The 1,153,433-nt window shown below is 42.8% G+C and overlaps 2 protein-coding genes and 3 pseudogenes across 5 annotated transcripts; 3 read left to right on the top strand and 2 right to left on the bottom strand.

The window, feature by feature from the left end:
* Positions 1 to 176,765: 176,765 nt before the first annotated feature.
* LOC126263881 (5S ribosomal RNA) lies at positions 176,766 to 176,883 on the bottom strand (annotated as a pseudogene).
* A 65,804-nt stretch (positions 176,884 to 242,687) lies between these two features.
* On the top strand, positions 242,688 to 366,085 carry LOC126262526 (uncharacterized). The gene is made up of 10 exons (XM_049959199.1): positions 242,688 to 242,692; positions 243,045 to 243,109; positions 244,297 to 244,416; positions 245,155 to 245,237; positions 264,773 to 264,887; positions 325,792 to 325,949; positions 346,986 to 347,063; positions 350,297 to 350,404; positions 361,614 to 361,865; positions 365,737 to 366,085. Exons 3-9 carry the CDS (start codon positions 244,297 to 244,299, stop codon positions 361,849 to 361,851), a joined length of 900 nt encoding a protein of 299 aa, XP_049815156.1. The 5' UTR covers positions 242,688 to 242,692; positions 243,045 to 243,109; the 3' UTR covers positions 361,852 to 361,865; positions 365,737 to 366,085.
* Positions 366,086 to 421,962: 55,877 nt separating this feature from the next.
* On the top strand, positions 421,963 to 422,080 carry LOC126263798 (5S ribosomal RNA; annotated as a pseudogene).
* Positions 422,081 to 463,461: 41,381 nt separating this feature from the next.
* LOC126262278 (V-type proton ATPase 116 kDa subunit a 1) lies at positions 463,462 to 1,134,247 on the top strand. Of its 4 annotated transcripts, none has more exons than XM_049958795.1 (18): positions 463,462 to 463,615; positions 622,055 to 622,124; positions 784,624 to 784,691; positions 995,742 to 995,871; positions 1,022,872 to 1,023,048; positions 1,030,508 to 1,030,737; positions 1,041,834 to 1,041,960; positions 1,043,037 to 1,043,213; positions 1,060,549 to 1,060,761; positions 1,076,926 to 1,077,076; positions 1,086,465 to 1,086,604; positions 1,092,246 to 1,092,479; positions 1,095,134 to 1,095,246; positions 1,098,320 to 1,098,444; positions 1,099,183 to 1,099,421; positions 1,105,103 to 1,105,328; positions 1,106,149 to 1,106,320; positions 1,132,144 to 1,134,247. In XM_049958795.1, exons 4-18 carry the CDS (start codon positions 995,755 to 995,757, stop codon positions 1,132,238 to 1,132,240), a joined length of 2,538 nt encoding a protein of 845 aa, XP_049814752.1. In that variant the 5' UTR covers positions 463,462 to 463,615; positions 622,055 to 622,124; positions 784,624 to 784,691; positions 995,742 to 995,754; the 3' UTR covers positions 1,132,241 to 1,134,247. The 4 variants fall into 4 exon arrangements, with proteins under 4 accessions (XP_049814752.1, XP_049814748.1, XP_049814749.1 ...); XM_049958791.1 differs by having other exon boundaries at positions 1,105,100 to 1,105,328; XM_049958792.1 differs by lacking the exon at positions 622,055 to 622,124 and having other exon boundaries at positions 1,105,100 to 1,105,328.
* LOC126263942 (5S ribosomal RNA) lies at positions 504,269 to 504,386 on the bottom strand (annotated as a pseudogene).
* Positions 1,134,248 to 1,153,433: the final 19,186 nt, after the last annotated feature.

The raw sequence follows: 1,153,433 nt of genomic DNA, 5'->3' as shown, positions 1-1,153,433 counted from the left end.
TTCAAGTTGATTGTTGGATCCTTGACTCAGTTTTTTTATTACAGAGAGTACGTAGCACTCTGACCGAACACGCTGAGCTACCGTGCCGATAAAAATGCTAACCACTACAGCACCGCAACACCCCATCCATCTGAGCAACCCAAACACGACTCACGCCCCGTCCTCACAGCTTTACTTCTGCCAGTACCTCGTCTCCTACTTTCCAAACTTTACAGAATCTCTCCTGCAAACCTTGCAGAACTAGCACTTCTGAAAGAAAGGATATTGCGGAGACATGGCTTGGGGACAGCCTGGGGGATGTTTCCAGAATGAGATTTTCACTCTGCAGCGGAGTGTGCGCTGATATGCGACTTCCTGGCAGATTAAAACTGTGTGCTGGGCCGAGCACTTGCCCGCGAAAGGCAAAGGTCCCGAGTTCGAGTCTCAGTCCGGCACACAGTTTTAATCTGCCAGGAAGTTTCAGTACAGGAATTCCTTCCACGAGGAGGGCAACATTCGATCGCCACGTCCGTCACTGGATGCTGGAGCGACGCTGAACGGCAGCGCGGTAGCAGAGACGGGCGCGGGGTGGGGGGTTTACTGGGCTGGAGCACATCGCATTCTGGCCGTGACCCGCTGCTGCCGGCCCGGGGGGCGGGCCTCGGCAACTCTAAATGCGGAGACGGACAGCGGCGGCCACGGCTTGCCGTTGCAAAATCGATGGCCGTCCGCGGCGCAGCTCGGCGGCCGCCCGCTGGCTCCATCGCCGCCCCCGATGACCGGAAGCCCCGCGTCCCTCGGGCCGCCTCACGCCGCTCCAGGCCTCATTTCCGACCGATCAACGCCACGGCTCACGTGCGCTCCTGTCCACCAGTTCACAAATATCTTCTCGTTAGCCGCGACCTTCTAATACACTGGTTGACGAAAAACGTGACGCGCCCGTAAGGCATGTCGGATGTCAATACAGCCACAAACCATTGGCAGTCATAGACTGTGCGGCTGGTCCCGGCGGAGGTTCGAGTCCTCCCTCGGGCATGGGTGTGTGTGTTGGTCCTTAGGATAATTTAGGTTAAGTAGTGTGTAAGCTTAGGGACTGATGACCTTAGCAGTTAAGTCCCATAAGACACACATTTGAACATTTTTCAACCATCGGCGGTATTACATGAGTACAGCTTCAATTCGTAATAAATAAAGTGTGTATCATAAAGGATCATTCCACTTGGCACGTCTGTATTTCTGAAACTAATAAAGACACACAATGAAATTTGCTTTTTGATGAACGGAAACTCAAAACCTTTTTTCACACCTCTTCATAGGTGTTCAACATATTTCCCTTGACATGCCCGGTAAATGTCAACGCAGTATTCATATTGTTCCCACACTGCAGGGAGCATGTTATAACGGTAAATCCTCCCTCAGGACTCATATGAAACGTCCGATACCACATTTTTCTATATGCCTCCGGATAGCTATCAGACAATTCAGTGCTTCCTAAGGCCTTGTATGTGCCTGTATAGATATCATTCTGGCCTATTTATAAAAAAAACTTGATATTCATTGCGAAGGCATGTGGAATGTTCTGGAAGGACATGCGTTGTCATAATTATCGGTGGATTGTTGTCATTGATAAAATTATGTACATATACTAAATTAAATAACTAATCAAGAAATTGAAGTAATAAGTCCTTAACTGTAGACTGCAAAGATGTTAGCATGATTCAGATGGTTCAATTGTCTCTGAGCACTATGGGACTTAACTTCTGAGGTCATCAGTCCTCATCAGTCCCCTAGAACTTAGAACTATTTAAACCTAACTAACCTACAGACATCACAAACATCCATGCCCCAGGCAGGATTCGAACCTGCGACCGTAGCGGTCGCGCGGTTCCAGAATGTAGCACCTAGAACTGCTCGGTCACCCCGGCCGGCCTGTTAGCATGAAAAATCAGTGATTCTAATTAACAAAACTGCAATCTAAAAATCCAGTAACGTTAGACCTCAATATCTTGAGAAACAGCTTAAAAGTTATTACCAAGCGAAGTATTTTCAATTGTTATTTATTTTTATTTCTTCCTCTGTAATTAAAATTCTTTGCAATTACAGTTCTAATTAATTCTCCAATTGTTTACATCTCACAGTTTTCCAATTTCCAGAATTTGAGGCCTTATTTGTACGTTCTATGTATTTAATCGTATAAAGCACGAGCTCTGTACTACCATTACATGTTAGCAACCAAATCCAAACTTTAATTAATTACGTAGCTAAAAATAATACGAGAGACAATATTGTAATTAAAGTTCAGAATGATTTTCTTATGGAAAACGAAAGACATTACAATAAAGTATTGTCATTGAATATTGTATTTGATACCTTATTCGGCTGTAACATTAGTTCCTTTACGTTTTGTAAATTTTAATTGTAACATCAAAATTGTACAAAATTGGTAATGCTTTAATTTGGAAGCTATTGCTAAAATTCTATATAAGGCAATGGAGCGAGGCTGCGACAAGTCAGATTTGAAGTTACTCTTGGACGTCAAAGGGATCAGTGAAGTCTATCCGTGTTTTGTTTACATGAGCGTGCAGTTCAGATGTCAATTAATGTGAATAAATTTTGTGCCGCATGAAAATTTCCCATTCATTCCAGTGGACCAGGCAGAAGAAACTTAAGTAACATTCAACACGAATCGTTACAAGCTGCTGTTATGCGATGTCTCAGTTCATTCATTGTTGTTGGTAACGGAGGCACATAGAGTATTTTATAAATCCCCACAATAAATAATCACATACACTCAGATCTGGCGACCTTGTAAGACTGAGTCATTTGGCCCAGTGCGACCGATTCACCGTTCAGTAATCCTTTGATTTAAAAATTCCCATACTTCCAGATGCCAGTGTGGCGGTACCCCGTTCTGTTGGTAAATGAAGTCGTCGAATCAGTCTCCAACCGTGGAAAAAGAAAGTTCTCAAGCATATCGAGATGTGTGCTTCCTGTAACAGTGTTCTCCAGAAAAAAAAAAAAATGGACCACACACCTTTTTCTGTGAAACTGCACAAAACGCATTAAATTTTGGAGAGTTCTTCTCATATTGTACAACTTCATGTGTTGTTTCCGTACCCCATATTCTCGCATTAAGATGGTGCACTTTCCATTTAAATGGAATTCTGCCTCGTCACTAAACACTAAACGCGGAATAAAACTCTCATCCGCCATCTTGCCAAGAACGAAATTACGAAACGCCACACGTTTCTCATCTTCACGAAGAGCTTGCAGTAGCTGAATTTTGTATGGTTTCACGTGTAAAGCCGGCCGAAGTGGCCGCGCGGTTCTGGCGCTGCAGTCTGGAACCGTGAGACCGCTACGGTCGCAGGTTCGAATCCTGCCTCGGGCATGGATGTGTGTGATGTCCTTAGGTTAGTTAGATTTAACTAGTTCTAAGTTATAGGAGACTAATAACCTCAGCAGTTGAGTCCCATAGTGCTCAGAGCCATTTGAACCATTTTTTTTTGTTTCATGTGTAAACGTCAACGCAACGTACGCCAGACGGACATCGGGGGCTTGCTGAGCTGTCGAGCTGCACGGTGAACGGATTTCTGCGGACTGCTTGTGAAAATATGGAGGATGCGTTCGACGTCTGTGTCAGACACTCGCGGACGGCTCGGCGATTTGCCTTCACACAAACAACCTGTTTCTCGGAACTGTTCCTGCCATCGTCTAATGCCCTGTGTCCGCCTCGATAGCTGAGTGGTCGGCGCGGCGCTCTGTCACGCCAAGGGGCCCGGGTTCGATTTCCTGCTGGGTCAGAGATTTTCTGCGCTCAGAAACTGGGTGTCGTGTTGTTCTCATTATCATTTCATCATAATCAGTGGAAGGCAACGGGGAACCACCTCCGGAATCACTTCCCTAGATGCTCATGCGGTAGACCTCTCTGACGGGGCTTCCCCCATGACAAGAACTGCCGTACGGCAGAACACACAGTTTCATGCTCTGTGCTGTAAGAGGATCCACACCATACCTAGAACGAAATTCACGTTGAACAGTTATTACTGACCCGCAATGCGAAAACGTAGTGTACAAAACGCCTTCTGTTGTCCCGACCTCATTTTTACTAGAACACACTGCTACTACCTAGCGGGAACCATGTAAAACTTTTAGAGTTTTCTCTTTGCAATATCTCAAATAATATAATAGTTATGATTCTATTAAATGGGATAATTCTTTTTGACACAGCCTATATTTTAACATAATACCACTAATACTATGAACGTAATCCACAGCAACGTGTTTCGAGAGTCAAGCTTCCATCATGTGTTCATCTGTCTGTCTAAGTTAATCCTACATAAAATAATTTGTAGCATTAACTTAAGACAAATGATGGGAGCTTGATTCCCGGAACACGTTGCTGTGGATTATGTTTCTAATATTAGTGTTGTATGCTAAAATATTTATAGCGATTACATTAACAATCGCTATCTCCGGCCCGTGAGATGGACAATATTGGAAAAGTTACAGCTCTCTGTGATACCAAAGTACAATAGCGTTGTTCGTTTTAAGTGTTGTTACCGGGTGTGGTAGGATTAATAAGGTGGGGATGCGAAAGCCGTCCGGTGAAAACCTATACTGGTATTTTAGTTCTGAATAACCGGTATTTTTTCGATATTTGTTTGGTCTCAGTTATAACAGGTGTTTTTTATCTTTACTAACAACTGGGTAAAAAACGAAATATCATTTACCACATCAGCACTGGTAAAAAAAATTTCGTTTTTAAATGATTCTTTCTTAAAAAAATTTACCAACGAAAATCGCTAAACGGCCTACGTTTTGATAAACTGTTTTATTTAGATAAACATTTTCGTTAACTCATTAATGCCATCTTCATGCTCCTATGCGCTCTATGTACAGATATGGCAAAAGTGAGATGCTGCAACAGGTTGTCTAAATAAAATTACTTCTTAAAACATATGACTGTTTGGCGATTTTCCTTGGTAAATATTTGACCGACCGCTGTCACGATTCCACCATGGATCAACATAGAATTTTTAACAAATGAGTAATTTTTATTCATAAAATTTGCATTGGTCTGAAATATTGTATTGTTATAGAAAATGGGAAAAGCGATCACCTCTATTTTAATAAAAATGCCGACACAAACAAGCAACAAACAAAATGCATAAGAATTGGTACAGCATTGCTGGGATATTCCTGTAGTCGTGCGTCGTGGCTTAAGGCATGCCTGTGCGTGCAGTGTCCAAGACTTGCCCTCACCTGTCCATATGGTAGATTCTCGCTGTCACTGACGGACAACCGTTGTATTGCAGAATGGTACCAACCCTTGCCTGGAAATATTTTTATTGAATGACATAGCAGCGAAGAACAATGTTTGGTTTGCCTTAGAAAATTTAAGATTTTTCTGCCATTTCTGAGAAATAATAAAACAGGAAAGAAACTGTAGTAACTGTAATAAATTTTGTCAATTCATTCTTAGAATACAATAAAAATAGATAGTACCTGTCTCTAGATAATGCGCCTTTGTCTTCTTGTAGCGCTTGAAAACGGATAAATTGACGTGAAAAACAGAGTTCTTCAACACCAGTTTTCATCGTGTAGCACTGACTATTCGTAAAGCCTAAATAGTGGTATGATCCCCGATTACAACATGGTTTTTGAGCATATTATAAAAAATTTGAATCAATAGAATATTGGTGGGTGTTTTGAAGTTCTCAATTACGTGTAATATTGGTCGCCTCGTAACGAAAAGTCACTTTTCGAGGAGAGCAGCAAATTGTGGACAAATTAAGTTTTCTTTCATTTGCCTGTTCCATTTAATATTTTGACTCGATGTAGCTTGAAACTGAGACAGTAAAATTTTTCAATCTTTATTCCATTTCTATGCTCATTATAGGAAATAATAGGAATAGAAAAGGGGAAATCGGTTATTTCAGAAACCGGTTGTTTTGAGCAGTTTTAAAAGTCAGGTGAAACTGGCGTGGAAAAAAAATGATATAACCGAAAACCGATTGTTTCAGTAATAACCACCATTCCTAGTATAAGGGCCGCGAACAGTCAGATGTTGCGCGATCACTCTGAACGACACGGAGATTCCGCGTACTCGTGCGAGACAGCGTTATCAGTGCCCGACACAATTTGAAAGGGCCTTACTGTAGGTCTCTATTTAGTCGAATCGTGCAGTATCCAGATTTTTTGGGTATTCGGAGATGACAGTGTTGCGATGTTGGACTGCATGAGAACACGAGGTGAACCGTACTCGTCAAGGATCTAGTCGACCACAACAAGGGACAACCAGCGTATTATGTACTAAGCACATCATATCCCATATACATCTGCAACTGCCATTCAGGAACAAGTAGTGGTTTCCCTGAAACCTTCTGTATTATACCGCACTATTCATCGGAGAACAGCTGCAGCGGGACTCGGGAATTACCGTCCCATGAGCAGCTGCCGTTAACGTCGCAACACAAACGGCTGCGTCTAGAGTCATGCCGCGACCCACAAGCACGGAGTGCTGAAGAATGGCGTCGCATTGTGTTCAGCGAAGAATTGTGGGTCTGTAGTACGCCAGGTGAGCATCGTCGGCAAGTCTGGCGGCGACCTGGGTAGAAGTCCCACTTTTATTTTGTAGAGGCACGGTATACTACCCCTGCCGCCATGCTGTGGGATGATTTCAGGTCACGACTGGTAGTCATTGAGGGAACTTGCGACGGCACAATAGCACGTCACATATGTCCTGTTTCCCCAACTGCTACCGCCCGTGTGTTGGTGTCACGTTGCCATTTTTCAACAGCACAATACTCGTCTCTCTATGAACTGCCTGCATGAGGCTGAGGTACTTCCGTGGCCAGCAAGTGCCCCAGATCTTTCCGCGGTAAAAATATGTGCAACTGGCTCAGACGTCAACTCCGAACCAGTCCCAGTAACCAGGAGATGACAGTTGTGGGCCAGCTTGCCTCAGGAGATGATACAAAGGTTTTATAACATCCTTACGAGTCAGCATATGAGTTACTAAATACAACTTCCCGAAATTCCATCACCACAGAAGACGATGTAAATATTCCAGAATTCGAATCAAAAACAGCTGCAAACTTGAGAGAAGTAGATATCCTCGGAGTAGTGAAGCAACTTAAATCACTTAATATAAGCAAGTCTTCCTGTCACTGCATACCAGTTGGATTCCTTCCAGAGTATGCAGATGCAATTGCTCCATACTAGACAATCATATACAACGACTCGCTCAACGGAATGTCTGTACCCAAATACTGGAAAGTTTCACAGGTCACACCAATATTCAAGAAAGGCAATAGGAGTAATCCACTGAATTACAGGTTCGTATCATTAACGTCGATATGCAGCATGTGAGGTAATTGGCGAGTCGTGGGGCCCTGAAAATATTATAAGTTCGGAGTTGGCGTGGCCACGCTGGGGTCACGTAGTGCTGAGCGTTAACCGGGGTCCAGGAAGCACGTGGCTGGGAATTCCACGTTGACGCTGTGACGACGACTGTGCTTTGTGTCGATGAAGGAGATTTGTATGCCGGTAGTGCCAAAGATAACAGACTTTGTGAGACCATAATGGCAGACATTTCGCAGTCCATATAGAAATTAATAATAGCCAGATGAATCATGATACCTCAAAAAGAAACATGTACATTACCATTATTTGCACGACGATTCTGATGATGTAATCAGATTTTCAATATCTTTATTAGTTTAAAGTTTAGTATCTGACTGTAAATCATACAAGTAGCTCCCAACAACGAATTTCAAAATCTAAACATTTCATCCCATTTTGTTGATCGACGTGTCTTTAGAAAGCTATTAATGTAAACCTAAATTGCTATAAATTACAGGCATGTAACTTGAATAGTACATGAGTTACAGGAGGTCAAAGTGGCCGATTGCTGTCGATCGCGTAAGGCCATAAGTACTCCACAGTTACATCTACATCCATACTCCGCAAGCCACCTGAGGGTGTGTGGCGGAGGGTACCTTGAGTACCTCTATCGGTTCTCCCTTCTGTTCCAGTTTCGTATTGTTCGTGGAAAGAAGGATTGTCGGTATGCCTCTGTGTGGGCTCTAATCTCTCTGATTTTATCCTCATGGTATGAAAACACGGTAGCAGCATGCTTATAAATATATTTATTCATCTATGTCTTTGTTAATATCCGATATATGCTATTCATGAAGAAATTGGTCAGTTATTTACTGTGTTTTAGGAAGCACAGAGACGTTAGTCTACTGGCCTACTTTTGCTTGCTGTTCCTTTGATATATGTCTAATTTGTTTATGTATTTAATAATGTGTGTAAAGCGTGTTTAACGTCCAGCCATAGGAATATTTATTTAATTTCAAGTTATTTAAATATAACTCCAGTATTTCGTATGTGTTTCAATATGTTTGTGAGTGTACGTTGGCTTGGAGACATGGAGTGAGAGCTCTAGCCAATCACAGTGCTCGTTACTACGGTAGGCGACTACCGAAGTCGTTCTCGCTTCCCAAGCCCGGGTTCCCGGGTTCGATTCCCGGCGGGGTCAGGGATTTTCTCTGCCTCGTGATGACTGGGTGTTGTGTGCTGTCCTTAGGTTAGTTAGGTTTAAGTAGTTCTAAGTTCTAGGGGACTGATGACCATGGATGTTAAGTCCCATAGTGCTCAGAGCCATTTGAACCATTTGACTACCGAAGTGAATGGAGAGGGAGTTCTGGAGTGCGGCGCGGGGTACAGTACGGCGCGAGGGACGCACGATCGCGAGAGAGACTTGGAGTGTGGAGCGGTTTGCGCGTGGTTGCGAGAGATAGAAATACTTCGGAGTGCAGACTGGTGAGATTTCGTGGCTGCTACAGTGAATACGTAGAGTGCGTTTAGAATTGAATATCTCGCGAGCTAGGTTGTTGTTCACAGCTACTTACGTGCAGTTGGAATCTATTGTTTCCCTGTTATTCAACTTACATTTTATTTAATTTCTGTACCATCGACACATCGACAGCCGCGCGGGGTTAGCCGAGCGGTCTGAGGCGCTGCAGTCATGGACTGTGCGGCTGATCCCGGCGGAGGTTCGAGTCCTCCCTCGAGCATGGGTGTGTGTGTTTGTCCTTAGGATAATTTAGGTTAAGTAATGTGTAAGTTTAGGGACTGATGACCTTAGCACTTAAGTCCCATAAAATTTCACACATTTGAAGATTTGTACCATCGACACCAATAAGTGTTTTGCAGAAATATACCGCATTCTCAAAAGTACTTCTACTATCGTACTCATAATTCAAAGTCGTTAACATAGTAACTGCAGATTTTATTTAATTGCAATCCTTCATTTATAAACTACTATGCTGCATTAAAAATCCGCAATTGCCGAGTGATAGGAACATTCGACCATTCGATTCATGTGGATATTCGTATTGTATTCTGCAGACTCAGCAGTATTTGGCATGTAATGCGGCAACTACGTATCCCAGCCATAGACAACGAAACCACCAAAACTTACAATACTGCAATACTGAATCAGAGGGTGCGTAGTTGAGGTCCACCATCACCAAAATTTTCTTTTTTAGAAAGCCCGCAAGCAGGATTTTGGAACATATATTGTGCTCGAACATTACGAATTACATTGAAGAGAAGGTCTATTGACACACAATCAACACAGATTTGGAAAACATCGTTCTTGTGAAACGCAGCTACCTCTTTACTCATACCAAGTGTTGAGCACTATCGACAAGGTATTTCAAATTGAATAGGTATTTCTGCATTTCCAGAAGGCTCTTGACACAAAACCTCACAAGTGACAATCCGTTTGCGAGCTTATGGAATATCGTCTCAGTTATTCGACTGTATTCGTGATTTCCTGTCAAAGACGTCACAGTTCGCAAAATTGACGGAAAGTCATCGAGTAAAACGTAAGTGATTTCTGGCGTTTAGCAAGGTAGTGTTAAAAGTCCTCTGCTGTTACTTATCTATATAAACGATTTAGGAGACAATCTGAGCAGCCGTCTTAGTTTGTTTGCAGATGATGCTGTAGTTTATCGTCTAGTAAAGTAATCAGAGGAGCAAAATAACTGCAAAACGATTTAGAAAAGACATCTGTATGGTGCGAAAATTTGCAATTGACACTAAATAATGAAAAATGTGAGGTCTTCCACATGAGTGCTACAAGGAACCCGTTAAACTTCGGTTATGCTATAAATCAATCAAATCTTAAAGTCGTAAATTCAACTAAATGCCTAACAATTACAATTTCAGACAACTTAAATTGGAAAACCACAGAGAAAATGTAAGGGGAAGGCAAAATAAAGACTGCGTTTTATTGGCCGAATACTTAGACTGCCTGCACTAGGCTTGTCCGTCCTCTTTCGGAGTACTGCTACACGCAATGGATCCTTACCAGATAGGATTAACGGAGTATATCGGGGAGAAAGTTTTCTATTATCGAGAAATAGGGGAGACTGTGTCGCAGATATGATACAGGATATGGGATACGCATCGTTAAAACAAAGGCGTTTCTCACTGCGGCGGGATCTTCTCACGAAATTTCAGTCGCCAACTGCCTCGTGCGAATGCGAAAATATTTTGTTGTCACCGACCTACAAAGAGAGAAACGATCATCATAATAAAATAAGGGAAATCAGAGCTAGCACGAGAAGATATAGGTGTTCATTCTTCCCGCGTGCTGTTCGTGAGTGGCATAATAAAAAGTTATTGTGAAGGTGGTTCGATGAACTCTCTGCCAGGCATTTAATTATGATTTGCAAATGGCTCTGAGCACTATGCGACTTAACTTCTGAGGTCATCAGTCGCCTAGAACTTATAACTAATTAAACGTAACTAACCTAAGGACATCACACACATCCATGCCCGAGGCAGGATTCGAACCTGCGACCGTAGCGGTCGCTCGGCTCCAGACTGCAGCGCCTAGAACCGCACGGCGACTCCGGCCGGCTTATGATTTGCAGAGTAGCGATGTGCATGTAGATGTATCCAGGCAAGACGAAGTGGATCGTCCTACTAACATGTTGGCTAATGTTCCCAAGTGTTTTGTAAATTTGACTTGATTTTGCAAGTAATTCGATAACATCAAATACCCTCTCAGCACATGAAGCTTCGTTTCGTTTCCTCTCTCCATTCTAGGAGCTTCACTTCTCTTGGTAGGCAGTGCAGGTGTCGCTACCTCCTTTTCCTCACTAATTAATGTACCATAGATAACGAGACCATCAGCGGATAGGGACATTCAGCCTCACAATAACACGTGCCCAAGAAAAAAAATGCTTCATTGAAACTACATAATTAACAATATTTTCTGGAAATGATGTAGTTAACTAACTTTTGCAATCGACTTTTGTGTTGAACGTTTCGCGACGTTAAAATTGTATTTAGAATTGGGTCTCTATCAATGCCTTCCGAGGGCATTGCAGCTCCTATTGCGCTACGCTGCCCACCTCACGCAGAAATGCAAAGCGAAAACTTTTACACTTGTTCCACTCTTCATCTTTTTTTTATCTGTACGTTTATGAGCTGTCTATTCCTGATATCATCATATAGATGCACCGCACAAATAACACAAGAAAAATCAAATCCATATTCCATGCGAAGAATAAGTTTGGGACTAACGGGGTAGTTTTATGGTGAGTGCCTTTTGAACTGTGGGTGCGTAGCCTACCGATGGATCTAGGGGATGAACTATCTCCTTTACAACACTGCCTACCATAGGCGTAACGAGGTAATGCTGCACACATGGCAGACCTGACAAAGCTGATCTCCTCCCCATACCTGCAGTTTTTCTATGCACATTTAGTAAATTTTATGATTTTATAAGAAAGTTTTTCTAAAACCATTGGGAGAAGTGGCAACAAACCGACTATTCATGCTGGTTTATAAAAAGTATGAGACTGGCGACATACCATCAGGCATTCGTAAAAATATTATCCACACCATCCGAAGTTAACAAGAGCAGACAAGTGCGACAACTGTCGCACAATCAGCTTAGCAGCTCATGCATCGAAGTTGCAGACGAGAATAACATGTAGAAGAATGGAAAAGAAAATGAAGGAAGAGTTACATGACGATCAGTTCAGCTTAGGGAAAGGTAAAGGCACAAGAGAGGCAGTTCTGACGTTTTCGACTTGAAAAAAAAAAGCGTTCGACAGTGTAAAATGATGTAAGATGTTGGAAATTGTAAGAAAATTAGGGCTATAGGAAAAGACGGGTAATATACAATATGTACAAGAATCAAGAGGGAACAATAACGCCAGAAGATTAAAACAAAATGCTCGGATAAAAAAGGGTGCATGAAAAGGAAGTAGTCTTTAGCCCCTAATATTCAATCTGTCCATCGGAGAAGCAATGACAGGAATAAAAGAAGGTTCAAGACTGGGATTAAAATTCAAGGGGAAATGATATCAGTCATCAGATTCGCTGACGACATTGCTACCCTCAGTGAAAGTGAAGAAGAATATAGGATATGTCGAATGGAATGACCAGAGTAAAGAATACAGTGTAGGGCTGAGAGTAAATCGGAGAAATAGGAATGTAATGAGAAGTAGCAGAAATGAGAACAGCGAGAAACTTAACGTCAGAACTGGTGATCACGAAGTAGATGAAGCTGAAGAATTCTGTTGCCTAAGCAGCAAAACAACCCGTGATGGACGGAGCAACGAGGACATAAAAAGCAGACTAGCAATGACAAAACGGACATTCCTGGCAAATAAAAGTCTACTAGTATCAAAACATAGGGCATAATTTGAGGAAGAAATTTCTGTACATTTGGAGGGCAGTATCACATGCTAATGAAACACGGCTTGTGGGTAAACAGGAGCAGAAGAGAATCGTAGCATTTGAGATACGGTGCTACAGAGGAGTGTTGAATATTAGGGTGACTGATAAGGCACGGAATAAGAAGGTTCTCCACAGAATCGGGAACGAAAGGAATATAAGGCAAACACTAACAAGAAGAAGGGAGATGATGAGGTTACTTCTTTTAAGACATCAAGGAGAAACTTCCTTGGTACTAGCTGTAAGGGTAAGAACTGCAGGGGATGGCAGAGATTGGAATACACCCAGTAAATAATTGAAGACGTAGGTCTCTGCGATGCAATGTTGGCTGGGTCAAACCAGTCATAAGACTGATAAAAAAGGGTTTAATCACAGTGAAGAATTATTGAATAATATTAATTAAATGGACCACAAAAATAAACCTCGCGATCAGGTCCTGAAGACCACGCAATAGTCGACCGACCGCCATGTCATCCTCAAATTCATCATCGGAGGATGGGCACTGGGACAGCACACAGCACTCCCGGCTGTTGTCAACGTTTCGACCTTCGATCCGCTACGTTTCAGTCAGGTAGCTCCCGAATTGACATCACGATCCTGAGCGGAGCCCGGTCCAATCCTTCCGCAAATGAAAAATCACTTTAAGTATCGGGAATCGAACCCAGGTTCCCTGCATGACGGTTTGTCGTGTTAACCGTTCGACCACGGAGGCGGGCAAAATAAACTACACTGATGAAAAATTTTGCAAAAAAAAACATAATTTATCGTTATGGCAGTTAAAGTGGATTCATTTTAGAATGCATAAATTATTAGTTACGACTGTGTCTACGTCTTGTGACGTGTATGTGTTTCTTAGCGTACAGCAACCTTCAGGCCACCTGTATCATCAATAAGACAGAACAAAGAAGTGCAGTTTGGAGCAGATATGGTCACAAATTACTCAGACGTTCCCGGCGTGGTTGAGATCAGCTGTACTTTCAAGCATCAAGGGTTTTGTTAATTCCGTATGTCAGCACAAAATTTCGGAGACTGACCCAGTCTTCTTCGGCAGGTGCTGGGAGTCACGTATTGCGTACGCTCACTGTCTGGACTTCGGCCAAGGCGTCTGGCTGGAGTCCAGGCAACACACACACGCACACACACACACACACACACACACACACACACAGTTACACACGCGCTCTTAAGACCATCGGTCGCAGCATCTGACGAAGGGGACTGGGTCAGTCACCGAAATATCCTGTGCAAAAATGGCCGTGGCAACAGCAGCTGATGTTCGGTTAGTGTAGACCTACATAGTTTTGAAATACCCTCGAGTCTTGTAGTAATCACGGACCACTAAAGCGTCTTATTAACGGTACACTTCCGTAAGGGGTCACAGCTAGCCTGCAGCTTAGCACAATCACGACGAAGGAGAAATGGTGATCTTCGTAGTTAATAAGCTGTATAATGTAAGCCACTACTGAGCTATACCGAAAATGATAAAAAGCTTATCTGAAAGACAGATTAAGAATATTTGACTTCATACATAAACCATTAACACATGAAACGCAAAGATACGAAAAATTTCAGTACTATGAACAGTAATAGAAAAAAACATCACTCAAACTATGCAACATCCATGCGACCTCCTGAGAATAAAATGCCATTGAGGGCCCCTCATTCCTCATAAAACGTTAGTATTAGACAAGTGACGGTATAATCAACCACCGAATTCTAGTTTGCACGGAGACCCCGTCTTTAGCAGCCCCTCCTCCAGGAAGTTTAGGAAGCAAGTGGCGGTACAGGAGAATCCAAAAATCTTTCTCCTAGAGAACACGTCTGTAGGAGCATCTTCTCCTGTTGGCGGGAACAGTGATTTGCGGCACCGTTATCACGTCGTTATCTGATCAAGTTACACACATTGTATGTCGTTGTAGTGCTCTTCAGAGCCTATTTCTATTAAAAATAGAAGAAAGTGTCAATATTCAGCCGCTAGAAACGTAAAAAATTACCTGCTTTAGTCAGGACATTAGTCACATTGATCGTTATCTCGTCATAAATGGCCTGCCGGTGTGGCCGAGCGGTTCTAGGCGCTTCAGTCTGGAACCGCGTGACCGCTACGGTCGTAGGTTCGAATCCTGCCTCGGTCATGGATGTGTGTGCTGTCCTTAGGTTAGTTAGCTTTAAGTAGTTCTAAGTTCTAGGGGACTGATGATCTCAGATGTTAAGTCCCATAGTGCTCAGAGCCATTTGAACAATTTTTTTGAATTCGTCATAAATTAGCGACAACCGACAACTTGTTCCGGACATAGAGAGGATGTAAAATGTAGACTGGCAATGGGAAGAAAAGCGTTTTAAAGAAGGAAAATTTGCTAACCTCTAATTGAGATTTAAAATATAGGACGTCTTCTCTGAAGGTATTTGATGATTTTCAAATGAACCATCCCAGCATGTAGGTAAACGACAGAAACTTTAAATCTGCATGGCAACAGAAAGATCTCAGATCCGCTTCTCCAGAATAGGAAGCTAATTTCTAAGCCACTTTGCAACTTCTCCTCTCTGTGTCAGAACATGTGATACATGTCGTTCACATAGAGACAGTGCAATGAGAACGTTTTTCCTCTCTGTGTCAGAACATGTGATACATGTCGTTCACATAGAGACAGTGCAATATCACACAGATTTCAGCCATAGTAGTTGGTTATGTGCCATTGATTTGACATCATTATCAATCGAGTAGATCATCTAGGACTCTAAGCTCGTAGGAGACTACCCGTTTAATTATCAAGGTCCCTTGGCACGAGCGATGCATCTGATACAGCTGGTCTCGTGTCTCCGCTATTGTGGGCGGAGAAGCAGCGGCAGCAGAGACACACGCTCGTCTGCATCAGATCCGCAAATCCAGCGTCGCTCTCTCTCTCTCTCTCTCTATCTATCTATCTATCTCTCTCTCTCTCTCTCTGTGTCTGTGAGGTACAGTACGCTGCAGCCGCTCAGAGAGGGCAGCTGTTTCCATCTACATTACTGGAAGCAACCCATATGTCTGTTAACTGATCCAGCTCACTGGAGAGTGCTTTTATTAGATCAATAAATTATGGGGCGTTACGGTCCCAGCTTCCAGCTATTCGCGCGTTCCCAACCCAGTCGGCAGATTTGTGCCGTCGTCTGCTCTCGTCTGGATCGTACCTGCATGTACCTCTCCTTCTTTCACCAAAATCGATTTTTCTCATCCGTTGCCAGTCTCTTTGTTTGATACATAATAAATAACCTTACGGCTGACTATATACAGTGATGTGCCAAAACTTTGAGCAACTGCTAAACAGCGTGTTACTTAACCTGTGGAAATGAAAACAGCAGAGATTCTGAGTAGCATGAATTCGACAAGTAGTTGTAAGGTTTTTTTAAATGTATTTGGCACCAGAGGTCTACGCATATGCAAACTATGGGCAAGCGGTATGTGGGCGCGGAACTGGCAACTGACAGCATATCAGATGCGTTCCATCGAATCCACATCGGGCGACTTTAGTGACCAAGACAAACTTTTTTTTTTCCTTTATTGAATTTCGATTCCCCCCGAAGGGGGCGGGCTGCCAGCAGCTTATTACGCTGCTCTGCAGCCTACAGACTTTTTAAACGTAAGAAGATAAGAAGCAATAAAATCAGGCGATAAAACAGTGACTTAAATTGTAAAACGGCGGAAAATTGTGGAAAGTTAAAATATAAAGCAAAGGGTTGGTAATGCTAATAAAATACACAGGAAGCAGACAGGTAACATAGTAGAAAGACAATTAAAAAACATGGCGACAGTCTGGTTTCTGTTCGCAAGAGATATAAAAATCACACCCAGGGACAGTATGATGTCCGTTCACAACACTTCGGAAAAGACACACAACACTGAACAAGTGCACTAAAATGTCGGCACAAAGATGACACACCATAGCCAAGGGCAGAGGGGGGGGGGGGGGGGGACCTGGACAGATGAGGGGGAAACTAAGGAGGGAATAGAGGAAAAACGAAAGGGGGGAACCAAAGGAGGGAGAGGACTCATAAGGGGGGGGGAGGGGCAGGGCAGATGCGAGAGGGAGTGGGAAAAGGCAGAGGAGGGAAATGCAAAAGGACTTGGGGGAGAGAAGTGGGGCAGAGAGAGGGTAGGTGGGGAAAAAAGAGGATGGAAGGGGGGGAGAGGGAGCCCAGGAGAAGGACAGAGGAAAGGAGGGGGGTGAGGATCAGAGTTGATAGGAGGGCTAAATGGAGGGGGAGAGGGCATCATCCGGGAGGCAGGGATGGGAGAGAAGAGGAGCAACCAGGGGGTGAGTGGGATCAAGGCGGCGGGAGGTGTAGAGTATGCAGATATGTTCGAGGAATAGGAGCAAATGGGGGAAAAGAATGAGGTCATACCAAGACAAACTTCACTATCATGCACTTTAAACCACTGTGGCACGATTCTGGCTTCGTGACATAGACAGACTCGGAAGATGTCGACAATGACATCAAGCATGACAGGATACAGCTAGTCCGCAATGAAGTTCACAGACTCCAGTGCTGTCATGGTGCCCACGATTACTACCGTAGGTCACATGCAAACCCAGGAGATGTTCCCCACAGAGTAATTCAACATCATCGCTGTGTTTGACGTCAGTGTGCAGTAACCATCACAGTCGGCAGATGGCAGCGCTAGCAGTGGAGGGTAGGCTATATAAAGCGCGTTGGGAGACGCAAAAAACAGTGCGGTCGTTCAATAAAATTTTTCTGGATTTGTGACCACATTGTCAATATATATATAACCACCGACGTTTCGGTCCCTGTTGCAAGCGACCTTCTTCAGGGTGTTTTTGCTTACAGTGTAGAAGTTCTCATAATGTGGAAATGGAGCAATTTATCGAACGACGATAAGGGCCTGATCATTCTCCATCCTTCATCTCCTTTCCCAAGGTGGCTTCCGTCAGCTCCCCTTCCCACATGATGCCCTCTCTCCCTCCATTTATCCCTTCTATCAACTCCGATCCTCACCTCCCCCTCCTTTCCTCTGTCCTTTCCCCGGGCTCCCTCTCCCCCCCCCCACCTTCCATCTTGTTTTTTCCCCACCTACCCCCTCTCTGCCTCCTTTCTCTCCCCTGAGTCCTTTTGCGTTTCCTTCCTCCGCCTTTCCCCATTCCCCTCGCGTCTGCCCTGCTCTCTCCTTCAGAGTCCTCTCCCTCCATCGTTTCCCTCCCCCCTTTCGTTTCTCCTCTTCTCCTCCCCCCTTCTTTTCCCTCTATCTGTCCTGCCCCCCCCCCATCTGCCCTCGGCTGTGGTGTGTCATATTTGTGCCAACCTTTTAGTGCAGTGTTCAAGTGAGTGTTCAGTGTTCTGCATCTTTTCCAAAGCGTTGCAAACAGAAATCATGCTGTTGCTGGGTGTGACTTTTATACCTCTTGCAAACAGAAACCAGACTGTCGCTGTGTCTTTTAATTGTCTTTCTATTACTTTACCTGTCTGCCTTGTGTGTATTTTATTAACATCGCCAACCCTTTGTTTTATGTTTTCCACAATTTTCCGCCATTTTCCCATTCACGCCACCAATTTTATCAACTGCTTTATTATTTATTGTCTTCATTTTTTTAAAACAAACTCTGTAGGCTGAAAAGCAGCGTACTAAGCTGGTGCCAGCCTGCCCCCCTTCGGGGGGAATCGAAATCCAATAAAGGAAAAAAAAAGGGCATGATCATTGGCATTCGGGTCAAGTGCGGAAGCATAACCGAAACCGGCGGCGAGGCCATAGACGACAGAAGTGAAACATGGCTGCAGAGATGTGTAAGGATGAATAGACGTGCAAATGATTAACAACTGACTGCCCAGATGAATCAAATGCCCACTAACAGTGTCTCCTTAACGACTGATCAGTGACTATTGCAGCTTGTAGACCTCTGCAGCAAGCGCCTTCATGCGCTCATGTTGATTGCTGTTCATCGACGACGAAGGCTGGATTTTGCACACTAATACCGCAACTGGACGTCCACTGAGTTGCGACTGTTGGTTTTTTCAAATGAATCACGTCTTATGCTCCTTGGGGCAGATGGCCGTTGGCGTCTATGGCGTCAAACGTCTGAAAGGGAACACCCCACAACAAACCTCGTCAGGGTCAAGATCAGAGAGGGAGCGTTACATTATGGAGAATGTTTTCGTGGCATTCTCTGGCTGGTCTCGTCATTCTGGAAGCCACAATGGACCAACACTAGTATGTATCTATCCTTGGGGACCATGTTGACCCTACATGCACGATGGCATCTACCAGAAGAACAATACAACGTGCCACACAGCGCAGTTCGAAGATCACCACGATGAGTTTTCCTTACTCCTCTGGCCACCAAACTCCCCGGATTGAAACCCAACTGAGAATGTATGGGACCACCTCGATCGGGTTGTACGCGCCAGGAACCTAGTGCAGCTGGCCACGGCAAAGGAGTCGGCATGGTTCCATATTCGTGTCTGTACCTTCCAGAACCTTATTAACTCTCTTCCTATAAGTCTGGCAGTGGTGTGTGCTGTGAAAGGTGGTTATTCTCGCTTGTGATAGTTGGTCATATATGTGACTGGACAGTGTAATATCAGAGGCCTGCATCTGTGACGCAGTGCACGTTTCGAGCAGCCACTCGGTCACTCGCATTACAGCGTATCCAAAGACGACCATAGACATCATGTAGGAGCAAATGTGATCCACTCCACCAGACGTCAGGTTTCCATTAATCAAATCTCGTCGATACCATACGCACTACATTCGTAAATGGAGTCTTTGGGAGTCTTTGGGTCAAAGCAAGAACATGTTCGGGGCTCCATGATCAACAAATTCTGCTGAACCTTTGTTAAGAAACACTTGTAGCTGTCCCTCTGGGAACGAAATATGAAAAAAGAAAAAGAGTACCGCTTGACCCCCACCCCGCTTACAGTATATCTAAGATCTCCACATTCTGTGAAGATGCGTAGACGATAAACAACTTGCTACTTACCCATGGCTTCACCATCTGTCGACCAGTTTCCATATATGCTGACGACAATAGCACGTGAACAGCCAAGCAAAGCATCTTTTTCATTTCGCACATGCACATTTCCAGGCGACGGGCCTTTGTCAAAGCTGCTTATGCACTATGTGACCAAAAGTATCCAGACACTCTTATGTAATGCAGAACTGGCCACTAGATATCATGAGAAGTGGACCTGCCAGTACAAAAGGAGACGGGAGCTACTGTGTTGCCAGTAAAGCAGCAGCAACAGCAGATTTGGTCATTCAGGAGAGCTCAGCGACTTCGAACATAGACCAGCCATTGGATGTCACCCGAATAACAAACCCATCAGGAATATGACGTCTCTTCGAAAGCTGCCCAAATCGACTGTTGGTGATGTGATGTGAAATGGGGACGGACAGGGACTGCTGAGCACTAAGGATGATGGTTCCAAAAATTGCGTGAAATCACTGGTGAGTTCCAAAGTGCTGCCAGCAGTCCAGTTAGCACAGTGACTGCGCTTAGGGAGATCAAAAGAATGGGATACAACAATTGAGCAGCAACAAACTATTAAGTGAACATTAAGCGACGTCTGAGGATAAGGATGACAGCTGGACAGTGTTTTGGAGTGATGAATCACCACATATCCTTTAAGAATCCAATGGAAGGGTTTGGGTTCAGCGAATGCATGCCGCATGTGTACATCCAACTGGTACAGAGGAGGTGGTGTGGCTGTGGTCCACGCATTCTGCTTAAGAAAAGGCTAATTGCGAAAGGATGCAAACATATTTTGCAGCATTGTAGAATGCATACAATAAACGGACAGTTTGTAGACGATGATTGACTGTACCAGCGCAACAATGCAGCATCTGTGAGGCCATGGTTTGTGGACAGCAAAATTTCTCAAATTGGCTGGCCTGCCTGGATTCCGACCTGAACCTAATGGAACCTCTTTGGGATGAGTTAGAATTTCGACATCGCTCCAGATCCCAACGTCCAAAGTCCCTATCTTCTGAGCCAGCCGCGGTGGACGAGCGTTTCTAGGCGCTTCAGTTCGGAACCCCGCGACTGCTACGATCGCAGGTTCGAATTCTGCCTCGGGCATGGCTGTGTGTGATGTCCTTAGGTTAGTTAGGTTTAAGCAGTTCTAAGTTTTAGGGGACTGATGACCTCACATATTGTCCCATAGTGCTCAGCGCCATTTGAACCATTCTGTTTCCGACTTTTGAGAAACAGTGGGCTCCATTCCTCCACATTCGTCCAGAACTACCATTGAAAGGGTTCCCGGTTGAGGTCAAGCAGTCACAAAGGCAAAGGATGAACAGACCCAATAGGCGTCCAAATACTTCTGACCAGCTCGTGTATTTGATGATTTCCCTACCTGCTACCCGTACCGTCGCTATGAAGATTCCCCGCTCGTTTCTGTTCCAATTTTACACTTTCCTTGCCACATCACATGTCCTCAATGCCAACGGGCGGCATTCTATCTTGCAGTGGAAAGTGATCATAAAGTGTATTTATTTGTAGCGATTGCAGCTTCGGCGGTTTTGGCATTTTCAAGGATGTATGTACAATGCCATGACACTCACCAGTATGAGGAACGTTCAGGAAGCGACCACAGTGAAAATCCGATGAAGCTTTCACATGTTTGTTGGGGTGTCACTAGTATGACCGTCGATCGCGTCACATCGCTCTTTCCAGTTCTGAGTGCACAGTGAGCATGTAAAGATGCCTACATAAATAGTGTCTCCTGCTAAGTATGACTGTCTGGTGAGAGATTTCGCCTGATGTCATGCAGCCCACAGAACATAACTGTCACGCGTTTCCTTTTTCATGACAGTTCTCGGCCGCAATGCATGGGCAATGAAGTTGCTACTGCAGCGTTTGTGTCAAAAAGGGTTTGATCACCTGCAATACAGCCCGTAATTGGCTCACCCTGAGTTTCATTTCTACTCAAGTGAATCGCTGGCTATGAAGAAAACATTGTGGCACAGATAACGAGCTGTAGACCAGCGTAGAGAATTGGCGGAAAGTACTACGGCAAATCTCTAAGTCGGAGCGGTGACTATGTAGACAAGTAGCTAATTGCTACAAATAAAACATTTTTAATTTTCGCAGTGGTTTCCATTTCAGGACCGATCGGACCTTACTTTCTGAATAGCCCCTGTAATATTACAGGGGTTAGTCAAATGGAAACGAGACAGATGGAAAAAAGTAAATAAACTTTTTATTCACTCAAAAGTAATCGCCGTAACTGTTAATACATTTATCCGATTGTGAGATAAGACGATTAATGCCTTCATCAAAAAACGTTTTCGGTTGCCAACGAAACCATGATTGTACCCAAGCATGCACCTCTTCCTCCAAGCTAGATCAAAGGCGACGAATCTCTTCCGTCAGGGCTCCAAAAATATATAATCCTATGGGGAGAGATCGGGACTGTATGGCCGATGTGCAAAGACTTTCCAACGACAACATGTGGGCGGGCGTTATCCTATAAAAGAACCATGCCGTCCGTCAACATTCGTCCAGTTAGGACTTGATGGCGTGCTTCAAATTTTGCAAAGCGTCCACGTGCACACATGTTCCCAAGGCTGTTTCAGGTACGCTGCGTGAGTTTCGCAGCGAAGACGCTGTACGTCTGCCATACAATCGCGATCTCTTCCAATGCGATTTCTACGATTTTGGAACCCCCCTTTTTTTTGTCATCAGTCTACTGACTGGTTTGATGCGGCCCGCCACGAATTCCTTTCCTGTGCTAACCTCTTCATCTCAGAGTAGCACTTGCAACCTACGTCCTCAATTATTTGCTTGACGTATTCCAATCTCGGTCTTCCTCTACAGTTTTTGCCCACTACAGCTCCCTCTAGTACCATGGAAGTCATTCCCTCATGTCTTAGCAGATGTCCTATCATCCTGTCCCTTCTCCTTATCAGTGTTTTCCACATATTCCTTTCCTCTCCGATTTTGCGTAGAACCTCCTCATTCCTTACCTTATCAGTCCACCTAATTTTCAACATTCGTCTATAGCACCACATATCAAATGCTTCGATTCTCTTCTGTTTCGGTTTTCCCACAGTCCATGTCTCAGTACCATACAATGCTGCACTCCAGACGTACATCCTCAGAAATTTCTTCCTCAAATTAAGGCCGGTATTTGATATTAGTAGACTTCTCTTGGCCAGAAATGCCTTTTTTGCCATAGCGAGTCTGCTTTTGATGTCCTCCTTGCTCCGTCCGTCATTGGTTATTTTACTGCCTAGGTAGCAGAATTCCTTAACATCATTGACTTCGTGACCATCAATCCTGATGTTAAGTTTCTCGCTGTTCTCATTTCTACTACTTCTCATTACCTTCATCTTTCTCCGATCTACTCTCAAACCATACTGTGTACTCATTAGACTGTTCATTCCGTTCAGCAGATCATTTAATTCTTCTTCACTTTCACTCAGGATAGCAATGTCATCAGCATATCGTATCATTGATATCCTTTTACCTTGTGAAACGTCCCCTTTGAACAATTATACATGACTGTGCTTTTACTGACACACAATATTTTTAGCGCAACGCAATCTGACTTTCAGAAATCCCTACAAAAGAATGGCCCTGACTAACATTAAACTATACCTTTCACAAATCACTTACCTCACAATAATCTTCGCTACTCAAGCTACTGCAATACAGCGAGCGCCACTACTGCCAGCTAAATAAAAGATTCAAAGTACTGAAGGCACTAACTACTGATAGGGATAGTTAGCAAATGAAAGATATTAATAAAGAACAAACAATGTATTTACCTTAATAGTCATAATATATATAGCAGTTCATGACAAATTACAAAACTCCGCCATCTCTCTCCCCACATCCACCACTGCTGGCGGCTCACCTCCAACTGCGCAACGCTACGCGCTGTTCACAGCCAGCTGCCTAACACTACAATGGCGAGTATTACAACAATGCAAAGCAGCCACAGACCGCACACAGCACAGCCAGTGATTTTCATACAGAGGTGGCGTTACCAATAAAAAAACCTAAACAGCCTACTTACATAGCCCCCATGCTCCCCACAAAAAATTTTACAAATTGTTTTGGGCACTGGGCAATACATATTTGTTAAAATTTTTCATAATCGTAATTACAATAACAAAGAAATCAAATGCACACACTTATTGATACAATGTTGGTCAAAAGCTAAAATTTTCTCACAATCCATAAAGATAGTCCTGATCATTCATCATAATTGTAATTACAGTTTTTTTTCACAAAGTCTCATTAGTAAAAGAAATTGCACACAGAAGTAGTGGATTTCCATGCAGTCTTGAAGAAGTAGTGTTGTCCTTCCAACGGAAAGACAGTGCTGACTCTTTACATGCTGACAGGTAATGGGCCACAACAGAGCAAACCCACAGCGGAGTCAATCGAAGTTTTGAAGAATATCGTTTGGTAGGTCATCACAGAGCAGACCCACTGTAGTCCTGGTAGAGATTACGGTATTGGTGGGCCACCAGAGGCGCAGACCCACTGCAGTCCTTGTAGAAATAATGGTACTGGTGAGTCAGCAAAGACGCAGACCCACTGTAGTCCTTGTAGAGATAATGGTACTGGTGGGTTATCAAAGATGCAGACCCACTGCAGTCCTTGTAGAGATTACGGTACTGGTGGGCCGCCGGCCGAAGTGGCGGTGCGGTTAAAGGCGCTGCAGTCTGGAATCACAAGACCGCTACGGTCGCAGGTTCGAATCCTGCCTCGGGCATGGATGTTTGTGATGTCCTTAGGTTAGTTAGGTTTAACTAGTTCTAAGTTCTAGGAGACTAATGACCTCAGCAGTTGATTCCCATAGTGCTCAGAGCCATTTGAACCATTTGAACTGGTGGGCCACCAGAGGTGCAGACCCACTGTAGTCCTTGTAGAGACTGCCAGCAACCATCTGCTGCGACTGTGCAGGTGCACAATCACCATCGAAGAGTCTTGCGGACAATATAGCAAGTCCATAACCACCACTTGTGCACTCACAAAGTTTTTGGAATTGGTCTTAGAATCAGCAATGCTGTTATCCAGTCCCTTGCTGAATTATTAACACACGTACAAACACTAACAGTCCCTACTTCTCACATATTGTCCATATACTATGACCAACAGAAACATGTGCAGTGAAATGTAACTTACAAGTTAATAATATGATGAACTGGTGTCAATTACAATTTTATAACATAAGAATACAATTACAAAGATACAGAAAACATCATTAAAAACATAGCAATACAGATAACATTTGTAGTAATAAAGGCTTTACAAAAGAATAAAATATACCTATACATCAGTGTTACAGGAATTATGACATAAGTTCATACATAAAAGATCAGAATAACTTTTGAAACATCAACTTCACACCTAAGCATTAAAACAGAACAGAATAAATAATGTCTAAACATCTTTACAAAGAAAATAACACATTATCAGAAAAATTCTACAACGTAGCTCCTATTAGCTTAACACATTAAGACAGGAAAAACACAACTACCCAAGGGTACACAAACACATAGTGGGATAACACAAGGAAAGGACAGGGTTTGTTTTACTGCAGTATTTTGCAAACGAAACTTTCTTTACTTCTCGGAGATCTCCCTTCGTTCTTCATTATTTCCAAAAAGTCCTATCTATACCTGCTTTCTGTACTTTTTTTGTATAACTTCTCAATGCATTTCTTCCAATTCATCGCAACGCAGTCTCTTATATAGTCTACCCCCTCTTAAGCTAACTTAAATCTACTGAGCTCAGATGCTAAACTAAGGAATGAGGCAATGCAGCAGCACAAAACAATTAACACAAACAGCAATGATAAAATATTCAAATTCGCAAAGCAAGCTCAATATTACAACTAATATAAGGCAATGAGCAGCAAACAAGAAAAATAAATCAGTAGTAAAATGGCTTAACAGAGTAATACAAAGTCAAGTTCAGTAACATTATGCCTGGCAAACAGCAACAGCAAATAAAAAAAAACTTATATCTAAACATGACATAGCTCAAGCAAAAGAATATTACACTAAAAATGGCCATGTCTAATACCTATGTCACATCTTAACCCTAGAGTGATGCATCATGAGAACTTACACTAGCAGATAAGTTACCAAATCGTAAAGAAATTATTTATGTAATTCCTGTGAAGGGAAATGTCTATTTATGTGCCCTCGTTTTCTTGGAAGTAGATCATAAATTTCTTATTGACTGGATCTGTAGGCATAACTATATTAGTACATATATTACATTTTATTGTAACCACTGCTGCAGTGCAGCTAGAAACTAGATATTAAAGAAAATGAGCAAATATGTACAAAGGACGGCATGAAACATCATTCATTAGCCATATGGTATTTCATAAGTAGTAAAAAAATCTCTCGTCTAGAAAGACAGTAGTCATAGTCAGGTGTGTAGACAAACTATTTCTTGTCATTTCATTAGGCATTTCAGTAAATATCAGAAAGTATGATATGTTTCCAAGTAATTAGCGTGTCGTATTTGCGATGATTTCTACAAAGGAATGTCAGAAGTGAGGTTAATGGCCTCTTTTTTTTTTTTTTTTTTTTTTTTTTTTTTTTTTTTTTTTTTTTTTTTACCTAATGGCTGTTTCTCCAGGTGGCTGGCACAGGTGGCCGCTCAAGACGCATTACGTCAAGGTCACTTACCTTTCTTACCGAAATATTTACGACAACAGTTTCCGCTACAGTGGCAGTCTCGTATAAAAATATTTCACAGGTCAAGAATTTGCGTTACAAATCTGTAGAAACAAAATCCTATTGATATAACAGTGTCCAAAAAGTTTTCGTCGGCATTGTAATACATTCACGCATTTACATACATTTCATAACTCTTAAAGTACGATTCTTGTTTTCCAACAACCTGTTTCACAAACCAGAGTGAGTCCCTAACCACTACTCATTATTCCTTACCTTATTCGTCAACAGTTCTTCAATATTTTATGATAACAGATACGTAGCATACTCAAATAACTCATATAGCATCAGCTTATTGATCATAAACATACCGCAACAGCATAATTCACATAGTCATCGTAATGATATCATAACACCTCAGTCAACTCTCAAAATCGTCGTAGCTTCCTCCAATAATTTCAAAACCTAAAAAAAATTCTCTGCTCTTGTCAAAAGTGTCATCTGCCTCAAACGTACTTTAAAAATCGTGATCCCATACCAAATATATCATTCAAAGCTCTCATAGTATCACAATGGTTCCAAAAAAATATGAACAGTTCACAAAGTACAAACAACATACAATTTCGTAAGTGTGAAGTTATCCAACTGTGTAATTACGTAAACATCTGTCACTGACGTAGTAAAAAAAATGTTTCTTTCTCTGTTAAATGATCAGGTAGCTGTGTAATTTATGTGTTAGAGAAATATGGTACCGATGTGTAAAATTGTATAAGCAAATACCATATTAGCTAGGGCTCCTTGTGCTTGCCAAACACATGGTACACAAAGTAAGCGTGTACCCCCCTGAGGATTAATGTAATTATACCCTCAGGTGTTACAGATTACAGCAATGGAATGAAATATATCACGGAAAGCCCTTGTATCATTGTACTTCAAATATCTTAAAAAAATGTTTTAAGTGCGAAATTAATCACTCAAATACGTGTACTGTAGCGCTAAACTGTGCGTCATGTTGTAAGATAATCTCTGTGGAAGTCTCGTAGTTATCGTCCTCCGAAAGCTAAGTTCTGCAGAAGTCAATGTACTTACCTCATGATAAACAAAACTGAAATGCTTTGTGTATAGATATCGTAGTTATTACGCTTATTGTTGTGATGAAGAAAGTACTGTACTGTAACGTATTGTTGTGCTACAGAAAAGGCTGTCTCATTGTAGCTATACCACAAAAGTTACTACTAAAACATGTTTTACTTTCCAGAATAAAACAGAAAACTGTGCAGATATAAAACAGAAACACTGCAAAAGCAACATTGTAAATTGTCACTCATTAGTAGCGTCGTGATAAAAATCGTGTAGCTGTCACATAAACTAACCACTGTGTCATCTGGTATCTCAGAGAAAGTACTTTAAATCCAGAATGTATTTTCAAGTAAACCAAAATGTTGCATTAAAATCTCATTAGCAGTACCAGTATGTGTCCTAAGTATGTAAGCCTGATAGTCGTTATGTAATCGTGCAACTAACAAGCAAGAATGTACAAATACAACACTGTGTAATCTGTTCACTATAACAATGCATTCGTAATTTCTGTTTAAAAATGTTCCCTAGGAGGCTGGATATTTAACTTCAAACATTGTTGCATGTTAACAGTTTCTTAAGTCTGACAAAGCATACTAGAAATGTGAAGTGAAAAGTTTTATGGCAAAGACAAAGTTAAAAAGCAGATTATCTCTCAATAAATGGTTTTACATGTGAAATATGGTGTAACCCTTTGCTCTTCCTAGTACGCAGAGTTTCAATTTTAACGCAATTGTCAAGTGGTATACGTCGGTAAAGAATACTGGAATTTTTCTCAAGGTTAGCGTCTATGTTATTTTTCCCTGAGCCAGCCGGCGCACGCGTCTGCCTGCGGTGCGAGTCATTGTCTGCTATCTCTTTGTTGGCGTGCGTCGTTATTGGGATTAGGAGACCTAGCTTCTACAAATTCACGTTGTCGAAAGTGCCCAACTCTGTTTGAATCCCGCCAGTTCTGATGAAATTCAGGTCTGTCGTAATGATTATCTCGTCTGTCGTCATGTCGGTAGATTTCATAATTTCTTTCTTGTCGGTCATATGGTGGAGAATTTCTTCCTGAATCGTAACTGCGTGCTGGACCGTTGCGTCTGAAAGTATTCTGTCTCCCTTGATAATAATGGTTCTGGTTACCATATTGTCTGTTTCTATGATTGTCTCTGTCACATTCATTACTACGGAAATGCGATCTTTCTCTGTAACTATTATTACTCTGCCAGTGGTTGTCATATGGGTGGTGTCTGTTTTGGTCACGATTTGCGTTGTAAGAATAGACTTGTCGTGTCCAGTTATTGTTTCTGTCGTCACGGAATTGTGACGGATGTGACCTGTAGTGATTGTTTTCCTGTTTTCGCATCCCACGACTGTCTGTGTCAATTTCTAATTCTTGTAAGAGTCCCTGAAAAGCTTCAATGTCGTCTTTGCAACGTCCTGCTAAAATAATATGTCGTAAATGTTCAGGCAATTTGAGTAAGCAAATGCGGATGAGTTCTGAGGGGCTGTATGGGTTTGAAAGATACTGATTCTTATGTAACATGTCTTCAAAATATTTGACAAGACTGGAAAATTCAGATTGTAAAAGTGTTTCATCATTATGATGCTATGTTTTACTCGGTCTTGTGTAGCTTGAGACCAATACGCTGAGAGGAAGGCATGATAAAATTCTCCTTCACTGTGACAATCGTGAATGACCGATCGCATTCTTATAGCTGGTTCATTCTCCAAGTAGCCACACATAAATTCTAACCTGTGCTCCAATGACCAGTTGTGAGGAAAACAATGAGAGAATTGATGGAGCCACGCTTGTGGATGAATGTCGTTGGCAGAATTCTTAAACGTTTTGGATTTACGTGTAGTAATGAACAGCTTATAGTCAAAATCATCGTGTCGGCGAGTAGCATATCGGTCATTGTTACGTCGTGTCGGCGGTTCCATCTCAAAATCCAATGCGCCTTGCCAATTTCTTTCATAATTTCCGAAATGTCCTGTGTTATTATTTTGTGGTTGTTCCGTATTTCTATGTCCCTCTTCCCGTACTGGAGCGCGAGTGTCCTCTGAAATATGTAATTCTTGTATTACCTGCGTCAACTGATCTTGTACTTCCCGGATTTCTCTTTTGTACTGTGTATTGATTTGATTTTGATTTTGTTTGAATTTTCTAATTTGTTCATACTCTTCTGTGTCAGTGAAGGCTACAGGTCTTGTGTCATTCAGATCATCATCTACCTTTGTAGATAAGTTAGTGACCTGATCCGAAAGTTCGGCTACTTTCTCCGATAGTGAACACATTTCCTCAGTGTGTTTTTCTGAACCAAGTTTCAGAGTGTCCATTTGTGTTGAAATCGTATCTACTGTGTCCTTTAAGTTTTCTTGAGTTTTTGCAAGTTGCGTAACCGAATCGGTAGATGCAACTGAATCAATTTTAGCTTGCAGGGTGTCGTGATTTGCATGAACCTTAGTTTGCAGTTCTTTTATGGCTGCTTCATGATTCTGTAATGCATTTTCATGACGCGAAAAAATAGGTTGGAAATGCTCACAAATTTGTGTTTTTACGTCATTACAGACTTTTTGACATTTCGATTCGATTTTATGTAACTCAGTAGTTAAATCTTCACGTGTTTGTTCAAGTGTGGTGTCTAACTTTCGAAGATTTTGTTCCATTGTGTCTAACTTTTGAAGCTTTTGCTGTGTTTGTCTCTGATTTTGTTCCATTGTGTTAAGTTTTGAAGATTTTGTTCCATTGTGTCTAACTTTTGAAGATTTTGTCCCATTTGTTGCATTAATTGCAATAATAATGTATTAGTGTCTGGAATCTGTTTCTCTATGCTTTTTTGCAGTGCATTTTCACCGGCAACATTTACATTTTGACAAGCAGAAAATGTGTCTTGACTCATTTGAGAAAACGGTGAGGACCCAAAACCTGAGTCTACAATATTTGCAAAATTGTGTCCTGTCATTCCCGATTCCTGAGGCGAGCTGTTGCCGACCGATCGATCGATAATGCTTCCCTCTTCACTAATTGTTTCACTGTCCACGCCATTGTTTGCCACCCGCTCCATTTCCCTATGCACAGTTACCAAATTACTACTTTGAATATTAGTTAATTCATTACACGGTGGCGCTAACACACTGCTTTCGTCTTCGCTGTCATTTCTCAATTTACTTTGGAGCCTAGTGTTACGTTTTTCACACGCCATTATTGTCACAATATTTCACACGACAACACAGAAAAACACAATTTGAAGAGCAAAAATAGGGGAACACATTAACATAGCACTGAAAATAATATCTAGTTAATTGCAGCTGCGAAATACTTGGTGCAAATCTACATGCGTGCCACACCTGTTTTACTGTACAACAATGAAAGACTGCAACTACAAAGGAGATCCTCTCTACAATTACGCGCTAGCAATAAACAAAATCTACACTAATTACACAAACTACAAGAAAAAATCAGAAGATTCCAGTGAGGTATCCTAGGCTAAGGGTCGACATATGAAACGTCCCCTTTGAACAATTATACATGACTGTGCTTTTACTGACACACAATATTTTTAGCGCAACGCAATCTGACTTTCAGAAATCCCTACAAAAGAATGGCCCTGACTAACATTAAACTATACCTTTCACAAATCACTTACCTCACAATAATCTTCGCTACTCAAGCTACTGCAATACAGCGAGCGCCACTACTGCCAGCTAAATAAAAGATTCAAAGTACTGAAGGCACTAACTACTGATAGGGATAGTTAGCAAATGAAAGATATTAATAAAGAACAAACAATGTATTTACCTTAATAGTCATAATATATATAGCAGTTCATGACAAATTACAAAACTCCGCCATCTCTCTCCCCACATCCACCACTGCTGGCTGCTCACCTCCATCTGCGCAACGCTACGCGCTGTTCACAGCCAGCTGCCTAACACTACAATGGCGAGTATTACAACAATGCAAAGCAGCCACAGACTGCACACAGCACAGCCAGTGATTTTCATACAGAGGTGGCGTTACCAATAAAAAAACCTAAACAGCCTACTTACACTTGTATTTTAATTCCACACCTGAACCTTCCTTTTATTTCCATCATTGCTTCCTCGATGTACAGATTGAAGAGTAGGGGCGAAAGGCTACAGCCTTGTCTTACACCCTTCTTAATACGAGCACTTCGTTCCTGATCGTCCACTCTTGTTATTCCCGCTTGGTTGTTGTACATATTGTATATGACACGTCTCTCCCTATAGCTTACCCCTACTTTTTTCAGAATCTCGAACAGCTTGCACCATTTTATATTGTCGAACGCTTTTTCCAGGTCGAAAAATCCTATGAAAGTGTCTTGATTTTTCTTTAGCCTTGCTTCCATTATTAGCCGTAACGTCAGAAGTGCCTCTCTCGTCCCTTTACTTTTCCTAAAGCCAAACTGATCGTCACCTAGCGCATTCTCAATTTTCTTTTCCATTCTTCTGTATATTATTCTTGTAAGCAGCTTCGATGCATGAGCTGTTAAGCTGATTGTGCGATAATTCTCGCACTTGTCAGCTCTTGCCGTCTTCGGAATTGTGTGGATGATGCTTTTCCGAAAGTCAGATGGTATGTCGCCAAACTCATATATTCTACACACCAACGTAAATAGTCGTTTTGTTGCCACTTCCCCCAATGATTTTAGAAATTCTGATGGAATGTTATCTATCCCTTCTGCTTATTTGACCGTAAGTCCTCCAAAGCTCTTTTAAATTCCGCCGGCCGTGGTGGTCTAGCGGTTCTAGGCGCTCAGTCCGGAACCGCGCGACTGCTACGGTCGCAGGTTCGAATCCTGCCTCGGGCATGGATGTGTGTGACGTCCTTAGGTTAGTTATGTTTAAGTAGTTCTAAGTTCTAGGGGACTGATGACCAGAGATGTTAAGTCCCATAGTGCTCAAAGCCATTTTTTTAAATTCCAATACTGGGTCCCCTATCTCTTCTAAATCGACTCCAGTTTCTTCTACTATCACATCAGACAAATCTTCACCGTCATAGAGGCTTTCAATGTATTCTTTCCACCTATCTGCTCTCTCCTCTGCATTTAACAGTGGAATTCCCGTTGCACGCTTAATGTTACCACCGTTGCTTTTAATGTCACCAAAGGCTGTTTTGACTTTCCTGTATGCTGAGTCTGTCCTGCCGACAATCATATATTTTTCGATGTCTTCACATTTTTCCTGCAGCCATTTCTTCTTAGCTTCCCTGCACTTCCTATTTATTTCATTCCTCAGCGACTTGTACTTCTGCATTCCTGATTTTCCCGGAACGTGTTTGTATTTCCTCCTTTCATCAATCAACAGAAGTATTTCTTCTGTTACCCATGGTTTCTTCGCAGCTACCTTCTTTGTACCTATGTTTCCCTTCCCAACTTCTGTGATGGCCCTTTTTAGAGATGTCCATTCCTCTTCAACTGTACTGCCTGCTGCGCTATTCCTTATTGCTGTATCTATAGCGTTAGAGAACTTCAAACGTATCTCGTCACTCTGTAGTACTTCCGATTCCCACTTCTTTGCGTATTGATTCTTCCTGACTAATGTCTTGAACTTCAGCCTACTCGTCATCATTACTATATTGTGATCTGAGTCTATATCTGCTCCTGGGTACGCCTTACAATCCAGTATCTGATTTCGGAATCTCTGTCTGACCATGATGTAATCTAATTGAAATCTTCCCGTATCTCCCGGCCTTTTCCAAGTATACCTCCTCCTCTTGTGATTCTTGAACAGAGTATTCGCTATTACTTGCTGAAACTTGTTACAGAACTCAATTAGTCTTTCTCCCCTTTCATTCCTTGTCCCAAGCCCATATTCTCCTGTAACCTTTTCTTCTACTCCTTCCCCTACAACTGCATCCCTGTCGCCCATGACTATTAGACTTTTGTCCCCCTTTACATGCTGCAATACCCTTTCAATATCCTCATACATTTTCTCTATCTGTTCATCTTCCGCTTGCGACGTCGGCATGTATACCCGAACTATCGTTGTCGGTGTTGGTCTGCTGTCGATTCTGATTAGAACAACCCAGTCATTGAACTGTTCACAGTAACACACCATCTGCCCTACTTTCCTATTCATAACGAATCCTACACCTGTTATACCATTTTCTGCTGCTGTTGATATTACCCGATACTCATCTGACCAGAAATCCTCGTCTTCCTTCCACTTCACTTCACTGACCCCTACTATATCTAGATTGAGCCTTTGCATTTCCCTTTTCAGATTTTCTAGTTTCCCTACCACGTTCAAGCTTCTGACATTCCACGCCCCGACTCGTAGAACGTTATCCTTTCGTTGATTATTCAATCTTTTTCTCATGGTAACCTCCCCCTTGGCAGTCCCCTCCCAGAGATCCGAATGGGGGATATTCCGGAATCTTTTGCCAATGGAGAGATCATCATGGCACTTCTTCAATTACAGGCCACATGTCTTGTGGATACACGTTACGTGTCTTTAATGTAGTGGTTTCCATTGCCTTCTGCATCCTCATGTCGTTGATCATTGCTGATTCTTCCGCCTTTAGGGGCAATTTCCCACCCCTAGGACAAGAGAGTGCGCTGAACCTCTATCCGCTCCTCCGCCCTCTTTGACAAGGCCGTTGGCAGAATGAGGCTGACTTCTTATGCCGGAAGTCTTCGGCCGCCAATGCTGATTATTTATCAAAATTTAAGCAGTGGCGGGGATCGAATCCGGGACCGAAGACGTTTTGATTATGAATCAAAGACGCTACCCCTAGACCACGGGTACATTTGGAATCCAAAAGAAAGATATTCGTAGGCGTCGATTTGCTTCGAACGAAGGGGTACACACATGGGTACAATCGTGCTACAGTAAGCAACGGCAAACGTTTTCCATAAAAGCACTGACTATTCCGTATATCAGTCCGTAAAAACGGAAACCTCATAGGATGATTTTGTTGTGCATTTGTCTGCCTGTTTGTTTGTCCTACTATCATGTGTTCTGATACTCCCAAACTCACTCATCATAACCGGTAGGGTACCTCCCGTTGACATAGCATCATTAAACAGGGCAAGAACCAAGCTTTCACATTACAACTGAGGGGGAAAAATCCGAAAATTGTAATTTGTAATTATATACCACAAGAAAATATTTTTTTCTCATTTGATGGCGGCCTGTCTGTCTCTGTTAAGACCCCTTTTTCTGAGGAATTACAGCAGTAAATGCTAAATTATACAAAGAATTTAAACAAAAAATTAAAAAATTTTCAAAAGTCTTGGAAATCCTGAGACCGAAATGTTGCCAGTATCGATACCGACAACAGGCAAAAACCGTCGATATTCTCGATTCCCCGGATGGATGATTATACACATTATTAAGTTTGTATGGTGCCTTCAAAGTGAGAGTACTAGTCACACATTGCCGAATGGGAAAAAAAGGAAAAAATCGTGTAATATGATTACAGATTAACAATTTTCGGAATTTTTCGTCTACTTGTACGGTGTAAGCTCGATGCATGCCAGATTGCATGATTCTAGACCAACGGGAAGTGCCCCATAGCTTTTGGTGAGTCAGTTTTTGAGTATTAAAATATGTGACATAAATGACCGCGTCTTTTGACTCCATTGACTAAGCTTAAGGTTTTTAAACCGCCAAGGGACCGTAGATCTTAGTATGTGACATGTGATACGTCTACTCGTCCCTGAGAAAAATGATAGTGATTTTCCTCAGGAACGAGTAGACGTATCACATGTCACATACTAAGATCTACGGCTATAGGGACAGTATGGCTCAATTCCTGCAGGAGGCTTCCAAAGACTTTTTAAGTCCATGCCACGTCCAGTTGCTGCACTATGCCGCGCAGTAGGAGGTCCGACACGGTATTCGGAGGTATCCCATGATTTCGGTCACCTGACTGTAAAGACGCCACGAATAATTTATAGAGCACGTCAGATGTAGTATCACATTCGTTCCATTGTCTGTGAAAACGGGGGACAGGCAAGTTAGTAACATGGTCGAAAAGAAAGATAATTGAAAAATAATGGTCAAATGTATTATCAAATGTTTTGTCTAAAAGTAAGAAAGAAAACAGATTATAGAAACATCTGACACGCCTTTGAATGATGCTCAGAATCATGGACAGCAGTTGAGATGCTCGCAGCTTAGTGACGTAAGTTACTCTTTATGATTCTGAGATTCTAAGTTATTCTAAGTTACACATTGAAGTTTAAATTCTCAATCGGCTTCACATTTGTTGTGCATGATTTTGTTCATCATGCGAAGGTGATTCGAATGTACGAAGGGCGTTTGAAACGTCCTTGCAAAAATAAAAATTACTTACGTTTTTGGGGTAAAGCTTTTTTATTTTTCGACATAGTCTGCTTTTGGACTTGCACACTTCGTCAAAGGCTGTTCTAATTTGTTGATCCCTTCCGAATTATAGGAATTGTCCAAGTCTGCAAAATAGCTATTGGTTGCTACAATCACCTCCTCGCCAGCCATTTCTTCAAATTGGGGGACAAATAGTCCGAGGGAGCCAAGTTTGGAGAATAGGGGGGATGGGAAAAGAGTTGGAATCCTATTTCCATTGCTTTTGCGACCACAACTGCTGAGGTGTGTGTTGGTGCATTGTCGTGATGGAAAAGGACTTTTTTGCGGTCCAATCGCCGGCGTTTTTCTTGCAGCTCGGTTTTGAAACGGTCCAATAACGATGAAAAGTATGCACCTGTAATAGTTTTACCCTTTTACAGATAGTCGACGAGGATTACCCCTTGCGAATCCCAAAAGACAGTCTCCATAACATTTCGGACAGAAGGAACGGTCTTTGCCTTTTTTGGTGCAAATTCTCCCATGGTAACTCAGTGTTTTGATTGTTCTTTGGTCTCAGGAGTATAGTAATGTATTCATGTTTCGTCCACAGTGACGAAACGACCCTTAGAGTCCTGCGGATTCTTCCTGAACAGCTGGAAATAATTCTTGCAACACTTCACACGATTCCGTTTTTGGTCAAGCGTGAGTAATCGCGGAACCCATCTTGCGGGTAACTTTCTCATGACCAAATTTTTATGTAAAATATTATGTACGCGTTCATTCGAGACGCCCACAGCACTAGCAATCACACGCACCTTAACTCTTCTGTCATCAATCACCATATTATGGATTTTATCATTGATTTCTGGAGTCGTAACTTCCACAGGGCGTCGAGAACGTTCAGCATTACTTGTGCCCGTATAACAAACATTTCACATTCTTTTGCTAAGTCTGAATGTTTCGCACACTGCTCATCAGGCAAGACGGTGCGTTGCTGTAGTCACAACGACCCGCTGTGGAGGGGCTGTCTCGGACAACACTTGTTCTCACCGCAGAGGGCGGCAGTCAGTTATTTCTGGAGGCGCGTGTTGTTAAACGGCTTTACGGCCCGAGAACACGCCGTTTCGGCTCAACAGCGACCTTTACTGCAACCTCGCGGATACTGCTCCTCATCGGACAAACAGCCGCAGCTTCAATTTGCCGGATGAGAAGTGCGCCTTGATAGTCACTGGGCTGCAGAATTACGCGTCGGATGATAGCGGCTGGAAGCTTTGGAGAAAGAAACACGCGTAAGGCTACAGTTATGAGACTTACAGAAGGAAATAAATGAACGCGTAATAGTTTTCCCCCAGTCTTGGTTGCACAGTATTTCTGGATTTACAGCAAACACTTCGCAGTTTCCTTTATAAGGAGCGATCAAGAAAGTTTCCCTTTGGGGGCGTTACTACAGCGTTTATGCAACGTCGCGCGACTACGATGTGGCTATAAAACCACAGGTTGTAGGCAAGGGATTAGTGTATGTGTGCCGGCCGCTGTGGCCGAGCGGTTCTAGGCGCTTCAGTCCGGAACCGCGCTGTTGCTACAGTCGCAGGTTCGAATCCTGCCTCGGCCATGGATGTGTGTGATGTCCTTAGGGTAGTTAGGTTTAAGTAGTCCTAAGTCTAGGGGACTCATGACCGTAGATGTTAAATCTCATAATGCTTAGCCATTTGAACCATTAGTGGCCGGCCGGGGTGGCCGAGCGGTTCTAGGCGCTACAGTCTGGGCCGCGCGACCGCTACGGTTGCAGGTTCGAATCCTGCCTCGGGCATGGATGTGAGTGATGTCCTTAGGTTAGTTAGGTTTAAGTAGTTCTATGTTCTAGGGGACTGATGACCTCAGCAGTTAAATCCCATACTCAGAGCCATTTGAACCATTTTGAACCACTAGTGTATTTGTGCCGTTCCGGCTTGCATTAGGAAAAATGCGGAAACGTGAACTATGGCGACGTTATTACCAAATGTGTCCAAACAGGACCAACGTGCTGTTATCTTTTCTTGGCTGCCGAAGGAAGAACGCCTGTAGGCAGCCATCCGAGAAGGAAGTATGTTTACGGGGCAGCATATCTGTCCAAAACCACCATTGTGTCATGGTGCTGCTTCATGATAACACACGTCCCCGTACCGCAAATAACGTAACGCAGACCTTGGGCCATTTCAACTGGGAGACGCTAAAGCACCTGCCCTATAATCCTGATCTCTTCCCATACGATTATCACGCCTTCAGTCCGCAAACTACAACATTTCGAATAGGGATGATCTGATTAGTAGGCTTTTTGTCTATGTCAATCCCGAAGGGCATTTCCCTACTTTCCTTTGAAACAAAAAATATGTATTTAAGCATATCATCAATACCATCAGACCATCTACACCATATAACCGGAGAGAACCTCGGGGAGCATTTTGGAAGACCGTTTGTCCAAATTGACGAAGTGGTTTTAAGGCTGAATTATTTTAAATTTAGGGACAGCACATATAAGCTAAACTGGGTTTGGAATGGGCTCACCTCTTACTGCCTTGAGTTCAAGGGTCGACGATTCCTGTGACGAGAATGTGCAGCAGGCAGTTACAGACTCTTTCAAGGACAGGACACGGTGTGTTACCAAACAGGTATCTCTAACAAGGTGCGTCGGTGGGATGATTACCTCAATGCTTACGCCAATTTTGCCTGATTCGCATACCGATTCCCTACCGTTCGGCTTTTGAACGGAAACTTCTTGGTCGCCCGTTATATTTTAGCTATATGGAGCCTAGTAACTGATGTAGTTAGTATTTCATATCACATTCCTTCGTCGTAGTTTCTACACATAGCTATATGTATATTAGAAATTTGTCTTTCAAATATCTCTGTTAAAACTACTACAAGCAACCTAAATCTTCGTATGGTGATATTCGCTTTATATGCATCTCAGGTTAAACCACACGAGCCCTTCGTGCAGTGCGGTAACTATGCGAAATTCGACCACGTGTCGTACCGCCACCTTCCCCCGCTCTGCCTAATTCCCATACCCCCCTTTTTTGTTTAGTCCACTCCACTGCAAAACCTATTGATTCGTTTACTGCTTGCATAGTCCAAGCTGATGCGACCGTAAAGGATTCAGCTTGGGCTACGCGAAAAATGTTGAGATCAACACGACTTCACAATGAAGTAAAAGGTGCACATTTCAACAGTTATTCTAGTTCGCATGATATAATTCAGAACATGAAATAGCACACAAACCAAATCTGCAGCTCTTGCAACAATAACGCCATTCCTTTTTCACTTTTTCTTTGATGACCAGTGGAAGCAGTAACAAGCAGTGAACAAAGGCAAAAACTGTTCTTTATACTTTTGTTGCGTTGGCGCATTTCGCATCATAACACTGGTTCCATTTGTTTTCTGAAAACAAGAAACAATTGTGTCCTTACCAGGGAGGGGTAGTTCTTAAGGAACTATTGCTCAACACAGTCCAATTCGATTCTGTGCCTGTGCGGCTGGTCCCGGCGGAGGTTTGAGTCCTCCCTCGGGCATGGGTGTGTGTGTGTGTGTGTGTGTGTGTGTGTGTGTGTGTGTGTGTGTGTTTGTCCTTAGGATAATTTAGGTTAAGTAGTGTGTAAGCTCATGCATCGAAGCTACTTACAAGAATAATATACAGAAGAATGGAAAAGAAAATTGAGAATGCGCTAGGTGACGATCAGTTTGGCTTTAGGAAAAGTAAAGGGACGAGAGAGGCAATTCTGACGTTACGGCTAATAATGGAAGCTAGGCTAAAGAAAAATCAAGACACTTTCATAGGATTTGTCGACCTGGAAAAAGCGTTCGACAATATAAAATGGTGCAAGCTGTTCGAGATTCTGAAAAAAGTAGGGATAAGCTATAGGGAGAGACGGGTCATATACAATATGTACAACAACCAAGAGGGAATAATAAGAGTGGACGATCAAGAACGAAGTGCTCGTATTAAGAAGGGTGTAAGACAAGGCTGTAGCCTTTCGCCCCTACTCTTCAATCTGTACATCGAGGAAGCAATGATGGAAATAAAAAAAAGGTTCAGGAGTGGAATTAAAATACAAGGTGAAAGGATATCAATGATACGATTCGCTGATGACATTGCTATCCTGAGTGAAAGTGAAGAAGAATTAAATGATCCGCAGAACGGAATGAAAAGTCTAATGAGTACACAGTATGGCTTGAGAGTAAATCGGAGAAAGACGAAGGTAATGAGAAGTAGTAGAAATGAGAACAGCGAGAAACTTAACATCAGGATTGATGGTCACGAAGTCAATGAAGTTAAGGAATTCTGCTACCTAGGTAGTAAAATAACCAATGACGGACGGAGCAAGGAGGACATCAAAAGCAGACTCGCTATGGCAAAAAAGGAATTTCTGGCCAAGAGAAGTCTACTAATATCAAATACCGGCCTTAATTTGAGGAAGAAATTTCTGAGGATGTACGTCTGGAGTACAGCATTGTATGGTAGTGAAACATGGACTGTGGGAAAACCGGAACAGAAGAGAAGCGAAGCATTTGAGATGTGGTGCTATAGACGAATGTTGAAAATTAGGTGAACTGATAAGGTAAGGAATGAGGAGGTTCTACGCAGAATCGGAGAGGAAAGGAATATGTGGAAAACACTGATAAGGAGAAGGGACAGGATGATAGGACATCTGCTAAGACATGAGAGAATGACTTCCATGGTACTAGAGGGAGCTGTAGAGGGCAAAAACTGTAGAGGAAGACCGAGATTGGAATACGTCAAGCAAATAATTGAGGACGTAGGTTGCAAGTGCTACTCTGAGATGAAGAGGTTAGCACAGGAAAGGAATTCGTGGCGGGCCGCATCAAACCAGTCAGTAGACTTATGACCAAAAAAAAAAAAAAAAAAAAAAGAAATCTTAGGGACTGATGACCTTAGCAGTTAAGTCCCATAAGATTTCTCTCTCTCTCTCTCTCTCTCTCTCTCTCTCTCTCTCACACACACACACACACACACACACACACACACACGATTCTCTGTATGCTGTTCCTTTCATGCACTTCCACCCTCTTCATATTTTAATGATCCCTGATTCTTCTTCTTCTTCTTCTTCTTCTTCTTCTTCTCCTCCTCCTCCTCCTCTTCCTCATAATCTTCCTCCTCCTCCTTTCCTCCCACCGGTCTTCTCCTGCCTTACACAATATCTGGTGCAAAGTATCCGGACACCCTTACGTAATGAGGAACTGATCACTATATGTTACAAGAGGTGGACCTGCTAGTACAAAAGGAGGCGGGAGTAGTGGGGCAACAAGGACATCAGGACATTTTGTTAGTGCAGATTGCCTACATCAGCGTCACGTAATATGTGCAGGAGTCGAAGACGGGCCGGCGGCGGTGGCCGAGCGGTTCTTGGCTCTTCAGTCCGGAACCGCGCGACTGCTACGGTCGCAGGTTCGAATCCTGCCTCGGGCATGGATGTGTGTGATGTCCTTAGGTTAGTTAGGTTTAAGTAGTTCTAAGTTCTAGGGGACTGATGACCACAGCAGTTGAGTCCCATAGTGCTCAGAGCCATTTGAACCATGTGTTCTTTGTTCGCAGTTGGGTCCACCAGTGGGAGGACGTGGTCCTGGAAGCCATCCATGACACATGCACGTACTACCTGCCCCTGATGTAGGCAATGCATACTAACAAAATGTCCTGATGTCCTTGTTGCCCCAATACTGGTGGGGAGTAATCTGCTGTCAGTAGCAAAGCAGTGACAGCAGAATGGGTAGTCTGAAGAGCCCAATGACTTCAAACATGGTCTAGTCGCTGGGTGTCACTTGAGAAACAAATCGTTCAGAAACATTTCAATCCTTCTAAAACTTCCCAAGTCGACTGTTGATGATGTGACTGTGAAGTGGTATCGCAAAGGAAGAACCACAACTACACCAAGCTCAGGCACACCTGATGGATAGGGATCAATGAGCGTTGCAGAATGTTGCTGCAAAAATCGCATATCAGCGTAAGAAACCACTCATAAGCTCCAAAATGCTACTGGTAGTCCAACTAGTACAATGAATGTGCATAGTGAGTTAAAAGAATGGGGTACACTGGTCGAGCAACTGCTTCTAAGCCAACATTTTTGATGCCCGAGCTAAGCGATGGTTGTAGTGGGGTAAAGAGCGAAGGCACTAGACAGAGTAGAAACGCGTGCAATCTGGTGAATTGGTCTGGGTTAAGCGAATGCGTAGAGAACAGTACCTCCCATCATGTGCAGTCCTGACTCCTAACAGTGGAGTGTGGTGCAGGTGCTGTTATGGTATGCTGTTGTTTCTCGTGGTTTAGGTGTGATCCCCCTATTTCACGTAAGAAAACGTTAGTTTTACGGAATGTTATGAACATATTTCAGAGCATTGTGTCCTGCAAACAGTGCAGGAACAGATCGGAGATGATGATCGTTTGTTACAGCATGACAATGCACCCAGTCATAATGCAGCAGCACCTTTGAGACAATGGGCTGTGGACAATAACATTCCTGAAATGCACGAGCGTGTCCGACATCCTGGTCTGAATCCAATGGAACACCTTTGTCATGAGTTAGAAAGTAGACCTTGCTCTAGACCCTAGCGTCCAACATCACTTCCTTCTCTGGTTTCGACTGTTGAGGAAGAATGAACTGCAGTTCCTCCAGACATTCTAACAGCACTTAGAATGTGTCCCCATCAAAGTTCAAAAAATGGTTCAAATGGCTCTGAGCACTATGGGACTTAACATCTGAGGTCATCAGTACCCCAGGACTTAGAACTACTTAAACCTAACTAACCTAAGGACATCACACTTATCCATGCCCGAGGCAGGATTCGAACCTGCGACCGTAGCAGCAGTGCGGTTCCAGACTGAAGCGCCTAGACCGCTCGGCCACCCCAGCCGGCCATCAAAGTTCAAGTCATCATAAAGGCTAAAGGCGGACACACCCCATATTAATATCCATATAATCTCGATCAAGCTGTGCCTTCGTCTTTCCTCTTCATGTTTCCTTCTGTCCTCACTCTGTTTTTCGACCGTTAAGAAATTGCACACCCATGGAAACGGCGTCCAAACCGCACACTATGGCCAACGATCCAGATATTAACATCAGCGAGTGAGAAGAGGAGCTGACAGCATGCTGAAGTCTTAAGTTGCTGTAGAAATATTGGAACACTGTACACGATGTCATTACAGGACCACAAGCCCGTACTGACTGAGAAGGTGTAAGAAAATCTGGTGTGGAGATTTCAAGGAACAGTCTTGACATTCACCTCCGCTTATTTACAGAAACTGTAAACCTAGAAGAGGGAAGAGGAGCGTTGAACCCACGCACTTCCGAATCCAAACCAGTGTCTCAACCATTATAACACCTCGCTTGATGCTTTATGTAGGTCTCTGAGACACATCGATTTGTTCCCATTACGCTGCGAAGTTCTTAAAAAGTTATTCAACGTTGCATAAGGTATTTCTGCATATGATAGTTGTTACCATACCTACACTATTGGCCATTAAAATTGTTACACCAAGAAGAAATGGAGATGATAAACGGGTATTCATTGGACAAATATATTATACTAGAACTGACATGTGATTACATTTTCACGCAATTTGGGTGCATAGATCCTGTGAAATCAGTACCCAGAACAACCACCCCTGGCCGTAATAACGGCCTTGATACGCCTGGGCATTGAGTCAAACAGAGCTTGAATGGCGTGTACATGTACAGCTGCCCATGCAGCTTCAACACGATACCACAGTTCATCAAGAGTAGAGACTGGCGTATTGTGACGAGCCAGTTGCTCGGCCACCATTGACCACACGTTTTCAAATGATGAGAGATCTAGAGAATGTGCTGGTCAGGCAGCAGTCGAACATTTCCAGTATCCAGAAAGGCCTGTACAGGACCTGCAACATGCGGTCGTGCATTATCCTGCTGAAATGTAGGTTTTCGCAGGGATCGAATGAAGGGTAGAACCACGGGTCGTAACACATATGAAATGTAACGTCCACTGTTGAAAGTGCCGGCAATGCGAACAACAGGTGACCGAGACGTGTAACCAGTGGCACCCCATCCCATCACGCCGGGTGATATGCCAGTATGACGATAACGAATACACACTTCCAATTTGCGTTCGCCGCGATGTCGCCAATCACGGATGCGACCATCATGATGCTGTAAACAGAACCTGGATTCGTCCGAAAAAATGACGTTTTGCCATTCATGCACCCAGGTTCGTCGTTGAGTACACCATCGCAGGCGCTCCTGTCTCTGATGCAGCGTCAAGGGTAACCGCAGCCATGGTTTCCGAGCTGGTAGTTCATGCTGCAGCAAAACGTCGTCGAACTGTTCATGGAGATGGTTGTTGTCTTGCAAACGTCCCCATTTGTTGACTCAGAGATCGAGACGTGGCTGCACGATCCGTTACAGCCATGCGGATAAGATGCCTGTCATCTCGACTGCTAGTGATATGAGGGGCGTTGGGATCCAGCACGGCGTTCCGTATTACCCTCCAGAACCCACCGATTGCATATTCTGCTAACAGTCATTGGATGTCGACCAACGCGAGCAGCAATGTCGCGATACGATAAACCGCAATCGCGATAGGCTACAATCCGACCTTTATCATAGTCGGAAACGCGATGGGACGCATTTCTCCTCCTTACACGAGGCATCACAACAACGTTTCACCAGGCAACACCGGTCAACTGCTGTTTGTGTATGAGAAATCGGTTGGAAACTTTCCTCATGTCAGCACGTTATAGGTGTCGCCACCGGCGCCAACCTTGTTGAATGCTCTGATAAGTTAATCATTTGCATATCACAGCATCTTCTTCCTGTCGTTTAAATTTCGCGTCTGTAGCACGTCATCTTCGTGGTGTAGCAATTTTAATGGCCAGTAGCGTATAAGCTGAACTATTTTTTCATGCCTGACGATGGTCTATAACGACTGAAACTACGCTGCGCAACACAGTTAAAGGGTCACTATTTTTGATTCCACGTCAGTTTCTTCCCTTGCGAGGCAGGAGTACTAAATTTGACTGGAAGGATCCTCAATCTACCTCTGTAACGGTGCAAAAGCGTGGCGCCCTGCGACGTCACCTCGGGCTCGACGTCGCTTCAAACGGCAAGGTGTCGACACATGCGAAAGAAAGGCCGCAGCCAAGAAATTCCTGTGAGATGGTGAAGTGGGTTAATTAAATCACCTAGGCACCAAATTCACCACAATTCCGCCCAACGCCACAGTGAACATGTCACGCGGGGTAAGGTCGTCATATCCCATCTTACCAAAATCTGACCTCTTCCCTTGACGTCTATACGGTGGAGGTCAGATCTGCAATGCTCGGCGTTGAAATCGCGTCGTTTTCATATTGATGGCTGAGGACAACATTTCAGACACACCGCACTCGGATTCGACACAGAAAGGCCTAAAGAGGTGGCATAAAGGGCGGCAATGAAACCATCCCTTTCCTTGGGGCGTTCATTTACGCATATTTCGCGCCGAAAATGACGGCTTGCAATGCGATGTGCAGCAGACGTTCTTGACAACCTTAGACACTGCTGAGCCCCCCTCCCACCCTTCCCCTCCTCCCCCCTTCCGGACGACTCAGCACTTCCCTATGGATATTGTGGTACTGCAATCCTACTGAACAAGATATCACGACTTTAGAATGCAGCGTGAGCGCAATTTCTATTCTGATACACAGGGTGGAACCACTACGGACCGTTCAAAACCATTCTACGAAATATGAACGTGATCTGAAACAGTAAAGTGTGTTCATGCCTTTTCAGCCCTTCTGTTTCGCGTCCTGCTGTGGAACTATCAAGGTAATGTGTGACATTGACTAGTCTGTGAATAAAAAGACAATGCGTCCTTCTAAGACGGCCCAGGTCTGAATTACCCTCGGTGCCAGCCACACACCTTTGTTGAACACCTTAAAAATATCCCCATACAGATACGTGCATTCACCGATGAGTTTGCGCTGGTGTGATAGGTTACACTTTCGACGCCCCTGAGATTTCGCATACGGCCAGCGGCACTAATGCAACCATGTAGATAACATTGTACTAAATCTGTTTGCATTTGTACTTATCAATCTGCAACTTTCTCAACTAACTGTGGGAAAATAATGTAGCAAGAAAACTATAAGAGTCTAAAAAATGACGAAGAATTAGAGAAAACTAGAAGCTATGTTTATCGTAGGACACTTTTCAATTCCACACATGAGCTGGCCACTCCTGCTGACAACAACAAATATGACACGTTTCATATTTATACAGTTCTTTACATGTTCCATAGATCAACTTACGTGAACGAGTCAGTTTATAAGATATGGATATATGACAGTGTAATTCCCAATCAAGGTTTCATTTGCAGTAACAGTAAGCAGGATCCAAGTTCAGAGAGAGGGTTGGGAGGAAGGAGTGAGGGGAGAAACGGATATAGACAGAGGAAGGAGATGGACAGAGAGGGGGGTGAGGAGGTGATGCGCAGCGAAAGAGGGCAGGAGAAGAAGATACAAAAAAGAGGGGAGAAGGAGATAGGCAGAAAGAAAGGAGTGTAATGAATTGGTATGTATATCCAATTCCCTACATACACTCTAAGACGAAATACAAAGAAAAAGAAGGAATATCCGTATAGGACGAAATCGGTAGATGTGATGTACATGTACAGACAAACAAATGATTACAATTACAGAAAAAATTGATGATTTATTTTAGAGAAAGAACTTCACAAACTGAGCAAGTTAACAACGCGTTGATGCACCTCTGCCCCTTATGCAAGCAGCTATTCGGCTTGGCAGTGATTGGTAGAACTATTGGATTTCATCCTGAGGTATATCGCGGCAAATTCTATCCAACTGGCGTGTTATATCTTCAAAATCTAGAGCTGATTGGAGGGCACTGCTCGCAATGCTCCAAACGTTCCGAATTGGGGAGAGATCCGGCTATCTCGCTGGCCAAGGTAGCGTTTCTCAAACACGAAAACAAGCAGTAAAAACTGTCGGCGTGTGTGGGCTGAAGTTTAGGCCCAGTTGGCTTGCTATGAAAGGCAAAAATCGGGGCCTAGAATATCGTCGACCACTGTGCTGGAAGGGTGCCACGCATGACGTCCAAAGTATCTGCTACGAAAAGAAATGGCTCTGCAGACCATCACTCCTGGTTGTCGGGCCGTATAGCGGGCGATAGTCCTATTGGTATCCCACCGCTGTATGGAAAGTCTCGAGACAGGTCTTCGGTGGTCATCAGAGCTCAGTTAGAAGCGGGACTTATGACTCAAAAAAATTCTACTCCGGTTTGGAAGGTAGGAGACGAGGTATTGGCAGAAGTAAAGAAGTGAGGACGGGGCGTGAGTCGTGATTGGGTAGCTCAGTTGGTAGAGCACTTGCCCGCGAAACGTGAACGTCCCGAGTTCGAGTCTCGGTCCGGCACACAGTTTTAATCTGCCAGTAAGTTTCATATCAGCGCACCCTACACTGCAGAGTGAAAATCTCATTCTGAATTCTACTCCATTCAATGAAATTACAGACCAAAAACGGGTCTGGAGACGCCCTCGACAGCGACACCAACCTAACTGTTGCCCACCATATTATCCGACAAGCAGGAGTGATGGTCTTCGATGCCATTTCATTTCATACCACGCCCCTTTGGTCGTTATCCACGGCACACTTACAGCACGGCGATACGTTGTCGATATTCTACGCCCCTTTTTGTCGCCCTTCATGGCAAGCTGTCCTGGGCTTACGTTTCAGCAAGATAATGCCTGGCCTCACATGACGAGAGTTTAAGTTTCTACTGCTTGTGTTTGTGCTTGTTAAACCGTACGTTGAACAGCAAGATCGCCGGATATCTCATCAACTGAGAACGCTGGGAGCCTTATGAGAAGGGCCCTCCAACCAGCTTTGGATTTTGACGATCTAACGCGCCAGTTGGACATAATTTGGCACTGTATCTCTCAGGAGGACATCCAACAGCTGACTGAATGCCACGCCAAATAACTGCTTGCATGAGGACCGGAGGTGGACCAACGCGTTACTGACTTGCTGAATTTGTGAAGCCCTTTCTCTTTAATAAATCATCCAATTGTTCTGATATTGTAATCATTTGTAGCCTGTACATGTAAATCATATCTGCCGATTTCCGTCTCATTGGGTAATCCCTTTGTTTTCTTTTTTTTTAGCAGTTACAAAACATTACTGGCTTCGCTAGTTATTTATAAAATCCTAGGCATCTGCTTTGTGTTAAATGTGTATGTGTGTGTGGGGGGGGGGGGGGGGGATGGGGGGGGAGCGAATGGGTGTTCCAGGGAAAAGATAGTACTCTAACTCCTCATTACCCATACTTCGATCTGTGCTTGAGTGTTCGCTGGTTTCCATTATCGGCCGAGTAAAAAATGGTTCAAATGGTTCTGAGCACTATGGGACTTAACATCTGTGGTCATCAGTCCCCTAGAACTTAGAACTACTTAAACCTAACTAACCTAAGGACATCACACACATCCACGCCCGAGGCAGGATTCGAACCTGCGACCGTAGCAGTCGCGCGGTTCCAGACTGCGCGCCTAGAACCGCTAGACCACCGCGGCCGTCTCGGCCGAGTAAAGACGGCCGATCCTATAGCTGGTCCCGCGCGCCTAGCCTCAGCTGCAACGTGTCGTGGCTACAAAACATTCAAGAACATTGTGTATCTCGGTATATCTCAGAGTAATGCTGCATGTAGCTCGCCCAGTTGGCCGTGCAGTCTAACGCACGGCTTTCCGGGAGGGAAGGAGCGCCTGGTCCCCGGCACGAATCCGCCCGGCGGATTTGTGTCGACGTCCAGTGAACCGGCCAGTCTGTGGGTGGTTTTTCGGCGGTTTTCCATCTGCCTCGGCGAATGCGGGCTAGTTCCCCTTATTCCGCCTCAGTTACACTACGTCGGCGATTGCTGTGCAAACAAGTTCTCCACGTACGCGTACACCACCATTTCTCTACCACGCAAACATAGGGGTTACACTCGTCTGGTGTGAGACGTTCCCTGGGGGGTCCACCAGGGGCCGAACCGCACAATAACCCTGGGTTCGGTGAGGGGCGGCAGAGGGGTGGACTGCGGTAGTCGTCGTGGGGTCGTGGACCACTGCGGCTGCGGCGGGGACGGAGCCTGTCCGTCGTTTCTAGGTCCCCGGTTAAAATACAATACATACAATGCTGCCCGTCTATGTCGGTCCTTTCTCCATCCGACTGACATCACAGGTGAGGAATTATACCTCGGCCATCTTTAGTGAAACAACAGATGTGAGCAGCTCTTGAGTGGCCACCGCAGCAGCCGAGATTGGAGCTGGCGCGGGCGCCCGCTTCCGCGACACTCAGTGCGCGGGCCTTGCCGTTACGCCCGCCCGCCAGCACTGAGTCGCTTCTGCTCGCGCCGCCGCTGATCGATTGCCGGAGACCCGCAGCCCCTGCCCGCGGTCCGCTTCTACCCGCCCGCCACGCGCTGCCCTGCCCTGTCTGTCAGCCGAACACCACACGGCCCTCACACCACACCACCCGACGCGGCGAGCGAATTTAATGAGGACGCAGTGGCGCGCCAAGCCGTCTGGACCGCCCAACCCAACCCGGCCACTCCTAACGCTGTCTCCTCTCTGATTGGTCCAATTACCGCACGAAATCCGCGGTGTTGACGTCCACGGCGCTCTCAGTGTCCGCAAGGAGAACTTGAAGTAACAAGTGTAACCATACTGCTTCAACAGGGCGAGAAAAAAAATGAGAAATGTGGACGACACAGAAACATTTCTGGCTCTTGCATCCACGATTACTCCCTCGTCATCCAGAGCATCTTCCGTGTTATAGCAGGCAGCTGACGTCACACAAAAGTATTGATCTTTTCAATTTTTTCCATATTTTGCAGAACATTACAGTATCCACTACACAGGAAGTTCGAATAAAAAAGTCTTCAGTTACTATTTTTTTCGTGTTTCATTAATCCTCTGAGATTTAATTTCAACAATTTTTTTCAGAAAACGGACATTTACAATGATAATGAGCAACGAATACAAGAAGAAAATGGCAAAAAATAAACAACAAATTGCTGTAAAGTTATGGTTTCATTTTGGAATCACTGCAACATGCAGTTTTCAACTATCCACCATTTCCTGAGATGTTCGTAAACAATTTTGCATTTTTCCTAGACGTAATCCCACAGCCGCAAATTTACAATGACTAAAACAATTATGGTATTAAATAACAAGCAAAACTGGGCCTAAAATTCAATAATTTTATATCAAAAGTACGTGTTGCCCCAGTGATTTCATTCGCAAACCACATCATAGCAACAACAGTAGAAACTCAAATTTAGATATATTTACGTTCAGGGTCAACGATCTTATCAATATAATCACAAAAATCCATGTCACAATCTCCTACACTCACGTAGCAAAATCTCCATTCCAAATGTTGCTTTGAATGCTGTGTGTGTTACAATGCACTACACTTGTAGAAGTACCTCATTGTACTTCTAGATGTCTCTGTCTTGCAATAGCATTGGTGGTTTCATCCCAGAGTTACTGGTACTTTAAAATTCTAATAATAGTAATAATAAAATTGAGGTTTCAGACAGAAACCATTGCTATTTAAAGGGTGCACTTCGGATCCGGAGGGTCCATCTTCGGTGCAAATCGTCTGATAGATAATTTACATTTGCTCTTGGATGATGTGAAATGTATTTTCCTGTTTTGAGGAAGTCAGATGCTCGGTTTCGTATTTCGTGAATCGAGTGCGGAAATAAGTGAGAAACAATGGAAAAACCAGTGAAAACTTACACAACAAACAATGAAGAATGTTTTTAACCTTTTGAGATCAGCATAGCAGGTAGTGTCAGGGATCTGAGTTTTAAGACATTGATATATGCAGGGATTAAATTTAAAGCAAGTATTTAGAATTACTAAAATAATTATCGCTAGCAAAACCTGTTTGTTGATGTAACATAGGTCTTAACATAGATTTCCTGGATAGTAGAATCACCAACCTGTAACAAAAACGTAATTTCAGTATATACCGAAAACACACACATACACATATATAATAATTGACAGCTCATCATAACACCGACTGCACACAGACAAGCTGTCTTCCCATCTATGCTATGCAAAGCACACACATTTTACTTAGAAGAGAACTGCTTTAGGACAGAATTAGGCACAATAAAAAGTATTGTCATAAACACTTGCTTCACACTCAAAATAACTGATAATTTGGATACACATATACACAAAAGTAAGGCAACAAAGTGCCAGGCTAAGAAAGAAAATAAATATTTGCCAGCATCCCATACTTAGCCCCATTTCACAAAAAATTACAAACCTTTTTTTTTTTAAAAAAAAAAGAAATTTAACAATTGCATACTTCCCTAACAATAAGTTAGAAAAATGGTTCAAATGGCTCTGAGCACTATGGGACTTAACATCTATGGTCATCAGTCCCCTAGAACTTAGAACTACTTAAACCTAACTAACCTAAGAACAGCACACAACACCCAGCCATCACGAGGCAGAGAAAATCCCTGACCCCGCCGGGAATCGAACCCGGGAACCCGGGCGTGGGAAGCGAGAACGCTACCGCACGACCACGAGATGCGGGCAACAATAAGTTAGGACACCTACTATGGCCATATGGCTCTGAGCACTACGGGACTTAACATCTGAGGTCATCAGTCCCCTAGAACTTACAACTACTTAGACCTAACTAACCTAAGGACATCACACACATCCATGCCCGAGGCAGGATTCGAACCTGCGACCGTAGCGGTCGCGCGGTTCCAGACTGTAGCGCCTAGAACCGCTCGGCCACACAGGCCGGCGGACACTTACTCATCCACAACATAAAAACAGATAACCAAAATTCAACAGCAGTGTACTGTACAAAGTTTCATGCCCCAGTTGCCCTGACTAATATTTAGGGAAAACTGGGAGAAATTTCAAATCTCCTTTTCCAAGAACACACAAATGCTTTCTGATTAAACCACTTTGGTTTCTAGCATATGCTGTGCAATAACTGAGTTTTCAAACATGTGATCAACAAGATACAAAACAGTACTGCACAATGACGCTAATCGTAATCACATCAGGATAAACTACATCTGGGACGTATTGTTAAACATTTGTAAACAAATGTGCGCATTGAGTGGCGTGATGTGCGATGTGCGACGACAGTATGAATAAACCAACTTACACTGACCTCAAAAGGTTAAAATGTTCTTCCTTGTTTTTTCGGTAAGTTTTTCACAGCTTGCCGGCCCTCGCGGGCCGTAGTTTGGAACCTCTGGTCTAATATATAATTTAAATTTACTCTTGAGCGAGGTGAAATGCATTTTCCTGTTACTCAGGCGTTAGGTTTCACATTTCGTGAATCGAGTGCGGAAATATGCTGGAAACAGTGGGAAAAACAGTGGAAACTGCATGGCAATTGGAGCTGTTGTACATCATGATGTACACAGGGTAGTCAGAAAGTCAGAAAATATGGAGAAATGCAGGAAGCCCTAAGGACGATCGATGCTTCATATAGGGACTAGTATTTGATCCTCAACGCAGATGTAAACAACACTTAACATTATGTGTTGTACATAAATAGGTGGAAATACCCTTCTTTGTTTGATTACGCATTTGGCAATCAATCTCTAGGAAGAAGCACAACCGGAAATTATGCAGGAGTATCCGCCCGGAGTGATTTGAGTGTGGAAATACTTGCAGTTGTAGGAAACCAGAAACCAGACTGAGGTTCATTCGGTTAGTAAGTGCGGATGCGATCGTTATCCAGCAGTAGGCAATACTAGAGATGCGTCTAAAATACCGAAAAATCAAGTTCCATCAAGATTCAAAGAACACTATTCCAACATATAAACTGAGAAATGACCCTGCCTGGCGGTAAAATGACAGATATTCGAGCTCCTACGGGTCAACATCGTCCTTCTTGTACACCGTTCATGAATAGAATAAGAACGGGGGTGGTGGTGGTGGGGGGCGGGGGGGAGGGGGGACCCACATTACCCACCGATGCATAGTGTAAGATTAGATAGTTATGAGGGGTTAGATGTAGAGCAGCCGAAGGTGGTAAAATGGTTTTAATCGTGTGAACGTTCGCTGTGACTGTGGGCCCAAGCACAAGTAAACAACTGTGTTTACGTGATCGACTACTCATTATCACTGAGTATCTGTCCGCAAACACTTCCATTTCCTTCATCAACAACGCTCATGAGACATTCGTTTCCTTATACTGCAGGGGTGGTCACTTACCTTACTTTTGGGAGCCGCAAACTTACGGAGCCGTTTCGAAGCGAGCCACATTTTTTAGAGACTAATAGTTAACATCAAAAATATTTTAAAAATATCATTAATGTACTATTTTATAACACAACAAGAAATTACAATTTACATTTGTGATGTGCTTTTTCGAGTGTTTACTTTTGGTGTGAGCTGTTTGAAATCTGACTGATAATATTCGTGTGCACAGTTCGTACAAGTTCACTTAAGTGTTTGTAAGATAGTATAATATAAAGGATGTCTCGGCATTATTTAAAAAAATCTTAACTTTTAAACTATATGGTCCGCAGCTCGTGGTCGTGCGGTAGCGTTCTCGCTTCCCACGCCCGGGTTCCCGGGTTCGATTCCCGGCGGGGTCAGGGATATTCTCTGCCTCGTGATGACTGGGTGTTGTGTAATGTCCTTAGGTTAGTTAGGTTTAAGTAGTTCTAAGTTCTACGGGACTGATGACCATAGATGTTAACTCCCATAGTGCTCAGAGCCATTTGAGCCAAACTATATGAGACAGAGAATCGTGATTTATTCTAAGACGTTTAGCAGCTCTCATTTTTTTTATCTTCTTTATCCCTTGTTGCAAATCTGACGTGGTTTGCATCAAAACCAGGCAGACAGGGAGAAGATGCAATGTTTCATCTGGTACGCAGGTACTGAAGAATTTTCAACGCCAGTATTGGAGAGGACCAGCGGCAAAAACAATTATAATGAGACAGATCAAAAAAGACATCGGCAGCGTCAGAGACGTCCTCTCAATATCGGAAGCACGTGCTGGCAGAGTGGAAGCTACATTTCAACGCAGTCCGCAGGAGTCAACTCGTCGTGCGTCACGTGGATTAGACAAAGCAAGATTAACTGTCCGTAAAGTGTTACATAAGCGGTCTACATCTACATCTACTTGGATACTCTACAAATCATATTTAAGTGCCTGGCAGAAGGTTCATCGAACCACCTTCACAATAATCCCGTCGGCCGTTGTGGCCCAGCGGTTCTAGGCGCTTCAGTCCGGAACCGCGCTGCTGCTACTGTCGCAGATTCGAATCCTGCCTCGGGCATGGATGTGTGTGATGTCCTTAGGTTAGTTAGGTCTAAGTAGTTGTAAGTTCTAGGGGACTGATGACCTCAGATGTTAAGTCCCGTAGTGCTCAGAGCCATATGGCCATAGTAGGTGTTAGGTTTAAGTAGTTCTAAGTGTAGGGGACTGGTGACCTCAGATGTTAAGTTCCATAGTGCTTAGAGTCATTTGAACCATTTTTGAACAATAATCCTGTATTATTTCAATCTCGAAAAGCTCTCGGAAAAAACGAACACCTATATCTTTCCGTGCGAGCTCTGATTTTGCTCATTTTATTATGATGATCGTTTCTCCGTATGTATGTCGGCATCAGCAAAACAATTTCGCGGACTGTGCGGCTGATCCCGGAGGAGGTTCGAGTCCTCCCTCGGGCATGGGTGTGTGTGTTTGTCCATAGGATAATTTAGGTTAAGTAGTGTGTAAGCTTAGGGACTGATGACCTTAGCAGTTAAGTCCCATAAGATTTCACACACATTTAAAAAAAATCGCATTCGGTGGAAAAAGTGGGTGATTGGCATTTCGTGAGAAGATTCCGCCGCAGGGAAGAAAGCCTTTGTTTTAATGATGTCCACCCCAAATCCTCTGCCAGTGATACTCTCTCCCCTATTTCCTGATAATACAAAATGTACTGCTCTTCTTCTAACTTTCTCTATGTACTCCGTAAATCCTATACGATAAGGATCCCAGACCCGCGCAGCAGTACTCAAAAAGAGAACGGACAAGTGTAGTATAGGCAGTCTCTTTAGTAGATCTGTTACATTTCCTAAGCGTTGTGCCAATTAAATACAGTCTTCGGCTTGCCTTCCCGACAACATTTTCTGTGTGTTCTTTTCAAATTAAGTTGCTCGTAATCGTAATTCTTAATTATTCAGTTGAATTTACAGCCTTTAGATTTTACTGATTTATCGTGTAACCGAAGTATAACGGATTCCTTTTAGCACTCATGTCCATGACCTCACACTTTTCATTATTTAGGATTAACTGTCAATCTTCGCGCTATACAGATATCTTTTCCAAATCGTTTTGCAATTTGTTTTGATCTTTTGATTACTTTATTAGGCGATAAACGACATCAACATCTGCAAACAACTTAAGACGGGTACTCAGATTGTCTCCTAAATCGTTTACATAGACAATGAACGGCAGAGGGCTTATAACACTACCTTGCGGAACGCCAGAAATCACTTCTGTTTTACTCAATGACTTTCCGTCTATTACTGTGAACTGTGACCTCTATCACAGGAATCACGAATCTAGTCACATCACTGAGATGACATTCCACAAACACGCAGTTTCACTACAAGACGCTTGTGTGCTACAGTGTCAAAAGCCTTCTGGAAATCTAGAAATACGGAATCAATTCGAAATCCCTTGCCAATAGCATTTAACACTTCGTATGAGTAAAGAGCTCGTTGTGTTTCACAAGAACGATGTTTTCTAATGCCATGTTGAGTGTGTGTCAATATACCTTTCTGTTCGAGGTAATTCATAATGTTCGAACACAATATAGGTTACAAAATCATTCTGCATATCGACATTAATGAGATGGGCCTGTAATTTAGTGGCTTACTTTTACCTTTTTTGAATGTTGGTGTGACCTGTGCAACTTTCCAGGCTTGGGTAGGGATCTTTCGTCGAGCGAACGGTTGTATATGATTGTTAATTACGAAGCTGTTGTATCAGCTTACTCTGAAAGTAATCTGACTGGTATACAATCTGGACAAGCGAACTTGCTTTTATTAAGTGATTAAGTTGCTTCACTACTCCGAGGATATGTACTTCTAAGTTACTCTTGTTGGCAACATTACTTGATTCGAATTCTTGAATACTTACTTCGTCTTCTTTGGTAAAGCAATTTTGAAAGGCTGTGTTTAGTAACAGTGCTTTGGCAGCACTGTCGTCGATAGTATTTCCATTGCTATCGCGCAGAGAAGGTAAGACCTTTTTGCGCACAAAGTTCAAATGGTCCAAGGTTAGCAGGCAAACGATCGTCCTTTGCGGTGTGAATACGCACCTTCCATGGAGCAAAATGACACATGCCGACAATGACAATGTGGTGTCACCGCCGGACACCACACTTGCTAGGTGGTAACCTTTAAATCGGCCGCGGTCCGTTAGTATACGTCGGACCCGCGTGTCGCCACTATCAGTGATTGCAGACCGAGCGCCGCCACACGGCAGGTCTAGAGAGACTTCCTAGCACTCGCCCCAGTTGTACAACCGACTTTCCTAGCGATGGTTCACTGACAAAATACGCTCTCATTTGCCGAGACGATAGTTTAGCATAGCCTTCAGCTACGTCATTTGCTACGACCTAGCAAGGCGCCATTATCAGTTACCATTGATATTGAATCATGTTCCGTCCAAACCGACGTTCGCCATTAATGGATTAAAGTATTCCACCAGCTACGTCCTTTTTTCTAAATTCTAATTTCCTTGTCCTGTTCCAGACCTCACGCTAGCCTGCGTGAGCTAAAACGCGTGCCTTTCGGCCTCCTTCTAGTAACATGGTGTTGGCTCTCCTGCCAACCAAAACAGACAACCTGAAAAAAATTTCAGGTGAAGCAACATTCCACATTTCTAGACGTGTCAATCAACACAACATTGGGATTTGGGGTTCAGAAAACTCACACAACACAAGCGAACACGTCAGTGATAGCCCGAAGCGTAATTTTTGGTGTGGCCTAATACACGATAGGGTTATAGGCCCATTTTTCTTCGGGGAGGAAACCATAACGGGGAATGTTTACCTGGACATGCTCGAACAGTTCCAAGCAGAACATATCGAACAGCTGCAGCTGTGTACCATTTTCCAGCATGATTGTGCACTCTCCGCGTTGGAATACGACCGTATGGAATGTGCTGAATGACACAGTTGCCGAGATGTGGATGAGTCGTGCCGGACTTACCGCATGGTTCCGTGATCTCCCAGTGTTAAACCATTAGACTTCTCATTGTGGGATTACGTCAAGGATCGCGTGTACACAACGCCAGCCAACGATATTGCCACCCTTCGTGCACGAATCATTGAAGCAATCAGAGCACTTGATGCCGCCATGCTGACATGTACATGGGTGGAACTCGAATATCGCCATGATGTTGTTCGAGCGACGAGTGGGGCACACACTGAAATGAGTAAACTTCGAGAACTGCTAAATATTATACACCAATCCACGATGCTACATCACTAAGCGTTTCCAAGGGCGCCGGGCGGTTTGGCCGAGTGGTTCTAGGGGCTTCAGTCTGGAACCACGCGACTGCTACGGTCGCAGGTTCAAATCCTGCCTCGGGCATGGACGTGTATGATGTCCTTAGGTTAGTTAGGTTTAAGTAGTTCTACGTTCTAGGGGACTGATGACCTCAGATGTTAAGTCCCATAGCGCTCAGAGCCATTTGAACCATTTTTTTCGTTTACAAGTTATGATTTTCTAAAGTGATAGTGGGACTTCGCGACCACCCTATTTTATACAAAGGCTGTTCAATAAGTAATACAACACTTATTTCTGAAAGCAGGATGGTTTTATTCAGGGTTCCAGACCACTATGTTATTCCTCACTCTCTTAGCCACAGAACCCTATTTTTCAACATAATCTCCGTTCAAAGCGACGGTCTTTCACCGCCTTATTGGGGATGCCTGTATGCCCGCATGGAACCCACTCTAATGGTCGAGTCCGCAGCTCGTGGTCTCGCGGTAGCGTTCTCGCTTCCCGAGCACGGGATCCCGGGTTCGATTCCCGGCGGGGTCAGGGATTTTCACCTGCCTCGAGATGACTGGGTGTTTGTGTTGTCCTCATCATTTCATCATCATACATGAAAGTAGCGTGATTGGACTGAGCAAAGGTTGGGAATTTATACAGGCGCTGATGACAGCACAGTTGAGCGCCCCACAAACAAAACATCATCATCATCATCTAATGGTCGACGTCGGAGCCAGCGTCTTGCTCCATCTATAACCTCTCCGTCATCGACGTACTGCTTCCCGCGGAGTTGCATCCTTCATTGGGCCAAGCAGATCGAAGTAGGAAGGTGCGAGATCCAGGCTGTAAGGTGACTGAAGGAGAACAGTCCAATGGAGCTCTGTGACCTCCTCTCGGGCCGCACACTTGTGTGAGGCCTTGCGTTTTCATGGAGAAGGAGAAGTTCATTTGCATTTTTGCGGTGACGAACACGCTGATGTCGTTCCTTCAATTTGCTGACGGTAGCTCAATACACTTAAAGAGTTGATTATTATACCATGAGGGAAGACAGCAAACAGAATAACTCCTTCAGAGTCCCATGACTTTACTGGCTGGTGGCGCGGATTTGAACCTTTCCTTCGGAGGAAAGGGCCTCCACTCCATGGGTTGCCGTTCCCTTTCCAGCTCTAGGTGATAAACACATGCTCCATCGCCTGTGACGATGTTCGACAAAAAATTGTCATCAGCTTCGTAACACGTACGCAGTTCCGCACACGTGTGGTACTGAGACAGTGGAAGGCATTTATCGGTTTTAAAACTAGCAGTGACTCGAATGATGCAGTAAAAGCAGAGCGCGCATTTGACAACATATGGCTCATGGCACCTCTTGGCTGGGGGACAATGTAATGAGCCAGCCGCAGTGGCCACGCGGTTCTAGGCGCTGCAGTCCGGAACCGCGCGACCACTACGGTCGCAGGTTCGAATGCTGCCTCGGGCATGGATGTGTGTGATGTCCTTAGGTTAGTTAGGTTTAAGTAGTTCTAAGTTCTAGGGCACATGACCTCAGATGTTAAGTCCCATAGTGCTCAGAGCCATTTGAACCATTTTTTTGCAGTTCCCCACAGACGGTCCTTTGTTGCTTTTTATAGTCTTCTGCTAGACGGCGAGGAACCGAACGGGACACACCTTCCCAGCTGGTGGACGAGTGTGTCAGGACTACCAATAGAGACGGCCAGTTGAGCAACGAGGGGTTTGATTTTGATCCGCCGATGACCTCCAAAGAGAGTTCCGCACGTTCCAACACTGCAGGATTCGCAGCTATGAGCGGCCAGCTGGCAGCGGGAGATAGGTTCGCTCGATCTTGTTGCGATGATGACAAACGCCTCGCCCAACGACTCACCGTGCTTCTGTTCACTGTCAGGTCTCCATAGTCATTCTGCAAGCGCCTCTTAGAAACACCTCCGTTACAGACGCCTTTTCAAGGCAAGTATAGTGCCGCCGCCATTCGGAACTTCAAGGAACTATAGCGGCTGAATCGGAAATAGTCCATGGCGTCCCATAACAAATCCGCATCTTTTTTTTCCGGCCAAACTGGCCGAGGGAAAATGTGTTGCATTTCTTATTGAACGCGCCTCGTAAACTTCTGTTAATCGCTCTCCATACTACCTTCACGAGTTCACACCAGTTACTTCTGCCTTATGAGCACACAACTCTAGATTAGCCTCCAGAATGAATGTTCACTCTGCAGCAGGACAGCGCTGATTTGACACTTCTTGACTGATTAAAACTTTGTGCCGGACTGGGGTCGGACTTGTCAGTAATGTTTTTGATTACACAGGGCTTGTTTCCTGAAATCACTGTAGCTCTACCTGTCAAAAAATGGCTCTGAGCACTATGGGACCTAACTGCTGAGGTCATTAGTCCCCTAGAACTTAGAACGAGTTAAACCTAACTAACCTAAGGACATCACAAACATCCATGCCCGAGGCAGGGTTCGAACCTGCGACCGTAGCGGTCTTGCGGTTCCAGACTGCAGCGCATTGAACCGCACGGCCACTTCGGCCGGCAGCTCTACCTGTCACTGTCCACCAGTATACCCCAGTCTGGTATCTGAAAATTGTTAACCAGACTCTTAGACACGTTTTAAATTCCTGCTTACTCTTTTCCTTTATACTTCTGCATTTATTTAATGTATTCTGTTGCTCTTTCCCTCTCGTAACAATTTCTTGTATCACGGACATGCTCTCATGCACTGCAGTTAGTCTTTACGTTAAAGCGTGAGCGGCTACATTGTAAAGTGTAAGATATGTAGTCAGGTATCCGAGAGGGCATGAAGGACCTACCTGGCCTATACAGTGACCGGGCCAAATACCTCACGAAATAAGAATCAAACGAAAAAACTGCAAAGAACGAAACTCGTCTAGCTTGAAGGGGGAAACCAGATGGCGCTATAGTTGGCCCGCTAGATGGCGCTGCCGTAGGTCAAACGGATATCAACTGCGTTTTTTTTTAAGTAGGAACCCCCATTTTTTATTGCATATTCGTGTAGTACGTAAAGAAATATGAATGTTTCAGTTGGACCACTTTTTTCGCTTTGTGATAGATGGCGCTGTAATAGTCACAAACGTATAAGTACGTGGTATCACATAACAGTCCGCCAGTGCGGACGGTATTTGCTTCCTGATACATTACCCCTGTTAAAATGAACCGTTTACCAATTGCAGAAAAGGTCGATATCGTGTTGATGTATGGCTATTGTGATCAAAATGCCCAACGGGCGTGTGCTATGTATGATGCTCGGTATCCTGGAAGACATCATCCAAGTGTACGGATAGTTCGCCGGATAGTTACGTTATTTAAGGAAACAGGAAGTATTCAGCCACATGTGAAACGTCAACCACGACCTGCAACAAATGATGATGCCCAGGTACGTGTTTTAGCTGCTGTCGCGGCTAATCCGCACATCAGTAGCAGACAAATTGCGCGAGAATCGGGAATCTCAAAAACGTCGGTGTTGAGAATCATACATCAACATCGATTGCACCCGTACCATATTTCTATGCACCAGGAATTGCATGGCGACGACTTTGAACGTCGTGTACAGTTCTGCCACTGGGCACAAGAGAAATTACGGGACGATGATAGATTTTTTGCACGCGTTCTATTTAGCGACGAAGCGTCATTCGCCAACAACGGTAACGTAAACCGTCGTAATATGCACTATTGGGCAACGGAAAATCCACGATGGCTGCGACAAGTGGAACATCAGCAACCTTGGCGGGTTAATGTATGGTGCAACATTATGGGAGGAAGGGTAATTGGCCCCTATTTTATCGATGGCAATCTAAATGGTGTAATGTATGCTGGTTTCCTACGTAATGTTATACCGATGTTACTACAAGATGCTTCACTGCATGACAGAATGGCGATGTACTTCCAGCATGATGAATGTCCGGCACATAGCTCGCGTGCGGTTGAAGCAGTATTGAATAGCATATTTCATGACAGGTGGACTGGTCGTCGAAGCACCATACCATGGCCCGCAGGTTCACCGGATCTGACGTCCCCGGATTTCTTTCTGTGGGGAAAGTTGACGGATATTTGCAATCGTGATCCATCGACAACGCCTGACAACATGAGTCAGCGCATTGTCAATGCATGTGCGAGCATTACGGAAGGCGAATTACTCGCTGTTGAGAGGAATGTCGTTACACGTATTGCCAAATGCATTGAGGTTGACGGACATCATTTTGAGCATTTATTGCATTAATGTGGTATTTACAGGTAATCACGCTGTAACAGAATGCATTCTCAGAAATGATAAGTTCGCAAAGGTACATGTATCACATTGGAGCAACCGAAATAAAATGTTCAAACGTACCTACGTTCTGTATTTTAATTTAAATAACCTACCTGTTACCAACTGTTTGTTTAAAATTGTGAGCCATATGTCTGTGACTATTACAGCGCCATATATCACAAAGCGAAAAAAGTGGTCCAACTAAAACATTCGTATTACTTTACGTACTACACGAATATGTAATAAAAATGTGGGTTTCTATTTAAAAAAACGCAGTTGGTATCCGTTTGACCTATGGCGGCGGTATCTAGCGGACCACCCATAGCGCCATATGGTTTCCCCCTTCAAGCTAGACAAGTTTCGTTCTTTGCAGTTTTTTCGTTTGACGCTTATTTCGTGAGATATTTGGCTCCGTCACGATAAATGGACCACCATGTATATCGCCTTGATATTACTGGTTGCTCTGGAAGTGTAACAAATTCTATAGTGGGATATTTATTGGTTTTTTAGAAAAAAGCAGTTTGCAACTCTCTGTAGTGTTGAATGAAAGGCATCGTATGGCAGAATGTGACACACGTTACTTTCAAGAAGATTTCTTGCGAGTTCCGGGCTATCCGCAGCCGATAACATTACCGTATATTTTCGTCATTGGAAGACCCTGTCATCATCGTTAATCCGTCTCTTGTTTGCTTGGACATGTATAAACAAGATAAAATTAAGCGTTTCCTTTCAGTTTTCTTAAGATAAAAGTAGTGGGTCATCAATAGAGAGTATCAGTTTCGGCTCATCCATCACTCTTCAGGAGTATTTGTCGGCTAACAGCGAAAGAATTTACCGCTTTTAAACTTGCTTATTAACCGTGACAGGGACAGGTGCTTCAGTAGCACATTAAACGAGCACTTCTAATGCATGATCAAACTAAACGTATCCTTTTAGACGTCTCTTTTTGACTGTTCAGTTTCTCATGTATTGTTGTCTGTTTCCGGTATGATCTTAGCTAGGGCCGATATGGGTATTGAACCAAATTCTACGAAACACTGGGTATTAAGAATTGCTTCAAATGATTGCTTACATTCATGAATGGAATTGAAAGTGGAGAAAGAGTTATTGAACACTTCTTCCTCGAACCCAGTGCCGCCCCCCCCCCCCCCCCGTCCCCCCGCCTCACTCCTCGCCCACTTCAGTTGTCTTGGAATTCAGTGAAAAATTAAGATGTAAGCGTAACAACAGATTAACATGACACTTACGAACATGTTCATGTATGACGTTCCCCATCTTCATTCCCTTTGTTATATCATTCTACTTTCCACTTTCTTCTTCTCCCAACTGTTCCGGAACATTTCACTGGTGATCAGTTATTTTCTCTTGTTGCTTCTTCCAGTAATGTTTGCAAGCTTGACTGGTCCAAGCATTATTTGGAACTGAAATTTCTTTTTCCAGAAGTTCTTATTATGTTTTTCTCGACGATTTTATCATACGTGTACTATATGAATAATTTGTGTTACTGCTTAAATTATTGACTTCTTTTTCTCTTTTGACACTGATTCCTCATTTTTCAGATAGCTTCTAATATCATCTCTGGGCAGAGCTCAAAGCAGGTTAGGGAGTGTCGCGGGAATGGAATCGCGATAGGGGTACAATTTACCTACGTCGATCTTACGACATGTGTACACTGAAGTCAAAAAGTACGAAAGCGTCCTGACAATTAATGCCTCCGAATTTTTCATTCTTTTCTCAATATCAATTGAGGTATTATATATCATGCATACATTGAGGTGACAAAAGTCATGTGATTGCACATGCACATACACAGATGGTGGGAGTATCGTGACACGAGGTATTAAAGGGCAGTGAATTTGTATTCAGGTGAGTCATGTTAAAGGTGTCCGATATAATTAAGGCCGCACGACGGGAATTAAGACTTTCAAAGCGGAATGGTAGTCGGATCTAGAGGCATGGGACATTCCATTTTGGTAATCGTTAGAAAATTCCATATTCCGAGATCCACAGTGTCGAGAGTGTGCCAAGAAGAACAGATTTCAGGCATTACCTTTCACCAAGGACAATGTAGTGGCAGACGGCCTTCGCGTAACGACCGAGAGCAGCAGCGATTGCGTACAGTTCTCAGTGCTAACAGAAATAACGGCAGAAATCGATTTGGGATGTACGACGAACGTATCCATTAGGACAGTGCGGCGAAATTTGGCGTTAATGGGCTATAGCTGGAGACAACCGACGCGAGATCTTTACATTTACATCTACATCTACATTTATACTCCGCAAGCCACCCAACGGTGTGTGGCGGAGGGCACTTTACGTGCCACTGTCATTACCTCCCTTTCCTGTTCCAGTCGCGTATGGTTCGCGGGAAGAACGACTGTCTGAAAGCCTCCGTGCGCGCTCTAATCTCTCTGATTTTACATTCGTGATCTCCTCGGGAGGTATAAGTAGGGGGAAGCAGTATATTCGATACCTCATCCACAAACGCACCCTCTCGAAACCGGGACAGCAAGCTACACCGCGATGCAGAGCGCCTCTCTTGCACAGTCTGCCACTTGATCTTGCTAAACATCTCCGTAACGCTATCACGCTTACCAAATAACCCTGTGACGAAACGTGCCGCTCTTCTTTGGATCTTCTCTATCTCCTCCGTCAACCCGACTTGGTACGGATCCCACACTGATGAGCAATACTCAAGTATAGGTCGAACGAGTGTTTTGTAAGCCACCTCCTTTGTTGATGGACTATATTTTCTAAGGACTCTCCCAATATATCTCAACCTGGCACCCGCCTTACCAACAATTAATTTTATATGATCATTCCACTTCAAATCGTCCCGTACGCATACTCCTAGATATTTTACAGAAGTAACTGCAACCACTGTTTGTTCCGCTATCATATAATCATACAATAAAGGATCCTTCTTTCTATGTATTCGCAATACATTACATTTGTCGCCTCTAGCTCCTCTCCTGGGCTCGTGATCCTTATTGGACCCTAGACGATTGGAAAACTTTGGCCTGGTCAGATGGGTCCCGATTTCAGTTGATAATAGCTGATGATACAGTTCGAGTATGTCGCAGACCCCGCGAAGCCATGGACATAGATTGTCAACAATGCACTGTGCAAGCTGGTGCTGGCTCCATATAGTGTGGGCTGTGTTTACATGGAATGGACTGGATTCTGTGGTCGAACTGAACCAATCGTTAATTGGAAGTGGTTACGTTCGGCTACTTGGAGACCATGTGCAGCCATTCATGGACTTCGTATTTCCAAGTAACGATGGAATGTTTGTGGATGACAATGCGCCATATCAACGGGCAACAGTTGTTCCAGATTGGTTTGAAGAACATTCTGGACACTTCGAGCGAATGATTTGGCTACCCGGATGCCGGTGCGAGAGGTCAGCTCGTGGACAAACTCCCGCACCGGCAAGACTTTCGCAATTATGGACAGCTAAAGAGGCACCATGGCTCAATATTTCTGCAGGGGACTTCCAATGACTCCAAATCACGTCGACTTAGCGAACTACGCCGGGCAAAAAGGGGTCGAGCCGATATTAGGAGGTACCCCACGACTTTTGCCACCACAGCGTGTTACTTGGTCAACTTTCCCGCTCCGCCCACGCAAGTTGCAACCCACATCCGTTAGAGGGCTCCGAATGGTAGCGCGTCTCATGGCGACGTGTAACTTAGTTGACTCATGCGATTTTCGTATGTCTCCAGAACTTAAAGGACACCCTCAGGACTTCTCTTTGATAGCGATGAAGTGGTACAAGTCGGAGATGTGGTTGTGGCTCCATCAATAAAGTCAAACTCCTAGAGTGACGATATCAAGAAACTGGTCTCTCGTTCGGAGAAATGTGTTCGCCGCCAGGCTGAATAATTATGTAGACATGAAGAACGAAGAAAGAGAATGTTACTAAAATTTGTTTTATCGATAATGCTTTACGGGGAGAAGAAAGGCAACCAGACTCAAAAAAATTTATTTTTAGACTTTTGCATATTTGAAGTACCCGCTATATCTTGCGTAAAACTGTTTTTGTTTCATATAAATACGACAGTTTTTTCGTGAGTTTGATGATCTGGCTTTTTTCTTTTTTTTTTTTTGCGCCATGCAGAGATAATAAACAGGTTTCTTCTGTTCCTTGTCCGTTATTTCCTGCTTCTATTTCTAAATTAGAATACATCGGGCATTTCTAAAAGAGAATGGGTTCCAGGTTGAGAAGATTATAAAAGAAAAGTAGAAACCAAAAATAATACTAGAAGAGGGTAAGAAGATTGGTGGTAAAGGTCGCCTGACAAATGTTAAAATATATATATATTACAGAATTATTGTGACTTGGCCATAAGAAGAAGTTTAGGGAATTCAGAAAACACGAAAAAAGCTGTATGGGCTATTTTTTCCCATAAGCTTTCCCCAAATGAAAATCCTGAGCGCTGTCTTTGCCCGAAAGGTCCTGACGCTTTGTGCAAGTGCAGGAGAAGTGCAACATATGGCCACAAACATTCTTTACCTGCAGCAGTAATGACTGAAATGAAATCTATATTTAGAGATATTTGTAAAGATACTTCATTGAAGAAATGTCTTCATGAGAAGACGCAAAATTTAAATGAGTGTGTGAATTCTGTCATAGATCGCATTACCGTAAACTATGTTTGTTCCGATTACAACCCTCAAATTTGTTGCTTATGATGCCACCTTATGCTTAAATGATGGTATAACAAGAAAACTGGATGTTTTGGAAGTATTGGGCATAAATCCAGTGGAAATATTAGAAAATCATTCGTGCGAATAGATAAAGGGAGAATCGGCAAAGCAGGAATAGCTAATTTAAAATGCACAAAGAAGTCAGACAGAAAAGAAGAGGGACAAAGAGTAGAAAAGATCAGTATGATTCAGACGAAGCTCAGTATGGTGCAGCAACATATTAGTGCTAAGTAAATCTCATCAATAACTGTACTAAAATTGCAATACAAAACTTTTCATTACTTTTTCTCAAAACTACATATTTTTGACTTTCAGGTACCATTATTTTCCAATCGACTTGTGTTAAAAATAATAACTTAGGTCCATTTGTACTCAGGATGGTAACAAGTTGTTATAAGTAAATTGAGAACCACCAACCCAACAGAAACTGTTTTATAACAATAAATGTTTTTAAAAAATTTAAATTTTGTTAGTGAAAGAGTAAAATAATTTTTTCTTCAGATCCATACGTGGTATTTTGTTCATTCTACCTGTAAATGCAAGCATATATGTTATACACATTCCGAAAATTTTCACTGTTTTAACACATAGTTCTTTTGAAAAGTGTGCCGGCCGAAGTGGCCGTGCGGTTAAAGGCGCTGCAGTCTGGAACCGCAAGACCGCTACGGTCGCAGGTTCGAATCCTGCCTCGGGCATGGATGTTTGTGATGTCCTTAGGTTAGTTAGGTTTAACTAGTTCTAAGTTCTAGGGGACTAATGACCTCAGCAGTTGAGTCCCATAGTGCTCAGAGCCATTTGAACCATTTTTTTTTGAAAAGTGTACCTCTTCAAAGTGTTAAACAGCATTGGCAGAATAAGGATAAAAATTCCTACAGCCTTCCTTTAAGAGTTTTCACACAAAAAATTCGGAGACATTAAATTTCAGCAGATCTCGAACATCCAGCTAGCTACTCGAGGAGTGCATCCGATGTGCAGCTGAGGAATCAACGAACTGTGTTGCTAATAATAGCAATCAAAGAATGGCACTACGTACATTGTTATGGTTTGTTGCCTTTGTTTCAATGATCTTGCAGAATAACAACTTTACGCAAAAACTACGTTAATAATACATGGTCTACACAATGGGTGTTGGCTACATGTACTTCATAACTTCTGTTTATCTATAGTCAAAAGCGAAAAACAGCAAGAGAAGAAAGAATAAAATTGACGGCCACTGAACGTGCATTTGGGGGCAAAGCATTTCGCGTCGGGGATGAATCGCATCTAACGAAACGTCCAGTAGACAATTTTTCTAAAGATTTTCAAGTACTAGACTGAGGTGCACAGGCATACAGTTAAAGACAGAGCTACCTTTATTTTAAGATATGTAACCGGAAAGTTACAAATATGTTGTTCTACCGTCGAGTGCTCACAAATGTTCAAATGTGTCTGAATTCCTAAACGACCAAACTGCTGATGTCATCGGTCCCTAGACTTACACACTACTTAAACTAACTTATGCTAAGAATAATATACACACCCATACTCGAGGGAGGACTCGAACCTCCCGCGGGAGAGGCCGCGCAATCCGTGACATGGCGGCCTAAACCGGGCGGCCACTCCGCGCGGCGAGTACTCCCTCGACTTGTGGTCGTGTAGAGATGAACCGAAAGCACTTTAGAATATAACGAAGCGAGTAACTCATGAACGCTGTTGATGCAGGAAATGCTACATCTGCGTCCAGATGCACAGTGATAAAAAAACCGCCCGGATAGCAAAACGCGCCGCTTCTGAGAGCTGTTGTTGTTGTTGTGGTCTTCAGTCCTGAGACTGGTTTGATGCAGCTCTCCATGCTACTCTATCCTGTGCAAGCTTCTTCATCTCCCAGTACCTACTGCAACCTACATCATTCTGAATCTGCTTAGTGTATTGATCTCTTGGTCTCCCTCTACGATTTTTACCCACCACGCTGCCCTCCAATGCTAAATTTGTGATCCCTTGATGCCTCAAAACATGTCCTACCAACCGATCCCTTCTTCTAGTCAAGTTGTGCCACAAACTTCTCTTCTCCCCAATCCTATTCAATACCTCCTCATTAGTTATGTGATCTACCCACCTTATCTTCAGCATTCTTCTGTAGCACCTCATTTCGAAAGCTTCTATTCTCTTCTTGTCCAAACTGGTTATCGTCCATGTTTCACTTCCATACATGGCTACACTCCATGCAAATACTTTCAGAAAAGACTTCCTGACACTTAAATCTATACTCGATGTTAACAAATTTCTCTTCTTCAGAAACGATTTCCTTGCCATTGCCAGTCTACATTTTATATCCTCTCTACTTCGACCATCATCAGTTATTTTACTCCCTAAATAGCATAACTCCTTTACTACTTTAAGTGTCTCATTTCCTAATCTAATCCCCTCAGCATCACCCGATTTAATTTGACTACATTCCATTATCCTCGTTTTGCTTTTGTTGATGTTCATCTTATATCCTCCTTTCAAGACACTGTCCATTCCGTTCAACTGCTCTTCCAAGTCCTTTGCTGTCTCTGACAATATCACAATGTCATCGGCGAACCTCAAAGTTTTTACTTCTTCTCCATGAATTTTAATACCTACTCCGAATTTTTCTTTTGTTTCCTTTACTGCTTGCTCAATATACAGATTGAATAACATCGGGGAGAGGCTACAACCCTGTCTCACTCCCTTCCCAACCACTGCTTCCCTTTCATGCCCCTCGACTCTTATAACTGCCATCTGGTTTCTGTACAAATTGTAAATAGCCTTTCGCTCCCTGTATTTTACCCCTGCCACCTTCAGAATTTGAAAGAGAGTATTCCAGTTAACGTTGTCAAAAGCTTTCTCTAAGTCTACAAATGCTAGAAACGTAGGTTTGCCTTTTCTTAATCTTTCTTCTAAGATAAGTCGTAAGGTTAGTATTGCCTCACGTGTTCCAACATTTCTACGGAATCCAAACTGATCTTCCCCGAGGTCCGCTTCTACCAGTTTTTCCATTCGTCTGTAAAGAATTCGCGTTACTATTTTGCAGCTGTGACTTATTAAACTGATAGTTCGGTAATTTTCACATCTGTCAACACCTGCTTTCTTTGGGATTGGAATTATTGGCTCTGAGCACTATGGGACTCAACTGCTGTGGTCATAAGTCCCCTAGAACTTAGAACTACTTAAACCTAACTAACCTAAGGACAGCACACAACACCCAGCCATCACGAGGCAGAGAAAATCCCTGACCCCGCCGGGAATCGAACCCGGGAACCCGGGCGTGGGAAGCGAGAACGCTACCGCACGACCACGAGATGCGGGCTTGGAATTATTATATTCTTCTTGAAGTCTGTGGGTATTTCGCCTGTCTCATACATCTTGCTCACCAGATGGTAGAGTTTTGTCATGACTGGCTCTCCCAAGTTCTAATGGAATGTTGTCTACTCCCGGGGCCTTGTTTCGACTCAGCTCTGAGAGCTGTCCAGCCTGTATGTAGTTTCAGGCGGTTTCCCACATCCGAATAGGTAAATGCCGGACTGGTACCCGTGTGCTGCCTCAGTTACATGCTACGCAAATATTTCTAGAACGTTCTCAGACTTGCATCCAAGGGGGGCGTGGTGTCAGGGAGGGCCATCAGTCTACAACTGTCACTAACACTATCAAAACCATTATACAATGTCGATCCCGCAGAGAAACGGGTGAAGGCGAAAAAGAAGACGAAGATCCAGGGGTGAGGGGTAGATAACCGAGTAAACACAATGATTGGCTTCCATGCCTCAGTAAAAGTTGACAATCAGGGCCGTTTTCCCAGCTTCTGCGGACCTACATCTCGTTTTCTACTCAAGCCAACTTGCGGTGTGTGGCGCAACGTAATTCAGGTACAATGATCGTCCCACCCCGCTCACCTGTTTGCTGTTCTATTTGCAGTGCTAGGAAAGAATCACTATGCGCAAGCCTCAATACGAGCTTCAATATCTCGTATCTCTCTCTCTCTCTCTCTCTCTCTCTCTCTCTCTCTATCGCCGTGGGTGTTCCGCAGCTTGTGTGGTGAGAGGAAACTCCTCTTAAAACGTGCGTTCTCACACTAAGACAGAGCAAACTTTTTCAAGACGGGCGATACCTCTCTAGTTGTACATTAAATGTATTCGCAATTGTGAATAAGGGCAACCATCAGCTGTAGAATGGAATGACGACAATGAAAATTTGTACCGTATTGCGACTCCAACCCGGATTTCCCGCTTATGGCTAGCGGTCGCCTTACCTTTAGGCTATCCTTGCACGACTCACGGCCACACCCAAACTTCCATACGTCATCAACCACTAGTCTACAACCTGTACTCATACGTCCATTATACAGGGTGTTACAAAAAGGTACGGCCAAACTTTCAGGCAACATTCTTCACACGCAAAGAAAGAAAATATGCTATGTGGACATGTGTCCGGAAAAGCTTACTTTCCATGTTAGAGCTCGTTTTATTACTTCTCTTCAAATCACATTAATCATGGAACGGAAACACACAACAACAGAACGTACCAGCGTGACTTCAAACACTTTGTTACAGGATATGTTCAAAATGTCCTCCGTTAGCGAGGAAACATGCGTCCACCCTCCGTCGCATGGAATCCCTGATGCGCTGATGCAGCCCTGGAGAACGGCGTACTGTATCACAGCCGTCCACAATACGGGCACGAAGAGTCTCTACATTTGGTACCGGGGTTGCGTAGACAAGAGCTTTCAAATGCCCCCATAAATGAAAGTCAAGAGGGTTGAGGTCAGGAGAGCGTGGAGGCCATGGAATTGGTCCGCCTCTACCAATCCATCGGTCAACCAATCTGTTGTTGAGAAGCGTACGAACACTTCGACTGAAATGTGCAGGAGCTCCATCGTGCATGAACCACATGTTGTGTCGTACTTGTAAAGTCACATGTTCTAGCAGCACAGGTAGAGTATCCCGAATGAAGTCATGATAACGTGCTCCATTGAGCGTAGGTGGAAGAACATGGGGCCCAATCAAGACATCACCAACAATGCCTGCCCAAACGTTCACAGAAAATCTGTCTTGATGACGTGATTGCACAATTGCGTGCGGATTCTCGTCAGCCCACACATGTTGATTGTGAAAATTTACAATTTGATCACGTTGGAATGAAGCCTCATCCGTGAAGAGAACATTTGCACTGAAACGAGGATTGACACATTGTTGGTGAACCATTCGCAGAAGTCTACCTGTGGAGGCCAGTCAGCTGCTGATAGTGCCTGCACACGCTATACATGGTACGGAAACAACTGGTTCTCCCGTAGCACTCTCCATACAGTGACGTGGTCAACGTTACCTTGCACAGCAGCAACTTCTCTGACGCTGACATTAGGGTTATCGTCAACTGCTCGAAGAATTGCCTCGCCCATTGCAGGTGTCCCTGTCGTTCTAGGTCTTCCCCAGAAGCGAGTCATAGGCTGGAATGTTCCGTGCTCCCTATGACGCCGATCAATTGCTTCGAACGTCTTCCTGTCGGGACACCTTCGTTCTGGAAATCTGTCTCGATACAAACGTACCGAGTCACGGCTATTGCCCCGTGCTAATCCATACATCAAATGGGCATCTGCCAACTCCGCATTTGTAAACATTGCACTGACTGCAAAACCACGTTCGTGATGAACACTAACCTGTTGATGATACGTACTGATGTGCTTGATGCTAGTACTGTAGAGCAATGAGTCGCAAGTCAATACAAGCATCTTCCTTCAATTGGGCCAACTGGCGGTGAATCGAGGAAGTACAGTACATACTGACGAAACTAAAATGAGCTCTAACATGGAAATTAAGCGTTCCCGGACACATGTCCACATAACATCTTTTCTTTATTTGTGTGTGAGGAATGTTTCCTGAAAGTTTGGCCGTACCTTTTTGTAACACCCTGTGTATATTCTTGTATAGGCGAGACATTTTACTTGAAAGTCGCTTGCCCGGTTTTGACGGATAAATACGATATTGCAGTGTCTGTGTCATTCCGAATTAAGATGCAATCATTTCATTCCACAGTTGATGGTTGCCCATATTCGCAACTGCGAATACATTTAATGTATTTCATAACGGCTCTAGTCACCCCAGTGCCTGCTCCTTTGAAATCTGCATCGTTAATTCGGAATAACACAGGCACTGTGATTTCGTATTTATCCGCCGACACCGGGAAAGCGACTTTCAGGTGAAATGTCTTGCCTGTACGGGAATACATATAATGGATATACGAGTACCAGGCTGAAGACACACAGTTCACGACATACGGAAGTTTGAAGGTAACGGTGAGTCGTACACGGATAGTCTAAAGCTGCTGGCACGGTAGCTCAGCGTGTTCGGTCAGAGGTTTAGCTGCCACCTGTAATAAAAAAACTGAGTCAACGGCTCAACAATGACTTGAATGAGTGTCATGGGACATCCGCACCGAACAAAGGTAACAAACAAAATCGAAAAAAAATGAGAACAATTTAAAAAATTGGTAAAGTGGCCGCTCCCGATATGTGGGAAATTCGGGTTAGAGTCCCGGTCCGGTACAAATTTTCATTGTCGTCATTCCATTTTATAGCTGATTGTTGTCCATATTAGCAATTGCGAATACATTTGTTGTATTTCATAACGGATGTAATCGTCGCAGTGCCTGAGGAAAATTGCATCATTATTCGGAATAACACAAACACTGCAATACACATCTCTTGTAGCGTCCGTCAATAGATGATAATCACCGTGGCGCTTTAGCGCGTGGTACACAAACCAGTAACGTCCAAGGCACGAAATTTTTCGCAACACACCAACAGATTACGTCAACCTAGGTTTCTCAGCTCTGAACTCACGACCAAACAAATCGTTACTATTAACAAACCAAATGTAGATGGAATGAGCATTAATAAAACGAGACATATTTTAAAATTAATAGCCTGTCCAAACTGTGATTCTGCCTCATCGAAGAGATCATTGTGTATATATTTATAGATTGTCATAAATGTGCGTGTGTGAAATCTTATGGAACTTAACTGCTAAGGTCATCAGTCCCTAAGCTTACACACTACTTAACCTAAATTATCCTAAGGACAAACACACACACCTATGCCCAAGGGAGGACTCGAACCTGTGCTGGGACCAGCCGCACAGTCCATGACTGCAGCGCCATAGACCGCTCGGCTAATCCCGAGCGATTGTCATAAATAAAATCATTGAAGAACAGGTGCATTTTGCAGTGATTTAAGAATTACTGAGTATTTTTATATTTTGAAAGCTCTTAGGACGTTGAATATTTCCGTTGTTCAATGCTTTTGTGTCAAATAGCAGAAATACATAAAAAACAATTTTACTATCGGAAAACAAATAACCCTTCCTACTATTTTCACGAAAAATTAATGAAGGTAAGGCACTGAAGAGCCTAGATGAGGAAATCTTGCGAAACCATGTTTGCATACTGTATTACTTTTCCTTCTGTTCCGGTGATTAAGATTTTTTTTTAATTGTACCACTGGTGAAGTGAAGCATGTGGACGACAGATAATCACGTGGGGTTGACGACTTCTTGGTATATGTATCGGAAATCTGCAGCCATTGGACCGTGGTGTGATGCAAGCACGGAATCGTAAAGCCAGTAGGTCAGCAGAGTAAGAAAGTCAGCCAACAATAGCTGAAGCGGATGTCCTGTTCCATAAATGTAACACTGATTTGCATGCTGCGGGCGTGCATGAAGATCTATTACACGGTTCGCATCCGATTTGACTACAGTCTTTTTGTTCGGTAGGTTGGTAGGACTCCTAAATCATCCGTACCGATTACAGTTCAGTTGTTTCTAAATGTCTGAACGTCTACTTTTTCATCACAGTAGTCGTGCAACGCGGTTATCTATTTACTTGTTTCTGTTTTGCTTTTACTTTCTGTGGGTGACAGGCTAACGACATTACTGGCGATTTCTTCATTGCAGATTCTTCAGCTCCGTATCCGAATCATATACTGGTGATGATAGCATTTGCATCACTCAATTACAATTTAGGATTAGAAACTTCCGTTTTTCCTCTTTAAGTAGTTTCGCATGTTTTAATAGCCATTTTCAGGTGGTGCATATTTATGTAGAGTAGCCGGCCGGGGTGGCCGATCGGTTCTAGGCGCTTCAGTCTGGAACCGCGCGACCGCTACGGTCGCAGGTTCGAATCCTGCCTCGGGCATGGGTGTGTATGATGTCCTTAGGTTAGTTAGGTTTAAGTAGTTCTAAGTTCTAGGGGACTGATGAACTGAGAAGGTTCAAATGGCTCTGAGCACTATGCTACTTAACTTCTGAGGTCATGAGTCGCCTTGAACTTAGAACTAATTAAACCTAACTAACCTAAGGACATCACACACATCCATGCCCGAGGCAGGATTCGAACCTGCGACCATATCGGTCGCTCGGCTCCAGACTGCAGCGCTTAGAACCGCACGGCCACTCCGGCCGGCGACCTCAGAAGTTAAGTCCCATCGTGCTCAGAGCCATTTGAACCATTTTTTATGTAGAGTAGCACTACACAGTGTTTCGTAAGTGGGCGTGGTCACTATCATTATCAGCGCTATCATTTTCATTTTACATCTACAGCCAGATGAAGATCTCTTCCATAATCATCTGCTGGTTCCTCTCTGCAGCGCTATGCGTCCATAATCCGCAGCATGTTTTGCAATGTCAGCTTGGAAACTAGTATAGTACTTCCTTAGCCCATCTAAAGTCCATTCGTCTAGCGAAAAGTCACATCTCCAATTTATTTTCATTGCAGTCATAATTTTAACTGAGTCTTAAGTTCGCCCAAAATCTATGCATGAATCCTAACCAAAGCTACAGTTCTTCATTGCTGCATCCCATAACTTCGTTTACCACTTCCAAATGATGACTTGTGCCGTAGCCAGGTTTTTCCATCAACAATGAACAATTTATTGTTGTGATCTTCAATCTGAATATATCCAATAGCAAATAACTGCTCCTTGATACCTTATCATGTATTATATCATCCAATCCCTTGTCTGAGACAAATTTTGCCACAAACCTCTTTTCTCCAGTTCGATACAGTACTTCTTCATTGCTAACTTTAACTATCCATCTAATCTTCGACATTCTTCTGTAAGATGGTAATTCTAAATTTCCTGTCGGTCGTAGCACAAAAAAAAGAGTTACAAATATCACGGATGGAATGGCTGAATTGTCTACATCTACATCTACATCCATACTCCGCGAGCCACCTGACGGTGTGTGGCGGAGGGTACCCTGAGTACCTCTATCGGTTCTCCCTTCTATTCCAGTCTCGTATTGTTCGTGGAAAGAAGGATTGTCTGTATGCTTCTGTGTGGGCTCTAATCTCTCTGATTTTATCCTCATGGTCTCTTCGCGAGATATACGTAGGAGGGAGCAATATACTGCTGGACTCGTCGGTGAAGGTATGTTCTCGAAACTTTAACAAAAGCCCGTACCGAGCTACTGAGCTTCTCTCCTGCAGAGTCTTCCACTGGAGTTTATCTATCATCTCCGTAACGCTTTCGCGATTACTAAATGATCCTGTAACGAAGCGCGCTGCTCTCCGTTGGATCTTCTCTATCTCTTCTATCAACCCTATCTGGTACGGATCCCACACCACTGAGCAGTATTCAAGCAGTGGGCGAACAAGCGTAGTGTAACCTACCGCCGGCCGGAGTGGCCGTGCGGTTCTAGGCGCTCCAGTCCGGAGCCGCGCTGCTGGTACGGTCGCAGGTTCGAATCCTGCCTCGGGAATGGGTGTGTGTGATGTCCTTAGGTTAGTTAGGTTTAAGTAGTTCTAAGTTCTAGGGGACTAATGACCACAGCAGTTGAGTCCCATAGTGCTCAGAGCCTTTTTTTTTTTTTTTTTTTTTTTTTTTTTTGCAACCTACCTAATTGTCGGATGCGACACGTCTAGTTCTATGGATCGTGCTGGGCCGTATACGATCTTGACATTTAAGATTAGTCTTGTTCTATTTTCGTTCCTTTTATAGGGTAGTTTAGCCGTCGATGGCAAGTAGGCGTGCATCGGGCCATATCTGCGCCACTTACTGTGAAGAAACCATCTAAATGTGCTGAAAGTCGTGGATACACGCCTTTCGGGAGCAAGACATTAGCGCTTGCGCTTGACATGTTCGCCACGTTAGAGGCCTCTTGTCGAGAAGAGCTCCCCTGGCGGCGAGGTCACGCAGCAGACGTTTCCAGACACTTCCGGGATGAGGGACTGTGTGTGACACGGGTTGCAAAATACTCCTCCCGTGCTAACGGGAAGCGGCACGGCCTCTTTTCACGAAAACCAGTATGACTTCTCCAAACTGCTGCTGAAACTCAAAAGGAATCTTCCGTCACCCGTGAGTTTGGAGTGGAACCATACAACTTCTACCTCTCTGCTTACAAATATTGTGCACTTGATGTGACACTCAACACGATAGCGTGACTGCCATTCAGTAAGCTTGGTTAGTCCTGTCATTACTACTTCACTGGAAATGTGAAAGAGGGAGAGACCGCTCGAGCTTAGAAATATTTCCTCGCACTTCATGTTTCTCCCCCATCACTTGATCAGCCGCTCTTTTCCGACTCACTCTAGTCTAACAGATGATTAACAACCTGTCTTCACCATTTACATTTTTGTTTCCATACATTTATTTTTTATATCTGCCCCAGAAATTTTGTATTTTTTTCTTCATATGTATAAAATTTGATAAAACTCCTAAGAGGCCAGTTAGGAAAGTAACCGAACCTTTTTTTTTCGTTTGAGACAACATCAAAGCCCCCTAGAGGGTCCTCACAGTTCCCGGAGTATTCACGTTGTTTCACATTGTTTTTGTCTCATTTACCCCCCAACATTTTTTTTTCTTTATTCTGACTTGTTTGATGCGGCCCGACACGATTTCTCTCCTCCCGTCTCAGAATAGTACTTTCACACGACGTCCTCAGTTATTTACTTGATATGTTCCAATCTCTGTCTTCCCCCTACAGTTTTAGTCCTCTATGGCTCCGACTAGTACCATGGAAGTTATTCCATACTGTCTTAATACATGTCCTGTAATCCTATCCCTTCTTCTAGTCTGTTTCTCAAGTGCGCCTTTCGTCGCCGATTATGCCGACGACCTCCTCACTTCTTACCCTATCAGTCCGCTTAATTTGCAGCAGACTTCTGGACACCACTCTTCAAACGCTTACATTCACTTTCCTGCAACACTATCCTCCAGACATACATTTTGCTTACAACATAAAAATCCTGCGAAAAGTTTATGGGTCTGTGAGGGAACAGAGTAGGAAATAATCATGAAATACAACAGTTTATGGATAGGAAATATTCAGTAAAATTTATTAAATCTCAGCGAATACTCTGCTTAGGACGTATGGAGACGGTGGTAGATGACACAGTGCCCTAAAGAATAATGAAAGGAAGGGCCGACCAAGAGCAAGATAGTTAGAGAATATTTTAGCTGACACCAAGACGGAGGTTCGATGATGGAAAAAAAAGCATGGAACAGAAATGTATTGAGTTGTTCGAGGAATCTAAGTACCATCAACGGGGGTAGCGCCAAAGAAGCAAAAGACATATATTCTGAGAAATTTCTTCCTCAAATTCGGGGCTATGTTTGATACTAGTAGACGTGTTCAATGGAGCAATGGCCTCTTTGCATGCACTAGTCTGCTACTCTATGTGATAAAAAGTATCCGGACCCAAAAAAAAATACGTTTTTCATAATAGGTGCATTGTGCTGCCACCTACTGCCAGGTATTCCATATCAGCCACCTCAGTAGTCAATAGATATGGTTAGACAGCAGAATGGGGCGCCCTGCGGAACTCACGCACTTCGAACGTGGTCAGGTGATTGGGTATCACTTGAGTCATACGTCTGTACGCGAGATTTCCACACTCCTAAACATTCCTAGCTCCACTGTTTCCGATGTGCTAGTGAAGTGGAAACGTGAAGGGACACGTACACCACGAAAGTGTACAGGCCGACCTCGTCTGCTGACTGACAGAGACCTCCGACAGTTGAAGAGAGCCATAATGTATAATAGGCAGACATCTATCCAGACCATCACACTGGAATTCCAAACTGCATCAGGATCCACTGCAAGTAGGCGGGAGGTGAAAAAACTTTGATTTCATGGTCCAGCGGCTGCTCATTAGCCACATATCACTCCGGTAAATGCCAAACAACGCCTTGCTGGTGAAAGGTGTGTAAACATTGGACGATTGGTGGAAAAACCTCGTGTGGTGTCACGAATCACGGTACACAATGTGGCGTTCCGATGGCAGGGTGTGGCTATGGCGAATGCCTGGCGAACGTCATCTGCCAGCGTGTGTAGTGCCAACAGTAAAATTCGGAGGCGGTGGTGTTATGGTGTGGTCGTGTTTTTCATGGTTGGGGGTCGCACCCCTAGTTGTTTTGTGTGGCACTATCACATCGTAGGCCTACATTGATGTTTTAAGCACCTTCTTGTTTCCCACTGTTGAAGAGCACCTGTTCATAATGCACGGCCTGTGGTGGAGTGGTTACACGACAGTAACACTCCTGTAATGGACTGGCCTGCACAGAATCTTGACCTGAATCCTATAGAACACATTTGGGATGCTTTGGAAAGCCGACTTCATGCCAGGCCTCAACGACCGACATCGATACCTCTCCTCAGTGCAGCAGTCCGCGAAGGATGGGCTGCCATTCGCCAAGAAACCTCCCAGCACCTGACTGAACGTATGCCTGCGAGACTGGAAGCTGTCAACAAGGTTAAGGGTGGGCCAACACCATATAGAATTCCAGCATTATCGATGGAGGGTGCCTCGAACTTTTAAGTCATTTTCAGCCAGGTGTCCGGATACTTTTGATCACTTAGAGTATCTATAGCCTCCTTGCGTCGCCCTCCATGTGTTATTTGGCTTCCAAGGTAGCTGAGTTCCTTCACTTCGTCTGCTTCATGAGCCCAAGTTTGGATGTAAAGTTATTCAGTGATCTGCAACTTCTGCTTCCCCTCATTACACTCGTCTTTACTCTGTCCATATTCTGTGCTCATCAGAATGTTCAGTCCATTCAACAATTCTGGAATTCTTCCTCACTTTCACAGGGAACAGCAATGTTGTCAGCAAATCTGATCATTGATATTGTTTCACCCTGAATTATAGACCGACTTCTGAACATTTATTTCCGTCATTGCTTTTTGTGTGTAGGCCACAGATTCAACAATAGTGGAGACAGAACGCATCCTTGATTTCCACATTTCTTTAAGGCAAAGATTTCTATCTTCATCTTTCGTTCTTATATTTTTCCTTGTGGTTATTTTACATACTACATAATACCGGTCTTTCCTTATAGCTTGTACCTATTTCTTCTGAGAATTTCGAATATTTTACAACTCCCGTTGAGCTCGGCTAATTCTGCACGCTGGAATTACAGGAAGGCAGGACTCCACCACAAAGTGTGTCGGGAGCATTAGCAATTTTGCTCATTGTACTAACAGTCACAAGAATGGTTGACCGTATTTCAATTGTGAAATATCTTGACGTATCAAATACGACCATGGCCTTTTACAAACGACCAAAACTGTTTAACATTCTCCACAAGCGCTGTTTCCTTTGTCTCGGTGTGAACAAATTACGAACATCTACCCATTTATTTCTCTAGTCAGCAGCCTTACCTGACGCCACAGTGAAACCTGAACCAGCAGGGAAAGTAGTGTACAACTTCTGCAACTCTGCTGTGTGCCTTTTTCCGCATTTAAATGGCTTGCTTCTGGCGTGTGACAGTGGTAAACGCGGATCCATCTGACATTTGGCTTAAACGCTGTATAAAACAGCCTGAAAGGACGCACCAGGTCGAGCGGTCACACCAGGCAGGGTCGTTAATTACCAGCGTGAAGCTGATCCTTCTCTGGCTTATCTCTGGCCGCAAGCAAATGCTCTCAGTGTTGCGCCATGTGAGTCGGTCACAACGTACAACAATATGAACGACGAAGCTGAAGAATAATGGAAACCGTAAATATCAGCACCATTCCTATTATCTCCCAAACCTAGATCAGTTTATTCGCTGTCAGATTGCCATTACAGCATTTATATGCCATTACTTGTTTATTTAGTCTGACCAAACTCTCGCTTTTAGACCCTCATTTGCAATGGACGGGCCGGCCGGAATGGCCGAGCGGTAGTAGGCGCTACAGCGTGGAACCGCGTGACCGCTACGGTCGCAGGTTCGAATCCTGTCTCGGGCATAGGTGTATGTGATGTCCTTAGGTTAGTTAGGTTTAAGTAGTTCTAAGTTCTAGGGGACTGATGACCTCAGAAGTTAAGTCCCATAGTGCTCAGAGCCATTTTTTGCAATGGACGGAGGTTCCGACGCTTCGACCGGCCAGCTGAAGATAAAATTGCAGTGCTAGTATTTCTATATCTAGCAGTGTGTATAAGCAGTTTTGTAACTTCTCCGGTGTTCACCTCGATAGCTGCGACGCGAGAGCGGTGAATTGTGCAGGAAAGGGGCCCGGGTTCGATTCCCGGCCGGGTCGGAGATTTCCTCCGATCGGGGACTGGTTCTTGTGTTGTCTTTACGATCGTATCGTCATACTTGACATTATACTAGTAAGATGGCTGAATGGGCACGGTCCGAAAGCCAATAGATTGAAAAAAAAAACTGATCCGGAGATAGTGCGCCGAAATTTTTAACTGGTTGCCTCTCGAGTGGAACGCTTTTACCAACTGAACTATCGAGACACACCTCACTGCCCGCTCCACTACCTCAGTCTACGATTACCTCTGTTTTTGTTACCGGAATTCCACGAAAGCTCTGGTAACCTATGATCCAAAACCATGTTGCGTTCAAGAGAAAATTCGAGCTTAGCTCTAGTTGTCAGTAAACCACGGTCTTGGCATTTCCCAGCTGGCTATCTTGTGTCCATCGTCGAACCAGTACTTCTGTTATATTGTCAATACTTTCCCAACCTTCCTCATCGTGAACTCTTTCCGTTTTTCTTTTTTACCATCCCATCTACTAACTTCCTTTTTTCTCGTTCTTCCGTGGACACGTCAGCTTCCCAATTTGGTTACTTCTGGGCTGCTCCCACTCTTTTCTGTTAGTATGTCATAGCTTCCATTCTAAAAGAATGTTATTACGAAATAAATTACTTTACACAATGTTAATAAGACTGATATTACTGTAAAATCATGTCTTCTTCTTTGTAATTACTTTGTCCCATTTCGACTGTGGCTTCGGCATTGCTATATACGGTGAAGCAATGTTTGTGACAGTGACTGGTCAGATACTGTTCCTGAAGCAAACACCTCCCCCCTCCCCCCCCCCCTCGTGTACACCATCCGTTTGCGACTTGAGTAAATCACAAGTTTGTAGATCGTGTATCTGAGGCGGGACGTGGGAACCAGCCCGATGTTCACCTAGTCGTATGTGGGTAACCACCTGAAAACCACATCGAGGCTGGCTGGCATACCGACCCTCTTCGTTAATCGATCCGTAGCTTTACCCCGAAACCCGGGTAGCGGTACGTTAAGACGCTCGGTTATCTGGGCGGGCCACTACTGCAAAATCGTATATTGTACAGACAAAAGAAATTTTTTATGTAGCTAGCCTGTATCGGCCACCAAAGGCCATGATCAGAACTAGAAAAATGCTTTTCATGTAACTGCATGAAAGGGCAGTTACACTGTTGAGTCACGTCATCATAACCATCAACCCATATAGAAGGAGAAAGTTCAACAAATACGAGAGTATCACGCGGTATTTCCCACGAAAGTGTGATATGTTGTCATATACACAAACAATTTATCAGTTTCGTCTACAGCGATGTATCGTCGCTACACGATTGTAAGGAAATGCAGAACGACACGGACAATATTCCGACACTGTGCACTATGACAGTGCTCTTAAATTCAGGACAGTGGCTATAAACCAAAGAAAAAATGCAACAGCTTCAAGTTGTAGTGGTTTGTTATTGCATGCTCGTATACAGCTCAACCCCTGGAGAATACAGCGTGTTAACAGGTACTAGCACAGATATTTCTGTTAGTGACTGAGGGAAGTATACTAAACAACGTTACAGGAATATTTACGTCGTTGTAGTGTAATAATTATAGCTAACTCAAGTCGTAAGCTTTTAGGTTGGTTAATACCTCCAAGTACATGTGGTAAGAGCATGCCATTAATGATTATTTTCCCCTGGGTAGTTGGTCAGGTGTTGAACTGTGGACGCGTGGACACAAAACGGTTAATCTATACTGACAGGAGTATTCCAATAACAAGGGAATATTCCTAAGTGTCAACAAACGATCTTGATGAAATTTGGAGAGGGTGTAGAGGGGCAAGATAGTGAAACACGTATTTGTTGTTTGTGCCCAAATTCACTTTTAAGGGCTAAAACACACCCCGATAGGTAATTTGGCATTTTAGACGTAGAGGGCATATGTTCGAAACGATGTGATGCATATAAATGATGTTTTCTATATAAAAGCTAATATATAATTAATGTTCTTGACAACTATATGATGAGCTTATGTAATAATACGAAATTTTGCAAAATACCACACCAATATTAATTAATTTTGAACAACAAACTTTTTTACACCATAAATTAAAGAATCTTAAGTCACATACATCCCTATGTAAAAAGGCTGGTTTCTTGAAAAATAACCTGCATACAATATGCTGTCTGAGTATTTTCAACATACCAAATTAAAATATCTAAACAGTCATTACTATTCGAATTGTTTAAGTAAATTTCCTGTTAAGGCCAATTTTGCACAACGCCCGAGACTGATCGTATCTCTGTCTTGTTCTCCTATTTTGAACTTAAGGGTCTCGCTCTCACTTCCTGTCGTACGAGAAGGACATTACATTGTCCCCCCACCAACAGGTGACATGAGCCATATATCCCAAACGCGCGCTCTGCTGTGTTACTCCATGATTAAGGGTCTCGCTCTCACTTCCTGTCCTACGAGAAGGACATTACATTGTCCCCCCACCAACAGGTGACATGAGCCATATATCCCAAACGCGCGCTTTGCTGTGTTACTCCATGATTCGCGTCACTGCCGGTTTTAAAACCGATAAATACCTTGCACTGCCTCAGTACCACAAGTCCAGTTTTGTGCTGACGAGCCAAATTATTCGTATCACTACACAGTGTCGCATCATTGTGATACCTCGCGCGGTTTTCGAGAGAGATGAATTCATGGCGGGCCGCTTCAGATCAGTCGGAAGACTGACGAACCAAAGACAAAACATGGCTGAGTTTGCCGATCGGAGGATACCATCAGGGAACACCATTATTGACTTCGTGCTGATTGCTGCTTAAGTTGCGGAGGTAATGTTGATCATTTACTTCGTCGCTACCAGGGGGAGAAATCCTCTAAAAATAAAAAGAAAGGCCCACTTCAAACCATATTTTATCACATCACTTCGGAACGAGCCCGAGTGGAATTTTAGTGCTCCGCAAAAAGTGCCAGGGGAAATCATGCAGCGGTGCTTAGCTTGCTGGGAGTGCGGGGATGCTTCCCCCAACAAGCAAATCAGTCTTCCGTCTCGCCTCCACTCTCTCTCTCTCTCTCTCTCTCTCTCCCCTCCTCCTCCTGGTCCCGTGGCGGGTAGTAGCACTCGCCGCGTTTACGGAGATTCCTGTGAGCCGCAGTTTCGCAATCCGCAGAGAGTGCACCGGCACGAGAGAGTTTAATGAGAGGTCTCGCTGCTGAATCCCGTGACCTTCCCGCCAGAGTTGCGCCAACTCGACCCTGCCCTCTAGGGGGTAGTAGCTACGCAGCCGCGTCAAGCGCGCATGCTGCCAAATCGCCGCCTCTTTATTTCGCAAAAAGGCTCTGGGGCGCTGCGCTTGAGATTACGCGGAGAAGTACGAGGTGCATTCAAGTTCTAAGGCCTCCGATCTTTTTTCTCCGGACTGGAAAGAGATAGAAACATGCGCATTGTTTTAAAATGAGGCCGCGTTCATTGTCAATACGTCCCAGAGATGGCAGCACCGTACGGCAGATGGAATTTTACCGCCAGCGGCGAGAATGACAACTGTTTTAAATACTTAAAATGGCGACGTTTTCCTTACTTGAACAGCGTGCAATCATTCGTTTTCTGAATTTGCGTGGTGTGAAACCAATTGAAATTCATCGACAGTTGAAGAAGACATGTAGTGATGGAGTTACGGATGTGTCGAAAGTGCGTTCGTGGGTGCGACAGTTTAATGAAGGCAGAACATCGTGTGACAACAAACCAAAACAACTTCGGGCTCGCACAACCCGGTCTGACGAGAAAGTGGAGAGAATTGTTTTGGGGGATCGCCGAATGACTGTTGAACAGATCGCCTCCAGAGTTGGCATTTCTGTGGGTTCTGTGCACACAATCCTGCATGACGACCTGAAAATGTGTCATCCAGGTGGGTGCCACGAATGCTGACGGACGACCACATGGCTGCCCGTGTGGCATGTTGCCAAGCAATGTTGACGCGCAACGACAGCATGAATGGGACTTTCTTTTCGTCGGTTGTGACAATGGATGAGACGTGGATGCCATATTTCAATCCAGAAACAAAGCGCCAGTCAGCTCAATGGAAGCACACAGATTCACCGCCACCAAAAAAATTTCGGGTAACCGCCAGTGCTGAAAAAATGATGGTGTCCATGTTCTGGGACAGCGAGGCCGTAATCCTTACCCATTGCGTTCCAAAGGGCACTACAGTAACAGGTGCATCCTACGAAAATGTTTTGAAGAACAATTTCCTTCCTGCACTGCAACAAAAACGTCCGGGAAGGGCTGCGCGTGTGCTGTTTCACCAAGACAACGCACCCGCACATCGAGCTAACGTTACGCAACAGTTTCTTCGTGATAACAACTTTGAAGTAATTCCTCATGCTCCCTACTCACCTGACCTGGCTCCTAGTGACTTTTGGCTTTTTCCAACAATGAAAGACACTCTCCGTGGCCGCACATTCACCAGCCGTGCTGCTATTGCCTCAGCGACTTTCCAGTGGTCAAAACAGACTCCTAAAGAAGCCTTCCTACGAGACAGTCCCCACTCCCTACAATCTGACTACGTGCTGTTAGTTCAGACCAGATGTGTTTTAAATTCAGAGGAATAGTATCGATGGCAATTGACAGATATATGCCAATTAAACTAATAAGAAGCCGGCCGTTGTGGCCGAGCGGTTCTAGGCGCTTCAGTCTGGAACCGCGCGATCGCTACGGTCGCAGGTTCGAATCCTGCCTAGGGCATGGATGTGTGTGATGTCCTTAGGTTAGTTAGGTTTCAGTAGTTCTAAGTTCTAGGGGACTGATGATCTACTAAGTTAAGTCCCATAGTGCTCAGAGCCATATGAGCCATTTCTAATCTAATAAAAGATGGAACTGATCCCCCATGGTACACATAATAGGTCAGAACACTATTGCGGAACAAACGTTAAATTCATGTCAAATTTCAAAGAACGCACAACTCTCAAGATTGGCAAAATTTTACAGAAGCTCAAAGCATAAAGCGAACTTCAATGCGAGATGCTTTTAACGAAATTCTGTTTCGAAATCTGGCAAAATATCCAAAGATGTCCTGGTCGTATCCAAAGTACAGCAGCGGAAAGACACAATCAGTACCCTCAATGCACGGTACAAACGGCTATGTTACCGATGACAGTACCACTAAAGCAGAGTTACTAAACAAATTTTTCCGAAATTCCTTCACCAAAGAAGATGAAGTAAACATTCCTGAATTCGAGCCAATAACAACTGCCAACATGAGTAACTTAGAAGTAGGTATCTTGGGTGTAGTGAAGCACCTTAAACCACTAAATAAAGGCAAGGCCTCCCGCCCAGATTGAACAGCAGTCAGATTCCCTTCAGTTTGTCCCACACTTCGTGTCTCACTGTCACTTCCGACGTACATTATCAAAAATTTCTTTCTTAAATTAAGGCTTATGTTTATACTAGTAGACTTCTCTTGGCCAAGAATGCCCTTTTTGCTAGTACTTGTCTCCTTTTTATGTCCTTGCTCCGTCCGTCATGGTTTATTTCGCTGCCTAGGTAGCAGAATTCCTTAACTCTATCTACTTCGTGATGACCAAACCAGATGTTACGTTTCTCGCTGTTTTCATTTCTGGTACTTCTGATTACTTTCGTCTTCCTTCAGTTAACTCTCAATTCATATTCTGCACTTATTAGACAGCGCTTTCCATTTAACATATCCCGTAATCTCTACTTCACTTTCGCTGCGGATACTAATGTCGTCATCGAATTTTATCATTGACATCCATTCACTCTGGATTTTAATCCCAGTCTTGAACATTTCTTTAATTTTCATCATTGCTCCTTCGTTCTTGGTGTTCCGCTTTTATTGTTCCGTCTTGGCTCTTGTACATATTGCATATTACCAGTCTTTCCCTATAGCTTACCCTATTTTTCTCCGTATTTCGAACATTTTACACCACTTGACAGTGCCGAACGCTTTTTCCAGGTCGACAAATCCTATCAATGTGTCTTTCTTTTTCTTCAGTCTTGCTTCCATTATCAAAGACAACGCCAAATGGCTCTGAGCACTATGAGACTTAACTTCTGTGGTTATCAGTCCCCTAGAACTTAGAACTACTTAAACCTAACTAACCTAAGGACATCACACACATCCATGCCCGAGGCAGGATTCGAACCTGCGACCGGAGCGGTCACGCGCTTCCAGACTGAAGCGCCCAGACCGCACGGCTACATCGGCCGGCAAAGACAACGCCAGAATTGCCTCTCTGATGATAATGGTGATGATGATGATGATGATGATGATGATGATGATGTTTGGACTACAGGACGCTCAACTGCACAGTCATCAGCGCCCGTACAAAGTGCCAATTTTTATACAGTTCAATTTTTTCATAATACAATCTAGCCACTGTCACGTATGATGATGATGACGAAATGATGAGGACAACACAAACACCCAGCCCCAGGCAGAAAAATACCCTGCCTCTCTGATGTCTTTACCTTTCCTAAAGCCTTTACCTAACAGATCAATTTTCTTTTCCATTCTTCTCTATATTATTCTTGTCAGCAACTTGGATTGTGCGATAATTCTCGCGCTTGTCGGCTCTTGCATTCTTCAGAATTGGGTGTGATGTTTTTCCGAAAGTCTGATGATATATCACCGGCCTCCTACCTTCTACACTATTCGTCCATCGTGTTATTTGCCACAATTCCTTGTTGAACGTTGGGCAACTTGCGTTGGTTCATCAACAGACCGGGCAAATTCAATCACAGAATGGTGGCAGGCATGTCCTGACACAACAGCTCCTTTCTGTCACTCTGTTACGTCCCCGCGTCGCCCATCTTAATGTACTGGTTCCACACAACCGAGTCGTACATACACACCACTTCACTGCTATGCCTTCAGCGGCGAAGAGCTATGCGATCTCCATATACCCACTGCACACCATCTGCAGCACAGCATATGGACCAGCATATACTTCCAAGGAAAGGGGGGGGGGGGGGGGTGACTAATATTTTGTTCGGTGAACTTTGTTTTTGCAGGAGACGTAAAAGTTGGGAGTACGACAGAAAGGTTATTAAAGAGGGGAACCAAACTTTTTGTTCCGAGCGTGGTGGGAGCGAGAAAGGTGATTCAAATGCAAATCGAGTTGCTAATGCTACTCAACAAAGCAAGCGAAAAAAAAGCAGGAAGAGAAGGAAGTTCCATATGCTCCAGCAGAGAAGCACCGAGCACGTTTGCTGGAGGGCTCTGCGAAAGTTGCTGCTGGCAACCATAACGTTAGCTCACCGCTGCGACACGGGGTAGATAAGGAGCTAATCGTGTTTGCTGTGTTCCAGCCGCGATAAGACCAGAAACAAGCGCCTGGCAGGTCAGGCCACACACACGCTCCCGCCCTCACGCTGCGACACCTGCTACGACACACGAGAACGTTATACACTCTGACCTTAAGGGACGATCCATCTACAGCGTAATACCCATGAAACACACTGTGTCGTTTTTTTTTTATAAACGAACCATGGTATTAAGTAGAGTGGACGACCTGAAAGGAAGATCAACGCCCAACAGACGGAGAAGGTCGCTCGAAACTGAAGTCCTTGTGGAACAAGAATAGAGGACCAATTAAAGGAACCACCCACGCATTTGCCTTACTCAATGTAGGGACTCCTATCGGAGCTACACTACTGACCATTACAATTGCTACACCACGAAGATGACGTGCTACATACGCGAAATGTAGCCGACAGGAAGAAGATGCTGTGATATGCAAATGATTAGCTTTCCAGGGCATTCGCACAAGGTTGGCGCCGATGGCGACACCTACAACGTGCTGACATGAGCAAAGTTTCCAACCGATTTCTCATGCACAAACAGCAGTTGACCGGCGTTGCTTCGTGAAACGTTGTTGTGATGCCTCGTGTAATGAGGAGAAATGCGTACCATTACGTTTCCGACTTTGATAAAGGTCGGATTGTAGCCTATCGCGATTGCGGTTTATCGTATCGCGACGTTGCTGCTCGCGTTGGTCGAGATCCAATAACTGTTAGCAGAATATGGAATCGGTGGCTTCAGGAGGGTAATACGGAACGCCGTGCTGAGTCCCAACGGACTCGTATCACTAGCATTCGAGATGACAGGCATCTTATCCGCAAGGCAGTAACGGATGGGGCAGCCACGTCTCAATCTCTGAGTCAACAGATGGAGACGTTTGCAAGACAACAACTACCTGCACGTACAGTTCGATGACGTATGCAGCAGAATGGCCTATCAGCTCGGAGACCATGGCTGTGGTTACCCTTGACGCTGCATCACAGACAGGAGCGCCTGCGATGGTGTACTCAGCGACGAACCTGGGTGCACGAATGGCAAAACGTCATTTTTTCGGATGAATCCAGGTTCTGTTAACAGCATCACGACTGTCGCATCCGTGTTTGGCGGTGAACGCACACTGGAAGCCTGTATTCGTCATTGCCATACTGGCGTATCACCCGGCGTGATGGTATGGGGTGCCATTGGTTACACGTGTCGGTCACCTCTTGTTCGCATTTACGGCACTTTGAACAGTGGACTTTACATTTCAGATGTGTTACGACCCATGGCTCTACCCTTCATTCGATCCCTGCGAAACCCTACATTTCAGCAGGATAATGCACGACCGCATGTTGCAGGTCCTGTACGGGCCTTCTGGATACAGAAAATGTTCGACTGCTGCCCTGGCCAGCACATTCTCCAGATCTCTCACCAATTGAAAACGTCTGGTCAATGGTGGCCGAGCAACTGGCTCGTCACAATACGCCAGTCACTACTCTTGATGAACTGTAGTATAGTGTCGAAGCTGCATGGGCCAAATCACAGGTGGTTGTTCTGGGTACTGACTTCTCAGGATCTATGCATCGAAATTGCGTGAAAATGTAATCACATGTCAGTTCTAGTATAATATATTTGTCCAATGAATAGCCGTTTATCATCTGCATTTCTTCTTGGTGTAACAATTTTAATGGCCAGTATTGTACATGATCATCATGATGTTTCTATGCTGCATATGTAGAGACGAGCGTGTCAACACGTCTGGCACAATATCTCAGGCCACTGTACACATTTCCAGTAGATGGCTGCGATGTGCTCATCTTCAACTGTTTGGAACTTTTATGATGGCACGCCGTAGTGCTTGCTTTAACATCGTTGTTGGTGAAGTGCACTATCAGATCAAAAGATTCCGGAAAGCGATGTGTAATGTACGAGGGTTGCCCAGAAAGTAATGTACCGCATTCTTTTTCTCTGCCGAAATCAATGCTACGAAAGCGAAACGTTACGTATGTATCATCTCAAGTCTCCTGAGTGAGCGCGCCAAGTTTCCGCCATTTCCGACAGATAGCGCAGCTGCAGGACGGTTTCAAAATGGCGTCTGTAGGTGATGTAAGCTACAAGCAATGCGCCGTCATTGAATTTCTCAGTGCAAAGAAAGAAACTGTGCAAATTCTATGGAGCATCTGCAGTCACAGTAGTACGGTTAGTCATTGGGCACGAAGGTTGAGGTCATAAGAAGGCGGTTCGGCGGAGCTCCACGATGTGCAGAAGTCGGGGAGACCATCCACAGCTGTCAAACATGACATGTTGCAGCGAGCTGATGTTGTCATTTGTGAGGACAGACATGTTAAGGGATGGCATTCGTGGAAGACATTATGAGGACGATGAGGAGGTGATTCACACAGTGAAGCACTGGCTCCGCCATCAGGACAACGATTGGTACCGACAGGGCATACACGCCCTTGTTTCGCACTAGAGGAAGGTCATGGAACAGGATAGAGATTACGTGGAAAAATAGAGTGTGTAGATAAAACACCATTCTTTCGTGTGTATAATCCTCACTGTATTCAATAAAGAATAATTGAAGAAAAAACTGCGATGCATTACTTTCTGAGCAACCCCCGTATAATTGATAACTACACTATGTGATCAAGAGTATCCGGACACCCCCAAAACATACGTTTTCCATATTAGGTGCATTGTGCTGCCACCAACTGCCGGGTACTCCATATCAGCGATCTCAGTACTCAGACATCGTGAGAGAGAAGAATGTGGCGCTTCGCGGAGCTCACAGACTTCGAACGTGGTCAGGTGATTGGGTGTCACTTGTGTCGTACGTCTGTACGCGAGACTTCCACACTCCTAAACATTCCTAGGTCCACTGTTTCCGATGTAATAGTGAAGCGGAAACGTGAAGGGACGCGTACATCACAAAAGCTTACAGGCCGATCTCGTCTGTTGACTGACAGAGACCGCTGACAGTTGAAGAGGGTCGTAATGTGTAATCTATCCAGACCATCACAGGAATTCCAAACTAAATCAGGATCCACTGCAAGTACTATGACAGGCGGGAGGTGAGAAAATTTGTATTTCAAGGTCGAGCGGCTGAACATAAGCCACACATCACGCGGGTAAATGACAAACGAGTAGCATGAACATTGGACGATTGAACAATGGAAAAACGTTGTGTAGAGTGACGAATCACGGTACACAATGTGGCGATCCGATGGCAGGGTGTGGGTATGGCAAATGCCCGGTGTACGTTATCCGCCAGCGTGTGAAATTCGGGGGCGGTGGTGTTGCGGTGTGATCGTGTTTTTCATGGATGGGGTGCACCCCTAGTTCTTTTGCGTGGCACTATCACAGCACAGTCCTACATTGATGTTTTAAGCACCTTCTTGCTTTCCACTGTTGAAGAGCAATTCGGCGATGGCGATTGCATCTTTCAATAAGATCGAGAACCTCTTCATAATACACGGCCTGTGGCGGAGTGGTTGCACAACAATAACATCTCTGTAATGGACTGGCCTGCGCAGAGTCCTGTCCTGAATCCTATAGAACGCCTTTGGAATGTTTCGGAACGCCGACTTCCTGCCAGGCCTCACGGACCGACATCGACACCTCTCCGTGAAAAATGGGCTGCCATTCCCGAAGAAATCTTCCAGCGCCTGATTGAACGCATGCCTGCGAGAGTGGAAGCTGTCATCAAGGCTAAGGGTAGGCCAACACCATACTGAATTCCAGCATTACCGATGGTTGGCGCCACGAAGTTGTAAGTCATTTTCAGCCAGGTTTCCGGATACTTTTGATTACTTAGTGTAGACGTCGTGAGAGACGGAACCGCCAGTGCAAAAGGAGAGACTGAGTATTATGTACTTGTATGTCCACCCTTGTGACTGGAAGTCTGGTAGACTACGGCCGTTTACTTATGTAAGAAATTAAGTGCCTACAGCCGTCTTTAAGATGTCTTTTAGTCCATGGCTAACAGTTTCGGTTTTTCAGTGCACCATCTTCAGGCCTTAACTGATGGCCGGCCATTGTGGCCGAGCGGTTCTAGGCGCTTCAGTCTGGAACCACGCGACCGCTACGGTCGCAGGTTCTAATCCTGCCTCGGGCATGGATGTGTGTGATGTCCTTAGGATAGTTAGGTGTAAGTAGTTCTAAGTTCTAGGGGACTGATGACCTCAGATGTTAAGTCCCATAGTGCTCAGAGCCTTAACTGATGCTGATGGGGTTGGCGGTTGATGGTTGGAGAGATATTATCACAGTTATAGATAGTCTGCGTAAACCAGTTATGTTGGCCACTGATGCATCGTGTATACGAATGGTGTTAACCTCTACAACATCCGCTAAGGCCTGAAGATGATGCACTAAAGCGCCGAAACTGGTAGCCATACAATAAAAAAAAACATCGTAAGGACGGCTATAGTTGTTTCATTTGCTTACATGAGTATTATGTTGTCAGTAGAGAAGCTCTAAAAGCAGAATAGGTCGATCAGGACAGCTCAGCGACTTGAACGTGGACTAATCATTGCATGTCACCTGAGTAAAAAGTCCGTCAGGCATATTTCAGTCCTTGCAGTTGCTCAAGTCGACAGTTCCTCATGTGATTATGAAGTGGAAATGTGAAGAAACAACCACAGCTAAACCGAGATCACGTAGATCTCATGTATTGACAGACAGGATCGTCGGGCATAATGGAGAGTCATTGTAAAAAATCGCATGACACCAGCAGAAAGAATCACTCGTGAGTTCCAAAGTGCTACTAGCAGTCCAGCTAATATAACGACTGTGCATGTAGAGTTAAAAAGGACGGAGTACGATGGTCGAGCACCTTCTCATAAGCCACGCATTTTGTAGTCATTACTAAGGGTCTCTTGAGGTGGTGTAAAGAGCGACAACGCTGGACTGTAGATGACAGGATCGACTGATGAATCACGCTGTACCCTTCAGCAGTACGATCGAAAGATTTGAGTTTGGTGAATGCCTAGAGAACGTCACCTGCGGTAATATGTAGTACCAACAGTAAATTGCGGAGGACGCCGTGTTACGGTACGGGGAGTTTCCAGTGGTTCGGGAGTAGCACCCTTATTGCGCTTAAGAAATCGCTAAATGCGGAAGATTATGACCACATTGTACATGTTTGTGTACTGCGTATAGGACAGAAACCGTTGCGAGGCGATGACTGTGTCAGCACAACAACGCACCCTCTCATAAAGCAGCATTTGTGAGAAAGTGGTTTGCCGACAACAGCATTCCCGAAATGAATGGTCTGTCCAGTCCCGACCTGAACCCAATGGAACACCTTTGGTATGAATTATAATCTCGGGTTCGCTCCGGACTCCGGCGCCCAACATCACTACTTTCTCGGGTTTCGGCACTTGAAGAGGAATGGGCAGCTTGCAGAAACATTCAGACACGTCACTAAAAGTGACAAAATAAAAACCTGCAGCCGCTCTTATGATTTTATTTTATTTTGTTGCAACCACTTTCCACAGTTCAATGCGTCATCTTCAGGCTGTTGTTGATGCGGTACGAGTTGATGTGATAGTCTACAAAAACCAGCAGAGTCCTATAACTGGGGAGGTATCAAGAATGGCGTCCCACAGGGTGCAGTCTTGGGTCCCTCATTGTTCTTAATATATATTAACGACTTGCCACTCTATGTTCATGAAGATGCAAAGTTAGTTCTTTTTGCTGATAATACAAGTATAGCAATCACACCCTAGAAGCAAGAATTAGCTGAGGAAATTGCAAATAATGTCTTTCAGAAAATTATTAAGTGGTTCCCTGCAAATGGACTCTCACTAAATTTTGAGAAAACACAGTTTATACAATTCTGTACAGTAGATGGCATAACACCATTGATAAATATAGACTATGAACGGAAGTCTGTTACTAAGAAAGAATACTCAAAATTTCTGGGTGTGTGCATTGATGAGAAATTGAATTGGAAGAAACACATCGATGATATGCTGAAACTGTTAGGTTCAGCTGCTTATGCTATTAAGGTTATTGCAAATTTTGGTGATAAACATATCAGTAAATTAGCCTACTATGCCTATTTTCATTCACTGCTTTCGTATGGCATCATATTTTGGGGCAATTCGTCATTAAGAGAGGAAGTATTCATTGCACAAAAATGTGTAATCAGAATAATAGCTGGAAACCACCCAAGATCACCTTGCAGACATTTATTTAAGGAACTCGGGATATTCACAGTACCTTCGCAATACATATATTCACTTACGAAATTTGTCATTATTAACCCATACCAATTCAAAAATAACAGCGAAGTGCATAGCTACAACACTATAAGAAAGGACGATATTCACTATTCTGGATTAAATCCCACTTTGGCACAGAAAGGGGTGAATTACGCTGCCACAAAAATCTTTGGTCATTTGCCAAATAGTATTAAAAGTCTGTCAGAAAGACAACCAACATTTAAAAGCAAATTAAAAGTATTTCTGAATGACAACTCCTACTCAATAGATGAATTCTTAGATATGAAGTAGTAACTGTAAAAAAATTAATTATTTTGTATAAAGAAAACTTATGTTAAAGTGACACGTTCCACATCATTACGAAATGTCGTATTCATGATCTATGGAACAAGGATTAATGCATGTATGTATGTATGTATGTATCCCTATGCATATCACACCAGTTGCCAGCATTACTGGATACGCAGATAATCTTACGTGTCAGCACTCCAACCATATATGGTGGCAACTGATGTGATATATACATGGGGATCATATCAGCCCGTATCGCGCCAACGACAGCCTGAAGCTGACGCACTGAAGCGTTGAAACTGGTTGCAACAAAATAAAATAATATCATAAGAACGGCTGTAGGTGTTTTATTTTGCCACAATAGTAAACGGCCGTCGTCCCAGAGACCCCTTACCAAAAGGATGGACATACAATCACTGAAAGTGTTCCCAAAAGAGTTCAGGCCTTTATTAGTTTCTCCGTGTTTGGATGGCACTGCTCTTCCGCTCCTGTATTTTCAGTTAACAAAAACCGCTCCAGCTGCTAATATTAACATTATTCCGAACGGTTTACGCCTTCCCATCAGGCTTTTTCAAGTGTATACGAAAATTGCGTTGTTGATGAGCATCGTCAATGCTGAAATAGCAACAGAAGATTGCAGACAGCTGACAAGAATGGAGAAGTGCATCAGACCAGCCTCAGGGCTGATTACCCGAACAACGACAATATACAGAGACCACACAGTTTTGTAGAACTGAAATGAAGCCAGAGCCAATTAACGTTTAGAGCCTTATATGCCCACGTCACCAGCTGATGACAAAAAGAAATGAAACAGAAAATTTTATAAAATATGCGGAAACTGACGAAAATTTTATAATTACAGAACGCTATGTTAGAGGGAAGATGTTAAATCAGAATTAGATGGATATATGAAAGAATATAGCACACAAAGAAGTGGAATACTGAATGCAAGAAAATATAAAACGAAGGAAACATTGCCGAGACAACGATCAGTGGACCAATAAAGAATAGATAGTACAACATAGGCAAAGCGAAAGTAGACGCACTAAAACCGTGGATGGTTCAGGAAATAATGCAGCTTACCAATGAAAGAAGAAAATACGAGAGTCCTGTGAACGAGTTAGGAAGCCAACAGCAACCGTTGCTCAGGCATGGAATAAGCGGGAAATGCAAACAGAATGGATGACAGAAAAATGTAAAGGATTTGTGAAAGAAATGGTCAAAGCAAGAACTTATGCAATGTACAAGCAGGTTATGTATACCAGAATGAGATTTTCACTCTGCAACGGAGTGTGCGCTGATATGAAACTTCCTGGCGGATCAAAACTGTGTGTCCGAACGAGACGCGAACTAGGGACCTTTGCCTTTCGCGGGCAAGTGCTCTACCATCTGAGCTACCGAAGGACGACTCCTGTGAGGACCGGGCGTGAGTCGTGCTTCGGTAGCTCAGATGGTAGAGCACTTGCCCGCGGTAGGGAAAGGTCCCTAGTTCGAGTCTCGTTCGGGCACACAGTTTTGATCTGCCAGGAAGTTTCAGGTTATGTATACTTACGAACATGTAAAAAGTAAAGACTTTTAATGTTCGAGATGCAGAACCCAAGCTTTGAGTGCAGAATAAAAGGTAGAAGTTTGGCGTATGATTATCAGTGTAGTAGAAGTGCGTAGAAGCATTTTAAAAGAGAAGATGGTTGATATCTTAACAAACAAGTGATCAATTCAAGTGGCTACACGCTGATAGAGTGATTTCAACTCGAATAATTTAGAAGTCTCCGATATACATTTCGAGCTACTGAAATTAATGAGAGCTATAGCTCCAGAAAGAGAAGTCGATGAGGTAGTGGACGATCATTGGTCTCATTTCAGAAGCAGTACAGGTAACACAGGTGCAATTCGGAACTTGGCCTAGTAGCGGAAGGAAGAATAAAGAATAATCAGGACATACACTACTGGCCATTAAAGTTGCTACAGCAAGAAAAAATGCAGATGATAAACGGCTATTCATTGGACAAATATATTATACTAGAACTGACACGTGATTACATTTTCACGCAATTTGGGTGCATGGATCCTGAGAAATCAGTACCCAGAACAACCACCTCTGACCGTAATAACGGCCTTGATACGCCTGGACATTGAGTCAAACAGAGCTTGGATGGCGTGTACAGGTACAGCTACCCATGCAGCTTCAACACGATACCACAGTTCATCAAGAGTAGTGGCTGGCGTATTGTGAAGAGCCAGTTACTCGGCCACCATTGACCAGACGTTCTCAACTGGGGAAAGATCTGGAGAATGTGTTGGCCAGGGCAGCAGTCGAACATTTTCAGTATCCAGATATGCGGTCGTGCATTATCCAGTTGAAATGTAGGGTTTCGCAGGGATCGAATGAAGGGTAGAGACACGGGTCGTAACACATCTGAAATGTAACGTCCACTGTTCAAAGTGCTGTCAATGCGAACAAGAGGTGACCGAGACGTGTAACCAACGGCACCCCATACCATCACGCCGGGTGATACGCCAGTATGGCGATGACGAATACACGTTTCCAATGTGCGTTCACCGCGATGTCGCCAAACACGGATGCGACCATCATGATGCTGTAAACAGAACCTGGATTCATCCGAAAAAATGACGTTTTGCCATTCGTGCACCCAGGTTCGTCGTTGAGTACACCATCGCAGGCGGTCCTGTCTGTGATGCAGCGTCAAGGGTAACCGCAGCCATGGTCTCCGAGCTGATAGACCATGCTGCTGCAAACGTCGTCGAACTGTTCGTGCAGATCGTTGTTGTCTTGCAAACGTCCCCATCTGTTGACTCAGGGATGGAGACCTGGCTGCACGATCCGTTACAGCCATGTGGATAAGATGCCTGTCATCTCGACTGCTAGTGATACGAGGCCGTTGGGATCCAGCACGACGTTCCGTATTACCCTCCTGAACCCACCGATTTCATATTCTGCTAACAGTCATTGGATCGCGAGCAATAATGTCGCGATACCATAAGCCACAATAGCGATAGACTCCAATCCGACCTTTATCAAAGTCGGAAACGTGATGGTACGCATCTCTCCTCCTTACACGAGGCATCACAGTAACGTTTCACCAGGCAACGCCGGTCAGCTTCTGTTTGTGTATGAGAAATCGGTTGGAAACTTTCCTCATGTCAGCACGTTGTAGATGTCGCCACCGGCGCCAATTTTGTGTGAATGCTTTGAAAAGCTAATCATTTGCATATCACAGCATCTTCTTCCTGTCGGTTAAATTTCACGTCTGTAGCACGTCATCTTCGTGGTGTAGCAATTTTAATGGTCAATAGTGTATTAATAGTACTTGCAGCCTACACAAAAGAAGGAAGGACGACAGAACATGTTTTAAGACTTCAGGGAATATCTTCCATGGTACTTGAGAGGGCTGTAGAGCGTAGAAAGTGTAGAGAAGACAGAAACTGGAACATGTATTAAAAATAACTGCGGTCGCAGGTTAAACCAGTCAGAGGTCTAACGACCCAAAAAGGGAAAGAAAGCCTACGACGCTGTAAGGTTGTCTAGGGTGTCGGAAGTCCTGCGGCTAGTATGGGCAACGTGCAGAGAGAGACAAGACAAGCAACAATTACGCAGTACAAGTAGGAGCATTGAAAGTAGAAGAAGAAAAATTTTACAAAGGTTTGCTATTTCTGGCATGTGAAAACTACCGTGGTATCACTCTGCTCAATATTTGTCATAAGATCTTCTCAAACTGTCTTCTAGATCGAATCCAACCGTTGGCAGACATCATTATTGGAGAATATCAAGGAGGATTTCGTCACAGGATATCTACTATCGAGCAATCTTTGTCCTACGATGGTGGGAGTTCGGCCAAGAACTACACATGCTGTTTGTCGACTTCAGAAAAGCATATGACTGCGTTCGTCGGGAAAGTGTGCTGAGGTGTGCGAAAGAGTCCGGAAGAGATCGGTTTTGCCAATAAACTAGCAAGCCTCACGAAGTCCTGCCTGAAGGATGCTACGGCAAAGGTAATAATTGGAAATAAGGTGACTGAAATATTCAAAATAAAAACTGGGCTACGGCAGGGCGATGGACTATCACCTGTTCTTTTCAATCTCGCATTAGAGAAGGTAATGCGAGAGATGTCATCTGATGAACTCACAGGAGTCCAGACCGGGGGTGTGAACATAAAGCACGTCGGATAGGCCGATGATATAGTGCCACTACCTGGGTCACAAGCAGAATTAGGGGAAATGGCTGACATTCTGGAAACAACAGCGAGGAAAATTGGACTTCAAATCAATCAAATCAATCGTGACAAGACTGAATACGTGGTTCTACACCGTAGACATAATGGAACTCAAGAACCACTTCCACCCTTATAGAGAACTGAAGATTCTTATCGTGAAGTCAGGGAGTGCAAATATCTGGGCGCAGTATTCTGAGATGAACCATCCAGTAACATGGAAATACAGGCAAGACTACAGGCAGGTAAGCGCTGTTACCACGGCCTTAATGCTCTCCTCAAAACCAGACATTTGTCAAGACATTTGAAAATAAACATATACAGAACACTCCTACAGCCAGTAGTACTATATGGATGTGCCACCAAGCAAGCAAGATCTGAACAGACTGATGATATTTAAATGCAAAGTCCTTCGGGAGATTTTTGGACCAGTCTACGATAATGAGAGTGAAAAATGGAGGATTCGTCACAGTACAGAGTTATATAGTATTTACAAAGAGCCGAACATCGTGGCTATAATGAAGACACAACGACTCCAGTGGGCAGGGCATGTTGCTCGAAGCAGAACAACCGATGGCCGAAAACTGTACTCAGCACCAAGCCAACCGGAAGAAGGCCCGTAGGAAGACCTAGAACTTGGTGGAGTGACTGCGTATCCAAAAACCTTCAGAGATTGGGACTGCTGGAAGGATGGCAGGAAGAAGCCGAAGACAGTGGAGGCAATCTCTCAAAGCAGCGCGCGGTCCATTGGCCCTGATCGTGTAAAGTAAAGTAAGTAAGTTGCTATTTATCAACACTGCTCAGTTACTCGTATGTCGAACAAAAGAGAGCTAAAGAAAATTTTAGAGAACTAACGTTCGAGGATGCAAAAAAATGTAGTATAACTCACAGACTTTCTGGCGAAAGTGCGGAAGACATACGAGAGGTGTTGGCTGCGATGGGCAGCATGGGTCACGGAATAAGGGCAAATGAAGACAATAGCAAAGTGATGCAGAGGAACAGAACCTATAAATAGATAATAATATCTTCTTTAAAGCCAAAATTAGATAATACACAGTACGAGAAGAAGTAAATGATTTTTTCCGCTGAGGATGGAAGATTACGAAGAACTACGGTAGATACCAGGAGTAGACTGCCACAAGCGGAGAACGCTACCTTCAACGGAAAATCTCTACCGGTATCACATACTGAATGGTATTGAAGAAGAAGTTTCTGGAAGTGTATGTCTAATGCACACCACTGTGTGGAAGTAGACCACATAAAAATATATAATACATGGTGAAACCGCATATAAATCATGAAAAATCCGGGTAAGATGAAACTGAAAGCGTTCAACTTGCGGTACTATAGAAGAGTGATAAAAAGTTAAGCGCTCAATAAAAGTAGGAAATGAGGAGCTAACGGATATAGTGGCCGGGGGGAAACAAGTCACTAAAATAACCTTATGGAGGAAGTGACACGTCTGTGATACTTCTATGGCGTCCTGGACTCAAATATTCAAATGTATGTGAATTCCTAAGGGACCTTCAACGGAAAATCCTAAGGGACCTTCAACGGAAAATCTCTACCGGTATCACATACTGAATGGTATTGAAGAAGAAGTTTCTGGAAGTGTATGTCTAATGCACACCACTGTGTGGAAGTAGACCACATAAAAATATATAATACATGGTGAAACCGCATATAAATCATGAAAAATCCGGGTAAGATGAAACTGAAAGCGTTCAACTTGCGGTACTATAGAAGAGTGATAAAAAGTTAAGCGCTCAATAAAAGTAGGAAATGAGGAGCTAACGGATATAGTGGCCGGGGGGAAACAAGTCACTAAAATAACCTTATGGAGGAAGTGACACGTCTGTGATACTTCTATGGCGTCCTGGAATCAAATATTCAAATGTATGTGAATTCCTAAGGGACCAAACTGCTGAGGTCATCGGTCCCTAGACTGAAACACTACTTAAACTAACTTAAAAAAATATTCAGATGGCTCTGAGCACTATGGGACTCAACATCTGAGGTCACCAGTCCCCTAGAACTTAGAACTACTTAAACCTAACCAACCAAAGGACATCACTCACGTATATGCCCGAGGCAGGATTCCAACCCGCGACCGTAGCGGTCGCGCTGTTCCAGACTGAAGCGCCTAGAACCGCTCGGCCACACAGGCCGGCAAACTAACTTAAAGTAACTTATGCTAAGAACAACACACACACACACACACACACACACACACACACACACATGCCTGAGGGACGGCTCAAACCTCCGGCGGGAGGGGCCTCGCAATCCGTGACATGGCGCCCCAAACTGCGCGGGCACTCCGCGCGGCGACCCGGAATCGTTAGCCTACCACTGGACCGAGCAGTAGAGGGCAACATTGCAGAGACCATATAAAAAATAGAATATGTAAAACAGATAATGGTTGCTACTGGATGAACGATGAATGAAGTAATCGATACATAGGAAGAGAATTAGAACTGAATTAAAACAGCCCAAAGTCTGATAGAGATGCACAGGCTGGTGACCAACAATAGCACGTGACGGTAAAAAGCAAATTTACATAGCACGACAAAATTTAAAATTTTTGAAGCAAGAATGATGAATACAATTCGCTGCACATGGTAATAAATTAATGAAGAAATAATAACCAATAACTCCGTATTTACTGATAAAACGATGCTACAAACATGGGATGAATTGCAGAATACTCATAAAATCTTAAAGTCTTAGCTATGCTATTACAAATATTCTATGTGTCCACCAGTAGCAGCACGAACAACATCTGGATAATACTTAAATTTGTCCTAAGATTTGCACAATGTACCTGCTTCTACATAAGCTATAGCGGCTATTAATCTCTTCTTCAATTTTTCTACGTCACGTGGTAAAGAGGAGATCAACGCATTTCCTTCACATATCTCCACAAGAATAAAGCAAATGGGGTGATGTCCGGCGATCTTGGAGGCAGGGCAGTGTCGGGGTCCGGTGCCCCCTATCCATCGTTGAGGCAGAGTAGGTTCAAATGGCTCTAAGCACTACGGGACTTAACATCTGAGGTCATCAGTCCCCTACAAATTAGTGTTGTGGCGTAACAAGCTAGCTACGCCACACTGAAGTAGCCGAAAGAGGCACGCGTCAACTCACGCCGTCTTGCGTTAAGTCTGAAACAGGATACGTGATGAAAGCTATAAAGAAAAGAACGGAGCTTATCGTATACTTAACTTTAATTCTTTGTGGTACATTTCTCTTGATAATACAAGTGAGTCTCTCTCCAGATATGGTTAATGGCGCCTTGCTAGGTCGTAGCCATGGACTTAGCTGAAGGCTATTCTAACTGTCTCTCGGCAAATGAGAGAAAGGCTTCGTACGTGTAGTCGCTAGCAATGTCGTCCGTACAACTGGGGCGAGTGCTAGTCAGTCTCTCGAGACCTGCCGTGTGGTGGCGCTCGGACTGCGATCACTCAGTAGCGACACGCGGGTCCGACATGTACTAATGGACCGCGGCCGATTTAAGCTACCACCTAGCAAGTGTGGTGTCTGGCGGTGACACCACAATTAGAACTACTTAAACCTAAATAACCTGACGACATCACACACATCCATGCCCGAGGCAGGATTCGAGCCTGCGACCGTAACAACAGCGCGGTTGCGGACTGAAGCGCCTAGAACCGCTCGGCCACAGCGGCCGGCGAGGGAGAGCATCACTGAGAAACTGATGTACGTTTTTGTGACAGTGTGGTGGTGTTCCATCCTGTTGTCAAATGAAATCATCAGAGTCCTCCTGAAGTTGTTGTAAAAGCCAATATGCAGCTTTTAAGACATCTGAACGCTGAATATGGTGCACGGAATCCGGAGACTGTGCCCTGCATTCTTGACCTCCAAGATCAGCAGACATGACTCCACGCGATTTCTTCTTGTGGGGATATGGGAAGGAAACAGCTATCATCTCCCTTTTACGAGTAGCTCGTAAAATAGGAGAAATGAAGAACAGAATAAGACCTACCACAACTTTTATAAAAGCAGGTACATTCTATAAAGTTTATAACGAATTCAGCTATCGTCAAGATTTTGTTCGTCTGCTGCTGTTGGACACGTAGTACGTTTTTATCAATAAATATAGAGTTTTTCGATCGCGTCATTCCTTTTGAAACACGCAGTATAACTGAAATAACGTTACGTATAACGTATCTTTGAGACCGGCTCTTATAGGACAATTCGCATAACATAGAAGGGTGAGCCAGATTCTCTCACCGCATTACCTATCGTTAGGTGAGAAGTGTATGTGGCCTCCAGTCCTCTCCCCCCTCCCGTCTCCTCCGTCCCCTCCCCCCTCACACACGCATATACATATACTCATACACACACATCTGTTTAGGACAATGCAAACTTGTTTGCCCTTCTGCATCTCAGAAACTCAACAAGCAAGCAGATAAGACAAATAAAAAATTAGAAACATCAGTGTTTATACTATTTGCAGACAGATGATACGAGCAGAATTTCCCGCCTTAAATTAAATTGATATGTGGCATTTGAAAGAATAACTAGGAAAGGAAGATCCACGACGACAGTTGTTCAGGTACAAACTCTGCAACGAAAGCTGGGTAAAGTCGGGAAGGAAACAGGTGTATTGAAGAAGACAAAACAGCTAATATTATCTCAGGTAAAACCTTCAAAGCAGTCAGTACGTTAACAGAAATAATGAGGTTCCTGAAGAGCTCCGATACAGGAAGAGAAGTCTCGTAATGTTGCTTAGTGGCGTTAAATCACTATAAAAACGGAGTAGGTAAGGCCAGTGTTCACCATCGATGCCGATGTCGATGACATCAGAGACAGGACAAAATACCGGTGCTCGAAATTCTGGGGTTTCTGAGAGAGATAATCCTGTAATTTGTTGTCGGAAATTTAGCGAAACCTTAAAAAGCGGACGTGGTTTGAACTCTCTCCTCTCGAATAAGAGCCCACTGCTTTAACATCTGTGCCCCCTCGCTCTGGAACAAAGACAAAACAACACGGTATGTGACTCCATTGTCTTTGCAGAGCACTTTGCATCTCTTACCGGCTTCACACGTCAACCGCCATCGTTCGCACACGAGCCTATTCCCTCGTTGGCCGCCCCACAAATTGACAAAAAATGCTTGTGTCGAGAGCTTTATCGTGTCGCACGTTTCATTCTTACTCGAGGTTCTTTTTCTTCCCCTCAGTAACAAGACGATCCATAACGTTATACAAACACACGTTACTTACACACATCATAGAGGTAGGCCCCTATGGTTCTTAACAGGTCAAAATCGTCTGGTATAAAACGAACTTTGAGAGTACCAAAGCGATTTTTAAGTACTATTACCGCTAATGACACATATAAATTACGTGGTGAGTTGCGTCAGAAGCTCCCTGAGAATGTTCTCGTATGTGTATATATGAAACTAGAAAAAATGTAGGAAGACCTCAAGAGGGCTGACAGTTGACATTCAGAGTTAATAACGGTAACACGTTGCGCATTCATAGGAGGAATCACCAATTTCGAAGTTACTTTTTGCTAATTCTGGTATTATTTCATAGCTGGTTTCGGCGATATTTCTTGACAATTTCGGTGTTATTTCTGGCCAGTTTCGGTGTCTGTTATCTGACGGCTTTTTTCCAACGGCCATATGTTCTTCATGTTTGCCTTACTTCAATGTAATGTTGAAAATGAAAATATACCTATAAATTATACTGACAATACCTATCCCGTGCTGTAATTGACCGGTAGAAGCCAGCTGAGTTGGCGTCTTGTTATTTATGCGTTTCCAAAGCTGCAGCGCTGTACATGTCACTTTTTCAGTTTATATTTGCGAATCACAAATAAATATCCAGTGTAATTGAAGCACCGCACAAAAGATCTCTCCAAAACTTGTCATTACTGATACATTTCACTGTGTAAAAGAGTCAGGGAAAGGTCACACAGACGAATAGAACTGTCGCCAGAATTGAATTCGTCACACTTCGAGCACTAGTTCTTTACGCAGGAGATGAAAGGACATTTTAAAGTAATACGGTAAGATCAACTTTTTAAAAAAATATCAACATCAAATTTCAACATCAAATAACTGTCACCAGTTAACTAAAATGGGTAACTGATAGTTATCTATATCAGTTAACTGATGGCCTTAGATTTACGACATTTTTACAAGAGAACACAAATTTTCGCTGCATTTCGTAAAAGCTGCCAACTTTCCGGTATGTCGTTTAAATCCGCCGATTTCATGTACCTTTCGCGTTATAAATGGCTCTAAGCATTATGGGACTTAACATCTAAGGTCATCAGTCCCCTAGACTTAGAACTACGTAAACCTAACTAACCTAAGGACATCACACACATCAATGCCCGAGGCAGGATTCGAACCTGGGACCGTAGCGGTCGCGCGGTTCCAGACTGTAGCGCCTAGAACCGCTCGGCCACTCCGGCCGGCTGCGATCGTAGCATTTGGCGTTATAGTTTACGTGAAATTTTCCTGTCTGTTGGATGACGCTATTGCCAATAAATCACTTGATGTTTACTAATCAGCCAGAGCATTATGACCGCCTACCTACCAGCCGGTATATCCACTTTTGGCACGGGGCGTCGTGGCATGGAAGCAATGTGTCTTTGGTAGGTGGTAGGTCGCTGGGCGGATCAGACACCACATCTGCACATACAAGTGTCAAATTCTCGTAAATTCCGGGGATGATGAACTCTGACGCCACGTTCGATCACATCCCAGATGTGTTGAATCCGGTTCATATCTGGCGAACTGGAGGGCATGTACAATAATTGGAACTCATCACTGTGTTCCTCGATTCATTTCATCACACTTCTGGCCTTGTGACATGGAGCATTATCTTGCTGAAAAATGCCACTGCCTTCGGAAAACATGATCGTCATAAAGGGCTGTACCTGGTCTGCGACTAGTGTTCGATAGTCCTTGGCTGTCATGATGCCTTGCACGAGCTCCACTAGACCCATCGATGCCTACGTGGATGATCCCCAGAGCATAATGGAGCCGCTGCCAGCTTGTCTCCACCCCGCCGTACAGCTCTCAACGAGCTGTTCCCCTGGAAGACGACGGATTCGCGCCCTCCCATCGGCATGATGAAGAAGGCATCGGGATTCATCAGACCATGTAACGCTCTGCCACTGCGCCAAAGTACAGTGCCGATGGTCACTTGCCCGTTTCAGTCGTAGCTACCGATCTCGTGGTGTTAACGTTGCCACGGTCATGGCTCATCGGCTGCGGAGGTCCATTGTTGGGAGTGTTTTGTGCACTGTGAGTTCAGACACGCTTTGAGTCTGCCCAGCATCAAACTCTGATGTTAGTTTCGCGATATTTCGCCACCTGTTCTGTTTTACCAGTCCGCCCAGCCTACGACGACTGACATCTGTAGGGGTGGTCACCCAACGCCACGACGTGTGGACGTGGTTTCACCTTGGTTTCGCCACGCGTTGAAGGCACTCGCCACCATACTCCTCGAACACCCAAATCGTGCAGTTTCCGAAATGCTCGTGCCGAGCCTCCGGGCCATCACAATCTGCTCTCGCCCAAACTCAGATAGATCGCGCTCTTTCCCGATTCTACACACTTACAGCACGCTCACTGACTCCAAACGCAACATGCGTCTGTCTGACAAGCATTCATTCTCGCCAGGTGACGCTGCTATCGCCTGGACGGGTTTACATCGATAGTAGTTCGGTGGTCATAAAGTTCTGGCTGATCAGTGTAGATAAAATAGTAAAATATCTACGATAGACGCCTGGAGCGATCTTAATTGTAACCACCAAGTGAAAGTAACTGTAGGGAAAGCAAGCGTTAGACTGAGATTCATTGGAAAAATACAAAGGAAATGCAGTTCATCCGCGTAAGAAGCGGTCTATAAAACAATTGTATAAAAGATTCCCATCGTCCATTTGGGACTCTTGTCGCTCAGGTTTTTTTTTTTTTTTTTTTTTTTTTTTTTTTGGGTCATCAGTCTACTGACTGGTTTGATGCGGCCCGCCACGAATTCCTTTCCTGTGCTAACCTCTTCATCTCAGAGTAGCACTTGCAACCTACGTCCTCAATTATTTGCTTGACGTATTCCGATCTCTGTCTTCCTCTACAGTTTTTGCCCTCTACAGCTCCCTCTAGTACCATGGAAGTCATTCCCTCATGTCTTAGCAGATGTCCTATCATCCTGTCCCTTCTCCTTATCAGTGTTTTCCACAAATTCCTTTCCTCTCCGATTCTGCGTAGAACCTCCTCATTCCTTACCTTATCAGTCCACCTATTTTTCAACATTCGTCTATAGCACCACATCTCAAATGCTTCGATTCTCTGCTGTTCCGGTTTTCCCACAGTCCATGTTTCACTACCATACAATGCTGTACTCCAGACGTACATCCTCAGAAATTTCTTCCTCAAATTAAGGCCGGTATTTGATATTAGTAGACTTCTCTTGGCCAGAAATGCCTTTTTTGCCATAGCGAGTCTGCTTTGGATGTCCTCCTTGCTCCGTCCGTCATTGGTTATTTTACTGCCTAGGTAGCAGAATTCCTTAACTTCATTGACTTCGTGACCATCAATCCTGATGTTAAGTTTCTCGCTGTTCTCATTTCTACTACTTCTCAATACCTTCGTCTTTCTCCGATTTACTCTCAAACCATACTGTGTACTCATTAGACTGTTCATTCCGTTCAGCAGATCATTTAATTCTTCTTCACTTTCACCCAGGATAGCAATGTCATCATAGAATCGTATCATTGATATCCTTTCACCTTGTATTTTAATTCCACTCCTGAACTTTTCTTTTAACAGATGAGATTAAGAAGATTCTAATAACGGGGAGTATGTTCATGGTTTTGTTTTGTAAGTAGGAGAGCACTGTGGAGATTCTTATCAAAGTCCAGTTGCAGATGTTACAAGAGAGACCTAGTAATTACTAGGAAGCCACATCTATGCAACTTCAGCGATATGCTTACGTTCATCTGAATGCCGTCCTTTGTGGCATCTGTAACTACTCCTCTCATTCCTCAGCAGATACCTCACTCTGCCTATATAAGAGACAAAGGAGTTAGACAAAGGTGTTATCAAAACTACCTCAGGAAAGTGTTTTAGGATCGCTCTGTTTGCATAAATAAAAGATCTTACGGATATGGTGAACAGCTATCTGCAACTGTTTGCCGATGATGCTATATTGTACGGGAAAGTGTCGTCGTTGAGTGAGTGTAGGAGAGTGGAGGATGATTTCGACAGAACTATTATCTGCTGTGACGATGTTTGGTTGGTTGATTGGTTGATTCGGGAGAGGGCACCAAATAGAGAGGTCGTCAGTCCCATCGGATAAAGGAAGGAAGTCGCGGCCGTGTCCTTTCACAAAAGCCATTCCAGCATTTACCTGAAGTGATTAGAGAAATCACGGAAAACCTAAATCATGATGGCCGGGCGCGGGTTTGAACCGTCGTCCTCCCGAATGCGAGTCCAGTGTGCTAGCCGCTGCGCCACCTCGCTCGGTGGTCTGATGAACGGCATCTTGTTCTAAATGAGATGAAATGTACGTTAACGTAGACAGGTAATAAAAACAATGCTGTAATGTTCGAATGGAAATGAAATGAGCGTTTGGAGTCATTGGCCGGGAGACCCCTTGCGCGGCAAATTTTCGAATAAAGTGGTAGTAGTGTTCTGCTTGGCGGTCACGTCGAATAAACGTCCACGCATAACGTAAACGACGCGGAATGGAACGAGGACATGACGTTGTTATAGGGAAGGTGAGTGGACGATTTCGGTTTACTGGGAATGCTAGGAAAATGTAGCTCACCTGTAAAGGAGAGCGTGTAGTGAACACTTGCGCGACCGATTCTTTAGTACTGCTTGAGTGTCTGCGACTTCGAAGCAATTCAGAGGCGTGTTGCTGGATCTATCACCGATAGATTTGATCTACTTGTAAGTATATCGTCGGCTCAAACGGAAATCCCTGGAGAGAAGAAAGCGTTCTTTCCACGAAACACCGTTGAGACCTTTCAGAGAATCAGCATTTGCGACAGACTGCAGAACGATTCAACTACCACCAACGTGCATTTCGCGAAAAGACAGCGAAGACAAGATAAGAGAAATTAGGACTCGTACGGAAGCATATAAACAGTGGTTTTATTCTCTTTCCATATGCGAGTGGCACAGGCAGGGGAATGACTACCAGTATTACAAGAACATGCATCGTATCGTGGCTGGCGGTGTATGGATGTAGGGTAAGCGCAGGTGAATCGGGGCAGTGACCCAATAAGGACAACTATAGAATACTGACTCCCAAGTAGAAATTATCTAAGAAGTTACTGCCGTCTCCAGAATATTGTATGTACTTGCTGTATCAGAAAACCGTTTAACAGAGTGACAATATAATATTCCAGGGAAAAGCTGCACGGTCATGAACAGTATTCTGTTCTTTCGAGAACAGTTACTGTCTTCATATATATAGTTAAAGGCTACCCAGCCATTGACCTTCGTCTGTGCGAATGCGCACAGGTTGCCCAAACTCTTACGGGAATCGCCCAAGCGTGCGCGAGTAATGAGTGAATGGGCAAATGTGTATAAGGTACATTACATATGTAGAATTGTGGACAGTTGGGAATGTGAGTCTCACGGGAAGCGTGCAAAGGATGTCCCTGCAGTCGCGCTATTCATCTGTGTCCTCGGTGGCTCAGATGGATAGAGCGTCTGCCATGTAAGCAGGAGATCCCGGGTTCGAGTCCCGATCGGGGCACACATTTTCAGCTGTCCACATCGAGGTATATCGACAACACCTGTCGGTAGCTTAGGGTTTCAGTTAGTCATCATTTATGACAATATAATGTTGTATTTTTACTTTCTGACAACAAATACCAGTTGTTGAAGGTAACAGGTACAGAATCTTTTGGTGTCTAATATTTTGTTTCTTTAAATTTAGTAAATTAGTTGAATCGTTACTCTGATTACGTATTCGTGTGAGGTAGATTTTAAATCGGAGGCCTGAATGGGGTTATGATATTTCTCCTGTTTATGGGAAATGGTTTCAGTTTAACCATCCTCTGTAGACTAAACACATTAATTTTGGATGAATAGCGACGCCAAATTAAGGCTGAATAGGGACAACGCATTTCGTTGAGTTATTTTTTACTATTATCTCTCAGATGGGCACTGATGAAGTTGGTTGGATTGAAGATGATAAGCGCAGTGCGGTTACCGCATTTCGCATACGTCATGTTGAAGAGCTATTTCGGATGCCTCGAGCATGTCGTCCACAAAGTGGTAATGATGATCAGCTGAAGGTTAAGGGTGGACGACACATTGTGTTGACCTATTTTTTACTATTATCTCTCAGATGGGCATTGATCAAGTTGGTCGGATTGAAGATGATTACAGTCAAAAAAAGAAAAGCAATTAGGAGAAAGGATGCTTAGGTTGTCGGCTTGTGAGTTCTGACTGGAATCCAACGTTGCAATGAAAGCTGCTTTTTTTCTTCGCAGAGCAAAATAGAATCGAACATAACATTTCGCAATACCATGAAATGGCAGTAATCGACTGACCAGCTTTTCGTACGTGCAGTCCTGAATTAACATCCAGAAACGAAGGTCTGTCCTTATAAATTTGCAATGGACTTAAAGGCACGATGTTGAGCAACCTTGTACATTATTGGGTAAACCCGTGGATTTATTTGATAACCCACAACTGATTTAGAAATGTGATGAATCAGGCTGTCAAATGAATACTAAACCAAACAGGAACATATTTCCAGGGAAAGACAGCAAAACTTTCTACCCGCAGAGAGAGGGGTGAAAACTAAAAGACTGGATTCAGTGCCAGGTAAGGGAAAAGGAATGGTTCTGTGGAAAGTGCGGAGGGTCTGAGAGAAAGAAGAAGTTTGTTTTTGGTAGATGTGTATTTACAAAATGACATTCAAAAGTACGAAAGTTGTCTTGAGACACTCAGTATACTTCCTTAATAAATATGTACAGTGTTTGATAATTAAAAGTAATTGTAACGCCTTCCCGATTAGTCTAGGCAAGTGTCCCCATTCAGCCTCATTGGGAAGAGTAAATAGGGACATGTGGTATCTAAGTGTCATCTTTGATACATTGTCTATGTATTTGATCACGAAAGCAATAAGCCCTGTAATTTGTTCCTTAAATATTATAGTAAAGAACGAACTAGAAACTTCACAGTTTCTATTAATAATAAATAGAGTATTCTAAACTTTTGTCCCGATTCACCCGAACTTACCCTAAATGTATATGTAATTCGGAAAAAAAGAATGGGAATACAAGGAACGTTAATAACACGAAATAGCAGAAAATGGGACCCTATAATTCGTTATGAGAACATCGGTACATCTAACCTCTAGTCAGCAATTTTGGAAATTTGTGGTAAGGTCTTATGGGACTAAACTGCTGAGGTCATCGGACCCTAAGCCTGCACACTACTTAATCTAAAAACTAACTTAAGCTATGGACAACACACAGACCCATGCCCGAGGGAGGATTCGAACCTCCGACGGGTGGAGCCATACGGACCGTGACAAGGCGCCTCAGACCGCGCGGCTACCCAGCGCGGCATAGTCAGCAATAAAACTGTCGCCGTCTAGTTATGTTCCATCGGCCTTTATCAGTTTCCAAGGTCACAAACACTCCCTATCTTACGTGTCACTTTCCTCTCAAAAGAAATGTTTTCAGTAGGAATGCTACGTGCATCCCTCCCTGCAGTCACATACCACCCACGGATTCGAGATTCTCTTTACACTTCCTCCCTCAGCCGATCAAAGTCATACACTGTAGCGCCTATTATTTACTGAAGGGTAAGAAAACATTGCTGACAGATTGCGAAAGCAGCGCCTAGCTGTTCACGAACGGATCCAACTTGTTTGCTTTCACTCTTATTTCCTGTCACCCGGAAAGCAATAAATAGTTTGCGGACTTTCGAGTCCTAACCGACATGCTGGCGCCCTGCAGTGTGAAACCCCCGACTTCCTGGCGCCTAAGGCAACCGTTAGGTTCGGAGGCGGACAATACCATTGTCCATGATATTCGTGTCGCATGGCGCCTAGACAGAAGTCAACTGTTCTCAGGAAACGGGACCGTTAAATGCTGCTGCATGAGCACTGTGCTGTCCCCCAGAACGTTTTGGTAGCTCCAAGAACTCGGCGCGCTTCAATAAATACTACAAAATGGTTCAAATGGCTCTGAGCACTATGGGACTCAACTGCTGAGGTCATAAGTCCCCTAGAACTTAGAACTACTTAAACCTAACTAACCTAAGGACATCACACACACCCATGCCCGAGGCAGGATTCGAACCTGCGACCGTAGCGGTCGCGCGGTTCCAGACTGTAGCGCCAGAACCGCTCGGCCACCAGCGGCCGGCAAATACTAAGTTTCTAAAGTCACTTTCTGACACACAAGCATAAACTAGCGGCCTCCCCGTTCGGCATCAGTTCACGTTATAGTCTCCTTCATACCTTTATACACACTGTCACAATTTGGCATATTCAGTTTGCTCTATTTCGAAACCAACATATGGCGGCAACAATCGTTATCTTTTGCTCTCGGCTCATGCGTGATTATCTGGCCAGCGATTTTCACGAAGAACTGGCTCAGAATCATGCGATCATGAAGTTGGGATAATAGTAACACGTTGCATCCATTAGATGCGCTGGTGAACCTGTTATTTCAACAGTTTCAGAAAATATCAGAAATTAAAATAATTTTAATCGATGCCCTGACCAACTGTACACTGATCCTACTTCTTGAATAATGGAGTAACTGGTGAGAATATAAGCCTTACGGATATTAGCAGAAGTAGGTTATTCAAATTGTTCAAATGGCTCTAAGCACTATGGGACTTAATATCTGAGGTCATCAGTCCCCTAGACTTAGAATTACTTAAACCTAACTAACCTAAGGACATCACACACATCCATGCCCGAGGTAGGATTCAAACCAGCGACCGTAGCAGCAGCGCGGTTCCGGACTGAAGCGCCTAGAACCGCTCGGCCACAGCGGGCGGCATGTAGGTTATTGCAGATTGTAGTTCTGTTAGACAATAAATTACTTGGAATATCAGTTGAACGCAAAGGACAATGGCTTGAAAAGAGCTCATAAGATGGAAAGTGAAACAAGGGTAATGGAATGTAACCGAATCACATGAAGAGATGCTGAAGGAATTAGATTACGAAATTACGCATTAAAAGAAGTAGAAAAATTTTGCTCATCGAGCAGCGAAATCATCGCAGCCGAAGTAGAAATGAATTAAAATGCAGACTTGATATAGCAACAAATGCATTTCTGAAAAGGAGAAATTTGTTATTGTCGAATACAAATTAATATTTTAGGAAGTCTTTTCCGAAGGTATATCAGTGTAGAACTTATGGGTGAAACTATATTTCGCGTGATCTGTCACTGCCAAGTAACATATCTCGATGGAATTACGTTTTTATTTGAAGACAGTAATTATAATGAAGTTACCGCAATTTATGACAGACCAGTGGATGATAAAAAACGCGAGATATGGTTCTTAATGGGGTATGTGATCACCATGGACGGTGGTGCATGCTCTGCAATGTGCCCCCATGCTGACCACAAGGTTGGTTAAGAGTTCATGTGGTAAGTAATTCCATTCGCCGGCCGGAGTGGCCGGGCGGTTCTAGGCGCTGCAGTCTGGAACCGCGCGACCGCTACGGTCGCAGGTTCGAATCCTGCCTCGGGCATGGATGTGTGTGATGTCCTTAGGTTAGTTAGGTTTAAGTAGTTCTAAGTTCTAGGGGACTGATGACCTTAGCAGTTAAGTCCAATAGTGCTCAGAGCCATTTGAACCATTTTTTTTTTTTAATTCCATTCTACCACCAGCGTGGTTGACAACTGATGTCCCCAACGCATCCGACACGTTATTGATATGATATAAGGAGGGGGAACAAGCAGAGCAGTCCATTCTCCGAATATACTCTCATTCAAAGAGCTTTTCCCACTGAGGTGGGTCATTTTCATCCATAGAAAATGAAGCAAGGTGCGAATGCGCCCCTGAATGGACGCTCACGGGGAAAGTGTACAATGTCAGAATAACGTTTAATGGCAAGCGTACCGTGTTCAACTGGATGTCAGTGCACCCATGCAACAGTAGGCCTCCCACAGCGTAACACCTGAACTACCAAAACGATCACGTTCGACAATGTTCCTTGGTGCATTACGTCGTTCCCACTGAGCCGTGGCGTCTGGCGCTAGGGTGTTCTACTTCCATCGCTGATATCGATTGTCTTGCTATCTTTGACTGCTCCCCCGGCGGTTTCCGGGTGAATATGTCACGGGAGAGTCTCCGGTCGGCGTTCAACGAACCAACTTGTGTTGAAAACAAGCCGGCGCCCCTAACCGTGGTGCATGGGCCTCGTCGTACTCGCCGCCCTTTTTCTTTTGTAGCGCCGGATGTACGGTGCCGATCATTGGGCGCCTTGACGTTCAAAATTGTGGTGGGTTCGTAGTCTCACGCTGAACAGCTTCCCAGCTCGTCATTTGCAAGCTCCAAGTTACGTATGACTTTTATTCTGTGTTTAACTAAGAAGATTGTTGAAGCTTATTGTGGCATGGGTAGCTGCCGGAGATGGTTCTGAACTTGGTTCCACAGAGGCTATTTTAATGAGGCTGATGTTCCTCATTTCGTTTCTCATCATCTGTGTAGTGTGTGTTTTAAGTGGTTTTCATGCATCTGTTTTAGGACATATTGACCGCTTGGGGACTGGTTACCGTTGTGTAAGCGCCCGGCAGCCGTAGAGTTAATGGTTTAATCATTTGTCACGGCAGGATTTGGTATGTTTATTTAATGTTGAAAATGCCTTAAGGCAACTGGAAGTGATCTCTAAGTTTCCTGCTAATTTACTGGGAGACGGGTAATGTTAGTGTACTGCTCCATAAGAATTTGGGGGCATGCTTATTATATATTACAGTGTGGCTGTGATTTGACCTTATTTTCATTGCAATCTATTTGTGCTGCAGGCCATTTGTAAAGGCTGCTCGTTTCCTGGCATCGGTGTGGTTATGCATTCTTGTCAGGACCGCTCATAGTGCGGCCGTTCGGACTATATATAAATACACTCCTGGAAATTGAAATAAGAACACCGTGAATTCATTGTCCCAGGAAGGGGAAACTTTATTGACACATTCCTGGGGTCAGATACATCACATGATCACACTGACAGAACCACAGGCAAATAGACACAGGCAACAGAGCATGCACAATGTCGGCACTAGTACAGTGTATATCCACCTTTCGCAGCAATGCAGGCTGCTATTCTCCCATGGAGACGATCGTAGAGATGCTGGATGTAGTCCTGTGGAACGGCTTGCCATGCCATTTCCACCTGGCGCCTCGGTTGGACCAGCGTTCGTGCTGGACGTGCAGACCGCGTGAGACGACGCTTCATCCAGTCCCAAACATGCTCAATGGGGGACAGATCCGGAGATCTTGCTGGCCAGGGTAGTTGACCTACACCTTCTAGAGCACGTTGGGTGGCACGGGATACATGCGGACGTGCATTGTCCTGTTGGAACAGCAAGTTCCCTTGGCGGTCTAGGAATGCTAGAACGATGGGTTCGATGACGGTTTGGATGTACCGTGCACTATTCAGTATCCTCTCGACGATCACCAGTGGTGTACGGCCAGTGTAGGAGATCGCTCCCCACACCATGATGCCGGGTGTTGGCCCTGTGTGCCTCGGTCGTATGCAATCCTGATTGTGGCGCTCACCTGCACGGCGCCAAACACGCATACGACCATCATTGGCACCAAGGCAGAAGCGACTCTCATCGCTGAAGACGACACGTCTCCATTCGTCCCTCCATTCACGCCTGTCGCGACACCACTGGAGGCGGGCTGCACGATGTTGGGGCGTGAGCGGAAGACGGCCTAACGGTGTGCGGGACCGTAGCCCAGCTTCATGGAGACGGTTGCGAATGGTCCTCGCCGATACCCCAGGAGCAACAGTGTCCCTAATTTGCTGGGAAGTGGCGGTGCGGTCCCCTACGGCACTGCGTAGGATCCTACGGTCTTGGCGTGCATCCGTGCGTCGCTGCGGTCCGGTCCCAGGTCGACGGGCACGTGCACCTTCCGCCGACCACTGGCGACAACATCGATGTACTGTGGAGACCTCACGCCCCACGTGTTGAGCAATTCGGCGGTACGTCCACCCGGCCTCCCGCACGCCCACTATACGCCCTCGCTCAAAGTCCGTCAACTGCACATACGGTTCACGTCCACGCTGTCGCGGCATGCTACCAGTGTTAAAGACTGCGATGGAGCTCCGTATGCCACGGCAAACTGGCTGACACTGACGGCGGCGGTGCACAAATGCTGCGCAGCTAGCGCCATTCGACGGCCAACACCGCGGTTCCTGGTGTGTCCGCTGTGCCGTGCGTGTGATCATTGTTTGTACAGCCCTCTCGCAGTGTCCGGAGCAAGTATGGTGGATCTGACACACCGGTGTCAATGTGTTCTTTTTTCCATTTCCAGGAGTGCCTGCTATGTGAGCCTGTGCACAAGCCGTGGGGAGTGAACGCTCGTATTGCCTGCCGGCCGTAGCGTCATTGCTTCCAAATACTGCTGTGGGCCTCAACGCTGGTCTTAAGTTAAGTGAGGCCACTTTGTTAATATTAGCGTTTCTGTAACTTATTTTACTGGTTGAGTTGTTACTAGCCATTCTTATTTAACACTTATGTTAGTCATTTGTGAGTGGCCGTGCGGTTCTAGGCGCTACAGTCTGGAGCCGAGCGACCGCTACGATCGCAGGTTCGAATCCTGCCTCGGGCATGGATGTGCGTCATGTCCTGAAGTTAGTTAGGTTTAATTAGTTCTAAGTTCTAGGCGACTGATGACCGCAGAAGTTAAGTCACATAGTGCTCAGAGCCATTTGAACCATTAGTCATTTGTGTATCTTTAATGAATGTGCAACTTGTTATTTTTCCTGTGTGCCAGTTTTGCGACCTTGGTTGGCCCACTGTGCATTTTTAGTCTAAGCATGTTTCACTGTGGACCTTTATGTGGTTCAACAAAAAATGGCTCTGAGCACTATGGGACTTAACATCTATGGTCATCAGTCCCCTAGAACTTAGAACTACTTAAAGCTAACTAACCTAAGGACAGCACACAACACCCAGCCATCACGAGGCAGAGAAAATCCCTGACCCCGCCGGGAATCGAACCCTGGAACCCGGGCGTGGGAAGCGAGAACGCTACCGCACGACCACGAGCTGCGGACGGACCTTTATGTGGGCAGTTCAGTTTTATTAAGCTTTAAGATCTTTGTTTTTTTAATGAAATTGTGGTATTATGTGGCTGTGTAACTTTGGGTTGGAAATGTATACTGTTACTAGTCTTTTGAGATATGGTCAAACAAGAACGATTGTTTATTATTGATTACTCACCATGCCTACTATGTATTATTTTGGTTGCGGACGCAAAATATGATTGTTATTCGTGTTTACGTAATGCAATTAAAGTGAAGATTTGTATATTGCATCAGTAAGAGGGCAAATGCCCGAATTGAAGTCTGTTTTGAGTCAAATTAAAATTGTAAAAGTCACAAGCTTGTCCATCACCAGTGATCCCGGGCTTCTCATGTCCTTTAAATAACTGTGGTGAGATTGTAATTTTTGATTTTCTAAAGAATTGAGTAGTACCAGAGTTCACCCACCTCTCGCCATACGAGGATACGACCATAATTATTAATGAGGCTGAATCCGCTCTCTTTCGAAAACAGCACGCAACACCAATACTGGTTGGTCCAGTCCATACGCTCTTGGCACCACCGCAAACGGTGTCGTCGATGCGCGGTTGTCAGCGGAGTACAACATGATAGTCTTCGAGGGAAGAGACAACTCCATGCAGTTGGCGTGCCGGGCAGCAGTGTTGTAATGAAGAACACACAAAGTGCACAGTAAATGCTCGCTGATTGACACATACCGACTTTTATCGCTCCTTGAACTGCAGCTATACAGGGCTATTACAAATGATTGAAGCGATTTCATAAATTCACTGTAGCTCCATTCATTGACATATGGTCACGACACACTACAGATACGTAGAAAAACAAGTTTTGTTCGGCTGAAGCCGCACTTCAGGTTTCTGCCGCCAGAGCGCTCGAGAGCACAGTGAGACAAAATGGCGACAGGAGCCGAGAAAGCGTATGTCGTGCTTGAAATGCACTCACATCAGTCAGTCATAACAGTGCAACGACACTTCAGGACGAAGTTCAACAAAGATCCACCAACTGCTAACTCCATTCGGCGATGGTATGCGCAGTTTAAAGCTTCTGGATGCCTCTGTAAGGGGAAATCAACGGGTCGGCCTGCAGTGAGCGAAGAAGCGGTTGAACGCGTGCGGGCAAATTTCACGCGTTGCCCGCGGAAGTCGACGAATAAAGCAAGCAGGGAGCTAAACGTACCACAGCCGACGGTTTGGAAAATCTTACGGAAAAGGCTAAAGCAGAAGCCTTACCGTTTACAATTGCTACAAGCCCTGACACCCGATGACAAAGTCAAACGCTTTGAATTTTCGGCGCGGTTGCAACAGCTCATGGAAGAGGATGCGTTCAGTGTGAAACTTGTTTTCAGTGATGAAGCAACATTTTTTCTTAATGGTGAAGTGAACAGACACAATGTGCGAATCTGGGCGGTAGAGAATCCTCACGCATTCGTGCAGCAAATTCGCAATTCACCAAAAGTTAAGATGTTTTGTGCAATCTCACGGATTAAAGTTTACGGCCCCTTTTTCTTCTGCGAAGAAAACGTTACAGGACACGTGTATCTGGACATGCTGGAAAATTGGCTCATGCCACAACTGGAGACCGATAGCTCCGACTTCATCTTTCAACAGGATGGTGCTCCACCGCACTTCCATCATGATGTTTGGCATTTCTTAAACAGGAGATTGGAAAACCGATGGATCGATGGTGATGGAGATCATGATCAGCGATTCATGTAATGGCCTCCACGCCCTCCTGACTTAACCCCAGGCGATTTCTTTCTGTGGGGTTATGTGAAAGATTCAGCGTTTAAACCTCCTCTACCAAGAAACGTGCCAGAACTGCGGGCTCGCATCATTGATGGGGACATGCTGCGCCGAGTGTGGGAGGAACTTGATTATCGGCTTGATGTCTGCCGAATCACTAAAGGGGCACATATCGAACATTTGTGAATGCCTAAAAAAACGTTTTGAGTTTTTGTATGTGTGTGCAAAGCATTGTGAAAATATCTCAAATAACAAAGTTATTGTAGAGCTGTGAAATCGCTTCAATCATTTGTAATAACCCTGTATTTGGCGGTATCGTCACTCTGATCTCAAGCCACGGAACGTCCATTTTTCTGTACACGACTGTGAGATCTCTGGTAACACGCTCCCGCACTTTGACTAACTTCCACCTAATTGTTAATTCATTATGTTACTTTATCTATCTCTTCCTTAAGTTTTGCAGTAAAGTGTATTTGTCCGGTTTCTAGCCTCGTACGAGATGTGAGATCATTAAAGAGTAGTGGTACGTTTACAGCCGCATTATAAGCACCTCTTATTCCCATAAATAGTATCGTAAGACACGTTGTCAAAGTCCAAGGTTAAATGAGATTACTGGATTAGTCATTATCTAAGATTCGTTGTCGACTAATACACGTACCTCCTAAGTATCGCGAATTGCCTACGAAAAATGGTTGACAAACTGTTCAGATAAGAAGAGAATAATAGCAGCTTTTGAAATGTGATCTTACAGAAGAGGTCTGAAGATTAGGTGGGTAGATTTGGCTACCAATGAAGAGGTACGGAATCGAATCAGGGAAAAAAGAACGTTATGGTACAAATGCACTAGAAGAACAATCCTGAGTCATCACGCAAGCTTCAACTTGGAAGCGGACGAAAGTATTGCCGGGGGGGGGGGGGGGGGGGGGGTCGAGGTAAAAGGGAGACGAAGTCCTTGAATACATTAAGCAGGTTCAAGTAGGTGGAGAATTACAGCAAAACCTTCGCACTGGAGACCACGACAACGAAACAGTGCAAAGAACATGGACACGCCTACTGCTCTAGTTCTTGACGACTGCAGTGTATATTATTCACGAGTGGACCGCGCATATGGCGAGCAGTCATTGATCGTCGCACTGCGACTGTAGTTCGGACTAAGACCATTGTTATACACAGAGTATCCCTCTCGACCCTTAAGAATGGTTTGCTGGAAGTGCGGCTACGAACAATGATTATCCCTGTAAGCCTCCCTTTTACATCTTATCACTGTTCTCCCGATCTCCGACATTGTCGCGAAAGACGCCAAAAAAATTGGGAAATACGCGGCAGACGAAGTAAACTAGCTATACTAACTCAAGACAACAATGACGCATTACGAATGAAGCAAGGTGTATATAAGAATCAGATTACCAAAAAGGCAAAGAGGGTATATCCAGCTAAAAGAAGTCTGGTAGTAAGGAACATATGATTCAATTTGAGAATTAAATTTCTGAGAACGTTGAGGGTGGAGTACAGCATTCTCGGGAAGTGAATCATGGACAGCATGAAAACCGTAAAACTATCGAATATTTTGAGATGTGAGACGAAAATTAAATGGACTTATAAATACTGAGAAATTCTTCCGCAGAATCGATGAGGAAAGAATATGTGGGAAACACTGACATTTATGAGACGTGGGTTTAGAGATCAGCGAATAACTCCCACACAAAACATGTAAAACACATGTTGTTGTGGTCTTCAGTCCTGAGACTGGTTTGATGCAGCTCTCCATGCTGCTCTATCCTGTGCAAGCTCCTTCATCTCCCAGTACCTACTGCAACCTACATCCTTCTGAATCTGCTTCGTGTATTCATCTCTTTGTCTCCCTCTACGATTTTTACCCTCCACGCTGCCCTCCAATGCTAAATTTGTGATCCCTTGATGCCTCAAAACATGTCTTACCAACCGATCCCTTCTCCTAGTCAAGTTGTGCCACAAACTTCTCTTCTCCCCAATCCAATTCAATACCTCCTCATTAGTTACGTCATCTACCCACCTTATCTTCAGCATTCTTCTGTAGCACCACATTTCGAAAGCTTCTATTCTCTTCTTGTCCAAACTGGTTATCGTCCATGTTTCACTTCCATACATGGCTACACTCCATACAAATACTTTCAGAAACGACTTCCTGACACTTAAATCTATACTCGACGTTAACAAATTTCTTTTCTTCAGAAACGATTTCCTTGCCATTGCCAGTCTACTTTTTATATCCTCTCTACTTCGACCATCGTCAGTTATTTTACTCCCCAAATAGCAAATCTCCTTTACTACTTTAAGTGCCTCATTTCCTAATCTAATTCCCTCAACATCTCCCGATTTAATTTGACTATATTACATTATCCTCGTTTTGCTTTTGTTGATGTTCATCTTATATCCTCCTTTCAAGACACTGTCCATTCCGTTCAACTGCTCTTCCAAGTCCTTTGCTGTCTCTGACAGAATTACAATGTCATCGGCGAACCTCAAAGTTCTTATTTCTTCTCCATGAATTTTAATACCTACTCCGAATTTTTCTTTTGTTTCCTTTACTGCTTGCTCAATATACAGATTGAATAACATCGGGGAGAGGCTACAACCTTGTCTCACTCCTTTCCCAACCACTGCTTCCCTTTCATTCCCCTTCGACTCTTATAACTGCCATCTGGTTTCTGTACAAATTGTAAATAGCCTTTCGCTCCCTGTATTTTACCCCTGCCTCCTTCAGAATTTGAAAGAGAGTATTCCAGTTAACATTGTCAAAAGTTTTCTCTAAGTCTACAAATGCTAGAAACGTAGGTTTGCCTTTTCTTAATCTTTCTTCTAAGATAAGTCGTAAGGTTAGTATTGCCTCACGTGTTCTAGTATTTCTACGGAATCCAAACTGATCTTCCCCGAGGTCCGCTTCTACCAGTTTTTCCATTTGTCTGTAAAGAATTCGCGTTAGTATTTTGCAGCTGTGACTTATTAAACTGATAGTTCGGTAATTTTCACATCTGTCAACACCTGCTTTCTTTGGGATTGGAATTATTATATTCTTCTTGAAGTCTGAGGGTATTTCGCCTGTCTCATACATCTTGCTCACCAGATGGTAGAGTTTTGTCATGACTGGCTCTCCCAAGGCCATCAATAGTTCTAATGGAATGTTGTCTACTCCCGGGGCCTTGTTTCGACTCAGGTCTTTCAGTGCTCTGTCAAACTCTTCACGCAGTATCTTATCTCCCATTTCGTCTTCATCTACATCCTCTTCCATTTCCATAATATTGTCCTCAAGCACATCGCCCTTGTATAAACCCTCTATATACTCCTTCCACCTTTCTGCTTTCCCTTCTTTGCTTAGAACTGGGTTTCCATCTGAGCTCTTGATATTCAAACATGTGGTTCTCTTCTCTCCAAAGGTCTCTTTAATTTTCCTGTAGGCAGTATCTATCTTACCCCTAGTGAGACAAGCCTCTACATCCTTACATTTGTCCTCTAGCCATCCCTGCTTAGCCATTTTGCACTTCCTGCCGATCTCATTTTTGAGACGTTTGTATTCCTTTTGCCTGCTTCATTTACTGCATTTTTATATTTTCTCCTTTCATCAATTAAATTCAATATTTCTTCTGTTACCCAAGGATTTCTATTAGCCCTCGCCTTTTTACCTACTTGATCGTCTGCTGCCTTCACTACTTCATCCCTCAGAGCTACCCATTCTTCTTCTACTGTATTTCTTTCCCCCATTCCTGTCAATTGTTCCCTTATGCTCTCCCTGAAACTCTCTACAACCTCTGGTTCTTTCAGTTTATCCAGGTCCCATCTCCTTAAATTCCCACCTTTTTGCAGTTTCTTCAGTTTCAATCTGCAGTTTATAACCAATAGATTGTGGTCAGAATCCACATCTGCCCCAGGAAATGACTTACAATTTAAAACCTGGTTCTTAAATCTCTGTCTTATCATTATATAATCTATCTGATACCTTTTAGTATCTCCAGGATTCTTCCAGCTATACAACCTTCTTTTATGATTCTTGAACCAAGTGTTAGCTATGAATAAGTCATGCTCTGTGCAAAATTCTACAAGGCGGCTTCTTACCCCCAATCCATATTCACCTACTATGTTTCCTTCACTCCCTTTTCCTACTGACGAATTCCAGTCACCCATGACTATTAAATTTTCGTCTCCCTTCACTATCTGAATAATTTCTTTTATCTCGTCATACATTTCATCTATTTCTTCATCACCTGCAGAGCTAGTTGGCATATAAACTTGCACTACTGTAGTAGGCATAGGCTTTGTGTCTATCTTGGCGACAATAATGCGTTCACTATGCTGTTTGTAGTAGCTAACCCGCACTCCTACTTTTTATTCATTATTAAACCTACTCCTGCATTACCCCTATTTGATTTTGTATTTATAACCCTGTAATCACCTGACCAAAAGTCTTGTTCCTCCTGCCACCGAACTTCACTAATTCCCACTATATCTGACTTTAACCTATCCATTTCCCTTTTTAAATTTTCTAACCTACCTGCCCGATTAAGGGATCTGACATTCCACGCTCCGATCCGTAGAACGCCAGTTTTCTTTCTCCTGATAACGACGTCCTCTTGAGTAGTCCCCGCCCGGAGATCCGAATGGGGGACTATTTTACCTCCGGAATATTTTACCCAAGAGGACGCCATCATCATTTAATCATAAAGTAAAGCTGCATGTCCTCGGCAAAAATTACGGCTGTAGTTTCCCCTTGATTTCAACCGTTCGCAGTACCAGCACAGCAAGGCCGTTTTGGTTAATGTTACAAGGCCAAATCAGTCACTCATCCTGCAGCTACTGAAAAGGCTGCTGCCCCTCTTCAGGAACCACACGTTTGTCTGGCCTCTCAACAGATACCCCTCCGTTGTGGTTGTACCTACGGTACGGCCATCTGTATCGCTGAGGCACGCAAGCCTCCCCACCAACGGCAAGGTCCATGGTTCATGGGGGGGACACATACAGTATGATATGTACACTCCTGGAAATGGAAAAAAGAACACATTGACACCGGTGTGTCAGACCCACCATACTTGCTCCGGACACTGCGAGAGGGCTGTACAAGCAATGATCACACGCACGGCACAGCGGACACACCAGGAACCGCGGTGTTGGCCGTCGAATGGCGCTAGCTGCGCAGCATTTGTGCACTGCCGCCGTCAGTGTCTGCCAGTTTGCCGTGGCATACGGAGCTCCATCGCAGTCTTTAACACTGGTAGCATGCCGCGACAGCGTGGACGTGAACCGTATGTGCAGTTGACGGACTTTGAGCGAGGGCGTATAGTGGGCATGCGGGAGGCCGGGTGGACGTACCGCCGAATTGCTCAACACGTGGGGCGTGAGGTCTCCACAGTACATCGATGTTGTCGCCAGTGGTCGGCGGAAGGTGCACGTGCCCGTCGACCTGGGACCGGACCGCAGCGACGCACGGATGCACGCCAAGACCGTAGGATCCTACGCAGTGCCGTAGGGGACCGCACCGCCACTTCCCAGCAAATTAGGGACACTGTTGCTCCTGGGGTATCGGCGAGGACCATTCGCAACCGTCTCCATAAAGCTGGGCTACGGTCCCGCACACCGTTAGGCCGTCTTCCGCTCACGCCCCAACATCGTGCAGCCCGCCTCCAGTGGTGTCGCGACAGGCGTGAATGGAGGGACGAATGGAGACGTGTCGTCTTCAGCTATGAGAGTCGCTTCTGCCTTGGTGCCAATGATGGTCGTATGCGTGTTTGGCGCCGTGCAGGTGAGTGCCACAATCAGGACTGCATACGACCGAGGCACACAGGGCCAACACCCGGCATCATGGTGTGGGGAGCGATCTCCTACACTGGCCGTACACCACTGGTGATCGTCGAGGGGATACTGAATAGTGCACGGTATATCCAAACCGTCATCGAACCCATCGATCTACCATTCCTAGACCGGCAAGGGAACTTGCTGTTCCAACAGGACAATGCACGTCCGCATGTATCCCGTGCCACCCAACGTGCTCTAGAAGGTGTAAGTCAACTACCCTGGCTAGCAAGATCTCCGGATCTGTCCCCCATTGAGCATGTTTGGGACTGGATGAAGCGTCGTGTCACGCGGTCTGCACGTCCAGCACGAACGCTGGTCCAACTGAGGCGCCAGGTGGAAATGGCATGGCAAGCCGTTCCACAGGACTACATCCAGCATCTCTACGATCGTCTCCATGGGAGAATAGCAGCCTGCATTGCTGCGAAAGGTGGATATACACTGTACTAGTTCCGACATTGTGCATGCTCTGTTGCCTGTGTCTATGTGCCTGTGGTTCTGTGAGTGTGATCATGTGATGTATCTGACCCCAGGAATGTGTCAATAAAGTTTCCCCTTCCTGGGACAATGAATTCACGGTGTTCTTGTTTCAATTTCCAGGAGTGTATTTTAGAACATTGAGTGTAAATCATACTCTCAGACGAAGAGGTGGGCAGGGAAGAAGGGTTATGGCGGCCGTCATCAAACAAGTTGACGACCTATCAAAAAAAATAAAAAAAATAAAGAGCCAAAGTGCCGCAGTATCTGGGATTATTTTGCCCCTTATGCGAAATATACAGTAGTACTGATTTTGGAAATAGATATTCCACACTACACTATTCCTATTTCATTTATTTCTGTTATCTTTCGTTCTTTGGTGCTAGTTTTGGGGTCGTAGCCCCACTCTCAAGCAATTATTCCTACCATCAATCAAGCCGTCAGGCTAAGTTCCGGCTTCGCCACTGATTTGCATTTAGACTGCTGGCGTTACATGTCACACGTGTTAAGGCCAGCGACTGGGTTCTGTATTCGAGGCATCCGTAAAGTTCTTTCAAGAAGATAACGCAAGACCGCATGCTGCCTGTGCTGTCCGGATAGATCTCAATACAGAGGCTGTCGTCTGGTGCTTTGTTGAGCACTTTCTCCAGATACCTCACCCGCTGAAAACATCTGGTCACGGGCTCCAGAGAGACTGGCTCGACAGCCACTACGACAGACGAAATTCGATAGAATGACGTACCTGTGTATCTCTCGTGCAAGCTGTTCTAATTCATGCCAGCCGCACTAGGACTGTTGTTGCTCATGCCAGAGGTGGCACAGTGTACCCTCAAATAAGCTACAAATTCAATCATGTACTCTTACTATACACATCAAAAAAGTTCTACATCACCTCGGTTCCAGAAAATTCCGGAAATTGTACAGAAACTTGGAATAGAGGTCAATATAAACATCATTTCCGCCTTTTTTATTGCTCATGAAAACCACGCATTGCATGTTGTACCACCATACAGCGAAACCTTCAGAGGTAGTGGCTCAGACTGCTGTATACACCGCTACATCTAAACCATAGCACGTCCTCCTGCATTGATGCATGGCACACTGTCCACAAGTTCATAAAGGCACTGTTGGTCCAGATTGTCCCGCTCCTCAACGGCGATTCGGCGTAGATCCCTCAGAGTGGTTGGTGCGCCACGTCGTCCATAAACAGCACTTTTCAATTAATCCCGGGCATGTTCGATAGGGTTCAGTGTGGAGAACATGCCGGCACTCTAGTCGAGCGATGTCGTTATTGTGAAGGAAATAATTCTCAAGATGTGCACGATGGTGACGCGAAGGTTGTCCATGAAGACGAATGCCTCGCCAATATGCTGCCGATATGGTTGCACTATCGCTCGGAGGATGGCATTCACATATCGTACAGGCGTTACGGCACTTTCTATGACAACGTCAGCCCCACATAATGACACCCTCAAACGGAACCTCCACCTTGTTGCACTCGCTGGACAGTGTGTCTAATGCGATCAGCCTGACCGGGTTGCTTCCAGACACGTCTCTGACGATTATCTGGTTGAAGGCATAGACGACACTCATCGGTGAACGGAACGTGATGCCAATCCTCAGCGGTCCATTCGGTATGTTGTTGGGCCCATCTGTACCGCGCTGCATGGTGCCGTGGTTGCTAAGATGGACCTCGCCATGGACGTCGGGAGTGAAGTTGAGCATCATGTAGCCTATTGGGCACAGTTTGAGTCGTAACACGACGTTCTGTGGATGCACGAAAAGCATTATTCAACATGTCAGGGTTTCTCCGAGCTATAATCCGTAGGTAGCGGTCATCAACTGCAGTAGTAGCCCCTGGGCGGCCTTAGCGAGACATGTCATCGACAGTTCCTGTCTCTCTGTGTCTCCTCCATGTCCGAACAACACCGCTATGGTTCACTCCGAGACGGCTGGACAGTTCCCTTGTTGAGAGCCCTTCCTGGCACAAAGTAACAATGCGGACGTGATCGAACCGCGGTATTGACCGTCTAGGCATTGTTGAACCACAGACAAGCCGTGTACCTCCTTCCTGGTGGAATGACCGGAACTGATCGGCTGTCGGACCCCTTCCGTCTAATAGGCGCTGCTCATGCATGGTTATTTACATCTTTGGGCGGGTTTAATGACATCTCTGAACAGTCAAAGGGACTCTGTCTGTGATACAATATCCACAGTCAACGTTTATCTTCAGAATTTCTGGGAACCGGGGTGATGCAAAACTTTTTTTGATGTGTATATTATACTGTATACACACAAAAAGTAAAATTTCGCTATTTGCCATTTTTTTAAATATTGCTTCAGATTTACATGTTCAGTTGCTTTCTGATCGATTCTTCTTATAACTGATCATTTAACACGTTCCATCTGTCATCGTAATGACAAAGGACCACCGCGGAGGCGGTACGTTCTATAGCGACGATAAGTGGTACCATCTGTCCTGAGAAACTGCTTCGTGGGCAATTCACGGTACTTAGCAGATACATGAATTAGCCGACTTCAGATCTTAATCAGATAATGACTAACCCACTAATCCCACTTAATCTTGGACTTTGACAACGCGGCTTACGATACCATTTATCGGAATAAGAGGCACTTACAGCACTGCAGTGAACGTAACACTAGTCGTTAACGATCCCACATATTTCTTCACTTGACTCCAAGCTACCTTGATCAAATTAAGATCACAAATGTACAGCAGAAATATGTGGTCACGACTCGCAGTCTTCTGGTTGGGCGTGTTTGTGTGAAGAGTGCACATTATCAAGTCGACTCGTAGTTTGTGGTCCAGGATATCAATAATTACAACAAACTGCGTCTGAAGTTTGCCTAGACTGAAAATGACTTTCTCTTTCACTTTTCGAAATTAGCTTAGTTAATCTGCCCATTCATTGGCAGTATCTGTTCCCGCATTCAACAAACCCTGAACGTCATCTAAACCAACAACAATCACAGATCCTATAAAGTTACTACGTTGCTGACACTATCTGCTCCTTAAGTCTCCATCAACCCAAACCTCAACGGCCTAAAATAGTACCTACAGTCATCTTTTAATTTCCATATCTTCTGCAAATACATTGCTGGAAAAAAAATCAATACACCTACACTACTGGCCATTAAAATTGCTACATCACGAAGATGATGTGCTGCAGACGGGAAATTTAACCGACAGTGATATGCAAATGATTAGCTTTTCAGAGCATTCACACAACGTTGGCGCCGGTGGCGACACCTACAACGTGCTGACATGAGGGAAGCTTCCAACCGATTTCTCATACACAAACAGCAGTTGACCGGCGTTGCCTGGTGAAACGTTGTTGTGATGCCTCGTGTAAGGAGGAGAAATGCATACCAGCACGTTTCCGACTTTGATAAAGGTCGGATTGTAGCCTATCGCGATTGCGGTTTATCGTATCGCAACATTGCTGCTCGCGTTAGTCGAGATCCAATGACTGTTAGCAGAACATAGAATCGGTGGGTTCAGGAGGGTAGTACGGAACGCAGTGCTGGATCCCAACGGCCCCGTATCAGTAGCAGTCGAGATGACAGGCATCTTATCCGCATGGCTGTAACTGTTCGTGCAGCCACGTCTCGATCTCTGAGTCAACAGATGGGGACGTTTGCAAGACAACAACCATCTGCACGAACAGTTCGACGACGTTTGCAGCAGCATGGACTATCAGTTCGGAGACCATGGCTGCGGTTACCCTTGACGCTGCATCGCAGACAGGAGCGCCTGCGATAGTGTACTCAACGACGAACCTGGGTGCACGAATGGTAACACGTCATGTTTTCGGATGAATCCAGGTTCTGTTTACAGCATCATGATGCTCTCATCCGTGTTTGGCGACGTCTCGGTCACCTCTTGTTCGCATTGACGGCACTTTGAACAGTGGACGTTACATTTCAGATGTGTTACGACCCGTGGCTCTACCCTTCATTCGATCCCTGCGAAATCCTACATTTCAACAGGATAATGCACGACCGCATGTTGCAGTTGCTGTACGGGCCTTTCTGATACAGAAAATGTTCTACCGCTGCCTGGCCAGCACATTCTCCAGATCTCTCACCAATTGCAAACGTCTGGTCAATGGTGGCCGAGCAACTGGCTCGTCACAATACGCCAGTCACTACTCTTGATGAACTGTGGTATCGTGTTGAAGCTGCATGGGCAGCTGTACCTGTACACGCCATCCAAGCTCTGTTTGACTCAATACCCAGGGGTATCAAGGCCGTTATTACGACCAGAGGTGGTTGTTCTGGGTACTGATTTCTCGGGATCTATGCACCCAAATTGCGTGGAAATGTTATCACATGTCAGTTCTAGTATAATATATTTGTCCAGTGAATACCCGTTTATCATCTGCACTTCTTCTTGGTGCAGCAATTTTAATGGCCAGTAGTGTAGAAAGACGATGTCGATTTTGATTCCTTGACGGCAATAGGTACCTTGAATGATAGTAGATCTACTGATGATAGTTTAAACGCCATGCACTAGCAGAGTGCGTCGTGGCTAGCTACCAGTGCGCCATCTGTGCCTACTCTTTAATACGGAAGGCAGACGCAGACGTTGGAAGCAAGCAGCTAACCATGCCACGGAGACGCACTCGTGCTTCATGCGGCCAACTGAGCAAGTCTGAAAGGGGTCAAATTGTGAGCTTCCGAATGGTGGGATGGTCTTTTCGGAGAATGACCACACAAGTTGGACGTGCTGAGTTAGTTCTGCAACGATGCTGGTACCAGTGGTCACGTGAACATTCTCACACCCGCAGACGACGTTCTGGACGTCCACGCAGCACAGACGCCCGCCAGGATCGTCATATTGTAAGGGCAGCAGTGGCAGATCGTACAGCTATCACACCACAAATAAGAGGGCTTGTGAGCCCAGACGTTTCAACACGAACTACTGCCAACTGGTTATTAGCAGTGGGACTAGGGGCAAGCACACTTCAAACCTGTCCTCCACAGCATCGACGTGCACAGCTCCAATGGTGCCGTCTGAGGATCACTTGGATGACGGAATGGCGCGCCGTTGTTTTCAGCGATGAAAACATATCCTGCCGGCGCTCGAGTGATGTTCGTCTGTGCGTACGACGTAGACCTGGTGAGTGCTGTCTCGTAGAGTAATTCGTCCAAGAGCCATTGACCCCGTCCCAGGCGTTAAGGGGACCACAAGAAATGGTTCAAATGGCTCTGAGCACTATGGGACTTAACTCCTGAGGTCATCACTCCCCTTGAACTTAGAACTACTTAAGCCTAACCAACCTAAGGACATGACACACATCCATGCCCGAGGCAGGATTCGAACCTGCGACCGTAGCGGTGGCGTGGTTCCAGACTGTAGCGCCTAGAACCGCTCGGCCACTCCGGCCGGCCTAAGGGGACCACACGCTGCCTATCTAACCCATGTTAATTTAGGCAAGTATATGACACATTTCTGAAAAAACTGCTAGATGCAGGGCCTTAATATTTTACTGTATGTTACGTGATGCTAATAGAGTCAACTGTACTATAATCTACTTTATCCATTTTGTAGTTTTTAAGAAATACTTTTTTTAAATTTATTAAAAAAAAATAATAAGTTTTTTTGCAGAAAATATTTTTTGTGACTTTCCTAATTGGGGTAATATTAATGAATGTAGAACCAGAAGTGGATTTTTATGATTTGCAGAGTCTTTGAAAATTTCATTCATTTATCTATGATAGTTCCTGATATAATGGGGCATATGTACAGAAAATTTTAGATTGCAGGAAATCGACTTTAAAGAAAAACCTTCTGAAACTTGTTACTTACAGTTAATTAAAACTGTCCTGCTGCATATGATGGCTCTTCTTTGGCCTCTAGCAGGTCTTCCAGCTTCTTTTTCACCTTCCTGGATGTTTGTCATGCAATGTTGCAGTCCAGTGATAATATTTTCACCAGGATTAATTCCCAGTGCTGGCCGAAGTGGCCGAGTGGTTCTAGCCCTACAGGCTGGAACCGCGCGACCGCTACGGTCGCAGGTTCGAATCCTGCCTCGGGCATGGATGTGTGTGATGTCCTTAGGTTAGTTAGGTTTAAGTAGTTCTACGTTCTAGGGGACTGATGACCACAGATGTTAAGTCCCATAGTGCTCAGAGCCATTTGAACCATTGAAGCGTAACACACGTAAGACGCAAGATAACCGTTTCTGTGATAGTACGGCAGGAAAGATGGCTCTACCCGTTTTGAATCCCATAGACTCTGCGTTGGTTCGTCGCACAATTAAACTCACCAGCCAGTAATAACAAACTACTGTACGCTTCAAGAGTCATTTGATGTAAAGAATTAAAGGATCACTTTTCTGAAACCCCATAATTTAACTTTCAAATTGGGCTCCAAGCTGCGTACAACCTTTCTCTGTAACCTCTGTTGGTCCATCATGGCCAAGGCACATCGGCTGGCAAGTATTTTTCAATGTCGATAAACTTCACCGACAACCGTATAGTTAAAGATATTTTATTTTATTCTGAAAGCATCCAGTTTGGGTGATTCATTTTGCCATCTTTAGGCCCCATACGCTTTTATCGAAATAAACGAACTTATTGTGTAGCGCCATAAAACACTGGATATCGCGAATTCTAATCGTTATACAAACGCTTCATACGAAAACGTGACAGCAACAGTTGTTATCTTAAAGTATACGGCTGTTGGTTAAGGTTATTGACATTTAAAAGTTTCTCACTAATGGTGCAAAATCGTGCCGCACTACAACTTCATCCTCAGCCTCGACCACGATTTAAACAGCAATGTGTTGACACTTACGGAGAAAAGGCCACAACTCATAAGCTTATGACGTATAAGGCGGGTGAATGACGTCACATTGGCATCAAGTTTCACAAAATTTATGCCCAATGCCGCTGAGAACGTGTCATTCGATCAGAAGGTCGTCACATTTTACTTCTTCTTTTGATGCCTCTGTGACGGAGATCGAAACCGCGACGCCCAGCTTTGAAATCGCATAGTATTGTTATGAGTGGCCAAGGAAAACTTTCCAGACGCTCCGCCGCTCAAACCGGCACAAAAAGGCCCTTAGCAGGTGGCATAAAGGACATCAGTATAGCTTCTCCTCCCCCTGAGTCGTCGGTTTCCACACACTTCGCTGTCGGAAACGACAGTTCGCAGTGCGATGACCAACAGGAGGACGTTCTTCACGACATTTGACACTGCTGACACCTTGGGAGTTTCACCCCTACTCTAAGCACATTGTGGGGCTGCATTCCCGTCGAACATGACCACAGTTTTTGCTTTCGTGTACAAGTTGGAACCATTAGTGACTGCTCAAAACACTTCGACGAAATCTGAACGTGCTCCTGTGGCGTGATAATAGCAGATGCGACATTGACACATGAGTTAACAAAACGGCAAAGGCTTCCTCTAAGACACCCTTTCCCCATTTCGGCAAAACCATCGGTGGCACCCACCGAATTTTACTGAGAATTTTAAAAATTTTCCTCTACAAACAGAACCTGTGACTAGAGTACCATGCGTCTGCAGGCAGGCTACGCTACTATTCTTTTGCCGCTGAAATGCTGTCCTTGCGCCTGAGAGTAGGCCACCTGGAATCTAAGGGACCAAACTGCAGAGGTCATGGGTCCCTAGACTTAAACACTATTTAAACTAACTTAAACTAAATTATGCTAAGAACAACACACACACCCATGCCCGGCGGGAGTAACGGCGCAATCCGTGACATGGCGCCTCAAACCACGCGGCCACTCTGCACGGCGCCTAGGAAGTCGTCACGAATTCTGGCTGTAAAGGTACATTTAAAAAAGTTCTCAATAACAATGGATGGATATCTACGTTGTCTTTGCCGTTTGAGTCATGCATGTGTCAATCTCGCACCTCCCCCCCCCCTTCCCACCCTCCACCCTCCTCAGTCCCCCTGCCCCCCCCCCCTCCCGCAAAAAATCACGCTACAGGAGGACACAAACTAGCTCTGAAACAGCATGAATACCCGTAGCTGCTTTGGATCATGCTCAAATTTTGTAGAATGGTTCTGGTCGACCGTAGTAGATCCAAACTGTACACAAGAGTAAAAATTGCTGTCGCGCTGTGCTCCAGACGGAAGTGATCACGTTCGGCGGGGATTCTGTCCCACAATGTCCTGAGAGAAGGGTTGAAACGCCCGAGAGTATCAGCAAAGGATTTGAAGAACGTCTTCCTGTTGGTCAGCCGGCCGTGGTGGCCGAGCGGTTCTAGGCGCTACAGGCTGGAACCGCGCGACCATTACGGTCGCAGGTTCAAATCCTGCCTCGGGCATGGATGTGTGTGACGTCCTTAGGTTAGTTAGGTTTAAGTAGTTCTAAGTTTTAGGGGACTGATGACCTCAGCAGTTAACTCCCTTAGCGCTCAGAGCCATTTTTGAACCTGTTGGTCATCAGACCGCAAACTGTCGTTTCCGACCGCGAACTGTATGAGAATAAACGCTCCAGCGAAAGGAGTGGTTTCATTTACGCCCATTATGCCTCTCTCTGCGGTCTTTTCGTCCCTATTCTGAACGGCGGTGTGTCTGGTATGTTTTCTTTAGCCACTCTTGAGAAAACGGCTTGATTTCAACAATGGAAAAAATTTGTGGTAAGGAATGTGAGACCAAACTGCTGAGGTCATCAGTCCCTAGACTTACACACTAATTAAACTAAGCTCGAACCTCCGACGGGGGGGGGGGGGGGGGGGAACCGCGCGAACCATGATAAGACGCCCTAGACCGCTCAGCTACCCGCGCGGCTTTCAACGCGGAGCGTCGCTTCAAAGAGAGGGAGGAAGTGTGTGTAAGAGGCGGTGTGACGGTCTTCCGATCAAGTGACACGTCCACAGTGGCACGGGGCAGAATTGTGGTGAAACTTGGTGCCAATGTGGCGTCATTAAACCGTCTTACACGTCACATGAACTTCTGAGCTGTGACCTTTATTCGCTGATGCCGACACTTCGCTGTTTGGAGCGTCGACGAGGCCGAGGGTGACGTGATTAACCTTACAGGATCACAGGTTAATGAAAGCACGAGATATGCGATTGTAAATGTGAAACTCTGAAACGCTGGTATATTACACTACCGGCCATTAAAATTGCTACGCCAAGACGAAATGCAGATGATAAAAGGGTATTCATTGGACAAATATTTATTCTAGAACTGACATGTGGTTACATTTTCACGCAATTTGGGTGCATAGATCCTGAGAAATTAGTACCACAGAACAACCACATCTGGCTGTAACAACGGCCTTGATACGCCTGGGCATTGAGTCAGAGTTTGAATGGCGTGTACAGATACAGCTGCCCATGCAGCTTCAACACGATACCACGGTTCATCAAGAGTAGTGACTGGCGTATTGTGACGAGTCAGTTGCTCGGCCACCATTGACCAGACGGTTTCAACTGGTGAGAGATCTGGAGACAGGACGGCCAAGGCAACAGTCGAACATTTTCTGTATCCAGAAAGGCGCGTACAGGAGCTGCAATATGTGGTCGTGCATTATCCTGCTGAACGGTAGGGTTTACCAGGGATCGAATGAAGGGTAGAGCCACGGGTCGTAACACACCCGAAATGTAACGTCCACTGTTCAAAGTGCCGTCAATGCGAACAAGAGGTGACCGAGACGTGTAACCAATGGCATCCCATACCATCACGCCGGGTGATACGCCAGTATGGCGATGACGAATACATGCATTCAATGTGCGTTCACCGCGATGTCGCCAAACACGGATGCGACTATCACGATGCTGTAAACAGAACCTCGATTCATCGGAGAAAATGACGTTTAGCCATTCGTGCACCCAGTTTCGTCGTCGAGTACACCATCGCAGGCGCTCCTGTCTGTGATGCAGCCTCAAGGGTAACCGCAGCCATGACCTCCGAGCTGATAGTCCATGCTGCTGCAAACGTCGTCGAACTGTTCGTGCAGATGGTTGTTGTCTTGCAAACGTCCCCATCTGTTGACTCAGGGATCGAAACGTGGCTGCGCGATACGTTACAGCTGTGCGGATAAGATGCCTGTCATCTCGACTGCTAGTGATGCGAGGCCGTTGGGATCCAGCACGGCGTTCCGTATTACCCTCTTGAACCCACCGATTCCATATTCTGCTAACACTCATTGGACCTCCACCAATGCGAACAGCAATGTCGCGATACGATAAACCGCAATTACGATAGGCTACAGTCCGACCTTTATCTAAGTCGGAAACGTGATGGTACACATTTCTCCTCCTTACACGAGGTATCACAACAACGTTTCACCAGGCGACGCCGATCAACTGCTGTTTGTGTATGAGAAATCGGCTGGAAACTTTCCTCATGTCAGCACGTTGTAGATGTCGCCAACGGCGCCAACCTTGTGTGTATGCTCTGAAAAGCTAATCATTCGCATATCACAGCATCTTCTTCGTGTTGGTTAAATTTCGCGTCTGTAGCACGTCATCTTCGTGGTGTAGAAATTTTAATGGCCAGTAGTGTAATAACCGGTGTAACCGCCATAAAGTAAATGCAAACATGCAAACGTGCATGTGATTGCATTGTGTTGTACAGGTGCCAGATGTCAGTTTGTGGAATACACTTGGTCGGTCACTACAGGGACGGTCGTGGTTGACGCTGGAATTGTCGTCCGATCATGTCCCATATGTGCTCGACTGGAGTCAGATCTGGTGTTCGAGCAGGCCAAAGCAACATGTCGACACTCTGCAGAGCATTTTGGGTTACAACAGTGGTATGTGGGCGAGCGTTATCCTGCTGGAAAACACATCCTGGAATACTGCTCATGAATGGCTGCACAGCAGATCGAATCATCAGACTGCCGCACAAATTTGCACTCAACGTGCATGGGATAACCACGAGAGTGCTCCTGCTGTCATACGAAATCCTACTCAGGATCATAACTCTAGGTATAGATCCAGTGTGTCCAGGCCAGAGACAGGTTGGTTCCAGGCACTCTCCTGGCCTCTTTTAATCAACAGACGGCCGTCATTGCCAACTAGGCAAACCGGTTTTCATCAGAAAACACAACAGATATCCTCATAGTTCATTGTGTCGCTGTGGTGCCAACTGCTGCTCAAATTGCTCCAGATGCAGTACCTTGCGCCAGAGCCACACTCCGGATACGACGGTCTTCCCTCTCGGCAGTGCCATGTGGCCCTCCGAAGCCCCGTCTTCTTGCGCTCCCGGTGCAATCATGTGCTGCGGCTGCATTCCTGCCAAGTTTTTCTGCAATATCACAGAAGGAACGTCCGGCTTGTCCTAGCCCTATTAAATGACCTCAATCAAACGCAGTGAGGTACTGATAATGGCGTCTTTGTCGGGTTAAAGGCATTCTTGACTAACATCAACTCACCATGTCCAATTTTAATGGTAACTAACGCTCATGACCGTTACAGTGAGCATTTGAAGCAAACCAGTTTTGTATTCTTATCGTGTCACTACTGGCGCCACTTATGTGACAGGCACAAAATCTGAATAGACATCATCTTTCAGATGTAGAAACTGGCCTGGCAACTTTCGTTTACGTCGCAAAACCCTTTCTTGATGTTGTGATCTTTTTCCATAAGTGTATATTTGAGTAGGCATATTCAAAGGGATACGTGGATAATGTCTGCAAAATGTGTTACGAATAGAGTTAGTAGCAAAGAAGTAAAAAATTTGAATCACAATAATCTTTAGTTAGTTACAATTATTATACCTCCAGTGGTATTTTACATACCACATTAAATACAAAATGTCCTATTTTACATCCTACTGCAGTTTTAAACATTAAGAGAGTTTAGTAGTCTAGGATTGAAGGGGAATTTTGCGACAAAACAAAATCATTTAAATTGTTTTAAGTAACTTGATTTTCTAAATATTTTCACTGTCACCTTGGTATAGAAAAACAAAGTCAGTAAGTAAAGTCGCACTGTATCAAAACTAGAGTTCAGTAGTTTGGTAGAGTATATAAATGAGGTAGTTAATGGTAGGATTACTGGCAGTGTCGGTAGCACCGATAGGGAAAGAAACATAAATGAATGTGTGTGAGAGAAATCAGGAGTTGGTAATTTCTCTTTGTGTTTTGTTTTGTACATAATTAGAACTGCACATCGTACAGTGTAAGTCGATTGTGTACTTTGCATCCATACAACAACAAAAAATTGCATTTTATGGGTAATAAAGATTAGTTGATGACGTAACTTCTGCGCTTACATGTAACCGAAGCACTTACTTTTGTTGCAAGTACGGTTTACATGCAGAAACATAAAATAATTTACATAATTGTTGTTGTCGTCTTGTACACAATTGGATGCTCTTGATCAAAAAATGGTTCAAATCGCTCTGAGCACTATGGTACTTAACATCTGAGGTCATCAGTCCCCTAGACTTAGAACTACTTAAACCTAACTAACCGAAGGACACGACACACATCCATGCCATAGGCAGGATTAGAACCTGCGACTGCAGCAGCAGTGCAGTTCCAGACTGTAGCGCCTAGAACCGCTCGACCACAAGAGCCGCCACTCTTGATCAAAGGCATGAGTTTTCTGTTATTATTGATAAGTCCAAAATTTCTTTATGAATGACACAAACATATAAGATCAACAAAGTATTGAAGTAATGGTTGACGTGTTTTGTTTTGCGTTTTTTTCTTTTTTAATTTTACCTTTTTAGGAAATTTCTTTTTCTAGCGTTGTATGATAAATCTGTATTTTTTTATTTTTTTTAACAACATCCCTCTGTTTCACGTTACAAGTCAACATTTTTCGAGTAAAACCTGAATTAAACAATGACAGTTTCAATTTTTTTGTTGATACTGTTTCTTTTTAAGTAACAGGCAGAAGGATAACTATGCAGAAGAAAAATATTCCATAGGCTATGCAGGCCTTTATACATCCTCACTCAGTTTCTAGGTGGTTCAAATGGCTCTGAGCACTATGGGACTTAACTTCTAAGGTCATCAGTCCCCTAGAACGTAGAACTACTTAAACCTAACTAACCTAAGGACATCACACACATCCATGCCCGAGGCAGGATTCGAACCTGCGACCGTAGCGGTCGCGCGGTTCCAGACTGTAGCGCCTAGAACCGCTCGGCCACCCCGGCCGGCTTCTAGGTGGTTCACCACTTCTGTTTTCTAGAAGAATCCAGTTAGAAACTAATCACATATGCGAACAAAGGGATCTAAATTACGCAACGCCTGATAGTTATGCAACACACGTAACGTACAGGTAACGCGGTTACCATTTCAATTGACCGAGGCTACTTGGAACACTACCGTAATCTACGATTATTTCACGGTAGCCCACAGTAGTTTTACAAACTCTAGCAACAAGTTTCGAGCGTTAGAGTTTAAATATATAAATGTTATGGAAGAACGAAGTTCTTTCCGGGTCATACTGAGATGTAGATAAGGGCAGGGATAAATGAACGTTGAGGAACAACCGTGAAGGGGCCCTGGCTTCATCAGGAAGTGCGGGCAGAGGCGGCGGCCTATCAGCAGCTGGGCTGCGCCGGCCGAGTGGCCCGCGTTGCCCCGCCTTATCTCGGCCGCGCCTGACTCAACACGCCGGCGCGTGTCCCAGCCACACCGGCAGCCGGCGCAAGGAGGCGGGCAGTGGCGCCATCCCACACCACACGACACGACACGACACGGCACGGGCCGCACTGCAGCCCACCACACCTCGCCACACCACAAACGACTGGGTGCGCGCAGGCTCAGTCCGGAGCAGCTGTCTGTCGCCACCGTAGCCCCAGGTGTGCCGAATACCGCCAGGCCTTCCCACACGGAAGGAAAGACCCAGCGCCCAACTACACATGGACCACAATAACAAAGTGACTGACAGCTGCTTGTTTACAGGGCAGCTACTACCAGTAAACTCCAGGCTTTTTAAATCTCGGTTGGGTAACCGGTGGCCCGCGGGCAGGGTCAGGCACGCGACGAGTTGAAATCCGGCCCGCGGAAGAAATTACTGGGACAGTATACTCCGCCCATTCGCATTTTTCCAATTTGACTTCTCTATAATACATTCAATTTATACACTACTGGCCATCAAAATTGCTACACCAAGAAGAAATGCAGATGATAAACGGGTATTCATTGGACAAATATATTATACTAGAACTGACATGTAATTACATTTTAACGCAATTCGTGTGCCTTGATCCTGAGAAATCACCACCCAGAACAACCACCTCTGGTCGTAATAACGGCCTTGATACGCCTGGGCATTGAGTCAAACAGAATTTGGATGGCGTATACAGGTACAGCTGCCCATGCAGCTTCAACACGATACCACAGCTCATCAAAAGTAGTGACTGGCGTATTGTGACGAGCCAGTTGCTCGGCCACCATTGACCAGACGTTTTCAATTGGTGATAGATCTGAAAAATGTGCTGGCTAGGGCAACAATCGAACATTTTCTGTATCCAGAAAGGCCCGTACAGGACCTGCAGCATGCGGTCGTGCTTTATCCTGATGAAATGTAGGGTTTTGCAGGGATAGAATGAGGGGTTGAGACACGGGTCGTAACACATCTGAAATGTAACGTCCACTGTTCAAAGTGCCGTCAATGCGAACAAGGTGGTGGTGGTTAGTGTTTAACGTCCCGTCGACAACGAGGCCATTAGAGACGGAGCGCAAGCTCGGGTTAGGGAAGGATTGGGAAGGAAATCGGCCGTGCCCTTTCAAAGGAACCATCCCGGCATTTGCCTGAAACGATTTAGGGAAATCACGGAAAACCTAAATCAGGATGGCCGGAGACTGGATTGAACCGTCGTCCTCCCGAATGCAATGCGAACAAGAGGTGACTGAGACGTGTAACCAATGGCACCCCATACCGTCACGCCGTGTGATACGCCAGTATGGCGATGACGAATACACGCTTGCAATGTGCGTTCACCGCGATGTCGCCAAACACGGATGCGACCATCATGATGCTGTAAACAGAACCTGGATTCATCCGAAAAAATGACGTTTTGCCATTCGTGCACCCAGGTTCGTTGTTGAGTACACCATTGCAGGCGCTCCTGTCTGTGATGCAACGTCAAGGGTAACCGCAGCCATGGTCTCCGACCTGGTAGTCCATGCTGCTGCAAACGTCGTCGAACTGTTCGTGCAGATGGTTGCTGTCTTGCAAACGTCCCCATCTGCTGACTCAGGGATCCAGACGTGGCTGCACGATCTGTTACAGCCATGCGGATAAGATGCCTGTCATCTCGACTGCTATTGATACGAGGCCGTTGGGATCCATCACGGTGTTCCGTATTAGCCTCCTGAACCCACCGATTCCATATTCTGCTAACAGTCATTGGATATCGACCAACGCGAGCAGCAATGTCGCGATACGATAAACCGCAGTCGCGATAGGCTACAATCCGACCTTTATCAAAGTCGAAAACGTGATGGTTCGCATTTCTCCTCCATGCACGAGGCATCACAACAACGTTTCACCAGGCAACGCCGGTCAACTGCTGTTTGTGTATGAGAAATCGGTTGGGAACTTTCCTCATGCCAGGACGTTTTAAGTGTCGCCACCGGCGCCAACGTTGTGTGAATGCTCTGAAAAGCTAATCATTTGCATATCACAGCATATTCTTCCTGTCGGTTGAATTTCGCGTCTGTAGCACGTCATCTTCGTGGTGTAGCAATTTTAATGGCCAGTAGAGTATTAAGTCCAAGCCATTTAAACTTCTAAACGTTTTGAAATGAACAAAGAAATGATGTCTTCATTTGTTTAGTGCTACAGAAACAACCCAAGCTTATGCTGTCAGTCATCAGAAGTACTTTAGCAGAAATGTTTAAAAACTGCTTGTTAATACTCTTTGTGGATATTGACACACTAAATTTCAAACACTCTAAAGGTCTACGTGTGGCCAAAAATCGCAAAGTTACTCTTAACTGCTTGTCAGCTGGGACTGCCTACGTGATCGTCGTATTTTGTATTTCTGTTCTTTCTCGTATTAAAATTAGTAAATAATTCTTGTCCATTTTGGACGGATTGCAACACTGCAAACTGACGGTAATTTATAGTGAACTAACTGCAGTCAGTTGCTTTTATAGGCATTTATATTATCATGATTACTCTTCACGATGCTTGGCATCCCATCTTCAGATGTTTACATTTATTTATGTTTCGTGAACATTGTTTACTAACGGAGTTGCAAAATTTTCCTGTGGACTTTTTTAAGACACCTATCGTAAAACATCGTGAATAAACAATGTTCATGACATGTAAATAAATGTAGACATACGAAGAAGGGTTAACGACAAATATGAAAGCGCGTGTTTTGAGGCATAGAGGCATAATTTGTTGGCGTAGCGTGTTGGAAATGAGTGCCATTCATGTTGATTCGTTACCCCATTAACATCAACGTCGACCGAGCGCAGTGGTTAGCACACTGGACTCGCAACTGGGAGGACGACGGTTCAAACCCGCGTCCGGCCATCCTGACTTAGATTTTCCGTGATTTCCCTAAATCGCTTCAGGGAAATGCGGGGATGGTTCCTTTGAAAGGGCACGGCCGATTTCTTTCCCCATCCTTCCCTAATCCGATGGGACCGGTGACCTCTCTGTTTGCTACCTTCCCGCAAATCAACCAACCTACAATACCAAGTCACAGGCGCTATAGTTCTGACTTAATGTGCTAGGAGCGCTACTGTAGCTTCACGTGACCATCCAGCCCGCAAGCTTAAATTAGTATATAAATCAGGTCCGCACATTACCAAAGGCTGCCCATGCCTGCTTTAAATAATCGAATTCCCATGTATAAAAGTGCTTCAGACGTCTGATTAATGGTATGTTAATGTGTTAAATATTTCATTTTAAGCACATAAGCGAGAAAAGGTTTCAAATTATGCATATTGGGTGATTATATTCCGGTAATATGCGATCCATTTTCATCAGAAGCTAGGTTCTCACGCACCTCCTTGTTAATGATGTCATATCTCTTCAATGTCGTACAATGATATTATTTTGCAAGTACTTTTAGAGATATATTTAGATATTCTGCAAAGTTTGTGGTCAAAAGAGTTAGTAGTAAATAAGCAATAAATTAAACGTCATGCATGATGTTGATGTTTTGCTGCACACTATTTTAAACAAACACTAGTTTTTCACGCATCTCAACGATTATGACTTCATGTCTTCTGACCTGTGTGTAATACTGTGATATATTTTGCAGCTACTTACAGTGGTATATGTGGATACCCTCTGAAAACTGTGTTGCGAACAGAGATCGTAGTAAAGAAGTAATACACACATAAAAAAAGTTTTCCATCACCCCGGTTACCAGAACTCCTGAAGATAGACGTTGACTGTGGATATTGCATCACAGACTCAGTCCCTTTGACTCTTCAAAGACGTAAACAACTATGCATGAGCAGCGCCTATTAGACACAGGGGGTCCGACAGCCGATCAGTTCCAGTCATTCCACCAGGAAGGAGGTACACGGCTCGTGTTGTCTGTAGTTCAACTATGCCTAGACGGTCAATACCGCAGTTCGATCGCGTCCGCATTCTTACTTTGTGCCAGGAAGGGCTCTCAACAAGGGAAGTGTCCAGGCGTCCTGGAGTGAACCAAAACGATGTTGTTCGGACATGGAGGAGATAGAGAGAGACAGATACTGTCGATGACATGCCTCGCTCAGGCCGCCCAAGGGCTACTATTGCAATGGATGACAGCTACCTACGGATTATGGCTCGGAGGAACCCTGACAGCAACGCCACCGTGTTGAATAACTTTTTTCATGCAGCCACAGAACGTCGTGTTACTACTCAAACTGTGCGCAATAGGCTGCATGATGCGCAACTTCACTCCCGACGCCCATGGCGAGGTCCATCTTTGCAACCAAGACACTTTGTAGATGCGCCCAACAACATGCCGAATGGACAGCTCAGGATTGGCATCACGTTCTCGTCACCGATGAATGTTGCATATGCCTTCAACCAGACAATCGTCCGAGACGTGTTTGGAGGCAATCCGGTCGGGCTGATCGCCTTAGACACACTGGCCAGCGAGTGCAGCAAGGTGGAGGTTTCCTGCTGTTTTGGGGTGGAATTATGTGGTGCCGACGTATGCCGCTGGTGGTCATGAAAGGCGCCGTAGAGGCTGTGAATTCCATCCTTTGACCGATAGTGCAACCATATCGGCAGCATATTGGCGGGGCTTTCGTCTTCATGCACTACAATTCGCACCCCCATAAGCACATCGTGCGTTGACTTCCTTCAGGATACCGACATCGCTCGAGTAGAGTGGCCAGCATGTTCTCACTTACTGACGAAACTGGAGGCGGCGGCAGTATCCAACACAACTGTGACGGTGATATGCAGGCGCACTGCTGTAGGTCGGTTAGGGCCCATTCATTTTGTAAACTCAGTAGCTTCATACATCTCAGAATAAATAACTGCAGTGAGCTTTTACTTTCTGTACTTGCATGAATTCTTTTTCCCATGCCTTAAATCTGTTACTATGTCCGGTATAATAGTAAAGCGCATAAACCACGATAATTATCATATACGCAGTGCTTTCCTAAAAAATCATATAACCTCCTTTCATAGACTAAAGAATATTAATCAGAATCATGCTGCAATGCACCTGGCAGCTTGTCATTATATTTAAAAGTTATTTTAAGCCATTACAGTATACTTAACGTAGTTGGCACTCATTCTTTATCATTTCGAGCATGTGAATGAATGTATTTGTGTAACACGAAGGCATGAATGATTGTGTTTCTGTCTTTTGCTCTGATTGTTGTGTTTTTTCCCGAGATACACAGTGAGTAACGTCAGTATTCGGGCGCTATGAGATTTTTACCTCGTAGCATCATAACGCTAATCTTAACAAAACAAAATAAAAAATAATCAGGTATTATATTAAGGTAGATGTCTAGTAAATAATAGTATGAACGGTTTTGTAGAGCTTACAACAGTTCTTAAACAATATAACTTCGATTTTCACATTACTCTAATATTCGGACACTTGACAGTGTAGCAAAAAATGGTTCAAATGGCTCTGAACACTATGGGACTTAACTTCTGAGGTTATCAGTCCCCTAGAACTTAGAACTGCTTAAACCTAACTAACCTAAGGACATCACACACATCCATGCCAGAGGCAGGATTCGAACCTGTGACCGTAGCGGTCGTGTGGTTTCAGACTGTAGCGCCTAGAACCGCTCGGCCACTCTAGCCGGCGACAGTGTAGCACTTGTATTGATCGGCCCCACCAATTTATATATTGCGAGCTAGAAGGCAGAGTTTCAGTGTTTGTCTGCAAGCGCGGCCGACTGTCCAGACCGAACAATGCCACGCAAAACTAATATCAGTTTAAGTACACAACTAGTTGATCAAATGGTTTAAATGGCTCTAAGCACTATGGGAGTTAACATCTGTGGTCATCAATCCTCTAGACTTAGAACTACTTGAACCCAACTAACCTATGGACTTCACACACATCCATTCCCGAGGCAGGATTCGAGCCTGCGACCGTAGTAGCAGCGCGATTCCGGACTGAAGCGCCTAGAACCGCTCGACCATAGCGGCCGGCGACTAGTTGTGATCTTTCATAACGCAAAAGGTAGATCGTGTAGACAAATTGGTACCATGCTCAGTATCAGTAAGGGCACTGTGGCACATATCGTCAGACGGTTACAAACGAGGATCGTGTAGATTCTACCTCAAAAGGACCAATCAAAGAAGCTAGCACTTGACAAGAGAAATCTAATACGAAAAATAAAGAAGGATCGTATTTTCGGTGTGCTCAAATTATCAAGTGAGCTTCTAAACGAGGCTAGAAAGAAGGTACATCCTCAAGCGATACGCAGAGCAATGATAGATAGTGGCCACAGTGGAAACGTGAGTAGGAAGAAACCGTATGTCAATGAACGGAATCAAAAGAAGAGATTGATATTTCTTAAAGAGTTTATTACGAAGGAGGAAACGTGGTGGAACGTCATCATTTATACCGACGAACGTAAAGTTAACATTTCTGGGTCGGATGGAGAAAGAACGGAGAGGCGCAAGAAAATGAAGAATTTAAAGTCATAAATGTTAAGCCGACTATAAGGCAGTTAGGCATGGATGTGGCAGTGTTCTTGTCTGGGACTGTATATCCACTTTGGACCGGAAGAATTAATGTTCCTCGTCAATATTAAGGGCACATATCTTTACCTAAAAATACAAGAAAACAATTTATGCAAAAGAGTTTAACAAATGGGGATATCAAACACATTCAAGTTTTACTAGAACAATTACCGAAACTCCGGCCGGGGTGGCCAAGCGGTTCTAGACGCTACAGTCTGGAACCGAGCGACTGCTACGGTCGCAGGTTCGAATCCTGCCTCGGGCATGGATGTGTGTGATGTCCTTAGGTTAGTTAGGTTTAAGTAGTTCAAAGTTCTAGGGGACTGATGACCACAGTAGTTAAGTCCCATAGTGCTCGTTCCGAAACGATATTCCGATAAATATCTTAGTTATCATCTTCTGGTGAAGATGTTGCCGTTGTTCTGCTTTTCTGTCCGAAGATTGTTTTGATGCAGCTCTCCACGAGAGTCTAAACTGTGCAAGGTCTTCATCTCTGCATAACTGCTGCAGCATACATTCATTTGGATCTGCTTAATGTTGTCGAGCTCTGCTCTTCCTCTACACTTCCTCCCATTGCCCAAAGTAACAATTCCTTTAAGTTTCACGATGTATGCAATCAACCGATCCCTTCATTTAGTCACGTTGTGTCAAAAATTTATTTTTCCCCAGTTTCTTTCAGTACCTTGTTAGTTACTCCAACTACCCATCTACTCTTCAGCATTTCAAGAGCTTTTGTTCTCTCGTTGTCTGCAGTGCATTCCTTCACGTATCACTTCCATACAAAGCTACGGTTGGTTGTTTTGAGGAAGGAGACCAGACAGCGAGGTCATCGGTCTCATCGGATTAGGGAAGGACGGGGAAGGAAGTCGGCCGTGCCCTTTGAAAGGAACCATCCCGGAATTTGCCTGGAGCAATTTAGGGAAATCACGGAAAACCTAAATCAGGATGGCCGGACGCGGGATTGAACCGTCGTCCTCCCGAATGCGAGTCCAGTGTCCAACCACACAAAGCTACGCTCCAGATAGATACGTTCCGAAAGAACTTCCTAACACTTAAATTTACATTAAATGTTAACAAATTTCTCTTTTTCAGAATTGTTCTCTACCTCGGTCAATGTCAGTTATTTTGCTGCCAAAGTAGCAAAATTCGCCTAATACTTTGTGTGTCTCGTTTCCTAATTTAATTCCTTCACCATCCTCAGATTTAATTCGATTACAGTGCATTGCCCTTGTTTTAGTTTTTTTGGTATTCATCTCTTGCAATACACTATCCATTGCGTTCGACTGCTCTTCCAAGTTCGTCTCTGACAGAATTACAATGCCATCGGCAGACCTTAGTTATTATTTCTTCTGCCTGAACTCTGATAGCCTATTCAAATATGTCCTTGGATTCCTTTACTACACGTCCAACAGGGCCGTTGCTAGGTGTTTTGCCGCCCTAGGCAACAACTGAAAAATGACGCCCCCTCTCTTTTTTATTAACATCGGTCTCATCGATATGTCCCCCTCCACTAACACCAACATCCAACGGCTACATTAATCAAAGATGGCCGGACGGGGTGGCCGAGGGGTTCTAGGCGCTTCAGTCTGGAAACTCGCGACCGCTATGGTCGCAGCTTCGAATCCTGTCTCGAGCATGGATGTGTGTGATGTCCTTAGGTTGGTTAGATTTAAGTAGTTCTAAGTTCTAGGGGACTGATTACCTCAGATGTTAAGTCCCATAGTGCTCAGAGCCATTTGAACCATTTTTGAAACAAAGATGACCAGACACCCTCATTTTATGGGGACAGTTCTCAATTTTCATGCTCTATTCTCAATTTCTTTACAACTGATTGAGAACAACAAATGTCCTCAATTTATTATTTTTTGTCCACAGTTTTTTAAAGTTCCCAAAATAAGTGAAACAGGAAGAATTTGTAGAACATTTTACACTAGAATGTAACAGTGCAACCAAATCTGGCATCAATTGCTTGCAAGAAAATGGACTGATAAAGGTGTGGAACTATTTTATAGTTCGAATTAATTTTTCCTTGAATTTAGAAATTGTAGTGACGTGAGACATGCCAAAGCTTCAGACTACTTCATTTGTATAATCGTGGTGTTATTTTGTTTCTGTTTTCATTGAAATAGTTTTAAAATGAGGAATAAATCTCATATTTTTCAGCATCTTCTTTCTTGCAGTTAAATAAATAAATAAATGACGCATTGTCCGCATTCTCTATTGATAGTGCTACAACTTTTATTAGCCGACCCTGTTGCGCAGTGGTCCAAGTGATTGGCGTCTGATCATTCGTCCGAGATGGATCCGGCTTCGAATCCTGGTGAGACATGGCTGTTGTGTTTCTCTAAAGGTACTGATTCTTTCCCTTCCCTGGATTTAGTGGCACTAAGTTGGAGACGGGCGACTGCTTATAGCCCATTTAGTTTCTCACGGTCGTTAAACCCTAAATCAAAAGTCTCAGTAATGGCTGCTTTAATTTCGAGGTAGGCAGAGGGAATGTGTTCACTTTCGTCGCCGGCCGCGGTGGTCTAGCGGTTCTAGGCGCGCAGTCCGGAACCGCGCGACTGCTACGGTCGCAGGTTCGAATCCTGCCTCGGGCATGGATGTGTGTGATGTCCTTAGGTTAGTTAGGTTTAAGTAGTTCTAAGTTCTAGGGGACTGATGACCACAGTAGTTAAGTCCCATAGTGCTCAGAGCCATTTACTTTCGTCAAAGTGATTTAACTAATTGTTCCGTACGCTTCTGAAAACAATTCTGTGTTTTAATTTTTCCTCTTTTTCACTTTTCTCCTCATTTGCTCAATTTTTTCACTGTTTGATTTAAAATTAATTTTTTCGCCTTTGCCGCCCCTAGAATTTTGCCGCCATAGGCGGCCGCCTGATCTTGCCTAATGGAAGAAACTGTCGCTCAACTGAACACCTCTTGCTCCGTTTCTGCCACATTCTTCGCCCACATTACATTCTCATTCTAATTCTACTTGCTCGCAGTCGGACAAGAACATTCAGTAGCAGCAGGGTAAGGAGAGACTACCGTGCATTGGGTTATGCTGCATATGGGAACGCGCCTGCTAGTATCATGATAGAGAACCGTACAGACAGCCAGGAAACACATATACAGCATGACCTGAATCAATACAGTGTTGCTAGCTAATATTTGCTATTGAAACTCTGCTATGCTCCTTCAGCCATAACGAGCGAGGCAACTCGTGTTGGGGCGGTCAGGTGGAATACGGTGCCGATAATTATTCGTCGCAATTAACCGTGCCTCGGAAAGCGTTTGTGTGTAACAGCGCACTAGAAGCTTTGTATCACGTATAAACAAATGCAACACGCGTTTTCGATAGTGTAGTGTAAAGAGTTGCCGAATATTGTTTGCGTGTTGAACAGTGCGTTGGTGAACCGTAGTGCGAAGTTTTGAACATATTTTAACAATGAGGATCATTAGATTTCGTCTTGTTACGGTGCTCTGAACATAGTTAGCTATCCGGAATTTGATATAATGGATGAACACAATCAGGCTCTTACTTGCGTTTCTTGATAATCGCTAAACGCCAAGGCATAAAAATAAGGTGGCACCATATCTTTTGATAGCTTTGTTTCGTAGCACTGTATTTCCTCCCACACTGCCACTCCTATTTAGTGCAGTTTGTTGTTTGCACATCGAATCGTGCACCTATATCGAGGAGAAACCAATCGGAACGAGATCTACGCGAGGTAAGCAAACCAAAGTCAGTGATGCTAGGAAAGCGAAAAGACATACCCTCATTAATTGTTCTACTGATAGAACCTGGTAACTCTGCAAGGTGGGTAGAGCATTTTATGAAACGCACCGTTTAATGTTTAGGTAGGTGAACATTGTAACGATACTCCACCGTCGCTAGTCTTACTTTTTTTAAAACGTTTCACTCTCTTCTCAACCAAAAGTATGAAGCTTGTCGAAACGTCTCACGATACGCCTGATTTCCAGGGAAGAATTCATCAGAAAAGTTAATGCAAATATTCCAATGTCGCAACGAAGATTGTCTGTTACGGTGGCCAGTGACTGCTTTTGATTTATGGTAAGTAACGAGCAAAATATTATGACACATATCCCCACAGAATATGCCTTTAAACGAGTCACACGTGTTTAACAGCTGAGAGTGACTTTTCTGAATAGGTAAAGAGCGCCTGCCTTGCTTGTAAACGACGCAAGAAACAGCATGTCCTGTAAGCATATTCTACACGTCATGCATACACAACAGACATTCAAATCGACGTGAATGGGCCACTTTTACAGACGGCGTCTCGGCCGAGGTTACATAACGCAACGCCTTATATGGTTAAAGGCGGTGTTACCGGGCGGCGTGACGAACCGCTTGAACGTTGATCTTTTAAAACAAATGAAGCCGGGATCAAAAACTCCTTCGCCGTCCCTGCACCATATCCATGGTTCCGTGACATTCATGTACACTGAGCAAGTTTTGAAGGAAACCAAGGACAAATTTGAAACGGGGATTAAAGTTCAGAGAGAAAAAAAAAGACTTTGCGTTTTGTAGATGACATAGTAATAGGATTTCCGGGAGGCTTTTGACACTGTACCACACAGGCGGCTTGTAGTGAAATTGCGCGCCTGTGGAATATAGTCTCAGTTATTAGACTGGATTCGTGATTTTCGGTCACAGAGGTCACAGTTCCTAGTAACTGACGGCATGTCAGCGAGTAAAACAGAAGTGATTTATGGCGTTCCCCAAGGTAGTGTTATAGGCCCTTTGCTGTTCCTTATCTATATAAACGATTTGGGGGGCAATATGAGCAGCCGTCTTAGGTTGTTTGCAGCTGATGCTGTCGTTTATCGAGTAGTAAAGTCATCAGAAGATTAAAACAAATTGTAAAACGATTTAGAAACGATGTATGTATGGTGCAAAAATTGGCAATTGACCTAAATAAAGAAAAGTGTGAGGTCTCCATAGGAGTGCAAAAAGAATCCGTTAAACTTCGGTTACATGAAAAATCAGTCAAATCTGAAGTCCTTAAATTCAACTAAATACCTAGGAATTGCAATTACGAACAATTTAAATTGGAAGGAACACACAGAAATTGTTGTGGGGGAAAGCTAATCTAAGACTGCGTTTTATTGGCGGGACACTTAGGAAATGTAACAGATCTACTAAGGAGACTGACTACACTACGCTTGTCCGTCCTCTTTTAGAATACTGCTGCGTGGTGTGAGATCATTACCAGATAGGACTGACAGAGTACATCGAAAAACTTCTAAGAAGGCAGCACGTTTTGTATTATCACGAAATAGGGGAGGGAGTGTCACTGAAATGATCCAGGATTTGGGATGGACATCGTTAAAACAAAGGCGTTTTTCGTTGCGGTGGAATCTTCTCACGAAATTCCAATCACCAACTTTCTCCTCCGAGTGCGAAAATATTTTGTTGACGCCGACCTACATACGGAGAAACGATCATGATAAATTAAGGGAAATCAGAGCTCGTACGCAAAGATATAGGTGTTCGTTCTTTTCGCAGGCTATACGAGATTGGAATAGTAGAGAATTGTGAAGGTGGTTCGATGAACCCTCTGCCAGGCACTTAAATGTGATATACAGATCCATGTAGATGTAGATGTAGACGTAATTGCATCACAGACGGTTTCAGAACTTGGAACATCAGTCGAACGGAATGGATGGTGTCTTGGAAAGAGGTTGTAATAAAAGTAAAAACAAGATAATGGAATGTAATCAAATTAAATCACTGGATGACATACTAAATATTTCCCGTTTTCTGCCGCACGATCATTTTATTAGCTTGTTGTGTACATACAAGACGAATCTCATTTCGGCAGTTTGCCATTTTCAAGGAATTCTGCAATATACAACATAGTAGTTTTCGCATAAAATTATAAAATATCAGATACATGGCTTATTTCTATTTTTGTAGATATTTACGTTTTTATGCGTCACAATACAGTGTTATGGAGTGTCTATTGAGCCTGTTTCACAGTTTATTCGTTACGGGTCCTTTAGGTATACAATGTATTTTCGGGCTGTTCTGCCTTGCGTTAATGGTCGCTTAAGTGTACGTAAGATGTGGATTGATACTTTCACAATTTCGCGTGTGTTCTTTAACTTTAATTGAGAAGTTCCCACCTGTTTGTCCAGTGTTAAATTAGTTAGAATCACTGCTCGAGATTTTATAAATTCTTGAGTTCGAGAAAACTGAGATTTTTGTTTTTAGTGACTGTATTTTCGTTTGTGAAGAGTGGGGTACGGATCGCACGTAAACCAATAAAAAAAATACTCAATAGACAACCCAAAAACCCGAATCGTGACACACAAAAACGTAAATACCTACAAAAATAGACGTACGCCATCTAACTTATATTTTATGGCTCTGAGCACTATGGGACTCAACTGCTGTGGTTATCAGTCCCCTAGAACTTAGAACTACTTAAACCTAACTAACCTAAGGACATCACACACATCCATGCCCGAGGCAGGATTCGAACCTGCGACCGTAGCAGTCGCACGGTTCCGGACTGCGCGCCTAGAACCGCGAGACCACCGCGGCCGGCTTATATTTTATGATTTCATACTAAAAAACTGTACATTGTATAACGCAGAATACTTGAAAATACAACTACGGAAACGAGACACGCCATTTAATAATATCATTGTACAGCAGAAAATGAGGAATAATTTACTATGTCATTCACTGACCTAATGGATGCTGCGGGCCCATCGCAAAAGAATGTTTTCGAATTAAAGTGAGAGATGCTGAGGGAATTAGATTACGAAATGATATACTAAAAGTAGTAGATGAGTTTTTATTTGGGCAGCAAATTAACTGATGATGGCCGAAGTACGGAAAATACACAATGTAGACTAGCAATAGCAAGAAAAGCCTTTTTGAAAAAGAGGAATTTGTTATCATCAAATATATATTTAAGCGATAATAAGTCGTTTCTGAAAGTATTTTCTGGAGTGTAGCCTTGTATCGAAGTGAAACTTGGACGATAGGAAATTGAGACAAGAATAGAAGCTTTCGAAATGTGGTGCTATAGAAGAATTCTGAAGAATTGATGGGTGGATCTTATAACAAATGTGGAGATATTCAATCAAATAGGAGAAAAAAGAAGTTTATGGCACAACTTAACTAAACGAAGGCATCGGTTGATAGAACACATGCTGAGGCATCATGGAATTGTCAATTTGGTAATGGAGGGAAGTGTAGAGCTAAAAATTGAAAAGGGAGAGCAGGGCTTGATTACGGTAAGCAGGTTCAAGTTCATGTAGGTTGCGGTAATTTTGTAGCAATGCAGAGGCTTGCACAAGATAGATTAGCGTCGAGAGTTGCAACAAGCCAGTCTTAAGATTGAACACAGCAACAATTCCCACATTTAATCTTAAACAAAACTTTTTTTCTCGTCGTTGTGAAAACGGATGCAGTGTCGGCGTATTCAACAGGAATTTAGCCCTGGGCCGATCACTAGGATTTAACGTCCCTTCGATGACGAAGTCATTAGAGACACAGCATGAGTTCGGATTGTGGAAATACAGGGAAGAAAATCAGTGGAGTCCTTTACGAACAAATCACCATAGCATTTCCCTTAGCGGATTTAGAGAAACCGCGAAAAACGTAAATCTCGCCCGTTAGGGAGCGAGAACAGCGACATAACGACTAACAAGGCAAGCACTTACCCAAAGGGTCACAGGTTTTGCTCATACACTCCTGGAAATGGAAAAAAGAACACATTGACACCGGTGCGTCAGACCCACCATACTTGCTCCGGACACTGCGAGAGGGCTGTACAAGCAATGATCACACGCACGGCACAGCGGACACACCAGGAACCGCGGTGTTGGCCGTCGAATGGCGCTAGCTGCGCAGCATTTGTGCACCGCCGCCGTCAGTGTCAGCCAGTTTGCCGTGGCATACGGAGCTCCATCGCAGTCTTTAACACTGGTAGCATGCCGCGACAGCGTGGACGTGAACCGTATGTGCAGTTGACGGACTTTGAGCGAGGGCGTATAGTGGGCATGCGGGAGGCCGGGTGGACGTACCGCCGAATTGCTCAACACGTGGGGCGTGAGGTCTCCACAGTACATCGATGTTGTCGCCAGTGGTCGGCGGAAGGTGCACGTGCCCGTCGACCTGGGACCGGACCGCAGCGACGCACGGATGCACGCCAAGACCGTAGGATCCTACGCAGTGCCGTAGGGGACCGCACCGCCACTTCCCAGCAAATTAGGGACACTGTTGCTCCTGGGGTATCGGCGAGGACCATTCGCAACCGTCTCCATGAAGCTGGGCTACGGTCCCGCACACCGTTAGGCCGTCTTCCGCTCACGCCCCAACATCGTGCAGCCCGCCTCCAGTGGTGTCGCGACAGGCGTGAATGGAGGGACGAATGGAGACGTGTCGTCTTCAGCGATGAGAGTCGCTTCTGCCTTGGTGCCAATGATGGTCGTATGGGTGTTTGGCGCCGTGCAGGTGAGTGCCACAATCAGGACTGCATACGACCGAGGCACACAGAGCCAACACCCGGCATCATGGTGTGGGGAGCGATCTCCTACACTGGCCGTAAACCACTGGTGATCGTCGAGGGGACACTGAATAGTGCACGGTACATCCAAACCGTCATCGAACCCATCGTTCTACCATTCCTAGACCGGCAAGGGAACTTGCTGTTCCAACAGGACAATGCACGTCCGCATGTATCCCGTGCCACCCAACGTGCTCTAGAAGGTGTAAGTCAACTACCCTGGCCAGCAAGATCTCCGGATCTGTCCCCCATTGAGCATGTTTGGGACTGGATGAAGCGTCGTCTCACGCGGTCTGCACGTCCAGCACGAACGCTGGTCCAACTGAGGCGCCAGGTGGAAATGGCATGGCAAGCCGTTCCACAGGACTACATCCAGCATCTCTACGATCGTCTCCATGGGAGAATAGCAGCCTGCATTGCTGCGAAAGGTGGATATACAGTGTACTAGTGCCGACATTGTGCATGCTCTGTTGCCTGTGTCTATGTGCCTGTGGTTCTGTCAGTGTGATCATGTGATGTATCTGACCCCAGGAATGTGTCAATAAAGTTTCCCCTTCCTGGGACAATGAATTCACGGTGTTCTTATTTCAATTTCCAGGAGTGTATTACGCACGACTGCGGAGCATACTTACCTTTAACGAATGGTGCTCTAGTACGATGCGCTTCTCTTGTGCTTTCGCGGTTCAAAGTTTTATAGACCTGTTGAATACCAGATGAACGCCAGCAGCCAAGCACCGGCCATAGCATAGCCAGCTAATGCGAGTGACTGGAAGTCTGCCCGCACTGCGCTCGAGTCACACGAGTAAACACCCGTATCTTTAAAGAACCGAACTCCTGCATATAAAAAATCATCAGACGTGTGGATACTTAACAAATGAATTAATGCGTTAAATACTTGTTTTATGCACGTAAGCGAGAAAAAGTTAACGAAAGGTTTGAAATTATACACACTGGATGATTATAGACTGGTAATTTGCGCTGTATTTTAAGAAAACTCTAGCTTCCTGGCGGATTTCAAGTGTTTGCTGGACTGAGACTCGGGACCTTTACCTTTCGCGGTCAAGTCTTCTACCAACTGAGCTACCCAAGCACGACTCACAACCGGTCACCACAGCTTCAGCTCTGCCAGTATCCCGCCTCCTACCTTCCAGACTTCACAGAAGCTCTGCTGATAACCTTGCAGAACTAGCACTCCAGGAAGCAAGAATATTGCGGAGAAAAAAATGGCTCTGAGCACTATGGGACTTAACATCTTAGGTCATCAGTCCCCTAGAACTTAGAACTACTTAAACCTAACTAAGGACATCACACACATCCATGCCGGAGGCAGGATTCGAACCTGCGACCGTAGCGGTAGCGGTCGCGCGATTCCAGACTGAAGCGCCTAGAAACGCTCGGCCACCCCGGCCGGCCATTCAGTGTTCCATATAGATACTGTTTGCAAATTGCGTTGCGAACGGAGTTAGTTGTAAAGAATTAATAAATTAAAACGTCACGCCTTGCGCTGAAGTCTGACTGCATGAACGGCGAAAATGTAGTAAGTGGAAAGTTTTTCTTTGTTTCGTCATTTAGTGGAGTTAGCCAGCGAAAAAAGTTTCGAAAAGGTTTTGAAACTATGTGCGAAGTTTGTTGGAAGTCGCTAAAATTCTCTCAGTCTCAAGCACTCTGAATATAGTCCGGGTATTTGCGCTCCGTCATCTAAGCTGCCTCAAAGCAAACACAGAGTTTTCAACAGTAGTATTTGCCTAGTTGTGTTGAACGTTAGACGTAAGATTGACAGGATTTTAATTTTTCAACTCTCTCAGTAACTACACAAAAAATTGAGATCAAAAATTTGTTTTCTCTGGATCTCGTTAGAAGGCATCCTGCAACTGGTATCGGATTCCCTGACAGCGGTATATTAAAATAGACCATTTTCGTTTTCCCTCCTGATCTCCCAACAAACACTTGTATCGCTACAACGAATCATGTTCCTTCCGAAAGGAACGCCGGCCGGGGTGGCCAAGCGGTTAAAGGCGCTACAGTCTGGAACTGCGCGGCCGCTACGGTCGATGGTTCGAATCCTGCCTCGGGTATGGATGTGTGTGATGTCCTTAGGTTAGTTAGGTTTAAGTAGTTCTAAGTTCTAGGGGACTGATGACCTTAGAAGTTAAGTCCCATAGTGCTCAGAACCATTTGATTTGAACCGAAAGGAACAACAACAACATAGGCGAGACATAATCGAGGAATAATAAATAACCGTGATGAAGTGAACATTTGAAAAGTGGAAATATCGAACGCTCTAAGTGCCACGTTGTTCATTAAAGGTGTTGTGTCCCTGTATTCTGTTACATGTCCCCAGACTTGGTCCAAGTGCTGTATAATGGCCAAAATGCTTCAAGCACTTATTACTCTTTAAGAGTGTTTCTTTCTGGGTTTCCAAGTGCCATGCGTTAAGGTCTTCTCCATTTAGCTGATGCACTGTTTGTGTGGTAGACAGAATGCATGTAAGCTTTTCCTGTATCAATAAAATAAAGAGATAATTTGGCTTTCAAAATTGTAAAAAAAAAAAAAAGCTGCAGAAGTGAATAGACAAAACAACGTGTGTTTGTAAATTCTTATGAACGCTAAAGCTACGAACTCATCCATGCAATTCCAATTATTCCTCTGATGTTAAAGATAGTGCTGAAACATTATTGCCAGTGCAGGGGTGTAATATTTCCAAATACAGTATGATTAAAGTGTCTCATAATTGTCCGTCTCAAATAGCTGTTCCTCTGAAACAACCAATGAGTTCAAAAGAGGGAAGACCATGGCTGATGTACTGCAACACGTGTTTTATTTGAAAGACCACCGATGTTTATCAGCTGCTAAATAGAAAGGCCTGTTGTCGACGTTGCTATTTCAGCCTCAACAGCACAGGGAGTTTTACAGCAAAAGTTGCGGCACCTGATACCAAGAAGAGATTTCTGCAAAAATAAAAAACAGATGTCGATACTGTGATATTTTTTTCCCTGAGTCTAATTTTGTTTTTCTCTTGTAAAAAATTTGAAAGAAATGAAGAATGATTTTTGTTGACTACAATTCTACCCGTTAAAACGTTACTGCTCTATTACTGCACTTGTATTATAAGAAATAAAACATAATGCCTCGGTATTATTGGCACTTGAAACAAAAACTTCATTATTGGCACTTCATTATTGGCACTTAGAACCTATCAGTTCCCTGGCATGGCACCTACAATTTTTTTAATCAATTATTTTCTAATTTGTCCCATTATTTTCTGCAATGTTGAGTTTAACAAAATGGCTCTGAGCACTATGGGACTTAACTGCTGAGATCATCAGTCCTCTAGAACTTAGAACTACTTAAACATAACTAACCTAAGGACATCACACACATCCATGCCCTAGGCAGGACTCGAACCTGCGACCGTAGCGGTCGCGCGGCTCCAGACTGTAGCGCCTAGAACCGCAGGGCCACTCCGGCCGGCTGAGTTTAACAGCATAATTCTATAGTATTAGAATACCTTCTCAGTTTTTTGTATACAAATGGGTTATATACAAAAAGACATTCACTGTTTTTTTTTCCGTGGCAAAATTGAGATTTGGCGCTTAAAATGTTTGACATTTTCATTCTTCATTTATTTATCGACACATTTATGCAGTTCAGAGTTCGTCAATCAAAGCAGTTACAGCCCACTATGAATTTACTGGAGTACTTACATACAGGATCGACATCCATACATTCTTGCACGTATCGCAAAGACAGTGTACTTTATTCAAAACACGTGTAGCCCGATAAGACTTAACTGCGATACGTGCATGAATGTATCGATAAATGATCATTTCATCACGATTCCTTATTACATCATAATTACAGGTCGTAAATAGTGCAGCACAGTGATTATTATTGTTGTCGCTATTGTTATTTCTTTACAAAGAAACATAATTCGCTGTAGCGATACAAGTGTTTCGTGCAAGATTAGAAACAACAAGAAACCGTGACCCGAACGCACTACGGCGTTTGCGATCAGGCTTGTAAAACTTTGGATCTCGATATCTAGAAAACGCTTGAGAAACGTGTTGTACTACGTCAGCACTTGCTACACCTGAGAACGTGCTGCAGTCGTGCGAAACAGGAGCAAAATCAGTAAACCGCTTGCCCGTATGCTTTCCTTTTGAACCACCTCTCTCGCGTGTAGGCAATAGAATTCATTACTAGAGACTTAGCTGCGAACTTTTTGAGCATATAAGTCCCAGGAAATTTGTCAATTCCCCAGTGTCATAAAGACTGCGTCATGTTTGGTAATGTGCTCCGTGACAGACAGAATTTGTGCAAAATGTCTACGACTTTTCCGATAACCCACTTGAAACATCACCATGACTAATAAATGACTAATTAGAAGATTGAGGTGACGTTCCTTACTTTCTGACTGTGTAAATGCGGCAGTTTAAGAGAGCAATCTTTGCAGTCTTTCCGCAATGCTTACTTAACTGCGGAACATTATCGTTACTTCCGGATTGTTATCGCCATGCGCTATCGCTACGCAAGTAACTGAATGATGCAATATATACGACCAGAAGCAGTGAAGGAAGGCCAAGGATACAACGCAGTAGCCTGACAGGTTGGTAATTCCATCATATTGGGACAACTTGTATTGGTAAACACAAGTGTTGCGCCATTATGGTTTCAGAGACGTAAGAACAATTACGCACTGTCAGTCACAATTGAGAAACTGTAGACGCAAACGCACCGCGAAGCTGGAAAGTAAGTCTTATTACCAACCGTGAAGAGAGCTTGTCATCCAAGCACGTAAGTATTAGCTAATTAACAACTACTCGATAATTATCGAAGAACAGCCAGCATCTAATTGTAAATGAATGTAAACGATGTTTATACAGAATGAGTCCAAAACCATTAGCTTAAAAACGATTACCCTGGCAGTGTACTTAATGAACTTTTATACACTGGTTGGTGATAATCCTTTTCAATATTTTATGCATTTATTGGTCTGGTAGATCGCAGCAGTTTAAAACATATGTAAGGCGCAGGCTTTCGTGACCAATGTCACACATAGTAGCTAATTTAGGACCGGCACGTTCATCTACAAATGGCGCGGGAAACACTAAGGAGACTGATAGTGAATGTATGAACTTTGAAGTCGATTTTAAAGGGCTGCAATAACATGTGCACTGTCAAAATACGCCAAATGTACTTTAATTCCAATAGTTATACTTATAAAGTGTTTTTAAGTGAGTGAGCATCGTATATGTTATGTCAACTCGCATTTGACAGCAATTGTAACAACATACCACATGTCTTAGACGAGGCCCATGTGATGCACAACCGACGAATATTACTGCTCTTGAATAACCTATCTAACTTAACATGGAGAACAAGACCAGTGCAATACTTCAATACTTGCTTCAGACTTGAACGTAATTTGGAACACCGTAATTGTAGAAAAGATTTACAGCTTGTATATGCAAGCTTAGTTGTTATTCTCGATCCCGCTACTACATAGAGCTGACAACAAGAAATTTTAGTACCCGGTACAGGGGACATGGACAAGCACTAAGATAAAAGAAAACGCTAAGCAGCTTCCCATTTGTAAGCCGGCCGGGGTGGCCGAGCGGTTCTAGGCGGTACAGTCTACGGTCGAAGGTTCGAATCCTGCCTCGGGCATGGATGTGTGTGATGTCCTTAGGTTAGTTAGGTTTAAGTAGTTCTAAGTTCTAGAGGACTGATGACCTCAGAAGTTAAGCCCCATAGTGCTCAGAGCCATTTGAACCTTCCCATTTGTAAACTTAGAAGTATCGGTATTCAAAAGAGCAACGCAATCCAAAAAGACGGATTTCTAATAAGAAATTGAAATCTACATAGCCAGATGTTCAGCATCTTTAGTCCAAATGAAAGAAACAGAGCTAGCGATCAATAACTATATTCGTAACTTTCAAGATGTTTAAAGTGTAGCATCGCTTCTCGAAAAAAGGAATATAAAATCTAGTAATCTGTATTCAGCGACAATGAAAGCGCTATATGCGTCCTTAGGATTGTAATAAGCATGATCTTTGTTTGTCTCGTAATATATAAGAAAAGAACTTTTGTTTCTTTGTGCTCTGCTTTTCTGTCGTCTTCTTGGTTCTGACGTCCTAGCTAAAGGTCGCATATAGATCACGGTCTATAATTTAACTATATGTAGTGTAATTATAATTTTTGTTAAATATATACGTCAGTACCGATGTAGCATGTATTTTTGTTAGTAGCAGGAAAGTACCTTCCCTACCCCTTATTTATGAACGTTACAATTAAATGTTGCCCTGGCCATTTTGTGTAAGTGCATTATTGAAGCGACGCCATTGGTGTTAAAATGATAAAAACTTTCTTAATGGTCATTTAATTCTAAAAGTATTGAAAGGATTTAATCTCAATAAATAGAAAACTGCGTCTTATAATATTTTCCATTCCATTTTAGGCCAGAGTTAGTTTTATTAAAAACAATTATTTCAATTGTATACGCTGCCATTGCACATAGGCGGCTATACTGGAGCATCAAGTCTCACAGAGAAAAATAAATAATTGAATATTGTGTTTAATTTGCTTATAGCGTAACATTAAGAAAAGATTTTTTTTTATCCATCGGGAGTAAGATGGATGTCTTCACGTTGGAATACGTATGATATTTCTGGCGATAGCGCCCTGAGAAAAATTTGCCGTGGCTTTTAACAAACATAAAAGAGATTTTTTAACAAAACAGTTCATTCCAAATTCAACAGAATAATTTATTCCATTCATTTTCCTAAAAGTTCACTATAAAAGGAAAACAAAAGGCCCGGTGCAAGTAGGACTCTCACTCTAAGGGTTCCTTAATAAACGTAATCATGCATATAGACAGTACATCCATCACAGGAATCGAGAATCTCGACGATTTTTCTCGTTATCGACAGTGATAGTGGCCGGATATCGATCCAGGGAAATCTAAGAAATAACTGTTTGCGGATTTTTTCCCTTTAGTTGTACCGCGAAAACTTGCTTCCTGCCAAATTCCAATACTCTAGGCCAACGGGAAATATATAGGTTTTGATGACTGTAAAAAAAATTTTGTAAATTTTTTTTGTTTGTTTATTTTCGCAATCACATTCTTATAACACAGTCATAATCGGTTTCGGCCATTTAAAGAACATCTTTAGATTCTAAAGGCGGCATACACTGAACACAGGTTCATGCGATGAGTGTGTCTACGGGTATCAATATACATTACTGGCCATTAAAATTGCGACACCACGAAGATGACGTGCTACAGACGCGAAATTTACCCACAGGAAGAAGATGCTCTGATACGCAAATGATTAGCTTTTCAGAGCATTCAACAAGGTTGGCGCCGGTGGCGACACCTACAACGTGCTGACATGACGAAAGTTTCCAACCGATTTCTCATACACAAACACCAGTTGACAGGTATTGCCTGGTGAAACGCTGTTGTGATGCCTCGTGTAAGGAGGAGAAATGCGTACCATCACGATTCCGACTTTGATAAAGGTCGGATTGTAGCCTATCGCGATTGCGGTTTATCGTATCGCGACATTGCTGCTCGCGTTGTCGAGATCCAATGACTGTTAGCAGAATATGGAATCGGTGGGTCCAGGAGGGTAATACGGAACGCCGTGCTGGATCCCAACGGCCTCGTATCACCAGCAATCGAGATGACAGGCATCTTATCCGCATGTCTGTAACGGATCGTGCAGCCACGTCTCACTCCCTGAGTCAACAGATGGGGACGTTTGCAAGACAACAACCATATGTACGAACAGTTCGACGACGTTTGCAGCAGTGTGGACTATCAGCTCGGAGACCATGGCTGTGGTTACCCTAGACGCTGCATCACAGACAGGAGCGCCTGCGATGGTGTACTCAACGACGAACCTGGGTGCACGAATGGCAAAACGTCATTTTTTTCGGATGAATCCAGGTTCTGTTTACAGCAAAATGATGGTCGCATCCGTGTTTGGCGACATCGCGGTGAACGTACATTCGAAGCGTGTATTCGTCATCGCCATACTGGCATATCACACGGCGTGATGGTATGGGGTGCCATTGGTTACACGTATAGGGGTCCTCTTGTTCGCATTGACGGCACTTGAAACGTCCCCTTAGAAAAATGATAAATGACTGTGCTTAAACTGACACACAATATTTTTAGCGCAACGCAATCTGACTTTCAAAAATCCCTACAAAAGAATGGCCCTGACTAACAATAAGCTATACCTTTCATGAATCACTTACCTCACAAAAATCTTCGTTACTCAAACTACTGCAATACAGCGTGCGTCTACCGCCAGCTGAATAAAAGATTCTAACTACTGAAGACACTAACTACTGATAGGCATATTTAGCAAATGAAAGGTTTTGATTCAGAGCAAACAATGTCTTTACCTTAATAGTGTTCAAAAGTCATCATATATTTCATGACATCCAGTCTTACAAATTTACTGTCTCTGATGGACACACTTCCAGATCATCCGCTCTCATACTCCGCCATCTCTCTCTCCACATCCACCACTTCTGGCGGCTCACCTCTAACTGCGCAACGCTACGCGCTGCTGTTAACAGCCAACTGCCCAACACTACAATAGCAAATTCCAACAATGCAAACCAGCACAGACTGCACACAGCACAGTCAGTAATTTTCATATAGAGCGCTACGTGGCGTTACCAACATAAAAACCTAAACTGCCTACTTACACACTTTGAACAGTGGACGTTACATTTCAGATGTGTTACGACCCGTGTCTCTACCCCTCATTCGATCCCTGCGAAACCCTACCTTTCAACAGGATAATGCACGACCGCATGTTGCAGATCCTGCACGGGCCTTTCTGGATACAGAAAATGTTCGACTGCTGCCCTGGCCAGCACATTCTCCAGATCTCTCACCAATTGAAAACGTCTGGTCAATGGTGGCCGAGCAACTGGCTCGTCACAATACGCCAGTCACTACTCTTGATGAACTGTGGTATCGTGTTGAAGCTGCATGGGCAGCTGTGCCCGTACACGCCATCCAAGCTCTGTCTGACTTAATGCCCAGGCGTATCAAGGCCGTTATTACTGATTTCTCAGGATCTATGCACCAAAATTGCGTGAAAATGTAATCACATGTCAGTTCTAGTATAATATATTTGTCCAGCTTTTACATAAATTGCCTTAATTTATGTTTAATTGACTTACAAGCTTAAATTTTCATCGTCGCCAAGGGACCGTATAGCGTACTATGTGCCATAAATTTCACATGAAACGTCTACCCGTTCCTAATAAAATGGGTTTTTAACAGCCGGACAGTTAGACAGACCGACAACCAACTGGTCCTACAAGGATTCGGTTTTAGCGACAGAAATAGCGCACGCACGCACGCACGCGCGCATGCGAGCGCGAGCGCGCGCGCACACACACACACACACACACACGCACACACACACACACACACTGGCGCGCGCGTTTGATCTAACAATTCAGTCTCGATGTTCATCAGCATGAATTCAGTGTAATACACTTCAAATTACAAAAGTCACAGGATACCTCATTTTGCCCGGTGTATTGCAGCAGCTCGACGTGGCATGGACTCAAAAAATCTTCGGAAGTCCCCTGCAAAAATATTGAGCCATGCTGCCTCTACAGCCGTTCATAGCTGAGAAGGTGTTGCCGGTGCAGGATTATGTGCAGAAACTGATCTCTCGATTACATCCTATAAATGTTCGATGGGATTCGAAGACTTCCAAGTAGCCGGACATAACCGAGAACCCAGTCCACTCCATCTAAACACGGCCCCTCACCATTGTGGATCCACCACCAGCTTGCACAGGGCCTTGCTGACAACACAGGTCCGTGGCTTCCTGGGGTCTGCGCAACATTCGAACTTTACCATCAGCTCTTACTACCCGATATCAGGACTCACATCGCCAGGCCACAGTTCTCTAGTCGTCTAGGGTCCAACCGATATGGTCACGAGCCCACGAGAGCCGCTGCAGGCGAAGTTGTGCCTGCCGAGAATTCTCCCGGGTTGTGTGGCCGTGGTCCACGGAACCACCGGCAAGACTCAGCACAACTAGGAGCACCTCCGAAGATGTCCAACGTAGCTTTGGACGAAACGTCAGGGATAGAAGAGTTCCATGGACCACGGCCGTACAACCCGGAAGAATTCTCGGCAACATCCGGTCGTGAAAGCCTTCATTGTACACTCCTGGAAATTGAAATAAGAACACCGTGAATTCATTGTCCCAGGAAGGGGAAACTTTATTGACACATTCCTGGGGTCAGATACATCACATGATCACACTGACAGAACCACAGGCACATAGACACAGGCAACAGAGCATGCACAATGTCGGCACTAGTACAGTGTATATCCACCTTTCGCAGCAATGCAGGCTGCTATTCTCCCATGGAGACGATCGTAGAGATGCTGGATGTAGTCCTGTGGAACGGCTTGCCATGCCATTTCCACCTGGCGCCTCAGTTGGACCAGCGTTCGTGCTGGACGTGCAGACCGCGTGAGACGACGCTTCATCCAGTCCCAAACATGCTCAATGGGGGACAGATCCGGAGATCTTGCTGGCCAGGGTAGTTGACTTACACCTTCTAGAGCACGTTGGGTGGCACGGGATACATGCGGACGTGCATTGTCCTGTTGGAACAGCAAGTTCCTTGCCGGTCTAGGAATGGTAGAACGATGGGTTCGATGACGGTTTGGATGTACCGTGCACTATTCAGTGTCCCCTCGACGATCACCAGTGGTGTACGGCCAGTGTAGGAGATCGCTCCCCACACCATGATGCCGGGTGTTGGCCCTGTGTGCCTCGGTCGTATGCAGTCCCGATTGTGGCGCTCACCTGCACGGCGCCAAACACGCATACGACCATCATTGGCACCAAGGCAGAAGCGACTCTCATCGCTGAAGACGACACGTCTCCATTCGTCCCTCCATTCACGCCTGTCGCGACACCACTGGAGGCGGGCTGCACGATGTTGGGGCGCGAGCGGAAGACGGCCTAACGGTGTGCGGGACCGTAGCCCAGCTTCATGGAGACGGTTGCGAATGGTCCTCGCCGATACCCCAGGAGCAACAGTGTCCCTAATTTGCTGGGAAGTGGCGGTGCGGTCCCCTACGGCACTGCGTAGGATCCTACGGTCTTGGCGTGCATCCGTGCGTCGCTGCGGTCCGGTCCCAGGTCGACGGGCACGTGCACCTTCCGCCGACCACTGGCGACAACATCGATGTACTGTGGAGACCTCACGCCCCACGTGTTGAGCAATTCGGTGGTACGTCCACCCGGCCTCCCGCATGCCCACTATACGCCCTCGCTCAAAGTCCGTCAACTGCACATACGGTTCACGTCCACCCTGTCGCGGCATGCTACCAGTGTTAAAGACTGCGATGGAGCTCCGTATGCCACGGCAAACTGGCTGACACTGACGGCGGCGGTGCACAAATGCTGCGCAGCTAGCGCCATTCGACGGCCAACACCGCGGTTCCTGGTGTGTCCGCTGTGCCGTGCGTGTGATCATTGCTTGTACAGCCCTCTCGCAGTGTCCGGAGCAAGTATGGTGGGTCTGACACACCGGTGTCAATGTGTTCTTTTTTCCATTTCCAGGAGTGTATGATTAAATGTTGTGCCTGTTGGCAAAGGCATTCGTATCGCTCGTCTGCTGCCTCAGCCCATTAACACCAGATTTCTCCGCACTGTCCTAGCGGATACGTTCGTCGTAGGTCCCACATTGGCTTATGCGGTTATTTCACGCTGTGCTGCTTGTCTGTTGGCACTGACAACTCTACGCAAACGTCCGCAGCTCGTGGTCGTGCGGTAGCGTACTCGCTTCCTACGCCCGGGTTCCCGGGTTCGATTGCCGGCGGGGTCAGGGAATTTCTCTGCCTCGTGATGACTGGGTGTTGTGTGCTGTCCTTAGGTTAGTTAGGTTTAAGTAGTTCTAAGTTCTAGGGGACTGATGACCATAGATGTTAAGTCCCATAGTGCTCAGAGCCATTTGAGCCCCTACGCAAACGCCACTCCTGTCCGTTGTTAAATGAAAGCCGTTGGCCACAGCGATGTCCGCGGTGAGAGGTAGTGCGTGAAATTTGGTATTCCCACCGAACCCGTGATATTGTGCATCTCGTGATGCTGAATTCCCTCACAGTTTCCGAAATGGAATATCTTGGGCGTTTAGCTCCAACTACCATTCCGCGTTCACAGTCTGTTCATTCCCATTGTGAGGCCTAATCACGTCGGAAACCTTTTCACATGAATCATTTCAGTATAAATGACAGCTCCGCCAACGCACATACGCGTGAGTATGGAACAACACGCGGACGCGTGTCCTCTTCGCGATTCTGTATAGATTGGAGAAGCGGACCCATCCACTATATTAAAACCCGACTGTTTTATTCTATCACATGCCGCTTTTTAACGGTGTTTTGTTCTAACGGACAACGAATGTTGGATACAAAGTTCTGAGCTTTCCCGCTCTAATGTTTTAGTTCACTTGAAGATGTGGCTTTTAGTGACAATAACCGGTAGTGATCCAATAATAAGAGAGTAAATACAGCTGAAGCGGTTTATTAATACCCAAGATGACTACTCATAGCTGTGGTTGCCCTACCTGCAATCTCCTTTTTACTGTATTTGCATTTTCCCAGTATCCTACGAATGAGCCAAAGTGTACCACTAACTTTGCATACGAGTGATCATCTTCGATCATTCCATTGCATGTTCCAACAAATTGTTACAGACAGGTAATTCTATAAGCTCACTACATCCAATTGTGATTCGTTGGTAATGCCGTCAGAGCATACTACGTATTTTTGATTTTGCGAAGTGCAAGGTTACACTGTTATTAATGGTTGAAGCGAGTTGTCTAGTTATTCACTACTTCGAAATCGTATAAAGATCCGACGGAATATTTGTTCAAGATTTTTCACACAGTACCTTATTATACACTGCGCAGCAAAATTAAACGGTCACGTGTTTGAAACCCGGTTAAGGTCTGCCATTGCGGCGCCAAAGTTTGAAATTGGGCTCGGAGGTGTCTACAACCTTCCTCTGTAATTGCGCAAAAAGCGGAGCGCCCTTAGATTTCACCGTTTGGCTAGGCACCTCCTCAGACAGCAACGTGTCGACACAAGCGACAAGAATGCCAGAGCTCTGAAATTCATGTGAAACGTTGTTGTTGTTGTTTTTGTTGTTGTTGTTGTTGTGGTCTTCGGTATTGAGACTGGTTTGATGCAGCTCTCCATGCTACTCTATACTGTGCAAGCTGCTTCATCTCCCAGCACCTACTGCAACCTACATCCTTCTGAATCTGCTTAGTGTATTCATCTCTTGGTCTTACTCTGCGATTTTTACCCTCCACGCTGCCCTCCAATACTAAATTGGTGATCCCTTGATGCCTCAGGACATGTCCTACCAACCGGTCCCTTCTTCTTCTCAAATTGTGCCGCAAACTCCTCTTCTCCCCAATTCTATTCAATACCTCCTCATTCTTCCCCCATGAACCATGGACCTTGCCGTTGGTGGGGAGGCTTGCGTGCCTCAGCGATACAGATGGCCGTACCGTAGGTGCAACCACAACGGACGGGTATCTGTTGAGAGGCCAGACAAACATGTGGTTCCTGAAGAGGGGCAGCAGCCTTTTCAGTAGTTGCAGGGGCAACAGTCTGGATGATTGACTGATCTGACCTTGTAACATTAACCAAAACGGCCTTGCTGTGCTGGTACTGCGAACAGCTGAAAGCAAGGGGAAACTACAGCCGTAATTTTTCCCGAGGACATGCAGCTTTACGGTATGATTAAATGACGATGGCGTCCTCTTGGGTAAAATATTCCGGAGGTAAAATAGTCCCCCATTCGGATCTCCGGGCGGGGACTACTCAAGAGGACGTCGTTATCAGGAGAAAGAAAACTGACATTCTACGGATCGGAGCGTGGAATGTCAGATCCCTTAATCGGGCAGGTAGGTTAGAAAATTTAAAAAGGGAAATGGATAGGTTAAAGTTAGATATAGTGGGAATTAGTGAAGTTCGGTGGCAGGTGGAACAACACTTTTGGTCAGGTGATTACAGATTTATAAATACAAAATCAAATAGGGGTAATGCAGGAGTAGGTATAATAATGAATAAAAAAAATAGGAGTGCGGGTTAGCTACTACAAACAGCATAGTGAACGCATTATTGTGGCCAAGATAGACACAAAGCCCCTGCCTACTACAGTAGTACAAGTTTATATGCCAACTAGCTCTGCAGATGATGAAGAAATTGATGAAATGTATGACGAGATAAAAGAAATTATTCAGGTAGTGAAGGCAGACGAAAATTTAATAGTCATGGGTGACTGGAATTCGTCAGTAGGAAAAGGGAGAGAAGGAAACATAGTAGGTGAATATGGATTGGGGGGAAGAATTGAAAGAGGAAGCCGCCTTGTAGAATTTTGCACAGAGCATAACTTAATCATAGCTAACACTTGGTTCAAGAATCATAAAAGAAGGTTGTATACCTGGAAGAATCCTGGAGATACTAAAAGGTATCAGATAGATTATATAATGGTAAGACAGAGATTTTGGAACCAGGTTTTAAATTGTAAGACATTTCCAGGGGCAGATGTGGATTCTGACCACAATCTATTGGTTATGAACTGCAGATTGAAACTGAAGAAACTGCAAAAAGGTCGGAATTTAGGGAGATGGGACCTGGATAAACTGAAAGAACGAGAGGTTGTAGAGAGTTTCAGGGAGAGCATAAGGGAGCAATTGACAGGTATGGGGGAAAGAAATACAGTAGAAGAAGAATGGGTAGCTCTGTGAGATGAAGTAGTGAAATATAAAAATGCAGTAAATGAAGCAGGCAAAAAGGAATACAAACGTCTCAAAAATGAGATCGACAGCAAGGGCAAAATGGCTAAGCAGGGATGGCTAGAGGACAAATGTAAGGATGTAGAGGCTTATCTCACTAGGGGTAAGATAGATACTGCCTACAGAAAAATTAAAGAGACCTTTGGAGAGAAGAGAACCACTTGTATGAATATCAAGAGCTCAGATGGCAACCCAGTTCTAAGCAAAGAAGGGAAGGCAGAAAGGTGGAAGGAGTATATAGAGGGTTTATACAAGGGCGATGTACTTGAGGACAATATTATGGAAATGAAAGAGGATGTAGATGAAGATGAAATGGGAGATAAGATACTGCGTGAAGAGTTTGACAGAGCCCTGAAAGACCTGAGTCGAAACATGGCCCCGGGAGTAGACAACATTCCATTAGAACTACTGATGGCCTTGGGAGAGCCAGTCATGACAAAACTCTACCATCTGGTGAGCAAGATGTATGAGACAGGCGAAATACCCACAGACTTCAAGAGGAATATAATAATTCCAATCCCAAAGAAAGCAGGTGTTGACAGATGTGAAAATTACCGAACTATCAGTTTAATAAGTCACAGATGCAAAATACTAACGCGAATTCTTTACAGACGAATGGAAAAACTGGTAGAAGCGGACCTCGGGGAAGATCAGTTTGGATTCCGTAGATATGTTGGAACACGTGAGGCAATACTAACCTTACGACTTATCTTAGAAGAAAGATTAAGAAAAGACAAACCTACGTTTCTAGCATTAGTAGACTTAGAGAAAGCTTTTGACAACGTTAACTGGAATACTCTCTTTCAAATTCTGAAGGTGGCAGGGGTAAAATACAAGGAGCGAAAGGCTATTTACAATTTGTACAGAAACCAGATGGCAGTTGTAAGAGTCGAGGGGCATGAAAGGGAAGCAGTGGTTGGGAAAGGAGTGAGACAGGGTTGTAGCCTCTCCCCGATGTTATTCAATCTGTATATTGAGCAAGCAGTAAAGGAAACAAATGAAAAATTCGGATTAGGTATTAAAATTCATGGAGAAGAAGTAAAAACTTTGAGGTTCGCCGATGACATTGTAATTCTGTCAGAGACAGCAAAGGACTTGGAAGAGCAGTTGAATGGAATGGACAGTGTCTTGAAAGGAGGATATAAGATGAACATCAACAAAAGCAAAACGAGGATAATGGAATGTAATCAAATTAAGTCGGGTGATGCTGAGGGGATTAGATTAGGAAATGAGACACTTAAAGTAGTAAAGCAGTTTTGCTATTTAGGGAGTAAAATAACTGATGATGGTCGAAGTAGAGAGGATATAAAAGGTAGGACTGGCAATGGCAAGGAAATCGTTTCTGAAGAAGAGAAATTTGTTAACATCGAGTATAGATTTAAGTGTCAGGAAGTCGTTTCTGAAAGTATTTGTATGGAGTGTAGCCATGTATGGAAGTGAAACATTGACGATAAATAGTTTGGACAAGAAGAGAATAGAAGCTTTCGAAATGTGGTGCTACAGAAGCATGCTGAAGATAAGGTGGGTAGATCACGTAACTAATGAGGAGGTATTGAATAGGATTGGGGAGAAGAGAAGTTTGTGGCACAACTTGACTAGAAGAAGGGATCGGTTGGTAGGACATGTTTTGAGGCATCAAGGGATCACAAATTTAGCATTGGAGGGCAGCGTGGAGGGTAAAAATCGTAGAGGGAGACCAAGAGATCAATACACTTAGCAGATTCAGAAGGATGTAAGCTGCAGTAGGTACTGGGAGATGAAGAGGCTTGCACAGGATAGAGTAGCATGGAGAGCTGCATCAAATCAGTCTCAGGACTGAAGACCACAACAACAACAACCTCCTCATTAGTTATGTGATCTACCCATCTAATCTTCAGCATTCTTCTGTAGCACCGCATTTCGAAAGCTTCTATTCTCTTCCTGTCCAAACTATTTATCGTCCATGTTTCGCTTCCATACATGGCTACACTCCATACAAATAATTTCAGAAACGACTTCCTGAAATCTATACCCTATATTAACAAATTTCTCTTCTTCAGAAACGCTTTCCTTCCCGTTGCCAGTTTACATTTTATATCCTAAGGAGGCTGCAACTACATTGAGCGGTGTGTAGTGCGATCGCGAAATTTGAACGTGATCCCAAATATTCAAGCCGGCCGTTGTGGCCGAGCGGTTCGAGGTGCTACAGTCTGCAGCCGCGCGACCGCTGCTGAAATGTAGGGTTTCGCAGGGATCGAATGAAGGGTAGAGCCACGGGTCGTAACACATCTGAAATGTATCGTCCACTGTTCAAAGTGTCGTCAATGTGAACAAGAGGTGACCGAGACGTGTAACCAAAGGCAACCCATACCATCGCGCCGGGTGATACGCCAGTATGTCGATGACGAATACACGCTTCCAATGTGCGTTCACCACGATGTCGCCAATCACGGATGCGACCATCATGATGGTGTAAACAGAACCTGGATTCATTCGAAAAAATGACGTTTTGCCATTCGTACACCCAGGTTCGTCGTTGAGTACACCATCGCAGGCGCTCCTGTCTGTGATGCAGCCTCAAGGGTAACCGCAGCCGTGGCCTCCGAGCTGATAGTCCATACTGCTGCAAACGTCAAAAAAAATGTGTGTGAAATCTTATGGGACTTAACTGCTAAGGTCATCAGTCCCTAAGGTTACACACTACTTAACCGAAATTATCCTAAGGACAAACACACACACCCATGCCCGAGGGAGGACTCGAACCTCCGCCGGGACCGCTGCAAACGTCGTCGAACTGTTCGTGCAGATGGTTGTTGTCTTGCAAACGTCCCCATCTGTTGCTGCACGATTCGCTACAGCCATGCGGATAAGATGCATGTCATCTCGACTGCTAATGACTCGAGGCCGTTGGGATCCAGAACGGCGTTCCGTATTACCCTCCTGAACCCACCGATTCCATATTCCGCTAGCAGTCGTTGGATCTCGACCAAGACGAGGAGCAATGTCGCGATACGATAAACCGCAATCGCGATAGGCTACAATCCGACCTTTATCAAAGTCGGAAACGTGATGGTACGCATTTCTCCTCCTTACACGAGGCAGCACAACAACGTTTCACCAGGCAATACCGGTCAACTGCTGTCCCGGTCAACTGCTGTTTGTGTATGAGAAATCGGTTGGAAACTTTCCTCATGTCAGCACGTTGTAGGTGTCGCCACCGGCGCCAACCTTGTGTTAATGCTCTCAAAAGCTAATAATTTGATTATCACAGCATCTTCTTCCTGTCGGTTAAATTTCGCGTCTGTAGCACGTCATCTTCGTGGTGCAGCAATGTTAATGGCGAGTAGTGTAATAAGACCTGCACCAAGGCGGCCTGACATGCCCCGCAAGGGGTCTCCTGACCAATGACGCCAAATGCCCATTTCCATTATACCCCGTTATACGTCGGTAAGCCAAAACATTATGACCGCTGCCCGCCGCTATGTTGTATGAAGCCTGGTCGCGTTGTGGGCACTGACGCGGTAGCAAAAGTATGCAAGCGGGGCGGACGGGGGATCACCCTAACAAAGATATGGGCTGCAAATGGGGGCCGGCTGGGGTGGTCGAGCGGTTCTGGGCTCTACAGTCCGGAGCCGCGCGACCGCTGCGGTCGCAGGTTCGAATCCTGCCTCGGGCATGGATGTGTGTGTTGTCCTTAGGTTGGTTAGGTTTAAGTAGTTCTAAGTTCTAGGGGACTAATGACCTCAGAAATTAAGTCCCATAGTGTTCAGAGCCATTTGATCCATTTGAACCAAATGTTCGTAGTTGTGTGTGAATTTCTAAGGGACCAAACTGATGATATCATCGGTCCCTAAACTTATACACTACTTAAACAACAACACACACACACCCATGCCCAAGGGAGGACTCGAACCTCTGGTGGGAAGGGCCGCGCAATCGCTGACATGGCGCCTGAAACCGCCGGCCACTCCACGCGGCAACGCGATCCGGAGCAGCAAAAGTGTTTCTACTTTTTCAGCCCTCCTGTAGCATGATAACGGGAGGTGTGGGGTGGTGGCCGGGTGGGGGGGAGGGGTGAGTAGGGGGTAGGGGGCAGGAGGCGTAATCATGTGCAACACTTGTAAGTAGGCTGTTTACGTTTTTATGTTGGTAACGCCACGTAGCGCTCTGTATGAAAATCACTGACTGGTTGGCCATTGTTGGAATATTCACTATTGTAGTGTTGGGCAGTTGGATGTGAACAGCGCGTAGCGTTGCGCAGTTGGAGGTGAGCCGCCAGAAGTGGTGGATGTTGAGAGAGAGATGGCGGAGTTTTGAGAACGGACGATCTGGACGTGTGTCCGCCAGAAAAAGGAAATTTGTAAAGATGTATATCGTGAATTGATAGATACATATATGATGACTTCTGAACACTATTAAGGTAAATACATTGTTTGTTGTCTATCAAAATCTTTCATTTACTAACTATGCCTATCAGTAGTTAGTGCCTTCAGTAGTTCGAATCTTTCATTTAGCTGGCAGTATTGGCGCTCGCTGTATTGATGTAGTTCGAGTAACAAAGATTTCTGTGAGGTAAGTAATTCACGAAAGGTATAGGTTATTGTTAGTCAGGGCCATTCTTCTGTAGGGCTTTTTGAAAGTCAGATTGCGTTGCGCTAAAAACATTGTTTGTCAGTTTAAGTACAGTCATTTATAATTTTTCTAAGGGGACGTTTCACGTTTATACAGTTTATTCTATTATTTACGAGACATCTAACTGAAAATTGATTCCATTCCATGCTGGGCGCCTGATACAGCAAGCGGTTATGAATTTCTTGAAATAAGACAGTCTCGCTTGCAAATTGTTTTATCTGTTTATTGGCAATGAAATGTTTCGCCCTTGTGGGGCATCTTCAGTTAATATAAGTAGTAATGTGGTGAGCCAACATTCGTCCTTTAATGCCAGCATATTGCATTAAGAAAAAAATTATAAGGAAGCATCGTCCTATAGGGCAATGTATCCTTATAATTTTTTTATATAGGACGATGTTCCATTATTATTTTTTCTATAGGACGCTGTTTCCTTATAGGACGAAATGACAACTAAATATTAACGTTGCTCAATGTCGCTGTGTCGAGCGCTAATCGACGTTGTGAAGTGCTTTTGCTCACTGAATACTGTTTAAGAGAAAATGCTTCAGAAGACTTACTTTTTCTATTTTTACTTTTTTTGGGGTGGAGGGGGAGTATAATTGCACATACATTCGGTCTCTTGTTATGCGATACGTAATAACGATATTACAGACCACAACCAGGCCTATTTGGAGGTAACAACAAACAATAGTTAGGTAATCAGAGGAAAGCATACACTGAAGTGCCAAACAAACTGGTGTACCTGCCTAATACTGTGTAGAGCCCCCGAGAGCACGCAGAAGTGCCGCAACACAACGTGGCAGCCGCGCGGAGTGGCTGCGCGGTTTGAGGCGCCATGTCACGGACTGCCAGGCCCCTCTCGCCATCGAGCATGGGTGTGTGTGCTGTTCTTAGCATAATTTAGTCTAAGTAGTGTGTAAGACTAGGGACCGATGACCTCAGCAGTTTGGTCCCTTAGGAATTCACACACATTTGAACATTTTTTAAAACAAGGTGGCATGGGCTCGACTGATGTCTGAAGTAGTGCTGGAGGTAATTGACGCCATGAATCCTCTAGGGATCAGAATAAGTAAAGAGAGAAATATCTGAGTACGTTCAGATTTGCTCAGCTGTTTGAAAATCAAACAACCTAAGAGGTCTACCAGCACAGTAATTCATAATTTTCCAAAGGGGATGTTTCACACTGACACATAGAAGAGTAAATGAATACGAAGGCAAATGGTGCCTCTAAGTGCCCACCTGTTCGGTAACATCCTCCATGCCACCCGCGCACGTTTGTTGACCGCCTCAAAAATGTACATGTACAGAGCCTTCCACTCACATTCAGCTGTGTGGCGCTCCGGTGCCACTCTAGCGCCTGCGTGCAGGCGTGAGGATACCAAAGAGTATCACCTACCCTCATTAACAGGCCAACGAAATCTAACACAGAAGAATTCACAAAAAAAAAAAGGAAAGAGGGAGACGGAATCGACAGAAGAAAGAAAAGAGAAGCAGAGAAGAAATGGATTTCGGAGCTAGAAGGAGAGTATAACGACCCAGAAGAAGGAAATTCTACGAAAGAGTTCAGGAACCGGAGAGAGGCAGTCAGTCACGTCCTGTATTCTGCACAGATGAAGAAGGAAATGATACAGAGGAAAAGAGATTCTACACTTGTGGGCAAAATACACTCCTGGAAATTGAAATAAGAACACCGTGAATTCATTGTCCCAGGAAGGGGAAACTTTATTGACACATTCCTGGGGTCAGATACATCACATGATCACACTGACAGAACCACAGGCACATAGACACAGGCAACAGAGCATGCACAATGTCGGCACTAGTACAGTGTATATCCACCTTTCGCAGCAATGCAGGCTGCTATTCTCCCATGGAGACGATCGTAGAGATGCTGGATGTAGTCCTGTGGAACGGCTTGCCATGCCATTTCCACCTGGCGCCTCAGTTGGACCAGCGTTCGTGCTGGACGTGCAGACCGCGTGAGACGACGCTTCATCCAGTCCCAAACATGCTCAATGGGGGACAGATCCGGAGATCTTGCTGGCCAGGGTAGTTGACTTACACCTTCTAGAGCACGTTGGGTGGCACGGGATACATGCGGACGTGCATTGTCCTGTTGGAACAGCAAGTTCCCTTGCCGGTCTAGGAATGGTAGAACGATGGGTTCGATGACGGTTTGGATGTACCGTGCACTATTCAGTGTCCCCTCGACGATCACCAGTGGTGTACGGCCAGTGTAGGAGATCGCTCCCCACACCATGATGCCGGGTGTTGGCCCTGTGTGCCTCGGTCGTATGCAGTCCTGATTGTGGCGCTCACCTGCACGGCACCAAACACGCATACGACCATCATTGGCACCAAGGCAGAAGCGACTCTCATCGCTGAAGACGACACGTCTCCATTCGTCCCTCCATTCACGCCTGTCGCGACACCACTGGAGGCGGGCTGCACGATGTTGGGGCGTGAGCGGAAGACGGCCTAACAGTGTGCGGGACCTTAGCCCAGCTTCATGGAGACGGTTGCGAATGGTCCTCGCCGATACCCCAGGAGCAACAGTGTCCCTAATTTGCTGGGAAGTGGCGGTGCGGTCCCCTACGGCACTGCGTAGAATCCTACGGTCTTGGCGTGCATCCGTGCGTCGCTGCGGTCCGGTCCCAGGTCGACGGGCACGTGCACCTTCCGCCGACCACTGGCGACAACATCGATGTACTGTGGAGACCTCACGCCCCACGTGTTGAGCAATTCGGCGGTACGTCCACCCGGCCTCCCGCATGCCCACTATACGCCCTCGCTCAAAGTCCGTCAACTGCACATACGGTTCACGTCCACGCTGTCGCGGCATGCTACCAGTGTTAAAGACTGCGATGGAGCTCCGTATGCCACGGCAAACTGGCTGACACTGACGGCGGCGGTGCACAAATGCTGCGCAGCTAGCGCCATTCGATGGCCAACACCGCGGTTCCTGGTGTGTCCGCTGTGCCGTGCGTGTGATCATTGCTTATACAGCCCTCTCGCAGTGTCCGGAGCAAGTATGGTGGGTCTGACACACCGGTGTCAATGTGTTCTTTTTTCCATTTCCAGGAGTGTACTTCAGAGAACTGCTAAATGCTACTAAACCCCTAAACCCCTCCCGAACAGGCCATGAAGTCCCAACGATACCGACCGGCCGCCGTGTCATCCTGAGCCCACAGGCGTCACTGGATTCAGGGATGGAGGAGCATGTGGTCAGTACACCGCTCTCCCAAATGGTTCAAATGGCTCTGAGCACTATGAGACTTAACATCTGAGGTCATCAGTCCCCTAGAACTTAGAACTACTTAAACCTAACTAACCTAAGGACATCACACACATCCATGCCCGAGGCAGGATTCGAACCTGCGACCGTAGCAGTCGCGCGGTTCCAGACTGAAGCGCCTAGAACCGCTCGGCCACACCAGCCGACCCGCTCTCCCAGCCGAATGTCAGTTTCCGAGACCGGAGCCGCTACTTCTCAATCAAGTAGCTCCTCAGTTTGCCTCACAAGGGCTGAGTGCACCCCGCTTGCCAACAGCGCTCGGCAGACCGGATGGCCACCCATCCAAGTGCTAGCCCAGCCCGATAGCGCTTAACTTCGGTGATCGGACGGGAACCGGTGTTTCCACTGCGGCAAGGCCGTTAGCGCTGACTGCTACCAGGGAGACAATAATGCTGGGAAAAAATGAAAGAGAGCGAACAGTTATGACACAACGTTAGCCAGGATGGTTCAAATGACTCTGAGCACTATAGGACTCAACAGCTGAGGTCATCAGTCCTCTAGAACTTAGAACTACTTAAACCTAACTAACCTAAGGACATCACACACATCCATGCCCGACGCAGGATTCGAACCTGCGACCGTAGCAGTCGCGCGGTTCCAGACTGAAGCGCCTAGAACCGCTCGGCCACACCGGCCGGCGTAGCCAGGATGAAATAATTGTACTTACACCAGTAACAGAGGGATTTTTAGGTTGGTAATCAAAAGCCTGACTCCAGAAAACGATAGCACTTCAGCAGAGATGGTCAAGGGTGAGGATTTCCCGATTTGCAGCCCATATGTTTGCTAGGGTGATCCCCCGTCCGCTTCGCTTACATACTTTTGCTACCGCATCATTGCCCGCAATGCGACCAGGCGGCATACAACAAAGCGGCGGGCAGCGGTCATAATGGTTTGACTTATCGACGTATAATGATATCACTTTTACACAACTACACTAATATGTGTTACTACTATTCAAAATATAATACCTTTCATTAACAAGTCTTCATTTACTTATTTCTCCATTACTATCTTACCTACTGATCACTGATCAGGATAGAGTACGAATTATTTGCACGGGTCATCAGTTTCACTTATGTCCATCAGCTAACATGGTGTAATGTAAACCATAAACAGCATAGATTCCTGTTTATCGATATCACCATATGGAGACTGGCATGGTGGAGACATCGCTTATCAACGATAAATCACTTTGTTCCGGAAACCTGGAGAGCATTCGGTGCCGCATCTCTGTTGCTAAATTACAAGGTACAGTCTTAATGCAATTTTTTATTTGAATATAAATACGGTAAAATTAAATATAAAGATGCCTGTAACTGGTATCTTAGAGTAATTTAAAATACTCATTTGCACTATAGATACAATGTCATGGAACACTACAGAATCAATAAGGTATGTTAATTCTCTGAGTTCTCCTCATCTAGTGTAGTCATCTGCAAGGACATACACCACATACTGCCGACTAAATTCGTTCTCTGGAAATAAAAGTAAGAAAATAATTAAATAAAAAAAACGGCAATCGAAGCTCAAGAACTATCAGTATTACCAATTCACAAAAATGCTGTGTACAAGAACGCAACTATTTGCACTGCTTAAATAATCGCCTGTAACTGGTTAGTGTAATGGGATACAATAAGGAATGTCGCTCGCCTATAGGTATCACAGTTTACACTCTGTGTGCGGAACCACGTTGCGTGGTTGCCACGAGATTACATATTCAGCCATACGGGAAGTCGTAGAAAAGACGTCAAGTAAAACGTTAAGCTACTATTCAATATATTCTTTATTTTGCGGCCGGTTTCGGTCAGAGATAATTATCCAACACCTGTCATACATACGTCATTGATACAGGAAAATTCCAGGCGAGAAATGTGTCTGAAAATTGTAGTAAAAATTCAAGCAACAAGTATTTGTTACCAACAATACATACATCAAGAAAATACAATGTCAAAAATTCCAAAATGAAAGAAGGCATTTACTGGTTTCTCCAACACATCTACATATATATCTACATGGATACCCTGCAAATCACACTTAACTGCCTGGCAGACGGTTCAGCGAGCCATCTTCACAATTCTCAATTATTCCAATCTCGTCTAGCGCGCGGAAAGGGCGAACGCCTATGTATTTCCGTACGAGCTCTGATTTCCCTTATTTTATCATGGTGATCGTTTCTCCCTATGTAGGTCGGTGTCAACAAAATGTTTTCATATTTGGAGGAGAAAGTTCGTGATTAGAATTTCACGAGAAGATTCCGCCGCAACGAAAAACGCCTATCTTTTAATGATGTCTACGTCGAATCTTGAATCAGTTCAGTGATACTCTCTCCCCTGTTTCATGATAATAGAAAAAGTGCTGCCCTTCTTTGAACTTTTTGGATGTACACGTCCATTTCTGTCTGATAAGGATCCGACACCGCGCAGCAGTATTCTACGAGTAAAAGAGGACGGACTAGTGTAGGCAGTCTCCTTAGTAGTTCTGTTGAATTTTCTAAGTGTCCTGCCAACAAAACTCAGTCTTTGATTAGACTTAGCCACAACATTTTCTATGTGTTTCTTACAATTTAAGTTGTTCGTAATTGTAATTCGTAGTTATTTAGTTGAATTTACGGCCTTTACATTTGACTGATTTATCGTGTAACCGAAGTTTAACGGATCCCTTTTAGCATTCACACTTTTTGTTATTTAGGGTCAACTGTCAATTTTCGCGCCATACAGATATCTTTTCTAAATCGTTTTGCAATTTGTTTCGATCTTCTAATGATTTTATATAATCCATTATGGAGTCGAGGTAGCAGTTGTCGTTATACTGATTATCACTGTTAGCATTCAACCGCGATTCTTATACATATTTTAACAACGCGTTTCAAGAGACAATGCTCTCATCATCAGGTTGTAAAATCTATGTCATGAATTAAACGGACTAAAAAGACCAAATATCATCACCAATAGTTGGGAAGTCCATAGAGTAAAACAGAATTAAAAGTATATTGGACTGTGAGTCCTCGTCTTACATTGAAGTTGTTGACACAAGTCAATGGCCGTCCCATAGCTACCAAATATGCTGTCGACTGCGCCGGCTCGGGAGCTGTTGTGGACTGACGTGCCTAGGTGTTGTGGCGTGGTTACAGCCGTATGCTTGACGGTAACGCTATGCTATTGGGCGCCTCATTTCCTTATTGCATTGGTCTGCCATCGTTAGCCTATCGCAACTCCGTCATTGACATGCTACAAGTTTAAAGTCGCATGCCTGCCCTAAAATAATTCTAAAAACCCGCTAAAAAATCTCATTTCTTTAAAGTTATCTTGTACATTTAGGATATTGCTTTGTTTCTTTTCATGGATAGCTATCTCGAATTCCTCTAGTAAATCAAGTTTCCTCCCTTTCTTTTCTACATGCAATATTTCTACGTTGTCTTCTATGCTATTAAGGGGATGGCCTGTTTCATATATATGGTTCGCAACAGCTGATTTGTCATAATTCCCTAACCTGAACGCATCTTTATGTTCTTTATACCGGATGGCGAATGATCTTCCTGTCTGCCCTATATATTTTGCATCACAAGTTCTGCACTGAATCTTATAAACTCCCGATCCTTCAAACTTATTTCTCTTCTCGCCAATATCGTGCTTAAGGCTATACCTCACTAGGTTATTAGTCTGAAAAGCTATTTTGACATCGTATGGCTTAAAAATATTTGCTATCTTTTGTGAGACTTTTCCGTAGTATGGCATCGTGATAATTTTCACTTTCTCTCCATCAGGTTTATTCTTTTTGCGCTTATTACTTTTCCGTAACAGTTTTTTAACCATATCTATTCTGTAACCGTTGTTCATCGCTATTCTCGTAACGGTATTAATTTCAGTCTCCCTATCTTTTTCACACATAGGTATATTGACTGCCCTATGCACGAGACTACGGAAAGCAGCTTCTTTATAAGCCTGCGGATGGCATGAATCATTCGGGATCACGGCATCAGTCGTAGTTTGTTTTCTATAAACGGAGAACGCATGTTTGTTGCCCTGCTTTTTTATATTCAGGTCCAGGAACTGTAAACTATTGTCAGTTTCATACTCCACGGTAAATTTTATTTTATTATGTGCGTCGTTGAACTTTTTTACTATTTCCTCAATGTCCTCACGGGAACCATCGACAAGTAACAGGGTGTCGTCTACATAACGTTTATAATAAACAATTTTGTCCATAATGTTATCGTCAGAATTTAGAACTTTATCTTCAAGGTCATTGATAAAAATGTCTGCCATAGTTCCTGAAATACTGGACCCCATGGCTAACCCATCGTCCTGAATATAAAATTTGTTATTAAACGTAAAATAATTAAAACTTGTAATGAGCTGAAGGAGTTCAATAAATTCAATTGTCTCTTGCGTTGAAATTTTACCGTATTTCAGGAAATTTCTCTTAATGATTTCTATAGTTTCGTTAACCGGAACACTGGAGTATAAGTTCTTAACATCCAACGAAACCAAACGGGAAGTGTCAGTGACTGGCGTATCCTTAATTTCACCTATCAAGGTCATACTACCGCGCACCGAATAATTATTATTATACACGTAAGTCTTTTTCAGAATTTGGTCCAACATTTTCGTTATTTTATATGCTGGACTATTTCGACCGTTAACAATCGGACGAACCGGATGCAGATCTTTATGTATCTTCACCTGTGATCTTAATTTGGGGGCCGTTGGATTCATGATAACACATCTTCTTTTTTCGGCTTCTGTCAGCAGGAAGTGCGTGCGTTTAAGAACATTTTTTAGTTTTATTTGGAAATTGGCTGTTATGTCTTTCGGAATTTCCGTAATGCTATTTTCGACAAAAAACGCTAAGGTCTTCGAAACGTACTCCTCCTCTTTTAATATTACGACCTTATTCCCCTTATCCGCTTTCGTGGCAATAGCTTTCACTTCATTAAGCTTTTTATTTATAGAATCGACAGTTAGTCGGTCTGCTCTAGTCTTATGATTAACACTATTTTATCTTATTTAGTTCATTTTTTACTATTTTATGTAGCTTATGACCGACATGCCCTGTTTCATTATTATTTAATTTAGCAATTTCTGTTGTCATTTTAGTGAGGGCAATTACTTCTTTCGCGACCTTCTTGTTAAATGACGGCTCAATATTAAACTTTAATGCCTTATTTAACATTTCTACTTCTGTATTATCAAATACAATATCCGTTTTGTTAACCACCCGTAGGTAAAAGTCTAAAGACGAAAGGGTTTGTTGATCTTTCTCGTCTTCGCGCGTGTTATTATTTAATTTACGAAGTTTTTTATCTTGTTTTTCTTTTTTCTTTATAAACTCCTTCCGTAGTATTTTGTGAAGTCTACATTTAACCTCTTCCCATACGTTCATCGGTAATATTTCCTTGACCTTAGACTCTGCTTGAACTATTTGTTTTTTAATTAAGTCTTTCTTTTTATACAGATGTTTAATTTCTGCGCGTATCCAAAACTATTTTGCTTTTTCAACAGCTAGTCGTCCCGTCCATGACTTGCAATCACAAAGTTTCAACTTCACATAATTCGGGATAACATGGCTCTGAGCACTATGGGACTCAACTGCTGTGGTCATAAGTCCCCTAGAACTTAGAACTACTTAAACCTAACTAACCTAAGGACAGCACACAACACCCAGCCATCACGAGGCAGAGAAAATCCCTGACCCCGCCGGGAATCGAACCCGGGAACCCGGGCGTGGGAAGCGAGAACGCTACCGCACGACCACGAGATGCGGGCGGGGATAACATGATTCTTAACACATTCTTTATTAAAGTTTATGTTTGCGGCAGTTTTTAATAACTTACGTCTTAAATATTTGTATTTTTACACTAACCTCAATGTCTCGCCTGACACTAACGATTTTATATAATCCATTATGGAGTCGAGGTAGCAGTTGTCGTTATACTGATTATCACTGTTAGCATTCAACCGCGATTCTTATACATATTTTAACAACGCGTTTCAAGAGACAATGCTCTCATCATCAGGTTGTAAAATCTATGTCATGAATTAAACGGACTAAAAAGACCAAATATCATCACCAATAGTTGGGAAGTCCATAGAGTAAAACAGAATTAAAAGTATATTGGACTGTGAGTCCTCGTCTTACATTGAAGTTACGAGAATAGCGATGAACAACGGTTACAGAATAGATATGGTTAAAAAACTGTTACGGAAAAGTAATAAGCGCAAAAAGAATAAACCTGATGGAGAGAAAGTGAAAATTATCACGATGCCATACTACGGAAAAGTCTCACAAAAGATAGCAAATATTTTTAAGCCATACGATGTCAAAATAGCTTTTCAGACTAATAACCTAGTGAGGTATAGCCTTAAGCACGATATTGGCGAGAAGAGAAATAAGTTTGAAGGATCGGGAGTTTATAAGATTCAGTGCAGAACTTGTGATGCAAAATATATAGGGCAGACAGGAAGATCATTCGCCATCCGGTATAAAGAACATAAAGATGCGTTCAGGTTAGGGAATTATGACAAATCAGCTGTTGCGAACCATATATATGAAACAGGCCATCCCCTTAATAGCATAGAAGACAACGTAGAAATATTGCATGTAGAAAAGAAAGGGAGGAAACTTGATTTACTAGAGGAATTCGAGATAGCTATCCATGAAAAGAAACAAAGCAATATCCTAAATGTACAAGATAACTTTAAAGAAATGAGATTTTTTAGCGGGTTTTTAGAATTATTTTAGGGCAGGCATGCGACTTTAAACTTGTAGCATGTCAATGACGGAGTTGCGATAGGCTAACGATGGCAGACCAATGCAATAAGGAAATGAGGCGCCCAATAGCATAGCGTTACCGTCAAGCATACGGCTGTAACCACGCCACAACACCTAGGCACGTCAGTCCACAACAGCTCCCGAGCCGGCGCAGTCGACAGCATATTTGGTAGCTATGGGACGGCCATTGACTTGTGTCAACAACTTCAATGTAAGACGAGGACTCACAGTCCAATATACTTTTAATTCTGTTTTACTCTATGGACTTCCCAACTATTGGTGATGATATTTGGTCTTTTTAGTCCGTTTCATTCATGACATAGATTTTACAACCTGATGATGAGAGCATTGTCTCTTGAAACGCGTTGTTAAAATATGTATAAGAATCGCGGTTGAATGCTAACAGTGATAATCAGATCTTCTAATGACTTTATTAGTCGATAAACGACAGCGTCATCTGCAAACAACGTAAGACGGCTTCTCTGTCTCCCAAATCGATAATATAGATAGGAACAGCAAAGCGCCTATAACACTACCTTGGGGACTGCCAGAAATCACTTCTGTTTTACTCGATGACTTTCCGTCAATTTCTGCGAACTGTGACCTCTCTGACAGGAAATCACGAATCCAGTCACATAACTGAGACGATATTCCATAAGCACACAATTTCACTACAAGCCGATTGTGTGGGAGTGTCAAACGCCTTCCGCAAATCCAGAAATACGGAATCAATTTGAAATCCCTATCAGACTGAGCGCGCTTGGAAGACGTTCTAGAGGCAGCAGCAGATTACAGGTGGCCGAAGTTGATTGCCAGCCTGCGGCCCAGAAGCGGAGTAAGTTGTTATAGCTGAGGAAATGTTTGTTGGATTGAAATGACGAGGAGTATCTTGAATAGAGAATGTGTCTATGTACACGCGGAAGAAGATTTTTGAATTTATAACTGAAGCATCGAAAGTTATGAGTAGTAAAAGATCATGCCGAGCGGCAGCCATTGATGACGTACGGCAATTTGAATGTTTTAAAAGTCGCAGTAAACATAACTGGGTATCGGAAGAAGTCAAATGGTTCAAATGGCTCTGAGCACTATGGGATTTAACTTCTGAGGTCATCAGTCCCCTAGAACTTAGAACTACTTAAACCTAACTAACCTAAGGATATCACACAGCCGGCCGGGGTGGCCGAGCGGTTCTAGGCGCTACAGTCTGGAACCGCGCGACCGCTACGGTCGCAGGTTCGAATCCTGCCTCGGGCATGGATGTGTGTGATGTCCTTAGGTTAGTTAGGTTTAAGTAGTTCTAAGTTCTAGGGGACTGATGACCACTGCAGTTGAGTCCCATAGTGCTCAGAGCCATTTGAACCTTTTTTTTTTTTTTTTTTTGATATCACACACATCCATGCCCGAAGCAGGATTCGAACCTGCGACCGTAGCGGTCGCGCGGTTCCAGGAAGACATTTAAGTTTTTGAGCGAGCTAGACACACAGTTAAATCTTTCTCAATGTAAACTGAGTGATGAATGTTTTCGTTGTGGCTAGACAGAAGGAGTTACGTACGACTGTGTGAGACTGACTAGGGACCATATACTTGTCTCAGGGGTAAATAAACTGTGTTAGTTGAGTGACTTTCATGAGTCTAGTACTGTCGTTAAGCGTAGATCCCTATATGCACAGGAAGCAGTGGGTATGACAGTTTAAGGGACACGCTAAAAAGCAGTAGCCGCCTGCATGTCTGATGTAATAGCCACCAGTTTCACTCATCCGATACCCACTATAGTCTGTCGGTAAACTGAAGAGCGAGCGCGCGAGTCCCCACTCTGCCAACCCAAGTACGTCACGAGGTGCCTCTACAGGCTGTTCCACAACGTAGTACCGGCCCTGCCGTGGCGCGCGCTTTAAATCTGTGGCGACGCCGTGTACAGATAGATACGTCTCGGCTGCGTTTATTTTTATACAAATGCATTAAGACCATAAGGAAAACGAAAGACGATAGTTTCTTCGAAACAAAACATTATAGAGTAAATGATATTAACATAAGAACGGAAGTCTGGATTCTGCTACAAACATACAACCGAATGCCTATTCATATGAATGTATGTTCATCTATTCGTAAGACGAACCAGATATAGTGCAATCAGTCTGTAGATTTTAAGGCTTGTTCTTACTTTGTGTTTCTACTAAAAGGTAGAAGTTTTCTTTGAAGGTCTGCATTAAATTTTAACAATTCTTACAACACGAAGAGTGTTTAAAAAGTAACCAGAAATTTATAATTACGTGTGTTGTATTAGTTCGATTCGCACTGCTTTTTTTGTCATTGTCTTCGTAAACATGTCTGAAAAGTATTTCCAGGTAAATAACATTTCACGCAAGTGTCTTGTGTAAAACATCTTTCTGCAACGAAAATGAATTTTTTGTTTCACGCCACTGAGTAATTTCCGTAATGTGGGCATTATTTTTTGGCCGGCCGCGGTGGTCTCGCGGTTCAGGTGCTCAGTCCGGAACCGCTTGACTGCTACGGTCGCAGGTTCGAATCCTGCCTCGGACATGGATGTGTGTGATGTCCTTAGGTTGGTTAGGTTTAAGTAGTTCTAAGTTCTAGGGGACTGATGACCACAGATGTTAAGTCCCATAGTGCCCAGAGCCATTTGAACCATTATTTTTTGGTTTATGTAAAAGTCCTCCATCGTTTGTCGAATGACCGATTTTTTGAAACTGTCTGTAACGATGGGTTTCCTCCCTAAATTATTAGTTTTTCTTCGCGGCGATTCCAGTAAACCATGCGCCTTGTTTTTGCATTCCTTCCTTATGCGTCCTATTTTGCCCAGGCTGACGTTTGCATAAACTGCAGCTCTTTGATTGGGATTGGTAATATTAGCCAACAGTTCTTTTTGTGTAGCCTCCTTAGCACAAGCTGTAATAACGTTAGAGACGATCGAACGCTCGTTCTGCGCAAGTATCTCCTTCGTATTCTGCACATTTTCTTGCAATGCAGGGCAATTATTCATCACTTCCGGATACTGAAGTATATAAGTGAGTACACAAAGTCAACTGACTGAGATTGGCAACTAAGATCCCACGAACAAAATCGACGTATATCACTGCACGCCGAAGTACACCGCTAGACAGGTAACGGGCAACTGATTTTGGGCTGCCCTGTAGGCCAGTGGCAGGGTTCTTCCGGGAAAGACCACTTCCCCCACCAAAAGCGCTGCTCGCTCTTGAGTTTACAGACAGACTATAAAGTACAGTGACCTATCATTAATAAAATAAATGTAAAATTAAACAGAAGAAGAAACAGGAGTCGATGTAGAAGAGATAGGAGGTCCAGTACTAGAATCAGAATGTAGAAGAGCTTTGGAAGGCTTAAGATCAAATAAGGCGGAAGGGATACATAGTTTTCCGTCAGAATTTCTAAAATCACTTGGGTACGTCGCAATGAAATGACTATTTACATTGGAGTGTAGAATGTGTGAGTTTGGCGATATACCATCTCCTTTTCGGAAAAAAGGTCACCTCACAATTCCGAGCTGACGAGTGCGAAAATTACCACACAATTAACTTAACAGCTCATGCAGCCAAGTTGATGACAAGAATAATGTACAGAAGAACGGGAACCAAATTTGAGTATGTGTTAGATGACGATCAGTTTGGCTTTAGGAAAGGTAAAGGCACCAGAGAGGCAATATTGATGTAATGGAAAGAAGATTAAAGAAAAATCAAGACGCGTTCATAGGATTTGTAGATCTGGAAAAAGCATTCGACAGCTTCAAACGGTCCAAGTTGTTCAAAATTCTGAAAAAATAGGGGTAAGCTCTAGGGAAAGATGGGTAATATACAACATGTACAATAACCAAGAGATAACAATGTCACTGGAAAACCAAAAAAGACGTGCTCGGATTAAAAAGGGTGTAAGACAGGGATGTAGTGTTTCACCACTACTGTCAATCTATACATCGAAGAAGCAATGACGGAAATAAAAGAAAGGATTAGAAGTGCAATTAAAATTCAGGGTGAAAGGATATCAATGATAAGATTCGCCGACGACATTGCTATCCTCAGTGCATGTGAAGAAGAATTACATGATGTGCTGAATGGAATGAACAATCTAATGATTACAGAATATGGATTGAGAGTAAATCGAATAAAGACGAAAGTAATGAGAAGTAGCAGAAATAGCTGAAGTTAAGGAATTCTGCTTCCTAGGCGGCAAAATAACCCGTGACGGACGTAGCAAGGAGGAGCGCATAAATAGCACACTAGCACTGGCCAGCAGAAATCCACTAACATCAAAAATCGGTCTTAATTTAGGGAAAAGGAGCACAGCATTATGGAAGTGGAACATGGGCTGTGGGAAAACCGGAAAGGAAGAGACTCGAAGCATTTGTGATGTGGCGCTACAGAAGAACGTTGAAAATAAGTGGACTGATAAGACACGCAATGAGGAGGTTCTCCGCAGAATAGGCGAGGAAAGAAATATATGGAAAACAGTGACAAGAAAGGACAGGATGGTGGGCCATCTGGTACAACATCAGGGGTGGTACCAGAGGGAGCTGTAGAGGGTGAAAAACTGTAAAAAAAAGACACAGATTGGATTACATCCAGCAAATAGCAGAGGTCGTAGGTTGCAAGTGGTACTCTGAGATGAAGAGGTTGGTACAGGAGAAGATTTCGTGGCGAGCAGCATGAAACCAGTCAGAAGACTGATGACTTAAAAAACAATAAATAAATAATGGGAAGCGTTTTACACCCTACAGGCAGGTGCATGAACCGGCAGGTTACAACTGGAAGCAATGTACACACTTGGTTTCGATACGTAAGTTACAATTTACCCAAAGTTCTACCTTAATTCGTGTAAATGATATATTCTCCTGAGATGTGATGATTCTTTTTGAAATTCGCTGTAGATCTCCCGCAGTTTTCACGAAATAGGGGAGCGAATGTCACGAAAGTAGTAAGCGGGTTGGGATGGCAATCACTAAACAAAGCTGTTTTTCGTTGCGGCGAGATCTTTTCACGAATCTTCAGTTATCAACTTTCACTTCTGAATGTAAAAATATTTCACTGTTGCCAGTACACATAGGGAGAAAAGATCATCATAATAAACTAAGAGAAATCAGAGCTCGTACAGAAATGTTTAAGGGTTCTTTCTTCCGAAGCGCTCTTCGAGGGTGGAACGGTAGAAAAATACAGCAGTCTGAAGGTGTTTCAAAGAACCCTCTGCCAGGCTCTTAAGCGTGAATTGCAGAGTAGTCATGCAGCTGCAGATGTAGATGTTGTTAACCGAATCTTCCGTCGGTTCCTGGTAGAAAAACGTTAAAATAAATGAAAAGCGATAGTTTGCTTTTGTTCTACAATACTTCTTGTATTGTGTTAAACAGTTTTCGGCTTACAAGGTTATCTTCAAACATTTACTAACTATTGTCGCCAATGTTACAATGTCGTTGACAAACACTCCAACTTCTTTGGCGGCAATAGTCAGTAAATATGTGAGCATGGCCTTGTTAGCCGAAACCCGGTTAACTAGCGCTTTTCATTTATTAGATGTAGATGCAGACGCTCTAAAGTTCGAGAATTCGTCCCGGCGAACCTTCCGCGAATGATACAGGAATGGGAAATGACTCTGATGGATAAAATATCCTCCGCCACACACATTGCACAATAGCCTGCAGAGTACAGACGCAGATGTAATTGAAGTGTTGATCAGCAAGACTCCGTGTGTGTTTTAAGTTAGTGTACTAAATTGCCGATACACCAAACGCCACTCTAATCGGAAACGATTCTTTATCGGCAGTTCTGTCGATGGCGTTTCGGTAGGATAAGCTGCGGCAATAGCTCCGCTCCCTTAATCTCCGGGGAAAATTGACATTTCGGCAGTAAAACATCGAAACGAACAGGCAAACTCTTTGTCAGTCACTTCCAGAAGCCGACGTCAGGCAGCAGTCGATTCTTTACTCTTAGTGGAAAGTGTCACGAGCTGGAAACATTGAAACATTGGCAACAGTCTTCGTTCGACTACGGTGAGATAAAGAAAACTACTGCCTGCACGATAGCCAGTATTTGATCATTGAGAGGAGCAGAGAAAATGCCGAAATAATGTTGTCTGCTCAATTCCCTATTTCTTTTCACATATGTCTTTGTAAAGTCTGGTCTTAAGGTTTAGTTGTGTGACGGTTTCTTAACTGAAGTCGTCGGCAGTGTGTAGGAGGATAGTCGTTGAGAAATAGAGTCGTTGCATGTAAAAAGGGTTAACTAATGTGCATTGTTCGTATTAGTTGACAGTTCCACGATAAACGGAGAAATGGAAGCTCTCTCACGAATTTCAGATTCTTACTAATAGCAACTTCGTCAGAATGTGTGTAAGTAAACAGTTGTAAGTTGCGAATATAAGGATGATGTTGAATACTACAATTCAGATAAAGATCCTGAATATGGTTCTGAACGCAAAGGTGCTTCAAAAGGTGTTGCTAATCAGGTAAATGGGAATATTTATTTTAGCAAGTAAGCAATGTTAAGTTGCGGTACTTACCACAGTTTGCGTGAATTTATGTGACTGGATGATGGTAGAAATGTTAGGGGACATTCTTAACATAGTTTACGAGATGCAGTATGGCGCTTGCTAAAATTAATTTTATGTTGAGCAACCCATTGACGAATTTCCAAGGATAAAATTTTGGGTAGCGTTTTCCATTTTAAAAATTTGTCTTTACTCTAGATAAATTTGAAAACAATGACTTATCTTAATAAAAGATCATACTGAACGTATTTGAAATATCTTATTTATGAGATTTAATTGACATTTTACTGTAAAGTATCTCAAAACAACGAACTTGTCCCTCACCAATGTTTACAGCCAACGTATTCGTTTATTTGCCTAGAATATCCCTAGTCAATAGAGCGATCTTAGCACACTTCCCTCAGTCTCTCCTAAGGAACCTTGTGTCTAATGGACTTTTTTTTTCTTTATTGTGATTTTTGTCACCTTACACAAGGCGGGCTGTCAGCAGCAGAGTACGCCGCTCTTCAGCCTTGAGTTTTACAATAAGTAATACATAGAGGGGGCACAGAAAATACAATCAAAACGGCGGGAAAAACAATGTAGACACTAAAAAAACAAAAAACATGGAGCCGTTCACGCTGGACGAAAAAACATCACTGACACTATTTGACACGGCGCACATAACAAGGATATTGGCGACGGTACACGGGAACAGTGGCGGCGTGACGGCGAACAAACACTAAACACAAACGAAGGCACACACATGAGACACTAATGGCGATGATCTCCGGCGCGCGAATGTTCACTATGCGTGTACGAGTCCGGGGACCTGCCAAGAGAGGAGGAGGAGGAGGGAGTGGGAGGGCGAGAGGGGAGAGCAGAGATGCCACGGGAAGGGGAGACAGGGGGAGGGAGGAAGGGGGAGGGGAAGCCCGGGGGAAGCGGGGTGGAGGGAGGGGACGGGGGAAAAGGAAAGAGAAGGGAAGGGAAGAGAAGGGAGGGAGGGTGCCTAAAGGAAAGGACACCAGAAGTAGGGGGTGGGGCAGGGTCAAAGTTGATAGGAGGGGTAGATGGAGGGGAGGAGGACATCATCAGGGAGGGGGAGCTGACGGAAGCCACCTTGGGAGAGGGTAAGGAGGGTGGAGAGATGGAGACCGGGTGGGACGTGGGAATACAGGCGCAGCAGCGGGCGGGGGTGGGAGAGGATCGGGGAGACTAGTGGGTGAGGAGGATCGAGTTTACGGGAGGTGTACAGGATCCGTATCCTTTCAAGGAAAAGGAGGAGGTGGGGGAAGGGGATGAGATCGTACAGGATCTGCGTGGGGGAGGGGAGACGGATGCGATACGCGAGGTGGAGAGCATGGCGTTCAAGGATTTGGAGGCATTTATAAAAGGTAGGGGGGGGCGGAGATCCAAGCCGGATGGGCGTAGCAAAGGATAGGGCGGATGAGGGATTTATAGGTGTGGAGGATGGTGGAGGGGTCCAGACCCCACGTACGGCCGGAGAGGAGCTTGAGGAGACTGAGTCGGGAGCGTGCCTTGGCTTGGATTGCCCAGAGGTCGGGAGTCCAGGAGGGGCGACGGTCGAGGGTGACGCCAAGGTACTTAAGGGTGGGAGTGAGGGCGGTAGGACGGCCATAGATGGTGAGATAGAAATCCAGGAGGCGGAAGGAAGGGGTGGTTTTGCCTACAATGATCGCCTGGGTTTTTGTCTAATGGACACTCGCCGTCGAGGATCTATTACTTCAAGCCACTCAAATATCTGGGAACCTATTCCGTATCCTCGTTCCTTTGTTAAAAGTCGGCGGTTAGGCACCATGTCAAACGCTTTCCGGAAACTTATATTGGGCGTTCGATAAGTAATGCATCACCTTTTTTTCTCGGCCAACTTCAGTCGAAAAAATGAGGAACTTGTTGTGGGACATCATGGAACATTCCCGCTTCAGCCTACGTAGTTTCATAAAGCTCCGATCGGTGGCGGCACTATAAACAGCCTTCAAAACGGCATCTGTAACGGATGTGCGTTCCAAGCTGAGGGCTGTCGTTGAAGTTCTTTTGGCGGAAAACAAGAGCATCGCAGATATTTATAGAAGAAAGTCTACGGAGACCTGGCAGTGAAGAAAAGCACGGTGAGTCGTTGGGCGAGGCATCTGTCATCATTCAAACAAGGTCGCGCAAACTTGTCCGATGTCCCGCGTACCGGCCGGCCGCACACACCCTCAGGAAATTGAAGAAACAAACTCAGCGAGTTCGTCGACATAAAAATGCAAACGAACTTTTCCTTCTCCATGACAACGCAAGGCCTCACACAGTGCTACGAACGCGAGGGGAACTCACGAAACTTCATTGGACTGTTGTTCTTCATCCACCCTACGGCAAGGATCTCGCACCTTCCATCTGTTTGGCCCAATGAAGGACGCACTTCGCGGGAAGCAGTATACATGACGGGGATGATATTGATGCAGCAAGATGTTGGCTTTGACGTCGACCAGTAGAGTGGTACTATGCGGGCATACAGGCCCTCCCGGTAAGGTGGAGGAAAGCCATCGCACTGAACGGAGATTGCGTTGAAAAATAGGGTCCTGCAGCCAGAGGCGAGGGCAGTAATACGGTGTATTGGAATGCTGAGTAAAGCCAACCCGCTTTCAGAAAAAAATGTACTGCATTGTTTATCGAACGCCTTTCGTAGGAATCCAGAAGCTGCTTGTTACCCATCATCTATGGTTCCGAAGGGGCAAGCTGAGTTTCGCACAAGCGAATACTTTCTGAAGCTAATTCTTGCTCCGGCCTCCTCACTCACTGATGGCACTGAGTTCAGCTGCATTCTTCGTGCAGATATTGGCACGAATTATGACATTACATGATATGGCTCAGAGACAGAGAGAACAATCTTACTAATTTAAATAGAGATGATGTACGGGTTGAAACAGACTTTTTTAAAGTTGCATTAGCACTATGACCATTTAGGTAAGAAACTGGAAGAAAGGAAACACACACACCAAAAAACGTTTTGCATCACCTCGGTTCCGAGAGTTCCGGAATCTGTACAGAAAATTGTAATAATGATCAACATAAACATCATTTCCGAGCTTTTTATTGCTCGTGAAAACCACACACTGCATGTTGTACCACCATACAGCGAGACATTCAGAGGTGGTGGTCCAAATTGCTGTTCACACCGGTACCTCTGATACCCAGTAGCACGTCCTCTTACACTGATATATGCCTTTATTCGTCGTGGCATACTACCCACAAGTTCATCAAGGCACTGTTGGTCCAGATTGTCCCACTCCGCAACGGCGATTCGGCGTACATCCCACAGAGTGGTTGGTGGGTTACGTCGTCCATAAATAGCGCCTTACAATCCATCCCAGGCATGTTCGATAGGGTTCATGTCAGGAGAACATGCTGGACTCTCCAGTGGAGCGATGTCGTTATCCTGAAGGAAGCCACTCACCAGATGTGCACGATGTGGGCGCGAATTGTCGTCCATGAAGACGAATGCCTCGCCAATATGCTGCCGATACGGCTGCACTACCCGTCGCAGGATGGCATTCACGTATCGTACAGCCGTTACGACGCCTTCCGTGACCACCAGCGGCGTACGTCGGTCCCACATAATGCCACCCCAAAACAGCAGGGAACCTCCACCTTGCTGCACTAGCTGGACAGAGTGTCTAAGGCGTCCAGCCTGACCGGGTTGCCTCCAAACACTTCTCCGACGATTGTCTGGTTGTGTCTATGCGACACTCATCGGTGAAGAGAACGTGATGCAAATCCTGAGCGGTCCATTCGATACGTTCTTGGGCCCATCTGTACCGCGCTGCATGGTATCGTGGTTACAAAGATGGACTTCGCCATGGACGTCGGGAGTGAAGTTGCGCATCATGCAGCCTATTGCGCACAGTTTGAGTCGTAACACGACGTCCTGTGGCTGCACGAAAAGCGTTATTAACATGGTGGCGTTGCTGTCAGGTTTCCTCCGAGCCATAATCCGTAGGTAGCAGTCATCCACTGAAGTATAAGCCCTTGGGCGGCTTGAGCGAGGCATGTCACCGACAGTTACTGTCTCTCTGTATCTGCTCCATGTCCGAACAACATCGCTTTGTTTCACTCCGAGACGCAGGGACACTTCCCTTGTTGAGAGCCCTTCCTGGCACAAAGTAACAATGGGCACGCGTTGAACCGCGGTATTGACCGCCTAGGCATGGTTGAACTACACACAACACGAGCTGTGTAACTCCTTCCTGGTGGAATGACTGGAACTGGTCGGCTGTCGGACCCTTTGTCTAAGAGACACTGCTCATGCATGGTTGTTTACATCTTTGGGCGGCTTTAGTGACACCTCTGAACAGTCAAAGGGACTGTGTCTGTGATACAATATCAACGTGTATCTTCAGGAGTTCTGGGAACCGGGGTGATGCAAAACTTTTTTTCATGTGTGTGCTTCTTTGTGCTATACGAATGTTGAGTACTCTAAGCAATTTTACACATCTACTACTTGCATGAGTCAGATAGAAGATTTTATAGTCCTAAACTGTCATATTTTGAGTGCATTACAGTTCACGGCATACTGCATACAAGTTGTGTCTAAAAAAAAGTCTAGTGAGTTCTCGGATATACAGATGGCAGCATTACTTACGTATTCGTGCGTGCTTGCTTATATGGGTGCTTGTTTATGCGTATCCAAAGGCATGTCTAGTAGCGACACGTAGCACCCAACAAACTCCTCTGAGTCAAAATTGTATGATGCGGTCAGTCGAATGTAGCGAGTGTGGAGTACGTGTCATAGTCCAGTAGATCAACACACAACATCAAGGTTTTTTGCAAACAGAAAAACAAAACAAACGCAGAGAAAACGCAGCGATGTTAGTGCAGCTTTACGAAACGTTCCTACAGCTAGTTCAACTGCTTTCGGATGGTAACCCCAATTTATTTTTGATACAACACCTAACTGTCTCCTGTCAACTGGTATTATGAAAGACAATATCAGGATAGTGAAACAGATGCTGGCACAACGGCCGTCTCTGGGATTGATATGTAATGGACAGGGAAAAGTATCTCGATCCTAAAAATTGATTACTCGCACAATGTATCTGTTAAAAAATGTCTTCTTCGTTTTCTCCTGGCCTTACAGGTTTAGGCTAACTTATGCGCGAAACACTGGCAGACCTCGGGGAAAATTATTTTTGCTTCCGGAGAAATGACAAGAAGAGAATAGAAGCTTTCGAAATGTGGAATTACAGAATAACGCTGAAGGTTGAAGGATCGGGAGGACTACGCTTCAAATCCGCGGCCGGCCATCCAGATTTAGGTTTTAGGTGATTTCTCTAAATCACTCCAGGCAAATTCCGGGGTGGTTCCCTTGAAAGGGCACGGCCAATTACCTTCCTCATCCTTGAAACATTCAGAGCTTGTGCTCTGTCTCTAGTAAGGTCGATGTCGACGAGACTTTAAATCTCAATCTTGCTTCTTTTTTTTTACCGAAACAAACTGAGGATGAAGGAAATTTATTGCACTACCTGACTAAAAGAAGGCATCAGTTGATAGGATACATCTTGTGGCATGAAGCAATAGTAAATTTGATTGTGGAGGTAAGTGTAGAGGGTAAAAATCAAAGCAGTCTTTGTACTAGAGACTCCAACAATAATGAGGTGACGAAATTCTTCGAATTCTTTTTTTCTTAGGCTGTAAAACATAGTCACTGTCACTCTCACACTCATGTTCGATGACAATTCTCATTGCGTTTCTCTTGTTGGAGATTACAGTGAAGAGGGTAAGAAGCCTTCACCATTCCTCTGCCAAAGCTGCAGTATGGAGCACGGGTTCGTCTGCTGCCCCTGACGGCATACTGTCCCGCTACGCCTGCGTCTTGCGGAACCCTGAGCGCTCTCCCGCCATTTGCGCCATTGTCTGGCAAGAGTGGGATTCGTTCGCTCCAGAGACTCGTCTGCAGCTGCTGAGTCGGGTAACATCTTTGAAACGCTACAGAGTGCCAGAGGGAATGGCAGCCGTAAGTCTGAAACTATAAAAATTAAGGACCGTTTTAACAAAACTCAAACTGGAGGGAAGCAGGCAGCTGAAACCATTAATAAGGGTTAATAAAGATTACTGAGAGAAAAAAAAAAAACACCGGACGACTGGAAACAAATCATAATCCATCCACTACATAAGAAGGGTGACAGGACAGACAACAACAATTACCGAGGCATATCTCTACTTCCAGCCACCTACAAAATTATGCCCAAAGCTCTACTGAATAAGATAGGAGATCGAGCAGAACACACAATTGGCGAGAACCAAGCAAGGTTCAGAAAAAATAGATCGTGTCCAGAGCAAATTTTTAACCTGGAAACTATCGTCAAGATGAGAACAATGTGGAACCTTTACACAGTCACATTCATTGATTTCAAAACAAAAAAGCATACGATTCTGTAGACAGACAGACAGCATTACCAACACTGGAAAAAGCAGGTATCGACAAAACCACCAGACAATTAGTCGAACAGACGCTCACAGACACAATTACAAAAATTAAATTTCTAGGAGAAGTTTCTGAACCCTTCAGAATTAACATTGGTGTTCGGCAGGGCGATGGGCTCTCACCGATTCTCTTCAGTCTGATATTAGACAAGGTCATGAGAGAGTGGGATAAAGAACTACAACAGAAAAACATCAAAAGGGTGCATCTAGGACAAGGAAGAGGAAGATCTGAGGCGAAATGTCTCGCTTTTGCGAACGACATTGCAGTAATTTCTAAGGACAAAACAGATGCAAAGATAATGATAGAAACACTTCAAAAAACTCCGGATTATTAATATAATACGAGACAACGGAATAAATTGAACATAAACACAACAGAGGAAAATATATACAAACGCAACGCGGAAACATCAAAAGAGGTGATAAGTTTACGTAGTTGGGAGAATGAATACAATCAAATGGGTTAGATAAAACCACAAGTAAGGTAAGATCGAAGAAAATGGAATTAGCGTACAAACTCACCCAAAACCGACGTAATAAAAGATCAGAATCATTTCAGGCTGAAATCAAACACTACGCAACATTAATTAAACCGGAAGCGTTGTACGGATCCGAATGCCTAACACTGAATAAAAGAGGTGAACAAGAAGAACTGCAAAAAAAAAGAAAAGAAAGGAAAGTAGCCTACTTAGAAAAATTTTAGGACCACAAAATAATAAAGATAACTGGACGAAGAAGAGAAATGAAAATATATTTACAAACATAGAAGCTATCACAGACATAAAAAGAAACAGCAAATCAAAATTTTACGGTCATACACTATCTGATCAAAACTATCCGGACACCCTCAAAGCCGGCTGCGGTGGCCGAGCGGCTTTAGGCGATTCAGTCTGGAACCGCGCGATCGCTACGGTCGCAGGTTCGAATCCTGCCTCGGGCATGGATGTGTGTGATGTCCTTAGGTTAGTTAGGTTTACGTAGTTCTAAGTTCTAGGGGACTGATGACCTCAGATGTTAAGTCCCGTAGTACTCAGAGCCATTTGAACACTCTCAAAAACATACGTTTTCATTATTAGGTGCATTGTGTTGCCACCTACTGCCAGGTATCCATATCAGCGACCTCAGTAGTCATTAGACATCGTGAGAGAGCAGAACGGGGCGTTCCGCGGAACTCACGGACTTCGAACGTGGTCAGGTGATTGGGTGTCACTTGTGTCATGGGTCTGTACGCGAAATTACCACACTCCTAAACATCTCTAGGTCCACTGTTTCCGATATGATAGTCAAGTGGAAACGTGAAGGGACACGTACGGCACAAAAGCGTACAGGCCGACCTCGTCTGTTGACTGACAGAAACCGCTGACAGTTGAAGAGGGTCGTAATGTGTAACAGGCAGACATCTATCCATACCATCACACAGGGATTCCAAACTGCATCAGGATCCACTGCAGTTACTGCCGGTAAATGCCAAACGACGCCTCGCTTGGTGTAAGGGGTGTAAACATTGAACGAGTGAACAGTGGAAAAACGTTGTGTGGAGTGACGAATCACGGCACACAATGTGGTGATCAGATAACAGGGTGTGGCTATGGCGAATTCCCGGTGAACGTCATCTGCCAGCGTGTGTAGTGCCAATGGTAAAATTCGGAGGAGGTGGTGTTGTGGTGTGGTAGTGTTTTTCATGGAGGGGACTTGCATCCCTTGTTGTTTTGCGTGGCACTATCACAGCAAAGGCCTACACTGATGTTTTAGTCATTTTCAACTAGGTGTCCGGATACTTTTGATCACATAGTATATGTACAGAATGAATGACCACAGGCTAACGAAGAAACTTTTTAACTTCATTTCCAAATTTAAAAAAAAAAACTCCACAGGATGGACGGGATGGACAAGAAAAGACTTGAGAAAATTTAATATTGCAAAAAATACCATACACAACAGGGGAAGTTTCAGGTTACTGATCAGTACAGCAAAATTACCTGTCCAGCAACGAAATTCACAGCCCATTAGGGCTATGTCGAATGAACAGAGGCAGGACATCAGCCAACGCATTAAATAGTTCTGGGAAGATAGAAAGAAAAAGATTGTACCTTTGTCTTAGCTTCTAAAGGGTCAATAATTTGCCAATTTCTGTAATAAAAAACTCAACAACTATAAAATTTGAAAAATGAGTTATATATGTATTCGTGTACTTGTAAATGAGACGAATCCATTCCAGTACACGGAATTCATGAAATCTTGCTTTCTGCCTGTTTAATCCTGCACACCAAACTGTGAAATTCGTCTAAACTCGACATCTGCGACTAACGACTTTTCCAAATGTGAACATCTACTGCTTGTGTTAGACTTTTATTGTTAGTTTTCGACAAAGTAGCTCACTACTTTCCAATCATGGGTCACAGATTCATGTCCCCTTAAGGGGCATCTGATACCATTCAAAATGAATCAAGAAAACTTGAAACAACAACCTCACCATCACACTGAGTTTCTGAGCCACTATGGTACCTGTGTGGTTCTGGGCAAGGGTTGGCATTTCTTTCCCAGACCAATGCTAAAAAATTAGTAAAAGAAAAGCTACCATTCAGAATTACTGAAGCCAGAGTTCTTATTCATACAAGACAAAGGTACTGCCTTCTGTAAAGCCGAGACAACATACTTTTCCTCTCTAATCATTGTTGAAGTGAAGAAAACTGAAGTAGGTAGCTTCAAAGGCACTGATTAGACATCTGTTATTGAATTTATAAATCATGTGGGTGTCAAAAAGCATGACGATTTATAAAAACTAGAGAAATTTTTTGATACTCCAGTAGGAGCAGCTCGAGAGTTCTATGGGAATGACAGTGGAGAAAAAAATAGATTCCTCTGTTCTGCTACATGTCACTTTAGCACACAGCCACGTCACACGAGTAATTTCAACGCAAAGCTGCCGCCGCCCTTTGTTATCTCGCGGTGATGAGAAAAGTCCATACTAAGAAGGGCCCTCGACCTAGGCGTAGGTTACCTCCCGGCGCCACGGTCTCTGTATATTCCAGTGGTCATGATTTTTTCCAGTAGGTCGCCCTTTCCTCTTTGCTCGTCGCTCCGGCAGCGCCTTCCCTCCCCGTGTATACCCCCATAAAAGAGCGCAGCTCCTTTCTCAAACTCGAATGTTTACTTTTTCGTTCGGAGCGTGCTCCCGCCGGTATTGCTGTGATTCCTGCCATCGCCTGAATTAATATCTTTCACCCTGGCGCTTTTCTTCTTTTTTTTTCGTGCCACGTTACGATTCTTGGTTATACTAGCATAAACAGTCACTTCTGAATCAAGTGCAAGCAGTGCTTTCTCCTGAAGTCATTTTGTTAAGTGCCATATGCAATTAGAAATCTCTGTTTTCATGAGAGTGAACATTTATAAAACCGACAAACTGCGGGGACGGATTTCTGACTGGAAGTGGAGGAAAAAAACTGCTATGAACATGTGTCCGGGTATGGACGGTGTGCGTGCATCGACATCCCAGAACACTGTAGAAAGCTACATCGCATCCAAGTCACGACATATGTTCAAAGTGGCCGCCATGGCATGCAATGCACACGTCGCATCATTCACTGCCGCACTCTTTCGCATGTTCCGGCCTCTCACCGAATAGCGTCACAGGCGTCGTAAACACGCTGTAGAAGGGTTTGCATATTAGGAACTGGTTCAGCATACTCAACGCTTTTCAGATGCCTCCAAATGTAAAAATCCAGGGTGTTTAATTACGGTGATCTAGCAGGCGATGCTACAGGGCCTCCGCAATCCTATCCAACGACCGGGGAAGATGTTGAGATGTCGGTGAACTGTAATGCGGAAATGGGGCGGTGGTCCGTCATGTAGAAACCACATAATCTGTAGTACTACTTAAGGCACATTATCAAGCAGCCCATTCAGAGTATTCCGCAGGAAGTCCGAGCACGTTCCGCCGTCGAAGCGTTGTGGAATAATAAATAGTCCAAGTACGTGGTCGTCAAGAATCCCTGCCCACACACTAATGCTCAACCATTCTGCGAGTACTGTCTGTAGCCCACGGACGACAATTATGCAGATTGATGATGCCAGTTCTGATAAAGGCTGCTTCGTCGGTAAAGAGAACTGAGGGCAGAAATCCCATAAAGGTGATGGTCTGGTGCAACAACCATCGACAAAATCCGTCCCGTAAAGGGAACTCCGCTGCTGACAATCCATGAACTCGTTGCAGGTGGTAGGAACAGTAGCGGTTGTCATGCAGGATACACGTAATCGTATTTTGGCTTACACCATGTCGGTGGACCACTTGCCTGGAGCTTGTACTAAGGTTCGTCTCAAAATCTTGTAGAACCTGGTTCTCCAAATCTGATGCAGACACAGTCCACCACCTCCCTGCATTGTCGTCTGTCTGAAAGGATCCACTATCACACAAACGCCCGAAAAGGGCTTAAAATGTTGTGTGTTGTAATTGGTATCTATGAGGATACTTGTTTTGGTATAACCGTGCTGCTTCTCAACTGTTCCCATATGCTTGATCACACACAAACACCGTATCGGCTTCTTCCCGGCATGAATACCGGGCCATTCTGATGTTTACAGTACGCTGTGACAATCACACAGCGCGCACCACACAAGTAATGCACGCCACGTGGTCAGAGGAACTTTCATCCCGTCAACGCCATCTACCGTGGCACCGACGCATTTCCGACACATGTTCAACAGACCTTTCTTCCTTCATTTGCAGTCAGGAATCCGCCTCTGCTGTTTGTCGGTTTTGTTAATGTTGAACCTGTACATGTAAATCAATCCACTTCCTCGCGTCTGTCTGTGCGTGCAAATTAATCTGAGGAACTTCTGTAGGAATTTTGATCCGGTTTTCACTAATAGATACACTAATCACAAAGAAGATTTTTGTTTATAATTTATAATGATTTCGTACAAATTTTCAGAACTTTTTTTATACTTTTAAGGCAACAGCCTTCTGACTGGTTTGATGCGTCCCACCACAATTTCCTCTCCTGTGTCAACCTCTTCACCTCAGAGTAGCACTTGCAACATACGTCCTCAGTTATCTGATGGATGTATTCCAATCTCTGTCTTCCACTACAGTTTTTGCCCCCTACAGCTCCATCTAGTGCCACGGAAGTCATTCCTTGATATCTTAACAGATGTCTTGTCATCCTGTTCTTCTTGTCAGTGTTTTCCACATATTCCTTTCCTCTCCGATTCTGCACAGAACCTCCTCATTCCTTACCTTATCAGTCCACCTAATTTTCAACATCCGTCTGTAGCACCACATCTCAGATGCTTCCACTCTGTTCTTTTCCGGTTTTCCCACAGTCCATGTTTCACTACATAAAATGCTGTGCTCCAAACGTACGTTCTCAGAAATTTCTTCCTCAAATTAAGGCCTATTTTTGATACTAGTAGACTTCTCTTGGCCAGGAATGCCCTTTTTGCCAGTGCTAGTCTACTTTTTATGACCTCCTTGCTTCTTCGTCATTTGTTATTTTGCTGCCTAGATAGTAGAATTCCTGAACTTCATCTACTTCGTGACCATCAATCTTGATGTTAAGTTTCTCGCTGTTCTCATTTCTGCCACTTCTCATTACTTTCGTCTCACTTCAGTTTATTCTAAATCCATATTCTGTACTCATTAGACTGTTCACTCCATTCAGCAGATCATATAATTTTCTTCACTTTCACTCAGGATAGCAATGTCATCAGCCAATCGCTTCATTGATACCCTTTCACCTTGAATTTGAATTCCACTCCTGAACCTTTCTTTTATTTCCAGCATTGCTTCTTCGATATACAGACTGAACAGTAGCAGCAAAAGACCACGTCTCTGTCTTACACCATTTTTAATCGGAGCATTTCGTTATTGGTCGTCCACTATCATCGTTCCCTCTTGGCTCTTATACATATTGTATATTACCTCTATTTTTCTCAAACTTTCTGATATCTTGACCCGTTTTACATTGCCGAACGCTTTTCCATGTCGACAAGTGTCTTGACTTTTCTTTAATCTTGCTTCCATTACCAACCTGAGCTGGTGCCTTTACCTTTCCTAAAGCCAAACTGATCGTCATATAACACATCCTCAGCTTTCTTTTCTGTTCTTATGTATATTATTCTTGTCAGAAACTGGGGTGCATAGCTGTTAAGCTGATTGTGCGATAATTTTCGCACTTGTCAGCTTTTCAGTCTTCGGAACTGTGTGGATGACATTTTTGCGAAAGTCAGGTGGTATGTCATACATTCTAAACACCAACGTGACTAGTCGTTTTGTTGCCAGTTGTCCCAAAGATTTTAGAAATTCTGATGGAATGTCGTCTATTACTTCTGCCTTATTTGATCTTAAGTCCTCCAAAGCATTTTTAAATTCTGATTCTAATAGTGGATCCCCTATTTCTTCTAAATCGACACCTGTTTCGCCTTCTATTACATCAGACAAATCTTCCTCCTCATAGAGGTCTGCAGGGTACTCTCTCCACCCATCCGCTCTCTCCTCTGCATTTAACAGTGGAATTCCCGTTGCACTCTTAATGTTACCACACTTGTTTTTAATTTCACCGGTGGTTATTTTGACTTTTCTATATACTGAGTCAGTCCTTCCAGCAATCATTTCTTTTTAGATTTATTCGCATTTGTCACGCAGCCACTTCGTCAGAACTGTGATGAATTAAGTGAAGATGTGAAAACGATGCCACTGCCACCTAGCAAAAAGCATCCATAACTCGAGAGAGCAGCAGTGCCTTGGTGTAGCACACAGACTGACCAACTTTACATCTGATGTGATGGTCTAGTTGTTTGGCTACAAACCGAAAGGGCGTAGAATCGAATCCCGGACGGGTTACTTTTTTTCCCTCTGCCGTTCTACCTTGCACGCTGGGTCACTTTTTTCACTGCGGCTTTTAATCTAGCGTTCATCTCTCAATGATGTGAGATTCATCAAAACGGATTCCCCGTTACAGTGTAGGCCCCCTTTCCCCTGTTGGGTAACTGGTTAGGGACATGCAAGTCGTCTAAGTGACATCCAATTGACTGCAGTTATTTCAGAAGAACTGCATAACGAAGAAAGAAGCGAGTCCAAAATAATTAGTTTTCAATAATTCATGTATAGCGTGAAACGCAGCATGGAATGCAGCTTCACATCGTTTATGTAACGAAAGTTTTGCAGCATCGCAGCCTTCAGTTCTCTGCTTTCCTTGAGTCAAACATAGATGCGAACACGGTTCTCTGGGTGGTGGGGCGAAAGATATTATTTGTTGGGACACTTTCAAATTGTGCGGAAGATTAGTAAACGAATCTTTACTAGCGGGAAAGAGATCATAAAGACATGGGCACTATCTTCTTGGATGAGTTTCAGAAATTTCTTGTGGATGAACACAGAAGATTTAGGAACACTTCCGCTGGTGGATGACATCTCTAAGTATGACAACAATTTCATACTGCCAATTTCTGGGTCCATCAGAATACTAGTCGCTATTCTTACTCTTAACCCACTGCAAATTCTCCCAACAACAGACAATGAGTTGCTCAACTTTCAAGTATCAATAAATATGGCCATTAACGAAAAGATAACTATCTCAACATCAGGCTGTGATGCGCGACTTACAGTTTCAAAGAATTTTTAGCCAGTAATTTTCTTGCAGTCGTTTGAGAACAATCGCATAGCGAAAAAACAGAAAAGCCAAAAAAATGTACTGTTTTGTTTTTACGTGCTTCAAGTAAACGTTTTCCGAAAACGTTCTTCAGCAATTTTGCTTCGTTACGTACAGTATGTTCTTTCAGTATCGCAGATTATGACTCAGCTTTTAGCTTTATGCTTTCCTTTAATCAAACCTAGACACCCACAGGATTCTCTTCGTGACATGGCGAAGGAGTCCGCCGTAAAAATTCCATGACAAAGTATTGTGACAGTAAGTCTCAACAATGCATTACAGAGCGTACTAAACTTTACGAGAAAATTGCTTACCACGAGCTAAACGTGTGAAATCATGGGTGTTTTTTCTTATATTCACTTTTATTTGTGATACCTCAGCCAGCCTCTGATACATACAGAATCACTCTCTCTCTCTCTCTCTCTCTCTCTCTCTCTCTCTCTCAAACACACACACACACACACACATGACTCGCCTGTAGTATTTACACTGGTTGTAAACATATTACTTACATCACAATCCGCTTCCGTCATTGCCAAGAGATGTCACACCAAACAATTCAATATGGAACACATAACATTCCGGCCTCTAGACAGCTTTATTAACGTGTGACCCTTGCATCGCGTAAGTTATATGAAAGTGATGAAATTCACTTAGTTAACGTTTTTCTCAGAATTTTATTTGCGGCCCCCAAACAAAATACGCTACGCCTGTCAAGTCTTCTGCCCATAGATACTTAATGCTACCCGTGCGAAACCGGGCCAGATAGCTAGTATATTATAAAAATGGGTATACCTTGAATCCATGTATATTCAACATCACCTCCTAAACTACGGGATAGATTCCAAGTAAATTTGGTACACACATCACTTTCTATCTGAAAAGAGTACCCTACAGCATTGGTCTTTCCCTAGCTTGCATTTATCTCTAATTTCTCGCCCAGCGAAAAGCCCCAAACTACACGAAAAAATGCGGAGGCGACTTCTGTACATAAGGAGGGCGGAAGGACGGACTCGCAAAATTACAGACCAATATCCCCAACATTGGTGTGCTGCAGAATCCTTGAACAAATTCTCAGTTCGAATGTAATAAATTTTCTTGAGACTGCTAATCTTATGTCCAAGGAACAGTATGGATTTAAAAAGCATCGCTTGTGCGAAATCAGCTTGCCCTTTTATCACATGATATACTGCGGACTATGGGTGAAGGCCAACAGGATGCCATATTTCTAGATTTCCGGGAACCGCTTGACACGGTGCCACATTGCCAGGTGTTAAAGAAGGTAGGACCATATGGAATAGTGGAAGAGATACACAGATTTGTGAGTGGCTAGAAGAATTCTTATGTTACAGAAGCCAGTATATTGTGCTGACGGCGAGTGTTCATCATAGGCAGGAGTATCATCAGGAGAGAACCATGGAAGTGTGATACAACCCCTGTTATTCTCTATATACAGAAATGATTTGGTGGGCAATGTGGGCAGCAATCTGTAGTAGTTTGCAGGTGACGCTGTGGTGTACGGTAAAGTATCGAAGTTGAATGACTTAAGGAGGATACAAAATGACAAATGACTTACACTAAAGTTGTAGTTTGTGTAGATAGCTCTAAATATAGAAAATTGTAAGGTAATCCGGATGAGTATGAAAAACAAGTCCCTAATTGTTCGGATACAACAATAGTAATGTCCTGCTTCACTCAGCCACATTATTTAAATATCTGGGCGTGACGTTGCAAAGTTACATGAAATGGAACGAGTATGTGAGGATTGTGGTAAGGAAGGCGTTTATTGAGAGAATTCTAGGAAAGTGTGGTTCGTCTGTAAAGGAGACCGCATATAGGACGCTAGTGCGACCTATTCTTGAGTATTGCTCGAATGTTTGGGATCCGTATCAGGCAGGATTAAAGGAAGACATCAAAGCAATTCAGAGGCGCGCTGCTAGATTTGTTACTAGTAGATTTGAACAACACGCGAGTGTTATGGACATGCTTCAGGAACTCAAATGGGAATCCCCGGAGGGAAGGCGATATTCTTTTCGGGGAAGACTATTAAGGAACATTAGAGAACCTGCATTTGAAGTTTACTGCAAAACGATTCTATTGCACATAAGGACCACAAAGATAAGATACGACGAATTAGGGCTCATACGGAGGTGTATTGACAATCGTTTTTTCTTCGCTCTATTTGCGGGTGGGACAGGAAATCAAATGACTGGTAGCGGTAGGGGGTACCCTCCGCCACGCGCCGTACAGTGGCTTTTGGAGTATCTATGTAGATGTAGATGTAGATGTAGAAGTAGTGCACCGGTAAGAGCCACCTCTGTCTCAAAGAGGTGGGGGCGCAGGAGGAGCGTAACGCACCGCGCGCAAACAGTAAGACCATATCCATCCAGTATTTGAGAACATGAGCACTTAGCCACGTGCAAAAGCTTCACATATAATTTCCAATCTTTACGAAACTTTTTCTCCCTGACGCCATCCACAGGATGATAAAAAAAAATTATCGCTTACTACATTTTTGATGTTCATGCAGTAAAAATGCCGTATCAGACGTGACGTTTTAATTTATTACTTCTTTATATCTACCTCTATTCAGAAGACATTTTGCAGACAGTATCGTCACGTACTACTGAATGTACCTGCGAAATTAAATCGTTGTACGATACGTAGTTTACAAGTTTATGACATTATGAACATTGAGATGCATGAAAAGTGGCCACACAAGCCACGACGTTTTAATTTATTACTTCTTTACTACTAACTCCTCTCGCAAAACGTTTTGCAGACTGTATCCACACATACTACTGAATGTAACTGCAAAACTTACATCGTTCTGCAACACATATTTCAAGAGATATAACGTCATACACAATTAGATGCGTGAAAAATTGCCACATCATCCACAACGTTTTGCGAGTAAATTATAGCTTCCTCCCCACTAACTTTATTCGTAACATATTGCGCAAACAGTATCCATACATACCACTGAATGTACCGGCAAAATTATATCATTGTACGACACACAGTTTAGAACACATGACGTGATAAACAGGAGATGTGTGAAAAACTATGTTCTCCTAAAGCAAAGCGTCAATTACCTAGACTATACCCATCTTATGTGTGTGTTGATGAGAGCACTTAGAGACTTCCAACGAGCTTTAAACATAATTTCAAGCCTTTAATGTGAATTTTAGGTTAGGCTTTACCACAGACATCGATTGAAACAACAAGTTTACCGTTTACTGTTTATTTATCTCCACGACGTGTTTCAAAGGTTTAAACCTCCATCATCAATTGGATTTACATTTATCCGTATGACGTGCTTGTGTTACGATTTGTTTGGAGAAAGTTGTGGCACTATCTAGCGGAGAAACAAAACACTATTTTAGAAATTGGTTTTATGGGGTTTTATGACCAAAAAGTAAACATATCCAGCGGTAGAAATAACATAAGTAAAATAGAATACCTCCAGTGGTCACAGGCTCCTTTCACTGTCGTGAAACATCACATCTGTACTGTCATATTGTGTACATGAAGGTGGGTCTGGAAATTATTAGGTGCAAGGACCATATATTAAAAGAGAAACATTATCATAAAGTACAATATACATCAGAACAACATTATTACGGAATAAGTTTTAAAGGATTTTGGAGATCTTTGTTTTGAAGTGTTGAAAACATGCGTTGGAATAAATATTTCAGGTGGTATATAAATCCGTTTCTGTCAAGCTTAAATTTCATACGCGTTTATATAATCAGGTAGAATGTTGCAAACTTTAAGCACGATAATTATGTTGGCTGCATTGGTAAAATTATACATAAACGACAATGATGGTTGGGATTCAGAGATAAGGATGAAAGGCTGCAGTTAGAGGGAGAGGTAGTGGAAGGAAAAGAAAGAGGGAGAGAGAGAGAGAGAGAGAGAGAGAGTGGAAGGAGTGATTGGATGAGAGCAAACTTTCCAAACCAGGGGGTTCTAATATTATATCTGTTACATGTAACTAAAGGTTGCGGCAATACATTGGTTAATCCTTTAAAATATGCAAGTAGTTGTATAATTTGTGCCATTAGTTGTGCATATAGTGTCAAGCTGACGGACGGTACAAGCTGTTGGTGTGATGGTACATTTGTAAATGAGGTCAATCCATTGAACATTCGGGAGATGTCATGGTAACATAACTAAATGTTTATGGTAAATGTTAACGTAGGTGTGTGTGCGTGTGTGTGTGTGTGCGTGTGTGTGTGTGTGTGTGTGCGAGCGTGTGTGTGTGCGCGCGCGCGCGCGCGCGCAAATTGGAAATTTAATAACGTAGGCAGCTGCTGAAGACAGAGACAATACTATTGTAAATATTGTCATTTTCGTCATTTAAGATGGATTCAGGTTCTTTGGTTTCACAACTTTTCTAGACTTTTTCTCGCTTACACGCTTAACGTCAAATATTTAACACATTAATTCATTTGTAAAGTAATCAGAGAAGTCTGAGGCTGTTTTATACAGAAGAGTTCAATTTCTTAAAGAATCGAGGGTTTGTTGGTTGCTTTATTATATGGAAAGAAGCACTGTGGAGCTAAGAACCTCCTACATCACACAGTGGCGGCAGTGAAAAGCGGGTGACGTTGAAGCATAACTCAGGAACACCTGGGGAAATTTGAACCAAATTTTTTCCGTACATGGCTTACTATTGGTATAAAAATAATGTGTAAGATTCACACGAACACTAGGCGTGGGGATGTGGATGAGAAGGGGTGACGTAAAAATATTCGAAAACGGCCGGCTGGTATTTGCTTCCTGTATTTAGTTGAATTACAATACTGTTATAAACTGAAGTTCAGTTTGTCCCTTGCTCGACGAAAGATCCGTATGCAAAGACTGGAAAGCTGCACAGGTCACACCAATATTCAAGTACGGCATTTCGTAGTTCGTAGTTTTTTGTCGTCTCGGGGTCTCTGTAGATTTTTACCACGAGAGCAAGGAGAGTATGTCGTTTGGTGGCCGGTATCCTCTTTCCATAACACAAACTGCACGCAATTATTAACATAAATAAAGTGCTCCTCAACTTAGGCTTCCATGTGCTGTGGTACAAGCTCTCTGTTCTAGTCCACTTTAACCTCAAGGCTGGCGAAGAACAAAGTCTGCTTTATTCACTATAAGATTGTTACGTGCTGCCTGTCTCTGTGCTAGAGGCTAAGACTGCGGCTCCGTCTCAGCGACAGCACAGTAGTAATTGAAAATCTTCGAGTAAAACAGAAGTGATTTCTGGCATTCCTCAAAGTAGTGTTCTGGCCCTCTGCTGTTCCTATCTACGAGGGTTGGAACTTTAATAGTGGCAACTATTTATGTACAGCTCGTACAAAATAGATACGTGTTTCAAAGTTTTACTGACCATCAGAGTAGTTACCAGCTTTGTGTCTAACCCGCTCCCAGCGATGTGGAAGTCGTAGGATACTCTTAGCAGTGACAGTTGTGTTGACAGTTCGAGCGGCGCGGTCCATTTCCCGACGAATTTGTAGCAATTCTAAAGCGAATGCCGTGAAGTGTTCCTTCAGTTTAGAAATCGAGTTGAACTTAACGAGGGCTTAAGTCAGGGGAGTGCAGTAGGTGGTATAGCACTTAGCAACCCCATCAGTCAAGCAAATCAGTAACAACTTGCACTGTACGTGCTTCAGGGTTGTCCTACAAAATGATGGTCAGGTCCTACAGAAAGTGTCACCACTTCTGTCTCTATGCTGTTCATTTTTGGAACACAACCTACGACCAGCACAGAGACAGAAGCGATGACACTTTCTATAGGGCCTGACCATCATTTTGCAGGACAATGCTCAAGCACGTAAAGTGCCAGCTTTTCTGATCTGTTTGACTGATGGGGCTCCTAAGTGTTATACCACCTATTGCATTCCCCTGACTTAAGCCCTAGTGAGTTTAACTCGACTTCTAAACTGAAGCAAACACTTCACGGCATTCGCTTCAGAACTGCTACAAATTCGTCGGGCAGTAGATCACGCCGATCGAGCTGTCAACATGGTGGTGATTACTTTGAAGGTAAGTAAAACTTTAAAACACATCTCTACTTTGTACGAATTGTAAATAAATAGTTGCCGTATATAAACGATTTAGAAGACAATCTAAGCAGCCGCTTAGGTTGTTTGCAGATGACACTGTCGTTTATCGTCTGGTAAAGTCGTCAGAAGATAGAAACAAATTGTAAAACGATTTATAAAAGATATCTGCATGGTGCAAAAATTGGCAATTGATCTTAAATAGCCTGCCGGAGTGGCCGAGCGGTTCTAGGCGCTACAGTCTGGAACCGCGAGACCACTACGGTCGCAGGTTCGAATCCTGCCTCGGGCATGGATGTGTGTGATGTCCTTAAGTTAGTTAGGTGTAAGTAGTTCTAAGTTCTACGCGACTGATGACCTCAGAAGTTAAGTCCCATAGTGCTCAGAGCCATTTGTACCATTTTTGATCCTAAATAATGAAAAGCATGAGGTCATCCGCAAGAGTGCTAAAATGAATCCGTTAATCTTCGGTTGCACGATAAATCGGTCAAATCTAAAGCCCGTAAATTCAGCTAAATAGCTAAGAATTACAATTACGAACAACTTAAATTGGAAAGAGCGCACAGAAAATGTTGTGGGGAAGGCGCACCAAAGACTGCGTTTTATTGGTAGAACACTTAGAAGATGCAACAGATCTACTGAAGAGATTGCCTACACTACGCTTGTCCGTTCTCTTTTGCAGTACCGCTGCGCTGTCTGGGATCCTTACCAGATAATATTAACGGAGTACATCGAGAAAGTCCGAAGTAGAGCAGCACTTCTGTATCATTGCGAAATACGGGAGAGAGTGTCACTGATATGATACAGAATTCGTGGTGGACATCGTTAAAACAAAGGCGTTTTTCACTGTGGCGGAATCATCTCACGAAATTTCAATCGCTAGCGCTCTCCTCAGAATGCGAAAATATTTTTCTGACGCCTACGTACTTGTGGAAAAATGATCATCATAATAAAATAAGGGAAATCAGAGCTGGCACGGAAAGATATAGGTGTTCGATTTTTTCGGACGCTGTTCGACATTGAAATAAGAGAGAACTATTGCGAAGGTGGTTCGATGAACCCTCTGTCAGGCACTGAAGTGTGATTTGCACAGTGTCCATGTAGATTCAGACGTAGATGCAGATATTTATGCTGTTCAGTGTATCAACCAATTTGCGAGAAAGAGCACTGCAGCGAGCGAAAGATTTTTGTCAACGTGTTTCGAGACCTAACGCCGAATGGGACAGATAAATTTAAAATTCTCTCTGGAGTACAACAGCAAAGAATCAGACATATATCCGCAAGAAAAATTACACACATATATGTTCAACATCACCTCCTAAGCCCCTGGATCGATTAAAACCAAACTTGGCACGCCTATTACTTACTATCTGGAAAGGAATACTTTGGGGGTAAAAGCCACAACCTCCTATTGGGATGGGAGTGGGACAGCAGCGAAGGGGTCAGGAGGAAGCAGCAGATAGTGAGGGGATGAGCAAATGGACAGACAGAGAGGGACAGAGAGATGGAGAAAATGGACAGAGAGAGAGGGGGAGGACCGCGTGGAGAGTGATAGGAGGAAACGGATGCTCTCATGTCCCTTATGTCAATGATTCGACCTTCCTCAACGTCTGAAAGACGGCGATAAACTGCATCTGCACATCCTCTGATTTCTCCACCTGAAAAACCTCAGTAGTATTCAACACCGCATCCCCACCGGACTCATCAGGGACCATTTCCCATAGAGACCACGGCATCGGACGTACGACACCGTACCCTCAGTCACTACAATTAACTTCAGTTATTATCTATATTCTATAAGCATCTCATTTGTCTCTAATATTCAGTAGACTCTTCACTAGTTGCATCGTTGGAAAGGCCACGTCTTGTTCTTGATCTTACCACAAAGGTTCGGTCACTCACTCGGACTGACGTCTTGATTTCTTTCAGAGTTTGTCCCACCTATGACAGGATCTACTAATTGCGAGCAATCGTCCATCAACAGTCAATATGAAACATCCTGGCAGATTAAAACTGTGTGCCGGGCGAGACTCTAACAGAGCGAAAATTTCATTCTGGAAACATCCCTGGCTGTGACTCCACATAAGCTTTCTTCCAGGAGAGCTCGTCTTGTAAATTTCGCAGGACTTCTGAGGAATTTGGAAAGTACGAGAATATGTACTGGCGGAAGTAAAGCTTTCAGGATGGGTCGTGCATCGTGCCACGAGTTCGAGCCTCTGTCCAACACATAGTTTTAATTCGCCAGGAAGTTTCACTGCAAAAGGATTGTTCTGCAATCTTACACTGAAATGTGAAAAGGTTACAATCTCACGAAAAAATTTTCGCAAACTTTATGTGACATTCTAAATGATTTTTCTTCCTTCCGTATATCGTTTGCATCACAGGCTGATAAGACAAGCAGCTGTTTTCCGTTTCAAACCGTTTACCTTTGTGCGCGCCGTCAGTGTTTATCCGTGGTTCGTTTTTGTTTTCTAGTTTTCATTTTAGTGGTTCGTAATTTGCGTCACCTGTAGTGCCACAGTAACGTTATTTGATCTTGTTGTATGGTCTGTTCGGAGTTTTCATTCACCACCCGATTCGTGATTATGCATGCCGGTCACAAATTGATATTCATACAGATACCGTAGGAAAATTGAAAACTTCGGTGGCCGACAGATGAATGCCTGAAGCTGCAGTGCAGTTTCACCGCGCAGCTAGCTAGGATAGTAAACAGGCATTTCGATACCGGGGCATAAAGTCTTCGTGAATTTTATTCCAATGTACTGAGGTGGACAGTAACTGCACCTCGCAGACAGACGCGTGAACTATATACACAGATGTCAGCATTTGAGAGAGGACGTATAGGTGAGCTCGAAAAAGCTGGTTGGAGTAATCGGTGAATCGTTCGACATTTTAACAGGAGTGATGCCACTATTTGACGGTGTTGGCAGGAATGGGTGAACCATGCGTCAATAAAGAAGCGGTCGCCCTACGAGGGGCGTTTGAAAAGTCCGTGCAAAAATAAAAACTACTTACGTGTTTGAGGTAAACTTTTTTTTATTTTTCGACATAGTCTCCTTTTAGACTTATACACTTCGTCCAACGTTGTTCTAATTTGTTGATCCCTTCCGAATAATAGGAATTGTCCAAGTCTGCAAAATAGCTATTAGTTGCTGCAAGCCCCTCCTCGTTTGAATAAAAATCTTTGTCCCGTCAGCCATTTCTTCGAATTGGTGAACAAATAGTAGTCTGAGGGAGCCAAGTCTGGAGAATAGGGGGATGTGAAACGAGTTGGAATCCTATTTCCAATAATTTTGCGACTACAACTGCTGAGGTGTGTGCTGGTGCATTGTGATGGAAACGACTTTTTGCGGTCCAATCGCCGGAGTTTTTCTTGCAGCTCAGTTTTCAAACGGTCCAATAACGATGAATAATATGCAACTGTAATAGTTTTACCCCTTTCCAGGTTGTCGATGAGGATTATCCCTTGCAAATCCCAAAGGACACTCGCCATAAGCTTTCCAGCCGAATGAATGGTCTTCTCCTTTTTTGGTGCAGATTCGCCCTTGGTAACCCATTGTTTAGATTGTTGTTAGGTCTCAGGAGTATAGTGATGTATCCATGTTTCATACACAGTGACGAAACGACGCTTAAAGTCCTGCGGATTCTTCCTGAGCAGCTGCAAACCATTACTGCAACACTTCATACGATTCCGTTTTTGGTCAAGGGTGAGCAATCGCGGAACCCATCTTTCGGAATAGCTTTCTCATGTCCAAATATTTATGCAAAATATTATGTACCCGTTCATTCGAGATGCCCACAGCACTAGCAATCTCGTGCACTTAAACTCTTCTGTCATCCATCACCATATCATGGATTTTATCAATGATTTCTGCAGTCGTAACCTCCACAGGGCGTCCAGAACGTTCAGCATGACTTGTGCCCATGTGGCCACTTCGAAAATTTTGAAACCACTTATAAACTGTTCTAATCGAAGGTGCAGAGTCACCGTAATATTTATCAAGCTTCTCTTTAGTCTCCTGAGGCGTTTCGTCTTTCATAAAGTAATGTTTAATCACGATACGAAATTCTTTTTCGTCCATTTTTTGACAATCACTCGACTTACTTAATTCACACGAGTTCCAAACACAAAGAAATAGACCAATATGGCTGAAATTTGGTGTGCATTCTTTCCAAAGATGATACTAACTAAACATGACCTCGATACGTGTCGGTGGTGCCATATCTCGGACTTTGCACAAACTTTTCAAACGCCCCTCTTAGATAGACGACAGACGAGAGGATTAGCAATCGTCGGAGAGGCATTCAGACCCAAGGATTCATCGTTCTCATCGATCCGGCGTGCAACTGGTGCTTCAGTGGCCACAAGGACCGTCAATACGTGGCTCATAGAAAGGGGACTCAGCTCACAGCACCCGTTGCACCGACTACCGTTGACCTCCGACCACCAACAAGCCGGTTTGCAGTGATGTCGGACTCATTCGGCCTGGAATCTCATTCAGTGGAGTAAAATTGTCATCAGTCAAAAGACACCCTTCAAAATGAACCCCGATAACTGGCGAAGGCGAGTTTGAAAACGCCCCGGACCGCGGTGGGATACTAGTGATTGAATAGTGGAAATGTTGGAACAAGTCTTGTCGTTCAATTACTTTACTTTCAATGGTAAAATTTATCAACAGAAAGACGGGCTGGCAATGGGGAACAGTTTAGCTGGGACGCTGGCTGACATTTGTGTAAATCACTTAGAAAACAAGTTCTTTGATGAAAATCCTAATATCGCTGAGAAAATTGTATATTACAGGAGATATGTTGACGACTCCATTTTATTATACAAAGGAGATGAAAATGATATCGAAAACTTAGCACAAAAAATGAGCTCTCAACACCCGAAAATTAGATTCACCATGGAATTTGAAGAAAACAACCGTATAGATTACTTAGATTTAACACTAATAAAAAAGGATGGGAAGCATGAATTTAGCATATTCAGAAAACCTACGTGTACAGATCCAGTTATCAATGAGCGCTCTTGTCACCCACCGCGATACAAATGGGCATATTTTACTTCGATGGTATACAGGCTACTAAAATTGCCACTAAGCCAACAGGAAGTAGAAAAGGAGTTAAGTATTTTAAAACAAGTGGCCGTAGCGAACGGATATACGTGTAAGCAGGTGATGAATATCTATAGGAAGATAAAGAAGAGGGAAATGGAACAAATAGAATGAAGTCAAGTAGCAGTTAAGAGGAACAACAAGAAAAAATATGTAGCTCTCACTTACAATGGAAGAATTACAGACAAAACTGAAAGATGCTTTCGTAAATCCGACGTTAAAATAGGGTTCCGAACAAATAACACGTTAAAATTGAAGCTCCGGCATAGAATACGTAATAGTAGGAATAAATTTCAGGATTCAGGTGTATATAAGATCAAATGTAATGACTGCTGTAAACAATATATAGGGCAGACTGGTAGGAACTTTGAAACCAGATTCAGGAAGCACACCTACTCTCAAAACAAAACAGCCTTTGGGGCGCATATGGCTGCGACAAAGTACTCAGTCACGAACATTGAACACAATTTAGACATCCTGCATAGAGCTCATAAGGGACGGTTTCTTAACATTTTGGAAGAGATTGAAATATACACCCACAAAAATAAAGATCCGGATTTAATCCTCAACGAGCAAAACGAATTCAATCATAACGCCTATTTTAGCATTTATGAGGACCTACTAAGATGACAACTGTTGCGTGTGGGGATCCAGGCCGAGGGATGGGAGATGGTGCGCGGTGGAGAAGCCGGAAGACGCGTGCAGCGCCTGGCGTCGTTGACGGGGCCCTCCTGTGCGGCCCTCTTGCCCGCGGCGATGGACATCAGACGACTGAGCGGACCGTGGCGCAACACCGAAATGGCGGGAACCACGGAAGCAGACCGTAGAGAAAAACAAGTTTACACCAGCGCCATAGATATATAAATCACCCTATGCTTTTTAGATCGTATAAAAATGATAATTTTACTATTTTTTAATTTTGACAAGTACAGATTTTAACCTTGACATCTACATATTTTAATTAAGTATTTTTAATATAAAAAAAGATCTACTGAATACAGTATGTGCAAATGGAATGTAACATATGTACCAGACGCCACCTGTCGGTAATAGTGTTATAATTAATATAAATGACGTGCACTCTGCCAACCAATTTTATGTGACGTAGCATGTGAAAGTTGCTGGATTTGGACGGGTTACTCCTGTAACTGAAATATCAGGTAAGTTCTGGTACATTTGAGGTTGATTAGATAGGATGAAAAAGATTTGCTTCCGTGAAATAGTAAATTAGTATCATTATTTTTACAGATCTGAAGATGGTTCTGAATGAACCGAAACCGGTCATATGAATAAAAAAAATTGCAATCAAGACGGATTTTAAGTAACATAACGTTATTTTCGTCCTCCGTACTGCCCGACAGCCAGGAGTGACGGTCTGGAGTGCCTTATCATTTCATAGTTAGACTCCTCTGGACGACATCCGCGGCTCCCTTACAGCGTAGCGGTACGTCCACGATATTCTGGGCCCTGTTTTGCTGCCTTCATGGCAAGCCACCCAGGGCTTACGTTTCAGCAAGATAATGGCCGCCCGTCAGATGGCCAGAGTTTGTACTGCTTGTCTTCATGTTTACCAAACCATATGTTGGTGAGTATGGTCGTCGGATCTCTCCGCAGTTGAGAAAGTTTGGAGCATTATGGGCAGGGTCCTCCAACAGCTCTGTACTTTAACGATCTAACGCGCTAATTGGACAGAATTTGGGACGATATCTCTCAAACTGTACCATCTGGTAAGCAAGATGTATGAGACAGTCGAAATACTCTCACACTTCAAGAAGAATATAATAATTCCAATCCCAAAGAAAACAGGTGTTGACAGTTGTGAAAATTACCGACCTATCAGTTTAATAAATCACGGCTACAAAATATTAACGCGTATTCTTGACAGACGAGTGGAAAAACTGGTAGAAGCCGACCTCGGGGAAGATCAGTTTGGATTCCGTAGAAATATTGGAACACGTGAGGCAATACTGACCCTACGACTTATCTTAGAAAATAGATTAAGAAAAGGCAAACCTACGTTTCTAGCATTTGTAGACTTAAACAAAGCTTTTGACAATGTTGGCTGGAATACTCTCTTTCAGTTTCTGTAGGTGGCAGGTGTAAAATACAGGGAGCGAAAGGCTATTTACAAATTGTGCAGAAACCAGATGGCAGTTATAAGAGTCGAGGGACATAAAAGGGAAGCATTGGTTGGGAGAGGAGTGAGACAGGGTTGTAGCCTATCCCCGATGTTATTCGATCTGTATATTGAGCAAGCAGTAAAGGAAACAAAAGAAAAATTTGGAATAGGAATTAAAATCCATGGAGAAGAAATAAAAAACTTTGAGGTTTGCCAATGACATTGTAATTCTGTCAGAGACAGCAAAGGACCTGGAAGAAAAAAAAATCAAATGGCTCTGAGCACTATGGGACTTAACATCTATGGTCATCAGTCCCCTAGAACTTAGAACTACTTAAACCTAACTAACCTAAGGACATCACACAACACCCAGTCATCACGAGGCAGAGAAAATCCCTGACCCCGCCGAGAATCGAACGCGGGAATCCGGGCGCGGGAAGCGAGAACGCTACCGCACGACCACGAGCTGCGGACGACCTGGAAGAGCAGCTGAATGGAATGGACAGTGTCTTGAAGGGAGTGTATAAGATGATCATCAACAAAAGCAAAACGAGGATAATGGAATGTAGTCTAATTAAGTCGGGTGATGTTCAGGGAATTAGATTAGCAAATGAGACGCTTAAAGTAGTAAAGGAGTTTTGCTATTTGGGGAGCAAAACAACTGATGATGGTCGAAGTAGAGAGGATATAAAATGTAGACTGGCAATGGCAAGAAAGGCGTTTGTGAAGAAGAGAAATTTTTTAACATCGAGTATAGACTTAAGTGTCAGGAAGTCGTTTCTGAAATTATTTGTATGGAATGTAGGCATGCATGGAAGTGAAACATGGACGATAACTAATTTGGACAAGACGAGAATAGAAACTATCGAAATGTGGTGCTACAGAAGAATGCTGAAGATTAGATGGGTGGATCACATAACTAATGAGGAGGTATTGAATAGAATTGGGGAGAAGAGAAATTTGTGGCATAACTTGATTAGAAGAAGGGATCGGTTGGTAGGACATCTTCTGAGGCATCAAGGGATCACCAATTTAGTATTGAAGGGCAGCGTGGAGGGTAAAAATCGTAGAGGGAGACCAAGAGATGAATACACTAAGCAGATTCAGAGGGATGTAGGCTGCAGTACGTACTGGGAGATGAAGCAGCTTGCACAGGATAGAGTAGCATGGAGAGCTGCATCAAACCAGTCTCAGGACTCAAGACCACAACAACAACAACAACAACAACAACATCTCTCAAGACGACATACAACAATTCTGTTAATCAGTGCCAAGCCGAATAACTGCTTGCGCAAGGGCCAGAGGTGGGCCAAGGCATTATTGACGTGCTTAAATTGTGACGCTTTTTCTCTTGAATAAATCATATAATTTTTCTGAAACAGTAATCATTTGTTCTCTGTACAGGTATATCACTTCTACTGACTTCCGCCCCACTTGGATAATTCCTTCCTGGTGCGTTTTTCTGTCTTAGAGTGTATATTCTTTCGCGGTATACACTATTGCTTAGCGGTAGATGCATCGAGTCTGTGTTCCTTCTGTCCAGAGAAAAACAGGTACAGAATAGGTATGGAACAGAATAGGTCGCTGACCGGAAACAGCTGGAGCGTGAACTCTGTTCTACATGTGTGTGTACACACACTCTGCAGACCAACGTGAAACGCTTGGCAGAGGGTTCCTCTGTACCACGTGTATGGAGCGGGAAGAATGTTTACAAGCACAGTAGCTAGTCTCGCCTTCACGATCCGTACGGGAGCAATACGTAGGAGACTCAAGAGAGTTTCTAGATTCTTCATTTAATACAGGTTCGTAAGTAGGCTTTCGTGAGGTCTGTTTTCAAGAGCAGGCCATTTCAGATTTTACTTTTTCATGATGCTCTTCCGTGAGCCAAACAATCCTGTGACCATTCTCACCGCCCTTCCAAGTAGACGTTCGATACCGCCTATGAGTCCTGTTCGGCATCGGTCCCACACACTTGAGCAATATTTTAAGACTGGACGCACAACTGATTCATAAGCAATCTGCTTTGTAGTCTGCCAGCATTTTCCCAGCATTATGTGAATGAATTGGAGTCTGCCACTTGCCTGACCTACAACTGAGTCTACAGGATCAATTCTATTACCTATCCCTACAGCTCTTAAAAATCAGGTACTTGTTTGAGTTTACTGATCGTAACATCCACATCTACGTGATTACTCTGCTGTTCACAATGAAGTGCCTGGCAGAGGGTTCAATGATCCATCTTCAAGCTGTCTCTCTATCGTTCCACTTTCTAACGACACGCGGGAAAAACGAGCACGTAAATTTTTCTGTGCGAGCCCTGATTTCTCTTATTTTATCGTGATGATCATTTCTCCCTATGTAGATGGGTGGCAACAGAATGTTTTCGCAATCGGAGGAGAAATCTGGAGATTGAAATTTCATGAGAAGATCCCGTCGCAACGAAAAATGCCTTTGTTTTAATGACAGCCACTCCAATTCACGTATCATGTCTGTGACACTATCTCCCCTATTTCGCGATAATACAAAATGAGCTGCCCTTCTTTGTACTGTTATTGTAGTCATAGGATACTACTTTTTTCGTTGTGTGTAGTGCACAGTTTTACGTTTCTGTATATTTAAAGCAAGCTGCCAATCTCTGCTCCACTTCACAACCTTATCGAGATCTGATTGAATATTTCAGCAGTTTTTCAGTCAGAACTTCAGTACAGATTATAGCATTGCCTGCGAAAAGTCTGAGGTTACCAGTAATTCTTTATGCAGGTCATCAACATACAACATGAACAACAATAATGTGACCACCTGTCAGAAGCCTGAACAACCAACTTTTGCAGCACTAGACGTGGAGGATGGAAGTCTGGAAGGTACTGACAGGGATGTGGAGTCATTCTGACTCCAGTGCCATGACCAGCTGCGTTGGATTTGTCGGTCGAGCATCCATGGCGCCAACAGCTCGATCGAGATAGTCCCGCATACTATCTATTGGGTTTAAATCCGGGATGTTTGGTGGCCATGGAAGCAAGGCAAACTCATCCTGGGGTTCTTCAAACCACACACGTACACTGTAACTGTGTGACACGTTGCATTGTCCTGTTGGTAGATGCCATCGTGTCGAGGAAAAACGAACTGCTTCTAGTGCTGAACATGGTCCCCAAGGCCAGATGCTACTTGTGTTGATCCTGAAAGATGAGGTCACCCAGGGAATGTCACGAAAAAGTGGCCCAGAGCATAATGCTCCCTCCTCCGGCATGTACCCATCCAAAGATTGTTTTAGTTTGCTTTCAGACGTTTCTCGCCGTAAACTAACAGCCATCTGTCATCTGGAAAGGCCACCTGACGCCACGTCCGGCTGTGGAACTGGCGTACAAATTACAGCCTTCGTCGCCGATTAACTGCAGTCATCATGGCCCACCACAGCGACGTTCGCTGAACGGTCGCTGAGGAAACAGTGTTAGAAGCCTCTTGTTTCATCTGGACGGTCAGTTGCTCGTCTGTTCACCCGTACACATTCACCCCTGTTATCTATGGCCGGTGGTACAACGCAGTTCCCTTGTTGCCGGTTTTGGATAGTGTCATTTTGCCATGGACGGTATACTTTAACGAGCGCGCGGCACTTCAACATTTTACAAACTATAGCCGTTTCAGAAATGCTTCCGCCCTTAGCACTATACTCAGTGATCATACCCTTTTGGACTTCAGGCAAATCGCTCCGTTTCCACATTACGACACAATGTTTTCCGGGTTCTCCGACACTCTTCGTATACCCTCCACTGCCAGCGCAGCCACTGGGAGCCTGTGAGTGGTTATCGCACGTTGACGTCTAAAACAGGCGGCGGTTTCATTAATAGTACTAAAATGGTTCAAATGGCTCTGAGCACTGTGGGACTTAACATCTGAGGTCATCAGTCCCCTAGAACTTAGAACTACTTAAACCTAACTAACCTAAGGACATCACACACATCCATGCCCGAGGCAGGATTCGAACCTGCGATCGTAGCGGTCGCGCGGTTCCAGACTGAAGCGTGTAGAGCCGCTCGGCCACACAGGCCGGCTCCATTAATATCACTGGACCGCGTACCTCTGCCGATGACTCTCGAGCCAAGATGACATGCTGCGCGTCTCCACTTCAGCCTAACATAGTAATCCTGCCGCAGAAAGGGAACCTACGGTTAAACGTCAAATCCGAACCACGTGTCGTTCCTGGCATAACTTCACATGACTGAGAAGTCAAGGTGAGAGTAAAGGCAGCTTGAAAAATTCCGATGTCTGACCGGAATTTGGTACAGCAACCTTATGTTCTCCATGTATGCACTTTACCACTGGAACGCAAAGCCCGGCCTCACCAATAAATTCTCAGTCCGGTCATAAATTTTGTTTAACACCAAATATAATATTATTAATAAGCGTTAATGTGCGGCCGAGTCAGTGGAGACCAATGGTGATCACTCAGTGAAAGCAGTAACGAACCGTAAAATATGTAGACGTTCCGATAAGAAGGAACAACTGGAAAGATCATATAAAAGTAATTGTTTGAGAAGTATACCAGGTGTCATCAAAAACTAACGGGAATTTAATTTCACAGGCTTTATACATCCGATTTTCACATGTCTTTTGTCTTGTTAGTACACATATTCCTTTAAAAATATGGCTCTGAGCACTATAGGACTTAACATCTGAGGTCATCAGTCCCCTAGAACTTAGAACTACTTAAACCTAAGGACATTACACACATCCATGCCCGAGTCAGGATTCGAACCTGCGACCGTAGCGATCGCGCGGTTCCAGACTGAAGCGCCTAGAACCGCTCGGCCACAACGGCCGGCGCACATATTCCTGATGTATGTTTAGGTTTTCAGCTGCTTTGAATATTTATTGTTGACAGTCGAAAAGGTTAGGCGTGTTTCCTAATGCTCGGCCAATTATTACTTTCGAGAGAGAGGGCTCAGAGGCTTTGCACTAAATTTTGCTTGAAACGTGGAATAAAGTGCAGTATCGCATTCGAAACGTTAACTGTGGCTTTTGGCGAAGCTGCTATGAGTAAGATAAGAGTTTACGGTTGGTATAAACGTATCAAATACCGCGGAAAAGACGTTGAAGACAACGACCACCCTGGACACACTAGTGCGTCAATTACTGACGACAGTCTGCAAAAAGTAAAGAAAATCGTTCTGGAAAATCGCCGGATCACTCTCAGAGAGGTTGATGATGATTTTGGTATAGCCTTTGGCTCATAACAAGAAATTTTTCTGGTGTCTGGGGTTATGTAACGTGCAGCAGTACAGTTCGTTTCGGCATTGCTCAATTTCGACCAAAACCGACGACGCGCAGACATGCTCAGGAACCGGTGAATGAAATCGACGACGGTCCAGAACTTCTAGTACACGTTATAACAGGTGACGGAAAATGGGTATCTGGATGGCTATGACATCGAAACCGAGGCCCAATCGTCAAAATGGAAACTGGCTGACAAGCCAAGACCGAAAAAAAAATAGACAGATTCGATCACATTTGAAGGTTCTTCTCAATGTTTTCTTTTATTACTGTGGAATTGTGCATCCTGAGTTCCTGCCTTATGGTCGTACAGTCAATAAGGAATGCTACCCTGAGGTTAGGCGCCGTGAAGCAGTCCGAAGAAAATGACCAGAATTCTGGCAAAATCACTCGTGGAAATCACATCACAATATGCTCCCGTTCAACCCTCAATGCTTGTTTGTGACTTTTTGGCAAAGAAAACAAAACCGTTATGTTGTCTCAGCCACCGTATTCGCCGGACAAGGGCCCTGCGACTCCTTTCTATTCCCATGCCTGAAGAGAACTATGAAAGGACGTCGTTTTACCATCTGTGATGACATAAAAACAGGATCGCTGAAGGAGCTCAACACCATAACCAAAAGTTAGTTCCAAAAGTGCTTCCAAGATTGGAAAAAGCGCTGGAGCAAGTGTGTTATATCTGAGAGGGACTGCTTTGAAGGGGACAAAGTTGATGATAATGAATACATAAAGAGTCTTCAAGAAAAACAAAAATTCCTGTTATTTTTTTATCACACCTCGTATGCAGGCCAGTTGGTGATTTATTGGAAGAGGCACAAGATAATGCACTCCTTTGAGAAAGAAATTATTTATAAAAACGCCGTTCACCCGAGTCTTGATTACTGATCGTCAGTGCATGAGCCTCTTCATGTAGCGTTAACAGAGGAGCATAGGGAAGATCCAAGGGAAAGCAGCGCGTTTCGTCAAGGGTTCGTTCAGGAAACGTGAGTGTGTCACTGAGATGTTCATCCAGTTCCCCTGCCTAAATTACAAGAGATGCATTGCGCATCACGGAGAGGTTCTACATCTACATCTTGAAACGTCCCCTTTGAAAAATTAAGAATGACAGTGCCGGTAAACCTCTTACGTTATTTGATTTCAAACAGCTGAGCAAAACTGAACGTACTCAGACATTTCTTTCTTTACTTATTCGATCAACAGTAACCTGATACACAATTTTTTTTTCAGCGCAACGCAATCTGACTTTCAATAATCCCTATAAAAGAATGGGCCTGACTAACAATAAGCTATACCTTTCATGTATCACTTACCTCACAAGGATCTTCGTTACTCGAACTACTGCAATATAGCGAGCGCCAATACTGCCAGCTAAATAAAAGATTCTAACTACTGAAGGCACTAACTACTGATAGGCATAGTTATCAAATGAAAGATTTTGGTAGAGAACAAACACTGTATTTACCTTAATAGTGTTCAAACGTCATTATATACATCAGTTCATGACATCCAGTCTTACAAATTTCCTTTTTCTGACGCACACACGTCCAGATCGTCCGCTCTCAAAACTCTGCCATCTCTCTCCCCACATCCACCACTGCTTGCGGCTCAACTCCAACTGCCCAACACTACAATAGCAAATATTCCAACAATGCAAACAGACTGCACACAGCACAGTCAGTGATTTTCATACAGAGCGCTACATGGCGTTACCAACATAAAAACCTAAAGAGCCTACTTACAGTCTACATTTACACAGATACTCCGCAAGCCACCGCACGGTGCGTGTTGGAGGGTACCCTTTACCACTGCTAGTCATTTCCTTTCCTGTTCCACTCGCAAATAGAGCGAGGAAGAAACGGCTATTTATACCCCTACGTATGAGCCCTAATTTCTTGAATCTTATCTTTGTAATCAGAAACGCGCAATGTATGTTGACGGCAGCAGAATCGGCAGTCAGTTTCAAATGCCGGTTCTCTAAATTTTCTTAATACTGTTGCTTGAGGCTTTCCCGACGGACATGTTGTATATACTGTTTCTCGAAGAGAACGTCGTCTTACCTCCAGGGATTCGCAATTGAGTTTGCGAAGCATCTCCGTAACACGTGTTGTTCGAACCTATCAGCAACAGCCGTCCGGGGTGACCGAGCGGTTCTAGGCGCTACAGTCTGGAACCGCGCGACCGCTACGGTCGCAGGTTCGAATCCTGCCTCGGGCATGGGTGTGTGTGATGTCCTTAGGTTAGTTAGGTTTAAGTAGTTCTAAGTTCTAGGGGACTGATGACCTCAGAAATTAAGTCCCATAGTGCTCAGAGCCATATCAGCAACAAATCCAGCAGCCCGCCTCTGAATTGCTTCGACGTCTTCCTTCAATCCGACCTGGTACGGATCCCAAACACTCGGCAGGACTAAAGAATAGGTCGCACCAGCGTCTTATATGAGGTCTCCTTTAGACATGAATGAATCACTATTTCCTAAAATTCCCCCAATAAACTGATGACAACAATTCGCCTTCCCTATCACAGTTCTCACATGCTCGTTTCATTTCAAACCGCTTTGCAACGTTACACCCGAATATTTAAACGAATTGTCAAGCAGGGCACAAGTATTTCTGTAACCAAACATGAAAGGTTTGTTCTTCCTACTCATCAGCATTAACTTACATTTTCCACATTTAGAGCTACATTTCATTCATCATACCAAACAGAAATTTTGTCTAATTCGTCTTGTATCTTCCTACAGTCACCCAACTTCGACAGCTTCCCGTACACCACAGCATCATCAACAAACAACAGCTGATTGCTGCCCACCCTGTCCGCCAAATCATTTACGTATATGGGAAATAACAGTGGTTCCCTAGGTTACTCCTGACGATACCCTTGTCTCTGATGAACACACGCCGTCGAAAGCAACATACTCCGTTTTGTAACTTAAGTCTTCAAGTCACTCACATACGAGTGTACTTATACCTATTCCATATGCTCATGCCTTATTTAACAGCCGCAATGGGGCACCGTGTCAAACGGTTTCCGGAAATCTAGAAATATGGACTCTGCCTGTTGCCCTTGAACCACAGTTGGCAGTGTATCGTGTAGAAAAAGGGCAACCGCAGTGTCGCACGAGCGATACTTTTTAAACCCGTGCTGATTCGTGGACATAAGCTTCTCAGTCTCAAGAAACTATATTATATTCGAACTGAGAATATTTTCAAGGATTTTCAAGGATTCCGTTGAAATTCCGAGAGCGTGCGTTGAAGACTCAATAATCTGGTAACATACTACTTCTCCCTCATACGTCTCGTAAAATGACCATAACGAGAAAATCAGATAAATTCATCGTTGTACGCAAGTTTTTCTTTCCGCGCACCAGTCATGAATGGAACGGAAAACAAGGGTGATCTGACAGTAGTAACCCAAGTAACATCCGCCTCACATCGCAGGATGACTTGCGGAGTATAGCTGTAGATGTAAAGAGATAAGGGCGAAAGCAATAGAGATGACAGCTTCCTCTGCGGGCAGCTGAGCAAACGCAACAGGCGATACTGAATTATCCCCTGAATCCACTCGGCCGTGTAGATACAGGTTAAGCCAAGAGATTAGGAAACAAATATGTACTCCTAGCGACGTACTGCTGTCAAGAACACAGATCTTCCTTTATTGTGTGTAGGTGAACCTCGCCAATAACTGAGTAAATATGTTAGTTACACTTCGACTTCTAGATGTGCAAGAAGTGTACCAACTTAGAGAAGATGAAGAATACACGACGGATCGTAATCGTTTACATCCGCAACTGTCGTTGCCCTGTGATGGCAAGAGACCACTTGATTACTGGAGAAATTAAGTCTCGCCCAGTGAAACTGATTTGAGTCCAATGCTATCGAAGAAAGGGAGGTTTGGGTTTGAAGCCTACTCAGAAGCGACATCGTTAGAGATGGACTACTCGCTCTGTTGGAGAAAATTATAATGATTATGGTCATACGTCGGTCTGCGTACACGATAGCCAGGTGTTTAGCACCCGTCATATTATCTCTTATTAGGCAACTGTGTTCAAAGGGAGGCGCCACCCTAAAACCTCATTTTTTTTTCAAGAAACATTTAACTGCTGTTTCACACCTTTGGAGTGTTTACTCTTAGATCCCATAACGATTTGGCTGTACTGGAATTATAAATACGTCTAAAAATTATTTGTAATATGGACTGTGACAGGAGCCGTGGCACACCGATAGCTCAAAAAATGTTCAAATGTGTGTGAAATCTTATGGGACTTAACTGCTAAGGTCATCAGTCCCTAAGCTTACACAATACTGAATCTAAATTATCCAAAGGACAAACACACACACCCATGCCCGAGGGAGAACTCGAACCTCTGGCGGGACCAGCCGCACAGTCCATGACTGCAGCGCCTCAGACCGCTCGGCTAATGCCGGGCGGCACACCGATAGCTGCCAAAGAGGTCAACATAGTACCTGTCTGTCACAGACTTGTATCTGATGCGCTACTGGCAAGATGCACCGACGGCGAACCACGAAATGCAAATGAAAGTTAATGCAGTAACCATTGATCCAAGTGTCCCAAAGGAAAAAAGAAAGAAAATATACATTTGAGTCTTGTAGAAGCTATATCTGAGTTCGATATGAATGGTGCTGGTGAACTTTAATGAATATGTGTCTTGCACTAGCATTCATTTTTTAATAAAAATTTAAAATCCATTTTCCTCTAAGTTCGTTTTTCTAAGTTGAATGCCAAATTTTTTTATCGTAGATATTAACCCATCTCAATGAAATTTTTGCAAAAAATAGTCTTGGGGTATTTGCATACTTACATGCATCAATATTATGGAAAATGTGCTGTCTATATTATTATCACATTCATCCACCGATAATTAAAGAAAATTTAAGTTTGAAATTTGAAACTAATGCTGAAAGTAAAATTAATAATATGTCTCATAAAATGAATGCAGAGAGTTGCTGAACAATGTCTTGTGGATGTACCTAAAAATCTGGAATGTTAGAAGCGATATCTGAGCACTAAAAGTTGGGTTTCAAAAATACCATTAAAAATCTTATTAAAAATTCGGACCTCTTAAACCAATGACGTTATGGGCTTCAGAGATTGGATATTGCTACATATTTAAATGATACACATGATTTTAAAATCCAGTCTCTCGCATCAACACAAACAAACACACTAAAATTAAGTCAGCTGTAAAACTTTCGGAAAAAAAACAATGTCAGTGAAAAGATATAAAATAGTACAACAGATAAATATGCCTGGTCGATCACGGTACTAAATAAAGCATGAGAAGTCAGCAACAGTCCCATCATGGCACCGTTCGACAATCGTCCCAAACAGTTTTTCGGATACCAGGAACATTCCATATTGTGACCACCAAAGATGGAGTGGTTTCTAACCCTGTTTCTACAAAGTCTGTCCAGTGCCTTAGTTACTGCGACTCTTCTCTTTGTAATAAATTCCGCCGAGTTGTTTCAGGTTACAGGCGATAGGGCATGAGAACAACGACGTTTCGTGGCTTCTTGCCAACTACGATACAGCTTTTCTGTCTCAGTGACTAATACAGCAAGTCCCATAAATGCCACAAAGAAACAGAAAGGAACGCGAAGCGACATTAGTAAACAGAAGATATTACGAGCAAAATCTGTTTATGTATTCTAAAAATTAGCTACTTCGAAAACGCTGTGGGCTTTGCAACTAACCTGATGTGTTATCGTTAACTTGCTGCAGAGTACACGAATTTTTACGAGTATATGGATGATTTTCGGAACAATAAAACTACATACATACAGTATAAGTGAAGATAGCTCAGTTACACAAGTATGGGGAGCATTCAGCCATTCGCATATCGGCCATTTCGTATATCATCAATACAACTGTGAAATTATACAATGGATACAATAAAACAAACAGTTGTGGCTTACAAATGGAGATACATTTTTATTCAGAACACACGGAATCGTAACAAATAAGTAATAGCTTCCTTAATTGTTACGTCCTAATAAATTTACCAGTGAGCGGCATTCTGTCGTTTTATTTTCGTATTGTAAGATTCACCTTATCATTCTGTCTTACATTACTCTGAACTATCACGTCAAGGAATACGAACGAAGTCATGCACTAGGGATTAATCTGTGTAGCATCTCTACAGTTCTGTTCTACTAATGGACTACACCACAATCGACAATTACAAACAGCGATATCACAGTTTACTGAGCCACATACCTCCAAATGCCACATCGTGTGTTCTTGAATCGTTGACAATACTGTCCTTTTCCAGGTTGTATGCTTCCGCCAACGGTAGTTTTGACACACATTCCCTGACATTTCGTTCTCTGTATATCGATCGACGCTCACAGATGTCAAAAATATGATTATGATCAGTCTTGCTCTGTAAGTTCGCTTAAAAACACTTTGTTTCTCATTACCAAATACACTCATGCTCATAAATTAAGAATAATGCTGATACATGGTGAAACAACGCTCTGGTGGGTGATTTGCGGGTTTAAATCACCTCGGGGTATGACCATGCGGTGCATTTGATCTGCGGTCGTCGCAAGGTGGCGCTGGCAACAGCCCACATACGCAGAGGTGTGTTGGTGCATGTCAGAGTACGGTGCAGCGAGTAAGTGTGCAGACGTTTTCAGACATGCTAATGGTGACTGTGTGTTGAAAATGGCTCAAAGAACACATATTGAAGACGTTGTGAAGAGTAGAATACTATGACGACTGGAGGCTGGTCAAACACAGCATGTCGTAGCACTTGCCCTCCGTGTGCCACAAAGTGTGATCTCAAAATTATGTCAACGATTCCAGCAGACAGGAAACGTGTCCAGGCACTACAGTACGGGACGTCCACAGTGTGCAGCACCACAAGAAGACCGATATGTCACCATCAGTGGCCGCAGACGGTCACGGAGTACTGCAGGTAGCCTTGTTCGGGACCTTACCGCAGCCACTGGAGCAGTTGTCTCCAGACATACAGTCTACAGACGACTGATCAGACATGGTTTGTTCGCCTGGAGACCTGCAAGGTGCATTCCACTGACCCCTGGTCACAGGAGAGCCCGTAGAGCATTGTGTCAAGAACACAGTACACGGTCATTGGAACAGTGGTCCCAGATTATGTCCACGGACGAGTCTAGGTATAGTGTGAACAGTGATTCTCGCCGGGTTTTCATATGGCATGAACCAGGAACCAGATACCAACCCCTTAATGTCCTTGAAAGGGACCTGTATGGAGGGTGGGATTATGATTGGTGCACGTACACCCCTGCATGTCTTTGACAGAGGAACTGTATCAGGTCAGGTGTATCGGGACGTCATTTTGCACCAGTGTGTCTGCCTTTTCAGGGGTGCAGTGGGTCCCACCTTCCTCCTGATGGATGATAATGCAAGGCCCCACCGAGCTGCCATCGTGGAGGAGTACCCTGAAACAGAAGATATCAGGCGAATGGAGTGGCCTGCCTGTTCTCCAGACCTAAAACCCATCGAGCACGTCTGGGATGCTCTCGGTCGACGTATCGCTGCACGTCTTCAAACTCCTAGGACACTTCAGGAGCTCCGAAAGGCACTGGTGCAAGAATGGGAGGCTATACCCCAACAGCCGCTCGACCACCTGATCCAGGGTATGCCTACCCGTTGTGCGTCCTGCGTACGTGTGCATGGTGATCATATCTCATATTGATGTCGGGGTACATGCGCAGGAAACAGTGGCGTTTTGTAGCACATGTGTTTCGGGACGGTTTTCTCAACTTATCTCCAATACCGTGGACTTAGATATCCGTGTCTTGTGTGTTACCTATGTGCCTATGCTATTAGCGCCAGTTTTGTGTAGTGCCACGTTCTGCAATTATCCTTAATTTATGAGCATGAGTGTAGATATGGGTCAGTGCTGTGAACACGTGCCTTTCGCTGGAACGGTCATATCCTATGGCAAGAAAGCAATGAAAGACGAAATGTATACATAGAAACAGTATCTACAAGGCTGATGCAGTCATTTTCACTGCCTCTCACCTCCAGTCCGCAACCGTTGATGAACATCTTGGGTTATGGTAAGACTTCGTACCACTCGCCACATACAATGGCCTTCTATCGATATAAACCGTCCAAGCGACAGCAGCGTCACCTGACACAAGCACGGGGCTTGTAGTGTGTAGAATGGCGAAGGCGCGTGATCTATCTGAGTTTGACCGAGGGTGGATTGTGATGGCCCGGAGGCTCGGCACGAGCATTTCGGAAACTGCACAACTTGTTGGGTGTTCGAGGAGTGCTGTGGTGAGCGTCTTCCACACGTGGCGAAACCAAGGTCAAACCACGTCCAGACGTCGTGGTGGCCACCCCTCATTACAGGCGTCGGACGTCGTAGGCTGTGCAGACTGGTAAGATGGGACAGGCGGCGAGCCGTGGCGGAACTAATATCAAACATTAATGCTGGGCAGAGTACAAGTGTGTCTGAACACACATGGCACATAACACTCCTAACGATGGGCCTCCGCAGCCGACAGTCCATGCATGTGCCAATGTTAACACCACGACGTCGTCAACCACGACTGAAATGGGCACGTGACCGTCGGCATTGGACGTTGGCGCAGTGGGAGAGCGTTTCATGATCTTCACCATGCCGGTGGGAGGGCGCTACTTCATTGTCTTACAGGGGAACAGCTCCTTGACACCTGTACTACGGGACGGAGACAAGCTGGTGATGGCTCCATTATGCTCTGGGAAACATTCACGTGGGCATCCAAGGGTCCAGTGGAGCGCATGCATGGCACCATGACGACCAAGGAGTACCGTACACTAGTTGCAAACGACGTACACCCTTCATGACGATCATGTTTCCCGATGGCAGTGACATTTTTCATCAAGATAATGCGCCATGTCACAAGGCCAGGAGTGTGATGGAGTGCTTCGAAGAACACAGTGGTAAGTTCCAATTGATGTACTGCCCCCCCCCCACCTCCCCCCTCCCCAACTCGGCAGATCTGAACCAGATGGAATACATTCTAGGATGTGACTGAATGTTATCACCTCCTTGCCTGGAATTTACGGGAACTAGGTGACTTGTGTGTGCAGATGTGAACTCCCTCCAACGACCTACCAAAGTCTCATTGCTTCCATGCCACGACGCGTCGCCGCTGTTATCCGTGCCAAAGGCGGACATACCGGCTATTGGGTAGGTGGTCATAATGTTCTGGCTGGTCAGTGTATGTTCTCAGCTATACTCAATCACTGGCACGTCATTGTTTCAGCTGAAAAATTACAATAGGTTCCTATCCTCCGTTCTCACCAAAAACTTCTCAAGCTATGTCTTGGCTGCAAGACAGATACCAGATCTGTGCATCCGTTCCCGCACTGTTCCAACTCGGTAACTCGGTCTCCCCGTTGCTCCAGTTCACAGAGCAGTTACTCACCAAGCGCTCTTGAATTTCCATAGCCTACAATCATAGACGTTCGCATGGAGGGGGGGGGGGGGGGGGGAGGAGTTAGTTACTTGCCCCAGTCTGGAAGATTTAATCCGTTATAGAATGCCCCCCAATTTCTAGCAATCAAACATAGGCCTTTCACTGCGTGAATCACAATATTCTCATAGATAAAGTGACGTTTTACGGAACTGACGGTATAGCCAAGCAATAGATAATGACACAACTAACCAAAAGAATGCAGTAAAACTTAATAAAACAGCCAATGTAAGAAGCGGAGCCGGCCGTTGTGGCCGAGCGATTCTGGGCGCTTCAGTCCGGAACCGCCCGACTACTACGGTCGCAGGTTCGAATCCTGCCTCGGGCATGGATGTGTGTGATGTCGTTAGGTTAGTTAGGTTTAAGTAGGTCTAAGTTCTAGGGGCCTGATGACCTCAGATGTTAAGTCCCATAGTGCTGAGAGCCACCTGAACCATTTTTAAGAAGCGGAGATTCTTCTGGCTGTGGAGAATTCGCTTCCGCAGTTCCAAAAGACTCTATCTTAGGTCCACAATTGTTTCTCGTAATTATTTGTAGAAGACCTTCCGTCTAATACACAACAACCACAATTATTTCATTTTGCGTATGACGATAGAATTATAATCAGTCCAAATGTACATATGGCAACACAGGTAATGATAAATAATGTTCTTAACCCTCCGTTACTCGCGCGTTAATCCCAAACATGTTCACTCACATGGATCCGCAACATAAACGGTGTATCTGGACACTTGGAACGGTGTATATGAATGATTTTAGGAGTTTTTTTTTAAATTGTAATCTAAATATAATAAAACTATTACACAATTACAGTAATGAATATACTATGTGATAAATATTGACAGCAGTCAAGTTGTCGTTTTGCCGGCCGAAGTGGCCGAGCGGTTCTAGGCGCTACAGTCTGGAACCGCGTGACCACTACGGTCGCAGGTTCGAATCCTGCCGTGGGCATGGATGTGTGTGATGTCCTTAGGTTAGTTAGGTTTAAGTAGTTCTAAGTTCTAGGGGACTGATGACCTCAGCAGTTAAGTCCCATAGTGCTCAGAGCCATTTGAACCAAGTTGTCGTTTTCTCTGCGAAGACCTCTAGCAAGTATACTACCAAACGTCAGACATCTAAAGTAAAACCTAATTCGGTTTTTACTTTTGCATAAGTAACATGATTTAAATTCGTTGCCCTTTTATTTGTGGGATAACTTTGATAAACTCTTTGTAGAACGTCTCCAAGACCCACACAGATATTACAAACCAATGAAAGCTCTGATCCCTATAACACTGTTTCCTTAGCATTCTTTTCCCTAGGAAAGTTACCAGAACTTCATGGACATGTATATGTTGTAGTAAACGGTATGGTACTGTCGTCCAAAAAGAACTTAGTAATATCTCTTTGCGTCTAGGTTTTACGAGGTTCATGTTTGGGTCTAGATCAATGCGCCTATAATATTACAAGACCCTGTTCTAAATTTGGTAGGATATTTAGTTTTCTTCCATTTAGCTATTTCATCTTATCCTAAGAGAAATACATCCTCTTGAATTACTTCTTCCTCTGATTAATATTCATCATTTTCTGACACTTTTTGTTCTATTACTGAATCATGGCCACTTTCATGCACATAACCATCTTTCTCTGAGTCAGCAGTATCACTGGCAGGATCTTCACCCCTCAGCTCATGTAATCATTCCAGCCATGCATCGGGATCTCTATTGAATTCTGCGCTAGTTTTTTTTTTTTTTTTTTTTTTTTTTACCTTTGACATTTATTCCACAAAACAAAAGTGTAGATAATGTTTATTTTTCGTAGGTGCGTATTCTAGGTAAAGAGCAAAAGCAAATTTCATTGTAATTAGTTTCGATACGGCTAAAATTACGCATATGAAAGTTGGATCGAATCTAGGAAAGCAGTAAAGTAACATCCAATTACTTTGTTTCGGATTGTAGCACTAGTGCTCCCGTGGATGGCCAGTGTCCTCCAAGCTATAACAATGATTCATAACCAACACAGTCCTGCTTAGCTGAAAGCCAATGACGGACAACGCTAACGGATGGAAAGTTGAGGAAAGGTAATGGAAATGGCGCGAACTCAGTTCAGCCCAGTCAGACAAAATACAGCGGGAAAAATCATATGGAGGACAAGTGTCTCAATTTCAGAATCGCACAAAGTATTCAGTTCTGCACATCTACAGGTCCTACACCAATGATACGCGTAACACATCGTAAAGAAATAATAAATAGGGTGGAAACTTCCAACATGTTTAGGCCACCATAATAATGAGAATTTCAGCTGAAAAGAAAAACACTTTTTGAACACCCAAAACAACTTAATTCAGCCACATTTGCACTTCGAACTGTTGCCGCTTGTGGAAAGGTAAATCAGTAAGTTGAAGTATTTTCATTCATGAATGTCATATTGAATGATTAATTTCTGGGGAATTCATACACTACTGGCCATTAAAATTGCTACACCATGAAGATGACGTGCTACAGACGTGAAATTTAAACGACAGGAAGAAGATGTTGTGATATGCGAATGATTAGCTTTTCAGAGCATTCACAAAGGCTGGCCCCGGTGGCGATATCTACAACGTGGTGACATGAGGAAAGTTTCCAACCGATTCCTGATACACAAACAGCAGTTGCCCGGTGTTGTCTGGTGAAACGTTGTTGTGATGCCTCGTGTAAGGAGGAGAAATGCGTACCATCACGTTTCCGACTTTGGTAAACGTCGGATTGTAGCCTATCGCGATTGCGGTTTATCGTATCGCGACATTGCTGCTCGCGTTGGTCGAAATCCAATGACTGTTAGCAGAATATGGAATCGGTGGGTTCAGGAGGGTATTACGGAACGCCGTGCTGGATCTCAACGGCCTCGTATCACTAGCAGTCGAGATGACAGCCATCTTATCCGCATGGCTGTGACGGATCGTGCAGCCACGTCTCGATCCCTGAGTCAACAGATGGGGACGTTTGCAAGACAACAACCATCTGCACGAACAGTTCGACGACGTTTGCAGCAGCATGGACCATCAGCTCGGAGACCGTGGCTGCAGTTACCCTTGACGCTGCATTACAGACAGCAGCGCCTGCGTTGGTGTAATCAACGACGAACCTGGGTGCACGAATGGCAAAACGTCATTTTTTTCGGATGAATCCAGGTTCTTTTTACAGCATCATGATGGTCGCATCCATGTTTGGCTACATCGCGGTGAACGCACATTGGAAGCGTGTATTCGTCATCGCCATACTGGCGTATCACCCGGCGTGATGGTACGGAGTGCCATTGGTTACACGTCTCGATTACCTCTTGTTCGCATTGACGGCACTTTGAATAGTGGACGTTACATTTCAGATGTGTTACGACCCGTGGCTTTACCCTTCATTCGATCCCTACGAAACCCTACATTTTAGCAGGATAATGCACGACCGCATGCAGGATAATGCACGACCGCATGTTGCAGGTCCTGTACGGACCTTTCTGGATACAGAAAACGTTCGACTGCTGCCCTGGCCAGCACATTCTCCAGATCTCTCACCAACTGAAAACGTCTGGTCAATGGTGGCCGAGCAACTGGCTCGTCACAATACGCCAGTCACTACTCTTGATGAACTGTAGTATCGTGTTGAAGCTGCATTTGCAGGTGTACCTGTACACGCCATCCAAGCTCTGTTTGACTCAATGCCCAGGCGAGTCAAGGTCGTTATTACGGCCAGAGGTGGTTGTTCTGGGTACTGATTTCTCAGGATATACGCACCCAAATTGCGTGAAAATGTAATCACATGTCAGTTCTAGTATAATATATTTGTCCAATTAATACCCGTTTATCATCTGCATTTCTTCTTGGTGTAGCAATTTTAATGGCCAGTAGTGTATTTACGGAAAAAAACTCTTCATTTCTCGTAACCCTGCTGCAAGAATAATATGTAGTGCTCACCCACGATCATCTTGCAGACATTTGTTTAAGGCGTTACGCATTTTGATTACTGCATTACAATACATTATCTCCTCATTCAGCTTGTAAATATCCACTGCAGGAACAATGAAGTACATAATTACAACACCAGAAGGAAAAAATGACATTCAACAGTCCATACTGAAGCTGTCTTTAGCACAAAATGGGCTGCACTATACTGCAACTGGCATTTTTTTTCACTTACCCAGTGACATAAAACGTTTGATAGACAGCGAAATTAAATTTGGAAATAAACTGAAACAGGTTCTCCTTGATAACTCTCTCTATTCTATAGAAGAATTTCTATTTTTGTAATCGTTAAAAGCAGATGGAAAGTAAGTACTAACTCACATCAGTATTTAAAAAAATTGCAAATGGTCAGCAGGTAGACATAAGTGACTGGTTCCACATCGTTACGATTAGTCGTACAAATTATCCACGGAACATGGTGCCAACCACCGAACTAACTTAATGTCTGCACATGTTACTAAACCGCATATTTAGCATTGCAGGGCGGAACGGGGACTGCTGTGACTGCAGCATATACAACTTGGGTTTATTTTCTCGTCAAGCTGCTCAGGAGAATTTGTGCCCTATCCTTGGCATCGCTGTTTTCCAATTAATGCTGATATGAACCTTCATAGAACAGTGCCGGAATAGTCCCCAATCCTTTTCTCTGTCTTTTTCGCTTCCTCATATGACTCTTATCGAGTTGCAGGAAAAGACCGGTCCAACGCCCTCATACACAGAGCCTGTCCCAAATTCTGAAGATACTCCCCTCTTCGGTCAACAGCACAACAATACACGAACATGACTGTAGCACGCCTGGCCAACATATGTCTCCGATTTCCACAAGGACGCTCCAGCTCCATGCTGCACAACGAAATCCTTCCTTCGTGAGCAAACACTATCTGGTGCCTTCGCGAGACAGCACTCAGTCTTACATGGCAAAACGATTTTAGTAGATCTAGTAGAAAGCCACCATTGTACACTGGTGGGTGCGCTGACTCGTGCTTCATGTGTGGTTCCAAACGGAATGATTGCAATAGAAAAGAGAAGAAAAGTGTGAAATTTGGAGGTCGAAAATATATCCGTTCCTATAGAAGGCATCTTCTCGAAATCTTTGGAGCGCGACAGAGCAATACAAAACAGCCACGCACGTACGAAGTTTGTAAGCCATTTAGCATGGTTGCAGAATAATGTGCCAAAGCGAGGAAACAAGGGCCACCTTGTTTCAGCCCTTGGCTGTTAAGTCAGTTCTGTCTAGGGCCGTTGCTAGGTGTTTCGCCGCTGTAGGCGAGAACTGAAAACTGACGCCCCCTCGGTTTTACTACCATCTGTCAGTCCGATAACCCCCACCCCTTCATTATCACTGACATCCCATGGCAGAGTAACACAAGTTTCCTATCATTTTTAATCGATGACTAATTTGCCCAGACGTCCTCATCTTCCGGGGACAGTCCTCAATTTTCACGCTTTGCCCTCAATTCCACTAAAAGTGACGGAAGACAAAACCGTTCTCAGTTTTTAAAATATCCCAAAATAACTGAAATAGCGATTAAATAAATGAATGACACATTGCTTGCATTTCCTATTAAGAGTTCAACAATTTTTATTATCCCTCGTGGTGGTGCTGTAGTCTAAGCCATTGGCTTCTTATCAGTCGTCCGAAATGGGTCCGTGTGCTAATCCCAGTAAGGCATGGATGTTGCGTTTGTCCAAAGTTTCTGGTTCTTCCCTTCCCTGCAGTGAGTGCCCCTAAATTAGGGACGAGTGACTGCTTATAGCCCACTGCGTTGCACATGGTGGTCGTTAAAAAAAAAAAAAAATAGGCTTTCCCGGTGTATACTGCTGATGAAATCTTCTCGGGCTCCCATCCGGGTAGCTGCATCGAAAATCCGCGACATTTCGAGGAGCGTCATTCTCACTATCTTCTAGAAAAGATGAGAATGACACTCATCGAAACGTCGCGAATTTTCGACGCAGCTACCCGGATGGAAGCCCGAGAATTTTTCATCAGAAAAAACTTTGTTTCCGTTTCGTGCTCACTAGCGGCTGCTAGAGGTAAGTAGAGCCAATGCGTTTACTTTCGTCGAAGTAAGTAAAGACTTATGAAGTAGCTGTTCCATATGCTTTTGAAAACAATTCGATGTAATTTTTACTCGTCTTCATTTTTCCTCAGTCGCTCACTTTTTTCTCTGTTTGATTTGAAATTAATTTTTTCCGCCCATTGCTGATCCTAAAATTTTGCCGCTCTAGGCGGTCGTTAGTCTTGCATAATGGTAGAAACATACCTGGTTCTGTAGGCCAATTTCAATATGGTTTTGGAAGGTTTCCCACATTCACCTAGTTGGATACTTGCTATGCGTTACACGTTACGCAAACAACACAAAATTTTAGCTTTTATAACACATTTTGTTCAAGTTACTCCGATTGACATTGAAGAAACAGATGACACGAAAATAATATAAGAAATTCTTTAACATGATCCGATGTTATTTTCATAAGCAAACGAAGTTTTATAGATAGCATCAAAGTTCTGGAAAAGAATTTTTGAAATATGTTTCTTGTTTCTCTTTGTTGATATTCCGCTGCATATTCTCTATTCGGTAACTGGACAACGAATACGTTTCTTTTATATTATTTGAGGAAAAGAGTAAATAATACCACAGGTACACTAATTTATTCTGAAATGAAATATCTACGTTAGGTTCTCATTATACGTGGTAAAAGAAACTCAGTTACATGTCAAGGTTACAGTGCCTTAAGAACTTCACGATGATCTCCATGTTTCATATCCTGACATGACGACAGTGGCAATTGTAGGAGGCACGAACAAGACGGAAAGTTTGAACCCCCGACCTGCAGAGTTGTCTAGGCAAGTTGCCGTGAAGTTTCACGTGTTATACGCCCTCGTTTTAAGTTTAGAAATGTAGGCGGATGTATTGAGTTGGGGGTTAAGCAAGTGTTCGCTGTGTCCCCGAGTAGTCATTTTGTTGAATGCCTTGGCGTGTTGGTATCCAGAGAAAGCTCACTGAAGTTGGATACCGCTGTAGCTCAACCAGCTTCTGCATTATGTTCATTAGGTGAACGGTGTTATCTCTCAGGATTTGTAGGGTGTTGAGAGCTAAAAATAGAGCTAACGATGTGGTAAGGATCTCGTCCAGTTCTATTGGCCCGACGAACTGATGGGTTTGCGTGGTGGCCACTGTCTCTGCCGTGGATACTAATGTCTTCTGAAGACAAAATAGCTGAACTGCTTGATGAGAATGACGAAAGAAGGCATCACCCACAAAAGTCTGATGAGTACATCCGGCACGTCAGTAAATACTTTATTCGCATCTGGCCACTGCTTATGTACATTTATAGTGAATATGTTGTTAGTTTCACTTATAAGAAACAGATGGATGTGTAGGAAGCGAGTAACTGAGAAAATGTTTTTTGAAGTGCTCATTCTCCGTTGAGTTGCTTCGTAAACAAACGTTCCTGTTAAGTAATGGCTACTATTCTGCACCGTGCTTTTTGTTTCAACAGAGAAACGATCATGAGACGCTCCTACAGATCTGTTAATGCCTGAGCAATCGTGGCGTCCAAAGAGCGAATGCTCCATTGGTAGGAACGCAAACGATTCCATCAATCCTTAGAAACTTAGTGATCTCGCTGTTAAGAAGAAAGATCGCAACCAAAACCTTCTTCTTTCTTTCTCCTACAAGAGTTGATCGCAATCTGTACAAAGATGTAATACATAACGTTTTTCGGAAAATTATTTTCTTTCTGAATCCACACACACACGCACACACTTGGTGAACCGTTGCAAAGTACCTTGGTTCCGTTTATTCACAGTATGTCTTGTCTACGCCTTCAGACTAGGCATCCATATTCCAAAAAGTCAGTTCAATACCTGGCGCTTCTTATTCTGCAGGCGTTTTTAGGCAAAAAGCAGTTTTTTCGGAAATAAATTCGAACAACGTTTATATTCTTAGCGAATCTGCAGAAATGCTACCCGTTTTTTTTTTTTTTTTTTTTTTTTTTTTTTTTTTTTTTTTTTTTTTTACTGAATAGAAAAGTGCACGTACTTTTCTTCATCCAAGTAACCCGTGGAGATACGTGTTTGCCCGGTGTGGTCCTGTCAGTTTTAAGAACTCTACGCATAACTATCAAGAGCCAACCATAATCACTCCTACCAGTGGACCAATATGCGCCTTCTTTGCAGTGTATTCGCTGAGTGTTTTCTGCTATCAGAAATGTTACATGACAGTTCTCAGAAAAACTGGGAAACATATGCCGGGGTTTTCTGAAACAGGCATTTGCCGCCTTACGAGGTAAATTCGTGTTACTACTCTGTCAGAAAATGGGTGAACGCTTTTTTTCTTTTTTAAATATTCGTCTACAGCTGGTTGTCATTACAAGCATCTAGTGGCTCCGTAATCATATCGACGTCCAGTTTTTCTATTAGTGTATTAGTCCTTTTTCAACATTACCTACTTTCATAAATTCATTGAACTATGAACACTTTTAGAAACATTTGTGCTAATTTGAAAATTCCAGAAACTGTAATGATTACTTGTGAATCGTTCTAAGGTGTGTAAGAATAAATGACAAACTCATTTAACTGAAACCAAGTGTACGCTGAGCCTCCTCTGAGTGAGGGTAGCTTCTGCGTCGTTGTATAAGAGAATTTTTTTGATTTTGCTGGAACTTCTCCGTGAGCGTCCCCCCAACACATCAACGTGCGGCGTCTCAGATTACAAAAGTCCAAAACCATGTAACCAACAGACAAGCGCAAGATAAATAAATAGACGTACTTTACAAGGAAGTAGAGGAATTCAGTATCACTCTGGTCGACAACTGGAAAGTGACAGTACCATTGTCTTTTTTGTCAGCGTTAAAGATCGGTAAATTACTTATACTAAAAATGTGTAGTCTGCAACCCGCTTGTTCTAAGCTACACTGATATTTTTTATTGTGGATAATAATTTTTCGGTAAATGGTCCTCGGAAACACAGAAACACATTACGTGCCGCTATCTCTTTGTTTGAACAAGTAGTACCGACTGTGATAAATTGTCACCATCAGTATGATGAAAACATTACTCGAGGACCTGTATTCAGTTTCGAGAAGACGTGTTGCTTTTCTCTTTGCCCAAAATGTATTAGTATCCGAATGTATTAGTATACTTGGTACTCGAAGCGCCCAAGTATGTGAATCATACAGACGCTCAGTGTAATTCGCATCTCATCTAAATTGAAGTATCTCGTCCATAATTTAACTGAAGACAACGTAGAACCTCTCAACTTTATTTTCTTTCCAAATTTTATTACGTGATTAAACTCACATGCCGGTATAGCTGAACCGATGTAGGTGGTCGTTCGTTCTATGTGTTTTAAAAACATTCGAAGATTGATCTTAATGAACAAGAACGATCTATAAAGTACATTTCACGATCAAGTTAGGCAGAAGACAAAAATTTTAGAAAATTGAGTAAAATAGCAAGCGATGCGCTTTCAAGCCTACTACAGTTTTGTAAACTTTAACAAAGTTCCACTCAGGAAGCACACATGCTGAAATTGAACATGAGATACATCAGAAAACACTAGCATCAAACCATGCAAATTGACATTGCCATAAATGTACATAATTTTTCTTTCGTGTGGCGAATCCGCAGCTGCATCATTTGCCGGTGGACGCTAGGAAGAAGCGCTACATTCAGTTTTGGCGGGCTACGCAACCCGCCGCTCAAAATGAAATGCCACAAGCAAAAGAAGAAGTTTTTTACAGAAACGTTAATAATTATGAGCATGCGGTTAATAGCGAATATGTTCGTAGGAATAACGAAGAGGAGCAAAGTGAAGGCGAAAAGCAAGAATGAAGTACAAGAATCTCTACACAAAAAGAATGAACCTGATAGCAACAGGAAACAATATAGACTGAAAATTCTATTTTTTTTTCTCCATTTCAATAGTTTTGCTCCTACCGATCGTTTCTTCCGCAGAACTCCCTTGCTGTTTGACATCTGAGCCGCCCGCCAGCTTACCATGAACGTCGTCTGCATCTACACCTGTGGTAGCGCCGTAGTTGGGAAAAGTGGTCGGGTCTTCCGACTTCGTCACTTTGAATCGTTCCGACATTTCTGCACGAGACTATTTACGCGATTACAATGTCGCACAAACGAAGCTCTCGCGAAGAAGACGCACATGCAACTTCACGCCGCTCTGTTGGCAGCCTTACACCGGCTAAGCACAGTGGCGATCTGTGCGCCACTAGCGCTCCTGGTGTCAGCTGTGAACATACATCCCCACCACACTCCGTGACGTTTGTTAGCAACACTTTTTTTGAATTTCAAGAGATGTGCCGCCGTGGTGATGGACAGATGTGCACTGTATATCGTTTTATGCTAAAGTGATGTTTTATTTAATCGAAAATACACATTTGAGAGGTTAATTTTAGTTCTAAGTACAAAGACGATTCACTAATGCAATAAGCAAATCAGAGATTTATCTACAAGATAATGTGAATTATCTGTGTGATTACTCTTTGGCATGTTTCTCGTCCGAAAAAGTGTTGGAGGGAAGTTTGAAGTGTTATAAACTTCGTCATTCTAATTCAGCTGTACTTTCAAGTGTGCAGGCTGTATAAACTGAAGAGAAACCCTAAATGTGCTTTAAATCGTTCTCTCTAATCGAAGAAGATGGACTGGATCCACTGCAATTCTTGTTATACACAGCCGTCAGAAATTCGTGAAAGAAAATTCTTACTAACTAGCTGTGGTCATATCTATTGCAGCGAGTGCTTAAAATCGAGTAATTAAGAAGTTTGTATTTAAATGAATAGTGTCACATTATTGGAACTTGAGTAATCTTCCTATGATTGTAGTATCGTGTTCTGAAACAGAATCAAAACAAAAACTAGTTTCCTAGTTTTCTACAATTACTTACTAGAAATACAGCAATTGTATATACAAATCATTGAAAACTGAGCAATTATTTGATATCACGATATTTCGCTTTGACATTTTTCCAAGGTCATCAGCAGTAGTTTTGCACATTATCTACTTCATTTTGCCATTTCTTGACTTAGACCTATGTGGAGGGACTATGAGATTTATCTGTATACTTAAACCAGTGTGAGTAAAGAAATAATGTGATCTCCTTTATTAATTACAGCAATTTTGCAACAGAAATGTGGTGTATGTGGCAATCAGTACACAACAACTCAGTTAACATCGAAAGTAAGTACTTGCATCAGATTTAAAACATTCAGTTACGTAAACAAACACCAGATGTATCTTGTACATATTTCTCAACCATATATGACAACATTATTCGAAAATCCTGTTTGTCACATTTAATTTATGTATTAGTTGTTTTCCTTTTCTTTACCTATTCATATTTCGATGGCACCGTACAATTACTCATTGTATATTACTCTGTATACAGCAACAGAGTGAATAATCCAGACCAATATTTACAAAATGTGTTGGGTACGTCCAATATTGTTTACAGTAGGATAGCTAATAAGTATTTAGAAAGGAGAAAGCAACGATGCTCTGGTTTATTTCTCATGACCTGTTGAACCAGGTATGTCATTAGAAAATGGCAACAACAACTGAAATATTGTTGAGTAATTTAATCATCCTATTCCTGGAACATTCAAATGAGTTCAAAAAGTTAGTAGGCCTGCACAAGAAGAATTTCACTCTTAACTAATATATGATAATGTGCCTAGTATCTGCTCATTGTGGTATGATGAAGTGGCTGGATGAAATGTGAATATCTCTCGCAGAAACAAACAACAAGAACATTGCAGATATTGCTGTTCTCTCATAGCAAAATAATGTCATGTGTGGCTAGCAGAGTATGTAGACCTTTCTGCTGTGTATACTGTGTTTTTAAAATAGCTGTTGGTGTAGCCTATTTTTCTATGCCTTTATATATGATTGTGTGTGTATGTGTGTGTGTGTGTGTGTGTGTGTGTGCGTAAAATGTATAGTTCATAAATTTTTAAAGTAAGATAGAAACACTGGACCAGACAGTTTGATGTGATAACATCTCAAAACTGTAAGCTCTTTACCTTACTTTTGGTTGTATTTAGTGAAGGCAACTTACTGTAGTTCTTTGCTGCATGTTTGTGAACATTCTTCTGTAGGCTACTCCATTTCCTCAGTACAAAGGCAAAAACTTAAAAATAATATATTTTTACACTTCCTCTTTATGTATTTTCATCTAATATAGCCCTGTGTTTTCTCTGCCTCTACAGTTATTTGCACAATTTTTAAGTTATTCTATCAATCTGCAGAAATTCAGTCTCATTAATGTTTTATTAATATTTACCCATCTGGTCACAAAATTTAGTCACCCAGGTTAACTGTCCTCATAGTAACAGTGCCTCATTTATTTTTTATAATTTCTGTTGCAGATGAGACCAGATGTGCAAGAATATTTTACTTCACCAGATGAATTTCTAAATAAACTGATTCAAATACTTGCGTTTCAAAATGGGCACCGTATGCGCATGATTGCTCATCTTAAAGCTCTGGTAATACAAATGAAGCTACAAGTCATCCTCTTTTTAGTACTTTATATGAAATTCCATTCAATTTTGAAGCTTTTAATTTACGATCACAGTGTCAAATAAAATATCAAAAGCTGTAGTTACTGACAACAATGAGGGAGGAAATGTTAAAATGTCCTTCCTGGAAACCCGTCACAAAACACAATCTATTCAGTAGTCAATGTTGACATAGAATTCTTTGCAAAAGAAAAATCACAACAAAACAAAAATTAATTTACAGGCAAGTTGTCCATAGTCAGACTCATTTAAAATAGCCTAGCCAATTTCCTTTCGTGGTAACTCAATTAGTCTTATGTACTCCACTTCCCATAGCGAAGAATACCATCACAATACTTAGCAACACTTACTTTATTATGTTATACTTATTCTGTGTCTATGTAGGGAAATAGTTCTACCTAAATATAAGTACAATGGACACTCCATTGCAAGTTTTATTGATGTATTATCATTTTTAAATATAAGCTACCAACAAACATTTCCTTCAGACACTCCATAAATTTGTATTTCAAAGCTGTTTACCCTGAAAGACATGTCTTAAATGAACATGGCACCATGGAAAAATTCATCACTATTATAATTAGTTCTCATGCCGAAAGTTGAACGCAAGGCACACTGTATCTTAAGAAACTCCACATTTGCTTGAAGTAATTAGAAAATAAGAAATACACCAGAAAAAAGTAATAGCTTTTTCCTTATCTACAGGATCTTAAGTATAAAGCAGCAAAACAAGAAATCAAACGACTGCATGATATCATACGATCATTCCAGAAAAAGCTGAGTAATATGTAAGTATTTTACATCTGTGTGCAACACTTTTATTACAGTGATGATTGTTGGAGGAAATAAAGTATTGTGTGTGTGTGTGTGTGTGAGAGAGAGAGAGAGAGTGAGAGAAGGGGGGGGGGGATGGAGAGAGAGAGACCACTGGTGCAGTTATATTATGAGCTTCACAGAAGTTATCAGCAGTTGATTGCATACTTCCTATTCCTGTTTTGAATACTCAGGTTTAAAAAGTAATAAAGCAAGCACTTTTGATAATATAAACCTAATCAGTATATCTGAATATTGTCTAACTATAATTTTTGTCTGCACATGCTGTATGTTAGTAGCCTGGAGTTGTAAGGCCTTTTTTAAACATTGTAACTAATAATTTACATCATAATTTGAAGCTCTAGTTCGGTAATAGTTACTGGTTGCTGTTAAGAATTTGTATACATACATGAACATGGAACATAACAGTGGTAGATAAACAGTAGCACAGTAGTGTGAAGTCCATGCTGAAGTCATTCAGCTGTTGGTTCCCATATGGCATCCATTTAGATGGGTTCTTTTGTGAGGGAAATATGGAAAAATATGTACTACTCACCGTCCTACACAGCATACTGCGAGGTTGATCACCATCGATAACCCTCCAGACTTAAATGCTGTGAATATGTCTTGACGCAGCATAACTCATGTTGCACAAATTCCATAGACCATAGTCATCGAATATTTAAGAATGACAACATTAGTGACTTCCAACAGACTTTGTATAGAGTTTCAAAACTTTATGAAGTTTTCTTGTTTTCCTTCCTGACACCATACTAAATGGTGAAAGAAAATATGTTTATCTGTTACTACATTTTCATTGTTTATGTAATAAAATGGCAGCAACAGGCATGACTTTTAATTTATTGCTTCTTTATTACTAACTCTATTCACAACACATTTGCAGATGTTATCAACATATACCACAGAATGTCACTGAATAATTGTATCAATGGTTGATGCACAGGTTTGGAAATATGACTTTTTTTACACATGTGAGTTCGGTTCTCAAAAGAAATGGGGGTGGTAGTTTACTGTTACTCTGCTATCTGAGTATCTGCTGTCATTTTGTGATGCATTCCTAAACTATTGAAAGTAGCTTTACAATTAGCCAAGTGTTAGCAGAAGTCAAGGAATCAACATTCAAGACATTTGATCCTAACTTGTAAAAAAATTATAAATAGGTAAGTTCTAACTACCAATCTATTGAACTTAGACCACATCTGTTAGTTTATCAGGACTGAAGGATAGACCCAGTAGCATACTAAGTGGTAAGATATCTTGCTTTAAATTTTCTGTAAGGTGCCTATAATTTTCTATTGCAAATGACTATCTGTTATTTCAACTCACTCCAAAGTTTCCTGAATACAGCAAATCTCTCAATCTACACTCAGCAGAGTGTATGTTATCAATTTTGTGAAGCAGACAACCAATGTATTTTACATCCAATAATATCTCCAAAACCTTTTGTCTATTATGTAACTCCTTTGCATGCTCAGAGGTATTGATCTATGAGTTATGTTCATACTAAATTTCACCCAGTAAACTCCTTTACTGTTGCATCAGCTACTGTAATTGTCTTACCAAAACAAATTATACAATTTCACAAGCTGCAGTATGGTTGCAAATTGAACAGTGATCCAGACAGTGTAGAATATATTTCTTTATTTTCATCTATGATCGCAAAGTGTTATGTCCTCAGACTACCAGTTTCGGTCAGCAATGACCATCTTCAGATAAGTTTTAAAAACATGTCCTAATGCAATGGAGCCATAGTCGCATCATAAAAAGATATGTCCAGAATCAGCTCAGTATTATCATACATAAATGAAATAACGTATATGCTAGAGTCATTTTGTTAACAGTGCTAATATGGCAGTTTGTTTTGAACAGAAGCAGTAGTAGTAGAAGTATACATTATATTTCATTTATGCTGAGCTGATGTTATATTTATCTTTTGAAAATGCCACTATGGCTCCATTAAATTAAAACAAGTTTTTAAAACAATTCTTAAGATGGTCATTGCTAACCGAAACCAGTAGCCTGAGGACACAACATTTTGTGATCATAGACAGAAATAAAGAAATTCATTCTAAATTATACAATAATTCACGGCAGCTAAGAACTCAAGCTACTCTTCGATGAGTGTTTTCTCTTTGCACATAGTTTGAGGACCCCTGCCACAGGTGGACAATGAATGGCCAGCAGCAGTGGTCTTGCATCAGTCCCACCATGCATTGCTCTTCCCTGCTCGTTCTCCAGATTTGAACTGCTACAAAACATCACAAACTACAGCAAAACATCGCTATACAAAAATATAAGTGTTGCATTATTCCACCTGTTTGTTTGTATGTGCAAGGAAAATTTCTTGTTCTAATCACTGTCAGAAATTCTGTTCTTTGATATATTTCTCTGGTATAAATTATCTTGTGTTCCAAGGCACATCGAAACACGAGTTAAATCACATAACCCTTGAGTAATAATAACCTTTAAATTCTAACACAGTAACAAAGGGAGATGATGAAGAGACTGAAGAAATGTATGATGGGATAAAATAAATTATCCAGATAGTTAAGGGAGACAAAAATTTAATAGTCATGAGGAACTGGAATTCAATTGCAGGAAAACGAAGAGAAGGAGAAAGAGTAGATGTATATGAACAGGAGGGAAAGGAATGAAAGAGGAAGCCTCCTGGTAGAATTCTGCACAGAGCAGAGCTTCATCATTCATCCAAGCCTCAGGCCTCAGTAGTGTGTTTACATTTTGTGGCGTGCAGTTGCAGCTGTAGCGGTTATAATGCTAAGTACTGACAAAGTTATTTGTGCATTGTTACACAGTTATTAAATTTAATAGTTTTCAGCAGTGTTTTGTGCTGTTTGTGGCAAAATAACAATTTAATAAACTGTTGGAAACATATGTTCGCTGTGTTTTTTAGAGTTTTCTGTATGTTGAAGTCATTTAGTAAATTTCTAGCTTTAGTTTTCAACTGACATTTCATTGTTTCTAGTGAAATATTTCAGTAAAATTTTCATTCATGTTTTAACTTCGTTGAGTGTTCTAGTGGCTGCTTGAATTTTTGGGTTTAGCTAATAATTTTGTGAAGTTCTGTTAGTGTTGGTATCAGCTGTGGTGTAGTAGTATAATACAAATAGTATACAGAGAATTTTGAGATTGTTATTGTTAGTTCTATAAATAATTCTACTGGTATAACTGAACTTAGGTAATGCAGACATGTAGTTGTTTTTTTTTTTTTTTTTTTTTTTTTTTTCCAGTAACTGTAAAATTTTACTGTGAATGAGAAGTGTGGGCTCTGTAATAGGTTTGTGAGTAGTGGGTTATGATGTGTGATTTGTTCAATGTATTTTCATTGGGGGGGAATGCAGTGGGGAAGACAGTTGGCATTCTAACAAAATCCTCTCCTAGGAATGCAGAATCTGTAGTAGAAATAAGTTGATAGAGGATCAGGAGCAAAAGATCTGTGGTCTTCACGTGCAGTTACAACATGCAAAGGAGGAACCAGATAGGTTGAAGAGGCTGAAAGGTGGTGGGGAATGGGAACTGGCAGTTGGCAAGAAGACAGCTAGGAAGAGGAGGTATTCAGACAGTCATACTTTGTGTATATGCAATAGATTTGACCAGCTGTCAGATTTGCGTGGAGAGCAGCCTCTTGTAGCTGTGGATGTAGGGAACATGCAGCAGTCCTCAGCAGTTAGGGGGCTTAGGTCAGTTGCAAAGTCTAACAGAAAGAAGAAGGTTCTGCTGCTAGGTAGTTCACAAGGTAGAGGTGTGGGCCAGCAGTTGCAGGAAGTGTTGGGGAGTGAGTACCAGGTCACCAGCATTGTGAAGCCTAGTGCAGGGTTGAGTCAGGTGACTGATAGCATAGGGAAGTTATGTAGGAATTTTACAAAGGAGTATCAGGTACTGACACATTCCATGACCTTGGAGATTTGCTTCTCAATTTGGTCCTGTGGAACTTGACATGTAAATAAATGAAAATAAGCATAATTTAATCATTGCTAACACTTGGTTTAAGAATCATGAAAGAACGTTGGATACATGGAAGAGACCTGGAGACACTGGAATATTTCAGATTGATAGAGTTATGGTAAGACAGAGATTTTGGAACCAGATTTTAAATTGTAAGACATTTCCAGGTTCAGATGTGGTCTCTGACCACAATTTGTTGGTTATGAACTGTTGGTTAAAACTGAAGAAATTTCAAAAATGTAGGAATTTAAGGAGATGGGACCTGGAAAACTGAAAGACCCAGAGAATACTGAGAGTTTCAGAAGGAGCTTTAGGGAATGATTGACAAGAACAGGGGAAAGGAATGCAGTAGCAGAATAATTGGTAGCTTTGAGAGATGAAATAGTGAAGTCAGCAGAGGATCAAGTAGGTGAAAAGATGAGGGCTACTAGAAATCCTCAGGTAACACAAGAGTTATTGACTTTCATTGGCGAAAGGAGAAAATATAAAAATGCAGTATATGAAGCAAGTGAGAGGGAATACAAACGTCTAAAAAATGAGATCTGCAGGAAGTGCAAAATGGCTAAGCAGGAATGGCTAGATGACACATATAAGGATATAGAAGCATACATCACTAGGGGAAAGACAAATATCTCCTATAGGAAAATTAAAGGGTCCTTTGGAGAAAAGGAAACTACCTGTATGAGTATAAAAAGCGCAGATGAAAAATAGGTTCTAAGCAAAGAAGGGAAAGCTGAAAGGTGGAGAGAGTAGTATATAGAGGGCCTTCACAAGAGAGATGTACTTGAGAGCAATTTTACGAAACTGGAGGACGTAGATGAAGATGTGATGGGAGATATGATACTGTGTGAAGAAGTAGACAAAGTACTGATAGACCTAAGTCAAAACAAGGTCCCAGGAGTAGACAACAACTACTGAGCCAGCCACGACAAAACTCTTCCATTGGTGAGCAAGATATACGAGATAGGTGTAATACTCTCAGGCTTCAAGAAGGATATAATAATCTAATTCCAAAGAAAGCATTTGATGTCAGGTATGAAAATTACTGAACTATCAGTTTAATAATACATGTGGCAAAATATTAACATGAATTCTTTACAGAAGAATGGAAAAACTGCTGGAAGTTGACCTCAGTGAGGACCAGTTTGGATTCTGGAGAAATATAGGAATACGTGAGGTAATGCTAACTCTATGACTTCTCAAAGAAGATAGGTTAAGGAAAGGCAAACTTATGTTTATGGCATTTGTAGACTTCAAGGAAGCTTTTGACAGTGTGGACTGGAATACTCTCTTTGAAATTCTGAGGACAGAAGGAGTAAAATACAGGAAGAAATAAGCTATTTACAATTTGTACAGACACCAGACAACAGTTATAAAGAGCTTGAGGGACATGAAAGGGAGGCAGTGGTTGAGAAGGGAGTGAGGTTGTAGCCTGTCCCAGATGTTATTCAATCTGTACATTGAACAAGCAGTAAAGGAAACCAAAGAAAAATTAGGAATAGGAATTAAAGTTCAGGGAGAAGAAATAAAATCTTTGAGGTTTGCTGATGACATTGTAATTCTGCCAGAGACAGCAAAGGACTTGGAAAGGCAGTGTCTTGAAACAATGATATAAGATGAACATCAACAAAAGCAAAAGAAGGATAATAGAATGTAGTTGAATTAAATCAGTTGGAGGGAATTAGATTAGGAAATGACATGTATAGCAGTAGATGAGCTTTGCTATTTGGGCAGAAAAGTAACTGATAATGGTTAAACTAGAGAGGATATAAAATACAGACTGGCAGTGGCAAGAAATGCATTTCTGAACAAGAGAAATTTGTTAACATTGAGTGCAGATGTGTCAGGAAGGCTTTTCTGGAGGTATTTGTATGGAGTGTAACCATTTATGGAAGTGAAGCATGAGTGATAAGCATTTTAGACAAGAAGAGAATGGAAGCTTTTGAAATGTGCTGCTACAGAAGAATGCTGAAGATTATATGGATAGATCACATAACTAATGAGGAGGTAGTGAATAGAACTGTGGAGAAAAGAAAATTTGCCGTAACCTGACTAGAAGAAGATATAACCTGACTAGAAGAAGGTATTGATTGGTAGTACACATTCTGAGACATCGAGAGGTCACCAATTTGTTACTGGAGGGAAGAGGGGGGGGGGGGAGGATCATAGAGGGAGATTAAGAGTAGGATTCAGTAAGCATATTTAAAAGGGTGTGGGTTGCAGTAGTTATTCAGAGATGAAGAGACATGCACAGGATAGAGTAGCATGGAGAGCTGCATTGAACCAATTATGGAAGTAACAGATAATTAACTGAAGCTGAAGTTTGGTCTAAGAGAAAGGGAAAAAGACTTGAACTACTGTCACTTAATTTTGAAAATCATACACAATTTGTGTATGGCAGTGGTGTATCAGTAATCATTTCTAAGTATGGAACTGGAATATCTGAACCTTCCAAGGATGACAGAAGAATATGAAAAACCCCTCATTAAAATATATTTGAGCTGGGGTAAAACAGAGCAAAGATGTGAAACATGGGAAACCTACCACAGAAATATCCCTCTCTTATGGTATAGTGGACCTGTCTTCCACATGTTATATTTTCCAAACCTACTGGACAATAGGCTGGTACTTCCCAGTAATGCTGAAGAAACTTCAGTCCACTGTGCGGAGCAGACTAAATCCAACATGCAAATGGTTTCCCTAGTTACTTGGATAACATTTCCCAAAGGGCCAAATCTTGTCTGTCTGCAACATAACATGTTGTCTTTATGGTAAGTAGCTATCTGTCGTTTCCTACATTGTTGATTTTCCTACCGGGCCGTAATATAATCTCTGTAGCTGTTAATACTTCGTTGTCTTGCACCTACTTGCAGCAGTTTAGGCAGAAAGTTACACTGTAGCAATAATCCCACATGATTTCTTTTACATTTATTGTTGTTAAGTCATATGAATCTAATCCATCAATGCAAAATTTAAAAATGAGACTTAATTTCAGACTTTAAAAAAGTTATAAAATCATCAAAATTTAACATCTGATCCAGGTTTTGGAAGCTTAGCTTGAACTATCCAGTAGACAAATCACTGCAAAATGTAAAGTTTCATTCAAAACAGCCTATTAAATCATTAATAATTTACAAAACTATAAACTCCTTAGGTCATCTAGTCCCGATGGAATGCTTCATGTGAAGTCAGTTTGGGTATGTAATAAACTGACAGTAGGGAGGAGATTGAGCTACAAGACCTATAAGTAAGCAGCCATTACGGTCAGTTCCTTCACAGATCCCTTGATTTTATTGCTTTGCAAGACTTCCTCCCATACTAATGTGTATGTCTGCCCTCTCTCTGTACTATATATATCTCCTGCTTCCCTACAGTCCCCATTTCTGTCACTCAGTGGGAGTTGTTCTCCAATCCTCTCTACTGGAATTTGATCCAAGCATTTCCAGTCTTAAGCCCTTCAGCTGCTGACAAGAATTGGTTTAGGCTCATAATTTATTAATGTAAAAGCCATCTGCAACATGGTACTGTCCAGAGAGACTTTTACATCACGCCAAAGATTTTATATACAAGGCCTACAAAGTGAATAAACTTTAAAAAATAAGGAGATGCACTTCTGTACCTTTTAATTTTCAGTTCTTGATGAAAATTACGGTGCTGGTATTTGATGTACAGTACTCACAACAACTCAGTAAATTTGCAGTCTTGCATTCAGAGGACATTATAAACTATCCTTCGGAAAACTGGAAATTATGATTTTCACATCTGTATTTGTTGATTAATGTTTAATGTGCATCACAGAAAAAAATATACAGATACAATTTTTAAATATGCAAGCAGCACCACAGCATGAGGAAACAAAATGTAGTCAATTATTCACTATTTATAAAAAAATTGAAAACAATGAATTTTCACATTTCCATGCCATAAGACATTACAGTATCAAAATACGTATTTTGCAGTATTTAGAAAATGTTTAGCCTTATAACAGTGTTACCAGAGCTTAATAAGAGAGAGAGAGAGAGTACCAGTCTTATGCTGTATTTACATATTAATCCTTCTTCAAAAGTAACATGTTTTTGTCAGTCATGGATACTTTATGCATAGTGAACCACTCTCCAAGAAATCACAGCTGTAGTAGTAGTGAGGAGTGAGGTCAGGGATGAGGAGGTTCTCTGCAGAACTGGTGAAGAAAGGAACTTATGGAAACCCTGACAAGAAGAAGGGACAGGATGGTAGAACTTGTGTTAAGACATCATGGAATAACTTTCATCTTACTGGAGGGAGCTGTAGACGAAGACAAAGATTGTAATATAAACAACAACTAATTGAAGACATAAAGTGCAAGTGCTACTTTGACATGAAGGGGTTATCTGAAGAGAGGAATTTGTGGTGTAGCACATCAACTCAGTTTGAAGATGTATGACAAAAAAAAAAAAAAAACTAGCACTAAGTATATCAACTGGAACAACTTACACACTTAGCAATATAAACATACCAAAGGTGGATATCACTTGTGATGATAACAATGGCTTTTGGAAGCAAAACACTCATGTAGATATAAATTATGTTGTGCAAGGTAGTCATAATTAAACTTTTGCTACTTGAGCCAGTGTAGACAAAAAAAGAGTTTACTATACGGGTACCCAACTTTATAGGAACAATGTTCACACTGTGCGCTGCAGGAGTTGCATTCTAAGTAGTGTTAGTGTCTTGATTTGCCATTGCCAGAACACTAACACACATTGGAGGTTGAAGATGAGCACAGGGGGGGGGGGGGGGGGGGGTAGTCAACATCCCATTGGAGATGTTTGGAGATGTTTCGGATAGCATTAGAGGAATCTCTAGTGCGGTTCCAGGCTGTCATGGATGCAGCTGGTAATCACACTGCAATGTAAACATGTTCTTACAAATATTTCCACAAAGTTTCATTGTCCTGTGATTAATTGTTTTCTATGGGGACACTCTTAAGCAGTGAAAGTTTAATTGTAACTATCCTATATTCTGAATGGTTCGAAAGTTGAAAGCTTGTATATCTTTTTAATTTTATTTATTTATTTGTCAGGTTACAAATTCATAAAACATTTTGAACACTTCACAATAAATTAATAACAATTCACGGTACATTTTTGACAGTCATTTTTTAATCTTAGAAGAATATGTCATATTACTGGTTTTAGCGCATCTTTACAGTCCATTATGAGAACAGCAGTGATTGCGATGTGACCTAGCAGTTCGTCTCACATATGTATCTATTATTCTGTGTGCCTGTTTTCATCAAACCTCAAAAACTGAAATTCAATTATGTTAAACCAGTCACATGGCAGGTATGACTGGCATTACTTTTGGGTATGTGCTGTTAGAAATATCATTGCTTCTATAAAACAATCCTCAGTGTAGAATTTTGTGCTGTTGTGGTTGTCAATGATTTGCCTAGCATGTAATGAATACACTGATACACTCATGCTGGTTAGGAATTAATGGCTTCTATAATGATACTACTATGACCGCTCCATCAACTAGGGAAAGTGCAGTTGAGGTGAGAACTCATATGATTGGTAAAATGTGAAAGGATCCATCATTATGTAAGTTCATTGCCATTTGTATGGCCAGCACATAATCCTCTAGCCAATTAACAAATTTATTTCCCTACAGAATTGAACTGAATTGAACTGAATGAAATTTATTCTCATTTAGCTATTACAGCAGTTGACAAAGTCAAGTTGCATATATACAAGTTATACAGCATGTATACATGAAGATCAGTATGTCACTATTGGTTTTCCATAAAATACAATATTTAAAATCAAGTCATATGAAAACATTGCATCATAAATTACTCAGTTAAAGAAATTATGCTGTACTCTCCAAACCGGTACCACTATGATATTTTACAGTCATAAAATTCCTGAAGTGAGCAGCAAGGATTTGCAGCTAACCAACTGAATAATTTATCTTTAAATAAATCAAATGGAGCTTCTACCCATTCTAGTGGCAGTTTGTTAAATACCTTCATACCCACCATTTCGTAGCTGTTCAGTGACTTGGATAATCTGTAGTAAGGTATGTCAAGAAGTCTACTATTTCTGGTTCCATGAGAGTGTACATCGCTTCTATGCTGGTATTCTGACAAGTTGCTCTTTATATGCAGTAGGGCAGTGTAAATATACAAGTTTATAACAGTTAATATTTTTAAGTTGATAAACAATAGTTTGCAGTGGGCTAGTTTATCACTGTTTGTGATAATTCGAATTATTTTCTTCTGAAGTACCAAAATGCCCTGAAGGTGTGAACTATTGCCCCATATTAAAAGCCGATAAGATATAATGCTTAGAAAAAAAGCAAAGTAGGCTGATCTTACATAGGCTGCAGGTACATGGTTTTTTTAAATTCCTTAACAAATACGGCCTTGCACTAATGTATTTAATATGTGGCTCCCAAGTCAATTTACTATCTATAACAATACCTAAGAACTTAAAACTATCCATGAAGTCGACTACTAGCAGATCTCTTAAACTAAATACAATCTTTTGAGTTTTACTCTCATTAAGCAGGAACCCATTAGCTCGAAACCAGACTGATGCTTGTGATATTGTCATTTGCCACAGTATGGAGCATATCCATGTCTGAGCTGATATTGACGAAACTGGTATAATCTGTATAGAGAATGGAGTGAGTATTTATGTATGTAAGATGTTAGATCGTTTTTCATTAGGATAAATAGCAGAGGTCCTAATACTGAGCCTTGTGGCACACCACACTTAACCTCAGCTATCTGTGATCTCTGTTTAGCAATACAAACAATATGTTTACGGTTGCTGAGGAAAGATTTGAAGATGTTGTCAACTTCACTGTTTGTGATTCCATAATAAACTAGTCTGTTGAGGAGTGAAATATGCTCCACACAATTGAAGGCTTTGCTAAGATCACAAAAGGTAGCCTGAGCAAAATTTTTTCCTTCATAAGCATTAAGCACTTTTTTAATCAGGGAGTCAATGGCATGGACTGTGGATTTGCCCTTCCTAAAGCCAAATTTTACCGCAGTAATAATGTTATTACATGTCAGATAATCACACAACTGGGAGTCCAAAACTTTAGATAAAATAGGTGTCAGAGATATTGGGCGATAGCTAGATGGGCAATTTTTGCCTCCTTTCTTGTAAATGGGCACTACCCTGGATAATTTTAATACATCTAGGAATATTCCTTCAATTAGACATCTGTTTATAAATTTAGTAAGAGGATATACTATGTGCCCAATTACCTTTTTTAACATATTACAAGAAATACCATATATATCTTCACTATCAGAGGGCCTAAAATTATTTACAATAGTTAAAACAACATCTGGCGTGACCTCTGTGAAAAGGAATCTGTCTTTCAGGGTGTAGTCTACATAATGATATTTAATGAGATCAGCTACAGTTTCTTGCGGCCTCCCAATGCCTTCCCTAATTTGGTTAACAGATTTTATACAGTAGTTGTTAAATTCATCTGCTGAAATTTCTACCTCAGCTTTCTGCTTGCTTTTGGCCACTGAATTTATTATAGTCCATGCTCTTTTGCATTTATTTCTTGATGACTCAATGCTGAGTAGGTTATGTAGTTTTTTGGCCTCGTTTAAAGCATACTTATATTTCTTTTGTGCTCTTGAGTACCTTTGTTTAGACATATCAGTTTTCTGAAGTCTGTAAGAATCTCTATACAACAACAACCTCCTTTTTATATTGGTTAGTTGAGCGGTATACCATGGATTCTTATCCCTATGTCTATTATTGTTACTTTTAGGGTTAACTTTACATTTGCATTGAGGGCAGTTGGTCTTGAATATATTTAAGAAAGAATGAAAAAATCTATTGAACAATGTATTGGCAGAGCCCTGGGCATTATTGTTAAACATATGTGACCAGTCATAATTACTGAGTGAGACTATGAAATTAGACAATTTTTCTTGCATTATTGGTCTTGTGATGACTATTTTAGGCTCTTTAAACTCCTTATAGTCCATATTAGGCCTATCTGTACCTATTTTTACCCAAACTGCATCATGGTCTGAGAAATCGAAGACAGCTACATCTGAAGACAGTAACTCTCTATTGACATTTGTAAGTATATTGTTGAGACAAGCAGACTGTCTTGTGGGTTTGCAGTTTGTAAAAATGAAGTTGAATTGTTGTAACAGGTTTTTAAATTCATTTACGGTGTGCACATCTTTGTTTACGTCAAATGTGGCATGGATGTCACCACCAATCATTATACTATATTTCTTCCACTGAGGACTAAGAAAGAAATTTAGTAGTCTCAAGTTTTTCTAAAAATATTAGTGGACTTCCATCTGGTGATCTATAAAGAGATACAATAGCAATTTTTAAATGATCCAGATATACACCTGTGGCTTCAAAATGTATCTCACTGTACAAAAATCCTAGATCTAGTTCATTACTACAATTTATTAATTCTTTCTTAATGTAAATTGATACACCCCCATTAATATGCTGCTCTCTGCTAAAGCTGTTTGCTAAGTGGAAATCATCTAGTACATGAAGAGATATTTCATTTCCTCTACACCAGTGCTCACTTAAGCATAATGCATCAAATAAGTTCTCATTTGCAAATTCATTTAAAATTATGTGTTTTCCACTTGTACTTTCAATATTGAGATAACCGATCTTGAGAAATAAAGCTGGTGAGTAATTTTTTTATGAGGTCAATCGTCATTACTGCTATATTTCTCTCTAGTGTTACCGACATTTATTATATTATTCTTATCTTTAATCTGGTCGTCCAGTGTGAATCTGGGCAAACCTGTTAGTCTCGGCCCTTCTTTGCTACCTCTAAAAAAGAGTTTCCCCTAAATCTAAGTGGGATTGACTCAGAGCTATTGATTTTTGCTATGCCTAACTCATTGGCTACTTTTATGATTTCATTACTCATATACTTCTTTCCAAGCTGATTCAGATAAAGACCATGAGCAGTGTGGAATCTTGTACCTAAGTTAGTATATAATAGCAAGTAATTGTGTCCAAGTAACATTACTACTGGGAAAAGCATTATACTGAAAGTATTGCTAATACAGCCCTTGTCCATATGAACTCATTTGCTTCAGATACTTTCATCTGTAGTGTCACAGTGTTGTAGCTACTAACATAGGGAAGCAGCTATTAGAAAGATTAATTAAGAACTGTTTTTAAACAGTGGCAATCTATTGTGTTTACTTGGGCTAAATTTAACTTTGTATAATCAGCTAGACAGGCACTACTTTTTGCTGCTGTATATCTTCTGCTACCTGCTGTAAAATCCTGTCAATCATACAAACACTGGAAAGAGCAACAATAACCACTATCCATAAAGTGCAAGTATTGAGTGGTAGATGAGCACCTAAATAACTATGTGTAGTTTAGATATCTGACAGTTTTCTTCAAATATAATACTGCAATGCATTGGAATTTCATAAGGCCACTTCTCACAGCAGCACTTAAAGGCAACATGAATGGTCACAGGTTTTTCTGACCCATGTGAAAGTGTCACAGAAATACTGAAAAACCTGAACTTGGAGACACTCAAAGATAAATGTCAACTGTCCTGCAAAAACCAACTTACAGAGTTTTGAGAAACAGTATTAAGTGAGTAATCTAGAAACTTACTACAGCTCCTGACGTGCTTCTCCTGTAGGGACTGTTTAGACAAGATTGGACTAATCAGAACATGCACAGAAGCATTTAAGCAGTCATTATTCTCACACTTCATATGCAAATGGTGAAGGAAGAAACTGTAAAGTACAGTACAACTGTACGTACCCTCTACCATTTACTTTGTTGTGCGATTCTTGAAATTTTCCCAACATAAAGAGTAGTTCATGAAGTTTTGGGATTGCAGATGGATAACACTGACTTCCTTCCACAATATTTCAGCTGGTAACCATTCAGCCATCTTCAGGTGAGTGTTTTGCACTGGAGAGTGCTAATTCACATCACTAACATTACATCAAAAATTGTTGCAGAGGCAAATGTGCAAAGGCAGCTGCTACATCAGTGACCTCTGTCGAATTTCACACCTTTTCAAATACTGCTCCATCTATGACGCACAGGCACGTGCATGCTGCCTGTTGGCAAGTGGGCTCAAAGAGCTAAAATATCAGATTTCAAATGAATAATGAACCATGAACCTTGCCGTTGGTGGGGAGGCTTGCGCGCCTCAGCGATACAGATGGCCGTACCGTAGGTGCAACCGCAATGGAGGGGTATCTGTTGAGAGGCCAGACAAACGTGTGGTTCCTGAAGAGAGGCAGCAGCCTTTTCAGTAGTTGCAGGATGATTGACTGATCTGGCCTTGTAACACTAACCAAAATGGCCTTGCTGTGCTGGCACTGCAAACGGCTGAAAGCAAGGGGAAACTACGGCCGTAATTTTTCCCGAGGGCATGCAGCTTTACTGTATGGTTAAATGATGATGGCGTCCTCTTGGGTAAAATATTCCAGAGGTAAAATAGTCCCCCATTTGGATCTCTGTTCGGGGACTACTCAAGAGGACGTCGTTATCAGGAGAAAGAAAACTGGTGTTCTACGGATCGGAGCATGGAATGTCAGATCTCTTAATCGGGCAGGTAGGTTAGAAAATTTAAAAAGGGAAATGGATAGGTTAAAGTTAGATATAGTGGTAATTAGTGAAATTTGGTGGCAGGAGGAACAAGACTTTTGGTCAGGTGATACAGGATTATAAATACAAAATCAAATAGGGGTAATGCAGGAGTAGGTTTAATAATGAATAGGAAAATAGGAATGCGGGTAAGCTATTGCAAACAGCATAGTGAACGCATTATTGTGGCCAAGATAGACCCGAAGCCCACACCTACTACAGTAGTACAAGTTTATATGCCAACTAGCTCTGCAGATGACAAAGAAATTGATAACATGTATGATGAGATAAAATAAATTATTCAGATAGTGAATGGAGACAAAAATTTAATAGTCATGGGTGACTGGAATTCGATAGTAGAAAAAGGGAGAGAAGGAAACATGGTAGGTGAATATGAATTGGGGGTAAGAAATGAAAGAGGAGCCCGGTAGAATTTTGCACAGAGCATAACTTAATCATAGCTAACACTTGGTTCAAGAATCATGAAAGAAGGTTGTATACGTGGAAGAAGCCTGGATATACTAGAAGGTATCAGATAGAATATATAATGGTAAGACAGATTTAGGAACCAGGTTTTAAATTGTAAGACATTTCCAGGGGCAGATGTTGACTCTGACCACAATCTGTTGATTATGAACTGTAGATTAAAACTGAAGAAACTGCAAAAAGGTGGGAATTTAAGGATATGGGACCTGGATAAACTGACTAAACCAGAGGTTGTACAGAGTTTCAGGGAGAGCATAAGGGAACAATTGACAGGAAAGGGGGAAAGAAATACGGTAGAAGAAGAATGGGTAGCTTTGAGGGATGAAGTAGGTAAAAAGACGAGGGCTAGTAGAAATCTTTGGGTAGCAGAAGAAATATTGAACTTAACTGATGAAAGGAGAAAATATATAAATGTAGTAAATGAAGCAGGCAAGAAGGAATACGAATGTCTAAAAAATTAGATCGACAGGAAGTGCAAAATGGCTAAGCAGGGATGGCTAGAGGACAAATGTAAGGATGTAGAGGCTTACCTCACTAGGGGTAAGATAGATACTGCCTACAGGAAAATTAAAGAGACCTTTGGAGAAAAGGGAACCACTTGTATTAATATCAAGAGCTCAGATGGAAACTCAGTTTTAAGCAAAGAAGGGAAAGCAGAAAGGTGGTAGGAGTATATAGAGGGTCTATACAAGGGCGATGCACTTGAGGACAATATTATGGAAATGGAAGAAGATGTAGATGAAGATGAAATGGGAGATATGATACTGCGTGAAGAATTTGACAGAGCACTGAAAGACCTGAGTCGAAACAAGGCCCCAGGAGAAGACAACATTCCATTGGAACTACTGATGGCCTTGGGAGAGCCAGCCCTGACAAAACTCTACCATCTGGTGAGCAAGATGTATGAGACAGGCGAAATACCCTCAGACTTCAAGAAGAATATAATAATTCCAATACCAAAGAAAGCAGGTGTTGGCAGATGTGAAAATTATCAAACTATCAGTTTAATAAGTCACAGCTGAAAAATACTAACACGAATTCTTTACAGACGAATGGAAAAACTGATAGAAGCCGACCTTGGGGAGGATCAGTTTGGATTCCGTAGAAATCTTGCAACACGTGAGGCAATACTGACCCTACGACTTATCTTAGAAAATAGATTAAGAAAAGGCAAACCTACGTTTCTAGCATTTGTAGACTTAGAGAAAGCTTTTGACAATGTTGAATGGTATACTCTCTTTCAAATTCAGAAGGTGGCAAAGGTAAAATACAGGAAGCAAAAGGCTATTTACAATTTGTACAGAAACCAGATGGCAGTTATAAGAGTCAAGGGGCATAAAAGGGAAGCATTGGTTGCGAAGGGAGTGAGACAGGGTTGTAGCCTATTCCAAAGTTATTCAATCAGTATATTGAGCAAGCAGTAAAGTAAACAAAATAAAAATTCGGAGTAGGTATTAAAATCCAAGGAGAAGAAATAAAAACTTTGAGGTTTGCCGATGACATTGTAATTCTGTCAGAGACAGCAAAGGACCTGGAAGAGCAGATGAACGGAATAGACAGTGTCTTGAAAGGAGGACAAGATGAACGTAAACAAAAGCAAAACGAGTATAATGGAATGTAGTTGAATTAAATTTGGTGATGCTGAGGGTGTTAGATTAGTAAATGAGAAGCTTAAAGTAGTAAATGCGTTATGCTATTTGGGGAGCAAAATAACTGATGATGGTCGAAGTAGAGAGGATATAAAATGTAGACAGGCAGTGGCAAGGAAAGCGTATCTGAAGAGGAGAAATTTGTTAACATCGAGTATAGATTTAGAAGTCAGGAAGTCGTTTCTAAAAGTATTTGTATGGAGTGTAGCCATGTATGGAAGTGAAATGTGGACGATAAATAGTTAGCACAAGAAGAGAATAGAAGCTTTTGAGATGTGGTATTACAGAAGAATGCTGAAGATTAGATGGGTAGATCACATAACTAATGAGGAGGTATTGAATAGATTTGGGGAGAAGAGGAGTTTGTGGCACGACTTGACAAGAAGAAGGGACCGGTTGGTAGGACATGTTCTGAGGCATCAAGAGATCACCAATTTAGTACTGGAGGGCAGCACGAAGGGAAAAAATCGTAGAGGGAGACCAAGAGATGAATACACTAAACAGATTCAGAAGGATGTAGGTTGCAGTAGGTACTGGGAGATGAAGAAGCTTGCACAGGAGAGGGTAGCATGGAGAGCTGCATCAAACCAGTCTGTGGACTGAAGACCACAACAACAACAAAATTAACTGTCACTATACGTGTTGTTAGTCACAAAACGTTTTCATTCTGAAGATATTAAAGAAATAACCAGGACCCATACCTTGTCCAGTTGAATAACTTTCGAGATACAATGCTCAGCTGTCGCTGGCTTATTGGGCTGCAAAAGATGATTGTGGTGGTCATGTTCAATCTGCCTTTAACTAACTGTGTGCATTGCCTGACCAATGTAGGCTTTACCAAACTTGCAAGGTATTCTGTAGATACCAGCCCTTCACTATCCCAGGTCATCTTTTGCTGAACCAAGAAGATTCAAATGGCTCTATGCACTATGGGACTTAACATCTGAGGTCATCAGTCCCCTAGACTTAGATCTACTTAAACCTAACTGACCTAAGGACATCACACACACATCCACTTGCGGCCGTAGCAGCAGCACCGTTCCAGACTGAGGCGCCTAGAACCGCTCGGCCACAGTGGCCGGCTGAACCAAGAAGAGCACAATTCTTTGTAGGTGGGTGGAAGATTACTTTGACATGAGTCTTGTAATCTGACTTGTTCCACATCACATCAATAAAATAATCAAAAAAAGTATCTACAGAACATGACATAACTGAACTAAACTAAACTATAAAATCAATAGGAGAAGGATTGGTTCAAGTCCTGGGCATTCCTCCCATATGCTGGCAATATTTCAACAAAATTAGGCAGGATCTCATGGAAACAACATGTCAGAGCCATCTTCTGCCCAGCTACAAAGGCTTGTGCTCTTCTTGGTTGAGCAAAGGACGACCTGTGATGCTCCTCACATGTTCTGAATAGTACTGTGAGGTGCATTGCTGCGACGGGTCAATATACAACACACCACACTCGTAACTGATGCTATAGATGCCACATGATTGTAGACCTAGCTTGCATTTGAATGACCCAAGCATATTTTTTATTTTAACCATTGATTGGAAAATAATTTTTATTTTGTACTTCTCCATTTTCCTGACAGTATTTTGAGTGGCCCCAGATACAAAAGGAATCCCAGGTAATCAGTTTTTTCTTCTGGATTGTTTTCATTCACCTTCTTGCTCGACTGGAGAGCTCATCTTTTTTGTGACCCTGAGTAGCCATTCTTGAAAAAGTGGCTCACTAGTAAAGCCATGTAATCTTTTAGTGGTTCCCGTGTGAAGAGAGACATGATATTGAAGCTCACTAGATCACCCTTGTTGAGACATTTCTCTTGATGTGCTTTCACAAATTCCGTCAAATTGCTAACATGGTGTGCTGATGTGTTCTTCTGCCATAATTGGTAAATTTATAATGTTCACTATTTGACATTAAAACCATTTCCATTCAACAGTTACAATCAAGACTATACTTGTGTCACTCAAAGATCATAGGGCTAGTTGCACCTAGCATCTACAGCATCAGTAGCAAGTGTGGTATGCAATGATACTTGTTGCAGCACTATTCAGAAAATGTGAGGAGCATTTGCCTTGGCCTTAGCCATAACGACAAGCCTGCAGTGGGAGAGCACAGCACTCCACATCCCCAATGGATAAAAGCATTGTGGTGCACAAATGGGTTCTGGAATTTGGTCATCAAAGAGGCAGTGGAAATAAGAACACTTGACAGTCTTGTCAGTCAGTAGTTTCTAATATGCTCTGTATGAATTGTGGCATTAGCAAACATATACTTCAGGAATGTTCTGATGCAAAAGCAGCAGAGGTGGCAGGCAGAATAGAGAGCCAGCCCAACACAAGGCCCACCTATGAGCCCTCAGCAGAGGTTTTTGCAGTCCAGTGACTGGGAAAGAATGAACTGGACATGAAAACAACACCCTAAGATGACAAGTAGGATGCTCAACTGACTGATAACCAGAGGAGGTTTCATCAATGATATTCTGCAAGACAGCAAGCACTCCCATTGATGTTACTGTGTTACTAATCACACCAGGGAGGATGCTGCTGGACCTATCTCTCTGTATCATTTATCACTTATACAGTGTTCTAAATGTGCTCCAAGTCTGAATCTATGTGGGTCATACTTACTGGGTTGTGCGATTTTCACAAATGTCTGTGTATATCATTACAAAAAGGTTATAGCAGTAAATATGAGATTTATGTACAATAAAGCTGATGAAATAAAGTGTAAAATACTTTATTTTTCAGGGAAAAACATATTGAGCAACTGAAACATGGAAGCCCTACATCTCCTACTCATTCCACATCCCAGTCTTCACTTTCTGCAACTACTCCACAGCAAAGATATTCTCAGCCAGTACAGGTAAATGTCAATCTTTTTAGTGGATTATCCATTCTCAGTTCAGCCCAGTGATTCTCAACCTGTGGTGTGCACCACTTTGTGGGGTGGGGGGCATTAAATGGTGGGTACAAGCATAACAATAAAAACTATGAGTCAAAAATTGATAAATATACTGAAAGAAAGCAAAGCAAAATTCATTCTGACATTTAAAAGAAATCATGGTTCCACTGATACAAGCAGTTATAAGCAGCACTGTATTAGTACTGCACAATGCATTTCTTATTGACTTTTCAATATTAAATTAAAAACAAGTTTATAATTAAGTTTTCAATTCTGAATTTTAAAAAAAAAGATAGGTAATTAACTTTTCAGTAATTAAAGGAAAACAAGTTTCATAATTATTGTGACTTCTTTGGGCCTGTCTTGCTTCAAACCATCCAAGACAGGAAACCCAGTTTCGCAAAGGCAGGATGTTGAAAATGGTAATAGCTTATGAAATGCCCTTGTTTTTGTGCAGAACACTAATCATCCATTCCTGCCAAAAATTCAAAGAGCAGTAAATACTAAATTCTCTTCTGATTTTGCCATGTGCTATGAAGTCCATCAAGATATGTTCTTAGGCAGTTGGGCAGCCTTCAGGATTATTTTAGAATGTATCCCTAACCCACATGTAACATGCTACCAAGTTTTTGTCAGCAAGGAAAAACTTTTTAAAATTTTTTTTCCAGCATGATTAAGTGATTTTCAATGGGTACAAAACAATAGTTTTTACATGATTTTCTTCGGCTGGTAAGTCTATACATGTTCATCTACATTTATGAACCGTTCTACGATTTATAAATTTCTGCTCCACAACTTAAATTTTCTACAGAGAGTATCAACTTTATCACTCATTTCCAAATATGTGTATTTGCCTCTTAGATTTGCAGGTTAAAGGCATTCCCTCATTAATAAATCATCTCAGAAATTCTCAGATTCAGGTTGGTTTTCCACTTCTAGAAAAATGTTGTGAAACAGCAATAAATTCTTGGCAACTTGTAACGTTTGCAGGTTTGTAGCTTTAGCATCAGTACTCAGAATACAGCATTTTTAATGTATTGTTATCATATGAGGAAGAGAGGGAAGGGGGAGGGGGGGGGGAGTGCAATGAAAATTATGACTGAAAGGGTCACAACTAACTCTCTTAGTCAGCTACTGGGAAATGATGCTGCATAGCATCAGAGCCTATATCTTACACATTATAAGTACAGTAAAATATGCTTATTTAAGGTTAAAATAACCTCAGATTAAGCTCCTGATAATCTTAGTTAGATGATTGTTATTAATACACTCCTGGAATGAAATAAGAACACCGTGAATTCATTGTCCCAGGAAGGGGAAACTTTATTGACACATTCCTGGGGTCAGATACATCACATGATCACACTGACAGAACCACAGGCACATAGACACAGGCAACAGAGCATGCACAATGTCGGCACTAGTACAGTGTATATCCACCTTTCGCAGCAATGCAGGCTGCTATTCTCCCATGGAGACGATCGTAGAGATGCTGGATGTAGTCCTGTGGAACGGCTTGCCATGCCATTTCCACCTGGCGCCTCAGTTGGACCAGCGTTCGTGCTGGACATGCAGACCGCGTGAGACGACGCTTCATCCAGTCCCAAACATGCTCAATGGGGGACAGATCCGGAGATCTTGCTGGCCAGGGTAGTTGACTTACACCTTCTAGAGCACGTTGGGTGGCACGGGATACATGCGGACGTGCATTGTCCTGTTGGAACAGCAAGTTCCCTTGCCGGTCTAGGAATGGTAGAACGATGGGTTCGATGACGGTTTGGATGTACCGTGCACTATTCAGTGTCCCCTCGACGATCACCAGTGGTGTACGGCCAGTGTAGGAGATCGCTCCCCACACCATGATGCCGGGTGTTGGCCCTGTGTGCCTCGGTCGTATGCAGTCCTGATTGTGGCGCTCACCTGCACGGCGCCAAACACGCATACGACCATCATTGGCACCAAGGCAGAAGCGACTCTCATCGCTGAAGACGACACGTCTCCATTTGTCCCTCCATTCACGCCTGTCGCGACACCACTGGAGGCGGGCTGCACGATGTTGGGGCGTGAGCGGAAGACGGCCTAACGGTGTGCGGGACCGTAGCCCAGCTTCATGGAGACGGTTGCGAATGGTCCTCGCCGATACCCCAGGAGCAACAGTGTCCCTAATTTGCTGGGAAGTGGCGGTGCGGTCCCCTACGGCACTGCGTAGGATCCTACGGTCTTGGCGTGCATCCGTGCGTCGCTACGGTCCGGTCCCAGGTCGACGGGCACGTGCACCTTCCGCCGACCACTGGCGACAACATCGATGTACTGTGGAGACCTCATGCCCCACGTGTTGAGCAATTCGGCGGTACGTCCACCCGGCCTCCCGCATGCCCACTATACGCCCTCGCTCAAAGTCCGTCAACTGCACATACGGTTCACGTCCACGCTGTCGCGGCATGCTACCAGTGTTGAAGACTGCGATGGAGCTCCGTATGCCATGGCAAACTGGCTGACACTGACGGCGGCGGTGAACAAACGCTGCGCAGCTAGCGCCATTCGACGGCCAACACCGCAGTTCCTGGTGTGTCCGCTGTGCCGTGCGTGTGATCATTGCTTGTACAGCCCTCTCGCAGTGTCCGGAGCAAGTATGGTGGGTCTGACACACCGGTGTCAATGTGTTCTGTTTTCCATTTCCAGGAGTGTATAATGAACTGGTTATAAATATTTTATGATGGGAAGGAAGGAGTAGTATGAATTTTCAGAAAATTCGCACGCTCTCAATCCAGTACACAGAAAAAGATAGAAATCCTTCTGGAAAAATAAATGCAATACCTAGATCTCATGCTGTGAAAAAAATTAGTTAGAAGTTGGTAATGGTGAAAAATCCAATTTCACTGGACATGCTTGGTTTCAGTTACAGAAGATTAACAACAATACTAATTTTCATCATGTAACAAGGTAAGCTAAATAACAATATTCACATTCTTGTCTCTGTGGCTATATGGTTTCTGCACCTGTTCTGGATGTTGACTCATCTCAAGCTACGGGTTCATAAGTTTTTGAATTTATGGCAGTTGAAGACAAATGTAGGGTGGGCAGCAAATAATAATAATAATCTCTATATATAAAAGGCAATGTACTGACTGATTGACTCATTCACTCACTGACTCATTGTTGCCCAGTCCAAACCGCTAAGGGTAGAAACTTGAAATTTGGAGAAGGTGTTGATCTTGTACTGTAGACATTATTTAAAACGTGATTTTTCTTAATTCCATCCCTAAGGGGATGATATGTTTTTTGAAAATATGTTGCTATTAAGGTAATTTTGAAGCCAGACCTATGAAAATTGGTATTTGGTTTCTTGACCAAAAATAAAGAGATCCATGTTTCAGCATTTTTGGAAATTTAACCATTACGGGGGTGAAATAGTGAGTGAAAGATTTTTTTTGAAAATAAATCATTATTGAAGACCTGCTAAAGTATTTTTAAAACTACATCTATGAAAATTGGTGTTGGACTTCTCAGATGGAAATAAAAAAAATATGTGTTTCAGCATTTTTGGAAATTCAATCCCTAAGGGACAGAAATTGGAAAAGAAATGTTTTATGAAATATTTCATTGTGTATTAATTTTCAAAGCTAAATCTATGAAATTTGCATTTGGTTTGTCAGTTAGAAATAAAAAATTGTGTGTCACTGTTTTTGGAAATTCAGTCCTTAGGGGGTGAAATGGGGGTTGAAAATATTTAAGAAAATAGTTTTTGTATCAAAAAATTTGTAAAGTTAAATGTACAAAAACTGGTATTTCACTTCTCAGTTAGATATAAAGAAATATATGTTAGGGGATGAAAGTTCCTGTTGAAATATCACCACAAGAATCCACAAGTCATGATTAACAAAAACTTTGGACCCAGCTACCAGAATTTCTTTTCGGTCAGAAGTACATTTGGGAAAGGCCATGCATCAATGGCCATAATTAGTGTGAAAACTTTAGAAGAGGTTCCAGGTGGTGAACAACACAAAATCTTGATTAAAGAAAAACAAAAAGCTCTGCAGACCATATAGACTACATGAGTGAGGCAGCAGGTGCGAAGCTAGTAAATAAATAAGTAAACAGAGAAGTAAAAATTATGTGGAATCCTTCCAGTAAATTAAAAAAAATTCTGAAGTGAGGTCCCATTGTGTCTGAAACAGTACATTTATAATTACTATCTGTTACCAGTTGTGACTTACAGCAGTGAGACACAGACTTTTAATATAGAAATCATTCAAAAGCTGAGTGTTGCTCAGAAAGCAATTAAAAGTAGCATTCTGGGACTATCTAGGAGAGACAGGCAAGTTAACAAATGGATCAGGGTACAGATTGGATTGGAAAATGTGATAAAGGAAATTCTCTTTCCACATTACAAGAGATATGAAAATGCATAAGTGAAGCTGGACAGATAGTATTATAAAGTCAATAGGTACAACATGGTTGTGTACATCTGAAGACTGTAATGATTTAATAAGGCTGGAGGAGATGCTCAACCAGCTAAGAAAGCTGGATGTATGATGTTAATGTTCATCATTACAGTCATCTCAAGCTCAACACAAAGCAAATGATGCAACTTCGAATTTCTGTCTTAGACAATATTGGCTGTTTTATCCATGAAAGGAGTATTAATATAAAATGGACTCCACATTATAATTTCATATGATGTTTATTGTATTTCGCACACAACATTAATTTTCTGTATGGATTTCAATCCATGTTCTAAAGTCAGAGGAATGTAAGCCAACTCTTGTTGAATTCTTTTTAAAAATACTTGGTATTTCAGAGTGATTTTCTATTAAAGACCCCAAAGAAACTAAATGGACAATATTGTAATCCAAATGATTCATGTGACATTACTTGAAAGTGGCATTTCAAACCATCAAAGAAGTAGTTGGATGATGGTTTTGTAAACAATCTCTTGCCTGTGTGAATTTCACTTTGGATTTTCCCAATAAAACCAACTTGTCACCTGCCTGTCCTAAGGCTATATTCATGTGGTCATTCACTATTAAGTCTTTTCATATGCTTATTCCTAGATAAACAATAGTTTACTGTAACTTTCTCTGGTGACTGATTGTTAATCATGTAGTTAAATATAAGCTCTTTTTCAAGTCTCTCTGCATTTACCAACGATTTCCTTAAAAATGTCGCTTCTCTATACATGGCTGTCATTTGCAAATAGCCTTGTAGAGTTGCAGATATTATCTGTCCTGTCATCTGCATAAACAGGAACACCTTCAGTTATTTATTGCAGAAGAACCGAACATTGTACAGATATCATACACATATCATTTTGAAGAGAAACCTTGATTTTTATTTATTTATTTATTTTTTTTTCCATGTAAACCACCACAGGGTAGTTTGGTAATTTGCCAATAATCAGCGCTAGTCGCAAACATGGAGAGTTCAGGTGCACAGCGAGCTTTTTGTGTGTTGGAGCTTGACAAAAACAAGTGTGCTACAGCTGTCCAGTGGATGTTTAGAACCAAGTATGGTAAGAAGCCATCAACAAGGAAGGCCATTTACCACTGGCACAACAAATTCGTTATGACGGGTTGCTTGTGCCTGGCAAAGAGAAGCGGACATCCCAGTGGGAGTGAAGTGAATGTGGAGCACATATGAGAGACATTCATAAGGAGCCCAAAGAAATTGGTGTGTCGTGCTTCCCATGAACTTGAAATGGCCCCAATGACAGTGTGGAAAGTTCTATGACAGAAGCTGTCTATGAAACCATTCAAATTGGAGCTAGTGCAGAAGCTTAATGACAATGACAAAGACAAGCATTTGGAGTTTTGTTTGTAGTTGCAACAATTGAATGAGGATGGGGATCACATTGTTGATCGCTTAATTTTTAGCGATGAATCCACTTTTCACACTAATGGGAAAGGGAATAGGCATAATTATCGAATTTCAGGTACAAAGCATCCACACAAATGCATTGAATTTGAGCATGATTCCTCAAAGGTAAATGTTTTTTGTGCCTTGTCACATCCAAAGCTGTATGAGCCATTCTTCTTCACCAAGAGCACTGTCACTGCATGTTCCTACTTGGACATGTTGCAGCAATGGCTAATGCCTCAAATGCAGTTGGACTCTCCGTTCATCTTTCAGCAGGATAGGGCTCCACCCCATTTTCATCGTGAAGTTCGTGGGTACCTGAATACGGAGCTGCCGCATCGTTGGATCGGCCGTGCTGCAGAAGGGGACTGCGGTCTCATGAAATGTCCTCCCTGACCTCCAGATCTCACTCCGTGTGACTTTTTTCTGTGGGAACACATCAAAGATCTGGTGTATGTGCCACCTGATGTAGCAGAGCTCTGGGAGAAAATATGGGACTGCCACAGTCAATGATGCCATGCTGGGGTGGGTATGGCAAGAATTCGATTACCATATTGACATCTGCCGGGTCACTCATGGTTCGCATATTGAATGTTTGTAAAAAAACTTTCAGAGTTCCTCTTCAATATTCAATATGTATGACTTCTGTACATTGTTTAGTTCTTGTGCAATATGTTGTTGTTGTGGTCTTCAGTCCTGAGACTGGTTTGATGCAGCTCTCCAAGCCATACAGTAAAGCTGCATGCCCTCGGGAAAAATTACAGCTGTAGCTTCCCCTTGCTTTCAGCCCTTCGCAGTACCAGCACAGCAAGGCCGTTTTGGTTGGTGTTACAACGCCAGATCAGTCAATCATCCAGACTGTTACCCTTGCAACTACTGAAGAGGCTGCTACCCCTCTTCAGGAACCACACGTTTGTCTGGCCTCTCAACAGATACCCCTCCGTTGTGGTTGCACCTACAGTACGGCTATCTGTATCGCTGAGGCACGCAAGCCTCCCCACCAATGGCAAGGTCCATAGTTCATGGGGGGGCTTGTGCAATAAATAACTGAAAATGTTCCCGGACATTATGTACACCCCGTATTATGACCAGTAGCTATCCTTCCACACTTCCTTGAAGTGCATCAGACACTACTTTTACTTCTGATAATTATTCCTTATTAAGAACTATGTACTTGGTTTTCTTAGTTATGAAGTATCCATTCCTGTCACACATCTATTGAAGATATTTTGTGCACTCTTACTTTGTTTATTAGATAAAACTGTGGAACTGTATGAAAGTCTTTCTGGCAGTACAGAAATGTGATATCAACCTAAGCTCTACTATCTGCTGTCCTCTAGATCTCTTGAACAAACAGAGCAAATTAGTTTTCAAATATTCTTGATAGTCTGCAAAAATATAAGATGTTGTGACCATTTTGCACTTGAAAACTTCAGTTATCACAGCCATGTCTTTTCCAGAACCAGCGGCTCTTGAGAAAATGACTTTATTTAATTTTTTAATTCCCATTCACTTGTTTACACATCATTCATTTTTACATCTGTGTACCAGCTGAAAGCAAGACATGCACACTGATCTTCTTCAGTGAAGCAATTTTGTGAGGTAGACTATAATCTCTCAACCTACATAATGATAAACTGCATGTAGACATCAAAACATCCCAGAGAAACAGTCACTGGAATGAAGTAACCTATTGCCTCATGGGGTCAATCAAAAGAAAAGAATTGGCCCTTGCCAGATTTGGACAAGCCATATAAACCTTCCATAACAGAGTATCTAAAACACACCATTACCTGACCATTATAGGCATTAAATGTTTCTTCACAGAAAATTTGATTAAGTTCATTACAATGCAGATTAATCTATACATAGACCAACAAGAGAATTTTTACATGTTACCTATGATGAAGTACTCACTGTGATAGCTGTCATGCTTTCACCAGTATATTATGAGTCCCTAATATGTGAATGTATTGACAGACTGTAACATAAAAATTGGGGGTGAAGCCATTCACATATGGAGGTTTGAAGAAATTCTGAAATATTTGCATTTAAATGATGATACACCATAGACTGATTATAAAAAGATCTACTTCTCCTAAAAAGTTCTATTTTCTCTTTGAATTTATCAATGAGGCTTTCAGATTGATGCTAAAGGGCAAGGAATTGTCAATGGATGAAAGTGTAATACCATACTATGGGCATCACAGAGCCAAACAGTCCATGGGAAGTTAACCTGCTAATTTCAACCTGTTGATGTTGGCCAATTCAAAAGGTGATTTATTCCATGCAGAACTTTACTGTGGAGACTAGATTTGTTTGGGGCAACATACAGGGTGCCCATAATTAAAGTTCCAATTTTAAAATGCTGTACAACGAGAACCATTACTAATAATGGCATCAAATTTGAACAACATATCATTGACAGAGGGGGAAATGCCATGGAACCAAAATAAGATGGTAACAAAACTTGTACCTATTGATGGTGCTGTAAGTGTCTTAAAGTAAGTGGGTTTAGCTACAAATGACAGATGAATTGCAATATGGTGGCTATGGTTCAATTTGCATATTACACCATTCATGCTGTTCAGTATGCATGACTGCACAAGTTCAGCCGTCAGCAATAGTAACACTATTAATAGGTAGGTCCACACATGAAAGCAAGATCTTAACACACTGGATGGGAAACATCAATTTTTAATTGTCCTGAGGCAAAAAGATTAATCAAAAAGCAAACTGAGACCAGTTTTTAATTGTCCTGGGGTCAAAAACAACATAAAAAAGCTTCATGACATGGGTTTTTAATTGTCTTGGGACTAAGAATCACATAAAAAGTGAAATGACATCAGTTTCTAATTGTCGTGAGACTGACGCACAGCACGTTCCACAACAGAACAGTATCTCAGGGGTCACATTCAGAATGCATTGCGCTATGTGTGTCTTCAATTCAGCTACATTCATAATTGGAGCGCTGAATACATCTTTCAGATAACCTCACAGCCAGAAGTCACATAGATTAAGATTAGGTGATCTGGATGGCCAGGCTCTAGGGAAATGACAGCTAATAATTCTGGCATTTCCAAAAAGCCTGCATAGCAGCTGCTTCACGGGCTGTGCAATGTGCAGAGAAGTGCCAGCTTGCATAAAAATGATCCTACCCACACATCTACACTGTGGAAGGTATGAAATGATGTTTGTGCAGAAAAGACACTCATAGTGTTTATCAGTGATAGTACAGGTAACAAGACCTGCAGGACTCCTCCTTGGAAAAAAATGGGTCTGCCACAAACGGTGCCGTCAACTTGTACCACACAGTTATCTTGGCGGAATGAAGTGGTATCAGTTGATGTGAGGATGGGTTTTCTGTCACCATATTCTGCACTTATCTGGATGGAAATGAGCCGTTTGTCTACAGAGTATTCCAAGACCATTCATTATCCACATCACGTGAACAAGAAATTATAGAACAAATATTTTTCTTACTTGCAGGTCAGCATGAAGCAACCACTGAACTTGGGTAATTTTTTATGGATAGCAATGCAGTATGTTTCATAAAATTTTGTGCACCATGCCCACGGGTATGTCTAAAGTCTGGCCAATTTTCTGTGCACTCTGTGCTCTGCATGTTTGCACACCGCCACTCGATCCCTCCTATAGTGTTGTGGCCACATCTTCTACTGATGCTGGGTCAATTTTTTTCCTCCCTCTGCCACATTGCACTTCTAAAGCATCTGTCTTTTCAAACTATGTAATAATTTTCTCCAGCCCCTTAGCAGACAATGGGCCAACACCTTTCATACCCCTGAATGTCTGGAATTTCTGCAGAGCCTCTTTCACACATTCATTGTTCTTGTAAAACAGCTTTACCAGTGATGCTTGATCATGCATTGAGACAGTCAAGCCAAGCACCTCAGACAGAAACTAAGGTACAGCCGTGTACCCTGCCTCTTTTGTTTTGTGTATTCTTTTGCTTACAGCATCATCTAGTGGTCAATTTTTGTTAAAAATTTTATGTTCCATGACATATCTTCTTGCACCATTAATATACAATTCAAATGTGATGTCATTCAGAGCAGTTGTTCTCTTTCTACTGCAGTTTGAAACTGGAACTTTAATTTTGGATGCACTGCATAGTGACTGTTCTGACTAACTTTCAGATGTTCCTAGTGGTTTCAAACTATATTTTGACAATTTATTTACATCTGCTCCATTGCAGGAGGAATAGTCCAGATGAAACATAGCTGGAACTGGCACTCTAAAGGAGAACAATGCCAGTAAAGCTATAAAAAGTGCCAACAGCACAGCAGTTCCAGACATCTGAAAGAGAGAGTGTTTGCTATTTAATGCCTAGGTTGCAGCTAACCTGTGGAATGACAATACTGTTGTCACAGTGCTTTCTAACTTTGATGGAAATGAACCAAAGGAAAGTTGAAAAACAGTCTGTGGAGCTGAAAGGAAGAAAATGAGCATTCATATGCTGAGTGTGTTTGCACTGTGCGTTACACGGGAGTAGTTAACCTGAACAATCAATTTGCAGTAGAGTACTGAACAAAAATTAGAATAAAAAAAATGGTGGTGGAATATTTTTGCCAGGCTGTTGATGCATGTTGTGTATGAAGTTGGTTAGTTTTTAGACAGCTAGGACATGAAATTCTGAATCTTCAGTTCAGAAGACAAGTGTGCTCCAAATTCTGACAGTCCATGACTCCAAAAATGTGACACCTGAACCATCACTCTTACCTTTTCAAACATCACTGAGTGATGTAGGACAACTCAGAACAGATTATTTGATAGAAAAATGAGTAATGAAGTACCATAGGTGAAATATCTGCAGTACCTACACAATGTAGATACGTATGAAATGCCAAGTTCCATTTCATCTGTAATGCATTCAGACATCTCACAAATTTCCAAAGTGTTGTGGACAATTTGTCATACATTTTTCTGTTTTCTTATGTAACAAATGAAATAACAAGAATTGCAATAGAAAGTATTGGAATTTTTCTCATTGTTGCAGCAAGTGCTCAATGGCAACTAAAGTGACCATAAAATTTGAAAAGGTTGTGCTGTGCAAACAATTTTCACATACAACATTCATCCAGTCATGTTCCATTGATCCCATTAAGAAGGGGAACCTTCAGAGATGTGGAATGACAGAAAAAGACATCATAGAGAGTTAATCTGCATGCTGTATTAACAATAAAGTGTCACTATACTGAACTACACTGCTTAATGCTATTCACACTTACGCCTTCTAAATTTGAGTAAGTAAGTAAGAAAGCCACTCCTTCAAAAAACTCTGCTGCCTCCTTAATTTTATTGTATGCTGCTGTTTTCCTGCTGTTTGTAGCTTAATATTTACTTGTTACAATAGTATTTTTCAAAGAAAATATTCCAATATACAGAGATGTGGATATCTGTAATTGTTTTGAAAACACAGCATTTGTGACATATACATTTCAGGCAAAAGTTTCCACACTATACACGGTTTTCACATAAATAGACTAGGAAAAAAATGTTAAAATAATGAAGATTTTAGAAATTGTAAATAAGATCTCAAATGTGCTGAGTATGCTGCAGAGATCATACCCCTCATGAACAGAAAGTGTATTTACCTGGAGAATAAAATTTAATTTCTGGTGCCACACTGCTCCAAGCCTACTGTGAGATGTCACTAAAGGAGGTAACATCCGAAATGACACCAGTTCACAGAGAAGAATCAGAAGAACAAGATCAGATAGAGTACCTAATACAACATATGATGGACTACTGTTTATTTTTCAGCTTCCATAAACATCTCAAAGAAACACCAGAAATTCACAGGAGAACACCATAGTAGTGGCATATCAAGCACCCAAAGTATCTATAACAGCAGCACCATCATCAGCGAAAACAAATATTGGAGAAACAGCAGTGGCAGCAAGCTACTCACCTCAGCATAGGGAATGACTCATGAGGTGCAGAAAACCTATGCTTCTCAAGGATTTTTGGAATCTCACCAGGACACAGGAGGGAACATGACACTGAATACTGTAAATATGACGAAAAACATCCACATATTAATGTGATGCAAGTGAATTCATGTAGCACTAGGAATAAATTGTTGGATGTGGAGCATTTCTGCAGTAATGATAAAGTAGATACTTCATGTGTATCAGAGCATTGTCTGAGAAGTAATGAGATAGATTTCTTTATTCCTCAGATATATGTTGCTGCAGATGTAATGTGCCGGGAAGTGAAAAAAATGTTGGGGCACACATATTTCTTACAGAGGATACAAGATTCACAAATGTGTCAGAAAGCAAAAAAAAATGTTGGGGCATGCGTATTTGTTAAAGAGGATACAAGATTTTCAAAAATTGATATTAGCACATACTGTTCTGAAATAGATGGTGAATTCAGCTGTGTAAATCTTGTGTGTCACAATCTAGCCATTACAAGTCTCTACAACTTCAATACAGAAATCCCAAGAGTGAGTAAGTCACTAAGTCATGATTCAACCTCCTTAGAATTTTCCATCTATATTGTAGCAATAGAAATGTTACATGAGGTGGAGCATGTATAGATAACATCATTGTTAACTTTTAAAGGGATTTGTTCACTATCAGTGTCATTGATGGGGGATTTGCAGGCCGTGATCCAATACTCCTTAAGCTTAACTAAAACAAAACTGAAGGACTCCCCTCTAATGCAGATGCCACCACTAAGGAAAAGGTGACATGGGTTATAGGCAGAAGGAAGAAGTTGTAAACCAATTCATTCAGAAATTTAGAAATATTAAGTGGGACTATATATAACAGTGTCAAAGGGAATACATGAAACTGAAACTGCTATTGACAACTTCATTTAAATTTATTATATATTTAGATTGTGGTATACTTTTTCCAATCTTATAAAAATCAGTCCTAAAAGCAAACCTGTAAGGAAGAACATTAAGTGGTACACATATGAACTTACCAATATTAGGCAAAATATGTTATCTTTGTACTGTATGTAACTTTTCCTAAGTATGTAAGTGAGCAGAAAGATGAATTGTACAAAGCTTATCGTGAATGTAAGAGAATGCACGAAACTAATCTTAGAATGGCAAAAAGAACAGTGTATGAAAGCTAGACTGAAGGTGTTCCTAATAAGTGCAAAGCTGCATGGAATGTTGTTGCACAAGAGCACATACATGGACGTAACATAGCTCTTGATCTGGATAAAGTTAATATTTCTTTCATGGATTCTGTAAGTGACATTAGGAACCAAATTAAAACTATAAGTACTAATGCAACATCAACATGAGACTATAACTTTAAACAGAGGACAATCACATCCATTGAGACTACAAAACTAGTGACAAAGTTCTCAAACTTCAAGAGCATGGATTACTCCTGGCTGACTAGTTATCTTATTGGAAAAACAATGCATATACTCAGAGCACCATGGTCCTGCCGTTTTAACAGGTGTCTAGAGTTTGGAGTATTTCCTACAATACTAAAAATATTGGAAATTATTCCAGTGTACCAAGAAGGGGCAAAAATGGTCTCAAAAATTACCAGGCAGTTTCAGTAGTTCCTATTTACTCCAATATATTTGAACCTCTTGTTTATGACCAACTAAACAACTACTCTGAGTTGCATAATCTACTTTCTAATAGTCAGTTTGGCTTCTGCAAGGAAAGAAATACTGCCACTGCTCTTCTCTCAATTGTGAATTAAGTAGTAATAGTCTTTGAGAATAAAAATAAAGCTCCACTTCTTTTGTGTGATTTAAATAAGGAATTTTACAGTATTTCTCATGACACCGTACCTAAATAGGAAGGGGAGAGATAAGTTAGCTTCTCTACTAGCAGATACTGTAAGGGGGCCACAGTCACACGAGGGATGATCCCTGTGGTTAATGGGAGCAGGCAGACAGGTTTTTCTTTTTTAGGTTAAAACCAAAGTCCAAACAGAAAACAATCAAAAAAATAGAATAAAAGAAGCTTCATGTACACTAAATAGGGATATAGTTAAGGTTAGTATCAATTTGCTTCATCAAAATATAAGTGGAATAAAAAATAAAGCAGATGAGCTGTTAGTGTGTTTAGATGATCTCAAAAATAAGAATGAGATTGATATACTTTGTCTGTCTGAACACCATGTGACTGTAGGGATGGAAAGTGTCAGCATAAGCCGGCCAGGGTGGCGAAGTGGTTCTAGGCACTACAGTCTGAAACCGCGCGACTGCTACAGTCACAGGTTCGAATCCTGCATCGGGCATGGATGTGTGTGATGTCCTTAGGTTAGTTAGGTTTTAGTAGTTCTAAGTCTAGGGGACTGATGACCTCAGAAGTTAAGTCCCATAATGCTCAGAACCATTTGAACCATTTGTCAGTATAAATGGGTATAATTTAGTATCATACACTTGCGGATCTAGCATGGATAAAGGAGGAGTTACCATTTACATAAAACAAGGGTATAAGTAAAAAAAATTCTAAAAATAAGCAATTTTGTTGTTGATCAGCACTTTGAAGTTTGTGCATGTGAAATATAGCTGGATAATGTAGTGTTGATATTATCAACAGTGTACAGGTCCTCATTAGGAGATTGGGAGCTGTTTATAAAAAAGTTTGACTCCCAGTTATTTTGTCTGTCAGACAAAAAGAAGAAGTTATTAATCTGTGGTGATTTCCATGTATACTTTCTAAGTGATTCTGATAGGAAAAGTGAACTAGAAGTGTTATTAATGTCATATAACTTAGAATCAGTGATCAACATCCCTAAACATATAGCTGAAGATAGCACCACTCTCATAGGTTATGTATTTGTACAGCAAGAGATTGTAAAACTAACATGTGCTTTCCCTGTGATAAATGTATTAACAGACCATGATGCATAATTGATTAATTTACAAAACATAGCAGAGTGTACAGTTCAGAAAGCATTTAGTAAAGGTGTAAGGTTGGTCAACCCGGTATCTATAGAGCACTTCAGAGAAAGTTTAAGAAATGTTAATTGAGGAGACGTATATAATGAGCCAAATGCTAATGATAAATGCAACATATTTCTTGATAAATTTATATCCCATTTTGAACACTTTTTCCCCCAAAAAACTACTAAATGTAATACAAACAGTTTTCAAAGAAACCTTGCATTACTAGAAATATTGAAGTGTCTTCAGAGAGAAGAAGAAAATTGTGTGGGACAGCAAGAATTAGTGAAGCCCTCAAAATAATTTTACACTATAAAAATTATTGTAGCATACTGAGAAAAGTTGTCAGAAAAATCACAATATATATATATATTGTTCGGTAAGTAGTTTTTTGGGGAAATAGTGTTCAAAAAGGGATATAAATTTATCAAGAAATATGTTGCATTTATCATTAGCAATTTTTTGTGTGTGTGTTTGTGTTTGTTTGTGTGTCTATCGACCTGCCAGCGCTTTCGTTCGGTAAGTCACATCATCTTTGTATATATATATATATATATATATATATATATATATATATATATATATATATATATATATATATATATATATATATATATATATATATAAAAACAAAGATGATACGAATATAATAGAGGGAAACATTCCACGTGGGAAAAATATATCTAAAAACACAGATGATGTGACTTACCGAACGAAAGTGCTGGCAGGTCGATAGACACACAAATAAACACAAACATACACACGAAATTCAAGCTTTTGCAACAAACTGTTGCCTCATCAGGAAAGAGGGAAGGAGAGGGAAAGACGAAAGGATGTGGGTTTATGTGACTTACCAAACGAAAGTGCTGGCAGGTCGATAGACACACAAACAAACACAAACATACACACAAAATTCAAGCTTTCGCAACAAACGGTTGCTTCATCAGGAAAGAGGGAAGGAGAGGGAAAGACGAAAGGATGTGGGTTTCAAGGGAGAGGGTAAGGAGTCATTCCAATCCCGGGAGCGGAAAGACTTACCTTAGGGGGAAAAAAGGACAGGTATACACTCGCACACACACACATATCCATACGCACATACACAGACACAAGCAGACTTTTGTAAAGGCAAAGAGTTTGGGCAGAGATGTCAGTCGAGGAGGAAGTACATAGGCAAAGATGTTGTTGAAAGACAGGTGAGGTATGAGCGGCGGCAAATTGAAATTAGCAGAGATTGAGACCTGGCGGATAACAAGAAGAGAGGATATACTGAAGGGCAAGTTCCCATCTCCGGAGTTCTGACAGGTTGGTGTTAGTGGGAAGTATCCAGATAACCCGGACGGTGTAACATTGTGCCAAGATGTGCTGGCCATGCACCAAGGCATGTTTAGCCACAGGGTGATCCTCATTACCAACAAACACTGTCTGCCTGTGTCCATTCATGCGAATGGACAGTTTGTTGTTGCTCATTTCCACATAGAAAGCTTCACAGTGTAGGCAGGTCAGTTGGTAAATCACGTGGGTGCTTTCACACGTGGCTCTGCCTTTGATCGTGTACACCTTCCGGGTTACAGGACTGGAGTAGGTGGTGGTGGGAGGATCCATGGGACAGGTTTTACACTGGGGGCGGTTACAAGGGTAGGAGCCAGAGGGTAGGGAAGGTGGTTTGGGGATTTCATAGGGATGAACTAAGAGGTTACGAAGGTTAGGTGGGTGGCGGAAAGACACTCTTGGTGGAGTGGGGAGGATTTAATGAAGGATGGATCTCATTTCAGGGCAGGATTTGAGGAAGTCGTATCCCTGCTGGAGAGCCACATTCAGAGTCTGATCCAGTCCTGGAAAGTATCCTGTCACAAGTGGGGCACTATTGGGGTTCTTCTGTGCGAGGTTCTGGGTTTGAGGAGATGAGGAAGTGGCTCTGGTTATTTGCTTCTGTACCAGGTCGGGGGGGGGGGGGGGGGGGGGGGTTGCAGGATGCGAAAGCTGTTTTCAGGTTGTTGGTGTAATGGTTCAGGGATTCTGGACTGGAGCAGATTCGTTTGCCACGAAGACCTAGGCTGTAGGGAAGGGACCGTTTGATGTGGAATGGGTGGCAGCTGTCATAATGGAGGTACTGTTGCTTGCTGGTGGGTTTGATGTGGACGGACGTGTGAAGCTGGCCATTGGACAGGTGGAGGTCAACATCAAGGAAAGTGGCATGGGATTTGGAGTAGGACCAGGTGAATCTGATGGAACCAAAGGAGTCGAGGTTGGAGAGGAAATTCTGGAGTTCTTCTTCACTGTGAGTCCAGATCATGAAGATGTCATCAATAAATCTGTACCAAACTTTGGGTTGGCAGGCCTGGGTAACCAAGAAGGCTTCCTCTAAGCGACCCATGAACAGGTTGGCGTACGAGGGGGCCATCCTGGTACCCATGGCTGTTCGCTTTAATTGTTGGTATGTCTGGCCTACGAAAGTGAAGAAGTTGTGGGTCAGGATGAAGCTGGCTAAGGTAATGAGGAAAGAGGTTTTAGGTAGGGTGGCAGGTGATCGGCGTGAAAGGAAGTGCTCCATCCCAGCGAGGCCCTGGACGTGTGGAATATTTGTGTATAAGGAAGTGGCATCAATGGTTACAAGGATGGTTTCCTGGGGTAACAGACTGGGTAAGGAATCGAGGCATTCGAGAAAGTGGTTGGTGTCTTTGATGAAGGATGGGAGACTGCATGTAATTACATGCAGTCTCCCATCCTTCATCAAAGACACCAACTCCAGAATTTCCTCTCCAACCTCAACTCCTTTGGTTCCATCAGATTCACCTGGTCCTACTCCAAATCCAATGCCACTTTCCTTGACGTTGACCTTCACCTGTCCAATGGCCAGCTTCACACATCCGTCCACATCAAACCCACCAACAAGCAACAGTACCTCCATTATGACAGCTGCCACCCATTCCACATCAAACGGTCCCTTCCCTACAGCCTAGGTCTTCGTGGCAAACGAATCTGCTCCAGTCCGGAATCCCTGAACCATTACACCAACAACCTGAAAACAGCTTTCGCATCCCACAACTACCCTCCCGACCTGGTACAGATGCAAATAACCAGAACCATTTCCTCATCTCCTCAAACCCAGAACCTCGCACAGAAGAACCCCAATAGTGCCCCACTTGTGACAGGATACTTTCCGGGACTGGATCAGACTCTGAATGTGGCTCTCCAGCAGGGATACGACTTCCTCAAATCCTGCCCTGAAATGAGATCCATCCTTCATGAAATCCTCCCCACTCCACCAAGAGTGTCTTTCCGCCACCCACCTAACCTTCGTAACCTCTTAGTTCATCCCTATGAAATCCCCAAACCACCTTCCCTACCCTCTGGCTCCTACCCTTGTAACTGCTCCCGGTGTAAAACCTGTCCCATGCACCCTCCCACCACCACCTACTCCAGTCCTGTAACCCGGAAGGTGTACACGATCAAAGGCAGAGCCATGTATGAAAGCACCCACGTGATTTACCAACTGACCTGCCTACACTGAGAAGTTTTCTATGTGGGAATGACCAGCAACAAACTGTCCATTAACATGAATGGACACAGGCAGACAGTGTTTGTTGGTAATGAGGATCACCCTGTGGCTAAACATGCCTTGGTGCACGGCCAGCACATCTTGGCACAATGTTACACCGTCCGGGTTATCTGGATACTTCCCACTAACACCAACCTGTCAGAACTCCGGAGATGGGAACTTGCCTTTCAGTATATCCTCTCTTCTTGTTATCTGCCAGGCCTCAATCTCCGCTAATTTCAATTTGCCGCCGCTCATACTTCACCTGTCTTTCAACAACTCTTTGTCTTTAAATATGTCTGCTTGTGCCTGTATATGTGTGGATGGATATGTGTGTGTGTGTGCGAGTGTATACCTGTCCTTTTTTCCCCCTAAGGTAAGTCTTTCCGCTCCCAGGATTGGAATGACTCCTTACCCTCTCCCTTAAAACCCACATCCTTTCGTCTTTCCCTCTTTCCTGATGAGGCAACAGTTTGTTGCGAAAGCTTGAATTTTGTTTGTTTGTTTGTGTTAGTTTGTGTGTCTATCGACCTGCCAGCGCTTCGTTTGGTAAGTCACAGCATCTTTGTTTTTAGATATATTTTTCCCACGTAGAATGTTTCCCTCTATTATATTCATATCATTAATTTGAACCCAACAATTACGTTTGTTATTGTCACTGTTGCATTTCGAAATCTTTTTTGTCGTCTTATTTTCTCTTTCTGTTTTTGACATCAGTTTCACTTTGTATTCACCTTCTCCTTTTTACCGTAATCCACTATACTATTTTATGCCGCATATATATACTCAGTAATACGTAACCCACTTCCATACCATAACCAACTACCGCTGCTATAAAATCCACCGTTTCTAGTTCACAAACAGTTCCTCTCACCTATTAAACAACCTTTTCGGCTAGTTCTAATAACTTTCGCTTTATTTCCATTTCCGTTTTTCCCACATCACTGATAATTTTTAGCTGCTTCCCACAGGTTTTAACGTCACTATTTCTTCGTCAGACAATTGTTAGCTTCACTTTCATAATCGGCCACCATAAAACCACTCCTTTTAATACATTTAAACGCAGTTTTTTCGAAATTTTCCCGACTTTCTCCGTCCTTTAACATGTTTTGGCGGCAACACAACCATCTAACCTTTGTGCACATCGTTGTTTACCAACCCAAGTCCAACATAGCCCAGCTGTAACCAACATTTTTTCGCCTTTTTTCACACCAGATCTCCAGTTACTTTCCAGTTCACCTTTATCTATCCCCATATATTTCTATTTTCGTTTTCATATCAGTCTCATGTTACACTTTCCACCTCCTAATACCATGTCAACCTCACAACACCCCCACAACGACCCCATTAAGTTTTATTTACATTCCCTCCGCAAACATGAAAGCCCAAACTCTTTGTCTTTAAATATGTCTGCTTGTGTCTGTATATGTGTGGATGGATATGTGTGTGTGTGCGAGTGTACACCTGTCCTTTTTTCCCCCTAAGGTAAGTCTTTCCGCTCCCGGGATTGGAATGACTCCTTCCCCTCTCCCTTAAAACCCACATCCTTTCGTCTTTCCCTCTTTCCTGATGAGGCAACAGTTTGTTGCAAAAGCTTGAATTTTGTGTGTTTGTTTGTGTGCCTATTGACCTGCCAGCACTTCGTTTGGTAAGTCACAGTGTGTGTGTGTGTGTGTGTGTGTGTGTGTGTGTGTATAGAGTCTTTAAATATGTCTGCTTGTGAGATGTCTGCTTGTGTCTGTATATGTGTGGATGGACATGTGTGTGTGTGTGCGAGTGTATACCCCCTTTTTTCCCCCTAAGGTAAGTCTTTCCGCTCCCAGGATTGGAATGACTCCTTACCCTCTCCCTTAAAACCCACATCCTTTCGTCCTTCCCTCTTTCCTGATGAGGCAACAGTTTGTTGCGAAAGCTTGAATTTTGTGTGTGTGTTTGTGTTTGTTTGTGTGTCTATCGACCTGCCAGCACTTTCGTTCGGTAAGTCACATCATCTTTGTATATATATATATATATATATATATATATATATATATATATATATATATATATATATATGGTTATAATAGAGGGAAACATTCCACGTAGGAATATATATATATATATATATATATATATATATATATATATATATATATAAAAACAAAGATGAGGTGACTTACCGAAAGAAGGCGCTGGCAGGTCAATAGACACACAAACAAACACAAACATACACACAAAATTCTAGCTTTCGCAACCAACGGTTGCCTCATCAGGAAAGAGGGAAGGAGAGGGAAAGATGAAAGGATGTGGGTTTTAAGGGAGAGGGTAAGGAGTCATTCCAATCCCGGGAGCGGAAAGACTTACCTTAAGGGGAAAAAAGGACAGGTATACACTCGCACACACACACATATCCATCCACACATACAGACACAAGCAGACATATTTAAAGTATGTCTGCTTGTGTCTGTATGTGTGGATGGATATGTGTGTGTGTGCGAGTGTATGCCTGTCCTTTTTTCCCCTTAAGGTAAGTCTTTCCGCTCCCGGGATTGGAATGACTCCTTACCCTCTCCCTTTAAACCCACATCCTTTCATCTTTCCCTCTCCTTCCCTCTTTCCTGATGAGGCAACCGTTGGTTGCGAAAGCTAGAATTTTGTGTGTATGTTTGTGTTTGTTTGTGTGTCTATCGACCTGCCAGCGCCTTCGTTCGGTAAGTCACCTCATCTTTGTTTTTATATATAATTTTTCCCACGTGGAATGTTTCCCTCTATATATATATATATATATATATATATATATATATATATATATATATATATATATATATAAAAAGAAAGATGATGAGACTTACCAAACAAAAGCGCTGGCAGGTCGATAGACACACAAACAAACACAAATATACACACAAAATTCAAGCTTTCGCAACAAACTGTTGCCTTTTTTTTTTTTTTTTTTTTTTTAATTTTTTTAAAAAAGATTTTTAAAACTGCAGTAGCGGAAGAAAAAATTTTTTTGGTTATGGTTTGGAAGTGGGTTACGTATTATTACGTATTGTTGAGTATATATCGGCGGGATAAAATTGTATAGTGGATTACGGTAAAAAGCAGAAGGTGAATACAAAGGGAAACTACTGGCAAAAACAGAAGGAGGAAATAAGACGACAGAAAAGACTTCGAAATGTAACAGTGACAATAACAAACGTCATTGTTGGGTTCAAATTAATGATATGAATATAACAGAGGGAAACATTCCACGTGGAAAAAATATATCTAAAAAGAAAGATGATGAGACTTACCAAACAAAAGCGCTGGCAGGTCGATAGACACACAAACAAACACAAATATACACACAAAATTCAAGCTTTCGCAACAACAGTTTGTTGCGAAAGCTTGAATTTTGTGTGTATATTTGTGTTTGTTTGTGTGTCTATCGACCTGCCAGCGCTTTTGTTTGGTAAGTCTCATCATCTTTCTTTTTAGATATATTTTTTCCACGTGGAATGTTTCCCTCTGTTATATTCATATATATATATATGCCTTTACAAATGTCTGCTTGTGTCTGTGCATGTGTGGATGGATATGTGTGTGTGTGTGTGCGCGAGTGTAAATTAACAACTTGGGCAATAAAATAAAATCAATATGGAATGCTGTCAGAAGAGAGACAGGAAAAGCAACCACTGGGGTAGGTAGTATTACTATTAAAGAAAATGAGACCCAGTCGTCCATAAGTAGCTAATGTATTTAACAACCATTTCTTAAGTGTAAGGGAAAAAATTGTTGAGAATAGTTCAAAAGAAAATTCCAAGCAGTACATGGAAGATTCAGTTTTGAGAAATCCTTGTCAGATTAATTTTCATCTAATAACCTCTTGTGAAATACGTAAAATCATTAAATCTTTGAAAAATAAATGTTCTGTCGGAATAGATGGCTGATGTTCTGAGTCACATTTGTAATGTATCGTTAACTCAAGGTATTTTGCCAGACATTTTAAAATATGCCATTGTCAAGCCTCTCTACAAAAAAGGGGACACCACAAATGTCACTAATTACCAGCCAGTAGCCTTGTTTACAGCATTTTCAAAAATTGTCAAGTAAGTAATGTACTCAAGAGTGGTTATGGGATACTTAGTAAATGACAGTTAGGATTTCAAAAATACTGTTCTCCTGAAACATACAATTTCAGAACCTTCAACATCACAGCACATCAGCAATCGTTGGTTAATATATTAAATTAACTAAAAACCCGCCTTGATTGCGAAAAAAACACTTAGTGTTAAGTGTTAACCCTGGTTTCAGCGTAGATAACTACACCTTCTTCAGAACAACAATAAATCCCACAAGTGCCTAAGAAGACGTTTCTCACTGATTAAAAGGACACCATAGATATACATTTATAAACAAAAAAGAAAACGAAAACACAAACAGTACATATGTACAAAGTCAAGACCACTACTTAACTTAATGGTGTATGCTCCACCTCATACCAGCCTGTGTTCAATGGGCCATGACGTGCCATAAACTGCAGCTACAAACGGTCTCTCACTTACAACCCTGACCCGCTATCTATGCACATGAGCAAGACAAGGGAAGTTACTTGAATGCACATGCGCATACGAATATGAGAAAGTTTATTCATGATATTACGTTTTCCACCTTAGGAAATGCGTTAGATTACAAACAGGTGGCAACAATATCTATCCCTTACATAGGCAATGTAAGTTACAAATTGAGGCGTTTACTCAGAGCCCATAATTTCAGAGTCACCTATTCTAGTAATAATACTTTACATAGGAATTTAATTCACTCCTTGCAGAGTAAGAGCTATAAACTTTCCCAATCAGGAGTATATAAAATTACATGCAGGGATTGTCCAAAATTTTACATCAGGCAAACGGAGCAAGCTCTGGGTCACAGTTATAAAGAGCATATTCCTACTAGAAGCGGTGACAGTACTAAGGGCTCTACTTATGTGGAACAGCTAGTGCAAACGGCTCATGCACCGAGCCATCCAGTTGATATCGAGTTCCTTCATGCCGAGGTTAAGGGCTTAAAACTGGATGTTTTGGAAGAAATGCAGATCTTAAAGCATCTGCAACATGTTAAAGACAACATCCTCAATGACCAACTCCTACTAAGAAATAGAAAATATTTTGAAGATTTCGCGCCTTTACTTTGTTCTTCATACTTGTAAATCTGATAATATGGGGATTATCACATGCGTGCGCTCATTGGCGAGTGCAGTTGGTCAAGCTGTTCATCTTCTTTCTTTTTATCCTCATTTTTCTTTTACGATGAAGGTGATTTAACCCATTGAACAGCTCACGTTTTATCCCTATATCTTTATTACCACAACGTCTTTCTTTAGATTATGTCCCCTCAGCCCCCCCTCCCCCAGTCTAACTACTGGCTTTAGGTATAGTATTTAAGAGTTCCTCCTGTGATCATAGGCAGCTTCATATATAAGTATCTTACTTGCATAAGCAACCATGTGCGGTTATTTTTAGGTTTCATCTCCTATTTAGCTCGTCTCTTGTTCTATCCATTTCATTTTTTGATATATGTTGATCCACAGTTGGGAATATATGGGCTATTTAGCCCCAACCCACGTATAAACTTTCTTGTATTCATATTCAAGTAACTTCCCTTGTCTTGCGCATGTGCATAGATAGTGGGTCAGGCTTGTAAGTGAGCGATCGTTTGTAACTGCAGTTTATGGCGGGTCATGGCCCATCGAACATAGGCCGGTGTGAGGTGGAGTGTACACCATTAAGTTAAGTAGTGGTCTTGACTTTGTACATATGTACTGTTTGTGTTTTCCTTTTCTTTTTCATTTATAAATGTATAGCTATGGTGTCCTTTTAATCATTGACAAAGGTCTTCTTAGGCACTTGTGGGTTTTATTGTTGTTCTGAAGAAGGTGTAGTTATCTGCGCCGAAACCTGGGTTAACACTTAACACTAGGTGCTTTTTTCGCAATCGAGGTGGGTTTTTAGTTTTTTTAACATACAATTTCACTGCCCACATAACAGAGTTTTTAAATAGTAAAATGTCACCAATAGGAATTTTCTGTGAGTTATCCAAAGCATTTGATTATGTGGACCATAATATTATACATTACATTACGTTTATCGTTTTCCTTGGATCCCTTGGAGAGGATTCTCTGGGATGTGGCAAGAGAAAGAGTCAAAGTTAGTTTCTTCCTTTTTTTATGAGCTATAATCCTTGTGAAGATATTCATCAGTGGAGAAGGAGTTGGCCAACAGGAAGGTCTTTAATTCACTCTGAAACCAGTCTTTATCACTTACAAAACCTTTGATATGCTCTGGTAAGTTATTGAATATATGAATACCCAAGTATTTGACTCCTGTTTGTACTAATGTTAAGCTTTTATAGTCCTTATACAGATTGTTTTTGGTTCTGGTATTATAATCATGTTTTGCACATTTTTGTGTAAAAAGAGACATGTTGGAAATGACAAAGGACATCAATGAGTATATGTACTGAGAAGTAGTAGTTAGAATACCAAGTTTCTGGGACTGACACCAGATATAAGTCTAATGAGTCATTTATGAATTTTGAAAATGTTCTCTTTTTCAGAGAAATTTCCCCAAAAGATGGTTCCATAACTCATTAGTGAATGGAAGTAGGCCGAATAAACTAACTTCTTCATTTTTAAATCACCTATTTCCGCTAACATGCGTACTGCAAATGTAGCTGAACTAAGGCATTTCATTAAGTATAGAGAGTGAGTTTTGCAATTTAGGTTGTGGTCAATTTGTAGCCCTAAAAATTTGACACTGTCTACAGCTTTAATTTCACTGTTTGAATACATTATACTTATAGGGTCAGGTATTCTTTATGAGGTACTAAACTGTATTTACTGGGTCTTGTCAAAATTCAGTGACAATCCATTTGCTGTGAACCACCCATTGATACTTACAAATATTTCATTAACTGATTTCCCAGTGAGATCATGGGTACTGTGGTTTTTTTTTTTTTTTTTTTTTTACCAATACTTGTATCATCTGCAAATAAGACAAAATTTGCATTTTGTGACACTGCATATGGAAGGTCATTAATATATAACAGGAACACCAAGGGACCTAAAACAGATCCCTGGGGCACCCCTTGTTAAAGGGATTACAGTCCTGTGGTATAAACTGAACAGTCCATGAGTGGTTTAAGTCATATCTACAGAACAGGAAGTAAAAAGTTTCTTTATATGGATTAAGAGATTCAAGAAAGTTTCCCACTTCATCTAACTTAGGTGAAATTACATTAAATGTTCCACAGGGTTCTATCATGGGTCCCCTTCTGTTCTTGATATATGTGAACGACCTCCCTTCTTATCCGAAACAAGAAGCTAAACTGACACTGTTTGCTGATGATACAAGCATCATTATTAATCTAGTAAAAGAAACTCCAATAGAAAATGATACAAATAATGTCTTTCGAAAAGTTATTGATTGGTTTTCTGTGAATGGGCTTGATCTGAACTTTGAAAAAACCACAGTACTTCCAATTTTCTACTGCAAGGACTACAGTTCCTTCAATAAATATAAAACATCAACAGAAGTCAGTAGCAACAGCAGAGCATACTAAGTTTTCAGGTGTACATATAGATGAGAATCTTAATTGGAAAATTCACATTTTGGATCTCCTAAAGTACGAGGGCCGTTCAGAAAGTAACCTCCGGTTGATTTAAAAAAATACACCAAGTTAAATAAAAATATTTTAATATATACATCTTACAACTACATCTTTGTACTATTTTTCTACATAGTCTCCATAGCGATTGAGGCACTTATCGTATCTCTTCACAAGCTTTGAAATTCCTTCTGCATAAAAATCACCCGCTTCTGCCTGGAACCAGCCTGTGACCGCATCTTTGAGCTCTTCGTCGTCATCAAACCGCTGTGACCCGAGCCATTTCTTCAAATGCATGAAGAGGTGATAATGACTTGGCGCCAGGTCTGGGCTGTAAGGTGGATGGTTGATAACGTCCCACTTGAAGGACTCAAGAAGGGCCGTTGTTCTGCGAGCAGAGTGAGGACGGGTGTTATCGTGCAAAAAAACGATACCGGAAGTCAGCATACCACGGCGTTTGTTCTGTATAGCCCATCGTAACTTTTTTATCGTTTCACAGTACACGTCTTGATTAATGGTCGTACCACGTTCCATGAATTCAACCAACAACACCCCTTTGGCATCCCAAAACACGGTTGCCATCAGTTTTCTGGCAGAAAAATCTTGCGAGGCGTTTCTTGGTTTGGTAGGCGAATTTGAATGTGCCCACATCTTTGATTGTTCTTTTGTCTCAGGGTTCACATACTTAATCCAGGTTTCGTCACCGGTCACGATTCTGTTTAACAATGGTTCTCCTTCGTCCTCATAACGTGACAGAAAGTCTAATGCAGAGGCCATTCTTTGAGTTTTGTGGTGGTCGGTAAGAATTTTGGGCACCCATCGTGCACAGAACTTACGGTAACCCAATCTTGCTGTCACTATCTCGTACAAGAGAGTCTTAGAAATCTGTGGAAAACCAGTAGACAACTCCGACATTGAGAAACGTCGATTTTCACGAACTTTTGCATCAACTGTCTGAACGAGTTCGTCAGTCACCAATGATGGTCTACCACTCATCTCTTCATCATGAACGTTTTCTCGTCCACTTTTAAATAAACGTACCCATTCACAGACAACTCCTTCACTCATAACTCTTGGTCCGTACACGGCACAAAGCTCACGATGAATAGCTGCTGCAGAATATCCTTTGGCTGTAAAAAACCTTATGACAGCACGCACTTCACATTTGGCGGGGGCCCGCATCTCGTGGTCGTGCGGTAGCGTTCTCGCTTCCCACGCCCGGGTTCCCGGGTTCGATTCCCGGCGGGGTCAGGGATTTTCTCTGCCTCGTGATGGCTGGGTGTTGTGTGCTGTCTTTAGGTTAGTTAGGTTTAAGTAGTTCTAAGTTCTAGGGGACTGATGACCATAGCTGTTAAGTCCCATAGTGCTCAGAGCCATTTGAACCATTTGGCGGGGTTTTCTATTGCAGCACACATTTCAAACTGCCACAAAAACTAAACTAGCGCAGGTACGACGTTCACTCGACCACGGCTTGATGCCGACTGACCTGTTGAGTGCGTGAACGCACAGATGGCGTCGCTACTCCCCCCACAACCCGCACTGTGACCAATCGGAGGTTACTTTCTGAACCGCCCTCGTAACTAGGCCCAGCAACTTTTACAATCAGAATAATAGTTAATTTAGAGGATTTAGAAATTAGCAAGCTAGCAAACTTCACATACTTGCACTCTCTGATGTCTTATGGAATAATGCTTAGGGCTAACACAACACTAAGGCAAAAAGTATTCACCATTCAAAAGAAAGTGGTTAGAATAATGTGTGGGGCTCATAGTCACACATCCTGTAGGCATCTGTTTAAAATGTTAGGAATTCTTACAACAGCCTCACAGTACATTTACTCAGTATTGAAATCATATCTCCTTGACAATTCCTTCTACACCATTGATGAATTCTTGAATAGGAATGAATAAATCTATAGGTGTAACTTATGCATTTTGTACCATTTAAGGAAATGGAGTAGGTAATAAAAATTTAATATTTTAATTAAAAAACCTTGATTCATTTGTGCATTTCTTATGCACTTGACACATTCCACGTCATAATGGTTTCTGTGAGACTGATCAATGGAACATGTAACTAACCAGCTAAATAACTAACTTGCTAAACTCAAATTCTGTGGTGTACAAGACTCTTTATCAGCAACAGTTGTATCATACCTAAACAATGGGAAACAGTTTGTCTATGTCAGAAACAGGCACACACAGCTGCAAGAAGTTAAATCAAGTGTCTCCGAAGTTTTTGTCCTTGGGCTCTTCTTTTTCATAACTGCAGCAGTCAATGATTTCACTGTGTTCCCAACTCTCTTATTTGTTATGCCGATGACACAATTTTGCTAGCTGAGCATGAGAACACATTAGTTCTGCAAGATATTATGCAAGATGGCATGGAAGCAGCACTAAACTGGATCTCATCAAACACACTGCATTGCAACCCTGATAAATGCCACTAGATTATACTAGGATTGTCAGAAGAGGTAGAAGTGTGAGCAGTTTAAATTCTAGGATTTCACTTGGGAAATACACATTAACCATACCTGTACAAAGTTATCCCGAGTCACTTATTTAGTGTGGAAACTGAGAGGCTTAATAACAAAAGAATATTTACGAGTTATTTAATTTGGACTCTTTAAGTCACATATAGAGTATGGGCACATTCTCCTCATGTCAGTTACATTCTGTAGATTAAAAAGAAGGTGGTCCTGGCAGTGAAACAATGCCAGCACCTAGAGCACTGCCAGCCACTGTTCATAGAACCAAAATATTAACAGTCATTAATCTCTCAATAAATGTCTCAGCACATTATGGGAAATACAATACAGCAGATTTCGATATGAGGGAAGATATACACCACCATAACACCAGATAGAAAATGAAATCAGATATACCTAGACACAGGCTGGCAAGAACAGGGAATTTCCATCTAATCAATAGCTTAAGAATATTTAATAAACTTCCATTTTCTGCTCAGTCAGCACACATAACTAGTGTCTGAAGAAAGCTATTAAACTGGTTACTTGTAAATCCTTTTCATGATACAACTGAATATATGAATGTAAAAAAAAAAACCATTTGACATTAATTTTTAATTGTTTTGATTGTGTGACATCATTGATTGTATTTATTTATTATTTCATTGTGCAAGGTGTCATTTCTAGGTTCTGTTTGGAATATGTAATGCTCATTTAGTTTTAAGGCACTATTGAAGGAAAATGTAACATGCTATCAATGTAAAATGCCTATTCCACCTTAGCTGGTCAATGATAAATAAGGAATCTGAATCTGTAAATACTGTTTATAGTACATTATTAGTTGTTATACACTTTTATAACAACGACTGCTACTTTTCATGTAGCTAAAAAAATTTAAATCCCTGTCTCTAGGTATTCAGGTATTTTGTAGAAATAGTGGCTGATGAGATGTTTTTTTCTTTTCTTTTTAAACTGGTAAGGATTCCCAGTTTCTTGCTTTTTGTTATACAGGAGCTTGTTGACTCTCTTTCTACCATAGCACTTTTCTTGAAAAAAATACCAGTTTTTTTGAGTAAGTACCAAACTACCATAACGAGCAGTTATTTTGCATAACTGGGGAGGCAGGAGGATATCCCCCTCCCCACAAAAGTAGCTGTTTCCCTGTTAATTGCTAGATCACTTAAGTACTATAAGCACAAATAGTATTAGCAATATAGTGATAATTTACTTTCCATAATGTGTACATGAAGTTATTAAAATTTGCTTTTTTCCTAACCTTGACTGATTTCACATCCATGGAGGTTCTCTTGCTTGTTGGAATCTACATGACACAATGAATAACTAAAAGTAGTTGAACTATTGTACACGGCACTTCTAAGATCTGATGCATCACCCTAATCCTTGTAAAGTAATCAAACAATAAACAATTAGAAAGCACTACTGAACACAAACAAAAATATTTACAGTATATTTCCACACAGCAGCACAAAATAAAATGAATAAATTAAACACTGTGTGAACCAAAACCATTGCCTGCTGATTACTGATTCATGCTTGAGAGCTGTTCCCACCCCTAAGATGTAGAGGTCAACAACCAGACGCACCATTGGATATGTTGGTGTATGTTTGTGCCTGGCATTTGATGGAACATGCGAACATATGTTTACAAGCTATGTGAGACCTGGTTGGTAGGTAACCAGAGAGCACACAGGATAAGTTTAAGGTTGTGGATGGGGCCGTAAACAGTTATTGTGAGTTGCACAATCAAACACACAATTTTATTTTGTAAGAACCACTTATTTCCACATTGGCTTAAAGATCACAATTAAACAATACAGATGAAGGCCTAGTGAAAGAAAACTTGAGATGTTTTCTGGGCTGAAGGCCCAAAACCACACAGCAAACACAGGAACAGCTGAAGGCCTGGCCTAGAAATCAAAAGCAATTAAAGTTAGAAGGTAAAAATAAAAAAAAAAAATCATGCAATGAAAACAATTAGCACCTGAAGGCCTACACTACACATCTGAAGGACAAGTATAATTAAAGCACATTCATAAACAATTTTTCTAACCAAGAAATTTCCTTTTGAACTTACAACAGAACAGCTGGAGCCTGATTAAGGAAATATTAACTTATTGCACGGCTGCAGGCCACAAATTTGAAACAACAGCTGAAGGCCTGGGCAAGTTAGATAAATAATTTTGAATTATTCAAAACATTTTCCTTCAAAGAATACACATGGCTGAAGGCCTTATTAAGGGGTTCACACAAATCCTTGACTGAAGGCCACACAGAACACATGCAACAACTAATGGCTTAGGGCCTGGATTACGAACAATTTCAGATTTAAAAAGAAAAAAATCTAAAACAATCAATGCTCAAAATTTTAATTTAACACAGCTCAAGGCCTTTATGTAAAATTTTACAAAACTGAATTAATACACGGCCAAAGGCCTCACACAATACTTCAACTAAAATGAAAATCACAACTTAAAACAAACAGAACAAGTGGTGCTCAGAAATGTTCCAAGCGTCGGCCTGGGAAGGTAGCTCAAATGTAATATGAGGTGAGACAGGCAGCCAAGAGTTGAAGTTAGGTAATCAGATGGCAACCCAAACTAGGGACGGCCAAAGGGCCGACCAACAATTTAACCAATTCCCTTCCGTCCGACCAATGGCACAACGATGGAGGATATTGGTGGAGGATGAGAATTTGAACAGCACTATGCCTCCAGAAATTGCCGTGTAAAAACAGCTAGGGGAACAATAACCACTCTGCAAAAACATTTCCACAAACAACTAGAACAATACTAAAACCAGTGACTGTGGAACAACACGGACAATTCACAAGTTAACACACACAGGTAACCCAGAAGCGGTTGACGACCAAATACACATCATCTGATGAGATGAACAACCAAGTGACCAACCAAAATCATCTCCACTCAAGTTATGTTTTTTGGCAACAGTCGGGCGAGTCATGGCTGACTGGACCTCACTGCTGCTCCATCCCGACTCCCTTGATGTCCGTTCGCAACTTGGACACACAATGACCTGAAGACATTGACTCGGACCCAACCATGCAGAGGGAACACTTGCCCATTGGCCACCCAACATCTCTGCACAAGGAAGGAACTGACCCACGTCCCCACCAGGTGACCTATTGAAGGGGCCCAGAAGCAGTTGGAAGACCAAATACATGTCAACCAATGAGACAACCGTCCGAACGACCAACCAATGGTCATCCCTGCTCAAGTCTCCTTCTGTCGGACAGTGCATGTGTTTCGCCAGCGGTCGGGCAGTACTGGCTGTGCAGACCTCACTGGAGCTCCATCCCGACTCAACTCACCGCACACCACGACCCGGAAATACTAGAGGTTGCTCCAAAGATAGTACAACAGTGCTCTTATCGATAGCACTGCTGCTGCCACTCACAGGCAGGCAGGCCAGCAACTTAGTGATGCCAGTAAATCGAATAAGAAACGGGACAACAATACCGCAAAGACAAGATGTCCAGTAATAAATGGCATGAACACAAGTTGTGCACAGCTCGCTATGGAATGCAAGAAGGAACATTTCCATCAACTTATGTTGTTTTACTTTTGTAATGGGAAAACCACCTCACAATGCTGGCAGAGGATGCATGCTTTATACGGGGATCATGCAGTAATACCTAGAGCATGTCAAAAGTGGTTTAGTCAGTTTCAAGCTGGGAATTTCACCCTAACAGACAAACCTTGATCTGGATGGCCATTGGTTAGAGATGTGGATTAGCTTAATGACACAATAGTCAACAACCCATGAATAGCAATGCAGTGGAAGTGGAACTCAATGTCACTCATGTGGCTGTATCCAGGAACTTGAAGAAGCTGGGTTACATAAAGATTCATGCTGTAGAAACAGCCGGATTTGGGACACATGTTGTCTTTCATCACAACAACACCACACTGCATGCCTCTATGGTGACCCATCCAAAGTTGTGTTCTTTTGAGTGGGATGTGTTGCTGCAACTGCCGTATTTGCCAGACATTGCCCTTTCAGCTTCCATCTATTCCATTCCCTGCAGAATTTCCTGAATGGCAAATGCCTCACCTCCTTGGAGGACTGCAGACTGAACCTCAAAGAGTTCATCAACCTGAAAACCTCCACAGTTCAGAATAATTGCATTTATAAGCTTCCAGAGAAATGATAGTATATTGTTGACAGTAATGGTGTCTACTGCAGGAAATAAAAGTTTATTTACAAAACCATTCCACCTTGTTTAGTTACATTGTGCATGTCCTTGTGTATGAAGTGTGTAAGCAGACAGGATGGCAATCACTGTGTTGTAGCTGTGCTGTGGGTAGATGTGTCCCAAGACATTGTTTGTGATTGCACTGTAATGAAAAGTAAATGTACTTATTAGGCAACCCAATCTTTGTAGCCACTCAAACTATGTATAACATAGCAAAATTAAAACAAAAATACTTTGGTTTAAAAAAATGCTATTGATTTCTCATGCAATGGCTAAAGGAAAATATATTAGGTGGAGGTTAGAGGGAAATGGAGTTATGCACAAATATTAAAAATAAATGGGATTAATACAGAGAAATACTCCAAAATAGGAAACAAAGCGATAAATGCAAAGAAACATCCCAAAGTAGGAAACAGAAGGTTTAGAGATATTGTAGTGGAAGGATGCCAGGAGTTGCCGTATTAAAACTTGGCGAAAACTTTCCACCACAGAGCTTCGTTCACCTTGGTCTGCGTCACAGGCCCCGCATTGCTGAGCAAGTACCCCCAGCGGCCTGTGCAATGCAACGCTGTATCGTGCCGGCCTTGTTCGCCAGCTGTAGAGTTCCAATTATGTCAGGATGGGTGTGCGAGCAGCCGACTCAGCAGCCACCATCCCTGTTGACTCTGCGCTGCTCCGCCGGGAGCCGTAGGCGGGCCCCACTGCTGCTTCTTCCTCAGTTGGCGTAGCTGGGAATGCAGCGGCAATGACCACCTGCAATATGGTATTTGAACTTGTGGCCCTCATCTCGGGAGTCTCCAGCGTGTGTCGGGAGCCGAGATGACTGCCTGCGGTAGCGACCAGAAGAGTGGCCCACCCTGGCTGGCTGCGGACCCTGCGTCAGCCTCATAGGGTCGAACCAACGACCCGCCGTGGACTGGGACGCTGTCGCCCGATCTGTTGCTGCATGTAGCCCGGCAGTGTGATAAGCGTCGCCATCCAGGAGAGCTGCCACACTTGAATGAATCTCATTAGAAAACAACACCAATTTATGCTCGGCTGTGCACCTCTGTTTTGCTAACCCATTGCTCCAAGTTCCGTATGCCCCGCATCCCGGTTGTGCCAGTGGGCCCCTTCCAACCACTGGTCAGCGTAACTTACTGCAATCTGGCCTGCACCTGGCTGTAAATTGTGCTCAGAATATCACACAAAACTAACTTTCCCTATCCTAAATGGTGGTGCCACTACATTATTCCCCTCTTCGGAAAGACCCGGTCCCCGGGTCGTCCTTTAACTAACTTGTTTGGATAGGCACTTATGACATGCTTACTTACTACTAGAAAACTTAAATGAGGTCTAGTGCTCTTTTAAAACCATGAAATGAAACAAAACATAAAAATTCCTTACTGGACAACCACTACTTGGTCAACCCCTTACCTACTCATTTCACACCCTTGGTATCCTATCCACTGGGACTTGGACCACCCTCGGATCCCTCTTGGAATTAGCTCTCCACCTGATCAAAAAGAAAACAACACATAACAAAGTTAAGGTTGCGATGACACGTGGCCCAGAAGTGCTCAAAATGATGGTTATTTGCCGTTGCCTTTCCCTATACAGCTGTTCGGCTGATATGTGCCCCTCTTGCTCTATAACGAACTGGTTTACGGATCTCAACAGACCTGGCTAGAGAGTTTAATTTAATAAGGTCAGATTCTGCCTCAGCAAAACTATAAAGTGGTTTCTGGCTAGTACTGCTGTGGCTGTGTAACATTCAATTGTGTGACTCCTGAAATTGACACTGGCAGATGGAAGGTGGGTCCTGTTATGTTACACTTAATTTCATTGATTAAAATTCCACTTCCTTCGAGCTCTACACGTTTTGCTTCTGTAAACAGTCCTTGCTCAAAAAAACTTGCTACTACTACCAAATTCCCTTAGGTGGAGAAGATACAATGCATCCCGACTCGTTACAAGCTCAATTTCGGCTCCACAATGTCGTTGAACAGTCTATTCCTTTCCCTCCGGCTGAAAAATAACTGCACCAGGCACATGTTCCATATTTGTAGCTTCACAGATTTTCCTCCAACATTAACTATTTTTGATTCAAACTCAACACTGATTGTGTGACTACTTGTATCCTTAAATTTACATTATATGAACTGGTGCAATAAACACGACTTTCCTGACCCAGCACAGTTGATAACAAAAAATTTAAACAAGAAATCGTATGACTCTGACATCGTTCAACACATATTTATTACGGCTTTGCCACAAAATTTACTCTGACGCATTTATTTCTCCAGAACTGCATTTTATTTCTCCTCCAACAACACTCCACATACGTCAGATGCTACACTTCCCCTTTCAGTAACCTGAGGACAGGGATCACCATCACCCTTCCTCCCTCTTCAAAAAGACTGCTGTCCCTAGCAGGCTCCCAATACTCAAAACACATACAACCCATAAAAACACAATGCCTAATGCATGTACACAAACCTAATGATACATGACACGAAAACAAACAAAAAAAAGAAACTACAAATACTCTACTACCTTATAGATCGCAAAGCATTCGGTACTTCATGCTGTACTCTATCTTCCTGGTTTTCTCTGTGCTTAGCACATCTATTTACTCTCTCTTTCTTCCTCTTTCCTTCCTGTGACATGCCTGGAATCACATCCGGGCAACCCTTAAATGGCTGTAATCCCCCAATGTGTACTATCGTTGGTCTCGTTGGCAGCTGAAGCTTTATATTAAAGGGAGATGTGGTTTCAACAACTTGGTATGGCCCTTGATATCTCATGAGGAACTTCTTCGTTTTCCCTTTTTGCGTATAGGGGCTGGACAGCCTTACCCACTGCCCCACCCTGTACTGCGGTAAACTTCCTTTCCGCTTTACTGCGTCTTCCTGCCTTTCCAAAGCCTTTGTATTCACCTTTTGAACCCATTTCCAAACATTCCGAATTGTTCTAGCGAATTCCTGTACAGATTCACCAGTCCTTCCTTTCTATAGCTTCACTAAATCAAATGGTGACAGAATTTTTCGCCCGTACACTACCTCATATGGAGACAAACCGGTATTTGTATGGAGTTTTGCATTGTATGCACATACAATGTGCTTCAAGTGATGAGAATCTACATAAAAACTCAGCATCTTCCTGATTGTTCTGTGTACCCGTTCTGTCCTGCCATTGGCCTGTGGATGCAATACGCTCATTAAAACTTCTTCATATTCAACAATTTACATAGTTCCTTCATTAAATCTGACATGAATTTGGTCCCTTGGTCAGTAATTGTTGTCTCTGGTACACCAAACTTCAAAATCCAGTTATTTACTAACGCTTGTGCGACCATTGCTGCCTGTTGATTTGGCATAACCACCATCTCCACATACCTTGAAAAATGGTCTATTATTGTCAGAATGAATCTGTTCCCAGATGGTGTTCGCCTAAAAGGTCCTAAGACATCAATCCCCGGGAAAGAGAATGGACATGTTGCCTCCGGTAATTGTTGTAGCTGTATCTGTTTCTGACTCAAATCTGCTGTCTGCGCACATGGTATGCAATTCTTGACATACTGATCCACATCTCCTTTCCTACCTCTCCGCCACTCTCGTGTTCGTCGCTCTACACCCTCCATGAATGGATAATACGTTATCATGTGCTTCCTTTAAAACCTCGTCCCTCAGTTTCGCTGGCACTACTACCCTTGGCCCTAACTTCATTTCCCTGCACAGAAGACCATCATACAAATTAAACTGTGGCTGTGTCCGATACAATTTACAATCATTGTCTGCATCCTGTAATTTTTGCCATACTGATAGGTCATAACCTATGACTTCTACTTTTGCCACCTTCCTGCTTAGTGCATCCACATTACCGTGTTTCTTCCCAGGCTTGTGCACCACCTAGTAATCGAATTCACTAAGCCTCACAGCCCATCAAGCGAGTCTAGTAGATGGACCCTTCAACCCCAACAACCATTTGAATGCAGCATGATCTGTCTTTACCCAAAATCTTCTCCCATATAAATAACATTTAAAATAAGTGATTCCATAGATTACGCTAAGCATCTCCCTCTCTGTTGTTGAGTAATTCCTCCCTGCTGCATTCAACTGCCTAGACACATAGGCTACAGGATGTTCTTTCCCATCAATTTCCTGATTAAGAACACACCCTAATGCTTGATTTGATGCATCGCATGCTAGCAGTTGTTGAGTAATTCCTCCCTGCTGCATTCAACTGCCTAGACACATAGGCTACAGGATGTTCTTTCCCATCAATTTCCTGATTAAGAACACACCCTAATGCTTGATTTGATGCATCGCATGCTAGCAGTTGTTGAGTAATTCCTCCCTGCTGCATTCAACTGCCTAGACACATAGGCTACAGGATGTTCTTTCCCATCAATTTCCTGATTAAGAACACACCCTAATGCTTGATTTGATGCATCGCATGCTAGCATAAACTCCTTTTCAAAATCTGGAAACACAAGAACCGGACTTGATGTTAACACTTCTTTCAGTTTGTCAAATGCTTTCTGACAGTCTTCTGTCCACCCAAATTTCACACCCTTCCATAACAATTGTGTCAACGGCTGTGCTAAATCTGCAAAACCCTTCATGAACTTTTGATAGAAATTGCAAATTCTGATGAATGACTGTACTTCCCAAACTTTTTTTGGTTCCTGGAAATCCCTTACAGCCTGTACCAACCTCAGATCTGTTCGCACTCCATCCTTACTGGTAATATGACCCAAATATTTTACTCCTTCTAACACAAAATGACACTTCTCCAGGCTCAACATCAAACGAGCTGCTCTTAACCTCATAAAGACTTCCCTTAACTGCTGTCTATGTTGCTTCATACTACTTGAAAACACTATAATGTCATCCAAATAGACAAGACGCTGCCGTGGTTTGAAACCCCTCAAGACACTGTCTAGCGACCTCTGAAACATTGCCGGAGCATTTTTCACACCAAATGGCATTCCAATGTACTGGTAATGGCCTCCAGATGTAGAGAAAGCAGTTTTTGGGCGATCCACTGGAGCCACCTCTAACTGATGATAACCACTTGTCCAATCCATCGTAGAAAAGTACTGGCATTGTCCTAAGTGATCCAAAGTCTCTGATATGTTTGGAATGGGGTATGCGTCCATTACTGTCTTATTATTGAGGTATCAGTAGTCACAACAGAACCTGTATTTCTTAGTTCAATCCACAGATGTTTTAGGCACAACGACACTGCCTGCTCCCCAGCAACTATTACTATGCTCTATAATACCATTGGCAAGCTGCTGATCAATGAAATCCTCCACAGTCGGCTGCAAATACCTCGGTATTCTGTATGGTTTACAGTAAACAGGTGCATCATTCCATGTTGGTATCCTATGTTGAACTAATAGAGTTGCTGGTAATGGCCCTTGTGGAAAAAACAACTCCTTAAACTCCCACAATAATTCTTCCATCTGCTCTCTTTCTCCTCTTTTCAAATGCTTAATTTTATCATGCAATGCAGTTCCATTGGCAGTTAGTGGTCGATAGCTTCACCTACCTCTCGAACACCAGTCTTCATCATCTGGCACATCCAAATTTGCTACTAAAACTCCGTTCCTCAAATTCGCTTCTACAGCACTAAAATTATCCACATTCACGGGAACTACTCGCCTGTTATTCCCCTCCTGTATGCATACAACACTACGTTTCACAAAACAACCCAAAGAACCCAAATCTTCATTATCCTCCAAAGGTTCTATAACACATACTGTACCCACAGGTAGATTCGACTCCACACTTACCCAAAGCGACTTTCCGGTGCCACTAGATACACACTCATGCAAATTAAGCCTCAATACTAATGTACACGGTTCAATTGGTTTGTTCATTACATTGAACGCCCCTCGCGACAGCTCTGCATTGACAACAGTTTCCCTTGGTGGAAATAACGTTCCACCATGTTCCATAGTTCATTGTCCAAGGTCAATTTTGGCATGATGTTGATGCAAGAAATCTACTTCTAGGATCATGTCGTAGCCCTCGCTCACCCATGGTACTACCTCCATGCATGCATTAAATCGGACTTCCTCTAAGCGAAAGTCAACTGTCACTGACCGCAAAGGTGTGACCTCTAACTTTTTAGTTCCTACGGATCCTACCACTGAACATTCCACCTCTGAATACGTATTTGTAGCATTGAAATTAAACGGGAGCTCCTTTAGGTGGGACTCGGACTGCCTCTGCCGTTTAATGCTTGTCCACCTCTCCTATCTCCATTTCTCCATCCTCCTTGCTGCTGATTTCCACCCCTTCCTCTATTCCTTGGTGACTGGGTACATTGCCTCTGCACATGTCCCGTATGACCACACTTATTACATTTTATACCTGCTGCAAATACTGTTTGCTTCTCGCGTACCCCTGTTGCCACATCTATTTCCTCACGCTGAATTGCCAGCTGAATGGCCAAATACAAATCTTTCGGAGTCCCTTCACACACTTTCCGTGACATATGCGCTGGTAACCCTCTCAAAAATACATCAAGTGCCCTTTGCTCGGCCTCCTGCAACAGAACACTATTCGCTTCATCACTCTGACCCAACTCATTAATTTCGTTTATCCTGTCCACAAATTTCTCCACCGTCTTCCCCTGTCTCTTTGCCATTGTACTGAACCTCTCCCTAAAGTACTGAGCACTATTCTCCCTTCCTTTAACTGCTTAAACTGTCCTGTCTTCCTTAAGGCCTCAGAACACCTTACATATGTTTTCGCTTCACCCATTAGTCTAATCTTGGCTACATGTAACAACTGCTCATCAGACCAACCATTCATCACCATTGAAGTCTCCAAGTCCTCCAGAAATGAATGCACATCCTCAAATGCCTTGCCAGGAAACGGAACAATCAAACTCACGGCAGCTGGATCAATCTCCTGCTCCCTAGGCAACAACAACTGATCAGATGCGGTTTCCCGCTCACTTCTAGATGTTAATTCATTTCTCAACTGCGTGTTGTCCACTGTCAATTGTGCTATCTTTTCCATTAAAATCCGTACCGCTTCTGGTTCCAACACACCTTGCATCCTTGACTCTGCCATTGTGTTGCTTTCATTCTCAGTTTGTCGTTTTGTTTCAGGACTAAGTACAAGAATAATCTGACTTCCTACAACTCCATATCATCATACTCAGTAACATCATAAACCAATACAAAGTAATCAAGTACCACGAAAAACAACATCTTACTGTCCCAGTTTTGCTGGGAAGCCCTTACACATCCTCCATACAGTCACTATCTCTCCCATGTGATTTCCGTATTTTTGGAAATCTGAAGAAAGACATTCATGGCCATTGATTTGTTTAGAATGAAGAGGTGCACATCTGGGTCCAGTCATGGTTTCCTAGGCAACCACAAACATTTTTCTATGAAGGTATTACCCATGCAGTTTGGGAAAAGATGTCAAAATGTAAATCTCGATCTGGTGTGGGGTGACAAAGCCTTAGACAGAGTGACATTTAGAAAATTGCTGGGGATTCATGTGGATGAAAACTTAAATTTTAATGACCATGTAATAAAACTTGCACAGAAACTTAATTCAGCCTGTTTTGCCCTCAGAATTATTGCAAATGTTTGTACCTCAGAGGGTGCCAGAGTGGCATATTTCGGCTAATTTCAATCTCTTGCCACATACGGAATAATATTTTGGGGTTCCACAACAGGGCACCTAAAACAAATTTTTTTGTTGCAGAAGAGGGCCATCCGAATAATAACTCACAGTCATCCACAGACACACTGCAAACCCATATTCAAAAAGCTTAGAATACTTACTATACCATTATTATACATATACAAATGTGTATTGTATGTCAGGACCCACATTGCAGATTTTCAGACAAATGCCGACTTTCATAACTACAATACTCGTAATAGCGCAGCACTCCATACTCAGCGAACAAAAAGTACGAATACACAAAGGCATGTGAGCCATATTGGTGCAAAACTGTACAATGCACTGCCAGTCAACATCAGACAGTTAGAAGATGATAACAAATTTAAAACAGAATTTAAAAAATTTCTAGTAGAACAATGTTTTTATTCTGTAAATGACTATGTAGGTCAATAAATTTTTTCTGATGATATTTATAAAGGCAAAATGGAAAATACTCTACCTGTACCTAATCATTCATTACCTAATCATTCATTACATTTACATACTTAAAAGGACAGCTGTTGTGTGATGTAAATATATACTTAAGCAGTGTTGTGTATATAAGGACTTGCCGTTTAGGGAGGACAAAACTAAAGCCTTATGAAAAACAGACTATGCATTTAAAATAAGAAGCAGGGATGTATATAGGCTATATTAATTTCATTGTATTATTATTAACTTCATTGTATTATTTTGTTTTGTACTTTTTTACGTATATATTGTTTGTGTCCCATTTCTTTGAAATGGCTTACATGTACCCTTGACAACATCCATCCAATATTTATTGTCATCGGATGGATAAATAAAATAAAATAAAATAAATCTTGTCTCATAGTGGGATGAATGTATTAACAGATGTGGTGATTCCTTTTGAACTAATAAATAGTTTACTTACTTTTTTCCATCTTTCCTTTTTCCATTTGGCTGCTTCTTATACTGTAGGGGGTCAATTGTACTTGAAATTTCAGGACAGAAGGTGAGTACCCAACATTTTTTATCTCTTCTGTGGGAGAATATAACTGTTAGGAATCCAAAAATGTTGTGTAACATATTTAATAACCACGTCCTCAGTTATTCTTTTTAGTACTTCTTCATTTCATACTTTACTGTTCCACATACTTTCTGACATTCTTTGGTAGCACAGTGTTTCAAAAGCTTCCAGTTTCTTCTCCTCTGAATTTCTGGTACAGAAGAACATTTTCAGTACTTCAGGCATCCAGTTCATCATGCCAGAAAAAATCTATGAATTCTGATTAATTTTCCCAGATGCTTTTGGTCTGTGTCACTAATGTTAGGAGTCACATGAGCCAACAATGAAAGTGATTCATGCTCTGGTTGGTCTCGCTTGCACAAGTTGATAAATGATTTTGTTCTGTCTTCATTATGCTGTCATGCCTAGACTCAGATAAAGATAGTTTATTTCTTATAACCACGCTTCTTATTGTGTTCACAGCTAGAATATAAGTGGCAATGAGAAGATTTTTTTTGTGTACATAACTTCAGTGATTGTTTCTTCTTGTAATTTCTCCATGGAGGTGGTGCTTCAATCACTTCTTTACCAGCAGCAACTTTCTACAGCACCTTGGAAAAACTCGTGGCTACATTGTCTGTTCAGACTCCAGTGTCTCAGTTGTATCCACTGCCATTTACACCATATGGGGACTCTGCTGAAGATTGGGAAGCTTATGAGAAATGGCTCTGCCAAAACTACGTTGCAGTTAGGGTGCAGAACTAGGACATTTGTAAGGCTTTGTTTTTGTCGTAGATTTACCTGCACATGTATCAGTTATTGTGTCAGCTAGCTACCTTGCAGGAACTGGCCTCAGTTTTGTTTGATGAAAGATTTAGTTTGTTGTCTTCTTATCGTTGCAAGTGCACCCATGTTACTGCCACTTGCATGGAGTTTTACTAGTGCCTCGAGCAACCACAGCAGTCACATCAGGCTTGAGCAGCAGAGCTCCAGGGTCTAAGCTATAAGTATCACTTTATTGGTAAGAACTCCATCGAATCCCATGCTAACTCCATGGTTCATGACAAGGTCATCTGCCTCGCACCCGACAAGGAAGTATGTTATAGGACCCTTCAATCTGAAGGTCCATCCCTGAACAAAGTGTTGAACATTGCTCAATCTTTCGAGGTCTCCTGCATAGCGGACCACGAAATCAGAGCATTGAGTAGATGTAACTGTCATTAGTAGTGAACTACAATGGTGCATAGCAACCAACACACTGAGTGAAGAGGAAGTTGATGCCGTGCAAACCAGTAAACCTGGCCACAATGGTCAAACAGAGCAGCAACCACAACAACAAGGACTACACGCAGCCCATCAGTCCTGCCTTTCTTGCTTTGTGCAACATAAGAGATGGCATGTGTGACTTTGCCTGCTTTATTTCTTCTTTGATAGTCCTCAGTGTTGATGTACAGCATTGTTATATTGGTTAAAAAATGGGGGGTGGAAGTTCAACACTGACTACTGTAAATGATGTAGCTGACAGTTGCACAATCATGTTTCACAGTTCTTTAGTTTCACTGCTCACAATCCCCTAATATTACACAATTATATGGGCAGTGCCCTGTTGGTAAATGTTGATAAGCCTCATTAATAGGTCACAGGCAACATTAGCAAACTGCTACAGTAGTTTGCTGTTGAACATCTATGAGCAGTAAAAACCTAACAACACAGTTCACAGTTCTTGCAGAATAATACGGTACATGTAACGCATTTATCAAGTAAATTACACAGACATTGTCATTAATTGCCTATTTGTGTTACACTTATTCCACAGTTAAGTTAATGCATTGTTGTTCATCTAACCAATACATTTTTCACGTCTGAAAATCGGCTGTGGACTGACTGTCTCATGACCAAAAATTGGTTCTTTATACAGGGTGGAGAAAAATTGTGTCACGAAATTTTAAACCTGGATAGATGATGCCAGTAGGAACCAAAATTACTAATGTTGTGTAGGTTGACAAAGCACAACTTTTAAACTGCAGAAACTTGGTGCAACAAGCTCCAATTGGCCATGGGGTTGTGCTGCTGCGAAGTATCCAAGACGGCCTGCACGCTCGGTGGTAGCTCACCAGCCATCCACTCTGGGGGCCTGGGGGCAAATCCGCCAGGGTACCGACACATCTGTTGTAGTTTCATGATAAGACGTACTGGGAACAAACTCATCAACAGCAGTTAGTTCGCTTACTGGAAGTCTTTTACAAATTGTGTCAGCCCTGAAAAGGGCCTTTTTTGTAGCTAGAACATTGTTTACTTAAAGCTGGTGCTCGAACTGGCGACCCTCTGATGCGACACAAGCTTGGTAATTTCAACCAATTTCACAGCACTTATCATGCTTAAACCTCCAGCTTGGCCATGATTTTTCCAGGTGCAGCTCTCACCTGTGTCTTTACGTGACCCAGTTAAGTCTGAATTGGATAGCCTGATGCCATTCAGCATCAATCAATTGATTTACATGAGTGAATGGGCTATGCCATCAGTGATGGTAAAAATGCCATCGCCATCAGCGATTGTAAAAATGCAATCAAGTCAGCTCTGACTTCGTGGAGACTTTAAAGTTATCATAAATACACAGTTTGTTATTGACACATACCCCATGCCTCCACCTGATGAGTTACTTGTGAAACTGGCTGGAGGCCAATTCTTTTCCTAGGCTGACTGTGCTGAGGCCTTCCTGCAGTTTCCATTAAATGACAACCTGAAACAATTGCTAGTTGTGAACATGCCTTTTGATCTTTATCAATGTCAACATTTAATGTGTGGTATGACCAGTGCCCCAGCTATAATTCAACAGTTTTTGGAACAACTTACAGCTGATGTTTCTGCTGTACCAACTATCTTGATGATGTCATTACTGGTACTACATTGGAAGAACACCTACATAACCTCTGTCCTCTCTTTATTGTTTTTCACATCGAAGACCTTAAGTGTAATTTTAATAAGTCCCAATGTTTTCAATCCTCTATTGAGTATCTCAGTTATAAACTTCCTGTCAGGGTGTTCGACCCACAGAACAGCATGTCGTCACTATTGAGGCTTTGGCTCATCTGTCCAATTTGCAGAAACCGCAAGTGTTTCTCAGTAAGGTAGCTTACTATCACTTGTTCTATCACATGTTTCTTCCAGCTGCAGCCACTCTGGATCACCCTCTGAACCATCTGCTTTGTAAAAATGTTCCTTTCTAGTAATCACCAGCTTGTGAGCATTCATTTGCACAACTCAAACACAAGTTACTCTCTGTGTCTTGCCTTGCACTCTTCCCACATGGTAGACATTTAGTCTTGGCTACAGATGCATTCCAGTATGGGATTGGTGCGGTTCTGACTCATCATCATGCAGATGGCTGTGAGCAATCTATTGCTTTTGTGTTCAAAATGCTCAATGCAGTTCAGCAGCACTATTCACAGGACAAAAAAGAATTTTTGACAGGATATAATTATGAGATCCATTTCAAATCCCATGTCACAGAATGCAAATGCAGGCACATTGTCTTGGCTGCCCATGAGCACCGACATATTGTTTGATCAGGAAGAACTGTTATGTTTTCAACTTGGCATGGACGCTCAACAGGCCATAGATTGTTTCCCCAGATCTAGGATTGTATTGGCAGTAGCTGCAGATCCAGTGCTTAAATAAGTTGTGCACCTGATACGACATGGGTGCCCTGGCTGTCCACCGGGCAGGACATTCCATTCATATCAGACCTTCTACACTTTCCATCATCACCTTTCCCTGTTGCTTGGTGTCTCTCACTAGTTGATGGAGGGGGCACACCTCAGGTTGCGATTCATGTGCTGCTGCACAGAGAGGTTTTCATGCAGTTACATCAAGGACATTGGAGAGCTTCCAACTCCAACAGTTGGCACATAGTCATGCGTTCTAGCCTGGTGTTGACTGTGAGGTGGTTTGCATGGTCATGGCCTCCCGCCAGTGTTTGAATCTACAAGCAGCACTGTCCACTGTTTTTTGCCCTGGGTCAGTGCCCAGGCTGCATGTTGTCAATGCCATTACCAAGTTTCCTATGTTGTTCATTGTCTGTGTAACATGGCAGAAGCAACAGTCAAGGTGCTGTCAGCAATTTTTTCTATCGAAGGCCTGTCCTTTATGGTGGTTTTGGATGATTGTCCTCAATTTGTGGCTCAATCCTTTAAAGATTTTTGTTCCCACAATGGCATACAGCACGTCAAGGTGCTACCTTTTCATCTGCAAACCAATGGCAAGGCAGAACACCTTGTGCAGTTGTCCAAAATGCAAATGCCTAAGTACGTCATGGACTTCCTGGCAGAAGAGGCTCTTACATTTGTGCTCAGTTCTCACAGGATGACTCTAATCAGAATTAAAAGCCTAGCCGAACTCTTGCACAGCTGGTGACACATGAGCAGCAGAGTTTGGCCTCACATCACCCTTCAGTGCCACCACCTCTTGCGGCTGCGGAGGGGGAGGGGGGAGGAGGGCAAGCAGAGGGCTAGCCAGGGCTTCATCAATGCACCCACAGGTGCCTCCTACGCTGCCATGGGCAGCTTCTCCACTGGTGTCAGTGACACCTTCCCTACCACCCCCTTCTATGTTGCCTCTGGACACCATGGCTCTCTAGGTCTCAATCCTCACCTCTGTGTTTGTCGCCGGTGTGTCTGCTGGCTTTGAGGATCCAGGCCCGTCTGCCTGCTCTCCAGAGGGGGATAATGACGCATATGTCCATGCTCACACCATTTCTACCGCTACTCCATGCATTCGTGTGAATCGGGACCTGCTCGTGCCTAGGATGGATGCACTTGACACCATGGACTTGTCAGACGTCAGAGTGTCATGGAGGAGCCAGCATCTGGGCTTTCTCTCTACCACTACAGCCATGGTGTGCATCTCATTCAAGTAGCATGCCATTCAGCAGCTCAAGGCAGTTCCACCAGAGGCCACCAACCATGGACCGTGCCTCAATTATCAGCGGCAGGAAGCCAATGGCCCCTGGCAGGCAAATACCCATTATAATGTCTTTCACCAGCTCCAGCTGGTCTGTCTTGTACTAGTTACTAAACAATTATGTTTGTTATGCTGTCATACCATAACTCAAATAAAAAACGTTGGTTCCCTATAACTGCATTTCTTATTGTGTTCAAAGCTAGATCACCAAATAATGGGTGAAACCATAAACTATGGTAACATTTCCAGAACTAAATGCATCTTTATCATCACTGCATTTGCTTTCTCGCCTATTCTCCCAGCTGAAGTTGAGCAATGGGAAATTGGATTCCTTTTTATTTAACTGAAAAAGTAAGACATGGCTGCTGAGCAGCTGCAATATGGTCTCACTTAATTCAGTAAGTTGTTTCGATTGCTGTATCATCACCTAGTCAGCATGCTGGCAAACTGTGGCAATCTGCTGTCATTATAGTAAGTAAAACATTATAAATAATTGTGTAAGTGCCAGAACATCTGGCATAGTCTTTGACTTTACAATAAACAGGTTCCAGGTTCAATGTTCAAAAATCAAAAAACCTTTTTAAACTGAAAGTGGAAAATAAGTAAATAGCTTTTTGGAACCTTGCTACGAAATGCCTTGTGGGCCATTAACAAACTTCGTCATACACATTGTGTGTTGAGTTTCAGTCCACTGTTACTTTAGTAATGTGATGGTAGTCACATAATAAATAAATAAGTCTGTGCACAGCTGCAAACATTTTTAACACTTCATAGAACCAGTGTACCACAGTGCAACAGTAATCTTTAATATCAGAAGGAATGCAACTGATTTGCACAACAAAGCAACCAGGAAAGATCTTATGGTATTTATGCAGATGTATTGTGCATAAAAGGACATCATTTGGAAGTCCCTGTAATTGATCAGAGTACCATAGGTAGATGTAATGTAATATCATGTTACTGTCAGCAAAATGTAAGGAAACAAGAAGTGGCCCTACACACAAAAGGTGGAATAAAGTCACAGGCAACAGACCTAACTGAGCACTGCACTTCAGTAATAGACTTGGAAATATAAAAGATAACAATTCTTACTCGTTTTGAAAGGCAGCATAGTTGCCATCAAATATAATAATTAATTATTTTCACTTTTGCAGTTTCTGCCTTATGGCCATTCTCAAGTGGTGAACTGCAGAAGCTAATGTAAAAGGCTTCGTATAAATGTCTGAAAGGTACAGTGTGTGGAGGTTTCCTCACTGGTTTCATCTTGGATTGTTTTGATGAAAGACATTAGAGAAACTGATGTGCAGCTTTCATTTGTTCCTCACCATAATGTTTTCAATGAGAATTAAATGACATAGTGCCACAATGATTGATAATTTATTTCTAAATCCAACTATCTTTCAAGAGACGGGTGTGAAGCCCAAAATAAATGTTTTATCCAACTGTTGTGGTCAAATCACAGCAATTAGGCATCTGCATCAGTCAGATTTCACTAAGGAGGGAAAAGTACAATTTTGGAGACTAAAAAATGTTGTCTCAGTTGCTCCACCCAGAGGGAACTAAGAGGATGAACAGTTCAAAGAAGCTAATCAAGAATACACTGCAGATGAAGAATTTAATTATTTTCTAAAAATATTCTTACAACACTATGAATCCAATTTCCTTTAAAAGGGTCACAGCAATTACAGTGGATGCTGAGAAAAAGAATGCCCAATGTTTGGAACCAGAGTATGTACTGCCAGGAAAAGAGAGTTTTATTGGTTACAGAGGACTAGCTCCAGTCAAGTTGAGAGCACTACAAGAAGCATTGCAAAATTCTTCTACATACCATCATAAAAGTTAAAACTACGCCCTGATAAAATTAACAAGTGATGCTAGAGGAACCAGACTAAATTCGAATTGGGGTAACATTAAATATGGTGTCCCACAAGGTTTGCTGCTTGACCCACTGTTTTATACCTAAACAAATTAATTAACCAGGATAGTGGAGAATTCTTAAAAAACTGTAAAGTTTAGCTCTTGGCACAATTTTAGCTAAAGGGGCCAAACATATCCAACCCTCACTCAGCCAGGAGAATAATGGAACAGGCTCACAGCAAACAGTTTAGCCCTCAATCTTATAAATATCCATACTCTCATATTTCAAACAAACAAAAATGACTTGCAGGCACCAGAAATAGAGATAAATGGGCACACACTGGATAGGGCACCATGTGTGAAGCTCTTAGGCATCATAATATATAATGACTTGAAATAGTACCAGCATATGGGTAAGTGAATCAAAAATCTCAGTTCTGTTTTCCACATGGAAAGTTCTCTCTCATTGTGTGCACATAGGATTGTACTGCATGTACTTTCACTCAGTATTATCCTATGGCATATCATTTGTGGCAGTGCAGCTAATGTCAAAAAAGTATTTGTTCTACAAGAGCCTGCTGTAAGAATATTGTGTCATTGATGATTGTTGTTTCATGGGTATTAGGCCATGGTCCAATGCTTGTTTTTATGCTTGTATTGTGTAAGAATTTTGTATTAACTTGATAACTGCTCATCTTCAGAAGTCTCTTGAGTGATCAGGGGATTCTTACACTTACATGCCATACACATGGTCTATGGTACTGGAGCAAAACTTTTTAAAAAGTTGCCTGTGGGCAACAGATGGCAAACAAAAATCAATGTCGTTCAAAAACAAATGAAAAGAATTCCTCATTAGCTACTTCCAAAATTTATTAGAATATACATATTCAGGAATATAAATCCTGTGTTTAATGATTATATTAAACAGGTTTACACTTTGCCAGTATTTAAATAGCTGATAGTGTCAAAGTTACATAAATGCTTTATTTGGAGTAACAGAAAAACACAGCAGCTGAGTTGTATAAACAGAGGAGCAGTGCTTTTGTTTTTCAGAGTAGCCTAATATATGGACACACAGACTAAGTTATTCCCATAATTATCAGTGTAGATAGATTACCATTGGCCATAATTTGTTGCTAGTACACTTTGCGTAAGTAGCCTGTGGTGGCTGTTCCGCCTGCTAATGTAAAGTGGACTTGTTCCACATCTCTGAAGACTCTCCTTCCCAGATTTACAAAACACAGGGTATGAATGAATGAATTGTGGACCTGACAACAAATTATGGAGCAGAAATGCATTTAAAACAAAGATTTTCTGTTGATCTTATGGTGGGTCAGATACTGTTGCTATTGAAAGATTATGCACCTTTCAGTGGTGAAATGTTCTGATAGATAACTTGTACTGTTCTGTGTATTGCCCTTCAAAGGATCTGACTGAAGTAGAGTAGAGAGTATCCACCTGGTATGAAATGCTTTGAAGTAGGATTGGCAAAGTGGTCTGTTCTGAACATGACAGAGGACTGAAATTTTTTAAAAATCAGATGGTGTGTGATGGCTCTCCTTATTTATTTCTTCATTTGTTGTCCTTGGTGTCGACTTATTGCATTGTGATACTGACTGAAAAATGGGGTGTGGAAGTACAACACTGACTAATTTAGATAATGTAGCTGACAAGTGCACAGTTGTGTTTTACAGTATTTCACTTTCACTGTTCACAACCCGCCAATAATACACAGTTATATATGGCCAGTGCACTATTGTTTTAACTTTCCATAAGCCTTACAATAGTTTACTACTGAACATCTACGAGCAGTAAAAACCTAACCATAAAGTTCACAGTTCTTGAAGAATAGAAAGGTACATATGGAGCAGACACTGTCATTGTTTTAACACATGGCCTAATTGGTTAATACTTATTTCACACTTAAGTTGAAGCGTTGTTATTGTTCTACTGCTTTCTCGTCTGAAACTCGGCCATGGACTGACTGTCTCGGGGCCAAAAATTGGGCCCTTATACATCCTCACAATAATAGGTACTGAAACTACACATTGTTCGAAGTTTAATTTACAGAAGTTACAATTAAAACTTAACTCATTAAATTAACAGAATACATAGAGAACTTCCTTCTTTTTAACAGTTTCTTCTACTACAAGAGTCAAGGGACATGAAAGGGAAGCAGTGGTTGGGAATGGAGTAAGACAGGGTTGTAGCCTCTCCCCGATGTTATTCAATCTGTATATTGAGCAAGCAGTAAAGGAAACAAAAGAAAAATTCGGAGTAGGTATTAAAATCCATGGAGAAGAAATAAAAACTTTGAGGTTCGCCGATGACACTGTAATTCTGTCAGAGACAGCAAAGGACTTGGAAGAGCAGTTGAACGGAATGGATGGTGTCTTGAAGGGAGGATATAAGATGAACATCAACAAAAGCAAAACGAGGATAATGGAATGTAGTCGAATTAAGTCGGGTGATGTTGAGGGTATTAGATTAGGAAATGAGACACTTAAAGTAGTAAAGGAGTTTTGCTATTTGGGGAGCAAAATAACTGATGATGGTCGAAGTAGAGAGGATATAAAATGTAGACTGACAATGGCAAGGAAAGCGTTTCTGAAGAAGAGAAATTTGTTAACATCGAGTATAGATTTAAGTGTCAGGAAGTCATTTCTGAAAGTATTTGTATGGAGTGTAGCCATGTATGGAAGTGAAACATGGACAGTAAATAGTTTGGACAAGAAGAGAATAGAAGCTTTCGAAATGTGGTGCTACAGAAGAATGCTGAAGATTAGATGGGTAGATCACATAACTAATGAGGAGGTACTGAATAGGATTGGGGAGAAGAGGAGTTTGTGGCACAACTTGACCAGAAGAAGGGATCGGTTGGTAGGACATGTTCTGAGGCATCAAGGGATCACCAATTTAGTATTGGAGGGCAGCATGGAGGGTAAAAATCGTAGGGGGAGACCAAGAGATGAATACACTAACCAGATTCAGAAGGATGTAGGTTGCAGTAGGTACTGGGAGATGAAGAAGCTTGCACAGGATAGAGTAGCATGGAGAGCTGCATCAAACCAGTCTCAGGACTGAAGACCACAACAACAACAACAAGAGTTAGGGCGAGTTATTTGTTTAAATCATGAAATTAACAAATATAGTTACACAAACCATACTTTTGACAAAACTGTTTATTTCTTGGGAATTAATTAAGGGCTAACTTGTTTTCGAACAGAGCCAAATAGATCCTTTAAGAATATTATTAGTTGTTCCTCCAAATGTTTATAATTAGTACAGGATTTATATTTGTTTATATGTCAACAATAGAATTTAAGTTACAAAACAATCGCTGATTTCACCCTGTAATGAAAGTATTAACTAGGAATAGTCAAAATAAATTAGAAAATCAATTACATAGATAAAACTAAGCACAAAATTAGATCTGGTGTTATATTATTCTTTAAAACTGAGGTCAGCCTTTCTCTATTATGGAAATGCAGATTATACTTGCTTGTGTTAATGGTAATTAGTTAAAAGTGAAAAAAATGAATTTAAGAAGGCAGATGGCAAAACAAGAGGGGAAGTAAAATTAACACAGCTTGCTTTCTCACATCATCCCCTCATTGTATTGACCAGATAAATATTGCAAATAGCTAACTGGGCAATTCAGTGACCACAAGTGACCCTAGACAGTGGGTTAAAATTCTATACACATACGAAATCTTATCAAAACTACAATACACATGGTTTTTTTTTCCCAAATTTATACTTATATGAACTGGCCGTATGAAAATCCCCATCAAAATATTTACATACAGTGTATTGCACAAAATATCCACAAGTTATACTTTTAACAAAAAATTATGCATCTTCATCGTAAGTGATGTCCTTTTTGGGTAGACAAAGATTACATTCAAAGATAAATTTCACTTCATACAAGTCCTGTCCTGCAAACAAACTAAAATCCTCGTGGGCTGCAAAAAAACTATACACCGCACATTGCATCCTCTTTTTTTAAAGAAAATTTCACTTGCTCAATGTTTGGTATTTTCCACAAGCACTTTCACACTTTTAATGAGCTTTTTCACATTTTCTCACCAAGTTGTCCACACCTTCAACAGGTCCAAGTGGCAGTTAGTAAGGAAATGCACTGCTATCAGTTCCCTGAGAGGTGGTTCTCCTCCGTCACAGTACATGAAAAAAATCAGACAAAATATCCTACTTTAGTACACTTATTTTTACTTCTAACTTAAATATAAGAAAAAAATTGTTTAACACTAATGGCAATTGATAGTCATTACATCATAAATAAATACATTACATAGTTCTCATAACATTACAATAATTAGCATTAAATTTGACTGTAGTACGAAAGCTGAGGACTAGAAAATTTTTTAAATCAATTGCACATTACACAACAAAACATTACTCTAAGTCATAACTGTCTGAAACTGGTTAAACTTGAAAGATTTGGGTTTATTTTCCATTTGCGAAATAGCAAAAACTCAAGATGTGCAGTAGCATAAATTTACTAATCATTATGTTATGAAAAAAGAATAGTCACCATTACATAGCTTAATTACTGTTCAAATCAAAATTGGGCACTGATTACCTAGCTGTTTACTGCCCTCCACTATAAATCATCATCATCATCAAATCAAAATTAAGGGGATGGAAGTTGTACCAAATCATTGCCCCACTTCTCTACTCCACTCTGATCACTACTCTCATTCAACCAGAAAATTAAATCATCACAAAATGTTACCAAATGGTTGACCTGTCAGAATATCCACACCAGTTTAGCAACACAGTTATCAGCTAATCAGCAAAATTACTGTTCTTTGTCCCAGTATTACCACTTTAAGCTCATAATTCCTCAGAAAACAAACAGACATTTTCAGATAACGTATAGAGATCCAATGATGCAGCATTATATGACTTGTATCTTATTAAAACATTGCTCTTTCTGTTAATCACTCATTCCAGCTGCAGTGTCATGAATTGTACAATATAAACAGTGCCCAATGTTGCCTAATTCAAAAATTAGATCTTCAATACAGTTACACCACATTTGTTTGTAATAATGTCTGTCAGCACATTACTTTACTTGCTTTCTTACCTCATTAGCTAGTGGAGTGCATTCTCAAAAAATATCCCTAGTGCTGAGACAGGCTCCTTAACCATTAAGACCCTAACATTATACATTATTTTATTATTTCATTATAGTTTTATTACGTAATAAAAAAACACCTGCTCTGCTTATGTAATGCACAATTGATTCTACTGAAGAACACTCCCCAGTAACAGATCCTTATGCTAAGGCAAACTTATCTCTCATTACCGGTCAGACAAAATAATCACTTAGAAAAACTATTACTTCACTGTATTCCATCAAATTGCTTAAGGAATCTAGCCTGAAGGGCGATATACATATATATCTTGCTTATTCCTTCCACATACATTATGAAGATCTCATATTTAAGATGGTTTATACTGCACATTGTCACTGCTGCTACACCCATGAGCTGATTACTTCAGATGTTAATTACCTTCCACATATGCTGACACCTTTCATTTCCTATTTACCTTACCCCCTTGACAGCAGTTCTTTAAAATATATATATAATAGAGGGAAACAATCCACGTGGGAAAAATATATCTAAAAACAAAGATGATGTGACTTACCAAACGAAAGTGCTGGCAGGTCGATAGACACACAAACATACACACAAAATTCAAGCTTTCGCAACCAACGGTTGCTTCGTCAGGAAAGAGGGAAGGAGAGGAGAAGATGTGTGTGTGTGCGAGTGTGTGTGCGAGTGTATACCTGTCCTTTCTTCCCCCTAAGGTAAGTCTTTCTGCTCGCGGGATTGGAATGACTCCTTACCCTCTCCCTTAAAACCCACATCCTTTCATCTTCCCCTCTCCTTCCCTCTTTCCTGAGGAAGCAACCGTTGGTTGCGAAAGCTTGAATTTTGTGTGTATGTTTGTGTTGTTTGTGTGTCTATCGACCTGCCAGCACTTTATTTGGTAAGTGACATCATCTTTGTTATATATATATATATATATATATATATATATATATATATATATATATATATATATATATATATAAAACAAAGATGATGTCACTTACCAAATGAAAGTGCTGGCAGGTCGATAGACACACAAACAAACACAAACATACACACAAAATTCAAGCTTTCACAACCAACGGTTGCTTCGTCAGGAAAGAGGGAAGGAGAGGGGAAGATGAAAGGATGTGGGTTTTAAGGGAGAGGGTAAGGAGTCATTCCAATCCCGGGAGCGGAAAGACTTACCTTAGGGGGAAAAAAGGACGGGTATACACTCGCATACACACACATATCCATCCACACATATACAGACACAAGCAGACATATTTTTACTTATATAAAAACAAAGATGATGTGACTTACCATACGAAAGCGCTGGCAGGTCGATAGACACACAAACAAACACAATCATACACACAAAATTCTAGCTTTCGCAACCAACGGTTGCTTCATCAGGAAAGAGGGAAGGAGAGGGAAAGATGAAAGGATGTGGGTTTTAAGGGAGAGGGTAAGGAGTCATTCCAATCCTGGGAGCGGAAAGACTTACCTTAGGGGGAAAAAAGGACAGGTATACACTCGCACACACACACATATCCATCCGCACATACCATATATGTGTGTGTGTGCGAGTGTATATCTGTTTTTCTCTTTTTATGCACTGGTCTTGTTTCAGTGACTTTTAACAAGTCAGGAAATGACCCCTGTCTGAAACAGCTGCTTATTAAATGTTGCAGTGGCTTTATTAACTCATTACTACATTCTTTCAGAAATTTGGCTGAGATGTCATCCCTTGCACTGGATGTACTTGCTTTTAAGTTGGAAATGGTTCTCAGGATTTCCTGTTCTGTAACACACCTCAGGAAGAACGAATTACTGACATTACTGGGATTTAGCACCTGCGGTGGGTTGATCACATCCTCCTTACTTATATTACTAAATTGATCTATGAATCTCTCGCATACTTCTTTTGGGTCATTAACCAATTTTTCATTTCCCCTTATTATTATGTTGTTACACAATACCTTGTCATTCCCCCCACTTTTCTTCTTTACTATTTCCACGCTGTTTTGCTAACATTACAGGATTGACTCATCTGTTCTGCATACTTCTGTGCCTTTAATGTCTTAAGTGCTTCCCTATAGGTTTTTCTACAGGCTTTGTATTTAGACTGAAAGTACTGCAGTTTGGTGTCTTTAAAAAGAATATATAGATCGTTCATGTCATTCATTAATTTCATCACTTTAGGGGGGAGTTTAAGATTCCTGGAACTGTCAGTTTTCTTTAGTATTTTGACCCTTGGGCATACTTGATTTAGACAATGGGTTAATGTTGTATAAAATATTTCCCACTTTTCATTAATGTCTTCTGTTGCAAATAGGCCTACCTAATACCAGTTTATGTCTGCCAGTTTTTCCTTTAATGCATGATAGTCAAGCTTTCTTTTTTAAGTAAATTGTTCCTTATGAGATACTATTTCTTTGTCAGTGTGAAGCTCTAGGACTAATGCACTATGATCCAAAATGTGGTTCTCAACAGCTTCCAACTACAAGGTCCTCCTTACTTAAGTTTGTAATAACATGGTCAATACATGTCTGAGAGTCACCTGTAATTCTTGTTGGTGTTGAATTCACGTGGTTGTAATTATAGGACTATAATATATCAATATATCTAAGGTAACTTACACTATTAGTTAAGGAGTCAATGTTCACATCGCCTACTATTATAGTCTGTTTTTTATGAGGTGAGAGTTTATCAATAAGTTCCTCTAAATGGCAAAAGAATTCTTCCATGTTACTGTTAGAGGATCTGTACAGGCTAGCTATTATTGAACTGCTATATCTGAGCTTTATTCTTATGGCACTCTTTGATAGCTTGCCAGTAGCATCAATAATATTTATTCCAGAAACATGCATCACTACTTTACCCTCCGTTTTCTTAATAGATTCAAAAAATGCCTGTGAAATGCCATTCAAGTCACTACCACTGTCCAGTAAACACTTAACATGTATACATTGTGCACTTGCTGTTATTACGGGTTGATACCCTTCAATACACTTCTTTTTTTACTTATCATGTGATCTTCTTTGTGCAACCAATCCTCCTTAAATTTTTCTCTGGAAAAACTATCATCCTGCTTACCAAAATGATTATCAGACCCACTTTTTCTATGCTTTAGATTTTGTATCTCTTCCAAGTTTTTCCCCATTTCTGTCAATTTTGAATCTACATTTTCATTTAGTTTTACCGGTTTTTCCTCTACCACTACTGCACACTTGGTTTCTACATCTGTTTCAAAATCATTTTTAATCTGATCAATTTGGTTCTCAAGTGTAACCCTATTTTCAGCACACTGTTTCTCAAAAACCTCCACCTTCCTACTATTGTCATCACAAAGTTTCTCTCTCTCTTCTACGCATTTACTACTCAATGTTAATCTCTCATTAGTATTGTGTATTATTTTCTTTATCTTTTTGTCACAATCTTTCCCTACTGCCTCAACTTTCTTATTTCATTCTGAAAGGCTAGAGCTAATTACCTTAATTTCCTTTTTAATTTCTTTCTTCAGTTCATCTTTTAGGCTAGTCATGTCAGTCTTAATACTACTAATGTATCATAATATTTTCAACCCTACTAATGTCTTTTTTCATACTACTAATGTCTTCTTTCGTGCTAATATTACTCAAACTATTCATAATTTGCCTTAACATCGCTTCCAAATTTTCGTCTGCCATAAACTTTTGCCCTTGCTGACTTTCGCTACTAGGTTCCTCCTCCTTAACCTTAATGATTTCAACCACTTCAGTACTGTTTTTGTCCATTTTGCTCACATCACCACACACTTTAGGTGACGCTTTTATCATTTCGTCTACAATAGGACTTTTGTCCCCATCATTCAAAGTTGCATTCATGTCTGATTTATGAGCACTATTGTCTACTGAACCAGGCCCCTGCTGTGCCTTGTCTCACATCACACTGTCTTGTACATTAAGGCCACTCATTATGTATCACTTAATATGAAATGGCTTTTAGTATGAAATTACCTTGTTTTTAAATCACTCAGCTGCTGCTTGCTGCTGCTGCTGCTGCAGTTGTCATCTTGATTTGTAGTCTGCTGCGAGTTGAAATTCTTTTGGCGGGGCGTCTTGTTTATCTTGGTCAGCTGTATCCACCTGCATGCTGCTTGACTGCTCCTGTACTCAATAGCTGCTTCCATAGAACCCGCTCACTGATTGGTAGCTATTATACTGTGGCGATGAAACCCATGCGCTGATTGGCTGTTGCACCACTGCACTGTAAACCGCTGTTGAGTTCACTGTTTAAAATTCATGAGTCGTCTTTTATAGTGGCTATATACAATATTCCTCATGTTGGGGCATGATATGTGACAGTTCTACTTCTTTATTTCGTCATTTGTTGTCCTCGGTGTTGACGTACTGCATTGTGATACTGACTGAAAAATGGGGTGTGGAAGTACAGCAGTGACTACTTTAAATAATGTAGCTGACAGGTGCACAGTTGCATTTCACAGCATTCTTGCTTTGTCACAGATGCAAGAGTCATTGTGGAAGACATGGACTCTAATGTAAATAATTTAGGAAATAGGGTATTCAGTTTGTGACACAAAACTATTTATTATCAGGAGATAAATCTCAAATCTGATCAAACATTTTAAATTCTTAAGTAAACAAATAGCTTTCTTAGATACATCACATTAATAATCTATAGAAGAAAACCAATGCTTCAGTTTTTTTGTAAGAATTATCACCATTCTCTCTGATGTTGAAATGTGAATCATCAATGACTTTGCTTACTTTCACTTTATTATCTACTGTGGACTATGTTTTGGCACAGCTCTGTGCCCTTACATAAAAATATTCTCACCTCAAGACATTTTCTGGTGTCAGTTTATAAACTTCATGCAGACCATTGTTCAACTGTCTTGGAATTCTAACTTTGCTATTTCTGACACATACAAGTTCATGGGCCTGTGGTTAATAATTTAGACATATTCGAAAATAACTACAGAAATCAGTCATTGAATATTCAACACAAAAACAATGTGCACTTTCATAACACTTCCTTAACTGTAGTAAAACAGGTGTTTATTATTTTGTTTAAGTTGAAAAGCTTCTTTCTAATAACATTCCTTTTCTTTTGTAAGGAGCTGTCAATAGTCATTCGAAGCATTTTGGTGTAATGCGTTAATCATTTGTGCATATTATCACATGTATTTTGTTTTCTTATTTGTTTTTTAATGTTTTGAAGAATTATGTATTGTTGTATTTCATGACTGAGATATTTTGTCTAACGTACTCCCAAGGAACATGAGACAAATAAATAAGCTGATAATGAAATATAGTGAATGAGAGATGGAATTAAGTTGAATTAAATGTCTCATCAACAATGTACCACTGGAGTCAGGATATAAAATAAACTGAACAAAAACAGGGTAGGGGTGGGTGTGGAGGAATTTATGGTCTTCTTGCTACATGAGTTCTCTTAACATTTGCCTGGAATACATGCATATAATAAAAGTGGATGTGCAAATGTATGATTTACGTCTTCTCCTAAACCACTGGAACCACTGTGGGCATAAGAGCCATCTTTCTCTCAAAACAGTGGGGGTGGGGGCAAGGGTGAAAAAGTGTCATAGCACACGACAAGCTTGTGGCCACTCTATATTCATCCAGTTCTTGAGAATGAGAGGAGTCAGTGACTTGTGACAGTCTTTACACGTAGTATCAAACCTTTTGAGACTGTTTCTCACCGACACCCTCACAAAATTATGAAAAGAGAAAAGCTTATCATTTCCTAAATTCTTGCTGCTCATGCTTCCACATCAAGCATGACCTTTTAATTAACTAGCTATTTACTAACTTCATTTCCAATACCTTTTGCAGACAGTATTCACATATATTGCAAAATGTACCTGCAAAAATATGATTGTGTGACACATATCTCAGGAGATATGACTTCATAAACACTGAGATGTATGAAAAACTGCTGCATCATGTATTACATTTTGATTTATTACTTCTTTACTACTAACTTTATTCACAACACATTTTGAAGACATGCTTCACATTCACCATTGGATGTACCTGCAAAATTATATCATTTTATGACACTCAGTGCAAGAGACATGATATCATAAACATTGAGCTGTGTAGCAATGGAACTGCAGGGCGAAATTCACTAGAGATAGACCATAAATGTGTGTACAAATATGAGTGAAATATGTTAAATATATATGTGACAAGTAAGTACACTGGCAGAGCTATGGGGGAGGGGGGGGGGGGGGGCGGAGCTCCTTCTAAACCTCTGGATCGATTTCAACCAAGCTTGGTATACTTATTACCTGCTGTCGAGAAAGTAATAATGTGGCATAAGAATGAGCAACCTCCTATTGGGGTCAGAGGTGATAATGTGGAGAGAGAAAGGGGAGAAAGAGATGGACAGACAGAGAGAGGGGTAGGGAGATGGACAGACAGGGAGGGGGAAGGAGGAGGTGGGCACAGATAATAGGCAAGTGAGGTGGGATGAGATGGACACAAAATGAACTGAGAATGGAAAGTGGAGGAGATGGACAGAGAAAGAGGAGGAGATGGTCAGAGGAAGGAGGTGGAGGAAATGGAAAGAGAAAGGACATGAGATGGACTGGGGAAGGGGGGAGAAGGGGTGGATAGAGAAAGGAAGGAGGATGAGATGGACAAAGAGAGGGGGAGGACAAACTGACCAGAGAAAGAGGGAAGGAGGAGATGGACTGGGAGGGAGAGGGAGGAGATGGACAGAAGGGGAAGGAACAGATCGACAGATGGGGGAGGAGCAGATGATATGATAGAGAGGGAGGAGCAGACGGACAGAGAGATGGGGCAGCAGATGGACAGGGAGAGGAGCAGGAGGAGATGGACAGAGAGTGGGAGCAGGAATAGACAGATAGATGATGAGTGATGAACAGGGAGAGGGGGGAAGAGTAGACGAACAGAGAGAGGAGGTGGAGAGTATAGACAGAGAATGGTGAGGAGGAGATAAGAGAGAAAGAGATGAACAGAAGGGAAAGGAGCATATGAACAGAGGGGAGAGGCACACATGGAAGCAGAGAGGAAAAGAAGCAGATGGGCGGAGAGAGGGGGAGGAGCAGATGGACAGGGAGTGGGGTGCTAGGAGATGATTTCTTACACATGGGGGTGGACAAGGTGGATAGAGAGGAGGGAAGGAAGAGATGGACAGATAAAAGTAGGAGGAAATGGGCAGGAGAGAAGGAAGGAGGAGGTGGATTAAATAGATATCCAGACACTGCCTGGTATTCAGCTAGTAATTTTATTAAACTATAAGGTATCAAAACCAGAAAAGCAAGTTGAAGAAGTGAAAATGTTTAAAGCATATTCACTCAGTCAACTTTCAGTTTTAAGTGATAGTTCATGGCTAATACAAAGGGATAACATATAAATCTAAGTTACTTTGCTGTGTCAGGAGAATGTAAATTTGTGTAAATATATGTGAATACGTGTGCTCTAAGGAAGAAACCAAATTCATAAGCTCAGCTACCATTTTCTTTTTGTTAACAATAAGCATAACTATCATCCCACTTATCCACTATACTACCATATATACATTAATTTCATTCCTGGACATGATTTCTTACATATCCTTCAACTATTGTTTTCCTGCATCCTTCTACATTTTGATTTATATTTAGTATTGATTTTTAGGCATCACAGCTACAGAGAACCCTCATGACAACCAACAGGATTTCTCTTCCACGAAATTTGTCTCCAAACACGTCATTGCCTGAGTTTTCACCTTATAGAATTGGTACACTTACAACATCCACGCCAGTCAGCAGAATCAACTGTGGTTCTGCAACCAGGTAAATTTCTCCAGCATCTAACCAATCTAAAAAAAGGGCCAGCTTTCACTTGTAGTATATATTTTTATTTATTTTGAATATTTGGAATAAAAATCACAGAACTGCTGCAAATATATTGCTTTTACAGAAATCCATCTCATTTACATAATGTTTCGAATGACACTTAAACATTGCTGTAACCTTTAATTAAAGGATTAGTGAAACTGAATTTTAAGAAGCATCATACAAATATAAGAGAGTACTAACATGAGGATACATCACATGGGCAGGTAACACTTACTTCATTATACATAATACAAATAGCATACCTTATTTCATTAACAGAAAATTTGGAGATGCTAATTATTTGTAAAATTGTTTATGAACTGAATACACACACTTAGGTTGTAGAATAATAATTCAATGTGTGAGGTTCTTCCCAGATTGCAGTATTTTAGGGTAGTGACCATGTATAGCTGGTGACACTCTTGGTATACAACAGAGTTTAAAAAAAATCAATAAAAGTACATACTAAAACAACAATGAAATTATCTTGTGAGTGCTTATAAAAAAAGCAATATTTCAGCATAGAACCTAGAAATATTTTCCTGTTGTCTCTTATTATTCAAATGTGAATTATAAAAGAAAGATTTTCTGCATTTATGCCCAGTCTATATAAGAAATAGGTTCTCCAAAATTATCTTCATATACTGGGACAATATCCAGTAAAAGGGAGGACCAAAATGGAGGAAAATCACAGTAGGGTAGGACAATATGAAAAGCAACAATCAAATACTGAAAATCAACGAGAATAAAAAATGAGAAATTAGGTGTGGCATTCAGGACAGGAGAGATTAGTTAAGACAGGGCAGTCTGAACACTGCAAACAAAGATGAAGGATAAACAAATAGTAATCAATAAAAAGAAAAGATGAAGTAAATGGTATTACTTTTACAGAGGTAAGATCTGACAGACAGCATCAAAAACATTCCATAATGCAGACATAAGCAAAATTATGCTAAAACAGTTCTGCAATTAAGCTGTTTATATTAACACTAAAAATATTTTTTATAAATTAAAATATTTTTAAACTTCTATTATCTACACAGAATTGAAAACAGCCATTTTTTCACTCATCCCATATGCCGAGTCTTGTTACCACACTTTTTCTTTCTATCTCTTATGAACAGAGTGTCACTTCTTCCAAGCATTTGAAAAAAGAGAAACACCAGCAGAAAAATTCTCAGACAGCTCATTGTGCCTGTCAGCATCTCAACGTGTTATCTTTACGATGACTATGTGGGAGTTATTGTGTGAAATGCAACCTGCAATTACAAGCACTTTGTTGGTCAAATTAAGCTGTTTTTCAAGTGCTAGTGATTCTTAATTCTTGGAATATAGTTACATATATCACTGTTCAACTATGCAGAACAATCAATTTTTATATGTATGATTTTTGCTAGTACTTGGCAAATAACAGTGACTAGTGTCAGCAGCTCAGAAAAAAAAGATTTACTCAGAGAGTTCTGATGATTGGAGATATTCACACACTCTTCAACATCAATGATCTCAGTGGAGGATTTGGAAAACTGAGCCAGTAGGAATCTGGAAATTTAGAGAACATAATTTATTGATCAACAGGAAGAAAACTACGTGTACAAAATTTGAAGCAAACAGAACTAATAGCTCAGAGCAATTTCTTCTGAGCATTGGGATGCAGACTTAGAAGAGGTAGACTCTAATAGGTTACTGAGAATTGAGGTGGATGAATTTCTGGGATGGGAAAACCAAATTGATAAGATCTGTTCAAAAATAAGTACAAATATATTCTTAAAGAAAAGAATATGCTACATGGTGAACACAGAAACCTTGCTAAAGTTTAGCAAGGACTTATCTTCCCTCACTAGACCAGTATAGGGAGGAGCAGCAGATGTACACATTCAGAGAATCTTAAAACTTCAAATGAAAGCCATCACATGCGTATCTAAGCTAATGCCATGGCAATGCTACATAAACAAATTCAAATAATTTAAAATATTGACTGTGCCAATCTGTACATACATGAGACAATACTTTGTTCAATGGAAAACTGCACAGAACCTCTAAACAGAGATTTACATGACCACAACACAAGAACTAGAGATAACTGCTATATTTGCAGCAAAAGTTTGAAAATGACAGATAGAGACCCTATAAATGCAGGAAGCTTATTTTATAACAGATTGCCACTTAGCATAAAGGAAGAGAGCACCTTGAAAAGAAATTGAAGGAACATCTCATCTCTGGATGTTGGTATAAGGTAAAGAAGTACTTGCAGGCAAATCCATATGGCAAATGTTAAGTTGGAAATGGAGTAAAACACTTTCTTTTTCTGTGGAAACAAATTTCCTGAAAGAAGGAAGTGGGAAACAAAGTGTGGTGCAGAAAATACAGCAGAGAACATAAAAGACTAACTTTATTGGTGCAGATATAATTTAAATGAGTTTTCTCTATGTGTACATGTCAAAATATTTTCTGCAATATAGCTATCATATATGACCTAAAAAATTAGTTTTTATTTTGTCTAAATATATTAGTATTTTTCAGCAGTATGGCAAAAATTATGTAACTTTGTAGACTTTCCTTAAGTATATAAGACTGTTGCATAAATTAATGTAGACTGTTAGTACATTTTGTCATTGTGTGTTAATATTGATTATCTATGAAACATTATTACAAAAAAAATTGTTTTTGTGTAAATGACAAATTTCAGAGAAATTTGTCTTATTTCTGTATAAAACTGCTAACATGACATGTCTAATATCATTGTAAAATATGATCTATGGACAGAATAGAACAGAATAGAATAGAATAGAAACTTTATTATCACATAACTTGTCATATACAATCAGGTGATTGTGACATAGGTGACTCGTCATTTGAAGCTACTTCTAATTGTAAGTTTACAGAATAACTACAGGTATTTTGTAATTTTAAGTACCACAAAATCATTTAAAATAACCATGTTGAAAGTAAAGTGAAATTAAGAATAAGTATTTACTAAAAGTACTTTTTTAGCATGACAGAATAAAATGTAACATCAGGCACAGTTATTTGTGACAGTCAAGTCATAAATTCTACTACACTGTAATAATGTTTACTTGCTAGGTATTTTTTTAAGTTATGTCCAAATTCTTCTGGTTCATATTTTTTAAATTTTTCACAGACTTTATTTCCCAGCATCATACCCATATAGTAAGGTGTCTTCTCCAGCAGTTTTAGCCTGTGAGTTGGTAACTTATACTGTATTTGTTTCTTGTTTCAGAATTGTGCTTAAACAGGTTATCCTCAAAAAGTTGTGGGTTTTATTTAGAAAACTTAATTGTCTCATAGATATATAGCACAGAAACATTCATAAGATCAAGGGCCTTGAACAGATGTCTGCACGATTGTCTTTTTTCTGCACCTGCCATGGCTCTGATGATTTTTTTCTGTAGCTTAAAGACTCTCTGTAAGTTTGTTTTCTCTGATCCCCAAAAAATTATACCATATCTAATCACAATTACAAAATATGCATGATATACAACTTTTTTGACTGGTGTTTCTGTTATACTGCTTATAACATTCATTGCAAATATCAGACTATTTAGACAGTGACACATGGGCATCTACATGGTCTGTCCATGATAAATTTTTGTTCAGCATTACACCTAGAAATTTGGTACAGTTTGTGGTGGTGAGGTGGTTGTCCTCATATGATATTTCTAGTATATCCTGGAGAGCTTGTTTTGTGGTAAAGTGAATGATTTGTGTCTTCGTTAGATTTAATTTCAGACCATTATTTCTCACCTAGGCTTCAATTTCAGCCAGAGATTGCCGAAGATGACTAATTAAATTTTAACTTTGCTTGCAACAGACTATTAAAAAGTAAACTAAATTAATCTAAGTTAAACTGGACTTCAGGTGTTGGATTTGCCGTTCACAATAAAATAATGCTGGCTGTGAATAAATGGTCTCCACTAAATGACCACATCTGGTGGATGATTTTAAATGCTAAACCATACAGGACCTGCTCGGCCAACTGTCATGCTCCTTCAGAGGATGGTGATGAAAAAACAAACAATATTTTCTACCTTGAGCTTCAGAATATAGTAGATGGATTACCATGACAGTCAATCCTGTTGGTAATAGAAGACTTTGGTACCCAAGTGAGAACAGTTGATCCTGACAGTATCCATGAAACAAGTAACAAAAATGGCATCAGGTTGAGTAACTTTGCCAAAACAATGAGAAGGGCCATTAGAAGCATGTACTTCCCTGAAAAATAGTTCAGGAGGTTACCTTGATATACCCAGATGGGAGTACAATGAACGAACTTAACTATGTTCTAGCTGATGAAGGACATCATGGAAGTGTTGAAAATGTAGAAACCTTCCTTGGGGCATATATGAATTTGTCTTTCTTGATGGGGAGCACTATGTAGATAAAATCACACAACACCTCACAATTTCAGAGGATCCTAACAATGTCAAGGGCACAGGGTTGGTATTGTGAAATGCAATGTCAGCGAGTGCACATGAAGAGTTCGTTTGCAATCCAAAAATGCAGAAGTAAACCTTGGTTCAAAGAGGAATGTCAGGAATCTGTAGAGACCAGAGCAGTGAACAAACCAAAATAGTTGATTGTAGGAGAGGCATAATACAAATCAGCTCATAAGGAAGAAGGAACAAGAACACCATGAAAGTCTGTTGATAGCAGTTGAAGGAACTAGTCATCATGTTCCTTTTTCTAGGCCTGAAGATTTTCCAGAGGTGTCTACTGACAATATACTGTTGGTTCTAGAGAATGAGACTGGTAAAGTGGTATGACCATCAGAGCAGGTCAACTTTTCTCCAAACCATTTTGAGAAATTACTGAATCATCACATTCCAACAAATGTGACAACTCAGATGTGGGCCGAGTTTGATACAGTAAAATTCCCTGAACCATTAGAGGAAGAAATCTACAATATTATGAAATGGATAGACTACTACTCAACATAAAGATGACATGTTGAGTTGCATACAGGTACAACAAAAATACTGTTGTTCACTTGGATTTCAACCAAAGCCTTCTTCGAAAAAGAAAAAAACACACACACAAGCAAGCACTCCTCACACATACATGACTGCTCCCCCCAGTTGCAGTGGCATTTTCAGTCAGTTTTCCAACACATCCTGAAAAAATGGCTTCTCTTGCAAACTGAAAAGTGCAGTTTTTTTCTCTTCAAAGTTGCATTTTTTGGGACGTGCACTTAGCAAACCCTCATCCCTGCAGATGACCACATCAAAGCCATCATTAACCTGCTGGCACCCAATGACTTGAAGGAGCAAACTTTACCAGGAGGGCATTAAGTTTTTCTGGTTTGTGGATTGTCAACAGGCTTTTCAGTCCCTCAAGCAGTGCTTGTGCTCTGCTCTCCATCTGGCTTGTTTTACACCAGGTAAACCTTTAACCTTGGGCTTCCATGTGTCCCAGTATGTCATTGGTGCAGTCGTGACACAACAGAGTCCAGGTGGCTCTGAAGACCCCATAGCTTACGCGTCGAAGAGCCTATCTACTAGGCAGCATAATTATTGACTGGTGGAAAAGGAGTTGCTAGTAATTATGCTTGAAGTTAAAAAGTTTCACGTTTTCCTGTCAGGAGCAAGATTCCTCCTCATCATTGACCACAAGCTACTGGTTTCCTTATTTGGCCCTTTTTCCAAGCTGCCAGATACTACTGCCCACTGATTGCAGAGGTGGGCCCTCTTACTCAGTAGTAATGATATTCAATACCACTCCACCACCTAGCATATCAATGCTGATTAACTCTCGCAGCTACTAGTTGCGCCTGGTCTGGTGTTCGATTGGTAGGAGGCTCTAGTGTTTACATTAGATGATACCTTGCAGCAAAATGTTCAATTTTCTCTTGACAGCTCTTGAGGTTATGACTAGCATGACCACTGATCCGCTTTCCTGGACAATTGTTTTGGCTGTCCAGAGTGTGTCTCTTTTGGTGCAGATCCGGCATAGCATATGTTTTTTCTCCTATGAGATTGACTCAATGTTGCCTAGGGGGTCTTCATGCTTGCCATGGAAACACAATGCTGCTCAGTTATCATCCCCCAGCATTGCATCCCTATGTACTCCAGTTCCTGCGTGCATCACATTGAGATATGACTCCCATGAAGATGTTTGTGTGACATCACATCTACTGGCTGGTGATTGATCATGACATCGAACACCTGGTGTGGGCTTGCTGGGCCTGTGCACAGAGCCAGGCTGCATCAACACACCAGTTTTCTTCTTAACTGGTCCAGGAGCACCTCAGGACAGAGTGCATGTTGATTTCACAGGTTCAATTTTGAGCAGCATGTCATTGTTGGTTTTAAATGCAGTATCCAATTTCCCGTGCATAGCCAGGCTGTCCTCCACATCATCGACTGCCTCTGTACATATGTCATCAGTTATTTTTGCCATCGAGGCACCCCCAGGAACCTTGTATTTGATAACGGTAGGCAATTTGTGTGATGAGAGTTTGAAGACTTTTGTGTTTGCAGTGATAACCAGCATCTGAAAACTGTCCCATTTCACCCAGCTTCTAACTTGGACATGGAGTGCTTCTTACCTACATTCAAAAGACCCAAATAAGAAGTGTATGTCTGCCTCTTCCCATAATGATGCATTGTTGAGAGTTTGGCAGAATGTTTACATGGGAGCCAGCCACAGCATCTCCTGGGTTTGTTGCATCATGAGTTGCATGCTACGAGCCACTGAGGCCTGTCACATTTTCCTTTCAGGGATACAGTTTAGGCCTGGTCCTTTGGCAAGCAACAGGAGTGACTACAGGGTGTTGTGATCCATCACAAAGGTCAGCAGTTGTTTGTGATGGATGTCAGTAGAAAGCACCTAATCCACAATGAAAATCAGTTACTCCTGAACCCTATTAGCGCATCACCACCATAGTCTTGCATTGAGCTGGGATACAACTGGTCGTGATGTTGTTCTGGGGGCAGGCTCCCACTTGCAGTGTTTTGCCTCCCTGTTTCTGCCAATCTAGCACCCACCACAGTCCTCCCAGTGCCTGAAGCTTTGGGCCCCAGTGAGATTCATGTCTGTGCCTGTCAATGTGGAGCCCATGGATTTTGACCCATTCTCCTCTCTCTCCGCCTCATACCGAACCTCACTGGTGGAGGTGGCCTCATTTCAACTGCTGCTTATGGACCCCATGTTGCCTTAGACCCTGTCCTTCCAGCAGAGCCAGCGACACCAACCTTACTTCATTGGAGCAAGTACTTTGCCAAGTTGTTGTGGATATGGTTCCATTGGTGGTCAGTCCACTGCCGGGTTCTCTGGTGGCCTTTACGGTCCTGCACCACAGGTTACACCTCAAGGCTGGTCATTTTTGGCCCTGTGGCCATTTCAGGAGGGAGGGACTTAGTATCCCTTCCAGTAGACATAATGATGTAGATAAGTTGCCATGGGTAGCAAAGCGGAGTAGTGTGGAAACCTGCATGGTGGGCACATGCGATGTGTAGTATGGGCAGAACTGCTGACAACAGTGTTTATCCACATGCAGCAGTAAGCTGAGCAGGCCAGTGCTAATGCTGAGTTCAAACACCATGGAACTCACTTTGCAGTTCACGCTGAGTGTTGCTGAGTGATCAGTTGCCCACTGTGTGTTTAGTTTTTCCCCCTGCACATCTCTAAGTGGCTTCAGATACTCTGCTTCCCCATAGATTGACTCACACAGCAAATATTTTTCCCTCCCCAGAGTTCTGTTCCTCAGTTATTGTCAAGTCATCATTTGCCAACAAAGTACCCACCCTGACAGAAGTGTATAGCAGTGTTATCATGCCTGTGCTGATACTGAAATTCAAATCATGTCTGATATGATAGAAGAATAAGATTGAGCTGTACGTAACACTAGTACAGCCAGTACTTTGGTATGGTTATGAAACATGGGCAATATCAGCAGTGACTGAAGAAATAGTCTGCATCTTCGAAAGGAAGTTCCTTTAAAAGATCTATGGAAGGAAGGGGAAGGTAAACGAGAATGAAGAATGAAAGGAAGCCACACAATGACTGACTATTAGGGCAGAAGAGGTTACAGTGATTTGACCACATCTTTCAAGCTGATGGATTCCTCCCTCAGTCGTCCCTTCTCAACATGCTGTGAAAGGCCCAAGGAATCATCCTTAAACAAGTGGAGCTGATAGTGGTGATAGATGAAGCTTGAGGCCGGCAACAATAGACTACCATTTGCAGTAGATATGTTCTCTGTTGCAACTGGCTGACATTCCTTCTTTATTGTGCTTTTTGTAATGTATTCTTTAATAATATTTTTCATAGTGCACAGTTTTTTAATTTCCTTCTGTAGAGTTTTTTCTTTTGTTTTCCTGATGTTGCATTGATGCAATAAATGGTGATGATGATGCTGAAGGTGTTTGTTTCCAATACAGGGTGATTATAATTAAAGTTCCAATTTCAAAACACTGTAAAAAAATTGCTGTTCAGAATGACATCACATTTGAATGGAATATTGTCAAAGAAGGGGGGAAGATTGTGAAAACAAAAAACAAAACAAAAAAAATTCCCACTAGATGGTGCTGTAAGCATCATAATAAAACCAGCAGTACTATGCAATGTGCATGAGAGCACATGCGTGCCATTCAATGGTTGCTGCACTGTTAGATAGGTAAGCCCTTCCACCACAGCAGGATTGTACCACATCAGATGGGAAAAAATCAGTTTTTAATTGTCCTGAGGCAGAAAACTTTATAAAAAGCAACCCTAACATCAACTACAAATTTTCCTGAGGCCTGCATAAAAAGCAACAATGGAATAAGTTTCTAGTTGTCATGAGAATGGTACAAGACATGGTCAATATGCCATCTCCGTTTTCTGCCACAAATTGAAATTGAGAAGCAGCATGCTCCACGACAGATCAGAGTGTTTCATGGATCATATTCAGAATTTGTTGTGCAGTTATTTCCTTCAGTTCAGCTACATTTGTAATTGGAGCAGTGAACACAGAATCTTTCAGGTAATCTCGTAGCCAGAAGTCACAAAGATTAAGATCATGTGATCCAGACAGCAAGGCTGTAAGGAAATGATGGCTGATAAGTCTAGAATTTCTAAAATGCCTCTACAGCCACTGCTTCACTGGCTGTGCACTACAAGGAGGAGCATCATCTTGCATAAAAATCATTCTACCCACACATTCGCACTGTTGAAGGACTGGAATGATGCTCATGTGCAGAAGACTCTCATAACATTTAACAGTGACAGTACAGATAACAGGACCTGCAGGAGCCATTTCCTCTTTAAAAAAAAATGCAGAATGGAGCAATACTAAATTATGTGATGGCAGATTTTCTGTTGCCCATATTCTGCACTTCTCTGTATTTAAATGTGCTTGGAGATGGAAATGAGCTTTGTTTTGTCCACAGAATATTCCATGGACATTCATTGTCCGCTTCCATATAAGCAAGAAATTCTAGAGCAGACATTTGCCTTACTGGTAGGTCAGCATGAAGCTAATTTTGTATGGATAGCAATGCAGGATGTTTCATAGAATGCTCACAGGTAGGTCTAAAGATTAGGCAATTCTATGTGCACTTCATGTTTGTACACCACCACTCGATCCCTCCTGCAATGCCCCATTTTCTACTGACATCAGATCAGTTGTTCTCCTTCCTCTGCCACACTGCACTATGAAAGCATCTGTCTTTTTGAATTTCGTAATTAATTTCTCCAACCCCTTGGCAGACATTCGACCAATGCCTTTTTTCATACCTTGAGTGCCCAGAACTTCTGCAGAGCTGCTGTCCCACAGTCACTGTTCTTGTGAAAGAACTTTACCGGCAACATATGATCAACAGTGAGACAGTCAAGCCAAGTATCTCAGTTGGAAACTGAGGATCAGCCATGTACCCTGCATCTTCTGTTTAGCATATTCTGCCACTTATTACTCCATTTAGTGGTAACATTTTCGTTAATTTTCTTTGTTTCCATAATGTTTCCCCCTTCTTCAATAATATTCCATTTAAATTTGATGTCATTTTGAACAGTAGTTCATTTTTAAAGCATTTTGAAATTGGAACTTCAACTGTGTAGTATGTATGTAATGTACCTACAGTGGTGGAACTGTTAATACATTTGGTTCTCTGTATAATACATTGAAGGGTTGCCATGATGGCAAATCAGCAATGAAACTAATCACTTTCTTTTGTAGTTTAACAAATTGTTGTATCTCTTACATGCTGTGATTTCTTATATTAGAATAATAATGTAGTTGATGTGCCACAGTATTATGTCTACAATGGTTCAAAATTTTCTTAAAGAACCACTCATTTTTATGTAATTTTGAGTAATTATTATTTTATAACTTCATTGCTTTAGGATTCTTCATACTTAGTAAGTTTTTGTAATGAAATACTATGAAATACGCAGTAAAAGTCTTAGAAAAACCCAGAAATAAACTACGTACCATGGAATGTGATTGGGGAGTTGGGGGCTGGATTTTACTGACTTCTAGTCAGTTGAGCTGAATATACTTTTTTATTTAAATGTTTAACAGAAAATATGTCAACCTGTGTCTTCGGGACTTCTGCTTCTTAGCCTGTGGGGACAATGATGGGCAACTGCAGAAAGGCTGCAAATGGGTGGAATGCAACCAGATATGACAAACACTTTCCTCTGAAACAGGGAACTGTATAAATAATATACCCATTTTTAACTGACACACACCTTTAGGCAACACTGCTGATCTGACAAGTGGAAATATTTTAAGTGGTACCGTAAAAGAGATGTAGTCCGTGAATTTCAACATTTTAAAGAATTAATTAAAATTTTTCAAAATCCTTTAAAACAAACAAATTTACATAAAACATTAAAAATAACTGCCTTCAACAATGTAATTCAAATTTCTGATGGATGGCATCTTTAAACACATAATAAAGTATTTGCAACCTCCCAAAAATTTGCGAATCAGCACACGCTGCCACACACAGACACACACCCAACACAAGACAGCACAGACAGATAATCAATACATTTAACCACTGGTCAAACCATCAGTAATAAAGTTCGCCCAAACAATGTAAAGTCTGTGGTGGAATAATGACAATATTATTCAAAAAATGATAGATTGCTACTCACCATATAGCGGAGATACTGAGTCACAGACAGGCACAACAAAATGACTTCTAAATTTGTAAGCTTTCAGCCAGAAGGCCTTCTGAAACAGACAACATACACACACACACACTCACGCAAATGTAGCTCACACACATGACCACTGTCTCTGGCTGCTGAGGACAGATTCTCATCAATCAGCTCTAAAAACTATTAACAGTTTAGAAGCTTCATCTAAACGTGTCAGATAATATTTATTTATTTTTATTTATTTTATTTATTTATTTAGCATCCATGTCATCGTACAAATGATATTGGACTTGTCATACATAGAAATTAACAATATAGAATATACAAAATGTAATTGTCTACAATTGGATTTGTCATACACAGAAATTAAAATATAGAATGTACAAAATGAAATTGTCTATAATAAATGACAGCAAACTTACAATTTCTTTCCACATAAATGGTTTATAGCCATTTGTTTGTCAGTAACAATATATAACTAGTACTATAGATGGTAAAGTATAATAAAAGCTGAAACAAACGAAGATAGAAAATTTTGGAGGTTAGTTTGTAAAGTCATTTTCTTGGTCTTCAAGATATTCATTTATTGAGTAGCAACATTTATCAATTAAAAATTTTCTAAGTTCCAATTTAAAATTTGTATTGTCCTTTAAATCTTTAATGTACTGAAACAGTGCATTATAGAGTTTAATGCCCATGTGCTTACATGCTTCTGAGTTTGTGTTCTTCTTACTTGCTCTATGTGGAGATGATTCTTGTTCCTTGTGTTATAGTTGTGACAGTCTGAAATGTGTGGAGATTACTTAGATTAGCTTTGGTTAAGAGGACACATTTAAGTATATAGACTGATGGCAGAGTAAGTATTCCAAACTTTTTGAAAAGAGGTCTGCAGTGAGCTTGTGTCGGACTGTAGGTAATTATTCTAACACCACATTTTTGTAAAATAAAAATGTCTTTCGAATTAGATTTTGAGCTGGCCCAGAACACTATTCCAAATGAAGCAACAGAATGAAAGTATCCGAAGTATGCCATTCTGTTGCCTTCTAGAGTGCAGACATTTGCAATAACTCTCAGTGCAAAGCAGGCTGAGTTAAGTCTGTGTGTAAGAAATTTTACATGGTGTTTCCAATTCATAGCTTCATCTATATGCATTCCTAACACTTTTGCAAAATGCACTCTCTCTATTAGTCTGTCATCCAGTTCTAGATTAATGTCTTCATCCTGAATCATTTCATCAAACTGTACGTAATTTGTTTTCTTTGCACTGAGTGTAAGTTTATTTGCACTGAACCAAGTCTCAATACATTTTAGGATTTTGTCAGTAGTTGACTGTAATGAGTTTTTAAAGTCGCTCACTATCAGACTTGTGTCATCTGCATATAGTACAATTTCGGCTGTATAATATTGTAACTGTAAATCATTGACATATATGAGAAATAGTGGCTCTAAGATGCTGCCATGGGGTACTCCTAAAGGAACTTCTTTTGCTTCTGAAACTAACCTTATTTTTTTATTTGACTTTACAGTGGTGAGCTCTACAATCTGAGATCTGTTTTTGAGTTATGACTCAAACCACATTTTAACTCTTCCTCTAATACCTACTGCTTCCAGCTTATCAAGGAGGATTTCATGGCAGACCGTATCGAAAGCTTTAGATAGATCTAAATTGATTCCTACTACACTTTTGTTTTCCTCCAAAATTTTAATTATGTCTTGGGTGTAGTCTATGACTGCAGTTCCTGTGCTTCGTTCTGCATGAAAACCATGTTGATTACTATTCAAAAGTTATGCTTAGTTCAAGTTCAGAGTTGTAAAATCACTGGCCCCTGTGAAACAAGCAAAACATGAGTGGAAATGTGGCAGAAGGAATAAATGCAAAATGAGCTTTCTGTTGAGTTTGTGGTAATTAACTTCGCCTTGTGGCTTATCTACAGTAAATATCAAAGCTGAGTACAGTGATGATGATGGGAAAATTACCCCTTGCTCAATAATCTTTTCAATCATTTGCTTTAATTGATTCATATGTGGCAGGGATAACCCATAAGATTGTTTCCTAACTGGTATGGAATGTTTCACTTTAGTTTTATACTTAATAAGGTGTTTGAGGCCAAGTTTCTCCATCAACACATCAGGGAATTTATTGCAAAAGCTCTGAATCTTTCTTTGATCTTCAACAGATAAATGTTGCAATTTTTCCTCTACCTCTGACTTTCTGCTCCCTGGTCCACAAAACTGAAACTGCTTACCATGACTAACTTTAAGTTCAAAATAACCATCACAACAGTTATGAAGTAATCCTACATGAGCAATAATGTGAGATCTGAGGATAACCTGTGTGGTAAGACTCTCAATTAACCTGAACTAACCCTTGACAATATGGCAATCACTGTAGACAAAACAACAATGCCTGAGTCATTAGCAGCAGTGTATTGACCCCCATCCGTTTGCATAAGAGGAAACTTGCAATGCTGCTGATGCAAATTTAACCATATTGCATCGACAGCTGGAATGGCACTACCCAAATCCAGAAGTGCACATACTGGCTCATTATTCATCTGACAACAAACAATGGGCTACTTATCCTTGGCCCATATGCAATTCCAACTATTCGGTGAATATTCACCACCCGACCTAACCCAATATTCTTCAATTGTCAAATATTATTAGTGGCTCCAGACTGAGTGCAAAATTGGTGAATGTGACTTGCTTTACTGCACTGAAAACACTTGTCATTAGCTCTTTCTGACACCTCCTGTTGCCTTCACATCTCTTTCCTGGGAGTTATTTGTCAACTAACCTCTGTCTTTGGTCATCATGTGTTACATCTCGAATATGTCAAATTAATTTGTCTAGTTGTTGATACGTAACTGGTATTGGACATAAAAACTACCATTTGCCTATCAGTAGGTTTCAAACCTTCCACAGTATGACTGACCACTTGTTGTTGTTCACTATAAACTAGACTGAGGGTTCTAACACTCTGTCTAATACTATGGACATAATCTCCTGTAGTTTCATTCAGGCCTTTCTCTTTTCCATGATGGAAACATCCTAGCTCTGGCAAGGCTCACCAAGGAACCATATCCACAACAACTTGGCAAAGTACTTGCTCCAATGAATCACCCATGGCTATTTTTAATACACTGGAGCAAACCTAACTTCAACCTTCATGGCAATTAATGCTAGCAAATCCTTATCATTGACCACAGGAACCTCACCTTTATCCTGTAGATCCACCAATGTGCATAGAAACTTAACAATAATCATAATCAAATTATCACAAGAGGGATCAGTGCTTTTAAAGAAAGAAACTATGCAGAGTATTTGTAATTTTAACATAGTATTAGCCTTTTGCAGTCACTTGCAGCTGTGTATCAGTATTCAGCTTCTGTCCTACCTCATGCATTCTACCAATACCTTCTTCCACACATGCATTTAATCCATCAATTAAATCACTCAAACATTATTCCAACTGTGCTTGGTGAAGCACCTGCCCCCCCCCCCCCCCCCCCTTGACTATATCCTGCAATATGTTTCAATAGTGCATGATTCTAGCTTTTAACCTTCACTGTTGAACTATTGACATGGGTACTCCAGCAAATAACTCCATAATTGCCTGTATTTCCACAATGACCACTTGGACAGACACTAGCACCTTATTCACCTTTTGAAGAACCTTTCAGGATTCATGATCAGTGCTTTCATCAGCTGTCTTAATGTTTGTTGTTGTTCAGCTATGGTACCACCATAACTGCCTCTCCTGATGCATAACTCATAATACAGTTCCTCTTGCCTGCCCATGATAGCCACATGCTGATTTCAGGTGAGTGGGCATGCCGCCTCAATTACACCACAATTTCATCTTCACATAATTATCAATTTTAACCAAACCACAGGGTAAAAGCTGAACAAAACAACTTTTCATTGCATTAATTATTTATTTGAGATGAAAAAGCTGCCACATTATAAAAATAATTTACTTTCTGAGAATTGATACACATGATTTTATGCCTTTCTTCCTCAGTAGAATGAGAGGAGCTGCCTTTTGCATAATCCCAGGAGTAAACTCGCAAACAAAATTTGCCATCCAGACAAAACATGTAACTTAGTTATATCAGAAGGTGCTGGAAAATTCATTATCAGTTTTATCCTCTCTGTATCTATTGACAAACCTTCTGAAGAGACTACATGGCCAAAAAATTGCATCAATGGACTCTATTCAGCAGTGCTAGAGGGACTCCCTTCCTCAGCAGAGTCTGTCCACAACTCTGGGGACATGGGCATTAGGATGTGCCACAGCTGTCAGCAGTGCTGCACATGATTAGCAGTGGTAGGTCAAATTCCTACAGACATTGAGCACTTGTCTCAACTACATATTTTCTTTTATTCTAGTGAAGCTTCTGCAGTACAAATTAAACAGTCTCCTACTGTTATGTTTGCAGGCCTTGCTTGCTTATACCATACTGTGCTTCATTTAAAGTGCTTTTCTTTTTTATAACATATACTAATATATGTCTCATAACAGTTTCATTTATTTTTGATATGACACTGATAGTCGCAAGCACGAGGACAATGCTTAATTATCTGAGTAGATATACAGTCCACTTTTAAAGTGTTTTTGCAGTTCAGACTATGTACTGGTTTTGCTACCCAGATAACAGAGCACATTAAAATGCATGCTTCTGGGATGTGAGGAGATTGAATCCACCTCATGGATTAACAATGGAGACCGAAACGCCATTCTGCCAGGAAATGGTTTTTAGGGGGCTTTCCATATCCATCTAAGTAAATACTGTGCTAATTCCCAAATCTGCCCCCACATACATAATGCACAAACATTTTCAAAAACTATGTTACATTTGACTGCGGGATTACACTAGCTGTAGACAGAAGGGGTAAAAGGTGTACACCTGTTCCTTCCCTAGTAGCGGTGGGAGGTGGAAGGGTGGGGGGGGGGGGGGGGGGGGGGAATGGAGGAGTGAAGGGGCAGAACAGATGTAGTTGGTTCTCCATGAAATTGGGGACAGATCGTGCCAGTCGTGAGCCAGTATTGACAGGACAAAGGTTACTGGAAAGGGAGGAAGGATCATTTTTGCTATCTGTAATATATGTATTTGGAACAACAAGAGCCATTTTGTCACATGGGGGATGCTATGTTATCTTTTAGCTTTTGAATTACAGTTATTTATGAATTTGTTTGCTACCTCCACATAGCACTGTTTACAAGTATTAGTACTCCTTTTAAGTCTCTACATTGTTTCCTTCTTTTTTCTGTATTATGTTTCTATTATCTGTACTGTTTCGACCTTTTCTATTTTTACTTATGTGAGACTGTATTCTCTTAGAATCATATTTTGAAACAACAAATTTCATTCTTGTAGAAGTAATATATATTTTCTGTTATCAGTATAGTGTTTGTTTGCATCATTTCTTTGGAAGCATCACAGCCTAGCCTTTGATTTGTTTGTTGTATTTGCCTTCTCAGTGCGATTCAGAGCTCCATTACTGTGTACAGTTGGGCATGTTATATTTTGTAATACATAAAGTTGAACAGAAATATTCCCATTTTGCTTCTGTATTTTCAGCTATGTACATAGGTCCCCTATCCTCACACCCTAGTAACACTTCTGTATTGCCTAAGTGAGGGGGTTTTATTCTCTTGCCTCTATAAAGCACTTCCATTAGGCTATGTTCTTTTACAGTATTCCAGACATTTGTCCAGAGAGACTCACACTAGATTTATCCATTTGTCGACTGTAAGGAATATTAGTTATTCAATGATATAACAGTGTGTTTGATTTTTTTATTATAAATTGATGGACTCTTACTTCTAACTTCAAGCTATAAATGTTGAAAAACAATCACAAAAAATCTTTTAACACAACTGTCTTTCATTGTAATTTTTAATATTTATGTCTCAAACCAAAAATTACCACTTAAATTAATCTTCTGCTAACTTTAATTAAAAACATATTTTGCTCTAAGTCATTAAAATTCAGTATGCTTGTGAGACTGCATCTGTGTAGCCAGTCTACAACCAAAAATATACATTTTTATGACATTCTAGGCTGTAAAGGGGAATGTGTCTTGCATGGCAATCTTTTGTTTGTTGTTAAGCCTGACAAGAAGGCCTACTGCAGTTAGGAGAGGGTCAGTAATAAGACAGAGGTCAACATTGAGTTTCAGAAGAAAATAATGTGAATTTTATATGAGAACAGAGAGCAAAATTCCAATTAATGTATTGGAAGCAATTGATTGACTAATGGACACCAAAAAACACTAGACTCACACTAATCCAGCCCTCAGTAGTTCAGCCTCTCAGTAATCCGGCACACACCCAAAAACATTTGCACAATGAATTATCATGTGCAACAATGCTTTATATACTGTATTTTAAATTATAGCTTTCTTTACAGTTCGGAACCATGTCTTCTAAAAGGAAACACGTTATGCTAGACCTCAAGCAGAAACTCGAAATTTTAGATAAGTTAAATTGAGGTTCTTCGCAGAAAGCCATTGCTGCTGATTTAAAAGTTGTACGAGCGACTATTTATGATATCAAAAAGAAAGAAGATGTTATTTGACAGTACCCAACACAAATAGATAATGAGTTGGGAAAACAGAAGGTTATGTGAAAGAGTGAAAATGAAGAACTGGACATAGCTGTTTATAGATGGTTCATACAACAACACAGTAAAGGAATTCCAGTCAGTGGCCCTATTATAAAGGGAAAAGCAGTGCATTTAACAAACAATTTTGTGGTAGTAACTTGTTTGCAGTGAGGAAACGTTGGCTATCAAACTGGAAAAAACGACATGGCATTCGGCAGGTGATAGTCACTGGGGAAATCCGCTAACAACAAAGATTCTGATGATCCTGTAAGCAAGATACGAAAGATAATAGAGGAAGAAGATCTAACTACTGATGCTTTGCATAATGCTGATGAAACAGGGCTCTTTTACAAGATGCTTCCTTCAAACACATTAGCTGCCAAGAATGAGGAGGAAGCTCATGGTTACAAGCAACAGAAACAGTGTGTAACATAATTGGCATGTTGTAATGCAAATGGGAGTCATAAACTACCGCTTATGTTGATGGTAAAATCCCAACATCCACATTGTTTTCAACACACTGACATAAATACTCCACCAGTGCAATATTGCACTCAGAAGAAAGCGTGGATGGACAGACAAATATTCTCTTGGTGATTCCATGAAACATTTGTACCAGCAGTGAGACAAGAGCTAAAAAAGGAAAAGCTTCCAGTCATCCTTCAGATGTTTCTCTAAAGTCCAATGGTATACAAGCACCCAATGTGACAGCCCTAATTCAGCCCATGGACTAGGGAATTTGGGAATCATTATCGACATTCACTTCTCGTCTCCAACGAAAGTGAAAACAACTCTATTGAGACTATGCTGAAGGCGTGGAAAGCAATTAACATACGTGATGTAATTTTCCAAGCAGCTGAAGCATGGGATAAAGTGGAGGAGCAGTGGGTAGAATTTCAACTTTATGAAATTGCATAGGTATTGCCTCTTCCATACACAGCTTTGTCTTTTCTAATGGATACCTGGATCCTATTTTCTCCACAACATTTAAAAAATAAGTATTAAAAATATTTTCAACCTCTGGCATTTTGTTAATAAACTTTTCATTCAGTTTGATGGTAATACAGTCTTCTTGTGCTCTTGGTTGACCTGTTTCCCTTTCAACAATATTCCAAATTGTTTTAATTTTATTTTCAGAGTTGCTAATCTCAGACATAATACACATACTTCTGGACTTTTAATAACTTTCCTTAATATAGTAGCTTTTATAATATTTGACTCTTTCTGGGTTGTTACTCTTTCCTGCTTTAGATTCATCTCTCTTTCCCAGTTACAAGACATTTTTATCACTTTAGTAACCCATGGATTTTTAGGTGGTTTCTTACAATTGTATTTCACTGTTTTCTTAGGGAAAATACTCACAAATGTAGCATGAAATAAGTTATATTTTAAATTAGTGTCAGGTTCCTGGAACACTTCATCCGAGTCTAACTGCTGGAAGCTTTTCCTAAAATTTGCAACAATTAAATTGTTAATTGAATGCACCATTTTGGAGGGCTGTTTTGCATTACTGTACAGAGCTACATCATCTACTGTAACTACCTGTACATAATGATAAGAAAGACCATTCTTAACAGGATAAATGTTTATTTGATCAAATACATCTTGGTCTGTGAAAATATTATCTATCAGAGCGTTTCTTTCCTGTACTACCCAAGTAGGAAAATCAGCAACTCACGTCATTCTTCCTACCTTCCAGAAATTCTACATTGAAATCCCTACAAATAATAATTGGCTTCCCTCTGTCTGATAGATAGCACAACAAGAAAATCCAAGTTTTTCAGAAATAGTTGAAAATTTCCCAGTGGGGACCTATACACAGTTACAAAAACTATAAAATTACCATTATTTAGTTGAAGTTCACAGGCACTTGCTTCTATGTGTTGCTATACACATTTTTTTTATTTCTAAATTTTTCACACTGTGATAGCTTTTAACCTATATGGCTACTCCTCCTTTCTCCATATCATCTCTACTTACATGTGCTGCAATCTTATGTCCACTTACATTTATTTTTCCATATCTGTGACTGTATGATGTTCAGACTGGCATAGTACATCTATTCCAGTCTTTGTTTCTAAATCTTCCAAACAAACAAGAAGGTCATCTACTTTGTTTTTAATCCCCTGATATTCTGACGCAATGTACTAACAGTATTTATTATTTTTCACTGTACTGTTATGAGAATATTGTGATATTTTAACATCTCTAGCCTGAGCTTCACATTATGCTTGATTCCTTTCAATGTTGTATCACTAGTGAAATGTGTGTGTGTGTGTGTGTGTGGTTGTGGGACAGCAGTGTCAAAGGTTGTCAAGCACAAAATATGAGGGATCAACGCCCCAAGGGAAGGAACAGATTCATTATACCACCCCCTGAGGCCTTTCCATGTTGATACTGAGTAGTGGTGTGTCTGAAATGTTTTCATTGACCACCTACAAGAAAACTATCTGATTTCAATGCTGGGCATCATGTTTCTGACCTAGATCACAAACAAAGTGATGAAATGTGAGTAAGACTAGGTGTGATGGCCTCCCTATCAGGTGACACATCCATAGTGGCATTGGGCAGAATTGTGCTGAAATTTGGTGCCCCTGTGGCATCATTAAGCCACCTTACACCTTACTTGATGGTTTGACTCTAGGCCTTTTTCTAACATGTGTTGAGGCCTCCCTGTTCGAAGCATCACTGAGCTCGAGGATGATGCCACGCTTTTGCTCAGTTACAGAGGCAGGTTGTAGACACCTTTGAGTCAGATTTCAAATTTCTGCAACGTAACTGGATACAATTACAGAGTTTTGAAAAAGTGACCCTTTAATTGTGTTGGACAGTGTAGTAAGGAAGTGGCAATCCCGTGGGAATGGCTACAGAAGGGAGTTCAACTTCACCACCGCCTTATGATTTTTACTGAGGATTAAATTATTTTATTTTTGGTGGAATGTGTGTTATGTTCACTAAATATGAAAAGTTCAAATTATGTTGTGACTGGGACTTCGATATGGACTTCACAGAAAAAAATAAATTTAGAAATTATTAGTATGTAATTAGAGCTAAGCTATTTGTTTAAGAGACAAATTTACATACTGAATTCTGGCTTATACATCTAACAGTCATTCAAAAATGTCTTGAAATAAAATACTTCTTATTTTATAGTAGAATTGTAATTTTTCTTCCTTATAACCAATGATATTTTTTAGTTTTTTTTATAAAAATAACAATTTTTTTACTTTAAATTCTTTTATATTGTAATTCGTGTAAACCAATGTAATCTTTGCAGGAACTCAGGTCATGGACATGGAGTTTTTAAATCCCCTGTGTCACCTGTTTCTCCTTCAGATTTTTCTACACAATACAGGTAATAGATGATATATTAAATGTACCTTTTCTGGGTGTATTCAGTTTAATATTGGGCATACGTGCTGATGATGCCTCTGTTTTTTCAGTTAGACCCCTTCTCTGGGACTACATGAGAACTGCAGTGTATTCTAGCACTGTAGACCCAGAGAAGGAATCAGATTACAGGACATGCCACACATTTTCCATTGAACATGACTAACCTTCCATGCAGATATTGGCTCTTCAGTTGTTCAAGTTGATGGTGCTCATTTTGAACAGTCTTTTGTAACATTTATCAGAGCAATAAATAACTGAAACACACTGTTTTATTGTCAATCACACCCATTGGTCTTTGGGATACTCCAAGCTCACTTAGCATGCAATTTTGATGTATGGTTGCTGAATGAGATACATATCTTGTTGTCTCCATTATCATGTACTTCAGTTTGGGCATTCAATTTTTGAAGCTTGTATTTCAATCATAGATTAAAAACCTAGACTTGGATCTTTTAAAGACAATGTATTAAAGTTTTTTTAAGTTATTGTTGCATTAGTAAAGTTCTTCTAAGTAATTGATATTAATGGAAGTATCATTTTTTGGAATAAACAAATTACATGCATCAAGGTTTTTGATCTTTTGGATTGACTTTGGCACTTCAGTTGTTTCAGAATAATTTTGAAAGAATGTTTTGAAAAGTAAGTTGAGCACTGCTTTGATTTAAAGTTTTGTGGGATTGGTTCATAGAAGGTCTCTGCACAAAACCTATTACATCACTGCAAATAACATGTGGTTCTGACTTCCAATAAAATTATTAATGCCGTGGATAATTTTTAAAAAAGAAATTGAGTATGAAAACTTGATCACATGAAGAAAACTGATAAAGAAAATATAAGTAAAAAGATCTATTTGGAAAGGAATGGATAATTTGAATCAATGTCATGTTGTAGCCAAATGGGTTGTTTATGTTAAGAGTCCACTTTTGCAATGGGGAAACTTGGGTAACGATGAACAAAGGGCCTTCCTTCTGGAGCTGTTGATTGGGTATAGATCTAGTGCTTGCTGTTAGAAAATATATCTATACTATTAATTAACAATACATTCTCACTTCACTCCTGTATACGTCTTCCAGGAGCTGATACTTTTAGGAATCTACAGTTTTATATCACAGTAGAAATGGCAGATTTGCTACTTTGAGAAACCTCTGGTTGCCTTTTTGTATTAAATACCTGTTATTTATCTCCTATTACTGAAGTCCTTGATGGAGTAGTACATAAAACAAGGAAAAGACAACCACTCACCTGTAGTGGCTTGATGCATGGAGCACAGAAACAATTAACAGAAAACAACATTCATGTTAGCTTTCAAAGCTTGCTCTTTCTGTAACCGTTCACACACATAACCACACAGAGGCCCAAATGCACACTGCTAAGGTCATGAAAAGACTGATTTTAGTGAATGTGAATGTTTTTTGGGTGTCTGTATGTTTGTGTGTGTGAATTTGTGTACTGTTGATAAAAACAGAGCTATTGCTAGTGTGAATGCTGTTTTCTATTATGTGTTTCTGTGTGCCATACATCAATCCACTATAGGTGAGTGGTTGCCTTTCCATTATTTTACTGTAACATAACATTTTCATAACCACATTGATATTTATGAGTATCAAATTCCTAAATCAAATTATATTCACAATATTGTGTATTTTACACTTCTGTCACATCTTTGTTAGACTGCTTATCAAAGATTAATTTGCAGTAACTGAGGAGATTGTTCCTATCATTTCTTTGATAATAGACTCTAAAAAGCCTTAGAAATAGCTGCCTCATTAATTTAACACCATGCTGTTACTGTAATTATAAAATTAAATTCTTCCAGAATCCATGGCATAAAATAAGGTCATTTCCATGTACCTTAAGACTCTGTTTGGTACAACATTAATTACTTCTCTGGGAGAGGTGTCAGATAGTTATTATGAACAGTGTTTTTCTCTCTTATGCTGGTACATATTAATCATTTTATTCTGATGCCAAGTATTTCTTCAGTAAACTTTCCTCAGCGAGTTACAGATTACATACTGATGTTTTCCATGTTTAATCAAAGCTGGAGAACTGGTTAGTTAAGAGAATTTTCGTCATCGCACAAATAATAAGATTCCTACAGTAGTTACAAGCAATTACATTTTATTACTATTGTTTGTTATCTTCCTGTACCTTCCTTTTTTCATATGACGAGATTAGTTGTTTTGAAATACAGAATTTCAGTTGCCATTACTAATTTGAGCTCCATTGTCCATTAATTAGATCTACAAAGAATGAGGTTTTTCCTCCTGTTTTCTCTGATGTCATTATTTTTAACATATAGTTTTATAGTTTATTTAATGAAGAGCTGCAATCTCCTCTACACTTCTTAGACGTCTTGAAAACTTATAAATTTATTTTACAATGGTAGAGGTGGTATATATGAAGGAAACAATACCTTCATATATCTTTTAGACTCATAGATTCTTTTCAGGTATTTATTTCTCACTACTCTTCAATTTTCATCTTTTTTGTAGCAGCGCATTTTCTTACCCCTGCTCCAGTATTAATAATGAGTCATTTCCTGTACATTGTTGAAATGTTAATGAGACCAGTAGTACAAGCTTGTAGCAAGTTGTATCAACTCAAAAACATGCTTCACTACTCACTTGCAAGAAAATGGGGTTTATATTTATCGGATGTACCAAATTATTACTTATAAATTTTGAAGAGTCATAGAGAATGTCTTGAAGAATAAATTCATGATATAAATCCATGTCCAGAAACATCATCCAATAACACTACAGAGCATAGAAGATATAGGTTGCAACACCTGCCACTATGTCAATCCTTCTTCATCAAACATGCATTTCAATGTTAGTAGATCAGAATCATAATTTGTCACAATGGGGTTGAAACTTAGATGGCATCAAACATGTTCATGCCTGTCATAACAACACTGTAGGGACTGCTAACTGAAATGATAGTGGAGACATCAATGTATAAAATCACATTTATTGGAGAAGAAGTTACCTAGAGTTAGGTGTTAGACACCATAACTTTGGCATACTATTGTATTGTTACATGATGTTTCTGGACAAGGGTTCCTAACATTGACTTCTTCCCCACTACCTCCTCTACAGCCTCTAAACATCTGTTGATGTTGTTTTGATGCACCCTATACCTAAAAACAGTTTCCCATCACATTCCTCATTTCCACTTGTGCTTGGGTTTCAGAAAACCAGGACATTATTCGTCTCAGTCAACGACTCCTGGAACACCAAAAACTCCATCCACTCCAGGATATTCCCCACATCTGCCCGAGCCTGCTAATCTTATGAACAGGTATTAATCTAGATTTTTTCCCTGAATCGCTGGAGACTTAGTATTTGTTATTTATTGCTTAATATTTTCAGTCAGTGGATATAACGTTTTACTTGTAAAGCTATGAACTACTGAAGTAATACTGATTAAACTTTGTGAATTGGTATTACAAGCACTGCTCATCTTTTCTTACACTATTATTGTTGTCATATTTCTTATCACTGCTTCAATGTAGGTTCCATGTTCCAGTGAAAATAATATATTTAAGGGAGAAAAATCAGTGCTTATATATTGTCTCAATACTGTGAAAACAATTGGGATTCTTGAAATATATTTAAAATTCATTAGTTGCTGACTTTAGGGGTCTATAGCTCTTGTACCTTCTGTGAAGCCTTTTGTGAAAGAAAATAGGAAGCAATTTTGGACTGACGGACTTATGAAGTTCTGTCAGTCTTAGTGCATTTTTATTTGTTCTTTTCTGTGGGGTATACTCTCTTACCATCATGTAGAATGATTGTTCTTTTCGTATTTCACTATTAGAGTTCCCATGTAGAACTTTGACATTATCCTTGGATCAATTTTCATTGATTTGTCCATGGTAGTTGACAAAAGTGAATGATTAAGTATCATTTACTAAATTTGTAACTGGTTATCTCTCAGATGGAATTGGTAGTGGGGTTTGATATGTTTCTGTTTATGTAGAAAGCAGTGATAAAAAGAGAAGTGTTTCCTGTTAGCCACTTGCTGCCTTCTCATTTGAAGTCCTCTGCTCTTCACCATATATACTATTTCCTTCTGTGAGTCTTTTTTATTGAATTGGTAGTATTAGATTTCTCTTTTTTGCAGTATTAGCTATAATTTTTCCGCTTTGAGCTTCAAATAAATATTTAATCCAAAAATGTATTTTTTTCTTTTTGATTTTAGGATTTTAAGAAACTTCAATTCATATCTGGTTTTTTTTTTTTTTTTTTTTTTTTTTTTTTTTTTTTTTTTTTTTTTTTCGCCCATCTAAGAGGACATATACACAATTGTGTTGCCTTTGGTAACAGTGGATGTTTCAATATGGTGCTGTATTTCCTTTGACAGTTTTTATGATGTACATTTGTTTTGAGTTTTCATTTGGAGATAAAATCAAAGTACTGTACCTTGTTTCAGTGTTACAACTACCACTTTACATCCTAAGTGACTTTTTAAGTATCCACTTTTGATTTGAAGAACCATTAGATATATTTAGGTCCATAATGAAGACTGACACAGTTACCTTTTCTAGCACAGAGATTGTATTTCTTATTGTATTCTAGAAATTTGCCCTCCTATATGTCAAGCAAGTCGTACAATACATTTGTAAAATTGAAAATTCTCTACATGATATTGCTTTTTTTTTTTCAAAAAATCTTTATCTTATAGTGCAATAATAAATATTTTATTTTATACAATGTAAATTAACAATAAGTAAACATGTAAAACATTTCATGTCCAGCATGTGGAACATCTTGTTGACAATTCCTCAAATGTTGTAACGATTTTGAAGAAAGTGTACACATCAATTGCACTATTCGTCTTATTTTAAACACCAACCGGTTTTTGTCCCCAAGGACATTATCTAGTGGCACATGTGAGGAATCCTGAGAGGGCACAGGAAGGGATCATCCCATGCCCTGTCTCAGGATACCTGACATATACCATTACTTAATAACCTTGGGTGCCAAACTGGTTATGGTTTTCAATAAAATGGGCAGAAGACGTCCTGTGCCCTCTTAGGACACCTGGCGCATACTGCTAGATAATGATATTAGATTTATTTAAGTAAAAAGAAAAGTTCAACTGTGCATAATTAATTAGATAGAACATGAAATGAAATCAGGTGGAGAAATGAGTGTATCAAATTCTTCTAATAAGAATTTCTCTTGCTACTCTTTGGACAGTAGCTACTTTGGTACGTCCAAGTAGCTCTGGTTTGAAATATTTATCTGTTATTAGTGTATTTGGCCCTTATTATCTGTAACTGTAGCTAATCTCCCTGACAGGATTCCATTCTTTAGGGCCAGGTGAATGCTTCTCATCGGACATTACTCCTCTTCGTCCCCTTTTCTCAATTACGTTCAAACTGTGGGAGATAGTTTTACAACTTAATATTATAAAACATGTAGTTTTGTCCATTTGAAATTTCAAGTATTAGTATAGAAGTGATATACACGTTAAACAAAGAGAAAATACATCACAATAGCCAATCTCCACAACAAAATTAACTTAGAAAGATATTATTAATAATTATTATTTTTGTAACATTGTTAGACATAGTTTCTGGTCTATACTTACCTTCAAGAGATAATTGCTCCACTATTAAATCGCTCAGCATCTACACTGACATCATCTCCCAGGATTTTCTCTCTGGCAAAAAAACTCTTCTTGTTCTTGGCTAGTACAGCTCCCACATCCAAAAAAATCAGAAGCAAGCCCTTTGTCACTCAGCACAATCCACACCTTGAATGCCTCAATGTATCACTTTTCCAATGCTCTGATTTTCCAAAGTCAGGCCTTGAAATGAGACTCTCTCTCCCATTAGCTGTCGCCTTCCACCACCATTCTAACTTCCTTTACATCCTTGTCAAACATTATAATGTATGCATATCATGATGTTGACCCAAAGGATGCTATCCCTGAAATCATTCCCACAGTTCCATGGAAGCCCCACCACTGATAAATCCTACACAATCAAAGGCAGAGCAACTTCTGAAACCACCCATGTTGTTTACTAACATGTATCTGCTGCATAGTGTTTCATAAGTGAATGGTAACCACTAAAATGGCTGAGTGGAGTGGTGGTCATAGAAGAACTGCCCACCTTGGGAATACTCGCTACTCAGTTGCCGAACATCCTCTATAGTATGACTCAAGGGACCTAAGTGCCTGCTATGTCATGTTGGCTATTTGGATCCTCCCACCAGATATCAGTTTCTCAGAAATCCAGATGGGAACTTGTCCTTCAACATATCCTCACATCCTGTCACCTTCTTCGTCTTAATCACTATTTATGTACAACTCTCCCTCTCTTTCTGACTGTTTTTATTGTTTTATTACATATTATTTTTGTTTGTCATTTATTTCTTTTTTAGTTATTTACTTTCCTGTTTTTTTACTTTCTCATCTATGTTCTTCGCCCTCTTCACCCCCGCTCCCCCTGATGATTCATTTCATATCTCCTTTTCCTTCTAGTTCTTAATTATACTACTTGTTTCATTTCTAGTCCTGTTAATCCACCTTTACTTACCACTTTTGTCCACATCATCTCTGGACTGAAGAAAGCACAGGGCTTACCATTGTACTATCTTTGACCTCCTGCTCTCTCTCACCCTCCTACTCCTACAAGCTACAGACAATATTGCTAGCTTATTTTGCATACTTTCACTTGTTGTACTATAGAATTATCTCCTGCAACAATATTACTAAAGCCAATAAATATTTATTCTGCAAAGTTGATAAATTAAAAAACTGCATAAAGTAGATAACAATGTTACGAAAACCAATTAATATTTATTCTGCAAAACTGATCAATTAAAAAACTGTATAAAATAGATAAACACATCTCCTGTAGAGGTCTCTGCAATTTTTTTCATTCCTCATATTCACTATCTAACATATTTACTCCGTAATAGTTTTTGTGGCTAACAGTGACTACAAAAGAATCAATTTCAAGTTAGTTGAAATTTACTCCATGAGGATACTGGATACAAAAATAATGTTGATTGACTAAAACAGAGACTCAAATTCTGTATTCTATTTCAGACATCCTTAACTACATGTAAACGGATAGCAAGAGGCTGAAGATTCTTGAACAATAGAAGGAAAGTGGGAAGCATGTTTCATTAGGTACTCCCTGTAGGAATTATCATATCATCTACATTTTTAACAAAAATCCCTGTTGGACACATTGTTGAGTTATAGTCCTCATTAAAACAGGTCTTTAATCTGACTGCAGAGATAGAGGATTGTCATTCTTTGACAGTTACCAGCATACTAATGAAATAATAAGAAAGAAGTAAGAATAAACAACAGCTATGTAATTGCTGTCAAATCATCAGCATGGCTTCAGGCAATCTAGATCCACAGCAGTCTATGAATATTTGTACTTCAATCTAAAAGCTGTAGATGAAAAGGAAATGGCTACTGGAATATTCCTGAACCTATCCAAAGCATTTGACATTTTAGATCATGGTATTCTACTATGTAAGTTGGAAAGAAAGGGAATTAGAGGTATTCCAAATGAATGGATTAGATCATATCTTACTAGCCGGCAACAAAAATTTGTTCTCAAACAAGACACAATAACTGAAAACATTTCAAGAACAACAACATACACATAAAAAAACTACCATCAAATATGGTGTGCCACAAGGACCAACATTAGGTCCTATCCTCTGTGTTTTGTATATTGATAACCTGAATGACACTGTCCATGCCAAAGAGAAAACTTTATTTGCAGATGATGCCAGTATGTTGATTACAGGGTCAGACCAAAAAGAGCTTCAATTAACTACAGATGCATCATTGCTGGAGCTAATTTTTTTTTATTTTTTTTTTTTTATTTATTTCTTAGACCATGGATCCAACTGTGACAATTTCACATGGATGTAGTGTGTGTCAATTTTTACATTGTCAATGACAAGTACTTGTACACTATGTTTACAGGTAAAGAATATAAAGTTACTTAACCACTACAATGATCCATAATACAATATAATGGAATGAGAATCCTTAGACCTACAGATTACAGGTATAAAACAAAGTAAATTAAACCTGAAAAGGTCATATAACCCAGACTGTTAAATATAAGCAGTTAACACTAAAAGAGTTACATATGTGACAAGAATGTTCAGCTTAATGTTCAATTTATATGATAATACATCATATTTTAAGGCCGTTTCTCACTGTGTTTCATAAACTCTTCCAAACTGTAAAATGACATGGCTAAAAGAAATTGCCTCAGAAGCTCTTTAAATGTAGATTTGTTGGCAATTTCACATTTGATTTCTGGAGGAAGAGCATTAAATATCTTTATACCAGAGGACTGTACACCCTTCTGCACAATCTTCAAATTTTTACCTTCAGTGTGGAAATCATGTTTCCTCCTTGTGTTATACTTATGGTATTCACTGTTACATTTGTATAAATCAGTGTTTTTACTTATGAAACACATAAGTGAGTATATATATTGAGAAGTAGTTGTAAGAATTCCCAGATTCCGGAATAGGCTTCTGCAGCTGCATCTAGGATCTACACCAGACATCACTCTTACAACACGCTTCTGAGCAATGAATATTTTCCTTGCAAGAGGTTGATTTCCCCAGAAAATAATTCCATATGGCATCAAAGAATGGAAGTAACCATAGTATGCAGCTTTTTTAATGCTTAAGTTTGCACTGACAGAGATGATTCGCATTGCAAAAACTGAAGAGCTGAGTCTCTTGTAAAGATCTAAAATGTGATGGGACCAGTTTACTCTACAGTCAATCTTCACGCCTAGAAACTTTGTTACTTCCACTCTTTCTATGACCTATGTGGCATATTTAACAGTCATTTCTTCCTCAGTTTTGGCAGTTGGGGTGAACTGAATATAATTAGTCTTACTCAGGTTAAGTGAAAGACCATTTGCAGTAAACCATTTCATTAAATCTATAAGAATAGTATTAACAGACTCTTGAACATTTTCACATTTAAGACCATTAACCATTATGTTAGTATCATCTGCAAAGACGGTAAAATTGCACTGAATCATTGAAGAATAAGGTAAATCATTTATAAATAACAGGAACAGTAAAGGACCAAGAATAGAGCCCTGTGGAACTCCACAATTTATGTCTCTCCATTCCGATGAAATCATTGCACCACACAAATTGTCTGACTTATCTAAGACTACTTTCTGTTTCCTCTCTGTCAGGTATGACTGAAGCCAGTTATTTGCTACACCACTTATTCCTAGATGGTCTGCCTTCAGTAACAGTATTTGGTGGTTCACAGTGTCAAAGGCTTTACATAAATCACAAAATAACCCTGTTGTCACCATTTTCTCATTTAGAGATTCCAAAACCTTATCTATAAAAGCATATATTGCTTGTTCAGTTGACAGACCTTTCCGGAAACCAAACTGATGTTTGCTGAGAATATTGAATTTATGTAGGTGTTCTAAAATTCTAGAATACATGAGCTTTTCTAGTACCTTTGAAAACACAGTCGGGAGAGATATTGGTCTGAAATTTTTAACATCAGTTTTCTCCCCTTTCTTAAAGAGAGGCTTCACGATAGCATACTTTAGTCTATCAGGAACAATTCCTTGCTGCAAAGAGGCATTGAAAATATGACACAGTATATTGCTTACAGAAGTACAACACTGCTTTAACAATTTGCTAGAAATATTGTCTACTCCACAGGAGTTCTTGGTTTTCATGGAGGCAATTGTTCTTTCAATTTCTGATACTGTAACAGGTCTAATATGCATTTGGATGATTTTGTTAGGGAAAGCATTTCGCAAAAAGGTCAGGGCATCATTCACAGAACCCTTGCAGCCTATTTGCTCAGACACTGACAGGAAGTGTTTATTAAAGATTTCAGCTATGATCTCAGGATTTTGCACAAGATTCCCTTCATGTTTGATTATGAAGTTTTCTACAGCTCTTTTTTTATTGTTCCCTGTCTCCTTGTTAACTATTTGCCAGACAGTCTTCATTTTATTATTGGAGTTATCAATTTCTTTTACATAATACAGTGCTTTTGATGTCTGAATAACTTTCTTTAGGATTTTACAATACATGTTATAATGGCTGATTAATTCTCTGTCCCTTGACCCTCTGGTTGCAACATAAAGTTCTCTCTTATATTTACATGACACTCGAATACCCTTTGTGATCCATGGCTTCTTTAAGGACAAGGAAATATTGTTCCTAACAAACTTTTTAGGAAAAGCTTCTTCAAAGTGGGATAGGAATTCATTTATGAATATGTTGAACTTTGTATCAACATCATCTACTCTGCGAACTGAATTCCAATCTTCATGCTGCAGCTTATGGTTAAAAAATTCCAGGGTCTCTTTGTTCATAAGTCTGATTGCCTTCCAGGATGGGACTGCTTTCTTGACAGGTCTGTAGTCATGTAGAGTGAGGAGTTGTCCATCATGGTCTGATATGCCATTTACTATTGCAGTGACAGTGAAGTTCTGGTATAAATTTACATCTAAAAATATATTGTCTATCAGAGATTGACAGTCAGGTGTGATCCTAGTAGGAAAGTCAACCACTGATGTAAGATTGTAGGAACTCAGCAAATTCTGGAGCTCTTCTTTGTTGTTGCATTCCATTGCGAAGTTGACATTAAAGTCCCCAAGTAAGATAATGTCATTATTTTTAGAAAATAAGGTTGATAGTAACAATTCTAACTGAACCATAAAGACTGTGAAATTGGTTCCTGGTGCCCTGTACACTGTAACTACTATTAATTTGGAACTGTTTAATGTCACTTCTATTGCACACAATTCAAACTGTTGGTCACTGCAATATTTCCTTACATCTACAGATCTAAAAGTTAAATTATTCTTAATGAAAATTACTACTCCACCTTTTCTCATGCTATCTCTACAGTAGTAGGTGGCAAGGCTATAGCTGTCTATATGTAACATTTCAATTCCTTCTGTAATATGGTGTTCTGAGAAACATAAGATCTGAGCATTGTTCATAAAGTTTTTGTTATTTATGTTAACTTCTAATTGATCTAGTTTGCTTCTTATTCCCCTTATGTTTTGATGAAAAATGGAGAAGTTGTTTGGATTATTACCTATTTTGGTGGTTTCTTCTTTCTCGTGCCTGTGGTTAAAAAATCCTTCAGATGAGGAGGACACACAACTTTACGTTTACCTCCTGTTCTCTGTGATGATGTCGATTTTTCTTCAGTAGATGCTTCCTTCTTTACTGAAGATGATGAAACTGATGACTTGCTTGTTGATTTACCTTGAGCTGATGCTGTCAATTCCCTTGGAGATGATGAAGCTATTGACTTGCTTGCAGGTGGGGATAAGATTGCTGTTGCTGTAGGCTCCAGGGGTTGTACTGCTGTTGCTGGTTTGAAAAAAATAAACTTATAATTAACACTGGAAAAACGATGGCCATGAACTTTCATATATACCCCTATAAACAACAAAATGAACATGCATTGAAAATAAACAACAAAGTTGTAAAATTAATTGATGATGTTAAGTTCCTAGGAATATATCTGCAGAGTGATCTCAAGTGGAATACACACATTAAAGCTCTTACAACCAAGCTATCATCAATCTGTTACATGCAATGGATATTAAGCACAAGCTGTAATAGAGAAATAGTAATACAGGCATATCACACACATTTCCAGTCAGCAATACGATATGGAATAATATTTTGGGGGAATGCACCCTGTAGTCAATCTGTTTTCAAAACCCAGAAACGAGCTATCAGAATCATCTGCAACATAAAGAGGCAAGGTTTATGTCACTCTCTTTTTCCTACTCTAAAGATACTGAAACTTCCATGCCTATATATATTTGAAACAATAGTTTTTGTTAGAGAATACTTAAGAACCTCCAATGGCTATCAGCTGAACAGCTCTGTGCACAATTACACAACAAGAAATGGCAATAACATTCATGTCTCATATGCCAGAACATCAGCGTACCAGAAGAGTGTCCTTCATAGAGGCACACAATTGTATAACCATCTTCCTAACAACATCAAGTTGGTAAAGCAAGACAGCTTGTTCAACAAAAAGCTGAAGTCATTTATGATGGACCACAGTTTCTACTCTGTAAATGAATACCTCTCAGAATGAAACAGATTTTTATAGTGTTAAATTAATAAACAGTTTATGGCAATGATTTGTATATTAAAGTGTAATAGTTGTACATGTAACGTTGTATTAATGTAGATATTTGTAGTCCACAGCACTGTATTGATCTGTGTGTGTGTGTGTGTGTGTGTGTGTGTGTGTGTGTGTGTGTTTGTGTGTGCTGTATCATTTACTGATCTGTCCTATAAATATATGAGACAGTATCACCATTTTTGAGACTTGAAGATTTCTTTTCAGTATTTATAAGTAAAAACTGAGTATAACACTTCAATGGTTGTTAATATTGACTATAACAATATTTTCCAACAAATACTTTGTTCTGTTAATGCACACCTTGATTCATTAGAAATGCCTAAAGGGTTTTTCCACATGATATGTTTTACGGAATAGACTTCCTTTCTTATTGCTCATTCAATTTAGTATCTACCTTGTCTCTTATTTGTTTTTTACTCTCCTTTATTACATGTTTAATTAGTGTCTTGATTTCTCACCTCAAAATACTCAAATAAAAGTATTTTCTGTTTCCATTTATGTTGTTAAATTTAATTACCGTTTATTTACTTTTCTTGGTCCCCTATAATTTATGGGCTGCTGTATGGTGAAATATTATCCTACTCTCAAACAGTACACCGTTCACATTTTGTGTTTTGCATCGTACTCAACACTGATTATGTGTACTTGTAGGTAATTAGATGATGTCATCTAGAGCAGGAAACATATTACTGAAAAATTTATAGTTAAAATGCTCAGTTCAAGGTGCCCATTTTTGATATTCAGTTTAAAACATTGTATTAATTCACCGCAGAAAGTATTGAGGTGAATCTCTTGGAGTTCTGTTGCATTCCTACAACTTAATAAATGATTTTCCCACAAAAATTATAGTTTCTCACTGTCCATGATTTATTTGTAATTTTGTAACTTAACATTTACAAACAGTAATTATAACTGTCACAAAATGAGCAAAAACTTGACTGAAACTGAATTAAAAACTGTACTGCCCTAAGTAGGAACTACTGTGGTTCCTTAAATAATATTACTGTAATGAATGTAGGTGTTGTTAGCATTTACATTATATGTTAATTATAATGGATAAAGATCTATACACGCAATTTCACATGTGACATCAAGCTCAGCAGAGAACAAAGACATATTTTAAACAAGATTTGAAAAATCTTTGAGTATGAAATATTGCAGTATGGGTATCTTTAAGAGTTAATATTACATATACATTTTGGTGTTAAAGTGCTTAATTATTTTGATCACTGTCACTTACAGAGACTTCAATACTAAAGTTATATTACATGGTACTGCCAACTTTAACCAATCTCTGTTAAAGATTATTATTTACTGAACAGTTTCAGTAATCAGCCACAACATTACAACTTATTTTTTCTAGATTTTTTCTCCATTAGTTTTAGAAGACTGTATTATACACGTGAACCATCATCTTTCTGGATTAGAAATTATTGTTTCAACTAAATGGAAAACTGCCTACATGAAGTTCCAAACTATTGTAATTTTGTGAATGAAATAATATAACTAACTTGTCATTTGCAGGACATTTAATAATTCCAAATAGTGTTAGATAAAGAGTAATAACTGTGGAAGGAATAAACACAATTGTAAATACAGGGTACAGCTTAATTAATGGTGTAAATGCATACAGTTGAAATTACATGACAGTAGAAGCAAAAAGTCTCAGTAAACATGGGCTCTAAAATGCATATCTTAAGAGCTATATGCACTTCTTTATCTTTGATACTATGAAATAAATCTCTTTTATTGTAATATCTCTGCTCTCCATAATCTAAGAGGTAGCAGTGTGGACAATATGGACTGAGAAAAGAAAAAATTGTTCAGTAAATGTGCGCTCTAAACCCCATACCTTACGAGCTACTGTGAAAGACATCTCTCTCGTACTGAAAAAGTGCTCATAATCCTTAAGGTATGCACTTTAGAGCCCAAGTTTACTGGACGATTTGTTCTTGTTTTGGTCCGTGTTACCTCCTCACAAAATATTGAAATCAAAGGGCTTGCAATAGAAAATATTTGTTTCACAGTATCAAAGATGAATAAATGCTCATAGCTCTTCACGTGTGCATTTTCAAGCACATAGTTACTAAGACATTTTTGTTCAAGTATTGTATAATACACCCTGCGTAAGTTTATGCAATAAAGGATATAACATATCAAGTATTACACTAAATACCTTGCACTGTGATGATTAGTAATGAGATGTATCATATATTATTATATGTGAGTCTTTGACTTTTAAATTACAATGGGAAGAAGAGTATTTAACTTCTTTTCACCAACTAATGTCAGAATCTTTTCATTTTCTGATAGCAAAAATTTGTTATAGGATGGATCACATGACAGAAGTGACATTGAGTCAGAACACTCTGCTGAATGCCTTAAATAATCCAAAAAGAATATCTCCTCTACAAACTAGAATATCTCCACAGCAAACTAGAATATCCCCACATCAGACTATGAGAATATCACCCTTGCAAAGTCTCAATGCTAAAGGAAGCCAGTCAAGTATTTATTCAAGCCAAAATGTTTCACAGAGGTCACACAGGGGAAGCAATTGCTCATAGACAACATGATCAAGGTACTGTATTGTAGTTTTGTTAATTGCATCAATTTCTTTTATTAGTGATGTGGTATTGATGTTTAGAATACTCAAGACGTGGATTTAGTATAACTCTATCCTGATATATTTTTGTTCATTATTGAAGCTAATGTTGTGGCCATCATTCTGAGGACTGGTTTGATGGAGCCCTCCATGCTACTCTGTTCTGTGTGATCCTCTTCATCTCTGAATAACCAATGCAACCTACATCTTTCTGAATCTGCTTACTGTATTCATCTCTTCGTCTTCATCTACGTTTTTTACCCCCCCCCCCTCCCCCCCACCTCTCCCCCCCTCCCCCCCACCTCTCCCCCCCCCCTCCCGCTGCACTTTCTTCTGAGCCTAATTAGTAATCCCTTGATGCCTCAGAATGAGTCCTCTTAATTGACCCCTTCTGCGGTCAAGTTGGGACACAAATTTCTTGTCACCCCAAGACAAGACTCTTCAGTAAATCCTCATTATTTACGTGATCGCCCAATCTAATCTTCATCATTCTTCTGCAGCACCATATTTTGAAAGCTTCTATTCTCTTCTTATCTAAACTATTTATTGCCCATGTTTCACTTCCATACATGGCTGTACTCCAGACAAGTACCCCCAGAAAAGACTCTTTAACACTTAAATCTGTATTCACTGATAACAAATTTCTCTTCTTCAGAAATGCTTTTCTTGCTATTGCCAATCTACAATTTATACCCTCTCTACTTTGGCCATCATCAATTATTGTGCCACCAAAATAACAAAACTCATTTACTACCATCTCATTTCCCAATCTGATTCTCTTACCGTTACCTGATTTAATTCGACTACATTCCATTATTCTTGTTTTACTTTTGTTGATGTTCATCTTATATTCTCCTTTATCTATACTTTATGTTGAAATAATTCATACTGACTGACAAATCTGATTCCTTTCATGCTCTTAGTGAGTGAAACAAAAACAGTTTCATTACTTATTTTGAAAGTGGTCCCATTATATGATCCATCTGTGTTATTTTGTGTGACATATTCTCATTATTATCCATCCATTTTTCCAACAGAATGTATGTGGTAGCAGTAAGTCTAGAATTCTTACACCACAAGACAGGTACTGCAAGTGTTGTATTTCCTTGGTGTCACCAAGATGTTAAACACTAGAAAATTAGAAAATTATGTCATACTTTTTACTATTATTAAACTAAAAATTTACTTGCCATTTATGTGACAGAATATTTGCTTTTACCTTAATCTATCATATGAAGAAGCAAATACTTCAGTTGTACATGCTTACTCACTACTCACATTCAGATTCTTTTAATTATTATTTGTGGACATCATTTATCATGTAAAATATCACAGTTATGTTTTTTGCTTTAAATTATTTTTTCCACACTTTTTCTACATTTTTTTAACTTTTCACCAGACAGTCACTACAGGAAATGTTGCTCTTTTCTATCAAATATCATCAATCTCGTCGTACAATATAATGAACATGATAGTTATTACTCACTACGTAGCAGAGATGGTGAGTCACAGAGAGGCGTAACAAAAAGTTAGCCTCCTGCCAACAAGGCCTTTGTCAAAAATAGGGAACATACACACACACACACACACACACACAAATGCACCTCACACACACATGACCACAGTGTCTGGTAGTTAGAGTCTGTCTGATTCAGTCTCTTAGTACAAATATTCTGCATCAATGAGAAAAGTGCCATGTTCAGTGTTGTAGCCTTGCAACTGGATGATGTTCTCTCATAAAAAAGCTCTACAGTTCTGAAGGCATTGTATGATTTTATGTTTATCACATTCAACAGTTTTTCTGTTACTTGAGCTCTAAAATTGTGATTATTTACAATGGACATCTTCTTATGCATAATCCTGATGTAGTGATTACTGACCTCAGAATCTAATTAGTGTATGTATCTTTATGTTATTGGCAACATGTGCTATTTTCTCCAAATTTCCTTCAAACACACTTTTCAAACCTAGATAATCTCTCACATTCGATATTTTACAAATGCTTTTACTATAAATTTATTAAGAATTTATTAAACAATAGAAAAGCCAGGATGGAACATAACAATATTATGAAAATATTACCTACATACAAATACAGGGTATGGCTATGGACAGCATCCTATGCCAACTATTCATGGGTTATCTAGAGGAATACTTCCTAAACAGCTATAATCCTAAAATCCTCACCTGGTTTCGATTCATTGATGATATCCTTGTGATCTGGACTCAGGTGAGGACACCCTATACATTTTCCTCCAAAACCTCAATAGCTTCTCACCCGTTCGCTTCACCTGGTCCTACTCAACCCAACAAACCACCTTCCTATATGCTGACCTCCACCTCAAAGATGGCTATATCACTGGCTCTGTCATATCAAACCTACTAACCACCAGCAATACTTCCACTTCAACAGCTGCTACCCGTTTCATACCAAGAAGTCCCTTCCATACAGCCTAGCAACCCGTGGTCATCGCATCTGCAGTAACGAGCGCCCCCTCTTGAAGTATACCAAGGGTCTCACTGAGGCCTTTACAGACCGTAATTATCCTCCAAGCCTAGAACAAAAACAAATCTCCAATTCCTTATCTTTCCAGTCACCCACCACCTCCTAAAGTCTCACCGTCTGGCCACAGAGGAGCATTCCCCACATAACTCAGTACCACCTAGGACTGGAGCAACTGAATTACCTTCTCCGCCAGGGTTTCAGCTACCTCTCATCGTCCCCTGAAATGAGAAATGTCCTGCACACTATCGTTCCTACCCCTTCCACGGTGGTATTCCACCGTCCACTGAACCTAAACAATATACTTGCCCATCCCTACACAGTATCTGCTCCCAAACCCTTACCTCATGGCCCGTATCCCTGTAATAGACCTAGATGCAAGACCTGTCCCATATATCCTCCCACCACAACCTACTCCACTCCGGTCACAAACATTACCTATCCCATCAAAGGCAAGGCTACCTGTTTAACCAGTTATGTGATATACAAGCTAAGCTGCAACTACTGTGCTGCATTCTATGTGGGCATGACAACCAACAAGCTATCTGTCCACATGAATGGACACAGACAAACTGTAGCCAAGAAAGAACTGGACCACCCTGTTGCTGAGCATGCCGCCAACATGACATTCTTTATTTCAATGACTGCTCCACAGCCTGTGCCATCTGGATCCTTCCCACCAACACCAGTTTCTCTGAATTGCACAGGTGGGAACTCTTACTGCAATATATCCTATGTTCCCGTAACCCTCCTGGCCTCAACCTTCATTAGTCATTGTCCTCACCCATCAGCCCCTTCCTTGCTCCCATTCCAGCATTACACAGCCCTCTAATACAGCAAAGCACTTTTTAGTTCTCTCCTTCTCTGTTACCCCACCTCTCCCCCCACTTTCCATCTAATCTCCTAAATGCACCTAGCTGCTCTACCCTCTCTCCACCTCGTCCCTGCACACTCCCCAGCAGCACTTCACTGTCCCTCATCCCTACCCTGCTATCCCACCCCCTCCCCACCCCAGCCTACTCATTACCCCTACCCAGTTGCCTCTCTGATCATGCACTGATGCTGCTGCTGCTGCTGCTGCTGTTTGTAGTGTGGCTTCAGCTGCCACAGACTGTGGTCATGTGTGTGTGAGTTACACTTTCATGTGTGTGTGTGTGTGTGTGTGTGTGTGTGTGTGTGTGTGTGTGTGTTGTCTATTTTTGACAAAGGCATTGTTAGCTGAAAGCTTATTTTGTGACAGTCTTTTTGTCGGCCTATCTGTGTTTCAGCATCTCCTTAATAATTTGTTATTACTTTGTAAATATTTGCCATTCTTTGTAGAAAATTGTATCAGTAATCCTGCAGTTACAGGGTTCCTAATGTTGTGATTATGATGAGCCAACTTCGTATGAATGGTATGCAGCTTCTGAAGCATCTGGGTTAGTTACAAGAAGTTTGGTGATACAACCTAATTTCCATTCCAATACATGCAACAATTGTCATTTTATTTCAAAGACAGTCACATCAGTTGTAATGGTACATTTGGGCACTTCACATACACATTGTGAACTGTCCAATGTGATGTATACCATAATATATGTGCAATGACACATTGTAAGCAAAAGATAACAGAACACGCGTTTTATGAGAAGCGTTGTTCTCCAATATTTATTTGTCTTCCTTTTGTAATGGGAATTCTGCAATGGCATCCATATAGGTTAGTGTAATTATAGCCAATGAATAAAACTCAAGTAATATATTTGAGTGTTTCTGTAGCTCTCATAGGATTTCTTTTCCAAAAACCAAAATGAGAATTGAAAAATATGTTAACTTTGAATGAAGTTTTTGTATTATGGTATGTAAGTGAAGTAACAGATAAAGAACAAATCTTTACAGACTACTGTTTTATACAAGAAACTGCCTCATCATGTATTAAATGGTATTAAAATGTTAAATATACTGGCTGAAGAGCCACCAAATGATATCTAGACTATTGGTATTTAATTTCTTTTAGGTGCTGTCTTTGATGCCTTCTCATATTTGTTGTCACCTACAGTGACACTTTATACACAGCTGTGTTTTCATGGTTAAATTAGTAAAAATTCAAGAGACAGTATATATTTTAATCCAGGGAAAAGCAAATGAAAGATACAAATGTATCAAATTGCATAACATCACCCACGTCTGATGAGGGTACCTGCAGTGGGAACACCCCTGATCACAGGCTGTTCACACAAACTTCCATATTGGGAAAATCTAAGGCAATCCATTGGTGGACTTGCTTTTATCCAACTTTCTCTATCAAAGTGAACTGTGATTGTTACTGCTGCTTACTTGGACCATTTTGGACTTGTGGTATAATGCTTTGGGCTGACGAGTGCGTGGCTTCCACCACCACAAGAGTTATGTGGAACTTTGCTTAATATTATTATTTCAATGTGTGTCCATAACAAAGTATAGTGCTTGCACTTATATCAATTTTAGTCAGGTATTGTTGCATATTTGTTTCTATAAGGTTCTATGGCTTATATTAATTTCCAACAAGAACTGATATTATGTAGTTTCATGAATTACTGGACCATTTTAATCTGCTGTAGCAGATGTGTTCAGTAAATATTGTTGCCCCTAAAGTGAAGGTTACAGTATTGGTGACAAGATAGCTGTGTGTTTGGTTTTTCCAAGCACTATCATGGAGGAAAAATTGGTTTAGCTTCACAGCAACATCTTAGGCAGCATCAGGAATTGGTAAAGAAATTAACTAGTTCTACACTGTAGCAGTCCCAGGTGCTGGCAGTTATCCCAGCATTTCAGCCATTGAACGAGCTCAAGAAGGTTGGTAAGTACATCAAAAACACCTCCTGCCACACTTTCTGGCAAGTGATATCAAATGTCCAGATCATCAATAGCATTTTTGTTGTCTACAAATCCACAGCTACATTATTTGGTTCAAAGGGGGCCCTACTGTCTGATCCATCTGTGTTACTGTCGTCTGACATATTCTCTTTATTATCCAACCATTTTTCCAACAAAACACGTGTGGTGGAAGTTACTCCTGAATTCTTACATCACCACAAGTCAGTTGGTGTATAAGTCACATATTTTGCATTGCAGATTCGAAGGACTTCAGTAGAAAATATAAATTCACACGTTTCTGTGGTAAATCACATGCAGAAAATTTGATATACGATGCAGTAAGTACTTTAGTTCCAGGTAAGGAGATTTGCACACAAGCCTTAAGACAGTCTGATCCGTTCTTGGCTGAGGTACTATGAATTGTGCGTGCATTTGAGATATTGCGATCTGCATGACGAACATTTTCAGCACATTCTGACATTTCACACATGACCCACAGTCACAGTCATACACTGTAGTGGCTTCTATAACAGTCTCTCATGTACTAAAGAAGTTCTTTTCAGTGGTGGCCAGCCGCTTGGATCTCTGCAACCCTACATCAGTATCAGGTAACATTTGTGTTGATACACTTTGTTCCCAACCTGCCCAGACTGTTTTTCCTTGCATCCCAGATGGAAATGACTACATAACGAGGATAAGTGTTTATGCAGATGTCACATCACAGAAGTAAAATTTTGTTACATTCATCAGTCCATGACATTCCAGTGACTTTTATTTTTGATATTGGCACATCAGTTGCAGTCATTAACCAGTCTATATACTTTAGTGCTGGCGATCACACCTCAGCATTGTTCAGTCAAAGATGTGAGCATAAGCCACCATGCGGTGCCACTTTTATGTCGTGTGCACCTGATGTTCACTTAGTATCAGTGTCTCAGATGTTGTCATTTTTGGATGGTGAATCCACTGATCAAGCAGATTTTTAGACTCGGCATTCCACATTTGGATTTTCATTACATCATAAAGGCTTGTCGATATCAGAGATTTGCACTGGGCGTTTATGCTCGGCCGAATTACTCAGTGAGTGTAGTTCCATGAAAGTCTAACTGATGTCAGTACAGCCACTTGGAACGTGGCGAGCAACTGCACTCTAATTCCTTCCCACTCATTTGAGCATCCCACGCTCGAAAGCCCCAACTGTCTACTCTATAGTTACTCAACTGCCTAACATTCGCCCGCTGCCGGGTCATGGCACGTGAATGTGAGACGAAGGACAGTGTGAAAGTGAAACTTGATGCGAAATAATATATCCTAAATGCGAAAGACGCTGTTTGTAGCTGTTTTTGCGAGAAGTTTGCTTTAGTGGCTGATACGGATGGGAATCAGTTACGTTTATTGTGGCAGGTGCTCTGCTCTCTTGTCTTACAGGCCCGTCACCAAACATTGAAGGCAGATATCTGCAGAACATGACAAAGAGTAAGTTCTGAACCGAGTTTCACCGAAAGATACGGCAAGTAAAATGTGTTTAGTAATGTGAGCCAGATATCTTCGTCCTTTATACAAATATCAGGTGGTGGATGAAGCATTGAAAGACAAGCCAATGATATACGAGCTCTATGGTTTCCAACAATGTACAGGCCATAGGCGTGAATGCATTATGCATGCATTACACACGTTTTGAACACAGTCGCGAAACACACGACCATTTGAAACCTGAGGTTGTAGTGGTTTATTCAGTGATTTATGTTCCCAAAGAAACTGTCCATCACAAATTGGTGAGATGAATTTGATACAAACATCTAGGCACAAGAAATAGAGAGCATGTGGTACAGCCAGCTTGTTTAGAATGCTATAGTTTGCAGTTACGCAGTACGATGAAACCGCGGAAATTTTTTGCCGAGAAGGGCGTCTCCGAAAAGCGTTCTGGTTACGACAATAACGCCTCAAAAGCACTCGTGACATTTTTAGATCTATTCAAATAAGCAACAGAAGGCGAGGAGTATCTTACAATTCAATCTGTTATGGGTGCATAAAGTAAAAAGTCATCGTAAAGCAGGGCCCGAAGACACAGAGGTACGTCTAAATTACTACAGACCTAGTCTTCTTGTTTAATACAAGCTGTGCGTCAAACAAATGAAAACTGTACTTAACATTAGAGCGTCGATTATCTGAACGCCGGTCAACCGAACGACCGCTTAAGGCTTAACCAAACTGTTACTTCTTTGTTATGATCACTTGACTCAACGCTACCGCGTAAAGTAAACTTCCGATATAAAATGCCGAAATGTAAACTTGTGTCCTTCCAATGAGAGGTAAATACGAGATTATTAAAAGGTTAGAGGAAATTATGTAATGAGTACGAGGTTGGTAAGTCGACAATTACGGTTATATTAAAAAAAAAAGAACAGCATCACAAATTTTATATCTGGGCTTCATTCTGCTGATGGATCGGCAAGTCGTAAAATTATGAAGCTCGCCACGACACGATCTAGATGATGCTGTTACCGTTACACAAGAAAAGACCACAAGGAAGACCTATCTCTGGTCCCATTCTGTGTGAAAAGAGAATTCAGTTTAATGAAAACCTTGGAGGGCCATCGAATTTTAAAGCCAACACAGGCTGATACATACATTAATCCTTGTTGCATAGATCATGAATACGACGTTTCGTAATGATGTGGAACGCGTCACTTTAACGTAAGTTTTCTTTACACAAAATAATGATTTTTTTTTTATTTTTTACAGTTACTACTTCATATCTAAGGATTCATCTATTAACTAGAAGGAGTTGTCATTCAGAAATTCTTTTAATTTGCTTTTAAATGTTGGTTGGCTATCATTCAGATTTTTAATGCTATTTGGCAAATGACCAAAGATTTTTTTGGCAGCAAATTCACCCCTTTCTGTGCCAAAGTGAGATTTAATCCAAAATAGTGAATATCAACCTTTCTTCTAGTGTTGTAGCTATGCACTTCGCTATTGTTTTTGAATTGGGATGTGTTATTAACGAAAAATTTCACAAGCGAATATATGTATCCTGAGTTTCTTAAATAAATGTGTGCAAGGTGATCTTCGGTGGGCTCCAGCTATTATTCTGATTACACGCTTTTGTGCAATGAATACTTTCTCTCTTAATAACGAATCGCCCCAAAATATGATGCCATATGAAAGCAGTGAAAGAAAATAGGCATAGTAGGCTAATTTACTGATATGTTTATCACCAAAAATTGCAATAACCCTAATAGCATAAGTAGCTGAATTTCTTCCAATTCCATTTCTCATCTATGCACGCACCCAGAAATTTTGAGTATTCTACCTTAGCAACAGACTTCCGTTCATTGTCTATATTTGTCAATTGTGTTATGCCATTTACTGTACAGAATTGTATAAACTGTTTTCTCAAAATTTAGGGAGAGTCCATTTGCAGAGAACCACTTAATAATTTTCTGAAAGACATTATTTGCAATTTTCTTAGCTAATTCTTGCTTATTGGGTGTGATTACTATACTTGTATCATCAGCAAAAAGAACTAACTTTGCATCTTCATGAATATGGAATGGCAAGTCGTTAATATACAGAGGGGTCCAAAAAATGTATCCACTATTTAAAAGTCCATAACTGGCAAACTAATTGACGGAGTTGTCTCATCTTTGGTAGTGTAATAGTTTGTAGTTCCGGCAATCGCCACATAAGCGTTGTATTGCGTTGTTTTGTTTTGTCAGATGACAGTCGCCAGATAGTCAGTGTTTTGTTCTTAGTTGCACCTAGTTACTCGAGTAAACATGGCTGGCGCAAGGCTTATATTCGATGAAAGGAAATCAGTTTTGAAGTGATATTTTAAGTACGAAAACACTAATGAGGTTCAGCGGCAACGGCGAAATGAGTATCAGACAGAGCCACTGACACATTTAATGATTCGTTGCATTTGAGACAAATTTGAAGCCGAAGGCTGTGTTAAAGATGTACACAAACAACGATATGGACGACATGTAACAGTAACAAGTCCAGCTAACTGCCGTCGTGTGTTACAACAATTCATCGCTCATCACAGAAGTCTGTGAGACAGTGTGCCCGTGAAACTGGAGTGAGTCGCTCAAGTCGCGAATTTTTAAGACAGCAAAGTGGAAGTCCAGAGGACTAAAGGATTCTTGATACCTCCCCAGTTAGAGGACTCTGCTGGTTTCTGTAGACTATCTCTACTGTTAATTTCAACCTTCTGAATTCTTCCAGTTAAGTATGAATTAAACCATTTGTGTATTGTCCCACTCATACCACAACACTTAAGCTTATGTAGAAGAATTTCATGATTCACACAATCAAAAGCCTTTGAGAGATCATAAAATATCCCAATGGGGATTAAGTCAATGCACAGCATTTTAAGCTTCAAGTGTGTGGAGAAAAAGTGTCTGCTGATTTTTCGGCAGCTGGTTCTTTCAAAATCAATCTAAGGGATGTATTGAGGGAAGAAGATTATGCTTTACGTTTACAATGATAACGAAACTGGGCTCAAGTGGAAAGCTTTGCCAAGAAAAGCTGTTGCTTCACGTCGTGAATTAGCAGCACCTGGTCCGAAAATAAGCGTAAGGGTCGTATTATTGATTTAGCTTTTGCTAATGTTCCTGGTAGCCACCGATTGCCTATACTCGTCATTGCTAAAAGTAAGAATCCGCGTTGTTTCAAACACATAAATATGTCTACGATGCCCATTCTTTGCACCTTACAAAATGGTTCAAATGGCTCTGAGCACTATGGGACTTAACAGCTATGGTCATCAGTCCCCTAGAACTTAGAACTACTTAAACCTAACTAACCTAAGGACAGCACACAACACCCAGCCATCACGAGGCAGAGAAAATCCCTGACCCCGCCGGGAATCGAACCCGGGCGTGGGAAGCGAGAACGCTACCGCACGACCACGAGATGCGGGCCGCACCTTACAAAAGAACACCTATATGAATAGTACGATTTTCACGGAATGATTTATGGAAGTTTTAGTACTCTCTGTAAAAGCTCACCAGTTAAAGAATGGCGAAACGGAGAAAACATTACTGCTCCTTGACAACGCACCAACTCATCTACCATGTGATATCGTAAACGAATAGGTCGAGTTCATAAAAGAGATATTTCTTCCACCTTAACATACAGTAACCTTATTACAGCCCATGGATCAAGGTGTTATTGAGACTTTCCATGATATTACGGAAAAGAATTATAAGTTATTGTTAGAAAGAGAAAAGGAGGAAGAGGAAAGTCTGTTAAGAAATCATAAAACTATTGATTTGAAAGATGCATCCCATATTATCGAAGCAGCATGGGATAGTGCAAAGAAATAGAATATGAAAAAAGAACTGGATAAAAATTTCGTATATGGCAGAAAGTTTCCAAAGTCTAATTGAAAATGAAGAAAAGAATGATATGTTCATAATGCTCAGTATGCTACAAGAACTCAGTTGCCCCGAATGTGATTGAAGAGTTAGTCCTATAATGGATGAGTGTCGACAATGCTGAACCAGAGCGCCAAATCATACAGGATAGCGAAATTGTAAAACTCATCACTGATAAAACTGATCCCGCCAGCATCTCATCAACTAGTGGTGCAAAAAATTAAGATGGAAATACACCGGTTGCTTCTGAAAGCATTTACATATTTAGATACTGCCTTGCGATGGTTTTAAGCTCAAGATGAAAGCGACCAGTATCAGACATCCGCCCTGAAAAATGTACGTGACTTAGCTGCTCGTAAGCGGGTAGACTTGCTGAGACAGACCAGAATAAAGGATTTTTTAAGTGTTAATTCTACACACATGTACTGTACATGAAAAATGCATATGTATTTCAAATCTCTTATTTACTGAGCTGTACTACATAGATCCCTACTGTACTTGCCTTTGTAACAAGAGATTATTATAAATACAGGATGGTCAGAAATAAGATGAAAAGCTTGTAATGGTGTTGCAGGGCAGGTTGTGCTGGTAAGTAATTGTTAAGAAAAAAAATTATACATTGCACCGTTTCCGAATGGATTTCCACTGAAGTTAGCCAATCAGGTCGTTGCGCGCGCGAATTCAAGCGGCCCGCCAGAGACGGTGTCACGAAACGTGTCGTTCATTTGGTTTCCTAAAACCTAACAAGAGAGAGATACAGAAATTGCACATGGGATGGTAGTAAGGATCGAAACCGAGCCAAATGCTAAACAGTCTCGTGCGCTATCATCTACGCTATGAGGACAAGATAATTTTATCTGGCGCGCCGCTTGAACTTTCGCAATTAACTCGGAAACGGTGCAACATTTGGATTTTTCCTAATAGTTATTTCTCTGCACAACCTACCCTGCAACACCTTTACAAGCTTTTCAGACTGTTTCTGATCACCCCGGATATGTAGCTGTTATTGGTAAATAAAAGTATACCGTTCAATTATCCGATTGAACGGGTTTCCGAACATGCATGTCGCCCAATTAGTTCGGATAATCGACGCTCTACTGTAATTGTTAAACGGCAGTTTCGTTGGCACGGGCAGTACAACCGTCATACTAACCGTAAATAAAAGAGTGCTGTCTCCGTTTCGTAGAGGAGAAAGTCGAAATTTGGATGGTCCACTGAATAGTAACATTTCCGTCAGTCCCTGTCCTATTATTATAAATAATGTCCGTTCTGATAGATATGAGACGTTAAACAATGTGTGTCAAATTTGTGATGAAATATCACTTCTAGATAAGTTACAAAAAAATGAGCTATAGCGTGATAGTAACATCTGTAAATAATTATTTAGGGTGGCTTGGAAAATGTCAGACGCGTTTACCAGCCAAAAAATGAAGTCTCTGTTTTTTTTCCGGAGAGATAGCTAGACTGTGGACCACGTCATATTTAATTTACCGAGGAGATTGACTGGTGTTGAATCCGAGTGGACAGTGGTGACGACGACGATCCGCTTGAGAGATGGAAGCGTAACGGCATTCTCTTTCCCAACCTATAAAGTTTAACGAGAAGAATGTTTTGTGTTCCAGGCTCATTGTGGCTAGAGAAAGAAACTTCGGTCGGCAGGCAACCGTATCTCGGACAAAGGGCTGGTTCGAGAATATTTTTCGACACAAGCGAGTTTTCATTTGGCGCTCCTTCTCCCCCCCCCGCCCCCGCCCCCGCCCGTCCTCCCTTCACCCTCGTACACTTTCACCAATGTCAGTTTTCGCTGCTATTTGTGGTATGCGCTTATAAAAATTTTGCATTTGGAACGTCCTGTATAAAAATCTTACAATATTGTGGAGGGTTTGGCGCCCCTCTCAGCGTGAGCCATGAACTGCTCCCTGCTCGGACAGACGAGTCGATGATATCTTGATAGATCACTGTAATTACAACGGTACCAGAAAACTTTTGGAGATAATTTTGTTCATGTTAGAGTCTAATTCCTTAGGTGGTGAAACTGACAAATGTAAGACAATCAATGAACCAGATGGTGTTGTAAAAAGCAGCTACGTAGTTTTCCTAACTTTCGTAAGCGTATTAAACATCAAGAGATGGTCAAAATGGTAACAGGACGCTTTTATACACCACCTGGATCAGGAACTGTATTGGTAGGGCGCTTCAGAGAGAACTTGCAAGATATCGTTAGTAACTTTCTTGATCAAGTTGCCAGGTAGAGTACGGAAGTGCCGTGCTATCAAAACTGGTGCCAGAGACAGGAATATGTGTGAAATTACTGTGAATGTCTTGCCTGAAAATTACTTCGAGTAAATAATTAGAGAATCAACTCATGAACGTAACATCTTAGACCTAGCAACAAACTGTCCTCATATGACCGAATCAGTTAACGTAGAGGTAGGTATCAGTGACCATAAGGCTGTGATAGCAACTATGACTGCATGTATCGCAAGGAATGTTAAGGAAGACAGGAAAATGTTTTGTTAGCAAGAGTGACAGGATACAAATTGTAGAGTACATGAGTAGTCAGTATCAAATATTCAGCACTGAGGACGAAGATGTGGAGCACAAATGGAAAAAATCTCAAAAGCATCGTTTAATATGCCTTAGACTATTATGTTCCGAGCAAGGACTTAAGACATGGGAAAGACCCAGCGTGGTTTAACAGCCGTGTTAAAAAACTGCTACATAAACAAAGAGAGCTTATCACAGATTCAAGAGAAGTCAAAGCGTTGCTGACAAACAAAAACTGAACGAAGAGAAAAATGAGTGAAAACAGAGCAATGAGAGATGCGTTCAATGACTTTGGAGGTTAAATTTTGTCAAAGGTTCTTGGTCAAAAACCCTTCGAGATTTCTGTCTTACGTAAAATCAGTAAGCGGTTCGAAATCCTCTGTTTAGTCATTCAGTGACCACACTGGCACCGAAATGGAAGCTAAAAGAGACAAGGCCGAAATCTGGCTTCCGAAACTGTTTCACCGCGGAAGATCCTAGTGAGATCCTGTCCCTCCTTTCAATCATCGTACGAACATCGAAATGGCAGATACAGAGACAATCGATAACGAAGTGGAAAAGCAACTACAGTCGTTTAGTAGTGGAAACAAGTCAGAACCAAATGAGAAACCTGTAATATTCTACAAATTTTATGCGAAAGAACTTGCTCCACGTGTAGCCCTAGTTTATCGTAGGTCGCTGGTCCAACGTAGGGCACCTAGCGCCTGGAAAAAGTGCAGGTCATTTCCGTTTACAGGAAGGGTCGTTGGACAGATGTACGGTATTACAGCCCTGTATCGCTGACATCAGTCTGTTGTAGAATTATGGAACATGTTTTACGCTCATCATTTATGACGTTTTTGGAGAACGAATATCTCCTCTATAAAAATAACATGGATTCCGCAAACAGAGATCTTCCGAACCTCAGCTCGTTCTGTTCCTCCATGAGCCATAACGGCTCTCAGGACGACGCCGTATTCCTGTACTTCAAGAAGGCAACTGTCACAGTCCTGCACTGCCGCGTAATGAAAAAAAGGTACGAGCTTGCCGAATATCGGACCAGATTTGCGACTGGATTCAAGAGTTCCTTGCAGATAGAAGTCAACACGTTGTCCTTAGAGGAACAAAAGTGGCAGATGCACTTAAATGTAGTTTCGTGAGTACCCCAAGGTAGTATGATAGGACTGTTACTGTTTACAATGTATATAAATGATCCATACATGGAAGAAGCCTGGAGATACTGACAGGTTTCAGATAGATTATCTAATGGTAAGACAGAGATTTAGGAACCAGGTTTTAAATTGTAAGACATTTCCAGGGGCAGATGTGGACTACGACCACAATATATTGGTTATGACCTGTAGATTAAAACTGAAGAAACCGCAAAAAGGTGGGAATTTAAGGAGATGGGACCAAGATAAACTGAAAGAACCAGAGGTTGTACAGAGTTTCAGGGAGAGCATAAGGGAACAATTGACAGGAATGGGGGAAAGAAATACAGTAGAAGAAGAATGGGTAGCTTTGAGGGATGAAGTAGTGAAGGCAGCAGAGGATCAAGTAGGTAAAAAGACGAGGGCTAGTAGAAATCCTTGGGTAACAGAAGATATATTGAATTTAATTGATGAAAGGAGAAAATATAAAAATGCAGTAAATGAAGCAGGGAAAAAGGAATGCAAACGTCTCAAAAATGAGATCGACAGGAAGTCCAAAACGGCTAAGCAGGGATGGCTAGAGGACAAACGTAAGGATGTAGAGGCTTATCTCACTAGTGGTAAGATAGATACTGCCTACAGGAAGATTAAAGAGACCTTTGGAGAAAAGAGAGCCACTTGCACGAACATCAAGAGCTCAGATGGAAACCCAGTTCCAGCCGGCCGCGGTGGTCTCGCGGTTCTAGGCGCGCAGTCCGGAACCGTGCGACTGCTACGGTCGCAGGTTCGAATCCTGCCTCGGGCATGGGTGTGTGTGATGTCCTTAGGTTAGTTAGGTTTAAGTAGTTCTAAGTTCTAGGGGACTGATGACCACAGCAGTTGAGTCCCATAGTGCTCAGAGCCATTTGAGCCCAAACCCAGTTCTAAGCAAAGAAGGGAAAGCAGAAAGGTGGAAGGAGTACATAGAAGGTCTATACAAGGACGATGTACTTGAGGACAATATTATGGAAATGGAAGAGGATGTAGATGAAGATGAAATGGGAGATACGATACTGCGTGAAGAGTTTGACACAGCACTGAAAGACCTGAGTCGAAACAAGGCCCCCGGAGTAGACAATATTCCATTGGAACTACTGACGGCCTTGGGAGAGCCAGTCCTGACAAAATTCTACCATCTGGTGAGCAAGATGTATGAAACAGGCGAAATACCCTCAGACTTCAAGAAGAATATAATAATTCCAATCCCAAAGAAAGCAGGTGTTGACAGATGTGAAAATTACCGAACCATCAGTTTAATAAGTCACGGCTGCAAAATACTAACGCGAATTCTTTACAGACGAATGGAAAAACTAGTAGACGCCGACCTCGGGGAAGATCAGTTTGGATTCCGTAGAAATGTTGGAACACGTGAGGCAATACTCACCCTACGACTCATCTTAGAAGCTAGATTAAGGAAGGGCAAACCTACGTTTCTAGCATTTGTAGACTTAGAGAAAGCTTTTGACAACGTTAACTGGAATACTCTCTTTCAAATTCTGAAGGTGGCAGGGGTAAAATACAGGGAGCGAAAGGCTATTTACAATTTGTACAGAAACCAGATGGCAGTTATAAGAATCGAGGGGCATGAAAGGGACGCAGTGGTTGGGAAGGGGGTGAGACAGGGCTGTAGCCTATCCCCGATGTTATTCAATCTGTATATTGAGCAAGCAGTAAAGGAAACAAAAGAAAAATTAGAAGTAGGAATTGAAATCCATGGAGAAGAAATAAAAACTGAGGTTCGCCGATGACATTGTAATTCTGTCAGAGACGGCAAAGGACTTGGAACAGCAGTTGAACGGAATGGACAGTGTCTTGAAAGGAGGATATAAGATGAACATCAACAAAAGCAAAACGAGGATAATGGAATGTAGTCGAATTACGTCGGGTGATGCTGAGGGAATTAGATTAGGAAATGAGACACTTAAAGTAGTAAAGGAGTTTTGCTATTTGGGGAGCAAAATAACTGATGATGGTCGAAGTAGAGAGGACATAAAATGTAGACTGGCAATGGCAAGGAAAGCGTTTCTGAAGAAGAGAAATTTGTTAACATCGAGTATAGATTTAAGTGTCAGGAAGTCGTTTCTGAAAGTATTTGTATGGAGTGTAGCCATGTATGGAAGTGAAACATGGACGATAAATAATTTGGACAAGAAGAGAATAGAAGCTTTTGAAATGTGGTGCTACAGAAGAATGCTGAAGATTAGATGGGTAGATCACATAACTAATGAGGAAGTATTGAATAGGATTGGGAGAAGAGAAGTTTGTGGTACAACTTGACTAGAATAAGGGATCGGTTGGTAGGACATGTTCTGAGGCATCAAGGGATCGCCAATGTAGTACTGGAGGGCAGCGTGGAGGGTAAAAATCGTAGAGGGAGACCAAGACATGAATACACTAAGCAGATTCAGAAGGATGTAGGTTGCGGTAGGTACTGGGAGATGAAGAGGCTTGCACAGGATAGAGTAGCATGGAGAGCTGCATCAAACCAGTCTCAGGACTGAAGACCACAACAACAACAACATAAATGATCCAGTAGAAACCGTCGGAAGCCCTTCAAGACTGCTCGTAGATGATGTGGTTGTCTATAAGAAAGTAGTGTCGTCAGGAGAGAGTACCATTTGCAGAATGACCTACAGAAGACTGTTGATTCTGAGCGTAAATAAATGTAACGCACTGCACATACATAAAAAAAAAGGAATCCACTGCTGCACAACTACCTACAGTTACATTTACATCACATTCTGCAATCCACCTAATGGTGTGTGGAGAAGGGTACTTCTGTTAATACTAACTGATCCCAACTACCCCTTACCACTCGTGAATGGCGCGTGGAAAGATTTATTCTCGGTAAGAGTCTGTACTGGCTCTAACTTCCCGAATTTTCTGATCGTGGTCATTATGCGAAATGTATGTGGGAGGAAGCAACATGTTGTCTGACTTCCCAGAACGTCCTGTCTCGAAATTTGAATAGCCGGCCGCTGTGGCCGGGCGGTTGTAGGCGCTTCAGTCCGGAACCACGCGGCTGCTACGATCACAAGTTCGAATCCTGCCTCGGGCATGGATGTGTGTGATTTCATTAGGTTAGTTAGGTTTAAGTAGTTCTAAGTCTAGGGGGTCGATGACCCATAGTGCTTAGAGGCATTTGATTTGAAATTTCAATAGTAAACCTCTTCGTGCTCGACAACTCCTCTCTTGTAATGTCTGCCAATTGAGTTTTTTTTAGCATCTCGGTAACACTCTCGAGTCGGTATATACGATCCCGAGACGAAACGCACAGCTCTTCGTTGGATCTTCTCTGTCTCTTCTATCAATCCTACCTGGTAAGCATCCCAGATTGATGAACATTATTGAAGAATCAGACAGCAATAACCTTCGTGGACTTCACAAAGGCATATGACCCCATCGACAGACAGACCCTTGTTAGGATCTTGAAGACTTGATGGAACTACACAAGACCTCATAAAAGAAATTCTGAAAGACACAAAAGCAAGGGTGAGATTCAGAGGAGCACTGTCAGAAGAATTTGAGATCAAGACTGGTGTTAAACAGGGAGATGGATTGTAACCATTGTTGTTCAATATAGCACTGGACGAAGTGATCAGGCAGTGGAGAGCAATAAACGAGGAAATGGGAATATCAAAGACCCATATGGGGGACAAAAAGGACAACAGGACTCAAGTGGACCGCCAAGCCTTTGCAGACGACATAGCAATAGTAAGCGAGACGGAAGAAGACGCAAAGACACAACTCGACAACTTAAGTTAGGTAGCCAGAAAGATGGGACTAAGGATCGCCTACAACAAGACAAAGACATTGAATACCACTGCAGACTGGGAAACACCGGAAGGCACTGTGCAAATGGTGGACAAATTTAAATACCTGGGAGAATTTATAACAGGAAGGAACAGGAGCAAGGAGGGAATAACAGAAAGGATAAAGAAGATGAGGTCAGCCTTCTGCATGACGAGAGACATATACAATAAAATGAATATATCCACAGAGGCAAAGATAATCCACTACAAGGCAACAGTGAGGAATGCAGTATTATATGCTGCTGAGACGAGGACACTAGGAAGAAATGGGGCAGAACAACTAGAGAAAGAAGAGAGAAAAATACTGAGAAAAATACTAGGTCCCGAAAGAGGTGGAGATGCGAAGACCTAGGGAAGAATTGAACCGGAACATGAGAACAATATCCGGGGAAATCAGACTCAAAAGGGCAAGGTTTGTTGGACATGTAGTTAGGATGAGTATGGACAGAATGACGAAGAGAATGTGGGAAACAGCAGGGAGGACAAGTGGAAAGACAGGAACCAATGGGTTGTTGAACTTCCGAAGAACTGATGTGAAATTTAAAAATTTCCAGGCGAACTAAATATTTAAAAAGATTTCGGGCTTGCAGCCGGTCGTCGTTAGCTTCCATCCACGATATTTCGACTGGACACCTGCCAGCCATCCTCAGGTGAGCCATCGAAGACTGACGAAGATGCTTTTCTTTTTCCTTTATTGTAATTTTAATCACCTATACAGGCGGGCTGGCAGCAGCACATTACGCTGCTCTTCAGCCGTAAGTGGAACAATAACATGACATAGAGGTGATACAGACAATACAAAAAACGGCGGGCAAAAAAATGGAGATACAAAAAAAACAATAAACATGAAGCCGTTCACGTTGGACGATAAAAACACTAACACTTGTGGACACGGCGCACAAAACACCGAGAACGGCGATGGCACATGCGAACAGTGGAGTCGTAACTGCACGAGACACAAAACGAAGCACACACACGAGATACTGATGTCGATGATCTCCGGCGCGCGAATGTTCACTATGCGTGTGCGACGGGGACCTGCCAAGACAGGAGGAGGAGGAAGGGGAGTGGGAGAGCGAGAGGGGAGAGCAGAGATGCCACGGGCAGGGGAGAAAGGGGGGAGGGAGGGAGGGGGAGGGGAAACCCGGGGTAAGAGGGGTGGAGGAAGGGGACGTGGGAAAAGGAAAGAGAAGGGAAGGGAAGAGAAGGGAGGGAGGGTGCCCAAAGGAAAGGACACCGGAAGTGGGGGGTGGGGCAGGGTCAAAGTTGATAGGAGGGGTAGATGGAGGGGAGGAGGACATCATCAGGGTGGGGGACCTGGCGGAAGCCACCTTGGGAGAGGGTAAGGAGGGTGGAGAGCTGGAGACCGGGTGGGACGTGCAAATACAGACGCGGCAGCGGGCGGGGGTGGGAGAGGATCGGGGAGACGAGCGGGTGAGGAGGATCGAGTTTGCGGGAGGTGTACAGGATCCGTATCCTTTCAAGGAAAAGGAGGAGGTGGGGGAAGGGGATGAGATTGTACAGGATCCGCGTGGGGGAGGGGAGATGGATGCGATAGGCGAGGCGGAGAGCATGACGTTCAAGGATTTGGAGGGATTTATAAAAGGTAGGGGGGGCGGAGATCCAAGCCGGATGGGCATAACAAAGGATAGGGCGGATGAGGGACTTATAGGTGTGGAGGATGGTGGAAGGGTCCAGACCCCACGTACGGCCAGAGAGGAGCTTGAGGAGACTGAGGCGGGAGCGTGCCTTGGCTTGGATTGTCTGGAGGTGGGGAGTCCAGGAGAGGCGACGGTCGAGGGTGACGCCAAGGTACTTAAGGGTGGGAGTGAGGGCGATAGGACGGCCATAGATGGTGAGATAGAAATCAAGGAGGCGGAAGGAAGGGGTGGTTTTGCCTACAATGATCGCCTGGGTTTTGGAGGGATTGACCTTGAGCAACCACTGGTTGCACCAAGCGGTGAACCGGTCAAGATGGGATTGGAGAAGGTGTTGGGAGCGCTGCAGGGTGGGGGCAAGGGCAAGGAAGGCGGTGTCATCGGCAAACTGGAGAAGGTGGACGGGGGCTGACGGCGGCGGCATGTCCGCCGTGTACAAAAGGTACAGAAGGGGGGAGAGGACGGAGCCTTGGGGCACACCGGCAGAGGGGAAAAAGGTGTAGGAATCTGTGTTATGGATGGTGACATAGGAAGGATGGCGGGAGAGAAAGGAGCCGATCAGACGGACGTAGTTAATGGGAAGGGCGAAGGTTTGGAGCTTGAAGAGGAGACCGGAATGCCATACGCGGTCATATGCACGTTCGAGGTCCAGGGAGAGGAAGATTGCGGAGCGACGGGAATTAAGCTGTTCGGAAAGGAGATGAGTGAGGTGAAGGAGAAGGTTGTCGGAAGAGAAGGATGGCCGAAAGCCACACTGGGTAACGGGAAGGAGGCGGTGCTGGCGGAGATGCTGGTGGATGCGTCGGGTGAGGATAGATTCCAGGACCTTGCTGAAGACCGAGGTAAGGCTGATGGGACGGTAGGAGGAGACGGCGGACGGCGGTTTGCCAGGTTTAAGGAACATGAGGATACGGGAGGTTTTCCACAGGTCGGGGTAGTAACCGGTGGACAGGACTACATTGTAGAGCCTGGCCAGGGTGGAGAGGAAAGAAGACAGGAGCTTCACGAAGGTGACGGTAGGTGACACGATCGTGACCAGGAGCGGTGTTGCGTTTTGTGCGGAGTGTAGCAATGAGATCCTGTGTAGTGATAGGGGCATTGAGTTCTGTGTGTGCAATGTTGGACGAAGACGCCCTCCATTCCGTAATATATAGCGTGCAGCGAGTATTCCGCGCATGCGTCAAAATCATATGGACAGACGAACCACACCGCCCGCCAGCAGCGCCCTCGCTGGTGGAACTGCAGAACTTAGCTGTCTTCGGCGTTGTCAATTGCCGCGGCCATCGGAGTACTCTGACGTCTTCGTCTAGAGCAGATCTTAGAGATGACGGGTTTCCACGCATTATCTAGCTGGTAGCCATTGTCAAGGTTCATAAGAATGTCTGGCATGCGAATTTCCACTGATTCTTTTATGACGGAGTCCGAAAAGGATGTTCCTGTGGCCAGAATTGTTGTCTTGTCATACTCCATTGAGTGTCCAGTGGAAATATAATGCTCAGCAATTGCAGACTTGTTAGGTTGCAAAAGGCGAGTACAGCGTTGATGTTCAGTTCGCAATGTTTGTCCTATATATGACATGCCACACTGACAAGGTATTTTATAAATTCCCGCCTTTCGCAATACCAGATCGTCTTTCACTAGTCCCAGCAGGTCGGAAATCTTTGATGGTGGACGGAAAATTACTTTCACTTCGAAACCGTGGAGGATTCTTGCAATTTTGAAGGAAATGTTGCCAACAAAGGGGAGAAAAGCTAAAGCTTTAGTAGGCGTGCTCTCTTCTTTCTCCACTCCCTGTTTCTTTGGCTTAATTGCAAGTGCCTTGCTAATTTGCCGGGTAGAATATTCATTCTCTTTGAAAACCCTCTTCAGATGGGCAAGCTTTTCAGGCAAACTATCTGCATCTGACACTACATGAGCTCTCTGTACAAGTGTTTTAAGTACACTCATTGCTTACGATGGGCGATGGCAGCTGGACGAATTTAAATACAAATCAGTATGTGTGGGGTTTCGATAAACCGAATGCCCCAAGAAAGGTAGGCAACCATTTTTCTCTAATTCCATGGAAAACCGATTGTTCTCATGAATGGAGTTGAGGTGATCTAAAAACTCCATTAATTTTTCTTCTCCATGAGGCCACACTACGAAAGTGTCATCCACGTACCTCCAAAAAACAGTTGGTTTGAGGGCTGCTGATTCAAGTGGTCTCTCCTCAAAATCCTCCATAAAAAGGTTGGCCACCAAGGGTGGCAAGGGGCTACCCATGGCGACGCCGTCAATCTGTTCAAAATATTCTTAGTTGAACATAAAATATGTCGAGGAGAGAGAGTGGCGAAACAAAGCAGTGATTCCCACCTGAAACTTATTGCCAATCAGTGCCAAGGAGTCTGCAAGAGGTACCCTTGTAAAAAGAGACACCACGTCAAAATTAACTAAAAGATCGGAAGTACTTAGGCGGAGAGCCCCGAGTCTGTTGATAAAATCGGCCGAGTTACGTATGTGATGTGGACATTTGCCCACAAATGGCCTCAGCAAGGATGCAAGATGTTTGGCTAAATCGTAAGTGGGGGCTCCAATATTACTCACTATTGGCCGTAAGGGTAGTCCGTCTTTATGTACCTTCGGAAGGCCATACAGTCTTGGAAGTACGCTGCCATGAGATCTTAAGCGCTTGATCGTCTCTGGAGGCAACGAGGAAGAATTCAGGAGTGTAGATGTCTTCCGTTGCACACGTCCTGTAGGATCGTTATCAATCTTCCTGTAGGCAGAATCATTTAGTAGGCCATATATCTTATCCACATACAAACTGCGAGGTAACAGTACAGTTAAATTGCCTTTATCGGCCTTCAGTACCACAACGTCCGGATCTTCTCGGAGATTTCGCAGTGCAGCCCTTTCTGCGGAGGTTATGTTACTGTGTTGAGGAGGAGCTTTCAGAAGAGCACGGCAAGTTTCCCTCCTTACTTCTTCTGCAGTTTCCGTAGGAAGGCGTCGTATGGCTTGTTCAACACCACTCACAAAACTTATCAAAGGTGGTGCTTGTAACGTCTCTTAGCAAAAGACATACACTCCTGGAAATTGAAATAAGAACACCGTGAATTCATTGTCCCAGGAAGGGGAAACTTTATTGACACATTCCTGGGGTCAGATACATCACATGATCACACTGACAGAACCACAGGCACATAGACACAGGCAACAGAGCACAATGTCGGCACTAGTACAGTGTATATCCACCTTTCGCAGCAATGCAGGCTGCTATTCTCCCATGGAGACGATCGTAGAGATGCTGGATGTAGTCCTGTGGAACGGCTTGCCATGCCATTTCCACCTGGCGCCTCAGTTGGACCAGCGTTCGTGCTGGACGTGCAGACCGCGTGAGACGACGCTTCATCCACTCCCAAACATGCTCAATGGGGGACAGATCCGGAGATCTTGCTGGCCAGGGTAGTTGACTTACACCTTCTAGAGCACGTTGGGTGGCACGGGATACATGCGGACGTGCATTGTCCTGTTGGAACAGCAAGTTCCCTTGCCGGTCTAGGAATGGTAGAACGATGGGTTCGATGACGGTTTGGATGTACCGTGCACTATTCAGTGTCCCCTCGACGATCACCAGTGGTGTACGGCCAGTGTAGGAGATCGCTCCCCACACCATGATGCCGGGTGTTGGCCCTGTGTGCCTCGGTCGTATGCAGTCCTGATTGTGGCGCTCACCTGCACGGCGCCAAACACGCATACGACTCTCATCGCTGAAGACGACACGTCTCCATTCGTCCCTCCATTCACGCCTGTCGCGACACCACTGGAGGCGGGCTGCACGATGTTGGGGCGTGAGCGGAAGACGGCCTAACGGTGTGCGGGACCGTAGCCCAGCTTCATGGAGACGGTTGCGAATGGTCCTCGCCGATACCCCAGGAGCAACAGTGTCCCTAATTTGCTGGGAAGTGGCGGTGCGGTCCCCTACGGCACTGCGTAGGATCCTACGGTCTTGGCGTGCATCCGTGCGTCGCTGCGGTCCGGTCCCAGGTCGACGGGCACGTGCACCTTCCGCCGACCACTGGCGACAACATCGATGTACTGTGGAGACCTCACGCCCCACGTGTTGAGCAATTCGGCGGTACGTCCACCCGGCCTCCCGCATGCCCACTATACGCCCTCGCTCAAAGTCCGTCAACTGCACATACGGTTCACGTCCACGCTGTCGCGGCATGCTACCAGTGTTAAAGACTGCGATGGAGCTCCGTATGCCACGGCAAACTGGCTGACACTGACGGCGGCGGTGCACAAATGCTGCGCAGCTAGCGCCATTCGACGGCCAACACCGCGGGTCCTGGTGTGTCCGCTGTGCCGTGCGTGTGATCATTGCTTGTACAGCCCTCTCGCAGTGTCCGGAGCAAGTATGGTGGGTCTGACACACCGGTGTCAATGTGTTCTTTTTTCCATTTCCAGGAGTGTATTATGTGATAAAGAGAAAACATTGTGTATCATGTTTTGTTATTGTATGGAATTATGTATTTTTTTATTATTTATTTTAGATAATATCTGTGTCGGCGAGTACTGAAACCGCCACAGACGATAAATATCAAACAAAGATGAGAATATGCAACTAGTATAAATAATACAGAACGAACATTAATTTCTCTGTCTTCTTCTTGGAGTTACGTGAGTAGGATAGCCTGTGACGTTGTATTGTATGCTAACGTAGCATTCTTTTGTCGAGACTGAGAGATGTACGGCATTACGTACTCATTTTAAAGGTGTGTAATAATTAACATATTTAAATGTTTTGAATAGAGTTATTTAATGGAACCTTGCATTATTATTTGTAGTAGCTTGCTTGGCATATTATCCCATCCCTTTAAGACATTTTCAGTTATTTAAATATTATACGTGGTGCAGAGTTGCGCTACGAACGAACGAGCCGCTGCCGCGGCGTATTCAAACTGCATTAAAGGAAATCTATCATACCGCAAAGAAGCGGGAAGGTAATAGTGAAATAAAATTATTTCTTTCAGCTTCCGGACTTGCAGAGCAGAGCAGCAGATTTTATGATGTGTTTTGCAGGTTGACGCGGGCTGCTGGTAATATATTACTAACAGTACAAAAAAGATAATTTACCTTCGTAATATAATTGGAATCTTGCTGTGCTTAGTTCGGATCTGGCTAACCTTATAGTAAAAAACGTATTTTTCTCCGATAATAGTCTCATGTTCTTGTGCTAGTCGTGGTACTTATTGGTGTTTTACTGATAACAAAAATCCACTGCAAAATTTTGTTGTTGAACAATCATTGCGAACTGTAACATCAGTATTCATAACAAAGTAATTTTCATTAACATTTTCAATAACTATAAAGTAGGGAAGAGATGTTGAGTTTTATAGTGAGTTACAGTAATAAAAAATGTTCCTTTAATAGGAAGCCAGATACAGAACAATAAGAATACCATATATTCTGTTTTGTTGAGAATTAATGATTATACAGAACTTCATGGCACAGCATAACTAAAAGGTATTTCGCGGCTCTTTTCGTATATGCGTTGTTACGCAAATAATAATAATAATAATAATAATAATAAAACAAAATAAACAGAAAAGAGCTTACGAAGCGAAATGCTCCAGGTGTAGGTGCAAAATTCAAACCCTTACTTAATACCGACAGCGTCGCGTCGTCCAAATTCTTGTCCGCGAAGTTAACAACGGAACGTCGTGTAGTAATCCCCTGTGGCGGCGACTGTTGTGGCACCAGACGATCAAATTTTGACATCTGCCGAGAACTTGCATCCTTGTGTACCCACTCAAATTTGGCGGAAGTAAATGCATCAACCCAGTCCCATGATGCAGTAGAGAGATGTGGTGCAATCTTCAGATGCAGATGGAACAATTCTTCTGAAATGGCATCCAATCTTCGTCTTGTGTGGCAAATCCTCTCTTTAACAATAGCGTGACTGGCCTTTTCCGTTATCTTCCGTGCAGTGGAAGTCTTAATAAAAGGCGTCACTCTGGCAAATTCGCATGACAGACAATCTTATCAACCGTGACAATGGCTACCAGCTAGATAATGCGTGGAACCCCGTCATCTCTAAGGTCTGCACCAGACGAAGACGTCGGAGTACTCCGATGGCCGCGGCATTTGACAACGCCGAAGACAGCTGAGTTCTGCAGTTCCACCAGCGAGGGCGCTGCTGGCGGGCGGTGTGGTCCGTCTGTCCATATGATTTTGACGCATGCGCGGAATACTCGCTGCACGCTATATATTACGGAACGGAGGGCATCTTCGTCCCTACTCCAAGAACCAGGCCCATTGCACCTTCTCCCGTCTTGACACCCTCGTTTAAATCACTGTCATGGCGCGACAGCACCGTATCCTTTTCAACAACATCCGCTCCCTTCCCGCCAACAAGAACCTCTTCCAGCACACCCTTGCCACCCACCGCGTGGATGCCTTCCTCCTCAATGAAACCTTCCTCCAACCCCACCACACTGTCCACACTTCGCCCTACCTCCTCCACCGCTCCGATAATCCCCTCCCGATTGCGCGTGGTGGAGTTGCCATTGGTCACCACCGCCAGATCCCCGTCCGGCTCCAACCTCTCCTTCCCGACCCCACCGAACACCTGATCCTTAGTCTCTTCTTCCCCGGCCTTACCGTTACCTGCGCCACCATCTATGTCCACCCTAACACTCCTATTCCCTTCGACTTCCTCTCCCACATTCACCGTACCTTCTCCTCCTACGTGATCGCCACCGACCTCAAAATCCATAGTCGTTCCGCCGCCCAGTTACGGCGGTGGCATCGGTTCCTCTCCTCCCTTCAAGGCGAACTCATCCCCATCCCCCAGCACACCCGTCCCGAATCCAACTCCACTCCTGATGTTATCCTCTCCTCCCCAACCTCCTTGGCCGTATAACGGTGGATGTCCTGGAGCCTATTGGTAGCGACCATCTCCCTGTCCTCCTCACCGTTTCAGACGGTCGTCGCCCACGCCACGACCCTCGTAATGACCCTCCCCCTAAGTACGTCCATGACTATTCCCGTGCCAACTGGAATGCCTACCGGGATACCCTTTCCACCCAGGTCGATAGCCACCCTTTCACCTACTACCACCCTGACGATGTAACCCACGCTGCCTCCTTTCTCCAGCAGACCTTGTCTGAGGCCGTGGCGGCCCACGTCCCTACTGTCACCGTCCACCCCCACCGTCCTACCTTACCCCCACAGGCCGTCCTCCTCCTCCGTGAATCCCGCCGTCTCTACCGTGCCTTCCTCCGCACACGTGACCCGGACACACTACGATGCCATTGGCAACTCCAGCGACACATTCGTAATTTGCTCGCGGCTAGGAAACGCCGGGACTGGCGACAGACATGCACCCGTTTAAATGCTATCCTACCTGTCAACTCGTCCAAGTTCTGGTCAGCCTTCCGTCGCCTTACCGGAACTAAACCCTCCTCCTACTATCCTCTTCTCCATGATGATCACTCCTTCCCTGACACCCTTAGTAAGGCCAATCACTTTACCTCCTACCTCTCCGATGTCTTTTCCATCCCCAACGATCCCCAGTTCGATTACTCCCTCTTCCCAGATGTCCGCGATCGAACTGACACCTCTGTCCCTCCCCTCGCACCTGGTTTCCAGTACTTGGACAACATTGCACACACAGAACTCAATGCCCCTCTCACTACACAAGATCTCATTGCTACACTCCGCACAAAACGCAACACCGCTCCCGGTCACGATCGTGTCACCTACCGTCACCTTCGTGAAGCTCCTGTCTCTTTCCTCTCCACCCTGGCCAGGCTCTACAATGTAGTCCTGTCCACCGGTTACTACCCCGACCTGTGGAAAACCTCCCGTATCCTGATGTTCCTTAAACTTGGCAAACCGCCGTCCGCCGTCTCCTCCTACCGTCCCATCAGCCTTACCTCGGTCTTCAGCAAGGTCCTGGAATCTATCCTCACCTGCCGCATCCACCACCATCTCCACCAGCACCACCTCCTTCCCGTTATCCAGTGTGGCTTTCGGCCGTCCTTCTCTACCGACGATCTTCTCCTTCACCTCACTCATCTCCTTTCCGACCAGCTTAATTCCTGTCGCTCCGCAATCTTCCTCTCCCTGGACCTCGAACGAGCTTATGACCGCGTATGGCATTCTGGTCTCCTCTTCAAGCTCCAAACCTTCGCCCTTCACATTAACTACGTCCGTCTGATCGGCTCCTTTCTCTCCCACCGTCCTTCCTACGTCACCATCCATAACACCGACTCCTATACATTTTTCCCCTCCGCCGGCGTGCCCCAAGGCTCCGTCTTCTCCCCCCTTCTGTACCTTTTGTATACTGCGGACATGCCGCCGCCGTCAGCCCCCGTCCACCTTCTCCAGTTTGCCGATGACACCGCCTTCCTTGCCCTTGCCCCCACCCTGCAGCGCTCCCAACACCTTCTCCAATCCCATCTTGACCGGTTCACCGCTTGGTGCAACCAGTGGTTGCTCAAGGTCAATCCCTCCAAAACCCAGGCGATCATTGTAGGCAAAACCACCCCTTCCTTCCGCCTCCTTGATTTCTATCTCACCATCTATGGCCGTCCTATCGCCCTCACTCCCACCCTTAAGTACCTTGGCGTCACCCTCGACCGTCGCCTCTCCTGGACTCCCCATCTCCGGACAATCCAAGCCAAGGCACGCTCCCAACTCCGTCTCCTCAAGCTCCTTTCCGGCCGTACGTGGGGTCTGGACCCCTCCACCATCCGCCACACCTATAAATCCCTCATCTGCCCTATCCTTTGTTACGCCCATCCGGCCTGGATCTCTACCCCTCCTACCTTTTATAAATCCCTACAAATCCTTGAACGCCATGCTCTCCGCCTCGCCTATCGCATCCGTCTCCCCTCCCCCACGCGGAGCCTGTATGATCTCATCCCCTTCCCCCACCTCCTCCTTTTCCTTGAAAGGATACAGATCCTGTACCATCCTGCAAACTCGATCCTCCTCATCTGCTTGTCTCACCCATCCTCTCCCACCCCCGCCTGCTGCTGCGCCTGTATTCCCACGTCCCACCCGGTCTCCATCTCTCCACCCTCCTTACCCTCTCCCAAGGTGGCTTCCGCCAGGTCCCCCTCCCTGATGATGTCCTCCTCCCCTCCATCTACCCCTCCTATCAACTTTGATCCTCCCACCCCACTTCCTGTGTCCTTTCCTTTAGGCACCCTCCCTCCCTTCTCTTTCCTTTTCCCCCGTCCCCTCCCTCCACCCCTCTTCCCCCCCTCCACCCCTCTTCCCCTGGGCTTCCCATCCCCCTTCCTCCCTTCCCCCTATCTCCCCTGCCCATGGCATCTGCTCTCCTCTCTCCCTCTCCCACCCCCCTCCTCCTCCCTTGGCAGGTCCCCGGACTCGTACACGGTTAGTGAACATTCGCGCGCCGGAGATCAATGCCTCGTGTTCTGTGTGTGCCGTCGTTTTGTGCTTAAGTGGTTCAGTGTTATTCGTTTTGTGCACCTACGTTCACGTGTGACAATTTTTCGTCTCTGTCTGTGTCCAAGTGTCGGAACAAATTTTATCTTGGACTCTACGGCCGTGAACGGCTCCATGTATTTTAAAAAGTGTTTGTCTCCGTTTCTATGTCCACCATGTTTTTTCTTTCACTGTCTTCATTTCTATCTCTTGTGTTTCTCTGAGGCCACAGAGCGGCGTAGTATGCTGCTGCTGGCCTGCCTGTAAGCAGGTTTGAAAATAACAATAAAGAAAAAAAAAGCATCTTCGTCAGTCTTCGATGGCTCACCTGAGGATGGCTGGCAGGTGTCCAGTCGAAATATCGTGCATGGAAGCTAACGACGACCGACTGCAAGCCCGAAATCTTTTTGAATATTCGGAAGGACTGGTTGGAATTGGGGATCAAGGTCGAAGGAAAGGAAAATTGGAGGAACAAATATACACCGACCAATATGCCGGAGATCAATGACAGAGAAGAATAAAGGAAAAAATTAGAGTGTCACCAATCTAGCATACAGGAGAAACGGAAACTGAAGATCTCGGAAGAAGAAGAAGAGAGAAGAAGAGAAAGAATGAAGAGGTTCTGGGAGAAGAAGAGGAAAATGCAGTCCACGAAGGGGCTACCCCTCGCCCTACAGAGGCCGTAACGCAACAAGAAGAAGAAGAAGAAGAAGAAGAATCGGTTGAACAAGCGCCTTATGAGCCACTTCCGTCGTAGATGAGTTACATTTTCCTAAGATTCTCTTTATGACTGAGACTGCCATCTGTTTTTCCTACTATTTGTTTTATGTGGTCATTACTTAAGGTAGCTCTGGATAGTTGTTGATGACAAGCTGCTGGAAGCAATATCTACATAAAATATCTCGGAATAAGTATCCAGTGCGACCTTAAGTGGGATGACCACATAAAACAAATGGTAGGAAAAGCAGATGCCAGACTGAGATTCGTACGAAGAATGTTAAGGAAATGTAAATCACTCACGAAGGAAGTGGCTTATAAGGCGCTTGTTCGACCGATTCTTGAATATTCTTCGTCAGTCTGGGATGCTTACAAGATAGGTTTGACAGAAGAGACAGGGAAGACACAACGAAGAGCGGCGCGTTTCGTCTCTGGATCGTTTGGTTGGCGCGAAAGCTTTACAGAGATGCTCAACAAGCTCTAATGTCAGTCGCTACAGGAGGAGTTGGGCATAACTCAGATGTTTGCCACTGACATTTCGAGAGAGCAGTTTCTGGGAAGAGTCGGACGATATACAGGGTGTTACAAAATGGTACGGCCAAACTTTCAGGAAACATCCCTCACACACAAATAAAGAAAAGATGTTATGTGGACATGTGTCCGGAAACGCTTAATTTCCGTGTTAGAACTCATTTTAGTTTCGTCAGTATGTACTGTACTTCCTCGATTCACCGCCATGATTTCATACGGGATACTCTACCTGTGCTGCTAGAACATGTGCCTTTACAAGTACGACACAACATGTGGTTCATGCACGATGGAGCTCCTGCACATTTCAGTCGAAGCGTTTGTACGCTTCTCAACAACAGATTCGGTGACCGATGGATTGGTAGAGGCGAACCAATTCCATGGCCTCCACGCTCTCCTGACCTCAACCCTCTTGACTTTCATTTATGGGGGCATTTGAAATCTCTTGTCTACGCAACCCCGGTACCAAATGTAGAGACTCTTCGTGCTCGTATTGTGGACGGCTGTGATACAATACGCCATTCTCCAGGGCTGCATCAGCGCATCAGGGATTCCATGCGACGGAGGGTGGATGCATGTATCCTCGCTAACGGAGGACATTTTGAACATTTCCTGTAACAAAGTGTTTGAAGTCACGCTGGTATGTTCTGTTGCTGTGTGTTTCCATTCTATGATTAATGTGATTTGAAGAGAAGTAATAAAATGAGCTCTAACATGGAAAACAAGCGTTTCCGGACACATGTCCACATAACATATTTTCTTTCTTTGTGTGTGAGGAATGTTTCCTGAAAGTTTGGCCGTACCTTTTTGTAACACCCTGTTTTATTTCCTTCCACATACATCTCGCTAGATGACCATGACGAGAAAATTTGAGAAATTAGAGGCAATTCAGAGGCGTACCGACAATCATTCTTCCCACACACCATTCGTGAGTAGACAGGGCGGAGGGATCAGTTAGTGGTGTCAGAAGTACCCTGCGCCACACACCGTTAGTTGGCTTGCCGAGTATAATGTAGATGTATAAAGCAAGCTGTTGTCTCATATAGATCATAATGATGTCGCAATTAGACACTACCATCCAGTAATGTAAGTCCACAGAATTGGTTCCCAAACAGTGATCCGAAAGCGCTGATTATGGTCCCCAAAAAATTGAAAATTTCAAAATTCTTTTCGTTTTACATAATTATTAACCTCTTCTTGCAGAGGCGTATTAGCGCCGAGCGACTTGCGAGTATCTTATAATTTATGCAGAAGTACACATTTTTCTATGTTAAATCTTTTAATCAAAAGTGGGTCTGCAAAAGGGAATTCAGGTGTGTGTGTGTATACCTACGTACGAGGGTGTATAAAAAGTAAAAAATAAATAAATAAATAAAACATTGCCGTAGGTGGAGCTTGTGTAGTACGCATTTCTGCCGCTACACGTGTATAGCCTGTATTTAACATCTGGATCGTTCTGTTCGTCTGCAGTGATTGTTTTTGCTAGCTCTGTTTTGTTTTTGTTTGATTTTTTATGATGGTAAGTTTAAGTGACCAATATGCAGCTGTAAATTTTGTTTTTCTACACGGTAAAAATGCTGCTGAAACTGTAATGTCGAATACAGCTTATCAGGCTTACGCTATGGGAAAAAATCAAGTGTACGAGCGCTTTGCTCGGCTTTAAAACAGCGACATGTCGAGTGATGAGAAACCTCGTTCTGGACGTCCATCAACTGACCGAATCGAAGAAAATTTGAAACAATTCCAGAGCTTGTGCTCACAGACCGTCGACAGACCATTGATCAATTGTCAGAGATTAGTGTGTTATCATGGAGCTCGGTTCAGCGAATTTGTGGCAGACAGGAAACCGGTTCTTCCACTACGATGACGCACCTGCACACACAGCCATTTCTGTTAGGCAGTTTTTGGCAAAAAATGGCATGATTCCGCTGCCACATGCCTCTTATTTGCCTGGCCTTGTTCTGTGGGACTTTTTCTTATTTCCATGTATGAAAAGGAGCGTAAAAGGACACCGATTTAACAACATTGAAAGAGTGAAGAAAAAAAGGAGGGAGGAGCTGTCAGCCATTTCTAAAGATGACTACAGAATATGTTTCTAACAGTGGAAGCATCGGTGGGAAAATGAATTAGCTGTAGTGAAGAGTATTTTGAAGGGGATACGGTTGTTTAGTAAACAGTTTGGAAATTTATAGCTTTTCAAAAGTAATTCCGCTTTTTTTCTTTAGGATATCCCCTCACGTGTGTGTATTGCAAAAAGTTCACAACAGTCAGATGCATTTCGTTGAAACCTAATAAGAGTATTACATCACATTGTTGTTGTTGTTGTTGTTGTGGTCTTCAGTCCTGAGACTGGTTTGATGCAGTTCTCCATGCTGCTCTATCCTGTGCAAGCTTCTTCATCTCCCAGTACCTACTGCAACCTACATCCTTCTGAATCTGCTTAGTGTATTGATCTCTTGGTCTCCCTCTACGATTTTTACCCTCCATGCTGCCCTCCAATGCTAAATTTGTGATCCCTTGATGCCTCAAAACATGTCCTACCAACCGATCCCTTCTTCTAGTCAAGTTGTGCCACAAACTTCTCTTCTCCCCAATCCTATTCAATACCTTCTCATTAGTTACGTGATCTACCCACCTTATCTTCAGCATTCTTCTGTAGCACCACATTTCGAAAGCTTCTATTCTCTTCTTGTTCAAACTGGTTATCGTCCATGTTTCACTTCCATACATGGCTACACTCCATACAAATACTTTCAGAAACGACTTCCTGACACTTAAATCTATACTCGATGTTAACAAATTTCTCTTCTTCAGAAACGATTTCCTTGCCATTGCCAGTCTACATTTTATATCCTCTCTACTTCGACCATCGTCAGTTATTTTACTCCCTAAATAGCAAAACTCCTTTACTACTTTAAGTGTCTCATTTCCTAATCTAATTCCCTCAGCATCGCCCGATTTAATTTGACTACATTCCATTATCCTCGTTTTACTTTTGTTGATGTTCATCTTATATCCATTCCGTTCAACTGCTCTTCCAAGTCCTTTGCTGTCTCTGACAGAATTACAATGTCATCGGCGAACCTCAAAGTTTTTACTTCTTCTCCGTGAATTTTAATACCTACTCCGAATTTTTCTTTTGTTTCCTTTACTGCTTGCTCAATATACAGATTGAATAACATCGGGGAGAGGCTACAACCCTGTCTCACTCCTTTCCCAACCACAAACATAAAGAAAACATCAAGGGCCGTCTGCAGGTACAATACCGAAGCATTTTCTTGCATAGGCTCAATCTGATCGTCGTGACTTTGCCTTTTTCGCTACATCCTTGTAACTACTCTTTACCATTGTTCAACTTCTTTGTGCCAATTCTGTGGATTACTTTCGAAAATTTTTACTGATTCTTTATACTTTCGTCAATGTTTCGCATTTCTAAAACCGCCATGTTCACTACTAATTTTGTATTCTGTACCGATTGTGCCAACTGAACACTTCAAACACTCTAAACCAGGTTCATAAAGTGATTAAGATTACATATAACACAAGGATTATTTTTCGTGTTTACACTTTTATTAATTCCAATATAATCTCTTTCAACCCCCAAACCTTTTCAAATTACAGTTAATTTTCTGTTGCCTGTTTATCATAAGGCACAGTATTGGCTATCCTGCTACCCAACTTCTCAATTTCTTTCCGCTGGAGAAAAGGCGGGGTGTAGCAGGCGGCAGAAGCGGATTCAGGGGAGGGACTAAGAGGCTCAAACCACCCCACCCACCCCCCCTCCCCCCCCCCAAAAAAAAACATCTGGATCCACCCGTGACAAATCTCAAATTAAACTTGATATTATCCTACTGTCTTAGTACTATACTACCTACAGTACAATTTTCATCAGTTGTTACGTCTCCATTTTAATTAGGTGTAGTATGTTTTCAAATTTTACATTTCTCTATGAAGGTGCTTATGTGACTAGTTTTTAAAGCGCACGCTACCCATTCGGAACGCAGCTACATACAAACACCACTGCCACCGCCACCCGCTGCCCGATACGAGTGTGAGGTTTGCGAGTGCGCGCGCCTCGCTGCTGCACACATAGGGCATTGTTCTATGGTTTGTCGAATCAGACACAATAGAATTCGCTGTTCAAGTGGTTTTTAATTGTAATCAAGGCGTGCTTTTGTTTGTATCTGTCTGATTTTCAAAGAAATGACTTCGAAACGAATAGTAGGAGATCTTTTTTTTTTTTTTTACTTAAAAGGAAGTAATAAGAGGTAGAATCAAGCGAAAATGAAACAGTATTATCTCGACTCAACTTTCAACAGGCATATCTTTCTGATTATTTTGTATGTACTTAATGAAATTCATACAAACACTATTAGTCGAGTTTGTGACTTTTTATTGGGTTGTGTTCGTTGATCTTTCGGTCGGTGTGGTGTGTGTGTGGCTGTGGACTGGACTCTGGATCAGTATTGCGAAGGTTAGTGATTTTTACCACTAAGTTTGGTGGTTTTGAGTACCTGTCTAGTGTGCAGGTGTGCAGATTTTGCATCTACTGGCTGGCGTGAATTACGGTGGATTTTAAAAAGATTTGGGTGGTTTATGGTAAGAAGGTTGTATACCTGGAAGAATCCTGGAGATACTAATAGGTATCAGATAGATTATATAATGGTGAGACAGAGATTTAGGAACCAGGTTTTAAATTGTAAGACATTTCCAGGGGCAGATGTGGATTCTGACCACAATCTATTGGTTATGAACTGCAGATTGAAACTGAAGAAACTGCAAAAAGGTGGGAATTTAAGGAGATGGGATCTGGATAAACTGAAAGAACCAGAGGTTGTAGAGAGTTTCAGGGAGAGCATAAGGGAACAATTGACAGGAATGTGGGAAAGAAATACAGTAGAAGAAGAATGGGTAGCTCTGAGGGATGAAGTAGTGAAGGCAGCAGAGGATCAAGTAGGTAAAAAGACGAGGGCTAATAGAAATCCTTGGGTAACAGAAGAAATATTGAATTTAATTGATGAAAGGAGAAAATATAAAAATGCAGTAAATGAAGCAGGCAAAAAGGAATACAAACGTCTCAAAAATGAGATCGACAGGAAGTGCAAAATGGCTAAGCAGGGATGGCTAGAGGACAAATGTAAGGATGTAGAGGCTTATCTCAATAGGGGTAAGATAGATACTGCCTACAGGGAAATTAAAGAGACCTTTGGAGAGGAGAGAACCACTTGTATGAATATCAAGAGCTCAGATGGCAACCCAGTTCTAAGCAAAGAAGGGAAGGCAGAAAGGTGGAAGGAGTATATAGAGGGTTTATACAAGGGCGATGTACTTGAGGACAATATTATGGAAATGGAAGAGGATGTAGATGAAGATGAAATGGGAGATAAGATACTGCGTGAAGAGTTTGACACAGCACTGAAAGACCTGAGTCGAAACAAGGCCCCGGGAGTAGACAACATTCCATTAGAACTACTGATGGCCTTGGGAGAGCCAGTCATGACAAAATTCTACCATCTGGTGAGCAAGATGTAAGACAGGCGAAATACCCACAGACTTCAAGAAGAATATAATAATTCCAATCCCAAAGAAAGCAGGTGCTGACATGTGAAAATTACCGAACTATCAGTTTAATAAGTCACAGCTGCAAAATACTAACGCGAATTCTTTACAGACGAATGGAAAAACTGGTAGAAGCGGACCTCGGGAAAGATCAGTTTGGATTCCGTAGAAATGTTGGAACACGTGAGGCATTACTAACCTTACGACTTATCTTAGAAGAAAGATTAAGAAAAGGCAAACCTACGTTTCTAGCATTTGTAGACTTAGAGAAAGCTTTTGACAACGTTAACTGGAATACTCTCTTTCAAATTCTGAAGGTGGCAGGGGTAAAATACAAGGAGCGAAAGGCTATTTACAATTTGTACAGAAACCAGATGGCAGTTATAAGAGTCGAGGGGCATGAAAGGGAAGCAGTGGTTGGGAAAGGAGTGAGACAGGGTTGTAGCCTCTCCCCGATGTTATTCAATCTGTATATTGAGCAAGCAGTAAAGGAAACAAAAGAAAAATTCGGAGTAGGTATGAAAATTCATGGAGAAGAAGTAAAAACTTTGAGGTTCGCCGATAACATTGTGGTTCTGTCAGAGACAGCAAAGGACTTGGAAGAGCAGTTGAACGGAATGGACAGTGTCTTGAAAGAAGGATATAAGATGAACATCAACAAAAGTAAAACGAGGATAATGGAATGTAGTCAAATTAAATCGGGTGATGCTGAGGGGATTAGATTAGGAAATGAGACACTTAAAGTAGTAAAGGAGTTTTGCTATTTAGGGAGTAAAATAACTGATGATGGTCGAAGTAGAGAGGATATAAAATGTAGACTGGCAATGGCAAGGAAATCGTTTCTGAAGAAGAGAAATTTGTTAACATCGAGTATAGATTTAAGTGTCAGGAAGTCGTTTCTGAAAGTATTTGTATGGAGTGTAGCCATGTATGGAAGTGAAACATGGACGATAACCAGTTTGGACAAGAAGAGAATAGAAGCTTTCGAAATGTGGTGCTACAGAAGAATGCTGAAGATAAGGTGGGTAGATCACGTAACTAATGAGGAGGTATTGAATAGGATTGGGGAGAAGAGAAGTTTGTGGCACAACTTGACTAGAAGAAGGGATCGGTTGGTAGGACATGTTTTGAGGCATCAGGGGATCACAAATTTAGCATTGGAGGGCAGCATGGAGGGTAAAAATCGTAGAGGGAGACCAAGAGATCAATACACTAAGCAGATTCAGAAGGATGTAGGTTGCAGTAGGTACTGGGAGATGAAGAAGCTTGCACAGGATAGAGTAGCATGGAGAGCTGCATCAAACCAGTCTCAGGACTGAAGACCACAACAACAACAACGTGGTAAAATTAATTTTTAAAATCTCTTGATCCGTTCTACATACAGCAAATAGCACTATTTAATTTGTTAACGTCTAGTAGCTCTTAAATTTATATAACCTGAACATTTATAAGACACGGTATTTTGTCTTTGCTTCCGTTTTGTTTCGTGGCCGTGTTGTTATGCACCCGTTTTGTCATGCGCTCTACTGTTAATAAATCTGAAATTGCATGCACATTGCCTATCTGTAGTGCCGGTTGTAATGTGGTGTTTCTTAAATCACTTGCTGTTATTTTAGTGCTAAACAAATGAGAAGTAAAGAGTCAGTATAACCGAAAATTTCGTGCAGAATCGCTACGCGATAGTAAATTTGCAGACTGGCTAGAAATTGTTGAATTTATGGAACTCCTTCAGCTAACCGTAAGTTACAACTACTTCATTTTTAATGGCAACGTATGTAAACAACTATATGGCCTAGCAATGGGATCATGATATCTGGTACCATAGCTGACATACACATAAATCACTCAGAACAGAAATTATTTAAAAGCCAAGAACCTTCCCTAAATAAAATTGAATTTTATAGGAGATATGTAGATGACACACTACTGTTAGTGAAAGGAGGATACCAAAGACATCACAGACATTCTAAATTACTTCAATAATCCAAATGAGAAAATTAAATTTACAGTGGAACATGAGCAAAATAAAAGCATCAACTTTCTGGACCTAAATATTACAATACACAACAACACGTGCGCATGCAAAAGTCATAGGAAAAACACAATGACTGTCACCACAATCCCTGCAACCTCATGTCACCCAGATATCCATAAACAGACAGCATGCAGGTCAGTGCTACATAGGGTAACTAAAATACCATTGAACCAAGAAAACATGCAACAAGAAATAAACACAGTGAAAAATATTGCAGTTGCCAATGGGCACAATGGTTCCATGGTTGACACAATCCTAGACAAAGTGAAGAAAGAGCCAGGTACAAACTGCACCATTGAAGAAAAAGAGAAATAAAATGTATATCTAGTATCCCATACATTGGGAATGTATCACAGAAGATTGCAAATATTTTCAAAAATCACAAAATAAAAATTGGGTTTTCTACATCTAATAAACTACAACAAAACTAATACACAATAACAAGTGCAAGTATGATTCATACTCAGGCTCCGGAATATACAAGGTCACATGCCAGGAATGCCCCATGTTCTACCTATGACAAACAGGCCGAAATTTCAATACCAGGTACACAGAGCACACAAAAGCCTAAACACACAACAGGCACACTACATCAGCCATAGCAACACATGTACATAATACAGGACACCCATTTGGTAAAATAGAGCAAAATGTCAAAGTACTCCACCGACTAAATAAAGGACATAAAATGGATTTGCTAGAAGAACTGGAGATATATTCACATTACAGAAAATATAAAGATAAAATATTAAACGAAAAACTTGGAAGTGAATCAGTGAATTTCTTCACATGTTTCGATAGTGTACTTAAATAAAAATAGCAAAACTTAGAAATAAGTACAATTGTAAAATTATGATCCTAATTTTTAAGGTAAATAACCTCTCTACAAAAGCATATCATAGCCTACTCTGTAGAAGACCTATGTCATCTCTGTTGGCTACTTTTAAGAACATCTGTGTCACTGTTCTGTTTATGTAAAATGTTTTCGATGTTTAAAAGTGTATAACAAGTTGTGTGTGTGTTTAGCCTGTGTGTGAGACTCTGCACAAATGGACCATAAGGAAACTGTAAGTACAAATTCTTCTAAATTTCGCCACTAACTTAACAAAAAGATCGACAAACAACTAAAAATCGCGCGTTTTCTGACATATTGCAGTAAAGTCAACAAAATGAAGCAGAATCTCACACATCGACAACATCACATGGGAATGACGTTAACAAACACAAAAAACGCACTTGAAAATGGGAATCATTTTCCGAAACGCGTCGTGCGAAAAATAAAATAAAGAAAATCGTGACTGGTAGCAGATGAGTTTTTTATAAATTAAACTATAGGGTGTTAGGGAGTTACAGGTAGGAGGGAACTTGTGGGGGTGAGAGTTGAGTTGCATGTTAGAGAGCACGAATATATTCGCATGCCAGAATATTTGGAAATTTTTTTAAAGGTGCTGAGGAAAGTAGTAGAATGAGGCAGCTGGTGCCCCACTTTTGAGCCAGAGTCTATTTTAAACAGGAGCATATTCGCCTTTTTCGTGCTCCGACATGAGCATTTCAAGGTGGTTCTTAACGGTCAGGAGAAAAAAGAAAAAAAAAACTTGTATTGCGCAAATGTTTTCTGTCGTGCAACCAGTGACTAGAATGTCATCCAAGGTACTTCACAAATTATCGAATGCCTCCAACAATCACTAGCAACTCCGAAAGACAGCTTCTTCCATTGATATAATCGAATCAGTGCGGTTTCGACTAAAATCTACCTTGAGTCATCGCCAAGAGACGACTGAAAATATGCTTCCACTAGATCAGTTTTAGAAAAGAGTTTTCCTTCTGGAAATTTTAGAAAAAAGTTCATCTGGATAAATAAGGCATAATTATCAATGTTTGAAGTCTCCATACAACCAAAGAGAGCACCCAGGCTCCCCAACCACCATTAACGGCGAAGATCACTGACTGCAGGGAACAGTGACAAAAGTTGTTATTGGTCTTATCTGTCTAGTTCAATGTTAACAGAACTGATGTGGAGCCCAGTTATGGGATTTGTCCCGTTATTCTACAAGTAAAACTAAAGAAAAAAATTCATATAAACGTAGGTCCGCAAATGTTTAGTTACGGCTAAAAAAAGATTTTGCCTGAAATTTTGCAACTTCGGTAATATGAAGCCATCGCAAAACTATACGAGGTTAAAGCAAAGTATGATTTCCATTTATTTTGTTGTTATTGATCTGGTGAATCTAACAAAACATGTCCCAGACGTGTATCTGCAGCAATTTTCCAGAATACCCAGAGAAGCAAAGAGATAATTTCGTAATATTTTTAATTTATTAACTACTTGGCCCAATTTGTTTTTTAAATTCCAGCCAATTGCACAAAGTTTTCAGCATAATTTGTAAAGGATTTAATGTTGTAAAAATGATGGTAACAACGTTAACTGAAATTGTATGAATGTGTCAAATAATCTGCTTTTATTAATACCATAGCAAAGGTGAATTCATGTTAGACCGGAGAAAAACAAAGGTCAGTGTTAAGGAAGCTGTGCAGTGTACAAACAGTTTCACAATACATTCACAATAAATGTTCAAAAATGCCTCCACCGAGTTCAACGCATTTAGCTGCATGTGTAGGAACAGATTTTGTTGCTCGTTCAGTTTCACAGGGTTGTTTTTAATTTCGTCTATTGCATTCATAATGCGAGCAAGTAGTGCCTCACGCGTATTGACTTTGTCCTCATAAACTATGTCTTTCATCCATCCCCATACACAAAAATCCATTAGTGTTAAATCGGGCGATCTGGGTGGCCACAGACGTGTAGCACCACGACCAATCCATTTCTGGGGAAAATGAACATTTAAATGTGTAGTAACGGCGTTGGTGAAACTTGGAGACGCGCCGACATGTTGAAAATACATTTGGAATCGCCTAGGAAGTGGAACATCTTCGAGCAAGCGGGACAGATCTTCTTGAAGGAATTGTAAGTACGTCTCGCCAGTTTCGAAACATTTTTAAAACTGCTGAGGAAGATAGAATGGGGCACCCACTTTTCAGTCACAGTCGTTTTTAAACAGCAGCATATTCACCTTTCCTGTGCTCCTGTAGGAGCATGTTTCTGCTTGTTCCCGTCTTTTGTCTGCTACAGCAGTGCATGTCACTCATATGAAAATAACTGTGTGGGTCAGTGAAAAAAAAATGTGTGTGAATTCCTAAGGGACCAAACTGCTTAGGTCATCGGTCCCTAGACTTACACACTACTTAAACTAACTTATACTAAGAGCAACACACACACCCATGCCCGAGGGAGGTCCCAAACCTCCAGAGGGAGAGATTACGCAGTCCGTGACATGACGCCTCAAACCGAGTCGTGAAATTTTGATAATTCACTTATGTGAAACTGAAATAACACAAGAAACTAATTTTACATCTCTGACCAAATTTTAAGCGCAAAAAAATTTTGCTTGTGCTTCAGTACCCTTCTGATGATAATGGAGCATATTTCTCCGTGCTACGCTACTTTATAAACTACGTTTTCACCTCACACCGGATTTTACGAGCGTATAAAAGTAGGGTAACTTTGAGCCTCTGACATCAAGAAAATTTCAACTTTTTCCATGGTCGGGATCTTAGTAACATATCACAAAAATTTCAGCTGTTTGTTGTACATAACCATCTTTGAATCCGCGACCCAGTTTTGGTACCCACAAATCATGTTTTCAGGATGTTTTCCGATAAAGGATAATGATTTTTCAAAATGGGAAGATGGTACTCGCAGATAAATGTCTAGAGAATAAACCGTTAAAACCTGAGCAACTTGCCACTGTTAGCTGTTTAGATATCCACTGATGTCGGTGTAAAATGGTGAGAAACGCTTTTCTCGGATTTTCTCAGAAACCGTCCATTAACTAAATGGTGCCTTAGTAAACCGCTTAAGGTGTATCGTAAACCACAACTAATGCAAAGAAAAAAAAAATAAAACCAACCGATTTGCTCCATTTGCCTAAGCTGGAGGGAGTGTGTAATATTCAAACTTTGACCCTGTACAGGCGAATAGTTACAGTAAGACGATTCTTCAGTTGAATATACAAATGGTCTGTAGCCTGAAAAGTTGGCTACACTGAGTCACAGCGCCAGAGATTGCGCCAAAGATTATTATTCCGCCGCCTCCACTGGGCAGTAGTAGTTCAGAGGATGTCGAGGGCCATTATTGTTCTGTTGGGCGAGAGAGTAGACGCTGTTCGGTTGGTGTAATGTATAGATGGAAGAAGTTGCAATTGTCAGAATATATTTGAGAAAGGAGATGGGTTTTTGATTTATGATGCTGGTGTAATGGAATATTTTCGTCAGTATATAATGAGATAAAAATGTATTACAGTTTTCTTTAATGACAATCCCTCTTGCTCACAGGTACAGTCAACAAAGCATCTGGCTCGTGTTCATTTATTAGACTTGTAATTCTGGTCTTTCAATTAGTTCATTGTAAATGAAATTTTGTCGTATTGAGAAAGAACCGAGCCAGATACATGTACTACCACACACAGAACACTTACACTTCGTTGTTTCGTAGCTTTAATAGTTGCAAGAGACTTAATTAATCAATTGTGTTAATGAAAATTCCTTGTCATTCTTTATTTTTATTTTATGCAGTCAGATTGCTTGCTAATACTAGTCAGGGCCAACCGGTTACGAGACTTCGTAACCGGTCACACGTCTACTAAAATTATTGCATTTATTCATTAATATTAGTCCTTTCTTATTAATTAAGCCCCCATGCAAGCCCTAGGGCTATCCAAAACACTTGACACTACCTCTCTTTCTTCAATAGAACCTGGGGTATGAACTTCGGAAAAATCCCGTTTTTGGTGTGTGGTGTTTTGGAATGTGTTGGTAATGCATGAGACAGTATGTGCATCGATTAAATGAGTCTTCCAACAACTAGGAGTCACTTGTTGAGGCTATATCATGGGCCGTACTGATGCCGTGGCGAGATAAGACGCCGCAAGGGCGGAGACACAGAGGGGGGCAAAAACTGACAAAAAAAAAGGGTAACGCCCAATTCACACGGAAATGGCGTGGCGCGGACTTGGCACTGTTTCGCGCCACCTCCACGTTAACAAATGGAGCAATTCACACAGATCAATTATTCAAAATGACAACCACAATCGCATTATTTATTTTGTCGCCAACCGGTTTCAACCCGCGATGGCGTTATCTTCAGGGCAATTTACACTATTTGGTGTACATGACACCATCGCGGGTTGAAACCGGTTGGCGGCAAAATAAATAATGCGATCGTGACTGTCATTTTGAATAATTGATTATAAGTAAACTAATCGCTGTTATCTCCACACAACTATGTTGTCTAAAAAAAAAGTTCACACAGAGATAGCGTGGCGGGCACACGCCGCTTCATGGTCCACGTCACGTCCGTTTGTCGCCACGAGCTGCCCGCCGAGGGGACGCTTGGCGGAGACGTCCAAGAATCGCGCTGCCGTTTCATTAATTTGAAGTCATCCGACATGTTTCTTAGTAACACTTTTATTCCTCATATAAAAAATTAAAAACACTGATCCAGATTCTGTGTGTGTGTTCTCCACTACACAGTCTTTCTCATTCGATTTTGAGGAAAGTAGACAGCAAAAAAGAAAAAAAATCTTGTTTTCCTTTATCTAATGGTCTCACGTCACAGCCTGCTAGTAAACTGGTTGTATTTTCGCTATTGGCCATAGTTATTCTAATACTTCCCAAATAAGTAAACCACCAGGCATATTTTGAAAAGTCTGCAGTGAAGAATGTAGTCGCTGGCCATTTTACGTTTGGTGGGCTTTTAGGACATAGGTTGCTGTTTGCGAAATACAACTAACATATCGAAATTGTTTTAACAGTGGAAGGACAGGCTTACCCTTTTCAGTCCGAGTATATAAGTGATGTACGAGGGTTGAATGAAAAGTAATGCCACCATATTCGTTAATTTGGTTTGGATGGGAATATTTTAATAAATCAAACCCAGAAATAATCCTTAGACTGTGATCTTTAGTAACCAATATTCACTTTTCCACATGACCAGCCAATTGGATACATTTCTGAAAACGATGAACAAGTTTTCTGAAGCCGCACGGAAGAAGTCGACACTCTTCATCAGAAGCATAATGGCGACCACACAGATCATCTTTCATTATCAGGAACAGATGGAAGTCAGATGGTGCTAAATCTGGACAGCATGGAGGATGCCGTATGGTGGTGAGATTCAGTCTCTGAAGTTCTTCTGTGGTGGCACGTGAAGTGTGTGGGTAGCCAAGCAAAACAATAATGTGACCCACACGCTCTTGTGAATTGCCAATCGTGCTTGCAATTTCTCTCTAAGTGATATGACGATCGCCCTGAATCATTCTGTCAACATTTCGCTTGTAAAACTCGGTGGTTGCTGTCACAAGACGTCCAACTCTTTGTTTGTCAGCAGCTCAGATGTTCCCACTTCAACATTTTTAAACTTTCTCGCCCAACGACGCACAATACTCACATCAGCACAATCAGCATAAACTGCATTCATTCTCTGTTGAATCTACTTTGGGGTGACACCTTCTGCTTAAATCGCATTGACCGACCGTCTGCGCAGGGTTCCATACTTTACACTGTGCTAAGGCTTTCCGCCAACTGGAGCTGTAGAGAAGATGCTACGGAACAAACCAGTAGCTGCCGCGTACCAATGCTTCCAACTGTTGAAGAGTTACGAAGGTGGAGGCATTACTTTTCAGTCAACCCTCGCATTTTGATCTTTGGCCACAACGAGGCATGATGCGGAGCACTCGACGTTATTGCCACACACTAAGCGGATTTGTGGCTCGTGATTCTCTTTTGCATTTGACATACTCGCCAGGTTACCCGAGAGCGCTAATGCGCTGCTTACTGGAATAAGGTATGCGCGCCGGCCCTGGATCGAATCCGCCTGGCCGATTAACGTAGAGGGTCGGTGTGCCAGCCAGCCTGGATGTGGTTTTTAGGCGGTTTCCCACATCCCAGTATGTTAATACTGGGCTGGTCCCACGTCCGGCATCAGTTACACGACTCGCAGACATTTGAAACCGTTCACACTATTTCATGGCTTACACTCGACGCAGACAGCTGGGGTACACTGATTTCTGTCCCAGGGGGTGCAGGGTGGTGACAGAAAGGGAATCTGGCCACCCACTGACACTAACATTGCCAAATCCATATAAAACGGCCGACCCCGTGTTGAAATGGGACAAAGACCCTAAGAAAATGAAATGATTCTCTTTTGTATTTGGTTTATGAAGTCAGTTACAATCACATAAAGTTAATATTTTAGCAAGAGTCATTTTAATTTTAAAACTAGAGGTACACAACCGTAGCTCACGCAGCAGAGTTGGCTGTACACTGTATAGGTAATTTATTTATTTATTTATTTTTGTCTTCACTAACAGTTTATTTTCGAGCAAATGGCGTGTGCTCCAGCGAGCAATTATTGAGAAATGGTGTTTTACTATTGATGTAACTAAAGTACTCTGTGTTCTGGGTGTTTTATGCTTACATATTTGCTTACCTGTTTTATGCCGATATATTTAGGCTTTCTTGATGCAGACAGTGTATATGAAATAAACGCCATTTTGCATATTTTTATAGCAGTTATTAGACAATTACTAATGTTATCATTGTAAAAGTAGCATTATCTTTTTTTTTATTTTTGTAGACGAAAGATGTTCAATCTGTGCAGTTACAGTTTTGTGTTGCAGAAACACTCTGTTTTATTTGTTTTGATTATTGCAGAAATAGAAAACTTATGTTTAGAAAGTAGCAACACAGGTCAAAATACGTAATGTTTACTGCAATACAAATCTGCACAAGCAGCAGCAGAAGATATTGAAAAATTTTAACATTATTCCTGTTGCAATTACACTAAACGTGTACTGTCAGCGTTACATCTTCTGTCCTGTCAATAGGTTTCGCCACCCAGACGTGAAAATCCACTGCTCACTTGGTACTTCCTCACAGAAATTTAGTTTCTCAGCTGGTATATACTTCAAATGTCGAATAAGGCTCTCTACTTGGCAATTTTACTGGCAAAATTTCGGCACGCAAGACAGGGAAAACTGTAACGTTATCCAACAGCAGATTTCTTTTCCCAGCATCTTTGCAATGCTTTGACAAATCGATGACTTGTAAATAAAGTTGTAATAAAAGCAGAATCCTTGGAAAGGAATGTGTTCTCAAAATTTAATGTTACCTCTTTGTCTTTTATTTCCAGTTAATAATTCATGTACATTAATAATTTATGAGGCGCAACTAAAATCTGTATACATCATACTGAAGCTGCCATAAACAATAAGACATAGATTTTGTTTTCTTTACTTTTAATTTTTTTAGAAAGTTTATACAATTTGTAATTCATTTAGTACAATGATACATCTACATGGTTGTGAGCAATATATCTCAACTGTATAGTTCATTCAAATGATATTGTCCAATCATACATCATTTTTATTTAATCTACCCTACAAATTACAAAATGTCCTAAATCTAAGTACAAAAAACTGCAAAAAAAGTAGTTTTTCGAGGTGAGGCAGGGATCAGCTATAGTAATTCTGGCAAGGGCGCAGTATACCTCTGGCTACATCCTTAAAGAAGAGGGCCTTTGGTCCACCAAAGAATCTGTAGGGGCTATTCAGAACTTGCCTGTGTCTAAATCCATAAAAGACTTCTAAGTATTTTCCAGGAAAGAGACTTACTATGATAGATTTGCTCTCCAGGCAGCCTCCATAACCCACCCGCTAAATCATCTCCGTTGAAAGGGAGTCTCCTACCAGTAATCAGTAACTGCATCTGGCTTTTGAGAAACTAAAATCGGCCCACCAGTCAACATTTCAGCTTGTGACTTGACAGCCTCACTTATTTTATGTTTATCAACCTTGTTTAGCTAATGATGTTGCACTGGTTGTCTGACAGTGTGACGTTTGCTAGCCACACCGGCTGGTCCCTTCTCAGTTGTTCTCTCCATGACAAGTTCCAGTATAACTGTGGGACCTAGTTCACAACGACTTCGCCAGCCTTATCGTGTGATCCATTTGATTAATGGTTACTGACTCATTCTCCCACGTCCAGTATCTCACACGCCTGCAACAGACAACAACAAAGACCATGGTGCAAGTCTTGTAACACATCTACACAACAGAAGTTGTCATTCCACACGCTGGTGACCGACAGTAGGCCCAAGTCGCAGTGATCTATTTCAAAGATTTTGCATCCGCAATGGAATTAAACACCCCCTTCCCTCCCAATCCATGGGCTAGTAGAATGGCTTGTTTGTACGTTCAAGGTTCAAATGTTAAAATCCTTAGGGTCTATTAAACCAACTGCAGCACTAAACGCTTTCCAAGCTTCTTTTAGGACTATGCCCATCAGTGGTTAAATCCCAGCGGAGCTCCTTCAACGGCTGCCTCACAGGACACTTCTGGATCTTATGTCTCCACCGCTGGAACACGAGGTGGACACATCCAAACCAATCTGTGTAGGTGTCTCGGTGTGGGTACACACATTTGGGTAGAATCTGGTTGGATCCGGGTATCTGTGACAGAACAGCAGGGGTGCCAGCTGCTGACCCTAAGCAGGTTCAAGGAGGCTTTAGTAATCCACTCAGATGCGCAAATGGAAGATACAAATGTACTGATCTGCATAACATCGCTCGCATCCGGCAAGGGCGCCTGCAAGAGGACTGAAGTTGATATCACACGGTGGTGGAACATGTTCCTGAAACAGTTTGACGACAATTAACAGTTACGTCGAGGATACTGTTGAAAAGTGGCTGATTGTTTTTGTAGACTGTCAATTGGCGGGAAATGTGTAGAAGGAGACAAGAGTATGGAAAAGAGAGAGTGCCAAATGAAAAGGCCCTAAACGTTGTATGCAAGGCTATAAACAGATCACACAACTGTGATTGAAATGCCCATTTAATAAATAAACATTTGGTGACCAAACATATAGTTCCATTTGTATTAAGACATTTGGTTCAATAAGAAGCACGAGGATAATGAGGAACAGATGTTGTTCTTCTCTGGTGGTTATGTGAAACAGTTAATTGGTTATATCAATTAAAGTTACAGATATTATTGACCACAGAAGAGAAATTGAGCTCTTGCAAGAAAAGGTCATCTTCAGTAACATGGCCAGGACAGCTAAGAAATAACTTGGAAGCTATGCTAAATACCAGAGAGTAACGGAATCCACAGCATATATGTCGAGTATTGTGCTAGAAAATTCCAGTAGTCTAGTGGCAGTTGATGTATTTGGTCATAATATATATATCAATTCATGACATCCAGTCTTAGAAATTTCCTTTATCTGACGGACACGTCCAGATCGCCCGCTCTCTAAACTCTGCCATCTCTCTCTCCACATCCACCATTGCTGGCGGCTCACCATCTGCACAACGCTACGCGCTGTTCACATCCAAATGCCCAACACTACAATAGCAAATATTCCAACAATGCAAACCAGCCACAGACTGCACACAGCTCAGTCAGTGATTTTCATACAGAGCGCTACGTGGCGTTACCATATAAAAACCTAAACAGCCTACTTACAACTGTAAGGTGTAAAAAGTACTTTTGAGCAGTGAAAATTGTAGAAAATTTATGCTCTACGAGAAAGGTCCGAGTACTTTTTGTCAGAAGACCTAAGGAAAAAAATTATGGAGAAAAAAACTGAAAAAATGACAAGTTTCGCGGTTTTTCGGATCCTCCCATTTTAGCTCTGGATTCTCGTTGTCGAAAGCTTTTTCTCCACTACACGTCATCTACATACAATACTAAAAGTTCATAAGATTCGCACCTTTTGTAAGATCCAATGCACCTGCTAACCAGACTATAACTCTACAACACTGATGCGAAACTAATGGGTATTATCTTCTTATTATGTACTTTCCTCCTTTCTACAGCTGTGTTCCCCATGAATGGCTCCACCACTCCTTCTCTTTTCACGGTGTAATGAATTCCACTGGTGGAAACTCTACATGCTCTGCCATGAGGTTATGAGGGCCCATATTAAATTGCACTTCCTATCATGCAATTTATGTTGTGTTCCTTCCTTCCAATCCCTTTCAAAATTATCTAAGTGGTGCACCCAGGAGGTATGTTTGTGATTACATTATGTTGAGGAGAGGCTACCAGTCTCTATCACATATCACAATATACAGAAATCCTGATGTTTTTGATGCTTTCTCTGTGTGTGGATTCATTCTGCTGCTATGAGATCAACTGTATTCCCTTGTCTGGGAGCAGTGATTCAGTTACTCTTAGGTTACCAAAGTAATCCTGGTCAAACACTGATATAAAATTTCTGATGGTAAAATGCTTAATGGGGTACAGCCTAACAAAATTACTGAACCCGTTCACTACTACAAATATGTATGTACAGGTTTCTTTGCCATTTGGATGTGGAGAGAGAGATGGCAGAGGTTAGAGAGCGGACGATCTGGACGTGTGTCCGTCATATAAAGGAAATTTGTAAGACTGGATGTCATGAATTGATACACATATTATGACTTTTGAACACTAGTAAGGTAAATACATTGTTTGTTCTCCAACTAATTTTTCATTTGCTAACTAGGCCTATCAGTAGTTAGTGCCTTCAGTAGTTAGAATCTTTTATTTAGCTGGCAGTATTGGCGCTCGCTGTATTGCAGCAGTTTGAGTAACGAAGATTTTTGTGAGGTAAGTGATTCATGTAAGGTATAGGTTATTGTTAGCCAGGGTCATTCTTTTGTAGGGATTATTGAAAGTTAGATTGCGTTGCACTAAAAAAATTGTGTGTCAGTGTAGTGTTGATCAGAATAAGTAAAGAGGGAAATGTCTGAGAACATTCAGTTTTGCTCAGCTGTTTGAAAATCCAGCACTGTCATTTATACATTTTTCTAAGGGGATGTTTCACAGTTACCAACATACAAAGTTTCCAAGAAACAGTAGAATTATCATGTTATCAGAAATAACGCACGAGTGACAGGTTTTACTCTATAATTTTAACTATACAACTTTTTTAAAAGGATAATGGTAGATGCCTCTAATAATCAACAATTAACATAAACAATCTCCTACTCCCACCATCAATGGCTTGCTTATTTCTGGTAAGGCTGCGTAAAAATGGCAAAAAACGCAATTGTTTCATGGTACGTGCTTCTAATTCTCTAAGTTTAACAACCCTAAGAACAGCTGCCCTCCTAATTTCTTACCACCTAAATGTATATTTAAAAAATAAATGTTTTATAGTGGTATTGCCTAATACCCAAAATTATATTATTCAAATTTTTGGCTGCTACCGAATGTGGCAGCCACCACATTGTCCACCAGAATCCGTTCGATGTACTGCCCTGCAATAAGGCGAATATGGACAACGACAAGGCGTGTATGGCTGCCAGCACTGAAGCCTTTATCGTGACAAAAACACCGATGATCCTTGGAAATCGGTCAATTTCCTGTACAAAATTTGGCAGGTTGGTACACCACATGTCTCCACATATGAAGACGGCCATCATCTTGCGTCAGAGGATATCCAGACTCGTCTGTTAATAACACGTTTCGCCAGTGACGAATTTATCAAGTAATATGGGAACGGCAGAACTGAGGAAAAACTGCAAGATGTTGTCGTGTCAAGTGCGATACTCGAACTGGATGTCTGGGTTGTATGGTTCTTTGTAAACTGTTCGTTACAGTCTAATCGGACAAAGAGGCTCCAGTGGTCCTTCTGAAATCCTCTTGCAGTTCTCTGGCGGTATCTGTACGACGCCACAACGCACAGATGGCCTTCCCGTGGGTTTGTAGTACGTCGGTGAATTTGTTCAACTCGCCTTGTGTACTGACCTATCTCCCTATAGCGTATCCACAACCTAAGGATGACACATGAGAGATTCTGGCATCTGCAGCAACACTGACGAAGGTCTAACCATTTTGGATCAAACAGACCGCCTTGCAACTTGTACTGCATTAAGATGCCGCATCGCATGTGCTTGGATAAATACAAAGTCCATAAATGACAACTGCAATCTGTGTACCTCACTAGGAAACACTGTGGCACCGGTACTCACTTCCTTTGGAGGAGTAACCTGGCACTGTAATGCATAACACAACCAATAGATGACGAATGATTTCAGTTGTAGCCTAGACTCAAAGCGAAGATCTCATGCCATGCAATGACACAACAGGTACCGCCTGTATCAAAATAAATTAAACATACCGCACGTTGATACAAGTATTCCCCTGAGTTTTTTCAACGGTGTATCTGTGGCCATGTGACCCCACGGAAGCAGGCAGCTTTGCAGGACTAACGACCTCATGTGATACTCGCACTGCCGTGTGTGGCTCTGGCAGGCAGGTGAGGACTTCTGGCTTTCGTGTGCATGGGTGGCCCCAGTAGCTTCACTGTGTAGACTACTCGAATGACGCTGGTATGAGAGGGATGGCTGATAGAGGCCCATACACAGCATTCCTCCCCCGAATGATGAGCGGATGTGGCACATCTCTAAGCTTCAGAATGGTTCGCCTCTCTTTCAGCAGCTCGAGGAACCAGCGCACCTGAACGGCTGTTGTCGATGTCAGTAGATACAGGCACTTATGTCCGAGGTGGAAGAAGAGGGCTGGCCTCGTTTGAATCTGGAAGCTACGTGACCTGTTGAGGTGGTGGCAGGAAACAGGAGGGGTGTCCAACTCTGAAACAAATAGTATAAAAATTTGAGAGCCTGGTGCGCTATGGCGGTGTACCTGGTTGATACTTTCGCAGCAGGTGGAGCCGTCTTTAAGTTTCACTTCTAACATGGACTGACACAACAGACGTGTGACCCCAGTATTGGTGGCCATCGGAGGCGACAAGCGCCCAGATATCATGTGCGAGAGTGACTGCCGAGAAGGGATGTGTGGTTTGGTCAGATGAAAGGTGACGAGTTGCAAACGTTGTTGCCTACCCTACAGTTTCTCAGTAGGGCTAATTTCGTCTAGTGCGGTGGAGCGATAGGGGGCTAGGAACCGCACCAGCAGTCCGTCCAGAGCATTATGGTGGTATGGCTGCTCTGTTAATTGCAATTTCGAGGTGCAGACAAACATTTCTGTCAGCATGTTGGTCACTGGATGGAAGGGTGTCGTATGCCATAGTTGGAACAGAAAGTGGAAATTTCAAAGGATATGAACGAGGAGTCATCATCGTTGACCATGGCTTCTGGAAGCCCTTTGGTGAAAGCAATACGAGCCAGTGTTTGAATTCTTTGAGCGGAGGACGTCGACTACATCCACGACACATAGCGTAACCCTCTGGTTGCGTCAGTAACAATTAACCAGGAATATCCCATAAAAGAGTTCGTAAAATCTAAATCTGTCCAGCGGAAATATCGCCAGGCTGGCGCTGCCTGTTTAGTGTGACAGGTGTTGCATACTGCAACCATATTAGCAGTGTCGGTGTTAACCCTCCGCCAACATACTTATTGCCTAAGTGGTAGCTCGACTAGAATGATGCCTGCCGCTGTGGCCGAGCGGTACTACGCGCTTCAGTCTGGAACCCCACTGCTGCTACGGTCGCAGGTTCGAATCCTGCCCCGGGCATGTATGTGTGTGATGTCCTCAGGTTAGTTAGGTTTAAGTAGTTCTAAGTATAGGGGACTGATGACCTGAGATGTTAAGTCCCATAGAGCTATTTGAACCATTTGACTAGAATGACGTTCCTCGTGAAAGACAAAATGCGTCGCCTGAGGGCGTGTGGGACTATTACACGAGTGCAATCATTATTCGCTTGTAGTAATAGGATGTATTTAAGAGTGGATAGTTCGATACTAGAAGGTCTGTACTCATATTTCCAGGTGGTATAGTTGTTTGCAATCTCCTGGACAACTGTGGTCCTCTAGATGGAGTACACAGAGGTTCAGTGGGCAATGACTGCCACGTCAGAAGGGATGGTGGTCATTGCTTCTTCTGCTGTAGTATCCATGTGGAACCAGACCTCTGATATGAAGTCGAATTCTGGTTTTGTCCCAGTGGAAGTTGGGAAAGGATATTAGGGTTTGCATGTTGAGCTGTGGAATGATACTTGATGTTGTAGTAATATCCAGACGAAAAAACACCCACTGCTGGAGATGCTGTGTCGTCCTGTTTGGAATATTCAAGTCAGCCTTGAACAATGGAAAAAGAGGTTTATGATCAATTACGAGATAAAGCTATCTGCTGCACAAGTAGTCAGCTGCACAAGTAGTCATGGAACTTCTTCGGGACAAAAACAATAGCCAGGTCCTCCTCCTCTATCTGGCTGTAGCCGCATTGCACCTGCGTTAATGTTTTGGAGATGAACGTTATAGGGCGTTCCCCCTTATCAGCTTCATGAGACAGGATTGCACCCAAGCACTGATGCGTCAGCTGCCACAATCAATGACATGGACAGATCATAGGCTGTATGGCATGCTGGACGGCCAGAGCTTGTGCTAGAGCCTGGAAACACTTGTCACACGCAAGAGTCCAATTCCATTTGACATTTTTCCACAGTAACTGATGGAGGGGTTCTGCTATGGCTGCTGCGTGGAGGATGAATTTCCTGTAGTCAGTGAGCTGTTTAATGTCTTTAGGGGTCAGAATTTTCTGGACAGCTTGGATGTAATGCGGCATGAGCCATATCCCTGAGGCACACTTAAGACATGTCCCAAATATTCGACCTGTGGTACAAAAAACAGCATTTGTCTGTGTTGCACTTGAGTTCTGCCTGCTGGAGTACAGAAAATAAGGTGTCTAGGATGGCTGCTAAGTCTGGAGTATATTTAGCTGCGACAGTAATGTCGTCTAAATAGTTGGCCATTCTGGGCACATCCCAGAACACATTTTCTATGTACCACTGAAAAATATCTGTAGCACTGGCACTGGCACTGTGAAACGTTTTTCAGATTGATACAGTTTCTTCAGTGACAATTGTTTACTGGGAGACTTACCTCCGCCTGGGCTCCACTTTGCTTCGACCGTTTCCCAAAGGGATGACATGGACGTACATTGCAAGTGTCAAGAGTCTGTCGGAAATGGGGAGCACAGCCTGGACATGCAAGTAATCTCGAATGTAAGCATGGGCACCTCATCTAAACATTCCATTTGGCTCGACAGTGATAGTATTACTGATATTTTTGAAGCAGCTGCTCCAAGGGAGTAGCAGCAGGAGTTTTGCCCATAGCAGGCGACTCGGTTTTTGCTTGAGGGCGGAGAATGGGGCAGGAATTGCCGAGTCGGGCAGGTAGAAAACAACTGGGAGAGGTTCTGCAACCCCGCTGAGGATCTGAGAGGCTGAAGACCCTAATGATGGGGAGGCATGTGTCTAACGTTGAATCCTTGAGCATGATGAGGTCATTGTGAAGTCCTTCATCCAGCAAGTGGATGACAATCATGTCCCAGGCTAGGGATGCTGCATACGATTGTTTACATTTAGGGTTTGCACACTGGAACCTACAGTCTCTAACCAGATCCTGCAACCTGACTATCCACACAGGCATCCACGATGTGCACTTGAGAACTGAAATTTTCTGAGAGGGATGACTTCAAATGGTCGTGTGGGAGGGCCTGGGTTGAGCTGCTGTAGTAACTAGTACATTTCAGGGCATTCATATGCCAAAAAGAATGCACACTGCCGAATGTAACCTGCGATGACAAGGAGCAAACAATGTTGCTCCATCCTGGCCAGGTAGTTGTCCATGGCTGGAGCTTTTTGTAGAACAGCTGGAATGGAGGAGGCGCTATCTGGACTCCTTTCACCAGGGAATCGATGCGTGCCAGGCGGTTGGAGAGTTCAGGAGTCGGCTTGTCGATGGCAACCAACTTCCCGACCATCACCTGGCATGTGCAAATTCTGGAACAGCAGGAGGACCTGGGCAGTAACGGCCGACAGGTTAGACATGTTGGAAAGGAAAGTCAGTATCAACGCATTCATGATGGAGAAGTCACGTAAGAGAAAATACTCTCTACCTGGGGTCTAGCAAATGCGTATAAAACTGCGGTCACTTAAAAAACACCTTTCATCAGTTGATATGCTCCATGCCAGTGTAGGCATGAGAACACTGCCCATCTCACTTGAACAGCGCAAAACAAATTTATTAAGAAATACATAAACAGCTCCTTCTTGGTATGAGGTTTTCGAGAATAGTTCATGGTAAAGTTTAGGTGATTATTTTACCGATAAAAGTCTGTAACTGGGAAGATGGCCAGAATAAATGTCATAGTTAAATCTGAGTTCACTATGGAGTTGAAAAGTTTTCACACAGTAATGGTCATGGCCAGTACCAAGGTCCACTGCAGTCTCCAGTGTAGAAGCGACTTCCTGGCATGCCTGAAGTACTGACTTGCGGTCCACATTGTGGCGATGACTGGTGCCAGCACGGCGTAGGAGATTCTGACGATTTCCCTAACGAGAGCTCTGATCAATGTATTACTACTGTGAACGGCGCCTGTCCCAGAGGCCTCGAAGGAAAGAACTGACGTGGCATAGCTTGCCGCTGGCCTAATGACTCCAACGGTGCTGGGATACAGATGGATCTATTTGTGGCCACGTGACCCCAAAGAAGCAATTTGGTCTGCGTAGCAAGCGACCTCTGTTGGTGCTCACGATGCAGCCTCTTGAGCTGGCGTACGTGTGAAATCTGGTTGTCGTCTGCAGGTGTGACACCTGTGGCTTCGCCGTGTAGGCCACTTGCACAATTCTAATGTGATAGGTTGGGCTGTTTATGAAATATCGATATTTTTTACAAAATATAACGATATAAAAGGGCACTATTTTTCTCCCCCATATATCGGTACATCGATATCAAAATCGCTATATAGAGCGCCGATATTTTTATTGTATATTATTTTTTTCGCAATTTTCGGTAAATATATGAAAGTGTCCTTTTGAAATTGTAGTAGAATATAATTTTACTTTCACTGTGTGAAGGAGTATTACTACTTTTTGAGGTCCTTTGGCCGTATGAAGCAAGTATAGGTGGTAAAGGAAGAAGTCCGATTGCACTGGGGGGGGGGGGGGGGGGCGGTGTGAATGGAGTAACAAGATTTCCGATGTGGAGAAACAGCACACCAGTTGCTTTAAAAAATACTAGAAAAATGCTAGAGTGCTATTTCTTCACATCGAAATCCTTAAAAAACAATTGCTGAAAAAGATGACCATAATCTAAACAACAAGATTGGAATTTGCGTTGGGTGAAGATGTGTGAAGGGATATTTATTTTTTTATTTTATTTGCACGTCAAATTCCGTAGGACCAAATTGAGGAGCAAATCTCCAAGGTCATGGAACGTGTCAGTACATGAAATTATAACATAAAAGTAATAACAGATAAAAATAAAATGTTTATGAACCCGAAAAAAGTCAAGCCATAAGTTTAAGTAAACGCAATCAACAATACTGCAAGAATTAGCTTAATTTTTCAAGGAACTACTCGACAGAATAGGAGTGACCCATGAGGAAAATCTTCAGTTTCGATTTGAAAGCGCGTGGATTACTGCTACGGTTTTTGAATTCGAGTGGTAGCTTATTGAAAATGGATGCAGCAGTATACTGCACTCCTCTCTGTACAAGAGTTAAGGAAGTCCGATCCAAATGCAGGTTTGATTTCTGACGAGTATTAACTGGATTAAAGCGGCCTGTTCTTGGGAATAAAGTAATATTGTTAACAAGAAATGAGAATAAGGAATGTATATACTGAGAGGCCAACGTCAGAATACCCAGACTCGTGAACAGGGGTCGACAAGAGGTTTGTGCACTTACACCTCTTACTGCCCGAACTGCCCGTTTCTGAGCCAAAAATATCCTTTTAGAATGGGATGATTAACCCCAAAGTACAATACCATACGACATAAGCGAATGAAAATAAGCAAAGTAGACTAATTTTCGTGTCGAACCATCACTCACTTCAGATACCGTTCGAATAATAAAAATGGTAGCATTAAGTCTTTGAACAAGATCTCGAACGTGGGCTTTCCGCGACAGTTTACTATCTATCTGAATACCTAGAAGCTTGAACTGTCGAGTTTCACTAATCAGATGCCCATTCTGTGAAATTGAAACCTCAGGTTTTGTTGAATTGTGTATTAGAAACTGTGATTTAGCGTTAGTTTATTTTCTACAAGCCATGAACTTCGGTCATTAACTGCACTATTTGAAACCGAGCCAATGTTGCATACAACGTTCTCTACTACCAAGCTAGTGTCATCAGCAAACAGAAATATTTTAGAGTTACCCGTAATACTAGAGGGCATATCATATCATTTATATAAATAATGAACAGGAGTGGCCCCAATATTGAACCCTGCCCCCCCCCCCCCCCCCCCACTTGACCGTACCCCACTCAGACCCCACATCACAGCCATTCTCATCATTGTGAATAATGACCTTTTGCTGTCTGTTGCTACGATAAGAGGTGAACCAAGTTTGAGCTGCTTCCCGTGTTCCGTAACGATCCAACTTCTGGAGCAATATTTTGTGATCAACACAGTCAAAGGCCTTAGTTAAATCAAAAAATGTATCCAGCGCTCGAAACCTTTTGCTTAACCCATCCAGTACCTCACAGAGAAAAGAGAATACAGCATTTTCAGTTGTTAAACGACTTCTAAAGCCGAACTGTATGTTTGATAGCAAATCGTAATGGGCGCTCAGTGCTACCAACAGAAACTGCAACGTTTAACTTCACCATGCGGTTTTGACACTACAGCTGCTAGGTCGCTGGCGTTTGCAAAAAAAAAAAAAAAAAAAAAAAAAAAAAAAAAAAAAAAAAAAAAAACAGGTAAGTCGGCATGAAGTGTTCGAGACAAATCCGATGTGTGACGAAACGGAACGACAGGCCCATAGCACACCTTTTATTGTGCCACTTACATATAGTTACCATCTCTAGCAAAGTTGTTATCGCCAAGCGTGAATGGGGGTGGCTTTCCTTCCAGTTCTTGCTCTAAGGGGGATAAGCAGGTAGCTAGCTTGTTAATGTACAGAATATCTAATGATAAATCAGCTTAAAAATACAGATCTAAAACTAGCAGTACATTTACAGTGTGCAGCCCATATTTTTGTAGCCCAGTAAGTCAATATTTTCTTTGTTGATGTATTGATTCGTTTTCAATATATCGAGGGCCGATAACGATTTTTCATTAAACACCGATATATGGATTCACGATATGTTTAAAAATGTCAACAGTCCTAGTGGGTGGTGTTCCTGGGGGAGAGGGCCATACACAACAAAGCCGAATGATACAACTGCAAATATGTTTTCTAAAATTTCTTCACCTACTATGTTTAATACAACTTTTTATTGTTTCCCAGAAAATTAAATGTTTAGATGAATCACTCCCGCATCTGAAACTCAGTTATTGGTTCCTGAACCGCTCATTATAAATCTGTAACTCCCATCCACTAGTTCCTGTAAAACCATACAATTTTGATCCATGTGCAGTAAGAATATTGTGAAATTCTGATACCCTACGAACTAGAGGAATGATGGTCACAGGATTCCCACATGGCTCTCCGAGACATTGAGTCCCAACGCTGCTCAAAACGAATGGCTATATTGGCTGTTCGTGGACACTGAAAAACATAATCAATTCCAGAATGAACAGAACCTAGGTAATAAAAATCCGGATTAGTCCGAGTAGGACTCGGTCACCGCTGTTTCCGTACAAACTTAATAATGTGTACAGACAGTTCATCCATCCCGGGAATCGCGAATCTCGACGATTTTTACCTGCTGTCGATATCGATACAGGTGAAATATACGTCTGCCCATTCCTGAGAAAAAAGGATCTTTAACAGAAGGACAGACAGAGAGTCGGATAACAAACGACACAAAAAATATGTTTTTCGTGTGATACAATTACAAATTAGCGATCTTCGGATTTTTCCTTTTCTGTGAAACCTCATTTCACGGGAAATTTCTGGATTCTGGGTCAACGGGAAGCACTCTATAGGTTTCGATGAGTGAGCTTGCAAGTATCAAAATATGTGACATAAATGGCCATATCTTTTGATTGCATTGACTTAGAAGCTGCAATCTTTCACCCCGCCAAGGGACCACAAACATTGGTATGCAACATAAGTCTTAACTTAATACGTGGACGTTTTACTGAGAAAAAGAGGTCTTAACAGATGGATAAAAAGGCAGTCGAATAAAAAAATGACAAAAAATGTTTCTTTCCTGTGATATAGTTTCGAAGTAACAATTGTAGGATTTTTCCTTTAATTGTACTTTGAAATCTAGCTTCTTGGCAAAACAATGGTTCTAGGTCAACGGGAAATACTCTACATGTTTTGAAGGAAGGGAGGTAGGAGGGAAGATTAGAGGTTAACGTCCCCTCGACATCGAGTTTGTTAGAGATAGAGCACAGACTCGGGATGTTTCAAGGACGGGGAATGAAATCGGCCGTTCCCTTGCAAAGGAATCATACCGGCATTTGCGTGCAGCGATGTAGGCAAATCACAGAAAACCTAAATCTGGATGGCCGGAAGCGGATTTGAAGCGTCGTCCTCCAGAATGCGAGTCCAGTGTTCCAACCACTGCGTCACATCGCTCGGCCCTAAGGGTTTTGCTGAGTGAGTTTGCGAGTATTAAAATACATGACAAATAGCCGTATCTTTTGACTGCATTGCCTTAAAAACTTAAATGTTTTACACCACCAAGGGACTGTAGTTCTTAATATGTGACGTAAATTTCAACTTGATACATCCACCTGTTCCTGAGAAAAAAGTTTTTTTAAGAGTCGGACAGAGAAGGACAGACGGACGGATAACAAAGTGATCCCATAATAGTTCCATTTTTCCTGACTGAGGTACGAAACTCGAAAAATGAATGGATACGAATGTAACGTATATTTTGAAGAAATTAATAAATTTATTAAAGATAATTGTTCTTCGAGCCAACGGCCTTGCCGCAGTGGTAACACTGGTTCCCGTCAGATCACCGAAGTTAAGCGCTGCCGGGCTGGGCTAGCACTTGGATGGGTGACCATCCGGTGTGTCCAGCACTGTTGGCAAGCGGGGTGCACTCAGCCCTGTTGAGGCAAACTGAGGAGCTACTTCACTGAGAAGTAGTAGCTCCGGTCACGAAAACTGACAACGGCTGGGAGAGCGGTGTGCTGACCACATGCCCCTCCATATCCGCATCCAGTGATGCCTGTGGGCTGAGGATGACACGGCGGCCGGTCGGTACCGTTGGGCCTTCATGGCCTGTTCGGACGGAGTTTAGTTTTAGTTTGATTGTTCTACCGGAAAGAGGCACATTCAGTGGGCGAACATTTGTTCATAGGGACAATTTCGGATATGAAGTCGACACTCAATCCACTGACAAACCTTAAGAACGCCCGGCAACCTCTCAAATACATGCTACGGCTGGGAAATCTGGATCTCGCCAAAAGCCACCTGTGAGATCTTCCCAGTCGCCAACCGATACTAGTATTCAAAAGTTGGCATTCTGACCGCTAAAGACCATTTTCAGCAAAGCGCAAGATCGTTTTGATGCATTTGGGAAAGTTGTCGCTATCAAGCCCTGCGCTTAAGATGCCATTCAACTAAGCTTTGCAAATAAATTGATTAATGATGTGTTTTTCGAAGGTGATGGTGGCAGTTCAGAAGGGAGCTATACATTTGTATGCGAAGTGCCTTCTCATTATCGCGAATTTCTCCGGTTCCCTCACTTCTTGGCAACTATTGTGCTTCTCCGAGATCTAGCAATTCATAATCTACCGCCTCAGTTCGTTCATAGACTTCTCAACGATAACTTCAACAAAGACCATTCTCATAACGAACGTTAGAAAAAAAAAAAGACACGTTCCGCTTTAGCCAACGACTTTGCCTCGTTGAATGCAATGATTCTCCTTAGATCACCGAAGTTAAGCAATGTAGTGTGTAGTCAGTATTTGGATGGGTAACTGTCTGGGTACGCCGTGCGCTGTATGAAGCTTTCCCTTTGCCTTTCCAGAAGAGGGAGTGAGGAGGGAAGGCGGGTGGCGTACAGTTTATGAATCACCAGACTTCGAACCAATGTCCTGGGTTAAATTCCAAAGCTCTTCACAGTGTCTCAGGAAGTGAGGGCATGCATCACTGTTGACGGTGATCAGACCGTCGGATGGAGACATTAAGCTTGACTGCCCCTGGATGCTATTCCAGAGGAGTAGGCTACGTGCCAGAGCTGGGTTTCACCTTCTCCCTTCTTGGCTGGTTCAAATGGCTCTGAGCACTATGGGACTTAACTTCTGAGGTCATCAGTCCCCTAGAGCTCAGAACTACTTAAACCTAACTAACCTAAGGACATCACACACATCCATGCCCGAGGCAGGATTCGAACCTGCGACCGTAGCGGTCTCGCGGCTCCAGACCGTAGCGCCTAGAACCACTCGGCCACTCCATCCGGCTCTCGCTTCTTCATCATACAACACAAACGTGACACCTCACTACGCACGCTCATTACAGAAGCGCCAGCCATGGCGTGACACATGGCACGCGGTCGACACGTGCAGGCCGAGGCTCGGCCTGTCTTAGTTTTGCTCGGTCCTTCTAGGAAGTGTGCGGTACAGCGCGACATTTTGTTTGTTATTGCGGTGCGACATTTTTCGATGGAAAGACAGAAACGTGGTGTCAGCGCTGTTTGTTCGTGGTATGGCTCTTTGCGGAGAAAGAGGCAGAATATTGATCTACTTCACAAGCTTTGAAAATGAATGGGAGTGACTGAATAGAGGTATGGCAATTCTCAATATGTACGAGGGGGAGTTGGAAAATAAGTTTCCCCGGTCAACTGTGGGCAGAGTTGTGTTATATGGGCGAAAGACGATACGGCAGGTGAACGCGCACGTACGAGACACCGATACAACACTGGGTAGAGGTCGACCGCGATCAAGCAGATGGCGCTGTCGCAGTGCCTGCGCAAAGCGGAGGCCAGCCGCTCGGTCTTTTCTCGGAGCTATGGAGAGAAGGTGCGTTTTGGAGCCGTGGTCAAAGGCGGAAGTGAGAGCTGCTATCCGCTATGAATGGGCACGTGGAGTATCATTCATAACCTCCTTATTGAGGTGTATGGGTCAGGTGTGATGTCGAGGCAAATGGTGCGGAGATGGTGGTAGCAATTCAGTGATGGACGTCAACAAGTGCAGGACATACCGAGACCTGGACGGACGCGCACGGCCACTACAGATGCAAATGGCAGGAAGGTGGATGACATGATTAAAGCGAACCGGCATATCACGATCGATGGAGTAGCGGCAGAACTTGTAATAGGACATGAGCGAGCTCCCAAGATCATCCACGACATTCTTCGATACAGGAAGGTGTCAGCACGATGTATGCCCCGCCAGCTGACCCCGACACACATGGAACAACGCATGGCGTTCAGCCTGGAACAGCTCGTACGTTACCATGAATCTGGCAATGACTTTCTGTTTCGGATTGTGACGAGGAATGAAACGTGGGTCCACCATTACAAGCCCGAATCGAGGGCCACATCCATGGAGTGGAAACATCCGTCATCACCTGTTCGCACAGGTAAAGTGCTACTCATAGTTTTCTGGGAGGACAAAGGAGTTTTGCTGCTGGACTTTCTGGAGGATGCAACCATCAATGCTGTGCGGTACTGTGCAACTCTGTCGGAATTCAAAGAGGTGATTCGGAAAAAGCGGCCTGGCCTTCTCAGTTCTGACAATGCGAGACCACACACGGCGACAGCGACGCAAAACCATATTGCACTCTTGGTTGGGAGCGCCTACAACATCCGCCTTATAGTCCGGATCTCGCACCAAGTGACTTCCGTCTGTTTCCTGCTATGAAGAAGACTCGCGGCGCAAGCCGCTTTGGCAGCAATGCTGACGTCAAACAAGCCGTTCAACGCTTCTTCCGTATGCAACGCCCTAATTTTTTTCCTGGAAGGCTTTTTGAAGCTTATAAAGTGGTACGACAAATGTCTCAATGTTCTTGGAAATTATGTGGAAAAATAAAGATATGTCTTATCTTTAATGCCTCATTCTCTTTTTTTCCTTTCACACACAGTCGACAGGGGAAACTTATTTTCTAACTCCCCCACGTACACTCCTGGAAATGGAAAAAAGAACACATTGACACCGGTGTGTCAGACCCACCATACTTGCTCCGGACACTGCGAGAGGGCTGTACAAGCAATGATCACACGCACGGCACAGCGGACACACCAGGAACCGCGGTGTTGGCCGTCGAATGGCGCTAGCTGCGCAGCATTTGTGCACCGCCGCCGTCAGTGTCAGCCAGTTTGCCGTGGCATACGGAGCTCCATCGCAGTCTTTAACACTGGTAGCATGCCGCGACAGCGTGGACGTGAACCGTATGTGCAGTTGACGGACTTTGAGCGAGGGCGTATAGTGGGCATGCGGGAGGCCGGGTGGACGTACCGCCGAATTGCTCAACACGTGGGGCGTGAGGTCTCCACAGTACATAGATGTTGTCGCCAGTGGTCGGCGGAAGGTGCGCGTGCCCGTCGACCTGGGACCGGACCGCAGCGACGCACGGATGCACGCCAAGACCGTAGGATCCTACGCAGTGCCGTAGGGGACCGCACCGCCACTTCCCAGCAAATTTGGGACACTGTTGCTCCTGGGGTATCGGCGAGGACCATTCGCAACCGTCTCCATGAAGCTGGGCTACGGTCCCGCACACCGTTAGGCCGTCTTCCGCTCACGCCCCAACATCGTGCAGCCCGCCTCCAGTGGTGTCGCGACAGGCGTGAATGGATGGACGAATGGAGACGTGTCGTCTTCAGCGATGAGAGTCGCTTCTGCCTTGGTGCCAATGATGGTCGTATGCGTGTTTGGCGCCGTGCAGGTGAGCGCCACAATCAGGACTGCATACGACCGAGGCACACAGGGCCAACACCCGGCATCATGGTGTGGGGAGCGATCTCCTACACTGGCCGTACACCACTGGTGATCGTCGAGGGGACACTGAATAGTGCACGGTACATCCAAACCGTCATCGAACCCATCGTTCTACCATTCCTAGACCGGCAAGGGAACTTGCTGTTCCAACAGGACAATGCACGTCCGCATGTATCCCGTGCCACCCAACGTGCTCTAGAAGGTGTAAGTCAACTACCCTGGCCAGCAAGATCTCCGGATCTGTCCCCCATTGAGCATGTTTGGGACTGGATGAAGCGTCGTCTCACGCGGTCTGCACGTCCAGCACGAACGCTGGTCCAACTGAGGCGCCAGGTGGAAATGGCATGGCAAGCCGTTCCACAGGACTACATCCAGCATCTCTACGATCGTCTCCATGGGAGAATAGCAGCCTGCATTGCTGCGAAAGGTGGATATACACTGTACTAGTGCCGACATTGTGCATGCTCTGTTGCCTGTGTCTATGTGCCTGTGGTTCTGTCAGTGTGATCATGTGATGTATCTGACCCCAGGAATGTGTCAATAAAGTTTCCCCTTCCTGGGACAATGAATTCACGGTGTTCTTATTTCAATTTCCAGGAGTGTATTATACAGATGCGTAGACGACGAGGGCTGCAAATCTGCTTCGAAACGACTTGCAGAAAGTATTTAAAGACTTGTTTGACAATGAAAGAGCAAAAAATTACAACGATCAATAGACAGTGTTCATTGTTCTACACATCAAGGAGCTCTTTCTGTTTTTTTTTTTTTTTGTAGGCATGGAACACGCGAAGAAAGTGAACCGAATTTCTTAAGTCGCATGCGTTATTCCACTGTCTATCGCAACAATTTCCTTTGGAACTGAGCAAGGAATATATGGAGTTAATACAGAGTGAACATTAATAAAAGCGACAAGCTGCAGGGACGGATTCCTGACTGGAAATGGAGGAAAAAAGGTCCTATGAACATGTGTCCAGAAATGGACGGTGTGTGCACGACGACAACTGGTCGTCCCAGAAAACAGTACAGAGCTGCATCGCATCCACGTCATAACAAATGTTCAAAGTGGTCTCCATGAGATGCAATGCACGTGTTCACACATCACATAATGGATTGCGACACTCTTTGCATGTTCTGCCTTCTCTCCGAATAGTGTCACAGGCATCGTGAGGGCGCTGTTGAAGGGTCTGCACATCAGGAACTGGTTCCCCTATACAACGCTCATATGCCCTCAGAGGTAAAAATCCAGGGTGTTCGAAAGTCCAATGATCCAGCAGGCCAGGCTACAGGGCCTCCGCGTCCTATCCAACGTCCGGGTAAGATGCTGTTGAGGTGCTGGAGAAATGTAATGCGGGAGTGGGGTGGTGCTCCGTCATGCAGAAACCACATAACCTGTAGTATTACCAAACGCACATTTTAAAGCATACCAAGAAAACCAGGTACATTCCTCGGTCGAGGCGCTGTGGAATAATAACCGGTCCAAGTATGTGGCCACCAAGAACCTCTGCCCACACAGTGATGCTGCACCGATGCTGATAAAAGGCTCAACCATTCCACGAGGATTATCTGTTGCCCACAGATGACGATTATGCACATTGATGATGGCGGTGCTGGTAAAAGTTGCTTCGTCGGTAAAGACGTCTGATTAGAGAAATCCCTTAACTGTGATGGTCTGGTCCAAAAATCATCGACAAAAGCCTCCTGTAGAGGGAAATCAGTTGTTCATAATCCTTGCACTCGCTGCGGGCTATAGGGATAGTAGCGGTTGTCATGCAGGGTACGCATGATAGTACTTTGGAATTCACCATGCAGTCGGGCCACTTACCTGGAGCTTGTACTACGGTTTGTCTCAGTATCTTGTATAACACGGTCCTACAAACCTGGTGTACGCACTACCCGCCGCCTTCCTGCACGTTCTTCCGTCTGAAAGGACCCATTGAAAGGTGACTACACTGAGCCACAGCGCCAGAGATCGCGCTAGAGAGCATTGTTCCGCCGCCTCCACTGGCAGTGATTCTTGAGATGTCGTGGTAGGCAGTGCTTGTCGAAATGTGGCAGTAGGCTGTGACTATTGAGAGGTAGCGGAGCGCAGTGCTCGCTTAGATGTCGTAATGAAAAGTGTTTGTTCCATGTTTTATGTAGTTGTTTGATGGATAGACAGCAGATGTTGTTTCAATGGAGATATTGTAATGATTTGAGTGCTTTTCATCAATATATGAAGGTAACAAAACTTGATTTATTTTTCATTATTTCAGTGTCTTAAATAATGCGTCATTACAGGTTCAGTCAACAAAGCATCTGGCTTGTGTTCTTGTATTAGAGTGTAATTCTGGTTTTCTTGAGTAATTATGGTATTTCTATTTCCTTTAATTAATTCAGTATAAATGATATTTAAAATTTCTTGTGCTATTGAAGAAGAACCGTGCCAGATGCGTACGTTGAGTCACACTTCCACACACAGAACAGTTATACTTGTGCTTTGGTTTCGTAGGTTTTATAGTTGCTGGGGACTTAATTAATTAATTGTGTTAATGAAAATTTCCATTTCATTCTTTGTTGTTGTTCCATGCAGTCAGATTGCGTACAAAAACTAGTCAGGGCCAACCGTTTACGAGACTTCGTAATCGGACATACAGCGACTGAAAAAATTTAAAAATTATTTTCATTATATTTTAATTAAGCCCCCATGCACCATGATCACTCAAACGCCCAAAAAGAGCTTAAGATGTGTGGCTGTGAGAGTGCTTGTTTTGGTATAGGCGTGCTGCCTCTCAGCCGTTTCCATATGCTTGGCCGTGCATAAAGACCATTGCGGCTTCCTCCCGACATGAATTCCGGAGCATTCTGTTGCTTACAGTATGCTGCGTCAATCACGCAGCCTGCAACACGCAAGGAACGAACGGCGCGTGGTCTGAGGAACTTAATTCGTCAGTGCCATCTACTGTGCTAACGATGCATTTTCAGACTCATGTTCATAGCACATTTTTTCCTCCATTTCCTATCAGGAATTCGTCCCTGCTGTTTGTCGGTTTTATTAATGTTCACCCTGCATACTGCTGCAAAGTACGTTGTTTAAATCAAGGGGCATGCCTGGAAATACTTTTCGATCTAAAACCCACTATTCTTGAAATTGTGAACGAAAAAGGAGCGTAGGAACGAAAATTAGAACATTTCGAAGGGAGTGCAGGCCTCGGATTTTAAATGGACTTGACTGCACACTGCGCACAGTACGGCACTGCAAGGTAAGAAATAACTTATTTCGTACCGAGCGAGGTGGCGCAGTGGTTAGCACACTGGACTCGCATTCGGGAGGACGACGGTTCAATCCCGTCTCCGGCCATCCTGATTTAGGTTTTCCGTGATTTCCCTAAATCGTTTCAGGCAAATTCCGGGATGGTTCCTTTGAAAGGGCACGGCCGATTTCCTTCCCAGTCCTTCCCTAACCCGAGCTTGCGCTCCGTCTCTAATGACCTCGTTGTCGACGGGACGTTAAACACTAACCACCACCACCACTTATTTCGTATTTGATGTGGACGCATTTAAGAAGACAATCGCATTGTAGAAGAGACAAATTCTGCAAAAAAATACAGTCTAATTCCCTAAGTTCACTGGCGTTAAAGAAAACATTAGGTCTGAAGAATTCATTATGGTCAAGGAAGATTTGCAAAGATAGTTTTCTCAATGTCTTACGTCTTTTTTCGAATTTTTTTCGAGACTGTTTGCCGTTTGAGTTGAAAACGCCCTTGAGCATGTGCTATGATTCATCTGATTCTCTGCAATGTAATTGCCGTTTTATAGATAAACACTTTTATGTTACTGAAATGCCCTGCTTAACCCGCAGGACAGGACAAATTGAATAAATTGTGGAAAGAGGCCAAAATAAGGGGCTGTCAGTTACGCTCGAACATAAAAATTTATTATTTGATCAAACATTAAAAGAGCAAAAAAATTATTTTAAACACACAGCTTTAATCTTTGGGACTTAATTACCGACTGAAAGCCACTTCAATTTAAAAACGGCTGAAGGCCAATAACTTAAAAAGCAAGCATAATCAGAAATTTTAAAAGGCAAGTCTTATCTTAAAACAGTTCTTTAGTTATGCTGAAGTAAACAAGTTAAATTCAAATCGGCTGAAGACCCAAGACTTAAAATATAAAAAAAAATTTAAATGCCAAAGAGCTTACGTGAAAGAGTACTTGAAACTAGGCTGAAAGCCTTAAGAGTTGGGTTGTTTGGGGAAGGAGACCAGACAGGGAGGTCATCGGTCTCATCGGATTAGGGAAGGATGGGGAAGAAAGTCGGCCGTGCCCTTTCAGAGGAACCATCCCGGCATTTGCCTGGAGTGATTTAGGGAAATCACGGAAAACCTAAATCAGGATGGCCAGACGCGGGATTGAACCGTCGTCCTCCCGAATGCGAGTCCAGTGTCTAACCACTGCGCCACCTCGCTCGGTAAGCCTTAAGAGTAAAACAAATCTAATTTAAAACACAAAACCGGCTATAAGCCATACAAGTACCACCAGTAAGAACAATTTGAAGAAAATAAGGCAGCACACACAAGGGCAGGCCGGCCGGAGTGGCCGAGCGGTTCTAGGCGCTTCAGTCCGGAACCGCGCTGCTGCTAAGGTCGCAGGTTCGAATCCAGCCTCGAGCATGGATGTGTGTGATGTCCTTAGGTTGGTTAGGTTTAAGTAGTTCTAAGTTCTAGGGGACTGATGACCTCAGATGTTAAGTCCCATAGTGCTCAGAGCCATTTTGAACACAACGGCACCCAGATGCTCGAGGGTCGGGCTGTAATTCAAACACTAACGCTCGCTTAGTTGAGATAGGCAGGCGGACCAGCCATTCACGATCCGACGACAACCCAACCGACCGACAGTCAGCAGACCCACCGACAAGATAACTTCCACTTCACCCAACCAGGGCACAGCCGAGGGTTCAACGGAACAACGTAGAAGATATTGGCGCCCACAGCCAATCATACACTGAGCTGTCAAACTACACACCATGCTGGAGAGCAACAACACGATGAGGAAACTACACTGCCTGTAATTTACGTCAATGCCCAGGGCAAGTATCCGGAACGTTACGGCCACAAGACTGGTGCACTTCAATTCAAATAACCAAATACAGTGAAACTCCACTGGAAGGTGGCTAGAATTTTCCAACTTGAAAACCACGTTATTGCTTGTTGGAATATCCCAACAGCCGACAACGAACTCCAAACGACACAATGTTAACAGTCTTGACTTGCTGGTCGGTTAAATCAAAACTCCCGGACCTCGTAGCAATAGGAGCAGCGTCACACTCTCCGACACCGCGTAGAGACCGCCAGCAGGTCCCGCCAAACTACGCCCTGCCGAGAATTCCTCGCTGTTCCACGCCAACCGACCGACTGCTCAGAGCCAGTACGCCGACAACGTTTAAAATGACTTTTCAGTCAAAATCACACAAAATACACACAGTATCACGAACACTTGCACGAAGAACTAGACAATGCTAACGGCAGTGACAGTACAATAACAGGTACGAATCACGAGTCGGCACACACAGCCAACCCATAAGCGATCGCCGGGCAAATACACGCTGTCCGGCAAGACGACCGACCGACGAACCAGAGTCGTCCCCACTCCAATCATGTGTGTCGGCAACCGTGGGGCGAGTCATGTCGGTCTGGACCTCACTGCTGACACGCCCCGACTGAACTTGTGCTGCGTGCCAACTCAAACACTGCCAGGTCCGAACTCACTCACAACAGACGACTACCGGGAAGTAATAGCAGTCCATCAAAGATAATACGGCAGGGCCTATACTGATAAGCACTGCTGCTGCCGCTCACGGGCAGGCAAGGCAGTAACTCAGTGACACCAGTAATTAAAAATTAACATAACGAGGTGGCAGTACGGTAAAAACAAGATCTGAAATAAGAAATGGCACGAACACGAGCCACGCACGGCTCAGTTACAGCTGTCCGTCTGCATTGTTTTGCTTAGGAAGAGTTTGCACGTCTCCATAGTGAACTCGCGACTTGATAAAATATTTGTATCAGCATTGTGTGCAAGGTTTTTCCTGGTTATGAAATCAAATAAGTCTCGATTACATGGCAACCTGAGTGCGAAAATCTGTGAAATAGTTTATGTCTGTCCATATGCCGACAGATTGTACCAGACAAAAATTGTATTATGTCTGCAGAAAGCCATAAACAGCCACGTAATACTGAAAATTTGTTTCGTTTGCACAACTCTCACACTCTGTAGAGGAAAGGTGCATAGTGCGCCTTCCCAATTAGGCGACTGAGCCTGCCTAACAATGCCATACGTCTTTACTTTAATCTTTTATGTTTCAACACAATGATTTTTCCTAATTTGTATTTTTACATATTTGTAGTTGTGTTAAAAAAATAATGCAAAATCGCTGTAAGAGCGTTTTCTTACCTGCAACGCTGTAAATTTCTTCACAAGTTTCAGGTATAATTTTTCAAGTGCGTGAGATGATATGACAGTAGAAATCTGCAGGTCCTCCAAATGCCATAGCTAGGAACCTCAGTGTTGCTGTAATTCATTGATGGCAACAGATCACATTTCTCATCATCGTATTTATTCTCAATTATGTTTCCACAAATGACAACAATAGTTGTTAGTATGTACTTGCTCCCTTTGTAGTTGTGCAAGTCGTCTGAACCAGGTACATTTTCTTGAGAAAATGTACGTCTCTTCCACAGCCATTTTTTAAAAAACAGCTAACGTATTTTCCTTCTTTTTTTTTCTTGTTCTGCAGTGACACAAATCTACACTAACTGCCAAAAAAGTGAAGGATCTAGAAGACAAGACCTGTTAATAATGTAACTTCGTACAAGTACACAACTGGCCATTAAAATTGCTACACCACGAAGATGACGTGCTACAGACTCGAAATTTAACCGACAGGAAGAAGATGCTGTGATATGCAAATGATTAACTTATCAGAGCATTCACACAAGGTTGGCGCCTGTGGCGACACCTACAATGTGCTGACATGAGGAAAGTTTCCAACAGATTTCTCATACACAAACAGTAGTTGACCGGCGTTGCCTGGTGAAACGTTGTTGTGATGCCTCGTGTAAGAAGGAGAAATGCGTACCATCACGTTTCCGACTTTGATAAAGGTCGGATTGTAGCCTATCGCGATTGCGGTTTATCGTATCGCGACATTGCTGCTCGCGTTGGTCGAGATCCAATGACTATTAGCAGAATATGGAATCGGTGGGTTCAGGAGGATAATACGGAACGCCGTGCTGGATCCCAACGGCCTCGTATCACTAGCAGCCGAGATGACAGGAATCTTATCCGCATGGCTGTAACGGATCGTGCAGCCACGTCTCGATCCCTGAGTCAACAGATGGGGACGTTTGCAAGACAACAACCATCTACACGGACAGTTCGACGACATTTGCAGCAGCGTGGACTATCAGCTCGGAGACCATTGCTGCGGTTAACCTTGACGCTGCATCACAGACAGGTACGCCTACGATGGTGTACTCAACGACGAACCTGGGTGCACTAATGGTTCAAATGGCTCTGAGCACTATGGGACTTAACATCTTAGGTCATCAGTCCCCTAGAACTTAGAACTAGTTAAACCTAACTAACCTAAGGACATCACACACATCCATGCCCGAGGCAGGATTCGAACCTGCGACCGTAGCAGTCTCGCGGTTCCGGACTGCGCGCCTAGAAACGCGAGACCACCGCGGCCGGCGGTGCACTAATGGCAAAACGTCATTTTTTCGGATGAATCCAGGTTCTGTTTACAGCATCATGATGGTCGCATCCGTGTCTGACGACATCGTGGTGTACGCACATTGGAAGCGTGTATTCGTCATCGCCATACTGGCGTATCACCCGGCGTGACGGTATGGGATGCCATTGGTTACACGTCTCGGTCACCTCTTGTTCGCACTGACGGCACTTTGAACAGTTGACGTTACATTTCAGATGTGTTACGACCCGTGGCTGTACCCTTCATTCGATTCCTGCGAAACCCTACATTTCAGCAGGATAATGCACGACCACATGTTGCAGGTCCTGTACGGGCCTTTCTGGATACAGAAAATGTTCGACTGCTGCCCTGGCCAGCACATTCTCCAGATCTCTCACCAACTGAAAACTTCTGGTCAATGCTGGCCGAGCAACGGGCTCGTCACAATACGCCAGTCACTAACCTTGATGAACTGTGGTATCGTGTTGAAGCTGTATAGGCAGCTGTACCTGTACACGCCATCCAAGCTCTGTTTGACTCAATGCCCGGGCGTATCAAGGCCGTTAATACGGCCAGAGGTGCTTGTTCTGGGTAGTGATTTCTCAGGATCTATGCATCCAAATTGTGTGAAAATATAATCACATGTCAGTTCTAGTATATTTGTCTATTGAATACCCGTTTATCATCTGATTTCTTCTTGGTGTAGCAATTTTAATGGCCAATAGTGTACATACCATCTCGCTGGTACGTATGTAAATGATCTGAGTTGCTCTGACAGTTAGGACAGTCTCTAGGATGCGTTTGTATAGTTGGTGGTCAGTGTAGTCACCAGTTCTGGTAGGATATGTAAGGGGCATGAACAGCGTCGGATGTTGAATGGTTACAGCGAAGAACACCGAGAAGCTACATATTCATTTGAGAAAGCGTTATCGGCACCTGAGACAGTATGAAGCAGCCTTAATTGTGGGTCTCCATTTGCCCGGCTAGTCGAATCGAGCAGTGGGGCATTCGGATGTGACAGTGGCCCAACGTCGGACTGAATGGGAACGTGAGGGCAGACATACTGTTCATCAAGCTTCCGAACGACCACGTCTGACCACTACGAGGGAGGATCGCTGATTGTACCCCACGCACATTGTAACCCCTTAATATCTGTGCCTGCCTTCAAACAACAAGTAATGACTCGCCGCAATATTCTGCGTCATCCCGCAGGATTGGTCGCAGACTAGCAGGGGCTAGACTTGGGAATTACCGTCCCATGCATAGGCTGCTGTTAACAAAACACATGCGGAGGTCCCATTCTTCCAATGTTTTGGAGAGGTGTATCAGTGACCAGTGTTACTCTTGGCGTCATGTTGTGGTCAGCCATCTAGTATGACTTCAGGTCACAGCTGGTAGTGGGAACTCTGACATCACAACAGTAGGTCACGGACAACCTTCGACCTCATGCATTCCTTTCATGCGACAGTACACTGATACCATTTTTCAACAGGACGATATCTCTCCACGCATGGCGCATGTATGTATGAGCTGTCTGCTTGATGTTGAGGTTCACCTGCGGCCAGTACGATCTGCAGATCTGTCCCCGATAAAATATCTGTGGGGCCTTCTGAGACATCAGCTCCATCCCGGTGCCAGTGTCCAGGATATTAAGGACCAGTTACAACAGTTGCCGACCACCAGCTTCTAGTTTTTAAACTATGGTGGGTCCTTCCCGCGTCCCTATCAAATCCTCATCGGGCCGTAAAAATTTATATTTTCTGTGATTTCACTAAATTACTCCGAGAAAATGCTAGGATGGTTGTTCTATCTTCCAACAATTGAATTTCTATGCTGTGTATACAGAGGGAATTACTTAAGGATGCAGGGTGCTTTTCCGGCTCAATACTATGTAAAAATCATCACCTATTTCTTTTTATAATGTACATGTTTTACAGATTTTTTGTTGATATCAAGTAATGCAGCACACTTTCTAAGCAAATCAGAAGTATTTTGAATATTTTTGAACCTGCTTAGGGTTATTAAAAAAAATTACAAAGAAATTGATGCAATTATTTTCCAAAATGCTACCTGAAATTGAGGTACCATTTAAACATTTGAAGGATACAAAATTTTCACCAGATATGCATGACATGATGGCTGAGGTACAAGACCTATTTAATTCCACCTATTATGTATATTACAAGGATAAAAAATAACACATCTTACTTTTAATTTTAATATTTTTTTCCTAATAAAATGTCATTTTTTCTATAATTTAGTTGATTCTGCAACAAAGCTTAGATCTACTATTGCAAATTACAGAAAAATTAGAGCAATGCTTTATAAACTTTAGAAAATATTTGTACCTTAATTCTGAAAAATACAACTTGCGGGAAATTGAGAATGAAGACATGAGTCCAATTAAACTGTGCATCAGAACATTCCTGAAGCATAGTCTTCATCCTGCTGCATTTCTTTGTCTTCAAGCTTCCTCTTGGCATTCCTCTTAGCACTTCCTGCTTCTTTGGTAACTTGAAGAGCGAATCTTTCAGCTTCATGCACCCGTTGTCTGTCACACGCAAGCAATTTGTAACCTCTCCACATGTAATTTTGTTAAATAAAAATGAAAAATGGAGCCAAGTGTAACCTCTCCGCAGAAATTTTGTTAAATGACAATAAAAAATAGAACCAAGCGTAACCTTCCCACAAAAATTAAGGAATGAAAATTGACCAAAAACCACACAATAATATTAATTAAATAATGAACCATGAACCAAATGGAACCTCTCAACAGAAATAATAATATCTGGTACATTTTATAAAGACAGCAGCGCTGACCTTCGGCCCTGTATTCTGAATAATAAAAGCAAAATTCTTACCTCAATAAAAATTGCAACTATATCTGCTCTTATTTATCGACACAGCTTCGTGCAATGCTGGCGAATATATATATATTTTTTATTCTTGGAAGGAATGCATAGGAAATATTCTTTAAATTGAAATGAATGCCTTTTCTTCAAAAGAGTGGAAAAATTCTTTAAATTGAAATGAATACTTTTCTTTAAAAGAGTTACTTTATAAAAAAATTATTATTGGGGCATTTTTCTGAACATATTAAATTACAATTAACATACATTATTAAATATGCGCAAGGCTGCTTCTTTACCTTCTACAACAATACTCATCCTCCAGAGTCCTGACCAGAGTCGCGACCAGAGCACACAGCCGACGCATGCCGACTCCCTACTACCGTATCCGACTGACTACTACTGCAGACTCGCGCAGACAAGCGCAGACTCGCGACAAGCAACAACTAACAATAAACTACTCTCTGGTCAGAGATTCTGTCATGCCTCGCCCATCGCCGGCGAAGCATACACCTTACATAACCCTTCACTGGGGGGGGGGGGGGCAAAAATTTGGCAGTGATGGTGGGTCAATTGGACTTGCCATGAGCAACAAATTTTTCTTAATTAATTAACTTTACAATCACAGAATATGTACATATATATAGGTGCAGAACATGAAATAAAATATAGTGCACATGCACTGAGTACAGAAGATATCAAGCAAAGTCAAAATGTATATACAATGAGTACAAAGCATATTAACAAATGGCAAAAGTGCACACGCACTGTAGTTCAGAATATATCAGCAAATCACAAATGTATAGGCAACGAGTACAAATCATATTGAGAAATGACAAAAGTGCACATGCACTGTAAAACTCTCTAATATTTTTTTACAACAAATAAACATATTAAGGAGTGAAATAAAATGCACATGCACTATAGAAGTCTTTAGTATTTTTAGGACAACTGATCTTGTTAACAAATGAAAGGAAGTGCACACGCACTGTATATGCCTTTATCATTTTACAAGAATTAGGAAAGGAATGGGAAGGATTGCGTCATTGTTGTAGCACTTTAGGTTGCACGCAGCTGCACTGAAAGTCCATATCTTTCTACAGAAGCACAACACCAAGTGAGACAATCTGAAGCTATTTTCCTTGAAGTATTAATCAGTGTAGCCAAGACACTGAAATGTCGTAATAATATTCCATGCTATCATTTTGGTAGTACACTAGGTACACCAAACAGTGGGACCATAATAACATCTCTATCGTTCAAGATGGTGGACAGCATGTCGTGTCAACACCATGTTCTTGTAAAGTAGACCAACATAGAATTAGTGCAAAAAAACAAATACAGTGCTCCATGATCATGAGGATAGATAGGACAAATGAATATTGCAGTAATTTCTGGTAATTAGGTCAGAAGGTGAAGGACATTAAGTCACATGGTAGTCTTCATTGAGAATTACACTAGTCTAACAACTGATTTGAGTAATTGGTGGCACTCATCGCTCAGTTACTGAAAATTTCTGTACCATTTATGTAGTATTACAGAATAATGTTCATAAATCTTTTGTTTACAGAGAACATTGGCACTCATTGCCCAGCTACAAACCATTAGAAGTCATCATTGAAAACCGAGCGAGGTGGCGCAGTGGTTAGACACTGGACTTGCATTTCGGGAGGACGACGGTTCAATCCCGCGTCCGGCCATCCTGATTTAGGTTTTCCGTGATTTCCCTAAATCGCTCCAGGCAAATGCCGGGATGGTTCCTTTGAAAGGGCACGGCCGACTTCCTTCCCCATCCTTCCCTAATCCGATGAGACTGATGACCACGCTGTCTGGTCTCCTTCCCCAAAACAACCCAACCCAACCCCATCATTGAAAGCAGGAGCTAATAAGTGACATAGTATTACAGAATAATGTACATAAATCGTTTGTTCACAGAGAACATTGGCACCCATTGCCTAACTACAAACCATTAGAAGTCATCATTGAAAGCAGGAGCTAATAAGTGGCATAGTATTACAGAATAATGTACATAAATCGTTTGTTTACAGATAACATTGGCACTCATTGCCTAGCTACAAACTATCAGAAGTCATCATTGAAAACAGGAGCTAATAAATGACATAGTATTACAGAATAATGTTCATAAATCGTTCGTTTACAGAGAACATTGGCACTCATTGCCTAATTACAAACCATTAGAAGTCATCATTCAAAACAGGAGCTAATAAATGACATAGTATTACAGAATAATGTACATAAATCGTTTGTTTACAGAGAACATTGGCACTCATTGCCCAGCTACAAACCATTAGAAGTCATCATTGAAAACCGAGCGAGGTGGCGCAGTGGTTAGACACTGGACTTGCATTTCGGGAGGACGACGGTTCAATCCCGCGTCCGGCCATCCTGATTTAGGTTTTCCGTGATTTCCCTAAATCGCTCCAGGCAAATGCCGGGATGGTTCCTTTGAAAGGGCACGGCCGACTTCCTTCCCCATCCTTCCCTAATCCGATGAGACTGATGACCACGCTGTCTGGTCTCCTTCCCCAAAACAACCCAACCCAACCCCATCATTGAAAGCAGGAGCTAATAAGTGACATAGTATTACAGAATAATGTACATAAATCGTTTGTTCACAGAGAACATTGGCACCCATTGCCTAACTACAAACCATTAGAAGTCATCATTGAAAGCAGGAGCTAATAAGTGGCATAGTATTACAGAATAATGTACATAAATCGTTTGTTTACAGATAACATTGGCACTCATTGCCTAGCTACAAACTATCAGAAGTCATCATTGAAAACAGGAGCTAATAAATGACATAGTATTACAGAATAATGTTCATAAATCGTTCGTTTACAGAGAACATTGGCACTCATTGCCTAATTACAAACCATTAGAAGTCATCATTCAAAACAGGAGCTAATAAATGACATAGTATTACAGAATAATGTACATAAATCGTTTGTTTACAGAGAACATTGGCACTCATTGCCCAGCTACAAACCATCAGAAGTCATCATTCAAAACAGAAGCTAATGAATGGCATAGTATTAACATAATTCAGTTAATTATAGTAGTCATTGGCACTCATTGGCCATCTTATTACAATAATCAGTGGCATTCATTGCCCAGTTACAAAGCATTTTTTTTTGTATTCTTCAGAAGTCATTATTCAAAATGAGTTAATTATTGTCATAGCATTTATACATAATTAGTCTAATTATAGTAACCATTGGCATCATATGTCATCTTATTGTAATAAACAGTGGCATTCATTGGCCAGTTACAAACCAATTTTTTTTGTATTATTCACAAGTCATTATGAAGTGACATACTATTTAGAGCTGATCAGTATTATTCAGAACTCTCTTAAACTAGTAGCATTATTTGGGACTGGTAATTACTTTGTTTGCTTTTGAGTTATTGCTGCAAATGAAGATGTATAACGTCATTCGTCATGAGTCAGCTGTAGAAAGGTTATGAAACAAAGGCAGTATATGTGATCACATTTATAAATGATGGACACAACTGGGTAAAAAAAAATGCAAGTACTAGTACAGGTTTAATAAGTAACAGGTTTAGTAACTATCATGAAAAGCTTCTCCCGGAAAAAATACAAAATGGATTATTGAGCTGAAAGAAGAAACGCATATTATGCTGAAAAGTAATGAACTTCGAATTAACAGGTAGTGAAATGTGTATAAAAATATATATGTTCTCTAGCTGTCCTTTCCAAAACCTTCAGTCATCATACCATGCTATATAATACATACTGTCAAAACGAACTGCAACAAATACTTAAATAACTACATAGCATCTCTTAACTAACAGCAAATATATAAACTTCATCATTATTTTCATCTGCAAAGAAAAGCTTCATTATCCATATCACCATAACTCCATTATTATCATCACCTGTAAAGAAAAACTTCATTATTCATAGTAGCATATTCTTAATCATTATTCATCATCATTCATTATCATCTGCAAAAAAGTCACTTCATTATTCATTATACAACTATTCCTTATTTCTATCATTATCCATATCACCATAACTCCATTATTATCATCACCTGTAAAGAAAAACTTCATTATTCATAGTAGCATATTCTTCATCATTATTCATCACCATTCATTATCATCTGCAAAAGAGTCACTTCATTATTCATTATACAACTATTCCTTATTTCTATCATATTTCATCACTAAAATTAAGATGTGTAGTTCTGTCTGACAGCCTGCATCAATCGCCTCGTATTCTGAAAGAAAAAATTAGTTAAGACTGCTATTCTACGATGTGTATAGTATATTCTTGTTAATGCTTGTTAATTCTGATCCATTTACTCTTCATCACGAGGTATTGCATCCTCTTTCGTTCATTCCGAAGGTGAAATTCCCATTTCTGTTTAATTTATTTCGTTTACACGTTATTTCTTTCTGAAAATGATGAACAAAGATTAATGTCTTGCATTTAATTTATATACCCATTAGATTAAAACTGGTTTATAGTAACTTAATTGAGCATACAGCACAGCATGACAGAAAACGTAATATGTCAAAAACATCGACAGTGTTCAAAAGCAAAAATGTACACAGTGTATCACAATGTAGCAGCAAGAAAAAGTAAAGTAGTCACGATGTTTAGCTATCATAAGGCAAAATGTTAAAGTCAACTGGTGTTTGTTCTGTCTTAAATATTTCATAGTACATACAAACAAAACAGGAAAATAATCATACATACATAAAAATGGAAAATATGCACGGTCTGATGTGTAACGACAAGAAAAGCGACCTGCTAACCTTACCTTGCCGAGCACTTCCCAAGAAAAAATACGACAATCATCAGTAAGTAGTCACATAAATATAATTGCATAAGTGGTCATAAAATGTGTAAGTTCATCTGGAAAAATATGCACGGTCTGATGTGTAACGACAAGAAGAACGACCTGCTAACCTTACCTTGCTGGGCACTTGCCAAGAAAAAATGCGATAATCATCAGTAGGTAGTCACATAAATATAATTGCATAAGTGATCATAAAAAATTAGGAAATGGCATTACAGTGTGATAAATCATAAAGTATGTTCATTCAATAAAAGATTTGATGTTCGATATGTGGTGGTTCCCTTTGGTTTTTCTGGTTCTCAAAGTGAGGAATGCTGCGAATCCGATATGGACCTGCGTATAGAAGTTCAAATTTACTGCGCCTACCTTTTCCTCTATTCGATAAATAGTGTGTACGTACTAATATCTTCTGTCCAATGTGAAAATCACGGCATATACAAACCTGTTTTTGCTGTCTTCTCCGGCGCTCTGTGGCACGTTTGATGTTGTTCAGCGCAATGTCAATTATTTCATGGTGTCGTGGTCGACGAGATGTAGGAAAGGTTACTAATTCTTTAATTTTGTTCGGTGGTTCAACATTTTTCAGTATAACAGACGGAGATAGCATAGTAGATTCATTCGGTATGGAATTAATTACATCTTGGAATGAGAGTATATGTGTGACCCAATCAATATGTTTTTTATGGCAGTAAATTCTACACAGTTTACCAATTTCTTTCATTAATCGTTCACAAGGGTTCGAAGAAGCATGGTACCTGAATATATATATCGGAGAAATGTTTCTAGCTCGCAACATACGTGTCCATATAGCAGATCGAAATTGTGGTCCATTGTCGGAAATTACTTTCAACACATGCCCTACATGAAATAGAAAATGTTTTACAAATGCTTTCGAAACAGTTTTAGCAGTAGCTTTGCGTAACGGAGTGAAGGTAACAAATTTTGAAGTGAGTTCAACAGCGACGAAGATGTAGCAAAAACCTCTATTAGTTCTGGGAATCGGACCAAAAATGTCTACAGCGGCCATATTTCTCAATTTAACAGGAACAATGGGATGTAATGGAGGAATATGTGAAGTCGTATCTGATTTAGCTTTCTGGCAGATTTTACGTGACGCTAAAACTCGTCGTATACGTTTCTCCATGTTGGTAAAATAACAGTTCTGTCTCAGTATAAGAAAACATTTTCTGGCTCCGTAATGTGCGTAACTTAAATGAGTATACCAGATTAATTTGTTAGCAAGTTCGTCAGGAATGCATAATAACCAATTGTTGCTGTCAGGATGAGAGCGGCGAAACAGAATGTCATTGCGTACAGTGTAATGGTTTCTAATGGTAACATTATTCCTATCTTGCCAAAGGTGTTTAATTTCTTTCCATACGTTGTATTTCTTCTGCTCTTGTGCTGTGTGTTGTAATGACGACGAAATGAAATTTTCAAATGCAACTTGTTGAATGTACATGACGCTGAAATTTGCTTTGCAGAAGTTGGTTGCAATGTCTTGCTGATTGTTGCTGAGAGAACGGGATAGTGCGTCTGCTACAATATTTTGTATGCCGGGAATGTGAACAATTGTAAAATTAAATTCCTGCAAATAAAGTTTCCATTTACTTAATCTGTCGTGTGTAAATTTAGCGGAAAGTAAAAACTGTATAGCTCTATGGTCTGTGTAAACGGTGGTATGTCTTCCATAAAGAAAATGCCTACATGTGGTAAAAGCCCATACAACACATAAGGTTTCAAGTTCTGTAACACAATAATTTCGTTCAGCAGGTGACAGAATGCGACTTGCAAAAGCGATGTTTTTAATTACTGTACAACCATCTTCATTTTCTTGAAAAATGTGTACGCCTAAAGCGGTGTTAGATCTGTCGGTAGCAATGGAAAAATTTCTGGTAAGATCTGGGTGCGATAAAAGTGGTGCATTCAACAAAGCATGTTTCAAATAACATTCTCGTGAACAAGATTCCGCGTGTCAAAAGTATTGCTCGCGTTACTGGAATATGCAACCTGTAGTGCATCTGGTCAAATTCTATCTGACGTGTTATTATTTTCAGGAGGATGCTCTGGCATTTCGACTATTTGTACTGTTCTGTTATTTCTTCCTGACGTATTACGTTCGGGATGATACCTACTGTCTGGTTCATTCATGATAATATGTTGTTGCTAATGTTCTTGCTGCTGATAAGACCGACTGTTATTAAACGTACGCTGAAAATTGTGCTCATTATTTTTATGTCTGTCATGATAGTCATTTCTATTAGGTGCATTGCGATACGAGTTAAAATGATGTGTTTCCTGTACGTAGTTATTTCGTTGTTGCTGTGCGTTACTATTTGTTGAGGCCGACGCTATACGTGTACGCAGCGAAACATTAAAGCTTGGTTGACCTTGTACACTGCATTGTTGCTTAGGTATGCAAACCGGTTGGCTTTGATGCTGTTGTTGTGAAAAACCTCTATTGTTACCAAAATATGGTTCCTGTTGCTAATAATTTTACACATACTGATCATTACAATTTTATCTGTTATTAATGTTACGGCGATAGTTGTCATTTCGGGAGTGTCTAAAGAGAACTGTCACTTTCGGTAAAATTTGTCATATCGGGTTTTCTTTACTCATTTCTTAATCCTAGATAGAACAATAGTTAAAGAGCTGTTTTTATAGATATAAAGGATAGTAGAAGAGAAGGCAGCAGTGCAGAAAACTAAAGATGAAACAGCACTACTACGGCACATACTCATTAAAGCGTAATGAATCCCCTGAGGTCAATTACGCGCTGCAAATAAATTTCAGCTTTTGCGTTACAGCCAATGGCGGTAAAAATTCAGAAGCAAATTGCTGTATCTTTGCTAATTCTAGTTTCTGCATTACAGGTAATGGCGGTGAAAGTACAAAAATAAATCGACGGATCCAGTTCAAATCGTGTATCTGTGCTCTGTCATTTTCAAATACCTTAGATTTTCTTACGGATAAAAATTGCTTATAATCAACGTTATCGTCTCTGAATTTGTGAACAGGTTCAGGATTGCATAAGAATCTGTTTGTCTGTGTTTTTTCGGTTTTAAGTCACGTAGTCTCTGTAAATTATCTAAATTATACACGCTGTGTGAATCTGACAAATGTTCGCAAAAAGGCGTCTGCTGTGATGTGTTAAACGCTGAAACATTTTTCATCTCTGTTACCTCTTGCTGTAAAGTTGACAATTTTCTACGTAATGTATTATTAGACGAATCTATCTCACTGATTGTCTGCTGTAGATGTTGGAATTCAGGTGTTTGATTAAACGAAATCGGTGAAGTATCGTCTGATTTGTTGTCATTATTACTTTCAATATCGTCAATACGACTGGCCATTTCATCATATTTTTCAGTCAGTATGTTTACCTGATCATCGTTTTTAGTGTCAGAAGCATTAATTTGTTTTTGTATTTTACGTGTGGCTTCGTTCAATTTTTTAACGTCAGCTTTGATGACATCGAAATTCTGTGTTAGTTCTAATTGTTCGAGTCTGTCGGTCACTGTTTGAAAATCTACTGTGTGTGTATCTGTTTTTGATTTAAGATCAGAAATTTCATCACGCAATTCGGTGTTCAACTGTTTGGTGGTATTAATTTCGTCCGATACTGTAGCAATATTGTTGTCTACGTATGTTTTTGCTTTCGTAAACAATTTACATTTATTTTCCTGTCTCTGTGCGGTAATTGTTTCCATGACTTGTCGTTTTACTTTATTCTGTTCCTGTATAAATTTACGGAAACGCGTTTCACTGTTTTGTAGGTGGTGATTAAAACGTTCGTCAATTTGGCTGTTCTGTTGGTCGAATTTCGCGTCTACTTTTGCATCCAGTGTGCGCGATAGTTCTGCTGTCATTAATTTAAACTCGTCGCGTAACTGTGTTGCTTTTTCAGAGCATTGTTTACCGACTGCACTAATTTCGTCTCTAAGTGATTCTGTTGCAGCTGTTTGCATAGCCCTTAATTCTTGAGCGACAGATCTAATTTCTTCACTACTTTTCCTACCACAAGCCTTAATTTCCTCACGTAATTGTTCTTTAGTATCATGACATTGCGCGGCAACGGCTGTAATCTGTTCACTAGGCTGTCTGGAATTGTTGTCTAGTTTTTCATTCAACTGTTTGTTCTGTTCACTAAGTTGTTTGAAGTTGTCGTCTTGTTCTTTCTTCGATTGTTTAAGACTTTGACATTGTCGTTCTGTTGTATCGAATTTTTGTCTAGTTTTTCATTAAGTTGTTTAAAAAATGCCAAAACTTGATCCAACCCAATATTACCTACTCTATTCTCTGAGCTGTTTGATGGTGTATGTGCGTTTATCACGTTTTCTGTAACCATTTGGTCATTCTGTAATTCTCGAAAAGGTTTGCCAATTGGATGTGCACTGTTAGTCACTACCTCGGAGTTAAATAAATCTGTCATACTCTGATTACACTGTTCATTTTCGTTAGAAAAATTTGTCTGTTCATTACGTAAATTTTGCAAACCGGGTGTGTCAAGCTGGGCAGCGTTCAATGTAACAGAACGTCCCGCGTCATCAATTGTCGTTAAATTAACAAAGGACACAATTGAATTCGTTTGTTCATCATTAAGATAAAATTCATTACAGGTGATCAGCACGCACTGATTGTCCGTAAATGGGGAACTGTCAATATTACACTGCGTGCCGCAAGTACTATCGGTCATATTATTTGACTCGGCTATTTCACTCATTATACATCGCGATGTACTATTAACAGTTTTTCGCGGCATTTTAACACAAATCAAAATTATTCACAAATGAAACAAAGACAATGCAAAATCCAACAAACACTATTACAACAAAGAGCAACAAATTGTCGATGATCTGTGGAAGAAGGAGTGACAAATTAGTAAAATGCGTTGCGCCAGATGCTAACTACATTTAAGTAATTAAGAGCAGATACATGACTACTTCTCAGAAGATTCACAAAGAAATACGTTCCTGGTCCGGATGTCGCCAAGTGTAACTTCTCCACAGAAATAATGTTTAATAACAATGCAAAATGGAGCCAAGCTTAAACTCCCCACAAAAATTAAGGAATGAAAATTGACCACAAACCACACAATAATACACTCCTGGAAATTGAAATAAGAACACCGTGAATTCATTGTCCCAGGAAGGGGAAACTTTATTGACACATTCCTGGGGTCAGATACATCACATGATCACACTGACAGAACCACAGGCACATAGACACAGGCAACAGAGCATGCACAATGTCGGCACTAGTACAGTGTATATCCACCTTTCGCAGCAATGCAGGCTGCTATTCTCCCATGGAGACGATCGTAGAGATGCTGGATGTAGTCCTGTGGAACGGCTTGCCATGCCATTTCCACCTGGCGCCTCAGTTGGACCAGCGTTCGTGCTGGACGTGCAGACCGCGTGAGACGACGCTTCATCCAGTCCCAAACATGCTCAATGGGGGACAGATCCGGAGATCTTGCTGGCCAGGGTAGTTGACTTACACCTTCTAGAGCACGTTGGGTGGCACGGGATACATGCGGACGTGCATTGTCCTGTTGGAACAGCAAGTTCCCTTGCCGGTCTAGGAATGGTAGAACGATGGGTTCGATGACGGTTTGGATGTACCGTGCACTATTCAGTGTCCCCTCGACGATCACCAGTGGTGTACGGCCAGTGTAGGAGATCGCTCCCCACACCATGATGCCGGGTGTTGGCCCTGTGTGCCTCGGTCGTATGCAGTCCTGATTGTGGCGCTCACCTGCACGGCGCCAAACACGCATACGACCATCATTGGCACCAAGGCAGAAGCGACTCTCATCGCTGAAGACGACACGTCTCCATTCGTCCCTCCATTCACGCCTGTCGCGACACCACTGGAGGCGGGCTGCACGATGTTGGGGCGTGAGCGGAAGACGGCCTAACGGTGTGCGGGACCGTAGCCCAGCTTCATGGAGACGGTTGAGAATGGTCCTCGCCGATACCCCAGGAGCAACAGTGTCCCTAATTTGCTGGGAAGTGGCGGTGCGGTCCCCTACGGCACTGCGTAGGATCCTACGGTCTTGGCGTGCATCCGTGCGTCGCTGCGGTCCGGTCCCAGGTCGACGGGCACGTGCACAAAGACTGCGATGGAGCTCCGTATGCCACGGCAAACTGGCTGACACTGACGGCGGCGGTGCACAAATGCTGCGCAGCTAGCGGCATTCGACGGCCAACACCGCGGGTCCTGGTGTGTCCGCTGTGCCGTGCGTGTGATCATTGCTTGTACAGCCCTCTCGCAGTGTCCGGAGCAAGTATGGTGGGTCTGACACACCGGTGTCAATGTGTTCTTTTTTCCATTTCCAGGAGTGTATTAATTAAATAATGAACCATGAACCAAATGGAACCTCTCAACAGAAATAATAATATCTGGTAAATTTTATAAAGACAGCAGCGCTGACCTTCGGCCCTGTATTCTGAATAACAAAAGCAAAATTCTTACCTCAATAAAAACTGCAACTATATCTGCTCTTATTTATCGACACAGCTTCGTGCAATGCTGGCGTATATATATATATATATATATATATATATATATATATATATATATATATATATATATATTTTATTCTTGGAAGGAATGCATAGGAAATATTCTTTAAATTGAAATGAATGCCTTTTCTTCAAAAGAGTGGAAAAATTCTTTAAATTGAAATGAATACTTTTCTTTAAAAGAGTTACTTTATAAAAAAATTATTATTGGGGCATTTTTTCTGAACAAATTAAATTACAATTAACATACATTATTAAATATGCGCAAGGCTGCTTCTTTACCTTCTACAACAATACTCATCCTCCAGAGTCCTGACCAGGGTCGCGACCAGAGCACACAGCCGACGCATGCCGACTCCCTACTATCGTATCCGACTGACTACTACTGCAGACTCGCGCAGACACGCGAGAAGCAACAACTAACAATAAACTACTCTCTGGTCAGAGATTCTGTCATGCCTCGCCCATCGCCGGCGAAGGATACACCTTACAAATTGATATTCCACATTAGAGCCACATTTTATGCCTAAATTTCTCAGGGCTTCCAACCTTCTTACCACTTCATCATTGAAACATATCACTGCATCTAGTACACCAACTTTTAATGTATTTATACCTACAAAAACATTATTGGGTAATCTTTCCCACAAGCAATGGTTTAAACTTTCATTTGTATTCTGAGTGCTCCCATGAAGGTCTCCAAAAATTGGTTTTATTTCTTTCATAACAGGCTCAGGAAGAGAATGCTTATGTTTATTTGACCACTTTCTTTTGCTTTTTGGTAACCACACCAAGAATCTGCTCCTTTAGGGCAAAGTCTGTCAACAGGGTGGTCATCTGTGGACAACTTATGAAAGTAGGTGGCCCATACAGCTTTTCTCGTTGCTGTAACATCATTCAGAAGTGCAGTTCATCTAATGGCTAGTCCATAATAACTCTGAAGAAGGTCTATTTCAGTTTCTGTCAATCTGCCTCGGCTAGTCAGAGCAGATAGCAACTGTCCTTTCTTTTTCCTCAATCTAGCACCTACCCTCTTTTGCACATGTCCACAACACTCCAGTTTTGTTATCAAGGTATCACCATAAACATTGAGCTCATTAATTTTATTGAAAGCTTTAGAGTTCCTACCGGCTAGGTACTTCGTGTATCTAACGTTATATGATGGCTCTCGATCTTCCACCATAACCGAGTCCATCAACATGAGGTACCAAATATGAGGTGGTGGAAACGTGGATTCCACTATGCCAAGACTGCCTGGTACCTACAACAGGAAAACACAATTAATTATCAGGAGTACAAAATAAGAAAATATTTATTACTTAACTTTGTTTTAGTCCATGATCTGTTGGTTGACAGTTATAGAAGACGCGACTAGACTAAGCGTCTGTAGAATGACATAATTTACAAGTCACAAATCTTGCAGTGACAAATTAATCTCTCATAATCTTGAATGTCGAATACGGCGAATTTGAAGACTAACTTGGCTGTCGACATGACAGAACGTAGAATTGTTTATAACTGCCAACTTAGTACTGTTGACTTTACTGTAGTACTATTACGGAACTTTACAACTGGGCTACAAAGACTTGATGGCAGCAACGACTGAGCTGCAGACGATGACTGACTATCATCGGCGCTGGTTGACCACTGAGCGCGGCTACGAACTGTAGACTGACACAACTGCACTACTCTCCTGCTGCACATCAAGTGGCCTAGCGGCGCCTCGAAGCGAGCTTAAGCACTGCGACTCTCTGTGTACTCTTTGGCTAGCACAGCCGTTCTTCTGTTCCGCTTATCGAGAGAATCGCATCCGGCGGATCGATATCTCAGGCGGCGGTGTGGTCGTATGACTGACATCACAATATAAACCGGCACCGACCTCTGAAATATTTTAAAGGTCCATCACACTCCATACCTCTACTGTAACCATCGAAATTCTTATAACACTGATATTCAATATGTCCATCAGTGTTACCATGGCAGGTGTGGCAGTACTTAGATAAGCACTCAACATCAACAACTTTTCCATTTTCCAGAGAAGTAGCACTTACAAAATTCAAAGAACGATATCTTCGACGTTACCATGTCCCATCAAATGCAACAGCAATGTTATTTAAAGTGTTTTCTATTGCACGTTTCATAGATGCTTTAAACACAACCGTCAAGGCACCTAAAAGTATTTTTATGTACTTGCTGCGCCTACTGGGACGAGGAGGAAGGTCCATCAAACCACAAAACGTTTGAGCAGCCTTTTTTCCTTTTCCTATTGCACGCATTGCATACACTAACTTCAAATTCACACCATATGAATTATGCACAATGTTAGAAGTCATTTTCAAGGTAGACTTATTGCAGGATCTACACAGAATAACTAATTTTGACGCTAAACCCTTGCTGCAACTTTGTTGTTTGGTTATTTCCAGACAGCCTACACCATCACATTGTTTTCATTTCGCCACTTCCTTTATCAAAGAAGGTAACATTCCCACATCAACAACAACAAATGCACAACAAACAGCGTCATTGTTAACACAAAAATTTGAATCACCAGGAGGCGTGCCATGTGGAAGTTTCTTCCCTGAAGAACTGATACATGGGTTACTTTCAACAGTGTGGCTTGCTTTGTTTGTGAACTGGTTACCACGGAATTTCCTTTTATTGAATTTCTTGATGCGTGGCATAGTTCGTATTTATTGTACATTAAAGCGTATGTACTTCCACAAATATATGTAGCACTTGGGCAACAAACATTCAGTAACCCGTGAACAAACTGCTTCAGTTAGACAATAGTAAATACTAGCAAAGATAATCATTTACAGACATTAGAAAGCTGCACTGTTATCCAACATCTACAATGTATCATACGTATAATCGCTGGAAACAGAAAGGTCACAGTTCTTTTCGAAATAATACTGGTTTCTGTAACAGGAATAAAGGGGGCATGGCGGCATACATGGTTCAAATGGCTCTGAGCACTATGGGACTTAACTTCTGAGGTCATCAGTCTCCTAGAACTTAGAACTACTTAAACCCAACTAACCTAAGGACATCACAGACATGCATGCCAGAGGCAGGATTCGAACCTGCGACCGTAGCGGTCGCGCAGTTCCAGACTGAAGCGCCTAGAACCGCTCGGCCACTCCGGCCAGCGCGGCATACATGACCGTAACTTTAAAATTTGGTATATATAGATCATTTTTTCATTTGAAACCCTATAATGTATATATCAATGTTGTCAAAAAAGAGTATAGAATTTAATAAAGTCATAAAAATTTCGCGCCGGCCTGAGTGGCCGAGCGGTTCTAGGCGCTTCAGTCTGGAACCGCGTGACCGCTACGGTCGCAGGTTCGAATCCTGCCTCGGGCATGGATGTGTGTGATGTCCTTAGGTTAGTTAGGTTTAAGTAGTTCTAAGTTCTAGGGGACTGATGACCTCAGATGTTAAGTCCCATAGTGCTCAGAGCAATTTGAACCATAAAAATTTCGATTTTTCCCCCATTTATAAGTACCATGTGTCCTTAATACTTTCACCGCAAATACTGCGGAAATGTAAAGTGCTACTGATAGGCAGTTTTCACAGAATGGATTGGTAGTCAGGACCTCGTATTGTTAGCCAATAAACAGTTTGTAGTAATACTTACAAAGTGTACTTTGTTGTGCAAACATACACTTTTACAGACGGAACGATGCGTCTCGACATTAACGTACTAAAAGTATGGTGAATTAAAATGTCAGTGGTGTTTGTTGCAGGAGTATAGAGCGAGATGTTTACGAGATATCGTGTTTTGAAAAGCGCCCACACTGACGTTTGTTTGCGCCCACCTGCGTAATTGCTAGACATGATGTCGTTATACTCGTATTTGCTTACAGTGTTCTTGTGTGTTCCTTGAGCGCACTACGAGTTGCTATATAGTGTGTGTCGGTCCATGTAGTAGATCGTGCGTGGACGATGGGATCTACTACTGCAGAGAAACCCGACGTGCTCATGGTATACGGAGAGTGTAGGAAGAACGGAGTTCGTTCTTGTACGGTGTATGCGGAAAGATATCCTAATACACATCAACCAACTCGGCAGTTATTTATCAACTTTAATCAGTTACGTTAAAGTGGTAGTGTGACACCTAAACAACGTAACAGGAAAATAAGTGTTGACAGAAGAGGGGGAAACTACACTCCTGGAAATGGAAAAAAGAACACATTGACACCGGTGTGTCAGACCCACCATACTTGCTCCGGACACTGCGAGAGGGCTGTACAAGCAATGATCACACGCACGGCACAGCGGACACACCAGGAACCGCGGTGTTGGCCGTCGAATGGCGCTAGCTGCGCAGCATTTGTGCACCGCCGCCGTCAGTGTCAGCCAGTTTGCCGTGGCATACGGAGCTCCATCGCAGTCTTTAACACTGGTAGCATGCCGCGACAGCGTGGACGTGAACCGTATGTGCAGTTGACGGACTTTGAGCGAGGGCGTATAGTGGGCATGCGGGAGGCCGGGTGGACGTACCGCCGAATTGCTCAACACGTGGGGCGTGAGGTCTCCACAGTACATCGATGTTGTCGCCAGTGGTCGGCGGAAGGTGCACGTGCCCGCCGACCTGGGACCGGACCGCAGCGACGCACGGATGCACGCCAAGACCGTAGGATCCTACGCAGTGCCGTAGGGGACCGCACCGCCACTTCCCAGCAAATTAGGGACACTGTTGCTCCTGGGGTATCGGCGAGGACCATTCGCAACCGTCTCCATGAAGCTGGGCTACGGTCCCGCACACCGTTAGGCCGTCTTCCGCTCACGCCCCAACATCGTGCAGCCCGCCTCCAGTGGTGTCGCGACAGGCGTGAATGGAGGGACGAATGGAGACGTGTCGTCTTCAGCGATGAGAGTCGCTTCTGCATTGGTGCCAATGATGGTCGTATGCTTGTTTGGCGCCGTGCAGGTGAGCGCCACAATCAGGACTGCATACGACCGAGGCACACAGGGCCAACACCCGGCATCATGGTGTGGGGAGCGATCTCCTACACTGGCCGTACACCACTGGTGATCGTCGAGGGGACACTGAATAGTGCACGGTACATCCAAACCGTCATCGAACCCATCGTTCTACCATTCCTAGACCGGCAAGGGAACTTGCTGTTCCAACAGGACAATGCACGTCCGCATGTATCCCGTGCCACCCAACGTGCTCTAGAAGGTGTAAGTCAACTACCCTGGCCAGCAAGATCTCCGGATCTGTCCCCCATTGAGCATGTTTGGGACTGGATGAAGCGTCGTCTCACGCGGTCTGCACGTCCAGCACGAACGCTGGTCCAACTGAGGCGCCAGGTGGAAATGGCATGGCAAGCCGTTCCACAGGACTACATCCAGCATCTCTACGATCGTCTCCATGGGAGAATAGCAGCCTGCATTGCTGCGAAAGGTGGATATACACTGTACTAGTGCCGACATTGTGCATGCTCTGTTGCCTGTGTCTATGTGCCTGTGGTTCTGTCAGTGTGATCATGTGATGTATCTGACCCCAGGAATGTGTCAATAAAGTTTCCCCTTCTTGGGACAATGAATTCACGGTGTTCTTATTTCAATTTCCAGGAGTGTATGTTCTTGCTGCTGTTGCATTTGATCCGCACGTTATCTCCCGCGCAATCGCACGAGAAGTGACATGACTCAGGCAACTGTGCTACGCATTCTCCATCGACATGGGTTCCATTGCTATCACATCTCTCTCCATCAAGAGGTGCTTGGAAACGATTATGACAATCGTGTTGTGCAAGGGTATTAAGACGGGATTCTCCAGATGTATCATGTATTTTGTTAGTGATGAAGCCACACTTACCAATAATGGCCAGGTAAACCGCCGAAACATACACTATTGGCCTGTGGACAATCCCCGCTGGCTTCGTCAGGTGTAATGTCAATATCCATGGAGTGTAAACGCGTAGTGTAGGAGAGTAAACTTTCAGCTCATAGAGCTATTTTTCGCAGACGGAACGCCGAACGCACACAAGTATCGCAGCATCCTAACAGACCTTCTTCCGTAGATGCCAGAAGACGTTCCCCTACAGGCTAGGAGGAAACTGTGCTACCAACATGATGGCTGTCCAGCCCATAGTGCACGAAGCACTACGGCAGTTGTTTCCCAATTGTTGGATTGTACGCAGAGGACCTGTGCCTCGGTCGGCCCGTTCCCTAGCTTTGACGCCTGTAGAAATCTTCCTGTGAGGAACGCTGAACGTTGCTGTCTATAGGGATATACCAAACCACACCCTATTTATTTAATCGTATGGCTATGGGCACCCGTCGGGCAGGCCGGTCGCCGGGTGCCGGTCTTTCAATTTGACGCCACTTCGGCGACCTGCAGTCGATAACAGCTACACGATGACGATGAGGACAGCACAACACCCAGTCCCTGGGCGGAGAAAATTGCCCGACCCAGCCGGAAATCGAATCCGGGCCCAGAGGACTGACAATCCGTCACGCTGACCATTCAGCTACCGGAGGCGGACACCACTCCAGATGACATGCAATGACGTATTACTTCAGCCTGCTCTGCGGTCTCGGCTGAAATGCTAGCACGTATGCAGCAGTCGTTGCATACCAGACCAGAAGCGTGTGTTGCCGCTGCCGGTGGTCATTTTGAACACAACCTGTGATGGTCAATTGTCTCACTACTGGTCAGGATCCACGTAACTAGTGTATCCACGGGTGTTGTTCTTCAGTGTGCGTCACCACAGATACTGTACAAGTGTCGGTGTGCGAACTTTTCAAAATGCGATATCTTGTAAGCAACCGACTCGCACTAGAACCCTGCAACAAACACCGCTGACATTCTAATTTACCCTACGTTTAGTTTGTTAATGTCAACAGGGATTGTTCCACTTCAAAAGTGTATGTATGTACAAAAAATACTGAGTAATATTACAGTCAGTTGAATGGCTAAAAATACGAGTCCATGACTGTCGATTCATTCCATGAAAACCGCAAATCAATAACACTTTCCATTTCCGCAATATTTGCTGTCCAATTATATGTGATTCACGGTGTGTATGTGTGGCGTCTGGCCTGTCTTTATTATATCCGAAAGAATTGATGGTTATCCACTAAGTAAAATAAAAAATTCTGTACTCCAGATTTCAAGGTGGGGAGGGAACAAGTTCCCATATCTTGTTGCCCCTCCCCCCCCCCCCCCCCTCCCTAACAGATGCCTTTGGAGTTCATGCTGCTGCATCGTTATAGCATTGTGGCATGTCGTTCTGAACAGAAACGATACATATACCCACATCAAAAAAAGTTTTGCATCACCCCGGTTCCCAGAACTCCTGAAGAGAGATGTTAACTGTGGATATTGTATCACGGGCACAGTCCCTTTAACTGTTCAGAGGTGTCACTAAATCCGCCCGAAGATGTAAACAACCATGCATGAGCAGCGCCTATTAGACGGAGGGGATCCGACAGCCGATCAGTTCCAGTCATTCCAACAGGAAGGAGGTACACAGTTCGTGTTGTCTGTAGTTCAACTATGCCAAGACGGCCAATACCGCAGTTCGACCGCGTCCGCATTGTTACATTGTGCCAGGCGTCTCGGAGTGAACCAAAGCGATGTTGTTCGGACATGGAGGAGATACAGAGAGACAGGAACTGTCGATGAAGTGCCTCGCACACGCCGCCCAAGGGCTACTACTGCAGTGGATGACCGCTACCTACGGATTATGGGTCGGAGGAACCCTGACAGCAACGCCACAATGTTGAATAATGCTTTTCGTGCAGCCTCAGGACGTCGTGTTACGACTCAAACTGTGAAAAGTATGCTGCATGATGCGTAACTGCACTCCCGACGTCCATGGCAAGGTCTATCTTTGAAACCACGACACCATGCAGCGCGGTACAGATGGGCTCAACAACATGCCGAATGGACCGCTTAGGATTGGCATCGCGTTCTCTTTACCGATGAGTGTCGCATATGCCCTCAACCAGACAATCGTAGTAGACGCGTTTGGAGGCAACCCGGTCAGGTTGAACGCCTTAGACACACTGGCATTATGTGGGGCCGACGTGCGCCACGGGTGGTCATAGAAGGCTGTACGATACGTGAATGCCACCACCCGACCGCTAGTGCAACCATATCGGCAGCATAGTGGCGAAGCATTCGTCTTCATGGACGACAATTCGCGCCCCATCTTAGATGTCTTGTGAATGACTTCCTTCAGGATAACGATATCGCTCGACTAGAGTGGTCATCAAGTTCTCCAGACATGAACTCTATCGAACATGGCTGTGATTGATTGAAAAGGGCTATCTGTGGACGACGTGGCCCACCAACCACTCTGAGGAATCTACCCCGAAATGCCGTTGAAGGAGTGGGACAATCTGGACCAACAGTGCCTTGATGAACTGATGGGTACTATGCCACGACGAATACAGGTATGCAACAATGCAAGACATGCTACTGGGTATTAGAGATACCGGTGTGTACAGCAATCTGGACCACCATCTCTGAAGATCTCGCTGTATGATGGTACAACATGCGATGTGTGGTTTTCATGAGCAATAAAAAAGGCGGAGATAATGTTTATGTTGATCTCTATTCCAATTTTCTTTAAAGGTTCGTGAACTCGCGGAACCGAGGTGATGCAATTTTTTTTTTTTTTTTTTTTTTTGATGTGTGTATAAAGCATGTCTGCAGTCTCGCTGCTATCATATCCTCAGTGTGGATGTACAACTGGGTCCGAACCTCTCTCGAGAATACAGGAAGGGTTGCGAGTAAATGGGGTACATGGCCAGCGACACTACTTCGTAGTGTGCGACATGTTGAGAGTTGGGTTCGGATGCAAAGCGTGCTCAGATAGCTGAAACGGTTAAGATGATCATTTGTGTAAAGCGAGAAATCTGGGTTCGAGTCCCGATCCGGCACAAATTTTCAGCTTTCGTTACTGAATTGTTTCAATGCCCAATTGCGGCTGACTGAAATTCTGTCAGTGATCCCCCACATTCTCTCATCCACAGCTGAACTTTTGTTGCTGACTGCTAAAGTAGTTTTTGCTCATTTTCCTATTACATCTGTTAAGCAAAAATATCTTTCACCCTTTTTCAACTTTTATTTCGCGGATAACCAGTGGTCAATGATGCTGTGACACCCATGCGGTCGCTGATCGCTAGCTCTACATACATTGAATCGTTAACCTCTGGCCTGTTCGTTGTCAACAGATCTCTTTCCTTCCCTCCCAGATGGGCTATCTAACCAACTGCTGTAGTTTTCGAAAAATATATGTATACGGCGCTTCAAGATTCATTGTGCGTGCCTTCTATTCTAAACGTGTCCGTTTTCCAGTTTGTATTTGGCATATCACGATATTTACGAGGAACTTTCTCCAGGATTTCCATGAAGCGTTCCACCATTTCGATACCTGATGTATGTGGACGGAGTAACATATGATAACTATTTTAGACCTGTCCTCGCACTAAACTTCACCGAAATTATCTCGCAATCTGATTCCATATGTATCTAATTAGACATTACAGAGCTGTTTCCAGCAGTAAATACGTCGCCAACGTTATTATCCAGTCTTTCCTTTCGGTACTATATATACTTCATTCTGACGTTCATAGCTCACTGTTATTTGGTTATAGTGTCGATCACATTTCTTTCCAAAGTATTATATGTATCCTAGATTTTTTTTTCTGCCTGCAGCACTGGACTGTTGTATGTAAATAGTACCTAGCACTTAGCCAACTGCACAAGCAGTGTGGCCGGTACTTTCTGATAGCACTCACATGGACAGATTGACAATGGAGTAAGGTCCCAAACTAGTCGCCATTAAAAAAAAAAAAAAAAAACTTCTGTGCAACTTGACGGTTGTAATTTCATTGAATCATACTAAGTAGCTACCTATTGCCATCCAGCATTCTGGAAATGAGTATTAAATGTGTGATAAATGCGGTATGTTTTGATAATTTTGCTTCGAGCAAAACGCAATATTTTGTTCTTTTGTTCAGCCAAACCTGTCTTTGTATGTCTGTACAATGGTAAGTAGATTTCCCCTGATTTACCTTAACAGCACGTGTTGTTTATGTCGCTGTCTGTCTTCTGCAGGTACAGCAGGTATTTGAATGAAGTTTGTGATTTTCGTTGTTGTGGTAACAATTTCCACGATTTGTAAACTGTGCATCACCCAAATATTCAGGGGTGAAAAAAAAAGAGAATTTTCCAGACATTCTTATTTTTAAAGCAAGCACAGACACAAACAGTGAGCATTCATTAAAAAAAATAGCCCGAGATGAATATTACATGTGTGTTTTCATTGTTAATGAGTGACAGCGACTTTAAGGCCTTACCCTGGACGCTTCTGCTGCTAAGTAACGTTACATTTTATTGTTTTTTCCTTGCCTACAATAGTGTTTGTTCCACCTTATTGCTTCAGGTAATCAGCACGAGGCATACAGCTTATGTACCCACTAACACAAAAAATCTATGCGCCTGGAAGGCATTAGCCGGCCGCTGTTATCTAGCGGTTCTAGGCGCTTCAGCCTGGAACCACGCTGCTGCTGCGATCGCAGGTTCGAATCCTGCCTCGGGCATGGAGGTGTGTGATGTCCTTGGGCTAGTTAGGTTTAAGTAGTTCTAGGTCTAGGGGACTGATGACCTCAGATGTTAAGTCCCACAGTGTTTGGAGCCATTTGAACCATTTTTGGAAGGCATTATAAGAATGAGACGGAAATCGGTAGACGTGAAGTAGATGTACATACAAATAAATGAATACAATTTCAGAAAAATTTGATGATTAGGCGCTTCAGCCCGGAACCACGCTGCTGCTGCGATCGCAGGTTCGAATTCTGCCTCGGGCATGGAGGTGTGTGATGTCCTTGGGCTAGTTAGGTTTAAGTAGTTCTAGGTCTAGGGGACTGATGATCTCAGATGTTAAGTCCCACAGTGTTTGGAGCCATTTGAACCATTTTTGGAAGGCATTATAAGAATGAGACGGAAATCGGTAGACGTGAATTAGATGTACAGACAAATAAATGAATACAATTTCAGAAAAATTTGATGATTTATTCAAAAGAAAGAGCAATACAAACTAAGCAAGTTAATAACGCCTTAGTTCATCACCGGCCCTTGAGCAAGCAGTTACTCGGCTTGGCATTGGCTAATAGATTCTTAGATGTCTTCCTGAGGGATATTACGAAAAATCCTCTCCAACTGGCGCGTTAGATTGTCAAAATCCTGAGCTGGTTGGAGGGCCCTGCCCATAATGTTCCAAACGTTCTCAACTGGGGAGAGACCCGGCGACCTTATTGGCCAAAGTAGGGTTTGACAAGCACGAAGACGAGGAACAGAAACTCTCGCCGTGCGCGGGCGGGCAGTATCTTGCTGAAATGCAAGCCCAGGATGGCTTGCAATGCAAGGCAGCAAAACAGGGCTTAGAATATCGTAGACGTATCGTCGAGCTGTAAGGGTGCTGCAGATGACAACTCGACTGGTCCTGCTATGAAAATGGCACCCCAGACCATCAATGGTTCAAATGGCTCTGAGCACCATGGGACTCAACTTCTGAGGTCATAAGTCCTCTAGAACTTAGAACTACTTAAACCTAACTAACCTAAGGACATAACACACGTCCATGCTCGAGGCAGGATTCGAACCTGCGACAGTAGCAGTCGCGCGATTCCAGTCTGTAGCGCCTAGAACCGCTCGGCACCAGACCATCAATCCTGGTCGTCTGGCCGTACGGCTGGTGACAGTCAGATTGGTATCTCACTAGTGTCCGGGGCCTTTCCAGACGCGTCTTCGGCCTGGAATCTTGTTGACTGGAGTAGAATTGTCTTCAGTGATGAGTCGCACTTCGAACTGAGCGTCGATGTCCAACAATGACATGTCTGAAGAAGCCCCGTACAACGGTGGGATACCAAACTGACTGTCGCTCGCCATACGGCCCAACGATCAGGAGCGATTGTCGGGATCTACAACTACATCTACATGGATACTCTGCAAATCACATTTAAGTGCCTGGCAGAGGGTTCATCCAACCAACTTCACAATTCTATATTATTCCAATCTCTTATAGCGCGCGAAAATAATGAAGACCTATATCTTTCCGTACGAGCTCTGATTTCCCTTATTTTATCGTGGTGATCGTTCCTCCCTATGCATGTCGGTGTCAAAAAAATATTTTCTCATTCGGAGGAGAAAGTTTGTGATTGGAATTTCATGATAAGATTCCGTCGCAACGAAAAACGCCATTCTTTTAATGATGTCCAGCCCAAATCCTGTATCATTTCTGTGACACTCTCTCCCATATTTCGCGATGATACAAAACGTGCTGCCCTTCTTTCAGTTTTTTTGATGTACTCCGTCAGTCCTACCTGGTAAGGATCCCACACCGCCCATCAGTATTCTAAAAGAGGACGGACAAGCGTAGTGTAGGCAGTCTCCTTAGTAGGTCTGTTACATTTTCTATGTGTCCTGCCAATAAAACGCAGTCTTTGGTTAGCCTTCCCCCAAAACATTTTCTATGTGTTCTTTCCAATTTAAGTTGTTCGTAATTGTAATACCTAGATATTTAGTTGAATTTACGGCTTTTAGATTAGACGGATTTATCGTGTAACCTAAGTTTAACGAGTTCCTTTTAGCACTCATGTGGATGACCTCACGCTTTTCGTTATTTAGGATCAGCTGACACTTTTCACGCCATTCAGATATCTTTTCTAAATCGTTTTGCAGTTTGTTTTGATCTTCTGATGAATTTATTAGTCGATAAACGACAGTGCCATCTGCAAACAACCGAAGATGGCTGCTCAGATTGTCACCCAAATCGTTCATATAGAAAAGGAACAGCAAAGGGCGTTGTGGCCGAGCGCTCCTAGGCGCTTCAGTCTGAAACCGCGCGATCGCTACGGCTGTGCTATGGATGTGTGTGATGTCCTTAGGTTAGTTAGATTTAAGTAGTTCTAAGTTCTAGGGGACTGATGACCTCAGAAGTTAAGTCCCATAGTGCTCAGAGCCAGTTGAACCATTTTTTTGCTGTAAGAGTTACTGTTGCTTGTTTTCGTGCTTAACAAACTCTACCTTGGCCAGGAAGGTTGCCAGGTCTCTCTCCCCATGGAAAATGATCGGCAGGCCCCTCCAACCAGCTTGGAATTTTGATGATCTAACGCGCCAGGCGGTCAAAATTTGGAACGATATCTCTCGGGCGGAATGCAACAACCCTATCAATTAATGCCAAGCTGAGAAACTGCGTGCATAAGGGCCAGAGGTGGACCAGGGCGTTATTGTCTGGCTCAATTTGTGAAGTTCTTTCTCTTGAATAAATAATCAAAGTTCTCTGAACTTGTAATCATATGTTTCTCTGTACCATACATGTACGTAGCATCTACCTATTTCCGTCCCATTCGGATAATTGCTTACTATTGCATCTTTTTTTCGCGTGTATGTAAATGCAGGGCGGTAACGAGAACGCCAGCGGTGCAGGGACAGTGTGGGAGCAAAAACACCAAGGCAGAAAGACGGTTTAAAAACTTACCGGGAGTGGTAGACGTGAGTTCTCCTACCCCATGTGTTCCTACCTTTTGCCCACGCGTAGAAGCTTCTCCGTCGGCCCACGGCAGTAGGCACACACTGGTGTCACAGTATCATTTTTACAGTGTACTTTCGCCCAAGCAGCATAATAAGGAAACGACTACTACAGTACAGAGCCTGGTCGCTAACATGGTTTATGTGGCAGCAGTGCCCTTGGTTCAGACAGCTGCGTCCTACTCAAGTCTTTCATATTCGACAATAATGCAGTCATGAGCGTATGCAGAAATTTATCCGCGAGTAGGGTAGGCAAGATTCTATAATTTGCACTTATTTTATACAGTAGTTGGTTTCGGGACGTGTAATGCCACAAGAACTAAGTTTTATAGTTGACACAAAAAACTTATTGTATCCGAAAGAACTGTACGTCATCCAGTCAGTAAAATAAAAAAAATCTGTACTCCAAATTCCAAGGGGGAGGACAACAAGTGCCCCCTCTTGCGCTCCCTCCACCTCTCCTTCCCTTATTTGCGGACGCCTATGGAGTTCTTGCTATTCCGCTACGTTATTGCAGCATTTGAAAGGTTGATGAGCGAGTGCTGAAGCCGATATGCTACTTCATCGAAGGTTTCCGAATTTTCCCGATTTCTGCCGACTGAGAACTGTTGCGACACCGTTTGACCCACCATGGTCTGAAGTAGAGTGTTTCAGTGTATTTAACACAATAATAAGGGAAATGGAAAATATATATCGCAAGATTTCATCTGAATTTACTGAACTGCCAGGAAATGCCAAATTTTAGCTCTGTTACTTGTAAACTGTGCAGCTATTTTAGTGCCAAATGTAATAGAGGATTTGATACAGTAGAGCTGCTTTTAAGTTCCTGGTGAACCATCTTACCATTTGGCTATTTTTCGATTTATAGGTTAAGAGTTGTTTATTCAGACTTCGATGTACCTTTGAGGATACTTAAAGGAATCTCAGTGACTGCAGCATATTGTAGAACACTATTTCAGCAAATTAAAAGAGATATCTAAACGTCGAGTGAAAACAGACTATCACATTTGGCTACCTTGTCTATAGGATATGACACAGCTGCTACTAGACTTCAGTGATACAATCAATAAGGTTTTTTCGATCAGATCAGGAGAATTCACAGTCAGATTACAGTCCTTACTATTTTATTTCTAATTGGTAATTATGATCGCGGAACAAGTAAAATATGTTCTTTATGATACTTCATGTTAACGCCGATGTGTAGTAACTGCAATTAGCTATAAGATGTGGATTTCATTTTATTTTAAAAATTTAATTTACTTACAGTATTGATGAACTTAATTTGTTGTGTGCAATATTTTATACCAACGTAGCTAATTTAATTAATATTTTTCAATAACTCGCGATTATTATAAGAACTATTTACAACACTACAAAATGTGCTATATCTGCGTAAAATATTGCGCTGACGTGCTTGTGGGGAGGAAGAGTGGGAGGTGGGACGCATGTTTCTCAGCTCTACCAGAGGCGCTGGATCAGCTCACTACGGCTGCGTGTAAATATAGCGTATTGTGACTTTACTTGCTTCGGATAATTGTCGGTTGTGCTCATAGGAAGAGTACAAGCAGGCTACGTTACTCTGTAGCTAAAAAAGTTGTTGCAGTTTTCAGCCCAAAAGAAGATATAGCGTTTACAGTTGCTATATTCAGTTTCATCTTAAAGTTCTATAACGATCTGACAGAACACGTTCTCTTCATTCTTCGTATGTATTGTGAACTCAGAGAAAGAAATACAATTGCGTAAAGTTACCAGTTTGCACACTACTTTCATAAGAGCTCTGGGAAGACTTTACGCCACTGCAAAAAGTTACAAGAGTTAATTGTGAGAACAGCGGAAAATTTTTTCCGTGGAACAAGGGACGCAAGCTGACCGTTGAGACGCGACCTTCGGTGGTGAATGTGGTTCCACTTGTTGCCGGTAGGCGCGCAGCGCTAGACGCGAAAGGCAGTTGGGCGACTGTGGCGCTGCGGCGGCCAAGGGTGTAAACAGCTGGAGCGCGGGGTCCTCAGTTGTGATGTGGGTACGGTGCTAGACGTTTGGCCACGTGCGTACGCCGCGTGTGTTCTGTTGTGTTTATATTTTGCTCCGTTACTGCATTTGTCATCAGACCGTGATTAAGAGAGCTGCTGCCCCCTGTCTCTATTACAATACAACACGGGTGAGTGTACATTTTAATGTCAATTGCAATTGTATACGAGTCACAGCGAAGATGCAGATAGCACAGTACAGTAAAAGTGTTTGAAAATATTGCTCAGCACTTATCATTCAGCTTATGGCAGTGATACATTCAAATATTTGCTTTATAGTTTATAAGAATCGACAAAGATATTCCAAATTTTATTCAAAGCACTGTCATTGGGATATAAGAGATAACATAGCGCAAGGCTCGTTCGTCATAGCTTTGTTGTTAAATTAAAGGAAAATACCCTTACTTCATAACTGCTCCAAAACACCACCGTGTAAAGGTTTTCACTATTTAAGCAGAGCAGAAGCTTAAGGATCTTCGTCAGCTGCACGCCGGATGACCACCGCAAAGCAATTGGGAGACAAAACTACGACAGTTTTCTCTGATTTGGTGAGACTTGTGTGTTTACATTTGCAACATCCGTTTCACATAAAGCTGCTCGAATGTTTGGTTTCGCACTGGCGGGGCTGTACTCACACGTACATCTAAAATCAGCGCACACGTACTACTTTAGGACGTTGACAGATGTATACATTCTGAAGACAAGCTTTACCGCTGAAAGTATAATATAGCAGACACGTGCAAGTTGTTCGGAACCGTAAATAGTACGTCTAAGAACAAGGATCAAGAGCTGTTCACGGTTTGCTAGATGTAAGTCACTCATTCGTGGACAGTAGATAATTTGTTGCGATCAGCTGGTTTGCGCGCGGTATTGGCGGCCTTTAACTGTTCCACGGAAATTTGGCGTTCGCGAACACAGAGTGCGCGTTCGTTTGTGTGTGTGTGTGTGTGTGTGTGTGTGTGTGTGTGTGTGTGTGTGTAAATCACATTACTTGGGAAAAAGCAAATTAGTGGAAGTTGAGATGCCTCGTACAAAGATTTTATCTTTGCGGTGCTGATACATTTGCAGCGTTCAGCAAGCTTTGTTATAAATCTACGTAATGCTACAGCCTCTTTAAGAATTCGTAACGCGATAATGGTTTAGTAAAGGTTTCGTCATTTGAAAAAGTTCGGCGTTGCTGATCTTCACTTCCATAACACCACTTTACACCATACTACATATATGAAACAAGAATGTTGCACCACATTAACTCTCATATTTAGAACTCTCATGTTTGTCTTGCAACGGCAGTGTCAATAGTGACGTCTCACTCTATACAGTGCTTGAAATGGAGATGGTGTCGCTGAAGTTTAGAAAGATACAAGAACCAGCGAGATTTAAACAGCGCATGACGCAGAATATTAAAGTGACCTAGAGGTAGCAGCTGCAAAAATTTTCGAGTTTTGTGACTCGTGTTCACAATGATCAAGGATCACACAATCGTTCGACGTTACTGAGTTTTTTCACGTTCTACTCACCATCACTTCGGGCGACAGCAGTTTACTATGTCTTTCCTCTCGCTTGTAAACAATGACTTTGCCAAAGGTCTTCGAAAATCCGCTGATGTGTATCTGTATGAAAACTGTTTCGTGTTATAGCGATCTCAGGTAGTCACCAAATGGCTCGAGGCGCCACTTAGAAATAAGGGGGAAATATACTATGAGAGATACGTACAGATACGTATCTTCCCAAGAGCATTTAGAGAAGTGTGCAAGACTTACTGCTCATATACACTTTTTACGTGAAAAATATAAACATTTTAAAGTCTCCCATTTTCGCTTGTTGCTGCGAGTACGCGTTTTGGACAGATACTTTCACTAACGCATTTTTCGCTGTCAAAGACGCGAAGCCCGAGGTTCATGACATCTGCTGCTTTCAAGTAATGGCTGTCACCTACAGGCCGTGTGACAAGAGGGGGCGGGGGAGCGAGCGGAGGCGATTTCACCCTAGTTTTATTTTTTATTTTTTTTAGCGAGAATCCGGTCATTTTTAATAGTAGTAATTGTAATATTAATGATCACCAGTGCCACAAGTAGTTTCCTGCCGTTCCCTATGTTAATCTACCCTGTACAGATTTTTTTCCTGTCTCCGTAACTACTCGACACTCCACATCCACTTGAACGTGCTCTCTACGTTCAAGCCATGGTCTCCTCCCGCAATTTCCCCCACCCCAGCCACCTCCTTCCATTACAAAAATAAGTATTCCTTCATCTCAGAATATGTTTTGTCAACCTACCGCTTCTTTTTGTATGTCCATCCTTGTGATTGGAGGTCTGCGGGACTTTGGCCGTTCACTTATGTAAGAAAATGAAACACCTACAGCAGTCCTTACGATGTCGTTTATTGTATGGCTACAAGATTTGGTGCTTCAGTGCACCATCCTCAGGCCTTAGGTGATGCCGAGAGGGTTAACACCATCCGTATACACTATGTATCACAGGCCAACATCTATAACTGGTTTTCGCAGATTATCTGTAACCGCAATATTCTCTCTCCAATCATCAACTTGATAATAGATCGTCTGAGAGACAAAATTGCGGTTACAGGTAATCTGCGAAAACCTGTTACAGATATTGGCCTTTGACTCATCATGTATACGGATGGTGTTAACCTTTTCGGCATCAGTTAAGGCTTGAATATGGTGCACTGATGCACCGAAGCTGGTAGCCATACAATAACTGACATCATAAGGACGGCTATAGGTGTTTCATTTTCTTACATACCCCTTCCTTTTGTCTAGTTGCGCCATAAAGACGTTTCCTCTCCAAAAACATACGCTCTTATTTAATTAACCGATCTGCCCATCCGAAGCTACAAAGTATGCTGACAACTACGTTGTTACGCGCCCTGAATCAAGGTGAATTTCCGATCTCTAATGACCTCGATATCGACGAGGAGTTACTTTGATTTTCCTTGGCTGAATTTAGGAGGCTATCTATAATAGTAGACTACTTTTAATGTATGATATTTATCTAAAATTGTCGAAAGTCATATGTGCCACCATCAACTGCTACGAAAAACGATGATTATTGTTATCAGTTTCGATATTCACAAATAATCATCAGGCACGAAATGACCTACATTCACTGTATGTGTCTGGGTACAAGAGCAGTTGAACATAATGGGTAAAGACTTAAAAATAGATTAGAAGATGAACATCAGCAGAAGTAAAACAAGGGTAATTGAATGTAGTCGAATTAAAAAAGGCGATGCCTGGCAATTACATTAGGTAATGAGACACTCAGCCGCGCGGAGTGGCCGTGCGGTTTGAGGCGCCATGACACGGATTGCGCGGCCCTTTCCGCCAGAGGTTCGAGTCCTCCCTTGGGCATGGATGTGTGTGTGTTGTTCTTAGCATAAGTTAGTTTAAGTAGTGTAGAAGTCTAGGGACCGATGACCTTAGCAGTTTGGTCCCTTACGAATTCACACACATTTGAACATATGAGACACTCAGAGTAGCAGACGAGTTTTGCTTTTTCGCCATCAGAAACACTGATGGTCCAAATAGAGAGGATATCAAATGCAGACGGGCAACAACAGAAAATCATTTCTGAGAAAGAGAAATTTCTTAACAACAATTAAAAGTTTAAATGTTGGCATGCTCTTCTAGAGGTATATGTCGTTAGTGTAGCCTTGTACGGAAGTAAAACGTGGGTGATAAACAGTTAATAAAATAAGAGAATAGAGGCTTTTGTAGTTTGGTGCTTCAGGAGAATTCTGAAAATTGAGTGGGAAGATCGAGTAACTAATGAAGAGGTACTACAGGGGAAAAAACTGGCCAGATGCGAATAGGACTAGCGCACTGACGGTTCCGTACAAACTTAATTATGTATGTAGACAGTTCAGCCATTCGGGCAATCGAGGAGAATCTCCACCATTTTCACCCGTTAGCTATTAGTACTGGCAGGATACTGGCCTCAGGGATTCAAAATTTCTCGACAATGTTTTAATTTTAATAATATAAATGTGACATACAGCCATGAAGGAGGCAGGCGACTATTTTTATAATTATCAGTAGGTCTCCATTCAGGCTGACCGGGTCGCAGTGGTAAAAGTCAGACATCAGGCAAGGGATTTTTGAGAATTTAGCCATCATCAAATATCTAGAAGCGATTACTTCACGTAGATATGGCGTTGCACACACAACTTGAAATGCCATGTCTGTGACCAATAATCGCTCATGGATATATGATGATGTAGATAAACTTTGTCATTTGAACTATAAAGTCATTCCATGCCTGATGTTTGACTTTCACCATTGCGACCCAGTCAGCCAAATTGCAGAACTATTGATTTTTTAAATTTCAAGTTTTACGTCGGACAACAAGTTACAAGCCATATTTTTTGTGATATAGTAACAAGTTAGCAATTATCGAATTTTTTCCATCACTTGTACAAATGTCGTCATTTAGATAAAGAGCAAGTACCCCGTATGTTTTTATGAGTGAGAGTATCAGAGTATTTGACGTTAATGGGCGAATATTTTGATTGGATTGACTTATAAACTAACATTTATTATACCTCCAAGGGACCAGACATCTCAGTATGTGGCCTAATTTCAACTTGATACCTCTGCCTATTCCTTAGAAAAAGGGGTCTTACCAGACTACGAAGAGACAGAATGTCCGATGAGCAATGAAAAAAAGATTTTTTTTTCGTTTGATATAATTACAAATTTACAGTTTTCAGATTTTTCATTTGGTTCCACTGTGAAACGTTGCTTTTTGCCGAATTTCATGATTCTAGGCCAACAGGAAGTACCCTATAGGTTTTGATGAATGAGTTTGCGAGTACCAAAATATACAACATACATAGATCTTTTGACTGCATTGACTTAAAAGCTTCAGCCGAGGGACCATAGACCTCAGTATGTAACATACATTTCAACTTGACATGTCTACTCGGTTCATAGAAGAAGGGTTTTGAACAGTCGGACCGGCAACATAGCGATTCTTAAGGGTTTCGTTTTTACTGATTGAAGCATGGAACTCTAAAAAGAAATGTTACACAATAGTACTAAAAGAAGGGATGCGTTGATAGGACACATTATGAGACATCAAGGAATCGTCAGTTTAGTACTGGAGGGAAGTGAGCAGGGTAAGCAATGAACAAGGAGACCTAACAATACAGAAAGCAGGTTCAAGTGGAAGTAGGTTGTATCAATCCAGTCTACAGATAGACCATAATAACTACGTACATAATGTTCAACACCGTTGTACGTAACGTCAACAGTGCAGACAGAATGTTAGAACACGGTAATATAAAGTCTAAACGCTGCAAGATTATAATGTTCAGTTTGTTAGGACCATGCCTAGTAGGGCACTGCTATGTTCACGCCAATCCTCGGGGTGAGGACAGCTTTGCTTATCACTTACCAAACGTAAAAATGCAAGATAGAGCAGGGCAGGGCACTGTGAAACTCTTACCTTAGTTTGTTTTGTGCATGCAGAATGACTAGCTCTATTTATTTCAAGTAAAGAGTATATCCTGCCCCCCCCCCCCCCACACACACACACACATATACATATAAACACATGTGCACCTACATTATGCCAGCTGTAACACGATGTGAGTCTTTCGTGTGTGAATGTCGACGACTCAACACTGCTCCTACTGTCAGTGGTCTCCATAAAACCTAAATTACATACTTTCGTTACAAGAGTTACTGTCTTAAACTTTTCAACATTAAACTTTTAAGCATTTAAGTGAGAGAAAGTTTAGAAAGGGTTTGAAGTTTGATGGAAGTAGCTAAATGCTTCCACTCTCATATACTGTATGAATATAGTCTGTTTAATTTGCGCGCTTTGAGTTAATGCTGCCTCAAGACACACATGGTTTGTAACTGTAATGCTTGTCATATGTGTTAAGCTTTTTAAACTCGGGGTCCCAGAAATGTTGCGACAAGCTTCGAGGGGTTGTAGAGGGTGGTGTCTGTAGGAAAAAAATGGAGGATGGGGAGTCCGGAAAGGTCACCTAACGACGTGTATAGAGCGTGGAAGCAACAGATACCCGCGCCTGCCACTGGGCTACCCTTCGGCAACCAACCTGGCTTTGTACGCTGGCGCACCGTAAATGAAATGATCGTATGGCATTTATTGGCCGGGATATCCTCTTCGAGGTTCGGCCGCCGTATTGCAAGTCTTTTAGTTGACGCCAGTTCGACCCGCGCCCCTTTGCCTGGTATGCGGTAACTCTACCGCTGCGTAACAGAGGCGGACGGCGCACCGTAGGCGGAAAGTTGTTTTTCACTGATCCCGAATGATTGTCACAATCGCCAGTGACGTGGATGGAGCTAGCTGCTGCGTGGGAAGGGCTTGTCTCCTACGAATGCGAGGCTCTGTTGCCTCGGTGGAGAACTGTTTCGGACACGGGTTTCCATCTTCAGTTTATTTTTCTGCTGTATATAAAAAATAATGGACGGTTTTGATGGTTCCAGGATAAAAACTGCGGATTGACAACCATGTCAGAAACAGTCATCCACCGAGGCAACTGAGCCTCGCATTCACAGGAGACTAGGCCTGTCTACGCAGCCGCTAGCTCCATCTTCTCCAATTGCGATCGTGGCAATCAGTCGCTAGCACCGAATAACAAACAACATTGTGAGACGTACCGTCTAGGGCAGAGGTTCCCAACCTTTCGTAGACCATTACTCCTGAGTGCAATTAGACATTAGTTAGTACCTCCCTCCCCCCCCCTCTCCGCCGCAGTCTGTTGCCCCCATCCCCCTCCCCCCAAATTGTCACCATATTAGGCCCTAACTAAGCTGTACAGTGGAAGACTTTTCTTGGAACACTTATTTTTTTAGATGCTGAAAGATGGTGTGCGTGTGCACTCCTTACTTCTGAGATGGAAGACTTCAGGCTGTTAATGCTTCGTGTCTGACCACAGCCACTAATAGAAGTCGTAATAATATTCATTTCCCAGTACCTACTCCAACCTACATCCTTCTGAATCTGTTTCGTGTATTCATCTCTTGGTCTCCCTCCGCGATTTTTACACTCCACGCCGCCCTTCAATACTAAACTGGTGACCCCTTGATGCCTAGGCGCTACAGTCTGGAGCCGCGCTACCGCTACGGTCGCAGGTTCGAATCCTGCCTCGGGCATGGATGTGTGTGATGTCCTTAGGTTAGTTAGGTTTAAGTAGTTCTAAGTTCTAGGGGACTGATGACCTCAGAAGTTGTCCCATAGTGCTCAGAGCCATTTGAACCTTGATGCCTCAGAACATCTCCTACCAACTGATCCCTTCTTCTAGTCAAGTTATGCCACAAATTTCTCTTCTCCCCATTTCTATTCAGTACCTCATTACGTATGTGATCTACCCATCTAACCTTCAGTTTTCTTCTGCAGCATCACATTTCTAGAGCTTTTAGTCTCTTTTTCCCTAAACTATTTATCGTCCATTTTTCACTTCCATTCATATTTGCACTCCATACAAATACTTTCAGAAATGACTTCCTGACAGTTAAATCTATACTGGATGTTAACAAATTTATCTTCTTTATAAACGCTTTTCTTACCACTGCCAGTCTACATTTTATATCCTCTCTACTTCGACCATCATCAGTTATTTTGCTCCCCAAATAGCAAAACTCATTTACTACTTTAAGCGTCTCATTTCCTAATCTAATACCCTCAGCATCAGCTGATTTAATTCGACTACATTCCATTATGCTCGTTTTGCTTTTGTTGATGATCATCTTATATCCTCCTTTCAAGACACTGTCCCTTCCGTTCAACTGCTCTTGCAGGTCCTTTGCTGTCTCTGACAGAATTACAATGTCATCGGCGAACCTCAGTTTTTATTTCTTCTCCATGGATTTTAATTCCTACTCCTAATTTTTCTTTTGTTTCCTTTACTGCATGCTCAATATACAGATTGAATAACATCGTGGAGAGGCTACAACCCTGTCTCACTCCCTTCCCGACCACTGCTTCCCTTTCATGTCCCTCGACTCTTATAACTGCCACCTGGTTTCTGTACAAATTGTAAATAGCCTTTCGTTCCCGTATTTACCCCTGCCATCTTCAGAATTTTAAAGAGAGTAGTCCAGTCAACATTGTCAAAAGCTTTCTCTATAAGTCTACAAATGCTAGAAAAGTAGGTTTGCCTTTCCTTAATCTATTTTCTAAGATAAGTTGTAGGGTCAGTATTGCCTCACGTGTTCCAACACTTCTACAGAATCCAAACTGATCTTCCCCGAGGTCGGCTTCTACTAGTTTTTCCATTCGTCTGTAAAGAATTCGCGTTAGTATTTTGCAGCCGTGACTTACACTCCTGGAAATTGAAATAAGAACACCGTGAATTCATTGTCCCAGGAAGGGGAAACTTTATTGACACATTCCTGGGGTCAGATACATCACATGATCACACTGACAGAACCACAGGCACATAGACACAGGCAACAGAGCATGCACAATGTCGGCACTAGTACAGTGTATATCCACCTTTCGCAGCAATGCAGGCTGCTATTCTCCCATGGAGACGATCGTAGAGATGCTGGATGTAGTCCTGTGGAACGGCTTGCCATGCCATTTCCACCTGGCGCCTCAGTTGGAGCAGCGTTCGTGCTGGACGTGCAGACCGCGTGAGACGACGCTTCATCCAGTCCCAAACATGCTCAATGGGGGACAGATCCGGAGATCTTGCTGGCCAGGGTAGTTGACTTACACCTTCTAGAGCACGTTGGGTGGCACGGGATACATGCGGACGTGCATTGTCCTGTTGGAACAGCAAGTTCCCTTGCCGGTCTAGGAATGGTAGAACGATGGGTTCGATGACGGTTTGGATGTACCGTGCACTATTCAGTGTCCCCTCGACGATCACCAGTGGTGTACGGCCAGTGTAGGAGATCGCTCCCCACACCATGATGCCGGGTGTTGGCCCTGTGTGCCTCGGTCGTATGCAGTCCTGATTGTGGTGCTCACCTGCACGGCGCCAAACACGCATACGACCATCATTGGCACCAAGGCAGAAGCGACTCTCATCGCTGAAGACGACACGTCTCCATTCGTCCCTCCATTCACGCCTGTCGCGACACCACTGGAGGCGGGCTGCACGATGTTGGGGCGTGAGCGGAAGACGGCCTAACGGTGTGCGGGACCGTAGCCCAGCTTCATGGAGACGGTTGCGAATGGTCCTCGCCGATACCCCAGGAGCAACAGTGTCCCTAATTTGCTGGGAAGTGGCGGTGCGGTCCCCTACGGCACTGCGTAGGATCCTACGGTCTTGGCGTGCATCCGTGCGTCGCTGCGGTCCGGTCCCAGGTCGACGGGCACGTGCACCTTCCGCCGACCACTGGCGACAACATCGATGTACTGTGGAGACCTCACGCCCCACGTGTTGAGCAATTCGGCGGTACGTCCACCCGGCGTCCCGCATGCCCACTATACGCCCTCGCTCAAAGTCCGTCAACTGCACATACGGTTCACGTCCACGCTGTCGCGGCATGCTACCAGTGTTAAAGACTACGATGGAGCTCCGTATGCCACGGCAAACTGGCTGACACTGGCGGCGGCGATGCACAAATGCTGCGCAGCTAGCGCCATTCGACGGCCAACACCGCGGTTCCTGGTGTGTCTGCTGTGCCGTGCGTGTGATCATTGCTTGTACAGCCCTCTCGCAGTGTCCGGAGCAAGTATGGTGGGTCTGACACACCGGTGTCAATGTGTTCTTTTTTCCATTTCCAGGAGTGTATTAACCCGATAGTTCGGTAATGTTCACTTCTGTCAACACCTGCTTTCTTTGGGATTGGAATTATCAGATTCTTCTTGAAGTCTGAGGGTATTTCGCCTGTCTCATACACCTTGCTCACCACATGGTAGAGATTTGTCTGGACTGGCTCTCCCAAGGCTGTCAGTAGTTCTAATGGAATGTTGTCTTCTCCCGGGGCCTTGTTTCGACACATAATAATAATAATTATTATTATTCTTATTCTTCTTCTTATTATTTTATTATTACGGCCACTCCCGCCGGAGGTTAGAGTCCTCCTTCGGGCATGGATGTCTGTGTTGATCTTAGCATAAGCTGGTTTACATTAGTTTAAGTAGTGTGTAAGTCTAGGAACTGGTGGCCTCAGCAGTTTGGTCCCTTAGGAATTCACACACATTTGAACATTTATTATTATTATTATTATTATTATTGTACAGCACTATAGTAGACTTTATGTAGTTGCTGCTCTGTAGTGCTGTCAATTCATTTATCTGTTTCGAAGCGAGTACTGATGCAATTACTGGACTACTGCAGGTACTATCTACAACTTGGAGAAGGTATTTTCTTGAGACATTTAGCATTTGTTACATATATGTCTCACTTTTATCATCAGTAATGTATGGTAAAGAAATGAGCGTATGGCATTGGTGGCCGGGAGACCCCTCGCGGGGCGGTTCGGCCGCCGCTCCGCAAGTTCTTTAACGCCACTACGGCGACTTGCGAGTGAATGAGGAGGAAATGATGATGCAAGACACACAACATCTCGAGGCAGAGAAAATCCCTGGCCCCGCCGGCAATCGAACCCTGGACCCCGTGCGCGGGAAGCGAGAACGCTAGCGCAAGAGCAGAGCCGCGGACAGCAATGTATGGTAAAGGCGCAACATATGTGTGTAATGGGTGGACTATGTAACTCCACCGCATTATTGCTACTAATTGAGAAAAAGTAATTACTGATAACTTGTATAATCAGTATAAGAGTCTTACAAAATTGTGATAATAGTAATGACCTTTTGAAAATAGTTTAGTTTTGTGAATCGAATCGTTTAGTTTTTACCCTTCAGAAAATTTCATTTAATCCCTCGGGGGTAATTACTCCCTGGTTGGGAGCCACTGCTCTACGGTCTGCCAACATGCGAAGTCACGTTCGCTGCCGAAGGGGTGGCTTATTGGCAGGCGCCACCAGCACCTGTAGCTTCGCCGCTCTGTAGGCGTCGTTGGCAGACGTTTGCGGACACGGTTCCTGTCCTCAATTTATTCCTCAAGACACCCTTTACAATTCCTCGAAGTCTGTCGCAACATTTCTGGGCCACCCTGTATATGAAATACTGGAAAACAAATTCTTGTTGTCCCTGGCAACTGTTAGATAAGCAACCTGCAACTGGGTACCGTGCACTATGCACCATGAATTGCGTTAGCCGTTCAGTAATCTCGTACATGGGGTGGGGAAACCCATACCGTTAATGAAAAGATCGACAGTTCATTATCAAGCGGCAATATGAGAACGTTGTAAACGAACTAATCTTTTACTTGGCTAGTAGTTCACTTAAAGTTGCATGAGAGAGACTCTGACTCAAAGAAAACACACTAGTCCTAAAACAACAGTCCCTGATTTTCTTGCAGAAAGTAAAATGTTATTGGGAAATCTAACACCAGAAACTGATGTTTCTTTCCTCCAGTTACACAGAACTACTTAGAGGCACAGCTGATGAAATGAAATCTTACATTATTGGTGCTGTCAGACTGCTGTACGTCTGGCCCTAGCAGCAAGGCCACAAGGGTTAGAGTTCTCGGATGTGTATTCTATTCTTCTTTGTTCTCGATTCCTTGAAGTTGCCCATCACTAATCTGCCAAAGTTTGGCGGAAGTACTTCAGAAATGCAGAGAGCGTGACATAACGCGCCCCACTCGTACCCGCGCTGCTTTTCGGTTACGACACTTGCAACGTGCTAGCGAGCCTTGTAGCAGAGATCTGAGGTCATGTTTTTTTGTACTCACTCCGGCGCTGGTTTTGCTCTAAGTCACGGTACTAAGTTCGTGTGACACTTACTACACACCCAGTTTATCACGGTGGTTTCTCGGTGACCATCAACAAATGTCATAATTCTCTTTTATCTCAGACAGAGCTAATCAAAATTTCCTAAGGTGATGGTGAACGCAGACCCATCCACTTAATTACAGTCCGCGAAGCAACAAGTAACAAATTATTTTTCGTATCATTGCTTAACCAGGCACTGAACTCAAGATAGACCAGAATGCAAAAATTTTTCGATTCAGCAGGAAGTGTTTACAGTATGGAGTTAACATCATGATTGTCATTCTCATATTGCGAGTATTCTACGGCTGGTGTCGCTTCTAGCTTCCCTTATTCCATTTCCTCCGAACACGCCAATCTCCTTCTTGTAGTCCTCTGGCATCCATCGCGTCCCAGACATCTCGACACCAAATCCTCCTAGGACAGCCAAGCTTTTCTCTTTCCACTGGCGTCTACTGCCACACTTTCTTTGGCCATAGTCCATCATCCATCCTTCCCAAACGACCGTACCATTTTAGACGTTTCACTTCTAAGCTGTCTATTACTGATTGTTCGATACCCATTCGTCTTTTAACTTCAAAAGCACGTAATCGTCGTCGTCGTCGTCGTCGTCGTCGTCGTCGTCGTCATCATCATCATCATCATCGAGGTCTCCTGCTATGATGCCTCGCTCGTGGGCGAAGAGAGGTGTGTACTAGATTTCATCTCCCAGGGGACTCCCATTGCTTCACATTTGCTCCTCCAGGCTTTAAGTGCTCCCTCCACATTGATTTTAAATAGCGTCAATTTTACAGCATATCGTAGGCATAATCCTTTTGTATCAGAAAACTACGGTGACACTGAATTTTCTACTTTGACAGCACTCACACCGCCCTAACAGAATTGTTTAACTGCTTTAATGTAATTAGATAAAATGTAATTAATTAATACGCCATTTATTCCTCAAACTGTTCCATAGATCGTTTTGTAGTACCGTATCAATAGGCCTTCTGAAAATCCACGAAGAGTGATTGGGTCTATCCAACTAGCGACTATTTTGTCTATTAGAATCAGTAATATGAATATTACATCAATACACGTGCGCCTTGGTCTACAGTCATTCTGTTCTTAGGATATTATAACCTCCGTAGCTGTACTTTAAGATTCTCCCATATAGTCCTCCTAGTGATGGCAACACAGTATACTCGATGATTTCCATAGTCCTGCCTATTCCTCTAATTACATATAAGGGGCAGTCAAGTGAAAACCGGACACCCGCCACATCGGGACCATGGAATGGCTCCATTAAAAAGTAATCATCACATACGTTACGACATTTATCCCACCGGCAGATGAGACGATCAATTCCTGTTTTGTAGATCGCGGTCGGCCACTGACTGATCCACCCTTACATTTTCTCGTCCGATTGAAACCGACGGCCACACATGTCTTTATTCAGGTCGCCAAAGATGTCTAAATCACTTGGGCTCTATGGATGATGCTGCAGTGTTTTCCAAACAAATCTCTACAGCATAGCCTTCGTCCTAATGGCAGTGTGGGAGAGGGCATTATCGTACACCGGGATGATCCCGTCTGTTTGCATTCCTGGACATTTTGACTTTATTGCTCGTCGCAGTTTCTACAAAGTGCCTTCCTAGCACTGCCATTGATTATGCTTCCAGGCTCAGGGAACTCCACGTGCAGGGACCCCTGAAATCGGAGGAGGTGGTCATCATGACTTCACCTGGTGCCACCATTTCGAGACCGAGGGCAAACGGCAAAGCCACCGGTGGAAATATCCCACATCTCCCCCACCGGAGGAATCCAAAGCTTTTCAAACAAGTTCCGGCAAGGAACCGGACACGGTGATTTCCCATTTTTCATATGCTCTCAGCTGTACAACCATTATACAATATGTTGTGATGATGTAGATTTTGACAGTATACATTTGTTTCTTTGTCCTCTGTATCAGACGCCCCTGACCACTGACTCCATGTCCGAATTCCGTCCTGGCAATTACATATTTTACATGCAGCTCTTGGAGTAAGGCAAAATGTCTTTTAACAAACGCCCATACCGTCGCTGGATTCAGATTCCAATTTTGGCTCAGTGTCGAGCTCACGTGTGATCGAGACACAATTTGATGTAAGAATGATTCACCTTCCAGGTCGAATATTTTGTCAGCACGGCTGCGATGTCGAGCCGTTTCTCCTTGCGTTCAACAAACAATGGTTGACCCATAGCACGGAAATTTTCCATTTGTGTATTCTGTTTCTCAGGATTTGGAGTAATGTACTTGTTGGAATCGCTGTTCTTCGCATGTCGCAAGATGATGATCTTCTAGAGCGCGTGTCAGGTTGAGCAGCAATACCTGTTGATACCTAAAAGTATCGTTGATGAGAGACCTACGGGGTTCAGGATAACTTGGACATAATTTCTAATCGGTGCGATGAATGATGACTTTTTTTTCAAAGTATGGATAAATGCAAGTTAGTGCATCTTAATAGAAACATTCCTTGAGCGAGAAAGACAAGGAGAAGCATTCTGGAAGAGTGTTAGACGCCTGATACGGAGCAGTGATGTCTCTCAAAACAACAAAGCGTTATTTGTCGGGAGTAATATGTTCTAAACCTGACGTACGCCCGGCAAAACGAAGAGAGAGAAGCAAAATGCAAGCCATTGAGTCGAAATTCGTGAGAAACAGCATTGTAGAGATAAAGATGATCAGGGAATTGATGGGGGAGGACCCGTTACAGAACAGGTTAGAGGAGTCAAGGATTAGATGGTATGGAGGAGAAGTGTCCCCAGGAAGACACACAAGATAAATGGAAAGGAGAAAAGACCAAGAGACAGCTTGCTGGAAGGAGTGAACGACTGTGGTGAGAAAGAAGGAAATGACTGGATCAAGATGGAGACAGAGAGATGATGGGAAGACGGAAGACGATGGTGAGGGCCACCTACCAAACAGATTCAGCCAGCGGCTGGAAACTGTACAAGACGAAAAAGTGTCAGGGAACCCCACTTGATCCGATTAAATGAAGACATCAAACCTTAATCAATCAATCAGTTCGTTCGGTAAGGGAGTTCCTTTGTAGTGAAGACGACGATCTTTTCGCGGAACGTTGTCGAGGACTGTTAGACAACCAGCGTTTGCGACAGATCTCAAAACGTTTCTACACCTTCCAACGACTTCGCGTAAGGGCCGTAACGACAAAATGAGGGAGGTCGGGGCGCTTGCATAGTCATACAGGGTAAGGGCTTTCCCCTCACTCAAATGGAGGGTGGAACAGGAAAAGTAATGTCTAGCCAGGTTACAATTTACCTTCCCCCACTCTCTGTATTGTGGCTTGCGGAGTATATAATTAGATATATAAGTTTCACACTCAGTTCTTCTGTTGGTTTTAGGTCTTTCTGGTCTTGGAACTTCGTTTATGCTCACACAGCCACCATGAAAACTGTTAGACAAACGTAGAGCTGTTATCTTATACTGTTAACTCGCAGCGAACTTCCCTTAAATGGCTGTGGTTTTCTGTTTAGTTTTCCTTTTCCCGCGTCGCATTTGAATATTAGAGTATAATGTTTGACCTTCCTACTTCCCATCACCAAAGGTCAGTGTGTGTTCTATTTTTTAAGCTTGTATCATTTAAACACAAAGGTCCCTATGGATGGAATAAAATATCCGCTTGATCCTCTAACCTCCAGTTGAAAGATACCATTTTCGCTATTGTAGCAGAATCCAGTCTTCATTGTCGGCCGCCTGTGCGTTATTGATTAAACTATTGTCATAAAGGCAGGAAAAACACAACCCATTCAACACAAAGATTATGCGATTCAAAGCATAGTGGCTAGAGATCTCTTGCACACAGAGTTCATTACAGACCGAATAGGAGCACAGTTGGGTGGAAATAGGGAAGATAAAACGCCACGACCTAAGTGAAGGAAACAGCCCAGCTTTCGCTCTCTAAATCAGGAGAGCCAGACGGTGACAGCACAATTCCAGCATCGTAACCGCCTACCCCAACTCGCTCGGTCGTATCGCCAGTCATAATGCATGAATTAAACTGTGATAAGCGAGAAAGCCAGAGAATTACAATGATAACCCCAGCAAAGATAGCAAATAACGAAGTTTTACTTAATATGCGAATACGATGTAGAGATACACACGATGCGTAACACAGTTGGGCATCGCATCGAACTGAGCTTTGATGACTGATTCGGTAAGTCAATCTGTGGTGCTTCAGCTCTACAGCAGAATTAATAAGTCGTAGAGGCTGGCGAGTGGTGACATAAAAATATCTCGGCAACACATGGCTAGATGGTTTCAGTGCGTGAGAGATGTGGTGAACGCGCTGCTCAGGACAAGAGTCGAAGACCCTCTGCATCAAGGTAGGTCAGAAAAAACATGGGATGTTGAGTTACCTTGTTGAAAGACAAGGTCGCGAAACCTGGAGGATTGGGCACAAGCACCGCCCTTAACACGTCAGAAATGTAACACTTCCTTTCCTGTACGAACAGGGGAAAGATCTTGTGTACCAAATGGCACTCTATTAAACCATGTGCTCGGACCCAAATGACTATCATGAGTGTAATCTGGCAACGTTCTCCTCGCAGTCTTCACACACGGATACGTCCATCGTGCTGCTGTACACAAAATCAGGATGGCACGGTGCCACCTCTGAGTTTTCGTTGGGCGCACCACTGGCCTTCACTGTTGCATCATCAAGAAGAGCCGCAATAGTAGTCGCGTGATAACCGTGGTGTTGCAAATATCATCACACTTTACCGTACGGAGCCATGACCACTCTCCCGAGCACAGAGCTCTCTTTTATCTCTGTTTTTCCAGTTTTTCGATTTGACCTACCCTTTTATGCCTTCTGATGTGTGTGTTTGTGTGTTTTTTCGCTTCCTCGCTTTAGAGTTTGACCCCTTTGACTGGATCGGCCCACTTTTCGCGGACGCCTTTATCTTACGCACGTAACTTTTGAATTACTGGGCTGATGACCTCGCTGTTTAGTCCCATAACCCACCTCAATCAATCAATCTGTTTGGATGCTTGTCTTGTTGCAAAAAAAAGAAAAAAAATCTATTTTCTGACTCGAGGTTTGTGACCTGGCTGTGCGATCATGCACAGCCGAGTGAACATCTACATCTGCAGCTATACTCTGCAAGCCACCTTGCTGTGTGTGGCGGAGGGTGCTTTGTGTACCACTGTCACTTCCCACCCCTTTCGTGTTCCAGTCGCGACTATTGCGCTGGAAGAACGACTGCCGGTAAGCCTCCGTGCGGGCTCGTATCTCTCTAATTTTATCTTTATGGTCTTTCTGCGAGATATACGTATGATGAAACAATATGTCTTTTGTCTCTTCTAATAATGTAACTTTCGAAACTTAACAATAAAAGACATCGAGATGGAAAACGCCTCTCTTGCCGTGTCGGCCACAGGAGTTGGCTGATCACCTTCCGTACTTAATCTGTAACGAAACACCCCACTCTTCTTTGGATCTTCACCATTTCTCCTGTCAGTCCTATCTGGTATGGATCCTATACTGGTGAGCAATATCAGCGCCTGTACTCTCAGGCACTAGTCTTGTAGACCCACTGAGATCCAGCATGGAGTTGAGAAGCCGTCTATACCGCATTTGGGCCCTACTTCATGATTCCGAGTTTTAAAGGCCAGCATTGTTCACTGAGGTGGCAGAAGTCATAGGATAGTGACATGCATATCCAGATGGCAGTAGTATCGCGCTCTTTTTTTCTTTATCTTTTTTGATGGGTATGATGCAGCTCGCCACGAATTCGTTTCCTGTGCCAATCTTTTCGTATTGGAGTAGGACTTGCAACCCTTGTCCTCAGTTATTTGCTGGGTGTATTCCAATCTCTGTATTCGTCTACAGCTTTTACGCACTCTACAACTCTCTCTACTACCATGGAAGTTATTCCAGCTCCAGAGAAGCTCCACATTCCTTACCTTATCAGTCCACCTAATTTTCAACATCCTTCTGTAGCACTGCTCCTCAAATTCTTAGATTTTCTTCTTTTCCAGTTTTACCACAGTCCATGTTTCACACCTTACAATGCTGTGCTCAAAACGTACATTCTCAGAAATTCCTTCCTCATATTAAGGCCTATGTTTGATACTAGTAAACTTCTCTTTGCCAGGAATGCTCTTTCTGACAGTGCGAGTCTGGTTTTTATGTCGACCTTCTTACTACCGTCAGTGGTAATTTTGTTGCATAGGTACCAGAATTCCTTAACTTCGTCTGCTTCGTGCTCACCAATTCGATGTTAATATTCTCGCTGATCTCTTTTCTTGTACATCTCATTACTTTCCTCTTTCTTCGATGTACTCTCAATTCATATTCTGTACTCGCTAGGCTTTTCATTCGATTGAACATATCGTGTAAATCTTCTTCACTTTCGCTGCGAATAGCAATATCATGACGGCATCTTTCCATTGAAATCCTTTCTCGTTGAATTTTAAACCCAATCTTGAGATTTTCTTTTATTTCAGTTATTGGTTCTTCAATGTGTAGACTGAAAAGTGGGGGCGAAAGACTACAACCCTGTCTTGCACCCTTTCTAATCCGAGCACATAGTTCTTGGTATTCTACTATCATTGTTCCCTCTTATTTTTTGTACGTACTGTGTACTAACCGTCTTTCCTAATAGCTTAACCCTAAGGTTTTGCAAGATCTTGCAGCATTTTACATTGTCGAACGCTTTCTCCAGGTCGACAAATTGTACGAACGTGTCTTGATTTTTCTATAGTCTCGTTTCCATTATCTACCGCGTCAGAAATGGCTCCATGCTGCCTTTACCTTTCCTGCAGCCGGCCGGTGTGGCCATCGGTTCTAGGCGCTAATGTCTGGAACCGAGCGACCGCTGCGGTCGCAGGTTCGAATCCTGCCTCGGGCATGGATGTGTGTGATGTCCTTAGGTTATTTAGGTTTAATTAGTTCTAAGTTCTAGGCGACTGATGCCCTCAGAAGTTAAGTCACATAGCCCTCAGAGCCATTTTTGAGCCTTTCCTGAAGCCAAATGACCCTCATCTAACACATCCTCAGTTTTCTTTCTCATTCTTGTGTATATTAGCCTTGCCAGCGACTTTGATGCACGAGCTGTTACGCTGATTGTGCAATAATTCTCGTACTTAGCGGCTCTCGCTGCCTTCGGAATTATATGGATGATGGTTTGTTGAAAGTCAAATGGATATATCGCTAGACTTTCGTACATTCTTCACACCAACGTGGATAACGGTTTTTTCGCCACTTCCCTCAAAGATTTTCTGAAATTCTGATGTGGAATGTTATATATCCCTTCTGCCTTATTCGATCTTACCGTATCGACTCTTGTATGTTCTTCTGTTACATCAAATTTTCCACCTTCTAGAGGGCTACAACGTACTCTTTCCATCTAACCGCTCTCCTCTGCATTTACCAGTGGATTTCCATTGCACTCTTAATGTTACCACCCATGCTTTTCATTTCATCCAAGATTGGTTTGATATTGTAAGAGTCAGTCCTTCCGACAGTCATTTATTTTTCGATTTCTTCACATTTTTCACGTAGCCATTTCGCCTTAACTTCTCTGCATTTCCTGTTTGTTTCATTCCTAAATGATTTGTGTTTATGAGCTCCGGAATTTCCCTGAACATTTTTGTAGTTTTTTCTTTCCCCAATCAAGAAAAGTATTTCTTCTGTTATCCGTGGTTTCATTGCACTTACCTCATTTGTATCTACAGGGTGTTTCAAAAATGATCGGTATATTTGAAACGGCAATAAAAACTAAACGAGCAGCGATAGAAATACACCGTTTGTTGCAATATGCGTGGGACAACAGTACATTTTCAGGCGGACAAACTTTCGAAATTACAGTAGTTACAATTTTCAACAACAGATGGCGCTGCAAGTGATGTGAAAGATATAGAAGACAATGCAGTCTGTGGGTGCACCATTCTGTACGTCGTCTTTCTGCTGTAAGCGTGTGCTGTTCACAACGTGCAAGTGTGCTGTGGACAACATGGTTTATTCCTTAGAACAGAGGATTTTTCTGGTGTTGGAATTCCACCGCCTAGAACACAGTGTTGTTGCAACAAGACGAAGTTTTCAACGGAGGTTTAATGTAACCAAAGGACCGAAAAGCGATACAATAAAGGATCTGTTTACCAAATTTCAACGGACTGGGAACGTGACGGATGAACGTGCTGGAAAGGTAGGGCGACCGCGTACGGCAACCACAGAGGGCAACGCGCAGCTAGTGCAGCAGGTGATCCAACAGCGGCCTCGGGTTTCCGTTCGCCGTGTTGCAGCTGCGGTCCAAATGACGCCAACGTCCACGTATCGTCTCATGCGCCAGAGTTTACACCTCTATCCATACAAAATTCAAACGCGGCAACCCCTCAGAGCCGCTACCATTGCTGCACGAGAGACATTCGCTAACGATATAGTGCACAGGATTGATGACGGCGATATGCATGTGGGCAGCATTTGGTTTACTGACGAAGCTTATTTTTACCTGGACGGCTTCGTCAATAAACAGAACTGGCGCATATGGGGAACCGAAAAGCTCCATGTTGCAGTCCCATCGTCCCTGCATCCTCAAAAAGTACTGGTCTGGGCCGCCATTTCTTCCAAAGGAATCATTGGCCCATTTTTCAGATCCGAAACGATTACTGCATCACGCTATCTGGACATTCTTCGTGAATTTGTGGCGGTACAAACTGCCTTAGACGACACTGCGAACACCTCGTGGTTTATGCAAGATGGTGCCCGGCCACATCGCACGGCCGACGTCTTTAATTTCCTGAATGAATATTTCGATGATCGTGTGATTGCTTTGGGCTATCCGAAACATACAGGAGGCGGCGTGGATTGGCCTCCCTATTCGCCAGACATGAACCCCTGTGACGTCTTTCTGTGGGGACACTTGAAAGACCAGGTGTACCGCCAGAATCCAGAAACAATTGAACAGCTGAAGCAGTACATCTCATCTGCATGTGACGCCATTCCGCCAGACACGTTGTCAAAGGTTTCGGGTAATTTCATTCAGAGACTACGCCATATTATTGCTACGCATGGTGGATATGTGGAAAATATCGTACTATAGAGTTTCCCAGACCGCAGCGCCATCTGTTGTTGACAATTGTAACTACTGTAATTACGAAAGTTTGTCTGCCTGAAAACGTACTGTTGTCCCAAGCATATTGCAACAAACGGTGTATTTCTATCGCTGCTCGTTTAGTTTGTATTACCGTTTCAAATATACCGGTCATTTTTGAAACACCCTGTATGTTTGTCTCTCCAACTCGTGTGGCTGCCGTTTCTGGAGCTGTTCATTCCTCTTCAACTGAACTGCCTATTGTGCTATTCATTCTTGCAGTATCTATAGCCTCAGAGAACTTCATGCGTATCTCGTCCTTCCTGAGTACTTCCGTATCCCATTTCTTTGCGCAGTGATTAATCAGAAACAGTCTCTTAAACTTCAGTCTACTCTTCATCAGTACTAAATTGTGATCTGAGTCTGTATCCGCTCTTTGGTACGCCATACAATCCAATATCTCGTTCGGATTCCATGACAATGATGTAATCGCACTGGAATTTTCCCGTATCCGTTTTCCAAGTATACCTCCTGTTCTTGTGAGAGTTGAAAAGAAAATTCGCTACTACTAGCTGAAATTTACTGTCGGACGCCCCTCTCATTCCTACCACAAAGCCCATATTTCTCCATTACTCCTTCCCCTACAGCCGCAACCCAATCCCTCATGAGTTAGATTTTCGTCTCCCCTTGCGTACTGAATTATGCGCTCAACGTCCTCAAATACTTCCTCTCTTTTTTCATCTTCTTGCGACGTCGTCGTGTATTTCTGGACTATCTTTGTCTGTGCTGGTTTGCTGTCGATTCTGATGAGAACAGCCCTATCACTAAACTGTTCCTAGTAACTCACTCTCTACCCTAGTTTCCTATTCATATCGAATCCTCGTCTAGTTATGCCATTTTCTGCTGCTGTTTACATTAACCTATACTCATATGTCCAGAAATCCGGAGCTCTTTTTTCCATTTCACTTCGCTGACCCCACTACATTTAGACCGAGACTTAGCATTTCCCTTTCCAGATTTTCTAGTTTCCCTACCACGTTCAAATTTTTGACATTCTTTGCCCACGTTATCATTTCGTTGGTTAGTAATTATCTCATGATGACCTCCCCCTTGGCAGTCCACTCCCAGAGATCCGAATGAGGGACTAGTCCGGAATCTTTTGACAATGGAAATTGACTCTCTCTACAACTACAGGCCACATGTCGTAAGGACACACATTATTTGTCTTTAATGCAGTGATTCCCATTTCCTTCTACATCCTCATACAGTTGATCACTGATTCCTCCGCCTTTAGAGCCGTTTTCCACACCAAGGGCAAGATAGTGACCTGAACCTCCGTCCTCTTCGACAAGGCCGTTCGCTAGATGAGGGTGACCTCTTATGCTGGAAGTCTTTTGCCACCATTGCTGATAATTTTTATTCAAGATGTAAGCAGTGGCAGAGTTCGATGCCAGGGCTGAGGCCGTCTTGATTCTAATCAAAGGCGCTACCTCTAGATCAGGAATGCACAAGATATAAAAGGGCAGTGCGTTGGCGGAGCTAATTTGTACTCACAAGGGAACCTCCCCATCGCACCCCCCTCAGATTTAGTTATAAGTTGGCACAGTGGATAGGCCTTGAAAAACTGAACACAGATCAATTGAGAAAACAGGAAGAAGTTGTGTGGAACTGTGAAAAAATAAGCAAAATATACAAACTGAGTAGTTCATGGTTAAGATAGGCGACATCAAGGACTCTAAGAACACAGGAGCGCCGTGGTCTCGTGGTAACGTGAGCAGCTGCGGAACGAGAGGTCCTTGGTTCAAATCCTCCATCGAGTGAAAGGTTTAATTTTTTTATTTTCATTTTATGTGACAAACTATTGTGTTTTCATCACTTTTTTGGGAGTGATTATCACATCCACAAGAAAACCTAAATCGGGCAAGGTAGAAGAATCTTTTTACCCATTCGCCAAGTGTACAAGTTACGTGGGTCGACAACATATTCCTGTCATGTGACGCACATGCCGTTACCAGTGTCGTATAGAATATATCAGATGTGTTTTCCTGTGGATGCGATGCGGTCGCAAGACACAGACACTAAATTTATTACAGTGAACAGAGACGTCAATGAACGAACGGACAGATAATAACGATGTAAAAATAAAGAAAGTAAAATTCTCACTGGAGGGAAGACTTGAACCAAGGACCTTTCGTTCTGCAGCTGCTCACGCTACCACGAGACCACGGCGCTCCTGAGCTCACATTGTCCATGATGTTGCCTATGTGGCCCATGGACTACTCAGTTTGTATAGTTTGCTTATTTTTTCACAGTTCCACGCAACTTCTTCCTGTTTTCTCAATTGATCTGTGTTCAGTTTATCAAGGCCTATCCACTGTGCCAACTTATAACTAAATCTGAGGGGGGTGCGATGGGGAGGTTCCCTTGTTAGGTGCGACCGTTGGGTTGGGGCCTTGGAACATACGTCGAGTCTAGACGCCATGACAAGTTACCTACATTGGATTTCTGTTTTCATATCATTGCCGTCTTGCAAGTGTGACTCAGACGGAAGATCTGCACCGAGGAGACAAAAGTCATGAGATAGCGATACATACACATACAGATGGCGGTAGTATCGCGTACACAAGTTATAAATGGGCAGTGCATTCGTGAAGGTGCGTTTTGTACTGGGGTGATTCGTGTAAAAAGGTGCCCGATGTGATTATGGCCGCACGAAGGGAATTACCAGACTTCGACGCTGAATGATAGTTGGGACATTCCATTTCAGAAATACACTCCTGGAAATTGAAATAAGAACACCGTGAATTCATTGTCCCAGGAAGGGGAAACTTTATTGACACATTCCTGGGGTCAGATACATCACATGATCACACTGACAGAACCACAGGCACATAGACACAGGCAACAGAGCATGCACAATGTCGGCACTAGTACAGTGTATATCCACCTTTCGCAGCAATGCAGGCTGCTATTCTCCCATGGAGACGATCGTAGAGATGCTGGATGTAGTCCTGTGGAACGGCTTGCCATGCCATTTCCACCTGGCGCCTCAGTTGGAGCAGCGTTCGTGCTGGACGTGCAGACCGCGTGAGACGACGCTTCATCCAGTCCCAAACATGCTCAATGGGGGACAGATCCGGAGATCTTGCTGGCCAGGGTAGTTGACTTACACCTTCTAGAGCACGTTGGGTGGCATGGGATACATGCGGACGTGCATTGTCCTGTTGGAACAGCAAGTTCCCTTGCCGGTCTAGGAATGGTAGAACGATGGGTTCGATGACGGTTTGGATGTACCGTGCACTATTCAGTGTCCCCTCGACGATCACCAGTGGTGTACGGCCAGTGTAGGAGATCGCTCCCCACACCATGATGCCGGGTGTTGGCCCTGTGTGCCTCGGTCGTATGCAGTCCTGATTGTGGCGCTCACCTGCACGGCGCCAAACACGCATACGACCATCATTGGCACCAAGGCAGAAGCGACTCTCATCGCTGAAGACGACACGTCTCCATTCGTCCCTCCATTCACGCCTGTCGCGACACCACTGGAGGCGGGCTGCACGATGTTGGGGCGTGAGCGGAAGACGGCCTAACGGTGTGCGGGACCGTAGCCCAGCTTCATGGAGACGGTTGCGAATGGTCCTCGCCGATACCCCAGGAGCAAGAGTGTTCCTAATTTGCTGGGAAGTGGCGGTGCGGTCCCCTACGGCACTGCGTAGGATCCTACGGTCTTGGCGTGCATCCGTGCGTCGCTGCGGTCCGGTCCCAGGTCGACGGGCACGTGCACCTTCCGCCGACCACTGGCGACAACATCGATGTACTGTGGAGACCTCACGCCCCACGTGTTGAGCAATTCGGCGGTACGTCCACCCGGCCTCCCGCATGCCCACTATACGCCCTCGCTCAAAGTCCGTCAACTGCACATACGGTTACGTCCACGCTGTCGCGGCATGCTACCAGTGTTAAAGACTGCGATGGAGCTCCGTATGCCACGGCAAACTGGCTGACACTGACGGCGGCGGTGCACAAATGCTGCGCAGCTAGCGCCATTCGACGGCCAACACCGCGGTTCCTGGTGTGTCCGCTGTGCCGTGCGTGTGATCATTGCTTGTACAGCCCTCTCGCAGTGTCCGGAGCAAGTATGGTGGGTCTGACACACCGGTGTCAATGTGTTCTTTTTTCCATTTCCAGGAGTGTAGTTAGGGAATGCAATATTCTGAGATCCACAGTGTCAAGAATGTGCCGAGAATACCACGTTTCAGACATTACCTCTCACCACGGACAACACAGTGCCGATGGCCGTCACTTAACGACTGAGAGCCGGCCGCTGTGACCGAGCGGTTCTTGGTGCTTCAGTCCGGAACCGCGCGACTGCTACGGAAGCAGGTTCGAATCCTGCCTCGGACATGGATGTGTGGGGACTGATAACCTCAGATGTTAAGTCCCATAGTGCTCAGAGCCATTTGAGCCATTTGACGACCGAGAGCAGTGGCGTTTGCGTAGAGTTGTTAGTACTAACGGAGAAGCAGCACTGCGTGAAATCAACGCAGAAATCAATGTGGAACAGTGAGGCGAAATTTAGCGTTAATAAGCTGTTGCAGCCGACGACCGCTGCGAGTGCCTTTGCTGACAGCACGATAGCGCCTGCAGTGCCTGTCCTGGGCTCGTGATTATCGGTTGGACCCTAGCCGACTGTAAATCCGCGGCCTGCTCAGATGTGTCCCGATTTCAATTGGTAAGAGCTGACGGTAGGTTTATAGTATAGTGCAGACCAAGCCAAGCCATGAAACCAAGCTGTCAACAAGGCACTGTGTAAAATGGTGGTGGCTCGATAATGATAGAGGGGGGGGGGGGGGTGTTTACCTGGAATTGATTTGATCCCTCTAGTCCAACTGAATCGTTCGTTGACAGGAAACGGTTATATTCAGCTACTTCAGACCATTTGCATCCATTTATGGACTTCGTGTTCCCAAACAGTCATGGAATTTTTATGGATGACAATGCGCCAGGTGACTGGGCCAAATTTGTTCGTGATTGGGCTGAAGAACCTTTCTCTTCGCCAGGGTTCGTATCGGTACATCTGACCTTGATCCGAGGCTGTTTTGGTTACTAGCAGTAACTGGGAAAATTCACCTGGCCGCCTTACAACGGTTGCGCAAGTATAGTTGGACAGTGGGTCGCCACTATGTGGCCTTCGAACCTGCCTGGTTTTCTTTTAAGGGTTTACTCCCCTAGTGAGGCTTACTTCCCTGCACCTGAGAGTCCTCTATACCCTTTAATTGTGCTGGAGATGACAGAAAAAGGGAAGTGCGAAGGATACGCTTAGGATAGGGGGAAGGGGATAAATAGGCCGTTGTGAGACCCATTTCATCTGGCTTCCCCCCTTAGGTGACCCTTCTGGCAGCTAAGCTACCGCCGGCATAGCTCTCCAGATCCAGAGCATGCATTCCAGTTTCTTCTCTTTCTTTGTATTTTGTTGAGAATCTTAAATACGTTCAAGTCTTCTCTAAATCTGGCGGCTCTTATGCATCCCTTTACTGCTCTCCGTTGTTTGTATGCGACTTTCTTGATGTTTACTTGTAATCACGATTCACTTCTGTAAACAAGCATTGGAACTGCCACTGTCTAATAAAATTTAAATCTTGATCGTTTCCTCATTTTACTTTTTAGACATTGAAAGGTGGCTACACTGAGCCACAGCGCCAGAGATCGCGCTAGAGAGTATTGTTCCGCCGCCTCCACTGGCAGTGATTATTGAGATGTCGTAGTGGGCAGTGATTATTGAGAACTCGTAGTGGGCAGTGCTTTGGGAGAACTCGTGGTAGTCAGTGCTGAGATGTCGTAGTGAGGAGTGTTTGTTGAGATGAGCTAGTAGGCAGTGCTTGCTGAGATGTGATACTGAAAAGTTCTTGTTGAGATGTGATAGTAGCGAGTCGGTGTGGAGAGATTGTAATGTCTAGAGTGCTTTTCATCAATATAAATTAAGGTAACAAACTACTTTTCTTTTCTTTCTCATTATTTCAATGTCCTGAATAATGCGTCATTACAGGTTCAGTCAACAAAGCATCTGGCTTGTGTTCTTGTATTAGAGTGTAATTCTGGTGTTCTTGAGTAATTATGGTATTTCTATTTTCTTTAATTAATTCAGTATAAATGATATTTAAAATTTCTTGTGTTGTTGAAGAAGAACCGTGCCAGATGCGTACGTTGAGTCATACTTCCACACACAGAACAGTTACACTTGTGCTTTGGTTTCGTAGGTTTTATAGTTGCTGGGGACTTAATTAATTAATTGTGTTAATGAAAATTTCCATTTCATTCTTTGTTGTTGTTCTATGCAGTCAGATTGCGTAATAATTCTAGTCAGGGCCAACCGTTACGAGACTTCGTAACCGAACAGACAGCAACCAAATCAAAAAATTAAAATTATTTGCATTGTTTTTTAATTAAGCCCCCATGCAACATCTGTTTATTGTTCCACAGATACCTAAAAAATAAAACGAGGAAACAATGAAGATTGAAATTTTATTTACAGTGGCAGTTCCAATGCTTCTTTACGGGAGTGAACCGTGCTCATATGTAAACGCCCAGAAAGTCGCGTACAAGTAACGGAGGTGGGGTGTCTAAGAGCAGTAAGGGGATGAGCCTACAGATTTCGAAATAGGAAGAGCTGAACATATTTAACGTCCTTGACAAAATATAAGAAACTGGAATGAACATCTCGAAAGAATGAATGGAGAAATCCTACCTCTCCAGATAAGATGATTTACGCCAGTGTGGAGAATAAGCCAAGGAAGAAAGAGGAAGCGATGGGTACCGCAAGAGGCAAAACCAAGGAAACGGCCTAATGAAAATGGTTATGATGGTTTGGAGAACATTCTGGGCAATTCGAGTGAATGATTTGACCAGCGAGATCGCCCGACAGAAGCCCCATCGAATATTTATGGTAAACAGTCGAGAGGTCAGGTCGTGCACAAACACTTGCAGCGGCAACACATTTGCAATTATGGACGGCTATAGAAGTACCATGGCTCAATATTTCTACATGAGACTTCCAACGACTTGTTGAGTCGATGCCACGTCGAGTTGCTGCAATAAGCCGTGCGAAAGGAGATCCGACACGATATTAAGAGATATCCCATGAGTTTTTGTCTCCTTATTGTGTAAACGGATAGTGGATTCTACAAGGAATATAAGTAGCGATAGCTAATTGTATCAGTGACATGTTATAAGCCTTGCATCATCACATAGGACGTCTTTACTTTTTCTGTCCTATCAATCACTTTTTCTAACGAATGTTCTCTTTACTCGCATCCCTCAGTACAGTGCTCCCGACGTACGTCTCAGAAATTTCTTTCTAAAACTGAAACCAATGTTTGATACTAAGTGGGCTTCTTGTGACGAAGAATGCTGTCTTTACCTGCACTAGTTTGCTTTTTGTGACCTTTGTTCGCCCATCATGGGTTATTTTGTTCCCAAAGTAGCAAAGTGCCTTGATTTCGTCTCTCTTGCGCGGTCCTGAATTCTGATTATGTTTAATGTGACGATAATAATTTTGCTGCCACTCCTCAGCACTTTCGTCCTACATTGATTGTTCCTCAGTCTACAGCCTTGTGCTAAGTAGAACGGTCAACCAGCTCAACAAACCGTGTAATTCTTGGTTACTTACGATAGCAGAGACATCAGCCAATCTTATTATTTTTACAGTGTGTTTTAGTCCCTGTTCTCAATCTTACTATTCCCATAATTGCTTTTTCGATATACACGTTGAACGTTAGAGTGGAAAGACTGCCCCCTGCTTTAACGCCTATTCTTAGCTTCAAGCTCTAAGGATTATTTGCACTACTATCGTTCCCTTTTGGTTGTTTTATATACGTGTGCAAATAACAATACGTACAAGGTCGGTACAGGACAGGACGCTGTTCTACGAGGTAAGAACTGCATGCTGTACGGTATTTCCTATCTGTCCCTCAGCCAAAGCTACTTACCCAACTACTAAATGTTCAACAGCAGTCTGTAGAGTACCAAAAACTGAATAGTAGTTTAACAGGTGTTTTGTAATTAGTAATTTGGAGGTGTTCAATAGATACTTGAGAAACGTGTTTCTAGAAAGTGACCTGTTGTCAGTTGGTTATCCAGATATCGATAGGCATTCAAGACATAAAAACACTATAGTTTTCCGCCATTGGCGTTTCATATGGCAGCACTTCGGCGCTCCCAAACCTTCTTGTTCACAGCTCGTGGTGCAGTGGCTAGCGTTGCTGCGTCTGGATCACGGGGTCCCGGGTTCGATTCCCAGCTAGGTGGGGGACTTACTCCGCCAGGAGACTGGGTTTTTGTGTTGTCCTCATCATCTCATCATCATTCGGGAAGTGGCGAGACTGGAAATGGAATGCTTTGGAACTTGTACTGGCGCTGAAGACCACATTGTTGAGCGCCCCACAAACCATCACCACCACAATTATCACCATCATCATTATCACCATCATTATCCTGTGGACCACTGAGTCACAATGGTAGAGTTTTTGCAACGGTACAGCATGTAGTTGCCTCGACCAGTGCTACCCTCGCCACCCTCTGGTAGCGTCCATTCAGGAGTCCATCTACGCCCTGGAACAGTCCCGCCGTTCCGTGGTGTTTGTGTGGACCCCGGGACACGTCGGAGCCCCCGGCAACGAACTTGCCGACCGGCTGGCCAAACAGGCGACGCGGAAACCGCTTCTGGAGATAGGCATCTCCGAAGCTGACTTCCATTCTGTCTTACACCGCAGGGTTTTCCGGCATTGGGATACGCATAACAGCATGCACAACAAACTGCGTGTCATTAAGGAGGCTATGAATGCGTGGAAGTCTACCATGCAGGTCTCTCGCAGGGAATCAGTTGTCCTCTGCCGGCTCCGCATTGGCCTTACGTGGCTAACGCATGGTTACCTACTCCGTCGCGAGGACTCACCTCAGTGTCGCTGTGGCTCCCAAATGACAGCCGTCCACCTCTTGCTGGACTGCCCACTTTTAGCCGCTCTGCGACAGACTTTTAACTTTCCCAGCACCCTGCCTTCGGTGTTGGGCGACAATGCCTCCACAGCGGCTTTACTTTTACGTTTTATCCGTGAGAGTGGGTTTTATACTTCTATGTAGGTTTTAGCGCATGTCCTTTGTCCCTCTGTGTCCTCTGCCCTGGTGCTTTAAGGGTGGAGGTTTTAATGTGCTGCAGAGTGGCTCGCTTTTCCTTTTTATTCTCGTGGTTGGCCAGCCACTGAAATCTGCTTTCATGTTTTACTCTATACTCTTTCTAGCGTCTCTCTGTTTTCTTGTCCTCTTTTGTTCCTTTTAGTGTTCGTTGCCTTCCCTTTGTTCTTGTGGCTTTTCCATTCTTTCCGTTTTGTGTTATATCTTTCGTCCATTTTATTCTCACACTTGTGGAATTGTTTCATTAGGAACACGGGACAGATGACCTCGTAGTTTGGTCCCTACTCCCGCCTTTAAACCAACAACCAATCTCGTGTAACATACTTTTGTGGGCTGATGCAAGTATTGTGACGACGAATATGCAAAGGCATTGGCTGTGCCAAGCGCAATTATTTGTATGTCTGATGACTATGGTTGAGGAGAACATGTTACGATGTTTTTACAGAACAGGTTGTGAGGTCACAGATTATAGCATAGAGGTAGCAAACTGTAGGCGTAGTAACTGTCGAAAGAACAACGTACAGCACGAAAAGCGACGATACAGCCGTGCGGCGGCTTCCTTTGAGAAGTGCTGGAAGCTACGCGACTTCCTGCGTATATAAATGCCGCCCGGGCGTTGAACTGACTCAAAGTAAAGAATAGGTTAGCTGCTTTATAGCCCTTCCCTAAATAGATAAAATAATCCCCTACTTCACAAATACATAATAAAACTAATAACGCTGTATTCCCGGCTCATACGCGGATATGCTGCGCCTACACTCGTTACAAGTCCATTGCTTCATAGGTTGTTAGAAACACGAGCTTACCCAGGATCTTAGCTAGGAGAAATTCAGAGGGAGTAACTCAGGTCAGTTACGCGGTGAATGACGAAAAAGTTTTCAAATATTCATGACAAATAGCTGTGGGTACACTTGCTCCGATTCGACGTCAATTACGTGTTTTGGCCTTCCTCAGACACCTGTTTCGGAAGAGTGCTAGTGCGCTTTGCGACTTCCTTCTATATTCGTGGAAACCGAGCAGCGCTTTTAACTCCCTAATATGTTGCTATAAGGGGAATGATACCTGACGAGTGAAACCGGTTGTAAAGAGTCAAATTGCGCGTGACCTTTAGCTGTTTTACGAGGAGACTTCAAAAAGTAAGTTACACGTTATTATGACAAGCCAAGTAACTTTTATTAAATGCTGCACTAAACTTCAAAGTTACACATATGACATAGTTTTGCAACTTAGTCTCCAACTCTGCAGACAACGATAGAAACGTTCTATCACGTTAGCGACTGGTTTCGGCCCTTTCCTCAGACCGTCTTCAGGCTTTTCTCTGTTTTTATTTGATTTTTAGCATGTTATACCGATCGCTACTTTGCTCCAATTACATAACGTTCCCTAAAATTTTAAATTCGTAGGCAGTGTTGTGACAATTTCTCTACGGCTGGTCACATTAGATTTAGTCCATATACCGCCAGAACTTCACGGTAAATCTGTGTGCGATTTAGACGTTTCGCGCCGGCCGATGTGGCCGACCGGTTCTAGGCGCTTCAGTCCGGAACCACGCTGCTGCTACGGTCGCAGGTTCGAATCCTGCCTCGGGCATGGATGTGTGTGATGTCCTTCGGTTAGTTCGTTTTAAGTAGTTCTAAGTCTAGGGGACTGATGACCTCAGATGTTAAGTCCCATAGTGCTTAGAGCCATTTGAACCATTCAGACGTTTCGGTCTCAAGAATCGCACTGTTCCGCGTACTTCAACTTTGGAGTATGTTTCCAATTACCGCAGCATTTCATTTGCTGTTGTGGACCCGCTAACCGTGCCGCAGCAGAACTGTCTCTGAGGGAAATTTAGAACGTACTGTCTTCTGACAACATGTCACTGTTGTTCCGCAATGATCTTAGCGTGCGATGGCATGTGTAACTCATTTCCTGAAGACTCTACCTAACTGAAAATTAAGAAAATATAAATTTTGAGAGTAGAAAAAAATCGTGAAAATATTTATCTCGTGCTATGAACGCGAAACTTGGACAATGGAGAAGACAGAAATGAAGCAGTTAGGAAATCACTTACGTCATCAGAAAAAGTTAGTGCAGTCCGTATGGAGTCCATAGACTAGAACTCGGGACATAGTTCTTTGATCTTTTGTTTGACGAGTCTTTCAGAGATATACAGTCTGTATATGGTAAACTCACTTCGACAATATACGCAGTCTTTGTATTAAAATCGTACTGATTGAGAGTCAACATACATTAATCCCGACATTTGTCAGTTCGGTGAAAGTTTCTGTGTAACGGAGCGTTTAGTTGCTGTGTGATTCAGTACGAGCTAAAGAACGTTCAATGTAACCAGTTATATCCGCAAAACTATCTGTTTGTTCACCATATACGCAGAGCCGACAGGGTAGGGACTGACGATTACTGTGGTTTCCCGAACACAATGAAATCGAGGCCAGAGAAGTTACATAATGTCCAAATTTCAAACTATCTCGGTTATGTTATTTCCAATAGAAAACGAAAACTCACTTACAGAATACATATAGCTTTCATGGTGACTCCCATCCATGGACGTTACAACGTTCGTGTGGCGAAGAGCCTTCCCCTTCGGACCTCATAAAAGTGACATCGAACGTGGATCGATGTATACGGTATAGGTGGCTGCATGCTTATCGTTGTGTGAAGTCCTCCTTTTAGAACAAGCTAAGGTCCCACAGCCATGGCCTTCGCAGATGCTCATCCTGGAGAGCTGATAACATTGCCGTTGAATTTCCCTTCAGCAAAAAGCAAATTCTCAACTTCCGTTTCTAACAGTCATTATGAACAGATCGCTACGAAACGCAGTATTGATTACCAAAGCAAAGCAATCAGGCAAACAAATAAAACCCTTCAAAATATTCTGCTATCTTCTTGGTGTATTACTGACTGCATAGTCCGCCCTGGTAGCTGAGTGGTCAGCGTGACGGAATGTCATACCTAACGGTCCAGGTTCGATTCCCGGCTGGGTCGGGCATTTTCTCCGCTCAGGGGCTGGGGGTTGTGTTGTCCTAATCATCATCATTTCCTCCCCAGCGACACGCAAGACGCCGAAATAGCAACTCGAAAGACTTGCACCAGGCGAACGGCGTACCCGACGGGAGGACCTAGCCACAAGGCATTTCCATTTACTGATTGCATAAAATGCGAGATACTTTCAGGTCAGAGGAGAGGGTCAAAAGAGAACACCCAGTTGATTACCATGAATCCGTTACTTTCTGGACAAAAAATTGTTCTATCGTCTCACGCGCACTAATGGTGACTTCTGATCAAAAATGTTTATTGGGTGCGTAAAATGGATTGCACATTGGTTGAGAGAGCATAATTAGCCGTTTTGAATTTACAGTCTAAGACAAAAGAAAGACGCACCACAAAGGAGTTGCGCAAATTGGCCACAGATACTTATCAGGTATCGAGGAAAATGTAAAATTGTAAACTGCGGCGGCCGATCGATGAATGTGTGATGCTGTAGTGCAATCTCATCGCGCAGCTGGCAAGGACAGTAAACAGGGGACATGTCGTTGCCAGGGAGTCTACGCTAGCTTCATTCCCTGTATTCAGCTGGACAGTAAGTATGCCTTGCAGACAGACCCGTGAACAATATACGCAGGTATCAGTAGAGAGACGAGATGTAGTTGAGCTCAAAGAAGTCGGTTGGACTAATCGACGAATCTCTCGATATTTGAATAGGAGCGATGCCTCTATTCCTTGAGCCGGCCGGAGTGGCCGAGCGGTTCTAGGCGCTACAGTCTGGAGCCGCGCGACCGCTAATGTCGCAGGTTCGAATACTGCCTCGGGCGTGGATATGTGCGATGTCCTTAGGTTAGTTAGGTTTAAGTAGTTCTAAGTTCTAGGGGACTGATGACCTGAGATGTTAAGTCCCATAGTGCTCAGAGCCATTTCTATTCGTTGATGTTGGCTGGAATGCATGAACCTTGGCTGAACCCAGCGTCAAAAAGGAAGTGGTCACCTAGAGAGGCGACAGAACGAGAAGACCGAGCAATCGCCGGAGAGGCACCAAGAGCCACAGATTCATCATTACCATCGATCAGACGTGCATCTGGTGCTTCAGCGACCGCTAAGGATCATCAATAGGCGGCTCACAGAAAGGGACTGAGCCCACGGCGCCCCCTTGCGCCGGTTACCATTACCTGTATACTTCAAGCAGCCGGTTGCAGTGATATCGGACACATTCGTCCTGGAATGTCAGCTAGTAGCGTAACAGTAAGTGTTGTGCTCCGTAGATAAGATGTCGTGAGTTCGAGTACATTCACTGCTGCATTTATTGCGAATACATAGAAAGAAGGCTCCTTTATTGTATGATTATATAATAGCGGAACAAACAATGGTAGCAGTTACTTCTGTAAAATATCTGGGAGTATGCGTACGGAACGATTTGAAGTGGAATGATCATATAAAATTAATTGTTGGTAAGGCGGGTGCCAGGTTGACATTCATTGGGAGAGTCCTCAGAAAATATAGTCCAGCAACAAAGGAGGTGGCTTACAAAACACTCGTTCGACCTATACTTGAGTATCGCTCATCAGTGTGGGATCCGTACCAGGTCGGGTTCAAATGGTTCAAATGGCTCTGAGCACTATGGGACTCAACATCTTAGGTCATAAGTCCCCTAGAACTTAGAACTACTTAAACCTAACTAACCTAAGGACATCACACACACCCATGCCCGAGGCAGGATTCGAACCTGCGACCGTAACAGTCCTGCGGTTCCGGACTGCAGCGCCAGAACCGCTAGACCACCGCGGCCGGCTCCAGGTCGGGTTGACAGAGGAAATAGAGAAGATCCAAAGAAGAGCGGCGCGTTTCGTCACAGGGTTATTTGGTAAGGATGATAGCGTTACGGAGATGTTTAGCAAACTCAAGTGGCAGACTCTGCAAGAGAGGCGCTCTGCATCGCGGTGTAGCTTGCTGTCCAGGTTTCGAGAGGGTGCGTTTCTGGATGAGGTATCGAATATATTGCTTCCCCCTATTTCTACCTCCCGAGGAGGTCATGAATGTAAAATTAGAGAGATTCGAGCGCGCAAGGTGGCTTTCCGGCAGTCGTTCTCCCCGCGAACCATACGCGACTGGAACAGGAAAGGGAGGTAATGACAGTGGCACGTTAAGTGCCTCCACCACACACCGTTGGGTGGCTTGCGGAGTACAAACGTAGATGTAGACTGGATTGCAGTTGTTTTCAGTGATGAGTCCCGCTTCCAAATGAGCCTCCTACTACCGCCCGAAGACTTGCCTAGAGATTCTGCAGACAACGGTGGACTGTCGCCCGCTGTATGGCTCGACAACCAGGAGTGATGGTCTGGGATGCCTTTTAATTTCATATCAGGACTCCATTCGTTGTCATCCGCGTCATCCTTACAGCACAGCGGTACGTCGACCATATTCTACGCCCCGTTTTGTTGCCATTCACGGCAAGCCATCCGGGGCTTACATTTTAGCAAGATACTGCCCACCCGCTCATGGCGAGAGTTGCTACTGCTTATTTTAGTGCTTGCCAAACCGTACCGTGGCCAGCAAGGTCGCCGTATCTCTTCCAACTAAGAACATTTGGAGCATTATGGGTACGGCCTTCCAATCAGCTTTTGACGATCTAACGCGCCATTTGGACACAGTTTGGCACAATATCGCTCAGGAGGACATCCAGCAACTCTATCAGTCAATGGCAATCCCAAGAAATTCTGGTCGTATGTAAAGTACACAAGCGGCAAGACGCAGTCAATACCTTCGCTGCGCAGTGCCGATGGTACTGTTACCGACGACTGTGCCGCTAAAGCGGAGTTATTGAGCGCAGTTTTCCGAAATTCCTTCACCAGGGAAGACGAATGGAGTATTCCAGAATTTGAAACACGAACAGCTGCTAGCATGAGCTTCTTAGAAGTAGCTACCTTAGGCGTTGCGAAGCAACTCAAATCGCTTGATACGGGCAAGTCTCCAGGTCCAGATTGTATACCGATTAGGTTCCTTTCAGATTACGCTGATACAATAGCTCCCTACTTAGCAATCATATACAACCGCTCGCTCACCGATCGATCTGTACCTACAGACTGGAAAATTGCGCAGGTCGCACCAGTGTTTAAGAAGGGTATTAGGAGTAATACATCGAACTACAGACCTGTATCATTGACGTCGGTTTGCAGTAGGGTTTTGGAGCATATACTGTATTCAAACATTATGAATCACCTCGAAGGGAACGATCTATTGATACGTAATCAGCATGGTTTCAGAAAACATCGTTCTTGTGCAACGCAGCTAGCTCTTTATTCGCACGAAGTAATGGCCGCTATCGACAGGGGATTCCGTATTTCTAGATTTCCGGAAAGCTTTTGACAAAAATGGTGCAAATGGCTCTGAGCACTATGGGACTCAACTGCTGAGGTTATTAGTCCCCTAGAACTTAGAACTAGTTAAACCTAACTAACCTAAGGACACCACACACATCCATGCCCGAGGCAGGATTCGAACCTGCGACCGTAGCGGTCTCGCGGTTCCAGACTGCAGCGCCAGAACGCACGGCCACTTCGGCCGGCAGCTTTTGACACCGTTCCTCACAAGCGACTTCTAATCAAGCTGCGGCCCTATGGGGTATCGTCTCAGTTGTGCGACTGGATTCGTGATTTCCTGTCAGGAAGGTCGGAGTTCGTAGTAACAGACGGCAAATCATCGAGTAAAACTGAAGTGATATCAGGTGTTCCCCAGGGAAGCGTCCTGGGACCTCTGCTGTTCCTGATCTATATAAATGACCTGGGTGACAATCTGAGGAGTTCTCTTAGGTTGTTAGCAGATGATGCTGTAATTTACCGTCTAGTACGGTCATCCGAAGACCAGTATCAGTTGCAAAGCGATTTAGAAAAGATTGCTGAATGGTGTGGCAGGTGGCAGTTGACGCTAAATAACGAAAGAGTGAGGTGATCCACATGAGTTCCAAAAGAAATCCGTTGGAATTCGATTACTCGATAAATAGTACAATTCTCAAGGCTGTCAGTTCAACTAAGTACCTGGGTGTTAAAATTACGAACAACTTGTTGGAAAGACCACATAGATAATACTGTGGGGAAGACGAGCCAAAGGTTGCGTTTCATTGGCAGGACACTTAGAAGATGCAACAAGTCCACTAAAGAGACAGCTTACACTACACTCGTTCGTCCTCTGTTAGAATATTGCTGCGCGGCGTGGGATCCTTACCAGGTGGGACTGACGGAGGACATCGAAAGGGTGCAAAAAAGGGCAGCTCGTTTTGTATTATCACATAGTAGGGGAGAGTGTGGCAGATATGATACGCGAATTGGGATGGAAGTCATTACAGCAAAGACGTTTTTCGTCGCGGAGAACGAGATTGTCTGAGGGTGTGTGTGTAATTTGCCATTTCTCCATTGGAGAAACCTATACAGGGAGCAGATACCTTATCTCTTCAGCAAAGTGCTACCGACTCTCGTAAAAGGGCCACATGAAGTACCTAGATGGTATCAGCACGATGGTCTCGTAAAAGGGCCACATGAAGTACCTAGATGGTATCAGCACGATGGGCGCCCTTTTCAATTCTCCCGTATGGCTGTCAATATGCTCACCCGCTCTTTGCTGCTCTCTAGATAGAAGGCGGACAGGCATTATAAGATACCCTATAATTTCGCCTGATTTTACGCAACTGGCCTATTCTCTGTGGTGAACTCAAAGATGAAGTTTCGATGACCCAATAGGATTTAAAGAACAGCGTTCTCGCAGCATATATAGTGATATAGAAGGAATGTCTTCAGTTTGACCCGAAGTCCTTGCACCAGAGACAGACGGTAAGCATTTCGAACATTTGATGACATAAATCACATGTTAAGGGAATGTTTATGACCATGTTCTTTTGTGATTTTGTTTTTGTTGTTGTTGCTGCTGCTGTTGATGGAATTATTCGGTATAAATTGAAGTTACTATTTAACAATCTTTTTACTCATTGTTTAACGAATCCATTCGATTTCTGACGGACACATTTTTTCAAGATTTTGACGGAAACAAGATGAGAATTGGAATGAAACTTTCGCTCTGTAGCGGAATGTGCGCAGATATGAAACTTCCCCGCAGATTGAAACTGTGTGCCGGACCGAGACTCGAACTCGGGCCTGTGCCTCTCGCGGCCAAGTGCTCCACAGGCTATTGTTTTTCGATATAGTGACGAGGCGCAACGATCATCAGGGGGTAGGGGGGCGAAGTGGTCAGGGGTCACAGTCCGAGGTCTGGCCACGACATCCCCATTACCAATGGCGACCACTGTGTCAAGTTAGGAAACGAATAGAATTTTCCTTGTTTCTCTTTTATTTATTTTTTATTTTTATTATTTTATTGTGACCCAGCTGTGCTCAATAAGGGTAGCCCTAACGGCTTGAGGCCCGCAAACTTTTTGAGCATGACAAAGAATAGAAACAAAAGGGAGGAATAAAGGAGGAATAAAGATAAGTTGGGAGGCGTAGCACGCACTCCGTTGAGCGCGTCTCCTGCTCAGTGTCTGGAATTAGATTGGTACGCCATACCGTTACGAAAAAGTGCGTCGTGAGGTGTCAGGCGCGCACGTCGGATGTCGGGTATGCCCTAACTGACAGGGGGGAGGGCGGAAGTCGTAAATTACACTGTGTAAGTAATTAATAAATTGAGGCGGTAATATAGCGTTCGTTCAAGTGCGGTGTGAGCTTCCAAAACATGGTACCCAAAGTCGAGCTTGGAGAGCGCCCGTTCGCGTAAGAGGTATGCAGTTGTCAGGTCCTGGAGCCATGTGACAGCGTGATGCTTGGTAACTGGAAAATGTTTTTCTTCGGAAGGAGAAGGAATTGCGTGCTGACAGTCGTTGGTGAGGCACGGAGGTAACATGCCAGTGTCCGTTGCACGAGTTGCCAGACATGTGAAACGATGCTCATCAGTATCTTCACTGCCGCATCTAGTACTTAACGGTGATTCGGCCAATCCCATACTGTGAAGTCGCTGGTCTGTCGGAAATTGACGACTGAGCTATCCAAGCACGACTCGCTACCCGTCCTCACTGCTTCACTTCCGCCAGTATCTCATCTCCTACGTTTCGAAATTTACAGAAGCTCTCCTGCGAAGCTCACACTCCTGGAAGAAAGGATGTTGCGGAGACAAGGCTTACCCATAGCCTGGAGGATGTTTCCAGAATGAAACTTTCGCTCTGCAGCAGACTGTGCGCTGATATGCTGTGAGGACGGGTCGTGGGTCGTGCTTGGGTAGCTCAGTCGGTAGAGCACTCGTGCGTGAAAAGCAAAGGTCCTGAGATCGAATTTGGGTCGGGCACACAGTTATAATCTGCCAGGATGTCAAGGTCAGGTTACTATAGTTAACTAGTGTGTCATGCTTAGAGGCCACGCTCTTAACCTCCCAGTTAGTGTGTAGGTCCAACGACACGTAGCCAAATGTGAACAAAATGAATTTTTGAATTAAACTCTGATCAGCAGTTCAGATTACGTAATTCCAGTCGCTTAACTCATTCAAGCTGCAGCTATCTATCGGTCGCGGACACGAAGTTCTACTTGATAGCAGCGGCTTCCGCCTAAGACAGGTATCCGTTTTACGTTCAGGGCAGGCAGATCCTATATTCTAAATATTGTGCTTCCTCTGAGGGGTTGTGGTGAAATTGGGGAGGAGACCAAACAGCAAGGTAATCGGTCTCAGCGGGCCGCTGTGACCAATCGGTTTTAGGCGCTTCAGTCCGGAACCGCGCGGCTGCTACCGTCGCAGGTTCAAATCCTGCGTCGGGCATGGATGTGTGTGATGTCCTTAGGTTAGTTAGGTTTAAGTAGTTCTAAGTCTAGGGGACTGATGACCTCAGATGTTAAGTCGCATAGTGCTCAGATCCATTTGCACAATTTTTTCATCGGTCTCATCGGATTAGGGAAGGATGGGGAAGAAAGTCGGCCGTGTCCTTTCAGAGGAACCATCCCGGCATTTGCCTGAAGCGATTTAGGGAAATCACGGAAACGCAAATCAGGAAGGCCGGAGGCGGGCTTCCTGAGGACGAGTTCGTCTCTTTGAAATCTACAGTACTAGCAGCAGAAACTACTATAGACTATAGTTAAATTAGAAAAAGCGAACATGATACCGATACGTCTGTAAGTAATACTGCTGTGACAAGAGCCAATATTATGCTGTGAGGATTGTTTTATAATTCATCTGGGTGAAAACAGAAAATGATATTTCAAACCAGGCCCGTTCAGGAGGCGGCTAGGCAAGTACGAACACTCACGCTCGCTGTAATATGTGGCTGTCAGACGTCATTATGTAGAGTGACACTCCGTCTTCAGGCCACAAGTGGCCCATCGGGACCATCCGACCGCCGTGTCATCCTCAATGAGGATGCGGATAGGAGGTTCAAATGGTTCAAATGGCTCTGAGCACTATGGGACTTAACATCTATGGTCATCAGTCCCCTAGAACTTAGAACTACTTAAACCTAACTAACCTAAGGACATCACACAACACCCAGCCATCACGAGGCAGAGAAAATCCCTGACCCCGCCGGGAATCGAACCCGGGAACCCGGGCGTGGGAAGCGAGAACGCTACCGCACGACCACGAGATGCGGGCTGCGGATAGGAGGGGCGTGTCGTTAGCACACCGCTCTCCCGGTCGTTATGATGGTTTTCGTTGACCGGAGCCGCTACTATTTGGTCGAGTACCTCCTCAATTGGTATCACGAGGCTGAGTGCACCCCGAAAAATGGCAACAGCTCATGGCGGCCCGGATGGTCACCCAGCCAAGTGCCGACCACGCCCGACAGCGCTTAACTTCGGTGATCTGATGGCAACCGGTGTTTCCACTGCGGCAAGGCCGTTGCCTTCTGTAGAGTGGGGGAAGCACTAACTGTGAGCTGTCGTCAGAGGAATGACAATGTGTTATGTTCGCCGTACTTTTAAACGCAAGCCTACATACTTAATCGAGCAAAGCTTAAAGTTGTCAGTCACTCATTTAAAACAGATGAAAAAGCAGCATTATGTCCGTGTTATGATCTTCAAAGCCAAGGTCAGACACACCAGTATCAATTTATAACAAGTCAGTGGAGGACGCTTAGCTACAGTTCGAACTTACATACATGCAGTGTACAGACAGTTGCGTGAAAACAATAGAACATTCAAGGAAATTTTTCTGATGGCGGCCGCATTAGTGTGTTGAAATTAATAAATGATGCGAGGTGAAAAATGTGTGTCCGATCGGGACTCGAACCCGGATGCTCTGCTTCTCTAGAACGGTCGCCTTAACCGGCGCCCATCCATACAAGCATCTCGACTGACCCAGATTCCCGTCTGGTCATACGCCCTGTCCGTGTACGTTTCGCGCGCAGCGCGACGTGTATTCTCCCGAGAGCAAACGAAACTTGGTGTGCATCCGCACTGAAGAAATCATGTTTAGGCTGTCAATGAAGTATCAACAAAGATAAGTCAGTCGTCAGCTGCACAAGAAGACATTTATTTGGTTTCCTTTAGCGGTTTCGACAGTGTAAACTGTCATCTTCAGAACTTAAATTGACTCAAATCGTTAATAATCCAACGTTAAAGTAAGAATCGGACGGTAGTGTCCTTTGCTACAGAATCGATAAAATAGTAACATCGCTAAAAATATATGATACATACGATAAGTAGCAAACAATACTGTAACAGTATGTCGGTTGACTGTCGCCGCACATATTAGGTACGATGTGAGGTTTAACAGTTTAATTGTTTGCTACTCCACTCGCATATCATGTATTTTTAGCGATGTCACTCTGTTTTATTGATTAAACGACACTAGCGTCCGATTCTTACTTTGACGTTGGTTTACCAATGATTTGTACCAATTTCACTTCTGAAGATGACAGTTTAAACTGTCGAAACCGGTAAAGGAAACCAAATAAAGGTTTCCTTGTGCAGCTGACGACTGGCTTTTTATCTTTGTTGAAATATTCTGCAAATGCCGAACTACAGCTATGAACAAAATCCTATTAAATACTACGTTTATGTGCGTGTGGTGCCTGTTCTGTCGAACATGTTTGACAAAACAGATACCGCGCCTATTATGATTCAGCGGCCGTGAATGTCAGAAATCAGGGAAATTTGTAATAATAAAATAAGTCTTGCAGACTCGTATAGAAAATTTTCTTCATCTAAATTTCCACAACTGTACAAGTTTGCAGCTACGATTGTGTTCGATTTCTGGATCTACCTATCAGCACAAGCATCTTCTTTCCACAATGAAGAGATTGAAACCTACCCGCAGAAGCTCTCTGACAGACTTCTGTTTAAAAGCTTATCGTCGAATCAGCAGTGCAACGAAAACAGTACCAGACATTGATGCTTTAGTGAACAGCAAAATAAGTACATAGTATTCTTTGACATGAATTTATTCCATATGAAACGCGTGAGCAAAATAGTGACGAAAAACATGTTGAAACCAGAATGAGATTTTCACTCTACAGCGGAGTGTGCGCTGATATGAAACTTCCTGGCACATTAAAACTGTGTGCCGGAACGAGACTCGAACTCGGGACCTTTGCCTTTCGCGGGCAAGTCCTCTACCAACAGAGCTACCCAAGCACGACTCACGCTCCGTCCTCACAGCTTTACTTCTGCCACTACCTCGTCTCCTACCTTCCAAACTCTACAGAAGCTCTCCTGCGAACCCTGCAGAACTAGCACTCCTAAAAGAAAGGAGACGAGGTACTGGCAGAAGTAAAGCTGTGAGGACGGGGCGTGAGTCGTGCTTGGGTAGCTCAATCGGTAGAGCACTTGCCCGCGAAAGGCAAAGGTCCCGAGTTCGCGTCTCGGTCCGGCACACAGTTTTAACCTGCCAGGAAGTTTCATGTTGAAACCAATTTACACTTTTTCCGAAAAAGACATTCATCGGAAAGTTGCATTGATCGCAACAAATATCACGTTTCGTATTTATCTTTCACATGTTCTTTGCCTCATCAATTAAAAGAAATGTCTCATTTCATTGTCATTTCTCGTCAGTGCAACAATTTTAGGAGCCACGAAAGACATGAATTTGCCGCCGTGAAGCGATACGTCTCCGTTTCCGCAGGACTATGAACGACCGTAGAATAGACCTTGTGCCACGCTGCGTCGTTCAGATTCCTCCCCCCTCCATTACTCGGAGTGAGCCAGCGGGTTGCTCACTGCTGAGGTGAGGTGTGAGCGCGATCCAGTTAGCCCGAGCTGATACGTACAACAGGCCTGTCTTAAACGGTTCCGGAAATATTTAACATGAACAGCTTAACAATGTCAACTTCTGCAGTAGCTGTAAGAATTTTTTTACCCCTTAATTATCATACTGCCAGATATACCGCATTCTTTCCTTTACGACGCCAGGAAGTTCTGAACCTGGTCACGAAGGTAACGACGTAGCGTGTCCACCATTCACGAAAGCGCTGATAGCACACTGTGCGCGACTAAGGTCTTTGACCGAACGACGTAGTGTTGGTCAGGGTATATCGAAGTTTCGCATTCACGGGACTGGCGGGTGAGAAATCAATGACCTCAGTTTTCTGTTTAGAATGATTCTACAGGAACGCTGCAGCAAAATAAGAGGAGAGAAATTTGATGCAGATAAGCCAACATTCCAATCTAATTGCTTGGGATTTCTGGCCCCTAACAGTTTCAGTTGTGAATTACACGTGTATGTAAACTTTTAGCTCCACCATAATGACCTATCACAATTTGCTCTGCAGCTTTGGAAACAATTGGTTAGTTCGTATGCTTTCTATGTAATTTATCTATATTGAAATACTGAATATTCTTTCTCAGAAACTTTCTCCTCGTGTAACGTGTCCTTATCTCATTTCATTGTCTCAGCTGCAGAGCAATACTGACTGTTCGTTGGTCCTTTATTGCGCTTGTGAACAGTGTCATGAAACAAAACTGTAATCTCAGCGAAACGCTGAATCTGAGATAATGAAAATGAATACCAAAACAAATTAATTTTGTACTCAGTGACAACTATTTAACTGAAACTTAATACTGAAATGCGTTATAAAGGTTACGTAACATGAAGTGCAATGTCTGACTTGAAATACCCACAAAATAAAATATTCCTCAACTGGGAAGAAAATAACTGTTTACGAGTGCCTACACTGTTCACTGTAAATTAATCTGCTTACTAAGCACAAGATCTGAAGATTCTGACTAGGTAGTACGTGCTCTCTGCTCACGATAATGCAGGGAGAGATCTGCCCTGAAAGCAAAGTAACTCACTTCATTCTCAGTATGGTATTTTGTTTCTGCTATACTGACGCTCTCGAAAGCAAATTGAAATCGGCAAATGCAGCAGCCAAAGAAAAATAATTTACTCACTACTAAATTTTTCTTTGCTTGTTAGAATCAATCTGTGGCTGCATGTCGCATAAGATGCAATGTACACACGACAAAATATTTGACACTCCGCAAAGAGTGAGGGTAGGACGATTTTACTTCAAAGAAAATCGCTCTTGAACAATTTAAACTCTGATTACGGTCAAAAACAATTTACAACATAACGTAATACTAATAATTACGAAAATCACTCGTTACAAAAATTAGACATTTAAAACAAGTGCATTGTTTGCAACATATCGGAAACAAATAGATGAAATTAATACCAATCATGAATGTCACTAGTTATCTAAAGGGCAAAAATTGCGTTCAGTTAATAGTTCCGTCAGTTCCTTCACACAAACATTTCATTCTTGTGCATGTATTGGTTGCCTTGAAATATTCCTCCAAAAATCTTCTCCATCCACACAGTCAAGAAAACAAGTTTTCATCTCCATAATAAAATATTCCAGTTAATCTCTCCCAGATTCACACATATCAGATCTCATTCTCTAAAACTCAACTGCTCAGTGCTATGCATCAAGTAAGAATGTCTTAGCGCACCACAGATTACATTAAAGACAAGAGTCAAAGATCTTATGCCCTACTCGTGCAGTGCGTTCATGTATCTTTGTCCCAGTAACAGTCATAGGCTAACATAACTTGCGACACTTCGCCTCGTTTTTGTTAGCGGCAGTTACCAAGCAAACGACACTTATGACTATGATATCGGATGTGTGCTAATACTAACATTTACACTGATTTGTAACACAGTTTTTACAATAGGGAGTGTATGTAGTGCCATAAAAATCGCCAATAACAAAAAATGACACGATTTTTCATTCTTTGGTTTGAGGTACGAAACGGTAGATTACAGGACAGTTTATTTAGGATTCTCTTGTAACGTAGACTGCAATGACGGATAGAGCAAGAAGGACGTCAAATGCGAACCAGCATTGGCAAAAAAGGCCAAGAGAAGTCTACTACACTGAAGAACCAAAGAAACCGCTACACATGCCTAATATCGTGTAGGGCCCCCGCGAGCACGCAGAAGTGCCGCAACACGATGTGGCAGGGACTCAGCTAATGTCTGAAATAGTGCTGGAGGGAACTGAAACCTGCAGGGCTGTCCCTAAATCCGTAAGAGTACGAGGGGGTGGAGATCTCTTCTGACCAGAGCGTTGCAATGAAATGGGGGGGGGGGGGGGGTTTGGTGGCCAGCGGAAGTGTTTAAACTCAGAAAAGTGTTCTTGGAGCCACTCTGTAGCAATTGTGGACGTGTGGGGTGTCGCATTGTCCTGCTGGAATTGCCTAAGTCCGTCGGAATGTACAATGGACATGAATGGATGCAGGTGATCAGGCATTATGCTTACGTACAAGTCACCTGTCAGAGTCGTATCTAGACGTATCAGGTGTCCCATGTCACTCCAACTGCACACCCCCCACACCATTAAAGAGCCTCCACCAGCTTGAAGAGTCCCCTGCTGACATGCAGGGTCCATGGATTTATGAGGTTGTCTAGATACACATCCACGTCCACCCGCTCGGTAAAATTTGAAACTAAACTCGTTCGACCAGGCAACATGTCTCCAGTTATCAACAGTCCAATGTGGATGTTGCTGGGCCCAGGCGAAGTGTAAAGCTTTGTATCGTACAGTGATCGGCTCCGAAAGCCCATATCGATGATGTTTCGTAGAATGGTTCGCACACTGACTCTTCCTGATGGCCCAGCATTGAAATCTGCAGCAGTTTGCGGAAGGGTTGCACTTGTCACGTTGAACGATTCTCTTCAGTCGTCGTTGGTCCCGTTCTTGCAGGATCTTTTTCCGGCCGCAGTGATGTCTGTGATTTAATGTTTTACACGATTCCTGATATTCATGGTACACTAGTGAAATGGTCGTACGGGAAAATCTCCACTTCATCGCTACTTTGGAGATGCTGTGTCCCATCGCTCGTGCGCCGACTATAACACCATGTACAGACTCACTTAAATCTTGATGACCAGACATTTTAGCAGCAGTAAGCGATCTAACGACTGCGCCTAGAACTTGTTCTCTTATACAGGCGTTGCCGACCAGAGCGCCGAATTCTGCATGTTTACATATCACTGTATTTGAATACGCATACATATACCAGTTTCTTTGGCACTTCAGTGTATCATCAATTATAGGCCCTAATTTGACGAATAAATTTATGAGAATGTATGTTTGGAGCAACGCATTGTATGGTAGTGAAACATAACTGCGGAAAAGCGGAACAAAAGACAACCGAAGCATTTGAGGCGGGGTGCTGCAGACGAATGTTGAAAATAGGTGGACTAATGAGATAAGGAATGAGGATGTTCTTCGCAGAACCGGAGAGGGAAAGAATATATGGAAACCACTGACAAGGAAAAGGGATAGGATGATACGACATCTGTTACATGAAGTACTAGAGAGAGCTGTAGAGAGTAACAACTACAGTGGAAGACAGAAATTGGAGTACAGCCAGCAGATAATTGAGGACGTAGGTTGCAAGTGTTTTGCTGAGTCTGAGATGAAGAGGTTGGCACAGGAGAGGAATTCTTGGTGGGCCGCATCAAACCAGTAACAAGACTGATGACCAAAAAAGAGACTGGTTAACCAGGAATCAAGGAACGGGACGTTAAAACATTCCACAATGCCTTTCAAGTTGCATCCGCACAAACCATTGATGGAGATCAAAGGGGTGGAACGGGATGTCTATGTCAAGGATTCTCGAGATGTAACTTTCGACGCCGGTGTGGGCCGGAGGAGAGTGACGGAGTCTGAAGCTATTCTCGCAGCGCTCACTCATGTTATGGTTGAGGAGTTAATGCCTTTGTGTCTTCTTTACCCTGCTTGCTTAGGTTTCGTGCCACGTTGTGAAAGTTCCATGTGACTTAGATTTTGTCCTTGGGCGTTCTTCCGCAAAAGAGGCCTAAACTCTGAAAGCTAAAAATAATTTAGGTTTTACAATTCATGGACAAAGAAATCTACACTTTGCATAAATAATATCATAAAGAGATAAACAGTGGTCATTAAAAGTCTTTTAAACAGTCAAATTGTCATCTCACTTGAAGGAGAGAAATGAAGTTATTTTTGACGTTATTTGATACCGGTAAAGCCTGCAAAACACAATCGGTATGGTAAAAAGGCTCAGTGTGTTGTATTTCGTTGTCCAGTGGGAATCTACCTTCAAATGGCTCTGAGCACTATGGGACTTAACATCTATGGTCATCAGTCCCCTAGAACTTAGAACTACTTAAACCTTACTAATGTAAGGACATCACACAACACCCAGTCATCACGAGGCAGAGAAAATCCCTGTCCCCGCCGGGAATCGAACCCGGGAACCCGGGCGTGGGAAGCGAGAACGCTACCGCACGAGCACGAGCTGCGGACAATCTACCTTCACTGCTGTACTTCACTACAAAAAGGTAGTTAAATTTTCCACTAACTGAGTGAGAGGGCGCTGTGGTTAAGGCACTGAACTTGCAGGTACGATAACTTGGGCTCAAATCCCTGTCCGCCATCCAGATCCAGGTTTCTAGTGGTTTCCTGAATCACCTAATACCTTCGGAAAGAAGCCATGGATTTGACCACCGCTATTTTTGAGTCATCAGTCATCTAACTGAATTGATGCGATCCGCCACGAATTCCTCTCTTATGCCAATCTCTTTATCTCAGAGCAGCGCTAGCGACCTACACTCCTGGAAATTGAAATAAGAACACCGTGAATTCATTGTCCCAGGAAGGGGAAACTTTATTGACACATTCCTGGGGTCAGATATATCACATGATCACACTGACAGAACCACAGGCACATAGACACAGGCAACAGAGCATGCACAATGTCGGCACTAGTACAGTGTATATCCACCTTTCGCAGCAATGCAGGCTGCTATTCTCCCATGGAGACGATCGTAGAGATGCTGGATGTAGTCCTGTGGAACGGCTTGCCATGCTATTTCCACCTGGCGCCTCAGTTGGACCAGCGTTCGTGCTGGACGTGCAGACCGCGTGAGACGACGCTTCATCCAGTCCCAAACATGCTCAATGGGGGACAGATCCGGAGATCTTGCTGGCCAGGGTAGTTGACTTACACCTTCTAGAGCACGTTGGGTGGCACGGGATACATGCGGACGTGCATTGTCCTGTTGGAACAGCAAGTTCCCTTGCCGGTCTAGGAATGGTAGAACGATGGGTTCGATGACGGTTTGGATGTACCGTGCACTATTCAGTGTCCCCTCGACGATCACCAGTGGTGTACGGCCAGTGTAGGAGATCGCTCCCCACACCATGATGCCGGGTGTTGGCCCTGTGTGCCTCGGTCGTATGCAGTCCTGATTGTGGCGCTCACCTGCACGGCGCCAAACACGCATACGACCATCATTGGCACCAAGGCAGAAGCGACTCTCATCGCTGAAGACGACACGTCTCCATTCGTCCCTCCATTCACGCCTGTCGCGACACCACTGGAGGCGGGCTGCACGATGTTGGGGCGTGAGCGGAAGACGGCCTAACGGTGTGCGGGACCGTAGCCCAGCTTCATGGAGACGGTTGCGAATGGTCCTCGCCGATACCCCAGGAGCAACAGTGTCCCTAATTTGCTGGGAAGTGGCGGTGCGGTCCCCTACGGCACTGCGTAGGATCCTACGGTCTTGGCGTGCATCCGTGCGTCGCTGCGGTCCGGTCCCAGGTCGACGGGCACGTGCACCTTCCGCCGACCACTGGCGACAACATCGATGTACTGTGGAGACCTCACGCCCCACGTGTTGAGCAATTCGGCGGTACGTCCACCCGGCCTCCCGCATGCCCACTATACGCCCTCGCTCAAAGTCAGTCAACTGCACATACGGTTCACGTCCACGCTGTCGCGGCATGCTACCAGTGTTAAAGACTGCGATGGAGCTCCGTATGCCACGGCAAACTGGCTGACACTGACGGCGGCGGTGCACAAATGCTGCGCAGCTAGCGCCATTCGACGGCCAACACCGCGGTTCCTGGTGTGTCCGCTGTGCCGTGCGTGTGATCATTGCTTGTACAGCCCTCTCGCAGTGTCCGGAGCAAGTATGGTGGGTCTGACACACCGGTGTCAATGTGTTCTTTTTTCCATTTCCAGGAGTGTATTTCCTCATTTATTTTCTGGATTTGTTCCAATTCTTGTCCTGCTTTATAGTTTTTACCCTCTACAGCTCCCTCTAGTACCATGAAAGTCTTAACAGACGTTCCATCATTCTATCCCTTCTTCCTGTCCATGTTTCTCCTGTCTGATTCTCCAGAGAACCATCTCATTCCTTACCTTATGAGTCCACCCAGTTTTCAACGTTCTTCTCTAGCATCACATCTCAAATGCTTCGATTCTCTCGTTTTCAGATTTGTGCACAGTCCATGCTCCACAACCATAGAGCGCTGTGCTCCAAACGTACATTCTGAGGAATTTGTTCCTCAAATTAAGGCCTATGGTACCAGTAGACTACTCTTGGCCAGGAATGAACTTTTTGGTAGTGCTAGTCTACTTTTTATGTCCTCGTGCCACGTCCGTCATGGGTTATTTTGCTGCCTACGTAGAATAATTCCTTAACTTCATCTGTTTCGCCATCAAAAGCCCAGATGTTTAGTTTCTGACTGTTCTCCAATTCTGCTATTTCTCATTACTTTCGCCTTTCTTCGATTTACTCGTAATCCATATTCCGTATTCTTTAGACTATTCGTGCCATCTGGCAGATCTTGATAATTCTTCTCCACTTGCACTGAGAATAACGACATACATCGAATGTTATCATTGATATCCCTTCACCTCGAATTTTAATTTCATGGCTATAAGAAACCTCAAAGAAAGCAATATAATTAGCAACCTCAAACATACTCTTAATAGAATATAAGGAAAAGTTTCGCCACGTGAACAAGACAAGGAGAAAAACCCCACAGTGAATGCGAGTGAAGTGGGAATATGTTGGCTTGTGTACATATCGTTGGCAACACTCTCACTTTAATGCAACTTAGAAGTCTGAGTCAGTCCGGGGAGTGTGCGCAAATGGCGAAGTGGTGAAGGCGACCGCTCACGATAGGCAGGAAGTCCTGCTTTGAGTCGCAGTCCGGCACAGATTTTCTCATACCACTACTGGGTAGTAGAACTATACCGTACACAGCAAGGAAGTAGCGGTCAGCGAATTAATTTCGATAACAAAAAAGGTATTGTTACCCTGTTTGCATACCTGGCGCAGGTCGAAGACTTAGGTTTAGGCAACTACAGATTTTGTTACACTTTAATAAGTAACTGTAAGATATTTTGTGCCCAAAATACAGCAGTAATTTCATAGCACAGCATAATAAAATGATGAAACGATTGTCTGGCGTTAATGGCCTGCAGGTACCCAGTCTGGGGTAGTAAGGCCGGCCAGTGTAAGTCTTTCCAGAGGCCGCAGGCAGATCAGCATTATGTTCCATAGTGAGTACTAACGAGAGTTCTGTAAGCGAAATAATGGCTCAAAGTCTTCAGAGTCTGAGCCAATTGTGCAAGACCGCATAGTAGTGGAAACAATAATGGACGTCACGTATATTCCAAGACCAGTCCAGTACCCAAGGTTTCTGCGATGGGGCCTTTACCATATCCCTTCTTATTTTCTATTCGTTTTTCCTTCATACTACATTTCAATTGTCTTCAGTTTCTCTCCATAGAGTATATCTTTTGCATGAGGTGACAAGTCATGGTATACCTCCTAATATCCTGTCGGACCTCCTTTTCCTCGGCGTAGTGCAGCAAATGAACGTAGCAGAAATATGGAGCCATGATGCGTGTATATCCGTCTACAGTTGCAGAAGTGTCGCTGGTGCAGAATTTCGTGCACGAACTGATCTCGCGAATATGTCCCACAAATGTTCGATGGGAATCATGTTGGGCGATCTGGGTGGCCAAATCATTCGCTCGAACTCCCCAGAATATTCATCAGACCAGTTGCGAACAGCCGTGGCCCGTTGACATGGCACATTGTCATCCATAAAACTTCCATCGTTGATTGGGAACAAGCAGCCGAACATAACCATTTCCAGGCAATGATCGGTTCAGCTGAAGCAGAGGACCCAGTCCATCCCATGTAAACACAGCCCACACCATTATGGAGCCACCGCAGCTTGCACAGAACCTCGTTGACAACTGCGAGCCATGGATTCGTAGGGTCTGTGCCACAATCGAACCCTACCATCAACTCTTACCAACTGAAACCGGGGCTCATCTGTCCAGGGCACAGTTTTTCAGTCGCCAGGGCTCCAACCGATTTATGTTCACAAGCCAAGGAGAGGCGCTACAGGCACTTTGCTGTTACCAAAGACACTCGCATGGGTCGTCTGTCACCATAGCCCACTAACGCCAAAAATCGCCTAACAGATAATTTCGTCGTACGTCCCACGTTGATTTCTTCGATTGTTTCATTCATTGTTGCTTGTCTGTTACGCAAACGCCGTTGCTCACGGTCGTTAGGTGAAGGTCGTCTGCCACGGCGTTGTCCGTGGTGAGAGGTGATGCGTGAATTTTGATATTCTCGCCACTCTTCGTGGCACTGTGCATCTTTGAGTAATGAGTTCGCTAACGATTTCCGAATTGGAATGTCCCATGTGTCTAGCTCCAACTATCATTTCGCAGTCTGTCTGTTAATTCCCGTTGTGCAGCCACAATCACGTCGGACACCTTTTCACATGAATCACCTGGGTACCAACACAGCTCCTCCAAGGCACTGCCCTTTTGTAAATTGTGTACGCGAGACTAACGCCATCTGTATATGTACGTATTGCTACCCCACGACTTTTATCACCTCCGTGCAGATCTTCAGTCTGAGTCGTATGTGCAATACCGCAGTGATATGAAAACAGTAATCCAGTGCATGTAACTAGCCGTGGCGAGTAGACTCGACGTATATTCCAATGCCACAACCCAATGGTTGCTGCGATGGGGCCTTAACCCATCTCTTTTTATCATCTATTCGGTCTTGCTTCTTTCCGTCTTATAGTTTGTAATTAGGCTGTTTAGGTTTTTATGTTGGTAACGCCACATAGTGCTCTGTATGAAAATCGCTGACTGCGCTGTGTGCAGTCTGTGGCTGGTTGGACTCATTGTTGAATTATTCGCTTGTGTAGTGTTGGGTAGTTGATGTAAACAGCCGTAGCGTTGCACAGTTGGAGGTGAGCCGCCAGCAGTGGTGGATGTAGAGAGAGAGATATATGCCAGAGTTTTGATAGGTTACTATAAGGGGACGATCTGCACGTTTGTCCGCCAGAAAAAGGAAATTTGTAAAGATGGATGTCATGAACTGATAAACATATGACTTTTGAACACCATTAAGGTAAATACATTGTTTATTCTGTGTCAAAATCTTTCATTTGCTAACTATGCCTGTCAGAAGTTAGTGTCTTCAGTAGTTAGAATCTTTTATTTAGCTAGCAGTATTGGCGCTCGCTGTATTGCAGTAATTCGAGTAACGAAGATTTTTGTGAGGTAAGTGTTTCATGAAAGGTATAGGTTATTGTTAGTCAGGGCCATTATTTTGTAGGAATTATTGAAAGTCAGATTGCGTTGCGCTAAAATATTGTATGTCAGTTTAGTGATGATCAGAATAAGCAAAGAGAAAACTGTTTGAGTACGTTGAGTTTCGCTCAGTTGTTTGAAAATCATATAACGTAGTTTACCAGCATAGTCATTCATAATTTTTCTAAGGGGATGTTTCAAGTTAAATGTCTTCAGTTTTGCTGTATAGTTCCTATATTTCAAATTAAGTGGTAATAGGCTGCACAAAACACGATCTGAGCAGTCACTGATTCAGTTAATGCACTATCAGCTAACAGTATACACAAATAGTGAATGAGTGTGTTTATGATTTTCAGTTCTATAATTAATGGAATGTAAGAGTCCGTCATAGTATCCAGACTGCTGGTCGTAAATAAATTTGAAAAACAAGCTCTTACTCCTTCAATAATGACACTGTTATTGACGAGACGTGTACTCGCAACTATCTCCCGCCGTTTCTCTGGTGTCCAAGAATAGTACAACGTTTATGTAATCGGCGGCATCGCTAGGCGTTAGTATTTGAAAACAGCGTGGTGTGCTGGTTCTCCTGTAGCGCCTGTTGCTTTCTGTCTCGGACTTGGTGGGGAAAGGAGCATCCGCTGCCTTGAGCAGCTCAGCGTGGAGGGGGAAAGCCGCGCGTCTGCCCTAACGGATATTCGCGTCTGCAAGGCGACCGCAGGGGACAGGAAAGCGCATCGAGAGAGAGAGCGCTGGGGGAGCGGTGTTATCTTACTGACAGCGCTTGTTTACAAGATGAAGAGATTCGCTTTTTCCATTGTCAGCTTTCTTTCGCAACGTTTTATGAGCTGTATAGCCCTTTACAACTCGTACTCGTCAAACGCTACATCGCCGAAAGTCCAGGCACTCCTGACAGGCTGTGTGTGGCGTCAGGCTATGAGTCTCAGAATACAGAAAGCACCAAAATGGTACATTGTCTCATCAAAAGTATCTGGGCACCATATTGTGTATTGTGTATAGAACCTGGGACCTAGTAACGACGGAGAGGCTTCGTCCCGCCGTAGCCCTCAGTGGTGCACAACCCCACAACAGGCCACCGCAGTCCACCCACCCCGCCGCCGCCGCCCCACACCGAATCCAGGGTTATTGTGCAGTTCGGCCGCTAGTGACCCCCCACCCCTCCCCCTGGGAATGTTTAATACTGAGGCAGAAAAAGGGAAACCAGCCTGCATTCCCTGAGGCAGATGGAAAACCGACTAAAAACCATCCACAGGCTAGCCGGCACACCGCCGGGCTGATTCGTGCCGGGGACCGGAACGCCTTCCCGCTCGGGAAGCAGCGCGTTAGAGCGCGCGGCTAGCCGGGCGGACTGGGTACCATATTAGTGCACACTATCTAGTTTTTACAGACTTTTCGACGGCTTGAATTTAGGATGGGGCTCAATAAATGCGGTATCTGAATGTATTTGCAACCCGTTATTTCGGTAGAGCCAAAACCAGAGAAGTTAGTGATATTGGAACTAGAGTCTGGAGCGAAGTCGAAGTTCTGTTTCATCTCAACGGTGTTCCATTGGGTTCCAGTCTGGACTCAACGCAGTCCAGTCCGTTTCAGGAATGTTATTGTCCATAAACCACTGCCTCACAGATCCTGCTTTATGAAAGGATGCATTGTCATGTTGACACAGTCATACTTTCCGAACTGTTTTTCTACTGTGCGCAGTACATACTGCTGTAAAAAGTGCTCGTATCCGCATTTAGAGTTTTCTTCAACTGAATAAGATGACTACGTCCAAACCATGAACAACATTCTCATAACGAAACATGACGTCACTGATGGTATACAATCTGAAGGCAGGTAACGTTCTCCTGGCATTCGCTTAACCCAAGCGCATTAATCGGAGTGCCACAGTGTATAGCGAGATCCATCACACCATATCGCTGGTTTCCAGTCATCTACTGTTCAGTGGGGTCGCGCTTTAGGCCACTTCCAACATCGCTTAGCACTGACTACAGAAATGGGTGGCTCAGGAGGAGCCGCTTTACCATTGTACATCATCCTTTGTGCCTCTCTACGCACAGTTCTAGCTGTATAAGGTAGCCTGGGTGGCTGACTAGTGGGATGTACCACGTAGAGCAAAGTGGGAATTATATCAAAATGTTAAAGTACTCACAGTCGAGCTAAGTAGCCCATTACAAAAACAATATTATGAGATGGTTAAAAATGTTATTAGGAAGGCAAAGAGTATGTGATAAGCTACTAGAATAGCTACACTACTGGCCACGAAGATGACGTGCTACAGACGCGAAATTTAACCGACAGGAAGAAGATGCAGTGCTATGCAAATGATTAGCTTTTCAGAGCAATCACACAAGGTTGGCGCCTGTGGCGACACCTACAACGTGCTGACATGAGGAAAGTTTCCAACCGATTTCTCATACACAAACAGCAGTTGACCGGCGTTGCCTGGTGAAACGTTGTTGTGATGCCTCGTGTAAGGAGGAGAAATGCGTACCATCACGTTTCCGACTTTGATAAAGGTCGGATTGTAGCATATCGCGATTGCCGATTATCGTATCGCGACATTGCTGCTCGCGTTGGTCAAGATCCAATGACTGTTAGCAGAATATGGAATCGGTGGGTTCAGGGGGGTAATACGGAACGCCGTGCTGGATCCCAACGGCCTCTGTATCACTAGTAGTGGAGATGACAGGCATCTTATCCGCATTGCTATAACGGATCGTGCAGTTACGACTCGATCCCTGAGTCAACAGATGGGGAAGATTGCAAGACAACAACCATCTCCACGAACAGTTCGACGACGTTTGCAGCAGCATGGACTATCAGCTCAGAGACCATGGCTGCGGTTACCCTTGACGCTGCATCACAGACAGGAGCGCCTGCGATGGTGTACTCAACGACGAACCTGAGTGCACAAATAGCAAAACGTCATTTTTTCTAATGAATTCAGGTTCTGTTTACAGCATCATGATGGTCGCATCCGTGTCAACGACACCGCGGTGAACGCACATTGGGAGCGTGTATTCGTCACCCGGCGTGATGGTATGGGATGCCATTGGTTACACGTCTCGGTCACCTCTTGTTAGCATTGACGGCACTTTGAACAGAGGACGTTACATTTCAGATGTGTTACGACCCGTTGGCTCTACCCTTCATTCGATCCCTGCGAAACCCTACATTTCAGGAGGATAATGCACGACCGCATGTTGCTGGTCCTGTACGGGCCTTTCTGGATACAGAAAATGTTCGACTGCTGCCCTGGCCAGCACATTCTCCAGACCTCTCACCAACTGAAAACGTCTGGTCAATGGTGGCCGAGCAACTGGCTCGTACAATACGCCAGTCACTACTCTTGATGAACTGTGGTATCGTGTTGAAGCTGCATGGGCTGCTGTACCTGTACACGTCATCCAAGCTCTGTTTGACTCGATGCCCAGGCGTATCAAGGTCGTTATTACGGCCAGAGGTGGTTGTTCTGGGTACTGATTTCTCAGGATCTATTTACCCAAATTGCATGTAAATGTAATCACATGTCAGTTCTAGTATAATATATTTATCCAGTGAATACCCGTTTATCGTCTGCATTTCTTCTTGGTGTAGCAATTTTAATGACCAGTAGTGTACTTCACAGATAAAATTAAAACCATATGGTCAGTCGTGAAGGAAGTGTCGGGGCAGCAGCACAAGGTCGACGATGCAAAATCAGTTCGTAGTAAAAATATCTCTGTTCCTGATAAGTCAGATACACGTACAGTATATAACAATCACTTGCTGAGCATTGCTGGCGAATTAAAGAAAAACGTAGTTTATATAGGGCATCATATAACTCTCTCTTGGAAAAAAGAGAGTGATGTCTGAAACACTCCTGTGTGACACTGACAAGGGGAGATTGAGTCAATAATTGAATCACTGAAGACTAAGGACTCTCATGATGGAGTATCCAGCAGAATGTTGAAGTACTGCGCTTCACGTGTTAGCCCTGTATTTAGCTATATCTGTAATTTTTCTTCTAAGAATGGTCAGTTCCCTGAACTGTTAAAGTACTCAGTGGTAAAGCCGCTCTATGAAAATGGAGAAAGGGGTAATGTAGACAATTTTAGACCTATTTCTATGCCATCATTGTTTGCTGAAGTTATTGAAAAGGCTGTGTATGTAAGGATAATTAATCATTTTATTTCACATAATTTGCTATCAAATGTACAGTTCGGCTTTAGAAGTGGTTTAACAACTGAAAATGCTATAGTCTTTTCTGTGTAAGGTACTGCAAGGATTAAACAAAAGGTTTAGAACGCTAGGCATCTTTTTTGATTTGACTAATATAAAATATTGCTCCAGAAGTTGGACTATTATGAAATACCGGGGTTAGCTCACGATTGGTTCACCTCTCACTTTAACAACAGACAGCAAAAGGCCTTTATCGACAGCGTTGAGCATAACTACGATGTGGGGTGTGAGTGAGGCACGGTCAAATAGGGGGGGGGGGGGAGGAGGGAGGGCGCCCCAGAGATCAGAGTTGGGGCCATTCCTGTTCCTTATTTATACGAATGCTATGCCCTCTAGTATTACAGGTGATTCTAAAATATTTTTTGTTTGCTGATGACATTAGCTAGATAGTAAACGATGTTGCGTACAACGTTGACACTGTTTCAAATTTTGCAGTTCATGACGAAAGTTTTGGGTTTTTAGAAGATAAACTAACGCTAAATTACAGTAAGACTCAATTTTTACTGTTTATAACACACAATTCAACAAAAACCGACATTTTAATTTCACAGCATGGGCATGTGATTAGTGACACTGAACAGTTCAAATTTCTAGGTGTTCAGATAGATAGTAAACTATCGTGGAAAGCCCACGTTCAGGGTCTTGTTCAAAGACTTAATGCTGTCATTTTTACTATTCGAATGGTATCTGAAGTAAGTGATAGTTTCGACTCGAAAAGTAGTGTACTTTTCTTATTTTCGTTCCCTTATGACGTACGGTATTCCCATTATCAAAGAATATTTTTGGCACAGAAATCGACCCCCTGGTTATTAGTTTGTCTGGGTATTCTGGCATTGGCCTCTCAACATATATATATATATATATTCTTTATTGTCGTTTCTTGTCAACAACATCAGCCTATTCCCAAGAATGAGCAGCTTTCACTCAGTTAATACTATGCAGTAATCCACTCTGCATTTGGATCTCTCATACTTGACTCTTGCGCAGAGAGGTGTGCAGTATACTGGTGCATCCATTTTCAGTAAGCTACGACAAGAATTCAACAATCTTAGCAGTAATCCACACACTTTCAAATCGAAGGTGAAGAGTTACCTCGTGGATCACTGCTTCTATTCTGTCGAGGAGTTCCTTGAAAAATTAAGCTGATTCCCGCGTTAAATTGTTGATTGCGTTTACGTAAACATATGGCTTTTTTGAGTTCATAAACATTTTAAATGTTTTTTTCCAGTCTTTGATCACAATCTCAATTCTTTTGACGATGACCGTTTACAGTGAGTAATGGCCATCCTCAGATCTTTTATACGCCATGTCCTAAAGAGATAAGACCGTAATGGCATCGTCAAAATATAGAAATATACTCAGCACAGCATCGTCACATAGATTTTAAATCTATGTGACGACGCTGCGCTGAGTATATTTATATGTTTTGATGATGCCATTACGGCACTATCACTTTAGGACATGGTGTATAAAAGATCTGAGGATGGTCATTACTGACTGAAACCGGTCATCGTCAAAAGAATTGAGATTGTGATCAGAGACTGCAATAAAAAACATATGACAGTATTGGATTTCACAATCACATCATCAAAGTTGACTCGGACAGGTTTACAAGAGTTGAGATGTCCTTAGTGGCTTTGTTACTCGGGTGGTATCTAATGAGTAGAACACGTTTGAATTCACTGAGCTCTCCTGACAAGAGTCATGCTGCTGTGAATGCTTCTCTGCTGACAACACAAAACTCCCCGTCTTCTTTTATACTGGTGGGCCAATTCTCTCGTGGCATGTAGCAGTCACCTCCACATTACATAGTGGTGTCTGGATACTTCGGATGAGTCAGTGTATATCTGATAATCTGTGAAAATCTTCGTACCCTGCTGATTATTCCTTTGACAAGGAACCACGTGACTGCGAGGTCGTAAAAGGCCAATGATGTTTACGACATTCGACACCCTCATACTGTCTACCGTGCAACCACAGTATTGGCTGCTAATGACAACAGTGGGCGGGACTGGAGGTATGCAGTGGTGAGCACAGCGTGAGGCAACGAAACGTTGAACTGCTTAGCTGACGAGTAACTCACAATAGTGCTACAGTGCCAGTGGTGTTGATACAAAGCTGAGCAACGGCAACGATAAACAAAGAAAACGTTGCATTATACCTACAACAACCTGTGGCCAAAGTTGGCATTTCGTCAGAACGGAACTCGAGGAATTCCGCAGAGTGAGAAAGAAGTGACATAAAATATTAGCGTTTCTGCAAGATGAGTCAGTGCAGTGTGTGGTGTCGTATACGCTTGACTGTGCGGACAATGTACGTGAGGAGTACAATGATGACGAAACTTGCTTAATAGGTGAAAGTGATACTGAGGCAGGTGCCGAGGTAAATATTTAATCATCCTTGACGAACAGGAAGCCACAAATCCCGTCTCCAGTCAAACATAATAAAGGACAATCGTTGACCAAGGATCGGGACTGATCATGATTATGTACGAGGGTAAGTCAATTATTATCCGCAAAGTAGTTATAAAATTTTATTCTAACCAAATAGGAAACTTACATGAACATCATTTTTCGACATAGTCTCCTTGCGTTTCAACGCACTTGGTCCATCGTTGTACAAACCTTCCTGGTGCCCTCATAAAAGAAGGTTCTCGGTTGAGCTGCGAACCAGGAATGCACCGCTTCTTTCACTGCTTCGTCCGATTCAAATCGACGGTCCCTTAATGCCTGTTTGAGTGGACCAAACAAGTGATAGAAGGGGCAAGATCGGGACTATATGGAGGATGATCCAGTATTTAAAATTTGAGTGTCTGGAGCGTTTCAGCAGTGTGGGCAGCAGTATGCGGACGGGCATTGTTGTGCAACAACACAACACAACACCTTTAGACAGCAATCCTCGGCGTTTGCTTCGAATTGCAGGCTTCAGCCTGGTAGTAAGCTTTTCTCTGTAACGTACACTGTTTATTGCTGTGCGCTTTCCCCCTTAACGTTCCAGTACTGGACGTCGTGTCTCCCAAAAAACCGTAAGCATCAGTTTTCCTGCGGACGGTTGGCTCTTGAACTTTTTCTTGCACGGCGAATTTGGATGTTTGCATTCCATACTCTACCGTTTACTCTCCGGCTCGTAATGATGGATCCATGTTTCGTCACCAGTAATGATCCTGTCTAACCCTTCGTTACCATAGCGATCCAAGTGTTTGCTGTGTGAGTTGTTTTTGGACCCATCTTGCACAAATTTTATGAAACACAAATCAGTTGTAGATGATTTCAAAAATGGTTCAAATGGCTCTGAGCACTACGGGACTCAACTGCTGAGGTCATTAGTCCCCTAGAACTTAGAACTAGTTAAACCTAACTAACCTAAGGACATCACAAACATCCATGCCCGAGGCAGGTTTCGAACCTGCGACCGTAGCGGTCTTGCGGTTCCAGACTGCAGCGCCTTGAACCGCACGGCCACTTCGGCCGGCTGTAGATGATTTCGTAGGCAGAACCGTCACTAATATGCAGACGATGTGCCACTTCGTCAGTACTTAATCGTCTGTCTAAGAGAATCATTTTACGTGAACATTCAGTGGTTTCTTCATTTGTGGCGGTAAACGGTCGTCCGGCTCCTTCAGCGAGCGTAACACTTGTGCGACCATTTCGGAATTCTTCAATTCATTCGTAGGCACTCCGTTGTGACAAAACACTGTTCTCGTACTATACCGAAAGTCTTCGATGAATTTCGGCCCCTGATACGCCTTCCGACCACAAAAAACGGATTACTGAACGTTGCTCTTCTTTGGTGCAAATAGACAGCGGAACAGCCATGATTAACAGAACGGCAGCGGTAACGAATCTAACGTAGCAGCTTGAAAATTGCTAAGATATAACAACAAATAAAGCATGCGTCATCAACGTAAAACGACTGTACCACCAAAATAAACTAAAATTTAATAATTGACTTACCCTCGCACATGGAAGATCATCCACAGCATAGTAAAAAAAAAAAAAAAGTTATAAACAGATTCGAATAAATCCGTAGTAAAATGACTGTTTGACTGTGTAATGCATAAGAGAACTACTGATATTCAAGGGGACGACAAGGCGCATTTGTTACAGATACTGATGTTTGCCCGTTTCAAGTATACTCGATACAGTTAACAGGATATTCATGCTAATGACGTAGTACGTTGTGCACATCAAATTGCGCGCGACATAGATTACATTGATTTCAAGGGAAGCAGTGGATCGTTCCATAAATCCAAACAGTGCTACAGAATTGGAAGACTTGAGATAACGAAATTTCAAACAAAGCGTCGACTTGAGGATGCACAGCAAACTGCGGAATCGGCCGGAAAATTTGTAGATGAGATAAAGAAACTTATCCCATAGTTCAATAATGAATTTGTTCTCAACTCAGACAAATAGGTATTTGAAGAGGAAATGCATATGAAACGAACCTTGGAAATTAGAGGTAGTACGAGAGTTGTATCAACATTAACTAACATCAATGCCTTTATCCATTCGTATACAATTATGCCGAATGTTAATCTGGACAGTAAATTTGCTGGAAAGCTATTTATTATGCAGAGAGAAGTTGGAGGTGCTCTACCCCCTACTGTTGTTTCTCGTGTGGGTGATATTGCAGTGGTAGTAGGGAATATTTACATCACAGCAAACAAGAGTGCGAACTACAACTATGATAAGAGCACTGGTTTTGGTCAATAGCTGGTCAAAATAACTTGGTTTAACTAGATTCCTGGTCTGCGTATAAAAATCATATTCCTTTATAGCAAACTATCCATCCTGAAAACTGTGTGACATTGCAGTTGATACCGCTTGAACCACTGGACAAATACAGCCTCTAGATGTTTGTTTTTTCTTTACCTATAAAAATGTTATCTCACTATCTGGATCTACGACTTGAAGGATAGCCAGTTTCACGATAAGCTCCACGACAGACTGTTTCGCATTCGGTTGCACGCTATCACGTTCCATCAGTTCTCATCACCCCGTTACACCAATATGATTCTATATGAATTCTTTAAGAGTGGATACCCAGCTGAACGCACCTCACGATTTCTAACTCCCAAGGAGCTCGCCTTCGATCTTGATTGTACGAACCTTTGTGATCACTGTGGTACGCCATTTTTCATTTGGTGTTCATGGTAAAGTCAACGATTTGTTGTGAACATTTCTTGAAATTCGATGATGTCCATTTTGTGAAGTGCAATACATATATCCCATAGAAGGTTGATCTCTGCTCCTCCCGGACACATTTTCTGTCGCCTTCCTGATGCAAATGGTGACTCATTAGCAGCTAATATTTTTCCTGTCACAACTGTTAACACAACACTTTCAAATGAGCCTTACTTAAGATTGAACTTTCAACCTTGCAATCAGTCCTTGTGAGAAGACTGAGGATAAACGAAGGTAGAACTTAACGTATGGAGTACACTACGTTCCAGCACTCCTGCGAGAATTTCCTGTGTCTAGTCACCAACTCAAATAGACCTCGCGCTCTGCGAATAGTCAGAGGCTATGTTTTCGAGATTCGAAATTACGTGATGAACTTTGTGTGTGACAAGTAGGAAACCTACCGTCCGTTATTTCTACTGAGTGGCAGTCCCGAGTTGTGGAATATGTCATTGAAAGAGTGGACGGACAGGGAGAGAAAAGCCTAAGTGTTTGAAGCTATTGCAAAATCGTTAGAATAAGGTGTTGAAGTAAAGAAAGACTGCACTATCTGCGATGCCAAGTGAATTCGGAAATTACAAAAATGAAGCAAAAGAAGATTGGCTATTGCTATGACGAAGCTAGAAAGCTTTACAGAACTTCAAGAATTAGTCAGGAAATACTTCGTGGCAGAAATTCTAAAAAGATGGTTTAATGTGTGATAACTATCGACTCTAAAGAAATGGCTAGAGGTAAAGACTAATGCGCTTTTTTTTTTTTTTTTTTTTTTTTTTTTTTTTTTTTTTTTTTTTGAAGGAGTCATCAGATATTCCTGAAGAGGTAGGGAGCTAGGATCTGGGAGTAGGAAGTCAGTAAGTGAAAATAAAATACTATAAAAATATAATAAATTATTTATTTAACTTAGAGGCCTGTATTGCAAGTATCAAGTAAAATTTATTCGCCATAACGGGAAATTTTTGATTACTAATATCAACAGATTCAAACAAATCTTTAGATTTTGATAAACCTACAAGAATTTTAAAAAAGATTATAGCAACATTTTCTGTAATAACTGTAACAGATAGCGTATACCTAATATGTTGTAGACGTCTGTGAAACAGACAGTGAAATTATTAATCCAGTTTTAAAAAGACCTTTTGTGAACGTCTGTGAATCAGAGTGAGTAGAATGTTTCGTGATCAGTACTAAAGCGGACGGGTAATACAGTCAAACTATACATGTCTGTGAAACAGACAGAGCAGGATTTCAATAAAGATTTTTTAAAGAAAAATAAATTGTGTATATCTGTGAAGATCCCTACGCGCTAAACGATATCTAAATTTATTATGCAATAGAGAAATTAACAACTACCATTGCACCCAGAAGCTAATTTATTTACAACTGCAAATTACGGCAAGAAAAAAGGAATAAAAGTGAGATAGTGTTAATACTTTCATCCTCCTTTACCTTCTCTGCATTACTGCAGATGACGTGTCACTGAGCACATTTGTACTGTGCATGCAGTACACGTGAGGCGCCTAGTTGTTTCCACTGCCCTGTGTGGAATACATAAGTTCTTGTACACTTCACTAAACTGCTGTCTTGATGATGATGATGATGATGATGATGATGATGATGTCCGCAGCGCAGAAAACAGCACGCAGGTCGTGGATTCTTTTACTTGAGGCTGAAATTAACTTCGCAAGGAACTGCTGCTACGAATAAACTATAACTCATTTGGGATGCCACTCGCGTTTTTATTGATATAGACACGATAAACTATTCTTGATCACAACGTATTGAACATATCTTTCCACAGTCATTATATCTGGCTAAAATAACATGAAATACTTCCTGCCACAGACAGTATGTCTGTCTACTGGAACCGTCAGAACTGGAGAATAAAATTAAATGAATCAAATACTACTATTACAGACAACATGTCTGTACCTAGCGACGGTCGGAACTGTAGTAAATAAAATTGCATGAAACAAATACTGCTATAACAGACAACATGTCTGTCTGCTGGAACGGTCAGAACTGGAGAGCCGGACTGCCCGAGACACTTCGCGCGCCAAGCCAGCACAAGGCGTGATCCGAACACCACCGAAGTGCATCGGCAGTAATATCGTCAGTCTTTTGTTTTAGTAATGTAATTTTGAAATGACTGATTGATAGCTGGCTGTTGAGAGATGCTTATTTAAAAAAAAAGAAGTAATTTGGACAACAGGTTTAATTAATAATAGCAACTAAAGTTTAACGTTTTGGCGCCCTACCGCCGAACACGGCAGCCAATCACAGAGCAGCAGCATCATGCAGGCGGTCTTTCTCACGGGAATGGTACCGAATATAACAACTGTCACCGGTACCTCATCCCACATTGCGTCATGTCTGTGCTTCTTGCATCTCCACTGCCCTGGGAATAGCTTCCTGTAGCCTAATATGATGGCTGAATAAGCCAGAAATATTACAAAATGATAATAGAGCTTACTAACGGAGGGACCGATGACCTCACAGTCTGATCCCCCCCCCCCGTTTTCCCCTCTTTTAAAACAGCCACCTTACTAATGAGCAAGGGAGAATTTATAGTGAATGTTTTTGTCGAAAGTCGTATAGTAAATTCTCTACGCTCCTGAGAAATGAAAGAATAGGCAAGTGGCATCCAAACATTTCACAGCATTTAAATTTATTTGCCCGAAGAAATATATTCTTACTAACACGACAATCAATATTTGGAAACGAAGAAAAATTGCGCCATTTTACTTTCGTCCTTTGTATCTCGTTTTCTTTGTAAATGTCAAATACCACCGAAAATTTTTTCCTCGTTAAAAGGATCTGACTTATCCACTGTTCAAACAATTTTCATTAAAATATTTATACAATTTACGTTGTTATTCGTGCACAGTGTACGCTTTTTCTTTGTCCACGTATTCTAAGACAGTTCATCAGTTCCAGCTGAACAAAAAATTCTGAGTTCGTTGTGACACACTTAGGAATACTCCCGCTTCAGCCCCTAGAGTTTCATGAAGCTCCGATAGGTAGCAGTGCTATATATAGCCTTCAAAATGGCGTCCGTAACAGAGCTGCATCCCAAGCTGAGACTTGTCATTCAGTTTCTTTCGGAGGAAAACCATAGCATCGCATATACTCATAGGAGCTCGCAGAATGTGTACGGAGACCTGGCAATGAACAAAAGCACGTAGAGTCGTTGGTCGAGGCGTCTGTGATCATCGCAACAAAGACGCGTGAACCTCTGATCTCCCGCACACAGCGATGACTCTTTCTGGTAGTGCTGACGCACTCGTCCACCAGCTGAGTTACTCAAAGGAGTGTGCCCGCCGATTTCCTCGCCGCGTAACAGGAGACCATAGAGAACAACGACGTCCCTCTGTGTGGAATTGCTTGCTCGTTACGAGGCTGAACGTGACAATTTTTGGTCGAACATCGTCACAGGAGTTAAACATATATTAATCACTTCGAAACGAAAGCAAAACTGCAATGCGTTTTTTTTTTAAAACAATCATTTTAAAAAAATTGACTGTAACACAGGCTACACAGACGGCTGAAGGGCATATTAAGAAAGAATTTAAATTACACTACTGGCCATCAAAATTGGTACACCAAGAAGAAATGCAGATGATAAACAGGTATTCATTGGACAAATATATTATACTAGAACTGACATGTGATTACATTTTCACGCAATTTGGGTGCATAGATCCTGAGAAATCAGTACCCAGAACAACCACCTCTGGCCGTAATAACGGCCTTGATACGCCCAGGCATTGAGTCAAACAGAGCTTGGATGACCTGTACAGGTACAGCTGCCCATGCAGCTTCAACACGATACCGCAGTTCATCAGGAGTAGTGACTGGTGTATTGTGACGAGCCAGTTGCTCGGCCACAATTGACCAGACATTTTCAATTGGTGAGAGATCTGGAGAATGTGCTGGCCAGCGCAGCAGTCGAACATTTTCTGTATCCAGAAAGTCCCTTATAGGACCTGCAACATGCGGTCGTGCATTATCCTCCTGAAATGTAGGGTTTCGCAGGGATCGAATGAAGGGTAGAGCCACGCCTCGTAACACATCTGAAATGTAACGTCCACTGTTCAAAGTGCTGTCAGTGTGAACAAGAGGTAACAGAGTCGTGTAACCAATGGCACCCCATACGATCACGCCGGGCGATGACGAATACACGCTTCCAATGTGCTTTCACCGCGATGTCGGCAAATATGGATGCGACCATCATGATGTTGTAAACAGAACCTGGATTCATCCGAAAAAATGACGTTTTACTATTCGTGCACCCAGGTTCGTCGTTGAGTACACCATCGCAGGCGCTCCTGTCTGTGATGCAGCGTCAAGGGTAACTGCAGCCATGGTCTCTGAGCTGATTGTCCATGCTGCTGCAAACGCCGTTGAACTGTTCGTGCAGATGGTTGTTGTTTTGCAAACGTCCCCATCTGTTGACTCGGGGATCGAGACGTGGCTGCACGATCCGTTACAGCCATGCGGATAAGATGCCTGTCATCTCGACTGCTAGTGATACGAGGCCGTTGGGATCTAGCACGGTGTTCCGTATTACCCTCCTGAACCCACCGTTTACATATTCTGCTAACAGTCATTGGATCTTGACCAACGCGAGCAGCAATGTCGCGATACGATAATCGGCAATCGCGATATGCTACAATCCGACCTTTATCAAAGTCGGAAACGTGATGGTACGCATTTCTCCTCCTTACACGAGGCATCACAACAACTTTTTCCCCCCTGCGGGTCCGGGGTAAGAATAGGCCCGAGGTCTTCCTGCCTGTCGTAAGAGGCGACTAAAAGGAGTTTCAACCGTTTCGGCCTTCCATGTGATGGTCCCCCTTGGGGTTTGACCTCCATTTTTCAAAATTATACAGAAGTACGAGCCTTTTGGGGAAGGACGCCTTCTGTGGTGTACCACTGGTCCTCAGTGCACGAAGACCTTGGCACTCAGCATTGTAACGGCGTTGTAACCGTACCCACTATTCCTCAAATTGGGCCTGAAAGCCTGATGGGTTGTACAAGTTACGCCCATAGTGCGTCCCCATCTGCACCTACGATCATGATGGACTTTCCATGGCACCAAAAATCCAGCACGGTAGCCAGCCCCTTGTGGTGGGGTCGTCATGTACCCTCTTGGTTGTAGCCCCCTGACAACACAGGGATCGTACTGCCGATACCTGAGCTGCACCCTCCCCACTTCGGCCAAGGAGTAGATGCCCGTCTCCTTGGGGCATCAGGACTCCCGGCAACGGTCATCCTGCCAGGTGGCCCTTGCTGAGGCTGGGTGGCGCCTGTGGGGAGAGCCCCTGGTCGGAGTGGGTAGTATCGGGGTGGACGTTTCGCAGATGAAACGTCAACACGTATCAGGTCGCTCTGTGGCCGAGTCTTTCAAACGGAAAGGTACTGTCTCTAGTTCTGGTTCTCCTGCCCTTTCCCCCTTGGCTACTCCCTGGGATGAGGGACAGGCCCGCCGGCTTGGGGCGAAGTACTTCCCCCGCTATTTGGTCTGTTCTCGAACCGATGGGGGGACGTTCGCCACCTCCAAGCCAATGTTCTTTGTTCAGCACATTGAGGACACCTTCGGGGAAATCGAGGCTCTCAGTAAGATGCGTTCAGGGTCCGTTCTTATAAAGACCACCTCCGCCACACAGTCGGCGGCGCTCCAGGCGTGCGACCGCCTAGGGGATATCCCAGTGTCCATTGTCCCGCATCTGGCACTAAATAGGACGCAGGGGGTTATTTTTCATCGGGACCTCCTGCTGCAATCTGATGAGGAGCTCAGGGCCAACCTGGAGCGCCGAGGCGTGCATTTCGTCCGGCGAGTCCAGCGCGGCCCCAAAGACCGTCGCATCGACACTGGGGCCTTTATCCTCGCCTTCGAGGGGGATGTTCTCCCGGAGAAGGTAAAGGTGATGTGCTACTGGTGCGACGTGCAACCTTACGTCCCGCCTCCTATGCGCTGTTTTCGGTATTTGCGCTTTGGGCACATATCGTCACGGTGTGAGGCTGAGCCCCTTTGTGGCGATTGTGGACGTCCTCTTCGTGAGGAACATACATGCACCCCACCACCTCAGTGCGTTAATTGTCCTGGCATCCACTCGCCTAGATCCTCAGACTGCCCTGCGTATCAGAAGGAGAAGAAGATTCAAGAACTCAAAACTTTGGATCGTCTCTCTTATTCTGAGGCCAGGAAGAAGTATGACCGCCTCCATCCGGTGTCGTTGACCACATCGTTTGCCTCAGTTGTGTCCCCTCCTTCCGCGGTATCCTCACCCCTATCCTGTCCCTCCTCCGCCTCCTCCCCCCATCTGGGGTCTCTGCCTCCGCCTCCCAAATCGCTCCCTTCCAAATCCTCCTCCCCCGTGGCCCCCGCCCCCTCTGCCCCAGGGGCCACCCTTCCTCCTCCTCCTCCCCCCCCCCCCGCCGCCTGAGAAGCGATCCTTTTCTCAGGCGTCCATCGGGGAAACGTTCCGGACCCCAGCTTCCGAGGTCCGGCGTTCCAAAACAGACCCCGTGCGTGAGGACTTTCTTCGGGTCCAGCCCACCACCCCTGTGCCTCCTCGAACTTCCAAGAAGGCCCCCAAGAAGAAGTCTCTATCCCACTCTCCACCCCGGCGCGTTTCGTCTGACGCTCCATCCGTGAGTCGCTGCTCCTGGCCGTCCTCAGTTTCGCCGGGACGCTCTGCTGCCAGGCGCTCAGCTAGCCTCTTGTCGGCAAATGATGCTGCCCCTCCTACACCACCAGGGACAGCGACCACAGCTGGCGACGACTCGATGGAACAGGATCCGCCTCCCACCGGTTGTAGCGTTGTTCCCTCGAAACCTGGCCCTCCGCGGCCGTCGAGGTGACCAGCTCTTCCCCCGTCTCGTTCCCCCTCTTTTTTGACTAGCGATGGCCTTGTTACATTGGAACATAAGAGTTATTCGATCTAATCTGGAGGAATTACAACTGCTTCTCTGCCTGCACTGTCCGCTCGTCCTTGGTCTCCAGGAAACCAAGTTGCGCCCGACAGACCGTATTGCCTTTACCCACTATACCTCGGAGCAGTATGACCTCACTCCTGTGGACGGTCTCCCAGCTCATGGGGTGGGGTCATGTTGCTCGTTCGGGACGATGTCTATTACCATCCCATCTCATTGACCACCCCACTCCAAGCAATAGCTGTCCGTATTACTCTTTCTGCTTACTTTTTCATTTTGTACCATCTACACTCCATCGTCATCCGCTGTTAGTCGGGCTGACATGATGCACCTGATTGTTCAGCTTCCCCCGCCGTTTTTATTGTTTGGCGACTTCAATGCCCATCATCCCCTTTGGGGCTCTCCTGCATCCTGTCAAAGAGGCTCACTCTTGGCGGATGTCTTCAACCATCTCAATCTTGTCTGCCTCAATACTGGCGCCCCGACTTTCCTCTCGGACTCTACTCATACCTACTCCCACTTGGACCTTTCGATCTGTTCTACCACTCTTGCCCGTCGGTTCGAGTGGTATGTCCTTTCTGACACCTATTCGAGCGACTACTTCCCCTGTGTCGTTCGTCTCCTGCACCACACCCCATCCCCACATCCTTCGAGCTGGAACATACCGAAAGCTGACTGGGGACTTTACTCCTCCCTGGCGACCTTTCCGGACCACGCTTTTCTCAGTTGTGACAGTCAGGTCGAATACCTCACGGCTGTTATCATCAATGCTGCCGAACGTTCCATTCCTCGTACTACCTCTTCTTCACGTCGCGTTTCCGTCCCCTGGTGGAACGAGGCTTGTAGAGACGCTATCTGTGCTCGACGACGTGCTTTACGCACCTTTCGCCGCCATCCTACGTTGGCGAATTGTATTGGATACAAACGACTCCGAGCGCAATGCTGTAGAGTCATCAAAGACAGCAAAAAAGCTTGTTGGGCCTCTTTCACCAGCTCCTTTAACAGGTTTACTCCCTCTTCTGTCGTATGGGGGTGGCCTGCGCCGGCTGTCGGGTATTAAGGCCCACTCCTCGGTACCTGGCCCGACCTCAGGTAATGAGGTCCCTGTTGATCCTGTGGCTGTCTCCAACGCCTTCGGCCGGTTTTTCGCGGAGGTTTCAAGCTCCGCCCATTACCACCCTGCCTTCCTTCCCAGGAAAGAGGCAGAAGAGGCTCGGCGACCTTCCTTCCACTCGCTGAATCTGGAAACTTATAATGCCCCCTTTACTATGCGGGAACTCGAACGTGCACTTGCACTGTCCCGGTCCTCTGCTCCGGGGCCCGATGCCATTCACGTTCAGATGCTGGCCCACCTTTCTCCGGCAGGCAAAAGCTTCCTTCTTCGTACCTACAATCACGTCTGGACCGAAGGTAAGGTCCCCATGCGTTGGCGTGACGCCGTCGTTGTTCCTATACCCAAACACGGGAAGGATAGACACCTTCCTTCTAGTTACCGCCCCATTTCTCTTACAAGCTGTGTCTGTTAAGGTGATGGAGTGCATGGTTCATGCTCGGTTAGTTTGGATTCTTGAATCTCGACGGCTACTTACCAATGTCCAATGCGGCTTTCGTCGCCACCGCTCCGCTGTTGACCACCTTGTGACCTTCTCGACATTCATCATGAACAACTTTTTGCGAAGGTGCTAAACGGTAGCCGTGTTCTTCGATTTGGAGAAGGCTTATGATACCTGTTGGAGAGGAGGTATCCTCCGCACTATGCACAGGTGGGGCCTACGCGTCGCCTGCCCCTTTTTATTGATTCCTTTTTAACGGATCGAAAGTTTAGGGTACGTGTGTGTTCCGTATTGTCCGACGTCTTCCTTCAGGAGAACGGAGTGCCTCAGGGCTCCGTCTTGAGCGTAGCCCTTTTTGCCATCGCGATCAATCCAATTGTGGATTGCATTCCACCTAATGTCTCAGGCTCTCTCTTTGTCGATGACTTCGCGATCTACTGCAGTGCCCAGAGAACATGCCTCCTGGAGCGCTGCCTTCAGCGTTGTCTAGACAGCCTATACTCATGGAGCGTGGCAAATGGCTTCTGGTTCTCTGAAGAGAAGACGGTTTGTATCAACTTTTGGCGATATAAAGCATTCCTTCCGCCATCCTTACATGTCGGTCCCGTTGTTCTCCCATTCGTGGAAACAACTAAGTTTCTAGGGCTCACGTTGGACAGGAAACTTTGTTGGTCTCCGCACGTCTCTTATTTAGTGGCCCGTTGTACACGTTCCCTTAATGTCCTCAGATTTCTTAGTGGTTCATCTTGGGGAGCGGATCGCACTGTCCTGCTTCGCTTGTATCGGTCCATAGTCCGATCGAAGCTGGATTATGGGAGCTTCGTCTACTCGTCTGCTCGGCCTTCCCTCTTACGCCGTCTCAACTCCATCCACCATCGGGAGTTACGTCTTGCGACCGGGGCCTTCTACACTAGTCCTGTCGAGAGTCTTAATGCTGAAGCTGCCGAATTACCATTGACCTACCGGCGCGACGTACTGCTTTGTCGGTATGCCTGCCGGCTGTTGTCTATGCCCAACCACCCCTCTTACGAGTCCTCCTTCGCCGATTCTCTCGACCGTCAGTACGGGTTGTATGTGTCTGCCCTGCTGCCCCCCAGAGTCTGCTTCCGTCGCCTGCTTCGACAATTGGATTTAGCCCTCCCTACCACCTTCAGAGAGGGTGAGAGCCCGACACCACCTTGGCTCCAGGCTCCGGTTCATATTTATCTCGACCTCAGCTCACTCCCGAAGGAGGGTACTCCAGCTGCAGTGTATTGCTCACGGTTTGTCGAACTTCGTGCTCGACTTGCCGGTCACACCTTTATTTATACCGATGGCTCCAAAACTGTCGATGGTGTCGGCTGTGCCTTTGTCGTCGGGGCTGGCACATTTAAATACCGGCTCCTCGACCAATGTTCCAGCTTTACGGCCGAGCTTTTTGCTCTCCATCAGGCCATTCAGTATGCCCGCCACCACCGCCATTCATCGTATGTACTCTGCTCTGACTCACTCAGTGCTCTTCAGAGCCTTGGAGCTCCCTATCCGGCCAATCCCTTGGCTCAACGGATACAGCAGTCCCTCCATTCTTTCGCTGATAATGGTTCTCCTGTCAGCTTTCTGTGGGTTCCCGGACATGTGGGAGTGCCTGGGAATGAGGCTGCGGATGCTGCAGCCAAGGCTGCAGTCCTCCTGCCTCGGCCAGCCTCCCTTTGTGTCCCGTCATCTGACGCTCGTGGGGATGTTTGTAAGAGGCTTTTGTCGTTGTGGTGGGATGCTTGGTCATCCCTCCAAGAAAACAAGTTCCGGGCAGTAAAACCGCTCCCAACTGCTTGGACAACCTCCTCCCGACCATCTCGGCGAGAGGAGGTCCTTCTGACCAGGTTGCGGATTGGGCATTGCCGGTTTAGCCACCGCTACCTGCTCTCCGGTGACCCACCCCGCAGTGCCATTGTGGTCGGGCATTAACAGTGCGCCATGTTTTATTGTCGTGTCCCCGCTTTAGTCAATCTCGTGTTGTCCTGTCCCTGCCATCTACTTTACCGGATATTTTAGCTGATGAAGCTCGAGCAGCTGCTCGTGTTCTGCGTTTTATAACTTTGACTGGCTTGTCCAAAGATATCTAACCTTTTTACTTATTTTATCTACATCTTTGTTAGGTCTTTCTGGTGTCCCCCCCCCCTCCCCTTGAGTTTTACTAGATTCCCTGTGCTCTAACAACAGTGGCTGGGCGCTAATGACCTCAGTAGTTGAGCGCCCTTAAACCCCACCAAAAAAAAAAAAAAAAAAAAAAAAAACGTTTTACCAGGCAACGCCGGTTAACTGCTGTTTGTATGTATATGAAAAATCTGTTGGAAACTTTCCTCCTGTCAGCACGTTGTAGGTGTCGCCACCGGCACCAACCTTGGGTGAATGCTCTGAAAAGCTAACCATCTGCATATCACAGCATCTTCTTCCTGTCGGTTAAATTTCGCGTCTGTAGCACGTCATCTTCGTGGTGTAGCAATTTTAATGGCCAGAAGTGTAATATCGTGTACTGTAATCCTGAATAAAGCCAACCTGCTTTTTGGGAAAAAAGTGTTGCATTGCTTACAGAATGACCCTCGTAAGTCCCATTATGTTTTCAGGTATTAGGTCTTTCATGTGGCCGAACCCTAGTAGGAAAACTCCAGACCATTACGCAACCTCCGCAGTTTGTCACGAAAAGAAGCAAACAGCAAACTTCAGATTAAGAAGACGCAAAAGCACAAGATGGGTTTCTATAGTAGGAGTCAGCTCGGCGAGAATGGATCAAGTTTCGTTGTTAGCAGACGATGCCACAGTCGCCCGCATCTGCGCATGCGCGGTGTTCAGCATAGTCAACATTTAGAACTCTACACTCGTTATAGTCAAATGATAATTGACGTCCTGACCCACTTGCGACGTGGTTGATCGCTGATTTACACGTTAGCATGGGACGCGCATCCACAACGAGTCGATTTTGACTTCAAGGTCGTTCGTGTAAAAGGTTCTCTAAGGCGGACCATACAAACCAGTTACCAGACATCCTTCTCAGCCTTTCATGAGCACTTCCATTACACATCAGGTGGAGAGGTCAATGACAGAATCATTCATAGACAGACTACTATAGTATTCCCGTGGAAGTTCTGTGACAACGAAGCAGATGATCTACAAAGGCGAATGAGCAACGTCCTTTATCCAGATCTACAGAACGATGTAATTGGTTTGTTTAGGGCTGGAAGGCACCGAGTTCGAGTCTCGGTCCGGCACACAGTTTCAATCTGCCAGGCAGTTTCATACCACACACTCCGCAGCAGAGTGAAAATTTCATTCTGGAAACATCCCCCAGGCTGTGGCAACGTCATGTATCCGCAATATCCTTTCTTCCAGGAGTGCTAGTTTTGCAAGTTTCGCAGGAGAGCTTCTTTTAAGTTTGGAAGGTAGGAGACAAGTTACTGGCGGAAGTAAGACTGCGATGACGGGACATAAGTCGTGCTTGCGTAGCTCAGATGGTAGAGCACTTGCCCGCGAAAGGGAAAGGTCCCGAGTTCGAGTCTCTGTCCGGCACACAGTTTTAATCTGCCAGGAAGTTTCATATCAGCGCACAATCCGCTGCAGAGTGAAAATCTCATTCTCAATTGTCGAACATGATCAGTTTGGTGGTCCAGATGTTATAATAAGCAGAAGCATAATGTTGCATGGGCGTACTGATCTCCAAATCTTTGAGGACGGTACAATCAACGGTCGACGTTATTGCAACACTTTACTGCTTTACCATGTGCGTCTCTTCAGGTGTGCATTCGGCAGTGACTTTATTTTGACACTTGTAGGATAACAATCCGCTTCAGTTGCTAGTAATTTTCTTAATTTATTCCACGACCGATGTGACACTTGAAGATCAACCTTTAAGCTTCGAAACCGATCGTGGAATAAATTAAGAAAACTATTAAAACTGAAACGGATTTTTATTCTGTGAATGTGTTTCTCAGTTGCCGATGTCCACCTGATCAAATATTTTGTTCATTTCTATGGGTCAGAGTGCGCGACCATATCGAACAGCGCAGGTGGAGTAGCTCTTGGAATGAGAGGATATTGGGTGAATGAACTGGCCTGCCCGTTTTCAGGACTGAAATCCCATGTAGCATTTGCGGGATACATTGGGGAGACTACTGTACCACGTCAACATGAACAAACGTCCATTCGACAGTTGTCAACCGCGCTGGTGGAGGAAGGGAACGGCCTACCACAAGAAAACCTTAACCAGCCTTGCGGCCATGGAGGCATATTGCTGAGCATGCATTGCCGTCCGTGGTAATCACACAGCCTATTAAGAACTATATCTCGTCTTTTCTAATAAGCGGGGGACCATCACAAATCTCGGCGACTTCAATGTAATTATTATCTTTGATAAGTGTCTTTCCTGTTCACCTCGTTGATTATGTCTGTCAGTTATTTTCTGTACTACATTTTAGCACTTGTTTCTATGAGTGGTCCAAGTTTTATCTAGCTATGTTACTTTGCAGTGACACATCACGCGGAAGCTACTTTCATCCTTAAGGTTTGTACACCAGTATTATACTTCAGATGAATGTGTAAATCTCAAAATATTTATAAATATTCATGTGTCACCACTACAAAAGACAGAAGAATACATGGGAAACCGCTTGTTACGGTCACTAGTGCGCTTTGCTTCAAAATGGTTCAGATGGCTCTGAGCACTATGGGATTTAACTTCCGAGGTCATCAGTCCCATAGAACTCAGAACTACTTAAACCTAACCTTAGGACATCACAAACATCGATGCCCGAGGCAGGATTCGAACCTGCGACCATAGCGGTCGCGCGGTTCCAGACTGTAGCGCCTAGAACAGCTCGGTCACCCCGGCCGGCGGTTTGCTTCAAGTGTTTCTGAAACTGGCCAGTAGACTGAAACACCGACCAAGGAGCTTCAGCGTGATAGCCGCGCGGTTTCAGGCGCCTTGTCACGGTCCGTTTGGCTGCCCCCTTCGGAGGTTAGAGTTCTGCCTCAGGGATGGGTGTTTGTGTGTGTTGTTCGTAGCGTAGCTTAGTTTGTTAGGTAAAGTAGTGTGTAGGCTTAGGGACCGATGACCTCAGCAGTTTCGTCCCATAAGACGTTGTTGTTGTTGTTGTTGTGGGCTTCAGTCCTGAGACTGGTTTGATGCAGCTCTCCATGCTACTCTATCCTGTGCAAGCTGCTTCATATCCAATTACGTACTGTGCATACATCCTTCTGAATCTGCGTAGTGTATTCATCTCTTGGTCTCTCTCTACGATTTTTACTCTCCACGCTGCCCTCAAGTACTAAATTGGTGATCCCTTGATGATGACTCAGAACATGTCCTACCAACCGATCCCTTCTTCTAGTCAAGTTGTGCCACAAACTTCTCTTCTCCCCAATGCTATTCAATACCTCCTCATTAGTTATGTGATCTACCCATCTAATCTTCAGCATTCTTCTGTAGCACCACATTTCGAAAGCTTCTATTCTCTTCTTGTCCAAACTATTTACCGTCCATGTTTCACTTCCATACATGGCTACACTCCATACAAATACTTTCAGAAATGACTTCCTGACACTTAAATCTATACTCGATGTTAGCAAATTTCTCTTCTTGAGAAACGCTTTCCTTGCCATTGCCAGTCTACATTTTATATCCTCTCTACTTCGACCATCATCAGTTATTTTGCTCCCCAAATAGCAAACCTCCTTTACTACTTTAAGTGTCTCATTTCCTAATCTAATTCTCTCAGTATCACCCGAGTTAATTCGACTACATTCCATTATCCTCGTTTTGCTTTTGTTGATGTTCATGTTATACCCTCCTTTCAAGACACTGTCCATTCCGTTCAACTGCTCTTCCAAGTCCTTTGCTGTCTCTGACAGAATTACAATGTCATCGACGAACCTCAAAGTTTTTATTTCTTCTCCATGGATTTTAATACCTACTCCGAACTTTTCTTTTGTTTCCTTTACTGCTTGCTCAATATACAGATCGAATAACATCGGGTAGAGGCTACAATCCTGTCTCACTCCCTTCCAACCATTGCTTCCTTTTCATGTCCCTCGACTCTTAAAACTGCCATCTGGTCTCTGTACAAATTGTAAATAGCCTTTCGCTCCCTGAATTTTACCCCTGCCACCTTCAGAATTTGAAAGCGAGTATTCCAGTCAACATTGTCAAAAGCTTTCTCCGAGTCTACAAATGCTAGAAACGTAGGTTTACCTTTTCTTAATCTAGCTTCTAAGATAAGTCATAGGGTCAGTATTGCCTCACGTGTTCCAATATTTCTACGGAATCCAAACTGATCTTCCCCGAGGTCGGCTTCTAGCAGTTTTTCCATTCCTCTGTAAAGAATTCGCATTAGTATTTTGCAGCTGTGATTTATTAAATTGATAGTTCCGTAATTTTCACACCTGTCAACACCTACTTTCTTTGGGATTAGAATTATTAAATTATTCTTGAAGTCTGAGGGTATTTCGCCTGTCCCATACGTTTTGTTCACCAGATGGAAGAATTTTGTCAGGACTGGCTCTCCCAAGGCTGTCAGTAGTTATAATGGAATGTTGTCTACTCCCGGGGCCTTGTTTCGACTCAGGTCTTTCAAACTCTTCATGCAGTATCGTAGCTCCCATTTCATCTTCATCTACATCCTCTTCCATTTCGATAATATTGCCCTCAAGTACATCGCCCTTGTATACTCCTTCCACCTTTCTGCTTTCCATTCTTTGCTTAGAACTGGGTTTCCATCTGAGCTCTTGATATTCATACAAGTGGCTCTCTTTTCTCCAAAGGTCTTACCTCAAATTAAAAAAAAATATCCAAGGAGCTTTATGCGTTTCTAGGTACGTAATTCTCAAGGTAAATACCTTACTATCTAGAATTAATTGCATCCGCTGTTCCGAAATTTTCTGTCAGATTAAAATTGTGTCGCGTCGGGAAACCGAATCGGAACCTTTGCTTTCGCGGGCGAATTTTGTAATGTTTGAACTATCCATGCAGGATCGCGACCCGCTCTCGCAGATTTACTTCCGTCAATATGAAAGCTTCCGTAAATTTTGCAGTATGATAGTGTGTGTCATGCGTGGATAGAGTAGTCGGTGAGAGCACGAAAGGCAAGGTTCCGGGTTCGTGTCTAGGTCCATCAAACTGTTTTAATCTGTCAGCATGTTTCGTATAAGTAATTTAATCGTCTCAAAAAGTAACACATGTTAAACACATCTTACGAAATGCTGAATATTAGATACAGTACAGTAGCATCGTATTTTAACGTACATCCAGTGTTCGTCGGATTAAGTACTTCAGTGGCAGACAACGCTGAAATCAGCAAGTACACAGCGTGCGAGGTAGAGCAGACATGCTAGCAGACCAAATTGTTTGATCGAGTCGTCAAACGTGACTGAATAGCTCGGTTGGCAACAGAATTTCCTTCGACAGGGAAGATTTGGGTTAGAGCTCTGTTCAGGCTTACGGTTTTGATCCCTCGCGACTTTTCATAGCTGCACTTTAAATTTCCACCCGGTTTCCATGGTCTTTGAGAAGGGAGGTTATTCAAAAAAGGCGGAGAGGAAACGGAGACGAAAAGTATTACGTTCTGCTGTGTCTGGATCAGTTTGACAATAGCTGCATGCATGTTTAAGAGCGGAGAGCGCATTGGTTTCTGTCTTCTTTCTAGGTGCCGTCCATTAACGGCCTCCGCCTCGCGGCTGGTGTAGTAGTGGAGTGAGCTTTTTAACGGTCAAACCCGGCCAGGCGTGTCACAGTGTGCAGGCATTTTGCAACCGGCATCTCCAGCTGAGCGTAACTGTAGAGCAACAGCGGAGAATGTGGCGCACAATAGCGTTCCCACCCACGCGGGCCTTTTGTGCCGCTGCTGGCAAAGCCGCCACAGGAACCCCGCTGCGATCAAATCACTTCACGCTTACATAGACAATGCAGTGCTCACACTCGTGCAAGGAACGACCGCTACTTCAGATGGAAATGGTCCCTGGTTACAATGCAGAATGTGCAGCTGATCTTAAGTGAATATCCTGTAAGAGAATATTGACTTTATTTTCTTTACAGATCTCTGCCTCGTGTCACACAAGTGGTTTCGACTTAATAACAGGTCTCCATCATATGGTCTATTGAAATAAAAGTAACAAGGGACTGAAAGGAAATCGAAGAAAAACGGCCGGCCGGAGTGGCCGAGCGGTTCTAGGCGCTACAGTCTGGAACCGCGCGACCGCTACGGTCGCAGGTTCGAATCCTTCCTCGGGCATGGATGTGTGTGATGTCCTTAGGTTAGTTAGGTTTAAGTAGTTCTAAGTTCTAGGGGACTGATGGCCTCAGCAGTTAAGTCCCATAGTGCTCAGAGCCATTTGAAGAAAAACGAAAGTAATGAGGAGTAACAGAAATGAGAACAGCGAGAAAACATCAGGATTCGTGATCACGAAGTAGATAAAGTTAAGGAATTCTTCTACCTAGGCAGAAAAATAACCCATGACGCACGGAGCAAGGAGGACATAAAAAGCAGTCTAGCACTGGGAAAAAGAGCATTCCTGGCCAAGAGAAGTCTGCCAGTATCCTAGGCCTCAGTTTGAGTAAGAAATTTCTGAGGACGTACGTTTGGAGCACAACATTTTGCGGTAGTGAAACTGTGGGAAAACCGGAACAGAACAGAATCGAAGAATTTGAGTTGTGGTGCTATACCAGAATGTTGAAAATTAGTTGGACTGTAAGGAACGAGGTGATTCTCCGCAGAATCGGCGAGGAAAGGAACGTATGGAAAACACTGACAAGAAGAAGGGGCAGGGTGGTAGAGCATCAGGTACTGGAGGCAGATGTAGAGGGTAGAAACTGTAGAGGAAGATAGAGATTGGAGTACATCCAGCAAGTAATTGAGGACGTAGGTTGTAAGTGGTACTCTGAGATGAAGAGATTGACACATATTGAAATTCCTGGGGGACTGCATAAAATCAGAAGACCGATGAATTAAAAAAAAAGGGGGAAGGGGGGGATAGCAAAAGCCATAGTTTCCGAAGCTAGTTCTCTTGTTGAAAGGGCTGTTGGCTAGCTAGGCCTACAACAGCTTGTCTTTCAGCCGCCAATTTTCGGTGTTACTACAGGCCTTCAGAGCTACTGTATCGATCCCAGGGCACTCGAAGTCCCCACTGTAATTCACCCCTGTAAGCCATCTCCTACTTTGCGGCGTTGCTCGCCTCCCACGACTTGGACGAGATGTCAGTCTTCTTAGAGGCTGGACCGGAGTGAACACAGAAATACGGTGGGAAAAGAGGACTTACGTTCCAAACAGACCCAGCCTAGGGCTGCAAACTGTTAAAGATGACTATTATGACAACAAAATACTAGGAAACTAAGTTACGGACCAAAGTTATTAACATAACCATAAGCACTTGAATACCTTGCATAGTTAATCGTAAACTGAGTAAGTACAGAGATGCGCCACAGTGTAAAATATCTGTGCTCTGATTGTTGGAACTGGAGGCTTCAGTTGATTACATACTAATATAAAGCTGGTAACTCTCAAATCACAAGGATAAAATTAAGAATAGAATGCAGTTATTGCGAGAGTACGCCTTCTAAAACTGAAAAAAGTAACGAATGTTGTAGAGAAACTAGAAGTGATCTAGAAACTAGACAGATCACGGCAGTTTGCAGTGGAAAATTACCTGGAAAACAACAAAGAAAAAGGACAAAAAAGAAAGAGCGAAGAGACTTCATAAGAAATCAGAAAATTCTCCGTAAAATGGCTTGTTAAGAAAGCCTATATATTTATGTAACAACTAAGAGCATTTCTTCTTAAATTAGTAAAGATTCAAACTCATACTCCCAGATCTCAAGACGTTGCTCTTAGCGTCCGACTGTGTATTTTTAAAAATGAGAACCAAAAGTTGCGCTGTTACTGCCTACGTTTTTGTGTTCTCTAACGCGAACATCAAAAGATCTGCCAGTTCGTCTACAGTCTACACCATCCGTCGAAAACGTTCCAAGCGTGATTGTATTCCCGGCATACAAGCGACGTCAGCGCAGTAACTGCGGTGGCAGCTTGAACAACTGCAAACAGCAGGTGCGCATTCGACCAGTCAGTTGCTTACAGGCAGTGTTAAGAAGTGGATGTGTGGCCGTAATGTGTTGTGTTGTTGTCGTGTCACAAATCACAATTGAGTGAAATTTGTAATTCAAATGTTCTAGACATTCTCCAGAATGTTTTAAAGAAGACAAAAACTGTACACCTTGATGCCCGAACGAAAACAACAACGCGTGAACTCCTGCCACGATCTGATTGAAATGCGGACAGTTCTTTTCTCGAAAATATCATCGCGGCTACGAGACTTCCTGTTATCAATACGAACTCCCCACAAAACGACAGAATAAAGAATGTGTCCCCTATGGTTCGCAAATTCTAAACAAAGTTCGAATCTGACGCGGGAGTTAAATAGTATTCCACACAAGGATTTTATGCCAGTTCCACATGGTTGTATGAAAATGGTTCAAATGGCTCTGAGCACTATGGGACTTAAAATCTGTGGTCATCAGTCCCCTAGAACTTAGAACTACTTAAACCTAACTAACCTAAGGACATCACACACATCCATTCCCGAGGCAGGATTCGAACCTGCGACCGTAGCGGTCACGCGGTTCCAGACTGAAGCGCCTAGAACCGCACGGCCACACCGGCCGGCGGTGGTATGAAAGTTTCGTACGTTGTACTCAAGAGGGGGAGACTATGTAGAACACATAAAGTATTAAAACCATTATTTTAACATTTCTGTAAATTTTATATTAATGCAGTCTCCAAACAGTTTGGACTGAGAGGGCATGGAAAGTTTCGGACAGGCGCCAGTTTTTCTCACACTCGCGCCTGGCGTAAGATGGTGTGGTGTGACCTATTCTTTGCAGTTTTATGACAGAGTTAATTGTCTGCACGGAAACCTACGCTCATTGTATTCTTAGGGAAACAATAATAAATCTGTCCAGATGTTTCAAATTTAATTTTCGTTCTTGTTCCACCAAGACACGACGAATAGTGGGTTGATGAAGCACTCTTGACATGGCGCAGGTCGGTGATTACGGCTACCACGGAAGCAGAAAGAGGTTAAATATAATAACAAGAAGTGAAGCAGGCCTGATCTTGAAATACCTTTAAACATCACAGAAATTTCTCACATACGAACCGACTTCAGTTGGTACGTACAGTACTCCGCTCTGAGGCACATGGTCAGGATTCCGCATTGTGTGCATACGTACAACTTCTTTCCCACGGGCTATACACTGCTGGAGATTAAAACTTCACAAGAGAAACAATAGCTAATACGGTGAAGAAGTTTCACGAGGGCGTGCTGAAAACTAATGCCTCCGAATTGTTACGTGAAAATTCCTAATGCTTTCAAAATAAAACAAACGTCATTAACATTCTACATCTTTATGCTTCATGTCTATGTATTTGTTTCTCACTATAGTCAGCCTGTCGACGAACCCATTTGTGGCTCTGGCATCGAGGGACCTTTTTGTTGATGAAATCGGATGGTACCAAGTCGGAACTGTACGGAAGGTGATCGATGACAGTGAAGCAAGGCGTCGGATTGTTAAAGACGTCGCAGCGCTCGTTTGTGGTCTCGCATTGTCATGCTGAAGGAGAGAGTGCTCCATATGTGGACGAACTCTTCGAATTCTGAAGTCGATTACAGGACAGTGTTTGTCACGCACCGATTTAGTTAAGTTACAGAGTGTCATATTACACGCTACAATTCGGAGCGATCAAGGGGCAGAGGGCTGCAAATATGTAGACACGAAGAAGAAAAATAGTGAATGTTGATAATGTTTCTTTTATTTAGAAAGCTTGAAGAGTTTTCACATAGATTTGGAGCCATTACTTTTCAGCAGCCCCTCGTATTTATTGTGCAGATAAAGTATTGTAGGAGGAATATGTGATTACAATTTTCTATGTGATTTGGGGGAGGGGGGTATACGAGTGGCGAAATGTAGTACACAGAGATACCACCTTTGACTGCAACCTGGATGACACATACAGGTCCGTCATTGTATGTTGTTTCAACACGATTCCAGAGTTCATCGATTGTAGTGTCTGGCGAGTGGTAGCATGTCAGTCTCTGAACAGCTCACAGCCAGATGCTTTCAGTGGATGAGATACCTGGGGAGTGTACTTGACAGGTGGCTTGACAACATGGCTAACATCCGGTTTTGAGTTCTGTTGAAAAATATCATTAATACCTACATCTACATACATACTCCGCAATCCACCATACGGTGCGTGGCGGAGGGTACCTCGTACCACAACTAGCATCTTCTATCCCTGTTCCACTCCCAAACAGAACGAGGGAAACCTCAATTACAGGACAACATCACCAGCCTTAACACATCAGTAATTTAACGCCTACCGTCCAAATTATGCGAACCATAGTGATACAAATAAAATATAAAGCGTAAAAAGCTCCTTCAGCCGTCTATATTTCGAATGTAATCTATTTATGGGACCAGTTTCTGCGTTTCACTACGCCGTCTTCAGGTCCCCCGACCTCATGTGCGACCGAAATAGGGGATAGCATTCAGTAACTGCTTGGTCATGGAGCCTGAAGATGACTAAGTGAAAAGTCGAAACTGGTCCCGTAACTAAATTACATTCGAAATATAGACGGCTGAATTGTTTTTGATTTTTACCTTTTATACCGAATAGCCGAAGTCAGTAGAAATGCTAACAATAGCTAGACCCAACCATGCCCGTGATAATACGAGTAGTTAAATTCAGTTACATTTTCACATTGAAGTTTGTCGTTGCTGTATTGCGACTCAGGTTCAAATATCACGTTATAAACGTTCAGTGTCAACTTAAGTCATTGTTCAATTAAGAATATATCCCGCCAACGGGGGCTAGTGGTCAACAGTGACTATACTGTTTTGTCCAGTGTGCAAACGACGCAAATAAAGCTAGTATTCGCTCAGTGTTGCTCTACCATTCGACGGATAACATCGAAGCCCACATTTTATCAACATATAAGCCAGCATTTTACTTTTTGAACTCGACTGCATACGACAGTTCCAGGTGGAACTTGAACATTTCAATATCGCCTTGCATAAAAGGCGCGCGAACGCTATCATTTAGGCATTTCATCGAAACGTCAAGACAGGTCCCTTGCCGGAAAAGGGACTCTCAGCTCCGAGTATTCCAGAGAAACAGTGATGTGTAAGGGGGTCATTTGACTACACCATACCGCTATCGCTAGCAGTATCGTGCACACAGTCAGGACCAGTATTTCGCCGACAAGCCTGGAGAGAATTAGACATTAGCCAGTGACACGATGTATTATGGTTTTCTGGTTACTACACTCCTGGAAATTGAAATAAGAACACCGTGAATTCATTGTCCCAGGAAGGGGAAACTTTATTGACACATTCCTGGGGTCAGATACATCACATGATCACACTGACAGAACCACAGGCACATAGACACAGGCAACAGAGCATGCACAATGTCGGCACTAGTACAGTGTATATCCACCTTTCGCAGCAATGCAGGCTGCTATTCTCCCATGGAAACGATCGTAGAGATGCTGGATGTAGTCCTGTGGAACGGCTTGCCATGCCATTTCCACCTGGCGCCTCAGTTGGACCAGCGTTCGTGCTGGACGTGCAGACCGCGTGAGACGACGCTTCATCCAGTCCCAAACATGCTCAATGGGGGACAGATCCGGAGATCTTGCTGGCCAGGGTAGTTGACTTACACCTTCTAGAGCACGTTGGGTGGCACGGGATACATGTGGACGTGCATTTTCCTGTTGGAACAGCAAGTTCCCTTGCCGATCTAGGAATGGTAGAACGATGGGTTCGATGACGGTTTGGATGTACCGTGCACTATTCAGTGTCCCCTCGACGATCACCAGTGGTGTACGGCCAGTGTAGGAGATCGCTCCCCACACCATGATGCCGGGTGTTGGCCCTGTGTGCCTCGGTCGTATGCAGTCCTGATTGTGGCGCTCACCTGCACGGCATCAAACACGCATACGACCATCATTGGCACCAAGGCAGAAGCGACTCTCATCGCTGAAGACGACACGTCTCCATTCGTCCCTCCATTCACGCCTGTCGCGACACCACTGGAGGCGGGCTGCACGATGTTGGGGCGTGAGCGGAAGACGGCCTAACGGTGTGCGGGACCCTAGCCCAGCTTCATGGAGACGGTTGCGAATGGTCCTCGCCGATACCCCAGGAGTAACAGTGTCCCTAATTTGCTGGGAAGTGGCGGTGCGGTCCCCTACGGCACTGCGTAGGATCCTACGGTCTTGGCGTGCATCCGTACGTCGCTGCGGTCCGGTCCCAGGTCGACGGGCACGTGCACCTTCCGCCGACCACTGGCGACAACATCGATGTACTGTGGAGACCTCACGCCCCACGTGTTGAGCAATTCGGCGGTACGTCCACCCGGCCTCCCGCTTGCCCACTATACGCCCTCGCTCAAAGTCCGTCAACTGCACATACGGTTCACGTCCACGCTGTCGCGGCATGCTACCAGTGTTAAAGACTGCGATGGAGCTCCATATGCCACGGCAAACTGGCTGACACTGACGGCGGCGGTGCACAAATGCTGCGCAGCTAGCGCCATTCGACGGCCAACACCGCGCTTCCTGGTGTGTCCGCTGTGCCGTGCGTGTGATCATTGCTTGTACAGCCCTCTCGCAGTGTCCGGAGCAAGTATGGTGGGTCTGACACACCGGTGTCAATGTGTTCTTTTTTCCATTTCCAGGAGTGTAGTTCTTAACGGCAATGGAACGATACACTGTTCAGAGTGTAGTTGCGGTTCTAATGGACTTTTTAGCATATGAACGAATAATTTATTATACGTATATGTGGGAATTCTTTCACCGGTAGAAAATTTTTTTCTCTCGTATTTCCTTTTTTGTAAATTATGTTTTAACAAACACATTGTGTCTTCTTGATCCTGGAGTCTCGCACAGCTGATTAACTTTTTCTGAGTAATTTACTTTTCTGTATCCATAATGAGAAATCCGAAATTCATGGTTGTTTTTTTTGTGATGTAATGCATTACAATATATATTTCTTGATCAGCTTTTTTCACGCTTAATATGTGGTCCCGTCAACTTTCTCTAGCACTCATATTGTGGTGCCACATTTTTTTCTAAATCTTTACTTAATACATTCCATCTCTCCAACTTTTTCTCAAAAAATGAATAGAACAAACTTCTTTGTAAGGTAACAGCCTTAGGTCAATCACAATAATTTTTACATGTAATACATGAAACTATGCCAACAACGACATACTTAAAGCTGTGTTACTATGAGTATCAGTGCGTCAGTCCAAGTAGGTGAAGTAACTGATAAAATTAAATTCCAGCTGTATACTACTGCAAAATATGTATGTGTTAGAGACATGACCACTAATTTTGCCTTGCTTGAGCATTATGTAATATAATTTTTAGTGATAATTGCTGCTACTATCGCTTCCGACGGCATTTTGATTATTGCAACCTCTTCTTTGCTTTGAGCTAACCATCTCATTCAATGTGGTAAGGTGCTGATTCAGCTTTTTCAGACGTGCCACTGGTACAACATGAAGAACGTACGAGGGGCGTTTGAGAAGTCTGTGCAAAGTCCGAGAGATGGCACCACCGGCGCGTATCGAGATCATGTTTAGTTAGTAGCAGCTTTGGAAAGACCGCACACCAACTTTCAGCCACATTGGTCAATTTCTTTGTGTTCGACATTCGTGTGACTCAAGGAAGTCGAGTGATTGTCAAAAAATGGACGAAAAAAAATTTCGTTTGGTGATTAAACATTACTTTATGAAAGGCAAAATGCCTCCGGATACTAAAAGAAAAGCTTGATAAGCATTATGGTGACTCTGGAGCTTCGATTAGAACAGTTTACAAGTGCTTTCAAAATTTTCGGAGTGGCCATATGGGCACAAGGGATGCTGAACGTTCTGGACGCCCTGTGGAGGTTACGACTCCATAAATCATCGATAAAATCGGTGATATGGTAATGGATGACAGAAGAGTTAAGGCGTGTGAGATTGCTAGTGCTGTGGGCATCCTGAATGAGCGGGTACATAATATTTTGCATAAACATTTGAACATGAGAAAGCTATCCACAAGATGGTTTCCACGATTGCTCACGCTTGACCAAAAACGGTATCGTGTGAAGTGTTGCAAGGATGGTTTGCAGCTGTTCAGGCAGAATCCGCAGGACTTTAAGCGTCGTTTCGTCACTGTGGATGAAACATGGATACATTAATATACTCCTGAGACCAGACAACAATCTAAACAATGGTTTACCAAGGGAGAATCTGCACCAAAAAAGGCGAAGACAATTCCTTCGGCCGGAAAAGTTATGGCGACGGCCTTTTGGGATTCGCAAGGGATAATCCTCGTCGACTATCTGGAAAAGAGTAAAACTATTACAGGTGCGTATTACTCATCGTTATTGGACCGTTTGAAAACCGAGCTGCAAGAAAAACGCCAACGATTGGACCGAAAAACGCCCTTTTCCATCACGACAATGCACCATCACACACCTCAGCAGTTATGGTCGCAAAATTAATGGAAACAGGATTCCAACTCGTTTCACGTCCCCCTATTCTCCAGACTTGGCTTCCCCAATTTGAAGAAATGGCTGGTGGGACAAAGATTTTATTCAAACGAGGAGGTGATTGTAGCAATTAATAGCTATTTTGCAGACTTAGACAATTCCTACTATTCGGAAGGGATCAGCAAATTAGAACAGTGTTGGACGAAGTGTATAAGTCTAAAAGGAGACTATGTCGAAAAATAAAAAATGTTTACCCCAAACACAGAAGTAGTTTTTATTTTTGCACGGACTTACCAAACGCCCCTCGTATAATGATTAGCCAGAACAGTATGATCACCTACTTAATAGTCGGTATGTCCACCTTTAGCACGGATAACAGCGGCGGCGCGTCGTGGCATGGAAGCAATGAGGCGTTGGTAGGCCGTTGGAGGGAGTTGATACCACAACTGCACATATGAGTCATCTAATTCTCGTAAATTCCAGGCAAGGGACAATGTACTCTTACGCCATGTTCAATCGCATCCCAGGTGTGTTCAATTGGGCTCAGATCTGGCGAGTTGGGGGATCAACACATCAATTGGAACCCGCCACTATGTTTCAGGGACCACTCCATCACACTCCTGGCCTTCTAACATTACACATTACCTTCTTTAAAAATATATCTGCCGTCAGGAAACACGTGCTCTGTAACCAGTCTACGCTACTCCTTCGTCGCCATGGTGCCTTGCACGAGCTCTACTGTGCTCATGGATGCCCATGTGAATGTTCCCCAGACATAATGGAGCCGTCGCCAGCTTTTCCCCATCTCGCAGCACAGTTGTCAAGGAGCTGGTCCCCTTGGAGACGACGGATCGGCGCCCTCCCATCGGCACGATGAAAAAGGTATCGCGATTCATCAGGCCGTACAACACTGCGCCAACTTGTAATGCCAATGGTCACGTGCAAGTTTTAGTTGTAGTTGTCGATGTCGTAGTGTTGACATTGGCACAGGCATGGGTCGTCGACTGCAGTTGCTCATCGTTTGGGGCGTTCGATGCACTGTATGTTCAGATGCGCTTGTGCTCTGCCCACCATTAAAGTTTGCTTGATACAATGATTTACCAAGAGCCGTATGTATTGTAGAAATTTATTGTATAAACTTGTTGTATGTACCAGTATCGCCGTCACACTGATGACCATCTTCAGGCCCCACATGTCATAGTCGTAAAATCGCTGTACACAGAAGGAGCCATATATCTGGATCCTGAATCACAGACTGTGTCGCCTAGCCACTAACAGCTGTTGCATAGCGATTTGATTCACGGATCCAGTTATATGGCTCCTTCCGTGTACAGCGATTTTACGACTATGACGTGTGGGGCCTGAAGATGGTCATCAATGTGACGCCGAAACTGGTAGCATATAGGAAGTTAACAAAATAAATTTCTACAATACATACGGCTGTTGGTAACTTATTGTATCAAGAAATACACGCCAGCCGTTGTCCCACAGTCCATACTGGATCAACAAAGATTAAAGTTTGCTGTTACTTCCGCCACAGTTCGCCGCATGTCCTGTTTTGCCAATCTGCACCGCCTATGACGTCCGACCTGTGTAATGAGGGATGGCCGCTCAACCCCACAACGTCCGGACGTGGTTCGACCCTGGTTTCGCCACGCGTTGAAGACACTCACGAACCCACGGCAAGTCGTGCAGTATCCGAAACGCTCGTGACGAGCCTCTGAGCCATCACTATCAGCCCTGTGTCAAAGAGAGTCGCATGCTTTCCCCACTCTACACACGAACAGCACGCTCACTGATACCACATGCACCGTGCGTGTGTCTGACTAAGAGTCATGCGTCGTCAAGTGACGACATCGCCTTGATTGGTTTATATCGGTAGTAGGTCATAGTATAAAAATGACCTGACAGACTAATTGATTTGTCCTATTTTCTTGCGACAACAATCACAAAATCATTTCCGATCTAGTGATTGGTCTTCGCCAGACTGTCTAAATGCAGTGCAATGCTACAAATGATGGCTTAACATGTCCGTTGCGTTGAAAAGAAAAGGAAGACGTATGTTCTGCCTGTGCAAGTCAAAAACAAAGCAGCTCGGGATCCTTGCCTTGTTTTACCAAATATTTTTGATGCACTACATTTATTTTTTCCAAAATTTGAAACTGTGATCCGTTTCTCATAAACTCATTGCGGACAAAACGTTAATCCCCAGCCTTCCTCATCGAACATGAACTGGACCTAAGGACGAATTGATTTTATGCCAGGATGGACATTCTGTGGAATATTTATAATGATCCCACTGACATGCACGTAACGCCGTCACCGTAATGAAATGCTGTCGCATTGTGCTCAAGTTCTTCAGTAACAGACTTTCTGTTATCGATATCTGATAGTGCGCAGTTTGAACTTGTCTGCGTCCAGTTGCTGGTGACGCAGTGTTCAATAGTCAGCTGTCAACTGTGTGCCAGCACTGGAGTGAACTGCAAAGAACCAAATGTTGATTTGTGGAAATTGACGTAATAGGGGCTTCCCGGAAAAGCCAATTACATGCTGAGGAAGTGGTAAGCCGGCCGGCGGCGTCTTCCGTATCAGTAAACTTTAGGAAAAGACGCGTCATACAGAAACGAAACGTACGACAAAGATTATTCGAAACATCTTGTTGCGGACGGAACAAGAGCTACGTAGCGAACTTGAAAACACCGAGGTCTAAACACTGTGTATTATTTGCCCTGAACGCAGATCTACTATTTCCATCAGTTAAGTAGGATAGTTAACACAGTAATGCAGGAACGGCGTCGATGACCACAGATGTGCAAGTTTCATGTAGGAATGGCAAACATTTTGATCGATATATGGATTTCCCGAAATCTTATGAATGATACCGATGCTGAAAATACAAGATTACAACATTAATTTTTCGTTTTATAGGATTATGGAATATTGTGTGTTATACGACTAACGGGTGTCCAGGAAGTAAGGACGAATTTGAATTTTGTGCCATTTTGTCGTATAATGGTTGGCAGCCGTGGTTTTTTTTTTCACGTTTGTTATCTGCGATCCTTCACATTAGTAGCCTGATAGACTGAATAATCAACGAAAGGATAACGTTCTACGAGTGAGGGCCATGGAATGTCAGCAGCTTGAACTTGGCAGGGAAGCAAGAAAATCTGAAAAGGAAAATGCAAGGGCTCAATCTAGATACAGTATGGGGTCAGTGCAGTGAAATAAACAGAAGACGATGATTTCTAGTCAGATGTGTATAGGGCAGAAAATGATATAACAGGAGTAGGATTCGTTATGAATAGGAAGTTAGGACAGAGAGTGCGTTACTGTGAAGAGTTCAGTGACGGGGTTGTTCTTACCAGAACCGACAGCAAACCAACACCGACAACGATAGTTCAGGTACTCAGGCCGACGTCTCAAGCTGAAGATGAAGAGAGAGAGAAAGTGTATGGGGATATTGAACGAGTAATACAGTACTTAAAGGGAATCGAAAATATGTCATGGGAGAGTGAAATGCAGTTGTAGGGGAAGGAGTAGAAGAAAAGGTACAGGAGAATATGGGCTTGGGACAAGGAATGAGAGAGGAGAAAGACTAATCGATTTCTGTAACATGTTTAAGCTAGTAATAGCAAATAATCTGTTCAAGAATCACAAGAGGAGGAGGTATACTTGGAAAACGTGATCGGCACGTACTTTCTCGAAAACGATGAGGGAGTTGCCGTCACTGTGTACGGTGACCGTTACCGAAACATTCTCTCTGATTCGTTTTTCCCTCTTATTGAAGAAAGTAACGATTTTTACTTTCAACAAGATAGTGCGACATGTCACACATCCCGTGAAACGATTACCAGCTGAATGAAAAGTTTGCTCAAAAAATTATCTCTTTGCGTGGCAACCAGTAATTGGCCTGACACATCATGCTATCTTTTTTGCGGGGATTTGTGAAGTCGAAAGTGTACTTGAACAAACCACAAACAATACTCCAATTGAAGGATGAAATTAAAAGGGTTATTAACGGCATCTCGCTAGATGTTTGTAAACGGGCCATAGAGAGCTTCAATCAACGCATTGCTCGTTGCCGCGCGGCATTGGGTGGTCATATGGAGGATATAATTTTTCGTACCTAAATGGGAGAAGTTACTTAATGTGTTTGTAAAAGGAATTAACATTTTCAATAAATTCTGTATGTTCTATAGCACTTCTAATATCCGTTCCTACTTCCCAGACACCCTCTACATTGGTGATTTCCTGTCGGAGAGGTCACTAATTAGTAATAATCGACGAAAAGTCATCGAGTGAAACAGAATTGATTTCTGGCGTTCCCCAAGGTTGTGTTACAGGCTCTTTGCTGTTCCTTATCTATATAAACGATTTAGGAGTTGTCTTAAGTCGTTTGCTGATGATGCTGTCGTTTGTCGAATAGTAAAGTCATCAGAAGATCAAAACAAATTGCAATACGATTTAGAAAAGATAACTGTATGGTGCAAAAATTGGCAATTAATTCTAAATAACGAAAAGTGAGGTCATCCACAAGACTGCTAAACTTCGGTTACAGGATAAATCAGTCAAATCCAAAGGCCGTAACTTCAACAGAATACCTAGTAATTACAATTACGAAAAGTTTAAATTGGGAAGAACACATAGAAATTGTTGTTGTGAAGGCGGACCAAAGTCTGCGTTTTATTGGCATAAGAACACTTTCAGAATGCAACAGATCTACTAAAGAGACTGCTTATACTACGCTTGTCCGTCCTCTTTTGGAGAACAGCGGCGCGGTGTGGGATTCTTATCAGACAGGATTAACAGAGTACGTCGAGAAAGTTCAGAGGGGGACAGCACTTTTTTACTATCGAGAAATAGAGGAGAGAGTGTCACGGACAGGATACAGGATTTGGGGTGGTTACCATTAAAACGGACGCGTTTTTCGTTGCGGCGGGATCTTCTCACGAAATTTCAATCACCAACTTACTCCTCCGAAAGTGAAAATATTTTGTTGACACCAACCTGCCTAGAGAGAAACAATCATCGTAATAAAATAAGGGAAATCGAACTCACACGGACCGATTAGGTGTTTTCTTTACGCGCGCTGTTTTAGGTTGGAATAATAGGGGCCGGATGCTGTGGCCGAGCGGTTCTAGGCGCTTCAGTCTGGAACCGCGCGACCGCTACGGTCGCACGTTCGAATCCTGCCTCGGGCATGGATGTGTGTGATGTCCTTAGGCTGGTTATGTTTAAGTAGTTCTAAGTTCCAGGGAATTGATGACCTCTGATATTAAGTCCCATAGTGCTCAGAGCCATTTGAACCAATTTGAAGAAATAGTCGATGAACCCTCTGCCAGGCACTTCAGTGTGATTTGCAGAGTAGCCATGTAGATGTAGATTTTCGAAATATCAAAACGAATGATCCTCATTTGAAAAATATTACATTAGAAACGGACACACACACACACACACACATTCTGAAGGCTAAAGCCCACACAGGATACGGTGGCCGATGCGCAGTGATCAGTTTTCGTCCAAAGCGATGGGCGAGTTCATTCGCTTATTTGGAAGGAGTGGCCGACAGTGTCTGAGACCTTTCGGAAGGTCGGCGATGACAGCATTGAGGCGCACGCCCTGCAGTCGTTTTCAAACGATTTTACAGAAACTGTTCAGTAAAAACAGAAAATAATTTTTGCTATACTTATGACTTCTTCGTGTGTCAGGTTCATGATGACATGCTCGTTATTTCTGTAATGGTCACAGTTATTGTGATATTTACGTGGAAGTAATACACTGCGCGAAATTCGAAGAAGTTTGCAATGAAAAATAGAGATCGCTATGATTTTGTGTTGGGTGCATATTACATAATACACTATTGGCCATTAAAATTTCTACACCAAGAAGAAATGTAGATGATAAACGGGTATTCACTGGACAAATAGTTTTACTACAACTGACATGTGATTAAATTTTTACGTAATTTGGGTGCATAGGTCCTGAGAAATCAGTACCCAGAACAACCACAGCTGATCGTAATAACGGCCTTGATACGCCTGGGCATTGAGTCAAACAGAGCTTGAATGGCGTTTACAGGTACAGCTGCCCATGGAGCTTCAACACGATACCACAGTTCATTAAGAGTAGTGACTGGTGTATTGTGACGAGCCAGTTGCTCGGCCACCATTGACCAGACGTTTTCAATTGGTGAGAGATCTGGAGAATGTGCTGGCCAGCGCAGCAGTCGACCATTTTCTGTATCCAGAAAGGCCCGTATAGGACCTGCAACATGCGGTCGTGCATTATCCTGCTGAAATGTAGGGTTTCGCAGGGATCGAATGATGGGCAGAGCCACGGGTCGTAACACATCTGAAATGTAACGTCCACTGCTCAAAGTGCCGTCGTGCGAACAAGAGGTGACAGAGACGTGTAACCAATGGCACCCCATACCATCACGCCGGGTGATACGCCAGTATGGCGATGACGAATACACGATTCCAATGTGCGTTCATCGCGATGTCGCCAGACACGGATGCGACCATCATGATGCTGTAAACAGAACCTGGATTCATCCGAAAAAATGACGTTTTGCCATTCGTGCACCCAGGTTCGTCGTTGAGTACACCATCGCAGGCGCTCCTGTCTGTGATGCAGCGTCAAGGGTAACCGCAGCCATAGTCTCCGAGCTGATAGTCCATGCTGCTACAAACGTCGTCGAACTGTTCGTGCAGATGGTTGTTGTCTTGCAAACGTCCCCATCTGCTGACTCAGTGATCGAGATGGGGCTGCACGATCCGTTACAGCCATGCGGATAAGATGCCTGTCATCTCGACTGCTAGTGATGCGAGGCCGTTGAGATCCAGCACGGCGTTCCGTATTACCCTCCTGAACCCACCGATTCCATATTCTGCTAACAGTCATTGGATCTCGACCAACACGAGCAGCAGTGTTGCGATACGATAAACCGCAAACGCGATAAGCTACAATCCCACCTTCATCAAAGTCGGAAACGAGATGGTACGCATTTCTCCTCCTTACACGAGGCATCACAACAACGTTTCACCAGGCAACGCCGGTCAACTGCTGTTTGTGTATGAGAAATCGGTTGGTAACTTTCCCCATGTCAGCACGTCGTAGGTGTCGGCACCGGCGCCAACCTTGTGCGAATGCTCTGAAAAGCTAATCATTTGCATCTTCTTCCTGTCGGTTAAATTTCGCTTTTTTTTTTTAATTATCATTTTTACTATCTTGATGACGTGAAAGTTGATCCCGTCCCGCCCGAAACTGATAAGTAAAAAAGTGAAAGTTGTAGCTGCGGCTGGTTGTCCATTGTACTCATTACCAGAAGCTTCTGACGTGAAATTATTCCAGCATGCTGGGAGTTCGTAAATATTGGGTCACGTTTTAAAACACATCTGAAGGTCGTGATTGTTCACCGAAACCGGTAGTCTAAGAACCTGCCAATTCTGAGACTAAAATAAAGGAACTTATTCTACACTTTCGGGATCAATGTTCTATTTGCGACCATGTCGCAGCATGTGAAGCAACAAGAAATTTCGTTCATCCGATCAGGTTACAAGTTTTCTTTGACCTGAGGTCCAAACGCGATGATACTGTGCCCAGTGCAATCAACATCCACATCGATACTCTGCAAATCTCATTTAAGTGCCTGGCACTGGCAGAGGGTTCATCGAACCACCTTCACAATTCTCTGTTATTCCAATTTCGTATGGCGCGCAGAAAGATTGAACACCTATATCTTTCCGTATGAGCTCTGATTTCCCTTACTTTATCCTAGTGATCGTTCCTCTCTATATAGGTCGGTGCCAATAAAATATTTTTGCATTCGGAGGAGAAAGTTGGTGATTGGAATTTCGTGAGAAGGTTCCGTCGCAACGAAAAAAAAAAAACGCCGTTCTTTTAATGATGTCCAGCCCAAATCCTGTATCATTTCTGTGACACTCTCTCCCGTATTTTGCGATAATACAAAACGTGTTGCCTTTCTTTGAACTTTTTCGATGTATACCGTCAGTCCTATCTGGTAAGGATCCCACACCGCGCAGCAGTATTCTAAAATGGGACGGACAAGCGTAGTGTAGGCAGTCTCCTTAGTAGGTCTGTTACATTTTCGAATTGTACTGCCAATAAAACGCAGTCTTTGATTAGCTTTCCCCCCAACATTTTCTACGTGTTCCTTCCAATTTAAGTTGTTCGTAATTGTAATACCTACGGATTTAGTTGAATTTAGGGCTTTTAGATTAGACTGATTTATCGTGTAACCGAAGTTTAACGGATTTCTTGTAGCACTCATGTGAATGACCTCACACTTTTTATTATTTAGGGTCAACTGCCACTTGTTACACCATTCAGATATTTTTTCTAATTCGTTTTGCAGTTTGTTTTGACCTTCTGATGACTTTATTAGTCGATAAACGACAGCGTCATTTGCAAACAACCGAAGATGGCCGCTCAGATTCTCCCAAATCGTTCATATAGATAAGGAACAGCAATCTTAATTGACGCTCTCGTTGGCTCATTTTGGCGACACGAAGTGGTCCTGGGCGACACGAAGTGGTCTCTGTTGTGGAGCCCCATGTTCAACAACGCGTGCTGAACGATGTGCTCTGAAACACTGGTGCCTGCACCAGCATTGTGCTATGGCGTCAGGCCTGCCACAGATGGCCACGTGTACCATTGTACAGAGCCGGCAAACCTCCAACCTCCCTGTTCTGTGATGAGGCGTGAACTTCCAACACTCTGTTGCCTACTCGTGATTTCACCGTTCTTCATCCATTTTCCATAGACGAAACTGTGTGCCTGACAGAGTCTCGAACTCTGAACCTTCGCCTTTCGTGAGCATGTGCTCTATCATCTGAGTAACCCAAGCGCGGCTCACGTCCGTACCCATAACTTTACTTCCACCATTGCCGCATCTGACTTTGTGCAGACGATAACGATAGTAGCATACGAACAGCCCACCAGCTTCGCCGATTCCGAGACGCTCGTGCCCAGTCGGCCGGGCCATAATAACCTGCCACTTGTCAAAGTCGATTTCCTGTTTGCTGCCCGTGTCGGCGCCAGAATGGGTATTCGTCTCTGCTCTGCTTATACAGGGTCAACATTAATAAAACCGACAAACTGCAGAGACGGATTCCTAACCGGAAATGGAGGAAAAAAGGTCTTATGAACATGTAACCGGAAATGCGTCGTTTCCACGGTGAAAGTTCCTGTGAGTACGTGCCGTATGTTCCTTGTGCGTTGCAGGCTCTGTGATCGACGCACTGTACTGTAGGCAGCAGAATGGTCCGGTATTCATGTCGGGAACAAGCCGAAATGGTGTTTGTGGACGGCCAAGCGGATGGAAACGGTCAGAAGGCAGTACCCTGTACTCCAAATTGATTAATGTTTACCCTATATACAAGGTGATTTCCATGCTACATACCATTTATTCAGTCATACATAGTTATAGAGACTGCGGTCTACTACCCGCTGTACCATGCAGCCACAGTTACTGTATGTGTTGAAAATGGCTTCCATGTGCCTCAACGCATACGTGTACGCGCCGTATGTTGTGTCTCACACGTCCACCTCGGCCAGGCTGCATCTGAACAGTGTCAAAGGCAGCTTGAATACGCTGCTCCAGTGTCTCTATATCTGGAATGGGCTCTGCATACACGGTACTTTTGACCTGGTCCCTTAACTAGAAATCGCACGAGAGCCGGTGAACGAGCAGGCCATGCAACTGGACTCCCTCGTCCGATCCATCGACCAGGGAAGACAAGATTGAGATGCGTCTAGATGTTAACAGCGAAGTGGGCTGGAGCACCATGTGGCAGCCACATAACCCTTCGAATCATCAATTGCACTTCTTCCAGCAGGGGAGGCAAAGTCACCCGCAAGACACGCCGATAGTTCCGCCATATTAGGCGAAGAGCATGGAAGATGGTCCCAAAATATGGTAACAAATTATCCCGACCCATACATTCCGGTTGCACCGATGCTGACGATTCGCTGTCACCATACCATAGGGGTTCTGCATACTATCCCACAGATGATTGTCATGAAAGTTGAAGATACCACTCACAAGGGAACCTCCCCATCGCACCCCCCTCAGATTTAGTTATAAATATGAAAAACAGATCAATCGAGAAAACAGGAAGAAGTTGTGTGGAACTATGAAAAAATAAGCAAAATATACAAACTGAGTAGTAAAAGTGTAAGATATGCAACATCAAGGGCTATTTAAGCTGAAGAGCGCCGTGGTCCCGTGGTTAGAGTGATAAACTGCGGAGCGAGAGGTCCTTCGAATAAAAATTTTACTTACTTTATTTTCGCAAAGTTACGATCTGACCGTTCATTCATTGACGTCTCTGTTCACTGTAATAAGTTTAGTGTCTGTGTTTTGCGACCGCACCGCAAAACCGTGTGATTAGTAGACGAAAGGAAGTGCCTCTCCAATAGGAACCGAAAACATTTGATCGCAAATTCATAGGTCAACCGATTCCTCCACAGGAAAACACGTCTGAAATATTCTATACGACACTGGTGACGGCATGTGCGTCACATTACAGGAATATGTTGTCGACCCACCTAACTTGCACACTTGGCGAATGGGTAAAAAGATTCTTCTACCTTGCCCGATTTAGGTTCTCTTGTGGATGTGATAATCACTCCCAAAAAAGTGATGAAAACATAAGAGTTTGTCACATAAACGGCAACAAATGAATGCAACAGTTTCACAGTCGCACAGTTTTCCCTGTGCTCTGTCAAAACATACGTTTTTAACGTTTTCAAGTTTTTCCGTGTGTAGACCGTCAAATCCTGCATGTGTCCAAGCAAATCTGAATTTGTCCTGGAATTTTGGAGAGCGAAGTTGATCATGTCTGAGTGCATGAACTTTGATAATTGTCTGAAAATAAAAAATTAAAACTTTTCACTCGAGGGAGGATTGAACCAGGGACCTTCCGCTCCGTAGTTGCTCACGGTAACCACGGGACCACTTTTTTTTTTTTATAAAACCTTTATTAAAAAAAAAACAATGTTACACATTGCAATTACATACTAAGTTATACATACATGAAGTTATTTAAACAAAGCGGTTTGATCATTTCAATTGCGCTGACATTAAGGAAAGACAACAGAAGATTGTGTTACTGACTAAATCACCAGAAAGAATTAAATTAAACATAAATACTTGAGAATGGCGGAAAGGAGATATCTAATAAAGTTGACTAGCCTTCCAACTACACTTTCTGGACATTAATTGGATCTAAGTATTTGAAGTGATCAGATCTATATAATCAGTCTTTCACTGCGGGCAATGTGCCAGCCATTGAATATTACATTTATCGGATAGAATCTTATGGTTTTAACCAATCGATAAGGAGATTTCTATAAAAACTGTCTATTTCCAAATTTCTAGTATAAGCCAATAATGCACCTTTCATGTTTTGTGTTTGGCACTATTAGACACACAATATCAATGGCACATAAGTTCTGTACATTAGCTTATAAATTTCAAAAAACTACTCTCTGAAGTAGAGAAAGCACACATCATAAATATACTGTAAAATCTTAAATAGTATCCTTAGGGTAACTACAATACATCACTGTCAACACAGTCTTCTTTTTTATATTAACCAATGCCCATTCTTTCAAATACAATTTTTAGCATATTACCGAACTTTTTCTTGTGATTTGAATAGCTTCTAATTTTGTGGAACTCACACAGCATGTGTACCTTGAACTCTATGATGCTATCGGATCCTAATTTGTTAAGGACGTAGTTAACGAAATTTCCCAGCAACCAGTACACAGCGTTATTTTTTGCTTCTGGGAAATAGCGTGCTTCAGGCCTGTGTATCAATGACAGCGATATATACTCAGGGGATGTTCTTGTAATCAGAGCTATTTGCTCCCGGATCCACTTCCAACTATTCATGTGACCACTGCAAGTATATCGATGAATTACTGTGTCAACTAGATGGCATTGTTGACATAAATTTGTTTCACAGAGTCCGATTGCGTGCAGTCTTTCATTGGTGCTAACTATGTTGTTAACTGTCTTGTACCATGACGTTTTTATATTAGACGTGAGCACATTGGAACTAATGTTTTTCCAAATCTCAGTCCACTCAATGTTTGGAAACTGTCGTTCTATTTTGTTTATTTCTTCGCTTTTCTTTCGTTCCCGCATTATGGCTCTCGATGTTAAGTGTCGGGACTGCCTGAGTTCGACACTGACATAACTAAACTCAACATAGAAAATCCTCACGTGCTGTAAGCGACTGTTGATATTCTGCACGTCAATCGGGGGAAGCAGGCTTGGAGGTTTAATGATCTCGAAAAGTTGGCTGGTGATGCTTTCTCGCGAGTCTCTTATTAAATTAACTTGCCTTTTGATAAAAAGAGCAGAGGCTTTATCCGTTATATCAGTTAATCCTAGTCCACCATTTTTAGGATCCAAAGTGGCTACTTTAGCAGGTACTCTGAACACTTCACCTCTCCACAAAAATTTTGTGATTTTGGACATTATTCTTCTCGCTATCATTCTCGGTATTGGAAACAGCTGGGCAGTATAATAAGCCTTAGTAAGGATGCATGAGTTGATATACTGTGTTCTTTGAACTTGGTTCATATATCGAGTTAAATTCTCTACAATGGCTCCTTGCACTTTATCTGCTGCAACTTTCCAATTTAAAGCCGTCATTTTCATAGGACACGTTGTCAGGGTGATCCCAAGTGTTTTATGTTGTCGGACTAATTTTGCCCACTCGACGTTGATATTATCAAAACCTCTGAGATTTAACATCTTACTTTTTTTTCCGTTTGCATTGGCTCCAGATGCTCTACAGTACGAATCAATCACTGTTGCTAGCGTGGTTACCTCGTCATTATTCCTTATAATGACCCCTATATCGTCAGCATAGGCTCTTATAACTGTTTTGTTTCCTGATAATGTTAAGCCTTTTAATGTAGCATGGACATGTCGGAGGAAAGGTTCTAACGAAATTGCGAAGAGCGACATAGACAGAGGACTTCCTTGAGGAACACCTCGTTGTATTTGCATCGGCCTGGATTGTTGACAATTCACCGCTATTTTAGCATTTATTCCAGTTGCTATGTTCTTAATCAACTGTATAACCCTATCGTTGAAACCTATTTTCTTCAATGTCCGTAGAAGATATTCATGGTTTACTACATCGAACGCCTTATAAAAATCTAAAAACAATAAAGCACACTTTATGTTTGTTACAGAAGTTATTGCAATGATATCCCTGAATTCCGCTAGATTTTGAAAAATGGTTCTGCCTTGCGCACAGTTCTGATGTTGACTAATAATTTTATCTGTAAGGCATGAAAGTCTCTTGTTTATTACTCTAGCTATTAATTTATAATCAGAATTCAGCAGTGAAATTGGACGAAAATTATTTAAATCTTTGTTTCCATTATTTTTTGGCACCAGAACAATTTTACTCTCCTTAAACTCAGCCGGAATCATTTTACCCTGAATAACCTCATTTACAATGTCCGTGATTTTCGCACCTACTATTGGCCAGTAACGGATGTAAAACTCCGCTGGCAGACCATCCGGTCCTGGGGATTTTTTTGGTGGCGAGGCGCACAGAGTCTCATACACGTCTTCTTCACTGACAACCTCGAGAAAATTTTCGTTGTCATCTTCTGTCAGCTGTGGGGCTAGGATGTCAAGGAATTCTTCCAAGGAAGCATCACTACTTTGATGTACAGAATATAGCTCGCAATAATAGCGATAAATCTCGTCCATGATATCCTGCTGGGTTCTGAGAATCGTGCCGTGTTTTGTTCGAATTTCTTCAATAAAAGTCCTTCTCCCGTTTTTCGTATGCTTCACTAAATGATATAGGGAAGTAGTTTCATCTGCTGACACCGAATTTGCCTTCGATTTTATTTTCAACCCTTCCATTTGACTTCTCTTGATATTAAGTAACTTGGCTTTGACTTTTTTTATGTCTGCTATCCGAAGTGAGGAACCTGCTGAGACTTGATCATATAGATCTCTCAAAACGGAATAGTAATACTCTATAGTGCATTTCATTTCCCTTGCGCTCTGTGCACTGTATTGAATAAGAACTTTCCTCAACTTTGGCTTTGCCATTTTAACCCACCAGTCAATAGCAGTGGCATATCTACTACGGGCTCGCAGGCATATTGCCCATGTTTCTTTGATCAGATCTTCTAAATCATGATTAACTAACAAGGAAGTGTTCAAATTCCACTGATTCTTGAATCGGCGAACCGGCTGTCTTGTTAGATTTATGCAAGCTAAGACACTTGAATGGTCTGAAAAGTACGTAGGAATGGTTTCTACTTTTGTCACGGAAGTTACAAGATTTTTAGAAATATATAGTCTATCAATCCTGCTACGTGATGTTGCCGTGACATAAGTGAACTCAACAGTGGAGGGGTATTTGATTTCCCATATATCCTTTAATTCTAAACCAGTAACTAATTGTTTTAGTTCACTTGAGAAATTAAAATTAGGTAACTGATCTTTTCGATTTAAAACACAATTAAAATCACCTCCAAGTAATAACTGTCTTGGTGATTTCCTTAACAAGTATATCAAGTCATCCTTGAAGAAACGTGCCCTGTCAGCTCGATGAGAACTTCCTGAAGGGGCGTACAAGTTAATGATAGTCACATCATAGATATTTAGTCCTATTCCTCTTCCGGATTCCAGTCGTTCCACCTCGCTTACTGTAATCCCTTCCCTTACCAAAATAGCTGTTCCAACACTTGTTTCGGGAGACACATTTATGTAACTGACAAAACCGGGAACTACCAAATCCGAAATTAGAACTTCTTGTAACAGGGCAATATCAGTCGCGGATTCGTACAAAAATTCCTTAAGGGCCGATAATTTCAAACCGGTCGTGATTTTATTTATGTTTATAGTGGTGACAGAATAAGATTGCGTCATTGTGCTGTCACTATGTAGTTGTTTTGTTGAACTAATTTAGTTTACTGTGGTTCAGGGTTCAGTTAAGCTGTAACAGTTTTCTCGGAAGGCTGAACATGGAATAACACTTCAATCAGTTTATTAGTTACTGTCCCGTTTTTTTCTACTTCTGATGTTTTCTCTTGTACCGCAAGCAGACTGATTTCCTGGTAAACTTTCTGATTTTTCCTCCAGTGATTCGTGTACGACCGTTTCGGACTGAACATTCTTTGGGCTTGGGTCGCCCTTACTGGATTTTCCCTTCCCTTGGTTACGAGCTACATTCTCATTTGGTTGCGTCGGTATTTTACTTCGCGGCTTATCTGGAGCAGCAGCAGACGCTTTAGCAATTTCGGTTGCCGGCGCCTGCCCTGAGGTGTTGACCGTGATTTCAGTTTGGCCACCACTTCCTCGTTCTTTATTAATTTCACTCACTTTCTGATCGAGGGAAACAAATGGAGACTGCAGTTTTGCATCCTCTCCCTGAATTTGCTTATTAACAGATAGATTCTGATCTTTGAAATCGGCTACTGCACCTGTTGTTTCTTGCAAATTAATGCTGCTTACACCCCTTTCATTTTCTGGTACCGTATGTGTATTATCTTTCTGTTCATTAGTTTCCATTCGCATTTTGCCTTCAGGTTCCTCTGCCTCCTCATCGCACTGTTTTTGCTTGCGAAGTGAGGGAGAGGGTCAAGACAGCTCGTCCTCTGAACAACTATCAGTTATGTCCAGAGGTCGTTTTTTCGGTTGCATTTCAGTTTCACGAGTAGTGGCAACGGGGTTTCCTTTTGTTGTTAACGGTGGAAATTGACTGTTATCGTGAAGGGAGACATCAGCTTGTCCCGCTGCGTTAACATCGTCAACCAGTTGTTCCGGGCTATTCTTTGGTAACAGATCATTTAAGGTAAGCTTCTGACGCTGTATCAAATTACTTTTAAGCACAACAGTTCGCCGCGGACATTCCTGTCTGAAGTGGCCGGTTTCGTTACATATATGACATGTAGCTTCCTGACCTGTATAAACAATTTGTGCCTTATACCCACAAAGAGTTATGTGAGACGGAATATTCGTCTTAACGTCCATCTCTACACAGCGGACCCCGTTAAAACACTGCAGTTTAAAGCGAGGCGACCATCTTTCATTTGCAATTGATTTAACGTCTCCGTAGTTTAAAAGAGCTTCCTTAATCTTATCATTTTCAATTTCAATGGGGAGATTCAAGACACGAACGGTTTTGTAATGAATGTCCGCTCTATAGATGGAAACCTTACTTTTATAACCATTTCTATGCACAAAATCTACTTCATAGCCCCACTTTCGTAACACTTTATCAACAGTCGAAGCACTGATTAACTTGACAAAAACACAGTATTTTTCCTGATCCAGTTGCCAGGTATGAACGGTTTCAGAATTTAGACCAATTACCTGTGTAATCCAGTCATCTATTTCCAGGGATGTCGGCTGAACAGGACGGGATTCTTTGTCAAAAGCAAATACCAGAGTATTCTTCCTGAGGTTTGTAGCCATGGTTAATCCAGCGAAGCAATTTCGGTTAAACAACCGAAATTCCAAGTAGCAGCAGCAAGACCAGAAAGAGCGATCAGATCACAAGGAACAGGAACGAACACGGAGATTAACGGACGGACGGCACTCGGCGAAGCACAAGTACAGCAATGTAAACACTGAAGTGCAGCGCAACAGTTAACAGCGGCCACTCGCGAGCGCGGCTCAAACGGAACTGGACCACGGTGCTCCTCAGTGTACAGGTACCTTGATGTGGCTTATCTTGCACACGGACTACTCAGTTTGTATATTTTGCTTATTTTTTTCATAGTTCCATACAACTTCTTCCTGTTTTCTCGATTGATCTGTGTTCAGTTTTTCATGGCCTATCCCTGTGCCAACTTATAACTGAATCTGAGGGGGGTGCGATGGGGAGGTTCCCTTGTCAGTGTAAAGGTGGCCTCGTCTGTGAGTAGGATGGATGACACAAATCCCGGAATCGTGGTTGCCTGGTGAAGAAACTTGAGACGAAACTGCTCCGGATGCGGAAAGTCTGTCGCTAGTAAGCCCTGCATACGCTGTGAGTGATAAGGGTAGTAAAAACTGTCATGGAGAATGTTCCACACGGTCGTCTGGCTTACCCTGTGCTGGCGGCCAACTGCCTGGTACTGACACGCCGGTCGCCTTCCTCAGTGTTAACCATATTTTCCTCCAAGTATGGTTTACGAACATTTCGAGTACGTCCTTCATGATTTCCTGCTTCCTGAAACGACTCTTGTCTCAGACAAACGGCGAGACACTTAAAACATTGACTGCTGAGGTTGTTGTCGGCGGGGATATGTCTACTGATCCAACCTCGGTACCCGCCGCCCGTTGTCGTTTGCCTTTCCGTAAGCAAACACCAAGCCGGCAAGCTCTCGATTCATCATATCCACTGCAACGTGAGTCAACAAGAGATGCGAATCGGACACATTACCAATAGTAATGGGAGGAGACAGGAGAGGCCGCTAGGGCATGACGTATCAGGAACAGTACCACACTCTAGGAGGAAACCATGCATACTGTAATAGTGATTGCATGATACAGTCCTTATTAGACAGCAGTCTCTGTAACAAAGTATGATTAAATAAATGGTCTCCGTTATGGAATCCATGCATTTCCGTTCATAAGTTCACTAGACCTTTTCTGTTCGCTTACCTCTCATCGATCAATCCATAGAATTTTTTTTTTTTTAAAAAAATTCTTTATTTCCAAAATACATATTAATTATACAAAGTAGCCCACTGCCTTATATGATTAGTGGGCCAAGGTATGTTACATTTATGTGGGTTGCAGCTATTCTAAGTGTAATTTAGTAACTAGTTAGTAGACAAAGCATGTGAATCTACAATGGGCAAATTAGTATGGTGTGTGAGTACTATGTGGTAACCTAACTGATTAACTATAAACTAGTCACTAAAGCCTGCAGCTTACAGATGTGTCAGCTGAAAAATATAAACCTACTATAAGGCCTTGCTCATTGAGCTAACCCCAATGAGCATGCCCCTGACACTGGGCTGGCCATGGAGTTAGTCGCTGCAGGTTTCTAAGGTTAGTATCTATAATCTAGGTCCTACAACTAACTTATCCTAAGGTCAATTTAGGTGCGTTGTCTAATCCGTGGGATTGCACCCCACTCCCCCTTATCCCGAGTCACGGCGGATTCCAGACTACAAGGTCGGCCTGTCCGCACCCAGGCGGTTTGGGAATAGGGTGCTTGACTCTATCAGTGTTTAATTAGGTCTTTACTGAATGCTAATTTGGTTCTCTCAGGTAGTCCTTTAAGACTTTCTGTGATACCGCGTTAGCCAGGTTGTTGATAGTCTGAAACGTGTCTTGTTGTCTCAGCAGTCTGTACGTGTCTGTATGAGGTAGTTGGTCACGCAAGTCTGAGGCCACATCATTGGAAAGGGGGCACTCGTAGACTACATGATCAGGAGTACCCTCCGGAACACCACAGTCACACGCAGGTGTCGCCTTTATCCCAAATCGACATAGATATGTCGAGTAGGGTCCATGTCCAGTGAGAAAGTGAATCAGTCCCCTGGTTGGTTCGAAATATGGCATTCCCATTCTTTCCCTCACATCTGGCAATAAGTCATAGGTTCTACGTCCAGTTTCTTCGCCTTCCCATGACTGCTGCCACAATGATCCCCTCTTAGCCTAATCTCAATTTTGTTTTCACTCCTACTTCCTAGAATTTCCTCTATTTTCTGCAAGTTCCCCTTTTTTGCCCAAAACCAAGCGGCTTGCTCCAGAATTTTGATATCTAAGGGGCAGAGTCCCATTATTACTAACAGGGCTCCTCCCGGCGTGGTTCTGTATGCCCCCACTGATCTCATAATCATATTCCTCTGCACTCTTCTCACTGTCATGGCGGGCACCACCCTCGTGAGCCTGTGTGCCCAGATTCCCGAACCGTAACCCACTATGGAGGTGAGTATGCTGTTGTGATATAGTTTGATGAGATGTGGTGGGAGATGGAAACGTTTATGTCCGATGGAGATGAGGTTGTTAAGTACTTGTAAAGCTCTCTGAGTTACAGTTTCAATGTGCCTGCCAAATGACCACCTTTCATCAATGATGATGCCAAGGTATCGAGCCTCACGTCGCCTAAGAACTGGTGAGCCCTCTATTCTGACTGTTGGATTTCGAACAAGTTGTCCCTTTAGAAGGAGATATGTGGACTTAGCTGGTGAAATCGTCATTTTTGTGTTACGGCACCAAAGTTGCAGTGTTTCTATTGTTCGTTCAATCCTAGGCTCTAAGTCTTCTCGGCTTCGGCCGCCGACCAGTAGGAGGAGGTCATCAGCGTAGGCTATCACCTCTAGCACTTCATCACTTTGCTGTAATTGGTCTAATAAGGGTTCCATATGGATGTCCCAAAACAGGGGACCTAGTACGGAGCCATGGGGACATCCCTTAGTGATTGTTTTCCTAACCCTTGTGCTAGGGGATGACAGCCAGACCTCCCGATCCTCACAATAGCTCCTCAGACAGCCGTGTAGCGGCCCTGGACACACTTTCTCCCGTAAACAGGAGAAGAGCGAAGGCCACCACAGGTTGTCGAAGGCGCCACTTATGTCCACCATGATGCCGACAACGTACTTGTGCGGGGTGGAGCCACAGACCTCGGCGGCCAGGGCAATTGCATCAGATGCCGATCGCCCAGGCCTAAAGCCGAACTGCCTGCTACTCATCCCGCACAGCACTCGGTGCGCAGCCAGTCTGTTAGCCAGCAGTCTCTCCAAAACCTTCCCAAGCAGATCAAGCAAGCAGATTGGTCGGTAGGATTTTGCTTCTGCTGGGTCTTTATCCGTTCCTTTTTTGATAATAACAACATTTGCCCTTTTCCAGATTCGAGGGAACTTTTGCTGTCTGAGACACTCGTTATATAGGTGAGTCAGAGGGGCAACTATCTGGGGGGGCCAGAAATTGCACCACCTCCGCCACAATGCCATCTGGCCCGGGAGCTTTCCCTATCTTCAGGGATTTTATGTGGGCAGCCACCTCTTCTTCGGAGAAAGGGTAGACTGCCGTATCGTTTTCATACTCATTATTATTATAGTTCTCTCGAAGCTGCCGTTGTTCATCTGTCTCCCCATCCGCTGTGTCATCAGGCAGCAGGGACTGGAGAAGGACCTCAGCAGTTTCCTGCCAAGACTCCGTCATCCCATCCCCCCGCCTGACGGTTGAGAGCTCCATCGGAGAGCGGATTTTTTCCCGGACAAGCTTATAGGGAACTCCCCAGGGGTCTAAGGCAAGTTGGTTTAGAACAAAGTGTTCCCAACTTTTAGTTCTTACTTCACGTAAGTGCTTGTGAAAATTGTCTTTCGCTTCCCGGTATAGCTGCAGCCATCGCTGTCTTTCTAGCCAGACGACACTGCGCTGGTAGTGCCTCCTGAGCCGTCTAACAGACCGACGCATCTCCTCTAGTACAGCTGACCATGGTGACGGAGAGGCCGCCACGGCCTTCCTCCTAGTAGGTACAGCAGCCTTTACCGCTCGAGTTAATGCTGTCGTCAGTTCCTCAGCTCTGTTGTCAACGTCAATGTCCAGGTGTCCGTCACCTTCTGGTAGTGCAGGAATGTCGCACTCCCTAGCAAGTTTCTCCCAGTCGGCTCTTCTGTAGTTATATTGCACCTCCCACCCCATGGCCCAGCGGCTCTCCTCATCTCCCACGCTGAAAGTGATAAGATTGTGATCGCTCGTGGTGGCGTTCTCTACCACTTCCCACTGATGGATTAAATGCGCAGCATTAGGCGTAACCAAGGTCACATCAATATTTGTACCTTGGCCTCCTCCCGCCACGTAGGTCGGAGGGTTGCCAGGCATGTTTACCACTACCAGCTGCAAGGCCATAATGACCTCTTCTGCCTTCTCTCCATTTGAGTCCCTGGTGCCGCTGTACCATAGGGGGGATTTAGCGTTTATGTCCGCAGTAACAATCACTTTTCGCCCCCGCAACGCCGTGATAACTGTGGTAAGATGTGCCAGATGTCTTTCAATGTCATCTCCATATTGAAAATACATGTTGACGAGAATAATGGTTCCAGATGGAGACTGCAGCTCCACGACGTTGCAGTGGCTGGTAGCGAACTGTGTTAGAACTATGGCTCTTAGTAGTTTATTTGTTATGATTATTGCCGATCTGGGGTCTTCTCCTTTGCTTATGACTTGCCAGGTTGCAGCTGTGAGAACTAATTTTCCATTTAGGGAGTACGGCTCTTGCAGACAGACCAGATCCAGTCTCCTCTCCTCCACTTCCTTACGTAACTCCTGCATCACAAGTCTGCTGTTATGGGCGTTTAGTTGGCCGATGGTGATTTTCGTCATGTGGTTTTATGCAAAATAAGTATGAATTCTGTCGTTAGGCCAAGTCTTGCTCCAGTCGAATGTGATGCGTCCATTTGCCAAAACTGCTTGTTCATAGATGTCATTCAGGTCAAATTTTTCTCCACGTCTGTCGAAGACTTTCTTAAGTAAGTCCCGCAGGGCTCCGAAGTCGGTGGGGAGATTCACTGACTTGAGTTGGATCCTGTCTACAGCCTCCATTACCGAGAAGGTGACTTTCCTACCATTTTCATGTCCCACCCGGACCACGTGTCTTAAGGCAGTGGTCAGGGTAGTCGGCTGCTCCAATCTTGCAAGTTGCATAGTCAATTCCAGGTTTGGATAGACTCTGACTGGGTCGATGGGTGGCAACCTCACGACAGGATTTATTGTGGGTTGTTCACTAGAGCTAGTTATCTTGTTTTTATGCTTTTGTTCTCCTTTATTGAGATTGCCACAGTCTCTATTTCAGGATGCCGTTGCCGTTGATCTTTGGTCGGCCTTGTCTCCCGGCTTTGGGAGGAGGGAGACTTAACTGTGAAAGGCACGGTTTGAGTTCCTCTGTCAGTTGTATTAGAATATGTTTGAGTACTCGCATCCTTTGTATTGATTATAGGGTCAGCGAGTGACTTCAGAAACAATTTAAAGGCACTTGCCCTCAAGGCATCCCTCCTCCTTTTGCTCGGGGATTTTCTTTTGGGCATCCTGTTCGCTTTGACCAGTTCAGCCATAATCTATCCTTGAAATTAGCCTCTGTTCAAGGAATCTATAGGTGGGGCAGTTCCGCCCAGTGGCGCCACAAGGTTTCTTACCCCTTCTCTTACAAGGGATGCAGACTGCTGCAGCCCTGCAATCCCTTCGTACGTGTCCATCTTCACCACATTTTGAGCAGGCCGACCCCCTGGTACAATGCCTCAGAACGTGGTCGAGATCTCCGCAGTTGTGGCAACGCGGTACCACAACATAATCCCGTGCATTTACAGCATGGAAGCCTATGTATAGTTTGCCCATTGTAGTTATCTTTCTCCACATTTGAGCGGAGACCTCAGCGACGTGGTGAACCACATCACGGTCCCGAGGCCCCGTTTTGAATTTCAACTTGAAGTTTTCTTTAAAATCGTCCTCTGTCATTTCCTCAAAGTTCTGAGCTCTTATGGTGTTATGTATCTCCTCGTTAGTCATGACAGTTGGTACATCATACAAGATGACCAGCGGGTTTCTTTTTCTCGGTGGCTCGCATTTGACCACTGAGTTTAATTTAGGGTTATTTAATAATTTTACTTTGTCTTCTTCGGAGGCAACTTCTACAATGACGGAATTTTTACTTGGCTTAACCTTATTAATTCTGATTTTGTCCTTTACCGGATTAATGGTAGTGGTGAGCAGCTCTTGAATTCTTTTCACACTTGTGTCCTGACCGGGCAAGGTCCTCAGAAAGATCGTTGTATCTGCTCTTTTAGAGACTTTAGCAATAGTGTCCTTAGTTGTCTGTGTTTTAGGTGGCGCTTGTGCGACCACTCCCGCCCAGGTCTTAATATGTTGTTTCCTTAGTCTCTCATTCTCTTTCTCTAGTTCTTCTATGCGGCCCTCAAGTTTGGCGTTGGCGATAGCCCACGCCGCCAACTCGTTTTTAATTGTTAGCAGTGCCGCCTGACTGATTTTCCCGTTTTTAATGTTTTGTTCAAGGAGCGATGTGATCCTTGAGTGTCTTTGCATGACGTTTTCATCATTTGCCTGTCCCGTCTCGTCCTGGGGAGCGGGTACAGGCATCAAGGAAGCTCGCGATAGCGCACTCGAATCACTCGTTTCTGATGTCTCCATATTTGAACGAGTGATAAAAAGAGGTGGGAGCCCGTCTCTTGCCCCGGACCGGCTCCTCTGGCATGGGGAGGGGGGGGGGGGACTTCTGCAGCTCGCCCACCGACCTCGCCCCTAGGTCAAGGGCACTCCAGAGCTGCCGGGTTCAGCGCGCCGTCTCCAGCGCACTGGTCCCCATCGATGGCCCCGTCGTCGACGATTTCACACGACGCTCCTCGGCAATTGCACCCCGCACTCCGGAGAGGCGGATGCACCCCTCGCCCTTCGCCGCCTACTTGCCCGAGCTTCCACCAGAAGGCCAAGGACCCACTCCTACTCAGGTGGTGGGTCGGTCCCCCAGTCGTTCAGCGGTCTGGGCCCATCTAACCTAGCCCAGGCGATGTCACCACCTCCTGGGTTTGGCAGAATCCATAGAATTTGTACGCAGTGGAAAAAAATCACCCTGTATTTCCCTAATCGCTTCACGTGCCTGCAACGTCACCTAATATAGTGGCACACAGTTTCGCGGTGGGTATTGATAACAATGTTTTACTCATCTGTGTATTTTGTGTGTGTGTGTGTGTGTGTGTGTGTGTGTGTGTGTGTGTGTGTGTGTGTGTGTGTGTGCGTGTGTGTGTGTTTTCGAACATTGTCAAGAATAAAAACTACATGTAAAAGACTTACGCAAATAAAAACAACAAAGGTAACCTGAGACTAGTATAAACGATCATCAGTTATCAATTGGTCAACATACTGCCAAAATCTCGGAGTAAAAGTTTATAAAGGTCGTAAAAATGGTAGCGAGACATCGTTAACTAACAAGACGATCACAGTGCAAGTGTTGCACCGCGACTATCACCTAGGGAAGTACTTATATGGATATGGTGTTTGTTCTTTCGGACATGTCCGATGACCTGCAACCGTCTGGAACGAAATTAGAATTATATATTAATACTACCATCAGTTGCTGACGGTGATGTATATCAACGGGGACAGGTTGAAATGTGTGCCCCGACCGGGACTCGAACTCGGGATCTCCTGCTTATATGGCAGACGCTCTATCCACCTTTTTTTTATCTCATTTTCTTCTATATTGTTCGTTGAATTTGTTCGTGGCGGACGTCCGATGACACTCGTTCAGGTTGTTCGTTGATCCGTTTACTCAGTTCATCTGAGCCACCGAGGGCACAGAGGTTTAGTGCGACTGCAGGGACTATCTCGCGCACACCTCCCGGGAGACCAGCATTCTCACCTGATATGTCCACACACTAAATTCGTAGTGTCCCTACCCAACACACTCATTACTCGTGGAAGACATTCTTACCAAGTCCCGTAAGAGCCGATGCACACACAATACCTGAGCTTTACGGGACTTGGTCAGAATGTCTTTCACGGGTAATGAGTGTGTTGGGTAGGGACACTATGAATGTAGTGTGTGAACATATAATGTGAGAATGTAGGTCTCGCGGGAGGCGTGCACGAGATAGTCCCTGTAGGCGCACTGTCCTCTGTGCCTTCGGCGGCTCAGATGGAGCCGGCATGGTATCTCAGCGTGTTCGGTCAGAGAGCTGGTTGGTCTCTGTAATAAAAAACTGAGTGGCAGGATCAACAAACGAACTTGAACGGATGTCATGTGACGTCCGCAACGACCAAACACAACGATCAACAACGAAAAAAAAAAAAAAAAAAAAGAAATAATAAGGATAGAGCGTCAGCCATGTAAGCAGGAGATCCCGATTTCGAGTCCCGGTCGGGGCACACATTTTCGCCTGTCGCCGTTGATAAATATCAACGCCCGTCAGCAGCTGAAGGTATTAATATATATTTCTAATTTCAACCTAGGAAAGTGTTTGATGGAAGATGAGGTACGATAAACTGTCATTCGCCATCGTTGCAAACTTTTAAAAGGAACCAAGTTAGTTGTGTTTTGTTTATTACCGTAAAGGAGACGTGGGCAAAATGCTTAATGTCGGAACTGGAATGGAAAGAATTAGTTATATCGCTGTGTTCGCTACTATTATTTACATAAAAATAGAAATTAAATGTTACAATACGGATTTCTTCAAATGGTTCGGAGCACTATGCGACTTAACGTCTGAGGTCATCAGTCGCCTAGAACTTAGAACTAATTAAACCTAACTAACCTAAGGACATCACACACATCCATGCCCGAGGCAGGATTCGAACCTGCGACCGTAGCGAACGCTCGGTTCCAGACTGTAGCGCCTAGAACCGAACGGCCACTCCGGCCGGCCACGGATTTCTTCATTTTTTGTCTTATAATACGACTAAGCAATTACAAATACGGATTCTCATTAAAAACTGAGTTCTCATCTATTTAATTCACAACAGCGCGAACTAATAGAAAGTGGATAATGTCATCTCGTACGCTTCGGTCATTCATGCGAGTATAGTCTTTTTATTTTAGTTTGCGATGCGCAGTTCTCGATATCTTTCGATGTATGCCGTTAAGTAAAAATCCTCTGCATTAATAACGAACAGTAACGATTTATCTAATAAGAAAGCTTTGAGTCCAGTTACTAACGTGGTCTGATATTCTGCAAGTACAAATTCTGTGTGCTAGATTGCAGTGCGAAACGGTACCGAAGACTACATTGAATTAATAAACTTCGTTACCACTTATTTTCAGGTTTCTTTTCGCGTTGCAAACTACACAAAGCTAAATTCTCGGAGTTCAAGGTATCGAGAGTACGAAAGCGTCAAACAAGAGAACTGTTTAGAAAAGCTTTGCAAGCAGCTCAGTTTTATTTTCACAGACAAGTTTGTCTTTGTTAACAAAGAAAACATTATGTGGAGAGCAGATACATTTGTTTACAAGAACAGGTGCATTTTGAGTTGTTAGTGCATTTCTCAGTTATGGGCAGTTAAACGTAAAACGCTGTCTTCTTTTGTTGTCATGACAGCGACTCATTTTGCTCTCCGCTTGTGTGAGCATACATGTTTGTTTATGTAACGACGGGCAGACACCCAGGATAGCTTGTTCGCCTGCTGTTGCTGTAAAATGTAATTCGTCGATGCTTATCGCACTATTGAAAGGAATTCCGTTTGTTCATTTGTGTGAAAGTCGCGTTGCCCTAAAGGCAACGTTTTCAGAGTTATTGTTTTCTTCTACTTTTTCTCCCGCTTTCGGCTACACGTTACGCAAACCTATATTGTTACACCTGAAACTCGTTTACTGCAATGTAAGACGTAAATAGTACGTTAACCAACATGGAGGCTGGTTCTCAACCTGTTCAAGTTAATGACAGATTTATTGCCCGTCTAGAGAACAGTTTAACAGTTTCGTCACATCACATTTTCCTGTGTCCGGCCACATTCAGATCTTTATTACATTGCATACATATGTAATACGTTAGTTTCGATAATACCTGCAAATGCCCACCACATAGCTGCCAATGATACACGGCTATGAAGAGACGTGAAATTGTGAGGTAGACTGTACAAGAATGTAAATGGTTGCTAATCTCAGACAGACATTATGTCAACGTTCGGACGAGTTATTCGTTCGTTTGTACGTAAACAAACATCCGAATCAAACAGTCAGGCTTGAAGAGTGTCAGAAAGCTGACTGATAGCGCAGTTCCGGTGTGTTGAGGACGAATGGGAACCGCTAGGCTGTTCATGTTCGAAGTAGGTCGCGCGGAACAGGCGGGACTTCAGAGGCAACAAGAATATCACCATCTACCAAATACAGACGTAGTCGCCAGGGCCGAATTTCTTTTTGATTACTGTAGTTGTTGTTGTTGTTGTTGTTGTGGTCTTCAGTCCTGAGACTGGTTTGATGCAGCTCTCCATGCTACTCTATCCTGTGCAAGCTTCATCATCTCCCAGTACCTACTGCAACCTACATCCTTCTGAATCTGCTTAGTGTATTCATCTCTTGGTCTCCCTCTACGATTTTTACCCTCCACGCTGCCCTCCAATACTAAATTGGTGATCCCTTGATGCCTCAGAACATGTCCTACCAACCGATCCCTTCTTCTGGTCAAGTTGTGCCGCAAACTCCTCTTCTCCCCAATCCTATTCAGTACCTCCTCATTAGTTATGTGATCTACCCATCTAATCTTCAGCATTCTTCTGTAGCACCACATTTCGAAAGCTTCTATTCTCTTCTTGTCCAAACTATTTACCGTCCATGTTTCACTTCCATACATGGCTACACTCCATACAAATACTTTCAGAAATGACTTCCTGACACTTAAATCTATACTCGATGTTAACAAATTTCTCTTCTTCAGAAACGATTTCCTTGCCATTGCCAGTCTACATTTTATATCCTCTCTACTTCGACCAAAATAGCAAAACTCCTTTACTACTTTAAGTGTCTCATTTCCTAGTCTAATACCCTCAGCATCACCCGACTTAATTAGACTACATTCCATTATCCTTGTTTTGCTTTTGTTGATGTTCATCTTATATCCTCCCTTCAAGACACCATCCATTCCGTTCAACTGCTCTTCCAAGTCCTTTGGTGTCTCTGACAGAATTACAATGTCATCGGCGAACCTCAAAGTTTTTATTTCTTCTCAATGGATTTTAATACCTACTCCGGATTTTTCTTTTGTTTCCTTTACTGCTTGCTCAATATAGAGATTGAATAACATTTCGCTCCCTGTATTTTACCCCTGCCACCTTTAGAATTTGAAGGAGAGTATTCCAGTCAACATTGTCAAAAGCTTTCTCTAAGTCTACAAATGCTAGAAACGTAGGTTTGCCTTTCCTTAATCTTTCTTCTAAGATAAGTCGTAAGGTCAGTATTGCCTCACGTGTTCCAGTATTTCTACGAAATCCAAACTGATCTTCCCCGAGGTCGGCTTCTACTAGTTTTTCCATTCGTCTGTAAAGAATTCGTGTTAGTATTTTGCAGCTGTGGCTTATTAAACTGATTGTTCGGTAATTCTCACATCTGTCAACACCTGCTTTCTTTGGGATTGGAATTATTATATTCTTCTTGAAGTCTGAGGGTATTTCGCCTGTTACATACATCTTGCTCACCAGATGGTAGAGTTTTGTCAGGAATGCCTCTCCCAAGGCCGTTAGTAGTTCTCATGGAATGTTGTCTACTCCGGGGGCCTTGTTTCGACTCAGGTCTTTCAGTGCTCTGTCAAACTCTTCACGCAGTATCTTATCTCCCATTTCATCTTCATCTACATCCTCTTCCATTTCCATAATATTGTCCTCAAGTACATCGCCCTTGTATAGACCCTCTATATACTCCTTCCACCTTTCTGCTTTCCCTTCTTTGCTTAGAATTGGGTTTCCATCTGAGCTCTTGATGTTCATACAAGTGGTTCTCTTTTCTCCAAAGGTCTCTTTAATTTTCATGTAGGCAGTATCTATCTTACCCCTAGTGAGATAAGCCTCTACATCCTTACATTTGTCCTCTAGCCATCCCTGCTTAGCCATTTTGCACTTCCTGTCGATCTCATTTTTGAGACGTTTGTATTCCTTTTTGCCTACTTCATTTACTGCATTTTTATATTTTCTTCTTTAATCAATTAAATACAATATTTCTTTTGTTACCCAAGGATTTCTACTAGCCCTCGTCTTTTTACCTACTTGATCCTCTGCTGCCTTCACTACTTCATCCCTCAAAGCTACCCATTCTTCTTCTACTGTATTTCTTTCCCCCATTCCTGTCAATTGTTCCCTTATGCTCTCCCTGAAACTCTGTACAACCTCTGGTTCTTTCAGTTTATCCAGGTCCCATCTCCTTAAATTCCCACCTTTTTGCAGTTTCTTCAGTTTTAATCTACAGGTCATAACCAATAGATTGTGGTCAGAGTCCACATCTGCCCCTGGAAATGTCTTACAATTTAAAACCTGGTTCCTAAATCTCTGTCTTACCATTATATAATCTATCTGATATCTTTTAGTATCTCCAGGGTTCTTCCATGTATACAACCTTCTATCATGATTCTTAAACCAAGTGTTAGCTATGATTAAGTTGTGCTCTGTGCAAAATTCGACCAGGCGGCTTCCTCTTTCATTTCTTAGCCCCAATCCATATTCTCCTACTACGTTTCCTTCTCTCCCTTTTCCTACACTCGAATTCCAGTCACCCATGACTATTAAATTTTCGTCTCCCTTCACTATCTGAATAATTTCTTTTATTTCATCATACATTTCTTCAATTTCTTCGTCATCTGCAGAGCTAGTTGGCATATAAACTTGTACTACTGTAGTAGGTGTGGGCTTCGTATCTATCTTGGCCACAATAATGCGTTTACTAAGCTGTTTGTAGTAGCTTACCCGCGTTCCTATTTTCCTCTTCATTATTAAACCTACTCCTGCATTACCCCTATTTCACTTTGTGTTTATAACCCTATAGTCACCTGACCAGAAGTCTTGTTCCTCCTGCCACCGAACTTCACTAATTCCCACTATATCTAACTTTAACCTATCCATTTCCCTTTTCAAATTTTCTAACCTACCTGCCCGATTAAGGGACCTGACATTCCACGCTCCGATCCGTAGAACGCCAGTTTTCTTTCTCCTGATAACGACACCCTCTTGAGTAGTCCCCGCCCGCAGATCCGAATGGGGGACTATTTTACCTCCGGAATATTTTATCCAAGAGGACGCCATCATCATTTAATCATACAGTAAAGCTGCATGCCCTCGGGAAAAATTACGGCCGTAGTTTCCCCTTGCTTTCAGCCGTTCGCAGTACCAGCACAGCAAGGCCGTTTTGCTTATTGTTACAAGGCCAGATCAGTCAATCATCCAGACTGTTGCCCTTGCAACTACTGAAAAGGCTGCTGCCCCTCTTCAGGAACCACGCGGTTGTCTGGCCTCTCAACAGATACCCCTCCGTTGTGGTTGTACCTACGGTACGGCTATCTGTATCGCTGAGGCACGCAAGCCTCCCCACCAACGGCAAGGTCCATTACTATTGACCTCATATTCTGCAGCCGCGCCGTCCAAATTTCCGACATCCATCCTTGTTCACTTTTTCCGTGGTTTCCCTAAATAAATGCACACGAACGTTGGAGCTGTTGCTCAGAAGGACACGGCCCTTCTCGTGCTTCAGTTCAATAAGCGCGAGAGCGTTCTCAACATACGGGTTGGGCATCATAAAGACGATTGCTGTTAAAATTACTAGGGCGGACGCTTCGAGAACAGCCAAGCAGCATATTACATCCTCCCACCTAGATATCACGGAATAATTACTAGAAGATCAGATCAATTGCAGTTCAGGAGAGACGTACCGACAGTAATTTTTACCGCACACAAATCGCGAACGTGACGGGGAACGGGGTGCCACAAGTACCCTCCACCAAACGCCGTAAAGTGGCAAGGGGAGTATGGACGTAGATACTGGATTGTGTCACATCGGGACTCAATAATAGACTATAAAAATCGGTACTTCGTGTAGAGTGTTGTGTAACTTTGTGAACAAAAATAGAACTAAAAGTGTTGCTAGTAAATTACTATTTAATGATTAAATATGTTTAATTGGGTTCGTTTCCATCTTTTAGGTTGCCCAGCACATCTGCGTTATTCCCAGCATCTCTTCATTCTCCCGTTTATTCTGTCCTCTTTGATTATGTGATGTTAATATAGATACTGGTGTGATTCACGATTTTCCTGTAGCTAGACAGGACTTCAAATTACTTTCCACTCCATCTGAGTTCTATCATCCATTTGTTCCCTATTTAATGTTTCCGTTTCATGCCTTCTTGGACAGCACGTTCTCGTCCATCCTCGTTTCTGCACTCTCATATAACACCTGTCCTGAGCAATGTATCCAAACATTACCCTTTTTTTTTATTTTTTTTACCCCGCCCCAAATGTTCCTCAAAGTATTTCGTACCTCCACTACCACCACTACCCTCCTCCTCCTTCTCCTCCTCCTCCTCCTCCTCCTCATCATCATCATCATCATCCCCCTCCTCCAAAGGAATACAGCTTCCCTTGCGATGTGTGATGCCCACCATCACATATAACTCGATAATTCTGAATGTTGACGTAATGTCACAGTTTGACTTACCTCGATAGGTTCTTCTGTCAATAGTTTGCCTTTGCAACATACCGTAGTTTCTGAAGTATTTGGGACCTGTCTGTTGTTTTTTTGTGTGTCTGTAGTCTAATTGTTACACAGTCCTCTACTCTTGACTGTGATAGTTCTAATCGGCCTCCCTGTTCAAAATATTTGTCTTAATGTGATGTTTAAAGCTTTCCCGGCGTACTGATTGTTCGATAAAAACACGGGAGAACTGCCGGATATTAGTAACGTCCTGCCACGATATTTCGGCACAGAGTCTTCTGGCCATTTTCAGGCGAGTGCCACTGTAGTAGTACTCACCTGAAAATGGCCAGAAGACTCTGTGCCGAAATATCGTGGCAGGACGTTACTGATATCCGGCAGTTCTCCCGTGTTTTTTATGGAACAATTTGTCTTACTGTTCGCTGTAGTGAGGCCAGCTTTCACTAAAATTTCAACAAAGTTTCTCAGTGCTGTTTTTACATACGAGGCGGTGTTTAACAGTAATACCTCCGAATTTTCTATGTCGACACTCGTAAAGGTTTCTAAATAAAACAAACATTATTAACATCCTACATCTATATTCTTCCTGTCTTCATATTTATTTCTCAACATAGTCACCCTGGCGACAAACACTTCCCCCAACGAGAGACCAGTTGGTTCATAGTGTCACTGTAGATTGTTTGACTTCGTTGACGGAGCCACAACCTCATTTCTGCTTGCACCGCTTCATCACTGTCAAAGTGAAGTCATCGAAGGTGTTCTTTAAGTATTAGAAAGAGATGAAAACCGGATGAGGCCAAGTCGGGACTATATAGACGATGGTCGATGACGGCGAACTCAAACCGTCTTATTGCTGCGGATATCGCAGCACTCGTGTGTGGTCTGCCATTGTCAAGCTGAAGGAGCGGGTGTCCCATGTGTGGAAGCCTTGGAATTCAAAATCGATTACACGGCACCAACATAGTTGCGTTACACACAGCCTTGTTACACTCTAAAAGTCGGAGCTCCCCAGCGGTGCAAATGTGAAGACACAGAGAATTAAGATGTTGAATGTTGATGACAGTTTTTTTATTTTAAAAACTGTAAGAGTTTTCACATAAAAAGTTCGAAGGAAGTATTTTTCAGCACGCCATCGTATTATTCATTCTCCAGAAACAATGCCATAACGTTCACACAGGCCAGGAAATCTGCTGTGTTCACACTTTTTGTATGCACTTCGTACAGTCCCAGCAGTAATGATTTTGTTGTGTCTGCGCTGTTTGACTGCTTTATATCGAGAATCAAGTTGAACAGAATCTATAGTAACCCATCTCCTTGCCGACCTGCTGTCCCACTTTCAAAGCTGCCAGAAACTGAGCTCTGTATTTACGCCTTTCATAGTGTCCCTCACCAATTCACGTGTTACACTGTCAACTTCTCTGTCATGAACAGTATGCGGTACGGTATTCGTGGATTGCTGAGAAACTGGCACCTCATCACTCGCAACCTACTAACAAGGGGAGGCCGCCAATTGTGTAATTCAGATTCGATTCATACTGCGCATAATAAAAGCTCATGGCCAGAGGTGTAATGTGGCAAAGCACCAAGATGCACTTGCGAGCCGTTGTCGAGAAAATCGATAGTTAAAAGAAACCGTCGCGGTGTAATAGAGACCCCACGATATATATATATATATATATATATATATATATATATATATATATATATATATATATATATATATATACTCCTGGAAATGGAAAAAAGAACACATTGACACCGGTGTGTCAGACCCACCATACTTGCTCCGGACACTGCGAGAGGGCTGTACAAGCAATGATCACACGCACGGCACAGCGGACACACCAGGAACCGCGGTGTTGGCCGTCGAATGGCGCTAGCTGCGCAGCATTTGTGCACCGCCGCCGTCAGTGTCAGCCAGTTTGCCGTGGCATACGGAGCTCCATCGCAGTCTTTAACACTGGTAGCATGCCGCGACAGCGTGGACGTGAACCGTATGTGCAGTTGACGGACTTTGAGCGAGGGCGTATAGTGGGCATGCGGGAGGCCGGGTGGACGTACCGCCGAATTGCTCAACACGTGGGGCGTGAGGTCTCCACAGTACATCGATGTTGTCGCCAGTGGTCGGCGGAAGGTGCACGTGCCCGTCGACCTGGGACCGGACCGCAGCGACGCACGGATGCACGCCAAGACCGTAGGATCCTACGCAGTGCCGTAGGGGACCGCACCGCCACTTCCCAGCAAATTAGGGACACTGTTGCTCCTGGGGTATCGGCGAGGACCATTCGCAACTGTCTCCATGAAGCTGGGCTACGGTCCCGCACACCGTTAGGCCGTCTTCCGCTCACGCCCCAACATCGTGCAGCCCGCCTCCAGTGGTGTTGCGACAGGCGTGAATGGAGGGACGAATGGAGACGTGTCGTCTTCAGCGATGAGAGTCGCTTCTGCCTTGGTGCCAATGATGGTCGTATGCGTGTTTGGCGCCGTGCAGGTGAGCGCCACAATCAGGACTGCATACGGCCGAGGCACACAGGGCCAACACCCGGCATCATGGTGTGGGGAGCGATCTCCTACACTGGCCGTACACCACTGGTGATCTTCGAGGGGACACTGAATAGTGCACGGTACATCCAAACCGTCATCGAACCCATCGTTTTACCATTCCTAGACCGGCAAGGGAACTTGCTGTTCCAACAGGACAATGCACGTCCGCATGTATCCCGTGCCACCCAACGTGCTCTAGAAGGTGTAAGTCAACTACCCTGGCCAGCAAGATCTCCGGATCTGTCCCCCATTGAGCATGTTTGGGACTGGATGAAGCGTCGTCTCACGCGGTCTGCACGTCCAGCACGAACGCTGGTCCAACTGAGGCGCCAGGTGGAAATGGCATGGCAAGCCGTTCCACAGGACTACATCCAGCATCTCTACGATCGTCTCCATGGGAGAATAGCAGCCTGCATTGCTGCGAAAGGTGGATATACACTGTAGTAGTGCCGACATTGTGCGTGCTCTGTTGCCTGTGTCTATGTGCCTGTGGTTCTGTCAGTGTGATCATGTGATGTATCTGACCCCAGGAATGTGTCAATAAAGTTTCCCCTTCCTGGGACAATGAATTCACGGTGTTCTTATTTCAATTTCCAGGAGTATATATATATATATATATATATATATATATATATATATATATATATATAAATTACAAAAACAAATACTAAAAAAAAAGTTTACATGGCGCGAGATTCGATCCGGCAACCTTCAGAGTACGAACCCGAGCGCTTACCGCTGCGCCACGGCGCTGTAGGAAATCAAAAATCGTAGAGAGTATTTCACCGCAACGGTTTCTTTTAACCGTCGATTTTCTCGACAACGGCTGAGAAGTGCATCTTGGTGCTTTGCCACATTACACCTCTGGCCATGAGCTTTTATTATGCACAGTATGAATCGAATCTGAATTTCACAATTGGCGGCCTCCCCTTGTAAGATTGACTAACTCTGATTTGGAACTGAAGCAGCATGAAATGACGTACTCGTATCCAAGCTCAGTGCTACTCAATGCCAGTCGGGGTTCCTGTCGGAGAAGGCAGTTCTGCGTACTAAATTTCGTACCCTGTATACCGCCAAATCGCTAACAAATTTGATCAGGTGTTGTTCCTGCTCTACTGTATGTTTCATTATTTGGCATCAGTCCTGGTCATACAGTGAATGCTCTCGTGACCGGTTGCATTAGTTGCTGGTAGGATGGTGGTCCATGAAACATTTTCGTTCCTGACGTTTCGTACAAAGTTGCGTTGAACATCCTCGAATAACCTTTGGAGGGGAGTTCACGAACGAAAAAGTATCACGGATCACGACCATACAAGCTGCCAGATTCACCAGCAACTAACAAGGAACCTCTTAGGTGCGATGTCGCAAAAGGCAAATGATGATTACGGCATTCAACCCTCTGCATATTGTCTACTATGCAACCGCAATATTGACTGTTAATGGCAACAGCTGGCGGGACTTGGTGGTGTCCAATGGTGAGCACAGCATGAGGCTAGGGAGCGTAGTTGAACTGCTTACTTGACGAGTAACTCATTACACTTTTACAGTGCCACTGTTCTTGATACAGAGCACACAAATGGCAACGATAAAAACGAAAACGTTGTATGAAACGTACAGCAGCAGTTGCCGAAGTTCACAATTCGTCAGAAAGAAACCCAGGGAACTTCGCAGAGTGAGAAAGAAGTGGCAGGTGAAATATTAGCGTTTTTGCAAGACAGTCAGTTGAATATGTGGTGTCGCATACTCTCGACTGCGCAAACAATCTACATGAGGAGTACGATGATGACGAAAGGGATTTAGCAATTGAAAGTGATACTGAAACAACTGTCAAGCCATGTAGTTCATTACTCTTGTCGGACAGGAAAATATAACTCCCGTCTCCAGTGAAACGTGGTAAAGGACGATCGTTGTCCAAGGATCGGGTACTAAACATAGTTACGTACATGTAAGATCATCCGCAGCAGAACAAAAAAAGAATTATGAGCAGACTTCGATTAAATCCGCAGCAATATGACCGTGTTGTGCATTAAGAAAAAGTACGGGTATTGAAGGTAGGACAAGGTGCACTTTCTACAAAATCTGGTTGTTTGCGCGTTTAAAGAATGCCTGATACACTTTACAGGATGTGCATGTTAGTGACCTACTACATTATGCATGTCAAATTGCACGCAAGGTACAGTAGATTACAATGACTTCAAGGAAAGCAGTGGATTGTTGCATAACTTCAAACAGTGCAGCAGAATTGGAAGATGTAAGATAAGGAAATTTCAAACAAAACATCAACTTGGCGATGCACAGCAAACGGCGGAATCGGCCCGAAATCTTGTAGATGGGATAAACAAACTTATCCCATCGTTCAGTAAAGAATTTGTTTTCAACTCCGACCAGTTGCAATTTGAAGAGGAGATGCATTGAAAGGAACGCGCGAAATTAGAGGTACCAAGAGAGTCGTATCAAGATGAATTCTACTAAATAACCTAGGGAATTACAATTACGAGCAACTTAAATTGGAAAGACCACGTAGATAATATTGTGGGGAAGGCGAAACAAACACTGCGCTTTGTTGGCAGAACACTTAGAAGATGCGACAAATCCACTAAATAGACAGCCTACATTATACTTGTCCGTCCTCTGCTGGAATATTGCTGCGCGGTATGGGATCCTTACCCGGTAGGATTGACAGAGGACATCGAAAAAGTACAAAGAAGAGCAGCTCTTTTCGTGTTATCAGGCAATAGGGGTGAGAGTGTCACTTACATGATACCCGAGTTGGGGTGGCACTCACTGAAACAAAGGCGGTTTTCTTTGCGGCGAGATCTATTTTCGAAATTTCAATCACCAATTTTCTCTTCTGACTGCGAAAATATTTTGTTGACACCCATCTACGTAGGGAGAAATGATCATCATAATAAAATAAGAGAAATCGGAGCTCGAACGGAAAGACGTAGGTGTTCCTTTATCGCACGCGCCATTCGAGAATGGAATGGTAGAGTAGTAGTATGAAAATGGTTCGATGAACCTTCTGTGTGAATTGCGGAGTAACGATGTAGATGTAGAACATGAATGCCTTCACGCATTCGTGTGGCCGGCCGCTGTGGAGGAGCAGTTCTAGGCGCTTCAGTCCGGAACCGCGCTGCTGCTACGGTCGCAGGTTCGAATCCTGCCTCGGGCATAGATGAGTGTGATGTTCTTAGGTCAGTTAGGTTTAAGTAGTTCTAAGTCTAGGGGGGACTGAAGACCTCAGCTGTTAAGTCCCATAGTGCTTAGAGCCACTTGAACCCTTTTCTGTTTTTTTGCATTTGTATGCAATTATGCCGACTTAATCTGGATGGTAAATTGGCTGGAAAGTTTTTTATTTCGCTCCGGGAAGTTGGAGGTGTTCTGCCCCGCCATCCCTCCCCACCCCCCACCCCCTACGATTCTTTCTCGTGTACATTATTTTTCAAGTGCAGTACGGAATATTTATGTCACAGCAAGCAAAGGTTTGAAAACGGGCGTAAAAGAGCAACTATAGTATGAACGCTGCTTTAGGCCAGTAGCTGATCCAAATAACTTGCTTTTGTTCTATTCCTGGCCTGCGTATAAAAATCATACTTGTTTAGAGCAAACTATCCCTCCTGAAAAGTGTAGGCATTGAAGTTCAATCCACCTGGAATCTCTGGACAAATTCAGCTTCTGGATGTTTGCTGTTTCCGTGTCTATAAAACGTAATATCGCGCTAGCTACGCCTGAAAGAGTAGCCAGTTTCACGATAAGCTCCACGACAGACTGTTTGGCACTCGGTTGCACGCTGTCACATTCCGTCAGTTCTAATCACCCCGTTACACCAATATGATTCTATATGAATTCTTTAAGAGTGGATATCCAGCTGAACGCACTGCACGATTTGTAACTCTCAAGGTGTTCGCCTTGGATCTTCATAGCACGAAGCTTTGTGATCACTGTGGCGCGCCATTTTTCTTTCGGTGTTCATGGTGCAAGTTAATGATTAGTTTTGAACATTTCCTGAATGTCGGCGATGCCCATTTTGTGAAGTCAAGTACTTATATCCCACAGAAGGTTGATCTCTGCACGCTCCGGACAGCCATTTTCTGTCGCCCTCGTGATGCATATGGTGAGTCATTAGTAGCTATATTCTTACTGTCATAATTGTTAAGACAACACTTTAAATTGAGCCTTACTAAAGATTGAGACCTTGCTCTTAAGGGGTTCCTTGTATGACAACCGACGGAGAAGTACTACACTACTGGCCATTAAAATTTACTACACCACGAAGACGATGTGCTACAGACGCGAAATTTAACCGACAGGAAGAAGATGCTGTGACATGCAAATGATTAGCTTTTCAGAGCATTCACATAAGGTTGGCGCCGGTGGCGACGCCTACAACGTGTTGACATGATGAAAGTTTCCAACCGATTTCTCATACACAAACAGCAGTTGACCGGCGTTGCCTGGTGAAACGTTGTTGTGATGCCTCGTGTAAGGAGAAGAAGTGCATACAATCACGTTTCCGACTTTGATAAAGATCGGATTGTAGCCTATCGCGATTGCGGTTTATCGTATCGCGACATTGCTGCTCGCGTTGGTCGAGATCCAATGACTGTCAGCCGAATATGGAATCGGTGGGTTCAGGAGGGTAATACGGAACGCCGTGCTGGATCCCAACGGCCTCGCATCACTAGCAGTCGAGATGACAGGCGTCTTATCCGCATGGCTGTGACGGATCGTGCAGCCACGTCTCGATCCCTTAGTCAACAGATGGGGACGTTTTCAAGACAACAACCATCTGCACGAACAGTTCGACGGCGTTTGCAGCAGAATGGACTATCAGCTCGGAGACCACGGCTGCGGCTACCCTTGACGCTGCATCGCACACAGGAGCGCCTGCGATGGTGTACTCAACGACGAACCTGGGTGCACGAATGGCAAAACGTCATTATTTCGGATGAATCCAGGTTCTTTTTACAGCATCATGATGGTCGCATCCGTGTTTGGCGACATCGCGGTGAACGCACATTGGAAGTATGTATTCGTCATCGCCATACTGGCGTATCACCCGGCGTGATGGTATGGGGTGCCATTGGTTACACGTCTCGGTCACCTCTTCTTCGCGTTGACGGTACTTCGAACAGTGGACGTTACATTTCAGATGTGTTACGACCCGTGGCTCTACCCTTCATTCGATGCCTTCGAAACGCTACGTTTCATCAGGACAATGCACGACCGCATGTTGCGGGTCCTGTACGGGCCTTTCTGGGTACAGAAAATGTTCGACTGCTGCCCTGGCCAGCACATTCTCCAGATCTCTCACCAACTGAATGGTGGCCGAGCAACTGGCGAGTCACAATACGCCAGTCACTACTCTTGATGAACTGTGGTATCGTGTTGAAGCTGCATGGGCAGTTGTACCTGTACACGTCATCCAAGCTCTGTCTGACTCAATGCCCAGGCGTATCAAGGCCGTTATTACGGCCAGAGGTGGTTGTTCTGGGTACCGATTTCTCGGGATCAATGCACCCAAATTGCGTGAAAATGTAATCACATGTCAGTTCTAGTATAATATATTTGTCCAGTGAATACCCGTTTATCATCTGCATTCCTTCTTGGTGTAGCAATTTTAATGGCCAGTAGTGTACAGTGTTTGATCAGAGGACTAGACAGGAAGAATAGCTCAAAATGAGACGCCTTCTACCTCTGAAGGTGTGTAGTGCAACACTAGACGAATCGAGACTTTAGGGACGTATAAGTTTCATAGACCACCACTATAAAGCAGCGAAGGTTCATCAGCGGCTAATGATTCCGGGTGTTTCAACATCAGTAGCGAGCAGTATTGACAGTCTCTCTCTCTCTCTCTTCTCTCTCTCTCTCTCTCTCTCTCTCTCCCTCTCCGTTTGCCAGTCTCCCAGACAGTGGTTAACGTTCGGAAACCCTTGCATTGGAAAGTGTCCGCTTGAACAGCGTTCTGCAGTCCCGCAGCAGCGGGCGGGTGTGCCGCTTCGCGCCTCAGTGGTTAGCTCGTGTAACTGTACAGGAGCTGCTCGGTATTCACGGTCTGTTTCCGCCATTACGGACGGACAGCGCCGGGCGTCGCGTGTCGGGCAGCCTTGTTAATATTTATGAGACTATTAGTTTCGGTAGCGTCAAACGCGTCCACAGTAACAAAAGTACGCCTTCACAAATACCGAGAGCCGTGCGTCAGAGGTCATTGCTCGCGTCGTAGTTTGCAAACGACAAAAAATGACTGCTGTTTAAACCGAGTACTAGATTGTCACTGGTAAGTCCAGATCACAGTCGTGTTCTTTCTCCATCAGTCTTCTAGCTGGTTTGATGCGGCCCGTCTCAAATTACTCTCCCGTGCAAGCCTCTTCATGTCAAAGTGTCACTTCCACCCATCATCCTCAAGTGATGGTTGTATATATTCAGATCTCTGTCTTCCCCTAGTTTTTAACTTCTACACCTTTCTCGTGTATCGTATCTGTTGCTCCTAGTGGTCTCGTGTCGTATCATCCTTGCCCCTTCTTCTTATCAATAATTTCCATATGTTTCTCTCCTCGCCAATTCTGCGGATTACTTCTCCATTTATCAGTCTACCTAATTTTCAACATCCTTCTATAACACTACTGCTCAAACGCTTCAATTTTCTGCTTTTCTAGTTTTCTCCCAATTCATGTTTTGCTTTCATACAGTACTGTGCTACAAACGTACATTCTCAGACAGAATGCCGTAATTTTACTGTAAAGAAAAGCCCTCATCAACTTCCAAAGTTAATTTTGACGGCAAGATGCTGTATTAGCCTGGTAGTTGTATGTATGTATGTATGTATGTATTATTTATTTATTTATTTATTTATTGCACTGGGGAACAAGAAACGACGGAGAGACTTCGTTCCCGTCGTAGCCCTCAGTGGTACACAACCCCCACAACAGGCTACAGCAGTCCACTCACCCCACCGCCGCCCCACACCGAACCAAGGACTATTTTGCGGTTCGGTCCCCAGTGGAACCCCCGGGAACGTCTGTCCAGACGAGTGTAACCGCAATGTTTGCGTGGTAGAGTAATTATGGTGTACGCGTACGTGGAGACAGTGTTTGCGCAGCAATCGCCGACATAGTGTAACTGAAGCGGAATAAGGGGAACCAGCCCGCATTCGCTGAGGTAGACAGAAAACCGCCTTAAAAACCATCCATAGGCTGGCCGGCACACCGGACGTTGACACTAATCCGCCGGGCGGATTCGTGCCGGGGACCGGCACGCCTTCCCGCCCGGGAAGCAGCCCGTTAGACCGCGCGGCTAACCGGGCGAGCTATCCTGGTAGTTACTCGAGGTTTTTCCAGAATGAATTTTCACACTACCCAAGACAGTGCCTTGACCGGAAACTTTTTGGCGGATTAAAAGTCTGTGTCGCAATGACATTTGAACCCGGAACCCTTTGCCTTCCGTGGGAAAATGCTCTAACGACTGAGCTATTCAAGCACGATCCACGACGCGCCCTCATAGGTGATTTGCCTATACTCCACTAGCCATCTAAAACCTGGTATCAGCGGGGACGAATGGAAGCTAACACAACCTAATGCGCATTCGCAAACTGTTCGCCAGTTCTCACTACCGTTCGCTTGTATCTATGAACAGGCATTTGTACGTGAGAGACTGGTAGAGAACGCGAGAGAACGGGCGTAGCGTATGAATGCAGCTTTAGTGTATTTTGGCGCTAGGGAACGGCACATTGGAATAACACCAGGGGCGATCTAGAAGTCTGTCAAGGGGGGGGGGAGGGGGGGAGGGATGCAATATCGCTTAACAAAAGGAGAGTTGGGGTCCTCCACCGACAAATTGGTAAAATTTGGTGTTGCTTAAAGTAGTTCTTGGTAACTGTTTTGGAGTTCAGGGTAAAACGTATCTACAGAATATTTGTGCCCCGAAAAATAATAAGATTTGACCCAGATGTCCGAAGATTTCGAAGCTTTTGTCTGGGGTCAGCAATTGAAGTGTTGGTGAGCATACCCGGCATATTTAGCTTTCTTGATTATTGCAAGTGGTACTCGTACATTAATATACATCCAGTGTATATTAATAAATAATAAAACGCCCATATTAAGTTAAATGGTATTTTTTGGTTTAGATAGTTAGCTATTTGCCTCTCTTATTCTTTTGTTAAAGTGTATTTGAAATACATTGCAACCTATATTGTTACATTATTAGTAAAAAAGGAGTGAATCTGTTGAAGTAATATATTTGCTGATTTCTGAAGTCATTTTATCCAGTGTAATATGATACTCCATTTGGAGGAGGGGGCTATAGCACCCCCCCCCCCCCCTATCCACCGTGCCACCGCCCCTGAATAACACTCTATAGTTATAGACACGATGCAAAGCTTCAGTATTTAGAGAGGATGGCGAGCGCACTGGCTTTGAAGAAATAAAGGAGATTGAGTAGGATAGGAAGAATTTGTGTGTCTGAATTTGTATGTAAACGTGAAATGCGTGGAAATAGTGCACACAGCACTGAATTACAGCTCCAGTTTTTCTTAGCATTACTGCAAAATTCTGCCCATGTGGTGTTTTTGTTTTATTTGGAATCTGATGGGAAGGGTGTCACAAAGCCGTTCTATCCTCTCCTGCGGCAAGCTGGCTCACAACTGACGCAATTCAAATCCTTCCGAGTGCCATTATCCAGAGTATGATGTCCGGGATGGTTCCACACATGTGGGATCTGAAGATTTTGAAGGCCACCACGGGAATATCCCAACATCATGCATACAGCTCGTAGGCATGCACCACATGTGGAGGAGTACTGTCCTATTGAGAAAGGACGCAACGATACCGTAGTATGAGTGGTTTGTTTATTTATTCGTGTGGCTCTCGTGCAGTTTAAAATTGCAGGTATATGACATTAATAACACTACAGCGTGTTTGAAAAAGAACTCGCTAGTTTTAAGTATAAACTTAATGGGGAAATTAATGAAAAATTAAATCAGTGGTACATAACATGAAAGAGAATTCCTTCAAGTTTTGTTTGATGTTAGTAGACGTCAACGTGGGATCCATTTGTTGCCCTGCACACGTCGAGACGATATTCCACTTCTCGCCACGTATTCACCAAAAATTCCGGTGTAACTGTCCAAACCGCTGCGACGATTCTTTCCCGTAAACTATTGATGTCTCTGATATTTTCACTGTACACAACATTTTTTTATGTGGTCCCAAAAGAAATAGTCCAGTGGGGCTAAGTCTGGGCTTCGTGGTGGCCATGGCTTTGGACCAGCCCTGCCTATTCACCTTCCTGGAAAGCGAATGTCAAGAGCCGCACGCACATGGTTACTGAATAAGGTGGGGCGCCATCTTGTTGGATAAAAGCCCCTTTTCCACCTCAGTAACTTCCATTTGGGGAAAGACGTTTCTGTTGCGGAATACACATTGTTGCTGAGTTGCGCTGTGCACTGCAGTGCACGCACGCCTGGACTGAAATGAGGGAACAGAGGAAACAAAACAGTACTGGTGCCGTCTCAACAACAAGCAGACCTGCCACTTGTAGGGGAGCCAGACTCTGAGAGTTGATCAATCAAACACCACAAACTAGATTAATGTATGCCACTTTGCACAGATTCTAGGACACATTAAAAACACACTGTATATATATATATATATATATATATATATATATATATATATATATATATATATATATATCTAACAGGCATATGAAAATACAAAACTACATATAAAACTAAATGTCGATATCTAGGTTCCTAAATAATATAAGAACCTGAAAACATACATAGCTTTCGTAGATGTAGAGAAAGCCTTTGATAATGTTAAATGGGATAAGATGTTTGAGGTACTCAGAAAAGTAGGAATAGACCATAAAGATAGAAAAATGATATGGAACCTGTACAAAAACGAGACAGCAGTTATCCGTGGACGGACAAAACAAGAAGAGGTGCAGATACGGAAAGGTGTCCGACAAGGTTGCGCACTATCCCCTGTTATCTTTAACGTATACATTGAAGAGGCGCTGAAAAAAGTAAGGGAAAATTCACAGACAGGTGTAGTAATTCATGGCCAACGAATAGATATAAGATATGCCGATGATATAGCTGTCCTGGCTGAAAGTGAAGAAGATCTTGTAGTCCTACTGAATAGAATGGATAAAGTTATGGGTGAAGAATATAATATGAGAATTAATAAAGCAAAAACAAAAGTAATGGCATGCGACAAAGAAGATCAAGTGAAAGTCCAAGTTCATGTAGGCAATGAACTGCTTGAACAAGTTGATAAATTTACTTATCTGGGCAGTAATATTACCAGGGATGGAAGGAGCAAGGCAGAAGTGAGAAGTAGAATAGCTCAAGCAAAGGCTGCTTTTAACAAGAAGAAAAACATATTAACATCTAAGAGCACCAGCCTTGAAATCAGGAAAAGATTTTCGAAATCATATGTGTGGAGTGTGGCATGCTATGGGTGTGAAACATGGACTCTCGGGACAGAGGAAGACCAGAAGCTAAATTCTTTTGAAATGTGGTGCTATAGACGCATGCTCAAAATAAAATGGATCGACAAGGTCACGAACGAAGTGTTTCAGGAAAGAGCAGGTGAGAAGAGAAGCTTCTGGAGTTTCATTGTTAAAAGAAGAGTGCAATTTACAGGCCATCTATTAAGACAAAAGGACTCCTGAACACAATCATAGAGGGATATGTCGAGGGAAAAAGACCAAGAGGAAGACCACGACTGAGGTACATGGATCAAATCGTGAAAGATGTGGGATGTAACACCTATAAAGAAATGAAGAGAAAAGCTGAAAGACGCACAGAATGGAGACAAGCTGCCATTGTAGCTGTTGCAAACCAATCCTTGGATTGACCACTACAGAAGAAGAAGGAGAAGAATTAATATAAGAGCCGTAGCATCAGCTTTCATGAGGTCGCTCCAACTCCCCTCGTAGGAACGCTAGGGGTATTCATGTCTAATGTGCTTGAGTGTCTGGTTCAGAGCCCCACAGTCACAAACTGGGCACTCTGTAGCACCGCATTTGTAAAGAGATTCTGCGCATTGGCCATGCCAGGTGCGAGCTCAGTTCAATTTGATCCACAGTTTCCTTTCGAGTTCTGTGCTAGCAGTATCACACTTATACTTTTTGAACCACTCACGCTGTTCAGGATTTTCAATAAGTTGACAGCTCTGGTCCCACAGGTCTCTCACTCCAGTATTACTGGCATCTAGCTGTTACGTTTGTCGTAATGGTGGGTTTCTTGAACGTAGTCTATTTCGTCTTAAACTTGGTATGTCTTCCTGTATTTGTAATTCCAGGTTCTCCTGTTGCTTACGGTATTCCTTAAGCGAGGCCTCGCTTCTGCAGATTGCGGGTGGATAGATGTTGCTCAGCAGAGGAAACCAGTAAATCGGTGTAGGTCCGATTGCCCCACTTATTAACGGCAAAGTGTGATTCAACTGGACGTCGATCAAGTTGATGTGACAGCTGCTCAACCACACTGTGTCACAATACTCGGCTGCTGAGTAGACCAGCGCAATGATGTGCGCTAGGCATCTGTTGAAGCTCCTCATGTCATTCCACACAAATTTTGAATAATATTGTCAGTAGTTTTTATCTTGGCAGCAGTATTTTCAAGATATTTCTATATGAAAGGGTGCGGTCAAGGGTGACACCAAGGTACTTAGCGTACTTGTTATGGCAAAGAGTGTTTGACTCTGATCTCCGCGTTAGCTTGTTTGTTGTTCACATAGAATGTACATATTTCAGTTGTACTCGGTTCAAGTCGCCACTTTCTAAAATAGCTCATAACGGCTAGGCCTTCTGTGAGAATTTTCTCCGCTTGTCCTACATCCTTGGTTTACAGGCAAGAGTGATATCATCCGCGTAGCAGAGTTTTGTTAACCTGGTATTGTAGAGATCTGAGATACATAGAATGAATAATTGGCGGAGGATGGGGGGGAGGGGGCGCTAAGACGGCGTCCTCTAATAGACCATTACTTAATTTCTTCTCCTTGCTCAAATGTTCTCCCAAGTAAACACGGAAAAATTTATTGTTTATCATGGTGCTTTGTAAATTTGCGGTAAAGTCTTATGGGACGCTGAGATCATCGGTCCCTAGGCTTACACATTACTTAATCGAACTTAAACTTATGCTAAGGACAACACCCACACCCGTGCCCGAGGGAGGACTCGAACCTCCGACGGGGGGAGCCGCGCGGACCGTGACAAGGCGCCCTAGACCACGCGGCTATCATGGCGTTGATGAGAGCTACAGTTTTTCGACATCTGATTGCTTTTAGTAATTTGTGGTAACGCAGGATGTCCGTTACGTAATGTTACACCGTCAGAGTTCTCTCTGTCACTACCAGCCGTGACCTGGAGTCTTACCTGATGGATCCCCACGCCATGTCGCCAGATGTAAAACCTCTGTGCCTCTTCAGTGCATTGGAAGAATGGGACCTCTCGCCAGGGCTCAGCGAAGAATCGCGGTTCTGCACTACCCCGGATGACTATGGATACATCGACGATAATCATCAGGGGTAGTGCAGAACCGCGATTGTTCGCTGAGCACAATGCGACATCTCTGTTCAGCAGTCCATGCTTCCCAGTCGCAGCGCCATTCCAGACTGAGCCGTAGTGGTAACGGTAGCCTACGCTTCGGATGGTAATTTCCTAATCTGGCTGCTGCTAGTCTCCGATCAGTGGTGCAAGACGACACAAAATATTGGAGGGAAATGCATTACTTGTTCTCGCATGGCAGGCGTAGATGTGGACGGGTTACGATGTCCTTGAGGGTCAATAAGGCGATCCTCCTGTGGTGTGTGTGTGTGTGTGTGTGTGAGAGAGAGAGAGAGAGAGAGAGAGAGAGAGAGAGAGAATTACTAAGGGACCAAACTGATAAGGTCATCGGTCCCTAGACTTAAACTAACTTATGCTAAGAACACACACACACACACACACGCACGCACACAGCCATTGCCCGAGGGAGGACTTGAACCTTCGACGGGGAGGGGGGGGGGGGGGGGCGTCCTGTGTTGTGATCAGACGTTATTGACGGGACGACTGTCACTGTCCGGCCAAATGGCGACGCACAGTGAGATCCCTTTCAAACCCTGTAAGGTACTGACAACGCCGTCGCACTATCAGAGTGCGTCACATCTCCGTGTCCTTCACAATGATCAGGCAACATCTGTCGCTGTTCATACTCCGTATATACCCTACAAGACCTGCTAACAACACTGAACACGAACAAAACTAATGCACTTCGAGCGCCGCTGTACCTGTCACGTAGAATTGCATTAAAAAAAATGTTGGTTATAATTTATTCTTTTTATTAACAACGTCTTTCACCTTCGTGGACCATCTTCAGATTATGTATAGGGATGACAAAATAAGCAAAAATAGGGTACATTCCTAGTTTGCACGTTAGGGTATTTTACTATGTTAAAAATATGGTTCGGATTGTCGTTATTTTGGTTGATTATAACACTTGTTGTCACTAAATTTCTGTTATTTTTATGTAATTAAAGCTTAAAAATCAAGATCTGGTCACGTGATTAGAAACGCTCTGTTAGTGGCTGACGCTCTGGCACGGACAGTATACGTATGTTACAGGAGCGTCAGCCGAAGTGACGAGATTTTTACGTACTTTTCCCTCAGTTTACCTATTTAGTGATGGAAAACGTAATTACAGCTTTTAAGCAACAATAGAAAGGAATTTTGTGAACGCTCATAGTGGATGCCTTGCAAAAATTGATGCATTTATGCTCCCCTATTCTTGGTTGAAGTAGAGCGGAAATAATTTTACATTATGAGCGCTCGTATTTGTCTGTTCAGTTGCACTTCGACGAGTTAAAGAGTTCAGTGGCGTTTAACTGCAAATAGATAATGTTTTGAGTTTGTTGTTTAATTTCTTGTATTTTACTAGCCCCTTACTTTCGTTTTTTTTAAACGTATCGTCTTAAAAGTCCAAACCGATTATGGCACGCTTCGTGATACCAGAGGATAAAAGAATCAATAAAATTATTATGTTTACAAGACAGTCCATACCCGTTGGACACTATGGACCGGCAGTAAACCCGTTGACTGTTTCAGCATGAAAGAAATGTGTTGTGGTTCTTCAGTTTCTCCCGGCGTATTTGTTGATCTAAGAGTCCACGGGTTTTCGATTCACCGTACTACAAGGCGCACTGAGTCACTGCTTCAACTGCGCCCTATCAACAGTTGCAACAGTTAGGCCCTGAAGGTCACTCTCTGATGTTAAATTACCTCATCTCTCACTAATCTCCAGTTTCTTATCCGGGGTACAGTCCACCAGTGCTTCCTGCGTCTACTGAAGAGAAACATTTTCAGTGGGTGGAGGGGGTTACATCACTCATCTACATTTACATAATTACAATTCACATTTAAGTATATGTCGGAGCGTTCAAATATCCACTGTGGCTGTTTCTCGACAGTTCCACTCTCGAATATCACCCGGGAAAAATGTACACCAAAATCTTTCCGTGCGAGCTCTGATGTCTCTTATGGTGGTGGTTTCTTCCTCAACAGGCTGGGAGTAAACAAAATATTTTGGCATTCGGAGGAAGAAATCGGTCGTCGAAATTCCTCGTCCGAATGAAAACGCCTTTGTGTTAATGATTGCCACCTCAAGTCGCGTATCGTATCTGTCACACGTTCCTCCCCTATTTAGCGATAATACTACTGGGGGTCTTTAAAGTGACAACGTATAATCTAAACTGTTGTTGTTCTCACTACAAAATAGTCTGTATTTAAATCTTTTTTCCTCGTTAACAAACTTCTCTTTTTCGGAAACGGTTTTCTTGCCATTGCCAATCGGCATTGTGTAACCCCTCTACTTCGGCCCTCATCAGTTTTTTGCTGCCAAATACGAAAATTCATCTATTATTTCATTCTTAAGTTAATCACGATATTTATGGAGATCTGCTATTGGACCAGTGACTGTACACTCCACGAGAGGAATCATTGCATCAGAACGTACCATTGAAATATCTGTGCCGGCCGCGGTGGTCTCGCGGTTCTAGGCGCGCAGTCCGGAACCGTGCGACTGCTACGGTCGCGGGTTCGAATCCTGCCTCGGGCATGGATGTGTGTGATGTCCTTAGGTTAGTTAGGTTTAAGTAGTTCTAAGTTCTAGGGGACTGATGACCACAGCAGTTGAGTCCCATAGTGCTCAGAGCCATTTGAACCATTTTGAAATACCTGTATTTTCACACAAGAAATTGTGAATAAATTACGTTGGCTCCATTACAGAAGGAATAAAAGGTATGAGCTTGCTAAACTTCTTGATTTCCTTGAATGAAATAGATTTTATTTTCGTCTGTATTCTGTATAAAACAGGTGTTACAGCTGGAAGGTTGGAAGATGAATGTAACTATGGATCAGTCTTTCACGTTCTGTTTACAGTTAACCAGAAAACACACACACACACACACACACACACACACACACACACACACACACACACACACACACACGTGCGCGCAAGAGGAGGGGGGGGGGGATAAAACGAACTGCATATGTGTTTATGGAGAACGGAACGGACAGTTTCGAAAACCAAAGTTCTTACAACTATGTCTCCAGTTCGTAGAGGATTTATATGTTTGGCAGTTGTACATTAGAGAAACTTCCCAAAAATAATTCTTGAACCAACTAATTGATGCAATTACAATAATAATAGCAATAATTTGTTTTTTTGGGACCTCACTACATACTACGACGCACTTTTCAGCTCTCTTCCCCACGCGTAGCTCATCTGTCTGTGCAACCGCTAGAAATTGCGTTTCCACACGAACTTTTTAACTCTATATTGTCAACACATCCACCTATCTAGATGATCAAATGGTTCAAATGGCTCTGAGCACTATGGGACTTAACATTTATGGTCATCAGTCCCCTAGAACTTAGAACTACTTAAACCTAACTAACCTAACGACAGCACACAACACCCAGTCATCACGAGGCAGAGAAAATCTCTGACCCCGCCGGGAATCGAACCCGGGCGCGGGAAGCGAGAACGCTACCGCACGACCACGAGCTGCGGACTCTAGATGATCAACCAGTGCTCCTAAAATAGCTTGCATGAAACCACCGACGCCGTTCTTGAAAATAAGATAAGCTGCAACGGAAGATACAGCATTGTTGGGCTGCGTGACATCATTTCCGCTGGCAGATATCGCACGGCCACGGTGCTTTGTGCGCAGAAAGACGTGCTTAGCCAGTCGAAACGCTCTGCTGTTATTGGAAAAGAGCCCGTATTTGGAAAGCAAAATCAGCCGTGGAGGAACGATCCTGGCAACTGATTTACGCCATTGAGGGAAATCGCGGAAAATACATGAGAAGTGTCGCAGTTGGTATAAGAAGCCAGTGTCTCAACCACTTTGCCACATCGTTGGGTGCTGGCGGTGAGGAGCACAGTGTGTCGTGATAAGATTCGAAAAAAGGAGGACAGATGGAACTGCTGTTATGAAAATAAAAAATAAAATAAAATAGATAAAATAAACATACCCGTGTGGTCAATTCGCAAAATCGGCATCAGTTCAGGGAGAGCCAGGTAATGTAGGGGGTAAAGTCTTTGACCACTAATCGAAATTTTTTGGATAAAAATAATAAGGAGTGTGCGGCCGAAGTCTTCCGGTGTAAGTTGTAACCCTCTTTCTGTCGACCTGCATGTATACGAGAGCGATTTTCGAGAGTGTGATAAATCCCTTCCCTCGAAAATTTCCTCTCTTCACATCTCCTCTGTGTTGGATGATATGTCATAAATCTCATTTGTACTAAGATTGCACTACAAGCGAGGTGCCTAGTTGATTCCACTGTCTTGAGTGGAATGCGTTACGTTCTGAATAGCATTCACCAACCCTGCGCAGAAAACAACACGCGAATCCGTTACCTTGAGGCTGCAGAAACTCTTAGCGAGAAACTGGTATTGTACAAATAATTAAATCTTCAATTAGTTTGTTTATATGGGATGCCACTCGCTTCTTATAGGCGGAATACAACTTTATGAATCACAAATAATTTCCATTCTTCGCACTTTCACCGAAAATAAACAAAATACCGAAGTGCCTACTAGCGTAATTACATGTCCAAATAATCAGAGATTGCTAATTAAGTTCATAACCGATACCGTCCAAGACAGACAACATGTCTGTCATCTGAGGGCCGGCCGGTGTGGCCAAGCGGTTAAAGGCGCTTCAGTCTGGAACCGCGCGACCGCTACGGTCGCAGGTTCGAATCCTGCCTCGGGCATGGATGTGTGTGATGTCCATAGGTTAGTTAGGTTTAAGTAGCTCTAAGTTCTAGGGGACTGATGACCTCAGATGTTAAGTCCCATAGTGCTCAGAGCCATTTGAACCATTTTGTCATCTGAGGCTGCCGAAACAGCTCTGATCATACAGCCGAACCGCTTCGCCCACCATCCAAGTTAAGTGCGATCCGAAGATATTCAAAGTGCTTCGTCTGCCTTCTGGTTTAGCAGTTGTTCATTATTCTACTAGTTATTAAAACGTTTGAAATCATGGAATGATAGCCTGACATTGAGAGATGATTTTACTTGAAACGCAAGAAAATTCACTGTTTCGTTCTTCTAATGTTAGTAATGGAAAGTAATCATTTCGGTGCGCTACTTCCGAACGCAATAGCCAACTACGGAGGAGGACCACCATTTAGGCCAGGGCTTAACAACATACGTGCTCGCGGAGCAAGCTGTGAGCAGCAAGGCGCGAGCACGGAGCAGCGCGAGCACGCTACCCCCACTACCGGACCAGAGCGGAGAGTGGGGAGAGTCACGTGGGGTACACAACAGCTGCCGCCAGTCGACGTAAATCCGCGGCCACGTGCAGGGATATCACTCACGAATTATTATTGCGACAAATGAAACAAATAAATGAGAATGTACACGTGCCATATAATTTTGTTAGCTTAGTGTATGCCGCTACATTCGCATTAATTTGTGAACTGTTACACAATAAAAGGTGTCACTGAAGTGTGGGATTCTCGGTAATCTTGTACTTTTTGCCCTTTACAATTGCGTCTATGTTCGGAGTAATCGTTCTTGCGCATTTTAGGCGCAGCGTGCAGTTTAAATTTCCATCAGACAATGCGATTCTCAGGCGCGTCTTGTTACATTTCACTGTAGAGAACAGTTGTTCACAAACATACGTGGAACCGAACATTGGTATTATTGTAGCCGCCAGTTTGTGCAAACGAGGAAATCTATCCTGAGGGAAGTGTCTGTACAATTCCAAAATGTTTTTCTTGTTCTGAAATTTGTCTCTGTATTCTCTGTCACACTGCAGGTCAATAATTTCTTGCTGCAGCTCAGGACGAATCTCTTAAATATTCGCTGAATATGGAGAGAACAGATCAAAATCACTGTCTAGTGCTGTCAGATCTTGAAAGCGCTGATCAACTAAACTATGTGAATAACATTCACAGTCTTTGTGAACATCTTGCATGGATGATAATTTAGGAAAATGAGCTAGGTTTCCTGTTTCCAGCTGACTCACCCAAAGTGTCAATTTCATTTTAAAAGCTCGTATTCGATCTATGAAATGAGTAATTAGCAGATCTTTACCTTGTAGTAAAATGTTCAAAGCATTCAGATGGCTATTTAAATCTGCTAATAACGCGAGATCACATTGAAACGTGCGCGCGCATTTCCCCTCCCTCCCCTATCTCCCTACTCCACGACCTTGCAGCTGCTCGCGTGCAAGTGCCTGAGCAGACGCGAGTACTCGCGCTCAAAACCGGCCAGTTGTTAAGCCCTGATTTAGGCGGTCTTTCTCACGATACCCGTACCCAACAAACCATGTGTCACCGGTATCTCTCACCACATTACGCCATCTTCCCTCTGCTGCCTTGTCAACTGCCCTAAGGAGTACTTCTTGTAGCTGAATATGATTAATGGCTGTAAAGCCAGAAATATTACACGTCGACAGAATGACGGTGAGAACTTACGCCGGAAGTTTTCGACCGCACATTCCTGATTATTCTTACTCAAAAAGTTTCGGAGAGTAGTCAAAGACCTTACCCTCTACACTACCTGGCTCCCCATCGAATGATGCCGATTTTACGACTAGACCATACGGGTATGGTTTTTTTAAGTTTTCAGAAGAGCAGTTCCATCTGTCTCTCTCTTTCACCTACCGTAGACCTTTGTCAATTTATGAGAGCTCAGAATTCTACAGAAGTGAATCGTGAACTGTGGGGAAACGGGGAAGTATGAGAATAGAAGCCTTTGCGGTATGATCCTATAGAAGGATGCTGAAAATAGAGGTGGTTTTCCATAGAATCGGTGAGAAAGGAATACATGTGAAACAATGACCGAAAGGAGGGAGACTGTGGTAGGACACATGTTAAGATATCAGGAAACATCCGTAGTAGAGTAGAGAAGAGACAGGGTTCGGAATATGTCCAATAAATAATCAAGGACGCTGGGTGTAAGCGCAACAGTGCGACGAAGAGATGTGGGCACACACTGTATACTGGGACATCAGCACACATGTTGTATGTTTTAACCGTGTGGTATTTTATATGTGACATGCTGATTTCCCCGCCATTTTAATTACAATTTGACACATCATCACTACGTGACTTTCAGTGTTGTAAAAACCATGTGCATCTAATAACATTACAAGATCCGATGATACAGCAGATCTGTCGAAATCGATAATAGTAACAAAAAGAATTACAAGCGATATGATGACAGAGCAGATCTGTCGAAATCGGTAATAGTAACAAAAAGAATTACAAGCGATGTTGACAAACTTGAATCTTCAAGAATGATAAAAACTGAAAGGACTTTTTAGATTATTCTGGAGAATTTTTGGAAATTTCCTTGCCCTGACAATAGATTTAAGTCTTTTTCCGAAGGTTTTTGTATGGATTATAGCCACCTGTGGAAGTGAAATATTGACGATGATAGTTCAGATAAAATGAGAATAGAAGTTTCCGAAATGTGATGCTACGCAAGAATGCTGAAGATTAGGTGGGTGGATCGCGTAATTATGGGGAGGTACTGACTAGAAATGGGGAGAAAATAAATTTGTGGCACATCTTGATCAACAGAAGACATCGCTTGACAGGAAACAGTCTGAGGCGTCAAGGAATCAACAGTTTAGTATTGGACGGAAGTGGAAGGGATAAAAATCGAGATACAGAAAACTGTAGATAGCAGTAGTTATTCGAAGGTGATAAGCCTTGCACAGGATAGAGTAGCATGGAGAGCTGGATGAAACCAGTCTTCGGACGAAGACCACAACAACAACAACAACAACAACAGCTTAAGAATGTTAACATTTTTTTAATTGGTGTGTAATTTGTGCGCGAGAGACATTAAATATCGATGGACTGGCATTCGGCAGGTTCGAATCTAAGTTTTCCATGGTATTTCTTAGTCAAGACAAATGCCAGAATGTTTCCCCTCAAGTGGCCAAGGCCGATTTTCCGCACGCACCAATGTCCAGTCATCTCTTCAGCGATAGGACATTAAAACCTAACATTCCCCTTTTCGTAGCACTTCAGGTGAACTGCATAAAACCCAAATCTGTCACAGCCTTACGTATGCAGGACTGTGGCACGTAACAGTCTACACACGCGTGACTACTCCACGATTAACTATTTCTCAACTACAAAATTGTTGAGGCTTTCGTGGCCACTTGTTGACAAACTGCCTATTGGCTTCTGTCTCGGGTTCTTCGGCCGACGTTCATCTAATGATTTTTCTGACGTTTCGCCAGCACGAGTGGCTGGCATTGTCAAAGCTTCACCCTCCATTGCCGGTCCAGTTCACCACCGGCAATGGAGGGTGAAGCTTTGACAATGCCAGCAACTCGTGCTGGCGAAACGTCAGAAAAATCATTAGATGAACGTCGGCCGAAGAACCCGAGACAGAAGCCAATAGGCAGTTTGTTATTTCTCAACTGTTCCACTCTTGAGTAGTATTTGGGAAAAATGAACACCTAAATATTTCCTTCCGATTTCTCTTACTAATTGACAACTTATAAACGTCTGAAGTAGTGTCTATATCCGCCTACAATTGCGAAAGTGTTGCCGGTGCAAGATGTTGCGCAAGAGCTGACTTCTCGATTACATCCCATAAGTGTTCTACGAGATTCATGTTGGGTGATCTGGGTGGCCGAATCATTCGTGAACATTTGTGATCCAGCGGTATGGAACATCGTCATCCATAAAAATCCCACCATTGTTTGGGAGCATGAAAACAATGAATGATTGGCTGCATGTGGTCTTCAAGTAGACGAATACTGTATATCCATTTCCAGTCAATGATCGGTTCAATTGGACCTGAGTACCCAGTCCATCACTGTAGACGCAGACCACATCATTATGGAGCCACCGCAAACTTGCACAGTGCCTTGTTGATAACTTGCGTCCACGGTTTGTTGCATACACTCTCGAATCCTACATAAGCCCTCATCAACTGACATCTGAACTCACCTGACGAGGTCACGATTTTCCAGTCGAGTCCAACCTATATGGACATGAGCTCAGGAGAGGCGCTGCAGAGGATGTCGTGTTGTTAGCAAAGGCTGGTTGGTTGTTTCATTCGGAAGAGGGGACCAGACAGCAAGGTCATCGGTCCCATCGGATTAGGGAAGGAGAAGAAAGTCGGCTGTGCCCTTTCAAAGGGACCATCCCGGCATTGCCTTAAGGGGCTCCGGAAAGGCTCAAAATCATGAAAAGTTCAATTTTTACTTTTTTGCGTTTTCTGAATCTGCAGACTATTACCTTTTAATAGATATATAATTTATTCAATTCCGAAGACTACAACTATTTTTAAATTTTTTTTTGAAATGTGTTCTACATGGGCGTGACCCACTGTGGCGCTGTTAAACTGCTGTCAAATGGTGTTATTATTAACGTCCGTGTTCATCAGGTACATTTTAGTGATGTGAGATAAAGTATGTGTTGTGGCTAACCTGTGATGGTTCAATATATATCGCTGGTGTGATTGTCGATTGTTTCATGTTTATTTACTCTGTCGTTATCTCGAAAATATTCGTAATTAATTCTGTTTCTTGAGTCTCTGTTTTGTTGAAGTATAATAATGAGTAAAAGTAAAGTTATTAGAAATCCTCTGAAGGCTTTTAAGAAAAGGAGAAATGTTGGAAAGCCAAAGGTATGTGTTGGTACTGTAAACAATAAAGACGATAACCAAGTGAGTGAACCTAATCTCTCAAGTACACCTGCCCATAGCAGTCAAAGTGGGAAAGAAAATACTTCACAGAAGAAGCTTGGTTCAATGAGTGAAAACTATGAATGTTTTATGGGCGAATCGGATGTGAATGAAATATTTGATATGTCGGTTCTCAAAGGAATTTTTTCAAACTGTGTAAGATGTATTCATTGTAGTGAAGTTGGTCTGGAACTCTCCATAATAAAGCACGTAGGACTTGCTAGTGAAATACAACTGAAATGTGACAAGTGTTCATACATGACCACCTTTTGGAGCAGTGTTGCAGTAACTGCAACTGAAGAAAATGGTAGCAAAATCTACGAACACAACATTAGATTTGTTTATTCCTTGCGTTCAGTTGGTAAGGGTGCTACTGCAGGTGCAATTTTCTGTGGCATCATGAATCTTCCAAATCCCCCAACCAAGTTTACGACCTATAATAAATTAATAGGGTCTAAAGTAGAAGATGTCTGTATAGAATCTATGAAGAACGCTGTGGAAGAGGCAGTAATGGAAAATAATGGTAACAGAGATTTGACTGCAGCGTTCGATGGTACCTGGCATAAACGGGGACACACATCTCTTCATGGTGTAGTATCTGCCACCAGTATGTATACAGGGAAAGTTTTAGATGTAGCAGTAATATCAAAGTATTGTAGATGTCCACAAAAATATAAAGGTACACATGAAAATAATTGCAAAGCTAACTATAGTGGCAGTAGTGGAGGAATGGAAGTGGCTGGTGTTGCCAGTATATTCCAGCGTTCTGAGGCGTGTGATAAAGTGCGATATGTTAATTACCTTGGTGACGGTGATTTTAAAAGTTTCAAACACGTTCAAGGACTGAAGCCCTATGGTGATGATGTTGTAGTGCAGAAATTTGAGTGTATTGGACACGTACAGAAGCGAATGGGAACAAGACTTCGGCGACTGAAAGCTTCGTACAAAAAACAAAAAATTCAGTGATGGTAAAGGGTTGGATGGGAAGGGAAGGTTAACTGACAGTGTAATTGACAAAATACAGAACTATTATGGAATGGCTATTAGGCAAAATACACAAAGTGTCGACGAAATGAAGAAGGCTGTTTGGGCTCTTTTTTTTTCATACTTCTTCAACCGATGAAAATCCCCAACATAGCTTGTGTCCCAAAGAAGAAGACAGTTGGTGTAAATATAACAAAGGATTGCTAACTGGTGAAGTGTACACTCATAAGCATAGTCTGCCTCATGCAATAATGGAGGTGATAAAACCTATTTTCAGAGACTTAGCAGCACCTGAACTGTTGAAAAAGTGTATTCACGGAAAAACTCAAAACCCCAATGAAAGTGTAAATAGTGTTATATGGTCGAGAATCCCCAAGACTGTATTTGTTGGAATAGAAACACTTCACTTTGGTGTGTATGATGCTGTTGCGACTTTCAATGATGGCAACATTGTAAGGTGCAAGGTATTTAGAAATATGGGAATGAAGATAGGTTCTAACATGGTACGAGCGATGCTTGCAGACAAGGAACCCCTTCGGGCTGCAGACAGGGCTGTAAGAGTCTAGAAATACAAGCAAGAGTAAACAGGAGGAGGAACAAGAGGAAGCTGGAGGAGGAGTTTGCAGAGGATGAAGATAATCCATCATATGGACCTGGAATGCACTAAAAAGTTAATCCAATCTTTGTCGCTCGATTCCCAAACCTTTTATTTTCTCATACTAATTACATGTTTTCTAAGGATCTTCCAAACATATTTGTTTCAAACTTTCAGTAAATGTTACACAGTACCTTCTGCATAATTTAACACAGCCTTTTTCCAAAAAAACTGTATATTTTTGAATATATAAATAAAAAATAGCAAAAAAATGTTGTGAATTTTCATTACAATTGAAAAAAATCATCTTTAATAACTGAACTAAAATTTTGTAAAATCCCTGTGTTAAGTTGTAGCCCATATTCCAATAAATAATCTGTAAAAATTTCAACTTCCTACCTCAAATACTTTGTGAGGAAAGATGTAATTTATAAGCGTTACTTTAACATTGCAAGTATAGGGCGTTCCGGAGCCCCTTAAGCGATTGAGGGAAATAACGGAAAACCTAAAGCAGGATGGCCAGACGCGAGTTTGAACCGTCGTCCTCCCTAATGCGAGTCCAGTGTTCTAATCACTGCGTCACCTCGCTCGGTATTAGCAAATGCATTCGCGTCGGTCGTCTACTGCCATAGCCCATTAACGCCAAGTTTCGCCGCCTTGTCCTAAAGGTTATGTTCGTCGTACGTGCCACATTGAATTCCGTGGTAATTTCATACAGTACTACTTGCCTTTTAGCGCTGACAAGTCTACGCAAACGCCGCTTCTCTCATCGTGCGACCATAATCACGTGAAAATGAGTACAACTAGCAGCTGTGCAGATGCAGTGCCTTATTATACCTTGTGTATGCGATACTACCGCCATATGTATATCTGCATATCGCTATCCTATGACTTTTGTCTCCGCAGTGTATGTCAATACCTTTCTTCGAGGTACTTCACAATGTTCGCGAATGCATGTCAGTGATATGGATCTATAATCAGTAGACTACTTCTTGTGCGTTGGTGTGACCTGTACAGCTTTACAGTCTTGAGGTACCGATACAACCTTTTTGTCTCCGGCGTAGAAGCCAGTTCTCATGGCGGTGGTGACGTTAGCGCTACCCAAACCGACCAGTCTGGCGAGAACAGTGTTGCTACATTCGTATATTGCGGCCGCCGTTTATTTATTACGCTGAGTGGGGCTATCCAGGGATTAGGCCTTTCACGGCTCTGCTGTCTCCCTCCGTTGGCCGAAGATCGTGACTAGTCCACTCCAGTTTTTTCCGCTCCAGTTCGTTCTCCTTACGCCGTTATCGTACAACCCGGTAAAAGCTTTCACTATGGTTCTCTGGTGTGGTACCTACGACCCGTCTTGTAAAAGAGTACTGTCGAAATTTCATTGTGAATTTCTCATGTGAGAAACTTTTTGCCAATAGCAATGACGATTATCTTACATGTTTACAAACTTGTTGGAGAACTTTTAAAAAAAGTCTCTACCAGAATCTGTACGACGTGACCTGTTCTGAGTCAGATAAGCATAGACAGCAAAGGTACTGTTTCTGAGCGTCAGGGATTTGAAAGGTCGTCTTTAAGGATGTAGTTGTAGTGGGTATAGGGAACCACTGGTTGTTCCATTTGTCCAATACATTATTTTCTCACCCAAAAGACAAATTCTCGGGATTTCTGAGACGCTGCAAAGCTTACATATCGCTCGCTCTGGTAAACTATCACTGTCAACCAATGTGATCCTTTTGGCTTTCTACGCGAGACTGTTAAGTTTTTACACGACATTCCGACAACGTGCCTAGCTGCTGTCTTCGTCAAGTGTCGATTGCAGACTTGGTTGATCGCTCTTCGAACGATACTCGTTACGGAACACGCCGCCCTCTTGATTGCTGCCGGTGACGTTAAACAATAAGACAGACAACAGAAATTCCTAACCGACAGAAGAGGCAAGCTAAAATGTACAGAACTTTAAGGAAAACATCGTAGCTGCCTGTGATCTGATTCGAAACACATCAGGGATATTTGTCAGGGACAGAATCACCGATGTCATGCTTGCATTGAGGTTGCTGGGCGTAAATGTAAACAACAAAGTACACAGTAATGTGAGTTCATTCCTACTATCTCCTTAAGCTGATTTCTTCGATCCCAGGTTGACTACCTCAAATTATTCAGTGGAGCATCCTCCATATCCTGTTAAATTTTATGTACGCTCTTGGGGAAACACCCTGTACAGAGAGACCGGAAGACGGCGTAATATATCGCCGAAACTGGTTGTTCAATAAAATAACAATCATTGGAAACTTAGACGGCTGAAAGGTGTTTTCATTCGACATTCTGTACTGAACAGCCGAGGTCCCGTAACCATCTGTATAAAGATGGACATACAGAGACTTTCAGGAGTTTGTTTCCCGAAGTGTATTAGGAAAAGGCAGCCATCCAGTAGGAAACACTCTCCTCTGAAAAAGGCCACGTCGTGCCGGGTTACAACGCTTTAGCCGGATTAAGCAAGGACCGACGCTGTTGTTGAAAATAGCGACCAACACTCACCGACGGTCCCGGCCCAGAAGTGATACGTATCACATGTTTCACTTGTTCCTCATGTTACGGTCGATATTTGGTACGAGCAGACTTCTTTTGGCCAGGAATGCCTTCTTTGCTAGTCTGTTGTTTGTTTCCAAGCTGGTAGAATTATTTCACTCCTTCCAATTTGTGACGACCAGTTTTAATAACCTCGATTTACTCTTAGTCCATGATCTTTTCTCACTAGGGTGTTCAGTCCATCCAGCAGGTCCTGTAATTCCCCTTCGCTTTCATTGAGGACAGCAGCGTCATCAGCCAATCACTGATACCTTTCACCATGGATTTTAATCCCAGTCTTGAACCTTTCTTTTACTTCCATCATTGCTTCTTCGACGTATAGATTGAATAGCAGGGGCGTAAGACTGCATCCCTTTCTTACAAAGTTTTTATCTGAGGATTTCGTTCTTAGTCTTGTATTCTTAAGTGTTTCCTCTTGGTTTTTTTACATATTGTTCACTAATCGTTCTTTTACATTTATATAGTACTACGATATAAAGACAAGTCTTTTTTAACGTTATTATCAAAAATCTCGAAAAGTTCCTGAGTGATTTACTTCAGATCTTTACACTACACTCTCGTAAATGTTCGGGCGGACCTACGGTATATATATCGACAACAGTGTACAGGTTTTCCGTTAAAACCAACCTTTACTGTGCTCTTCTGAAAACAAATTGCGATTTCTTTCTCCTTGCATATAACCTTAAACAAAAGTCGTAATCGCAACTATGTGCTGTTTTATTTTCTTCCTCTCACTTCCTGTTTTGTTTTCTTCCTCTGCAGGGAAGTTATATTTATGCCTTATGATTAGAATACGATTAAGGAATATGAATCGTCCAAACCTTGCCGGCCGCTGTGGCCGAGCGGTTCTAGGCGCTTCAGTCCGGAACCGCGCGACTGTTACTGTTGCAGGTTCGAATCCTGCCTCGGACATGGATGTCTGTGATGTCCTTAGGTTAGTTAGGTTTAAGTAGTTGTAAGTTGTAGGGGACTGATGATCTCAGGTGTTAAGTGCCATAGTGCTCAGAGCAATTTGAACCATTTTTCGTCCGAACCTCTGCAATCTACCAGTTCGCAGATTAAAAGTATGTAAAATACTGTCATCGAAGCTGCTATCCTCACAGGTTCAGCAGCAGGGAAGGTGTCTAATACTCCTTATACCAGTGATCCCAACCGATTTGCCCTTTTATTTTAAGCGACTTCCATTCTCAATTAAGGTATCGGATTTACAGCACCAATAAACAAAGTTAAAGGTGAAGAAGAGGGGAAAGAGTAGGTGGACAGAGAGAGAGGGAAGGAGGTGGAGAGAGAGAGAGAGAGAGAGAGAGAGAGAGAGAGAGAGAGAGAGAGAGAGAGATAGGAGGAGGAGGAGGAGATGGACACAGAGAGAAGAGAAGGTTGACAGAGGGGAGAGGAGGAGATGGACAGCGACGAAAATCCAATTTTCATACATATTTAGGTATAGCGAAGCCTTGCTGTGTTCGCTAGTATTTTGTACTGCCCGTCTGTCCCCATAGATTATTTCTGTTGTTCTCAGAATTTCAAACATTTTACACCATTTCATATTGTCGAACGCTTTTTCAAGGTCTAGTGAACACCTAACCTAGGATAAAGCATCTGTCCATGTGAATTAAATTAACTGCCGTACTAATTGGATCTTCCACACCAGGGCACTATCATGGCATTGTTTGCGGCGGTATATCAGTACTCGTAGAGTTGCTTGTCAGTATTACACTGTATTTAAATACCATTAAATGTGCTGTTAATTAACAAGTCAGCTACGATAACACGAAATTTTGTCTCCTGGGCGAACTTTTTTGAGCGTGTTTAGGAATCCGATTTCTTCAATGATAATTTTGTAGCCATGATGTAGGCAGGGATTTTAAGCATTTGCTGTAAAAAGTTGAGGAGAAAAAAAAGTGTTAAACATTTAGTTCGTTTCATTTTTCTCGATTGATTTAGTTTATATTTACTGATACTTTTAAGAATATAAGTTCACTCTGGCTCTCTGCACATTAGCACTAATAAAAATGTACGTCCTTTAGACTTTATTACTAATGATATTGTTGCACCTAAAAGTATCACATCCTACTGCTGTCCTGTTTCTGCATTGCATCTAATTATATTAGAAAATTAATGACATTAAGGTACTTTCCCAATTAGGGATAGCCAAGCGGTCTAAGGCGCTGCAGTCATGGACTGTGCGGCTGGTCCCGGCGGTGGTTCGATTCCTCCCCGGGCATGGGTGTGTGTGTTTGTCCTTAGGATAATTTAGGTTAAGTAGTGTGTAAGCTTAGGGACTGATGGCCTTAGTAGTTAAGTTCCATAAGATTTCACACACATTTGGACATTTTTGGGCCGTAATGCATTTTACAGCCAAGCTATACCTAGTAACCACTAAAGAAAATTCTCATCTAACATCACCAGCCACAGATAGCAACTTAAAGTTGCGTATCTTTTTTTTTTTTTTTAATTTATTGGCTTTCGGGACGTGCCCATACTGTCTTCTCATTAATGTAGTGTCATTTATGACGATGCGAAAGTAAGCTAACAACATCTAGTCCCCGAGCGGAGTAAATGCCGACCCGGCTGAGAATCGAAGCCGGCCCGCTTTGGTTAGCAATCCCCCGTGCTGACTGCAGTTGCCGTGACGGACGTCGCCTGTCCTTGATGATTCACCTGAAATCATTGTCTTTGGCTGCTTTAATTAATAATTGCCCTCTAGCTGATGCAAGGCAGTGTAAATGAAGACTTACGCCAGACACATTGCTGCTTGGCTGTCTTTTTATGGCCATAACGCCACAACGGTGCGTTTGCCATATGTGGTATTCTGCAAAATTTTGCGCGCGTCGATTTCCGCTGCTCTTCGTACACCTTATTATAAGATTAAATACACTGTCTGATCAAAAGTATCCGGACGCCGAGTAGTGGAAATTAATACGAGGTTTATCCAGCCTTCCTACTTTATAACGGCTTGAACTATGCTGAGGACACTTTCAATACATTGTCCGAATGCCTGTCGAGAAATGGACCCACTCTTTCTACAGAGCCGAAACCACTGAAAGTGCTGAAGCTGGACGCTGGGATCTAGAGCGAAGTCACCATTCTGTTTCATCCCAAAAGGGTTTCGCTGTGTGCACCTCGGCTCTCTGTGCAGTTCAGTTTACTTCAGGAATATTATTGTTCACAAACCCTTGCTTCAAAGATGCTACTTTATGAAACGGTGTATTGTCATTCTCATACAGTTACCATCTCTGCACTGTTCCTATACTGTACGTAGTACACAATGCTGCAAAATGTGTTCTTATCCTTCCGCAATTAAGCCCTATAAGGAGACCACGAGAAGCCCCGCCCATACGCTAACAGCACCTCCACTGCACGTGACTGTTGATGCTACAGCTGACGGCAGGTAGCGTTCTCCAGACATCGCCAAACCCAAACCCTTTCGTCGGGTTGCCACAGGGTATGGTGTGGTTCATCAGTCCAAATCACTCGTCCACTCTCCAGTGGCGTCGCACTTTACACCACCCCACGCTTCCAGTTCACTGCAGAAATGTGTTGCCTACGAGGACCTGCCCGACCATTGTAAACCATTCCTTCCAATTACCTACGCCCAGTCTGCTAACCGGCCTACTGGTAGCACTTCAGGACTCGCAAGTGACTCCTTCCGCTGATTTAATGAGATTTTTGCGACCACCCTCGACCGTCATTGGGTGGCGGTACATTATGCCTGCCTGGTCTTGAGTTAGCTGTAGTTATTTCTTCGCGTTTCCACTTCACAGACGCATCACCAGCAGTCGAACTGGGCAGCCTTAGTAGGGCTGAAATGTCACATGTGTTTGTGTACATCCATTTTCGAAGTCTACTCACCAACCAATTCTGCTGTTAGAGCTTGAGCCCGCATCTCGTGGTCGTGCGGTAGCGTTCTCGCTTCCCACGCCCGGGTTCCCGGGTTCGATTCCCGGCGGGGTCAGGGATTTTCTCTGCCTCGTGATGGCTGGGTGTTGTGTGTGATGTCCTTAGGTTAGTTAGGTTTAAGTAGTTCTAAGTTCTAGGGGACTGATGACCTCAGAAGTTAAGTCCCATAGTGCTCAGAGCCATTTGAACCATTTTTTGTTAGAGCTTGTAATCTTACGCTCCCACACATAACTATTAAAATTCTCATTATTTGTACTGATTATGAAAGCTTCGAGAGGCGTAAGATATACAAAAGAATAACTTTTTACTTACCTTCATTATCTCGTTGTTGTTGTTGTGGACGAGGACTCAAAATCTTGTCTAGGGGTACATTCTTGCAGCTGAAATTTCGATTTTGTAGGTTCTTGATGACTAAATAACTGATGAAGATTTGCCTGTATTATTATTGAATTTTATTGTTTGTCAGCCGGCCACGGTGGCCATCCGGTTCTAGGCACTTCAGTCCGGAACCGCGTGACTACTACGGTCGCAGTTTCGAATCCTGCCTCGGGCATGGATGTGTGTGATGTCCTTAGGTTAGTTAGGTTTAAGTAGTTCTAAGTTCTAGGGGACTGATGACCACAGCAGTTGAGTCCCATAGTGCTCAGAGCCATTTGAACCATTTTTGGTAATGTTACAGGAGGATGATTCATTATAAGCTTCTCTACGGCAACGTAATTCCCTCAGCATGCTTTTATACTGGCTGCGTCGCCTCTTGTGACATCTAATGGTCAATTAGGTATCAGAACACAGTACTTTGTCCTCGTCGGCGAATGTCCACCAGAGATCGTCAGGACTGCCCCAGGGACGTGTGGTGAAATGAAACGTCATGTTGCTAGGGTCTCCCGTCGGGTAGGTCGTGCACCTGGTGCAAGTCTTCCTAGATGACGCCACTTGGACGACTTGCGTGTCGATGGTCGTGATGTGATAATGAAGACAGCACATCACCCAGTTCCCGAGCGGAGAAAATCTTCAACCCAGCCGGCAATCGAACCCGGGCCCTTTGCATGGCGTTCTGCCGCGCTGAATACTCAGCAATCGAGTGTGTAACAGGACCGCTTTCATTCTCTGTACACATAAATGACCTGATGGACAGGGTGCGCAGCAATTTACTGCACTTTGCTGATGACGTTGTATCGTACAGGAATCTGTCATCGTTGATTGACTGTAGGAATATACAAGATGACTTACATAAAAATTTCTAGTTGGTGTGAAGAATGGCTGTCGAGAAAAACTGAGGTTAATGCGGATGAGTAGGAAAAACAGACCTGTTCAAATGTGTGTGAAATCTTATGGGACTTAACTGCTAAGGTCAGCAGTCCCTAAGCTTACAGACTACTTAACCTAAATTATCCTAAGGACAAACAGACACACACACACATGCCCGAGGGAGGACTCGAACCTCCGCCGGGAGCAGCCGCACAGTCCATGACTGCAGCGCCTTAGACAAAACAGACCTGTAACATTCCAATGCCGTGTTAGAAGGGCGCAGATTGATACAGTCACTTCGATTAAATACCTAGGTGTGATTTTGCAAAGCGGTATATAATGGGATGAGTACATTGGGTTGGTAGTAGGAAAATCGAACTCTTGACTTCATTTTGTTGGAAGAAATGTCCGCCACCGGTAGCTGAATGATTAGCGTGACGGATTGTCAATCCTCTGGGCCCAGGTTCGATTCCCGGCTGGGTCGGGGAATTTTCTCCGCCCAGGGACTGGGTGTTGTCCTGTCCTCATCATCATCCTATCATCCTCATCGATTGCAGGTCGCCGAAGTGGCGTCACATTGAAAGACCGGCACCCAGCGAACGGTCTGCACGACGGGGCACCCAGCGAACGGTCTGCACGACGGGGGGCCCCTAGTCATATGAATAAATAAATAAAATTGGAAGACATTTGGGAAAGTCGACCTCATACATGAGGGAGACGGCGTATAGAACGCTAGTATTAGTGTTTGGTCAGATTAAAGGAAAACATCGAAGCAATTCAGAGGCAGGCTGCTAGATTTGTCGCAGGTAGGTTCGATCAGCACGCAAGTATTACGGAGGTGAATTCAAATGGGAATCCCTGGAGAGAAGACGACGTCTTTCCGCAAGGCACTACTGAGCACATTCAGAGAACCGATATTTGAGGGCGACAACCATTACATTGCCGCCAAAACACATTTCGCGTGAAACTTCCCCCTTTGTAATGAATGACAGTACTGGAAAAACTCTTACGTTATTTGATTTTCAAACAGCTGAACAAAACTGAACGTACTCTGACAGTTCTCTCTTTACTTATTCTGATCATCACTAAAATGAGACACAATATTTTTAGCGCAACGCAATCTGGCTTTCAATAATCTTTACAAAAGAATAACCCCTGAATTAAAATAACCTATACCTTTGATGAATCACTTACCTCACAAAAATCTTGTTATTCGAACTACTGCAATACAGCGAGCACCAACACTGCCAGCTAAATAAAAGATTCTAACTACTGAAGGCACTAACTACTGATAGGCATAGTTAGCAAATGAAAGATTTTCATAGAGAACAAACAATGTATTTACCTTAATAGTGTTCAAAAGTCATATACATATATCAGTTCATGACATCCAGTCCTACAAATGTACTGTTTCTGACACACACACGTCCAGATCGTCCGCTCTCAAAATTCTGCCATCTCTCTCCTCACATCCACCACTGCTGGCGGCTCGCCTCCAACCGCCCAACGCTACGCGCTGTTCACATGCAACAGCCCAACACTACACAAGCGAATATTCCAACAATGAATCCTACCAGCCACAGACTGCACACAGCACAGTCAGCGATTTTCATACAGAGCGCTACGTGGCGTTACCAGTATAAAAACCTAAACAGCCCACTTACACGCTTCATGACCATGAAGGTAAGATGCGAGAATTTAAGGCTCATACGGAGGCGTATAAATAGTCGTGTTTCCCTCGCTCTATTTGCGAGTAGAATCGAAAAGGAAATGACTAGTAGTTGTGCAAGATATCTTCCACCATGCACAGTAATGTGATTTGCGGAATATGTATACTGATGTAGATGAATTCCATATTGTATGCCCAGATACTTTCAACAAGATAATGTATTCGAGGGAAAGTTCTCTCTGCCAGGTGGTGTTACGCGTCAATTAATAAGATCGTATGTCTGATCCCGCACTTCAAGGTGAAGTAGGATGGCGAATTGTTGACAAGTTTCGACTGATTTGGCTTTCAAAATGGCATTCAAATTTTTTGGGTCACACGGTAGTTGGATCTCAAGTAGCGGCTGTTAGTGAATGAGTCGGTAGAATCGTCGAGCCATTCACGCAGCTGGCCACATTGGCAGCCATAGGCGTAATGAGGCAATAAAGCGAGTACGCTTTCGCAAGCCGAGCAGCGCTGAGCTCCCTCCCATTCAGAGCGACATACTCGCGCCACGCTAGACACAAATCTTTGTACGTCGGCGGGAGAAAGCGGCCAGACACAATCTGCAACGACGTGTCGTGTCCTAGATTCGCACACTGGCCTCATTCAAATACCCCGACAACGAGCAGCAGGTTGCACTTTCGAAAAACATTTTTCATCGCAGCAGAGATCGAGCGATAAAGTGTTCGTTTAATCTGTCCCGCTTCCATCTCTTTTTTTGTTTTTGTGGTACCCAACTCGCGTATTCCCCGTAAGACTTACCGATAGACAGAAAAGGCGGTGGCTGGGAGATTAGATTGGTTGCCAAATGAAACCGAGATCGATTCAGGGTCCGAAAATTCTGCGTTTACTTTAAGTTCCCTTAAACTAGATCTGCAGACGGCGAGAGTTCTCTTTATGAAAGGCTTCGGGCAAATTCTTCCCTCTTTAATCATCATCTGACTTGATAGTTCGTCACTTAAGACACTGCCGTTGTCATGCAGTTGACTTTGTTGCGTCGGGTTTTAGCACGTAATCCGATCACAGAAGAGCACAACGTCGGAAAGGTTTGTATGTCGAGTGTGAAAAAATTTAGAGTACTTTTACAAGTTCTAACTAGTTTCGTGCTGACTGCCATTCTTTCAGTGTGGTCCTTCCACTCTTTGTTATTCACTAATGCGATCCTGTACTGCTTTTACTCCTAGTTCAGTAAAACTATTTTTATTGAGAAGTAGGAATCACGCTTCTAAAACAAACAAACAAAAATTACGTTCAAATAAGACACCAGTGTTTTTCTAAGTCTGAAGACAGTCTCTGATATCGGTCACATTGATTATATCCAGTGCTTACTGGGATGTAAGAGGCTTTCTTCTTACCGATTGACTTTCAAAGGGTAGGCTTAAAACAGTAACAGGTGGACACTAAGCAATGCTTGTGGACCGTCAGGGCAAAGAAATATGCGAGGTGATAATTGCAGTGGGGAAGAACAATGTTCTATTAGGACAATTATTCATATTTCCAATACGGTGTTTTGGCAATGCAGAAACTGAAGGAGTTAAAGTAACTACATATTTTTGAAACTTTGACTATGTTCACCAGAACTGGTATCTTTTAATTTCCACGAATTCCACAAGTGCATATATTTGTGGCTGGAAAAATTGAGGTTCTTTTTTTTAACAACATTCAAAGTATGGAATATCCTCAGTGGGAGAAACTTTATCGAAGTCCATTGACCGGTGACAGAAACACCTGTCGAGGGATTACTTGCAATCCTCGGGATATGTCTGATAGAGATCGTGGTACGTTACAGGGCAACGCTGTATTGTTTGGGGCATGAACAATATGATCGCGTGTACGAGATCACAGGAACTCATACTACTGATAAGATATTAACGAGCCCAAGCGTGGGACTTCCATGAATGGCAGTCTCAGTGGGACACTAGAAGCACTCCAAGGCGGGTTTACAATAGTATATCCCCAAGCATCAGGGACAGACTCAAAGTGCGCGAGCACGGTACACATATTAAAGAGTCACGGACCGTATCCCAAAATGTGCATCGAGTGGGATGTAATAACACACCGAACTGTGAATGTGGAGAGGAAGGCTCCGCTGATTACGTCGTTTTCAGTTGTCCCCTTTCCCAGGCAGAGAGAATGCAGACAGTGTGATTGCGATCCGCAAACAGTTGTTAAGTGACGTATACTTGTGGACTACAGTTAATATGATTGCGCAATGATTATCTAAAAGGTAACTGCGTAACTTTGTCTATAAGATCAAGTAGACGTGCTGAATACCAAAATAGCGTCAACAGATCACAAGAAGCGTTTCCGAAACATTTAAAAAAAAAGGCATGAATGAATGTAATGGCCACGCACTCAGTTATGCGGAGACTTGAGGATTCGCCGAGGAACGCTTGTATCAGAGTGGATAATGTAGAATAGTGTAGCAACAATAGATTTAGAAGTATGTATAATTGTAGTTAGTCGGCAAACGTCGAGATATCACGAGGTTTCCAGTACTGTATCTAGTAATATAAGCTGGAAGTTCTTCCCTTGGAACTTGAGTCAGTTCCTTTTATTTTATGTTGTTTGATTCTTGTTTTCAATTTCGTGTTTAATTTCTTCATTAATATTAGCAGCTGTTGCCGTTAACATAATTCATAATGTATTTGATTGTATGTCATCATGATTATTGAATATGTACGACCTGTTTTGAGTTTCCAGGTAACAGGTCAAAACTTCGTGGCAATAGACTGAAACTGAATTGATAGAAACAGGAACTGTTTAAAGGAAATTATCCGCTTTCGGCTGCAAAATCTCTGTTGCGTTGTGTCATCGATGGACTTGGGGAAGGTTCCACCTCTGGTGTTTCCACGTATTCTCAAGTGCTGTAGATTCCAATATGGCGTACTACATCCTATTACGTCAGCGGACATGATGGGTGCGAAATGGGACATATTACATGTTGGCACCTACAGCACTTGAGAATGGCCTGCAAGGTCAAAATTGGCCATTCGGGTGAAGTTAAATAAAGCAAATACGTTCAAACAACAGCCGAAATACGATCTTCGCAATGTCCTTCAACAAGTAGACGGCTGTGGTACCTCATATGAAGAAAAGTGTGTTGTCGCTCGATTCCGACCAGCTGATTTCCATCATGCGAGTATCTTGTAGGACGCTGAAGCAAAGTCATGTCATTCCTGTATCAGGGAGCATATAAGTTATTCCGTGCCTGCAGCCGTCAGTCAAACATCACAGGTCACGTAATATCGTCTCGTCGCACTGTTATCTTTCAAACTTCCGACTGAAGTCTTTTAATGAAATTATTACGTGTACGGAACGCCATAACAAGAAAACGTTTGAAATTTCGTCTGTCAGAGGGTAGTCGTGGCTTATTTAATTTAGGAAAGGCATAGAAATGTTCAAGGATGATAAAGTCGTTTTTCGCTCTTTATTTTGCACGTCGACGTATTACGAGGATACACAGAGTAATTTTTCATAGTCATCACCACTTACAGACGCAAAAGATAGTCGTCTGCGTCGCAGAAGCATCGGTGGCACTTCTGAGGGTGTTTTAGAAGATATCCACTTCCCCGTTCTGTCCATTTTCTTCCTCTCCGAAATTAGAGTAAGCTAAGACCAAGTTTTAAATCGTTGAGATTCCAATAACTGCCGTTGTGTGATAGCGTGAATGTGTACATACTCGTATGGGCGTCCGGGGAGGCCTAGTCAATATTCAGCGACAGGACATGAACCATCATTCCAAGCAACAAAAAAAATGTGTAATAAACATGTGCTGTAAACTACATACCTTACGAGCCAAGAGCGCGTAGTCGCTCTTCTATAACGTGGACCAAATCTTTTCTACTGCAAGCTCTTCGCTTTGCATATTGTGGGAGGAGGGAGTATGGACCAAAAAGAGAAATAAATGTATAGTGAACATGGATTCTAAGAACTATGAGCACTTGCTCAGTACAAGAGAGGTGTTTCATACTATCGAAGTTGAAGTAGTGCTTATAGTTCTCAATGTATGCATTTTAGAGCCCACGTTTAGTCGACTTCCTTGTTCCGAATAATCGTTCCTAAATCTCTATCATTCCTCCTGGAATACACTTCGTAATTTGTCCCACTAGTAGTCCCGATCTGCGAAGGTGTTTTCACTATTTTGTATGTTTATTATAGAATCAACTCTTATCTTACTTCTTTCCTCTTGAATGTACAGGTAGGAAAAATAAAAACGTAATAATTAAAATTTCTGTTTGTGGTATATTTCGTTACTTACATTAACTTTTTTCCACAGGTTTCGAATGTAACGAACGGGGCCGCGTCACTTAACATCACTCCACCTAATTCTTGATCAAAGTTCGGAGGTAAGTACGTTCTGTTTGTACAGCGATATTTTCGTCAAGCGTACGTAAAGTAAAGTAAGTAAACATAAAAATCAATTTGGCGCCTTTGTAAGAAGCTTCAACAATTATCGCCAGTCGGAAACAGGAAATTTTAACACGTTGGATGCATTTCACGTTTTCTTTGCCATATCAGCACGAGGATGGTCATGTGGGAGCAAATAGAAGAGAACAGTTTCGCATTTTTTTGAAATTTGCTTAAAATAATTAATAAGAAAACGACTAATTAAATAATTTTCCAGTGTGTCGCCTTACATACTTATTTCACACTGTAAATAAAATCCAATCTTTTCCCTGTACAAAATTTCTGCTGCAGTTTTCGCTTAACTTTCTAATGATTTGCAACGAACGCTGCGAACAAGGTCGTGTGGGTATCGGTTGAGAAGTAAGGGCCATACCATTTTTGGTAAAGAATTGTCGTACAGACAGGGCAGTGTGAGCAGGTTCATTGTCATGATGGAAAAACCAGTCACCAAACTGCCGCCGGCCGGTGGGGCCGAGCGGTTCTAGGCGCTTCAGTCTGGAACCGCGCGACCGCTACGGTCGCAGGTTCGAATCCTGCCTCGGGCATGGATGTGTGTGATGTCCTTAGGTTAGTTAGGTTTAAGTAGTTCTAAAGTTCTAGGGGACTAATGACCTCAGATGTTAAGTCCCATAGTGCTCAGAGCCATTTTGAACCAAACTGCCACAAACCAGACCGCTCTCACCGCACACTAGTGCGCAAACTTTTCGAGACTTCCAAGTAGGAAGCCTGGTTAACTGTCTGACACTGCGGAACAAACTGAATGAAGACTCCTCTCACATCGGAGAAACAAATCAGCGTTGTCTTAATGTTTGATTTCACCTGACCAGCTTCCTTGGACCGAGGCGAACTTGATGTCTTCCACTGGCGTCATTGTTGCTTTGATTCAGGATCGTAAAGCACCAAGTTTCATCACCAGTGATAATTTTTGAATAAAAGTTTGGATCATTTCGGGACTGATCTTTCAAAGCACAGCGCATGCGACCTCATTTGGTTTAGCAGTCAGCAGTCGTGGCACGAACTAGGCAACCATCCTTTTCATTCCTAAATCGTCTGTCACAATTCGCTGCACTCAATTCCAGGTCACTTTCGACATCTCCACAATTTCTTCAATAAGCCGTCGTCGATCTTCGTTGATGATTGGACGGATGTTTTCAGCATTTTCAAGTGTTCGAACTGTGGGAGGACGAGCAGAACGAAGTCTGTCATCAGTTGACATTTCATCGTTTTTGAAACGGGAAAACCACTCAAACACTTCAGTTTTCCCCATAGCATTGTCCTTGTACGCCGTTTTAACATTTAAAGAGTTTCTGTTCCACTTCTTCAGAGAAAAGAAAAAAGCAGAATTTCACCGCCGCACTAAGTTCACGAAAATCAGCCATTTCAAAGACGACGATCACACAAAACAGTTGTCACTAAAAGTCAGCCTCCTTCAGCGACAGCACTCCGCTTATTGACTCTGGAATGTTCGCTCCATGAGCTGCCAGCGGCAAAACGTGGTACTTCAAAAGCTCTGCCCGCAAAAAAATTGTTCGATTTTTTTTTGGGAACCCGACGTACACGAAAGAGATACGTAACTGTATGATACATGCAAAAAATCCATCTCAAAATTTGCATATTTTTCATTTCTGAAGCCAATTTCGGTCATTACATGATGGCATGATAGACTAAAATAAATGGCTAAAATGGTTCAAATGGCTCTGAACACTATGGGACTTAACATCTGAGGTCATCAGTCCTACTTAAACCTAACTAACCTAAGGACATAACACACATCCATGCCTGAGGCAGGATTCGAACCTGCGACCGTAGCAATCGCGCGGTTCCGGACTGATGCGCCAAGAACCGCGCGGTCACCGCAGCCGTCTACTAAAATAAATTCGGGACGATTTTTCTAAAGGGGAGGAGGGTGCACATTTCTCATTTCTGAAGCTAATTTGTGTCATTACATGATTGCTGTCGCTGTTGAAGAGCAAATGGGATTATATAACTGTAGGTGTGCTTTGGCGCCGGGCTGACTAGAGCCGAATCTGCGATATATTTTATTTTTACACTAAAACATCCAGTTTTACTAGAGGCATTCAGAGCTGTCTGTAGACTGCTGTATTTTTTGTATACCCTACACGAAAGCAAGCGACAGGAGGTTCAGCATACATAAACGTATACTTTTCGATATTCTTTGTGCTGAACTAACCCATGACCGAAATGCAACTGTAGGTTCCGTTCTATTCAATGATAGCGCTGAGAAGCCGGATCAGATCGACTATGTTCTAAAGAATATAACAACCCTACCACAACAAAGGTCAAAATTCAATAATGATTGTGGTGTTGCTCACGCTGCTAAATACTGCATTTTCGGGCAACGACAAAGTTATTCTGTGGCAGGAGTCATTAGAGCAGAGTTAACAAAGTCATTTCATGTAATAATGAATAAACTAGGCACTCGTCTTTTCGTGTTTCCCATTCTGGTCTCGTTGTAAAATCATGGCTCAATCGTCGAAAATCTAGGTGGTGATGATTCTAAGCTCGGATGCAAAGAGGCCTAGGTTTTATTCTGCTATATTCAAAAGTTTTATAGATGTGTTTCACAAACCATTCTTGAAGATTAAACCTTTGAAAGTTAGCACAATGGTGATGTAAAAAAATAATCAGCACTCCGAATTTAAGTTACACTTCCTTTTTATTGCTTTTATTGCAATATCACGTAACACACAAAACATCACTTCACAATACAAAACATACTTGAAAACATCTTCCTCAGTGTTAAAGTTCACATTTTATAAGCTGACGAAAATATGCGTCTTTCCAACATGACGTCCAAGACTTGACTTTCTCAAGGTCCGACTCTCTAACTGCTTGCGCGCCCAAAAATCAAGAGTTACAAGTACGTCAAAGATCATAGTGACAAAAGAAAGAATACACATAAGAATAATACCATTGCAATACAAACATATCGATGTATCAAAGTACTTCTACATTAATGAAATCAAATCTGAATGTTGTCTCAAAAATATGTCAACTACTTTTACAGAAACACAGTATAGTATTGCTGGTATCGAGAGGTTGAGCTGAGGTGCCGTAAAGGTTACGTAATTCAAGTACCATTACAAGAACCAGCACCAAAGAAAGCGATGCCGGCAGTACTGCCAGTACGTAGCGTACAGTCAGGTCTCATTATTAATTATTAACTGATGCCGTCGTCCACTAGATAGCGGATGACTGGTGATGCGACATGACATCGAGATTCGTCTTTGCATCTTCCTGAATTGAGACGGAGCTACGTTCCCCAAGGCTCTCTCTCTCTCTCTCTCTCTCTCTCTCTCTTTTTCTCTTTTAACGGACGCCTCATTCTGATTTATCAGCAGTCTACCTGTAGGCGGTTGACTGCGTCATTTTCTCAGTAGTATACGAGGTGTGGCTAGAAAAAAACCGGACTAGTACTGGTGAAACAAGAAAACGAATGCAATAAGGCTGAAAGTCGCGTGGCCTGTCACGTGACTCTCGCTCCGCCTACTGCTCGAGTTTCATCTGCCTCCTGCACTCAGTCTGCCCGTGGCGTCTGTTTTAAGTAGTTGACGTTTTGTCTGTGCGTCGGAAAATGTTGAGTGTACAGAAATAACAGCGTGTTAACATCAAATTTTGTTTCAAACTAGGAAAATCTGCAAGTGAAACGTTTGTAATGTTACAACAAGTGTACGGCGATGATTGTTTATCGCGAACACAAGTGTTTGAGTGGTTTAAACGATTTAAAGATGGCCGCGAAGACACCAGTGATGACACTCGCACTGGCAGACCATTGTCAGCAAAAACTGATGCAAACATTGAAAAAATCGGTAAACTTGTTCGACAAGATCGCCGTTTAACAATCAGAGCAGTGTCTGAGTTAACAGGAGTTGACAAGGAAAGTGTTAGGCAGATTCTTCATGAAAGTTTCAACATGAACAAAGTGTGTTCAAAAATGGTTCCAAAGTGTCTCACAATCGAACAGAAGGAACGCCGAAGAATGATTTGTTCTGACATCCTGGAAAACATTGAAAGTGATCCCACCTTCTTACAAAATGTTATTACTTGCGATGAATCGTGGTTTTTTTACTTACGATCCCGAAACTAAACGCCAATCGATGCATTGGAAAACTCCTGGTTCTCCACGACAAAAAAAAGCACGAATGTCAAAATCGAAATCCAAGGCAATGATGATTGTTTTTTTTGACATCAAAGGGATTGTGCACATTGATTGGGTACCAGAGGGACAAACAGTGAATCAGCATTACTACATTAGCGTCCTGGCTACCCTACGTGAGCGAGTACGGAGAAAACGGAACGATTTGTGGAGAAAAAAGTCATGGATCCTTCACTAAGACACTGCCCCACCTCACAGTGCGTTGTCAGTGAAGACGTTTTTGGCAAAACACAACATTCCCATTTTAGATCATCCACCCTACTCACCTGATTTGGCCCCCTGTGACTGTTTTCTTTTCCCTAAAGTCAAGTCAGCTTTGAAAGGAACTAGATTTGAGACTGTTGAAGCAGTAAAAGAAAAAGCGATGGAAGTAATGTATGGACTTACCGAAAATGATCTGCAGCATTGCTATGAACAGTGGAAAATTCGTATGGAGCGGTGTAGAGACCGAGGAGGAGAGTACATTGAAGGAGATAACATGAAATTGTAAATAATTGTAAATAAATGTTTTTTCCAGCATCAGTCCGGTTTTTGTCTAGCCGCACCTCGTATATAGCGACTTGTCAGTGCATCGATAAAATGTTAGGCATTACTGAGGATTCAAATCTCGTCAGGATCGTTTGTTTGCGTGGGTCTGAGCATAAAAGGATTTCTTAGAAGATCGCCGTGATGGCAACATTACTGCCGTTAGTCATCGTGAGGAGAAGTGTGTTCGCTGAAAGAAGATACGGCGGAGGAAAGTAAAGTGGATGGAGGAGTGTAATTAAAAAACGACGGCCTGCTTTAAACACCACTACTTCATCTTTCGTAAGGCTGCTCTTTCTCGCATGTCATTATCCGTAGTGATAAAATAAAGAACTTCCAAACTATTAACTCCACATGTGGTGTCTGAGTGTAAACCCAAGAACTACATTGGTCTGCTTTAAGTATAGCTAAGCTTCAGTCTGCGGGACACGTAACGGCCCAAAAGCCCAAGACACCTCAAACATGCGATCATTATCCATGTCGGTCGCAGACTTGAGGTGTAAAGAATCAGCCTCATAATGATCTTCATAAAAGAAGCAAAGGATTGGATAGAGATTCAGGAACAGGTCCGGTTTAGAATAGCAGGGCTGGCCGCTGTGGCCGAACGGCTCTAGGCCCTTCAGTCCGGAACGGCGCTGCTGCTACGGTCGCAGGCTCGAATCCTGCCTCGTGTATGGATGTGTGTGATGTCCTTCTACATCTACATTTACACTCCGCAAGCCACCCAACGGTGTGTGGCGGAGGGCACTTTACGTGCCACTGTCATTACCTCCCTTTCCTGTTCCACTCGCGTATGGTTCGCGGGAAGAACGACTGTCTGAAAGCCTCCGTGCGCGCTCTAATCTCTCTAATTTTACATTCGAGATCTCCTCGGGAGGTATAAGTAGGGGGAAGCAATATATTCGATACCTCATCCAGAAACGCATCCTCTCGAAACCTGGACAGCAAGCTACACCGCGATGCAGAGCGCCTCTCTTGCAGAGTCTGCCACTTGAGTTTGCTAAACATCTCCGTAACGCTATCATCCTTACCAAATAACCCTGTGACGAAACGCGCCGCTCTTCTTTGGATCTTGTCTATCTCCTCTGTCAACCCGACCTGGAACGGATCCCACACTGATGAGGAATACTCAAGCATAGGTCGAACGAGTGTTTTGCAAGCCACCTCGTTTCTTGATGTACTACATTTTCTAAGGACTCTCCCAATGAATCTCAACCTGGTACCCGTCTTACCAACAATTAATTTTATATGATTATTCCACTTCAAATCGTTCCGCACGCATACTCCCAGATGTTTTACAGAAGTAACTGCTACCAGTGTTTGCTCCGCTATCATATAATCATACAATAAAGGATCCTTCTTTCTATGTATTCACAATACAGTACATTTGTCTATGTTAAGGGTCAGTTGCCACTCCCTGCACCAAGTGCGTATCGGCTGCAGATCTTCCTGCATTTCGCTGCAATTTTCTAATGCTGCAACTTTTCTGTATACTACAGCATCATCCGCGAAAAGCCGCATGGAACTTCCGACACTATCTACTAGGTCATTTATATATATTGTGAAAAGCAATTGTCCCATAACACTCCCCTGTGGTACGCCTGAGGTTACTTTAACGTCTGTAGACGCCTCTCCTTTCAGAACAACGTGCTGTGTTCTGTTTGCTAAAAACTCTTCAATCCAGCCACACAGCTGGTCTGAAATTCCGTATTCTCTTACTTTATCAGGCGACAGTGCGGAACTGTATCGAACTCCTTCCGGACGTCAAGGAAAATGGCATCTACCTGGGAGCCTGTATCTAATATTTTCTGGGTCTCATGAACAAATAAAGCGAGTTGGGTCTCACACGACCGCTGTTTCCGGAATCCATGTTGATTCCTACAGAGTAGGTTCTGGGTTTCCAGAAATGACATGATACGTGAGCAAAAAACATGTTCTAAAATTCTACAACAGATCGACGTCAGAGATATAGGTCTATAGTTTTGCGCATCTGCTCGACGACCCTTCTTGAAGACTGGGACTACCTGCGCTCTTTTCCAATCATTTGGAACCTTCCGTTCCTCTAGAGACTTGCGGTACACGGCTGTTAGAAGGGGGCAAGTTCTTTCGCGTACTCTGTGTAGAATCGAATTGCTATCCCGTCAGATCCAGTGGGCTTTCCTCTGTTGAGTGATTTCAGTTGCTTTTCTATTCCTTGGACACTTATTTCGATGTCAGCCATTTTTTCGTTCGTTCCTTAGGTTAGTTAGGTTTAAGTAGTTCCAAGTCTAGGGGACTGATGACCTCCGATGTTAAGTCCCACAGTGCTTAGAGCCGTTTGAGCCATTTAAGATAGCACAGGGCTGGTAGTATTGAGCCGCGAGGCTTCTACTCCCAAGGGAGTGCAGGACGTTGGGATCACGGATTTACTTAAAACTTCATAGAGATTTAATTGCCAATACCCGTGCATAGAGGCTAGATGTTGAGTTTTTGGTGGTCTAGTGGCTAGCGTTCGAGCTACGTGAGACGAAGGTAAATAGTTCACCTCCCGCTCACACTTACTTTTTAATTTATATTTCTATCATCACTGGTCACATCATTTAAACTATATGACATAGGAGAGGTAATATGATTAAAAAAACACGTGTACTTGCAAGAAGTTCTAGTGAATTTGACTACTTACCATTTTTAATTACATTTAATTATTAGTCCAAACTTACTTTTAACTATCGACAAGTAAATGAAGAAACTCATAGAGTTTTCCTAAAAATGCATGCATGTCGTGATTTGTCAAATCCCTTGTACGAGCAATCTGGTAAGGTACCCGTAACTACTTTGCACCTCTGCGCTTTGAGCTGCAGACATAGAGGCAGGTCCCATTTGGCAGTTAACCTGCGTATCGGTGAGGCGTTGCTAATGTAGCAAGAACGAATAGTGAAGATGCAAATTTTTTTTAATATCACAGAATTTACGCTAGTACTACAAAAATCGAGGTTTCAGTTGGAGTCGAACCGTCGCCTCATACACATCAGTCTTAGGAAGTTCGAACGCTAAGCACTGTTTTTTTTTTTTTCGTTCTGTTCGGTATTGTCGGTATCTGGTCGTAGCGAGCGTCACATGACATGCCTTGAAGTTCGTTATTCATCTCTTCACTCAATGTTTTTATTATTATTATTATTATTATTATAATTTACTTTCTCAGACGTTAAATCTGGTTGAGAATGGAAAGTGACGCGGACCTTGATCAAGCGTCACTTCCTATTAACTGTACGGTATGTGTTATATTGCATTTAGGAACTTTCGGGTAATTGAACATGTATCAATAATTACGGATTTCTGTAGTTGTATATATAAGTTTGGATGTAGCTGTATTGCATTGATGTACTGGTGGATATTGTGTGGTATGACTCCTGTAGTTGATACTATAATTGGTATGATGTCAACTTTATCCTGATGCCACATGTCTTTGACTTCCTCAGCCAGTTGGATGTATTTTTCAATTTTTTCTCCTGTTTTCTTTTGTATATTTGTTGTATTGGGTATGGATATTTCGATTAGTTGTGTTAATTTCTTCTTTTTATTGGTGAGTATGATGTCAGGTTTGTTATGTGGCGTTGTTTTATCTGTTATAATGGTTCTGTTCCAGTATAATTTGTATTCATCATTCTCCAGTACATTTTGTGGTGCATACTTGTATGTGGGAACGTGTTGTTTCATAAGTTTATGTTGTAAGGCAAGCTGTTGATGTATTATTTTTGCGACATTGTCATGTCTTCTGGGGTATTCTGTATTTGCTAGTATTGTACATCCGCTTGTGATGTGATCTACTGTTTCTATTTGTTGTTTACAAAGTCTGCATTTATCTGTTGTGGTATTGGGATCTTTAATAATATGCTTGCTGTAATACCTGGTGTTTATTGTTTGATCCTGTATTGCAATCATGAATCCTTCTGTCTCGCTGTATATATTGCCTTTTCTTAGCCATGTGTTGGATGCGTCTTGATCGATGTGTGGCTGTGTTAGATGATACGGGTGCTTGCCATGAAGTGTTTTCTTTTTCCAATTTACTTTCTTCGTATCTGTTGATGTTATGTGGTCTAAAGGGTTGTAGAGGTGGTTATGAAATTGTAGTGGTGTAGCCGATGTATTTATATGAGTGATTGCTTTGTGTATTTTGCTAGTTTCTGCTCGTTCTATAAAGAATTTTCTTAAATTGTCTACCTGTCCATAATGTAGGTTTTTTTATATCGATAAATCCCCTTCCTCCTTCCTTTCTGCTTAATGTGAATCTTTCTGTTGCTGAATGTATGTGATGTATTCTATATTTGTGGCATTGTGATCGTGTAAGTGTATTGAGTGCTTCTAGGTCTGTGTTACTCCATTTCACTACTCCAAATGAGTAGGTCAATATTGGTATGGCATAAGTATTTATAGCTTTGGTCTTGTTTCTTGCTGTCAATTCTGTTTTCAGTATTTTTGTTAGTCTTTGTCTATATTTTTCTTTTAGTTCTTCTTTAATATTTGTATTATCTATTGCTATTTTTTGTCTGTATCCTAGATATTTATAGACATCCGTTTTTTCCATCGCTTCTATGCAGTCGCTGTGGTTATCCAATATGTAATCTTCTTGTTTAGTTTGTTTTCCCTTGACTATGCTATTTTTATTATTATTATTATTATTATTATTATTATTACAGAGACCAGCCAGCCTTCTGACCGAAAACGCTGTGCTACGATGCCGGCTCCACTTGACCACCAAGAACTATGACGTGCGGCATTTACACGCACAGATAAATCAGTACATAACAGACGCGTAAAGCTTCTCTTACCATTTTCGCGGAATTGCCAGAGTAGTGGACCTTGCTACTTGCACTTTATGTTGTTCTAATGTTCTACTAAAGGCGTACAAATTTTGAAGTGAATCCGTGATCGTTGTCAGTAATATATGAGGGTTGTCCAGAAAGTAAGTTCCGATCGGCCGCGAAATGGAAACCACAGTGAAAACCAGAAAAATTTTATTTGCAACAGTTACGTACATCTACCACTTACTTCTCTACATAGTCGCCGCTCCATCTTCGAGCTTTGTCGTAGTGTTGTATCAACTGTCCAATATCCTCGTCTTAGAAAGCAGCCGCCTGTGCTGTCGGCCAGTTATCTGCACTGGTCTGCAGCTTATTGTCTGTGGAAAAATGTTGTCTTCATAGCCAGCGCTCCTTGTGAGCAGATACGAGACTCAGGGGGAGCCAATTACGGACTGCATTGTGGGTGATCAAACACTTCTCATCGGAAACGCTGCAGGAGCGTCTTCATTTCCCCTGCAGTGTGCGGCCGAGAATTGCCATGAGGAAGGTGCTACTCGACAGTTGTGTCATGTGGGCTGCATGACACAGGCGACACTATTCCCTACGCATCTTTACGTGCTCACTGTTCACTCAAATCTGAAAAGAACGACGCGACACGATCGACGGGCATACTAGAGAGACTGCCAAACACATCTGTGCAAAGCTTCACCGGATTTTGCCAGTGGTTTCCATTTCGTAACCGATCGGAACTTACTTTCTGGACAACCCTCGTAGGTCCTTTTTTTAAACTTTTTACTTCCGCGTAACATAGAAGGTGAGTCAGAACGATAGGTGCATGTTTTGAGGGTGACTGTATTAGTCATCCTGAACAAAAAACATCTTACGGACAGCCGGCCGCGGTGGTCTAGCGGTTCTAGGCGCTCAGTCAGGAACCGCGCGACTGCTACGGTCGCAGGTTCGAATCCTGCCTCGGGCATGGATGTGTTTGATGTCCTTAGGTTAGTTAGGTTTAAGTAGTTCTAAGTTCTAGGGGACTTATGACCACAGCTGTTGAGTCTCATAGTGCTCAGAGCCATTTGAACCATCTGAGCCCTCTTCCGGCGTGGACACTTCCGACGATTGTTGCTTTCAGACGTTTCATACTATACATACCAACCGCCATCTGTCCGATGGAACATAAAACGTGATTTTTCTGAAAAGGCCATCTGTCGCCTCTTAGTGAACGATCAGGTACAGTATTGGAGGGCAAATTACAGCCTCCATAGCTGATGGACAACAATCCTGGGTGGATGAACCAGACGTTTGCTGCGGAGGTTCATACGCAGCGACATTCGCTGAATAGTCGTTGAGGGGGCACAGCTGGTAGTCCCTTGGTTCTTCCCGGCGATCAGTTGCTCAACAGTCGCATGACTGTTAGCCAGTACACATCTCCGCAGCCGCCGTTTATCCCTGTCGTCTATGGCGCATGGTGCACTAGACTTGACTCGCGCCGGTTTTGGATAGCGCCATTTTGCCATAGACAGACTACTTCCACAGAGGCATGCGAATATCTTACGAAGTTCTTATTAGTTGAAAACAGTCTTGGTTGCAGTTTTAGTTTTTTATTCATCAACTACGCGTTTCACCTTATTTGGGCATCTTCAGGCTGATCTTAATTTGGATCAGCCTGAAGACGCCTAAATTAAGGTGAAACGCGTAGTTGATAAATAAAAAACTAAAATTGCAATACTATTAAACACTGGTTTGCTCAGTCATGCCACAGATGTATTGGATGAATTTCTTACAAAGTTAAGCGGTTCTAGGCGCTTCAGTCTGGAACCGCGCGACTGCTACGGTCGCAGGTTCGAATCCTGCCTCGGGCATGGATGTGTGTGATGTCCTTAGGTTAGTTAGGTTTAAGTAGTTCTAAGTTCTAGGGGACTTACGACCACAGATGTTGAGTCCCATAGTGCTCAGAGCCATTTGAAGCCATCTTATGGACATAGTCCCTATTCCGAATGTCTTCCGAGATAGAACACAGTAAATAACACTTTTCTACGTTATTCTTGAATAACTCGAAAATAGCACGCTCCATCGAAAACTTGCCGTAGTACAAAACTGAACTACACTGAACCTCCTATAAAAAAGGTTCTAGTCACTGTTTCTCTAGGATTAATAGTTTGAGCGAAGGGAGCGCGAGAATATTGTAAATCTCACACGTCGCACATGCGCTGTACCTTAGGTAGTTTTTGTAGGCCAATTTCAGTTTGTCTGCCGACTTAATAAACCAAAGTGTCCTGTATCAAACTGTTCGTCTCAACTTCCTCTACACTAATGACAGTGTTTGAATACTACAGAAAATAAATAACGATGTTCATTAAATGTGTCTTATCTCGGAAAGCATTTGGAGTAGGATATATGTCCATATGAAGTTTTTTTGTTCAGAACCACTAATACTAATTCCTCAAAGCAAGTAGCGTTCTTCCTGACTCACCATGTGTAAAGATAATGTCTAACAAAATTTTATTTCATTGATTCAAGCACGTACAGCTGCTATACACGTTGGGTTTTGAACCATTACCTCAACATGGTCATCGTGATTCTGAATTATTGCCGAGCCTGATGGTCTAGCAGTGAAGCAGGTGTCTGGAAACCGAAAAATCACAGGATCAAATCCCGACCGCATCACAGATTTTTTTCAGTTTTTAATCACGACCACTTCTCACCGATGTGCTGATTTACCAGGAACCATACTTGGTTCCAAGTTAAACTGTAGGGCCTCTTTCTCCATTAGTAGTACCGGGGGAAAGGGAGAAATTGGGGGGGGGGGGGTTGGTTGAGGAGTGTCAGGAGCACCCTAGTCGCCAAATGGAAATGTAATTGAAACAACTGCACTAGGCTGTTGAATCATACGAAATTACTAGGGCTATTCAGAGCGTAAGATCCGATCGGTCGCAAAATGGAACAACAGTGAAAATAAAAAATGTTTTATTTGCAACAGTAAGCTATACCTTTCAGCTACTTCTCTAGAAGTGCTCCGACTGAAACATCTGCCGTAGCATTGTACGAGCTTCCCAGTACTCTAGTCACAGGAGGCAGCCGCCTTTGCTTTCCGCCTTTTCTCTGTGCTGGTTCGTAGTTCAGTGTCTGTGCCAAAATGTTGTCTTCATAGGCAGCGACTCATGTGAGCAGAGATGAACGTCAGAGGGAGCCAAGTCGGGGCCGTATGGTGGGTGATAAACACTTCCTATCGTAAACGCTGCAGGGGCATCCTCATTACCCCTGCAGTGTGTGGCCGAGAATTGTCATGAAGACAGCTACGTTATGTGGGGTAGCGTGAAATCAGGCGCATCCACACTTCGCGCGAGACACTGTTGTTCTAGACATTTTTACGTGCTCACTGTGTGCTCAGAACTGAAAAGAGCGACATGACGTGATTGACAAGCATACTAGACACAATGCCCCGCACATCTTCGCAAAGCTTCAATGGATTTTTACTGTCGTTTTCATTTCGCGACCTCTCGGACCTTAGTTTCCGAATAGCCCTCGTATTATTATTATTATTATTATTATTATTATTATTATTATTATTATATTTAATCACCATCAACAATAATATAAGCCCTCTGCCATCGACACAAAGGATAGGTTTGGAATTTACGCCAGGACAGTGGTAAAATCTGTTAATATGGTGACCAGGAATTTTAAGTTACCAATTCGCCTCGCCTTATCAGTCAAATATTGGCAATGAGGATTTCTTTCTCCACCAATAATCATACCAGCTACATGCGAGTGGGGCGCCAATGCACAATTGCGCGTTAGTGGCTGTAGCTATGCAGACAGATAGTATCGTATACTTGGATAGAAAACGAAAATCACCGAAAATCCACTGTTCGATTTCGTTAAGTCTTCATTAGACTTGAGCTACGACTGCAGTAGTGTAGAAGGAAGAGTTGCTAGTACCTTCATCTATCCAAGTACATGACAGAAGTAATTCTCATTCGATCACGTATCTCGGTTTCTTTCTGTTCCATTCACGAATGGGGCGCGGGAATAATGAGTGCTTTTTCGTTCTTAGGGAGCGATTCGTAGGGTGCTCTAGTATCTTCCTCAGTCTTTGGTGTTTCTTCAGACTCTGTAAGCAGGTCTTCGCGGGATAACTGACATCTGTCTTCTAGTGCCTGTCGAAGTTTTTACCATTTCCGGGTCGTTCTTTCGTGACGTCAACTAATCTTTACCTACATAACCATTTCCGGGAAGGTGCACCTACACTATTACTACAGATTCTGCAGTAATGTTTCTCCAGCATTCGGGTGTCTAACAGGTAGGCACGGCAGTGACAACGAATTCAGGAAGATCTTGCTGGGTTAGGAATAGGTCAGTGGGGTCCGCATGAATGGGTAATGGAGATGAGTTGAAACTTTAAATGGAAATATTTGTAAGAAAAATGACGTCTTTGCGAACTCTGTTGGATATATCTACAGATGCAGTGTTCGAGAAAGATTGTACGACAGTACTGTTGATTCTATGTCGCAAAGGAATAGTGACAAGGAGATAACAGCGATTAGTGCATGTTCTGAGATATACTGGGGTGACGAAAGTCAGGGATAGCGATATAGGCGTATACATATGGCAGTAGTGTCGCTTGCACAACGTATAGAAAGGCAGTACATTGGCGGAGATGCCATTTGTACTCAGGTGATTCATGTGAAAAAAGTCCTACGTGATTGTGGCCGAATGACGGGAATTAAGACTTTGAACGCGGAATGGAGCATGGAGCTAGAGACATTGGACATTCCATTTCGGAAACCGATAGGGAATTCAGTATTCTGAAATCCACAGTGCCAAGAGTGTACCCAGAATACTAAATTTCAGGCATTACCTCTCACCACCGACAACGCATTGGCCGACGGCCTTCACTTAACGACCGAGAGCAGCGGCGTTTGTATAGAGTTGTCAGTGCTAACAGACAAGCATCACTGTGTGAAATTACCGCAGGAATCAGTGTGGGACGTACGACGAACGAGTCCGTTAAGGAAGTGCGCCGAAGTGCGGCGTTAATGGACTACGTCTGCAGACAACCAACGCGAGTGCCTTTGGTAACAGCGCAGCATTGCTTGCGGCATCTCTTCTGGGCTCGTGACCATATCAGTGGGCCGGCCGTTGTGGCCGAGCGGTTCTAGGCGCTTCAGTCCGGAACCGCACTGCTGATACGGTCGCAGGTTGTTATCCTGCCTCGGGCATTGATGTGTGTGATGTCCTTAGGTTAGTTAGGTTTAAGTAGTTCTAACTCTAGGCGACTGATGAACTCAGATGTTAAGCCTCTTAGTGCTCAGAGCCATTTGATCCATTTGGACCATATCGGTGGTACCCTAGACGACTGGAAAAGCATGACCTGGTCAGATGAGTCCCGATTTCAGTTGTTAAGAGCTGATGGTAGGGTTCGAGTGTGGTGCAGACCCAACGAAGCCGTGTACCCAAGTTGCCAACAGGTCACTGTGCAAGCTGGTGGTGGCTCCATAATGGTGTGGATGTGTATTCATGGAATGACCTGGGTCCTTTCGTCCAACTGTACGGATCGCTTACTGGAAATCGTTATGTTCGGCTACTTGGAGACCGTTTGTTTCCAAATAACAATGGAATTTTCATGTATGACAGTGCATCGTGTCACCAGGTCACAATTGTTCGCGATGGTTCGAAGGACACTCTGGACAGTTCCAGAGAATGGTTTGGCCACCCAGATCGCCCGACACAAATCCCATCGAACATTTATGGGAGGTAATCGAGAGGTCAGTTCGTGCCCAAAATCCTGCACCGACAACATTTTCTCAATTATGGACGGTTGTGGGGACAGCATGGCTCAATATTTCTGCATGGGACTTCCAGCGAGTTGTTTACTTCCATGACTTAGGCCACTTCAAGCTGTATGTTTTTTCGCTCGCTCCACAGGCGATTGGGATAGAATAGGGAGCCACTGCTTTCGTACAAAGTACCCTTCGTATTACATTGTGTATTCTCTTGTAGATTATACACGCACATTTAGTTCGAGACATCCCAGTGGACATGCAGTTGGTAATGCAGATTTGATCGACTGCCTGCTCGAAGTCAAGAAAATCCTCGTCATGTGTATGACACAACGATGAATTTTATATTACCAACCGCATGTCCAGTGGGAGGTCTCTCTCTAAATGACGAATCTTCTGCGTCTGGCCGGTCCATGGAATGAACGCTGTTGAATTCTGGATTATTTTCTGCAAGAATAACTTCACAATCCTATTATGTTAATGATCAAGCCCTGTGAAATGCAAAGTAGCGTTCGTTGGAATACAAAGTAGGAACGATAGTTCTTTTTTTTGTGTCTGCAAATTAATATTTCATTAATTTGTGTAGTACGTGACTTACTGTCTTTCGACGGACTTTTTTACGACGCGAGAAACCGCTGTTCGACCTCACTCGATACCGAAGTTCCGCAGTGAATGTTTGTCACACAGTTGTGCGGCAAGTGAGAACAGAATAATTCGTTCTTTAATATTAAACAGCATCTGTTTCATCTTTGACGTAATTCGGCGATAGCTTTTAGTTTTGACAGACCTTGCAAATTAGACTTGCCGTCATGCCGCAACAGAATACCTTGTTGATTCACAGAGACGTGCTTCGACATAGTAAGAATACCACATAAGTAAAAAGTAACTGACGAGCTGATGTAACATTAATGAAATTGCTGCTCGTGCGATAACAAGGAGGCGAACAGAATAACGACGTTGTTGCTACAGTACATACGAGGGTTATTCGGAAAGTAAGGAACGATCGGTCGCGAAATGGAAATCACAGTGAACATCCGATGAAGTTTTTTATAGGTGTGTTGGGCAGTGTCTCTAGTATTCTCGTCGATCGCGTTATGTAGTACTTTTTACTTCCGACCACACAGGGAGCACATAAAGATACCTAGAACAATAGTGTCTCGCGCCTAGTACAAGGGCCTGGTGAGAAATTTCGCCTGAAGCTATGCAGCCAACATCACACAACTGTCGTGCGCTTTCTTCAAGACAATTCTCAGCCGTATTCTGCAGGGGCTATGAAGATGCTCTGCATAGTTTTCAATTGGAAATGTTTGATTACCCACAATACAGCCCGTAATTGTCTCCCTCTGAGTTTCACCTCTGCTCACATGAACCGCTGGCTATGAAGACAACATTTTGGCACCGACAACGAGCTGTAGGCCAGCGTAGAGAATTGGCGGAAAGCAATGGCGGCTGCCTTCTATAACGAGGGTATTGAAAAGTTGGTACAACACTACGAGAAACGTCGAAGTCGGATCGGCCACTATGGAGATAAGTAGCTGGAAATTGTAGCTAACTGTTGCAAATAAAACAGTTTTGACAGGACCCTCGGACAGCAAACTGAGGTCGAGATGGTTGCCCCTACCTGTTCTAGCTCTCCTGCACCTATGGTACACAAGATGGAAGAGGTTAGTTCTTGACACAATTTTATTTACTTTAGTTTCATGCTAGCTTTAGCCGAGATGCGTCAGATATACACTCCTGGAAATGGAAAAAAGAACACATTGACACCGGTGTGTCAGACCCACCATACTTGCTCCGGACACTGCGAGAGGGCTGTACAAGCAATGATCACACGCACGGCACAGCGGACACACCAGGAACCGCGGTGTTGGCCGTCGAATGGCGCTAGCTGCGCAGCATTTGTGCACCGCCGCCGTCAGTGTCAGCCAGTTTGCCGTGGCATACGGAGCTCCATCGTAGTCTTTAACACTGGTAGCATGCCGCGACAGCGTGGACGTGAACCGTATGTGCAGTTGACGGACTTTGAGCGAGGGCGTATAGTGGGCATGCGGGAGGCCGGGTGGACGTACCGCCGAATTGCTCAACACGTGGGGCGTGAGGTCTCCACAGTACATCGATGTTGTCGCCAGTGGTCGGCGGAAGGTGCACGTGCCCGTCGACCTGGGACCGGACCGCAGCGACGCACGGATGCACGCCAAGACCGTAGGATCCTACGCAGTGCCGTAGGGGACCGCACCGCCACTTCCCAGCAAATTAGGGACACTGTTGCTCCTGGGGTATCGGCGAGGACCATTCGCAACCGTCTCCATGAAGCTGGGCTACGGTCCCGCACACCGTTAGGCCGTCTTCCGCTCACGCCCCAACATCGTGCAGCCCGCCTCCAGTGGTGTCGCGACAGGCGTGAATGGAGGGACGAATGGAGACGTGTCGTCTTCAGCGATGAGAGTCGCTTCTGCCTTGGTGCCAATGATGGTCGTATGCGTGTTTGGCGCCGTGCAGGTGAGCGCCACAATCAGGACTGCATACGACCGAGGCACACAGGGCCAACACCCGGCATCATGGTGTGGGGAGCGATCTCCTACACTGGCCGTACACCACTGGTGATCGTCGAGGGGTCACTGAATAGTGCACGGTACATCCAAACCGTCATCGAACCCATCGTTCTACCATTCCTAGACCGGCAAGGGAACTTGCTGTTCCAACAGGACAATGCACGTCCGCATGTATCCCGTGCCACCCAACGTGCTCTAGAAGGTGTAAGTCAACTACCCTGGCCAGCAAGATCTCCGGATCTGTCCCCCATTGAGCATGTTTGGGACTGGATGAAGCGTCGTCTCACGCGGTCTGCACGTCCAGCACGAACGCTGGTCCAACTGAGGCGCCAGGTGGAAATGGCATGGCAAGCCGTTCCACAGGACTACATCCAGCATCTCTACGATCGTCTCCATGGGAGAATAGCAGCCTGCATTGCTGCGAAAGGTGGATATACACTGTACTAGTGCCGACATTGTGCATGCGCTGTTGCCTGTGTCTATGTGCCTGTGGTTCTGTCAGTGTGATCCTGTGATGTATCTGACCCCAGGAATGTGTCAATAAAGTTTCCCCTTCCTGGGACAATGAATTCACGGTGTTCTTATTTCAATTTCCAGGAGTGTATATGGAATTAAAAGTTCGTCTTGTTCGTGGCATCTAAACGTAAAGATTGTCTGATTTTGTCCATTATATTTTTTTTTGAAAGTCTGAAACTGTAAAAACAGTAGGTTTGTTTATAAATAAAGTTTCTGCTACCAGTCACGATTTTCTTTTATTCATATTTTACACTACGCGTTTCGGGAAATCGTTTCCATTTTCAAGTGTGTATTTCTTTGTACTAGCCACGTAGATTTTAACTAAAAATGCTCCTTTTTAACATGTTTCAGTAAAATCAACAAAAGAAAGCAGGACCCCACACATAAAAAACATTACGTAAAAATGGCATAGTACAAAGAAATTATAGACTGGAAAATGGGGATCGTTTCCCGAAACGCGTCGTGTAAACTATGAATAACAGAAAACTGTGACTGTAGCAGTAAAGATTGGCGCTGATAATAAAGAGGCAGTCAAATGAAAGAAGGAAAAATTTGCACGATTGCCCACGGAATCATGATTGTAACGGAGCGCGCTCCTCTCCTTCTGAAACAATTCAACGGCCACAATGTCTTTCTTCAGGGCGGGCCCACATGTTGCTGGGCTTGTTTAGACTAGGCTGCAGAACTTTCTCTGGAAAGTCCTTACAGATCTTCCGTACAGTCCCGTTCTCTCCTCATGCAATACCTTTGGAACCCTGGACAAAGACGTTCGTAGCCGTCGACGTGCTTCGGACGACGGGGTGCACGCCTGGGTACCATCATGGTTTCTTAGGCAACCGCAAACATTTCTCCATGAAGCAATTGATCGTCGTGTGTCACAGTAGAATAAATAAACGCTAAAGAAACTGGTACAGGCATGCGTATTGAAATACAGGGATATGTGAACAGGCGTAACACGGCGCTGCAGTCAGCAACGCCTGTATTAAGACAATAAGTGACTGGCGCAGTTCTTGATGGTTCCTGCTGCTACAATGGCAGGTTAACAAGATTTAAGTGCGTCTGAACGTGGTGTTACAGTCGGCGCATGAACGATGGGGCACAGCATTTCCCATGTAGCAATAAAGTGAGGATATTCCCGTACGACCATATCACGAGTGTACCGTAAATATCGGGAATCTGGTAAAACATCAAATCTCCGACATCGCTGCGGCGGGAAAAAATCCAGCAAGAATGGGACCAACGACGACTAAAGAGAATCGTTCAACGTGACAGAAGTGCAACCTTTCCGCAGATTATACATGAAGGTAGTATCTGTTCCCAAGAACAGTTACCGTTGATGGCCATGCAGCTTTCGTGAGAATGAAATGATAATTAAATGGACACCCTAGCTGCAAACAGGCGTTGATATACTTCATTAAGGACATACTGAAAATGTGTGTCCCGACCGTGACTCGAACCCGGGATCTCCTGGGATCTCCCTGCAGGCGTACTATCCTCTGTGCCCTCTGTGGCTCAGATGGATAGAGCGTCTGCCATGTAAGCAGGAGATCCCGGGTTCGAGTCCCGGTCGGGACACACATTTTCAACATGTCCCCAATGAAGTATATCAACGCCTGTTTGCAGCTATGGTGTCCATTTAATTATCATTTCTTTCCGCAGATTGCTGCAGATTTTAATGCTGGGCCATCGACAAGTGTCGGCATGCGAACCATTCAACAAAACATCACCGATACGGGCTTTCGTAGAAGGCCCACTCGTGTACCCTTGATGAGTGCACAACACAGAGCTTTACGCCTCGCCTGGGTCCTTCAGCACCGCCATTGGACTCTTGATGACTGGAATCGTGTTGCCTCGTCGGACAAGTCTCGTTTCAAATTGTATCGAGCGGATGGATGTGTACGGGTATGGAGACGACCTAAAGAATTCCATGGACCCTGCATGTCAACAGGAGACTGTTCAAGCTGGTGGAGGCTCTGTAATGGTGTGGGGCGTGTGCGGCTGGAGTGATGTGGGACACCTCATACGTCTAGATACACTCGAGACAGGTGACATATAAGTAAACCCCACACGTCCAGAATTGCTACGGCATGGCTCCAGGAATACTCTTCTGAGTTTAAACACTTCCGCTGGCCACCAAACTACCCAGGTATGAACATTATTGAACATTTCTGGAATGCCTTGCAATTTGCTGTTCAGTAGAGAACTCCACACCCTCGTATACTCAGGATTTATGGACGGCCCTGCATGTTTCATGGTGTCAGTTCCACTCGGCACTACTTCAGACATTAGTAGAGTCCCTGTCACGTCGCGTTGAGGCACTACTGCTTGCCGAGGGGGCCCTACACAATATTAGGCAAGTGTAACAGTTTCCTTGGCTCTTCGGTGTATATTAACCATATGGTGATTACTTTTGAAATATTAAAGTTTATTACTGTCTTCCATCTGTCTCGTTTTTATTTCATTGCCGCTCATACTAACACAAAACCGTTTATCGTCCTTGTCATAGACGATCGCTGGTTGGGAGTGTGAAATATTATCTCCAGGCCAAAGAAAATGCTATTAACGCTTACAGGAAATTAGTGGTTCAGTTCACCATTCGCGAGTGGAGTAGATGAGTGCTACATTAAATATCCAGCGTCTGTATTAATCATACGAGACAGTGCGAATGGGTATAGGAAAACCTAATGTTGCGGAAACTAAGCCAGAACCGCTAACTGGCAAGTGTTTGTACTTTTTCCACTCTCACAAACTTATACGCAGTATCTTCCCTGTAGCAGTGGTCAGAGAGACCTTGCGTTGTATGGCCTTCCCACAGTCAGTTACGCAATCGCTGTCGTAAGAACTGTGTCGGGGAAGAACAGTTCTTCCTCATGTTGCTTAATTAAGACAAGAGTGTTTATCCTGCATTAATTTTGCTTTGTTTCTGTGTTTCACAGACGTATATAACCGAGACAGTTTTCACGATAAAATTTCTTATCAGGCATTTGATGCGTCTGCTCACGCAAGGTCACTAAAATTTAGTTTTAACTAGAAACTGAAATAAATTACTGGAAGGAAAACTGCTAAAATTAAGTGGAGCAGACGGCCATTGTTGATTGCGGGTGCTTTTACGTTAGTGACCAAATTGACTTCTAGAAAATTGGTGTAAATTTTAGAGAAGATTACATCTTTTAATACCACCACCAATTTTGCAGGGCCGGAATCTGTAATTCACGGGCGAAATGGAATCATAGCTTAGAGACTGTGGCCGGGTCATTTAAGGCTCCGCGCTTGCATTCAAGTCTGCAAAACGCTTCGTGATGGTCGGCAGCTAATTTCAGGGACGCTGTAGCAAGTTGCAAATGAATAAGTGGCAGAATACTAATCCGTTAAGCTCGTATTGGTCGTTTGATCAGATTTGCCTGCATAAAGGAGGATTAATTACTGATACACACGGAACGCATATACTATGCCCCATATCAGTCTAAAGGCTAGCAGATGATAAAAGAGAGAGAGAGAGAGAGAGAGAGAGAGAGAGAGAGAGAGATCCCTGTACAAATGCTGTCCACTTACAAAAAAATGGTTCAAATGGCTCTGAGCACTATGGGACTTAAATGCTGTGGTCATCAGTCTCCTAGAACTTAGAACTACTTAAACCTAACTAACCTAAGGACATCACACACATCCATGCCCGAGGCGGTCGCGCGATTCCAGACTGTAGCGCCTAGAACCGCTCGGCCACACCGGCCGGCTGTTCACTTACATTCTAAAACAAAAAAAGTATTATAGTCGATCGCAGTCAGTCACATGCTGACTGACACTATATCTCTGAAACATTATTTATGAAATAATTACATTTCACAAAATAGACATAAGTCATTTAGCTTGGAAGTTTTTACAGAAATAAATAGATGAGTGCACATTTTTGTGCTTTTCGTCTTTTTTGCGACGTTAAATTTACATAATATTACGTGGGTCTGTCCATAAAATGATTCACATTCCGCACGATACTGGTTCGCATCCTTATCTTGGCCTGCACTCTGTTTCTCTTCATACAACCGGTGCAACCTCTGTTTACCGAACCCAACGAACGTCGTTCCACAGATCCTTAACGAATGGGTTCCGTTTAACTGCCGCGTCATGAAGTTACGGAACTCACCTCTGTGCCGGTTGATAGTAGCTGGTTCCACTGGACCGGATCTAGGTAAACTTCTTCAAGAAACGTGAGCTGTTACCGTCTGCTTGAGTTGTCTTACACATGTTGCACTGTAGCAACAGGAAGAGCACAACGAAAGCAGAGTTTTTTCACACTAGCGCCGTTGATGAGTCTTTGCTGTGATGAAGCGTACATTTATATTCGTGTCAGTTAGTTCCATCTCGTGATCATGTACTTGGTGTCCTCCTCCACCACCTCCACCACCACCACCACCACCACCACCACCACCACCACCACCATCACTTCGCCAAAATCTTTTCTTTAACCGTTTCCTGCGCTACCGCCATTGCCGGTGCTTCCGATAATGGCTTGGGAATAAGTCAGAAAACGCACTGAAACTGTACAGGACACATTCTCTTCATAGCCTTATTAAGCTTTTGGGACTGAAGCTGCCTCCTTGCGCAGAACTTAAAATATCTCTCTCTCTCTCTCTCTCTCTCTCTCTCTCTCTCTCTCTCTCTTTCTCTCAAGTGTAGCAAGTTCATACTTCATTCGAACTACGGTTCACTTATTATGATTGATACGTGAAGGTTTGATAGTTGGTGTGTCATTACCATATTAAAATTAAATATTGTAGTTATGAACGGTTCTAATTACCTAATCACAACTGCGCTCTTTTATAAAGCTCGTTTATAAAGCATTAATCGCCCCCCTGTGATTGTGATGTGCTAGCCCTGGTATTATACTGTTACACGTAACTAAATTACAATGGTCAAGAAAGATTATTAGCGCTATCTGACTCAGAATTAAGCATTAACAGTGGACACGCAACGCACACTCACACACAATTGCGCGCAACGGTTAATAAAGCTAGCACAACTCATTACAAAACAGATTCAGCTAATCAACAGGTGTGACTATCTCTTGCCAGCTTCGCGTTTGTTGCGACCCCGCACTGCAGTAGGGATGTTTCCCTGGCTACTTTTCATCTACTCACAGTGAACGCAGTAGCTAAACTTCTGAATGAAAAAAACTCAGTAACACATCCGATTTTATTATAGTAAAACGCTTATAATTCAGTAATGCAAGGCTGCTACTCTCAGCAGTCCAGTGTTCACAAGCGGCAGTCTTACCTTACCTGAGTCTAATGCCTCGAAATGGCTAACTGCCATTAAAATACTTCGTGCCACCTTAAATTATCTGTTTCCTCCCTTACCTCATGGTACCTTCTCCTAATCATGAGTCACGATGCACTGTATTACGCAAAACATAAACAAACGAAGTGACCTAGTTGGAAATAGTAACTGTTCACTGTGTACAATTAAAATAAATACATTGAGCTTCAGCTAAAAGACAGCATAAAGTTGCAGTTTCAAAGTGAGAATCGTCAGGATGCTTATCTTTAAACACAATTTTGCAGATCGGAATCACAATTCGATATCATGTACAAAACCAACTCTCTCATTTTCATATAACGTAGGATGGAAGAACTGAACACAGTCAACTGAAATAAACCTGAAAAATGAAGCAGCAACCAGCTTTCCGATATTCTCTCATAGTCTATAGTACGGCATATAAATACGCGTTCGCGAGAACCAGTCGGCACATGAATTTCTCGGCATGTGTTATTTACGCATTCTTCCGTAACTTCTTGGTAGAACAGTTCCATATTTGAGGTTGAATAAGAAATGCATTGTTTCTGCCAATAATCCGAAAATTAGTTTGAAATAAACAAGAATCAGTAGAACAAAAACAGTGTATTTGCTATTCAGCCTTCAAAATCTCTGCCTGTTATTTACCTCGCACGGTGGCACAGAAAGGGCCACTTGGCGTAGTATTACCAGTAATCAGAAGCATGGTACAGTAATAAAGCATAATAGCTCTCCGGCGGAAGAATAATTTCATGAGAGTAGTCTGTTCTTCAAATAGGGTGCGGTATAAAACATATCTCATGGCGCCAAGATACACGATATGTCTCTCCACTCAAGGACTACTACCAGGAAGAAATAGAGAAGAAATGCTGGCATTGTTTTCGAATTACAACACATGCCGTCAGCGATCGCCAAGCTCTGTGATTTGTTGAGAGCCAATAGAACACCAAAGTTTCCGATGCAGTGATCATGCACAGAGTTTACGAATCAACCACAATTTATGTAGCTAGTGAGAAAACAGATGAACCAGTAGCAGCCACGTTTCACGATGAGATAATGGTACTGAAGCAGGAAACTTTCGAATGGTTCAAATGGCTCTGAGCACTATGGGCCTTAACATCTCAGGCCATCAGTCCTCTAGAACTTAGAACTACTTAAACCTAACTGACGTAAGGACATCAAACACATCCATGCCCGAGGCAGGATTCGAACCTGCGACCGTAGATGTCGCGCGGTTCCAGACTGAAGCGCCTATAACCGCTCAGCCACACCGGCCGGTCAGGAAACTTTGCTAGATCTGTGTATCATAGGAAGGTAATTAATAATTTTAAAAAGGGATGGCGCAGTCACGTATTCTTCGAGCTAATCACATATTTGCGAAGATAATCCATATGGTCAAACCTTAGTTTAGTAGTTGCTGATATGGTACAGAAGCCAGCGGTTTTCGAAAATATGGGATGATGGAATACAGTAGTTCACGAGCATAAAACGAGGAGCGTTGAATAAGTAATGCAACACATTTTATTTCTCGGCCGATTTCGGCTGAAAAAATATGTAATTTGTTGTGGGACATCGTAGAATATTTCTGCTTCAGCCCATATAGTTTCATGAAGTTCCGATAAGTGGTGGCGCTACACGTAGCCTTCAAAATGGCCTATGTAAATGAGGTGCGTTCCAAGCACGGAGCCATCATTGAGTTTCTTTTGGCGGAAAACCAGAGCACGGCACATATTCATAAGACCCTTGCAGAATGTCTATGGAGCCCTGGCAGTGAATAACAGCACAGTGAGCCGTTGAGCGAGGCGTGTGTCACCATCGCAACAAGGTCGCTCAAACCTGTCCCATCTCCTGCGAACCGGCCGCCTCAGACAGCGGTGACTCCTGTAATGTTGGAACGTGCGAACACTCTCATTCGAGGTGATCGACCCATCACAAACAAACACCTCGCTGCGCAATTGGACGTTGCAAGGGGACTTAATTAAAGAAGAAATGACTAATATTAATGAATAAATGCAGTAATTTTAGTAGCTGTGTGACTGGTTACGAAGTCTCGTAACTGGTTGGCCCTGACTAGTATTAGCACATAGTCGGACTGCATAAAAATAAAGAATGACAAGGAATTTCCATTAACACAATTGATTAATTAAGTCCCCTGCAACTATAAAAACTACGAAACAACAAAGCACAAGTGTAACTGTTCTGTGTGTGGTAGTGTGACTCAACGTACATGTATCTGGCTCGGTTCTTTCTCAATACGACAAAATATTTTAAACACCATTTGCAATGAACTAATTGAAAAACCAGAAATACTATAACTGCACATAGGAACCAAAATTACAAGTCTAATAAATGAACACGAGCCAGATGCTTTGTTGACTGTACCTGTGAGGAAGAGGGATTGTTATTAAAGAAAACTGTGATACCTTTTTACCTCATTATATATTGACGAAAATATTCCATTACACCAGCATCACAAATCAAAAGCCCGTCTCCTTTCTCAAATATATTCTGACAGTTGCATCTTCTTCCATCTATACATTACACCAACCGAACTGTACAACATTTGAGTCAACACTCAGATCGTCTACTCTCTCGCCCAACAGAACGACTGCTCTCGACATCCTCTGAACTACTGCTGCCCCAGTGGAGGCGGCGGAATACTAAGCTTTGGCACAATCTCTGACGCTGTGACTCAGTGTAGCCACCTTCCAACGTCACTGTTGGTAATACTGACACACTCGTCCAACATTTGGTCTACTCAAAGGAGTGCGCCAGCTGGGTTCCTCACCGCCTAATAGATCATAGAAAGCAACGAAGGCACATCAGTGCGGAGTTGCTTATGCGTCGCGAGGCTGATCGCGACAATTTTTGTCGAACATCGCGTTGCAGGCGATGCAACATTGGTTCATCACTTCGAACCGGAAACAAAATGGCAATCCAAGGAGTGGCGGCACACCATCTCCCCTCCAAAGAAAAAGTTCAAAGGCGCATCCACAACCGGTGAAGACGTGGGGACGGTCTTCTGGGACTCTGAAAGGGGGTTATTCTATCTGATGCCCTCTCTCAACGATCAACGACTTCAGCATGTCCGTCGCCACGGAAATGCAAACGAACTTCTCCATCACAGTGCAAGGCCTCTTACACATCAACGCACACGAGAGCAGCTCACAAAACTTAATTGGTCCGTTCTTTCTGATCAGTCCTACAGCCCAGATATCGCACCTACCGACAGCCATCTGTTTGGCCCAATAAAGGGTGCACACCGCTGGAAGCAGTACGTGGGTGAACGGTAGGTATTGGTCCAGCAAGATATTGGCTCCTACATCGACGAGTAGAGTGGTAGCATGCGGGCATACAGGCCCTCGCTTCAGATAAATGCTGGGAAGGTTCCTGGGAAAGGGCACGGCCGACGTCCTCCGCCAAACTTCCCTAATCTGATGGGACCATGGCGTCGATGTTTGGTCCCCTCCAACCAACCAACCTTTTTTATCTTGGCCACCCATAATTTTATTGTAGCAGTCTTCTGAAATAACCATATATCTCTTACTCATCCACGCGTTGGAAAATGAAATGGCAGGTCTTACCTTTAATTTAAAATATCTGTACATTTTTCACTCCTGGAAAAGGACTATAGTGAATGGCACGCTTTTTTAGTATGATATGACCATGCAGCTTGTTAGAAAGAAATTACAATGAGATGAATACCCGTAGGCAGGCGTTGATATAAACAACGAGGACAGTTGAAAATGAGTGCCCCGACCGGCACTCGAACCCGGGATCTCCTGCTTACATGGCAGACGTTCTATCCATCTTTTTTTATCTCACTTTGTTCGACACTGTTCGTTGCATTTGTTCGGGGCGGACGTCCGAAGACACCCTTTCAGGTTCTTCGTTGGTCCGTTCACTCATTTTTTTTTTATTACAGAGGTTTTCTTGTTCGTTGCGTTTGTTCGTTGCGGACGTCCCATGACACCCGGTCAAGTTCGTTGTTGATTCATGCACTCCGTTTTTTTATGACAGAGGGCGGCTAACCCCCTGACCGAACACGCTGAGCTACCGTGCCAGCTATCTATCTGAGACACCGAGGACACAGAGGATAGTGCGACTGCAGGGACTTATCTCTGGCATGCCTCCCGTGAGACCCACATTCCTAACTTACTGTCCCACACTACATTCGTAGTGCCCCTGCCCATTATACTGATTACTCGCGGCTTGCTGCCGATTCCCGTAAGAGTTTGGTCGGTGTTAGTGCATCCGCACAGAAGAAGATGGTCAAATGGCCGGTGAGCCTGAACTATATACATGAAGATGCTGTCGATTCATGTCCGAAAGAACAGATACCATCTTTATATATATATATATATATAGAGTTAAGGCTCACCGGCCATTTGACCATCTTCTTCTGTGCGGATGCACAAACAGTGCCCGAACTACTACGGGAATCAGCAGCAAGCCGTGAGAAATGAGTATAATGGGCAGGGGCACTATGAATACAGTGTGGGACAATAAGTTGGGTCTGTGGGTCTCACGGGAGGCGTGCCAGAGGTAAGTCCCTGCAGTCGCACTATCCTCTGTGTCATCAGTGGCTCAAATGGAGCCGGCACGGTAGCTCAGCGTGAGTCAAGGAATCAACGATCAACTTGAACGGATGTCATGTGACGTCGGCAATGACCAACCACAACGATAAAAAAAAAAGTAGGGCGTCTGCCATGTAATCAGGAGATCCCGGGTTCGAGTCCCGGTCGGGCCACACATTTTCAAGTGTCCCCGTTGACTTATATCAACGCCTGTATGTAGCCAGGGGTATTCATTTCATTGTAATTCCATACTTTTTTAGGTTCCTTACTTATTCAGTTGTCAAGGTACTCTTTAAGCATTCAATTTCTTTGCTTCTTTTGTGACATTATATTGCCAGCAGGAAAACCTTGGAATCTGCTGTCTCATCAGAAGTATCGGGACAACCCTAAGTAACGGAGAATTGATCACTAGATATCACGACCCGTAGGTATAAAAGGAGGCCGGAAGTATTGTGTTGGCAGTGGAGATGCTGTAACAGCAGAATAGTGAAGCTCGGTGACTTCTAAAGTGTACTAGTCGCTGGACTTCCAGAGCAGTCCAGCTGGCACAGTGACTGTGTATAGGGAGTTAGGAGTGCAGTGGTCGCGCAGCTCCTCGTGAGTCACACATTTCAGTACTTAATGCTATGCGATGCTTGAGGTTGTGTCTCGAGCGACGCCCCAGGACAGCGGATAACCGGAAACGGCTAATTTGGCCCAATTTGGGCTAATTTGGAGTTTCAATCTGATGGAAGGGTTACGTTTTGTCTAAAGCCTGGAGAAAAGTTAGCTGCCACCACCTGTACTGCCAACACTCAAGTACGGAGGAAGTGTTGTTGCGGAATGGGTGTGTTTTTTGGGTTAAGGTTGTGGCATATAACCTACACTGCTGACAATTAAAATTGCTACATCACGAAGATGACGTGCTACAGACGCGAAATTTAACCGACAGGAAGAAGATGCCGTGATATGCAAATGATTAGCTTCTCAGAGCATTCACACAAGGTTGGCGCCGGTTCAAATGGCTCTGAGCACTATGGGACTCAACTGCTGAGGAAAGATTCCAACCGATTTCTCATACACAAACAGCAGTTGACCGGCGTTGCCTGGTGAAACGTTGTTGTGATGCCTCGTCTAAGGAGGAGAAATGCGTACCATCACGTTTCCAACTTTGATAAAGGTCGGATTATAGCCTATCGCGATTGCGGTTTATCATATCGCGACATTGCTGCTCGCGTTGGTCGAGATCCAATGACTGTTAGCAGAATATGGAATCGGTGGGTTCAGGAGGGTAATACGGAACGCCGTGCTGGATCCCAAAGGCCTCGTATCACTAGCAGTCGAGATGACAGGCCTTATCCGCATGGCTGTAACGGATCGTGCAGCCACGTCTCGATCCCCGAGTCAACAGATGGGGACGTTTGCAAGACGACAACCATCTGCACGAACAGTTCGACGACGTTTGCAGCAGCATTGACTATCAGCTCGAAGACAGTGGCTGCGGTTACCCTTGACGCTGCATCACAGACAGGGGCGCCTGCGAAGGTGTCCTCAACGACGAACCTGGGTGCACGAATGGCAAAACGTCATTTTTTCGGATGAATCAAGGTTCTGTTTAAGGCATCATGATGGTCGCATCCGTGTTTGTCGACATCGCGGTGAACGCACATTGGAAGCGTGTATTCGTCATCGCCATACTGGCGTATCACCCAGCGTGATGGTATGGGGTGCCATTGGTTTCACGTCTCTGTCACCGCTTGTTCGCATTGACGGCACTTTGAACAGTGGACGTTACATTTCAGATGTGTTACGACTCGTGGCTCTACCCTTCATTCGATCCCTGCGAAACCCTACATTTCAGCAGGATAATGCACGACCGCATGTTGCAGGTCCTGTACGGGCCTTTCTGGGTACAGAAAATGTTTGACTGCTGCCCTGGCTAGCACATTCTCCAGATCTCTCACCAATTGAAAACGTGTGGTCGATGGTGGCCGAGCAACTGGCTCGTCACAATACGCCAGTCACTACTCTTGATGAACTGTGGTATCGTGTTGAAGCTGCATGGGCAGCTGTACCTGTGCACGCCATCCAAGCTCTGTTTGACTCAATGCCCAGGCGTATCAAGGCCGTTATTACGGCCAGAGTTGGTTGTTCTGGATACTGATTTCGTAGGATCTATGCACCCAAATTGCGTGAAAATGCAATCACATATCAGTTCTAGTAAAATATATTTGTCCAATGAATACCCGTTTATAAATTTCTTCTTGGTGTAGCAATTTTAATGGCCAGTAGTGTATTAATGCGTGTGTTGTGAATGTAATGTGAATGTCGGTCTGTATTATTTAATTTATATCTTATTTTGATTTTGGTTTCACCGTAAAAATATCCAAAGGCACGGATCGTTCTTAGATTTTACTCACACAAAAATACGTAAGAACCTACGTGTGAGTTAATTACGTCTTAGTGCAGGCCAAGTCTGCGTCCTATTGCACGTAACATAAATCGTCTAAATAAATTAAGTACTTAGAAAATGTAAGTTTCCTATAGATCATGAACGAAAGAAATAATATCGCCGATCTCTAGCGTCGCCTGTGGAAAGAACGGGATAATAATTACGATAATCTGAAACTGCCCTTAATGGCTGCCAATTATTGCCGTCCAGCGACGTTCAGCTTATTACCGGCGCGGCGTCTGAAATTCTATGAAAAATGATGGGACAAGCAAACGGAATATATGGTGCAGGTTACAGTTAAAACTAACAACAGCAATACTTTAGGTGTATATTGGAGCTCATTGCTCAAATAATAAAACATGTACACATCTTATTATGTAGATTGCGCACAATGGCGTCCTATCCGAGCAAGACAAAGCAAGAGAGGGTCTGGCGGTTCTCGTTTCACGCCGATACCAAGAAGAACAAAGATTAAAGCGTTTCTGAAGAAGAGAAATTTGTTAACATCGAGTATAGATTTAGGTGTCAGGAAGTCCTTTCTGAAAGTATTTGTATGGAGTGTAGCCATTTATGGAAGTGAAACATGGACGATAACTAGTTTGGACAAGAAGAGAATAGAAGCTTTCGAAATGTGGTGCTACAGAAGAATGCTTAAGATTAGATGGGTAGATCATATAACTAATGAGGAGGTATTGAATAGGATTGGGGAGAAGTTTGTGGCACAACTTGACTAGAAGAAGGGATCGGTTGGTAGGACATGTTCTGAGGCATCAAGGGATCACCAATTTAGTACTGGAGGGCAGCGTGGAGGGTAAAAATCGTAGAGGGAGACCAAGAGATGAATACACTAACCAGATTTAGAAGGATGTAGGTTGCAGTAGGTACTGGGAGATGAAGAAGCTTGCACAGGATAGAGTAGCATGGAGAGCTGTGTAAAACCAGTCTCAGGACTGAAGACCACAACAACAAGATAGAGATATTAGTTTTTCTTTATAATCCCATTATTTCTTGACTTTCAGTAGAGATTCTTTTACATATGACAAATGTAATTGCTTAATATCGTGGAAAAATATTTGATAATTTATAGTTCTCCTAATCTGGGCCATGGGACGTCGTAGGGTGTGGTCCTCTTACCACGCTTTAGAAAACGCTAAGTACGGAAGGATCTGTCACCCCTCGCAGCCTCGTAGCCAGCTTTAACCGGCGAAGCGCAAACGAGTGTAGGCGAAATATAGTAGTCGTCTATAGAGCTGCGAGGGGGAGGGGGAGCACCGGCATTCACTGTATGACACAGAGTGAAGTCATGGCTCACAGTTCGTGATGATATCTCCTCTTTGAGAGGAATCAGATTATTGACTATGCGGCATTTAAGACACTCGCATCGTTTGTGTTTTGTATTACTCATCAGCAAGAAATATTCCCCTTGGCCCCAAAATTACACATTAGTCATCGAAAGAGTACATTTACATATTACAACAAGAGCCTGTCACATAACGACAAACTACGATTAATAAATCCGTGGTATCTAACATGGTCATTTTTAACGAAGGTAGTCAAATGTGCATACACGTGCTCTTAGAAAAGTCTACTAGACTATACCAAACAACCGTAAATAATCCAGCTCAGCACAAATGCGGAAAACTATCGGTAAATGCTATTCTAAGGATGCTTCGAAAGTGAAAATAAGTGAACTTCTAAGACATTCGCTTAAAAGCCTTATTAAGTGGTCAAGTCTGCGATATAAAAAGAAAATCACAGTGGATTTTGCAGACTAATGAATGATAGCAGACACACAAAATGACTTTCGCTGTGGTCTGCGTAAGCCATTGCACGCCAGAGATGGGCCACTTCCAGAAAACATACGCTCTTCTGTCGTTTACTCGGTGCATACTAGAGAAATACACCAATTCTACAACATAACATGTTAATATTGTTAATTTACCCCTCTTTTCGCATTTCTTGGAACTTTTAATATGACAGCTTTTTGTAGAAGTTAATACCTGGAGGACAGAAAAAATTACCACAATTTTGGGTTAATAACAGAGTAATCAGAGGAAGCAAATAAATACAGTTGAGTGTTAATGATACACTGAAGCGCCAAAGAAACTGGTAAAGCCATGCGTATGCAAATACAGAGATATGTAAACAGGCAAAATATTGCGTTGCTGTCGGCAATGCCTATGTAAGACAAACGTCTGGCGCAGTTGTTAGACCCGTTAATGCTGCTACAGTGCCAGGTTATCAAGATTTAAGTGAGTTTGAACGTGGTGTTATAGCCGGCACACGAGCGATGGGACACAGCATCTCAGAGGTAGCGATGAAGTGGGTATTTTCCCGTACGACCATTTCACGAGTGTACCGTGAATATCAGGAATCCGTTAAAACATCAGATCTCCGACAAAGCTGCGGCCAGAGAAAGATGCTGCAAGAACGGGATCAACGACGACTGAAGAGAATCGTTCAACGTGACAGAATTGCAACCCTTCCGCATATTGCTGTAGAATTCAATGCTGTGCCGTCAGTATGTGTCAGCGTGCGACCATTAAACGAAACATCATCGAGGGACCACTCATGCACCCTTGATGACTGTGCTACACAAAGCTTCACTCCTCGCCTGGGCCCGTCAATATTGACATCGGATTGTTGATGACTAGAAACTTGTTGCCTGGTCGGACGAATCTTGTTTCAGATTGTATCGATCGGATGGACGTGTACAGATATGGAGACAACCTCATGAATCCATGGATCCTGCATGTCAGCAGTGGACTGTTCAAGCTGGTGGAGGCTCTGTACTGGTGTGGGGCATGTGCAGCTGGAGTGATATGGCACCCCTGATACGTCTAGACACGACTCGGACAGGTGACACGTACTTAAGCATCCTTTCTGATAACCGGCATCCATTCATATCCAATTTGCATTCCGACGGACTTGGGCAATTTCTGCAGGACAATGCGACACCCCCACACGTCCAGAATTGCTACAGAGTGGTTCCAGGAACGCTTTTCTGAATTTAAATACTTCCGCTGGCCACCAGACTCCCAAAACATGAACATTATTGAGCATATATGGGATGGCTTGCAACGTGCTATTCAGAAGAGATCTCTACTCCCTCGTACTCTTATGGATTTGTGGACAGCCCTGCGGGATTCATAGTGTCAGTTGCGTCCAGCAGTGCTTCGGACATTAGTAGAGTCCATGCCACGTCGTGCTGCGGCACTTCTGCGTGCTCGCGAGAGCCCTACAAGATATTAGGCAGGTGTTCCAGTTTCTTTGGCTCTTCAGTGTATATGCAAGACGATAAAATAAAGAATACACATTTTACCACATCAACCATTCCTCGCCTCTGTATTTCACAAATGGATAGATTTAATATCTTGATGAAATGGAACACCTTTAGTTAGGTTTCTCGCTAGGTAGATCCTTTCCTTTTGTGATTGTATCTAAGCGCTATAAGATTTTCTTTTTTCCCCTGACGCCAAACGTCATATTTGCCTGAAATGGTTCTTGACGAGATCTTCCCTTGGTGCAGGTCCTGCACCATACAGTGTACTTTTCCATTTCCACCATTTATCAAGTGGGCAGGTGTGATCTGCGTATCAGTCTGTCCACCTTAAGTGACAGAGCACGAGTTCACAGTGGCCTCCTGTCAAGATGGTGCTGACAGTCTCTTCGTCCACCTGAGAACGACCAGGTATCTGCCTCAAGCAACTCTTTATTGTACGTACATTCGTCCCAACACCTCCACCGACAACCCGCCCGTGGTGTGCCATGCTTCAAAGAGATCCAGTGACGTGCAACATGCAAGTGTAAGTACTAATTGAAATTCATAATCTCCTGTAGCCTTGCAAATTTAAGTATTCCGTGTTTTCCCGAAATAGGTTAAAGCAAATTCCTCATATGAATATCCTCAAAAGGACATGAGCGATTTATTTCACTCACCTGAGATAACATTCCATTACTAATGTCACTGTCGTCGAGGGATGTTGAAACCTAATCTTAATTACTCCCTTTTTGGGGCTACACGTTATAGTGACTTATTTCTATAGTTATAAACAGGTCCGAACCTAAGCTGATGCGTCGTTCGGCCACCAATGGATTCAAAAATTCCTTTTGCAACCGTCGCTTCAAGAGAATATCATCTAAATACATGTGTAACGGCCTCGGTAAGGCGATTTGTAGCGGGAATCATGAGGAACTAGTGGTTAATTCAGACACTGGGCATGTACGTATTGGCGTATCTTCAGTTTACCATCCTTATTGTTTTCTCTGAATGACTTGAGCCAACGTCGAGGAGTTTCATTTTAATAGGGCATAGTCGACCGTCTCTAAAGACCATGACATCGACGGGATTTTTCTCCCAGACTATCTATGTTCATGTGTTTGTTTTACAGTGAGCAAGGAGTATTTTGATTGACTTCCCTGTCAACGGTTAGCACTAAACTGAGGAATACATCACCACATGTCTGTCACATTAGATTCAAGAATTAACCACGCACTCCCGAACAGCAAGCGAATGACCCGACTGCCAACCCATGCTGTTGTCACATTTCGTGGTCCACTGTTCCAACCGCGCATCTACCGCGGTATTATGTTCTGCAGTGTTAGCGCACAGAATTCCTATTCACGTGGTTTTGGCGGTCGTCTCGGTCTTAACTCCGCGGCTTAGCAGTACGTCGGCCATTGGCGTCGGCTCCTGTGGAACAGTTTACAACTTGTTGACGTCGCTACGGCGCTTCAGAGACTCCTCAAGCACACGCAGCACAAGGCGGTCGGAAAACGCATTGAAAGCTACGCATTTACAGTCTCCCCATGTTCTTCTCTGCATTTCTCTCCCACATCTACATCTATACAGATTGAACCCGGAAACCACCAAGAAAATTCCAGATCATTTCGATGTAAGTTACATGTGGTCTCCATTGTCTGGTAACAGTCTAATCATTCAATTACGATTTATTCGATTTGTTATCCTAATAATCTTCGTTTCTGTAAAAATACCTTCACACCACATTATGACCACCGACCTAATATCAATATAAACTCGTCTAGGCTATAGCAGCGTCATATCGTGAGGAATGACTGCTAGTCAGACACAAGCAAGATGCATATGGTATCAGTGAGCATGCTGGCGTGTGTAGAATGGGGAAGGCGCGCGATCTGTCTGAGGTTCACCGAGAGCAGATTGTGATGGCGATGGCCCAGAGACTCGGCACTGAATTACCCGTTCAGTACCCTCTTATGTTTTCTCTTCCTGTTCCTCTTCTTGTAATGACGTCGCCATCTATACCCGAACCCTCACAATCCAGATAATTCTCCTCTCGGGTGAAGGAAGGATAACGCTTACGTCACGCTGCACCTCCAGCAGTGGCACAGAGCATTGTTGACCCTAGATTTGCACTTAGCTTAGTCTGCAATCTGGCGTTTTCAGTAATTCCTGTAAATATTCCTAAGTGGTTGGAGGAGCTTGAATTTTTCTCACGACTGTGGTTTGCGTGTTGTGTAAAGTCGTCTCTGAGTCACTAAAGTCTGCGAGAGAATTCCCTGGCTGCTGACCTTGGTCGTCGGCCAAGCGCGAAACACAGTACTAAGTACGGCTGTTCCTTAAGCATTAAAGCCGTCGACGAAGCGTTCTGGACGGCGCATTTGTCGCTACTGCGATGAGTCCAGGCCCAGAGCTAACAATGAAGACCCTTCGTTCGTCGTATGGAGCAAGTTTTCGTTAGTATGTGCTCCCGTCTCTCTCTCTCTCTCTCTCTCTCTCTCTCTCTCTCTCTCTGTTTTTATTGTAGACCAAGACAACACTATACTTGAAACAGTCTCGCTTAAGATACAACAATCACGCTACTCATCGTTGGGTGCAACGTTTCATCGTCACAGAGTCTCTTTCATTACGAGTGGGAAATGAAAATTATTTTGTAGCGTGATATTCGCGATCGTACGAGATAGATCATTTCCGTGATATTCCTAAATATACGCAGAAAGCAAGAGGGTGGAGGGGGAGCTTAAGAGATGTCACAGCTCAGCCTGGCGGTGGAAAAAAACGCTAAAGTTGCATTGGAGAGTCACGCTGAGAGTATACTGTGAGAGTGTGAAGCGACCAAGAATCTAGGTGATGTCCTAGTGTCACCTGCTGCCACCGGTTGAGAGATTATGACATCAACACACACAGTTTCTGAGACATGTTGGCGTGATCTGGACAACAGTAACCATTGCAGTCTCCACCTCTGCAATGAAAGCGGAGATTGAGATGGAAACTCATCATTGTTCCAGATGTCATTGAGGTTGGTAAGGAGATGACTGATAATCCATCACAGGTGTTCGAGCATTGATTGCAGTATGGCCCTGGGGCTGTACCAGGACAAAGGACTAAGGCACTAATGAATTCCTATTCAGTGAATGGAGCAAAGAATAGCGAATCACTAAGCCAGTTGCCGATAGAGTTATTGTGCTATGGACAGCTGTGTCAATATCTCCATGTAGCAGCGAGCTAAGAATGACAGTGGAGGTTAAAGCTTACCAGTCGGCACTATTAAGAATCCAGCTGAGAGGGGCAGGAGAGGAAGGGGGGCGGTGGGCGCCCAGGGGAATGACTCTGAGGGAAGGACAGGAAGATGATTTGGTTGCTACACAGGTCACTATGGACCCTCCAGTGAGTGGATGGCACTGGGGCTGCAAACGCAAAGATCAATGGCCGATTAAGTTCCATATGCCACAAGGAAATGTGTGGGACATCAGGTCGAGATCTATCAATAGTTTTTCGATGTCCTTACCGTGGCCAGTGATCGTGGTTCTATCCCATAAAGGGCTATGGGCGCTGAAGTCACCCAAGATTACGAAATGCGGGTGGAGCTGAGAAACCAATGCAGACAGTACATTGCGAGGCACTTCACCACTGGGAGGAAGATAAAAATTTCAAATGGTAAAATCCTGAGGTGCCCTTACTGAACAGCCACAGCCTCTTAAGTTGGTTAGAGGGGCCCAAATTCACTGTATATCCAGTCCAGAACATACGTGCAAACTCCACCTGACATCTATCATAGTCAGCACAATTTTTACAAAACCCCAGCAGCCACGAAGGGCAAGGTCTGCATTGCTGGAAAGCAAGTTTCCTGGAGGGCAATGAAGAGAGCAAGAGGGGGTAGGGGGAGCTTAAGAGATGTCATAGCTCGGCCTGGTGGTGGAAAAAACCGCTCAAGTTCCACTGGAGAATCACGCTGTCAGTATACTGTGAGAATGTGAAGGGACCAAGGACATAGGTGATGTCCTTTGTCGCATGCTGCCACTGGTTGAGAGATTATGACGTCAACACACACAGTTTCTGAGACATGTTGGCACGATCTGGAACCGCAGGGACCATCACAATCTCCATCTCTGCTACGGAAGCGAATCATGTGGGATCTGGTGGCTTGATCTTTGCGTTTGCAGCCCCAGCCCCATCCTCTCACTGGAGGGTCCACAGTGACCTGTGTAATAACCAAATCCTCGTCTTCCTGTCCTTCCATCAGCGTCATTCTCCTGGGGGCCCACCGACCCCCCCCCCCCCTCCCCCGCCCCTTCCCGCCCCTCTCAGCTGGACTCTCAACAATGCCGACTTGGATATCTCCACTGTCATTCTTAGCTCGCTGCTACCTGGAGATACTGACACAGCTATACAGAGCACAATAGTGAATCGTGTACTCATGGAGGCTGGTGTCCCTACACTACAAATCAGGCGCCAACAACAGTACTGAACTATGCTACACAAGTTCTCAGCTCCCATGAGCATCCAAACTACCATGTAATTTTTCCTGTTAGGGAGATCCACCTCCCATAACAGAGACCCAGAACTGAGGTCACAATTGTAGTTCGACTAAAACTTCCACCACTGTCGTCTCTCGTCAGGGAGCAATTGCACATGCTCCCACTGCATGTATCTTGACCTCAGATCTGATACTTTGGACTGAAAGTCACATGGCTTTTCGTCACTTCTTACAGTCTGTACACTTCTGGGTTAGAATGATATACACTGAGGGTTTAATAGTCGATGGATACAGCAGGTTTTGCATATACACACGCAACGATCTGTGAACTACAATCCCTGCCAAAATGATGCAGTATCTACTCTGCTGATTTGGTGGCCATCAAACGAGACTTAGTCTTTGTCGTTCTTCCACCAGTAAGATGCTTTTGATCTGCAACGACTCCCTGAGTTGCCTTCAGGCTATAGGTCAGAGCTTCCTCACCATCCATTAGTCACGACTATCCAGGATCTTATTTCTGACCTCCATCAAGCTGGATGATCAGTCGTCCTTGTTTGGACCCCTGGACAAGTTAAGATCTCAGGGAATGAGCATCCAAACCAATTTCTAAACTTTAGGCCATCAGTTGTTGGAGGCTTGGGACTTGGAGTGGTCTGCCCTGGGCTCTCTAAACAAACTGAGGGCAATAAAGAAGACCACGACCATGTGACAGCCTTCCCTTTCGCTTCTCAAAGGGAACCCACAATCATTTGTCAGCTACACATTGGCCACATTCTCTGATGTGAGGACCCACCTTACTGCAAATGTGGTGCCCGGCTGCCAGTGGCCCACAGACAGTCCAAATTCGGTTGCTTGCGATCTCTTAACCCTCCTGATACGCTGCCTCTGGTGGTAGCGGGCGACGCCAATGCGGCTGACCTGGATGTGTGTTTCACCTGCGAAGGTGTTTCTACTCGTCTCTGTGAGGTGGGGCACTGTGATCTCACTGACCGCCTCCAAAAACCAACAAACGAGCCAAAGCGAACACAGATCGTTTATAACCGCCGTTTAATAGCAGGATAACTGTAAACTGAATGCTTGTGAAAAACAGCCAAGATGGAAAACTTCGAAATGGCCTTTCTTGATTGATAATGAAACCAGGACTTAAGAAAAATCATAGAACTTGTCGACGTAGAAAAAGTGTTTGGCTACGTAAAGAAGGGCAGTAAATTTGAAATACCCAGAAAAATAAATGTGTGCTTTCCAGATAGACGGTTAATATACAATTTTTATGAGAATCTGGAGCAGGGCCTCCCAAAAGTTTCCTCTGATGGACCTCTTTGAGAATTCAGATACTTTGATGGAACACCTTGCTTATTTTGAAGTTCAATAAAACTTTTAAAAGCGTGACAGACTTGTTTTAACCAACAATTACTTCAATTTTAAATCATAACTAATAATTCATGAGTTACAGTTAAATATTTAAAATCTATTAGTATCATCAGAAAGTCGAAAGAGAGAAACCCGCCATGTAATCAATAAAACCGAAACACCACTCATCCTCGGAACACAGTTTGGGAACCTCGATCTAGAATGAACAATAAAAATGGGACAGTGAGAGGAACGTGCTAGGCTTAAAACGGATATATGGTAGTTTTCAGTGTCTCTACTCTGCTATGCAACCTCATACCGAAGAAACAAGGAAACAAATAGAAACAAATAAAATACACGTTTAGTTGTGGATTTAAAATGCAGATGACACGATATCAATGATTCGCTGATGACATTTTTATCCTCTTTGAAAATAAGGAAGAATTACAGGATTTCTGTTAAGTGAAATGTACAACCTACTGGGCACAGACTATAGATTGAGAGTAAACGTAATAATGACGATTCCAGAAGCAGCATAAAATATCTTGGGAGCGAAGTTAACGTCAAATTGTAGGGTTACTAAACAGACGAAGTGAAGGAATCGTGCCGCATTCGAAGCAAAATAACATGACAGACAAACTTAGGACGACGACATACGAAGCGGACTGAAGAATTTGACAGAAGACGATAACAGGGAAGTCGATAAAAGTGGTTGGTAGTGGATGAAAGAATTTGCAGTGGTAATGGCCACCTTCGATCCAGCAGACCATACCGCCTTTTGATAGAGCAAAGGAAATATCGTGTTTATTCGGGCTTGATGTGTGAAAGGAGCTTCATTTTTGTGTCTGACAGCTAAGTGTATTATCGAAGACATATTCAGAAAAATTTGTTTGTTTTCACAAATTCTGAATGGACGTAAACGATTTATAAGTTAATGTCAGTGGCTCTCTAAGATTATTCGCTCGTTAGTATTTCTGCCTAATACGCCTATTTGAATGGAGTCTCTCCTTAAATGCACGCTAATACGTAGAATTAGAAAAAAAATGATAGTATCAGACTGCAATGTTAGCAATAACTCTTAAAGCATGCCCCGTGCTCTCTGAAATAGCAACTTATAAAAGTACGAAGCCATGTGGAAGTGAACGAATATGTGAAATTATTTGTAGAGAAGGTGGATTCAGGAAATTTCGGATATATCCATAAAGTAAACCGCTGCGATGCACTGTAGTGTATTGTTGCAGATTTCGAATTACATGTCAACCACTCGCAACAGTAGACGTGGAAAGTATTTAGAGACGCGCAGCAGGCATCATAATAGGTATGTATAGCTCGTACGAAAGTGCAATGGACATCCTGGGGAAACATAAATGGAAATCGTTGGAAGAAAGCCGACTTCATTCTCGCGAAATTTAGAGAATGTTTATTCGATGTATATTATCTGGAATACAAGTGTGCCCACGGTGCGTAGGAGGCAACCATGTTTGCATCGTTCCTTGCACGCATGGAACAGAGAAGAAAATGTATAATATTGGTCCTAAGTACCCTTTGCCATTCACTGTACAGTGACTAGCGAGTGAGTATATAGGTGTAGATTCGAGGCCAAATATCACAAACGTCTGTAGGTATTACGGGAAATTATCGTAGCCCTTTATGAAGAGGCGGACGTTCATATATCTATTCCCTAAAGTGAAGATTCTGTTAAAACTGCCTCGTGTGAAAAAAATTCAAATATTATTTGCTGTTCTACCGTGAGGCATCGTAGCTTAGTGACGGATTGCAGGAGGTGCGTGTACTGTATTACATGAGTAATGAGGAGTGTAGCATACATCAGCATTTCTTATCAAGATTTGTCAGATATGAGGATCAATGTTCGATCATCATGTCATGTTATGTTTATTTTTTTTTACGTAAGATAGGGCATTTTTTGGCACCATGGCTGAAATCAAACACAAACGTTGATAAATTTTTTTTCGTGTCTGATAATGGTCTGGTATGGTTAAAATTGGTTGTAAAACAAAATGATCTATCATAGTAACTGTTCGTGGTCCAATACGACCTTCCATAAGTACTTTCCAAACTGCTGGGCACCCCCTGCTGAAAGATACTATGGGTAAGGACCCCGAAGTGGAAACTACTACTACTACTACTACTACTACTACTACTACTACTACTAAGGATTTGACGACGCTGTGCCACAGAGATACGTTTTCAGTGAATTCTCTCTATATTTCACTTCCGTATTTTTGTGGCTCATTTATTGAATAAATTTTCTCTCGCACTATGCCAAACTTCTTAAATATTGTGTTTACTTCGCACACATAGTCTTACTTCCTAATTACCCAATTTCGTCTCAGGTAACGCTTATATTTTCTAGTAACTCTGCATTAGCATCTAGTAAAATGAGGAACCAACGTTTCAACCTCAATTGCAAGGAGTCTTCACCAAGCACAAGAGCAATGCAACGTGCATTCTTATATACCGACTCTTGGATTGCAATTGAAGATGGACTTACGTTGGCCGGCCTTGGCAGATCAGAGCTATTTTTGTGACGTGGTGCATCTCCCATGTCGTTGGGAGACGGTGTTTGGGCTGTACAGCCAGGAACATAGAAAAAGAGGAAAGTAAATTAGACTCACGAAGTCTTGCAGCACCGTATCGCTGAACACCGCAACAAATTTGGATAAAATCCCAAGCTTTCTACGATTCGCTCTTTATCGGAGGAAATACGTCAGCTAAATCTGTATTGAAAATGGCGGAGATCCCAGTTTCATGCCCGTGGACTAGAGGTAGCCTTCTTGATTAGTAGCCATGGGTCCTGAATTAGAACCCAGCCACTGCTTAAATTTTAAATAAAAATCAACAGCAGTGGCGGACGAAGACTGCCAGTGGAACGAATCAACAACATTCTGACAATAGCATTGTCAAAGAGGGCAGAGATACGCATAGTGTTTCAGGTTCGTCTGTTCCGCTTGTGATGAGAAAGTGCCCCAAAAAGTTGGAAGAATCAACAATGATCACTGGCGTAAGGATGCAGAACGCAATGGTAACCATTGCATTAAAGACGTAAAATGCATGCCCAAGGACATGGAGTAGATAATTGAAAAAGTGTAATGCTGATCTCTCCATTGGCAAAATATTCCGGACTAATCCTCCATTTGGGTCTCTGGGAGGGGGCTGCCACCAGGGAGGTGACAGTGGGAAAAAGATGGAACAACCAACGCAAGGGTAACTTCGTACAAGTCAGTGTATGGAATGTCAGAGTTTGAACATGGTAGAGGAAGCTGGAAAAGCTGAAAAGAGTAACACGAAGGTTCAGTCTAGATAAATGGTATCAGTGAAGTGCAATTGACAGAATATAAGGAAAACTTGGCGACTGTTCTACTGTCACCATCGTATATTTCGCGCGGATATCATAGGAATAATGTGAAGGAGATTGGGGCACAAACAGAAGTGTAATAGACTCACTTTTATCTTGCGCAATGCGCAATTGTCTTAGGAAAGAACATCCATAATATTGGTACAACTAGTCTGTCCCCTGCAGTTCCGCCCACATTTGCGTTGGACACATGTACTGGACACACTTCCTCTTCCTCTTCCTCCATTCTGTGTTCACCTCTTCCTGCCTCTGTCCACCTCATCATCCCATGTCTATCACCTCTGTCCCACTTTCTCTGCCTCTTAATCTCCTCCTCCTGCTCTATTTTCCCCATTCACTGCCTATGATCATGTCTTCCCTCTGAAGGTATCTTCCTCCTTTTCCTCCCCCCTCCCTCTGACCATATCCTCCTCCCCTCTCTCCATGTCCCTCCCTTTCTTTTCTACCTGGCCACTATCCCTCTGCACCTTCCACCTGCCTTGTCCCTCCTCCCCTCTCTTTGTCCATTTCCTCCTCCAGCCTCACACTGTCGATCTCCTCTTCTATCCATCTCAACCTGTCTGCAGCCATGCTCATTAGCATGTGTAGCCCTTGCAGTACAATCCAATAAAGCAGGCCAATACAACAACAACAACACAAGAAACTTGTCATGCAGGGCAGCCTATATGTTGGGGCCCAGTGAAACGTTTCGTGTTCTTGAAGTATAGGCTGCCCATCAAAGTGGGTTGATTTGACAAACTGATACCGTTCTCACACAATGTACCTTTGGTGCAAGGCAGCCTATATGCCAGGGGCTGTTCACAACATGTTTTTGCTCATTTCTCCAGTCTTACTGGAACTAGGAGTTTATAAACCCCACAGTGCTGATACTCATACGGCCTACTATTGCTATGACAAATTTGACTGAAATCAATTCACGTATTTTGGAGGATATCCCAGACAGCCACACGTACACTCTGAATTAATAGCCATTCTGAAGTTAACGAACACTGCATTATTAAATTTAACCATTTGTGATAAGTATGAATTGAATTTCTCATCAATATATATAAGGACAAGAGAACAGAACGGCAAAATTACGGATCAGTATCCTTAACATTGGTTTGCTGCAGAATGCTTGAGTGTATTCTATGTTCGAATATAATAAATTTCATTGAGATAGACAAGGTTTTGTTCACAAAACTGCACAGATTTAGATAGCGTCACTCATGGGACACTCAGCTTGCTCTTTTGTCACATGATATCCTGCAAACCACGGATGAAGTGCGACAAGCAGATTTTATATTCATCAGTCTCTGGAAAGCATTTGGCACAGTGTTGCACTGTAGACCATTAACGGCAGTCTGAACAAACGGAACACATTCTTGGGCCATATGAGTGGATCAAAAATGCCTTACATATAAGTACTCATCAAACCCAAGAGCATAGTCAGGAGTTCACCAGGGAAGTGTCATATGACCGCTGTTTTTCTCTGTTTACATAAATGATCTGATGAACATGGCAAGCAACAATGTGTGGCTGTTTGTTGATGATGCTGTGGTACACACAAATGTGTTAAAATTGAGTGACTGTAAGAGGATACAAGATAGATAGAATTTCTATTCGGTGTGACGAATGGCGGCTTGCTCCGAATGGAGAATAATTGAAGTTCTACATCTACATCTACATTTATACTCCGCAAGCCACCCAATGGTGTGTGGCGGAGGGCACTTTACGTGCCACTGTCATTACCTCCCTTTCCTGTTCCAGTCGCGTATGGTTCGCGGGAAGAACGACTGTCTGAAAGCCTCCGTGCGCGCTCTAATCTCTCTAATTTTACATTCGTGATCTCCTCGGGAGGTATAAGTAGGGGGAAGCAATATATTCGATACCTCATCCAGAAACGCACCCTCTCGAAACCTGGCAATGCAAGTTAATGCAGTCGAGTAGGAAAAACAGTTGCATATTCTTGCAACACATTTGTAGTGCGCTGGGCGACATAGTCACATGGAATAAATGCCTAGACATAACGTTGCAAAGCGATGTGAAGTGAAATGAGTGCTTAAAGGTGGTAGCAGGGAAGAGGAAAGGTCGACACCGGTTTATTGGGAGGATTTTAGGAAAATGTAAATCCTCATCCATAAAGGAGACCGATTATGGAGCTGTAGTGCGACCCACTCTTTAGTACTGCTGGAGTGTGTGGGATCCCTAACATGCTACTAGATTTTTTAGCGGTAGATTCGATCAATAGGCGAGAATTATGGGAAATGCTCAGTGAATTCGAATGGGGATCCCTGGAGGAAAGGCATCTTTTCTGTCACGAAATACTGTTACATTTATAGAACTTGTATTTGACGTGACTGCAGAACGATTCTATCGCCACCAACGTTCATTTCACGTAAGGAGCGCGAAGACAAGAAAAAGTAGATCTCGTACGGAAGCAGGTAGGTAGTGTTTTTTCCTCGCTACATTTGGGGGCGGAACAGGAAAGGCACAAAGTAACCTCTGCCATGCACCTTGTAGAGGCCTGAGGTTTATGTATGTAGATGTTGACGTAGAAATACTTACAGGCTTGGGGAATACCGTACTATTCCTGGTAGGGTCTCAGTACTGTACTGGACTGTGAATATGTTCCAGAATTCTGCTATAAATGAAGGCGAGTGGCGCAGGACGATTGCTTATAAACTTCATGCTCTCTACAGTGTGTTAAAATATTAAGGGTGCAATTAATTCGCTTGCAATTCGGTTTGAGCTTGAAATGAAGTCACACGTGTCCTTGAGCCTTTTCGAGTTTTACCGCAGACAGCTGCTTTAAAAACTGCAGGTTTTTTTGAAACGGAATAGACGATTTACGGCAGCAGAGTAATAGGTGTCCTTGGCGACCTAGTGCCGTGGTAAACGTGACTGTAAATCAGTGCGGAGAGGACGACAAATCACTGTTACAGGAGCTGTCAGCCGCGCTTCTGCTGACGTCAAGGCGCGTTGAGAGCCGAGCAGGCGCCGCACCAGTTGCCAGAGGGACCAGCGCACTACTCTCAGAGCTCAACAATTCTCCCATTATACAATGCTGGCACCGTTTTTGATGCTAGCAAATGGAAAGCTGAGGTACACAAAACGGAAATCAAACATCGCCGCTATGGTTCTCATGTCAGCTGATAGTGCGTGCAGTGTCACATTATCAGACTGTGTGTGTATAGTGTGTGCAGTGACTGGGAGTGAGAAAAGCAAGAACAGAGTAGCACTAGCCTTTTACGTCACTCAGTACAGTAGAAGCCTGATTTAATGCTGCTGTTGTAGGACATGCTTGTTACTACCGCCTTACCGATACTCGCAGTACATCGAGAGTGAGCCTAATGCCAAACTACGAGGGGCGTTTGAAAAGTCCGTGCAAAAATAAAAACTAATTACGTGTTTGGGGTAAACCTTTATTTTTCGACATAGTCTCCTTTTAGACTTACACACTTCGTCCAACGCTGTTCTAATTTTTTGATCCCTTCCGAATAGTAGCAGTTGTCCAAGTCTGTAGAATAGCTATTCGGTGCTGCAATCACCTCATCCTTTAAATAAAATCTGTGTCCCGCCAGCCATTTCTTCAAATTGGGGAACAAATAGTAGTCTGAGGGAGCCAAGTCTGGAGAATAGAGGGGGATGTGAAACGAGTTGGAATCCCATTTCCATTAATTTTGCGACCACAACTGCTGAGGTGTGTGCTGGTGAATTGTCGTGATGGAAAAGGACTTTTTTGCGGTCCAATGGCCGGAGTTTTTCTTGCATCTCGGTTTTCACACGGTCCAGTAACGATGAATAATATTCACCTGTAATAGTTTTACCGTTTTCCATATAGTCGATGAGGATTATCCCTTGCGAATCCCAAAAGACAGTCGCCATAACCTTTCCGGCAGAAGGAATATATGTACCCATTCATTCGAGATGCCCACAGCACTAGCAATCTCTCACACCTTAACCTTTTCTGTCATCCATCACCATATCATGGATTTTATAAATGATTTCTGAAGTCGTCACCTCCACAGGGCGTCCAGAACGTTCAGCATCACTTGTGCCCGTATGACCACTCCGAAAATTTTGAAACCACATATACACTGTTCTAATCGAAGATGCAGAGCCACCGTAATGTTTCAAGCTTCTCTTTAGACTCCTGAGGCGTTTTGCCTTTCATAAAGTAATGTTTAATCACCACACGAAATTCTTTTTCGTTTGTTTTTTGACGATCACTCGACTTCCTTGATTTACGTGAATGGCAAACAGAAAGAAACAGACCAATATGGCTGAAACTTGGTGTGCGTTCTTTCCAAAGTTGCTACTAACTAAATATGACCTCGATACGCACCGGTGGTGCCATCTCTCGGACTTTGTCTGGACTTTGCAAACCCCCTCGAATGCCTGGAAAGTTAGGAAGAATATGAATGCAATATTGTGTGTACATACTAAACTGCACAGGGTTGCCACCGTCTACACATTATCGGGACTGTCACTGTTATGGACCTTCCTGTCCCGACATGACCCAGTTTTGTCCCGATTTTGGAAAATACTGTGACGAGCTTGTTTCAGCTATTGATGTAATGCCATCTCATAGTGCAACATGTAAATGCAACCTCAGTTTTATATATCTCAACAAGTTTATGTTGGCAAGGTCGTCTCACAGATGGCGTTGCGTGCTACATATCCCGTTCCGACGATGCAAACACCTTCTACATCTAGCGCCGTCATTCGAGAAAATAATGCCCACAGTTGACAGCATATTTAAGTTTTGGATTCTATGAAAACAATTCTTTGACGTCGAAGACAGGCTACCCAAAAAATTTCAGATTTTTCCCAGTAGTCCGATCAGTGAAATTTGCTTTACGTTTTTGCAGTCAAACTCAGCTCTTTGATTAAATTTTCCCTGAGACATGTAAGTCTCTACTTTATCTACGATAACGTTGGAAGCTGAAGAAGTGAATTAAAATTTTTGCTGCGGCCGGGATTCGAACCCGGTTATATTTGCTTACTAGGCAGATATGCTGACATTACACCACCACAGCATTAAGATCAACATAGCTGCGGGAACTACCCAAGTCAAATACCCTCCCCAACACAAACTCCAATTCATATCTCCACTTATATTGTCACTTATACCAGGGCTCTCTGACACTGGAATAACACTCCAGCATTGAACGTAATGGGGAAGTGCTGTACTGCATGTGATCGTATAGTTCCAAGTGCTGGCTGTATCACAAATTTGCCAGCACGGTAGCTCAGCGTGTTTGGTCAGAGGGCCGGTTGTCCTCTGTAATTAAAAAACTGAGTAAAGGAATCAACGATCAGCTTGAACGGATGCCATGTGACGTCCGCACAGACCAAATGCAACGAACTATACTGAACAAAATGAAAAATAAATAAAAGTAAGCAAGAAGACCCGGGTTCGAGACCCAGCCGCAGCACAAATTTTAATTCAGTGTTTCAGAGTCGAACGTTATTGTAAACTTGGCTGTGTTTGAAAAAGATATAAAAAGCGTGGATATAAATAAGACCTATATTAATTGGTACTCAAAGATGTCTGAATCATAGGAAGACCGTCGATTGTATTGGCATGCAAACAGACATGAATTTGAACAAATTAAAGAATGACAACGCTAACCAAGAAATAACTAGTTTGATTTCGAAATTTGTGAAAGGGGCAATGGCTTTCTATACCATATCATCTGATTACTTAAAGGAATGGCCTATTTCTTTTAATAAATATCAGGTATTTGGTTTGATGACGATAACTGTAACCCCAGATTGGGTGATGATTGAAACACTGTTGTATATCGGACTAAAAATTGTGTGAAAATTTTGGGCCACAATAATTGTCTTCAGGAATATATGTATCTGACGAGCTTTTTAGAAACTAAGTCTAAACACTCCGTGGAAGAAAGGCGGTTGTACTTTCTTATGGAAACAGAAAATCGTGAACGCAGTTGCCAACTGCTAAAATTATGCGAGTACTTGTTTTCAATTCCCGCGTACAACGCCACTGTGGAAAGAGTATTTTCGCTGAGGTCGGCACAGTGGACTGGTGAAAGAAGTTGACTGCTGCCACGGACTGTGGAATTAATCTTACAATGCCAGTTTAACTTCAAATTGACTTGAATGGAGATTTTATAAATACGTAAGAGGGAAACAAGACTTGCTGAAAAGTGTGAAATATTCCGAAAAATATCCTGTATCAACTACTCCTACCACTAGTTCCATGTAACTACGTTCTAAATAAAAAGTAATTATATTAAATAATTTTTTACTTCATTTCTACACACCCATCTCAATGTGTCTCGACGGGGTTCCAGCTAGATATAGCAACCCTGTATACGCTATTTAAACTTAAAGAACATCAGAAGGAAACTGCATAAAACAATTAGACAAACTTCGTTCAAAGGTGGACCAAACAATGACACGAGTTTCAGTACGGTATGTAAAGTATACTGTCAAGTACAGTATGATAATCTCCAACACTGCCTGCAAGCTACTGTACGTCATTATTCTGCTGCTTTAAAGAAGTCAGTTAGCTTTCTTTGGCGGGTCATATCACGCAGTTTCTTTGGTGCGTATTGTTTCACGCTCATCAGGTGCAACAACTCAACTCATTTTAGTTTGGTTGACTTCGTCGCCACACTACTGTCACCTCCAACAGCATCAAAAACATCGTTTTCATCTACGATCTCCGAAATCGACGACGAGTACCCAACGATTCCAGGCTTCAAGATGAATATTTCGCTGTAGAACGTCACGTGCAGATTGGATGCCACTGCTGTTGAAATCTCTGCCACTATAGCGTTCATCAGTTGCATTTTCTTCAATGGAATACTTCATCCAGCAATTCCTAATAGCGGTCGGATCGATGCGTTGCCACCAACTCTATAAGATTTTAAGAATATTTCTGTTTCCTCATCTGAATTTACTGCTGAAGTGAGAAGTTCACGATGATAATGAGCTTTAAATACTCATATGATGCCGTGATCCAGCGGCCGAATTAATGGCGTTGTATTTTTTCTGGCAAAAACGAAGTTTTTATTTTTCCATCTTATGATGGCAACTCATCATCAGGTGGATGAGCCGGACAGTGATTAAGGAGTTGTAGAATTTCTTCTCTCAACTTAAATGATCGTTGGTGCTTTCAGACTGACGGAACAAACTCTTCTTGAAACCAGTTGGTGCAAATGTCGCTTGTCATCGAAGCATTCTTTGAATGCCTGTAAATGCATTTGTAATGAGGACATGTTTACATGCTTTTATCTCCACAGAAAGATTTCAGCTCACGGTCGCCCGATTTACTTGTGACAAACACGAGGATAATTCTGTCCTTAATCGTTTTCAAACATCTCTTATTTCCTGATTTTTTTAGTATCGAGAATTCTGGTTGAACGAAATCCATAATAAAGCGCCGTTTCATCAAATTATATACTTGATGATTATTTAAATTTTCATCTGTCATTAATTTGTCTAGAATTTCAGGAAACTGTGAAGCAGCTTCACTTTCGCAGGACCTTGCTTCTCCTTTAATGGTCGTTTGGAGAATTCCATGGCGATATTTCCATCTGGAAAGCAATCCATCGGAAGCTATAAAATCTTTGTTGCCATGTAAATCAAAGTGATATTTTTCATCTTGGGCTTTAATAATTGTCATGAAAGTGGCACATCTTCAATTCTCTTTATTAAAAACCACCTGTAAAGAAATTCGTCAAGTTCACTGTCTTCTCCTACTCTGTCGTTTTTCTAACTATCCCCACATCACTCTCAGCTGTGTTTACATAAATTCTAAGTGTATTGTCATCCTTCGCCCATCCCCCGATTGTTCCTTCAGGTACACCACACTCGCAAGATAAACTTGCTTTGATTTCACCGTTACACGATACATATTTTGTAGTTTATCACTTACATAATACGCTTTCCGTCTCTGCGACAGCGTAACAAGCACACAAACAAAAGGTAGACCATGAATGAATAATTTATGATCCATATGAGGGTTGCGCTCATTTCGATTATTGCCAAGCACTGTTGCGTAGTCATTTTGTTGACTGCCTCACAATGTTAACCGTGAGATGTGTGTTCAGATCTTCTGCCCAGCAGGAGTCGTGATATGTTGATAAGGCAAACCAAGGATTGAGTTTAATTACGTTTATTTATTTTGGTTATTTATAGAGCTTGGAGGAGGCAGCAGTAAATTATACTCCAGAAAGGCTACGAGGTGCGGCTAGAAAAAAACCGTACTGATGCTGGAAAAAACATTTATTTACAATTATTTACAATTTCATGTTATCTCCTTCAATGTACTCTCCTCCTCGGTCTCTACACCGCTCCATACGAATTTTCCACTGTTCATAGCAATGCTGCAGATCATTTTCGGTAAGTCCATACATTACTTCCGTCGCTTTTTCTTTTACTGCTTCAACAGTCTCAAATCTAGTTCCTTTCAAAGCTGACTTGACTTTAGGGAAAAGAAAAAAGTCACAGGGGGCCAAATCAGGTGAGTAGGGTGGATGATCTAAGATGGGAATGTTGTGTTTTGCCAAAAACGTCTTCACTGACAACGCACTGTGAGCTGGGGCATTGTCTTGGTGAAGGATCCATGACTTTTTTCTCCACAAATCGTTCCGTTTTCTCCGTACTCGCTCACGTAGGGTAGCCAGGACGCTAATGTAGTAATGCTGATTCACTGTTTGTCCCTCTGGTACCCAATCAATGTGCACAATCCCTTTGATTTAAAAAAAAAAAAACAATCATCATTGCCTTGAATTTCGATTTTGACATTCGTGTTTTTTTTTTTTTTTTTGTCGTTGAGAACCAGGAGTTTTCCAATGCATCGATTGGCGTTTAGTTTCGGGATCATAAGTAAAAAAACCACGATTCATCGCAAGTAATAACATTTTGTAAGAAGGTGGGATCACTTTCAATGTTTTCCAGGATGTCAGAACAAATCATTCTTCGGCGTTCCTTCTGTTCAATTGTGAGACACTTTGGAACCATTTTTGAACACACTTTGTTCATGTTGAAACTTTCATGAAGAATCTGCCTAACACTTTCCTTGTCAACTCCTGTTAACTCAGACACTGCTCTGATTGTTAAACGGCGATCTTGTCGAACAAGTTTACCGATTTTTTCAATGTTTGCATCAGTTTTTGCTGACAATGGTCTGCCAGTGCGAGTGTCATCACTGGTGTCTTCGCGGCCATCTTTAAATCGTTTAAACCACTCAAACACTTGTGTTCGCGATAAACAATCATCGCCGTACACTTGTTGTAACATTACAAACGTTTCACTTGCAGATTTTCCTAGTTTGAAACAAAATTTGATGTTAACACGCTGTTATTTCTGTACACTCAACATTTTCCGACGCACAGACAAAACGTCAACTACTTAAAACAGACGCCACGGGCAGACTGAGTGCAGGAGGCAGATGAAACTCGAGCAGTAGGCGGAGCGAGAGTCACGTGACAGGCCACGCGACTTTCAGCCTTATTGCATTCGTTTTATTGTTTCACCAGTACTAGTCCGGTTTTTTTCTAGCCACACATCGTATGTGCAGGTTGTAGAGGAGGAGGAGGAGATCAGTGTTTAACGTCCCATCGACAACGAGGTCATTAGAGACGGAGCACAAGCTCGGGTTAGGGAAGGATGGGGAAGGAAATCTGCCGTGCCCTTTCAAAGGAACCATCCCGGCATTTGCCTGAAGTGATATAGGGAAATCACGGAAAACCTAAATCAGGATGGCCGGACGCGGGATTGAACCGTCGTCCTTCCGAATGCGAGTCCAGTGTGCTAACCACTGCGCCACCTCGCTCGGTGGTTGTAGAGTTCAAAAGTCATTCATAAATGACATTTTATTTTCGTGTCATATTTTATACCGCATTGTATCTCAATCGGCAGAATATGAAGCTTGTACTGTAACTTCTTTGTAAAACAGTATCGTACACTAAGGATAAACCGCATTAGGTGGCATTAGATTGGCCTCGTATGCGACAGCCTAGAGTTTCCAGTCTTCATCCGGCCACCTTGATTCTGGTTTTCCGTGTTTTCCCTAAATTACTTCAATCAAATGCCAAGATAGTTTGTACCTTAACCCCACGGCCGACTGCCTACCCCATCCTTAAATTAGACGTGTGAGTATGTAAATGTTTGTATATAGTATATGAAGCAGGTAATTTTGGTAGCAAGACATGTCCAGTATCCTTGTGAAAGTGATCTTAAAGCCGCCCCCCTACCACCACCACCACCACCACCACCACCACCACCACCACCATGAGGGCGTGCCTCCGAACGTTTTATTCTGCTCTCAAAATCCGTTGAGGTATAACATGTCAGAGGGCTCCGAATTGTAGCGTGTAACGTGGCGATGTGTAATGTAACCATGTCGCAACGTAAGAAACACCGTTTTGTAATCAAGTTTATGACGGCAGGACACTTGCCTCCAATTGAAATCAGTAGAAGAATGAAAGCTGTCTACGATGATGATTGTATCGACATCAGTGATGGTAATGCATGAATGAATGAATGAATGAATGAATTTATGTGTGAATTTGTAATAAAATGCTTCAGCTTAGATTTTCCGAAAACTAATTGTTCGGAAGCGGGGTATCTCACAGTTACCACAGCAGGAGCACATTAAAATTGATGAGCAATTAGAATTTTGCTATTTAGTAGTATTATAACTCCTACTTGGACGAAGACGGCGCCTTTACGTAACACTTCTGGGTTTTCTTTTATTGCCAGGAGCAGAGTCGTGAGTGGGAACCAGAACCAGAGAGGCCTGGTCACAGCGGACCGTGACAGTATGAAATATAATTCACCCAAAGGGTTTGCGTAACACAAAACAGTAATCCGACTTTGTAAAGAGAAACTTAAGGATCGACATGCAAAAAGCGTAAATTGCGTATGGTGGTGCGAAATTTACACGTTGCCAAACCAATCGCATCCCAACGAAGTTAAATAGCTAAAAGATAAACAAATTCTACATAGATTGCTAAAGGAATTTTTGACGTCTGTTTAGTAAATAAAATTGTAATTGAACTCGAATATCATTATTATTGTTGCTAAAGTTAAAAGTAAAAAAGGAATGCGTCCTTGCATGGAAACGGATGGAAAAGAATATGCAATAGTGAGGACACTTTTAATGTCTGTTGTTTAAAAAGATTGTAAAAGTAAATTACAGTAATATTGCTAAACTGTAGTATACCGAGTATGAGTTGATCTTTGACAGAGTGAAGTACATAAATTTATTACATAATGTGCGACTTTGGGCTGTTCGTGCTCGTAATGAAGGAAACGGTGGCGCTAACCTCAATGTACTGGCTCCAACAACGTAAAACACACTACAGAGACGGTATCAACAAACCGGTCTCTCGTTGGGAGAAATGACCTCGTCGCCAAGATGATTATATTGAGAAATAAAGATGTAGACTTGAAGAATAAATATGTAAATGTTAATAAAGTTTGTCTCATTTAAAAGGTTTTAAGAGTTTCCACATAAAATATTCGAAGACATTACTTTTCAGCACGTTGTCGTACCAACACCATCGACAAGACGTAGTGCAACTATCCGAACTTCACTTGGCGAAACACACACTCCTGAAACTTCGTGGCAGATGTCCGCCTGACCATTACTCGAACCTGGGACCTTTGCCTTTTTCGGCAAACTGAGATGTTCGACTCACGAGCCACCCTCCCATATTCACCTCTGCCTCTTCGGAAGCAAATGCAGCATGGTACTTAATCGTTACGCCACTCTGCAAAAAAATCCAGGCTACGGTTGGTGGCACACTGGACTCGCATTCGGGAGGACGACGGTTCAATCCCGTCTACAGCCATCCTGATTTAGGTTTTCCGTGATTTCCCTAAATCGCTTCAGGCAAATGCCGGGATGGTTCCTTTGAAAGGGCACGGCCGATTTCCTTCCCAATCCTTCCCTAACCCGAGCATGAGCTCCGTCTCTAATGACCTCGTTGTCGACGGGACGTTAAACACTAACCACCACCACGGTTGGTGACATTCTGAAATACAACGGATGAGAAACAACCGTATAGACTAGATGGGCGCAAGGACTTGCACACTGGACGTACCAGCATACCTCAACCCACGATACACGGCGACAGCGTCATAATTGTCTTAGCATTACTGTACCAATTCTTATACCACGTGTCTGTTGCTCGTTCCTGTCGGCTTTGTTATTAAAATAGTTCTCATCGCATTTTTTATATTCCATAACAACGCAATATTTCTAACCAATGCAAGTTTTACTAATAAAATTTACTCTATTTAAAAAAAATGTTTATTTAAAAACGAAAAGTTTCAGCACTTTTGCTATGGCTAATTGATATTTTTGTTTATTACTCGTTTATTAGTGAAAAATAAAATACACATTTTATAACCCAGACCAAACAAATACAGCAGAATACCTGTTACTCAGAACTAAAATACGGGTATTGGTTTTAACCGGTCGGTTTTTCCCGTCCCTATTTTAGACAGCTATTGTTTCCCCTATAGGCGTTTGAGCTTCACTGTTGAAAACTGTCAAAAACCCAGCCGGATGTCAGGGATTTCCTTGAGTTGACTGGACGGCAGGAGTACCTTCACCGTAAGGAATAACTCTATAGAAACTTCATTCATGTTACGGCAGTTTTTTCTCGAATCTCAGTATTTATGACGCCGTATTTGCGGAACTATGATAGGCTTACCTCCGCAGCAAATGTTGCCTGGCGGTAAGGGGCACATGTACGAAGTTTGGTTGAAATCAGTCCAGTAGTTTAGAAGGAGATGTGGACACACACACACACACACACCAAAAAAAAGTTCTGCATCACCCGGTTCCCAGAACTCCTGAAGATAGACGTTGACTGTGGATATTGTATCACAGACACAGTCTCTTTGACTGTTCAGAGATGTTAGTAAACCCGCCCAAAGATGTAAACAACCATGTATGAGCAGCGCCTATTAGACGGAGGTGGTCCGACAGCCGATCAGTTCCAGTTATTCCACCACGGATCGTGTTGTCTGTAGTTTAACGGTCAATATCGCGGTTCGATCGCGTCCGCATTGTTGCTTTCTGCCAGGAAGGGCTCTGAACAAGGGAAGTGTCCAGGCGTTTCGGAGGGAACCAAAGCGATGTTGTTAGGACATGGAGAAGATATAAAGAGACAGGAACTGTCGATGACATGCCTCGCTCAGGCCCCCCAAGGGCTACAACTGCATTGGACGACGGCTACCTACAGATTATGACCCGCAGGAACCGTGACAGCAGCTCCACCGTGTTGAATAATGCTTCTCGTGCATCCACAGGACGTGGTGTCACGTTTCACACTGCGTGCGATAGGATGCATGATGCGCAACTTCACTCCCGACGTTCATGGCGAGGTCCACATTTGCGACCACGACGCCATGCAGCGCGGTACAGATGGGCCCAACAACATGCCGAATGGACCGCTCAGGATTAGAATCACGTTCCCTTCACCGATGAATGTCGCATATGCCTTCAACCAGGCAATCGTGGGAGACGTGTTTGGAGGTAACCCAGTCCGGCGAGTCCAGCGAGTGCAGCAAGGTGGAGGTTCCCTGATGTTTTGGGGTGGCATTATGTGGGGCCGACGCAGGCCGCTGGTTATCATGGAAGTCGCCGTTATGGCTGTACGATACGTGATTGCCATCCTCCGACCGATAGTGCAACCATCGACAGCATATTGGCGAGGCATTCGTCTTCATGGACGACAATGCGCGCCCTCATCGTGCACATCTTGTGAATGACTTCCTTCAGGGTAACGACATCATTCGACTAGAGTGGCCAGCATATTCACCAGACATGAACCCTATCGAACACGTCTGGGATAGATTGAAAAGGGCTGTTGATGGACGACGTGACCCACCAACCACTCTAAGGGATCTACACCGAATCGCCGTTGACGAGTGGGACAATCTGGACCAACAGTGCCTTGATGAACTTGTGGATAGTATGCCACGACGAATATAAGCATGCATCGATATAAGAGGACGTGCTACTGAGTATCAGGGGTACGGCTGTGCACCACCTCTGAAGGTCTGACTGTATGGTGGTACAACATACGATGTGTGGTTTTCATGAGCAATAAAACGGGCCGAAATGATGTTGATGTTGATCTCTATTCCAATTCTGTTTACAGGTTCCGGAACTCTCGGAACCAAGGTGATGGAAAACTTTTTTTTATGTGTGTATGATCTTCCGTGGTAGCACTTCTCACTTTCCTGATCAATCTGATTTTTGCTGCTTATAGTTTTCTTTTATCACTTTTTTAAATATCCGTGACTAACTTCCATAGCATGGAGTGCCGATGGTTTTATAAAATTTTAATTTTATTTCCTTCCGTATTTTGGTTTGCAGTGTTTTGCTTATCATTCCACATATTGACGTGTGTTAATCTAATTTTCTCTATCTTTGTCCATATCATAGTTTATATTACAGCCTAAAAAATGAGAGCTGCGTAAGTGGAGTATTGCCTGTAGTTGTTTTTGAGCTGTTGAGGTATTTCCCAAGATGAGCCATGATTTTAGTTTCAGTTACGAACATTATGTTCCGTTTTCTCTAATTAGTGTAGTGTATACACGATATTTTGTAGTTCATCTTCACTTTCTGCCATAATTGTGACATAATTCGCGTATATAAGGATATTAACACATTTATTTGTGTCATTCTGTTTGCTGGGATTTGCGTCCTCCCTTCAGTTCTTAATCAGATAATTTTGTGAAGACTAAATATTGTTGGTGACAGGCTCCAGCCTTGTTTAAGTCACACGTTGATAGTGTTTCTGTATTGCCAACTTTTATTATTTTTTTTAAGTCATTGTATTATCGTTTTACAGCTTCAATAAGAGGTATGAAATAGCCAGCTTCAGTCATTATGTTTCATTTCCATATCACTTCCTCGTCCTCTCTCTTTAAAGGTTGAGTACTGGCTGTAGCACGTTTTATTTGGCTCGTAGTCTCATTTAATTAAATAAACTCTTAATACATAAACACCTCTAAAGATTAAAGCATCAGTGTGCATTTAATTAAGTAAGGTTAACAGACATACAAGCGACTAATTCTGTCACAGAACGAGTACGCAAGCGCCAAAATGAATGACCACTAGCTGTGAAGCGTCGTGACTTCTCAGTCGAATGCGGCATGTCTGGTGTCTGTAGATATATGAGTGACTGTGGTCTTCGTTTGTTTATACGTTTATTTATTAGTCGTTCAGTATATTTACCATGCAATCGGCTACGTCAAAATACATCTTACATATTCGTGAAAGTCTAGCTGTTTTTAATTTTTACATTGAACATTACGCAGTATGCATACATATATATATACTTACACCTTTTTAGTAGTTAGTAATTTTACCGTTTTACACACGTCACCATTTTACATATACACACAAATACATAAACACATAAACTTCTTACTAATCAAAAGATTTCAGTAATAATCATTATATAGTTTAAATTCAAGAACTAATTATACAGTTTTACACATTTAGTTAATGGTAGATTATTTCATTGTTTATACATTCCTTCCTTCCAAGATATTCTTCAATTGAGTAGTATGCTTTATTTTTAAACCATGTGTCTAACACCACCTTAAATTTAAAGAGGGTGATGGGGTTGACTGATCGTGGCACTTTATTATATAAATGTAGACTTAACATGTTCGTGACTTGCGTGTCGCCGGCCGGAGAGGCCAAGTGGTTCTAGGCGCTACAGTCTGGAACCCAGCGACCGCTACGGTCGCAGGTTCGAATCCTGCCTCGGACATGGATGTGTGTGATGTCCTTAGGTTAGTTAGGTTTAAGTAGTTCTAAGTTCTAGGGGACTGATGACCTCAGAAGTAAAGTCCCATAATGCTCAGAGCCATTTGAACCATTTGACTCGTGTGTCAGTTACAGCCTAGTTACGGTATATTAAGCATGCAGTTGTCTCTAGTGCCGTGTAAATGTAAATTCATTCTCTGTGTAAACTGCTGTATGTTTCCTTTTACGTATATTAAGCAGTTTTACATATAAGACTTACGTTTCTCTTGGATCCAATCCTTGCATACATCTAATTGCTTTTATTTGCCATTTGAATACACAGTTTGTACCTGTTGAATTACCCCATAACAGAAACTCATATTGTAGCTGTGACTGAAAGAATGCTTAGTAGCAAAGCATCAATAAACTTTTACTGACAGAATATCTTAGTTTATACAGCAGGAATATCACGCTTGCAAGTTTGCCTGTCAGATAGCTTATATGGTCACCCCATGAGAGCCTTTGCTCTATTTTTATTAACAATAATTTGACATTGTGATTCTCTTCTTTGCATACCTTCAGATTAAAATAAATTTCCACCGTTTTTGTGTTTGTACATAACTGGTTAGCAATACATCACACCCTACATTTTTCAAAAAGTTTATTGTTTTTCTTTACCACTTCTTGCATACTCTCACCTGTGGAGATCATGTTCATAGAGCTGTAATTTTGTTTTGCCGAAAAAACAAGTGAAATGCAACAACAGAGCAACGAGTTGTCGTGAAGTTGCACAAGAAACTTGGAAAAACCTATCTTTTATTAAAAGAAGTATTTGGCGAAGACTGTTTATCACGTACAGGAGTTTTTGAGTGGTACAGGCGTTTCCAAGATGGCAGAGAAGGCATTGAAGATGAGCCACGCCCGGGACGCCCTTCAATATCAAAAACAGATGAAAATATCGGAAAAGTAGGTAATGTGATTCGATCTGACCGTTGGTTGAGTATTCAGCCGATCGTTGAAACTGTAAGAATTGACGAAGAATGGGTAAGGCAAATTTTACATAACCAGTTTAACGTGAGAAAAGTGTGTGCAAAACTGGTGCCGAAATTCTCGCATCGAAAAAAAAAGAAGCTCTTGAAAATGTTTGTACTGACACTATGAATACCCCTGGAAATGATCCTGATTTCTTAGGAAGAGTGGTAAGTGATGAATTTTGGTTTTTCACTTATGATCCTGAAACTAAGGATCAGTCCATGTATTGAAAGGGCCCAACTTCACCTAGATCGAAAAAAGCTCTATTGGGCATACCAAGATTCAAAGCGTTGATGATTTTTTTTTTTCGGTAATTACGGAACAATATTTGTTCGGTGGGTTCCTGAACATCAAACTACACTGCTGGCCACCGTAAATGCAACACCAAGAAAGACAAGAGGTAGCACAACAAGATTTATTTTGTAGATAACATGTTGACCAAGTATCAAATGATTACGTTTACAGACATCTGTGACATGTGGTTCCTGCTAGAATCAGTAGCCAGAGTAGCCGCCATTGTTGGAGATCACCGCTGCCACACGTCTCGGCATTGAGTCAAAGAGACGTTGGATGTGTTCCTGGGGTACAGCAGCCCAAGCAGCTTCCACACGTTGCCAAAGATCTGGTGTGGCAGCTGGGGATGTAATCTGGGTCACTCGTTGAGCAACCATGGACCACATGTTTTCTATCGGCGAAAGATCCGGAGAGCGAGCCGGCCAGGGAAGCAATTCAATCTGGTTATTGACGAAGAACCTTTGGACAATGCGTGCCACGTGTGGTCGCGCATTATCCTGTTGAAATATGGCTGTGGACGAGCCCTGAAGGTAAGGAAGGACAACTGGCTCCAGCACCTCGGATATGTAGCGCCGGCTATTTAAAGTACCGGCAATGCGTACTAGAGGCTTGCGAGAGTAATATCCGATACCGCCCCATACCATAATACCCGGTGCAAGACCAGTGTAGCGGTGCATAATGCAGCTGTCGAGCATCCTCTCTCCACGGTGTCTCCACACTCGAATCCGACCATCGTGGTGCTGCAGACAGAAGCGTGCCTCGTCAGTAAAGACAACGTCATTCCATTCTGCCGTCCACATCCGTCTGTCATCACACCATTGGCGACGGAGACGTCTGTGGTTCTGCGTCAATGGTAGACGAAGCAATGGACGTCTTGCGGAGAGACCACTCTGCTGTAAACGGCGTCGAATGGTACGCGCAGACACTGGATGATGCGTTACAGACGCAATGTGCTGTGCTATGGTTCGGGATGTCACTGAGCGATCCGTCACTGCCATGCGCACAATTTGCCTATCAGCACGTGCAGTGGTGCACCGAGGTGAATGCGACCGACCACGTCGGTCCGTCGTACCCTCCTGCATCCAACGGTCACATATCCGCATTACAGTTGTTTGGTTTCGTCCAACACGACTAGCGATTTCTCTGTATGATAATCCACAATCTCGGTAAGCCACTATCCTTCCTCTGTCGAACTGGGATACTTGATCAAAAGATGTTCGCTGTTGTCTACGAGGCATAACTGATCGTCTTGTGAAACAACCACAAGGTAAACACACGTGCCGAACGTACACTCGTCGAAATCGCCAAGCCTTAAATGGCGCTATGAGGTGGCGCCACAGGCGCGCGCGATGTGCGTCTGCGCTGGAATTGTAATCGGTTGCATATCTCATCGCCGCAAACCCATGGTGTAAATTTCACTTGATTCGGATGCTTCCTTCAGGGTATTGCATTTACGGTGGCCAGCAGTGTATTAATTAGCATTGGTACCTTGAGGTTCTTGCTCAACTCCGTGAGAAAATAAGAAGAAAACTACCTCAATTGTGGAAGAAAAAGTCATGATTGGTGCATCAGGAGAACGTACTGACTCCCACAGCATTGTCTGTTACCGACGTATAGCATCCCAATATTAGTCCACCCACCTTATCCGCCTGACCTAGCACCATGTGACTTGTTTCTGTTCCCCGAGGACAAATCTGCATTAAAAGGAACAATATTTCAGTCCGCTGAAGCTGTGAAAGAAAAAGCGGCACGCGTCATCAAGCACACAGAGGAAGACTTCCAGCACTGTTTCAATCAGTGAGAAATTCGCATGTAACCTTGTAGAAGGGAATGTATTGGAGGTGACAGTAACTAAATACCAATTTTTAGACAACATAGTTGTATGAAGATATAGCGATTAATTTACTTATCAATTATTCAAAATGACAGTCACAATCGCATTATTTATTTTGTCGCCAACCGGTTTCAACCCGCGATGGGGCATCTTCAGGGCAATTTACACAATTTGGTCGCTCTCTGGAGTCGTCACCCTGCCTGTGCACGGTATACCAACCGTGCCACCTCGAAAATGGGTCTCCTCCAGCCCTGCTAAATAGTTGTCAACTTAACTATCAATTCTTCGTTTGGAATGAGTCTTCATCCACCAAGAAAAATTCTCAGTTTTCGGGAGATACGGATGTCTGACGGAGCCGTATCAGGAGAATAAGTCGGGTGTGGCAACAATTCATACCTTAGTTCGTGTAATTTTGGCCATGGCGACGCCACATGCGTGCGGGCGCGCGTCAAGAGTCGTGGCACCAACCTTGCAGATAATTTTTGCATTTCTAATTCGTCAGTTGAGATGTGATATACCCTTTCAGATGGCATCTGGCAAGTGTGAGCAATTTAAAGCACTTTCAATCGGCAATCCTCCATGACCATTTTGTGCACTTTTGCAGTGAGCCGGCCGAAGTGGCCGAACGGTTCTAGGCGCTAGAGTCTGGAACCGCGAGACCGCTACGGTCGCAGGTTCGAATCCTGCCTCGGGCATGGATGTGTGTGATGTTTTTAGGTTAGTTAAGTTTAAGTAGTTCTAAGTCTAGGCGACTGATGACCTCAGATGTTAAGTCCCATAGTGCTTAGAGCCATTTGAACCATTTGAACTTATTCGCTGCTCGAATCTCGATTTTTTCCATCTTCGCAAATCACTACGCGGGAACAACAACAGAGCCACTTTACCGCCACAGCCCTCTTCCAAGAGCACTGAGTTGGCACGTGTTTACAGGCAACAACAGTCCAATGAATATCAAGTGAGCAACTCGTTGCGCTAGCGCTGAGCTCTCGTGGTGGTTCCGAGAACATTTCAAACCACCCTCGTGTATATGTTTCTGAAATAAAATGTATTACACCAGTAGGTCCCTTTTCTGTAGCGACATCTCGTTATCATTTTGCCCAAAGCGACAGCCGAGACGTATTTTGACAAGGCGTGAGACAAAGACAGTACAGCCCGCATCTCGTGGTCGTGCGGTAGCGTTCTCGCTTCCCACGCCCGGGTTCCCGGGTTCGATTCCCGGCGGGGTCAGGGATTTTCTCTGCCTCGTGATGGCTGGGTGTTGTGTGCTGTCCTTAGGTTAGTTAGGTTTAAGTAGTTCTAAGTTCTAGGGGACTGATGACCATAGATGTTAAGTCCCATAGTGCTCAGAGCCATTTGAGCCAAAGACTGTACAACGTTTAAAATGAGTTTTGTAAAAAGTCTTATAAATTCTGCTTACGTAATTTTGTTGAAAATGCGAGGTATTATCGTCACATTTCATGCAAAATGGAGTAAGGTTACACCAGATTTCTTTGTAATGTCTTCATCAGGATTAGGCGTATTGTAGAATTACCAGGATCTGTGTGAAATGGGGAAGATGTAATACGTAATACAGTAGAATAGATACGGCTGCGCGGTGAGCTTTGCCGTTCGGTAGAAGGTCACAGGAAGAGCGGCACAGGGACTTATCGCTGCTCGCCTTTCGCGCGCCGGTCTGCGGTCGCCGAGGTCAGAAGGAGCAGCGGAATTTCGCCGCCGAAACGACGCGCGGGAACCGGTTGCACGCGCTGCGCGTGCGCACGCCTCGCCGGGCCACGGCGCAGACAGTTGCTGCGGCCCCCCCCCCCCCCCCAACCCTCTCCGTCCAACTGTCTGCCGCTTCCCCCTCCACACCACACAGCCGCCGGCAGTCCGGCGCACCGCCTGCTTCGTTGCTAGCTGTGACGCAACAGCGCCGGCTGCCCTCGACCTGGGCGAACTGGTTGCTTCTTACGCTCGACCAAAGTGCCGCGCTGCCTCCGTGCAGACTTTTTCAGCCGGCGTGCGTGAGACCGCGCAACTGCGGGCCAATGACCTGAGTCGTGTAGTGCCCTGTCGGGGATTCACTCCGTGTCTTCCTCCCTCCTCCTCAAGACGAAGGTTGTCTGTTTTCAGTAAGTGCCGTTTGTGTATGGCAGACGTTCATTTCTTCTTTTTCTTTTCCGTTTCAGGCTGTTCACTGCTCCGCATCCAATTTTTTTCCTCAGGTCTATGGGGCTTAGCTTTCTTTTTATTGACATTTTGCAAAGCGGGTGAACAGCCACTGTAAAATCTTTAAATAACACTTTTCGCTTTAGGCTGGAACTGTTTTTACTAATCTGTTGCAGTTGTTTGTAGATAGTGGGGCGCCACCTAAACACGGGGGGAACACTTTGGCGAGGCATCTCGGCGAATAACAAAGACTGTGTGGCTGCTTATACAGTCATTAAAAAAAAGTATTCATACACTGTTGCTCATGTACAATAAATGTGCTTACCAGAACCGAAGGTCACAACCAGCTAAACTAAATACTGTGCTGGATTCCACACACATTCAATCCATAATGGTGGAGAAATTGTGGCTACATCTAGTGCTGGGCGACCTGCTTTTGTTGGACATAAAATGGAAAGATGTCAGTATTTAAATCTCCTAAATGCAAATCTGTAAAAAAAAAAAAAGTTGATGGCTTGGAGAGGCACAGATTACTACTTTCAACAAGACACAGTCCCTAAGCATACAGCAGAAATTGTTTGTCTGTGGTTGTTGTACCATTCGCCCCCCATGTTCTCACGTTTTGAGCGCAGGGTAGCGACCTTAATCCACTTCAACAACTGGGCTGTACGCTTGAAAGAATAATCAGAAAATATGACATAAAAATTTCTGCACCACGAATGGCAAAATATTACCTCGGACTACCAAAACATGTTCAGTTCATGGGCAAAGAATACAACAGAAGTGATACATACAAGACGAATGGCTACAAAGTACTAACATTGTCATTATATTTATTTATACTGTAATCTTCTTCGCGTATATGAATACCTTTTTCCCCACTGTGTGACGCCAGCCGGTACAAAATATTTAATCACTTTTTGCAGACGACTAATTTAGTTAATCCTTTTATATGAACAGATTACGATGGAAACCCCTTTACAGTTATTTTTTCAAATAACATCTCTTGTGATCTTTAGTTCGGATAAATATCGTTATTCTACATGAACGACAGTGTATGAATACTTTTTTCCGTGACTGCATAGCAACGAACAGAGACTACGTCAATGATTGATAATGTGTCATCGCCAAGCCTAAGATTCGGTATCGTATTATGGCATATAAACTGATTAAAAATGACACGACTAACGCAAATCTACGTATCAAGTTACTCGTATCATTGATAACAGCGCTTGACTGTATTACCATCAAGGATGACACAAACCTACAAGTACACTGTTTTCTTTTTTTGTTTTTATTTGTCGTGTCTAGTTCCTTACCACCAAATTGAGGAGCAAATCTTCATGGTCTTCGAACGAGTCATTACATGAAATTAACATAAGTGGAATGTAGACTAATCCTCTGCAAATGACACGCTACGAGTATATATTAACATAATCAACAATGTAACTCCGGAATTAGTTTAATCTTTCCAGGAAGTCCTCGATAGAATAGAAGTGATCCATGAGGAAATTCTTCAGTTTAGACTTGAATGTGCGATGATTATTGCTAAGATTTTTTAATTCCTATGACACCGACTGAAAATGGATGCAGCAGAATACTGCACGCGTTTCTGCGGAAGAGTCAAGGAGGTGATATCTTAATGCAGACTGAATTTCCTCCTAGTTTTAACCGAGTGAAAGCTACTAATTCTTGGGAATAACCTCATATTCATAACATCAAACGAAATTAAAGAAAATACATACTGAGTGGCCAATGTCAGAATTCCCAGACTCCTGAACAGGCGTGACATATTGCTCGAACTTCCCATTTCTGAGCCAAAAGTACCCTTTGTGAATGGGACGAGATCCCCAGTAGATAATTCTGTGTGTCAGAAGCGAAAGAAAATAAACAAAGTAGTCTAATTTTCTTACAGCTGCCACACTTACTGCAGATACTGTTCTAATAGTAAATATAGCAGCATTCAGTTTTTTAACAAGCTTGAGAAAATGGGCTTTCCACGACCTAGAAATTTCAATTATTTAGATTCGCTGATCATATGTCCATTCTCTGTAATCAAAATGCATTTTTAGTGTGACTGTGTGCTACAAACTGCAAAAAGTGTGTCGTACTGTGATTTTTCCACAAGCCATAAATATACACAGAAGTGCCAAAGAAACTGGTATAGCCATACGTATTCAAACACAAGATATATGTAAACAGGCAGAATATGGCGGTGCAGTCGGCAACGCCTATATAAGACAACGAGTGTCTGGCACTGTTGCTAGATTCGGTTACTGTTGCTACAATGACAGGTTATGAAGATTTAAGTGAGTTTGGTCGTGGTGTTGCAATCGGCGCATGAGCTATGGGTCACAGCATCACCGAGATAGCGATGAAGTGGGGATTTTCCCGTACGACCATTTCACGAGTGTACCTGAACATCAGGAATCTGGTAAAACATCAAATCTCCGACTTCGCTGCAAGAATGGGACCAAAGACGACTAAAGAGAATCGTTCAACGTGACAGATTGCTGCAGATTTCAATGCTGGGTCATCAACAAGTGCCAGCGTGCGAACCATGCAACCAAACATCATCGATATGGACTTTTGGAGTCAAAAGCCCACTCGTGTACGTTTGACGACTGCACGACCGAAAGCTTTACGCCAAAGGGGCCCGTCAGCACCGAAATTAGACTGTTGATGACTGGAAATATGTTCATGACTGGGAACGAGTCTCGTTTCAAATTGTATCGAGCGGTTGAACGTGAACGGCCATGGAGAGAACCTCATGATTCCATGGACCCTGAATGTCAGTAGGTTGAAGCTGGTGGAGACTCTGTGATGCTGTGGGGCGTGTGCAGTTGGAGTGATATGGAACTCCTGATACGTCTAGATACGACTCTGACAGATTACACTTACGTAAGTATCCTGTCAGATCATCTGCGTCCATTCATGTCCATTGTGCATTCCGATTGACTTGATCAATTCCAGGAGGACAATACGACACCCCACACGTCCAGAATTGCTACAGAGTGGTTCCAGGAACAGTCTTCTGAGTTTAATCACTTCCGCTGGCCACCAAACCCCCAGACATCAACATTATTGAACATGTTTGGGATGTCTTGCAACGTGCTGGTCGGAAGAGATCTCTGCCCACTCGTACTATTACGGATTTATGGGCAGCCCTGCATGATTCATGGTGTGAATTGCCTCCAGCAATACTTCGAACATTAGTCGAGTCCATGCCACGTCGTGTTGCGGCACTTCTGCATGCCCGCGGGGGCCCTACATGATATTACGCAGGTGTACCAGTGTCTTTGGCTCTTCAGTGTATGTTTTGATCTTTGGCATTTGATACACTGCCTGTGCTGCGTCCCTTTTTCACTTCTGGAAATGTTTTCTGATGCGATACGTGTCTGGTTGCACTGTGGTTTGGAGTCCACAATAGATGGTAGGCCTCCTATAACTGGATAAGTCAAGTCGGAGGAAAGCGACGTATCGCCTCGAACAAGACCATATCTAAAAAACACTGTACTGTTCAAACTAATCTTCAGATTGATGACAGTTTTACCTATACGCCGTAATATGTGGTCGAATCTTATGTTTCACAATAAGTTACACTCTGGAAACAGAAATTAACGCCATTTGAAGTTTTCTTGCTTTAATTTCGTTTCAGGCGAAATATAGACCACGTCAACACTACTATTTATTTCTCCTTTCCGTCACCCTTCTCCAAGAAGTCTTGGATTTTCTCATAATGAGCTCTTTTCCTCTTATCTAGCCATTTGACGCCAGTGGTTTATGTCTCTGTTTTATCATCGTGAAAAGTTTTGAATGTTTTGACTTCTAGTCTGAATCGTGTCTGGTGAGGAGTTTCTACTCTTCAGTCCGCATTTCTTCAAATCTTTTTTTAGTCTTACTTCCCTACCCATTTTCTTTGCTTTCCTGTTGTGGAAGGATATGCGAATCTTCTTTGCTATTCTGTCTTCTTTCACTCTCTCTAGATGCCAATAGTGTAATACTTATTATCGTGGTTTCGTCGCTTATTTCGGGCCAGAATGTGAGTATACTTCATTTGTTCCCAAAACACAATTGCCATCTTTGTTCTTGATTGGACCCAATGGGGAGTGGTGAAAAAGGGAAACAAACTAAATATTATAATCTTTTTTTCTCAAATCACAGTTTTTACAGAAAATGCTCGACATTGTTGTCTCCAACGTCGCCTCAAAGTTGAATCGTCGAAATTGTGATTGGCGCGACCTCTTGCGAATGATTGTCACGACAACAACCATTCTTGCGATCAGCTCTTTATACGTCGTGGTTTTCCACAACGGTTCTTTTGCGACCTGTTACGCTACCCTGCTGTGACCTTACCACCAGGCTGTTTTTCTTCATGCTGTGCATGTAGTTCATATCTCCTAACAACAGTTCTGATTCCGTTAGTTTGTTTTCAATGTCAGATACTTCCTAGAAAACCTTCATGCTCGGTGATTCACTTTCAGTCGAATATGATATAGTTGTAGATAAGCCCTCTTATAAAACTTTAATCACGTATTGTTCCACAAATAATACTAAACATAACAACTTTAATTTGCATGTCCTTAACGTACTCAGAAGTTATATCACAGCTATTTGAATTTAAGATGCGGCATGAAGTCGCGCAGGATGCCTGCGACCATGCAGTTAGCTGAAAACATACAAATGGGTAGAAGGTTTTATGAAGCATATGTGTGGATTGTGGCATTGTACAGCTGAGAGACCGCGCCTCTGAGATCTGAGAGAAAGAAAAGACAGAATTATTGTGATATATAATGTCATAAGCGCATCCTTAAAATTAGACGGATTAATAAGTTTATGGACAACGAACTTCTTAAAAGAACAAGAGAGAACAATTTATTGAACATGCAAAAAGAAGAGTTCATACCTGAAATTTCTTAGCAGATTAAATCCGTGTGCCATACCGGAATTCGAGCCTGCGTCCTTTACCTTTCTCTGGCATCTGCTCTACGGACTTGGCTATCCAAGCAAAGATTCACTACTCGCTCTCACAACTTTGCTTCCTTGACATTTCGAAGATAGGATAAGACGTTATTGGCGGTAGAGCACTTGCCCACGAAAGTCAAAGGTCCTAGATTCCAGGATCAGCCCGGCACTCATTTGTTCATAATTTGAGGAGTAGCGTGGTACGAACATACCTCAGCTACGAGAAGAGATAGGGAACTGAAGTAGTAGTACAGTCTCCGCAACCTTTCGTCGTGATTCTGCTTCAAGGCTGTTCTTTGAAGTGCACAGATTGTTTTTGGTTGTTCGACGAAGGCAGGGATAGGGATCCGGCCAGCGGTCGCTGCAGGCTGCAGGGAGAACAATGGAAGGCCTTCGAAACGGAAAGGGACGCCACGCAAGTTCAAGGTCCAATACCGGAGTCGTCGCGCTTTTCAGACCGAACAGGCCACTTGCTAATAAAGAATCTATTCTATCTGCGTCTCTCTTACATTCTCACACGTCAGAATGTCATGTAAAAACATCTTCAGGTATAAAAGACATTTTACGTACACCGACACAAAGCTACTACCGTATTTTGCGAACTATAAGACGCTAGGCTATAAGACATAAATTTTTAGGCTATTTTTTTACAAAATAACTTTGTACCATTTTCATTATTAGACTGCAAAACCAGACAAAAAAATTCTTAGTTTAAAAAGCGGAACTGACCTTTACAATCCCTGAAATTCGTCACCTGAACTTCATTCTTCTTCTTCATCGTCATCGTTGTCATCTCCATATACAAGATGGTTATCACTGTTAATGAGAGCATTATTTATGCCCACTGAAACGACGCCTTTGAAAATTATGAATGACTGTGCTGATAAAACTTCTACGTTATTTGATTTTCAGACAGCTGAGCAAAACTCAACTTATTCAGACAGTTTTCTCTTTACTTATTCTGATCATCACTAAACTGACACACAATATTTTTAGCGCAACGCAATCTGACTTTCAATAATCCATACAAAAGAATGGCCCTGACTAACTTATACCTTTCATGAATCACTTACCTCCAAAAAGCTTCGTTACTCGAGCTACTGCAATACAGCGAGCTCCAATACTGCCAGCTAAATAAAAGATTCAAACTACTGAAGGCACTAACTACTGACAGGCATAGTTAGCAAATGAAAGATTTTGATAGAGAACAAACAATGTATTTACCTTAATAGTGTTCAAAAATCATCAATTCATGACATCCATCTTTGCAAATTTCCTTTTTCTGGCGGACACACGTCCAGATCGTCCGCTTATAGTAACCTCTCAAAACTCTGGCATTTCTCTCCCCACATCCACCACTGTTGGCGGCTCACCTCCAACTGCGCAACGCTACGCGCTGTTAACATCCAACTGCCCAACACTACACAAGCTAATATTCCAACAATGCCAACCAGCCACAGACTGCACACAGCACAGTCAGTGATTTTCATACAGAGCGCTACGTGGCGTTACCAATATAAAAACCTAAACAGCCTGCTTACACCACTTCTTGAAAGATTTAACAATAATGTCTTCTCTCATTCCAGGGGTCGATTTAAAGCTCACTTGGCGTGAATTCATGTTGCGTTTCATCCATTTGTTCCATTAGTCTCTCACATATGTTGCAAATGGTTTATTTATCGAGACATGAAGAGGTTGCAATTGTGATGTAAGTCCTACCGGCATAACAGCAAGGTCTGTGTCACAAATCACTCTCAGTTCAGGTTCACTACTACAGTAGGCTGCGATGATGCATCATAGGCTAGACCAGGCGCGGCTCGTGGTTTCTATACTGGGGAAGGCTGCGGTATTTATCGGTCGGGGCCAACATAGACCTAGGGTTACGCTACAGATTAGTTTGACATAAACAACTAAGAATTCAGGGGGAGGGGGCTGGGCATATCACTCTCTACCCTTAATTTTACGTACTGTATCTTCTATAATCAGGTATTAAATATCATTAGACGCTAACTTCGAGTTAAAATCTTTGGTTAGTGTTTCTAAACGTCATCATTACATTTTCTGACACTTTGCAGCAAATCATATGAAAAGACGCGTTTCGGAGAGATCTTTAATGCTATGAATGTTAACTTTGCGGCTGCTTAATATTTTAAGTGTTTTCAGTTCTAAACTTAAGGCGTTTTTTGTGGTTTACCTCCAAAGCTCGAAGTTTACGAGTTCGCATGACGATACTGTGATGTTTCGGTGACGTTACAGGTCTTGTGCAAGTAAAACTCACTAAAATCTTGCAAAATACACTCCAAAAAAGAAACTTGCTAATATCACACGATATCAACAAAAGCAGTCAGCATCAGCAAGCAAGGAAAGTAAAGTAATGGGACAAATTTCGCGCGTTTTGTCCTCTAATCACTTATGAAACTCTCGCTAGATGGTAGTACTGTTATGTTACTGTAGTCTAGTGCACTCTGGCGGGATATTTGCAAACTTATTCTAAATGTGGATAAAATAGCCAATGGCAGAAACAAAACAACTATGTAAAACATTATCAAAACAATAATACTAAACGTCGATTAATGACGCATCGAAGCGCAGTAGAGATGTGCAGAGACAGAGATTGGATAGCAAAGTTTCGGCCACTCTACATTCCTTTATTACATAGATAGTGGAACGTGAAAAACGTGTGGTGGTTGGTATGACACCCTTAGGCTGCAAGCTCTGAGCCTTCGGGTCGCCCATAAAGAGCAGTACTATGTAGAAGCCACGCCCCAAAACCGCTACTACATGCAGCTTATGGACGTTCCAAGGCGCAGCCTAAACACTACTAACCGTTCGTAAAACATCTATCGATTCAAACAGTTCCAAAAACGTTGACCGTCGTTATTTTAATCGGAATGGGAATTATGCGAAATTCGTCCTGATAATTTAAATTATGTAATACGTTCTTGCGAAATTTACTTTAACATATATTTTGGGGCGGCTCCGCCTCAGAGCCTTTAATTACGAGCCGCGCCTGGGCTAGACAGTGTTCTAGCTTCTCGTATGGCGGGACAAGTGGGAGACTGTTAGCAAGCTTGTGAATCCCCGCAGCTCATGTTCGTCGCACTGATACACTCCTGGAAATTGAAATAAGAACACCGTGAATTCATTGTCCCAGGAAGGGGAAACTTTATTGACACATTCCTGGGGTCAGATACATCACATGATCACACTGACAGAACCACAGGCACATAGACACAGGCAACAGAGCATGCACAATGTCGGCACTAGTACAGTGTATATCCACCTTTCGCAGAAATGCAGGCTGCTATTCTCCCATGGAGACGATCGTAGAGATGCTGGATGTAGTCCTGTGGAACGGCTTGCCATGCCATTCCCACCTGGCGCCTCAGTTGGACCAGCGTTCGTGCTGGACGTGCAGACCGCGTGAGACGACGCTTCATCCAGTCCCAAACATGCTCAATGGGGGACAGATCCGGAGATCTTGCTGGCCAGGGTAGTTGACTTACACCTTCTAGAGCACGTTGGGTGGCACGGGATACATGCGGACGTGCATTGTCCTGTTGGAACAGCAAGTTCCCTTGCCGGTCTAGGAATGGTAGAACGATGGGTTCGATGACGGATTGGATGTACCGTGCACTATTCAGTGTCCCCTCGACGATCACCAGTGGTGTACGGCCAGTGTAGGAGATCGCTCCCCACACCATGATGCCGGGTGTTGGCCCTGTGTGCCTCGGTCGTATGCAGTCCTGATTGTGGCGCTCACCTGCACGGCGCCAAACACGCATACGACCATCATTGGCACCAAGGCAGAAGCGACTCTCATCGCTGAAGACGACACGTCTCCATTCGTCCCTCCATTCACGCCTGTCGCGACACCACTGGAGGCGGGCTGCACGATGTTGGGGCGTGAGCGGAAGACGGCCTAACGGTGTGCGGGACCGTAGCCCAGCTTCATGGAGACGGTTGCGAATGGTCCTCGCCGATACCCCAGGAGCAACAGTGTCCCTAATTTGCTGGGAAGTGGCGGTGCGGTCCCCTACGGCACTGCGTAGGATCCTACGGTCTTGGCGTGCATCCGTGCGTCGCTGCGGTCCGGTCCCAGGTCGACGGGCACGTGCACCTTCCGCCGACCACTGGCGACAACATCGATGTACTGTGGAGACCTCACGCCCCACGTGTTGAGCAATTCGGCGGTACGTCCACCCGGCCTCCCGCATGCCCACTATACGCCCTCGCTCAAAGTCCGTCAACTGCACATACGGTTCACGTCCACGCTGTCGCGGCATGCTACCAGTGTTAAAGACTGCGATGGAGCTCCGTATGCCACGGCAAACTGGCTGACACTGACGGCGGCGGTGCACAAATGCTGCGCAGCTAGCGCCATTCGACGGCCAACACCGCGGTTCCTGGTGTGTCCGCTGTGCCGTGCGTGTGATCATTGCTTGTACAGCCCTCTCGCAGTGTCCGGAGCAAGTATGGTGGGTCTGACACACCGGTGTAAATGTGTTCTTTTTTCCATTTCCAGGAGTGTATACTGCGGTTGCCAGTTGAATCCAATGCTGTTATATAGAGCATCGAATATATGGCCGCTTTTAAGGCAGGTGGAAATTTTAAATCAAACGCAGGACATTTTTATCGCAATTTCGAGTTTGACGCACCTGAATGTCACGAGGTAATTTTTATAAGAAAAAAGTGCCCCTTGTAGTCCGTAAAATACGGTAAAATAATTATTATGCTGCGACATGTTTCGACGATGTATGTTCTCATCTGGAAGAATTTAGAGTTGAATTTGTTCTATACCGCGTCTATAATGGACATATGATATACACAATTTTAAACTCTTAAAATCTGCCGATGATAACCTAAATTGTGGAAATATGTGGCATCATAACAGACGTTTTATTAGCTTTGTGGTACACACGTAGCTATTTAGAACATTTTTTTGTGAAAAATCCCTGAGATTGTTCGGAAAGGATAAATGATTTGGTGGTGTACGGATTTATCACTGAAACTCCGCTGTGTTCCGTTCTGAAGTCAAGGCTGCAGAGAGCGTAGAATAAGAGTTGTTCAACAGATTAGGATGCAGAATATGGAGCGTTTATTGCTTAAAAGCTTCATATGGTCATCCAGTGCAGAGACGAGATCTTCCTGTCACACATTTAGTGACGGCTCCTCGTCTTATTTGACCAATTATTCGTTGAAAGTCGCATGCTATATGTACATCTCCGTTTACATCTGTACTTCGCAAGCCACCATACGGTGTAAGACGGACGCTGTTAGTTCCCCAGTCTCATTTATCTCCTTCCCATTACTTTCGCTCAAGCTGCGGGGGATGAACGACCGTCGAACACTTCCGTATAAAGCAGAATTTCTCTGATTTAACGTCACGCAAAACTCCTTCACTATATTGTCTACTATTGAAGTACGTAGGAAATTTCTGAGATTCTCCCGTGCTGACAAATCTGGCACCTTCTTTTGAAACTTGCTCATTCACTCCAGTGAATCCCATAAAGCGTTCGAAAAAATGGCCGAAAGCAGTCCCCGTTCTCAAGAAAAAAAAACGTTATGACATACGCGTTAGCTAACAGCCTATGTCGCTAAGGTCAGTTGTTCCGTTTTTACCAATAAAAGCGTGTAGATAATTTAGTTTCTTTTCATTTATGACGTTTCAACTACTGCCAACCTCAGATAAAAACTTAAAACTCGCGGAACACTGTTCAGAGTCAGTTGCAATAAAATGTATAGTTAAGTGGAGGATGTAGGGGTCAAATGCTAAGTGGCGTTGACAGTTGGTGCCCCACTTGTGTGAAGGTTTTATAGCAGCTGAATACGGACGTTGTTTTACGCTTTCTGATTTTTGATCTGATGATGCCAGTATCATCGTGATAAATGAAAATATATGAAGCGGGCCTGGATGTCTTTAACAGAAAAAAATCCACGATGATCGCAGATTCATTTAAGGAATGTATTTTATTTTATTACTAACAGTCGCAGAATGAGGTAATGTGTTTTATGCTCGCGATCATGATACACTCTAAGACAAAAAAAAAAAAAGACGAATGAGACGGAAATTGGTATATGTGATGTACATGTTCAAACAACTGAAAAGAGTTTCAGAAAATTCGATGATTTGTTCAACAGAAGAACTTAACAAATTGAGAAAGTCTATACGAGTTGGTCCACCTTTGCCCATTACGCAAGTAGTTATTCCACTTCGATTGATAGAGTTATTGGATATCTTGCTGAGGGGTATCGTGCCAAATTCTGTCCAATTGGCTCATCAGATCGCCAAAATCCCGAACTGGTTGAAGGGTCGTGCCCGTAATGCTTCAGGCGTTCTTAACTGGGGAGAGATCCAGCATAAGATCCAGCATTCGTGCTGGCAAGGCGAGATTTGGCAAGCACGAAAACAAGCAGTTCAAACTCTCGCCGTGCGCGGTTGTATTTTATGTTGCTGAAATGTAATCTCAGGGTGGCTTGCCATGAAGGTCCGTAGAATATCGTCGACGAACCGCTGTGCTGTAAGGGTGCCACGGATGAGAACCTAAGGTACTCTGTTATGGAGAGTAATGGTACCCCAGACCATCACTTCTCGTCGGGCCGTGTGGTGGGCGACAGTCAGTTTGGTAGGACACCTCCATATGGGTGGGGCATCTCCAGACGCTGCATTGGCCTGGTGTCTCATTGACTTGAGTAGAACTGTCTTCAGTCATTAATTAAAACTTCCGGGCTGAATTGCCGTGGTCCATATATAAAACTTCTTCTCCTTCCTGACGTTTTGTTGCCGGCTGCGGGCAACATCTTCTGAGGTGAGTCGGCGACTGGCTACTAGGCGCTGGGGGTCACACTTATATAGAGCGCTTAGATGGCGCCACCACTCGTCACGTGCTTTCGATTTTAAAACTATCTCTGGTAGTGCCATCTCTCTCGATTGCAGGTAATCGATTGTCACTCCGTTGGTACAAAGTCGAGCGCCATATCTTGTCTAGTTTTAATCCTTCTTCTTTTTTATTAAAATTATTTCCGTGCTTGTAGATCTCTATAGCTTCTCTATACATGCGAGTATAATAATGTGAGGTCCTAGCTATCACGTTTGTCTCACTAAATTTTTAATAGAAAAGAAGAAGATTTAAAACTAGACAAGAAATGGCGGTCGACTTTGTACCAACGAAGTGACAATCGATTACCTGTAATCGAGATAGATGGCACTAGCCAGAAATATTTTTAAAGTCGAAACCACGTGACGAGTGGTGGCGCCATCTAAGCGCTCTATGTAAGTGGGACCACCAGCGCCTAGCAGCCAGTCGCCGACTCACCTCAGAAGATGTTGCCCGCAGCTGGCAACGAAACGTCAGGAAGGAGTAGTAGTTTTATATATGGACCACGGCAATTCTGCCCAGAAGTTTTAATTAATGAAGACGCCGGCCGTGAAAGCTTACATGCTATGACTGTCTTCAGTGTTGAGTCCCGCTTCCAAATGAGCCCTGTTGACCAATGGTGACTTGTCCGGAGATGCCCAGACAGCGGTGGGACTCCAGCCCGACTGTCGCCCGCCATACGACCCGACAACCAGGGGTGATTGTCTCATTTCATTGCAGCATACCTTTGGTTGTCATCAGTGGCACTCCTGCTGCACAGAGGTAAGTTGACGAGATTCTACGCCCCGTTTTGTTGCCCTTCATGGCCAGCCATCCTGAGCTTACATTTCAACTAGATTATGCCCACGTGCACACGGCGAGTGTGTCCACTGTTGTCTTCATGCTTACCAAACCCTACCTTTCCCAAAAAGGTGGGAGGATCTCGACACAATTGAAAACGTTTGGAGCATTACAGGCAGGGCCGCCCAACAATCTCGTCATTTTGACAATCTGACTCTCCAATTGGCCAGGATTTGGGACGTCATCCCTCAGGAAGTCATCTAACAACTGTGTCATTGATTTCCATCCCATTTGGATAATTCCTTCGTGGTGCGTCGTTTTTCTGTCTTAAGAGTTCACTATCAGAAACCGAAAATAGGCTCGGCAGAAGTGAACCTGATTTCCAGTGAAGCTCAGCTCACGCCGCTCCTCCACGAAACTGAGAGCAGTGGAATAGTAGATGGGGAATAGTATACAGCACCGGCGATGTTCACGGCATTGTCCTTGACTTCCTAAAAGCTTTCTATACAGTCCCGCCCTGTTGCCCAGTGGGGAAAAGAATGATAACAGCGTGCGGAGCATCAGACGGGTCGGTGATTGAATTTTTCGTAGGCAACAGAACTCAGCAGACTTACCGAACTGGACAAACAGACAAATGTGAAAATTAGCTTCGGGTGTGACGCAAGTGAGTGCTGTAGGTCTGTTACCGTCCGATATAAATAAATCACCTGATGTACAAATTCGGAAAATCCACAAAAGCACTGGCTAGTTGTTGAATTGTATACAGAGAAGTAGCAACACCAGAAAATTGTACCGAAATGCAAGACGACCTACAGACGATGGGCCCTTTGTGCAGAGATATGAAGTTCACCATCGCCATGTACGGTACTGCGCATAATCAGGTGGAGAGTAAAGGCGTCAACATTAAGAATGAGATGGGAATTTCACTGTTGAACGCAGAGGAGAAAGCTGATTGGTGGAAAGAGTACATTGAAGGCTCCTACGAGAGGGAGGAAATGTCTGATGACATGATTAAAGAAGAAAGGAGAGTCGATGTGGAAGACATGGGGAATCCAACCTTAGTTTAACAGAGCTCTGGAAGGCATGCAGCTAAGTAAGTTGAAAGGCATAAGTCAAGAGATACTGAAATTTAAACGACTACTCAAATTGACACTCAGCAGCTGACGTAGTTTTACGTTTTTATTCGTGCAGGGGTGTTTTTACAACCCTCTTTAAGAGGGAGGGGGGACACTTAACCTTATCGGCCCATTGAGTGATTGTCAGAACATTTTGTGACCTCCTCTACCCAGACCGCACTGCGGCTTTAAGGGCTTGTTGGTCCATCCCGGTCAACACCCTACTTGTTCTTTCTACTCTCCCTCCCACCCTCTCGCATAGGGTTTGTTCGACTTGTTCATCTCATACATGAAATGTATTCGCAGTTGCGAATATCGACTACCATCAGCTTGTGGTCCACATTCGCAACTGCGAGTACATTTCATACACAGGGTGTATCAAAAAGAATCATCAGATTTGGCACGTCTATATTTCTGAAACCAATAAACTTACGTAATGAATTTTGTTTTTTGACGGACGGGAATCTCAACAAGTTTCCTTAGATCTTCAATATGCCTCCCTTGAGATGCACGGAATACGTCAATGCGGTATTCCTACACTGCAGCGAACGTGTCTTGAAATTTCCACAGCTGCTGTTATGCCATGTCTCAGTTCATTCATTGTTGTTTGTAACGGAGGCACATAAACAGTCTTTCATAAATCCCCACAAAAAATAATCACATATAGTCACGTCCGATGACCCGTTGTATGGCTGAATCATTTGGTCCAGTGCGACCGATCCATCGTCCTGTAATCCTTTTCTCATGTCCAAATGTTTATGCAAAATACATGTACCCGTTCATTCGAGATGCCCACAGCACTAGCAGTCAGTCTCATGCACCATAAGTCTTCTGTCATCCATCGCCGTATCATGGATTTTATCAATGATTTCTGGAGTCGTAACTTCCACATGGCGTCCAGAACGTTGAGTATCACTTGTTCCTATATGGCCACTCCGAAAATTTTGAAACCACTTATAAACTGTTCTAATCGAAGGTGCAGAGTCACTGTAATGTTTATCAAGCTTCTCTTTAGTCTCTTGAGGCGTTTTGCCTTTCAAAAACTATATTTAATCACCACACGAAATTCTTCTTCGTCCATTTTTTGACGATCACTCGACTTCCTTGGTTTACACGAATGCCAAACACAAAGAAATAGACCAGTATGGCTGAAACTTGGTGTGCGTTCTTCCCAAAAATGCTACTAACTAAACATGACCTCGATACGCACCGGTGGTGCCATCTCTCGGACCTTGCGCGGACTTTTCAAACGCCCCCTCGTGTGATATTTTCTTCTCCGTGTATCTCGCGTTATGTCCTACAGAGGAAAAAAATATAAATTTTCGAAGGAACTACGGCTTAATTTTCAGATACAGCAGGATTGTTATCAAAGTGGTGTATCACCACCAGTTTACCCTCTTAATGACCATAGCATCCATTACTGTGGTAACTACAAGTGTGTCAAATCCATAAAAAGTGAAAGATGAGGGCGTAATTGCTTCGGAATCATTGCAAATAAACTGAAGTATTGATGACGAGAGGTAGTATGGTAAGAGAATAGAATTTGTCCTCCACCACAAACTGTTATACAACTGACGTCTCCAATTTCCAGCGGCATGGAAACAAATGCAGACGGTAAGACAGCGAGCAGTTCCCGAGAATCGGTTAGACGAATTGAAGTTCTAGTATTCTTCTTGTGACTGTCTAATGTCTGTCTTCCCCACAATTAGATATGTGGTCATTCCACATAAAGTTATTTGGAATATATTTAACGATTGCGAGTGATTCCATCAATAAACCGGGACATGGGCCGACTTGTCTCAAGTTAATACACTATTTCTGCGGGAGTAACAGTTAGTAGAAAACACTCATCTTCGTTTCATTGGCGAACTCCGGGGCTGCAGTGGCTGTAAAGGTATTGAGAGTGTCCCTTCCACCAAATTTTCTGACACTTATCGAGCTCTTCACAGCGTTGCTAAGGATTGCGTATGCCAAGAGATATTTTATGTAATCAGGCTGGAATAAAGTTTCGCTTTTACAATTACATATTTTTTCGTCGATTGGTACAGGTTTCCCGAACAAAAACTGTTACAAAAGTGGCTTATTCATCACTAATTCGCCACTGCATATATCTGCTTATACATCCGTTTCAGTAATTACAGGTGTCGTCATCCATTATTACAGACAGAAAATTTGAGGATTACAATCAAAATCATGTTGGCATCCACAAACTGATAGCAGAATATTAAACAGCAATTTGTTCTCTTTTTGTTGGATTAGTAAGTATTTCTTGATTCTTAGTTTTTTAGTACCGAAGTTTACAAATACGTTCGCAAACAATTCGTTTTACAAAATCACTTATGTCATTAAAGTTATTTGCTGACAAATATCTGGTATTAGGTATAGACGGAAGGTACCCAATAATATCATTCGTTTCCTTGCGTAGAGTCTTCAGATCGCCCTCCATCTACGAGCGGGAGAGACGGAAAAGCCCACAGAGAGTAGTTCTCGACGCAAAGGAAATGACTAAACGCATCCGGATTTTAGCCGCTTATAACCAGAAGCTGCTGCTTGTGGACGTAACCGGGTACTTGGCAGCGTTATAAGGGCAAGAGAGAAAAAAAAGCCTCTGTGAGTGCTACGTATGCCAACGTATCCGTGTGCAAAAGGTGCTTTTTAACTGTAAATGGTTTTACTGTCGACGAACCTGTGTATTCCGTGCTGCATTTTATCCATCATATTGACAACGTGGCATGCAGTACCAACCCATAATGACACATGTTTAATAACAATTTTTTTTTTTGAAGATCAGAAGGTGACAGTTACAACCGTCGAGACCGATTGTCAACAATAATAAAGACTAATTAATGCGATCTTAGCTGGTGAAAGTTTTTCCCCATGTAAAACATAGATCGCTCCTTCTGAAATGGTTCAAATGGCTCTGAGCACTGTGGGACTTAACTTATGAGGTCATCAGTCGCCTAGAACTTAGAACTACTTCAACCTAACTAACCTAAGGACATCACACACATCCATGCCCGAGGCAGGATTCGAACCTGCGACCGTAGCGGTCGCGCGGCTCCAGACTGTAGCGCCTAAAACCACTCGGCCACTCCGGCTGGCTCGCTCCTAAATTCTCAATATAAGAAAAATCAGAAAAAAAGTGCTGCACGCTGCGGGATTCTCGTTGTTGTTTTGTGTTCAGTAGACATCTCTGCCAAATCTTCAAGCGGCTCGCAAGTTGAATCGTAAAACTGTAACTTTGATAAACGAAGGTAAGTGACTGAATACGAAATAACAATGTAACAACCTAGCACTGCCAACGATTTGACTACTTCCGTAATTAATTGGACGCACGTTGATAATTAGAGCTCTACAACTGTTTGTCGATATGATCGGCGGACAAATTCAATGTATAATCATCATGCCCACGAGTGAAACATTGTTTCCTTGTTCTTGTTACATAAAAAAAACCGAATTCTCTACAAGAAGTCTCAATAACATGTCATGAATATTAATAAGGATTTAAGGTTTCATAGCCCCCACCCCTTACCTCAGAAGAAGTCACGTCTTAGAGAGCTCAATATATGTATAAAAATTGAGATCAGCACGAAGATTGTGAAGAATAGTGTTAAGAATAGACCGTATAGTTTTTGCACACTTTGTCAGAGGTTTAGTTTTCAGAGCGATCATAGATAATAGCTACACAATACGCTTTACGTGCTCGCATACTTGTCCTGAAAACCTGCGTAACTCGTACTTTTCAATCCACAATTCTGGGGAATTACTAAAAACTTAATTTGTCAGCAGGAGATGTGGTAAAGATTTTTCCTACTCCAAAGTGTGAAATAACTTTTACAGTAAACAACGGCAACACTAGTGGTTTTCGTTTGCCCTGGTGCAGTTACTGAAGCTATGGAGACATTTTGGTTAATGTTGCCACTGAAGTCGCAGATACATGGATTTATTTTATAGATTGTTATCCATGGTAATCATTTTTTCACTTGGCATTTCGTCTGATGTTGCCACTCACGGTGAAACTGTACGTGATAGTGTTTCTTGACTGTGCAGAAATTTACATCGCGGGTACGCAACAATTTGATTGCCAGTACTTGGGAATATTTGATTCCGTCACTATCGAGCAAAAATTTGGAGATATTGTCCAAATTTCCGGAAGTCTGTGCTCTGTAAGCATAGACACTGTCTTAACGAATTCACTATTGGTATGCAAATGACTAATCTTGTTAATTCATCATACCTGATAAAGAGAGGTGATAAAATACCGCCATGGTTCAAATGATTCGAATGGCTCTGAGCACTATGGGACTTAACATCTGAGGTAATCAGTCCCCATACAGCCATGAAGCGCGGACATACTGACTGCTGAGCTAGCTTACAGTTAGAGAATTCGGTCAATCAGTATCTATGGTAATCTAATAACTACGAAATGAGAGATTAGGACCAGGTTATGTTTTAATTTTTATTCAAGAGGAAGCAACATAAATCAGAAAATTTCATGAATATATTGGAAAGACAAGCGCTATTAAAACATTGCTTTCTTTAACAAGATATTCATGAGGTCGTCTCCATACCCGTACACGTCCATCCGCTCGATACTATTTGAAACGAGACTCGTCCGACCAGGCAACATGTTTCCAGTCATCAACAGTCCAATGTCGGTGTTCAGGGGCCCAGGCTAGGCGTAAAGCTCTGTGTCGTGCTGTCATCAAGGGTACACGAGAGGGCCTTCGGCTCCAAAAGCCCATATAATGATGTTTCGTTGAATAGTTCGCACGCTGACACTGTTTATGTCCCAGCATTGAAATCTGCAGAAGTTTGCGGAAGGGTTGCACTTCCGTCACGTTGAACGATTCTCTTCAGTCGTCGTTGGTTCAGTTCTTGCAAGACCTTTTACCGGCCGCAGCGCTGTCGGAGATTCGATGTTTTATCAGATTCCTGATACTCACGGTACACTTGTGAAATAGTCGTATGGTCAGATCCCCACTTCATCGCTACCTCGGGGATGCTGTACCCCATCGTACGTGCGACGACTATAACACCACGTTCAACTCACAACTTGATAAGCTGCCATTGTGGCAGCAGTAACCGATCCAACAACTGCGCCAGACACTTGTTGTCTAATATAGGCATTGCAGACCGCAACTCCGTATCGTATTGTGCCTTTTTACGTATCTCTGTATTTGAATACGCTTGCCTAGACCAGTTTCTTTGGCGCTTCAGTGTATTTACTGTACTAATATTTTGCAGCGGGCTTCTTTAAGTAAGAAATTGCTACTGGCCATTTGGAAATTACAAAACCATTCTTGGTTGTTCCTTGGTAGCGTTCCCTCTTAATGAAGCAATAAGGCCTGTACGAGGGGAATGGGGGGGGGGGGGGGGAGGAGGAGCGAGGAAGGCGGGACCCCAAAAAAAAGTATATTGTGTGGAGAAATGTTCGCGAACCGGCCCTGAGAGGAAACGTAAATATACTTTGGTGTTTCCAACATGTACTCGCACCTGTGGTTGAGCGGTAGCGTTTTTTGAGTAGTAACCAAAATATCTTCGGTCCCTGCTTCGAAACACACCATTCCTTAAATTTGGAATCAAAATGATCAGCAATGGCGTTCCAAGACTCGCGGCGTAATAAGTCACCCTATTTTTCAAAAATGGTTCAAATGGCACTGAGCACTGTGGGACTTAACATCTATGGTCATCAGTCCCCTATAACTTAGAACTACTTAAACCTAACTAACCTAAGGACAGCACACAACACCCAGTCATCACGAGGCAGAGAAAATCCCTGACCCCGCCGGGAATCGAACCCGGGAACCCGGGTGTGGGAAGCGAGAACGTTACCGCACGACCACGAGCTGCGGACCCCTATTTTTGCCAACGGCATTTTCAAAGGGGGCGGAGGAGCAGGCGGGGATTCTGCGCACTCTCCTACCCTTGGGGTGGGAAGCTGCGCCTAGAAGGCGGAAGAATCAGCAATGATCAACGACATGAGGATGAAAACCACTGCATTAACGAAAAATCATGTGAATCCACAGGACGTGTGGCATGTAATTGATCAAGTTGTAAGTAGGCTGTTTTTTCTTATTGGTATCGCCACGTAGCGCTCTGTATGAAAATCACTGGCAGTGCTGTGTGCAGTCTGTGGCTAGTTTGCATTGTTGTCTGCCATTGTAGTGTTGGGCAGCGGCAGCTGGATGTGAACAGCGCGTAGCGTTGCGCAGTTGGAGGTGAGCCGCCAGGAGCGGTGGATGTGGGGAGAGAAATGGCGGAGTTTCGAAATTTGTAAGACTGGATGCCATGAACTGATATATATATATATATAACTTTTGAACACTATTGAGGTAAATACATACACCAAAACTAGTGATCACGAAGTAGATGAAGTTAAGGAATTCTGTTGGCTAGGCAGCAAAATAACCCATGGCCGACGGAGCAAGGAGGACATCAAGAGCAGACTAGCACTGGCAAAAAGAGCTTTCCTGGCCAAGAGAAGTGTACTACTAGGTCTTAATTTCAGGAAAAAATATCTGAGAATGTACATTTGCAGCGCAGCATTGTATGGTAGTGAAACATGGACAGTGGGAAAACCGGAACAGAAGAGAATCGAAGCATTTGAGAACGTTGAAAATTAGGTGGACTGATAAGGTAAGGAATGAGGATGTTCTGCGCAGAAATGGAGAGGAAAGGAATATGTGGAAAACACTGACAAGAAGGGACAAGATGATAGGATATCTGTTAAGACGTCAGGGAATAACTTCCATGGTGTTAGAGAGAGCCGTAGAGGGTAAAAACGGCAGAGTTAGACAAAGACTGGCATACATCCAGCAAATAATTGAAAACGTTGGTTGCACTTGCTGTTCTGATATTACACTACTGGCCATTAAAGTTGCTACACCACGAAGATGACGTGCTACAGACGCGAAATTTAACCGACAGGAAGAAGATGCTGTGGTATGCAAATGATTAGCTTTTCAGAGCATTCACTCAAGGTTGGCGCCGGTGGCGACACCTACAACGTGCTGACACGAGGAGTTTCCAACCGATTTCTCATTCACAAACAACAGTTGACAGGCGTTTCCTGGTGAAACGTTGTTGTGATGCCTCGTGTAAGGAGGAGAGATGCGTACCATCACGTTTCCGACTTGGATAAAGATCGGATTATAGCCTATCGCGATTTGGTTTATCGTATCGCGACATTGCTGGTCGCGTTGGTCGAGATCCAATGACTGATAGCAGAATACGGAATCGGTGGGTTCAGGAGGGTAATACGGAACGCCGTACTGGATCCCAACCGTCTCGTATCACTAGCAGTCGAGATGACAGGCGTCTTATCCGCATGGCTGTAACGGATCGTGCAGCCACGTCTCGATCCCTTAGTCAACAGATGGGGACGATTGCAAGACAACCATCTGCACGAACAGTTGGACGACGTTTGCAGCAGCATGGACTGTCAGCTCGGAGACCATGGGTTTGGTTACCCTTGACGCTGCATCACAGACAGGAGCGCCTGCGATGGTGTACTCAATGACGAACCTGGGTGCACGAATGGCAAAACGTCATTTTTTCGGATGAATCTAGGTTCTGTTTACAGCATCATGGTGGTCGCATCCGTGTTTGGCTACATCGCGGTGAACGCACATTGGAAGCGTCATCGCCATACTGGTGTATCACCTGGCGTGATGGTATCACGTCTCGGTCACCTCTTGTTCGCATTGACTGCACTTGGAACAGTGGACGTTACATTTCAGATGTGTTACGACCCGTGGCTCTACCCCTCATTCGATCCCTGCGAAACCCTACATTTCAGCAGGATAATGCTCGACCGCATGTTGCAGGTCCTGTACGGGCCTTTGTGGATACAGAAAATGTTCGACTGCTGCCCTGGCCAGCACATTCTCCAGATCTCTCACCAATTGACAGCGTCTGGTCAATGGTGGCCGAGCAACTGGCTCGTCACAATACGCCAGTCACTACTCTTGATGAACTGTGGTATCGTGTTGAAGCTGCATGGGCAGCTGTACCAGTACACGCCATCCAAGCTCTGTCTGACTCTATGGCCAGGCGAATCTAGGCCGTTATTACGGCCAGAGGTGGTCGTTCTGGGTACTGATTTCTCAGGATCTATTCACCCAAGTTGCGTGAAAATGTAATCACATGTCCGTTCGAGTATATTTGCCCAATGAATATCGGTTTATCATCTGCATTTCTTCTTGGTGTAGCAATTTTAATGACCAGTAGTGTACAATTGCAGACTTCCGCCGTCTCTATTGGATAAAATTACTTTGGAAGTATTTGCGGTATGTAATGAGCTACTATTTTCTGTTGGTATTCCCATCAAGTGAATAGTTCGTGCAGGTCTGTTCTGAAATTATTGAAGAGCACGTGCGGAACGGTAGAGCATATTTATTTCATTTTGGTCCACAAATGCATGCATACTTTGCATGTGAGCCGGCACTCTCATATCGAAGGCTGTTTTACTCTGTAAGGGCTGATCTACGGCAGTGACCGTCCAATTAGGATTTTCGCGAAACTACTTTGCAAGCAGCTAGCAAGTTCGCCTTGTCAGGTGGCTGCTTACGTCACGCGGCGGCACCATTTGGCATGGCGGTCGTGAGTCGACTGCCGGCCGGGCTGAGCCCCTGCGGCCGAGGTCGCCCCTCTTGTAAGACACGGCCTGGATCTGTCCGACCGGTTCTGCCCGGATCTAGGCTGCTGCCCATCTGCCTCTCGATTCACTACCGTGCACGAGGTCATCCTGTACTGTCACTAGTCGCTCGGTCAAAGTCTACGTACGAACTCTGCTGGTCTGCTGAACGAAGTGGCTCTGAGGTTAACATACGGACTAGATGTTTGCTCCGAGTCGTCAGTATTCTGACTGGTTTAATGCGGCACGCCACGAGTTTTTCTCCTGTGCCAATCTTTTCATCTCAGAGTAGCAATTGCAACGTACGTCCTCAATTACTTGTTGCATGAATTCCAATCTCTGTCTGTCTCTACAGTTTTTACCTTCTACAGCACCCTCTAGTACCATGGAAGCTATTCCCTGACGCCATAATACATGTGCTATCATCCTGTCCTATCATCCTGTTCCTTCTTTCTGTCAGTGGTCTCCACGTAGTACTTTCCTCACCAATTCTGCGTAAAACCACGTCAAGTATTAAGTTGCGGGCGGAGGGGCGGACCGTGACAAGGCGCCTTAGACGCTCGGCTATCCCGCTCGGCTTGCTTGAGCGGTTCTTTCTAAATTTCATCATAACGAGTCCGAGTGCACGTCGCACTCTTCATGATGAGATTTACAGGGTGAAATTATTGAACTATACGAAAAATACGTAAATTACTCGTAGTTACAAACTACGACATGCACACACTTTATTCAACACATAAACGTCGCTACAAGTTATGTAAGGTTCGGTATGCCTGCCATCATTGGCGATGATGTGACGCAGACGAATAGTGAAATTCTGCATGATCCGCTGAAGTGTCGGAACATCGATGCTGTCGAAGACCTCCCGAATGGCTGTTCTCAGCTCAGCGAGGGTTTTGGGGTTATTGCTGTACGCCTTGTCTTTAATATGTCGCCGGCCGAGGTGGCCGAGCGATTCTAGGCGCTACAGTCTGGAACCGCGCGACCGCTACGGTCACAGATTCGAATCCTGCCTCGGGCATGGGTGTGTGTGTGTGATGTTCTTAGGTTGGTTAGGTTTAAGTAGTTCTAAGTTCTAGGGGACTGATGACCACAGATGTTAAGTCCCATAGTGCTCAGAGCCATTTGAACCATTTAATATAGCCCACAAAAGGCAGTCGCATGTGTCCAGATCCGGAGAATTTGGCGACCAATCGAGGCCCATGCCAGTGGTCTCTGGGTATGCCAGAACCAGAATGCGGTCCCCAAAGTGTTCCTCCAGGACATCACTCTCCCGCTTCGATGGGGTCGAGTTTGGTCTTGCATGAACCACTTCTTGTCTAAATCGGGTTCACTTTGGATAATGGGGATGAAATCATCTTCCAAAACCTTGACGTACTGTTCGGTAGTCACCGTTCGATCAAGGAATATCGCACCGATTATTCCGTGACCGGACACTGCACATCACAGAGTCACCCGTTGAGGATGAAGAGACTTCTCGATCGCGAAATGCAGATTCTTAATTCCGCAAATGCGCCAATTTTGTTTACTGAAGAACCCATCCGAATGAAAGTGGGCTTCGCCACTAAACTAAATCATGCACGCACATACTAATTCCCATCATGCTCCGCGGCCGACCGTGAAGTTGAACATCCTAACGCATACCGTTCAGAAGTTAGGACGATTTTATTTCATGTAGTTCAATAATTGTCACCCTGTAGAAAGAACCGTTCTTCCAAAGCTCAGTTTGTCCTTATCTCGCACGCTATTCTACGAACCATTGATGAAAGGCAACATGTATTTTCTATATTTTACGGTTTTCGGAAAGTGACGCAGTGCTTCCCTTAAGGCAGTAAACGCATATCCGAGTATACAGAACAGGTTCTTAGATGTGTGATTGGGTTGACGCCTTTTTAAGTAATAGGGCCTAGTACGTTATCTCTGACGGCGAATGTTAATCGGAAACGAAGGTATCGTCAGGAGTGTCCCATGGAAGACTTTGACTGCTCTTGTTCTGTATATAGATAGGTGACCTGACGGATAGCGTGAGCAGCAATCTGCTACTGCTCGCTGATGACAGTACTGTGTACTGGAAAGTAACTGAAGAAGACTTCACAATCTAAGATCGCTAAAAAAAGCATTTTACTGGATGACCTGTTTCGACGGAGCTATGCTGTCATCATCTGAGCTTACGCTTACAACATATTGTCCATTCTAGCATTGTAAAGCGTAAGATCCGGTGACAGGATAGCTCAGTCGAAACCGCTAATCCAATAAAATGCTTTTTTAGCGATATTGGATCGTGAGGTTTACTTCACTTACAATACATTGCAGGTCGCCCCCATATTGCCAATGTGAGGAGTATATGTACGGGTAGGAGCTGTCGCTGTTGACTGTAGTATAGGTCAGAACTACAATTTCGTGTGACGAATAGCACATCGCTATAAATGTGGAAAAATAAAAATTAATGCAGAAGAGTAGGAAAAACAATTCTTTATTTCTCGAATGAGGTATTAGTGGTGTGCTACTTGGCATAGTTACGTCGATTAAATATCTACACTACTGGCCATTAAAATTTGCTACACCACGAGGATGACGTGCTACAGCCGCGAAATTTAATCGACGGGAAGAAGATGCTGTGTTACGCAAATGATAAGCTTTTCAGAGCATTCATACAAGGTTGGCGCCGGTGGCGACACCTACAACGTGCTGAAATGAGGAAAGTTTCCAACCGATTTCTCATAGACAAAGTTGACCGGCGTTGCCTGGTGAAACGTTGTTGTGATGCCTTCTGTAAGGAGGAGAAATGCATACCATCACGTTTCCGACTTTGATAAAGGTCGGATTGTAGCCTATCGCGGTTGCGGTTTATCGTATCGCGACACTGCTGGTCGCGTTGGTCGAGATCCAATGACTGTTAGCAGAATATGGAATCGGTGGGATCAGGAGGGTAATACGGAATGCCGTGCTGGATCCCAACGGCCTCGTATCACTAGCAGTCGAGATGACAGACATCTTATCCGCATGGCTGTAACGGATCGTGCAGCCACGTCTCGATCCCTTAGTCAACAGATGGGGACGTTTGCAAGGACAACAACCAACTGCACGAACAGTTCAACGACTTTTGCAGCAGCTTGGACTATCAGCTCGGAGACCATGGCTGCGGTTACCCTAGACGCTGCATCACAGGCAGGAGCGCCTGCGATTGTGCCGGGCGGGGTGGCCGAGCGGTTCTACGCGCTACAGTCTGGAACCGCGCGACCGCTACGGTCGCAGGTTCGAATCCTGCCTCGGGCATGGATGTGTGTGATGTCCTTAGGTTAGTTAGGTTTAAGTAGTTCTAAGTTCTAGGGGACTGATGACCCCAGATGTTAAGTCCCATAGTGCTCAGAGCCATTTGAACCATTTGACATCGCGGTGAACGCATATTGGAAGCGTGTATTCGTCATCGCCATACTGGCGTATCACCCGGCGTGATGGTTTGGGGTGCCATTGGTTACAGGTCTCGGTCACCTCTTGTTCGCATTGACGGCATTTTGAACAGTGGACGTTGCATTTCAGATGTGTTACGACCCGTGGTTCTAGCTCTCTCGATCCCTGCGAAACCCTACATTTCAGCAATATAATGCACGACCGGATGCTGCAGGTCCTGTACGGGCCTTTCTGGATACAGAAAATGTTCGACTGCTGCCCTTGCCAGCACATTCTCCAGATCTCTCACCAATTGAAAACGTCTGGTCAATGGTGGCCGAGCAACTGGCTCGTCACAATACGCCAGTCACTACTCTTGATGAACTGTGGTATCGTGTTGAAGCTGCATGGGCACCTGTGCCTGTACACGCCATCCAAGCTCTGTTTGACTCGATGCCCAGGTGTATCAAGGCCATTATTACGGCAAGAGGTGGTTGTTCTGGGTACTGATTTCTCAGGTTTTAGGCACCCAAATTGAGTGAAAATGTAAATCACATGTCAGTTCTAGTATATTTGTCCAATGAATACCTGTTTATCATCTGCATTTCTTCTTGGTGTAGCAATTTTAATGGCCAGTAGCGTAGGTGTAGCGTTGTAAAGCTGCACGTAGTGGAACGAACACTTGAGGTCGGTTGTAGAGAAGGCGAACGGTCGGCCGGTTTATTTGAAAAATAGTTGGTAAATGTAGCTCCTCGGTAGAGAAGACAGTGTACAGGGCTCTAGTGCGACCGATTCTTGAGTATTGTGCAATTGTCTAGGATACCCACAAGTTTGGACTAGAGGAGGACATCGAAGCAATTTCGAGGTTTGTTGCTAGATTTTTGTTACTGGTAGATTCGATCAACACGCGGGAGTTACGGAAATGTTCCGCGACCTCAAATGGGAATTCCGGAAGGAGATGATGTTCTTTGCACGAAGAAGTATTGAGAAAGTTTAGAGAACCGTCATTTGCGTCAGACTACAGAATGATTATACTGACAACAACGTACACCGTCCGGTCAAAAAGTTCCAAGACTGATTTTATTCCTGGACTATTAGCGACGTCAGTGCAGTAATTATAGTGACAGCATGAACTACCATCTGTAAACAACAGACTGTTGAATGTGCATTCAACCAGTCAGCGGTAAGAGGGCAGCGTTAAGTGGTGGATGAGCGGCCTTAGTGTGTCGACGTTGTTGTCACAAATCCCCATCGAGCAACGCCTCTACATCAGATGTCCAAGACATTCTCCACAGTGTTTTGAAGATCAATGGTTCAAATGGCTCTAAGCACTATGGGACTCAACTTCTGAGGTCATCAGTCCCCTATAACTTAGAACTAAGTAAACCTTACTAACCTAAGGACATCACACACATCCATGCCCGAGGCAGGATTCGAACCTGCGACCGTGGCGGCCGCGCGGTTCCAGACTGTAGCGCCTAGAACAGCCCGGCCACTCCGGCCGGCTTATGAAGACCAGAAAGGAGTGTGAAGTTTGTCCCGCACACACCTTGACGTCACAAAAAAAAAAAAAAAAAATGAAGACGTGTGAACGCCTGCTGTTAATTGGTTGAAATGCAAAACGCGGACCGTTATTTCCCTGAAAGTCATCATAGGTGACAAGACTTTGTGTTATCAGGCAGAACCTACCACAAAACTAAAAGTTCAGAAATTCATAAGAAGGGTGAACGCTTTGACGACATAGCAGACATTCAAGCCAGTGTGACGTGCGAGCCGAACAACATCCCAAAGGAGGACTACTATGACAGTGTCACATGGTTGTAAGAACGTTCTGTGCGTTACACTCAAGCGTGCGAGACTATGTAGAACGCCTGAAGCATTAAAAGCGCCATCTTAACTTTTCTGTGCTTTTTGTTAATTGAATCTCTAAATCTTTTTGACTGACGTACGTGTCGCGGTAATCACCGCGAAGACAAGATGAGAGGAACCAGGTATCGTATGGAAGCGTATAGACTGTCGTATTTCCCCGGCTCTTCTGCGAGGGGGGGCAGGAAAGTTAACGACTGACGATAGCACAAGGTACCCTCCGCAGGTAAAAGACGATGAAGTAATAAAATCTTTTCGAAAAATCATGATTTGGGGCAATAGTTGTATGTCAGTTGTCAAACAACAGGCCATCATGCAATGGATAAGGTCATCGTTAGGCACAGTGATTACACATCAATGACAGTTACCATACGCCCAGAAACATTCCTCACATTAACTATAATTACAGAGAAGATACAATAATTACAACTTCCGAAAGAATAGACACTACATATATATAATTAAGGCGAGACAACCAAGGATCCATTCAGTGTAGATGCACCCACTGTCGAATCCGCAAAACCCCGCAAGTAACGAGAATAATGGGCAACGGGTTCTACATTAGTAGTGTGTGGATAAGCTGAAAATATGAGTCTTACGGGAGGCATGCTAGGGTAGTCCCTCCATTTGACCACTGTGTCTGGATTACTTAGCGTTCAGAGCACCTGTGCAGTAAACAGGAGACCCGGGTTCGAATACCGGACCGGCACAAATCTTCAAATCCTAGACTTTCGGATTTTTAGTCCGGCAGTGATGCATTGAGTCACACGGGGCTTAGATATTCAAACGGACAAAAACATGTTCGGCCAACGCTCCGTAAGCGGTTTCCAATCGTGTATTGTACCACTGGTCTTCCACTTCCACTGTAAGCACCGCATTTCAGACTTAGTGTTTTTTTATTTTTTTTTCCTTCGTTTGTTGTCCAATGATCGCCCTACATGGGGTCGGCATAAATACACATCCATTATAGGTGCAGTTTAAATGTGCGTTCCCATCTTTTTTCAGTCGTGAGTTTCCCTCCGATATGTCAGCAACAACAGATCTTGTGACACAGTTACAAGAGACCGAAACTCGGCAATTTCTGAATTGTATACAGGAGAGCCCTTGTTTTACGTAATGTTTTTGGAATGTGAAATAAAAATTCCAGTCTTCTAAAAAAATGGTTCAAATGGCTCTGAGCACTATGAGACTCAACTTCTGAGGTCATTAGTCCCCTAGAACTTAGAACTACTTAAACCTAACTAACCTAAGGACATCACAAACATCCATGCCCGAGGCAGGATTCGAACCTGCGACCGTAGCGGTCTTGCGGTTCCAGACTGCAGCGCCTTTAACCGCACGTCCACTTCGACCGGCTCCAGTCTTCTCAAAGAGTCTCTTGGTGCTAAATAAAGACAAATGCAGTTTTTATTTTGCACTTACTGCCAGTCGCACGTCACTGCCAGTCTCACATCAGTATCTGATTTGGAAATCAATGGTGAAATGCGGTACAAAGGGAAATCAAATTGAGGCACTCTTACGAAGATACTGAAATGATCTAGGTAAGTACGTCTGAGTTGCATGTCCACCAAACCATATAGTCCTGCTATTTTATTTATAATGGACTTCCTGATCCGCTATCAACTTTTCTTGCGTTTTTCTTCCGACTCCGAGGCCGGTTTATACTCTACGCTAGAAATAAGCCAAAACTGAACTCACTAAAGCTACGGATAAGGAACTAGCTCACAACCGTCCTCCGCGATCAACCAACAATTTTATTACCAGTACTCTTACAGCTCTCGGAGGCACATCAGTCAGTGTAAACTACCGACGACACACACATCCACGATAGCTAGCACGAAAGCGTGGCACGCTTTCGCATCCACACCCCGTGCGAATGTAGCTCAACACTGGTTCGTTGCCGGCAGCAACTGCGCAGAGATTCTTGCGCCCGGACGACGCGGTCAGGTTACGCGGTCTGGCCTTGGTGGGAACCGAGCCGGGGCCGTCTTCGCTTCCCAGCCTTCATGGCGAGCCCCATGTTCCATTCCGTCAGAGACGAGGCCACTGCCGGCCGATCGGCGCGCCTGCCTTGACACCGTCCTGTCGTGGCTACAGTGACACGAGATTTCTTGTAGGCCGCCTTCACTATCGAATGCAATCCCGGTACGCAGTCACCCACATCCATATTAGACCACTCGCCGTTCAACAGGTTTTAGACGCCAGGTGCGACAGTTATGTTCTGTAATCGCACCCTTGGAACAGTTTCCATTGTGTGAGGAAAGGGATATTCCACAGTATTCTAAATGCACCAAATTCCTATTCGTCATTCTTTTTAGAACCATCTTCCCAGAGTGACTTCTTGTGCGCTCAACAGTATTTACTATTAATGCACTGTGGTTACAAAAGGCATGGGATACTTTATAATATAGTGTTGGAATTCTTTTGCCGGGCATAGTGCGGCAAATCGACCTGAAAAGAACTCAGTAAGTCGTTGGAAGTCCCCTGCAGGAATATTGAGCCATGCTGCCTCTATATGGTCTCCAAGTAGCCGAACGTCTAGAGGACACAGTCCATTCCATGTAAACACAGCCCCCACTATTATGGAGCCACCACCAGTTTGCCTTGTTGACAACTTGGGTCCATGGTTTCGTGTGCTCTGCGTCACACTCGAACCCTACCACCAGCTCTTACCATCTACATCTACATCCATACTTCGCAATCCACCATACGGTGCGTGGCGGAGGGTATCTCGTACCACAACTAGCATCTTCTCTCCCTGTTCCCCTCCCAAACAGAACGAGGGAAAAATGACTGCCTATATGCCTCTGTACGAGCCCTAATCTCTCTTATCTTATCTTTGTGGTCTTTCCGCGAAATATAAGTTGGCGGCAGTAAAATTGTACTGCAGTCAGCCTCAAATGCTGGTTCTGTAAATTTCCCCAATAGCGATTCACGAAAAGAACGCTTCCTTTCCACCCGAGTTCCTGAAGCATTTCCGTAACACTCGCGTGATGATCAAACCTACCAGTAACAAATCTAGCAGCCCGCCTCTGAATTGCTTCTATGTCCTCCCTCAATCCGACCTGATAGGGACCCCAAACGCTCGAGCAGTACTCAAGAATAGGTCGTATTAGTGTTTTATAAGCGGTCTCCTTTACAGATGAACGACATCTTCCCAAAATTCTACCAATGAACCGAAGACAACTGTCCGCCTTCCCCACAACTGCCATTACATGCTTGTCCCACTTCATATCGCTCTGCAATGTTACGCCCAAATACTTAATCGACGTGACTGTGTCAAGCGCTACACTACTATTGGAGTATTCAAACATTACAGGATTCTTTTTCCTATTCATCTGCATTAATTTACATTTATCTATATTTCGAGTTAGCTCCCATTCTTTACACAAAATCACAAATCCTGTGCAAGTCATCTTGTATCCTCCTACAGTGACTCAACGACGACACCTTCCCGTACACCACAGCATCATCAGCAAACAGCCGCACATTGCTATCCACCCCATCCAAAAGATCATTTATGTAGATAGAAAACAACAGTGGACCTACCACACTTCCCTGGGGCACTCCAGATGATACCCTCACCTCCGATGAACACTCGCCATCGAGGACAACGTACTGGGTTCTATTACTTAAGAAGTCTTCGAGCCACTCATACATTTGGGAACCAAGCCCATATGCCCGTACCTTAGTTAGGAGTCTGCAGTGGGGCACCGAGTCAAACGCTTTCCTTAAGTCTAGGAGTAAGGCATCCGTCTGATACCCCTCATACATGGTTCGCAAGACATCATGTGAAAAAAGGGCGAGTTGCGTTTCGCATGAGCGATGCTTTCTAAAGCCGTGCTGATGCATGGACATAAACTTCTCTGTCTCAAGGGAATTCATTATATTCGAACTGAGAATATGTTCGAGAATCCTGCAACAAACCGATGTTAACGATATTGGTCTGTAATTTTGAGGATCCGTCCTTCTACCCTTCTTATATACAGGCGTCACCTGCGCTTTTTTCCAGTCGCTCGGGACTTTACGTTGGGCAAGAGATTCGCGATAAATGCAAGCTAAGTAAGGAGCCAATGCAGTAGAGTACTCTCTGTAAAACCGAATTGGAATCCCATCAGGACCTGGCGATTTATTTATTTTCAACCCATTCAGCCGCTTCACAACCCCAGGCATGTCTATCACTGTGTCCTCCATACGGGAATCTGTACGAGACTCGAACGGCGGTATGTTTGTACGATCCTCCTGCGTGAAAGATTTCTCAAATGCTAAATTTAAAATTTCAGCTTTCGTTTTGCTGTCTTCCGTTGCTAGGCCAGACAGAGCAGTGAGTGGCTGGATGGAAGCCTTCGACCCGCTTACAGATTTTACAAAAGACCAGAATTTCCTTGGGTTTTCAGCAAGATCTATTGCTAAGGTACGACGGTTGTAGTGGTTGTATGCTTCACGCATCGCTCTTTTTACAGCAGCACGAATCTCTACTAACTTTTGCCTGTCCTCATTCTCCCGATCTTTCTTGTACCGCGAGTACAACTGCCTTTGCTTCCTGAGCATTCTCCGAATTGCGCTGTTAAACCACGGTGGGTCTTTTCCGTCCGTAGCCCACTTTTTCGGCACATACTTGACCAATGCGTGATTTACAATGTGTTTAAAATTTGCCCATAATTCTTCCACGTCCATCGTACCGGAAGTAAATGAAATTGATTCATTTACTAAGTGGGATGCTAACAACTGCTTATCTGCTCTTTCTAGTAAAAATACTCTCCTAGCCTTCTTGACCAACTTCTTAACTTTCGTAACCATAGTCGTAATGACAACATCATGATCACTAATCCCTGCCTCAACACTGACACCGTCGATGAGGTCTGGTCTGTTCGTGGCTACCAGATCCAAAATATTTCCATTACGCGTTGGCTGTCGATTTAGCTGCTCAAGACAGTTTTCGGATAATGTGTTCAAAAGTAATCCACGCGACGGCTTGTCTGTACCACCTGTAATGAATCCACAGACATCCCAGTCTATACTAGGTAGGTTGAAGTCGCTTCCGACTAATATAGCATGATCCGGGTACTTCTGCGATACAGAATGTAGACTCCCTTTGAATGATTCTAAAACGGTCACGGTGGAGCCTGGTGGCCGGTAATAACACCCAACAATTAACTTTATTTCTCCTAGACGTGTCCAGATAACTTCACAATCACACTCTACTTCGACCTCAGTAGACACAATATTTTTGTCAACTGCAATGAAGACACCACCTCCTACGGTGTCTAATCTGACTTTCCTATATACGTTCCAACCCTCACTAAATATTTCAGAACTTTCTATCTCAGGGTTCAGCCAGGTCTCAGTCCCGAGAATAATTTGCGCGCCACACGCTTCCTGGGGGGCAGTAAATTCAGGAACTTTATTCCGAACACACTGAAAATTTACTGCTAATATCTTGACAGCTGAAGTGTCTTTACACTGAGCGCGTCCTGATTTCCCTGCTTGCAATGGTGAGTGTTCATCAGGACACCTCGCACTAATGCCTAGCCTAAAAAAACCCCATGTGCACGCCACAAGTACTCTGCTACCCGAGTAGCCGCTTCCTTTGTGTAGTGCACCCCTGACCTATCTAGGGGCGTCCTACAATTCCCCACCCAATAGCGCAAGTCTAGAAATCTGCAGCCAAGACCGTCACAGAGTCGACGAAGCCTCTGGTTGAGACCCTCCACTCGGCTCCAAACCAAAGGACCCCGATCCACTCTGGGAACGATGCTGCAAATAGAGAGCTCTGCTTGCACCCCGCGTGCGAGGCCAGCGGTCTTCACTAAATCCGCCAGCCGCCCATCACCCGCCTAACGTTGGAGCTCCAAATAACCAGCAAGCCTTTGCCCCCGTGTGCCTGCTCGGGCCCTGCTGAAGGAGCGGCCACCAACTGGAATTGGGACTAATCTGACCAGGCCACTGTTTCCTGGTCGTGTAAGGCCCAGCCGATATGGTCACAAGCCCAGGAGAGGCGCTGCAGGCGATGTCGCGCTGTTAGCAGACACTCGCGCCGGCCGTCTGCTGCCATAGCCCCATTAACGCCAAATTTCGTCGCGCTGCTATAGGCGTACGTTCTTCGTACGTCCCACATTGATTTCTGGGGTTATTTCGTGCACTGTGGATACTTTCGTCGTACGTCCCACATAGATTTCTGTGGTTATATTTACGCTGTGTTGCTTGTCTGTTAATACTGACAACGGTCTCGGTCGTTAAGTGAAGTCCGTCGGCCACTGCATTGTCCGTTGTCGGAATATTAAATTCCTTAACAATTTTTGAAATGGAATGTCTCGTGTGACAGGTTCCAACTACCATTCCGCGTTCAAAGTCTTTTAGTTCCCATCGCTCGGCTCACGTAGGAAACCTTTCCACATGAAATCACCTGCACTCAAATCACAGTTTCGCCACTGCACTGCCCTTTTATACCTTGTGTACGCGATATTACCACCGTCTGTATATGTGGGTGTCCTAGCCCGTGACTTTTGTCACCTCGGTTAGTATTACCTGAAATGGATGGCGCAAATAAGACTTTGCGCGTTGAGAGGCTATGTGATTTTATTGCAGTGATTACAAAGTCGAGTCAAATATACAAAGAACTTACCAGTATGAGCCCACTTATTAGTGCACCCTGGCACCCTCTCTGCGTAGGTACATGCGCTAATTGCGATGAAAAGGTTGTCATACAGCTGTTGTATCTTGACGGCAAAAGTTGTATCTGGTCCTTGATATCCTTGATATCTTTGACGGTGGCATTTGGACGGAGTTAACATCCGAACTGGTCCTACACATGTTCTATCAGGGACAGCTTTTGATCGTGAGAGTAACTCAGTATTACACAGAGAATTCATAGAAACTCGTCCCGTGTGTAGTCTAACATTGGACTGTTGAAGATTGGCACGAAGAGACTGTCCCATGGGAGGCAACTCATCAGGAAACAGGGTTAGCGTCACGCAACGTTGTGCAGTCACGTTTCCACAATTTGTAACAGCTGTGACCTAAAGTCATAGCCCATGGCTCCCCACACTGTGACGCCAAAATTGGAAGAGTGGGATCTCTCTCTCCGTGTCGCCGCCGTAATCGCCAACGATTGTCTTCCGGGAAAGTGCAGAACCATGGTTCTTCGCTGAAAATAATACGACGCCATTTATCGGCTGTCTATTTGTTCAGGTCGCGGCATCACTCCAAACGCAGTCATTTGTGTTGTGGTGTAAACGGCAGTCTACGCATGCGACGCTGATTTCATAGTCCTGCAGCAGCTGGTCTCCGACGAATTGTGCGGGATAATTCAGAATGTTGGAGGCTGTCCATCTTTTGTTCTCGGGTGGCAGGTGCACATGTGAAGGAGTTACGGCCCGCCACGAATTCCTCTCCTGTGACAACCGCTTAATCTCAGAGTAACAGTTCCCGAGCGAGGTGGCGCAATGATTAGCACACTGCACTCGCATTCGGGAGGACGACGGCTCAACCCCGCGTCCGGCCGTCCTAATTTAGGTCTTCGGTGATTTCCCTAAATCACTCGAGGAAAATGCCGGGATGGTTCCTTTGAAAGGGCGCGGCCGACTTCCTTCCCCGTTCTTCACTAACCCGATGAGAACAACCCAACCCAGAGTAACACTTGTAACCTATGTCCTCAATTATTTGTTGGATGTATTCCAATCTCTGTCTCCTTCCACAGTTTTTGCCCTCTACAGCTCCCTCTAGTACCACAGAAGTCATTCCCTCATGTCTTTACAGATCTCCTATCGTCCTGTCCCCTCTCGACGTCAGTGTTTGCCACATATTTCTTTCCTCTCCGATTCTGTGCAGAACCTCCTTTTTCCTTACTTTATCAGTCCACCTGAGTTTCAACATTCGTCTGTAGCAATACATCTCAAATGCTTCGATTCTCCTCTGTTCAGGTTTTCCCATAGTCCATGTTTCACTACCATACAATACTGAGCTCCAAACGTACATTTTCAGAAATTTCTTCCTCGAATTAAGGCCTATGTTTGATACTAGCATACTTCTCTTGGCAAGGAAAGCCCTTTTTGCCAGTGCCAGCCTGCCTTTTATGTCCTACTTGCTCCGTCCATCATTGTTTATTTTGCTGCCTAGGTAGCAGAATTCCTTTATTTCACTATTTCGTGATCACCAATCCTGGCGTTAGGTTTCTTGCTGTTCTCATTTCTGCTACTTCTCATTACTTTCGTCTTTCTTCGATTTACTCTCAATCCATATTCTGTACTCATTATACTGTTCATTCCATTCAGCAGATCATATAATTATTCTTCACTTGCAGTAAGGATCATATCATTGATATCCTTTCACTTTGAATTTTAATTCCACTCTTGAACCTTTATTTCATTTCTATCATTGCTTCTTCGATGCACAGACTGAACAGTAGGGGCGAAAGACAACATCCCTGTCTTACAAGAGTACTTCGTTCTTGGTCGTCCACTTTTATTAATTCCCTCTTGGCTCTTGTACTTATTGTATATTACCCGTCTCTCCCTATAGCTTACCCCTGTTTTTTTCAGAATCTTGCACCATTTTACATTGTCGAACGAAAAGCCAACAAATCTGCATAATGCACGATTCGACCAACCGGCCAAATGTAGAATCACAAAGCAGCCGCTTTCAGACTGTCGGGTGCTGATAAGGATGTCTCCGTGTCCTTCACAATGAAACTCAACATCTGACGCTGTTCACTTCCCTTATATAACGTATTAACTGGTAGCAACCATAAACACGAACACTACTCCCACTCAGGTGGCCGTTTTACCTGTCAGAGAGGATTGCAAGTCTGATCATTTACGAGGGTGGTTCGGAGAGTAAGTTCCGTTTGATATTAAAAAAGGAATCTAATACAGATAACGAAAGCAATTTATTTCACAAACATCTGTAACAGTTATACTGCTTTTCGACATGGCCTTCGTAATTTTCCAGGCATTTCTGATAGCGTGGTACAAGTTACGTATGTATTCCTTCGTCATAGAATGTTGCCGCTTCTGGCAAAATGTTCTTTTACCTCTTCATTGTTGTTGAAGCGAGGTCAGGACTGAACGGAGGATGGCCAGAAACGTCCAATCACATTCACAGTATGATCGAGCGTTGTCGTGAATGAAAACCATACCTTTTGAGAGCATTCCTTTGCGCTTGTTCTGTATTGCAAGGCGCAGATCCTTAAGCGTCTCGCAATAAACATCCTTATTACTTGTGTCCTACTTGTTTAACTTTGTGATAAAAAATCAGACAGTAAAATGCCTTGTCCGTCCCAAACACCGTGCACATGATTTTTCGAGGTGTCTAGAGTTGCTTGCGTTTAACCTTTCCTGGGAACGAAGTGTGCCTCCATTCCATCGATTGCCGTTTCAGGGGTGTCATAAGCAACCCAAGTTTCATCCCCCGTGACTGGGATCAGAATTTCTCGCCATCGTCACTGCAAGGTGTCAAAAAACAAAATGCGCTGCCCTTCCGTTATAGTGTGTGTTGTTCACTAAGAAGCTTAGGCACCCAACGTGAGCAAAGGTTATGAAGCCCAGTTTCTCAGTAACAACCTTGTAAATTACTGTTCGTGGAAATTAATGAGCATTAAATGTAAACCTACGGCTTTTCTTAATCATTCCTTCGATTTCACTAACGAGTTCATCAGAAACCGCAGATGGAAGTCCACTTCGTTCTTCAAAAAATGCCTCTGAGCACTATGGGACTCAACTGCTGAGGTCATTAGTCCCCTAGAACTTACAACTAGTTAAACCTAACTAACCTAAGGACATCACAAACAACCATGCCCGAGGCAGGATTCGAACCTGCGACCGTAGCAGTCGCACGGTTCCGGACTGCGCGCATAGAACCGCGAGACCACCGCGGCGACCGTAGCGGTCTTGCGGTTCCAGACTGCAGCGCCTTTAACCGCACGGCCACTTCGGCCGGCACTTCGTTCTTCTTCAAACACTTAACCGCGCTCTGCCTTAAATTGCCGAACCCATCTTCTCACCACTTGCGAACTCGCATTTTCTCCGTAAACCTCGCAGATTTGTCAATTATTGTCACTTTGTTTAATGTCATTCTTAGCATTCAGAAAACGAAACGAAGATCTCACTTCGGCGGGATTTTCGATCAACGATGCCATTGCATATAAACAATGACTACAAACGACACACAACACAGAGCGAGTTCGAAATGGCGTCATTTCGTCGTACTTGAACCATAGACACTACTGCGCATGAGTGGAACTGCGATCGTAGCAGTGCCGCAGAGAAAAATCGAAACGGAACTTACTTTCCGAAGTACCCTCTTGTAAACCAGTCTATGGTGTGTACGTGTACGAAGTTACATTGACACCTGGCTATGTCTTCTGGGTACTTCGCATTTTTGTCAGGCAGTGTATATGTTTGGAATATTCCACACAACGGTCTTTATGTAGCGTATTCATATTTACATTACGTTATTGATGTAGGGTATAATGATGTGGGATGGCGTTTGGAATAGATTGGCCCGTTCTTCCTGGAAGACTGCATCACGGGGCAAACCTGCCTGAAGTTACTGAGGGACGAGGCAGTGCTATGGCACACTTTGCCATCATTGTTTGGGAGTTCTTGTATTGTTTCCTGACTGGCCAGCCCGATCTCCAGACGTTGCCCCACCGTATTTTTTTCTTCGATGTTACCTCAAGGATAACGTGTTCGCTAATCCCACTGATAGTGAGCAGCATCTGCGTGAGGTGAACAGTGTGAGCATTATGAAAGAAGGCCCGTAAAAATGTTTCTGTGCGTTTGCAAGCCCGTGTTAACGGTAGAGGGTGGCCCGTTCGACCACTAGCTTGAAAATCGGTGGCTGTGTCATTCCAATTAGGCTATTAGCCTGTGTTCATTATCCCATTTTTGTAACTCTTACTATCGTTTATCAACAAAATATAACAAAAACTGCATAATTGAGTCTGGCCAACTCTGCAGTTTGCTTTACACCCATGAATCTGTCGGTGAATAACTGTGGTTTTCAGCTTCATTCATTATTTACAGTGTCCCATGTCTATGTACTTACCGCTGTAAAGCCATTCTGGGTTACACTTGCTTCGAATAATGTGCACTGTTTTTGTGTTACGCAGATATTTGTATCAATATACAAATATTCCTTCGAAGACAGTTCCGTACTATATCTCACCACGAGTATACCACTGTGACTATCATGTACGTCGTTGTTTCTTTCCGAAGAATCATTATTCGTTGTAGGGAAACATGGCTGGTCGGTTGATTTGGAGGAGGAGACCCAACAGCGTGGCCATCGGTCCCGTCGGATTAGCGAAGGATGGGGAAACAAGTCGGCCCCGCCCTTTCAAAGGAACCATCCCGGCATTTGCTTGAAGCGATTTAGGGAAACCACGGAAAACGTAAATCAGGATGGCAGGACGCGGATTTGAACTGTCGCCCTCCCCAATTCGAGTCCATTGTGCTAATAACTGCGCCACCTCGCTCGGTAGCAAAACATGTGTTTGGTGGAATTTAAGACGGAAAAAAATACGAGATTCGAACGTCGTACGCGCACACATGTTGTCTGGTGCCTTTTAGCCCGTTGTGCTCAAGCCGCAGCTTGATTTTCTCGATAACTCATGAGAAGCGCATTATACTAGATCAGTACTTGTTACATCCAAGTTTGTACTGCAGTTCTGCAAGAGATGAACAAAATACGTGACCGGTTGGATATACAGGGTGGCGCACGAAATGTGTTACCAATTGTGTCTTTCACAATTTACGACGCACATTAGATATCCCGCTGGGATCTCTACAGCAGCATCCAGCAGAGTTTGGAAAAACAAATTAGTTACGAAATGACGTGTAATTCACGATACTGCCGGTAGGAGACTAGTAAGCAGCAATGACTGACAATGGAAGACTGACGACACAGCAGCGATCGGCAATTGTGTTACTTTTTCATGAAACGAAAAGCCTTGTTGTGACTCAGAGGCGTTTTCGACAACAGTTTAACACACGATGGGTCCCTTGCACGAAGACCATCCACTGGTTGTACGATAAATTTGTACAGGGAGTAACAGTATTGGAAGCGAAGCGTCCTCGGCCTAAGCCTGTTTGTTCACCGGACAATATTGAAGCGGTACGAGTTGCTGTACAGAGAAGTCCCGGGAAATCGTGTAGAAAGGCAGCAGTATGACTGGGAATATCCAGACGCTCCGTTCAACGCATTCTTAAGTGACCTCCATATGTACCCATACAAGATGACCTGTGCACAGAAGCTCACTGAGGGAACACAAGCAGCAGAGACTACTGTTTGCTCAGTGGGCGGAGGATAGGGAAGAAACTCTCAACAACGTTTGGTTTTAGACGGTGTGATTAACAAACAAAATGTACGCTTTTGGGCCACTGAAAACCCACAAGTGCTTCATGAACGACAACATAATGCTCCGAGGATTACAGCGTGGGCAGCAATTTCCAGTCACGGATTTATTGGACCCTTTTTCTTTGAAGAAACTGTGAACAGCGAGCGTTATTTGAGCATGCTTCGCAATAGCTTCATTCCACAGCTTCTTGCTACTGCTTTGCCCTTCAACACGCAGTGGTTCATGCAAGATGGAGCAAGGCCACATACTGCAAACACTGTGTAAGAGTTTTTACACGAGCATTTCTACATGCAGATCATTTCACTCAGGTTTCCAGTCCGCTTCAATGACGGACAAAATTGGCCCCCCAATAGTCCAGACCTCAATCCATGTGACTTTTTTCTTTGGGACCTACAGGAAAAAATTTTCCCGAAACGTCCACGTGATTTAATGGAGCTCAGAAGACTTATTTGTCAAGCTTGCAGTGAAATTACGGAAGACATGTGCCGTAGGGTAATCACTAACTTCAGTGTTCGTTTGAAGGAAGTTAGGAAACGAAATGGTGGACATATTGAGCATGTGCTGAGTTAGAACAAATCTCCATGGACGGCTCTTCATTGTAGTATATGTTCCTTTCAGATTGTATTGACAATAAAGTTTGTAGAATGAGATTTTCACTCTGCAGCGGAGTGTGCGCTGATATGAAACTTCCTGGCAGATTAAAACTGTGTGCCAGACCGAGACTCGAACTCGGGACCTTTACCTTTCGTGGGCAAGTGCTCTACCAACTGAGCAGAAGTAAAGCTGTGAGGACGGGGCGTGCGTCGTGCTTGGGTAGCTCAGTTGGTAGAGCACTTGCCCGCGAAAGCCAAAGGTCCCGAGTTCTTCGAGTCTCGGTTCGGCCCACAGTTTTAATCTGCCAGGAAGATTCAATAAAGTTTATATTCAAAAACAAAATGGTAACACATTTAGTGCGCCACCCTGTATGTTTCCTATGTAAAAGGCAACAAGAACATTTTCCAAGTCTTAGGCTTGCCCTATTTTCAGAGATGATGACAGTGAGATATCACTTCGATACACCAGGCTGGGTGGTGTCGCTCGTGATTTCAACAGCTGTCTGTGTGCGGGTGCCCCGCGCTATTGGCGCAGCTGCCAGCCGTCGCGAACACCTGTCCCCACTGACACCGCCTTGCACAGTCAGCTTCTGGAACAGGCAGACAGTTGTTCATTCATACTGCGGTCAAGGCGCGCGAGGCAAGCGACGCTTACCCATCACGATTAGGGAGACAGTCTCTGAATTATTTTTCTCTTCGCCTTATTTGGATAGTTAGATCTTTCCGTCATGAGGAGCGGAATACCATCGGATTACCGATGTAACGTTTGTTTCCCATCCCGATACCGTTGGGTCGCAGGAGTTGTTAATCGATCCGGGTTTCAAACAGGAGATTAATTTTGTGTCCTTAGAGTCCAAGGCGAGAGAATTTGATTATCACTGAGAAAAGGGCAGGCACTCGCGGGGAATTCCGGAAGCCTTTTGAAGTTGAACGAAAACTTCGACGCTCACTCACTTTGCCGACAGTCTTAGAGGGATGGAACACTTTCCTCCAGTCTCAGCCTAGTGTTATGCTGTTTAGTGTACCAGTATTCAGAGGCTTGCCCTCGACCTCACGCACACTTTTCTTGTAGTTAGTATCATATTCGTTTACAAGTTGTTCATTTCAGAAAGCAGCACGAATATAGTGTTTCTTGCCTGAAGATGGGACTGAAGATAGCAGGGATAAAATAAAGCGAGCAGAAGGTTATCCGGAACTGGTAGAGAAACCAGATTGCGATTGTAAGAATAGAAGTATTTGGAAGGGAAGCAGTAGTTGAAGGGACTGTGAGAGAGTTGCGGTTTTTACCAATGTTATTGTCTGTGCATTGAGCAAACAGTAAAGGAGACAAGGGGAAGTGTGGAAAGAACACTGAAGTTCACGAGGAAGAAATAAAAACATTGTGTTTACTGATAATATTGTTATTTGCCGATAACCTTGTAATTCTGTGTGAAGGACCTGGAACAGCAGTTGGACACAGTGGAAAAGTCTTGAAAAGAGGTTAGAATAATTTCAACAAAAGCAAAGCAAAGATTATGGAATGTGATCAAAGTGAACCATGCGATGCTGAAGGAATGACAGGAACAAATGAGGAATGTAATGGCTGATGCTAGTTGAGCAGAAAATAACTGACGATGGCCGATAGGGTATAAAATGCAAACAACCAAGAGCAAGAAAAGCGGCTAAGCAAAAGATAAATTTTTTAGGAAGTCATTTCGAAAGTCATTTATTTGATGCTAATTTTAAAAATTTTCGCCAGTTTCGCAATTTATTAGCGCGCTATGAGTGTTCCGCGCATGCGTCAAGATCGCGGTGGCAGACTGACCACTATTCACACCCTCACTTAGTACAGTTACGGAATTCAGCTGTCCTCAAGTTTTCCGGTTGCTGCTTCGGTGTACTATGTTGTCTTCGATTAAAGCAAATAGTAGAAAAATGATGTTTTTCGATATTACAATACTTTTTTTTGTATATGCCATGGTTGATACTGGACAGCCTTCAAAGTACGAGCTGTTACCCTACAAAGAGTGTCGTTTGCTCGTTACTAAATCTTGACAGCTCAGAACAAACTTACGCGAATGCAGCTCCATTTATTCAAGTCAGTGTATTGATTCAGGAGTCTTTGGACAATGTATAAAAAAATAAATGGCTCGAAGATCGTTTTGCCGGCCATGGTGGCCAAGCGGTTCTAGGCACTTCAATCCTTTACCGCGCGACTGCTACGGTAGCAGGTTCGAATCCTGCCTCGGGCATGGATGTGTGTGATGTCTTTAGGTTCGTTATGTCTAAGTAGTTCTAAGTTCTAGGGGACTGATGACCTCAGATGTTAAGTCCAATAGTGCTCAGAGCCATTTGAACCATTTTTGAAGATCATTTACCGCCACCAATTGCAAAGTGCACGCTATAATTCCATTGTTGTGTACAAAAGGATCTACATCTGCTGAAATCCGTCAGGAACTTCCCCATTTGTTGGTTGGACGACGGTGTTGAGACTTTAAAAGTGGCCGTGAAGATGTCCATGATGAAGAGTGAGGTGGCAGATGCAGTATCCAGATCTTTGAAATAATGCAATAAGTGGACAGGAAAGTTGCAATCTCAGCGAAGATGAGCTAAAGCTGATGGATTTCCTCATGTTGGACACACTACTATTTGCACGACTGTCACCGAAAAAGTCGGAATGCAAATGTGTGCAAAGAGCGGACTGAAAACGCCTGCCGCTGTCCCGCCATTATCTACATCTACGTGGGTACTCTGCAAATCACATTTAAGTGCCTGGCAGAGGGTTCATCGAACCACCTTCACAATTCTCTATTATTTCAATCTCGTATAGCGCACGGAAAGAATGAACACCTACATCTTTCCGTACGAGCTCTGATTTCCCTTATTTTTCGTGGTGATTGTTCCTCCCTATGTAGGTCGATGGCAACAAAATATTTTCGCATTCGGAGGAGAAAGTTGGTGATTGGAATTTCGTGAGAAGATTCCGTCGCAACGAAAAACGCCTTTCTTTTAATGGTTTCCAGCCCAAATCCTGTATCATTTCTGTGACACTCTCTCCCATATTTCGCGATAATACAAAACGTGCTGCCTTTCTTTGAACTTTTTCGATGTCCTCCGTGAGTCCTATTGGTAAGGACCCCACACCGCGCAGCGGTATTCCTTAGTAGGTCTGTTACATTTTCTAAGTGTCCTGCCAATAAAACGTAGTCTTTGGTTACCCTTCCCCACAACATTTTCTATGTGTTCCTTCCAATTTAAGTTGTTCGTAATTGTAATACCTGGCCGAGCGGTTAAAGGCGCTACAGTCTGGAACCGCACGACCGCTACGTCGCAGGTTCGAATCCTGCCTCGGGCATGGATGTGTGTGATGTCCTTAGGTTAGTTAGGTTTAAGTAGTTCTAAGTTCTAGGGGACTTACGACCACAGCAGTTGAGTCCAATAGTGCTCAGAGCCATTTGAACCAATTGTAATACCTAGGTATTTAGTTGAATTGTGTTGTGAGCCACTAGGGCCAACTACTCTCCACTTCCGACCTCGCCGCCAGTGACCATTAACTCCTCTAGCACTTGAAAAAATGGCGCAGTGGACAGCGGTTTGAAATGACAACGAAGACCGCCCAAATGGTTTAGCTCCTAGGTGGAAAATGTCTGCGCAGAGGGGCTGAAGAAAATAGTGCACCGCAACAAAAACTGCTTTCTATAGCCATTTGCTATTGCGCGCTAAAGTAAATTAGGTTTGTAGGAAACTAAAGCCGCCAATAAAAGCTTGTTCTGCCGAATATATGTTATTTTTACACAGATACGACAAAAGTCGTGGGACAGCGATATGCACGTATGCTGATGGCAGTAACATCGCGTATGCAAGGGTGAAAGGGCAGTGTATTGGCAGGGCTGTTGTTTGTACTCAGGTGACTCACGTTAAAAGATTTGCGACATGATTATGGGCGCACGACGGAATTAACAGACATTGAAAGCTACACGAATGTGACATTCCATTTCGGAAATCGTTAGGGAATTCAGTATTCCGAAATCCACAGTGTCTAGAGTGTGCCGACAGTACCAAATTTCAAGTATTACGACTCGCCACGGACAACGCAGTAGTCTGCGACGTTGACTTAACGAGCGAGAGCAACGACTTTTGTGTAGAGTTTTCAGTGCTAACAGAAGAGCAGCAGTGCGCGAAATAACAGCCGAAATGAATGTGGAACGTACGAGGTACATTGCCGTTAGGACAGCCTGGCGGAATTTGGCGTTAATGGGCTGTGGCAGTAGAAGGGCGACGCGAGTGCTCTTGCTAAGTCGTGTGAAGTTAGCACCCTTTTTTTCAGAAATCTATATTTTTTTTCAGAGTTCTTGATAGATATGATATAGTTCTAGAGTTCTTTGTACAGAATTTCAATAGTTCTGCAGAATTTAGCGAAAAAAACAATACTCGAAAAAATTTTCGTATCGAAAACATTCTTTGTCAATTTCCGCAAAATGTAAATAAGTACGAGAGTTCTGAGCACAGTTCTGAATAGAGCTCCAAGAGTTCTATCGAAAATCCCAGTAACATTTTTTTGTGCAGCTAATAGTTTCCGAGATAATTGCAATTTAAGGAGAAAATCTTTTCACTTACTGTGAAGTTGGCACCCTTTTTTTCAGAAATGTATATTTTTTTCAGAGTTCTTGACAGATATGCCATAGTTCTAGAGTTCTTTGTACAAAATTTTAATAGTTCTGCAGAATTTAGAGAAGAAAACCACAATATTCGAAAACATTTTCGTATCGAAAACATTCATTGTCAATTTTCGCAAAAATTAAACTCGTACAACAGTTCTGAGGACAGTTCTGAACAGAACCCCAAGAGCTCTATCGAAAATCCCAATAACATTTTTCTATGGCTATAATAGTTTATGAGATAAATTGATTTAATGTGGGACACACTTTCTCTACAGAAAATATAAATATATTCGTACAGCAGTTCTGATGACAGTTCTGGACACCACGTGAAGAGTTCTATCGAAAATCCTGGTAGTCTTTTTTTGTGCAGGTAACAGTTTAAGAGGAAATTGCAACATAATTAAGAACTCTATAAGAGCTCCCACTGTGAAGCTGGCACCCTTTTTTACAGAAATCTATATTTTTTTCAGAGTTCTTGATAGATATGATATAGTTCTAGAGTTCTTTGTACAAAATTTCAATAGTTCTGCAGAATTTAGCGAAAAAAACAACAATACTCGAAAAAATTTTCGTATCGAATACATTCTATGTTAATTTTCGCAAAAAGTAAATTCGTACAACAGTTCTGAACAGAACACCAATAGCTCCATCGAAAATCCTAATAATATCTTTTTGTGGCGATGATAGTTTATACGGTAACTGCTTTGATGTTAGACCCACTTTCTCCACAGAAAAAGTAAATTCGTTCAACAGTTTTGATGAACAGTTCTGGTTAACACCTCAAGACCTGTATCGATAGTCATAACAACATTTTTTGTGGTTATAATAGTTTGTATGGTAATTGATTAATTGTGGGGCACACTTACTCAAAAAAAAAAAAAAAAAATTATGTCTGTTCGTATGTTCTGATGCCAGCTCTGGATAGCATTGTAAGAGTTCTATCGAAAATACTAGTAACATATTCTGTGCCGGTAATTGTTTACGTAGTAACTGCCTTTATTAAGGAATGCTTATGAGCATTTCCCGTGAAGTTTGAACCCCTTTTACGATAAATATACATTTTTTCATAGTTCTTGATATATATGTAATAGTTTTAGATTTCCCTGCTCAAAACACGAATAGTTCTGCAGAATTTCGGGAAGAAAACAATAACTCGGACAAATTTTGGTATGGTAAAAAATTATTTGTCAGTTTGGAAAAAATAAATTTGTGTAACAGTTCTGTTGGCAGTTCTGGATAGCACCGGAAGAGTTGCATTGAAAATGATAAGAACATTTTTGTGGCGATAATAGTTTATACGGTAATTGTTTTAATCTGATACTCACTTTCTCTACTATAGCAAAATTCGTAGAATAGTTCTGATGACAGTTTTGAATATCACCCACAGAGTTCTACCAAAAACTATAATAACATTATTTGTGACGATGACATATGAGATAATTAATGTGGGACTCACTTTTGTCATGTAAAAGTAATAAATTCGTACAAAAGGTCTGATGGCATTTCTTAATACGACCCTAAGAGTTCTACCGAAAACTGTAATAATATTTTTTGTGGGGATAACAGTAATGAGATAATAGCATTTTCGAGAAACCCACTTGGTCTACATTACATTAAATTGGCACAACCCTTTTGCTGACAGCTCTGGATAGCACCGAAAGAGTTATTTTAAAAACCCTCATAACATTTTTATGGTGCCAGTAGATTATGAAATAGATTGTGTGTTCACTCTGCAGTGGGTGTGCGCCGATGTGAAACTTACTGGCAGATAAAAACTGTGTGCCGGACCGGGTCTCTAACCCCAGGCTATGACGAAGAAATATCGTCACAATATCCTTTCGTCCAGAAGTGCTTCTTCTGCAATTTTCGTAGGACACCTACGAAATTGGGAACGGAGGAGATGAAGTACTGCTGGAAGTACAGCTATGAGGACGATCGTAAATTCGCACTTTTATTTTGGAAAACCGAAAATCGAAAACCCGGATGTATATTCTACTAAATACAAAAAATCTAAATGTTCAGCACTATACAAATGCCAGTACACCTTCTTAAGACTGACTGTAGTAACTGTAGGTGGAAGCGTGGGATGTGCACGCTTAGATGATTCAAGGAGAGAAGGCTGGTCAGTGCAAAACAAACAGATGGCTGAGAGAGCGGATACATTCACACGCACCACTAACCAGATGGTGTCACACCTGTCGAGAAGCGCACCAGAGGTACAATGAGCTGTGGTGGAGTGCTGTTGGCGTGGTTACTATGCAACTTACTTGATGGACATCAATACACCGTTATATTAATGTAAAATACTTGAGAAACAATGTCATTCACACACTCAGAGTTCCTTATCACTCAGTACTAGACTAAATTGCCGGCCTAGTGATAAGCAGCCTATGTACCTCACCGACTACACATCTTCGTGTTACAAGAAAAAAAGAGAAAAATACCAAGGAACACAAAATATGAATCCGGATAAACCGGGAATCCGGATTACTGAGGACCAAATAAACGAGGTTCTTATTTACAAATTTCTAACTTCTTATTAACTTTAATACTGTATCCCCTCAACATAACACATCTATCAGTCATGTATTGAATTAGGATTTAAACATACTAATTAGTTCGCTTGTACAATATATTCAGTAAATATACTTACATTTCTATACATTGTAAAACTTTTAACTCTCGCTGTAGTGTAACTCATCAAACTTCCACACTTCCTTTCTAACTAGAACAAATGATTGCAACAATATTAACGACAGCAATTTCAAATTTATTCGTTACACACAGCACATGTTTTTATGTATCCTAGCGTCTGGTGATGTTGCCACATAACGTTCATCCATGAGGGTCCTGGGCATATTTTTAGCTGTTAGTGGGTCCTGGATGTCATGAGAGCTCAAAACAATTACTGTTTTACGTAATAAAATTCATCTGGCTCTTCCTGATTCTAAAAATATACACTTCATGTACAGTACCTCGTAATTCTCGTGTTTAAATGTCATTTTGTTTAATTTGGCGTGCCGCGCCGTATTAGCCGAGCGGTCTAAGGCGCTGCAGTCATGTACTGAGCGGCTGGTCCTGACGGAGGTTCGAGTCCTCCCTCGGGCATGGGTGTGTGTGTTTGTCCTTAGGATAATTTAGGTTAAGTAGTGTGTAAGCTTAGGGACTGATGACCTTAGCAGTTAAGTCCCATAAGATTTCACACACATTTGAACATTTAATTTGGGCAGTTTCCGTAGAACCTCGTTTATGTAATACCTTTGAAGAACCTGTCGACTGTCGTATGTGCAGGAAAAATGTTTACATGGCATAAAACAAAATCAGAATGCGTTTCAACAGTTGCAATACGTTTTAATGGTGGAGTAAAAATGGTTCAAATGGCTCTGAGAGCACTATGGCACTTAACTTCTGAGGTCATCAGTCCCCTATAACTTAGAACTACTTAAACCTAACTAACCTAAGGACATCACACTCATCCACGCCCGAGGCAGGAATCGAACCTGCGACCGGAGCGGTCGCGCGGTTCCAGACTGTAGCGCCTAGAACCGCTCGGCCACTCCGGCCAGCCTGATGGAGTAAAGATTAAAAACAATGAGCAGAACAGGCATCAAAACTAGGAACAACACGAAAATTGTGCTGGTATGGGCGGACAGGCAACATGTTACGTAAACTGAAAAAGCTGCTAAAAGCATGAAAAAGGAGGCCAGAATAACAAAGAAAAGAAGCAAAAGTAAAGAAAATGAAAAGGACATGAAAGGTATCAACAAGATTATGGAGCAGGAATGGTTTGCAATGACGTCATTGAGAAGAAAATGACATACAAATCTTTAGTTTCAATTTTCTGCAATCAACGTGTTTGCATACAGAGATACTGTTACCGGTATCTCATCCACTATTAAAGCTACATAAAGAAAGCTATGGATGAATAATAATATAGTGCTTGCCTACACACTGAACCACATTATTCAAGAATGGATTAAATATTTTAAGCTGCAGTATGTCATATTATGTTCTTAAATTATTAGGAGAAAAATTTTTCTCTTAAAATACATTGTTTTTAAAATAATCAAAACATGAAACTGAAAAATATTACTGGTTTGCTGTTTCAACAAGGTAATAATTCAAAGAATAAAATTTGTTTTTTATCTTTTATTTGGAATAGCGTGTAAGTACATTGGACCTAAAATAACAATTACATGTAATTCTGTAGGTAAGAAAAACATCAATATTCACTCCACAATGTATTCCACAGATTTACAATGTATTTCACCTAGAGCTCACAATATACCAATTCTTTGATAAAAGTTTCATTCCTGAATCTATTGACAGTCTTGCAATATTAAATTTCAAAGTACCAGGAAAAACTACAGGCCGTGATATACAGGTCCCCTTAACAGCTCTTCTTCAGGATACACTAAAACCGAGAAGGAAATACATATGTAGGGAATTTAGTAATAAATAAGCATAGAATTTATGAGGTGTGAAGCAACCAAGAAAAATAAGTACAAAAAATATATAAGTGACATTTAGGGCATAAAATGCTCTTATTCTAGTAACTAAAACAGGAGGGCTGTGGTTCCAGAAACAAAGATACGAAGAACTAATATAAGAGCTGTATTTGTAATATTTAGATATCAACTTTTAGCAATTGCTTACCTTATAAAGCAAAGTTCCTATGTAGGAACTAGTTGTTTCGTCTCGTCGCTCTTGTAGGTGCCATTTGGAAATTTTCTTGTCTTGACATACATGAACAGGTGTGGAGAAATTATCGTATCTTTTGAAACTCTCTGTACTTCTTTATACAGGTCATCGTACTGCTTCCAGTAGGTTCCATCGAAGACATATGCCGTGTAGTGTTTGATGGAGCTATTATAATGAATGGCACCAACGAGAGTGTACTCTTGATTGTCGACTACGATTTCTTTAGTGATCGTTTGCAACACACAATTCTTCCTTTGATTCGGTGGAAACTGATCTTCAGTTAGTGGACAAGTTGTTATACTAGTATCCATCATCAAGTAGCATCCGAATTTCTTTTCTTCGACTGCTTCTCCTTTACATTTCTTGCATTTTATAATAGTCTTTAGACCTCCGTTTGTTGCATCTACAGCCTCTTGCACGAAATTATAACCAAGTCTGAAAAGCACATACGTATCAACGGAAATATAATGTAGTTTCACATAGCGTGAATTTAGGCACGTCAGACACGATATCTTTTTGTTGCAAATCGGGTTATCTTTTAATATTGTCTCGTATAATTCCCCAACATTCGACTCTGCATTCAGAGACAATATTTTTCGAGAGATTACTCCTTTTTTTAGGAACGGTATCACATATAAAATATCAAATCTCTGCTTAAAATGCTGGGAGTTTATAATTTTTTTGTCCAACACATCCAAAGCCAGATCCAAAAATGGATGGCTCACCATTTGAATGGTACTTTTGAAATCATCACTGAGTGATATTGCTTGCATGAATAAGGTTATCAAAGAATCGAAACCGCACGTTCCCTTCAAGTTGTAGGTAGCAGATTTGAATTTGCTTGAGGACCCATTTGGGAAAAGTGGCAAATTAATGTCTATGAATTTCTTAGTCGAATTCCAGTTTGGGCAATCATCTAAGTAGTTTTTCTTGCTCTTAGTTTGCATGCTCGATGTGACAATGATTTCGTTTTGAAGCTTTTTCAGCATTGCACTCTCCTCCATTTTATTGTTACAGGTCTCGCGATTTTCTTCCGTTTTCGAACCACAGGATGAAATTTCATTGACATCCCTGGTGAAGCATGATTCTCGATAGTCTTTTGTGGAATGACATATCTCTTTAGAGTCCAAATTCGGCAGTAAATTATTATCTGAAGAGCGCTGAAAACACACACTCTCACTATTGATTGAGAGACAGTTGTTCTCCGCATTCATAACAAGTGCGCTCGAAGTAGGAGAAAATCTGTGTTCAAAACTATTAAAAATTTTGTTTAACTCTGTCTTATTGGCATCATCGAGTTGGGTCTCACTTCTTAAGGTATTGTTCAGTGTGCTCTCAGAATTATCAAGGATATGATTGCTTTTGGGGTTTGTTATCTTCAGCTTCTTATTTTTTCCTCTCCAGTTTTCTTCTTCATGGTAAGGCAACGATGCTTCAGTTGGTTTGTGCTTCACAGCTTGCTTTGAATCTTGTTTTTTAATCATAAGTGGCGCTAACAGTTTTGTTTCCTCACGCAGCCACTTCAAATGCTGAAAAATGAATTTGTCTACTCGTAAAGGCAGCTTGTCAAAGCCCATTGTCTTTAATTTTGAAAATTGTCCTTCAGTCGCTGCTGACGAACGAATAGATAAAGGAATATGGAAAGAAGGATACATCACAGCTGTCCACAGTGGTATATAGTACATCAACTCGTTCAGCATCTCTGCAGCATTAGGAATGTTGTACGGATTCACATCAAATAGATTGTCATCCTTAGCCTGATTCGCGATGACTTCAGCTTCATTGTAGATACGTTTTGCCCTATCAATCCACGCGTTTGCAGTAGATTCCTTAGAGGTCAAAACTGATTCCAAAAGACAGTCATCATTGTTTTCAACATCATCAGTTGTCTTGTCATCATCTTTCTTTTCGTCAATATATGAATGACGAGGACCACCTCTGATAATGTTATCAAGGTGGCGCTGATGTTCCATTGATGCATATTCTTGACCGCACTCATCAATACCAAGATGTTCACTTAACGCAACAACCAAAAGTGAGCGCAAAGCACTTTCAATATCACGAAAATCTGTCATCATGTAAATATGGGCCAAAACTCGAAGATAAAGTTGTTTGACTTGTGATTTAACTCTCGAGAAGCATTTCCACCTCGAAATCATGACCATAAAATGGTTTAAATCTATTCTCAAACAAGTTGGGCAACTGATTGATGATCGATTGACGATATTTGGATCTTTACTAGTGACGTTTACTTCGCGGATGCACATGTACTGATACAGGTATATGTACTTTGACTTAATTTCCACACAGTCAGCCCTGTTTGACAGATCCCCAAATCGTGAAATAACTCGAAATGCAACGCCACCTGTAGCATCTACTGAATCGTATACACTGCTATTGATTTGATGACAATATTTGTGCAACTGACTTTGATCTTTCAGCCAATATATACAGAAGAATGGGTCCAATCCGATTGCGTGAATTTCGTCCCGATGGGTTGTATGTTTTGCAATTTGCAGGTTTTCAACAGGCTTACTGGTTGTTATACCAAAACGTTTGTCCCTTTCCTCTTCTTTAGCCTTTCTCAAGACATCAGCATTTGGTAAATTTGGAGGAATCATGTCTCCAAAAGACATATTTTTCGCTTCATAATTTCGCCAAAGAGCTGCAGGCATCCTGTTATCAACCAATTTAGCAGCTACCTGTTGTCTTCTCGTGCCACGAAGTTGTCTTCTTTTAAGGTGAATACTATCGTCTGAAAAGTTTGAAAGTCTGCAGTTTATAATAATATCGTTGTCCTTTTTTGGCTTCTTCAGAGCAATCCCTTCGAAAGTGGCTCCGCATTCTGTGCATCTTCCTTTGATCTTCAAGAAATACTTTGAACTTGAACTTTCACATACTTTCGCGTATTTGAAAGAAAAGGCACTTGGAATTTTGTGATGTTCATAAATTTTATGAGCCATCAAATCGGTCCATTTCCCTATTTCCAGTCTTGAAGGCTTTCCAAGTTTCCTCTTTGTTGGTTTTATGGTAGACCATTTTTCTGCTGACAGTAGTAAGTCGAATTGCTTTGTCATGTCCTTGTTGCACGAAGAACCAAAATCATTCCACGACTCATCTTTGCTGTCGTCGTCTTTTTCTTCAACGAAACATTCCAGCCTGAAAGTTTTTCTAACAAAAGCAAGCAGATCGTGACGATCTTCTTTAATTCTTGTGTAAATATGTTTTGAAGACATTTTCGAGCCGATGTCGGCCATGGCATCGGACAGTTTTTGGAAGACCGGATGAGACGGAGTGAATTGAATGCCTCTATCATCGATTACTTTAAATTCCTCCATGCTGAGAAGACGTTTCAATTCTGGTAGATTGTACATTTTTATGGGTGTTCTGGTTCATAAATATCACTTACACAACAGCACCGACTGCACAACGGGCAACGACTGCACAAGAGCTCTGACTGAACGAGCATAACGATTATTCCATGAGAGTGAGCAGTATTGTTACGTTTAGTCATTAGGGGCAGATCAAGGAGCGAAATGCAGCGCTGGCGGGCGGCTTCACACGACGCGGCGCGCGCCACCCAAAAAGTGCAGCTGTTGTTGTCATTAGCCTTGATGCTACCGTGAGAAGCTTTGATGCTACCTCTATTGTAACTACTACACTGACGTCATTTGCCGATTGTTTAAAAGACGCAGTTCACGTGTTCATTGTTTCCAGATGTAGTGCCACGACTTTTGCATTGTTGCTTTGCTTTGTTTATTATTTTTTGGTCTTGAGAGGTCTCAGGGACGTATCATAGTTTTCATTATCCTTCCATCGGGCGCAGCTGTTCAGATTGACACGTGTCGAAATTTTCTGTAAATTACTTTTCAACAATTTGCAGTATTGGCGCTGCTTCGTTACCAGCTTGCCTTCTCCGTATGCTTTTCATTGTTGTGTGTTGTGAAATACGAAAGGGCGCAGTGGATAAGAACGAGCAATTACTTGTCAACAATTGGCAGCACTGGCTCCTTCTCGTTATAGCTTCCTTTCTCGGTATACCTTTCATTGTTGTATGATTCAGTATCGACGCTAATGCTCTCTTCATGAGATATGAGCCGATTGCTCGTTTTTATCCACTGTGCCCTTTCGTATTTCATTTCAGCGATTAATTTATTTGTTTATCAACGTAGTAAGTAGTACAAAGCTAATCCAGAATGTAAACTGCACTTAAATTCTGTTTGAACTGTTTAACCGTCAGTGTCCGCTGTCTGAACGTCAAATATCAGATTAATACACTGTGCCTGGTTGCGTTATTTTATAGGAATTTTATTATTTTAAGTGGGAAGTACTAGATAATGTTGAAGAAACCCAAAGCATATTGTTCGAAGAGCGTAATATTATTCGAAATTTACCTGTACCAATAGGTGAAGCCAAAACAGCCTTTGTGATGCTGTAACTACCTCATAGATAACGATATCTGTCTATTGTAGTTTTGTATTCCAATCAGAATTTTCAGAGCATCAAAGCCTCATTTCAGCATGAGAGAGGGGTAAAATCAATAGGTGATATTGAATTGAAAGCCTTCATCAGTCTCTTGTTTTTAATTGTTGTTAACAAAAGTAACAGATAAAGCCTGGAAGATATATGTGGAACTGATGGTGATGGCACTGAAAAATTTTACCTCGCAAATGAACATAAAACGTTTCAAATTTATTCTGGAGACCCATAGATTTTACAGTCGCGCTATTCGTGATGAAAGGAGACAATTAGACAAGCTAACAGCTATTCGGGAAATATTTACTGTGTTTGTACGCAACTACCACAAATCTTACACCCTTGGAGAAAATGTTACAGTAGACAAGAAGCTGGAAGGATTCTGTGGAAGGTACAGTTTTCGCCAATATGTATCAATCAAAACAAACGAGTATGGATTCTTAAGTGTGGATTCTTAAGTATTTTACCTGTACAATTTGGAAATATACTCTATGTTGCAACCAGAAGGATTTACCAAGTGAGCAATAAACATTTTGATGTTGTTCTGTGACTGCGTAAACCTATATATCAGTCAGGTCGAAATGTGAAAGCGGACATCTGGTTTACTAGTACTGGAATGATAATAGAGCTATGAAGGGAGAATTTTTCTTTTGTTGGCATGATGAAGAAAAACAAGCGTGGAGATTTCTCTAGAGTTTGCTATCAGTAAAAGAAGGGCTGCCCACATTTCCTTTTTTGGCTTCCACAAGACTGAACTCTAGTTTCCTCCGTACCTAAAAAGGGGAAGTGAGTGATCCAGGCATCACGTTTGTATGAATATAATTCGATAGATGCTGACATTGTAGATAAACGGAAGCCATCCACCGTAAATTTTACAATAGTGTTAAGTGTGGTATTTTCACAGCGGATCAGCTGAATGTGCGCCGCTGGTCAATGGTTATATTTTTGTAATGATCAGTACAGTTGGAATGTATGCACAAGTGATTTATTGTGGCAACAGTAAGAATTGTATCAGAAGGAAAGGGTTCCTGAATCAGCTATGTAATACAATGTTGTTTTCTTCGCTAAATTCTGCAGAACTATTGAAATTTTGTACAGAGAACTCTAGAACTATGACTTATCTATCAAGAACTCTGAAAAAAATACATATTTCTGAAAAAAAAGGTGCCAGCTTCACAGTAGGAGCTCTTATGGGGTTCTTAATTAACTTGCAATTACCTCTTAAACTATTACCTGCACAAAAAATTCTACTACGAATTTCGATAGAACTCTTCACGTGGTGTCCAGAACTGTCCTCAGAACTGTTGTACAAGTTTAATTTTTGCGAAAATTGTCAAAAAATGTTTTCGATACGAAATTTTTTTCGAGTATTGTTGTTTTCTTCGCTAAATTCTGCAGAACTATTGAAATTTTGTACAAAGAACTCTAGAACAATGGCATACCTATCAAGAACTGTGAAAAAAATATACATTTCTGAAAAAAAGGGTGCCAACTTCACAGTAAGTGAAAAGATTTTCTCCTTAAATTGCAATTATCTCGGAAACTATTAGCTGCACAAAAAAATGTTACTGGGATTTTCGATAGAACTCTTGGAGCTCTATTCAGAACTGTGCTCAGAACTCTCGTACTTATTTACATTTTGCGGAAATTGACAAAGAATGTTTTCGATACGAAAATTTTTTCGAGTATTGTTGTTTTTTTCGCTAAATTCTGCACAACTATTGAAATTTTGTACAAAGAACTCTAGAACTATGGCTTATCTATCAAGAACTCTGAAAAAAATATAGATTTCTGTAAAAAAGGGTGCCAGCTTCACAGTGGGAGCTCTTATAGAGTTCTTAATTATGTTGCAATTTCCTCTTAAACTATTACCTGCACAAAAAAGACTACCAGGATTTTCGATAGAACTCTTCACGTGGTGTCCAGAACTGTCATCAGAACTGCTGTACGAATATATTTATATTTTCTGTAGAGAAAGTGTGTCCCACATTAAATCAATTTATCTCATAAGCTATTATAGCCATAGAAAAATGTTATTGGGATTTTCGATAGAGCTCTTGGGGTTCTGTTCAGAACTGTCCTCAGAACTGTTGTACGAGTTTAATTTTTGCGAAAATTGACAATGAATGTTTTCGATACGAAAATGTTTTCGAATATTGTCGTTTTCTTCGCTAAATTCTGCAGAACTATTAAAATTTTGTACAAAGAACTCTAGAACTATGGCATATCTGTCAAGAACTCTGAAAAAAATATACATTTCTGAAAAAAAGGGTGCCAACTTCACAGTAAGTGAAAAGATTTTCTCCTTAAATTGCAATTATCTCGGAAACTATTAGCTGCACAAAAAATGTTACTGGGATTTTCGATAGAACTCTTGGAGCTCTATTCAGAACTGTGCTCAGAACTCTCGTCCTTATTTACATTTTGCGGAAATTGACAAAGAATGTTTTCGATACGAAAATTTTTTCGAGTATTGTTGTTTTTTTCGCTAAATTCTGCAGAACTATTGAAATTTTGTACAAAGAACTCTAGAACTATGGCATATCTGTCAATAACTCTGAAAAAAATTTACATTTCTGAAAAAAAGGGTGCCAACTTCACAGTAAGTGAAAAGATTTTCTCCTTAAATTGCAATTATCTCGGAAACTATTAGCTGCACAAAAAAATGTTACTGGGATTTTCGATAGAACTCTCGGAGCTCTATTCAGAACTGTGCTCAGAACTCTCGTACTTATTTACATTTTGCGGAAATTGACAAAGAATGTTTTCGATACGAAAATTTTTTCGAGTATTGTTGTTTTTTTTCGCTAAATTCTGCAGAACTATTGAAATTTTGTACAAAGAACTCTAGAACTATTTCATATCTATCAAGAACTCTGAAAAAAATATAGATTTCTGAAAAAAAGGGTGCTAACTTCACACGACTCTCTTGCTAACTGCACATCGCCTGCAGCTCCTCTGCTGGTCTCGTCACCTTATCGCTTGGGTCCTAGACGACTGGAAAACACTTCCTTGTCAGACGAGCCCCGATTTCAGTTGGTAAGAGCTGATAGTAAGATTCGAATGTGGCGCAGACCCTACGAGACGATGTGTAAGTACACTGTTTAGGTTTTTATGTTGGTAACTCCACGTAGCGCTCTGTATGGAAATCGCTGACTGCGCTGTGTGCAGTCTGTGGCTGGTTGGACTCTTTGTTGGAATATTCGCTTGTGTAGTGTTGGGCAGTTGGATGTAAACAGTTGGTAGCGTTGGGCAGTTGGAGGTGAGCCGCCAGCAGTGATGCATGTAGGGAGAGAGACGCCAGAGTTTTGAGAGCGGACGACCTAGACGTGTGTCCGTCAGAAAAAGGAAATTTGTAAGACTGGATGTCATGAACTGATATATACACTACTGGGCATTAAAATTGCTACACCACCAAGATGAAGTGCTACAGACGCGAAATTTAACCGACAGGAAGAAGATGCTGTGACATGCAAATGATTAGTTTTTCAGAGCATTCACACAAGGTTGGCGCCGGTGGCGACACCTACAACATGTTGACATGAGGAAAGTTTCCATCTGATTTCTCATACACAAACAGCAGTTGACCGGCGTTGCCTGGTGAAACTTTGTTGTGATGCCTCGTATAAGGAGGAAAAATGCGTACCATCACGTTTCCGACTTCGAATGAAGGTCAGATTGTAGCCTATCACGATGGCGCTTTATTGTAACGCGACATTGCTGCTCGTGTTGGTGGGGATCCAGTGACTGTTAGCAGAATATGGAATCGGCGGGTTCAGGAGGGTAATACGGAACGCCGTGCTGGATCCCAACGGCCTCGTATCACTAGCAGTCGAGATGACAGGCATCTTATCCGCATGGCTTTAACGGATCGTGTAGCCACGTCTCGATCCCTGAGTCAACAGATGTTTGCAAGACAACAACCATCTGCACGAACAGTTCGACAAAGTTTGCAGCAGCATGGGATATCAGCTCGGAGACCGTGGCTGGGGTTACCCTTGACGCTGCATCACAGAAAGGAGCGCCTGCGATGGTGTACTCAACGACGAAGCTGGGTGCACGAATGGCAAAACGTCATTTATTCGGATGAATCCATGTTATGTTTACAGCATCATGATGGTCGCATCCGTGTCAACCACACCGCGGTGAACGCGCATTGGGAGCGTGTATTCGTCACCCGGCGTGATGGTATGGGGTGCCATTGGTTACACGTCTCGGTCACCTCTTGTTCGCATTGACGGCACTTTGAACAGTGGACGTTACATTTAAGATGTGTTACGACCCGTTGGCTCTACCCTTCATTCGATCCCTGCGAAACCCTACATTTCAGCAGGATAATGCACGACCGCATGTTGCAAGTCCTGTACGGGCGTTTCTGGTTACAGAAAGAGTTCGACTGCTGCCCTGGCCAACACATTCTCCAGATCTCTCACCAACTGAAAACGTCTGATCACGGGTGGCCGAGCAACTGGCTCGTCACTACTTTTGATGAACTGTTGTATCGTGTTGAAGCTGCATGGGCTGCTGTACCTGTACACGTCATCCAAGCTCTGTTTGACTCGATGCCCGGACGTATCAAGGCCGTTGTTACGCCCAGAGGTGGTTGTTCTGGGTACTGATTTCTCAGGATCTATGCACCCAAGTTGCGTGAAAATGTAATCACATGTCAGTTCTAGTATAATATAATTGTCCAATGAATACCCGTTTATCATATGTATTTCTTCTTGGTGTAGCAATTTTAATGGCCAGTAGAGTATATTGTGACTTTTGAAGACTATTAAGATAAATACAGTGTTTGTTCTGTATCAAAATCTTTCATTTGCTAACTATGCCTGTAAGTAGTTAGTGCCTTCAGTAGTCAGAATCTTTCAATTAGATGGCAGTATTGGCGCTCGCTGTATTGTAGTAGGTCGAGTAACGAAGAGTTTCATGGGGTAAGTGATTTATGAAAGGTATAGGTTATTGTTATTCAGGGCCATTCTTATGTAGGGATTACTGAAAGTCAGATTACGTTGCGCCAAAAAATATTGCGTGTCAGTTTCGTGATGATCAGAATAAGTAAAGAAAGAAATGTCTGAGTACGTTCAGTTTTGCTCACCTGTTTGAAAATCAAACAGTTCGTATTAATAGACGGCAAATCATCGAGTAAAACTGAAGTGATATCAGGTGTTCCCCAGGGAAGCGTCCTGGGATCTCTGCTGTTCCTGATCTATATAAATGACCTGGGTGACAATCTGAGCACTTGTCTTAGGTTGTTAGCAGATGATGCTGTGATTTACCGTTTAGTAAGGTCATCCGAAGACCAGTATCAGTTGCAAAGCGATTTAGAAAAGATTGCTGTATGGTGTGGCAGGTGGCAGTTGACGCTAAATAACGAAAAGTGTGAGGTGATCCACATGAGTTCCAAAAGAAATCCGTTGGAATTCGATTACTCGATAAACAATACAATTCTCAAGGCTGTCAATTCAACTAAGTACCTGGGTGTTAAAATTACGAACAACTTCAGTTGGAAAGACCACATAGATAATATTGTGGGGAAGGCGAGCCAAAGGTTGCGTTTCATTGGCAGGACACTTAGAAGATGCAACAAGTCCACTAAAGAGACAGCTTACACTACACTCGTTCGTCCTCTGTTAGAATATTGCTGCACGGTGTGGGATCCTTACCAGTTGGGATTGACGGAGGACATCGAAAGGGTGCATAAAAGGGCAGCTCGTTTTGTATTATCACGTAATAGGGGGGAGAGTGTGGCAGATATGATACGCGAGTTGGGATGGAAGTCATTAAAGCAAAAACGTTTTTCGTCGCGGCGAGATCTATTTACGAAATTTCAGTCACCAACTTTCTCTTCCGAATGCGAAAATATTTTGTTGAGCCCAACCTACATAGGTAGGAATGATCATCAAAATAAGAGAAATAAGAGCTCGAACAGAAAGGTTTAAGTGTTCGTTTTTCCCGCGCGCTGTTCGGGAGTGGAATGGTAGAGAGATAGTATGATTGTGGTTCGATGAACCCTCTGCCAAGCACTTAAATGTGAATTGCAGAGTAATCATGTAGATGTAGATGTGGATGTAACGTATGAGGTCTATCAGCACTGTCATTGAAAAAACGCCGTACCGTGTCAAGAAAACTTGCATGTTAAGTATCGAAAGACGACACCGCTTCTAAGTCGGAGAACTGTAAATAGGAAATACGTGTGACCGGCGTACTAGTTTCAGTCACAGGGCACCTGCGACCAGGCGACCAGCAGACGATGAAAGCTGCGAGCCACTTCAGTAGGTCAACAGGCAGGGGTATCGAATCGGCCTCGCTGGTCGAGGCCCGGCGACTGCGTGCGTTGGATGCGCAGCAGCCGGCGGTGCGTCAGCGCGCTCGAAGGTCGTCTACACACGGCGGGCCAGTCCCACTGATTGGAGGCGCCGCCACTTTCTGCCCGGCGAGTCGCGCACGCGTGACGCTGGCGGTTACGTGGGGCCCACTCCCTATCAGCTGACTGCTACGCTCGCTGCGCCTAGCTACCATCAGAAAAGTGTTTCCGCCATTGCCGGCCTTCTGCAGTTTACATTGGACAAGAGCAGAGGCAACATCGCTTAACGTTCCAACTGTGGTCCAAAGTTCAAGAACAGTCGATACGACGAAAATATTGTATAGGTATTGGTTATGTAGTTTACAAAAAAAACTTGAAGATGTGAAGAGCAATAAGAAAATGTTCTATAAAATGATGAAAAATAAAAGGAAGGCTTCTGAAGTACCAGTAAAGATGGAAACAGAGGATGGTACCATTATTGAAAGCCAGGGAATATAAAAGACCTCTGCAAAGAACATTTTAAGAAGCTGTTAAACGCTGAGAAACAGGTACATGAGGAAACAATAAATACTGGAGAAATTGAGAGAAGTTGGGAAGCAGAATTAAGACAAATTACACGGGAAATGGAAAAAGCTGTGAAGAAGATGAATGGGGGGAAAGCCCCAGGACCTGATGAAGTATCAGTGGACATAAGAGCAGCAGGTCCAGTGGGAATGCAGTGGCTGTATGGAGTACTTTCAAGTGTGTTGAGAAATAGTACAATACCTGACGACTGGAGAACAGGAGACATTGTTCCCATCTTCAAGAAAGGCAATTAAAAGACTTTGTAAAAACTACAGAGGAATAACCCTTATGAGTCATACAGCCAAGATTTTTGAAAGAAGTTTACTAAATCGAATAAGTGAAAAGATAGAAAAGGAGCTGAGTGAAGAACAGCATGGGTTTGGGAAAGGAAGCACGATCGACCTGATATTTTCTATCTGTCAACTGATGGAAAAAAGTTGGGAGTATAACAAAAGGGTGATAATGGTTTTTATAGACATAGAAAAGGCATATGACTCAGTTGACAGGGAAAGACTCTGGGAAGAAATGAAGAAGATATAGAAGGTGGATACATTAATGTTTTAAAGACAATGTACAGAGGACACAATTGTAGAATTAGAACACCATTGGGGAACTCTGAATATTTCGAAATAAGACAAGGACTTAAGCAAGGAAGTATTCTATCTCCTGCACTTTTTAATGTTGTGATGGAGGGAATGAATAGGGCAGTTAAAGATATAGTAAAAGAAAACGACAAAAAGATGACTTTTGCAGATGATATGGTAACATGGGGCGATAAAGAGGTAGATGTACAGTTACAGCTTGATGCGTGGAAGGAAATAATGAAAAGGTATGGAATAAAAATAAATAAACATAAGAGAGAAGTAATGGTATTTGGAAGAGAGAAAGGGATCAACGGAAATATTACCTTCAATGGAGAGCCCCTCAAAGTGGTAGAAAGTTTCACTTATTTAGGGAGAGAAATATCTAGGGATGGAAGAATAACTAACGAAATTAATTGGAGGTTACAGAAGGGGGGCAATTTCTACCAAACAGTAAAACACCTGATTTGGAATATGGAAGTTTCAGAAAGAACAAAACTCCTTGTGTATAAGAATTATTACTTCTCTATTGTCACCTATGGTGGAGAAACATGGACAATGACAGAAAGGGACTGGAGCAGACTGCAAGCAGGGGAAATGAAATTTCTCAGAGCAGTTAAGGGAAAAATAAGAATGGACAGAGTAAGGAATGTAGAGATTAGAAACGACCTTAAACAAGAAAGTATGAGAGAAGAAATTGAAAGAAAGAGATTAAGATGGTATGGGCATGTTAAGAGGATGCATGGACAGAGACTCCCCAAATTATGGAAGAACTAAAGATGGATGGGAAAAGGCCTAGAGGGCGCCCAAGAACACGGTGGAAAATGGGAGTGAGAATATCTGTAGAAAGGAGAGGTGTGACCTGGCAGCAAGTGGCGAAAGAAAAGTGGTGGGAGGACCGAGCCAAAGGGAGAGGACTCGTCATCACCCAGACCGGGCAGTAGAGGATATAGGTAGATTGGTTATTTAGATGAACTCTGGGGCATTTACCAAAAAAAAATTGAAACCTGGTAGTCAAGGGAAGGCAGGATTCGGTTACAATTGCAGATGGGCCGGTAATCACTTACTATTGATTGCCTTTTTCAGTTACACACAATTTATTTTAATTCATTAATTCCAGACTCAACAAATAAAAAATACCACACGTTACTAATGAATGAATAAACAACAATATAAGTAATAGTGTTTTCAGTGAGTAGCAATGTAACAAATCGCCATTAAATACAGATACAACAGATCGACGAAATACTAAATGTCTTTTTCCAAAGCTGTTTCACAGCGGAAGACTGCACTGTAGTTACTTCTCTAGATTGTCGCACAGATAACAAAATGTTAGATATTGAAATAGATTACAGGGGGATAGAAAAACAATTAAAATCGCTCAAAAGAGGAAAGGCCGCTGGACCTGATGGGATACCAGTTCGATTTTACACAGAGTATGCGAAGGAACTTGCCCCCCCTTCTTGCAGCGCTGTACCGTAGGTCTCTAGAAGAGCGTAGCGTTCCAAAGGATTGGAAAAGGGCACAGGTCATCCCCGTTTTCAAGAAGGGACGTCGAGCAGATGTGCAGAACTATAGACCAATATCTCTAATGTCGATCAGTTGTAGAATTTTTGGAACACGTATTATGTTCGAGTATAATCACTTTTCTGCAGACTAGAAATCTACTCTGTAGGAATCAGCATGGGTTTCGAAAAAGTCGATCGTGTGAAACCCAGCTCGCGCTATTCGTCGACGAGACTGAGAGGGGCCATAGACACGGGTTCCCAGGTAGATGCCGTGTTTCTTGACTTCCGCAAGGCGTACCCCACAGTCGTTTAATGAACAAAGTAAGAGCATATGGACTATCAGACCAACTGTGTGATTGGATTGAAGAGTTCCTAGATAACAGAACGCAGCATGTCATTCTCAATGGAGAGAAGTCTTCCGAAGTAAGAGTGATTTCAGGTGTGCCGCAGGGGAGTGTCGTAGGATCGTTGCTATTCACAATATAGATAAATGACCTTTCGGAAGTCCACTGAGGCTTTTTGCGGATGATGCTGTAGTATATCGAGAGGTTGTAACAATGGAAAATTGTACTGAAATGCAGGAGGATCTGCAACGAATTGACGCATGGTGCAGGGAATGGCAATTGAATCGCAATGTAGACAATAGTTATCTGCTGCGAATACACAGAAAGAAAGAAAGATCCCTTATCATTTAGCTAAAATATAGCAGGTCAGCAACTGGAAGCAGTTAATTCCATAAATTATCTGGGAGTAAGCATTAGGAGTGATTTAAAATGGAATGATCATATAAAGATGATCGTCGGTAAAACAGATGCCAGACTGAGATTCATTGGAAGAATCCTAAGGAAATGCAATCCGAAAACAAAGGAAGTAGGTTACAGTCCGCTAGTTCGCCCACTGCTTGAATACTGCTCAGCAGTGTGGGATCCGTACCAGATAGGGTTGGTAGAAGAGATAGAGAAGATCCAACGGAGAGCAGCGCGCTTCGTTACAGGATCGTTTAGTAATCGCGAAAGCGTTACGGAGATGATAGATAAACTCCAGTGGAAGACTCTGCAGGAGAGACGCTCAGTAGCTCGGTGCGGGCTTTTGTTGAAGTTTCGAGAACATACCTTCACCGAAGAGTCGAGCAGTATATTGCTCCCTCCTACGTATATCTGGCGAAGAGACCATGAGGATAAAATCAGAGAGATTAGAGCCCAAACAGAGGCATACCGACAATCTTTCTTTCCACGAACAATACGTGGCTGGAATAGAAGGGAGAACCGATAGAGGTACTCAAGGTACCCTCCGCCACACACCGTCAGGTGGCTTGCGGAGTATGGATGTAGATGTTTTAAAAGCAAGCCACTGTCATCTGGGCAGAAGGCCTTATACGCCAGGAATGGCAATAAATAAGAATTCTTTAAGAACTCACTGCAATTTACAACTTACAGGTATTAAAATATTAATGTAAGTCGCCACAAACACTGCTGAAATACAAATACTAAGTTATAATTTTAAAGCAAATTACCACAATCACGGCTGAAGTCCTTACACGCCAGGAACGGCAATAATATAAAAAAATTGATATCTGCTGTGAAACAGCAAATACAATAGCAAAAGTTAATTTAGAAAAAACAAGCAACTGACTCAGTGTTCCAGGGATCGACCCCTGAGAAGGTCCGGAAACAAACACTTTCGCGAGCGATGAGATAGGCAGCCAAGAGTTGCATTCACTTCACAAGATGGTAACTCAGACCAGTGGCAGTCTAACGAATGACAAATGATAATCTTGCTGAAGCTACCGGACGTCCGATAAACCAAATGCAACGATGGAACAGTACGCCAAAGCCGGAACTGGCAGTTTGCACTACGTCCCCAGAATAACGTATTTAGGGCGCCCGGAACGAGAAAGCAATCACTACCAGCAGAGTAGAAGAATCACCACTCGGCCTACAATCAAGAATGCTGTCAAAACTACACGCCTTACCAGACAGCAGCGGCAAGGCGAGGAAACCTACACTGTCGTTACATACACTAACCCCCAGGGCAGGTAGCTGGGGCGTTAGCGGCCACCAGGCAAGAAAAATTACCGCTGGTTGAACTTAACAAATAGTAACAAGTTGAACGCAGTAAATAATAAGACGTCGAGGAAAACTAATCAGATCCGCCTTCCCCAAGCACTCCACTCTCTGCTCCTCGCCTCGGCGACACTACGAGCAGCAACACGAACCCAAGTCACTGGAGAATTGCGAGATATCACTATGATGGAGGTGTCTCTGCTTGGATTGAAATGCGCTCATCTTAAAGCTTGCTGTATCCGGTTTACGGCGAAGTCGTGCACCCTCGTGACCACAGCCCTTCCATCCGGCAGTCCATGCGTGCCGCCAGCGGTCTCGGCGTATTCTTGCACTGCGCGGACCTTGCTTCTCCTCAGTCCCCAACCAAACCCGCATACTCACACGACCCGGCAAAACGACGACGTCGCCCCAAAGATAGGGCAACAGTTACTACATATCGATAACCGCCGCTGCTGCCCCTAGCGGACAGGCAACGCTTGCGAAACCGATTGGCGCCAGTCAACACGAGAAGACGACAAACAACCGCAACCATTGGGCGGAAACCTACAAACAGCACCAACGCGAAGCGCAGCACAGCTCAAGGATCATTCCTTGCTTCCATAGTTAGGAAAAAAAAAAGTGCCCAAGTTGATGTATCTTTACGAAAGCTGAAATTAGACATTTGTAGGGTCACCCGTGATATTTTATTCATAGTTTGCACTGAGATGACGAAAGTCATGGGATATCGATATGCACATATATAGAAGGCAACAGTATCGCGTACACAACGTATAAGAGGGCAGTGCATTGGCGGAGCCGTCATTTGTATTCAGATCATTCATGTGAGACTAATGACCTCAGCAGTTGAGTCCCATAGTGCTCAGAGCCATTTGAACCATTTAGTCATTCATGTGAAAAGGTTTCTGACGTGATGATACGCGCACGACGAGTGTTAACAGGCTCTGAACGCGGAATAGCAGTTTCGGAAATCCTTGTTATTGTGACTTCAGTCCAGAGACTGGTTTGATGCAGCTCTCCATGCTACTCTATCCTGTGCAAGCTTCATCATCTCCCAATACCTACTGCAACTTACATCCTTCTGAATCTGGTTCGTGTATTCATCTCTTGGTCTCCCTCTACGATTTTGACCCTCCACGCTGCCCTCCAGTACTAAATTGGTGATCTCTTGATGCCTCGGAACATGTCCTACCAACCGATCCCTCCTTCTAGTCAAATTGTGCCACAAATTTCTCTTCTCCCCAATTCTATTCAATACCTCGTCATTATTTACGTGATCTACTCATCTGATCTTCAGCATTCTTCTGTAGCACCACATTTCGAAAGCTTCTATTCTCTTCTTGTCCAAACTATTTATCGTCCATGTTTCACTTCCATACATGGTTACACTCCATACAAACACTTTCAGAAACGACTTCCTGACACTAAATCTATACTCTTTTTCAGAAACGCTTTCCTTGCCATTGCCAGTCTACATTTTCGGAAATCCTTAGGGAATTCAATGCATCTCACCACGGATAACGCAGTGACCGACTGCCTTCACTTAACGACTGGGAGCAGCGGCGATTGCGTAGAGTTGTCATTGCTAATATACAAGAAACATTGCGTGAAATAACCGTTGAAATCAATGAGTGAGGTACGACGAACGAATCCGTTAGGATAATATGGCGAAATTTGGCGTTAATGGGCTATGGCAGCAGACGACCGATGCAGTGTCTTTGCTAATTGGACGATGTCGTCTTCGGTGCCTCTCCTGGGCTCATGACTATATCGATTGGACCCCAGACGACTGGGAAACCGTGCTTTGGTTAGATTAGTCCCGATTCCAGTTGACAAGAGTCGATGATAGGGTTCGAGTGTGGCGCAGATCACAGGAAGTCATGGACCCAAGTTCTGTACAAGGCATAGCGATAGCTGATGGCGGCTCCATAATGGTGTGAACTGTGTTTACATGGAATGGACTGCGTCCTCTGGTTCAACTGAACCGATCATTGGCTAGAAATGGTTATGTTCGGCTACTTGGAGACCGTTTGGAGCCATTCATAGGCTTCACGTTCCCAAACAACGATGTCATGTCACTGGGCCACAGTTATTCACGTTTGGTTAGACGAACATTCGTACGATTGGAACGAGTGATTTGGCCACCCAGATCGCCCGACATGAATCCCATCGAATATTTATGAGACATGCTGGAGTTGTCAGTTTGTGCATAAAATTCTGCACCGGCAACACTTCCGCCGATATGGATGGCTGTAGAGGCATCGTGGCTCAGTATATCTGCAGGTAACTTCCAATGTCTAGTTGAGCCCATACTATGTCGAGTTGCTGCACTACGCCAGACAAAAGCAGGTCCGACAAGATATTTTGTCACCGTGTAATGTGCAAGTCCCTAACCGTACTAAATAGGCGATTTCGAGAGAATGATGTTCCAGTGTGCTGCCACATGGAGCACGAACTGGAGGCGGTCATATGGTGGCGTTCAAGCTTCGTAAGCGGTCACTGGATCGAGTTCCGCTCATTTTTTTAAATTTAACCTTTCTTAACACTAGTTACACTATTTCGTTCATATTACATTCGAAAGGTAATACTATGAAAATATACGTGTATCTGCATGAACTCCTATTAAATTTGCAATGTTGTTGGGTTTTTACGAACTTTCATTATTAGAGCTTACTATGCGACTCTTATTTTTATAGGCAATTTAAAAAACTATGAAGTGTCATCATACTTCTTCATATTTGATTAACAACGAAAGACAAATTGCTTCTCGAGAAGACGCTATTAGAATACATTGAGTCGTACATCACAAATTTTCGGCACTCATATTTGTTTGCACCCAAATTGTCGGAAGAAAGAATTTTTTCAGAATGTCAATGAGCTTTCATTTTCCGTAGAAACTTAAGGTCCCTCGAGCATGCGGGAATACTGCATTCATTCGATGTAATAGATGCTGTTTCAATTTATGTTTTTCGTTTCTGTATGAAAAATATGATCTTGTATCTTGTAATGTCGAAAGCACTTCCGCCGATTAATCGAACATTGCCCTTATATTCTGGCATATTTTAACACATTGTATTACTGAATAAAGTTGTCCACGTATCATCTATTTATCGATGTTTGACTTGGGCTTTCCAAGCTTTGCCATTGCCCTTGAACCTGTATAAGGCGTTTCGTAAATCTCGACAGGTACACATTTTCAGGAAAACTTCAAGCGTTTGATCATTTTCTTGTCGATAGTTTTAAATATAATATTTGTTGTGATGATACGTTGTTGTTGAGGTCTTCAGTCCTGAGACTGGTTTGATGTAGCTCTCCATGCTACTCTATCCTGTGCAAGCTTCTTCATCTCCCAGTACCTACTGCAGCCTACATCCTTCTGAATCTGCTTAGTGTATTCATCTCTTGCTCTCCCTCTACGATTTTGACCCTCCACGCCGCCCTCCAGTACTAACTGGGTGATCTCTTGATGCCTCAGAACATGTCCTACCAACCGATCCATTATTCTAGTCAAGTTGTGCCACAAATTTCTCGTCTCTCCAATTCTATTCAGTACCACCACATTAGTTGTGTGATCTACTCATCTAATCTTCAGCATTCTTCTGTAGCACCACATTTCGAAAGCTTCTGTTCTCTTCTTATAGTCCACGTTTCACTTCCCTACATGGCTACCCTCCATACAAATACTTTCAGAAACGACTTCCTGACATTTGATTCTATACTCGATGTTAACAAATTTCTCTTCTTCAGAAACGCTTTCCTTGCCATTGCCAGTCTACATTTTATATCCTCTCTACTTCGACCATCATCAGTTATTTTACTCCCCAAATAGCAAAACTCCTTTACTACTTTAAGTGTCTCATTTCCTAATCTAATCCCCTCAGCAACACGACTTAATTCGACTACATTCCACTATCCTCGTTTTGCTTTTGTTGATGTTCATCTTATACCCTCCTTTCAAGACACTGTCCATTCCGTTCAACTGCTCTTCCAAGTCCTTTGCTGTCTCTGACAGAACCACAATGTCATCGGCGAACCTCGAAGTTTTTATTTCTTCTCCATGAATTTTAATACCTACTCCGAATTTTTCTTTTGTTTCCTTTACTGCTTGCTCAATATACAGATTGAATAACATCGGGGAGAGGCTACAACCCTTTCTCACCCCTTTCCCAACCACTGCTTCCCTTTCATGCCCCTCGACTCTTATAACTGCCATCTGGTTTCTGTACAAATTGTAAATAGCCTTTCGCTCCCTGTATTTTACCCTTGCCACCTTCAGAATTTGAAAGAGAGTATTCCAGACAACATTGTCAAAAGCTTTCTCTAAGTCTACAGATGCTAGAAACGTAGGTTTGCCTTTCCTTAATCTTTCTTCTAAGATAAGTCGTAAGGTTAGTATTGCCTCACGTGCTCCAACATTTCTACGGAATCCAAACTGATCTTCCCCGAGGTCCGCTTCTACCAGTTTTTCCATTCGTCTGTAAAGAATTCGCGTTAGTATTTTGCAGCTGTGACTTATTAAACTGATAGTTCGGTAATTTTCACATCTGTCAACACCTGATTTCTTTGGGATTGGAATTATTATATTCTTCTTAAAGTCTGTGGGTATTTCGCCTGTCTCATACATCTTGCTCACCAGGTGGTAGAGTTTTGTCAGGGCTGGCTCTCCCAGGGCTATCAGTAGTTCTAATGGAATGTTGTCTACTCCTGGGGCCTTGTTTCGACTTTCAGTGCTCTGTCAATCTCTTCACGCAGTATCAAATCTCCCATTTCACCTTCACCTTCATCTACATCCTCTTCCATTTCCATAATATTGTCCTCAAGAAAATCGCCCCTGTATAGACCCTCTATATACTCCTTCCACCTTTCTGCCTTCCCTTCTTTGCTTAGAACTGGATTTCCATCTGAGCTCTTGATATTCATGCAAGTGGTTCTCTTTTCTCCAAAGGTCTCTTTAATTTTCCTGTAGGCAGTATCTATCTTACCCCTCATGAGACAAGCCTCTACATCTCTACATTTGTCCTCTAGCCATCCCTGTTTAGCCATTTTGCACTTCCTGTCGATCTAATTTTAGAGACGTTTGTACTCCTTTTTGCCTGCTTCATTTACTGCATTTTTATATTTTCTCCTTTCATCAATTAAATTCAACATATCTTCTGTTACCCAAGGATTTCTACTAGCCCTCGTCTTTTTACCTACTTGATCCTCTGCTGCCTTCACTATTTCATCCCTCAAAGCTACCCATTCTTCTTCTACTGTATTTCTTTCCACCATTCATGTCAATTGTTCCCTTATGCTCTCCCTGAAACCCTGTACAACCTCTGGTTTAGTCAGTTTATCCAGGTCCCATCTCCTTAAATTCCCAACTTTTTGCAGTTTCTTCAGTTTTAATCTACAGTTTATAACCAATAGATTGTGGTCAGATTCCACATCTGCCCCTGGAAATGTCTTACAATTTGAAACCTGGTTCCTAAATCTCTGTCTTACCATTATATTATCTATCTGAAACCTGTCAGTATCTCCAGGCTTCTTCCATGTATACAACCTTCTTTCATGATTCTTGAACCAAGTGTTAACTATGATTAAGTTATGCTCTGTGCAAAATTCTACCAGGCGGCTTCCTCTTTCGTATGTTGGCCCTAATCCATATTCGCCTACAACATTTACGTCTCTTTTTTTTCTTATTTTGAGTTCCAGTCACCCATGACTATTAAATATTCGTCTCCCTTCACTACCTGAATAATTTCTTTTATCTCATCATACATTTCATCAATTTCTTCATCTGCAGAGCCAGTTGGCATATAAACTTGAACTACCGTAGTAGGCATGGGCTTCGTTTCTATCTTGGCCACAATAATGCGTTCAGTTTGCTGTTTGTAGTAGCTTACCCGCACTCCTACTTTTTTTATTCATTATTAAACCTACTCCTGCATTACCCCTATTTGATTTTGTATTTATAACCCTGTATTCACCTGACCAAAAGTCTTGTTCCTCCTGCCAACGAACTTCACTAATTCCCACTATATCTAACTTTAACCTATTCATTTCCCTTTTTAAATTTTCTAACCTACCTGCCCGATTAAGGGATCTGACATTCCACGCTCAGATCCGTGGAACGCCAGTTTTCTTTCTCCTGATAACGACTGTGATGATAAAAATTAGTAAACAGCCAAATAATTTTGGAAATTCAATAAATGTCCATGAAGTACGCATGTCTCTCCATCATACTACCTCTGATGTTTAATATGTAGTGTTGTAAGAATATAAAGTGGGGAAAAAAAGAGAAATGACAGGGACTCGATCCAGCGAGCTACCTAATGCGGATCTTGAACGCTAATTACATGACCGCCACCATCTCGTGCTGTGTCGCAACGCACCAGTACATCAGTGACGCGTAAAACTTGTCATTACGCTGTCCTAATGGACTACTAGAAGCGTACAAAGGATGATATGAAATCGTAATGTAATCGTCGTGGTCTCGCCTTGTGAGATGCTAAACGCTGTTACGGCATATAAAATGTCACAGAAGAACTGCGTAGGCTTCTAAACCAGAGGCGAGATTAGAGTCGATACGTTGCGGACAGGTGCTGTTGGAGATAGAGTGAACAAGGCAACATCTCATGGTAAGCTTACGTCAGCCTTAAGACTCTTCGATAAAGGGGTTCAGCCTACTGCATGGATCTCTTCATGTGGTCGGCACTGTCAGCTGTCGAAGTCTAGTGTATCAGAGTTGAAGATACGAAGGACATTCCCCTGCACATTATGCAATCTTCTTGCTAATTGTATGGAACCATCCACGACGTGATCTCCTCTGCCAGTCTCTTGCCCTCTGCGTTTCCCTCTGCTGCCATGGAAGTACACTCCTGGAAATTGAAATAAGAACACCGTGAATTCATTGTCCCAGGAAGGGGAAACTTTATTGACACATTCCTGGGGTCAGATACATCACATGATCACACTGACAGAACCACAGGCACATAGACACAGGCAACAGAGCATGCACAATGTCGGCACTAGTACAGTGTATATCCACCTTTCGCAGCAATGCAGGCTGCTATTCTCCCATGGAGACGATCGTAGAGATGCTGGATGTAGGCCTGTGGAACGGCTTGCCATGCTATTTCCACCTGGCGCCTCAGTTGGACCAGCGTTCGTGCTGGACGTGCAGACCGCGTGAGACGACGCTTCATCCAGTCCCAAACATGCTCAATGGGGGACAGATCCGGAGATCTTGCTGGCCAGGGTAGTTGACTTACACCTTCTAGAGCACGTTGTGTGTCACGGGATACATGCGGACGTGCATTGTCCTGTTGGAACAGCAAGTTCCCTTGCCGGTCTAGGAATGGTAGAACGATGGGTTCGATGACGGTTTGGATGTACCGTGCACTATTCAGTGTCCCCTCGACGATCACCAGTGGTGTACGGCCAGTGTAGGAGATCGCTCCCCACACCATGATGCCGGGTGTTGGTCCTGTGTGCCTCGGTCGTATGCAGTCCTGATTGTGGCGCTCACCTGCACGGCGCCAAACACGCATACGACCATCATTGGCACCAAGGCAGAAGCGACTCTCATCGCTGAAGACGACACGTCTCCATTCGTCCCTCCATTCACGCCTGTCGCGACACCACTGGAGGCGGGCTGCACGATGTTGGGGCGTGAGCGGAAGACGACCTAACGGTGTGCGGGACCGTAGCCCAGCTTCATGGAGACGGTTGCGAATGGTCCTCGCCGATACCCCAGGAGCAACAGTGTCCCTAATTTGCTGGGAAGTGGCGGTGCGGTCCCCTACGGCACTGCGTAGGATCCTACGGTCTTGGCGTGCATCCGTGCGTCGCTGCGGTCCGGTCCCAGGTCGACGGGCACGTGCACCTTCCGCCGACCACTGGCGACAACATCGATGTACTGTGGAGACCTCACGCCCCACGTGTTGAGCAATTCGGCGGTACGTCCACCCGGCCTCCCGCATGCCCACTATACGCCCTCGCTCAAAGTCCGTCAACTGCACATACGGTTCACGTCCACGCTGTCGCGGCATGCTACCAGTGTTAAAGACTGCGATGGAGCTCCGTATGCCACGGCAAACTGGCTGACACTGACGGCGGCGGTGCACAAATGCTGCGCAGCTAGCGCCATTCGACGGCCAACACCGCGGGTCGTGGTGTGTCCGCTGTGCCGTGCGTGTGATCATTGCTTGTACAGCCCTCTCGCAGTGTCCGGAGCAAGTATGGTGGGTCTGACACATCGGTGTCAATGTGTTCTTTTTTCCATTTCCAGGAGTGTATTTGCGTGGTTACTTAGTAAGTGTCCGGTCAACTGTCCCTCTTTGCAGAAATGTTTACCACATACTCCTTTCCTTGCTGATTCTGCGGAAAGTCACAGTTCTTATCAATATACTTAATTTTCAGCACCCTTCTGTAACATTAAATATCAAGTTCCCAGTGCTACAATGTTCAGCTCTCTCCCAAGCACGGCAGTATCCTGTCCCATTGCCATATCCCTTCCAATGGCCAATTAGAAAGCTCCGGAGCTCGTCTTCAAGCCTCAGATGACCTCTTTCACACGACCTACAGTGGTGTGCAACATTTTCGGGTCGTATCACTGCCAAGTAACTTTGCTCCATGAAACCCGGACCACACATAGAAAGAACTGTTACGATATAGTGCAGAAGGTAACTTAAAGAAATAAGCGATGAGACGAACAAAATGACACTTTCATTCGAAGACAGTAACTATACTGAGGTTCCAAGATGCTACTCCAGACGGGTGCGCAATGGAGAATAATACACGCCGAAATGAAGATTTGGCACTGTCTGACTACCCCCTGAAGCAGATCTTAGGATCTCTTAGTTGTATAAATTACAATCTAAACATAAATGAATGATCAAAGCAACTATTACTTAGTGATAAACGTTTTTCCTGCTTAGATATTTATGACTGACAAACATTAGAAGACACGTCTTTCAAAGACGATCTACGGTGGTGTGGAACCTCAGTGGAAATAGACTAACGTGATCACAGCTGTTTAGCTTTTATAGCCGTGATAAGCCGAAGCAATTTGCGATATCACCGTATGTACTTCGTGCGGTGCGTCGAAGTGATGATTCTCGTACTCGTCTGTGACGGTGGAAGAACTACAGCCACAAATAATAACTCTGTCAAACACTAGGACAGCAGAAGCCGGTCCTCTGACTAATATTCTAGTACTGTCTTCTCTTGTCTGTGTTCTACAGAGGAGAAACCCGAACTCCCAACCACAAGAACAGAGATCAGATAACATCTCAACGTAACTATAGGCAGAAGAAGTGCTCTCAATCACTGAAGGCTGCATACTCACCGACGACTTTCAACCCGCAGGCGAAGTACAGAATCGTATAAGGTCGCAACAGTACAGTGCCTAACCGATCTAACTATAAAATCTCGTGAGAGCAAAGACAGAAAGTCCGTCTGTACCAACAAGAAGCTGATACTGAGCGACCGTCATACATGCGAGCTCACAAACGGAAGACCTCGTCTCTCCAGCGATGGCTTCCCAGCAAGGTTTGGCTCCCCACCGTCGTAACTCCGAAAACGAATCATATTCCCAAAACCACGGAACATTCTCCCTCTCTACAGATTCTTCCGAATGCCGACCAACCATATTTTAGTCTTTTGTCGTCCAGCGCGGAAAGTTTGCGAGGAAAAACCTAAACTCGTACAATGGTACGCTTCTGAGTAAAAATCCTTGGAAATAACCCGGCCTACGTGGTTTCCGAGGTGCCGCTTCTTCGTTTCTCTCATCTGCATCCAAGATTTTCGTAATTTACGATGTATAATCCTTCGAGTTTCGCTACAAACCGGCCGGTTGCGACTCTATTGTGCTCCAGCGCTTAGGTGCTACGACGTCCGTCTCCTACTTCCTGTGTTTAAGCAGGACCAACACACCTATGTAGGCCTTCCACCCAGGGATTGAGTTCCGCCTGCCATTTCATCTCCACTGTCGTTCCAACCTCTACTAGTAGCCGGCCGCGGTGGTCTCGCGGTTCTAGGCGCGCAGTCCGGAACCGTGCGACTGCTACGGTCGCAGGTTCGAATCCTGCCTCGGGTATGGATGTGTGTGATGTCCTTAGGTTCGTTAGGTTTAAGTAGTTCTAAGTTCTAGGGGACTGATGACCACAGCAGTTGAGTCCCATAGTGCTCAGAGCCATTTGAACCTCTACTAGTATGATAATAAAGACACTCCATCACCTTTTATGCAATAACCGTTAACAATTATTTACAAGGCGTGCATGATAATGTCAGTCTCGTTTAGATATTCATATATACGATGTACAACCTGTGACATGATACCTAATTATGTTTGTAGATCACGGCAAAGTATGTGGATGAGTAAGGAGCGAAATTATAGCCACCTTACAAGGTTACCGCAATTTATGACGTTCTCATGGACATTACAAAAGGCGTGAGATGGTTTTAATAAGTGTGAGATCACCACGTGGGCAAAGGTTGCTCTGAAACGTGATGTCATGCTGGCCACAAGGTTGGTAAGGAGTTACTGTGGTAGGGCGTTCCACCCCTCCACCAGTGCGGTTGAAAACGGTTGGATGGTCGTTGGTGCATGTGGACGTTTCTCCGACGCATCCCACACGTGCTGGGTAGGATTTAAGTTGGGAGAAGCGGTAGGCCAGTCCATTCGCCAAATATCCTCTCGTCCCAATACCACTTCCACCAGCGCTATCCTATGTGGTCACGCGCTTTCATTCATAAAAGTGTCAGGGTCGAGTGCAAGCCCGAAAAGACACACCTGGGGAAGGTGTACGCATCACAATGGTGTCGAGCGGTGAGTGCACCACGTTTAAAGACTTAGAGACCAGCACTCCCATGCAACATTATGACGCCCCACACCATAACGCTTGGACCATCAAAAATATTACGTTCGATATAATGTTGCTGCGTGCATTACGTACGCTCTTGTGGCGAGAGACGGAAAGAAGGCTGATTTCAGGCCCCATTCAGCACACTTCATGGCTATTTGCCCGGCTAAAACGGTACATCGCTCCAGTTACGGCTTGCATACCTAATAATGGATTCCAGGAGCAACAAAAATGTTATTTTTTTTCAGTATTTCATAGATCTATTGACCGAAATTAAAGATTTAAAATTGCGCTGTAATCTAATCACTAAGAGATATAGACTTAATCATCTTGTGGTGCAGTTCTTCTTGTTATAGACTTATCCTAAAGGTTTAAGACAGTAAGACAAGTATTACATTTAGAAACTGTCTACATATTTTGAGACAGCGTAACTCATGGCGCACAAATTATACAGACTATACTCATCCACTATTTGACAATAATAGCACTTCGCTACTTGAACAAACTTTACACACAATTTCAATTCTTTTCGAAATTTTCTCTCGCTGACATCCCCACATGATGAAAGGAAAAACAGATTATCGCTTACTACCTTTTCGTTATTCAATTTAATGGTCCCAATGGTTCAAATGGCTCTGAGCGCTATGGGACTTATCATCTGAGGTTGTCAGCCCCCTAGAACTTAGAACTACTTAAACCTAACTAAGAACATCACACACATCCATGCCCGAGGCAGGATTCGAACCTGCGACCGTGGCAGTCGCGCGGTTCTCGACTGAAGCGCCTAGAACCGCTTTTCCACAGCGGCCGGCTTTTCGTTATTCATAGAGTATAACTTCATCAGCATCAGAGATTACATTTTATTACTACTTTACTACCGTAAACCGGGTGTACTTCGAACGATTTCCAGAGTCAAATGTGAATCACGATTATTTTTAACTTCTGTGAAATTTATGTTAATGAAGTTAGGGGCTTGCATGAAAGAATTACATACTAGTTAGTACAATACATTTTCTAAAAGGCAGAGAACGTAATGGAAAAAATTGTTGGTGGTCAAAGATTACATGGATCTGGAGATAAACTGACTGGCCTATACTTCCAGCACAGCTATGAGCTACCATTTCATTTGTGGTCAATATTTCAAAAACACAATGAGACACTAACTATCCAGAAATAAAGACATCGATCTAAGGTTTTCTTAAATGCCTTATTTAGCCTCATAAAAGAAAAAAAACTTAGTACGGTACATAAATCAAGCAGTTTGATTCGTCATGAAGACTTAATAATATGATGAAAGGTGCTAGGATGGAGTATAACGCACGTGTGTCAAAATTTAGCTGAGCGTAATACCTTCAATTTTATCCATCTTAGACCCAAATACACGTTTCAAAACATCCATTGAAGTTAGAATAGACAATTTCTCGCACACGTGGTGCAACAACCGACATTACTTTTTTCCGGAGATATTTGACATTATATGTTATACTTCGAATCACTGCCTGAACCACAACAGCTTGCAATCTGAGCAAGGTGTGACCGACATCTGGTTTTCTTAGTTGAAGGAACATTAACTAATGAACCTTCATCAATACGCCGACTGATGATGTACGCTTGCAAGCCAAAACATTATGACCACTGCGGCATTATAGAAGTAGGTAATCGTGGCAGACATGGATGGGGGGTCGCCCTAGCAAAGAGATGGGCTGGAAATGGGGAAATCCATTGAGACAAGCGACCTTGACAAAGGGCAGATTATTATTACGCACAGCCTGTGAAGGAGTATCCCGAAAACGATTAAACTGGTCGAATGTTCACATGCCACTGTCGTGAGCATCTACAGAAAGAGGTAGGAGGGCAGTGAAACTACCATTAGGCGCTAAATGGTAGGACGTCCACGAGTCTCCACTGAACGTTGCGTTAGGAGGCTTGTCTGCTCACAAGGGAACCTCCCCATCGCACCCCCCTCAGATTTAGTTATAAGTTGGCACAGTGGATAGGCCTTGAAAAACTGCACACAGATCAATCGAGAAAACAGGAAGAAGTTGTGTGGAACCGTGAAAAAAATTAGTAAAATATACAAACTGAGTAGTCCATGCGGAACATAAGCAACATCAAGGAGAATGTGATGTTAGGAGCGCCGTAGTCCCGTGGTTAGCGTGAATAGCTGCTGAACGAGAGGTCCTAGGTTCAAGTCTTCCCTCCCCTCAAAATTTTACTTTCTTTATTTTCGATAAGTTATGATCTGTCCGTTCGTTCATTGACGTCTCTGTTCACTGCAATAAGTTTAGTGTCTGTGTTTTGCGACCGCACCGCAAAACCGTGCGATTAGTAGACGAAAGGACGTGCCTCTCCAATGGGAACCGAAAACATTTGATCGCAAGGTCATAGGTCAACTGATTCCTCCACGGGAAAACACGTCTGATATATTCTATACGATACTTCTGACTGCATGTGCGTCACATGACAGGAATATGTTGTCGACCCACCTAACTTGTACACTTGGCGAATGGGTAAAAAGATTCTTCTACCTTGCCCGATTTAGGTTTTCTTGTGGATGTGATAATCACTCCCAAAAACGTGATGAAAACATAGGAGTTTGTCACATAAACTGAAAATAAAAAATCAAACGTTTCACTCGAGGTAAGCCTTGAACCTAGGACCTCGCGTTCCGTAGCTGCTCTCGCTAACCACGGGACCACGGCGCTGCTTGACTCCCAGTGTCCTTGATGTTGCCTATCTTCGCATGGACTACTCAGTTTGTATATTTTACTAATTTTTTTCATAGTTCGACACAACATCTTCCAGTTTTCTCGATTGGTGTTCAGTTTTTCAAGGCCTATCCACTGTGCCAACTTACAATTAAATCTGAGGGGGGTGCGATGGGAAGGTTCCCTTGTCAGTAAAGTAGGATAGAGGGTGATCTGTAGCATTTCTTCTGAAAGAGCTCAATGCTGATGCAAGCACAAGTGTTTCGGTGCAGGCCGTTCTTCGTACGTTGTTGATGGTGGAGCTCCGCAGCAGACCACCCCTACGTGTTCACATGTGACTAACGACATTGTCAGTTGCGGTTGTTGGGGGCGCGGGACCATCGGCATTCGACCATCGATCAGTTGAAACGTGTCGGCTGGTCGGGTGAATCACATTTTTACTACACGAGGTCGCTGGTCGTCTCCACAAACGGCGTCATCGAGATGAACGGCGGCTCGAAACGCGCAGTCGTCACGGTCGCATGCTGGTGGGAACAGTATTATGCTGTGGGAGACATTCTCCTGCGCTTGCATGTGACCTGTGGTAGAAATCGAAGAGGCGCTGACAGCTGCGAACCTCATGGATCCCTTCACGCTTGATGTCTTTTCTGACGGCGGTGTCATCTTTCAGCAGTTCAATTGTCCGTGTCTCGGAGCCAGAACTGTGCTACCGTGGTTTGAGGAGAAATATAGTGAACTCGCGTTGATGATGTTTCGGCGACCAAATTCTCCTGACGTAAATCCTATTAAACGCCATCAGCGCGTACGCAAATCAGCGGCCCGTTACTTGGGCGAATTATATATTATATACCTCCACAAACCTACCAAAAAACTGTCGGATTCCTGATACAAGGGAACCTCCCCATCGCATCCCCCTCAGATTTAGTTATAAGTTGGCACAGTGGATAGCCCTTGAAACACTGATCACAGATCAATTGAGAAAACAGGAAGAAGTTGTGTCGAACTGTGAAAAAATAAGCAAAATATACAAACTGAGTAGTTCATGGGAAGATAGGCGACATCAAGGACTCTAAGAACACAGGAGCGCCGTGGTCTCGTGGTAGCGTGAGCAGCTGCGGATCGAAAGTTCCTTGGTTCAAATCTTCCATCGAGTGAAAAGTTTAATTTTTTATTTTCAGTTTGTGACAAACTCTTATGTTTTCATCACTTTTTTGGGAGTGATTATCACATCCACAAGAAAACCTAAATCGGGCAAGGTAGAAGAATCTTTTTACCCATTCGCCAAGTGTACAAGTTAGGTGGTTCGACAGCATATTCCTGTCATGTGACGCACATGCCGTCACCAGTGTCGTATAGAATATATCAGATCTGTTTTCCTGTGGAGGAATCGGTTGACCTATGACCTTGCGATCAAATGTTTTTGGTTCCCATTGGAGATGCACGTCCTTTCGTCTACTAATCGCACGGTTTTGCGATGCGGTCGCAAAACGCAGACACTAAACTTATTCCAGTGAACAGAGACGTCAATGAACGAACGGACAGATAATAACTATGCAAAAATAAAGAAAGTAAAATTTTCACTCCAGGGAAGACTTCTGCAGCTGCTCACGCTACCACGGGACCACGGCGCTCCTGAGCCCACATTGTCCATGATGTTGCCTATGTGGCCCATGGACTACTCAGTTTGTATATATATATATATATATATATATATATATATATATATATTTCACACAACTTCTTCCTGTTTTCTCAGTTGATCTGTGTTCAGTTTATCAAGGCCTATCCACTGTGCCAACTTATAACTAAATCTGAGGGGGGGTGCGATGGGGAGGTTCCCTTGTCAGAATCGGTGATGTGTTTCGTTCCAAAGAGGGACATACAAGCTATTAAGCAGGAGGTCATAATGTTTTGGTTCATCAGTGTATGTATTCCTTGATTCCAGCTGTCATTGGCATTAGCACAGTTTAATAAACTATGTATCTGTAAGCCTGAGGTAAAAATAACCAGAGGTCAAAGTAACCCTAAAACAGAGGAATTACGCACATGACCTCGGAAATCGTAATATTTTGACATTCTATAAATGTACGCTGAATGGCGCCATGTAGTGCCGATTTTCTTGGCGCAACAGTTAGCGAACACGTGTCGACTTATCATTGTATACGAAACCGTGTGTTAAAGTCAGGTGGTTCAAAACCCACCGATATCATTTAACTGCAAAGTGATCGGTGTTCTCAACTGTATCATAGATATTACCCGAATAATTGCCGGCCGAAGTGGCCGTACGGTTAAAGGCGCTGCAGTCTGAAACCGCAAGACCGCTACGTTCGCAGGTTCGAATCCTGCCTCGGGCATGGATGTTTGTGATGTCCTTAGGTTAGTTAGGTTTAACTAGTTCTAAGTTCTAGGGGACTAATGACCTCAGCAGTTGAGTCCCATAGTGCTCAGAGCCATTTTGAACCGAATAATTCTCAAAACAGATCACTGATTAGTTTATGTGTATGTATACGTGTATGCATGAACTGATGAACAACCAGATTTTAACACATTTTTTCGTATACAATTATAAGTCGACACATGTTCGCTAACTGTTGCGCAAGAAAATCAGCACTACATGGCGCCATTCAGCGTATGTTGATGGAACTTTACCACTATACAGTATATGCTAAGCAACCAACTTAAGAGTCCACCTAAAAAAAAAAACAAAAAAAAAAGGTAGCTGAGTGGTCAGCGCGACGGACTGGACGGACTGTCATACCTAACGGCCCGGGTTCGATTTCCGGCTGGGTCAGAAATTTTCTCCATTCAGGGACTGCGAGTTGTGTTGTCCTTATCATCATCATTTCATCCCCATCAACACACAAGTCGCCGAAGTAGCGTCAATTCGACAGACTTGCACCAGGCGAACGGTCTACCGACGGGAGGCCCGAGCCACACGGCATTTCCAACCAACTGAGAGCCAGCAGAGAGCTGTAAAATTTTTAATGTACCAGTGGTCAGAATAACTGCAACTGTCAAAGTATAGGGACGGTATGGACTCGATTTCCAACATATTTTGCAGACAGTATTGACGCATACCACCGAATGTACTTGCAGTATTATGTCACTGTGCGTCAAATAGTTCAGGAGATAAGTCATTTTATACATGTTGTTTGTTGTTGCTGTGGTCTTCAGTCCTGAGACTGGTTTGATGCAGCTCTCCATGCTACTCTATCCAGTGCAAGCTTCTTCATCTCCCAGTACCTACCGCAACCTACATCCTTCTGAATCTGTTTATTGTATTCATCTCTTGGTCTCCCTCTACGATTTTTACCCTCCATGCTGTCCTCCAGTACTAAATTGGTGATCCATTGATGCCTCAGAACATGTCCTACCAACCGATCCCTTCTTCTAGTCAAGTTGTGCCACAAACTTCTCTTCTCCCCAATCCTATTCACTACCTCCTCATTAGTTATGTGATCTACCCATCTAATCTTCAGCATTCTTCTGTAGCACATTTCGAAAGCTTCTATTCTCTTCTTGTCCAAACTAGTTATTGTCCATGTTTCACTTCCATACATGCCTACAATCCATACAAATACTTTCAGAAATGACTTCCTGCACTTAAATCTATATTCGATGGTAACAAATTTGTCTTCTTCAGAAACGCTTTCCTTGCCATTGCCAGTCTACATTTTATATCCTCTCTACTTCGACCATCATCAGTTATTTTACTCCCTAAATAGCAAAACTCCTTTACTACTTTAAGTGTCTCATTTCCTAATCTAATCCCCTCAGCATCACCCGATTTAATTTGACTGCACTCCATTATCCTCGTTTTGCTTTTGTTGATGTTCACCTTACATCCTCCTTTCAAGACACTGTCCATTCCATTCAACTGCTCCTCCAAGTCCTTTGCTGTCTCTGACAGAATTACAATGTCATCGGCGAACCTCAAAGTTTTTATTTCTTCTCCATAGATTTTAATACCTACTCCGAATTTTTCTTTTGTTTCCTTCACTGCTTGCTCAATATACTGATTGAATAACATCGGAGAGAGGCTGCAACCCTGTCTCACTCCCTTCCCAACCACTGCTTCCCTTTCATGTGCCGCGACTCTTTTAACTGCCATCGTGTTTCTGTACAAATTGTATATAGCCTTTCGCTCCCTGTATTTTACACCTGCCACCTTCAAAATTTGAAAGAGAATATTCCAGTCAATATTGTCAAAAGCTATCTCTAAGTCTACAAATGCTAGAAACGTAGGTTTGCCTTTCCTTAATTTTATACATGGCAGTTCGATACATTAATGAATCGGAAATGCGGTTCAGGAAAAGACTGGCTACTGGCGCGTCGTATCATTTGTCTTTTGAAGAGCTACAAAATGTCATTAAACATCAGGGTTGAACGTCACGACAACGACGAAGCACAAGTTCGGTTTGGGGAAGTACGGAAAAGGAAACCGTTCCTGTCCGTTTCAAAGGGTCCATCCTGTTACTAGCATTCAGCTACTTTGGGAAGAGCAAATCGTAGTTTTGCTTGTACTGTATACTATACCAACGTTATGACTGGTTTGGTTCCATTGAACAATCTTCAGATCTGAATATGTCAGCTACAAGAGTAACCCCTCCATTCCTACGAGCAATATATATTTGCTCGTCAGTCTGGGAGCCTTAACAGATGGGATTTGCAGAAAAAAATAGAGAAGATACAAAGAAGAGGAGCGAGTTTTGTTACGGGCTCATTTTGTAATCGCAGAGATGCTCGGCTAACTCTTCTTTTAGACGCTCCAAGATTTGTGTTCCGCTTCCCGTTGTGTTGTACTGTTAAAGGTCCGAGAACCTATGTCCCAACAGGAGTCAAGCATTATACTCGTATTGCTTCCTGCCACGTATATCTCCCAAAAAAGACCATTAAGATATAGTCAGAGATATTTCGAGCTCCCATGGAGGTTGACCAGCGATTGTTCTTTCTGCGAACCGTTCGCTTTCGCAATTAGAACAGGAAAAGGTACAAGAAGTACCCTCCGCCACACATCGTAAGGTTGCTTGTTGTGTATGGAGGTAGGTACAGATGTAGATACGACGCAGAAAAATGCAATACTAATTCTTCTACGACTTAGCAAGCAAATTGCTTGTAAAAACATGATACATTATTCTTGAAGCTGACATACTCAGATCTGAAGATAGGTGGAACCGAAAGTAGTCACATTGGTGGAAATATGTGCGGTGCAGACAGACATTAAATTTGTTGTGTAACCGTTTACTGCGGATTTTCTCAACAAAAAAGATACATCAATTTTTGTACTATTCCGGGAGGCCAAGAGAAAATGAAATCTGACTTTGTGCTGCTGTCCTTTGGACAGCTGTAATAGTCTGCAGCAGTTCGTCACCTCGCACAATCCTATCATAGTTGGGAGGGTTGGAGACAGGAAAGAAGAATGAGGAGGAACAGGACGAGTAATACGATGTTTTCGAGTAGGAAAGAAACTATTTGAAAGCAAGCAAAGCTACGAGGAAAGCAGGTGGACTCAACAAATGGTACATTGAACTTTGACTGCTTTTTAACTGTAGTCCGATTATAATTACTTGATAGTTGACACTTCACGCGTTCGAGCGTGTTTCCGCCAAAGAGAGCGCTCAACGTTATGCCCGAACTGTTCGCCGTTACCAAACTGCCACAGTTCACTTCCAATTCCTTGTGCGACGTTCTTTGTTGATGTGTCTGGGTTCCGCATCATGGGTCTGGCACCTTTATTTCGTATTTCATCGCACATGATATAACACACACACACTCACACACACACACACACACACACACACACACACACACACACACACACACACACACACACACACACAATCGCAGTAATGAAATACCCACAGGACTAACCAATCTGGACTCTTGAGCGCAAGACGCGATTCAGCGTAACATATACAGTTACATAGTCAGAGAGATCTGCTTACATTGGATAAGCTTCACACTATAAAGGTTCGGTGTAAAGCCTAATTTTTCAAGGGTGCAATTTGAGGGAGCAATTCGTCATTGTTAGTTACCACAGTCATGAATACAAATATTTTACTAACTGTTGCGGCGTAGCGTAATTGTTAGCGTATGATCGTGACGAGTAGGAAGCTGTAGGTTTGAATCTAGTTATATGTAGCGATTTTTTTTTGTTTCCATATCCAGCCGAAGGAGTTTTATTATAATTTTCATCATTTAATTGTTTTAAATGTAACTCTTTTTATTTCTAACTCTTTGTTGCGTCGTTTTTGATCATCCTACTTCTTTTTTGCTCTTACTTTTCTTCCTATACTTCTTATTTCCGTCTCTCGTTTGGAATCTGCCTGTGTCCCCTGTAATCTGTATCCGAGTGCCAAAGAGGACTGCTCATTGGTTGGTAACACAGTGGCTCGTGTAGACACTGTGGCAATAGTTTCAAATAAACAATGACGGCGAGAAATTAGTTTGTTTTTAGTACTGAACCTGATTATTTTTTATCTTGCATTTGCTCGTAGAGGTTAGCTTTAATCGATGTGAACAAAGCGATCGCGATTACAGTTCTGCCCCGAGACTGCCGACCACCGTTTTCTCGGGTACATTGTGCGTCACGAGGTTGTGGTTAGCTTAGAACATGAGTTTAATTTCAATACTACAAAACGCCTCGTCTGCTGCAGTTTTGTCAGGTATCGTCAGAGCATCTTCCATTTCCGTTACATCTTTCTGCAGCCGCTTCCAGCATTGCTCCGCTCACACATTATCATTTGTGAAGTGACCCTCCGTTCAAGTTCAAGTGGCTCTGAGCACTGTGGGACTTAACTTCTGAGGTCATCAGTCCCCTAGAACTTAGAACTACTTAAACCTAACTAACCTAAGGACATCACACACATCCCTGCCCGAGGCAGGACTCGAACCTGCTACCGTAGCGGTCGCGCGGTTCCAGACTGAAGCGCCTAGAACCGCTCGGCCACCCCGGCCGGCTGATCCTCCGTGTTCGTATCTAGCCTAAACCGAGCGGTATCCGGCGGCCCATGTGGCAACATAGTAGCGGCAAGTGACAGACGTCAACCATCAAGTATTTGTAATCGGACTATAGTCCGCATGGTTTTAACTTCTACTGTTAAATCTCACAAGGCGTCGCAGAAGCTCGAGTATGTATAGGAGAGATGAGCTGTGTCACCGTTAACTACGAGGGTTGGAACTTAAATAGTGGCAACTATTTATTTACAACCGATACAAAAGAGTTACATGTTTACACCTGTTGTTTCAAAAATGGCTCTGAGCACTATGGGACTTAATATCTAACTTAGAACTTAGAACTACTTAAACGTAACTAACCTAAGGACATCACACACATCCATGCCCGAGGCAGGATTCGAACCTGCGACCGTAGCGGTCGCGCGTTTCCAGACTGAAGCGTCTAGAACCGCTCGGCCACACCGGCCGGCTTCGCACCTGTTACTGTCCTTCAAAGTAGTCACCAACGTTGTCTACAACCCATTGCCAGCGATGTGGAAGGCGTAGTATACCGTTAGCAGAGCCTGTTGTGTTGATTGTGCGAATGGAGCGGTCTACTGCCTGTCGAATTTCTGGAACAGTTGTGAAGCGAATGTCACGAAGCCAAAACTGAAACGCCAATCCAACGAATGGCGTCATTATGGGTCGCCGCGAAAGTCGAATGTGCGTCAGTGCCCCAGTATAGTGAAAGTTACAGTGGTTCTCGTGTACGACTGTGATGGCGCTATCCTAACGTATTACGTTCCTCCACGGCAGACCGTCAGTGCACAGTATTACTGTTCGTTTGAGGAGCATCACATGAGAACAGCTTTGCGAAAGAAACGGCGACACTTCCTGCGCAACCCACCCATCATTTTGCACGACGATGTGCGGGCGCATAAAGCTGTGGCTGCTCTGTTCGGTCGATGGGACTGGGAAGTACTGTACCATCCACCATTCTGCCCAGACTTAAGTCCTTGTGACTTTGATTTGATTCCGAAGATGAAGGAACCACTTCGTGGCATTCGCATCAGAACTGTTCCATTCGAACCATCAACACAACAGGCTCTGGTAACGGTATTCTACGCCTACCATGTTGCTGGCAACGGGTCCAACACATCACTGGTGACTACTTTGAAGGACAGTAACAGGCGCAAACATGTAACTCTCCTTTATCGGTTGTGAATAAATAGTTGCCACTATTTAAGTTCCAACCCTCGTACAAAACCTCACCAGTTCCCGTAGTTGAGGGTACAGCGCCGCCTTTGAGAAGCTTACTCAGTACGTGTACGTCATTGATTCTCGATGAGCGGTGGAGTTGTAAAAGCGCTTTCAGAGTCCGCACACTCGACTTCCCAGTCCGCCGTTTCCAGCAGAACCGCTGTTGAGAATATAGGCCAGCAGACGTTGCATCATTCCGTCCTGAATTCAAGAGCCTGTCGAACGGTCGATGCTTGTCCTAGGTAGAGAGAGGCCCGTTGCCCACATAACCCAGTGTCGAGACACGCAATCATGTTTACAAGGGAGTCAATCCGTTTGCTCGAAATGACGTCGCTTTGAAGCCATTGTGCAACTTTTATGTGTCTTCGTCCGCAGCAGCTTGCTCCTTGTAACATTGCTTTCGTGTGAAAATTGCATGCTTCTCCGCGTACTGCTACGTGCGTGGCACTACCGCTACGCAAATTTTAGTACAGGGAACCTTTCTCATTCTCATGACTCATTCTGTTTTTCTCTTAACCTCACTCTTTTCTGGTTTCACGTTTCCTCTCTGACAGTATCCGCGCAGGCAACGACAATATCTAAACTTCGCAGTTCATTTAGTGGTGTTACTGAGGTCTTCAGTCCGAAGAAAGGAGAAGTTAAGCTGTTCACACTTATCTATCCTGTGAAACCCTCTCCAAATCTGCAAAACTACTACAACTTATATTCGTCTGAACATGCGTTCAAGCCTTGCTCACCCCTCTACAATTCTTCCCCCCCCCCCCCCTCCCCTCCCCGCACTTCCCTCCATATAACACAGAACTTAACAATATCTACACAGACTTCCAGCAGGCTTTCGATAGTCTAAATAGGAAAGAGATGTTAGAAGATATAAAACTGCTTGACACACCATTCAAATTTGTTTAGATTGTTCAAATAACTTACGGGTTTGCTGCCGGGTGTCGTCGTCGAACACCGCCGATATTTCGACAGGAGCACACCCTGCCATTCTCAAGGCACAAATGCAAGGAAGAAAAAGTGTGCAAGCAAATTTAATACCACGGTTCACAGAGGAGAAACAAGGAAGACACCACACACAGAACAAGCGTCAACACAACCAAAGATAACCACCATCAGAAATATCGATAGTTACTATTAATCAACAGGTGAGGTAGCACTGATTCTGCCCCTCTGTTTTTTGATGAGAGACAGAGCCGGATTCCAAGCAGCATTTAAACAAAATCCACCATCTCTGTTAATAAGGTTGCTTGATAGTCTGATTTCAACAGCTTCCTTAATAACACTATCCCAATAGCTGGACGTGCAAGCCAGAATCTCCGTGTTGTTGTATTCCATAGGATGATTGGTGTCAAGGCAGTGCTCTTCAGTAGCGGATTTGCTCGGCTGTTGTAAGCGTGTGTGACGCTTATGTTCAATACACCGGTCTTCCACAGTCCTGATTGTCTGACCAATATATGACATGCCACAACTGCAATGAATACGATAGACCCCAGTCTTACGCAAACCCAGATCATCTTTTACGGACGCCACCAGGGTCTTAATCTTAGAAGGTGGTCGAAAAACACATTTCACATTATATTTCCGAAAAATACGGCCAATCCTGTTGGAAATGCTTCCTGCGTAAGGCAAAAAGGCCGTAGACTTTGGTGCCACTTCGTTGTTATCGTCACTCACCCGTTGCACAGAAGGCTGATGGCGCAACGCACGTTTGATCTGCCTCTCACTATAACCATTCTGACGAAAGGTGACTTCGACATGTGCTAGCTCAGCTGCCAAACTTTCAGGGTCTGAGATGACGTGGGCCCTGTGAACCAAGGTGCGAAGTACTCCTTCACGCTGAGCTGGATGGTGACAACTATCAGCTCGCACATACAAGTCAGTGTGGGTGGGCTTCCTATAAACAGAATGTCCCAACGTACCATCAGTCTTCCTTTTGACCAACACATCAAGGAAGGGAAGGCATCCATTCTTTTCCACCTCCATAGTGAACTGAATATTCGGGTGGATTGAATTCAGACGGCAGCAAACCCGTAAGTTATTTGAACATTCGATTCGCCGGGAAAAGTTAAGGTCTCACTATATTTAGATTATTAAGGCAACCTTGGCAGGTTCCATGGCAGAAGTGGGAGTGGATGGGGAATCAACCGACCGTTTCAGTATTAGCAAGAGTTAGACAAGTGTGATGCTCTTTGCACAGCGCTTTTCAATTTGACCTTGGAAGCAAAAATACAAAACTGCAGACCTCTGGACACATAGATATAAGAGCGGCATAGTTGGCTGCATATGCTGATGACATTGCAGTTATTAAAAAACGAAGGATTTTATTGGAGAGAGCATTGGTAGAACTGAAAAAGGTGCACGGAATAGGAGACTGGAAATTAACGAATCCCAAACTAAATACATCACGTTCCATAGAACATGGAACACCAGTTACATGGATAACTTGTCAGCAGCAGGTTTTACTTTTCAGCATGTAGAGGACTTTGAATACCTATGGGCTAACATTAAGAAAGTAAATTCCATATCCACTGAAATAAAATCCCGCATTTTGATTGGTAATAGGTGTTATTATTCATTTAAAAAGCTAGTGACATCTAACTTGATACACCGAGAGCTTAAAATGGCTATATAGGAGATTATGATTAGGACAGTGGTTGCATATGGTGTGAATCGTGGACGCTAACCAGCAGTGATGAACAACTCACAGTATTTGAACGAAGAACACTACGAAAAATTTGTGGAGGGATGCGAAGTAATGATGGTACCTAAAGAGCAAGAAACTATTATGAGTTGGATCATCTCATACAAGAAGCTGATCCTGTAAAGCTAATTAAAACAATAGCCTGGCTGGGACACGTCCTAAGGATGGAGGACACAAGAACTACAAATAAGGTCTTCCAGTGGAAACCGAAAGGAAGGAGATGAAAAGGAAGATCACGCAAGCGACGGCTGGACGACGTGGAGAAAAACAGCAGAGCCCTAGGAATCAGATGGAGAAGGTAGTAAACGAGAGGGCAGAATGGAATGAAATTGTTAAGAACCAACGCAGGGTTGTGGAGCCACAAGAAGAAGAAAACCTCCCTCCATTACCAAACTACTTCTTGATGCCACAGGATTTGTTCTATCGACTGCTCGCTTCTTTTAGTCAAATCGTGTCATGAATTTCATTTTCTCTCACTTCGATTCAGTACCTCATTTGGTACTGGTTCTTCGCATCTAATCTTCAGTGTTCTTTTATAGCACCACATTTCAAAACTTTTATTTTCTTCTTGTCTGAATTGCTTTAGTTCACATTTCACTTCCACAGAATGCTATATTCCAGAGAAACACCTTCAGAAAAGACGTCCTAACACTTCAGTTAATAATGGACGTTACCAATTTATTTTCAAAAGTGCTTTTATTGCAATTACCAGTCTGCATTTTATATCATCTCTACTTTGCCCATAATCAGGAATTGTCCTGCCCTAACAGCACGACTTCTACTACTTTTAATTTTTTATTTCACTCGGACAAACAGAAAAAATTGGTCCTCATATGACGTGCGTGTGCCACAGGCCACTCACCTTCTAAAAGTCACTTCCGTTTCCGTTCATAGTCGTGGAAGAGGATTTCCGTGAAAGATTCCTGCTGGAAATTCAGAGCGACGCTTTCAGGCGTAGTACACTGACCCCATTTTGGAAAAGACTATGGAGGGCCGCAGAAAAAGCGACCATATTGAATATATTTCGATTTTCAGTCGCTTACTCATGGTTTTCTTTCCTTCATGTTTTTGTGATTTTTTGCGAAACTTCTAGTGTCATCTTTGAAAACTGTATGTCTTGAACATGTCGGAGTTCTTTCATTGGGATGTTTTACGCCAAAGAAATCAGCAAACAAATATTTAAAAAAGTCTACAAAAATTCTCTCTAGAGGTTCGACCAAATATTTGGAAATTGCAGTTAAGAACGCCCGCATACGTACGTTTCTGGGTATTTGACATCGTAATGAATGTTCTTACATAACAACAGGAAGCTCTGATGATGCTCTGACCTCGAAGTGTACATTGGAATAAGTTTGGAAGGTAGGAGACGAGATACTGGCAGAAGTAAAGCTGTGAGTACCGGCCGTGAGTCGTGCTTCGGTAGCTCAGATGGTAGAGCACTTGCCCGCGAAAGGCAAAGGTCCCGAGTTCGAGTCTCGGTCGGGCACACAGTTTTAATCTCCCAGGAAGTTTCAACTAGCTACTAACTTGTAATCGATGCTGTCATATTACTAATTCTATTTTACGTTTAAACAGAGGCAACAGATTCGTTTGGTGCGACAGGGTCCCAAACATTTATGACTCACAAGTTTATTTCAGCCTTCCCTTAAGCTGTACTGAAATGAACACCATTGTCAAGCATTTTGCGAAACCTCAAGCTCGGAAAGTAGATTTTCTGGATTTTTTAAAAATTATAAAACTGAATGAATAATTACATTGTTTGGTTTTGAGAGGATATAAAGAACGAAAATTCTGTTAAATGTGTATCTCTGTAAAACGTAAAACAAAAATATTCCGATCTATTTTAGCTGTATTATTCAATCAACGTAACTGCAGCAGTGCTGCTGGGTGCGCCACAGTAGCTGTAACACGCCGGCGACGTGGAGGCAAGGGCTGTTTCAGTTACTGGCTGTTGTACACTGAAAACGGAGAACACTGTTTTACAGTTAGGAAATAGTTGTACCATGAAGTTGCCAGAACAGTTAATTCGTACATTTTCATGTAAGTGTTTAGAACTAGAATGGTGTTTTTGACCTAAAACATTGGATCTATATGGTGTTTGTGAAGGTGATGTCATCCAAAAAGATTGTTGCCTGCTAGCCATGGTGCTCGTGAAAAGCTGATAAGGGTCGCTAAGGGCGACTATCCTGTCATCAAACTTACAATGCTTTGTCGTAACTGTGTCTTTTCACGTCTGCCTGTGGCAACTGCATCTCGTACATTTTCCTTTCTGTTGATAAATCTCTCTCTCTCTCTCTCTCTCTCTCTCTCTCTCTCTCTCTCTCTCTCTCTCTGTGTGTGTGTGTGTGTGTGTGTGTGTGTCAAAGAGCTGCTGAATCCAAAACAACTTCGTGTGGCCGTTCGTTTGAAGTCGCACAATTCTGTCTGTCGGTACTAGATTGCGACACCTGGCATTTAAAGCTCGTCTGATGCGCATTCGTGGAGCATAAACACCATTTCGTCGGTAACGGCTAGCCGGAAAGACTTACTTCTGACGTCAGTCTGGTGTGGCGTAAGACGTCTTTCTTTTGTTTCTAATTTTACACAGAGAACCAACGAATGCGCTCTTTCGAGGTTTTCAGAACCGATTTCCGAAAAATCTGGAAAAAAGAAGCCCTTGGAAATACAAATATATAACACTGAAACAGAATAATTCGGTCACAGTTATGTTGGGGATCGATACAAGAAAGTGAAGAAACGAAATAAAGGTAGAAGGTATGAGAAAGACGATTTTTCAACTCACAAGGACACCGTTCGAACTTCCACTTTGCGATTTGATTCATATTGACGAGCTGTTTGGAGCTCGGATTGAACACACACGAAAAGACGGTCAGAGCACGAAGCATGCAGCGAAACTCACTTGGCTTATTTGGTGGTTTTCGTATTTATACCTGCGTATCACGAAAATATAATAAACCACATTACAGATGTTTCGAAAACGCGTCATTTCCTTTTTGTTGTGCTAAAGTGATGGCAAATGTCACATTGCCGGCTGTGCATGATACCAGTAAATCTTACCTAGGAGTTAGCTTTTGGTATTATTTAGTAGTTGATTATGAATAGGAAAGGAGACAGAGTGGGTGAACTTACCAGAGCCATGACAACATAGTTCCGATCGGTACATGCCGGCCGCGCGGCGTGGCCGGCCGCGCGGCTTGGCCGTGCGGTTTGAGGCGCCATGTCACGGATTGCGCGGCCCCTCCCGCCAGAGTTTCGAGTCCTCCCTCGGGCATGGGTGTGTGCGTGTTGTCCTCAACTTAAGTTACTTTAAGTTAAAGTAGTGTGTAAGTCTCGGGACCGATTGCCTCAGCAGTTTGGTCCCTTAGGAATTCACACACATTTGGAAATTTGGTACATTCCGCGCCGGTCGCTGTGGTCGAGCGGTTCTAGGCGCTTCAGTCAGACGGTCGCAGGTTCGAATCCTGCCTCGGGCTTGGGTGTGTGATGTCCTTAGGTTAGTTAGGTTTAAGTAGTTCTGTCTAGGGGACTGATGACCTGAGATATTAAGTCCCATAGTGCTTAGAGCCATTTGAACCATTTTTGGAACGTGCCGCAGTCTTCCCCAGTATGCGAACCACGAGCCCCGCCTGCTTGCGGTTCTCCCCAAATTAAGAGGGACGTTCATTGTTTTCTGAAAGCAGGTTGATTTTATTCAGGATTCCAATAAACTATTTTATTCCCCAATCTTTTGGCTACAAAACCCTGTTTTTCAGTGCGACGGCGTAACGCCACCTGTATGCCCGCCGGGTACAACTCTGCTGCCCGCCCGGTTAGCCGTGCTGTGTAACGCACTGCTTCCCGAGCGGGAAGGCGTGCCGATCTCCGGGACGAATCCTCCCGGCGGATTAGTGTCGAGGTCCGGGTGTGCCGGCCAGCCTGTGGATGGTTATTAAGGTGGTTTTCCATCTGCCCCGCGAATGCGGGCTGGTTTCCCTTACTTCGTCTCAGTTACACTATGTCGGCGATTGATGCGTAAACACTGTATCCACGTACGCATCATTACCACGCAAACATTGGGGTTACACTCGTCTGGTGCGAGACGTTCCCGGGGGGTCCACTGGAGGGCCGAACCGCACAATAACCCTTGGTTCGGTGTGGGGCGGCGGTGGTGGCGGTGGGGTCGGTGGACTGCTGTAGACTCTTGTGGGTTTGTGAACCACTGAGGGCTACGGCGGGGACGAAGCCTCTCTGTCGATTCTAGGTCCCCAGTTCAATACAATAGAATACCACTCTACAGGTCGACGTCGGAGCCAACGTGTTGCTCCATCAGTAACCTCCCCGTCATCTACGTAATGATTTACTCGGAGTCCGTCCTTCATTGGGCCAAACAAGTGGAACTCAGAATATATGAGGTCCGGGTTGTAGGGTGGATGAGGAACAACAGTCCCATGACGTTCTGTGGGTTCCTCTCGGGTGCGCAGACTTCTGTGAGTCCTTGCGTTGTCGTGGAGAAGAAGTTCGTTTGCATTTCTGTGTCCACGTACACGCTGAAGTCGTTTCATCAATTTCCTGAGGGTAGCACAATAAACTTCAGAGTTGATCGTTATCCCATGAGGAAGAACATCAAACAGAAGCTATGAATCCATGCTTCATCGCCTGTCACGATCAGCCTCGTACAGCGCAAGCAGTCCCACACAGATGGTCCTTCGTTGCTCCTTATGGTTTTCTGCTAGGCGACGAGGAACCCAGCGGAGGGACACCTTTGAGTATATCGACTGGTGGACGAGTGTGTCAGCACTACCAGCACAGATGTCGAGGTGAGCAGCGAAGTGTTTGAGTGTGGTCCATCGATCATCTCGAATGAGATTACGCGCACGTTCCAACACTGCAGGTGTCTCAGCTGTAGTGGGATCGGCCGGTACTTGGGAGACCGGACGTGTTTGCGCGACCATGGTGTGATAATGACAGACTCCTCGAGCAACGACTCAGCGTCCTTTTGTTCACTGCTAGTTCCCCCTAGATATTCTGCAAGCGCCTATGAGTATCTGCGATGCTCTGGTTTTCCGCCAAAAGAAACCCAGCGACAGCTCTCGGCTTGGAATGCCGTTACAGCCGCCATTTTGAAGGCAACGTTAACGCCGCCACCTATCATGAAACTATGGATGTTGAAGCGGGAATATTCCGCAATGTCCCATAGCAAATTCTGCATTTTTTCGACCGAAACTGCCCGAGTAAAAAATGTTGCATTACTTACTGAACGCCTCTCTTACTTTTAGTTCTGTCGATTTTGTTTTGTTAAGACCGACGTGTTTTATATCTGCAGGGAAGTCGTGAATCTAGTCACAAATCTAGTCAGATACTCCGTGAGCTTGTATTTTGTTCACTAATCGGCAGTGCGGAACTGTTTCAAATGCGTTTCTGAAGTCATGGAACTGAGAACGAAGTACATATATCTCTTTCTTAAAACTGCTCTCCCCCACTGATTGATTCGATTCGGGTTCCTGTAACAACTAGTGGTTTGACCGATTACAAATTTCAGGGTTCTTAAGCTCATTTCAAATCCGTATCTCCTTTCGCGTTCAACAGGCTATTGAGCCGAGGGTATAAGATTTCATTGCAGTGGTAACTCCTCTTACTGTCAATATTAATCAGTTGTAGCGACTAATGAGAATCCCACGAATCGTAACAGAACAGCTTTCCCGCGCGGTGGCACGGATTTCGCCCGGAACTTCGGCTTCCGTGGGAGCCTAATCTGGCGTGCTCACGAGGTCGCTTGGCTCTTGTCAGTTGCTTACAGGTAAACAAGCGCGAGTTTGTTTGGTCTGGTAAAACGGGCCGTGCTGCAACCTGGCTACAGTTAAATCTGGAGCGCGCAGGTAGGAGGTGGGTGGGTGCGTTCTGTAGTAGCCTTTCCTAGAGCCGTCTGCTCTTTCTTAACTGGGCACTGCTTCCCGTCCAGATCGTGACCTAGGCACCAGCTTCCCCTCGTACTTGCAGGCGTAATTAATATTGGCCTGTAGCTTAATCTGCATCTAACATTTTTAAGAACATATTTCTTATTATAGGAAACAGCGATCTATAACTATTATAAATAAACTGGAAGCAGACTTGATCGCAAAAAAATTTTTATGTGGTGACCGGTTTCGATCTTATTATAAGATCGTCTTCAGACCATAGATGGCTGCCGGAGGCGGTGGCGCATGGCAACCCTCCTGCTTGTGGCTGGTGGTGTACTGCCAACTGTGTCTGAGAGATAGATAGATACAGAGAGAGAGAGAGAGAGAGAGAGAGCGCCGACGAGTGCTTTTCTTTTTTTTTTTGGGGGGGGGGGGGAGGTTGGTGGTTTGAATTGTATAGTGTTGTACTAGCTGTTTGCGACTGGGTGAAAACTTTGACTTTTCGTTTCAATATTCTGTGGAGGGGTTCCTGGTTGAGTGTAAAGGTGTTGGGTGGTATTATTATTACATTGGACAGTATTATTATATTAATCCTCTTTGGGAGCGTTATTCTATTATTTTATCTATTAGTGTAAATAATTAATTTGCTTGGCATGTATATGTGGTCATTCAATAGGGTTTTTCTTTCTGCTTTGGTTTTCTGCATGTGGTAATTTTCTTGCAGGTTTAGGAGGTGTTTTTTTATTGTTGGTCCTAATTATTTTCATGTCATCTTCGCTAGTGGTTGGTTTGTGGTCATGTTCTCTTAGGTGTTATGCAAATGTGGAGTGGTTTGTCCCATATTTCCAGGCTCTCATGTGTTCTTTGTATGTGACATCAGATGTTCTACCTGTTTGTCCTGTGTATCTGCGTTCACAAGTGTTACACTGTTGTTGATATATATCTGCTTTCTGCCGTATGTCTCTGTTTTTTGTCAGTTCTGGGGAGTATTTTTGTATAGAGTTGTCCGTTGTGTATGTTTATTCTCTGTCTTTTGAAACTGTTGGTGATTTTATGGGTAAGTTTGTGTTTGTACGTCATTGTGTACCATATTGTGTTTTCTTTCATCTTTTTGTGATTATCCTGCGTAGTTGTTGTGGGGCTTCATGTTTGTGTTTGGTTCTGTTGTGTTGTTGTCTGTGGTTTGGTGCTTCCTGCTTTATCTTACTTTTAATTTTGTTGTTTAGCTTTGTGACTGTGTTATTATCGTAACTATTATTTTCTGCTATCTGCTTTATGTCCAGCTCTTTTTAGTAGCTTTCTTGCCGGCCGAAATGGCCGTGCGGTTAAAGGCGCTGCAGTCTGGAACCGCAAGACCGCTACGGTCGCAGGTTCGAATCCTGCCTCGGGCATGGATGTTTGTGATGTCCTTAGGTTAGTTCGGTTTAACTAGTTCTAAGTTCTAGGGGACTAATGACCTCAGCAGTTGAGTCCCATAGTGCTCAGAGCCATTTAGTAGCTTTCTTTGGTGAGTGGTACTGTGTTGAGTCTATGGAGCATGTGTCGAAGTGCTGCTTGCTTTTGTGAGTGTAAGTGGTTCGAGGATTGGGGAATGATAATGTCCGTCCATGTATACAAAGGGTCAGAATGATCAATAGGTATTTGTTTATGAAAGTAGATTCAACATATTTTTTCAGGACATGGGAGATCTATGTAGTGGTGAAAACCAAATGTCGATCTGCAGGCTGAACATTTGCAAAATATGGCGACGGGAGTGTTCTGGCATGGGGCTGTATTCCGTCATTTGGTGTAAGAGTGAGAACTTGCAAAGACATCACGTTAAACAAGGGGCGTTGTCTCAACACCCTGAAACCATATCAGCACGGAAGTGCGAAAATGTGTGGGATTAGATCTACATTCAAATATTTCAAAGGCAAAATGATCCTTTGCAAAAGAACGGCTTGTTCATCACCATCAAAAAGCTGTTCGGGTACCACCTAAGTCGCTAAACTTTCACACGACAGAAAATTCATGGCACGCAGTGTACAGACGGGTCAGGAGATTTCCAGTCAGCTCTCAAAAAAGACACGAAAAAGAAGCTGACGGAAGAATGGAAACTAATTATTCCTGAGTTAGCCACGAAACTGTCTGGTAACATCCTCCCTTCTTGGGTCTCAATAATCTTGCTGTTGCGTTTTTCCTTTTAGCATTTTAAATAAAATTTTAACGTTCGGTACTTACATAAACTGCCAAGTATGTGTTTTCTTGTTTCCATAGTTTAATGATATTACACACCAGACATGATTGCAGGCTTCATTTACTCGGTGTTTCGCCTGTCACAAAAGGCATAACGTCCAATTTGTATAATTGCAGCACGTTCACTTTCATTCTCGAATGCATACTGTGTTGTATTTACACCAATTACGTTTTACAAATGTTGTTTTGTTATCTTTCGTCAACAACTTTCAACTTGTACTTTTTGTATAATCATAACAGTGTTGATATTTCTAGAGTAATTATTGAGTTGTTGTCTTACCTGTTTGTTTATACCAAATGTTTAATTCTTTTCAGGTGATAAAGAAGTCTCGACGGCAGGCCTTGGTGTTGCAACTGTTTAGCTGTAGCATAACACCTGAAGCGTGAGTACTTTCTAAACGAATTAATCCTCAGGGATTTGTAGATTTATTTCGATGAAAATGCACATATCACAAACGAAAAGTACAAGTAGTTCAAGAACTCTGCTCGCACTGTAAATGAATCAAGAAGTATAGAATACTGTGGAAGAACAAAGGAAGGTAGGTTAACGTACCGTCGACATGAGAAGCGGAATAGCAGTTCGCCTCTTTGGAGTTGGTAGAAGGTATGGCAGAAAGGGGACTTTTAGTCCTGCTTTTCCAGAACACATCTCAAGTAGTAAAAAAAAAATTGCGACACATCACAAGATTAGCCGGCCGCTGGTGGCCGAGCGGTTCTGGCGCTACAGTCTGGAACCGCGCGACCGCTACGGTCGCAGGTTCGAATCCTGCCTCGGGCATGGATGTGTGTGTTGTCCTTAGGTTAGTTAGGTTTAAGTAGTTCTAAGTTCTAGGGGACTTATGACCTCAGCAGTTGAGTCCCATAGTGCTCAGAGCCATTCGAACATCACAAGATTCACAACGGAATATTTACCAGATTGCTTTCTGCAAGTGGGCCAAAAGTCTAGTGGCTGCTAGTCGCTCTTACACGACTGTAAAAAAGTTCCCCCACAGAATTTTGTGGTTAGTGGAAGATAATATCCAGTACTTTAGAGACGATCTCTTTGAGGAATATGACAAAGGTTATTTATTTATAAATGCAGCAATCAGGAGATCATTCTAGTTAAATTTTAACCATCGATCACTATCAACGTACCGTTAGTAGTCTATGAAGAAAGAAAATGTACACCTGATCTCTTGTCCACAGACAGAAATGCACATCCTGGAAAAAAAAAGCGAAGCACTCATGAGAAGCAGAGTTCACTGGTTCTTATTTCAGTGATTAAAAAATCGTGTCAACGAAAGAGTCCACCTGTCAGCACGAAGTACCTTACCCTCTAACCTGAATGCACGCACTGTTTGGATTGGGGAAAGTGTCGTAAAGTCGTTGCAGCCTCTCCAGAGGAAAAGTGGCCAACAACTGTTGTACCTCGTCCTTGTTTGGCTGCCATGCGACTTCATCTTCGGTTGCCGGACTCGTTATCATTGATTTTAGGAGACAACGCCTCATCGGCTGATTCGGTTTTACGTTTCATCCGTGAGGGTGGGTTTTATCGTTCGATCTGAGTTTTAGCGCATGCCCTTTGTCCCTCTGTGTCCTTCACCCTAGTGCTTTTAGGATGGTGGTTTTAATGTGTTGTAGGGTGGCTGGCTTTTCTTTTTTATTTTCGTGGTCGGCCAGCCACTGTAATCTTCTTCTTGTTTTACTCTCTTCTAACTGTTTCTTGCATCTCTCTGTTGTTTTCTTGTCTTCTTTTGTTCCTTTTAGTGTGCGTTGCCTTTCCTTCGTTCTTGTGGTCTTTCCTTTCTTTCCGTTTTGTGTTATATGTCTAGTCTGTTTTATTCTCATACTTGTGGCATTGTTTTATTATGAACAAGGGACCGATGACCTCGTAGTTTCGTCCCTTCCCCCCTCTTTTAAACCAACCAACCAACCAACCAACCAACCTTGTCCTTGATTCCTGGAGTCTGGCACTAGGGCGGAACTGACGTCCGACCTGGTCCCACACATTTTCCACTGGAGACAGAACAGGCGATTTTGCTACCTACGGGGGTACTTCAACATCACACAGACTGTCCATAGACGCACATGCCATGTATAGACGATGTTCTGTTGAAAAATAGCAACACGGTGACGTCACATGAGTAGAAGTAACACAGGAAGACGCAGGATGTCCGTGATGTGACGTTGTGCCGTCAGTTCCCTCAATCAGTACCATATGTGACCTAAAGTCGTATTTGATGCCTTCCTAACCATAAAGCTAGGAGTAACGGATCTGAACCTCTCAAGGACATTGGTAGAATGTGATCTCTAACCCAGTTTCCTTCACACTCGCTGATGGTCATCTGGAGTAGTGCAGAAACGCGATTGACCGCTGAACTCAAATGCGATGCCATTCATCGGCAGTCCATGCTTCCTGATCGCGGCACCATTCCAAATGCATCCGCTTGTGTTGTGTTAATAGCAGCCTACGCGTGGGACGGTATTTCCCTCGTCCAGCTGCAGCTAGTCTTCGATCAGTGGTATGGGATGATACAGAATGTTGAAGTGTGTGGATTATTTGTTCTCGGTTGATAGGTGCAGATTTGAAGGGATTACGATTTTCTTGGTGACCAGTGTTGTGATAGTCACTTGTGGTTGTCAGTCTTTCTCGACCGGAACCTATGTAGCTTCACGTTCCCACCCATTCCAACATAGATCTTGCTCCCCCCTTCGCCCTGATTGGACTGGCTTCGACTGGGCTTGGTGGTTGACCCCCACCTTCCGCCTTCCCACTCCTTTCCTTGTGGGGTCTGTTTTATCTTGAGTATCTTGTCTACCTGTGCTTCTTCCTTCATGCTCGTGTCATTCGTCGCTTTCTTTCCCTCCTCTCTTCTTCTGCCTTCTTCCTTCCTTCTCTGTCAATCGTTTGTAATTTCATGGTCATTGTAGTTCCCTTTTATAGTGTGAGGCTATATCGGTTTTATTTTTTCCAAGGTCGGAGGGACTGTTGACCGCGTAGTTTGGTCCCTTCTCCAACCCAACTAACCAATTAACCATTCCAACATAGAGCCACTGTCACATTCAAATGCGCCATGAAATAGTGATATTGCACCATTCAGCTAGCCACCGAAATGGAGATCAACAATGACATCCCTGTCAGCTTATTGTATGTACGTATCGCTGTCTCTCACTCGATGGTTGGATGGCCCTGCCCATAATGCTCCAAACGCTCTCAGCTGGGGAAAGATCCAGCGACTTTGTTCACGAAAGTAGTGTTTGGCAAGCGCGAAGACAAGCAGTAGACACTCTCGCTGTGTTGCCGAAATGTAAGACGAGGATGGTTTACCATAAAGAGCAACAAAACGTGGCTTAGAATAACGTCGACGTGCCGCTGTGATGTAAGGGCGCCGCGAATGACAACCAACGGGTCTTGGTATGAAATGAAACGGCACTCCAGTCCCTCACTCCTGGTTGTCGGCACGTATGGTGGGCGATAGTGAGGTTGACATCCCACCGCTGTCCGGGGCATCTCCGGACACTTCTTCGGCCTTGAATCCCATTCACTGGAGTAGAATTATCTTCAGTGACGAGTCCCAGTTCTAAATGAGTCCCGATGACCAGCAAAGACGTGTCTGGAGACGCCTCGGACAGCGGTGGAATAGCAACTTCCTGTCGTCCGCCATGCGTTCTGACAACCAGGAGTGATATCTGTAGTGTCATTTCTTTTCATAGCAGAACCTCTTTGGTTGTCATCCGCGGCACGCTTACAGCACAGTGCCACGTCGATGATATTCTGTGCCCCGTTTTGTTGCTCTTCACAGTAAGCCACCTTGAGCTTACATTTCAGCAAGATAATACCCTCCTGCACACTGAGAGAGTTTGTACTGCTTGTCTTCGTGCTTTCTAAATCCTACCTCGGCCGAAGATCGCCGTATCTTTCCCCAGTTGAGAACGTTTGGAGCATCACGTGCAGGGCTCTCCAGCCAGATGGCCATTTTGATGATCAAACACATCAATTGGATGAATTTCGCACGATATCCCTTGGGACGACATCCAACAATGTCAATCAGTGTCAAGCCGAAAAACTGCTAGGATAAGGCCTACAGCTGGACCAACGCGTTATTGACTTGGTCAGTTTGTGAAGCTATTTCTCAATAAAACATCAATTTTTCTGAAATTTTATTCATTTGTTAGTCTGTATATGTACCGATTTCGATCCCATTCCGGCAATTCCTTCGTGTTGCGTCTTTTTTTCTTTTTTCTTTTTTTTTCTTAGTGTATTTGTCCTGGGTATTAGTTCGTGGGTAGGAGCACGCAATCATAATAATTTAATTAACACCACAAAAAATCAAGCTGGGAGCATGAAACTTGATGGTACATGTATTCTTTCAATGCGGCGTACTTTTCCCAGTGGTATGTTACTTCGTGGAGGAATTTGCATTTTGGCTCTTCCGGAAGTGTTCCTGGTTCAATGGCTCTGAGCACTATGGAACTTAACTTCTGAGGTCATCAGTCCCCTAGAATTTAGAACTACTTAAACCTAACTAACCTAAGGACATCACACACATCCATGCCGGAGGCAGATTCGAACCTGCGACCGTAGCGGTCGCGCGATTCCAGACTGCAGCGCCTAGAAATGTTCCTGCTCGAAAATCACCTCGTCGTAATTCTGGAGAATGCTCCTACGCAGTAATTTCTTCATCCACGACCACGAAAAGAGGAACTAGTCGCTGGGTCCTCTGTAGAGAATGCAAGGGGTGAAGCAAAACTTGATAGCACAAAGAATGAGTTGAGGAGTTGTGTAGCAAAAGCACCACCTCGAATAGCTTACTGCGGCACGTCGTCTTCGGTGACTCCAGTAAACTCGTTGGCAGATTCCAGTAGTATACTGTAGCCGTCCGCTGTGGCCGAGCGGTTCTAAGCGCTTCAGTCCGGAACCGCGCTGTTGCTACGGTCGCAGGTTCGAATCCTGCCTCGGGCATGGATGTGTGTGCTGTCCTTAGGTTAGTTAGGTTTAAGTAGTTCTAAGTTCTAGGGGACTGATGACCTCAGAAGTTAAGTCCCATAGTGCTCAGAGCCATTTGAGTATACTGTAACAGTTTTCCACAGCGGACGCGCCTCACTTGGCGCCTAGATACCTCGACACTCCCCAGACGACACACCTTCCTAAACAAACTGCTGTGAACTCACGAAACTGGCCGCACGGAGCGCTGGCTGCAGCTAGACGAACGGTCGTGTTGGCTCTTCCTGGCGTGTCACCTTCGAACATTATACTACCTGATAAATCATGCGCATTACGTCATTCCTCTACCATAGATGACGAAGCATTAATATCGGCAGTTTTCAAAAGGGAAATGACATCTTGAACCGACTGAATTCTGCAACAATTAAATTTTCATCGCAGTGTAAAATTTTGCAAAGATGGAATTTCAGATATATTTGGCAACAAATTCTGAAATAACAGAAGATCGTCATTTTAGAGTCCGTCGATGTGATGCGCCAGTGCTAATTTTTTTGTTCTCTCAAGGTCCAACAACCGGTCGCCTTTGCTTACTACAATCACTGTGTTTGGAGACGGTAACTGTTCGAAATGGCGCAAAGAGCTTGTGGCAATATGATCAGCGCCTCCCGCACTTCGTGGAGATTACTCTAGAGATATACTAGCTTTGTAATTAGTATTTTGTTTTTGTAGTTTTTCTGTAATAGTCGTGAGAAGAATGTCGAACGATTTTGCAGTCAGTCGTAAATAACCAAAAAATGTGTTTTGAATCTCCCGAAGTTGTTTGTAAACGTGTCGAATTCACCTCGTCCACTTCTGTCACTATTAATACTTTAGCATGATGGTAGTTTCCAAAGCAGTTCATATTTCAAAAATATATTTTCTGTGGGAAGGATTTTCTGACTCATCGCTGGAAAAGACATTTCCACGGTGCGAGTGAGCAACATGCTTCTGGTGAATGGCATCGATGTTCCGGTGTGGCCAAGTGCATCCAAGCGCTTGCCGCCAAGCGAGCGCGCCCGGTGTGGCCGTACTCTTATGGACATAATCCGTTATCACTCCACCATTCCGATGCCAAGAAAACAGCAGCATCTTGCCCGGTGATGAGTCTTTGCCCTTTCCGTTTCTGGTCAATCTGCACGTTTCCACTGCTTGCTTTGCTCTTCAGGAGTCATAATGATACACGTAGCTCTCGTACATTGTGACGAGGCGGCTGAAGAGGTCGTCGGGATTGGCACGATTTCTGGTGCTGCCTCGCTTCTATGCATTTTTTGGACGGGTGTGAGCAGTCTAGGAACCCAGCGTGTGGCGAGCTTTTTCATGTTCAAAATGCCATGTATGAGGTTGAAAATACTAATCCATGATTGATTTTCGTTTTTCCACTACCGCATCGATGCCCACCCTTGAGCAACAGGGCATCCACGTTTCTTGAGATTCGCAATGCTTCGTAGAGAGACAGTGTGTCAGTTCTTCATTATTTACATGGGTTCGAATACAATAGAAGGGACTGCACAACCTCATTTGACATATATGAGGGCTATGTATTTTTTTTCTAAGTCTCCGATCGGTCTGGAAATTAAAACCACAGTGAAACTCCGGCGATGTGTTACGCAGTTTCTCTAGTATGCCCGTCTATCACATCACATCACATCACGTCGCTCTCACTCACTTCTATGCGCACAGTGAGATCATAAAGATATACAGACAACAGTATCAGCAGACAAATTTGAAGTGCTGCTGAGGGTGTTTCCTTTTTCATGTTAATTCTCAACAGCGTGCTGCAAGTGCGATGAAGAACCCCCCCCCTCTGCAGCGTTTTTGATGGGAAACTGTAACATGTGTTCAAATTCAATGGTTCAAATGCCTCTAAGCACTATGGAACTTAAAAGCTGAGGTCATCAGTCCCCTAGACTTAGAACTACTTAAACCTAACGAACCTGAGGACATCACACACATCCATGCCCGAGGCAGGATTCGAACCTACGTCCGTAGCGGGCGCGATTCCGGACTGAAGCGTCTAGAACCGCTCGGCCACAACGGCCGGCTTAACCTTGGTTTGTTGTGTTCTGAACTGCACTGGTATGTGCCTGTGATGAAAGTGAACATGAACAATGCAGGTGATGTGATTACGTAAACGCTATCTGATATATTGAGTCGCCAAAACTATCTGAAACTGTAACACTGTATTGTAGTTAACTTTCACCAAAAAGCAAAACAGTATTCTAAATAAGCTACCCGGTGACATTTTGTATTGTGTAGTGCAGTGAACAGTGGTGCAATTTACGATCTCGTAGTATGTGGCTTGCAGTTTCAACACACGGAATTGATAGAATAAAAGTTCTATATAAAATTAAGAAATTAATTTTGAACGAATAAATGTCCAAAACTTTTCTGTGAAGATACCCTGTAAATTTATGTACGCAGATTGACAAAATAAAATTCTAAACATTAAATAACGCACATTCAAATGTAACTCTACAGTGTAAGAATGAGACCGTCGGACAAAGAAGTGAAATTTTGAACTAAACTTTACCTAAGCTGAACCTGATATTAAACACATGAAAAAAGAGAGATAGTAGAACATGAGAAAGCATGCGAAGGTAGAATCCGATGGCGACAGATACCTGGGATGCGGCGTTATCTGTAAGAACTCAACATCATCATCATTATCATCATTTACGCATAAACACAACATTTAGGTCCATTGGCAGTATACAAAACTATACAAATACACAAACATAAAAATAATGAATTGATCAACACATCCAGTCCGCAAATCATAAACTAGTTATGTCTTTCTGCCTCGTTCGCGCGATCTCTTTGCCGTTGGGCCGCGCCGTCTTGGGGCATCTTGCCAGGGTTCGCGCCGCTCCCCCCGTCGGACGTTCGAGTCCTCCCTCGGGCATTAAGTAATGTGTGAGCCTAGGGACCGATGACCTCAGCGGTTTCGTCCCATAGGAACTTACAATAAATTTCCAAATTTTCTTGGCCGTGTATCAGTACAGATTCGCTCTTCCATTGTCTCTGTCCCTGCCCATGTCTCACAGCCATACATTATAACTGGTCACAAGATTGACATATGTACAAATGCAATTTGCTTTCCTGTGATACAATGTTTGACAGCTGCAGGTGGTTCAAACCGTAGTACACCCGTTCGTATTTATTGTTATTTCTCTAATTTCCATTTGTCTCACGTTTATCAGTGTTGACCCCTGGTACTTCATTGCTTCGACTCTCAAAATAGTGACCCTCTATACTGACAGTGCATAATGTTCCGACGACGAGAGACTGCTAGATACTTAGTTTCCACGTCGTTGATCAGTAAGTCTTAGTTTGCTGGCTTCTAGCATAAATGGAGACGTATATGCTGTCACCTCATTCAGAGTTTCGCCCAAAATCACGTCATCTGCAAAGGCAATGTCGTCTCATTTCCAGTCAACTCCATCGCCCTATTACGGTCAAGTGCACGTCTCGCCTTTTTCCAGCGTAATGATTGTGCAGAACTGGCGATAGAGGATCGCCCTGTTTCTACCCATTCTTGACTGTGAAGGCTGCCGATAGTTGATCCACACAGCGTACTTGGCAACAAGCTGCAATCAACCCAATGTACTTCTGTTATTCTTTGACATTGTCAGCTGGGGATGCGATCTGTTGATTTAAAACGTGCGTGGATGGAAACCCTGCATCAACATTGCTAATTTTCTTTACTGTTTACCGGTTTCGGTTCATTATCAATTCTTCTTTAGATCAATCTAAAATGTTGTTCCGTGTATGACACTAATTTTTTAGAGCCAAGCTGCACTAGTTAAATAAAAGAATCATAAAGTGAAAATCTTAGTTTATTAGTGATTAACATTGTCAGTTTACATAGACAAATAAGATTTAAACCTCAGAATTTTTCATTTGCCTGCGTCGACTTAGCTTTAAAACAATACAATGTGTAATAAGTGTCACACAACGACATTTTAGATTGATCTGAAGATGGTAAAGAGTTAAGAAAATTTGCTATCTTGACGTAGGATTTTCAAATGGCTATCTGAGGTCATCAGTCCCCTAGACTTAGAACGACTTAAATCTAACTAACCTAAGGACATTACACACATCCATGCCCGAGGCAGGATTCGAATCTGCGACCGTATCAACAGCGCGGTTCCGGACCGAAGCGCCTAGAACAGCTCCACCACAGCGGCCGGCTAGGGTTTCCATCCATATATGTTCTAATCTACCACATTGGTACACTGAACTCCTGCATTATGTTAACAGAGGGGTGGCCAAATAATGCTGTCGTATACCTGAAAGCCGGTACGTAACCGCACCGATACAGAATTTGTTAGACACAATAATTTTCACAAGAATTTCATGAAATAATGTCAGACTGTTGGCTCATAACCAAAGCGAAATAACTACACGGAAAACCAGTCAATGACATTGTCAGAAATCGACCAATGTTGTAACGAATCCCTAAGAATGTAGCACTAGCGCCTATTGTAGTTCCTGTGCGTAAGCAGAAGGGCGTATAGCGGGCAGACTTAAAAATAAAACTCACACTGTGTGGGACACCCAGCACAGGGCGCTGTCACGGTCCGTGCTCTCTTAGGAGCTGCTTGTGTCGGGGAGAGGGGTTGAATAGAAGACTGATGAATATAGCTGTTCCATCTCCTTAAACTTACTCAGCAGCAGTGTCCAGCCATGGCCCCACCTGTTGAGCGCTATGAACTGCAACTGTGCCACGGAATCACAACACGTCGGCATGAACTGCTCAGTACTGTACAATTAATATGAATAGTGTAAGGAGTACTCCTATCTTAGGTGTACTATTGTGACGTAGTAATATTGTCCTCCTTGCGCATTACTGGTTTCTGAATCTTCGAAGCTGAGCGCGCGTTCTCTCCGGCGGGGCCATTGTCTTGCTATTTAACGTCAACAGTGCGTAAGTGCTATTGATCTCGCGCGTGAATGAGAGTAGTAGTTGAGGTTACGTACGGAGCGGTCGCGGGCAGTTGCGTCGCGTATAAATGGCCAGAAGATTTTGCCAGAAAGTGTAATGTGATATTCGCTATTTTTGGCTTCATTAAAACAGCAAATAGTTAATACTTTCAGCCAGAAGGCGAATACTTGTTTATAAAGAATGATTAATGCGTAATAAGGCGTCGCACAGCGACGGTGGAATTTCCTAAATAATGTAATTCGTCGTCTTTGGGCGGCAATATAAACAGAATAATACGGATCGATATGCGATCCTTCACTATTTTGTTCGCTGGAGAACAAGTGAAACCTTGAGCGCTAAACACTTGCACTGTTTTTCTTAACTAAGACGGACGCAGATTTTTGGCGGTCTGATCTAATTTTTACTAAATGTATAAAAATGTGTTCCGTCTAAGTTTGAGTGAAGTGTAAAAAGAACAACTGTTATAACTTATCGTGACGACGCACAGGCGACTCAAGAGGACAATGGCTGTATAAAAGACCGCTCAATGGACATGTTGTTGAAATGTGTGTGAAATCTTATGGAACTTAACTGGTTCAAATGGTTCTGAGCACTATGGGACTTAACATATATGGTCATCAGTCCCCTAGAACTTAGAACTACTTAAACCTAACTAGCCTAAGGACATCACACAACACCCAGTCATCACGAGGCAGAGAAAATCCCTGACCCCGCCGGGAATCGAACCCGGGAACTCGGGCGTGGAAAGCAAGAACGCTACCGCACGACCACGAGTTGCGGACCGGAACTTAACTGCTAAGGTCATCAGTCCATAAGCTTACACACTACTTAACCTAAATTATCCTTAGGACAAACACACACCCATGCCCGAGGGAGGACTCGAACCTCCGCCGGGACCAGCCGCACAGTCCATGACTGCAGCGCCTAAGACCGCTCGGCTAGTACCGCGCGGCCAATGGACATGAAACGGACATAAAAATCTACCGTCATTGTAGTACTAAGCATAAAGTACGGTATATGTTTTAGTTATAATAAATATTTGCTCTGGAAATATTGAATCATTTAGCAGTGCTCATTCCTATCATCTCCTCAGTATCATTTTCATTTTATTTATGCATTTTGCTAAGATTACAGACACCAAGATGAGCAATCCAATCTGCGTGTTACATTGACAAAAACAAAATTGTTCTATCGTCTTCTTGCGTCAGCTTTAATATTGAATTTCCCTTTTGTGTGATGTTACAGTTGTTTTTGCGCCCTTTAGAAATTTCTGGTCACTCAGGAAATTGTTTTGTCATAACAATAACTTCACGACCGGGTATGATCGTATCGATGATCATGAGGTAATTAGAAAGACAATAACGCAATTTCTTAATCAGTAGCACGCTAGCTGTGTCTGCTTCAAGCCACGCGAAACTGCAAATAAAGACTATTCACATTAGTTATGTGATCAACCCATCTAATCTTCAGCATTCTTCTGTAGCACTACATTTCGAAAGCTTCTATTCTCTTCTTGTCTAAGCTATTTATCGTCCACGTTTCACTTCCATACATGGGTACACTCCATACAAATACTTTGAGAAACGACTTCCTGACACTTAAATCAATACTCCATGTTAACAAATTTCTCTTCTTCAGAAACGCTTTCCTTGCCATTGCCAGTCTACATTTTATATACTCTCTACTTCCACCATCATCAGTTATTTTGCTCCCCAAATAGCAAAACTCCTTTACTACATTAAGTGTCTCATTTCCTAATCTAATTCCCTCAGCATCACCCGATTTAATTCGACTACATTCCATTATCCTCGTTTTGCTTTTGTTGATGTTCATCTTATATCCTCCTTTCAAGACACTGTCCATTCCGTTCAACTGCTCTTCAAAGTCCTTTGCTGTCTCTGACAGAATTACAATGTCATCGGCGAATCTCAAAGTTTTTATTTCTTCTGCATGGATTTTAATACCTACTCCGAACTTTTCTTTTGTTTCCTATATTGCCTGCTCAATATACAGATTGAATGACATCGGGGAGGGGCTACAACCCTGTGTCACTTCCTTCCCAACCACAGCTTCCCTTTCATACCCCTCGACTCTTATAACTGCCATCTGCTTTCTGAACAAATTGTAAATAGCCTTTCGCTCTCTGTATTTTACCCCTGCCACCTTCAGAATTTGAAAGAGTATTCCAGTCAAGATTGTCAAAAGCTTTCTCTAAGTCTAAAAATGCTAGAAACGTAGGTTTGCCTTTCCTTAATCTTTCTTCTAAGATAAGTCGTAGGGTCAGTATTGCCTCACGTGTTCCAACATTTCTACGGAATCCAAACTGATCTTCCCCGAGGTCGGCTTCTACCAGTTTTTCCATTCGTCTGTAAAAAAATTCGCGTTAGTATTTTGCAGCTGTGACTTATTAAACTGATAGTTCGGTAATTTTCACATCTGTCAACACCTGCTTTCTTTGGGATTGGGATTATTATATTCTTCTTGAAGTCTGACGGTATTTCGCCTGTCCCATACATCTTGCTCACCAGATGGTAGAGTTTTGTCAGGACCGGCTCTCCCAAGGCTGTAAGTAGTTCTACTGGAATGTTGTCTACTCCCGGGGCCTTGTTTCGACTTAGGTCTTTCATTGCTCTGTCACTCTTCACGCAGTATCATATCTCCCATTTCATCTTCATCTACATCCTCTTCCATTTCCATAATATTGTCCTCAGGTTCATCGCCCTTGTATAGGCCCTCTATATACTGCTTCCAACTTCCTGCTTTCCCTTCTTTGCTTAGAACTGCGTTTCCATCAAAGCTCTTGATATTCATGCAAGTGGTTCTCTTTTCTCCAAAGATCTCTTTAATTTTCCTGTAGGCAGTATCTATCTTACCCCTAGTGAGATAAGCCTCTACAGCCTTACATTTGTCCTCTAGCCATCCCTGCTTAGCCATTTTGCACTTCCTGTCGATATTTTTGAGACGTTGTATTCCTTTTTGCCTGCTTCATTTACTGCATTCTTATATCTTCTCCTTTCATCAATTAAATTCAATATTTCTTCTGTTACCCAAGGGTTTCTACTAGCCCTCGTCTTCTTACCGATTTGATCCTCTGCTGCCTTCACTATTTCATCCCTCAAAGCTACCCATTCTTCTTCTACTGTATTTCTTTCCCCCATGCCTTAACTGCACTTAAGTGGCACAATAAAAGGTGTTCGGTGGGTCCGTCGTTCGGTTTCGTCACATATCGGATTCGTCCGGAACACTTCATGTCGACTTCCCTGTTTTTTCACTTTTGCATACGCCAGCGACCTAGCAGTTACAATGTCAGAATTGCATGATGAAGTTAAACGATGCAGTTCCATTTGGTAGCGACGAGCGCCGATTACGTCAGCATTTCCCCTCACACGTCTCCGCCCTCCGCAAGGACCAATCTTGTAATTTAGATTTTTGTTTCTGATTTTCAGCATCTTTTTTTTTTTAAGGATGATGACGGTAAGAAATAGCGCTCTAGATGCGTTAAAAATTGTTTTCTAACGCAACTGGTGTGCTGTTTCTTCACATCGGAAATCTTGTTATTCCATGCACACCGCCATCCCCCTGTGAAATGGGCCTACTTCTGTGTGCCGCCTATACTTTCTTCACATTGTCAAAGAGAAAGACTAGACGTGACGAAAGCTCAAAAAGTAGCAAGACATCACACAGTGAAAGTAAAATTATGTGCTACTACAATTTCAAAAGGACGGTTTCAAATATTTACCAAAAATTACGGAAAGATATAATATAATATAGAATAAAAACATCGGCTCTCGGTATAGCCATTTCTATATCGCTATATCGACGAAAGTAATATCTCCGATGTTTATCGAAACTTTTGGAAAAGTATCGATATTTTATCAACAGCCCTAGTGTGAATAGATAAGAAACGGCTTCTGTGGTCTGTGGTCTGTGGTATTCTGGTAAATGAATAATTACTATGCAGCAGTGGTTACTTCAGCTGAATGTACGATAAGCTTAATACAAGAGTGGATGAGCCTAGGTATTGTTATGGGGTGTGTTACGTGCCTAAAGAACAACAAAACGAAGTAATATTATATGTACTGTTATTATTTCAAAGTGATGACATTTTCCATTTTATAACTGAGGAAATTTTATATTTGAAAAGTAAAAGAGAGACGTTTTCGTATTAGGCTACATGGTGAGGTATCTCTAGAAACAAAGTACTCTCTGTAAACCTCCCATACTCGAGTCCAACAACCGCAAAGTTTATAGGAAATGTACCACAGGTGTTTGAGAAAATAGAAGGGTTTGCCTTAAGACTCGTCGCAGTTGCAATACGCTTCGTGGTTGGCTGCTGTAGAAGCGCATTTCGTGTGTTTCAGATTTGTTGTTTGGCATTTTCAGTAGCATTTCTATCCTGTGTAGGAGAGTTAGTAGCGAGCAGTAGAAAGGTCTGGTCGCTGTAACTAACGTGGCTGGGTTTGGTTTAAGGGGAATAAATAACATGTTTACAACTGACTGGCTACACACTGCTATTTTGTAACTGTTGTGGCGTATCGTTCCCAGGTCACGCCTTCGTGCTCGTCTTATTCGCTGACACCAAGGCCGGTTTCCGAGGATGAGGTTTTTTGTCCAGCCTGAAGACGATGAATCGGTCTTTTCCTAATTTTTCTAAGTTGTTTCTGGTCTAGACCAATTATTTACGCTTAGTGGCGACCATTTTTTCCTAAGATGGGCCATGTCGTCCAGCTGCTGTTGAAAATGTTCAAAGGTCGGGAAGCAGCTTCTGGATGAAGAACGCTATTAGCCAGCTGAAATGCTTGCTTTTGGTTTCTTGAAGCTAGGTGACAGAAAGATCTTAATGTAGAATAAATCCGTGGAGTGGTGTGGAGGGAAGTGGCAGGCGTACCACGGGCGCTGTGGATCGGAGCTTGCGTTCTAAAAGTGTGTTGAGGATATCAAGTCAGCAGTTGAAGTTGTTCTGCCAGCTCGGGGCGCTTCGAAAGATTTCGTATCTCCCCGCGTGCGGATGTGATCGCTCGCTGGTTTTCTAGGCGAGTATTGGAAGAGGCTCATAGAAAAGCTTAAAGCCATTAGCTAAACTGGAGGCGTTTATGGAACGATGCGGATTAATTGAGGTCTACCACAAGAGAAATTCGGTTTGTTCTAAAATAAAGTGTTCCTTTGTTCATCCTTTCCCCTTTTTGACTTCTACCTTTTATCCTGTTTTGTTTATGGAGGAAATTATCAGCGACAGTTGCAAAAAAAAAAAAAAATCCACTTGGAGGGTTGCAGAGACGGTTTGTGGTGGCCGTTTTCCGACCTAGAGGTTGGATCCGAGTCCATGGAATCTAGCTGGATACCTACAGGGCATTGATTAGCGGCGTAGGAGAAGTGGTTGTTTCAACGATACAACGACGTCGCGCGGGTCGAAGCGAGGCTGGCGACCCTTGCGTAGAGCGATTTAAGGGGCTCCGGAAAGGCTCAAAATCATGAAAAGTTCAATTTTTACTTTTTTGCGTTTTCTGAATCTGCAGACTATTACCTTTTAATAGATATATAATTTATTCAATTCCGAAGACTACAACTATTTTTAAATTTTTTTTGAAATGTGTTCTACATGGGCGTGACCCACTGTGGCGCTGTTAAACTGCTGTCAAATGGTGTTATTATTAACGTCCGTGTTCATCAGGTACATTTTAGTGATGTGAGATAAAGTATGTGTTGTGGCTAACCCGTGATGGTTCAATATATATCGCTGGTGTGATTGTCGATTGTTTCATGTTTATTTACTCTGTCGTTATCTCGAAAATATTCGTAATTAATTCTGTTTCTTGAGTCTCTGTTTTGTTGAAGTATAATAATGAGTAAAGGTAAGTTATTAGAAATCCTCTGAAGGCTTTTAAGAAAAGGATAAATGTTGGAAAGCCAAAGGTATGTGTTATTACTGTAAACAATAAAGACGATGAAAATCCCCAACATAGCTTGTGTCCCAAAGAAGAAGACAGTTGGTGTAAATATAACAAAGGATTGCTAACTGGTGAAGTGTACACTCATAAGCATAGTCTGCCTCATGCAATAATGGAGGTGATAAAACCTATTTTCAGAGACTTAGCAGCACCTGAACTGTTGAAAAAGTGTATTCACGGAAAAACTCAAAACCCCAATGAAAGTGTAAATAGTGTTATATGGTCGAGAATCCCCAAGACTGTATTTGTTGGAATAGAAACACTTCCCTTTGGTGTGTATGATGCTGTTGCGACTTTCAATGATGGCAACATTGTAAGGTGCAAGGTATTTAGAAATATGGGAATGAAGATAGGTTCTAACATGGTACGAGCGATGCTTGCTTTAGACAAGGAACGCCTTCGGGCTGCAGACAGGGCTGTAAAGAGTCTAGAAATACAAGCAAGAGTAAACAGGAGGAGGAACAAGAGGAAGCTGGAGGAGGAGTATGCAGAGGATGAAGATAATCCATCCTATGGACCTGGAATGCACTAAAAAGTTAATCCAATCTTTGTCGCTCGATTCCCAAAACTATTATTTTCTCATACTAATTACATGTTTTCTAAGGATCTTCCAAACATATTTGTTTCAAACTTTCAATAAATGTTACACAGTACCTTCTGCATAATTTAACACAGCCTTTTTCCAAAAAACTGTATATTTTTGAATATATAAATAAAAAATTGCAAAAAATGTTGTGAATTTTCATTACAATTGAAAAAAAATCATCTTTAATAACTGAACTAAAATTTTGTAAAATCCCTGTGTTAAGTTGTAGCCCATATTCCAATAAATAATCTGTAAAAAGTTCAACTTCCTACCTCAAATACTTTGTGAGGAAAGATGTAATTTATAAGCGTTATTTTAACATTGCAAGTATAGGGCGTTCCGGAGCCCCTTAACGGTGTAGCAAACCCCCCACCCCTACGAACCTGAGATCGCTAACGCGCACCTGTGCGGCGGCGACTGGCACACAGGTAAGCCGGTATTAATCCTGGTAGTGGAAAATTTCAGTGCGATTATTTGATCGGTAAAAGGAGGAGACGTAGTGAGCTGAAGCTCCTGATCACGAGTCTTTGGGCCAATGTCCTGGATTAAGTTCCAAACCGCTCCGCAGTGTCTCGTTAAATGACGGCATATGGCACTGTCGGAGGACATCCGGCCGTCAGATGGGGACGGTAACCTCAGCGGCCCCATTGGAGCTATTTCAGGGGGGTAGGCTGTGTGCCGGCACTGGCTTTCGCCCTCTCACTCCTCTTCATACATTGCAACACAATACCCACCACTATTTTGCGCAAGCATTCATGGTTATCATCTATACGACACAGATACACACTTGACTCCTGGGGACTCCTTGTGAAACTATGGCGGATGCGTTCGACGTCTGTGGGAGACACTCGGGGACGGCCCGTCGATTTACCTTTACACAGACAACCTGTTTCGTGGAATTGTTCATGCCATCGTCTAATGCTCTGTGCCGTAGGAGGATCACACCATGCCTAGTGCGAAAGTCACGCTGAACAGTTATTACCGAACCCCACTGCGCAAAACGTAGAACACAAAACGCTTTCTGTTGTCCGGACACCATCTTCACTAGAAATGAAGTGGGCGCACACTGCAGCTACCTAGCGGGAACCGTGAAAGACTTAGAGAGTTTGCTCTTTCCAACAGTACATTGTTCACGCACAAATTTCAAATACGAGTAACACGATAGTTATGTTTTTTTTTTTTAATTCGCCGGCCGAAGTGGCCGTGCGGTTAAAGGCGCTGCAGCCTGGAACCGCGAGACCGCTACGGTCGCGGGTTCGAATCCTGCCTCGGGCATGGATGTTTGTGATGTCCTTAGATTAGTTAGGTTTAAGTAGTTCCAAGTCCAGGGGGCTGTCCCATAGTTCTCAGAGCCATTTGAACCATTTAACGAGAGAAGGTAGACGGCGTTTGATTTCCTCCTGACTGACCAGATCAGATGGCAACGGTGCTGAAAATAGTTGGTAAAGGAGCGGTGACCAATTAACCTTGTTGCTCGTGCATCGAAGCGAGGTTAGTTTTTGAAGCGTATTACCGGAGGATTAGGATTATGGTTCCAGAATAAAGTTTCCTTTGCCGACCGTGAGGTAATTAGGGGACGGCGGTTAGTATGGAGCGGCAGGTATTATGGTGTTTTTCGTGTTTACCTCAAAACAGCGGCCTCATTCAGTGCCTGGAATACAGCGCAGGCATCATTCTCCTAATTTATGAAAACTAAGTGATGTAGCTGTTGAATTTATGTCAGAAGTAAATTTTATTTGTTTTTGAGTGTGAAAACTGGTGAACGGTGTAATTTTCAGCATAGATTTTTACTTTTAAAGATAATAACTAATATTATCATACCAGTAGTACTAATATTATCATACCAGTAGTACTAATATCATACCAGTAGTACTAATATTATCATACCAGTCGTACTAATATTCCTATAGTTTAACGTAGATTGTATCGTAATACTACGCTCACTCTGGCAGGTTTCTCTTTCAGCCATATTTCAGTATGGGCAATAACGAAGTCATGTGGTATGGGCCATTAACTACAATGGGCGATTAAAAAGGTTCCGTTGGAGGGCGTTACTGCAACGTAGCGTGACTTCGATGCGGATATATAAGCACCGACTCGTGTGGTACTCGTGTCTCTCGGACGCGCGTGCGGTAAATGCGGAAACGTGAACTATGGCAACATTATTAACAAATGCGTCCAAACAGGACCAACGTGCCGTTACTGTTTTTTGGCTGCCGAATGACAAACACCGATAGAGATCCCTCGGAGAATGAAGAATGAGTATGGGGTGTGGGATGGTGCAACCAGGGATGCCGCTGCACGCACTCACGTCTCCACATCGCAAATTTAACTCAAGTGGGAGACACTTTTTCTGGCACCCACCCTAGCCCTGATCCCTCCCCATGCGCTTACCACGCCTTCGATCCCTTAAAGAAGTCCTTGTAGTGATTTAGCAGGCATCTATGACACTTCAGATAGCGTTTTTCAAACTAGCATTTTAAGAAAATTACGAACAAATGTTCGTGTCAAACCCTCTATGGACAGAATTATGAAGCAATGAAGACAAAAGCTTCTAAATGTTATATTTGTGTTTCTTGAGGGTCACATCAGGTTTATATATATATATGGCATATTTTGAATCGTTACATATGTGTTTTTAGGCATCTCAGGATACGAATGAATTCAATATTTGCCAGTCAATAATTACTTATATGAAAGAAGCTTAAACCCTTCACTTGTATTGTTATTATAACTTACGAAAGTCCAGAGAACAGTTTTTTTTTCAATGCACAAATTAACACTACACTTTCGGCAAACAATTGATGGACTACCTTTGCAGTTTGGCATTTTGCATCTACCTCTCTTCTCCGACACAATTGGCCAATGACCAACATTTTCCTGGCGAACAACCTGTTGACGAATTTGTTCAGATGCATGTCCTACGTTCTTCTTCTTTGCATAGTCTGCATCTTTACTTGAAGGTCTTCCCGTCTTCCTCCCGCTTACGTCTTTGTTCATTCTGCATGGGGCATCAACCACGTCAGCTTTGAACTGACAAAGTGGCCTCTGCTTATTTTTGGGGATCCCAATGGAGTTACTCTCCCTTCTGTACAATAGCCATGCATTTACTAGCACCATGTCAACAGCCGCAGGTAGTACTTCTTTGATCTGATGTTGATTCTGTATAGTGCAATTCCAGTGAACCTAACAGATCCATTCGGCAACTGCATGAAAATACTTCTCGTAAAGCACATACGGCAATGAGAACTTTTAACATTGCAGCGCGTCAGCAATCGTGTATAATTTAATGATTCTAAAGAATCCGCCTCGACTGCAAATAGAAACCGGATGTTGACCTAGATTTCGGCGCGGATAACCACGCCTTTTCGGAACACACTAAAACTGCCTCTGTAGGCAGTTTGTAGTTTTAGTGTGTTCCGAAGAAGGCGTGGTTATCCGCGCCGAAACCTAGGTCAACATCCGGTTTCTATTTGCAATCGAGGCGGATTCTTTACAATCATTACACACGGCAATGTATTGTAAGCTTTACAAATTGGTCGCGATCATCCATAGAGGGTTAACGCCGCTAGCTAAGATTGAAATTCAAAGCTAGCTTATGATTTGTCAGTAAATTTAAAACTGCCTCCGAGATTTAACAGAGAAAATAAATTGACAGGTAAAGAATCCTGTAAAAACTATATGAAGAACCACTGTGAACTTACACAAAATCTTAGTCCACAAATTTAATGCGTTATGTGAGATTCAGTCGACGACTAATTGAAAAGTATTTTAACCGACTTTTTATTATGCTCTATTTTCGATGTGTAACGGTTTAATAACTTTTACATTTAAAAAAAACTATATTTTATTGTACGACCGATACTACCCGACACATTTTTTAACGTCTCGAGTTGTGAGTCGTAGAAAAGCTGTTCTTGCTGTGTGTGTCTACCATTCATGTAAGGGTTTTATGCCGCGTGTCTCTCCTATGGGTTGTCAGACACATTTTCTCTAGTGATTCGGAAGATGTTTGAAATGTAATTTTTGCAACGTGTAGCTGGTGTCAGCCCAAATACATTATGCTCATCACGTCTTTCATTCAACGCCCAGCCTAGACGGAACTCGTCGGTTTGTTTACCGTTCCAAACAAAATGATCATTCAATCGGAATTTTACGTGAACATTCGTTAGAGCGCTACCAGATTAGTCTAGTGCGATATTCCTTTTATCGATATGTATCAGCAGGGACAGTAAAACATGGAGAATAACCAGTATTGCAGCAGCGGCTGAGCAATGCTGATGCATGGCGGCAGCAGTCAGCGCGGTGCTGGAGTACCGTTTATTCTTCATGTTTTACTGTCCCTGTCATTACACATCGATAAAAGGAATATCGCACTAGACTAATCTGGTAGCGCTCTATCGAATGATCAAATAAAATTCCGATTGAACAATCATTTTGTTTGGAACGGTAAACAAACCGACGCTTTCCCTCCCAGATCAGCAGTATTTGTTTGGTCTGACACCAGCTGCACATTGCAGAAACAAAATTGCAAATATCTGCGGGAACACTAGAGAAAATGCATATGACAGCTCTTTGTAGAGACACCCTATACAGTTACACCTTATTTCAAAACAACAGAAGTTTTATACTGTCTAGTGCTTCCTGACCAGTTAGCATATTGCCTGCTGTTTCCGAAGCACTTGAATATATTGTTGATGGTCAAATCAATGAACATCTGCATGAATTCAATCTATATGAGACAAATTTCAATCCCGTTTCCGTAAACACCACAGCAGAAACACTGCTCTAATTAAAGTAACTGATGACCTGAAATATGCCACAGACAGCCGAAAGGCAACACTATTGACGCTACTAGACTTCAGCAAAGCTTTTGACACTGTTAACTTAGGCATATTGCTCAGAAAAATGCAATTTCTCATATAGTGCAGTGAGATAGTTTGAAAGCTACTTAAAAGACAGACAGCAATGTGTTGTCTGCGTAAATGAAAAATCTTCCTCGAAACATGTCTACTCAGGAGTGCCACAAGGATCAGTGTTAAGACCACTTCTGTTTTCTTTATTTGTCAATGATATTTGGTCGGTTCTGTCCACCTGTAAATATCGTTTCTATGCCGACGACGTCCAGCTCTACCTAATCGTCAGACCTGAAGATATAAACACTGCAATCGCTCAGATGAATGATGATCCGTCTTCAGTGGTGATATGGGTGAAAAACCTGCAATGCAAAAAAGACACAAGTAATATTAATAGCTCATCAGAAATTAATAAGTTCAGATTTCTGCGAACAGCTGCCTCCTATTCTGCTGGACGGTATTACAATATCATATCAGAAAGCAGTTAAGAACTTGGTTGTAACTTTGGATGAGCATCTCAACTGCGCAGAGAATACAGTCGCAGTGTGCTGGAAGACGTCCGTTTGTCTCTGTGCTCTCAAAACGTTTCGGAACGTATTTCCACAGGACGTGAAACGCCAGCTCGTGCGAGAACTCGTTCTACCGAACCTCCACTATTGTGATGTAATTCAACAAGGCATGAGTAACCGATATGATCATGATAGTGCTTCATACTCACAGCTAGGGTGGCTGCGGCCGGATAAATTGCGTGACCACCTCACTCTATGTCTACTTCATCGGCTCCTTGTCGCGCATGCACCCCAGTACCTTGCTTCAGGGATTAAACACCTTTCATTCCATCATAACCGAAACACGAGGCCACTGTTATTTGGTATCCTAACTGTGCCCACTCACAAAACAAAAACTTTTGCAAACTCCTTCTCAGTTGCCGCTGTCCGCCTTCAGAACAAACTGCCCCTTACTTTGCGCAAAATTCAATCCCCTGCTACTTTTAAGAAGAAGTTGAAACATTTCCTACTATCATCCTTATATCCACAAAATTAATGTACGAGGACAATCCTTCCCTCCGTCGAATAGCAAAGCTAGTGTCTCCTATCTTGCTCCTTTCTCTTCTTCCTCTTCATCTAGCTCCATTAGCCACTAAATCTGCTTTTCCTTTACATTTCTTCAATTATGTTTCATCATGTCCCTATTCTTCTCCACCTAGTCTCATACCCCCTGCTGCTAGCACTCCTATCTAGAATCTGTCTCTATCATAATGTCTAATTATAACAGTACTTGTCATCTACGAATATAAACTGTATATCCAGAATGAGATTTTCACTCTGCAGCGGAGTGTGCGCTGATATGAAACTTCCTGGCAGATTAAAACTGTGTGCCCGACCGAGACTCGAACTCGGGACCTTTGCCTTTCGCGGGCAAGTGCTCTACCACGGAGCTACCGAAGCACGACTCACACCCGGCCCTCACAGCTTTACTTCTGCCAGTTTGGAAGGTAGGAGACGAGATACTGGCAGAAGTAAAGCTGTGAGGGCCGGGTGTGAGTCGTGCTTCGGTAGCTCCGTGGTAGAGCACTTGCCCGCGAAAGGCAAAGGTCCCGAGTTCGAGTCTCGGTCGGGCACACAGTTTTAATCTGCCAGGAAGTTTCATATCAGCGCACACTCCGCTGCAGAGTGAAAATCTCATTCTGGAAACATCCACCAGGCTGTGGCTAAGCCATGTCTCCGCAATATCCTTTCTTTCAGGAGTGCTAGTTCTGCAAGGTTCGCAGGAGAGCTTCTGTAAAGTTTGGAAGGTAGGAGACGAGATACTGGCAGAAGCAAAGCTGTGAGGGCCGGGTGTGAGTCGTGCTTCGGTAGCTCAGTGGTAGAGCACTTGCCCGCGAAAGGTAAAGGTCCCGAGTTCGAGTCTCGGTCGGGCACACAGTTTTAATCTGCCAGGAAGTTTCATAAACTGTATATGTATGTATTTTTCCAAGTGTGCTTTTGTAACTGTTAATGTCACTTTCTGTACTAGATGTAGTTTAACATGCCCACTAAAACATATGAAAGTAAAATAAGTAGAATGCCTGGTTAGATGTAAGAGAGGGCCTGATGACCGTAATCTTGCCAGGTTAAATAAATAAATAAATAAATAAATTATACCAATTTTGGCGTACGTGGCCCATACTAGTGGCAGTTCCCCTACATTGTGACGGAGGAAAATGTTTCAGACGTCAGTTAAAACTAGTCACCCCAGAAGAGGTCACGAGAGACAAAGGCCAGCAGAGAGAGAGAGAGAGAGAGAGAGAGCGCGAGCGCTAGCTGCGATCCTTTAACTCATTCGTGCTTTACAATCTCAGAACTTTTTCCTGTACAAAAGAACGAAAAGAAATCCGGAAGCGACCGCAGCAACGTAAGCTTTAGTGGCGGCTGACGTGAATGCTGCGGTAGAAGCGGAAGATTCTGTGTACTGGAAAGTGACTGCAGTCAAAACAGCACCTGGCTAATCTCAGCCTGAGTGATGTTTCAACACCGAAACTGCAGTGTGTATTATCCCTGTAGCCTAAATAAACAAGCTGCTTCTAAATTTACTGTAACAAGTGTTTTAGCCACTACATTTTACTCTTAGTCGTCCTGCTATTCTTCAGACTTAATCCATAGGCGCCAGTTAATGTTCTTTATAAGATGTGTTCACATTGTACTTGGCAGTCTATAATTTAACCCTCTGTTATTATCAGAAACGCTAAGCGCTAATAACATTCTCATTCGTGGACATTGTAGAAAAAGAAAAGAGTTGTTTCGTAACGTTAATGCTCCATGGTGGTAAGAATTATTTTTTTAAGATGCTGTCGGATAGCGAGTCGTTTCTTGCAAGCTGTGAACTGTCGATCTTGGGCCACTCGCTGAAAACTAATGTGGTAAGGTGGTCGTATGTCCTCAGAGCTTGTACACTGTGTGGTTAAAGAAACTGCTCGTGTACAATTGACCACGCAGAAGCGAGGTTTATCCTGTAGTTTATGAGCAGCTGTGGAGTCATCACTAAGTACGTACAGTACTTCGTTCTTGAAAACGTCCGAAGAAATTAAACTTTGCATTTGCCGATGACATTGTAGTTCCGCCAGAGACAGCAAAGATCTTGGAAGAGTCGTTGAACGGAACCGATAGTGTTTAGAAAAGATATTGCAAGATGGACATCAGCAAAAATGAAACAACAGTAATGGAATGTAGTCGAATTAAACCAGGCTCTGCTGAGGGAATTACATTATGAATTGTGGCGCTAAAAGCGGTAGATGGGTTTTGCTATTTGGGCAACTCAATTGCCGAAGTAGGGAAGAAATAAAATGCACATTGGAAATAATAAGAAAAGGCACTCCGTCTTCAGGCAACGACTGGCCCACCGGGACCATCCGACCGACGTGTCATCCTCAATGAGGATGCGGATAGGAGGGGCGTGTGGTCAGCACACCGCTCTCCCGGTCGTTATGATGGTTTTCTTTGACCGGAGCCGCTGCTATTCGGTCGAGTAGCTCCTCAGGTGGCATCACGAGGCTGACTGCACTCAGAAAAATGGCAACATATCATGGCGGCCCGGCTGGTCACCCATCCAAGTGCCGGCCACGCCCGACAGCGCTTAACTTCGGTGATCTGACGGGAACCAGTGTATCCACTGCGGCAAGACCGTTGTCCAAATACACTCCTGGAAATGGAAAAAAGAACACATTGACACCGGTGTGTCAGACCCACCATACTTGCTCCGGACACTGCGAGAGGGCTGTACAAGCAATGATCACACGCACGGCACAGCGGACACACCAGGAACCGCGGTGTTGGCCGTCGAATGGCGCTAGCTGCGCAGCATTTGTGCACCGCCGCCGTCAGTGTCAGCCAGTTTGCCGTGGCATACGGAGCTCCATCGCAGTCTTTAACACTGGTAGCATGCCGCGACAGCGTGGTCGTGAACCGTATGTGCAGTTGACGGACTTTGAGCGAGGGCGTATAGTGGGCATGCGGGAGGCCGGGTGGACGTACCGCCGAATTGCTCAACACGTGGGGCGTGAGGTCTCCACAGTACATCGATGTTGTCGCCAGTGGTCGGCCGAAGGTGCACGTGCCCGTCGACCTGGGACCGGACCGCAGCGACGCACGGATGCACGCCAAGACCGTAGGATCCTACGCAGTGCCGTAGGGGACCGCACCGCCACTTCCCAGCAAATTAGGGACACTGTTGCTCCTGGGGTATCGGCGAGGACCATTCGCAACCGTCTCCATGAAGCTGGGCTACGGTCCCGCACACCGTTAGGCCGTCTTCCGCTCACGCCCCAACATCGTGCAGCCCGCCTCCAGTGGTGTCGCGACAGGCGTGAATGGAGGGACGAATGGAGACGTGTCGTCTTCAGCGATGAGAGTCGCTTCTGCCTTGGTGCCAATGATGGTCGTATGCGTGTTTGGCGCCGTGCAGGTGAGCGTCACAATCAGGACTGCATACGACCGAGGCACACAGGGCCAACACCCGGCATCATGGTGTGGGGAGCGATCTCCTACACTGGCCGTACACCACTGGTGATCGTCGAGGGGACACTGAATAGTGCACGGTACATCCAAACCGTCATCGAACCCATCGTTCTACCATTCCTAGACCGGCAAGGGAACTTGCTGTTCCAACAGGACAATGCACGTCCGCATGTATCCCGTGCCACCCAACGTGCTCTAGAAGGTGTACGTCAACTACCCTGGCCAGCAAGATCTCCGGATCTGTCCCCCATTGAGCATGTTTGGGACTGGATGAAGCGTCGTCTCACGCGGTCTGCACGTCCAGCACGAACGCTGGTCCAACTGAGGCGCCAGGTGGAAATGGCATGGCAAGCCGTTCCACAGGACTACATCCAGCATCTCTACGATCGTCTCCATGGGAGAATAGCAGCCTGCATTGCTGCGAAAGGTGGATATACACTGTACTAGTGCCGACATTGTGCATGCTCTGTTGCCTGTGTCTATGTGCCTGTGGTTCTGTCAGTGTGATCATGTGATGTATCTGACCCCAGGAATGTGTCAATAAAGTTTCCCCTTCCTGGGACAATGAATTCACGGTGTTCTTATTTCAATTTCCAGGAGTGTAGTAAGAAAAGCATTCCTGAAAAAGAAGAATTTTTTGGCGTGGAGACTTTTTTAATAGATATGAAGAGTGGACGATACGTCATTCAGATAAGAAGAGAATAGAAACTTCTGAAATGTGGTGTTTTAGAAGAATGATATAGATTAGATGGGTGTATCGAATAATAAATGAGAAAGGACTGAATCGAACTGAGGAAAAATAATTTCTTGGCACAACTAGACTAAAAGGAGGGATCGGTTAGTAGGACATATCCTGAGGAACCGAGGAATCGTCAGTTCGGTAAGGATGGGAAATGTGGAGGGTATGAAGTATAGAGGGAAACGAAGGTTTGCATACGGTACGCATGTTCAGATAGATGGAGGTTGCAGTAGTAAAGCAGATATGAGCAGGCTTCAACAGGATGCAGTAGCGTGGAGAGCTACATCAAAGAGCCTACGGACTGAAGATAGCAACAACACGAAGCTCGATTAACTGTGTTAGTATACATTGCTATGGATTCCGTAATACATTTGACTACTGATGGCGGTGGCGCATGAGGGACATAACATGGAGAACGTTGCCACGTAAAATAATTTTAATATAAGTGAGATCGTAACAGATATTAGAACGAAAGACATTAGTACAGTACCTGTATTTTGATGCAATATTCCTTCGGATTTGCCTACATTGTACAGAGTAAAAGAGAGACACGGCACTGCTGTATTTCATGCCGAAGGGAAGCCAACCTGAAGAGAATGCTCAGTAAGTCTTTACTGTGAGATAATCACAAATTGTGCGAGAGCTGTCGAATGTAGACAGTGGGACATAATGTGTTTCGGGTCAGTTCTGGAAACGTGCTCAGAGAGCCAATGTTAAGACCACCGCTCGCGAGAAGAGGGAAATCTGGGTTCGAGTCCCGCTCCGACATAAATTTTCACATGTTCCTGGTAAATCGTATAGCTTTTGTGTAACCGTATTCTCAATTTGCGAATACATTTAATAAATAAATAAGGAAGTAGTCATCGACAGCTCCTCACGGTTTTGAATGTTTCAAAAATACTTTCTTTCTGCAGGGTGGCGTTTAGCCTCTGGATCACGTCGTCTTGGGTTCGATTCCCGGCAGGGTTGGGGATTTTCTGTGCCCGGGGACTGGGTGTTTGTGTTGTCTTCATCGTTTCATCATCATTCGTGAAAGTGGCTCGATTGGACTGTGTAAAGATTGGGACTTTGTACGGGCGCTGATTCCTGCACAGTTGAGCGCTCCACAAACCACTCATCATCATTTCTGCAGGAAAAAAATATTGGTCACAGGTTTGTTTGCTCTGGGATAGAGTATCGCCGAAATGCCAAAAAACATAAACTGACAAGATCAGACTAACTACAGCCTGCACAGACGGGTTTAAACACTTTCTCTAACAGTATTCCACGTGCAAGTGGGACGGGAAGAGACCTTAATATGTGGTACGATGGGATGTGGGCTGCAAATTACAAGTGTGGACGTTAGAGAGCGATCTTTCCTTCGCCAGCTGTGACAGTTGTGTCTTAAGTGTTTCTGTCGAGTGTAGCTAAATGTAATGACTACGTATCAAGTTTTGATATAGTATCTCGCTGGTGAAGATGGAGGAGGAACAAACCAGGCGTCGATGTTCAACCTACGCCATTCGAATACTAGCAAGAGGACCTTCGAGAATAACGATCCCACCTTACGAGCGGGTCACCATGAACAGTGTCCCGTGCTGTCACTCCATGAGAGACTGCGGATAGGTGTGTTATTGGATCGAGGACTTCGGCGCAAAGCCTTGCCGACCTTATAATGCCGTTAAGTACCTTGCACGACCAGGACTCGACCTGGTTCCCTCTGACTCCAGTGCCTTGGCACAAGCGTGCATTGCCCACCTTGGCTGTTAATGAGGCGAATGCGCAAAACTTCATTAGGGCTGCGAGGTGTGGCAAGATAACTCATCGTATAAGAGTATTGCCCTCGAGAGTGCTGTTGTGACTCACGGCTTCTAATCCGCCAGGAAATTTCCGATAGATCATTTTGAGAATACAGTTTCTCCTGACGAATTTTACGAACTACGAGGGTAAGTCAATTATCCGCAATTTAGTTATAATTTTGTTTATTTTGGTAGTACTGTCGTTTTACGTTGATGACGCATGCTTTATTTGTTGTTACACCTTTGCAGTTTTCAAGCTGGTAGGTTAGTTTCGTTACCGCTGCCGTACTGTTAATAATGGCTGTTCCGCTGTCTGTTTGCACCAAAGAAGAGCAACGTTCAGTGATACGTTTTTTGTGGTCGGAAGGCCTATCAGGGGCCGAAATTCATCGAAAACTTTCGGTACAGTACGGGAACAGTGTTTTTCCACAGCGGAGTGTCTACAAATGGACTGAAAAATTCCGAAATGGTCACGCACGATGAAGAAGCCGGACGACCGTTTACCGCCACAAATGAAGAAACCATTGAGGGTTCACGTGAAATGATTCTCTTAGACGATTAACTGTTCACGAAGTGGCACATCGTCCTCAAATTAGTCACCTTTCTGCCTGCGAAATCATCCACAACAGACTTGGGTTTCATAAAGTTTGTGCAAGATGGGTCCCAAAATAACTCACACAGTTGCATAAACAAACTCGATTGGACATCTGCAAAAAAAAAATTTGGATCGCTATGGTAACGAAGGGGACAACTTCATACGCAGGATCATTACTGGTGACGAAACATGGATCCACCATTACGAGCCGGAGAGTAAACGGCAGAGTATGGGATGGAAAGATCCAGATTCGCCGTGCAAGAAAAAGTTCAAGACCCAGCCGTCCGCAGGAAAATTGATGCTTACGATTTTTTGGGACGCACAAGGCCCAGTACTGGAACGTTATGGGGAAAGGAGCACAACAATAAACAGTGTACGTCACAGTGAGATGCTTACTGCCAGGCTAAAGCCTGCAATTCGAAGCAAACGCCGAGGATTGCTGTCAAAAGATGTTGTGTTGTTGCACGACAATGCCCGTCCGCATACTGCTGCCCACACTGCTGAAACGCTCCAGAAACACAAATTTGAAATACTGGATCATCCTCCATATAGTCCTGATCTTTCCCCCTTCTATCAGTTGTTTGGTCGACTCGAACTGGCATTAAGGGGCCGTCGATTTGCCTCGGACGAAGCAGTGAAAGAAGCGGTGCATTATTGGTTTGCAGCAGCTCAACAGAGAACCTTCTTTTATGAGGGCATCAGGAAGCTTGTACAACGATGGACCAAGTGCGTTGAAACGCAAGGAGACTATGTCGAAAAATGATGTTCTTGAAAGTTTACTATTAGATTACACTAAAATTTTAGAACTATTATGCGCATAATAACTGACTTACCCTCGTATACTTGTTAGAATTTCGTGACGTTTTGAAAGGATTTATTTGAACATTACAATGAGCGCAAAACGTACACTGAAAGTAAAAGAAAGACAAAAATAACCAGGAATAGCAGAAAAGAGATCAGCGATAACCATAACATCAAGATTTCGGAGGATGTGGGAGACGAACTGAAGGAGTTCTGCTACTCAAGGAGAGAAATAGGGCACGACCGTTTCAGCAAGGAAGCAGATTAACTCAAGCGAAGAGGTCGCACCTCGCTAAAAGTAGTTAAGTATGGAATAGAGCACAGTATGGAAGTGCACGTGATGTGTGGAAAGAGCTCGATATGTGTTACACGATGATGCTGAAAAATACTTGCACAGATAAAACAAAAAAATTAAGTGGTGCTCTGAAGAAGAGGTGACGAAAGAACTACAGTCTCCGCGCCAGGAGGGGTTGTAATAGCTTTTACTTTCCTATTCTTCGGTATCACCGTAGTCATCTATCACATACACACAGTACCATTCTTAATGGTTTGTCTAGTACCCTCTTAATTAAATGCAGCGTCTACCAACTTTGGCCCACTTGCCATTCAAACAATGAGACAGGTTTTGTTTGCAGCATATGACATCCCTGCTCGGGCGTGCCTACAAGGCACTTGCCGTGATCCTCATCCGTCTGATAGCTTGACCATAGCACTGAACATGGAAAATAGTGTGTGAGTAAAGAGGCAAGTTGATACGATGTGTTTTAGGATATCGCAGAGTACGTTCAGCTATGGAGGGCAAAAGTGATGGAAGAAGACAGAGGTCAGGATTTCAGGGTTTTGTAAATGACAAGACTCCTTTAGACTGCAGCCAGCCGGTGTGGCCGTGCGGTTCTAGGCGCATCAGTCTGGGTCCGCGTGACCACTACGGTTGTTGTTTTGGTCTTCAGTCCTGAGACTGATATGATGCAGCTCTCCATGCTACTCTATCCTGTGCAAGCTTCTTCATCTCCCAGTACCTACTGCAACCTACATCCTTCTGAATCTGCTTAGTGTATTGATCTCTTGGTCTCCCTCTACGATTTTTACCCTCCACGCTGCCCTCCAGTGCTAAATTTGTGATCCCTTGATGCCTCAAAACATGTCCTACCAACCGATCCCTTCTTCTAGTCAAGTTGTGCCACAAACTCCTCTTCTCCCCAATCCTATTCAGTACCTCCTCATTAGTTATGTGATCTACCCATCTAATCTTCACCATTCTTATGTAGCACCACATTTCGAAAGCTTCTATTCTCTTCTTGTCCAAACTGTTTATCGTCCATGTTTCACTTCCATACATGGCTACACTCCATACAAATACTTTCAGAAACGACTTCCTGACAAATCTATACTAGATGTTAACAAATTTCTCTTCTTCAGAAACGATTTCCTTGCCACTGCCAGTCTACACTTTACATCCTCCCTACTTCGACCATCATCAGTTATTTTACTCCCTAAATAGCAAAACTCCTTTACTACTTTAAGTGTCTCATTTCCTAATCTAATCCCCTCAGCATCACCCGACTTAATTTGACTACATTCCATTATCCTCGTTTTGCTTTTGTTGATTTTCATCTTATATCCTCCCTTCAAGACACTGTCCATTCCGTTCAACTGCTCTTCCAAGTCCTTTGCTGTCTCTAACAGAACCACAATGTCATCGGCGAACCTCAAAGTTTTTACTTCTTCTCCATGAATTTTAACCCTCTATTGCCCAAATTATTATTTCCTGTAGAAAAAAATATTTATATGCACAGAATGTTAGAGAGTAATGTATTTAAAACATATCAGGTGAATTTTTGTTTTTGAAAAAAATTATTTTTTAAAAATAGTTCTGTGACTCTGAGGTCACAGTGGGCAGTTACATTGTTTGTGTATAAAGCAGCCATATTGTAACACTCAAGTCACACTGGTCAAGAAAGAAATAACGATCCTAATGCGAAATATAACGATAAAATTTGACGTGACTTCAGAGTCACGGTGGGCAGTAGAGGGTTAATACCTACTCCGAATTTTTCTTTTGTTTCCTTTACTGCTTGCTCAATATACAGATTGAATAACATCGGGGAGAGGCTACAACCCTGTCTCACTCCTTTCCCAACCACTGCTTCCCTTTCATGCCCCTCGACTCTCATAACTGCCATCTGGTTTCTGTACAAATTGTAAATAGCCTTTCGCTCCCTGTATTTTACCCCTGCCACCTTAAGAATTTGAAAGAGAGTATTCCAGTTAACGTTGTCAAAAGCTTTCTCTAAGTCTGCAAATGCTAGTAACGTAGGTTTGCCTTTTCTTAATCTTACTTCTAAGATAAGTCGTAAGGTTAGTATTGCCTTTTCTTAATCTTACTTCTAAGATAAGTCGTAAGGTTAGTATTGCCTCACGTGTTCCAACATTTCTACGGAATCCAAACTGATCTTCCCCGAGGTCCGCTTCTACCAGTTTTTCCATTCGTCTGTAAAGAATTCGCGTTAGTATTTTGTAGCTGTGACTTATTAAACTGATAGTTCGGTAATTTTCACATCTGTCAACACCTGCTTTCTTTGGTATTGGAATTATTATATTCTTCTTGAAGTCTGTGGGTATTTCGCCTGTCTCATTCATCTTGCTCACCAGATGGTAGAGTTTTGTCAGGACTGGCTCTCCCGAGGCTGTCAGTAGTTCTAATGTAATGTTGTCTACTCCCGGGGCCTTTTTTCGACTCAGGTCTTTCAGTGCTCTGTCAAACTCTTCACGCAGTATCTTATCTCCCATTTCATCTTCATCTACATCCTCTTCCATTTCCATAATATTGTCCTCAAGTACATCGCCCTTGTATAAACCCTCTATATACTCCTTCCGCCTTTCTGCTTTCTCTTCTTTGCTTAGAACTGCGTTGCCATCTGAGCTCTTGATATTCATACAAGCGGTTCTCTTCTCTCCAAAGGTCTCTTTAATTTTCCTGTAGGCAGTATCTATCTTACCCCTAGTGAGACAAGGCTCTACATGCTTACATTTGTCCTCTAGCCATCCCTGCTTAGCCATTTTGCACTTCCTGTCGATCTCATTTTTGAGACGTTTGTATTCCTTTTTGCCTGCTTCATTTACTGCATTTTTATATTTTCTCCTTCCATCAATTAAATTGAATATTTCTTCTGTTACCCAGGAATTTCTATTAGCCCTCATCTTTTTACCTACTTGATCCTCTGCTGCCTTCACTACTTCATCCCTCAGAGCTACCCATTCTTCTTCTACTGTATTTCTTTCCCCCATTCCTGTCAATTGTTCCCTTATGCTCTCCCTCAAACTCTCTACAACCTCTGGTTCTTTCAGTTTATCCAGGTCCCATCTCCTTAAATTCCCACCTTTTTTGCAGTTTCTTCAGTTTCAATCTGCAGTTCATAACCAATAGATTGTGGTCAGAATCCACATCTGCCCCTGGAAATGTCTTACAATTTAAAACCTGGTTCCTAAATCTCTGTCTTACCATTATATAATCTATCTGATACCTTTTAGTATCTCCAGGATTCTTCCAGGTATACAACCTTCTTTTATGATTCTTGAACCAAGTGTTAGTTATGATTAAGTTTTGCTCTGTGCAAAATTCTACAAGGCGGCTTCCTCTTTCATTTCTTCCCCCCAATTCATATTCACCTACTATGTTTCTTTCTCTTCCTTTTCCTACTGACGAATTCCAGTCACCCATGACTATTAAATTTTTATCTCCCTTCACTGCCTGAATAATTTCATTTATCTCGTCATACATTTCATAAATTTCTTCATCATCTGCAGAGCTAGTTGGCATATAAACTTGTACTACTGTAGTAGGCATGGGCTTTGTGTCTATCTTGGCCACAATAATGCGTTCACTATGCTGTTTGTAGTAGCTAACCCGCACTCCTATTTGTTTATTCATTATTAAACCTACTCCTGCATTACCCCTATTTGATGTATTTATAACCCTGTAATCAGCTGACCAAAAGTCTTGTTCCTCCTGCCACCGAACTTCACTAATTCCCACTATATCTAACTTTAACCTATCCATTTCCCTTTTTAAATTTTCTAACCTACTTGCCCGATTAAGGGACCTGACATTCCACGCTCCGATCCGTAGAACGCCAGTTTTCTTTCTCCTGATAACGACGTCCTCTTGAGTAGTCCACGCCCGGAGATCCGAATGGGGGACTGTTTTACCTCCGGAATATTTTACCCAAGAGGACGCCATCATCATTTAATCATACAGTAAAGCTGCATGTCCTCTGGAAAAATTACGGCTGTAGTTTCCCCTTGCTTTCAGCCGTTCGCAGTACCAGCACAGCAAGGCCGTTTTGGTTAATGTTACAAGGCCAGATCAGTCAATCATCCAGACTGTTGCCCCTGCAACTACTGAAAAGGCTGCTGCCCCTCTTCAGGAACCACATGTTTGTCTGGCCTCTCAACAGATACCCCTCCGTTGTGGTTGCACCTACGGTACGGCCATCTGTATCGTTGAGGCACGCAAGCCTCCCCACCAACGGCAAGGTCCATGGTTCATGGGGGAAGACCACTACGGTCGCAGGTTCGAATCCTGCCTCGGGCATGGATGTGTGTGATGTCCTTAGGTTAGTTAGGTTTTAGTTCTAAGTTCTAGGGGACTGATGACCTCAGATGTTAAGTCCCATAGTGCTCAGAGCCTTTAGACTGCAAAATTATACGTTTGTACAACCCGATAATGAAATATTGGCAGTGTGGCCATTATAAAGTGGAATTAGTTGACCTTTAGCAAATGTCAACACCTAAAAACCACCTGACATACTTACATGTCACCGTCACATCCTCAAGCTGCTATTTAATTTTATCATTGGTAACTTATTTTACTTGAATCTCATCAAATAACTACTATTGTAAGCTGTTTATATAACAATAAAAGTAATTCATGTATCCAAAGCACACGATAGTGATTTGATGTGATTCGCGGAAAAGATGTTACTAATGACAAAATGAAACGCCCAACTTAGGGATGCGACGATGACACGCACGAGAGGACTTCAAAGAGTAAGTTCAATTTTGTTATGGAAGACGCAGAAACTTTCCTTAGATTCTGCACTACACATCAAAGTGATACAGATACATGACTCAGTTTTCCAACACAGGCAACCACGTCTCTGTAAACCATGGTCAGAACGTCCTACCAGTCGTTCAGATTTTCTATTATTGAGCTCCTCTCATTGGTCGCGGAACCATTCGGCTTTGTTAATATCCTCGTCATTGGTAAACATCTTTCCCCCCTGATGTACTTTTAGCTTGCACAGAAGATGGAAATCGCATGGTGCTGTATCTGGACTGTACGGCGGACCACCGCCACCAACGACTGTGCGGCCTCTGTCACACTGGTCGTATTAGGGATGGGAAAAGCGGTATTTTAGTTCTGAATAATCGGTATTTTTCGGTATTTGTTTGATCTCGGTAATAGCATGTGGTCTCCATATTTAACAATAATCGAGTAAAACAGCGGAATATCAATTAGCCCCATCAACAGTGCTAAATTTGTTCGTCTTTAAATAAATAATTTTTATCTGTAAAACCTGCATTGGTTTGAAATACACTACTAGCCATTAAAATTGCTACACCAAGCAGAAATGCAGATGATAACCGGGTATTCCTTGGACAAATATATTATACTTGCACTGACATGTGATTACATTTTCACGCAATTTGGGTGCATAGATCCTGAGAAATCAGTACCCAGAACAACCACCTCTCGCCGTAATAAAGGCCTTCATACGCCTGCGCATTGAGTCAAACAGAGCTTCGATGGCGTGTACAGGTTCAGCTGCCCATGCAGCGTTAACACGATACCACAGTTCATCAAGAGTAGTGACTGGCGTATTGTGACGAGCCAGTTGCTCGCCCGCCATTTACCAGTCGTTTTCAGTTGGTGAGAGATCTGGAGAATGTGCTGGCCAGGGCAGCAGTCGAACATTTTCTGTATCCAGAACGGCCCGTACAGGACCTGCAACATGCGGTCGTGCATTATCCTGCTGAAATGTAGGGTTTTGCAGGGATCGAATGAAGGGTGGAGCCACGGGTCGTAACACATCTGAAATGTAACGTCCACTGTTCAAAGTGCCATCAATGCGAACAAGAGGTGACCGAGACGTGTAACCAATGGCACCCCATACCATCACGCCGGGTGATACGCCAATATGGCGATGACGAATACACGCTTCCAATGTGCGTTCACCGCGATGTCGCCAAACACGGATGCGACCATCATGATGCTATAAACAGAACCTGGATTCATCCGAAATAATGACGTTTTGCCATTCGTGCACCCAGGTTCGTCGTTGAGTACACCATCGCAGGCGCTCCTGTCTGTGATGCAGCGTCAAGGGTAACCGCAGCCATGGTGTCCGAGCTGATAGTCCATGCTGCTGCAAATGTCGTCGAACTGTTCGTGCAGATCCTTGTTGTCTTGCAAACGTCCCCACTGTTGACTCAGGGATCTAGACGTGGCTGCACTATCCATTACAGTCATGCGGATAAATGCCTGTCATCTGGACTGCCAGTGATACGAGGCCGTTGGGATCCAGCACGGCGTTCCGTATTACCCTCCTGAACCCACCGATTCCATATTCTGCTAATAGTCATTGGATCTCGACCAACGTGACCAGCAATGTCGCGATAGGCTACAATCCGACCTTTATCAAAGTCGGAAACGTGATGGTACGCATTTCTCCTCCTTACACGAGGCATCACAACAACGTTTCACCAGGCAACGCCGGTCAACTGCTGTTTGTGTATGAGAAATCGGTTGGAAACTTTCCTCATGTCAGCACGTTGTAGGTGTCGCCACCGGCGCCAACCTTGTGTGAATGCTCTGAAAAGCTAATCATTTGCATATCACAGCATCTTCTTCCTGTCGGTTATATTTCGCGTCTGTAGCACGTCATTTTCGTGGTGTAGCAATTTTAATGGCCAGTAGTGTATTATGTTCTTATTTTCTATGGGAAAACCGATCAATGCTGTTTCAATAACAATACCGACAGAAACGAATAACACGCACATGCTACTCGTACAACATTGCTGATACAATAACGTCCACGTTGCCAAGTGACGTGGTGTTAGATAAGCGTGTATGTGCAGTGTGCAACACTTGGTCCCCACCTGCAGTTTCTCGCTGCCGTCGCCGGACACCCGTTGTGCTGCAGGACGACACCAACCCTAATCTGGACACATTCTTATGGTTTGATGCAGCATTGAAGTACTGTGCTTAATTTGCTTTAATAGATTTAAACATTTGTCATTTATACGAAATAATAAAGGAAGTAAATTATCGTAACAGTAATAAAATGAAAACTTAACAACAGTTAATCCTTAGTATACAATAAAAATAGAAATTAGCTGATATGCTATCTGTTTCTACATAATATACCTTCGTCTGCTTGTAGTCCTTGGGAAAAAAAAAATTATCATGAAAAATAGGCTCCTTCAGTCTGATTTTTCATACTTTAGTATTGACTATCCGCATTGCCCAGATAGTGGCAAGATGCTCGATTACAGCATGATTTTTGAGCAGAGTTTCAAAAAGTTAGAACCAATAGGAGAATACTGGTGACTGTAATATTCAAGCAAATATTTTCTAGAAAAGCAGAGAACAATGGATGTACTGCCAGAAACCGGTTATTTTGAGCGGTTTCAAATGTTAAGTTGAACTGGCGTGGATAAAAACCGATATAAAAGAAACACGGTTGTTCCAGCGATAACCACCATGCCTAGTTATTACCACTTCAGTAGAGCTGAACGCAGGATTACATGTGGGTCATGTACCCCTAGAACTCCTTTACGGTCTACATTGCTACTCTGCAAATCACACTTAAGTGCCTCGCAGAGGGTTCATCGAAACGCATTCACACTAATTGTCTATTATTCCACTTTTGAATATTGCGCGGAGAAAACGAACACGTACCAGGAGTAGGAGTATGAAACCGGAATTTGGCTCCAATAATTACACGTCTGTTGTTAGAAACTGATAAACAATATTTTATTCAGAGTCTCCATTGCTATTTATACATTTCTCCCACCGCTTGGGCAGGCGCCGGCCGGAGTGGCCGTGCGGTTCTAGGCGCTACAGTCTGGATCCGAGCGACCGCTACGGTCGCAGGTTCGAATCCTGCCTCGGCCATGGATGTGTGTGATGTCCTTAGGTTAGTTAGGTTTAATTAGTTCTAAGTTCTAGGAGACTGATGACCACAGTTGTTAAGTCCAATAGTACTCAGAGCCATTTGATTTTTTGTTTACGGGTTTGAAACAGATACCGATGTATAGAACTTGAGTTACTGTGTGTTGGCATTCGTTGTCAGCCGTTGCAGGAAGAAGATGGCGCTGCAGATGCGGATTCGCTGGGCTCTACACTGACGGCCAGCATCATCTATAGGGAAATTCCACGGTCATACTTCTACACTTCGTATATCTTGCCGTGCGAGCTCTGATTTCCCTTATTTTATTATACTGATCGTTTCTCCCTATGTAGGTCGGCGTCAACAAAATATTTTCGCATTCAGAGGAGAAAGTTGATATTAGAAATTTCCTGAGAAGATCCCGCTGCAACGAAAAACACGTCTTTCGTGTCGAATCTGTGTCCGGTTTAGAGGTTTTGCCTACAAGAAAGTACAGGGTGTCCAAAAAGAATGATCCGGTTATAACTAGTAATAATAGTGAGACAAATGTCACTAGGTAACGGAAACAGCGCTAGGTGTAATCGGCATGGTCTCGAGTTTCAAAAAAATCCGCTAGATGTCGCTACGAGCCCTGACCTGGAGCGTGCAGCCAGTCTCGCGCAATATGGCGTGCGCGCAACAGAAGGCGTATTGTGCCATTGAATTTAGTCGTACTCAATCAGCGATCGCAGTTGAGCGGACGTTTCATATTAGATTTCGTGCTAAACCACCATCACCAAAGAACGTCCGACGGTGGTATAAACAGTTTGAAGGAACAGGAATATCAGCTGCTGTATCTTCAGTGACTGGACACCTTATCCTCAGTTTGGGATAAATTCGGGTATCGGCTAGATGTCGTCCGTGCAGCCAGTGGAAGACATATTGATCATTTATGATGGATTTTTATAAACTTCTGTCTTCTCTGAGTAATTTTGGTATGCAATTTGTTGGCGTTAAGCCCTTCTTCCTAACAAATAATTCTATTTAAAATCGGGTCATTCTTTTTGGGATACTCAGTATTTCAGCTTTGGAGGACGTTTCCAGACGACGCGGCATTTCACGCCCACATTGTTTCGCACCTGTTACCCGTACTGTTGCAGAACGGTGTGCGCAGGAAACTCGGAACATGTACTCTCTTCTGACAATGCGCCACCGTTGTTGCACAGTGGTCTTAGTATGGGACGACATGTGCATCTTATTTTGTGAAGTCCTTACCTATATCAGACGATTTTTACGTTGTGAGAAGTGCTAAAGCACAATTTTGTCCGCTTGATAATGGCTACACGGTCGATATTACATCAGTGGGTTGTACAAAAACTCTACTGACCATTAAAATTGCTACATTATGAAGATGACGTGCTACAGACGCGAAATTTAACCGACAGGAAGAAGATGCTGTGATATGCAAATGATTAGCTTTTCAGAGCATTCACACAAGGTTGGCGCCGGTAGCGACACCTACAACGTGCTGACCTGAGGAAAGTTTCCAACCGATATCTCATACACAAACAGCAGTTGCCCGGCGTTGCCTGGTGAAACGTTGTTGTGATGCCTCGTGTAAGGAGGAGAAATGCGTACCATCACGTTTCCGACTATGATAAAGGTCGGATTGTAGCCTATCGCGATTGCTGCTCGCGTTGGTCGAGATCCAATGACTGTTAGCAGAACATGGAATCGGTGGGTTCAGGAGGGTAACACGGAACGCCGTGCTGGATCCCAAAGGCCTCTTATCACTAGCAGTCGAGATGACAGGCATCTTATCCGCATGGCTGTAACGGATCGTGCAGCCATGTCCCGATCCCTGAGTCAACAGATGGGGACGTTTGCAAGACAACAAGGATCTGCACGATCAGTTCGACGACATTTGCAGCAGCATGGACTATCAGTTCGGAGACCATGGCTGCAGTTACCCTTGACGCTGCATAACAGAAACACCTGTGATGGTGTACTCAACGACGAACCTGGGTGCGCGGACGGCAAAACGTAATTTTTTCAGATGATTCCAGGTTCTGTTTACAGCATCATGATGGTCGCATCCGTGCTTGGCGAAATCGCGGTGAACGCACATTGGAAGCGTGTATTCGTCATCGCCATATTGGCGTATCACCCGGCGTGATGGTATGGGGTGCCAATGGTTACACGACTTGGTCACCTCTATTTGACGGCTGTTTGAACAGTGGATGTTACATTTCAGATGTGTTACGACCCGTGGCTCTACCCTTCATTCGATCCCTGCGAAACCCTACATTTCAGCAGGATAATGCACGACCGCATGTTGCAGGTCCTGTAAGGGCTTTTCTGGATACAGAAAATGTTCGACTGTTGCCCTGGCCAGCACATTCTCCAGATCTCTCGCCAATTGAAAACGTCTGGTCAATAGTGGCCGAGCAACTGGCTCGTCACAATACACCAGTCACTACTCTTAATGAACTGTGTTATCGTGTTGCAGCTGCATGGGAAGCTGTACCAGTACACGCCATCCAAGCTCTGTTTGACTCAATGCCCAGGCGTATGAAGGCCTTTATTACGGCCAGAGGTGGTTGTTCTGGATACTACTTTCTCAGGATCTATGCACCAAAATTGCGTGGAAATGTAATCATATGTCAGTTGTAGTATAATATACTTGTCCAATGAACACCCGTTTATCATCTGCATGTTATTCTTGGTGTAGCAATTTTAGTGGCCAGTAGTGTAAATAAGTTTAGATCCAAAGACAGCGGTGATGTCGTTGACGAAATTTTAAAACGTGACGTGAACCTCAGGTACGAGAAGTTATTCAGAGATCATGATACACGAGTATCAGCTTGTAGAAGAAAACTCTTCAAAACAACTATGTTATTCATCTGATGTCCCGAGAAAGTTTCGTCAGTCACGTCTTATGGTTACAGGTAGACCAGAAAAGTTGTTTCCACAAGATAAAAATATTCCACCTTTCCAGAACCTGCTTACTCGTCGGATAGGGCTGGAGAGTGTACAAGGAAAATTAAACTTTTCTGTAGCAGTCTAGCTGGAAAAGACCGGACTCTTGTACCGCTGCTCGAGGCGGCAGACGATGTGCAGGCCTGCTGTCCCTCCTCTCGACGTTACGGCGCCATGAAGGCGAGACACGAATCGCGCAGTTAATGGACCCTCCCACGTCTCTATTAGCGCTGTGCGGTCGGCCGGTGGAGCTTCATTTCCCAGAAGACGGCGTGGCCCATAAAACGCGCTGTAGCACAAGCGCGTCGGTCTCCGCCACCGACGCAGGGTTCTCGATGAGGCTATTGCAAATAAACACTACCTTTCTGCATCGTCAGGTTCCAACCGTGTAATACTTAATGCTACGCGGTTGGGAGCGAAAGGCTACTTACAATTTGTATAGAAACCAAATGGCAGTTATAAGAGTCGAGGGGCATGAAAGAGAAGCAGTGGTTGGGAAGGCAGTGAGACAGGGTTATATCCTTTCCCCGATGTTATTCAATCGATATATTGAGCAAGCAGTAAAGGAAACAAAAGAAAAATTCGGAGTAGGTATTAAAGTCCATGGAGAAGAAATAAAAACGTTGAGGTTCGCCGATGACATTGTAATTCTGTCAGAGGCAGCAAAAGACTTGGAAGAGCAGTTGAACGGAATGGACAGTGTCTTGAAAGGAGGATATAAGATGAGCATAAACAAAAGCAAAACGAGGATAATGGAATGTAGTCGAATTAAGTCGGGTGATGCTGAGGGAATTAGATTAGGAAATGAGACAAAGTAGGAAAGGAGTTTTGCTATTTGGAGAGCAAAATAACTGATGATGGTCGAAGTAGAGAGGATATAAAATGTAGACTGGCAATGGCAAGGAAATCGTTTCTGAAGAAGAGAAATTTGTTAACATCGAGTATAGATTTAAGTGTCAGGAAGTCGTTTCTGAAAGTATTTGTATGGAGTGTAGCCATGTATGGAAGTGAAACATGGACGATAACCAGTTTGGACAAGAAGAGAATAGAAGCTTTCGAAATGTGGTGCTACAGAAGAATGCTGAAGATAAGGTGGGTAGATCACGTAACTAATGAGGAGGTATTGAATAGGATTGGGGAGAAGAGAAGTTTGTGGCACAACTTGACTAGAAGAAGGGATCGGTTGGTAGGACATGTTTTGAGGCATCAAGGGATCACAAATTTAGCATTGGAGGGCAGCGTGGAGGGTAAAACTCGTAGAGGAAGACCAAGAGATGAATACACTAAGCAGATTCAGAAGAATGTAGGTTGCAGTAAGTACTGGGAGATATAGAAGCCTGCACTGGATGGATAGCATGGAGAGCAGCATCAAAGCAGTCTCAGAACTGAAGACAACAACAACAACAACAACAACAACAACAACAACGCGGTGTTATTGAAGAAAAAGCAATTTGTTTCTGCAAGCAATACTCTTTTGAGTGGTTGACAAGCAATACTCTTTTTGAGTGGTTGATTGCACTGCAGATGCCTCGAACTGAATTTCCGAACATCGCTACTCTACCTGTATTCATAAAATAACGATGTGCCAGTACTCTCTCCTCTCCTCTCCTCTCCTCTCCTCTCCTCTCCTCTCCTCTCCTCTCCTCTCCTCTCCTCTCCTCTCCTCTCCTCTCCTCTCCTCTCCTCTCCTCTCCTCTCCTCTCCTCTCCTCTCCTCTCCTCTCCTCTCCTCTCCTCTCCTCTCCTCTCCTCTCCTCTCCTCTCCTCTCCTCTCCTCTCCCCCCTCTCTCCCCTCTCTCCCCCCTCTCTCCCCTCTCTCCCCTCTCTCCCCCCTCTCTCCCCCCTCTCTCCCCCCTCTCTCCCCCCCTCTATCCCCCCTCTCTCCCCCCCTCTATCCCCCCTCTCTCCCCCCCTCTCTCCCCCCTCTCTCCCCCCCTCTCTCCCCCCTCTCTCCCCCCTCTCTCCCCCCTCTCTCCCCCCTCTCTCCCCCCTCTCTCCCCCCTCTCTCCCCCCTCCTCTCCTCTCCTCTCTCCCCCCTCTCTCCCCCTCTCTCCCCCCTCTCTCCCCCCTCCTCTCCTCTCCTCTCTCCCCCCCTCTCTCCCCCCTCTCTCCCCCCTCTCTCCCCCCTCTCTCCCCCCTCTCTCCCCCCTCTTCCCCCTCTCTCCCCCCTCTCTCCCCCCTCTCTCCCCCCTCTCTCCCCCCTCTCTCCCCCCTCTCTTTCCCCCTCTCTTTCCCCCTCTCTTTCCCCCTCTCTTTCCCCCTCTCTCTCCCCCCCTCTCTCCTCTCTCTCCTCTCTCTCCTCTCTCTCTCTGCCCCTTTTTCTGGTGGAATCTCTCATGTTATCAGTGTCTATGCATTATGGGGAATTATTATTATTATTATTATTATTGAAAACTGGAATACACGGTACTGACGCTTTGCAATAACGTTCATTTTATAGTTCGTTGTGAACAGACTTTCGTCTTTTTAGGCCATCCCCAGACAGCTTAAGTTTAAACAGACAATCTACACAACATCAGCGAGAGTATATAGGTGTACATAAACTGTTACTTCTAATATATGTGACCTTTCACGACGATATATAAGGAAAAAAAGGCCATAATGAAAGACACACAGAAGCTATGAACAAATAAAATTTGAGTACATTACAATCAGAGATTGAAAGTATAGTAAGGTACAGGTGAACACAATGAGTACTGGCGCAGACTACTATGTTATGTGAACTAAATAGTTATTCAATCTGATGGAGAAGTAAAAGGGGCAGGGTGGTGGTGATGAGGTACAGACGGTAGGAAGGACTCAGTAGACTGTGGGTGGGGGACAATTACACTATGTACAACAAGCATATTATCTTACGGTGAGAAAAATATTAACTGACTAGTGTTACTTTAACAAGGTTCAATATTTCTCTCACTTTAAGGCAATATGCTAGTTCTAAATACACTCCTGGAAATGGAAAAAAGAACACATTGACACCGGTGTGTCAGACCCACCATACTTGCTCCGGACACTGCGAGAGGGCTGTACAAGCAATGATCACACGCACGGCACAGCGGACACACCAGGAACCGCGGTGTTGGCCGTCGAATGGCGCTAGCTGCGCAGCATTTGTGCACCGCCGCCGTCAGTGTCAGCCAGTTTGCCGTGGCATACGGAGCTCCATCGCAGTCTTTAACACTGGTAGCATGCCGCGACAGCGTGGACGTGAACCGTATGTGCAGTTGACGGACTTTGAGCGAGGGCGTATAGTGGGCATGCGGGAGGCCGGGTGGACGTACCGCCGAATTGCTCAACACGTGGGGCGTGAGGTCTCCACAGTACATCGATGTTGTCGCCAGTGGTCGGCGGAAGGTGCACGTGCCCGTCGACCTGGGACCGGACCGCAGCGACGCACGGATGCACGCCAAGACCGTAGGATCCTACACAGTGCCGTAGGGGACTGCACCGCCACTTCCCAGCAAATTAGGGACACTGTTGCTCCTGGGGTATCGGCGAGGACCATTCGCAACCGTCTCCATGAAGCTGGCCTACGGTCCCGCACACCGTTAGGCCGTCTTCCGCTCACGCCCCAACATCGTGCAGCCCGCCTCCGGTGGTGTCGTGACAGGCGTGAATGGAGGGACGAATGGAGACGTGTCGTCTTCAGCGATGAGAGTCGCTTCTGCCTTGGTGCCAATGATGGTCGTATGCGTGTTTGGCGCCGTGCAGGTGAGCGCCACAATCAGGACTGCATACGACCGAGGCACACAGGGCCAACACCCGGCATCATGGTGTGGGGAGCGATCTCCTACACTGGCCGTACACCACTGGTGATCGTCGAGGGGACACTGAATAGTGCACGGTACATCCAAATCGTCATCGAACCCATCATTCTACCATTCCTAGACCGGCAAGGGAACTTGCTGTTCCAACAGGACAATGCACGTCCACATGTATCCCGTGCCACCCAACGTGCTCTAGAAGGTGTAAGTCAACTACCCTGGCCAGCAAGATCTCCGGATCTGTCCCCCATTGAGCATGTTTGGGACTGGATGAAGCGTCGTCTCACGCGGTCTGCACGTCCAGCACGAACGCTGGTCCAACTGAGGCGCCAGGTGGAAATGGCATGGCAAGCCGTTCCACAGGACTACATCCAGCGTCTCTACGATCGTCTCCATGGGAGAATAGCAGCCTGCATTGCTGCGAAAGGTGGATATACACTGTACTAGTGCCGACATTGTGCATGCTCTGTTGCCTGTGTCTATGTGCCTGTGGTTCTGTCAGTGTGATCATGTGATGATGTATCTGACCCCAGGAATGTGTCAATAAAGTTTCCCCTTCCTGGGACAATGAATTCACGGTGTTCTTATTTCAATTTCCAGGAGTGTAGTATAACTGTTCCTCACGCACAGTCCATCCACTCCTTCGTTCCCTCTGCCCCCATCACCTTTTATTTACTTGCTCAACACATTCACTAGCTATTTTCTTCACATAACGTAATAGACTGCCCCACTAATTACTGTTCACTGTGTGCTGTTTTTGCCTGTTCGGCGGGGTCAGGGATTTTCTCTGCCTCGTGATGGCTGGGTGTTGTGTGCTGTCCTTAGGTTAGTTAGGTTTAAGTAGTTCTAAGTTCTAGGGGACGTATGACCACAGCAGTTGAGTCCCATAGTGCTCAGAGCCATTTGAACCATTTTGCATGTTCATTATTATATTTTTTGTATTTGAATATAACACTGATCAACAAATTTGAAGTGGAAGTGTGTAAATTGCATGATTTTGAGTTAGTCATGTTTATTTTAGTGTAAAATTATACAAAATCATCATCTTCATAAATATTTAGCTCTTTTTTTAAAAAGTAATCTACATTTTTGTATAAATTAAATTAAATTATCGTATGGCATTGTTGGCCGGGAGGCCACATGTAAGGAAGTTCGGCTGCCGTATTGCAAGTCCTCTTTAGTTGACGCCACTTCGGCGACTTGCGAGTCAATCATGATGAAATGATGATGGAAAACACAAATAACTATTAACTAAATATATGCATTCAAGTTCCAAGCTTCAGCATAACAAATTTTAAGTGATTACTTACTTGAATTATGTTATATGTTATGCATTGTTAACTTTCAGTGCCATTCTGGAAGTACAAAAGTAAAATATAAATAAAAAATGAAGACAATATTACATGAGTGAAAATAGTAAGTCTGCTTTGTACCAGAACTATGCAAAGCACAAAAGAAAATATACCAATTAACTGGTCACAAATGTATATAAAGGATTACAAATGTTAAATGTCCGTATGTACAGTATATACAATTACATATTTTGTTCAGAGATAAATTCAGAAGATGATCGTTTCCGCTTGACTTGACGTTTATACACATACTCGGGAACACCTCTTATGACAGTCCAGCACTAATTTGCTAAAATAGCAGGGCTCCACTTTCCGTCATACCTCTTCTCAAATGTGGCAATATCTTGATGAAATCGCTCCCCAGGTTCATCACTTACTGCACCACTATCTTTGGGGAAGAAGTGAAGATGACTATTTAGGAAACGCATTTTCAATGACATGTTGCAGCCAAGTTTCTTATACGATGACAACATGTTACCTACAATCTCCTTGTAATTTATTGCTCGTTTGTTCCCTAAGAACCCTAAAAAGACTGTCTTAAAATATTCCCATGCATGCTTCTCATCACCTTGTATGATTCCATAAAAAGTATGGTCTCTAAAAAGCTCTCGAATCTGTGGGCCTACAAAGATGCCCTCCTTTACTTTGGCATCTCTTATGTAAGGGAATTTTTGCCTTCAGTACTTAAACGTGTCTCCATCTTTGTTCATTCCCTTAACAAAGTTTTTCATGAGACCCAGCTTGATGTGCGAGGGCGGAGGAGAATCTTTTTAGGGTCTACTAGAGGTTCACTCATAACGTTCTTTATAACTGGTTGAAGAGATTTTCTGGAGGGCAGTTCATGTTTACTGTAATGAGATGCACGAGCTCTGCTGTCCCAGTCAGAGCGAAAGCAGCAATATTTAGTATAGCATAACTGCATACCTAATAGCAGTGCAACCACTTTCAAGTCACCACAAATCTGCCATTGAGAGTCATTGCACTTGATGGCTTGTAGTAAAATTTTCGTGTTTTGGTATGACTCTTTCATATACACACTATGCCGAACTGGAATAAAGGGAAGCTTATTACCAGTATGTAAAAGCACTGCTTTTAAGCTCAACTTTGACGAATCAGTAAAGAGTCTCCACTCATTAGGGTTTTAATTAATTCTGTGAGCCTTCATTAGACCATTTATGTCTACACATGCCACGAGAATATTTTGCATGTTAAAAAAGGAGTGAATTATTGCTCTCTTCTGCCGTAGAATGAAATATTTATATTGCTTTCCAGAAAATTGCGCTGCTGCAATCTTGATGCTAAAATCTCAGCCTTAGCTTTAGAGAGCTCCAAATCTCTAATGAGATCACTTAACTCATTTTGAGACTATTTTTATGGATCATCAGTTGATGATATATTTGGAAGAAACTCTGGATCTTCTGATGTACATGGTTCAGGACATTCAGAATCCCCATCAGAAGTAACCTCGCACTCTGTCCATAGTTCAGGTATTGGCAATCCTTCACCATGAAGAACTGGACGTATGGCAGATGGAATGTTAGGATAGATCACTGTCCGCTTCTTCTTCTTCTTCTTAGATGTTCTCTTCTTGATAGGGGGAACTATACAAAAATATGAGTCACTTACATGGTTAGTTGGCTGACGCCAAATCATGGGCAAAGGGCATTGAACGTCCTTTCCCATGCATCCAATTCCTGAGGTTGCTGTCACAAGTGTTGCAGATCACATGTGGAGCCCAGGATTTATCCTGATCACCTATTTTGCGCGCAAAATAACAACTGTAAGCTGTTTTAATCAATGGAGTTATTTTCTGTTTTTGTGAAGCAAATGTCACTTTTCCACACAAATAGCAAAATGTGTCAGCACTTTTAACAAAAACTCGTGGAATTTTTGTTCACTTCAGTAGCAGTAAAGTTGAAAAACTGGTAGTTAATCTGGAAAAAAGTGTGCAAAAATTATTACATGCATTAATAAAGTCACTGAAGTTGAAGAGGAGGGAGACAGAAAGATCACTAAAATTGGTATCAAAATGCTTATATCCAAAATATTGGACACAAGTAAGATCAGGGACAGTAATATACTCCATTGTTACTAGTTATTATGACTTTGACTGACTAACCATTATAATATTTGATTTTTAAAGTCAACATAAAAATCCGTATATAATTATCTCACCGTAATGAAACAGTGTAAAATGAAAACTAGAGCTAATTTTGAATTGTCTTTGTGATATTCGCGATCAGCACATTAGAACTGATAGGAATTGGCTATTTTCATTCGATTTACGTTTTCATTGTAGCACGGTGTAACATAATGTTTAACTGTCCACAGCTTCTTTGCGTATTGCATTTTGCTTGTGTTTGCTTGTAGATACATAGACGCAAGAGATCACAAATCTTTAGAGTAACAGTGTTTTTATAGTTGTAATCAGTCACTCATGTGTGGACTATCTGTTTAGTTTCAAGAACACAGTTCCATATTATGTGAAAATAGCAGCAGTTTCATTCAATCACTGTTTTACAGTTAAAGCAGAATACGCTCTAAACGATCTGCAAGTATTTTGAACAAATTAAGCTGTATTAATGTTGATAAAAGTAGTCAAAAACAGATGCACAAGGTTTTCTAAAACGAATCTTCAAATTTAGGTACCATTTAATCTGACAATACACCTATGAAGGAGGCAAACTTTTACCAGATGTGTGGAATAAGATGGCTGAGATACTAAACGTAATTCGACAGATTAAGTATATTAAACAGAAAAAATATATCTTATGTTTTAATTTTCATAACAGTCAAAAATTTTGTTTCTCTCTAATTTAGTTGGAACTGCAATAAATTTGGGGTTACAAGATAGGTATAGACAATTGAAAGTTGCAGGAAAAAAACATTAGTGCAATGCTTGAAGTGATATATGTACCTAAATTCCGAAAAATACAGCTTGTGAGCAATTGCGAGTACAGATTTGAGTCATACTAAATTGAGCCTTCTGAAGCATAGTCCTCATTCTGATGTATTTCCTCATCTTCAAGATTTCTTGTGGCCTTTCTTGCTTGTTTGGTCAATGTATATTAATTATGTGAGACCTGAGTTTGTCCCAGCATATACAATGTTCAAATAACTTACAGAAATGCAATCGGATAACGTCCTCGACAGCCGCCGATATTTCGACAGGCGACCTCACTATCATTGTCAAGGCAAAACCGCTTGCCTTGAAAACGTCAGGGTGGTCACCTGTCGAAATGTCGGCTGCTGTCGAGAACGTTGCATTATAGTTATTTGAATATATTAATTGTATTTATGTACACATAATTCGGCAAAATAACTATTAAACAGATTTTTGTATCAGTAAGTTACTAGAGAGATAAATATATTTTACAAAAATGAATTTATAATTGCTTGAAATAAATTATACCTGCCCAGCAGTAGAGTCGTACAATAATTCATCATTGTATCAAGTTCTAAGGATACTGTGATGTAAATTCATAATGGATTATCGAAGCATCATCTGTGACGAAGGAAATGGCGAAATATAAAAAATGTGGTGGTGTAGGTTCTCTGGGAGTAACTGAATAACAGAGTAGTTAGTTATCAAAACAAACCACTTCAGCAAAACTAAACAGGAGCAAATATGACCATTTACACACTCTAGAAACGAGCAGTGTTACCAACATACACAACGTATTTCAAACACAATCGGTGAAAACAAAAATTTAACAGATGTTTTGTCAAATACTAATGGTTATTCATAATTGAAATAAAGGGAGTATGGCAGCTTGCCTGACCCTAACTTCGAAATTTTGTTTATAGCGGTCATTTTTCATTCTAAACCAAATAATGCACGTATAAGTGTAATCAGGAAAGACTACAGAATATAATAAAGTTATAAAAAAAAAGCTCAATTTCTTCCTCATTCAAGAGTATCTTGTATCCTTAAGTTGTCTTACAATGGCCTATAAAGCAGAAAGCCGGTCCACAACAGAACTATCAGTACCGTATATTTAACTTTTTAATGTGCTATCCAAATACCGACAAAATATTTCATAAATATTATTATTACTATTATTATTATTATTATTATTATTATTACTTCTTTCTTTTCTCAGACGTTATGTCTGGTCAAAAATGGAAAGTGATGCGGACCTTGATCAAGCGTGACTTCCTTTCAACTGTACGGTATATGTTATATTGCATTTAGGAACTTTCGGGTAATTGAACAGGTATCAATAATTACGGATTTCTGTAGTTGTATATATAAGTTTGGATGTAGCTGTATTGCATTGATGTACTGGTGGATATTGTGTGGTATGACTCCTGTAGTTGATAGTATAATTGGTATAATGTCAACTTTATCCTGATGCCACATGTCCTTGACTTCCTCAGCCAGTTGGATGTATTTTTCAATTTTTTCTTCTGTTTTCTTTTGTATATTTGTTGTATTGGGTATGGATATTTCGATTAGTTATGTTAATTTCTTTTTATTGCTGAGTATGATGTCAGGTTTGTTATGTGGTGTTGTTTTATCTGTTATAATGGTTCTGTTCCAGTATAATTTGTATTCATCATTCTCCAGTACATTTTGTGGTGCATACTTGTATGTGGGAACATGTTGTTTTATAAGTTTATGTTGTAAGGCAAGCTGTTGATGTATTATTTTTGCTACATTGTCATGTCTTCTGGGGTATTCTGTGTTTGCTAGTATTGTACATCCGCTTGTGATGTGATCTACTGTTTCTATTTGTTGTTTGCAAAGTCTGCATTTATCAGTTGTGGTATTGGGATCTTTAATAATATGCTTGCTGTAATGTCTGGTGTTTATTGTTTGATCCTGTATTGCAATCATGAATCCTTCCATCTCACTGTATATATTGCCTTTTCTTAGCCATGTGTTGGATGCGTCTTGATCAATGTGTGGCTGTGTTAGATGATACGGGTGCTTGCCATGTAGTGTTTTCTTTTTCCAATTTACTTTCTTCGTATCTGTTGATGTTATGTGATCCAAAGGGTTGCAGAGGTGGTTATGAAATTGTAGTGGTGTAGCCGATTTATTTATATGAGTGATTGCTTTGTGTATTTTGTTAGTTTCTGCTCGTTCTATAAAGAATTTTCTTAAATTGTCTACCTGTCCATAATGTAGGTTTTGTATATCGATAAATCCCCTTCCTCCTTCCTTTCTGCTTAATGTGAATCTTTCTGTTGCTGAATGTATGTGATGTATTCTATATTTGTGGCATTGTGATCGTGTAAGTGTGTTGAGTGCTTCTAGGTCTGTGTTACTCCATTTCACTACTCCAAATGAGTAGGTCAATACTGGTATAGCAAAAGTATTTATAGGTTTTGTCTTCTTTCTTGCTGTCAATTCTGTTTTCAGTATTTCTTTTTAGTCTTTGTCTATATTTTTCTTTTAGTTCTTCTTTAATATTTGTATTATCTATTCTTATTATTTGTCTGTATCCTAGATATTTATAGGCATCTGTTTTTTACATCGCTTCTATGTATTCGCTGTGGTTATCCAATATGTAATCTTCTTGTTTAGTGTGTTTTCCCTTGACTATGCTATTTTTCTTACATTTGTCTGTTCCAAAAGCCATATTTATATCATTGCTGAATACTTCTGTTATCTTTAGTAATTGGTTGAGTTGTTGATTTGTTGCTGCCAGTAGTTTTAGATCATCCATGTATAGCAAATGTGTGATTTTGTGTGGGTATGTTCCAGTAATATTGTATCCATAATTTGTATTATTTAGCATGGGTATAGCATGGGTTCAGAGCAAGGCAGAACCAGAAAGGACTTAATGAGTCTTCTTGGTATATTCCACGCTTAATCTGTATTGGCTGTGATGTGATATTATTTGAATTTGTTTGGATATTAAGTGTGGTTTTCCAATTTTTCATTACTATGTTTAGGAACTGTATCAATTTAGGATCTACTTTGTATATTTCCAATATTTGTAGTAACCAATAGTGGGGTACCCTATCAAAAGCTTTTTGGTAATCAATGTATGCGTAGTGTAGCGACCTTTGTTTAGTTTTAGCTTGGTATGTCACCTCTGCATCTACTATCAGTTGCTCTTTACATCCTCGTGCTCCTTTGCAACAGCCATTTTGTTCTTCATTTATAATTTTGTTCTGTGTTGTATGTGTCATTAATTTCTGTGTAATGACTGAAGTTAATATTTTGTATATTGTTGGTAGGCATGTTATGGGGCGATATTTAGCTGGGTTCGCTGTGTCTGCTTGATCTTTACGCTTCAGGTAAGTTATTCCTTGTGTAAGTGTATCAGGGAATGTGTATGGGTCTGCAATGTAACTGTTAAATAATTTAGTTAGATGTGAATGTGTTGAGGTGAACTTATTTAGCCAGAAATTTGGTATTTTATCTTTTCCAGGGGCTTTCCAATTATGAGTAGAATTAATTGCTTGGGTGACTTCATGTTGCAAAATTATCACTTCAGGCATTTGTGGTATCATCTTGTATGTGTCTGTTTCTGCTTGTATCCAGCGTGCATGCCTGTTATGTTGTACCGGGTTTGACCATATGTTGCTCCAGAAGTGTCCCATGTCTGTTATGTTTGGTGGATTGTCTATTTTAATGTGTGTGTTACCTATTGTCTGGTAAAATTTCTTTTGGTTTGTGTTGAATGTTTGGTTTTGTTTCCTTCTATTTTCACTTTTTTTGTATCTTCTAAGTCGTTTGGCCAATGCTTGTAATTTCTGCTTCTTTTCATCTAATTGCTCTATCGCTTCTTGTTGTGAGATTTTACCTAACCTTTTCGTTTTTTTCTGACATTGTATTTCTTATAAATTGTGGTAGCTGTCCGATGTCTTTTCTCAGTTTTTCTATTCTGATCTGTAGCCTGTGTTGCCATGCTGGTTTTGTGGGTTTCTTCTGTGTGTTGGTTGGTTCTGATCTCTGCCTAGTGTGTATATTTAGTGTAATGAGTGCTCCTGTATAAACCAGTAGTTGTAACTCTTCCATAGTTGTGTTTTCATTTATTTTGTTGTGTATGATTGTGTTGATAGTTTTTATTGTTGTTTCGACTTGTGGGTTATTTGGCGGGCTATGCAAGAATGGTCTCATGTCTGTATTTGTCTTTGTATTCTATATATGTCAGCTGAAATTTTTCTTCTATATCTGACATGTGTGTCACTTCGTGTTCTATTTGTGCTTGTTCTGGTGGCTGTCTTAAGATTTCGTTTTCCTCTGATTGTTTAATTGGTGCGTGTTGTTCTTTGTTTGTTTTCTCTGGGATGTTTGAGTCCATTACTGTATTTTCTTCTTCTTCTGATTGCACATTATTTTGTTCCAGTATTTGTTGTACTTCTTGTTTGATGTTTTCTAATTCTGACTGGGGTATCCTGTTATTTTAGATTATTACACAGATCTGATCAGCTAGTCGTTGTTCTGTTAAAAATTTTAATTCTGGGTATCTGGTAATAAATGTTGTGTATACTTGTGATCTGTGTCCAGATGTGTTGGTTCCTAGGTTTGTTGCTTGGTAATAACAGAACATGAGGTGTTGATTAACTTCATCTGACCATCTTATCCTCTGTCTTTGTTTTCCTTCTAGGGTGGTTGCAGGAAGCATATCCTGCAAAACACCTCTATTTGGATTTAAATCATTTTCCAGTTGGCTAGCAGTGTCGTTACCATTGTGGGCGGGCATAGGGTTCAAGTGTCGTCCCCGACCATGACGGCGCTTTTCCGACGCTTATTTAGTTCTGTCCTGAACCAACTAATCACACTAAAAGGGGGGTTAGCCCTATTAGTGGTTTGTTCTTTTCGTCGCCTTTTACGCCTGGCAGAGGCCTATTCTTTTTCCGGGCCTCCACGGGGTTTATTATTATTATTATTATTATTATTATTATTATTACTACTACTACTATTACTGTTAGTTGCGACTTGATACTGATCCTGTAAACGGAATGACAGTTTACCGTAATGTGATAGGAAAAATCCTTAACGAAATCATCCTGCTTCTTCTGACGTGTGGATGGCATTTGCCAACACGAGCGTGAGGCAATTAGGCCATCATTACACTGCTGGCCATTAAGAAAGCAGCATATGGAAGGATAGTAATGACGTATTTTTAGTTAATGTGGATATAAAATGTAGTTGGAAAAGTACGTGGTTAACTTTCCAGGTGTGGCGGGGGTGTAAAAGGTGTCAAATCTAGTACACATATACAACACGGCTGCACATCAGGTCGAACTGACCTTAGGTGACAATAAGGAACTTCATTCTTTGCTGTGTCAACTCTTTGTCAGTCAGTAACCGTCTCACTTCGTCTTAATTTAACCGTGATTGCGTACACTTAATAATTCGCTGAAGCATCAATTTCGAATCATTTTGACCAAAAATATACGGGAAATCACAAAAATTCGATGCACTGTTCTATCTGGGAAGATCGTCGTATACGCCGCACATTGATTTCTGCGGTTATTTCACACTTTGCTGCTTGTGTGGTAGGACAGTCTACGCAAACGACGTTGCTCTTGGTTGTCAAGTGAAGACCGTCAGCCATTGCGTCGTCAGGTAATGCCTGAAATGTGATATTCTCGGCACAAACTTACCACTGTGGATCTCGGAATATTGAATTCGCTAACGATTTCCGAAATGGAATGTCCCATGCTTGTAGCTCCAACTGCCATTCGGCATTCAAAATTTGTTAATTTCCGTCGTCCGGCAATGATCACTTCGGAAACCTTTCCACATGGATTACCTGAATAAAAATGATAGCTGCGCCGATGCACTGCCCTTTTATCACTTTCATCACTTCAGTATATATTCAACTGATTAGTTATGTATAGAAATACTTTCTCGTAATAATCAGTTGCACTCGCTCGGAAGCAAATTGTGTTAAGTGGGAATTGTAAATTTTAGCGACTCCACTTTTCAACATCTCACTGTAGCACCACACTCAAACGCTTCGATTCTCTGCTTTCCCTGTTTTTCCACATTCCGTGATTTACTTCAGTACAAAGCTGGGCTGAAAACGTAATTTCTTCATCAAATTAAGACCTACGTCTGATACAAGTAGGCTTCTTTTGGCCATAATTACCCTCTTTGTCTATGCTAGTCTGCTTTCTATGTCCTTTGCTCCCGAGGTAATAGAATTCCTCACTTCGGCTACATCTTGGTCTTTACTTTCGTTTTTACAAGCGTTCACCGCTCACCTCATTTCTGCTACTCCCCCTTACTTTCGTCTTTCTTCGGTTTACTCTCAATCCATATTATGTACTCGTTAGACTGTTCATTCCGTTCTACAGCACCTGTAATTTCTCTTCGCCTTCAGTTAGAATAGCAATATCACCAGCGAATCTTGTCACTGACACAATTTTACCCTGAATTTTAATACTACTCTTGAACATTTATTTTATATCCGTTTTGCTTCTTCGATACATGTATTGAACATTAGTAGGAAATACAGTATCACTGACTTCCACCTTTTTTTAATCTAAGCCCGTTGTTCTCGTTCTTCCAGCCTTATTGTTCCTCGTGGTCCATCTACTCTGGTGCAGGTTTGGGGTAGAGTGGAATTTGCGCTGGGGGTTTTCCAACCGTGCACCTACTTTACAACGGCATAAAAAAAAAAGTATCATCATACAGCTCAAATTATATCAATAGAAATGGTTGGCAGTTAATATCAAAATAGAGTGCTCTGCCCAGAATTAATTCCTACATAAAAATGGGCACGACATAAATTATGATGATGATTACTATTATTATTCTAAGCAGAGGTATTATTTGCAGACACTAATCTTATTGAATCTAGTGACATATGACATCGACACAGAACAAATGAACAGAAATCACAATATCAGAGAGCAGTAACTCCAACCAGGATAACACCTAAATAAACAAGTGCTACATTCTATTACCAAGAATCTCCACCAGCTAATATTACGGCTACGCAACTATACGTAGCTACCTGATATACAGAGAACGGAAACAGCGTAACATGGATAACGTAGACTATACATACGATTAAAATACGACCTCTGCGTGCATGCAAAACACAGCAGAGAAAGCACTCCCTTACTCTCTTACGGCCTCGTCGTGCGTACAGATTTCACAACTTGTAACGGTTACACTTTGTTCGCAAACACAACAGCCACTGGCTGCTCCCGGTATCGGCTACATAATAACTTGGCCTTGACAACACCTGTCGGATGCCCATCATGAGATGTGGGTCATAGAAGCCTGAGTATTCTGTACAATACGGCGACAACTAATATATACCGTTGCTCGGCTCGGGCTGCCGTGTTCTGGACACCGGGAAAAGACACTACCCTCTCTCCCAGTGGGCGATGCCCACGCCCCCTCATCGACTGTTGCAACACACCTCACGCTGCCCGGCGCCATGGTACTCAATAATCCAGATTCTCTCGCTTGCTGGCCGGCAAGGAATTCCTGCCTTCTGCTGAGGTCTGCCACACTGCAGCCTGGGACATCTACTTGGGCCAGCCACGACAAGCCCAAGCCAATGGCGACGAGAGCCCCATAAAAGGCTCAGCGCCGGTCCCAGACTTTAGTATCAATAAAGAACCCAAATCAACAAATATTTTTAAGCGAAGACCCAATAGAGCTGACGCTCTCGAGTCGGCCAGCCCAAACCCTTCGGATCGGGAAAAACTCTTGCCAGTTGCTCGACCCAGCAGCCAACGCCGGTGGCTTAAGGACGGGAAAAACCACTGGTTGAAACCGATACCAGAATTTTAATTCTGAATAACGGTATTTTTCGGTGTTCGTTTGGTCTCGGTTATAACAAATGCTTCCTTTTATATTTTATACTAATAATCGGTCAAAAACCGAAATATCAGTTAGCCATAGCAGCAGTGCTAAAATGTTTGGTTTTTAAATAATCCTTTTTTGAAAACTAATAATTTTTATGAATTTAATCCATAGTGGATGCTGTCGAAGTCCGTGACTGTTCCTTTATATGGCGTAGAAAAATATCCGCTACCAGTTACAATAAAAGGTTATTTATGTGTCACACGATCGGTTTCGGGCTTGCGCCCATCCTCAGGTGTTTATACATTCACGTACATGTTTATACTGTTGGACATCACTGTATAAACACAAAAAAAAAAAAAAAATATTTGCTGGTGACTACACAGACACAAGTGGGACAATTGTAAGTGCCAAGGCAGCATTTGACGGAAATATATCTGTACTTACATAAAGATGAAGCACCATTATTACAGTTACGCTGTGGTGACAGTTTTGCCACTTAGTTACACACTTATCATTTTCACGTCCATATTTCAGTTTTACCAAGTATAGCTTCATATTTCACTATATATAAATCAAATATCTATGGGAGATAATACAAGAAAATGCTTTGGAAAAATCTGCAACAGCGGAAACGAAACATAAAATGGGAAGAGTATACGGTATTACCAGAGATCTCTCCAGTGTAAAGTGCCTATCCAAAAATACATAAGTTAGGTATTACAACACAGTAGTGAAGCCAGAATACCTTATGCAAGCGAATGCCTGGCGTTAAACTAAAATTTAGTTAAGTTAGAAGTACTAAAAGACGAATTATAAGGAAAAATTAGGAAGTACGAAGTAATGCTGGACTATACGAAAACATATAAATATTTTAAACATCATGGGAAAAAGTAGACATTTATTTCGAATGCAAGATAGTAGATTAGCTAAAATGATTTTCAAATACTTGTGAGTAGAAAAGGATTTAGAAAGAAACAATATAAAAACGAAGATATAAATAACAGAGAAGCCTTTTGGGAAAAAGTATTGAAAAATGGAAGGATTCCAAGGCAGGCTGGTTCAAAATGGTCTGAAGACAGACAGCAGAAATATAGTGATCTGATGAAACCAAGCTGAAAGAAACGAAAAAAAAGAGTAAAAAAAAAAACAAAGACTAAAGAACTGAAGTTGGAACGTGATCATCAGATGGTCTATTCGCAGGAAAAAAAAAGAAAAACTGAAAAAATTATCTGAAATTGTCTTCGGTGAGATTCCTATAGTGTATCGTGATTCATAATCAATCGCAAGCGCCAGTTTTCCGAAAAGTGATCCAGTGTATGTGGTTTGCCGTGAATCTATTGCCACCATGTGAAATCTTCAGCAATGTTAACGACGTTTCTTTCCCGAATGAGATTTATACGAGGAACATACTGTGGCAAACAAGCCTTCGGGCGATGTTCATGGTGCCGGCCGCCGGTGGCCGAGCGGTTCTAGGCGCATCAGTCTGGAACCGCGCTACTGCTATGGTCGCAGGTTCGATTCCTGCCTCAGGCATGGATGTGTGTGATGTCCTTAGGTTAGTTAGGTTTAAGTAGTTCTAAGTTCTAGGGGATTGATGACCACTGCAGTTGAGTCCCATAGTGCTCAGAACCATTTGAACCATAGAATAAACTAAAAAAATGAGAGTTCAAAGAAATTGTAACCCCTGAAAATACCATACACAGATATATGATAAATGTATGACAGTTATCTCCTAACTTGGTTAGAAACATTCGTGGAATAACCTCCTACAGACATGGGTAAATAAATGAGAAGAATAAAAACAGTAGTTGTGTTTCGAACACGGGACGCTAGCCACTATGCCACCAATCCGGCTGAGACTATCTCGCGTTAAAAGGAATGTAAATTACCTCAGTAACTTTTGACTGTCGTTTCCTCAGAAACGGTCGAGTACTTAAGGATAAGCCGAGACACGTGTTCGCTTCTTTTGGCTCCTCTTCCACTGAGAAAAGTTTCTGGGAAATCGGGTTATGGCACTAGCCATGTTTTGCTCGTCAGCCTCCGGGTTTGAGTGGGTTGACTTGCATACTTCTTCAGCCTTCTCGATTATTCATGAACCGTAACTAGGGATCAAACTTTTTTAAATACAAGTAACTTACCTTAGTGTAAGGGCAGGTGACAATAAAGTAAATTTCTAAAAACAAAAATTATCAAAACCTACGTATTTATTTGCTTAAATACGAATTTTCCGTATTTCAGTCATTAGATATGAAATTTTGGTTGTCTTTAAGGGATTGATAAATGATGTTAAAATGAGAAATTACTTTTTTATTTAAATTTGTTGAAGCTCTGTCCATTTCCTCACTGTTTTGCATCAACTACCGAATTTTTTCGATAAATGGTGAAGTGCCATGAACAGAAAGCTAATAAGATACAATTTTTTAATTATTTGTGACTTTATCACTTGCTTTTTAAGCACACATTATCGTATCAGAAGGGTTTTTTCGATTAAAATATTTTCATCATTCATTAATTTTCTCAGAATTTATTCAATTAATATAGTTTCAGAATGTCATCCTTGCAGCTACTGTACATCGCATTGAATTTGTCCTGAAGATCATATTTCATCTAGCCTAATCGTTTCTTCCTTTCCCACACCACTGAAAGTCTTTTTACCGAGACAAAGTTGGCTATTAAGTAAACGGCTGTCCATGGACGAAAAACTGAACTGAAACATACTTACTGGGCGTTGTTAAAAAGCAAATATCTGAGCGACAATAATATTGAGAACAGTCAATAGTAGACTGCTGTCAACAGTAATGATTTAACAACGCCAATACGACCGAAAGTTTGCTTTCGGTTGCTCTCGTAGACTCGGTGAATGAATAGTCCAACCACAAGCTACAACCGACCGAACCGGTTGTTTTCATTTGGTTGTTCGCATCACTGGCATTCGGCAGTAGCACCAACTCTACAAACGCAGTCCCCCATCATGGAGTCGCTCAAAATCAATCACCGAAATCATAGTCAAATAAAGTTAGTCCAGTGAATAGTTAATGTAACTCGCCCTGAAAATGGAACTGATGGATGACGTAGAAGTCAGCGTGGTGTGGGATGTGTATAATATGGATTGCTGATAATTAAAAAAAGAAAAAAATGGTTCAAAAGACTTAATATCTGAGGTCATCAGTCCCCTAGAACTTAGAATTACTTACACGTAACTAACCTAAGGACATCACGCACATCCTTGCCTGAGGCAGGATTCTAACCTGCGACCGTAGCGGTCGCGCGGGTCCAGACTGAAGCGCCTAGAACCGCTCGGCCACAACGGCCGGCTTGCTGATAATTAACATATTTGAAGACTTCACAGAAGTTGAAAGCTTATGCCAAAAGTTTCATGGCCACAATAACTACGTTAACCGCAAGAATGTAAAAAATGCGCTTCCACCAGGTGAGACGCAACTATCTCAAAAATTTGAAGTGAAAAATGCACAACTGTTCATTAATTTAGAGATGAAATGTTGTTACCAAAAATGTTCGTGAAATTTACATAATTTGCGTGTCTTCATTCTTGAGGCGTAGCTTCGCTGCAAATACTCCTGAACTCTTCTGCTGTACAAAACTCATCGTGTAATGTACGAAACAAATTTCAGCTTCAGATTTTCAACACAAAATTGCTTTATTTGCACACAACATGTTCAGCGGCGACAAATATGTAAATAGTGTTCTACATTGTGTGCTATTGATGGTAGGTAACAAACTGCCCTGTTACGCGCAAACCGATGGTGTTTATAAGATTTACAACAATCATTAACAATCAGAATTTACAAAATTTTAAGAAATGGCAAGACTGTGTAACAAAATCAATTCACATACATAGGAAAAAAAAAACGAAATAATCTTTTCAATTTTGTGTGGACTTGGGCATAATTTCGTTGTGAATTCCTTAGTAGCGTACAGGTTCTAGAAAATAAGAATATATATTGTGTTTTAGTTAATTGCAGTCGAAAGAAATAAAGAAAGAAAGAATGGAAAGTATTTCTACTATGTTTATGAATTCCAAATAGTAGCCGACCCCCCCCCCCCTCCCCCCTGCGGGTCCGGGGTAAGAATAGGCCCGAGGTATTCCTGCCTGTCGTAAGAGCCGACTAAAAGGAGTTTCAACCGTTTCGGCCTTCCATGTGAAGGTCCCCCTTGGGGTTTGACCTCCATTTTTCAAAATTCTATAGAAGTATGAGCCTTTTGGGGAAGGACGCCTTACGTGGTGTATCACTGGTCCTCCGCGCACTAAGACCTTGGCACTCAGCATTGTAACGGCTTTGTAACCATACCCACTATTCCTCAAATTGGGCCTAAACGCCTGATGGGTTGTACAAGTTACGCCCATAGTGCGTCCCCATCTGCACCTACGATCATGATGGACTTCCCATGGCACCTGAAATCCAGCACGGTAGCCAGCCCGTTGTGGTGGGATCGTCATGTACCCTCTAGGTTGTAGCCCCCTGACAACACAGGGATCGTACTGCCGATACCTGAGCTGCACCCTCCCCACGTCGGCCAAGGAGTAGATGTCCGTCTCCTTGGGGCATCAGGACTCCCGGCAACGGTCATCCTGCCAGGTGGCCCTTGCTGAGGCTGGGTGGCGCCCGTGGGGAGAGCCCCTGGTCGGAGTGGGTGGTATCGGGGCGGACGTTTCGCAGATGAAACGTCAACATGTATCGGGTCGCTCTGCGGCCGAGTCTTTTAAAAAGAAAGGTACTGTCTCTGGTTCTGGTTCTCCTGCCCTTTCCCCCTTGGCCACTCCCTGGGAGGAAGGACAGGCCCGCCGGCTTGGGGCGAAGTACTTCCCCCGCTATTTAGTCTGTTCTCGGACCGATGGGGGGACGTTAGACACCTCCAAGCCCATGTTCTTTGTCCAGCACATCGAGGACATCTTCGGGGAAATCGAGGCTCTCAGTAAAATGAGTTCGGGGTCCGTTCTTATAAAGACCACCTCCGCCACTCAGTCGGCGGCGCTCCAGGCGTGCGACCGACTAGGGGACATCCCAGTGTCCATTGTCCCGCATCTGGCACTGAATAGGACGCAGGGGGTTATTTTTCATCGGGACCTCCTGCTGCAATCTGATGAGGAGCTCAGGGCCAACCTGGAGCGCCGAGGCGTGCATTTCGTCCGGCGAGTCCAGCGCGGCCCCAAAGACCGTCGCATCGACACCGGAGCCTTTATCCTCGCCTTCGAGGGGGACATTCTCCCAGAGAAGGTAAAGGTGATGTGCTACCGGTGCGACGTACGACCTTACGTCCCGCCTCCTATGCGCTGCTTTCGGTGTTTGCGCTTTGGGCACATGTCGTCACGGTGTGAGGCTGAGCCGCTTTGTGGCAATTGTGGACATCCTCTTCGTGAGGAACATACATGCACCCCACCACCTCGGTGCGTCAATTGTCCTGGCATCCACTCGCCTAGATCTTTAGACTGCCCCGCGTATCAGATGGAGAAGAAGATTCAAGAATTAAAAACTTTGGATTGCCTCTCTTGAGGCCAGGAAGAATTATGACCGCCTCCATCCCATGACGTTGACAACTTCGTTTGCCTCAGTCGTGTCCACTCCTTCCACAGTATCCTCACCCCTATCCTGTCCCCCTCCACCTCCTCACCCCATCCGGGGTCTATGCCTCCGCCTCCCAAATCCCACCCTTCCAAATCCTCCTCCCTCGCGGGCCCTGCCCCCTCTGCCCCAGGGGCCACCCTTCCTCCTCCTCCTCCCCCTCCGCCGCCTGCGAAGCGATCCTCTTCTCAGGCGTCCATCGGGGAAACGTTTCGGACCCCGGCTTCCGAGGTCCGGCATTCCAAAATGGACCCCGCATGTGAGGACCTTCTTCGGGTCCAGCCCACCATCCCTGTGCCTCATCGGACTTCCCAGAAGGCCTCCAAGAAGAAGTCTTTATCCCCCTCTCCACCCCGGCGCGTTTCGTCTGACGCTCCATCCGTGAGTCGCTGCTCCCGGCCGTCCTCAGTTTTGCCGGGACGCTCTGCTGCCAGGCACTCAGCTGGCCTCTCGTCGGCGAATGATGCTGCCCCTCCTACGCAACCCGGGAAAGCGGCCGCAGCTGGCGACGACTCGATGGAACAGGATCCGCCTCCCGCCGGTTGTAGCGTTGTTCCCCCGAAACCTGGCCCTCTGCGGCCGTCGAGGTGACCAGCTCTTCACCCGTTTCGTTCCCCCTTTTTTCTGACTAGCGGTGGCTTTGTTACATTGGAACATAAGAGGTATTCGATCTAATCAGGAGGAATTACAACTGCTCCGCCGCCTGCACTGTCCGCTCGTCCTTGGTCTCCAGGAAACCAAATTGCGCCCGACTGACCGTATTGCCTTTACCCACTATACCTCGGAGCAGTATGACCTCACCCCTGTGGACGGTATCCCAGCTCATGGTGGGGTCATGTTGCTCGTTTGGGACGATGTCTATTACCATCCCATCCCATTGACCACCCCACTCCAAGCAATAGCTGTCTGTATTACTCTTTCTGCCTTTACTTTTTCTGTTTGTACCGTCTACACTCCATCGTCATCCGCAGTTAGTCGGGCTGACATGATGCACCTGATTGTTCAGCTCCCTCTTGGCGGATGTCTTCATCCATCTCAATCTTGTCTGCCTCAATACTGGCGCCCCCACATTCCTCTCGGACTCTACTCATACCTACTCCCACTTGGACCTCTCGATCTGTTCTACCACTCTTGCCCGTCGGTTCGAGTGGTATGTCCTTTCTGACACCTATTCAAGCGACCACTTCCCCTGTGTCGTTCGTCTCCTGCACCACACCCCACCCCCACATCCTTCGAGCTGGAACGTACCGAAAGCTGACTGGGGACTTTACTCCTCCCTGGCGACCTTTCCGGACCACGATTTTCTTAGTTGTGACAGTCAGGTCGAATACCTCACGGCTGTTATCATCAATGCTGCCGAACGTTACATTCCTCGTACTACCTCTTCTTCACGTCGCGTTTCCGTCCCCTGGTGGAATGAGGCTTGTAGAGACGCTATCCGTGCTCGACGACGTGCTTTACGCACCTTTCGCCGCCATCCTACGTTGGCGAATTGTATTGGATACAAACGACTCCGAGCGCAATGCCGTAGAGTCATCAAAGACAGCAAAAAAGCTTGTTGGGCCTCTTTCACCAGCTCCTTTAACAGTTTTACTCCATCTTCTGTCGTCTGGGGTGGCCTGCGCCGGCTGTCGGGCATTAAGGCCCACTCCTCGGTACCTGGCCTGACTTCAGGTAATGACGTCCTTGTTGATCCTGTGGATGTCTCCAACGCCTTCGGCCGCTTTTTCGCGGAGGTTTCAAGCTCCGCCCATTACCACCCTGCCTTCCTTCCCAGGAAAGAGGCAGAAGAGGCTCGGCGACCTTCCTTGTTGAATCTGGAAAATTATAATGCCCCCTTTACTGTGCGGGAACTCGAACGTGCACTTGCACTGTCCCGGTCCTCTGCTCGAGGGCCAGATGCCATTCACGTTCAGATGCTGGCCCACCTTTCTCCGGCAGGCAAAAGCTTCCTTCTTCGTACCTACAATTGCGTCTGGACCGAAGGTCAAGTCCCCATGCGTTGGCGTGACGCCGTCGTTGTTCCTATACCCAAACCTGGGAAGGGTAGACACCTTCCTTCTAGTTACCGCCCCATTTCTCTTACAAGCTGTGTCTGTAAGGTGATGGAGCGCATGGTTAACGCTCGGTTAGTTTGGATTCTTGAATCTCGACGGCTACTTACCAATGTTCAATGCGACTTTCGTCGCCGCCGCTCCGCTGTTGACCACCTTGTGACCTTGTCGACATTCATCATGAACAACTTTTTGCGAAAGCGCCACACGGTCGCCGTGTTCTTCGATTTGGAGAAGGCTTATGATACCTGTTGGAGAGGAGGTATCCTCCGCACTAAGCACGGGTGGAGTCTACGCGGTCGCCTGCCCCTTTTTATTGATTCCTTTTTAACAGATCGAACGTTTAGGGTACGTGTGGGTTCCGTATTGTCCGACGTCTTCCTCCAGGAGAACGGAGTGCCTCAGGGCTCCGTCTTGAGCGTAGCCCTTTGTGCCATAGCGATCAATCCAATTATGGACTGCTTTCCACCTAATGTCTCAGGCTCTCTTTTTGTCGATAACTTCGCGATCTACTGCAGTGCCCAGAGGACATGCCTCCTGGAGCGCTGCCTTCAGCGTTGTCTAGACAGCCTATACTCATGGAGTGTGGCAAATGGCTTCCGGTTCTCTGAAGAGAAGACGGTTTGCATCAACTTTTGGCGATATAAAGCGTTCCTTCCGCCATCTCGGTCCCATTGTTCTCGCATTCGTGGAAACAACTAAGTTTCTAGGGCTCACACTGGACAGGAAACTTTGTTGGTCTCCGCACGTCTCTTATTTGGCTGCCCGTTGTACACGTTCCCTTAATGTCCTCAGAGTTCTTAGTGGTTCATCTTGGGGAGCGGATCGCACTGTCCTGCTTCGCTTGTATCGGTCCATAGTCCGATCAAAGCTGGATTATGGGAGCCTCGTCTGCTCGGCCATCCCTCTTACGCCGTCTCAACTCCATCCACCATTGGGGGCTACTTCTTGTGACCGGAGCATTCTACACTAGTCCCGTCGAGAGTCTTTATGCTGAAGCTGCCGAATTACCATTGACCTACCGGCGCGACGTACTGCTTTGTCGGTATGCCTGCCGGCTGTTGTCAATGCGCGACCACCCCTCTTATCAGTCCTTCTTCGCCGATTCTCTCGACCGTCAGTATGGGTTGTATGCCTGCTGCCCCCTGGAGTCCGCTTTCGTCGCCTGCTTCGACAATTGGATTTTGCCCTCCCTACCACCTTCAGAGAGGGTGAGAGCCCGACACCACCTTGGCTCCAGGCTCCGGTTCATATTTATCTCGACCTCAGCTCGCTCCCGAAGGAGGGTACTCCGGCTGCAGTGTATTGCTCACGGTTTGTCGAACTTCGTGCGCGACTTGCCAGTCACACCTTTATTTACACTGATGGCTCCAAAACTGACGATGGTGTCGGCTGTGCCTTTGTCGTTGGGGCCGGCACCTTTAAATACCGGCTCCTCGACCAGTGTTCCAGCTTTACGGCCGAGCTTTTTGCTCTCCATCAGGCCGTTCAGTATGCCCGCCGCCACTGCCATTCATCGTATGTACTCTGCTCTGATTCAGTCAGTGCCCTTCAGAGCCTTGGAGCTCCACATCCGGTCCATCCCTTGGTGCAACGGATCCAGCAGTCCCTCCATTCTTCTGCTGCAGATGGCTCTCCTGTCAGCTTTCTGTGGGTTCCCAGCCATGTAGGAGTGCCTGGGAATGAGGCTGCTGATGCTGCAGCCAAGGCTGCAGTCCTCCTGCCTCGGCCAGCCTCCCATTGTGTCCCGTCATCTGACATTAGTGGGGTTGTTTGTAAGAGGCTTGTGTCTTTGTGGTGGGATACTTGGTCATCACTTCAAGGAAACAAGCTCCGGGCAGTAAAACCGTTCCCAACTGCTTGGACAACCTCCTCCCGACCATCTCGGCGAGAAGAGGTCCTTCTGACCAGATTGCGGATTGGGCATTGCCAGTTTAGCCACCGCTACCTGCTCTCCAGTGTCCCAGCCCCGCAGTGCCCTTGTGGTCATGCATTAACAGTGCGCCATGTTTTATTGTCGTGTCCCCGCTTTAGTCAATCTCGTGTTGTCCTGTCTCTGCCATCTACTTTACAGGATATTTTAGCTGATGACGCTCGAGCAGCTGCTCGTGTTCTTCGTTTCATTACTTTGACTGGCTTGTCCAAAGACATCTAACTCCTTCACTTATTTTATCTGCATCTTTGTAAGAAGTTTCTGGTGCCCCCCCCCCCCCTCCTTGAGTTTTACTAGATTCTATGTGCTCTAACAATTGTGACTGGGCGCTAATGACCTCAGTAGTTGAGCGCCCTTTACCCCCCCCCCCCCCACCCTCCCCAAAAAAAAAACAACAACAAAAAAAGTTGTCGACCTCTGTGACCGAGCGGTTCTAGGCGCTTCAGTCCGGAACCGCGCTGCTGCTACGGTCGCAAGTTCGAATCCTGCCTCGGGCATGGATATGTGTGATGTCCTTAGGTTAGTTAGGTTTAAGTAGTTCTCAGTCTAGGGGTTCATGACCTCAGATGTCCCATTGTGCTTAGAGCCATTTGAACCTAATAATATGTTTATCAAAAATAGCTAGTCGATTTGAAGAAAATAAATTTTTAAGCTGTAAAATACACTTTGTATTCATCGGCGTAGGAAGTTTCAGTCATTTACTTAGTAATTATTGAATGCACAATATTTGTAGCATGGTCACAAACTTGTTATTTAGCTCAGAATATGAGGGCTATTCGGAAAGCAAGAACCCATCGGTCGCGAAATGGAAACCACTGTGAAAATCAAAAATGTTTCACTTTAAGCAGTTGGCTAGATATTCCAGCTACTTCTGTACATAGTCGCCGATCCAACATAGACATTTCTCGTAGCGTTCTACCAACTTTCCAATACTTTCGTCATAGAAATGAAATGATCGTGTGGCATTGATGGCCGGGAGGCCCCATCCGGGGAAGTTCGGCCGCCGGATTGCTAATTTTATTGCACGTGACGCCACATTGGACGACTTAGGCGTCGGTGATGATGAAATGATGATGAGGACTACACAATGCCCCGTCCATGAGTGGAGAAAAATATCCAACCCGCCCGGGAATCGAACCCAGGGCCACTGTATGGTGGGCAAACAGATAAGTAGAAGGACCTCTTCACAGAAAGCAGCTGCCTGTGCTTTCCGTCGTTTCTCTACACTAGGGCTTCCCATCCTTTTCAGCTGGCGGACCCCTTCTTCAGTCGAAAATCCATGGCGGACCCCTAGTCAGTCTAGAGCACTGTAACTTCAAATTTCAGAGCGAAATCCATGGGAACTGAAAGCTTCTTAATGCAGGCGCCATGTTCCCAATGACTTCCCCTCCCCCCCCCCCCCCCCTCGAAGTATCAATAGTCTTTGGTTTAGAGATAAATGAAAACAACTTGAAATTAACGACTTGAATTCCCACTGTATCCAGACACTTACTAGTGGATTTACTCCCTTTGTTCAACACACTATAGCCTGATTAAAATTACTTGGTAATTGAAATTTCACACGATGGAGCTTTCTTCCTCCAAGAGCTATCAGCATCACGTCCAAACTGTTCGCTGTTGACAAGCTGTCGCCTATGGTCTGTTCACTTCCACTATTTGGCTACTGTTGTGTAAGGAGCATGCATATTTCGTAACAGTCGTGTGTGTGGTGTGTGTGTGTGTGTGTGGGGGGGGGGGCTCATGAAATCCGAAGAAAAATGTTCAAATGTATGTAAAGTCTTCCTTTGGTCGTCCTCCCTCCTCATTCATTTCAACTGGAAACTTCCCTTGTTGTGAAGGCGATGGAGAAACTGCAGCCTTCTTCAATGATCCTGACTTCAGCCACCGATCCATGTTAGAAGTAATAAACTGGTCAAAAATCGACATGTGAAACAGGTAGTGCTAAACAGTCGATCAGAGAAGCCGCATTCTCCGACTCTAAACTGTGTATACGTTCTTACTTAGGAACCGCAAAGGCTGCTTGGGGACACGTCCTGAAGTAAAAGTACACGTGTTTTTCACACGAAAAAAAGTGATGAATTTTATTTTCACATTTTTTATTCAATAATTTTACTCATTATTTTACACGATTTGGTGAAAGGGGGACCGCGGATCCCCTAAAAGAGCCGGCGGACCCCTAAGGGGTCCGCGGACCACACGTTGGGAAGCCATGCTCTGCACTGATCTACAGCTCGTTGTCTGTGACAGAACGTTGTGTTCACAGCCAGCGGCTAATGTGAGCGGAGATGAAACTCAGGGGGCAGCCATATACAGGCTGTATTGTGGGTGATCAAACACTTCCCATCGGAAACGCTGCAGGAGCATCTTCATTGCAGAGTGCTGCCGAGAATTGTCATGAAGAAGAAATCGCATGACAGTTGTGGTATGTGGGTGGCATGACATCGGGCGAAATATTTCATCAGGCGCTCGTACTTGGCGGAGATGCAGTTTGCTAGGCATCTTTACGTGCTCACTGCCACCCGGAACTGAAAAGAGCGACGTGACTCGATCGATGGGCATACTACAGACACCACCCAACACATCTATGCAAAGCTTGATCAGACTTTCAGAGTGGTTACCATTTCACGACACATCGGAAGTTACTGTCCGAATAGCCCTCGTACAATAGCAGACTCAGATTTTACACAAGTTGCCTAAAACAGATTAGTTACTGGTGTAGGTGGATTGTAGCATTGTACATTAAACAATTAATTAAGCTTTAAATAAATGTAGTCTCTTCAGGGGGTGGCAAAGGATATCCAAGGGGCTGTTTCATTACACCATCACAAATTATTCTAATTCCAGCGAAAAATTGGCCTGTGTAACACACTCGGACGATCGGCTGCTGAGCCCACTCGACAAAATGACACTGACCACTCATCGACATCAATCGACCAACTTAGTCACCGACAACAGATCACGCACACAGACAGGTTAGTTGCAAGCCCTAAACTGACCTCCTCCTAAACAACACAGAGCCATCAATGGCACCGAGACAGAACCAGCTGTCATCAGAAAACACAACAGACCTCCACCTTGCCTTCCAGTGAGCTTTCGCTTGACACCATTGAAGTCGAATAAAACGTTCTCGGTTTTCCAGCCGCGTCAATTCAAATAAAATCCTCGAGCTTTCGATGGACATCCCCGCCATCGTCGTCAGGAGTTCACTGACTGCCGGAGCTTATATAGGCATGATGACATCATCAGCAGCCAATCAGATCGATCCAATGTGGCGCGCGCGCGTAAGTCAGCAGCACAGTACGCCGCTCTGCAGCCTACAGAAAAGTTAAAAAGCAGAATTAGGAGATATGAGAACAATAAAAGCAAGCAATAAAACGGTGACTGTTGAAAACTGAAACATGGAGAAAAAGATGCGAATAAAATATAAACACAAACGGTCGGTATGCTTATTAAAACACATAGTAAATAGACAGGTACAATTAAAAAACACGGCGACAGTCTGGTTTCTGTTCGCACGAGATAAAAACACAACTAGTGACAGTATGGTGGCTGTTCGCAACACTGACCGGGGATGCACAACACTGAACACTCACTTAAAGCTGCACTACAGAGGCGACACTGCTGCTGGTGCGGTGAGGGAGGGAGGACCCGGACCGATGAGGGCCGAAAAGATGGGAGGGGAGGAAAAGAAAATGGGGGTGATGATGGAGGGAGGGGACATAGGAAAAGGGGGCTGTGCAGACGTGAGCAGTGGGAAAGGCAGTGGAGGAGAGAGCAAAAGGACTCGGGGGAGAGAAGGGAGTCAGAGAGATGGTCATTGCTCACCGGAATAGGTTGTCTACCAATCTAACAATTTGTAATCATAGACAGAAATAAAGAAATTTATTCTAAATTTTCTGGATCACTGTTCTATTCGCGACCATGTCGCAGCTTGTGAATTTGTTATTCATTTTGTGACTAAGAAACTTCGTCAGTTTTTGGTGGAAGCAGTGAGTTTTCTCGTCCCTGATGATTTCATCATTTCCAATGCTTGACCATACCGCCACCCCAATCTTCCCCATAACCCCTCCTCCCTCCTCCGTCTTTGACCACCTTCCTTCCTTCGCACTGTTCCCAGCCTCAGAACATCTGTTGTACTATCTTGCGCAAATATGAGATGGAGGAACTAGGCCCAGGGCAGGCGAATGGATCAGAAGGGACGCCGGCTGTTAAACATGGCCTCATTTGCGACTTCAATACATCTTTCTTCAGCAGAGCCTGCTTTACGACACGTCATTAATACAGAGCTCTCATAACGGGCATGTTACGTTCCCGAGCGTGGCGCAACAGGTATCTCTTGGCCACTCATTATGCAAGTCCGAACATAACTGTCTGTGCACGAAAGAGTTTGATTTGCGTTGCACAATCTTTACGACGGATGCTAAATAACAATTACATCATAGTGTGCTGAGAGAGAGTTTTACAGCTCTCGATCAAGGGTGGCAGCTCCTCCGGTTGCGTGTAAGATCCACCGACAAACATATGAGCTGTTGAGGGATATTTTATGAGCATTTTGCTAAAGTGTCCTGTGAATGTGGTGGCCCATTACAAGGTAACTCCATTTCGCTGGGTTTCTTAACACATAATTATTTTTTTAATCCGGATTGCACTGAAAAATCTGCCTAACGGAGCAAATATCGCCTTCATGCACTGTGTATCTTATATGGGAACAAATTTGTTCTATTCACTTGCCGTAATTGTTGCTGATATGAGTGTTGCCCACTGTACTCTTGCCTTCAGGCTTGCGCTCGTGAGCACTGCTGGGTTCTGTCTCCTATATAAAGGAGACAGAACCGAGCAGTTCACATATGGACAGTATTAGTTGTACGTTATTAGTCGGGGTAGACACCGCAGTGAAGTTAAACAATACCTGTAAAGGTACGCATATACCTTCGCTACGTAGTGTACTGTACGTTAACAACAGATTCAGAACTCTGTGATACAACTGTCCGTGTTTCCTCTGAAGGTTTTTATATTAATCTGTGTTTCCTGTTGTGCGTTTTCGCGCTTATATATTACAGGCTTTTTCACTGTGTCCTTGTTATTGTGGTATTCGGTGCGAAGACTAGTTTGATGCATCTCTCCGTGCTACTCTATCCTGTGCAAATCTCGTCAACTCACAGCACACACATATTTGAACCTACTTACTATATTCATATCTTGGACTCCCTCTACCATTTTACCCTCCCCCTTCCTCCACACACACACTTCCCTCCAGTAATAAACTGACGAATCCCTGATGTCTCGGAATGTGTCCTATCAACCGATCCCTTATTTTAGTCAGGCTGTGCCACAAATTTTTTTCTCCTCAATTCCATTCAGCATCCAATTTTCAGCATTCTTCTGTAGCACTACATTTCAAAAACTAATCTCGTCCCACCTGAGCTTCCGATCTCCCCATTTCACTTCCGTCGAAGGCTGCGCTCCAGACAAATGCCTTCATAAAAAGCTTCCTAAAAATTAAATTTATATTCGATGTTAACAGGTTCCTCTTCTTCATAAACGCTTTTCTTGCCATTGGAGTTCTACTTATTATCTCCTCTCTACTTCGGCTATCATAATTTATCGTACTGCTCGAACAGCAAAACTCACCTACTACTTCTAGTGTGTTATTACCTAATGTAATTCCCTCGGTATCACTTGATTTAATTAGACTGCATTCCATTACCCGTGTTTTACTTTTGTTGAAGTTCATGCTATATCCTCCTTTCAAGACACAGTCCATTCTGTTCAACTGCATTGTCTCTGACAGAATTACAATGTCGTCGACAATCAGCGAAGTTTCTGTATCTTCTCCCTGAATTGTTACGAAGGTATTTTCACAGAAACTTAGGTAATCGAGGTAACAAACCGAATAAATCGTAGTTATTATTATTATGGTGTAACGAGCTTTGCTCCGCCGTCCACCACTGGTCCCAAAATCCCAAATACGTCGAAAATATCTTTGAACAAACTCCGAAAATTTGTAGGTGCAGTTTGGGTTCATTATCCACGTTGAACTAATAACAGGGTGTATACGACCCGGGACAACCGGGAGATCCGGGAAAAACCCGGGCATTTTTTTAATCCGGGAGAAAACCGGGAAAAACCCGGGAATTTTTTAGAATTCCGGGAATGTTTCATTGTTTTAGTTTTCAGTTAAATTTTTGTCATTTTGACTGGTGAGAACCAATACTCCAACAAAGGATATTACTGTATCCTGCATCTGCAGGATAATACTGCAGCAACAAAACATTAACAAGAGGAAGAAAAAACAAAAATAAAAACTTAAGTCGCAAAGGAAATCCGCCATCTACAACAAAACATAGTGCTCATGCAGGCGTCTGCCAACAGCAAAGTGTGTCAAAGCCTTTAAAAAGACTATGCACTGATTCATAAAGACAAATTGCCTGTTGACATTAGATTCGTTTGAGCAGTTGCGGGCGGGCTCTTATGCATGGTAGTTGAGCTGCGTATGGGTAGTACCTTCTCCCGCTTCTGACTACGGATGTGTGGCTGAGCGCCACTATCTAGTATTGCCGCCGTTCGGAAATATCGGAGATCCGGGGCTGATGAACAGAGCAGTTTGAGTTGTGGTGGGGATATGGGTAGTCTCCACGTGACCTGTGTTTACGTTTAGTGATTTTGCTGTTTCCTTATCATTTATTACTCCTACATCAAATGAAAACAAAACGGATTTCTGTGGCCGGGAGACATCAAATGAATTAAAATACGTTCGCATAATTACGAAAGGCTAAAATATGTTATTTTCAGGTTTTATTTCCACCTTTTTGACAGTCAAGCATTAATCACCTTGCAGAACAATGAATTTATTTTTGTCGCTTTGCTAAAGAGATTTGGCGCTGAGGCAGTCAATTTATTTGAAACGAAGTATTTAATTTCACACTGTTGGCTAGTTTCAACTGTTCGCTGCACTTCAAGTGCATGTTTTCCATCTTCTAGCTCGTATGGCATCATACCACAATAAAGAACCAAACATGAGATAATACAGTGCTGGTACTCAAGAAAATTTACATCCGAATCTGGACGTACGAATGTGCGCTTTAAGCCGAATTGTGCACTTTAATATGGTTCACGAAATTCCGATGAACTTGAAGTGTCCTCTGATGTCTCGTTTCTTTTGTGACATAATGCAAGATCTTTTAATGTTTTACAAGTACGAACATACGGGCTTCCTGTGTCATCGTAGCTGCGCAATAGCGGTGGCGCCTGTTATCTGGCGCTCTCTGGCAAATGCTGAAACGAATCAGTTTCTAACAGGTCACGGGAAAACATTGCGGATGGTGGTTTGAAAAGCGTTACTTTCAAAGTAAATTTCCTTTTACACAAGATGAACTATATGTGAGGATGTACGATGAATTTCTTAAGTCACAGAGCGTTTGACTCTCAATTAAAAATCAACTCTTTGAGGACAACCATCTAGAAGAATTTCGAGCTCAGAAAATCAGACATTTACGTCGTTATTAAAAATTTTACTGGCACATTTGTGTGATATATCTTAAAGTGTAACACGCGCAAAAAAGATCAACATTATATGTGGAAGCTTGGCTTCTCTTGCGGCTTATTAATCTTCGAGACTACGATTATATGAAAAACCTCTCTTTTTCTTGTAGCAACACTATGTATATTAATTTAAACCATCAACGTTTCTTATTTGTGTGTTCTCGCTACTTAAGAGTGATGTTGCTATTGGCTGACTACATCACGTATCGTATCCTGTCATCGGCTGGCGAGATCACGTGACATGAGCTATGACTGGCTTACAAAAGCACATCGCAATCTCGATTTCAATGCTTCGGAAAGTGACATGCAGTGTTTGGTGGAATTCAAATTTATACCTTCGTAATACGAAAATATGCAGCGTACATGTTACTGCACATCAAAGGTCTTTCAAAACGTGTTTTTCCCTGCTGAATTTCGTTTTCTAAAGTGCCGGGAAATTCTACGTCGGTACATAAAACCATAAACATACACAGGATTGATCAGTTTTACAGTTTCAAGGAAGAGTATACTGTTACTTAACAGGGAAGAAATGTATTTTGACCCGGAAGAAAGTGTATTTTTAACCAGGAAATCCGGGATTTTTTTTTCCTTTTCCACGTATACAACCTGTAATAAGAAGATACCTATTTAACATTTTCACTAGAAGTAAGAGGTGTACTTTAAGTAAGTACCTTTTTTACCTGAGACGACAAAAGTTAATTAATTATTAAATGAAATCCTATCCATTTTAACATAATTTACATCATTTATTACAATGAACAACGAACTTATGAATCCCTTCTGACAAGAACCTGCCACCTGACTTTGCAACCATTGCTGAACGCCTGGCTGTACTATGGATATTTTAAACGGCCTGACACTTTGTCCTACCAGTCTATCGCTTATAGTGATTTTGCCATAAACTACGCTAATCTACCAATAAATTTCGTCTACCTTCACATCTTTTATCTACAGAAAACCTATCACCATCTTCATATCCTTCCAGTGAGCTGGGTAGAATGTTTACGAACAATTTGTCTCATAGCCGGCCGAAGTGGCCGTGCGGTTAAAGGCGCTGCAGTCTGGAACCGCAAGACTGCTACGGTCGCAGGTTCGAATCCTGCCTTGGGCATGGATGTTTGTTATGTCCTTAGGTTAGTTAGGTTTAACTAGTTCTAAGTTCTAGGGGACTAATGACCTCAGCAGTTGAGTCCCATAGTGCTCAGAGCCATTTGAACCATTTGAACAATTTGTCTCCATTTTGCTGACTCTTGATATACTTTCTCCCCTAGTCTTTAGTTCCTCCTTAATCTGATCCAGCTATCTTTTTCTGGGTCATCCTGTTGATGTTTTCCCCAGCGCATTTATATCCAAGTACTGTTTTGGTAGGCGGTTGTCTTCATCATCCTCACATGTCCAAACCACTTGAGTCGTGCAGTACTCAATCTCTGTCATTGGCAAATTCACTGGCATCTCTCCTCCGATGTCTTCATTTCTAATTTTATCTCTTCTAGTCTTCTGCAAGACTGATCGCAGAAACTTCATCATGCACGCTTGTAACTTGCTCATATCTGCCCTATTAATCATACAGCACTCCCAAATTGTATGTCATAATTGGCAGGAGGTATGTTTCAAAAAATGGTCTGTTTGGCACTTGAGGAAGTCCCTTGTCCCACACGAGGTTCTGCATTTGATGAAAATATTTAGATCTCTTTTTTAGTCCGCTCTGTTCTACGAGTTTGACACTTCCATTCCTTGACATTGTACTTCCCAGGCAATAGAATTCAATTTTGTCTCCATCCAGCATCAGGTGGCTCTGGGCAGATATCCTGCTCTTAATCATTGCTAAATCTTAGCTCTTACTTGCTGTCAGCTGTCACCGTTTAAACTAGGAGTCCAACTCATCTAATCTTCCCTGTACTTGTGGGTTGTTGTCCCGAAATAGCTGCGTCGTCAGCAAAGACTGAAGCATTGGGATCACCATTCCCTATCTTGTTGATTTCCTTTATAACGACATATTTAAGTGCAATGTAATGGGGAAAGTGCCCTACTATGTTGTATTCCTCTCTCTGTCCTGAACCAGTTCGATTTGCCGTTACCAACTTGTGCACAATTTTTGCATCCTTCATATAGCATTTTCATCTTCCTTATTGGCTCGTTAGTTTTCCTAAACACAAAATGATACACCTTGGCACATTGTCATACGCTTTCTCCAAATCCAGGAGCACTATTATGAGGTCTATATCCTTTAGCGAATACTTTTACATTAACTGCTAGTGCAAATATGAGGTCTGCTGTTGCTTTCCTGAACCGATGTCGTTACTCTTGAAGCTGTTTTTTAACAATGATCTTGTCAATGATCTTTCCCAAAATCTTAAGACAATGAGATAACAGGATTACCCTGTAATTAGAACTTTTTCTACTACTTCCTTTTTTGTGATTCTTCAAGTTCTTCCGGCCTATTTCTTGCTCGAACAGTACACCCGTGGACTGTTCGAGCGCTTCCTTTCTTGTTCAGTGGTATTGTATTCCACTTGTTCCAAACAGCTGGTACCTTATTTTCCCTCCAAATGACTCAGTCTTCGATGTAGCTATTGTGTCCCTTGGATTACAGCTCCCTTGATCATGTCTGCTGATAATTCATCTGGCCTGGCTGACTTGCCTACTTTCATCTGCATCAAAGCACTCTCAGAAACTGCCCACGCAATAGATAGTTGTTCCACTTCAGGTTCTGGTAAACCCTTCATTTCCTGTTCCGCCTCCTACTATCTCCTTTCCTTTCAGTAATATGTTCAAGTATTTTTTTTATCTTTGCCGTGTACTGTGGTCCCTTACGCATCCCGGACTATACTCCCATTTTGTCTTTCTTCTGCTTTTATATCTTCTTCTTCTTCTTCTTCTTCTTCTGCATTTACGGCCTCGTGGGACCACATCAATCAATCATTTTCTGGTCATCTTGTTCAATGGGTTTCCTTTCAAAATTGCAAAGTATCTCTTCATTCGTTCTGATCTTTTTTGTCGTTCCTCATCTGTAATTACTCTTTTTATTCTTGGTCATTTGTCTATTTTTGGTTTAAATCTTTCATTTTTGTTTTCCAGTTTCTTTAAATTTTTTGTTTTGTTTTGCATATCGCATATTTCGTATCCTTTCTGATTCCCTTTATCCGTCTTATTTGTTGCTTCATGTTCTAAAATTTCTTTACAATTTTTCTTGATTATCTGGCTTCTGGCGACCCTATAACGTGACTGAAACAGATATCTTTTTTCTGTGTAGTACCTATAATGGCTTCGAATTCACTGCACACCACTTCACTTGGCACTATCCATCATTATCCATCTTTATGATATTTCTTATTTATGCTTCCTTCAGCTATTCTTCTCTCTACTTCTATAATTTTGTCTAGTCTGTTTCACTTTCGTATCCCCTCTAGTTGAAACACCGTTTCGTAATGTTTTAATTTAGTTTTTGTTGATAGACATTTTTTATTGTATGTAGACCATGTTAGTTTTCTAGGATTTTCTTAATCCTTACTTGCCATGCAGGTTTCTCGTTCAGTTAACATGTTAAAATGACTTTTAGGTATTTAAACTGTTTCCTATTTTTACATTCCTGTTATTTACTGTTATGAGGTTGGTTACTAGTGGATCTGCTACCATTATCTCAGACTTTTCGAAAGGTATCTAGAGTCCTATTTTTGTGCCATTTTTGTAAGCTTGTTATTTGATTTATGGCTTCTATAATGTCACTAGCTAGTAACATTAAGTCAACTGCAAATATCTGATGCTTTGATTTTTACCAGTCTGTACAGCATTCTCTTTTCTCCACTGCAGTTCTCTTCTATTATTTGGGTGAATATTTCTCAATTTCTCTCCTTTTCTTCTTTCACAACCTTTTTAATGCTGAGTTCCTTGTCTGTATACGCGAGTTCCGATGCGGATGGTTTTTGGGCATCTACTGGTCTGATACCATTGATTTGTTTCTGTTTCTCCACACCTTTGATTTTCTTTGTCATGTTCCATTCTTTAATAACTTCCTGTACCCTATCGTTCCACCAGTTCGTTCCTTCTGTTTTACTTCACAACTTGTTGCACCTCATATTTTTACAGGACAATTTACTAACGTTGTTTTAAATGCTTCCCAATCTCCATTTGCACTAGCTGTTTTACTTACTTTACAGTTATCAGACTTCGATATATGTTCTTCTTTTCTGCTTTCTTTAGTCTCCATTCTTTCATCTTAGAACAGTTTGTGATAGCCATTTTCTCGTCCATATCCTCTGTAAGGAGTCTGTGACCATTGTCCAATGATTCTAGCGATATGATTTCTACATATTTTAGTCTTCCTCCAATGTTTTTGTCAGATCTCACATAATTAGTTACTGAATTCCTTCTTACATCGCAACCGCATCTTCTGACTTTATGGCTCTCTCTTTCCTTGAAGATAATCTCATTAATCTCATTTATGGAGAGGTTATTTCTTACATAGAAGTCTTAACAGGCTTTCACCTTCACCATGTTTTCCTGCATACCCAAATGCACCCAGCACGTCTTCATATCCAGATATGCCTACTTCAATCTGGCCATTCGAATCACCTATTACCATTCGGTTATTTTCGTGGATTTGATCTTCCAGCTCCTGGAGGAAGACCTCTTTGTTCTCAAACGCCACTGCCTTATTGTGAGGCATAAACTTGTGTAGTTGTAAAATTAGTCTCTTCCCAGTATTTATTCTGGCTTCAATGATTCTCTCATTGATATAGGTTATATCTGCAATAGCATCAATGTCCTATGAAGCACATACTGCATGTATGTTGTAACTGTTCATTTGCACCTTATAGTACGTATACATTTATTTTGACGTGGCCCTTATATTTTTGGAAATACCATTTTGACCGTGTGGATGATTTAAAAATGGGTCATGGCAGGAAACTTGTCATCGAATAAAGAAAAAAGTGAAATTTGCAACATGGACCGGTATTCAGTTGTACCTCTCAATTTTGTTTCACTAAATCCAGGTACATACAACTTCCTTTTTTTTCATTGTATCCACTATCTCTTCTTAGTGTTGTAATGATCAGAATTACCGTTCACAATATAAATTCTGATGTTTAGGTCAGTTCCTTGTATGGTTGTCATATTTATTTCCTTCTCTTGTTCCCAGTATAAGCATCAGACTCCAGTGGATCATCATTCTTCCCAGAAAAGCACTGCCGCCGCCCCCCTCCCCCCGAAATGGCATCTGTAGTACAAAGACTTCATTAATATATTGGGTACACGACCATCAGTTCTATGAGTTTTTTGTGTCACCTGTAAAATTTTGTTCTTGTGGCATGACACGTCTCAAAACTGACCAACTCATTTATATCAAAAGTGACAATTTTTGAGTTATCCGCACCCCCCCCCCCTCTCCCCACCCTCGGCAAACTTTTCTTCGGACGCCCATGTGTAACACACGAATATTTTCACTGCTGATAAACCGGTCATTATACTTAAAGTTAAGCCTCTCAGAATGTTTTAATCAACCAAGTTGAAACTTTTATAAATGTATAGCGTTCGTGTGGCTGTATCTTGGAGTCTATTTTGACTCGAAACCAAAGGTTCACAGATCAGACTGTTCAATAACTTGCACTGTTGACATTGCGCTGTTTTCGGTCGTTGACAAGATAATCGATGGGTCTCTGCTCCATTGTTGATTAGCGCTGTCCACTAATACGACGACGTATCTTCACGAAAAATTATATAAATTACTGTAAGTAAAAATTTCTCGAACTCCAAATATAAAGTTATAACACTGTTCGGCAAGAAGAAATACTTTAAATCACTTCATTTAGGCCGGCCGGAGTGGCCGTGCGGTTCTAGGCGCTACAGTCGGGAACTGAGCGACCGCTACGGTCGCAGGTTCGAATCCTGCCTCTGGCATGGATGTGTGTGATGTCCTTAGGTTAGTTAGGTTTAATTAGTCCTAAGTTCTAGGCGACTGAAGACCTCAGAAGTTAAGTCGCATAGTGCTCAGAGCCATTTGAACCAACCACTTCATTTAGGGTATCTGGATAGGAAGCAGTGGTTTATTTCGAATAACACAAAGAAAGCTCGTACAGACAATAATCAACATTCACGCAGTTAGCTCGTGTGGTACCAATATATTCAAAGTTTCCACTCTTAAGTATGTGCTTCGCCCTTACAACCATAAATACCACTTTAATTAGTTTGCGAATCACGGCTGCTCTAACAAAAAGCACATTTGTTTCCGCTGAAACACAGTGAAAGCTTCACACCTTCTATCCACAGATTATCAGTAAGAGTAAGAGCGGTTACTAATTTTTTTTAAGATAACGTAATTGATGTCTCATTAACTTCCTTGTGATGGCTTCTCCTCTTCTGTCTTCTTTTGCGAAGTCGTTACTCCTCTTTCTTCTTGTTCGTAATGCACATTTTTCTGTCAAGTATTTTAGTAGTCTATTGTTGTAAAATGGCTCTAAGCGCTGTGGGACTTAACATCCGAGTTCATCAGTCCCCTAGATTTAGAACTACTTAAACCTAACTAACTTAAGGGTATCACACATCCATGCCCGAAGCAGGATTCGAACCTGCGACCGCAACAGCAGCGCGGTTCCGGACTCAAGCGCCTAGAACCGCTCGGCCACAACGGCCGACATCTAACGTTCTGCCAAAAATTTCGTTGACTCATGGTGTGACGCTATTACACCTTCTCCGACATCCTCTTCATTGCGATTAGTGCTAATCTTCCAAATTACTTCAGTTTAACCTCCTCTCGTAATCGCTTCTCATTCTGCTTCTGTTCTACACGCCACGTCCGAAGCTTAACTCGGAAAGAACGACTACTTCCCACAATAACCGACATCGTTCTTTCCCGAACATGTCTCCATTAAAACTGTCCTCAGACGACTCTTACGCCTTCGTTCCCGACTTTTTGCTTTTTCTGCTTGGCCCAAGCGTTTCTTTTACATTCGGCACAAAGTTTACATCGACATACATAAAATACGACAGCAAAACATACGTTTACAGGTAGTATTACATTTCATTCATACAATCTTCATGTTAAGATTTTTATAGAAAAAATCATTAAAACGTGTACTAAATGAAATCAATATTAGAGCAGTGGACAGTATAGTTAGATACTACTGGAATGGCTATTACAGGGAAGAAAATTTCCAACGTAAGGAATGCAGTCTTCCGCCCCTACTGTTAACTGTATACATCGAAGGAGCCATGACGGAAATGAAAGGAAGGTTCAACAGGGAGATCAAATTATATTAGTGATATGATACACTGATGACATTGCTACCTTCCGTGAAAATAAGAAGGAATTACTGGATCTGCTGAACGGAGCAATACGTCTACTGAGTACAGAATATGGATTCAGAGTAAACTGAAAAAAGAAGAAAATGTAGAGAGTATAGAAAGTTGTTTAAAATTAAGTGGGCGGATAAGAAGTGAGAAATTCTGCCCCAAAATCAATGAAGAAAGGAATGTATGAAAAGGATGAAATGACAAGACATCGGGAATAGCTTCCATGGTACTAGAGGAAACTGTAGTGGATATAAGTGGTAGAAGAAGACAGACTGTAATAGATCCAACAAATATTAGGGAATGTCGAGTGCAAGTGCTACTCTCTAACTACGTTGCCAGAAACGTGCAACATCTCGCATCCGCTAAAATGCTTCTTTCGCACATTGATTAACATTTACGGTATATAGTTACGGTAGCAGAAGAACGGTCATCGTTGTGTAATGAGTACATTAACTTGAAAGAAATTTTGTACTGAGATGTCCAATAGCATATAGTTCATACGCCATGGTTTCTTAACTGCAAACCTAAACGGAAGGAAACTGTCAGCATTTATGATTAATTGCAGGTAATATAACCTTTTAAAGGTGGCACTTTCTCCGAATTGCTGTTACTGTACAGTTGAAGTTGACGTCCTTCATGTTTTATTGTGGTATGTAAAATATAAAAAAAGGTGAATACACTATACGAGGAACTCAAAATGGTTTACCATCTTACTCTGATTAGCTATAATTTGTGCAAACTATCAAGCCTATAAATGTGTTTATAAAATTATGCAACTTCTTAAGGGATCATTAATTGTACTTTAAGTTCGCACTTATCACCTGATTGTTCTTATGATTTGTTAGACTGTGGTAGCGCTTAACTTTGAATGACACAATGTTCAATCTCTTTATAGTGATGAAAACAAAGTGTACTAATATTAATTGTGAAAACTGTATTTTTCTAATGTCCTACTTGTAGCATAACTTCAATTTAATTAACTGACAAGGAGGAGGGTCAGAATGGTAGGACATTTGTTAAGACATCAGGGAATTACTTCCACGGTACTAAAGGGAACTGTAGAGGATAAAAATTATGGAGGAAGGCAGATATTGGAATACATCCAGTAAATAATTGAGGACGTAGGTTGCAAGTGCTACTCTGAGCTGAAGAGGTTGGCACAGGATTCGGCCGAATCAAACTGTCTGATGCCTGATGACTCAAGAAACAAAAAGTGGGCTGCCTGGGTAGTTAGAAGGCACGACGCAGTTCTGTAGTGCCTGTACAAGTGTAGCGGAGCAACAGTCGAACGGAGATCTAAACTCAGTTCTTGGTACCTGTACAAGTACACAGGCAGGAGCGTGTTTTTGAGTTGCCAGTGCAGCTTTCACGTCTGTAGCTGTCAGTTGGCTCTGTGTCTCCATGCCAGCACATGAGAAGTTCCAAAATACTTGCAGATTGTTCACATTTTGCTACTTTTTAGTGTAGTGTAAAAAATATGTGTGTGAAATCTTATGGAACTGAACTGCTAAGGTCATCAGTCCCTAAGCTTACACACTACTTTACCTAAATTATCCTAAGGACACACACACACACACACACACACACACACACACACACACACACACACACACACACACACACGCGCGCGCGCGCGCCCGAGGGAGGACTCGAACCTCCGCCGGGACCAGCCGCACAGTCCATGACTGCAGCGCCTAAGACCGCTCGGCTAATCCCGCGCGGCTTAGCGTAGTGATTAGAACGCTATATAATGTGTTCTTTTCTTAATATGGAAATCTGTAAGGGAAAAACCATCACTGACGAATTAATGTAACTTCATAAATAAAGTTGGTCTATAATATCTATGAGCTTGAAGGCATACCGTTAGACTTTCGGAAAGACATCAGCCACGCAGTACCAAAGATACCGGGCTACTATGCGCTAGAACTACCTCGCAACCAGCTTGACAGCTCATGCATCGAAGTTGCAGACAAGAATAGTGTAGTCTGAAGAACAGGAAATAAAACTGAGGATCTCTTCGATGACGATCCATTCGGCTTTAGGAAAGGTAGTGGTATCAAAGCCAATTCCGACGTTGCCATTGAGAAGAAAAATCAAGACGTGTTCACAGGGTTCGTCGACCTAGACATGCGTTCGACAGTGCAAAATGGCACAGGATGCTCGAAATTTCTCAGGTGTTTGCAATGCAAAAGAACGAAGAGGAAATAATAAGAATCGAATACCAAGAACGAAGTGCTCGAATGAAGGGTATGAAGCAGGGGTGTAGTCTTTCGTCCATACTACTCCATCTACACATCGATGAAGCAATGACAGGATTAAAAGAAAGTGTCAAGTGAAAGAATATCTGTAATAAGATTTGCTGATGACATTGCTAACCTTAGTGAAAATGTCAATGAATCACACGACCTGTTGAACGGAGTAAGCAGTGTAATGAGTACAGGATGTGGACTGAGAAAAAGGAAAATGAAAGCAAAGAAGGGGAGCAGAAATGAAATTAATGATAAACGTGATATCGAAATTGGGAAACAAGAATTAGATGAGGTGAGCGAATTCTGTCACTTTGAAAGCAAAATAAAAACGTGAAGGAAGAATCGAGATGGAATAAAGAGTAAATTAGCAAAGGGAAAGAGGGAATTGCTGACAAAGAGAAGACTACGAGCCCCAAAAATAAACCTTAATTTGAGGAAGAAGTTTCCGAGAATGTCCGTTTGGACCACAGCTTTCTATGGAAGTGAATCTCGAGCTGTGGGGAAATCGGAAGAGAACTGAACCGTTTGAGATGTGCTGATGTTGAAAAGCGGGTGAAATGAGGAGACTGTCGGCTGACTCGGTGAGGAGTGTAACATGTGGAAAACACTGACAAGAAGAAGGGACACGATGACTGGACATGCGTTAACACGTGAGGAAATAACGTTCATGGTACTACAAGGTGAAAACTATAGAGGGACACAATGTATACAGTAATTGCGAGGGACGTTCAGTAAGTAATGCAACACTTTATTTTTTCTGGAAGCAACTTGGTTTTATTCAAGATCCCAGAACGTCATATTGTTCCCCACTCGTTTAGCTACAAAAACGTTTTTCAACTTAATGTCTGTTCATTCCGACGGCCTTATGCCGCCTTACTGGGAGGGCCTCTATGCTCGCGTGGTACCACTATTTGTCGACGCTCGAGCCAACGTCTTGGTGGATCAGTACCCTCCCCATCATCGACGCACTGCTTCCCGCGGAGTGCATCCTTCAGTCAGCCAAACATAGGTAAGGTGGAGGTCCAGGCTGTAGGGTGGATGAGGAAGAACAGTCCAATGAAGTTTTGAGAGCTTCTCTCAGGTGAGCAAACTTTTGTGAGGCCTTGCGTTGTCATGGACTAGTAGTTCGTTTGCATTTTTTGTGGCGACGGAAACGCTGAAGTCGTTTCTTCAATTTCCTTCAGAGTTGATCGTTGCACCACGAGGGAGGACATCAAACAGAATAACCCCTTCAGAGTCCCACAAGACATCTGCCTAGACTTTACCTGCTCGGGAGCGGCTTTGAACTTTTTCTTCGGAGTACAGATGATGTGGCTCCACTCCATGGAATGCTGGAGTTCGAAATGCCGAACCCATGTTTCATCATCTGTCACGATCAGCCTCGTAACGCGCAAGCAGTGTCTTACAGATGGTCTTGCGGTCTTCGGCGGTAAGGAAATCTGAGGTCTCACACCTTTGAGTACCCCAACCGGTGGACGAGTGTGTCAGCACTATCAAAGGAGACGTCCAGTTTGAGCAGCGAGGTGCATAATTGTGATCCATCGATCACCTCGTATGACCGTGTCCCCATGTTCCAACACTGCGGAAGTCACAGCTGTGTGCGGCGGCCGGTACGCGGAAGATCGGACAGGTTTGCGCGACCTTGGTGCGATGATGACAGAATCCTCGCCCAACGACTCACCATGCTTTTGTTCACTGCCAGGCCTTCATAGACTTTCTGCAAGCGCCAGTGAATATGTGCGATGCTCTGATTTTTAGCCAAAAGAAACTGAATGACAGCGTGCTTGGAACCCACCTTCGTTACAAGCGTCATTTTGAAGGCTACCTACAGTGCTTTCCCCTATCTGGAATTCTTGAAACTATAGGGACTGAAGCGGGAATATTCCACTATCTCCCACAACGAATTCCGCACTTTTACATCGTAAATTGGCCGAGAAAAAAATGTGTTGCATTACGTACTGGATGCTCCTCGTAACTGATTACGTTGGTTGCAGGTGATACGTGAGTAGCTCGTAGCCGGCCGCATCAAACCACTAAGGTGACGATAAAAAAAGACGCTTAATTTAAAATAGAGTACCTGAATGAACCAGTCCAAACCATGGTCATATCTGATGATGTAAACGTCTGAGGTGTAATTACAATGAAATGAATACCCTTAGCTGCATACAGGCGTTGATATGAATCAACGGGGACAGATGAAAATGTGTGCCCCGACCGGGACTCGAACCCGGGATCTCCTGCTTAAATCGCAGGTGTTCTATCTAGCCGGCCGGCGGTTCTAGGCGCTACAGTCCGGAACCGAGCGACCGCTACGGTCGCAGGTTCGAATCCTGCCTCGAGCATGGATGTGTGTGATGTCCTTAGGTTGCTTAGGTTTAAGTAGTTCCAAGTTCTAGGGGACTGGTGACCACAGCAGTTAAATCCCATAGTGCTCAGAGCCATTTGAACCATTTGTTGTTCTATCCATCTTTTTTTTTTTTTCGATATAGTTCGTTGCGTTTGATCTGTACGGACCTCACAAGACATCTGTTCAAGTTGATCGTTGATTTCTTGACTCAGTTTTTTTATTACATTTTTATTACAGAGAGGACGCAGCCCTCTGACCGAACACGCTGAGCTACCGTGCCGGCAATTCCATCTGAGCCACCGAGGACACAAAGGATAGTGCAACTGCAAGGAATTATCTCTGGCACGCCTCCCGTGAGACCCGCATTCTCAAGTTATTGTCCCGCACTATATTCATAGTGACCCTGTCTATTATACTCATTACTCGCGGCTTTACTGCCGATTCCCGTAAGAGTTCGGGCACTGTTTATGCATCCGCGCAAAAGATGATCAAATGGCCGGTGAGCCTTAACTATATATGTATGAAGATGTCCGAAAGAACAGATTGCAGCACCCCACCCGTCACTTATCTGGTTTTGGTGTGTGTTCACCCCAGGTAATTGACTAACAGATCAACAGAGAGTGCAAAACTGCTACAATGTCGGATAACGCAAAGAAACTAATAAGGCCCTGTGACTCCTGATTGAACTGTGGTGGCAGTGTTGACATTAATTGATTCAGAATTGATCCCTTTTAATAAAAAAGGGGTGCACATTGATGTTATATTCAGCTATTGAACACCAGATGCAAATGTTGAACATAAAATTAATTAAGAAAGTGACTTCGGATTTCAACTACTTGATTGAAAACAGATGCAGTCGATTAGCACAGATTTACTTTAACTCACGACCTTCAATCATCACATTATATGACTCTCCTAACAGGCAGTGGTAATAAATTGCGTTTGCGTGGAGTAAAGCGCGATAAATCAAAAGTAATTCCTATCGACTGACCCAGGTGTTATGCGAAGTGCGAGAAGAATTCTAAATACACGGCCCATGAAACCCTCATGGAAACTTTGTCGACGTGATCCAACAAATTAATCAGTGACCGGAGCGGGCGCAATATCACCGAATTCAGCGTGGCGGCGCGGCGTCGTTATGCGGATGTCACCCGACCTCTTGGTGCTGCAAGGCTGCGCGCGTCTATTCACTTCTAGATATCTTGCTCGGTACATAGCAGAACGAAAACTTTATATCTCCAAGCTCAATCGTTCCGTTTGCTAAGTCCTAAACTGCAGAGATGCTCACTCTCTCTCAGGCAAGCTGAGTAAAGAACGCCACGTCCGCACTCCAGGCGAGCTGGGAATGGAAGACCTCTACGAAGACATCTGCCAGTCCACTCTTCGCCTCTGTTTCCCCTCCAGCAAAATCACTTACGTCAATTGCAGCGCAAGTCGCGTTAATTATGCGTCGCTTCCCAGCGCCGACCAATGCCTGCTCTGGGAAGTGAACAAATTCCCACAAAATTTACCTTCCTCTCATCTTCTGCTATTTAGCTCCTCTCACGCCACCCATCAAGATTGGCGTCTGGACAAAACACCAATTTTTCCGGAGTTCTGACTCCCAGGAGAGTGCTACAAATTCCTCGGTCCTACGTTCCCATCGGAGGCTGGCGTATTTCATTCTGTCGCTCTTCACCTGATTTACTTCAGACTCTGCGGACCGTGAATTCAGCGTGAAGTAGCTATAGTAACGAACACGCATATTTTGGCCTCTGTTGACCGCTCCACCGTAGCTTTGCGCGGCTTTCTCGCATGTTTCACTGAAAACGGGACGACGGACATTTATCAACAGGCGTACAAGTTCTCCGTCTGCTTCCCGGTACACCAGCATGGGGTCAACCACCCACTCACTGTCACTCATCTTAAGGCAGCTGGAGGCCACGCCTCGTTACCGCTTTCTCAGAGCTTGAGCCGCCCTAAGCTGCTTATTGTCGCTTCCCTTCGCCGCTCCCAGCCGGCCTCGGTCAACACTTGAACACTTCCCTGGGATAAATTAGCCTCCAGTAAATCGACGCACTTCCACAAAGTTTTCATGTCGTGTGAATTACTTTAAAACCGTCACGCGACATTAATTATTCCAATATGTCCATACTATACCCTCTACAAGATGCATTGTGCCTTGTCAGTCATTTTTGTTCAGCCCTACTGTTCGCTCAGCGTGAGTTAGGTGATCTTTAATGACTTCATGTAAAGGGCATAGTTCTTGCCAACTTACAAGATGGCATCGGTGACCATGCAGCTCGTTAGAATGAAGTTACAATGAAATGAATACCCTTAGCTGCGTACAGTAGTCAGAAAATGTGTGCCCCGACCGGGACTCGAACCCAGAATCTCCTGCTGAAGTGTATTGTGGCGTGTGTGCCCGCGCGCCCCTCTGTGCATATAGAAGTGTAGGTACACCGAACAGATGAACTGGTACCTGTGTGGAACACTGATGGGTCGTACCCCAACAACATCGCAGGGCGACTTCCGTCCCTCGGGCGGTAAACATTTGGCGACTACAGTGGCAGCTGCTCGGTGTTTGCAAGTTTCGTTTTCCACAGAGGTTGCTGACTGCGTCTGCCGCAGCCGCCCCCGCAGCAACAGGTGCCTGTCGCGGCCGATAAGGCGTCACGTGGTCCCAGGAACCGGCCGGTAGGCGATTGCGCGGCCGGCGCAGGTCTCAAGGCGCCTCTAGTTCGCTGCCTGGCACTGCCGCGCTACTACGTCCCGGTGTCAGCGCGTGAGTACTTCCTGTGTCCGTACCAAACTGCAAGCTCGCGCTGCGCTGCACTCTGAGGTGACAAAAGTCGTGGGACAGTACACGAACAGATGGCGGTAGTATAGCAAACACGAGGTATAACAGGGCTGTGCATTTGTACTCCGGTGATTCATATGAAAAGGTTTCCGACGTGATTATGGCCGCATGACGCGAATTAACACTCTCTGAATGCGGAAAGGTAGTTGCAGCTAGCCGCATGGGACATTCCATTTCGGAAATCATTAGAGAATTCAATATTAGAGTGTTAAGAATGGGCCGAGGGTACCAGATTTTAGGTATTACCTCTCATCATGGGCAGTGCAGTGGCCGACAGCCTTCACCTAAGAACCGAAAGTAGTGGCGTCCGCGTAGAGTTTTCAGTGTTAACAGACAAGCACCACTGCGTGAAGTAACCGCACAAACCAATGTGGGAGCCGGCCGAAGTGGCCGAGCGGTTCTAGGCGCTACAGTCTGGAACCGCGGTCGCAGGTTCGGATCCTGCCTCTGGCATGGGTGTTTGTGGTATGTCCTTAGGTTAGTTAGGGTTAAGTAGTCCTAAGTTCTAGGGGACTGATGACCTCAGAAGTTAAGGCCCATAGTGCTCAGAGCCATTTGACCCATTTTTTTTGTTTTTTTTTTTTTTCTTCTTCTTCTTCTGACGCTACAGTGGTACGTCACGGGCAACCTGCGTCTCTCATTTGTTACCACTCATGCAACGTATCCTCCCTGGTGCCATATTTCAACAAAATAATGCACCTACAAACATGGCACATGTCTCTAGGAAGTGAGTGATGCTGAGGTGCTCTCGTGGCCAACAAAATCGACAGATCTGTTCCCAATAGAACGTGTGAGGCCAGCTCGGATGTGGACTCTGCCCAGTGCCAAAGTACAGAATATCAAGCCCCAGTTACAGAAGTTGTTGGCCAGCTTGCCTAAGGAGACGGTACAACGGCTTTGACACCCTCCCCAATCGAATCAGCGGACGTACGTATCCATGCCATAGGGGTCCGGCGTCATACTGAAAAGTGCGTTCATACTGCCAAGTTCTTTCTAAATTCGGCGCTGTTTTGTAGTCATTGAAATAACGTCACATACCGTCTCAAACGCTGATGTTTCATTTCGCTTCCTCTTTTGGGTGTTTCACTTTTTTGTATCAGCTAGTGCATTTCACAGCGGTCTTTATCATGTTGATATTTACGATATGTTTCTGATTTTGGAGTGAACACCATCCTCAGGCGTCCGTAGTTATGGGTGAATCGCCCGAGGGAATATCGATCTATTCGAATTCCATATTGCTAGCAAGCAGATGATTTAAGAAGACACTAGCAACGCATTCTGTTTAATAGGCGTCCATGTCTTGACGTCAGTATGTCTGTTGGTATTCTCTTCTTGACTCATCTGCTCCTAAATTTCGTTTGCACGGTGGATGTGTGCTATCTTAGAGTTCTGACTGTATTCCACAGTCCACATAGTTGACGGTTCTGCGGTAGGGGGTCGGTGGAGAGATGTTCCCGTTACCAAATCGGTTCTGGTATTGTCACCACCACATCTTAGGGACGTGTGCTAGTATAGCTTTAACTGCCTGTAAACATCTGATGTAAGCTGGCGCTTCTAGTGTGTTTGGGGAGGTATTAGTTGCTGGTGAATCTTCCAGTTTATTGATTGCGGTTCAGGAATCTTTTTTGTTTCTGATATTTCGTGCAGAAACTGCGTGGGACATCTTCAGAGATGGTGTTGGTTTCATTGAGTCTACCCTACTGACGAAGAATTTTTCATGGACCACGACCATACAAACCGGATGATTCAGTAGACAGACAACCGCTCGTGAAGCTTTGTGTGATCTAAAGATATTGTTGTCTTTTATTTCTTACTTAACATGTTAAGTGATCACAGTACAGTCACCAACGAAGGCTGTTGAAGTGATGTTTCTTTCGCTGCCCAAGGGGGCCACAAACCGTCGTTCCAAAGTTTAAAGTGGTAATTTATGTGTCCGACAGCTACAGCAATCTCGTATCTACCACGATATTTCGTTCAAGGTTATACATAGACAAAAATAGTGACACACACAGGGAAAATCATATTTCCAGCTGTAACGAAGTCATGTGTTGCACCGCGCTGTCTACACTTCATCGCGAGGGAGCAGCAGATATTGGTTTGGTGCTGTAAATACTGGTGGTTTATAGCACTTGGTGCTCGCTGCCAGTAAAGGATTTGTCTCTGGTACCGAAGGAAATCCGCTGTAGGAACCATAAAAACGAGTTACTGTACTAATACTGAATAATGTAACTTGTCTGTTTCTGAGTTTTAAATATTTTTTATTGTGTTACTGAGATATAGATAAAGCACCTACGCTTTTTTTGTTGAAAACTGACATAATCAGACCTTGACTGCGTAAAGATACAAGTTAATATTCATAAAGGCTGTAAAGCCATCAAGTAGCCACTGTTAATAGTATTATTTATTAAAAATATAGTGTTGCTAGGGTTTCGGACAGGCATATGGTTCTTCACAGACATCATTGTCACGTTTAACTATTAAAATTATTTATGGAATCCACAACTGCAGCTTCGACCTTCAGCCATTTTCAAGTGGAATACATCGAAACTTTCGGTGTAAACGTATCAGACAGACTGCTGGTCGAGTTCATGTTTGTCATTTAAACACAACACGTTGGTTGTTTCTGGTTGTGTCGGAAGTTTTTTTGTGGTATTGGTGTGTCAGGACTATCGCAGCCGGAAACGGCTGACATCTTGTGTGCAGCATAATTTAAATGACAATTAAAAAACTGAACTACTGTCCGGTAATGAATCAGCTGGTGCGAAGCAGGTAACGGTGCTTTATGTCAGTAAAAAGCGTTGTTAGAAGCGGCTCGTTCCCGAGATTTTTTTTTCGCGAGGATTAATCTAAAACGAAGCAACTACGTAAACAAAACCGCTGTTGAACAAATATTAGGGAATGTCGAGTGCAAGTGCTACTCTCTAACTACGTTGCCAGAAACGTGCAACATCTCGCATCCACTAAAATGCTTCTTTCGCACATTGATTAACATTGACGGTATATAGTTACGGTAGCAGAAGAACGGTCATCGTTGTGTAATGAGTACATTAACTTGAAAGAAATTTTGTACTGAGATGTCAAATAGACATAGTTCATACGCCATGGTTTCTTAACTGCAAACCTAAACGGAAGGAAACTGTCAGCATTTATGATTAATTGCAGGTAATATAACCTTTTAAAGGTGGCACTTTCTCCGAATTGCTGTTACTGTACAGTTGAAGTTGACGTCCTTCATGTTTTATTGTGGTATGTAAAATATAAAAAAAAGGTGAATACACTATACGAGGAACTCAAAATGGTTTACCATCTTACTCTGATTAGCTGTAATTTGTGCAAACTATCAAGCCTATAAATGTGTTTATAAAATTGTAGTAAATTTTCTAAAATTGAGGAAAGGGAGCGACAGCGAAAGGGGCAGGTAGGAAGTCATGACTTCCAGCAGCACAGGGCACTGCGGTATTGCAATGGCGAAAGTTGAAAATTTGTACCGGACCGGCACACTAAACCGGATGCTCCGCTTCTCTAGAAAGATTGGTTACCACAACCGTCCGAGCCATCTGGACACGCCTCGCGCCAGACCGAAATTCACATCGCACGCTCTACTGCGACGTGCCTCGTCCATTGAACCTGCTACTCGCAAATTCTTGATTCCCGTAGTGGTACGAACGATATTTTTACATCCGCACCGAGACATATGTCACAGAGCCGTCGCGCTATATTATATTAATGTAACTGAGTCGTGTTTGTTCTACGGACATGAGACAGACGACACTCGATTACATTATTGTATTACATTTGTCTCTCTCACCTTCCTGCATCGGAATCGAAGGATGTATGAGCAAGTATAACGGCGAAGCACTTCAAATACGTTGTATGACGGACAGTATGACACTCCACAGCACTTCCGAAGAGGCACTGGATCCAGAACTGGCTCTACTTCGTTGACAATGACACGAATTGTAACATGAAAACAGAGCGTAGTACCTCGCTCCCGAGATATAATTCTGTCTCCAAGTGCTGTCTAACGTAACCAATACATCGAATGTGTGTTTTGCCAGTTCGAGCATGAGTCAACGCCTGTCAGAATGGTAGACAATTCTCATGTCCTCGCTGGCTAGATTACTGCCAACATATTTTCCATCCAGGAGTTACAACACAGGAGGCTGACGTACCTTAGAGGTGTCTTAAACCAGCAGTCTCGCGCGAGTGGTGCAATCCTTTTATCTCTCAGATAATGGCTGTCCTCCTTCCCTCGCGCTAGCAACATTTTGTAGAACTTCAGAAAGGCTTCAAAAAATCCTCGGAATGTCGGCGTTTAAGGACTAAGCGTTTACAAATGACTGTGGACAGTATACTGTGTAAACGTTAACGAGCCTTTACTGTGCGATACCATTATTACAGACAAGACAAAGGTCTTGCAATGGGGAGCTGTCTTGCAGCTTGCTAGAAAAAATTTTCTCTCCTAAAGTTCTATAAACACGCATCATAGAAACTATATTACCGCAGGTATGTTGACAGCACTCTTGTTCTAATTGATGGAACGAAATAAGAAATATGCACATTCCAATTCAGCCAAATGCATTCCAGCACCATATTCACAGTCAAACATGAAGGGAGCAACAAAATTAGTTTTCTTGACCTAGAAATTAGAAAAGAAAAATCAGCACATACCTTCAACATTTTCAGAAAATCTACAAATCCGCCGGCCGGTGTGGCGGAGCGGTTCTAGGCGCTTCAGTCTGGAATTCCGCGACCGCCTCGTGTATGGATGTGTGTGATGTCCTTAGGTTAGTTAGGTTTAAGTAGTTCTAAGTTCTGGAGGACTGATGACCTCAGATGTTAAGTCCCATAGTGCTCAGACCCATTTGAACCATTTTTTTCTACAAATCAACAAAATTCGTATGAGGGAACAATAATAAATTATACGTAAGTACTGAGCAGTGTAAAGCAAAATTGTGAACGCCTACCACGGCACACAGTATTACAAATTGTTACTAGCGGCTGCGCTCGCATATCAGTAGTTTCATAAGTGTGAGTGATGCAGAGTAAGCAAGCTAATAATTCGTAAATATCTCTGTATATAGTGCTGCTCGTATGTGTGTGTTGCATGAGTAAATATATATTGCTACAGTGCGGAATCGCGAGTATTTATTTAAAGGCCAAGCGCAGAATAGCGCTCACGGGGAGTGTGATGGGGGGGGGGGGGGTGTCAATGTGATCGCTTCCTACTTGAACTAGGAACATGAGGTAAAAATGTCTGTTTTAACGCGGACCAGCGACCACTTGTATAGCCATTCAAACATCTGTCTTACTGTAGCTATGTTACAGTATATTAAACTAGGTTCGATTTAAACGACGAATCGGAGCTGGCGCCCAGGCAAATTGTGCGAATCGATTAATTCCTTTTGCAAAAGATTTTATTTGGACTGAAATTTATGCTCAGCTAATGGCGTCACTTGTATGTGAACCGTGCTGCTTTTACATGAAAAAAAAATTTCACCCGTAGATAACTCCGGACTGGAGCGAGATAGATGGTTCAATTTTTGCTCCTCCGGTGTAAGGGTCGTTGGTCTAACAAGACAAATTCCAACCATTTAAAAAAATCTTGTTTCCTTTGGATTTTGCGTACATAAAGCACTTTTCCTTGGAGGTTTCTGAAGCGCACCACTTGTGTGAATCGGTTCAAATATTGTAAGAATGTAGACAAACATGTAATTTATGGCTGTCCTGTTGTTTTGTGAAAGCCTTATCCATTTCCACGATATAAGCAACATTGTTCGAAAGACAACAAAATAAAAGCTGTATCGAACCAGTCGTCGCAATAGTCAACCGAAGTCTATATCGGTTACTAAGCTATGGCGATCTAATGTCAGAATTACGGTAGAGTAAAATTGGGAACCAGAGTGCAAAATACTCCTTTCGTAACATAAAAAAGGCGAATATCTCTTGGGCATAGTTCGAGATGTAAAAGAAGGGAACTAATTTTCGAGTTATCTGGCGACTTAAAAGACATTTAAATCAGTGCATCTTGACATATTCGCACTTTTTTACGTGGTAGCTCTCGCTTCCCACGCCCGGGTTCCCGGGTTCGATTCCCGGCGGGGTCAGGGATTTTCTCTGCCTCGTGATGGCTGGGTGTTGTGTGCTGTCCTTAGGTTAGTTAGGTTTAAGTAGTTCTGAGTTCTAGGGGACTGATGACCGTAGCTGTTAAGTCCCATAGTGCTCAGAGCCATTTGAACCATTTTTTTACGAGGTAGCTCTACTTCCCCAGCGCAGTGAGCTCGCTTAGCTTCAAGGTGTTGGGACACCTGCATCTTCCATTTTATGGAATAAAGACCCTGATCCTGTGCCAAAAATCTATAAGATTCGCTAGCAACATATAATATCTTACTGCTGAACAGTATACGTATAATAGCTAAAAAAAAAAAAATATTCTGGAGGAATAAAATATCTGCGGGCGGATTTGTTCCTAGGGTTGTCGGCTAAAACAAGGTGGAGGCTAAAACAATTTTTGACTTATGAGCGGGGGAAATCGGTCTTTTCCCCGACGGGATCATTTCTCCCCGAAACTCACTCCCTGTTACATGTATGGCGAGGGGTGTAAGAACAAGCAGACCCAAATTTGTGTGCTTCTAGACAGTGGGATGCATCTACAATAGGAAGTATCCGAGAGTGGGGGTGCCTCTGTAAAGGGAAGTATCCCACAGTTGGGATGAATCCTTCCTAAACTTTACTGATACGTTTGTCATATTGCCTGACATGACAAATGCCACGTTCGATGACAGGATGGCTGGTGTCATGTTATACGGCATGACACCCCTGTATCATATTAATCTACTTGACACGATACGCTGTATTACGTGGGTGCTACTACTACCAAGTAAAAAAGCGGGGATAGATGTTTTGATTTAAATATCTTTGAAGCTGCCAATTAAGCCGAAAAACTAGTTTTCTTCTTTTACACCCTTAACTGTGTCTAAGACATATTTGCCTTTTTTGTGGTATGATAGGAGCATTTTTCATTCTATAGAAGGACCCGTGGTCTAGAGGTAGCGTCTTTCAAAAAATGGTTTAAATGGCTGTGAGCACTATGGGACTAAACTTCTGAGGTCATCAGTCCCCTAGAACTTAGAACTACTTAAACCTAACTAACCTAAGGACATCACACACATCCATGCCCGAGGCAGGATTCGAACCTGCGACCGTAGCGGTCGCTCGGTTCCAGACTGTAGCGCCTAGAACCGCTCGGCCACTCCGGCCGACGGTAGCGTCTTTGATTCATAATCAAAACGTCTTCGGTCCCGGGTTCGATACCCGCCACTGCCAAAATTTTGATAAATAATCAGCATTGGCGGCCGAAGACTTCCGGTATAAGAATTCAGCCTCATTCTGCCAACGGCCTTGTCAAAGAGGGCGGAGGAGCGGATAGAGGTTCAGGGCACTCTCTTGTCCTAGGGGTGGGAAATTGCCCCTAAAGGCGGAAGAATCAGCAATGGTCAACGACATGAGGATGCAGAAGGCAATGGAAACCACTGCATTAAAGACACGTAACGTGTATCCACAGGACATGTGGCCTGTAATTGAAGTATCATGATGATTTCTCCATTGGCAAAAGATTCCGGAATAGTCCCCCATTCGGATCTCCGGGAGGGGACTGCCAAGCGGGAGGTTACCATGAGAAAAAGATTGAATAATCAACGAAAGGATAACGTTCTACGAGTCGGGGCGTGGAATGTCAGAAGCTTGAACGTGGTAGGGAAACTAGAAAATCTGAAAAGGGAAATGCAAAGGCTCAATCTAGATATAGTAGGGGTCAGTGAAGTGAAGTGGAAGGAAGACAAGGATTTCTGGTCAGATGAGTATCGGGTAATATCAACAGCAGCAGAAAATGGTATAACAGGTGTAGGATTCGTTATGAATAGGAAGGTAGGGCAGAGGGGGTGTTACTGTGAACAGTTCAGTGACCGTGTTGCTCTAATCAGAATCGACAGCAGACTAACACCGACAACGATAGTTCAGGTATACATGCCGACGCCGCAAGCTGAAGATGAACAGATAGAGAAAGTGTATGAGGATATTGAAAGGGTAATGCAGTATGTAAAGGGGGACGAAAATCTAATAGTCATGGGCGACTGGAATGCAGTTGTAGGGGAAGGAGTAGAAGAAAAGGTTACAGGAGAATATGGGCTTGGGACAAGGAATGAAAGAGGAGAAAGACTTATTGAGTTCTGTAACAAGTTTCAGCTAGTAATAGCGAATACCCTGTTCAAGAATCACAAGAGGAGGAGGTATACTTGGAAAAGGCCGGGAGATACGGGAAGATTACATCATGGTCAGACAGAGATTCCACAATCAGATACTGGATTGTAAGGCGTACCCAGAAGCAGATATAGACTCAGATCACAATATAGTAGTGATGAAGAGTAGGCTGAAGTTCAAGACATTAGTCAGGAAGAATCAATACGCAAAGAAGTGGGATACGGAAGTACTAAGGAATGACGAGATACGTTTGAAGTTCTCTAACGCTATAGATACAGCAATAAGGAATAGCGCAGTAGCCAGTACAGTTCAAGAGGAATGGACGTCTCTAAAAAGGGCCATCACAGAAGTTGGGAAGGAAAACATAGGTACAAAGATGGTAGCTGCGAAGAAACCATGGGTAACAGGAGAAATACTTCAGTTGATTGATGAAAGGAGGAAGTACAAACATGTTCCGGTAAAATCAAGAATACAGAAATACAAGTCGCTGAGGAATGAAATAAATAGGAAGTGCAGGGAAGCTAAGACGAAATGGCTGCAGGAAAAATGTGAAGACATCGAAAAAGATATGATTGTCGGAAGGACAGACTCAGCATACAGGAAAGTCAAAACAACCTTTGGTGACATTAAAAGCAACGGTGGTAACATTAAGAGTGCAACGGGAATTCCACTGTTAAATGCAGAGGAGAGAGCAGATAGGTGGAAAGAATACATTGAAAGCCTCTATGAGGGTGAAGATTTGTCTGATGTGATAGAAGAAGAAACAGGAGTCGATTTAGAAGAGATAGGGGATCCAGTATTAGAATCGGAATTTAAAAGAGCTGTGGAGGACTTACGGTCAAATAAGGCAGAAGGGATAGATAACATTCCATCAGAATTTCTAAAATCATTGGGGGAAGTGGCAACAAAACGACTATTCACGTTGGTGTGTAGAATATATGAGTCTGGCGACATACCATCTGACTTTCGGAAAAGCATCGTCCCCACAATTCCGAAGACGGCAAGAGCTGACAAGTGCGAGAATTATCGCACAATCAGCTTAACAGCTCATGCATCGAAGCTGCTTACAAGAATAATACACAGAAGAATGGAAAAGAAAATTGAGAATGCGCTAGGTGACGATCAGTTTGGCTTTAGGAAAAGTAAAGGGACGAGAGAGGCTATTCTGACGTTACGGCTAATAATGGAAGCAAGGCTAAAGAAAAATCAAGACACTTTCATAGGATTTGTCGACCTGGAAAAAGGGTTCGACAATATAAAATGGTGCAAGCTGTTAGAGATTCTGAAAAAAGTAGGGGTAAGCTATAGGGAGAGACGGGTCATATACATTATGTACAACAACCAAGAGGGAATAATAAGAGTGGAGATCAAGAACGAAGTGTTCGTATTAAGAAGGGTGTAAGACAAGGCTGTAGCCTTTCGCCCCTACTCTTCAATCTGTACATCGAGGAAGCAATGATGGAAATAAGAGAAAGGTTCAGGAGTGGAATTAAAATACAAGGTGAAAGGATATCAATGATACGATTCGCTGATGACATTGCTATCCTGAGTGAAAGTGAAGAAGAATTAAATGATCCGCTGAACGGAATGAACAGTCTAATGAGTACACAGTATGGCTTGAGAGTAAATCGGAGAAAGACGAAGGTAATGAGAAGTAGTAGAAATGAGAACAGCGAGAAACTTAACATCGGGATTGATGGTCACGAAGTCAATGAAGTTAAGGAATTCTGCTACCTAGGCAGTAAAATAACCAATGACGGACGGAGCAAGGAGGACATCAAAAGCAGACTCGCTATGGCAAAAAAGGAATTTCCGGCCAAGAGAAGTCTACTACTATCAAATACCGGCCTCAATTTGAGGAAGATATTTCTGAGGATATACGTCTGGAGTACAGCATTGTATGGTAGTGAAACATGGACTGTGGGAAAACCGGAACAGAAGAGAATCGAAGCATTTGAGATGTGGTACTATAGAAGAATGTTGAAAATTAGGTGGACTGATAAGGTAAGGAATGAGGAGGTTCTACGCAGAATCGGAAAGGAAAGGAATATGTGGAAAACACTGATAAGGAGAAGGAACAGGATGATAGGACATCTGCTAAGACATGAGGGAATGACTTCCATGGTACTAGAGGGAGCTGTAGAGGGCGAAAACTGTAGAGGAAGACAGAGATTGGAATACGTCAGTCAAATAATTGAGGACGTAGGTTGCAAGTGCTACTCTGAGATGAAGAGGTCAGCACAGGAAAGGAATTCGTGGCGGGCCGCATCAAACCATTCAGTAGACTGATGACAAAAATAATGGACATTTTTCTATTGCTTTACAATTTTTCGCATCTTAGTTCAAAAAATTCATTCTCATCAGTTATTTATTGCACGGTCTTAACATAGTTGTACGAACTTTGTTTTTGGTCTTGCTTTCTTTTGCAAGGACGTAAAGATTTTACGGGTTGGGTACACGTAAGCACACCACATAGAGCACTCCATCAGAAAAATACGTTTTTTTCTAAATGCACACTGGCAGTTTCGAGTGTTTGCCCTTTGGTTTATTTTGAGGCCATCCTAAAACCAGTTGTTAGTGGGAAATGAAATGCAACTACCCATGTCAGAAAAATGTGGAAAGGTTCTTCTGAAAACTGAAAAGATTGAAAAGCTATTAGAAACAACTAGATGCTGAACTACTACTGAATTTAGTGGGATATTTGTAAAATTATACGAACAAAACTTTGCTTACTTAACTAGTTAGCGATTACTTCCGAGAAACCAGTAAAAATATTCAGAGCGAAACGCATCACGAAAACAAACGCAATAAATTGTTAAACATCTGGTTAATATGTTTCTGTATTATGAAAACTAAGTTAAAAACATAACAGAAAATTACAAAAAACTGTTATCTACATCTACGTGATTACTCTGCTATTCACAATAAAGTATCTGGCAGAGGGTTCAATGAACCATCTTCAAGCTGTCTCTCTACCATTCCACTCTCGATCGGCACGCGGGAAAAACGAGCACTTAAATTTTTCTGTGCGAGCCCTTATTTCTCTTATTTTATCGTGATGATCATTTCTCCCTTTGTAGGTGGGTGCCAACAGAATGTTTCACAATCGGAGGAGAAAACTGGTGATTGAAATTTCATGAGAAGATCCCGTCGCAACGAAAAACGCCTTTGTTTTAATGATTGCCACTCCAATTCACGTATCATGTCTGTGACACTACTCCCCTATTTCTCGATAATACAAAACGAGCTGTCCTTCTCTGTACTTTTTCAATGTCATCCATCAGTCCCACCTGATGCGGATCCCACACCGCACAGCAATACTTCAGAATAGGGCGGACAAGCGTGGTGTAAGCAGTCTCTTTAGTAGATCTGTTGCACCTTCTAAGTGTTCTGCCAATGAATCGCAGTCTTTGGTTTGCTCTACCCACAATGTTATCAATGTGATCGTTCCAATTTAGGTCATTTATAATTGTAATCCCTAAGAATTAATTGAATTTACAGCCCTCATATTTTTGTGAAATATGGCGTAATCGAAATTTAGCTGATTTCTTTTAGTACTCATGTGAATAACATCACACTTTTTTTATTCAGGGTCAATTAACACTTTTCCCGCCGTACAGATATCGTATGTAAATCATTTTGCAAGTCGTTTTGATCATCTGATGACTTTGCAAGACGGTAAATTACAGCATCATCTACAAACAATCTAAGACGGTTACTCAGATTGTCTCCTATGTCGTTAATATAGATCAGGAACGGTAGAGGGCCTATAGCACTTCCTTGGGGAACGCCAGATATTACTTCTGTTTTACTCGATGACCTTCCGTCTATTACTACGAACTGTGACCTTTCTGACAGGAAATCACGAATCCAGTCGCACAACTGAGGCGATACTCTGTAGGCGCGCAGTTTGGTTAGAAGACGCTTGTGAGGAACGGTGTCGAAAGTCTTCTGGAAATCTAAAGATACGGAATCAGTTTGACATGCCATGTCGATAGCACTTATTACTTCATGACTATAAAGAGCTAGTTGTGTTTTAACTTCTTCTACAAAATGGATACCTTTTGCAAGGAATTAAGTTGGGTACTAAAATAAAATACGGATTTTCTAAAGTATTAAATAGTCGTAAACTGACGAATAAAGAAAATCATTTATTTGTAGTTCTTACAGCGAAAATTACTGCTGAGGCAGTGTATTATGTAATTTGTTGTATAATTTACACATTATATAATTTTTAAATGGTTTATGGTGACAGATATGAATAATATGTTTACATTCCCTACTTCAACTTCGTAGGGATGATTTCTTCTTCTTTTTTTAAATTTAATTTACTTTTGACTCTCTGAAGTGGGCTGTATTCTTCTCCATACTAAATTTCATCAAAATCAGTTCACAGATTTAGCGGTGAAAAGTAACAGAGCTACTTTCGCATTTATAATATTAGTGCGGTTGTATTGTGTGCAGCCGACCGCTCCGGCCAAAATAATAATGTTCAATAAAGCAGGCAACCTGATCCATGTATACACAAACATATAATTCATCAGTATGCAGTACAGACTCCCTCACATTACAAGTAAACTCATTGATAAGTTGTTTAATTTCTGAGTTGATGCTGAGTGTAAAATAGTAACTGTGTTCATGAAAAGTCCCCACTCCGCACGTTTGAAGCAAGCTTATGGAAATGATGCTATGGGGCCAACGCAACCTTAAAAATATTTTCTGGGTTTTAAGATGGCCGAAGAGCCAATTCAGAACGTTGCTGCGTATCATGAGGTTCCAGTTGCTGCACCGTCTGGATCTTGTACGGGTACTGGTGTAAAGTAAATTGCACAACTTTTCCGCACTTTTCATCATGAGATTGACAATTCTTGTGACACTCCACGAGCACTAGCACCATACGGTGCACGTGCTGCATCGTCAGTCATAGCAACAGCAAACCTCGTCTATAACTTCCGCCTGGATACGAATTCTCATCAGGCCACTCCGTCGACGACACTCTCTCATTGTAGCACTGTAATTGCTGCCGTTCACAAAAAATAGTATCACTAGCAGCTCGCGGTCTCTTTTTTCGATAGCCATACTGTTCACTCACATTGTGGCTTGTCAAATGACTGCATGGATGTCATACATTCATGCAAACCGTCTACAGCGCCAGATTTGCACCTGGTGGCCAAATCGGAGTAATTCTTATTTTCTTCAACTTAAACTGGCTCCTCGTCAATGCATTAGAATATCTACCAAATTCTGCTGCCATATAATTACACTAGACCCCCGTGCGTAGCTGCACTTTAATTATAACCATCCGCTACGACAATACGATAACATTAAAAGTCAACTGTGGTAGTGATCTGTTGGCTATTTCTGCTGTATCGTTTAAGTATGCAGCACGTTCATACAAACGCTGAGCTCCTCGTGTTGTATTTGTGAACAGGTTTTGTAATGGAAACCGTGCTGCTGCTTGTACAGGAGACCAGGGAGGATTTGCTAACCGCAGAGTGCCGGATTCCAGAGTGTTTACTCGTGTTTTCACTACATTGCATGGGACTGTTGCACTGCCCAGCACTCTTATTTCATCTGAACGTACAAATAAACAGCGTGTAGATAAAGTACGAGATATTATTCAGTTGGTACAACGTAGTCCTTCAACAAGCATGAACATAATTTCTACACGTGTCGATCTTGCACATAAAAAATCTGACGTAGCCGACATATACGCCGGCCGGCCGATGTGACCGAGCATTTCTAGGCGCTTCAGTCCGAAACCACGAGGCTGCTACGGTCGCAGGTTCGAACCATGCCTCGGGCATGGATGTGTGTGATGTCCTTAGGTTAGTTAGGTTTACGTAGCTCTAAGTCTAGGGGACTGATGACCTCAGATGTTAAGTCCCATAGTGCTTAGAGCCATTTGAACCAACATACGCGCAGTCTGTAACTTGTTATTTACATTGGTTCCATCACCTTCGAGAAGGAGTGAAGGTTGATGATCGGAATTTTTCCGTTAACTAATTGTAAACTGCCGTTTAATCCTTTTAACACTGTTTCATGATGAAGCCATTTTGACTGTTGACGTTATGGGTAACAATCGTAACTCAACATCGATGGTTCGACGAAAGACGAAAATGCACCTGACTTCGTGGAGATGAGTTTCCAAGAATGCTTCTCTGTAAATGAGTGGTATAGTATGATGCCTTATCAAGTTGACTGGGCCAGTTGTGTTGGCACATTGTCTTGCAAGGTCTCCTTATCTAGCCTTTCTTGAAAAAGGGATTGCATAATTACCGGAAGGCGTACTTGGCTACAGCGGTGGGTATTTTCTTCCAGTACGAGGGTAACCATGCTGCTCCTACTCGCCGAGTGGCACGTCTAAACCAAATATTGCCCAGATGATGGAACGGCAGAACTGGTCACGTTTCTTAGCCATCAAAGCCCCCAGACAGTATCCCTTTACAGTTTTGCCTATGTTATTGGTTGAACGACGAAGTCAATAAAGAAAAAGTAAACACAAGAGAAGACCTGATCGGATTGTGAATCGTCCTGGACTCATAACGCCACGACGATGTCAGAGGAGTTACATGTGATGATGTCAAGAGAATGCAGTAATACATTGAAATCTGAAGTGGAATTTATGAAAATCAACTTAGAACTTAATCGTACGTCTTTCATTATCATCTTATGTGAGTGTTCGGTTTAAAGTCTAGCAACTGTATCTCTATAACTAATAAAACTACACACACATTGTATGTAATGTTTCGGAACGTTTTATTCGTATTAGTCGGTACCAGCATATCTTCAGCTGAAAGCAAGGGGGAAACTACAGTCCCAAGGCATGTGGCTCTACTGTGTGGCGTAATGCTGATGGCATCATCTTGGGTAAAATATTCTGGAAATAAAACAGTCCCCCATTCGGATCTCCGAGCTGGACCACTTAGGAGGAGGTCGTCATAACGAAAAACAACACTGTCATTCTACGTATTGGAGCGTGGAATGCTAAACTCATTAATTGGGTTGGTGGGTTAGAAAATATAAAAAGAGAGTGTATTGGTCGAAATTAGATACTGCGAGAATTAGCGAAGTGCGACGACAAGAAGAGTAGAATTTCTGGTCAAGTCAAGTACAGGTCTATAACTACAGAATCAAACAGAATGAATGCAGGAGTCGGTCTAAGTGTAATAATGTACAAGAATATAGGAAAAGAAAGAAAAGGAAAATTAGTAGAAGAACATTTACTGGGGGAAAGGAATGAAAGAGGAAGCCGCCTAGTAGGATTTTGCAGTGAGTATAATTTAGTCATGCTGACATTAGGTTAAAGTGTCATGAAAGAAGTTTATATACCTGGGAGAAACCGAGCAAAGCTAGAAGTTCTCAGAATGTGTAAACAATGGTAGTACAGACATTTCGAAACCGGATTTTAAACTGAAAAGTGTTGTCAGGGGCATAAATTGCAGATCAAAACAGAAATTATTGCTAAAAGGTAGAAGATTATGGAGATGGGATCTGGGTAACTTGAATGAACCAGAGGTAACAGGTAGTTTGGGAGGGAGCATTAGGCGACACTTAAGAGGAACAACTTAAATTGGAAAGAACACATAGAAAATGTTGTGGGAAAGGCAAATCAAAGGCTGCGTTATATTGGCAGGACGCTTAGAAAATGTAACAGACCTACTAAGGAGACTGACAACAATACGATTGTCCGTCCTCTTTTAGAATACTGCTGCTCGGTGTGGGATCCTTAGCAGATAGGACTGACGGAGTACATCGAAAAAGTTCAAAGAAAGGGAGCACGTTTTGTATTATCGCGAAATATGGAAGAGTGTCACAGAAATGATACAGGATTTGGGCTGGACGTCATTAAAAGAAAGGCGTTTTTCGTTGCGACGGAATCTTCTCACGAAATTTCAATCACCAACTTTCTCCTCGAATGCGAAAATATTTTGTCGACCTACATAGGGAGGAACGATCACCACGATAAACTAAGGGAAATCAGACCTCGTACGGAAAGATATAGGTGTTCATTCTTTCCGCGCGCTATACGAGATTGGAGTAAAAGAGAATTGTGAAGGTGGTTCGATGAATCCTCTGCCAGGCACTTAAATGTGATTTGCAGAGTATCCATGTAGATGTAGGAACGGGTAAGAGGAATACAGTAGGACACGAATTGGTAGCTTCAAGAGATGGGATAAGGAAGGCAGGAGACGGTCACACAAGCAAAAAAATAAAAGAAAATACAAGGTGTAATACAAATCCCTGGATAGCACGGGAGTAACTGTGTTTAATTTACAAAAGGGGAAAATATAGAAACGCAGCAAATGAAAAAAGCGAAAGCGAATACACGCGGTCAATAAATGGGGTTCACAGAAAGTGCGAAAAATGTTTATGCGGGTGTGGCTAGAGGACGAACCCACGGCTGTATAAGTACGCTTAACTAGGGGAAGGACATATGCTACCTACAGGAAAACTAAATAGACACTTGAAGAAAAAGGAAACAGCTGTATGAGTATCAACAGCTCAGATGGCAAGGCAAGACTAAGCGTAGAATGAAAAGCTGGAAGGTGGAAATATGTAGAGGGTCTATATAAGGGGAGCAAACTGAAGGACACCCTACACTGCCTGACCGAAAAAGTAGAGTACCCACAGAACATGGTCTGATGGCAATGTAACTCCTTAGACGTACGCGCCAGCGGCTGGTGACAGTTGCAATTCTCTGTGTGTCTCCATCTGGCTGGCAGGTACGATCGACAGCGTCCATATTTGTGAAGCAGTCAGATGTGACAGCGACGAATTTTACGAGTTGACTGCGGAACATTTGTTATTATTTTATAATTAACACTATAATTGTAACTCTTTTTAAATGGAATGGTTCCGTTTTTTGTCACTTAAATTTATGTTAAACCAAGGTGACTATTAATTACATATAATAAACTGTATTAAATGCCGTTGATCGCCGCCGGGGGTGTTACCGTCTATTCACGTGATCTCAGCACGCTATTTAAGCCCATACGAAAGGTTAGTCTCGCATAGTTTCCTGCCGTTATGTAGACAGGAGTGACACCACCAGCAGTCGACCAATGGGTAACATATTTTAAAATTTACGTAATTTTAGCTGTTGTACAATGAAGTCTTTCTGACGGATATCTGTAATCTCACAGTGTAAACGCCCAGAAAATGACCCCAACGTCGGGTTGAAACCGGTTGGCGGTATCATAATAATAAATGCGATTAAGACTGTTTTTGAATAATTGATTAATTATACTAATCGCTGCTTCATCTCCACAACCATGTTGTCCAAAAATCGATGACCTCGCTGTTCTGTCTTCTCTTCCAAATCACCCAACAATCAACCAAGCCAACAAGATCCCCCAAACCATTCCACAATAGGCCATGTGAGGGGCCAACTCAGACAGCCAGTCTGTCCCAGTACGGATACCGACGACCAGTCAGCTTGCCCCGGAAGAGGATGCAACAGCTTAATGACACTCTTCCCAACCGAAACAGTGGATGCATCCAGTTGGGAGGGGGGGGGGGGGGGGGGTGCAATATCGTACTAAAAAGAACCCTTATACTGCCATGTTCCTTGTAAATTTGATTTAGTTTTGTAATCAGTGAAACAATATCACATACCTTCGTCTTCTGTTCCCATTCTTGGTGCTTCACTTTTTTGTCGGGCAATGTATAATCGAGAAGAGGAAACAGGTGAAGATGAGGTGAGAGATATTACGCTGCGAGAAGAATTTGACAGAGCATTAAAAGCCCTAAGTCAGAGGCAAGGCCACTGGAGTAGACGACATTCCCTCAGAATTACTGAGATCCTTGGGAGAGGCAGCCGTGAAAAAAAATTATTCCTCTTGATGTGCGCACCGAGCGAGGTGGCGCAGTGGTTAGCACACTGCACTCGCATTCGGGAGGACGACGGTTCAATCCCGTCTCCGGCCATCCTGATTTAGGTTTTCCGTGATTTCCCTAAATCGCTTCAGGCAAATGCCGGGATGGTTCCTTTGAAAGGGCACGGCCGATTTCCTTCCCCATCCTTCTCTCACCGGAGCTTGTGCTCCGTCTCTAATGACCTCGTTGTCGACGGGACGTTAAATAATATTCTCCTCCTCCTCCTCTTGATGTGCAACATACGTGAGATAAACGCGATACCCTCAAACTTCAGGAATAGTGTAATAATTCCAATTACAAATAAAGTAGCTGCTCACAGGTATGAATATTACCGAAACATCAATCTAATAAGGCACCGTTGAAAAATATTGACAAGAATTAGTTACGGAAGAGTAGAAAAAGTGCTAGAAGCTTATCTCGGGGAAGATCTGTTTGGACTCCAACGAAATTGGAGGAAGACACGAGGCAGTATTGACCCTACGACTTGGTATAAAAGTATGTTTGCCTTTGTTCAACCTATCTTCTAGGACACTTGATGACTTGGAAAAAGCTTTTGACAATTTTTACTAGAAAACGTTCTTTGCAATGTTAAATGTAGCAGGGATAAAATGCACGGAGCAAAAAGTTACTTACAACTTTTACAGAATCCAGACGGCAGTTATGAGCCGAAGGACATAAAAGGAAAGCAGTGGTCAAGAAGGGAGTGAGACAGATTTGTAGCCTGTCACCAATATTAATCAGTGTGTTTACAGAAAAATCAAGGAAAAATTAGGAAAGGGAATTGAAATGCAGGGAGACGAAATGAAACCGTTGAAGTTTGCTGATGGCGTTGTAAATCTGTCAGGGACGGCAAAGGACTTGGAAGAGCAGATGAACGGCATGGATAATGGCTTGAATAAAAGTTATAAGATGAGCATCAACAAAAGTAAAACAAGGGTAATGGGATGTACGTGAATTAAATCAAATAATGGCGAGGGAATTAGAGTAGGAAATGAGACACTAAAAGCAGTGAATGAGTTTCGTTACTTGGACAGAGATCAGCTGACGATGTTCGAAGCTCGTAGAGAGAATATAAAATACAGGCTGCCAACAGCAAGAAAACGTTTCTGATACTAATTTAAGTCTTAAGAAATCTTTTATGAGGATATTTGTCTGGAATGTAGCCTTGTACGGTAGTGAAACATGGAGGATAAACGGTTCATACAAGAAGAGAACAGAAACTTTTGAAATTTGGTGCTGTGGAAGCACGCTGAAGATTAGATCGGTAGACCGAATGATAAATAAGGAGGTACTGAACAGAATTGGGGAAAAATTATGGGATCGTTTTATAGGTGTCAGTGAACTATCAATTTGGTAATGGAAGGAACCGGGGGGGGGGGGGGTGTATAAACTGTAAAGGGAGATAAAGTCTTCGTTGTGGTAAGCAGATTTAAATGGATGTTGGTTGTTATGGTTACGCGAAGGTGAAGCTTGCGCAGAAGCGTGGAGTGCTGCGCCAAACCAGGTTTCGGCCTGACGACGACGACGACGACGACGACGACGACGACAACTACCTTCTGAAATATTTACTATTTCTTCGACAACACTGTGTGTCAAATGTGAATAAACCTTCGTTCATGTAGGAGAACTGCTATAGTGCATTCATTTGTTACTTTTGATTAGTGTATAGCGCTGGTCCAGGTACATAAGTTTGTCATCTATCCACTGTCATAATTACCAAAGGCACCTTCTTACGACGCCAAAATCGGTTTTGTCTGCGCTGCCGTCGCATGCTTTAGAGCTTGTTGGTTGGTAGTTGCTGCGGAGCCGGTGTCTTTTATCGGCATCTTACGCAAGTGAATTTCAGCCAGGGCCTTTACATACAACTTATCTGATTACTGAAATCAGAACTGCATTCACATTGTCGCCAATAAATAAAATAAAATCCCACGAACACTTGAGAACCGCAGTAATTTATGGTGCTCTTTCTAGAGAAGTATATTGCAGCTTGAGCAACAGTGGTTTGTGTTGAAATTAGACAGGGAAGTGGAGGCAAACAGAGGGAGCATTTTTATAGAAGGTTGTATGCGCCATTTAAGGCAACAAGGTGACAGAATTAATTCTCATTGCATGATACTTCCTGGCAAAGTGAAAATTCATTCTGAGTTACCTACATGACTTTAATATGACACCACATCAAATAACATCATCCCATATTCGTTGTGGTTGTTGTAGGAAAGGCACATGTTGAAGAAGTTACTTGATAAGAAAAAATGGAATTTCGACACATCGCTGCATGTTTTATTGGATAGTAAATATGGTGGCAAACACAACTCGGCTTATCGCTCTGAATGTGGAGACGTCAGGACAGAACGAAACACGAGACATGCGGCAGGATCGTATTAAAGTATTGACATTCACTTAAGGCATTCAATGCCGATGAAGTCGATCTCTCTACAACTGTTCTGGTACGGTGCTCCTATTTGCTGACAGATAGCGTCATGAAAATTTAGGAAGGTTCAAATAAACCAAAAAGGCGCCGCAATCATTGGCTGTAGATACAACTAGTAATAATACCCGGTTCGTAGTTCGATACTACATCGATTACAAGATATGCCCCCGCCCCCCTTACGTCCCGTTGTAACTGTTTTCGTAAACCGGCTAACAGGTAAGTTGAAGGCAAGAGAGTACTACTTCCGGTAATAGTGCGTAGGTTTAAATGGTTCAAATGGCTCTGAGCACTATGGGACTCAACTGCTGTGGTCATAAGTCCCCTAGAACTTAGAACTACTTAAACCTAACTAACCTAAGGACAGCACACAACACCCAGCCATCACGAGGCAGAGAAAATCCCTGACCCCGCCGGGAATCGAACCCGGGAACATAGTGCGTAGAAAAACTGGTTCAAAGTAACTGGTTCAAAGTAACTGTGTTAATAAATGCCCTGTTTTTCTGTAATATGCACAAGCGTACGGAAAAATCCCAGCGTCAAAATCCCTGACCCCGCCGGGAATCGAACCCGGGAACATAGTGCGTAGGAAAACTGGTTCAACGTAACTGTGTTAATAAATGCCCTGTTTTTCTATAATATGCACAAGCGTACGGAAAAATCCCAGCGTCGTATAATCATATAAACGCTGCCAAATCTGCATTTTATATCATGCTAGAAACTAATGGCAAATTTACGTCAGTCGAGTTGGTGCAGATACAGGGAAGGAAGCTGATCGTTTACATGTTTTCAGAATTATCCTATAATTCACCTGAGGAGATTTTGAACTTCAGACAGGGCCTTTACACAAAACTTACCTGACTACTGAAATCAGAATGAATTTTCACTCTGCCAGGACGTATCATGTAGTGAGAATTAATTCTGTCAGTGTTGTCTCAAACGGCGCACAGAATCTTCTATAAAATCCTCGCTCTGCTTGTTTCCACTTCTCTGTCTAATTTCAGCACAGGCTGATAACCTAAATTCAAATAAGAGAATAGTGATTTGCAACTTGCAATCCCCTCCCGATGAAAACAATCTAGTGTCTTAACAATCGACCCACAATTTGGTGGAAAAAAAGTCTGTTAGGTTTAGGAAATCTCTCGACATATTGCCTGAGGAGAATTATTGACAAACTCTACTTCGAAAATCCTGAGAACCATCAGCGTGGAAGTCAAAAATATTTTTCAAGTGCTTCATTCAATGTCTTTAGAAATGGTGACAATACAGTTATGTTGTCATACAATACACTACAATACTAAATTCTTCCGCTCATCGCCCGTGAATGGTGCAGTAATAAGTACCATCCGCTAAATTGCACATTGCAGCAATTTTCAGATTGCACATGTACCGGCCATTCGCACGGTTGTAGGCAGTATGAGCCGGCAAATGTGTCAGTAAATATAGACTCACATGTTTTCTTCTCATCAGACCAAAAACGATGGTTTAATTATAAATTCACGAGAGCGGTGTCGCTGTGTGAACACTCTTTTATACAGGAAAGTAGAATACTCGTACATTTGTACTGCGTGTCTGGTAACTTACGGGAAGCCTGTACTGTTGTAATGTATTTGCCATAAATAAATCGCCTCCGCGCGCGACCTTACCGTGTTTGTGAGTCCGTTATTTACGACTGCTTGCGTGGCGTGAAGCTTTTCAAAACTTGCGAAATGCTTCTCAGGTGAGGCGTGGAAGCGCTGAGGAGTACCAGTTCTGTTCTATGGTGCAGAGTTAAAAGCGATGTGACCTGGCTTGAGGCACTGCTAAAGGTTTCCGAACCTGCGGCACTCATCTGAATAAATTAAAGTGTGACTCACTTGATTTGGAATCATTTTGTCGGCTAATTCCATTCCGTTAATTTGAGAGAATGTAGCTGCGAACCACACTATCTGTAGTCTAAAAACAGCAACAACATAAACCGAGCGAGGTGGCGCAGTTGTTACCATACTGAACTCATATTCGGAGGGACGACGGTTCAAACCCGCGTCCGGCCATCCACATTTAGATTCTCCGTGATTTCTCTAAATCGCTCCAGGCAAATGCCGTAATGGTTCCTTTGAAAGGGCGCGGCCAATTTCCTTCTCCATCCTTAACACAATCCTTATACTTCTAATCTTACACATAATTTGCTGCCCGTCACAGAGAACTGCACTATTTTGCCATCAGTGTTAGCACATTTGTGAGTTGGACATTCGTACGGCAAGTGTTCAGCGAACTCCTGTAGCATATATTGAGCTCGGGGTGAAAACAAAGTTTTACATGCCCGCTATAGTACAGAAATACCTACACACATCAAAAAAAGTTTTCCATCACCGCGGTTCCGAGAGTTCCGGAACCTGCACAGAAAATTGGAATAGAGATCAACATAAACATTTTCCGCCCTTTTTATTGCTCATGAAAACCACACATTGCATGTTGTACCACCATAAGCGAGACCTTCAGACGTGGTGGTCCAGATTGCTGTACACACCGGTACCTTTGATACCCAGTAGCACGTCCTCTTGCAGGGATGCATGCCTGCATTCGTCGTGGCATACTATCCATAAGTTCATCAAGGCGCTGCTGATCCAGATTGTCTCACTGCTCAACGGCGATTTGGCGTAGATCCTTCAAAGTAGTTGGTGGGTCACTTCGTCTACAAACAACCCTTTTCAATCTATCCCAGGCATGTTGGGTAGGGTTCATGTCAGGAGAACATGCTGGACACTATCGTCGAGTGATGTCGCTATCCTGAAGGAAGTCATTCACAAGATGTGCACGATGGGGCCGCGAATTGTCGCCAATATGCTGCCGATATGGTTGCACTATCGATCGAAGGATGGAATTCCCGTATAGTACAGCCGTCATGGCGCCTTCCATGACGACCAGCGGCGTACGTCGGCCCACATAATGCCACCCCCAAACAGCAGGGAACCTCCACCTACTACACCCGCTGGACAGTGTGTCTGAAGCGTTCAGCCTGACCGGTCTGCCTCCAAACACGTTTCCGACGATTGTCTGGTTGAAGGCATATGCGTCACTTATCAGTGAAGAGAACGTGATGCCAATCCTGAGCGGTCCATTCGGCTTATTGTTGGGCCCATCTGTACCGCTCTGCATAGTGTCGTGGTTGCGAAAATGGACCTAGTCATGGACGTCGGGAGCGAAGTTGCACATTATGCAGCCTATTGCACACAGTTTGAGTCGAAACACGACGTCCTGTGGCTGCACGAAAAGCATTATTCAACATGGTGGCGTAGCTGTCAGGGTTCCTCCGAGCCATAATACGAAGGTAGCGGTCATCCACTGCAGTAGCAGCCCTTGGGCGGCCTGAGCGAGGCATGCCATCGACAGTTCCTGTCTCTCTGTATCTTCTCCATACCCGAACAACATCGCTTTGGTTCACCCCGAGTCGCCTGGACACTTCCCTTGTTGAGAGCCATTCATGGCACAAAGTAACAATGCAGACGCAATCGAACCGTGGTATTGACCCGTCTAGGCATGGTTAAACTATAGACAACACGAGCCGTGTACCTTCTTCCTGGTGGAATGACTGGAACTGATCGTGTGTCGACCCCCTCCGTCTAATAGGCGCTGCTCATGCATAGTTGTTCACATCTTTGGGCGGGTTTAGTGACATCTTTGAACAATCAAAGGGACTGTGTCTGAGACACAAAATCGACAGTCAACGTCTATCTTCAGAAGTTCTGGGATCCGGAATGACGAAAAACTTTTTTTGATGCGTGTAAAATTACGAACATGTCTCAAGGTCTGGGTCGACCACTATACGTATTTTAGCTGCTTCTGTTACAAGATGGGTTACACACTTCTAACCAGGATTCTGTCGATAAATTCAGGTGCCTTGCACTGAATTACTTCATTATTTTCGCGTGATTATTAGATTTGGGGAACTGTAAATCAATTTTGATATAATTGAATTTATAGCTCAATATTTAGTTACGACCTATGTTAATCCATAATCTACTTTTTGGCATCTGTGTATCCAACCCCTCCCCCCCCCCCCCCCTCCGCCCCACGCCCTCTCTCTCCGTTTATCCTTTGTTTATGACATCACGGAGATATGCCCACCCCACATTGACGCTCGTTACACTGGAGATTACAAGTAGTTCATTCTCTAATGAGACGATGAGGGATCCTTCTTCAGATAGCATCCATCTTTCCAAATAATGGTTTCTAGCATGGAACGTTTGTACTGTATTTAGTTGTCAGTAAGTAGTCTTCAAGAAACTGATTCTCGACTTCAGTCGTGGACTTGATTGATGGTATCTATGCGATGAGCTTCTCATGGTGCTGCTTTTCGAAATAAATATTTATAGCGCCGTCTTATGTTGCATTGACAAGTATCTGTTTTTTATTTCTTGGTGGTGACTAATTTCGGACACCTGTGTCCATTTTCAAACCATCCGTAAGTGTGACAAATACAGGAATACAGACGGTATCCGGTGTACAAAAACTGCCCCAGCAGTGATAAAGCGACTCTATGGCCGACTCAACAGCAGCAAAATACACCAAACAGGGCGGACATTAGAGAACTCTAATCTCATTTACGAGATATATTTTGCAATCTTCCCACACAGACACACAATACTTGTGTTAGTACACATTGAAAAACAACAGAAGTCCATACACTTGTTACGTGGATCCTGACCAGTAACGAGACAAACAGACCATCAAAGTTTGTGATAAAAACGGCCACTGGCAGCGGCAAATCACGCTTCCATTGTGGTGTGGAACGACCGCTGCACACGTGTTAGTAATTCAGCGGAGATGTCCGAGCAGGCTACAGTAACACGTCGTCGCATATCATCTGGTGTAGTAGGTATTTCCTTGCGGACATCGTCTGTCAGCTTCCCCCACAGAAAAAACTCTACAGGCTGCAGTACTTTTACACTATTGGCTGGACAGCCATCACGTTGGTGCCGCAGATTCCTTCTAGTCTACGGAGGAATTCTAGCATCCGTGGAAGAAGATTTGTTAGGAGGCTGCGATACTAGGGCACGTTTAGTGTTGCGTCTGTGAAAAACGGGGCCAAGAGACAATGGTCCCCTATCCCGCACCACACGCTTACACTCCGTGGGCGAAACCAACGGGGGTTGAGCCGGCCGTGGTGGTCTCGCGGTTCTAGGCGCGCAGTCCGGAACCGTGCGACTGCTACGGTCGCAGGTTCGAATCCTGCCTCGGGCATGGATGTGTGTGATGTCCTTAGGTTAGTTAGGTTTAAGTAGTTCTAAGTTCTAGGGGACTGATGACCACAGCTGTTAAGTCCCATAGTGTTCAGAGCCATTTGAACCATTTGAACCAACGGGGGTTGTCAACAGACCAATAGTGCATGTTTCGGCGGTTTACCTGGCCATGATTGGTACACTGGCTTTATCTCTAAAAATGATACATCAGGAGAATCCTGTGTTAATGCCCATGTACACAAGCTGACACTATTCTCGTAGTCGGTTCCGTGCAGCTCTTGAAGGAGAGAGATGTGGTAGGAATGGGACCCAATTCGATAAAGTAAGCGTAGGACACTTGCTTAACTCAAGCCATTTCCTCGTGCTACTGCACGGGAGCTGAGATGTGACCACAACAGCAGCAGCAAGAATATTAATTTACTGCCCCTCCGTCGTTACTTATTTCCTTCTGTTACGTTGTCTAGGTGTTACGCTACCTCTTTTACGGAACTGGCTAAAGTGGTTGATAAATTATTGCTGACATGGTTGACATCTATTGGGATATATAGCCGCGTACAACGTACAAGAACAAACTGCATTCGTCTTACACTCTCCACACACTAAGAGCATGTGGGCTTTTCCTGCATTGATAAAACACATCGTCCACTCACGACCTACGGCTTGGGTTGTCACATACTGACCAGCAAGTCATATTGCATTCAAGGAACAGACAAGCACACTGTAAGCAAACATAGTAACTCCTGCCAAGCAACTTCGCAGTTTGAACGGTAGAAACAAGTGTCAGTGTGGAAACTTTCCAAAATACGACATCTCGTAAAGGACTCGCACTGGAACCCTGCTACAAACACCACTGGCATTCTAATTTACTCAATCTTTAGTTTTTTAATGTCAATAGGCATTGTTCCATTTAAAAAGTGTATGTTTGCACAAAAAATACTTTCTAAGTATACAACCTGTTTATTGACTAACATTGCGAGCCCCTGCCTGCCAATGCATTCTGTGAAAACCGCACATCAGTAGCATTTTCCATTTCCACAATGTTTGCAATGCAAGTTTTAAGTGATTTCGCAAATACTGAAAGGTTGAGAAACGTGCTCTAGGGATTGTTCCGAGCAGCAGGGCGTGTGCTGCTATGAAACTTAACGATACACCAAAACTTTGTGCCACAACGGAACTCTATCCGGGAAACTTTGTTCCAGGAGTGTTAGTCCCGCAAGATATGCAGGAGATCTGTTATGTTTGGAAGGTACCGGAGAGATAATGGTGGAAGTAGAGCTGCGAGGCCGGGTGGTGAGTAGTGCCTGATGTAATACGCTTCTTCAATACTTAATATTCAGCGATCTGACTTCGATCCAGACTTGACCATTGTTTTGAACGAAGTTGTATCGAATCGTGAAAACACATGTGAAATTATATTTTTTTGGCTGACGAAGTCTTTGGTGTCTCGCTGTCTTCTGTAGAGCTCGGTGCTTGCCGCAGATCCAACTCTCATGCGAAGAAACATTGACTGCTGAAAGGGTAGTGATATTCAGGCGGCTTCCAAAGACTGAATGAAATAAAGTTTCTGAACTTCGAGGTAATTATATTCAACAATATTTCATACTCTGAACTAGTAACACAAAATAAATTTGCCTTCAGCGGTTCTACAAGCACACACCAGCTCCATTTACAACTTCACAACTACTGATCCACCAAGACGGTACATGACTAAGAAGAAGAACAGAGATCTATTCTTATTACAAAAAGGTGTGTGTGTGTGTGTGTGTGTGTGTGTGTGTGTGTGTGTGTGTGTGTGTGTGTGTGTGTGTGTGTGTGTTGATCGATGCCAACGAAATTTGGTACACACATACCTTACTGTCAGGTAACAACCGCTGTGGGGGTAACAACCACCTAGCCATCAAAGGATGGGTTGGGGGTGAAAAAGAGGCGTTGCCCGCGACACGTGAATTCTCAGACTTTATTCACCCAATAATTGAGAATAAGATCACTTAGCGATTTGCAACAAACTTTACACATAATTTCAAACCTTTAAGAAATTTTTCCTCGCTGACAACCCTTACAAACAACGTCTATGGCTTACTACTTTTCCGCTGTTGATGCAATGAGGGTACCGCACGAGACATTACGTTATAACTTATTACTCCGTTGTTACCAAGTGTATGCGTGACATATTTTTCAGACAGTATGTACATTTGGCACTGAATGTAACTGCCAAATTGTATCATTGTACGACACGTAGTTCAGAAGATATGACGTCATTAGCAGTGGGATATGTGAAAAATTGGCACATCGAGCGTGACGTTTAAATTTATTACTTCCTTGCTAACTAACTCCATTCGCTACAGACTTTGCCGACAGCGTCCACGTATATCGCTGAATGTACCTACAAAATTATATTATTGTAGGACTCACAGTTCAGGAGTTGTGACGTCATAAATATTAAAGCCAGAAGCTGTGTAGTACGGGCGCGGACGGACTGCTACAAATAAATACCTGGGAATGCTGTGTTTCCCTGCTAATATAGCATACTAGCTTAGCGACCGTTACTTCGCTCGCATAAGCTACCATCTGCACAGCGTCGTGCCTTTTTTTTCTTTAATTGAATTGTTATTTACGATAATGATCAAAGCAGACTAAATGAATTAAAATTTGTGCTGCGGCCGGGACTCGAACCCGGGTCTTTTTGCTTGCTTACCTTCGTAGATAATAAAAAAAGAGACTTAAATGTGTCAGGGAAACATTTAATTATAAGAACTTTTATGTTGTTCACAAACTGTAAAACTTTCGAAACTTTTCACGCTATACAGTCTTCTCCGAATAAACTTCTGACCAAAATGGGATTCTGGTAGCTGGAGTCTTAGGTTTTTGTTTGTCATGCCTTTTGAATTCTTGTGGTGACATTTTGATATAAACTTTCATCCTCTAGCACATATTTCTTTTTCTCTAACCGAAAACGAAAATATCAGTTTACATAGATTGAGCTTTAAAATACAACGAAATATTTGCTTAAAAATTTCCATCCTCTATTTCACCCACTTTTGTGGGTGAAGGGTATTCAGTTTTAGAAAATACTGAAACACGTATTTTTTTTTACTTTAAACTGAGACGTCAAATACCAGTTTTCATAGATAAAACTTTCACCCACTATTTTACCCCCCTTAAGAGGTTGAATTTACAAAAATGCCGAAGCACGTACTTTTTTTTTATTTCTGTCTCAGATACCAATTACTAATGTTGCTAGTTGTAGCATCAAAATTGCCTTAACAGCGACTTCTTTCCAGAAAACCTTTCAGCCCCTATTTTACCCCTTAGGAGTGTAATTTCGAAAAATTCCTTCTAGAACAACACCTACAGTATAAGATCAATACTCTCTGCAAATTTCAAGCTTCTGTCCTTAGTAGTTTGGGCTGGGCGATGTTGAAGCCGGGAGTGAGCCGACCTGTGTGGCCTAGCGGTTCTAGGCGCTTCAGTCCGGAACCGCGGGACTGCTATGGTCGCAGGTTCGAATCCTGCCTCGGGCATAGTTGTGTGTGATGTCGTTAGGTTAGTTAGGTTTAAGTAGTTCTGAGTTACGGGGGACTGATGACCTCAGCAGTTAAGTCCCATAGTGCTCAGAGCCATTTGAATCCGGGAGTGAGCCAGTCAGTCGGGACATTCCCTTTCATGTGCAGACATAAACCAAAGAAATTAGAATTATATTAATACCTTCAGCTGCTGAGGGGCATTGATATTTATCAACGGGGACAGGTGGAAATGTGTGCCACGACCGGGACTCCAACCCAGGATCTCCTGCTTACATATCAGATGCTCTACCTTTTATTTAATCTCATTTTGTTCGCTTCATCTGTTCGGGGCGGACGTCGTAAGAGATCCGTTTAAGTTCGTTGTTGATCGATTACCTCAGTTTTTTTTATTACAGAGGGCAGCTAACCCTCAGTCATAACTCGTAGAAGACATTCTTACCAAGTCCCGTAAGAGTTCGAGGAATATGTATGCATCCGCACAAAAGAAGTAGGTCATGGCCGGTATTGCCATAAATACATACTTATATGGATATGGTGACTGTTCTTTCGGACATGTCCGAAAGAACAGACACCATATCCATGTTAGTGTATAAACCAAAGAGTTTACGTCTTTGACAATAACAATCGCAGGTACATCTTTTAAAATATTAGAAAAAATAAATTCATACAAGTTTAAGTTGAATGGTTCAACATTAATTCAGGTGCGTAGAATATGAATATTTAAGTGTGAAGTAAGAAATGTTCATGAACATGTATTGATATGAAGTCATTTTTACGTAGCCGAAGACATCGTCAGGCTACCCTCTGGTACCGTAGGAGCCTTACTGAACAGCTCATTCCCTAACAGAGTGCATCTTCTACATAGACATTTATACTCCGCAAGCCACCCAACGGTGTGTGGCGGAGGGCACTTTACGTGCCACTGTCATTACCTCCCTTTCCTGTTCCAGTCGTGTATGGTTCGCGGGAAGAACGACTGTCTGAAAGCCTCCGTGCGCGCTCGAATATCTCTAATTTTACGTTCGTGATCACCTCGGGAGGTATAAGTAGGGGGAAGCAATATATTCGATACCTCATCCACAAACGCACCCTCTCGAAACCTGGACAGCAAGCTACACCGCGATGCAGAGCGCCTCTCTTGCAGAGTCTGCCACTTGATCTTGCTAAACATCTCCGTAACGCTATCACGCTTACCATATAACCTTGTGACGAAACGCGCCGCTCTTATTTGGATCCTCTCTATCTCCTCTGTCAATCCGACCTGGTACGGATCCCACACTGATGAGCAATACTCAAGTATAGGTCGAACGAGCGTTTTGTAAGCCACCTCCTTTGATGATGTACTACATTTTCTAAGGACTCTCCCAATGAATCTCGACCTGGCACCCGCCTTACCAACAATTAATTTTATATGATCATTCCAGTTCAAACCGTTCCGCACGCATACTCCTAGATATTTTACAGAAGTAACTGGTGTCCTGCGAAAGGTTCCATTTTCAAGTCCCGGTGCGGCACACAGTTTTAATCTGCCAGGAATTGTGGTTAAGAACATAATAACGGTTTTATGACCGGTGGTGCATTACTTTCGGTACAGGCCGTTCGCGGATGGGTTGCTTTGATAACAAGTGCAGCAGTGTAACGACGACCAGGTGTGCAGGTGTTGTCGCCCGGTGGGGACAGTAAATACGGGCGGCCGCGAGGACACGTCGGCGGTGCCAAGCCGGTGTGAGGCCAGGGACCCTCCGCCGCTACTTTGGCGGCCCGAGCGTCGTCCTCCCGTCGCGTGCCCAACGCCATTGAGAGAGCGTGCGCTGGCGCGCGGCCAGCACTGGTCACTGGTCACTGGCCTCCCCTGCCAAACAGCCTCTCTCACACACCACACCACACTGCAGGTGCCGTCAGAGTTTTTAGTGCCGTCCAGTTCAGGTTTTGCATTTCCCTCTGCGGGTCGCAGCAGCATTACATTCCACGCGTTAGTCGTACGGATGGGAAAAACCGACCGGTTAAAACCGATACCGGTACTTTAGTTCTGAATAACCGGTGTTTTATGATGTTTGTCTGGTCTCGGTTATAACAGATGGCTTTTTTATTTTTTACTAATAAGCGTGTAAAAAGAACCCAAATATCAATTATAGCAGCAGTACTAAAATTTTTCGTATTTAAATAAATTCTTTTTTTTTAAGGAGCACTTTTTATTCGTAAAATTAGCATTGGTTTGAAATATTGCGTTATTACAGAAAATGAGGAAAGCAATCACTGCTGTTTTAACAACAATCCCGACAGAAACGAGCACACCCATGGCATAAAAATAGGTACAGCACTGAAACTTCCCGGCAGATTAAAACTGTGTGCACGGACCGAGACTCGAACTCGGGACCTTTGCCTTTCAGGTGGTAGAGCACTTGCCCGCGAAAGGCAAAGGTCCGGCACACGGTTTTAATCTTCCAGGAAGTTTCGTATCAGCGCACACTCCGCTGCAGAGTGAAAATCTCACTCTGGAAACATCCCCGAGGCTGTGGTTAAGCCATGTCTCCACAATCTCCTTTCTTTCAGTAGTGCTAGTTCTGCAAGGTTCGCCGGCCGATGTGGCCGAGCGGTTCTAGGCGCTTCAGTCTGGAACCGCGCGACCGCTACGGTCGCAGGTTCGAATCCTGCGTCGGGCATGGATGTGTGTGATGTCCTTAGGTTAGTTAGGTTTAAGTAGTTCTAAGTTGAAGGGGACTGATGACCTCAGAAGTTAAGTCCCATAGTGCTCAGAGCCATTTGATTATTATTTCAGAAACCGGTTGTTTTGAGTGGTTTTAACAGTCAGGTTAAACTGGCGCGGAGAAAAACAGATGTAAAAGAAAACCAGTTGTTTCAGTGATAACTGCCATCCCTAGTTATTCCTTGCCTAGACCCAGTCTGAGATCGTTGTCGATGTTTTAACATTCTAGAAAATCGGAATACATCGTACACAATTCGCAGCACACAGTCACGCACGATTAGTTTATCTTTCGCAAAGGTAAGGCAACACAGGCAGTTCTGACGTCGCGACTGATAATGGAAGCAAGACCGGAGAAAAATCAAGACACAATCATAGGATCTGTCGACTTATAAAAAGTGTTGCTAATGTAAAATGGTGCAGGAAGTTCGAAATTCCGAGAAAAATTGGAGTTAGGTACAGGGAAAAACGGGTAATGCATAATATCTACAGGACCCAAGAGGGGACGATATGAGAGAATGATGATGAACGAAATTCTCGGATTGAAAAGGGTGTAACACAGGGACGCTTTCATTAACTGCTACTTTTCAGCCTACACGTAGAAGAAGCAGTGACGGAAATAAATGAACGGTTCACTAGTGGAATTAAAATTGAATGTGAAAGGATATTAGTGATATGATTCGCTGATGACATCGCTATTCTCAGTGAAAGTGAAGCATTGCAGGACCTATTGAGTGGAATGAACAGACTAATGAGTAAAGAATATGGACTGCGAGTAAAGAAAGACGAAGTTAAATGTAGTAGTAGAAATGAGATAAGCAATCAACTTGCCATCATCCTGATTGGGCTCACGAAGTAGGTAAAGTGAAGGAATGCTGCTATCTTGGAAGCAAAGTAACGCATCACGGACAAAGCAGGGAGGATACAGTAAGGACACTAGCAGTGGCAAAGACAACTATATATCGGTCGTAATTTGAGGAAGAAATTTCTGAGATTGTAAGTTTCGTGCGCGGCAATGTTTGGAAGTCAATCGTAGGCTGTGGTAAAACGGGGGAAGCAGAGAATCTAAGCGTTTGGATCGTGGTGCTATAGAAGAATGTTGAAAATCAGGTGGACAGCTGAGATAAGAAATGAGATGGTGTCCTCGCGAAATCGGTGAGGTAAGGAACTTGGAAAACACTGACAAGAAGAAGACACAGGACGATACGACTTCAGACAGGAGCGAATAATTCCCATGGTACTAAGTGGAGCTCTGGAGGATGAAAATCTTAGTGCAACACAGAGAGCGGAAAATATCCAACAAATAATTGAGGACGTTCGGTGTAAGTGTCACGCTGAGGTGAAGATGTTGGCATAGGAGAGGAATTCTGGCGGACCACATCAAAGCGGTCAGATGATTTGTGAGAAAATGGCGCACTGGGATCGATGTAAAAGAGGTAGCCAGCGAAAGCAGTCTGTCAGAGAACATGTCATTGTTCAATAAACCGGCTGTCCACTCCCGCTACGCCTGTAGTGTGATGGGTAACAAAGAAGGTATTGGCACAGTGGGAGAGACAGTGGCAAACAATGCCAAACAAGGAAACTGCTGTCAGTCAAACTGACAAATCGACTATGACGCACTGCCTTCAAATCTCAAAGGAGGGATGAATTGATTCCCATTCGCCTTCTTACCGGACTCGGGTCAGTGACACAAGCTTATCTCTTTCGGCAGTAAGACCGACCGGAATGCTGTGTTTATGGCTTAACACTCACAGTGCATTATGGTATAACATTTTGTTTTTATATGCTGAAAAGAGGGAAGCCTTTGGCCCAGCAAGGGTGTTACCCCAATTTTAGGCGGTAATGAGACTGCAGGGAAAAAATAGGATGAAATTTGGGTTGTGACGTAGCTACTCCCTAATTTGATTGAATGGAGATCTGCACTTGTTTCAGCATCACTGGTTCATTCTATTAACGGCACAATAAAACATCCATACCTACTACTTTAAATGTGTGATAATAGTACGGTCAAAGATACTGATGAATGTATGTACAATATCTAGCGAGTGTGTATATAGATATACAGTCATTCATTTTAATTTTAACGACGGCGCTGCTCGTTTCGCTGCATTGGGAACGAAGCCAGATGACCTCGCTGTTTATCACCCAAAATTAAATCCATGCTTCATGCTTTCAAGAAAATGTCATATCTTGCGATTCGCCGATTTCGACAATCTTCGGTATACTAATTCTGGGTCGCTCGAAAGTAACTCCTGTGAATGTGTTTAAGGGTCGTAGTACATCCATTTTCGGAATTATAATGGTTCAAATGGCTCTGAGTTCTATGCGACTTAACTTCTGAGGTCATCAGTCGCCTAGAACTTAGAACTAATTAAACCTAATTAACCTAAGGACATCACACACATCCATGCCCGAGGCAGGATTCGAACCTGCGACCGTAGCGGTCACGCGGTTCCAGACTGAAGCGCCTTTAACCGCACGGCCACACCGGCCGGCTCGGAATTATAGAGATCAAAGTTGTTGACGCAGGAGCCGTTCGGGAACAGCTGGAATCTCAGAACGTTGCAAGATGAGGAAATTTTATTCATACATATCAGGCGCTCAATTTTCTAGTTTCCGTCAAATCAATGATTTCTATTTGTTTTTACTATCGTCAGTATTCCCAATATGATCATCATTCTGAAAACACTGGAAGTCAGCAAAGACATGACATCAGTGCCAGCCTAGTATTATGTGATCAGATTCAATTTGCGTTTTCCCCTTTTTAAATTAAGTTTTCATTACAAATACTGGATTCAATCTGTAAAATCATCTTATTTCTCCCCATTTGCTAAATGTATCTCCACACAAAAACTTTGTTTGCCGGCCGGGGTGGCCGAGCGGTCTAGGCGCTTTAGTCCGGAACCGCGCGGCCGCTACAGTCGCAGGTTCGAATCCTGCCTCGGGCATGGATGTGTGTGATGTCCTTAGGTTAGATCTAAGTAGTTCTAAGTTCTAGGGGACTGATGGCCTCAGATGTTAAGTCCCATAGTGCTCAGAGCCATAAAAATTTTGTTTACCCCCCTTTTTCAGTTAATGTAATTATTGTAATGTTTTCCTACGTAAACACTTTTTGTATCTTCTGTACAGGTAATAGCTGTGCAAGTCGCGCACCATATTTATCTGTGTGTCCGACATTCAGTTATCTCCTGTAGATGGCCCGACAAGCCGAATGCCGGTTCGTGACCAATTAAATATAATTTTGCGGAACATTAGGATGTGTTTTCATTTTGAATATAATTTACAGAAATGTAATACATCTCTCGTGTGTCCTGTAAGAAGGCATGTGCTGTAAGAGGGTGCTTGATGACGGACACCAATCGTTGACAACTGACATCCCGCATTCGGGATGATACGGTTTCTTATGAAATCACACTAAATTTTATTAGCCAATGAGTTTGTTTTAATGAAAAGAATTTCTGGATCTTTGTGAACATACTACTCTCTTCCTGGAAGGGGAACCTCGTAAACAGTAACCTGGAATCAGTTTCAGTACACTGCACTAGAAAAGAGTCATTATTGAGAATGTCACGTTGTGGAACCACGCCGTTGCATACGGAAACAGGATTCACGCATGCGTGCATTCCTGCGAATACACGACGAAAAAAAGATACAGATGTGGTTTTATATAAAAGGTTTCGTCACTGATGTGACATTGGGTCACTCTGTCAAAGTGGAGGAACCGTAACGGTTCATAGTAACAGAGGACGTTGTACAGAATGTATCACTTTCATTCCTCATAACGTTCGCTGCGATGCAGTGGCTACTGTCCCATCGACAGTGCTGAAGTTGGAAGGGCGAGGCGAAATATCAACATGACATATCCCAGCCTCATAGAACAATTTCCATAAACAGCAGTTGCACCAACAGATAACTGCAAAGGATATACTTATTGCAGAAACAAACGTGTTAATCATAAGCGAGTAACGATCACAAGTTCATTCCACTGATCATAACCAGCCGTATTAAAGGAGTAAAGTAATTCATCTTCGCCATACCTCCGCTACAGGTTTTCAGTCCGTCCAGCTTTTAGATGGTATACTTCAGAAAGCATCCCAATCACCTCCTTCATCCTGGTATTACTTAACCACTTCCATTACGAACAAAACTGAATGGGTTTAAAACGGTCCTGAGCAACAGGTAAACTTCCCGTGCATAGCAAAACCCTGGCCCAATTTTTCCTCCGATTTTCCCCACGCTCATCTGTATGTGCGTATTTATCATTATAGCTCGAGAATTTAAATGCATTAACAGAAAATGAAGTTTTACCAAGACTCCTGCGTTCAACAATTCTTTTACACGGCCAACCTAAATAATAGATTTGTATTGGTGCCGCCTCATTTTGTAGGTTTGGAATCGATCCACGACACAATATTGCTGCCCAACCATGTAGTTAGGATCGAACCGGTATTCTTTGATCAAGAGCTTTTGTATTTCACTGAATGCTTACGGTTCCTCTTTCAAAAGAATCTTAGAGTTGCATTAATCTGGCGACCGCATTTTATGCAGTTATTTAAGCTAGCCATTCAGTAACAGTCAGTGTCATGGGTAATTACCTAATCGCAGATGGAGACGGACGGAATAACAGTGCCACAATCGTTTATTGAGAGCGTAAAAGGCCTATTACCGATCCTAGGGGTACACGCAATCCTATTTAGTATATACTGTCCATTATAGCGTACTGGGTTATGTTAGCTAAAAAATTCATTGTGCCAGCAGCACATCTAGGAAGATACTGTAGACAATATTTTGGTTATCAGTCTTTGACATTACAGACTGTATATTACCAGAATTCCCAAGTGCTAAATGCCAGTGAACACTGATATTGGTTGCACGTAGACCCTCCCAGAAGAAAGTGGTTGAAAGCGTGGGTCACTGGTCGCATCATTCTATGCAAACAAAAAACGCCTTGCCAAGAGCATGAATGACTTGTTTCATGCGGTTCTTCACGAATTCCTCTCCCCCGCCAACCTTTTCATTTTCCAGTAGCAACTGCAACCGACGCCCTCAATTATTTGCTGAGTGTATCCTAATCTCTGTCTTCCTATGCATTTTTTTTATTCTCCACAGCTCCCTCTTGTACCATGGAAGTTATTCCCTGATGTCTCAATATATGTCCAACTATTTTGTCCCTTCTTCTTCCCAGTGTTTTCCCTCATCGACTTTACGGAGAACCACCTCGATTACTATAAGTTCACTACATCTCAAATGCTTCCTCTTCTTTTCCAGTTTTCCCCCAGTCCATGTTTCACTACCATACAATGCTGTGCTCCGAACGTACATTCTCAGAAATTTCTTCCTCAAATTAAGGCCTATGATTGATACTTCTAGCCTTCTCTCGGCCAGGAATGCCCTTTTTGCCATTGCTGGCCCGCTTTTTATGTCGTCCTTGCTCTGTCCTTCCTGGAGTATTTTGCTGCCTAGGTAACACAAATCCTTAACTTCATCTACTTCGTTATCACCAATCCTAATGTTAACTTTATCGCTGTTGTCATTTCTGTTACTTTCCATTACTTTCATCTTTCTTCGATTTACTCTCAATCCATATTCTGAATTCATTAGACTGTTCATTCCATCAACCGATCCTGTAATTCTTCTTCACTTCCACTGAAGATAGCAGTGTCATCTGCGAATCTTATCAGTGATGTCCTTTCAGCCTGAATTTTAATTCCACTCTTGAACCTCTCTTTTATTTCCGTCATTGCTTCTGCGATGTACAGTTTGAACATTAGTGGCGAAAGACTACATCCCCATCTTACACCCTTTTTAATCTGAGTATTTTGTTCATCATCTTCCACTCCTGTTATCTCCTTTTGTCTTTTGTACATTACCTGTCTCTCCCTATAGCGTACCTCTACTTTCCTCAGGATTTCGAACATCTTGCACAATTTCACATTGTCGAACTCCTTCTCCAGGTCGACAAATCCTATGAACGTGTCTTGAGTTTTCTTCAGTCTTATTTCCAGTATCAAGCGCAACATCAGAATTACCTCTCTGTTGGTGTTACCTTTCCTAAAGCGAAACTGATAGTCGTCTAATAGATCATCAATTTTCTTTTCCATTATTCTGTATATTACTCTTCTCAGCGACTTGGATCCACGAGCTGTTAACCGGACGTGCGATAATTCTCGCACTTTTCGGTTCTTGCCCTCTTAGGAACTGGCTGTATTATTTCTTATAATTAAACATCAGTTCATGGGATACCTATATTCAAGGCTTTCAAAAACGTGTAAGATCAAAGACATGAACACAATGTGACGTCTGTTAACTGTAGTTAGTGGACAAAGACGCGGTTTGTGGTCTGAAAGGTTGCTGGCTTGCGTCCTCTTCTCTGTATGAACTTTCTTATGTTATTGACGTTCCTATTTCCTAAGAGGTTCTGGGACTTTCTTGTTACTTTAATAGCAGTATCTTCTGTAATACTCGATGTTACGTATCTGTAAGTGCGATCTTTGGTCAGAAGTAGGTTTGCTCGATTTAGTAAACGTGTCACGGAACATGGTCCAATGAACGGCAAGTCTGAGGTCAACGACACACACACACACACACACACACACACACACACACACACACACACACACACCGTTGTTACCACTGCAACCAGGTCCTTGGCTTCCAAAGAAACACTCTTTTTCACAGATGTTTTTTCATACTATTACTACGTCGCCCACCGCCAGTTGGATTCCTGCCCAAATAAAACGATGTCTAATTTTATTTCTCTAACATCCCCTGAACTAATTCGACTACACTTCATCACCCATGTTTTACTTTTGTTGATTTTCATATTATAACCTGTTTTCAAGAAACTGTCCAATCCGTTCAACTGATCATTCCAAGTCATTTGACACCTCTGGCAGAATTGCAGTGTTATCGGCAAATGCTAAAGCTTTTATTTCTTTCCGGTAACGATTATTGATAAATGAAGTAACTAACATTATAATTGGGAATTTGGAGATGCATCACCAAGCTTGAATTTCAGCGTCAGGATTTTTTACTATGCTTGTTTGAAGAAAAAATGGCCTCGTCGGTTGTTCGCTCGTGTATAATTGAAACGTTGAGTTGCTCCAAGTTTCCTTAATTCTAACTTTGTATAAATATTTGTATACACAAGACACCCAAGTACAGGATGGTTATAATTAACGTGCAGCTACTCACGGAAGATAATGTGAGCTCTAATTATTTTACGACAGCGAAACTGTCACTCATTAGTGTTAATGAGTTAACGCTATAACCGATGTACACTGGAAAAATTAATTCCAGTCTTGGCCACCTGGTGCAAATCTGGCGTTGCGAAAGCGTAAAGGACCTTTTTTTTGGGGGTGGGGCGGGGGGGGGGGGGTGGGGTGGGGGGGGGGGTGTCATCGGTCTTCTGACTGGTTTGATGCAGTCCGCCTCGAACTCCTCTTCTGTGTCAACCTCTTCATCTCAGAGTAGCACTTGCAACCTACATCCTCAATTATTTGCTCGTTGTATTCCAATATCTGTCTTCCTCTACAGTTTGGCGCTCTACAGCTCCCTCTAGTACCACGGAAGTCGTTCCCTGATGTCTTAACAGATGTCCTACCATCCTGTCCTCCTCCTCGTCAGTGTTCTCCACATATTCCTTTCCTCTCCGATTCTGCGCAAAACCTCCACATTAGTTATCTTACCAGTCCACCTAATTTTCAACATTCGTCCCTAGCACTACATCTCAAGCGATTCGATTCTCTTCTGTTCCGGTTTTCTCACAGTCCATGTTTCACTACCATACAATGCTGTGCTCCAGACGTACGTTCTCAGACATTTCTTCCTCAAATTAAGGCCTATGTTTGATACTAGTAGGCATCCCTTGGCCAGGACTGCCCTTTTTGCCAGTGCTAGTCCGTGCTCCATCAGTCATTGGTTATTTTGCTGCCTAGGTGACAGATCTTTCCTTAACTTCATCAACTTTGCGACCTTCAGTCCTGATGCTAAGTTTCTCCCTGACGCATAAAAATGTTTACATATGTAATGAATTTGGAACGAGGCGTGGGCAGAAAAGGTCAAACAAGTGAGGAAGACTATGTTGATTTTGTTAGTAACCATCTTGTATGAAAACCATGGTTTTCACATAGTCCCGCTCTTCCAAAGCAGGAATCACATCCTAATCGTCTCGATAATGTGCAGACATCACGGCTTGCCTGACAGTCCTATGTGTGTTCTCTTCAAAGAAGAACGGACCGAGAATAAATGTGCTGGTGAATCCACATCACGCAGTCACGTACAGCGAGCACAGTGGCTCTTCGTCTACTACTCGCGGTTGAACAGTACCCCAAACGCGGCAATTCTGTGTACTCACTGCGTCCTATAGTGTAAGATGTATATCGTCACTCCACAGAATATTGTCCGGCTAAGTGTCATCAACTTCGATCTGTACCAGAAACGTAAGAGCGAATTCAGATCGCTGCTGCAGTTCATGAGGTTTCAGTTGCTCTACCGTCTTTGTCGTGTACACGTACCAGTGTAATACAGACTACAAAACGTGGGGTCTTGCTGACAAGGGGATGGAAAATTTTCGTGACACTGCACAGGCACTACACTACCGGGGGCACATCTGCATGGTCAGTTACAGCAATAACAACCTAGTCAGTAACGAGGATTGGGCGCCTTCCTCTTCGAAATGCCACACCAAGCTCAGCCATGTTTTCCAGTTTCATTCTTTCATCTTTAAGCCATTTAATGACATCGGGTCTCTCATCAGATCTTTCAGTCGGCGATGCTCTCTCAATACACCACTGCAGTTGCTGCCGTTCACATAAAACCGTTCCACTAACAGCTTATGGTCGGTCTCCTCGATAACCACACTGTCCACTCACGTTATGGGTTGTTAAATGACAAAGAGGATGTCATACGGGCACACAATGTACTGCGCCATATTTGCACGACTGATGACCTCAGAAGTTACGTCGCATAATGCTCAGAGCCATTAGCCATATTTGCATCTGGTGGTCAAAGTTTCCCAGCGTAAATCGGTTCAGCGTTAATGCATCAACATATTTACCAAATTTAGCTGTCATACGATAATTGTAGCCTCCATGAGTAGCTGCACTTTAATTATAACCACCCGGTATTTCGTGGTTTCTTTCCAGTGTCCCATATTCACTACCGAGTGGTAAACATATCCCATTTCGACACAGATATGACAGTTAATGGCCACGATCAGTGGGGATGTCGTAGTCCTTTTGTTGGCTGGAAATGTCGTCTTCTAAATATCACCCGAACGTAGAGAAATACATAATTTTTTTTTTCCAAGGGAAGGAGATGTCACTTATCTAAAGTCCATTTATCATTCCCGATTTGTTATATACTTCATTGTGTCACTCTGTCAAGGACATTTTATTTCTACAGCGGGCTGGCTGTCCAGATTTTTTCCTAAAACAATGAAGTTGAATATTGGGACGATTCCTTCGAAAAGGACACGGCCCATGCCCTTCCCCATACTTGTAATATCTGAGCCTGCTCTCATCTCTAATGAATTCGTCGTCGATGGGACGTTAAATCCTTTTATTTTTTCCACCCTGCGTGCGATAACGATGTTCCCATGTTTGGTTGAGCAAAATTTGTTGGAACTAGTCCACTGATTTTCCCATTTCCCAAGCGGCTGCAGTTTAGGGGAAAAATGCACTACTTCAAAAATGGCTGTGAGCACTATGGGACTTAAAATCTAAGGTCATCAGTCCCCTAGAACGTAGGACCACTTAAACCTAACTATCCTAAGGACAGGCCCGCCCGGTTGGCCGTGCGGTCTAAGGCACGGCTTTCCGGGCTGGAAGGAGCGCCTGGTCCCCGGTACGAATCCGCCCGGCGGATTTGTGTTGAGGTCCGGTGAACCGGCCAGTTTGTGGATGGATTTTCCATCTGCCTCGGCGAAAGCGGAGTGGTTCCCCTTATTCCGCCTCAGTTACACTATGTCGGCGATTGCTGCGCAAACAAGTTCTCCACGTACGCGTACTCCACCATTACTCTACCACACAAACATCGGGGTTACACTCGTCTGGTGTGAGACGTTCCCTGGGTGGTCCACCGGGGGCCGAACCGCTCGGTAACCCTGGGTTCGGTGTGGGGCGGCGGAGGGGTGAAGTGGACTGCGGTAGTCGTCGTGGGGTTGTGGACCACTGCGGCTGCGACGGGGACGGAGCCTCTCCGTCGTTTCTAGGTCCCCGGTTAACATAAAATACAATACAATATAACGTAAGAACATCACATACATCCATGCCCGACGAAGGATTCAAACCTGCGACCGTAGCGGTCGCGCGGTTCCAGCCTAAAGTGCCTAGAACCGCTCGGCCACTGCGGCCGGCCAAAAAAATGCACTACTCTGTGGACTTGTTAACATACTACCAGCAGCATGATTTTGATCAACCCGATGACATTTCAGCGATGGTCATGCACCACACTTTCAGGCAAACACCCACCGCGTCACATGCACGTGAGTTAAATTCTTTGGCGTAACAGTCATACCAGTCGAGAGATCGACAGCCAGACAGGGGTTTGTTGCTTAGAAGGGGTGGTGTTTCTTGCTCCACCCACTGGGCGAGCGCTCGCGTGTTTGAAGTCAACTGAATAAGGCAGTCGTACAGAGGGCAGGCCTTTGGTGGCTGTTACATGATGCAGGACTCGTCTAGTTGCAAGAAAATTGGTCTTCGGATGCCGCAAGAAGAACGGTCGATTACTTTCTAGTATCGTAGTCATCTCTTTTGTAGCAGAGGACACCAGCTTATTCTTGTACATTGGCGGACTACCTTGTGACGGAGGAAATTTTTAAGCTTCACCTTTGGGAGAATTGCAGTACCTGCGGTCAGACCATTGACAGTGACAAACAAAGACTAAGCTGCGATTAACTGCTTATGAGTAAGCTGGAGTTCTCGCTTGAACTCCACGTGTTGCGCAATATACCTCCGTGGTTCACGCAACATCACAATATCTTGTGCACGCTACCCGAAGACAAGCTAGGAAACGTCCTCTCTTCATGCAGAGGTGCACGGAGTTACGTCTGGTTTCTACTTACTTGTGTAATATGAATATACTGACCACTTAATCACAGTTTGCCATTATACGTCAAACATACCCCCCCCCCCTCTCTCTCTCTCTCTCTCTCTCTCTCTCTCTCTCTCTCTCTCTCTCATCGAAGGGGGTGGGGGGATGTCATGGGTGCCATGAGTTCCCCCCCTAAGAAACATCACACGAAAAGCATTTATATGTTTACATTTATCAGTCCCAGGTCTCTCAGCTGACTTACGAGGAATAATGTAGTGTGAAAACTAAGTATCTCCAGAACGACGAGGAAATTTAAAAAATTAGAAGCAGTGTGAAACACAGAATAATTTAAAAAAAAAAGAGAAAGAAAGAAACGCTCGATTGAAGCAGGGTGCTACAGCAACGGGCTTCGAATTATCTGAGAATAAAAACGGCCTTGTTTGCGAATTTATTTAGTATCAGTAACGTTTTCACCCTTTTGGTGCGTCATCAGATTGTCTAAAAATAGTTGGATATGTAACACATCGTCCACAAAACCATATCAAATGGAAAATGGCCGCAAAAGTTACTGGATGAACACACATCCACTTACTTTTGCGTCCTTTTTCCATGGCTTCATGACGAATGGGTTACAAAATCCGGCAACTCTTACACAGTCAAATGATATCCCAAAAAGGGAAACGCATTATTGATATCAAATAACTTAGCAACCAAGAGTGTTTCATTCTGAAATGGATGCATTTCAGATCTTTGTCTGAGGACTAGCTCACATGGGTAGGCTTGTGACCTGACTGGATGCAAAAACATTCGAGGCAGCTAAAGGCTGTGAGCAGTAAACTGGGCATAGTTCGATATGTGGAACTGGCGAGCTACATGAAGTTTATAGTGGCAAGACAGGAATAGAAATACTTCCCACTAAAGAAAAGAGACTGTCTTTCTCGAACATAAGCGGTAAAACAGCATTCTCACCATTATACACATTCCTGTATTCAAAATCGTTTATTATGTTGTCAAACACGTGGTTTTGTTGCTATTATACACTGATGAACCACAACATTATGACCACTTACTTAATGGCCGGTACGTCCACCTTTGGCACAGCGCGTCGTGGCAAGGGAGCAATGAGGTCTCTGAAGGTCGCTGGATGTAGTTAGCACCACATCTGCACACACAAACCACCTAATTCCCGTAAATTCCGGGGAGTGGGATGAAGAGCTCTTGACACAACATTCAGTCACATCCCAGATGTGTTCGATCGGGTTCATATCTGGCGAGTTGTGGGACCAGCAATTCCTCGAACCACTCTGGACCCATGGATGCCCACGTGAATGTTCCCCAGAGCATAACGGAATCGCCGACAGCTTGTCTCCGTCCAGTAGTACAGGTGTCAAGAAGCAGTTTCCCCCTGGAAGACGACGGATTCGTGTCCTCCCTACGGCATGGTGAAGAAGGTATCAGAATTCATCAGACCATACAAGGCTTTGCCACTGCGTCAACGTCCAGTGGCGATGGTCTCGTGCCCAGTTCAGTAGTAATTTCCGATGCCGTGGTGTAGCAATGGCACGTGCATGGATCGTCGGCTGCGGAGGCCCATCGTTAGGTGTGTTCAGTGCACTGTGTGTTCAGACACACTTGTACTCTGCCCAGCATTAAAGTCTGATGTTAGTTCCGCCACAGTTCGCCGCCTGTCCTGTTTTACCAGTCTGCCCAGCCCACACATCCGACGTATGTAATGAGGAGTGGCCGGCCAACCTAACGACGCATTGACGTGGTTTTACCTCGGTTTCGCCTCGCGTTGAAGACACTCACCACAGCATTCCTCAAAGAACCGGCAAGTCGTACGTTTCCGAAATGCTCGTACCGAGCCTCCGGAACATCACAATCTGCCCTCGCTCAAACTCAGATAGATCGTACACCTTCCCCATTCTACACGCGGCCAGCACGCACACTGATGCTACAAGTACTGTCCGTGTGTCTGACTAGCAGTCGTTCCTCGACAGGTGAGGCTGCTATCGCATCGATGAGTTTATATCGATAGCAGTCGGTGGTCATAACGTTATAGCTGATCAGTGGAGTTCTTAAAACCGGATGATACATAAATTTATTAAATTTTCTGACGAATTTTCTTCAAATGATGTATTCCTCCGAACTGAACTCTCTTGGAAGTTATGCTAAAGGGATGAAATGGGCACCGATGTAAACAAATTCATTATCATAATTGTGAAGTATAGAAATGGTAAAGCCATTGACGTGAGGTATTAATAACAGGAAATAAAATTCAGTTTTTATTGATGTAATCATACTGTATTAACAACTTCACCTCACACCAGCTGCCAAAAATTGCAACCATCGACCCTGTGTTGAAAATAATTTTCCCCTGTTGCTACGCTTCAGTCAGGAACCGCGCGACCACTATGATCGCAGGTTCGAATCCTGCCTCGGGCATGGATGCGCGTGATGTCCTTAGGTTAGTTAGGTTTAAGTAGTTCTAAGTTCTAGGGGACTAATGACCTCAGAAGTTAAGTCCCATAGTGCTCAAAGCCATTTGAACCCTGTTGCTAACACTCGTTGTTTATGAAAGGAGTAAAATTCTCTCATCCCTGCATTCTTCCAAGTGCGAATTTCACAGGCAAGTTGATGAGCGGTTATTATGAATCTGTACCTACGTGATTCGTCTCTGCAACTTGTTGTAGTTCAAATGGTTCTAAGCACTATGGGACTTAACATCTGAGGTCATCCGTCCCCTAGACTTGAACTACTTAAACGTAATTAATCTAAGGACATCACAGACATGGATAACAGCGTAATTGTTTTCGAGAGCTCATATCGACAAAGCAGAATGCGACCTCGATGTTGGATTAAGAAAAATTTTGGGTGCAGGACTCGAACCTGTGACCGCAGCAGCAGTGCGGTTCCAGACTGAAGCGCCTAGAACCGCTCGGACACAGCGGCCGGCAACTTGTAATATCCAAACATTTCTTTGTCAAGAGTTATCGTTTACCAGCTCTCTGTGGATTAAGCGATTCTGTTTCTAGTACATTACTATCCAAGGTATCCAAGGTGACAAATCATTTCCATTTAAGATGGTCCTTGTTGAGGCACATTCCTCTGTCCAGTCGTTCGGCTTTCAGGACTCTACATTTTGCTCTGTTATAAACTTGTGCCGTATCCGTGACTATACTGGGTGTTACAAAAAGGTACGGCCAAACTTTCAGGAAACATTCCTCACACACAAAGAAAGAAAATATGTTATGTGGACATGTGTCCGGAAACGCTTACTTTCCATGTTAGAACTCATTTTATTACTTCTCTTCAAATCACATTAATCATGGAGTGGAAAGACACAGCAGCAGAACGTACCAGCGTGACTTCAAACACTTTGTAACAGGAAATGTTCAAAATGTCCTCCGTTAGCGAGGATACATGCATCCACCCTCCGTCGCATGGAATCCCTGATGCGCTTATGCAGCCCTGGAGAATGGCGTGTCTCTACATTTGGTACCGGGGTTGCGTAGACAAGAGCTTTCAAATGCCCCCATAAATGAAAGTCAAGAGGGTTGAGGTCAGGAGCGCGCGGAGGCCATGGAATTGGTCCGCCTCTTCCAATCCATCGGTCACCGAATCTGTTGTTGAGAAGCGTACGAACACTTCGACTGAAATGTGCAGGAGCTCCATCGTGCATGAACCACATATTGTGTCGCACTTGTAAAGGCAGATGTTCTAGCAGCGCAGGTAGAGTATGCCGTATGAAATCGTGATAAAGTGCTCCATTGAGCGTAGGTGGAAGAACATGGGGCCCAATCAAGACATCACCAACAATGACTGCCCAAACGTTCACAGAAAATCTGTGTTGACGTGATTGCACAATTGCGTGCGGATTCTCGTCAGCCCACACATGTTAATTGTGAAAATTTACAATTTGATCACGTTGGAATGAAGCCTCATCCGTAAAGAGAACATTTGCACTGAAATGAGGATTGACACATTGTTGGATGAACCATTCGCAGGAGTGTACCCGCGGAGGCCAATCAGCTGCTGATAGTACCTGCACACGCTGTACATGGTACGGAAACAACTGGTTCTCCCGTAGCACTCTCCATACAGTGACGTGGTCAACGTTACCTTGTACAGCAGCAACTTCTCTGACGCTGACATTAGGGTTATCGTCAACTGCACGAAGAATTGCCTCGTCCATTGCAGGTGTCCTCGTCGTTCTAGGTCTTCCCCAGTCGCGAGTCATAGGCTAGAATGTTCCGTGCTCCCTAAGACGCCGATCAATTGCTTCGAACGTCTTCCTGTCGGGAGACCTTCGTTCTGGAAATTTGTGTCGATACAAATGTACCGCGCCACGGCTATTGCCCAGTGCTAATCCACACATCAAATGGGCATCTGCCAACCCCGCATTTGTAAACATTGCAGTAACTGCAAAACCACGTTCTTGATGAACACTAACCTGTTGATGCTACGTACTGATGTGCTTAATGCTAGTACTGTAGAGCAATTAGTCGCATGTCAAGACAAGCACCGAAGTCAACATTACCTTCCTTCAATTGGGCCAACTGGCGGTGAATCGAGGAAGTACAGTACATACTGACGAAACTAAAACGAGCTTTAACATGGAAATTAAGCGTTTCCGGACACATGTCCACATAACATCTTTTCTTTATTCGTGTGTGAGGAATGTTTCCTTAAAGTTTGGCCGTACCTTTTTGTAACGCCCTGTATGTATAACGGCTGCTACGTGGTAGCGCCAATGTCCGGCTTGGCGCCACTTAGTTTAGTCGCCGCAGAAGGCATACCCAACAGAGACCGTTTCGTGTTTCCTTCAAACATATTTCCAATAACCCAATCCGTCCGCCATAGTTAAATTCTGATACCACAGAGAGTGATCAAGACTGGGGGGCTCTCTTGCTTCCGTCTGACTACACACAAATAGATCGTAGTCGAACATTCATCCGCCAATCGCGGATAAAAACTGACACGCAGTTACACTCGTCCAGTTGTCGCATTAGCCAGCAGTCATCGGATACTGTCGCAGTAGACGCCGAGTGACGCAGTGTGCATTATCATTAATCGAGCCACGACTTTGATACAGTCACCAACAGCAGAGCCAGACTGAACCTGCCATTACATTAGCCTTCGTTCACTGCAGTTGGTTCAGACCAGTGTTCAAAACATCAGTACGTCTTCGAATCAGCATTATGGTAAAGCTGAGTATTCGTACCCTGTCGGAAAAACGCAACGTCCTAAAGGACAAGCTCATTTTATTGACGAGTTTTTTCTTTAATCATCAGTCTTCTGACTGGTTTCATGCGGCCCTCCACGCTCTCTTGCCCCAACATTATCATCTCAAAATAGCACTTGCAACCTACGTCCTCAGTTATTTGCCGGATGTATTCCGATCCCTGTCTTCCTCTACAGCTCCCTCTAGTATTTTGGAAGTTGCTCCCTGATGTCTTAATAGATGTCCTATCATCCTGTCCCTTCTTCTTGTCATTATTTTCCATTTATTTCTTTCCTCGCCCATTCTATGCAGAACTTTCTCATTCTTCAACTTATCAGTCCACCTAATTTTCAACATTCTTCTGTAGCACCACATTTCAAATGCTCTGGTTATCTTCTTCCTGGTTTTCCCACAGTCCATGTTTCACTACCGTGGAATGCTATGCTCCAGATGTACATTTTCAGAAAAATTTTCCTCAAATTAAGGCCTATGTTTGACGCTAGTAGGCTCGTCTTGGCCAGCAATGGTCTTTTTGCCGGTGCTAGTCTGCTTTTTATGTCGCCCTTGCTCTGTCCATCATGAGTTATGTTGCAGCCTAGGCAGCAGAATTCCTTACCTCGTCTACTTCGTGATCCCCAATTCTGATGTTAAGTTTTTCGCTGATCTCTTTTTCTGCTACTAATCATTACTTTAGCCTTTCTTCGATTTACTCTCAATCCATATTCTGAACTCATTAAATTATTATTTACCCTGCAGAAACACCAAATGTGACCGCCTGTTCTAAAATGGTTCAAATGGCTCTCAGCACTATGGGACTTAACGTCTTAGGTCATCAGTCCCCTAGAACTTAGAACTACTTAAACCTAACTAACCTAAGGACATCACACCCATCCATGCCCGAGGCAGGATTCGAACCTGCGACCGCAGCAGTCCCACGGTTCCGGACTGAAGCGCCTAGAACCGCACGGCCACCGCGGCCGGCGACCGCCTGTTGTTATGTCGGTATAACACTATCAAATTTCTTTGTCCAATATCCTTGTCAAATAAATTTGATGGTGTAAGAGGGAACTTCTTCAAATGTCGTCAACTATTTGATCAAATCTAGTGCCTCGCTGTAGATTTGATCAAAGAAGTAGCTTGTCTTCTGTTCACTGCAATGTGACACGTTATCACGTGTAGCGCTAGCATCGCAGCAGCGTTATGTCATTTGTAGTGTTTTTATAAACGTTGCCGGTAAATACAATTGGTGTGTACCGACAACTACAAAATTAATAGAGATGTATGAAGCTGATGAGGCGCTTCACAACGTGAGGCACCCTGAATACAAAAATAGATTAAGAAAATTGGAGACCTGAAATAACCTAACCGAACGTAACTCTCTTCTGTATCAATGAATCGGAGTGTCACAGTGAGCCAGTCTTTTACAGATATAGCAGTTCTTAAGTGAGTATTGTGCTTTGTGATATGATGATACACTTCACTGAGCACATGCAGAAATGTATGCTCATCCATTCTTAAATAATTCATGTGCGGCTTGACGTCCTCCACTATAAGCTCACGTAACAAGCTTTGTTGATTGCTTTTATCGTGTCCTCGTAAAACCCACGGCATCACCCAGGTACGTTTCCTTTTTTTCCTCCGCTTCTCTTCCGCATGCGCACACAGTTCAATTGTGATACATGCAACTGCTGCGGTTAGTAACAAGTTGTTGTTGTCAGCCATTCGAACTTTGACGAAAAATATGATGACAGTGTAATACCCTTTTTAGCGCCACGTCAAGATCTTTGCCAAATATATTTGACGAATATTTGATCACATCTTTGACCAAATCTTTGACTAAGAAATCTGATAGTGTAATGACAGCCTAACGTATGGCCCCACACCATGAAGCCTGAGATGGGACCTGGTTTGTCGCGGGCGAACGCACCAGGTCTACGCCGTGTTCGTTAACGTACATCGCTCACACACAGATAGAACTCACTCGCAACGCCGAAGTTAGCAGAGTCCTAGTGTCACTGGTGCCCTGGATATTAGTCCAACTGGATGCCCAATGATCCCTGATGATATAGAAGGTGCAAGATTTGTCCGTACTTTGTTCAGTGGGCCACTGTTGCTCTAATAATGCGTCGATCTTGACGTGCGCGTGTACTACGCATACGCCCAGAACCCGGTTTACGGGCGCGGTAATGTTCCACGGATCACTGTTGAAAGGAGCGACACACCACCGGTATATTGTAGCCAATACAGGGTTATTACAAATGATTGAAGCGATTACACAGCTCTACAATAACTTTATTATTTGAGATATTTTCACAATGCTTTGCACACACATACAAAAACTCAAAAATTTTTTTTTATGCATTCACAAATGTTCGATATGTGCCCCTTTAGTGATTCGGCAGATATCAAGCCGATAATCAAGTTCGTCCCACACTCGGCGCAGCATGTCCCCCATCAATGAGTTCGAAAGCATCGTTGATGCGAGCTCGCAGTTCTGGCACGTTTCTTGGTAGAGGAGGTTTAAACACTGAATCTTTCACATAACCCCACATAAAGAAATCGCATGGAGTTAAGTCGGGAGAGCGTGGAGGCCATGACATGAATTGCTGATCATGATCTCCACCACGACCGATCCATCGGTTTTCCAATCTCCTGTTTAAGAAATGCCGAACATCATGATGGAAGTGCGGTGGAGCACCATCCTGTTGAAAGATGAAGTCGGCGCTGTCGGTCTCCAGTTGCGGCATGACCCAGTCTTCCAGCATGTCCAGATACACGTGTCCTGTAACGTTTTTTTCGCAGAAGAAAAAGGGGCCGTGAACTTTAAACCGTGAGATTGCACAAAACACGTTAACTTTTGGTGAATTGCGAATTTGCTGTACGAATGTGTGAGGATTCTCTACCGCCCAGATTCGCACATTGTGTCTGTTCACTTCACCATTAAGAAAAAATGTTGCTTCATCACTGAACGCATCCTCTTCCATGACCTGTTGCAACCGCGCCGAAAATTCAAAGCGTTTGACTTTGTCATCGGGTGTCAGGGCTTGTAGCAATTGTAAACGGTACGGCTTCTGCTTTAGCCTTTTCCGTAAGATTTTCCAAACCGTCGGCTGTGGTACGTTTAGCTCCCTGCTTGCTTTATTCGTCGACTTCCGCGGGCTACGCGTGAAACTTGCCCGCACGCGTTCAACCGTTTCTTCGCTCACTGCAGGCCGACCCGTTGATTTCCCCTTACAGAGGCATCCAGAAGCTTTAAACTGCGCATACCATCGCCGAATGGAGTTAGCAGTTGGTAGATCTTTGTTGAACTTCGTCCTGAAGTGTCGTTGCACTGTTATGACTGATGTGAGTGCATTTCAAGCACGTCATACGCTTTCTCGGCTCCTGTCGCCATTTTGTCTCAATGCGCTCTCGAGCGCTCTGGCGGCAGAAACCTGAAGTGCGGCTTCAGCCGAACAAAACTTTGAGTTTTTCTACGTATCTGTAGTGTGTCGTGACCATATGTCAATGAATGGTGCTACAGTGAATTTATGAAATAGCTTCAATCATTTGTAATAGCCCTGTATGTGCAGCAGTCCTTCGAGACGTCCACCCAGCTTCCCGCAGGGCCACAGTTTCTTTCCGTTCAAATAGCTATTCAACAGGAGTATGTGATCGTCGGTGGGGCACGGTTGTCCCCTAGAGCGAACTTTGCGAAGACTCTTCGCGTCTAAGCCTGTCAGAGTTATTGTCGACAGTGTCAAAACAGAGGGTGCATTGACAGACCCGCTGAGCGCCCCCTGATCGCCGATGATCATGACATACGACTCACAAAACACTGCAACCCCTCATTATGCACATATCAGTGGCACTGAAAACAGTCCTTTAGGATGCTGCCGTTTTTCCGGCACTGCGTGAAGTTACAGAGAATGATTGTTAAATGTTAATCAATGTGTTGCCAACATTATTTTTCCTGTAAATCTATTTATTTTCCCTGTGGCAAGACTAATTGTAGAATGCATTCACGCGAACCCAATACAGCAACTACCTTCTGTGGTATGCGGTTCGCTTCCTGCTACCTTTATTTATTTGTCGAATACAACAGAATGTGTGTGTGAAAATACCTGTAACGAATGATGTTCCATTTTCGTTACACAGTCATGAACCGAAAAAAATGTTAAACTCCACAGTCAACACATCGCAATCGATTGTGTATTGGTATATCGTTTTTAACGGTATCATCACCAAAGCTGATTTACCAGGTATTCGTTTGTTGTTATGAAGCGTAAACAGTTCAAAAAATGGTTCAAATGGCTCTGAGCAATATGGGACTCAACTGCTGTGGTCATAAGTCCCCTAGAACTTGGAACTACTTAAACCTAACTAACCTAAGGACAGCACACAACACCCAGCCATCACGAGGCAGAGAAAATCCCTGACCCCGCCGGGAACCGAACCCGGGAACCCGGGCCGTAAACAGTTCCTGAATAAACGTCTCACACACGGTGGTCATTCAATACCTCACACCTCCTGAAATGTACACTGCCGATAGAAGCGCCATCTGCGGTCTGTATAATTATGTGCCCAAGTGTTGAGACAACTTTGCGTGTACAGTTGCACATCTTATACGTCACGCAAGCAGTTGGCATGATGCCCAGTTGAAAGACTCCTCAATCACACAGAAAAGTCTGTTTTACTGATTAAACCCAATCAAATTTGATTCTATCATGAAACAAAGCTATACTATCCCGGGAACAGACTGTGGTACTAGAAAATAAAGAAAGAGAACGGGCCATCCTTGGAACACAGTGGAACTTACGATGGCACCTGACACGACTTACTGTTCCTATATCAGGCTTCTTAAAGGAAACACAAAACCAGAGAACCCAAGATACTGAAACGGTTGACCAAAAAAAATCTCTCCCTATATGTATGACCTTACGGTTCAGGTTATCAAGGTGCTTAGCGCCTGCAAGATATTAATTATTATTTGATAGAAAATGGTTCAGACAAATTGTTTCTGAAAGACATACGTGCCCGTGCTGACGAAAAACACTTGAATAGTGTATTCTAAAAGATACAGCATTCACTACCGTTTCTTAAATGGAACAATGATGTATTCTTGCACCAGAACTGCAGATTTGTATTAGTCTAATTCAATGATACAACTATTTTGTAGATCTGCGGAGTAACCATACACTGAATCCGCAAGCTTGTGTCCCTCTCCATGGAAACTACACCTCCGAGGCAAGCGATCCTGATGTTGACGCCATTGTCGACGGAGTATTCCTTTATCATATCGTGTGCCGGGTGTACGCGTTAGGGTGTGGTTGCCATTCCGCAGGAATAAGAATCCAATGACACAAAAACAGCCGCTGAGGAATGCATAGTGTTCTGTCCACTTCCGTGTGGGACTTAATGATAATCGGTATGTCATCTGCCAGTGGTGGTCAATTCCTTAGATATGAAGAAAAATGAAAGAACCTGTGGCATTTCCCAAGGGCAGGCCACGACTTTGGGATCACGGATTTATTTCAAATTTTGTACCCCTTAGTCCGGTATTATACCATCATACGTCTTTGACAAAGAAATACGATCAAATATTCATCAAATTTCTTTTACAAAGATCTTTGGCGTAACGCTAAAAAGGGGTATTACACCGTCGTTATATTTCTCGTCAAATTTGAAGATGGCGCACAAAAACAGCTTGTTACTATGCGCTGCAGTTGCTTGTACCACCATTGATTTGTGTGTGTATTTGGAAGAGGAGAGGCGGAAAAAAAGAAAACCTACGGAATGAAACCGTGGGCTTTACGTCAATACAACAAAGTCTATCAGCAGAATTTTTTACGAGAGCTGTAACTGGAGGACGTTAGGTCTTACATAAATTACTTACGAATGGATGAGAGTGAATTTCAATATTTTCCCACTAAAGTGGATTCCCATATTAAAAAAAAAATACTCAGTTCAGAAATGGTATACGTGTACATGACAAGCTCACCATAACATGACGATTTCTTGCTACAGTAGTAAGCTATTCTATCTTCCAATACAGCACTCCAATATCACAGAGCACATTAACCAAAATAATTCAAGAAACGTGTTAAGCAATTTATAAAGCGGTGGAGGAGGAATATCTGAAGGCAAATAATTAAATGTTCAGCACACACGATATGGGCAATAAGAACCGTTTTTACTTTTGAAGCCGGCCTTTAGTGGCCTTGTGATTCTAGGCGCTTCAGTCTGGAACCGCGCGACCGCTACGGTCGCAGGTTCGAATACTGCCTCGGGCATGGATGTGTGTGATGTCCTTAGGTTAGTTAGATTTAAGTAGTTCTAAGTTGTAGGGGACTGATGACCTGAGATGTTAAGTCCCATAGTGCTCAGAGCCATTTTATTTTTGAATAATTTGGTTAATAGAATTAGTGTTCCAACAACTACAAACTTAATAAAAAGTACGAAAACAGACAGAGTAGAATGAAGAGTTAAGATTTTTTTTTATTTTAGAGTGTTTCCTTCTCCTCTACTCCTGTTTGTTGAAGAGATGCCTCGATGTTTTCAGATGGCTGTAACTGTGATCGTGGATTTGAGATCGCCTGCACCATATCCCACCTACCCATCAGCATACGATTAAAAGCGTGCGTTGTGCACCTTTCTCAACCCCATCCGAATCAAAGCAAGGTTATTAAAACGAGTAGTAGCACACCAATTAAACTTCGCAGTTATGTTTACAAACATACTACAGACGTCAACTAGCTGTAGCGAAAGACGAACAACTTCTATGATCAAATCTACGGCAAAACTCTAGACTCGATCATATTTCTTTGACCAAAGGCGAGAGTTGACAAAGTTCCCAATTACACTACCAAATTTCTTTGAGAAAAATATTTGACATATCCGATTTGACAAAGAAATACGATAGTGTAATACCGGCCTTAGTAGGCCGTTAAAACAACGTAATGTGCAAGTAGTACAGTGCACTAGTCTGACAGTTCCAAGAAAATCGCAAGAGAAATTTTACGCTTCTGTTACGTAACTGATGTACCTCTGCGAAGGCGCCGAACGTAAGAAGTTGGTGTTGTCAAACTGTTTGGTCTTGGGCTAGGAGACTGTTCGAATCTCGCAGACTCTTACCTTTTTAATTTCTAATTTTTCCATCACTGGTCACATTATTTAATTTAATGACATTTGAGAGGTAATATAATTAAAAAATCCACGTGCATTTTCATTAAGTTGTAAAGAATTTCATATGTTATTTCACTATTTACTATTTGTAATTAAATTTTCAAGGACGAGAGACAGGATTGGAAAGCCGAAGTCAAACCTCGATAAATAATGATGCGAATGACGTTATTCACAATCAGTAATATAGTAAGTCACAATGTGCCAGACCACAACAGTAGTAATGTACAATTACTTGTCAGATGTGCTCTCAACATTACACGTTGCAGGATAGTATTTGTCATACAGACATGGAAAACATAAATCGAAACTTGATGCAAATACTTAATGCAAGTACTGGTGGTTTTTTCATTATATTACCTCTCAAATGTTATATATATTAATAATATAACCAGTGATAAAAATAGACTAATACATTTAAGTTTGAGCGGGAGTCGAACCGTCGCGTCATCCACGTTCATCTTGCGAAGCTCGAACGCTAATTTCTTGAGCGCCATGAACTTAATATTCCAGTACTTACGCACAGACACTTATGACACATAATGGACACACAAACTTCTCATGCGATTTTCTCGGAATTGCCTGAGTACTGCACCTTACTACTTGCTCGTTATGTTGTTCTAATGGCCTGGTAAAGGTGTACAAAGCTTGAAGTAAATCTGTGATCCCAACGTCGTGGCGTCTCCTTGTCAGCAATGAAACCATTATAGGTACATCTGCATGTACGTAATTACTCCGCTATTCACAATAAAGTGTCTGGCAGAGGGTTGAATGAACCATCTTCAAGCTGTCTCTCTACCGTTCCACTCTCGAACGGCACGCGGGAAAAACGAGCACTTGAATTTTTCTGTGCGAGCCCTGACTTCTCTTATTTTATCGTGATGATCATTTCTCCTTATGTAGGTGGGTTGCAACAGAATGTTTTCGGAATCGGAGGAGAAAACTGGCGATTGAAATTCCATGAGAAGATTCCGTAGCAACGAAAAACGCCTTTGTTTTAATGATTGCCACTCCAATTCACGTATCATGTCTGTGACACTATCTCCCCTATTTCGCGATGATACAGAATGAGCTGCCCTTCTTTGTACTTTTTCGATGTCATCCGTCAGTCCCACCTGATACGGATCCCACACCGCACAGCAATACTCCAGAATAGGGCGGACAAGCGTGGTGTAAGCAGTCTCTTTAGTAGACCTGTTGCACCTTCTAAGTGTTCTGCCAGTGAATCTCAGTCTTTGGTTTGCTCCACGCACAATATTATCTACGTGATCGTTCCAATTTAGGTTATTTGTAATTGTAATCCCTAAGTATTTAGCTGAATGTACAGTCTTCAGATTTATGTTACTTATCGCGTAATCGAAATTTATCTGTTTTCTTTTAGTATACATGTGAACAACTTCACACTTTTCCTTATTCAGGGTCAATTGCCACTTTTCGCACCATACAGATATCACCATACAGATATCTTATGTAAATCATTTTGCAAGTCGTTTTGATCTTCGGATGACTTTACAAGACGGTAAATTACAGCATCATCTGCAAACAATCTAAGACGGCTGCTCAGATTGTCTCCTACGTCGTTAATATAGATCAGGAACATTAGAGGGCCTATAACACTTCATTGAGGAACGCCGGATATTACTTCTGTTTTACTCGATGACTTTCCGTCTATTACTACGAACTGTGACCTTTCTGACAGGAAATCACGGATCCAGTCGCTCAACTGAGGCGATACTCCGTAGGCACGCAGTTTGGTTAGAAGTCGCTTGTGAGGAACGGTGTCAAAAGCCTTGTTGAAATCCAAAAATATCAAGTCAGTTTGACATCCCCTGTCGATAGCACTCATTACTTCATGAGTATAAAGAGCTAGTTGTGTTTCACAAGGACGACATTTTCTGAATCCGTGGTGACTATGTGTCAATAAACCGTTTTCTTCGAGGTACTTCATAGTGATCGAATATAGTAAATGTTCCAAAACCCTACTACAAATCGATGTTAGTGTTACAGGCCTGTAATTCAGCGGATTACTCCTACTTCCCTTTTTGGCTATTGGTGTGACTTGAGCAATTTTCCAGTCTTTAGGTACGGATATTCGGTGAGCGAGTGGTTGTATATAATTGCTAAATATGGAGCTATTTTGTCTGAGAGGAACCTGACTAGTATACAATCTGGACCGGAGGTAGACACATGTTGGGTTTGTCTGTTACTATAATCAAGTCTACGGGCACACTTCGTACGGTCTCCGGAGTGATATCTGTCCTGTACAGGAAAGCTGCCAGACAGAACGGCTACATAATAGGAGTTGGCGTACGGCCGGCGATTGTGGACTGAGCAACTTTCATTTTTTAAACCCTCATAAACGTCGACAGTAACAAAACGATGTCGACCCACACGAAGCATAAATCTCGCTGTCTTTAACATCTGTTCGTCAGTGCATGATGCATGGTTCTAGCCACTTATCTCTGCTGTTGCATTCGCGCATGCCACCAGAGGAAGATGACGGCATGCGGCTGCCCACGCCCTAATTACCCGTCTGTTATTCTCTCGGGCGCTGCGCGTTATACGAGTATGTACGATGAAAGCAACACATTTGTTGCAGTCCCGTCTCCCAGCTGCCTATATTCAGACAAGAAAAAGACAAGTATCGCAGTAATTCCTACTTAAAGTTATCGAAGTATATACAACGGTGTGCAAAACTTAAGAACGAAAGTAACCTCCGCATGATAAGTGGCTGCCAAGTAACACACCGCTGAAACTTCGACCATACAAAGAAAGAGCTCCTGCTGTATAGCACATAAGGTAACTGAAAGAAGTACGCAATGAGACGAAGAGAAATGACACGTATTCAAAGACAAGAATTACATTGAAGTCTCCATGATTTATAATGGTCCCCTGGAGATTACAAAAGGCGGAGTATGGTTCTTACAAGGGGAACTCCCCATCACAACCCTCTCAGATTTATTGTTAAGATAGCCTAGTGGATAACCCGTCAAAATCCGAACAAAGATCAATTATGGTTGGTTGATTTGAAAAAGGGGACCAAACAGCGAGGTCATCGGTCCGATTGGATTAGGGAAAGATGGAGAAGGAAGTTGGCCGTGCGCTTTCAGAGGAATCATCCCGGCATTTGCCTGAAGCGATTAATGGAAATGACTGACATCTAAGTTAGGTTGGCCGGACGCGGGTTTGAACCGTCGTCCTCCCGAATGCGAGCCCGGTGTGCTAACTGCTGCGCCACCTCGCTCACATGAAAGCAGGAAGAAGGTATACTGAATTGTGAAAAAAGGAGCAAAATAGAAACAGTGGACGGTCCAAGTTTAACATGTGCAACATCTAGCGATTATCAGTAGCAATGGGGCCGTGGTTATGTGGTCGAGTGTGGGACTGCGAAAGAGAAGGTCCGTGTTCAAAACTACCTCGTGCCCCTTTTTCCGTCCGGTCATTGACGTGTCTGTCCGCTGTATTCAGATTTGTGTCGCGGTGTAACGTCCGTGTTAAACTGCGAGATGTTAAGGAGGGACCTCCAGAAGTACGTACTTTTGTTTTGTTCAGCACAGGTGCCACATTTTATGACTCTTGCCTTTCGTTTTGGAAGTTTTGTCTCTTGAATTCCTTTGTTACAAAATATCTCACACCCGTTTATTTGCTGTTTTCATTTCATGAGAGAGATCTACGTGGCATCTCGCCTGCTCTCACTACTCAGAAATTTACTTGCGACGGTAATAAATTCTTACCACATGACTCATATTCTGTAACCAATGTTTAGTATGGCAATTACCAAGACTACAGGAGGAGAGGAGATACGTCAGTGACTGGACGGAGATTTCATAACCTCGCGAAAAAAAAAAAGGCACGAGGGAGATCCGAACAAGTATCTGCCACCTTACAGTCCAACACCGCGACCCCCCCCCCCCCCCAAACTCGCCGTCGTGATTATTGCAATTCTCTCGATGTTGCACATCTTGAGCTTGAGCTGTCCACTGTTCCTATTCTGCTTCTTTTTTCACAGTTCCGTACACCTTGTTCCTGTTTTCATGCTTGACCTGTGTTTAGTTCAAATGGTTTAAATGGCTCTGAGCACTAAGCGACTTAACTTCTGAGGTCATCAGTCGCCTAGAACTTAGAACTAATTAAACCTAACTAACCTAAGGACATCACACACATCCATGCCCGAGCAGGATTCGAACCTGCGACCGTAGCGGTCGCTCAGCTCCAGACTGTAGCGCCTAGAACCGCACGGCCACTCCGGCCGGCACCTGTGTTCGGTTTTTGGCTGGCTATCCACTGGGCTATTTGCCACTAAATCGGAGGGGGCGGCGGGGGGGGGGGGAGGACTGCGATGGGGAGTAGATTTTTATCGTAATTAGAGCTGTAAAAATCATTTGATATACATAGGAAAATACGTATCGTTACACGGCCCCCTCCCTCCTTTTGATTGAGGTGAGGAATTTTCTTTACAGAATTGCTCGGTGAAATCAAATGTTCCTTTCACTGCTAGGAGTATCTATGAAGGACAAGTATTTCATACTTAAAGTCACTTTTATGCTCATCACACGTAAACTTCACACATTTACTCCGTTTTAGTCTGGTCACTTAACATACAATAGGAAATTTAAAAAAGCGCTCATCAGTCTCCTAGTCACCTCGCCCCTCACCCCCCCCCCCCCCCCGCCCCCAAGATGGAAGCAGTGTGCCCATTCTGTCTGCGTATACAGTAAATTCTGTGTGCAAATGCGAGAAATTGTTTTAAATGCTTGCGTACTGAATATCTGAGGTGGAACATGGTCAAATGTGGTTCATTCGTAGTGGACTGTGATGATGCTTATTTAAGACGTGATACCAGGAACGACGAATCGTAGGTGCAATGATGGAGCGACTAAGGACCCGTCGTCTAGAAAAAATTTTCAGGACGATGAGGATAGGTACTGCGAAGACGCTTTGCGTAGGACTCCATGTGACCTGTGTGACCGCTAGGGCTGTTGATAAAATACCATTACAGCGACGTCCTTTCGAAAAGATATCAATAAAAGCGGCGATTTTTCAACGATATGTCGGTATCGAATTTGAAATATCGAGTGCCGATATTATTATTTTATATTATATTTTTTGGCAATTTTCGATAAATACGAGGCTTGTCCAGAAAGTAAGTTCCGATCGGTCGCGAAATGGAAACCACAGTGAAAACCAGAAACGTTTTATTTGCAACAGTTAGGTACAACTTCTGCCTACTTCTCTACAAAGTCGCCGCTCCAATTTCGATTTGTGTCGTAGTGTTACATCAACTTACTAATATCCTCGTCATAGAAAGCAGCCGCCTGTGCTTTCTGCCAGCTATCTGCACTGGTCTGCAAGCTCGTTGTCTGCGGAAAAATTTTGTCTCCATAGCCCAGCGGTTCTTGTGAGCCGGGATGATACTCAGGGGGAGCCAATTACGGACTGTATTGTGGGTGATCAAACACTTCTCATCGGAAACGCTGCAGGAGCGTCTTCATTGCTCCTGCAGTGTGCGGCAGGGGATTGGCATGAAGAAGGAACTGCTCGACAGTTGTGTTATGCGGGCTGCATGACACAGGCGAAATCTCTAACCAGGCTCTCATACTTGGCGGCAGACGCTATTCCCTACGCATACCGAGCGAGGTGACGCAGTGGTTAGCACACTGGACTCGCATTCGGGAGGACGACGGTTCAATCCCGTCTCCTGCCAGCCTGATTTAGGTTTTCCGTGATTTCCCTAAATCGTTTCAGGCAAATGCCTGGATGGTTCCTTTGAAAGGGCACGGCCGATTTCCTTCCCAATCCTTCCCTAACCCGAGCTTGCGCTCCGTCTCTAATGACCTCGTTGTCGACGGGACGTTGAACACTAACCACCACCACCTCCCTACGCATCTTTACGTGCTCACTGCTCACTCAGAACTGAAAAGAGCGACGGGACACGATCGACGGGCATACTGCCCAACACATCTGTGCAAAGATTTATCTGATTTTCTCAGTGGTTTCCATTTCGCGACCGATCGGATCTTACTTCCTGGACAACCCTCGTATTTGAAGTTGTTCATTTGAAATTTTAGTAGAATATAATTTTACTTTCATTGTGTGAAGGAGACTTACTACTTTTTCAGCTTTCATCACGTCCAGTCTTTCTCTTTGAGTGTGTGAAATGAGGACAGATGGCACAAAGTAGAAATCCGATTGCACTGGGGGTAGCGGTGCGAATGGAATAACAAGAAAAATTTTATCGCAGCTAGTGTGCTATTTCTTCACATCGGCATTCTTAAAAAAACAGCTGCTGTAACGGATGATCAAAAATCAAAATGACAAGATTGGTCTTTGCGGTGTGCGGAGACGTGAGAGGGAAAATGCTGAAGTAAAAGGCGCTCGGCGCTACCAACAGAAACTGCAACGTTTAACTTCGCCACGCAATTTTGACACTACAATTACTAGGTCGCTGGCGTTTGCAGAAATGAAAAAAAAAAAAAAAAGGAAGTCAACATGAAGTGTTCCAGACAAATCCATTTTGTGACAAAACCGAACGACGGACCCATTGGACACCTTTTATTGTGCCACTTACCTGCCGTTACCGTTGTTGGCAAAGTTGCTATTGCAAAGCGTAAATGTGCGTCGTTTTCCTTTCAATTTTTCCTCGATGGGGAAAAAGCAATCTGCTAGGTTGTTTATGTTGAGAATATCTAATAATAAATCAATACTTAAATATACAGCTCTAAAATTGGCAGTACAATTACAATGTGCAGCCGATATTATTTTTGGCAGATACATCGATATCTTTCCTGTCGATACGTCGATGCATCGATAGTTTTTTCGATATATTGAGGGCCGATAGTGATATACTTTCTATATTTCGGTGTATAATATACCCGACATTTTTAAAAATATCAACAGTCCTAGTGGGCGCGGAGCGGCCACCGGCACTTCGTTCCGGGCCCATGTTTACAGTTTCAGCGTGGTCTTACTCTACGCTGCTATGAATGATGACCCATATCGCACGAAATGACCTGACGATGCCTCACCCGGGTGAAACGAGTTGTTTGTCAGGGAATAAAGAGCATTGTGCAACCTGGGACCGTCTTTTAATATTAATCACAATAGAAGATTGCTGTACCACCGCTCCACAATACACTGGAATAAAACTCATGTTAAAATTTTACCACAAGAAGACTAGTATTACAGTTAGAAATTGTGTGTTTGTCTTGAGGCAGCGAACTAATACCGCGCAAATACGAGGACTTCATTCGTCCAGTATTTGAGAATAGGAACATTTAACGGTTTCTATCCAACTTCACGCATAGTTTCAAACATTTACAGAAAAAAACCCAAAAAACGATGAAAGGGCTGTTCATTTAGTGAAACTTTAGCATCAAGCATGACGTTTTGATTTATAACTTCGTTATTATTAATCTTTAACCCCAACATATTTTCACACAGTTCGGCAGATATGATACCACAAACATACAGACGTGTGAAAAAGTAGCTTTTCCTTAAAATGGAGTGCAAGTTCTATATTGATCCATTGTTTCATAAGGAGACAACTTAGCGAATTCGAGCAAACTTGACGCTTAACTTCAAACCTTCCCTAAACTTTTCCTCCCTTACTTGCGTATAGTTAAATTGTTGCCACATTTGCTCATTTGTACAGTAACCAGACATTTGAAGTTTCGTTATACGTGGGAGTCAGATACCTTAAAGAATCAAGCGTTTACTGTTGTAAGAGACAGAAGCAGGAACGGTAAGAATGGAAGTCAGAAACAAATGGTGATATTAATAGGAGCGTAAGACAGCCGGCAGGTAAGCAATATTTTTCTTCTTTACTGTTCAATCTGTATTCTGAAGTCGTGTCGGAAATAAAATAAGGGTTCATAAGTTAGATTAAAATTAAAGGGATACCAATGACAAAATTTGGTGATGTTCGTATCCTCGCGCGACCGCTAGGGTCACAGGTTCGAATCCTGCCTCGGGCATGGATGTGTGTGATGTCCTTAGGTTAGTTAGGTTTAAGTAGTTCCAAGTTCTAGGGGACTGATGACCTCCGATATTAAGTCCCATAGTGCTCAGAGCCATTTGAACCATTTTGTTCCTATCCTCGGTGAAAGTGAGAAGAAATTACTGGACATGTTGAATGAGCACAGAATATGGCGCAAAAGTCAACCAAAGAAAGAAGACGGAATTGTTGTGGGTCAGCTGACATTACATTAGCGACGAGCTTAACATCAAAATTGAAGATCACGTACTGGAAAAGTGAAGAAATTCTGCTACCTTCCAAGCAAAACAATGCGCGGCGTATTCAAGGAGCTGACGAAGACATACATACACTTCTCCGTATAAAAGAAGACTTCTAGTATCAAACCTAAGCCTGAAGTTGAAAATGAAATTTCTGAGAATTCCACGGTTCAGTATGGCCATGAGAGTGAATCATGGACTGTGGGAAAACCGCAAACAGATTCGGAACGTTTTATAGGAGACTTCAGAAATTGAACCGCCTGATAATAAATGCAGAGACACTCTGCAGAATCGGAAGGGAAAGGAATCAGCGGAAAATACGAAGAAGGGACAGGATGGTACGTGTTAAGACTTGAGAGAATAATTTCCTTGATACTAGATGGAGTCATAGAAGGCAAAATGTCTATTCGAAGTCGGAGATATAAAGTATAATTCGAAGCGTGTCCGGAAAATAAGTGCTGTTTCGCTCTATCGCCACCGCAGCACTATCGTCGCAGTACCACAAATTCGCACTCGTTCCTCTGGTTACTGTCTTTCCACTGACGCCGTTACAGCCGTATTGTGTTGTGCTTGCATTTGTTAGTAATAGTTCATACTGTTGTCTCTGAACCCACCGAGTATGAAGCGAGTTCTGTAATGCGGTATTTGAACACAAGGGATGTTCAGCCAGCTGAAATTCATTGTGAACTTGTACACACATACGACCTTGTGAGCACAAAAATCATGTGCCCTTTGTATTGGGACAGACAAAGCTTGAGAAAACTTCGGCACGCACTTCAAAACAAAAGGCGTTGTATTCGGACAATGCAGCGTGTTGCTTCATGAGAACGCTCGTCCCCATTCCGCTGGTGTCACTCAAAACCATCCGCCTCCACAGCCGAGCGGCCAGCGTCGCAGAATGTCATGCGAGGGACGCTTACTCGATTCCCGGGCGGGTCGGAGATTGTCTCCGCTGGGGGGCTGGGTGTTGTGTTGTCTTCACAATCATTTCATCATCATCGACACGTAGGTCGCCCAATGCGGCGTTAACTAGAATGATTTGCGTCAGGCGACCAGTGTACCAACCGGGAGGCCCTAGCCACACGTACACATAACATCACTCAAACCTCTTTCAGCAACTCGGTTAGGAACAGTCTGATCACCCGCCATACAACCCCGATCTCGCATAAAACGGTTTTCAGCAGCGGCTGTCTTCAGTATCAGTATGTTTCTATGAAGAGGGCGTACAAACGGTAGTTTCCCGCTACGACAAATGTCTGAACAATGGTGACAACTATGTAGAAAAAATGAATGAAATTTTCACTCTGCAGCGGAGTGTGCGCTGATATGAAACTTCCTGGCAGATCAAAACTGTGTGCCGGACCGAGACTCGAACTCTGGACCTTTGCCTTTCACGGGCAAGTGCTCTAACATTTAGCTACCCAAGCGCGAGTCGCGCCCCGTCCTCACAGCCTTACTTCTGCCAGTACCTCATCTCCTACCTTCCAAACTTTACAGAAGCTCTCCTGAGAATCTTGCAGAACTAGCACTCCTGAAAGAAAGGATATTGCGGAGACATGGCTTAGACACAGCCTGCGGGATGTTTCCAGAATGAGATTTTCACTCTGCAGCGGAGTGTGCGCGCTGATACGAAACTTCCTGGCAGATTAAAACTGTGTGCCGGACCGAGACTCGAACTCAGAGCACTTGCCCGTGAAAGGCAAAGGTCCCAACATTTAGCTACCCAAGCGCGAGTCGCGCCCCGTCCTCACAGCCTTACTTCTGCCAGTACCTCATCTCCTACCTTCCAAACTTTACAGAAGCTCTCCTGAGAACCTTGCAGAACTAGCACTCCTGAAAGAAAGGATATTGCGGAGACATGGCTTAGCCACAGCCTGCGGGATGTTTCCAGAATGAGATTTTCACTCTGCATCGGAGTGTGCGCGCTGATACGAAACTTCCTGGCAGATTAAAACTGTGTGCCGGACCGAGACTCGAACTGGGGACCTTTGCCTTTCACGGGCAAGTGCTCTAACATTTAGCTACCCAAGCGCGAGTCGCGCCCCGTCCTCACATCCTTACTTCTGCCAGTACCTTGCCTCCTTTCTTTCAGGAGTGCTAGTTCTGCAAGGTTCGCAGGAGAGCTTCTGTAAAATTTGGAAGGTAGGAGACGAGGTACTGGCAGAAGTAAGGCTGTGAGGACGGGGCGTGACTCGAGCTTGGGTAGCTCAGTGGTAGAACACTTGCCCGTGAAAGGCAAAGGTCCCGAGTTCGAGTCTCGGTCCGGCACACAGTTTTAATCTGCCAGGAAGTTTCATGTAGAAAAATAGTTACAGAAATACTCTTTGTAGCAAAAATTTTAGTTTGGAAAAAAGTTTTATGCGTTTTTTTTTTCAAAACGGTGCTTACATTCCAGACATGTCCCCTAGTAAAAAAATAAAAAATGAAAAAAAGACCTAAGGGTTAAAGTTTTGAGAATGAGTAAGCTGTATTTTGATGATACGCCATTTAACGCGCAGATACTTAAATTGAATACAATAGCAGGTGTTGGTTAACTGGCACCTCTAACAGCTAACGTGAAGGCGTATCAGGTAATAATAAGGCGGGGCTACGGCTCCACTTGTCTTATTGATGGCGACAGGTGTTGAACGCCGCCTCCACAGTGCGGTGGTGGGTACTGCCACGGCAGTTACCGTGGCGTTTCACTGGGCCGTGCCCAATGATATGCAAACATCGGCATGCAGGAGGCGAGTGGTTGCCGACCCTATCTGGACCACATCTGCTGCAAGTAGGACGCGCCATGACGTCCCTCCGGAGAAATCAGCCGCGTCAACGCCCACACCCCACCGCTCTCCCAGAGAGTACGTTCTGGGCACTCACTCTTACCGGATAAAGGCTTCCGCCACGATACGCACTTGTTCATATATTCTCCACGTAGATTAAGGAGTATTTTGCGAAGCGGCGATTGTCAGTTGTCAGAAGTACAGGGTGACCCAAAAGTCCGTTATCATTTGAAAATGCACAGATTCACAGAATAAAGTAGTAGACAGAGAGGTAAAAACTGACGCACATGCCTGAAATGATATGGGGATTTATTGATACCAAAAACGAGTGCAAAAGTCACCAACAGATGGCGCTGGACAGCAACACATTACTGACGTCGCAAGAGGATCCTATATAAAACGAGCTTTAATGATAGGAGGAGTCAGGTCATCCCTAATCTGGCTGATAAATGCGACTTTTATGCACGATGGCGCTCCTCCCCATATTTCTTTTCTGTCATCAGACCTCGGACTGGTTTTCCACGAATTCCTCTCCTGTGCTAACCTCTTCATCGCAGAGTAGCACTTGCAACCTACGTCCTCAATTATTTGCTGGATGTATTCCAATCTCTGTCTTCCTCTACAGTTTTTGCCCTCTACAGCTCCCTCTAGTAACATGGAAGTCATTCCCTCATGTCTTAACAGATGTCCTATCATCCCGTCGCTTCTCCTTATCAGTGTTTTCCACATGTTCCTTTCCTCTCAGATTCTGCACAGAACCTCCACATTCCTTACCTTACAATCCACCTAATTTTAAACATTCGTCTGTAGCAGTACATCTCAAATGTTTCGATTCTCTTCTGTTCCGGTTATCCCACGGTTCAAGTATCACTACCATACAGTGCCGTACTCCAGACGTACATTCTCAGAAATTTCTTCCTCAAATTAAGGCCGATATTTGATATTAGCAGACTTCACTTAGCGAGGAATGCCTTTTTTATCATTGTTAGTCTGCTTTTGATGTCCTCCTTGCTCCGTCCGTCACTCGTTATTTTACTGCCTAGGTAGCAGAATTCCTTAACTTCATCTACTTCGTGACCATCAATCCTGATGTTGAGTTTCTCTCTGTTCTCATTTCTACTACTACTTCTCATTACCTTCGTCTTTCTTCGATTTGCTCTCATTCCATACTGTGTACTCATTAGACTGTCCATTCCATTCTGCAGATCGTGTAATTCTTCTTTCCTTTTTTTCCGGCTAGCAATGTCATCAGCGAATCGTATCATTGATATCTTTTCACCTTGAATTTTAATTCCATTCCTGAACCTTTCTTTTACTTCCATCATTGCTTCCTCGATGTACAGATTGAACAGTGGGGGCGAAAGGCTACAGCCTTGTCTTACACCCTTTTTAATACGAGCACTTCGTTCTTGGTCGTCCACTCTTATTATTCCCTCTTGGCCGTTGCACATATTGTATATGACCCGTCTCTCCCTATAACGTACCCCTACTTTATTCAAAATTTCGAACATCTTGACCATTTTACATTGCCCAACCCTTTTTCCAGGCCGACAAATCCTATGAACGTGTCTTAATTTCTCTTTAGTCTTGCTTCCATTATTAACCGCAGCGTCAGAATTGCCTCTCTCGTGCCTTTACCTTTCCTATTGCCAAACCGGACGTCATCTAGCCCATCCTCAATTTTCTTTTCCATTCTTCTGTATATTATTATTGTAAGCAACTTGTATGCATGAGCTGTTAAGCTGATTGTGCGTTAATTCTCGCACTTGTCAGCTCTTGCTGTCTTTGGAATTGTGTGGATGATACTTTTCCGAAAGGATTGTAACAACAAAAGAAACACAACACGCAGTAAAAAAAAAAAAATAGGCACAGGATTTCGATACTTGTTATGGAGTCGACGCATAGATACAGTACCTTACACTACCTGTGGTTGAACGGATGGACTGCGCCGTGTTCCCGCAGATTTTACGGCGATAACCTGACATTTAAGAGATGGCCTTTCTATGTCGTCACGAGGAGAACGGGGTGAAAGTGTGCGGAAGCTGGAGACCTCTTAAGCTCATCTTCTTACGAAAGAGCAGCGAAAGCTGTCAGGTCACCAAAGTTATGAAGTACTCACCTGCACAGAGTATTACGGAAATTTGTTCCGCTAAACAACTCGTCACTGTAACAATGAGGTCATAGTAAGACTGTATCATTGTAGTAGGTTTAAGTACATGGTCTCAAAGCTGTTTTGTTATTGGCAGTAACTAGCGTTAGCAACGGCAGAACTAATACTGGGTGCTTTAAAAACATTCATCCGATTTCACTAGAATGTATACTGAAAAACCAGAGAAACTGGTACACCTGCCTAATATTGTCTAGGACCCCGCGAGCATGCAGAAGTACCGCAACATAACTTGGCATGGACTCGACTAATGTCTAAAGTAGTGCTGGAGGGAACTGACACCATGAATCCTGGAGGGCTGTCGATAAATCCGTAACAGTACGAGGGGCTGGAGATCTCTTCTGAACAGCACGTTGCAATGCTTCCCAGATATACTCAATAATGTCCATGTCTGGGGAGTTTGGTGTCCAGCGGAAGTGTTTAAACTCATAAGAGTGTTCCTGGAGCCACTCCGTAGCAATTCTGGACGTGTGGGGTGTCGCATTGTCCTGCTGGAATTGCACAAGTCCATCAGAACGCTGGTGATCAGAGAATGTTCTTACGTAAGTGTCAAAGTCGTATCTAGACGTATCAGTGGTGGCATATCACTCCAGCTGCACACGTCCCACACCATTACAAAGCCTCCACCAGCCTGAACAGTCCCCTGCTCACATGCAGGGTCCATGGATTCATGAGGTCGTCTCCATACCTGTACACGTCGATCCGCTCGATACAATTTGAAACGAGACTCGTCCGTCCAGGCAACATGTTTCCACTCATCAACAGTCCAATGTCGGTGTTGACGGGCCCAGGCGAGGCGTAAAGCTACGTACCGTGCAGTCATCAAGGGTACACGAGTGGGTCTTCGGCTCCGAAAGGCCTATCGATGGTGTTTCGTTGAATAGTTCGCATGCTGACACTTGCGGACGACCCTGCATTGAAATCTGCAGCAATTTGCGCAAGGGTTGCACTTCTGTCACGTTGAACGATTCTCTTCAGTCGTCGTTTGTCCCGTTCTTGCAGGATCTTCACCGGCCGCAGTGATATCGGAGATTTGATGTTTTACCGGATTCTTGATATTCGCGGTACACTCGTGAAATGATAGTACGCGAAAATCTCCACTCACCGCTTCTTCGGAGATTGTGTGTCCTATCGCCCGTGCGCTCATTGTAACACACTTTCAAACTCACTTAAACTTTGATAACCTGCCATTGTAGCAGCAGTAACCGATCTGACAACTGCACCAGACACTTGTCTTACGTAGGCGTTGCCGACCGCAGCGCCGTATTCTGCCTGTTTATATCTTTCTGTATTTGAATACGCATGCCTATACGTTTCTTTGGAGTTTCAGTGTATCTTCTACATGAAGATATGGGGTTGTCAAGAGGTAACTGGCCCGGAGGATATTTATCAGACTGACGCAGAGCTGACCCTTGTTAATGAGCCGAAGAACTGCCCAAGACGCTGGAAACCGTGATTTAGATGCATCAGTCGGTTAGTGACACGTATCTACGCATTTGCATATCTAGCTTGATATTTCCCGGGCACTTCGCTGTGTCATTGTTTGTATGAGGGAGAAAAGTAGACGTGTTAAGTGACCAGGTGAGTGCAACACAAAATAGTGCTAGTGATTAAACAGCGCTTGTTCATTGTCGAGTGAACACAAAGCACAGTTACTGGAGAACGTGTGTGGAAGTATTTGCACAGGAAATCATTTTGTGTGTCGGAATTTGCGCGAAGTCAACCCATTGTTAACGTGCAGCGTGCTTCTGCCATCGACTGAGCAAGAAGCCGCCTCTGTACACGCAGATCGATGACTGGCATACAAAATTGTTGGAGGGGATGAGTACTGGCAGAACCGGCCGGAGTGGCCGTGCGGTTCTAGGCGCTACAGTCTGGAACCGAGCGACCGCTGCGGTCGCAGGTTCGAATCCTGCCTCGGGCCTGGATGTGTGTGATGTCCTTCGGTTAGTTAGGTTTAATTAGTTCTAAGTTCTAGGCGACTGATGACCTCAGAAGTTAAGTCGCATAGTGCTCAGAGCCAGTACTGGCAGGCCACGCATGTCATGAAAATGTTGAGCGTATCGGAAATGTGTTCACACGGAGCCCTCAGTAGTCGACAAGACTATAACTTCCTCAATGGTGTGGCGTGTTCTGAAACGATGCCTGCATATAAAGCCTTACAAGTTGCAATTGCCTCCCGGCGATCATAACAAAAGGTACCAATTTTGCATTCTACATCTACATCTATATCCATACTCCGCAAACCACCTGACGGTGTGTGGCGGAGGGTACCTGGAGTACCTCTATCGGTTCTCCCTTCTATTCCAGTCTCGTATTGTTCGTGGAAAGAATGATTGTCGGTACGCTTCTGTGTGGGCTCTAATCTCTCTGATTTTATCCTCATGGTCTCTTCGCGAGATATACGTAGGAGGGAGCAATATACTGCTTGACTCTTCGGTGAAGGTATGTTCTCGAAATTTCAACAAAAGCCCGTACCGAGCTACTGAGCGTCTCTCCTGCAGTCTTCCACTGGAGTTTATCATCTCCGTGACGCTTTCGCGATTACTAAATGATCCTGTAACGAAGCGCGCTGCTCTCCGGTGTATCTTCTCTATCTCTTCTATCAACCCTATCTGGTACGGATCCCACACTGCTGAGCAGTATTCAAGCAGTGGGCGAACAAGCGTACTGTAACCTACTTCCTTTGTTTTCGGATTGCATTTCCTTAGGATTCTTCCAATGAATCTCAGTCTGGCGTCTGCTTTACCGACGATTAATTTTATATGGTCGTTCCATTTTAAATCACTCCTAATGCGTACTCCCAGATAATTTATGAAATTTACTGCTTCCAGTTGCTGACCTGCTATTTTGTAGCTAAATGATAACGGATCTTTCTTTCTATATATTCGCAGCACATTACACTTGCCTACATTGAGATTCAATTGCCATTCCATGCACCATGCGTCAATTCGCTGCAGATCCTCCTGCATTTCACTGCAATTTTCCATTGTTACAGCCTTTTGATATACCACAGCATCATCCGCAAAAAGCCTCAGTGAACTTCGTATGTCATCCACCAGGTCATTTATGTATATTGTGAATAGCAACGGTCCTATGACACTCCCCTGCGGCACACCTGAAATCACTCTTACTTCGGAAGACTTCTCTCCATTGAGAATGACATGCTGCGTTCTGTTACCTAGGAACTCTTCAATCCAATCACACAATTCGGAAGTCAAGAAACACGGCATCTACTTGTGAACCCGTGTCTATGGCCCTCTGAGTCTCCAGGATATAGCACAGGACACTTTTTTCGAACGACGTTCATCTATCGGTCAAAGGAAACCGCCATAATGGAAGAATTTAGGAGTCACAAAATCCTGGCGTCGTCTTCTTCGAAGTTGAAGGAGACTCGCCGAAACTGAATGTGTTTTGTGCTGTTTCTGTTCGCTAAGTTTATGGGCCTTTCTGTTCTGTGGAGGAAACTTTGACAGTAATGTCGTACCTGGACATGATGCAATTCAAAATTCACGAAGATTCCAATGATCACCAGCCCTCACACCTTGATCTGTTTCTGCGGGGGTACGTAAAAGACTGGGTCTTTGTGCCACCATGGCAGCTATTCTTAAATAGCTGAGAGGTCGAATTGTTGAATCAGTGGGTTCAATAAATAGGAACCTGCAGATTCCTGTGTGGAAACAAATGGACTACCGTTTCGATGTTTCTCGAGCAACGCTTTGTGCTCATGTTGAGTGGATGGAAAGTGCTTGTGCTAACATGCACTGAAGCGCCAAAGAAAATGGTTCAGATGGATCTGAGCACTGTGGGACTTAACTGCTGAGGTCATCAGTCCCCTAGAACTTAGAACTACTTAAACCTAACTAACCTAAGGACATCACACACATCCATGCCCGATGCAGGATTCGAACCTGCGACCGTATCGGTCGCGCGGTTCCAGAGTGAAGCGCCTAGAACCGCTCGGCCACATTGGCCGCCGCGCCAAAGAAACTGGTATAGACTTGCGTATTCAAATGCAGGGATATATGAACAGGCAGAATACGGTGCTGCATTCGGCAACGCCTGTATAAGGAAAAAAGTATCTGGCACAGTTCTTAGATCGGTTACTGTTGCAACAATGGCGGGTTATCATGATTTAAGTGAATTTGAATGTGGTACTATAGTCTGCACACGAGCGATGGGACACAGTGTTTCCGAGGTAGCGATGAAGTGGGCATTTTTCCATACGACCATTTCACGAGTGTACCGTGAATATCAGTAATCCGGTGAAGCATCAGATCTGCGACATCGCAGCGGCCGGGAAAAGATACTGTATGAACAGAACCAACGACTTCTGAAGAGAATCGTTCAACGTGACAGAAGTGCAACCTTTCTACACATTGCTGCAAATTGTCAGCGTGCGAACCATTCAACGAAACAACGATATGGGGTTCCGGAGCCAAAGGCCAACTCGTGTACTCTGCACGACACGAAGCCCGTCAGCACCGATAATGGACTGTTGATAACTGGAAACATGTTGCCTGGGCGGACGAGATCTCGTTTCAAATTTTATCGAGCGGAGGGATGTGTACGGATATAGAGGTAACCTCATGATTCCATGGATCGTGCATGTCCTCAGGAGACAGTTCAAGCTGGTGGAGGCTCTGTAATGGTGTAGGGCGTGTGCAGTTGGAGTGACATGGGAACCCTGATACGTCTAGATACGACTCTGACGGGTGACACGTACGTAAGCATCCTGTCTGATCACCTGTATCCATTCATGTCCATTGTGCAGTCCGACGGACTTGGACAATTCCAGCAGGACAATACTACACCCCACACGAATTGCTATAGAGTGGCTCCAGAACAGTCTTCTGAATTTAAACATTTCCGCTGGCCACCAAACTCCCCAGACTTGAACATTATTGAGCAATCTGGGATGCCTTGCAACGTGAAGTTCACAAGAGGTCTCCACACCCTCTTACGGATTTATGGATAGCCCTGCACAATTAATGGTCTCAGCTCCCTCCAGCACTACTTCAGACCCTACCCGAGTCCATGCCACGTCGTATTGCGGCACTTCTGCGTGCACGCAGGGGCCCTACACCGTATTAGGCAGGTGAACCAGTTTCTTTGGCTCTTGAGCGTAAAACTTCGAACCTTTCACTATCCAGTGACATATGGAATGTGTTTCTTTCATTCGCACTCTCTTTGAATCATACTGTACATTGCACAAAAATGCATACTTGGTAACAGAGTGGAACGAGACGGGCTCTGTGGCGAATAAAAGACCATCCGAAAAGAGGTCGAACACCGGAATACATTGCTCCAGTGAAGGAAACCCTGCAACAAAGATCAACGAAATCTCGAAACGGGGTTGGGAACGTTCCACTAACAGCTCTGGACCACATCAAAAGTATTTTTTTTTTTTTCTTTGGGCCGACCCTCGCCAAGTTCCGTGATCGGGAGGACTATCTGAAGTCGCTCTGTGTGCCTCTGTCCGCTTTTGTTCCGGGACTCGCGTAGGGAACCTGCGTCGTTGGCAGCTGCCGGCCGCGTGCGTGTGCTGCGTCGTATTATTTGCGTGTTGGTCACAAGAATAGCGCAGCCGCGGTCGTGGCACTCCAACGATGCGCCACGGCCATCAGCTGCTGCAGGGCCAGGTCCCACCTCAGGGGCGCTCGCCGGACGCTCAACTCTCAAACAACCAGCCACTGTCCACTTCTCGTCACAAGTGGTCGCTATTTCGGTCATAGCAAGTTGTTCGTAACGTATTCACATTTAAATTACTTTCCATTTTCTTCCGTAAGTATGTTGGAACTTCATAGGTTTAAAGTAGTTGGCATGTCACGTTTAAGGTTCCAAGCTGCGACGTTGTCGAGACACGCACTTCCGGTCTGCTCTTTGCTGTGATACAAAGTCGCTCTACGCTGAGGTGACAAAGGTCATGGGATAGCGATATGCACACATACAGATGGCGGTAGTATAGCATACACAAGGTTTAATAGGATAATGCGTTGGCGGAGCTGTCATTCGCACTCAGGTGGTTCACATGAAAAGGTTTCCAATGTGATCAGGGCCGCAGGACGGGAATGGTAGTTGGAGCATGGGGCACTCCATTTCTCAAATCGTTCGGAATTCAGTAACCCGAGATCCACAGTTTCAAGAGTGTACAGAGAATACCAAATATCAGACATTAGCTCTCATCATCATCATCAACACAGTGGCCGACGACCTTCACTTAACGACGGAGAGCAGCGGCGTTTGCATAGAGTGGTCATTTTGATTCTTCAATTTCTCCAGGTGTATTTTATGACGAAAAAAATGTCGGGTGAACAGCCAGGTATAAATGTGCCAGACGAACTGAATGTGTGAACAAATTTTTTTATTTATTCCAAATTGAACCACAATGTACGAGATAACCTGATGACGCCCTTCCCCGGTGACAACGCGTTGTTTATGAACCAATAAAGACCATGGTGCAACTTGGGGCAGTTTTTTAATATTTTTTTTTTTTGTCCAGTATGTTGACCGTGATGGCACGGGGTCCACAACTATATGAGTAGGATTGTGTCGCAGTTTGTGCAAGATGATCAGCAGTGATACCACGTAGGACTCTGCAGGGAACTTCAGCTTCAGAACGATGGAACTTTCTTTTATTGGTTTTCGCTGGTAATGAAAGTTGGGTTTCTGACTTATCCTGAAACCAAGTAGCAGTCATCACAATAGAAGATCGTTCACAAAAACTTCGTCCCTCTTGGTCAAACGATGAACGAATAGAGCTGTCGCAATGAATTAAGGCGTTTGATGGAGGAAATGCAGAAAAAACGTCCACATTAGTGGCGTACCAACGACTGGGACTCCATTATGTCTTCGCACGACGCCATATGACCTACCTTCTTCAGGAAAGTATACTAAAACTAGTTGCCATTGTTCGCATCACGCCGTGCACGCCAGACTTAGATTCGTATGACTTCTTCCTCGTTTAATAGTTAAAAGTTTGAGTTGGAATGATGCTCGAACCCAGACAGTCGTCTCCCGCAACATGTTTATCCTCACTCGCCTCATCGGACGACTGAAAGTCGTAATTTGTCTCAGATGCGTCCTCCGTGCTTTCTAGTCTGACGCACAGTTTAAACTTCTCGCAACGTATATTGTCCCAAAAGAGAAAAAATCGAATGCTTTAATCTTTTGAGAAGCAAGTGAGACAGATTTGGAGTCTGTCCCCCGTATTACTCAGTCTGTACATTGAACAAGCAAGCTTTTAAGGTAACCAAGGAGAAGAAATAAAAACTTTGATGTTTGCTGAGGACATTGTAAGAGACGGCAAGGATTTCGGAGATCACTTGAACGGCATTGATTGTGTCACTCGGTAGAATTCCGCTGCCAGGTTAAAGGAATGTTTGTTATCTTGAAAATACAGATTGACATCAACAGAATTAAAACGAGGATAATGGAGAGTAGTGTAATTAAATCTTGTGAGGGTGACGAAATTAGATTAGAAAATGAGGCACTGAAAGTGTAAATGAGCCGCTACGGTCGCAGGTTCGAATCCTGCCTCGAGCATGGATGGGTGTGATGTCCTTAGGTTAGTTAGGTTTAAGTAGTTCTAAGTTCTAGGGGACTGATGACCACAGAAGTTAAGTCCCATAGTGCTCAGAGCCATTTGAACCATTTTTTGTGTAAATGAGTTTTGATATTTGGGTAGCATAGTCAACTGACGATGCAGAAATAGAGAGGAAATGAGATTCAGACTGGGAATAACGAGGAGAGAAATGTTAGCATAGAACATAAGTTTAAATATTGATGTAAGTCTTCTCTGAAAGTAATTATATGGATGGACGGAAGGAAGAATGGAGGGTTTAACGTCCCCTCGACATCGAGGTCATTTGAGACAGAACACGAAGTCGGAATGTTTAAAGGATGGGGAAGGGAATCGGCCGTGCCCTTTCGAGAAGGAAGCATCCCTGCGTTTGTCTGGAGAGATTTAGGGAAATCACGGAAAATATAAATCTGGTCAATGCGGCGCGGAACTGAACCGTGGTCCTCCCGAATGCGAGTTCAGTGTGCTGACCATTGCGCCACTTCGTTCGATATATTTATTTGCGTGGAAGTGCAATATGATTGGTAAACAGCAGAGACAAGAAAAGATTAGAAGCTTTCGAAATTTGGTGCTACAGAAGAATGCTGAAGCTATGTAGATCGAATAACTAACAAGGAAATACTTAATCGACCTGAGGAGAAAAGAAATTGTTGGCACAATTTGACTAAGAAATGAGTGAGGGCGATAGGGCAAGTGTGGAGGGGGGGGGGGGGGGGAGAGGAGATAGAGTGAGAAGAAGGAGCAATCACAACAAGCACGATCAAGAGGAGATGAGAACTTGTTCAGGATAGACAAGCGTGGAGAGCTGTATGAAATCACACTTGGGACAGAAGAAGAAGAAGAAGAATGGCGACGATGACAACCGTTTTGGTGGTTTCTGCCAGCACTAGTGCGTATACTACTGCCGCTACAGAATTCAGCACAAGATTACAGAGTTGCGTCACACTGCCATTCCATCACTTACGCGTGCGAGAATTCGCGTTTAATCGGGCCACAGCCGGGTTGCCTTGTAACACTTGCAGTCGCGAAGGTAGTGTACAAGGACGCACGTGTGCACAACTTACCACCAGGAGGTCAGATCATCAACAGAGTCACGTGCCTCTGCTCCTATGGGCCGCTACTGACAAGGGAACCTCCCCATCGCACCCCCCTCAGATTTAGTTATAAGTGTGCACAGTGGATAGGCCTTGAAAAACTGAACACACATCAATCGAGAAAACAAGAAGAAGTTGTGCGGAACTACGAAAAAATAAGCAAAATATACAAACTGAGTAGTCCATGCGCAAGATATACAACATCAAGGAGAGCGTGAGCTCAGGAACGCCGTGGTCACGTGGTTAGCGTCATCAGTTGCGGAACAAGAGGTTCTTGGTTCAAGTATTCCCTCGAGTGAAAAGTTTAATTTTTTATTTTCAGTTTATGTGACAAACTATTCTGTTTTCATCAGGTTTTTGGGAGTGATTATTACATCCACAAGAAAATCTAAATCGGGCAATGTAGAAGAATCTTTTTACCCATTCGCCAAGTGTACAAGTTAGGTGGGTCGACAACAAGTTCCTGTCATGTGACACACATGCCGTCACCAGTGTCGTATAGAATATATCAGACGTGTTTTCCTGTGGGGAAATCGGTTGACCTATGACCTTAAGCGACAAATGTTTCGGTTCCCATTAGAGAGGCACGTCCTTTCGTCTTCTAATCGCACGGTTTTGCGGTGCGGTCGCAAAACACAGACACTAAACTTATTACAGTGAACAGAGACGTCAATGAACGAACGGACACATCATAACTTTGCGAAAATAAAGAAATTAAACTTTTCACTCGAGGGAAGACTTGAACCAAGGGCCTCTCGTTCTGCAGTTGCTCACGCTAACCACGGGACCACGGTGCTCCTCAGCTCAGATTAACCTTGATGTTGCCTATCTTCCGCACGGACAACTCAGTTTGTATATTTTGCTTATTTTTTCATAGTTCCACACAATTTCTTCCTGTTTTCTCGATTGATCTGTGTTCAGTTTTTCAAGGCCTATCCAGAGGTCTAACTTATGTCTAAATCTGAGGGGGGGGGGGGGGTGCGATGGGGAGGTTCCCTTGTGAGAGGTGTGTGACTTTTCCTACAATATCGGAACACAGTCTGGTGATCACGAACGGAACAAGACCACCTTTTCTCCTGTAGCCGACCGAATTTTGATCTCGAAAATATGTACCAACGCCAGATTATTTCCTCTGGGCGGAGGACCGATATTCCAGCGTTACTAGGGGGCGTGTTGAGTTTATACTTGGTGATGCATCTAAGATACGTCACCCAAAATACATCGACAACGAGTAAACACTTGTAGGTGCGGTTGTGGCTAAGTTACAGCTCACGATGAAGTCAATTTTCTGACCTACAACTAATTTATAACGTTAGGAGACACCGAATTATTACCCTTACATTTTATTTTCCGTCCTAGTGTACGAAACGTAAACAAATACGTACCTCAGGTACAGTTTGTGTATTTATTATTGCGGATTATATGAAGTGGACAAAATGTTGACATTGTGCGCTGATGCACTGAAACAAGCAAATCCCAGACAGGCAGTACTGCACGTTGAATTTCATCTGAACTTATCACGGAAAAGGTCCGTCTTCGGCAAGCGTCGAAGTGCATCTGTAAATGTCTTGTTTAAATTTTCCCGACAGATAAAAATCAGAGGGTGTGTATGTGTAATGAGCGGCAGACCATCTTGTTTCTCACGAGCGACCAGTCCAGCGATCTCAAATCTACTGTTAAGAACTTCTTTTGTTATTTGTGCAGAGTGGACAGGACATCCGTAAAAAAATGGTTCAAATGGCTCTGAGCACTATGGGACTTAACACCTGTGGTCATCAGTCCCCTAGAACTTAGAACTACTTAAACCTAACTAACGTAAGGACATCACACACATCCATGGCCGAGGCAGGATTCGAACCTGCGACCGTAGCAGTCGCGCGGTTCCGGACTGAGCGCCTAGAACCGCTAGACCACCGCGGCCAGCGACATCCGTACTCGCCAGGATAGCCGAGAGCGCTAATGCGCTGATACCTGGACTCGGATAGGCGCGCCGGCCCCGCATCGAATCCGCCCGGCGGATTACCGGCGAGGGCCAGTGTGCCGGCCAGCCTGGATGTGGTTTTTAGGCGGTTTTCCACATCTCACTAGGTGAATACCGCGTTGGTTCCCACGTCCCGCCTCAGTCACACGACTACATCTGAAAATGTTTCAACTATTTCATGGCTTACACTAGATGCAGACAGCTGGGGTACACGAATTCCATCCTGGGGGGGGGGGGGGGGTGTCTGGGGTGGAGACAGGAAGGACATCTGGCCACCCTTTGACACTAACCTCGCCACATCCATAGCAACAAGGCCAACCCTGTGTTGAAATGGGACAAACGCCAAAAAAAAAGATGATGATGATGATGATGATGATGGACATGGACCGGACATCTGTCATATTACCGCATGTTCATTAGGGTTTTTTCTAAAAACTGCAGTAGCATATTGTTTAGGAACTGTAGATTCTTATAGCTGCTTACACTCCTATCAATGTGGTGCTTGGCAAACCCACAAGACACGTTGACAGACCGAGGTGGTTGTTTATCCACTTAGCTGTGTGGATATTCAGCTGACCCATGGTGTATGCTGCAAAGATGAATTTGTCCATTGTTTGTAAACGATGCTGCAACCGTAAACAGATACTTGCATAGAAACGCCGCATTCACTTTCGGTTTTCTTACACCTACGTCTCTAGTCTGCAAGCCACCTCATGGCATGTGGCGGAGGGTACTGTTTGTACCACAGAAACTCCCACCTCCCCCGTGCCATTCTGTGTTCTATTCGCGAATAGTTCGCGCGAAGAACGATTGCCGGTAAGCTTCCGTGTGGCCTCGAGTCTCTCTGATTTTATCTTCACGATACCTTCGCGAGATGTAGGTAGGAGAGGGTATATTTGTTGACTCTTCTAGGAACGCTCTCGGAACTTTAACAGTAAACTACACCGTGATGCAAAACCCCTCTGTTGCAGTGTGTGCCACTGGAGTTCGTTGACCGTCTCTGTGACGCTGCTGATCTTGTTACTATGTGACCAAGTTGCACATATATGAAATTGTTGAATTGTTCATAGAGGGCCCTTTTTCTCATGTAAGACCTACATTAAAAAAACTTTCTGGATATACCAGTAAACCATGATTCTCTAAAGAATTGGCCTCCTGTATGTAAAACAGCTTTAAACGTACCATCACCTTACAAATGAGCATTAAATATTTGATATTAAGCATGTAAACGAGGAAAAATTTAGAAAAGGTTTTAAATTACGTTTTAAGCTTGTTGGAAATCGCAAAGTGCTCTCGTTATGAAACACTGGATGAATACGAGGTCTTTTCTAAGAATTCCGGAACTTTGTTCACAAAATGTTTCTGCGCTTACCCTTTACTTATTGTGCATTTTCTCCTTCGAAATACTCTCCTACACAATTAATACACCGCACCCAGCGCCGTTTCCAGTTCCGGAAGCAGACATGGTGCGCCTCTTGCTGGATCGCACGAAGCGCCGTGTGCGAATCTTCTTTTATCTCGTCTGCCGTTGCAGATCTTTGTCCATTCAACGGGATTTTCAACTTTGGAAATAAAAAAATGTCCGTAGGGGTCAGGTCTGGAGAGTACAGAAGATGAGGGAGCACAGTGATTTCGTTTATTGTGCAATAGTCACCCACCAACAGGGATGAATTTGCGTGTGCCTTGTCGTGATGCAAGAGCCATGAATTGTCTCACCACATTTCAGGTCGTTTCCTGCTCGCATTTTCTCTCAGGTGTCACAACACGTCCCGATAGTTCCACCGATTAACATTTCTCTCTGTGGAACGAATTCATGATGGACTAATCCATCAAAGTCAAAGAAAACTGTCAGAATGGCTTTGACATTTGACCTGACCTGACGAGCTTTTTTTTTTTTTTGGCCTTGCGGAACCTTTCCCGACCCACTGTGAAGATTTAACACTGACCTGAACATCATAACCGTAGGCCCACGTCTCATCACCAGTCATGATTCTCTTAAGGAACAACTCGTTCTCATTTGCGATCCAAAAGCTCTTCACAGATTCTGAGGAGAAGACCTTTCTGGTCTTGACTCATGGGGCGTGCGACGAACTTAGCGGCAACACGATGCATTACAAGATGCTGTGTCAGGATTTCATGAGATGATCCAACTGAAATGTTACATTCATCTGTAATCTGTCGGGCTGTCAGTCTCTGATTGGCACGCACGATTCCATTGGCGTTCCTGACTCGAGCGTCGTCGGTAGATGCCGAAGGCCGTCCTGAACGAGGGGTCGTGTTCAACTTCCGTCCGACCTTCGGCCATTTTTAAACAGTGTGAGCCATTCGAAACACCGAGTACGGGTTAAGCACTCAGCACCGTAGGCTTCCTGCATTTCGCTCCAACACACAATAGACGCAAAATTACGAATGTTCCGGAATTTTTTTGGACATACCTCGTAGATGTCTATGACGTACAGTGATGTAAATTTCCAGATACATTTAGTAGTATAAGTGGAAACTGATTGCAAAGATTGTTGCCGATATAGTCTGTAGTAAAGAAGTAATAAATTAAAAGATGTCTGACGCTGAAGTTTAACTACATCAGGGCTTCACAACATACGTGCTCGCGGAGCAAGCTGTGAGCAGCAAGGCGCGAGCACGGAGCAGCGCGAGCACGCTACCCCCACTACCGGACCAGAGCGGAGAGTGGGGAGAGTCATGTGAGGCACACAACAGCTGCCGCTAGCCAATGTAAATCCGCGGCCACCAGCTGGGATATCACTCACGAATTATACTGCGACAAATGAAACAAATAAAGGAGAATGTACACCTGCCAGATAATTTTATTAGCTTAGTGTAGGCCTCTACATTCGTATTAATTTGTGAACTGTTACACAATAAAAAGGTGTCACTGAAGTGTGGGATTCTCGGTTATCTTGTACTTTTTGCCCTTTACAATTGCGTTTATGTTCGGAGTAATTGTTCTTGTGCATTGTAGGCGCAGCGTGCAGTTTAAATTTCGATTAGAAAATGCGTTTCTCAGGCGCGTCTTGTTACATTTCATTGCAGGGAACAGTTGTTAACAAACATACGTGGAACAGAACATGGATATTATTGTAGCCGCCAGTTTGTGCAAACGAGGAAATCTATGCTGAGGGAAGTGTCTGTAGAATTCCAAAATGTTCTTCTTGTTCTGAAATTTGTCTCTGTATTCTCTGTCACACTGCAGGTCAATAATTTCTAGTTGCAGCTCAGGACGAATCTCTTCAATATTCGCTGAATATGGAGAGGAGAACAGATCAAAATCACTGTCTAGTGCTGTCAGATCTTGAAAGCGTTGATCAAATTCTTCCTTAAGGGCAACTAAACTATGTGAATAACGTTCACAGTTTTTGTGAACATCTTGCATGGATGGTAATTTAGGAAAATGAGGTAGATTTCCTGTTTTCAGCTGACTCACCCAAAGTGTCAATTTCATTTTAAAAGCTCGTATTCGATCGATGTTCCGCTGCAACTACCAAACATTCTTTTATTAAATCGCCATCAGTGAAGGGGCGCAGGGATTTTGCTAAAAGCAAAGCAATTTTGTAACTCCCTCTGAGAGCTGCCTCAGTTGATTTTTCTTCGTCGTCCAGATCTTCTTCGGATAGCTTCCTTTTAAGTTTAATAACTTCTTGTGCACGATCTGGTCCATCACATTTTCCACTTCCGTAGTCTTTCGCGTGGTACGACATATAATGTCGCTGCAAATTAAATTTCCTAAAAGAATTCAGCGTTTTGTGACGTACTAAACATTTTGCAACTTCATCTTTTTCTGTAAACAGATACAATTCCTCCCAATGGGGTTTGAACTGCGAAAGCATGGTTGGGGTTACACAACGGCGACTTGACATGATTCTTAACCAGCGAAGTGACTGTTAAGAGCTGATCGTAGTACTTTAAACGTTACACAGTCGGTGCGAATTCAATAGGCATGCTGCGGCCCTATTCAAACGTGCGCGCGCATTTCCCCTCCCTCCCCTACTCCGCGACCTTGCACCTGCTCGCGAGCACATGCCTGAGCAGACGCGAGTACTCGCGCTCAAAACCGGCCAGTTGTTAAGCCCTGAACTACATGAACAGCGAGAAAATAAACTGTAAGCTTTCTTCCTTTCGTGTTTTTGTGGGGTGGGGGAGGGGGGGTGGAGAGTTTCAGCGACAAAATGTGACGTAAAGGTTTGAAATTATTTGTAAACTTTGTTAGAATTCACTGATTGCTCTCATTCTCAAATATTCGATGAATGAATTCAGAGTTATGTAAGTCGGCAGGTTTTCGTGGCCGTTGTCACTGAAGTTAAAATCTTCTGGGTTATGAGGCCGCGTCACGTTTCTTCTAAAATGTTCGACCCCTCTGCTGGGATATTCCTCAGGATCTTTTGGTGTCCACTACTGCTAGAACACTGTCAGAGACGAGTGTCGCGTCCACTTATAAAGGCGGAATTTTCTGAAGTTCGTGCTGGAGAAGTGATAGTATTGGTTAAAATACATGTGGCCACCATTGGTGGGCCATAGTCATAGGCTTCAGAATTCAGAGTTCTTGCTCTCCATCACTTACGCTGCCAAAAAAAGTGTTTGTAATTCTAATTTTTGTCTTATTGCGTTAAACTTATACCATAAGATGATGCTTTTTAGTTAGTAGATTATGATAGCATTTCAAATTTTATCAATAATTAGAGGAAAAATTGAAAGTCATATTTTTGTTGCCCCCGAAAGCCGTTAGGTAGATAATCTACAACTGGTGCCTGATTGCGTCCTGAGTCTGGTACGAGTAGATTTAGAGCAGCCAGTCTCAGCTGCCTCACCCACCATGTATGTGGGGAACCGGCGAAGTCTTCCGCCATTGTTGTTTGTGCGTAAAGTTAAGTATTTTTCATTACAGGTGGCAATGGAATTTATTGAGAGTTCATATAAAAGATGAGGACATTGTAACGAATTAGTCGGATGGGACCATAAGCTCCGAATCCCTGGAGATGAGATGTCTATGTACAGGGTGGTTATAATTAAAGAGAAGCTTCTCATGGACATCCAGAATGGGCTGTAATTATCGTATGGCAACGAAAGTTGTTAGATTTGCTAATGCGTAAATGCAGAGCCGATTTACCACGGAAAAAATTAGAGCCAATTTTGGCTAGCTGCCGCAAATCAAGCGCTGCATAGGACTTCGTCGTCCTCTCCGGTGCTGTATTGTGTAAGCGGTGGTTAATAATAAAATCAGCATTATGCGTTTCTGACTTGGTTTGACCCTCTCTGCTTACATCCCTTTCGTAATCCATTACATATGGAAATACGCTGAAGAAATTGGTACACCTGCCTAATATCGTGTAGGACCCCCGCGAGCACGCAAAAGTGCCGCAACACGACCGGGCATGAACTCGACTAATATCTGAAGTAGTGCTGGAGGGAACTGACACCATGAAACCTTACGGATGTATGGACAAGGCTGTCCATAAATCCGTAAGAGTACGGTGGAGTGGAGATCTGTTGTGAACAGCACGTTGCAAGGCATCCCAGATATGCTCAATAACACTGGGGTGTTTGGTGGCCATCGGAAGCGTTTAAACTCGGAGGAGTGTTCCTGGAGCCACTGTGTAGCAATTCTGGACGTGTGGAGTGTCGCATTGTCCTGAAGGAATTTCCTAAGTCCGTCGGAATGCACAATGGACATGAATGGATGCAGGTGATCAGACATGATGCTTACGCGCGTGTCACCTGTCACAGTCGTATCTAAACTCATTAGGGTTCCCATGTCACTCCAACTGCACGCGCCCTAAACCATTACAGAGCCTCCACCAGCTTGAACAGTCCCCTGCTGACAAGCGGGGTCCATGGGTTCGTGATGTTCTCTCCATACCCGTACACGTCCTTCCGCTCGATACAATTTGAAACGAGACTCTTCCGACTAGGCAACATGTTTCCAGTCATCAACAGTCCAATGTCGATGTTGACGGCCCCAGTCATCAAGGGTACACGAGTGGTCCTTCGGCTCAGAGAGCCCACATCGATGATGTTTCGTTGAATGCTTCGCACGCTGATACTTTTTGATGGCTCAGTATTGAAATATGCAGCAATTTGTGGATGGGTTGCACTTCTGTCACGTTGAACAATTCTCTTCAATCGTCGTTGGTTCCGTTCTTACAGGATCTTTTTCCGGCCGTAGCGATGTCGGAGATTTGATGTTTCACCAGATTCCTGATATTCACGGTACACTCGTGAAATGGTCGTTCGGAAAAATCCCCACTCCATAGTTACCTCGGAGATACTGTGTCCCATCGCTCGTGCGCCCACTATAACACCATGTTCAAACTCAGTTGAATTTTGATAACCTGCCATTGTATCAGCACTAACCGGTCTTGTCGTCTTGTAAAGGCATTGCCGACCGCGGCGCCGTCCTCTGCCTGTTTATGTATCTCTCTCTGTATATGAATACGCATGTCTATACCAGTTTCTTTTGCGCTTCAGTGTATTTCTATACGTCTTTCTTGCATTCACAGCGCCAGATTTGCACCTGGTGGCCGAAATTGAAACTGTTTGTTTTAAAGCGTTAATCGGTTCCGCATACCCGGCGGGGTCAGGGATTTTCTCTGCCTCGTGATGACTGGGTGTTGTGTGATGTCCTTAGGTTAGTTAGGTTTAAGTAGTTCTAAGTTCTAGGGGACTGATGACCATAGATGTTAAGTCCCATAGTGCTCAGAGCCAGCCGGTTCCGTATTAACGCATTAGAATATCTACAAAGTTTCTCTGTCCAACGATAATTACAGCACACACTGGAGCTCTGTGAGCAGCTGCTCTTCAATTAATACCATCTGGTATCTTCACACTGAGTTTCAGCTTCACCCTTCCATTTATTCTCAACACCCCACAGACGTCGCTACACTGTACAGCCACTCATCACGTTCATCTTCGTGGCTTGCATCCACATTTGACGTTTCGTAGCATGTCGGAGACAAGCAACGGTGAACTAGCTCCTCTAGTATTTTTCCCGGAAGACAGCAATGAGAGATTACTGCACTGGCTCATCAAAACGTGTTTCCTGAGTGTCTGAGTGCGTGACGTGTTTGCTAAACACATTCTGTCTCGCACAATTCTTGCCTAGTGCTACTGTCGCTCTCTTCAGTCATTCTGAGCAATCACATCCTTAAGAACAGTCGTGAAACCGTTCTTTAGATTGCGCTCGCTCTCCAGAATTAGTTACTGTTGTTTGCTTTCTTATCTCCCCGCCAGTGTGACTGCCTTTATGGCCAATGTGAGAAGGTGTTGTCTCTTCTTTACACTTTACGTAATCGCAGCCGACTCAGTATTCAACAAGCATAACAGCTGTCGCGTTAGCGCAGGCACCGTGAAACCGAAATCCACGTACTCCCGAAGTGGAGGCGCTACACCGTTACGTCTCTTGAGCCATTTTCAGCTACACTTATAATATCGTCTCCTCATTTGGCAGGACTGTTCATCTTGTCTACGGGCAGAAACAAGGCTGTGATGGAGCTCTCATTTACTGGGGCTGACTGACTAAAAGATGAATCTAGGTGACAAAATTTGCTGTTGCTGAGCATATACCCAACGTTGTGTCAAGCTGTATTAGTTTCTTCTTCTTCTTCCCTTATTGCCTCTGTGCAAAGATGGCCCCTTACCGTCTGCGTTTTCGTATCCTCCACGTTACCTTGTCCTCCCTCATCCGTGGTGGTCAGAGATCTTCATGATCTCCTCCTTACGTCTTCCCCATTGTCATAATCTAAAACTATTTCTCCCAGGATTTATTTGCCCATGTAGCCCATATGTCTTCTGTCGTTCTGTCCGTAATCACCCTACTGATACGGTCATTCCGTCCACGTCTGACTTGATCACATGACCTACAAATCTCTTCTGACGCTGAGCTGGCGCATTTCTTCCTTCGAATTAATTCCTTCGCCTGTTTAAATACCTGCTGGTGATTTTCTACCTTACTTCTTTTGTTGTTTTCTCCATAGTTAAATTTTCACTGAAACTTATTTTTCGAGTCGCCAGTCTTCTGAATGGTTTGATGCAGTCCACCCACGAATTCCTCTCCTGTGCCAACCTCTTCATCTCAGAGCAGCACTTGCGAGCTACGTCCTCAGTTATTTGCTGGAGGTATTCCAAATTCTGCCTCGTGTACTGTTTTTACCCTCTACAGCTACCTATAGTACTTTCGAAGCTATCCCCTGATATCTTACCGATATCATATTATCCTGTTCCCTCTTCTAGTCAGTGTTTTCTACATATTCCTTCCCCGTCGATTCTGCAAAGAACCTTTTCATTCCTTACCTTGTCAGTCCACCTAATTTCCAACCTTCGTCTGTAGTACCTTCGATTCTCTTCTGTTCCGGTTTCCCACAGTCTATGTTTCGCTACCATTCAAAAGCGTGCTCCAAACGTTAATTCTCTCCTGCTGCGGTTTTTCCCACAGTCCATGTTTCACCTCCGGCCGGTGTGGCCGAGCGGTTCTAGGCGCTTCAGTCTGGAAGCGCGCGACCGCTACGGTCGCAGGTTCGAATCCTACCTCGGGCATGGATGTGTGTGATGTCCTTAGGTTAGTTAGGTTTAATTAGTTCTAAGTTCTAGGGGACTGATGACCGCAGTTATTAAGTCCCATAGTGCTCAGAGCCATTTGAACCATTTTTTTGTATGTTTCACTATTAAATGCTGTGCTCCAAACGTATTTCTTCGTCAAATTAAGGCCTGTGTTTGATACTGGGAGGTTTCTCTTAACCAGGAATGCCTTTTCTGTCGTACTAGTCTGCGTCGTATGTCCTCCGTGCTCCGTCGTTAGAACTTCGTCCACTTCGTGATCCCCAATTGTGATGTCAAGTTGCTCACTGTTCTCATTTCTGCTATTTCTCAGTACTCTCGTCTTTCTTCAGTTTACTCTCAACCCATATACTGTCCTCATTAAACTGTTCATTATATTCAACAACTCCTGTAGTTGTTCATCACTTCCACTGAGGATAGCAATGTCATCAGCGAACTTTATGACATCCTTTCACCCTGAATTTTAATTCCTCTCTTGAGCGTTTCTATTATTTCTATCATTGCTTCTTCGATGTATATATTAAACTGGAGGTGCGAAAGACTACATCCTTGTCTTAGACTCAGTTATACCTAGAGTCTAGAAGCTAATATTCTTCTCTTAGTACACTTCTCTGGTCATACTGCAGTTAATCCTCACATTGTGATCTCCCAGGTTTTATCGGCGTGATCGATTAATAGTGTGCCCAGTCGGCAGAAAACCAGGAAGCACACTATTAATCCTCGTATTTTTCACTCACTTTGCCACTCTCTTTAGTCATACTTCTTACTGGTCCGCCAAATTATCCAAAATTAATCCAGTATAACATATCTGGGAATATTTAAAGCAATCAGTGAAACGTAGCACTCAAGATCTAGCAGTTAGTAAGGCTGGATCTGACCATCATAGAGTGGCTTCAGCTAGTTATGGAACTAGTGAAGAACATGTGGAATCTCTTTCTCGGCGACCTGAGATCATTATTACTGCCTAGAAGCTGTGTTACATGGTGTTAGCGTGATGTCTTCTGGGGAAGGGGGGCGGGAGAGACGAGGGTGAATAATTTTTTATCTGGTGTGCTTATTCGTCTGGGGTGCGATGTGTGATGGGAAGTGGGACATCAAAGTCCGCGTGCCTCGCACTACACTTCTGCTGCCACCAAGAGATCTTCCATTCTTTCGGCACACATCAGACTGATGTTTCTCCCAGAAATTTCTCCGTCGGTAACGTGCGTCTTGGCGAATTAGTGTCACGTGCGTCTTGGCGAATTAGTGTCAATGTGACGGTGAGCCGTTGAGACCGCGTGAGTCTCCTTGGCGCTTTAACGAGGTTTAACAGGGTCAAACGGCGGCAGTCTCTGCTTTCTAAGGCGCCCCGCCGCGTGGGCTTCTGAGGCGGACTGAGTGCTCCTCGTAGCCATTCTTTCGCCCTGGACAGAAAATGGTGCTAAGACTAGCGCTCGCAGTTAAGTCAGTACATTTATTAGCAGCCCATGGTCTGTTCCAGTACGGTTACCTGTCTTACATTGTTTCCGCAGAATGGTCGTCAAATAAATGTGACATAATTCGGCAGTTAATCACGAAACTGATATAAAATAATGAAGGAATTTCTTTGGACATAGAGGTAGTAAAAAGTCCAAGCAAAACTAAAAAGAATGAAAGAGCTACAGGAATTGGAGCAACCCCAATTGAACTGTTGAAATATGGTGCAGATAAATTATTTGAGCTTTTGTTAAACCTATTTGAAAAAGTTTAAAAGGGCAATGCTGTCCCAGATTATTAGAATGTAGGATTTATATCAAAAATTCATAAGAAAAGAACAAAAGATGATTGTAAGAATTATAGAGGAATAACTGTGACTAACATATTTAGCAGACGTTTTGGAACAGTTGCTAAACATTTTTATATCCAGAATTTAAGGAAAAGGAGGTTGAAAAAATAAAAAGTTGGTTTCAGAGCAGGACGATAAAATATAGACAGTATATTTTGTTTGCGAGGGATTCTTGAAAAGAAAAATACCCGAAATAGGCCCCTATATCTGCAGATATAGAGATAGCTTACGATGAGATCCTTTTATGAGTATCGTGGAAGGCTCTAAAACCGTCTAATATTAATCCTACCATAATTAAAGCAGTTGAGAACCTACGTCAAATCTCTGCAGCAAGAATTATAGCACAAAACTTTCTCTCGCCGGAATTTGAAGTTACAAAGGGATTATGTCAGCCTTGCAGCCTTTCTCTGACACTTTATAAAATACGTACAGAGAAAGGATTAGAAATGGACGAAAAAGTAAGAACATGGCAATTCCCCCCCCCCCCCCCCCCCCCCAGGGGATCCACAACTCTTTTGTGGATACGTGCGTGGCGAGCACGGGCCCCGAGCTATTGCAGCCTTCTTTCTCTCCAGGGCTGCGTTTCCTTCCCCTTCCCCTCCTTGCTCCTTTCCCGTCGCCCTCTCCTCTCCTTCTCTTGGTGTCCTTGCTTATGTTGGACCCCGCTATCCTCCTGGTTCTGTTGGTTTTACAATTCGACTTTGTTGCGTAATCATCTCCTCCTTTTGGAATTCCTTGGTCCCCCTCTGGGGTTTGACCTCCATTACAAAATTTCTCCTCCGTAGTGTGAGCCATTTGGGAAAGAGCACCTTACCTAGTTTCTCCAACGTGCGCCCTCCTAGTACATTCCACCTTTTCTTTCACGTCATTCTCTGATGCTAGGGTGCATAGCCAGCATGAGTGGTGGGGTCGCTATGTACCCTTTTAGTTGAGCCCCCTGAACACACAGGGATCACACTTCTGATACCTGAGCTGTGACCTCCTCGTGCATGCCTTGGAGTGGTTGCTCGTCATCCTGGAGCATCGGAACTCCCAGCAATGGCCGCCGTGCCAGACGGCCCTTGCTGTGGCTGGGTGGCGCCCGTGAGTAGAGCCCCTGTTCCGAGTGGGTGGTATCAGGGCGGACGCTATGCAAATGAAACTCATACGGGGCCAGAACTCTGGCCGTTCTTCTGCGGCCGTCTCTCTGCGTGGAACTGATTCTTCAAGTGCTGCTTCTCTTGCCCCTTCGGCCTTCCCTTCCATGGCTACCCCCTGGGTACAGGGTCAGGCCCGTCCGTTAGGGGCGAAACCTTTCCCCCCTTTATCTAGTTTGCACCAGGACTGATGGAAATACTTTCACCAATACCAAACCTTTATTCTTTGTGGAACACATTGAAGACAATTTTGGCGAAGTGGACTCCCTGAGCAAGATGCGGTCGGGTTTGTTGCTGATCAAAACTGCTTCAGCTGCCCAATCTGCGGCCCTTCGTGCCTGTACCCATCTTGGCACAATTCCTGTGTCCATTACCCACCACCAGTCTCTAAATATGGTACAAAGTGTGATTTTTCACAGGGACCTCATCCTTCAGAGTGATGAGGAACTTCAGGACAATCTCGAACGGCGGGGTGTTCACTTTGTTCGGCGTGTTCAGAAGGGTCCTACAGACAATCGCATTGATACTGGTGCCTTTATCCTGGCCTTTGAAGGGGATACCCTCCCTGAGAAAGTTAAGATTATGGTTTATCGATGTGACGTGAAGCCTTACATCCCACCTCCTATGAGGTGTTTTAAGTGCTTGCGTTTTGGACACATGTCTTCCCGCTGTTCACAGGCCCCTCTCTGTGGTGACTGTGGACCTCCACTCCATGAGGGGAGTCCCTGTGTTCCCCCTCCTGTGTGTGTAAATTGTCATGGTAGTCGTTCTCCACGTTCACCAGATTGCCCAGTATATAAGAAGGAAAAGAAGATACAGGAGTATAAGTCCCTCGATCGTTTAACCTACACAGGGGCCCGTAAGAAATATACACGTCTTCACCCTGTGTCCATGACATCTAGTTAAGCCTTGGTTACATCTTCACTCCTTCCTCCCCCTTCCTTACCCCCATCCCGGACCCCTCTCCTCCCCCCCTCCCCTGTGGCTCCCACACCTTCTCCTCTGGGCGTTGCTCCCCCTCCCCAGCCGGAGAAGTGTCCCACTCCGGCGTCTGCCGGTCAAGGGCGCCTCTCCCGGGATGCCACTTCCCGGCACCTTTCTTCGGTTCCTTGCCCACTCCTCTTGGGGTGCGGACCGTTCCCTCCTTCTCCGTCTTTATCGTGCTCTAGTTCTGTCTCGCTTGGACTATGGTTGTCAAGTTTATGGTTCAGCTGCTCCTTCCACACTTCACGTGCTGGATCCAGTCCACCATCGTGGTATCCGTTTGGCCACTGGTGCCTTCCCTACTAGCCCTGTTGATAGTCTCCTGGTTGAAGCTGGGATCCCCCCTCCCCCTTTCTGTTCGGCGGTCCCAGCTTCTGGTGTCTTATGCCCTCACTATCCGTTCTTCTCCCACTCATCCTTCCTATTCTATCCTGTTCCCAGACCATGGACGTCGCCCACCCGACTCCCGCCCTCGGGCGGGTTTACTGGTTGGGCTCCGCCTTGCGTCTCTTTGCCGTCGTTTTCAGCTTCCTTCTTTGTCCTGTCTTCCTCGCTCCCACCCCTATACCCCCCCCCCCCCCCCTTGGTTAGTTCCTCGGCCTCGAATTCGGATGGATCTCCGCCGAGGTCCAAAAGATTCCTTCCCCCCGGTGGTGTTCCGTTCCTTTTTCCGCCAAATTTCATGGGAGTTTCGGGATGCTGTTGTTTTTTACACTGATGGCTCTAAATCTGCTGATCATGTGGGGTATGCCTTCACGTCCTCTGTCGGAACGGAAAATCATCTGCTGCCACCTACATGTGGGGTGTTTACTGCGGAATTGATGGCAATTTCCCAGGCCCTTACCTTTATTAAACAGTCCCAACACAACCGCGTTTTGTTATGTACGGACTCGATGAGTGGCCTTCTTGCTATTGAGCGGTGTTTTTCGCGCCATCCCTTGGTCTCTGCCATCCATGACCATCTCGCTGATATTCACTGTGCTGCTTGTTCCATTGACTTCTTTTGGGTCCCTGGCCATGTGGGTATCCCGGGTAATGAGCTCGCTGATCGTTTGGCTGGGGGAGCAGTCACTTACCCCCGTTTTCTGTAACCCCTCCTGCAGCGGATTTACGGCTTCACATCAAATCCCACTTCTCACAGTCAATGGCCAATTCTTGGGAGGCCACTCCCCTGTCTAATAAACTTCGTGCGATTAAGGTGACACCAGGCCCGTGGCGTTCTTCCTTTCGCCTCTCCCGAAAGGACTCGACCACACTGTGTCGTCTCCGCATTGGCCATACCAGGCTGACCCATGGTTTTCTTTTGCGTGATGAGCCACCCCCACTTTGAGGTTGTGGAGCCTTCCAGTCAGTAGCCCACATTTTGGTTGAATGCCCCCTTCTTTTGGCTCTGCGTGCTAAGTACAGACTCCCCCACACTTTACCTTTGATGTTGGCTGACGATTCCCGGATGGTCTCTCTGGTTCTCGGTTTCCTCTGGGAAAGTGGTTTTTATTCTCAGTTTTAAGGTTTTTAATCTCTCTCTGGTATTGGGGCAGGGCTGTTTAACCAGCAACAAATACTCTCTCTGATTATGATGCACAGTTACTTAGGATAAGTAACATAGCGCCTTACAGTGTGGATACTGCTCAGTGGAAATCAGTTAGAATAATTCATGACTCCAGGACAAATGTTTTTAAGTATAGTTTACATGAGATGACACGGAGTGTAATTTATAGTGAACCAAATTCTAACATAAAATTTAATCTGTACCAAAATAAACTCATATAATTAATTTGAAAAGACTTTCCGCATAAGCTAGTGGAAAGGACACTAAACAGCCAGATGGAAAACTATGGATCACTAGAGGGATTAGAGTACCTTGTGGAAGGAAAAGGGAAATGTATATTTTTGCAAGAACAAGCAGTAACACTATTGAACTGAATGGAAGGTCTATAAATGACGAGTCAAAGGTAGCAAATGTATTTAATAATCAATCAGGGACTAACAGTTCAAGAGCAAAATCTCAGCAGTATGTTGAAAATGTAGCTTTCATAGAAATCACTCATATGAATGTATGATCAACTTCTCCTTCTGAAATTAAGAAAATTGTACAGTCTCTCAAAAATGAAATCTCATCTGGTTCTGGTGGTGTTTCCAATAAATTACTAAAAATTCTTTCACGTTTAATAAGACAAGTGTTATCTGAAATACGTAATACATCACTAACTCGGGGCATTTTTCCAAAGAGACTGGAATCTGATGATGTTAAACCCCTCTTTAAGAAAGGCAATAAGAGAGACGTCAGTAATTATTGACCTGTTTCATAATTCTCCAAAATCTTTGAGAAGGTGATGTGTTTCAGAATATCATCTCACCTTAGCAACAATAGTGTCAAAGTTTGGGTTTCGGAAGGGTTGCTCTGCTGAGAATGCATATTCGTGTGCATTCACCAAATTTTATAAGCATTAAATTATAAAATAGCACCAGTTGGTATTTTCAGCAACCCCTCTAAGGTATTTGACTGTGTGTATCACAGTATTCAACTAGATGTATTAAAATTTTATGGGATGGATGGTATAGCCACCTAATGGATAATGTCATATCTAACCAAAAGAATGCAGGAAGTTTTACTTAATAATTCAAGCAAAGTAATTCAAGTCAGGGACACAATTCTTACTGGGGAGAAATCAAGTAAGAGGTTCCCCAAGGTTCAGTCTTAGGTCCACTACTGCTCCTCACATATATGTAAGCGACCTTCCGTCTACAAGAAGCATAATTAGTTGTTTTTTTCAGATGATACTCGTATTGTAATCAGTCCAAGTATAGAGGTAGAAACAGAAGAAATGGTAAACAAAGTTCTTATAAGTATCATTGACTGGTTTTATGCGAATGGTCTCACACTCAATTTTAAAAAGACACAACATATTCAGTTCTGTACATGTTGAGGTATTACAGCAATGACAAGTGTAACACATGCTGAGGAATTAAAAAATAGGATTGAAACTTCAGAATTCTTAGGGGTCCATATTGATGAAAATTTAAATTGGTAAAAAAGTCGTTTTGGAACTCCCAAAACAACTTAGTTCAGCCACATTTGCACTTAGAATCATTGAAAATCTTGCGGAAATACAAATCAATACGTTGACATATTTTACATATTTTTATTCAGTAATGTCATTTTTTATCATTCACTCGTTGATATAAAATGTCTGACAGAGAGCTTGTAAAATCTGATAATAAAGTGAGAAAGTTTCTCCTTGACAGCTCGTTTTATTTCGTAGAAGAATTTCTATTATTGCAATGTGTGAAAGGGTGGTAGGTAGGAATTACTGACTCACATCTGTGTATCTTTTTTCTTTTTGTAAAATAAATAAATAAATTACGATATGTTCAGTATGTAACCGTATGTACAAATTAATCTGCGATGTGGATGTATAATGACTCGTTCCACACAGTTACGATCTATCGTGGAAAATGATCTATGGAACATGTTACTAACTAACTAAACTAACTATCATCGTAAAAGAAAGAAAAAAATAAAGACTTGACACTGGAAGAAGGAATGGGAACGATCGTACCTACTGATGAGTGCAAAGTCTGTGTTTAAAAATCACACCAGATGGTGAACAAGACAGAGAAATTAATTCAAGAATGATTCGGTTAGGAAAATTAATTCAAGAATAATTCAATTATTAGACCATTACGACATATTAATGAGAAGTATGCACAGTTAAATTCCAATTAATGAAAAGACTTACGGCAACTGAGGTGGGATTTTCGAGACGGTCTGCAGGGACATCCAGACGGGAAAGAGTCAGAAATGAAGTCAGAAAGGAAACAGACGTCAACAAGCTCGCATATTGATTTTATGGAAGATAAAGAATTTAAAAGATACACCGGTACGAAGATGATGATAGAGGAGAATTGCCACGACGGATCACGGAGTGGGAACCACTAGGAAGGAAGAAAAGAGATAGGCCACCCGCCACATGGATACAAGGAATTCAGACATTACTTAGAAAAAGAAATACTGAGGAAAATTTATGGACAAGTAGGTACAAATGGTGAATGGTAATAAATTTTGATGTTTAATATTCGGTTATCGATAAATGTAAATACATTGTAAAACGAGGAATAAATAAATAATTCGGTAGCGTTCAGCACACCCAGCCAAATATGTAATTGCCTTCAGTGCAACATGAAATCAGAACCACCGTGCAGGACGCTGTTTCGCGTACACGTCGTTACTTCTCCGCTGACAACGATTTCACCGGCAGAAAAACCCTACGAACCGCTAGACTGGGGACAAGCCATATGTATCAGCAATGAGATATTTATGGAGCCATCAAAGCAAGAGGTTGCCAATATTAGGAAAAAAAGCGCAGAAAAATGGGAATTGTACTGGCTACATGATCTCATACTGGATGGGACGGTTCAGCTTTCTGTCCCTGGAAATCAATGTCCCTTCGTGTAAAAATGACACGGTCCACAGCGGTCCTACTCGCTTCAAAACTTGGACATAATAGAAAAATGAATATAAAATCCTACAACACTGTGTTATTTTTATACTCCTGGGATCACTGATTAGGAATACGATGCCGAAATTACAAAATTCAAAATGACGAATCCAGTTTGGCTGATCGAACATTGTAAATTTAGAAGATTCGAGTAAAACTTCAGACATAAAATATTGCGAGATCGCTGATAACGAATTAAAAGTCAAAATTGCAATATTTTTCAGTCGAAATCACAGTCACACTCGTCGTTCCTATAGCTATTGCTTTCAAAAGTGTCGCCGTCGTTTGTCCACAGGGAGAGCGCTCGAAAAGCAGATCTTACACCTCAGGAGGCACCTGTTCATCTTCTTATTTTCTGGACTCTCAAGATGAATGGATCCGAAGAAGCCAGAAGCCGATCGCTTACCATATGCGTCGTTATCTCATGGGAATATCCGCGTGTAAAATCTTCTCGGTAACGCCGAGCTTCCTGCGCATCTTCAGATGGCCGATCAATCGGCAACGGGGCAACGGCTGAGGCATATCCGTGCCTGAAAACCTATGTGGACTGATGTCGGCGTTGGGCATTATTGCAGAATAATTTGAGCCCTATGGAATCGGCACCCGACTTTCGAGAACTACAATTTTTTTCAGAGTTCTTGATAGACATGTTTGTGTTCTATAGTCCCCGGTACAAAACTTGAGCCGGCCGCGGTGGCCGAGCGGTTCTAGGCGCTTTAGTCCGGAACCGCGCGACTGCTACGGTCGCAGGTTCGAATCCTGCCTCGGGCATGGATGTGTGTGATGTCCTTAGGTTAGTTAGGTTTAAGTAGTTCTAAGTTCTAGGGGACTGATGACCACAGATGTTAAGTCCCATAGTGCTCAGAGCCATTTGAACCCTAAGGACATTTTTTTGTGCAGATGAGATTGTAAATAATGAGGGACTTATTTTTACCGTATGTCACAGCTGCACTGTAGGAACATAACCACCCACTAAAAACGTGTAAATATGTGCACGCAAATACATTTGAACTCGTTCACTATACTACACTCCTGGAAATGGAAAAAAGAACACATTGACACCGGTGTGTCAGACCCACCATACTTGCTCCGGACACTGCGAGAGGGCTGTACAAGCAATGATCACACGCACGGCACAGCGGACACACCAGGAACCGCGGTGGTGGCCGTCGAATGGCGCTAGCTGCGCAGCATTTGTGCACCGCCGCCGTCAGTGTCAGCCAGTTTGCCGTGGCATACGGAGCTCCATCGCAGTCTTTAACACTGGTAGCATGCCGCGACAGCGTGGACGTGAACCGTATGTGCAGTTGACGGACTTTGAGCGAGGGCGTATAGTGGGCATGCGGGAGGCCGGGTGGACGTACCGCCGAATTGCTCAACACGTGGGGCGTGAGGTCTCCACAGTACATCGATGTTGTCGCCAGTGGTCGGCGGAAGGTGCACGTGCCCGTCGACCTGGGACCGGACCGCAGCGACGCACGGATGCACGCCAAGACCGTAGGATCCTACGCAGTGCCGTAGGGGACCGCACCGCCACTTCCCAGCAAATTAGGGACACTGTTGCTCCTGGGGTATCGGCGAGGACCATTCGCAACCGTCTCCATGAAGCTGGGCTACGGTCCCGCACACCGTTAGGGCGTCTTCCACTCACGCCCCAACATCGTGCAGCCCGCCTCCAGTGGTGTCGTGACAGGCGTGAATGGAGGGACGAATGGAGACGTGTCGTCTTCAGCGATGAGAGTCGCTTCTGCCTTGGTGCCAATGATGGTCGTATGCGTGTTTGGCGCCGTGCAGGTGAGCGCCACAATCAGGACTGCATACGACCGAGGCACACAGGGCCAACACCCGGCATCATGGTGTGGGGAGCGATCTCCTACACTGGCCGTACACCACTGGTGATCGTCGAGGGGACACTGAATAGTGCACGGTACATCCAAACCGTCATCGAACCCATCGTTCTACCATTCCTAGACCGGCAAGGGAACTTGCTGTTCCAACAGGACAATGCACGTCCGCATGTATCCCGTGCCACCCAACGTGCCCTGGCCAGCAAGATCTCCGGATCTGTCCCCCATTGAGCATGTTTGGGACTGGATGAAGCGTCGTCTCACGCGGTCTGCACGTCCAGCACGAACGCTGGTCCAACTGAGGCGCCAGGTGGAAATGGCATGGCAAGCCGTTCCACAGGACTACATCCAGCATCTCTACGATCGTCTCCATGGGAGAATAGCAGCCTGCATTCCTGCGAAAGGTGGATATACACTGTACTAGTGCCGACATTGTGCATGCTCTGTTGCCTGTGTCTATGTGCCTGTGGTACTGTCAGTGTGATCATGTGATGTATCTGACCCCAGGAATGTGTCAATAAAGTTTCCCCTTCCTGGGACAATGAATTCACGGTGTTCTTATTTCAATTTCCAGGAGTGTATTAAGGTAGTAGGAGAACCACTTACAAAAGTGGAACCACGCGGATGAAATTTTGTAGCCAACGATTTCGGATAATATTGGCAGTAATTTAGTTTTAAGACGATATACGTCACTACACCGGTTAAAATGTCATAAGCATAGTTTCTGGAGTGCAACACATCTTATTTTATCCTGACAAGCAGGCAGAATCGCCGTCGCATGCACTCATGTTCAGAAACAAACGGCACACCGCGAACGACTAGAGACAGAACGTTCATACCCACAAGACACGTACAGTAATATGTTCTGCAGAAATGATTAGCACTAGAACCACGTCTGTCCGTGGGTTCAAGGTCAACATCGATATTAGCGGCGCAACACCACCTACCGGTAAAATGTGCCTGCGGCTCTCGACGGTAAAAACCGGAGGTAATGGATCAGTATGACTTCAGCAGACGTTCTAATGACCGTTCCTTGGCAACTAGAAAAATGATTAAGTGTTCCTGATAAGAGCAAAAGGAACAGAGAGACAGCCTCGAAACTTCCCGCTACAAAATTAGTTGTAACTACTGTTCCCTACTCTTACCAAGCCCTCTTTCCTTCCTAGTATTAAATGATTAAAATATATATGTCCTTTGGTGTTACTTTTGAATATGAAAATTGAAATTGACCCTTTCACCAAAAATAAAATATCTAGTGCTGTGGATCTTTATCACGGTCTTCTTGGCTGAAAAAGAGTAAATTATTAATTTTTCAGTAATGCGCGGCGCCTCCGAAGTGCAATCGAGGGCACCCAACGTTGAAGTTCTTCTGAACAGTCAGCGTAAGAAACAGCTTTTCAAGATCTGCGTCGTAATGTAGCTCTGAAAAATTCTAGACGGTGTTATTGAAGAGCAAGTCAGACGGATACGATTCTGTACAACTGTGATAGTGCTTGTCGGTAGGGCAAGTTCCACAAATTTTCGCTTTTCACAAAAGAGAATCTGTTCATTCCAAAAGACCGTGTTATTAAACAGGGATCGCACAGTACTACCTAGCATACAAAATCCCAAATCTTATGCTCGGTTGCACTTTGTATCGTAATTACAAGGAGAGGAAGGATGAGAATAATATTCACTTCAGAAATGAGAAATATTTTACCTTTTAAGAAAACTGATTATTTCATAAAAACGTTCTTCTCAGTGCTCGACTATTACAGTATATCTTTCTTGACCCAGCTTCTTAGAATATACTGATAAAAATTAATATTTTATGATATCTCGCAGCAGTGGATGCTGTCTCCTTTGAAAATACGCCCTTCCGTCCTCGAGTCTACTATCAGAAAAAATGTCATTAGTAAAGTCGCGGAATACACTCGTGTGTTAAAAGTCGCGGACCGCTAACAAGCCAACGATGTTACTTACAATGCTCCGCTCTCGCAAGCGAAAACGATAATTCAGGCTATTTAGAATTGGAAGTGTCTCTGTTGCTTCTGCTTGACAATGTTCTATCAAACATATATTCATACTCCACCGGGTAAACCCGCTTGCAGTCCTTTGTTGGTAAGTAAACAGAACATTATTATTGGTAAATGTTGCTCGAGCCAACGCAGCAGCCAATATTTAGATTTACGTCACAGTCTGCATTACTATCACGAAGTTGTACCACAACGTGCAGGATGGCTCGCAGACATATGCGCGAAACGTATCGTCGAATCAATGACTTTCAAAGAGGGAGCATTTTTGGCATGAGAAAATATGATGCATCCATCTGGGAAATTGCTGTTCGTGTGGGACGAAGCGTTTCGGCAGTGCAGCGGGTGTGTGCAGAATGGTTCACGGGATGGGTCGGGCTCATCCCTCAGGCCACACCCCAATAAGATCGACATCTCATCCGGAAGGCGTTGCAGGACAGATCTGACTCCTCCTCGGCTCTGGCATAACAGTGGAACGGGGGTGACTGTACGTCGCTGTTCATTACAGCATAGGTTACGTGCGCCCCCGCCTACCTTTGACGAATGTGCAGAAACATCCTAGACGGCAGTGGCGTATAGTACGCCATCACTGGGGACAGGGATGGCATTATGCGGTCTTTATCGGTCGAATCCACGTTCTGTTTGTTCGAAAATGATCGCGCAGTTTGGTTCGCCGCAGACGGGGGAGCGGCACCGCAATGACTGCATTCGCACAAGGCATACAGCGTCGTCTGAAGGTGTTACGGTGGAGGGTGCTACTGGGTACAATCAGCGTTGGTGCTTGTCCAGGGCACTGTCACCAGTGTGCTCTATGTGAATGGAATCCTGCGACCAGTAGCCATACCCTTCATGCACAACACCCAGTTCTTTTCCCCAGCAAGCAATGCACGACTCCACGTTGCTGCACAAAGACTTGCCCCTTCCTGGTGTCACATGATGTCAGCCTTTTGTCTTGGCCCGCCAGATCATCGGACTTGTCACCAATCGAAAATGTGTGGGATATGGTGAAACGACAGGTGCAGCGCTTTGACCCAGTGCCAACCACTGCAGATAAACTTTGGAACCAGGTGAATGGAGCTAGATGGCTATACCACAGGAAGTCATTCGCGCCTTATATGCGTCGATGCCGTCACGCATGTAGCAATTCATGAGGGTCCATGGCGGACCCTGTGCCTACAAGGCAACAGGACACATGCTGGACCCAGGTGACTGAAATGCTAATCATTTCTGCAGAACATTCTAACGTACATGTTCTGTAAATATGAACATGCTGTAGCTACACTCATGCTCATAAATTAAGGATAATTCCAGAATGTGGGCCGTCCGGGGTGGACGAGCAGTTCTAGGCGCTACAGTCTGGAACCGTGCGACCGCTACGGTCGCAGGTTCGAATCCTGCCTCGGGCATGGATGTGTGTAATGTCCTTAGGTTAGTTAAGTTTAAGTAGTTCTAAGTTCTAGGGGACTGATGACCTTAGAAGTTAAGTCCCATAGAGCTCAGAGCCATTTGAACCATTTTGAACCACAATGTGGTGCCACACAAAATTGACGCTAATAGCATAGGCACATAGGGAACACACACGACACAGATTGGTAAGTCCACAGTATTGGTGATAAGTTGAGAAAACTGTCCCGAAACACATGTACTACAAAACGCCACTGTTTCCTGCGCATGACATCAGCATGGAATATTATCACCATGCGCACGTACACAGGCCGCACAACAGGTTGGAATCCTTTGGAACAGGTGGTCGAGCAGCTGCTTGGGTATAGCCTCCCATTGTTGCACCAGTGCCTGTCGGAGCTCCTGAAGTGTCGTAGGGGTTTGAAGACGTGCAGCGATACGAAGACCGAGAGCATCCCAGACGTGCTCGATGGGGTTTAGGTCTGGAGAATGGGCAGGCCATTCCATTCGCCTGATATCTTCTGTTTCAAGGTAATCCTCCACGATGGCAGTTCGGTGGGGCCGTGCGTTATCATCCATCAGGAGGAAGGTGGGACCCACTGCACCCCTGAAAAGGCGGACATACTGGTGCAAAATGACGTCCCGATACACCTGACCTATTACAGTTCCTCTGTCAAAGACATGCAGGGGTGTATGTGCACCAATCATAATCCCACCCATCAAACCACGACCTCCATACAGGTCCCTATCAAGGACAGTAACGGGTTGGTATCTGGTTCATGCCAGATGAAAACCCGGCGAGAATCACTGTTCAGACTATACCTGGACTCGTCCGTGAACATAACCTGGGACTACTGTTCCAATAACCACGTACTGTGTTCTTGACACCAGGCTTTACGGGCTCTCCTGTGACCAGGAGTCAGTGGAATGCACCTTGCAGGTCTCCGGGCGAATAAACCATGCCTGTTCAGTCGTCTGTAGACTGTGTGTCTGGAGACAACTGTTCCAGTGGCTGCGGTAAGGTTCTGAGCAAGGCTACCTGCAGTACTCTGTGGCCGTCGGCGGGCACTGATGGTGAGCTATCGGTCTTCTTGTGGTGTTGTACGCTGTGGACGTCCCGTACTGTAGCGCCTGGACACGTTTCCTATCTGCTGGAATCGTTGCCATAATCTTGAGATCACACTTTGTGGCACGCGGAAGGCCCGTGCTACGACCTGCTGTGTTAGACCAGCCTCCAGTCGCCCTAGTATTCTACCCCTCATAACGTCATCAATATGTGTTCTTTGAGCCATTTTCAACACACAGTCACCATTAACACGTCTGAAAACGTCTGCACACTCATTCGCTGCACCGCTCTCTGACATGCACCTACACACCTCTGCGGTGATTGAAACCAGCAAACCGCCCACCAGACCGTTGTTTCACCATGTATCAGCATTATCCTTAATTTATGAGCATGAGTGTAGTTGTTCAAGGTATTTCTTCCTGAACATGAGTGTGTTAAACAGGCGACACAAATATACCTGAAAAATGTGTCGTTGTCTGATTCACTTTTCGTCGTCAACTGTCACGGCACGTATCATATCGACTTGAGACTGTAATGACACCGCAGCATTGGGCAAGTGTAGTGCAATCTACCCAAGATATTGTGGGACTAAAATCTGAATGCTCATCTTTTTTTCTATTCTGTCGAGCTTTTGAAGCGAGTTGGCGCACTGTGCGGTGCAATAATAACCCACTAAAACACCGCAGACTCCGCGCCTAAACATGAGTTCAGTATGGATAGGAACGTGTGGACTCCATTCACAGACCGACGAAGAGTCTCGAGAGATGAATTTCCTGTTCATTTACCCAACTTTGAAGGCGGAGTTCGTGTACAGACTGTGGAAGAGGTGGTTACAAAAGTTGCAGAGGAAATGCCCTGGAATGATTCATGAGACCGCATTTCAGTGTGTGCCGCGCGAGATTAGCCGAACAGTCTAAGGCGCTGCAGTCATGGACTGTGCGGCTGGTCCCGGCGGAGATTCGAGTCCTCCCTCGGGCATGGGTGTGTGTGTGTTTGTCCTTAGAATAATTTAGGTCAAGTAGTGTGAAAGCTTAGGGACTGATGACCTTAGCAGTTATGTCCCACAAGATTTCACACACATTTGAACATTTCAGTGTGTGAAGTATGATATTGCCTGAAATACTTCGTAAACAACTGATTTCACTTTCAGATCAACTGAAACTCCGATGTTTAGAGGCTGCAGCCGGAAACCACCGCATCACACACTTAAAATTTCTGTGTCGATTTCGTCAGGTCCCTGTCATTTTCCACTCACGTCCATTTGAATGTCACATCACACTTTGTGACTTGCTACTCCATTAAGTCTAATTCCACTGCTCCACACACGAATGACAGGGCTGGTTTCGCCTGTCCAATCGACGTCGCACATTGATTCCAGTATTACCAGTCTTACGTGGCAGCAGCACGACCCAAAAACAAGTTGTATCGCTTCTCGACGACTATCCGTTGGCTTTTAGTAACGGAAAACATTTTTTATTTTTTGTTTCGTTCGTTTTTTAAAGGTACAGTGCTGGCTACTGTAGAATTCTCAGTTCTTTTCAGGCAAGTCCCCGCGATCTGCAAATGGGTTACGCATTTGCAACATGATTACCATTTGCGGCTTTTACCTCACAATTAAGGGAATCGTCCAAATACTTCGATCGAAGCCGAGGAATCGTGGCTAGTATAAATTTATTACTTGAGGAATATTGTGAGCCCAATTTGTGTGATGCACCATCAGTCTTCCGAGAGAATATCATCCATACAATCATGAACATGTCGAAGGCAGACAAATGAAAAAACTATCTTACAATCGGCTTCAGGAACCCCATGTCATCCAGCGCTACCGCACACAAACTTCATCCAGTGACTTAAAGGGACGGATACGAATGATATGGGAATCAGACGAACCAGTGATAATGGGAAACATTATAGAGCGATACTTCCTGCCATCCCGTCAGCGCCATAGTCTGTGAAGCAGACGGTGTCAAGAGATTTTTATGCAACCATTGCACTAATGGATTTTAATCAAGGTCGTTTTAAAAAATATTTATATTGCCTGGGACTGTTAGACAGCTCTATTTGTACTTGCGGTGGAGGAGGAGGGGGAGAAGAAGAAGAAGAAGAAGAAGAAGAAGAAGAAGAAGAAGAAATGAACAATATAACCTTAGTACGAGTGTTTTACGAGAAGAGACAGGATAGGCGGGGACATTAAATCGACTGAGTGCTGTTGGGTTGTGACATTACAGCCTTTATCACTGCGATTTTTAACATGTAAAAGTTTTTTTTCTGTATTCGCGTCAGTATGTGCGAACTTTTAACATATACCAATGAATGTTGTAACCAGATATCTTTGCCGCGCTCCTGAAGAGCGCAGAATATCACGATAGCTATAAACTGTTATACGCTGTTATCGATCAGAAAAAAAAACGATGCACCTATGTTTAAAAATAACAATTGCCAATTTTTTTACTTCTGCAGGGAGCCGCGCCGCTCTCTAGCTGTTCTGTGAATGTGTTGCGAGTCGGACGCAAAAGTATTGTGCTCCATACTGATATAATCATTTCATTGTAACTTTAAGAGTTTAAGTGATTAAAAAATATATGTAGCCACAAACAAGCGAGAATGTATATCATGAAAATTCGCTCCACCGCCACAATGGGTGGCCATGTTAATGTAAGTTTCCGTTTCATAATATAATACTTGAAGCCTTGAAATTTATTTAATTTCAAAGAAAATCTCTCAACCTTATTTTCATTAATTATACTTGTGATAATCTTTCCTGTTTAAAAGATTTATGCAGCTTATGATCCAGCGTGTGTTCTGTCGGAACAGGAGGCTGTCGTGACGACATCGTTATAGTATTTATTCCAAGTTCTTTCAGTTCCGTTTATATGTTCGTACAAATCCAATTAGTTGGTCCCTTAGGTTTCTTTCATGTAACTTCCGTCTGTTTTCTCCGCGCGATCTTCCTCCGAAAAAAATTTCTGTTCATTTTTTTTAGTAATTTTCGATATCGCGAATGAGAAAAGACAGCCGCCTCCTGCTCCGAACGGAACACCACGACTTTTCTAACGTCGGAGAGTACCGCACGAATTTTCCGCTAAAAGGTAATAGAATCTCCGACAAATCTGGTGTGATTAATAGTAATTTATTCTGTCACGACAAAAAGAACCAATTTTATTTTTACCAAAGCAACAAAGCTTTCAATTAAATTACTAAAAAAAAAATCATACCAGAGGGTACAAAACAAAAACGGCTCTGAGCACTATGGGACTTAACATCTGAGGTCATCAGTTCCGTAGACTTAGAACTACTTAAACGGAACAGGATTCGAACCTGCGACCATAGCAGCAGCGCGGCTTCGGGGCGAAGCGCCTAGAACCGCTCGGCCATGGGTACAAAACCTCCCAATGCGTTACCACTCTTTTTGGATCTACAGACGCTGGGGTGTATACATTAATATACGCAACTGTCGAGGAATTAGGAGTGTCCATACAATCAGGCACATAAATATCTAGATCCTGCAAATACGGCAGGATGGAAGAGCAGGGTGGCAACGATAACACTACCCCATACGCGAGACCGGCAGTTCTTAGGGGGCAGAGGTGAAACGAAAAATTGTATTGCATGGGGGAGCCGCCCCAATTGCCCAATACGTCAGAATGCAAATCGGCCACAGTGAAATGTTGCGAACAAGAAAATTGGTAGCTTCATTCGTAAGAGGTTTGAAATCATTTATTGCAGCAAATCGATTTCAGTCATTGTGTGACAGTCTTCAGTGCAAATATTAAACTCTTGAAGACTCACGGCAATAAAATCACATGTTACAACATCAACATGGTGTCAATACAAAATAACATAGCACCTAACGAACAAATTCTTAACTCCAAATGGAGCTAAAAATAATCCCCTTTTTGTTGTAATTCACTTTAACTTAAATTTCGTACATTCATAAGCGTAGTGTGTACACGCCACTTTTATAAAATTTTACTTCCTTTGCTATAAATGGTTTTGAATTTAGACACGGATAATAGTCAAAATTGACTGCTGTTACTTATACGTATAAACTACTGTTGGTTGCATGATCATGAAACCAAAAGCCTGTAAATAAATTAAAAAAGAAGCAATGACGGAAACAAAAGAAAGATCCAGGATAGGGATTAAAATTCGAAGTGAAAGGACACCAGCAGATTCGCTGAAGCCATTGCTATCCTCAGAATGTGAAATAAAATTGTAGGACCTCTTGAAAGTGAACCGACCAATGAAACAGAATATGGACTGAGCGTAAACCAAAGAAAGACAAAAGTAGTAGTAGAAAGGAGATTAATGATACACTTAACATTAAAGCTGATGATCACGAAATAGGCAAAGTGACGGAATTCTGCTTGCTTGGAAGCAAAATAATGCATGACGGATAAAGAAAGGAGCGCATAAAAGCAGACTAGTACAGGCAAAGAGGACATTCCTGACTGAGAGAAGTCTACTAGTATCAATCATAGGCCTTAATATGAGGAGAAAATTTCTGGGAATGTACGTCTGAAGCACAGCACTGTGTGAAAGTGAATCATGGATAGTGCGGAAACTGGGAAAGAAGAGAATCAAGAGGGGTTTGGGGCGTGGTGCTAAAGAAGAATATTGAAAATTACATTTACTGATTATAAATAGGGAAGTTATCGGAATATGTGGAAGTAGGACAGGATGATAGGATATGTCTGGAAGTAACATCCATAGGATTAGAGAGAGAGCCATTGAGGGAAAATCCGTAGCGGGAGATTGATATTGGAGGACGTTGGTTGAAGTGCTACTATGGGATGAAGAGGACAGGAAGTTGTGGTCAGAAGATCGGCGACAAAAAGAAATGTGACTACGTGACGGTAACTCTAGGACAAGAAAGTCAATAACTCTAGGATAAGAAAGTCAATAACAGTGAAGTTAATGCACTCTCTCTCCCTCCCTCCCTCCACTTACACTAGGAACACTCTTTACGCTGTGGCTGACGAGAGTAACTGTTTCGGTTGAAGTCAACGGCTACTGCTGCAAAGACAGCTTTCTCGGCGCAGCCAACTTGGTCGATGTTAGCTAGCCGACCACACTGTACTCAGTGCGTCTACTTATTCCTAAACGGTAATATATTATTAGTTCCTAAGACTGGAAAGTGTATTGCTCTGTACGTGGTCGTTATCACAAGCCGACATTGACACAGAAGCGATATGTATACGACAGTGTCAGTTTACTAGAACACTGTTTTGAAAGCTAACCTTGGTAGCGACCGGAAACAAAAGTGAAGTCACAGTCTAACAAGAGTCATGACACTACATCTTGTTTTTGTTACCCACAGCGGTAGTAGAGCCCCAAGCGGCCAGCAAGCGACACCTCTGAATACGATATCGGATGAATGCGAATACTAACATCAGTATTGATTTGCAGCATAGTTTTTACAATAAGGAGTGTATGTAGTGCCATGAAAATCGACAGAAACTAAGGCACTACATTTGTCTTCCTTTAGTTTTCTGAATACCCTGGGAGGTATGAAACGAACATCAGATGGCAGTCTATTTTCGATACTCTTATAATGAACATATATTAACTGAATAATTTCGTTTTCGTTTAATAACAAGAAATTGGTATTAAACTCCAGAAGACTAGGCCTTTTACAGAAAGACGTCGTATATCTACCCAACAAAGCGGAGCTTTATACACTACACTTTCAGCGAAACCCGTGAGTAGGGAATGTAGCATCTACGTTATTTAATGTACCAAATAAGCCATCAAGGGAAAAACGAGACAGAACTGATAGTAAACCGTCAAAAGGAACAAAACTGTTTCCCCATTCAGAGGAAAGCAATTCCACAATTGTGTGATAAATCTGAGCAACGAACGGCAAGAATCTTAGCACACCCGCTTTCGCAGCAAAAGTAATTACATTGACAAAAATATTCCGTGTTAGAAAGCCGAGTGATGTGTAAGAATGGGCGAACCATTAGACTGCATAAAAAATTTTAAGTGTCAAAGGAAATATAATTGATATATATATATTTTTAATGCATCAAATGTGTATTTACATTCTCTTACTTTCTGCGGAGTTAAGTTCCAAATTCACAAATTCTTCTTGTAGCTTATGTCTTTGAATCAGCGTGGCTCATCTGTTTTCACATGTATTTAATGATGCTTCATGTCTCTTAGTAACTTGCTAACTTTTGGAACCCAAAAATATAGCAACTATTTCATTAATAAAATAGAAAATAACCAGAAACAAACATTATCTTTACGATACATGGGACACCGCTTTGAGCGCTAGTGTCGCTCTAGCTGTCGAACTGTGACAACTTTCGCACCAGATAGTGTTGTGACTATATGCATTAGACTGTGGTGAAGTCACATACCGTCTTCCGACTTTTATCGAAACAGTTAGTCCCGTGAGCCATCGTTCCAACAGTCATCCTAGAGTGAACAGTTAATACTCTCGAATGCAAAAGGTAGCGTCAGATACTGTGTTTGCAGCTGAGTACAGGATGCTTATAATTTTCTTTAGCCACTTGAGGGCTTCCATTAAAAATGGCTGATCGTAAGACAGTGGGACCTTGTGGAAAAATCTGTAAGGACACGTGGAAGAGAAACAACGAATAAACAATTGAAAGAAATCCATTTTAATTTCCACGTGAGAGGGTAAAATTTGTTATTTGCGTACCATGTTTACGTTCAAGGTTAAAAATGGTCCTCACTGTGACGGCCGTCTGCATTCACGACAGCCAGGAACCGCACTAGAGATTTCTCTTCTGCAGCCCGAAACAACGGTGGACCAGGAAATGTTAAGCTGTCGTGACGCAGCTCGTGCACTGCTTGAATCGAAATAAGTGTCCAAGGAATAGAAAAGCAACTGGAATCACTCAACAGAGGAAAGTCCACTGGACCTGACGGGATACCAATTCGATTCTACACAGAGTACGCGAAAGAACTTGCCCCCCTTCTAACAGCCGTGTACCGCAAGTCTCTAGAGGAACGGAGGGTTCCAAATGATTGGAAAAGAGCACAGGTAGTCCCAGTCTTCAAGAAGGGTCGTCGAGCAGATGCGCAAAACTATAGACCTATATCTCTGACGTCGATCTGTTGTAGAATTTTAGAACATGTTTTTTGCTCGAGTATCATGTCGTTTTTGGAAACCCAGAATCTACTATGTAGGAATCAACATGGATTCCGGAAACAGCGATCGAGTGAGACCCAACTCGCTTTATTTGTTCATGAGACCCAGAAAATATTAGATACAGGCTCCCAGGTAGATGCTATTTTTCTTGACTTCCGGAAGGCGTTCGATACAGTTCCGCACTGTCGCCTGATAAACAAAGTAAGAGCCTACGGAATATCAGACCAGCTGTGTGGCTGGATTGAAGAGTTTTTAGCAAACAGAACACAGCATGTTGTTATCAATGGAGAGACGTCTACAGACGTTAAAGTAACCTCTGGCGTGCCACAGGGGAGTGTTATGGGACCATTGCTTTTCACAATATATATAAATGACCTAGTAGATAGTGTCGGAAGTTCCATGCGGCTTTTCGCGGATGATGCTGTAGTATACAGAGAAGTTGCAGCATTAGAAAATTGTAGCGAAATGCAGGAAGATCTGCAGCGGATAGGCACTTGGTGCAGGGAGTGGCAACTGTCCCTTAACATAGACAAATGTAATGTATTGCGAATACATAGAAAGAAGGATCCTTTATTGTATGCCGGCCGAAGTGGCCGCGCGGTTCTGGCGCTGCAGTCTGGAACCGCGAGACCGCTACGGTCGCAGGTTCGAATCCTGCCTCGGGCATGGATGTGTGTGATGTCCTTAGGTTAGTTAGGTTTAACTAGTTCTAAGTTCTAGGGGACTAATGACCTCAGCAGTTGAGTCCCATAGTGCTCAGAGCCATTTGAACCATTTATTGTATGATTATATGATAGCGGAACAAACACTGGTAGCAGTTACTTCTGTAAAATATCTGGGAGTATGCGTGCGGAACGATTTGAAGTGGAATGATCATATAAAATTAATTGTTGGTAAGGCGGGTACCAGGTTGAGATTCATTGGGAGAGTGCTTAGAAAATGTAGTCCATCAACAAAGGAGGTGGCTTACAAAACACTCGTTCGACCTATATTTGAGTATTGCTCATCAGTGTGGGACCCGTACCAGGTCGGGTTGACGGAGGAGATAGAGAAGATCCAAAGAAGAGCGGCGCGTTTCGTCACAGGGTTATTTGGTAACCGTGATAGCGTTACGGAGATGTTTAATAAACTCAAGTGGCAGACTCTGCAAGAGAGGCGCTCTGCATCGCGGTGTAGCTTGCTGTCCAGGTTTCGAGAGGGTGCGTTTCTGGATGAGGTATCGAATATATTGCTTCCCCCTACTTATACCTCCCGAGGAGATCACGAATGTAAAATTAGAGAGATTAGAGCCCGCACGGAGGCTTTCAGACAGTCGTTCTTCCCGCGAACCATACGCGACTGGAACAGGAAAGGGAGGTAATGACAGTGGCAAGTAAAGTGCCCTCCGCCACACCCCGTTGGGTGGCTTGCGGAGTATAAATGTAGATGTAGATGTAGAAGATAGCTCATTTCGTCCAGCATCCTCAGCCAAGGCAGCAGTAACTTCTTTAACAGTTTGTTTCGCAGTCGGCCGTCGGCCTCTCCCTGGAGTTAATTCAAACTTAAGAAACTTGTTCCTCAGCCGTTGTTTGGAAAGAGGACCAACCGTTCCGTATTCCTTTAATGCGCCGATACTCGAGAAGAGCAGGAGCACTATTGTTGTGGTAAAACTGCTTTACGAGTAAAGCCCTCCTAGCCTTGTCCAGACCCATGTTGACTGCATGCAACTGTAATCCATACTGATGTCTGTGTTTGAACCCTAATTCTCCGTTACAGTACCGGCGCCTAACGGCATGTCATGATACTGGCACTAGTAACAACGCAAATCGTGCTACACACGTCCTGAACAACATTCCTATAAAGTTACCCACACGGTAAATACCGGGTGAGACAACATTGGTCCGGACTAGTGGATACGATGGGCTTACCATTTGTGGCAGCATTATGGAGGAAAAGACCTACAGTTACTTCCAACAGGATGGGGCAACTGCCCATACAGCAGGGCTTCACAACATACGTGCTCGCGGAGCAAGCTGTGAGCAGCAAGGCGCGAGCACGGAGCAGCGCGAGCACGCTACCCCCACTACCGGACCAGAGCGGAGAGTGGGGAGTCACGTGGGGTACACAACAGGTGCCGCCAGTCGATGTAAATCAGCGGCCACCTGCAGGGATATCACTCACGAATTATTACTGCGACAAATAAGACAAATAAAGGAAAATGTAGACGTGCCACATAATTTTACTAGCTTAGTGTATGCCTCTACCATCTGTAGACACAAACTAAAGAATTCCACGAAAATCCTATATTTTCAACACTTTCTTCAACGCTACTTAAAATATCACCTCCGGTTGTAGTGTTCTTCATGACTACTACATCGAGGAGCTCCTCCCTCACCTGAAGATCTGTATTAACACCTCTAATAAATATGGCAAGCTGCGCTGTTCCAGTGATATCAACACTTTCGTCCAGAGCTAGAGAATACGCCATAAAATCTTTACAGATATTTGCAAGCTGGCTCTGGACGTCGTCTGCCATGTCCTGTATGCGACGCATAATGATCATGTTAGATAATGGCACAATCCGAAATTGTTCAACTTGAGATGGACACAAATGCTCCGCTGCAACTACCAAACATTCTTTTATTAAATCGCCATCAGTTAAGGGGCGCAGGGATTTTGCTAAAAGCAAAGCAATTTTGTAACCCACTCTGAGAGCTGCCTCAGTTGATTTTTCTTCGTCGTCCAGATCTTCTTCGGATAGCTTCCTTTTAAGTTTAATAACTTCCTGTGCACGATCTGGTCAATCACATTTTCCACGTCCGTAGTCTTTCGCGTGGTACGACATATAATGTCGCTGCAAATTAAATTTCGTAAAAGAATTCAGCGTTTTGTGACATACTAAACATTTTGCAACACCATCTTTTTCTGTAAACAGATACAATTCCTCCCAATGGGAGTTGAACTGCGAAAGCATGGTTGGGGTTACACAACGGCGACTTCACATGATTCTTAACCAGCGAAGTGACTGTTAAGAGCTGATCGTAGTACTTTAAACGTTACACAGTCGGCGCGAATTCAATAGGCACGCTGCGGCCCTATTCAAACGTGCGCGCGCATTTCCCCTCCCTCCCTATTCCACGACCTTACAGCTGCTCGCGAGCAAGTGCCTGAGCAGACGCGAGTACTCGCGCTCAAAACCGGCCAGTTGTTAAGCCCTGCCATACAGCCAGCCGAACCTTGAAGCGTACTTACACAGCCATCATGCCTGACAGAGATTTTAGCAGAGGTCAGAGGTCAGTCAGGTCGCAGCCGTAACTGACCACCCAGGTCACCTGATCTGTTAGTGTGCGGTTACTTTGGGTGAGAAGCCCTCAAATCCAAGGTGTGTCGCAAAAACCGTCGTAGTCGTAAAGAACTACAACAGAACATTTCGGATGAGACTACAGCAGTTCCAGCAGCCCAGCTTCGATCCACCTTCAGCAAATTGCTGACCAGTTCCCAGAAGTGCCAAGAGATGACTGATGGTCACGTTCCACGTCTGCTGTAGTCAGTCTAGTACTGTATTTCCTTTCCTCTGCTGGGTGCCTTTGTATCTTGGAACTCTGTTCTCCGGATCAGTTTTATTTGCCCTATCCTGTAGCGTTCCCTCTACACTGCGTTAAGTAGCATCTTATTACCTCTGCATCCATAAAGCCTTCACTCGCGTGTCGGAGCTGCTGACATCGCTGCAGTTCTTCTAGCCAGGACTTTTAGCTATTCTGTCTCCTTGGACAATTACAGGAACATTTTATCATTCTGGCATGAACACAGGTCGTTTCTCCGCTGGAACAAGCTCAGTAAGCTTCCTCTCGTCCAGCTTATCGCGCGTGTAGAGAGTTTTACCTAGGCTGCGTATTGGTTACTGTCTGTTAAGCGGCCACCCAGCATCACTTTGGTCTCAGTGAAATGAATCACTGAGGGTGCGCCACTTTCTATTATTTTTAACCTCTTGCGTTTCAATAAGCGTGTGTCATTTGACCTATCCGAGGTCTTAGCAGGTAAAGCATGGACTGCAGAACGTTTTCTGGTATTTACTAGCTTTAGCAACAAGGCGAAGTATATTTAATTTTCGACCGTGCACGCCACTTGTCAGAGAATTCTTAACAAACGGTCGCTTAAAAAGGAGGATCGTTGTAAATGTTCATTTTACGTCTCCACTATGTTCATTGCTTTTTAACTAGCGTTTCAGGTTCACCTTCGTTATACAGTTTTACATACCTACTAATGATGTTTAGGCTCCTACCTGTCTACTACCTCAAGAACCGCAGCGTGCTTTCGATAGAAAACGGGTCATTTAAAGTCATGATTTGGGCACTAACGACCTTACTGTTTTGCGCCCTAAAGCCAAAAGAATCTCTAGATTATGACAGCTCTCCTCCCCCCCCCCCCTCTCCCGGCCCCACACACACACACACACACACACACACACACACACACAGAGAGAGAGAGAGAGAGAGAGAGAGAGAGAGAGAGAGAGAGAGAGAGAGAGATTTTAAACAGCTGAAGGATTGAGCAGTACAATACTGTGAGTTGTGAGGGGTGTTAATTCATGTGACACTGACCACTGCGTGCTGAGCTTCGCGAAACGGCGCCGTGAGTGTTAAGATCGAGGTTTTGCCCGTGCGGATCAGACCGGTTGCAGCCACCTCGCTCAGTTGCCCTCTGCTGAATGACCTGCCAGAACGGTCGTCGCCCCCCCCCTCCCCCCCCTGCCCTCCTTGCCATCAACTGCTTCCCTTTGTTGCTGCTGGCTGCTGGTTGGTCGTTGCTCTCGTTAGCCGTCATCCACTTCGGTGTACTGTGTGTTCCATCTGGGAGTGCTTTTCAGTGTCACTCACACGGCGCTTGTTCAATAGCCAAAAAGTTCACATCCACGGCTTTCTTCTTGACAAGCAATACTGGTTTCCGCAAACACCAGTCGTTCGAAACTCGTAACTGGCAAAATTTTTTATAACTGTATATAGTTTAATGAAGCTTACACAGTACAACTGGAATAACGTAGGGGGACAGCCTACAGCCTCGCCACTCCATGTCTTTTGACACTCCTAGCTGCACCCCGGATTCTCTACATGTGAATAACCTATCGTATTCTCTATTTTAATCCTGCTACCTTCAGAGTTTCAAAGAGTGTAGCGCAGTCAACACTGTCGAAAGCTTTCACTAACCTCTGCAAATGATGTGAAGGCAGGTGTGCCCTTCTTTAATCTACTCTCCATGGTAATTCGTGGCGTCAGTACCGGCTTGCGGGCTTAATTTCTCCGGAACCCACACTGATCTTCCCCGAGGTCGGCGTCCACCAGTTTTTCCATTCTTCTGTAAATAAATTACGTCAGTATTTTGCAGTCATGACTGATTTAACTGTTGGTTGCGGAATATTAACAATTAGCCACATCAGCCTTTTTACGGTTCCGTACCTCAGTCAATAAAAACGGAACCCGTAGGACCACTTCGTTGTTTATTCGTCTGTCTGTCTGTTACCCAGCTGTTAAAAGCCCTTTTCCTCAGGAACGTATAGACACATCAAGTTAAAATTTGTCACGTTTTTAAGTATACGGTCCTTTGGCGGTGTAAAAAACTGAAGCTTCTAAGTCAATGCAATCAAAGGATACGAACATTTATGCTATATGTCTTGATACTTGCAAACTCGCTCATCAAAACCTGTAGTGTACTTCCTGTTGTTTATAATCATGAAATTGGACAAGAAACACGGTTTCACAGTAACCGTGTTTTAACGCCTTTATGCTGGGAGCTGGTAGACGCTGCTGCTGCTGTTGTTGTTGTTGTGCTCTCCAGTCCAAACACTGGTTTGATGCAGCTCTCCAAGCTACTTTATCCTGTGCAAGATTCGCCATCTCCGAGTAATTACTACAACCTACGTCCTTCTGAATCTGCCTACTGTATTCATCTCCTGGTCACCCTCTATGATTTTTACTCCCACGCTTTCCTCCAGTACTATATTGGTGATTCCTTGATGCCTCAGAATTGTCTTACCAAACGATCCCTTCTTCTAGTCAGGTTGTACCAGAAATTTCTCTCGTCCCAATTCTGTTCAGTACCTCCTCATTAGACGTGATCTACCCATCTAATCTTCAGCATTATTCTTTAGCCCCACATCTCAAAGGCTTCTATTCTCTTCTTATTTAAAGTGTTTACCGTCCAAGTTTCACTCCCATACCTCGCTACACTCCATTAGACAGTCTTCTTGAAGTTGAAAGGTGGCTACACTGAGCCACAGCCCCAGAGATCGCGCTAGAGAGCATTGTTCCGCCGCCTCCACTGGCAGTGATTATTGAGAACTCGTAGTGGGAGTGCTTGGGGAGAGCTCGTGGTAGTCAGTGCTGAGATGTCGTAGTGAGTAGTGTTTGTTGAGATGAGCTAGTAGGCAGTGCTTGCTGAGATGTGATACTGAAAAGTTCTTGTTGAGATGTGATAGTAGCGAGTCGGTGTGGAGAGATTGTAATGTCTAGAGTGCCTTTCATCAATATAAATTAAGGTAACAAACTACTTTTCTTTTCTTTCTCATTATTTCAATGTCCTGAATAATGCGTCATTACAGGTTCAGTCAACAAAGCATCTGGCTTGTGTTCTTGTATTAGAGTGTAATTCTGGTTTTCTTGAGTAATTATGGTATTTCTATTTTCTTTAATTAATTCAGTATAAATGATATTTAAAATTTCTTGTGTTATTGAAGAAGAACCGTGCCAGATGCGTACGTTGAGTCATACTTCCACACACAGAACAGTTATACTTGTGCTTTGGTTTCGTAGGTTTTATAGTTGCTGGGGACTTAATTAACTAATTGTGTTAATGAAAATTTCCATTTCATTCTTGTTATTGTTCTATGCAGTCAGATAGCGTAAGAATACTAGTCAGGGCCAACCGTTTACGAGACTTCGTAATCGGACAGACAGCTACTAAAGCAAAACAAATTAAAATTATTTGCATTTTATTTTAATTAAGCCCCCATGCAAAGTCTGAGGGCATTTCGCCTGTCTCTTATATCTAGCATACCAGGTGTAATAGTTTTGTGATGGCTGGCTCTCCCACTCTCCTAAGCTGTGAAGGAGACCAAGGAGAAATCTGGATAAGGGAGAAGAGATAAAAACTTTAAAGATTGCTAATGACATTATAGTTCTCTCCGAGATTGCAAAGGACCTGTGAAGAGCAGTCGATCAGAATGGATAGTATCTTGAAAAGAGGTTAGATGGACAGATACAAAACTACACCAAGGAAAATGGAATGTATTCGAATTAAATCAGTCTGTGCTGAAGGGACTGGATTAGGAATTGTGACATTAAAAGTAATAGATTAATTTTCGTTTTTGGGCCACAAAATAACTGATGTTGGCCGAGATAAAGAGAATAAAAATGTAAACTGGCATTAGCAAGCAAGCGTTTCTAAGATAAGTATGAATAAGGTATTAGTCTAGAGTGTAGATTGAAACCGTAACGTGGACGATAAGTAGTTCAGACTTGAAGACAATAGAAGATTTTGAGATATGGTGCTACAGGAGAATGCTGAAGATTAGTTGCATATATTGAATAACTAATGAGGAACCACTGAAACGAGATGGGGAAAAAGTAATTTGTGGCACAACTTGATGGAAAGAAGGGGTCGATAGAAGGGATCGATTGATAGGACACATCCTGTGGCATCAAAGAGTCGTCAATCAGCTAATGGAGGGAAGCGGGGGGAGGGGGGGGGGATATAAATTGTAGGAGACCGATGGCCGACTACAGTAAAAAGATTGAAATGGATGTAGGTTGCAGTAGTTACGGAAAGGTGTAGAGCCTTATATACGATAGACATATTGGACAGCTGCATCAAACCAAATTCCGGACTGAAGACGACGACGACAACAACAACAACAGTAGTAGTTTCATGAAAAGTAACATCACTCCCGCCTTGCACATACTTTGAGCCTGCAGATATATAAGTTTCTCTTTCCAGTCTCGTTCGATGTGACTGATGTGTTCCCTCTGGAATACAAATTGAACCATATTAACTTTCCGCCGGTCGCTGTGGACGTGCGGTCCTAGGCGCAGGTTCGAATCCTGCCTCTGGCATGGATGTTTGTGGTGTCCTTAGGTTAGTTAGGTTTAAGTAGTTCTACGTTCTAGGGGACTGATGACCTCAGAAGTTAAGTCCCATAGTGCTCAAAGCCAACTTACTATTCCAGCAAATCATTTGAAGCATGGTAAGACTTGTGGCCAAGATAGACACGAAGCCCACGCCTGCTACAGTAGTACAAGTTTATATGCCAACTAGCTCTGCAGATGACGAAGAAATTATTCAGATAGTGAAGGGAGACGAAAATTTAATAGTCATGGGTGACTGGAATTCAAGAGTAGGAAAAGGGAGAGAAGGAAACATAGTAGGTGAATATGGATTGGGGCTAAGAAATGAAAGAGGAAGCCGCCTGGTAGAATTTTGCGCAGAGCATAACTTAATCATAGCTAACACTTGGTTCAAGAATCATAAAAGAAGGTTGTATACATGGAAGAAACCTGGAGATACTAAAAGGTATCAGATAGATTATACACTCCTGGAAATTGAAATAAGAACACCGTGAATTCATTGTCCCAGGAAGGGGAAACTTTATTGACACATTCCTGGGGTCAGATACATCACATGATCACACTGACAGAACCACAGGCACATAGACACAGGCAACAGAGCATGCACAATGTCGGCACTAGTACAGTGTATATCCACCTTTCGCAGCAATGCAGGCTGCTATTCTCCCATGGAGACGATCGTAGAGATGCTGGATGTAGTCCTGTGGAACGGCTTGCCATGCCATTTCCACCTGGCGCCTCAGTTGGGCCAGCGTTCGTGCTGGACGTGCAGACCGCGTGAGACGACGCTTCATCCAGTCCCAAACATGCTCAATGGGGGACAGATCCGGAGATCTTGCTGGCCAGGGTAGTTGCCTTACACCTTCTAGAGCACGTTGGGTGGCACGGGATACATGCGGACGTGCATTGTCCTGTTGGAACAGCAAGTTCCCTTGCCGGTCTAGGAATGGTAGAACGATGGGTTCGATGACGGTTTGGATGTACCGTGCACTATTCAGTGTCCCCTCGACGATCACCAGTGGTGTACGGCCAGTGTAGGAGATCGCTCCCCACACCATGATCCCGGGTGTTGGCCCTGTGTGCCTCGGTCGTATGCAGTCCTGATTGTGGCGCTCACCTGCACGGCGCCAAACACGCATACGACCATCATTGGCACCAAGGCAGAAGCGACTCTCATCGCTGAAGACGACACGTCTCCATTCGTCCCTCCATTCACGCCTGTCGCGACACCACTGGAGGCGGGCTGCACGATGTTGGGGCGTGAGCGGAAGACGGCCTAACGGTGTGCGGGACCGTAGCCCAGCTTCATGGAGACGGTTGCGAATGGTCCTCGCCGATACCCCAGGAGCAACTGTGTCCCTAATTTGCTGGGAAGTGGCGGTGCGGTCCCTTACGGCACTGCGTAGGATCCTACGGTCTTGGCGTGCATCCGTGCGTCGCTGCGGTCCGGTCCCAGGTCGACGGGCACGTGCACCTTCCGCCGACCACTGGCGACAGCATCGATGTACTGTGGAGACCTCACGCCCCACGTGTTGAGCAATTCGGCGGTACGTCCACCCGGCCTCCCGCATGCCCACTATACGCCCTCGCTCAAAGTCCGTCAACTGCACATACGGTTCACGTCCACGCTGTCGCGGCATGCTACCAGCGTTAAAGACTGCGATGGAGCTCCGTATGCCACGGCAAACTGGCTGACACTGACGGCGGCGGTGCACAAATGCTGCGCAGCTAGCGCCATTCGACGGCCAACACCGCGGTTCCTGGTGTGTCCGCTGTGCCGTGCGTGTGATCATTGCTTGTACAGCCCTCTCGCAGTGTCCGGAGCAAGTATGGTGGGTCTGACACACCGGTGTCAATGTGTTCTTTTTTCCATTTCCAGGAGTGTATAATGGTAAGACAGAGATTTAGGAACCAGGTTTTAAATTGTAAGACATTTCCAGGGGCAGATGTGGACTCTGACCACAATCTATTGGTTATGAACTGTAGATTAAAACTGAAGAAACTGCAAAAACTGCAAAAAGGTGGGAATTTAAGGAGATAGGACCTGGATAAACTGAAAGAACCAGAGGTTGTAGAGAGTTTCAGGGAGAGCATAAGGGAACAATTGACAGGAATGGGGGGAAGAAATACAGTAGAAGAAGAATGGGTAGCTTTGAGGGATGAAATAGTGAAGGCAGCAGAGGATCAAATACGTAAAAAGACGAGGGCTAGTAAAAACCCTTGGGTAACAGAGGAAATATTGAATTTAATTGATGAAAGGAGAAAATATAAAAATGCAGTAAATGAAGCAGACAAAAAGGAATACAAACGTCTCAAAAATGAGGTTGACAGGAAGTGCAAAATGGCTAAGCAGGGATGGCTAGAGGACAAATGTAAGGATGTAGAGGCTTATCTCACTAGGGGTAAGATAGATACTGCCTATAGGAAAATTAAAGAGACCTTTGGACAAAAGAGAACCACTTGCATGAATATCAAGAGCTCAGATGGAAACCCAGTTCTAAGCAAAGAAGGGAAAGCAGAAAGGTGGAAGGAGTATATAGAGGGCGATGTACTTAAGAACATTATGGAAATGGAAGAGGATGTAGATGAAGATGAAATGGGAGATATGATACTGCGTGAAGAGTTTGACAGAGCACTGAAAGACCTGAGTCGAAACAAGGCCCCCGGAGTAGACAACATTCCATTAGAACTACTGACAGCCTTGGGAGAGCCAGTCCTGACAAAACTCTACCATCTGGTGAGCAAGATGTATGGCACAGGCGAAATTCCCTCACACTTCAAGCAGAATATAATAATTCCAATCCAAAAGAAAGCAGGTGTTGACAGATGTGAAAATTACCGAACTATCAGTTTAATAAGTCACAGCTGCAAAGTCCTAACACGAATTCTTTACAGACGAATGGAAAAACTGGTAGAAGACGACCTAGGGGAAGATCAGTTTGGATTCCGTAGAAATGTTGGAACACGTGAGGCAATACTGACCCTACGACTTATCTTAGAAGAAAGATTAAGGAAAGGCAAACCTACGTTTCTAGCATTTGTAGACTTAGAGAAAGCTTTTGACAATGTTGACTGGAATACTCTCTTTCAAATTCTGAAGGTGGCAGGGGCAAAATACAGGGAGCGAAAGGCTATTTACAATTTGGATAGAAACCAGATGGCAGTTATAAGAGTCGAGGGACATGAAAGGGAAGCAGTGGTTGGGAAGGGAGTGAGACAGGGTTGTAGCCTCTCCCCGATTTTATTCAATCTGTATATTGAGCAAGCAGTAAAGGAAACAAAAGAAAAGTTCGGAGTAGGCATTGAAATCCATGGAGAAGAAACAAAAACTTCGAGGTTTGCCGATGACATAGTAATTCTGTCAGAGACAGCAAAGGACTTGGAAGAGCAGTTGAACGGAATGGACAGTGTCTTGGAAGGAGAATGTAAGATGAATATCAACAAAAACAAAACGACGATAATGGAATGTAGTCGAATTAAATCGGGTGATGCTGAGGAAATTAGATTAGGAAATGACACTTACAGTAGTAAGTGAGTTTTGCTATTTGGGGAGCAAAATAACTGAAGATGGTCGAAGTAGAGAGGATATAAAATGTTCACTGGCAATGCCAAGGAAAGCGTTTCTGAAGAAGAGAAATTTGTTAACATCGTGTATTGATGTAAATGTCAGGAAGTGGTTTCTGAAAGTATTTGTATGGAGTGTAGCCATGTATGGAAGTGAAACGTGGACGATAAATATTTTAGACAAGAAGAGAATAGAAGCTTTCGAAATGTGGTGCTACAGAAGAATGCTTAAGATTAGATGGGTAGACCACGTAACTAATGAGGAGGTATTGAATAGAATTGGGGAGAAGAGGAGTTTGTGGCACAACTTGACTAGAAGAAGGGATCGGTTGGTAGGACATGTTCTGAGGCATCGAGGGATCACCAATTTAGTATTGGAGGGCAGCGTGGAGGGTAAAAATCGTAGAGGGAGACCAAGAGATGAATGCACTAAGCAGATTCAGAAGGATGTAGGCTGCAGTAGATACTGGGAGATGAAGAAGCTTGCACAGGATAGGGTAGCATGGAGAGCTGCATCAAACCAGTCTCAGGACTGAAGACCACAACAACAACAACAACAACAACAACAGGAATGCATGTGATCTTTGAAGACTGACGTAACATGTATAAATAGGGGTCCTACTATGAAATGGAAATGGCACTCGAGACCATGACTCCCGGTGTCGGGCTGTATGGCGGGCGACAGTTGGGTTGGTATCCCACCGCATCGTCTCGCTACACGACTTTGCTGGCCGTCATGAGTATGAAGTGATACTCAAGAAAGATGTCTCCCGCTTCGAACTGAGCCCCGATGAACAGCGAAGACGTATCTGGGGATGCCCCGGACTGTCGCCCGCCATACTTCCTGGCAACCAGGAATGATAGTCTGGAGTGGAATTCCATTTCACAGCTGGACTCCTTCGGTTATTGTCTGCGACACCCTCACAGCACAGAGGTACGTCGCCCCGTTTCGTCGCCATCTTATGCTTACATTTCAGGAAGAGGAGGTTCTAGTACTTCTCTTCGTGCTTGCCAACCCTACTTTGCCCAGCAAGGTCTACGTATCTCTACCCAATAGAGAAGGTTTGGAGCATTATTGGCAGGGCCCTGCAACCAGCACGGGAGTTTTACGATCTAACGCGCCAGTTGGACAGAATTTGACACGACAAACCTCAGGAGGACATCCAACAACTCTATCAATCAGTGCCAAGTCGAATAACTGTTTGCACAAGGGGCCAGAGTTGGGCTTGCTCAGCTTGTGGAGTTCTTTCTCTTAAATAAATCGTCCAGTTTTTGTGAAACAGTAATCGTTTGTCTGTACATGTTGACCACATCTACCGATTTCCCATTCGTATAATTCTTTCGTAGAGCGTCTTTATTTTATTTTTAGTTTATCTTGCCAGCAGACGACAGTGAGCATATATTTCCATTTGTCGAGGGAGATAGTTGGGATTTATAGTGTAGGACAGTGTCAAAGGGTGCGCTGGTGATACCGGCAAGTGCTCTCTCTTTATCTGCGCAGAACGCACCACGCAGATGCCCTTTTACGTGCGCTCAGCTCCAATGTCATCTTTCTTTGCAGGTAATCCGCAGCCATGGGGGCAATGTTCCGCAGCGAGGAGATGGCCTTGTGCCAGCTCTTTATCCAGCCAGAAGCCGCCTACCCTTCCGTCTCTGAGCTCGGCGAACTGGGCATTGCACAGTTCCGCGACGTGAGTATTGTGCACCTGTATTTTGTCCAAGAAGTGTCGAAATTTTCGTTGATGAAATCTGTTCATTTTGCATTTCCAGAACCGTAAGCCTTTCCGGGATTTTTAAGCTCTAAAAGGATCGTCATCGTAATTTTTATCCTCATTTTCATTTTTATTGTCACTATAGTCGTATCACCATTGTCGTCGCCGTCGCGTTGTCATCAGTTCGCAGCACCATTTAAGTGATTGCTCTGTGTAAGCCTCCCTTCTATCCGCCTTTCACGATAAATACGATTACGCAAAGCAGCGTCCAATTATCTTCCTCTCGCGGCCTATGCCTATCTTTCTAATGTCCATTCACTACGTTCTTAAATCCATCCATGTTGCCGGCCGGAGTGGCCGTGCGGTTCTAGGCGCTACAGTCTGGAGCCGAGCGACCGCTACGGTTGCAGGTTCGAATCCTGCCTCGGGCATGGATGTGTGTGATGTCCTTAGGTTAGTTAGGTTTAATTAGTTCTACCTTCTAGGCGACTGATGACCTCAGAAGTTAAGTCGCATAGTGCTCAGAGCCATTTGAACCATCCATGTTACATGGAAATGTAGGAGGTTTGCGATGGTCGTACAAATTCTGTAAATAACTCACTTTCCTGCTTCAGTCATCATGTAATATTACTTTAGCTTTGCATGATGCATTTACAGGGTGTTTAAAAAATGACCGGTAAATTTGAAACGGCAATAAAAACTAAACGAGCAGCGATAGAAATACACCGTTTGTTGCAATATGCTTGGGACAACAGTACATTTTCAGGCAGACAAACTTTAGAAATTACAGTAGTTACAATTTTCAACAACAGATGGCGCTGCGGTCTGGGAACTCTATAGTACGATATTTTCCACATATCCACCATGCGTAGCAATAATATGGCGTAGTCTCTGAATGAAATTACCCGAAACCTTTGACAACGTGTCTGGCGGAATGGCTTCACATGCAGATGAGATGTACTGCTTCAGCTGTTCAATTGTTTCTGGATTCTGGCGGTACACCTGGTCTTTCAAGTGTCCCCACAGAAAGAAGTCACAGGGGTTCATGTCTGGCGAATAGGGAGGCCAATCCACGCCGCCTCCTGTATGTTTCGGATAGCCCAAAGCAATCACACGATCATCGAAATATTCATTCAGGAAATTAAAGACGTCGGCCGTGCGATGTGGCCGGGCACCATCTTGCATAAACCACGAGGTGTTCGCAGTGTCGTCTAAGGCAGTTTGTACCGCCACAAATTCACGAAGAATGTCCAGATAGCGTGATGCAGTAATCGTTTCGGATCTGAAAAATGGGCCAATGATTCCTTTGGAAGAAATGGCGGCCCAGACCAGTACTTTTTGAGGATGCAGGGACGATGGGACTGCAACATGGGGCTTTTCGGTTCCTCATATGCGCCAGTTCTGTTTATTGACGAAGCCGTCCAGGTAAAAATAAGCTTCGTCAGTAAACCAAATGCTGCCCACATGCATATCGCCGTCATCAATCCTGTGCACTATATCGATAGCGAATGTCTCTCGTGCAGCAATGGTAGCGGCGCTGAGGTGTTGCCGCGTTTGAATTTTGTATGGATAGAGGTGTAAACTCTGGCGCATGAGACGATACGTGGACGTTGGCGTCATTTGGACCGCAGCTGCAACACGGCGAACGGACACCCGAGGCCGCTGTTGGATCACCTGCTGCACTAGCTGCGCGTTGCCCTCTGTGGTTGCCGTACGCGGTCGCCCTACCTTTCCAGCACGTTCATCCGTCACGTTCCCAGTCCGTTGAAATTTTTCAAACAGATCCTTTATTGTATCGCTTTTCGGTCCTTTGGTTACATTAAACCTCCGTTGAAAACTTCGTCTTGTTGCAACAACACTGTGTTCTAGGCGGTGGAATTCCAACACCAGGAAAATCCTCTGTTCTAAGGAATAAACGATGTTATCTACAGCACACTTGCACGTTGTGAACAGCACACGCTTACAGCAGAAAGACGACGTACAGAATGGCGCACCCACAGACTGCGTTGTCTTCTATATCTTTCACATCACTTGCAGCGCCATCTGTTGTTGAAAATTGTAACTACTGTAATTTCGAAAGTTTGTCCGCCTGAAAATGTACTGTTGTCCCAAGCATATTGCAACAAACGGTGTATTTCTATCGCTGCTCGTTTAGTTTTTATTGCCATTTCAAATATACCGGTCATTTTTGAAACACCCTGTAGGTATCGCGCTGCCGTTATCACTTGGTCATATACTGATTATAAATTGTTTTGGAAGACGACAATTGCCATTAAGTGCGATGTTTCTCTTCGTGTTACGATGTATGCGTAACGTAGCGTGGCGCAGATCTGTTGATTCTTTCAAAGTATGTGATGTTCGTATTTCAAGTGGCCATTGATGTGTCGTCCTAACAAGACACAGCCATGGCAAAAGCACCACAGGCGAAAAGATGCGAGCTGTGAAAGTAACATTGACACTCGCCACTAGCGCGAGTTCTACGGGCGGCGCTGAGGATTCAGATATAGACTTCTCCTTGGCCAGTTGCCGGCAGAGTACAATCCGCCAATGGCCGGACGACAACGGACAGAAGCCTACTCGGAAGACAGAAGGGCAGCTCTCGCCCACTTGGTTATAGATCAACGTTTCGGGCTGACTTAGACAGGAAACGACGTTTACGGAACTCTTGGAAGTGAACAGACAGTTGTAATTGCATTAGCTATGTACTGTGAAGTTTTCCTACGATTATTTGCCCTTAGCCATTGAGGGTCTTTTTTGTGTTATATTACATGCAGTGTTGGAGACTTAACCATTCAACTAGTCACAAAGATAAGTAATCCTTTTTGACTCATTTGTGTGACTTTGTTACTAGTTTGTTGGAGTAGCATAGAACCTTCGTTCTCCAATCTTGTTACCTGACACTGGTGCATGGCTGTGGAATAGTGGCATGGAGAAATTGTCTTAGAGGGGTATTGCACGAGAAGCCGTTTCACAAACTCGACCTATCGTAACAACAGTGGTAACTCGGCCTCCACAGCAGTAGCGACGAGGCCTTTACAAAACTGGCGACGAGGATTTACAAAGGCCTTAAGAAATTCAGGCCCTTAGGGGCCCAGCATTCGTTAGCTGAGTATGGGCGTGGCGACCCTAGGGTTCCTGAGCAGGAGACAGGTAAGCGCCGCCAGTCCCCCGTCACCATAAGCTCTGGTTGTTTAAGAGTAGACACAAAGGAGGTGGCAAACTTTGGGGACTTTGGGGACTCTGGGATGGTAGAAATCTCTGTAAAACAAAGCTCTCTGTCTCAAAGAGTGCTGTGCGCTGATGAGATGCATAGCTGTTGAGGTGGAACAGTCTTAGCAGGCAGCCTCTGGGGAATCTGCCTCACTTCAGTTGTATAAGGCTCACCTGGGCATGCGGGGCTGTGTCTAGGTGGGCTTTTATTTCCCTAGCTGCTTGCGGGACCAGCTTGGATCCTTCAAAATCTTCTCGTCCTCCTCCCAGTAGAAAAGGTGAGCCGCTAGTAGGTACCAACACCCAATCACAAAAGAGGGTTTGTTTAGCCAGCCTCCTGACTTGGGGATTACACACTCTTTCAGTATCGGGTAATAGAACACATGCTGGTGGCCAGAATGTGTTTCTTATAATTAAGCGGAAAGAGGGGAGCTTTGAGAAAGTTTCACCATATTGCATACGAAATGGTATAGGTGGAATCGCTGGAAGTTTAAAATCTCTCAGGCGCTTGTGGAATGGGATCTTGTTGGTAGATACTTAAAATTCCCAGCAAGTGAAGAACGTTCAGAAAGCTCAATGCCTCGAGGAGTATGCAATGGAAAGTGAACTGAACACCACTTTGAACTAGATCAAAGGTGTTGTGACTCCCAGGGATCAACATTCCCCGAAAAAGAATTGAAAGCTGAGTTCTCCCAAGAAGGCATCGTTGATGTACAGAACATTATGAATGTGAAATCCAACTCATTTAGCCTGACTTTCAAGAGCACAGCACTTCGAGAGCACGTTAGGCTGGTTTCCTCCCCAGCGTGCAGCTTTATTTGTCTAACCCAATGTGCTGTTTTATATGCAGGTGCTTTGGGCACACCACCTCAGGTTGTAAGGGGGCAACCACTTCTGGCAAATGTGATAAGGCTGTCTATGTTCACCTCCTCCAAAGTGTGTAAACTGCTCTGGCGACCACCCTGTCTGGAGTAGTGACTGAAAGTGTCTTCTTGTAGAAAGCGAGATACAAGAGATCACAACAACTAATTGTGTGTCCTATGGTGAGGCCAAGAAGTCTATAAGGCCACATAGCCACCGAAGTTTGCTACCTCTTAAACAACCACTTCAGAAGACCGATGCTGCTACCTAAACGGAGGTTGCTAGTGTCAGCAGTAGTACCTTCAAACCCTACACTTCCTCCCAAAACATCAGACAAGCTGTTGTCACTAACGTTGCGGAGCTCCCTACTCCTACACGGGGTTGAGTTTAGTCCACTGTCCATCGTTGCCACTAACACTGCTCTGGAGCCTACACAGGGCAAAAAAACGTGGTCCACCATCCAGCGGTTCCACTACCACTGCCGCAAAAGCCCAAACGCCCACCACCAATGGTGTCGGGAAGTAAACAGTCCAATGATGTCCATGTCGTACTATCTTATGTCTGCCTTAACTCTTCAGTAGAGCTAATGGAGCTTGATGTCTCGCCCCAGACTGAGCCCCCACTCATTATGGGCTCCCGTCCCTGGTGGAAAGACAGGGTGAAAGTGCAGCCCCCGTGATAGATGGCTCCCATACTACAATGGAACATTAATTGGTTCAGGACACATGTGGAGGAACTGAAACTTCTAGTGCAGGAAAGCCCCCTGTCTCTGTGTTTACAAGAAACACGTTTTAAGCCACTGACAGCCATGTGCTACGGGACTCTACCTTTCACCAAAAGGTTGATCTGACTAGACACAGAGCCAAGGAAGGGGTTGGTTCAATTGGCTCTGAGCACTATGGGACTCAACTGCTGAGGTCATTAGTCCCCTAGAACTTAGAACTAGTTAAACCTAACTAACCTAAGGACATCACATACATCCATGCCCGAGGCAGGATTCGAACCTGCGACCGTAGCGATCTCGCGGTTCCAGACTGCAGCGCCTAGAACCGCACGGCCACTTCGGCCGGCGGGAGGGTTTGCTGTGATTGTCAATAATGTGCAACACTCCTGTGCTCACCCCCTGGCTACTGAACTGCAAGCAGCTCCTGTTGAAATTCATGGGTGTTGGAGAATCACTGTTTGCTCGCTGTATCAGGTGCAATAGACTCTGGGCTTTCTGGGAGACTTCAATGCCCATCATGTCTTGTGGGACTCGACCTCTACTTGCCCTCAGGGTCGGGTTTTGGAGAACCTCATCACGTCTCACAAACTGTGCATACTCAGCACAGGTACTCACACTCATTTCTGCACTGCTACTGGTCTTTATCAGCCATCGACCTCTCTGTCTGCTCTCCAGCCCTCGCAGCCTCTGTTGAATGGGAGGTCATTGACGTTCTCCATTACAATAACCACACCCCAGTCTGCATTCACCTACTGTACCGAAGCCACCAACATGGATGGTCAGCAAAGATAACAGCCAGTTGGCTGTTTTCGAACATCGCAACACAGTCCAGGAATGGCCTGGACTCTATCAACCGTTACACTTGTTATACAAAAGTATGGGAAGGCATCAGAACCTACGGTAAATGCAGTCGTTTGCCAATACCAGCAGGGCCGAAACAGCGCACGGATACATCGATCAGACACTGGCAGAGAATTTTGCAGAAACTAGTGCCAATGGCGGCCAGGATCTGGCGCTTCGTCGCTACCTTGCGGCTGTAGATCAAACAATTCTGAGACTTACAACTACCGTTTCTCCATGTGGGAGCTGTTGGTCCTGTCTGAGACTCGTGACAATAAACCCAGGTAGGACCAAATCCAGTACTGCAAGCTTCGACACTTGCCAGCAGTATCAAAGGAAATCCTCCTAGACTGTTTTAATCTTGTCTGACAGGCAGGGATCTTCCCCAATCGTGGAAAGAGGTACATTTGATACCTCTCCTCAAAACTGGCAAGGACCTCACGTGTCCCAGTAGTTATCGGAGTATGACCTTAACGAGCTGTGTAGGAAAAAGGCTGGAACGAATGGTTAATTCTTGTCTGGCCTGGCTGTTAGAGATCAGGAAACTCCTTAGCTGCTCTCAATGTGGATTCCGGAGATTTCGGTTCACTGTCGACAACCTGACCCTGCTAGGGGCGGCTATTCAGCAGGCTTTGCTACGTAAACGTCACTGTACCAGCATATTCTCTGATATCAGTAAGGCGTCCGATACACCTTTGCAGACACTGTATTCTCGCACAGCTGCATTAATGGCGCTTTCGTGGACACCTCCCCATCTTCATACAGTTTTTACTGTCTCAGCGGTTTTGTAGGACCAGAGTTGATGACTCGTTGTTCGATCGTTTTGAGCAGGAGAATGATACACGCAGGACAGTGTTTCAAGTGTCACCCTCTTTATCGTAACCATACACAGTACCACATCTACGGTAAGGAGTCCTGTACAGTTCTCCTTATTTGTGGACGATTTTGCCGTTGCTCCTCCAGTGTTACAACAGCGAGCCATCACTTGAAACTTACGTTGCGGAGATTAGAGAAGTGGGCTGCAATGACGGGTTTTCAGTTTTACATTTTAGAGACTCGGTAAGGTTCTTGGACTTTATTTTTTACTCCAAATTGTCTTGGTTGCAACATTTGAGAGACCTGAAAGCCAGAATCCTAACGGCATTGAATATCTTAAAGTGCCTTAGCCACAGATCTTGGAGAGCGGACAGGACGTGTCTGCTCCAGTTTTATAAGCATTTCGTGCATTCGTGTTTGGACTATGGGTGCACGGTGTACAGATCAGCGAGGCCTTCTTATTTGAAGATCATTGACACTTCCAGCCATGAAGGGATTCGGCTGATCACTGGTGCTTGTAGGCAGTCCCATACCCAGACTATGGGCTGAGGCCACATACCATCCGGAGGCAGCTCCTCATAGAGCGTCAAACGTGTAAATTCCTCGCAGGTGCTTCTGTAATGCCATTTTTCCAACCGTCCACGAGCCACATTGCCATTTGGAAACCGCGTGCTGCGAGTCACTCAGCATGTAGCAAGTACAACCTAAAATACAGGGTTTTAACCGTCTACTGCAGGGTCCCAGCATTATTTTAGATGTAGTGCAGTACAGGATGATGATGATGATGAAGATGATTTGTTTGTGGGGCGCTCAACTACGCGGCCATCAGCGCCCGTACGAAGTCCCAATTTTTACACAGTCCAATTCTTTGAGACTATCCAATCTAGCCACTGTCTCGAAATGATGAGGACAACACAAACACCTAGTCCCCGGGCAGAGAAAATCCCCAACCCGGCCGGGAATCGAATCTGAGACCCCCTGATCCAGAGGCAGCAACGCTAGCCACTAGCTCCGGACTGCAGTACACGAGAGATTGCACTCCTTTTTCTGTTTTTAATGCGATATTTTCTGACGTTTTATATGAATGCCACAATTACGTAGCTGTCTTTACGGATGAATCTCAGCAGGGGAGCCTGTCGTTTTCTCGGCTCATGTCCTCAAGGTCCGATTGCCTCAAGAATTTACTGCCTTCGATTCAGAGTTATATGCGATCTTGTGGGCACCGGAGCAGATGAGTCGTTCTTCTAGTGCTAAATTTCTTGTCTGTTCCGATTCTCTACCTGCCCTTCACTCTCTCCAACGTTTGCACCCAGCAGACAAAGTAATCCAGAATATCGAGGATTTCCTCCTCAAACTGCAACGACAGGGGAAGAAGGTGTCTCTCTGCTGGGTACCAGGCCGCATGGATAGTGTGGGGAAGGAAAGGGCAGATCTCGCAGTCACGTAGGCGTTTCTTGCTCCTCAGTTCTTTCATTGTGCCATCCTCCTGCATGCTATCACCTCGCTGTTGAGGTACAAAGTCATGCGTCGATGGGAAGACGAGTGGCTGGAAATGACCGACAATAAGCTCCGTGTAGTAAATCCCGACTGGTAGAAGCCGATTTTGGGGACGATCAGTTTGGATTCCGTAGGAATGTTGGAAGACGTTAGAAGATAAATTAAGGCAAGGCAAACCTACGTTTCTACCATTTGTAGACTTAGAGAAAGCTTTTGACAATGTTGACTGGAATACTCTCTTTCAAATTCTGAAGGTGGCAGGGGTAAAATACAGGGAGCGAAAGGCTATTTACAATTTGTACAGAAACCAGATGGCAGTTATAAGAGTCGAGGGGCATGAAAGGGAAGCAGTGGTTGGGAAGGGAGTGACATAGGGTTGTAGCCTATCCCTGAAGTTATTCAATCTGTACATTGAGCAAGCACTAAAGGACACAAAAGAAAAAAATCGGAGTAGGAATTAAAATCCGTGGAGAATAAATAAAAACGCTGAGATTCGCCGATGACATTGTAATCCTGTCAGAAACATCAAAGGACCTGGAAGAGCAGTTGAACGAAATGGACAGTGTCTTGGAAGGAGAATGTAAGATGAACATCAACAAAAGCAAAACGACGATAATGGAATGTAGTCGAATTAAATCGGGTGATGCTGAGGGAATTAGATTAGGAAATGACACTTAAAGTAGTAAATGAGTTTTGCTATTTGGGGAGCAAAATAACTGAAGATGGTCGAAGTAGAGAGGATATAAAATGTAGACTGGCAATGGCAAGGAAAGCGGTACTGAAGAAGAGAAATTTGTTAACATCGAGTATAGATTTAAGAGCCAGGAAATCGTTTCTGAAAGTATTTGTTTGGAGTGCAGCCATGTATGGAAGTGAAACATGGACGATAAATAGTTTGGACAAGAAGAGAATAGAAGCTTTCGAAATGTGGTGCTACAGAAGAATGCTGAAGATTAGATGGGTAGACCACGTAACTAATGAGGAGGTATTGAATAGAATTGGGGAGAAGAGGAGTTTGTGGCACAACTTGACTAGAAGAAGGGATCGGTTGGTAGGACATGTTCTGAGGCATCAAGGGATCACCAATTTAGTATTGGAGGGCAGCGTGGAGGGTAAAAATCGTAGAGGGAGACCAAGACATGAATACACTACGCAGATTCAGAAGGATGTAGGTTGCAGTAGGTACTAGGAGATGAAGAAGCTTGCACAGGATGGAGTAGCATGGAGAGCTGCATCAAACCAGTCTCTGGACTGAAGACCTTAACAACAACAAAATCCCGGAACTCGACCGTGGCGTACCTTCTTCCAGTCACGTCGATAGGACGGGCTGCTTCTTAGACGTCTTCGCATAGCCCACGGCCATATGACATATGTCTTCTTACTTCGGCGAGAGGGCCCTCGCATGTGTGATGCTTGTGGCACATTTTATTGGACTGTGTTCTATTTTCCGACCAGCGAGCAGCGGCGGATTTGCCGACGGATCTGTCGTCTGTTTTAAGTAACGTTCAGACGAATGTGGTTCGAGCTTTAAAGTTTTCTGAATCGTCCATCATCTTTCGCAGGAATTTTGGGGAGATGGTTTTAACAGAGTGACTGGCTCACCGATAGTTTTTGTAAGTAGTCAGCCAGTGACATTTACCAGTGCCTTTCTTATAGCTCCTTTCTCGTTTTACTTGTGTTTTATTCTCATGTATAGCTACTTCTACTTTTTCTTCGTTGTTTTAGCGCATTTGAGACAGTGATTTTGTGGTCTATTCGAGTGCCTAAGTGTGGAACAATTTTCGAGGTTGTAGACAAAATAAAACTGACCAAGAAAATATTTATAAGAAGACGCGGGTTTTCTGATGCATAATGGCGCATGCTCTGTGACTTCACAGATTCTGACTGGCTGAACCGTAAAGGTTCCTGTGACATGTACTAAAGAGGATATGTTTTACTAGAGTACTAATTTCGTTAACATTCGAAACGAATGGTACGATAACATGCATTACCTCGCTTTACATACAGAGGGAAAATGAGGATGTTAATCGAAGGCAGACTTAAGAATTGCTACCATTCAATGAATGAGGTATCTAGAATAGCATGACCTCCTCCGTGCCAACCAGCATAGATTCGAAAGAGGTTGGCCATGCGTTTTTCCCACATGACATCCCGATAGCCGTGGATCAAGGCAGTCAGTTGGATAACGGAAGTCCTTGACTTCCGAAAAGCTTTTGCCTCTGCACCGCACGCTTCATAACGAAACTGTGATCATGTGGATGTCTAGCGATATTTGTGACAGGATTGAGGATTTCACGGCAGGGAAGACAGTTTGTTATCTCGGCTGGAGAGTAATTGACAGACGCAGAAGTAACTTCTGTAGTACTGGCACCGTTGCTGTTCATGTTGTATACAGGGTGGCTCAAATTCCGCTTACAGTCTTCTAGAGGTTGTGGAGGGGACTTAGTAGATGAAGTGATAAGGAACCCATGTCCGGCAATGTACTTTCTGGATATGAAGTAAGTTCGAAGATCGGATCACTTTCAAATTTCCCACTTCAGAGTAGGCACACAAGCTGAGAGGACGACGTCGCCGTAGGTTCCTGTTGTAATTACGACATCACGTAACAATTCTTCCGACTAGAACAACGGCTGCGAGAAATTGGAATGTTCGAAACTGTAAGGGCTGGCTGTGGTGCTCCACGGACGCGTCCCATTCTCGGTCCTGAAGAGGAAGGCCTTCGCCACATAGAGAAGAACCCGAGGACAAGTAGGCGGAACATTGCTGATGCCATGTGATTACAGGTCGGATCTAATTGTCTCTGCTGTGTGGGTACCGTGAAGCGGAGAGGTGATAAAAAAAAGTAGTTTTCGGACATGATTTCTTTTCAAAAGTTCGTCTACTTAGTAAAATGGTGCAAGATGTTCGAAATTCTGAGAAAAATAGGGGTAAGCTATAGGGAGAGACGGGTCATGTACAATATGTACAACAGCCAAGAGGGAATAATACTAGTGGACGACCAAGAACGATGTGCTCGTATTAAAACGGGTGTAAGATAAGGCTGTAGCCTTTCGCCCCTACAGTTCAATCTGTAAAGGAAGCGATGATGGAAATAAAAGAAAGGTCCAGGAGTGGAATTAAAATTCCAGGTGAAAGGATATCAATGATAAGATTCGCTATCCTGAGTGAAAGTGAAGAAGAATTACATGATCTACTGAATGGAATGAACAGTGTAATGAGTACAGAGTATGGATTGAGTGTAAATAGAAGAAAGACGAAGGTAATGGAAGTAGTTGAAATGAGAACAGCGGGAAACCTAATATCAGGATCGATGGTCACGAAGTAGATGAAATTAAAGAATTCTGCTACCTAGGCAGTAAAATAACCAATGACGGACGGAGCAAGGAGGGCATTAAAAGCAATGGCAAAAATGGCATTCCTGACCAAGAGAAGTCTACTAGTATCAAATATCGGCCTTATTTTAGGAAGAAATTTCTGAGAATGTACGTCTGGAGCACAGCATTTATGGTAGTCAAACATGGACTATGGGAAAACCGGAACAGAAGAGAATCGAAGCATTTGAGATATGGTTCTACACACGAATGCTGAAGATGAGGTGGACTGTTAAGGTAAGGAACGGGGTGGTTCCGTGCTGAATCGGAGAGGAAAGGAATATGTGGAAAACACTGATAAGGAGAAGGGACAGTATGATACGACATGGGTTAAGACATGGGGGAATGACTTCCATGGTACTAGAGGGAGCAGTAGAAGGCAAAAACTGTGGAGGAAGACAAATTGGAATACATCCAGCAAAATAATACAGGACGTAGATTGCAAGTGCTACTCTGAGATGAAGAGGTTAGGTTAGCACACGAGAGGAATTCCTGGCGGGCCGTATCAAACCAGTCAGATTACTAAAGACCCCCCCCCCCCCAAAAAAAAGGCACCAAGTACACTCCACAACCCCTAGTAGCCAGTACCAGGCATTTTGAATGACCCTTTATTAGTGAACTGGCAGGCAATATTAATACAATCTCAGATATTGCATGAATGGTGCACTTATCTATAATGGAACACTGCTTGGAAAAAGAAAGCTTCACAAATATTCAGAATGATGTTCGTAAGACTTCAAAATGGTGCAATGATTGGCACCTTGTTTTACCTGTTCAGCAATATGTAATTAAAATTGCACACTTTACGAAACGGAGAAACATAGTATTCTGTAAATACAATATATCAATGAGTCACCACTGAAACCAATCAGTTCATAAAAATACTCAGTGAGTATATGAGATTGAACGACAGCATAGGCTCAGTCGTAGATAAATCAAGCGGCATTCTTCGCTTCATTGATAAGATTCTAGGAAAATGCAGAAGACTTACAATAAAATACACCGACCGACCAAAAAGTTAAGAGAGCGATTTTATTCTTGGCGTTCAAGCGACGACAACGCTAACTAGGGTGGCAGGAGCGTTAAGTAGTGGATGTGGGGCCGAAGTGGGCTAACGTTATTGTCATAAATCATAATGGAGCAACATCTCAAACAATAAATAAAGTGTTCAAGACATTCCGCAGAATGTTTTGAAGAAGAGAAAAGTATGTGCAAAGTTTGTCCCGCACACCGTGACCCTCGAACAGAAACAAAGACGCATGGACGCCTGACACTACTTGATTTAAGTGCAAAACGCTGGCAATTCTTTTCTGGAAAAGCCATCACGACTGACCTGGTGTTATCAATACAGACCTACCACACAACGACAAAGTGCAGAAATTCACATGAAGGGTCAATGCTTTGACGATATAACCGACAGTCAAATCGCTGTGACGCGCGAATTGAATAACATCCCATAGAAGACCATTTTCTTTGTGTGAACGTCCTGTCCGTTTTACTCAAGTGGGGGAGGCTATGTAGAACACGTGAAATCCTTAAAATCAACTTTTCTCTATTTTTTGTTAACCCAGTCTCGAAACATTTTGGACTGAAGGGGTTTAAGGTCTAGTGTGTGGTATCCATACATAGTAAGTCTAACAGGAGATATTGATCATTTGGAAAGAGGGGTGGTACGATTGGTTAACAGGTTTGTTTTATGCTAGGGAGAGCGTCCTGGAAATGCAGAAAGATCTGAAATGGAACTTGAAAGTTTCGAGAAACAGTACATAGTAAGGAATCTGGGAATATACTATGGCTCCTATGCATAGCTCCCGCAAGGACGGTGTAGACGATATTCGGCTAATTATCGCGCATATAGACGCATTTTGATAGACATTCTTCCCTCTTTCCATACTTGAATGGAAAGGGAGAAACTCTTCTTCATGGTACACTCTGCCGTGCATTTCACAGTGTGAATGTAGATTTTCCAGGCGAAAACTACTGAAGAAATCTTCTGGCGCTTCCATTGGGTGGCTGCGCAGAAATTCCACGTTTCGAAGAGTAGTCACTCTCATCATTGTATGACTTCGCCAAACGAAACATCGCGGTATTTCAACGCAACCAGCCGAATGGAAATGGTTCGAAGAGAGTACTGATGCATCCTACATGTGTGTTCTAAGAAATTCTCGTGAATGCCAGTTATAAATCTTTAACAAGTTTGTATTTCGTCATTCTGCATGGTTCTTACATGAATGGAAAGGTACGAAACACAAATATTATCCAGTATAAGAGAAAAACACCAAATAACCAATTGGCAAAAATAAAAGGGGTGATCAAAAAGTTTCCGTTCGAAGTACGTACAGTCCAGAACCGGTATGCCAATCCGGTAAAATCGCCGTGAGCCTTAAGGCAGTCATCCCATGGTCGCACCAAATTGAAGATTCCATTTGGTGAAACACGGCGTCCTGCTGCGTGAAGGAGTTCGTAACTGCCTGCTGCTCATCGTCGTCCGAAGGGAATTCGACCCTTCAAGGACTTTTTTAAAGGACTGAAAGCGTGATAATCGCATGGGAAGAGCTGAGGACTAGAGGACGGGTGCTCGAATGTCTTCCACCTGTGTTTGAATAACTTCTGTTTTGTATCCCGCCTGGAAGGCGGCGCGTGGGTCTGCTCCTGAGATCTGTAAACTAGGCCGAATGAAGGAAGCGAGTAGGAGCAGGTGAGGTAAAGCACTTCGGTACTGCAAGTAAAGTTAAAGCACCTTTGCTGGCGTTTAAACATATACGAACACATTACTTAACTTTTGGTACAGATGAGCACGTAGGTGCGAAGCCGTTCATGTATCGAAGCTAACAGTTACTAGAAGTTACAAAGGCAAAAATCTATAATGGCTAGCCCCCCTAGAAGTAGAAGCTAAGTTACTAGGTTGTCTGCTCTTGATCAACTGGCCAGGAAGTAGAGCGGCGCTCGTTGAGCTCCACAGCGTCGGCTAGAGGGCGCTGTGGTCTGCGTAGTTTGCCCGCTCTCGTAGAGCCAACCTACGAGCGTGCAACTACGCTGTGGCATCGGAGCTATCGCTACCACATTCTGCATTACTATGGTTGCAGTATGGGGACGCGCGTTATCATCAATCAGCAGCCGCCGTTGTCGGAGTTTTCCCGGACCATTCCACAGCACCGGTTTTGAATAGACATACTGTCCCCAACACATTCTTCTTTCTCCGATGGATGTCTACCGGCGTCTGCCCTGCGGCGGCCTAGAAAAGAACAGCAGCACGTTGGTCGTGTTTGGACGCATTTGGTACCAACGTCCCATAGTTCGTGTTCCCACATTTACCACAGGCACGTTGAAAGGACACGAATGCCAGACTAACCCCTTGCCTATATGTCGGTGCTTATATACTCGCATCGAAGTTGCGCTACGTTGCATATACGCTGCAGCAACGCCCACATACAGAAAGTTCTTGATCGCGTCTTGTTGTTGTTGTTGTTGTTGTCTTCAGTCCTGAGACTGATTTGATGCAGCTCTCCAAGCTACTCTATCCTGCGCTAGCTGCTTCATCTCCCAGTACGTACTGCACCCTACATCCTTCTGAATCTGCTTAGTGTATTCACCTCTTGGTCTCCCTCTACGATTTTTACCCTCCACGCTGCCCTCCAATACTAAATTGGTGATCTCTTGATGCCTCAGAACGTGTCGTACCAACCGATCCCTTCTTCTAGTCAAGTTGTGCCACAAATTTTTCTTCTCCCTAATTCTATTCAATACCTCATTAGTTATGTGATCTACCATCTAATCTTCAGCATTCTTCTGTAGTACCACATTTCGAAAGCTTCTGTTCTCTTATTGTCTAAACTATTTATCATCCAAGTTTCACTTCCATACATGGCCACACTCCATACGAATACTTTCAGAAATGACTTCCTGACATTTAAATCTATACTCGATGTTAACAAATTCCTCTTCTTCAGAAACACTTTCCTTGCCATTGCCAGTCTACATTTTATATCCTCTCTACTTCGACCATCATCAGTTATTTTGCTCCCCAAATAGCAAAACTCATTTACTGCTTTAAGCGTCTCATTTCCTAATCTAATACCCTCAGCATCGCGTCTTATAGGAGTACAAAGAAACAACAACAAAGAAACAGATGTGATTTGCTTTTGCTAAGGCGGCATACATACTGAAAACTGTTCGGAAACCAAAATTTTTGGAGCGAACAGGAACTAGCATGGTCATTATTATTGTAAAGAAATTATAACTGACTTTAGAAGTGACACGTTATGTCGAAAGGAGTATATGTATAAGGAGCAGTTTTGATAATCGACCTGTGCAGTTCCACAAAACAAAAAATTCAATATGAGATCTTCGAGAAGTTCTTTTGTGTTATTACTGATTGTAGATAACGATGCCCTTTCTCGATTATAATTAGAAAAGTAAGATTTATTTCACTAATCACTGGCGCCACAGCTGGCCCAGAACTTAAATGCTGCATCAATTCTATCTCAGACAAGCATCTGCGATATGTCCCACAACGACACGCATTATTCCAGCTTGTCACCTCACAAGCCTGTATTTGGTAGTGCCGCAGCCATGTGCATAAACGACTAGTTACCGCAATATCTGTGCCATGTTACAGCTTGTAATATCGGTGATCAGAACTTAAATGCTGCATCAATTCTATCTCAGACAAGCATCTGCGATATGTCCCACAACGACACGCATTATTCCAGCTTGTCACCTCACAAGCCTGTATTTGGTAGTGCCGCAGCCATGTGCATAAACGACTAGTTACCGCAATATCTGTGCCATGTTACAGCTTGTAATATCGGTGATCAGATATTGTGTAAACGAGGAACAACGCTTATCTAATGCAAACAGATAGGCCCCCAAAATATCCCATCGGGAGAGAGAGAGTGGGCAGACCTCTTCAATCAGCTACGCCATAGGCATCATTATACTTCTGTCCTATCTACGTGTAATCTATATGGGCAGCGTCACAACGGAGAAATACTTGATGCTGCTACTTCTACGTCTGTATCCATACTTTGCAGTCAAATGTGGAGTGCGTGGCAGAGGAGACTTTTTATTGTGCCATCTATTAGAGTTTGTTCTCGTTCCAGTCGTTAGAAGATAGCGCTATATGCAGATCGCGATCTTCCTTTAGAGGTCGCACACCAAACTGCTGCCATTCAACGGTTTCGTGAACGCTACCGCCAGACTGCGCGATGTTTCTACGAAAAACGCAGGCGCTCGAAAGAAAGAAAAAAAAGTTCTAAGTGTCTACTAGATGCAGAGACCTGCTATTGGCAACCCCAACTAGCACTAGAAGACTCAGAGATAATGGTCACATAGAAGATAAAACAAAAGTGAAGCATAACTAGGAAGAAACGAAACAAGAATCGGAGGAATAACAGCAGGGTTTAAACTTCTAAAACAGCGGAGAAGGGGAAATATCAATGAAGATCCGACGACGACGATGGACAATCATTCTAGCGACGACGATATGGGCCGCAGATGAGGAAATTCACTGACATAAACGACCTAGACAAAAGGACAGATTCCACATAAAGCTATATGGTTCCAAAGACGTTTTAAAGTCACAGGCATCTATGATGTATACAGGGTGGCCCATTGATAGTGACCGGGCCAAATATCTCACGATATAGGCATCAAACGAAAAAACTGCAAAGAACGAAACTCGTCTAGCTTGAAGAGGGAAACCAGATGGCGCTATGGTTGGCCCGCCAGATGGCGCTGCCATAGATCAAACGGATATCAACTGCGTTTTTTAAAATAGGAACCCCCATTTTTTATTACATATTCGTGTAGTACGTAAAGAAATATTAATGTTTTAGTTGGACCACTTTTTTCGTTTTGTGATAGATGGCACTGTAATAGTCACAAACTTATAAGTACGTGGTACCACGTAACATTCCGCCAGTGCGGACGGTATTTGCCTCGTGATACATTACCCGTGTTAAAATGGACCGTTTACCAATTGCGGAAAAGGTCGATATCGTGTTGATGTATGGCTATTGTGATCAAAATGCCCAACGGGCTTGTGCTATGTATGCTGCTCGGTATCCTGGACGACGTCATCCAAGTGTCCGGACCGTTCGCCGGGTAGTTACGTTATTTAAGGAAACAGGAAGTGTTCAATCACATGTGAAACGTCAACAACGACCTGCAACAAATGATGATGCCCAAGTAGGTGCTTTAGCTGCTGTCGCGGCTAATCCGCACATCGGTAGCAGACAAATTTTGCGAGAATCGGGAATCTCAAAAACGTCGGTGCTGAGAATGCTACATCAAAATCGATTGCACCCGTACCATATTTATATGCACCATGAATTGCATGGCGACGACTTCGAACGTCGTGTACATTTCTGCCATTGGGCACTAGAGAAATTACGGGATGATGACAGATTTTTGCACGCGTTCTATTTAGCGATGAAGCGTGATTCACCAACAGCGGTAACGTAAAGCGGCATGATATGCACTATTGGGCAACGGAAAATCCACGACGGCTGCGACCTTGGCGGGTTAATGTATGGTGCGGCATTATGGCAGGAAGGATAATTGGCCCCCATTTTATCGATGACAATCTAAATGGTGTAATGCATGCTGGTTTCCTACGTAATGTTCTACCGATGTTACTACAAGATGTTTCATTGCATGACAATGGCGATGTACTTCCAACATGTTGGATGTCCGGCACACAGCTTGCGTGCGATTGAAGCGGTATTGAATAGCATATTTCATGACAAGTGGATTGGTCGTCGTCGTCGTCGAAGCACCCTATCATGGTCCGCACGTTCACCGGATCTGACGTCCCCGGAATTCTTTATGTGGGGAAAGTTGAAGGATCATTCCAAGCATGTGTGTCAATTTGTACCTCTCTATCTACATTATTCCGTGATTTATTCAGTTTTCAAAATTATACTGACTTTTTGATCACCCGGTACTTCTAGTAGTGATTTCCCATGATTCCGCTAAACCTCTCTTTTAGCCAGTTGAAGCTCTACTTGGCAGATTGCAGTGAGACAATATTATGCGTTTAGTAAATAGTGTATAATTGTTAGCTGTTTTAAATGTCGAAGTAATGTACGTGTAACAAATGCTGAGTAGATAAGCACTAGATTACGGCGTATAATGGTTTTTGTATTACTCGTAATATTTAGTTATTGTGGCGTGATAAGTCTCAAAACTGATTAACTCATTTACATCGAAAATGGCATTGTTAGTCTTCTGCATCCCCCCCCCCCTTTCCCCGGATAAATTTCTGCTGATGTCCATATGCCCACACCCGCAACATCAAAAAACAAATGGAAATAAAATAGTACAGTGAGAGGCGTAATTCCACCAAGTTAGCATTTATCTATTACAACGCAAAATCTTACCACTGGTAATTCCTTGTAAGACTTCAAGCTTAAAGAACAGGTTCCCTTAAAGTATTTGAAACATAGCAATGTAAACGTGTCATGTCATCCAATAATACGTGCACTAAACGAGTATGTTCGGAAACGTCCAGAATGCTGGAATAATTGTCTGTCATTTTACTGATTATATTCGGGTTTGTAATGTATAAACACACATCTATACAGGTATTTATTCATTAATTAATTGTTTTTAAAACATTGTCATTCGTGGGATTTGGCCGCATTTTCTAAGCAACAAATCTTACGATTCATTCCTAACATTTCTGGTTTTGTATTCATCTGCCTGAACATCCCACAATGCCGGCAATTATTTATACGTTTCGATACATTCCATTTATAACGCTCTTTCGTATTGTTTTGATCTCATTTTCAACGCCACAACACAACAGTGAACACACTGATATCGACAGTGTAGCACCCGAGAGACTGTCTTGAATATTGTCAATACTGCCCACAGGCGGCACAATATTTCTGGTCAGCATAAAATATTTCAGAAGTTTTTACTGTTCTCAGTATTATTGCATAATCCCTCAATCTCACTCTTACACGATTAATATTATTGCGCTTCAGGAAAAATTGTGCTACATTATTGACAGCCTAGGGGCCGCTTTAAATATATACAGATTTCGATTTTCTTCAGTACGTAACTAAATATTGCTACAACGTGATGTCCAGAGACCACCAGTTATTGCATGCAAACGATGTGCTGTTCGAATTGGGATCAGTTTTCCGCAGCTGCAGTGTAGATTACTGCTGTAATTTAACTCTACAAATGAATGCTGTATTCCAATATTCAGGATGAAAGTAATGTCCCAGAGATTCATTTATTACCCACAATCCAAAATGTTAAATATAATTATTGTTGAATCGGCTTATGCTACCTGAGAATGTTGTATTAATCCTTTCAGGCCCTGCGCTCACAAATGTGCGTTTGTGGTGTTCTCTCCTTCATTTCCTTGTAATCAAAGTTCGGAAGTTCCGGCCAGCACTGCACTATTGTGGTTGGAGGGTATTAAAGTGTGCGACGTCTTTTAGTTCCATGACCCATCACTGGATGGCACCAGAAGTCGGCAAACTTGTAGTTGGAGCTATGATGGCGGCCACAAAGCACACATTCAAATGAATCGCTGATTGCAAAAACAACCTAAGTCTCATTCACCTACTTTTAAAGAAAGTGAGAAAAACAATATAAGTATTACATAAATTATTAGAATAAGGTGAAACTTAAGCTGAAGATTAAGTAGCACTCAACAGTTTTATTGTCAACATCTCACCCCTACATGCCAACCCGTTTGCATTGCAAAAAACTTTTTATGCTGTGGATTTAGGTTGTTTTGCAATCAGTGCATTTGATGATAAAAATTTCAAAAAATACAAAAACGAATCAACTGTTTTTATTTAGAATAAACTACACTGTTCCTATGTTTCTTGCAAGCTGCAATACAACATATTTGAATACTTTCGCTAATTAACACTGTTTACAAAAGAAAAAAACAGGTAACAAAAGAAAATAGTATTTAATGTTTACATTAGAGAAGTCAACCCTACGTTTCTTGCATATTTGCTGTAGGCCAAGTTAATATTTCATTCCAGAAGGATGTCACACTTTCACTGTCAGGAACAAATCGTCTTCCATTTTCTCCACCCTAATAGATACATTCGTATCGTTATAACACTTTTCATCTGGCAACTGTGGTTTCTTCCTTTGGTCAAATTTCAAGGAGAAGTTATTGGTCTGAAACCCATTAATGAGTTCCATTGCTTCCACAACTCCTGGCGTTGATGTTTTATAACGGAAATGATGAAACTTCGAAATATTTAGTGGTATCTTTTCGGCCCTTGGAATATCTCAGTTATGTGACTGGATTTGTGATTTCCTGTCAGAGGTCACAGTTCGTAGTAACTGACGGAAAGTCTTCGAGTAAAACAGAAGTGATTTTAGGCGTTCCCCGAGGTAGTGTTATAGGCCATTTCCTGTTCCTTATGTATATAAACGATTTGGGAGACAATCTGAGCACCCGTCTACGGTTGTTTGCAAATGACGCTGTCGTTTATCGGCTAATAAAGCCATCAGAAGATAAAACAAACTGCAAAACGATTTAGAAAAGATATTTGAATGGTGCGAAAAGTGGCAGTTGACCTTAAATAACGAAAAGTGTGAGGTCATCCACATGAGTGCTAAAAGGAACTCGTTAAACTTCGGTTACACAATAAATCAGTCTAATTTAAAAGCCGTAAATTCAACTAAATGCCTAGGTATTACAATTACGAACAACTTGGAAAGAACACATAGAAAATGTTGTGGGGAAGGTTAACCAAATACTGCGTTTTATTGGCAGGACACTTAGAAAATGTAATAGACCTAATATGGAGACTGCCTACACTACGCTTGTCCGTCCTCTTTTAGATTACTGCTGCGCGGTGTGGGATCCTTACCAGGTAAGACAGACGGAGTACATCGAAAAGTTCAAAGAAGGGCAGCACGTTTTGTAAAATATGGGAGAGAATGTCGCTGTTCGACGAACCCTCTGATTTGTAGAGTATCCATGTAGATGTAGATCTCGTTTCGATGTTTCCATAGAAAAGCAAGTCATTTTATAAATTGATGACCATCACTTCTTGAAGTCTACTATTTCATCTCCATCCACCAAATGCAAGATGAAATTACAGTTTGCTGTTACTATAAGCTCCATTAACTCGTGGTTGTGTTCTTTCTCTCTACTTTCTCGAGAGCTCTCTTTCTTACCCCAAATGCCCTATCACTCGGCAGGAATGAATGACTGCGGATGGGGTAAAAATGTTCAATCTTTTCAAATCGGTTTAACTCCACAAGAGCTAAATGCAAGCGGATCATTGTGTCGTGTTTATTTCTAACCCGGGCTGATATCTGAAAACAAGGAATTTTTTCACATCTTGGGATATATATTCATTGATGAAGCTTAATAGAAAAGTACAAACTTCATTGGGTCCTTTCTCCGCATTCTCTTCGTGATAGAGATAAAAACAGGTGTCTTTGTATGTAGATTGTGTATACAAAGTACTGCAACAGGTAACTGGAGTAAGTGGAAAAGTTCTTGCACCGGGAGACGAGGAAGTTGAACATTTTGCATGTAGTCGAAACATGAAGCCGTAGTTCTAGGATTACTCTCCGATTGTCTTTTCCCATCTTGCAGAGCATCATAAAACTTATTAGATCTTCGGATATGGACAATCTTCTCTTCTACTGCTGCACGTTTTGCTACCTCATTGAGTGTTTTTGACTCAATCTGTAACATCAACTCTTCGCAGGTGCAGCAAGTGCCCACATTAGGTCTTCCGAAAGCAAGTGAAAACTTTTCACGAAAAATCTTATTATACTTCTCTTATTTCAGTGGCGAGTTAGGATGTATGGCAATAAAAAGTTGGTGCATTTTTTTCACACACAGTTCACAGTCGAGATAGTGCATAGTGCTGCTACCATAATGACTTTCCTTAATGGGCAATGATCTGATGTGATCTTTAATTTTAACAATTTCCCCTGACTGCAAAGCATTAACAGTCCTCCGTCTTTCGGTGTCTGCCCACTACACAGCTGTTTGCGATATTCTTTTAACTCTCGCGTCAGTTACTGCATAAACACTTAGAAAAGGTTTTCTGCATACCTCAGATCGTTTGTCTCCAACGAGGACACAGTAGCTAAAAGATTTTCACGCCTGCACCCCTTCTCACTTCTTGGGCGGTGCCTTATAACATCACTAGTTGTGATCAGTTCTTGCAGGAAAAGGTCCTGGTCGTTCTTGCATTCCATGTTCAGAAAATGTGCTAAAGCTTGAGTTCTGTTGTCTTGTGCAACCACACTACAACAGCTTCTTAGACACTTGCAGCTTTCTCCTGTTGCCTTTTTCGGAATTGCTTTGCCTCTGTAATTCACATGTTCCTCTCCATGAATTTCAGCTTTCGTCATAATAATTTTCTGATATTCCAAAGAATGTTTCACACTTTTCTTCTCATAACTGCTGGTACACGCCACTTCTTCGATTTTCACAAGAATACTAAAATCAACAATGCCAATTTCTTCCGTACAATTCTGCCGAACTTTATTGTAGTGCCAGCAGTTGAGAAGAAAAATAACTGAAGTCGTGGACTTCGGACGTTTCTGCACTCAGCTCAAAATTCCTACCCCTGTTTGAACGGCAAAAAACTATGACTTTGGCTTTTTCCCTGGACAGTCTGGTGGAGCTACACGCAGACTATGCATTTTTGCCTGTAACTCAGTTTGCACCAAAAGTGTACTTACGAGGTTTTTGCTATCAGTAATTCAACTGTTTGTCTCTATTGTCATAATATAGAGGACGAGGAATTCCGCCTTATGCAAGGCACCTTTTCAGTTTCGTTTTACCCAGACATGTTTCAGAACTTTTTGTGCTATCTTCGGTGTTTTACGAGGCGTGTTTTTTAAGTACGTACCATTTTGAAATTAAAAAAATACGTTCTAAGATATCTCAATTTTATTTTCACATTAAAGCCTGTACCTTAATCTAGTTTCTACATAATTTCCGTCAATATTGAGGCACTTGTCAAAACGTTGTACCAGTTTTTGAATACCCTGCTCATAGAAGTCCGCCGCCTGACTTGTTAACCACTGCATCACCACTGTTTTGACTTCGTCATCGTCTTGAAGACGCTGACTGCCCAGGTGTTTCTTCAAGTGCAGAACAGATGATAGTCACTGGGCGCAAGATCGGTGCTGTACGGAGGATGATTTCGAGTTTCCCATCGAAAAGACGTGATGAGATCTTTGGTCTGATTTGCCACATGTGGATGGGCATTGTCTTGCAGCAAAACGATGCCCTTGCTCAACTTCCATGGACTGTTGCTTTGATTCTGGTGTGACGTAGGCCACCCATGTTTCATCGCCCATAACAATTTGGCTTAAGAAATCATCACCGTCGTTGTGGTACCGCTCAAGGAAATTCAATGCACTATCTAAACGTTTGGTTTTGTGCACATCCGTCAACATTTTTGGTACCCAACGTGCGCACAATTTTCGGTAATTCAAGTGCTCGGTCACAACGCCATACAAAATACTACGAGAAACAATAGGAAAGTCATCCCGCACGTAGGAAATCGTAAAGCGTCTGTTTTCTCTCGCCATACTGTCCACTTTCTGCACCGAACTTTCATTAACGACCGAAGGACACCCACTCCGTTGTTCATCATGTACATTTGTGCGGCCATCTTAAAATGCTCTCACCCACTTTCTCACCATTCCATCACTCATAATGTTTTCTCCGTAAACTGCACAGATCTCACGATGAATATAGATCGCTTTTAGGCCTTTAGCACTAAGAAATCTTATAACAGCCCGTACTTAACAGTCGGTGGGACTCACGATTATAGGAGGCGTCTTAAACACTCAGTACACAACGCAAACAAGGAAGAATCAGACTGTAATGGCGTCAGTGCGTAGATTAAGGTACAGGCTTTCATGTAAAAATAAAATTATTGAGATAGCTTAGCACGTCTTTTTTTTTAAATTCAAAACGGTACTTACTTAAAAAAACACGCCTCGTGTTTTATTTTCTTACTTACGTGAAGCTATTGGGTATTTATGTTGGTAGCTAGTCTGTCTGTCTAATGGGGGTACTTACTGCCCACCCTAGAAAAAGTAAAAGAAAATTCGTTAATTGTTGTTGACTTTTACTTACAACATAATTTTTAAAGAGAGAGTGATTTGTAAGTAAAATCTTGAACCTGAAAATACTGAAGATGACATTCACTGTGGAAAGTGACATCGCCACAAAGAATTATATTTTTGGATTAATTGTAACTGAAAAATTTGAAGCATTTATGGAATCTGATGAAAGAATTCATTAAAAATATTAAATACTTTTTCAAATTTTAAGATGAAGAGTAACTGGCCGAATTACAATATTTTCAAAAGGTGGGCAAAAAGAACCCCCTCCCCCCCCCTCCCTTTGTTGTTCCGAGGGTTAAATTTTCAGTCTAATGGTAGTCGTCTGTTAGACCGAGATCTGAAACTTTTCTGTATAAACTCTTCTTCGTATGGAAATAGCATTCATTTATTTCACTCGCGGGGGAAACCTAACTAACGACCGATATCGCAGCTGCCTCAAAATCATCATTGACTTTTCTTGTACACCACTTATGTATTGCTTGTTTAAGAAGAAGCACTAATGCAACTTGGGAAAGATCTAATTGGCCCACATATGGAGCCCAGGGATTTCAAGCATATGCTTCTAAATCTGCAAGCCGTCATACGCAATAGGGATGCATACCCTTCCATTTGACATAAGTGAAGAATCACTGATGGATATACAGATGTGGTATATGCCCCTGACAGACCGACATAAAAACTGAAGGGCGGTTTGGAAAGTGTGCTGTGTTCATTTGTAGGCAATGTACCCATTTTCAGTCCGATAGTTGTTAATAAATTTGTCTCACAAGATACTAGGCTCATACTGCATTATTTCTTAATATTATGGCTTATAGATAATTTTTTTTGTTACGATAGGTTGATAGTCGCAACGGCCTTGCCACAGTGGATACACCGGTTCCCGTGAGATCACCGAAGTTAAGCGCTGTCGGGCGTGGCCGGCGCTTGGATGGGTCACCATCCCGCCGCCACGTGCTGTTGCCATTTTTCGGGGTGCACTCAGCCTCGTGATGCCAATTGAGGAGCTACTCGACCGAATAGTAGCGGCTCCGGTCAAAGAAAACCGTCATAACGACCGGGAGAGCGGTGTGCTGACCCCATGCCCCTCCTATCCGCATCCTCACCTGAGGATGATACGGCGGTCGGATGGTCCCGATGGGTCGCTTGCGGCCTGTAGACGGAGTTAGAACGATAGGTTGATAACATTTGCTTTGGGACGTCTACAAACACCTGAATAAAACACAGTTTGTGTGCCACATGCGTTTGTTTTCTGCAAGGCATCTTGAGTAGCAGACTTCGTGGATGTTGATGTACATGTTGTATTTTTGTTACAGCTGTTCTTATAAGTGCAGTTTGCGGTATTAGTATTTGTGTACAGCCAGACAGAAAAACTGAAAATTCTACTTTATTTACCCACTTAGTGTGTGAAAATTGTTAATAGCCTTGTCTCACCAGGAAATGTGTTGTATTTGTTCATAATATTATGGTTTACAAACAACGGTTGTATTTTAAATTTATTATTTTTTTTCATTTGGAAACCGTCACCAGCATAGTAGCGCAATCCGAAAACACCAGAATAGTTGAGGTTTTAATTAAAGCTTAACGACCTCGATGATGGCCGTTAAAAGTTGCTGCCTGAATGACGGACACAAATTTATCTTAGTCATGTTTATTTACTAAGTGATTAACAATCACCTTTTGACGAAACTACTTATTAGAGAATACCGTACAACATTTTACGAGTAATTACCCTCACTAATACGCCATATGAACTTTAATCAGTTAAATATCATTGTTGCGATCGGAATGGGAAGAAACTATTACATGTGTCATGCTGAGTATCCTCTGCCACGCACTTCTCAGTGGTTTGCTAACTATGTACATAGATGTAGAAGCGCATGATCGAACCTTATACCCGCAATCTAGCCATCACCGGTCGTCGTTCTCTAGATCTGCCCTAGTACGCAGCCATGTGATAGAAAAGTATCTCGTATTGTTTGTTGTCAGCAGTTGCCGGTTAGCGGTCGACCATTTCGTGTAATATTCAACCTGTGCAGCGTAAAATGGTGTACAGGGGTAAAAAAATAAGTAAATTCTATCGTGAGCGTGATACACTCTCAAATTGCCCGAGACAGCGTACTAATTTAGATGAGAAAAATGATTAAAAAGAATAGTTAACGGCGTCTCGCGAGCAATAGTGAGGCTAGCAACTCCTCTGTTCAGTTATTCGGAATAGCGAAGTGGAAGAATATGAAACACATTTTGATACTGTAAGCGTCCGTCTGACGAGTGTCACAGCGTTTTTTAGAAACCTCGCAATAACAGTGTTTCTCCCCCCAACAGAACCTAGCATTTCTGACTGCTCAGTCATCCGTTCATCGTGCAGTGCTCTCATATACGCTGTGCGTAGACTTCCTTCTCCATGTTTGCAGGGTTCATAACTACGTTTCTGTCAGCTTGTACTTGTGTTCTTGATGAATGTGGACCTTTTTTATGCAGCCTTTCTGCGATGGCTTCTGGCTATCGACTCAAATAGTTTGAGATGAAGAATTAAAGATAATTTGGGTTTTCTTCTATTTGCAGCTCAACAATGACGTAAATGCCTTTCAGCGCAAATTCGTGAATGAGGTGCGCCGCTGCGACGAACTGGAACGCAAATTACGATACATTGAGGCTGAAATCGTCAAAGATGGAGTATCTGTCCCAGAAATTGATGAAATACCCAAGGCACCGAACCCCAGGGAGATCATTGACCTTGAGGTGAGTGGCAGAATAAGGCGATATTGGTATTGGGCATGTTTTAAAATTCCGTTTTGTCAAAACTAAGCGATAATGCAGAAAAATGGAAGGAAAATCAGTTTTCAACGTCACGTGACGATGCTACCATTAGTGACAGAGCACAAACTTGAACACGACTTCTGTTGAGGGGTTCCTTGAAAAATTAAGCTAATTCCTGTGTTACATTGTTGACTGCATTTATATAAGCATATAGCTTGTCGTCTTTTTAGAATTCATAAACATTTTATTTTATCTGTTGTAATTTCATGTACTGACACGTTTCATGTCTATGGAGATTTCCTCCTCAAATTTGGTCTTACAGGACTAGACTTGAAAAATAAAATAAATATAAATAAACAGATTAACACTTCAGATACATTCTTTAGCTTACAGAAGAGGTAAGAACTGATCACTCAAAGGTAATACTTTTGAACCCTTTCACATTTCCCAACAGCCAGCTTCTTGGTTAATAAGCTACTTCAAACACCAGAATTCGTATACAGTACCAAGCATAGGCCCACAGGTTCTACATACTAAATTAGCTCCTTGTTGGACCACCATAAACTACTATAGTAATTAAACAACTAGTTTTGATTGCATGACTATTCTCAAATCGACTCACATGGTAACAAAACAAGAGTACGTGCACATGTGTGAAAGATACAAAAGTTATATGATACCAACGGAGCCTGTAGCAGTAATATTTGTGTGTTTTATGTAGAATTACATGTATCACTTACATTCCGCCTACATCCATAGCCAAAGTTGGTAATGCGTGCCCGTGTTCTTGGCACTCGATTTGGAGGCAGCCTATTCAAATCCTGGTGGTGAAAGTAAAATTCATCTGCAGTATGCAACTGAAAAAGATTAGCAGAGGTGGTGCCATCAAGTTTCCCATTATCAGACTTCGCCCAAATTTTTAGGATTTAATTCCAAACCTCTTGCAGTTTCTTGTGAAGTTGGGCCAAGTGACACTATTTTCATGAGCTATCAGTTAAATGGAGAGTCCAAACTCCTGTTGTTGCCAACAACATAAGTATGTCACAAACATCACATGTACTCATCACAGTTACCTAAACTTGATCAATACAATAAGACACAACTTTCACTCTCAGCAAAGAGAAGGTGCCAGTGTGTGTGTGAAGAAAGAAACATGTTACAAGTAAGTGGCTACCTTCTCCCAGCAAACAACACCATTACAGTTATTTTTTCCACATATAAGTTACAAACATTTAAATTTTAAATTAATTGCAACAGAACCTACAGAAAATATGCCCCATGAAAAAGTTTTCTTCATTGTATAGATCTGCAAAAATTTTCGAGGTAGATGTTGATCTAATGAATCAAATACCACGGCTAAGGATGGGTTAGACTTGCCAAGCCAAACTCTTATCTTTCTTAATTTGAATCTTGCTGGTTACATGGCATTTCCTCAGACGTCTATCATGTTCATTCCTCACTTTGTGATGGAGGTGATTCGTTTGTATGCATCAGACCATATCTTGCTGAAATAGAATTCTTCTCCAACACCCCAGTTCTCTGAGGACTGGTTTCATGTTTCTGATTATGAAGGCTAGTTCTCTAGCAGCAGAGCCTGACTACACTTGCACTTGCACTCGCACTTGCATACCATCACATCATCATTATGGACTCTGCTGTAACTTGGACATTGCTGTCATGATATTGACTTTTTTACCTTCTGCACAAGATTATTCTTTAAGCATTCTGGAAATTACTATCCTGAAGTTTTCATGGCACAATGAATTGTCAGTGAACCTTCAGGATTGAAGTCACATGGTGTCAGTCTTGCCTTGATATTTTGACTTCCAGAGAAGTAGCTATCTCCTGATGAGTTCAGTGGTGCTTGGTGTGAATCTCTGTATTTACAACAGCGCATCGTGTGTTGATAACTGCTTTACAGATGATGCCGTTAAGATCACCTGCTGTGGGCTCATGTATGTTGTTGAATGTACACCCTCTATTGAAATGAGTGGATGCAAAGAAAATGTTCTGTGGTCAAATTAGTTGAATTAATTGCTACTGCTTGTGGCACTGGATGTATAATGTTGTCATTGATTGTAAGGTAAAGATATGACTGGACTCCTTGCCTTATACAATTGAAATTTGCCATCTTTATTGCTAAGACCTTCTGCTATATGTTACTGTTAACTGCACGGGTTCTTTAAAAACTGTGTCCTGAAAGGATTTCATCAATTTTGCTGTAGAGTAATTCATGGACTTTCCACTGGAGAAACAGGTCTCATCTAACGCTGTCACCCCTCTTTTTCAAAAGATAAAATAAAATAAATGGGAGTGATCTTTTGACTGGTTTGATGCAGCCCACCATGAATTCATCTCCTGCACCAACATTTTCATCTCAGAGGAGCAATTGAAACTTACATCCTCAATTATTTGCCAGGTGTATTCCAGTCTCTGTCTTCCTTTACAGTTCTTACCCCCTACAGCTCCCTCTAGTACCATGGAAGCTATTCCATGATATCTTAACATATGTCCTATCATTGTGACCCATTTCTTGTCAGTGTTTTCCATGTATTTCTTTCCTCACCGATTCTACGGAAAACATTCTCATTCCTTACTATATCAATCCAGCCAATTTTCAACATTTTATTGTAGTGCCATATCTCAGATGCTTCTGTTCTCTTCTGTTCGGTTTTTCCACAGTCCCTGTCTCACTACCATATCACTGTGTTTCAGACTTACATTCTCAGAAATTTCTTCCTCAAATTACTAACTATGTGTGATACTAGCAGACTTCTCTTGGCCAGGAATGCCCTTTTTGCCAGTGCTACTCTGCTTTTTATATCCTCTTTGCTCCGTCCATCATGGGTTACCTTGCTGCCTAGGTAGCAGAATACCTTAACTTCATCTGCTTTGTTATTGTCAGTTCTGGTGTTAACTTTCTCTCTTTCACATTTCTGCTACTTTACATTACTTAAGTCTTACTTCAATTTACTCTCAATCCATATTCTGTACTCATTAGACTATTCAGTCTATTCATCATATCCTGTAATCTTCTTCATTTTCAGTGAGGATAGCAATGTCATCATCAAATCTCATCATTGATGTCCTTCCACCTTCAATTTTAATGCCCCTCTTGAACCTTTCTTTTTATTCCATCATTTCATCTTCAATGCATAGATCGAACATTAAGGATGAAAGACTACATCCCTGTCTTACATTATTTTTAATCCCAGCACTTCATTCTTGGTCTTCCACTTGTTTTGTCCCTGTTGGTTCTCGTACATATTGTATATTATCTGCCTTTCCCAGAGCTTAGCCCTATTTCTCACGGTACTTAAAACATCTTGCACCATTTTACCTTCTTAATTGGTCTTTCCAGATCAACAAATCCTATGAACGTGCCCCAAACTGATTGTCATCCAACATATCCTCAATTTTCTTTTCCAATAATGTGCATATTATTTTTGCCACCAACTTGCGTGTGCAAGATTTTAAGCTGATTGTGCGATAATTCTTGTATTTGTTTGCTCTTGCTGTCTTCGGAATTATGTGGATCATTTCGTTCTGAAAGGTGATGGTATATCGCCAGTCTCATATGTTCTGTACACGAACATGAATTGTCTTTTTGTTGCCACTTCTCTCTACAATTGTTCTGCCTTATTTGATCTTACATCATTGAAAGCTCTTTTATAATACTGGATCCCCAATCTCTTCACTGTTGACTCCTGTTTCTTCTTCTATCCCTTCACAGAGGCCTTCAGTGTACTATTTCCACCTATCCGCTCTCTCCTGTGTGTTTAATAGTGGAATTCCCATTGTATTCTCAATGTTGTCACACTTGATTTTAATTTCACCAAAGGCTGCACTGACTTTTGTGTATTCTGAGTTAGTCCTTTTTCTTCTTCTTTTTTTCCAGCCATTTCGCCTTAGCTTCCCTACGCTCTGTTATCTCATACGTAAGTAATTTGTATTTCTGTATTCTTGAATTTCCCTCACCTTCTTTCATCAGTCAACTGATGTATTTCTTCTGTCACCCATGGTTTCTTAGCAGTTATCTTCCTTGTACCTATGGTTTTCTTTCCAACATCTGTGATTGTCCTTTTTAGAGATGTCTATTCCCCTTCAACTGAACTGGCTGCTGAGCTATTCATTATCACAGTATCTACAGTCTCAGAGAACTTCATGCACAGTTAGTTAGGATGAATAATGTAGTGCCTTACAGTATGGATACTCCTCAGTGGCAATCAGTTGGAATAATTAATGACTCCAGGACAAATGTTTCTTAGAATAGTTTATAGGAGATTACATGGAAATAATTTATAATGAACCAAATGCTAACATAAAATTTAATACATTCCATGATAAATTTATATCATTATTTGAAAATAGCTTTCCACACAAGCTAGTCAGAAAGGTCACAGGTAAAAAACCATGGGTCACAGGAGGGATTAGTGTGTCTTGTGAAAGGAAAAGGGAAATGTATCTTTTGGCAAGAATAAGTAAGGATCCTGCAGTAACTTTACTAACTAACTAACTAACTCCGTCTACAGGCCGCAAGCGACCCATCGGGACCATCCGACCGCCGTATCATCCTCAGGTGAGGATGCGGATAGGAGGGGCATGGGGTCAGCACACCGCTCTCCCGGTCGTTATGACGGTTTTCTTTGACCGGAGCCGCTACTATTCGGTCGAGTAGCTCCTCAATTGGCATCACGAGGCTGAGTGCACCCCGAAAAATGGCAACAGCACGTGGCGGCGGGATGGTGACCCATCCAAGCGCCGGCCACGCCCGACAGCGCTTAACTTCGGTGATCTCACGGGAACCGGTGTATCCACTGTGGCAAGGCCGTTGCCTGCAGTAATTTTACACTAAAAAAATACTCAAAATTACTAAGAAAGGTTATTAAAAAATCAAAGAACATGCACATAATGTCAGAAATTAGCACTTCTGCCAAGAGACTTATGGCAATATGGAATGTGAGACACAGGACAGCCAGCCACAGAACAGCACAACAGCACTATTGAACTGAATGGAAGGGCTATAAATGATGAGTCGAAGGTAGCAAATGCATTTGATAATCATTTCTTAAATATAGTAGAAAGATTAAGTACAAAAAGTTAGAGCAAAATCACAGCAGTATGCTGAAAATGTAACTTTCATAAAATTCAATCATATGAATGTATCACCAACTTCTCCTTCTGAAATTAAGAAAATTATCCATTCTCTCAAAATAAAACCTCACCTGTTTTTGACGGTGTTTCCAAAAGGGTACTAAAAATTTCTTCCCATGCAATAAGCCCAGTCTTGTTTGAAATATGTAATGCATCACTAACTCAAGCCATTTTTCCAGAGAGACTGAAATATACTATTGTTAAACCCCTCTGTAAGATAGGTTATGAGACAGATGTCAATAATGACTGTCCTGTTTCACTGCTAACATCATTCCCCAAAATTTTTGAGAAGATGATGTATTCTAGAGTGGTATCTCACATCAGCATCAATAGTATCCTTAGCAAATCACAGTTTTGGTTTCAGAAGGGTTGCTCCACTGAGAATGCCTCTTGCGTTTTCACGAACCAGATTTTACAAGCATTAAATACCTGTTGGTGTTTTATGGAACCTCTCTAAGGCATTTGACTGTGTGCATCACAGTATTCTCTAAGATAAACCAAATTTTTATGGGATTGATTGTGTAGCTATCTTGTACTTAGTAATTCAAGCAATATAGTCCATGGATATGATTCTGACCATGGAGAAATCACATATGGGGTTTTCTAAGGTTCCATGTTAGGTCCACTACTGTTTGTGTAAATGATCTTCCATGCAGTATACAACAAGCAGAATTAGTTCTTTTGCAGATGACAGTAGTATTGTAATCAATCCAAGTGTACAAACAAAAACAGAATAAATGGTAAGCAGAGTTCTTAAAAGTGTCGTTGACTGGTTTTCTGCAAATGGTCTTACCTTCAATTTTAAAAAGACCCAACATATTAAGTTCTGCACAAATAGAGGTACTAAAACACTGACAAGTGTACACATGGTGAGAAGTCCATATTGATGAGAAATTGAATTGGAAAAAATACATTTTGGAAATCCTTACTTAACTTAATTCAGCTACGTTTGTGCTTAGAATGTGGCTGAACTAAGTTAAGTAAGGAATTGCATATCTTGGGGAGAGACAAATTGTTAAGTTCCATGTTTTGCATATTTTCATTCAGTAATATCATATGGAATAATAATATGGGGTAAATCATCTTTAAGAAAGAAAGTAAGCCCTCATTTTACATAAACATACTGTGAGAATAAAATGTGGTGCTCACCCACAATCATATTGTAGACGTGTGTTTAAGCAGTAGGGAATTCTGTCTACTGATTCACAGTATATTTATTCACTCATGAAGTTTGTTGCAAATAATCCACTACAATTCAAGAGGAACCATGAGTTACATAATTACAATACCAGAAGGAAAAATGACTTTCTTTAGTCCACGTTAAGGATTTGTTGATCTGGAAAGACCAATTAAGAACGTGTTTGACAGTTGCCTGGATGTATCGGGTTCATCATGAACAATTGTGATTGTGTAAAACATTGTGATCTGTCTACAGTGGTTAGATTTCATGATATCAGAGTAATCTTCCTGTCTTTCATTGATATCATCTTTTTTTTTTTTTTTTTTATTGCTCTGCCATGTGGAACGCCACAAATCTACTGAAGCTCTAAACAGCCAGTACACAATTAATGAAGTGTAAATATGTGGGCTTTTCCCTGTTACACTATATTTCTTATTCACATTATATGTACGAACATTTCTTGACAAATAGGGGTCATGAGTTGGGCAAACTTCTTAACTTCTTAGCTTCTTATTGCCATTCCAATGCATTCATAAAATGCATGATTCAGACAGCTATGTTGTCAGTATATTAAGGACATATCAGCCTTATTCTCTCTCTCTCTCTCTCTCTCTCTCTCTCTCTCTCTCTGTCTGTCTGTGTGTGTGTGTGTGTGTGTGTGTGTGTGTGTGTGTGTGTGTCTAACATGATATAGTTTAAATTTTCATAAAGAAACAGGCAGGCCAAATAGACAATGCACCAGTTCAGTTCTGTAGAGACTTGAGAGGAATTACCAGTGGCCTTTTTTAATCTGCTCTCCATGCATTGTTCAATAATTATTTTGAGACACTTAAATCAGAATTATGGACTAGGATATAATCCTGTCATTTTTCAATTAAGTAGTTGTTGTATTCTACCAGTGCTCACTGCATTGTGCTTGTTTTCAGTAATGTGCATGTATTGGTAGATACAGCATCAACAATTACTATTGTGATACCATAAAATGTTAATTGTATATTGTGAGGATTTTTCCATTTCTCTACATATATTTATAGGTCCTTCATTTGATTGGAGATTTCAAGAGTCTGGCAGTAATTACACACCTGATTTTCTTTTTTCTTTTGTTAGGCAAATCTGGAGAAGACAGAGAATGAAATAATGGAGCTGAGTCAGAATGCAGTAAACCTAAAGCTAAACTTTTTGGAGTTGACAGAGATGCGACATGTGCTGGAGAAGACAGAGGGCTTCTTCACAGAACAGGAGGGCGTTGGAGCTTCTGACTCACTGACCAGGGCTCTCATCCAGGAGGAGAGCTCCACACAAGCTGGAGCGAGTGCATCAGCCAGGGGGAGACTAGGGTAAGCTCTGTGGCTATTTTGGAAACTGTGCTATCTACCTGCAAACATCACTGTCGGAGTAAGAGATAGCAATAAATTTTTGGCACTTTTACTAAAATATTTCATTTCAGCCATGACCATTTTATTTTCTACACCTCACAAATGAATATGTAGTTTCAGCCATTGGTTATCACCATACCACCATGGTGTATACTTTTTTATAATTGAAGGTCATGATAGTCAATGGCTGACACGTACTGTTACTGTGCGAAGTGCAGAAAAAAAATTAGGTACAGACTGAACACTGAAATAAAAATGGTACTGTTTTTGTAAAATTATAACAGTGGAAAAAAGTAACAGCTTTATTTTTAAGGTAGAACGTGATGCTTACAATAAAATGCTTTTTTATAAAAATCTTAACCAAGTAGTGGTCACCCCTTTATAACTTGGGGAAGCAAATTGTGGACATTAGCTAAGAAAAGGCAAAAGAAGAATACATAAATATCAAATAAAAAAGGATAATGTAATACATTCTCTATGAATGAAGAAACTGAGCAAGAATTCATAAAATGGAAACAAAGTTTCAACCTCTTGGGGGAAGACAGATTAATTACGCAGGTGACAGATGTAGGATGACCGAGAAACATACGGCTTCAGCAAAGACGAAACAGGGTGTACACCTTTTCCAAGAAGGAGATGAAAGAAGTAAAACTTCTGTAAATGAGTGATGATTTCAGTGCTTTTAAAACAGCGCCAGTCACTGCATTTAATAGCACCAGTGGAATAATTCCATATATTTGTGACACTCTAATACTCACATAAATGGACATAATTTTTTCTTTCACTTTGTGCTTTATAATGACGCTCCGTTGTTGATGAAGACTGTATGCTCTCTGAAGGAATTTAAAGCATCTTAATTCACTGAAAAATAAGAGTTATCGGATTACTTAGGAGTTTTCACTGACTGATTTGTATATTAGTGTGATCTGAGCAAGCTGCTTCCACAGACTGCATGGTTGATCAAACCGAGTTTAATTCAGGTTAATAACTAATCTAGATTTGTTATGAAGGCAGCTCTTCTGTGCCACTGTAATGCATGTTATAATCTTTATACCCTCTACTCAAATATAAAACAGCCACAGGTGAGGCCAGTCCTCATTACTCAGTAGTACAAAGGTCTTGAACTGTGTCATGTATGCTGCCATAGTTTTCTCTTCCACATCATGTCATTACCTGAATTAGTAGTACACATCCCAAAACTTAGCGAATATGGCTAAGCAGTATTCCAGTACCAAGTGAACTACTGTAGGCACCTAGCCCAGTCATATATCACATCTGTTCCCAATACCTTTCCTCTTTTGTGGCTTTCTTATCAGTAATCTAGAACCAAGACATGCAGCATTTAGTGCTCTTTACCTTTTGCTTCATTCCTGTTGCAGGCCTCCATTACCACTTCAGAAGTAGAGGTCATACTGCAGCAAGAGAGAATTGATTCTGATAGCAATATGCGTGCATCATCAGCAGTACAATTAACTATTAGCCTTCTATAATGCCAAGACCACAGATCAACAATTTGTTGATATAACTGCACACTATCAAATCATATTATATTCATTGTGAAATTGGAACACATGATATCATAATGTGCTGACAAAAGTAATACCAACATCACCACCCATATTGTACCAAGCACTGGATGCACCAAATCCAAAATCAAACTTAAGATGTTTATAAAGAACAATTCAATCAAGAAAACTAATAAATTATGAGGAGGAATTACTGAAAAGTGCTTACAAAATATTATACCTCCTGAAGATAATTAAAGGCCAGAAGTTCTATATAATAATTTATTAAAATATTTTTACATGAACAGTACTGTAATATGAAGATGGATTATCGTAAATCTTTGTAAGTGAACTTACACTAATTCTGCCTATCATTCCTTGGGCAGTTTCCTCTTGTAAGCTTCATTTTCTTGTTTTTCATTTTTTTATTTTTTTACCTGCTGAAATTCGTTTTTCTGTTGTCTGTCTCCTGTGTAGTCACCACCAAGGTTTCATTTTTTATCATTTCCCTTCCTAATTCTATTAAGGTAAATGCTGATATGGCAGCTGTTTCCTTCTCCAAGCTTGTCTAGTCAAGCTTTTGATCTGTCTCCAGGATGTCATTGTTGTTGGATATTGATCTCTCTCTCTCTCTCTCTCTCTCTCTCTCTCTCTCTTTTCATCATCCATCTGCCTCTCCCTCCCCCCCTTTTCTCCCTCCCTCTTTTGCCTGGTTCAGTTTGTGTGTCTTTCATTGCAGAACTTGTGCATTGCCACACACTGCTATACACTTCACATCAGTTGTCTCAACACTGTCAATGCCAGTCCTAATCTATGTGCTTGACTGTGGAAACTGGACAATTTTGTCAGTATTCAGATTGCTAAAGTGGCATTTTTTTAACATTTTTGACAAATGATCGATCATTTAAACACTGTCTTCATCTATTACTTTTGCATTATGTTGGAAGAATTATGTTGGTTAATCAGTTTTGATGATATTTATGTAATCTGCAGCCATATTTTTGAAAATTTCAAAAATCACAGTGAAAATATTTTAAATTAGAAGTTTTTCTATCTGCACAGGCATGGCAATGTTACAAAATTGTCCCGTCGGCACAAATTTCGCAGATTTAGGCGACGATGACTGCTGGGCCCAGAAACCAGGGAACTGAACCCTGGAAGAGGAAAAATTTGATGTGCAGATCACTCCATGGAGAAGCAGAGAATCTGAGCACAACATAGAGATTGGAGAAAAGCATGAAATGTGACATGTGAATGAGCAGAACAACTAGCACACAGGATCAAGAGCAGTGTGCGATGTGAAAACCAGGTCCGTGTTTGTGTCAGGGTAAGGACTGACTGGCCTGGTCTATTGTCACTGGCAAGTAAACATCTCGGTCAGTGCTTCTGCCATACAATGCTCTTTGCATGCCATTCATAGTAGTTTCCCACATTACTCTGCCGTGAGATTCATGCCAACTCATCTGTGTCCGTACATATGTCTGGTGACAGGGATACTAAATCCCTGCCTGCACAAAATGCCATGTAGGGGTGAAAATTTCCTGGTTTCTGCATGACCTCTGTTGCAAAACCAGAGAGAGCACAAGATACTCCAGCATTGGGTCACTATTTAAGCAGGCAACGACTGCTGACTCCACTGGATTCCACTAGAATGGCAGGAGAGTGAGGAGGCTGGCACGACGGCAGGTCCAAGAGCTCTAGTGGGTGCAAGGACTCATCCATAAAGCGAGTGAGGTGGTCACAGGTTCCAATTCCTCTGGGAGTTGTGGGAGCATTACTTCCAGTGCCCTACTTCTCAGGCAAAATTAGGACAATGGAGAATGCTGTGGCAGCTGCAGCAGGTGAGTATACTGTTGCTACAATCAGGAGCTTCCTACGAGGCAAATACAATCGTCCATCGGATGCAGAGATGGTAGTGCTCTATGTTCAAATGGCTTGTAAATGCAGCTGATCTGAATGACAGGTCAGCTGCTCCTGGCTGATATCCACCAGAAAAATGTGCTGACCTGTGTGACCTACCACCACACCTGGCACCCACCCATCCCAGTGGCTGAAACATGGGATCCCAAACAGCAGTTCTGCGAGGGAAACTCGGCAAGCTACATCGTATCAGTTTGTGCGAGTTTGAGGGTGACAAATGCACTAGGCCGTATGATTGTCACCCATGTAAACGGTTTGCCGGATTGTACTCATTAACTGGCATCGCCCAGTATGTGGCTAGAAAGTTAGACGGTGCATCATCAGGGAATGAAGCAGACACAGGCTTCAGAAATTTGGTCTTGTGGGTCCTCACGAATTGCTCCAACCCTGAGTTAGAAGAAGGGTGAAACACGGTGGTGGTTAAATGCTGGATACCATTACAAATGCAAATATCATCAAACTCTGACAATATGAGTTGTTGATGTGATAAGTGTGTCAAGGGGAAGCCTTCGATAGCAAACATGACTGACAGTATGTGGATTGTTGATGTTGCTGTTGTGGAGAACAGTTTTGGCATGTACTGGAAATTGGAAAATGCATCCACCACCAACCACCATGTGCTTTCCAAAATAGGGCCCAAGTCAGTATGCACCCTTTCCTAAGGTTGCTCTGGGACTGGCCCATGGGAAAACTGGCAAGGCAGTGCACCCTGTTTCTGTGTGCCCGTTGCGAAACTGCAGACCATATGAGCTTGACACCATTTTGGCAGATTCACATGGCTGTGGAATGAACATAGCATAATAAGAAATCTTGCCCAAAAAGAACAGGAGCCCTTGCAGGTTCTTCAGCACTGGCAGATGAAAAAAAATGAAATGTCGTGTGGCTAGGGCCTCCCGTCGGGTAGACCGTTCACCTGGTGCAGGTCTTTCGATTTGACACCACTTCGGCGACCTGCTCGTCGATGGGGATGAAATGATGATGATTAGGACAACACGACATTGAATGTCCTTAATCAAATGCTCCAAATACCTTTGATAAATTCCTGGAACAGACAAAATTCCCAAGAGCAACTGATTTAACTGGTAAAGCCCAGAGTAGTGTTGACCACGAAGAAACACTGAGAAGTGGCGTACATTGGCAACTGCAGGTACACGTCACTCAAGTCAATGCATGAAAAATACTGGCCCTCTGACAACTTCACCACTAATTCCTCTGGATGTAGAATAGGATAAAAGGTGGCAACACATTGCTGTTGGATGTCTTTCAAAATTGCCACAAGGGGCACGGCACTGTCTGGCTTTTAAATCACCACCAGAGGTGTGGCCCTTTGACGAGACAAAATGACACTGAATTCCTATCAAAACGCAGCTTGGCCTTGGCCTTGTGGCAGATGGTGAAAGGGTTTGGGCAGGGGTGATGAAATTTAGATGTTGCTGATGGTTGAAAGGAGACATGATCCTCTTTCTACCTAATCCAATGTATTTTCAAACAGCAGGTTATACATCTGTAGTAGAAGGTCTAGATATTGAAAGGGGACTGATTGGGCTACTAAGCAGACTTTGTCAAAGATCTGGAATCAAACACAGAAAAGGCATCCAGCCCTAAAATAATGTGCACCTACAGTGAATTTACTATTGACAACAGAATTTGCCATTCCACATGCTTATTGTGTGCAGAGATAGAGAATTTCCCCTGCAGTGGAATACACTGTTTACTATAAGATACTACTTGTCATAATTGTTGTTTCAATGCAGGGGATAGCTTTATCAGCCACAAATTCATGACCAGTGTAAGCAGAACACGCTGAGGAAAAGCTTTTGGAACATTGGAGACAGCCTCTGAGTCAGTGGAAAACAGTGGGGCCTTCAGTGGCCACCCTACAGCTTTCCAAAGGTCACAGAAGATACCAAATGGCCTATTTTCTAGCATACCCCATACATGGCATGTACATAAAGGCAATCCTGTGTAATACACACAAAATGACAATTGGGGCATGACTGCCAACTTGCCCATTGAGCAGAAACAGGTGTGGAAGGATAGTGAGAGTACGGAGATCATTGGCTTACTTGTACCCATTGAACTGACAGTGGGAAAACACAGGTGTGCCACAAAGTCATCACACTCAAATTGTCAATGGCATCATCCCATGGCAGCTCAGCGGAAGGAAAGGTCACCTGGCCAACTTCTTGAGGCACTGGAACTGTCACTTGCATGAGAGACCTCACAGGTTGGTGATCCAGACTGCATACAACTGCCTGGGCCACTTGTGGTGCTGGTTAACCTGTAACTGTGCCATCAGTACATGGGTTTTGAAATGGTAAGGATGTGGGGATCAAGGAGTGGTTAGGTGCCAAGCCCACATTCATCAAAATAAAATTTTGCAATTTATTTCACTTCAGTAGTTTTACGCAACACACATACTGGTTTTCTGAGCACACTTGATTATTAAATTAAATGCTTGTAATGTAATTACGGAATTGTTTAAAATCATCAACAAGTAAATCAGACACAACATAAAAATACTTTCCCTTAAAAAGATCTCTGTGTCATAGTGTTCAAGAGTTAAATTGCAGTAGGCAACTTAATTACAACATTGAACAGCAAGCCAATAGCCAGTGAAGGAAGTTAAAGATTTGTCCAGAAACTCTTCTTTCAGAAACTGATATAAGAATTATTTACATTCGCCATAGATCTCAACAGACCTTCCCACCAGATTTTGATAGGTATAATGAAACAAAACAGAAAAAAATCAAGAATTATTTACATTCGCCATAGATTTCAACAGACCTTCCCACCAGATTTTGATAGGTATAATGAAACAAAACAGAAAAAAATCATTATTACCAGTTAAGGCATAATATCTTAAAATGATTACAAAAAAGCTATCCAATGGCTTTCAAAGATTATTGAATGAAATAAAGTTTCTGAACTTTGAAATAATTACATTCAGCAATATTTCACATTCTGAGATAGTAACACAAAATACATCTGCCTTCAGCAGTTCTACAAAAGCACACCAACCTTATTGACAACTATTTCCTGCCAAGACTGTCCATTTACAACTGCAAGCTCTCCCCACCACCACCACCACCACCACCACCACCACCACCACCACCACCGTGTACAAAGAAGAAGAACAGAGATATAACGTAAACCAAAGAGGTCTAAAATCATCAGTAACAATTGCTGGTACATCCTGTAAAAAATTAATAAAAGGAATTTACAGGATTTTAAGTAAAATGCTTCAACATTACTTCAGTTACGTAGAATATGAGTAGTAAAACGTGAAATAACAAATTTTTATGAGCATGTATTTATATGAAGTTGCTTTTATACAACCAAAGATATGAGTACTGTCTGGTACTGTAGGATTCTTCTTTTTGCAGCATGTCCCACATAAAACAGGTATACCTCACACCTGAGATTCGAGTAACAATGAACTACTTACAAAGGTGATAAATAATAGTAATGTTAAAAAAACATCTAGTTACCTGTTGATAAGTGATGCTGGAAGTGGTTGCCATGGGAATCCTGGGACACTTCACAAGCAACTCAGCGAGGGATGATTAACCGGTACATGAGGCATACCAGTTTTATGTGGAACACTATATACCATTGGCTTGATTGCACTGCGTGACCTTCCACATAAGTATTGCTAAACCTCAAACACAGTACCAATTTTTTTTTTAACATGTACATGATGGTGCAGCCGATCTCGCATGAGCACTATCAAGATTTACTCACACAAGTAGTCTATTCACACCCTTTTGTACAACTGAGCTCCATTAAAATGTAACTTAGCCAACAGAAGCTCACCATAACATCCATTATACGTTGATAGTCCCAGCCATAACAGTACATGCAGGAAGTACTTTTGTGGCAGGGTCAGAACCTGGCTCCACTGCCTAGAAACGTTTCAGATTAGCCATGGACACACCACAAAAGAACTGAAGAAGTTTTATGCTGCTGCAAATCACATAGCCATCTGCAAACTGAAAAACCCACCGCATTTCCAAGTTGGAAATCATCATTGTTCTTGGGTTATGTTGATGTGCTCACCAGTGTTGGGAGACTCCGGAACCAATATACTTTCAAAGTCAACCACTAGTACCATGCTTGCAACTGCCTTAAAACCCGCCATACAAAACTCGTGGCCTCTTGTGACATGCCAAGGAAAATCCAGATGCCACAAGTCGAGGTGCCCATGCTAGCTTAAAACACATCAATACGAACATTCCAGGTTTGATGCCAAAAACACTGTTGTGATCAACTGACAAAGTTCCACAATGTTAAGTTTCTCAGGTTCAGTAGAGGGCTTCAAATTTTGAATGATTTTGTACAACCCTACACTGCTCGACAATAATCAGACAGCCTTATCAGCTGGTTCAATGATGCACCTTACCTGGCAGTTTGGCAAAAGCCAGCGCAGGTAATTGTCCCACCTTTCTGTAGACTTGTCGAAACCAGCAAACAGCATCAGAGGCAGCAAGGAAGAATGCTGCTCTGTAGATGCCTGTCCTGCCACCAGTGCAACGTGAGAGTGGATCAATTGTGCTTGCTTGTTTGGTCTGCTCCTGCTGCAGTTGCTTCTGAAGGCAAAAGTGTTTCTGCCAGCACTGCATAAATACTATGTCCATGGTATCCATCAATTAACACAGTGAAAAAAATAAAGATATTACAAGCACAAGAACATTCTCGGTCACCACTTTTGTATCTCCGAAGGTGTCACATTGTTGCAAAACCATATGGTTGTCACAAGTGTCACAACTTGAGCTGCTAGTTGTTGCTCAATTGGAAACTGGTGAGCTAGACCTTGCAAGAGGAAAAACTCAATGTGTGGGTGTATCTACAGAGGAATGGAGAATACAAACACCGCATGTAGACTGGCACAGAGAAAAAAACAAAATGCACCTCGTCAGTGACTGAACAACTAGCATGCAGGAGCAAGAGCAAGAGCAAGTTGCAAAGCGAAAGCCAGATCCTCATTAACATCTTGGCAAAAGAACTGACTGATCCAGCCTATTGTGGCAGCAAGTTCTGCCGGTACGATGCTCCACACATCCCATCCGTGTTAGCTTTCCACATTACTCTGCTGGGAGACTCATGCCAGCTCATCTGTGTCCATTTGTACATCCAGTGGTGGTGATAGTAAAGAAATATTACTTATATTATATCTTTGTATGACCCTTATCAGTTTTCGCAGAGAACCGTATTGCTTCTTTGTATGGTATGTCTTGAAACAAGGTTCCATACACAAAGAGATACCATATTACTCGTGCAGCTCAGCTACTGTCTCTTTTTGAAAGATGCTTTTCCATTACGTTTCTTGCTCCTGGAGGTAGATATGTACCACACGCATGCAGCATACTGCTTACATGTTGGTGGCAAGTGCTGCAGCAAATAACTGTGTGTTAATATGCCCACTGTTCCACTTTGTATAGTTGTAGCAGCAACCTGCTGCGCATCGTCCTGAGTGAACAAACTCGGACTGCAGAGCTGTAGTCATGAACCAGTGCATGCTGTTTTCTTGTAGTGCACTGAATTATACAAGACTCAATTTGACACTTCCGTGAAAGCGAGTGAATATACATCTTCTTCCACCATTTTACTGTTGTGCCAAAATACATTGTACTGGTCTACAAAGTTTAGTTCTGGCATTGTTGCAATTGCAATATAATACTAAAGTGACTTCAGTATAAATGGACCATTATTTTCTTGTGTGTTTACCAAATGTTGGTTTATGGCTAGTGGACAGTGAGTACACATCCTTGGTGTCCTTTCGTTTCATTATCAATACATTACATTTATGTCTGTCATTTCTCCCTTCTTCAGTTTAGTTTCAGGCATCGAACTTCTTGAGATGCTCAACAGCATTAGTTCCTGCTTGAGACAACTCCTGAAACAGATCTGGACAAGAATAAAATATGTCCAAATACATGGTCTTTATCCAATAGACAGTAGCCTGAAGACAACTGCTGATGATGTATTGTTGAACACCTGCTTTGCAGCACCTCAAAATTGAGCACATAGGCACTATTTGCTTCTGCAACAGTGTACAACTTCAAGCCATATTTGTGTTGTTTATTCTATATACAGGTTCAAAATCTCACACAAACTAAAATTGTGCATATTTCTTCAACAGTTGTAAGTTCTTCAGCTGGGCAATATGCCTGAATACATCTTTCTCTAAGCACATTGAAGACCGGATGAAATCCCTCTCCCCCCAACCTCTTTTTGTGTATGGTTTTCAATAAGATACAGGCCAGAAAGTACCTGATTACACTGCAAATTACTTATTATTTATTGGTTGAGATTGCAACTCGTCTAGATTAGTGCTCCAGTGATGTACTATTCTTGGCCTTCTCGAAATGCACACATGGGAAACAATGGATTAATTTCAGTCAATGTCACTGGCTTCCATGCACCCAATAATGAATGAGCTTTTAGTTCACTTTCACAATGTTTCTTTGTTATTATTTGCACTGAAAATTAATTTTTTGTGCTTTTAAATCTCTTGTGTCTTTGTGTGTTAGAAAAACTGTGGTTGAGTGTCGAACTCATGGAATCAATGTTCACAGGAATTTTTCTTGACACTGTGCTCTGGAGTAAAGAAGACTGAAAATCAGTTGCAGTCAGAATTTAACTTCGCCAACAGAAGCAGCAAACAGCACATACTGAAATTCACCATTGCTTCGAGCCGTTCATTCACATCATCTGCTGAAAAGATGCTTGTGACAGTGTAGGCCTAGCAAAGCCACCATTTTCTTTTGAATCCTCTTCTGCTTTCTCTAATTAATTTAAAACTACTTCCATTGCTCAGTGTGTTAACTGCAAATTGGCTGATCAGCTCCTTAATCCTGAAACAGTAGAAATTGAAAGGCTTCAGACAGTAGCACTTAGATTTTGCTTGCAGCCAATATTAGCAAGCTGGCAGTGATATATGAGGCATCATTGTTGCCTGCTGTGTTGCCTCTTCTCTCTTTTGTAGTTTCTTTTTGTTGTGATAAATGTGAGTTACAGTTGCAGTACTTACTAAGCATGTCAACAGACAAGAAAATTTTAGTTTACTAAGCATGTCAATAGACAAGAAAATTTTAGTTTTAGTAATGAACAACATATAATCAATCTGTGAATGACGTCCAGTTTCATGGAAGCATGAAGCACAGGTTAAGATGCCTGCACTGTAGGATGCCCGCCTGCCCCTTCTCCCCCCCTCTCCCCCCCCTTCCCCCCACATGGCTCTCACCACTGTGGTGATCTGTGTGGGACCAGGCTGGCTTCCTCTGCTCTCTGAAAACTCCTCGGTCAATCGGTCAACTTAAGCTTACGCACTATGGATAAGTCAGCTATTTCCTGATCAAATAATCTTCCTCACACCATTTAAAACGGAGTTCAAAACCTAGTGTGCTTTGGACTGACTTTATGAAAAAAAATATTATTCCTCAGTTATTTATGATAGAAAGATATTTCTCATGCCATCTGTGAATAAAATATGGGTTTGGCCCAGAGAAAATATATATATATATATATATATATATATATATATATATATATATATATATATATATATATATATATATATATGTGTGTGTGTGTGTGTGTGCATCTGGATGATACATTTTTAAATTGCAGGTTTGTTGCTGGAGTTGTGCCAAGAGAAAGGGTCCCAGCATTTGAAAGAATGCTCTGGAGGATATCACGTGGCAATGTATTTTTGCGTCAAGTTGGGCTGGATCAACCTCTAGATGAACCAAATACAGTGAGTGATCTGCTTATTGTATCCCATACCATGATGTGTACTAGCTATGTACAACAAAAGATACTGTTACCATAGAAGAAATGATGAAATATTATTTTACTTTATCTTTACTCACAATGATGAATTTAAGTTTAGTCTTTAATTGCTTAAATCTAAGTGTAGTGCTGTACATGAAAATTTATAGTTCCCTGAGGATCCACATTTTGTCATACAAGGAAGACCACACAGTTGGTAAAATTTGAATTATTTTGGTGGTAATGCCACAATGTAAGATACATACTGACTTGTCTGTTTCTCATTCCATGAAAGTCATGTTACAGGTTGTAGTGTGAGCATTTTACATTATTTTGGATTGAGCAGTTAGCAATGTGTTATGGTGTTTTTTCTCCAGTATGTTGTCAACAGCCATACTGGTTTGAATGCAGCCAAGTTATCACAATCTCTACAGCTGTCTCACTTTGTAGAGTGTCATTTGGCCAATGCGCCAGACAGTGTAACGTTATGTTTTCAGATATAATACAGAGATATCACATCTATAGGTGTGGTGCGAGAGCCCCCTTTCCTCTTTAATATGGTACACTAATGAGTACACATTTTTTCTAATTTTTAAATGTTTTTTTGTTGCATTACCTGTCATTCATCTGCAAATTTGTGGTTGTTAGCGCTTATACTTTATAGTTAATGATATTAAATTGCCTCCACATTAAGATAATACCATCCCCATTGTAGGACAAAATGTTTTTCAAGCATTTCATAATTTAATCTATGGAAATTGAAGAACGTGAATGACAATAATTTCTGTATTCATTTTCTGTGCTCACTTTTTAGTGACTATGCTAATGTGTGTTTTTGTAACATAATGTAACCATTCCTTCTCCTCTCACATGCTTTTTAATCACAGTTATTTCCATTACTATCGCAGTATTCAGCTTGCAGAGCTACATACTGTGATGAGCCAGAACTGTTCTTTACTGTCCAATATTAACTGAACACCAAGAATTTTTATGCCTTTAACTTAATCCAGTCAGTCCTTTACATTCCACGTGGTTCATACTGGTGATTCTTCTTATTTTCAGGGCAACTCTGTATATAAAACAGTTTTTGTGGCCTTTTTCCAAGGTGAGGAACTGAAGTCTCGAGTAAAGAAGGTGTGTGCTGGTTTCCATGCATCTCTGTACCCCTGTCCAAGTGTCGCAGGTGAGCGTGCAGACATGCTGGCTGGTGTTCGCACACGCCTTCAGGATCTCACACTGGTATGTGCTTTCAAGAGGTTTAGTGCTTTGCACCAAAATATGCTGTTGGTGTCATTGTGCAAATAGTTGTTGATGCCCAAAGGTAAAGAAAAGTAGGAAATTGGAATAAATGTCAGTGCTTTTACGAACAAGTACATTGTTCTTCACTGTATTTTAACCGACAAAAAAATGCCATAAAGCAGAATGTGAGGAGAATTACGTTACCATGAAAGAGAAAGCAGTTCTCAGCCACACATTCGTGACTTTTCAAAACTGCATCAATTGTTGCTGTTTCATAGATATCAGTTGAAGTACACTGGGAACTGCTACATGGAACTCAAGAAAACAGATGAATACATAATGAACACATGGTTTGAAAGAATATTTGCATTTTCAGGATTATTCAAGAAGAAACAGCAGATTTCAAAAGTTTACTTCTCATTAAACTACAAGAGGAAGTAACAAAAATGCAATATCTCTGCACAGAGAAAGGTTCATAGTTTCATGCACTCAGTAGGAGCACAAGTACTGCCAAAACTCTAGCCGTCTTCTTTGCAAACCCAAATTAGATTATTATTAGTTATGGAATAATTGACTCTTCAGTTCAGTGGCGCATATTGTGAGTAATGCCAGGCATGAGTGGAACAAACATAATGTCTCTTACGTACATTCACAAATAAAAATTTCTTTAGATAATGTCTGTTGCTGTAGTAGGATTCTGGCAATGAAAATCTTATTTTTTCCCCATCTCCTCCAATTCAGTGTTAAGCAACAACACTGTTTAGGTAGTATTTGAATAATCTGTAGGTTGGGGCAACCAGCTTTACATCATTAGTCTCAAATTTTTGTGTGTGATAAACTTTTCATATAGAAAAGGCGTAGATGATGTTCTCTTCAATTGATCTAGTTCATATTTAATGGAGATAATGGCTTTCTATGTTATAGTCATAACATTGTGGCAATTAACTTAACTGTAGCCTGCTTCACATAGGATGGCGCTTCCGCACACAGAGGCAGAGCGATAGGGAGGAGTGGAACGGACGAGGTTTGCGCATGCGTGGCGGCAGAGAGTGGGCAAACAAAGTCTGTATTTTTTATAACTGTGTTGCTGTGGACGACAATCGGGTTCATTTTCCTTTGGTACATCGTATTATATGTTCAAATCTATGAGAGAATAATACATTTTAAAACCGATTTCGATCATTCGTCTACATGAGGGAAATCTTACTTGTGAGTCTTTATGTAAAATCCACTGCTCCACAGCAATTGTCTGTGTGATGTCGGGAAGTGAGAACAGCTGATCCAGCTTTGTGGAGCCATCAGGAACAATTTTTCTCAAAATTACAATTATCTAATGACAAGATCATCGAAAATACACACATCAAAAAAGAGCTTTGCATCAACCTGGTTCCAAGAACTCCTGAAGATAGAGGTTGACTGTGGATATTGTATCACAGACATAGTCCCTTTGACTGTTCAGAGATGTGACTAAACCTGCCCAAAGATGTAAACAACCGTGCATGAGCAGTGCCTATTAGATGTAGGGGGTCCAACAGCAGGTCAGTTCCAGTCATTCCACCAGGAAGGAGGTACACTGCTCATGTTGTCTGTAGTTCAACCATGCCTGGACAGTCAATACCGCGGTTTGATCGCGTCCCCACTGTTACTTTGTGCCAGGAAGGGCTCTCAACAAGGGAAGTGTCCAGGCGTCTCGGAGTGAACCAAAGCAATGTTGTTTAGACATGGAGTAGGTACAGAGAGACAGGAACTGTCAATGACATGCCTCGCTCAGCCCACCCAAGGGCTACTACTGCAATGGATGACCGCTACCTACAGATTATGGCTTGGAGGAACCCCGACAGCAATGCCACCATGTTGAATAATACTTTTCTTACAGCCACAGGACGTCATGTTAAGACTCAAACTGTGCGCAATAGGCTGCATGATGTGCAGCTTCACTCCCGATGTCCATGGCGAGGTCCATCTTTGCGACCACGACACCGTGCAGTGCGGTACAGATGGGCCCAACAACATGCCGAAAGGACCACTCAGTATTGGCATCACGTTCTCTTCATCGATGAGTGTCGCATATACCTTCAACCAGACAATCGTTGGAGACGTGTTTGGAGGCAAACCGGTCAGGCTGAATGCCTTAGGCCGTGTCCTACATGAGTGACAGAAGCGAGCAACAGTGCATGACAGCTTCAGGCCACGACATTTGAATTCAAACATGTTTGAATCTTGTTGCTGCAGCATGCGTGACACAGAGCGACAGCCACGTATCTTCTTGGCAAAGCAGGGGAGCGGATGCGACGGCAGCTATGAATTACTTAACATCCGATTTTAAGAAAACTATTCGGTGAAATAATATGATTCTTCCGCAATCTATAGCTTGATATCCTTAAAGGATAAAGGTCAGAATTTATTTTCATTATTCATCATAGTTACTGGGCTGCACGAAATTTTTAAGAATTTGCAGAGTTAAAATCACATTTTGTGGACTTTCCGTGTAGTTCATTTAAAGCCATACATTGTTGTGTATGAAATGTAACCAATATATCTAAGTTGTATTTAAAGTTGAGGTCTGAATGATATCTCTTTTCATTCTTGAGATATTGGTTGTTATATCCGTGGACGGGTCACTTGTGGCGCGTTCAAACCTTTCCTGTGCTTCGGGAATCAGGTGGTCGTAAAAATCGTCTTATCTCATAAAAGGTTCAAGGTATTGGAACAATGATTTTTGGAAATGACAGCATGCAGAAAGGACTATTTTATCATATGATTAACACTCGATATGTTTTCGTAAACGCGTGAGCAGAGCGAAAACAAGACTCCCTATAACTTACACCATGAGGTTTTTTCCAAATTTTCATAGGCAAACAAAGGGAGAGAAACAGGTAAATGGGGTATCAAAGTGACCAGGATTAGGTCTAGTTTGGCATGAAGATATGTAACTGCTTGAAAGTAATCAGGGTAATGAACGAAAATTGAAATAGTTCATGAAAAGCTGCTATAAATGAAGTGTCAAAAATTTCATCTTGCCAAGATCTAGCATTTTGCACATAAAAAGATAAATTGGTGCAATATTTAAATGTCAGAAAGGCTTCCTTCAAATCAAGTATGTTAGAACGGCAAACGAGGAGTCGGTAAGATCATGCTTTCTGAATAAAACTTGAAATTCAAAAATGGAAGAAATCAATCAAATATTTTATGAAATGATTTGTGTGAAAGAAATAAGTAGATCAGAGAAATGTTCTATGTGCCTTTGAATGATGCTTGAAATCATGAATAGAAAATGAGGTGCACCAAACGTTTCCCTAATATTTTTTATTTCATACTTTTAGACAAATCATTACACAAAACATTTGACTTTCTTTTAAAAAATTTTGGAAGCTTTACTTTTACAGACTACTTGGAGTAATTGAAACGCTTGGCCTTAACACTGACTTCTGATGAATTACGTTTGCAACATCAAATATCTGTAAAATTTCAAGGTTCATTGTAATTTATTAGGAATTTAACGTGTGTGATATACTGGAATAGCTGCCGACACAAACAGTTGAGCCAATATGATTGTATTGACGTAATTTCATGCGTGTATTTGTTAGGTTTCACTGTTTGATGTAATTCTGCTACAAATACATCACATTTGTTGAGTGAGCAAGAAATTTTGGAAGCTCAAGCGAATGAAACTGCTCTATGACTCACCTTGCACTTTTTTCTTGGGAGGATAACTATAGTTTCTGTAATCATGATTTTAAAATTTATAATCTATGAAAGAACTGAAGTAAATGTGAAATATAAGTCCTGAAGCTTTTTTAGTATTTATTACTTTTGAAGATACATCAATTACATGTGTGTCAATAATGCTTTAAATAATGGCATAAATGGCCAGTTCCCTCGGGTTGATATTGTTCTAAGCAGCTGGTCTCCAAAGTAATAATACATAATGAGACAATTTATTTCAGCATTTTCAGTTTTGATTGTTTAGTTTTAACCTGACACTTTCATACTTATATTCTTTTATAAACCATTTACATTTACTGTAGACATGAGAAATTTCTTTGCTCGGACTAGAAAAATAGTGTTAGTCCGAAAGAGAGAATGTCTCTGCACTGTTATTTGTGTGTGTTCACCACACATCAACCAGTAACAGGTGAGTGGTTGCCTTTCATCATTACTGTTCATTGTTTCTACCCCAGAATTTTCATACAGAAGTTTCATTGTGAAGCCACTGTGAAGTCGTTGCCTGCCTGTAAGAAAATCGTGGTGAACTGAAAACTGCAAGTGTAAATTAGCTGTGAAAGTGCAGTCTGCATTCTGTCTTTCAATTCCTCAAATTTCTTTATGAGCAGCAGTGAAACTTCAGGGAAGATGGTAACTTCTGCCAAAGTATAAGTCATCCATGGTGAAAATCTGTTTGAAAAACACCTGAAATACATTAGTCATTGCTGATTGTTCCAAAACACTGTCAGTGCACACTGATGGTCCAGAACATTAATCCCACCTGCTTAATAGTGAGGTGGTCCACCTTTGGAACACAATAAGCAGCAGTTCTGAATGGCACAGATTTGAGAAGTTCTTGGTGGGTTTCCCAAGGTATGTGGCACCAGTTGTCTATGCACAGGTCATGAAATTCTGCTACTTTATGGGCTGGTGGTTTGCTCATGCAGAGATGGCACCTGGTAATGTCTCAGATATGTTCCATTGGGTTTAGATCAGGAGAACTTGGTGACCAAAACATCAACAAGAAATCACCACCATGCTCCTCAAACCACTTTAGCATTTTTTAGCCTTATGACAGGACAGTTATCCTCCTAGAAGATACCTCTGCCATCGCAAAAGTACAAACACGAAGGAATGCAGGTGATCCACACTAATGTTCATGTAGCACACAACTGCCATAGGGCCTTTGATTACTAACACAGGTCTGATGGATGCTCAGCTGAACAACCCCCACAGGATAACACTGCTGCCACCACCCTGTATTCGTGATGTGGTGCATGTTTCAAGCAGCCATTTCCTGGGATGACAGCATCTACAGACGCGACTACTGACCTAGTACAACAAGAAATGTGATTGATCAGTCTAGGCAACTCAGTTCCATTGATCCACAATCAAATCTTGGTGATCCCATGCTCATTGCAATCTTAACGACAATGCTGTTGGATCAGCATGGGAACTGTTCCAGCATAAAGTCAAGCACCGGCATGCCAGTTGGGAATGTTAGAGCAGAGAGGGCTGTGAAGAAGATGTCAGCCAACTGCACGTGGACCGACCTCTCTTTAGGATGAAAGCACAATGGCAATGCCCTCTACGCAAAGAGAACATAAGTGCTGCACCCGACTGGCCACAGCAGAGTTGAAGGTTAGGCAGTTCTACGAGTTCTACAGCAGCGAGTTCAAGAATAGCATCAAGACTAGTCATTTTGCTTCTACTATGTAGCATTGTCTATACAGAAGAGAGTTATAAGTTTGTCTATCACCCTTTGTTCGCATCACATTTGTATTTCACAAAGTTAAGTATTGTAATCATTTAGTTTTGTAATAAACTTAAATAATATGATTTGCCTGAATTGTTGTCTAGCGATCCGAGAAAGCAGGTTTCCTAGGCACCCCATATTTGACGAGTTGACAGGATACAACAAGAACATGCCGGAGCTACCTACTGCAAAGCCTTACGTTCAAGAATATGCACTGAATGGTGTCCTGCAAAACACTTGTGTCTGCAACAGCTTTTTACTCAGCTACAGATTGCCACCTATCCCTCATAAAAAATATGGACAAGACCCCAACCCACACATTTTGTGATGAGGCATGGACATTACAAGGTAACGGACTAGTGTAGCAGTTGATCCAGAACTGCAAATAGTCTAACGTCCTGGAACTACTATTAAAATTTTGTTGTACATATTTACAACTGATGTTAAATTCAAAAATATTATTTTCATTCTGAAGTACATAAATTTAATTTTCTAAAAAATATGAAGAACAGATTTAAACAAAATTCCACCCCCATAAACATATTTCTCCTTTCTGTAAAACGAAATACTGTCCTAAACTTCTGTAAACCCAAAACTTTTAGTTAATAGTTTAATTACATGCATGTTTCAACAACGGGACTATAGAAGTGCGTTGTTACATTGTAATAAGTGCTGCAAGCAGCTGTGCCCCCCAGTTCAGTATAGTTAAACTGTTAGCTGTGTCAAATTACAGTTATTCTTAGATATAGGTGTAGCAAGTTCCAGATCACATTTGCCAGCACACAATGTTTGTTGAAAATTGAAGATGTAATATGAATTGTCTTGGATTTGAAAGTGAAATGAAGACTATATGAAGTTCTATTTTTGACTCGTGTTACTGGAAACAGTACACAGAATAATATATGGTTATTAACTTCCACGTAACATCCAAAACCTCATTATTCTGTCACAAAAGTTAAGTACTTTTATAAAATAATGCCTATTTTCTCCATTGCTTCTAACAAAATTCTCACTCAGTGATACTCACTGACTTGCTGCTCAGATTGCAACAGCTGAAAAATCTAGAGCTTAAATATTTGCTAATCTCAAAAATGATTATTATTATTCTGAGCTAATCAGATGGTGATGTTAGAACTTGGAACATCTAGTCACCTACATGTGGCTTCGTTACCTTTTAGCTGCTTTCCATGGATGCAAACCAGCTTCACTGTTTCCAAGTTGCTCATTTCCAAGTGGTGGGCCATAAAAATCTGCACACTGTCAAAGATCCTTATACCAAAGGATTTCGCCATTTGCATCCTATATCACCACAAGAATGATTCCCCATTTGTCTCTGCTCTGCTTATATACTTTCCTTAAAACATTACATGCAACACTGCCACGTGGCATTCAATCACACAGTGGGCAGTGGGCATGAAGTTTAGGCTCATTAGTTTATATATCTGTACAAGTTGTGGTCAGATATTGTATTTTCATGAGCAGAATAAAAGATACAAATTTCAGACTGCATGGAAAATGATGGTTGATCCGAAACACGAGTGAATCAAAGTCTCATGTTTCTATAGTTTGCATCATGTCGGAAGGAGGCCCTATTTTCAGCCGTTCTGCTCATCACCCACCACGAACTGCTCATAGCCAATAAGATTCATTCTCTTTCCAAGCAGCTAGCTGCGAGTTACAAACTAGACTATGAGGATCGCTCTTCCACATGCTGTGCTGTTGCTGTATTTTGCAACAATGCAGTTTATTCACAGAACGAACGAATTATTCACTCAGATGTCGATCTTCCTTTCTTGTATCAGTATAGCTGTGAATGTGTATCTGCAAATGTTGTGGTGTGCTTTCCAAATGAAGATGTCACGTGATGGCAATAAACATGAAGTTTCTCACAAGCAACTTTAATTGAATTGTATGCCTGTGGAGTATCGTCTTAGTCGTGTGACTGGTTTCATGATTTTCTGCCAGAAAGATCACTGTATGTAGTAATCGACAGAAAATCATTGAGTAAAACAGAAATGACAGAAGTGATATCGTTTTCTTGTGAGGAAGTGTTGTAGGCACTCCTCTGTTCCTGATCTAATAAACAATTTAGGAGACAATCTGAGCAGCCCTCTTAGACTGTTTGCAGATGATGCTGTGGCTTACTGTCTTATAAAGTCATGAAGATTAAAACAAATTAGAAAACAACTTAGACAAGATACCTGTACGGTGAGAAAAGTGGAAATTTATTCTAAAAAATGAAAAGTCTGAAGGCATTCACATGAGTACTGAAAGGAATCCGCTTAATTCAGTTTACAGGATAACACACATGATTCTAAGGGCTGTAAATTCAACTAAATACTTGGGGATTACAATTACAAATAACTTAAAATTCGACTATCTCATGGATAACATTGTGTGGAAAGCAAACCAATAAATTGGTAGGACACTTAGAAAATATAGTAGGTCTGCTAAAGAGACTACTTACACTATGCTTTTCCGCCTTCTTCTGGAGTACTGCTGTCAGGTGCGGAATCCACAGCAGATAGAACTGATTCAAAAAGTTCAAAGAAGGCAGCTTGTTTTGTATTTTTGTGAAATGGGACAGACTGCCATGGATATGATATGCAAATTGCGGTGGCAATAATCAAAACAAAAAGTGTTTTTTGTTGTGGCAGGATTTTCTCATGAAATTTCAGTCGACAACTTTCTCTTCTGAGTGTGAAACTACTTTGTTCGCACCCACCTACATAGGGAGGAATGTTTATCATAATAAAATAAGAGAAATTAGAGCTTGGAAGGAAAGATAAAAGCGTTCGTGTTTCATGCGTGCTGTTCGAGGGGGGAACGGTAGAGAAATAGCTTGAACGTGGTTCTATGAAGGCTCTGCCAGGCACTTAATTGTGAATTACTGAATAATCATGTAGATATAGATGCTTCACAAGCAGTTGAGGTGGTTTATATCCCGCATTTATAACTTCTTCAAATGTGAATCTGGAAGTGATACTTCTATTTTTGTTATTTTGAAGACTCATAAACAAAATGCAAAAGCACATGTCGGCAAGAGAGCTGCACTGAGAATAGTGAAGGAAAATGTCAGAGCTGTGGAAATCTCATGAAAATTTGTTTTCATGTTGCCTGAAAATCATCAAAATCGCAAGAAGTCTGTAACACAAATAAATGGTTTTGTGAATGATGTTTTAAAGTGCTCTGTGTTTGAAATGTATATAAGAAGGGAATACCCAACATCACAAAAAATTCTTACAATTATGCCTCAGCAAATTGACTTCAAAGGTAGTGCTCCATCTACGTAAAGAATTTTAAAATACATTGGTTTTTAAACACGTTAGAGAGTTTTTAATTGAAAGAAGTGACATAAAAGCAGCACGAAGCGCGTCTGTTATGAAGATGCATGATGCAACAGGAGGAGGTAGCTCTTCAGTGTGTTACCTTGATGAAACAGGGTGAATCAGATCATTCCATGAATACCTGCTGGAAAATGAGTGATGGTACTGGCGGTTGGATACTTATTCTGCACGCTGGCTCTTCTTCTGGTTTGGTTCCTGAGAGTAAACTTGTATTTAGGTGTAAGAATTTTATTTATTTAATCGTGTCTGAGCTACATCTGTAATTAATTAATACGCTATATATGCTAGATTACAAATACAAGTAAATGATAGTTATTCATTCATATATACATTCATGATCTTCACATATTGTAAGTCGTCATTATTGTCTAAAGCAAGGCTCATATCTCTCTCCAGTGTTCGGCACACTTCACTGCCGCGTCGTTGGCCAGCCACAGGTCTTGGAAAGTGCATGGGGCCAGCAAAGATGGACAGGTCAGCAGGTGTGTCATGGTTTGTTTTCCTCCACATTGGCAGGGCTCTTCTTCGGCGTATCCCCACTTGATCAGGTTATCCTGTGATCTTCCCATTTGACATCTAAGTCTATTTAGGCTCTTCCAGACTCTCCATTCCAATTGTGATCCAGCAGGAAGTTTTTCTTTAATGTTCCAACTTTTCAGACTGCCTTTATCCAATTTCTGTTTCCACATTGATTCTCTAGTTGTAGACTGACTTTCGGTTAGTGGACGTTCAACTTTTATGAAGTCTTTCCTAGATTTAAGTCTTGCCTCCGCTGGCTGATGTGCGTACAGGGGATGTCTTCCATCTTCGCACTGCCTGCTTCGTTCGGCCATTGCCAACGTTTGCCGTCTGATCTGTGGGGGGGCTATTCCAGAACACATATAAAGGAGATCACGGTTTGTAGGCTTCAGGCATCCCGTGATTAATCGACATGAGGCATTCAGTGCTGCGTCCAGCTTCTGAGCATGTGTCGATCTTCTCCAGACGGGGCATGCATATTCAGCTGGAGCAAAGCACAATGCCAGGGATGATGCACGTAGAATTTCAGGGTTTGCTCCCCAGTGTGAGTTGGTAAATTTACGTATTATGCCGTTCCGTGTGTTGACTTTCGCTCTAGTTTTCTCTACGTGTTTCTTGTAAGACAATGTTCGATCTAACGTGACTCCAAGATAAACTGGGTTTGGGCCGTGTTGAAGTTTAACTGAGTTCCATTCCAATTGTAATTCCCTGTTTGCTTCCTTGTTGTTTAGATGAAATAAACAACAGGTGTAAGAAAAACGGTAGTGACTACCATTTGGAAATGAATGCTGTCACTTTCAAAAAGTGATTCACTGAACTATTCTTGCCATACCCAGATTTGAAGTCAGTCATTGTAATTACCATGCCAGTTCTCATTCAGCTGTTACAGAGAAATGACCAAGTATGAGCACGAGGAAAGGGGATATTGTGCTGTGGCTGAAAAATAAAAATATTCCAAAGCCAGACGTGTGCTAAAATCCTGCAGATTGTTAATTTATAAAACTCAAATGACAGAATATACAAATGCAACTCTCTTGCATGTGAATGTGGTCACGCAGTTTTGCATTTATCCACATATTACTGTCAATATAATCCATCAGAATTAATTTGTGCACAAGTTACAAGCTATGTAGGGAAAAAAATTAAACATTCAAGGTAACAAACACTGAAAGCCTTGTGCATGAAGCAACAGACAGCATTGCCTTTCAACGTGGGCACACTGTGTCTGTCACACTGAAAAGTTAAAAAAAAAAAAGACTTTCATAGGGAGGTGAAGACATACAAAAGCCTTGAATGTATAATCCTAAACTTACAATCAGATGGTTCAGACATGGACTCAGTTAGCAGATGATATTACATTGTAGACTTTGAAACAAAGTAAGGTAATGAGGTAATGATCTTTCTTGGTTTTAAAGACTCATGGTTTAAAAACATTTATTGTCAACATATCAATTGCATACACTGTACATGAGAATTTTCTAGATTTTATTGATTAGGAATATGTAGCATGTAAAGTATTCAGACTACAATGCTCAACACATTGCCCAAGGAGAAGTTAAGCTTTTCCCAGCCTGTTGTATTACTTGCGAGAATAAGGCTGGATAAATTTGCCAAAACTTCCAGTATTTTGACACACAAACCCCTGTCAGTTTCAAGGCACGAATTTGAAATTGCCTTAAAATGAAAGGGAGGGCTGCCTGTCAGGATATCAGTGGTTTTCAATGTTACTGGTCAGCTTTCTGTCAAGTTATTCACAGAAGATGGCTAATTTTTTGCTTGTTCAATTGATCTTAAATGCATTCTCACACGGTAATGTTGAATGAGTTAGTTTGAACTCATAATGCCTGTTGACACCGAAAAATATGATAACATAGTGACAGTTTTTATGATAGTCTTTTGCATTAGTGTTTGCTACCGTTAATTCTTTCTTAAACATAGTGATTTACATTGAACATCAGTGAAACACACCCACAATCGTGCATTATACAAATTTAAAAAAATATATGGAGTAGAAGCAGTTGTCAAGTGAATATAATGACTTCGATTTGAGTGTAAAGTTTAGTTTGTTATATATTAGATTTTTCCTTATAAAACAGTCCAAATCACAATAATGACAGTTATTGCAACAACACACGCCAAAAAAAAGTTTTGCATCACCTCTTTTCCGAGAGTTTCAGAACCTGTACAGAAAATTGGAATAGAGATCAACATAAACGTCATTTCTGCGCTTTTTATTGCTCATGAAAACTACAGATTGCATGTTGTACCATCATACAGCGAGACCTTCAAAGTTGGTTGCCGTGGCATATTATCCTCAAGTTCATCAAGGCACTGTTGGTCCAGATTGTCCCACTCCTTAACAGCGATTCGATGTGGTTGGTGGGTCATGTCGACAGGGTTGATGTCTGGAGAACATGCTGGCCACTATAGTCGAGCGATGTTGTTATCCTGAAGGAAGTCGTTCACAAGATGTGCATGATGGGGGTGTGAATTGTCGTCCATGAAGATGAACGCCTCGTCAATATTCTGCTGATATGGTTGCATTATTGGTAGAGGATGGCATTCACGTATAGTACAGCCATTACCGCACCTTCCATGACCACCAGTGGCATACACAGGCCCCACATAACGCCACCCCAAAACAGCAGGGAACCTCCACCTTGCTGCACTCACTGGACAGTGTGTCTAAGGCCATGTCCTATGTGAGCGACAGAAGCAAGCGACTTCTGGATACGCGACATTCCAGCGACAAGCAGCAGCATCGGGTGACAACCTTGGGTGTCCTGCGTGCAAGCGACCATGTCGCGCTACAAGATGGCTGCTTAGAGCCAACCAGCTGTTTCTATAAAACGGTGTCCTTAATCTGTAGAATACTGTAGCTGGACAGTAAGGCTACAGAATTAGGTTTACTTAAGAAAATAAAGTGAAAAGGAATGCTGTGCATGAAATTTACAAAGGGAGGAATCTCCAAGGAGAATTTCATAAGTATCATCAACTACGAAGATCACCAGACAAATTCTTCAAATACACGTGAATGAGCAGAGGAGTATTTGACTATCTCTCTCTCTCTGTTTTTTTACATGATCAAGAACTTTTAACAGCCAATAAATGCGGAGGAAGGACTATTACATGACTAACTACGCTAAATACGAACATAAGCACACACATTGATTTCAGTGAATAATAGCTTGCTGCGGTGTAGGGGTAGCGTATTCAATTCGTAATTATGTGTCTGGAAAAAGCCCTGGGTTCGATTCCAGGCCATTTTTATAATTTTACTGACTCAGTTATGATTCTGTATACTACGTTTTATGTATACTGTTTACACTGCAATGTTAAGTATATTTTTAATTTATTGCCAAAGAACTTGATCTTCACACCTATTACATTCGCTAATTTTTCTTTCAAAATAACTCTAGAAATTGACAACAGCGGGCAGCACCAGTCAAGGGACAAGTAGCAAGATGTCCGTAAGTCATTCTTATAGGCAGGGAGTCCACTTTTTGTGCTATAGATGGCTTGTGCATTAAGAAAATCACAGCCTGACCTATACTCTGGGGTGGTCTTTTTAACACAAAGCTACGGCCCAAGCTATGCTCAGGCTTGGTCTCTGAAGTGTTAACTGAAATTCCAGTTTGGGAATGATAAATAAAAGTAAGGGAAGCTCACTACAGCTGGATGATGTCTTCAAGAACCAGTGATATTTTGAAAAATGTATGTGAGTGCTTTTTTCTAATTTATGTCTGTAAAACTACATGAAAAACTTGGAAAGCTCTACCTTTTTGTTTAAAGATCCCTCTTTCCAGAGTAGAAAAAATTAAAGGTCAGAAAGATGTCTTAGTAGACATATATTGTTCAGGGGACTATATGCAACTAACATAACCTGCACATAGTATATGAAATTTATTATATTTAAATCTGTGCTGCAAAAGTAAACTATATAAAGGTAAACAATCATTTTATATTAATATAGTGTGACTTTTAAAGTATGATAAAAAGTTGTGATATGTAGTGCACAAAGAGACAAGAGTTTCTTATTTTTTCATTGTGATGACAAATAGTGGGTCAAGATTAAGCATAAAAAACCACCTTCATTAGCAAGTGTAATGGGTTTCTTACTACAATTTTCATGATATTCCAAGTGAGTACTAGCTTTTATAAAATTGAAATATTTAATAAATTAAATAAAATTTCCGACAAGCCTCTGGAGCACTCTGTTATTTAAGGTTATTGTATTACAGTGACTTTTGTTGAGTTCTGACTTATTACTAAAACTTATCTAGAACATGGCGCAGTCAATTAGTTAAACTTATTAGTCGCCTTTTTTTCTTTCTCCGTCATGTGTAAGTAGGATAAGAAATAGGTGTACCTTAGAGGGATGGGTAATGTGAAAAGTTGCCCATTAATTATGTTCATACTTTAGTTAAGCTTTGCCCCTAGTTAATTTATAATTATGAAGATAACAACATACCAATAAATTACAAGTAACAACATACCAGTAAATTACAAATATGAATGAATTCCAAAATGCAAAATCCAGGTTGGAATTAACAATATTATGAAAAGGATGATTGCTACTTACCATATAGTGGATATGCTGAGTCAGAGAGAGGCACAATAAAAAGACTGTTAGAAAATCATCTTTCGGCCAACAAGGCTTTCATCAGAGACAGAAATTGCACATGCGTGCTCTCACATGTGCCTGCGTGTGTGATTGGAGATGCAGCCAGGTGGTGGAGGTAAGGAGGAGGGTGGGATACAGGGACAGGATGGAGAGAGGGTAGGGCAGCTAGGTGCAGTCGAGAGGTTAGACGGTGGTGGTGGTGGTGGTGGTGGTGGTGGTGGTGGTGGTGGTGGTGGTGGTGGTGGTGGTGGAGGTGGTGGAGGAGGGGGGGGGGGTTAGCAGAAAGGCACCATCCTATGCCAACCTATTCATGGGCCATCTAGAGGAATCCTTGCTAAACACACACAATCTCAGACCCCTCGCCTGGTTCAGATTCGTTGATGACATCATCATGATCTGGATTGAGAGTGAGGACACCCAATCTAAATTCCTCCAGAACCTCAACACTTACTCCCCCATTCACTACACCTAGTCCTACTCAACCCAACAGGCCACCTTCCCAGTGTTGACCTCCACTCTAAAGATGGCTACATCAGTACCTCCGTCCACATCAAACTTACCAACGACCAGTAATACTTCCAATTCGACAGCTGCCACCCATTCCATACCAAGAAGTCTCTTCCATACAGCCAAGCCACCTCACCTGTGACTATTGCATGTGTAGTGACAAGCAGTCCCTCTCGAAATACACGAGGGTCTCACTGAGGCCTCCACAGACAGTAATTACCCTTCCAACTTTGTACAAAAACAGATCTTCCATGCCTTATCTCTCCAGTCAGGCACAACCTCCCCAAGTACCACTGTCTGGCAATAGAGGAGCATACCCCTCCTGACTCAGTACAACCCAAGACTGGAGCAACTGAAAAACACATTCTCTGCCAGGTTTTTGACTACCTCTCATTGTGCCCGAAAATGAGGAATGTCCTACCCACTATCCATCCCACCCCTCCTACAGCGGTATTCAGCCCACCAGACCTAAACAATATCCTCGTCCATCCCTATACAACTCCTACTCCCAACCCATTGCCTCATGTATCATATCCCTGTATTATAACTAGATGCAAGACCTGTCCCATACATCCTCCCACCACCACCTACTCCAGTCCAGTCATAAGCGTCACCTATACCCTGAAAGGCAGGGCTACCTGTGAAACCAGTCATGTGATCTAAAGCAAAGCTGCAACTACTGTGCTGCATTCTACGTGGGCATGACAACTAATGAACTGTCTGTCTGCATGAATGGGCACCGACAAACTGTGGCCAAGAAATGGCTGGACCACCTATTCATGAATATATCTCCCAACACAATGTTCTTCATTTCGGTGACTGCTTCACAGCCTGTGTCATCTGGATCCTACCCACAGACAACAGCTTTTCCTAACTGCCCATGTGGGAACTCCCCCTGCAATATATCCTACATTCCCATGACCCTCCTGGTCTCGGCCTTCGTTTGTCTTTGTCCTTATCCTGTAGCCCCTTCCTTGTTCCCGTTCCAGCACTACATAGTACTCTATTCCACCAACAAAACAACAGTCTTTTTACTTCTCTCCTTTCTAGCTACCTCTCCCGCCCCCTCGCCCTCCGTCTAGCCTCCTGACTGCACCTAACTGCCCTATCCTTTTTCCACCTCGTCCTTGTATACTCCCATAAGCAGAACTGGTGGTTGTCTCTCCTATCATGCACAGCTGCTTGCAGTGTAGTCTCAGCAGCCCTCGACTGCGGTCATTTTTGAGACTGCGGTCATTTTGTGTGTGTGAGAGAGAAGAGAGAGAGAGAGAGAGAGAGAGAGAGAGAGAGAGAGAGAGACGAAGCCCTTGTTGGCTGAAAGATCATTTTCTGACAGTCTTTTTGTTGTGAGTATCTGCGACTCAGCAGCTCCTCTATATGGTGAATAGCAAATATCCTTTTCATAATACTGAAATATGGATGAATTCTACATAACATATCTGACTGAGAACATTACCCACTTGGACTTATTTAACATTTGTACTGTACTGATAAAAAAAATTGTGGAAAGCAATGAGTTAGTGATTGTCTACAAACTGATATGAGAAAATCTGGTTTATTTGAAGCTGACAAAGAAATGTGTTAATAGGCTTATCTTGATGTGTATTGTTTCACTTTATAATGTGGCAGAAAAATCTTTCATTGTTTGAGTGTTGTCAGAGCATGAATTTCTCTCTGTTAAATCTTTGTATGTCCATCCTTGTAGTATTTGGTCACATGGACTTCAGCTGTTCAGAATGAAATGAAAATTAAAACACCTTATCAATCTCTTGCATTTAATTAATTTAAGCAACCAATTTTGGTGCTCGTTATGCCATCTTAAGGCTCCTGCGTAAGAACAAAAATGACAATCCAGACAAGATTACAGAAATACTAGTAAAAGGATGATACAAAAATTGAGAGCAATAATATCCAAGCCAATTTACAGTAAATATTTGTCAACAGCAAAATTGTGCAGGATGTTACATCAATGTTAGTGAAAAAAACTAAAATTAGAACTAAGGTAACTCACCGAAACAAATTACCACTATGCAAACATGCAAATATTGTATTAAATCTAGAAGAGTCCAATAATTTGATAATCTGTCTGTAAATAGGTGACTTAATAGGTGGGACAGCCAATAAATAATGCAACACATTTTTCTGAATTTTATTCAGGATTCCAGTATACCATACCACACATAAATGATACATAGATTAAATGAAAAAGACATGGCTGCAGGTGCTTTACTTTTTTTCATATCTCTGTTAATGTCCATTTAAATAATATAATGCAGTAGACATGAAAACTAAATTTAGGATTCCTTTTAACAACTACATCCCTGGAGTGTGAAAGTTTTTAGTTTATTATTTACGTTCCCTAATTGAAAGTGTGTCTTGTCTTAGCCATTATTATATTTATTTTTAAAACACTTCTTCTTCTTCACCATCAGTAATCACTGCAAAAATTTGCATTAGACAGGGCTTGTATTGAATCCTTTAGCTGTTTACATTCATGTACTGAACATTCCCAATGCTCCCAGCTACTAAGAGATTTAATATTTGTGATGGTACAAACTTGTATTACAAAGAACAACCAAATTGGTCAAATACTCCAAGATTATTTTAGATGATGAAAGTGAAAGACAAAACACTGTGTTCAGTTCACATTATGTTGCTTGAATTTTTAGGACAAATATTGATCTCAAGATCCCATAATGCCTGCAGTTAATTTTATTTATCTATCCAATTTTTTCCATTGAAATGCAAATATAGCATCCATAGTGTGGTTAGGAAACATTATTATTAATTGGGTGTGTTGATATCATCCTCTAGCCTAACTTTTGTTTTCTCTCCAATGTTTTGTCTTCTATCACAATATATTTGTACAATTTTCAGGTTCTGAACCAGACCCAGGATCACAGGCAACGAGTGTTAGTAGGTGTGGCTCGAGAATTAAACAACTGGATGGTAATGGTACGCAAGATGAAAGCTATCTACCATACTCTGAATAGTTTCAATATGGATGTAACAAACAAGTGTCTTATTGCGGAGTGCTGGGTACCTGTGAGTGACCTCCCGAAGCTGAGAAAAGCACTTCAAGATGGTTCAGTAAGTACTGAAATGTTATACACTGTTACGAAGTAATATATGTAATGCTATAAAGCCCTCTTGTATGACAGCTTAGATGAAATGTTTCCTGGTGTTACAGACTGCAGACATAGAATACTTATGACAATGTAAATAATAGTTGCCTTCTGTATTATTCACCTAAAATTCAAAACTTCAGGGAACTGAAATTTAGAACATCATTGGGTACAAAATAAATACACTCAGTAACAAAAATGCTGTTCAGCTCTCTGATGGTAATAGCAGTGAGACATGAATTTAAATTAAAATCATTTGTCGTGACAATTCAATGAATTCTTGCTAATGGTAGCTGAAAAAACTGGGACAAAAAATGGGCTAGCAAAAGTAGAGTCTAGACCTATTTATTCAGGCGTTATATACTCTACAAACATACTTCATTCTTATGAAATGAACTTTTAAAGAGATCACTAAAACCATTTGCACATTGGAATACTGTAATTGTTCCGGAGATGGTGGTACTAAAATTATATCAAGAGGTAATTTACTTCGACAAAAGCATTTAGTTTTGTTATTTGATTGTGCAGTGCACCATAATTGGCATCTCTGACCAAGAAGGGGACTGAGTCAGTTTAACTATTGGGACCCTTTCATGTGGGAGGCCATACATCAAGACACAGTGAGCTGAAGCAAATTGCTTTACATTGAACCTTATGCATTGGGACCCTTTCATGTGGGAGGCCATACATCAAGACACAGTGAGCTGAAGCAAATTGCTTTACATTGAACCTTATGCATATAGATGTCACTGCTGAATATGTTGCAGATGTGTTGAAAAATTGCTAGGCCACTAGCAACACCTAAAGGCAAATGACTAGCAATACAACCAAATTTGGGAAAGGAGAGACCATCTATGTGTTTCGACAGGTCATCTGGGCAAGGGACTTCGTATGAATCCATCACAGACTGGGTGTCATCGTTGATTTGAAATTGCTGAGGTGGCGTTTGCCATTAGGTTTCTTTATTGTGACTAGAGGCATACATCTACATCTGCATCTACAAACTAACTCTGCAGACCACCATATTGTGCATGGCAAAGGGCCCGTTTCATCATTAACTAGTCATTCCATTTCCTATTCCATACACAGATGGAGTGAGGGAAAAAATGACATTCTATGTGCTTCCATACAAGTCCTAATTTCCCGTATCTTGTTGCCATGATCCCTATGCAAAATGTATGTTATCAGTAGAATCATTCTGCGGTCAGCTGTAGATGCCATTTCTATGAATTTTCTTAGTAGTGTTGCATGAAAAATGTTTAATCTTCCCTCTAGGGCTTCCCATTTGATTTCATGAAGAAGCTTCATAATACTTGTATGTTGATAGAACCACCAGTAACAAATCCAGCGCACACCTCTGAATTGCTTTCTTTAATTCACCCTGGTGGGGATGCCAAACACTTCAGCAGTAATCAAGAAAGGGTGTTCTGTAGATGGTTATCTTTATAAATGAGCCACACTTTGCAAAATTCCCCCTTTCCCGTGGTACTAAACCTCTGTACAAATTTCTCAGTCCAGCCATGGTTCTACAGTAGAAATTGGCATAGATGATGATCAGTGCAGCTGGTCATTCCTTCCCTTATGAGACTGCAAAAGTTAAATTAACCCTTTCCTAGATCAATTATTGAATTGAAGGTTTAGAGCTCATCCCTATCTGTTCTGTTCAGGTTCCTCACTCAATCAGTCCTTTGAAGCAGTTCTTGTTGCACAGATTGATTCTTTCAAAGATGCAAACAGGCTTCCTATGTGGCTCTAAGTGGAGCTGTGAGTAGCTAACCTACTTTAAATAAATCCCAGGATGCCATTACAGTACATTTATTGACAAATAACTTAAAAAGAGTTAACAACCACACTGCTAACCAGATATAACATTAAATTTTCATAAAAGTGAGAGCGTGGGTTGCACAGCGATGAGGTCTGTATTGCATACCAATGCCAGTTGACTGGCTTTGGATGCAGCAGAAATCTTTATTCCACATCATATAACTTTGGAACTGTTTGAACATTATTGAGAAATTAATTATTGTCATTTACATTCTGATATAAGTATTTTAGTGCATGTTGGTATGATAGTAGCAAAGCCTTAATAGTGCTTAGGCCCCCGTTAGCATTTAATCTGCTGAATGTGGCTTTTAATAATTAGTATTATAGCGAAAAGTCTTATCTTCATGGCTAAATGTTGTTAGCTACCCAGCATTCAGAATCTCTGAGAAGGATTCAATGTCCTGTCCGTCATTGTTCCTCGCACTACTTATCGTCTTCAGTGCCATATGGTATAACCAGTACCAATGTTTGTGCTTCATGTGTGGGAATGTCTTGTTACTCATAGCTATAACATTCTACAGTGTTGCTAAAGAAAGCCAGTTACAAATGTTGTATGTTGTTAGCACTGTCCCAATATAGTGTTAAAACAGCAAATAAAATTGTTGTCCAAACAAATGGAATGTCACAACTTTTCCAAAGTTCTTGCTGTAAGCCAAAGCTGATCATTCACCTTCCTTTTACCAGCCTTACATGCTCGTTCCATTTCATATCGCTTTGCAACATTACATGTCAGTATGTAATCAACATATCTATGTCAGGCAATACACCACTAATATAGCATTCAAACATTACAGGATTGTTTTTCTTACACATCTGCATTAACTTACATTTTTCTGCATTTATAGCAAGCTACCATTCATTACACCAGACAGAAAGTCTAAGTCATCTTTTATGCTCCTGTAGTCACTTTGGGAAAATTTTCTCTTGCATCATAGACTGCTCTTCACTTATTTGTCAGATCATTTATGTATATAGAAAACAAAAGTGATCCTATTACGTTTCCTTGGGGCACTTCTCATGGTAACCTTGTCTTTAATGAACACTCATCTTCCACGATATCCCACTGGAGTTTATTGTCTTCAAGCCACTTACATATCTGGAATCCTATTGTTAGACCTTTGTAAAATGTCTATGTTGGGGCATCATGTCATGTGCTTACAGGAAATCTAGGAATATGGAATCTGCCTGTTGCTCTTCGTCCATGGTTCGCAGGGCATCATGAGAGAAAAGAGCAGGATGAGGTGTGCACAAGTGGTGATTTCTAATTCCACACCTATTTGTGGACAGAAGCTTTTCTGTCTCAAGGAAGTTTATTGTATCTGAACTTTAGAATATGTTCAGAAATTCTGCAGTAAACTGATGTTAATGACACAGGTATGTAATTTTGCACATCTGTTCTTTTGCCATTCGTACATACATTAACTGAATGAAAAAGTTGTATGAATTTGTTGCCATTCAAGACACTCAAGTTCTTGTTTGAGACTTTTTTGACATTGGACATATTTGCAACCTCCCTTGACTGGGGTATTTTACTCACTACAACAATGACAATGTTGTGCAGTAGGTTCGATGAACGGCAGTCCCTAATTTTTGTATGTAAGCTCACTTACTATTGAGACACTAGCACTTGTATAGAGCTGAAATTGATTTGGAGTCCTACTAATGGTAACTGAGGCTCTGAGCACTATGGGACTCAACTGCTGTGGTCATAAGTCTACTAATGGTAACCTGGAGGAGTATCTGCTCAGGTTTTTCCGTGAATAGTTGGACCAATACACCACCTTCTCATAGTCTGCTACTGGTGTCGTTTGATATGGTTTGGGGGTTAGGGTCAGTGCACCATTCTCCCAGCCATTGTCAACTTTCTCAGCCTTGGAGCTGATACTTCTCTTGCAAGTACTGTGAATGTATCAAGCTGCATGAATACCTTATTCAGATGTTTATGCTGTAATATTCATGACTGTTCCTACTGGGTGAGAGGTGGCTATGGTAGCAACAATGGCTGTGTTGGTGGCCAAGCTTTGCTACAACAAATGTCAGCTGTGTTTTGGTCTTGCCTTTGTGATCATATTGCTTTCCCCAGAAACGGCACTGAGCACACACAATGCTCAATGAAATGACGATGGCAACATGGAAAATCCTGTTCATCATACTGTGAATGAATCTCACAATGAAGTATGTACTCTCCATGCAGAAAAGTCTCTTTTTAACAGAACACTGTGCTATATCACTCTCCACTCATGAACTCGACGAATTCCAGCCATACAAGGATCTAAGTGGGTAGGAATCGCTGTCTGTAGACTGGTACATCAGCTTTGATCCCAGACGCAGATGAAACAGCATTTTTTTTTTTTTTTTTAAAGCAGGGCTTCACAACATACGTGCTCGCGGAGCAAGCTGTGAGCAGCAAGGCGCGAGCACGGAGCAGTGCGAGCACGCTACCCCCACTACCAGACCAGAGGGGAGAGTGGGGAGAGTCACGCGGGGCACACAACGGCTGCCGCCAGTCAATGTAAATCCGCGGCCTCCCGCAGGGATATCACTCATGAATTATTACTGTGACAAATGAAACAAATAAAGGAGAATGTACACGTGCCACATAATTTTACTTAGTGTATGCATCTACATTCGTATTAATTTGTGAACTGTTACACAATAAAAGGTGTCACTGAAGTGTGGGATTCTCGGTTATCTTGTACTTTTTGCCCTTTACAATTGCGTCTATGTTCGAAGTAATGTTCTTGCGCATTGTAGGCGCAGCGAGCAGTTTAAATTTCGATCAGACAATGCGTTTCTCATGCGCGTCTTGTTACATTTCATTGCAGAGAACAGTTGTTCACAAACATACGTGGAACCGAACGTTGATATTATTGTAGCTGCCAGTTAGTGCAAACGAGGAAATCTATCTTGAGGGAAGTGTCTGTAGAATTCCAAAATGTTTTTCTTGTTCTGAAATTTGTCTCTGTATTCTCTGTCACACTGCAGGTCAATAATTTCTAGTTGCAGCTCAGGACGAATCTCTTCAATATTTGCTGAATATGGAGAGGAAAACAGATCAAAATCACTGTCTAGTGCTGTCAGATCTTGAAAGCGTTGATCAAATTCTTCCTTATAGGCAACTAAACTATGTGAATAACGTTCACAGTCTTTGTGAACATCTTGCATGGATGATAATTTAGGAAAATGAGCTAGATTTCCTGTTTCCAGCTGACTCACCCAAAGTGTAAATTTCATTTTAAAAGCTCATATTCGATCTATGAAATGAGTAATTAGCAGATCTTTACCTTGTAGTGAAATGTTCAAAGCATTCAGATGGCTAGTTAAATCTGCCAAGGACGCGAGATCACAGTTCCATGAAGGCTCTTTCAATTCAGGAACACACATGTTATTTATTTCCATGAACATATTTATCTCATCTATTAGGGGAAAAAATCGATTTAATAATTCGCCACGACTAACTCAGCGGACCTCGCTGTAATAAGGCAGGCTACCACACTGGCTTTCTACACCCTCAAGAAAGCTTTTAAATTGCCTGTGTTGTAGCCCATGCTTCCTTATATAATTGGTTGTACGAACAACAACACTCATCACATTTTTTAGAGTGATACTCTTTGCACATAAGTTTTCCTGGTGGATCACACACTGAACGCCCCTTATTTTATTCAGCACAGTCAGTTTTTGCATTTTCTCCTTCAACAGCGCAACAAAACCTGATTTGTTCCCTGTCGTCGCTGGTGCACCGTCTGTAGACACTGAAACTAAAGAATTCCACGACAATCCTATATTTTCAACACTTTCTTCAACACTACTTAAAATATCACCTCCGGTTGTAGTGTTCTTCATGGCTACTACATCGAGGAGCTCCTCCCTCACCTGAAGATCTCTATTAACACCTCTAATAAATATGGCAAGCGGCGCTGTTCCAGTGATATCAACACTTTCGTCCAGAGCTAGAGAATACGCCATAAAATCTTTACAGATATTTGCAAGATGGCTATGGACGTCGTCTGCCATGTCCTGTATGCGACGCATAATGGTCATGTTGGATAATGGCACAATCCGAAACTGTTCAACTTGAGATGGACACAAATGTTCCGCTGCAACTACCAAACATTCTTTTATTAAATCGCCATCAGTGAAGGGGTGCAGGGATTTTGCTAAAAGCAAATCAATTTTGTAGCTCACTCTGAGAGCTGCCTCAGTTGATTTTTCTTCGTCGTCCAGATCTTCTTCGGATAGCTTCCTTTTAAGTTTAATAACTTCCCGTGCACGATCTGGTCCATCACATTTTCCTCTTCCGTAGTCTTTTGCGTGGTACGACACATAATGTCGCTGCAAATTAAAAATCCTAAAAGAATTCAGCGTTTTGTGACATGCTAAACATTTTGCAACACCATCTTTTTCTGTAAACAGATACAATTCCTCCCAGTGGGGGTTCAACTGCGAAAGCATGGTTGGGGTTACACAACGGCGACTTGACATGATTCTTAACCAGCGAAGTGACTGTTAGAGCTGATCGTAGTACTTTAAACGTTACACAGTCGGCGCAAATTCAATAGGCACGCTGCGGCCCTATTCAAACGTGCGCGCGCATTTCCCCTCCCTCCCCTCCCTCCCTACTCCGCGACCTTGCACCTGCTCGCTAGCATGGGCCTGAGCAGACGCGAGTACTCGCTCTCAAAACCGGCCAGTTGTTAAGCCCTGTTTTAAAGTAATCAGTCTTCTGACTGGTTTGATGTGACCTGCCACAAACTTCTTTCCTGTGCCAACATCTTCATCTCAGACTAGCACTTGCAACCTACACCCACAATCATTTGCTGGATGTATTCTAGTCTCTCTCTTCCTCTACAACTCTACAGATTTACCTTCTACAGCTGTAGTATCATGAAAGTTATTCCCTGATGTCATCTACATCTAAGTGATTACTATGCTATTCACAATAAAGTGCCTGGCAGAGGGTTCAGTGAACCACCTTCAAGCTGTCTCTCTACTGTTGGACTCTTGAACAGTGTACAGGAAATATGAACACTTAAATTTTTCTGTGCGAGCCCTGATTTCTCTTATTTTATCATGATGATCATTTCTCCCTTTGTAGGTGGGTGCCAACAGAATGTGTTCACAATTGGAGGAGAAAACTGGTGGTTGAAATTTCATAAGATCCCGTCGCAAAGAAACGCCTTGGTTTTAATGACTGCCACTCCAATTCACGTCATGTCTGTGGCACTGTCCCCCCTATTTTGCAATAATACAAAATGAACTGCCCTTCTTTGAATTTTTTCGATGTCATCCGTCATTCCCCCCTGATGCGGATCCCATACCGCACAGCAATACTCCAGGATAGGGTGGACCAGTGTGGTGTAAGCAGTCTCTTTAGCAGATCTGTTGCACCCTCTAAGTCAAGGAATTGCAGTCTTTGGTTTGCTCTTCCCACAACATTATCTATGTGTTCGTTCCAATTCAGGTTACTTGTAATTGTAATCCCTAAGTATTTAGTTGAATTTACAGCCTTCAGAATTGTATGGCTTATCGTGTAATCAAAATTTAGTGGATTTCTTTTAGTACTCATGTGAATAAATTCACACTTTTCCTTATTCAGGGTCAAGTGCCACTTTTCGCACCATACAGATATCTTACCTAAATCATTTTGCAATTTGTCTTTGTCATCTGATGACTTTGCAAGATGGTAAATGACAGCATCATCTGCAAACAGTCCAAGACGGCTACTCAGATTGTCTCGTATGTCATTAATGTACATCAGGAACAATTCAGTACCAATATCACTTTCTTGGGGAACACTGGATATTACTTCTGTTTTACTCGATGACTTTCCTATTACTATGAACTGCGACCTTTCTGACAGGAAATCACGAATCCAGTCATACAACTGAGATGATATTCCATAGGCACGCATTTTGGTTAGAAGACACTTTTCAGGAATGGTGTTGAAAGCCTTCTGGAAATCTAAAAATATGGAATCAATTTGACATCCCCTGTCGATAGCACTTATTACTTCATGAGTATAAAGAGCTAGTTGTGTTTCACAGGAACGATATTTTCTGAATCTGTGCTGACAATGTGTCAATAAATAATTTTCTTCAAGGTACTTCATAATGTTTGAATACAGTATATGTTCCAAAACCCTACTGCAAATAGACGTTAGTGGTATGGGCCTGTAATTCAGCGGATTACTCCTACCTCCCTTTTTGTGTATTGGTGTGACTTGAGCAATTTTTCAGTCTTTAGGTACGGATTATTCTGCGAGTGAGTGATTCTATATAATTACTAAATATGGAGATATTGTATCAGCATACTCTGAAAGGAACCTGACTGGTATGCAATCTGGACTGGAGGCCTTGGCTTTATTAAGTGATTAAGTGATTTAAGCTGCATTGCAACACCGAGGATATCTACTTCTATGTTTCTCATCATGGCAGTTGTTGTTTATTGGAATTCAGGAATATTTACTTTGCCGTCTTTGGTGGAGGTGTTTCGGAAAAATGTGTTTAATAATTCTGCTTTAGTGGCACTGTCGTCAGTGACTTCACCGTTGTTATCACGCAGTGAAGGTATTGATTGCATCTTGCCACTGGTGTGCTTTATGTATGACCAGAATCTCTTTGGGTTTTCTGCCAGATTTCCATACAAAATTACATTGTGGAGATTATTAAAAGCGTCTCGCATTGAAGTACGCGCTATATTTTGAATTTCTGAAGAACTTTGACAGTCTTGGGATTTTGCATTTTTTTACTTTGGCATACTTTTCTCACTGCTTCTGCAACAGCGATCTGACCTGTTTTGTGTGCCATGGGGGATCAGTACCATCACTTATTAATTTAAATGTTGACAATACTATCTCTTTGAAATCATTTCACAATTGATCAGATCAGAAGGAGTGAAGACTGTCTCTTAAAAAGGCATTAAGAGCATTTTTGTTAGCTGTTTTGAATAGATATACTTTGCGTTTCTTTTTGATGGTTGTAGGTGTTACGGTATTCAGACTTAACTGATGTCCTACCATCCTCTCCCTTCTTCTTGTCAGTGTTTTTCGTATATTCCTTTCCTCGCCGATTCTGCGGAGGACCTCCTCATTCCTTACCTTATCAGTCCACCTAATTTTCTAAATCCTTCTGTAGCACCCCATCTCAAATGTTTCGAGTGTCTTCTTTTTGGTTTTCCTACATTCCATGTTTCACTACCATACGATGATGTGCTCCAAATGTACATTCTCAGAAATTTCTTACTCAAATTAAGGTCTATGTTTGATACTAGTAAACTTCTCTTGGCCAGAAATGCCCTCTTTGCCATTGCTAGTCTGCTTTTTATGTCCTCCTTGCTCTATCTGTCATGTGTTATTTTACTGCCTAGGTAGCAAAATGGCTCTGAGCACTATGGGACTTAACATCTGTGGTCATCAGTCCCCGCCTAGGTAGCAGAATTCCTTAACTTCATCTACTTCGTGATCACCAATCCTGATGTTTAGCTTCTCACTGTTCTCATTTCTGCTACTTCGAATTACTTTTTTTTTAATTCGATTTACTCTCAATCCATATTTTGTACTCGTTAGACTGTTAATTCTATTCAACAGATCCTATAATTTTTCTTCATTGTCACTGAGGATAGCGATGTCATAAGTGAATCTTGCCATTCATATTGTGACACACCCGGTCCTATATCAGCTTGTAGTTCCTAGCTGACAGTGATCATGAAAAAAAAATTTGCTGGGGTTGGTACAGCACTATATGCATCCAATAATGTGGTATAACCCCCCCCCCCCCCCCCACACACACACACACACTTGGTTTCACTAGTTTTAATCCATAAATGACAGACTCCCCTCACTAAATTAGTTATGGCCAGTCCATGTCTTCATTATGTCACTATGTCTAATTTACCAGGTATGCACATACTGCTCCTTCTAATTGTAAAACAATAGTCACTCTGCAGTACAACTTAACCGACCTACAGCAGTCCCATTCTGATGAATAATATGTGTTGCACTTTAATATTATAGTTAATCAGCAATCATCATTAATTGTCCTGCTTCACTGTCCATTTATGGATACTAGAATTTCACATTGTTAAATGCTTAATTTCGATAACTTGCAGTTAGAATTTCACACCTCAGGTTAATGGAGTAGTGCAGAAAAATTGGGTTTATTCTGAACTTTATGTTACAATAAACGTTTCAGCTGGAATAAGCCTTCCTGATGACGAAAACTGCAAAAATAGCTAAATAAACAATAGCCAGACTAATTACTTGAAATTGTGCAAATTAATGAAGAAATTATTCTGACTAACGAAGTCGGGCCTCGGTCTTATACTCGGAATTACAGAATGACAGCTTTACCTTATGGCACATCACTCATTAACACCAATGATGATTAAGAAATAAAAACCATTTAAGGAGACAAATAACAAATTAAGATGGGAATGGGTCCCAGCTTGCTTTGCTACAAATCCTTTCACCTTTGAATTTTTATTCCGCTCTTGAACCTTTCTTATGTTTCCATCATTGCTTCTTCGATTTATAGATTCAAAAGTAGAGGCGAAAGACTACAGCCCTATCTTCTATCATTTTTAATCTGAACACTTCGTACTTGGTCTTCCAGTCTTGTTATTTCCTCTCAGTTCTTGTACATGTTGTATGTTACCCATCTTTCCCAATAGCTTATCCTTATTTTCCTCAAGATTTCGAACATATTCCAGTATTTGACACTGGTGAACGCTTTTTCTAGGTCAACAAATCCTATGAACATGACTCCATTTTTCTTTAGTCTTGCTTCCATTATCAACCATATCATTAGAATTGGTTCTCTGGTGCCTATACCTTTTCTAAAACCAAACTGTTGTCATCTAACAAATCCTCAATTCTCTTTTCCATTCTTCTGTATATTATTATTGTAAGCAATGTGGATGCATGAGCTGTTCAACTGATTGTGTGATAATTCCCACACTTGTTGGCTGTTGCAATCTTTGGAATTGTGTATATGATGTTCTTCCGAAAGTCAGCTGGTATATCGCCAGACACATACATTCTACACACCAGCATGAATAGTCATTTTGTTGCCACTTCCCCAAATTACTTTAGAAATTTTGGTGGACTGTTAACTATCCCTTCTGCCTTATTTGATTTTAAGTCTTCCAGAGATCTTTTAAATTCTGATTCTAATACTGTATCCCATATTTCTTCTATATCAACACCTGTTTCTTCTTCTGTCACGTTATTGGTCAAGTCTTCCATCTCATAGAGGCCTTCAATGATTCTTTCCACCTATCTGATCTCTCCTCTGCGTTTAACAGTGGTATCCTCATTGCACTCTTAATGTTACTCTCCTTGCTTTTAGTTTCAGTGAACAATGTTTTGACTTTTTTATATGCTGAGTCAGTCCTTCCGACAGTCATTTCAGATTAGATTTCTTCTCATTTTTCATGTAGCCATGTAGCATTAGCTTACCTTCAATTCCTATTTATTTCATTCCTAAGTGACTTGTATTCCTGAATTTCTATGAATATGTTTGTACTTCCTTCTTTCATCAATCAACTGATGTATTTCTTCTGTTGCCCCCGGTTTCTTTGTAGTTATCTTCTTTGTTTCAACAGTTTTCTTTCCAACTTCTGTGATATCCCTTTTTAGAGATAACCGTTCCTCTTCAACTGAACTGCCTACTGAGCTACGAGCTATTGCTTGTCACAATATCTATAGCTTCAGAGAACTTGAAGCGTACTTCTTCATTCATTAGTACTTCCACATCCCACTTCTTTGCTCATTGATTCCTCCTGACTGGTCTCTTAAACTTCAGTCATCTCTTAATCACTGCAAAATTGTGATCTGAGTCTACATCTGCTCCTTGGTATGTCTTACAATCCAATATCTTATTTTGAAATCTCTGCCTGACCATGGTGTAATCTAATTGAAATTTTTCCATATCTCCCCACATTTTCCAAGTATACCTCCTTTTCTTATGATTCTCAAACAGAGTATTCGCTATTACTATCTGAAATTTATTTCAGAACTCAATCTTTCTGCTCTCTCATTCCTAGTACCAAGACCATATTCTCCTGTAACCCTTTCTTTTACTCCTTTACCTACAACTGCACTACAGTCTCCCATTATGTACTGAATTACCCATTCAGTATCCTCATATACTTTTTCTGTCTCTTCATCTTCAGCTTGTGATGTTGGCCTGTATGCCTAAATTGTCATTGTCAGTGTTGGTTTGCTGTCAGTTCCTATTTATAATGAATCCTACTTCTGTTATACCATTTTCTGCCACTGTTGATATTACCCTGTATTTCTCTGAACAGAAACCCTGGTCTTCTTTCCATTTCACTTCACTGACCCCCACTATATCTCAACTGAGCCTAAGCATTTACCTTTTCACATTTTCGAGCTTCCCTATCACGTTCAAACTCCAGACATTCCTTTCAGTGGTTAATAATAACCAATGAAAGGCAACCACTTCCTGGAGATCTGAATGGGAGTGGGGGGGGGGGGGGGGAGACTAGTCCAGAATCTTTTGCCAATGGATAGATCATCATGACACCTTTCAGTTACATGACACATGTTGTGTGGATACACATTATCTGCTTTAATGTAGTGGTTTCCATTGTCTTCTGCTTCCTCATGCTGTTAATTAATGCTGATTCTTCTGTCTCTTGGGGCAGTTTACTCTCCCAAGGACAAGAGCATGCCCTGAACCTCTGTCTGCTCCTCAGGCCTCTTCAACAAGGCTATTGGCTGAATGAGGGGTGACTTCCTAAGCTGAAAGTCTTTGGCTGCCACTACTAGACAGCATGTTTGTTGGTAAAACACTGTACTGACAGAGAGATTTCACAAGCTTTTGTGAGTGTAAGAAATTTGTGTAATGCAAGGTTGCCTAATTTCAAGACTTATAAAGCCACTTTTCCATCAGGAGCATAACAGATTATGATTTGATGAACTGAAAGTTTTGTGTACAACTGCTTACAATAAAATTTTTCACTTATAAGATGACAACATTGGAAGAGACTCCTGAACATGCCACACATGCTACATAAGATTGTGAAGATTTCTGGTAACATTGTAAATATTTGTGCCTAGCAGCAACTATGTGACACTTCTGCTCACAGTAGGGAGAGTGTTGGTTACAGTTGCCTGCAAAAGTTAATGTCTGAGGCTGTACAAGAAGGCATATTTTATGAAGGATGGAGAACAATTTGGGATTGTTAACTAAAAGACAACTACACGGAATGATAGTATCTATGATGTTACATGCAGAAGTCAACAGTGGAGATGTCCCAGTCTTCTTCCTCGGGTTTGAAAGCTGGAGTGGTAGGCAAGTGCAGCACTGTAGTGGCAGCCTTAGTTGCAGTGAGTGGAGTTGGAGTCCAGTCAGTGAATTAACTAATCCTCATTTCCACTGAAGTATTGTATGCTGAACTTAATGTAATCTCTGATTTATTCACATGCTAAAATAACAGCCATAGGATAATGAGTGAATTAATTCATAACCTGTCCATGCTGGGTTGAAGTCTGCTAGTATTCAAAGCATGCTGGTGATCTCGGTGTTGAGTGCCTGTAAGCTTCTCCTCCTCCTCCTCCTCCTCCTCCTCCTCTTCCTGTCCAAAGCGGAACATGGTAGTATATTATTGTAGCCTATTCATACGACTGGAGCCAGTCCTCACAGATTCCTGTGAGAGACATTTTGGAGAACCAATGAAGAACCTCCAGGCCTCTGGCCAATGAAGACTGTGAGGACGGTGTTACAAGCAATGAGCAGCTGGGCACCAGTCTTCTATCTAGACATTTTTTCTGTGTTGCTAGTTGGTGCTGAACATTACACCAAATCTGGCAAACATTCATTGTACACAGACATGTGCCCATGTCGGGCCTCTTCTTATAGTTAGCCATGGTGGCCACTAGTTGTCAGCAGCGTAGCATTTCTTCACCCGCAATTTGAATATGATATATTTATTTACAGTGCACTTGTGTCAACTAATATTTTGCTTGCCTCTCCAGATTCCTGTGGTCACAGATACTGTGGACACATTCCACCCATTTATTGTTAGCTACAAGGACATAATATCTGGCTCCTCACAACATAGTGGATGCTGACACACAACATACCAGATAGTTTAACCAGAACGACCGTGCATCCAAAGCCACGTTGTCATGCACAATAGCAAAGTCCTCCAACATAGTAATCCAGTACGTATTAAGAGTCCATAGGCAACTGCATGTTTTCAGCATCAGTTCCGGGAATATCGCTAACTGCTTGATGTTATGAGGTAAAGTTGCAATGCCATTGCACGTCCCTATAGATGGGTCTTGCAGTGTAGTTGAGGGCATCACTTGATGTGTTGCGAGTGCATCCTGATGCAGGCAGTAGTGTTTCAAGCAGTTGTGCTTTGTTAATATCCATGTGTGTATCGGAACCTGAGTTGCCACTGGGCCAGGATACATGAATACCTTTGTTAAGCAGACACTCAAAAAATTGATCTCCTTTTTTCAATTTGAAACTTCCTGGCAAATTAAAACTGTGTGCCGGACCGAGACTCGAACTCATGACCTTTGCCTTTTGCAGGCAGGAACTCTACCACTTTTGTAAGGTAGGAGATGAGGTACTGGCATAATTCAAGCTGTGGAAATTGGTCGTGTGTCGTGCATGGGTACCACACTTGGTAGAGCACTTGCCCGTGAAAGGCAAAGGTCCCGAGTTCGAGTCTCGGTCCGTGCACACAGTTTTAATCCACCAGGAAATTTCAAATCAGCGCACATTCTGCTGCAGACAGCACAGTTTATTTTCTAAACTTTATATATTTCTTTACAATCAAAATCAAGTTCCCATGGATTTCATTCAATTAATCACTGTCATCTCTATCATTATCTGCTTGCATAGCTGAGTGGTCAGCCTGCCAGAATCTCATACAAGGGGCAAGGGTTCATTTCCTGGCCAGACCAGGGATTATCTCCTCTCAGGGACTGGCTGCTGTGTTGTCTTCAGCATCATTTCAACCTTATTGACACTGAAGTTGCCAAAGTGGTATTGACTAAATATACTTGCATCAGGTGATTGGTCTACATGATGTGAGATCCTATCCACATTCACATTCATTTCATCTCTATTTCATTGACATCTCTGTTAGTTCTTCTACACTAATTAAACAAACCAATTATAATATGTTAAGAATTTGCATTATACAGTACACAGTCATACTAGTTACTTTAATATTAACTATTGATTTCAGTCTGCTGTAGACAATCCATGGGTCATAAAACCTATTTGACTGTGTATTCCACAACTGCGATGGTTACACATTCTCAAACATTCCACTACATTATAACACATATTTTACTCAACAATAATAGTAGACCTAATCAGTATTTTGTAACTGCATACTTCACAGCAGAATAGTAGTAACAACGGTGTTGTACAGTGTTTATTGTCCCTGCCTGATTACATCCTTTGCTATGTTCCCAACATATTGCTCAAGACCTGCATGAGAACCTGTTTTCTGGCAGAAATCAATGTGAACTTATTTCAACAATGTCTTGCCTAATTTTATCACAGTTTTTTATCTTGATGCCTGTTGTCTCATATCTTCGTTGTTCATTGTTCACACTGTCTGAATGATTGACTGCCACCTGTCAGTAAATCTCTCTCTCTCTCTCTCTCTCTCTCTCCCCCCCCCTCACATAATATGATGCTTGGTGTTCATTCACCTGTTCTTTCATCCAGTCATACACTGTGTTTTGTAAATATTGTCGGAAAGGAGAGCCTTTACTGTGTAAAATGGGTGAAGTTGCACTCTTAACAACCAGAAGCAGTTTTTTTTAGCCATGTTATATTAACGACAAATTACGACTACTCAACCCATTTTGACTGATCTCTCTCCATCTCAATTTAAAGCACTTTCATCTTCAACTTCTATAACGCTCTAATGATCAAACTGTGGTTTTTCTGTATCTTCACTTATTTCCAGTAATTTGAACTGTGACCACCTTCTTTTTATTGTGGTCCTAATTTCCTTTTTGTAATGCAGCAATTAGAGGGGGAAAGAACATTGTTTACTGCCACTGAAACTACAGTTTGGCTCAAAACTGTAGCACATGAAATGTACAGAACTACTTAACATACTTCCACCAAGTATTTTTAAATTGGTCTCATTACTCCTTTTTTTGTTTGATTTTTTACTATTTTTAAATGTATATTATATTTTGATACTTAAATGTATACACTCTACTATGCACTTCATAGTGATATGTAGATGTATGTTACTGACTGTGTCTACAGACAGAAAGTAAATTTATACTGTTTACTTTCAGAAAGCATGTGGCAGTTCAATTCCATCTTTCCTCAATGCAATTGAAACACCAGAAACGCCACCAACATTCAACAGAACAAATAAATTCACCGCAGGTTTCCAGAACCTAATTGATGCATATGGAGCAATAAGTTACCAGGAGCTTAACCCAGGTAAGTACATAAATATATAGTGGTGTAACTTGGTGGAGGGCCATGGCCCTGGATAGCTTAGATGGGGGGAGGGGGGGGGGGGTATAGTGGCCAAGCTAGCCCTGTCTGTATGGTCATTGGATCAGATAACTGTATTGTCATTGTGACTACATGTGTACGTATACAGTATTTCAGGCCAACTGGACAAATAGTAGTGATTCAAAATAGTGTCGTAAAATCCGACCTAAACAAATGTAATGTGAGTTACTGCTACTTTAGCCATAAGGGTTATCTTCAGCCCAAAAAAAGACATACTTTATATCATCACACAAAGTTATCTTAACTACATCTTGATTGGCAAAGCAAATAGTAAGGACACTTTTATCGACAATTGTAGAAATTCTTGAAGATTCTCTTTAAATTACTGGACAAGGAGATCTCATTACAACTATGATGCCATTGATTTTAGCCCTATGTAAAGGAAAGTCCGTTTTCTCAGTTAAAAGGCTTCTTCAGGTAACTAACACCTCTACAACCTACTGCTTGTCTGGCTTAAGTTAATTCATACTCACTCACAGTAGAAAATCAGAGCTATAAAAAAGAAAGAAAATGTACCACATGTTTCCCATACTGCACAGGATGTATACTTTACTCTAGACAATGCAAGGGTTCCTTATTGGGTCTTCTAAATTTCTGATGTGGAGGACATTTATTGTAGATTAAATGTTTTAACTAAGAAGTGCTGTGGTAACAGACTGACTGGCATCAGCTTCAGTATAAGTATTCCCATTGGCTCATTCTCCTCTCCTGCTACTAGTACACACAACCCCCCCCCCCCCCCCCCCCCCGACACACACACACACACACACACACACACACACACACACACACACAGCACTTTCCTCCTTGGTGTCACTTCCTGTCATGACTACTCATTATTATTATTTTCATCCTATCATAATGAAAAGTTTATACATCAAGGTAAGTTCTTGTGAGTGGTGAAATTCTTGTGAATTCAAGAAATCTTGGTTTAACTGAATTCGGAGTATTCAGCTGGTGGTAAGCCAACGAAGTGGAGCGTGTCTGTCCATATAAAGATTGGATGCACCTTGTGTAATGGGCAGTGTAAATGCGTGCTGAGTTCCTACTGACAAGGAACTATTGTAGACTCTAACATATATAAATGTACTCTCCAAACTTAAATCAAAACAGCATAATTCATTGCTGTGAAAGCCCATTCACTGTATGTTCAGATGTTTCAAATTATTTACTTATCAATAGATTAATTTGTATATATTCTTTGTTGAAACTGTGGTAAACATACAATGGGTTTTCTTTGCTGTTATGGATAATTTGCACAAATAAGTCACATAAATAACCTCCAAAAATGATTTAAAATGGTTTATTCAGCACAACAGAAACCATAAGACACCCAAAAAATTATACAAGGAAAATAAATTGCAACGATATTGATAAGTACTTGTCAAATATTGGTACATGTTGTCAGAGATGTGTCTTACTTTTTTTTCTTGGTTGAAAAAGGGGGGGAGGGGGGGGGACTGATTCAGGGCTCACAGCGGGTGGCAGAACTCCACACTATGGCACTGTAAATGTATTTCAGGTATCTGAATTTTCAAGGAAAGTCTTGAGAACTTCTTTTTACTGTGCTCATTAATGAAAACATATTGCCACACTCATAAACTGTGTCATGAAAAGAGATGTGAAAAATCTTTAACCTATTTAGATGTGTCAAATTTTAGAAAGTTGATTGCTTATCAGATACCCAAATTTTCATTTATCTTTATTTCTGTGTTTCATGCTGGTATATGCAGTCACAGCTTAAATAACAACAAATGAATAAAAGTATTATTCAAATATACAGGGTGAATCACCTAAAACTTGCACCACAAATATTGCAGAAATGCAAAGTGCTGTTGATGTGCGGTTTTCTCAGAATGGATTGGTACTCAGGGGCTCATATTGTTAACCAAAAACCACATTGTAATAATACTTCGAAATTGTATTTTTTGTGCAAACACACATTTTTTAAAAAAATGGAACGATGCCTATTGACATTAACACACTGAAAGTAGGGTTTATTAGAATATCAGTGATGTTTGTTGTATGATTCTAGTATGAGTCATTTACAAAACATCGTCTTTTGAGAAGTTTCTACACCAACACTTGTTTGTGCAATTCAGTCTGTGTAGTTGCTGGGTAAGATGATGTTAGTTTGCTTACAATGTGCTTGTGTGTTCCTTGGGTGCATTGCAACTTGCTAGTCAGTTAGTGTGTGACAGTCCAAGGAGCAGGTTGTGAGTGGACAATGGGATTTAGCACTGTGGAGAAAAGCTGACATTATTATGTGTGGAGGGTGTAGGAAAAGAATGTGGTTCATTCTTGTACAGTGTATGCGGCAAGATATCCCAAAAGACATCAGTTATTTATCAACCTCTTCAACCAGTTACATAAAAATGGTAGTGTAACACCTAGGCATCGTAATAGGAGGAAACAAGTGATGACAGAGGAGGGGGAAATTATGTTCGTGCTGCTGTTGCAGTTGATCTGCACATTAGCTCCTGCACAATCACATGAGGAAGTGGTAGGAGTCGGGCAGATGTACCATGCATCCCCCACCAACATAGGTTGCATCTCTATCACATCTCTCTCCATCAAGAGCTACATGGAAATGATTATGAGAATCGTGTCAACTTCTGTACATGGGCATTAAGACAGGATTCTCCAGATGTATCTTTTCTTTTATTTAGTGATGAAACCACATTTACCAATTGAGGCCAGATAAATCATCAAAACATGCACCATTGGTCTGTTGACAATCCATATTGGCTTCGCCAGGTGGAACATCAGCGCCCATGGAGTCTAAACAAGTGGTGTGGGATAGTGAACCACAAGTTTGTGGGATAGTGAACCATCAGCTCATAGGTCTGTTTTTCATAGACGGGATACTGAACACACATCCTCCTAACTGATTGCCTTCCTTGCCTTCCAATATGATGGCTGTCCAGCCAATAGTGCATGAAGTACTACAGCATGTCTTCACAAGTTGTTTCCAAATTGTTGGGTTGGATGCAGAGGACCTGTACCTTGGCCAGCCCATTCCCCATATTTGACACCTGTAGACTTTTTTCTGTGGGGAAAGTTGAAAGACTCTGTTTACAAGGAAATACCAACTACATCTGGTGATATGCAGTGATGTATTACTGCAGTGTGCTTGGACATTGTCACTGAAATTCTAGCATGTGTGCAGCAGTTCCGCACTGCAAGTGTGTATTGCCGTTGCTGGTGGTCATTTTGAACACAACCTGTGATTGTAAGTTATATCGATACTGGTCAGAGTCCTCAAAACTAGTGTATACTCTTATGTTGTTCTTTAACGTGTGCTACCACAGATATTGTACAAGAGTCAGTGTGGATAACTTTGCAAAATACAATAGCTTGTAAACAACTTGCACTAGAATCCTGTAACAAACACTACTGATATTCTAATTTATGAGCTTGTTAATGTTAATAGGCATTGTTCCTTTTAAAAAAGTGTATGTTTGCATGAAGAGTAACTTTCTAAGCACTATTACAATTTGTTGGTTGGCTAACAATACAAACCCCTTACTAGAAATCATTTCCCTGAAAACCACTCATCAATAGCACTTTCCATATTTGCAATGCAAATTTTATGTGATTCTCTCTGTATAAGGCAGTGTGAGACAGGAAGAGTTAAAATCATAGTGTGAAAAATTTGGAAACTGAAAAATTTTGCTTAGAGCAACATATAGAAGCATGTGAATTTGACCTTAAACTAAATAATGGCACTTTTATAATGGTGGCCATGTATAGGTCCCCATTGGGAAATTTTCAACTATTTTGGGAAAACTTGTATGCTTTGTTGTGCTGTCTGTCAGACAGAGGAAAGCAAATTATTATTTGTGGGGATTTCAATGTAGATTTTCTGAAAGAGTCCAACAGAAAGCTTGACCTTGACGTATTACTTGGTTCTTTCATTTTGACATTGGTTATTGATTTTCCTACTCGGGTGGTACAGGAAAGCAGCACACTGATAAATAATGTTTTCATAGGCCAAGATAAATTTAATCAAATAAAACCTTTTCCTGTTAAGAATGATCTATCTGATCATGATGCACAGCTAGTTACAGTATATGTAGCTCCCTACAGTAATGCAGAACAGTTCTCCAAAATAGTGCGCTCAGTTAATGATTAAACAATTCAAAATTTCAGGGAAAGCTTCCAACAATTAGACTGAGATGAGGTGTACAGGGAACGTGATGCTAATTTAAAATTTAATCTATTTCATGATACCTTTATGAGTATATTTGAAAACAGTTTCCCTAAGAAAATAGTGAAATATAATTGTAAGAAACCATGTAAAAAGCCATGGCTTACTAAAGGGATAAAAAATCTTGTAAACAGAAAAGGGAAATGTATCTTCTAGCTAGGAGGAGTAATGATCCCGAAACAGTGAAACATTATAAAAACTACTGCATTGTATTAAGAAAAGTTATTAAAAAGTTCAGAAGTATGTGCTTTAAGTCTGAGTTTAGCACATCTGATAATAAAATTAAAACAATTTGGAATATTGTGAAAAGGGGGACAGGGCAACCGAGAGCACAGGAAGACTGTATTTCTATCCAACAGATTAGTTCATAGACAGTGTAAGAGCAACATCTGGTGGGATGAATCTCAGTACATAGCATCATTTTCCTTCTCCTCTCTTTTTACACCATGCAAGGCAGCGCAGAAGCTTAAACTGTATGTAAACTTCCTATTTCATTTTTGTTTTAAGACCAACAACAGTCACGTTCTTAATTTGAAAACTGCCCCTCCTTCCTTTCCACATGAAAGAAATTAGCCCAAATGGCCAAAGTTTTTGTATCATCAAGGAAGAGGTGGGCAAAGCATTACCAGAGGAGCAAAATAATTATTGTAAGTAAATATGTGAAATAAACTGTGAGTTGACAGATGAGCACTTCAGGAAAACCACTTATATATAATCCACTGAAAGTGTCACACTGGGACAAAATAATGTTAAATGTCAATGTATGTAAGTGAAATGAGTAACAAAAGCCTTTGGCTGTAGAATATAGTGATCTTTGTAACAGCAAGGGTTAGCTGGGTGGAGGAAAGGTTTGAAGTGCTTAAGAAACTAGACAACCCAATGCCAAAGTGAACCTTGAATTGCAGAGGTTTCAGCTTGGCCTCATGTCTAGTGTGGTTGTGACATTCACCTTCTTTGTTGATAGTTCTTGGTGTCGACGTACTGCGTTGTTATACTAGCTGCAAAATGGGGGGTGGAAGTTCAACACTGACTACTGTAAATGAAGTAGCCGACAGTTGCACAGTTGCATATCAACTTTCACTGTTCACAACCCCCCCCCCCCCAATATTACACAGTTATATGGCTAGTTCACTATTGGTAAGTGATAAACCTCATTAATGTCTTGCAATAGTTCGCTGTTGAACATGTACGAACAGTAAATACCAAACCACCCAGTTCACTATTTCTCAAATAAATTGAACAGACACTGTCATTGTTCTAACACACGGCCTATTTATGTAACACTAAGTCCAACGTTCAATTGGCGCATTAGTCTAATTGATACAGACTTCCTGCCTGAAAATTGGCTGGACCAAAATTCGGGCATTTATATATCCTCACAATAATAGGCACTGAAACTATACATTGTTCAATGTTCAAGTTACAGAAATTACAATTAAAACATAACTCATTCAATTAACTGAATATATAGACAAATTCTACCACAAAGGTTAGGCCGAATTATTTGTTTAAATAATGAAATTAACAGATATAGTTATACAAACAACACTGTTGACAGATTTGGTAATTATTTTGGAATTAATTAAGCACTGGCTTTGATAACATGTTTTCGAATAGAGCCAAATAAATATTTTAAGAATCGTGGTAGGTCTTCCTCCAAATGTTTATAATTATTATAGAATTTATATTTGTCTGTAAGTAAACAGTAGACTCTAAGTCATTAAACAATTACCGATTTCACCCTGTAACAAAAGATATTAACTAGGAATAGTCAAAATAAATTAGTAAACTGATTACATACACAAAACTAAGCACAAAATTAGATACTTAAGACTGAGGGCCAACCTTTCTTATGCATGTTAAAAGTAATCTGGCAAAAATGAAAATGTGAATTTAAGGAGGCAGATGGCAAAACAAGAGAGGATGTAGAGAGATCCCAGCTTGATTCATCACATGGTGAAACAATGAAGAGCTAAAACTGTAAATTGACTTCTCTGACTGTTGACATAGTCACAGATTGTTCCAGTAAACTATACTATATGGTGTGCCTCTTACTCATGCTGTTGTATTGTTTTATTCAGTGTATGGTAAAAACAGGACACTCAGTTCTTCACTAAACAGTTTTTCATTGCAGTATACCAACTAAACAACGGAAAATCCAGGATGGAATGTAACAGTGTTATGAAAAGGAAAGTTGCCACTCACCATATAGCAGAAATGCTGAGTCGCAGATAGGCACAACAAAAAGACTTTGACAAGAAAGTTTCTGGCCTGTAAACGACACACACACACACACACACACACACACACACACACACACGACTGAAGTCTCGGGGGAACTGTAGCCACATTGCTTACAATCTGAAAGCTTTATTTGCGACAGTCTTTTTGTTGTGCCTATCTGCGACTCAGCATCTCAACTATATGGTGAGTGGCAAAATTCCTTTTCATAATGTCAGTAGACCTATTAATAAGTTTTAAGATGATGAAATGTATAAGAACCTATTTTCACCGTTAAAGTTTGCAATGCTCGTATTCACAATATGGATGAGAATTAAGTCAAAATTTCAGTTCAGTTATAAGCAATATCCACATCATAATACAATGATTTTTACAAAATGATGAATTGGGTTTTGGAAGAGGAAAATTTAGAATCAGCACTGTTAAAATTGTTGGATATATTTAAATTTTATTTATGTTAGCTGCAGAAGTCCCAAGGTGATTCTTTCAACAGAAATAATCAATTTTTAATATATCAATGAAAATAACAACAAAAGGTAATACAATTTGTATTTTCTAAGATCATACAAAACAAACTAAACTTGGACAGTACTCCTACTGATTGACTGACTGACTCCTGCAGTCACCCTTTCTGCCCCATTTATAATATTTTAACAATACACAAACTATTCACCTATTTGTTAAGATGTAAGATATAATTACAGTTCCATAACTGAAGTGATTTTGCTTCATGGTTCCCATTAAAGTTTACTTAACATTTTAAATTCATATGAGTTTTTATTGACTTTTTCAGTGTATGATGGGAGTACTGGAGATTACACATATAATATAGTAAAACATTTTTTTCTGCTTACTTTAGGTTTTGACACAAACCTACAAGAACCAGAATAGTAATTAGTATTATCTTCTTTCCAGTAATCCAAAACCAATGCCTTTTTATGAAAGTATCAAGACTTATTTAGTTTTAACATTTCAGTATCTCATATATATCCCTGTTACCAGTTCATCTGGTTTACTATTTCATCTATAGACTTGTAGTGTCTAGAAAGCCTGCATACTCGGTTCGCCAGACAAACAATTAAACAAGTTCTATTAATGAGTTTTATTATAAAAAGAAAATTACAGTACTTAACTTTTGCAATTACACAGATGTGTAGCAAGAAAATTGCGACATAACAAAATAATCAATCTTCCTCAGTATAGATAATCCCAAGTTTGTGCTACATAGACTGTACAAGTGAAGTGACTAGCATTGACGCTTCTATCCAAGTCACTAATCTTAAAGCTACTATTGAAATGGGCCATCACCAGTTGGTCGTGGCGTTTATGTCCTCATCACATAGGGGCCGCTGCAGTAGCGTTGTCGTCCTGGAAGGGGGTTGGACAGCGTGCGATTGGTTGTCCCCTTCTCTCAGCCTTCTCTGCTTTGTCGTTCCTGACTGGCGTGTAGGTGCTTGACTCAATGTTGTAACAAGACTAATGAATGTAAATAAAAGAAAAATTACAGAAAAATGAGTATAATTATAAACCACTAACATAATTCTGTGAAGCAACATAAGAATTTAAAGATTAGCTACAAAAATGAAATACACAAGTTTAATGTGATTTGTATGTAAGTATCATATTGTTCATTTGACAAATCAGTCTGTGCTTTTCCCATGCAGTTTAAATTTGTATAGATAAATAATTTTGGCATTGTGCAGAGTCGTGCTAACTACTATTTATCAACAATGAAAATGTCCTAGAATTTTTGTCTCTTTCTTGAAAGGTGTTCACCACTAACTTAGATAAAAAAGCAAGTAAGTAAGTGACCTTAAGCTTTCCCAGTGAATCATGTGCATTGATTTCGGGTGTCCAGCCAGTTGCAGTCATTGACAAAATACTGCATTTCAGCTGTGTATTCTGCTGTCATCTTCAGGCAATACATGTAGAATGAGTGTTTCCTTTCTTATGCTCCTATCCCTCCCCAGACCTCTCCCCACTGTCTGGCTGTACATCACAGCATGTAGGTGTTGGTGGGGTGCCACAATCACCTGAGGTTGGGCATAGACTCCAATCTTTCAGTGAGTCTGCTGCCATTGACAGGCAAGGAACTCACTCTCAGGTGACATTGTGACTTCAGATGGCTGAGTGCTGGTTCCCACACTTTACTGAGAGTGAAGCCACTGTCCCTATTGATCATGCCATCAGCCACTTGTATCCCAAAATGACAAGGTTTTTCTTAGCACTTTCATTTGTTCATATATCATGGAATGCCCTATAGATATTATGCAACCAGAGATTTTGTGGGTGGTTGAGTTTATTGTAACTCCTGTGCTCCAACATCTTTCTTCTTCTTCTTCTGCACAGTTAGCACAATGTAAACCTTACCACAGTTACATGGGATACAGTCAACAGCCCAAAGTTATATTTCACCCTACCTAATAGCACCTGCAGTTTTGGAGGTGGATTGAAATCCATTCATTGTTACACCAAGCCATTATTCTGCCAGTTCTATTTGTGTCTTATTATTCTCATTGTGTTCACACTCATTGCATAGATATCACCTGAAGTTGACCGTAAGATACACTGTTGAAATATTGTATTTCATCAAGTTTCATCAGTTCACCCAGCTGGAGATCTGAGATCAATACAAATAGAGAATAGGTAGATGACCAGATACATGACAAACTAAAATTAAAATTTTCTTTCATACTTATGTAGCCGCAAAGTAAGTTTGCTGTTTGGTCACAATTTATTGTCAAGATTATGTCATGTACATGTATTTGTATTACAGTTAGGTTTCTCACCTTCTAGGAGACACAATATCCACTAGACACACTCTGCAAGAACTTAAACTAACTGAAATATTGTTTACAGCTTTATACACAATCATCACTTTTCCATTCCTGTTTGCCATAATGTTTGGTGATGCTGGACATGGCCTTATCATGTTTGCGTTTGGACTGTACATGGTTTTAACAGAGAAGAAACATATGAAACAGAAGAGTACTAGTGAGGTATGTTACAAAGAAAAATGATGCATCCATAGTTCACTTACAAAGATTAATTAGCTTCATTAACTTACTGGACAAATAATTTGTAAAATAAAGCACATCTGGATACTTATGGCAAACTATTTATGAACTCACTTAATTCTTAAGCAAGTACTTGTGTTTCTAACAACTTAATGTCAGTCTTTTTTCAAATTACATCTCAATTACTTCATGTTATAAATGCTTGTGTCAGCTGGGAGGTTGTTAAAAGTAATATTTTAAGGTGTCCATCTGGATTGGTGGCTCAGTTTCTATGCACAAAGTCTTAATGATCTTGTCTTCTTTCCATTCTGTAAGTAATGGCCTAGGTGCTCGCAGCATAGACTCTTAATTGCACTATGAGGTGGTGGTAGAAACATTTTGTTGTCTATATGTGAGTTATAATCCATTCATCATACGAGTAAACCTGATGTAAACATTGCACTATGTATTCATTCACATGGGACTGCAGCCAACCTGTCTCAAGTACCATCAAGTACGATAATAAGGGTACGTTTTGTGCTGTGCGTTACGCGCACGTTGACTTAGGGATAATACCGGACAACAGCTGTACCGGCGCATTTAACTTGGACAGCACTGGCCGGTCAGCTGGTACAGCTAGTCTGCAGTGACATGGCCAGCTGCAGTTCTCACGTAAAAAGAGGCGGGCAGAGGAGCAATAAAGCTTCGAATGTCACTTAATTTTTAAGCAGAATGAAATAATACACTACAAATCTCCCATAATATGCTCCTTAGACGACTAGACAAAAACCGCAACATATTATCGTTTTTAGCTAATGTACTATTGTAATTAAAAACAAGAATGATGATAATTCCTGACTTAACCACAGGGTAATTTTTCTGCATAAGCTGTGCGTAACATCAGAGAGTATTGAAGTATTTCACCATATAGTTAAAATTGAAGCCACTGAAGGTATTACTTACAGTCAGTCATCTGGTAATCTCTTAGCTCCTTCTTTATCCGAATCCAAGAAACACATTTCAGTTCTGGAAGTGTCACCTGCTACGTTGATAATGAGCCTATCAACAACATAATCCACGAAGCCAACCACATGCAGCATTTTCTCTTCTTCTTTTATGACGAGCCGTGCTATATCTTTGCCAGCGTTCGGCAGTGCCATGTGGGAAAGTTGCGTGCGTTAGTTCCAGTATGTGTGGCAGCTTAAGTCTTGTCGCTTCTCAGGCCATATCCCGCAGCTTGGCTCCAGATTAGTACTGTTGGATTCATATTATAATGGTACAGTAGCAAATGTAAAAGTGCAGCATTTGTATGATGTGCTCGATGCTGTGAAAATGATGGTTTTTCATGTTTCTACAGTACTTACCTATCTCTCTGGTACAAAACAATGGACATGGTCCAAATAAAGAGGATTTGGTTTTTCATTTTTGCCTTAACCCTCAACTACTATCGACTGTCTCTTAGACCACTACAAATTTTTGTGTCGAGATATTTCTCACACCCTTGCAAAGCCAAATGGACTCTTACGTGTACCTTCCTATTGGCTGACAAGCTACACATACCAGCATTCTTGCAATGTTGCTGCTCTTAGTTTCGTAATTATTAGCCTTGAGAGGTCTCTCAATGTACCATAGTGTTTGCGTGCTGTGCATTTTTGTTGCATGCTAGTGTTTCTTCATGGCAGGGAAAGCTGGACATTCTACGCAATGTATGTTATGCGAGACAGGTGTGGATGTTCAAGATTGCCCCAATGAATCTTTGGATGAACACTTTGATGACAGTGATAATGACAATGATTTTGAGATATTTGGTGATCACGACACTAATTCAGAGCTGGAAACTGAAAGTGATGAAGATGTGACAGCTGATGACAATGGAGCTTACTTCTTCGGTAAGCACAGATGTTTTTGATGAAGAAAAAAGCAGCCACCAGCTAAAGTAGGAACACGGCAACACAACATTGTCTTTTAGCTTCCTGGACTGTGACAGATAGTAAAAGGTCTTAGAGAAAATCCTGCTGATTTGGAGGTATGGAAACTATTCTTTACAGCAGACATTCTAGATGAAAACATTCGATGGACAAATCTGAAAATATCTAAGCTTAGAGCACAGTATGCTAATAATCCCTTATCCTATCTACAAGATGTTGATGTAATTGAATTGAAGGCTCCAATTGGTCTGCTACTGTATTCAGCCATTTTCAAGTTGGGGAACGAGTCTGTTTACAGCTTGTTTGCAACCTATGGAACAGGCAGAGATGTTTTCAGATGCATTGTTAGCAAAGAAAGATTTACGTTTTTATTGTCTGCATTCTGGGAGGAAAGAAAGAAAATAGACAAATCAGCAGCAATTTCACAAATCTTTCTGCGTTTCATCAAAAACACAACTTTGCTAAACTGTAGGTGCAAAAGTGTGTGTTGATGAAATGCTTGTTCTTTTTTGTGGAAGGTGTGGGCTTAGAATGGTATGCCAAACAATCCAGTAAAGTATGGCATGAACGTTCAGTGTTTGACTGACGCTCGTGCAAATTGCTTGTACCCTTCCCAGCCATGAGAAAGCTCACAGTGTTCCCACACAGGCTGTTCTTTGATTGATGAAACCCACTGAAAGCACAAGGAGGAATGTTACAGGTCCCATCGGGTACTCATCAGTAGAACTAGTTAATGAACTTTCAAAAAAAGGTCTCACATACATAGGTACACTGAAAAAGAATAAAAAGGAGATCCCACAGAACTTCTTACCTAATAAGAAACATGGTGTGAAGACATCTGTTTATGGTTTTACAGAAGATATGACTCTGGTTTCCTTCATGCCCAAGAAGTCTAGAGTTGCAATACTTATCTCTTCTATGCCCCATTCAGTAAACAATGATCCCGAATCAGGAAAACTTGAGATCATCCTATTTTATAACACAACAAAAGGTGGTGTGGAATGTCTCCACCAAAGGTGTGCAGCTTATTCAAGTCGCCAGACAAGTTGATGGCCTTTGGCCGTATTCTTCACATTAGTGGCTGTTGCTTGCAGTGTAAATTGTTATGTGGTACATCAAGCTTAAACAAAGGCAGAAGTAATGACGAGATTGAGCTTCATGAAGACTAGCAAGAGACCTAGTTGAACCTCATCTGAAGCATAGAATTTCTATTGACACTTGGCACGAGAGTTGAGTGACATCACCAGAAGAATACTTCACTTACAAGATGAGCCTCAGACAATGAAAGAAGAATCTGAAAATTGAAAAAGTGTGCCTTTTGCCTTCCTCATCTGAAGACGAAAACAAAATATCCGTGTCAACAGTGTGTTGTTCTGATTTGTTTGGAGTGTTCCAGGAAGGTCTGCGTGAAGTGTCTGCAGGTGGAAATTGAATAATGTATGATTCAGTGGCACATGAGAACACATATTTAGTTTTTACTTGTAATTATAGAAGTAAAATGTGCCAAAGTTTTTCCATTCATAGACTTAATGAATTGAAATATTGCCTCTACATTGCAAAGATGAGTCATAAACTGAAAGTTGACTTTGCAAACAATTTATCGTATGTCAAGTTCGATTTTTCCACCTAGTTACATTGCCAATTTGTAATATAATCTCTCTGACCAGTTTGTAATATAATCTCTTTGATGATAATCTGCATGTGAGTAGAAAGCTAACTAACAATTAGGTGGTCATGAGATTTGATTATGAAAAAATATTTTTAACTGCTGCATCAAAATAGAGTAGTCAAAAACACCTATAAACTGAAGTGGAGGTTTCAGTTCATACATGACTTGTTCCCCTGTATCAGTTTATCAGGTTTTAAAGGCCATAGTATCCGTCGGACTTGGAAATGATGAGGGGCTAAATGCTGTACAAATTACCAGTGTCAGCAGTGGAAAGCAATTACATACTGATATAAACAGCAATTCACCACCAATGTTTGCTCATAGTGTGGTAGGAGTCCATGCAGTGAGTAAGTACACCTAAGGCCATTGTTCAAAATATGTGATGGAACACTCTAAATCAGACATAGAAATAATGTGCAGGTAAAGGGAACTGTACACTCAACTAGACAACCAAAAGTGTATTATTAAATAATATTTTGGGCATGGAGACCACTAGCGGATTAAGCCAACAGCAAAATTTTGTGGGAGCAAGGAACAGCATTCTGACAGGTAAATGTGGGTTACAGTTCATGTAAGTGGATTTCCAAAATATTTAAATAACATCACATCAACTTTGAGTTAAGTGGAGCATACTCAAAAAAATGTTTATTTTTTTAAGATATTGTACAAAAAGTTTGAAAACTTGAGTTAAAATTGGATAGTTACTGACCAGCCTATGTGAACAGTTTACACTGATATGGTTTTGTATCAATGCATCTTCATTCATTTTATGAATTAACTAGCTAAGAAACCCAGCATTGCCCAGTTATTTACTCATTCCAATCTTCTATTGGTCCATCTCATTCTCCCTCCTCTCTCTTTCCACCCTATCCTCCCCCCCCTCTCTCTGTCAAGCCAGTCCTCCCCCTCTAATTCCCTCTCCTCCTCCCCTTTCTTTGTCCATCTCCCCTCCCTGTTCATCTCCTCCCCTTTCCTTTCTCTGTCAATCTCCTTCTCTCTCCTCTCTCTGCCCGTCTCCACCTGTTCCCTTTCTCACCCATTTCCTTCTCCCCTCTTTCTCTGCCCTTCCCCCCCCCCCCACCGTCTGTTTGTCTGCTCCTGCCCCATCCCTCTGCCTATCTCTTCGTCTCCTTGTCTCTGTCCATCTCAGCTCCCCTCTATTTTTAACTGCTGCATCAAAATAGAGTAGTCAAAAACACCTATAAACTGAAGTGGAGGTTTCAGTTCATACATGACTTGTTCCCCTGTATCAGTTTATCAGGTTTTAAAGGCCATAGTATCCCTCCCCTCTCTCTGTCCACTTCCTCCTCCTCCTCCTCCTATCTGTGCCTATCTCCTCCTTCCCTCTTATTGCCTTCTCATCTCCTCATCCTCCCTTCTCTCTCCACATTAGCCCACTCACCCCAATAGAAGGCTGATGGTTCTTACACCTGCAATATTTCTTTCCAGATTGTAGCTAACATGTGTACCAAACTTGATTGAAATTGTTCCAAGGGCTTGTCAATGAGCTTTGGTCATATACATACATGTGGGGAAACAGAGGACAAGGTGGCGAAACTGGAACAGACTTTCTTTAATCTAAACCTAGAAAAAGAGATCAGTGTGAATCACAAAGATCATATGCATAGCATGGTTACTGGTTGAGGAACACATTCTATTTGTATGGTGTCTGTTCTTTTGGACATGTCCAAAAGAACAGACACCATGGTGGATCATGACAACCATGAAGAATGAATTTTAATTGAACCACAGTATACTGCCAAAGCACTAATATATGGATAGTTTTTTTTTAACTGCATAACTTTTCCTTCAGCATAATAGCACTAAGAGAAATTGTCTTCTCTCCATTTTATTTTGGCGGTGGCAGTATTCAAATCGTGAACCCTTGGGACAACAATCACAGGAATTTGGTCTGTGTTTTCATCAGTATTGAAATGTCAAGCACTCGGTGTATTTTAACAAAAAATAGTTATAGATGAAGGCACATGTTCAATCATTGTTTTCTCATTTGTGAGTCTTTAATGTAACCATCATTCTTCTGTTGCAGATCTGGAACATCTTTTTTGCTGGTCGTTACATCATACTTCTAATGGGTACATTTTCAATGTACACTGGGTTAATCTACAATGATTTCTTCTCCAAATCAGTTAATATTTTTGGTAGTAATTGGAATGTGTCTTATGATGAATCAACTCTCAGAGCAAATCATGAGCTTCAGCTAAGTCCCAGAAATGATTATGGTGATTCGATATACCCACTAGGAATGGATCCTGCTTGGCAGGTGAGGTTGCAGAAGTTACACGTATGTTTGAATATTTTTATGTTTAATGGTAGTGATAATACTGTACTTTTGGGATCCAGATGACATTTAAAGCAGTAAATATTTATTGCCCAATGCTGCACGTTCTAAGTAGATAGATACATTTTTTGTTCCTTGGATCCATGGTTAGGAGATCCTCAAGGCTGTAGTACATGTAAAAAACATAAAGATATATAACACACATTTATAAAAAAATACATATTTTAATAACTCTGTGTGATGGAAATTGACATTAAGATCACAAACATACTCATGACATTTTACTTCACATCATTCACATGTGACATTCTGTTTATCTGTGTTATAAGTATTAGTTGTCTTTTTAAAATTTCTTTTGACTTTTTAGGTTGCCCTTCACTTTTAGAGGCATATGCATAGAAAGAAAAAACATTCTGCTTTCAGTGGTAATCTTGTGTAATGTTGTTTCTACTAGAATGTCAAAATATGAGGGACTCCTATACAACCATCTTAGAGGCTTCATCTTCCTTAAAATTTTCCTGTTATCTTTTACGTTATCTGCAATTTTCAACTTCTTTATCACTGTACTCTGTGACAGTGGCTTAATGAAAAGTATGGCATTGTTTCCCCTAGTCATTTATGCAGTTGTCTGCTTACAATACTACTCTTAGTGCCTAGTTTTTTCTTTCTTTCTTCCCTCCTCCCTTTTTTTTTTTTTTTTTTAAGAAAAAACATGCATTTCTGTAAATGTTACCAGTGATGATGCCCTCTTATCTTTCTGACAGCTACTATGCATTTTACATAGATTTTAACATTTCTAATGCACTTTTCTCTGTCTCTGAAGCCTAAGTTGACCAGGACGCATTGCGTGACTGATAAGGTAAATCATCAACATATCTTACTGCTCATCATTCATGAAATGACAAGAGTGAAACAAATACGAAAAAACATCTTGCATTCAGAGAGATTGCAAGTACATAATGCTGGGACTTGATTGTTTGGTTGATTTGGCAGAGGTGACTAAATGTAGAGGTCATTGGTCTCATCAGGTTAGAGGAGGGTGGGGAAGGAAGTCGGCCATACCCTTTCAAAGGAACTATCCTAGCATTTGTGTGAAGCAGTTTAGGGAAATCACGGAAAACCTAAATCAGGATGTCCGGATGTGGGTTTGAATCATCGTCTTCCCGAATGGTAGTCCAGAGTGCTAAACAATGCGCCAGAGAGAATTTTCAGTCAGTGTTATGAAGTGACCCGCAGTTGTTTCAATTTTATTAGCCTCTGATCCTCATTAGACTTGTATTACACAGACAGACCATCCTGATGCAAATGTGTTTCAACCATTGTTGTACTTTGCCAAAGATAGGGAGATTTTTGAAGACATACCTTAATCTCCAATGTGAAGTTTTATGTTCTTTAAAAGCTGTAGTTCACGTTCTGCGTCTGCTGCAAAAGATTTGCAACTTAATTACTTACAAATGCAAAATTAATACAGCACTTTCCTTACATCTCCCCTGTGCAACGACAATACCTACTACCAAATTCCTTGGTGTTTCGGACATTAATTTCCAAGCAATTCCATATCTGGAGGCATCCTTGTCAGGCTTACACTCTCTTTGTTAGTCAGTTAGTTTCACATTACATGGATCATTTTGCGTGATAAATTGTCATGATATGGAATGAGTCATTTTACACTCACATCACAAATTAATTTGTAAACAAGGCTACCTGCTGAACCTTTATAAGTTTATTAAAAAAAAATGCAGATGTGATTTGGTAATTCCTGCTCACCGCCTTTTACAATAACGGAAATTTTTCTACAGAATAGAAGGAGATGTAAAGGAGAAACTTCTTCAAATTTTATTTTGCTGTCAGTCAGACATTTTATGTCCCTTGATAAGTCATCAAGAATTTTGGTTGCACTATTGTGCACCACTGTTTAGTACTAGAGACAGCCTCAATGTGGAGTAGTGAATGTCATTTTTCCTTTTAGTATTGTAATTATATACATTAGTGTTCCTTTTGAACTGCAATAGACAATTTACAACAAATGTCTTGGGGGGAATAAATATACTGTGAGGCAATAGTCGGACTACCCAACTCCTTAAACAGATGTCTACAAGATTTTCATGAGTGATCACCACATAATATTCTGTTATTGAGCTCTGAAGACTTTCTTTCTTGAAGATAATTTACCCCAGAACATTGTTCCATATGACATTATTGAATGGAAATATACAAAAATATGGCAGCTTACTGATTTCTGTCTCCCCAAGATTTGCAGTTATCGTAAGTGCAAATGTGGCTGAACTAAGTTGTTTTAGAATTTCCAGAATGTGCTTTTTCCAGGTATATTCTCTTAAATATGGACACCTAAAAATGTTCAAGTTTTCTCCCTGTATATTATATCTCACCGTGTGTTATACTTATCATTGGTGTAGTACCCCTTTTTACGTATTATTCCTCAAAAAATAAAAATTTGAACACCTCACACCCCAAGACCCGTAGTTACTATTGTTATTCAATGCTTACAGTCTTTAGGTATTGCAAAGTCAAATATTATTGTGCTGTTCACCCTATTTTCATACCTCTATTCTGCTTTTCATTATAATATTTTAAAAGATGTGCACAAATTTCAGTTTTGTGTTTTCTGTCTTTAGCTGGCTGAAGCAAACAAGATCATGTACCTGAACTCATATAAAATGAAGTTATCTATAATATTTGGAGTTCTTCACATGATATTTGGAGTGTGCCTTAGTGTAGTGAATCATGTGTAAGTACCTACTAAATTAATTTTCTGTACTTCCATATATCCAAAAGTTAATATCAGTGTATGTGTTCTTGGAGTTATATTAAAATAAACACAAGATCATTATATGGAACAACTGAATAAGGAGAAAATGGGCCATATGAAGTGCTAATGATAAATCCCATTAAATATCTGTCATGCTTATATTAGCAACTTCTTCTCTTTTAATAACTATTTGAGTATTCAGTTTTGATTACAGTTATGTTACTGTTCCATGAAATATATTACACTTTGAATAGATGTCGGTGTTTAGGTTGTTATGTCCTGTATGCTGTACAAGATGAAATGATGAAATCATATGATCTTTTGCAGTATAGAGTGCCACGGTCGGCAGGTGATTTGACACATTGTTACACAGTGGACCTGTGAGGGATTATGTATTGGTGCATTCTCCCTCCGTTTGATCAGTTATGCTACATGTGAAAGAATGTCAACCAGTAGCAATCATAAGACAATACTCACATTTATCTGCTGTTGGTTTCCATCTGTTGCTGAGTTAGCATTTGCTATTGGAATTTTCCACAGGCTCTTGAAGTCCTAAACAGTGAATTATACCAGTGGAGGGCAGTTTTCTGTAGAGACTTTAGTATACAGAGGATCCCATTAAATGTGCTTTCCTCACAGTGTTATCAGAAAGGAAGAAACTCAGTGATGCTAGGAGCTATTGTGTACTTACGAAATTGGGGCAATCTGTCAGTGAAAATATGAAGGGCATTAGAAAATCATAAGATCACATCTAATTTCATCCCTCCCGTCAAGACACTTAGCTTGTTCTGCTCATCAAATATTACTGTCTCATTTGGAAGTCAGTTGCTGAGCACATTCTTTGCAAAGTGGAATAGCGTACACCAGCCAGGGAAACAGCATAGTGAAGGAATGATGTCTGGAGCAATAACTTCACACATGAAGCCTCCCACCCAATGAATCTGTTGTTTGATATGACCTGCTATTGCATTCAGTTGTACAGTTTTGCACCCACAGTGGTTGACAGCCTGATTTTCATTATTTTTATATGCCTTTGCACATGGACCATATATTAGTATGTCAAATCTGACAAAGTGGCTTGGGCAAAACAATATAGGGTTTTTGTGGTAGCATCTGACAAATCACACAGGATCTATATGGATATTTAATATGCCAGAAAAGCCTTAGATCACTGATATTGTTACTGAGGTATAAATTTCACCCAGAACATATGTCCAGTTTAGGACTGGCGTAGGTGTGGAAGGGAAGGAACAGCAGAGGAGGGAGTGAGGAAAGACAGTGCTGGTGTGGAACATATGTGTACAGACGAGTGTGAAACAGGTTGGAAATGGCCACTGGGATGGAGGGTGTATGTGAAGGACACTGACTACTTGCCCATAACATGCTGACGGGCGAAGTGGGGGGGGGGGGGGGGGGCAGTTCAGAAAAGCAAGCTCCTGGCTACAGTTTGATAGGCCCATACATCAGTGTGGATAGTTAGTTTCTTAGTGGCCATATCCAAACAGAACACTGTGCAGTTATTGCAACAGTGTTGGTAAATTGGTGGATGCTTTCACAGATTCATGGCATAAAGAGAATTTAGTTGAAGCCCTGGCTGATAATTAATGTGGAATGCACATTTTATAGGATTCATTGGACAACTCTAATCAACTTTGTGAAAAGGCAGTATTAGTTCCCTGCTGGTTTCGTAGTTCTTCATTCTCTCAGATCTCAGCTTGATTACTTTGTCTGAAACCACACTAATCATCGTGTATTAGTTGATCTTGGTGTGTAGTGTGATTTGTTTGTATCTAGTTTAACACTTCTATTTGAACGTATAGTTCCCTCATATCTTTCTTGATTTCATAATCTTCCCAATGTTGCTCTTACTGTTAAGAGTTCTCTATTATTCTTAGGATGCTTCTGTTTCCTGGTGTCTAATTAGATGTCCAAATAATGAAATTCATTTTTTTTTATTCATTGTGCTCATTACTGGTTCCATTTCTTTGTAGACTGTTCCATTAGAAGCTAGTATCCAGTGCCCATTTTCTTGGTATTTGTGTGTGTGTGTGCATATTCTGATTATTATTCTATCTGGAGTATTCCATCTATTTCTACAGTCTGTTTTGTAGCTGTTTTGAAAATGGTTTCACATGCTTACATTATCTTTGACTGTATAACTGTTTCATAGTTTTATTAATTTTGTGGCTGTTAAGAGGCATTTTTCGTTTCTGTTCATGATGATACATGGTGCTTTCATCAGTTTGTTTAGTCTGTTAAGCCACTTCAGTTTATCCTGAGGTTACATGTCATGTTAAGATTTCTCTTAGGCATTTATATGTCCTCTGCAATGATTTCCTGTTCTTCTATCGTGATATTTTTAACAAGTGGTGTGTCAGATAATATATTTTCTGTTTTTTCCAAGGTATATTTTGAGGCCGATTTTCTGCACTGTTTTCTGTACCGATTTAACTGGTTTTAGAGTTTTCTGAATGTTGCTGAAAGGGAAAGTGACATCATCAGCAAATCCCATGTGATTCAAATTTGTTGTCTTTGAGTTCTGAAATGTGATGTTCTGTAAGGTAAATTGAACCTTTCTCTCATTATATATTCCAATATACAGTTGAAAAGAAGTGATGACAATCTATCTCTCTGTCTTAAACCTTTTTTTATGGGAATGGCGTAAGAAAATTTTCATTAGAATTTAACTTTATATTCTGTGATTGTTAAGGTGATTTCTATCAATTTGACTAATTTTGTAGTCATATTCCGTTATTATTGCAAGTGGTTTATTGTATTTCCTGTAATATGTGATCACTAATTTTAAAGTAATGGTTTTTTTCTGCACAGCTTCTTCAAGGTCTGAAGCCTCCCTAGTATTTTGCTACTTTTTGCTGTGGTTGATGGTTAACCCTATCATATAAAATTCTGCGCAATATCTTATATGTACTCGTGGGTTAAACATCTGTAGCTATGTGGATAGCTCTTATTTCTTTTTTTATTGTTCAGTTGGATTATCAGTACTGTGATTTCATTGGTTATGTTGTGCCTGAAGATGCTTTCTTTTTTGCAGGCATTTTCGGAAGCGAATCAATATTATCTTGGAATTTCTACCTCAAGTTCTCTTCCTCGTTCTGTTATTTGGATACCTGGTCTCTCTCATGTTTGTGAAGTGGGTTGTATACAGTGCAAAGAATGGTAAGTATTTCTGCATAAGCACTGCAAATGTGGTGTGGTAATAGTATCAGGAGTAACAGAATTAACTGATTATTTTAAAAAGTGACAGCCATTTGAGTTTAAATAACAGAAAAAATGACACCTTCAAATTTAAATAACAGTGATATATTTCAGACTTAAACAAGAGAGAATTCATATACAGCAAATGTCATTTTTAAGCAGTATGAACTTTTTCTGTGTGAGAACATACATAACGCACAGTTTCTTCTAGGAGTAACACAAACATAACATGAAATTTGTTTTTTTGACTTATTATTGGAAACATCACCATGAAGAAAGTAAGGTAATTCAACATATTACCACATTGAGAGACAATAAGGAGGTATATACTTTGCTGAAAGTAGGCCAGAAGCCAAAGCTGCAAGACCAACCAAAATATGCTCCACCCAGACAAATATGGAAAATAAATAAGGATAACGCAGAATGGATAATATTATTGCTGCCATGTTTTTCTTTTAGTCTTGTTTGGTTGGTGATATGTTTTCTTTTTTCTGCTAATGTAATAACATTAGACCTAGATATTGTTTTATTATTGTATGCAATAAAAGGTTATAAGTGGTCTGTGTTTCAGAACATTTGCCACCCTAACTAACAGATTAGAAAATTGATTGCAGCATAGTTTTTCATAATATGTCAAAGTTCAGATACAGGTTAAAGATGTGATGAATATATTTGGGAAATGTCTTTGTCTGCTTCCAGAGCTGCTGACAAGTGAGCACTGTGCACCAAATGTGCTTATCACATTTATCAATATGCTGCTTTTCAAGCAAGCAGAACCATTATGCAATAGTGAGGGCAAAGATTGCTGCAACATATATATCTTTGAGGGTCAAGGAACAGTGCAGCAAATTATGGTGTTTGTTGCACTTCTTTGTGTCCCATGGTTGTTACTGGCGAAACCACTATACATTATGTGTTCTCGTAAGAAAAGCAGACAGGTATGTCATATTTAGGAAAAAATAACTTTTGTTGCCCTAATTTTGTAATTATGTTTATGTACAAAGTTTAATTTAGGTTTTGTGTACAGAGTTCAGGGAATTACAGGGGGGGTGGGGGGGGTACATAGTTAACATGAAATGATGGGTGTAACCATGTTTAGTGGTGGCTAGTTATCATGAGGGAAGGGCAAAAAACACGCGCGCGCACACACACACACACACACACACACACACACACACACACACACACACATGTGGTTTTATTTTATTCCTCACAATGTTAAACTATCTTTATGTATAAAAATTCAACCTGCATACTTTTGTATGTGCAAAACTCAAAAAGTAATCGGTCAGTTGACTTGAAATTTTGACACCACTTTGAATTTGAATATGTGCATATTTTATGTATCCGTTTTTTAAATACATATAACATATAAATAAATATTTAATATATAAATGGTAATTGTTGTTACTACAAATCTCAAAAAGTGTTTGATATAATTACTCAAATTTTTAAATACTACTCTAGTTTGGATGTCACAAAGTTCCTGACCAGTTTACTCCAAATGTTAAATGCTACTATATTAAAAATTCATACTTACATAGACTGTATATCTTATTAAACAACAAAGTACTTTTCTTTTTTTTGTTAAAACTTATTGTGAGAAAGAAAATGCTCTGCTGTAAAAGTTTGTGATTTTGTTTCCTTTGTCACGGGCAGTTTTAACTATGATATTGGGGCATTTAAACCATTAGGAAAATTATTTCTCCTGTGTGTATTCTTTCTCATTACATTCTCACATACTGTTTTTACAGAAAATAGGAAAGTTGTTTTTCTGTCTTATCAGCTTATGGTCGGAATACTATAAGTACTGTAGAATCTGAATTCGCAGCAACAGTAGACAAGGCTGAAGGTCAGACAGGGCAGGAGGGGGGGGGGGGGAGATGAACAGAAGGGTGGGAGGATATTGACAAAGAGAGCAGAAAGGAGAAGACAGGCAGAGATAGGGAGCAGGAGGAGGAGATGGAGAGAGGCAGAGAGAGGGAGCAGGAGGATATGGAGAGAGGGAGGAGGAGAAGATTGACGGGGGGGGGGGGGATGGGATGGAGAGAGAAGGGAGGGGAAGAAGAAGGAGGAGGAGGAGGAGATGGATGCAAGTGAGTGAGAGGAAGAGACGGGCAGGGACAGGGGGAGATTAGGACATATATCCAATTTCCATGTATATAGAAATGTGTGCTTTCTCTTTCCTTTCTTTTCCGTTTAACTGGCCTTCAATACAGCAGTCTGTGGCCTGGTACAGCTAGTTAACTACATAATTTAAATAGATTTAAACAGTTCAGTTTATAAATGTAAAAGTAATATGTTCAATTCTGTTATGAGTACTGCCATTGTAAGTCAGAAGGCTATAGACAGTGATAAAAAAGCGAGTTTAAAGGAAATTTAGTATGAAAATGTACTCTGTACATGATCTGCTAAATAGACTGTTTTCCAGTAGAGATTTCGAGGCAAAAGTGAGATTTAAAGAGTTAAGAAGGTCTACTCTGTAAATCTAACAGCAGGAGGTCATGGGATGTGGCTAACTGATTTAGCTCAAATTAGGTTAACAGAACCAGATAACTGCCCCTCTCAAGTTACTGCAACTTTCTACTTGAGTGGGCTGTAGTGAAAAGTAAAATGCTCTCTAAAGATTTACACACAGAGAATGGGGTATTTTTTGAGAAGCCTTTCTTGTAGTGGTGTGGTAGCCAAATGATAAAGTGTGTTGACAAGCAATTCATTTTAGGTTTGATTGGTACTATTTATTCGTTTCTCTCTCTAAGGAGCACATGGAACCATTAGTTAGCACTGGTCTTCTTAGCTTTCTTGTTCTTATTTTCTTCCCATAACTTCCTCATGCTTTCACTATGGGCCTGTCTTCTTTCTTGTGTCTATGCATTTTTCAATTTCAGATTCTTTTCCATCAGGTTTTTGTTTGCGAACTTAGGAGAGTTGATTTTCTGTCTGTACGCAGTCCGTGTGGTTTCTAGTGGGTCAATACTGAGTTCCGTGAGGTCATTTTGGATTTCTGTTAGCCAGTGTGCCCTGGTTTGGCGAGTTCCTTTGATGATAAGGAAGATTTTCTTGGTAATTCTAGAGGCATCCATTCTTGCTAAATGTCCATAGAATTTCAGTCGTCTTTTCTGTGCAACTGACATGAAACATTCAGCCCTTCAGTACAGTTCTTCAGAGCTTTTGCACATCCAGATACCATCTTGAATCTTGACTCCAAATATTTTACTGAGTATTTGCCTTTCCATTTTCTCAATGTCCTTGATGTTGATGGTTAATTACGATGTTTCAGTTGCGTAGAGCACTTCTTGAAGAGTGACTGTATGATAGTGGTGAAGTTTGGCTTGGGTGGATAGCGATTTCTTATTGTATGTCATTGTATAAGCTTTAGATTATTTTTCTGCTCTTGTTTTGTGACATACTTTTTCATTGCCAGTGTTGCTGATCATTTCACCCAAGTACTTAACTTGTTTGATGTCACCATATTTTGTTGCAAGTGGTTTCAGATTTGAACTTTTGGAGTCCATGAATTGTGTTTTCTCGGCCCGCATCTCGTGGTCGTGCGGTAGCGTTCTCGCTTCCCACGCCCGGGTTCCCGGGTTCGATTCCCAGCGGGGTCAGGGATTTTCTCTGCCTCGTGATGGCTGGGTGTTGTGTGCTGTCCGGTGTTGTGTGCTGTCCCTAGGTTAGTTAGGTTTAAGTAGTTCTAAGTTCTAGGGGACTTATGACCACAGCAGTTGAGTCCCATAGTGCTCAGAGCCATTTGAGCCATTTTTTGTGTTTTCTCGTAAGAAATTTGGAGACCGGTTTTGATGGCAATCTCATGAAGTTTCTCAATGACATGTTTGGCTTACTCGGGAGTCCACATAATTATTGCTAGGTCATCAGCAAAAGCAAGGCATTTTATGTTGATTCATTTGTCCTTTGTTCCCATATTTATTCCAGGTATTCCTTTCTCCCACGTCTTGATAGTCTTGACCAGTACCAGATTAACGAGGAGTGGGGACAAACCATCACCCTAACTCCTGTCCTAATTTGAAAAGGTTCAGAACTTTCGAAGTTGTGTCTGTTAAAGTCTGCTCAGTTAATGAAGTAAATTTTGATACCTGCACCATATTCACAAGGTGTATTGAACAGACTGGTGCAATGAATTGAGTCGAATGCTTTCTTGAGATCTACGAAGCTGACTACTGTGCGGGTCGACTGATGGTGTTACAGTATCATCTTCAGGTTCCAAATCTGTTCTGCGCAGGATCGATGTGGGCGGAAGCCTGCCTGATAGTCGCCGATCATATGCTCTGTCTGTTGTTCTAATCTGGTAAGAAGAGCATGTGAGAGCACTTTGTAAGCAACTAGTAGGAGTGAAATGCTTGGATAGTTGTTGGGATCGGTCTTGTCGCCCTTTTTGTGTAGAGGGTGAATCAAAGCACTTACCCAATCTGCTGGTATGACTTCACTTTCCCATATATTTGCAGTGATAGTTGTTAGTCCGTCAATCAAGAGTTCACCTCCAATCTTGAACATTTCGGCAATTTCACCATCTTTCCTTGGTGCTATGTTGTTTTTTTCGGATGTGAAACAATGTTTCATATGTCCTCATGCGTAGGTGGAATTGAATCCTGGTTTGGTGTCACAACATAGAAGTCAAGTTTGTCTGCTGGTGGCTCACAGTTGTGTAACTTCTCGATATGCTGTTTCAGGATTTCACAGTTGGCCTCTGTGTTTGTCTCAAGTATTCCATCAGGGTGCTGAAAACAAAGAGTGGGTGGCTTCCCTAAATGCTGTATAAAAGTTTCTCATGTTGTTTCTTTTAAAATCATTATAAATTTCCTCTAATCGTTTGTGATGGTACATGCATTCAATTTGTCTGATGGTTTTCAATATTTTCTTCTATGTTTCCAAAAAGATCTGCCAATTGTCCAGGGTTTGATGGCTGTGCCAAATCTTCCAGGCTTGAATACATGATTAAAGTGCTCTGTCGCAGTCTGTTGTCCACCACCTGTGTTTCCTTTTCCGTGGTGGTTATTGTTGTTATTATTATTTTATTCCTTGCAATGTTAAACTCTTAATTATAAATTTTAAATATATCCAAAGAGCTCAATTTGCAGGGTTATTCAGAAAGTAACAGTCACTCTGGTCTACTATGGTAGTGGTTGGGCCAACAGCCACCATCTTGGTGTACCATAACATTCCTACACTCACATGCATCCAGCATGTGATCTGTGTCTCTGCTACTTTTTATGTGTGACATATTAAAATGTGCACTGCTATAGAAAAGTCCATGACTTGTAAGGTGCGTTCTGTGGTAAGGTTTCTTTTGATACAAAACTGCAAACCAACTGAAATTTGGCAAACACTGACAAAGGTATGGTGGGTGATAAAGAATAAGTGTCATGGAAATCTTAGTGCAAAAGATTTGTTTTTTGATGAAAATGCATTTCCAAGCATGGCTAGTCTTACCTGATAGCTCCTATGGGGTTTTGGATGGGAGGTCTTTGACTATCCACCATACAGCCTGTATTTGGTGGCGAGTGACTATCACCTCTTCCCATCAAGGAAGACATGGATCACTACACAGCTCTTAGATACTGATGTTGAACTGTGTGCCAGTGTAAACCAGTGGTTGTAATTGCAGGCTGCGGATTTGTCTGGAGACAGTATTAAAAAACTTGTGCAATGGTTTGATAAGTGCCTCAATTTGAATGGCGATTATGTAAGGAAATAGCTTAAGGGTGTACCTTTAAAATGTATATAATAAAGTTTGGTTTTTCCATATTGTTAATTTTTTCTTTCAAAACATCTGCTACTTTCTGAATAGCCCTTTTGTATATTTAAAGTGGAGATCAGAATTGGGGACTAATCTACAATCTTTTGCCAATGGAGACATCATGATTTTCCCAGTTATGGGCCTTTTGCCCTGTGGATACACGTAATGTGTCTTAACAGAGTAGTTTCCATTGCCTTCTGCGTTCTTATTCCATTGGTCATTGCTCATTCTTCTGCCTTTTAGGAGCAGTTTCCCACCCTAAGGACAGGAAGACCCCTCACCAAAAAGTAGAAGCTTTGAATTGTTGATAAGCACACAAAGGTGGGAATGTGAATTGGAAGAGGCTGATAAGATGGAGGAGTGGGAAACAACTGGGTGGAGGTGTGGGTGGAGCATGTTACTCGCAGTTGCATGCTGTTGTGACATTGGTTGGTCAAATTTGTTCACAGTCTCACAGTGGCCATTCATCATGGTGGGCAGCTGGTTGACAGTCCTGTTTTACTTACCTCAACACAGTCACCATTACTTGATATATCAGTGCACAAAAGACACCCAAACCTGTACAAAGAAATTAGCATACTCCTCATGTGAGAAAAGTTTACATTTATGTTTTTCTTTGCTTTATTTTAGTTTTTTAAGTTAATATGTATGTTACCTCACATTCATGATATTATTAAATGGAGAACAAAGCATTTTGTCAATGCTGATTAGTATGAGAAATAATAACAACTTTCTCAGAATAGCTTACATGACATTTGAAAGCTTTCATTGAAGACTGATTTTTGAGCGTAGTTATTTCTTTAGAACTTACGTATTGAAATTTGTTGTATAGAAAGATTAATTTGTTTTCTGACTTATCAGCAGGTGTCAGCATCTGAGAATGGTGATGTAAATCAAGGCATTGAACTGCGTCAGGAAAATGAGGAGGTTGGGGCAGTTACTCCAGCAGATGGGCATGATGGCCATGGAGAAGATGATATGACTGAAATTTTCATTTACCAGTCCATACATACTATAGAGTATATTCTCAGCACTATCTCTCACACAGCTTCATATCTGCGACTATGGGCTCTGTCACTTGCACATTCTCGTAAGTACAAAGAAATAGAAATTTGATAGTTGGCACGCGCACGTGTGTGCGTGGGCATGTGTTTGCACTTCACAAGGATTTTTGTATAGGTCATTACACAGTGCCACCTTAAAATATAATAATGAGAAGTAGAAGGACATAATTACATGTCACCATATTAATAAAATTAAGATGGTACTAAGTTGTAGTATGATGACCATTTTCATACCAGTAAACTGGAGATTCTACTGAGTTTTGGTGTACTGAAAATTTCACATTTAAAAATATGAAGTACAAAATGGTATTTTAAGCAAAGACAAGTCTAGGTTGGAATATCAACATTGATGAAAAGGATAGATTTGCTAGGCACCATAGGGATGACATGTTGAGTTGCAGACACGTATTACAGTAAGACAGTTGCATACTGAGCTTTCAGTCAAAGCCTTCTTCAGAAAAGAATGAAAAATGCACACACATTTACACAAGGAATGCACGCCTTATTACACCACTATCTCCAGCCTCTCTGCCCAGAAATAATTGTGTGTGTGTGTGTGTGTGTGTGTGTGTGTGTGTGTGTGTGTGTGTGTGTGTGTGTGTGTGTGTTCCTTTCTGTTCTGAGGAAGGCTTTGCCGAAAAGCTCAATGTGTAACAATCTTTTCGTTGTGCATGTCTGTAACTCAGTGTGTCATCTTCACAGTGAGTAGCAATCAATCCTTTTCATAAGTGTTAAAATAGAACTTTATGTGTAAATATTATTTTCTTTTTATTTCAGTACGTGTGTTGCAGACTTCTTTGATGATGTGAATAATGTACTTACAAGTACTCCATTGCTCTCTTACAGAACTTTCTGAAGTGCTGTGGACAATGGTCCTGCGGATGGGACTGACAGCAGAAGGCTATACCGGTGCAATTATTCTATACATTATGTTCCTAGCTTGGTCTTTCCTCACTGTTGCCATTTTGGTTTTGATGGAGGGTCTTTCAGCATTTCTTCACACACTAAGGCTCCATTGGTATGTACAGAACTCACAAATTTGTAAATTTGCAGTACTTTGAAGTTGTAAACAGCAAGAAGAGTCAATGAGAGTAAAATGAAGACTTCTTTTGCTTCAGTATTTAATCTGTTACAGATTTGGGTATGTGTGAGATATCACCAGGAACAGTAACAAATTTTACTACAACTTCGCAGGAGTCATCTTGATAGAAGTGATTGTAAAAACGAAAATAATAGGCGCTGGTTTATGACCCTGCCCTAATGTAACAGAGGAGCTAAAATGGCTTAGAATCATGAGAGAAATTAAGATTCCTGATGCAAGAGACAATCTTCATTTTTGCTTCAGAATCATTATGCCTCTATGTTCAGGTGTTGGACCTTTCACAAAAAAATCTCTCCTCTTGTGAGAGAGCTAAGGTTGTATGGCTCTGTTCATCAATGTTGACTATCACAAGTCTCATTTTTTCTCATCACACACATGTTAATAACAGAAGTTATGACACATAACATTTTATTGAGTTTATGGCCAACAGAATCAGCTTGTGCACAGTGACCATCTGAAATTCTCTCTGCTCATCCCCTTCCTCCTCCTTTCTGGACTTTCCGCACCTAGTATGTTCTAATTTACAGGATGCGCTTTGGGTGCCTTTTCTGCCTGTATCAGTAGTCTAGTCATTGACAGGCTCATCTAGTTGTGCTAATGTTTCACCAGTACTGGGAGTAACCTCTCTCTCCTTCTGAAGCTGATGTTCAGTGGTAAATTGTTGGAGATATTCATTTAAATGACCATCTGAATTTATGTATCAAATAAACCAGCATCCAAAAGAAGGCTGGAAAAATTTGATGTTAGCCTGACTAATGAATGCATATACACTACTGGCCATTAAAATTGCTACATCAAGAAGAAATGCAGATGATAAACGGGTATTCATTGGACAAAGATATTATACTAGAACTGACATGTGATTACATTTTCACGCAATTTGGGTGCATAGATTCTGAGAATCAGTACCCAGAACAACCACCTCTGGTCTTAATAATGGCCTTGATACGCCAGGGCATTGAGTGAAACAGAGCTTGGATGGCATGTACAGGTACAGCTGCCCATGCAGCTTCAACACGATACCACAGTTCATCAAGAATAGTGACTGGCGTATTGTGACAAGCCAGTTGCTCGGCCACCATTGACCAGACGTTTTCAAGTGGTGAGAGATCTGGAGAATGTGCTGGCCCTAGCAGTCAAACATTTTCTGTATCCAGAAAGGCCCGTACAGGATCTGCAACATGTGGTCGTGCATTATCCTGCTGAAATGTAGGGTTTCACAGGGATTGAATGAAGGGAAGAGCCACAGGTCGTAACACATCTGAAATGTAACATCCACTGTTCAAAGAGCCATCAATGCGAACAAGAGGTGACTGAGATGTATAACCAATGGCACCCCATACCATCACGCTGGATGATACGCCAGTATGGCGATGACGAATACATGCTTCCAATGTGCGTTCACCCCGATGTCTCCTAACACGGATGTGACCATCAAGATGCTGTAAACAGAACCTGGATTCATCTGAAAAAAATGACATTTTGCCATTCGTGCACCCAGGTTTGTCATTGAGTACACCATCACAGGTGCTCCTGTCTGTGATGCAGCGTCAAGGATAACCGCAGCCGTGGTCTCGAAGCTGATAGTCCATGCTGCTGCAAACGTCGTCAAACTGTTCGTGCAGGTGGTTGTTGTCTTGCAAACATCCCCATCTGTTGTCTCAGGGATCGAGACGTGGCTGGTTTACAGTCATGCGGATAAGATGCCTGTCATCTCGACTGCTGGTGATACGAGGCTGTTGGGATTCAGCACGGTGTTCCATATTACCCTCCTGTACCCACCGATTCCATATTCTGCTAACAGTCATTGGATCTCGATCAACGTGAGCATTAATGTTGCGATACGATTAACCGCAATCGTGATAGGCTACAATCCGACCTTTATCAAAATCGGAAACGTGATGGTATGCATTTCTCCTCCTTACACGAGGCATCACAACAACATTTCACTAGGCAACGCTGATCAACTGCTGTTTGTATATGAGAAATCGGTTAGAAACTTTCCTCATGTCAGCACGTTGTAGGTGTTGCCACCGGCATCAACCTAGTGTGAATGCTCTGAAAAGCTAATCATTTGCATATCACAGCATCTTCTTCCTGTCGGTTAAATTTCGCATCTGTAACACGTCATCATCATGGTGTAGCAATTTTAATGGCCAGTAATGTAGTTTGTAGACACTATGTTATATAGCTAAAGAGAGAGAGATCAATGGATTAAGTTTAGTACCGTCAGCACAAGCTGAAAGGACAACAGTGTAGTGCATTTTTTCATGTCCATTTGTTTTTGTAGTTACAGTTTTAGCAACTTTCATGGCAACAGTTCTGTCACTCAGCGCATCAAACATTAGAGGAATTTCCCCCCATATTCTCTGTTTGGCTTAGTTCCACACTGCTTTTCTTTTGTTGTTTAATAATAAAGTGATGGGAGGATAATATCTTCTCTTCATACTCTTGGGGCATTTTATGAGATATTTTGGTTGTGGTCCGCATGCTAAGTCCATGGCGCTTCATAAGCCTGTAGCGCCAACCAACTCCACGCTCAAAGTGTGTTAAGTTCCACTGTAGCACTAGCTTATGGGCATGTATTTGAATCATTTTCGTATTAATTCCAACACCATTTCAACAGTGTTCTTGAATCCATTTCAGTATGTCATGTCCTAGTTTTGGCCATTCTGCATTCAGTCCTTTATTTGCACATTTAGTCGTCCTCATTTTTTTCGGTACTTCTTTACTAGCCCGCCAATCGCAAATGATTTATTTCTGTTGGTGGAGGGCCAAAGTGCTGCTCAGCTAATCTGTTTCCATGTTTCTCTGCATATGCCATTACTCCCAGTTAATAGGCCACATCATATGAATACCTTTTATTTTTTCATTATGAAATTAGCTACTAACAAAAACATTGTACTGTTACTGGTAACATAGACCACTTTCAAGTTCACTGGTACTGTAGACTGCAATGACACGTCATAGGCGAGGCAGTATTCTGGGTTTGTGATGGCGAGGTGGAGGGAGACAGTGTTAGCAAGTTTATGAATGCCCATAACTCATGTTTGTTGCATCGGTGCACTGCTGCTTCTAGTTGAATCCAATGTGCCATATAGAGATAGGTTTCCCCACAGTATCGAATATATGGCCATTTTTAAGACTGGCAGGAATTTTAAATCAAACACAGGACATTTTTATATTAATTTAGAATATAAGATGCACAAAATATTGGAGACAATTTTTGTAAGAAAAAGTGCATCTGATAGTCCATAAAATACAGTAGGGCTGGAAGTTGGTGTGTCAGTGAAGACCCTGTCACGGGCAGATGCCTGATTGTGTGGAACCAACCACAGGGGCGTTCTGGTACTGGATTCCCTGCCGGTCACAGAAGCTCCTTAGAACCCAGGAACTGATTCTTGTGCAGAAGACTGGAAAAAATAGCAGCTGAGGATTTGGTTGACAAGGCAGCAAGAGGTTCGGCCAAACACAGAGAAGGTGCCCCCACGGGATTGAGGAGAAGCAAAAACTGAGACTCCAAGCAGGAGGAAGGCTTGGGAGGTGTGTGTGAAGGGAAGTGGAGGCTGGTCGTCCACCTGCAGGTGTAGTTGGTTTCGATGGAAGGACGCCAGTATGTCCTCCACTTGTAGTGTGAGAGCTCACCGAACCCCTGACCATGGATGACCACCAGAATACAGTGCCCATGACAACCAGAAGTGCAAGCCCTGACGGGGGTCTCCAGCGTGTAGCGTGGGTGTAGGTGTAGGGTAGGTGTAGGTTGTAATGGTCCACCTGGTCGTCGTTGATATCGCTAATTGCTGTAAACGCACTATTTCACTCCCATTTACGGAGCTTGTTAGCACTTGATGTTAGGTTGGCGCCATTACAATGTATTGTATTGTAGTAATCGCTGCTGCTTGCTGGATCGCTGCTGTGTCTCGATGCTGATGCTGGCTCTAAATCTGGTTGTCTAGGGTTAAAAAACATGAGGTCCCGTGTTTTTTACGTGCTTTTGTTGATAAAGAACGAGTGAAACTAACACATATGTAAACATCAAATATTTATTTCTCTGGTGGCCATCTTAATTCCACTGTCCACCAAAGACCATAACACAACACAAAGTAGTACTTCCTTTACATGTTCTTTGCATTGTTTTTCCATCCCAAACAATAACACAGAAACACACTTCACCAAAGTGACATTCCGACTGCCCTACTGCCTCCGACTGCCTCCGACTGCCTTTCGACCCTTCTCGCTGCTTGTATTTATAACATTGTCAAAGAACTACTAAAAAGAGATATAGTTTATAAGTCACATGTACATCTGTTATCATAATTTGTGCAGAAAAGTTATTAATTTGCATCGAGTGACATAATTTAACATGTTATTAAAATGACAGACAGATTTGTTGACTTGACAGAATAATTCTTTGTTACAAAAAGGCCGTTTTTTAGAAGTTTGTCAATTGACTTCTCTAATTTGCATAAATAAGTAAGTAACATGAATTATTAAGAATTACATTGGTTTTCGTCTAAAATAGGATTGATTACGTGAATACTGAGTGAAAACGCTCCTAGTGAACAAATAGGTTTCACTGGGTGATTTTTATTTAAGGAGATCCAAAATACCTAAGTTGGCCACTATTTTTCCTACTTCACATTAATTATTTAAGATGAACTTAGTGTTTTTACATGATGACTTTGCTGTATCAGTGATCAAGTGATATTAACTTTTGTGTGGGTCAGTTATTCAGTATAATTTAATGGGTTGACTGTTTATGGAGACATGTTATGCAATCATTGTTAACATACACAATAACTTTTCTATAATCATAAATACTCATTAAACTGGTTGAATTTGGATGGGATCGCATACTTCATTAAAGTAAAGCCTTTAATATGTTCCGTTACAATACCCCCATCAGGTAATATCATTTACAGAATGTTAATGATATTAGCCGACTAGGACAAATGTGTCAATTACTATGCATAATGTGTATGTATACAACAACTGTTACACCGTTTCAAAATGACTTTTTCCTGCAAATATTTTAGTTGTGTTGTTTCAAATGCACTTTGTGTTATGGCTCTCAGTATGACAGCATCATAAAAATATTTAGTAATATATGAAAATAAAAAAAAATTGTTAATCTTTGCTCCCAGTGAGCCACATGGAAAATTATCAAAAACAGACACAAATGTATCACATGCGATGTTAAGATATAAAAAAAATATATATATATAAATTTTTTCAAAGTCAGCTCTCATTGAGTCACAGAATAATCAAGATAATAGAAGTAACATAAATATATTACATAGATGGACAGGTCAGATGCCCATAGGAAAATATTGCAACTGTCTGCTCGTTTAGAGCCACATAAAGGAAATGAAAACAAAGAACATAATTATAAGTATGGACATGATATATAAACACAAACACTAGAGAAGTCACATGTATGAATATAATATGCATTTAAAAAAAAGAAAATATTTAAAAAACTTGTCTCCCATTGAGACACATAGTCAAGATAGTACAAGAACATATTAATACCAAAATTGCACACTTAATTTGGTCACAAAATAACACAAACATCAAACTTGGTAAACATCTGATTGGTTGTAGAAAATTGTACACAAATCTTATGCCTAAGAAAAGAATAGTAACAAAATGATGGGTCTTGCACAACAATTTTTACATTGTCTTTTATATTTGGTGCACGTATGTCCCATATTCAACAATACAAAAAGAAAGTAATAAATGTTGGTCACCTTCTTGCCCATTGCAAGTAAAGAAGATATCACAATATTTAATATTCAATAGTGACAATAAAAATATAAAAACATTGTCTCAGACATCTGGAACTTTTCCAGGGTCTGTAGTGGTAGTTGCTATTTGACACACCCAGTAAAAACTTTGCTGATAACATGCTTTATGGAAACTGGGGAAGTAATTGTATTCAAACAGGGAAATGTGCTTAATCATGTTTATATGGTTTCAATTCAGTGATGTTTCTTAATCCAAATAACCTTCTTGATCTGGGAAAGATAAGTCTACACGCATTAGGATGTGGGCTTTCTTTTATTTCAAATGGACAAATGTCAATGTTTACTTTAACATATGGATAACCTAGCTCAACATCTTTGTCTATTTCAGTATTTTCAAACAATAGATCATTTTCAATTTCTTTAGTTCCTAAGTCTAATGTCTCTTTCCTACATTTAGACACATCCCTCTCTGTTTGCAAAGCATTGACATTCAAACATAAACCTTTGTTTTCATCTGTTCCTCTTAACACTGTGTTGCCACTCAACAAATTATTGTTTTCACCCCATTTTTTATAAAGTCCACTACGGATTCTTATCCACCATATAGGATACAAGGTTGCACTTACCTTTGCTAATTCTTTCCAAAAGGCATCTTTGTTTATACAGTTTCCATAGTTGTTCCACAAAACTTCTAAAAACTTTTCCCCTTTTTCTTGAAAACACACATTTACATTCCATCCCTTTATATTTTCTTTAATATTATTCTTATTACCATTCTCATAGATTAGCATTTCATAGTTCCCAATAGGCAATAGCTTGTCCTCAGATACACATTCCCTAGTCTGCATTTCACTTAAATTAACCTCATTATTACCCATGTTCGTCACATCACTTACCTTTACCACATAATCACTTTTCAATTCTGCAAATACTTTTATTTCTTCCTTCACACTCTCATCAATAACATCACTTGATTTAGGATCATTATTTAAATGTCCCTCTATTACTTCTTCCTCCTCCTCAACAACAACCCCATCTGCAGTTTCCCCCCTATGTATCTGAATCTCAGCAATTGAGTCTTTGGCTCCATTAAACACTTCGTCATCCCCCTTCTTATCAAATAAACCCCCCAAAATAGATTCTACTTGTGGTGTGTCTGACTTGTTATTAACACCAGTATCTTTTTCAGCCCAACTATGGAACTCTGCAATACCTTCAACTTCTGCACTTTCACTAACTACCTGTGCTTGAACACAGTTTTTATTAACTGTATCACTTTTACTCATAGTATCCCAAAACCTTTTATTAAATTCTAATTTATTCATTCTAACAACTTCAGTATTTTCATGGTAATTACTCTTTACATTGTATCCTCTCCTTTTCCAGTTTCGGTTATGTGTTGTCCTGTCATAATATTGTCTAGCCCCAAAACTACGGACATCTAGTGGGACTGTCCACCGTTTCCCGGCTGGCTTCCTCGGTCTGTCCGTTTGTAGCTGTCGTTTTGTTCACTAGTTTCAACAAACCCCCTTCTATCTTGTTCTCTTCCCCAATACCTATTTCTATCATTCCTGTTATCTCTCCTCCATCCTCCCTCCTGTGTATAGTTTTTGAAATCATTTTCGTATCTCCTATCTCCCCTATTTGGAGCATTATTTCCAGAATTTTCAAAGTCTCTCCTCCCATAATAATAATCTCTATTTACATTCCTGTTCCACCCCCCATACTGGTTGTTGCCAGAGCCAAAACTTTGGTTACTTTCTCTTTCCAAGGCCCTATCTAATCTATCTACAAATTTCAGGAACTCTTCCATTGAATCGTCTGGTCCATGGACCAATTCCCACTGCAGTCTCTCTGGTAACCTTCTTTTTAAAACATCAATTTGTGTCATAATATCAAAAGAGTTATTTAAATGAGCAAGTTTTTTCAATTGATCTCTGCAAAATTTTTGCATTCCCCCTACTTTCCCTCTATACACTGGTCCATTTAGAAATTCTGACTTTAATCTGGCTTGTATGGATTGTGACCAAAATTTGCAAATAAATTTAGCTTCAAACTCTTCAAAAGTATTCCAAGAATCATTATTCTCATTTGCCCAGGATAGGGCCTCCCCTTCTAGAAACCGTTTTACTAACTTAATTTTTATGTTATCTGACATTCCTACAACAAACATATCTTTACATTGGTGAATAAAGTCAATAGGGTGCAGATTTTCACCAGGAAAGCATTTCACTTGGATGTGTCCATACATTGTATTTTGATTGTAAAACATTTGTTTTGACATCAATGCATCTTCCAATTGTGTATATTTAGTGTGTATATTTTCTACTTTTGTATCTACATTAGTGGTGTACAGGTTGTATTCCTGTTTAAGGTTTTCTGATGTTTTGTCTATTCTCTGATCTAATCTTTCAACTTCAGTATCTACTCTGTTGTAGATGACAGCAATGCTGTCTGTGTTCGCTTGTATGTTTTCATTTAAATTTTCAACTTTAACTTGAAATTCTTTTCTGAAGTGTATCAACTGTTCGCTAGTGTTCTTACTGAGGGTAGTTTTAATTTCCTCACACTTCTCATTGAGATGAGTACTTAATAGATCAAAATCCAAACTTAACTTATCCAGTCTATCTGTGTTTTCTTTAAGTTTCAAACTTACTTGTTCATTTGATTGTTTAAAATCCAAACGTACTTGTTCACTTGATTGTTTGAAATCCAAACGTACTTCATCACTTGATTGTTTAAGTTGCGAGTTTATTTGAGTTGCAAACCCTACTAGCCACTCTGTTAAGTTTAATTGTTCACCACCCCCTGGTTCAATTTTTACATTTCCTACGATCTCATCCCTCTCAGGTAGAGACATGTTAACAATTAATTATTTTAAATGACAACAACAACAAAATACCTTGCTTTATGTCTATGCTATGATGTCGCACAAACACACTTTATTTATTTATTAATTTTTGACATATTTTCACTGTTGCCACAATGCACAAATAAAATTTTTTTGGAGTGCCAAGCACTTACGAAATTTATCGCTGCACTATTATCATCGATGCACTTAAAGATCCCGGACGAGCCCCCACTTTTGTAATGGTCCACCTGGTCGTCGTTGATATCGCTAATTGCTGTAAACGCACTATTTCACTCCCATTTACGGAGCTTGTTAGCACTTGATGTTAGGTTGGCGCCATTACAATGTATTGTATTGTAGTAATCGCTGCTGCTTGCTGGATCGCTGCTGTGTCTCGATGCTGATGCTGGCTCTAAATCTGGTTGTCTAGGGTTAAAAAACATGAGGTCCCGTGTTTTTTACGTGCTTTTGTTGATAAAGAACGAGCGAAACTAACACATATGTAAACATCAAATATTTATTTCTCTGGTGGCCATCTTAATTCCACTGTCCACCAAAGACCATAACACAACACAAAGTAGTACTTCCTTTACATGTTCTTTGCATTGTTTTTCCATCCCAAACAATAACACAGAAACACACTTCACCAAAGTGACATTCCGACTGCCCTACTGCCTCCGACTGCCTCCGACTGCCTTTCGACCCTTCTCGCTGCTTGTATTTATAACATTGTCAAAGAACTACTAAAAAGAGATATAGTTTATAAGTCACATGTACATCTGTTATCATAATTTGTGCAGAAAAGTTATTAATTTGCATCGAGTGACATAATTTAACATGTTATTAAAATGACAGACAGATTTGTTGACTTGACAGAATAATTCTTTGTTACAAAAAGGCCGTTTTTTAGAAGTTTGTCAATTTACTTCTCTAATTTGCATAAATAAGTAAGTAACATGAATTATTAAGAATTACATTGGTTTTCGTCTAAAATAGGATTGATTACGTGAATACTGAGTGAAAACGCTCCTAGTGAACAAATAGGTTTCACTGGGTGATTTTTATTTAAGGAGATCCAAAATACCTAAGTTGGCCACTATTTTTCCTACTTCACATTAATTATTTAAGATGAACTTAGTGTTTTTACATGATGACTTTGCTGTATCAGTGATCAAGTGATATTAACTTTTGTGTGGGTCAGTTATTCAGTATAATTTAATGGGTTGACTGTTTATGGAGACATGTTATGCAATCATTGTTAACATACACAATAACTTTTCTATAATCATAAATACTCATTAAACTGGTTGAATTTGGATGGGATCGCATACTTCATTAAAGTAAAGCCTTTAATATGTTCCGTTACAAGGTGTAGGTGTAGGTGTAGGGTGGGTGTGGGTAGGCAGCAGGAGGTGCAGCGCCATGTGCAGCTGGTGCCCGTGCAGCAGTTCAGACAGGTTCTTCTTACCAGTCGGCATCAGCCTGTATGAACTGAGAAAACATCTGATTGCTTCTGCCTTGAGGGTGTGTCTGATGTACTCCTTGATCAGCATTTTGAAAGCTCTTCATCAGCATTCTGAAAGACTATACGAGGGGGGACCCAAAAGAAACCGGACTCCGAGGGCGCTGCTCGTGCCAGCGGATTTTGAGTGAGGATTTGCACATGAGACGTGTTGCTGCTAAATTTGTTCCGCGCCTTCTCACACAGGAGCAAAAACCATCCGCATGAATGTGTGTCAGGACTTGAAAACAGAGATTGCATGTGATCCAAACTTCTTGAACAAAGTCATTACAGGGGATGAGAGTTGGTGTAACAGGTATGACCCAGAAACCAAGCAAGTGTCAAGCCAGTGGAGGACTCCCAACTCTCACAGACCAAAAAAAGCAAGGCAAGTGAGGTCAAATGTGAAGACGATGTTTTTTTTTTTTTAATGTTTGTGGAATTGTGCATCGGGAATTCGTACCCCCTGGCCAGACTGATAACCAGCACTTTTACTCGGATGTTTTAAGGCACCTGTGAGAGGATGTGAGGAGGAAACGCCTGGAACTTTGGCAATCAGGTGACCGGTTTCTGCATCACGACAACGCTCCAGCACACAAGACCTTACGAGTGACGCACTATTTGGCATCTCAGAGGTGGTCTGTCATTCCCCACGCTCCATATTCGCCGGACCTAGCCCCGTGCGACTTTTTCCTATTTCCACGAATGAAAAAACACTAAAAGGGGAGCGTTAAGACGATGTGGAGGCGATGAAAACAGCTTCGCAAAGGGCACTGGACAATATCAAACTTGAAGAGTTCCAAACTTGCTTCCATCAGTGGGAAAAGAGACTTGACAAGTGCATCACATATAATGGAGAGTATTTTGAAGGTGACTGAAGTAATTTTGTAAAAAGGCTCATTAATAAATTTCTTATGACAACAATCCGGTTTATTTTGGGTCCCCCCTCGTACAAGGTTCCTTTTAACTGAAAAGCAAGTGAAATAAAATTTTGGCTATTATCCATCGCCAAGGTGTGGAGGAGGCCTTCTATGGAGAAGATATGGGTCAAGGCCGCACTATCAGTTTCCCATCATGGAACAGAAGTTTAGAATGTATGGACATCAGGAGTAGGCATCTATAACAGTTGATCAATTTGCACCCAAAAGGAGCTTCAGAATCCATTTAGATGCTCTCCTTGGCTATGAAGTTTCCGGCCACAGTGAGTAACATTCCAGTTGCCTGCAAATTTTGGACTAGCAGCAATTAAATGTGTATGTCTATCAGACATGTCCGAAAGAACAGACACCATTTTTTCTCCAGCAGCCATTATGGACATAAATGGGAAAAGATGAAAATTTGTCATGGAGCAAGATTTGAACCCAGGTCTCCTGCTTACTAGGCAGATGGTCTGACCACTCCCTCCCTCCCCAATATAGTTCGTTGTGGCGGACATCACAAGACATCCAGACATACTTTTAAATTGATGATTTCTTGAATCAGTTTTTTTTATTACAGAGGGCACGCAGCCCTCTGACCGAACACGCTGAACTACCGTGCCGGCGAGCACTGAACCATCCGGACAGAGTGGTCATTGGTACTGCATGACCACCCTAACATGACTCCCATCAGACATCCATGTCTCCAAGAACAAGCACTACATATATGTACACAATTAAGACGAGACAGCCAATGTCTCTTCAGTGCAGATGCACTCCATGATTGAACCCTTACAGGAATTGGCGAAATTGTCATCAGTATGGGGGCAAGGGCACATTTATAGTGTGTGGATAAGTTGAGAATTTGGGTCTAATGGGAAGCTGCTTGATCCGCTATCCCTTGTGGACAGTCATAGGTATAAGCCAGTTATTTCATACACACACAGGCAAAGCTTGCATGTGACTGTTGCACTTTCAAGCGACATGTGAGGTGTTTCCAGTACTTATTACAAAGGCTGCTGAAATAGGAAAAACTACCAAGGTACTACACTACAGTATCTGTGTCATGTGGTAAGGTACTCTCACAAGATTTGAATTTAATTTATGACTAATGTTTGTACCTTACCATTAGACTTTAGTCATACACATGACTCCCATTTGTTGTTCTCTTGTCAAATTAATATTGCTGACATAGCATTGATTAAAGAATAAAATTATTGTCCTTTGTTTGACATTCAAATTTTGATGTCTTGAGATGAACATACCACTTAACTTATAGCTTGTGTCAATCTCACGAGCCTTCTGCTTTTACATGTGTGTGCATGGTAAAGCACAAGTTTTAATTATTAATGTTCACTCGAGGTGGCCAGAAAGAGTAGATGACAACAACTGCAAATGAAAAATTGTGTCTCAATGCAGGGTATTTAATAGGGAGTGGACAAATACATACTTTTTGTACTATACAGTGGTAAAGTGCTTTGTTTGGTTTGTTGTGAACCAATTGCAGCTGTTAAAAGAATATAATATCTGATGTCATTTTGAATCAAAGCATGCTGATTTGGTGAAGACGGATGATAACGAGAGGAAAATTGAGGCATTGAATTTGCTAAAATCTTTGTCTAGTCAACAGCAATTTTTAAAGAAAGGAAAGACAGAGAGTGAAGTGGCTGCAAAAGTAAAATTCTTAATTTCTAAAGAAACTGCTGCCACTGGAAAACCTTTCATGGAAGGTGATTTCTTAAAAAAAGGGGGGGGGGGGGGGGCATGATGATCATTGTATCAGAACTATGTCCAGAAAAAAATCAAATTTTTGAGAGCATAAGCTTGGCCAGGATGACAATTCAAGAAAAGTGTATGATATTTCTACTAACCTTCATGACCAGTTAAGAAAGAAAGCTGAAGAATTCAAGTACTACTCATTAGCTGTGGATGACAAAACTGACAGAAATGATACTGCACAGCTTTTAGTTTTCAGCTGTGGTGTTGATAACAATTTCAATATCACAGAGGAACAGGCTGGATTCTGTTCTGTGTAAGGGCGAACAACCGGTGGAGACATCTTTAATGAAGTGAAAGAATTCGTCACGAAGAAACTGGGTTTTAGTTTTGAAAATATTGTGGCCATTTGCATCAATGAAGCAACTTTATGTGTGGAAATAAGATTGGTGCAGTATCACTGCTGGAAAAATTGCCAGAAAAACAATAATCAAATTCCACTATATTATTCATCAACAAGTGTTACACAGCAAAGTTCTGGTATACGACCATACCATATCAGCCGTGATTTCTGTTATCAGCTACATCCAATCAAGAGGGCTTAAACACTGGACATTTCATGCATTTCTGTGGCAAAAATTTGGGGATGTATTGAATCATATGAACGTTTGTTGGCTAAGTCATGAGAAAGTACTGCAGCACTTTTTTGGAGTAAGAGTGGAAATGATCCAAAGAACTTTCCTGAATTGAAAAATAAAAACTGGATCAGTGACCTACGTTCTCCCTAATATGACAGCTCACTTATGTGAGCTGATCTTAAAAACTACATGGAAAGTTACTGTTTATTTTCAATCTGCTGGTAACAGGATGTGCTTTCACAATGAAAATTGCACTCTTCAGATACCAACCATTGAAAAAACACATGACCCATTTTCATACTTTCAAAATAATTTCATCAGATAAACATGCTGTGCTAGGAAGGAAATTTTCTCATTTGAGATTGAATTGATTGAAGAATTCGGCAAGAGGTCTGCATTGTCAAAAGAAGAGGAAATCATGTTCAAAGTAGTTGACGATACTTTTTCTGTAATCCCAGCAGAGATACCTGTGGGCTTACAACTGAAGATACTATAAATTCAGTGTTCTCAGATTTATAAAACCAAGCACAGGGAATGTGGTCTTCTTGATTTTTATAAATACTTGGACAAAAATAAATTTACTAACCTTAGAGATGCAGCAATAAAAACATTCAGCACGTTTGGCAGCACTTATATATGTAAACAAACCTTTTTCTGTTTTGAACTCAAATAAAAGCAAATTTCACTCTTGTTTAACTGATGAATATCTAGAGCACATGCTAAAAACTTCAACCTCAGATATGACTCCAGACTTTGAAAAACATATAGCTGACATGAGATGCAATGTCTCACATTAAAGGTTTGTTTCAATTTATTATTTTTTCATACTGTTTGCCTAAGTAATAGTTTGGCATACTAGTATGCTACTAAAACAGTTATTCTTTACTGTCATTAAATGTTTCTTTCAATAAAATTATCTTGCAAATAATGCGTTTCTTCAGAAGTTCTAAAATAAATTTTATGTAGTTTCACTAAGTTTTTTTTTTCTTCTTTTTGCTGCTTGTGTTACCTTTATTTATACAGTATGACAACCATTTCTACGTCACATAAATTTTATGTAGTTTCGCCATTTTTTATTTTTTTTATTTTTATTTATTTATTTATTTATTTGCTGCTTGGCATTACCTTTATTTATACAGTACAACAGCTATTTCTCTGTTACATATCAGCAGAAGTATGTAATAAAATAATAATTAATAATTGTAATAGCAACTAATTTTTATTGATTTTTAAACATTGTATTCAACACAGTTAACTAAGAAGTCTACTGTGACCCACGCTTTAGATTCTAGTTTTGGTTTGGCTGTGGACTACTTTTGAGTTGTGCAGCCCTGCCATAGGGCATGTTGACTCCAAGTACTTACTGTGACTCCTAGCATAATGATAGTTGTAGATATGCCTCTGACAGATTCAGTTTTGAAAAATACTGTCCTCTTGCCAGTTTTGTCATCAGTTCTGGATGCGGGGTGGCGTCGACCATAGACTATGCATTAATCGTTACCTAGAAATCGCTGCAAAGACAGACCTTACTGGCTGGTTTCTTGATAATCACTAAAGGCATTGCCCATTGGGTATATGATTTCTATTTACGGCTGAAATCATTGATGCAGTAACCACTTTATGATTGCTGAGTCCCTGTTCTGCATTAACTGTTTCAAATAGTTCGGGTCTGTTTGTCACCAGAAGGTCTAACATGTTATCGCCACGAGTCGGTTCTCTGTTTAACTGCTCAAGGTAGTTTTCAAATAAAGCACTTTAAAAAATTTCACTGGATGCTTTGTCCCTGCCACCCGTTATGAACGTTTGAGTCTCCCAGTCTACATCCGGCAAATTAAAATCTCCACCCAGAACTATAACATGGTGGGGAAATCTACTCGAAATACTTTCCAAATTATCCTTCAGGTGCTCAGCCACAACAGCTGCTGAGCCAGGGGGCCTATAGAGACATCCAATTACCATGTCTGAGCCTGCTTTAACCGTGACCTTCACTCAAATTATTTCACATTTCGGATCTCCGTCAATTTCCTTCGATACTATTGCACTTCTTATCGCTAGAAACACACCTCCCCCTTCACTGTCCAGCCTGTCTCTGCTGTATACATTCCAATCTGAGTTTAGGATTTCGTTACTGTTTACGTCTGGTTTCAGCCAACTTTCTGTTCCTAGTACTATATGGGCGTTGTGACCGTTTATTAATGTTGGTGGACCTCTTTATCATGAGTCAATCTAATGATAGCATCCCTAACCATATTACCAGCACAAGACTGCTTAGATTGAGAAGCAACAAAACACCAGTTTTTGATTAAGACCTTGCAACTCCGTAGCTTAAGCCTGGTACTAATGGTGGAGCTGCTTCCTGCACTGATAAAATTCCACTCTCATGGAAATAACATGAGTATGCCAGTAATAGTAATTGGCATCGATTACCTTGAAAGTGTTCCTCGTATGTCTCCCAGCCCTAAGCAAGCTCATCAAGGGTGGGGAAAGGAGGCGGGTGAGCCAGATTGCTGAGGCCTTTCTAATAGGCACGACTGCTTGTTCTTGCTGTTGCAACTTGAGAAGCCTCTGACTTTCCAGTTGCTGCAGTAAAATTTTTGAAGTACAGTCTCTAAGGATGCACCTGATGACATCACCAAATAGACGAAAAACACACATGAATGTTCCACTGTGCTTGTCGCCACTTGTGTGGTAACTACACACACAAATAAGTGCACTCCTAGAGCATAAATCACTTATTGAGAAAATAGTGTAGCAGTTCCGTACACAGTCAGAGTACAATGCCACGCCAAGTCCAAAACAGTGCAGAGTGCCTCAAGAGCAAAGTCAAGTTAATATGAGTAAACACAATAACTGAATGAGATCAGGTGCACTTTGCTCGGGGATCATATCGGGTATGCTGTTTCAGTCCCTCGAGGTGACACTGTTGGTTGGTTGTGTGCATCAGTCCCAATACAATAGTGCCTTCAACATTCAGTCTTGTCGCCACCTTTTGGACAGACCTGCACTTCTGAGTGCCAGCTCAGGCGAGTTGAATCATGATGGTTCGCGCCAGCACATCATGTACTGTTATTATAGCAGCTGCTGAGGTCCGTGTATGATAAACGTTACAACATAGCGTTACCACAAATGTATTTGTATTGTGTACATGTGTATGTAATGAAGGTTCGTTCTGCTTTTTGATGAAATCCATGGAACATGGTGAATGAATGAAATCAAGGGTGTTTGTTAGCCCTTTGAGACACTAGGGAAGATGGTGGCATTTCCAGCTGAGTGAGCAAAATTGATGTTAATCATTAACTAGATCAATAAAAATTGTCACTTTATGTTATTTGAATCATACATCTACCAACAGTTACATCAAAATGTGAACACCTGTCAGGAGGATTTTCAACACACAAGAAAAGTTGCAGGTACTGGCTGTAATCGGGAGTGAGATAGAGGGTGGTTATACTTTAACTTTTGCTACTTGAGAGGGGCCACCATAAAAAACAAGTGATCATAGGACAATGAAACTATGTTGAAACATTTGAAAGGACATGTACTAGAGAAATAAGAACTAAACCACTGAAAGAAACACTTACGATTTCCGTAGAAGTGTATGTTATTCGATAATTGCAAACCATGTTTACATTCCAGGTTACAAACATTTCTCAATGTGATGACCACCTGGATACATGACAGCCTGAAACCTAGCTAGAAATACCATTTCTCAATTGTTTTCAGCACTTTTCAAATGGTGGATCACAGAATGTTAAGCTGACACGATACAGCTCTTGCACTGCTTGGAGATTGCATATTGTGTCTAGTATTCTCAGCCATAGCAACAGTAACTTCAACAACAATTTGTGGTGCAATTGGCTGTCATCCTCTTCCTGGAGCAATTCCCAAACCGTTAGTTAATTCAAACTTGAAAATCATTTTCTTCAGCCCGATGCAGAAAATGGACTTCTCCATAACAGCTTTATGAGTAAAGCTCTGCTCACCTTTTCCAGATCCTATTGATTATGGGCAACTGTAATGCATACCAATGCTTTTATTTCAACCCTACGTAGCTGTACCAGTACTGGCACCTAACAGCAATCACGATAATATCTACTAACAATGAAAATCCTGCAGCACACCGTCTGAACATCATTCCTATAAAGTTTGACATCCAGATGGTAAATAGTTTCCATCTACAGTCACTCAAGTAGCGAAAGTGTAATTATAACCACCTTGTAGTTTTAATAGGCCCCACAGATACTACAATGACAGTAATGGACATTATATGATTATATTTCCTGCATTTTCACATGTACCTAGCACCAAGCCATTTATTAACACCCTCCCAGGGTAGAAAGGGGGGGGGGGGGTAAGTGCATTGAGTCCTTGCTTGGCCACCATTGCCCCATCCCCCTTTACAGCACTACTCCCCTTTCTGTGCTGCAAGACTATCTGTATCCTGTATCCTATTTCCTTTTTTTCCTCTCTACCTTTCCACTGGATGATATTCTTGGTACCGATTGTGCTTGATTCTGATTTGTGTTTTGGACACTCATTTTCTTACGTTCCGGCCTTCTACAGCTTTTCAATATTAATTATATGCTCCCCTTGTTGGGTGTGACTTCGTACTCCTTTTCTAAATTTTACAGACATGCAACTCATGCAAGGAAGGTCACCCAGTGTGCCGTATATTCCACTTTTTGTGCTTTTCTATCTTTGTGCCCTTCTTTCTTGTAGTGGTACCATCTATGACCAAAACCCAGCACAGTAACCATTCCATTGTGGGGATTTCGACAAGTACCTGCACAGTGCAGGGATCACATTGTTGGTGCCTGAGCTGGAAACTCCCCATGCAAGCGAAGGAATATGTGGCCACCATAGCTGGGGCACGGGGACTCCAGGGCAATGTGTACTGGCCAGGTTACTGTTGCTGTGGGTGGGTGGTGCCAGTGGGGAGAGCTCCCATTCAGAGTGGGTGGTACCAAGGCAGAAGACTTGCACATCAAGCAAATTAAACTGCCTTCTGCTGGCGGCCACAAGGCCCCAACAGTCTCTTCAGAAGCTAAGTCATATTACAATTCCTAGAAGAATGACCCCAAAATGTTCCCTTTCCTGACTATGGCATGGGAAGAACATTGGGCTCAAAGATAAGGTGACAAATACTTCCCCCAATGTGTGGTTTGTTCTAGGGTGGATGGGGATTCTTTTTTGACTACAGAATTATTTTTCTTCATAGAACATCTCAAGGACAGGTTTGGGGATGTGGCAGCAATTTCAAAAGTGAAAAGTGGCTCCATTTTGTTTAAAATGGTCTTCCGTGCTTAGTCTCAGGTGCTGCTCTCCTGCGACAAGCTGGGTGGCATACCTGTAACTATAACCACTCCCCATAAAAGTCTGAATATGGTACAGATTATCATTTTCCACAGAGATCTCCTTTTACAGAGTACTGGCAAGTTGCATGCCAATTTGGAGCCACGAGGTGTGCGTTTTGTCTGGTGTGTCCATTGGGAACCAAAAGGCAACAGAGTGGGTACTGGAGCCATCCTCTTGGCCTTTCAAGGTGACTCGTTGCCTGAGAAGGTGTACCATTGTGACACCAAACTATATATTTCTCCTCCTATGCAGTGTTTCAGTGCGTGTAATTTGGCCACATGTTCTCACATTGAAACGCCAGCCCAATCTGTAGTACTTGTGCCCATCACTTGCACACAAACATTCTTTGAGCATGTCCCCACATCTGTGTCAACTGCCGGGAGCACCATTCCTCCAATTCACAAGACTGCACCGTTTTCAAATGTGAAAAGAAAATCCAGGATTAAAAGACTCATGACTGCTTCACATATCAAGAAACCATGAAGAAATACAATCTTCTACATGCTACACATGAGACTATGCTGTATGCTACTGCTATAACATCATCATCCTTTTCAGTGACTGTACCATCGACCTCCATGTCTTCTACATTTAGCGCTCAGAGCCACTCAACTGCACCCACTCCCCTGCTGGTTGGTTGTACTTCTCCAATTGGTTCATCTACACCCCCTTTGAGAGTATGAGCTCCCTATCCATTGAGGACCAGACAGAGAAGCAATGCTCTCCTGTGGCACCCCTTGCGAGGAAAGAGTTCCTCAGGGTGCTTCCTTCCCAGGACACTGCTGGCCTGCAACTGGAGGGCAGCAGGTGGCTGAAGGAGCCACAAGAGGAGGTGACGTACCATGTGACAGTTAAAAAGCTTTTATATAACAATGAGATCGGGGAGAGGGAAGCCAAAGTAATGGTTTCTGGTTTCTCTAAAACTGAAAGCATATTTATTGCCACTTTGTGTGCTGATACAAGGAATTTGTCCACTGCTATGCAGTTCAGTGAACATGTTGGCATCCCCATTGCAAACACCCCTCCTGTTATGAGTGGTAGGTGATACATACATGGTTGCTCAACATACATGCGTAATACATTCATAAGAAGTAATTACACATGGAGGAATTTCAGAGAAGTGTTTAAGCAGCAGCTAAGATTTTCTTTGGTAGGATTTCCTGCTTTAACATAACAAGAATTACTGCTGATTTTTGTAAAACATAACATTTGGCTTACTCAGGTAACCAGATTAAGCCAGCATGAAGTCTGTAGAAAATGCTAAGAAGATACCTTTGGTTTTAGGATATAAAATAAAACAATACATTACAAAAATAACTTTTCTTGATTTAATTTGGGCAAATTTAGAGGTAATACTAGTCTCATCAGTGTTATTTATTCATTAAGTTGAGATCTTATAGATATTCTTGTCCCATGGCATCCCTTACCTCAATTTTAATATGCTTGGAAAAGGACATTCTCCACTGGAGTTGGTAATCATCAAAGACAAGTAAATACTTAAGACTGTTTCTACATTTGGGAAACATGATTCTGATGAATTTTTCATTAAAAGTTTATAAAGCTGGAGTTCCAGGGGCTCATGCTTTTTGCTGTCAATAGCAACAGCCACATTTGTTTTGAGCAGAGTAAAAACTGTGCCAGTTCATCACCTAGGCTTTCTTCCATGTCATCTGCGTAGGCACTGATGATAATTGGAGTTCTTTACAAGATCTCTTCTGTTGTTAGAGTTAAATTGCTGAAGCATTCCAAAAACATTACTCACTTGATGGTATGCATCCATGTGTGTAGTTTATAAAGACAGAACAATATCAGTTATGACACTAAACATCTGAATTTCAAAATTTTGTCCAGGTGTTTGATTTGCTTCAATTTCATTCAATGTAGTAGAGCCACCAAAATGATCGTTCTTTGTAATTTGCTTGCGTTGTCTTGAAGTCTGTTGCTTATATTCTTCACAGCTGGTCAGGACTTTGGCTTTTGCTTCAGTATTAGAAAATTTGGACTGCATTGTTTGGGTGCATCCATGTAATGATTTATAAAAGGCATATCCCGTGCTGAGGTCTTGATCAGATGACTGCAGTGAAGTACTAGTTACATGTATCCCTTTCCCTTATTTGCATGAATATGTATGTGTTGGGCAAGAAGAATGTCAAATTTGGCTATTAATTCTAATAAACCTAAATAGTTTCCATTGTGAGGTGATCCAACAATTTCATCACTACATCAAAATGCAATACCTCATTCTGCTAAAAAAGGTTGAAACTGCAATAATTCATTCTTACAGTGTCCACCATTAGTTTTGCTCAGTCTTAGATTGAATCGCAAGTTGAGAATTGACTTGCATATTCTTGTTTTTGTGAACTAATGATGAAGTTATCTCTTGTCTCTGTGAAGTATTTTCTTCATGCCGTTTCAACAAAATATTCATGTCTTCCAGTCATCTGATCTGTCTTTCGTAAACCATGACAAACCATCTGAATCTGTAACTTCACAAACAAAATAGAAAAGTTTCCCTTTATGTGCTGAGCAACCAAACCATCCTCTCATGTGAGATTTATTTGTTAGTTTATGACTGTATGTGAAAAATTATTTTTTACAGAATCGTGGTTTAATTTCTTTGTTGTATACTTGACAAAAACTTACTGTTCATTTGTCACACTTTGTTATTACTTTTGTTTAGTTGTTAGCTCGTGGAATATGTAATAACATCAGAAGCACATACTATAGTTTCCACCTCTCTTTGGATTAATGAAGTTATCTCAGGAGAGAGAGGGCTTGCTATGCTTGTAACTTTGCTTTGGATGGAAGACAATGTGCCTGAAGTGGGAGGACTTGCTATCCATTCAACTACAGTATCACTTGTAGAAAATGTAGCTAAATTGGAAAGAGTTGCATATACACTCCTGGAAATGGAAAAAAGAACACATTGACACCGGTGTGTCAGACCCACCATACTTGCTCCGGACACTGCGAGAGGGCTGTACAAGCAATGATCACACGCACGGCACAGCGGACACACCAGGAACCGCGGTGTTGGCCGTCGAATGGCGCTAGCTGCGCAGCATTTATGCACCGCCGCCGTCAGTGTCAGCCAGTTTGCCGTGGCATACGGAGCTCCATCGCAGTCTTTAACACTGGTAGCATGCCGCGACAGCGTGGACGTGAACCGTATGTGCAGTTGATGGACTTTGAGCGAGGGCGTATAGTGGGCATGCGGGAGGCCGGGTGGACGTACCGCCGAATTGCTCAACACGTGGGGTGTGAGGTCTCCACAGTACATCGATGTTGTCGCCAGTGGTCGGCGGAAGGTGCACGTGCCCGTCGACCTGGGACCGGACCGCAGCGACGCACGGATGCACGCCAAGACCGTAGGATCCTACGCAGTGCCGTAGGGGACCGCACCGCCACTTCCCAGCAAATTAGGGACACTGTTGCTCCTGGGGTATCGGCGAGGACCATTCGCAACCGTCTCCATGAAGCTGGGCTACGGTCCCGCACACCGTTAGGCCGTCTTCCGCTCACGCCCCAACATCGTGCAGCCCGCCTCCAGTGGTGTCGCGACAGGCGTGAATGGAGGGACGAATGGAGACGTGTCGTCTTCAGCGATGAGAGTCGCTTCTGCCTTGGTGCCAATGATGGTCGTATGCGTGTTTGGCGCCGTGCAGGTGAGCGCCACAATCAGGACTGCATACGACCGAGGCACACAGGGTGTGGGGAGCGATCTCCTACACTGGCCGTACACCACTGGTGATTGTCGAGGGGACACTGAATAGTGCACGGTACATCCAAACCGTCATCGAACCCATCGTTCTACCATTCCTAGACCGGCAAGGGAACTTGCTGTTCCAACAGGACAATGCACGTCCGCATGTATCCCGTGCCACCCAACGTGCTCTAGAAGGTGTAAGTCAACTACCCTGGCCAGCAAGATCTCCGGATCTGTCCCACATTGAGCATGTTTGGGACTGGATGAAGCGTCGTCTCACGCGGTCTGCACGTCCAGCACGAACGCTGGTCCAACTGAGGTGCCAGGTGGAAATCGCATGGCAAGCCGTTCCACAGGACTACATCCAGCATCTCTACGATCGTCTCCATGGGAGAATAGCAGCCTGCATTGCTGCGAAAGGTGGATATACACTGTACTAGTGCCGACATTGTGCATGCTCTGTTGCCCGTGTCTATGTGCCTGTGGTTCTGTCAGTGTGATCATGTGATGTATCTGACCCCAGGAATGTGTCAATAAAGTTTCCCCTTCCTGGGACAATGAATTCACGGTGTTCTTATTTCAATTTCCAGGAGTGTATTATGTAGTGAGCCTACTGCCATCATCTGTACAATGAGGTGCAACTTCTATAAGTTTTCTGCTTGAATTTACTTACATTCAGTAACATCATTCCAAACGTTAAAAAGCTCACAGCTTATGTGTTCTTGATGTAATAGGTCTTTTTTCAGCTTTTGCTTTAGACTTTGTACTTCCAGATGCGTAGTATTGACCAATATCTCTAAGCCTGCTGTTCATGATGGCTACCTTGATCTGCATAGATGGGAAAATAAATTACAAAATAAAATGGAATTCTGTTTTTTAATTGGTTGGCATCACACATCGGTATTATAATTTATATCAGTTTTGTACTGAAGCCAGTGCCAGTCGGCTGCATCAGATGTGAGAGTGAATCGGTTCTCTCCGAAGATGACAAACGGCATGAAATAGACTTTTTAAACAGTGTTGTAAGGTAGAGTCCCATGTTCCATGGATTTCAGCCATTTACCCTATCAGTAGTGTAGTAACATTATGGAACAAATCAAATGCACCACCAGCAGGAGAGTGCAAAGGCCAGACCCAGTCAAACATGGATGCAGCAACATATGTGTAGTCACCTGTGCTCATTCATTCCGGATTGGCAATTAACTGTGGTGAAACTACCTGAAAATTACATTCATTGAACAAAGTCCTTGCAGAGAAAGATATGCCTAGTCACCAATAGGTACAAATATTAACAAATCTGTCGACAGGAGAACAGAGTGCTTGAAGTTATGAAGGGGGAGGGCTAGGCCAAGCAGTTGCATTTGTGTTAAGGATAACAACATATGTTTCATGATGGTCATTTGTTATGGTAGAAATGTCACACAGAAGTTACAGAGCTCCATGAAAGCTCATTATGAAGATGCTCATGTTTGTATGTGGTACTTACTTGTAGTAATGAATATGAAATTATATTGAACATGTCTACCCCTCAATCAGACTGGCAGCAGTGAGAAGTGACACAAAATCTTTTGAATTCTTCCGACATCCACTGAACAGAAGTAGGGTAACTAAGCTCACTAAATGTTTTGCTAACTCAGTATTTGTCATTCATTGGTCCCAAAACAATATGTACATTTTATTGGATGGTTATTATGACACAAACATTTAAAATGTAAATTCTTTCCTCACCATGAGAAAATGTAAACACAATCTTACCAAAATTACATTTTTAATACAAATTCACTTTATTAAACTTGGGCAAAATAATGAAGTTAATGCAGTGATTGAAGTGAGTCATTCAAGGATCAGAAATTAAATTTGAGACAAGTATTTACTTTTAAAAGAACTAAATAAGTAAAATAAAGACCACAATCATTTGGATAAGGATTTTTAAAAAAATTACAATTTTGTAGGTACTGAACATGCAAATTCTTGGTTACCGGTCTAGAGCATTAGTCTGTGGAAATGCTGGGTAAACTCTTATTATTTTTAATGGTTTAGCATCTCACGAGAAATTATTTTCATGACATTTTCACAAACGTGAATCCACCAAGGTGGATGGCTGCATGGTGTTAAACTTGCCACCCAATCCTACATAACTGTATGGGTGATTTCAAAAAGTCAGTCTCACCCCTGGTGTCTCAGTGGCAAATAAATCTTTACTGTATTTGGAAGTAAATGAGTTGTAATGATTACAATTTATCATCAGATCAAACACCAATAATTGATGCCTACATTGTTGTAGACACTGCACATAGAACCTACTTGTTTTCTTTGTTTTTGCTTGGCAGTGTCTATAAACAAAACAAATAAGCTTACCTTATTCTTCAGTGATTCTCATTTTCCTGTCAGCAAATTTTGCAGGCACTCGATAAAATAATCTTAATATCTTCTAAAGTTGTTAAATAGTAGTACTGTATCCTCTATGTCCACAGTGACCAGCAGTAAAGAAATATAGAAACTATAAAACTACAAAAGTTATACAACAATAGTCCCCCAATAAGAGAGCAACCTTCACTCTAGATAGATTGTATCAAAGGTACTGCGAGAAAAGTACACAGACTGTAGAAGGAATGAATGACTGTAATAGCAGACTTACAAAAATAAATACAGACTCCATTGATTACTTTCTTATTGGTAATCAACAGAACCTTGTTTTAATTGATCAGGCTATTATGACTAGAGTGGACAACATTAGGGAATTCCTCTGTAAGTTCTGCAGTATTGTCAACTTACAATACATAATATATAGCGTGGCCAGCACTCACTTTTAGAAACGAGCTAATGTTGTAGATTTGTCTCAGTTGTCTTTCCATTGAATAGTAGGTAGAATACCATTCATATCTAACTTGATAGATTTTTTTACACCAAGGCACAGAGCCCATAACATTTGTTAATTCTTGCCACAGAACTGGTCTTACTTACTTTTGGAACATGTAGCTGTTTCATGTGTGTAGGTCACGTTAGAAGCTTATGGTGCACGTGTTTGCTTGTGGTAGTTTTGTGTAGCACATACGCCTCTTTACTGTAAATGTTACATGTATCATTATGTTATTGCTGTTTTTGTGATGTCTCTCCCAGCACCCACCTCCTCCTCTCACCACCACCACCACCAATGAAATTTATGGAAACAGGGCACTTAAATTTTATAAATCAGATAAATAAATAAGAATCTATTACAAAATGATTTTACTATTTATACAATATTTTGAGAAATTATATCTTATTAAATGTAAAATAGAAAGTGTAATTTCCTCCTTTTGTTGCAGGGTGGAATTCATGAGCAAGTTTTATTCTGGTGCTGGACACCTTTTTGCTCCATTTTCATTCAAAAATATTTTAGAGCAAGATGATAATGAACAGTAGTGTTTACTATGATATAGAAATGATATTGTACATAGTGTTAGATATGTGTAAAATATGTATTTATTAAGAACCATGTAATATAGTAATTAAGTACGAAAACAGATGATACTGGGATGGGTAGTGAGAAAGTTGCTTTGATTTCTAAAATATAAGACATGGTAATTGACATACTGTACAACAACAAGAAAAATTAATAAATTTTAACATCAGTGTTCTTAGCTGAAAGAGAGTTTAAGGAAGGTATACACAAAAAAAGCAAAGAACACATCACTGATAGTTATTATTTGCATTTCCAATTTGAAAGCTGATGTTCTGATTGTTTTTCAGCCCCACACAATGTATTTATTTACTTAGTTTATAAAATTCATCTCCTTCACATACAGTAATTTTACAAGTATTTCCTTCACATACTTTTACTCATCCTCCCAAAAGTTTGACGAGTCTGTCCTAATAAATTCATGCTGCTGCCTAGAATTGGTTTTCATATCCTTTACGTGATGTTTCATATTAAGCTCATCTAACCTTGCAGGCTCTTTCATAAATCTGTTCTTCTGAGAGATACAGTAAATATATGTTTTACATTAGTGCAAGTTGTGTTTTATTTTGACATGGATTTAAATGAATTTTGAAAATCTAAAAGTAGTTTTTATTTCTTTTATTAAAATATATATGCAGTCCCATTGGGATTCTATAAGACTGTTATACATTTCTGCTGTCATGTGCTATATTAATCATCTTAGCAAAGTGTTACACTTCAAGAGATAATTCCCAGATTTTCACATTGGATATATTTATATACAAAATGGATTTTAGGAATGAATCTCACTGTTCTACAGAACAGAAGACAAATGGAAATAGATTGAAATGATAATGCTGTTTTAATAGAAGTATGAGATTCATTTTATGATAGGAGTAATTCATATCCTGTATTGGGGAATATTTGTAAATAATATTCTCATTTTTAAGTGACAAAAATATTATTGGTCTATGTAAATATATATTTTATTGGTTATGTGCAGATATTATTCACTCATAAGAAAAATGATGTGATTAAAAATGCTGTATGAATATTTAAACAGTTTTTTATACTGAAAAGATGAAAAAAAAGCAGTTAGCAGTATTACTTGGCAACAAATTCCAATAAAATCTGCTTGTATACATACTAGAAGTAGTTACTAAGGAGAATTGAAAATTACAATATGGCAACTATTATAAGATTTCCCAAGCGTCTTTTGCAAAATATGGAAAGAAACTGCAGCAGTCCAATCCATTGTAAGAAGTGAACAGGTTCATGAATTATTTTCTTATTGTTCTGGTAATGTGTAACAGTCCTAGATTAACATGAGATTTTAACAGCGACTTGTTTGATAAACAATGTATTTTTTGTTTCAAATGTTGAATTCTTCATAGCATGTTAACTCTATTGTCTCTGACATTGCATGAGCCCCAAGTATTGTCCAATTATGCAGATACTTCCATACCATAGTATTTTATATTCTTTTAACATCACATCAGAGATGGTTATTTGAGAGATGCTTCTGTTTCCACTTTAGTCATACTGTCTCTTTGTTGGACAAATTTTGCCCTTGCTGCTATCTAAGTTGCCTGTTTCTTTAAATGTTTATTGTGTTTGCAAAGTATTACTGAGTACAGTACAGTATTGTTAACATTTGAAAGACATAAAACCTGCAGTGGTTTGCCATAAGTAATGCCATTCACTATGTGTGTGTGTGTGTGTGTGTGTGTGTGTGTGTGTGTGTGTGTGTGTGTGTAAAGTTGTGAGAAAGAGGAAGGAGATAATGTTGTAAAGATGTATTAATTTTCATCAAATATTTTCTATGTGTATGTATTTTCATAAAAATACGACAGAAGCTATTATGTTTTAAAGTTAACTAAATCGCAATATAAAAAAATAGGAAAATAAATATTGTGATGAATGATCATTTTGCTTAGGAGTTGTGGTTTTTGGAAATTGTAGACAACTTAGTGAAGGTCACAAATGTGCAAATAAAGCAACTGTGATACCTGTATTTTGTCATTAACTTTTGCCCTTCCCTCCTCTTTATATTTGTCTTAGAAATGGGCTGCGATAAGCCAACTCGAATGTAGTAACAATGGCCACAACAAGCTGATCCTTTTTATAGAGTGAAATGCCCAACAGACACACAAGGAATGCAAATAGTTGGGAACTAAACATGTGATAAAAGGTGTAATGTTTAGCTTCTTTACTGTAATAAACAGATGAAACTAGAGAAAACTCTGGAGAAGAGACCAATACTGCAAAAATGTTATTCCAGGAACACACATTACACCATGAAACATTTAGGTTCAGTAGAAAATTATATGACTACACATAAAACAAACATAACATTTTAGATGATTAAAAGAGTAAAATGTCATAAAAAGGGAAAAATACTAGTGCATGTAGCTACATAGCAATAATCTATCTCAAAACAGGTAGAGAATGGAAATAAAACTAAATGAATTTGGAACATTGCAATACACCTGCCTGCTTGTGATCCTTCTTATATGTCAGTAATAATACACATAAATGTACCTTACAGGGATTAAAAGACAAATTTCCTCTGTAACATTGCACTATCCATATCTGCCAACTACATGTCAGCTCATCCTGGGAAAATCTGCACCAACCAGAAGGCAAATAGCCTGCACTTACTCCAAGTGTTGTCCTGCTAAACCAGGTATGTACCCCAGCAGCCTTGTGGCCTGCATCTGATCACCTTCAGAGTGAATGTCAAGACAAAATATGTTTTAAAATATTTAGGCACTGCAGAAAGTCACCTACATAGTTGAGGCCCCTAATGCATTCTTGTGTTTTGGCACTTGACATGCAGGTAACAGGCTTGACTCCTGGCAGAGGAAGAAATTTTCATTATTAGTATTTGGCTAATAAGGGGAGGAGAGGTAGAGGAGTACTGTTCATGATCAACAGACTTTGCACCCATGTCCTGGTTAATTCCAAACTTCTCCACAGTGATTGATGAAGTGAGGGCTTGTGATGCTGTTGATGGTGATTCTTGTGTTGGATAAGTACATTACACTTGACAGCCCCTTTAGTACTATTTGAGAGGAGTGGGCTATGTTTGAGCTTTAGGTTTCATTTTCTCCCTTCTCTGTCATCATTAATGACAATAAAAACACGACACTTAACTCCACACACTTTCATCACAGTTATCTGCACTGGAGGCACACACTTAAGAATACTCACACTGTGCAGAGGAAGTATGTTGCTGTAGTAAGGGTAGAAATATTGATAAAGTTCCTGTATTTTGAATCCTGCCATTACTCATCTCCTGCCAGAGCAGAGAGGATGCCCCATCATCTGAGTGTAGAACCAGTTTGGCACCTGTCAACTTGATCCATGATGGTTGATGTGAGGGAGTCTGCAGAGTGAGTTGCAGGTTAGTGAAGCACACACAGTCACAAATCAGAGCATAGAAACTAGGAACAAAAATTAATAACTGTTTATTCAGTCAGTTTTGTATGAAATGAGACAACTTTAATATTTTGTGTTGAAGGGACCGAATCAGAAAAGCGATGGCTAACTTGAGTGCAGTCGTGGAATTGTGTGAATGCTAATTTATTGTGAATGAACTTTGGACATCATAGGGGTGTTTTCTGTGAACTGAAAGTATAAAAAAATCCAGTGTCTAGTACAAAATGTTTCTGATTTCCAGAGACATTCCTCATCATGTTTCATGTTTTACTGACATTAGTTATGTAGAGTTGCACAAGTAGGAGATTGATAAGGCAGGTGTCACTTCACTGCATGGCTAGAAACTTTACTATGATACTTGTACCATGTGTGTAATGATACCCACCAGTGTTGTCAAGATCAAGAGTCAGATGCCAAACCAAATATGACATCAAAATAAGAAGCCAATATTCAAGAACCAACATTAATTTAAAACCACCGTAGGGTTTTACACTGAATGTAAGGAAGGAAAGCCTCTCCAGTTAGGCAGCTGACAATCCCACAGGGATCTCCAGCCAGTAACACTGTATGACTTGATCTTTTTGTTCCTGCAGATTAAAATGTGAAACTTCTGAACCCTCTCAAACCATTCATTTGCATATTTACATTTTTGTAAGATAGTTTTGATGTTTTAGTTTTTGTGAACTTGTTTATGCAATTGGTGTACCATGAAATGACTGTTTGAGGGAACTGTAAAATTTTAAATTTGAACAGTTGCAAGATAAGAAAATTAAAAGTTGGATATACCAGTAAAAATCAACTTAAAGGAAATGATCCACTTAGATTCCACAATAGAAAACTGTTCCCATTTCCTTCGCTAACTTGAGTTAAAAGTTGAAACATTTCCTTAACGTAAGAGCTCTAATTTATTACACTCCATGACAGATGAAAACCTTATGCTTGGTGTTAATAAGCTAAGCTATGCAGATACAATTCAAGGTTTACCTTATATCTTCAAACAGCAGTTACGTTTGGGAAGTAGGAGAGAGATACTGATAGAATGAAATAGAGAAGTGAGCTTTGAATCTTGCTAAGATAGTACAGTAGGTACGAACATTAATCATTAAACACAAATGTCCAGCTGACAGTTTTAATTCATCAAGTTTACATGTACTTTGATGAAGCCTGGAGACCAGTAAGCACATGCATATCAGAAAATGAGGACTATATTCTCCAGTCACAGAGCAGAGAATAGCATCAACCAACAGCAGTAGTAGTAGCTCACATTGCAGCAGTGTAGATGATGTGGATTCCAATTAATTATCAGGATATTCATCTCTTAATCAAGGATGGCATGTACAGGACAGGGGGTTGTGTAACATCAGAAACTCGGCACTTGTGGAATTTGTATAACTCAATTGGAAAATACATTCTTTGTTTAGAAAGACAGCCATACAGTGGTTGTGGGTGGTGACAATGGTGTGTGTTGATCAGGCAGCAGTGGCTATCTTAGCATAGTATAAGGTGGCTTGCTTGGCTGTGGCAGTGTGGGATCCCACTGCCTCAGCCAAGTGGCAGGGCCCCCATCAGCATGTGGATGTGGGGCTGATGTCAAGTGTTCAGCAGGCAGGGGGCATTTGTGTGCTGGACAGCCAACTGCTCCAAACCAAAGATCCCTTGCGATGCCTACAAACTGGATAAAGTGTACCTGAGATGGCAATCTCTTGGTAGCTCTGGCTCAAGTCCTGGAATCATCAGGTCTAGCAGTGGCTCATAGACTAGTAGCTAGCGGATGACAGGGTTAGACACTGTCGGATCTGGTTGGCCTGCATGGGATCATCAGCTGTCATGAGGTATGTATGGTCTCTGGTAATAGTTGAAATCAAGATATTGCTAAGGTCTTTGTGGTAAGTACTTATAGTGGTCCTGCCCAATTTTGCTATGACTGGGACTCTCCTTCAATATCATAGGGGACCAAGACAGCCCAGCCTCATGCCATGGCATGATGTAATTTAGCTCCTGCTTCAGAAATACTCTGACCCAGGCAGCAAAATTTTACTGGCAGGTAGCTTGCCAACCTGCCACAGGATGTGAAGCCTCTACTAAGGAGTGTTGCCACAACAGTATTTGTCATTTAGTAGTTTTCTCATGTGTTCCTCAGAAGCGAATAATAACTGTCTATCTATTTTTAGTATGTTATTAATTTTGTTGAAAATGTTTGTGTATTTTGTGAGTGTTAATGTGACCTTAGCTGACTTCATAGTGTTAAAGCAGTGCATCAGCAGTATCAAGATTATTTAATAATTTCTTGTTTTAATCATATACTTCTTATTGGACAGCTGAATGCCTCTTGTTTTAATCATATACTTCTTATTGGACAGCTGAATGCCTGCTGTGTGTGTGTGTGTGTGTGTGTGTGTGTGTGTGTGTGTGTGTGTGTGTGTGTACATTTATGTGCATGCAGGGAGAATTGGCCACTGTCCAGAAACACTTTTAAGCTGTATTTGCCATGATCGGCAGACATCAGGTTCCTGCTCTGGTTTGCGGCGGCTTTGACAAATCTCTGTGGTGCCACAGTTCCACTTGGGATAAGCAATGTTGCAACACTTCATGTAACCTGACCTGGTTGGTTCGTACTCTCCTGAGGGTGAACAGGAAACACTGATGCATGTATCTCTGGATGGCAGGTGAAAGTTGGTGTGGACCATATGGTTATTCCATTATGTCTTAAAAACAGGCTTTCAAATCTTGTCCATTGCAAACGCAGGACACCCCATCAGTTGCAACTAGGTTCAATGTTCATGATGTCATTGAGAGATCCATAATTTGGCAGGTGATGGAGTCCCAATGAGAACAGCAAGCAGAACCAATTAAATGATGCTAGTCATGCAAGAGGGGTTTACATCAATGGGGCAAGTTGAAAATTTGTGCCCGACTTGGATTTGGACCCAGATTGCCTGCTTACCAGAGAGATGCACTGACCATTATGCCATCTGGAAAAAGTGGTAACCATAATCGCATGGACTTCCCTAGCACTGCTCCTGTCAAACTCAAGTTTTACCGCACACTACTGACGTAGTATCCTTGCTCGTTAGCCTCATTACTGGCAGCATCTTGCTGATTCCTATAAGAGTTCAAGCTTATTGTACATCTACGCCGAAGGGATCATTGCCACACTTACATATTTACATCTGTTCTTTCGGACATGTCTGAAAGAACAGACACCTCACATATAATTACACTGATGATGGCCAGTGATCCCTTCAGTGCAGATGCACACCAAGCTCGAATTCTTATGGGAATCGGCAAGACGCTGTGAGTAATAAGGCTAATGAGCAGGAGCACTACATCAGCAGTGTGTGGTATAAGTTGATAATTTGGGTCTGAAGGGAGGCTTGCTGGTCTAGTTTGTGCAGTTGTGGTGACCAGAAAGTGTCTGGATGGTGTAGTGGTCTGCACAGCTGTCTAGGAACCAGGAGACCTGGGTTCGAATACTGGTACAGCACAAATTTTCAGCTTGGCCCATTGAGATAAATCAATGCCCACTGGCAGCTAATGTCCTTGATTCCTACATGTCTTGAGTCATCGTGGCTCCAGGGTCAAAACGGTGTCTCTTCTTCCACGTAAATAATTCATTGTTTGTTCTAATTTTTCCTGTGTTTCCTGATGGAGTTCTATGATGTCATGGTGTATATTGAGTAGTGTCATGTCATCAGCATAGCACATTACTGAATCTCTTACTTGGAAAGGTCAGTCAGTGATGAACAGAAATGAACCAAGGACTTGGGTCCTGTGGCACTCTAATCAAGACACCCTTCAACAAAGAGCCTCTACTTTTAAGTGAAACAGAATGTCTCCTGTTACTTAAATATCACTTTGTTACAGTTAAAAATGAGCTGTGAATGCCTTAACATTCCAGTTTTGCTAGTAGGGTGTTCAGGGTTTTACAGTGATAGACTTTGCTGAGATCACAAAGTTTACCTTGTTAGAATCCAGAGTGTCTGTTGGAGAGGATAGCAGGCTTTGTGAAACAGTTATTTAGCATGTTGTAAATTAGTGACTCGAAAACTTTGGGAAAAACTGGGACAGCAGAAATTGGTTGGTAACTTTGGGGCAGACGCTTATTCGAGATTGGTAGCTCTGAGCACTATGGGACTTAACATCTATGGTCATCAGTCGATTGGTAGCACTATAGTAGTTTTGAGTGTATTAGGGAAAACTCCAGATTCTAAAAGGTGTAAAAAATGAAAGAAAGAGGTTGACAGATAAGATGTATTTTTTGAATTACATAATTTGAGAACAAATAACAGTCCATACTTGCGAAGTTAGAGAACCTTGACACAGCTTCTATTATATCTTTGGGGATGAAAACATTCCAGGGCAAGACATCCTTTCGTGTGGCTCAGCACCAAGGTGATCTAATGTATACGCCTATGCATCATATACAGTGTTGCCCTATCAGTTTGTTTAGACATAACTCTGGCTGCTTTTTAATACCATTTAGCTGGCAAATGAGTGATTTAGCCTAACTGGTATCCATAAGAGTGGCATTTTTCACAATCATTTGGCTTCCTTTGTAGATTTTTCCTTTTAGTGTAGGTATGGATCAAAATCTATTTGTGTTGTACTAAGACTTCAAAACAAACTGCAATTTTCCTTTATAATGTATTATTAAACTGATTAACAAGGACAACAATACAAACTAAACTTGGTGTGTGTTCTGGATTTGTGAACATACATATGCATAGTTGAGAGCTTTACGAAAACAGCATAGCATCAAAGTATTGCAACTTCATACTAATGGAGGAAGCTATTCTCAGCAAAAGCAGACTTTGATACATGCACTATGACCCAGAAATCATATGGTTCACAGTTGCAATACAGAATGTGCCAGTGACTGAACCGAGCAAACTTTTGTTCAGTGCAGTAGTTTGCTAAGTGTAAGAAAACCCTCCATCCTCCCAAATGCGAGTCCAGTATGCTACCCACCTCGCTCAGTCAAAAAATAGACTCTTGTAACCAAAAGAGTTGGAAATAATATAATTTATTGGAATCCTGAATAAAACCAACTTGCTTTAAGAAAAAATATGTGTTGCATCACTTATTGAATACCCCTTATATAATTTGTTTGGTGTAGTGTACATTACATCAGATATCGCCTTCAGTTGTTATGTGATTTGTAGTGCATTACTCCTTCATCAAGATACCTGGGAGCTGTGAGAAAATGGTCTTTTATTCTATGCAAATATGTTGACTTTATTAAAACTATTTTGGCACTGTCAACTATTGTCTTCAGTGGATATCCTGATGACACTTCAGCAAGGCCACCAAGATCACTGAATGCATCTGCTGAAAGAATGCATATAGAAGCCAATGTGGAATGTGATACGACAATGTCACTGCTAAATGGAAAAAGTAGTTTCTCTCCAGCAAACAAGCTCATCATGTTTCTGCTCAATAAATGACAGCTGATAACATTACTGTTGAACAAGCCACTTACAATGCTGGCATAATCATCATCAACAAAGCTTTAGAAGCTGCTCCATATGGTGTGTGAGATTGCAGTTTAGGAGAACACAGACCTTTTAGTCATTGTTACTGTACTCACTTGCTACAATAAGTGCTCTTTTGCATGAGCTCATTAATTCCATTCTGTTCCACAGGAATATTAAAACACATTAAGCCAAGTCGATAGAAAAAGACAAAGAGGTGTAAATGTCCTCAAAATGAAAACTATCATGCTACTGGAAATGAAATGGATCCTGCTAAAAAAATTAATTGCAGTTTTGTATGCTGCTTCCTTTTTTCTATTGAGCCCACTGAACAACATGTTCTTCATTCTATTCACCAAGCTATCTGCAATTTCACCAACGTAGGTTAAGATCTCATCGCCGTTCATTGGGGTTGTTCCTCTAGACACACTTGTGATGCAGGCATGAGCCAAACCCCACTCTTTGTGGCTGTAAGTCTCAGATTGTGAGCTGCTTCTCATCACATCAGCTGAGCAAGCTATATTTTAATTATTTATTTAATAAGATCCAATTAGGGCTATTAGGTCCTCTCTTAAATCGGACCAGAGATTTGCACATACAGTACCTTTTTTACATGATAGTTACCTAAGAATTAACAATTTTAATGTGACAAATAGTATTGAAATGGTCTGATTGACTATGACTGATTATGAACTAATAAAGGTAATACTGGCCATACTTCTACTACTACTGCTGCTGCTGCTGCTGCTGCTGCCATTAATAATAGTAGTAGTAGTAGTAGTAGTAGTAATGACAGTAATAATAACAATAAATATTATTATTATTATTGTATCCAAGAGAGTACATTTATTTACAAATTCAAAGCATATCTACAATATATATCACTTTGTACATGTCCAATTGATTTTGAGGCCCAAAATTCAGCAGCCGTGATTGTTGGAAGATTTGGTGGAACCAGGTCCTCCAGCGTGCAGGCTTCAGACGTCTTTAAGTCCTCCATATTCGCAGGTTGCAACTCTATTAATGTAGTCCCACCACCTCAAGTTTTGTTTACACTGAAGTTTGCAGTCTGCTTATAGTCCTATACCTCTGGTAGGATACTTGGAATCCAGCAGCAGATTCTTCCTTTGGTTTTGGTTATTGTTTCCAGTTGCCTTGTTTCACTACCGTTCTGTTACACAAGCTGAAGGTGATGATGTAATGGCTTCAGCTGTTTGACGAAAGCTCTTTCTCGACTTCAACCTAGGACATGATACTTAGTATCCCCAAAGTTAGCTCCGCTGATAATATGCTATCACAGACAGTTCGACACACCCTGGGCAATGATAGGAGCCACTCTAGTGGCAGAACATTCCACTACCAGGAAAACAACAGTTATGATAGTGGCAGATATCAAAAGAATTTATAGGTGTACAAAATAGATGTATTGTGATAGCAAGTTCTGGGGAAAGGAAATTTAAGGAGACTGCACCAGATAAGAAACAGAAAAGAGGAAGACCAGATAAGAAACTGGAAAAAGATGAAGATGTGGGTCACAAGAAGGATGTACAGGGGTAAACAGTATGTACTGGATGTTGCTTTTGTAGATATATTATTAACTATTCTCTAATGCTGATGGAGATGTTATCCAGTTCTCTAACATAACTCATGAGATTATTCTAGAGGCAGCTTCCTATTAATGAGAAGGGCTCTGTGAAACTGGCTGAATGATGGACAGAAAGGATTTTCCTCTGATGGGAAGGGGTGTTTCTGTCAATCTTTGGTAAATGTTTCAAGGGCTGTAAAGGTATCCATAGTTGCACAAAGTTTTCTTTTATCTGCTGGAACTGTAGGATGCATTATGCACCAACAATCCATAACTAGCTCAATTTAGTTGTGACAAGTCTGTGGCTCATACTTATTACAATATTTGAGGCTACTATGCCGTGGTTGTCTACTCTGGAATCTTTCAAAAAGTGTTTTTTTTTTCCAACTGTGAAAGTTTACATTACTAGTCTGTGGCTGTAGTCATGGAAGAAGAAAGCAAAGACTAGAGAAGTGGAAGAGTTTTAGTGCACTGCAGAAGTGAACTAATCTACAGTGATACGAGAATTTATATTCATTGAATCTGTTGTATTCAAAACTAAATACTCATCATCATTTCAATACTCATAACCATTTCATCATTTATTGCACATACACAGCCCATTTAGGCCCATGGCAGAAGACAAAAATATACAAATACAAGACATACATAGAGCATAATGAAACGATTAACACATCAAGTCCTCAAACCATGACAAAATAGTTTTAATGTCACAGAAATTTATTACAATGTTTGCCCATTTACTTCTGTCTTGGGCATCTTCAGAGCTGGCTGTTGTACCTGCTTTTTCCAAGGGCATCAAGGTCCTGTCTTTCCACCTCATTCACAGAAGACCTCTTGAATGTCTACCAGTTGGCTGGTGTAGAAATACTCTATTAAGGACAGTGCCCTCTGCTTGTAGAACATGTCCTGCCCACTGTAGACTTCTTCTTTCAATCACTCTCCCCAATATCAGCTTTCTTAAACTGCTGATACAGATCTTCATTGTGCCTTCTTTCCCATTTTACATTTTCTGCATTGTATGCTGGGTCATAAATTTTCCTTAAATGTTCCTCTCAGATGCACAAATGTGCTCTTCCATTGTCTGTGTACTTGACCTTGTCTCACAACCATACAATACAACCCGTCACATTAGTGACGTATCTTGCGTTTGTAGGGTATGATGTGTGACATGTATAGGTGGTTTAAACTGTAGTACACCCAGTTCGCACTTATTATACTTTGTCAAATTTTCTTCTCTATCTCATTTTTATTCAACAATATTGACCTTAGGTACCTGAATTTTTCAACTTTTTCAAAATTGTGACTGTCTATACTGATGGCGTCCATATCATTCTGTTGATGAGAGACTATCATGTACTGTTTTCTCATCATTGACCAGTAAATCTAGTTTGCTCACTTGTAGCATGAACCAAGAGGTATCTGCTGTCCTCTCATTCAGAGTTTCACTCACAATCTCCACATCATCTGCAAATGCAAAGATTTTATCACTTCCAACCATCTGTCCCTCCAGGCAGTGGTTTTAGTCAACTTAGTATTACAGTGCTACACTTTGTACACTTTATATTCTGCCTCCAGCAGCGAGATCCCTTGATAATTATGCACTTTTGTGACATCACCCTTTTTAAAAATTGTGCATATAATTGCCTTTTTCCAGTCCATGCAGATCTTCTCTGCACACCATATTTTGGCCATAAAAACTGTCTGAGACCTTCTATTGCTGCTTCCTTCCCATACCTAAACAACTTCGCATTGATGCCACTACCACCTGGAGTCTTATTGTTTTTAAGAGCCTCCAGGAAGTTTTTATCTGATCCAGTGTTGGCTCAGGAGCTTTTTCAGTTGCTTCTAGACTCTCCAGTTCTTTTGATTCGACCTGAACTTTATGATGTAATACTTCGTCAAAATATATTACAAAGGCTTCTGCTTGCTCCACTGAAGGAATCTCTCTTTCCTCATCATCCATCAGAATTAAAGTTTGCAGTCTATAGACCAAACTAAGTACTACCTCTTGTAAAGTAATAACACTCTCATCTAAATCAAAAGAATGACAATAACTCATTTTTTCCAGAATGAGATTTTCACTCTGCAGCGGAGTGTGCGCTGATATGAAACATCCCCCAGGCTGTGGCTAAGCCATGTCTCCGCTATATCCTTTCTTTCAGGAGTGCTAGTTCTGCAAGGTTCGCAGGAGAGCTTCTGTAAAGTTTGGAAGGTAGGAGACGAGATACTGGCAGAAGTAAAGCTGTGAGTACCGGGCGTGAGTCGTGCTTCGGTAGCTCAGATGGTAGAGCACTTGCCCGCGAAAGGCAAAGGTCCCGAGTTCGAGTCTCGGTCGGGCACACAGTTTTAATCTGCCAGGAAGTTTCAACTCATTTTTTGTTTGTTTATGCATACTCTCTCATTTTCTTTTAAAGTATGTAGGACAAAAACTTAGGTATGGAATTCCAGTTTGACTTAGGTGGAAAGGTAAACAAATACTTCATTGTTTTTGTTTCCTGGCACAGTTGCAGTTGTACATAAAGATAATTTTTTTCAAGTATTCTTCTGAAAGTGTTACCTGAGTCTTAATCAAGTGAAAAGCATGAAGTAATCTGATGCAACAATTCACATTTATACATTTTTAAATATTTAAACAATGAAAAATACAAGATGGAATAATGATAATATTATGAAAGGGATAGATTGTTACTCACATATAGTGGAGATGAGATTTCAAACAAGTAAGCTTTCAGCCAAAACATCTTCCAAATTAGACAAAACACACAAACTCATCCAAACACAACTCGCACACACATAAACCATTGTCTCTGGCTGCCAAGGCCAGCCACAGTGTACAATGTTATTACGCACAGACCATTGTGTCACTTATGACAGGGTGCATTGCCATGCTGACACAATCAGTCATCGTCTCTGAACTGTTTCTCTACTATATGCAGTACACAATGCTATTAAATTTGTTCATATCCTCCACATTTAGCATTTTCATAAGCATGATAAGGAGGCCCACCCTAACCACAAGAAACACCCTCACATCCTAACACCACCTCCTCCATACTTACTGTTGAACTACAAATAATGGCAGGTAGTGTACTCAAGGAATTTTCTGAATCCAAACTTTTACAGCAGATTTCCACAGGGTATAGCATGATTCATCACTCATTTCCAGTAATCCACTGTCCAGTAGTGTCACTTTTTACGCCACCTGAAGTATCACTTAGTGTTGAACACAGAAATTTCTGACTTATGAGGAGCTGCTCAACCACTTGCCCGCATCTCGTGGTCATGCGGTAGCGTTCTCGCTTCCCACGCCCGGGTTCCCGGGTTCGATTCCCGGCGGGGTCAGGCATTTTCTCTGCCTCGTGATGGTTGGGTTTTGTGTGCTGTCCTTAGGTTAGTTAGGTTTAAGTAGTTCTAAGTTATAGGGGACTTATGACCACAGCAGTTGAGTCCCATAGTGCTCAGAGCCATTTTTTTTGCTCAACCACTGACCCCATTCTTCCCAACTCCATGCGCACAGACATTGTGCTAACTGGACTGTTGGTAGCACTTTGGAATTCATGAGTCATTACTTCCGCTGATTTCATAAGATGTTTTTTTCACAACCACTTTCCACAATGTTCTATGGTCTCTGTCCACCGGTGCATGAGGTCTGTGTGGTCTTGGTTTAGTTGTGCTTGTTCCTTTGTGTTTCCACTTCGCTATCGCGTCAGCAACAGTCGACTTGAGTAAGGCTGAAATGTCCCTGATGGATTTGTTACCCTGACGACATATAATGACTAGATCACATTCCACTGACTTATCCTGGCCGATTCTGCTGTTACTGATTTTCTGCTGACAACAAAGAAAGACAACAGGGACTTCTTCAGGGGTTACACAATTACTGCAGAGTCAGCAGATTGTTGTTGTTAAAAACTTCATTAGTTGCAGTGTCATTGAAGGTTCCTTCTCAGGTGCGCCTTCATGTCGAAAGCAATGCTGACAGCTTGTAGACCTTGTATCGCCGCACTGTGATGTTGTTGAGAGCAGGTTCATCACATCAACTGGGGAGCAGCCGACTTGACAACCTAGACTTTCTGCAGCGTCTTGGCAATATGAGAGACATTGTCAGTGACAGCAGAAAACTGGGTGACAAGAGCAGGAGCAGCCAGGTTGTTGGTAACTGCAGCTGCTTGCGGGGGGGGGGGGGGGGGGGGTGACTGGGTGCAGCACCGGCACATATGTCGGTTGGATCGTTTCCCTACCTGCAGTCTGCCACTAAGTTGATCTCTTTTGCGTGGGTGTGAAATTTTTCCCTGGGGGTCGACCCGCTGCCCTCCTGGTGTGCCATCTCGAGGACGCTTTTTGGCAGGCAGTGTTGGCAGCATCATTGGCCATCATCTGGTCGATGGCAGTCGCCCTCTCTGCTGTCTGTGCATCTGGGCGGGTGGAGTTGTCGGCCTTCTTGTACGGCACATGGCCCTGGCGAGCTACCATTAAACTTCTCAAAGCCACGGTAGCTCATTTCAGTTCGTATGTCTTCGGTAGCGGGCAAGTGACACGGTAGTTACCAACACACGTCACGCATGCTTCAGGGGAAGTGACTGTGGTGTTCACCGGCCCCTTCAGTTGGAAGAGCGATGGTGACAACTAGGATAGATGGTGACTTTTTCTGTTTTGGGGGATTTTATGCGTGACACAGTGCATATGTTAAATTCCAGCTCTTCCTTTAGAAACTCTGCTGATGGTGGGAAACCCTTGAACACTGCCTTGATGAAACATTCCAGATCGATGACACGAATGCAGAATGGCGGCGAGAGTACTGCTGCCTCGCTTGTCACTTTCTGAAATTTTCGCAATTCGTTAGCTGTAATCACACAGTGTCGATAACTTGCAGAGACCTCACAATGTATTAATCTACATCTTCGTGATTACTCTGCTATTTACAGTAAAGTGCCTAGCAGAGGGTTCAATGAACCACCTTCAAGCTGTCTCTCTACCGTTCCACTCTCGAACGGCACGCGGGAAAAACGAGCACTTAAATTTTTCTGTGCGAGCCTTCATTTCTCTTATTTTATCGTGATGATCATATCTCCCTATGTAGGTGGGTGCCAACAGAATGTTTTCGCAATCGGAGGAGAAAACTGGTGATTGAAATTTCATGAGAAGATCCCGTCGCAACGAAAAACGCCTTTGTTTTAATGACTGCCACTCCAATTCACGTATCATGTCCGTGACACTATCGCCCCTATTTCGTGATAATACAAAACGAGCTGCCCTTCTTTGTACTTTTTCGATGTCATCCGTCAGTCCCACCTGATGCGGATCCCACACCGCACAGCAATACTCCAGAATAGGGCGGACAAGCGTGGTAAAAGCAGTCCCTTTAGTACACCTGTAGCACCTTCTAAGTGTTCTGCCAATGAATCGCAGTCTTTGGTTTGCTCTACCCACAATATTATCTATGTGATCGTTCCAATTTAAGTTATTTGTAATTGTAATCCCTAAGTATTTAGTTAAATTTACAGCCTTCAGATTTGTGTGACTTACTGCGTAATCGAAATTTAGCTGATTTCTTTTAGTACTCATGTGAATACCTTCACACTTTTCCTTATTCAGGGTCAACTGCCACTTTTCACACCATACAGATATCTTATCTAAATCGTTTTGCAAGTTGTTTTGATCATCTGATGACTTTACAAGACGGTAAATGACAGCATCATCTGCAAACAATCTAAGACGGCTACTCAGATTGTCTCCTATGTCGTTAATATAGATCAGGAACAATAGAGGGCCTATAACACTTCCTTGGGGAACCCGTATATTACCTCTGTTTTACTCGATGACTTCCGGTCTATTACTACGAACTGTCACCTTTCTGACAGGAAATCACGAATCCAGTCGCACAACTGAGGCGATACTCCGTAGCCACGCAGTTTGGTTAGAAGACGCTTGTGAGGAACGGTGTCGAAAGCTTTCTGGAAATCTAAAAATATGGAATCAATTTGACATCCCCTGTCAACAGTCGTCCTCTGCTTGAGGCGCTGCAGGAATCCTCGATAATCATCTTTCCCTCAATTATTATGGGAGGGAGCCACAGCGTGGCTATGAGTGGCGGGTGGGAAACGGCTACATTCGGCAGCTGCCTGGGCTGCACGTGTTTAGGGTCGCCTTCTTCATGGGTAGCAGGCGCGGTCAGTTCCAGAACGTTCCTCCACACAAGCGATCATTTGGCCCACCAAAAATCCCAAGTGTTCTCCCCAACTCCTTCCCCTCGTGCAGTGACTGCAGGTTCGGGTCTGGGTGAGCGCACGTTTTAGTAACTTTCAACGACTTTTGAAGTACTGCACAAGTGGCAGTAGGTTTCTTCAGGCGGGACCTCTCCCAGTGATTATAGATTCGAGTTCTGGCGAGGCCATTTTTTCACAGTTTTCGCTAACTTCGTGATTTTTGCGTGCGCCAAGCATTGCACACGCAACAGATAGTTTTCCTGCTCGGATATATGAGCCGTCTTTATTAGACGTGGTCTTGTTGGTAACTACGAAGGGTAGCCATGGTATCACGGGTGTCCGCAGAAATTTATCCTAGACTGGGCAAAATTCTAAAACAGCCATCTAACTGATCCGGTGAATTGGAAAAAGCATCTTGCCTGAAGCACTAATTGTGACACGAAATATACGAAACTAATTTTACGGTGTCTAACAATCAATTCAACAATGTGAAATTACTTGTATTTCTTCATATGATGACATCCAGGGTAATCAATGACTAAAGAAACATTGGTAAAAAGTATTCACAAAAAAGTTGTTTCATTACAGTAATGTTACTTTGACACTGATATTAATAACCTGGGGTATAAAAATTTAGTTTCACTGAGAAAATACTGTTAGATATAAACAAAAATAACAGACCAAAAAGTGCCACGCTGATGTTCCACGAAGCGAAGAAACACAAAATAATCTTTAGATGACACTTATGCTTTTAGGTTTGTTTACAAAACTTCACTTCTGATTTCGTTACTGGATTTATTGCTTTATTTCCATATTTTCATTATTTTTGGCTGGCATAACTAAAGTTGAATGAAATCTGTTTTGGAAGCTGGATTTTTTGAGTTGGCTGGAAAGATCATAATCCACGGCCAGTATTCGATTGCATGAATGTTGGAAATCTCCCAAAACCTCTAATTGGCGGTAGAATCGACTTTTAACAGTCAAGCACGCAAGGGGGCCCGGGTTCGATTCCCGGCAGGGGACTGGGTGTTGTGTGTTCGTCCATCATTTTCGTCATCATTGACACGCAAGTCGCCGAAGTGGCGTCAACTAAAAAGACTTGCAATACGGTGGCCCAACCCTGAAGGGCATATCCCGGGCACTAAATGCCATACGATCACTTCACTTCATTTCATTTTGTCCTCTTCCCTTTAGTTTGTCGCATTATTGTGCAGTCAGGCTAGCTGTACTGCATTTTTAGTAGCACTATGACTGCGTTTGGTGCTGTATTGCAGACCATAAATTTGAGAAGATCCCAGTTCTGTGAACGGATTTTGAATAGGATGCAGGACGAAGAAATTGACCCTGACTTTTTTTTCGCACGAATCATGGTTCAACCTAAGTGGATACTTTAATCCACAAAATAACCGTTATTGGAGTTCTGAAAATGCTAACGTAGCAGACGAAGCAGCCCTGCTGTTAGCGGTGAGAGAATAATAGGCCTTAATTTTTTCGGGAAACAATTAACAGCGAGAGACGTGCGGAAAACGTTTTGCGGCCGTTTTTGGCCAGTTAACTGAGAGAGAACATGCTTTCCTGACATTTAAGCAGGACTGTGCGACGACGCATACAGCCGACTGCTAATTACAGGAAATTCGTGACGCGTTTCAAGATAGAGCTATCACTGACAACATCTGGCCGGCTAGTTCCCCGGATTTAACCCTCTGCAATTCTTATCTCGGGGGGGGGGGGGGGAGGGGGGGGGAGCATTAAAAGAGAAAGTGAACAAATCAGATCCACGCACTATAGATGAACTTAAAACTAACTAAGTCAAGAAATTGCTGCCATTTCTCAGGAGGAGCTGCAGAGTGTAATAAGCAATTTACTATGCTCGAACAACGAAGGGAAGCGGTTCCATCATCTCTTTGCTTTATATACGGGAGTAATTTGCATTCCTTTTGAAGTGCTTACGTTATATATGTTAGAAATAACTGACGCGACAAACCGTACTGTTCTTACTGCAGACCTACGGTCACCCGCGCCGCTGCAGTTGGTCGGCCGCTGGCCGTGAAAGCGGTTAAACCCTTCGCACACAGGTACAGTAGTGGCGGCCAGTAGTAGTGGCCAATACTAGCCGTTAGTAATTATCCCTCAACTGTCCCCGTGTGTAGAGGCTTCAACGTCCAGTAGGCTACCGGCGGCTAGCAAACTCGAGCAGGTTTGAGTTTAGTGGACGCCAGAGGGCCAGTAATACGGTCACGTGATCCAGTGACATCCGCTATTGGACCTCAGTTAAAAGGTACTGGCCGCCACTAGCGCACTAGACACATTTGAGGGAATAATTACCGTTGCACGTATTGTTGCGAAACGTCTTCAATATCTGAAGAAATGCAGTCAAAACCAACTGCTAGTGTACAATGGAGTGCGGAGAATGTACGTATATTTTTAGAAACTTGCATAAACTATGAACTACAGGGTGATTCAAAAAGAATACCACAACTTTAGGAATTTAAAACTCTGCAACGACAAAAGGCAGAGCTAAGCACTATCTGTCGGCGAATTAAGGGAGCTATAAAGTTTCATTTAGTTGTACATTTGTTCGCTTGAGGCGCTGTTGACTAGGCGTCAGCGTCAGTTGATGCTAAGATGGCGACCCCTCAACAGAAAGCTTTTTGTGTTATTGAGTACGGCAGAAGTGAATCGACGACAGTTGTTCAGCGTGCATTTCGAACGAAGTATGGTGTTAAACCTCCTGATAGGTGGTGTATTAAACATTGGTATAAACAGTTTACAGAGAATGGGTGTTTGTGCAAAGGGAAAAGTTCTGGACGGCCGAGAACGAGTGATGAAAATGTAGCACGCATCCAGCAAGCATTTGTTCGCAGCCCAGGAAAATCGACTCGCAGAGCTAGCAGAGAGCTGCAAATTCCACAATCAACTGTATGGAGAGTCCTACGAAAAAGGTTAGTTATGAAACCTTATCATCTGAAATTGGTTCAAGCACTGTCTGCAGCTGATAAGATTAAAAGAATCAATTTCTGTGAATTTATCCTTGCTCAAATGGAAACAGATGAATCTTTCGTTTCAAAGATTGTGTTTAGTGATGAAGCAACTTTCCACACTAACGGGAAAGTCAACCGTGACAATGTCTGTATATGGGGCACTGAGAAGCCGCGGGAAACAACTCAGTATGAACGTGACTCGCCTAAGGTGAACGTTTTCTGTGCCATTTCAGCCAATAAAGTTTTTGGTCCCTTTTCCTTCGAAGGTGCTACTGCAACTGGACTACAGTATCTGGAGATGTTAGAGAATTGGCTGTTCCCTCAGCTCGAACAAGAAGCACAACAATTCATATTTCAGCAGGATGGAGCGCCACCACATTGGCACTTATCTGTCCGTAACTACCTAAACGTCAACTACCCGAGGCGATGGATCGGCCGCCAGGCAGCCCGTGGCAGAGCACTTCATCACTGGCCTCCAAGAAGCCCTGATCTTACCCCCTGCGATTTTTTCTTATGAGGGTATGTTAAGGATATGGTGTTTCGGCCACCTCTCCCAGCCACCATTGATGATTTGAAACGAGAAATAACAGCAGCTATCCAAACTGTTACGCCTGATATGCTACAGAGAGTGTGGAACGAGTTGGAGTATCGGGTTGATATTGCTCGAGTGTCTGGAGGGGGCCATATTGAACATCTCTGAACTTGTTTTTGAGTGAAAAAAAACCTATTTAAATACTCTTTGTAATGATGTATAACAGAAGGTTATATTATGTTTCTTTCATTAAATACACATTTTTAAAGTTGTGGTATTCTTTTTGAATCACCCTGTATTATGGAACTATTATGAAGGCTATAAAGTCCACGAATAGGGGTGAACTCTTGAAAATGAGTTCATCAAGGCCAAGCGGAACGGCCATTGACTGACGGTATGTACGTACCGAGTGCTACCATAGTTCACTGAAACCGGTAGTTTATTGAGAGATGTAGTCAACACCGAATTTGGTTTTTTATCGTTGTGTGTGTCAAATCAGAACCATGAGCCCAAGCACATCAGTGTATGGGTCACCTTCTAGTCTCTAGGACATACGTACTAAAATGAAAACACAAGCAGTAAACGTATTTGTAAACATAAGGAGAAAAGGATAATAACAATTACTTCGAAAGAAAACACTCTCCAGAGTATGTGATTCAATACGAAAATAGGCTACATCAAACGACTACGAAGCCATTGTATTCTAAAATATTTTGCAATGTTGTTAATGTTATCACCTATTAACTTTACAACAAACTTTGTGATTCACTGAACAGTAACACCAGTAAGATGTTAAGAAAAATTTATTTTACAGAGTTCGTCAATAACTAAGAAGGGTCCATATACATTTGCTGTGTCATTTATTACATGCCAGTAGTCTTCATCTGCCAAGATACTCGTCCTTCTCCACAGCTAATTTCTTCCTTGTTTCCGAAGCAGTTTTAGAATATGTGTTTTG

Source organism: Schistocerca nitens, chromosome 6 (genome assembly GCF_023898315.1).
Source record: "Schistocerca nitens isolate TAMUIC-IGC-003100 chromosome 6, iqSchNite1.1, whole genome shotgun sequence".
In the NCBI taxonomy this organism is placed as follows: Eukaryota; Metazoa; Arthropoda; class Insecta; order Orthoptera; family Acrididae; genus Schistocerca; species Schistocerca nitens.
Note: the sequence above shows the minus strand (reverse complement) of the source record. Positions and strands in the feature narration are given on the sequence as shown.

Bases quoted from the DNA above. Each gene is read 5' to 3' on its own strand.
- LOC126262526 (XM_049959199.1), top strand. From the start codon at position 244,297: ATGAGACCAGATGTGCAAGAATATTTTACTTCACCAGATGAATTTCTA. The intron at 325,950-346,985 runs GTAAATTTCTCC...TAATCTTTGCAG, and splicing joins AACTGTGGTTCTGCAACCAG to GAACTCAGGTCATGGACATG. The intron at 347,064-350,296 runs GTAATAGATGAT...CTTGGGTTTCAG, and splicing joins GATTTTTCTACACAATACAG to AAAACCAGGACATTATTCGT.
- LOC126262278 (XM_049958792.1), top strand. From the start codon at position 995,755: ATGGGGGCAATGTTCCGCAGCGAGGAGATGGCCTTGTGCCAGCTCTTT. The intron at 1,098,445-1,099,182 runs GTAAGTATTTCT...GTCTGCTTCCAG, and splicing joins TGTATACAGTGCAAAGAATG to AGCTGCTGACAAGTGAGCAC. The intron at 1,105,329-1,106,148 runs GTAAGTACAAAG...GCTCTCTTACAG, and splicing joins TCTGTCACTTGCACATTCTC to AACTTTCTGAAGTGCTGTGG.